The sequence below is a fragment of the Astyanax mexicanus genome, chromosome 3 (genome assembly GCF_023375975.1).
Source record: "Astyanax mexicanus isolate ESR-SI-001 chromosome 3, AstMex3_surface, whole genome shotgun sequence".
In the NCBI taxonomy this organism is placed as follows: Eukaryota; Metazoa; Chordata; class Actinopteri; order Characiformes; family Acestrorhamphidae; genus Astyanax; species Astyanax mexicanus.
The window spans coordinates 50,248,764-51,402,196 of record NC_064410.1 but is presented as its reverse complement, the minus strand read 5'-3'; the positions used below and the strand labels follow the sequence as shown (position 1 = coordinate 51,402,196).

The following is a 1,153,433-nucleotide window of genomic DNA, read 5'->3' as shown; positions in this document are numbered from 1 at the left end:
TGAAAAACAGGCACGTCAGAATTTGAAAATGAACGCATGTAAATGAATGGCGTCTTTCACATCCAGTCCGGCCAGGACCTTTACACGGACACGTGAATCCATCGTAGCACGCACTTCACGCCTGTACCTGCGTGCTCAAATTTCTGATAACTCCTAACTTTATTTAGGTTCAGATTAAAATTATAAACTAAACACATACTTTGCGCTGCACAGCGGGGTGGTGTTCTCGGAGATGGGAGAACAGGTTTGACGTATGTCCACCTTTAGCTGTGACTTTACGGCCACATTGATTACAAATCGGATAACCATCCTCGGGTGCGTTCGGTGGGTATCCGAAATAGTCCCACACTGCTGATTTTAGTTTAGCCTTTTTTTTAGGCGGACAGAGATTTGTTTAGTCTGATGCACTTTCTGCCGTTCTCACCGCTGTGTGCTTAGTAGCTGAAGCGGAGCAGAGTTGCGCAGGTGAGTTTCTCCGCTGGCTTGCGTTTTACCGGTAATAAGCAAACACACACGGTATGATAATCGTGCATTTTAATACCATGGTATACCGTGAAACCGGTTACCGCTGCAACCCTACAGGACACACACCTTTTTTAAAACGTGGCAACTACTTTTAGGCCAGGTTGGTTTGGATTGCTTTTCTTCCCCCCTAATAAATGGAATCATCATTTAAAAATAGATTTTTGTATTTACTCAGGTTATCTTTTCCTGATGTTGAAGTTTGTTTGATAAAATGAAAAATGTACGTATTGCAAAAAAGCAGAAACAAAATAAATATTTAAAGGTGGAAATACTTTTTCACAGCAGTTTAGTTTAAGTTAAAAAAAAAAAAATTCTTAGAAATAGAACTGGCATACATTTCCATGCATTAAAATATACATTAAAATTCAAATATTAAAGAGATTTAATATTTAGCAATATTATCACTAGGGGTGCAGGAAAAAATCGATTCGAGCTCGAATCGCGAATCTAACATTGAATGATTCCGAATCGATTCTCATTTTCAAAAAATCGTATAAATCTAATATTTTTTTGGGTGAAACTACTGCGCCATAGTAGGTGAGCTTCGTGGTACAGTTAAAGAGCTTCGCGGTAAAGTTAAAAAGCTCCGTGGTACAGTTTAAAAAGCGGCGCGGTACAGTTTAAAAAGCGGCGCGGTACAGTTTAAAAAGCGGCGCGGTACAGTTTAAAAAGCGGCGCGGTAAAGTTTAAAAAGCGGCGCGGTACAGTATAAAAAGCTCCTAAATTTACCTAATAAACCTAAGTTTATTGTTTTAAATAAACTTGTTTACATTATCCTTTCATCTTTTTATCTTCTCACATGATTTAAACAAAATTTATAGGCCATTTGATTTGAAAAATCGTTCCAGAATCGAAAATCGTTTTTGAATCGAATCGTGACCCCAAAAATCGGAATCGAATCGAATCGCCAGACACTGAGAGATTCGCACCCCTAATTATCACATTTGATAAAGATGTACCTTAAGACTACTCCTTTAGCTTTAATATTTACCACAACACCTCTTTCCAGTCCAAAATGTCCTCCTGAGTTTGCTTTGCTTGGTCTAAACTACAACATATTGTATTTCAGAAATGTCACTCTTTTTTTTAACTGTACTGACTGAAGAAAGACAGTGGATTGGGAAATAATAATAACAATAAAAAAAAATGTGGACCATTATCATGTAGACCTAAATTGTGAAAAGTTTTGCTGCTATATGCCTGAAGAAACTATGAAAGGAAGACTAGACCCTGTTTAACTTTTTGGATAATTAAATTATCACTGTCCTCAAGCTTGGAATTAGAAAAAAACATTTGCTTTCTATGAAGTGCATCAACAAGACTGCATGCCTTTAATATGACTTAATATCCCTTTTGGGATTTTAAATTAATTTCAGCTAAATTCTCCTTTAGGGGCTATGCTTTCTACAGTTTTGAGTCATTTGCGTCACCCTTTTGTGTCTATCCCTTTAGCCATCTATACATTTGTCTGTGTGTGCTGTCTAGAGGCTTTTCACAAATGACTAAATGAATATTTCCACATTATCTGTGCAACTTGCTTCCAGCCAACTGGAAGAGTCTACTTTATTTTTAATGTTCATTCCTCAAAGCATGTTGTGTGTTTATTAGGCCTAGTAGTGAAATATGTACATGACCTTTGCTTATATTTGGCATTCTGACAGTAAAATACATTAAATAATAAGGCAACTAAAAATGCATTTGAGGGAAATAATTGGGTTGTGGAATTGATTACAAATCATGTGCGATTGTCTGTTCTGATAATAAATTGTATATGTTAGCTGGTTTCGAAAATAACTCAGCTACAACCCTGCAAATATATATAAAATTAATATCCATAACTATAAGAATACATCTTCTGAGGCGAGGTAGAGAGGAATACTTAATTTTTTTTCTTAGATCTCGATAGACCCCAGAGGCATATACAGCACATTATTAATCATAGCCCCACTGAAATCAAAAGTGCTTTCTAGCTACATGTGCTGTAAATCAGGGGATATGCTCCTGCAAAATGCAAACCGCATAGTCAGCAACGTTAGCCAAGTCGCCCGAGGTTCTTTCAAGCGGCATCACTCAACAAGCCTGACTGCCTGTTAATGTCTTTTGCTGTCAGAGCACTAATGAACAAGTTAGAGAACAACAACGTTACATTTAGAGCGTCAGAGAACAAACCGGCTCATTACTGTTTTATAAGTGGGCGTGGCTTTGGGGAAAATCCTTTCCCATCTAGAAAAAATAGGACAAATATTTTGCACTTTTTCTAGTCTTAGATTTTACCCGCTAAATAAACCTCAGCCTGAAGCCTTTCTAGATGACCTCTTGACTGTGTTCTTGAACGTACTACAGCCTTTTATTCCCTGACTGCTCAATGTTTCCCCACTCTTCATGAAGTTCACTCATTGTGCTCAGATTTTCATTTGTGCCTCAGAAGCAATCAATTCTGTAGTAAATTGTCATTCCATCCAAGACAAGTCAGTGTATTCCTTCTCTTTTCTTTCAGAGCACACCACACCACTCTCCCATGACATCCTTTATTCAAAAGCGTGTCATCTCCCCTTGAAGCGCTGCCTCTGATGGGGTCTCTGCATTATTAAAAGCACAGCGATTTAAATATTTTGCCTTGAATCACATTAATGCTAAAGGAAAGGCTTCCCGTGCACAAAGGCCTAAACCCTTCACCACAAATTCATGGACGCAATCGTGCTGCACAGTAAAGGACATGGCCCAGGCTTTTTATAATACATGCTGGAGGGCAATAAACCCACTGTACATGTTTGATTAACTTTTTAAAATTGGCGTCATGGGACATCCATTTCACTCCCAACGCAGCGCCCATGAGAGCAGCGCAGTAATTACAATTTTATGCAGTAACATATGCAAATCACCCATTCTCGCTGTGATTTTTTTTTTTTTTTGAGGGGGTGGCCAATATGTGTTTGTTTTGCCTGTCCAAGTATTTGTTATATGTCATACAGGAAATGCACACAAAATAGATGCATTGAGACGTGCTAGATTGCTCTTTAAGGATTGTCACTTCAATTAGCAGAGCTTTAGCTTTACACCATGCTGTCCTCTGATGCTGTTGCAGCTTTTATGCTAACTTTGTCCTTCTCAGAGAAGGCAAATACAACTGCCTTTTCAATTATAGAGCACTCTTTCTGAACATAGTCCTTAGGGCCCACCAGATGGTCTACGTTTTTGTTCTAACCTGGCTCTGACTGTGCCTTGGTTGCAGTTAGTGTTAGCCTCATACTCATAGTCTGCCAGCTATTATCCACATCTTAGAAGCTACAGTCTGGCTGTACTTTATTATGGTCCCATTTCTGTACACTAGTATTTCTGTTAATCATTTTTCACTCAGTGTAAATCTAATTTCTCTGACCTTTTTAAAAGTCAGGCATTTTACTTTTCAGATATTTTACAGATATTTTGTCACACAAAGCACAAGCCAATGCTTGGTCTTTTTCTTGTCAGTAAAATGCCCCTTTCCTGTCAGAATTGGTGGTTCGTGGGCACATTGTGCAGTGAGACCAGATGAAACGAGACATGATGTTTGACATGCAAGACTAGGTTCAGGTGTGTTGGGAGCTGGCACACAGCAAAAATGTGAACCAAATGCTGGAATGTGGACAGAGTTTTGAGAGTCTGACTGCGAAAGTAAAGAAATACAGTTGGTGTCATTCCATGTAAATGAGAACTTTAGATTTAGCTTAATGTCTGTTAATTGCATGTAACCTTAAAACAACCCTACCAACCTAACTTTAAACCTAGGATTGCATTAGTGTTAAGATAATGATCATTATTAAGTTGCAGTTCTGTAGCAGTTCTGTATTTTTTATTTTTTTTTGTATTTGTTTGTTTCTTCTTGTTTACACTCCCTTCTTTTTTGGTTCCTTCATTCTCTTGTTTCCTATCCCTCCTATTTACGCTACTTGATGTCAGAAACCAGTTCACGTATTCTGAGAAAAAAAAAAGTTGTAATATTCCTCTGATGAAACAAAGAAGGTATTCATGTAACTGAGCTATTCTTTGCTCTATATAAAATAGGTAAATGATGAAACTGGGCTAATTTGCATTTTGGGGAAAGTGATAGTAGCATTACCATGGTCTGCTTGAGCTAATGTCTAGATAAATCGTCTTTGATGTTTAACAGCCTTTAGTAAGGCAGTCTAGACACTTGCATGTCCAAATTCTTCCTGAATGGTCTGAACAATAACAGCCTGGTTAACTTATTTTAAACGTTAAGTTTAGTAAGTTGTGCTGTGCTGCTTTTGTAAGATGTCACGTTTGAAAGGTCACTGCATTTTTCATATTCAGCTTCCATTCAGTGTAGTAATAAGGTAAGTCCATATTTAGATGTCAGTGGTGCTCAGCGTGCCCTGTGGAATTCACCTAACAGGACACACTTAATGAGAAGTACAGCGCTCTGGTTAGGTGTTTTAGGTCCTGCACATGTACATGAAGGTCCCTCAGGATGGACGTGTGTGTGTGTGTGTGTGTGTGTGTGTGTGTGTGTGTGTGTGTGTGTGTGTGTGTGTGTGTGTGTGAAGGAAAAAGTTTGAGTATGTGAGAGAGTACAGGAGTGGGAAAGCATGCAGATGACACTTAACATTTATGGCTCAGCTCAGAGAGCTTTACTGAAAGCCCCAGAATTAAATTGGTTCCTCCTTGATGTATACAACAGTTTGTGGATATGAGAAACAAGTATTTGCTGTCTGTTTGTGTATTAAGCTCTATGTAGCTGTGCAGATGCAAGCATAATGCTCAAAAAATAAGCAACATTTTTTAATGATGTTGTAGGTTTAAGTATCCTTAAAGTGGCAGTCTGTATAATTCAGTTTGTAAACTGAAAGCAGAAGCTGTTCTGAGGGGAGAAGGGACAAAATATTGTGTTTAATGGTACCTGTGTGCTGGAATGACCATCCCTGCTAAGTTTCATATATTCATTCTAAAAACAGTGGTGTCAGAGTTCTTCTGGTCACGTCATGCATCTTTACGTACTTATCCTACATGAGCCTCTAAAAAAGAATCCGGCTCAGTGTTACTGAATGCAAGCTGCTGGTGGAGAAATGGAGACTTTAGAAGGGGAAACTCGGACCTCAGTAGCTGATTTACCCATAGTACAACCAAAAAAGTGTCTGTGCTAAAACCAGGATTAATATCGGATTGGTGTTTGAACAGTGGCGAGAACTCTGTGACCTGAAATGGTTTAAAAGTGATGCTGAGTTTCATCTTGCTGGACAGGCAGGAACTATTTTAGTTATTTGGCTTTTACTACTAGCTAGCTTTTAAAACACTGTGGATTTTGTTGCCTGTAACATAGTGTAGCTGCATAAACTACGTTTATGTAATTGCTTACCAAATAATGCCTTCAAACGGCATTTCACCAAACTTAGTTTTCTAGCTAACTGTTTGTTCGATGTAATTGCTCTCTACACTGTGACAGTTTTCATCTAAAACGTACAAAATATGCTTTGCAACATAGAATACAATTTCACATTGTAATGCAGGTTAAAGTAAATAAATTGCAAACATGTTTAACCTAAACTAAAACTGAATTAAACATATTTTTAAACTAATATACAGTATTTTCACTGACAAAACTGACAACCGTATATAATAACTCTCTTATATCGTCTGAAGATATTTTCCTTAGCAGTTTCTGACTGAGTGCACTCTCTCTCTGACTGAACATAACCTGGAATCAGATTCATCCGCTCTGAAATGAGACCGCATCACACCTGCCCAGTTTAAAATTATTCTTTCTCACGCTTGATGCAATTACCCATTCTCACCAGAGAGGGCCCTACTTCCCCCCCAAATCCTAAAACTTACAAACAACAGCTTTACAGATTACAAAATAGATAGTTTGGTCGTTTTAAAACTTTACCCTTAATGGAGTGTCAGTTTCACTAGTAAATGACAATTAATATAAACAGGGTAATATAAAACAGCCGAATAACTCTTAGATAACACATGGTGAAACTTGGCTGGTTGCAGTTTCTTTTTTAGTTTTAGTTCTATCCTAGAAATAGATATGGTCAACAGTATTGTCGGTTTTAAGACCAATTTATGCTATTGAGTTAATGCTAGTATAGTAGCATGAAATAATGTTAGCATAAAATAGTATTCTTAATAACTTAAGGTCAATTGCAATTGCACCAAAGTGGTCCAGGATTTTTGCTCTAAAATAAGCTGTCCACTTCTACAAGGTCTACACTGCAGTGCGTCAATTTGTTGGGTCTTCTACATTTTAGATGCTTGTATGTGAGCAATTTGTAGCTGGGATTTTTCTACATATGCTTTCATAGGTTTTGCATGCTGCACTTATTTCTGTAATCAACCATTTTGATTAGGTAGACAAAACGCATTTCGTTATTGTTTGGGATTTCTTTTATCCTAAGGAAGCTTAACACTCCTAAACACTCTGAACAAGGTGGGGTCATGTAACTGCCACAGCATTCATGCTTTTTTATCTCCAAAAATTCACTGCATACATTCAAAAAGAAAACATTGATCACAATGATATTATCACAATGATAATTTTCAGTACATCAAATAGCACTAGTTCTGTTTATTCCAGGCAGATCTGAGTCATGTGCAGTGGTCATTTGGCTGGGCCAGAAGGTCTTGACCTTCATCTTTATAGATTGGGCCTCTGTTGCGTGATTAAAGACAGCAGCTATATTTGGTATGAGGCTGGGAATTGGAATCGTTTACCAAATAAAAGCTTGATAAAATGGTTCTGTCTATAGGATATGATTCCAGTCATTTAACACAAAGAGCTATCTGAAGCTTTAATTATGTGGACACAAAAGATGCACTGATCGTTTTTTTGTGACAACAGCTTGTTAAATTGCTTTCATTCTTAAAAACTGAAACACCTGCTGATTCCTCCAGTCAGACAGTAATCAAACCAAAAAATGTTTGGATTGAATTGGCTCATGGCTCAAATTATATAATAAATTAAAAATAAAGTAGCACTGTAGGTAGGTATGTCCTTGATCCGAAATTTAAAAGATGGGAATCTGGTGGAAAAGATTTTTTAAAATGTTACCGGTACATGCCCAACTGTAGTACCTATTGCTGTTATGTCTTTACTCTGGTCTTGAGCTAATCTGAAGGCCACATTTGGTTTGGAGGTCTGTAGTGATTGACTCAAAAATCTGTTGGCCCCTCTGTATCTGCTGACACTGCTCTGTCATTTTACGTGGCCTACCGCTTTGTGGCCCAGTTGCAGTCATTCCCAATCTCTTGCACTTTTTAATATTATTGACAGTTGACTGTGGAATATTTCACTACTGGACATGTGGCATCCTATTACTGTACCACGCTGAAGTTCACTGAGCTCCTGAGAGTGACCCATTTTTTTCACTTATGTTTGTAGTCTGCATGCCTAAATGCTTGATTTTATGAACTTGTGGCCATGGAAATGGAATGGAACACCTAAATTTATATATTTGAATGGGTGAGTGAATACTTTGCCAATGAACTGTATATTTTGTGGATATAATCTGTTGCTGGTAGATATGGTAGATGAAATAACATCTATGTTTAAAAATATGAATATTTTTAGAATATGAATTACTCTATTGACAGTTCTGCCAACAGTTCTGTTCATGTATATAATACATGAAGAGTTTACATTTGAACCTCTATTCTGTGAAAGTGAATAGCCTCAAACAAGTAAATACTGTTTTAAGAAACATAAAACATCATTCAGCTGTCATCATAAGCAATCAAACAAAAGTAATGTCTAACTTTAAGCTTACTATTAAACATATTTCACATATTTCTTGTGTTTAGAGTTCTTTAGGGTCCTACAAAATTATGCTCCACTGTCTGAGCCACTTAATTAAAACTGTGCATTTAGCATATTTACTTGTCTGTGTTCAAACATTTTGTGGGCTCACTTTCAATCTCTTTTTCTGCCTTTACTAGCTCTCTTTAGTCTCTCTCTCTTTCTTTCTCTCTCTCTTACACACACACACTGTTAATAGATGAATGGAGTGAAATGCTGCACCAAGCAGCTGTCATGAAACTTTGCCTCCTTTTTTTTACCAAAGGGAACAAGGGTTTTGCTATGGTCTGCTAGTCAGTTCATTACGTATAGGACAGAAATACAAGGATTCAATTAAAGTTGGCTGTCATTTGACCTGTAGTAGGTCTGTAAGGAGAAAAGGGAAGATGGAGCAACCAGTGTGACATTGTAGAAAAAGTCGTACATGTTTTACCCATGGAAGACATTGTTTGCCCAATACAGCCCTGACAAACTAACAGCTTTTATAAAGAGTTACATAAAAAGGTTTATTAAATGTCTTTTTTGAGTAATCTGTAGACTAAGACTAATGGCTTTACTCATTGTTTGTTTCTTTCTAATGGAAGATGTTTTCCAAACATTGAAGATCAAATGTTTGTGTTTAAATATTGATAATAGTTGACGTGTGTGTGTGTGTGTGTGTGTGTGTGTGTGTGTGTGTACTTTAATATATCAATGTTTTCATACACCCTCTACCCTCCAGTTGTTAAAAATTACATTGCTAACAAAACAAAACCCCCCAAATTAATCTTTAAGATGTTATAGAAGAACAAAGAAACATTAATGTTTTATATATGTTAATATAAACAGTTTTATTACAGATAATTTTGCGTCATTTCTGTTCATACACTTCAATGTAAAATTAAGTGATATGACTCGATAAATAACCTGTACATTAATTTATTATCAGAGTAATATTTTCCTGCTAGAGGGAGATTAATGAGGCAAGAAAGTGCCAAAAGTATGTTTTTTTTTTTTTGTGTAGAATGTACTTTCCTCTTCCAAAACCAAAGCCACCTTACGGCTGGCTCTATCTTTGCTCCTGGGAGAGGGCTTTTCCTTCTGATGCCCTTGTGATTTTCTTCTGTTATCTCTCTACCCAGGCAAGCTTGTGCCAAGTCTTTTTTCCCCTCACTATTTCTTGCTTTATTTATTCAGTGGGTGAATGGTTTGTCCTCTGATGTGGTGGCTGCATGCACAAGGGTGGGAGAGGCCACCGGGAGAAGGAAGAAAGCACTCTTTGTAAGCAGAGATCTGAGCTCCAAGCAGTAAGCCAAAGGTCCCCAACTCAAAAGGGCTATCTTAGTCTTAAGCCTGCCGTGGCTGTTAGGGAAGAGTGCTAGCTTGCTTCCAAATCTCTGGTTTAGTGTTATTGCTTTGCTTGCTTTAAGTTGATTAGGTGATAAGAAACTGAAGTTAGCCAGGGCTCTGCAGATTGAACGGGTGTGGGAGTCAGCCACAATAAATGTACTTATTTTACAATAATCCTTAAGATGAATTTAAGAAGATCAACTGAAATGATTAGTTTAGGGGGTGGTATGTGTTGATTTTTAGCCCTTTTTTTAAGATACCATTCAAGAATTTTACTGTCATTCGCATCACGTGTGGTACATGAGGTAGAACGAAATGTGCAGTTCCACTCGTCCGTTACTAAACATTGAAGTTTAAGAGGAGCTTTATGTAATGACTACGTAATAGTGGTGTAACGGTGCAGAAAATTCATGGTTTGGTTCACACCGCGGTATAAACCCTACGATTCAGTACGTTTCAATACTATAAAGAGGCTGTGCATTTTGTATATCCTCACCTTTATTAACTTTATAACAACAATGGAACTCCATTATAACCATGCTTTGTTTTACACTCATCTGTATGTTTACACTAGTTTACAGTTGGCTCCAAACTGAAAAAAACAATGTGCTTTGAAAATATATTAGTAATGGCTTGGGACCTGTCTGATTTCACATCTAGAGGCTTCTAAAAGCAGTGGGGATAGGTAGTTAGGTTGAAGTTACTTTTTTATTAACCGCCGAATATGTGTGAGTTAAGGCCAATTTATACATTTGCGGCGAACCTACGGCACGTAATCTACATCGAGGGTGCGCTACTTAGCAGAGCATGCTTATACTTCTGTGTGTGCATATCATGAGAGTTCAAAAAGAATACATGTATTGTTACACTCCTAGTAAATAATGATCTTCTGCAAGTTATAACTCAGTTTTATAGGTGAAGGAAAACTGAATTTGCAATTCTGTCTTTTTATGTATTTTTGATTGGACACATGCTTTACACACAACAATAGATGTTATTTTTTTTAATAATGGAATGAATTAAGTTAATGTGTCATTATAAAATGATTTTTTGGTGAATATATAAGTATGTTGTTACATTTGAATATTTTAGTGAAACTAAAGTAGGGTTTACTATGTTTACTACTGAACCCTAGTCATTACTCAAAACACTCAATTTAAAATGGCGATCATAGGACATAGAAAGTGATACTGGGTAATAGGGGTGTCACGATCTCGATATTTTATCGAAATCGAATCGAAATGAGGTCACGATCTCGAGTATCGAAGTCAAAAAGAGGATCGACGATCCCTCCCGCGCGCGCTACGCAAATAGCGCAGCGCGCTACGCAAATGGCGCGGCACCAACACAGCGCATCCTATTCATTTAAATAGAGATAGCCACTGCATGAGCGCAGTCGGCGGGAGTGTGATCACTGTTTTTATCTGTCCAACGGGGGAGGGGGGGCGGGGGTTGGGCGCGCAGGTTTTGTATCTGTATCTAACGGAGGGGTGGGTGCGCGCAGGTGAGAGCGTGTGAACTCGCTGAAATGCGTGTGTCAGTGTGACTTGAGAACACTGACTATAGATCACAGTGAGGTGGATTAAAAATCTTAAACTTATAATTGACTACACCTGTTGCTTTCCATTGAATTAAAAAAACATCTTTCTCTCAGATAAAGTAAACACAAGCGTGTTTCTGACTAAAATAAAAGCTTTTCAGGAGAGATATAAGTTATGTGTAAATATTTAGAAGACAATACCCACATCACTTATCTAACCAGCCTGTACTGATTTCTGCCCCCCAATAATGCTTTCAATAACCTCTTGTAACCCCTGGGAGCCAGGGGTTACACTCTAATAGCCTTTAATAGTCTTCAGTAGCCTTTAAAAGACTTACCTGGCGGCCGTGGTGTGTCCACTAAACTCCGTAGTTATAAACATCCTGAGGTTAGCAGCGCGCTAACTGACCTGTTTATAATGTAATCCGAGCAGTGCCTCCGTGTCGGCTGTTCTAACCTGCTGCTGTTAGCTGCTTGGGCTGAAAGATGAACTGTAGTGAGCTGTATTATCCGGTTTGTGGGGTTAAAACCTTTATTTGTTTACAGAAACAGTAAAAACGGACTGGCTGAGCTCTGTAGCCCGTGGCTGGGCTGTACTGAAGTAGTGACTGAGTGAAGAGAGCGGGGCTTGTGCTGCTGCAGCTCCGACTAGTGGTTGGATGAAGAACTGCAGCTTCATGTAATGAGCAGTTTCACCAGCCATCCACACACAGCTCTGATAAACTGCTTGTTTTAATAGTGCACACTGTTGCTACCAAAAAAAGTCACTAGATGGCATTACCATATATATCTTAATAAATAATAATAATAATATTTATAATATTTATAATAATAATAATAATAATAAATATATTATTTAAATTTTATGAGGCATAAAATAATAACAAGAAAAAAAAACAAGAAAATCGAGAATCGAATCGAATCGTGACCCTCAAATCGAAAATGAAATCGAATCGAGGATTTAGAGAATCGTGACACCCCTACTGGGTAAGTACGAAAACATCTGCTAGGTACAACATCTCCTCCACATTCCCACCATGTGGGTTGCAAATTAACACAACTTGCACTAAAGCATCAGAGGTTCAGAGGAAATTTGTGACTGAGAAAGTCTCCCACTTTCTTGTGTTTGAACACAGAGCTCTTTTCTCTCTCTCTGTCGGCTCCAGCACAGCAGAAAGTGATACCCTTGATCAGTTTCAGCAGAGCTATTCAGCTGGCCTTGTGAAACCCCCACTGTGCCACAGCAATAGCTCTTCTCCAAGCGCCATCCTCCAGAGCCCACAGTTGGCCAAGTCTCATGCCTCTGTAAATAAGTTGATAGGAGGGCCATAAAGTAAACAGCTGATTAATTAGATTAATTTATTATCTGGACTAATTTTTTTCAGACGCATTGAGCATGACCTCTAAGCGTCCAAATGTAAAATTGGTGGCGCATATAGTGTTGAAGTACTTGCTTCTTGGAATTGAGACCGTAAGTATTTAGTATGTGTTGTCTGTTTTGGTCACTACTAATTTTGAATAAAGAGTTTTCTTTGTACATGAAAATGTTTTTCTTGTATCCATCCATAAGGGAGACCTAAATACAGTTATTTAAGTTAAAATCAACATTATTAATCAATTTTTATTTTTTACAGAGAATGATGTAGGAATAACACTGGATGTCATTTTTAATTCTTAAGAACTATTTAGGAAAAGCTCTGTTTTTGTGTGATGGGAGTCACAGTGCCTCCATCATGTTAAACAGATGACAAACGCACTAGATGTACCAAGAATAAACCAGATTATTTCCATTAATAACTGTAAATTTAAATAACACCCAAAATCAACTCCAGACATTTTATGCCAATACTTTGTTTTGAAATAGTGGCCAATCAGCAATTATCCTGTTACTTATAACGACATACATGAATTATGTAATTGTCTTTATTTCTAAAGTCTCGTAATAAAAGATAATGAAGAATATTGTGTTTGTATAAAAACAAATCAGTATATACCTTGTTGTTGACATTTGCTGCATAGGAAATTTCAAGGGTCATTCAGTTTCTTGAATTATTCCTGTTCAGACTGCAGGGAAACAAATGATAGAGTGGGAATGACCAGAAAGCTTTTGATGAATGTCCCACATTTCGGTTAAATGACTGTAGTCAGGCACACATTAGACCGTAATGGCATTGGCATTAAATATTCATCAGCTTTCTGATTAATGCTCTTCCCCTCATCAAAATACCAATTCACATCCAAAGTGATGGAAAGATTATTTCCATTTTTTTGTCTCTATTGTCACTGCTTGTTATAAAAAAAGACTGTGAGAGTAGATTGTTGGGGTCAGCTCTGTGTCCAGTTTTTTTCATTGAAAGTATTGTCTTGTTGCAAGACCTAATATTGGTTGTTAGATGGATGGGATGTTTCTTTTCTGAAGTCATGCAGGCATTTAAAACAGGCATTTTAAAATCCTTTAACGTCCATGGAACTTGAAACATAAGTGCTGGTTATTAAGGAGAGTTATCTCCTTTGCTATTGTGTTGAATAAAATAATTTAGTTTTCCCAGCAGGTTTTTAAGAAGTGACGTTTGGCTCGTCTAAATTTAAAGCCCTAAATCCTTTCCACATTACTTGAGTTGCAACTACACATCATTTTGAGCACGATTCCCAGGACTGCTTTTTCAAGGCTTACAGGAATGGAAATAATCTTGGCTTTTTTCTTTTTCTTTCTTTCTTTCTTTTTTTATTTTTTTATTTTTTTTTTTAAAGTTTTTTAGTTGAGTGATTTAGTCACAGTGGTGCCATCAGTGCTCCCCTTAGGCCTCATCTCACTGCATCCAGTCGCATAAAATTTACAGCTTAGTTACAGCTCAGTTACAGCCTGGAACCGTTCTAGGTCTTTTTAAGTGTTACAGATTGTGAACTCAATATCATTTATTATAAAGGGTCTTTACAAATGGCTTTTCATAAATGCATAACATATCTAAATTCTCACCTGTTTTTGTTCAGTGTACGGCATCTAAAAAATAATGCTGTTAGTATATCTTATATTACTTTATCTATATATATTTTTTTGCTTTGCCCTCTGGTGCATGATGATGCATTAAAAAAAAAAAAAAAAAAAAAAAACGCTCATAAGAAAGGTCATCATATTTTGATAATGATAAACAAAAGTTAAACAACTAACTACGTTATTCATAGTTCATTTTTATAGTTTTATAGCATGTTCCTTTTATGTATATGAAGGGTTTTTTGTAATCTTTATCCTTGTTAAAGCACTTTTGTTTTAATCTGTTACATTTTTTTACAAAAGAAGGAGAAGCTCTGCCTCTATTGTAATTAAAAGTTATTTTATAATGGTAATGTGTATATAGGTTATGGATTTGTTTGACAGGGATGCTTTTATTTTAAAAGTGAGTAAATGTGAGCATTGATTGATTTATTTTTAACCATTTTTATTTGTAAAGTATTGTATAGTTTTTGTCAGAGGTGGTTTTATAGACTTAAATACAATTTTCAGACAGTAGTAGGTACAAATTTCCATTGCAGGTATTTGTGGTATTTATATCAAATCATATTTTATTGACAGAAATTAAGGAATATATTGCAATACAAATTTTGGCCATATCGTCCAGCACTACTATCTTCATTGCAGGCTAGAGTAAGTAAGTGATTCCTGATTCTTGATTTCACAACCAGTAGTTCAGCAATCAACTCTATCAGTTTCCTTTTGCTGCAAATACTTTGTTTGTGACGCTTATGTCTGTTATTGAATGTATATATGTCTGTGTGTGGGTGTGCATTTACACATTTGTATCAGCATTGCCTACACGTTACAGTAGCTATATGCATTCATTAAATTATATCCCAAATGCTCACTCCTCTTCAGAATACACAAAAAGGAATCTTGAAAACATTAACCAGGCACACCGTACCTCCAAAATAAAATTGCCCGACACCACTATTTGCATTTGGAATTCTGCTGAAAAATGGGAATGAGTCATATTTGTGTCAGGCTCTGGTGCAAGAATGTCACCCCTTTACTCTTGGTATAAGCACTGTGAGGCAGCAGCAAAAGAAATGAAAAGGTAGGCAGGCATATTTTAATCTTGATGGTCAGGGTCCGTGTCCGTGTTAAGATCCTTCTCGTTTTAGAAGAGATGATTGCCTCAATGAAAGATAAATCTGCTGCTATATGAAGTATTGCAGACTGTTCAGTTGGAAAGGGCTGGTGCTTGGGATAGTGAGACTAATTGGTTTGGAAGAAAAATCAGATAATTTTAATTTCCATAGTCAATGTTTGACCAAGGCCTTTGAAGTGGTATTGCTTCAAGGTCTTTAAGTCATCGGTGTAGATTTGGCGAGACAGAAGGAGAGAGATTATTTAGCGAGGCTGGAGATGCACTATTGCACAGGTTTATTAGTTAATTTCTGTTATTTGCCTCTGAAATCATAGACATCATTTCACACATTTTGTCCATGACTTGCAGCAGATCATTTCCAGTAAAAGAAATGACAATTCAGTTTTTCAGAGTGAATTACATTTTAATCACCTGGCTAAAAGTCACACATCTCTTGCAGCCCTGTGCTTTTTGAGTAACTCTGGAAAGGTCATAGAATGGGTGCTGAACAGATCATCCGCCAGTGCTTGTTAGAGGTTTAGTCTTAAACTGAAGACATGTGACTTGCACATAGCAGTTGTGGTTTAATTAACTGTTAAATTTTATTTTTATTTTTATTATGATTGTTGTCATAATACGACTGATCATCATCTACATCAGCTTGGCTGTCAGATTCCCTGTTCTTGCAAGCCAGTTATAACTGAGGACAAACTGACTACAAGTAGGATATTGCCACCATAATATGGACTGTACAAAGTAATTTTTTTATCTAAATAATTCTTCTGTCATGGATTGGAGATTTGTTTGTCTATTTTGGTGTTGTAATGATATATGCATCAATATGTAATGATATGGAGTTAATGGTTTGGTGCATGCTAGGGGTGGGAATCTTTTACTATCTCACGATTCGATTCGATTCCGATTTTGGGGGCCACGATTCGATTCAAAATCGATTTTTGATTCAAAACGATTTGAATTATACAAATTTCTGCTTCTGTCTTATGAATCTTATTGAAAAAAAGCCTCCATAATATACACTGGTCCTGGAGCAGGTAATGTGTTACAAAAACAATAAAATGTGCAGGAATGTGGGTCCTCAGTGACAGAGGAATCACTGGGATATCACAATGACGTTTGTCAATGAACAATAAATAAATAATAAATAACACTGCTTTATTACCAGGCTACTAGCGGTGGTGTGTAGGTGACGCTGCTGGGCTGATGTGATGATAGCAGTGGAGCGCTAAAGTTCAGGAGCAGCTGCTGATTAACTAGTTAATTTTAGGCCGTTGTATTTCTTCAGAAAGGGGGCAGGAGGTGGAGAAATTAATTCATATTGTCCATTACTTAATTCCTCTGTGATGGGGAGCTGAAATTAGCTCTGATTAGCTTATTTTATTTTTCTGTTCCGCCTTAAATGCTGCAGCCCGCTGCCACCTGTTGCATTATTTAAGGTGGAACTGGAAAGTTAGCTAGTTAGCTAGCTAACAGTTACTGAAACGAACTACTAGCGATCTTTTTTATGCTTGTTATGAAGCATTCTGCCATAAAACATTAAAACTACACGTTAATCTAAGGTAATATAGTGCTTGTTCTGCCATCTTACCGGTAATTCACCTACGCTCTGTGTGGGTCTGGAAGATCTCTGTTTGAACAAGCCCTATCCTTTACCCGCCTTAGGGGTGACGGTACGTTTACACACTACGGCGGCGCAGCCAATCGCTTTCTCCGCCTCCCACTTGCCGCTTTGGGCAGTGGGAGGCGGAGCGAAAAACGCTTCGGTAGGGGTAGGGCCAAGGGAAGAAATGGGATTGGACCTTAGAATCGATTTTGGGACATTTTAAATCGATTCTGAATCGTAGTAAATGAGAATCAAGATTCTTATGTGAATCGATTTTTTGGCACACCTCTAGTGCATGCATAGGTTCTAGTATTAGGGTAAAATACGGTACTTTCACATGTGCCACCTGGAAACTTTAAGGAAACAATCAGTGCTTGGTGAAAATTAACATTTAAAATAGCTACAGCAGTCCAGTTTTCAAACATTGCAGAGTGTTGTCTGCCCTGTCCACCCCTTCCCAGACACAAAGCTCATGAGAGTTGCCAGATTGACACGTGGTCAATCTGATCAGATCAGTGAATGCATATGTTTGCAATGTTTTTATTGTTTACATATTATAAACAAACTCATGAAGTTTTGCAAACTGGTGTGATCTTTACCTGGCAACCTATAAAAAATGGCACTGGAAATGCCACTCACACAGATTGCTGTGACGTACCACACAGTTTGAAGAAGGACACACTTGCTAAAGCTCTGCTCTAAAGTGCTGCCAGTGCTTTAGCTTAATATCCTAATCATGTGAGTTATGTGAATGGAAAAATTATTATCCATAATGGTCCTTTAAGTTGCTATCTGTTGGGTAAGCATGGTACTGTGTGTGTGTGTGTGTGTGTGTGTTATACAGTAGAACCACTTGACTTTCTTTAAAGCCACAACTATGATCGATTTACCTGCAGAATTTGTTCTTAGCTGTCAGACATTATTGAGCTAATCTACATAGAGGAATGGCAGTGCCTGTTGATGGCCCACAGGTCACGGGGAGAAAGGAGGCATCTAAAAAAATTAAAAGATGAGTTGAACCTGGTGTGTTTGAGCAGGGAAATCAATAAAATATTCAAGACACTGGTCCTCCAGGATCAGAACTGAAGAACCATTGAATATGGATTATCATGTTTAATTGGCTTTTGGAAAGAATTTGTGTAATTGTGTAGCCTAAACATTGTTAAAGTGTACCATCTACACTCCCATTGACAAATGGAGCATGTCAGTGATCATGAAGCTTTGCCTTAGGGGACAGCTCAGGAACTCCCTCACCTGTATAAGCTATGAAGTGTTATCCTGTGAGTGAGGCTCAACCCTGGCAAGTGCACTCATTGCAAGACAACATAAATAGCTAGAGTTTAAATAAGACTGATAGTGGGTGACAGATTCCATTTCACAAATTGTGCTGGCATTTAATATTCCTCGATCCACAGTGTCACAAAGTGATCAACAGTGTACCTGGACAAATACTAATTGTGCAGCAACAAATGAGCTACTTTCTTTGATTTTACATCTACAAGGTAAATCAAATCATCAAATCAAATTTATTTGTATAGCGCTTTTTACAACAGGTGTTGGCACAAAGCAGCTTTACAGAAACATGATTACAGGACAAAGAATCAGGCAAAACATTACACATAGAAAATACAGAATACAGAACCCCCAGTGAGCGCGGAGGCAAGGAAAAACTCCCTCAGAGCTGCAGGAGGAGGAAGAAACCTTGGGAGGACCAAGACTCACATTAAAGGGGGGACCATCCTACCACTGGTCAAACGGCTTTTAAATTAAAATTTTAAAAGTCTTTTATACATCCATATAGGTTTTATGTACTCAGGAGTGTAATAGCGCCACTAATGGCTTGGATGTAATCTGTAGTGGAGAGTAAGATGGTCGATGAGCAGCTGATCTGTGGTGGTGGTGGAGAAGAGCTGACTTCAGAAACTTCCATCAGTCTGGCCGGACAGGAGACGCGAGAGCCTGAGGGTCCAACATCGGTATCGGGTCAGACAGGTGGGCAGTCAGTAACTCGGAGGAAAGCAGAGAGATGGAATTAGTTTTGACTGGATTTATGCAAAACTGAGAATATTAAAACATTATCAGAGTGTGGCAAATGACTCCGGCAGAACTGAATAAAACAGCCTAACTAAAGGCAGAGAGCCAGAAGGTAACATAGACATGGAGGCACCCTGAAACACCAGCATCCACCCACTCCACCGTCCACAAACCTGAGTGACCGTGTGCAGTGGGAGAACAACAGCACCAGCATCTCAGTTTGCCACAATTTCCTCTGTCCATGAACCCCTGAATCTGCAGCCTTATCTAAAGGGAAAAACATTAATTACCAAAAGCTAAACTAAACAAGTAAGTTTTCAGTCTAGACTTAAAGATTGAGACTGTGTCTGAGTCCCGAACATATTCGGGGAGATTATTCCAGAGTTGAGGCGCTTTATAAGAGAAAGCTCTTCCTCCTGCAGAGCTCCTCTGAATTTTAGGCACTACTAATAAACCAGCACCCTGAGATCTGAGTAATCGCGGTGGTTCATAACAGGAGATGAGGTCTTGTAAATACTCAGGAGCGAGTCCGTGTAGGGCTTTATACGTTAACAGGAGAATTTTATAGTCTATGCGGAATTTGACTGGAAGCCAGTGCAGTGCTGATAGTACTGGACTAATATGGTCAAATTTTCTAGTTTTAGTAAGGACCCTGGCTGCAGCATTTTGAACTAGCTGAAGTTTATTTAAGTTACTGCCGGAACATCCAGACAGTAGCGCATTACAATAATCTAGCCTTGAGGTAATAAAGGCATGTACTAATTTTTCTGCGTCATGCAGTGATAGGGCATTTCTTAGCTTGGCAATATTACGGAGGTGTAGAAAAGCTGTTCTAGTAACATTAGATATGTGTTTATCGAATGCTAGATCTGAATCTATGATAACTCCAAGGTTTTTAGCTGCTGAACCCGGGGTGGCTGAGAAGTCAGCCAGATTTAGCATTAAGTCTGATAATTTATTTCTAGCAGCTTTGGGGCCTAATAGGATAACTTCTGTTTTATCACTATTTAATAGGAGGAAGTTGTGCGACATCCATGATTTTACATCTTCTACACAATCCTAGATTTTCTTTAATCTCACTCTGTCGTCAGGTTTGGCTGATATGAAGAGCTGCGTGTCATCCGCATAACAATGAAAATTCACATTGTGTTTTCTAATAACTTTGCCCAGTGGGAGCATATATAATGTAAATAATAACGGTCCTAATATAGAGCCTTGTGGAATTCCATATCTTACCTTGGTATAACTGGAAGACATATCATTTATCCTCACAAACTGATAGCGATCGGTTAAGTACGATTTAAACCATGCTAAGGCAGTTCCGTTTACACCGACCATGTTCTCTAGTCTTTCTAAAAGGATAGTATGATCTATTGTATCAAAGGCTGCGCTCAGATCGAGAAGTACGAGTAAGGAAACACAGCCTTGGTCGGCGGCTATAAGTAGATTGTTTGTTATTCTAACTAAAGCTGTCTCAGTGCTATGATAAGGCCTAAATCCAGATTGAAATTTTTCATAGATCTGGTTTCTTTGCAGGTAAGAGCAAAGTTGTTGGGCTACAGCTTTTTCTAAAATCTTAGAAATAAACGGTAAGTTTGAAATAGGTCTATAGTTAGACAGTACAGTAGGATCAAGGTTTGGTTTCTTGATCAGAGGTTTAATTACAGCTGTTTTAAAGGCTTTGGGTACATGGCCCAGGGCGAGCGATGAGTTTACTATCATTAACATAGGTTTAATTATATCTGGCAGTACCTGTTTTAATAATTTTGTGGGAACAGCATCAAGTGTGCAGGTTGTGCTGTTTGAAGAGGAGATAATTTTCTCTAGTTCTAGCTGTGGAAGTGGGTTAAAGACTTCCAACCTAACTTCAGTAACAGGGTTTTGTTCTAGATCAGCCAGACCAGATGACAGAGAGGATGTACTATTTATCTGTTTAATTTTATCCCGAATGTTTTCAATTTTACTATTGAAGAAGTCCATAAAATCGTTGCTGGTGTGAATGGCTGGAATCTGAGGTTCAGTACCTGCCTGGTTTTTAGTTAATTTGGAAATAACACTAAAGAGAACTCTAGGATTATTTTTATTTATCTCGATCTGTGAGGCCAGATATGCTGAGCGGGCTTTATTAAGTTTTTTTCTATATTTAACAAGACTGTCTTTCCACGCAGAGTGAAACACTTCCAGTTTAGTTGATCGATATTTACGCTCTAAATTTCGTACTAACTGCTAACTGCTTAGTACTAAAGCAGATAGATAGTAGTGTCAAATAGAGTGGAGGGCAGTGAGTAAAAACAATGACTATAAACTCCAGCAGCACTGCTGTCCAGTATCAGTGCAGTGCTGAGAATGACCCACCACCCAAATAATAACTGGTTTGTGGTGGCCATTGGAGAACAGGGTGAAAGGAAGATAATAAAGTATGCAGAGAAACAAACACTCCACATTCTGTAATTATACAACTTAAAGTGCTTCTAAATGTGGTCATTGGGGCTGATCAAATAGACATTCAAATTGACAAGTGCAGAAATAAGAGTTCATAGTTTTGGGACTTGGCTTTGTAGTTAGCCAATGAATAATCTTAATGTGCGTCAATACCTGTGCCATATTTTGGGGAAACACACCCTGTCTGCAAATGCATTGTGAAGATTAGCTGCTTGAAACTAAGTTATGTGTGCATATGTGCATGTATGTAAAGATGACAGAACCATTTCTCAGATTTTGTGTTTTTTTTTGAGGTCACATCATATATGTATGTAAGGCTTGATCTCCCCTCACAACCTGCATGCACTCACCACACCACCTGCTGGCTTTTCTATCAAAGCTTTGCTGCTTGATTGCCTCCGATTCGATTCTAGATTGCGTCAGTCAAAGAGCAGGGTTAGTGGACCAGTCCAGCCACTTCCTATATATGAGCGAGGATAAGGTTGGATTCTGGCAGTGATCTTTGTAACGTTCTGTTTTTACCTCTGCTGGAATAAATGGTGTAAGCTTTGCAGGACATGGTCCCTAAGTGTTTGATGGATAGATAGAAAACATATATCAACACCAAAGGAAATTGCTGAGGGAATAGCAACACATTTGCATGTATGTTAAGGGTGGAATCACTTTTTAAAAATAACTTTTATAATATTTTATATGCAGTCTTTTGGTAGAGCAAAAGCGAGTGCAAGATTTCATTCCCTGCTCATGTGAGCAAGCAACTTGTTTAGACACATTGATTTAAATGTTGGGGTTACTGAGGAAACCCAGTGTTGTGAGTTTAATGCCCACATCCTTTAATTTGTCACAGTTGGGCCTTTAAGCAAGGCACTACATCTTCAATGACCTGTAGCACCTTGGCTTTCTAAGATATGAAATACTAAATGTTAGGAAGGTTGTTTAGGAAATTGGTTGCTCAGTGGATAGAACACTGGTATTATTAACCACAGAGTTGTTGGTTTAATATCCAGATCTACTAAGCTGCTAAATCTGGCCCTGTAAGGAAAGCACTAAACCCTATCTGCACTGTTATATGTCTGACCCTGGCTTTCAAATCTAGGGCACATGAAACCCAACATATATATTAATTTGTTGTTTATTGTAACCTGAGTTATTGCTGACGTGGTTGTGGATTTTATACCCGGGTCCCCTAAGCTGTCACTGCTCACCCTCAGAACTAAACGCTATCTGTTCTATTCCACGACTGACTCCGTCTTTCAAATCTGTGACATCTAATACAATTGTTTGGGGATAAGTGGTGGCTCAGTATTTAGAGCACTATTATTATTGATCACAGGGTTGTGGGTTTGATAAGAAGGTGCACTACGCTGTTAATGTTGAGCCTGTGAGCAAGGCACTAAACTTGCTCTGCTCTGTAGTATGAATGACTGACTACTCTGGCTTTCTAAACTAAAATGTGTGAAAAACAAAATATTTTAGAGTAAGTTGGTGGTTAGAGCACTATTATTGATTGGCATTGAACCCATAATCTTGCAGTCATCAATGTCCACATATTTCTCATTCTGAAAGTTAGAAGCAGTTGGAATTACATGGTTATTAGAATTACATGGTTACAAGCACTGGGTAATTGATTATTAAGATTATAAGGTTGATGCCTTAGTTTGCCATAGCTGCCACTGTTGGATGCTATAGCAATCCCTAGTTTCTGTTTCAGAGGCAGCAGAACATGGCTGACACTGGGTTCAGTCCAGGGATGTGTGGATTTTTTTTTTTTGCACTTTACAGTTGTATATAACTCACCACAGATCAGATGTCCTTCGTTCAGTTTATGCTACCTGCCTCAGATTAGTCCACTTCCGATTACAAACCCTCCACTACTGATTACATTGGTACCATCTACATGACTTCAAACTAATGCAGATGAATCTTCACATATAAGATGTATGGACACAAATGCCCTCAAACTGCATAACTCTCACCTTTAACCATAGGGAGGTGTCATGCTTGCTGCAACAAAGCTAGCAGAATTAGCCTGAGTAAGCAAGAAGCTATTAAATTCATTTTATCAGCTTGCAGTCTGTTGCCTCTATGCCTGACTAGTAAAATTCCAAGCTCATTAGCCAGAGGAGTGTAACCATGTCTCTCTTAGTGAACAGACGGTCCCTTATAAATAGCAGGGTCTGTTTGAGTGCGAGAGTGGAACTGTCCTCGGCAGATTGTAAAAGTGGGGAAAATGCAAGCAGTTTGGTCCTGCTGGGAGAGGGTATGGTGCTGATAGAATGTGGGTTTTTGATAAGGAAACTTCTCATGCGAGTGGTGCGTCTGGCTGGGTAGATATATAGGGAACAGAAGGCCTTTACTCTGGGTTATTGAGCTGCACTATTAGCAGCTGGGCTGTGCTACAGCCAGATGAAGTTTGCCACACACATTCACAAGAGAGGCCGAAGATGCAGCATGCGATTGGCCGAGCAGATTTGGAATCCGTCCTCTTAGACTTTATCCTTACACTCTGTCCTTTCTTCAGTTATTGCATCTAAAATAGCAAAAAATGTGCAGATATGTTTTGTTATTAATTACTGACATTTTTGTTTAATTCAGTTCCAGAATCCATTATTAAATAAAATAAAGACATAAGGAGATGGATTATAACAGATATGAAAATACTCATAGTATTATTTAAACATATTTTTCTAGTTGTTTTAAAAGATCTGAAGCATTTTCTAACTTTTACTCCTAAACCACACATAAGTAACCCTTTTTAAAACAGGATGAGTGTTATGAGTGAACCTGTAAACAGCTTTAAGAAGTGGATGATTTAATGGTTCTGCACACTTCCAAGTCTTTAACAAAAATAATTAATGTAAGCAAAAGCAGTTATTCTATGGCGTTGTTTGTACAACCATTTGTACCACCTTTATTAAAAGTCAGCATATGCAAATGTAGTGTTAGGAGTGTTAGATGTGTAGCTTGGTAAATTCAAAGTGTCATTTTCCAATTTGATTGAAGTCACTTTTTTATATGAGCCTAGATTGGATGCATATCTGTGGATGGTCAGACAAGGTTTGATGCATCTTTTTGCCTGTACCTACGTTATATTGCCAAAAGTATTCCCTCACCTATCCAGATAATTGTACTCAGGTTCAGATCTCTTGGCCACAGGTGTATGAAACCCAGCATCTAGGCATACAGACTGCTTCTACAAACAGTAGTGAAAAAATGGTGAACTTTAGCATCAATAAGTCCAGTTGTGAAATTTCCTCACTACAAAATATTCCAGTCAACTCTAAGTGGTTTTACAACAAAGTAGAAGCAACTGGAAATGAAAGCAGCTCGCTCTGTTAATGTAAAATGGCAGACTGGGATCAGCAGATGTGCTTGAGGTTGCCAATTTCTGTGGAGTCAGTCACTACAGACCTGTTGTCATCATCATCCAGCACTAGTGTTGAGCTAAATTCTGTGTGCCTGCTAGAATCCAACTTCCCTTCATGTCTGTGTTAGGTTGTGCTGTAAATGTCATACATATATATATATATATATATATATATATATATATATATATATCATCGATAATATCTTAATTTCTGTGTTAACAATTCACAAGCTGACGTGATTGAGGATGCTCCTCAAACAACAATTAAAACGCCTTGATGCCTTCAGGTTGGACTGTACCTTTGTTGGAAAATACAGGGAAAAATACCAATGCTTAGAAAATGTTATTGAGCACTCCAAAATTTAATAACACAAACAATGTGTATCCAATTTAAACATCTGATTTTTGCAGGCTGGTTGTCGAAGGGAATGTGAGAAATTGGTGGGGTAATTACTTTGCTGTTCTGAAGATGTATTAGGGATTCTCCCCATTGCGGATTTGCAGGTGTGGTGCTTCTAAAACCTGGATTCATTTTGATAATTCTTCTGAGAGATAAGTGTGTCTGTGGAACATGATAAATGTGCACAGTAAGTTAATTTCTCAAATGCATAAGGAAGTGAACAAGCAAACACAAACAAGTGGCATCTGTTTACTACTGCTGTCTTAGTTTTCCAATTCAAACATGTGATGGATTGTGTTTCTGGTATTATACAAAACTGATGAAGTTAACAGTTGAAAGCCCAACTCTATAAAGAGCATGCTTAATGATAACACTACACATGAACTGGGTGGATTTCAGATATCATCTATCTGCCTGCCTATGACTCTTTGCAGACTTACTGGATTCAAAGTGAAAAAGTATCTGCCCTTGCTTTTTTTTTTAGTCATTCTGTTGTTGTTTTTTTCAGATCAACAAACACATCAATATCAAACACATAACCTAAGTAAATATAAAAAGCAGTTTTTAAATGATAATAGGGAAAAAATATCGAAACCAATATGGCCCTGTGTGAAAACATATTTGCACCCTAATCATTATAGCTTCGTAGTGGCACTCTTGTTGTGGAAGAAAAGTAGTATTGTGTCCCAAGACTTTGCCAAGTCTTGAAAGAACGCTGGACTGTTCTGTGCATATAAAGGTTGGAATTCTAGATAGATGCTGACAGTAATGATTATCATCACCCACTGCACTGTACACTGTGCATGGAAAAGCCTTCTATGACATGTTCCTGTACACATGCAACACCGTGGGTTGAGCAATGTTAAAGGCCTGTGCCACTTTAAAAAAAAGGAAATGTTCCATCTATCTCAAACTGCAATTCTTGTTGCTATACTGTGAGAAGACTCTTCAGTGTTCAGATTCACTCACAAGATATGACTTGGTATGTTGGTCTATATCAAAGTAACAAAACAACAGCATTTAGATAGCATAGTCTTTAAGGAGAAGTGTCCACTAACAATCAACAATAGAAACATTTGTCATAGCATCTAAAAGAAGATAAAACATGACAACTGAATAATACATAATGTGACGCTGACGTTTTGTCATCCTTGAATATGAACTCAGTGTTTTAAAAGAAATCGTCTTTGTCCATGGATAAAGATTTATGAACTCTCGTGCCCCTGGGAGAAATCTTTGGGGATGTCCATGATATCATGTGTTTCAATTTGGTGGATACTGAGCAAGATGGATGAGTTTGCAGTAATCATATTTAAACACACTGTCTCACATGACAGTGTGTAAAGTGACATTAAAGTGGAGGTAGATGTATTGCTAGAGCCAAGGGCATTCTGCAAGCCACTCTGAGCCGCAGAGTGAGCTGGACCTTATCGACTGTGGCCTGTCTGTACTCCCTGACCTGCCAGCAGATTACACCCACCCCCTGCCTGCAGAGATGAAGAAGGGGAGATGAACAGGGGGCTTTGTTTTATTGAGGACTCACTGTTATTGAGGCCTCGCTGTGTCTTGGTTTTTGTCCCGCTCTCCTGCTCTCTTTCTTACACTTTCACATATGAGTGGTTATTTGAACATTTTATGTCAGTAGAGACCTTGTGACTGTATTTTGAACATGACGAGTAGTAACTTAAATTGAATAACTTGAAATATACGTTAAGAATACGTTTTATGACTAATTTAAGCCAAAAGAATGTGTAATAACTGTCATGTAAAAATTATGTGTTTCCATTTTAATTATTTGGGCATTTTAACTAGGCAATTCCATTTAATGATTGCTTTCAGCTACTTTAAGTACTTTACAATTGTTCAGAATCTACAATTGACCACAGATGATGCAGCTGAGACAGTAAAGTCTCATTTGATTACAAAAACTCCTTCTGGCTAATTTTAGTAATAAATAAGAAAACACATGTGAGCACATCTGTAATAGCAGGAGTGTTGGAGCATGTTATTTTCTCTGCATTACATGCTGTTCTGCACATGTGGAGGAATTTGAGTCGATGACATTTTAGCTTCAAACACATTCAAATATATTTCAGCTGAAACAGTTGCCTGTGGATTGATTTGTTCACCTTATGATTTGTGTATATTGCTATAATCCCCGAGCTGTCTAGTAAAAAAGGCTTATATTAAAAAAGGTAGGATAGAACCAACCCACAAATAGAACCAGTATTCTATCCTGTTTGTCTGTTAGTGCTGGATGATATGGTCAACATTTATATCACAATGTAATTAATCATTTCTGGCGAAACGGGTTTCGATATTAATATGAACATTAGATTTGTGTTAAGTTATTTTAAGGGCACAGCACATTTACACTATTTAGTATATAGTATATGTTGTCTCAATGAAAATAAAGAAGTTAGAGAATCTGAAGAGAGATGGAGCCTTGCGCTGTACACACAGTTTTGTTTTGTGTTAAAAAAAAAAAAAATCCCCATGATCCCCCTCTGGTGGATTGCTAAAGTACAACTTTTAACCACACCTTATCTCATTTGAGTAAACCACACAGTAAGGAATTTTGACATAAAGTGACACATCTCAGTGCTTTTCAGTCCAATCAATATGTTTCATAGGAGATATTTAATTATATTTATGGGGGTGTGGCAATGAGGTGATTACCATATCCATATATAGGCAAATTAAATGTTTTTATTGACTTAATGACGCTGCAGTTGATTTAAGGCATCATTGTGTTGTAACCGAATAATATTTTCTTCTTTCTGATTTAAGTTTTGGTAGTCACTGTGCACTTTGTTTTTTTTTTACTAAGAAATATGGACAAGGTTTGCACATCGCCTCTGATCTCTAATGCATATGCTTTGCATCCGAACTTCCTCTAATGTGCAAGCACAAACTAGATGTCCTGAGGTGAACAGAATGTAAGCTATCATGATAGCTAAGAGAAGTCCATTGATTAGATAATATTTTTTAATTGTCAGACTGACGGTTTAACACTAACTGTATGACTGATTTATTATTGTTGTATTTTAGTGTATTAGTATTGTTGTCATGTAAACACAGAACATACAGTACATTTCCTTATAGGAAAATGTAAAATGAATCCACAAGTGAAATTGGAGCTAATGTTTGCAACTGTTTTACTTTGTGCTGTAGTCATTGACTTGCTTACAGAAAATCTTAATTTGTTAGCTGCGGCAAACAAAAAACATTCAGTTTCAATTCCATAATACTAATTCCTATTAAACTTATAGTTTAATAATTTGCTGTTGTTGTTTGTGTTTTTTACTATTCATCCTATAAACTGATATTTGCAATTTCCTAAATCAATGGTGAATTAATTGATGGTAAATTAGTTTTATTAAATATGTTTTAAAGAAATATATGACCACTAACAACATTTTCTTTAAGCACAAATAAGCATAGATGAATTCACTGATAATGAAAAAAAAAAACAACTGTTTTTGTGTGTGCTAGGGCAGTTAACAAAACATTTTTACTGTACTCCACTTGGGATTGTTTTTGTCTGTGCAAAAATGCCCTGATGCATGCCTGTCTAAATGAATACATTTCTCTTTGCTTGCTGTGATACCTGCATGTTAAACACTAACAAACACTATATAATGAGCATGCCATCACCACCATCAAAAAGACAATAGATCATGTCTTATCATTGTGATCAGTATGCAGGTTGTCTCCAATAATAGCATGTTGCCAGAGGAAACTAGTTACACATCATCAAAGAGGAGCGTGAGAGAGGAAAGAGACAAAAGGACAGGCAAACAAAGTTTTCGGAATATAAATGCGGCAGAATGCCAGGGGTTATTTACCCTATTTTCTATTCCAGTCAAATGATGTGTTCGATTCCAAGCGTGAGTGATTCTGTATGTTTTTGTGTTTTTGTTGATTTTAGATATCTGGAGACTGGGGATGCAGTCTTCCCTTATTAGACTTTTACCGGTTCACCTAAAGAAACCTAAGGTGGCAAAGATATAGGTTTCGTAAGGTTAGAACATATGTTAACAGCAATTATACTAACTACAGAAATGGATTCAATGATGGATATACAGTATTCAATGTATTCTCATTTAATGCTTTTCTTTCTTTTTTTATTTATTTATTTAATTTAATCTCTATATTCTACATTAATATTAAAGACATGAAAACAATTAAGGGACATATATGGAATTGTGTGTTAAACAAAGAAGCTAAACCCAACTGAGCTGGTGATTTTGAGATGAGCTGGAGCTTCACAGTGTAAAGGAAATGCAGCAATTATTGTTAAGCACCTCCAGGAATTTCTTCAAGACACTGAGAAAACTATTCAAGGTGACTCTCCCTCATAAAGCCACTGAGACAATAGAGTAGGGCTGAACGATTTTGGAAAATAATCTCATTGCAATTTTTTATCTATAAATTGCGATTGCCATTTAAAATGCGATTTTTTTTGTCTTCTCAAGTATTTTTCAACAACAGAAGCAATAAATCAATCTGTTTAATAATAAACAATGTCAGATTTATTTAAAGCACAGATAACAATAAAGCAAAAAAATCTATGCTTTTCCTTTTTACCATTTGTTTTTTTTATAGAAAAATAAATACATAAATAGCTTTTCCTTTTCACCATTTTTTTTTTAATTAGGAAAAACAATAGATTGTTAACTTACTTTAACTTACTGCTCTCCAGCTAGTAACATCATGAAAAATTAAAGTGCAAAAAACATAAAGAGAATCTGCTTTAACCAACTCGTTATTTTCTGTATTTAAAGATGCAGCACTGGTCGTTGGCATTTTAGCCTTGCAAATACCGCACGAGGTTTTGTGGTGTTTTTTTTAAATGCTGAAAAAGGTTTGTAGTGTTACCTCGCGTTGTAGCAACAGTAGCAAGGCACGTTTAGCACAGTACCTGACATTGAGCAGCATCTTCTTTTTTAAAGCCAAAGTAATTCTACACAACTGATGTGTTCTGTCGAGCCTGAAGCCATTGTGCAACAAGGGCGTTTTCACACCTGTAGTTTGTTTCTAATGAGTTCGTTTACTTGGAGCGTTTTCTCGCTCTGTTCGGTCTGGTTTCCCATAGGCATAAATGTAAACGCACCAAAATGCGCATCAATAAACCACGCGAGCAGCCTGTGTCCTCTGATTGGTCAGAGCTGTCTGACACGGGAGTACATTAAATATAAATATACGAAAAAAGTAAATACAGCGAGAAGATTTTGTGTTCCAGCGCAAATATCTGTGCTTTAACACTGAACGCTGAAACGCTGCACTTTCAAACACAGTGTTTCTGCGCGCAGCGCAGATTTATGCATAATAAACAGAGCAGTGAATGCAGCGCGTGCCTGGACACAGTGTTTGTTCACAGCTGTGGTAATTAGCGTTATCTGGCTAATATATTAGTTTAAACTATGCTTGCTTTATCAGCAGTTTAGCTCAAATAAATGGCTTATATTTAATAGGTGGATCCGATCAAGACCGGATCACGTTCTCACCACAAGCGAACCGTTCCAGAGTTCGTTTGGTACCTAGAGGAGGTGGTCTCGGTCCGGTTCTTTTGATCCGCACCCGAGTGCGATTACTGTTTTTACACCTGCTCAATCGAACCGCACTAAAGTTACAAACGGACCAGAGTTCGTTAACCGGACCAAATAGTGCTGGTGTGAAAACGCCCTAAAGTGCGCTGTGTTGACTTCACTTCTCCACCTCCCTGCCTTCTGCTCGGGTATGCTCCGCTCGTCCTCGGCTTGGCTCGCTCTCAAGTCACGTGACCAGTCAAATCGCAGCCAGTCCGGTTAGAGAATCGCGTTTTAAAATATCGCGAGATTATCGCAAATGCAATTAATCGTTCAGCCCTACAATAGAGTGTACAAATCTGTCCTGAAAGATAAATGTAGTACTACGAATCTAAAGTATAAAACATATACTGCTTGGTTTAACACAAAATAATTCCACATGTATCCCTGTATAGCTTTACTATTTTCAGTTAATTAAAGAAAGAGTACTGTGTATATACAAATAATTCCCTATGTAATCACTTACATATGTGTTTTATATGGTAGACCATGCATACACATATTTAATATTAGGTACATCTCACTTCTCTTCACCTTTCTGTCCAGACAATTGGTGTTATACTATTTTTTAAACCCTTTTAATGCCCTTGGCATCTTTTAGTTGTATCTATCTTTCAGATTATGCCTCTGAAAAATCACTGTTTGGAGGGCCATGTCACCCTATCCCTCTGTCCCAACAAGAAATGGGGCACTTGAATTGTGTGCATGTGCAAAACAAAGGGGTAGAGCTAAGTGGTTGGGGCAAGGGATGAAATAAGACTTGCCTAGATGCAGACAGTGTTCTTTCTTCTGTATCTAATTTGACTGTTTAGTGCTGCTGCTTTACTGAGAGGTTCACCACCCAAATAAGTGATCAGTGGTTCTGGTCCTGTGAGACATTGTCTTGAACATTAGTGGAGTGGGGTAATTTTAGTTTGCACATCATATACACATATTTATTTCCTTTTTGACCATGTGTTAATATACTACTCACATGAGAAGATCATAAGGCATGAGACCACACAGTGTTATATCCTATTTTCAAAGCATAGTTTGTTTGAGAATTGATTCTGTGTTATTGAGAATGCATCCCTGCTTGCAAATAATAGACAGTTATAGGGACCTCATTGTAGTATATTGCCAGAGCAGATGAGAAGCTCTTAAATCCATTATGTGTGGCCCACTTATTCCAGTGACAGACAAGGTCCTGTGAGTTTCCAGCTTAAATTAGGGTAACACTCTTGGGTTTCATAAAATCAATGACTGTCCTTTTTTTCTGATTGATGACCAACTCCCTTCTGAAATGTGGGAATGCTTCTGGTATGATTTCGTCTTAAATAAATCAATTTGCCCCCTTGGAGAGGTCTCTAAACAACTAAATGAGTTTTAATATCTTTATTAAAGCTATTTGTCATAGACCTTTTTAGCAATTAAATAAGATAAACAATTATCTTTTTGTGATGTTTGTGTCATTTTTCACAAAAGGCTGATGCAGAAATACAGGTTGTTTTCTCTGCTTGTCTTTTTTATTCTGAAATGTGACAGTGGGATTTAAAAACAAATACATTTATGCCAAATTTTGCACAAAAAAAAAACAAACAAACACACGGTTATGCCATTTTTAAAGGTGCCTTGGAATGTCAAACTGTTTTATCTTAGCTTAACACAGTTAAACAAACATAATGGCAACTTTGGGAGAAGAATATCATGTTGTTGACCGTGTATAGTGGCAAAACACCACACAGCTGCTGCAAGTTTTGGGAATATTGATTGCTCTATGAGCCAGGCCTTGTGAGCGCAGGGCAGGAGCTTTAACTTGGCACACAACAGAGTGAAATTTGGGGAAGCATATGGGGACAACTTTAGCTAACCAACATTTACTGTAGTTTTTTTTTTTTTTTCTGCTCAATTATAAACAAACAGGACAACCATGGCTGACTACTAAAATGTTAAACGCACATCAAAAATAAATTTTTGAAATGTATATAAAATTTGAGGCCAAAATAGGAAGGCATAGAAAGGCAAGTCAGAACTCCCTGTTTAAATGTCTGAACTACAAATGATACTACACAAGTTAGCAGCATTCCAGTTCAGCATTCTGACAATTGTACATAAACAATGTTTTTTTTATATATATATATATATAAATTATGAATATTACAAAAATTGAATGTACAGAAAATGTTACATTCAAAACTATTACAGAACAAAACTGTTAAGCATATGTTTTATATTAAAAGTGGTTTGTCAAAAATGTACCAACATTTGACAGCTGACGATTTATTATAGAGTATTTTGCACATCGAAACACCATGAAAACATGTCCACATATGGGAGTTTGACAGTATTGTGTGTACAACTGATTTAATGATACACACACACAAAGATGTATTAATAAGTTATACAATGACTTTTGCTACTGTTGTTTTGAGGTGAATCCTTCTTTGGTTCTGAACTCTTAGGTGGTGAGGCTTTCCTAATTTCTTAAGGAGGATTGGGAGTCACAGGGCATCTCATAATATGATATCACCAGATCTCTGTAACGAAACAGGGTAAATTACTCTTAAATAATCAAACACCAGGAATTATTTATGCATTGCTGTTAGATTCACAGAATTTGTCAACTAATATTGTACAACAGAAGTGCATAGCTTAGATTGCTTGTGTCTCTTGTGTGTCCATGACTGCCAATATGTGGCATTATTCCTGTTGTGAAATGCCTATAATTTGCCATAAATTAAGTTCTGCTGATGTCTGGGTAGAACACATCAACGGTATACATACACAGTGCAAAATAAGCTTAAAGAAAAAATTGCATTAATGCAAAAAAAAAAAAAAAAAAAAAAAACATACTTGACTGCCACCTATTGGTAACATATCACAAAAGAAAATGATACAGTATATTGCTTTATCAGTATTTTTGCTTAGCCCTATTCCTGAGTAGACAGTCTGACTTGTGGGGCATCCCAGTTAGATCTTGAAGTTCTGTCTCTTGAGATATATGTACACACTATGCCTTACACAGTATTTTGTCTGGTGTGCCCAAACATATGCTACTCTATATTTAACCACAATTTATACTGAGCTTAAACTGCTGTCCAACACATTTAACTCACTTCCTTTTAGAGTATCTTATTAGCATGTAAACCTGAACAATTTTGCACTGTTCTGTTTAATGGAGCTTTGAAAGCCTTAATCCTGTAATTGGTATCTTGTGTCCCCAGAGAAAGGGGTGCTTAAAATAATAGTGCAAAACAAAGTCATTTTTCTGTAACAGCTCCCCTTTGTAAAATTTCTCTCCCATTCAGTGATGCAGTGACTGTTTTAAATCTCTTTTAAAGACATGCTTGATAAGCACTGTATAAATAAACTTTTATTATTGTAGACTGTACCACTTGAATTGCATTATCTCTGAGGGCTAGGAGACTTTTATTAGTGGGAAAAAAATCAAGTGGTATGACTGAATGTTGCAATCTGTACTGCCAGTAAAGGAGAAAGTACTTTTAAAAGATGAGTTTCCACTTATTCAGTGCGCAAAGCAATTTCGCCCACTCCAGCGCCAGCTTAGACTCTGTCTCCTGCAATCAGTCTGAAACAGATGCCACCAGAGAAGCATTCTGAGCGGGCCCCTCCGCATCTCTCTCGCCCCAATCAAACCTTAAATGGTTGAGGCAGCCATATAGCTTCCCACCACCCCCACCCTTTATGTCTGCTTCTGAATAGGCACCCATTGCAGTCAGCCCATTTAGTGTTCACAACTGAGTGTTTTTTCTTCAGAGAGAGAGAGAGAAAGAGAGAGGCTGAGGGAGACGGAGAGAAGAAATCTCATCATGGAAATAAACGGGAACATTTGGTGAAATGTAATTACCAGATTAAAAGGAGGAGTATGCAAACTGTGAATACAGTGACATGAGAAGCAGGGGTGTAGTGGCTCTTTTGTGCTTGTGTTTCGCATGTTCTCTGAGCTGAGCACTAAAGTGTTTCCTCTTCTTAAAAAGAAGATCTTGGTAGATCATTTTGAGCAAGAAGCATTTTATTTCTGACAGCAGACATAAAAATGACACATTGGAGGCTTCCCGTATTACCGATTCTAATTGATCGGGCCATTAAATCTACAAATCACAGTGGGTGTTGTTGATGTGGTACTGTAAAATACACTGTGGAAGTGGGAGAACTGTCTGAGCTCTAGAAGTGGCCAATAGGAAATTATTTTCTCATCTGCCGTTATATTGTTCTTAAAAATGTGTTCTAGAATTAATTCAATTTAGTTATTTATACTTTAGTTTTATTACCCTAATAGAGGGTTGTACATTGCACTGTGAAACTCTGTTAGGCTGAATCTCCTGTGTAGTAAATGATAACTGTTCTACAGGCTAGGGTGTAACATCATAAAACTCACAATTTGATACTAAAAAGTACAAACAGTCCTAATTATTTGATATCTGCCACCTCTTAGACCTACATCAGTTAGTTTGACCTGCTAAAAGTGTGCACAAACTATAGCCCTGTTCAAACAGGATTTGTAATTAATGTAGTAATGCAGTTTTACTTGAGGGCATCTATGAACTTGACAGGTATGCACTGAATAACAAATCTCATGCTGCATGTTTAACATATGTAGACTGTAGATTATGCATACAATGGCTTCAAAATAAAACTAAATGCCTGCACACTTGAGAAAAAAAAATATGAACAACTTTCTTTCTACTATATGACAGAATCTACTGAGACAACATGCCCATGTATTCTTAGGGTTCTGTTTTGGCTAGACAGACTGACAGACATACTGATCAACAGTATATCCTTCCATTCCTATTTGCAGTGATGACCACTTTTTTTCTTCTCAACAGACCCTGAGCCATTAGTCTGTCCCTAATGTAAAGATTGGGGTCAAAGAAAGGGGCAAAGGTACTGCATCTAAACCAAAAAAATGCATATCGTTATGAGTTGAGGTGTACAGAAAACAAAAAGTGAAATTTATAACACAAAAACACTCAACCATTGCTTCCATTGAGCTTCCTAATTTTCTGCCTTGTTTCTTTTTAAACCACCCTCTTTTCCAAATCTCTGACAGCCCAGTCTGTGTGACTTTTAAGCTGTTTGAGTTTGAGCTGATTGGGGACTGAAGGTTTGCAGAGGAACAAGGAGTCAGCTGAATGCTTTCAGGCCAAACCTGTACAGTGTCCAAGTGATTTAGGATCTTCTGTCTGCTCTTTTAACAAGAGAGGGAGAGAGTAGGAGGCAGAGACTGACAGGAAGAGAAAGAAACTCAGTGAGAGACATGTTCATTCCTATCTAAATGTCTCTGTTCACTGTTTAATATAATTTATTTTATCATGATTTTTTTAAGTCCGTCCGTCTTAAAATTAAACAAGCTTGGGTTGAGCACTTTCTTTGGGTCTTGTTGAGTTGGGCCCAAGGAAATGGTCTGTTACGCAGTCCTACATCTTTTATGCTGTTTTATTTTATATAAACCTGTGGCTTGATGATCACAATATAGCAAAGTAACAATCACTGAGATTTGTAAAAAAGTTGCACAAGCTAGAATATTATCATGCAGCACTGGCCTGATGTAAAAAATTAAAAGCTCCACATCTCTGTACATGTTTCTAAGTACGCTGAGCTGTGGACATGACCACCAGGCTAGACAATCAAAACATTTCAGAGCAGAAATCAGGAAGTACAGGCTCCTTACATATGTACCACAATTGTGTATAAACAGGAGTTCCCCATTTACACTTGACCTGCAGTGCTGTATATAAGTTTTCTTAAATAAGAGTCCTATGCTTCTTACATGTTGCATTGCTCATTAAAATAATTTTGAACAGATTTTGTCATTCAAACTACTCAGAATTGTAGTGAAAAAAGAGGTCAGTTTTAACTCTCTTCTTAAAAAAAAGTGTTAAAATTGGGCTCAAATTCATAATGACACTAGTACATCAGACACTAGTACAGCGATTGTGAACCAGTTATTATCAAGATTAAAACCAAAAATCATTTTTACTGCTGGTTGTACAGCGAATGACATTGTTTGTGACAAACTTTGTCTCTATTTAACTCAATTTTATCTCAGAAACACATGGCCAAATGTAAAACCTGTTAACACCTGCTGTGTAGTTTATCTTTGGACAGCTGTACAAATGCATTCATGATGTATTAGTACCCTCTGATTGTGTTATCCAATTCAAATTTATTTAATTATAAATAATTGCTAAATTAGTCGACTAATCCAAAAAAAGTCTGTGTAAGATTATTAAAAAAATAATTAAATCTGTTGGATGAGCTCTAGGTACATCCTCCATCTCTTTTTGCTCTCACTGATGAGTAAAATCCAGTCTAAGACTTACTATTGTCTAGTCTCTTTCTCAATCAATTTTTTCTCTTTCTAAAAATATCTTAGATCCTAACCCTCTTGTTTTATTATAAGTTGAACACAGCACTGGAGTTGCAACAATCTGATCTTCTTTTGATAAGAGACCTAAGTAAAGTGAAGATGTAAATATTAAAAAAAAAAGTCTGGAATGTTAATGAAAAAACCCTTAGTGTTTTAAAGGTAAGACATTTAACACTATAAAACATTAAGCCTTGGACATTAGTCATTGCTGGTAGTCTTGAGGTAAAGAGAAATGTCTGCTCTAGGGTTTGTTTTATATCTTCGCCAATTTCCAAGTTTCTTCAGTTGACATTGTATCCTTCAGTTGACGTGTATCTGCATCAGCGCAGTGCTTTAAATCATGCCCACCTTTGCCACATAGTGCATCTTATGCGTAAGATCCTAAAATAGACTGCAATGTGGGCAGAAATGGAGGGCGGCTGTTAGCGAAGGAAAGAAAAGGCAAAGCAGGAAGTCAGGAGTAGTGAACGATGCCGGAGGTGCTGGTGGAGGATGCTAAGAAAAGAGGGCAAGTTGACCAAAGGGAGCAACATATTTTTAATTGGCAGAGCCGGTTTGTAAGATGCCTCGGAAGGAAGCTCCTTAAGGATGAGCTGCTATTCTGTGACACAGTGTGCAAGATGTTCAAAGTGTGAAGACAGCTGCTGAACAGTGCGAGTCAACACACTATACACAAGTTGTCAGATGAAGTGTGTTAAACATTAAAAAGTGGTATTAAAAGAACTATTGATTGGCATCTGCAGTTTTAGTTAATTAAAGATGCCACAGAATGAATATATTGAGTATTCTCAGGTGCTATTTTACACCCCCGTTTACAATCCTGTCACTAGTATACCCACAGCACAGGATAGCACTGTCTTACCAAACTTTTATTTACATTGACATTTTAAGAAGACATTTGTGTAATAATTTTCAGGTCTTACCAGTTAATATTATTGTGGTCTCGATGTCTAGTTGACACTGTGATTACCTAACTGAATAGATATGTAGTAGTATTTATGGGGATAGTTCTTTTGCTCTGGCCAGTACTTGGCTTGTTTAACCCAGACCACTGTGGCACCTGACTAGAGACCTATTGCGGCACTTGCTCCAGTCGGCTCTTCTCCAAGCTGTGATTCCCCAGTCGAAAGGCATTAGCTTTTAACCCTTCTAGCTTCACTTCTGTATCATCCCAAAGATGCCAAAGCATGGGGCCTCAAACAGTCATACAGTCTTGAGGTTTTGAATTCCTGATCTCTGATTTACTTATGTATATTTTGCTTTCAAACATGGGGACAGTGGTGTTTGAATGAACTAATGTCTCTTTTTTCCATTGTGCAAAATACAGCATTCTATTCTAGGGCACCCTTTTAATGTTTTAATGTTTTATTTGCTTTTATTTCACTGTTTGAAGTTTGTAGTTGTCATTTTTCTTAGGTAAATGTTTATTTTTCTTTTAGAACATTGTACTAAAAACAGGTCAAAATAGAGTTGAAATGTAATTCAGGAAGGCTCTTATTTGAAGCAATTTTCTACAAAGTTCTGTAAAACTTGTGACAGGTTTAAAGGTTAATAGTATTAAAAGCAAGTCTGGGACATATCCTTGAGATATTATGCATAGACTTTTATAAATATTTCAGCTACTGTATATTATCATAACCAAAGGGGCTTGTGTCCACTCGGTCCCTTCGCAGCCAAAGCACACTTCTTGAGCTATGAATCTCTGTCTTACAAAGCACTGATCGAATTTTCCACTGAGATTTAAGGAGCAGCACTGCCATTCTACCGTGCTTTTGCTGACCTCTTGACGGTTCTCATTCAGCTGCAGAAGTTGAGATTTTGACACAAGATCTGAATACACATGCTGAGGCATGATGGGATAGTATAATACTGCTTTGCAAAGCTAATTACGTCTGGGCCGTTTCAAGGCTGCAGGGAGCTCTGTGTGACTTCATGGCTTCTTTTGCTCTGTATATGCACATCACCATTTAGGATTATTCTGGTCTTTTCCTTATTGTAATATTTGGGGGCATATTGCGGTTGTTCACATCAGATCAGTAGGAAAGTCAGACAGGTATTTCAATGCTGCTGTGTTTTAACAATAAAATAATGCAAGTACATATATAGCTTTTAGCTGCCTTTGTTGTCTAGTGTAACTCACAAAGTCACTGTCCATATAGAAAATGTGCTTTTTATTTTTGAATAGGGTAGAACCTAGAACATAGCTCAGATACTGCCAAAATACAGTTGCCAAAATAAGTTATGCATGGTGTTGGATTCCTGGGCCATAATGTGTCTATGTACTGTCTGCTGCTGTTTTCTTGCATGACAGTGTGCAGTAGTGCAGGTAAGAGCTCTCTTTAAAAAAAACAAAACAAAACAAAAAAAACAAAACTGAGCCTTTTTTTTTCTAATTTACAATCTGTAAAGCTTGCTAGCTTTGTTACTTTTCATTTCAAATATTTCTTTGTGAAAGTGAAGCGTGCCCTTTAGTTTTAATCATTTTTTGTCCTGTTTTAGTAACTTTTGGATGCGTAATACTCAACATATACTGCATGTGACTGAATGTTAATGTTAAATAAATGTCAAACTTTAATAAGTGCAACATTAGGGCTGTAATCCAGTCTGCGTTTAAAAAAAAAAAAAATATATATATATATATATATAAAAACCTACAGGAAGTTTTTTCTACCATCATGCCAGTATAGGGAACAATCTGAATACTCATCTTTCACACATTCTGAGAGATAATGGGTCATGCCGAACATATTAGAAACTCTTGTTGCACTATTTCCATCCAGTTTGAAGGGGCTGGTCCATTTCTGGCCAGTGTCTGTTTTGAATCTGATGCTAGCAGCTCCATTAAGCCATCAGATGACCCAGCAAACTTTGGCCATGACGTCTAACGTAAACTACCAGTTATACCAAGTCTGCCTCTCCATCTCATCGGCTATAAACCCCACCAATTAACTTTTTTCTTCGTAGAGGTCTGTAAAAATGCCTGTCTCCTTTGGTTCTGTGGCAGTTAAAAGGCAGATTTATAGTACAACTGAGGTTTCAGAACATCCAGTAATTATAATTGGTTTGGTTGTTTATCAGACCTCAAATTCAATCAATTTTATACCCAGTTTCATAATTTTGTTATGGTGTCACAAAAACAGTGTGTAACAAATTATTGTTGTCAAATTGTCTTTGTGTTGCAATATGGACCCTGCTGCAGCTGCAGATGTTGCTAGTTATATCTTTGGCCTGCTTCACCAGACATCTATTTTTTATCGTTTGGCTGTAAGAGGCTCATCCTCAGGAGATCAGCAGGCCTGCACAATCTCGGAGCAGATCATGCTGTTTGAATGAGTCTCAATGGGAGCGATTCCAGACAGTACACTTGATCTGGAAGACAGAAGTCTCTTGGCCTGGTCTCAGGCATGTACTCGAGTGCTATTCTAGCTATGATAGCTGAGGTGATTATAACTGGATTTCAGTTTCAGTTGTTTTGGTCTTTAGAGGTAGGAAGGTCTTCAGAGGTTGGCAGGAGAAGGTACTTTAATATATCATCACTGTTGTTATAGACTCTTGAACACTGTGTGTCCCAATGCACATGGACACCAATTATAAAAATAAATGCATCATCTATCTCACCTTATCAGCATTGAGCTGTGGAGCAGGAATTTTGGGGTGAGTTGGAGATGAATTGGGGCATTAGGGTTAAGGTTGGGTCCTGATCTTCTATAACCCTGACCTCACTAATTCTCTTGTCACTTAATACAATCAAATCCTCAGGACAATACTCTTAAATCTAGTAAAATATTTTTATGGACAGAAGGGACAGTAACTCTTTTTTTTATTAGCCTTCATTACAAAAGAAACAAAATAAAACAATATAACATTTTTAATGTGCAGGATTTTTTCATAATTCAGAAAAAAAAATCTGCCAATAAGTTAATTTAATCACAATTGTAAAACATAAAAAAATGTGTGAACAAGCATTGTTGCGTGACCCTGATGAAATATATTACCACTTTTAGGAGACCTTTATTTCTTCAAACCAGTATTGCCTATAATGGCAAAATGTGCTGTCGTTATTTCTGGAGTGGAACATCAATTGTTGTTGTTGTTGTTTAAGTTAGCACTGATGCATAAAAAGCACAAAATGAACTCAGTGAGCTCAAGCTTTGTTGTCTTGTGTTCTCCCTGCAGGTTAACAGGTTTTCAAATCCCACCTCCAGTCACAAGCACAGGGTCAGTGTTCTCCCTTCGGCTCACCAGTGACTTTGCCGTGAGTGCCCATGGCTTCAAAATCTATTATGAAGGTAAGGAACCTCTAAATGATGTTCTTGGTCCACTGCTTTGCATTTTATTGACACCACCTAATAAAAGCAACAACATGCACATAAATTGGGAGCTGGGGCTACTTGGCAAGTCAAACGACAAATTGTGCACATCATAATCATCATTACTGGAGCTTGATGAAGAGCTGCTCTCTCACAAAAGACCTCATCAGCTCCCATCACAACTGATCAAATTACAGGCCTAGCCTGAAGCTAGAGTACTCCTGTCATCAAACAGATACCACATCCCCAGCCTGGAGAAAAAAAAAAAAGAAGAAAAAAAACTTCAGAGACAAATTTCATCTCATTATGTACATGTACTAGATGTGTATCTAAAATAATGGATTGCGGTTGCAGTGTACATTTAATGCTGCAAGTGTATATTTTTTTAAAGAGCTGCCATCTACAAAGACACCTATGTATAGTTTCTGAACATTTTCAGTCCATTATCATGAAAGGCATAAACAGCAGAACACATAGAAAGAAGTCCGAATGCTTGGTCTCATCATAGCTTTTTTTTAAACTATTTTCATGGCTTCTGAAGAGTTACGCCGCCTTTTGATTCTACTCAGAGTATTAAATTTCAACTGGTAGAACCTCACTAATCCTTCTTGGGTTCAGAAATCAAGATGGCTGCATCACACATCAACTGTAGTAAAGCAGTAGTATTATAAAGTTTATTAGTCCTTATATCTATGTGTGTCTAGTCTGTCCAGCTTTTATCTGTGGACTTGCTTTCATTGTGTTTAGAAGTGCAAAAGACCGTATTATGTTTTTTTCAACTGGTTTTATTTACAATGTTAACCTGGAACAATGCTAACAATGATGAACAATAAAGCTGCATCATAAAAATGGGCTTTTTCGGATTTGCCATCAAATAGCAATAAATGATTTGACAACAAATATTTGTGTGTTCAACTGGAACACAGTCAGCTCAGGTGAGATGACTTTCCCATTTCTGGCATCCGACATCATAGGTAAATGGGATTCCACTTTAATCTGAGGAAGGCACTTACATTTAAAGTTTTAGAAATTCTCTCTCTTTTTTGTCTTTTTAAAAAACAAACAACAAATCAATGTCTAACTGTAGACTAACTCTGCAGTTTTAATTGTGGTTGTGGCATTCTTCATATTGTTAAATAGTCGGGAGTGTCTGTAAAGCTTCCTTGTTTACTCTATTCCCTGTTGTCAGCCTGAAATGGCAGGTATCTTCAGTAGTTGCTGTTTTGTATCAGAAAACACCCTAAGCCTTGATACATTCACACTCGTCATTCAGCCCACGCAGTCGTGTTACCTGCCTGCCATTATTGTTAGACTTCTTAGCAGAACTTTTTTCTTCCCCAGCCACAACAGGCCTAACCTTATACTAGCATCCTGCTTGGGGAGCAGAGCACTAGGAAACAGTACAGGCTACACTACTGTAGTTTCTGCTAGGGTTAAGGTAGATGTGAAGAATAACAGAAATTCTCGGATCATCTGGTTCATCAGCATGACCTTCACCATCCATCACTATAATATATATGATTATGAGCTGGTCCCAGTCAATTTACAGCCAGAAGATTTGATAAGTGATATCTATATTTCTGTTGCCATGTTTGCTTTTACACATTTTAGAAATACAAAGTTTAAATTCATGTGTCATAAGTCCAAAACAATTGTTCATCACCGACAGTGTATGTACTGTTATACCTACCTGTAATACTTACTTTAATTTTCTGTCTGTAGTAATATTCTGTAGAGTTGACTGGCAACCGATATTTACGAAGGCATGTAATTCATCTGATGTTAAATTTCTACACCTGTAGAAAATGCTTTGGTACACCTAAAGAGGGTGAGGCTAGTCTCACAAGAAGGGGGGAAGTGACCATGGGGAGTAGCTCTAAAGGACTCTGTTGATACAGATGGTGCAGGTAATGGAGTTAGAGCTGGAAATTGAGTTTTATAACCTTGCAGTCATGACTCTAAATGCTTTCCCGTACTGATGTTATTGAGGTGGTACCACACAAAACCACATATGGTGTGACCATGTTTAATCACAACCAAAAGTACAGCAGCAACAATCAGAAAAATAAAGGAATTGGTTTTGAAGTGATTAAATATAAGCAGTTATTTTAGTTTTGATTAAATGCGGGTGATTCCAAAAAGCCCCATTATTGTTTGGTATCTGTGATTGGCGAACCGCCCCAAAACACTGATATATGCTTATCTCTACATAAAACTTTTTAAAAGGAAAGTTTGGCTCTGCAATAACAAACAGCACTGATATATGGGTATTCAGCGTTCTGTTCTCCTCCACTTTGTAGTGTTTAGCATCATTACGTTTTGCTTGTTGTTAGGGCATGGTATTTGTCTGTAAGATTGTTCTTTTTGGCAGAATTGTTACTAATGGCTCATTACTCTTGGGTGGTACAGAGTACATTATAGAAAAGTTAACTACAAAGACTATATACAAAGCCAATATTGCATTAGGAGTCATGCCTAAGGATTTAGGAATGGTGTGCTGTGTACGCCTAGACAGAGAATCATACACTTGCCATGAAGAACACAGTTGTTTCCCCACTATGTTTTATCAGTCATTTCTCATGGCACATACACATGCTGTTCAAAATACTATGGGGAAATAGGCACTTATATAGGTCCAGAGAGAACTCTGTACTGCAGCCTCCAGGTAGTTTTTGTGTAGGTTGTGACCCACAGAGAGGTTATCCTGGGGCAGTCAGGATATTTGAATGGTTGGTTTCCAAGAGAGTTATTTATCCTCAAGGAAACTAGTCTCTTCATCTAGAATCAGCATTTCTTTTCAAACCCCTGCTGCTGTAAATACATGCTACCTGCTGTCAAGCCATTGTTCTCATGGGGGCTAGCACAGGTGAAATATTGTGTAAAGAATGCACATGCTCAACAGGAAAGGCTACAGAAAAATCTGCATGCTCGGCATGTGTGATTAGTTACAGTGCTGGAGAAAGGCTGGAGCTCTTGCAGAGGGCCCTCTTAGGTGCTTGGGCAACGAGGCAGAAGAGTTTATAAGGAAGCGTTAAAATCGTCCCTGAACTTTTTATTAAAGATGTATACTGGCCTCATTCAAAATAGATACGTAAATGAAACTGAGAAAGAACAATTGCTCTTCCGCTCTACTGCTTGCTATAAATATCAGCTAAAATCACAAGCTTTGTCACAACACCGACTCATGTAACAGACTGAAAAAATCTCCTCAGCACTATGGCTGTATCATTAATAAAGCAGGTGAGTTGAGAGAAAGAAAGGCCCGAAGGGACTGTGGAGCCACAGGGGCGAGGGAGTCCAGCTGTGAGCAATAAGATTACATTCAACTAGTGCTGGGCGATATAACGATATCGATTTGTTTCGCGATAATTTTTCCCTCGATGACGATGATAAGCCTGTGCAATAGAATTCGATAAACATTCATTTCCATTTCCGTCTAAGTGGCGCGGCAAACAACGAAAACACAACGTGTAATCAATCCAGAAGACGCTGGAGCAAATTAATAAATAGTTAAGAAAATTGTAATAGTTATTCTCATGCATGCAACAAAAAACCCTAAAGAATAGTGGAGTATGACCCGACACACGCAAACAACCATAGTGTTTGTACTTTGGGAATAAACGGCCGCACTGTTCAGCACGTTTTAAATAAATTTTAAGTAAATTTTAAGCACTAAATGTAATTAATTCAATTTATATTAGGACCTCGGGGCAGGTGCTGCAAAAATGTGTATGTGGGGCGCGGATTAAAGGAAGAGGTTTTTTTGCGGAGCGGTAACAGGACAAAAACACCTTAAGAATGATGTCTAAATGACTTTCCTCTAATCTAATATAATTTAACATGGTTTAAGGATATAAAATAATTTCTAAACAAACGAACTTTTTAATATTGAGCTTATGGCCCAAGTGCAAAAACACAAAATCATTTATCATTTAGATTATCTGCCTGAACGCGAGCCCGAACCCGAGCTTGAACGCCAGCCTGACTCAGGCGCTGCATGAACTCGGGCCGGTCGAGAACACCGCTTTCCTCTCAGATTAGGCGGAAGAAAATGGTCTTTTTTTTAATGTAACAAATCACACTGTGATTTTTGTGATATTTCCCCAATTACAGCTCAGCTGCGCGTTTAAAGCTCAACGCATGAATTAATCGGTGCGCTGTGCGCCGCGCGTGCTCGCGGGGGATTTGACGCGTCTGTCAAGCAAGTTAATGGACCGTTTTGGGGTCAGAGATTAAGAAGTACAGCAGGTACATCTCAGATTTGTAGTTTAATGCTCTACTAAATTACTGGCTTTAAAACTGGCTCATGATATGGTCGGTTCTGGCTGGATTTTTTCCTGCCTACAGGCTGCATTTGACGGAAAGCAGCTCCTCAGTCAGACAACAGTGTCAGCATACAAATCGTGTGCGTTTCCTACAGGACAAACCATTTAAAAGTGCAGATAAACTCATTAAAAAATCACACAGTGTCTGTCTGGCTTAAAATACTTTTAATAAGGTACAGCTTTTAAATTAATAAATCAACATTCATTAAAAATCCGTGAGAAGTTCTGTATGCTAAATGACAAGCTAAGCTAATAAGCTAATAACATTTAATAATAACAGAAAAATAGATATGAATTTGGAAAATAACCAACTAAAGTGAGCTCAAAATACAATAATAAATATAATCTAACGAATTTCAAAATATAAATTAGAAATATTGAACTTCAATATTAAATTCAACTTCAACTACAAAAAACGCAAGGACCGATAGAACATAACGAACAGAAAAAAATAAATTTGAAATTGGAAAAAAAGTTCAAAATGCTAAAAGAAATAAAACCTAACGAATTTCAGAATATAAAATCTAAATATTGCACTGCAGCAGTACAAAAGCCTAAGTGCTTAAACAAACAAACCAAAAAACAGCCTATCACAAATCATTTTTTGAGCCCGACCCAGCTGAGGAAAAGGTGGGAAATCTTTTTTTTTCCGGCTGGGTCTTGGAAAACTTTGTGGTGAATTAAAGGGGCCGAGTTGCAATTTTTGTTTTACTTTAATCAGTTTTTAATCCGTCTTTTTAAAAACAAATATTCCAATATTGGCTGCCAATCAGTGCCCAATATTCTGAGCTCAAAAAACGCTATTCGGGCCAGCCCTACTAATCTAATATAATTTAACATGGTTTAAGAATATAAAATAATTTCTAAACAAACGAAATATTTAATATTGAGCTTATAGCCCAAGTTTTTTTTTCAGTCATGGAAAATTGGAAAAAATTGGAAAAAAGCCCGAGTTCATGCAGCGCCTGAGTCAGGCTGACGTTCAAGCTCGGGTTCTGGCTCGCGTTCATGATTAATTTGTTTTTTTTAAAAACTAATATTGGAATATTCGCTACCAATTACTGCCAAATATCCGGAGCTCAAAAAATGCTATTCGGGCCAGCCCTAATAATTATGGAGATACAGAAAAAAATATTGTGATAAAACTTCCATCACTCCCTTATTCTCTCACTAATAAAAACAAACCTTTAAGTGTGACACAAAGTGATTTGATTTATATCGTGATACATATCGATATCGACTGATATGGAAAACTATATCGTGATAAGATTTTTTCCCATATCGCCCAGCTCTACATTCAACCCCATAAGTCAGAGTGGGTGCTCGTAAAGACACAGCTGCTTGGCCTACCTCACCTGCTCCTATGAGGAGTCTGGGTTGTCTGACAATGTCCAACAATTCCAGACCCAAACTACTGGATGAGGCAGTAGATTCTGGATTAAATTATGAATGTGTGTTTGGAATGTGTGTTTACATTTATTTATCTTAAGCTTCCTTTGTGAAAATAGGCTGGATTTTAGAATTGATGCATTACATTGAGTTTTTTTAATATAAGATGCTATGCTCATGAACATTGTACCATTGTTGCTTGTAGGTAATTTAAACCAGACACAATATATATTGGATAAGGTACCAGTAACATTGATATTCTGTGATTCTCAATAACAATTACAATATCACTTATTAGCACTTATTTAAATACATTTTCCCCAGCAACAGAATTGGTATGGAGCCTTTGGATAATAAAGTAGTCTCTCTTTAAGTAATATAAATACATCAAAAGTAATCCAATGTGACAACTTCCTTGATTAAAGATGGTGCAGTCTTTTGAGAGCCGACCAAATTGTGACAAAAATAACTATTTGTGTTAAGAACATTTAAATTAGTAAAAAACATTTACGTTCAATTATTTAACCTTTAAAAGTTTATATGCATGTACGCAAACACATGCACACACACCTTTTTATTATAGTCTCTCAAGCTCTAGTTTTAGTCGATGGAGCAACATTTGAGCACCAGTAAACGCACTCCACCTGCACAGAAATAAGGTATCGGCTAAGTCATTCCAGTCAGTGTCTTATCGTTTTTATACCCTCTCAGTTTTGACTGCTTTTAAACATGCAATTTGGGTATGAAAGAGTTTTCTTGTATTATACTGTATATATCATATCAGTTTCCAAATATTCACTCATCTCAATCTTTCATGTGCTGTCGTGTTTGAGCACCCAATCAAATGCAAACCAGAAGTATGTTCTACTTGTTTTAAGCATTAGAGGTGTGCCAAAAAATCGATTCACATAAGAATCTTGATTCTCATTTACTACGATTCAGAATCGATTTAAAATGTCCCAAAATCGATTCTAAGGTCCAATCCCATTTCTTCCCTTGGCCCTACCCCTCACGGTAAGTTCACACTGCAGCGGCACGAAGCGTTTTTCGCTCCGCCTCCCACTGCCCAAAGCGACCGTGGCCGCTGCAGTTTGAACTTACCGTCAGACCCACACAGAGCGTAGGTGTATGAGAATCACCGGTAAGATGGCAGAACAAGCACTATATTACCTTAGATTAACGTGTAGTTTTAATGTTTTATGGCAGAATGCTTCATAACAAGCATAAAAAAGATCGCTAGTAGTTAGTTTCAGTTTCTGTTAGCTAGCTAACTAGCTAACTTTCCAGTTCCACCTTAAATAACGCTACAGGTGGCAGCGGGCTGCAGCATTTAAGGCGGAACGGAAAAATAACAATAAGCTAATCAGAGCTAATTTCAGCTCCCCATCACAGAGGAATTAAGGAATGGACAATATGAATTAATTTCTCCACCTCCTGCCCCCTTTCTGAAGAAATACAACGGCCTAAAATTAACTAGTTAATCAGCAGCTGCTCCTGAACTTTAGCGCTCCACTGCTATCATCACATCAGCCCAGCAGCGTCACCTACACACCACCGCTAGTAGCCTTATAATAAAGCAGTGTTATTTATTATTTATTTATTGTTCATTAACGTCATTGTGATATCCCAGTGATTCCTCTGTCACTGAAGACCCACATTCCTGCACATTTTATTGTTTTTGTAACACATTACCTTCTCCAGGACCAGTGTATATTTTGGAGGCTTTTTTTTCAATAAGTTTTCAATAAATTTTTATAAATCAAATCGTTTTGAATCAAAAATCGATTTTGAATCGAATCGTGGCCCCCAAAATCGGAATCGAATCGAATCGTGAGATAGTAAAAGATTCCCACCCCTATTAAGCATGAGGTGCTTGTTTAAAAAGACCTTGACTTCACATTATAAAATCAGATTAAGCTGGGCTGCATGTAAAACCGGAGTAGAGGGAGTAGTATTTATACAGCTTTTGTGAACATCTTGGTTTGGTTCTGTTTCTTAGGGTGACTTTTACTTTGTTCTTAAACTGGCTATTGTGTGAATATAAATGTAGTAAGGTATTGACTCACTGTTTGAAGCTCATGCTGTCAGAGGGCTCCACCACCGCTACGCGCACAAGCGAAGCACATCACCAACGCTCCAATATGCTCCAATAAAAGGGGGCTTTGTCTCCTTTGCTCTTGGCATTTAATTAACTTGCTGCTGCTTCCAAGCACGTTTGACTTAATCAGGAACATTCACTCTATTGCCAAAGCTTCCAGGAAGCCATCATCATGTGCCTCCAGACTGCATTTCCTCTTCATTTTGGCGGTGTCCTGTTTGCCTAAAATCCTTAATATCCTCACTAAAGACTATTAATATTATTATGCAAACGTCTTCCAAACACAATTAAGTTGAATTCATATCCAGATATTTTTCATTTTAAGCTCAGCTGGGAAAATTATTATTTACTTTTCACTCTGAATGGTTTAAGCAAACATTCTCATTTGGACTGGGGTCTGCGCTGGGAGTCCATTCTGAGTGACAGCTCACTGTCTTTCTTACTTTGCAGTAATTAACTCTGGACTAATGGGAAGATGTTTAATAACTCAAAATGTAACTCACCATCTGCAGCTGTTGCTATTTCAGGAATTGGTTATTTGATATGAAGGCTATATCTAACTGCACTGATGAAGACTGGCAGTTGACTGTGTGCTGGGTGTTTTTAATAGTGATGTAAGTGTCTGGGTTTGGTAAGGAGTTATTATTGTGAATTGTTTATGATGTGATTATTGATGAGCTTGTTTTTTTTTGCATCTATTGCATGTGTGAACTGTGAGAGGTAAATAAAGACATATCTAACAAAACACTACTTTCTCACCACCACCCAGATATTAGATGTAGTGCTTAGTTGTAGCTTGCATCTTTATCTCCTTCCCAGACAATACAATATGGATGAGTATTTTATGGTATATTTCTAAAATGAGACCACTCAGAATCTATTGTACAAAATGAAACCAAATGAACTAAAAACTTAAACAAGGACATTTTAATATTTTAAAAAATCAGACATAAATTAGTATATTGTAAAAGTATATTATAAAAACAAAGAATAAAAAAGATGTGTACTGTTTCCTACACATTTGAAAGACGCTGGGAAACTAGTGAAAACTGGTATAGGAAGAGTCAGGTATTGCTGACCCACATGTCTGTGCCTTTAGCTCAGCTGAGCATTGAACTAAGTCCCAGTTTCAGCAGTGAAGAGAAGAATTAGAGGTCTGACAGGTGAAGTGCAAGTACTGCTTGTCTGGGCTATATAGCACTGCTACTTGACAACAAAAAATAGAGGTGTCCTAAACGTTTTGACCAGTCCCTCCCAAAAAATAGAACTACCGGCATAAAAAAAAAAAAAAAAAAGAATCATGATCTTAATCTTGATTAATTACATAATTGCTGTTGATGTTTTTTAGTTCATTTATTTAAGAAAAGATGCATATTTACATGGAAATCATTTAAGTGGCTATTTTATACTTGTTTATTTTCTACGAAAAATGGTAAGTTTTGATACAGTTGTCTTTGAGTGCCCCCTCATTGTCAGCTAAACACAAGTTGATAAATATAGAACCAGCAAATTAAATTAAATAAGCATGTGGACTGAGTAGGTGAAGTATTTTTACATACGTTTAGACGCATTTGGCTCAGCTTATGCAGCGTTACACAGTTCTTACTGTATTTTCTGATATGTTTCAAATCATGTTACTCTCATACATAACATTTTTAATGTTTTATGGCCTACTTCTTTCAGGTCCTCTTTGCTGTGTAGTCACTATTAGAAATAATATAACTAAACTCTAAACAGAAATATTGTGCTATAACAAAATGCAAAATAAAAAAGTTGATTTAGTTACAGCAGTTTAATATTCAAGTTCAGTTCTAAAGACCTCTTAGATCAGCTTCCTCAGCCATTTAGGTCTAAGGTGTAGAGCAGACCCAAATGTGTCTCACAGAATTAATTAAACATGCACATGCTAATTGCTGCCGTTGAATGAAGATCGTTTGCCCTGAAGGGGCAAAATTAGATGCACAGTTCAATTGAAAATCTTTACTTGTCTGACTTTGCCAATTTGAAAAGCTGCACATCGCTGATTACTTGGCTGTTAGGAGAACCATTTGACCTCCAGCCTGAGGATGAGGAAAAAAAATGACATGTTGATTGGGTGAGCTATTTAATCAATCTTTTCAAAGAAAACAAGACTGTCACTTAAGTTACATGGTACAGATGTGATGGCATGATATTCATATATATATATATATATATATATATATATATATATATATATATATATATATATATATATATATATATATATATATATATATGTGTGTGTGTGTGTGTGTGTGTGTGTGTGTGAGTATATATATATATATATATATAATGTTACCTTATGATGCCAAATACTTAATTTATTGAGTTAAGTTATTATTTGATGTGTAAATTGTTAGTATTCAACTTTTTTTGGTGTGCTAAACCCAGCCTTAGCCTTCACTTTAATCTACACCTAAACCTTATTTTACCTCAACTCCTATCTGCAACTTTATCTACACCTAAATTTAACCTAGCTATAACGTACACTTTATTCTGCACTTAAATCTATCTTTAACCTACTCCTTAATTTACACCTAAACCTAATCGTAATCTACACCTTAATCTTCAGTCATTATTGTAAATCTTTTAAATCAGTCATTATTTTAGGGTGGCCAATCAAATGACTGAATTATAAATCATCAGAGGGTGCTGGTAAATTGTAACAGTTAAATAACCAGGTATATGGACACTTAAAAGGAAAAATAAGAAAAAGTGGAATGTGGGTGCATAAAAGGTCACAAATGACCTCAGTTATGCTGATAGAGGTCCCTAACCTCCTGCTTAATTGATGTACTATAATTATGCAAGGTAGCTAACCACTGCACCATATAACAGCAGTGCTAAACTTCACAGTCTGTGGTCTGGGAACTTTGTGCTGCATATTCTGTGCTTTATAAAAAAAAAGGTACCTGGCTCTTTTCCAGGCCATTAATCTAGCCCTCCTCATTAGCACATATTATACTTGTTGACCAGTTTGCTTCTACACCTTCACCCCAGACTGTATAGACCTCTTCTCTAGGGCTGATGGGTACAGTAGAACATCACTCTGCTCATCAGACTCTGTGTCCACCATCCTCCATCTGCTAGAAAGAGCAGTGCCAACACCTGAGAGCACACCTGCAGATAAAAGCAGCAGGGCCCATTCAAGATTAGAGCCAGTCCTCCAGGGCAGCGCTTCCCTGCAGTGCTCACATCCAGCACACTCAGCTCCCTTCTGCTGCGCTCTGCTCTTATCACTGCACCTGGTGGCAAGAGCTTGGGTCATCACATTATCAATGAACTAACTTTGATGAACACTAAAAGCAAAGTTTGGTAAATGCTAGTATGGACCACAGGGAAAAAAACTTTCCATTTATGTTAATTCATTTTGTGCCACGTTTTAGTCTCATAACCATTGGGTATGTGTATTAGCAAGAGACTGGTGATACAATGCACATCACCATACAGGGGTTATGAATCAGTATATGTTTACACATTCATAAACTCTATGCAACACAATATATTGCTCTATTTAGATACTTTTTTTAGCAGAACTGTTATAGTAAAAAAACAATTACAGCATCTGAAGAGAGAGAACACTGCTATATGGTGGTTGGGGGTTAATCACTGTCTGAAACCAAGTCTTTACTTAAAACATATTCATTAAAAATCAGTATGTTTTTTGAACATCTGTACATTATTGCAAAATGTAATATTGCAATACTATGACATATCAATATTTTTACATCCCTAGTAGCCATCTGATATCCATCTGTTATTTCTTTTGCAGTTGCCCTATGAATATTTGGACCAATATATTCCAAATAACTGCTCTTGCAGTCATTTTAGTTCATGACAGTCTTTATAATCCTTGTCTGATTTTGAAAAAAATTATAGTATTGCAGTATTTATTGTTGTATTGAACAATTCTAATTTTTGTTCCATTAGCATATGGTCCAACATGTAAACAAATCATGAGGAAACAAGAACAGTGTAAATTATTGTTGTATGTGGGTTAGTTTGCCTTTACAGTTTGCAGTTTTACATCCTTAAATGTGACTGCTGCTGCAGACTAAATTGTAGATTACAAGTTTATTTTTTTTAAATTGTAGCATTCTACCCCAGCATTCCACCCATCCCCATCCACCCAATCGAAGCTTCGGAAAACGATCAGCACGTAGATTGCAGCAGATTATTTTAGTCTGGCTGAGCCTCTTAATATCCATGCTTTGGTGTGGTCCCTACACGTGCAAACTGCTATTTTTCTTTTGTGTGGATTTGTGTGTGTAGGTCTCAATTCACTATTGCTGAAATACCAAAAAAATCAATTGTCAAAATAAGCAGTGTAAAATTTCCAATAAATGATTCAAGTTGTTAATAATAACGAGAAACAAATGAAAAAAATCCTCTGCCTAGAAATGTATTTCATTTAGAGCACACTACTGTTACCAAGCAACTGTTGACTACAGATACATCTGTCCAAAGCACATTGTTCCAGAAGTCATGGTGTTTGTCTAATGTTCTCTGAAAAAATTGACCTTGCTCTGATTTTTCTCTCCTTGCCCACTTCCCAGTAAAATTAAATGTGCCTGGTCTCTTTCTAATTGTAGGTGCTGTACTTTCACGTCAGTTGTAATAGGAGGAACTTGTAGGTTTCTTGAAGATGTTTTAGTATTGTTGGAGACTTCTTTATGCATTTTTTGTTTCCTCTTGAGCTGAACTTACTAGGACAGCCTGATCTGCCAATGTTTGCAGTTGTTTAAAATTGTATCCACTTGGGGTGTAACGGTATGTGTTTAGCTCTGACTGGACAGTACACCGCTGGCTGGAGCACACCAACGGAGAACGCACACAGAAATGCAGATGATTCACCATCGCTGAAAGAGACTGAAATCATGCCTGTCACTTTTCAGTGTGAACGCAGCGTCTGGGGCTCCTACCATCTCTCTCTCTCCCTCGCTCGCTCTCTCGCTCACTCACTTGCACCGTATCCCTCTCTGTCTTTCTTTCTTTCTTTCTTTCTTTCTTCTCTCTTTCTCTCTCTCTCTCTCTCTCTCTCTCTCTCTCTCTCTGTCTCTCTCTGTTCCAACAAGATCCAAAAGATAGAGCCTTTCATGATGACAGTAGGAGAGAACCCTGGTTTCAAGCATTTATTAATAAAAGAGCTTGAGCCCCGTTACAACATTCCATGAAGCTCTATTGTTATTATGAAGTTAATAAAGGTGATGCTATACAGAAGGCCCAGCCTCTTTATTTTTTCCACCAACCGTACCAAAAATGTACAGAACTGTAGGGTTTATACCGAGGTGTGAACCGAATCGTTACACCCCTATTATCCACTAATAAATTAATTGGCGAATAGTGGAATGGCTGATTTTCTTCTTATTCTTAGAGCTTTTTTTTTTTTATCTCTTTCCAGACTCATTTGCATCTGCAGCCTTCTTTCTGAAGGTGTCAGAGATCTTTTTGATATCATACAGTACAACAATCAAGATGAAACCAAACTGAACTCCACTAAAAAGCTTTATAACAAGGTTCTAAAACATCTGCATATGATGCCCTAACTATAATTGCATTTATATTTAAATATTTTATGAATTAAGACATTTCTTCCATGTTATGTGTTTATTTATGTTATCTCCATCCCTCAATACTGTTCAAATGAAGATCAAATGTCCATATTTTTAAATGTCATTGTCAATTACTTTCATTGACACTGTAACAGATCTAAGCAAAAATAGTAAATAAAAAAGGTTTTAAGGGTTTAAGAAAACCATAGGGTTCTTATGTCATCTGTAAATACACTTAGTGGCTCAAAGGAGCAACATTAAATGCTCAGTAATTTTAGTGATTAATACACAGTTCGTTTGCTGTTGGGCTGTCATAAACATGCATATAACATATGTTTTACAACAGCTTTATGTGTGGCTCCCACAACAAATTTTAGAAGCATAAACGTCTGTTAATAAAACCCAGTAAAGCTTTGGTTTATTATTCTGATCCATTTTTACTGTGCCCAGTGTGGATACGAACATGTGCCAACTACTCTGATGGAAGACTTTAATGAGTTAGGCTGCAAAGCCGGAGTCCCTAAATACACTGCATTTGATAGTCAGAAAGATGTGTTAATGTAGTGGGTTTGGGGATAATGACCTTGCGAGAAAACTCACCTGAGTGTGTTTTTTGTTCACAGAAACAATGCAAAAAATGAAGTGGGATTGCTGTCCCATCAATAACAGTCATGAAAACGTCAGTTTATGGAACTCATGCCTGCCAGGTTTTATGGCAGACTGTTTATTAACTCAATAGGCTGTATGACTTTGAGCAGCAGTGTTGGGATTAGCAGCCTGTTTTTTTCCCAGAACCACATAGTGAGCCTGGTGGGAAGTTGCAGTAGGGAATCGAAGTCATGTCCTTAAGTTTATCTGAGCGTATCTTATGCCATGAATGTGTTTGAACTCTGGGAACTCAACAGGCCCCCCCAAACATCCAAATCATCTCTGTTAAATCAAGATAACTCTATAGTCTTTGCTGTCTTGCTGATGTTTTATGACCTTAGTGAAACTCAACTACATATTCATTGACTCTTGTGGTACTTGCTTGGAAAACAGCCTTACCGGGGTCAAGGAGAGTTCTTTCTGATCACCAGTTTAACCCTGGGGAACAGGTATAACTCTTCTGAGCTGTAAAGATGTCAGTAACGTGGACTGAAATGAACCCTCTCTGTCCTGTTATTTACATGCCGCTAGGTCTAATTCAGAATTTCGACGTGCCTCAGTAGCTTTGTTATGGAAGCTATTTACCATAATGGCCTGATTGCCCAATCAAAATGGCAGTGTTAATGGTACTTTGCCAGTGTGCCACACATTATTACTTTAAGACATTAGTTAAAGTATGATGGCAGTGATTTGCTGTTAATAATTGAAGAATGTCTGCCCCATTTTATCTTTGATTGTCTGGGTGGCCGGGCTCAGTGAGATGGTTTGTTCAAGTTGATTTAGATGAACTTATGCTGTTCTAAATGTCTGGGTAGGCCTCATACAGAGGTGCTTCCTAGGTTGTTTGGTGTCACTATGAACTCTTTTAAGGCTTTTAGTGGTCCCATCTACGGTTTCATGATACAGTTGTTGAACACATGTCCCAGGCATTTGTATTAAAGTAATACACACAATATAAGTATGTTTACTTAAACGCAAATTGTTCAGTATTAGTCTGAGCTTGTTAATTCATGATTTATTTAAGGTAATAAGTATCGCAAATTGGTTAATTTAAAATTAAAACCAATCTTTTTCAGTGATATGGGTCTTTTAAAACATATGATACCGTCCATTTTTACCGCTCTATTTGAGAGGCATGGATGTGTGAACAGTTAGATTGCTCCACTGACTGCCACAAGCATTTTTTGTGACATTGCGCAGTGTTTTTTTGCAGTACAGCACATGTAATGACAACTTTTTTGACACGAAAGAGAGCAAAAGTGACAAAAGGCGAAAGAGTTTACTGTTCTGTGAAGAATGAGAGATATCTCTAATGATAAATATTTTGTCAGGCATAGTCATCATCACAAATTTGTATGGAAGACAGTAAAGGTGCACCACTTTCTTTAAACATTGTGAAATCCATATGTGTGAGGAATTTAATATACATTATATATACCTTTATTTGGTCTAGTTTCTAGTGAGTAGAACAACTCTAGTGGGAATACAAATCTAATATCCCTGGGGTTACTATGGTTGCCATGTTTTTGGTAAAGTCATCTAGAGTAGTTAACATTTTTAGCCTGAAAGTGGATAGCAACTATCTAACATCACATAAGATAAGATAATCCTTTATTAGTCCCACAGTAGGGAAATTTCAAGAGGGGAAATTATTTAGATAACGTCTGTCTAACATCGCACACCTTCACACACCTTCACAGCATGATTACACAGATCAGTTTACTCTGCTCATAAACACTGCACCTTTAAAATACCAATCCGTTAAAGTCAGATCACACCTGGCTCTTAAAGGGAATGGCAAGTGACACACTGCTTATTTCATGTTACGGCCAAAATGCACTCAGACTCAATTAAAAGAAATGATACATGCCTTTTGCGTGTTTTAAGCCATGCAAGGCAAACGTTTTCCATCATTATGATAGCAAAGACACACTGACGCTAACAGTTGACTGCTCACCAATAGATCGCTTAATAGAGCCCCTAAATAACGTCAGCTAATGATGGCTAATATACTGTCAGTTAACATCAACAGACATAAGAGAAGTTAACATTTAGCAAACATCAAATTAACATAATAAAATCAACATTAACTTTTGTCTTACATCAGCTAGAGTAGTAATATCTATTCAATAAGAGAGTAATTGACATCTGTCTAACACCAGCTAGAGTCCTAAACATCTATCTAATATCAACTAGGGTAGTTAACATCTAAGACAAAATTAGTTAAGATATATCTAAAAATAGAATAGTTAACATCTGTCTAACAACAGGTATAGTCCTAAACATCTATCTAATATAAATTAGGGTAGTTAACATTTAACATTTAAGTAGTTACCATCTAAATGTATTTTAAAAGATGAGGCTAGGTAACATCTAAACGTCATAAACTAGAATATTTAACACTGTCTGCAAAGAGAGTCTTAAAAATCTATCTAACACCATCTAGAGAAGTTATCTTGTAACTAACATCAGTTACAGCAGTTAGAGCCAAACTATCTCTGCCTTTTCAGCTGCATCTTTAACATTGCAGGTTGCTTGCATTAAGATATTTGTGTTTCGTAGTAAAGTTGAGTGCCCCTGTAAGTGCTGTAGATCGTGCAAGTCCCCTGATTTGGCTGAACAAAACTGTCTCTGTCCGTTGCAAAGTCTTTGCATGGTGACCAAGACACATTCATTTTTGCTTACAGTAAATCTATATTTAGACGTGTGTCTTGTTCTGTCTATCTGTGGGTGTGCGTGTGTGTGGTGTGTCTATTTCTGTCTCTGTGTAGCAGTTTGTTTAGTGCACGTGTTCAGCAGGACTGTGTGTGCTGCAGTTCAGGGTTTTGGTGTATTTACTGGTGCTCATGCTGAGGCGTGTGTTTACTATGCTGCTGGGTCCTGGCTGCTATTCCTGTGCTATTGACTTCAGCAGGGCTGTTTTCCATGCAGCATGCTAAAGTGCTATAGCAGACTGTGCCAAGCTACTGATGCATGCAGATGCAGGTCAGACAGGAATAATTAAACTGGAGTGACTGCCACGCAGAAAGCTTCTAGCCTAGCCTATCTTCAGCAAGGTGAGCGTGCAAACTGTCCTTGCTCTCCCCATCATTCTTACAGCCAGAAAATCTGCAGCGTTGCCAAAAGCCTGATGAATTCTTTTGAGATTCCTGTCCCTTGGTCCTGGTGCTCCAGCTGGGAATGATCTCCCTGTCCCAGCACTTTCCTCAGAAACTCCACCCCTCCTCAGCAGGCAGGAGCAGAGTGTGTGTTGACTTCAAGCTCTGAACATCTCCTACAATGCGATTGCAAAGGGCCAGGGATGAAGCGCTGTTTTGATTGATGGCCATGCTGTGGTAGTGACTTTGCGGGTGGTTGCATTCATAGCCTGGGTAATGAAGGGCTCAGTCTCTCCTTCTCTTTCTTTCTCTCTCTTTCTCTCTCTCTCTCTCTCTCTCTCTCTCTCTCTCTCTCTCTCTTTCTCTCTCTCTCTTTCTTTGTGTTTTCTTCTTCTTCTTCTTCATAATAGTTTCTTCTTTTTCTCTGTAATAATTTCCCTTACTCTAATATTTATTTGTTTTTGTTGTCCTTTCCTGGTCTTCCTCTTTCTTTATACCTTTATTTCTGTTTTGTCCTTCTTTCTTGGTCTTCCTTTCTTTCTCCCTTTATTTCATTTTTTTTCCTTTTCTTTTTCAGTTATTGTTTCATTTTTTGTTGTTTTTTTTACCCCACCTATTCCTCTTTATTTTTCTTTCTGTTGCTTTCTGTCCCTTTCGCTCTATTTCTTGTTTGCATTTTTATTCTCTCATAATTTTTTTCTCACAGTTTTTCTCTTTCTCTGTCCTCTCGCACTTTCCACCCTTCCATCATTTGCTCTTTGTAAAGGATATCACATGTTAATGGTTATAGGCTAAGTTCAGAGTTGCTCCAATAAATTCTGTTTAATTGCTGCACAGTCCTCGCGATACACACTCAATCACACACCCTTCCATATCTTCAGATTTAAACGTGTGCACACGTGCACCCAGACACTCCTGCCTCTGCAGGGTTATCAAAGCCTGGGCGCACTCATGGGACAGCTGATGCCCGTCTTCTGCAGTTCCGGATGACTGGCTGCCGACTGACGCTGCTTGCTCCCCCATCGCATTTAATATGCAGCTCCACCAATTCTTGGAGAGGCAGAGGAACTGGATCAAAGAAAGGCAGAACCGCAAATATTCATCTGTTCCTTCATATGTCCTCTGGCATGAAACTGCTTCTATGCCTTGCTGTCTGATAACAGGGAAGAAGACGGACATGATAATAATTATCATTCATACCATCAGTTGACATACATACATATATGAATACAAACAGCATTTTAATTCCTTAGAAATTATTTTAAATTTGCACAGTGTCTAAAGAGCTCATATTGTATAGCCTGGTGCAATATTACATAGTTCATTCTCATCAATTACAGCTGAATAAAATATTCTCTAATATCTGCACTGTGTAGGTCAGAACTGTCATTATAACTCGTTTATTTAAACCATATGTCTCAAATAATTACAATAACTAATAGGATTGCAAGTTTTCGTCGCAAATGAATAATATATTGATTCACAGAGGAAGTTCTTATTAGATTGCAATCAGCATACCCACAGACAGCTTCACACTACCTCAGAAACCTGTGAACCTATTTTCAATTAAACACTTTTATATAATTGTGAATCCATATTAATGTATCATGGAACCTGCAAGGTCTTTATTTAGAGTAAGCAAGATCAAAAGAACATCTGAACAAACATATAGCTCTATATATATATATATATATATATATATATATATATATTTTTTTTTTTTTTTTTAATTTTATATATCTTAAATGTATTTGTGTATATTGCAATTTTATGAGTATTAACTTCAGTATTGGGTATTATTTTAGTATTAGTTTATGTTTAATTTCTAAAGGCTGTTCTAATAAGGCTATGTAGTAAGAAAGGTCAGTGGAATGAGAAGTTGTAGTGTGATAACACATATTTTCTTTATTAATAATAATAATAATAATAATAATAATAATAATAATAATAACTGTATTACAGCTTTTATGCTAAGTGTTATTGATTCCTTTTTAGAAGTGAACATAACCATACCAGGTCTGAAAATAACCTCTGCTTCATACGTCACATTCCTGTAACCCTCTTAAACTGAACAGTCAGTGTGTACTCTTATTCATGACTATGCGGTAAATTTAAAAGCCAAAGTTATGATTCATTGTCTTCAAGTTACACCTCTAGCCTGGAACGCTCTGACATCATCCCACACTTCATAAACCTTTTTTATGACTGCACTGCCCTACCTCTGCTCCTTCATATATCTGCGTGCTTTATTGCATGAAAACTACATTATGCATGCAACGCAATGAGGGGACCAGCTGTAGTTGTGGTTCACAATGTCTCTAATGGAGATTTGGGCATCTCGAGGCTGGGACTACAGACACATAAAAATCTTAAAGGGTTGGTCCTATGTATTTTTTGTTTTATAAATCCACCCATTCTCAGTGTTATGTTGCAGATATTGTTCACACAATGTTGACAATAATCTTATTTAGGCTCCATCAAAGTGGTGTGTGAACTTCTCAACTCTAGGAGCCAGAGATCCCAAGTTTGTTTCTTTCTCCATGGCCTTATAGAGGGGATTGCTGTTCTTTACTTGTGTTCTAATGATAGTAAAGGCAGTGGGTAATAGCACTGCCTTTTCCTTGACAGACTAGGGTTTAATTTCCTGGCTGGGCAAAATGTATGTATTTATATATTAATAGAAGGTAAAACTTTTTTTGTTGTCGTTTATTATTAATTAAAAAAAAAAACCCTGAAAAGATCATCATTGTGATGTGTGGTCTTTATTTCAGGTAAGAAAATAAGTTTATGTAATTTATTTGATAGTTAAATTTGTATTTGCAACCAGATCTCACCAATTAATCATTTTAATAGCACTCAATACACATCCATGGCAATCGCAATACCTAGCAAATGCAGTGTTGTTCAAAAGTTTTAGGCACCTGTGGGAATTAAAGTAAAGAAAAAGCTTCTTTTCTGTGAAGTAAGTGTTTATTAGCTCAAAGCATAAACAACATTTTTACAAAAAGTAGTGCTTTTACAGCCCTGTTTTCCTCTATTCCCTGTATTTCTAGTTCTCATCCTATCATCACCTGGTTTGGTAAATTTGGTAAATCAGGTGAGCTGCTGATGGAACTGAACATATACACATGCTGGCTGAGGAACATCCAGGAGAAATCTGGAACTACAGTGTGTTCTTCAGCTTGGCTCACAGGACATAACATACTTAGTAAAAATGAGAATTCCTTTGTTATGTTTTACTGTATGTATCTTTATTTGCAACTGTTTAAATCATATTTGGTGCTTTTTTCAGGTAAAAACACTCATATTGCAGAGATGATTTAGTGTAATTTGCGTTGGTGCCTAAAAAATTGCACAGTACTGTATGTGCATGTTGTGATTACAATTACCAGTACAGCTTACAGTGTTCAAAATGCTCGTTTATAACTGATGCTGACAATCTATTTGTTTAATGCGAGAGGTTTTATTTAATTATTATTTTTAGCTTGAAAGTTATGGTAAATATAATGCTGCCTGTGTGAACTTATAGAGATGTTCACCACATTGGTAGTATCTACAAAGATAAAGCCCATTAACTTTTAACATTTATCACTGCCCTGAACTGCTGAAAAAAAAGAGACTCTCACTTCTGTGACTTATATTTGAGGATATAGACGTGATGTAATTGTTTTTGTTTTTTATGATGTTCATTAACCTTTTGATCTTTAAAATTTTCTTTGCGTTCTTTGAACAGGTTCATATGCAAAGTAATTCCATTTTTTGCTCGGTCTTTGTATTTTCTGTTCAAGAAGAGGCGCAGCCGGGCCTGGCTGTTAGTTTTTTTAACGGTATTGTACCATTTTTTTTAATGATAAAGTACTGTGTTTTTTTTTTTTTTTAGCATACTGTGCAACACTACATATTTTTTTATATTTTTACCTTTAAGTGTTTAGAGAGTGTTAAACTACGTAAGGCACACTTTCTCCTCCCCACTTTCTCCTCCCTGGCTCTTGTTAGCTGTGCCATTTTGCCTGTCCTTAGTTATGTGATAGATCACCAGCTTGAATGCCATTTCTAGACATAAAAGAGGATCCAGGGAGAGCAGGTACAAATGACATTGATGGGCTTACCAGGATGCTGATTCTGATTAAAGCAAATTGAGTTTTCCAAAAGGGGAGATCCACTGTCAATATAAGAAAGTGAGATGTTTTACAGCAGGGTCCAGCTGGCAATAAATAGACCTTGGATCCTTCTTGTGCAGCCTTTGTGGTTAATTTTTTTGGTTTCAAGCATGTTTAGTTTTCTTCTTTTTCATATATATCACACTGTAGGCTGCATGTTTACCGTATTAAACTTAACTTAGTTACCCCCAAATCACCTTGTGGCGAGACCTGCTGAATTAGTAGGAAAACATGGTGATACCCCTGTTCCTTACTCCTGTGTCACATAATGCTCCTTATAACCTTTTTCATTATAATCTATGAAAAAAGACCATTGACAGTGCGTCTTATAATCCGGTGCTCATTATAGTGCAAAAATATGGCATATTATAATAGTAATATACACAATATACAATACTGGCACTTAAAGTGGACATTAATAATTCTTGGGTAATCTTTGGAACTGGCTGTCTGTAAGCTCTGTGTTACTGAGTTTGTGTGCAATGCTCTAAAGCAGTAAGACCTGGTGCTGAGCTGCAACATCAGTTCTGGACTCCTTTATGGAGGGCCTGAGTGCTGTCTATAGTCCTGATTGCCTTTTTACACTTTAAGGGGTCTGTCCCCTGGTTGCAACAAACCAGTCTCAGTAATTTTCTCCTTGATGACACAGTATGATCTATTACTTACACTGATTAGGCCACTGAACTAAGGCTGCTGATTTTCTGTTGTTTGTGACCAAAGAGTGTAATTTGTCAACTCCTTGTAAAAGGATCCGGTAATCAAGTGCTGGCATGTTACATGGATGATCTCCTTAAATCAAAAATCATTGGGAAGTTTATTTATTTCTTTTGCTGCTTAACCTTTACTTTTATAAATATATGGTATTTTGTAGAGTTTAAAATAATGTAGTACTTGTCTCATCAGGTGCTTTATTTATTTGTATGTTTGTTTTAAATTTTAGGGTAGAGGTTCATGGGATTATTCGTTATGTGTTGTGTAAATGTCACATAACGTGGTCAGAATGTAAATAGATTGATAGGTCGATAGTTATCTCTAAATTTGTCTCTAAAAAGTGTCTCTAAATCAGAGAGTCTAATGTACTTAGCAGTTTCCTTTGGGATCAGTAGTGTACTTCTATGTAATTCCATTGTAGACTGTTCAAATATTTTAAAGTATAAGCAGAAAAAAAGATTATTATAAATGTATAAACTTGACTTAAAAATAGCTTAAAACATATTTTAATAAAATGTTTTACTCAGTGTGTCATCTTAATGGAGTTAGGGTTAAAGTTAGCAGGATTCAGCAGGTTTAGAGAAATGCACAATGGCATTTTAAATAGCATTTCTTTTACATGCACAGGAAGAGGCATGACAGAGTGGATTTGCATATTCCGTTCCACACAGCAATCGTATGTCCATCCTACTAACCGGAGATGCATTTGACTAACAAGTGTAAATGCCTGTGTTTAGAATCATATCTGAATATATTAATAAAAAAAACTGAGTTTTATGTGCCATTTTTTCTGCAGTCCATATAATTTATAAATAGTAACTAAACTGCAAACAACCTGTTTTCAGTGTGTTGCTTATGTAATGTCATAGTAACAGCAAGTACTTTTTTGAATAAGGGGCAATATAGGATGGTCAGATGAAATGTGTATTAGTGGTAAAGATGGAGGGACAAAATCATTCTTAATTGTAAGGGGTAAATTGAGTTATGGCTGTTTATGTCACGAAACAACTGTTATTTTAAACCATTGAAACCATAAAGTGCAGTATCCGTGTTTGACATTAATATTGCTATGATAATATTAATAAATTGGGCCACCACTATATTTGGTTATTTTGCGTAATGTAATATTTTATAATTCAATTTGCTGAAGATCGAGTGACGAGCACAAGCAGAAGAAGTCAGACAGCTGGAAAGAACGCTTGGACAGTGTAAAGCACTGAGGGTGCGCTCCACCACTGTTGTTTCTGACAGCTTTCCATCTCCTCTCAAAAGCAGAAGACTCATTAAAAATGACATCAGAATAAACAGCTCGCACCACTACCACTGGCTCCCCACTGCATGCCATACTCTCTGCCTGTGGAGATGCCTTCGTCTCGATCGCAAAATCCCCTTCACACTTCATTTTGCACCTCTGATGTGCCTTAATCCATACCATGCATTTATTTTGCTGTGAAAAATGTAATTCATGTCATCTTGTCTAAATCAGTTATTTTTAATTCTCACAGTGTAGCATGGCGAGGTTCACTTGAGGCTGAGGCTATGTTTGGGAAGCCTATTTTTTTGTGTTGTTTTTTTTTTTTACCAAGGGTGTCTGCAGCCCCTGAGAGCTAAATCGGAGCTGAACGTAACAAGCTCAGCAGTGGCTGACAGTAGCAGACAGGGTCACTGGATCTCAAGTGTGGGGACAGGGCTTGTCTCTCATTACCCCGGTAATTGCTTAGCAAAGAGAGACACATTTTATATCCTATATAGCTTCACCTCACAGGGCTGTGTAACTTTTACCCTCATACTTTTAGGTAACTAACCACATATTGAGCCAATTACCTTTGCAGGTATTTGCTTTGCTGTCTTTTTTATTTATTTATTAAAGCACCTTCACAACTAAACCATCTAAGGAGAGACTGAACCAAGAATCTGGTTCAGCAAAGGAATATGACTTGCTGGACAACAGAAATAAGTAAATCTAGTAAAAGCTGTTTTAGAAGATTTAGCTTGAATGTGAATAAACAATAGAGAAACTCCATTGACGTAAGAGAGTTTAGTAGTTGATTTATTGATCTGTTTTAGTTGTATACAACCCTTACTCCTCCTTCCTTCAGGTTTTATCTCAGACCTAATTCTAACGCTCTAACACTTGGGGTCAGTTCAGATGGGGGAGAGATTTGAAATTAATTATTTATTATGGATTAGGATGAGATTAACCGTTCCACTCAAAAATGTGAAAAGATTAGAAGTTTGTAGACTACCAATCTGTTACAAAACAAATATATTGTGTAAATTGTTAAATTAAGATAATTTATAACTGGTGGAGATAGCATCACTCTTTGTAACTGCCTAGCCCATGCCTCCCATTGGGCATGAAGTTGCAGAAAGTTCTAATTTATTGGCAATACTTTAATGCAGGAATTACACACACCACATACACACAAACTGATTAGCCTGTGGATATAATTCCCAGTGTGGACTAAAGGGAAGTAGTAAAACTGTTTTACAGAATGATGTTGATCCATTTAATATTTACAAACAAGAAATTATGAAGGTTAAATTAAGAGATGTTTACTCCTGTCCACACATGGCAATGGTTAATGCAGTACATAATTTGTTGAATGAGCATGCACTGTGTACATACACTGTAAGTGTGTGCTTGATAAATTGTGATTAATTTAGCTTGATCTGTCTTATAGAGAAACAATATATCATTATTACCATAAAAAGTTTTATTACTTTAGTGCCACATCCATTCGGCTGAAATTGTACTATTTTAACTTTTGCAAAAATATTAAACAGTGTTTGTTTTGTTGTTTGTATACCACTCTGTCCCGCCTCTGAAAACCACCGAAATCAGCAAATTATGATTAGGGATAAATTAGCTTAAATAATGTGGAATGCTGCTCCAGTGAGCAAACAAAGCTCTGGCATGAAGGTCTTGATTAAACACAATCTTAATACACATTTCAATTATTATTATTTTTTTAAAGGCACAGAAATTTTATGCATATGTATACAGGATAATTTCAGTTAGTCCAAGACATTTTCCTTCATTCAGGAATCAGGAAACAGTTTGCTGTTTCAGGCTCTGGATAATTAATTGCTGAGTTGCTTGAGTTGATTAATTATACCTACACAGAGCACAAAAATCCTCCAACAATTAGAGGAACGAGCTAAGGCATCCTCGCAAGGGCTTGATCAAAAAGGCAGGCCGGGTTCCCTTTTGATGAGAATCAAAGGAAGTGGCGCTGCAGTGGAGGTGGGCAGCCGATGGTGGGGCCCATTAGTGTGCAGTCTGTCGCTTTTAGTCCGGACCCGCCAGCACAGCCTATCCATACCAGATTAGGCCCGCGATCAATACACAATTGAGCTGCAGGCTGATCTTTAGGTTCCGCTGATGACATTAAAGCGGCGGGGTCAGAATTTCATCAGAGTTTATGAAAGCAGTTGCCGAACCCTATTGCTGCTGCTGGGGGGATGGGTGACGAGGGGAGAGAGAACATAATCATATTCTTTCTTTCCTCCTTTCTTTCATCTTTTGTTCAGGTTAATTTACAAAAGCAATCTTACCTTTGGTCCCTGTGATCTCACAAGGCGGATGATCAAAGTGTGTAAAGCTTTGGTTTTAGCTGTGATGCACAAGAGTAGACAAAGACGTGAGTGCGATATACTGATTTTTTTTTTTTTTTTGTACACAGTAATCCACAATAGTTGTGTCTGTCTGTGTAGGACAGTCGCAAAGACACACAAACTGTATGAAGCTGTCATTTCTGGTTTTATGCCTCTTTGGAGATGACCTTTGACATCTGCCAGTGTCCCTTGTTGTTTGCTATCAGTGAAACATTGATGTGAAGCAACAAAGTGCAGCAGAGGGACATTTGCTCTAAATTAGGTCATTTCAAGAGCCATTACAAACAAACCAAAGGTTGGCAGAGGATGATCAATTGTCAACCAGAGCACAGGAGCTTGAAGTGTGAATTGGCCTCTTTTTTCCAGGGCATTAGCTGTAGGTAGTAATATGAATCATCTTTTGGTTCTCATCTCCAAAATACCAATTTCTCTACACAGGCTGGAGTTGTTGTGTTTTTTCCTCACAGAAAGTGCCTCCTTCATTTTTTTTTCCTTTTCCAATTTTCCCGTTTGCAGTGTCATCTGTCTCAACAATAGAGTGTGACTGAAAGTGTGCCTGGAAAGCCTCTTTTTTACTCACATTCCTACTTCTTACTTTCCATTTTTTCCTCTGCCCATACCTGCCTGGCAAGGAGCTGTACTTGTAATTGCTTATCTAGAGACAAGGATAAGGGACAAAAAGTGCTACAAATCACCACAAGACAGGATCCAACTTCCACATCAAGCTGTTGGGTGTGGAGAGAGGAGAATCCGTGGCCAGTGGCATATAAAGAAAATCTCCCTTCCAGCAATGGAGCCATAATTTCAGTAATAAAAAGAGAATGGAAATGCATCCAGGACCAAACGGCTAGGCTGAGGCTGAGGCTAGCTCTGCTGCGTTCCCTCCTACTAATGGAAACAGCTATGTGGATCTCATTATTCTGAGGCTATTGTGCTGCCTTTGTCCTCTCCTTTCCACAACAGGAGCATAATTTGTGCACCGGAGAAGACTCCATGCGCTGCAATAACGACTCCTAGCTTTATTAAAACCGAATTTGGATGCTAATGTTTTGCGCAACAACAGGTTCTGGTATAATCACGAGGCCTGGCAAACCTGCCGGTCCCTCTCTGCTGTTCGCTGACCGTTCCATTGCTTCTGTCTCCTGGGGGACTAGCTGTTTGTTTTTCTCTCGCAGTGCCTGGGCTCGAGTTGAGTCCTCTTGGACAGTGTGGCAGAAAGAGCCAGGGGCACAACGCTAAGCTCTCTACTGAACTTCCATGTGCTGCCATGATGGGAAGAGACAGCTGTTCAAGAAAATGCCACCGCTGCTTTAGAGTGTGTGGGCGATTGCTTGAGAGGGCACTTGAGTAATTATTTAAAGAATTTTTAAGTAATTAAATTTAATTCTGTATTCTTAGGGTTACACAATATTAAAGGTGACTGTTTATTTTTTTTTTTCTTCTAGACAATTATGCGAGTTACTTTGTTCGGTTTTGTTTATTCACACAGTCTGAATTTCTGTGGAATAAACAGGTGAGGACAGTTGAAATATAACCTTGGTGACGCACACAAAATAATTAATCATTTCATTAGAAAACTTAATGTCAATTAAATTGTATCCGAATAATCACAACAATAGTCTGTGATTAACGGCAATTAATCACACTTATTCTTCTTAGGACACTTTTATAGTGTTTTATAAGTATTGTGAGAATTAGGTGAGTAGAATCATCCTGTAGCCTGCTCCTAACCCCAGCTAGCACTGCTGGAGCAGGTTTAGCATTACCCATTAACCGTGCTAGCTCTTTTTCTGTTCAGAGGTGTGTATATCGGAGTGTAGCCTGCTCCTAACCCCAGCTAGCACTGCTGGAGCAGGTTTAGCATTACCCATTAACCGTGCTAGCTCTTTTTCTGTTCAGAGGTGTGTATATCGGACTGTAGCCTGCTCCTAACCCCAGCTAGCACTGCTGGAGCAGGTTTAGCATTACCCATTAACCGTGCTAGCTCTTTTTCTGTTCAGAGGTGTGTATATCGGAGTGTAGCCTGCTCCTAACCCCAGCTAGCACTGCTGGAGCAGGTTTAGCATTACCCATTAACCGCGTTAGCTCTTTTTCTGTTCAGGGTTGAGTATATTGGACTGTAACCTGCGTGTTTACCGTATTAAAACAAGCCAAAGTGGGTTACTGGAATAAAGAATTCATGACATTGGATTAGGGCTGCACGATATCGGAAAAAATTGACATCGCATTGTTTTTTTTTTTTTTTGGTGATAATATCGCAATATTAAACAATGCAGGGCGTGATGTCACCTGCCTCGCCCCAACCCGCGCACTCTCACGACAGACCCGACCCGGCCCGAGCCCGTTCTGCTGCGCGTTGTCTCACAACAGACCCGACCCTGCCCCTGTTTTCAGGCTGTTTGAATGAGCACAAATCCCTTTTGCTTAATAAAGGTAAAAAGTATTTATTCAACATTAGTCCATCATATTGCAACAATCTTGTTTTCATTGTGAAACTCCTATTGTGGCAGTGCTGTGGCTCTTATATTAGGTGTCCATGCTTGTTATGAAACGGACAGATCTCCACTGCCCTGATCTGTTGGGATCAGGTTCCAGCTTAACAGACCAGCCGAGGTTACATGGAGGTTCACAAATTCAATCGATGGACTCCATATTAGCCAACACAGGGAATGGAACAGTGAGGGGAAAATGCCCTGTCACCAAAGAAGAGTCCTGGCAAGGTGCACCATATCGCAGCACATGTCGCAGGTAGACAGAGATGGATGGCTAGCCCAAACGGGGCCCAGCAGATAACAGAGAGTGTAGAGGAAAGCTCGAAAGAGTGCGAATGGGGATAATTTCACTGTTACCAGCCCATTTTCCATTTCAACCTCAATCTAACCTAAAGCTCTATATGAAGTGTGAGAGAGGGAAGAGTTCTTTAAAGTTTGTGTATTTTCATGTTAAAGGATACTTTAATTATCTTACTAAAATGTTTTTTTAGTCATAAGACACTTTTTTTTTCCTGATTGAAAAACAACTTAAAGCTGCATTATGCAAGAATTACTGGTAGGCTCTTGCAGTTGGGAAGTATTTGAAAGTTGGATGTAATTATGGAGAAAAACAAACTAGAAGACGTGACGTGAAAGGCTTTAACTGAGTAAACAAGAGGAACAGCAGTTCTAACCAAAAGCCAAAAGCATTCCATAAAGTGAGGTTACTAAAGCTCCAATTTTAAAAATTAGAATCCTATAAGTTGGCCAAACAGTTTAGTCCATGATCAGTGGGTTTTACTATTAAAATTTAGATGTAGTCGGGTCAAGTATCCATTAAATATTTAAAAAGGCCAGTCAGGTAATTGTGGATACAGAGATATCAAACAGAACAAACAAAACAATATATAGTGATTTATAAATTCTACTAACATGATTGGGGTACATTATTTCCAAATTACAAGGACTGGAGAAAAGTTTTTAATTAGACAATATTAACAATTATGACATTTGACTGACAATCATAAAGAATTACTTACATTAGGGATGGGCGATATGGAAAAAAAATCTTATCACAATATAGTTTTTCATATCAGTCGATATTGATATGCATCACAATATAAATCAAATCACTTTCTCTTACACCTAAAGGTTTCTTTTTACTCATAAGTAACATAATAAGGGAGTTATGTCCAAGCTCACTAGCGTGCTCAGCGTGCTGAGTATATTACAGTGTTCATTTTGACAGGTGATTTCAGATATTATTTGTTTTAGTCAAGTTTTAGTCGATGAAAATAAACATTTTAGTCTAGTTTTAATCTACTAAGTTTTGGTTATATGAAAAGAATGTATTACATATGTTTTACTGTTTTTCTGTTTTATATTTTTGTTGTTATTTTGAGATTATTTACTGCTAATGTTTGTTAAAATAATAGCCTTTATGTTATGTTGCATTTAAATGTTGCTACCATTTAAATATTTTAAAGCAAGTGACCTGTAATGGAGGTGGAACGAATAGGACAAAATGTCGAGTCTCTGAAATGATACACTTCTACTGCAGTACAGATTTATACTAACATTACTGGCTTTCAGTAGCCTAGACTTACATTACTTAACAAGTGTATTTAAGGCTCATCCAGTTCAGTAACAGCAATGTTTAGCTCCATTCAAATGCAGCTACACAGATTGTATAATCTTTTGTATTTAGTAAAATATCCAGCACAACAGACTCTATCTGTTAAAAACTAAAAACACAAAGTAATCACTGTATAAACAGAGACAAATGAGAATTCTGCCCTCAGGGTTTTCTAACAGAAACAGTGAGGGTTAGGAAAAAGACGGAAAGTGCTGCTTTTCTGTGTGTTTATATACTAACCCATCACTCGTGCTGAAGCTAACGTTAATTTACACGTAGAGTGGATTAACACGGCTAACTTGCATTACCCATTAGTTTAATAGAATGTAAAATGCAGTGAAGGCTGTATGAATTGTCTCTCGCGGCTCGAGAAAGAGGGTTGTTCGTGTCTATTATAACTGAAACACCTTAGCTAATGATGACAGATTGCACAGATCCCTTTTACATCTTAAACATCGCTAACTCTGAACCGGAGACGTATCAGAAAAGCTAACCTTACTAGCAGACTAGCTAACGGAGCAGCGTTACCTGCCTTCATAAATCTAATAATTAAAAAAGAAATCTCTAATTATCTTGGGGACGAGACGCATGCCACATATTTAGAGTTGAGTGTTCATGCTAGCGCAGCTGAACTTATCATATGAATGATGTTTATCCAGTAAGTGGGAGAGGGGCCGCTGTGTGGATTAGCTGAGTGAGGTTCAGAGTGAATGCTTGGATGAGCATGCAGTTCAGTGTGCTGCCTGATCGCGTGCTGCGCCTGTTCACAGCGCTACTTTAACGGGAAATAGAAAATGAAGTTTATCGAATCCTATCGCCCTGACCCATCATCATCATCATCATCATCATCGAGAAAAAATATATCGCGAAAAAATTGATATTGGTTTATCGCCCAGCACTAACTTACATTGAATCATATTACCCTGTTATAACTCTTGCATTAGCCTTGAAGAAAGACTTACTGGTGTAGTGTAGTTTGCTCGCCCAGTTAAGGAATCGAACGCCTGTCAGGGAGAGGGCAATGTTGTTAAATGGCATTTTTTAATTAAACACACACACACACACACACACACACATGTACACACACTCCCGTCTATTGTTCCACTGATATTATGGAGTCATTAGCAGAATGTGTAAAATATGCAGCAGGTGAATGTAATAAAAAGGGGGCATAAATGTGTAGAAACCAATTACATATTTCATTACACATTTTGTCAATCAGAAGAAAGGCTGGGGTAGAGGTTCATATTCCTGTAATGGACCTCTGACTCCTGCTGAAGGTAAAGTCAACTATGTGGCTATTCCTTTTTCCTTGTAAGGAACAGAAATGTGGGTTCTTCAGGACACGATAGACCATAGAACTATTCAGCACAAGGCGGGATTGGAGTGCTATTTCATAGGTGAAAGAACAGCGCTGGACCAGATCAGTTTACCCCCAAATGATATAATTACTACAAGCGTAATATAGTAACATGCACTATATTAGATATCTTGTGAGGTTTTTTATTCTAATGAATCTTGTTTTAATAGACCTATACCAATGTCCACCAGTCAAGTAAGTTATTAAGCCAAAATGTTATTTTAAAAACAGTACTTATTTTATGCATAAATAGTAAGTGACTTTGGGTGTAAAATGCTTAGATGTGAATATACAAGACTGTTTACCACTCTTTCGCAGATTCCAGTGTGAATACCTGAATAACAGGACACATTAAATAAGTATTATTTAGCTTTTATTAGTATACGCAACTAAACACATTTATATCCAATTTTTAAACAAGATCAGTTATAATTCACTCCAATGAAGTTCTCTTATGACAAACCTGTTAGTCCATGTTTGTGTGTAATGAGCAGGGGGTAATGTGCATTGGACACATGTGGCATGGGATGGTAATGTTATTATGGGAGTTTATATGAAAGAAACAGTGATTAAAAACTTGATTTTGATTTCATCATACGAAACACATGTTGTTTATGCTGTCAATTTTTAAACATGCTTTAAAACGGTTTAATTAGAAGAGAAAACTTGATTTTCAAGCCTGATTTATAAAGCTGAGCTGGAGGAAGTGCAGGTTGAATGCAGGGTCACTTGTGTTTCGTTGATCTCTACACTTACATTACATTGACATGTCATCTTGTGAATTCAGCATAACATTTTCAATTCTTTGCTGGACACAGTGGAGACCTGTCTGGGTTTTTGTTTCTGTGCCTTGCAGAAGGCTGTACACATCTAACAATATAGATGGAACGAAGGGTTTTGGATCCACAATAGATAGTTTTTGTAAATGAGATCAAGAAAATTTCACTTTTGGTTCCATAAAGAACTGAGTTTATAATACATATAAGTAAAAAAAAAATGTGATATCATCTCTACTCTATCATATCATATCATAATAGCTATGTACTTTTACGTCTTGAGGAAATCATCCTTACTTAAAAGAAAAAAAAAACAACTGAAGTTTTGATTGCACTGAAAATAATTGCTTCAGTGTAGTTGGATGAATAGTGTTATGTTTTGCATAAAAAATCTCTGTACTCTGTTGAATTGGGTTTTTTTAAGGTTCTGCCACTATTGATACATTTTGGAATGTATCACAGTAAAAAAAATTGTAAAAATATTGTGATGTATGTATTTTGTTAACACTCAGCCCTGTATGCAAGTGTGTAGGACTTTATAAAGATCCTTTATGTTAAGATACGTTTCTTTGGACATTTGTAAAGTTCTTCACACTCACACAGCTCTATTACAAAATATAGTGCCATATAAGAACCACTGTTATATTACATAATTATACTAGAGATGTGTGAGTGTAAAGAACCTTGAAATTGATAAATTGTGTTTCCTCAAGGAAAGGTTATTTTAGACTGTATAAGGTTCTTCATATATACACACACTTCTAATAAAGAAACCAACTACATTAATTCTATTAAAAAAAAACAACAACAACAACAACAACTTTAAAAGCCTAATTAATAAAATATTAATCAGATAATATAAGAAAAACCTTAAGATACATTAAGAGGATGTCATCAATAGATGCTTTATAAAGTTCATCACACAAAAATATTATTTTAAATATTTTTCTTTTATGGCATCAGTCAAAGAAAAGTATAGTTTTTTTTGTTATTTGAATAGTTCTGCTTGTAAAATAGATATGTGAGAACCTGTTAGTTGTTAATAGTTATTTTTTTTGTAGAAACCTTTTATTTAAAATGTAGATATTTTTCAGTTAAATGGTAAACGTTTCTGGCACTACATTACAGTATGTACAGTAAGTATAGTGAGGGAGGATTTGTCTACATTCATGGCACTGCCACAGATGACAAATCACACCATCCCCCATTGTCTACCTTGGGCTAGGCTTTCTGAGTGTATGTGTTCTCTTTAACAGTTTCTAGTATATACATAGTTAGAGAGTCTAAAAAATGTTTGTACATTTTCTGATGTCTGTCTTGGTCATTAGTCCATGGATTTCTTGCCATTTTTCAGCACCTACCACCCAGCTGTCAGTTTCAGCTGGAATTGTTCTTTGTAATCCTCCAGAGAGTATCTTGTGGTCTGTGTGTGGTTGTGTGTGTGCTTATTTTCGTGTTTTTTTTTTTTTTTTTCTCCATGATGCAACTTTACTATCTATGCTATATAGTATTCCTCAAAAATAAGAATAATGATGTACATTTATTGGTATGCACAGTACCGTCAAAAATTATCTTTGTAATCTGTGCCTAGAAGATCAGAATCAGCCATGCTACCCCTAGAACCCTTATGGTTAAGTCCTTGCCTAAGGGCCTAACAGATAGCTTAGTTGGCCTAGAAATAGAATCCACGACTGTGATAATAATTTAGTGCTCTATCCACGGAGTCCACTACCTTATGCTGTAAAACAACAAATAATTAATCACACATAATTAAAATCATAAGAAAATGATACTATTTTGAAATTATATTCATTGTCATTATCTGCTTACTTATGCTTTAAGCATAACATAACATTTCATAAGAAAAAAAAACAGTGAGCGTTTAAATCATTTTGATGTTTTGTCCACTGGTGGCTGTTTTTTTTTTGTAGGGCTACAGAGATCCTTCATGGAGACTCTCTTTAGGGGTATTGAGGGGGATTGTATTGGGCTAGTGAAGGGCATTAGCAAGCTTAAATGTTATCCCCTGTCATTCTGTTCTCACATTGTTGCAGTGTGGAGGTTTAAGAGCTTAGACGAAGGCCAAACTGTCCCTGGAGCAGTGTCACAGTAGCTTAATAGGGACACAGATCTGTAACAATCAAATGTATAATCAGTTAGAAGACTTATGCAAATTGGGATAACAAAAATGATTTTATTAAACCCGCATTTCACATTCATGTCAGCAATATTTGAGATATACTGAAATTCCAAAAGTTATGGGATAGCATTATCTAAATTGTTAATTTAGATAGTAGACTTACCTCAGGTGACAGCTTAGGAGTGCCCACACCTGTATAGCTTGTGTGAGGTGTTATCTTGTAAGTGAGGCTGAACAATGCTCACTGTGTTCATGGTGAAGCCACAATAATTTGCAGTTATAGCAAGGCCTGATTTAATTACTTCCCTCAATCTACAGTGTCTCGAGTCCTGGAATATTTCATAGAAGGCCTTACCACAACAATTGGCAGCACATTGGGTTGTGATTATTATGACCTGGATAGAATTGTCTTACAGACAAGGAAAAGGCATAAAGCTAATTCACATTTAGTCAAATCAGATATATCTGTATAATATTAGTTTCAAATTTTGAATTTATATTCTGAAATAAAGTAACATTTCAATGACATTCTAATTTTTTGAAATGCACTAGTATATAATGCTCTACTCCCAGTTGCTGTTATTTATTATTTTAGTGTGGTTAACAGGGGAATGCAGGAGTACTCTGGGTTTAATGGGTCTTCCTTTGAAGGTTTTACTGAGCATTTTTTTTACACTAAAACGAGTCAATTGTACTAACATCATGTTGTTATTATATCATTTGATCTGAAATCCATTGATATTTACTTAAATTAACACTTTTGAGCTTGCATAAACTCTGCCCTGATTTTGTTGGCCTTACCATTGGTATAGGATCCTTTTATATCATTGGCATTCCTGTCAGCCTCAATGATAAATGCGGGCTATTCCTCACAGCTCTAAATGGCAAAATTGACAGCCCTCATAGCTTTCAATGAGTGTTCTGCTGATATAGAATTATCACATTCATCCATTTTATTTAATCATATTGATGTGACTGTTTTTCATGTCCACTTCAGTGCTGACAATTTGGGTGTCTGTTCCTGAGAGCTTTTATCTAGGCTGTTCAGACTGTTGTTTGTGATCAAGATACATATGTAAGGATGTGGTGTGTCGTGCACCAAATTATTTGTATTATAGATGGTGTCCACCTTCTCTAGTGGACATATATTCTTAATATACTTTTTACCTCTAAAGGCCTTTTTATGCATTATTCCATAATAGCTATTTTTACTGCGTCAAGTTATTAATTCTGACAATTCACATTCAAGACAACCACATTAAATTTGAATGCTCATGTATGTATCATTTTAACACTATAAAATATTTAAAAAAAATTAAAAAGTGTTGTGGAGTAGAAAATACCACAAAGGGGACATATTATACCTTTTTTTAAACAAGTAAGAATAGGTCTATGGGCTATACAAAATTCATGATGTTCTTTGTACAAAATTGCCCTCACAAAGAGATCTCACCAGCTCTATTCTTACCAGTTTCAGTCCCTTTAAAAAACAGCCGTTTGTCACATGTGTGAAAATAAGCTGTTGGTGACCACGCCTTGTGTGACATTTCTTTGCTTGTAGCCATAGTGCTCAGCGTCTGCACAGTGCTCTTAAACCAGTAGACCGAAATTGCAAGTCTTTAACTCATCTTAAGGGTGGGTCTTTGGTGATAGTGAGGGGTGGTGCCAGGGTGGTTCTATGAGACCCAGACCCAAAAGAGTTAAGCTGCTATTCTTTTTCTCAGTGGTATAAAGAACCATTTTTGTCTGGTGTGTGAATGCAACGCGTTTCCTGGCAATTTAAAGTTCTGGGAATACCTCACTAGTAAGGTAGTTCAGTTAGCTTAATGGATCCTTTTTACCACACAAGATAATCAGGAGCATTAAATGAAGGAACTGAAGGGGCTGACTCTTGGCAAAAAAAGACAGTGGTTTTAGATGTGATGTTTTTAGACACAACATGGCTGGGGTGTAGAAAGGACTGTAGGTATCAGTGATGGCTGTTTATTTAAAGTGTGTGTGTACTGGAGTGAGCAAGAGAATGTGGGTTTTATTCAGTAAGAAATCTCTCTGACTGTTAATGAGTTTGGCTATGGCCTTGGTTCTTTCTTACAAGTTGGCAAATGGCTTTGAGTTGAGTTCCAGAAATGTGTTTTACACACTGTGATTCATTCTCATGGCTAACAATAACGCTTTCTGTATTACATTGCTTTTACAAATGTAAATTAAGGATCACACATGCCTGCATGTTCTGATGAAAAATATCTTTCTGGTCAGTTGCCAAGGTTTGCCTGGGAGTGTTTTCACACCTATAATTTATGAGATGAGGTTCAAATTTAGTTAAAAAAAATAGTTAAAAATTTTCCTTTTGGATTTGTTTTTTTACACAGGAAATAATCAGTGCACACCAAAATGTGTCACAAAAAATAAGTTAGAAAGTTCTCCTCTTTGCTTATTGGTCAAACATCAAATTTGTAAAGTACATTTTCTAATTGGGGCACTCCATATTTCATTTGGAACAGGACCAAAATTTCCTCCTCTCAAAGGTCTCACTGGTGGTTGTTTGGTCCACATCAGAATATGATTTCTGTATTCATACCTGCGTAAATTAATCACACAAGTGCTGAAAACGAACCAGAGTATGATCTGTTTGGTCTGGTCAAAACATACTCTCGTTTGTTTGTACGGTGGGTGCCGTTCATTTCAGCAGGTTTAAAAAAAAAATAGTCGCACTTGGATGCATACTAAAACAACCTGACTGAGACCCACAAGAGGAGGTGCTCTCAGTTCGGTTTCAAACAGTCTCCTGAGTCGTTCGTTTTTGGTGAGAACGTTATCTGGCCTCAGAACTGAACTTATATATCAATGAATAAATGTGGTTGCTGCTGCTGCTGCTGCTCCTTGCTAAGCTGTTTTCACCCTGAACACCGTATGTGCAGTGCTCGCTTCAGTAACTGTATTTACTGTGTGCACATCCCATTGAAAACACTGTGTTTAAAAGCGCAGCAACAAATTGTCTGCATTCAGTTTTAAAGCAGATATACGTGCTGGTCTGGAACATAGAACCTTCTTGCTGTATTTACTTTCTTGCTCCCTCAACAGACAGCTCTGACCAAATAGGGGGGATTGAGTGCTTGTGTGGTTTGTTGGGGTGCATTTAAGTGCGTTTAGATTTGTGCCTGTGTGAAAACAAACCAAACCGAGGGGGGAAATGCATAACATGTTTAATAGTAATCCTCTTGCAAAGAAAATGTAAAGAAATAGTTGATAGTGAGGTTGAATTTCATGTACAGTTTTCGTGGATGAGACTTTTAATTCAGACCTATAGTGTGCGTAGACTACATATTACAGTATTTTCACTTAGTAATAGAAAACTACAGTTTTTTAGTATCCTGTATATATTGCATTTCTTTTTGCATTTTTCTTCAGGCGTGTTGAGCTGCAAGGCTGCTATAAGGGTGCTATGTTTGAGAAAATGTCTCGATGGAAAAGATTTTCATAGCTAATGTTGCATAACTCATTGAAGAATACAATACCCACCCGAACCAGAATGAAGTGGATAAATATCTGAGAAAATGTAAGGGTTACACTAAATCATCTGCATTGTCTTTTATAATTATATAGATCACCTATGTTTGGCTAATAAATGGAGAATGTAGAGACAAGACAGTGGTTTTAATATTATGGCTGATCTGTGTTTACTATAAGTCTGGCATCTGTTCTGAACTTCTGCTTTAGCTGGGTGCAGTGGCAGTATTTCACTTACTCCTGTTACTGTTACTTGTTGGCTCTCCAGACATAAAGCCTTAATAAGCACTGTAGTTTATGACCCATAATCACCTACATAAAGCTCAAACTGGCCCTTTTGTAAGTATAGTCTACCTAAAATGTCGAAGTTAGACAGGACAAAGTGTTGTGCACTGAATCCATCACTGTATTGATGCTACACTGAAGGCTAGATAGCTGCTATTCAGTGCTTTGTTAAAGCACAATTGCTGAGAAAGGGTATTACCCGAATAGCTCTCTTACTTTGTCCTGCAGTTCTGCACCTGTTGCTGTAGAGTATGTCTTAATCTGTTTCTAAATGAATAGAACCAGATCTAATATTAGAAGTCAAAAGTCATCCTTCAGCAGATGTTTTTTTTTCTTATTGTACATGCAAATGTATAGCTGAGTAAACAAACATGCAAAGCAACATATAGTGTTAATAAGGAAGTTTTCAAAGGTCGATAACTGTAAATTAATACATATATAGTGTATGAATGTAACAACGGTAGGTTAAAAGTTTCCTTTTTTTAACATATTTGAGAAATGAAAAATATGAATGAATATGAATTTATCAGGTGTCTATAATTATTTGTGGTTAACTGTACTGCTGTTATTTAACATAAGATTTAACAACTTAATTGACGTGTACAAAAAAACAGCACATTACTATGGACACACTTCATATGGATCATCAGTAACATGATATTAACCTTTCATGTCACATCAACAGCCCGTATATATATATATAAAGTATGCTGTACTGTAATGTATTGTAATAAGAGGAAATACTCATGGACATCCTTGTTCGGCATAAATACTTAAAGGTCTCTAAAATATGGGAATATTATTCTGAATGTTGATTAGTTTCAGGGTGCAGTTCATTGCCCAGACAAAAGATTCATAATTCAAGCCACATTTCTCAATTCTAGTTTTGTGCTTAGATCCATGTGACTCAATGGATTGTATCATATGTGTCCGTACCTCTCTTTAATGTGAACATGCATGCGCTCTGAAATGGCCTGCCAGCACACATCCAAATCAATAATGTCACATAGACAATCCACTTGCATTAAGAACATCAAAATAAGGCTGAATCCCAGGTGGCTTCCATCTCTCTAGTACACAGTGTGAGACATGAAGCTGTGGCTTCTGCATCTAAATAGTGCTCTGAATGTCAAGCAGAGATCTGTGAAAATGGACCAAATCCCAAAAAAAAAAAAAAAAAAAAAAATCTTGGTTTCAGATTTCTTCTATACATTCCTAACCTGCGCCCCAGGGCATCATGTTCAATTCTATCTCAAACTCATCTGATTAAACACCATTAAACTTGTAGTTTAATATTTAGCTTTAGTGAGTAAATAAACATTACCTAGATGAGGAGCAATTTTTAGTCTTTAGTTGTAATGGACAGTTATCTTTAGAAAAGTTTTCAGTTTAGCATAGGGCGTAATTATTTTCTGTAACAAGGTTGATATTTATGCAACTTAATATTTTTGCAGCGTTTATTTACTGTACATTTCCATTGTTTCCACTTATTTCATGTCTGTTTTTACTTCTGTTTTATTACATGCAAAAAATGACTGTCATTTGGGATTTTGAATGGAACAAATAAATCTGTATGTTTTAGTAGATCATAAAAAGCTTGCGTATATTAAGGGCAGACACTTCAAGAATTCCTCATGCTCTGCATGTTTTAGTATATGTAAATGTGCGGTATATGTGGTACAGTTTTAAATATACTGAGTCTACACACAAGTACTGTGGAGTGTAAAATGTACATGCATAAGTGTTTTTTGTATTGTGTTCAAAATAATTTACTAAGTTTTAAGTTCAAGGCAGATTTGGGTTGATTTAGTTAGACTGTATTATATCGTTTGTTTATTGTTCAGTTTAAATGATGGTTTATATGTGTGACAAATATGGTTGTACACTGCTGCAAAGATACAAAATAAGAAAATTAATTAATACAGATTTAACTTTAACACACTAATATTTATTCTTTTTAAATTGAATATTATATTTGCCTGAATTCTGTTCAGGGCTTTACGCGATTTGTAAAAATATAATAATTGTACTATTACACGCACATCAGATATCCACGTATTTTTTCCTCTCTTCTCCAGAATTGCAGAGCAGTTCCTGTGGGAACCCAGGTGTCCCACCTAAGGGCATCCTGTATGGGACACGCTTTAATGTAGGGGACAAGATTCGCTACAGCTGTGTGACAGGCTACGTATTGGATGGCCATCCTCAGCTGACCTGTGTGACCAATGCAGGCAATGCAGCAGTATGGGACTTTCCTGTCCCCATCTGCAGAGGTAGGCACCAAGTCTGTTAGATCTTTGTGTCTGATGCATGATGGGATGTACACACTGCATTTGTCTGTGTGTGTGTGTGTCAGTGTGGGTGTGTGCAAGTGTAGTATAATGTCCTGACCAGTGGCTTACAGTGCCCTGTGGTTCCAGGCCTCTCTAGCATCATTAAAGATTTAAGTTTTCTTAGTGATGAATGGGATATTTGGAACAAAGATATTATATTAGTTTATTTTAAGGTTTTTCCCAAACCACAATATTTCTACTTGTTTACAAATCTAATTTGTGATATTAAGTCACATTTTAAGCTATAACATTAAAACCATGGACAGGTAAAGTAACAAACATTTAATTACCTTGTTATAATGGCACCCTGTTTATGGTTGGGTCTAGATATTAGGCAGCAAGTGAATAGTAAGTTCTTGAAAATCATGTGTTGAGACTGGGAAATGGGCAAGCATTAAATAAGAATGGAAGCCTCTATGGATAAAGCAGTGAAATGGCATACAACTAACATGATAGGAATGGTAAGACGACTGTGTCAGAACATCTCCAAAACATCAGACAGGCCTTATGGGTTGTTCCCAGATCAGTGCAACAGTGCTTATCTGACAAATATGATCCATGAATAAACAAACAGTGAACTAACAACAGTGTTTTGGTCACCCAAGGGTCACTGATGTGATCTATGGAGACCATAGCTCAAAATGTATAGGACTTAAAGAATTTGCTGGAAAGCATGTTGATGCCAGATACCACACAACACCTTTACAAATCTTGTGGAGTCAATGTGTTGCACATTTTGTCTATATCCTGCAGTTACTTTGAATGTTATGGATGATAGGTGTTAACATATATTGTACTGTGTACTACTGAGAATATCTAATATGGCATTCTGACATCTGTATAGAAAAACTAAAAAAAAAAAAAAAAAAAACTAAAATTTGGTTTGTTTTAATAAAATAGGGGGAAACAGCTGGCCGGTGGTTTTGATGGCATATATAAACAGTCTCATCTCCATATGCCTGAGGAAGTGACACTTACAGGGGCAATTATATTGATCAAACTTTACTGCACTGAAAACTTTACTGCACTGTGATGTGAGATGCATGCAAATTATCACATATGTTCAATTTTCACGGATGCTAAACCTGTTCCACTGGAGTTTAAAACTGCAGTTTGTGGAAGGATGTAGAATCCACTTGACATCTTGAAGAGCTTTGTAAATAGACAGTACTTACTGGAAATCCTTTTTGCTGTCTCATGCTTGAGTTTAAAAATTACAAACCTGGCCAGGAAATTGAAAATTTATAAGCTGGAATTTCAAGGGTCAGGCTAAATATGCTTGTGAATGAGCAAACAGTTGTTAAAACTTTAGAGCTTTTTTTATGCTAAACTTCAGTAGCATCTGTTAAAATAACTTTATTTTCCCTGGTTAAAATCAGCCTTGAGGGTTCTGATAATTGGACATTCTGTTTAAATGCCCATTATTGATAAGTGTCACTCAGCTGAACTCCCCCTATTACTAGCAATGCCTGAACACTAGGTGGGCACTGAGACTGGCACATGTCTCCTCCGATACATGTGAAGTCAGCCACTGCTTCGTTCCGAACTGCTGCTGATGCATTACTGAGTAGCCAGCATGCTCTGAGGAAAGTGCAGAAATTCGGCATAGATAAATTAGCTCACAGGCGCCTGTTCTGACCAACATCACCTTGGGAGTAAAGTGGGGAGAGAATGCCATCTACCCGCTCAGAGAGAGCAAGGCCAGGAATCAAACCAGTGATCTTTTGAGTAACGGCAATTGACATGTTTAACTATTTTAAATTTGATTAAGCTTACATATTCTGCTGTACATGTTGTATAGATTTTTGGATGCTACCAAAACGGCTCCGACCCATCAAGTAATGGGTTCCATTACATAGCACTATGTTAGCTCTTTTGTAGAATCTGAACAGACCGGTTGGTAAGCCCTCAGTAGGCTTTGGGTACCCCTGACCCTCTCACCAGTTTACCAGTCCTTACTTTTTGGTTTTGTCCTTCATTTTTGGTATTCTTTAAGCTTATTTTTGCTCTGTGTTATTTTGCATGCAGTACATATTTATCTCCACAAACGTTTGGACATACACTGTTAGATACTAAGCACTGCATAGTGGTAACACCCCACAAAACCTGTCCTTCTGGAAATGCTCTGACCCAGTCATCTAGCCATCACCATTGTGTAGCCACAATTTGACTAGTGTGGATGCATCATCCTCAAAGACAACTTTCTTCATTGGGATTAATGTTATGGCTGTGGGACTTAAATATCCTTTTTTTAACCATTATAATAATAGTCGCCTCTTTACGGATATTTTGGATATTACAAGCTGATTTGTGCAGATGAGTGCTCTGTCATGTGCAGTTTCTGGGAATGCTCACACATTTAAAGCTCCCTTCAGAGTGGAATTATGTATGCACAATTAAGCTTCATGAATTGATACACAAAGAATACTATTATTATAGTCAGCTCTTGTTCATACTGTCAGTCTAAGTCACTGATGCACATGAGAATAATAAGAATAATAAGAATAATGTGATCTTTTTTTACCTTCCACTTAAATTATTCAGAGGCCTCGTCAACCATGGCAGTAAGCCCTTGGATTCGTATGATGTTTGTGTGATGTCATGTATGATGTGTGTGCTTCCCTGCATGGGTTCTTTGATGTATGTGCCCAAATGTGTTAGTTGCCTGTGTTTAATCTCTTGGGTGTTTGCCTTTGTAGTGTGTGTGTGCGTGTGTGCACGCGAGCACATGTGTGTGTGTGCGCGTGTGTGCGCGTGTGTGCGCGTGTGCGTGTGTGTGCTTGTATAACATAAATCCAGGTGGGCTGAGTGAAATAATTTAGTAGAAAGCTTGCACCTTTGCATTTTTAAACACCAAAAGTAAGGCTGTGTCCCAATTTGTGTACTAATTTTATGAGTTGCAGACTATTTACTAATCTTAATAGTGAAGGTTTGGCAGGTTAATACACAACATTTTGATGCACTAACGCATTTTCAACCTCCATTGTCTCTGCCCTTCCATTGGTATCTGACCTTTTCTGTAATATTGAGACACGAGTGGTTTTCCCTATCAGTTTGGTGGGTAAACAACCCGGTAAAAGTGGTATACTAAGTATACCATTTATATCTATACTATATACTTAATACTAGTTAAGTATAATGCATACTAATTAGCTAGTTAGTAATTAGTATGCATTTTGGATGCACTCTATGTCTGAACATTTCCCAGGAATTATAACAGCTTTTTCACATTCTTATTTGCTGACCCCCTCCATTCTCTTATTCCCTCTTTTTGAAAATACACTAAATAGATGGAAATTAGTCCAGAAGCATTCATGCCCTGATTCTCTGCTGCACAACAAGCTTAAGATTCTGTACATGTCCTTGCTGTAAACATATCAAGATTTATTGTCCCATGTTCAGACCAATTATAATGTGCATTAGGCATGACCATCCTGAAATAAGCAGTCTGCTAGGCCCTTTTTCTTTTGTCTTAGCACTGTGTCTAATAGGGAGGCAGAAATGACAGCACCTGCATCATGTTCGTTTTGGTTGGGTGCAAATTACCAAGCCCACCGAGGTGGAATGGCAAATAGCCTAAAGTGCTAAAATGTGGAGCTTATTCCTAGCTCACAGTGTAGGCTGAATTAGAAACACTTTCATGGGCTAGTTTGTAGTTTGGACTGGAATTTTCTTCGGGGCAGACAGTGTTGGTCGCCAAACTTTTTACACAATTTCTTACAGAATGCTTTGTGCAAGAATAATGAAGCCAAGAGCATGCTTCCGCTGTTCTGGCATGCTTGTCATGTACCAAGGAAGAATAGGGGAAATAATGGTTAATTTCTTTGAGATATGTGTACAAAATACACTATTCATTTATAGTTAGTTCCTATTTCAGAGCTGTGAGACAAACTGAGAGTAGACTAGATAATCAGTTACAGTCTTATGCAAAAGTTTGGGAACCACTGTTCAAATTACACATTAGGGGTAAATGTTTATTTCATTTGTGTGTACTGAAACAACAAAAAAAGAGAGAACATTTAAATTTGACAATCCACAAGTAGGCCAGACAAAATTATTGCCTTTTTTTTTTTTTTTTTAATTGTAGGTAAATCAATTTGTTGTTTCAAGCATGTGCTCGTTTAAACTCACCTGTGGCAAGTAATAGGTGTTGGCAATATAAAATTCACACCTGGCACCAGATAAAAAGGAGGAATAATAATAATAATAATAATAATAAAGGGAAACTATTACCAGCAGGGCCCAAACCGCATAAGACTGTATGTATACAAATAGCCCTGTCTTACCAAGATGATTTCTTTTAAAGCAGCCCTCAACAATTGAGAGAAGAAAAAAAATAATTCATTACAGAAAAAAATACCATACAAAGCTTAAATTAAGGGACCTTTAAAAATGCAGCTTCCTCAAATGTCAATGTAACAGTCACACTCAGTAATATATGCACCTCTGTACTGGTGCTTGGTGATGTAAAAAGCACTCAGAAAATATTTGTTGTTCTCTGCTCCATTTTATTTCCTCCACTAATTGCGTAACAGATGCTTTCACTTTCTTGACTGTTAATCTGGATTTGTCTGCACTGCGCTACAGGCTCAGACGTGAACATTAGTTAGCTGAACAGCATTGTAAATCCTTTCCCACAGCTTTGTGGTTTAAGAAATTGGTACTCCATCATTTAGAATTTAGAACATATTTAATGGGCACTGTACAGCAGTACAACACAATTTTACCCATTCAACCCTGACACAGACTCACACTAGTAAATAGGGGCAGTCAGCACAATACCCTGATAGGTGGGCAGCCATCTTAAAGCTATTGTTCAGGGGTCTTCCCTGTGCCCGCACTACGTACTGACCCGGATCTTCAAACCCCAGCCTTCCACTCCCAAACAGGCTTTTCTAATCTTTAGGCCCTGGCAGCCCTACAGTAACTGTTAATGCAGGAGAAGAAATCATCATCCTCAAATATTCATCAAATATATCAAAATATTAAATATTTTTAGCACCTGAAGCAAAAAAGTGTATCTAGGTGTTCATGTGTAAATTTAGATTCCTCTTTTTCATGCTGGCTATTTGTTGATAGCTTTTTTTTTTTTTTTTGCAAAATGGCACAAGCTTTGCCAGGCTTTTGCCACCTTTAATCTTAAGACCATTGGATCATGCTGGCAGGCTAATAAATACACTCCCAAGTCATACTGCTTCATGCAAACAGAATCAGATTGTCCTCTAGGTTTTCACTGTATTTTGCTGCATTTTGTTTAGCCTTTACTGGCAGAGGCCCCTCAGCCCGGTGCATGATTCTCCTACCACCATGTTCTACAGTAAGGATAGCGTGTTTGTGGTGATGTGCAGTGTTTGGTGTCAGCCAGTTTGTGAAGATGGCCATATGTGCCATTCATTTCTGAATTGTTTTAACTCCTCCCCCCCCCAAAAAAAAAAAAAATCAGTGACTGTCATTTATACTCCTCAGTAATGTTTTTTTAGATTCGATAGTGTTTATTTGTATTCATGGTAAATATTTAGCTAGGAATACTTATTAACCAATGGCTGGAGCTGTTTACTTATGGATGTGCTTATCCATAAATTATTATATTTAAAATAGCAGTAATTGTATAGGAAGAATTCTAAATTATTACTATTATATATTTATATATCATAATCATCATGGAAACTTCATAAGAGTTGATCGTTGTTGGTTCATTGATAAGATTAATTTATTGTCTAATCCTGTAGGATGCATGTTTAGGATTTTCTGCACTCAAACTCGAGGCATATATATTATTAGGATTCCAAACTTAGAAAAGTGTCCAAATATTTAACAAGTTTTGAAAATTGCTCAATTGTGTATGCTCACTGCACTGTTGCCTGAGGCAGAGTTGGTCAGTCCATAGCGCCCAAGTATGAAATCGGCATGACAACGCTTCTGCACAGGTAGCTCGGTCAAGTCATCACATTCTGAAATGTCTATTGGATCTGGGTGACAACTCGTAGTCTTGGTATTATGAGGCATTACCATCAATACATGTCACAGACCCCAAGATGCACTCCACAGCAGCATTCTGTGCCTTTTTTATTGTGAAAGCAATCTCATACCTAAGTCTCGGGTGGTGTTTCACAGGCAAACTTGTTTTATATTGCTGTTTATTTTCAAGAAAAAAGCAAAGAAAGCCACCTTGTTCAATACTTACACAAAAAGACAACCACTGTTGCCTTTTATGGCCTCAAATATAGATATTTTGTCTCTGGATCTCTTCCAGGCATGCTTTCAGAATGTTTTATTAACATATTGAGCGCGCTACTCTAGTCCAATAAATTGTGGCTGCTAATAAATAAGGGGATGTGTTTGTGGATGTAGCCTGCGGTAGAGGTCAATGGTAACAGGCCAGTAAACTCAGAGAAGTAAACGTCATAGCAGGGGGTGCTGTGCTGTTAATCAGAAAACTGTAAAATGCCCCAATCTAGCTCCATGGGTAAGACCCTAATATTTGATCTTCTGTTTTTAGTAATATCTCTCTCTTAAATGATTATTACATGGTTGAGTGGGTGCTTGTCATTGACTGTCCTTACTGCCTTTGCTTGCTGTAGTCACACTTTGAGATAATGGGTGAACTTTAAAAATGTAAGTATACGGTCATGCACTGATCCAACATACTAATTCAGTACCCTTGCTGATGCTAACTGTGCAACTAAGCACACAGCTTCGTCCATTTATTGAGCTGGTGCACCAGCTTAGTTAGAGTGCACTTCAGATTGGTAAGTGCTTATTATTGATTAGTTTAATTAGACCATGAATTAGAGTGATAAAAACGTGACTATGATTTTTGTTCTTGATTGAGCATTTTTCTGGTTCCAAGTGTTTGACACAAAAATAATCAAAGCATTCTTAGCTTTGTAAGATTATAAATTATGTTTCAAAAGCTGATTAAGTTGCAAAACGAACTACTTTTTTTGCTTCCTCATACCACAGTCATCTGTAGCGCTATAGGAATCCCTCTGCTGGAGTGGTAGATACCCCTTTTTTTGTTGTAATATGTAAGCCACATGAAGGTTATTTTGGAAATTATTGCTTACATCACAGTTTGAAGTTTCTTCAGCAGATTATGAGATTAGCATGCAATGTGCAACCCACACTAAAAAGTTTTTTATTTTGTTATTTTATTTTTTTATAACAAATATACCACGCTAAGCAGCACTATATTGTTGTATGTATATATGTATGATTGTACACTTTACTACTGCAAAACATATATATATATATAAAACCTAATATATTCCTTGGTACCTTGAAACACAAGTATTGGATCAGTACTTAGTATCATTTAATAACCTGATTTCAGATATCAGATTCAGTATTCCAGAGAGAAAACTGCCATGGTGCATCCATAATCAATGTCTTAGGTTAAAGAAAAAATGTCTCATTCAGTTGAATGCAGTCTGAGATACAATAATTTTATTTCCTCATATGCAGATGTAATATAAGACACTAGTGCTGAGGTATGCAGTTCAGCCTTGGCTAATCTGAATCTAAATATCCTGACAAAGGTAACCAGACTCTGCATAATGCTGAGAGCTGCAGAAAAGAACTGTTGGAGCAAAAGAAAACACCTCTAGGTGTAATACATTAATATGTGTCAGTTAACCATCTGTAATAGTGAAATTAGTGGGCATAATGCAAACATGGACCCCCAGTTATGGCCACCTGTGTCCCTGCCCACCCTCTATCCACACTGTTGCATTTTCTGCTCAGGAATAAACCCAGCTCAGTACTGGCGTGCTCAGAATGCCTAAAATTATCCCCTTTTGTCAGATGGAATTCCTCAAGGCGTATTATGACACTGATAATTTGACACCAGAGCTATGAGCCTTAATGACAGGCTTTTGATGTGCTAGACTTTAATTTTGACAGGCTCTTAATATTAAAGAGGTTAGAAGGCTCACTGCAGAAATCATGTCTCTCCTTGCCGCTCCCTGTCTAGCTTTTAACAACCATGGGGACCACCTGCTTAAAGATGTAAATCCCCAACCAATCCCACACCACGCTGAGCAGTGCTGTAGTAATGGGATATGACATTCTCACCCTTCATACATGCAATCCTCCAGCTAGAGGCTGCGTATTTGGTGCACGTATTGTTTAAATGAAAGCCTTTGCTCTGCACAATTTACAGTCGTGAGTACCTCTCTCATGTTAGACTTGAATAATTGATTATTGACACAGTAAACGCTTTATAATGACCCAACATCAATGATTAAACGTCACTGCTCGCTCTCATGCCAGGGTATTAAGGTGTTTCCTTGCAAAGCTATGTCAAATGTAAATGTAAGGACCAGTGTGAGCTCTCTCTAAAGGAAAATGAGCAGTGGAGAAAATAATATTTAATTTTGGATCGAACTTCTTGTCAGTATCTGTGTTCTTGAACCCCATTTTCTTTTTGCCAATACTTTGTGAATTGTCTTAGGAGTTAACTTAGGGGTTAACAAGCTGCAGGGAGCATGAAATTACTATTCTGGCAAAAAAGAAATCATCTGGAATATGTAATATTTGCGTTAACAGCAGCTAAAATAGCTAACGTAGCTAACATCAGTTAGAGTAGGTAGTTTCTAGCTGGCATTACCAAATGTAGTTAACATCCTTATAGGTTTACATCTAGCTATGTTTTCTCTGCCTTCTCCATCCTGTCCCTTATATCACATCCTTAACATTGGGCTAATTTTGAGGGTATAAATAAGAAAAAAAAGATTTTTTTTTATCTTCCCATGAAGAAACACATCCTTAATTTAACAAATTCACTGTTTAAATACTGTTTTTTAGTTAACCAAGTACAATTGCACCAGCTTATATGCTCTGTAGTTTTTGGCATTATCCAAAAAGTAGTGGACAATATATGTCTTTTTAAAATTCATAGTGTATTTCTTGTCATAAACTTGTCAAACACTGCATATATAAACACCCATAAATACATCTAAATCATGGTTTTATGTCTATATTATTATCTTTGTCCATGATTTACTGCTTAGTCAGTGGATTCTATCTATAAAGTTCAAAGGGAGCAAAGTATGAGTTATGTATTTAAGTAGGGCAGACTTTTTATATTTTCATCATATCAGTAGTTAGTCAGGTTCGGCTTTAGGGGGTGAATGTTCTGCATCTCTTCACATAACATTGTGATTAACTCCAGTGATTTAGATTTAGTTGCTCTTTTATTACTACTATACAGTTTAAGCATAAAACACTGGGTTTTAACGGTATAACACCAACTGTCTCATAAACTTGTGCAGTCCTATCCTTAAGGAAATCACATCTGTTCTTTTATATGTTCTATGTTGTGTTCTGACCATGTCCTGCAGCCTTAGTTAAATGCTGAATGTGTGGTTTGCTTTGGGAGTGAAGTTGATGGTCTTTTATGCTATATTCCATTTATAGGCTTAACAAAATTCCAGCTACAATCACAGTCAGTGTCTCCACCAAGACATATTCAGAGCTGTTGCAAAGAAAACAGGAATGCAACCACAGAATAATTGAATTGACATGTCTCAGCATTTTTTAAGTTTCCAGGCATAGGCACCAGGGCCAGAGGGGAATACTCTCTTATAATATTCACAAACCAAGTGTCAGTCTTTTATAGATGTAGTTTGCTTACAAGAGCTTTCGCTCATTTTATCCTTGCTACAGTCCCTTCTTTAGGAAAGAGTTCTTTTTTTTTTTTAGCCAGAGTCCCAATGGTGGGTGCTAACAACCTAAAAAATTCTTAGCAGCTTCAGGAAAAAACTGCACAATTCAGTTAAACTAAGTGACTTAGGTGGCATAATTCTCAATGCTTTATGTGCACAAATTATTTAGTTGTATTGACCTGAGTTAATTTAAGTCAATGGATTGGTCTGGAAGTTGTCACCGCCATCATTTTACAATGTTTTAAATGTGATCAGCTTACATTTTCTTGGGCTAATGCTAATCTTAGCCTTAGTTTTGTTGAAAGAGCCACCTGGCAAACTTTTCAATCCAGAGACAAAACTCAATCACTATTGAATTGTGTATGAAGGAACTGGTGTTCTTTTCCCCCTCATATACTTACTCTTCAAGTATATGCTGTATTTCTATTGAAGTAGATTCCAGGTTCAACCCTCGGGGATAGTAAAACACTTATACTTATGGAAGAAGACAATGAGAAAATGCTTGTTTGAGGGCACTTCAGTCATGGATGACAGTCTTCAGAATTGAAACAACAACCTTCTGCTCCTAATCCTACAAACAACATATTGAGTTTTTTTAAGACTTTCACACAAAAGATATTGCTGGTTGTCCTAAAAACAAGTAATGGTTAATACACAAACCCATATTTTTGCTCCTATTGTTTAAAAACTAAGGAAGTTTAAATGTAAATATACATGTAACTTTTAATGTAACACATGTACCTTTAATAATGTGTAAATATGCTAGTACTCCTACCTACTACCTATTTTTTTTACCAACACCCTCATCAAAAAACCTTGTGCAGTAACCACTGAACCATTACTTCCTATATATTTATTATGTAATACTGTGTGTCCCATTAAGACCCTGTTTTTGAACCAAAACTGTTTTGTAATTAGACTTAGTTCACCTGTTTCTGTCTATACTTACATATAAAGGGATTGGACAATGAAACTGAAACACCTGGTTTTAGATCACAATAATTTATTGTCCCGGCGGACAGTTCTGGTGGAAACAGAAGAGTTGAGGTGCACATTGAATTCTGAAAAAAAGTTGCAAAAAAAGCAAGTTGTTTTTGTAGACTGTATTTGGTAACATAACTGAAGACAGTGCTGCTACTTGTATAGTAGCTGTAGAATAGATATTTTGTAGAACCTTAATGTTAGTCTTTGTGTAGGAATGATCACATCCGCTTCATTTACATAATGTAACATTTGTTTTTTTGCTGGTTGCAACTTACCAAATGTCACAGTGATGCTTAATTCTGTTCATCACATAAAACACTAAGAAACATGGAGGATAAGCACTGTTGACAGAATATAGCTTTCCGTCATTCCAGAGAACACAGTTCCATTCCCCCACAGCTTAATGCTGTTGATGTTGTAATCATGTAGCCCACACCTAGCATTAGGCATGGTGACAGTAGAAATGAATAACGTGTGTTGTGCTTTTTCCATCTTAGTAATAGTTAAATGCATCAGTTCATCTGTTTAAAAAAAAAATATTTATCATTATATGCATCTCATTTAACCAAAAAAAGTAAATATTTCTTTCCCTATCACGATACAGCATTTTCTGAATAACAAATTCTGTATCATATTTGTTTCACCAGGTTCTTGCCAATACATAGACACTGTAAGGAACCAGTGACATTGCTTTTAGAACATTACTGGGGATTAGAAGCACACCTGCTGTGAATGTTGCAGGAGTATAAAGTACTGTTTACCCACATCCCACTTTAGTCCAGGAGATTGAACCAGTATACAAGTCTGATCCCAAACCTTCTCTAAACTTAAGACTATAAGACTTTTGGGATAGTTATATCAATTGATAATGATTTGTTACATATAGATAATTTAGTCTAATTTATTACATGAACAGTGGAACACTTCCCTAGAAAGTAATGAAACCTTACTAAAAAGCATTGTAAATTAATATTTATTTTGAATTTATAAGATTATCTATTGCTAGGCTTAATCCCTGTTTTCCTTTTGGCCATGCAGTGTCTATGGCTGTCCAGAACAGAGGTGCTGAACATCAAGGCTGAGCTGTGAGCACCTTGGACAGTGCAGGAGTCCTAGGAAGTCAGGCAGACTGTGTTTAGTAAAGTATATGGAAAAAATACCATTATATCCCGCATCCCATTATTACTCGCCAGATTAACAGCTTTCCCTGGACTTTTCGAGACAGATGTGGCTCTTATACCGTGCTTTAAAGGCATAAATGTTAAACATGGGGGTGTTTTTTTCACCCTTTGCTCCTGGTTATTTTTAACACAGTGCTATAGACTGTATCTGGATATTGCAAGTACACATTTTTAAAAATAGTCCAAGTCAAACTCAGATGTCTCCCACAGCACAGTGTGTCCCTGTACCCCTGCCATCACTGCCTCTTTCAGTAACAGTTGCATGTTATGACAATCACAAGTTATATTTTTGTAATGCATCTGAAACTAGCTTCACCTTGAACCTCTTTTTTCAGACTTACTGATATGTTGGAGGAGTGAAAAAATGGAAAGGGACAGGATGTTTGTCAGGCCTTTAATGTTAGTTTTGGCATGCTGTCTCTGCTGTGTTTGGATTGAGCTAAAGTCAACCATGAATAATTCACTATCTATGTGAACCTGCTACCCTAAAAAAGAAAAAAGAAAAGGCCCCGGAAGCTTCCGTATTTGTCTCCTTTTTCAACAAGGCCTTAATGACAGCCAGACATTATATTTAGGCACGCTAATATTAGAAAGACTGACTGACCTACAGTTCTTTGATCACTCTGAAACAAATCCCTGCACTGTCTCTCCCAGCAGTTCTCTCAACACTCCTGTTGTGTTCCTCCCTCCCGGCTCCTCACTTGGGTGCTCTTAAGTGATGTCCTGTGCCAGTTTAGTTGCACAAGTTTGTGCTATCATTTACGCCAGTCTCTCAGACAGTCCCTCTGTGTGTCCTGCCAATTTATACTCAGCAGTTCAGGAGAGAGCTCTAGTGGTGTCTGTCTCCTTGCTGATATGATAGCTGTCTTATGGTTGGTTAATGATGATGGATGGATATGTAACTTAAATAATTCAGAAATTAAGATTCCTTGTGTTTCTGGTATTTAAGCAGTACTGTCATCCTTTGACACTATATATACTATATAGACTTTAAATAAAGAAGCTGAAAGGTACAGTGACTTCCCTTCAGTAACGGGAAGCTTTCTTCCCTCTAGTAACATCTAGTTTACTCCAAGCTTAAAATGAAAGCTAAATAACTTAATGCTTCCTCATTCTTTGACTGTTATGTCCATATTTCAATTAACTACTTAATGTGTGTGTATTTGCATTGGGAAATTTGATATTTTTAATATTTAAGAACAATATAGTTAAGGGTACAGGATACAGCATTTTTTTGGTTATTTCTTCATGTAGCTTCAATTAACCATGCAATAATAATGTTGTAAAAGGACAGTACATGAACACACACAGTGGTAAATTATTACAAATATGGCTGGTCACTATGACCAAAAATTTGTATCACAATATTTATTTATTTATTTTGGTGGGTTAACTGAATATCACAGTAATTTTGTTTAATAATTTATTTATTTAATCTGTAGAAATCTGCAGAAAACTACCCAGAGGATTTTTGAGAGTCTGTCTGCTAGGTACTGTTGCTTTGAATTTTGGCCGTTTTGTAATGCATCTATATGAAAATAGCTGGATTGTTTGTTTTTTTTTTTTTTTGAAAATTGATGTTACCCTATGTAAGACAAACATACTATAGGAGGATGATTGTTGGTATGCTCTATTTACCAGGAAGAAAAATACATATGGACAAGATTACAGCCATTAGAGGTTCTAAATGTCAGTTTCCTTTCATATTCAATTAATTTTCACCCAGCCTTGTGTGTACTTTGAATATTTTACAGTGTCTCTGCTAATATGGCAAGAACCATTCTTATGCCTATCATGAGAACTTTCTCTGAAAATACAGCCATAACTTTCACTTAAGTATATAATGTAATTACTTTGAACTTTGTTTCCTGGAAATACACTAAAAGGTCCTGGTCAATTTATCTTCAAAGTAATTATAAGTGAAACAATTATTAAAATGTGGGTGTATATTAATGACATTGTTCAGAAAAAAACTTCTGCCTCATTTTTTGGTTCAGTGCTTATGAAATAGTCAAAAGGACGGAGGTTTTCAACACACTGTTTTATCAGATATAATGAAGTGAATTATATAATTATATATTCTTTTTTTTCTCACTGCACTTCAGCATAATAAAAAAAATGACAGGTCAGAACCCTTCAAATTAGTTTGCATGTCAGGTTTTGTAAACAGTCTAATAACAGTATTATTGTCACAAATAATTTTAAACCCCAGACTCCTTTTTTGCAGCTGTGTAAAATTCAAAAGCTGTCCCATCTGTTCAGACTAGCTTCTTTCTGGCTCCTCTGCGCTCTCCTACACTCAGTGATAATTGGGGACAACAGTATTCTGACATTTTAATGCCCAACTTGTCTCGACTGACTACACCAAGAAATACTCACCTGTCAGAACTTCACCTGCTGACGTTTCACAGTGAGTAAAGCTGGATATTAAGCTCTCAAAAGGTCATTCATAAGTTTTATTGATGGATTTCCTCCTACGTACTCGTAGAATGTTAACAAATCGTGACAGAATTTCCAAAGTTTTGAAGGTCATCCACCATTGGCAGCTGTAGAGGAATGTCCCTGTAAATATTCATTGCGTGAGTGAGAGAGGATCAATAAGCCTCTAAGGACATTTTGCCCCTTAATTTTGACCAGCAAGCTATTTTAGCCAGTTTAGTTAAACTTTTTTTTAACTAGAGCTCAAATGCAGGCTTTTGCACAAAATGCAGCAGACCAGAACAGATTCCTTGTGAATGCAGCATCAAATATTAATATGATATTAAAGCCAGCATATAGTGTAGTATTAAAAATTAAGGCCTCATAACTACTTTTGAAGGTGCTGCGGGGTATGATTATTGTGCAGTATATTATTTTTTTTTGTATTTGCCTTGCAAGTGAATTCTTAAATAAAACATGTCTTATAAACAAAATGTTGGAGTGATTAGCTTGGTGCAGTGTGTCTCTATTATTAATGATAATGTGACTGCATCAGGCTAATGCGATATGATATGAACCAAAACCATAAAAGCTTTGTATAATTAATGAACTTCATTCTTGCTTGAGCTTATAAAGGATAAATAAATACGGTTTAACATTATTCATTCTGGGTAATAGAACTGTAAGCACTAACAACAGCTTACCATATTGAATATACCTAAAGGCAAATCTAGAAGCTACTTGTATAGGCTGTTTCATAACTTGATAAATTAAGCTTTCCACCGTAGTCATACCTGATCAAGAGAAGAAAACCAAAGAGAGTTCCACCAGCCGAACATCTCAATACCATTATGAGGTTCAAAGCATAAAGCAGAATTGCAGGCAACAAGTCGCATGGCAATAACAGCTAGCTCTCCACCCTGAGGGCCAGATAATATGCCTTGGCTAATCCTATCTGTTGAAAGAGGAGCATAACTACGGATATTTAATTGATTGGTAGGGTAAGAACCTGCTTGCTGTTTAACATGGATGAGACACAGCTCTATATGCTAAATAGGGATGCATATACACATACATATACACATACACTGTATATCCAAAACTCCTGGTGCAAACAAAGCAAAGAGTTAGTCTAGAGCCCTGCTCACCAAAGAATGCAATCGAATCCCTACAGCAATACTAACCAGCACAAAGTCATCAATCTGTTATATATAAAAAAACAAAAACAAACTAATAACTCAGCTTGAAAATACTGGTTTGCATTACCAGTTAGCTGTTAGCTATTGTGACATTGTAGCCAGCTTCAGGCCATATTATTAACAGAGTTTGTACAGTCATGAAAAACATGGAAAAGTCATTGAATTTGAAAATAGCAATTTCCAGGCCTGGATAAGTTTTGGAAAATTAAAAATACCCAAAAAGTTTTGGAAAAGTCATTGAAATGTGGTCTAAACATCTTTTTGTATCAGTTTATCGATGGAGAAAATTAAATACATCAGCTCAGAGTTAATTCAGTAATTTAACCCTACACAATTGAGCTCTCAGGATCTGACACACATTTTATTATTAAACATTGTATGTCATTGTATGTGGAAAAGTCATGAAAAGATCATGTAAATTTATTGGTTAAAATATGTATGAACCCTGTATTAAACTTATATACGAATAACTAAAAAGAACATCCACTTTTTTATCCTTTTTGGGCTTTACTGAGAAAACCTTTGATAAAAAATACAATTAAATATGTAAAATATATTGTGACCGAATTTTTGGCCATATCTTTCAGCTCTTACCTGTATTGAGATAGCCAAACTGCAGTAGTTGACCATCCAAGGGGCATGTGACTGCAATAGAGTGATAGTACAAAAGACATTGAGCCATAAAATGTTCAATTTAAAGCCCTTAAATTGAAGGCTTTCCTAGATATTAGAGAAAGTTACTTAAACAAAACCAGGACTTGATTTAAAAAACAAAACAATAAACAAGTAGGCGCCCCAATGTCTGACCTTATAATGTGTGTATTGACCTTTTCATTGTATATCAGACAGGTAAAAGAACTCACAGACCTTGGTTAGTCCTCATTTGCTTTAATGCTTTCTTTATAGATATCCATTCGTGTATCACAGATGATATGGGGTTATAGGGGATGTTAACAGAATATTAATATATTATAAATCTGAGCCGATCCTTGAGATATTGCGATAATCCCCTGCTGGAAGAAAAAAGTGCTTTTTTTTCTCCCTCCAAAGCCAGACTGATATGGAAAGAAAAATGTAATATCATTGACAGAGCTGTAGAGACAGAAAGACAGCACAATTTCAGCAAAGCGCGAAGCCCATTCTTCATGCACATGTTGTCATTTCCCTTTTGCTCCATTCTTTTGTTCCTCCTTTTTTTGAAACCCTGCTGTAAGCTGCTCTGAATGTGTGGGGGAAACACAATTATTCGAGATCTCTTCCATTGACTTTTTAGTATAATTTGGCTCAAGTCATCATGACTATAAAGACCTTGTCTTCAAGGGGGTGGAGAAGGATGATCCTTCCTTCATTATCTGTTCATCTCAGGCTCTGGATATTCACCACTCATACCTGATGAACACACTCAAAGACGTTACTGAGACAAAAGACATCAAAGGATCATTCAGTGTTCTCTGTTATTCACTGCTGGAGGAGAACTCTAACTTGCCTCTCTTTGTTGGAGGACTCGACATGCCAGCCATCTTTAAAAGCCCATATTCAATATTCATTTGTCTCATCGCTCTTAATTGTCATTTGTCATTCACTGAAAGCGCGTGTCCAGGAATCTAATGCATCAACCGTGCCAATTTAGTAGGCCATTTGTCTCTTTTATCCGTACGCCATTTATAGTGTGGAAATCAAGCCCTGCTCATGGCCCTATCAGTTCATTGTTCACATGGCGTCGAAGCCATATCTCCCTCTGCCATGAACTGATGACATTATATTCTCTGCATGCCGGTTATGCATAAGCAAAAAGGTTTAATAAACCCTTTGGCATTGGGCATGTTGAGTGCATTAGGTCAAGGAGAATTCAGTGTGAATCATATTAATGATCTGCACAGTGGATAATAATCTTTATGTTGGGCAATAAATCTGCTCCCGCTCTGCGTGAACGGACGTCAGAGCCGCAGATAATGAGCAATAATGAAATTTCAATGCGGTGTATTATTAGAATGAGGGCTTAAAAGATTTTAGATTAAATTTCCAGGAGTTGTTTCGTTGTTCACTTCAATAGTATTGATTGGAATCTTGCCCTGTTATAGAACATAACAAAATCAAGCTTCTCTGTGGATGTACACCGTTTAGCCAAAACGTTATCACCACCCCTTGTTTCTGCGTAATTTCGTCTTTGTTTGTTTAGCTCCACATATAAAATAGTTTATATAAATCTGTAATTATGGACTGTAGCTTTTCTGCTCCTTGCATTCTTTGTTAGCCTCCTTTCTACTTGGTGGTTAATGGCCAGCTGTGTGTTAGTACAACAAAAATGCTGTAAGGAAAACTGACTAATGTTAAGATTCTTTATCGATTTATAGATTCTTTACAATAACACATCTTGCTCACAAAATATTCTATTTGCCTGCTCTCATAAGCACAGGGCTCTCTCGTATAACTGCAAAAACGAAAAAAAAAAATAAATAAATAAACATTCACTGTCACCAGGTTAAAGAATGATGAGCGTATTCTCTAGGTTAGAGTAAACTAGAGTGCTTTAACTTGCAGTCTATAGTGCATTGTTCATCAAAGAATGCAAAATCTTTAATTTTTAGGGTGTCAGAACAGTCAGGAATGAATAATTGCATGCTCCTCCAGATCAAAAGCAGCACTGGCAGAATAAAACATATGCATGGCGTTCTGGTGAAAGCAAAACCCCTAATGAGTGCCTAATGGAAGTGAGATCTTTGTGAAACGATCGACCTGAAAGCTGGAGAGAACAATGGTTGATTTCTGGGTGGAATGCCAGTAGCCTCCACAGAATTGTTCTAATCCTGTTGCTCTTTGCGTCTAGTTGGAGTTGTTCGATCTCGCCTTTGATGATGGGCATGGTTACCCACGCTACTCTTGTGTTCACTGTAGTCACTTCAAGCCCATCAAGCACTTATACTCTTCAGATATTGACACTCTGATGTGGGAACTGTCTCTAGTGCCTAGGCCTCCCCAGCAAATTAATAGATTTCAGTTTTCGAGGGGGCTCATTTGGAGGTGAAACGAACAAATAAACCAACGTATGGAAGTTCAGATGGTAACCTACTTTTTTTTTTTTTTTTCAGGGTTTCCACTCCTATAGGTTGACACTAATTACAATACAGTCCATCAAAAGTTTTTACTCTGTTTGAGCACATATCACACAGCGGCCACGTCAGCTGAGGCAGGTATATGTTTGACAGAGCAGAGAGGTATGAATATGAAAAGGAAAGGAAGCAGAGAGAGGAAATGTAATGAAAGTGAGTGTCGGAAAGGCATGGTTTTTGTAGCCGAAACAGTGATTGGTCTGACGGCTGACAGGGGAAAAATGAATGCTGGTGCCCAAGCTGGGGCCCTGTGGTGTAAGGCACAAGTGGAATGGTATGAAGAAGAAAAAAAAATAAGCACAAACACCACAGCATGAGGTTTTTTTGAGCCACTCCCCTGCAGAGATTCTTAGAAGCACAGCCCACTCACTACACCACTTTCCTTAAATGCATGGCATGTAGATGCTGGAATTTGCCAATCCTATAAAACCTGCATCAAATCCTATTTTACAAAAGGGACATGTTTGTCTTGTGTGATTAGGCGTATTTGTTGATGTGCCTGTGCAAGCTAAAGAAACAGCAAATTGCAGAATTGTACATGGGGATATAGTAACGCTGGTGGGGGATTACGGTATTGTGGGCTTGGCTCATTGCTGAGGGTTGAATCAGTGCCACCTATTCCTCCCTTCATGAAAACCAGGCGCCGGTCTTCAGCGCAAAACATGTGTCTCTGTGGTTTCCTGGGCGACAGGGGGGGTCACATGCATCTCGCCAGCCTGTCAGCTGATAAGAGACAATGGGAGCTGGCCCGAAGGTGACAGGAGGCAGCAGCAGCTTGCCAACGGAACCTGTGGTGAAAGAACAGTTCTGCACGCTTGAGCTTCTTCTGCGGTTGGAGAAGGGAAGGCTACAGACTGTAGGATTCAGACAACTGGAGAGGATATCTTTGAGAACCACATTGCAGGAAGAAGACAAAAGGGTCTCGGCTGGATAGGAAGAGTGTGCAGCGTAGCATCAATGTGGTTAAGGTGATGTGGAATGTCAGGGACTGGCCAGGAAGGAAATAATGTTCAATGGCATTTAAAAAAACATGTTTATTGGGTTTAGCATGGATTTAAGGCTTGTGTTGTTATTTTGTGTCTCTTTGTGTCTAAGAGTGATAATGCTCCACCGTTTAAAAAAGGTACTGGTTTTTACTTCTTATTGTGGTCCTAAAACAAAATATCTAACAACCTCTTATAAAAATGTATAGGAGCAAACAGTGCTAATTAGCTTATACATAGAGCAATGTAAAGAGGTTTTAAGAGTTAGATGACCTAAACCCGAGCAACTTGATGCTAGGCTGAGTGCCAGAATGGTGATAAGAGCCATCCTCTTCTAAAAGGACCTTTGATGGGAAAGGCATTCATTAATGTAATGTGTGAAGGTGTTTTTGGGATGTAAAAGTCATATGACAAAGCACAAGAATTTGGTACATTTAGAGTATTTGTGCTGCATATGGTTGTGCTGCATATGGTTGTGCGTCATAGACATTAGGGTCATGAGAACTGCTGCTGCCTGCAGAGCTGGAAGAATGGAAACGTTTTAGAAGCTTTTGCACAGAGCAAAAGGGCAAAATAATAGGCCTTCCCTGGTTTCTAAAATCTACCAAAGAGAAGCACTAAAAGACTGAAAATTATTGACTCCAGTGAGATGTCTGTCATTTTAACTGCCTTACTCTTAGAAGCTATTTTTAATCTGACCTAAGCAAGGCACAGTGAGCAGATACAAAATAGGTGTTACTTACAATGACATATAGAAAATGTTACAATGTGCGATTTCTCCTTTTCATAACTGGCCTAGATCCTGAGAGCCTGCTGCACTGATTTACAATTAGAAACCCTTGTTTGAGCAGTTGGCAGTGTTTGACCTAAATGAACCCCAGCCTTTGACTTATAAAAGGAAACTAATTGGATGGGTACTTTAGCACAGCCTTCACATGTTACTGGACAGATATGACACCTATTCCCTATTTAACTATTACTATTCAACACTTTATAGTTTGAACTTCATAAAGCCGGTAGTGCAAAGAGCATGTGCTGCCATCTGTTAAGATTCGTACAGAGAAATCAAGAAAGTTTTAACCAACAGAAGACATGCCAAAGACCAACTCTATACATGTAGGCCTGTGTTTTCCAGATGTGGTCTTGAAATAGTCATCAAATTGTAATGATCTGACGGACTCAACTGGATATGTTGTTGTAAGGAACTTACTAAATAGAATTGGGCATAACAGTACTGTATGCTGTAAAAATATTGTTTGCTTTATATTAACACAAATAAGTTTATTTACAGTGTTTTCTAACTCAACCTTTTTAGTTCTTCACCAGTGATAATAAATACTGAGTGAGTTGAGTCTTGAAACCATTAGGCGATAAGCTGCTGAAATATTTTGTAAGATTTTGTTTGTGATCCTCCCTGTGTTCTGTCTTATCATGTGAGATAGTTACACCACTCTGGAGTTGTGAAGCCATGTACATATCTGCGTCAAAGAAAGAACAATAGTCTATATTCTTCTGCTCATCAAATATGAGGAGATTGTAGTTCAAATCCTCTCAGGGTTTAGAACTTCAGTGTGAAAAAAAACAGCAAACAAATTAAAGGAGAGGTACATAGATTAAGCATTCACAATTAAACACAAGGTTTAATATTTATTATGTTTTAAGGCTCATCTCAACATGTATTGTTGGCCAAACTGAGACATAGGAATAAAACATGGGAGAAGGAATAGAAATGAAAAATTCTCTGTAATCAGTTCTTGTGATTATTCATGTTGACCTTCTTGTAAATGTGATGTGAGATGACCTGTTTTTACATGGAAACACAGGAGAATTGTTAACAGTTAGTAGCAGGATTACTATGCTTATTCACATATATTACTATGCAAAAGATTTATGTATCTGAAATAAATGAGTCTGTGTTGCAGTGCAATAACCAGTTGTTTAAAGATAAATTAGCCAGTATACAATACAATGTGTGAATGTGTGTTAGCTCAACCATTTCCTGGAAGCCTTGTATTTCCTTTTACCATTCCGTTTCTGTAATCAGTCTATGCTTAAAGTAAATAAGGTGAGCTGCTGTTGGATGTGAACACATACACACCATGTCTGGTGTTAACAGAGAAGATCTGCAACCAAACCTGTGTTCTGTTAACTGTGTCCTTTTGTAGTAGACCCACTTTTTAAGTAGAACCATGTTAATAAGATTGATGTTTAAGTGTGAAAAAACGTTCTAAAGAAGGTCTAAAGACCTTTACTTTATGTGTAAAGGTTCTTTACTCACACATTATCTCTATTAAAAACATATCTGTTTGTGAAATTAAAATTGGTTCTTCTACAGCCTTGTTCAAATAACCCTTTGAAGAACCTTTATTTTTTAACTTTAAGCAACATTAGCATTACTAACAAGACATGTCATATCTACTACCTACTAAATTCATGATATAATTTTTTAATAGTTATACAGACATGTACATGTAAAACACACAAACTGCTATATGAACAGCTTTAAACAATGTAGAGTTTAGAGTATTATTCTCATTATTGCTGCTGTTGTATAAAATCTTCTGTTATTTTCTGTCATTGTCTGGCAAGCAAAATTTAAAGCAACCTTTGCACTAGGCAACACAGACATTCCCCTTCCCCTCACACATTTGGCTTCTTGTGGTGCTATTATGCTAATACTGCCATTACCTCCAATCCTGCTTTTCACATTCCCCTTTTGTTGTCTTTAATAAAATGAAAGTTATAAAAAATGGTGGAACTCACAATTATAGCTCCCGATTCCCTCAGGAGTGAAACAGCTATGCACAGTGTGTTGAGAATGCTTGATTACACCTCTGAAAGCACTAATTACCTGAGTGTCTGTCTGTGTTAGTCTGTGTATGTGGGAATGTGTGCTGGTAAACGTGTGTCTGCAGTGCTACAGTTCGGAGAGCTTTTCATGTTTTTTTTTTTTTTTTTTGTACCAAACGCATTTGGCTAAAAATGCAGAATAGGGTGCTACACATTACAAATCCTGTGATTTAAACCACTGCACATAGTCATGAGCTGCACGTTTTACAAATTAAAGTCCTGAAATTAGAACACACTCCTTCTGCTATTTGTTTGTGTGAAATGACACACATATTCACACACACACACTTCATCTGCAGCCTCTCTCCTTTACATATCAATATCATCAATCTAATGCATATTTAGACTGATGTGCAGGCTCAAATAAATATGGAGCCCTGATAAATCTAAAGTCTACATGTATTTTCTAAAGTTGCACTTCACCAAGGAAACAAGTCCCAGTGCAAACAAAAGAAATGAGATGGGGCTGGGTTAGAGATGGGGTAATTCCGAAAATCCAGTAACAAGCTTTACACTTTGTCAATACTTTCTCATCAAGGGCATTGAAATAATGGGATTAGTGGGCAGCAATAAAATATCAACAGCATGCATGCATAATTAGTGCTGATTCTCTCTTGCTGGAGTGGAGCAGGAGGCTGAAGGTGACTTTCTGGAGTGGCTGTAAGTTAGATTGGCATGCCATCCTTTTAGTGCAGATAACATAATTGTGGCTGTGTTTTGATCATGTGGTTCACTTTTAAAGACCCCCTCTATCTGCTGCTTGTCGTAAGCAGTGAAGTCCTGGATTCAAATAAACATCTTCCTAAACAGATGCTGAGAGTGTGCTTGATTTATATGCAAAGGTGTCTTTTATGTGTATTTAAAGGAGACTGGGTACTGTTTTACCTCACAGTATCCTGTGGATGTTCTAAATGAGCTTTGCCATTGTGCTGAAAAGGTGAGGTAATTTTGTCTGCCAGGCATTAAACCAACTTTATGTTGGTGCTTCATTAACTGCAGGAAGGAGAATGGCGCCTCGGTCATTCGTGCTCTGTGCTGGAGAGCTGCTGCTGTACTATGGAACTGGAGCTGCTCACCAGAAATGTTAAATCCTGCGAAACCTTAGTCGTATTAGTATAATTCTTGATATTTTAATCTACAACCTTAGTCTGCATTCTTCTTCTAGTTTTATTTCTGGTTCTGTATCTATCAGCTTGTCAACAACTGCATGTGCATATCTGTTCATGCCACATCTGCCTCAGCATTTAGTGCTTAAAGCAGCTGCATGCATTCATTTAAAGGGGTGAACACAAATAGTTGGACATGAAATGTATTACTGATAGCTTGGAACACACACTGTTGTGGTCATCACGCACATGAGGAAGCTGTCCAGTATGTCTGAAGTGGTCTACCAAAAGAGAGCCTCTGTGTGTGTTTGTGCATGACAGTTTGTACATTGTGATTTAGTGGGCTGAATAAGGGCCTGTGTCGTACACACAGTGCCATGCGTCCAGTCATCCATCACATGCCACACTAAGGAAGAAGAAAACTCATGTCTGACCCCATTTCTGTATTCCTTATTAGCCTGTGGGTCAGTGAAATGACCTTTGGGGCTGTCCACCCGTGACTACTGAGCTTCATCTGTCCTTTTAGCTGACAGCAGAATGGATTCCCACCTAGGACAGAGCATTATTAGGTCATTACTCATTTTATTACTGTCAATGTCTACAGCATTTTATTACCCTTAACATTAAATTGATACATTCATTGATTTGATTGATTTATTTGGTCATGTAGTTATGGTTTATCTGATACATATGTCACTAAGAATAGTTTCACATGCTATTAAGTGTTATATTTATCGACTTGTATTGGAAGAGAACAGGGGAAATGTTTTTAGGTTTAGACAAAGCCTTTTATTTAAAGCCTTTAGATCTACACCTGAAACAAACTAACCAGCCATATCATTAAACCACTGACAGGAAAAGTGAATAACATTGATTATCCTGTTACAGGGAAACATTTTTAGGGGTAGGATCAACATAATTGGGAGCCAGAGGTAACATGTAACAAAGTACAAATACATTGTTACCTTACTTAAGTAGGTATGATGTTTCAGATCTGGGGATCCAGTCCTAAAAGAGTTGGTCACAGACTTTACATGTGTCTGAGGAGGCATGCACTTGTCATCATACTCCTAGTATCATGAATATTAAAAAAAAATGATGAGTTTTGGTTGGAAAAAAAAGAAAGTTAAGCTGAAAATAAAATCGGGATTAAACAAAACAAAAAATGAGCAGAAGCAGGAAAAATGCTTTAAGAAAGCTGAATTATCTGACACATTTTGACATGGGTCAAATTGTGATGGTTAGACAACTGGGTCAGAAATTCTTCAGAATATCAGTCAGATCTGGGTTTGCAATGTTTGCAATGTTTAGTAAAAATGTGCACCATAGAAGGACAAGCAGCGTCTCAAGATGTGTTAGCGAGACCTATAACACACATGTCCCTTTTATATCTGGTTCTGAATCATCTCACAGTGCAGTCCATATTAGCTAATACAACAGAGCTCTCATACAGATGTTTGTACGGATGTACTTCACATAATAAAGCCCCTAATCTCATGCCAAAATGCCATATAATTTTATTGTCTGACCCTAGCAGCTCCACATCCTTTTAATGACCAGTCATTTGGATGTACTTCATTTTCAGACAAAGGCACTGAGCATTAGATAGGCTTTTGATGATGATGGAGCTTAATGTGTTTAGAGTGAGTTCTTTGAAGTCTGCTGTTCCTTCATTGTCATACAAATGAAAAGGAATAACAGCACCTCCTCTGGAGTATATATACAAAAAACAGACTTTCAGATGGGCGCTTTTTAGCAAAGATTAAATATCCTCATTTTTAATGTTGTCTCTTCTCCACGGTCCAGGAGACGCCTGTGAATTACGTTAATTACGTTAGTGTAGGATGGATCATGCTCCTGTCGGTCAGGGCTAAGCTTGTAATTAAGTGTGGTAATTAACAGCTGTTGTGGCGGGATCAGGATTTCCAGTGTTTTGGAGATTGATGAGGGGTTACAGCTTTGACAGACTTTTCTCTGCCGTCCGTTTATTCTAGGCGGTTTAAGAGAGCTGCAAGGGGTCTTGTTAAGTCCCTCTTAACCTGCTTTACCTCATCAAATAGCTGGCTCTGTTGATGCAGCTCAGGCCAAAACAAACCTGGTTCCATGCTTAGTACTCGCAGGTCGCAGTGATTAAGGGATATTAAGGGATGGATAACAGCAAGATGGCGAGGATGAGTTAGGATAGTCAGATGCAGAAGCAACACCCTCAGGCTGGCGGAGCTGTGCTTTAACAGCTGCCATCCCACAGAGGAGAAAGAGCAAAAGCACTCCCTGCAGTGGCTGCTTAACTCAGTTGCAGATCAAGTGCAGGGAGAAGATGGAAGTGAATTAGTAAGTGCCTGGAGAAAAGGAGACCCCTGCGGAGCTGCTTGATGCCTCTAGAGGAATGCAGGGAGCATAAAAACGAGCCCACATTTCCAAACCACCACACCCCCCCTTCAGCTTTTAAAGCAACCTGCCCAAGGTGCCAGAGGATTTGCTTTAATTGATTGCGTGATTACTCTTACACATGCGCTGCGCTGTTGATCAGCTTCAGGCACTTTTAGCACCTCCCTCTAAACGTGTCGTGTCATGCAAGTTGAAGTCCCGATGATGCTTTTGTGAAGCCCATTGATGCCTGCAGCTTTAAGCCTGCAGCAGCTCTGCTGAGCCAACTCATTTCTCCATTTAGGAATTATTCTGCCATGATGACTCAGCGATTTTACCCGATGCTGCTCAGCCAAAGCAGGTCTGCTGGAATGCAGCGTGCAATGCTAATTTAATTCCTCCCTAATAGATCCATAGTGGAACTTCATGTTTTGCAGTTTGCTTTCATACTACTTAATGTGTTTCTAAACACAGCCTAAATAATAAATAACTATGGCGTCACATCAGCATCAAAAGTCAAGGATGCGCAAAGATACCAGGTGACATTTTGCGTGTGTAAATTAACTTCTCATGAGCACAAATATGAAACTAGCAAGCAAAAAAAGGGAATTGTGTGTGCGCTGAAGAAAATGTTGCTTTCAAGCTGCATTTTTCTCCTCTCGGGTGCTTTATTCCCCCCTCGCGCTGTGTGAATTACCTGCAGCAGCAGTTTGTGCTCAACTAAGTGTTTTGCGCTCAAGTTTTGAAAGGGGTGGTTTTGAAAGTTGGGGAGCGGGGTCAGGGTCGCCTTCCTCAGCGAACACTATTGGCTGATATCTCCAGGGTTTGTGACGGACCGCCTAAAGGTCGGAAAAAGAAGGACAGCAGGAGAGTTAGCTAACTGACTATGCTAACATCCAAACAAGAAGTTAATTTACACATGCAAAAATTAAGTTAAAACACGCTGGTTATTTTTTTTCCCTGGTATTTTTGCGCCCCTGACTTGTACTTTTGCATCCTTGACTTTTGACATTGACGCCATAAATAACACTCAGTTTGTAGCCTTGTGGACTATGTTTTTCATAGGCAGAGCCTTTACACATGAATATAGCTGCTCCAAGAGAAACGAGATCATTTTAAGAGGCTTATCAGTAAATAGGGCATAGTAGAAGTAGAAAGTTTTATTGTGGTCTTCTAGGCAAGAATAGATCAGTAAATATGCACCAGGTTTTTGTTCCACTAAACAATGTAAATGTATTTTACCATATTTCTTTCATGCTTCTTTTCAATTCAGTCGTTGTTCTTAATATTGGATATTTCTCATGTTAGCAGTACCTTTATCAGTCACCAGGCTTGTGTGGTTTACTTCTCCCACAACGATTTATCATGACTGGCTATAAATTCCTGCTCTCTAATCAGTTTTGCATTATATAGAAATGGACTATTTAGTTTAACTAGCAGTAAAAAAATACTGAAAATTACAGAATTCTGTATTAAAGTTTTAAAAGCGTTTTAATGAATAATGATTTGTTGCTCAACAGCCTAAACTTGTTAAGGCAATATTATGTATCACATTTACATTTTAATTTTTTGCATCATGTAACTTTAGTGAAGTGGGCAGGACAGCTTTTTTAGGGACTGTGTTAAAGTGAGTATCCTGAATCATGTTTTTTTGTAAAATTACTCTCCTGCCTTAGTCCACCTGCATTATTTTACTTTAAGTGACAGTTCTGTATCCCAAAGCCTGTCTGGAAATGTGTGTTTTTGTTCTCACACAATGCAGCTGTGGAGAAGTAAAACTGTGTTCTCTAGAATGATTGTGCTTCATCCAGTACATTTGTGGGAGTTGTGGAAGAGGTGGGGTGGTCATTCAGGTCATCCAACATCCTGACATTTTTGTCACAGTCCTCACAGAAATGCTTTAAAATCTTGTATAAATCCTGGATAATCTAGACAACACCAGGAAAAACTCTTAATACTTTTGAATTTGGAAGAAACAGTAATTAACAGGTGTGACCATTTGTTGCTTAGTTATTTTCTTTTCTGTAATTTCCTGCTGCAGTTTTCAGCACACTGAAACTGTACAGATGACACAGAGAGCAAACAGTCCAGTGTGGGCCAGGAGGTCAGTGCAGCAGCAGTCTGTTTGTGTGCCTGTGGGTTCTGCTAATACGACTTCTTCCAGACTTTGTTTTGACATGGACCATTGCTGGCAGATCCCCCAAGCAGACCAGTGATGAATTGAACAGCTAGGGAGCAGATGATTTGGCCTAGGCTCTCAGGCCATGTTATATCACAGTGCTTGCTCCCATTGCTGAAGTGATCATGATGAGAAAGGACATACTATTTCACATAAACACACTCTGCATATGGCCTAACTTTTTAAACAGTATGTTAAAAGGTCTGTCTATATATTTTTTCTAAATGGTGACAACTTCACCTTCACAGCCCTCTATGCACATACTATTTATTTATGATTTCATCATCCAGTGATTTTCCACTCCAAGCTACAAAGGTACACATGCTGGAAAGAGATCTGAAAACTTGCAATGGGTTTATACCCATGGGGGACTCCAAAGCATGAAAATGTGTTTGTATGCTCACATTTGTCGAGCTTGTCAGAGCTGACATTTCAGAAAGCTCCTCGGAGGGAGTGTGGAGCTGCGGCGCTCTCTTTTCAGCGGACGCTGAAGCATTCTCCTGAGCGCCCACCTGAGACCAGGCCGCGCGCTAGCCCTCATCTCATTTCCCATCTCAAGGTCCGCATTATCTCTGAGCACACTGACTTTCTGTAGGTGTCGCTAGCACAGAATTTACAGATGCAGCGAGTTTTATTTATTTTATTCTCCAAAGAGCATGGTGACAAACGTGTCCACATTTGTGAAATAAAAAGGCTAACATAGTAGAAACGTCTACAGTAGAATCGAAGAAAGTAGTATTGTCAAGCTAATTGTTGGAATATAGTAAGTTTGGCGAACTTATGAATCCTTTAAGTTTGATGTAAAATGTTGGCTATTTGTGCCACTTAATTGTTTTTTTAGTAGTAGTCTATGTATAAAAATAATAATAAGGGATAACTCAGTATGTATTTGAGTTTAAAAAAAAACCCAGTTTAAAAGAAGCTTCCTGACTTCTTCCATTAGAGTAATAGTTACATGTGATTCAAGTGTGATGTATCATGGCATGCAAAATTGCAGTTTGTGAGTAAACTTCCCAACTTCCAGCTTTTGGCCTGATTTTGAGAGCTGCAAGTTATCCCTTTTTTAATATATAATCTTGCATACTTTTTTTCCGCATAATATTTTTCAGTACTTTGTCACGTTTATACATCATCTCCAGTTGTTTTTGTGCTGATTTTATACGTGTAGAACAGTAAACATGGCTGCTTTTTATCTATTATTTAAATCCATTTTGTAATGTAAATTCCCATTTTTTATGTAATGTCAGGCTAAATCTGGTACTTGGATCTATTTAGATTGTATTTATCCCTTTCAATTGAACTTTCAATTTGCAATATGTAAATTAAGCCTGTCTAAATAGCCCTTTGTCCATGACCTATTGTTTTTATGTTATGTGTTCGCCATGCGTATAATAAGTTTCATGAAACAAATCAAAGATATTGATTAAACCAAAACAGATTTATCAAATATGACATTATGTTCCCCCTATTCATGTATGGCTACACACCTTTGCTCTGTGAATAAATGTCAAATGACAAAAGTGTGAAATGTGGCCTTGATAATGTTTCCTGCTCACCAGTAGCATTCATTTTACATGCTAAGGTCATTTACGTGACATGCTGCAGGCACAGCTTGCTGTGCTGTTCGGCCACAGCAAATTATATGCCTGAAAAATAGTGGGGGCAGATGGAGATACAGTATCTCACAAAAGTGAGTACACCCCTCACATTTTTGTAATTATTATTATTATTATTATTATTATTATTATTATTATTATTATATCTTTTTATGAGACAACACTAAACAGTGTAAAGTTATAGTTATAGTGTTCATCTTGTAACCGTGTGAATGTGCTGTGCCCTCAAAATAACTTAACATAGCCATTAACTTCTAAACGGCTCACAACAACAAGTGAGCACACCCCTAAGTGAAAATGGGTAAATTGTGCTGAAAGTGTCAGTGCTTTGTGTAGCCACCATTATTTTCCAGCGCTGCCTTAATTTTCTGGAGCATGAAGTTTACTAGAGCTTCACCAATTGCCACTGTAATCCTCTTCTACTCCACCATTACATCACAGAGCTGGTGGATGTTGTCACCTTCTGTTTGAGGATGCCACACAGATGCTCAATAGAGATAAGGTCTAGAGAAATTATGGGCCAGTACAGCACCTTTACTTTTAGGTATGTTTGGGGTCATTGTTATGTTGGAATACTGCCCTGCAGCCCAGTATGCTTTAGTTTGTCACAGTACATGTTGACATTCATGGTTCTCTCTATAACCTGTAGCTGCCGACAGCCATACAGACCAAATTGATACATTGTGTTTTTTGTATGGTTAAAGCATTGAGATGCTGACCCCCTACCCCTTTAACCTCTGCAGCAATGCTGGCAGCACTTATGTGTATATTTTTAAAAGCCAACCTCTGCATACGACACCGAGCACATGCACACAACTTATTTGGTCGACCAATGACAAGGCCTATTCTAAGTAGAACATGTCCTGTTAAATGACTGTATGGTCTTGGCCGCCATTCTGCAGCAGCGTTTCAGGGTGTTGGCAATCTTCTTATAGCCTAGGCCATATTTATGTGGAGCAACAATTGTTTTTTTCTGATTCTTAGAGAGTTCTTTGCCATAAGGGTGAAATGTTGAACTTCCAGTGAGCAGTATAAGAGAGTGTGAAATATAACACCACACAGCAGCTTCCCATTTACGCACGTAAATATTTATAAAAATGTAAGGGTTGTACTCACTTTTGTGAAATACTGTATGCTAATAAGACATCTACATCACAATTGATTTCACCATATACATCCCACATATTTCTTAAAAAACATGATCCTGCCCTGCCAATTATTAGAAGCAGTTTTATTATTAAGAGTGTAGAGTAGTTTACCTCTTTCTATAGGGTTGGAAGGTAATTCCAACACTTTTTCCCCCTCAAGAGGTACTTTGTAAATGGCTAAGCTTACACGCTCTCTCAAAACCAACATTAATTTCCTTACTTGTGTACTTTTACATATATTTGTACATATTGTAATCATTTGACTATAGAACACATGGAGAGCACAGCATTTGAGATTGCAGCTACCACAGATCTAAGGCTTCTGCTAGCCAGTTGCAGAATGTTGTGTAGCTTTTCCCATCCCCATATGTTTTAATTATAAATCTTTTTAATTATTTAGCATCAAACACTTCCACGTTTTGAAACGATGTTAGTGTATCACAGCCTTAGCTGCCAAATAGTAGTGTAACTTTACTTTTACTGTTGTAACATTACACTGACTGGATAAACTAGATTTACAGTTGAAAAATCTCACTTGCTTCTGCTCCTTACTGATGTGCTGTAAACTCAATAATGGCAGTCTTAGACCTGCTTAGTCCAAAGTAGTAATCTGTCTCTAATTTCTAGTGCGCAAACAATAATTCTAATATGTCAAATTTAAGAAACACTTTACATCATTTCCCTCATGCTGAAGTCTTGTCTAGAGTCTTGTATCATTTATTCTCTGTTAGAAGGACTTTGCTCTAATGGGGACCTTTGTTGCAATTTCGGCTAATTATTTCCAAAACATTGAAGAAATAAAACAATCAAATAAAATACTTTTAGAACATTAGAGGATGGTTTGCCTCCTGGGGGATTAAGTGGGGAGTAAAGTGCACACCGCTGTCTCCTATCTGCCTGTTTTCTGTTGTCTCCCTGTTTGTCTCTGATTAGGACTAATTTAAAGCCTTAGCCGCTTCAATAACTCCTAATTGGGCCGAATGTCAACAATTTTGTGTTGAGGGCAGCATCTGTTCCAGTTTATTGGAATGGCAGCTGGAAAAAATCAGTTGTAATATTAATGTCAATACTGTGAGCACAATGGTAATGCAGAGCCAAGCATTCAGAGCATTTAGAGGCTGTTCCTGTGTCTCTATTTTGCAATTTTGCTTATTTGCAGATTGTTTAATACAAAACCTTTTTTGAATGAACATTCTTATGCATATGCACAATAGTGCACAAATGTGTGGGTATGTTTTGTCATACTGAGAAGTAACAAGCACTGCCACTGTAGTTAATATGGTACTCTGTCTTTCATATTGTAAAAGAAAAGAAAGTCATCACAGTGGCCTGCGCAAAGGTTTTTGCACTTTTAGAGCTTGAAAATGCTTTTTAAGTCTGTTGGTTTTCCACTTCTTTGCAGAAGACCTGAACTACTGAGAGGATCTTGCTATTTTTTTTTTTTTTTCGGATTAATTACTTAGGATGTGTTTATCTGAGCTAATTTTATCCAGAGCAACTTACAACAATACTGGTATTACAAAGGTTGCCTAATGTAGTTTTAGGTGTCTTTGCCAAGGACTCTTATTAATGTAGTGCAATCACCCCTGGGAATCAAACCCTAGTCTCCCACTTGATCTGGTAACTCACTGACAGGTAGAGGTATCATCTGTTGCCAAACAAGTTTACAACCTTGGATAACATTTTGATTAAATAGAGAAAAATTGAGACAAGGCCATTTTGAAACAAATATATAATGTTATAATCCATGTGATGGCACCCTTATCCTTGTACTTAGTTTTGCGTCAGTAACATTTTTAGATAACATTTAAATAAATTGAACAAAAATACAGGATAATCAAAGTACAATACAGTACAATATGTTTTGCCATAATAATTAAACATTAGGAATGATATAAGATGATACAGCATTCTCATGTATCACATTAGCTTTTTCATTAGACTTAACAGTATAGTGGTGCTTTTATGTTTTCTAAACATATTAATCCTTTTATATATATTATTTTATTGTCCCAGAAGACAGTTCTCTACCTGATTATCTAGAATGCTGCATATAACAAATAAGACCCTTTTACAGACCTTCAACAATTGGGATGTAAGATATTTACAGAAGTAAGTGGGTATATAGTGTAGAGCAGGGGTCACCAACGTGGTGCCCGCGGGCGCCAGGTCGCCCGAAAGGACCTCATGAGTCGCCCGCGGGCCTGTTCTAAAAATAGCTCATTATAGTGACACTTACCAGTGAGCTGCATAATTATTATTATTTTTTTTAAATCACACTTGCATTGGTGTAAATTGGAAAATTACAAAAAAAAAAAAAAAAAAAAAAAGTAAAAAAAATGTTCCTAATTTGATTAGTGATAGCCCGCGGTTACCGTGGGGACCAGCTAGCAGGCGCAGTAGGTGAGGAGGTGAGGAGATGTGAGGAGATGATTTGCATCTGACAACATGGCAGAAAAAAGAACGAAAACGTATTATTTTCACAATGAATGGGAGAAAGAGTTCTTTTTTACGACTGTAAAAGATTCCTGCGTGTGTCTCATTTGCGGGGCGACTGTGGCGACGGCAAAGCGGGACAACGTGGAGAGACATTTCAGGACGTGTCACACAAGCTACGATGCTAACTACCCACCGGGCAGCGCACTACGAGAGGAAAAGGCCCGCGAGTTAAAGGCAGCTTTGTGCAAACAACAGTCTTTTTTCACGAGACCGGTAAAAAACTCACAAAAAACAACCGAAGCCTCATTTAGAGCTACACATTTCTTGATCAAGAAAAAGAAGGCATTTTCAGACGGGGAGGTTTTCAAAGAAGCAATGATGATAATCGCAAACACCGTGCTTGAAGACAAGAAATATGGAATAGATGTAATCTCCACTCTCTCCGATGTCCAACTGGGGGCAACAACAATGGTTAGAAGAGTGTCAGCTCTGTCCGGGAACTTGGCCAATCAGCTGGACCGGGATCTGGCGAAGTGCAGGTGGTTTAGTATCCAGTGTGACGAGTCCGTGGACAGTAGCAGTACAGCGCAGCTAATGATCTTTATCCGGATGGTGTTTGATGATTTCTCCACAAAAGAAGAACTTCTGACACTACTACCCCTAAAGACAACTACGAGGGGAGTTGACATCTTTAACGCGGTGAAGGAGTTTTTTGCAGAGAAAAAGGTACCGCTGGAAAAGCTGGTATCAGTGACTACTGACGGGGCTCCTGCTATGACTGGCCGACATACAGGATTCATCGCTCACTGTAAAGGTGACCCAGAGTTCCCAAACTTTTTTGCATTACCACTGCATCATTCATCAGCAGGCGTTATGTGCAAAGGTGATCGGCTTTGAACATGTGATGACTCCCGTCGTGAAGATCATAAACAGCATCCGCTCCAGAGCTAAACAGCACAGAACATTCAAGGTGCTATTGGAGGAGCTGTCAGCTGAATATGGTGACCTGCTACTACACACAGAAATCCGATGGCTAAGCAGGGGACGAATTTTGCTTCGTTTTTTATCACTTTTGGGTGAAATCACAGAGTTCCTGCAATCCAAAGGAGAAGACACCTCTCTGCTGGAGGACACTGAGTGGACACTTGACCTTGCATTTTTGACGGACATTACTGGGAAACTGAACCGTTTGAACTGTGAGCTGCAAGGCAAAGGTAGGGCTGTTGCTGACATAAGTGTTTTAAATGCGTTTAAAGCTCAGCTGAACATTTTCTCTGTACATTTACAGAGAAAAAAGGTGCTGCACTTCCCCTCTGTGCAGATGGTGATGAAAGACAATGCTTCTGCTTCTGAGACTTTTGACAAAGTTGCAGAAAAGTACTCTCAAATCATAAACAGACTTGGGCAAGAGTTTGAGAACCGGTTTTGTGACCTTGAACAGCTTGAGCCATGTGTGTCATTCATTTCCAATCCTTTCAGGAACGTGGACACAACATGTATTGCTGAGCAACTAAGTGCAACTTTCAGCTTGGATGCTGGACAGGTGGAAATTGAAATTGTGACATTGCAAAATGACCTCCACCTCAAAGCCTATCAGGGTGCACCAAACTTTTGGTGCCTTGTTGACACAGAAAAGTACAGTGGTGTACGCATAGCAGCTATGAAGGTTGCCAGCCTGTTTGGTTCAACCTATCTTTGTGAATCAGCCTTTTCTGACATGAACTTCATCAAGAACAAACACAGAACACGCCTCACTGATGCACATCTGCAGGACTCACTCAGAGTTGCAGTGTCAAGTTACACCCTAGAATACAATACACTGGTGACCAGCATGCAATGCCAGGCTTCCCACTAACAGACAAACAAACAGATACCAGATGTTCTCATTCTCATTTTCATTTTCAATTATTGAAAAATCGTGACAAATGTGTTTGTTAAATGTGTTTGTACTATGGTAATTTTGTTTTAAAAATGCTGCAGATTTGGTGATAAATTCAGTAAAATCTGAAAGTTGATTTTTGTATGTTACACAATGGTTAATCTGTACAAACATGGTGCACCGTAGTTCATGATTTGTTAAAAATTGGTAATGGCTAGTGAAAATGTTGTAGAAGTGATCATTTGAAAATGTAAATACTTGCAGAGATTTATAGAAATAAAATTTTGCATATTGATATTTATCTGTTTCCTACCTTGTTAAATTATTGTTGTGAGAAACCATTGACATGATCAGTGTCTTCACATAGATGCATATAATTAATAATTAATAATAACATAATTAAATGTAATTAAAGGTAGCAAATTTGTGATTTCACAAGTGTGTATCAAACTGGTAGCCCTTCGCATTAATTGGTACCCAAGAAGTAGCTCTCAGTTAAAAAAAGGTTGGTGACCCATGGTGTACAGGTTAAGAAAATCCACTTTTCTTATTGTATTTTCATACTTATTATCCTATATATGAGTCTTCTATAGAGTGGAGTGTCCAGTTTATGCATATTTATCTTATTGTTTGTCCAAGATAAAGAGGGCCACCTCAAAAGCATGTCCTTCCCCGAGCAAGCAATGTAATATATATTGTGCTTATGTGACCCAATTCAGTGCCAGCTTCATGCACTTTCATGTCCATATAGATGACATACATACACACAATTTCTGCACCTGCCCGTACATACAAATGCATGCATTGAAGTGCACAGCATCCCCCAGTAAGGTTCTGTCCTTTCAATTGTTGAGCCCTTCAGTGAATGAAATAGAGCAAAAGCACTAGAGCTGCTCAGCACAGCTCAATCACCATATCCCACCCTCTTGGCTGTCACATCACACGGATTATACGGCATCTCCATCAGGCTTAGATTCCACCTCCACTGGCTGACAGCGAGATGCCCCCTGAGTACACAATATGTGGATAGACGTGCCACCCACTGCATGAAGGGAAAATAGGAAAATAAATAAATAAATAACTGCTGTCGGAGAGAATTGTCACTGAGATGAAAATAGTAATATTATGTTCAGAGCATGTGCACAAGCTCCTTTATCAGGGTGTCACTACTTAGGAGCTGTTCTGTTCAAACATTGCCTCCAAAATGGAGCCTTTAACCCTTGGGAGTCCAGGCGTGAATAAACTCATCCTGCACCATTTCAGTTTGGTTTAACGTCATGCAAGGTTTAAAGCATGTGGCTGTGTAACCGTGTACATGTAATTGAAATCATTTTTAAACATTACATGAAAAACAAGCACAATTTTTTTTAAGACTGGGACATAAAAACAAGATCTGTAAATGAATGTAATGTAGATTGGTAATGTAAGATATTGACACTTGTGTATACATCTTCAATGCTAGGCCTGTGTGTGTATTATTACGATTATACCACAGTTTCGTTAATGCCGTTTATTGTTATATTGTAAAACAAAGAAGACAGAAAATATGTTCTGTTAATCAGCATTACATGAAGTAAAATGGGTGAATGACAGCAAATCTTTAGTGTTAGGGTTTTTTTTTTTTGAAGTGATTACTTTAGATGAATATATTAAGGGCACTTATGTTAAATACAATTTATTTTGACACTCTTTCACTTAAAGAAACATTAGGTTAAGCTTGAAGGGCTTCAGTCCGAGTGCCATTTTTATGAAATGTTGGACTTTCTAGAATGTCACATTCAATTCAATTCAATTCAATTTTATTTATATAGCGCTTTTTACAACAAAGGTTGTCACAAAGCCGCTTTACAGGAAAAACAGAGATGCCAATTTTATGGTGACACAGTGGCAAGGAAAAACTCCCTTTAAGAGGAAGAAACCTTGGAAGGAACCAAGACTCAGTCCGAGGAACACATCCTACTCGGGTTGACCCGCTAAGTACAAACAAACAACAAACAACAAACAAATAACAGAACAAAACAGTACAGAGAATTAATGTGAACTATGGCTAATATAACAGGTACTAATTTATGAATATAAGAATGTGATGGGCACAAACTATAGAGCTATGGCTAATACAGAAACAGATACTGAGTGTGTTAATGGTAATCAGTGCAGGGTTGCAGAGCCGGAGAACAACACAGTGGGCAGTGGAGAGCCAGGCTGGGAACATCAGGAACAGGGCATCTCCATACATGTAAAAGAGATAGATAGAGAAAACAGAAAGGAAAGGAAGAGAAAAAAAAAAAATTGCAGGGTCAGAACTCGCTGTAGCGTAATATAGATGTTGTCTTTATTGTCACACATAATCCATGGCAATGCTATATGTGCAAATAATTCCCCAAATGTGATGGTCCTCTGGGGTCCTAAAGTTGGGAAAACAGAATGAAAAGAGGATAATATGTTATGCACAGAAACAGAATAACTACAATCTGTAATTATAACTACAAAGTACTACAATACTCTCAGTGGAGCTGAAAAGAAACATCAGGTGAATGAGCTCACATTACACAGTTCTTTACAACTTAAGGAGTGGTGTTGTAATAAAACTCATATCCCATACCTCTCTGCTACTGAGTAGTTGCTGTCTCTAATAATCCAGCTCAGCCATCTGTCTGGCGCTTGCACCGGCCATGGTTGAGCCGATGGACAGGTAGAGCAGCGGGCCCTTGGGCCACTTCAGCTCATTCTAAAGGGTATCCACTATTACATCCACGAGTGACAGATGTGTGACAGGCCCCCTCTCCCAAGCTTCTGCCTGTAGCAGCTCTATCAGCCCAGCATCTCAAACCAGCTCCACATGCCACATAATAGTCAATCTAAAAAACTGGACATTGTGGTGTAATAAGTTTAATTTTAGTCTTCATTTATTAGTATTAAGGCCATAAAATGTGTATCTCTGGAAAATATCTGTTAAACAAGACTGAGACTGACATGATTTTGTGTTACTGGTAAGTCAGCCATACATAAATCCCTGCCATACATAAATCAGTAAACACTAGTCTAGACGAACACTAGTTTTGTGAGTTTTACAGTTAGCAAACTTGACTAGACCCTTTCTTATTTATGCAGCTCATTGAAATGCACTTCATACCTAATCTGCGTTTAAACTATGGGATATTTAGTAAAGTACATACACATACCTGAAAATAGCAAGCGATGGAAAGGTAGTTATCTTACTATTACAGAAACAACAATGTTTAGCCAGCAAGCCACTTAAAGAAAAATCCACACTAGCCACTTATCTATCTAGTAACAGAGCTCATTCATAAAAAACGTAAAACTTTTGAGCTGATGGACACGGGCTGAGGGATCCTGAACTTTCAAGCATTGTTTTTCCTCTACAGACCTAAGAGCTAAGAGACCTTGTAATTTGCCTTGTAATGACCCATTTATTATATATTTATTATTTATTACAGTATGAAATTTACTGATCAACTGAAAAATGTTGCATACTGTGGCTTTAAGATTCTTGTGAAAGTCAAAGCATTTTCCATTTCAAGGGGCAACTTGTCAGTATTGCTTTTCTCCCATTGAAATGACTGGCTATGTTCCTGAACAGTGCTTCATTTTAGCACCAGAGATCTAAATTGGTACCATCCTTTATTCAAGACACAATACAGTACATATGCCTCTTACAATAACAATTATGGCTCGCATAATAGCACAAATTTTCCAACACATGGGTTTCATGAGCACAGTTGCAGAAATAACTGGCTGTTCGTTGTGCCCAGAAATAAGCAGGCACACACAGTGGAACTACAGATTTGACCCCAGATTTGTCATTCTTTAACTAAATCTAAGGTACATTTTACAGTGTGATCTGGGTGATTTGAGGTTATGCTGCCTTTGTGCTGCCACATTCTTAAAGAATGAAGGAATTGTGCCTTTTATTCCATCTCTGAATGTTTTTGTGCTATTATTCCTCTAAATGAAATGCATAGCTGCCTGCTTTCAGGCACTCTGCTCTTTGCTTGGGCCTGGTGGCAAAGGATGCATGGAAATGCGGAATTGATTTACAAATGACTGACACAAATGTTTCCCAGAGGGAATCTATCATAGTGCCACAGTCAGTGGCTCCACACCTTCAATACTAATGTCAAGGCTGAGCTACTTTACAATGTGCAGAAATCATTTGCAGGCGTTATGCTATTCATTACTAAAGAGCAGCAGCAGAGAGGCATTTCAGGTCATTTGCAAGGATTTGCATGTGTTCAGTGTTAAAATCTTTTTACAGTTTTTATATGACAGACCTAAAGGGTCAGTTTGATAAAAGATGGAAAATCAATTTCAATTGCTCAATCGTTGGCCATGGTTAATACAAACGTTTATAATGTCCTAAAGAAGAAAGTCTTCATCGGTGTGTTAAGTAACAGAAGTTGAACAGATAGAGCAAGAAAAACTATAGAAGTTGATGACAGAAACATTGAGTGCCATAAAGAAAGATCCTAAAACTGTTATTGACCTCAGCAAATAACCTCCAGAGGACAAGAGTGAAGGTATAACAATCTACTGTTCCCAGAAGACTTTATGAACAAAAGTACAGAAGCTACACAAAAAGCTGCTAATTAGCAAGAAGTATAGGAAAAGGCTGGAATTTGCTAAGAAGTATAGAGGCGAACTTCAGATTCTAATTCTGGGACAAAATTTTATGGATTGATGAGGACAAATTAACCTTTACCAATATGATGGAAAGGCTAAACTTTGGGGAAAGAATCATCTCAGATATACAAGCTCATCTGTGAAACATAGTAAAGGTCTTATCATGGCTTGGGTTTGCATGGCTTCTTCTAGGACGAGCTCATGAATGTTCTTTAATGATATTGTGCATGATGTCAGCGGTACAATGAACTACAGAAACATTATGTCTGTCAGTTTAAAGAAAGATGCAATCATGCAGAAAAATAATGTCCCAAAATACACTGTCAAAACTACAAAAGAGTTAATCAGAGGCAAGAAGTGGAAGATTTTCGACTGGCCTAGGCAATCTTCAAATTATAGAGCAAGCATCTTACCTAAACCCCTTTGACTGAGAAGAGTAACCCCCGAAAACACACACCAACTGAAGGAGGCTACAGTCTGGAAAAGCATCACAAAAGAAGAATTACAAGTGAGGGGTTGCAACTAAATTTTAAGTATTGTTCACTTTAATTTACTTAACTTTAAGTATCTTTTTGCTCACAAGAAAGAAATGGGTGGGTTCAGACAAAATGTGCTATCTTCTGAACTGTGTATCATATCCAGTTTAACAGGATAGTTTAACACTGGTAGTCAGATACTAAATGTGACTTGCGGATTTGGATGGCTGTGACATAAATGTGTTTTAGATAGTACCTGTGTTTTTTAGCTAAATTTCCATTCCTATTTACCAGATTTTGTTGCTGACAACTACAATTTTTTTATATTATGTATATAATTTTATATATTCTAAATTATTTTCTAATAACACATTCTCTATCTGTCACTCTGTGACCATCGGTGCCTCTCTCATTTTCGCTTTCATTGTCTTTATCCTTACTCACCATGACTCATAGTTTCAGGGGGTTTGGCACATGAAGAGAAAGGTGATGTCACTGCATGCTGAACAGAGCACTATGTAGGTTATGTACTATAAAATGAGAGAAGATGTAGATTTTAGAATTTCAAAAAAAAAGATGTCTTGATATTCGCCCAAATACACAGACACACACACACACACACACACATGCAATGTGGCTTTCTGGCTTTAAACTAGCAGTATTATGTTGTGCAGCATTGTACCCTATTTTTTGTTCTTTTCGATCATTAGTGTTCTCTCACTATAATACATATATGTAAATATATTATACAACTGCCAGGAATCTCCAAGATCTCAGTCAGCCTCAACTGCTGCCCTGATCTATTACATAGCCTAATGAAACTGTCCTCCCTGAGAGGAACCTCCCTGCAAGTTTAACTGTGACCCAAATCTAATACACCTCATTCAACAAGTCAGTGACTGGTGAGGACAACAATTAGTTGAATCAGCTGGAGTAGATCAGAGTTCGATCTAAAAGTCTGTGTGAAGACAGGTCTTCAGGCACAGTGTTAAAGATTACTGTCCTAATATAATAAATTCCACTAATCTTAGTTACCACATCCTTACAGCAGTTGTAGTTTTCCTTCCACGTTCAAGATGTCATCAGAATGTTTTGAACTTGTTTCAAAGTGGTCCAAACCAAAAAGCAGATGTGAAAGGTGACGTGTCCAGATCATCTGAACCATGCTTAGGTTTGTTTTCAGAAGGTTTGGATTTTATGACCAATTACAGGAAGTTGAGGCTGGCTATCCTCATCCAGTACACAGTAGAAGAAAAACAAAATGTTGCACCAAAAGGACACAACAAAGTACACTTTTAACTACTGTATCTACTGTAATGGTAGATTGACCCTTATTTATAAACACTCTGCTGTGTGACGTACATGCACTAGAATGGAGTCGAAAGTAGTCGAGAATTCAGTACAACACCTGAAAGGGCTGGCAAGTATTTACGACAGGATGTAGGATTTAAAGTCATTTAGTGTGGTCGGTAATCTGCAGTGAAACCAGAATTAAGTGGACCAAATGTGTACAGTGTTAACACATCCACCTTTTTTAAGTGTGAAGATACATCTAAATTACGTCTATTACAAAATATTTCAATGTAATTTGAAAAGTAATTAATGTACCTTAATTTCAGTATAGTTTAGACTTTCTGGCCAGTTAAGTTTAGTTAAGGTATTTGAAGAAGCAACGCTGACCTTTTTAATTCTACACGAATATCAGGTTGAAGAATCTTTGTGTAATTAAATGAATGCATGTATGTTTGTGTGTGAATGCCTGTGTGTGCATGGTAACCAGTCTGCTCACCAGTGTTAAGTGTGTGTACCTATCCTGTGTGTGCCACGTTGATACGGCTCTTACCTCAGACTTGTCAGTGTGTCTCTCTCTTTTAAATGTTTCATGTTTCTCTCTCTGTTGCCCGGAAATGAGCACTTGGTAGTATGTATGATCCCACGTAAAAGTGATTCTCCACAACAGAGCATCACTTTCTACACACATGTTTATATGTATGCACTGTATGTACATACACACAGCTTCACGCTGTGCCCACATGTACATATAGCTGGATGCTCGTTTTGTATAAATTATATGTATATAATTTATCATGTTTGCACAGACTAGTCCATGTGTCTTTATCTGTACACAACTCTAATGTATCCCAATTTCTTTCCCCAAAAACGAGTATATAAAAATGGATTCAATTTTAATCTGGTACTTTCTAAATGAATTGGAGAACGTTGAGCAGAATAGACAAGAGCAGAGCTCTGAGTCTGTTGGGAAATGCAGCTGGGACCTTGCAGAATTCACGAGAACCCTTATATTGATTCAGCCCATTTTAAATTATGATGAGATTGAGGCCCACCCAAAAAAAAAAATCCAATTGGATTATGGAAACATAAGAAATAGAGCAATCAGAATGTAGCTGAAAGGACAGCTACTTTAGACAGCAGTAGATGCTGGATTAATAAATGCAACAACGCTGTTATTTATTCCAGTAGTATTTGCAATTGACTATATAACAGCTAATAACAGGCTATAAGGAAATTTTGGGCTGGCAGATGACATAAAATCAGTTCTGATTGGCTTAATATTGCATAAATTTCTTTACCTTGCTCAAATCTGGCATACATATAAATACATATTAAGTGGCCTCGAAGGTTCAGCTGTCATTTTCTGCTGTATACTTTGTGTAGTCACCGAAGGCCGATTCCTAACAGAAGTCTTTTCGTGTTTGGTTGACAGCTGAGGACACATGTGGTGATACTCTGAGGGGTTCAAGTGGCATCATTTCGAGTCCCAATTTCCCGAGTGAATATTACAATAGTGCGGACTGTACGTGGACCATACTTGCTGATCCCGGAGACACCATCTCCATCATTTTTACAGACTTCCAGACGGAGGAAAAATACGACTACTTGGAAGTGGAGGGGTCTGAGCCGCCGACAATATGGTGAGTCACAGCGACCGTCCATCTTCTGTGTGTGTGTGTGTGTGTGTTTGTGTGTGTGTTTGTGTGTGTGTTTGTGTGTATGTGTGTGTGTTATGTGTATGTGTTAGTAGTATAGTCTTGCTTTCTCATGCTCACATGTTGTGGTGGTGTGTTGTTCAGCAGGCTTGGTGTTTAATGTGATGCACAGTACAGTTCTTTAGTCTGTTGTTAGAAGATAAACTGTTGGAAATAAACGGTCGCACTTTGCTGTTTGAGGCAGCTGTTTAGTCTGCAACAAAAGTCTAGAACCTTAATGTGTTTGTGTTTTTTATCTGTGTGTGTTTGTTTTTGTGTTTGTGTCTCTCTTTCTCTCTCTCTCTCTCTCTCTCTCTCTCTCTCTCTCTCTCTCTCTCTCTCTCTCTCTCTATATATATATATATATATATATATATATATTCTACATGTTGCTTAGATGTTCCTCACTGTGATGTTTTGAGCTGTGGATAATGGATGTAATCATTAGTTGAATTGGAAGCACCTAATATTTTCTAATGTCCTCATCATAGCAGTATTTCATCTTTGCTGCCTATCGATTGTGCTCAGATTAGTCTATTGATTCGCCCCCTCTATTCGTGTCCACCGATTTGCCTGCAACGATAGTTAAAGGGTGGATAATTACTGCATTAAAAAAGCTGAGACGTCTTGCTCTGGGTTTTATTCACATTTCTTTTCCACTTTTTTTTTGCATTTATTGTTAAAAAAAGGTGCTTGCAATAAATTCCATAGATTAACTTTGGTATACAAAATGACTTTAATATAGCAGCTTCATGTTCTAGCATATCAGCTAGGTCAGTGTTCTTCAATCCTGGTTCTTGTGTCCTGCTTCCCAGCACATTTGCAGGACTGCTTGCTTTAACGCACATTAAATCTGAAGTGTTGTTAACTTGCGGTTTACAAGGCTGAGGCTGGAAATTTTTCCTTTCCTGGGGTGGTCCTAATGAGTGCCAGTTCCATCATAAAGTTTTTGAAAGTCTTTGCAACATTTAAAGCACTTTAGGATACTTTTAAAGCTCTTGACTGAAGCTCTGAAAGGGCTTGATATTTAACCAATTAGTTGAATCTGTTGTGCTATTTTTTATTTTTATTTTTTTTTAAGTGTTTCTGAGTCAAAGGTTCTTTAGGCCTGCATGTTCTGTTTTGTTTTTTAATTGTCTATGGCATCGTTAAAAAAAACAACAAAAAAAACACTTGTTACACTTTTATTTTAAGGAGTTTGGTATAGAAAATCTATAGTGTAGTCCTGCAACATACATGCTGAAGAGCTGGCTGTTGCACAAAGTACCCTTCCTCGTCCTGCAAAGAGATTGGTTGCGTCCTGTATAGATATAGATTGAAGCCGTGCCACATTTTAATTACATTTCATATGGAAACTGGGGTTCTCAGATCAATGAACATTAGCAGGGCTGTGCATGAACCACATTATGCCTCCAAATGGATATGCAGCTGCGCACAAGCTTCCCCCTTGCATGCAAAATCCAGTTAAAAACCTTAAGAGCTGAAAATATTTGCTTGGTTTAAGAACGGTCTGCGGTGAAGTGGGTATTGGCTTCAGGTTTTCACCAGCGCTGTTTTAACACGTTGTTTTCACTGATTCATTCGCGATAATCTCAGGAAAGAAAGCAATGGGACGTCAAAGAGGATTTTTTAAATCGTCAGTGAGCTGATTTGAATATGCATGATATGTAAATGGGCAGCCAGTCCCTCTCCTTTGCTGATTGCTGCATAAACAAAGAACAGCGGACATCTGAGGCCGTTGCTGCACGCTTCACAAAAGGCTTTGAGTTCCGCCACCACAGTGTTTGTGTTGCTCATCCATCCGAGACTAGATCCACAGATGAACCTGTCTGACATCACTTAATCATCTGTATCATTAGTTTTGTCTTGTATTAATCTCTTCTGTGTATAATTAATTTGTACTGTAAAACCAGGCCTGTCTGACATTTCCGAGGACACTTGTACGACAAAAGCAAGATGTCTGCTTATTATACAGCAAGTCCAAACTAGTTCCTAATGTGGCTATGGCCTTAATGTGTTCTTGCTATAAACATTCTGTAAGATTTTAGGCTTTTTAAAAATTTGCATTCTAAAGTCTGTTTAAAACAAAAAATGTGTTTGTTTTTAACCTTGGCATGATTCTTTTTGGTAGGCGTGACTACAGTAATCACAATCACAATGCAGTCCTAAACAACTTCACTGAGAACCTTAAGAGTGGTCATGGTATAATTTCTAACAAATCCTGAAATGGTTTGTTTATTTGTGGTGAGAACAGGATCTAGATCTAGATCTGACTTAACTATCAGGTGTACTTCCAAATATTGAGACAATAATAATCTCTCTATGTTTTCCACTTTCTTTTCTTCTGTAAAAACTTAAATACTTACCTACCTACTAACCTACAGTTGTGTTTAAAATGATTAAACCCCAACTTTAGTTTTTATTTTTTTATTTTGTTCACAATCTGATCAAATAAGGTGTTGTATATTAGACAAACAACTTAAATTAAAACAGTTTTTTTTATATACCAACAAATCTCCTTTTTTGATATCGTCATTGACAAAATGATTCCCCTTTAAGATCACCACTCTCAGTAACAGAAGTTTCAGTCAGGTGTTTTCAGTCAGGCATTATGAGCACCAGTAGATATGAACAGAACCATAACGAGCAATAGTTAAGCAGAATTAAAAGGATGTAGATACTCATCTCTGTCTAGATGGTTAATAGTGTCTTTGCAGCATGGTGAAGTCCAGGAAATGGTCAAAGAGTATAGAGAGGAGGATTATTACTTTTTTTATAAGCAAGGATATGGATATAAAATAGCAAACACATTAAACATTTCAAGAGACACAATTAAACATATAATTTGCATGTTTAAAGCTTAAGACTAGGTGGAAATGCTACCTGGGCGTGGCAAAAAGAGGATGCTGTCGGCAACTGCTGTCCGGTACCTGGAATGAAAGGTTAAGAAAAATCCATTTTTGACAGCTGAGGAACTGCGACAGGACAGGGAGGTACTCAGGTTTCGGTCCAGACAGTAAGGCGCACACTGCGAGATGAAGTGTGCACCCCTCTCAGGTGCACCCCCCTGCTGACTCCAAATCATAAGAAGAGTTGACTCCAGTATGCCAAAAACCATGTGGACTATGTGGAAAACTGTTCTCTGGAGCAACAAGATGAAATTTGGAACTCTTTTGGCCTATGGCTCAGCAATATGTTTGGAGGAGGTTCAAGGAGGTTTGGACCTTCCAACAGGACAATGATTCCAATCATACATCCAATTCTTCCATAGCTTGGATGCAAAAGGAGGGCTGGAGGATTTTGGAGTGGCCATTGCAATCACCCGGCTTAAATCCCATAGAAAATCTCTGGTTGGACTTAAAGAAGACAGTTGCAACAGGCAAGCCCAAGAATGTCAAAGAAATTAAGGCCTTTCCCCGTGAGGAATATGCTAAGATATCTGTTGGTTGTGTCATGTTTCATGTCTGAAGGATGTTTTTACTGCCAAAAGGAGTTGTACTAAGTATAAATGTTGTATGTGTCTAAGTTAAACTTGTTAAAACACTTTACTGCAGTGGGGGTTGAATAATTTTGAACACAACTGTACTTGTTCATGAAATTACCTAACAACCAATCATGTGGTAGCAGTGCACTGCTTACAATCTGCAGATAATTCAGTTCAGCAGCTTCAGGTTTTCACATCAACGGTCATAGTAGGTTAAAGACATTGCATGATTTCACTGATGTTGAGCTGGTTGACAGAACGGTTTGATTATTTATAGAACTGCTGATTTTCAGAACAACACACATCTGTCTTTTGATATTCCTTAAACATGTGTAATAGACCAGTATAAAACAAACATGAACATCTTACTAAGCAGAGAGCAGCCAGACTGGTTGGAGATGGTGTCGTGCGTAAATTGACGACTCTTGGCCTCCCTTAAAGGGAAGCCTTGGGCTAGCTTAAAATAGACTCTTAAAAGGTTATCTAGTCATGCATCAATATAAAAGTTTAAGTTCAAAAGAAAGAAGATAAAAACAGACGAGTGCCTCGAGTCAAAGAAAGGAGAAGACGGAGTTCTTCGAAGTTCTAAGATGTTCTTTTATTGTCTTGACTGGTTGGAGATGGCAAAGAAGCTGCAGTGCAACCTTCTCTGATAGCCATAGCAAAAACCCCAGAACAGCATCTCAGAATACCAGATTACCCTTGAGGTGGATTGACTACAACAACACATCAGCTTTCACTTGTCAGCCAGGAACAGAAAACTGAGGCTGCAGTGGAAAAAAATGAACAGAAATATAGTCTGATCTGAGGCATGGATTTCTACAGAGGCACACAGATTGTAAAGTCTAAAGTTGGCTCCAACAGCATAAATCCATGGAGCCAACATGCCTTTAGTCAACACTCCAGACTGGGATAAGGTGGAGTAATGGTATGGGGAGTGTTCTTTGGCACACTAAAATGCCACAGACTGTTTGAGGATTGTTACTGATTTATTTTGATTTCTCTACGGGCAAAATTTAACCTTCTTATAGATTCTTCAAGCTTGGTGATGCATCTGTTTTAAAATAAAGGAAAACCATCTCTAACTTCTTCTCTCAGTATCTCTATCTCTCTTTCTCTGTCTCGCTCTCACTTTCTCTCTGTCTGTCTGTCCCTCCTCTGGACCTCTGCCATCACCAAGTGAATGGACCCAATTAGATTATCCAGGTAGCAGAGACGGAAGGAAGTTTTTGAAAAAAGATCAGCAGATATTCGAGTGCTCGTCTTCGCTGCACGGTGGAGCGGTTTAAAAAGCGAAGGGTCTGTTTTTCTTTGTGGCAGCCTTAATGCATTTTGATTGGTTGTGTTATTTACTGGAGTGGTTTTGTGCTTCAGGTATATTTCTCAGTCTTTCTTCCAAACCGGAATTCTATCTCATTAGTGCCTCTGCATGTGCGTGGGACGCCCCGTGAGCACCCTGCCGCTTTATAGAGGAGTGGGAGCACTCTGAGTTTGCAGCCATCTCAGAACCTGATTACAGGTGTGCTGGAAATGTGAAATAGTCCAGATTGTGCTTTAGTTGTCTCTTGGGGTCTTATTTTGCATCTGTTTGCATCATGTCATCAGTGGAAAGAAAAACAAGAAAAGTAATCACTAGGATGACAAGAAAATAATAGTGCCAGTAGCTTTCCGTTGAGATAATGTAGCACACTGCTGTTGTTCCAGGAGAAGGATACCCAGTGCCTGAATTTCATTCTTTATAGTTCGAGTGTTATTAAAATTCCAATATCTGTGCACCTCTCTGTATTTTGAGCCAAGCAAAGAATCACAATAGCTTGGCTAGGTCGTCCCAAGTTCATTCTTTTAATGCTAAATTATGCAGGTACTTATTATCTAATTTTGTGCTTCTATTAGATGCTAATTGTGCATTAATGCAGTTGTAAATAAGGCATGATTAGTGTGGCCTGATGTAATTGATATTTTAACACATGCAGTAGACGTACACACTTTTCTGCCAGTCATGGCATTTTCTAGACAGTAAGACTAAAATGTAAAAAAAGGTGTAAACCTATAATTTAGGTGAAGAAAAAAAGATTAATCATTAACAGGCATTTTATAAAATTAAACCAAATTATACCGCTGTTAGTTCTGACCCTGCAATGTGATTAGCTGAGAGGTGTTATATGAGTGCCATTATCAGCCGATAATGCATTGTAACTGAAGCTCTCTATGTATTACTCTGCCTCATACAGGTAACCTAGCAACGATGCAGTGCTTACAAGCCAAACAGCACAGCTACAAAAGGAGCAGCAATGGAACTATTTTAACTTGCGGTTTATACCAAAGAAATCGTATTTTCTTCTCCCCTTTAACTCAAAATCTTGGCACTCCTGTGCTGCAGTCGTGGGGACGAGGCCACAGGCCAATATAACACATTATACCGCAGTTAGTTTCGACCCTGCAATTTAATTGGCTGAGAAGTGTTTTATGAGTGACAATATTAGCTGATAATGCACTGTAACCGAAGCTCTCCATGTATTACTCAGCCACATACAGGTAACCTAGCAACGATGCAGCACTTACAAACCAAATGCGATATCATTTAACATCACTGTGAAGCGCTAGATCCTATAGCCACAGTACAGAAATGCCATGTCTCCAATAGGTCCCACAAATAAATAAGCCCAGCGTTTAAAAAATACACATTATTACACACATTATCAGCCACTAATATTAGGTTAAGAGCTGTTATTATTAAAATAATATCTTAAGTGTATATATTTTCCAGTTATTATAGGGTATTTTAAGCTGAAAGTAAAGTGGACTCTTGTAATTTCACAGGTCTTGCTGCTGGGGGGCACCGAAGTAAACAAAACTTTAATTCTTAAAAAAACAACATTTTCTTTCAGTTAAATAAGTGCTGGACTTTAATCTGCACAGATTTCTCTCTTAAAAAAACGTTGATTTGGGTGAGTAAAGCACTTCTCTTCATTTATAGATTTCCACAATTTTGACTGAAATGGCCGATCATACAGAGTTTACAGTGCAGCTAAAGCAGAGCAGCTATGGAACTATTTTAACTGGTGGAGTGTTTATAACCAACCAGATCATATTTTCTTGTCCTGTTTAACTTAAAATCTTTTAATAAACAGCAGTAATGGAACTGTGGTACAATCACAATACTACACTCGAGGTTCGTGCTATAACGTGTCATATTGGCACTGCTGTGCTGATCTTCGGCACTCAGCCAATATGACATGTTATAGCACTCCCTCTCGTGTATTGTTGCTTAATTATAATACTCCCACTGTTGCTTTTTTTAAATGTACCCCAATACAGGGCAGCAGTTATTATGTTAATCCTACATATGTAGGGATGGGGGAAAACATGTAAAACCATGTAGAAATATAATGAAAAAAGTGAAATAATGTAAAATTTCTTGTAAAAATAAGTGTTAGTTTTGGGTAGCACTGCCATCCATCTGCCTTTGCTGAACCTTAAATGCTCTGGAATAAACTTGAGAGAAGCTCAGAACAGATTTACTTTCTGCCTCACTCATCACCCTTGGTGTGGCACTGAGATCAGTGATGCTAAGCTTCTGCTGATGCCTCTAAGTGTGATGCCAGCCTCTTGTCCAGATCTGTCACCCAGCTCCTGAGAGGTTCCACGCTGCTAGCGAACAGCAAACTGAACAGCAGCAGCGTAGTGTGAGCGCTTCCCAATCCATCAGCCTGTCCGGCCTGTCAGAGCTTCAGAGAGGCCTCAGATCTGCCTCAGGTTCACCACAGCCCTACCGCTGCGCAAGGCAAATGTGATGCTCTTGTCGCAGCTGCTGTGAGAGTGGTCTTGACTGAAGATTCCTCAGCGTTTAATGCCTCAGCTGATCGCCATGAATAACACATAACAGTTCTATTCCATTTCCTTAAAGTTTTATTAGCACACTTAGCTAAAGCACACTGTCAAAACCAATGTGTTTCCATCATTTAAGACATTAAACTGGGGTTGATCAAAATACCAGTTTATAGAAGTAGATATTCAATGTACCATATTTTTCACACTATAAGGTGCACAAGATTATAAGGCGCACTATCAATAAACGTCGGTTTTCATACGAGGTGCAATGGATTATAAGGCACATTATTCAACACTAGTAAGGAACAGGGTTGTTGTCATGTTTTCTTGTAATTTAGCAGGTCTTGCTGCTGGGTGGTGGTGGGCAGTTAGGTTACCTAGGTTAAGTAAAGCTAATCTAAGTAAACAGAACTGTAATTCTTCATCACTTTTGTGATGAGCTCTGCATGTTAATCTTCACAGATTTCTCTCCACTTCTGTTTATTTACAGTAAGCTTAGATTCCCATACTTCAAAAACCCAGTGCTAGCCAGGGTTAGCAGCAGGCTACAGGCCAATAATACTAACCTCTGACTGGCGAATGAGATAGCAGTTAGCGGCTAATGCTGCTCCAGCAGTGCTAACCTGGGTTAGCTGCAGGATACACACCGATATTACTTACTTACCTCTGACCGGCAAAAGAGCTAGAGTTTAGCGACTAATACTGCTCCAGTCTCTGTGCTGGAGAACTAAACTGAAACTTCTGTATAACGCTGTACTTCAGTGGAGTGACTTTACTGCTCCTTACAGCCAGACTGGTAAAATTCATACATAAGGTGCACCAGATTATAAGATGCACTATTTTTGTGAAAATTAAAGGATTTTCGGTGTGCCTTACAGTGTGAAAAATAGAGTAGCCATCTAAAGAAGGGCCTTTAACACTGTTGAATTTTGCTTAGGTTCTGGATCTGTGTGATTTATTATGCTGTCCACTATGGGAGGTAATAGCTTCTATGATTTATTCTTAGTACACATTGGAATCTGCATCAAGCAATGCTAAAGGCACTCACAACTTTGAGCCATTTGTATGGCACTCGCTATTGGACCCAACTCAAACTTTGTTGATTTGTGTGGTCTTCGCATGATTATGCTGGCCAGTGTTTATGTACAAGTTCTAAAGTTATTTCCTGAGGTAACACTTTATGATCAGTTATGTTTCATAGTTACTGACCGCCAGGGCGGTGCTGAATGTATTCCCTGCCGTGCCCACGGAGAACCGAGAGTTGTATACCAACGAAGTCACTACACGTGACACAGCGTGTGACGCAAGCGGGGTATAAATGCCCCCTGGCACTCGCTGCTCCTCCTCTTTTTCTTCTCGCCCAGAACCGATTGAGTGCAGCTCGCTTCAGAGATCGGATTCCGACCTCTAGAGCTGTTTTTTCATCATCTTTTTCTTCTCCTTTTTTCTTCTCCTATTTGGATTACTCGTCGCCAGTACCCACACGAAGCTTGGGGATCCAAGCTTCGGGTTACTGTGCATTTCCCGTCGAAGCTCGAAACCAGTGAGGACTCCCACCGTAGTTCTAACCTAGCTTCAGTACTCGTCCGCTGCCTCAGTTTATCGTGCGCTCGGTACACCGAGTTCACTTTGACCGCAGCGAAGCGCTCGGCGCCGGGATTAGCCTCAGCTAACGCCCCCACGAGCGGCTATCTACACTGTGGTGTCTTCGCCGGAGCCGACACGGTGAGTACTCTCTCCTTAGCTCTACTAGCGTTACGCCTCGCGAGCTATCTGACCTAGCTAGCTAGTGCTCGGTACACCGAGTTCATTTAGCCGGCTACGAATCGCTCGACGCCGGGGTTAACCAGAGGCTAGCGGCCCCACGAGTAGCTATCAGCCGAGCGGCTGTCAGCACTGCTGTGCCTTTTCGCCGGAGCCTGACACGGTGAGTACTCTCAACCGTAGCTCTAACTAGCGCAAACTCCTCGTGAGCTATCTGCTTCAGCTAGCTGGTGCTCGGTACACCGAGTGACTTAGCGGGCAGCGAGGCGCTCGACGCCCGAAGCGAGCCAGCGGCCACCGCGAGCGGCTGTCAGACCCCCTCCCGGAGCCGCGGCCTACCTAGCGCTGCTATGCTAGCCTCGATTAGCTGCATGCACTGCCAGGCCGTCCTGGAGCCCGACGACGGACACCGACTGTGCCCGTCGTGCCTGGGCTTGGACCATCTGCGCGAAGCGCTCACAGACCCATGCATCGACTGCGCGATGATTCCCATGGCTATCCGCCACGAGCGGCTAGCGGGCCTGGAAGCACGAAGCGAGGCATCCCTCCCCGCGACAACGCCCAAGGCTCGGGGAAAACGGAGCGCGGATAGCTCGTTAGAGCCACCGCGAAAAAAGAAAGGCTATGGAGCTCTCTCTAACCGTGTGGACTCGGTTGTATCGGAGTTACACCAGCTAAAGAACCTGATCTTAGCTATGAACAGCCAGACACAGGACCGAGCAGGTGAGAGCCCCTCGGTCGAGTTTAAGGAGTCTGTTTCGCCAAGGCGGGAGGCTGAGTTTGACGTTCTCTCAACGGCTGCCTCCAACGCGAACTTTACACAAGGGTCGGCTCTCGAGCACGAGATGGGGTTCGGATCTTTTCCAACCGATAGCTCTCCTGCACCCCCACACTCCCTGTCTTCGGATGGAGCCAAGGGAAGTGAGGACACACACCCCGCAGCCTCTCGCAGGGCTTCAGTGGAAGAGACGCTTAAGTTAGCCTTAGCTAGGCTAGGCCTGGATACACCAGCAGCAGGGAGCGTACGCTCTAACGCGCTGTTTAAATGCCTGGAAGCGGGTGCTTTCGCGGTGCCGCCTTGTCAGGACTTCGTGTCTGAATTCTCGGCTGCTTTTCAGAGCGAAAAAGCAGGTCGGCCGACGGAGACGGCGCGCTTGCTAGCATCCATGGCCGGAGCGGCTGACTATGGACTGGCCTCCATGCCTGCGATCGACCCCTGTGTGGCTTCCACGGTGGTTTCGCCAGACGAAGCGCTACGGCCGGAACCTCGCTGCCCGAGCGCGGAGTGTAGGCGCACGGACGAGCTGGTTGTTAAAATGCACAACTCAGCGACGCGGATGGGGAGACTGCTGAATTCCCTCTGCATCCTGCTTATTGCGCTGCAGAATTCCCCCGCATCCACGGAGGACTCAAATAGCTCGGAGGAGCTTCTGAATCTAGCCCTCTTGACCGCGGGTTACATGACCCACGATACTGGTCGGCTCGTCGCTACGAGCCTGCATGCTCGGCGCCAGGTGTGGCTGGCCCAATCCTCTCTGCCCGAACCTTGCCGAGCTACGCTGCGGTCCGTGCCTCTCAAACCCGGGTCTCTCTTCGGACCAGCAGCCAAGGAAGCCCTGGAACGACGATCCTCCCTGACGGAGGCTCGAAAGCTGCATAATACCGGGCAGCCACAGAGTTTTCGTCGCCCACTACAGCGGACTCGAGGACACGATAGAGAGAGGCGCTTTGGAGCCGCAGCTCCGCCGCCGCGCCCCGCAGGCCCCACGGTCCCGCCGAGAGCGCCTAGGCGACCCCCCCACCCTTCCAAGCCGCGTGCAGCTGCCGCTGCTGACCGCCGCTGACATGCTACGGCCGGTGACGCTGTTGCTCTCACCATCACATTTGGCCTACTGGACAAAGATGATCTCAGACCCGTGGGCTCTGAGCACCATGACAGTGGGTTACAGACTGCAGTTTCGCCGCCGGCCACCAGTATGTTCTCGCCCTACGGTGACCAAAGTTCGGGATCCCGTTCGGGCTGCAAGTCTCTCCCAGGAGATAGGCTCCCTGCTGGCCAGAGGTGCCATAGAGTTAGTAGACCCTCAAGTTCACCCCGAGGGGTTCTACTCAATTTATTTTGTTGTTCCGAAGAAAGACGGCGGTTTGAGACCGATCTTAGATCTCCGTCGCCTGAACAAATTTTTGAAAGTTCTTCCGTTCCGGATGTTACACACCGCGGCTGTTCTCCACGCGGTTTCCGAGGCGGAGTGGTTCACCCTAGTGGATCTCAAAGACGCCTACTTTCACGTTCCAATCGTTCCAGAACACAGACGGTTTCTCAGGTTCGCCTTCCGAGACAGGGTATACCAGTTCAGAGTGCTACCGTTCGGCCTTTCACTGGCACCAAGGGTGTTCACGAGATGTATGCGGGCGGCCCTGTCCCCCCTTATGGCTCAGGGGCTGAAAATCTTGCCCTATCTAGACGACTGGCTGCTGTGTGCCCCCTCGGAGCAGAGAGCTCACACAGACACACTCAGATTACTGCAGCACACGCAAGCACTGGGGCTCGCGGTGAACTGGAACAAGAGTGTTTTAATTCCTGCTCAGTCCATAACCTTTTTAGGCATGGTCTTGGATTCACGTCGCATGTTGGCCACCCTGCCTTCAGCTCGCGCTGCGGCTATACTATCGGCCATTCACAGCCTCAGGTGGGGCGCCAAGGTGCAGTATGTGAGGCTTTTGCGACTACAAGGTCTTCTCACCGCCGCTGCGCAGGTGGTGGCACTGGGGAAGCTCCACATCCGACCATTTCAGATGTGGCTCATCAGTCTGAAACTGGATGCGGCACAGGCACACACGCGTTGGCATTACCAGCGAGTGCTTGGCTGCCCTCGATGTCTGGAACTCTGCACCCTTCCTGCTTTCCGGGGTAACGATGGGCCAGATTCCTTCTCGCAGAGAAGTGATCACTACAGACGCGTCAGCCACAGGCTGGGGGGCTGTCTGGAACCACAGCGCAGTGCAGGGTGTTTGGTCCATGCGGCAGGCGCGAGACCACATCAACATCCTGGAGTTACGTGCCATAGTGCTCGCCCTGAGACATTTTCTCCCGGTGCTCCGCGGCAGACATGTCTTGGTGAGATCGGACAATGTGTCAGCAGTCTATCATGTAAACCACTTCGGCGGAACACGGTCCCGCAGGCTATTAATGCTGGCACAAGAACTCTGGACGTGGGCTCACCCCAGAGTGTTATCTCTGAGAGCATCTCATGTGACAGGCGCCACCAATGTCACGGCGGATGCGCTATCTCGCCGTTCTCTTCACCCAGGACGATGGAAGCTACACCCGCGTGTGGTACAGCTGGTGTGGGAACGGTTCGGGGAGGCTCGAGTAGACCTCTTTGCCTCTCCAGACACGACACACTGCCCTCTCTGGTTTTCGGAGATGGCACTATACAGCCCATTGGGCCAGGATGCCCTGGCTCACAGCTGGCCGAGAACTCTGCTCTATGCCTTTCCCCCTTTGCCTCTGATTCCGGCTGTATTGGACAGAGTACGCCTGGAACAGCATCGGGTCCTCTTGGTGGCCCCGAAGTGGCCGTATCAAACATGGTTTCCAACGCTGCTGTCATTACTCCATGGGGTTCCATGGGAACTTCCGTGTCGAGCAGACCTGCTTTCACAGCTGAACGGACAGGTGTGGCACCCACGTCCGGAGCAACTCCGGCTATGGCTGTGGCCCTTAGGCCCACCAGCACATTAGACTCGTGCACGGCCCAGGTCAGACGCACGATCGATAATGCTAGAGCTCCTTCTACGCGGGCTCTATACGAGGGCAGGTGGAAGGCTTTTGAAGCTTGGTGTATTAACCAAGGTGTGGTACCACACCTCTGCACACTACAGACTGTCTTGTCCTTTCTCCAGACGCTACTGGAGGAAGGCAGGGCCGCTTCGACGCTCAGGGTATACGTGGCGGCCTTAGCCTGTCACGTGATGCCGGCGGACGGTACTTCCTTGGGCTCTCATAAGCTTGTGACTGCTTTTTTGAAGGGAGCTAGGAGACTGGCTCCCCCTCGTAAGCCGCGGTATCCCCCCTGGGATCTTCCGCTAGTCTTGAACGCTCTCTGCAAGGCTCCTTTTGAACCGCTAGAGCAGGCAGAGCTGAAATGGATCTCTCTAAAGGCTGCTTTCCTGTTGGCTGTTTGCACAGAAAAGCGGAGCTGTGAGCTGCATGCGCTGTCTATCAGCCCCCTGTGTTTACAGTGGGGCTTGGATGATTGCAGTGTGAAACTGAGGCCGAACGCTGCGTTTCTGCCTAAGGTGTTGAATCCTGCTTTTGTGAACCAAACCATTGATCTTCCAGCCTATGGGGACGATTCTGATACCAGGAGGCTAAAGTTATGCCCTGTAAGAGCTCTACGGGCATATGTTTCTGCTACGACGGCTGTTCGTCAAACGGAGCAGCTGTTTGTATGTTTTTCTGCTGCGAAGTTGGGGAAACCACTTTCGAAGCAACGGCTATCCCACTGGCTTGTGGAGGTTATTCAGGGGGCCTACAGGGCTGCAGATCGCCCTTTGCCTGCCCCGACTACAGGACATTCTGTCAGAGGCATCGCCACATCTTGGGCTGCGCTTCAAGGAGTGTCTCTACTAGAGATTTGTGCAGCGGCCACATGGTCGTCACCATGCACCTTCTCTCGTTACTACAGTGTGAACGTGGCAGCCGCCGAGGGCTTATCTACGGCGGTTCTGTCTGGAATCTCCTCGTGACATCGCTGGTATGCATCATCCACATTAAGCACCGCCCTGGCGGTCAGTAACTATGAAACATATCGCTAGTTACGTATGTAACTGTGGTTATGTGAATAGTGGATGACCGCCAGGGTTCTTGGTCACTCGGATTGCGAGAAGAACCAAGTTTTGAGGAGGAGCAGCGAGTGCCAGGGGGCATTTATACCCCGCTTGCGTCACACGCTGTGTCACGTGTAGTGACTTCGTTGGTATACAACTCTCGGTTCGCCGTGGGCACGGCAGGGAATACATTCAGCACCGCCCTGGCGGTCATCCACTATTCACATAACCACAGTTACATACGTAACTAGCGTTTATACTACTGCACATAACAGTTGGCACAATAGTCTAATTCACTCCCTGAATGTGAATACTAAAAATATAAAACTAACTCTACACTGAGTGAAGTAGACATTCTGATCTTATGGTGGACAGAACTTGCCACATTCAACCCATCGCAATCCAACTGATGGAATCCTGTCTAGCTTATTATGTGCATCAGACTCTCAAAGTATATGTGGGTGAAGTGTCTGCGTCTGACCTCAGCAGGCTAGTGTGCATCTTCCTGACAGTGACAGAAGAATCCTCATTATCTTATCTCACTGGTCTTACTGAGCATGATGTTTTTAGATCACTACTGTCCCTTCATCACTCACAGGAAATAGCTGTATGGGCCATTATGTTAGGGGTCAAGGCAAGCTGACCCTAATCATATATGACTAAAACTGCTTGTTAGTTTGAGTAATGTCACGGATGTCCCAGACTGATATTCGCTGACTCTGTCCACTGTCCTTGGCTCATTTACAATCTTTTCCTCAGTTTCAGCCTTTGCGCTTAAACAAACACATAAAAAGATTGTTTAGAAAAAACAGATTTTGTGTTATTGAATAAGGATATGGGAGAGTTATTTATACCATATTTAAGTCAGTACTTTTATGCATCTTTTGTGATGACATATGTGGACCTCATTGTTCCAAGGGCCTCATTTTGAGAAGCATGTCCCTAAAGAACTTTTCAGTAAATAATTCCATCAAGAGCCATAATTGTAAGTGATAGTGTTAATTTGTTATGTTTAGCCTGCTCAATTCTAAAGGATAAATAGATGTTGGTAAATTGTTGTGTAAAACATAGTATATACTATGACAGTCATTATATTTGGACATCAATGAATAATATGAAATATAAGGAAAATGTATGATATGGGCTCTTTAATTTTGTTCCTTATGACTACACATCCAAATAAAGATCCATTTAGGAACCTTTCCTTTTATGAGGGTATAAATGCATTAGTCAAATGCACTACTTAAAAAGCTCTTCTGTAATCAGCCAATTTATACCACTTGGTTGCAATTAAGATGTAAATATTGTATGAGTTGTCTTAAGCTTAAATAGATTTAAAATCAATGAAGAATAAACTTTTACATGAATCACTAGACAGAAACTGCTTCCAATGGGATTACTTCTACTAAAACACTATCACAGCCACACAGGTCCTTTATCGTTCTTTGAAAAGAGGAAGAATTTTGAGAAGTTTTCAGATGGAAACTAATTTCAGCATGCATCCTTTTTTTTGCTGTTTGGACCTCACTGCCAGCAAAAGATCCCTCCTGACCACCATGCTGTGATGGAAGTCAGAGGGGAGCATAATTAAGCGTGGCCTTTAAATCCCTTGAACATGTGAGGAAGGTTAGCATCTATCAAAGAAAAGCTCTCTCACCCTCAGCCCTCACTGAGTTGGGACTTGAAAGGCGGTCTTTAATTGTGAACTTTTATTTATCTTTCAACCAGTGTTTGGGTCATCCATGCTGGTAGCACAGGAGTCATTTAGTTTTCTTCCACATAGGAAGAAAAATACCCCTCAGTCCAGTATTTTAAGTTAACTTGCTAATTGTCTTGTAATGGATGTCAATCAATTTGAACTCTGATTATGAATTATGTAGGATTTATACAGTTGCCAACCCCCCTTTCAGGTTTCTATATAGATCTGACAACCTATGACCACATCTGTTTGTGTTGCCTCCATGTGTGTCTATGATCGCACATTGCTACAAACTATCAATGTGGGATTGTGTGTGGGCACACTAGGCTTGACGGACCATGGATTAACGGAATGTATGTATGTATGTATGTACGTTACAATGTCATGGCAAGCACTTAGTAATCCACTAGCAGTCTGATAGCAATTACCTGAAAGTGTGAATAGAAAAAGCTGCTCATCCATTTTCTCTCATTTAATCAAATTTTGATTATAAGTAAATATTTTAATTTAATATTACTATTAAGTATACTTTTTACAAGCTATGAATGAATTACACTAAGCTATTAATTATATTAGAAGTAATTGCGTTGCCTAATAGCCAAAAATAAATTACATGATAAAATATAAAAGTATAAATAAATAGCCAAAAATAAATTATATGATAAATTATATAAGTATTTATGATTGTGCTTAAAACTGTAATCTTGGTTCTTGAGATGTTCTCCAATATTTATCTTAAACACTTTACCCTTTCAGAGAAATAATGATTAAAAGAGGTTTCTAATAAAGCCCACAGCATTCGCCAGCCCTTCATCTAAAGCCACATAGTAGCTCAGTTAACTGCCTTTTCCTGGCTCAAAAACCATGGTTCATCACCAAGCATGGGGACCCCCAGCTCACTGCTGGAAATGAAATGTTGATTTAAGGTACTGGGGTAATTTAGAGTACAGTTTCCTCTTGGAGAGCCTCATAAATGTGCATGATAGGAAATTGGCTCAGGATGGTCCTTGTTTAATCCTCTTATTAGCCTCATATGAAGATGATAATTAGCATTTCAATCCATTATAAATATCCCATAAAAGAGCCCCTCTGATTGAAAAACAATGACAAGCTGCATAATTTGTGATTTTGGGTATTTCCTTTGCAGAGACTTAAACAACAAACGTGTGAAATAAATTGAACATCTACTTAGAGTAATGTTATGCATTCCACGTTCCAATCAATTTTGCTGGCACACTCCTCGACGTGCACTTCTGGGAAATCTACTGCCCCAGAATGGAAGCAGCATCCCGAGCAGGAAGTGCCTCCGCTGTGACCTTGGGCTGTATGCATCTGAGAGTTACTTTACACACACCCACACCCACACGCGGACACACACCCACACCCACGCGCGGACACACACCCACACAAATACACACAACTACACACACCCACACAACTACACACCCACACAAATACACACAACTACACACACCCACACAACTACACACCCACACAAATACACACACCTACACAAATACACACCCACACAAATACACACACCTACACAAATACACACACCCACACAAATACACACAACTACACACCCACACAAATACACACACCTACACAATTACACACACCCACACAACTACACACACCCACACAAATACACACACCCACACAAATACACACTCCCACACAACTACACACCCACACAAATACACACACCCACACAAATACACACTCCCACACAACTACACACCCACACAAATACACACAACTACACACCCACACAAATACACACACCTACACAATTACACACACCCACACAACTACACACACCCACACAAATACACACACCCACACAAATACACACTCCCACACAACTACACACCCACACAAATACACACACCCACACAAATACACACTCCCACACAACTACACACCCACACAAATACACACAACTACACACCCACACAAATACACGCACCCACACAACTACACACTCCCACACAACTACACACACCCACACAACTACACACACCCACACAATACACACACCCACACAATACACACACCCACACAAATACACACTCCCACACAACTACACACCCACACAAATACACACTCCCACACAACTACACACACCCACACAACTACACACAACTACACACCCACACAAATACACGCACCCACACAACTACACACACACCCACACAATACACACACCCACACAATACACACACACCCACACAAATACACACACCCACACAAATAAACACACCCACACAACTACACACTCCCACACAAATACACGCACCCACACAAATACACGCACCCACACAACTACACACACCCACATAAATACACACTCCCACACAAATACACACTCCCACACAAATACACACTCCCACACAAATACACGCACCCACACAAATACACACCCACACAACTACACACTCCCACACAAATACAAGCACCCACACAAATACACACTCCCACACAACTACACACACCCACACAAATACACACTCCCACACAAATACACACTCCCACACAAATACAAGCACCCACACAACTACACACTCCCACACAACTACACACTCCCACACAAATACACACTCCCACACAAATACACACACCCACACAACTACACACTCCCACACAACTACACACTCCCACACAAATACACACTCCCACACAAATACACACACCCACACAACTACACACACCCACACAAATACACACTCCCACACAAATACAAGCAACCACACAACTACACACTCCCACACAACTACACACTCCCACACAAATACACACACCCACACAACTACACACTCCCACACAACTACACACTCCCACACAAATACACACACCCACACAACTACACACTCCCACACAACTACACACACACACACAATACACACTCCCACACAAGTACACGCACCCACACAAGTACACGCACCCACACAACTACACACTCCCACACAACTACACACACACACACAAATACACACTCCCACACAAATACACACTCCCACACAACTACACACACCCACACAACTACACACACCCACACAAATACACACTCCCACACAAATACACACTCCCACACACATGCATGCAAGCACATACGCTAGTGCTTAAAAGTTTTTGAATTTTCTATATTTCTGCATGACCTAAAACATCAAGAGAACTCACTTAAGACAAAAATATTATACTTGGTCATTCAAAAAGGTTTTGTATAACCCCACTGTAATACAATGTAAATTAACTCATTAGAAACCTGTGAAGACATACTGTCTTGCTGGCCTTTTCATGACTCTTTCTTACCGCCACACATTTTAACACGTGAACACAGTTCAATAATGTGCACACCTTTGGGGGCGAAAAAAAAAACCTTGAGGTTAAAATCCATTACAGTTTGTCCTCACCTAAAGTGCTTTTGGTGTGCAGGATAGCGCAGAGTCCTCAAAGTTGTGACATTCTGTCGGCCAGGATGACCAGTGCAGGGCATTTATCTGCAGCTGTGCAGCCATCAGGCAGCTCCGAAGGCTGCCTGCCTAAAGTGGAGGTGGCAGGCGACCAGGGGCTGTCAGCGTTGCCAGAAGGGAGATAAGGAGCCTGGGGATGGCAAGGGCTGGCAGGAGCCACAGTCTTCAAAAGCACCGCTGTCCTTCAGGACATGGCCATGGAGGGATCCACGCCAAGCCCCCATCACCTTTTGGTTGCTGTAGTCAGGTGAAATCGTTCTAATTCGGCCATGATCCCACCCATTCTGTACTACAGCACCCCCCTGAGGGACTTTGTAGGTGTTATCTCTTTTACTTACAAATACAGGGTCCATTAATTGAATTTAGACTCAATGTAAGGAACTGACCAATTATAAAATTAAAATACAAGGTTTTTACGTGAAAGGATCAATAAATTAAAATAAGTAACTAAAATTATATTAAAAATGTGTAGCTGGTAGGTTTGCATTACACTTGTATACACAGTGTATACATCTTAAAGGGTTTGTTTTGTGCCGTATTCTGCAAATAATACTATAAGGCACACCCCTATACTCTGTCAGTGGTTTTACTCAGTGGTTTTCAATTAGTAAAACCAGAGACTGTAAAATAGATGGACGCCGTGTCGCCGTTCCCATTCATTCAGTGAAAATAAAGCCAAAATCTTCCGCAATGTTGGCAAACCTGAAACCCGAGTCTGCGCAGTAGAGACCAGAGGAGGTAAAAAGACTGTGGAGAGACTCATTTAAAAAAACCTGTCCCTGAGGGCTGCCTCCACAGAGCTCACACAGTCTGTGGTCCCAACCATACAGTCATTGGTCCCGTGATTGAAAGTTGTCTGTTTTGCCCTTGAAATCTGTAGGGATGGGTGGGGTTACACAGCTTTCTGCAACCGAACAGCAGGGGGTGCCCGACCTGTGGTGGCTTCACTTTTAAGAGACCATGCTCTGTCCAGCTATACACAGTCTATGAGTAAAACCACTGATATTAGAGGATAGGGTGTGACATATAGTATTGTTTGCAGTAACATCAATGTAAATTTTGAAACAAGAAAAAAGACCCATGTTCTGATAGTAGAGGTATTATTGTTTTGAAAACAGTATATTTTGTATTTGTTTTGCTGTTTACTGTGAAAAATTGGTACATTATTATTATTTTATACAAAATCTGAGTTTTGTATTTTTTTAGTTTTGTAACTGTTAAAAAATAGACAAGTTTACAGATGTTTTTGTTTATACTTTTTTTAGGTTTAAAACTATTATACTAAATAAAACTAACATTTATGTTATTGGCAGTAGTCGTTTTTGTAAATTAATAAAATATGTATTGGTGTTTTGTCATATTGCCAGAAGAACATATTTAGGGCCATATTGCCCACCCCTACTATAATAGTGAGTTCAACACTACTTTATTCCAAACAGATTAGTGATGTAAACCTGTATTTTAAACAATACAATACACACCTTGATACGACAGATTTAGTAAAGGGCACACATCTCACATTTTCCTTTATTTTCATTTTATTTGTGGTTATTACATTATGGTTTAATGTTTAATAAATAGTAATTTCATTTATACAAGGCTGCTTTTTAACGTCTTTACCTACAGAATCATATAAACATATAAATTACTCCACTTATGAGACAGATGGAAGATAACTGGTATTTATTCTGATTGGTTGTCCTTTGTCCTTTGTGTATCATTTAAATAGCACATGGAACCTACTGAGAACTAAATGGGTGGGGCTAAATGGCTCCATGCTTTATAGGAAGTGATATGTAAAAGAGATGATCATTTTTACTGATTTTAACTTTTTGACTGCATATTGTTTAAATTGTATGGTGAGTGGTTTAATAGAAATTCTTAATTTTGTATTAAGACAGTATTTATTATCACTTCCCCTGACAGACTGATATAGACTGATATTGGTAGTTTGGGGAGAGAAGGACATGTACTCTTTTTACATATTACATCAGGTTCATTTTCTTAAAGTAAAGTGTACAAATAAAAAGGTACATGTTTTCCATGATATGGGCTCTTTACAACAAGCATCAACTCAATATACACTATAATTCACTATTGATTCAGTATGTTTAGGTTCGCTTGTGGCATCTGTCTAAATATCCTTTTTTTTGGCACTTTCATTTTTAAGTGCGTAGGTTTATAAATTGTTTTGCAATAATATAACGTATCAGTTCATACCACATTCTTTATATTCCTACAGTATAAAGAAGTTCCTTTTCTCAGTTTTAGTTGGTATTGTTTATGCTCTTTTTCCTTGCAGGGTAACAGGGTATATTCAGGCCTAAAAGAAAAGCCTTAGGGTGGCCATTCTTATACTCTCATACCTGTGATGTGCAATCTGTGCTTCCTCTGCCAACTTGGAAAAATATCACAGAGCTCGGTTGGCTTGCAGAGGCGTATTGTTGTTCTAAAGTGTTGAAACAGTTTTACTCACATTAATTGCTAATTTTTATAAAGCTTGTTTTATTCTCGACACAGATATAAGAGTGGCCAGATTCACCCACGTCATAGTCATAGATTAGTTGCTGGAAATGTTAATGAATAAGGTCACAAGTGTCCAGTGCATTCTAGCTAAAATACTGTTTTGGGACTAAATCAATACAGTCTATTAATGTCATGCAAATCAGGATCTTTTTTTTTTTCATACTGTACATATTGTTAACATACATACTGTTTTATTTGCAAAAGAAACATCTTGACACTTAACTGCTGTCAAGTTAATTTAACACTCAACACTTGAACACTTGTGTGTGCTCCATAGATCAACATAAGTTAGCTAAGATATCAGTGTAGCCACATCTTTAAGAAATAGGGAAACAAACAAGGATCAGATGTGATGTTGACTTTGGTGAGATTGATGGATCTATTGATCTATACTGTACATACTATGATCTGTTTTACACAGTGAATAAAATGAATAATATGTAGAGTCTGATGTATTTGCAAATTTTAATCTTATTTTATATCTGTCTCTATTTAAAAAAAAAATCTTTAGTTTAACACAATTGATCTATCTTAAATTTTTAGCTAAACTTTAAGAGCAAGTGCATTTAATTAGATCTGAGACAGAACATAGCTCTCCGGGAGCAAGGTTAGATGGCTCTTCAGACATTCATTTCCTGCTGAATTCTCTCAGAGGCTTTCCTTATTTTCATGTTTAATTGAATGATGCAAAATTCTGCTATTTTAAGTCTAAGTGAGGTGTTGTAGATCCATCTTTCTGAAAGAGCCAAACTAGCCTACTGCTAGCACATTGTTTTCCTGTGTGTGCTGCACAGCCACGAGCAAATACCTCTACTGAAAGTCTAATATCACCGCGTTGGCTCCTTTCTCTGATTACTTCTGTGCCCACCAGCGGCAGACCGTGCCACCCAGCTGCTGAGCTGAGGCATGAATTTCATTTGTAGTTCTGTTAGAGCCAAAATGGCCACCAGGCACAACGGAAAGTCGGTAAGCTGAGACCCTCAAGCACAGCAGCAGTCAACAGATTCTGAGCCATAACAGCCTGCTTGGCTGAACATGCTTAGATATCTTGATATGGCGATTTTGCCTTTTGTTTACGACCAAAAAAAAATTTAATCTTTCTACAAATAATACCAAAAATGCCAAAAGTGTTTTTTGTTTTTTTACTTTGACTTTTATTTTATTGCAGAAAGTGACATTGCCAGAGGATGATTCATGATTATTTAATCTGATTTTATTTTAAGTTAAAGATACAATACATGTTAATCAACATCGTTATTTTATTATGAAAATGTACAAGATTTAGCCAAATGGCTAATTTTTATTTGAATTCCTTGGACATGTGGATGTTTTCTGAGTAGATCAGTCTTACAAAGCACATGGTTACAATAGGCAATTAAAATCAGTAATTGGACAATGTAACACCTAAAACACTTCATTGATTAGTATCCTCGGTATACTCATTTGGGTTTGAATTGTGCAATTTGATCATGTCTTTGTAGATAGGCAGTGCTCAGGGTGATGGACAGCAGGTCTGGGACTGTAGCGAGTGAGATGCAGATGATGCACAGTTTGCCTGCATTGTAATAGCTCTTGTTCTGACAGGTTTCATTTTGGCTGGGTTTCTGTGTCTGTAATAATGCCCAGTGTTTGGCTAACACCAGGCACCGTTTCTGTGTGTATGCTGATCTCCGTGGGAATGCTAAATGGAAATCTAATAGCACGTTCCTTTCCCCACAGCCTGCTGGAAACCCACTCACTTTCATTAGAGACAGGCAGGTTTTCCTATCATTCCTTTCGCTTCATAAGGCTTTGCTGACACATTTATGATAGTGTACTATGTGGCACTGTACGGTGCTTTCAAGTTCAAAGTGATGCCTTTGGTGATCTATGGAAATATCTAGTAAATATCTCCTTGTCATATTTTTTTTTATTGGAAATTCTCTGCTTTTATTTTATTCAGACACATTAACATATTGATTAGTACGAATTACACATTAATCCATGCTTCTGGTATCTATTTGTGTTATAATAATTCCTTCTCTGGCACAAGGTATGAAGGGATCAGAATGCAATACTGTGCTGTGTCGACAGTATGGACGAAAATAAAGGTAACTAGCTAGATAGATATTTAGCATGCTTGCTGGATTAGCGTCCGTGCTTGTATACTGGATAACAGACCATAATATATTACTTGCCCTCCTTCCTAGACTACTAGCGACCAGCTCAGGGCTCGGCTTACTGCCTCACACTGCCTGAACAATTCACTCACTCACAGAAGTATGTTAAATCAGTGATCTGAATCTTTTCCAGAAGATTCCGATCCTTTGAAAATTCCATGATCACCCTCCGATTTCTGATCACATGATCAGATCGGGGACATCCATAGTATAATGCCTTCTCTGGACAATAGAGACAGTTACTCCAACTCCAACAACAAACTGTTTAAATAGCCTTGTTTTCAGAAGAAACTAAAACAGATAGCAGTTTTAAATATGGGATGAAGTAATCAGGTGGTTTCTGTAAGTGCACACAATTACAGTTTGATCTGGTTCTGTGCAACACTAAGGTTTTAGAAAAAAAAAATCTGTTTATTTATTCTGCATTTTTTTGATTTTCCATGGGTACCTGTACTGCTTGTACATTGTACATACTGTATATTGCTGTACGTACTTTATATTCTGTGCAATAGCTAAAAGCACCGTTTGGTAATTTGGTTAAAAAGTAGTATTTACTGTCCTCAGTTATGGTAGTAACTGTATCTATGCCTACTGCCTCTGTGTTAAAATATTAAAGTAGCAGAAACATTATAAAAGCAAAAAATGACATGCACAAAGCCCCACACCATGCATCACTTAAGATGACATTCTGAAGCCCAGAACACAGACAAATAGGATAAACGAAACTTCTTTTGTCAGTTTCTACGCATTGTCATCTTTGGGACGAATGCCATTCTCAGTAGTCAGCGGCAGACAGCCAGGAGAGATGTCTGTGCTGTTAGACTGCAGGATGAGCGAAATGTTACAAATGAGCCAGCAATGCCATCAGAGCCGGGTCTCCTAAATCTGCGGCGCATTGAGGCGAGGTGAGCAACAAAGGGAAAACAGCTCCTGCTTATTTGCTGTACAAAAGGCCTCTCTCGGAATTAAGATATGTTTGGCAGCGCTCTATGGCTATCGATTGCTGAGGAAGGTTGTTGTCTCCTCGATCTCAATGTGAAACAGTGATTCAGAAAGCCGACAATGAGAGACAGGGGCTCTCAATCACACGCCTGCTGTCGCTGCCGAATGATCATTCACACTGCTCCACCTGGGGCCCTGCCATGAGCAAAGCATGCTTTAAACTAGAGCGATGATACAAAACATGCTCAAGTATCAGATCATCAGAGTTACTGGTCTTTGGCTGTGTTTGTATTGCAGGGGCAAAGGAGGTACAATCTGATTTATACTTAGGCCTGTCACTCCTAACAATTAACCTTGGAGCTCAAACAAATTAGTGTGATCTTGGAGACCTTATTTTAGTGTACTGTAATATCATTAAGTCTCCACTCTCTTAGCACAGTTTTAGCAAGCAGGAACAGGCTTAGTGAGGAGCAACCTGCAAGGAAAGCATCCTATCAGGGGCTTTTCTGCTGCAGACAACCAGTGGGAGAGTCATCTTTGGTTGCCCCAGGCTGCCACCATGTAATAGAAGGAAAAATCACCGTCATTAATTTGGAGTAATCAGTGCAGCAGACTTTTATCCCCTTGGAATGCAGAATTGTTTTGTTGGACAATTAACTTGTTTTACTGAAAGTGATATGACTGAAAAAATACTACATTTGACAAGTGTAAATATTGTGTATATCATTTCAATATAATAATAATTACTCTTTTTGGATTAGCTGTCAATTCTAAACCTGAAGTGGCAACAATCAATGTTATTTTACTTATTACAGGTCAGTTGCCATCAGCAAGATTTTGAAGCTGTTATTTTAAGGTAGAAATGCTATATGATGCCTGTATAAGGCTACAAGCATTTCTCTAATCTAAGGGTCTAAAGAAAAAAGCCACAAGAAACATTTCTCCTCATTTAATGAAACATGGCCGCTAGGTATGTAGCGTCAGCAAAGTTTCATGCTAGGTGAATTACCGTCATGGAATTGGCAGCTCTAGAATGAACACAAATATATGATCTTTACTAATCGGATCTGATCAAGTGTCATACGTGCTCTGAGATACATTTCCTATGTACGGCCATGTGAATATAATATACACAGTCAGGCTGTCAGGAGAGTTGCAAATATTAAACATATGAGTGATCCTAATGATACATGACTTAAGCAAAAGTTCATTAAGGAAAATCCTAAAGTGTAATTCATATGGAATTAAAATCTGCAATTCAGGACTGCGTTAGACTTTCACTTCACACAGAGACGATGTTGTTGAGCTTTAACAACATGAACGCTAGTCAGACAGTTTTACATTAACATGGGGTCCTGCAGTAATTTCCTCCTTCACAGATTCTCCTCTGTTATGTCATTTTCATCCAGATCGACCATGTCTGTGTCTCTGAGAAAATTCTGGGCCAAATTACCTGCTTCACCTTTTTTTTGTCATGGTGGTGGTCTGACCATTTGTTTGCTTTAACATCTCTGTTGGTTTGCATACAGATTTTGCCTTGTGTTGGACATGTTTGTTTTTGGCTGTATTTAATCCCTAAGCAGATGTATAGAAAATATTTAAATACAACCCCTGTCAGAAAAAGGGAGAGTATGGAAAATGTATTCTTACATATCTTGCATTTACTTTTAGCTTATTTTTTTTCAGACAGTATATATATATGCCCAAGATATTTCATATTTTGTCAAGTGAACTTAATGTTAAAGCAAATGACTTACAAGCTTTTAATATTGTCATTTATTGTCAACACCTTTTTTTACATTATCACATTCAGTTGCATTCAAAATTCTTATTTTAGTTCCAGACAAAGCAAAACTCCAACAAAAAATATCCTATTTGTTTTGTGATTCAGTAAGTTTTTGTTGCAAAAAGTGAAACTCTGAGATCAAAAACACTGCTGCGGCAAAAACATCTGTATGGTAAAACAGAGGTGTGTATCTGAATAAACAGTATGTAGTTTTTACACAGGACAAGGAAGAAAAAAAAACCTGGACAGAAATAAGAAAAAGCTATTTCAGGATCATGTAAAATATATAAGTTTCAAATATTACATGCTTTCGGTTTATTACGTGGTATTAAGGGAAACAGCAGTGTGTAATCAAGTAGCCACTCCCATCTCACTTACTGCACTTGTCTCCCACTGTTGTCATCCAAAAATAATGTGTACAGTTTTATTCTTAAACAATCTTCTAGTTTTGGGTTTGGGGTAAAGTCTGAGGTGTAAATTGTGTTGTCTTTAATCCTCCAGTTATGTTCATTTGTCAGGAACAGCCATGGTGTTTCTGTGACAATTTGACTTGGTGCATGTTTATTTATCTAAAAAAATCCTGAAAAGCAGTGTGAATATTCCATTACTAACTCCATTACTAATTATTCTATCAATATTTTAATACAATGGTGTTCCTTACCTCTAACAGGTAATGGTTTAATTAGGATAATTCACTCGTTTTTCATAAAAATAATGTGTGTGTATAAATATGTGTTCAAACTTTTTTACATTTTTTTTATTTAATTACTTTTCAAAAACCAACATATAAAACAGAATACTTTTACACAACAAAACATGACAGGAGGGTTAACTATATATTTCTCCTCAATCTGGGAATACCTTTCCATTGCTGGAAGAGCCAAACCGTTTTTAAATGTCAAAAAAAAAAAGCTTTCCTTAAAAGACCAACAAAACCTTTTTCTGTTTGTCCTCACATGAAGAGGAGAGCTTAGAGTAGAAATAGAGTGCACACCTATGTACCTCCAATCCTCCTGACCCTCCAGAGTGATAGGTCTGAATACTGTGATCAACAGAGTGTAGAAAATTGATCTGTTCCTACAAGTTCCTGTAAACCTGTTTACAATCCCCTCCGCACAGCACTCACCTTTACGCGGGAGCCTGTACAACAGCAACAACAACTGCTCTGCCCAGAGAATGGGAAAGTCCAAGTGATTAAACTTGTATGTGGTGTGATGGCGACAGGCTGATTCTGCACAGGATATTGGTTGATGGAAAAAAGAGGGGAGACGAGTAGCGAGTAGCCATGCAGAACAAGACTGCTGTAAAGCTAGCCAGCACTTTAGAGGGACACGGTGCCAGGTACAGTCATGCCCACTGCATGACTTCTCCACATGCTTAACACCCACTTGGGTGGTTGTCAAAACCCCCTGTGATTTTACTGGCTTTTTAAAATGTAATTAAATGGTAAGTGTGGGTTTACACACAATAGTGTATTAAGATTCCAGGCTATATTAGACTGAAAGAAGTGCTTTGTACATTAATGTGTTGTAGAGTTGCACGGTGTACCGAAGGTTCGATTCTTTTTCGATACTACGTCATCACAAACGATTCGGTTCTTTAGCGTTCGATGCTTTCAATACTGTATATAGCCCTGTCACTAGCTTCAAATGAGTCAAATTAGTAGGCGCGATTTGATTCAGTTCATAAGAAAACTGATTCACACCGCAGCAGTCGGTGTGGCAGGATTCAAACTTAGTGTTCTGAACAAATTAATCGATTCACGCACAAGCCAGCAGAGCAGCAGCGAGTGTAGAATGGCGACGGCTAAAATAACAGATGTCTCTCGTCCGCGACTTGTGGACAAAACGGGCGCGAGGAGTGAAGTGTGGGAAAATAGTCTGAGATGTAGGCATCTGTTTTTTATTTATATTTTTATTTTTAAATAAAATAACGAAAACTGAAAGTGAAACTAAACTACTTTATTTATTAGCGCTGTTTTCACTCCCGCAGTTGTACAGCGGGGGGTGTTGTGCCGATTCTGTCCGCGAAGCGGGAGTCGGATTCAGTAGCGGATTCGGCACAAGCGCGGCGGCACCTCGCGCTCCGCGGTGTTCGTTGTAAGCGCTCGCGCTAGCCGCAAAATACGACAGAAAACACTGAGGGAGCTGCAGAATTATGTGTGGGACTAGAATATGAGCACGAGGAGATAAAAGAGAACCTTTACCTGTGAGTAGCTCACATCAGAACACGCAAATCTCTCTCACTCTCTCTCTCGCTGTGTCTCTTTCTCTCTGTCTCTCTCTCTCTCTCTCTCGCACGTGAACGCCTCCGCGTTTGACCTGCAGCACTGTGTTTAGCTGTTCTTAAAAATCATTTTAATTAAATAATAGTTCTATGCTTCTATGTTACAGTGTTATTTAACATAATTCTGATCATATTTCGCTCATTCATTTAGCAGACAAGCACCCTGATCTCTACAAAGAGCTGTGAAGTCGACAGGTTAGTGGAGTTAGTCAAGATACACTCTGTCTGTAGCTTTACTAAGATTTACTAGCGACTGCTAGTAAATCACGTTAACACGGAGAGGAGTGTGCAGGAGTTTTGTTTTGGACCCGTGGTTTTCTCTATTTCTCCATTATCCCATTGGCTGTGAAACATGAACTCAAGATGTTCACGTTTTCGCGTTTCCATCGCAAATCTGTGGTCAGGCACGTAGCCTGCTTGATCGTTACACTGAAGATGGGCTTATTAAAAACGGTAAACGGTTGATTAATAAAACGGAGCAGTGAGTGTTAAAATGAACATAACATTGTAATGTTCTTCTGTCTCTTTATTTTCCTTATTCAGAACTTAACTTCTGCCCGCCCGTCAGGTTCACATAGTCAGGCTACCATTACCTCTGGTTTTAGTTTTAGTTTTTAGGAAGTGTTTAGATAATTATGTTATAGTTAAGGTTATAATAACGAAACTTGTTTTTTGTTCAAATGTTTCATTTTAGAATAAAAACGTTTGCACCGATTGTTCAGTTTTCAATCCAGTTCAGTCAAAAATAAACATTTTATGTTCAGATATTTTTATTGTTTTTTTACTTCCAAGTATCGTTTTGGTATCGAGAATCGTGATACTACAGTTGGTATCAGTATCGAAGTCAAAATTTTGGTATCGAGACAACCCTAATCTGTTGTTTTCAATAGAATCTCAGCATGTTATAAAACAATTTCTCTGGGTTTCTGTTTCCTGTTAGTAGGATCCACAGAAGCTTGATATATATGTTTTTTACGGTGTTTGTTGAAGACAACCATTCATTCTATGCCATCAAAATAATGTCATCGCTAAGTAGCACCAAATGTTTTGCACCTAATGGGCAGGTGTAAAGAGAGTGGGGTTAATCAGTTAGTCATATTTAATATTTTAGACTGAGTAGTCTGAGTAGTACACTAGTACATTGCTAAATGGGTTCAACAAATGCCCCATTTGCTATGAAACAAAATTTCATAGCAAAACTATTTAAAACACATTACTAAATTCCATTTAAATAAGCCAGTCATATTGTTTGATGATTATATTGTTATATTAATTGTGCAACACAAATGACAAACAATTCAGTGTTATTCAGAGAGTCAGAGGCAAGTAGGTAGAAGCATTGATTTTCATTTTCTTATGATAATCTTAACTTTTTGTGGGTTGTGTGGATGTACATACAGTGTGTAGTTCAATGACAAAACAAGATTTTCATAGCTCATTACCCTGTATTCATTTATTTGAGCGTGACATTCTGTGTGGAGGTGTGCGAAATGTGGTCAGTTGTGGCACAGAATGATTGCGCTCAGTACTTTTGCCAGGTAATTATAGTCTGGTTATAGTATTTTCTATTTTCTTTTTTGTTAAAGTACAATCTTAATTGCTTTTTTGCATTTTTTCTCTACGTCTGAAACTCATCAGCTAATTAATATAGCTCTGACCTTTCAGACCCTGTGTCAGAGGTGTTAAGGAATATTTTTAGGTGTGTTTTCTAACAGCATAAATAATGATCACAGTTCCTCCACAAAGCAATAGTCTAGCAATTAACACCAGACATTTGTTATTAAGCAGTCTAACAATCAAAAGTATTCCTTGGAGAGTGCAAAAGGACATTACACATACAGTTACAAACTTCTGTTTGGATGACACTGTTTGCGCTGCATTGCTGTAATACAATTTTCTACCAGGACTGATGTTTTTTTTTGTTTGTTTGGTTTTTTTTGTTTGTTTGTTTATTTGTTTTATTTTATTTTCTTCTCAGTAATTTTGCAAGCAAATAATACAAAAGTTATTTGCATTCCTAGACTTGAACAGCGTTTGCAAGCTGAAAATGCCCATATATAACAATAATTTTTACTTTTACTTCCAGTGTTTGTATTAGCAACATAGATATGTAATGCTTACTGCTATTATCTAATGTTAATGTATAATCATATTGAAATCATTTTGGTTTGAAAACATTGTGCCATGAAAGGCAACACATTGAGCATGACCACACTGCTGCATCAACATCACTGCGTTGTAAAGTAGGAAGCAGAGTTATATTAGTGTAGAGTAGTGGGACGTCTCATATGAGCACAGGCTAAGTGTAAAACAGAGAACTCTTAAAGTAAGTTAACTTCTGAACAACAGATTTTACTATTTATGTTTAATGTGTAACAGAATAAAAGAAAATAAAGACAATAAGTACAAGAGAAAGGACATCACCTAATTCAACCTCTTCATTACAAACGGTCAAATAAAAATCACTTCTAAAAACTACCGAAAAGATGGTGACAAAATTTGGCTGAGCCTATGGTAGAGCCAATCTGATCAGTGAGTTTGTGATTTCCACAAACTTTATGCTTATATTAATATAACATTTGCCTTAATATACAAATAATTTAATGACCTTACATAGACCTATGTGTTTACATTCGGCAAACAAACCTAAAAATGGTCAATCATATTTTAAAACAGGAATTATCCACTTTCTATACTGTTATACATTATGAATGGTATTAAAACACATTTACACAGTTACTGACATACCATCACATTAACCTGTAGCATAACCCGTGCTATTATTTGTCATACCTTCTAATGCAATGCAACTATGCCCTGTTGATCTAGATTCAAGCTTAGGAGGATATATGGCACTTTTATCTGATTGTCTGTTCCCAATTTATACATACATCCTATCTGGAGAATAGTTTGATATAAGCCTCCCTCGCTATGAATCAATTTGAGTTGCAGACACTTTTTCACAGAACAAAAAGACAAACTCTATATTTATGTCCATTATGAAGTGGATAAATATGATAACAGGCTTTTATGCATGTGTATAGAGCATGGTGGGGATGGAAATGTACCCCTCCTACATTGATTACAGGGATATAGCTCTCAGGAGAGACTTTAGCAGCACTCAACACTAAATCTCACCAATCACACTTTTCTTTATTCAAAACTGCACTGTTGAGCATGTTGTCCATCGACAGGACGATGCCGCAGCAGCCTGTTTATTTTTCACAGGGTTATAATAGTTCTGTCTTGCTACATAGCCTCAAAGTCCCGCTGGTTGAGAACCCTTTGGGAAATATGAGCGGGCTCAGCTTAGCTCACAGAGAGAAAGATCTGTGTAATCCATTGCATAATGTAACTCTGAGGGGGATTATCACTCTCTTATAATACAAGTGAATCGTGCCCGTGCTTAAGGCTGCATTTATTACCACATAGCACTGGTCACAGAGCAATGAATCGCTTTAAAGCTGGTCAGTGGATAGATGTACTTATTGTATTAATAATGTACATTGACTTATCAGTCAGATAATAAAGTCATTAATTTATTGACACAGAACTATTTATTCTGAAATCCCATTGCTGTAAAAAAAAAAGAATAAGAAAAAACTCTTTGCAATTTCTAGGATTTCTGCATTGGTAATTTATAGAATGCGATCTACTTACACAACTGTAGGCAGGCACCTAACTGGCATGTAACTAAACACAAATATTTCTACTGTTCATAGGCCTGTCATGTTAATAGTTATTGGCTTTTTACACATAATAAGTATGTTAGTGGCATAAAATAATTGAAATAAAATTTAAATGAAAACATTTATCACAATAAATCCTGGGACACTTTATAAACATTTTCAGTTATTTTGACAGGCCTAACTGTTCATGTTTTTTTGTGACCACAATGAGTAAACATTCACAGTGCAGGCTAGAAAGAGGAGGTGGTGGTGGCTGGAGATGATGGCTGGTCCTAGGTTCTTTGCCTATTACGTTCCAATTAGATGTTGCACAGTATTTTTGGAAAAATGGTTTTGTTCACATTAGATTAGTAATCAATCTTACCATACAAGTCCTTACAGCCCATTACCAGACACTTCCTAGTTACAAATACATCTTGTTTTCAATATACAGCTCTGAAAAAAAATAAGAGACAACTTAAAAATTATGAGTTTCTTTGATTTTACCAAATTGAAAACCTCTGGAATATAATCAAGAGAAAGATGGATGATCACAAGCCATCAAACCAAACTGAACTGCTTGATTTTCCCCCATAGTTTATAGAATAAAACATGAATGTTCATTTTATGCAAACATATACCTATGAATGTATTTTTTAACTAGGTAATGTCTGTTAATGGACTGTAAGGACACACATTATATGGCTTTTGGTTTTCCATTATGCAGGCCCTTTAAGATTCACTTCACACTGACATTCCATCCTACAGTGGCTGTGAGTATTTAGAAACTCATTTTAATAAAACCTGACTTTACTACATGCTGTAGCAGTAGTGAATTTTATCTACTCGTCTGGATTTTTATCAAAATTAATCCAATTCACCTTATTAAGAGTAAGCAGATTCAGGTAGTTGAACTTGATGAACAAATGTGTTCGGTGTGAGTTTGAAGGCACACTTAATCAGGAGATATAACAGGGCTGTGTGTGACATGGACTGACATTTGCAGGAGTCTATCACTCACTGTAAATACATGCTTTATTGAAATTGCTTCTGCGGGTGTTGGGCACAAAGCTGCAGGTGAAGTATGTGTCTGGGTAAAAGCATTGTGCGGTCATTAGCTGGTGCACAGGTCCATTTATTCAGCTGCGTGCCACTCTGCCGTCCTACCCATGACCCCCCTCCCCCCTTCAGCCCTTCTGATCCTCAAAATGGAGGTTCTGGGGCTGAGCCAAACCCAGCGCTCCTGTACAAATGATCTGGCCAGCAGGCTCAGTGTCTCCTCCTGCTGCTGCCTCTGACTCTTATGAGCTCTCCAGGCCTCAGCCAAGTGAATTGCAGCGAAAGGTGAAAACTGCATGAGCTGGATTTTTAATACTGTGGCAGGAGTTCTTATACACAATGTTATTCAGCATCATTCAACATTTAGGCAGATTATTTATCAGAAAGCTGATTATTATCACAATATTCATAATTCTATTCAATAAGGTCCCTAATTGTGGCTTACACTAAACAGGATATGGGAATTACATGGAAGTCTACTTTATTTGCCAATTCAAGGGTATTAATATTTTAATAATATTAAGAATTTGCTCTATTAACAATAACATACATTATATAGTATTTGATTATATTCTGAAATTAAACGAAATAAGAATATATCCTGCTTTTTTTTCGTAGCATAGTCAGAATGTTGCATGATCAACCCACCTCCTCTCACCTCCCCAACTTATCCCAGAAATATTGGATGGAGCACCATTATTCCAGAGAACACAGTTTTACTGCTCCACAGCTCAATGCTAGGGGACTTTATACCTTTGTTGTTTGTAACTGCCATTAGACTAACTACCAAAAACAGTTTTTGAAATGTTTGTACTTTTCCCTTTATGTGTGTAAAGGAAGTACTTATACAGCACTTTAAGATTACAAATACTGAAGGAAAATCTTCAAGTGTGTATTAAGGTTTTATCACCCAGTATACATTTCGCTAGTACACCTTTTTCTGTTCATCTTTTCCTTCTTTTTCATGTTTCTTGCTCTCTGTCCAACATGACCTGGCACATCAACAACAAAAAAAAACACTCCTTAGTGTTTGCGTCCCCCGTCGTGCTTAGCTGGATGAAATATGACTCCTAGAATGCAGCAGGGTGCAGAGGCCTTGACTCTATGGAGCAGAGAGCGAGGAGGCAAGATGGAAGGTGGGAGGGGAAGACGGAGGGAAGGGTGGAGGAGGGCTGCTCCACCACAGAAGGAGTGCCCGTGGAGAACACTGATTACTTACTTTCAAAACATCAGTTTGATGGAGAGACGCAAGCGCCTTCCCCAGCGGCCCCCCATCCGTCTGGGCCGCAGCCGCCCATGATTGATGAGGCGACCGCCGGTGAGAGAGAGCACCATACTGCAGGGCCTGCCTGCCTCTCTCTCTCTCCTTCTCTCTGCGTCTCGCCCTCCCCTTCCTCCTCCAAGCTTTCAGGTATACAGGAGGTTGATGAAGTTTCTGCCTCAGCGTCTGTGTGTGCGTTTGTGCGTGTGTGTGTGTCTGTGTGTGTCTCTGTGTGTGTCTGTGTGTGTTTGTCTGTGTGTGTTAGTGTCTGTGTGTGTGGTGGTGTGTGTGTGCTCCTTATACGTACATTCTGAGATGTGTGTATTTGCATCCTCACCTAAATACCTATGCATGTGTGCTCCACCTGTCTTAATTATAGGCCTAGCAATTAAGACAGATACTCTGATTAAGAAACAAGGTAAAGGCTGTCATTCGCTAATAATGAATCTCTCCTTATTTCACACAGAGCCACTGAAAGGTATTGATCCTGGGATGTGACTTGCATGACAAAAGCTTAAAAGCTCACTAAAGTCCATTAGAGCCACTGACGTCAGCCTTTTAGATTTTTTCCCTCACTCTGGAAGATCTCTCTCTTGTGCTTCTATTTATCTAAATTTCTTTTAGGTAGGTTGGTGTGTGGTAATTTGATTTTCTGCTAAATACAGTGCTGTGAAAAATTAGTTGCCATTTTACAGATTTATTTTGTTTTGGCCTTTTTGTCATATTTGACATTTTTCAGATTGTCAAACAAACTTTATTAGACAAAAATAGTTTTTAAATGGTGATTGCATTCATCAACTGTGATTAACTACATTTTTTGGAAGCTAAGTTCAGTTTCACTAGCCACAACCACGCCTGATTACTGCCAGACCTGATTACTGCCGACAGCCAATAAAACAGCCAAAAGGTCTCAAAAAGCAACACATTATGCACCGATCTGAAGAAATTCAAAAACAGATGAGAAAACAAATTAATTGATATCTCTCAGTCTGGATAAGGTTTTGGAATCCATTGAACCACAGTGAAAGCTAGAATTCACAAATTAAGTGGTTGAACCTTTCCAGGTATGACTTGCATTCCGAAACTAAACAATTCCAAAAGGAATGATATCCAGGATTATTCTATGGACTGATGAGACAAAAGTGGACATTTTTGGTGGTAACATGATGATCTGGGACTGCTTTGCTGCTATAGAACCTAGATAACTTGCTGTAATAGATGGAACCATGGATCTGAAGCACACCAGCAGGTCCAACTCTGAATGTCTTTAAAAGTGGAGTGGCCTATTCAAAGAATAATTGAGATGCTGTGGCATGAACTTAAACAGACTGTTTATGCTCAAAAACCCTCTAAAGTGGCTAAATTAAAACAATTCAGAAAAGTGGACCAAAATTATTTGACAGAAATGTGAAAGACTTATTTTTCCCTTAATAAATAAAATTATAATTTAAAAACAGCTTTTTATGTGTTTATATTTGTCTGATGTTAAAATGTGTTTGTTGATCTGAAAAATGTTAATATGAAAAGCAAAAACAATAGAAATTTAAGGAGCAAATACCTTTACACAGCAATGTATGTTGCTGTGGTTCGTCAAGTTTAGAACATTTGTGACACTCTCACTGACTAATGCCAGTGAACTAATTATCAAAGCAAACTTTACATTTAAAAATTATTGCTACATTTGTCAGTAACAATGATCACCCGGGTCATAAAATGTAGCAATATTGTGGCTGAATTGGCCATTCATCCCTTATACAAACTACTTGTGGTAAACTTCAAAGTCTATTGCTAACTGAATTAAAATGTTTTAAAATAGTTTAAAAAAATAGTTTTTACCTAAAATTTAGTCAACTGTTGGTGATGTCCTTCTCAGTTTAGACGTCTTACTTCTGAGGTAAATGGAATGCAGCATATGCACATACACTTCATGAATAATAAGTCTTAGCTGTGTAGATATTGAGCCCTATTCACTGTTCCCTACATTTAAATTTATGATTACTTAACCTTACAGAATGCTATTATAGATATCAAAATCTTACATGGTTCAGAACCATTTCAGACACATTATGGGTCTGAGTTCATTGCTGTGTGACAGTAGATTGCATAAACAATCTACAAACATAACAAACATGAACATTGGTCTTTTTAAAAGAAGCAGTATGTGAAACCAAACTACCTAATAGAATGTGGGTATTTTATATCCGATAGTGTACATTGTTTGTATTCTGTATATCATAGTGCATTGTGAGATTGTAAGCGTGCACAAAAAATTACGTTATGTTGTTGGGCACCACTACAACATGGTTAAACCGTAAAGTTGGGAGTTGGACAATGAAATTGAAACACCTGGTTTTAGACCACAATAACTTATTGTCCCGACGGACGGTTCTGGTGGAAACAGGAGAGTTGAGGTGCACATTGAATTCTGCCGTGATTTGAGCAGCCGTGGTTTTATGTTTTTTTGGATACAATCCGGGTTATCAACTGAACATCCCTTTCAGACAGCTTCCTCTTGCATCCACAGTTAATCCTGTTGAATGTGGTTGGTCTTCATCTTGGTGGTATGCTGACATTACCCTGGATACCGTGGCTCTTGATACATCACAAAGACTTGCTGTCTTGGTCACAGATGCGCCAGCAAGACGTGCACCAACAGTTTGTCCCCTTTGAACTCTGGTATGTCACACATAATGTTGTGTGAATTGCAATATTTTGAGCAAAACTGTGCTCTTACCCTGCTAATTGAACCTTTACACTCTGCTCTTAATTAATGGAGATTGGCCACCAGTGTGGTCCAATATAGCCATGAAACCTCCCACACTAAAATGACAGGTGTTTCAGTTTCATTGTCCAACCCCTGTATGTACAGAATAAAGCACAGCTTCAAATTAAAACATGAAGCAAAGTGCATTAGCATTTTGTTTGTTGTTGCTAGCTTATAACCACCACCCTGCCTCATTCAAACAGTATTGGATGGAGCACCATTACTCAACAGAACACAGATCCACTCAACAGTGGGGGACTTTATACCCCTCTGGCACTCACCCATAGGTTCATGTTTTCCCTTCTCCTGAGAGTCCTGTTTTGTTGACTTTACCTTATGCATACAGTTAATTCATTAGAAGGGATGTTCACAAATGTTATTTTTATGATATTGTTAGTATAGTATTTTATTGATGACAGTTAAACAGTTTTCTTTTTGTTTTGTTGTTCGGGTTTTTAATATGAATGAAATGGTGAATATCAATGTTTCTTGTGGTCCCAAGGTTTTACATTCTCAAAGTCCTTCCTTTCCAAGGTCAAATGTTCCCAGGGCCATATACATTCTGTCAGCACAGTGTTACAACCTATAATAGGCCATACTTTAATATGATACATTAATTAACTCTATGGGCCCCCAAGCTCATGGTAAGGGTCATGAGTTACCAAATGTCAAATGTAGGCCAAAGAACAGACCAATTTTCCAATAGAAATGCACTTACCTTTGTCAAGGCCTGCCTCAGTAACCTAATTAGCTACATATGTAAACATTGTAATGCAAAACATACACGTCAGAGCATAGCATGCATAAGTAATGGATTTGCTCCTGGTTTAAAGATCTAGAGTGTATTTCTTCTCCTGTCCATTGTTGCTAGGTGTGTATCTTTAAACTTGCTAACATGCTAGCAGAGTAAACGAGGAATGCATAGCACAGTTGAAACCTATCAAATTAAATAGGTAAAATGGTCATTAGACCTTTGGAACGTAGACAGTTGGTGCAACTTAGTGTTGTTTGTTAGCTCTGCTGCATTCTGGTACTCACGGTTTTGGGCTAAGTATTAAACTAAAAGGTTGCCTGGTTAGTGGGGTCTTTGCTAGTTTGAGCGAGCACACTTTAAAAAGCTCAATAGTTATTTTTGGGAGTTGAACAGGAAGCTGATGTGTTCTGTGACTGATCGGCCCTCAAGATTGGGCCCAGGCATACATTACTCTGACCTTGCACTAATAGGCTAGCAGTGTAAAGTCTAGGTAATGTTAAGTTTAGCTGATCCAGAACTTTTCGTTCACAGATACAGCTCCTCCAGGTAATGTTCAGAAAGGTTTTGATTTACCATGCATTTTTGAAAAGTATGTAAGAGTCCTTTGGCAAGACTATTTTGCTGTTGCTGAATTTGTGTGCATGTAAAACATGATTTATATTTATGTGGCTCTGGATGAGAGTGGCAGTGAAATGCCCAAAATTTAAATATAGATAAAGTGTGTGCTGTGTTCTACACTTACCTTTAGTTAATAAGAGGACCTCCAAGAGGTCTTCTACAAACCTTCTCGATCTAATACAATCATGAAGTGGCTCTTAAGATGCTGTTGGGGATTTTCCCAAGAGGCAGCTGGTACAAGTCAACCAGTGCATGTTAAAAATAGCATTAAAATGCAGGCTTGTTTTGAGGTAGCCACATCTACATGTCTTTAACGTGTCCTTGAGATAACAGCACTATCCCTGCAGGTGCTTCTTTTAGATTTCATGTGTAACTTTATTCAAGTGAACCTCAGGTCGAGTGAACTCAGTCTCTTCTTTCTCTTGGTTTCCTTAAGGCAGAGCGCTACGTTAAATATTAGGTCTATACAGATCATGGGTGACTTCATTGAAGACAAAGTGGTGACACTGCTGTTGTACAGCTCGTCGCTGTCTGTTCATTTTTAACTCTAGCTGTCACTATCAATTCACTGGCAGTTATCTCAGAGACCTTGAAGGCCTTTCACAATGCCAGAAGACAGGGAAATCATTGTAAATGCCAGGGTGAGTGTAGTCTCTCCCTGGCCCTCCCTTCCTTTGCTGTTTGTCTCTATCTGACTCCTCCCAGCCTTTTCTTATCTGTCCTTTTTCTTACTAATTCTTTATCTGGCTTATTCATTCTTTTTTTATCATTTAGATTCAACAGTTTCATATATTTATCCATCTCTCTCTTTTTGTCTTTCCTCCTAAGCCTCTCCTTCTCTTGTCAACATCCCCTTCCATGTTCCCTCTCCTCCATGTTACTCTTTATTCTGTACAAGTTTGCGTCATTTACATCTCAGCAAATGGCAGTGCGCTGTATCAGAAAGGCCATGCCAGCGGGTAGGGTGGGGCTGTGTAATCAGTTTCCTCCTCTTCCTTTCTCCCGGGAAGCTGCAGACTCTGCCTGACACCTCATAATCAGCACACCACTGGATCCTGATCAAATACAGTTAAAGCAGGAGGCAAGGGCTTTTATCTTACCTATTACAGCATCCAGGAACTGCCTGAGGGACAGTGGTCATCACGCTGAGATAAGAGAGAGAGCATCGCTTCAGACTCGTATCATTGTTACAGTGATAGTAGGCATGCATGCTCGCCCTGTGCTTTATGTGGAAGCTGACATGTAAGTCAGAGGCTATAGGCTGCTTTTAGTAGTTCTTTTAGATTGTGTCTAGCTGGAATTGTCAAAAAAATAAAGGTCCTTAATTGGCTTGTGTAAGCTGTGCTCACCCATGAACCCTTTCTCTGCAGTGCAGATATGTTAATGTTTACCTGCATCACAATGCACTATGCTGAGCACATTGTTCGTACCAATAGCATTTCTAAAACAGTGGCAAACTGCATGCTTCTAGGAATACAGTCAAATGTATTGTTGTATTGCAAGCTTAAACTATTGTGTTTTACTGGATATGTGCTAATGCATCTTGGTAAATTATGCATTCATTAAAACAACCATTTATTTATCAAAATCTCTATTCCATTAATCATAAAATAATTTGAGGAATTGTCACCCAGCACTGCTTTTTGTTTTTTGTGTATTGTGATCATTGATTACTTGGGAGTTGGAGGTGTTACATAGCACATTACACGGAAGTGACGCGTTGGATTTTGCTTGATTTACAAGGAAAAGTGGTCCATCTGTAATGATCTAAATGTATACTGTAACTGCTAATGAAATGTGCTCACCTTTATAGTTCATAGATTTATTGACCACAGTATGTAAATAACTATGACTTGCCAAGAGCTAATTGGCAAAATGTGTTGCAATTAAGAAGGTGTGGATTTTTACAGGTTCTTTGCCCATTAATTGAGGACATGGTTCTGGTTAGTGACAAATCTGTACTTTTCAAGAAAGTATGGCTAGTGTGACCCAAACATGTTAATGGTCCCACTGGTATAATAAGTAAATAAATAAACATTCTATTAATTATTTTTATGATATGTCCTACAATGTTTCTGAAAGAAAGGTTTTATGCACAGATAAAACAAAGGTGGAAAACCAAGCATGAATGCATAATTCCATATTGGGAGGAAAAGTTACATTACACAGAACAGCTAATGTGTGTTTTGGAATGGTCATGTCAGAAAACTTCATGGTGCATAATTCGTCTTCATACATCTGCAGGAAGTTGGTGGACGTGTCAAAGGAGGATCTACGCACTATTCCATTCTAGGGTTCACCAACATTTCCTAGCCTAAACTGACCCAACACGCTCAGGAAAAGACAATGAAACTGCCTGTGTGATATTACTTTAGTCACTGTATTCTATAATAATCAAGACATACATTTAAGTAATTTCAAACGGTTTACAAACAAATACATGCCCACACACACCAACCAGTGCACTCTGGAGTAGGCCTGGAAACTTTTGTTGCTTGTTTTGAACGGTTTAGAAGAATAACAGTGGGAATATGCTGGAGCTGGAGGTTCATACACACTCTACCAACCAATACCAACTCGTTTCATTAAAATGCACATTACAGATGGGGAAACACACACTTTCTGAATAAGCACTCTAGTACTGTACAAGCTATCACATCTGTACCAGCTGAGTCTGGACTCGTTTGCACTATAAGAACAGACATGATTTCAGTGGGACTTTCACACAGATGCCCATAAGCCAACAAGGCATGTCAGATCACAAAGTGTAAAACATGCCGTGTTTTATACGCTAGTCCCTGAGCTGTGTAGCATGGCAGGGTCTTGCAGGTTCATGCAAATTTTATATGATAAGTGCATGTTTCAGTAGCTCCAGCTGCAACAGTGTTTGGATGAGATTGCAGCAGTTATCCAAAATCTTGGCCCACCATCACAAATTGCCATCAGGACTCTGTGAACTGCTTTTTCTGCTAATTTAAGCAAAGATTGGAAGTTATTTAGGATATGTCATGAATAGCATGCTAGTTTCTGTAGTGAAATCCATAAACCCTTAGACTTGTAATAGGCTTGTAATAATTTGCTGCTGTGAGAATGGTAAAGGGCATGTGTTGTCTAATAGTTCTTTAAAATTAGCCACCTGCAGTCATTACCTGCATTAGTTGTTGAGGTTGTAAGTTATAGCAGACCAGTATTACACAAGTTCTCTATCGCCAATTTGCGGGTGACATTTTTTTATTAGCAAGAAAAAGGAGAGTTAATTGGTTTAATGTACAAAAAGTAGGTTATAGGTTAGATTAAAGCTCTATTTGTTCTTTTAAAAAATGATTACATTTTACGAAGTCAATGCTTTTGACAGTTCATAATATAAGACAATATAAGACCACTAAACCTTCCTTGCAATGATTTTACAACAGTCATGCTTTAAAAGAACACTGAACACAGGTCTTCACCTCTGTTAAATTTGATTATAGAAAACACATGTTGAACAAATTGTAATTAATGCTATTAAACAAAATTTACTTTTGTAGGTATGAGTATTCTCCCACAGCTCTTGGTGCTCTGAGGCAACTGGTCTTCCCTGGTTTCCCTGTTGCTAGCTACCATGGTTTCCTGTTGAAATTTTATTAGCCTGCACAGGATGGTCAAAAACCCTAAAAAGAAAAGCAAATCACAAATTTGACTGGACTTCTTGTCCCTGCTGTTCCCACACTGCCGTCATCCATTCTAGCAGTTGTGTGTGTGGCTACCACCGGTGTGATAACAGTAATGATATGGCCGGGTTCCAGCCTGCGAAGGCCATTAAAGAATGATTCATATGGCCATGTCCTTTTAATGACATCTCCCGTCAGACATCAATAAAAGCGGACGGTTGGAGTGGGGGGCCGAGGGGTGGAGCAAAAGCGAGGGAGGAGAGAGAGAGGAGCAGAAGAGGGAGCAGTGTGACCTGTGTCCTCCGTCACAGCTCTCCAACAAATCTCCTGCAAACGTGTCACTTAGTAGTAATGCGCAGGGTCATATTTTTTTATGATCCTCCAATCTCAAATTGACAGCCTTCGCTGTCAGCAATAATACCAGACAGGGCAGCATTTCCCCAAATGAAAACAGCATTATGGGCTAGTAGTAGACTTTGTGTCAGTGACTTAGCAGGGTGGAGCTTTGAGAGTTAGACAATAAGACCTGTGAGGGCATGTCATTATTTTGTTGTTTAGCATCCATATGAGCCAGGTCTCACATTTTACCATAGATTTACCATAGCTTACATTAGATTTTTAAACAATATTGTATGCTGCTCCAGCGTTGTCACAGAAACAGTACCACGACTGCACAGTTATTTTACTGGCAAATGTTCCTCCACACATAATGCTTGTATGTTGATTTGTGAGGACTGGCATTATAACAGGCTTTTAAATCATTCAACCAAATTCAATACACGATAAACAATGTAACAATATAACTTACAATGTAAAACAAGGTAAATAAAGCTTATAAATTATAATTTTATTTTTCGAGATAAAGATTTATTCTAAACCTATACCACCCACGGAAGGAAAATATACTTCTTAAATAAAGAATCAACCAGCTAACTATATTCACTTATAGATTGCATTAGTTTCACACCAAACCAAGACATAACTGCCAGAACTGTTGCATCTAAATATAATATAAATAAATCTACTTAACAAATAAACTTTATTCATTTAAGCCATGGCATTTGTCCAAAAATAGGGAAAACCTGAAACAGTAGGGAATCTTCACAAATGTGGCTTTTTAGACTGAACGCATGATTTTTAAGACTCACCTGAACTCTTAAAGAGTTATTTAGTAATTAAAGGATTCTATATAGTGTCATAACAACATGCAACAAAAGTCACCAGCTTTGGAATATGCTTTATTTACTACCTGTTAAAATAGCGACAAGGCCTTTTTTTTTTACTTACTGCAGAATAATCCACACAGTCTTGAACATGCAAGGCTTAAGCGTGCCCTTTTCAGCACTGGGGGATGAGCCACTGTAAGTGGTTTCAAAGAGCTATAGCATTAACACCAGTTTTTGCTGATTGGTTACGTGCTGTAACAAGCTTAAAGATTTCTCCTCTTTGTTTCCTGCAGGTTATCTGGAATGAATGTGCCATCTCCTATTGTCAGCAACAAGAACTGGCTGAGGCTACACTTTGTAACTGACAGCAACCATCGATACAGGGGCTTTAGCGCCCATTACCAAGGTAAGCTGCCATTTTAATCACTTCACATATCCCCATATGGGACTTCCAATAAACAAGACTCTTGAAACAATCCAATCAAATCACTGTAGCTAGATCTTTGGTGTTACAGGGACATGAGTCCAAGCAGTTAACTACTTCATTACACTCAATCTGTATTCCACAGATGTTTTCTAAATGTCTTTGTTGGTAGAAACTGTATTATTTTATTGTTATCATTTTTATGTTTTTATTTTGATTAATTTATTCAGTTGAATCAGTTAAATGTTGTTTCCTTTCTGTCAAATTTCTACTCAAAGCAGTAAGAGACAGATATTTCTGTTTTGCCATTTTTCATTTGGTTGCAGAGCTTCATTCTGCTAACTGCAAGTGTATCAGGCAGATATATTTTTTTCTTTAATCTATCTTTATTTATTTTAGTATTTTTTTTTTACTTTGCTGCAAATGCTTGCATGGATTTGTTTTTCCCTCTAGACTAACACACTGAACAGCAGACCTCTCTACACCTCTTTGGAAATAGCTGTCTCTTTTTATTCCTCCGTTCGTCCAAAAGCTGCTGTACATTTGTACTGTATTTGTTCAGTTGTAAAAGGTCATCCAATGCCATACTCTTCTCATGTGCCTTGCTGTGTGTTGTTTTTGTGACCAATGTCTGACACACATTTACCATAAACCCAGTTCCAGCGTTTGCCTATTGACCAAACTGTTAGTTTTAACTGACTGTACTGTATTTCGGGTGGAATATGAAAGTGTTTGCCAACCCTTACATACTAAAACTGCTCAACATAATAAAAGCAACAGTCACTAATTAGAATTGTAGCACTTTCTTGCAGGCAATAAATATTAAAAAGTCTACAGACTAGACAATTGGCATATACGCATGCACTTGGACAGTCTTTCTATTGCTAATGTACATCATTATTTAGAAGTTGCTTTGGATAAAAGTGTCCGCTAAAAGCAATGCAATGTAATGTAATGTAATTGATCTGGAAGGCATGGAGTTTGTGTAGTTCAAAATATGGGTATGACTTTAGGGAAGTTATTTGTAAACACTAACCTGATAGACAAAAAAACACTGTGTGAACTGCTGTACAACTAAATTAATCTTTGTATTCTGCCAATCTATCATCATACAGAACTGAGAAAGAATACACTGCACTGATTAGCCTATCTCCATCTTGGATTTTCATTCGGTTGTATGTCCATGGCTGTATCTGTCCTTGTTTCTACTGGTTGACAGGCCTTCATGGTCTGAATTTTTTTTATGCTCAGAGGCGCAGAGTTTTCCACGTGACAGCACATGAAAGCACAATACAACGTTAATGTATTGGAGGACTGCATTTTTAACCCTGTCACTAATGTGTAGGCAATTTTTTTTTCTACAAATGTTATACAAATGCAATGTAGGAGTGTCAGATTTTAACTGTGAAATATATATATTAATAATAATAATAATAATAATATTAAGCAGCCTTTCTTATAATGAAATGCCTTAGGAAATTCTTAGGAACATATTGGCAAAGAAGTCCTAGGTGTCTTTCTCTATTTTAATTTTTTCTCTATTGTTATCTAAATCAAAGACTTAAAAAGATCATACAGATGCAGACACACATTACTCTTTCACTTTCTGAATGATGCCCGTATATACAAGCAGGTGCCGTAAACACGTTCTAAACAAACGGAATGATGACCAAACATATGCTCAGTCATTCAATGAAGCCAGTCATTTGTGTACGATACAAATTGGCTCCAGAGAAAACCTGCTTTGTCTTCTGCTCCAAGTTCTTAGTAATGAACAGGAGCAGTGTGTTTTCTGACTGTGAAATAGCAGGTTTACACCATCTTGGGAGTGACAAGCAGTGGCGTTTTAAAAGTAGCAGCTGCACAGTGCCCCAGGACACCAACCCAGCAAAATCCAATTTAGCCTACTGATATGTCTGAAAGAGATGCCATCAAAAAAGAAGCATGTTCCATTTCGAATGGCGCCACTCTTATTGACATTAACCAGCTGTTGCTCCCCATTCAGAATGCCCATAGAAGGAAGCACTGGAAAATAAAGGCATTATTGGCAATGCTGTCTGGCCTCCGCTTTCCACAGATAGACGCACTCCACACCATCCTCTAAGATAAGAGTGGAGTTGCCTGATCTCAACTTAATCAGTTTTGACTCTAGTTTGACTCTGCCTTTGGACCCACACAAGTAAGCATTACAAAGACAGTTAAGTCCTGCCGACTGGTGGGTGATTTAGAACAGCTAAAATTCCTTAATGCATCAAACAGTATTGGGATGAGATAAGAAAACACTTTGACGACTGCATGAAAACTAGATTAGCAAGATCTTCACCATGAAATACTTGCTTAACAATGCTCAAGGTGGGAAATCCAGAACACCATGTCAACTTTCAATCAGTCTAAGAGAGCTGAACAGCTTTGTGAGAGTTGGTGTATCCATGCTCCACCTACTAATGTGTTCTTTCTAAGACAGAATTAGCTTTACAGAACATTGGGGAAAATCAGGAAATGTGAAGCATGGACTGACATGCCATATAAAAAGAGAAGCTCAAGAATGCTGCATACCGATTTGAAATGCATGTGTGAGATCCTGTATTGAATGTGAATGTAATTTCTTCTAGAGTCACATGTTCACACAGACAGTTCTAGCCAGACCTTCTGTCATGATTGTTGCTACTAACTGCACCATCCACTGTGGGGGTTAATGCCTTCTATGACCTCAGTCTCAGTAAACATATGAGACAGTGGATCAAGGAATTTGAATCTGAAAATAAAATGTTTCTATTCGTCTGGCACCCACTATCAGGTCATGCTTAAACTTTTGAAATTCACATCACGTTGCCATGAGCACACTGGCTTGTGTTCAACCTCACTAACTTAGACTTTCTCACACTTATAAAGGTGGAGGTGCCCCCAAGCCGTAAAGTAATTTATTTGTTTATAGCTATCCCATGACTTATGGCATGTCAGTGTATAGTGTACATATGTACACTCTTATTAATAAAGGTGTGCTGAATGGTTCTTTGAGGATTGCCATAGAAGAACTATTTTTTCTTTCATAAAGAATCGTGTTTATATTAGAGGCATGAGAGTGTAAAGATCTTTGTCCAGGTCTAAATAACCTTTACTTGAATAAAGGGCTTTTGACCAATTTTGACCTTTTGGGTTGTTCATGGTTTCTTCTATTGCCACTATATCACACCAAGAACCAATTAATGCACCTTCACTCTTTTAGAGTCTAAATAATATTGCACACATTACCAGGTGGAGCATGAGTAAGTCAGTGGTGAGGTAAAATCAGCGTTCTCTAGTTTTAGGTTTCTCAGCAGTCTCACAGTCAGTTTTCTAAAATGTAATGGCATAGCAAGCATTCTGCACAATTTCCTCTACTCTTCTGAGCAGGTCAGTTCGAAATAGAACCTCATCTTTTTAGAAACAGAAGGATTTTGCCACAGTGTTCTGTTCCCTGGAGTGCCTGCCATGGCTAATAAAGTCTTTCTTTGATGGTCACTCCTGCCACCAACTCATTAGACTCGAGGGAGAATGTAGAGGCATGTTCGTTCAGGATTCGCTATTGGCCTGGGGGAATAATTAATTTGGCTGGACTCCACTATGTCTCTGTCAGACATGATTCCACAAGCATTTGCTTAAACTATAATGCCATTAGTGCTAATGCGTGTGCTGCTGCAACTCGGATGCACAATTTATTACCCAACTTGCGGAGTCTGTGCTGCACTAGTTAGACAGACTAAAACTTCTGGATGTCAGATATTTGTGAGCGTATGCTGAAATGGGTTTGAGCTGTGTGCCGTTTTAGATTGGGGTAATAGTTGTGTAAACAAAGTCAGCACGGAGACCCAACTTGCTGACTTTGCTCCCCAAAGGAGAACAACATGCACCCTAACTATGCACAAATAGAGAATAGCACACCGCAGTACAATCACTCATACTGAGTTTTAAACTGGAGGGAGCATTTTAGGGATGATTTGGAGATCATGGAATAGACAAACTTCTGATATGACAATTCTAACCAGATGCCAGTAATGAGAATGAAGTCTAACACATTCTTTATAACGGGCCACAAAAGCAACCCTGTGTTAAAATCAGTAATTACATTTAAAACAGAACCAGTTTCAACCAGACCAAGAATACATTATTAGTTCTCATTTACATTGATTAATAATTGGAGTTTCATTAAGCATACAATGTTCTCCACCATACAGTTGCCACCCAGTTTTAAACCAGTTGACTGAATATGCTGCTTATCTTTTATCTTGAATTCCAGCCCTGCTCGCATTAAAATGGCAGCACAATTAATCACTGAGAAATGGCCTTTTGAGTATAAAAGTAATGAGAATGCATGCAAACAACGCACTTGTTCATTAGCTGTACATATTTAGAAACATATTTTTTTTAACCTAATTGCCACCATACTCTTCTTTCACACTTGGACAGGGTGAAAAACGGACAGGGATTTTTAAAATGCTTATTTTAAATATGAACGAGGGCAAATTTCTTCAGTGCAGGGTCAGAGAGACCACCCACCTACCACTGTTTTCATTCCCATGGCAACTGCAGTCAGTATTAGACGCCCCCTCACACAGTAAACAGTTCATATAAGGAAACACTGTTTATCATCATCTTTAATTCAGAACTTCAGTAAGTCTTCATCCCTTCCAGTATAGCACATAAACCTCCCCTGCGGTGAGATGGATCTGCATCCTTAATATCTCTCAATGTTGCCATTAGTTCCAGACTCCCACAGATGGTTTAAACTTAGGAGATTTATCCAAGTGTTCGTTCTGAACTGACTTTGCAGAAAGGAAATTCTTTGCTGCATGTAATGTTCTGGTGTAGCCTGAGAGCAGTAACATTCTCAAAGATTTATTGGACTTCCTCGATTCACCAAATCTTGTCAACATATTATTAAAAAGTTGTCAGATACCTGGACACATTTACATTTCAACATTAACTTGAAACCAAACGGGATTATTTTTACTTAGTTGTGTACTTGCTTATATAAAGCATAACTCGTGTTCTGTAGTCAATCTTGTCTAATGTAGTATAGCAGAAGGTGTGTTGACTGCAGACTAGCTTTAACCTCATATTTGCTTTAAAACCCATTTTTCATAATTTTTCAAATCCTAATAGATGCAGATACAGAGTACTGATACCAACTCTGACATAACCACTCTATAGCTGCCTATAAATCCTCATGTTAACATTTCATTTTTATAGGTCTTATTTTGGGTGAAGGCAGTGTTCTAAATCCCAAATTAAGTACAGTGGGGGAAATAAGTATTTGTCTGATACATTGCAGATTTTATTTTTATACATTGCAAAGTTTTGTCACCTAAAAAGTATGGAGGGTCTGTCATTTTTATCATAGGGAAAAAAATCTAGAGATGTATTTGATATAATGTAACAACGGAACTCAATATTTGGTACAGAAACCTTTGTTTGCAGTTACAGAGGCTAGATTATTCCTGTAGGTCTTGACCAAGTTTGCACACACTGCATCAGGGTACTTTGGCCCAGCACTCCGTACAGATCTTTCAGGTTTCAGGACTGTCCCTGAGCAACATTGATTTCAGCTTTCTCCAAAGATTTTCTGTTGGGTTCAAGTCTGAAGCCTTGCTAGGCCACTCCACGGAGCCACTCCTTAGTTGCACTGGCTGTGGGTTTCAGGTCATTGTCATGCTGGAAGACCCAGCCATGACTAATCTTCAGTGTTCGCACTGAGAAAAGTAATACAGTGCAGTCATCCTGTCACCTTTGCAAAGAAAGAACACAAAAGTATGATGTTTTCACCCCCATGCTTTACAGTTGGAACAGTGTTCTGTTGTACTTTTCCTTCTTCTTCTTGGTTAAACAAGTGGATCTGATACAAAAAAGTAAATAAATTTGTCTCATCTGACCACATGTCATTTTCCCATGAGCCTCATCCCATGTTCTGGCATGAGCCTGGGTACCTTTTGTGCTATGCAGGATTTCAATCCATTATAATCGGTGTCATCTTATTGATAATCTTTGAGAATGTGGACCCAGCTCTCTTCAGGTGATTGACCAGGTCTTCCTGTGTAGTTCTGGGCTGATTTCTGACCTTTCTCAGAATCATCCTTACCTCATGAGGAGAGACCTTGCATGGAGCCCCAGCCTGAGGACGATTAACAGTCATCTTGTGTTTCATTCATTTTCTAATAATTACACCAACAGTTTTTGCCTTCTTGCCCAGCTTCTTGCCTATTGTCCTGTAGCTCATTCCTGCCTTGTGCAGGTCTACAGTTTTCAAACAGGTACAATTATTACAAGTATACAGGACAGAATAAACAGGTCTGTAAGAGACAGAATGCTGGTTGGTAGTTAAGCAAAAACTTATTTTATGCATTAAAATACAAATTATTCATTTAAATAACATACTATGTAATCTGGATTGTTTTTAAGATTTTGCGTTTCACAGTTGAAGTGTTCCAACGATAAAAATCACAGACCTCGAAACGTATTTCCTCCACTGTATATAAGCACATTTTCTAGTTGAATAACTGCACATATGAAAAGTTGCACAGTTAAAAAAACAAAAGGTTCCACAATGCAGTAATGCATGTAAGTACTACATAATGTGCTATATAATGTTAAATAGCTTTACATTTCTAATGAACTTGGCTTGGATAGGGATATTCGTCATTTTCATTTTTTTTTTCTTCCACAAATGAATCGGTCGGAGTCAGAGTAAAAATGCTATATATTTCTCAGCAGATGCAAAAGTCATGGCCTGTGCTTATCATAGTCATCCAGTGTAGTGGTTCATCTAGAGGTTAAGGGCTACAGCACTGGCATATACTGATATCCTCATATTCCTGACTTAATGAAAGTGAGTGAAGGTTAAGTAAGTCTGCTGAAATATGATCGCCTCACTATTTCCTTCTTATAGCCCATAGGCCAGCACACGCACACTTGCCTCTGAACCAGAGAATTATATGACATGCAGCTCAGAGAACAATTACTGTAATTTATCCTTGACAAGATGGACATGGAATAGGATGCCGGGTGGTGCTGATGGGGAGATAAGAAGACAATACAAGAACTACTTCAAGATCATACTAAGGACTTGCAAATCTATCCATTTACAAACTATTGAAAAAATTACATAAGACTTGCTGACAAGGCTGAAAATATTACTAAATGTCATTTCAGGATTTTTTTACAATTGAATGATGTAAATGAAGATAAATATGTTGCAGAACATACACCTCAGATGCATCATGTTAAATCATATACAAGTAATAGTAATGTTGAAACCAAAAAAAAAAAAACAAGTTTGTAAAGTCCTATTAGGATAAGGATTAGTTTAATTTGGGGAGGGGGAGGTGGAGTAACATAATTTTACTACAGGACGTGTATAAAAAAGTTATGATCAATTTGCATGAAATTAGAAACCAAGGCATAAATGACTGAGGTGGGACTGGCTACTTGATTTTTGCACTTCCTACACCCTTACATTAATGATATAATTTTGATTTTATAATTAGAAGCTGCATAAACTTGTAGAACATATGTGGGCTAACAGCTACACTATACAATGGGGAGGACTTCTGTATGAATTCTAATCAATTCACACAGAACAAAAATCATAGTATGACCAAATGATCAAAATGAGAGTGGCTGCTTGATGTATGTAATGTAGTCAGCTACGGCAATTCTATAGGATGAAAAGAATGTAATTTTACCACAGGACTGATTCATTAAAGATACAAAATCTTGGTATAAATGACTGAGGTGGGAGTGGCTGCTCAATTTAAGAAAAGCCACTACTTCCTAAACCATAATCTACTTAGTAGTTAATTATGTGTGTTTATAAGTATGTTTCAGCTCTAGGCTAAACAATATACAGTGACTTTTAGCTTGTAAATTTCAGTGTTGTACAGGCTTGACTCTGTACTTGAGATAAAATATCACATGGGATTAGTACAATCTGTGTTTGTTTTTATGGCTCATTTTACGTTAGGTAAAGGTTACCCCAAAGTTAAATTAATCCTGTCTGAATAGGGCTTTATACAACCTTTGTTTTAAATGCATTCTTTGTGTATAAAATATTGGGCAAAATCTCAAAAAGACAGCAGTGTTGCCAGTGGTAAAGCAGCTCAGATATTGTCAGCATCATAATACACTAGAGAAAAAAAAAAACAAAGAAAATAAGAAAAAAGTGTCAATTACCATGTGGAAAAATATGCAAGGAGGCTTTGCTTCAATGCAAAAATCTGCTTATTACCAATCTCTGATTAACAGCATCAGATTGCACTGTTCATTACAGATCAATGCTGTATAAGTCTTGCAACATTACTTGGGAGTTCTTAATTTATAACATGCTTGTATGTCAAAAAATTGTATGCAATGCTTGGACACCAAAAAAATGTGTCACAAACAACTTTAGCTCAGCTCAACTCAAGCAGCATGTTTTTGTATATGACAGGCCAAAAAAGAGAACTGCACAAATCCAGATTCAGTAAGGCTACCCAAGGGACTTATTGGATTATTGCAGTACTTGACAAATTAAAGAACATTACTGTCATTGTTAATCTAATGTAGGGTGCGTGCATGCGTGCGTGTTTGGGGTGTGGCTGTTTCTGTGTTTATGTGGTACTGAGCCATAGTTCTGAGCAGAACTGCCCCACTGGAATGTGATAAACTGACATTTTTGATAGGTTCACCACATAGGCAATGTTCCACTACAGTTAAATCCTGTTGCACCTTAAAGTCTAAATATCTTAATAGAGAATTAATTAAGCTATATCGTTTTAAATAGTTTGCCTTAGGTGTGTAATCATCAAAATTAAAGTGCTTTTAAATGGACTCATTGACATAACGTTTAGCTTAGCCCAAATCATTTGGTTTCTCATTTGGTTTTATTTATTCCTGAAGATGAGCTGACCCAGAGGGTGTCAGACGGAACTTGTTGTAATGAAGTTAGGTTTCGCTATTAGGGTTTCTGCATTTAATCAAACAAACAAAGGAAACCTGGAAAATGAAACATTTAGAGAGAAACTCATTTTTAGACATTTGCACAAGTGTACTGTCTGCCTCCTTTACTGACAGTGTGCTGTAATGTAGGTCCCTGAACTGCCATCTGTTGTTTAAGCTGTAGTGCAATAGGACCAATATTGACATGAACATCAATATTCCACTTCTGTATTAAGTTCATTACACAAGTTGTAGTGACTTTTTAGTGGCTCCACCCATCTCAGGTTGGCCAGTACTGATATACAGACCACCACCCTGCATTTATTTCTTGATTCAAGGACTGGGTTTTCAAAAGCATTCCCAATCAGATTCTCCATATTCTGTCATAATGAAATCATTGATCTTGTCCTCTGTGTAGTATTTTGTCGCAGTCATGCATAAACCTTGTATCTCCATTTTTGACATGTGTGACATAATGTGCAAATATTATGGCCCATTAAAAATGATTTTAAATTATAAATATAAATGTATATAAATGTAAGGGTGGGCAAACATCCTGTTTCATTCATTTCCATCTTGTTCAAAAAGAAAGGGAAAAAACACAACACTTGGTTTAGTATAGAAAAAAAGTATATGAATGGATGTTGACACTGATTTTGTACCCTTGTGTGCCTCTGCGGTGCTCTCGCTACTTCTCTCTCTCTCTTTCTCTCTCTCTCTCACTAGACCACTGAATGCTCACACAAGGATGAAAATCCTTCACTCTTTTATCCTCTGCAGCCCTTCAGTTTAAGGGACCCACATTGAAGTTCATCATATGAAACACAGTATACACGTAGTATATGACTATATGCTTATAAATAACACACTTTAATGGACAGTTGAACTGTTATTTTGTATGCATATGTATTTGTTTCCATTTTTACAGACTGTATTCATTCAAATTATATTTTATATAATGTTTGAGGCAATAAGCTTGAATGTTTGTCCCTTTAACTCGAATGCACTGTCACATCACTCTGACTGCCACTTAAATTGGGTGTCATTCGCAGAAGAGTCTACATATAAAAACACAATGCCAAGGGGTCATTTTTATTTGCTTTGCACTCATTATTTTGTTTGTTTTCACAGCATCCGCAATGTTTAGTAGCGGATTTGATAAAAACACTTCATTTCCAAAGGGGAAAAGTGGCATTGACACAGAGAAAGCATTTCTACAAATGTAAATGTTTTCAGATAATCTGAGATTATTATTATTATTATTATTATTATTATTATTATTATGTTAGTCATACCCAACAGGACTTCTGTCTGACCTCTGAGATGATGGGTTTATCCATTGGCTTCAGAAGGCCTTGAAGTAAGTGTGTGTGTGTGTGTGTGTGACAGTCGGCCATTTTTATCAGTAGAACAACTTTGACAGATGACTCATGGCCCTAAATACTCTTTAGAGACCTTAGGCAATGTCTGATCCATATCAGATGATGTGGGCATACAATTTGAAACTCCCCATCAATTTCAAGGTTGACAAATGAACAGAAGTCCTGTCCTGCTGCTTCTTTATTAATCTTCTTCTCCCCCCCACCCTCAATCCCCCCCCCCCCCCCCCCCTTTCATTTTAGCCTGCTCTTTTTTCTGCACTTGCTTCGATTTCAGTTTGCAGAGCACACTGGGATTTTTTACTGCTGCTATGATTTTTGGTTTTCTTGATTTGGATATGATTTTTAATGATGCTCATAAGCTTGACGACAGTTTGTTTCCTTAATTCTGATCAATTTATTTGTGATCTCTTTCACCTGATTTCATGTTTTCTTTCTTTTCTTTTCCTTTCTTTTTTCCCCTTTAACTAGTGAAAAGGTCCGTAGATTTTAAATCTAGAGGAGTAAAATTATTTCCCGGCAAAGACAACAGCAACAAGTTTTCTATCTGTGAGTCTACCCTTTGTTACTCTTTTATGGTAAATCTGTGGTATGCTTTTTCTCTCGTTTTCTTTTTTTATCTTTTCTTTTCATTTCCGTGTTGTGTTGTTGGTGTGGTTCATGTTTTTACTTTTTATTCATTTCGTCATTGCTTTGTTTGGGCATCGTAACTTGCTGATGTTGCTTGCATGACCAGTCTCCCTTGCCATCTTCAAACCAGCAGCCTGTGTCAACATTAATAGTACAATACAGAAAGAGTTAGCCCTGTGCGGTCCTGAATCAGCGGGTCTTCCAATGAGCACCACTGTGAATGCTAGAAAGGCTAGCTTCTAACTTCTTTGCTGTTAACTATGCGTTAACCTACGCATGATGGCTGCCTCACATATCCTGCATCTGTTTGGTGCATCGGTTGTGCATGTCCTCAGTGCAGGTGCTCAGCAGCATCAAAAATGGCAGAAAGTTTAAAGAAGCCTGTGCGAACAAGTCTGCACTTCCACACATCTGTATGATTTGCCTTTGCTCCTGTGGAAAGTGTAAGTCTCTGGTGGAACCATCCAGTACCCTAACGTGTAGCACATATACAGATATGTAAACAATTATGTTCACAATGCAGTGGGAATACAGGGCCAAACAGCAAGTATATCACTAGTGTAAGACCTCTATAATAGGTAAATACTTTGTAAGCCATGTTCTGTCTGTACAGTGTCCTTTTGTGAAAATCACTGGCAATTACTTTAACTGCACATTTGGGTATGTCCTAGCTGGTTTTGTATTGTCTGTATTGTTAGTTCATAAAACTAATAACATGTATAAGATATTTTAAGATATTTTATATAATTAATTTTCAGCATTACAACGGTGCAACAGTTGCACTGAACCTGAATAATATCAAACCTGGAAATATTTTGTAAATGTTTTAAGAATTGGGTGCTCAATAAAAGTATTTTGAAAGAAAAAAAAAACAGCACCAGCTTTTTAACCCAACTTATGCTAATATTTAGCAGTAAATTAGGTTCTCTAGATATTCACAGCTTGATCAGTTGATCAGCATATAGGTTCTACAAAAATCTCTACAGACACAGTTGTGTTAAAAATAAAGGGGCTACAAATCTTTGTTTGAGCAGTGCAATAAGAAAAAATGTTTTTGTAAAGGAGCAAATTAACATTTACATTGACTTCTAAAATGTATTTACTTTTCAAAATGTATAGAACATCTTGTGCACAAAGTCATTGGGACACCTGCTAATTTTATGTTTCTTCCAAAATAAAACAAGTTCTGTTGTTTGAGTAACTATTTTTGCTTTACAGGAAAGGCTTTCTATAAGATTTTGATGATGGTGATGATAATATTCCCAGCTCAACCAGAAATGAACCTGAACACACCTCTTTTTAAGAATACCACACCCATCGGCTTATATAAACACAGTTGCGATTTGAACACAGCAGACAGACTGTTGGCAGGGTGTAAGCTAGCAATGAGCATCTTGACGAGCCTTGCACGAGCTGTAAGATTGGGCCCATAGAGTCTATTGCCCACAGGAATTAAGCCTTGTCGTAGTCTATATAACTGCCCCATAATTTATATTTCTTACAAAAATATCTGTTCTTCTACAGTTTTATTAATAAAACCTGTTGTATCACCTTAATTTTAAGAGAGAGGATCATATAGTGAAATGCATTCCATCCTCTATACTTTTATTTTCTTTGCCCTGTTAATAATAAAATAGCTAGTGTACAGGTTAGCAGCACCTGTAGGGACAGAGTAGGTCGCTAGACTTTTAATAGCAGTAGGTGTGAACAGTCACAGGAACTTTTTTAAAATTGTTCTGTATTAGAATGACCTTACAGTGAACCCTGCTTTAGCTGTGTCAAGTGGAGATAGCAAGGGCTGGCATCATATCCTCCTCTATTTTGTCCATAATGAATGAGTATCAATGATGCATTTGCTCTCGCAGAAGCATTTATGTTATTTTATTGTATGGCTGATGCATCACTGCACTCCAGATCCACTTACTTTTCTGAAACTTCAAACCATCCGAGAGCCTCAAAGGCACACTGTCTTTAGTCATGGATGAAGAGATGCCTTATTGTGCTTGATTAATGTAAAATTATGCAAGGAGCAAAAGTTAGCAGGGAACGTTTTAAAAATGTATTTATGTATTTATATTTCCTAGTTATCCAACAGGAGCTCTTTATGGCCCCAAATGCATTTGGGCTTTACTAAATTTGGCATTCGAAGCCGCTATCTCATTTAACTGCATGGAATTTCAGAGGAATGTATAAGTGTTAAATTTCCTGTTTCTTTTTATAAATAGGGAGGAAAAGTGTCTGTCAAATAAATATATTACCTGATAACATTTTATATCATACATAATAATTGACTCCTGTATAAATACATAATGGCTATTTAAAAATGTTTTATATCCACCATCTCGTAGCCGTCAATGAAAATGGGAAGACTCTGTGTGATTTGTTGTCTGCTGTGCTTGTTTTCTGTAAATGTTCTTTGTTATCTGTGACAGCAGTGTTTTATGTCGTCCCATTAAAAAAAGTCCTTAACTTCCCTGGACAATCGACACAGTTAATTACAGGTTCAACTCCAGCCTTATTTATTAAGCACTTTTTAACAGCGAATGTTGTTACTAATCCAGGTCTGGGCCTGGGGTGATCAACCCATAAAAGACCTTAGAGTGAGAGGATGAAACCTTGAGATGAACCAACAGTCAAGCGAGAAAGCCATCCTTCTCTGATTGAGATCAAATACCTAAATAAATAGCATTAAAACCATGATGTGATAGGTGACTAATAAAACATAAAACATACGCTAAAAAACAAAGAAAGTAACATAAGTAAGGATAATACTATAGTAATATAATCTAACCACTAAAAAACAGAGATTTTCAATGTTAATTTCATTGGAATCTAACCTAACTAGTAGTGATGTGCAATGTAGTTTAAATTGCTTTAGTAAGAGTCTATGCAGAGATCAGTCATATCAGTGAGATGAGTTTGGGGCTCAGCTGTAGGGTGAATAGCACTTTGCAGGCGACTCCATAGTGTGAGGGTCAGTCTGAAGGGCAGGCAGCAGCAGGGACACAACCAGTCAATGCTAATCTTAAATCAACACCACACCAGGCAGTTAAGCTCAGCAGAAACAGAAATATATATATATACGTATTGAGTTTGAGGTGACTGGTCTCACCTTATATGCAAGATATTTATGTTTTATTTTATCTCATATTTTGACAGCAGTCCATTTTAGGCTACCTAAAGAGAGGTCATATAGTAGCACATATATGAGGGTTTTCTGAATAATCAGTGCCCCTCCAGCCCAACATTAATAAACCTGAGTGAAGGACAGCACCAATGTATGCACATTTATGTAACAGTTAATTACCTAAAGCTTGACTAAATAAGTAGATTTTCAAGCTAAACATAAAAATGAAGACAGACTAAAAGTTCTAAACAATGACTAAAAAAAACTGTTCCAAAACTGGGGGAAAGAACTTTGTAAATGACTTTGTTCATCTTGTGGTACTTTTTATAATTATTGGTACTAAAAATAAATATCAGCACCTTGCAAAACCTTGTTCAGACTTGTTTTAGTATAATATTTTACTTAGTTGAAACTTCACTTATGCATCCTAATTGCATAAACAGCTGTAGTGCACTGTTTGTGTTTACTTCAGAAATTGCTTGGGCAGGTAGCTGTCCTCAGTGTCAATGTAAAAATGCAAAATGTGTTTTAGAAAACCACACATACTGTATGTCACTACTGTTAGGACTGTAAAGTGAAATGTCTTTGACCCTGTATAAATTGAGCATGGTTTAAGCAGGTATTTGCACAGTCCACTCTGTTCACTCTGGGGATAGCTGCATGCAACCATGTGTTTGTATCTTTGTTTGCTTGCTTGCTTGAGCACTGTTTGTATGGATTCACAACTGCCCCGTGTTTGCGTAGCTCTCTGCATGATGGGATGCTGAGTTGGCCAGGTTATGAGAGAGAGCATGGTGCACTAATGGAGAATGGGCCATAACGCTCTTCAGAAGTAATTCTTGTGATGTACAGTACATGTTTATTGACCATGTATTAGCAGACTGTGCGAGTTTAAGAATATAAGCACAGTGGTGGGAAGGGTTGTGTTAATTGCTAATTATAAAATGTGTTATTAAAGCTGAAAGTGAACTGCATCAATATGGCTGTCTTTAAAAGAAAAAGAGAAGAATTGCTATGCAGTGTTTTAAGTGTGTTTGTGTGTGAGTGTACATGTCTTTGTCTTTTCAAAAATGCCCTGGCTTTTTAGAGAAAACCTGTAGCAACTAGGTCTAACCTTACATATAAGGATTAACACTGTAGTTTTAACTGTAATGTGTTTATCTGTTTGAGGGCCAAATATTTCTTTCTTTTCCCCACCTGGCTAGAGAACATTTTGGAGGAGCCTGTCTTATGTAACGTTCAGACATTAAGTTTGGTTTGTTTCTGATTATTAAAGTGAGGAATCCCAAGAGCTCCCTGAGGCCTTCATAAAGGATGGTTATAAAAGAGCAGGCCACGTGATGCATAATGAGGTTTTAATATGAGTATTTGGTTGATCAGTTTTGCCATCCATGGACATTCCAACTTCTTCAGCAGTGGCTGCAGTTATGCTGCTAATGTTAGTGGCAGCTTTTGCAGAGGACTTTGCTTTCAGGCTATTTGATATAGTAGACTTTTAAGCTTTTAACTTTAGTTTCTGTTTTGAACTAGGTTTAATTTAGTTTCTACCTAAACCTACTGACTAGTGGTGCCCAAGCATGAAAAATGTATATAGATAAATTATACATATTTGAATCATTACACACATTTTTGTTACTTATCTACCTATTAACTTGGCTTTAAAAATAATTATCAGTGTATGTGTGTTTGTGTCCGTGCCAGTTGAGAATTTGAGAATTTGCTAAAACAACAAAGTCAATTGAGGTATATTTACAGTGTGCGAGTGTGTGTTAGTGTGCTAGAGCTGGCACTGGCTGTGAGACACTAGCAGACAGAGTGCTGTGACTAGCTGTTTGCAGGGCTCTGTAATCCTCTTGGGTTTCATACTCTGCTGGCCTTGGCTGTGTGGAAATATAAGGCAACTTTTTTAAACATAATAGGTCTGCAGGAGGAGAGGAAGAGCTAATGAAGTGTACCAAAACGACCCAAACATTCACACAGAGACATCTAGTCATTCTCAGTCTGAAGGATAGTGGAAAGCGGAACACAACGTTTCATCTTGGAGCCATTACAAGACAAAAGTGAAATAAACACCAAAAACAGACTTCTCTACACAGGTGGAGAGAGAAAATGAAGAAATGCCTTTTCTTTTTTTAGCTGCAGTCCAAAAGACCAGTTCAGTGTGATCGGATGTAGCCTGGAGATAACAGTAGTGTTTTCTTTTCTACAGTAAAGTCAGTTCCTGTCTGTCTAACCAATTTAGAGTTTCTTCACCCCAAGATCACAGCTATTTTCATTTTAACATTTTATTTCTGCGGTAAGGAGCGAAGTTGTCTTGACTGCAGTGTTCTGTTTAGGAAGATAAGAAAAGCAGTGGAAAGAACTGAGAAGTGTGAAAAGCCAAAGAAAGCAAAACACAACACGAAAATTCTCATGAGATGTAGAGTATGCTGTTCACCTCTTTAAATGTTCTTTACCTGGCACTCCATTACGTTCCATATGGCATAGTCCTGCTCTGCTGCAGGCTTAAGAGCACTTCTGAATCTGGAAAGCTTCTCTGGAGAGGGATGCATGAAAATATTCTCCTCTACTTCCGGTACTTTTATTTCTAAATCAGTTTTTCTAAGATTGTCCCTGTAGATTTCCTATGGCTGTAGAAGTGGACTCCCTCTGATTGGATTTCTGGCCGTATTTTTGGCATGGACAGCTGATAAGCCTGCTGTTAATGTGGCGTGGGACATAAAGTAAAATCACTTACTGCTGCTCCATCTTGGGCCTTGGGACATTTTTCTTCCAGAGGCTTAATTCATGATTATACATAGGCTCTAAATGGTGCCAAAGGGGACTTCACTGGCTTAAATAGAATACTTCAGCAGCTAGAGACTAATCCTATATGAGCAGTTTTTGGTTAAATGTTGGTGCTGTGTGTGAGTGCTATTAGCATTTACCTCACATCCTAGCTCCTTGACCCCCAAGACATGTTTTGGTGCTGAGTACCCTCTGTTTGCTTCATTGTGAGAGATATAGAACCATACATGAAAGTGCAAAAAGCATGTAGACTGATGTAGTGGAGCAGCATTATCATATTTTATGCATAAATTACAAAAAATACACAGTTCTTGTGAGCAGTGTTCTACCCGTTTCACCAGGGTTGCATTGTAAAAGAGGGTCACAGATGCTGTTCTCCTTATTAAAAGTCAGTGTAGCTATAAAACTATTCTGAAGCTGATTTTTTAAGGCGAAATGCTACACTCTCTCATCTCCTGAAATAAACATGCATGTTGCTATATTTAATTACCAATATGGACCTTTTAATGGTCTCTCTCTATTTTTCTCTCTCCTTATATCTCTCTGAAGCTAATTAAGAAAGTGTCCGGTTAAGCAGAAATTGTTTAATAGCTAGGACAGACAGGAAAGTATGTGCTTAATTTAATTTAAAATAATGGAAAAAAATATATATCAAAAATAATATTTACCAATCAACTTATTAGGAAGATCTGTATACCTGCTAGTTTATGCACTTATCTAATCAGCCATTCATATGACAACAGTGCAAGATATGAAATCCTGTTGATGCAGGCCGGTTTGAGCATTTTTAGTCTCACCAAATGTGGGCAGTTGAAGACTGAAAATCATACGGTATGTTCAAAATTGCATGCCAACTGCATAAATCTATGGACCCAACATTTTTGGGAATAACAGCCAGCCTGGTGAAGGTGATGTAATGCAAGCAATGATGGTTTAAAATTCACAGCCAATTTAAATATTGCTGCTGACTACATGCATCTCTTCTTGGTCACAGTTTACTCCTCTTCTAATAACAGTTAGAGCACAAAAATGCACAAAGCAAAATTCAGCTGAAACTTGCTTCATGAGCTAGACAATGAGTTCGGTGTTAGGGATATGGTTGTGTGGAATATTTGCATCATGAAATGCTGCAGAAAAATCTTCAGGAACTGTGTGACGCAGTCATGTCAACAAGGACCAAAATGTCAATGGATTTTTTTTTCAAAAGCTTGTGGAATCCTTGCCATGAAGAACTGAGGCTGTTTTGAGAGCAAATTGAGCCTCTAATCATTAATATAGTATTCCTAATGAATAGCTCAGTGAGAATAAATAACTTAAACGTTATATCAAGTAGCTCTCTATCAAGTTTGACCTTTGCCCATTAATCTCAGTGCACAGTAGACGTTGTTAGAATACTAACTAAAAACTGGAAACTGGAGTCAGATATAAAAGTCTGTGGTAGGGATGAGGTACTCGTTCAGCATTTTGATGTATACAGACCAGTTTCATAAAAGGCCGTTTTGGTCCAGAACTGCCATTATGTCAGTGACCACAATTTATCACAGAAATTTTATACTGCTTGGCGGTTGATACCTGGTCAGATAAGACAGTTGCTTGCTTCCTTTAAGGTACAGTGGAACTGTAATAATGTTATCATGAGCAAAGCTAGGAATGTATATCATATTTGTTTTTTAAATAGTTAAAGTGTTTTTATTATAACAGATGGTGATCTTGTCAGTGTGTTCAATTAATCAATTGCATGAAACTGAATCTGGCTCAGGAAGTCACGTACAGACATATGCGGAATCAATCCAGGCAGATAAGTGTGACTTTAGTGTTAACATGGTCACATAATTCCAAAACAAATATTAATAATAACTAATAATTAAAAACAAAATAATCAGTCCATACTATATTGATGCATGCTGCAATAAACTGGACATCATTTGTACTTTGTTAACTGTATTCATTGTACAGACAAAAATATTGCGGCACCCTTATTTGCATTCACCAACAAGAGGGCTAGTGGGGTCAGGATGATGGAAGATGACCAGCCCCACCTTATTCTTGACTCCTTAGAATATTACAACAATATCGGAAAAATACTGAGCTCTAAACACTGTTCCTATTGGCAGTGCTCCTCTTCAGGAACTAGATAAGTTGTGTGTGTGTGTTTGCACATCTGGGTCAACAATCAGGGTAACTTAAAGGAGCTAAATTTATTCATTTGAAGAGATATCCACAAATGCATAGTGGACATATTGTGTATAATATGCTAATACACAGTTTTATTAAGCAGTGGTTGCCAGTTGCCATTCATGTTGAATTGTTTGTTACAGATAATATTTCTGGGCAATGCACCAGCATTTATATGTTATTAAAATATGCATATAAAGTAGTGAAACATTTTTTTCCTGTTTTAGCCTCTGGTCATGCATATAAGATTATAAGATTGTCTTTTAAATTCCACTAACTGATAGTAAAAGTTTAAAAAAAGAGATTTTTGGGGGGTTTTCCTACTTACAAAACATATTTTCAAGAAAGAGTGTTTTGTGGGTAGTGTTGTAGTCTTGTAAACTAGTCTGACATCCAATTTCCCAGTAGGCCCTTTAGGCTACAGAATATCTAAGCTAAAAATAGGATGCATAATTTCTGAGACTGTGGATGCAATGAATCAAATTTAATTGTATTACTCTGCATTCTTCTTTTGCATTAACTTCACCAGCATATATAGTACACATGAACAAGCTTCAGTAAACAAACAGCTTGAGTGGGTAGTGACCAAGTCCCAAAAACAAAAAAACAAAAACAATACCAGTCTAAGGATTGACAAATATCATTTGTGATGCTGGTGAATGCCCACTGTGACCATTGGGTTTAAAACCAATAAAAAACAATTCACATCATATTGGCAGTTGAGGTTTGAAATCGAGTTATCTAAACATTTAAAGGCTGTGTGTGTGCTGAGGGAATGGGAGCAGCAAGGAGAAAAACAAGGTACAGTATAACGTCTGAATTCACTGTTGATACTGATAATGGAGTGTGATACAGTCGCTCACTGTACATATTTTCACTAAAAGAACTGTTATCAACCAAACACAAACCTGTTCAGGTTGGTCCAGAGGTTTGGGGTTGTGGGTTTGAAGATCTCACTTGCCAGAAATCACTTTTCACTCTCTCTGAGTAGTTTCGGTGGGTTCTCCAGATTCTTCATTCCCTCCAGAAGCACATACATGCCTTGTGTGAGTTAAAGGATGTGCCTGGAACCTTGCGGTGGACTGACACTCTGTCCAAAGAGTATTCCTGCATTCACTCAGTGGTTTCTTGTAGAATCCAGACCCACCACCACCCTCGGCTGGAAGATTGACATATGTTTAAGTGGAACTTGGGACATCAGCCATTAATGGTCCACTGCCAATGATCTGAATTTCCCATTAAAACATCAAATTATTATGAGAAGTCAGTACTTCTGGACTTTACCACCATTAAATCCTCTAAAGAGACTTCCAAAGAACAAAGCCTAAAGAACTACAAATACTACAGCTACCTTCTCTGGACTGTTCAAAAATAACATTATATCATAAAAATATTAAGTATCATTGTACAGCTGCAGAATGGCAGGGGTACTTTTCTTTCTTTTTGCATATAAGCAAAATGTATATTGTTGAGGCCATAATGTACACTCCCACTGCATTTTAAATTTCCATTTGAACTAAGACTAGAGGACCTCCTACTGACTGCCTGCGGCCCTTACCAGTCTTAGTATACAAAAGACGTATACAAAGCACCCATGTCTCAGACATATATTAGACTTTAAAAGGCAGAAAACAAACAATACAAAAACAGCAGTTGACTGTTGCTAAAGCATAATTCAGTCAAAAATATGCATCAAGTATGCGTCCAGTATCTCCTGTTTGTATATTGGATTTTCTTACATTTTGCAACCTTCCCATGAGGAAAATAGAGAAGCATCTAGCCATAAACTGTGCATGTTTTATGTATACAATACATTGGTAGAATGCATCTGATTTACACATTAAATTGATGTCATTTGGCTCGGCCCATCAATATCTCATATTTTTTTTTAAGCCATGTGACAAGACTGAAATTAATTCAACATTAAATGTACACAATATTTTTGTCTAATAAAGGTTTTATAATATTTTATGACTTAAAGTGACAATATGTAGCAAATCACCTGAAAATATCAGCTTTAGCTTTTCAAAAGTACCATTACTAATACTAGCAAGAAAGCCATCATTGACAGTACCACTCTGGGCTGGAATGCTGCCAACTCAGTGTAACATTGATGGAACAGCCTGAGATCTCACGTCAGAACTATATAACGCTGTGTAACCTGAGCCATATTTGTGTTAAATCCTGTAATATTGTTCTAGTGCACATGCTTCTTTTGGTTCAGATAATTGCTATCTACATGTGTACAGCTGTTTTTAAGGAAGGGCTAGTAACACAACTTGTGTTTACTGCAGTGTTGTACACTCCCAAACTCTAAGCGTAGCTTTGGAACAGGAAAATGCCTATTTCCTCACAATGTTGCTTTAAGCGAAGTTTTAAGCTGATTTATAACACAACTAACTATGTTCTGTTAGATGTCATCATATTTAGAACCTAGCAGACTTATCAGCATAGGCATGTTACACTATATGAGTGTAGTATTGGAAAACCTACTCTTTCATGGTTTCTTCTCAATAACTTAAGGGTAAAATTAAAGGTGTGTGAGGTCAGGATGTTGGTTGATCACCACCACACCCTTAACTACACTTAACTGTTTGTATGCATTTATTTACACATCTGTGTCAACAGTTACATGTTTGTCAGCAATTACAATCACAATCATGTTAATGTTTTAATATAGACTGATAGATATGAGTCAGTAAAACCTCATGAAGATTAAAATCTCATAGTATAGTGACCTTGCTTTCACTGTTTGAACTTTCTATGTAAGTGCAGATTGTCGAAAATGCAGATTGTCAGCTTTAATTCAAGGGTATTTACATGTATATAAAAGCTATTTATAGACTGTGCTGTATCATTGCACGCTTCATTAGATAGGTGATGGAAACGCTGAGGCTGGCTAGGCTGTGCTATGATTATTTTTGGAGTGTGCGGGTGTGTGTGTGTGTGTGTAGTAGCTCAGACTGCTCAAAAGCAGACTAAGCAAATCCTTTTAACTGTCATCTATACTTTGATGCACACCTTCAGAAGGGTGGCATGACATATTGTTTGAGGGTATGATGATGGCAGAGTGCAAGTGACACCAATCAGATTGACTTTACTCATTTATTATACTGTATTCAGGTGCTTGGGTAGAATTTCAGACATGGAGCAGTCGTTCTGTCTGCTAGCGTAAACACTGATGTTCTTACCCAGTGATTCATGGGTTTGTTTATCCTCTCTCTCACCCACTGCCCAGCAGGAACACTGATTCAGTTATGAGCACTTGTCAGCTACGGGACATTTCCTCAACACTAGAAAGGAACATAAGCGTCATCTTTGTGTGTCTGTATCGGCCACTGGGGGCCTGTTTAGCTATGTTAATAAAAGCTGGCATATACACTTCTGCTTCTTACTGCTTTATAGAAGCCTGTGTGTGTGAGCATGAGATGCACTAGATGACAAATAACCTAAATGTCAGAATATTTTTGTATACTCCTTCTAGTCAATGCATTTAGTTTCTTTAAGTTGCACCCATTGCTAACACACATGCAAATCACCATGTACAGTGTGTCTAGGTTGTTTTATCCAATAGAATAAGACTATAGAGCAGACACAACAAACATGATCTTATTGGCACAATACCTAATATCAGGCATGAACTGGATGAGTATAAATTCCCCAGCGTTGAGATGTGGAGCATTGTATTCTCTGGAATTCTGGTACTCTATCCAATGCTTACAGGAAGCCACATTCTAATAAAAAGCCTTCCCTGGACAATAGAGACTTTAACAAACTAACAAAAGGAGGATAAGCTATTTTTAGTACCCAAAGAATGAGCAGGCGTCCCAAACCGATTGAACCGAACCGTGCCTAGTTTGAGTACACCCTAATTTAGCTACTTACCCTTGTCAATTCCTGAATGTAGAAATTCATAAAAAAATGTTTAATTCCTTACTGGTGTACACCTATGTAAATAAATTAAATTAAATTAAATGTAGCTTCTCAATAATTAAAGTTTTGACTTAATAGTGGTAGTTAATGGTTAACCGACAACATTTCTAACAATAACAATCCAATTATGTATATATATTTTTTTATTTCATGCAACTGAGTTTATTGGGTTTTCAAATTTATGAGCTTGCTACATGTTGCTTAATGATCATAGTGTGTATCTCTGACACAATGTGAAATTAAGACATAAAAATGTTAACGTACTGTCTCTGTTCATAAAATAATCTGTAGAATATGTTAAAATATCCTACGTGTTGTCCTTAACTAAACAAATATCTGTTTTGAGAGAATGAGTTTTTTTTCTGCCCATCCTCAGTCAACTAAGCCCAGTATCATACCACTAGGTTTACTTTGCGAAGTGCAGAAATGCCCTGTTATCACTCAGTCTGCCCACACATGCTAAAAACTGTAATCTTGCATCTTCAAGTAAAAGCCTCTATTTTAAGCCTTTCAGCACTCCCACGCTAGGAGTGAAATTATTGAATTCTCCTACATATTCTTGCATAGATTCATGCATAGCTATAAACTATGGTCCAAGGACATGTGCTGTTATGCGCCTATATTATGAGATTGGATTGATGTATTGATGGATGGATGCCAGCAACCACCCAGTGCATTCAATAGAGAGTGCTATGCTTTTGTATGCATTTTGGTTTTAACCCACTTAAGTCATCTGCAATCCCCAGCCCTATTAAATCCTTTCCCATATTTCACAAGCAATTCCAGCAATCTGGCAGACAGGGGCTAAACACGGTTTCTCCAAGGCATTTAGAGTCGTCTGCTACTTCTACCAACCACAAAGCGCAACTGGGAATGCTGCCAGTGCCCCTGGACTTCAGACTGTGGACAGCAATTGGTACAGCTGGGTTTAAATCTGAGCAACTTTTACTTGATACCCAGAATTTTACCAGTATGCCACTAGAGAGTCTAATCTTGTCATGATGCATCTGTTTTTATGATTTGCACCTTTCTATTTTGAAATGATTAACATTCAACACATCCTATAGTTTTTAGACTTTCAACTCTACTTACTTTAATCATTCATACATTTTATTCACTGGGAGGGGAGGGCTTTATTTTCAGAAGATGACCATGGATGCTAATCACAGCCATGAATTCAAAAGGCCAAGAAAAAACTTTATATACATCTGTTGCAGTTTGCCACAGTGACATATGCATCAGATCCTGCAACAGATTGCTTGTTGGAGGGGGATGAGAGAGGTCAGTGTACAAGAAAAACCAAAGTCAACACATAGTCATAGATAGTTTCTGAATGATAACTCCAAGAAAGTAGACTTAAAATTGATTCATCAGTTAAGTGGAAGTGGAAGACCATTTGGCTACTATTAAGATTATGCATTAGATGAGTGTGTAATCCACCAGGCTGGGAACACCTTAGCTGTCAGGATTTCTGGCCATGACATTGCCAGAGCAAAAGAGGGTATAGTGATGGCCTTAATGCAGGTGAAAGTATAGCAAGCAGGTCAGACTGCAAAACAAGCCACCCTATTTAGACTGACCAATGGCTGTTGATTATCTGCTCACTAGATAATAAAATAGACCCCAGACCCAACATGCATAAACTTAACATTCCTAACATTAAGACCTGATAGCTACCCACTGTTCAGTGGACATCAGGTACATAACATTAAAATGTTGACCTTTTAGTAAACAAGGGACGTAACTGTTATGTCTTAGATAGACCCCCCCCTTGCTGTTGTGTGACCCGGTTTGCCATTTAAAAATTGCAGAGACTGCCAGCAGTTTTACACAGCAGGAATGAAGCAGCACCACAATGGAATTGTTCTGAGCCTGGCCTGTAGATCTAGAGTGGCTCCAACACGTTTTGGAGATGCTGGATTGAAGGTGTTTAGAGAAACTTCCACAGAAATTTCCAAAAATATTGAGGACTACCACTAATGTGCGAATGCCTGCATCAGCAACTATTGACAAGCTCTAACATCAGAAAAAGTTACATAGTGGAGTTAGCAGCCTACCAAGCCCAGTGTAGAAATGATGATATTTTACTTATTACACATCAGGGGAGCATCACAGTTATTTGAAATGATTTATTTTCATTTAATTTTTTTTTATTTTAGTGATAAATGGAAATGATTGGATTATCACTCCAAAACACACTGCAAAAAAATTACAAAAAGTATGATGATCTGGGACCCAACATGCCCAAGACAGGACTACTTTAGATTTCCATCAGTAGTGATACCAGCTCTGCCTACTAGATATTTTTTATTTCCAATCCAACAAGCTTCTCAAAATCTATTCTTTTAGAAGTGATAATTAACAACCTTGTTATTTAAAATTGGATCAATAGCCTATTTAAACAGTATGTTGTCTATCTCACTTTAATGTTTAATGTTTGTTTTTACTGTTTAATGGTTAATGACTGTGCTTTAGCTCTTGCATTTGCACTGTTTAATCTCTGTATCAGAATTAATTTCACTCTTTAATGTCTGCTGCTTGGTAGCGGAGACTTTATTATCCCTGTCTCTGGTAACCTATGTTCACCAATTACTTTAGGAAACTGTACTAACGCTACGTAGAGAGCCTTTTGATTTGTGACGTGATGTTTTATGATCATTAAAATAGAACTATACCATGGCTACAAAGAGGTGTACATTACCAGCAACAAAACCCAATTAGGCTATGTGACATTTAAGAGATGATTTGTTTTAACAGGTCCACAATGTGCCAACAATTTCCCACAGCATTACACCACCACCTGAATGAGAAAATGTACAGAATGAAGTGCATAATAAAGTACTCAGTTAGTAAAATTACACTAGAAGGTTGGAATTAACCATGTGTAGATCTAGAGCTGTAGTTTCCAGTATAATAATTTCTGCATATTGTCATTATCCTGTTTCAATGTGAACACTGAATTTTGTGCCATTTGGTTGGATGTGAGCCCATTAAATTAATGTACTATACACACTGCATTTGCCTTATTCCTACACTATAATTTTAGGCATTTGTGACTTGCATGTCATGAGCTCTTATATTTGAGTGGCAACAGAAACAGACTGCAGATGCAGAAGTCACATGTTCAGTCAAGGCCTTGGGTTATCTCTCCTGTGCATAAATGTCCCAGTGATAAACATCTGAGTGGCTGTCTGTCCAGTTATATTTAGCCTTTAAATAACATACATTGTATTATATGGACCTTTAAAAAGTATATCTACTTTTTTTATCGGCAAGTCTCTCAGCAAGTAAAAAAAACTCTAATTTCTATTTTACTTTTTTTAGAATGATGTGCAGGCAGGATATAAACGTATCTAGAGGCTTTATGGCTTTGTCTGTTGCCCCCCAGGACCAGTTGGAGCACCAGTGTTCGCATAGTTTCTGCCAACCTGTATGTATTCATCAGAAAAAAAAAATATATATATATAATTTAATGATTAATAGTGCCAGAGTTATGGACACAGTAGACCTGAATTTTCAAAATTGCTTAGTTAAAATTGGAAAGTTGTCAGAATGCTGTAATTTGTTGGTCATTTAAAATGCTGTCATTGGTTGGGCAAATTACTTGTTTTCACCAAACGCAACAAAAAGAATGTCTGTAAAAAGGTTTGCAGACAAAAACAGGTGTACATTCAGTCCACCTGAAAGTCCACTATTTATTGTTTCAAATCCACAATTAGAGAGCTATACCTGACAGTCGTGTACAGTGTACAGATATGATGGTTTCTATGGACAATAGGATCATAAGGTCTTCTTTATTCAAAAATATATTTCCGTATAGTATGGTTTATCTACACACTGTGCTGTCTTTCTTTTTTTTATATACCCTATTTAAAATTCTCTGGAGCAGTCAACTAAGCTTCAGTGCACAGCATTACTATAATTGCTGTGCAGCAGTGCAGAGCTTGATGCTTATGCTATAGATAAACCTGGACGTGTGTGTCTATAAGAGTGGATGATGAATTACAGCAGCATTATGTTTTACAGCATGAATTACAGCAGCATTTATTTTGCTCTTGAGCTCCCTCTACAGTTCGGGAGAGTTATTCACCATTAGACCACTGTCATGAATACAAATTGCGATTTAAGCTTAAGTAAAAGAAATGTTAACTAAAGGTTTTATCCAAATAAGACTGGTAATACAATGTTACACACTTCTGGCAAGAGATCTTGTGCAGCTCCATCAAAGTTACATTGTACAGTGGAAATGTTTTAGCCCAGAGTGGCAAGAAAGAGACCTCATTCTCCTTATTACAGTCAGTGAAGCAATAAGATAAAACTGTTATTTGTTGAGGAGTAATGTTGATTACTCCTTAAAGGTAGTTAAGATTAAAGGTAATATTTAAACTTTACAATTTAGTTAGTGAATACATTTAACAGATACAGTTCAGATTAATGTTATAGTAATGGTACATCTAATGATATCTAAATCGAATGATATTTTTTATATTAATGTAAAATAAATAAATCATGAAGCTTATTTTAAAGTGTCAGGGATTTCTTAAGTAGGTCTGAGAGAACGAGGGAGCCTGTTTGTCCAGTCTAGAATGTCCAGTAGCCAGGGGCAGCTTTAGTGTGTGCGTGTGTGTGTGCGTGTGTGTGTATGTAGGCTAATGGGCTGCATTTGGAGTGTGGTTCACTCAGTAAGAAAATAAGAAGTGACACGCCCCTCTCGAATTCAGATGGAAAGTGATCAAACTGAATCATCCTCATTCTGTCTGCATGGCTCGCACCTACCACGCTTTTAACTCCCTCTTTTTTCCTCATCCCTTCTTTTCTTGGTTTAGATCACACAATAATGTGCAGAGCGACGCTCCACTTTTTTTTCTTTCAGCTTAGTCAGGCTAGCTGTCTAATTTAACGCCAAGGCCAAGTAAAAAAAAAACAAACAAACACCCACTTTATACAGTATGTTCTTGCACTCTTATTAGAACTAGCTTAGTGGACTTCTTTTGACATTTGTTCATTGCAATGAGGACACAGACATTTTTTTATTATTTTTTAAATATTAAACATCATCATGTTTATTAATTTATTTATTATGAAAACTTTTTTTTGACTCCCTTGATGACATTTGTGGATAAATGTAGAATTCTTTATGCACCTTGTCCTCTGGATAAAACAGCCTGATATGACCATGTTGGCAGTTGCTTTACGTGTAAAATATTTTGCAAGTTTTGAACATCTGATTTCTCTCTTTCTGTTCTTAAATCTTTTTTAAGTCCCTTTAGAGGTCTTATCTGCATCTACAACCTCAAGACTCATATAGCCCTTTAGATCCGGTCATGGTGTTTCACCCGTGCCAACAATCAAGAGCAATCCAAATTAAGATCCAGTATACATGTATTCACTTCACATGTGACTAAGATCTTACAGAGATACAATCCAGATATTGACCTTGTATATTTGCACTCAGTAGTCAAATGTATCTCTAATAAGACAGTTTGAAATCTCATTGCTGATTGTGGAAATTTATCTTGGAGAGACAATTGTGTTGTTATAACATTTATAAGAATTTTGTCTCAGACCACCTCCTGAAGTTATTTAAACCATCAGATCTGTATCTGTTTAAGTGCGTTTTTGGTGTGTTTACACATTTAAGTGGGCTCCAGATATAATCCTGATACCCAAGACAGATGGAGTGACCAGGTGTAAACATGGTTTTAATGTTTAAAGTTTAAATTAAACAGGCTCCTCCAAAATCCTCTTCTTACTATGTTCTGATTATCTGCTGCTGATGTTTTGCACTTGATTCTAATGTTAGGTTATTTAAAAATTATTGAAAGATAATAAATATGAGAATGTTCTAACCTCCCCAAACAAAAATAGTATTTATATTCATTTCAAAGATATTTTTTTGTTTTTATTTCTATAGATTGATTACTTCCATCTCTCTATATTGCTCAAATAAAAATGAAGATTGTGATGGGGTGTACTTTTGTAACAGACAATGTAGTCAGAGACAGGCATTGTGCACTCGGTACTCAGGGTAGTGAAGTGCCTGTTTCGCCTTGCTATGGAGAGACCCCACGCTCTTTATCAACTAATTACATTTCTATCAGCAAACATCAGCATGGAATGAAGCCAAAACATGAAGCCAACATTTTCTGTGCCTTTGCATGCGTGTGTGTGTGTGTGTGTGTACTGTTCTGCTCTTCTCAGTGCAATTTAGCATTTAGCAATGTTTGCTGCTTTACCCTGTGTCGGCTCTTCAGCGAGGTTGGTGGCATGAAGCCATGTAGAGTGTCTGTGTGTGGGTGAGTGTGTATGTGATTGTGTATCTAATGCCATGCTTTGTTCTGACTTTGCAGTGAATGAGGGCGGAATTAAACAGGCCTCTAACTCCTGCCCGGACCCCGGGGTGCCGGAAAACGGCAAGCTCATCGGCAGCGACTTTAGGTAATCACCTATGGGTACCGTGTGTCCCTCTACTAGCCCCTGAGGAGCCCTGGGCACAAGCCAACCTTCACTGAGTCTGATCTACTGACCTCTGCACTCGTCTCTCTCTCTCACACACACACACACGCGCAGCCTGTGGTGTGCAATAGATGGACAAATAGCAGGGTGTTTGCCATGGAGCAGAGTCATTGACCACAGAAATGGAGCATTGATATTAAATGTCATATCATTCCTTTGACTGCTAAAGTCCAACTATTATGTATCGCTCTTACTCGTGTAGCTAATGTATAGCTGCTTGTATAGCTAATGTATAGCTGCTAAAGCTCTGCCCACAGAAGCATCATTCACATGTTGCACAATCTTTGCGATGCTTTGCAATGACAAATCAATTCCCATTCAAACTAATGAGAAACTGTAGTTCACAAGTTATGATGAGAGATTCTTTATAGATGACTAATTATACCTTAACAGACAGTATTATATCAAACAATCAGTGAAATAGTGAAGCATTGGATGCATTCAAATGAGTAAATACCTGAAGTGACAAACAGTAAACAGATGTGCTTTTAGATCTACATCTCTAAATAGAGTGTAGCCAAATATTATATACATTAATACATAAGTTATGGTATTGACAAACTGATACTGACCCTAACAGAAAATCCAAAAAAAGAGTCGATATGATAGTATGTAATATCTATTGAAAACTGGCAAACCTCATTAAGCATTTATTTAATGATATTAGCTTCAGCCTTACTTTAAGTTAAAGAGTGCTGTCAGCACCCTGTCTTACATGTTCAGTTACTTCTTAGGTTAATATCTACAGATAAGAAATTGGATACTCCAAATAAAGTAAAAAGTGTCTGAATGTCTAGCTAAGATAAACAAAAGACTGTAAATGATCTCCTTTTATTAACAATTTGTTTTTGATGGGCTACATTGCCATCATGCAGCTCTGTATTCAAACTGAACACTCCATATTATCTAGCAAATAAGATCTCCAACCTTAACTCATTACATTGAATGAGTGTTTAAAAAGGCACTTTGTAGAACATATGTCCAACTTCAATTGTTATGAAAGAAAGCATTTGTGGGCAAAGCACTCTGTGGCCTACTTGGCTCAGTTAAGTTGGTAGGAAGGGATTTTTTGAAAACATCGTTTAGCTCTCAAAGCATTTTCATGTTGTCTAAAGAAACATTGTTAAAGAGCCTGCATTTATGAGGTGAGAAAACTCAAACCCACAGCAGTGTTTTTTTTTTTTTTTTTTTTTTTTTAGTGGAAGCTGTGTTTAAAACAGTGCAGAAGACAGCTACAGGCTAAGCGTGACTGTTCTCTTTTACCATAATTTATTGAAAGCCATGACAGAAAGTGCCACCAATTTGATAATGTTGCCTCTCCAAGGACGAGCCCAGACCCACAGCTCTTTATTTGTCTCTGCAGCGGTTTGCTCAGCTGAGCGCTTCAGTTTGTTTACCCAGTTTCAGCCCACCGTCCTCCTCTACTCAGTCATGTCAAGCTAGCATGAAGTGCTGAGCGTTGAAGGGCACTGCCTGAACAGGGAGAAGCTGAAACTTTTGCGCTGCATTATGGATGCCGTGCCTTCAGACTGACACCTGTCATTAATATTGGTGGCACCTGATTACCTCAGAGCCCTGCGTCCAGCGCCATTGCCGAATATAAATCACCTTTTCCTCCGCCTCCTTCCGCTAAGAGCACTCATCCCAATGTCATGCTAATAATGCCGCGACAGGGAGGCTGACAACCTGCGTATGGAACTCCGTGCTGCAGCCAATTAAGCCCAGCTAATTCCAACTGTGACACTGATGTAATCGGTGTGAAGTATTTGTGTAAAGCCGCCACAGAATGGCAGACAGACAACCAGACACCGAAAAAGAGAGAGGAAAGAAAAGGGAGAAAGAGCGCTAGGAGCATTAATGCAAGGAAATGTGCCAGTTTTCACAATATCTCTCAACAGCTTGACTGAGCCTACCTCCAGTTGTTTTATTTACCGTTACTTGAAGCTTGCTGAATACACAAGTTGCTCTAATCCTTGCATAACAGCTTGGCTTTGGAACAGTTCCACAGTCTGCACAAAGAGAGCATAGATGGAATTTAAAGGAACCTTTCAGGGATACAAAGCATTCTTTACTAAAATGGTGGAAAATTTAGTTTACATATGCTTTTTTGTAACATAAGTATGACAAATGCAATGCATATGCAAACTTTCAAAACAAGGCTTTTTAATGAATGGAATTTTCTTGAATCACATTTTTATTATTTTTCTCGAATAGCTGTGTAATTATGATTTAACAATCCATTAGTTATGTAAATAATGCAGTCATTGGTTCAAAAGACACTACACAAAGTTATGTAATTAAACATGTGTCAGCTTAAGTACAATTGTATCTTAATAGATACAACTGCATTTTTTATGTTATTATATATGCGTGATTAAACATTGATCATCATTTTTACTACTGGTAGTATATAGCTTAGGTAGGAAAGTATTTGTATTCATTTTATTTTTGGCCAAATACTTACACAGACGCATTTTACAATCTGTAGCAAGAATCACAGCAGTTCTCATAAACATATCTACCCCTGTAGGAATAGGGAAATGTGCTGTTACAGCTAGTAAGATGCACTAAATATTAAATAAGAAAAAGAAGTTTATAAGAGTGAATACATCCGTTATGCAACGGTTGGTAATGTTACACTTTAAGACAATGATAGTTATTTGAGATTTGATGTGACACCCAAAACAAAGTTGGTTCTTGGTAATGTGATTCTGGCAGTTGTTATCCTCATTATGCAATAACTAATGGTCAGTGAACCAGTAGTATTGCTTCAAAATGAATTCATTGATATCTAAGATATCTATCTTTTTCTTATGAATTCTCAAGAAACACAATACATTACTTATCAGTTTTATATATTAGTTTAGAAGCATTTAAGTTCATTTAACACAAAAATATATAAAAGTAAATTTAATAGGATATGCATTATTTTATTTGTTAGAGCAGCTTTAACAGAGTTCTCATGATGGATGCAGAGCACATGCTTTTCTGTTAAATAGCATGTCTTTTCCTTTCACTGGCTTCTACAGGAGAACTTCAGAACACAGTTAAGTGGATGAAATGCCCAAAGTACACTTTTTCAAACAAAATCTAATTTAGTGTACTTTGATTTTTATTCCAGTCGAAGACACACAAGTTTGCCATAGTGTTTTTGTTGAGTGCTTTCAAATCATGAGGAGTGCTTGTAGTGGAGGAACATCCGCAGAGTGGTGCTGGCAGAGAGATGCGAGAAACTGTGTTTATCTTTCCTTGTATACTTTTCTTGTCTAGAGTAACATTTTATGGTTTGTACTTATGTTTGTCTGTTTATGTGCATATTATTGAATTTATTGTTTAATGTGTCTGGATCTTTTTGTGTTTGTGTGCGTCTGTGTTCTCTCTCCAGCATTGGCGCCACGGCTCAGTTCACCTGTGATGAAGACCATGTGCTCCAGGGCTCGAAAAGCATCACGTGTCAGAGAGTGGCTGAAGTGTTTGCTGCCTGGAGTGACCACAGACCTGTGTGCAGAGGTAAGCTTCATAGTGGTCTGCTGCCCTCTCAAATATCAACATTTAATTCACCAGTTACATAATACCTCATGTGGTCAAATGATTGATATATTAATAATCAAATGTCTCATTCTGTTAAGCTGTTAAATACTGTATTTTGGAAGCTAAAGTATGTTGCACTGACTTACGAGATATATATGTTTTGGGCCTCCTGCTTTGGATGTGTCACCTGTCACACTCATTACTAACCACTGCACCTACAGTGGTTGGCAGTACTTTCTGTGACTTATTCCTGGAACAACTTTAATTATTCTAGTGTCTAGATTGTATCCTGGTGGGTTTTTAGCTTGTCTCCAGTTAGTCAGGCTGAAATTTGTATGGTGTGTTAGATAGGATATGCACATTTGCTTGCTTGTTTTTTTTTTTTTTTTTTTCCCTTCCCCGGTTGTACTAGGAGGAATTTTTCGAAGACTGATGTTTTCACACTGTAATAATGAGGCCCAAATGTGTCTTAGAACACATTCAGAAGTGTGTTTGAGGGATCAGATTTGTATGTTTTAAATTAGTCTTTACTTTTTTTATGCAGCTAGGGCTTATCGAGATATAATCCTGATAGTCAAAATTGTATAAATAGGTTTTAGATGTGAGTTAAGGTCAACTCTGACATTAGTATAAAAAAGCAAAATTGACAAAAAATAACCCAAAACTATCAGGCAGATTTGGACAGGCTTAATAGAAGCTTAAAGTGCTCTCTTAAAAAATAAGGTCGGACTGACTGATCTTTCAGATCATACCAGGACATGCTTAATTATAACATTGCACATGGTCTGTCAACCCAGATTGTGGAGAGCAGATGATTGCCTCTACACACTGGTCTTTTTCCCTGTTAGAACAAGAGGGCCAATTTACATGCTTTGTTGTAATTTTAAGCCACTCTCTTTATTCAAGGGCAGTAATGAGATTTGTTTTTAGTTTTTTTTTTCTCACTGGCTGTAACAAATGCTACTGGTCAAAACAGATTTTAGGGCATCCCTTTTCAATCTAGGCCACCCATATAGATTTGCTTTTGGGAAATATTACTCTCTTTTCTATGCTCCGTTATTGCTCTAAGCTCTACTTTTAAGCTGTTTTGTCATGTATAGCTTACTGGAGCTAAGTGTGAAGGCTGGTTTTGTGAAACCAGTAGGGTATGATTTTAATAAATGCAAGCTAAGCAATAAAGACGACAAGAGATAGGCTAGTGGACAAAGCTTAATTTTTTATATTCTGAACTTTACTTATTTTGTTACTTTTGTGATTGTCAGGTTTTCCAGCTACAGTTATTCACCTCACTTCTGTAAAAACTAAGAAGGGCACCAATAGCCACTATGATCAAGCCTAAATGTCCAAAAGGGACCTTTTGACATCCAGCTTGTCAGAAAATGTTCCTCACAGAAGTCAATACAAAATGTCAAACTCAATTTGTACCAAAGACATTTAGTTCAGGTAGCAAAAATCTAAAGGTTTTTTGTCATATACTTTCCAGCTTGATGGTTTTACTTTGTGTAATAATGTCACTGATAACAAGATAGTTATCAGAATGACCTCATATAAGCTTAGGGCATGGGAAGTACTTGAAGTTTGAAGTACTATAAAACAGGTTAGTTGTAAAAGTCCAAAACTACCTTGGACCGGAGCAAAATTACACATCTGAAGGGGGAAAAACAAAAGCACAGTGTAAGAAAGCCAAACCCACATAAATGAGCAAGAACCACGCTAGGCTAAAAGCTAACACTAGTCTGCTGGCTACACTTTTTCTTATAGCTTACCATTTATTAAAATGTGGGAATAGTTTCAGTGCTAAAACGAGACATATTTTTAGCATTAAGGAAGCTGTTTAACTATATTCACTGTAAGTAGCATTCTATTATTGTCTATGTGTACAAACAGCGACACCTCTTTGTTTTAAAAGTGTATGGCAGTCATTTTTATGCTGTTTATCCAGGGTTTATTCAGTGCATTAACAAAACCTAAAAAGCTCTGTCAAAACTCAAGCCTTTACCTTTTAGCATAACAGCTTGTACAGTAGAATGTCCCTAGATGACAGCCCTCCAGTGGCCTCCAACACCATGTGCCACCTGGCTGTTTTATTAAGAAGTGCAGTGATTATTAGGTGAATTAAGCTGCAAATATGATAGCGCCCACTTTACCTCACGGTGCAGCACTGTGGCTACTGACCCGTAGTGTGGCCGTGTTCATGAATATGCATCTTTTTTTAGCCCTTTCTGTAGCTTTGTTTCACCTAGTAATATCTACACTGACACTTCTCATTAAGAATCATAACTTGCTTAATGCTTTATTATGAATCTAGATCAGTCATTGGAACAGGGGGTAATAAGTGAGCTTTAATTGATATTGTGTCAACAGAAAGAACATTAATTTACTCCAAAGACTTTGTTTCTTTCTCTCACAACAAGTGCATCAATCAGTATGGCAACATAAAATATTTCCCTTTTTTGAAGAAATACGGTTGCTATAGCAACAATAAAAAAATCTTGAGCCGAGACGTGTTTACTGTCAGTGACATCACCAATACTCTGAGCTAACCAGCGAGGGTCTTAAAGCGACAGAGTGTTGTGTACGTTGCACTGGAAGGGGCAAGCTAACACACATTACACTGCTGGCGTATTTCAGGCAGACACTTTAATTATGTGTAATTAGAGCTTGAAATGAAGTAGAGCAACACAGACAACTTCGAGGCATAATTATTGTCTTTGAGAAGCATGCTGGGAAATCACGAAGCTGTTCTTTTTTTCTTGTTCTTCTTCTGTTGGATTCTTTCCATCCTTATTACTGAAGTGTGCACTCATGGCTGTTTTAGTTTTTTTAGAAAAAGTCACCAAAGACACAATCCGTTCTTTCAGACGTAGAGTTTTGATTTTAGTGCAGTTTCTGCCTGACAAACATTTAATCATTATAGCAATGTTAAAACGAGCCCATGTATAGTGATTTAAACACATAATCAGTTGCAATTCTTTACCAAGGGAGTCTCATTTCTCTCCTGTGCTGGCCATATGTCTGTTTTTTTAGTAAAAAAGTGAGCTTGACTTTCTCTTTTTTCACATATCTCATCCTAACAAGACATGGGGAGAAAATGAAAGCAGTAAATCCAACCAATCCAATCAGAAGGGTACAGTGTTATGTTTACTGCTTTAAAGTGATTGTTTTTTTTTCTTCGAAGTATAGTAAAAGGGCAAATGCTATCCATGCATTTCATTTACCTGAAATAAGTCATTAATAAGAAACGAATACAGTGGTCAATGAGGGTAAATGTATTGTCTATGAAAAGGACTACATTTAACAAATCAGCTAAGAAAAATTCCAACTGATAACCATATTTTATTATCTTTGGTTTTGCATGGTTTAAACTGGTCTTTGATAGCAGATTAGTTGGAAAATGGCTATCAAGGTGCAAACTTGCCCTATGGTGATAAACTAGCTGTTTTTTTTTTTTTGTTTTTTTTTTTGTTTTGTTTTTTTTTTGTTATGGTCATGCTGGGCGTTTAAATTGGTCATGCCAATCCTGCTGGTCAACCAGTTTATTCATGCTGGTTATGTTCGTCGGCTATCTTGGTTTTGCCATTTTAGTCATGTTTATCAGCTTGTTAATGAGGTTTGTCTACCAGCATGGTCAACTTGACTTAAGTGACATAAATCACATTTGCTCAGTCATTGAAGAATGAAATCCAAAATGCTTTTCAGAAAACTGATGCTTGTCAAAAATCTAGCCTTAATTAATATGTATTCTGCAGACATTCTGGAGCCATAAAGAGGCAGTGACTTTCACAGACTCAATAAAAGCCAAACTATTTAGCACTCTGACACAGCACATCATCCAAAGTGAAAAACAAACAAAGATTAGACGATTAGTAAAATAAAATCTTTTCTAGCCAGTTTTGTTTGATGAAGCAGCAGATTTAGTTACTTAGTTGACTATTGACTATTAAATGTGAACAGCTTTGGTAGAGCAGTTTTGACAGCCCTTTATATAATATACCTGGCTGTATTCTTAAGTGGTGAGGCTCTAGGCAGAGTGGTGCTTTAATGGCCATTGAAAAAAAAAAGTTGCAGTCTTCATCCTAAACACTACTACCACACTAAAAAGCAAGTAAAAATAGTGGCAACACACATTTCATTATAAGTCGTTTTATCATAGTTCTTCACATTTTTCACATGATGTGATAACCCAATTGTCCATCTCTTAATTTAAAAAATATCCTTTAAAAAAAGCAGCTTTGGTGCTGTGTTCATTGAAACCAACGATTCCGGGTAGGCTCTGGAACCATTGAACCCTGACCAAGATGAAGCAGATAAGAATGTGGTTGGGTGGTATAAAATGCAGATTTAAAACTATACAGTCATCTAGCAAACAATTCTAACCTTATTTAACCAAGCAAAAAGGTACAAAAACACCCACTGTAGCCTATTGTAGTCCCACAGTTCTGCAGTATACAGTACTAGTCAAAATGTTGGACATACATCCTTATTAATATTTGTTCTTTATTTTTGCTATTCACTATGTTGTAGATTAATATTAAAGGCATTACATTGAAGAAACACATCTGCAGTTAGGTACTAGTCAAAAAAGTGGCCCTTACAAACACCTGACATGAATGAATTGGAGTGCAGAGTGAAGAGAAGACATTTAACAAGAGTTCAGCACCTCTAGGAACTCCTTAAAGAAAATTGGAGAACCATTCCAGATTCTACCTAGTCTAGTTCTATATTAATGTAGATGTTTGTATGCACTCCTGGTTTCATAACGAATCATGTGTGTTGTAGATGTTGATTGTATTCTACTCTAGAAATGTCATTAATTTAAAGGCTATTTAGACTTGTACATCGTTCTTTTACCCCAACTTAATGGTGGTTCATTATTTGAACTATTTGAGGCATCATTTTTAAGACTATGAACATTGATGACTCAACAGTGCTCAACAGCTAGAACGGCATGCCATTTCAGCTTACCTGAGCTGCACTGGGGGAGGTCTTTGGGGATACATTTAATTGGTGCAGAGGGTTTAGTCTGGTTTCAGACTGAACTTTATTAGCACTCTTTCATCTGTTCAAAGTTAGCCCAAAAGTTCTTGTTCTGGCTTCTTCTTGTATTTAAATGACTGCTGAGGACTAGCAACCTTTGAAGTCCCTGTGTCCACAAATGACTGATTTAGCTTTGCATCTAAGGCATTTAGACACGTCAGGCAACACAATGCCATATGGCCACATGGAGAGAAAAAAGACAAGCTAAGGCAGATGGTGCAAGCGTGCCAAATATTTTCTGGACTTTCTTCAATGCAGACTCCTGACAAATATGCTTGTTTTCACTCAGTATGTTTGAGGTAGGACTAATGTATATGGTGCAAGTTGGTTGCACAAGTTGTGTTTATGCATATGCTGAGGTCTCTTGGAAGTAGCAGAGATGCTGGTCAAATGTTTTCTCTGTTGGCATGATGAAGGAAGTGAGTAACATGACCAGCAACAGAGAGAAAACAAACCTCCGCTCAAGCGCACAAGCCTGTTTTTACTGGGCCCAGCTGGTTCAATTTCTTGGCCAATGAGAAAAGTGTAATATGTGGGAGGTAAGGATTGCTCAGAAAGGATGAAAGGGAAGATGGTAGCAAAGGCACAGTCGCAAGGCATTTGAAGACAAGTGGGGTGCTAATGAGTAGTTTTCTAAGCAATATCTTTCACATAACTCAAGATTCTGATGCTTGAAGCATTAATTTATTAGAATAGCGTTTGTTCTATATGTTGTTTGAAAGCGTTGGCACATCTGCAAGCAGTGTACAAGTGCAGTGTGTCTACAGATGACTCAATATTATGGTGGTGTTGTACGTGTGGGTTTTTGTGTGGGTATGCTCTGACTGATATTAGCCTCGTGACATTAAGGCCAGGGCAATGCCACGGAAAAGGGGTGAATCACTTTGTTCCTAGGTTAATGCCATCATTTATCATTTTGGGTGGTAAATGTTTTTTTGTTTGTTTGTTTGTTTGTTTTTTGCTTAATAAAGATGACTACTCTGCTTCCTCTACATTCCTAATTGTTATGCTTTCTGCTGACTTGGCTCATTTTCCCCATAGAGGTCAGTTTCAATGTCAGGAAGCATAAAATAGTGAATATTGGAGGGAAAAAAAACAATACAAGAAGCAGGACATTTTATCAAGCTGGATGGGCAATTATCTTGATGCCCAGAAGTAAATGCTTATCTGTTGGCCGAGATCCTGCTTGGAAAGTCCAGCAATAATTCTTGATTAAAAGGGACGATAGTGCAACAGCCCGGTCCAAAAGTTTGGGCTAATGTGATTTAAAAAAACAGATGGAGAACAGCCGAAAGAACAGGTCAAAAAAAGCAAAGCATGAGAAGAGGACATAGGCCGTCTGTATCCCTTTCAGTGAAACTTTAGCCTCCAACATTATCATATTCTTAATCTCAGCACAAGTCAGTGGCTATTGCCCTGTTCTTGCTGAGGCGAGGCTCTTGTTTCATGAAGGTGGGATAGGAAGTGACAGGACATTGTTGTGCGAGTAATCAATTGTTTGCTCACCCTCCTGTCCCTTAATTTTAGAGATAATTTCTCTCTGGCTGCTTAGCTATGGGCGAGATGTGCCCAGCCAAGGCCATTCATTTAGCAGGCCGTAATTGAGCTGTCAGGCCCGGCGCAAGCATGCGCAGATATACTGTATGTCACAGAGAATACAGAAGCAGCCTGCTGGAGCGCTTCCACAAACTCTTAAATCGCCAGCTCATCCATAAGTTCTTGATGCTGCTTTAACGTGATGGAAACACTGGCGACAGGGAGAACAAGAGGACGGTGCTTTTGAAGTGTTTATGGATCCTCTTGTGTCCACTTCTGTAGTGTTTCAGTCTATGTCACCTTAACTCAAGAGATTAGAATGGAATGGAAGACCAGAGGTACCAATTTGTACGGATTCTGGGATTCAGAATCTAAGGCCTTCCCTTCCCAAAGACTCTACAGTGTCTCTGAAAATGTGTTGAAATTTAAAGAGCAGAATAAAAGTAGAATATTTTTTTTCTTCTTCAAAAAAAAATCTTTCTTGTTATCTTGCATATCAGCACAGACATTCATGCAGTTGTGCAGGATCTACACATAAGCTTATAAGCATCAGTTATTCCACACGACAGGCCTTTATCTGCCCAATCAGTTTTTTGGCGCACCCTGTGGGCTGTCAGGAACAGCTGCCCTCTCCACTGGCAGTCCTTGTGCTCCTTGAACACGGCCACCGGCTGCGCAGGCTAATACAAAGGAACATCCCATTCTCTCAGTACCACTGCACACGCCAAAGCCTGGCCGGTCTCACTGTGCGTAAGCGAGCAGTGTGTATCAACGTGGGTCCAGGCCCCCCACCGCTGTCTCTTGTCATATGCACACACGGGAAGTTTCCGGCACTTTGTCTCAGCGGTCCCGTGACCTTTAGCTATGCACTAAATCACTGCCTTCATGTCACCCGCATGTCTGTTTGTTCCCGCGGCTACAGGCTGCACAAACTAATTAAGAAGATGCCACTTGAAATCATGCAGAAAATTGCCCAGATCTATATTTTCAGGACAGCCCAAGGGTATTCTGACTTAATCACAAATTTTAATTCACCCATTTATAAAGGACCATTTTTTTTTTCTTTTTGTATCTTGGAAAGCTATTGTGCACCCATTGTCATACTGAAACAATGTGTCGGGTGTATTCCAATAATAAGTTTCACTCCAACAGACAGATAAGTATTATTAATAATATGGTTAACTTGATACATTGGCATTCTGTAGACTTGGTGCCACAGTGTGGAACAATAAATGATACAGACACTTTTCCTGTACACTCCAGCTGTGCCATCCACTTACTTCTCCTCTTGTGGATTTCTTAGACAGTGTGTGTGATTTTTTGACCCTTTTGGCTCACAGTAAGCTTCAGTTCAAATGGCAGACTAGGAAAAGGGCTCGTCAGAGGATACCATCCTGATGCCTTGACAGGGAATGACTTTCAGAGCAGAAAGATCGCTTTTGGCTCTGAAGGGGCCCTCTGGTTCCCCCTGTACTTGCCTGAGATAATGAGTTATTTATTTTCAAAAGCAATCAAGATGTCAGGAGCCGATAGCAAAACCTGCTGCCATCGGAGATAATGCCTCCTTGTCTTTCATCAAATCCCTGTCACTTTGGCATCGGCAATGATAAATGTGCCAAAAATACAAAGGGCCGGATTTGGGGATGCAAAAGCCTGTTTCCTTCAGAGCATGCTAATTTTAAGTTATCACTGTCACTGGCTGTGGGAGAAAGAGACCGGAGCGTGTCTATTTAACAAATTATAACTGGCATTTCTCTATTAAGATGACGAATCATGCCCAAGTGTATTTGGCTAAGCCCCACTCTGAATTAACTCGTTCAGCTGCCATGGATCTAGTCGTCTGAATATTTGATTGGATTGTTAATCGGTGACAAATGAAGGCATTCATGGCCGACTGGTTAAGATTTGTAAAGTTATATTTTGATATTTACTCTGCCAAGCTTTAAAAGCAGTTAAATAAAACTAAGTGAAATATAACACACATGTACCAGAATCAGTAGCCAAGTAGCAGGAGCATAAAACCTTTCAGGGGCATTTGACCACATCTGTTGCCAATTAACTGTTACTGTTGATTAGATTTCCACCTTATAATCACATTTTGAGACTCCAAGCTGCTAATGCTTTTAACTTCTTATTCACTCTTTCTCCTGTCTGTTTATTTACAGTGAAAACCTGTGGCTCAAACCTGCAAGGTCCATCAGGAACGTTCACGTCGCCGAATTTTCCCATTCAATATGAGAGCAACTCCCAGTGTGTGTGGATCATTACAGCCAGCAACCCAAACAAGGTAAACACATGAAAAAAATAAAAACGTATGAATATATGCATGAGAGAGGTGAGACATTCTCCATCAGAGGAACATGAAATCGTCTGAAATGTGATGTTCTGCTACCTTTGGAAAGATTTGTGGTTTGCCATTATCTGCAAAACTTAATTTAATCCTTTCTTCTCTAAAATATGTACATTTTTATTGGATGTATTGTTTATGCAGTTTGGAAGAGCACTCACGTGGTGCCTTAGTAATTACTTGTGGTGACATGCAGGACTGATTCCATTAATCTAGGGCACAGCTCTCTTTGTTTAAGGATGCTGATCAATTTTAGGGCTTCTGCAGTTTATGAATTTGTTGACAGTCTTGATACTTTAAGCACATTGATTTTTTTATTTAGTTTTTAGTGCGTATTAAAAATGAGTTGACTAATTTAGAGGCTGCAACTAATGGTCATATATTGACTGAGGAGCATTTTAACTGATATTGACTAACATGCTAAATGGGACAGAAACTACAGGGTGGATAAAAATGTGCAGATTCTTTTTTTTTTTTCTTTCAAAAACATGGCAGCTTTCAAGATGGCAGCCATGTTCAGGACATAGAAGGATAGGGCCCTTCACCTATTGCTTGCTGGGAAATTCAGATATGTATTTTTTCTTGTTTATTTTCCTTTTCATTTTTGTAATAAAAGGGTTTCCTGTAACTTTTTTTTACTCCCCCTGTAGTATTGTGTACCAATACTGCCCTGAAGCACTGGATATGTGTTGCATGTGAATGTAACTACTGCTTATCTGTGGAGGTAATTAGTTACTTATCTGTTCACAAAAACTTTTGTGATGTGTTCCTGGTACTCACAAGACACACTGTGAATAAAGGAATTTTGAATGCCTGTACAACTTTGGAAATCTGCATTCCAAATCCAATAATTCAAGTCACTTTGCCATAAGCACACATACTAGTCTTAAACCTTACTCACAAGATAACACCTGTCAGCTTATATAATACAGTTGTTACTTATATGTAATGCTCCAAAAAACACATCAGATCCCAATGGGAAAAATGATGGGGGCATGGGAGGATTTGGGGGGGTGATTTAGTCAATGGTATCAAATTTGCCTTCATTCACCGCATACAACCAGGCGTTGTTGTGCACCAGGTGGAACCCAGGACCCACTGTATCAGCGTAGAGTCTGGCAATGAGTCCAGTGAGATTTAATCTCAATACCTTATAGCAATCAGAGTACCGTTGGGTAGCCTGTAGAGGTCTGTGTGTTCTTCCATGTAAGGCACATATTGATGTGCCATCTTACAGGTGTTGGACTACCTGTGCCACATCTGTAGGGTCCAGGTGTCGCACCATGGTATTAGTAGTGATGCTGACCCTAGCCAACAGCAAAATTAGTGAAAAAGCTGTCAGAAAAAGCAAGGAGCGACAAAATGTCATGGGCCTCCACCTATTAAACCATTCCTGTTTTGGAGGTTGACTCTTTGTTGCCCCTCTAATGCAAAGCAGCTGAAACTGATATATAACCCCACCTGCTACTTAGCTGAACTGATCAATATCCCAAATTGACTTGAGTTGATGCTAATCTCTGACTAACAAGTATTCCTGTATTTTTTTGAGCTGTATATGTCTATTTAAAACGTAACTGTAACATTCTATTAAAGGTAGGAATTCAAAGGATTTTCACTGCAGATTAATACAATTGACTGTAACATTATCATCATATTTGCCTTTTTCATTATTCTAGTTATGGTACGGTAAAATGATTCTCTTTACATGTGGTCAGAAATGTGGTCAGAGAACAAGATCAGCCAGTGCTGGAGTTAAGAGTGTGAAAAAGCAAGAGCAAGGTCAAAGGCACAACAGTGGCAGCTTAGACGACAAGCGTATTGAACTGACAACCCTGTGAGCAATAGCCAAGCACTCTAACCACTGAGCCACCATTACTGCTGCACTGAACCAATTGAGATCATCATAATAGCAAGGAGAATAAGCATAAGCTGACGTTCCTGCTGTGACGGTCTGTATTCTTCCCTAACATCGGATGTCTGTTCAAAGGTTTCAGCAGATGAGCTGAATAACGTGCTGATAGGATTTCACGGCTCATGCAAATGTCTCGTGGAATCCAGATTGCACTATGCTATATGTCTATGCCATGTCTAATTGTAGAAGCTTTGACAGACAATCATAACCTAGACAGACAGACAAATAGCTTTTACAACTAAATGTCATTATATTCAAGATACACAATAGCATTTTATAGGAAATAGAAGTTCTTGCTTAACACCTATTTACTAAATAAACTTCAGCTATACTAAACCATTATGCCACAATGAGGGCTGACTATTTGTAAGCAATTTAATAAAAAAAAAAATTAAGTTCTCTCTACATTTTTATTCACTTGAAATAATAACATATTAATTTGGAAAAAAGTGTGCCAGAAGATTCAACTAGTTCATTAAACCTGATGTAGGGTAACTAGAATTAATCAGCTCACACCACTAAAGATTATGTACTTGGTCAATGTATGCAGCAATACTCACATTAGTCATTAGACAGTTGAACAGAAAGCACAATTAATTATGGTTTATCAAGAACAGTGTAAAATATTCCAGTTCAATGTGTACGATTGCATCTTTTTTGTTAAAAAAAAAAAAAAAAAACTTATGGACCTATTCAGGATATTTTTGCATCCCATGTAAGTGTTGCAGTCTGTATGAATACCATGTCAGTATAACATATCAATTTCCTTTCTGCAGTTACCTTCCTATTTTAAGCATAATTAACTTGGTGTTATCACTAATACCCTCTTGTAGAAACATACTGCTCTTCAGATTTGATAGAGCGTTTTTTTTTTTTTTTTGTCACTGTTCCTGTTCTCAGAATGTCAATAGTAGGGCTGCACAATGTAACATATTACAATTTGAAACCATCCCAATATGTGCCTGTGTAGTACTGATATTGCAGTGGATTGCAATATGCAAATATTTCACTGACAAATCATTATTTACATGCTGTGAGCATCTTCAGCAATCTCAGATGTCCAACATATTTTTCTCGTAACGTTTGGGATCCATTTGACCCAAAATGAATGTAATTAATTTGAACAAATTAATACAAATGCACAGTAACACATACACTTTGTCTAATCCCTGTAGATATGTATTATCAATAAAACAGGACTAACACAGGAGCAAACAAATGTGAACCGCATTCACAGCAACGTTCCAAAATTTAGTAGAAGGACTTCCCTGAACAGTACAGACAAAACTCTTTTTAACACCCTTGATTTCAGAAAAAAACAATGAATTAGCAGATATCACAACACCTTTGTCCATATAATATATATATATCCTATTAAGCTACAGCAGTTAACAAGTTTAGTCATGCTAAAGCAGCTTTTTAGCCTTGACTGCCTTTTAATGAGGCACAAATATGACTGCCAATCTGAATGGAAACTTTTGAAACAACAAACACTCTGATTTATGAAAACGATTTCACAATTCACGACTTACATTCTATTATATTCTATTTAGCCTCCCCAGTCTTTTTATGTTGATACTATAACAGGTGTTTAAGCCCTGACTACTTTGTAAATTAAACACACTACAGCAAATCTTAACAGAGAATATTTAGTTATATAATTTTAAAAAACCTCTGTAACAAAAACAGCCTGATTAATTCTAACTGTGGGTGGGAGTTTTGAAATGTAAGGATATTGCACATTTAAGGCACATTTCAGTTCCTGTATATAAGAGTGTAATTTCAGTGTGATATTTTGTCCATACTGTGCAGCCCAAGCCATTAGTATTCAAGCTGTAGCACTCGCACCTCCTGCTCCAGGGTCAGCTGTGCTGGTGTTGCTGGAGCAGAGCGAGTGTGTGTGCACGCATGTATGTGTGTGTGTGTGTGTGTGTGTGTGTGTGTGTGTGTGTGAGCATCAGCTCCCCCTGACTGCCTTGCTACTCCTGGCCTTCTATTTGATGGCTCTCTGCCTCCTCCTCTGTCCTTTTCCACCTTTCTGTATGGCCTTGTGACCCCTCCCATCCCTCTTTTTCCTATCCCATTCCCAGTCCCCCTCAACTAAATACACTTTTATGAGGAGCAGTACTATGGGCTTTGTTAGTTACTGTGTGTGTATGGGTGGGCACTGTCTGTTTCATTGTGGATTTTATAGTCGCACTTGAGTTTAATTTGCGCGTTTGAATGCGTGTTCGCACCAAACCTGATTGTGAATTGTGTGTGTGTGTGAGAAGTAATATATCACATGTATAAACACGTGTGTGAGAAATAGCAGTGTCCTCTCTTAAACCTTGAATGTGACAAGGCACACAGAGTGAGCGAGAGAGTTGCTCCGTGTGCAGGACAGAGTGCGGTGGCATTCAGCAGGGGCTCATATTGATGAACAGGCGGCAGAGTGGCTCAGGACATGTGGATTGATGTCCCTCCTGCCTACATTCGTAATAACAGCTGCGACAGCACCGCAGCCGCCTCTGTCTCCCCGGCGCCGCGCCCCGTAATTGATTCGAGTTGATTTGAGTCTCTAACGTTGCAATTCATCTCCAAATAACTGACCTCCCATGTACAACAAACAAGATCCCCCAGCAAATCCACTCCGGTCAGCCTTACAGCCAAGGCCTTCGAGTTTGACTCTCGGAGAGACAAAAATGCTTGAGTGATACTCCTGGGTAATAAATCTACGAGAACAAACCATTTCACCTGCTTAGTAAGTGGCTTCCATTGACCTTCTCCGCACCTGTCTGCACCAAAGTCCATAAAGAAGTTTTATATCCAGTTGCGCGAGGCGCCTTCTGGAGGCCACATTACACTGAGTCAGATGTATGTTAAAAAAAGAAAATACACCCAGTTGAATTTCTCCCACACTCTACTTCTGCCCATTCACCCTTCAATTTCCCAAACTCCAATCAGGGCAAGAATCATTGCTTGAAGGTTGGAATTGGCAGTCACTTCTTCAAGACACAAATCAGCTTAATCTTCACAAGCCTATTATGACAAAGTCTATAAAGAAGTCTTATAATAGGTTAGAGGAGATGACTGGAATCCAAGTTACACTGAGTTAAACAGTATGCTGTTATATATATGAAAATGCCTGTATAGAATTCTCACATCCTCTGCTTCTGCAAATTCACCCGTTAATTTTCCAAACTTTAGCCAGGGTAAGGATAATCACCCCTACACTGAAATTAGAAATTGTTTCTTGATGACACAGCACACAAATCAACGCAGTTCAGAAGCCAGTTGTAAAATGTCTATAAAACTATTTCAAATGCAATAGCATATAATTTCTCCATCTAGAGCTACAAATATTAAACCAAATTTGGAACTGACAGACATATCTTCCCAACACATACTATCTAGCTAAGAAGCCTGCGATGAAGTACAAACAAACATTTAACATCCGGTTGTGTGAGACGCATTCTGAATCAATTTCTGAAGATGTCTGGTTAGATTCCTCACACCCCCTACTTTTGCCCATTCACCTTTCCATTCCCCAAACACCTGCCAGGATCATTGCTCCAAGGTTGGAATTGGCAGTAAATTCTTCATGGCGCAAAGCAGCTAAATGTTCTGAAGCCTGTTATAAAATTGTCTAGACACCTCGGCATCGTGTGATGGATGGAAGGTAGCATGAAAGCCTTGTGGGCCAAAGAGATGTTCTCCATGTCCTCCCACGGCCCACCTCCCCTCGCAGTACTTTGAAAGGTCTGGGACTGTGCCAGCTCAAGTAGAGAAACTTGTTTTTGTTTTTCAGCAGCCTTGTCTTTGGCACATTGTTTTCAATAAATCAGAGTGTTTGTAGGCGCCTCCCTTGAGAAGGTGACATTTTTGTTATAAAAAAATGCCTAAAACACTGAGACAGCCGGTACACCTGGCACATAATTGAGGGGCTGGTGGTACTGCTTGTATGAACTGTATGAAATGCTGATAATGAAACGGCACTTTGGGAATTCTGTTTTAGAGAAGCTGTTGGACCAGAAAAGCAATAGTCACACATTAAATTATCAATATAATTGTTCAGTGTAGTGTAACCTCAGCTTCTGAGTCATGTTGTGCTTTAATTCAAATTGATGAATTATTGCATGCTAGTTCAAGGCTCAATGCCAGGTTTAGAAATAATTGGCATCTCCTTCTGAACAGAAGCGATTGCCATTTGCCATAATGTATCTTTTGTGGATTGAATATGATTTTGTTGATACCAGCATTACTCCATTGCAGACACGGATCGTCATTGCAGCAATTGTATGATCTCTGACGGAAAAGGAGCACTTAAGGAGACCCGAAAGTGATTGCATTAAAATGGACCTTCTACAATGTTGCCAGATGTCTCTGCCCTCCTTCAAGTGAGGGATGGCTAATGGCTGCTTACAGCAGAGAACATTATTGCTTCATTTATTTTTGGCAGACACAATTTTAGTGCACCAATTTATTTATATTGCGCTCCCTGCTTTAACCTTGGTGAGAGAGAACTGGAGGGTGTCAAGGCCTAATTCAATTTGAAGACATTAGTACTTAACTCTTCTGCAGCCCTGATGGGGACTGAAGGGTCACTGGTTCAGACTGAAAGGGCTCTGATGTGTGATAGTGATTTCTCAGGCCAATCCAGGTGCCTGAGTAGTGTGTACATACAAATGTTATACAGAGTAAACCATACAGCAGTTGGGGTCTTTGTAAATCCTCGATATTGCTGGAACCTCAACAGTGTCATAAGCACAGTGGTAATTTATAGTTTAATTAGTCTTAGACTATAAACTTAAAGTACAGCATCTATGAGGGACTATTATAGAGGAACAGTGACACAGATGCTAAAGAAGCATGCATTACAAAGTAGTCTAGGGCTTGACTTTTGCTCCTGTTTCCTAAATGTCCTCAACCACTTGCCGGCACTTTTAACAACATTTCCGTCAGCATCCAGTGCAATTTTATACCTTCACATCTTTTTTTTTGTCCATACAAATGTTTTTGACCCCTTGCCCCTTTTTTAAATTGCTTTGCTTTGCCATGCTTACTCTGGCCCGTGTACAGTTTACCAGATCAATTTACATCTTTCTATCTTATAACTTTTGACATTTTAGAATATTTAAGTATGACTGGTAGTGATCACTGTCTGTCTGTCCATCCATGTTCATTTAACAAAATGTATTTCTCTGCTTGAGTGTGATATATTTTGCATGGAACATCAAAAAAGTTAATAATAATTGCCATTTGTTTACTTTCACCTGTATTTTTGATATCTAGTATTTGATCTCAAAAACTTGCATCTTGCAAAGCCTACAGCTTGTATTTTGCTCAGCTGTCTAGGATACTATAGCCTTGTGCTGCGCCTGTGCTCACAGCGATGGGGTCAGGCTGTATGTACTGGCTCATATTTATCAGAAGTTTGTAGTTGCTTTTACAGATGGGTCATTCTTCAAATAGGTCACTTTGCTTTGTGACAGTTGAATGATAAAGGAGCTGAGTTGCTTTACACATTCTGTGTGTTACAGCCCTCTGGACTCATATGTTTACTATATTTAGTGAAGGCCTATGTTCCACTGCCTGCTCCACTGATGCACTAAAAATATATGCTGGGGTCAGAGATAAATCTAAGATAAGATATTTAAATGTTATCATTATCCCTGAAGAAGACTGTAATCATTCATACAGGTCATTCTGTAACCCTGCTACATTAGACAGCTGCACTACATTAACAAGCAATCATAATATATGTAAAAAAAATGGTCAGTTGGCAAATGTGCCAACTATATCCAAACTGGAAATTATACAGAAGCAGGAGAAACCTTTAAATGGAAGTCTTTCTAAAGGGATTGTAGTCCTGGTCATTTTGATGCATTCATTAATCGTTGCACTGCATTTTCTATTCAAAGGGATTTACAGTGATATACTATGTGTAGATTTCTACATTTTATTTGTATATATTATTGCACTCTTTGTATTAAGTGAGATATTTTTATCCATAAGTGATGGTGTTATTTGTAATAAATATGTTGTAATTTACAGTTGTTTTTAACATTACTATCTCTCTATTTCTCTCTCTCCCTTTCTCTCTCTCTATTTGTCTTTTCACAATGTACAGAAGGACAGCCAGATCCTAATTATGTCAAAAAGTAAAAAACACATTTTTTTTGCATTACACTCTCAGCATAATGGTCGGTGATGTGTTACTAGGAAATATCCATTCACTAGAGAGCAACTATATTTTTCACATGACTCTAGTAGCAGGAAGCTCTCGGCAACTTGCAAAAATTGTCTCTAAGTGGCCTTTTACACGAGCGCACGCTTCCAGCAGGAAGATGTCCCTGAGCGTGCCTGTGTGAAAGGCCACATTGCTAACACAAGCGCTTTGGAAGCAGCAGAGGTGCACACACTGGGACCCAGCAGTAGGTCATGACCCACAGTTTTAAAACCGCTATTCTAGCCAGAAAATCAGTAACCTTATTCTGAAAGCAGGTTCCTTTCACTTTTTATTTATTTGTGAATAGTTGTTTTTATAATCTCATATTGTGTTTAAAATATATTTTTTTTGTGACAGAACTGTATATGTAAATGCCAGCTATGAAGCCTTTGCTTTATTGGGAGATTAGCTTTTAGAAAACAACTGCCCTTCACTACAGTGAGTTGAGTAATAATGGGCATCTCTAAAATAACAACTTTACAGAAGTAAGGAAAAACCAAGTAGTAATGTATGTGTAAATAGGAAGATTCATGCCAGTGTGCTGGATCTGTTTTCCTGGTGTATTTACCAGAACCAAAAAGCAGAATCCAGTAAAGAAAGGCCATGAGCAGAGCAATTAAATATTCCACTAAAAACTCAACACCCTGGCAAGTTTTAGAAAACCCCACCTTGTAGAGCATTTTTTTTAAAACCTCTGTTTTTCGTGACAGCATTTTTGTTTGTACACAAGAGAAAAATGCAGACAAAATATATGTATTTAAAGATATCTACATAAATAAAGACTGGGCCTAAATAGTGGTGGTGTTGAGAGTTATGAGAGTTTAATAACTGCAGGACTACAGCATTCCAGGACTTTAATAGAGGAGTCCTTTTGCAATGTATTGAAACAGGTGCTGTGTATCTGTGAGATGCATGAAAAAGTAAAGATTGTATAACTCAGTATATAAGGTACATACTGCATAATTATTAGGGCTGGCCCAATTAGCGTTTTTTGTCTTTGTTTTAAAGACAGATTAAAAACAAATTAAAGTACGAAAAAAAATGCAATTCGCGGACCCCTTAATCCACTGCAAAATTTTCCACGGACCCCCTGGGAAAAAAAAATCCCACCCTTTCCTCGGCCGGGTGGGCCTAAGGCTCAAGAAAATAGTCTGTGTTTTCATCCTGGGCTATAGGCTCAATATAAAATCCATGTTAGATTAGATTAGATTAGATTAGAGGACATTCATTCAGACATTATTCTTGTAGGCTAGGCTTTTTGTAACTGATTTAGACCCTACTGTTGCCATATTACCCCTTACATTTTAAAATATAAATCCGTTTCGAAGTGCCTGCAAGTTTTTAACTTGTATAACATTAATTGTAATATCAGACAGAAGCAGCTGCATCATGGCAGTGCATGGCAGACACTATTAAAGATAAGTTTGCTAGCAGGAAACTTTTTTTTTTTTTTTTTTTTTTTTTTTTTTTTTTTTTTTACACCATCAAGAAATATTACTTGCCACATTTAGATGGTTCCTCAAGCTTGATGTGCACCATGATATGCTAGTTGAATATCACATTTTTGGCACACTGCCTTTGTCTTGTCTACACTCAATTTGAAATGCTTTCAAACAGCTGAGCTTCTCTGAATTTTGCCTCTCTTTTACCTCCATTAACCTGAACAGAAGTGTGATGTTAGAGTGAGGTGGAGCTCCTGAATATCCGAATACCAAAAAAAGAAAACAAATACCTATTCGACAAGCGCATATGTGAATATTCAGGTCCAGCCCTATTAATTATATAAAAAAATAAAGTAAATCAAATAATTCCTTGTGACTTTTAAGAGCTCACTTGGCTTCAATTTACATTTGGGTTATATAAGTTACTGTAAATACAGCTTGTGAGTAGGCTGAGTTTTCCCTGAAGGCAGCAGATCTCTGCTCAAAAAGGAACATACTGAGTCATAGTTTTCCATATGCAGAAAATACAGTACTCTGTGAGAAAATAAACAGAGCCATTTCTGGTTCATTTAATATGAACACAGCATTGCTTTATCCTGCAAGCTTTTCAGAAGACCTAGAGCACCTAGATTTCCTTCAAGGTGACCATTTATTAGCCTAGTCTTGTTCTTCTCCTTCCTGCCAAGAAAGAGAAGAAAAGGGTAATGGCTGGTATAATCACCCGAAGCTTCCTTCGCTTGTGTGCTTTTAGGGGTTTGTAGGGGCTTTAACCCATGAAGTGCACACAGGTTTATCTCAAAGGGAATGCAGTGCTGTCACCTCATTGGTCTTGCTCATTGGAGACAGATGCTTAGAAGGAACATTACCCTCAAAGGAGCAGCTAAGGTCAGCTGTCTCTGTGATCCTTTAATGCGACCATTCAATTAGAGTGGACACCCCTCCCCCTATTAGGAATGCGTTATCCCAAAGAAGGATGGGACTCAGCTTGCACAGGTTAACATGAAAAAGCAGGTCCTCCATGAAAAAGAGCTTAGAGGTGTCCTCTTGACCTTGGATTATTAACCGGTGGAAAGTTTTGAGCATGAGATGTTGGACATAAGGGTGATAGCAATAGTAGCTCTAGCAGGTACAAGTTAAAATACATTACAAGTATAACTTTTAAAATTGATTTATTTACTCCATAAGCCTGTCTTCTGTCTTTGCTTACATAAAGGACACACTCCAGAATTTACCCTGGTCAAAAAAGGATATAAATAATCTAACTGACACTAGATCTGCTTCTAATTAAAGCATGAAGCTACAAAACACTTCAAGTCATTGCAATGTTATCACCCAGTAATTTTCTTTCATATTATAATGAGAATTTAAAAGCCTAGTAAAGTTTAATGGGGAATCTGCCATCTAACTTATTGTCTTCTTTACATAATTAACCCTGTGAAGACAGTGTTAGGTTTCATTAGTGTCTTAATGTGATTTTAAAGTGTTTTTTTTTTTTTTTTTTTTTTTAAACAGGATCAAACTTGCAAACTGCTCAAGTCATTTTGGAGCATTTATATTGGTCCAAAATGTTGGCAAAGTCTAATGGACAACAGCCAGATTCAAATTATTAAGTAAAGTTTGAATAAAAAACTTTTTTGCTTGGCTGAGACAATATTCTTTACAGGGAGAGTTGGCGACCAATAGAGGTACACAGAGGAAGAGTGGCTTCCTAAAGTGAAAAAAAAATGTACAGTATCAGTCAAATTCACTCACTGTTGGGTGATCTTTAGCTCTGTTTGCTGGAGACTCATAGAGTTTGATCCCTCAGTGAAGGGTGACATACCTGGAGTTCCTGGTTTCTGAGTGCACATGCTATGCAAACAGATGCGATTTATGTGTGCTGTGGCTGGATTTGGCCAATGCATAGGAATCTGTTCCACACAGACTGGTTAATCTTGCACTACACTGCCACCATGTCCCCAGTGCAGTCAAGGACCTGACCCTGGGTTCTTACAGCAACTTCGGGTTGATATTGGCATCGGCTGGAAAAAGAGATAGTAACAGGTCACATATCAGCCAAGTCAGCCAACCAGTGAAGAGTCTAGGGAAGCAGTTTGAATCATCTCTGCCATTCAGAAGTTCAACAAACAGTTGGAAAGTTGACTCAAATCAGGCATCCCAGGCAGATTCAAGGCTTGGATCTACCAGCACTCCACCATACTCTGTGTTCTGTGGCCTCTGCTGGTTTACCTAGAGAATTCCCTAGAGAAGAGAATCACCGGCTTTCTCAATAAATAGTTGGGCAGCCTCAGTAGTAATGCCCTATACAGGACCAGCAACATCTTACAACTCCCTTTTAGTGGTTTCACTGAATTTTTTCGCACAAGACTCCCGGGCCAGAAAGTGTCAGCAGCCAGAATTGAGGTGAGAACAGGGAGGAAGTGGAGAGTGTAAAGGAAAGAGTAGTGGAAGTGGCAAAGAAGTTGGTGCAGACGTTGGATAAGCTGGCTTTGACCTATTCTCAAAGACCCAATTGGGCAAGACCCAATGGAAGGAAAGAAATCATCTAATCCAGGAAGTGGTCCGAGCAGACGGGAAGCAAAAGCAGGTAAGGCAGTGGGGCTCAGGCAGCAAGAGGCATGGACAGAGTTTGAGAGGATTCTACAGCCTAAAGTCATCTGGACAAGCATCATGCATGAATGAGTCCAGTGTGTCTGTTTCCTTGTCCAGGCTGTATATGATGTCCTACCAAGCCCAACCAACCTTCACGTGTAGGGCAAGAGTGAGACACCAGATATGCAGCTATGCTCTGGAAGGGGATTCATACAAAACCTGCTGAGTAGCTATCCAAAGGCCCTTGCAGAAGGTCACTACCACTGGCATCATTACCAAGTGCTGAAGGCGGTGGCAGAAAGAATAGGCAATGCCATCATCTTTGTGAAACACCATCTTGCTTAAAAGACAAGACTTGCCTTTGTCAAAGCTGGAGAGGAACCCTGTTGACAGCATAAAACAAGGTCAGGTCTGCTCCAAACAGCCTGCAAACCGACCTGGGCAAGCAGCTGAAGTGTCCCCAGGATATTGCCATAACATTACTCTAGCCAGACATAATCATTATCTCTGAAGCAACAGAATGGATTATTGTGCCCAAACTCACAGTGCCCTAAGATGAGCAGATGCCAGAGGCAAATGGAAGGCTTACTATGAGCTAGAAGAAGTGAGTTATAGAGGTTTCGCTGGACGCTTACTCTGCAAAGTTCTCAACTAACTGGGCCTAAAATGAGTGAATGAGAAGAGGGCTGTCCAATCCGCATGTAAAGCCACAGGAAATGCCACAAGGTGGCTGTGGATAACGAGAACTGATCTATGAGCGGTTTCTGCTGGGATGCAATCTTTTGTCTGATTCAGCTGTGTCGCTGGGGCGAGGCTCTGATATTAAAAGACCCGAAACACCCAGCGACCCCAGGTTACATCAGGGATGATGTGTTCCAGTGCATCCAGAAGATGTGTCTTGCACATATAGCCTAGAATATAGCAGCCAGTTGACTGTAATATTATTAAGCATAGCATGATTCTGGCATATATTTGAATGCATGGCTTGAGAGTTTATACTGAATTAAACGTCAGCGCCATCTAACTGTACTTTACCACCATGTTTGATGTTGCATTCCACACCTAGTTGTAAACCTTGCCATGGTTCATTTTAAAGGCATTATTTAGTCTCTGTAAACATATGGACTGCTCATTGTCTCCAACTGTGTCACATGATTGACAGATGAAACCAGTGGGGGTCAAATGAATTCATTGCATCTAACAAAAATGCCTTAATGACTTCCTGGAGGGATGGAACAAAAGAAGCCACATACGTCTGCTTTGAAATGAAAACAGTAAATTGAATATGGAGTTTCAAAGTGTTTATATCCCCCTGGTGCAGCAGATTAAAATCATGTAAATATTTCTGTCATCCCTTCTATCAAAGACATATTTTAGTGCTTTAAACTCTGCGCTTCTAAATATGGAATAACAAGGGTGAATAAAGAGTCGTGTGTGTTTGATGTGAGTAACTTTGATTCAGTATACTTTTATGCATCTTTTGTTTATCCGAGCTGCTAAGTGGCTTCTGGTGTAAAAAAAAAAAAAAAAACAGTGTTGGGAATGAGCAGGGGGTACTGTCCACTTCGGATCACAGACTTTTCCTCATCAGTGTCAGTGGCGTTTGACAGGCTGCTGTGAGCAATAGCTGTTGAGCTGGAGGGAGGATGTGATAGTGTTAAGGCTGCTCTGCGGGTGGACAGCTGTTAAAACAGCCCTTTTTCACTAATGCAGAGTGTGTGGCACACAAAGCAAACGCATCATGGCAGAGCACTGATTGTCAGTATGTATTGTTTAGGTCCAAGGAGAAAAGTCCTATAGCATAAAGACATTTTGTATTTCCAAATGTTAATCTTAATGCAGAAGGGAAAAGCACTTTTAACTTTAATGTAGGTTAATGTAGCATGATTTTTTTTTCAGGCAATTTGGACCCATTCCCAAAAAGACCCCATAACACATGCATAAGCACTAGAACTGTACACAGAATTAATGAGCTGTGCCTGAAAATGTGCTTTAATCACTACAACATAGTACACTGTAGGTTTCTGACCTTTTGTAGGTGTGTCCAGAAACGTACTGCCAGTTTTGAAATTCACTGCACTATTTTGTGAACAAAAAATACACACATGGTATACCCCTAATCTTTCATGCTGTTTGGTTTGAAGATTCATGTGCAGTTTTTGTAGACTGCCGATGTTCAGAGCCATGTTTTTTTGTGTGATTTTTCAAATATTTAGCTTAATATTTATGCCTTGAAACACCTTAAGTGCATTCTTCATTTCCACCCATGTTGTGTTCCGGTCAGTATACAGTGCTTGCCCACATATCAGGCTTTAGATTTAACCAGTTCTCCTGCAGCAGTCCAGCTCTGAGCTGGAGTGTGATTGTAAATTCCAGCAGCTGAATGTGTGGCAGGTGGAGCAGTTGGCTGGGGGTGATCACGGATCCCATTTCTGTGAGCTTAATCTAAAGGAAATGAAAATATGGATAGCCCTGGGGGAGGCAGAAACCCTGCTTATGTGTTCCACCATTGAGAAGGCACTTGATCACATCCCCTTTCGTGTGTGTGTGTGTGTGTGAGAGCAAGGGGCTGCTGAGCTCCACATTTGATCATTTCACAGGAAGTAGGTTGGGCAGTGCGGCTTGGGTGTCTGCACTCTGTTTGAATTTGTTGAAAGTAAAAGCACAGGTTAAATTATTATTCAGAGGTGCCATGCCACCTGTACCCTCTATGACAAGTGCATGTTGGGCCCATTGAGTTTTTATGATCGTGAGATTTATTACCCGTGTGTGAACTGCCCTCTTCTTACTCATGAACAGACACAAAGGTCCATTTCTGGACACATCAGTTGGTTTTAAAAGTTGTTCTCTGCTGAGTTAATAATGCTATAGCCTGCCTAAATGGCCACCCCATGCTGTCTCGCTCCATCTCTCTGACTCAAACTCATTCTCCACACATGGGCATTTTTCATAGGCCTGGCTACTTTATTGAGAAGTCATAATTCTGCTTGGTTGGTCCATTGCTTTGCCATTCAATACTGTGCTCCACTGGCTTAATTACTGTCCACCATGCCATAACTTGGCTCCCAGGGCTAATCCTTATGACAGGAGCAGGCCAGCTTCTTCCTGGTTCACTTCACTGGATATTTGAGTCCTTGCAGTATGAAACTGTGTTGAAAATAGCTGTCCATATTAGCTAATCAGAAATCATGTTCTTTCATTTGGCAGTTAATGAAAACCTCCAGCTTGGGGGGACAGTGAAAAGTTCAAACCTGCCAATAGTTTAAGTTTAACATCTTAATTATTGCTTTTGCTCTTTGATTAAATCAATTAACAAAAATCTGTCTTTTATATAACTACTTTTCCATGACTCTGTTGATATCCATTGATTTTTAATGGCTATAACTAGATAGGCAGCAAATACTCTGTTCTTTGTTGCTCACCATATGGTTGAGTTCCCCATCAGAGACAAGCAGGGGAAGAGAGAAGGAAATGGAAGATGCCGGCGGTGTGCTGGGGGACAGTGCATGAGATAAATCGGAAAATGTCCTCACACAACCTCTAATTACAAAGAGAACTTTTCACTTTCCAGTGTTCTGAAGAGCTTGACTGGTGCAGCCCAAATTACAGTACAGTCATTTACTGATGTCTTTATAGACATAAGCAGTTGTACATGGAAAATACTAATGTGTGACTGTACTCTCAGGAGAGCACTGTTTAAATCTTGTATCGGTATGTCATTTGATAAATGTTGGCAATTATATTAGCTTACTGAACTGTTACTGAACAAGAATGTCCTTGAAATGAATGTAGACTCTTAACTATCTGGACTTATCAGGAGTCTTATACCAGTTCTAAGAAGAAAAAAAATAAAATACATTCACACACAAAAAGTAGTCTCCCGTGGCTTAATGTAGAAATATTGTTAATATAGAAAACGCAATACAGACTGTCTTTTTTTTAACATAGCATTTTTTAAAAATGCTAGAATTCTGTTTTAGCTTCGTTTGAGGTCATGTCACTGAGCAGTTTGCTTCGTTTGTATTCACAGGTGATTCAGATTAACTTTGAAGAGTTTGACCTGGAGCTGGGATATGACACTCTAACCATTGGAGATGGAGGAGAAGTGGGAGATCCCCGAACAATCCTGCAAGTGTGAGTACCTCAGTCCTGCCCTCTGTTAGGACGCTAGCATTATGTAGTGCATTATGAGCTTAGAGTTTATGAACTGTTCTCCTGCCCACTGCTTAGTTGGAAGCAAACAACCAGTTATGTTTTTAAGAAAGAAATTTTGCTAATTCAGACTCTGAAGAAATTTATTATATAGATTAGATAAAACATGGACTCTGTGTGGTCCACTTTAGGTTTATCAAGTGTATGTGGTCATGTAACTGTTCTGTGTTTATACAGGACTAGATCTGGCATATAACTTCTGTCTCTGTTCACTCAGCCTGACAGGTAGTTTTGTTCCTGACCTCATCGTCAGCATGACTCATCAGATGTGGCTCCACCTCCAGTCTGATGAAAGCGTGGGCTCCATAGGTTTCAAGATAAACTACAAAGGTAGGAGATGTGTGAAAAGTTATCCTGTATTAGTTCTTACAAGCTAGACTTCTGAGAGAATTTGCTCAGTCAGTGTTTTGAAGATCCACTTACTGTGACGGGAAGGGACCATTTATAACTGTAATCCATATAATTTAACATACATTGTCAATGTAATAATATAGGGTTGTTTAGTATAATGTAATACTATTAGGCTACTTCTCTCTGGTGCAATAATTGAAAATGTACAGATAAGTGATAATAAATGTAGGAAAGGACAGTAAAACACAGACATTTTTGACTTCTACATTGTACTACACTCTTCAAAAAGGAGTACTTCTCTACAACTGTCCAAAGATCTAAAATGACTTGACAACAATTTGTATGGTTGGAACACAGTTTCAATATCCAATATTGTTTGCGAAAATATCTTGAAGGAGAAAAAAAAAAAAAACCTTACCTGCAACTATATCCCAAATTGATTGACGTGCTACAGAATATCATCAGAAGCCATTCGAGTTTTGATCATGTGGATGAATTATGTTGAAATAGAACTAAAAAAACACACACATTGGCAACAGTGAAGAATAGGTTTTATCTGTAATTCATTTGCTAGTTTAGAACATGTCTTTAGCGTGAAACAAAGTAGAGATGATATTTATTGGACGTTAGATTAAAAGAAGGGTCTTCAGGCATGTTTGACCCCAAAATCATTGTTGGTATTTTCATAACGTGTATTGGAGTTGCCACCAGAAGCATTGGAAGTATTGCAGAAGTTGAGGTGGAAAATGGATTCCACAATATACCAAGAAATCCTGGATGTAAACATCAGTTCATCTTTAAATAGAATGAAGCTAAAAAGAGGATGGTCCTACAACAGGATAATAAACCTAATGTACCACAAAACCACTTTGAACTACATTTAAATATACAACGATTTAGGGTTTTTGAAGGTTCCTTAAAGTCCTCTTGCTGAAACATCATAGACACATATTTGGACGTGACTTAGGCTCTGCAGCAAGACAATCCAAGCATATCTCAGAACTGGATGTCTTCTGGAAAAAAGAGTACAAACTAATAAAAGCAATGTAAGAAGAAATGAAGAAAAAGTAATTCTGTACATGCATGTGCACATGCACTAACTGACTTTTCAGACTAAACAAGGTTAACGGAAGAATCATCTAAGTTGCAGTGGTGTTTATTTTAGATCTGCAGTGTTTTATCAGAACATAGGCTGGTGAGAAAGAATAACTTTTTATCCTTAGCTTTAAAGTCAAAGTGCTGTGAGTTTAGAAACAACTTCATGCTCGCAATAGCAAACAAGTAGAAAAAAAAATCTTAGCACCCAGAGACCTTGAGAGAGAGAGAGGGAATGACACAGTGAGAAAGAAATGAGAAAGTGTTGTTCAAACAATCAGCTTGGTGCACAGACCAGATGCAATCAAATGGTTCGGGAAAGAGAGTGATTTGTTCATCACACTTCTTCTGACTGCAGAAGTGAATGGAGGCAAATATTTCTGTATCCACCCACAGGTGAGCTCAATCACAACAGCAGAGGTCAACTATCTAGAAATTATATATATATATATATATATATATATATATATATATATATATATATATATATATATATGCAGAACATGCTGTATATTCATGCAACAGCTTTTGACAGATATCCAGCATTGAGAATAAAGCCCAGCCATTCACATTTCATACCATTGGTCTGGGTCAAAGCCGCGGCTGCAGGAAGCAGAATTCATTCATCGAACATGTGCTGCATACACTCCATGGAAGCAGGAGTCCCTACAAAACCCATATCTTTGATTATCTCTCCTGCCTCAAGGTTTAGTAATAAATTAACGTCAGTGTGATGAACAGTGTGCCATTCGGGGTAATGAGTGGAAGGAAGGGAGGGGGAGAGAGAGAGTGAGAGAGTCAAGAGAACACTATTGAGTACAACACCGGAAAATTACAACAATGCAACAGATTGCTTTATGAAATTCCAGAGAGAAGCTATTTGGGGGGAAAAAAAGTAATTTACAGTTTTTTGTATGCAGACATCTTATAATATTATAAGATGTAAACACACTGGCATTGAAATAATGCACGAATATTGCTTTTTATGATGCTCACTAAGATGCTTAAAGGAGTAACATGGAAAAAAAAATACATTTTTTGTGGTTCCAGATTTTATAGAATCTGTCTGATCAAAACCACAGTTATAAACTGTAATAAACACTAATAAATCATCAGTTACATCAGTCGGTTTGTGGCGTGTGCACAGAAAAGTCTTCTTCTGCATTACTCTACAGCCTCTCCTTGTGCAAAGTGCACAGAATAGCTGAACAAGGCACAATGACTCCATCTGCAGCAAGATGGTGATGTAGGTCTTTGAAGCTGATCTGTGGGTTGAGTATGACTGTTCTCACCATCCTTCTCCTCTGCTTATCTGAGATTTTTTTTGCCCTGCCTGGGTCTGAACTAGAACTGTGCCTGTTGTTTTCCATTTTTCTGACAGCTGAAATATCTGAACTTTTTGTGTCCTTCACCTAAACCATGATGTTGAACAGTCTTTGTGTTCAGGTCCTTTGAGAGTTGTGTTTTAAGGCTGCAATTTTGCCAGTACTCAGAGAGAATTCAAAGAGGAAAACAAACTTGCAATTGGTGTATTTAACCATTTCTTATAATTGCATTCACATGTGTATGTAGGACATAGGTCAGTGAGCTTACCAAACAAATTTTGGGTTCCAATAATTAGTGCTAGAGGTATTTAAATCAGTAAAACGACAAGGGTGCCTAAATGTATGCATCTACCTAATTTTGTTTAAATAATTATTGCACCCTTTTTGTACATCCTATTATCTGAACAACCTGTGATTTATAAAGGAAATTCATAAAAAAAGATCAGGGTTGCCCAAACTTTTTTATACCACTGTATTTAAGTTCAGGTACATTAGGGTTTCTCAGATATGTAACGTATATTTGGGAAGTACAGCAGATGCCTAGAATGGAGGATAGGCAACTGGTCTGAGACAGAGGACATCTGGGTCAGACTATCATCAGCTTCAAGCTGGACATGGGTCAGTCATTAATTTAGATAAGAGAAAATTGATTGATTTTGGATTGTAGAGAATATACAACATAAATGAAACAGCATACATAAAAGGACAGAGCCAGAAGGTAAAACTTAAAAGAAAATGCCATAAACATTGCACTTCTGCCCTAAAAACAATCCATTTGGCACCAGGCTAGAGGAATCGTCCCTTTCAACCCACCAGATGTTTGTTGTTAAAGTAGAGACGATAATACAGTGAGAGGCTGCAGTCACACAATTGGTTATACTTTTTTCTTTCTTTTTTAAACACTATTACATAGATCTCTGGAGAGTCTTGCTTTGCCTTTCATTTAAAAGTAACGAGAAGACTGAACTTTATGTTCCTTATTTAAAGGCAAACTCAGAATAGATATGGGAGTTTCCTCTGTAACTGTTGAGGAGATCAAGCCAAATTGGTTCTTATTAGCCATTGCTCACACAAATAGTAATACCCCTGTGACTCACAAGCTTATCCAAGCACGACATACTTTAAAATGTGTTCAGTCTTACACTTGCTCAAATACATACTCAGAGGACAGATGTACTCAGCTCTGTACACCATTTACACTTGAAAACAGGACATAGTCTGCATGTTCTGTACAGAAACGGAATAATGCACAGTTTATGCATCTTTATGCAAAATGCATTTCTCTCAATGGTATGTATGTATCTTACAGATGCTTACATAAATGGAAGTGCAATTTCTTGCAGATTCTGTTCAAATATTAATGTATATATAGCTACCAGCAGCCAGTTTTGTGTGGACTTTACTACTACAAAATGGCCAGACAGTGGCACAGTATTCAATGCTGAAAATGTGCAAAAAAATAACTTTTCATCACATTATTTTCTGGTTTATCCTGAGTTTGTAGAAAACATAGTGCAATCAGTAGGCAATCCTGTTCACAGTTAGTGTGATCAGAAACAGCATAGGAAAAAGGAAAAATCGTTTTAGATAAATTGAAACATGTAAACATTGCAATAGCTATCATATTTACAAAGTACTGTTGAAAAAACGTTTAGACACCCTGTACATTTAAAATTTAGCTGTCCATTAGAGTAGTACATGTTTATGTGCAATAAGTGGTTTTACATCCATCATTGTGTTCATTAAAATTTCTCCAGAACTTTCCTCCTGGTAGTCTAGTATTATTTATAGCAATAGTTATATCAAAACCTCTACCTCTCCCGCTTAGAGTGGTTTTCATAAGCTCAATTTTTAAGCCCCAGAAAATAGTTTTTCCTTGTTTCTTTCCTTTCTTTTCTTTTTTTTTTTTAATCAGTGTGTAGGTTTTGAGCAAAGCATCCATCAGGCTCTCATTTCCAATCCTGATGAGAGGTCAATTCTTAAATATTTAGAAGTGGCAAATCTTATTTAGGAATAAAGGCTTATTTAGGAAAGCAGACACAGTCATACATGGATTTTTTTTGTCTTATGCTTTTTACACTTCTATACATTTCGGGAATCCATATTATGAATATGAAGTCAGGTAGAGTTTTATATAAGTGTCCTGTTTGTCTGATCTGACCAATCTATCATCTGTCAAATACCCCCATTTTACACAATAGTGCAGATTTCTACGTTAGATAGCATGCTGACACATTTTATTTGATGCTATAAGTTGAAGGTCACTTTTCACATGATTATCAGCCTGAGCAGGACACAGTAAGCAGGGCTGTGTATGTGTACAGAAAACATTATATACACCACAGCATTACTTTCATTTGAAGAACTACTGAGATCTTGGTGAATGCACATATTGTGCAGTTTAGTAGCAAATAACATTGTGTAGAAATTGGACTTACTGACAGAATAACAACTTCAGAATCATGTTGATGCTCTACTGTGTACTAGGAAGAATGACATCTCTGTCATTGCCACTCCAGCACGGCATGCTTCCTTTGCACTATGTATCTCTGAAATGCAATTTTAAATAAATCATAAATGATAACACCAGACACAATAACAAGTCTTATTTCATAAATTATAAACACATTTAATGTTGTGCACTTTTAGTCTTTTACAAATGTTTACACATTTCCCTGTCCTGTGCACAAGCATGACTGGTCCATGTTTCTAAATGGCTAGAACAGTATTATGTGATTTCTATTTGCCATTTTCAGAGTTTGGGCACTGTAATAACACCTGACATCTTTCTAATGTGCAATAAGACCAGGGGACCAGGGCAAACTGCAAGGAAACACTTGCTAAATGTTACAAAAAAGCAATCATAAAACAGTACCTTTAAACGTGTTAATTTTTAAATGATTTTATGACTTACCATTAAGTAAAAACTTAATCATTCTTACCTATTATTTATTGATGAATAAATCCAAGGGAAGAATAACAAAATGCTAAGCCAGCAGTTTAAGTAGTAAAATATATTCATTAATGTAACTTTTTTTGTCTTTTTAATTAAAAAAGAAAATGCATCAGGGCTTCTTAGTTGGATTAATAAATGATTCTGTATTAATTAATTTGAAATACGGTTTGCCTCACTTGACATCAAAAACATTTCTCTGTTGTTGGTTATGCAGTATTTGCTTTTCATGATTCCATGGATATGATTTTACATTAGCCAGTGAATTGTGCCCATCACTTGCAGTGTATTAGTATTATTTATTGTTCCAGGTGAAATAGTCTTTGTGGTCTATTGGTCCTTATGTTTAGACCGTGGAGCAGCTTTATGGTCAGAATCAAGCAGTAATCTTTCTTAGACTGCTAAGAATAATGTTCTTCTCATGCCTAAAACTGTACAAACTCTGAGTAAGTATAAAAAAGCTTTAGGATGGAGCTGTTGGAATAATAATGTTTCTCTGCCTGGTGTGTCTTGCCCGTGTGTATTCCACTCCGATGGCTTTGTCTTTGAACAGCTCTTTGTTTTGTTTTTTGTTTTGTTTTTTTACAACTGGAGTGAGTTCAGAAATGCTGAATGGTTGGGCTGAATCTCAGATGGTAATTGAGTTTGGGATAACGAGGTCTTCCAAGAGACGCATGAAGACACAATTATTGAAGTGGGCCATTGTCCATGAGACCAGCCGAAGAGCTAGATGAATCACCTGTCTGTATTTTAAAGGGTGGTTTGAAATTAAAGCGTGTTTACTGACTTTTATATGAAGGGTGATTTAATGAGCACAGCTATAGCTTGGTTGGTTACAATTCATGGATGGTATTACACGTTAATTTGTGCAAGAAAAACAGTGCAGGTCCTGCAGTACAGACTTTGCAGGCTGTGCACCTTATGTGTTTATGTATTTGCACTTTGTGCACAACTGTACAGAAAGCAGTTGACCTGCTAGCACTGCTGCCTTGGTTAAGGCTAGTAAGGTCCTGAGGCACACAAGCACAGAATGCCCATCATGTTGAGCGGGTCACAGATTCCCAGCAGACACGCTGACCTTTCAGTTAAGCATAGCGTCGTCCGAGATTATTCAGATGCTGTGGTTTTCTGCAGGCAATTTGTTCTCTATTTTCCCACTGTTGTAAAGCACAAAGCAGTAAATATGGCCTAACCTTCCCCAGCCTTCCTTCCAGATTGAACCAGAGAGCGAGGCTTTGTGGCACTCATAAAGACTGTGTCATGCAGGAAATTAATGCCATACATCAAGCACTGGCCACAGACTTCCATTACACCTAAGAAAAACCACCCCCACCCCACCTCTCAATGAGCGCCAACATTAATTTGGCCTTAAATATAATTTACTGGAGTTATTCCTTCCCCCTCCTCCCCTCGTTTTATATGAGGATACATATGAGGAGCACGATGGGGTTCACCGTTCATCTCGAAACGGCTGCGCGAGGTGTCCAGTAAGATGTATTGCCCTCTTCTGTAGCCCGCTGCTCCTTGTAGGGCTCCATGTTGGGTGCTATCAAGGTGGGGTGAGTCGGGGTCAGGCTCGTGCTGGAGGGGTGTGATGTGTGTCTTGCCTGGTTTGCTTCTCATTGTGCTGCGACCATACTGGCTCTGCCTCATACTTTCTGTAGTCAGCCTTATCTAACTAGTGCAGCAACCGCAATTTGAGCCTTCTTTAATGCTTCAGCAGTCGAGGGAGAGCAGTGCTTGATATCTGTTGATTTAACCCTCGAAGTGTAACATTTACTTATCTATCTTAATGTGGACTATGGCAAAGTGTAAAATGTTTGTTACTATGGTAGAATTACCTACACAGCAGCAGTGATGTGCAAGCCAGTAATGACACTTTTTAGTTAGGAGTTATATAATTTAGTCTATGAGTAGTATCCCATGAATGTTCAGCTTTGAATGTGGTGCTGCAATCAGCTTTAATACTACAGGTTCATCAAATCTGTTCTCTGTTTTGTCTCCAAACCATGCAAAGATTTTCTTTTCCACCTTTATGCATTATGCAGCAATGTCGGAACATGCATTTATCCAGGGTGTACTTTATATTAGATTTTACTTCTGGGACTTATTTATAGGATCTGTTTTATAACAGTGCAATAATACAATCTGGGTTCATGCTGTAATAGATCTCAGTAGCTCATGTAATAACTCGAACCTTGAGTGTATTATTATAATTATGTTGCAGGACTGTCATTGCCGTTTATAATTAGATTTTAATTTAAAGAAGAAGGTAGAATAGTTTCATTCCCTCAGTCACTCTGATACTGCTAAAACTTCATCAGACTTCATCTTAGAGTCAAAATACTCAAGGAAGAGTTTGTAATTTTCCAGTCATCTAGCTTACAAGCAGGGCCAGATCATTAGTAAATATTACAGGATATATTAATTTCATTCCTCACACGCTTCTAAAGCTTTTCAAATATTAAGAATTTACTTTTAAATAAATCTGAAATTTGTTTTGTATCTATTTGCTCCGTATTCCAGTTATTCTTTCTATATTAAAATTTAGCATATTATGCTCCCCCTGATTGATTGAAGTCATTCTTAGTCTCAAACCACACAATGTATTGTACCTGCTTGCCACAGTATCCAATGGAATATACAGTATAGTACAAGCATCAATGTCAAACATTTGCTTTTATATTTATAACATTTGCCTTGTAAGCACTGAAGTCGTTGCTAGGTCATGTGGGCATGTGATGGCTTAATACTGAAAGACCATTTTGTAATGTTGGCACCCCTTGTGAGTCACATTGTGGAGTAAGAACTAAGTGTGGTAAAATATGGACTGTAGCCACTTGGACTGCAGGCCTCCTGTTGGAATGGAATTTAAATGGAAATCGGCAATGACTCGAAATGATTCATTGTGGAAATATAAATTATTTGGTAATTACTATGAATATGTAAAGAAGGTATTGTAGTTAGGAGATTGAGGAATGAAAGTAGAGGTCCTTAAAATTCAGGGGATTAAATCTACTTCAGCATTAACTGCATTCTATACCATGAATTATATAGGAGCAATGTCATTAATTTATTTTATTTTGTTTATGGCTGCTATATATGTAGCGTTCCTTCTGAATCAGTTTGCTTCACTGCATGGTTTATTAATTCCCCATAGAAATCGACAAAGAGAGCTGTGGGGACCCAGGCACGCCTCTCTACGGCATGAGAGAAGGAGATGGCTTCTCTAATGGTGATGTACTGCGCTTTGAGTGCCAGTTCGGCTTCGAGCTGATTGGAGAGAAGACTATATCCTGCCAGAACAACAACCAGTGGTCTGCCAATGTCCCAATCTGCATCTGTGAGTAAATGCTGTAGATAATATCCTGAGATGTATTACCACATTAGAATAAATGTTTGCTCTTATGTAAGACTACCATTGTTCAAGAACACCATACATTACATGAGTGCATTGATGCCTGTTTGAGGGCTTGTTTCTATGGAGTAAACTTTATATATATTTTTTATATATATTTTTATTTATATATAAACTTCTATTCTATTCTTTCTGTGTAAGAGAGAACCCTGATCAAAACTCTTTTCATTTGCTTGCACTTTGCTAGGTCTCCAAATGGAATACATAGCTCATAGGCTTATCTGCCACATGCTAAAAATGTATACTTATAATGACACCATCTGTATGTACATACTTTTCTTGGAGTTTATTTTGCTGCAAACTGCCGAGCCAAAAATCCTTCCATGTCTAATTGGAGTAGTGAGCAGTTCAGACCTATTTATAGCCTGTAGACCATCCACAGCATATGCAACATTAATATTTCAGATAGAGTGTGGGACCTAATTGCCTGCAGTTTATGAGCTTCTGCAAGTTCTGTTAAAGTAATGATTTTGGTATTTTCTAAACATCACTTTCTTGCTTGCTTTTCTTATCCACACTTTATTTTGATGATTTTATCTATGATGAAAAAGACTATGCAGCCACAAGGCTTTTATGGTGCACATATGTTTTATGTATCCTCTGTGTGTATGTAAGTTTGTAGACACCTGCATGTCCAATATTTGTGTACACTTGTGTGTATTCAACTGTATTAAGTTGAAGCTTTTACTTCAGTAACAGTTGTTCCTCTTCTGGTAAGCCGTTTGCACTAGATGTTATGTGAGGATCTGATTGCATTCACCCACAAGAGAATTACTAAGGTCATGTACCAATGTTGGATGATTAGTTCTGGATCACAAACACCACTCCAGTGCATCCCAGAGGAATTGGATGGAGCTCCATCACTCCAGAGAATGCAGCTCCACCGCCCTACAGTTCAGTGCTGTGGAGCTTTATACTGCCCCCCCTAGCCAGCACTTGGCACTGTACAAAGTAACCTTAGGCTAATGTGCAGCTGCCCCATATTGACCCATTCTATTGGTAGTGCATTTCTTTTTAGATTATACAAGCTGTATTTGAAGATGAATAGCTGTGTCAGCAATGGGTGCAATTTAAAATAGGTGATTTCACTTCTATGAATTCTTTAGATGAGGTAGTTATATGGATACTTTAGGGCATATAAAATGTACATCAGCAAAGCTCTAAAACGTCCTTCAGTAAAGATTCTAATGCTCTAAAGTAAAGCAAAAACATAATCATATCTTTGTTTACACCACTTGGAGACCTGCATCAAGATGTTACTAAAGATCCTTCTCAAGAAGAACTTTTACCAGAGTTTGACTGTTTTCTTCTGTTTTTTTTTTTTTTTCCTTTTCCTTTTCAGTTCCTTGTCTGTCAAACTTCACCGCACCTATGGGCACAGTCCTCTCTCCAGACTACCCAGAGGGCTATGGGAACAACCTCAACTGTGTGTGGCTGATTCTGTCAGAGCCTGGCAGCCGCATCCACCTGGCCTTCAATGACTTTGACTTGGAGGCTCCATATGACATCCTGACAGTGAAGGACGGAGAGCTGCTGGACTCAGCTGTGTTAGGTCGCTTCACTGGAACAGAAGTGCCATCTCACCTCACCAGCAACAGCAACATTCTCCGTCTAGAATTTCAAGCTGACCACTCCATGTCTGGCAGAGGCTTCAACATTACCTACAGCAGTACGTCTCTCTTTTATGGCTTCCTACACCTGTACATGTGGTTGTGACAAGCCATTTAGGTGCATGTGATGTTCTTCATTGTGTATTACCTCACAATTCAGAATACGAATCTCCAAGCAGTGATAAAAGGTAAAAAAATGTATATACCTAATATCTGTTGAAGTAACCATATAAAGAAGTTAAAATATTTTCTTACACTGCCAAAAAAAGTTTTAGTTCAGGCCAAAATGTAAAGTTTCTGCATTCTGCATAAATATGGAGCTGAGCCTTCAAAAATGCAGTAAATTAGCTGCAGTTTTTTCGTACATATTTAGTTAAGTCTTTGTCCACCATTTAACTAAACATTGTACGTATTATTAACTAATTGAGTAATGTTTATTAGGCTGATTCACTAATGTTTTTGAGGCTAAACAAAAAATGTATTGTTGACCAAACTGAAATGCAAAAAAAAAATGTGAGTTAGGAAGACCTTTTGACTAAAGGCAATTTAAGCAGTTACTTTATCGTTGCAGGTTGACTTAACTATAATTTTACCATGTATTAACAACAATATAGTGTCACTTATCATTTTCCAAGTCACATCAGTAGTGTTCTGAAACAGTTTTACTGGAGAAAAGGTCAAAAGAGGGTACCTGGCATTTCTTTTGCAGAGTCATGGAATGTAAAGTCATTGTTGATCATGTCCAGCATCCAAAGCATTTCAAAGCACTATTGAACAAGATTTTTCCCAGTACATGCTACTAAAAACTGTCAAATCTTACCGCTCTAGAGGACATCACCTTATCTCACATCCATTTGCGCAGAAAGCAAATGTTGCCCTCCTCCCCCTTCCTTTGGTCTTGGCTCCATGCATGCATGAATTTAATCTACACAGTGACTCCTTAATGCTCTTTCTTAAAGGAGACGTTAAATGTCACGGCGATCCATCAAAGCCTCCAAGAGAAGAAGGCTGTTCTTTTTTTTGCACTGAGCATATTAGGCTCCTCTCATTAGGAAGGACTGTAAGATCTGGCCTCTTCAATGGACTGACACGTTGCTCCGTGTTGTCTGTTGAGCTGTCAGGAATGTGATGGAGCACTGTTAAATCTGTATTCGTTTTGACAAACGTTGTGTCCTTCTTGCAGGCCTTTCCTGTCACAAGACATCCATCAGGCAGTCAGACAGGCTGTTTGAGTTCTCTGAGGGCAGCAGCCTTCCAAGCCATCTGCCTCAGGGTCCATTGTATGCTCCATAAAGTTCTGAAAAAAGTGAAACACAGCTAGGAGGTCAATAGCTCTAAGTAGATTAATAAACAGCACCCTTAGTGGGGAAAGTGTCTGGAATGTTAGAGGCTGCTAGAGTCTTGTTTCGGTATTTTGTGTTTCAAAGAGCTTTTTTTTCCAACTGGCACCATTTACAGAAGAACATTATGTGCATTTGATTATAGGTGAAATATGCTTTAGTGACAGTCTTCAAGAAGTGAGAGCATTGTAAATTGCCAGGATTGTAAATTGTAGACTTGCTTATGGTTTCGGCTGAACGTCTATTTCACAGTGTGTTTGAATAATACTCCGTAATGTAAGACCCACATTCACGCACACAATGGTAACATCATGTTGAGCACTTTGCTGAAGCCAAAGTGTTCCAATGCATGTAGTTTAGTACTTTAAACCTGACTTTAGACAGTACTTTTTAGTTCAAAGCCAGTTATTTGAGGAACTTTCTTGGTGCATTGGACCTTTTTACTGACTTACATATTTTTCTCATATGAAAATTGCCTTGGGATCTTATTCTCCCTTGCTGTTTTTTTTTCTTCCCTCCAAACAGCATTTGGCCATAACGAGTGCCCAGATCCTGGGATTCCTCTTAACGCCCGTCGATTTGGTGACAACTTCCAGCTGGGCAGCTCTATCTCGGTCATCTGTGAGGATGGCTTCATCAAGACCCAGGGAGCAGAGACTGTCACCTGTGAGCTAGACAATGGCAAGGTGATGTGGAGCGGTCCCATCCCAAAGTGTGAAGGTAATTACCCTGACTGCAGTTCGGAGAGGCGTGCAAATGGGAGGACAGTTACTGAGATATCACTCTGTATGTACCTATGCAGGAGATTTCAGCAGGTGTCAGCCACTGGGTGAGAACTCACTAGTAGCTTAGCATACAGACTAAAGTTTAGCAGACCAGCTATCTCTCTGCAAGCTTCCTGTCAGTCACTGGTTATGTGCTCAGTGTGGGCTTGATTATGTTGCAACACCTCTCATATGGTCAGGAGAGCAGAGAATGGCAGTATAAAAGGGGCTCACATCTGCTGCTCGACACTGACTGAGAGGCAGTTATTACATTGTAAAGGTGAGAATTGCTACAATAATGTTTCAGCACCACGGCTTCATTGTTTGATCTTTATTTATAGACAGTATGGCCACTGATCATACTCTAAGCGCTGTTTTAAGACCGCTAGGATAGATAAATGAGAGAACAGGGCTTTATAATAAAGAATGCAGTAGCAGTCACATAGGGAATAAATGACAGAATAACATGACCACCGTGTCCTCATATTGAACATGTTTATGATAATGAAGCTTTATTTAACAAAAATGTAATCTTTCAGGTTTGCTACAGGAAACCTGAACAACATTAATGTATGATAAGTATGGGCAGTATAATCTTCCCTATTGACTTTACGTGCCCCTGTTATAAATACAGTTATGAGATGCATATCATATCATTGGGGTTATGTAGAGGAAATCTAATCTGCAGTAGCTTTTATGATGTGCAGAGAATAAGTTCTTCCTAAAGCCCCCTTATGCCCCCATAATTAATACATTCATAGTAATATGGCTCTTTTTATTAAGGTAGTAATTAAGTTATGTAGATTAGATCAGATCATTTTTTTTTGCCTTCCACATTATTCCAAGCATAGATTCAAGCATTTCTTAATAAATTATACCTTCTGAATGTCTTTCCACAGCTCCTTGTGGTGGGCACTTCTCAGCTCCGAGTGGTATCATCCTGTCTCCTGGTTGGCCTGGATACTATAAAGACTCTCTCAGCTGTGAATGGGTCATAGAAGCAGAACCAGGGCGTTCTATCAAGATCAGCTTTGAGAAGTACACATTTTCTTTCACGTAAAATTGCATGCAGTACAAATCTCTAAACAGATTCTTATAGGCACTGTATTGGCAAACGTGTAATAGGTTGATTTACTAGTTCATTTAACATTTTTTTTTTAACTGTAAGGTATGAGTTCACATATTTTATGCTGTCAGATACAGCATAGATTTAGCACAGAATGCACGATTTCTATTGCATATTTAAGATAAATATATCATGCAACTGAATGAAAGTAAAATAATATTGAAAGAGATGACACAATCCTTATAATTGGGAATCCACAGTAGGGTCCATTCCCTTCACCCATATTCCATCTTTTCACAGGAATCATCAGTTGCGCACCTCCCTATGTCACTGTTTCACTGATTTAAGCTGTTTTCTTGTCGTCTCAGAAGTCTCAACCATGATTTCTTGCATTTCTCCCTAACCCACTCCCTTCCTAGCTCACTTTACCTACCTGACTTCATACCCATAGAGCCACACTGGCCTCCCTGGAGACAATGGCCATACCTAGCCCCACTGTCACAGGCATACATGATTCATGCACAGTGCCACGTAATTCCATATACATTTTACACACAGCTTCAACAATGCATTATCACCATATGTAAACACAGCCTTCATCTGCCACCGCACTACACCTGCACATTCAATCAATACTAACTTTGCCCACCCAACCTCAGCCCTTATATCCCCAAACACTGACTAAATCTTTAAGCCACTTCTGACAGTTCCTTCCTGGCTGCCCTCAGCACACAGCCTCTGAATCCAAATTCAAGCAGTGAAGAAGTGACAGGCTTCATTACAAATCCCTAGCACCTATTCCTACTGGTCTAAAATAGGCCTGACACCCACACCCTCTCACATCAGCCACCAGATCACCAGATCTGATGCATCCACATCAGCTGGCTCTATAAAATATACTTTTTGTTTACTCTCCAAGTATAACACTATAGGTTGGATTTCTCTACAGAGATTAAGCCTAGTTCTGGACTAAATGTGTGTTTTATTGGGAAATCTCCATTTGCAATGCTGTTTAGTCAAAGACTAGGCTTATTCCCTGTCTGGAAAATTGCTTCACAATCTAGCTTTACTTTAGCGACCACATATTACCTGCAGCTCAATACCTACATCTGCCAACAGCTGCTATAGATATTTTGGGCCGATATGCTAGGCAAGAATTAAATCCTGGATTATAAAGCATTTTGAATGGAGAGTTTCCAATATTGGCCATTACTATGTATAATGCCCGTCTGAGAATTTGGCTCTTTAGGTATATTCTGATAATTATTAGTTTATACTGGTTACACTGGTGCTAGCAATGAATCCCACTAGTGACGTTTCTCATTTGTTCCAGGCTTTCTTAAAATAATTAGTAGTTTCTCAACCACTACAAAGAAGAAAATATTGTTTATCCAGTAACAGATGTATGGGAGGTTTTCAAGCACTGGAATCTAAAGGTGTGTGGTGTGGGAAGAGTCTCTAAAAATAAATAATTTGATTTGGTTTGCCACTATTTTCATCTTAATTAATCTATTGACAAAATATTACATAAAGTAGCATGAAATAAAATGTTTACATATAAACTTGCAAAACTGTAGGTTTACATTACTTTAGAACTCTAGAGTGATAGTGAGCAGTGTAGTAGGGTGTTTCTCTCATTTCTCTCTTTCTCTGCACAAAGAAATGTGCTTAAAATGATGACAGAAATAAAATAAATGGTATACAGTTTAATTCTCATTAAGCTCAAAAATGAAAACATACACAGTGGCACAACGAATCTATGTAAAATCCCGTATTCTAGCATAAACAGTTCCTCTAAGCCACATTCAGATGGAATAAATTTTACATGGGGAGGTGGAGCAATGTAATTTTATTACAGGGCGTCTGTACAATTTATGACCAATTTGCACAGGATAAGAAATCTTGGCATAAATGACTGAGATGGGAGTGGCTACTTGATTTATGCACTGCTGTCAACTCCTAAACCATAACCACTTATAGTAATAGTAAAATTTTAGCAGCTACATATTCAACACACGTATGTAAGCTATAGGCTATGCTACACAATGATATGCCTAAAGCTGCCAGAAGCTATGAGTCTCTGAAGAGTTCTTTGGCTCTTCTTCTGCATTTGAATGTTTCACATTGTACATCTGAGGTTTTCCACAGATTTAATCAACCTGAGGTATCAGTGACTTCTTGAGCACCTCAGTCCTTAGGAACAAATTCTGAAAATTTCTTTTCCACATGTCATAATGGAGAATTTACATACATAATCGATTATTTTGACTAGTACTGACAGCCCAAGATTTGATTATATCTATTGGATGGCATATTAAATTATATAAGCACTGAAAAGCAAACAAATAATATGTGTAATATACAGTATATCAGAACTGCACTTTTACAATTATATTCGGTACACAGTTCACAAATAAGGTGAGTTTTCAACAGGGAAAGTTTGTGGAATTTAAACGTCCACACTGTTTATATTTCTGGCAGAACTGTCAGCTTTAAAGTTTTAAAGACAAGCCTGCACTATTTTAACCACACATATTTGCTTTTTACGGAAATACCTCTTGGACATGTAAGACCTGGTGAAGTTATAAAACATTTAGCAATATCCCTGTTTTAAGACCAATATTGCAGTAGTGAATACTGAACTATACATTGTGCAACCCTTGATTCTTGTTGTGCATATTTGTTGCTCAGGTTTCAGACGGAGTTGAACTGTGATTTCCTGGAAATCCACGATGGACCAAACCTTCTGTCTCCACTGATTGGATCATTTAACGGAACACAAGTGCCTCAGTTCCTGTTCAGCAGCAGTAATCACCTCTACATGCTCTTCACCACCGACAACAGCCGCTCCAACAGCGGCTTCAAGATCGTGTATGAGAGTAAGAGTGTCATTTTGTCGTAGTCTTGAAATGCAAATGTTCCTGGAAGGATGCCTCTTTGGTCTATTTTGTTGAGAGAAAAATATATTTTTACAGATTATCTGCAGATCTTTAAAAGTCCTAAAAAGACATTTGTTTATCTGAAAAATATTATTATTATTTATTTTTTTTTGCACGTGCAGAATTTTTTTTTTTTTTTTTGCACATTTTTTTTTTTTTTGCATTTTTCAGTTTCCATATTTGATGTGCAAGTTAGTTTACTGATTTAACAGCAGACTGAACTAAGCAAAATCAACTGTTTACAGTTCAGAAGGGTACTATGTTCAGGTACATTCACGACTTGCTTGTAGCTTATGACTTACTTAGGAGACAGTGCTGTAGACATGAATAACCCAAAAAATGCATTAAACCATATTTTTAGTGTATATAAAATCATAAAATGTACACTTGTTTGCAATATTGTTTTTTTAGAAGATACAGGAATTACAAGCTTACTGCTAAGTGTGTACCCTAATATTGGGGTGTTTTTTTGGGGTGTAACGTTTTTTTTATCTCGTCTCTGTAGAAGAACCACTTTGGGTGTTGGTTTCTGTCTTTCATGCAGCTCCTCTTGGCATGAAAATGATCTCTAAATCCTAATCCAAATGTGGAAACGTATGTCAAATCAGGAAAGCAGATTAGTTCTATATTTGAGAGTGCAGTGGAAGGGCACAAATCACCCTGCAGGGCTTTCAAACCTCCAAGGTAAACATGTGGTTATCGATGTGACTCAGTTTACTGCACCATGGCAACCACATCCCACAGATTCCAGGATGCTATCCTTATTTGCTTTCTTTTGTTTATTTGTTTGTTTGTTTTGTTTTATTTGTGTTTTTTTTATTATTAGTATTTCTGATCTTTTATTTTTAATCAAAAACATGTGGTTTAGGTTTTTTTATGTATGTTAAATTTATAAAAATGACATTATTACTTTCTTTTTGTGTTCATATTAATTGGATAGTCATTTAAAAAATATATGTATTACAATGTTTAACAGTCCAAAAATAATAAAAAAATAATGTATTTCTTCATATACATTATATTTAGCGTACATATTAAAATTAGTACCAAATGCAACTGTAAATTATTGTTGAAGTTAGTAGTCTCACCACAGTGAGATCCAAAGATCTGAAATGATTACATAAGATACCTTTAGAAAGAGGGTAATAGATGCAGATGAGCCTGGGAAGCAATTGAAAACAAAAAAAAAAAAAAACATTATTTTGAACAATTAGACATTTCATTGCCTGGTAAATAATTTACAAGTGAAACCACTGCCAACATGACCAGCTCTAGCTGCAGTTAAAGAGCAGACCACAATGTGTTTAAAAAGTCTCCAACACTCTGTCAGAGGAAGATCCATAAGAAAAAGACTAGTTTTCCCCCTCAGTCAACACCCAAAAAAAATACTGGCCCTAAACTCATATTTATAAAAATCTTCTCTTTATAAATAATGTGAGTATAGCTATGTGTGATTTCAGCTATCAGCCTCAGACATCCATGCGTTCATGGGTATGTTTTGGCATCATGCAGTCTGACAACTGACAGTTCTATGAATATTATATGAAGAAAGGATTGCGTGAGATGTGTCTTGGATTGGCATTGAATCTTGGATTGGGTGAGGAGTGCTGAGGTTGCTAAAGGAAACATGGCATTTTTGCTGGTTGAAATCATTGAAATAGGTCTCAAATCTCAATTCTTCATGAATAAAGAAAACTAATCTTGTGATGTTGTCCTGTTTTAGGTGTGACGGTGGATGCTTACTCCTGCCTGGATCCAGGAATTCCCGTCAATGGACTCCGCTATGGCCAGGACTTCTCCATCGGCTCCACTGTTTCTTTTGGCTGTGATTCAGGCTACCGGCTCAGTCATGAGGAGCCCCTGGTCTGTGAGAAGAATCACTGGTGGAGCCATCCTCTTCCCACATGCGATGGTAGGCAAACCTCATAAGAATTTAATTTTATTCATGTTATTTAGGACTTAATACAAATCTGATCAGCCAAAATATTTCAGGATGTGGTCTGAGCTACATTTGAGCATGTACGTATCTCTCCAAGACACATTCAACAAACAAAGCCCCTGCCAGTACATTTAAATTTCCCCGTGTAGTACAGCAAAGTCAATCAGTTCAGTTCTATTTAAGAACCTCCAGTGAACATGTGTTTGAAGTAGCTATTCACAAAGGAAAAAATTAAAACACTTATTTGGCAATACTTACAATAATGTATTATATGTATGTAATGTGTACTTGGAGCATATACTGTAAAAAAAAACTTAATAATAATAATAATAATTATTGGTATCGTTATTGGTAATTAAATGAATGGTTCTCAGCATCTAAGAAAGACGTGGATAAGATGGAACTGACACCAGATCTGTTTACTAGATGAAATGTTCTTCGCTCAGTGGTCATTTTCTCTGCCTGTTATAAGACATGGAAAACCTTATTTTTTTGCCAATTTTTAGATTAATCCACCATTTGAATCCTGTAGCTGTGCTATACACTTTGTATATCGGATTGTAATGAGATTTAGGGCCCTCTCTGTTGAGAATGGGTAATTTCACCAACATGCAGAAGAATCATTTTAAACTGGGTGTGATGTGGTCTCCTTTCAGAACGGATGAATCCGATTCCAGGTTTTGTCCAGTCAGAAATTTCACTTCAACCACACACTGGTGTGAGTCTCCATTGCTCCACCAGCCGCTCACGTTCAGTAAATTTGAGCTAGATCCTCTTTTAGAGACTGTACGTGTGACGTAAGTATGTGACGTGGCCAGAAGAACTCCCACGAAAAGCAACCCGACACCACAATTTTTAGAATGAGTATATGAGACTTAGCAGGGCTGGTCGTTCCAGCACACTGGTACAATTAAATATAATATTGTATCCCTTCTCCACTCAGAAATGCTTCTGCTTTCAGTTTAAAAACGAAATTATACGGACTGCCACTTTAACTTTGAATGAGTAGACAATGAATATTACAAATAATAAATTCCAACTTCCATTCAGAGTTCTTCTTATGTAATGTCACCTTGGCCAGTGATAATATGCTTTTGATAATAAGCTCTTATATAATGATGTCAATGTTTCAAATCACCATACTTCATATACATTCTGGGCCTACTTTAGGTACTACAAAAAAAAATGTATTCTGTGTAGCATAAACCAGGGTATCCTCACCCTGGAAGCTTCCCTGCTCATCTGTAATTTATTCTTCTAAGCATATTTAAAGAAGTGATATGTCTTTGAAGATGGTAGATTTCAGCCTATTTCTGGGTCATGAGCTAAAAAACTAGAGGAGAGAGGAATCGAGGAGACATCAATTTAAATTTTGAGATCTAGTCTTAAAAAAGGAGGTCCTACAAAGGGTACTTTGATTGATGCCATAAAAACATGTTTGAAAAAGAGTCTGAAGTTCTTTTTGAAAGACATGACCTTCCATAAAATGTAAAGGATGCTATACAAAAGCCATATTTGGTCGCTTAAAGAACCATGTTGGTAACAGAAATGTATGAGTGGGACTTGATAAAGAACCTGTACATTAATTAAAAATGTATTCACACCCACAGATCTCTGTTACAAACCGATACAAACAAACTGTTCTATAGAGAACCACACATGGTTCTTCTGTGGATCTAAGTTTAAAACTATTTTAGGGGTGCCTCAAACCTTTATTATCAAAAACGGTTCTTTTGTGCAATCACACAGAAAACCCTTTCTGACACCTTAATTTCTAAGAGAATATGACAAAAAGAAGACATTTCGTGTCTGATCAATTGAGGTCAGTGGCAGAGCAATTCTGGGAAAAGAGGTGGGCTGCAGCGAGGCTGCAGCGGTCTTGCACATATTGACACCTCCGCTAAATTGTGGCCTGATGAAATAGGTTACTGGTGTCAAAGCTTCTTAGGTCGCCTGTCCTTTTCCTTTCTGATTACGTTGACACGTTCCCTTTTTGGAGGAGACGAAGCTAAGACAATGGGAGGCCATTAGGCCATCACTGAAGACGATTCTGAAAGGCTATTTACCTTGATGGCTGCTGCAGCTGATAGGAGCTGATCTGCTCGCCAGATTAGTCATTCAGGAGCATTCTTTACCTGCACGTCCTCTATTGAGAAACTCTCACTGAGAATTTGTATGGGGAACCAATAAAAGAAAAGCTTATAGTGTAAACAGCAGTCAGTAAGATCCAACTTGACAGATTTGTAAGCAAAAAAAAAAAAAAAAAAATCTGTGATTCATAATTTTGTTTACAGATTTGTTTCCAGAATGTTAATCATGTTTTTTTTTTACTAATATATCAGATTTTTTCAATTTCCTTTTCATCATCTGTTAAACGAGGTTGACTCCTTCAGCTGACTGCCAAACTTGAGCATTACACATATCTGAGGGCAAAGTGTCATCTTGCATTTTAATGCTAAAAGCAAAACTCAAAGTTAGTGGGTGCTAGGCTAAAAGCTAATCAGGCTACAGTCCACCATAAAAGGTATGTTTTAGTCGGAGGCAAAAATAACTGTATTGTAAATAGGCTTGTAAAACTGACAGCAACACACAATTACTAATTATGAACAACTTTTTTATAGTAAACTGTACCATAAAGAATGTAGCGTTAAGACTCTTGCCCCTATGTAGTGCACCTCAAAAAGTTAGCAGAACACATGTTTAAAACCAAAGCAGTTTGAATGAATACATGATTAAATAGCACCCTTTTGTCATTGTCAAAATGGTCCAATAAGACTTAAGTCTTAAGTCCTTTTTCCTAACTGAAGTCCAAAGCAATGATTCTTTTAAGCACTGGTTTGAACTATTAATTGTTGCATAAGGTTTCACTATTAAATTTTCCCCTACCTGAATAATAATTTTTAATAAAATGTTATGAAATCCTTTAAAATAGTTGTACCATTTTGGGAGAACAGTATGTGTATTTTTTCTGATAAACATCTTTACCTTGAGTGCAGAAGCAATATGCAAAATGGTATAAAAGTAAAGTGAACAGATAAATGGAATTGAGGGCACACAGTAATACAAAATGTATCTAATGAAAGGCTGTGAAAGTCCTGTTGAAGGACACATGTAGCAGGTTAAAAGGAGTAAAGAGAAGGAAGAGGCAGATTTTAGAAGTCAGTTTAGAGAAGTTGCTGAAAGCTAAGGGACAATGCTCAAAAAATGCTTTATAAAACTCTGTACTTACAGCAAGTATTGTGTCATTAATAATTGATACACTGAAGTAGTGTCTAGGGCAGTTGAGTAGAAGTGTTTAGGAGACATTTAACTCCCTCCAGTGGAGTTAAGAGAATTATGATGTAACAGAGTCTTTGCGAAACTCAGTTCATCATTTATTTTCCTTGCATGTAATTCCATTATCCAAAGAGGATCATTTGTACGACAGGGCCATTAGTCCTTAAGTTTTCCTCTGTAATACACATTGTTGTGCAGCACTGTGTTCATGAGAATGAGAGTTGATGTTTGATTCTGTGTTTTATCTGACCTGCAGCTCTGTGTGGCGGTGATGTGCGAGGGCCCGGAGGCACTATTCTGTCCCCAGGTTACCCTGAAGTTTACCCCAGTTCACTTAACTGCACCTGGACGGTGGAGGTCAGCCATGGCAAAGGTAAGATTGCACATACCTCTATCATAACAGTTGATTAGGCTGATCTTGCATCCTCATTTTCCAGGAATGTCCTAATGTCGGGATCTAAAAAAAATGCATCCGGTAAATATTTAGAAATTGTGTGTAATGTTATGACCTTTAAACTGATTTCTCATTAGCTCATCAGTTTTATAGTCACCACATATTATGTCTTCAAATTTTATACAGCTTTAAACTTGTCTCTTTAAGCCATGCCTTCTAGTCACCATAGTCACACAGCAATTTGACACTCTGCTGACCAAAGAAATAGAGCAGGAAAGTGTTTAATAAGAGCAACACATGGTGACTGACCACAGATTAAAACAAACACAAATCAGTTCTGAATTAAGTATTCCAAATGTTCTTTAAGTCCTGTGACTGCAGATGAGGGACAAGATGATGACCAACACGAACTGTGCAGCAACAGATGAGCTCTACAGATTACATCTATAAGGTGGAGCAGCTAGGCAGGAGTATCAAATAGAGTGGAAAGTGAATGAACACAGTGTTAAAAAACTCCAGCAGCACTACTGTATCTGATTCACTCATACCAGCACAACATACACTAATAACACACCAATACCCTGTCAGTGTCTCTGCTGTGCTGAGAATGACCTGCAACCCAAATAATACCAGCTCTGTGGTGGTCCTGTGGGGCCCAGACCATTTAAGAACAGGGGAAAAGGAGGATAATAAAGTGTGCAGAGAAATAGAAGCACTACAGTATGTAGAATCCTACATACTCATTGGAGCTTAAAAATGGATAAACAATTGTGTAGTCATAATGTTTTGCTTGTTCTGTGTGTAGGCTGACTTTAATTACACCCCAAATATTACTTAAGCAATAATACATGAGAGGGAGTGCCTCATGCCTACAACCGCAGCACAGCAGTGCCAATATTACACATTAAAGCACAAACCTTGAGTGTATTATTGTAATTATACCACAGTTTCATTACCTCTGTTTATTAAAAGATTTAAAAGATTACAGAGGACAAGAAAAATTTGATCTGTTTGATTATAAAAACTCTGCGAGTTAAAATAGTTACATTGCTGCTCTGTTTGTAGCTGCGCTGTTTGGTTTATAAGAGCTGCATCAATGCTAGGTTACCTGTATGTGGCAGAGTAATACATGGAGATCTTCAGTTACAGTGCATTACCGGTTGATAATGGCACTCATAGAACGCCTCTCAGCCAATCACATTGCAGCGTCGGAACTAACTGTGGTATAATAATCAATAAATACACACACTGCAGTTCACAAGTTATACTAGTGGGGAGAAAAAAGGCCAGAATCTACTGTTGGTTCTGAGGAAAGTAGAGGTTAATTTGTTTATGTATTTATATTCATTTCGTAGCTGAACAGTTGTAGAAGTGTTTAACTCCCTTTAACTGACAAAAAACAGTACACACAGCTTGAGAGGGCTGCGTCAGTTGTGTTCCTTTGGACACTCAGCCATTGAGGTCTGTAGTATTACTAGCAAACGAACCCAAATAATTCCAAATAACCATTTAAATCTCCTGTATGTGAGTTAAGAACAGATATGTGTCAAACATTTTTGCTGCAAAACTATCCACTTTTTAACCTTAAGTAAAATGAAGCTTGCATGAATAAAAAATCACCAATGTGTAAACCTCACCCAGAAGAGTGCAGCTTGTCCTTCAGAGCATTCATTCCTTGCTGGAGGAGAAATGTCTCCATTTCTTTAACTCCATTATCTTCGGTTTTCCCATAAACACACATCACTGCAAGCACTTTTGACTTCAGAGTGAACTTAAAATCCAGTAATTTGCATAGCACTAAACCTTTTTACTCCTACATTAATCCCTACAATCACAAAGCTGCTAATGCACCCACGGACCCCGTACAAATGCAGTGTAGGGGGGAAAAAACATATAAGGCCCTTATAATACCTTTGCCATCCCAGATTACCTTTAACGTATTGGAAGGAGTGTTTGCCCTCCAGGTAGCTGAGATTAACTTATTGGAACAGGAGCGTAAACATTCTGTTTTGATTAATCTAATAGTGGGGACTACTACGTGGCTGAACTGGCAAATAAACAGAGTACGAGCTGCTGGAGTCTATCAAGTGCCCCTGCTAAAGACTTCCTGAGGATAAAGTGCGGTGAATGCAGATTTAGGCTGTGGTCCATGCCCTGCTGTATGAAATATCATTGCAGACGCTTTGAGTTCAGAATAATGAAAGTTTCTCTGAATTTTAATTTCCCTGGGCTGATAAAGCATTCAATACGGGAGATCATTATGTTTCGTGGAGGAATCGTGCAGAATTGAAATGCTGCTCCATCTGTCTCAGACTGTTATCAAAGAAGGGGGGAATTGTAGGGAATCCATGGGTCTCTTTGTAAGAGCTTCACCCTGAAACGTATTGATGTTTAGTTTTTTCTTTTTAGCCCTTATCGGCGTTAGTCATTTTCTGTGCTGTTTAATGCAATAAAATTGCTTTTTTTGCAGTTACATTCAGTTTTAACAAACTAAGAATCTAAACGTTTTAATTGTTTATTTATAATGTAACAAACATCCAGATTATGACAAAAATGTTAAAAGCAAAATTGTATTGAATAAAAGTTAAATAAATAAATAAAATAAATAAAAGAACTTAAATGCAAATGTGACACTAATTCAAAATTTTGTCGTTTTGATTAAATGTGTATTAATTTTCATGGTCTACCAGTCATATGTCATATATGTTTTCTAAGGATATTCTGATCTAGTTTTTTGTGGCACTTGATCTTATCTGAGAAACTAAGAAACTTGATGAGTCAATTGTTGTGTTCGTATAAATAGTTGTGTAATAGCTATGCTGCTAATTAATATTGAAATAATTTCGTTTTAGTAAGTAATTGGTATCATGTGCTGTTATGGACTGATGGTAGTGTTTTGGTAGCCAATCGCTGCTGAGTAAAATTACATAGCCAGCTCAAGATGGTTAAACAGGTTAATCAGCTTGGCTTTTGGCCAGCATATAGTGTATTTATGTTTGTGTTTGATGATTTAGCTGGTCTACATGCATGAGCTACTTGATCAAGCTATTTAACCAAGCTTGACAATTCTGGTCAAAATAGCAAAACCAAGCTGATTTACCAAGATCAAAATCAACTGTAGTGCATTATGCTGACAAAAGCTGGTTAACCCACTGGCTTACCAATATATGTTATGTATTCTTTAGAATGACCAGGTTTTCAACCACCTTGCCCATCAAAGGCTAGTTTAGACCCTCTAAATCCAGCTACCAGCAAAAGCTGGTCTTGAGCTGGATTCTTCAGAATGAACATGTTCTAGTGTGATTACTATTTTATAATTCCATCTGACTGACCTATCTAGCTATTTGACTGCAGTATGATAATTCCATGTGACATGAGTGTATGTTTTTCATTGACTACTGACTAACATAACTGTTTTATAGTGTGGAGAATGTGCTGTCTCTACAGCATGTGTATATTAGCCTACTCTCGTTTTTGACCATGCTCTTCAGTGCAGATAATAAAGCAGAATCCTCACTCCTGCAGACTGTAAATAATGTCTAAAGCAGAATTTCTCGACGAGAAATTGTGTCCCTGGTTGAGAAACACTGGTTTTGAGGATAACAGTGACTGCTTCTAGAACACAGTGGTTAAAAGAAGGTTTGAAACTGGACCAGGTTTAAAATAGCCCTTACACAATCCATGTCTTAACATCTCTACAAATAACTGCATACTTTTGTTATCACTGCTGGTATTTGTTTTCTTTATAGGGTTTTTGAGTGGTTTCAAATGTCTGTATTGGACTGAATCATTATTATAAGGAACTTTAATTAGATTGTTGTTTTGATTTTGCTCAATAGGTGTCCAGTTTACCTTTAACACTTTCCACCTTGAGGATCACCATGATTACCTGCTCATCACAGAGAACGGAAGCTTTGTCCAGCCTCTTGCCCGCCTCACAGGTGCTGAACTTCCATCACCCATCAACGCCGGCCTGTTTGGAAACTTCAAGGCCCAATTGCGCTTCATCTCCGATTTCTCCATCTCTTACGAGGGCTTCAACATTACATTTTCAGGTCAGCCTTGTGCAGATATGTCCTATAGACAGTGTGAATGTGGCTAGGTTGACTATTTAGCACTTTTTACACAACATTACTCTGTCCTTGTGGACTTGTAAAAGCTTTACGATGTTATTATTGGTTTGTTACTCTTAATATGCCCTTAGGCGCAGGTCGCTTCACTGGGGTTTATCATTCTAATTAATGAAGTGATCCTTCCATTAGCAGTCAAAGGTCATTTTTTAAAGTTTAACTGCAGAGCAATGTGAGCTAGTAGGGCATGTTCAAGGTGGCCTGCAGGTCTGCTGCGTTTATTCATGAACGACAATTTATGCATATATACTTTTAACTCTCCCTGCAGGTCACAAGAAACATTTTCATTTTGGTATTAGGGTGAAACCATCTAGATTTATGACAAAGCATATTACCAGTGGAGTACAAACTCTCTTTATAATATGAAATTTTGCATTTAGTGGCACCCAAAAGCTTTATTATTCTTTATTATCTTGATGTCAATGTTGTGCAGAGTACAACCTGGAACCATGTGATGAACCTGGAGTGCCACAGTTTGGGCGTCGCAATGGCTACAGTTTTGGCATTGGGGATAAACTCACATTCTCCTGCAACATGGGGTACCGTCTGGAGGGGGCACCGGAGATCATTTGCCTGGGAGGGGGCCGGCGCATGTGGAGCGCACCTCTGCCAAGGTGTGTGGGTACGTTGTCAGCTGCTTTCATTCATTTCAACTTTCTCTTTTTAGTAATTTCTATTTACCGCTCTGCTGTACTCCACATGGACGTAACATACATCAATTATTCAGTATGTCCCAGTTTATTTAACCTACCTTCAGTACCTAAAGTCAAAAGACCATTTTATCAGATACACATGTGATTGTAATCAACCATGATCTGAGCTCTATATTATCTCCTAACATGCACTTAGCAATCTTCTGTCATAGTTCGTAACCATTTTGCATCTTGCATTAATTGTGATGTCATTTTCTACTTTAGCTAATAAAACACTGTTAATTAACTATGCAATTAACATGAGAAAGCTGGATGTAAATGTAAAAAAAATCTCTATAAAACAAAACAGAAAACCACAAAAGCAAGCAGACACAGTGCAGTATATAAACAGCAGCATGAACTGTGCACATGCAAAACTCAATTGAAAAACACACAGCCTGACAACCTTTAGCAACAAAGAATTAAGGTTGTCATATTCCAAAAAATGTATTAGAATCTATTTAGCATATTTTGCTATCGGCTACAAGGATGCATTTTGTGCCTGATACACATTTTTTTCTACACCAATCAATATATGAGGTCTAAAGCCTAAATGCTTTAAATTAATAGAATCATTTATCCCACAAGATTCACGCTTCAAGTAAAGAGCAAGTTAACAGTGTCACTGCAATAAACACACAAACATTTTGACTGTAAACAATGAATTGAAAAAATGTAATATAAAAAAAACATTAATAACCAAAGAACAATGTCTTGTATTCAAGTTAAAAGGTCTGTTTCCTAATCAGTGTTTTAACACACTGATAGAGATTTTTGTGTTGATAATATCTGTGTTTGTCGTATTATTTTGAATTCTTCTGAGAAAACAAAATTACTTTTAAACATTATTTGCTGCAGCACCCAAGAATTGTCTACATACTACAGCTTTCTATCATGTTTGGTTCTATATAAATGTACAGGTTTTACAAACATAAAAAATGGTTCTTCCATGGCAATACATACAGAAGAAACTGTAGTGTCTGTAGCTGATATGCGAGCGTACCTGAACTCTTAATCCTTTGAACATTAATTTTAACATTGGTCTTTTAAGTGTAGGTATGACTGTAAGATCACATCCATCTGTTATAAGTGGATGCTGATTAGCAACAGTTATTACAGCAGGTAGGAGTTATTTGGTTTCCTCATGGTCATGTTGTGCAGAGTTTATCAAGGATCTTCATTGGCCCCATGGCAATGTGTGGGTTAATCCAATCTGACTGTGGCTGCCTCCCTGCTGGTGTGCTGGGAGGCTGGTTACAGGGGAATGACGGAATCCTATTACTGGTGGATGGTTGAGTCCTGCTGTCTCCCTGGATGCACTCCGTGTGGACATATGAAGCAGTTACATTCTCCTATAGACCATATTGCAGAGGCATGGCTGTAATCTAGCCTCCAGGCTAATTCCAATATCTTCATGGTCACCTTCAGATTTTGCACTTACTTGACACCTGCTGAGGACTAATGCAATGATTTCCAACTGGCAGTGTCCAGATGCAGTGTTTCAGTGTGGCTCGCAAGCCAGCATCAAGTGAAGGAGAGTGCAATTATGAAGCATCCATCAAACCCAGACAGCATCGCCTGAAACCGCATCTCCTGGAACTTATCCATGCATACCTGGAGACAGTGGCATAAACAAAGTGGCAATTACAATAATGGAGAACTTTCCCAGGTTTCCTAGGTTTCCCAGTTTTTTTTTTTTTTCATAGGAAGAGCATTCAACAGTCATTTTTCACATTAATTGAAAAAAAAATAGATTACGAACATTCATCATCACGGTTATTATTCTTGTGTTTTTGTTGTTTGTTTGTTTTGTCCTTCTGGTTTTAAGTATCTTTGCCCTTGCATACTCATGCAGTACTACAGCACTGCTAGACCTTTAGTCTCTTTAAGAGTTTAGAACTAACAGAGAGTTGGTGTGCGGTTTTGAAAAAAAAATTGTATGAGGCATCTGAGCCAGATTTGGATTAAATAGAGACATACCGTTTCAGGTTTATAAGGTTAGTAGATCAGTTTCCATGCATTTTAATTAATTAGTTTATTTAAATAAAATAATTTATTAAAATATATCATTCTATTGGTAGATGAAGTTAAGTATTAATTGTGTTACTCAACAAAGGAAAAACAGATGATAAATACAGTATATGTAGACAATTTATAAAAGATGAACAACCAACTGTGAATAAATAAAGAATAAAAACAATATACAATACAGTGTGTGCTTGGTAAACTAAACTTCCCAACTGCACAACACCATCATTTCAGAAAACACAACTCCCCTGTTCTGCAGCTCAATTTTGAGCGGTTTATTCCCCTCTAGCCCAAATCTAGCAGTAGGTTTATGTTTAGGTTTATGTTTATCTGCTACCTTTTCTGTTTTTATAATTTTCAAGATTAGTCAAGCTGTTTTTTTTGCAATTCTGTGTCAGCAATGGGTGCAACTTAAGAGTAGATGCATGCCTTTATATTTGTATGGCATTGCTGTTTTTCAAAATCCTAGTATCTTCAATATAGCAAGGAAAATAAAGCTTGGATAACATTTAATTAGCTCAAAATTGAAATTGAAATGGTGCCAACATAAAATATTTGTATAACAACCACATAATTAACAATATCAGATATATCAGAATATTTACACAGACTTCACTTTAATAAAGATGTCATATTAGTCAGTGTGTAAAGCACATTAGACCCCACAGTTGCCACTCGAGAAAGCCAACAAAGGGAGTCTTGAGAGACAGACAAATAGAGTGTATAAATCACAGTGACATGACAGTAACAGAGGCTTCAACTTTCCCTCACATCGATCACTAACAATCGATTTCCACATTCCAAACAAAAAAATAAATGTTGTGCACCCCCTCCTCTCCCCTATCACCACCCTTTTCTTTTTAAATGAGGACAAATAGGCTTTGTGGCTCAGACAGGAGGCCAGGAGTGAGTGCTGGCCAACATATAAGAAACAGATTCAACCCTCAATCCCAATTTCCTAACTCCTTCTGGCCTCAGCACTCACAAAACAAATTCAGAGTGTTATTGTGTGTCCAATTGCACCCGAAGTTAAGTCATAAGACTTTGAAAGTTCCTCCAGGATGAGTGTTTTAATAAAAATAATCACACAGGTCAGCTTTAGGGGATATACATCCAAAGCTGATGGTGAATCCTGGAAGAAAGAACCAATACTTTTCCTCCTTGCTAACTTTAATCTATTCCTCAAGATTAATCTCTGAGACAGTAAAGTGTGTTGCAGCCCCCAATCTATCTCTTATAGTGCCATTAATCAAAAGCAGGTGGCGTTTATGAGGACAGCCAAGCCCATTTGGTAGGCTGCAGTAAGAGCCACATTACTGATGCCATTCTGTGTTTTACACCTTTTAAGGGACGACCTGAAGCGATTTCTACTACACTTACTGATTACAAGTCTGGAAATAAATTAATCAGGTTATTGTGTTTCTTTTTTTTATTGTGTTTTACAGTAATTATTAACTGCACTGTTCCTTAATCATGTGATAGAGCGCCATCAGAGCCATATACAATGCCACTCAATACTGCGTATTGGCAGGTATGAATTTTGACACTAATTGAAAACGCACTTAAATAGAAGCTTCTAGATAGATGGTTTGTTTACTAGAGCAACATGGATTAGATTAAGGGTGCCATTTTACAGTGGCCGCTGTGCTGTAAGTAATGACATCGTGTTTAGTAGGTCCTCATCTAAGTGTGTCTTTTGTGTAGCATGATGCATCACCTTGCTCATCTGATGGCGCCCCAGGCAGAAGTCAGTGAAATAGAGCTGGGGCCAGCAAGCAAAACCATTACTGTGCTCACTATTTAGTCAGTGTTGCAGTGTACCATAGAAACATATATATAGAATTAAAGTTGCTCCTGTTCATAGGTGCAAAATCTAATGCTGTGTTGGCCTAACCATTAGTCCTTATACTTATTTCCAGTGATGCAAGTTTAGACTCCTATAGGTATAAATAGTGAGAGACCAAAATATTCAAAACTGAAGGTCAGATCACCAAAACATATTTTAAATCACTATTAAAATCTGATAAAAAAAAAAAAAAAACATTTTGAATATTTTATAGCATGTGGCTCAATAATGCACAGAAATTCATAATTTTTCAGCTTGGTCTTGCTATTGCTCTTGCACAGATCTTCACATCAAGCAGGGGTTACCATCGACCCTCTTCCTCTCTCAGGCTCTTCTTGTTGAAGGGCGGTATCCTTAAACAGTCGTTATGTTAACTTATATTATCAGGGCAACACATGGCATGTTTGTTACTTAAGTTGCAAAGTTACTCAAAAAGCAAACAAAGTAATTTGATCATTAGGTACCCTTAGTCAGGCAACCAGTTAGCCATATTCATTCAATAATATGTTTCAGCTGATTGAACACAGCCAGGCTCGAATGAAGCCAGTCCAGGTAATTGTAGAACTGTTAATTACAATTAGTTACTTAGTTAATTACAATTATTAACACAGTAAGCCATGACATATATATATATATATATATATATATATATATATATATATACATTCTAAACATATGGGATAGTATATATACAGTTCTAGGATTGCTCCATGTCTCCAGTAGAGTAGTGGAATTCATCAAGAACAGGGGTGTCTATTCTTATCCAAAAAGGGTCAGTGTGGCTGCAGGTCTTCACTCCAGCCAAGCAGAAGCACATCAGTTGTTTGAAGACTGACCAACTGATTAAACAGTGGAATCAGGTGTGCTGCTGGTTGAGAAATCTGCAGTTGATAAGATTGGACACCCCTGATCTAGGAAATAATCAAAGGGTTTTTTGGAAGTCTAAGGTCTCCAGATAATTGAAGTGCCTAGGTCATTTAGCCCTTTTCCGATAATGTTCTACAGACAGTTCAAAATATAACCTATAAGTCTAATAGGAAATTTCACAGTAGAAACACCATACTGACATTCATATATGGTGGTGTTGGTGGGATGATGTGGACATGATTCTTTTGCCATAGAATCATAACTTATTACAGAAGGAACCATGTATTTCTTATAGTTTCATGAGCTAAATCTAAACTGGTTTATAGTGCAAGTAAGTGATTAAAAAGGGAAAAGAGAGGCCACATCTAAATGGCTACAATAAATATTTTAGAATGACCCAGTCAATGCCTTACCTCAACAGAGATGCTGTGGTTGGTCACTTCATCTTTTTAATAGAGTTGTTCTGGCAAAAAAGCTTCGGAACCTACCAGTATATCTGAATTAAAGCATCTCTGCCAAGAAAAGTCTTGTCAGAGTCTTCCATTAACACATTGGGAACAATATGAAAAGCTGAAATCATAGGATATGATGGATGCTGTTATGCAAAAGGTTTTTCATTTCACTGGGATAGTTTTTACACAGGTGTTGCATGTTTGATAAGTTTAGACCTAAAAAGCATTGGCTGTAAGAAATAAATGTGTTATTAGAGTAAAAAATCTGGAATGGGGCAACATTTTTTTATAATATAAAATAACTGCCAAAATAAAATTCTAACAATCACTTCATAATTAGCAGATATAAAAGATATAAACAGATTAATATATATATATATATATATATATATATATATATATATATATATATATATATATATATATTCTTTCAAAGGAACCAGTTGTGTAAACAGCCCACTAATTGCATTCTTGTAGTCGCCACATATGCTAGAGCTTTTAGACAGTCAGTCACAGCTGTATGTAGACCATGAAAAATTAAAACTGTCCAGTATTAGACATCAGTCAACCTCCACCACAGTGTTCTCCAACCCTTTACCTGGTCAGGTCCCCTCCTGCAGGTTTTATGTCCAATCCAAATCAGGTTCTAATGTTGAGATTGAGGGCTGGAGCAGGACAGCTGATACTGATTTGCTATGAAAGCAAGCATATTCTTTTAATTAGATATCAAAACCATATGTACACCTACTAACTGCTCATTTTGCATTTCTTTTAAAATATTACTTTAAAGTGTTAACAAGAGTTTAATACCTTTTGTTTGGGTAATCTCTTCTTTCAGAAAAAGGCTTTCTTGTGAATTTTACAGCATTGTTGTTAGAATTTGATTGCATTCTGCAAAAGGGGAAAAATTAATGAGGTTCTTGACGATGTTGGATGATACCTTACTCCCCTCCCTAACTCCCTAACTTATCCCAAAAGTGATTATGGAGAACTATCATTCCAGAGAACACAGTTCTGTATGTTTGTTTTATCTTTTAGTCCTAATCTATTGACAGTATTTCTACTCTTTAGGGACAACAGAAGCTGTGTGTGTGCATTTGCACATCTTTGTAAGCCTAAGGTAACCTAAAGTAAATACATGCATTCATTAGAATGTGTTGTCCGCAAGCATTTGGGCATGTAGTGTATGTATGTGATTTCTTATTCTCTTAGCTTTTTTCTTTTAGCAACTCAGCATTTTGTTTAGGAGTCATTTACCATGAATCTGCTTCTTAGTGTATAAAATGTAAAGCATGTCAAATTGCAACAGATTTTTACATATTCATCAAATTTATAGACATAGCTTGGCAAATTGTGCCCAGATAGGATTTGTAACACAGCCCACAGTGTTTCATACTATGCAATGACACTGCCATATGATTCTGAAATAGTGTTATCAATTATTAATGTGAAACCATCAGTTGGGTTCTTTGCACTGCATAATAGTCAGAACGCTTAATTGCTGATGTAAAAACATTGGAAAATATTGCTGACCGTATTTCAAGCTTGCAAGTTTTGTCGCAGTCCCATTTTTCACCATATATTCCATTCTTATTCACTACATTAAAAAAGATCATTAGCATAGATATTAAATCTGTAGTCGGAGGCCAGTATGGACTGTAAGTTATAGAATTTGGGACATTTTTGCACATTTTTTTTTTTTTAATGATGACTAGTAGAGTGTCATTGCTGCAAATGCTACCGACAATGATTTAGTAGATGCAGATGATGAACTGGGCAAATGCTTCATAGCTGCAAAATGTGCGGTGTGAGTTTTCTACTCATAACTTTGTAATGTGTCCTTTTGCCTTTTATTCACATATACCAAACTTTGCAAATAACTTGTATTTTCTTGTGCTACAAATGTAGTTAATGAAATTTGAACTGATAGCTGGAACAGGAGATGAAAGATAATGTTGAACAAGCAAAGTAGGCAGAAGAATGAAATATAAGAGAGATTTAAAAGTATTGAGAAGTTTCAAGTGATTTGACTGCAGAACAGCAGGTAAAACTTTCAGAAGCTAAAGAAAAGAAAAGGCAGAAGAAGTAAAGCTCTCTCCTGCTTGGACAGAATGTAAATGATGAGGTGACTGGGCTGCTGATGGTAAGACAGCTGTAAAATGTTGACAAATGGCTGTTCAGTGAAAGCACTTTAAAAGAGGAAAAATCACCTTGATTCTACTTAGAGCAGATGTAACAGCGTGGTTGGGCTCTCCATACCTGACGTCCTTTTAATTTGTCACATGCTTTACTGATGCAGCGAACACTGACACTGTTTGTTGTCACAACTTTCACCCACAGACAAACAGTAATAGTGTTGTTTTCACTATATTGCCCATTTCTCATCCTATCTAGACTTTATTTATTGGAAAATATACAGCGTTAATCCATAAACAGTGATTATACTGGAGACGTGTGGCTGCAGTGGGGGATCCAGCTAAACTGCACAAGATGACTCACACAATAAATCTGCTTCCACTCGCTGTTTAAGATTTCAGACGCCACCAGTTTCTTTATTACTGTTATTATTATTATCGGTGGGCGGGAGTGTGTGCTTCTATAAAGGAAATAATAATGAACATAAAGCTACAATGATGAATACAATTGCTTACAGGACCAACAGAGTCAAATGAGGAGCGTAAAGGAAGTAGTAATGATGAAATGATATATTTTCTGCAGCCACAGTAAATTCTACAGGCCATAGACTAGTTAAAGAAACACAACAATAAGAAACGTACTGCAGAATCTGTGTGTGTAAATGTCTACTAAATAAATTGTGACAAATTAATGGGTGGTGGTGCAACAGATGAATGCAGTTTTCAGAAATATAAAATACAATATATTAACCAGTTATCCAACAAAACAAGATCTACCTACCTACCTATTCAGAAGTATTAATATAAAGCGCCACATAGACAGACCTAACTGCATAGGTAACTGAATACGTCAGCATTTTTTTTCCCCCACACTTCTAACACATAGGCTCCAGCTGGCTTATCAGTAGTCACACATATGGATGGCTATGGAAAACTCTAATAGGGCTACATGGTGATGTCACCAGAAACAGCCCAACTCTTGCAATTGTGTTGCAGAACATGTGCATTCCTTTCCATTTTCACAGACATTTTAAAGCTAACTCTGCCCAGAAGTATTTTCTGTGGTTGTCTGTTGTAGTGATTTTGTAGTATGAGAACTGTCGGCAGGAAAGGATACATTGGTTGCATCCTCAAAATTGCTCTGAACATAGGATGCATTTTTGGACTATATACAAAGAGTTCTCCACTTTGGAACAGTCTTCGAGAAAGCCTGAGCTTTGAGACAGAGCTTTTTTTATCCTATCTTATGTGCATGCTTTTGAACACTTTAAAGTTAGTTGTTGTGATTAGTTACACCGAGAGCATATTTAAATCCAATTTATGTCTCCTTCGCAGCTCCTTAATCAAGCATAGAAGCTTGAGCATACAAACGTAGAAGTATAAAAGGTTGTACAAATTGCAAACTGTTTTTGAGTGGAAAAGTAGATGTTTTTTTTTTCATGATTCATGAATTTCATGAATAAATCATTGCTGTGCATGCAGTTTTTGTTATGGGAAGAACATACATTTGCATTTCTTGACATGAAAAATGGAATTAGGTCAATATGAAGTATAAATGAATGTAAGCACATTTCATTACATAACTCACTATATAACAATATGTATATACATAATTACACTTAAATAGAATTGCAAAATTAATATTTTTTAATTGAATAGCTTAATTAGCTCCAAAAGATGTCAGTGCCACCATTAAAGACATGGACAGTTTAAGTTAATGTTTGTCTATAGACCACTTTTTATTAGTACATTGTGAAAATTCCAGGTTCTCTAAAGGGCTAATTTTTACCAATCTTAATCCGTCTTCTATTCATCTGTTCCTTTAACTCCTGTAATAATGTCTCCCAGTGACACTAGATCAAAATCTGTCAGACATAATACCCATCTTTAGATTATACGCCTGTGTGTTTACATAACAAAACTTATCATTTCTTTCTCATTTTTGTCCTCATTTCTCTCTAAAACTCTAAAGTACTTCTATTCTTGCTGTTGATTTGTGCTTGATGGGAATGATAGCATTTATGTACAAGGACATTTGGATCTCTTGGGCCCTAGTGTTTAAAAGAAAAAAAAGACAAATGAAAAACAGATATTTGACAGTTAGGGTTTGAGGAGTCCATCAATTACAAGCTAATAAAGAGACCTAGTTAAAATTATCTTAGAGCTGAAATAAAATATAAAACACTAATATTTTGGAAATGTTTTTAAAACTGTTTAGCTTTTTGGAGATTGTCTATTTTCATCGTCTGCTCATGTGATAGTTATACACAGTAAATGTCTTAACTTTTTCATGCTTCTATAAGCCACACAACATCATGCGATGCTTTCTTTCATGCAACACCCCGCCTTGCCCCTTACTCCAGCAAGATAAAGCCAGCACTGGTCTAATCAGTGTAATTGGGTTCCACTGCAGTAAGGATGAACTTTGGGCCTATCACGATTATAAAATATGTCAATATTGCTGCATTTAATATTCCATCAGCTGACAGCAGGTTTTTGAAGCGATGACTTTAGTGTGGTATCAGACTCCCCAGAGGGGTTAGAGTGGCAGAGGCCTGACTCGCACTGGCATTAAGCAGTTTGCTTTTAATTTCAGGGTAAAGGGATGGCAAAAGGATTTCCATTGATTAACATCGGGCAAAAATGTCTGCACAAGCTTAATCCTGCTTTAATGCTCAGTGAAGATCAACACGACAGGCTAGAGAAGAGAATCAAACAGTCACGGATGACAAGGAGGTGAGGGTTCAGCGAAGCTGTCAAATCAGGCTTGCCATACATGTTGCTTACATATATCCTGAGTAGGTCCTATCTACCATCTGTCAAAAAGAAACAGAGAGGCAGAGAAGGAGTGAGGGGTAAAATGCCTTGTTAGAGCTGGTGTAATGGTACAGCGCGTGAACAGGAAAAGAAAAGGTCTCTCACAATGGGGATCAGGGCTGAACGTCTGTCCGACAAGGCAGCCTATCCTACATCATGCTGTGATTCCTTACCAGCTTATTCTGAATATGTACAAATCTGAGGCCTTGCCTAGGTATCAGACCATGCATTACACCAGAGCTACGCATAGCAATGCAAAGCCAGAGTTATTGTTTTCATTTTGCAGTTCATTCAATTTACTTTACATAATTATTAGAGAAAACTGCTGTGGGCTGGCCTATATTAAGCCTGATCCACTACCAACACCCTTCTCCTTTTCTGCAGTGAGACATTCTAGATGCTTTGTAATTGGACCTTTTACACAACCTCCAGCAATGAGGAGGGGTTGAAAATGTATCCAAAATAAATCCTAAATGTCTGCAGTGTTGATCTGATGTACAGTGGATGTAGAAACACATAATAGCTTTTCAGTGTCTGTGTTTCAACTAGAGTTTCAATGTAAGTAAACGGGGTTCTTCTTGGAAAATAAATGATTGAAAGCTGTCCCGAGTCACATACAGTGTCTGTAGTTGCTGTTCCTTTTTTGAGTATTAGGAATAAAATGGATCCTCACTATTCTCTGTTATTAATACTACATATATTTAAGAAACATATGCTAATAGCCAAATTATTAGATATGTTAATTACAAACTAAATTTATTCATTTATCTGTTGCTTAATTTTTTCATTGTATGTAGTAATGAGTCTTACACATATATTATAACACTTCTAGAGAGATGATTTATAACACTCTTACATGTACCAAAAGGCTAGATGACCTAAAAGACTTGGTGTAAGAATATTTAATTAGACATTAATATTGATACTGCTAGAAAGATATGAAATAGGTCTGTGTGTGTGTGTGTATTTGGGTAGGCAAGTATGAATGTGTGTGTATGTGTGTGTGTGTGTGTGTGATTACCAAGTCCCTCTTTGCACCTGCTCCCCAACACATGGATGCACGTAATCACTCACACACAGGCAAACACACAAACACATCTTTTTCCGTGGTGCTGTGAGAACAGGCGTGATGTGTTTGGAATTTAAATCATGCTGTAGAATTCAGCTACCCTGATTATCTGTCTGGGTAATTTTAACTTTTGACCCAAAAGAACTGCATTGCAGATTCATCAGATGTTGTTCCCCTTCACTTTGGTTTCTGGTAGATCAGAAGGTCATATTCCATCATAAAGCAATTTCTTCAACGCTTCGCCTGTGTTACTGTTGCATTCCAAATTGATTTGTTTTTCCCCCAAACACTCCGTTTCAAATGGGCTTGTTTCACATGTTTACAAGAGCCCTAGTAAATTCAGTATTCTCTTGTTGAAATGGCCGGTCACAAAGAGCCTTTCCATCCGATTTTAGCAATGGCTTGAGGCATTATGCTAGTTTAGTGAAGAGCAGTCCTGGCACAAAGGCTATTTTGCCAAAAAAACAAGAGGAAATGTGAGTTCGGTAATCTTTATTTATCTTCAGCCCAGCTTTAACATCCTGCCCTGCCTGAAATAACTGTTTGACTGAGGACTGCAGTAAATTTATGTGGATGTTAAACATATTACATGCACACACTACCCATGTTAATACTGTTATCCCTTTTACAAGTACTATATGTATTAGTACTAAGTGTCTTGATTACCTCAAACAGATCCTCTTGTGCTGTTTCTAAAATCTAAAGGGTTTAAAGTTGGATGTCTGAACATCAGCAAAGTAGTTTAGAAGCTAAACTAATACAGGAGAACGCGGTTAACATAAAAATGGAGTCAGTAAGACTTGCGCCAATCTATCATATATGACACAGATGTGCTAAAATGTAATTATCAGTTCTGATTAGTGTCAGTTCTATATCTGGGGTCCAACAGCAATATGGCTCCGTTCAAAAGAGCAACTTTTATTTTTTAACTTTTATGCTCTTTAGCCTATACATATTACTTCAGTCGTATGAACTATTCAGACCAATGTATATATAGGTCACGTTCAAAATTAAAAAGTGTAAATAGCTTTTTGAGTTACTACTTTCTTGAAAAATCCAGCTTAAGACCAGCCTTTTCTGGTAGCCAGTCCCAGATTAAATAAAATGATATTTGGCTCAGTCGGAAGAGCCACATTTAGCATAAAGCACTGCTAGGCCTCTTCACTGTCTGTGTTTAAAACTAGTCTAAAAACTCAATTTTATTCCTTGGCTTTTCACCTAAAAGGAGCTGACTACCTTGGTCATGATGGTTATGCTATGCCGTTGTACAAGCTTAGTCATTCTGCTCAATAGCTAAACAGGTCACCAGGTTTAACCCGCTTGAAATGGCTAGGCTGGTTTTTTTTTCTGAAATAAAGAACCTGTACTTGTGATCCAGTACATTGTTATATAAGTACTTATAAGTGATGAGTTAGTGCCATTCACAAACTATTAAGCCACTTTAATAAACAATTAAATAATTAAACTATAGTTTTCATAATTCACTGTAGCATTACATTTTAGGACTGAAATCCACTTTTACTTCCATTAGTGACAGCCCCATCCATCTCCACATATGCGTGCTGCTCCTAAGTGAACTAGCTAGAGTGACTAGTGCCTCCCTTTGGCTCAGAGTTGGCATCCAAACCAATGGCGGAAGAAGAAGTATATAGAACATTTTGAAAAATTAAATTAAGGTCTTGCATCTTTTATGATAGTGACATGATGATGAATTGAGTAAACCATGCTTACAGTAAGTGATGAAGCTGATATTGGAATGTCTTCACTCTTCTGGTATTCCAGAGGCAGTTTGCTTGTAAATAAATGCGTGGTAGTGTGCAGTGTAGTCAGGTGCTTCAACGTCAGTGTATAAAGTATGATTCTGCTGCATGTATGCAGTAAATTATATTAAATGAGTGCAAGTGGCATTTTTATTATTTTTTTTTTTAACACTTCACAGAACTAAAACCAATACTAAAGAGAGAACATCAGTCCAGAACCATCAGTTCAGAATGTAAATCAGAATAGTCAGACAAAACCCTCGTCTGTCATTTCATTAACCCAATTTGATTGCATTTCTTAAAGGCCGGCGGAGCCATTTGTTTTATTCAAGCCGCAACACAGTGAAACACAGTGAAATGATAGCAATAACAGACTACAGATTACAGTACTGCCTTCAGGGCCAAGAAAATGGAAAATCAGAAATAACCATATTTAATATTGTTAACATCATGTTTCATTTTTCCCTCACCGTCGACTGTTGTTTACTTTGTTTACACATTCATCCACAGTGTATGTTAAAAAAAAGGAGAGAGAGAGTGAGAAAAGCCACCATTAGAGCAATGCTACATCTCACTGCAGCTTTCAGACAGACTGAACACATCTGCCAGAACCAGACACCACAATACAGACAGACAATGTGCGTTCACCTATAGCACTGTCTGATAGCAGCAGATGTTTTTTTCTGACTTTGCTTCCAAAAAAAAATCCTTTGCCAATTGAGGAGCATGCTGAGGCATTGATGAGGAGACGGGGAAAATCGCTTCAGTCAGCATATGGGACGCGTTCTTTGTTCCCAACAAATGACGTTCTAGAGCGAAGAAAAGTAAAGCTGTTTGTCCTTGGCCGGACCAATTCTTATCAGATCGGCCTTTCATGCCACCAAGTGACTGGATTAATGAAATCTGTTCTCCACATAAAAAGAGTAGCTCACTCCACAGAGCGCAAAGGAAAGCTTTCTAATATCTGTAGAGCTGGGACTGATTAATAACCCTCCATAAAATTATAGCTCACTTATGGTATCATAAAACCTTTACCTAGGATTAAAAGTCTGTAGCTGTTAATTGTCCGAAGCTGTTTCATATTTAATCCTATTTTGTATCAGCACTAGCCAGATATGCAAATCACCTAGCATAGAATTGAGTATGGACTGATTATTTATTGTATGTTGGGTCGTGCATTGTGCGGAAAGCACAATAATGCGAAATGTCATTTCATGCATTAATAAATACAAGGCATCCAAACCCTGAGCAGTTCAATAGTTCACAGTGGGGACCTTGCCAGGTCATTTATTCACAAACATTAGGCTGCAAACATGGCAGACACCAGAGATTAAAGCCCATAATGATGGCACCTTGGAGACTCATGGCAGAGGCAGACCTCATCTCTCTCCCTTTTTCTGGCTGAGGCAGGACTCTTTCTCGCCCAGTCTTTTCTGCCATGCTTGACGGATTCCTCTAATGGCTGAGAGGTTTGTGCAGGTATCACAGTCTCTCCAGCTCCCACCAGCTCACTGCTGGGCCACTCAGCCCTCCCAAGCTACACGCCCACTGCTCACTCACTCGTATCCAGTGTTCTTAAACAGACTATGTGGCCCCACTCATGCTCACTGTTACAGTGAAGAATGTAAATTGGGCTCTTAACCCTGTCTTACCTAACATATTGTATGTGTGGTACATTCAGAGACTTTGCTGAAGGCCTCTTTAACTCATTTTAATCTGCCTCCAGAGAAGTGTGAACACACACAGTCCTACACTGTCCATTGTAAAATCGATTAGCATGTGGATCAAGAACATTCTGGGTGTTGCTAAGCTCTATACCATTATTTAAAAGAAGCGTAAGGTCTGCCTTTATTGTTGGGTGCATTGAATGTTTTGTTCTGAATGTAGATCAGCACAGGCTTGATATTGATTTGTTTCATTGTAGGGGTACAATGCATGGCAACATTGATTAAAATTGTACTCTGCATAATTTGTATAATGGGTTGGTATAAGTGGTCTCCAGCCCTGGTCTTTTTAAACACAAAATAATGTCTGTAATTATGTGTTTGTGGTGCATACTGTGTCTGTCCTCAGCTGGGCTTTGGATTCCACTACTGCTACAGTTGATGGCAGGATGTCATTTCAAAAGGCATGCCCCTACTCCTGCCTAATATCACTTAAATTAATGCTGTTAAAATAATAATAAACAATACTGACAGCAGAAAGTTTAAAAGCAGTGGCCTCCACGTTAAACCTTTGTAAATAAATAATGTAAAGCTAAAAGAGCTGCTCTTGAACATCAAGTCTTTCTTGTTTGGGTGATTTAGAGGTTCTCCCTCGCAGCATGGAGATCTTTATCCATTAGTTTCATATTAGCATGATTAGATGCTTCCACAGATGGCTTGTGGAGTTTATGGTGCTACCTGCTATGCTGCTTATGCTCACAATCAGAGTTGCTCAGTCAGCACACACACATACACACACACACACACACACACAGCCAAATAATGTACAATGTAATATAAAAGCTTAATCTTAACATTGTTCTCTTACATGGAGAGCTCTCAGGCTTTTTTGCAGCAGGAGTTTCTTTCTACAAAATGCAAAATAAAATCCATGGACCCCCACAGATGTATTTTATAAACAGAATCTGTTTAAATATCAGATGTCTTATAATTGAAAATATGTGCAATTGACAGGATTGCAGGCTTGTCTTTAGTGACATGTGGCTTTTAGCTGTAATCACTGCCCTAAGCCGCTAACAGTATCCAGAGATCGAACAGTAACTTATTTTGTGTTTCTGCTATAATCAAGCTGCTCTGTAAGCAGATGTAGATTGAACATTATGGCCTTTTCTGCTAGATTACAGTTTGATCTAATGGCACTGTTTTACTAAAACCAGACTCAATGTAGTTCATATTGTACTGGAAATGTAGTTGAGCAGAAAAAAATGCAGACCAGTGTAGTTCCCCAGACCCCTTGTTTAGAGACATTTTACTACTCATAATGCACCATATGCATTAAGTAATCATGAAATTCATATGAAATTAGTAACTTTAATATAAAGTAATTACATGAATGTAACCAGAGTGGCTGTCTAAATTACATTGTAAATCACTGTAAATGGTCACATTTCATTGCCACACACACACACACACACAGAAAATCTCTTAAACGACTGCACTTTGTAAATTCTAGAGGTCAATGTTTGTGGGGATTAATTGTTAATAGCTTTATCTAAACCTAATTCATCTGTCTTGTTTATAATTAGTTCTCACTCCAAGACAGAGTAGCGGAAATACAAGGATTTAACACAACATTTGCAACAAGATAAATTTAATTGAAAAGAAATCTTAGACTTACAACTTAGACTCCAGTCTGAATGTATTCAGAGGTATTAATTAGAAAGGAGTTGTAGATTGTATTTCAGATTACTTGATATCAGACTTGCTACTGCGAAGTAATACATAAAACACACTAAATATTAGAAAATAGTTCTTACTTAATATAATATTTTGCATTCTTAATTTTATGTGGGAATTAGTTGACTTAATCCATATTTGATTAAAAACGAGTCATTAATCCAGAGGTGACAAACCTGACCTGGAAGAGTTCTTGTTTATTCAGTTTCTCAAACAGTGTATGATATGAGCTGGTGCTTAGCTAAAATGAAAACCTGAAGCCACACTGGCCCTTTGTGGATAATACTAGACACCCCTGCCTCAATCTCAGAGCATACAATTAGATCAGGAAACCTAGACTCCATCAACATGTGCTGACTAAATTTATTACTAAAATTGTAATATAATATATTCTCATAGATGTCACATTTTAACATGATTAAAAAAAATAAAGATTGGTACGCTATCTAATGGTGCATATTATCAGTAAAATAATGTATCAGTATTTCCTAACTGATTAAATTTATTATTATTGAATATTCATGGATTTTTAAAATGAGAAGAATGAGATTTAAATCTTAAGTTTAAAATGGAAACTGATATTAAAAATAGAGATGTATCTGTTTTGTGTGTTTATGTTAAAGATTTAATATCTATTTATAAGTGATTCCTGAGCAAAACTGTGTGCAGTCTGATGACTCTCTTCAAGCACTGGGTTGAGTTTGAGCTGCCTGTCAGATTAGATGTGAAAAGTCTAAGACTGGAGAGCATCAGGGGGTGTACCACTCTGGAAAAGAAAGAGGGACAGGCTGAGATTATTTCTGACGTGGCGTGCAGGGGGAGCAGCCATAAACCAAAGTGCTCGACTCCATTCCAGCCCCACTCCCCTGCCTATTCTCCAGATACCCACACATTTTAACCCCCCAACTGAGAAGGGAAGCAAACACACACTGTACAGCTTAGGCTTGTATCTCCTCTAGGGCTGTGACGATAATTTTATTACCGCAATACCGCGGTTATGGGACGTCACCGCGGTGATGAGCTCATTACCGTCATTACCGCATTTTTTTATGGCTGTCAAATCTGATTGACTGCGTTTTGAGCAGTAGTAAAATGCTCCATATAAGCACAACTGTGGTGAATTCAGTATTAATATGTCAAGTGTAAGTCCTACACTATAGGGCTGTGCAATATATCAAATATATTTTGATCGCGATAGATATTGGTGTCAAACGATCTCAAAATTCATAATATCGAATATAAAAATTTTGGTCATTTATCTGTGCTGCCGCTGCACTGGCGCGGCAGCGAATGGGTTAAGCAAAACGCGGTGCGTGGTACTCATTGAGGTCAGAACAGCTCTGGAGTCTCCTGCTCACTTCGTCTCCATTGAGGCTGCTGAAGAGAGTGAAGATTAGCAGCACTAATATTGGCTCGGAAATGGAAGCTACAGGGCAGGCTCAGTAAGTTGAGAAAAAAGGAAGAAAAAGACTCAGAACAGAAGAGAATCATCTGCAAGATTTGCCGGAAAGTGGTGTCTGCACCTCTCGCCAACACATCAAACTAATTCACCCACCTCAAGGTAAACCATAGAGCCATGTAAGGTGTTCCGTGGTCACATTTTGAGAAAGTAAAATATATTAATTCATTGTCTGGCTGCTGGCTGTTCTGCGTGAGCTCCGCGGAGAACGCGCGGCATTGCGCCTTAGTCTTGGTAAAAATAGTAAGGTTGGTTGAAGTGTAGTTCAAACAGCAAAGCAATGATATAAAACTATAACCACCATCTTTACTGAAATGTTGTTATCTGACCAAGTCTGAGGTAAAATGCGCTGCGCCTTGTCTCTTTCACAGCACGCGGAACTGAGTTCAGAACCGCTACAAATATAACCATATAAAACTCAGTTCAGATAAATAAACTTCAGATGAGTAAGGACACGTAAAGTGAAACAAAAATTGTCAAACATAAAGGACAGGTTTCTATTATTTTAAAATGGAACTAATGTCTTTTTTTTGGTCGGTTGTCTCTTGCGAGCCGATTTCTTAACGTCACGACATTTTAATCAACATATTATATGACGCGGGTCCCGTCAGGATATCTTGCGGCACAGACAGAACTGAATTGTTATTGGCGGGAACAGGAGTTTAATCAATCCAGAGGATGTGGGAGCACATAATAAATAGTTAAGAAAATTGTAATAATCACGCAGTGATTCTCATGCACGCAACAAAAAAACCCTAAGCACAAAAAAGGAGCGGAGAATGGACCGACACGCGCACACACACACCGATTTTTTTTTGTAATGTGGTAAGAAACGTGACCGCACTATTCAGTGCGGTTTTAATAAATATTTTTTTTTATTTTAAGCACTAAATGTAATTTATTAAATTTATTTAGGACCGCGGGGCAGGTGCGGCAAAACTGTGTATGTGGCGGGCTGATGCGGGATTAAAAGAAGGATTTTTTTTGCGGAACGGTAACGGGACAAAAAAGAAATGATGTCTGAATTAATTTCCTCCAATCGAATATAATTTAACAGGGTTTAAGAATATAAAATAATTTATAAACAAACGAAATATTTAATATTGAGCTAATAGCCCAAGTGCAAAAATACAAAATCTGTAATACTCTGCACTGCACAATTCAAACGAAATAGCCGTAACGCAGCTGCGCTCCTGCCCTGCGATGCAGCCGAAGCCTGGTGTGAGGCAGCAGAAATTCTGGGGTGAAAACTACATAACTACACAACATAAGGAGACATAATGCACTCCAAATATTCAGGAGGGAAGTGAAATAAATGATACTGTACAGATATAATCTGTATCTAGTAGATATTTAATGAGAAATAAGAAGAGTGTGAATAAAAAAAAAACAGACGCATATCACAGACTTCTTGAGCCTTGAGCCCGAACGGCCCGAGGAAAGGGGTGAGAAATATATTTTTTTCGGGGCCGGGGGTCAGTGGAACATTTTGCTGTGGATTAATTCGTCTTTTTTTTTTAAACGAATATTAGAATATTCGCTACCAATTACTGCCGAATATCCTGAGCTCAAAACCGCTATTCGGGCCAGCCCTAAAATAGATCTATGGATGGAGAAGGGGGAGGCGGACAAGCTCCTCCTTCAAAAAGTCTGCTCGGAAAAAGACAGGTTAGCTGTACAATGACGAATTATACAGGCAGCATATGTTCACTTGTTATGCTGTATTTATGGTTTATGTAGAGGTTGTATGTAGGCTGTATGGTTTGAAGAATAAAGATTTGTTACCAATAAATTTGTGGTGTTTTTTTTTTTTTTTTGGGGGGGGGGGTGTTTTGGGGTCTCGCGGTTAACCGCAATATCGCGCTGATGCGTTAGTTTTTTACCGCGGTTATAAAAAATCAATACCGCCCCAGCCCTAATCTCCTCTACACTTTATCTGGGGGATAGACTGAGTTATTCAAATTGCATTCAGCAGGCTGGTCGGAGCACCGAGTCCACAGGGTCGCGCGCAATGCTCTAAACAAGAGCTTCTTTTCTTTGCTGCCAAAATGAAAGTGAGCGGAAGGGCAGAGAGAGTGAAAGAGAGAGAGAGTGGAGCTCAGTTCAAATTCATATCATGTCTTAGGCCGGCTCTGGGAGGGGAGTGTGTATAGGTAATTTACTAAATGGAGGCAGTAACAGCAGTGATTTATTCAAAATATGACACTGGTAATATCGTCATAACATGGCACAGTGTAGAGGGAAACGGCGCAGGGGCATTAAATAAATCAGCCTGGCTGTGCCGCTTTATGTGCCTCCCCGCTCCCCTGCCACGATGCATGATGGGTATTAATACATCTGTTTTTACTGTCTGTTGTTCCATTAACTCTACCTTTGACTGTAATTGTTCACTGTCAGACCAGCATACTGCCGGATGATGCGGAATTTTGAATTCGAACGCCGGCACTTTGCTCAGCCGACACCGCTTTTCAGATTCACCATCGCTGCACATTTTGCCTTGTCGACATCAATCTGCCTGAAAGTGACAGACTCCCATAACAAGCTTTTGCTATCACCAAATGTCCATGTGGTGTACTTAGGAGCTTGCCCGTAGCTCTATAGGATGGAATGTGACGTATGTAATTGTAGCAATATAGAATATCTTGATATAATGATGGTAGCTGGCAGTTCGATTACTGCGATACTGCACCTCCCCCCCATGTTCTCCATGTTTTTATTCCTCATCTCTAGCTGAGTGTGGCTCATCTGTCTTTCACAATGAGGGGATACTGCTGTCACCAAATTATCCCATGAACTACGACAACAACCACGAGTGCATCTACAGCATCCAGGTGCAGGCTGGGAAAGGAATCAACATATCTGCTCGAACCTTCCATCTGGCCCAGGGGGATATCTTGAAGGTAATTTCATTTTCTTTGCACAGTTATTGGCCAGGAAAAGCGATTATATGAGGATTCTCTACAGTCATAGCATTAGCATACATAATGCGCCCGTGTTTGTGTTTGCGTTCCAAGAAATTTGCTTTACATTTTTATTGTCTGCTCCCCCGAAATTGGCATTGGATAGCTGAAACAACCTCGAGAGACACTTACATTTTAATCGCCTCTCATTGTATATCAGCACAGCAGCAGAGATGGTCAAAGTGAATTTCCCTGAATAAACCTGTTTGTTGTTGAATTGCAGGGCTTATGTAGCATGATCAAAGAAACCCACTCATTCATCGTTTGTTTTTCTGAGATGTGCTGCAGTTCTCTGGATTAAACCTATATTTGGACTTCACTTTATGATTAATGCTGATTCTCTCTGTCCACCGAAGCAGTGCATTACGTTTTCACAGGACCAAATCTATTCAGAGCAGATTCCATTCTGTTTTTCCTGATCCCCCTTTGTTGTCTCACTTTGCTTTTCCTCACTTTTTCAGTTATTTTTGTGCTGTGTTGTTCTTCACAGATCTATGATGGGAAAGACAACACTGCCCACGTACTGGGAGCCTTCACAGGTTCGGCCATGCTGGGCCTGACCCTCATCAGCACTTCCAACCATCTGTGGCTGGAGTTCTTCTCTGATGCTGAAGCTACGGGAGAGGGCTTCAAGCTGGTCTACTCCAGTAAGTCCTTTACCTAGTATTGCATCATACAGCACCCATCGTAAATTCAATCAGCTCCATCTATGTTTTTAAATAAGTAGAAGCGTTTATGCTTACTGATTAATTTGAACATTTGTAGGAATATTAATACTCCTTCACTACAGCATTAAAATAGCACAGCAAAGCACAGCATATATACACTGACATGCCAAAGGTCATTAAATTATTTGAAATAATCCTGAAGTATTAGGGCTTGGGAAAATCTGTCTTGTGAGTGAGGTTAAACAGATCTCAACAAGATTTTTAAGACCCAGTGTCAGACTGTTTAATGACATTCTATTAAAAGATTGATGTACCATGATGGTACATCATATGACATATTTAGCCTGACAATGGAGGAGGGGAAAACAGGGGGTATTTGTACAGGGAGAGTCATTTCAAAAGCTGTGTCAGTCGGAATGTCGAAATGTCATGTGATCTGGCATGTCCGGGAGGTTAGGCGCAGGTGCATATTGGAAAATGTAGTCTTTGGCATGTGAACTAGAGTCCGTGGCAGGCAGACAGACGACATCAGGACTGACTCGTCAGGACTGAAATCACTCAAACCATACCTCATCACCACTTTTTGTACAATGAGTCATATGCATAACATATGCATAAACATGATAACTATACAATTCCAGGTACTGGGATTACAACCGAAAAATTGAGATGAAATTCAATGGAAGAAAGTTGTTGTGTAAAGTGCTAATGAGACCAGACCTGGGAGGCAGTGGGAGCATGACACATAACATGAACATGCTGGAACAGGGTGTTAATTGGTGCAGGTTGTTTTCATGGTTCAGTGATCAAACCATGCCGTTGCTTCAGATATTGTAATTACTAGAATGCCTGTTCCCCACACATTGTCACATGTTTGTGTTGTTATATTTCAACATTTTAAACTCTTTAACTAAAAATACAGAACCAATACTGCTGTAACCATGTGAATTGGACATTTAATGAAACAGAATTCAGGCAGTGTGAATTGCATGCATATTTGCTTGTTCTTATAAAAATAAATGTCCAATTCCATAGGGTATACCACAGAGCAAGTTATAAAAGCTGCACTTATTTGCTCAGGTTAGCCAAACAGTTCTTTCCAGGCTCATTGTGTTCCGCTAACAAGATCCAGCTGAGATCAGCTCCCACTCACTCAAACCCGGCTTCAGGAGTCAAGGCCTATACTCCTGCATTAGATATTTTGGAAGCCCAGAAAGGTCGGGTGCATACACAGCATTAAATCTGCTATAAAATAACTAAACGATGACACCAATTATTATTTATATTAATCACATATCTTTCCTTTACTATATATTATATATATGCTTTTTAAAATATATCTGTGTCAATAAATTATAAGTATAAATGAAAATTAAAAAGAAGAACATTATAATTCATGGATAAATAAAGCAGTGTCGAGTATAAAGTTAAAAATAAAATGTAGTGTACTTATTTGATACAAAAATAAATATTCGTCTCACATGCTGAATGTGAAAATATTATAATAAGAAATGAGGTAATAAGAAAATTTAATTCTGCGCATAATAAAGTATGAGTCAGTGTCTCTTATAGCTGTACTGTAATTAAAACTTATCCCTCAGTGCTTCATTTACTGTAGTTCAGACTGTGTGAACTGCCAAATAAAAACATTACTGTTTACTTGAACTAGGCCAGAAAATGCACAGTGTGAGGGCCAGGAATTACACTTACGTTTTTCACAAGCAATAGTAACCAATATTTTAATGGTAAATAATTATTCAACAGTCCACAGACCTCTGATTCATTATTTAGGTATTTTCTGATCCATACATACATCTGATCTAATTTAGTTATTAATGCAAATAACTGTGCTTGTGCTGTCTGCAGCAGTATAGTGGACAGTGGACTATGGCTGGATATTGTTCACCTGAACCCCACCACATCATCGCCAGCCATCGTCCCCGAACGCAACACAAAAAAGGCCTCTCATATCTGCTGAGCATATATTTATTTGACTACTGTATACCTAAGATAATTATGGTGGGGAAACTGGGTGAGTTGATTCAAAATGTCAGAATAAAGGCGATTCCCTGGAGTCTCTTGAGTTGCCTTAATTAATTTGCTAGTGTATCTTGAATAAATGCCAACACATACAAACAGGTAATGTGAGGCACACAGGTTTCACAGAAAATAATGTCTTAAATATCCTTCTGTATCTCAAGCTGGGGAGGAAACGGGGCATACATTTGCAGTAGGAACAGCCCTGGCAGTATTAGTAACATTTTGACCCTTCTTTTTCGTGGACAGCATGCAATTCACACAAAGCCTCCACACAGGAAAGTTACAGAAAGCATGAGGGCACTTGAAACACATGAAGCATTAGCCAGCTCAGAGGGATTATGAATGAGTGGACTGGGAGAACAGGCTGCTCTCTTCACTGACCTTGCCTTCGTCCGCACAAAGGCAGTTGAGCAAGCATCCGGTCCGCGTTTGGCTGGGTTTAATACTATTGTGTCCACCGTGTGGGATTCGGCAGGGTTTTAGTTCCAGTGGGGGAGAAGGCATTAACCTGCTGGTGAGCTATCTCATTTAAAATCGACTAAATCCCTGTCTGTCTGCGATTCCATTCCACCTGCAGGATTAGCCATTTGAGTGCATAATAAAGGTCAGAGAAAGCTGCGAGAAGGTGAGGCCACCACCGCTCACCCAGAAGCTGTAATTTAGCCACCAAATGAGGACAAGGGGCTGAATGAAAATGGATTAAAATGGCTTCTTTTATGTTGTCGAGTCTTTTGTGCCACCTGGAAAAATGCCATGAGGCAGTGACCTGTAATCAACTCGTAATCAAGGCTAGGTGGCAGAAAGCAGTGGTTTAGACTTCTGTGAGAAGCAGAGGCTGTCATGGCTGGCCATACTCAACATGCAGCATAATAGCTATAGACTGGTGGTGGTGACTTTGAAGAGGTCTGCTCTTATGCGCAGTCATTTAAGTGATACCTGGCTGCTACATTGTTACATAATGCCTGTGTGTCACAGTGTGAGACTTTATTTTCCAAAAGAAGCCTCCAAAAGATGAGTAAATAAGAATCATTAGCGAGGAGTGATTGTTGGGATTTTTAAAAGTAAAACAAAACTGATTGTGCTGTGGCTGATTTTCCTGCCATTTGCACTGTGGTGCCACAGTGAGAGTACCAACAAGAGTAATGATTATTGAAGTTAATAGCAAGTGCTGCACAGCAAGTGGGCCTGCGCCGTTCTGGATGCAGTTCCATTAACCAAGCACTTAATCTTAATTGTTCTGCCTGCTTAGCAAGGGATTGTCCCTGCCTGCACAACACAGTGAGATTCTAACACAAACTCTCGCCCATAATGATCGCCCTAATGACTGACTTCAGCTGACGTCATACTACATGCTGACAAATTTTATTGGTCGCTGTGATACATGCCTAAATCTGAGGATAATAGTTCTGAACTCTTGTCTGGACAGGTCACCCATTAGTGTAATAGATTTTTTCCTAAATGCTGTATTTGGGTAGTATATTTTTCAGCAAATTTAATAGCAAATGCACTTATTTTTGAGCAGACTACACTACTGCAAATGTAAAGGCAGGTTAACTTAAATTAATAATGTGATGTTTTGGTGTTAACCCAACTTCCTACTAAGCCAAAAGTCCTTCTAAGTTATGTATCCAAATTTGCTCAACAATACATAAGAGTATAGGCCTTATATAAGACCTAGTATTGTGTAAACTCTCTGTATCACATGTTTTTGGGAGGTTTTTGAGAATAAAGCTCCTTGCTGGGATTTGATCTTGTGTTTTCACGTTTGAAGAACAGCAGGTGGACCTTTGTGCCATTCTAGGACTTCTTGCTTGGAAACAGAAATGTACATGGCTTCATGGCTTTGGAGTGGCACAACAGTCTAACTACCAGGAAGGAGGTGGTCAATCCCATCATCACCACAGCCATAAAGTGTTTAGCAAATATTAAATAATAACTCTAAATAATTTTAGAGTTTTAAAAGCAATAGATTTCCTCAAGATTCCTCAAGAAGTTAACTCTGTACTGTGTGCGTTTTCAAGCTCAAGGACCCTCAGACAGTCCAGATTTTTAGAGTTTCAACCCAGACTGCAATATATTGATGATGGTGTTTATGATGTTTATAAGTCTTCATATAGAGCTTAGAGAATTTATAATTGTGAGCTGTATAATCGTTCAGGGTTTAACTTTATAATTGTCTCTTCAGGTTTTGAGCTCTCTCACTGTGAGGATCCTGGTGTGCCCCAGTTTGGCTTCAAGGTGAATGACCAGGGACACTTCTCTGGCAGCACCATCACCTACAAGTGCAACCCCGGATACACCCTGCACGGCAGCAGTGTGCTCAAATGCATGACTGGAGAGAGGCGTGCCTGGGACAACCCTCTGCCATCCTGTATCGGTAAGCTCCAGCCACCAATTATGCAGGACGTATACTTGTGCTGTAAAGCACCAAAGCAACAGTATGCATGGGATGGTTTTTAGTTGTTGGCTTAAATAACAGTAGCTCCTACATATTAAAATGCTCAGGAATAGCCGCAAGGACAGAAGCACATTGACTTAATTAACTAAAGCATTTAATTAAACACAATAAAATGTATTTAAATGAAAATATAAAACAGCAGATTTTCTGAATATAACCTCAGGTGTTATTTTATTAAATTGATTTATTACTGTTAATGTTTTTGGACACTACTTGTAGTGAATGTATTCTGCTAATTTTAAGCTACACCCCATGCTGATGTACGGATGTGCAAATGGAAAATATGATAGTACTCTTTCAGACAGTAAAAAGTATGATTTACACACCTGTTTAATGTCAGGTGTGGGCTAGGTTTAAAGCCCCCAGGATTATCTTGTGGTGCAATGGAACTGTTCTCTGGAATGATGGAGCTTCATCCATAGATGATTTTGGAAGTTGGGGATGAAGTGGAGTGATGATCATCAAACATGCTGACTTCATGAAAGGTCTTGTTGCTGAATGCAGTCAAATCTACACAGCAACGCTCTAAAAGGGAAAAAAAACCTTAGATAGTCCAGAGACAGTTGCTCCAACAAAAACAGGAGAAAAACTGTATATACAGTATTGTGCAAAGTTTAGGCACCTGTAGGAATTTCAGTAAAAAAAAAAAAAAAAGCTTCTTATCTGGGCAGTAAGTGTTTATTAGCTCAGTAAAACTCCACCATTACAATACATACAAACATATTTACGATAAGCAGAGCTTTTACAGCCATGTTTTCCTTAAAACATATCCTAATCTCTCCTCATCTGAGGTTAATAGAGTTATTTCTAGTTAATCATATCAACACCTGATTTGGTAAATCAGGGGAGCTGCTGACGGAACTGAACATAATATACACATGCTGGCTGAGAGCATCCAGGAGAAATCTGGAACTACACTTTGTTCTTCATCTTGGCTCACAGGATATAACGTACTTAGTTGAACATGAGAATTCTTTGTTATGTTTTACTGTATGTATGTTTATTTGCATCTGTTCAAATGTGGTGCTTTTTCAGGTAAAAACACTCATATTGCTGAGATAAATTGATTAGTGTAATTTGCTTTGGTGTCTAAAACTTTTGCACAGTACTGTACATACACATATAGAAGCAGTTCTAAAACTCTTATACTCAATATTAGGCCTCAGACAGTCCATTGCCCTAGTTTCACCCACCAAGGTCCATTTTCAGGCCCACCTATTCATTGTAATTAACAACGCTGCAGTATTAGCCCAACAACAACCCTCAGCTCGACTCAGCCCTCTGGTATTCTACAAATGAAGCACCACACTGCAGCTCAAACAGCTTCTAATCCAAATAGTTTAATTCTGTATCATGTCCTTTTTATAGAACTTTATTTTAAATTCGCAGGGCTTTGCATTTCTTAGGTGAATATAAATGGACAGTGTTAGAGGAATTACCAATCGTGGTCCCACCCCAGGTTCAATACAGGGCTTCGTGTTAGACATTTCAAATTGTTAAGCACTGTCTGAATGCAGCGCTGGGGCTGAAATGGGGCCTCAAGTGAGCAGCGGAAGCGTTTCCTCACCGCACCAGGCACACAGGGGTTGAGACAGAGCAGCGTGCAGCTATTACTTCCTTCATTTTCCTGATTGATGGTAATTAGGAGGAATTGGCCTCGGAAGAGTCAGATATTGGTATGCCCACTGACCCACGATCAGATTTGCTCAGTGTTAGATTTGGTTTTAATGAGGAACGATTAGCCGCAAAGCTCTCGTCCGAATCCCTTCCCTAGGCCATTTTGTAGCTGTACCCGCGACAGCACACAGACTCTTCTGATTGGCCCACAATGTTCTAGTTAAAATGGGACAGAACCAGCGTAATGTTTGTTCCTACTTGTGTTAATGAAATACAGTGTTTCCGCCTCCAAATGCACGGTGCACTGGACCAACCTTGATGTTTCAGACTAATATCGTGAGAGATTTATCTAACAGCATTAAAAATAGATGCTTAATAATGTGGGGGGCTACTTTATTTCCTTAGACTTTGGAAAAATGCGGGTCATTTTGTGTGACCTTTTGCAAAGAGGTGGGGGGACTTATCATTCTCTCTCCACCTTTCTTTATTGCAGATAAAATATTTAATATTTTTTTTCCGTCCACATCCACTGGTGTGAGGTGTAGAAGAAAGAATGAGTATGTCTCTAAATCACACTTTTTCTATGAAGGAGTATGAAAGGAAAAAATGCACACTGGAACATTTTACAAATGGAGTGAAGTGGGTTAAGGAGGTAGATCACACTAGATCACCGGTCACACATCAGTCGGCATCTCCGCCCTAACACAGCTCATACTGTCATGCTGTGATAATTGAGTTGGGAAAACAAGGAATCTGAAACTGAAATCTCCATCAGCTCTCCAGCCCATTGCTGGGATTTTCAACGCCTCTGAGTGGCCAATCAGGGGTGATTGAGTGCTCGTGAACGCTCGCTGACGTGTGATTGAGCAGCTGCCGTGATGAGCGATGAGCACGACCGCGTGTTGGTTTAGAGGGAGGCTGCTCCAGCCCGGGTGTCTAAAAACCCACTCTAATGTTCAGATTAATCAAGTCGCGATCTGAACCCCGTTATTCAGGCTTCATTGAACTGTGCGTCCATTGTTTGTCATGTAGATGGCTTATGCAAATGAGGCTTATTGAAAGAAAATGCTGATGTGGGCTCCATTAACAAGCGACACCCACCTACTGAAAACTGTGCACTGAGTAAGAGAGAGAGAGAGAGAGAGAGAGGGAAGGAGTGGAATTAAAGGTGGTATGCAAGGAAAAGAAGCAACAGTAGAAGTTTCTTATTAAACCCGCTCCCAAAGTTTCAGCCGTAGAAGTGACATCTGTTTTAGATAACACACCTGTGTTGTTGTATGTATCCCCTTAAATTGTGAAATTATATTTCAGTTAAAAATCTTAAGACACTGACATGCCACATGTCCTGGGACAGGAAGTAGTATCATGTGCCATGGAAGCTATAGAAGGTTGTATTGGTCTGTAGGGTGTGCATGCAGGGCATCCTGCATTGTGAATGCGGATGTGATCTCTGTCAAAGTCCCTTGTCTCTTTACACAGACAAGGCATCTAGGCAGATGACACCAGTCATGATTATTACAACCCACACTGTGCTCACTCACACGATAACACCTCACCTATACAGGTGTGGGCATTACCAAACAATCACTATTAATCATGATCTTAGATATAGCTTAACAGTAATGCCAGGGTAAGGAAAGCTGCAGTGGCACCTCTGGATTCTATCCGGACGCAGCAGGATGGGCCTGCAGCTTGTTTGTGTGCTGATTGATGGTCGTGGTAAAAGCTAACCAGTTGCATGCTAAGGAAGTAAGGGAGATAAATAAAAAGAAAGAGGAGAAATATAGAGGGAGTGAGAGGGTGTAGATCTCTGGTGCTGACCAAAGTCTACACGTAGTCTCACGAGGCCGTATTGATTAAGGGGGATGATTCACGCTGCCTTGAATTCTGCTACTCCAATTGTGTTATTTGTTTTCCAGCCGCCCCTAATTATTTCAGAGGAGTTGAGCACAGCTTCAGGAGGCGTGATGTGTTTGCGTGAATGTGAGACTGATAAAAAACCCACACATCAGAGATGTTTGATCTCTTATCTCACTGTCTTTTATTTCCCTTCTGCTTTCTTCTTCTGAACCCCCCTTTGTCTTACTTTTTCTTTTTCTGTTCATCCTCTCATCGTCTGCCTGTCCTCTCTCTTCTCTCCAATCTTCTAGCTGAATGTGGGGGACGCTTTAAGGGAGAGTCATCCGGACGGATCCTGTCCCCTGGCTACCCATTCCCCTATGACAACAACCTGCGTTGCACTTGGGCTATCGAGGTGGACTCTGGCAACATTGTCAGGTGCTGATCAGCATTCCTCCACACATGTACAGACATGATCCACCACTCCACACCTTCTAAATCAATACTCCACCAACCCTAGCAGACCTCAAACCACACACATGGCCACGGTCTGAAACCAAAGCTCTTTAACTATTGATACGCCACTTACAGGCCAAAGATGAGCATCAATATCCCATCTGTATGGGGACAGTGAGGCATCAGGGGAGTTGATGTTGACCCTTACAAATCTCTGTTTTCCACTTGTGAGCCATCATTGATGCCTGACCAACCGAATCCATTATAAGGCAGAAAATGCCGCTCACAGATTCAATCGTTACAGCTGAGCCAGTCAAGCCAAAAGCGTCGCAACCTTGAAAGCGAGATAATTTGTCCTTCTCCGAACTCTCAGAGCACCGAAAGCCGAAATCAGATATTCATTCATTACTTTTTCATCTGCCCACTGATGTCTCATTCAGACCATTTTGTGGAATTATTATGAAGAGCTGCAGCGCCGGCAGCCAATGCAATAGTATCACGCAATTATTGCACCCCGGGGCTCAATGTTGGTGATAACATGAAATGAAGGTACTTCTGTCTGTTGTGTTTCAGCAACGAGTAGAATTCTGATCTTTGTGAGCACGATGGAGCTCTTAGGCTTTTTTTTTTTTTCATTAAGAGTTGAAACATACAATAAGGCAGAAAATAATTTGATGCTGTATAATACATCTGTTTTCTTTTAAATTGAACTATAGTGAGATCCACCAGCATTTCAAGTTACAATTTAAATGTACAAAACTATGCACTGAAAAATGGTGCATCGAATTTACATGGTTTACAGCAGCTTTATACTAGAACTGGTGTTTTTGCTCCTGGGATCCCTCAGTTGGGCAGTGTATTTTACTTTTTCTTTTTTTTTTTTTTTAAACCACTGCCAAAAATGCAAATTAACATACAAGCCCCCCTTAAAGGACAGCTACTTTTTAAACTTTTGCATTTTTGGACAAGATGAGAGATGTAGTACCATCTTATAAAGTGAAAGAAGCATTAGGATTTAGATGGTAGTTCTTTCCAAAGCTAGTAAACTAAGCAAGAGAAATTTGTGTTCCACGTTTAAATTATGAACTTTTTTATTTATTTATTTAGTTTTATTTTTATTATTATTATATTTTTTTTTTCTTTTTTTTTTCAGTTTATTTTCTTGATGTGTGTTTGAAAGTACAGAACACTAGTTTCTATACTAGTTCTATACTACACTAGTTTTTATACAGGTATATACAGGCTACGTTCACATTACCACACCTAATTAACTTTCTTTGTGGTTCTAGATCGAATACATATTCAACTGAAGAGAATGTGACATTAATGTAAATTATCGATCAGATTTCAGGCATCAGGACTTGTAATGTGACTGATGTAATTAAGCAGCAGAAAAATAATATTTATGTATGTGTGGTATGGATTGCACTTGCTTCATCACCATACTTCCCAACAGTTTACAGTTCCTGGCCTTCGACACTGAGGCGTCCCACGACATCCTGAAGGTGTGGGACGGTCCGCCTGAGAATGAGATGTCTCTGAGGGAGGTGAGCGGCTCTCTGCTGCCAGAGGGCATTCACAGCACCCTCAACCTGGTGACCATCCAGTTTGAGACTGACTTCTACATCAGCAAGTCTGGCTTCGCCATCGAGTTCTCCAGTGAGTCCCATCACTATAATAGCTCTCAGGTCTCACTTTTGACTGACAGGTTTAATAACAGCAGCCTTGGTTAGTGATTAATTACTCTGTATTATTGTAGCATTAACAGGCCTATCCCCTCAATCTGACAGGCCTGATTCCACTGTTTTCTCTTCCTAATTGACAGTTTTGGTTCCTGTGGTATCTTTGGCTTCGTTCTGACTGACGACTCATATTGCCCAATCCTAACAGAGTAAACCGGCTCTTGTTAATTGGCTGTGTTTGTGATTGGCAGGCTCTGTGGCCACTGCCTGCAGAGATCCAGGAGTGCCTATGAACGGCAGTCGCAATGGAGACGGGAGAGAGCCTGGTGACACTGTGACCTTTCAGTGTGACCCAGGATATGAGCTCCAGGGTGAGATGAAAATTACCTGTATTCAGGTGGAAAACCGCTACTACTGGCAACCCAGCCCACCCGTCTGCATAGGTGAGTGTTTGTTACACATAGTTAAAAGGTCATACATGGCTCTGTGATTTATATGAAACACCTTCAGTTGGGAAATAATTTATGTTAATAATTGTTATGTTAATAATGAATGTTGATTATGGTAAAATAGTGCTAGTTCTGGAAAATCTTTTTTTAAGTTACTTTTTTCCCTTGTAATTTAGCATGTTACTTCTGATTTGAAGTGGATACGCCAGATCCAGGTTTTGGACCATGGGCTCTAAGATTAGTACAGCGGAAACATGTTGTCAATAAACAACATTTACAAAGCTTTTTTATTATTATTTATTTTAATGAAGGAACATATCTACGTATCTCAATGTTTTTATTGGTTCTTCAGGCTTAGTATGCTTCGTCACACCAAGCGTTACTTAGCATGACTGTGAATACATACAGCTCGAAATTACATTTAGTTTCAAGTGTCTTCTCTGCATGGGTATCCTCCAGTCTGGTAATTTGCATTTTTGTCAAAAGATTCTCAAGTTGTGAAAGCCAAGAAGCACTTGAGGCAAAGAGTCATTCAGGCAACCGTCATCATCCTGACGATGAGAAAGTGCGCTGAAATTAATGAATATCAAATTACGAGATTTGGATTGCCTTCCTATTTTCAAAGATACTTCAGTAGCAAGCAGAAAAATGTAGAGGAGCCACGTTTTGCTGCTTCCTTTCATGTGCTCACAGCTAATTATCCTCTCTCTATATATGACTCTGACTCTCTCTCTCTCTTTCTCACCCATCACTTCTCCCCATTTCTCCATCCCCCCGCTCCCCAACCACCCCTTCTTGTGTCACACTCTTCAGTAGGGCTTGTGCAGGTTTGCTATTGCAGGAGAGATTTGATTCCACTGCTTTGCTCACTTCCACTTCACTTCTTCTGTGCTGAGGTCCTGGGGTGTGCAGCTGGTCTGGCTGTGTGTTTTAATGAGCGAGACCCTTCGTGTTACAGTTACGTGTGCCCATATGTTCCTGATATGAGTCCTCTGTGTTTTCACAGCTCCGTGTGGTGGGAATCTGACTGGCTCCTCTGGCTTTATCCTCTCACCCAACTATCCTCACCCGTACCCTCACAGCAAGGACTGTGATTGGCTCATATCTGTCAACTCTGACTACGTCCTTTCACTGGCATTCATTAGGTAAATACTCAGCATATTATTGGTGACATCTCTGTTAAAGAAAAATACAAATTCTTAACTTTAAAACGTGAAAAATACATTTATTAAGTATTAAATGTGTATATAAATTAACATGTATGTGACAAGAGGGGAGGGGGGGGTTCTCAGTGGGGAAAGATTTTGCTCTGCTTTAATTGGCTGGTTTATGGCACTGGCAAATACTATAGCCTGGTTTTAGAACTGTATCAAAAACACTGCAGTTACCAAGTTTTTGTGTCCAGTGTGATGTGATGTTAGCAAGATGAAGAGACTCACATTACCAAGGTGGGCTTTCTGGAGAAAAGCTGGTGTTTGTGTTTAGCTCTGGTTTGTTATAGCACAGGTAGCCTAAGGTGTTTTTTGAAGAAGAGGACAGTGGAGAGAAGATTTAAGCTTAGCATAGATCCCCAAGACAGATATATAACAAATTGGTGGTTTTGAAATTGATATTTTCCACATAGATACAGTTTGGCATTTTAGGCTCTTTTATGGAACCCCTGAAAGGACACAAGAAAGAATAAATAAAAATTGGGAAAAGAAATCAATAATGTTCTCAGGATAATTAATTATAAAACATTAAGTGGTTGCCAACATATAAGTAAGTAATTCAGTGACTCCCATACTCAAATCACTTCTTATCAGATTTCAGGTTTTTAATTTCTGAGAATCTTATATTATTGTTTTAGTTTAGTAAGCACTGGCATTAATTTGGCATTTTAATCTAAAGGACAAATCAACTTTAGTGTTCTTTAATATGGATAATTGGTCTAAACAGTGCTGCTGTGAGTGAAAAAACTTTTGATAAGAATGCTTTTTTGATTTGACATTTTTAAAATGTCATTTACCTTTCTGCAAACATAAGACGTCCTATTTAACAAGAGTTCATTTAGTAATTTTGTTGATAAAATGACAGAATGATGGGTTTGATATGAGGCAACCGTCTCCCGTTTCCCATCAGCCATAGATGTGTAGAGTAATTATGTAACAGCGCGGACTATCACTGTCTGAATTAAAATGCATTTCATGTCCGAGGCAGATAATGAGCCCAGCTGGAACTCTTTGCTCATTTTGCCGGTAATGAACTTTTTCCCTCCCTCTCTCAGCTTCACTTTAGGTTGTAGCTTAGTGTCACAGCGTTGAGTGATGTGACTAATTATTAAAAGAAGAAGAGTTGATATATGTGCTTCGCAGTCAAATAGTATTGCTAATTGTGTCCATTTATCATGTAGCCTCTGCATAGTGAGGCTCATAGCACTACAGGGCTTCTTTTTCAAGGCAGGGTTGATGTAAGGTTAGGATGCAGCCCTGTTGGATCCTGGGATGCGTGACAGATGTGCTAACCTCTGCTATGTTAATGCGAATAGCACAGCCAGTTCTTTAAAAAAACCTCCCCAGCCTGCATCAAAGAGAGTCAGGACTGCTGAGCTTCATTTAATAGTGCAGAAAACCTTTACAACTAGGAAAAGGTTCGAAAGTTTTCTTTCTTTATTTGTCCCTCTCTCTCTCTCCACTTTTTTGTGGTGATTAGATTAGTTTAATTTTAACACTGTGACAAAAACTGCTGTATTTTTGGATAGTGTTGTGGGTAACTTTTAGTCTTTCTTTGACTCACTTCTCTGGATTTGGCTTTCTCAAATCATGAAATAAACCAGTTATTTTTCTTCTGCTGTGTGATTTTGTCCATTTTGGCTTAGTGGATGTAGTTCATTTTGTTTCCAAGAGAGCCGACGTCATAGAGAAGAGATGATTAAAGGCTGACTGGTGTTAGCTTGTAGCTTAACATTTTGCTTTCTTCTCTTCTGGGGACAAAGGAAAAGCCGTGCTCACAGTGTAGTTACCCATATACCTAAGAGCTGAAAGTGATGTGCTTCTCTCCAGTATCAACAACACATGGTGCAGTGCTTTACTGCTTCACCAGATTTAACTAGGGCTTACTCTACTAGGCTGGGTCTCTGTATAATTGTGTGCATAAATATATAAAGTCCAAACTCTTAGGCAGATGTGAAGCAGTGGAACTGTGTTGCTAAACACCAGAATATCTTTGAAGCAATGTTCCAAAATTAAATAGAAAGCCTTTCATTGACAGTAGAGACAGTTACTCCAACAAAAGCAGGACAAACTCTTTTTAATACTCTTGATTTGGGAAGGAATATTGAAGGAGTATGTGTATAATATTTTCTAAAGGTACAATTTGCTCTTAGGCAGCAAAAATACTTTGTGGTTGAAGGGGTCCAGAAAAAAAAATTGGTGTTATGTACGACATGCCACAAAATGAACTAGTAAATGAGTCAAAATATTTTTTATAATTAACTGTCAAAATGTGAGAGTAGAAAGTTAGCTTGTGTTGGAATTGGCCTCTTTTACAGCTCAGTTTTGATTTTTCAGGATTTTTTATGAAGACGCAGCAGTGTTTGAGGTTTACAGTATGTCACTTCCATGTAATTAATTCTCATAATTAAACTATAACAAGATAAATAAAGTTCAAGACCTTTTGTTTGGTGTCTACAGTTTTCACTGTTAAATTTTGCAGAGGAGCACATTTTTAGGAGATTGGAATTTTTCTCTACATTAGCCTAGGATCTCTTTTCTAAAAGAACAAAGTTAAAGAAGCGAATACATCTACATTTGTTCTACAGTTGTGTTGTAAATTTGATTGAGGGAACAATTCCACATTCTCCTCTCTCTACTAATGTGCATTATTTAAAGCTAGTAATGAAAGTTATAAGTCAGCCACGAGTCATACGTTATAGCACACTACAGCTCAGTAGGTAGCATCATTGGCCAGGTTTCACATTAAATGTGAGCCACCCTTGTTCATATTATATTTTTTGCTCCTCTGGGAGTAAAAAAAAAATCATGTTGGAGTTCAGCCAGTAAGGCAGCGTTTCAAACAGGTTTCTAATGAATGGCTCTCAATCTGTTCCGTCTCAGGCTCTTTCATTACACAGTCCATTACTGACATCATTCTGCTTAAAAAAAGAAGAAGAAAGGAAAAAGACCAGGATACCAAGTGTGAACAAAACTACAATGAACAATACCAAATAAAAATGACCCCGAACATTATAACACCACACTGCTATCTCTCTGGCTTCTCTATTTAGCATTAGCTTGCACATTGTCTGTGCTAGCTCCCAATCCAATTACCACAAAGCTAATTGTTTGCTGATTGACAGCTCCAGAGGCTAGACAGTGTTGAGAAGAAAAAAAAAACTTTAAACACATCTGGTTATCAAAAATTAATTACATTTTTAATGTAGTGTAAAGAATTTTGCCCAAATTCCCATGTTTGGATTTCTATTATCTCCCAGTGAGCCCTGAGCGATAGATTCTAAGGCAGTGGAGTGTGTCGAGCACACTTAGCATTCTCTCACAGGCATAATGGGGAGAAAAGGAAAGCAAATCTGATGCACTCGCAATCCATCTCATGCAAATGACTCGGCTGATGGGGGAGACCTTACCGTCACACCTTATTGAAGATGAAAAGGTGCGAATGTTTATCTCTGTCTCGGAGACCCAGGAGCATGGCGAAGCTTTAGATAGTGCCTATTGTGATTGAGGGTTTTTTCTCCTCCTGTTTTATCTCTTTTTCTGTACCTCAGCAAAAATGTGTGGGAATTCACTGTTTACCACTCACTCTTGAGGTCCTGAGAAGGTAACGTACTGGGCTATATGATCTTAAAACAATAGCACCAGAAATTGTACGGTTTACCTCAAATATGATTCATGAATTGTTATATTAGAGAATCATATATACATTTTTGTTTGTTTGTTTGTTTGTTTTGTATATGGTGCTCGAGTTTGCTTGCGGTTTTAGCTCTGCTCCATCTTTCTCCATGTTGTGGTTTGAATGGCAAGGTGTCACATGCGTTAGAATTTTCTTATAGACCAAACATGAATGTGTACAGTGATAAAAGGGCATTTGTGGCTGTAAGATAAATCCTGATTGTATTGTTAGTGCGATAACATTGTGTACAAAAGTACACAGTCATATCAGAATATTGTGTTCACCCCTGGTATGGAACTAACTCCACGAGACATGATGATGTTTGCTGCATGTATGAATACAAGCACACCAGTCAGTTGTAGCAGAGTGAAAAATTAACCTTTTAATTTGACTGATGTCCAAAAGAGTGTGATAATAGTGTACCAAGTATCTTGTAAAAACACTAATTATGTGGGATGTTCTCACTGCCGTAGTGAGATGAGAATGGAACATCAAGTTCATCCCGTGGCCCAATGATGACAAATGGGATTGATGATTCTGATGAGTAGTTTAGATGAATCAATACTAGGAGTGTGTATTGAGTAGAATGTGGCAATATGATGCTTATCACAATGCAGGGAATACAATTCAATATATTGTGTTAAATTGTGATTCTGAATTTGTATGAAAGCACAGTCTCTTATTCATATAATGGGAGTGAAAGAAAAGCTCACTTTTTACTCAATTAGAACAGTGGTGTGTAACAACCACTTTCTATGAGGTGGTGTTTAAACTGAATACAAAATTAACCATCTGACACCCAAACATTATACTTCAAAACTATATATAACTAAAATCAATGTTGTTTTTAAAAATCGATACATTATTGCAAAAAGAATATTTTTAGATCAGGACCAGTTAACTTTTATAAAGGACACCTTCTGTTGTCAAATCTAGTCCATGCTACATAGTTATTCCCACTATTAGATTATATGACTTTGTATTAATACTTTTTATTTAATCCCTAGGTTTTGTCCCTAAGCACAGCGAGAAATAGGATGGATATACCAAATTGCAGTAATCACCAAAGTTAGCCCATCTATATCCTGTAAAATAGCGCAAAAAAAAAAAATTATTTCCTTGGATGACTTACAGATGTCTTTACTGTTCTTGCTCAGTCTATCTCTCAATACTCTGTACACCTGTTCTAAAAGGGCAGCTCAGGTCTCATGCGGTTTTCATGGGCTAGGGTACCTTACGCCATCCTTTGATCGCATCGAGTGGATATTGGAGACTGCTCTTTGATCTTCTCTCATCTCTTCTTTTAACCTCCCTCCAGTTTCAGCATCGAGCCCAACTACGACTTTCTCTACATCTACGATGGGCCGGACAGCAACAGCCCTCTGATCGGCAGCTTCCAGGACAGCAAACTTCCTGAGCGGATCGAGAGCAGCTCCAACACCATGCACCTGGCCTTCCGCAGCGATGGCTCTGTCAGCTATACCGGCTTTCACCTCGAGTACAAAGGTATGCCACTGAAAGGTGTCTGACACATACTCATACAAACGGCAGTTCCGTCACACAGATGAAAGGATCTCATTTGTCACATTACGGACAAGGTTAGATATATAGTGTCTGAAGCTAGATGTTTCATGTCTTTTTCTTTAGTAAGTGAATATGGTCCTGACTTTTTTAACCTAATATCTGTCCCCCACATCTGTAGCAGGTGATAAATTATCAAAAGCACACGTGTGTGTATGAATGTATGTATGTATGTCATACTGGTACAAAGATAACTTAGGTAAATACAAAAATAACATTTTACAAATATATTTTTTAATTAAAAGTGTGTGAAAGTGTTTGCCCAATAAACCTAATATCTTGGTTGTGCCACCATTGGCAGCAACAACTGCAATCAAGCTTTAACAATAGCTGGCAATAAGTCTCTCCATTTTTTTTTTTTTTTTTTGCTGCAGACTCCAAGTACTCCTGAGCTTAAGGTTACAAACAGATGGCCGGACATTCTCCTTCAGGAATGTCTGTTTAACAGCAGAATTCCTTGTTCCATCTATTACATCAAGTTGTCCAGGCCCTGAAACAGCAAAGTAGCTCCATGTTTTACATTCATGCAGACACTTTTTCACAATGGGCTAGATTGGTTTGGATATTTTTTTTATTTAAAAAATGTAATTTTATGTTTACTCAGGTTATATTTGTCTGAGACTAAAGGTTGTTTGATCATTTGAAAAATGCAAAAACAATAGAAATCTGTAAGGGGCAAATACTTTTTCACGCCTTATAAATATACACATGTATCCTCCGATATATGCAAAGTCTGCCACCACCTCTTTTTGAACTGTGGCCAGCGCCACTGTGCTCTCTAAGGGGACCCCCGGACCCCAGATCTGATGCGTCAGCCAACAGATGCCTGCGCTGGCTAGCATCACATCTACCCATACAAATAGAGCATGTCCAATTGTGGTCTCTCAGATCATAATGTCACTGTATTAGACTGCTCAGCCATATTACATTAATTTAGCAGGCTGTTTTTGTCTCTCTATAACAGAACAATCAGTCAAACACATATTAGCTGCACTGCATCAGACACCCCTGCAGCTGGAAATGTGCAATTCATTTGAAATCACCGCTGTATAAAAAAAAATGTATGCTTTGATATTACCCTTATACACATATACGCAAAATGCAGAACAAAGCATTAGGACGGAGGTCGTAAAGTGATATGATCTGGTAATAATCTGGTCACGCAGTTCTTTATGTCAAAGAAGACAGACAGTATTATGATCTTTTTTTTTTCTTTATAACTACTAGACGAGTACTAGACAAGTAAGAAATATTCAGTGACTGTAGTAGAGTTTTTTTGTTATCAGGAGTTTCACCCTAAATCTGTTCTCCCGTTCTCTTTTTCATGAAGCCAAGCTGAGGGAGTCGTGCTTTGACCCAGGCAATGTAATGAATGGCACACGTCTGGGCAGTGACTATAAGCTGGGCTCTACTGTGACTTTCTACTGTGAAGCCGGCTATGTGCTCCAGGGCTACTCTACCCTCACCTGCATCATGGGGGATGATGGCAGGCCTGGCTGGAACAGGGTTCTGCCTAGTTGTCAAGGTACATCCACATCAAATGAAGAATGTGAAGGCTGTAAAGAATACTCTGTTATTTATAATGTATTGCTACTTTAAAGGATAAGGTAAAAAAAAAATCAATGCAGAAAGATTTTATTCCAAGTAATTTTGAAGCTTGTCTTTGGTCCATTCATACACAAATTAAAGAACAAAAAAAGCTAAATTGTGTGTTTTTCTGTGGACAGCACCTTGCGGCAGCCGTTCCACAGGGTCAGAGGGAACCGTGCTGTCCCCAAACTTCCCTAGGAACTACACGGCAGGCCACAGCTGTGTGTACTCCATCTCTGTGCCCAGGGAATTCGGTAAGAGATTGGCTTTTTTATTTGAAATTTAAATTAAATTCCTTTGATCATTTGAAATAAAGCTTGCTCTCTAGCTCATGGATTTTTAAACACAGTTTGATATGGAGAGATCAAGTTGTCATTTAAAATGCAGCATTGTCTTGTCAGTTTCATGTTTGGCGTTGCTTCAGCAGTCAGAGTAAGTGCACCTCCGCAGCCTGTTTCATTCAACCATACAAAATCCTCTCTGTTCCTAGTAACCAGGGTAGAAATTCCTGTGTGGATTACACACCCTCTCTTTCTGCATTAATTTGGGCTCATGGATTTACCGTTTCGAAGAAAGGAGGGTGCTCAGCGGTAACTTAGCAACTAGCTGCCAATTTTCTGTCTTACACTTGAAAAGTTGAAAAGCGTGCTGGGTGCATGCTGGAGCTGAAGGCTTCTCTGCAGTATTAATATTTAATGGCTGAGAGCATAAACTGTGCTCAACATTCCAGTGACATTCCCTCTGGCCTACTAAAACTTTTACCCATCAGCATGCACGCTAGATTACAGCACTTCATAATTACTCTGGAAAATAATGGCAGTGGTGACACACCAGTGACCTGTGCTCATAAACACTCAGTCCCATTCTACTTACCTCGTCTGATTTACTGTTTGGAGTGCCACTTTTAAGTTTTCTCAAGAATAGTGATGCTTCTTTTATGACAAAAGTTATGGAAGGTCCTAATTTTTGTTCCCTTTATAATCATGATCTTATAAGTATCCCAAACACTAGCAGGGAGCAGAAATATCAGCAACAGATCACAAGGCGAGGAAGTTGGTCTCGGCAACCAAGTGGTGGAAAAGCAGTAAGGTGTCGGGCCAAATCTCAAAGCTGCCAGACCTTTATATTCAGACATGACCAGGACCAGTTATGATCAGTTACCTGGCTTCTCCTCCTTCAAGTCAGTGACATTTATGACAAATACGTAAGAGTAGGTAATTTAATCTTGGCCTAAACAAGTTTAGTAATCTTTTTTTTTTTCTGCCTTGAGCTTGTAATATGCTAGGCTAAGTTTAGCTCTAGCTAATTGGTATCTAAAATGTAAAAAAGCAATGTAAACCCATACATGCAAACTTATGCATCTGAGAAATTTTTTATTGTGTATTCTCCCTGTTTTACTACACTTGTTTTAAATTGTGATGTTTGTGGAGTCACGGTTTACCAAGCTTCCCTTTCATTTTCAGCATATTTTAGTGTGCACTGATTGGCATTCATCTATGTTTAAAAGTTTTCCATATCATAAATAGCCCTTTATATGCAGCAGGGAGGGGTATTTTGTAAATTTCAAACTCATTTTTGTGAGACAGTGAGTTGTAGAACAGTTTCTGATTGGTAGGTTATAAACTGGTGATAATGTGAAATGTTGTAGGTAAAATTGGCAGTGGGGAACCCAAAAGCGTGACAGCTAATTAATACTGTTAAAGTGTAATGGCACTATTATACCCATTACTTCCTTTAAAAATGAAAATATATGACTTCTATGTTAATCTATAACATATTTATTATTTGACAACAACTGTAATGGTAAGGAATGGTTGGTGAACAAACCAGTAGAAAGACTCTTCCAGGAGCTGTATAATTTACTTATATACATATTTGATTCAGTAATTGAAACAGCTTTGGTGGTGTAGAGAAAATATGAAAGAGGTTCAGTTTTGGTGTCTGTTTCTATACATGTAGTTTTGATACAATGCAGATGAAGTCCAAAATTCCCACTATGCAAGCCATAGGCAATATTGGCAAGAAATCAACTGGCTGAGGAAGAAGCCTTGAGATAAGCCATGGCTCTACATTGTACTGCATGTTCTACTGACCCAGTATCTTCGGCCTCTGTTCCTTGAAGTCAGTCCAAGTACTTCCAAACTGTCTATCAGTGTAGGATCACAGCCGCTGTAAAGAGTTTAGTACTCGCCTTGTGTCGTTATAAGAGTTGGACTGGGGGATTACTCCAAACATCTCTTCCCTGTGACCCACAACTGTCACTCAGCCCAGTATACAGTACTGTATGCCTAAGCTTCTGCACATCCTGCTGAAATGGAGCAGCTTTGTCCTCCAAAGCTCACACAAAGGCTGCTACTGTTCTTGGAAGTGTTTTACTCTTAAAGAATCTCAAGGAGCCCAAGCAAAAAACCTCCCTCAATGTCACTATCTGTTTTCATAAGCTGTTATGGGTATTTCCGATTCTCCTCTCAGGCATCGTTTACCACTGTGTGGGCCGCATGTGATGGCTCCCGGCGGGGTCCTTTCTGGCCATTGGCCTATTCACAGACTAATGCAGTGGGATGGAGGGCTCTAAACAAGACTGATGTCATTTGAAATGAAGACGTGATGAGAGCAAAGTGAAGGTGAAAAGCTGATGGCTTTGCGAAAGAAGAGTGTGAAGAATGAAAAATGCATTTGCTGCCTAGGGTGTCTTTACCTTACTAAATTCTGTTTATATAAGAGATAGTAAGCATGTGGATATGCCTTACTGACTGGACACTCAAAAATAAAGGTGCTATGAAAGGAGCTTTTAGTAGGACTTTACAACAAGGGCACCATTATTCCAATGTACACTATATGTCCAAATGTTTGTGGACAACCCTTTTATGATTGCATTTATCTTTAAGCAGCAGAGCAGTGGAACCTTGTTCTCTGGAATGATGATTCTCTATTCAGAATTTTGTACTTTAATTATTCGGTTAGTGGGAGAAGAGGAGTGGTGCTAATGCTAGTCACTAAATGCAATCAGACTTTCAGAGCAATGCTCCAACATCTAGTTAGAAAGTCTTCCCTGGACGGCATGGAAGTTACTCCGACCAAAGCAATACACACGCTATTCATTTTTCCCATATACTGTATAGCCTAAATTTGCACTACAATTCTTTCATATGTAGATGTATTCCATATGCAGCATAGCCTGAACTGTACAACTGGACACATGTATTGCAGTTGCAATTCCTTCTGACATGCCCATTGAGAAATCATAGCCCTTAGGTTGTGGGTGTTACATATGCGGAGGCTGTGTTTTAGTTTTGCGGGAGTCAGCACCCAAAGGCACTGGTGTGCACCAGGGTATTGTTTTGTAATACACTTGCTTCAAGGATTTTCTGATAGCTGTCAGGTTTAATGAGCTAGGATGACATTCTAGATCTCGCTTTTAGTCTTACTGAGGTATCTAGACCATGGCAAAGCTTGTTTTTTCCCATGGGAGCACCAGCAACATATCTGAACAAAAGATCAATAGGGACCGAAATAGAGTGAGGGAATGCACAGACTGTATGTGTTCTGGTTTCATGAAGGAGGGTTGGTGTGAAATTTACAGACAGTGAGCGAGATACGTTCCACTAATTTTATTGCATTCATTGGCTGCATTTTGTGCTTTTAACAGTGCTTGATCTTAAGGCACACAAGTAATAACCATGTGCAGATATTTTTCCCATTTTAAATCAATGGGAAACGTTTTTTTCCTTACTTTATCAGATGTTGCTGTTAGCTGTGATTGATGGTTTCAGGGCCTTTTTTATCTCTGTTTATTTCACTCAATACAAATGTATTGCTTCAATATAATGTGTTTAAGACATAAATGGAGAATGAAATTTCTAGAGTAGAGAGAGCTACAGTAGAAAGAGCTGGTCTAGATGCCTTTGTCACTAAGCCCCTGCATGGTGGACTCCTGCTGGGGGGAGCTGTGTATTATCATGCACCTGAAGTACTGTCAAACATCTAGGGCGAGTAAGGGAGCGATTAAAGGCTTAATGTGTCTTCTAGAACAAAGCCAGGCCTGAGCGCATATAACTGTGCGGAGATGAAAACCTTAGCTGCGTGTCAGAAAAGCTTTAGGTTGTCAGACATAAAGACCAGCACTGAAGCAGATCATCTTACCCAAACTATTTGAGTTTAGGACCTGCTCTGAAAATAGCTTTCTCACATTCTCTGGGGGTGGTCAGCAGAGCGTGGGTGGCTCTTCAGCTAAAAATACAAATTAGTTGAGGCACAAACTGGGCTAGGTGTTAGAATAGTGTATGTGATGTGGTTTGAATCTCAAGGGTTTGATTATCATTGTTCAGAAACAATGCAGTGTTTCATTAAATCTAAAATTGCACAATGATTCAGGATTGTTACTGTTTTACATAAAATACATTATCGCTTTTTTAATGCAGTTAAATGTGATTATTGTTGTGTGAATTGAGAACTCTGATACCATGAATTTGACTGTGGAAAAAATACTAGAATAAAGACAATAAAAAACATCAACATTTTAGGGATTTTTTTTTGTAACTCATGACAAGCATTGGTATGTTGAGTATTTGATGGATAATTGATTAAAGAACCAATCATTTGTAATATTTGTTAAATTAATTATTGTTCATCACATTCAGTGGTCATTATACCACACTTATCTTCAGCCTCATAATGTGATTGAAATATCAGAAATGCATATAAGGTTGAAAACAGCACTCTGACCAAATAATGTTAGGTGTAATTCCTTCTTGCCTGCATGTAACCCAGCAACACTTGACATCATTACATATAACAACAGAGTGTCCATTCAAAAATATAAAATATCAATTAATATCTACACAAGCTGCCGTTTTTGATGGAGCCCATTTCTGAAGGGTCACATTGCTTTGTACTTATGTTTCACCTGAAATTGTAAGACTTGTATCACCAATAGTAGCTTAGGACCAGTCTGGAAAAGGTTATAAAGCCATTTCTAAAGTTTTGGGACCACAGTGAGAGCCATTATCTACACTTGGCGAAAAAGTGGAACAGTGGTATACCTTCCCAGGCGTGTCCTATTACTTCTGGTGTAAAAGTAGCACCGCATTTTAGAACAATACCTTCAGTAAAATATGGTGGTGTTAGAGGCTGTTTTGTTACTTCAGTGCTGAGATAAATGGAATGGACCTACTTGGGTTCTGCAGCATGGCTAAAAAATCAAAAACAAAGTAAAGACTTTGGAGTGATCAAAGTCCTGAATCCAATTTAAAGGCTGTGGCATAACCAATCAAGTTTATGGATCATAATCATCTTAAAGTCTGAAAACAAAAATCTAAAATCGATACTGGCACTGCATTGCTGCAGTTATCTATAGGCATGCCAGTGCCAAATAGCACAACCTTGGCTGTATAGTTTAATTATGATCAACTTTAACATTTTCAGATCAATGCAGTTGAATTACCAGCTTCAGAGTGTTGCATCATTACACATTTTTTTTTACTCTCCTAGTGGAAAGCACACATTCCTGTAAAGTTATCATGCCTTGGTGGCCCAGTATTGATCCAGTGTTTGGACTTGAGTAGCTAACAATCCATACTCGAGATGCTGTGAGAGAAATCTCTAATTAAAAAAAAAAAACAAGCACGGTAGTCTTGTCAGAGTGGTGGGAGTTCCCTTAGAACCAAAATAACACCACTCACCAGCACTTTCACACACTTCTGTGGCTTCTGAGCAACTGTGTGGATCCAGATGTCTTTGCACATCTACAAATCACGACTCTCGCCACTGCAGGCATACACACGCTGCCCCCAAAACACGCTCACACATACACAGCAAGCTTACCCCCACGCCACTCACACTTTCATCAGCAGCGCACAGTACTACAGCTCTGCCGTTAAAAATGCAGCGTTCCACAGCCTTTTTTATGTTTCATTATTCTGTCAGAAAGAATGATAGCAGCAATATTTCAGACAATGACAGGTTTGGTCTGAGAGATGCATTATTCAGTACAGAGCGAACACCCCTCCCCCTTCTTTCCCCCCAGCCCATCATTCCATCTTCCTCCCTCCACCTCTCTGGTCCCAGAGACTCGACATGAACTCCATCCTCCGTCATGGCCGGTGGGGGAGCAGGTGTAATGATCTCTTGCTGTTAAATATTGCACGCTAGCACCAGCGACGTTCAGTTGCTAAATTACAGTTACAACAGCTTCTGGCCTTTTTCAGCTGGCTTGCTGCAGGCCTTACACATGCACTCAATGGGGCTCTAATTGAAGTTTGGAGGATTGTGCTGAATGTTGCCTTTGCAGTTTAAGACACTAAACAGTAGTGCAGCCAAACAGCATTACATGTTTCACTTGGTGAAACTAATGTGATGGCTTAAGGGCCTATGCATGAAAGTTTGAATTTACTGCATTATTTACAATGTTAAACTTGTCAGACTGTCAGTCGAGTTTAAGCTTACACTGTTCTTAAATATACATTCACAAGATATACTGTATGCTGACATGCCACATACTATTCCTGTCCCTGTCCGGTAGGTTCTTCTTTTGCAGTTCAAAGGACTGTTGGTTTGTAATGTATTGCATTATCAATCTGGAAGTAGCTGTTAGAAGATGAGTTATCCGTGGCCATACAGAAATGTACAGCAACAATACTAAAACAGGCTATAGTTTTTAGGCAATGACTGGTTAATGGCCCAAAATGCACCAAGAAAATATATCCCTCACACTATTACACCATTTTCACCAGTCTGGACTACTAAATAAAGTCAGGTTGGGTTCATTTTTTCAACCTGCTTTTCTACTGTGTGTCAGAAATCTGCATTCTTCATAACAGGCTACGTTTCTCCATCCTTTAACTATCCATCTCTGTTGAGCCTGTGCCCTCTGCAGCCTCAGTTTTATGTTCTTGGTTGAAAGAAGTGGAACCCGATTTGGTATTCTGCTGTTGTCTCTACTCAACATGAAGTTTGGATGTATTGTGTGTATTGGTTGTATCTTTCCTTCTAGTACTACTGTACTGTATCTGCTTGAACCAGTCTGATAATTCTTATTTTATAGTTTGCATTACGGTGTTTTTGTCCTCTAGAGCCTGTTTTGCGGAAAATTGCAGGAAATTAGCAGTTCTAGAAATACTTAAACCAGTCTGCCTGGAACCATCAGTCATGTCACTCAGAATCACTGAGATCACATTGTTTCCACATTTTGACATTGACGTGAACACTACATGAAGCCTGTGGCCTGTATCTACAAGGATTTATGGTTTTGCTGCTGCCACATGGCTGGCTGATTGGCTGATAATTGTATGAATGAAAACATGTACAGCCCTCTTAATGAATTGCTTTTTGAGTGTATATTCTCTCCTCTGTGCATTAGCATGAAGTTCTGCACATTCTGCTCTTCCATCACATCTCAAACTAGCTTTCTCAGCATTGTTAATGGATGCTTTTCATTTCTGACATTTTCCATCCAGGTACCCATTAGTCCCCCTACCCCTTTAAATGTCATTTAGCAGTGATTAATACACTGTGTAAAGTTTTTGCACCATCTATTTCTCAGTGTCTAGAAAAGAAAAAGAACTGCGTGTTTCAGCGAGCTTGTGCATTTGGAGTCAGTCAGTACAAATATGATACCCTTCCTTTATATATTAGCATAAGGCTTCCACACCCCTGCAAGCCTCCTGCAACTTCAGCTGTTCTGGTACCCTTCACAATCCTATTAATGTTTCCCAGGTATTTTTAGCTCACTTCATCACTCCCTCGTCATAGAGGTCTTGTGTCAATCATGAACTTCTGTGGACTTCAAACAGACTGAGTGTGCAGATTCATTGCACGCATACGTATTTCAGATATAAGCAGAAAGTACCGGCTGTGGTGAGAAGGGAAAGAAATAGCCTTTGCTTTGCCTGTTTTTTATCTCAACAGAAGGTCTTGCCTTTTCCATTTGTTGCCGTTGACCAAAATTCAGAAATCTTTTAGGCAGAGGAAGATTCAGTTCACTCTAGTTCTGTTCATAGACTTCATATGGACTATTGTCCTTGAGGATATGAATCAGCATTGGTAAGGCATGGAAACAGCAGTGAAGAACTGCTAATGAGCTCAATGTACTTAGACTGCTTTGCATTGCGTTTGTTAGAGAATAAGAAGAGGAGCTGGTGCTGGTCTTCTTCAAGTGGTGAATATATGCAGTGTCTTTGTGCTGAACATGAATACAAAGCAGCTGCTGTGTATGTAGTACTGTATACACAGTGTCAGCTCTAATTTGAAGCTATATTGGATGAGCCATCACACCATTTCTGGCTTCCATGTAATTGGACAAATCAATCTAATCTTAAATAAAATGCAATCACATGCAATCATTGAGTGCTTGAAGCCTGCAACATCTGAAGACCCTGAGTCTCTTTCATGGTGATGCCAGGGGCCAGCTATAAATTGAAGCCATTGTCAGCTTCTCCTTGTTTCAGGGGGGATTTTACTCTGTCTTCTGTCTTTTTGTGTGTAAGGTGTAAAATATGTCCTGTAGATTTCAATGTGTTAGTATAATTCAAGTGGATCAAGTAGTATATTTCATCTCATCCACCCTCCAGTTTAAATTTATTTAGTAGAAAATCAGCAATAGAATCTGCTGATGAATCTAAAAGTTTTAACTGTTTATCTTAATGGTTGTGCACATTACCAGTGAAGGCAAGTCAGACATATATACCCATGATACATGATTCTTGGGTCTACTTTGGATCATGAGCATTTACTTAGCTTAATCAAAGTATGTCCACAAATATTTATCACATTTTATTACGTCATAGTATATGACAGTGTATGACTTCAGTAGTTTTTCGTATGTAGCAATGATCTGGCTAAGGTGACTTTTATTATGAAGCCCAAAATGGCAGATTAGCCCTTTATTAGCTAAAATTTGATAACAGCTAGATGGCACTGTGCTGGTCAGATAAGTAGGTTGTGTATTTTGATGTGATATGTGGATTATGGCTATAGCTCGATTGAGTCCTTGGTTATTGACCTCCGAACACCAGAATATTTTTGATATCGGGATGGCTGATGTTACTGGTTTGATATGGTATCTGCTTTGATATGGAATCTCTCTATATCTATCTATCTTATTATTATTTATTTTGCTTTCTGTATAGGTCACCTAACACAGGTGTAAATACCCTTAAATTAATGGTGACATTAACCTCATAAAGCTGCACTTTAATCTCATTGATTTATCTCGAGTCCAGTTGCTGGAGCACAGAGCCCAAGCTACAAGAAATGATATAAGTGTCAAATTACAAACAGACCGCAGTGTAGTATACAAAGGGCAATGAAAAAGCTTTCTCTTTTTCTTACACACCAATCAAGCAGCATATGCTGTGTAATGGAAAAAAATCTAATTTTATTACTGTGCCATTTGGCAAGTGGAGTGGTTTATTTTAATCAACAGCACAGAGGAGGTTACACCTGCAACAGCTAAACTGAACAGAACCAACAATATTACACTTGTGTCACACCACACACTCACCGGTATTCACTTCAAAATGACTTCAGATGGTGTGTCTCAGCCCACAGTGTCTAACACAGACGGACTCTTACCCAACCCATTTATTTCAGATGCACACTTCACTTCAGCGACACTAATTAACAAACAAGAGGACTCTGCTGTGTCAGAGATTTAGGAGTGCAGGTTAAGCTCTGAGGGAAACCCATGTCCAGTGACATTCTGACACAGTTTCACAAGGTAACACCCATTTGGACACGGTAAATAAACATGAATCTAATTGGCCGTACACAATGATGAGGTCTGTCATAGTTGGTTTAGTGTTTACATCTCAAATTTAACTTTTCCAATAACTGCTGTCATGTTTTGCTGCAGGATTGTCATTGCTAAGAATTGAAACAAGAAATTCTTCCTTGCCAAACATAATCAGTAAAATACTAAAGATCTTACATCCAGAATTCTGCGCTAAAGAAGATACCACCCACCCAAAGAATTTCAATAGTACCTTCATAAAGGTTATACATTAGCACCTGGAGGGATTATATCAATATTAATCAGTTACAATCGCAAAGACGTCGACCAGTTCAAAATTTTGTAAGCCATTTGTAAACCCTTCATATTGTTTAAAGGAAAAAAATCTTCTTTTTCCATAAAACAATTATTTCAAGCAACATAAACAGATAATGGAACATATTGATGTTACAATATAAAAGGAACAGCTTTGAAATAATATGCTAAAAATATTTATAGCTGCTCTCTAAAACTAGGAAGTGGCAGATATGTCTTGAATATCAATTGGAAAATTCCAGATCTTTGGTGTATTCCAGCAGAAAGCTTCTTCACCTGTCTTCTTATATATTCTAAGAGGGGACTGCAGACAGACCTTCCCCTTCAGAGTTCAAAATCAGCCTGTGAATCTGAAGTGAATTTCTAACTGCAGTTCTTTATCTTACTGTGCCTCCCCACCACCTTCATGCCTGTGCTTTATAGCAAATAGAGGCCGACCCCTCTGACCCACTGTGTTCTGGTAGAGGTATCATCTACTGTATATGGTATTAGAAGCACTCAGCTCACCTATACGTTTGGGAAATCATATAGTCTGCCAGTCAGCCATTTGTAAGCAAGCCATTGTGTTGTGGTTGAATATACAGTGTGGACAGGCTGGTGGGACTGCTCTGTGTGTTTACAGGAGGCAAATTACTAATTAAACTGATGCGTCTCATCAACTCGTTCCAGCACTATGCCATTTATATTATTCCAATAATTGAGACAAAGATTGCATTATTAATATCATAAAATTTTAAATCATTTACTTTTGCCGAATTTCGTGGAGAAGTTTGCAAATTTGTGCAGCACTAATGCACAGTATGCAACACGCATTAAATACGTTTTTCTTTCTACAAAGATTATGACCTCAAACAAATGTGCATATTGTTAGTGCATACATATCCCGCATGTGCATGCATATGTTCACACACCCACACTCGATATAATCCATTTAAATGACCTAGAGGTAGCTGAGCCTCAAAGCGAGCACACTGGAGCTCTGTCCCTCAGGGACTGGCTATTGAAGTCCAGGCTGTGTTCCAGACCAGGCTTCCAAGCAGAGAAAGAGAGAGAGAGGTTAACAAAGGCTCAGGGGATAGACCCCAGCCACCTGGCCTGGAGTAGCAGAAGATGCCCTGGGGGTATGAGCTCAGCTCACTCTACAGCCCATGGTGAGATGGGTCATGCCAGTGGAACAAGCTTTGACTTGCATTCAATTGAACCATGAGTGCGAGAAGAAGAGAGAGAGAGAGAAAGAAAGAGAGAGTGGAGTACAGGCATGAGAGGTGCAACAACAAAAACACAAAAGGAATGTGAATCACAATCAAGAAATCATTGGCATCTTGCAGAGGTGATGTGTGCCAGAACTTCCCCTGAGGAACCTGTGTTTGCACACGTTTGGGCACACATGGTGTCGGTCCAATTGGTTGGTCCTGAACAATTAAAGCCAGTAACTGTGATCCAGACAGTAATCTCCTTGGAAACAGCACAGCTCTTCCAATACAGCCTCCGTTTAAGCCTGATATATCAGCAGAACCATCTTTTTTTCTTTTTTTTCTTTTTTCTTTTTTAATACATGTTTCTATAACCACCATACGAAATTATAAACCCATTTAGCACTTGTGGAAATTGCATGTTATCATTCAGTTGCACAATGTCAATATGTTACAGTTCAGTGGTTCCATTTACAATATGAAACAATAGTTAAAGATCTGCTCATTTCGACAGTCCATTGTTGCGTGGTGCAATATATAGAAATGCATTTAAAAAAGTATTATACCCGTAATAGTAGTCATTGAAAGTGTCAGGTCAGAAGCGAAAGTTTATGAGCCAGAAAAGCGCTGCAGAATGAGCCAAGCTGAGACAAAGATAAGAATAGCGTAAAAATATAATATAAGTTTGGGCTATTTCATTTATTTGGTAGGCAACCTTTGTTTAAGCCATTCAATTATTGACACATATATGCTTTTACATTTGAGGCCAAAATGTATTTTTACATTTCCTGCCAACCTACACTTTCATTTTGCACTAGTTCTTACACTGTGCCCTCAGTGAGCCTTGAAGAAATATTTCTGTATATTGTTACAGATGAATTTACATCTTCATAGCAGCATAAATGACTTCAAATGGACGTTCATACAGATTCAGTTTAAAATCAACTTAAAATTGTCCACCCTTAAACAATGAAGTAAGTGCTTAGTCATATTCTTAGTGTACACTGATCAGTTTAACACAAAACATAGATGGAGCACAAATCCACCAGTTACAGATTAGAGGTAGATGACGGACACGTGAATCCACCAGATAGATAAGGCGTATTGTTTTATGCCAAATTAATTCATGGATTTAAATGCCTACACATCGTTGCTGTCAGACAAAATACTTTTTTAATCCAAAATAGCAACTTGTCTGGAGCAGAAAATTCAATTTAAAATATTTTGGAGCTTTTTATAGATATAGTCGTTATTAAATGTGTAAGCAATATAAACAGCTGCACATTCAAATATTGAAAATCATCAAAAATCTCACAAATCACATGTTTATTCAGTTTTTCATCATGAAATTCTGACATGAAATATCTGACAGATTTATTATTTTTTTAAATTATCATTTTCACCTCAAATTTAATTTCATCCCAAATCGAATTGGTCATTGACCCCCTAAAATGATGGACCAAGTGCTTTTTTTGTTGCTCACCATTAAGAGAAATGGATTATTCTCAATGCCACCAGGATTACTCCTGTCTCATAGGCAAGACCATAAGAGCAATACCTAGTGTATTATATAGACTAGGAATAGATGGTACTGTATATATTAAAACTGTAAAAATGGTTTTCCCTTTAAAACCTCACTCTCCTGCCGCACTGTACCACTCCGATTAGGATATAAGACGGCTCACTTTGCTTTTTTCATATCAAGCCTGATGCTTTTTAAGGCCAGACAGGTCAAGTGACAAGTGTGGGGTAGCGGACTGATGCAGAAGAGCAGATACACACGTCTCCAGGCAAGAGGTAAGCAAATAAGGGACCTGTCCGCCTCCCGGCTGCACTTCGTCCCGGACCTGACTGAGTCGCTTATCAGAGCAGAATCTAATGACTTGCCAAACAGGACAGGTTATACCTGTGACCTTGGCACTCTTCAGTAAGCTGTGCTCAAAGCTCTGGGCCTGAGTTCCTTCAAGCCACAGATCAGCCAGCGAGTAATTTACCTTCTCCACCAAGCAGCACAGAACACAGGAGCAGGAGCCATGATAATGAACTCAGCTTCTACTACTAAACCTTCTGGCACATCTGTCAAAAGCCTTAGATATTAGTCTGACTCCTTTCCCTTGGTTGGTGACACCCCAGGACCAGTGTCTGCTGGTAGGTTATTAAATATCGCATCAGGTGCAGCCATTCGTTTGTACTGTTGCAATAAACTATATGTGCTGGAATTAATGCTTGGACTGTACATACACATATTTGGCAACCATTGGCCACAGCCTCTGTAGTTAACAAAAACACTATTTTTCATTATTAATTTAGTCACTTTAGTCATTTTTTAATTAATTATCAGCAACTTCTAATGCATAGTCACTTTGTTCTAAAATTTAAGAAATTTAGTAGAATTATAAAAAGTGTCATTGTGGGAGTAAACATTGCAGATCCTTGTAATATTTTACTGCAAACATGGGCTTATTCTCACAACTGTCTACAGATCTAAAAACAAAAGTCATCACTACCCACAACCAAGAGTTAAAAAGTCACGGTTTTAACCAGGTTCAATTTTAGGATTACTGAGTACTGATTGGCTGAGGCAGATATTGTGGTAGTTTCCCAAACAGGGATTAAGCCTAGTCTTGGTCTCCACAGGATTTTGAGTGGAGAAGTCTAGAGCTATCCTTAAACCCTGTCCAAGAAACCAACCCATTGTGTTTTAGTGTAAGAAAAACATTGTGGTAGTATTGTATATCTAGCTGAATATGTTTTAATGAGCTGTTTATCCTCTGCATACCTTGAGTACTCTTAAATAAAATTATTGGATCTAACTATTACATTATGTGAAGTTATTTAACTTTTTTTTCTTGAAAAATCATTTACAAAATTGGTTTAGCATTTTAAAGAACTTTTTAAAAGGTTAATTAGAGAATCAAACAAGGTTCTATGGCATCAATCCAAAAAAGATTTTAGCACATATTTTTCTAAGTGTACAGTGAACTATTCAATTAAAGTGTAACCAGTAACATACCCAAAGTATATTTCTATTTTTTCAGCTACCTGTGAAATAAAAGGCCTAAATGTGAGAAAGTTGTTAATGATCAATTTGGCTTTTCTCACATTTCTAGTGGTGAAACATTTGTGCAGATTAGTTTGTGTTTTCCTCCAACTGTAAAAGGGTGATCGCAGGAGTGATATCCAAGCGTCCTCTGCAGAATATGCCGGCAGCTCCAGCTATGAATTCACCCCTCTCTCCCCCTCGGCGAGTTACTCATTCATCTGACGGAATCAGTGTAGAGCAGAGGAAAGGTGTGCACCTTTTTTCCTGTTCCTTTCCTTTTCTTCCTTTTTGCTTTGCTGCTTTTAAACAGCAGGATGAAAATGGCTCTGCCGTCCAGCTTTGGTAAAACTCAGCCCAGGAGAGAGAGAGAGAGAGAGAGAGAGAGAGAGAGAGAGAGATTCAAGGACGGTGAGAGACAAGAAGACCTTTTTTTTTCTCTAGGAGTTCTTACTCATGAGAAAAAAGAGGAAGAAATGTGAATTAATCACAGGCCTCATTTCCATAGGAGCCAGTAAGCATCTGTCAGAATGTGTTAAGTGTAAGGGGTTGCATAGAAAAGGGCAATCTCGTGCAGCAGTGGGGGATTTGAGTCGTACTGGGGAGAGGAAGAGGAATGGCTGGAGCAAGGTGTTCGGCTCTGGGAAAGAGCAACCACATTTTGTGACCTACACTGCGTGCCAAAACGGGTGCAGGAAATGGGTTCTCGACATGCTAGTGGCAGAAATTTCTGACCAGCAGGCTAGCACAGCTGTGCTGCTTTTTGGCATGAGGGGGCATTTTGGCCCAATCATCAAGAAGCTGTGAGAATGGTGCACACATTGCAAGACCATATCTGAAAAAGATTTTTACGCTGGGCAAAATTGTAGATGTCAACTGTGGCATTTTTGAGCACCGTTTTATATATATATATATATATATATATATATATATATATTAAGCCTTACTTTGAACTGCTGTGTCAGTGTGAATTTTTTACTGTAAACACTTTGATGGCCAGATTTAATGTATGTGCTTGCAATATGGTCTAAGATGTTAAACTATAGGCTTAAGAACAAATGGTGTCAGGTGGTTGAGGTAAAAAAAATAAAATAAAATAAATAACAATAATAATGTTTTAGTTTAAAAGAATGATTTAAAAAATGCCTTTATTTCTTGAAAGCTATTTGTTTTGGACAAATATGAATGTTTTTTAGTTATTTTTAACTTAATTTTAGAAAAAGAATAGTATACAAAATCATAGGACTAAATGATGGTTAAGAAGTGACAGTTCAGGAAAACTGTAAAGGTCAAATGAGATGGCCTAAAGATTGGTTGTAACTTTTCCCCAAACTGCTGTTTAAAATATCAGTTAGGTTTAAGCCTGTTAGACTGTTAGATATGTTCAAAACAATGGTCTATGTGCAGTGGATCAGCTTCTCTTAGAGCATTCTTCCAGGAGGGTTTAAGATCAAGACAGGAATGTGTAGTGTGTGCAAGAGCTTAGGGCTATCTGTGCTTGAACTGGGAATCAATCCATTCTGACTGGTTCCCTGGATGGCGCAGATAAATGGCCTCTCCCTGTTGTCTGTAAATGGCCTTCGGATTCTGACAGCGAAACTTGGGTGCTCTCTCGCCAACGGCGACACCAACACCAGAGGCGTTCACATTAGAGCATGCTCTGTGCATTGCTCTGGGATCTCCTTTAGCCTCTAAACACGAAAAACAGGATCCCTAGTGACACCACAGCTTTGTCTCTATCTTGCTTTCATTGTTTGTGGGCAAAGATAAATGGTCCAACTTTTCGCAGCAGCTGTGCCGCTTGTCCACTAAACTTCATAAACAGCTTTAAAAAGCCATTGCCTCTTTATGCCCATTTCAGGGTGTCACAGTTAGTGTTCAAGACTATATCTAAAATCTGTGGAATTACACGTTCCACTGCTCTAAATTGACCCGTTTCTGACCTGCCTGTCATCAAGATTCAAGCTTGCTACTCATTTGCACAGGATCATTTCATTTTGCTTCTGAATTGGCTAGCGTCCCCCTAACATATGCCCAGCTTGTTAGGCGCATAAGTGGTTGAAACCTGAACAAGCACAATTGTTTTTTCTGACACAGAGTGCTGATTGTGTTGGCATTGCCAGAGCCTCGAAGGTGGCTAAATTCAAGGATAATGTGCTGAGAGCCTCAGCATCTCTCCTATTGTTCTTACCCAACACACGGGGGATGAACTCATTCTCTGCTAGTAGACTTGCCATAATGAGTTATGGTTCGTTTTCCAGCTGGCTCTACAGGAGAATAGAAGCACCATCAATAACAGGCTGGTTTGTACGTTCCCAGCTCCCAGCCAACAGAAGTTATCCAAGAGGACACTATGTGCACAGGCAGGGCACGTATCCCTGCTTTTATGACAGCATCCCTCAGCTTCTAACGTGAGTCCTTATGAGTCACACTTGGGCTGTTTTGAGTGTTTACACAGTGGAAGATGTTAAAGCTGTCGCAACATCTGTTCCATAAAGCTCAAAGTGACAGATTCTTGTATACTTTTTCTGGTGTTAATTATCTTACAGTTGTTAGTGATTAAGATGCAGTTAACTGTAAAGTGACTGCTGTACTGTAATTTTTTGATTGCTGGATCATATTGATGTTGTCTGTCAGTGAGGTTGAATTAGCGAGATGTGATGTACTCTGCGAGATGTGATGTCTTCGGTAGCCCAGCAAGAGTCAATAGGCAGTGCACGAGACCAGCAGATCTAATCAAGGCATTTTTTTGGCTCGCAGCCCAAACAAATTCATTTGCTCACAATTGGCTCGTTCCAGAATCTGATTACAAAAGCTGCATTCCTGCAGTAGCAATGAAGTAATCACATGGAGGCTGTGCTGTGCTAAGTAGGCCTACTTTAGCTTTCAGCCCCCTGCTGTGACATTAACATCTCGAACAAATTCTTTTATGCACTCCAGCAATGGCTTGATGCTAAACATGCACACTTGCCAAAAGATGAGTGTGTTTAATCTTGCGTGTGTGTGTGTGTGATTTTGTTAATGGCATTGTAAGAATATAATAGGCTCCTGAGAAACATTCCGAATGTGTAATCCTCATTTTTTTCCTCTGCTAGCACTCTAAATAATTCACTTTAATAACAGCAGTGACCAGTATGCATTTCCACCACTCTCGAGCTGTGATTCCTAGGCCTCTTTAATACAGCAGGACCAGATGGTTACTAAGTCCAGGCTGTACCATTCTGTGCTGGTGCAGACCCATTAGACTGGTTTCTTTTTCCATTTGCTGTGTTTCTAAATAAGGACCAGGAAGTGCACATCATCTCATAATAATTATTTGATAGTTTGTCTTTTTGATTTGATTAGTGTGTCCTCTGCAGACTATGATATTATCTGAGACTATAATCTGTATAAGAAGTGGTAAAAAAAAAAAGTCCAGAAATCTACCCTGTGATTTCCCTACAGCCCTTACTACAACTGCAACTGAACCAAACGAGTTGGCTGATGGAATCAATACAAGTGAATTTTCTTCTCGGAAGACAAAGTTCCGCTAAGTTTTGTCCTGACAGAACTTTAGCAGAGCTGAGCTCTGGGAGATGTAGGGCAGGAATGTTCTGTAGTGCTAATGACTAGGATGCTAATGATTTTCTCCAACTTGATGATGCGATCAAAGCAGTGGGCTGGAAATAAGACTGCAGCATGTGTGTACAGTAGCTCACCAGCCCAGCCCGCCAGCTCCCAGAGTCACCAACACACAAAAGAAAGAGCCATTTCACAGAGGTAGCCAATTAAATAGATTTAAATAAACATACAGCTTTATTACCTCTGGGAAGCCTCTCTGGGTTTAAATGAGCTGATCTAATTGAGAATAATGATGTGCTTGTGTAATGTTATTAGCACATTGTAAAACAATTGGGGTATGATCAGCGTAAAATAAAAGACGACCAGTTTAAGACAGAAGGCTCCGGGGAACATGTTTAGCACTCTTTGTGAGCTTTCCAGAAGACAGACATGCTAACAATAGCATGTAACTAGAAAATCATGTGGGCTGTATCATTTCTCTGTTTAGGCAGTGCTTTCTTTTTTAGCTCTGGCATTTTTGACAGAATTCCTAACTTTTCACTCTGGATTTTGCCATTTTTTTTGCAGTAACGACTCTTACACTTTTAGTGTAGGTCTGGATGTTCTGGCAGTATTGTCATTGGAACAATAATAATAGCCTTGAACAATGGTATTCTTGTTTTTGTGCCATCTGCACTCGAGAATTCACACATTTGCACAAATAATTAGTGCGGCAACTGGCGTAATTCCAGTAACACCTCCCTAATGATGACTGAGCTGTCACTGAAGAAAACGAAAAAGACTGCTGTACTGCACAAACCATGTATGCTACATAGATTAAATGGAAAATGTTGTAATTTTTAATTATCATTACTTGGCCAAGTACAGATTCAGTTAAACAAACTAATCACACACAATTCTGGAAGCAAACATCACACTGTCTGATTAAAAGCTGAGAATGTAAGAAGAATAAGATTGTACAGCAGGTTAATGATTCTTAATTCACATCAAACTCTACAATGTACTACCTCATGAGATGCAAGCTGAAGATTTTGCAATTGCCCTCACAGTCCCTGACCAAAGCAGTACTGAAAAACAGCATTTACTGTGTTCTGTTCTGTGTGTTCAGGGTGCCCAAACTGTAAAAGATAAAAATAAAAATGGAATATTGATTAGAACTTTTCAGTCAACCTTTTACATAGGTATGTACAGTAACAGACATGTTGACCATGGGTGTGAAAGATTCTTGTATGCCATGTATAAAAACCCCATTCCCTTTTCTTTTTGTTGTTAATGATCCATAATCCAATTACAGTGTGTTCTGAGAGGGTCTACTTTTGTGAAAATAATGTTTTTGAAACTAGACCCATGCAGTGTCATAAAGAGTTCTAAGTCAGCAAGTACAATGTGCCACTGTTGAAATAAGATGCTGGAGATGAAAATACAGTTTAGAGAGAAAATGAGACGGAAAAATGGCTGTTTTGTCATTGAAATTATGGGAAGGGGAGGAGCTATACTTCACACCGCATCCAGCCAGCACAGGCACTGCACCTGCATTGGCTTTACTGTTGAGAGACATTGTGCTGTCTGTGCTCATGTACAGTCATTGTAATCAAGCAGAGATTCAATTTAGACATCACATCACCTTTGACATGTTCCAACAATTTGTGGTATTCAACTGTTGCTGATGTGCCTGCATCATTTTTACATTTTTTAGTGGCTTTATTATTTCACTGTTACAAAGTAGTTTTCTAATTTCAGAGAAGTAAAGAAGTCTTAGAGCTACGCATTTATAGTGAGAGAGCTGACCTTGCTAATGGGAAAGCTCTGCCACTTTGAATGAATGGTGAAATACAGACTTTTAATGAGCATTTCTCATTTCAGAGATGTCTGACAATGTTGTGAGATGTGTCATTTGGAAAACTGAACATCTCCCAAGCCTACTCTGACACTGTGCTTCTCTCTCTCTCTCTCTCTCTCCCTCTCTCTCTTCCCTTCCCTTTTTAGTTCTTTTCGGCCAGTTTGTCCTGTTCCAGACGTCTCTCAATGATGTGGTTGACATTTACGACGGGCCTACACAGCAGTCCCCTCTGCTCTCCTCTCTCTCGGGCTCTCATTCAGGTAAAGCTCACTCACAGTGAGGGAGACTGGTGATTATGTCAGACATTTGATTGCACTTTCCATTTTGAAGACCTTTAATTCTGATGACACCTCGCTGGCTGAAATACAGTCATTGCTACTCAAAGTTTAAAAGGTTCTAAAGGTTTCAAAAGATCCCCAGTGACTGCTTTCAGAATCTATAAAGTTCCTGATATCAGCACATTGGCTCCAGCCACCCCATCATGGTGACTAACAGCGGGTGTAAGTGTCTGGCGGCCGCGGTGTGTGCCACAAGGAAAAAAATATGGCAGGGTGAGACTGAGAGGAAATGGCTTATTTTCTTCCTTCTTATCTTCTTCCAGTGGCTTTACAGATGAAAAGCAGTTAGTGCCATTGATTAAAGCGATAGAGCTTCGAGGGAGATCAATGAGACAGACACTACTTATCTAAGCCCTTTTATTCAGTGTAATATACTTTGCAAACACACAATTCCATGAGAAAAGAGAAGCCATGAAAAGGCGAAGAAGCAACTTAGTAAAAGTGATGATCAAATCTTGTGGCAGCAGGCTGCAATGCGCTTTGTGAGAACTGTTTCTGAGGATTATACTTCTGCATCCACATACATACACACTAACATTTCTGCAAAACAACATAATCAGTATCAAATTATCACCAGACCATCTATAGAACTGATTAGCCAATCCATTTTTTTATAATAACTACTATTAACCATTTCCCCCAGTGGTATTTGTTCTGGCTTATGTTTACTCAGTGTACTAACTATTTGTTTGTTTTTTTATGCAATGCAGAACTGCAGTCCTGTGCTACTTTTTTAAATTATAAGTAGTCATTTAGAACTCGTTGGATTCATTACACTGTGACATTGATTCATAGTCATATCATTTTGTTGTACTTGAATGTCAGTAAAGAATCTTAAAATGAGCCAGGGCACAATACAGTATGTTGTGTGCTTAGTGATAGCAAGATGCAAAAAATAAAGAATTCAAAGTGCTGGTGTTTCTGAGCTTGTTTGTTTTTCTTTCTCTTTTTCAGGGGAGTCATTGCCCTTGAGTACTGGAAACCAGATAACTATCAAGTTCACCACAGTTGGACCAGAAACTGCCAAAGGCTTTCACTTTGTATACCAAGGTCGGTTTAAACTTTCAAAACAAACAGCTTATTAGCATTTACATATGGCAGAGAACCAAGCACGTCTGGGTTTCCCCTTTTGACACCTAGAATCGCTGAAGAAGTCTGGAAGTAATTCAGTAGGGTAAAGAAACATCCAAGAATATTTTGTAAGAGTTCTCTTTGACCTCTGTTAAGCGCTTACCAGGGTCAGAAAACATTTTAGAAGTTGTTGTTTTTTTAAGTTTTGAAGATTAAACATTGCATTATTCAGCTGAAAATATGCTAGTTTTTTTTTAAGACAGACCTTTAATCAGACTGTTTTTTCGGCAGAAGCAGAGACTAAAATGTGCTTTGTGATTTAAAAAAGATTTTGTGTTCACACATCATTGGCATATAATTGCAGTTCACTACTTCCAGCAGTTTACTCTTACTAATGGAGGCTAGATTGCCAGTGAAACAAGGGGAGATTTAACTTGCATACTAATGACACTCTGAGGATTGAGATATAATCAGTTGGGGTGGTTGGTGTGGCGCAGTGGATAACACCACTGCCTGCCAGTGAGCTACCACATCATGTGGGAGACGGGGGTTCAATTCAGAATCTGGGTGATTGTACTGCTCTACACCAGTAAGAGTCCATAAGCAAGACTCCTAACACTACATTGGTCCACCTCTGTAATAGAAATAACATTGTCGCTCTGGATAAGAGCATCAGCTAAATGCAAAAATGTACATGTGTTACTAAATAGTTTTTCTTCAAGCCAACTGGGGCAGGGGTAATTCTGTGGTAATTAAGCCCACATTTATGGATAATTGATTTCAGGGTGTGGGTTTGATACCCAAAAGGCCCCTAATCCTGTGGCATGCCTGACTCTGTGCTCTGAACTCAGATTCCCAAGGTTGTATTTGCAAAAAAGAGCAATTTATTGGGCAGATGGGGCTCAGGATTAGAGTGCTGGGTGAATGATCACAAAGTTTTCAGTTCGAAACCCAGGATAAACTTTTTACTCTGCACTTTGACCTTAGCTTTCCATGCTGGGATATACACAAATATTTTCTAATAATACATAAATATAAAATAGATTAAACTAAGGAACATTAAATACATCACAACAGGTTAGTGAATCAGATTGAGGAAGAAAGCACCGAGGGTTTTACAGACATTTTACTCTTCTTATACATGGTCATTTAGGGCAGAGCACTGTCTGTTTTACATGTGAATGGTTCTAAATGTTAATGCCACTAAATTAAATCTGCATGCAGTAAATGTTGGACAAACAGAGTCTTGAGTAATTATGTTTAGAGGGCAAAGCTGGTGACCTAATGATTGCTGTGCACGTGTGTGTGCAGTGTTTTCTATGTTTACAATGAGTCATGTGTGAGTTTTAAAGATTACTTCTCTTGAGACGCATCGTTATTCAAGACAGCACAACTTTCCCAGAATCGTCTGATTCATGCCTCTGGAGTGTGCTGAGCCTTGAAGGCTTTGGAGGAAGGGTTTTTGTCAGCTCGCTGTTGATGATGCTTACCGGCTAAAAACCATTACTCAGCACTGTTGGGAGACGTGATGCTGCTCCGCTCAGCAAACGTTTCAAATCTGCTCCGAAGCCCCTACATGATCAAGCTTCTTATAATTCTACAAACTGTTCATATTTCCCCTCCTAAATCTCTTCAAAGAGCCACCCAAGACTCTCCGGCATCAAGACAGCATGTCCTGAAGCGCTGCAGACTTCCGAATGTGCTCCAATCTCCCCCACCCTTGTTTCTCTTCATCGGCCTACTGTGTTCTGGATAGCCTTTAAACATAGCTTTACAGTCACTTGTGACTCAAGGCTTTATGTCTCTATGGTCTGTTTTAGTTGCTAATCCACCCTTGGTTAATGACTGGTCAAACAGTCAGCATTCTTTTATGATGTTTGTAAAGATTTAGACTGAATTAGATGCTCTGCAGTGCAAGATCAATTTACAAGGATTCGGTGGCAGATTGCTAGGATGTTTGAAGCAGCTGGTAAAGGGAAACCTCTTTAGTTGGCCACTGCAGCTCTAGTGCAGAGCTGGTGGATGAGTCACAGCCTGACATTTTCTAAAAGGAGTTTAAAGCAATCTTCCACTTGCTATTTAAGGTTATTAAATGTTTTCACTTACAGTTAAAAATACAGTATTTTAGTGGAGCATCATTTGAAAGTATTTTTAACTTCTGCAAAAACACACATTCTAAAAAACAGATCTCGTCAAAATCAGCTTTGAGTTGTCTACCAGATTTACCTGTTCCACCTTGTGGAGCTTTCAGCTGCAGTCAAGGCTGTTCCCTCAGCAACTAGGAAATGATTTCAAGGCTTTCTTTCAACAAATGAGGAGGTGAAACGACCGCAGGCTGGTTTCATCTCCCTCTGGATCCTCTAGGCAACTCCTTATTAAACCTATAAACATAAACCACAGTCTATGGCTTGGAAAATAGTATCTGCTTATTTCTTCTATTGACGAGCAGATGAAACGAATCCTATTCAGACAGGCGACTCCAATTATGGCAGTTATACTTTACTTCTCTCTTAAAGAATTCACTTACAGTACATCTGTGTCCTGATCTTTGTTTACACCTGAAATGAGAAAATGAGGCTTTAGAAAGGCATTATGAGTGTTTATCTAGCCTGAGTTATTATCCTGCAACGAATGGTGTAAATAAGCTACATGGTACATTATAGAATTCTAGGTATTGGTTGAAGAATTTATTGAAAAATGTCTTTCCTGTTATTCTTTTAAACAGGTTTTAAAGGCAGTGAATAGCTCCTATTTATTAAGCCATTGATTGTTTAAAGTGATTCACTCTCAGCTATGTCATGATTGTACACAAGATGCTAGCCACAGAATCCTGAGATTAACAACATTTCACAACATTACATTATTGAAAGCTATTCTGTTTTGTTGGATTCTTCAAAATACAGACAACAAATGTGCCCTTTGTTTCTACGAATAAAAATGGTGTAACTTGTATATTTTTTATAGGTTTAATAACCCACAAACCTGGTGCATAAAAAAAGGATACAGGCATGAGGGGCAAGATCCTGCAGCAGAAGAATTTGTTAAGAAATATAAGCGGTCTTGGATAAAATAACTAAATAAATGTAGGAGAATAAGAATGTGTTTATAGCTGTTACTCCATGGTGATCCTAATTGGCTTAAAGTTTTTCTTCATGTGTGTCCGCTCACAGCTGTACCACGGACCAGCGCCACACAGTGCAGTTCTGTTCCTGAGCCCCGCTTCGGTAAGCGCATCGGCAATGACTTTGCCGTGGGTGCGGCTGTGATGTTCGAGTGCAACCCGGGCTACACGCTACACGGCTCTACTGCCATCCGCTGCGAGACCGTGCCTGACGCCCTTGCGCAGTGGAACGACACTCTTCCCACGTGCATTGGTGAGTCTTGTGCTGATCTCCTGGCACTTACAATCCAATATGGATGACTATAGCGTTCATTATATCCTAACGAAGAGAGAACGGCAGGTCTTAAAAGTGTTTTTTCAGCAGCTCTGGGCTGTCCGCGTCTGTCTCCGAGGTGAAGTGGGTTAATTAGGCGAGCTGCGTGAGTTAGCACACTGAAGCAGGCCGAGCTTTGAGCTGGGAGGAGGGTGTAGAACGGGGGTTGAACACTGCAGGCCCTTAATGCAAACAGGCAGGATGTTTCCCCTTGGCTGTGCACTCAGTCAGGTTTAAAGAGCGTGGCGTTGAAGGTGGGGTGGCTTGATGATTAGGCAAACTTAGACAAGGCACTGCTGCTTTTCTCTCCCTCTCTCTCTCTCTCTCTCTTTCTCTCTCTCTCTCTTTCTGTCTTCTTCTCACTTTCTCTCTCTCTCTCAGTTGCTCTGACTTGTTTCTAATCTACAAGTGAGCAGCAGCATGATAATGTCCTCATTGCCAGGTTTCATCTGTTAAGGGGGAGTCAGCATTTAGCTGTGGTGATCGATTTTCATCCGCTTAACGAGCCTATATCCTGCTTTTCCCTGCATTTTAAGGTCCATGCACAACACCACTGTGGTTTTATGTGATGTTATGTACCATCTATTTAATATGTGTATGACAAATCCCTTTTTGTCACTTTTTCTCTTATTGTTTCTGTACTCTTCTGTTTAGTTACTGTTTAACAGTGATATACAGCTCTGGAAAAAACAAAATTAAGAGACCACTTCAGTTTCTAAATCAATTTCTCTCATTTTTCTATTTATATGTATATGTTTGAGATATTTCTTCCCATTTCCAAATAAAAATATTGTTATTTAGAGCATTTATTTGCAGAAAATGAGAAATGGCTGAAATAACAAAAAAGATGCAGAGCTTTCAGACCTCAAATAATGCAAAGAAAACAAGTTTATGTTCGTGAAATTTTAAGAGTTCAGAAATTAATATTTGGTGAAAAAACCCTGGTTTTTAATGACGGTTTTCATGCATCTTGGCATATTCTCCTCTACCAGTCTTACACACTGCTTTTAGTAGTTTATGCCACTCTTGGTGCAAAAATTCAAGCAGTTCAGCTTGGTTTGATGGCTTGGGATCATCCATCTTCCTCTTGATTATATTCCAGAGGTTTCCAATTTGGCAAAATTTAAGAAGCTCAATTTTTAAGTGGTATCTCTTTTTTTTCCAGAGCTGTATGTTACATGATAAATCTCTTCACATAAAAGCCAAAGTATTCATGGGCTTTGAACTAGAGGTGTATATTGGCATGAAAGTCAAACCAAAGTTTGATTCCTGACTTGACAGATATATGAGAGAGAGATAGACATGGTGAGGATAGACGAGAGAGTGACAGGATGGAAGTGTGTGTGTGTGTGTGTGTGTGTGCGTGCGCGTGCGAGAGTGCGTGCGTGTGTGAGAGAGAGAGAGCTGATATTTTGACAGACTCCACAAGGCTCTGGTTGGGTAGAGGATCTCAACGCTGAACTTTGAAATTTGTCAACACCACCCTGCGCTCTCCCTAAATTACCCCAGTACTCCTGTACACTCATAATAAGTTAAGACCTAAGCTTGATTGCTGTAATTTATGCCCTGTGGTAAACAATAGTACATTTTGACCAGAGAACTGAGAAGCATTCTGAATGCTGAAATCCCACTGGATCCATACACTGACACTGAATGCAGAAACACTGTAGGCCTCAGTAGTCTATAGGCATATACAGTCTTAATGCATTCAAAGGGGCCTCAGCGAATGTCTGAAGTTCTGCAGTGTGAAATGTTATTAAGAAATGGCAGTTTAAGGAAAATGCGGAGGTTTAAATGAGAACTGGAAGAAAATAACGAGTGAACTGCTGTGTCTGCTGGTATGGCAAATCCAAATCTCTATATATCTGCCAAGAGTATGAGCTTGTTCACTATTCCACTGTTCAGCATTGTGAGTTGTGATTGTGAGTGTTGCTGCCAGTAGAATTGACAGTATTGCACAGGTGGAAAAAGGAATGCATTCCACAAAATACCAACAAATCTCAGATACAAATGTCAACTCATCTGTTAAACTGCTGAAAAAGTGACAGCTTGTACAGCTTAATAATGTACCCAAACATCTAAGGTCCACCACAGACTATCTGAACAGATAACTGAACCTTTTAGAATAGCCAACATAGTCCTGTGACCTAAATAATACAAAAAAATTGTAAATAGACCTTCAAAAAACTGTGCAACCCAGGAATATCTCAGAAGTAAAGCCCTTTGAAGACTCCCAGTGGAATTGGGTGGCGTTGTAAATCTGCAGCATTTTAGCCATGTCTCTTCTGTCTGCACAAGTGTATTTTTTCCAGTAAAGCATTTGCTGGCCTTGTTTTGTTTTACTTGCTTTCCTGATGTTTTCCAACTGAAAGGGCAGAAATATGAGAGACTTCGCTTGATTACCTGAGCACATGCTGCATCCTATATATCGCTGATAAAATATGAATGAGACTGAAATTGCTGCGAAGTGAATTTGGTTAATAATTTAAACTTCTGGCACAGATATATTGAGCCCTCCTCCACATCTTGTCTCCTCTTCCCACACCCCCCACTCCCGCTCTCTTCCTCGCTTGCTCGCTCACTCACTCAGACACCTATCAGTATGTTCCTACCTGCTCTTAACTGTTTAAACAAAGTGATTGACTTTGACCTCTAGATTATCCCCTTGTCCTTGACAGATAGCATCATACCCACGTCTGGGATAAAAAAAAAAGAAAGATTTGTCATGGCAGCTTTAGATAGTAGCCCTTGCTTTTGTTATTGACAGATCCTCTCTCCAGCTTCTGGAGGCTCACAAGACAATAGTTGGCAGGTCTTCAAAACACAGGCGGAAATTGCTTAACCAAGCTTTCTCTGCTAGTAAAAAGGTATATGTCACTCAGTCTCTGCTGTTTGTATTCTTTTTTGTAGTCCTTTAAATGTGCTGAAGGAAAAATCAGAGAGATGTAAATGTGAATAAAAAGATCAAGACAAACTGTTTAAACAGGATGTGTATGCTTCTATCAACAAAGGCTCTAAATGCTGTATTCTTTCATGTATTAAATATGTTAATGTCTGTTTTAGAAAGGAAGCGAGTAGAATTGCGCCAGACTAAAAGCAGTAGAAGGTTGTCTGAAGGCCAGAATTGTTGGTGTTGGGTCAAAAAAAAAATTCGTTATTTTACCAGGCTAATTTAATCAAATGAAGGCTTGCTTATCTTTCCTTGAGCACACATAGCCTGTTTACACCTGGTGTTATCCAGAGAGTATCTGGGTTAGCGCGGGACAATATATCATCAATATCGATATATTTGAAACCAGTTTATACAAGATTAAAAAATACTGTAATATTGTAGCTGCTGTGGCATAAGAAAAACTCAGCTCTCAGATGGTGTTATCACATGTTATGACACATTTATGTAGAAAACCATGAAACTCCATTGGGTTCACATACTTTTTCTTGCCACTGTATATAGTGCCCTTCTAATAAACAAAGACACTTTACAATCACTCTATGCAGCATCCAACCAACACACTGGCGAGAAGCATGTAAACTAAAAAGAAATTAACATCCAGAAAGTGAGAAACCAGTATCTAAAGCAGAAATAATTACATACATATTTCAGACACAGACACACATTTTGTTTACACTTGTTTTATAAGTGGTCAAGATCCGTCTTTGAGCACCTTGAATGTGGTTTGCATCATCCAATTAAATTGATGTTTTTCATGTTATATAGTGATATCTAAACATGATCCAATCAATAAAAACACATTAATGCAAGTTGTGAACAGAAATGCTGTACCCCTCTTAAACAGTCATCATGCAATAACTACTCACAGATCTGGCTGTTCTGAAGAGATTCTATAAAACACTATAGTGAAACAGAAGTATATGATATAGTCATAATCAGATTTTTCCAATATGCACATCATTGACTAATATGAGGTACTTTCTCATTCACTCTTATAAGGTTTATTCCAATTAGTCTTCAAAAATAGCATGTGTCTGGAAGGAGACTGCTGGAATCCAGGCCTGTGCTTGTGTGGTTTGTGTTCTGTCCTCATGCGGGATTAGTGCATGCTCTCACAGCGTCTCTTTGGGTTTGCCTTGGCAGTGCCTTGCGGTGGGGTTCTGACGGCACGCAAGGGGACCATCCTGTCCCCGGGTTACCCTGAACCTTATGACAACAATCTGAATTGTGTGTGGAAGGTCTCTGTGCCCGAGGGAGCTGGAATTCAAGTAAGTGCAGAAGCTTGTTTGAAGTCCCTCAGAGTAAATGTGTTGATATTAGGGGTATCAGCAGTGTAAAAAGTGAAAAATTGAATAAAGAGAATTTTAAATATCTGATTAATAATTCATGGCACAAATGTTTAATTAAAAAATGAAGGGAACCCATTTTTGCTCAATCTTTTCATTTGGTTTTATAATTTTGTTTGTTGAATTATGGAAAGGTAATGTGTCTTGTTTGTAATTCGCAAGGCCTCCTCTACGTTGTTTGATTAAGCACTAGTTAACTAGTCTGTCTGTTGCATTCACTGGTGTTTTTTCGACAGATCCAAGTTGTGAGTTTTGCCACTGAACACAATTGGGATTCTCTGGATTTCTATGACGGAGCTGACAACAATGCCCCCAGACTGGGCAGCTATTCAGGTGAGACAAGCTTCAGAGAAGAATCCAATTTGAAAGAGGTCAGATAAAGTATTGGTCAACTGTAGTCCTGCCATATTTGAATATCAGGAGGTTCCTGAGTGGCACAGCTGTTGTTGAACTTTCATAGTCATTAGGACACTGCAGGTACAAACACTGGTGATACCATGACCATCCATAGCTGGAAGTCCCAGAGAGGATGACTGATCATGCACACTCTGGGTGAGTAGAATGGGACTGCCTTTCGAGCCATCAAGCCATCACTCTGGACAGGTGTTTGTTAATTGAAATAAAAGATTTAATTGTTAATATTTGGAGCAGACAGGGCCAGCCTTGGAATATGAAGGTCATTAGGTTGATTTTTATTCCCTTTAACATAAGACCCAAATTGCTCCCCAGTCATAATGGTTCCCTTATCATAGATGTGTGTTTTCAGTGTCCTAATTAATATTTTAAGTGTGTGTGTGTGTGTGTGTGTGTGTTTGCTGATTGCCCTGGTTGGGTTAAATGAGAAGGTTGAATTCCATACTGGTTTTTAATCTTTTGTGTCTCCAGAATCTGAGATAACACCATCCTTCTTTCTTTCTTCTCATAAAATAATCCCACCAGACTTGATCTCTTTAATTGAGTCCCACCTTTTTTAGACTCTCAAGTTTTTTAAAGCCTGCTGAGGCCCATGAAGAAAGCACATCATGTTGTGTTTGGTTGGCTAATTAATTCCCCTGCCTGGTGGAGCAGCTATCGAGCAATAAGGCCAGTTTCTCCCCGAGTCTTTTGTTCACAAACAAAGCAGACACTGGGAACACATCGATGGCAGCAGCATGGCAGACTGTCAGTGGGTCTTGACCCGATCAATGGCCACCTGGGTACAGCAGAAGTGGGTACAGTGATTAGCTAGTCTGATCTGCAACTTATCTGGCTGATAGGGGCAGTGCTCGCCTCCATAGCCTTACCATTGTCTGGACAAGCTCTGGCCAATGATTCCCACTGGCTTAAGAGCGTGCAGGGTTAGAACATTGGGCAGTAATGGATAGGTGGACAGAGTGGAGGCAGTTCAGAACAGAGGGCGATCTCAGCAGATAAGTGTTTCAGTGGGAGGAAGTGGGTTGGCTACTGAGCGATGGACTTTTCCAGGAGAAGTGCTCACAGATGAACTAGCTCTTTTAAGATATATCACACTGGAGGCTCTACCTGGAGGGGAAACAGTTTTGTCCTTGAATGGATTTGTGTGACTCTGCAGTTCAAAAAAATGTTTTTTCAGATCGTAATGCTGTTGTAAAGTGCTTTTTAGATGGGATATTTTCTGGACAAATCCTGTGTTGTGGAAAAGAGAAATTAAAGTATATAAGTTGGTGTGTGAGCTTAACCATTTCCAAACCATATTAAATGCTAGATTCAGCATCAGACCTTTTTTTTTTTTTTAGGTTTGATAGCATTTCAAACCAATATTGCACAAAGTTTTTTTCCACTCCAGAAGAGCAAGCAATTCCAGGGTACTGTGCAAAAATGCACCATTTGTAACCGTATAGAAAAAAAAAATAAAAATCTTGTTTGTCCCAAACAGCTTCAGTATGTCTGTTCTAAAATGGTGGTGTTATTTTCTCACTATTCTAGGGACGACCATCCCTCAGCTGCTGAACAGCACATCCAACAACCTTTACCTGAACTTCGTTTCTGACATCAGTGTGTCAGCTGCAGGCTTCCATCTGGAGTATACAGGTACAAGCAGAGGGCAGCTTCATATCACTCACATCCCTCTGCTCATCTCATATTAAAGACCTAGACTGCAGAGGAGGCCAGAATGCAGGTTCAATGCATGTGACATGAGTATAAGCACTGAATTGTTAGTGTGAAGCAAATATATAAATATAGAATTATACTTCTTAACTATTCTAAGCACAGAGCTGCATCTTCCCCATGCCGTCACGCATCAGTGTGTAAGAGATCGACTGTCACGCCACTCACTTAATGGCAAAGCCCTGCTGCCCTGTTGCACTTCTTCATGCAAACATATTAATAGACATATTTACATTTTTCAGCACCCGAAAAAGTAATAAATAAACAAAAAAGCTTCACCCTTAGCTCTCTTTAGGTGATTGGACATGGCATGGTCATCTGTTCACACAGGGATTCCCATTACTAAAATATTTAAAGACATGCTTATCGCAAAATAACAAGTTGCCCTAGCCTGAATTTTGTAGCCTGTAATGAAATGCATTGAGGTAAGATGGCACGCGCCAAGTTTAATAATTTTTTCCCCAGATTTTGGCCAAATAATCTCTCTGGCTGCAGGTGCCGTGAAAGCTACACCTGCTCTACACTCAAACCTGCCAGACCTCCTCATTTGTATCTACAAAATAATTATCTGGAAAGAAGCACCTCAGTCCAATTTTGGATGCTTTGAAGGTTCCCCATATCCTCAAATGGACTGCAAACATATCTGAATAACAAATCAGTGCTAATTCTATATTTAGCAACCAGTGTGTTGTGGAGTGCAAAGGAGTTTTAGTTTATAGAGAAGCCCTATTGATATTGTAATTTAATACAAAGCAACCAAAAGCATGCCTATACAGTCACATCTTCTATATTGTACATATTTAATGTAACCGCACTGTAATGTTTCCACAGCAATTGGTCTTGATTCCTGTCCAGAGCCTCAAACTCCGACTTATGGAATTAAAGTGGGAGATCGTTACATGGTGGGGGATGTAGTTATGTTTCAGTGTGAACAAGGATATTCTTTACAGGTAAGTACATGTAAAGATAACATGTTTAGCCTGGATTTTTGTTGCGTTGTTAAGGGCAAAGTTGTTACAATTGAGTCTAACTCTAAATTTAATACTAAATTTAAGTAATTGACACCACTGATATAAATGTTTTTCATCTAATTTATAAATGTATAAATATTCAGTGTCATTTAAAATATATTATGCAACTAATTATAAGCAAGTGTAAAGGTTTTAGAATTAAAGTAATGTGCTCTAATCTTTTTGTGTTGGTTAAAACACTTGCAGCAGTGTTTTGGGAAGGTCATTAGAGTAGGCAAACTGCTGTAGATTAAAGCATGGATTGATTTTGCTGTAGATGATAGAAAACTCTTCATAAGTACAATAAAGCAGAGATTTCTCTTATTGTTTGTTCTTGTTTTGTGCAGGGAAATGCCCACATTACATGTATGCCGGGACCTGTGAGAAGATGGAATTACCCTGTACCACTCTGCCTAGGTATGGTTAATAAATGCATTATAATCACCATGGACCTGTAGCAAATTCTCAAAGTGGAACCATCATAATTCTTTAGTACTTCACTGGATGCCTGCATTGAGATGTAAAAAAGCAATAATGCTGCCTAAATTCAGGGCTCAGTTGGAAAGAAAATGTAGGGACACACTGGGACATATAATATTATAGGAAGTAGTACTGAGTAGCACACACCTAACATGTTTCTTGTAAATGAAAAAAGAGTCCTGTATAAAACTGGAGTCCTGTGTATAACTTTCTATTCTCATTTTCTATGGAGGGTTGTGGTGTTGAAAGGATTTGAACTTACATTTTCTTGTCACTATACAGGCAGGCAGTGAAACAGCTCTAGCATAGAGCAACAGTCAAACTGTCTGCTCATCAATGTGGAGAGATCATCAGTACAAATCACAGCAAAGGCTTTGTCCTTTAGTCCTACCAGTCTAAGGATATCAGCTCTTACTACATATTTGTGTCATTATATGTGCAAATCATTTAGCAATGTTTTTAAAGCTCAACTGAATATTTATTGTCTAAAACGAACAGAAAATGTGGATTGGAAAAAACTCAGAGTATACATAGCTGGGTTATACCTAAAAAAAAAACAGTGTAATAAGTTACTTTATAAATTTCACAGGTTAATCTGCCTTTAATTCTTTTACAGGGTAGGAAACTGATAATGTACGGATTTGTTTTTTTGGCAGTGATAGATTAGAGACTGTCACAAAATGCAGTTTCAGTGTAACCCTAGGTTAGATCTGCCTCAGCTATCCATTATTCCTTCAGCTTTTGCTTTTGCTTGAGTCTGACTCTAAAATGCAGAGTGTTTCCGAGTTTCTGAACAAGCCACCAAAGAGCATATTGATGGATGGTCTGCTGTTTATTCCTGGGGCCCTTTTAAAAGGGAGCTCCTGCTGAAAGCTTCATGTCTCTGAGATTTGCTTCATTTGTCTTTCTTAGGCCAACTGTTTGAGCCCCAGCCAAGCTGAAAATCCTGAAATGCCTGGCTCAATAATTAACCGCCCAGATGCTTACTCATATCTTTAATGAAAACACTCCCAGAACCCACTATATGACTTTTTTTAACAAATTTCAGAGTGCTTTCTGTTCAGCTAAGATAAGAGCCAGCCTGTCTCTGAGCTTGAGCGAATATGAATAAATGAAATGGTACAAAAAAAACCTAAAAGCATTTTTCTAAATGGCTGGCTAGGTTACGTGGAATGGGTTTCAGTGACACAAACGAGGTTAATGTTACACTCGGATACTGACAGTGAGCTTTATGTGATAGGTTATACTCTTCATCTTTTTTCATTGCAAGGGTGTGGAACAAAGTATAATTAAACACTGTTTTAGAACAATTTTTTATGGGAAATATTAAGAATGTACTTTAAAACTTTTTTTTTTTTAGAATTTCTGAAAAGTTTAGCTAAATCTGGAAAATACGAACATTTTGATAGATCCTGTTTTACTGAGAAATGAAGGGAGTCATTTGGTGTTGGTGGAAAATCCCATCTGGCACTAAAATTGTCCAAATGTAGGTTTCCAAATGGAAAATTTAAAAACTTACCAAAATGAGTTTAAAGTATAGAAATGATTAAGGAACTGCTCAAATTGTTTTGTGTGCTGAACAGATGGTATGGGCAAAAAAGCGATTTCTTTGGAGATAAGGGTAAACATTTATAGAGAGTGAACCGAGAATGGATAAATGATTAGCGACAGCTGCATCAGCTTGAAGGTGCCGGGGAGTTGGTAGAAATCATGGCTGAGTTACTCGCTGACTTGCCTGCTACGCCTGATAGGCTGGAATGTTAACATGTGAACCGTGTGGTAAACAAAAATAACGAGACTCAATGATATTCACTTTAATGGATTTGTTGAGTAAAGTGATGCCAGGGGGCTTCCCTGGTGGAAGGAGGCAGGATGTGGCAGTTTTCCTAAGTTTCCTGGTCCTTTTCCAGACTTCATGTTGTGGGTGCAGGTTTACAGCCCTAAACACAGGAAAACAACAAGGCTGTGTTTCACGTGTGTAGGTGTAGTTGAGTGTCCGAGTGCTTTGTGTGCTCTGATTTCACCCACACGGGACGCTAAATGGAGGTCCTTTTTCTGCCAGAGCTTTAGCTCTCAGGCTGCTGCTGCTGCAGCGTGAGCTTTCTGTGTGGATAGGAGGCTCTCCCCTTGAGAACACCTCTCTCTCTTTTCTGGACCCAGTGGATGCTTTTGAAAAGTTTGTCACTGATCAAGGGAGTCTTGTTTAGCGCCCCTGTTCCCCAGGTTCGAGTGTGATTGTGTTTTGTCCCTTGTTCTGTCCAATTCCCTCTTGTTTCTACTGCTTTTGAAGATGTGCTTTCATTACTGAGATGTGCGCTAACACCCTGTAACTCATCCTCTGCCACAGTTAGCCCTTTCACCTGGAACCTTTCGGCTCAGGTGAACCCTTTATTTTAGTAGGGATTTAATCATTCTTGAAACATTTCCCTGCTTTCCTATTGGGCAAATCTTTCTTTGTCACAAAGCAGACTATGCCATCAGTCTTTGGCTCTCCTGGAGGCTGAGTAAAATGCAGCAGCAAAAAGAAAAAGAAATTGTCATTCAGATCAGAATTCAGTCAAGTCCCTGCAAATGATTGTACTTTTTGTTCCTATTTAACACTCCTGCTGCAAGGTGATGCTGTTTCCATTGCTGGATTTGGCTCTCAGCTTTTTACCATTAGCATTTAGCGCTTAAGGTATAAGCAAGGTGCAAAGGAAAGGAGAGCTATGCTAATGTCACAACTGGAGCGAACTGATTTGTTACTTTGATAGATGAGCTGTGTTCTGTTTGTCGGAGGTCTGCCAGGTCTGTTTGAAGCGCTGTTTTCTAGTGCCCTGATTCAGAGGTTTGATTCTGGTGTTGTGTGAATCACTCTTAATTAGCTGTTAGCCTCACCATTGTGGACTATACAGTACATGACCTCAGAACCGAGTAAAGGCTGTATCTAACTTAATGAAAAGAGTTTCTAGCATTGATGTGCTGATTGATATCAGCAGGAGTTGCTTCACTCAGTTTTCTTGTATGATTCATGTTAGGGATAAAGCGCATAGCTAACCATTAAAAATAAAATGTTTGAACACATAAACAAGGAGAAAATACTCTTTTTGGTCATTTTCAGAGCACACACGTGTTAGCAGAATAGTATAGGCATTATTTTATGGTGCTGTGAAAAAGTATTTGCCCCCTTACAGGTTTCTTTGTTTTTTGTCATACTGACATTTTTTTTAGAATATTAAACAAATGTAAGTATATCAGCCAAAGATAACCTGGGTAAATAAAAAAAAAACAGAACAATTAATGATGACTTCATTTATCAGGTGAAAACAATAGTAAAGCAAACCTGGTTCTATGTTAAACAATAATTGCCCCCCATGAATTAACTGTTATTAACACATTTCTTTTGGAAAGAGTTCAATTTCAGCAGCCACAACCAGACCTGATTACTGCCAAAGCTGTAGAATTAAGAAATCACATAAATAGAACCTGTCTGACAACATGGAGCAGGTAAAATAGCTAAAAAATTAACCCAATATGCCCTGATCTGAAAAAAAATCAAGAACATGAGAAAACAATGTCATTGACATGTTACAAAGTCATTTCTAAAGCTTTGAAACTCCAGCAGACCAAAGTAAGAAATATTATTCACGAATGGATCACTAATGAGCTTTCCCAGCAGTGACCGGCCTACCAAAATTACTCCTAAAAGGGCATGGACTCTCTTGCGCTGTAGTGTGTTGGTGAGGCAGCATCAGCAAGAGGGACGCTGGACGACTGGAGAGGCTGGTGAGGAAAGCTGGTTCTGTGCTGGGATTAGAGCTGGAGTCCTTAACACCACTGGCAGAGAGGAGAGCCCTCAGCAAGCTGCTGAACATGGTGGGCAATGTTCACCACCCTCTGCACAGCACCATCACCAGGCAGAGAAGCTCATTCAGCGGCAGACTGCTGTCCCAGTCCTGCTCCACGGACAGACTCCGAAAGTCTTTTGTCCCTCAGGCCATACAGACTGTCATTTTGTACTTTATATTTTATTGTATTTGTATAAGTATTGTTTTATCTTATCCTTCCTTTGTAACTTTTGTGTACTGTGTGTACCCGCTGCTGGATGTCCAAAATTTCCCCTCAGGGATAAATAAGGTATCTAGTTAGCTAGCTAGCTATAGACAACTCATCCAGGAAGTCAAAAAAGAACCCAAAGCAACATCTAAGGAACACTGCTGACCAAAAAGAACATAATGGTCCATCTCAGATTTGCCAACAAACATCCTGATGATCCCCAGAACCAGGGAAAATATTCTATGGGCTGGCAGACTTTTTGGAAGGTGTGTCCCATTACATGTGGCATACGACTTAACATATTATTTCAGAAAAAGAACATCATACTGAATGTAAAACATGGTGGTGGTAGTGTGGTGGTCTGGTGCTGCTTCAGGGTCTGTTCAACTTGCTGTAATGGAACTGTTGGAACCGTTGATTCTGCTATTTACCAGAATGTCTTTGCATCAATTTGGGACTTAAAGCTCAAGCATACTTGGGTTCTTTAGCAGAACATGGATCTGAAGCACATCATCAGGTCCACCTCTGAATGGCTAAAGAAAAAAGCAAAATAAAGTGTGGCTGAATAAAAACAATTCTGCCAAGAAGAGTGGGCCAAAATTCCTTCATAGAGATGTAAAAGACTCATTGCCAGTTATCAGTAAAGCTTGGTTGCAGTTGTTGCTTCCAAGAGTGGCCCAACCAGTGTTGGGAGTAACGGCGTTAAAACTTACTAACGCCGTTACTTTTTTTCAGTAACGAGTAATCTAACTAATTACTCTGACTGTAAGTATAACACCGTTACCATTTCCGACACCCCGTTACTGCACTTTACTTTAGCCGCTCTATGAACTTTTTTTTTTTTTTTTTTTACTTCGCTTTGCCCTGGTTAACCCCTCCTCTTTCCTGGTGAAGTGAGGCACAATTGTGACGATTCTGGCCCTAATTAATTCAGTGATTGCCGTGGACAGCCCAAGTTCCGAATTAAGGATGTTAAGCTCTTTTTAGCTGCTCCGGTTTTTGTGGTGCTGCTGCTTTCTCTTTTAGAGCTTAGATTCTCTGCCCGAACCCGACATGACCCGAGGACCGACCCGAAATCGGGCTCCTATTTTTATTTTATATAAATCTCTGGTGTGATTATCACAATGTTGCGAAGTAACCAATTATTATTGTTCACTAAAGCGAACGAAATAGCGAAAACTGAAAGTGAAAAAACATTTGTGTTAACTGAATCTAATAAAAACGGTAATTAAAAGGAAAAAAACATAACTATCTCGAACTGTATTTTGTGTTTATAAAACTAACTAAAACGAACTGAAATTACTGATAGAATACCCTAATTTTCGTGTTTAATTTATTTATAAGCGCTGTTGTACGGCGGAGTTGTTCAGCGGGCGGTGTTGTGCCGAGCGCGCGGCACCTCGTGGTCCGTTAGTTCTTGTGTAAAGCGCTCGCACTAGCCGCAAAATACGACAGAAAACACTGAGAATGTATGGGATTACAATATGAGCGCGAGGCAGATGAAAGAGAAACAGGAGATACAGTGTGTGAGAACATTTACCTGTGAGTAGCTTATACCAGAAATCTCTCTCTCTCTCTTTCTCTCTCACGTTTATTAGATTGATCTCTCTGATGAGATGTGTAAATACTAATAAAAACTAGCAAGCCCACCCTAAAAACTTACTGAACAGAAAAAATAAAAACAAAATAAAATTAAACTATAATAAAAATGAATAATGTAATCACGTAGCTCTGGGCGCACGTGAACGCCTCCGCGTTTGACTTGCAGCACTGTGTGTAGCTGTTCTTAAAAATCATTTTAATTAAATAATAGTTCTATGCTTTTATGTTCCAGTGTTAATTAACATAATTCTGATTATATTTCGCTCATTCAATCAGCCCGAAAACAGCCAGTTTATGGGGTGGATCGGGTCGGGCTCATAATGACAGTTCATGGTTCGGGTTGAGTCGGGCTTGGGCAGAACGTGCGCGGGCTAGGGCTGGGTCGGGTCGGATTTTTTGGGCCCGATCTAAGCTCTATTCTCTTTTGGTGAAGCTGTTATATTAATACTATTTTAACGGTCATTAGATTGTTGTTTTTGTCTATTATTTTGTTTTGTTTATATATACATATTTTCTTTGAGTGTGGCTTGGTTTGTTTAATTTCATCCTCAGACGCATTTTTCCGTTTTTTCCGTTTTTTTCAGTATTACAAGTTTTAGTAATTTTCTTTGGTTGTGTGGAGAATTTCATTTTATTTTTTTGAAATTCGTTAGATTATATTTATGTCAACATTTTGGGTTTATTTTCGTTTGTTATTTTTCTACTAATAATAGTAAATGCATAATTGATTTTCTTTTTTTTTGACTGGCGAATAATAAAAAGTAACGTGATAGTTTTACTTTTACTGGTAACTAGTTACTTTTATAGTGGAGTAACTCAGTTATTTTTTTGGAGAAGTAACTAGTAACTATAACTATAACCAACACTGGGCCCAACCAAAATGCTTTTTCACATAGGGCCAGTTTTGTTTAAATATATTCCTTCTCTTAATAAATAAAACCATCATTTAAAACTGCTTTTATGTTTTTTCATGTTATCTTAGTCTGATAATAAAATGTTAGGTAATCTAAAAAAACGCACATATGGTAAAAAAGCAAAAACAAAATAAATCAGTAAATGGCAGAGACTTTTTCACAGCCCTGTATATAACTAAAATATGATACATCAGTGCTGTTGGTTAAATGTTCCTGTTTGTGCCATTTCAGCTCAGTGTGGTGGATCCATGACCGATGTGAGTGGAGTAATCCTGAGTCCTGGATATCCTGGCAACTACCCCAGTGGTCTCGACTGCACCTGGACTGTCACCTTGCCCATTGGCTTTGGTAGGTATATTTTTTTGTGGGGTTTTGTTTTGGAAATGTTGTTGAATGATTTATAATATACAAAGGAAAAAAATCATTTGTTGTTATAATTTGCATACCCATAAATACTAGCAGCATAGGTTTTAAAACATTAGAGCCCAGAGCCTCAGTTCTGAATATTGAAACAAAATCCAAAATAAAATCAGTTAGTTAAATGAGCAACTTGAGCATGTTATTTTTTCTTACTCTGGTAAAAAAAAGACTAATATTGACTAATAAATGACTAAATTGATTAATACATGACAACAAAAATGTAAGTTTAAAATCCCAATGTAATATAAATGACACAACAATTTCATAACTTCTTTTATTTTTTGTCTCTATAATTCAAGTCAGAACTAGTTCTGTTGAATGTAAAACATTTAATCAAAGCATTTGAGTTGTAAAAATGAAGCTGACCTGTAGAAGAAAAACACACCTATAAAAGGAGCTAGTTTTATCTCCAGCACTAAGATTACATGATCATACATTTACGCATTCCCCTGTGGTGAAGTCAGGATGTTCATTATATGGCACTTCTGGGTTAAAGTGAAGGACAAAGTGCTGTATTGAATTTCGGTGAAACATGTCACCATGGCCTCAATGCTATAGTGTTTGCTGGTAGCTGGTTTAAAATGGTGTAAGCTGACCTTTAATAGTCAGTGTGGTTAAAAAGCTGCCAGTGGAGCAAAACACGTGCGCTATACTGGTAACTCAGCTAGTTAACCAGCTCTTAATCAGCATGGTCCATTAAATTCAAGAAAAACACTTTATTTTTAATAGCAGGAGAAAAGAGGTTTATTTGACTGAATTATCGTGATCTTCAATTAGAAAATATTTAATTTGCATCTAAAATTGATGTAAAACTCATTGATTTTCATAGAATGTCAGAACTGCAAAAAGAGTTCATCACTCATCTTTAAATTGTATTCTCAGAGGTCAAAGCACATTTCACACCTTTATGGATCCAGTAGCATGCAAATGATTTTTGATTAAATGTTTTCAGAATGGCCTCTAATTATAGTAGATGTGCGGTTCTCATACGGTGAGCAATACGTAACTAATTCCACAGCAATTACTCTTGAATTTTAGCATCCAGCATGCACCAAAGTATTCATGTTAAAAAAGTCAATAAAGTTTTTCGTCTAAGAATAACCCTAGTTGTCCTATTTCTCAGTTTTCCTGTCTTCAAAAATAAACTAAATCCTCCTAAGTTCTCAATAATGTATCTGACAGAATGGCTACACTAATTTAGATAACTAATTTGGAGAACTGCAATGAGCTGAAAGGCATCTCAGAAGTCATATGTAATCCAACCTTGGGTTTCAAATTCTGTCAGCCAAGAACAGAAAGCTGAGGCCCTTACAAAAACTGGACAGTTGAGAATCATGTGTTTCCCTTCATGGCTGCAATTTGCCCATTTTAATTTGCCTTTTTCCTGCATGATGATGCAATGTGTCACAAGGCAGTGTTTACTTTAATAAGTATTTTCTGTTTACTTGATCAGGGATCCACCTGCAATTTCTGAACTTCTCCACCGAGGCCATTCATGACTACCTTGAGATCCGGAGTGGTCCAACAGACACCAGTACAGTGATTGATAGGTTCAGTGGGCCACAGGTGCCAGAGCTGCTGTTCAGCACCACTCACGAGACCAGCTTCTTCTTTCACAGCGACTACTCCCAGAACAAGCCTGGATTTCACATTACATACCAGGGTGAGGCTTTATTTATTCAGCTTGAAGCTATTCCAGTGGGTTGCTGGAAGGTTTTATGCATGTTTTAAGAAGGGAGGAAAAAATTACAATTTATATTTATTATTTTATATTATTTATTATACATATTTAATGTTGGTAATTATATAGAAGACACAGATTAAAAAATGTAACCTATGATCAGCGTGTATAGTAAGCAACATCTTTGGTAATAAGGCTGATCTTTTAAATTCATTCACTTTACACATTTGCTTCCTTAGCATTTCATTCAATTTTAATATCTTTCATCACTTGAATGTCATGTCTTGTTCATTTAAATGTTTAAAAGGTAAATGTTCACATCTTTAGGCTGAGCAGAAGTGACATTTAGTTAAAAAGTACACATAATGCTGAACATATTCGAGGAAATAGCAGGCTCTCTGTAGAGCACATCCCACATTCCTTCTTTAAAAGCCTCTAAACCACACTCCCATGTCTCACTGAGAGTAAAAGTCAGCTCAAACGCCTGCAATCACTGCTGGAGGTTTTATGTTACTAGCTTGTTTTTGTTGGGAGGGCATAAATCTTTGAACTCCGCAAGGACTTTCACTTAAACAGCAAGCTGTGGTGCTGTTTGTACTGTGAGATTTTTCTGATTCATTTGTTCTTGGCTTTTTGACCTATAAGTAACCAAATTATCTTCTCTTATTACTATTATATTTCTTTTTTTTTTTTTATGTATCCCCTTTTTTACTTCTCAATTTACAAGACCAATTACAAGACTCACTCATTAGGACTCCCCCTATCACTAGTAATACTCCAACACACCAGGAGGGTGAAGACTAGCACATGCCTCCTCTGACACATGTGAAGTCAGTCACCACCTCTTTTTGAGCATACGTGAGAAAGAAGACAATAGTGCAATAGTGATGGGGGGGGTGATTAAGATGGAATGACAGTACAAATATATAGTCTAATTTTTCCTGTTGTCCTCGAAAGGTTCTGTAACGTTCCAGAAAGCTTTTTTTATTTTTTTATTTGTTTCTTTTTTAAATGAATCAGGAGTGTTTAAATGCATTTTGAAATTATTAATTTTTTGATTGTTTTTTTTCTCTTGTGAAGAAATTCTCTTTCCTCTGTCATCAAGCCAAACCATTTTAGTGTTCCTCAGGCTATTTTGCACTTCAGCCAGCACTGTGTAGTGCTATGTGTGATTATGCCTCTGCTTGTTTTTTCCAAACCCAGCCTATCAGCTGCAAAGCTGCCCTGACCCTCGACCCTTCAGGAATGGCATTGTGATTGGCAGTGATTTCAGCGTTGGCATGACTGTGTCGTTTGAGTGCCTACCAGGCTACTCCCTGATCGGAGAGACCTCGCTCACGTGCCTGCATGGAACCAGCCGCAACTGGAACTTCCCTGTGCCGCGCTGCGAAGGTGACCATCTCACACCGCCCCGCCTTTACACACTGAGCATTCTGATTAAACGTCTGTAGACTACTTATTAATGCTGACTTCAGAAGATTCAGGGTCTGCTATAAAAGAGAACATTTTCCCATTCACTGCTTTGATAGGGTTTCAAAATTGAATGACCCTGGCTTTGCGTACTTGCTGTTTTTCATTTAAAACTGGTATAAAAATGTGCAGCTATTTATATTCCCTGGTTATGGAGCAGCAGACGATAAGCTGACATAAGAGATATGCCTGGGGCTTAGATTCTTATCCTTACCTCAGTTACCATCTCTTAATGCTAAATTATGGTGTGTGTCCTTTTGCTGAGAACAATTGCCCCCTGGTTTATGAGTCAACAGCAGTTTCCTCTGTCCTCAAAAGGCATGAATAAATTTTGTGCAAAAGTAGCAGAATGTTTAGTTTATATTGGGATTATATCTTGGGTTGTTAGTGACCCTGAATTTATATCAAACAAAAATGCATCTAATTCAGCTATTGTTTTATGGACAAAAAATAATGTTATAAAATATAGTAATACAACTTACATTGAGAGACCAACTACGGACTAGTATCATGTCCTCTGACCTTTGCCGTGTCACCATGGAAGCTAAAGGACACTGTAATGACCTGTTGGATTGGCACGTGGGGTCTCCTGCATTTAAGCAGTGTGGGGGATAATGCCTTCTACACTGTGGATTTAATGTTAAATTCCAGCGCTACTTAAAAAAGGAACATCCCATCCACCTGGCACCCACTATCAGACCTTACTCAAACTCACTCACAAAATAATACCTCATAACTTACACAGGTGTGGGCATTCCCAAGCACAGTCTGTGCACTCTGAACAAATGAGTTCCCTAAATGGACAGAAGTTACACACACAGTACTATATAATGTAGCCTGGTTCAAAAGTTCAAAACATATTTTATAGTTCTTTTTTTGTATAGATCCTTTTTATAAATGGTTCTATATAACACCAAAATGGGTTCCCCTATTGCCAAAGGAATGTCACTACAGAAGTACAACAAAATGTAGCTCCCACATCAAACCCATCTTTAGTAGTGAACACACATACACACAGTAGGGAGAGTTAGCACACACCTGGAGTGGTAGGCATCCACCTCAGCACCCAAGGAGTGCCCTTACTCAAGGACACACTTCAGCAATAAATGTTGCAGGAGGAGAAAGCACTGCTGTTTCCTTCACTGCCCCTTGTCGCTCCTTTCTTTCCTGCTGGTTAAGGGGAACGAACCAGTGACCTCCTGGTCCTAAACCTGCTTCCCTAGCTTTTAAAAGTTTAATTAACTTTTACCTGATCTAAAGGTTATTTGGCAAGTTTTTAAAGAGCCAAATTCTTCTGAAGCATTGCTCATAGACTTTGTGGATCTTCTACAGCACTGCTCAAGGAACCATATTTAGCACTATGGTATGGTAAAGAGTGTGTATTTTTGACTAAACTGTTTTTTCCTTGGCCATCAGTAAATCATTGTGACCGTTTGTGCCCCCTCTTAGCTCTGTGTGGAGGAAACATCACAGCGATGAACGGCACCATCTTTTCCCCTGGCCATCCGGCTGAGTATCCCAACTTCCAGGACTGTGTGTGGAGTGTGAGGGTTCCCCCTGGGAATGGCATCTACATCAACTTTACTGTCCTCAGCACTGAGCCCATCTATGACTATATCACTGTGTGGTAAGAGCTCATATGCATATCATAAATATGCAATTACATACTTATTAAGGAATCAATTAATATTCATCAGCCTGTGATCAATAGCGAGTGGTACTGTCAGAGCAGGTTTCTGTGCTAATAACACCAGAGAGAAGTAGGCCAGCTCTGCTGAGAGATTTGACTGATTACATGGCTAAAAGAGTTAATCGACTTCCAGCCTGGAGGAGGAGCAGGTCTCTGGTGACTGGCAGAACTTCCTAGAAAAGAGCAGACTCTGTAGAGCGCATCCAGCTTTGCTGCTCTAAAAGCCCCCAAGCTACTCTCCCACGGGTTTCAGGAAGGAAAATACATGTGTGAAAGCATTTCTACAATACTATGAGCCTGAGTGTTGGGGACTGTAGCATTCACCTTGCCTTGGTTATCATGAGGACACAGGTTTTAAATTGAGATCCATAGAGATATGTGCAAAAAAGCAGTGCGTTTTCAAATTTATCTGCTTTCTTGTATTATTGCAGTAATGTACCACTGCTGTTGTTGAAATCTGAAAATGCATAGAATTTGATTGTATTGCTGCAAAATATCTTTTTGGATAAATAGATACATTATACCTTATTTTTGTCACTATAAGGCGCATCATATTATAAGGTGCACTATCAATGAATGTCTATTTTCATACATAAGGCGCACTGGATTATAAGGTGCATTTTGAGAGACACTATAAGGAACTTCTAATTCAGCCGGTCTTGTCACTGGGTGGTGGTGGGGGGTAGCTATCTAAGTCAAGTAAAGCTAAGTAAACAAAACTGTAATAAAAATACTTTATTTTAAAATCAAACGAATGCTGGATGTAAATCTACACAGATTTATCTCCTTAAAACAGTTTATTTACAGTAAGCTTAAATTCCCACATTTCTCCAGCACTTAGGCCTAGCATTGGCATTAAAGGTTCCAGTAGGCTTAGCCGGGATTAGGATCAGGCTACAGTGCGGTAATACTCCCCTCTAAATGGAGAAGTAGCAAGCATGATTAGCGAGTAATGCTAATGCTACTCCAGCAGTGCTAGCTGGGGTTAGAAGCAGGCTACATGCCGATAATACTCCCCTCTGAACAGTGAAAGAGCTAGCGCGGTTAGCATGTAATACTAATTCTACTCCAGCGGAGTTAGCCGGGGTTAGGAGCAGGCTACAGGCCAGTAATACTCCCCTCTGAGCAGTGAAAGAGCTAGCACAGTTAGCGGGTAATGCTAATGCTACTCCAGCAGTGCTAGCTGGGGTTAGGAGCAGGCTACAGGCCGATAATACTCCCCTCTAAACAGTGAAAGAGCTAGCGCGGTTAGCAGGTAATGCTAATTCTACTCCAGCAGTACTACCCGCGGTTAGGAGCAGGCTACAGGGTGATAATACTCCCCTCTGAACAGTGAAAGAGCTAGCGCAGTTAGCAGGTAATGCTAATTCTACTCCAGCAATACTACCCAGGGTTAGGAGCAGGCTACAGGCCAATAATACTTCCCTCTGAACAGGGAAATAATGAGAAAAAACCTGACCATGTACGCTTTATAGTTTGTATTTGTCTGAACATATTCTCCATACAGGGGGTGCAGTGAATCGTGACATTTGTACTGTGATAATTTGGTACGCATACACAATATATGGTTACACCACTAATTAACATGAATACTCTTACACAAACAGTGAAAAATATATTAAAGTTAAGTTTAAGATCACATGTTACAGCTTTGCACAGTAGTGTGATGGAATTTATCCTCCACGTTTAATCAATCTGTGGCAGTGACGCACACAGTCACGCTCACACTAGTGAACTGGGACAGTGAGTACACGCACCTGGAAAGGTGAACGGCCACTTAAGTCCCTTGGGAGCAATTGTGGGTTAGATATGTTCACCTCAGCCGTGAATGTTGAGGAAGGAGAGAACAGTGATCCTTCATGGTCCAGGAGATCGAAGCAGTGACCTTCTGATCCAAGCCCACTTCTCTAACCTTTACGCTACAGTTACTCTACTCTTGAGTTGCGACTGGTTAGAAACAACCCAGCTGAAAAACCATGCTCCTTTCTTTCATTCTAAACCAGCAGAAACAGAACATTCATAACACACACACACACACACACAAAATATATAAAACATAAAAATAATCATAATGCATGCATATAAAACACTGTAGTTTCACCTTCCTGGAAAGAGTAATGAGGCCAAAATATTTTCTTCATGGCCGAAGTCAAATAAAAATCACTCTAGTAACCATGAGTTTGCTCAGATATATATTTTTCCTCAGTGAATAACCAAGATTTTATTTTACTTATCTGAGCTTTTTTTGATGTGGTTTATTGTGCTATCCACACTCGTTTATTGGGAAATGCAATGGGGCAGAGCTTTAGTTTGCTTTAAAAATAAAAAGCTGAAGCTTATAAAAGCGCTCATAAAAATGGTGTTAAAATTGTTGAAAGTGCCGGTATGAAGCTCCACTTTCCATTTTGTTTTGCATTAGAATGTGTGGAGGCTTTAATTAAACAAGTTTAAAAATCTTTGCATTCCCCATCTCATTTGCATTCCCTTCTCCTCTGAGCTTTGTCTCTCTCTCTCTTACCCTTTAGGAAGAAGCTTTGCCAATTAGGTGTGCTTCTGACTTATTACCATAGCTACCATTTTTGTCTCTTTATGGCAAAATAGCTCATTTGGTAAGCAGCTTTAGTCATGCAGATTTGTAGATAACACTAAGAGAAGAATGGCAGTAGAAAGCCAACAAACAGAAATGAACAATGATTATATAAAACAATGAAACGCTTAGAGAAAGCAGATCTAGTCAGTGCAGTTATCAGGCTTGTGTGAATGCTATTGTAATGTAAATCTCCTTTTGTGGAATGTAAGGGGATGTAACTTTTGTGCCAGTTAATTAATGCAAGCATTGTAAATCTATAGTTTAAACTACAGCAAGTGGAATAGTCTGTCACAGTAGTGTCTTCAGGTTTTACTCTCAGATACAGAGTCAACCAGTGGGCTGTTTTGTAGGGCCAATATTTTTGAGTAGAGCTATGTTAATGGAGACATTTTAAAAATGTAATTTTTTTTTTATTTATTTAAATCTGTTCAGACCAGCCTTTTCACTTTGTATCAGAACTAACCTCTGTCTATATTAATCTGTCTAAAATTGAGCTCACATGACCATTTACATATACTGGGTATGTGAAAGCACATTGTTCACTCTGTAGTCAGTTGTTAAGTTTCAGAAAATACTATGATCAAGGAACAGCAAGGTTTTTTTATTAAAATATCTTTAACAGCAGTGTACTATTAATGCCTGTGCTGTGCTCTTCCTATCCCAGTATTCAGTTATGGGAAAGCAACAGCTTTGGCATGCAGTCAGTGTAGATACAGTAGATAACCTACAGAAGTACCCTCTTTTAGGTTTATATTTATCACCATTCTTAAAGCTGCAAAATATGCCCTTTAACAACCAAATGAAACGTGCTCACTTTCAATAGTCTTACTTCCAAACTGAACCGTGAGGGATTTAAACAACTGCAATATGCTCTACATTCTTAAAAAGTGGCAAATTTGAGCTTGTCATTCACATTACCCACCAATTTTACTACAACATCCATTAAACAGTGCTTGTAATCATACAGTGCTGCACTTTTACACACTGTTTCTCTTTCTGTTAAAGTGGTCTGATTAGTTAGCGTGATTTGAGATACAACAGTATTCTTCACTGTCATTGTTTAATCGCATAATTTATAATATAAAACATAATAAAACTCTGGAGTATACCCGTCAACTCTCATGTATTTCATGGGATTTTCCCTTATTTTATCCTTCTATCCCACTCTGCCTCCATTTTCTCCAAATTTCCCCAAAATCTTCAGATCTTGTAGCTATTTGTAAGTATGACAACTGGACTTATTTGATGTATTTGGTTCATTGCCATCAATTAGACAGATGGCAGGTAGTGTTATGTATAATATTAACTGTAGGACTTGTTTTTTTGGGCAGTGGTGGCTCAGTGGTCAGAGCACCATGTTATTGATGACAGGATTGAAGATTTTTCTACTACTTAAAGCCCACAGGCACCACAGTAATAACCGCTCACTGCTCCAGGCACATGTTTTTACAATGTCACTGTGTATCACTGTGCATGTGCTCACTAGTGTGTATGCATATGTTTGCTTCAGGGACAGGTTAAAGGTGGAAGTCAAATTCCATCTGTGCTCAGCACATGTATTATCCATATTGTTGTCTTGTCTCATCCTGTCTTGTAACATCTAACAAAAAGTAATTCAAAAGATGTGAGGTTGATATACAGCTCATAACCCAGAGTTATTTTAATAAGCATAATTAAATAATTATACATTATTTTAGGCTACACTGTGTATAATCTTGTATACTCATGGATGGAGTATATGGACAGTAATGTGGAAGTGGGATGGCCTAGGACAGAGTGCTTAAAAATCCCTTATTAAAGTTCCTTATTTGAATATATCCTATGAATATATCCTTATTCATTACATTTTTGTAATGACATCCTTATTCATTACATTCATTACATTTTTTGACACCACATTGAGTGGTGTGGACAGCAGGCAAGAAATATAGCAAAAGGGATGCATTTCAAAATAAAACGTATTAATGTGTACAAAGCCTACTTGGATCCTGGTGCACTGATATTGCTGTTGTGTGGGATGTGTAACAATAACTGTAATTAATGTACATGGTGAACTCTCATACTGGAGGTCTCTTTTGTTTGAGAGTAATTCCAGAGGGTTCTTTTACTTATTAATGCTGTTTGCACGCTCTCCACTAGCAGCCTGCTTAAATAATGCATCTTCAGCTGGGCTGGAGTCTGCATTGTTGACCTTTTATTTATTTAAAGTCATCTCTCTGTCTCTGATTGTGTTTATGTAGTTCGTTTCAGCCTTGGAACACTTCTAACAGCTCAGAAAGCCAAGGGACACAGTGCGATATTCCCACACACCAGCACACACACACTTACAAACACACACACACACGTTCTTCGCCATTATTCTTCACTCCTCAGCTCTCTGTGTACCGCATCAGCTCCTCAGTGTGCTGCACCTACTGACCATCTCATGTGTTAAAGGTGACCTAGATGAGAGAATGTCTGCTAGCTCATTAGTCCAGTGAAACGGTACATGGACAAAACACAGCCTCCTCCATGCTCGAGGTTTTCTGCTGCGCTTGCTTAATATAGAGGCAGAGCAGACATGGGGTAGCTGACCTGAACCAGACCACCTCCAGCTTTGGGTCAGGTCAGGTCTAATGTGTACACTGTGCATCAGCTGGGTTCTGCTGTTCTGTCATGGTATAAAGCATTCCTCTCTGACCCCAGATTTTGTAATGATCTCTGGCATCTCACTTGAGATTTTGAACTGAAATTCTTTCTAAAGCAAACAGATGAGACTGTTCTCTTTCAGCTACACAAGGTTTCTAGCAGATGTGAGCAAATTACAAACAGACTTCACATAGCCGTACAAGCAAAAGCAACAGTTATTGTAGCTGGTTAAACCTGACAAATGTGCTCCGGATTAGATTAACACAAGTCTTAGTCCTCTTATATAAAAACTGATTAAGCAAGCTCACCTCGGTTGAGTGATTAAAGGTGATATCAGAGGCAGGATTTTAAGCATTTAAAAGTAAGCACAGTGTTACTCTCAGGCAAAACCTTTATCTAGTTTTGTCTACTGTGAACAAAACTATGCACACTCATACAGCATGCAGTGATTTTATATATATGACCATATACAGCTCTGAATTTTTGTTTCTGAATCTGATTTTGCTATTTATTGGTATATGTTTGAGTAAAATTAACATTGTTGTTTTATTCTATAAACTATGGACAGCATTTCTCCCAAATTGCAAATAAAAATATTGTCATTTAGAGCATTTATTTGCAGATAATGAGAAATTGCTGGAATAACAAAAAAGATGCAGAGCGTTCAGACCTCAAATAATGCAAAGAAAACAAGTTCATATTCATAAAGTTTTAAGAGTTCAGAAATCAATATAATAACCCTGTTTTTTACACACTGCTTTTGGAAAACTTCATGCTGCTCCGGGTGCAAAAGTTAAGCTTGGTTTGATGGCTTGTGATCATCCTCTTCCTTTTGATTTTCAATTTGGTAAAAATCAAAGAAACTCATCATTAAGTGGTCTCTTCTTTTTTTTCCAGAGCTGTATGCACATATATCTTAAGGGATTGGGCAATTATTTTAAAACAGACTTGTATAATTTTTACCATTGTTCACACTTTGACATAACTTTTATGTGGCAGTTGTTCTTTGTAAAGTTTTTTTTTCTGTACTTGTTTCACCGCTGAGTACATGTCATTGTTTATGTAATGGAACATGGTATCAAATATGCATGTATAGATATGCCAGTAGTTCTGTAGAGGAAAAGGCTTCAGTAGGCTTTGTGGATACATATTTCCTTATCTAGCATAAAACTTCCTGGCACATTTACATTGCATTGAACCATAAATCACATAAAACCTGTCAGAATGCAGTCAGTAATTAATCATTTACATCTATTCATTTTTTCATTAGAAAATGCCTATTATATTCAGAATTGCTTAGAACATGTACAAATAATGAAAGCTAAACTGATGTAGAATGTTTTGACCTGAAGGTCTAGAGACCAATCATGGCGTCAGTTTATATTTTCGTGCCATATATTTTATTCTTTTATTTTTTTAACCCCCTTTTGTTTGTGATTTGTGATAGGGATGGTCCCGACCAAAGCTCACCACAGATTGGTCAGTTCAGTGGGAACACAGCTCTGGAGTCAGTCTACAGCACATCCAATCAGATCCTCATCAAGTTCCACAGTGACTTCAGCGGCAGTGGGTTCTTCGTCCTGAGTTATCATGGTAAGTGCATCACAGTGGTCTATTAACAATTTATTTCCCCTAAAACCTTTGTTGACTATTTATTTCCCCAAAAAGCTTTGTAGCCCATTGATAATTTTAAATAATTAAATGGTAGCATGAGTTTTACATTTAACACTGTCTTTCTTTACTAGTTAAGAGGATTTTACTATTAATGTGTTTTAGGGAAATGCAGAACATAAAATACAAATAAAACATAGATATAAAAAATACAGTCTATTTGCATTTATTATAAACAAATTTTAAAATTACATAATTCAGCAATCAGGAGTGGTTTGTAGTTAAGTTAATTAGGTTTGCTATTATTTAACTTGGGTATCATTTAGGATAATTTTTGTTTTACATTGAGATTGATATCCAGCTACATATCTGGGCTATTGTATGTTATTTTCAATACTATACACCACACTTTTATTAATAAGTACTTGTTTGTGTCATCCACATGTGTACAAGCCACTCATACGTCCACTCACACTAACAGCAGCACTGGATATCAGGCTCAGGGTGCATCTACACTGATTATATTGACACAAACAGATCAGGCAGCTGAGCAAGCAGTAGGACTGATCTGCTTCTGCCTGTGTTTATGATTTGCGACATGCACCCGTATCGATCCTGAGCCTGTGGCAGCCGTCCGCCACAGCTAACAAGTCTGACACTCGGAGAGGGGAATTGGCTTAAGTGGCACTCTAGTCATTTAGGCACAACACCATACACTCAGGCCACGCTGAAGACACGTTTGCATTTTTTTTTCACACTGCCTGTCACTGCTGCTGATGTGAGTTAATGCCATTTCTTTCAGCATGTCTTTCAAAGTTCTCGACACTGTGTGGACATCATTGTTTTATTAGTGAAGTCATTGATTCTCTGGGAAAAGAAACCAAGTTGAAGACGGTTTGTGTGTGTGCGTGTGGGTGTGTGTATCAAAGAGTAGGCTGTTTCTTTGTAGAAGTTTGGCCAGGGAATTCCTATTTTTCCTGCTTTTATTTCCTTTAAATCAAAATAAATGGGATATCACAATAAAAAGACTTATTTTTGCATTAAAAGGCAACATATATTAGGATCAGTTATTAAAGTTGCAATGTTTATCAGCCATTTTGTATGTTGCCTAATCAGATTGAAGTAAAAGGAAGCTACAACCTCACAGTATATCAAACACTGGATACCTTCTGTACATTCCAAATGGGCTCAGAAGAGAATCTACCGAATATGATCAAAAGCTCCAAATGCACTTTTGAATGCGCTTCCACCCTTGTTGGATTTGTTTTAATCAGCCGAGCTCAAAGGACATTAGAGGAGTTCCTCCACATCCAAAACACAATCAACGCTCTTCTTTAAAAACTCAATTCCACAGCTTTACTCTTGGCGAGATTCAGCACAATTGAAAGAATAAGGAAGAAGATCTCATTTTCTTCTTGCTTTTCCTCCTGAGCTCCTGGTCTGTGATTAAAGAGGGAAATAAAGATGCTCTCGTCAAGACTAATGGGGGACTTCATTGCCATGGCTGTAGATCAGAAGCTCTGCCAGGGCAGCTTTTTCCTTGCACTTCCACATTCCTTCTTCGCTTCAGGGAATAGATACAGGCCTCATCATCAGCAGGCAGTTTGGGTGGAAGACTCACGCTAAGTGGGCCTCAATAGTTAATTAGCGTTGTTTCAGCCTGAGCGTCTGGAGCCTTGACTTGGCTCTCCATTAGGCAAGGCGAGACAAAAGCTGCCATTCTCCAGCTCCTCTCCATCGTCTGCTCACGTCCTCTACATCTCCAGTAAGCGCTGCTTGAGTCGGTGAGATCTCCATCTTAATCAGCCTGATGTTTCCACAATTATAGCTCTCTGCACAGAACCTCAAATCAGCTCGAGGTCCCACTCGCAGAGTCCATTAACACTGGAATAATTAATGCTCCAATTAAGTTGTGTGGCGCTTAGGGTAATTAACATAAACAGCCTCTGCAATCTATAGATAGTGTATGATGTAATAATTGCATCATACATTTACTTGCCCACACATCATTAAAGAGAAAATATTGTTGTGTTAACTCTGTGATTAAGCCATTATATGTTTGTATTTTGCGCATGTTTAACATTTCATGCTTTGGTTTTTTAAGCTATTGTTTGCTCTTAGTCCGTTTACTACTGGCTTTTCTCTGCAGCTCAGTTCTTGTGTACCGATTTTACCTTGCTTTCCTTGTTATTGTCAGTACTCGTTTCTTGTCTGTACATTTCTTTAAAACAAACAAACAAATTAGTACTTTTTTAAACCTTCGAAAGAGTCTTCACACTATTAAAAAATATTCTTTCATGACATTACTTAAATAACCATTTGTAGCAGCTTTGGTTTAGGCCCCATCTACAAATATCCCCCCCCCCCCCCCCCTCTGTTTTTAAATTATTTCCCTCCATTCAGAGATCTAAAATGCTTGTAATGCCTTCTGTCATAAAGAGACATAAACACAGCACAATAAAGGGTAATGAAATTATGGATTCTAAATCTAACAAGCATTATATTTGTTACAGAACAGGATTTACATCTATTCATACGTGGAAATATGAAGTCTGTTTTTCCTTGCATGTTTGCATAAGTCATAAAAATATGCTGTCTCTATATAAATAGTAAATAAGTATTGGAGATCCAGCCTGATGTGACATCAGCATTTCCACAAAGCTCATTTTCCCCTGTCTACACAACAACATTGAAAATAGTTTTCATAGAAATGTACCTTTTAAAGTGTTTTTGTTATGTGGATGGGAGGCTAAAGAACAGGCAGAAAATATCCAGCCAAAATACACACATACATGTGGACAAAGCCTAAGACCGTAACCTTATCTCCTTCCTAGTTATTTCCTGGCCTCATTAGTTTAGGCCTGTATATAGTCATGTTTGTCTATATATGTCAGTGTTTGCCATATATTTGACCATGTGTTTGAATTCCTATTTCTATGTTTTTCTAATTCACTGTTCCTCAATTTTCCCACATCTCCTGTTCTTGCTATTTTCTTAGTTTCTTGGTCTTGATCTTTTCTGCCTGGTTTCTATCTTAATGAATATGGATAAGCCTACACTGGTCATGTTTGACTGTACTGACTTCTGCTCTGGAAAATGTGTGAGAGAAGATGGAGTGTCCATTTACTGCATATACAGTCCATTGTTGAGCATATACAGTGTGATAATGCATAAAACTAGAACTATTAGAACTAGAACCCATTTAGAGTAGAAAAATGGATATAATGGATCTCAATCCTCACAACCTATCTGTGGTTTAGTGAACATACACACAATAACACACTAGTGAAATTGGGGTAAGAACACACACATGAAGTTGTGGGCAGCCACCACAGGGAACAGGTAGCAACGTGGAGTTAGTACATTGTGGGAGAAGTAGAAGTAGAAGCCCCCACTTCCTGCCAATCTAGAGAATTGAGCTTATGACCTTTCAGACCTTCTCTGACCTTTAGATCTTGATGGCATTTGGCTCACATTTTTATCCAAAATGACTTAGGTCACTGGCCCATTCTTCTGGCTAAAGAAGAACCATTTCTCGTTCCATAAAAAAAAAAAGAAAAAACGGAACTTTTATATATAAAAAGATCCGGCCTTCAAAGTGGTAAAGGACCTTTATATGAACATTGTTCACATACATCTCTTTTACAAAAAATATTTCTTTATGGAAACCAAAAATTGCTCAAAGACACTCATTTATGCTCAACATTAAAGACATAAATAGATACAGATAAAGCCTTCTGTTCCATGTTCAGAGTGCATTATTCTGTTTTTGTGCACAGTCCCTTAAAGATTTGCAGAAACCGATGGAATGAAGCAGCACAAATAGAAATCATGGAGGTCAATTGTGCAAGGAAAATGCAACATTTAAAAAAAAAAATAATACTCTCTCATCATTTTTGTAAGACATACAGTAGCTGCATTCCATCAATTTCTCAGTGGCAACATAATAGAAATCTTTTCAAAGTGAATGACTCTTTGTGTACAGCCTAGAATATTTTTTTTTACTTTCAGAAAAAAATTGAGGGCACAGCTAATGTATCCTTCCAGGCCCCTGGTTACTCAGAGTTTTTTTTCTGCACACGTTCAACACAAAGGGACACACAACAACAGATCTATGAAAATGGCAAAAAAAAGCATTCAGAACAGAAGTAAAGCAGAGGTAATGTTAATATCTTCTAATAGTTTCTCAAAAAAAAGAAGAGGCACAAGGCAAGAGGCAAGTTCCCTAACAAGTTTTGTGCCACAATAGGCGTTGCCTTTCTGGTGAAGTTGCCATGGCAGTCTCATTAGACTAATTCATTTATTTGATCAATAGGCTATTAAAAAAAGATTTGGACAGTCCTTCCGAGGACCTGATTACCTGATACCTTGGCTATAACCTCATATTTGGAGTGCAGGTCGTATGGTAGTGGTATGTGCTTGAGTTTTGCTGGAACCCCAGTCTGCTACAATATTGTTATTCACTATGCTAAACCGCGGCACTACACAACTGAAAAGCCAATCTTTAGAAACACTCAAGTGAACCAAACTTTCCTAAGTGGCAGTTCATATTCCTCAGTCATTGGGTAACTTTGCTAATAGATATGTTGGTGTGTGTTGATCTTTAGGAGATTTAAGCAGTAGATATGATGCGTGGAAAAAGCACAGCTAGCTGTCTCTGCTCTGCAGAGCTCTCTGATAGTTCTCCTTCCATGCATTGCGGTGTCACCGTATTTAATCACATCATTAGCTGCCTCTGCAGGTCCCCCTGTCATTAGCTCTGCCTCAGTGCCAGCTCAGCGTGGCCTCCACTTCACCTTGCACAACACCCTCATGCAAATGACTAGCTTAGGAAACAGCGGCGGCATGGGTGCAAGACGGTTACATTTCTACATGACTTTTTAGCTGCTCACTTTAACTCCTTCTGTTCCTCTGAGGGCATTTGTCTGACACTCAGGATAAATCAACAGTCATTTTAAGCTTTTGCAGATGGGGCTCTCATGCTGCATGCTGTGCACTGTGTCTCTGAAAAGCTTTATAATTCTTCATCATCACTCTTCTTCATCCACAGCTTACCAGTTGCGAGTGTGCCAGGCGCCGCCAGAAGTGGCCAATGCAGACGCCCTAATGGAGGATAATGAGTTTGAGATCGGTAGGATTGTTTCTCTTCTTTCATCTTACAGACAGCTCTGAAGAAAGCGCTCAGCACTATTCATGCAAACATACAGAATCAGAGAGGAGCCACACTGTCAGACACTCTGATTTAGCACACGATTCAAATGACAATGTTGACTTTTGAGCGGATGAACAAACCATAAATATAGGGTTCTGTGCCTCTCTGTCAATCAGTGCCCCATCAACTGACTGCTGTGTGTCAGCTCTACATACTGATTATAAGTTTGGACACAGTCTTACAGACATTTCAGTCTAATAGCCAATAGTGCGTGGGCTTGAATGCATGGCATGTGGATAGTGATGATTCGTATGTATGTAAGCACTGCTGAAAGCTGCTTCTTGCGGTGTCATTTTCATAATGTATTTCATGTTTTTCAAATGCCATCAAAACAAGTAGATTTCAGTGGCTATGAAGTGCTTCTTCAGACTTGTTAGAAACATGTCCCAGATGGCTCCTTGTGAAGCTGCTTGAGAGAATACACTGAAGAGTTTATAAACTCTTCTTCACCACAATTATTACTTTTGTTAAAATATGTAAAACTATCTTGATTTTTTTTTTTCCCAGAGTGGAGAGCAGAATAATCTGTTAATTGGGCTGTTAATCTTAAAATATAAACAACCTGAAAAAAGTATTGTTAATGGTTTCAAATTCTCTGGCCTCTGGTTTGATATTCCAGCAAGTATGTTCCTGTTAGAGACTAGTATAATACAGTATATGTCCAAATATTTGTATATTTGTAGCATTCAGCTACTTTAAATTGCACAAATTTCTGACATAAATACACATACACATAAGCATAGGCAAGTGGAGTAAAAAGTTCCCAATCATTGAGCTATGAGTTTTGGATTAGGTGGGGTGATAAACAGCCAATATTCTGTCCTCACTAAAACATCCAAATCCTCACAGCAATGCTTTAGAACCTAGTAGATAGCCCTCCTTTTAGAGGAAGTTACTCCAACAATAGAAAGATAAAGCCTTTTTAATAAAACCAAATGATCAGGTGTTGCAATGTGTTTGTACAAATAGAGTATGTTTGGGGTTATAGCACTATTTTAAAATGTTTTGAAGGGATTTGTCTTACAGTATTGTTTTAAGATCTTTTTAATGACAAGTGGGTTTTTTTTCTTTGCTTAATGGTTTAAAAAAAGCATTTGTTAAGTATTTGAAATTGTTGTATAATGTGTAAATAGTAGTTATGTGAAAAATGCTCAGAGACAGTGACCCTGTTATTTTGCCTCAGAATGAAACACGGTTTTCGTTACATGATGGCAGCTTTAAAAACTGTGCTGAGACTGGCTGTTCATGTTACCACAATGCTAGTCTAAATAGTTTTCTATTTTATGGCAGCTTTATGATTATGATTAGCAAAGCTGTATCAGACGGTATCCTTGATTTAAGTAATTTTGATTATTGTTCTCTCTTTTTCTCTTTTATTTTAACTATGAAGCAAGCATAAGTGAAACGAGTAAAAAAATAATAATAATAAGTTTAAGTAATTTGATGTATCAAATCTTTTACGTGGTAACAGTGTAGTGTGCTGCATTGCATAGAGCTCCTACTTTGTGTCCTCTGTTCTGTGTATGGAGCTATAGGCAGCTTATAGCATAGGAATATCCCCTCTCCAGTACTGGTGAAGTATCATGCCTGGCTGGTGATTGGTGGTGCAGAAAGTGGGCCATTACAGTAAGCGAGATGGATTCACCTTGCCCATTGTCCAGACACCAGCCTGACCATGTGCGCTCTTCCGCACTGTAACGCCCCCATACATCATCCCACTCACGCTCACCAGCTGCTGACATCTGATTATTTTTAGATGGGAAGGCATGGATGATGGAGACAATGAAGGAGATTCATGATCTTCGCTTTGAGATTTTTTTTTTATCGTGACGCCAGTGCGCAATAGAGCGGCGAGTAAGGAGTCACCGTGACCGACGCTGCTTTACAGCTCAATTATCAACTTTTCATCCCTAAATTAAAAAAAATATGTCACCTTTATATCAGTGGCATCTGTCTCTATCAGGACTGTGCAGGTTAGCTGTCGCTCTTAATTAAACAGTAGCTTAATCATTGCTTATTCTCTCTCTCCCGCCCTCTCTCTCTCTTTTACCCTCTCTCTCCCTCTCTTTTAGGTGATATTATCCGTTATCGCTGTCACCCCGGGTTCACTCTGGTGGGGAGCGAGATTCTAACTTGCAGGCTCGGCGAGAGGCTGCAGATGGATGGCCCCCCTCCATCATGCCAAGGTGAGCTGTTAAACAGCTAAACAGCTGAACACTGTTCATAGCATGAAGAAAACATTCATTTCACTCACTGTCCCTCTATAAAGTACAGCAAAAAAAATCATCTGGTGTAATTGGTCAGAATGTTGCATAGTATCGTATTGCAGATTACATATCTAAATACATATGTGGCAAATTCTCAGAACAGTTGTTATTTACTATTATAAAGATGTTCTAGATTCACAGATCTGAGTGAAAGTCAAGCACGATTAAAGGCAGCGTTCACATTGTTTATAGAGCAACTCTTCATGCTGAAAGCTGTCATGCTTTGTCATGTTTGCTCCGCTCAGTTTTGGAGGCGTTATGCGAGTTTAGTGGCTCAAACAGCTGCTGCCATTAATCTTTAATGACCCACTGTTTCCCCCACGAGGGAGCCCTCACTTCGTGAGAGTTTGTCCTCTGCTCAGATTCACGAGAATGCCTGTAAACGGTGAGCTCACTTGTTTAGTGCAATAATTTGTTTTGCCTATTAAAGCAGAATTTCAGAAGTAGGGTAAACTGACGTGATTTGTATCAGGAGTTTATAGCAGCAGGCAGATCTAAACAAGTGTAGAATGATGCTTTTTACGGCTTTAAATACTGCCACTGCCCACATACTTCTGTGCCTCCTTTACTTTGGTATGGATGTTTAAAAAGTTCAGAGTCAGAAAACACCAGAAATGGCAACAGCTGATGAGGCAAAGATAAAGACTTTTGTAACCAGCTGTACACAGAGTAAAAAATCCTCTATAGGTTTTTTTTTACATTTTGTCCACATAGCAGATCATGTTTTCGTGAATTATTGATTACACTGCCTCCATGATTGCTTAATTCCTTCCATATTTGTAAACTTTCAGAGACCATGCTCAAGTAAGGATGATAGGAATGCATGGTCTATGGTTAATACATAACTATGCATAAATGAGCCTCTAGGTGGCAACATTTTCTCTTCATAGAAATGTGAATCGCTTTCATAAAAAAATCGTCATGCAATTACAACATAGTGAGAACAATTTTCTATCTTCTACAAAAGAGATATTAGCTAATATACACTGATCAACCACAACATTAAAACCACTGACAGGTGAAGTGATAAGCCTTTGCTATCTCGTTACAATGGCAACTGTCAGGAGATGGAATCTAAATATTAGGCAGCAAATGAACAGTACGTTTTTGAACCCAAAATGTGATGATCAGCCTGTTCAAGCTGCTGGAGATGGCTGTTCTCATTACCTTAAATGACCCAAATCAGGGTATTTTACCTTAATGTGACATAGATCTGATTTTTTCCTGCGTGGTCCAAGATCAGACACGTATCTGATTAGTGGGCATTTATTAAGAATGTAATTGCTCATACTGGATTTAATGCATGTTTTTGCCCGAACATATACGCAATGGGTGGTGCTGGTGATGGTTTGTTTGCTCTGTCCTTTATTGAGATGCCAGTTAATTTCCATGCTCCAATGTCTTTGTAAATACTGGTGTAAAACTAATAAAATCTGAACCTCATAAACTGTTTCAGTGACAGATTTGTTCACATTATAGACAAATCCAGATTTGTAAATTTATGAAGTACCTTTCAATGGCAGCCTACACAATAGTAGGCACGGGGTTTAAATATTGTGGGTGATCAAAACAGGCAAGAGGCTCTATAGAGAGAACTTAATCCAAAAACTATAACAATTATCAGTAATAACATTTTTAAGAAGAGTAAGAGCTTTGTATTCATGAATGTTTCTCTTCTGTTGCTGCTGCAGTGCAATGTCCCGCTCATGATGTGCGCTTTGACTCAACGGGGGTGATCCTGAGCCCGGGATATCCAGACAGTTACCCTAACCTGCAGATGTGCTCATGGAGCATCAACGTGGAGAAGGGCTACAACATCACCCTGCACTTCGAGTTCTTTCAGACTGAAAAGGAATATGACATTTTGGAAGTCTTTGATGGTACGCTGTATTTCTTAAAAACTTCACACTTACAGTACCAGTCAAAATTTGCACACACCTTAAATTCAGTGTTTTTTCCTTATTTTTTCATTTTATGCATTGTAGATTAAATATTAGTCATGTAAAACACGAAGAAACACAAATGGAATTATTTAGTAAACAAAGCTGTTAAACAAACTAGAATATGTTTTATATTTTAGATTTGAGCCTCCGAAATGTTTCACTAAGTATTTTGGTTTGTTTAACACTTTTAAGTGATTCCTTATATGTTCCTTCATAGTCTAGATGACTTCAGTATTAATTTACAATGTAGGAAAAAATAAAATATTGAATGAAAATGTATGTCCAAACATTTGACTGGTACTGAAAATGAGATTAAAAGATGCATGCAGTACCAGTCAAAAGTTTAAGTACACCAGATAGTTTAATCTTAGGCTTTGGTTCCTGCAATTAGTTTCTGATAGTAAAGTGACTAGTGAATTAAAAGTTGTTTTCAAGCTGACAGAGCGAAGAGCTTCAAGAGCGAAGGCATCCCAGGAGGCTTCTCATGGAGCTCCTTCGGAGAATACCAAAAGTGTGCCAAGCTACATTAGGGCTCAAGGGGAATTTAAAATATGAGGCTGTTTTCGGTTGTTTATTACTTAATTTCACGGTTTTAGTGGATTCATTAATATTCTAAATGTGAAAAGAGTCAAAAACAATTATTGTCTAGATCTTGTATTAACAGGTATTTGCTGTATTTCATACATAATTATGTCATAACTGTTTGTAAAGCATGTCTTGCACTACAACCTAATCTCCTGAGACCCCTTCATTTGTTGTAAATTAGTTCTCACACCTGAAAATAATTCCAGTAAAGCAGGATGATTGTTGGCATGAGCTGACCTGCAATGTTTTTCTGTTGTATTCTGTAGGTAGTATTCTTACACGTTTTTTTTTTTTTTTTGATAGAAACGTTCTCAGACTTTAAAATTATTTCATATTTTTATTTATTATTTCAAGTCCAGTAGATGATCAGGTCATAAATAATGTTCAAAATATTGTGAAACTCTACCCTTTCGGCTGTTTTCTAGATTTATAGTGTGCCTGAACATCTCAGCATCTGTTGGACTGCAGAAGTGAAATGTTTTATACTCCACTGAAGCTCTATAAAAAAAAAACAGATAAAAAAGTAAAACTTTTGATAGTAATGCAGCAAGGCATATTTTTTGTGTCGGATGATGTCTTCTGGGGCATAGATCAGGTCTGTTTAGCCACAACCGGCCTTGTTATTAACAAGCAGTCTTTCTGTGAATTTTTAAACTTTAGCAAACAAAAGTGTACTCTAACAAAGAGTATTATTTTTATTATTTTATTTACTTGATCATCTGCAGTACACTTCCTCACTTCAACACTGTGACGTTCACTTTCTTCTACACTAATTCATCTTCCTTATTCTCTCTTTTTCCTTTCTGTCTTTCTCTGTGTGTCTCTCTCTTTTTCTCTCTGCAGGTCCAACAATCCACAGTCAAACACTGGCTACACTGAGCGGTGACCTCTCCACTCCTTTTAACATCACCACCACTGGCCACCAGCTTCTGCTGCGCTGGTCAGCTGATCACGGCACCAATAAGAAGGGGTTCCGCATCCGCTATGTCGGTGAGTATCAAAGTATGTATCCATTTAAATCACTTTTCAACTTGCATGTTCCTTTCCCTGCTCTTCTGTCAGAGCAAGCATGCGGATATGAGCATGGTGTGTAAGCTGTGTGTTTGAAGCAGGGTTGTCACAATGCCAAAATTTTGAGATACCAATACCAACAGAAGTTTCAAAACATTTGATATCTATTTATCTATTTGGATTTTCTTCAGTCTATTGTAAGTGATACAGCATTTAACTACAATATTCACATAAAGGCCAAATTCACTGACATGCAGAAAGTCAGCGGACAGAACCGAGTACCGTGTCCCACAACCTTTGTCGTCCTTTAGCCAATGGATGCACCACTGATCTACAGGTTATGCGTGTGGGGCCTGCTACTTTAAATGTGGATGTGATTTCTGCCACGATAGTCTTTACTATTCACTGCTCAGTCCACTATAGATGGTAATGCCTTCGATGACTGATTCCATGATACACATGTAACACTGTGATCCTAGAAATGTTAAACACCCACAAATCTTCGGACATGGAAAATCTACTCCTCTGACACCCACTATTAGCACTTTCCCAATCCTCTAGGTAACAATTTACCTACTGCTATGCCATGACTTTTGACATCTCATTGTACAGTTGGTGCTAGCTTATTAAATTATTGAAAAATTGAAAGTTGTTCACTAAACTACAGTACTTTGAAATTACGTATTTCAATTTTGCTACTTTGTGCAACTCTAGCTTGCTTTGTGTGTGTGTGTACGTGTGTGTAAATACAGGGGTTGGACAATGAAACTGAAACACCTGTCATTTTAGTGTGGGAGGATTCATGGCTAAATTGGAGCAGCCTGGTGGCCAATCTTCATTAATTGCACATTGCACCAGTAAGAGCAGAGTGTTCAATTCAAGGTTCAATTCAAGAGTTCAAAAGATAACAAATTGGAACGAGTGGTCCAGCGGTCTAAGGCTGCCAGCACTCAGAGAAAGCAAAATTGGCCCTGCTCCCTCCAGGTGGGTAGATAGTTCTTTGAGCTGATGTATCAGAATCGAGTCGCTGCGCTTTCCTCCAAGCACGCTGGCTGCTCGGCAGTACTGCATCAGCAGCAGCTCGAAAAGAAGCGGTGGCTGCTTCACATGTATCGGAGGAAGCATGTGTCAGTCTTCACTCTCCTGGTGTGTTGGGGCATCACTAGAGATAGGGGAAGTCCTAGTGAGTGGGTTGGGTAATTGGTTAAACAAATTGTTGGTGCTCGTCTTGCTGGCGCATCTATGATGTATCAAGAACCACGGTATCCAGGATAATGTCAGCATACCACCAAGAAGGACGAACCACATCCAACAGGATTAACTGTGGACGCAAGAGGAAGCTGTCTGAAAGGGATGTTCGGGTGCTAACCCGGATTGTATCCAAAAAACATAAAACCACGGCTGCCCAAATCACGACAGAATTCAGTCTGCACCTCAACTTTCTTTTTTTCACCAGAACTGTTCATCGGGACAATAAATTATTCTGGTCTAAAACCAGGTGTTTTAGTTTCATTGTCCAACCCCTGTATATGTGTGTGTACATATTTGTGTGTGTGTGTGTGTGTGTGTGTGTGTGTACTTGTACATATGTGTGTGTGTGTGTGTGTGTGTGTGTGTGAGTGTACTTGTACATATATATGTGTGTGTGTGTGTGTGTGAGAGAGTGTACTTGTACATATATATGTGTGTGTGTGTGTGTGTGTGTTTGTAAAGTACTTTATACAACGCTTGATTCTGAGGTTAAGACAGGCTTGGCTACTGGGTTGGGGTGTGTATGGGACACTACTGAGGTTTTCAAAGAGAGTTTGTCTTGCCTGCAGTAGTAACAGTGCTCTGTTACTTGGTCTCCAAATGTTGGATAAACACTCCAGCTCATTTCAAGGATTCAAAGAATGCAGTTTTGCTGCTCCATAGATATTGAAATAAGGGTGAATCTACAGTTACAGTAAAGCAGGAATCACCAGCGTAAGCAGTTGTGTCCATAGTGCTAGATGATGGTCATGGATGTGGAGGATAGACAGATTTCACTTCAACACTGGTTCTTTTTTCCTTCTATTGTCTTACTCTGTGGAAAACAAACAAACAAAAAAGAACCATTAAACCTCATCATTCAATGACAGGTACAGTACAAGGTGAATGTACTGTGTATATATAACTTCCTGTAACCAGGAAGTAAGTCTGAACCATCTAAAAAAGTGTTTATCACTGCAAATTAACCAAGCCATGCTTTAGTTATAAAAGGCAGAGACCACCTTTTTTGTTCAAAACAAATTTTGCTCTTTAGTTTTGGGTCGCATCACATTTCACACCTGCTTTTTTGGTTCAGACCTAACTGAAAAGTCTAAAGGTCCAGATGAAGCAATGTAGGTGTGTAACACACCTAGGCTCCTAAACAGCTGGTCCAGAGCATCCCACTGTATTGCTAGAATTGGGATCCCATACTGCCGTTAGTAGGGTGTTGAATAAGTATGAATGGATAAATACTTTTTGATAGATAACATAGATTTCACACTATAAACTGACATTGTAAAAAATGAACTTTCATTGCCCGGTTGCTACATGGTTGGTTAATTTTTTATGTGAACGACTCTGTGCCTTTTGTCATTTTTACCCAAGAGAGCAAGAGAAGTGCAGGCACTTAGCTTTAAAATGTCAGAGTGTGGTTCAGCTGTGGCCCTGGCAGTCCGGGCTCTATCCGCTCTATCCGCTGCACACACTCCAGGCAGGCATCATACTGACAGAGGGTGACGGGGGCATGGCCCATTGGCCCTGCACAACACTGTATTAATGTTACTACAGATGCCACTCAAGATGTCAGTCAAAGCCTAGGGACTAAAACACACACACTACTCTCCATACTCCCTCCACTCCATACTTCCTTTCCCTTGCCCTCTTATTCTCTCTTTTCTTTCTCTATCCCTGTGTGTGTGTCTGTGTCTGTGTGTGTCTGTGTGTGTCTGTGTGTGTCTGTGTGTGTGTGTGTGTGTGTGTGTGTGTGTGTGTGTGTGTGTGTGTGTCTGTGTGTGTGTGTGTGTGTGTGTGTTAGAACGAGAGAAACTGTTTGCCTGAGGTGAGTGTTCAATCATGTGCATGCATAAGTGAGTGAATAAGACAGTGTTGACTATCTGTATGTTTGTGTGGGCGAGGGAGTGAGAGGAATGAGAGTGGACGCGGGGGCTGGAGTAGTCTCTTCATCTAAGACATATGAGATGCCCCATGGTTCTGCTAAGAGAGGCTATTTTACATTGGTTAGCCATAACATAAAAACCTGTAAGAGGTGAGATGAATAGCAGGATTTAGTAAGGCTAATACACGTCTGTAGTTTTTTAGATTGTGTGAAAAATTTTTAAATAATGGTCCAATAGAAATTCTTAAATATTGGATTGATACTCCATTAAAGTGTCTAATAGTTGTTTCCAGTGGTGATATCTGTAACACCCAGCAAAAACTCACCTTATTCCTGTAAATCATGACCTGTCATATTGTGCTTTATGTTTCCAGACTCCTCACGACCTGCGCTACTAGGGTTTAACACAGAAACTGTATGATTTTCACATGAGCTGGACAGTTTAATGATGATCATAACTTATGAGTAGTTAAATCACCTGTAAAATCACTGGGGAGGAATATAATTCTCCAGACACACTGTAGTTGGACACACTGAGCTCACATAAGCCTGACGCTGGAATTGAGCCCCTGGCAGGTTGATTCCAAGTCTAAATCCAAAGTTTGAAAAGTTATATTTTTTCTCTTGCTGCAAATGAGAGTCAAACACTGTAAGAAATAAGAAATACCTTTTTCAACTTTCAAAGGATGAAGTGTTCCTGTGCCAGCAAATCCGCTGTGCTGTTTTTATTTATTTTTCTGCTGTAACCCAGTTAGATTTCTGAACATTTTCACAAAATGAAATAATAGAGGCTATTGTGGATATTATGGTCTATTTGGAGATTGAGCGTCTCACATAACATGAAGGGTGAAGGCAGGAGAAGGCATTAATTCTCCAGTAGAAAGAGTGTCTGGAGATTTGGGTTCAGATAATCATCTTAGATATTTAAGTATGCAGGAGAATTCTTTGAAGTGTTATGATACCTCTGCAACCCCCATCTCTCTCTAGCTCTCTCTCTCTCTCTCTCTCTCTCTCCCTCTCTCTCTCTCTCCTTGCTGTTCTCGCTGCACTTGTATAACTTTGGAGCAGTTTAGCCAGTTTGAACTTTTTTGCATGGATTTAATGTTTAGTTTTCCCTTATGGTGTAGTGAAGTCAGAGTGGCCCTTCTGAAACAAGTGCCTGATTTTGATCCAGATATCAAAAAGTTTTTGCCTAAACTCTGTTTCTGATGCCTTTAAGTATTTCAGAAGTTACAGTTCAGTCCTTTCACTGTAAACAATCTGTAGCTGAGTTATTGAAGTGGAAGATACAGAAAACATCTGTTACCCTCCCTCTGAAAACTTCAGCTTTCTGAAGGATCCAGACATACAGAAGAAAACCTTGAAATTATGTTTCCTGTATCTTTGAACATTTCAATAAGAATGTATTGTGTGTTCCTGTGGAGTTACTGTAAACAGTCTGTTATTGAAGTCGAAGATCCCGTAAACCTTTTGCAATTCCCAAATTCATAAAGACAACCTCCTGACCTTCAAACATATGTTTTCTGATGTCCTTGAGCACTTCAGTAAGAATTTACAGTGTATTGCTTCTATAGCAGAGGTACTGAAGTGAAAGATCCGGAATGACAAGTAAACACTGTGCTACTCCCAGCCCTCTGGAAACAAATGCATTACAGCAGCTTTCTATATGGTCCAGACATGCAAAAAAAAAAGGCCTGAAATTCATATACGTTTCAGACCAGGTTCTTTGATTTAGGCCAGTGCCAGGTGGCCAATCAGAATAGAAGTCATTTACATATTGAAGGCTTATAGCAGCTTGTTGAATTTTAAGAGAAACAGATGAAAAGGTTGAAATATAGTAATGTAAAAATGAATACAGAGTGTTTCTGCAACATAAACCCAGACAAATGTGAGAAATGGACTTCATATTCAGAAAAAAGTGGCATATAGCTAACTGCTTTCTTCTAGGACTGCTGTATCTGCACAGCGCAGTTCCAGTAGTAGTGCTAGCAGCCCAGCTCTAGCTGAGATTAAAGCTTCTCTTCCTGGGTGAACTTCAGTCCAGTTTGATTGTGTGATGACTTTGACTGGAGGGGGAACCGGGTAGCAGAGAGAGAGAGGGACTCATCCTACACCTCCTCCCTCTGACAAAAATAGTTCCCTCACCTATATTCTGCCTGAGATACGCTTCATGATCGATTAAGGCATAGGGAGCCGCGTCGGACCGAGCGCTACAGGCTCCGTCCCAACCCAGATCAAATGCAACGTGACGGCACATGCTAACTGTGCTGTTCAAGCACACTACCCTGTTGTCGATTGTTTTTGCGGATGATGGATGGCTCCCTCCCTCATTGTGATACAGACTCAAAAGCAAAAGATCTCTTTAACATGTTAATGCACAGTCTTGATTCAAAGGCCAAGCATCAATATTCATCCATCCCTCGGCTCTTTACACCAGCAAACATGTGATTATGCCAACTTTTGAAATCTGCAGAGTCCTCTGTTCTTGTTTAAACCTCCAGCTGGTGTGCGTGCTTTGTGTTAATTTGTGTGCGTGTGTGGGTATAAGTGTGTGTATGCGTGTGTGTGTGTGTGTGTGTGATTATATGCATTGCATGACTGCAACAGAGTTAACTCAAGTGCTTGATTTATTGCTTTATTCCCACAGATTATGGAGTGTGAATAATTTAGGATTGCATGTTATTTCTGTGGGATAATTAGGGATAAAGTAATTATATTTTAGAGCTTTTTATTGCTTTGTATTTTACAGAAGAATAGTCATTTCTACTCTTAGAACATAAAACTTAAAACAGTGGGGGTTTTTTTACGGATAAGTAAAACTACGCAACTGTAATGTAATGCTGTAATGCTCTAATTTAGGTGACACTGTTATGTGTTTGTGTGACTGAAGCACTGTCATCATGCCTTCAGCTATGATATGCCTGTCATACTGATGCTTTTGAGATGCCTTCATCAATCTTTACACTAAGAAAGCCATCCTATAATCAAAAAGATTCATACTTCCTTTAATATATTTTTGTGCTCTACAGCTATGGGACCATTTAGTTTACAACTTAGTGTTAAAAACACAAATTAATTCAGAAACTTCTTTATCATGTCAGCACTGGTAAAAATATTTGGTAGTGTCCAAGCCATGTTTAAATTATTGTCATAAAGCACATAGAATAAATTCTGAATAAAAATATGTAAAGCATTGTTCTGTAGCATGGTGAATGTTTTTTTTAATTGTCAAAGCTGGTCTTTGATGGTCAAGGTGGATGAAAAAATGTTCATCCACATAAAAACATATCTTATTCTGGTAAGCTGGCTGGCTTAACCAGCTTCTGATCATCATAGTGCATGTTGCATTTGCTTTTGGTAATGCTTGGTCTTGCTGGTCATGCAAGTCTACCAGTGTGTTCAAGCCTGGTCATACTGGTTGTTCAGTTTAACCAGCTTATATGAGCTGACATTGCTTAGCTGCTTAAAATCCCATTTATAGCACCTATTTTTAGAAATGTGCTTTTTTTCCACAGTTGCTAATAATCAAATATTTCAATCCAAAATCCATGAATTGGTGCATTTTCCCTCTCTTACTTTACTTTTACAAAAGTACACATTTAAAAATCGCTGTACTTTGATAAAAACCCACAGAGCAGTAGCTGCTTCCCAGTGAAGCAGCGGAGTGTCTGGAACAGAGCAGAAGGCATGCTGAGATGGCCCAGGGCAGAGATCTGGGTTGTAAGTGGTGATTAAGGAGCTGATGGGGTTGGTTTTCTGTCTGTCTGTGCGTCTGTCTGTGTGTGCAGCTCTGTACTGCAGTACTCCGGATTCACCCCTGCATGGTTCCATCAGTAGCCAGACAGGTGGTCACCTCAACAGCCTGGTACGCTGGGCCTGCGACCGCGGCTACCGCCTCATCGGCAAAAGCACAGCAGTCTGCAAGAAGACACCTTACGGCTACTACGACTGGGATGCACCTGTACCGGCTTGCCAAGGTAAGAGTTGTAGAGGCTTTTCTACATACCAACAAAGTGTAACATAGTGTAACAGCTTTAAAAACATTGTGATGCTCCAACGTCTTGTAATAAAGGGAATAGCATCTTTATTATTGCTAGACTGAGCTGGGCACAATGCTGACTACTATGTAATACTAGTAGAGCAATCAGGACAATGCGTGCAAAAACAACAATGTGCCTTGACGTTTAATATTACTCTACCACCACAGTATACATGATTCGTTCACTTACAGTGACAGCTCTGCATCTCTCAGCTTCTCCAGAAATGCATGTGTAACACGTGTCCTTCTTGAAGGGGAGGCTCAAAATGTTTCACTTTTTCCTTTTCCTTTTCCTTTTAATTCTCTTTTTTTAGGGGCAGGAAATGCCAGTTCTCACATAACGGTGCTTTGAGTGTTTTCTCCACTTGTTTTGCGAGAAATAATGAGAAATAATTAATATTAAATCATATACTTTTGTTATCACCGGAAAATAACTGCAACACGTTGGTTTAATGATGCTCATTGTAGCCAGCACTGTAGCTCCTAGTGCAGCATTACTTTTTAATGCTGTTCCACATAGATTTAAGGTTATACACTATAAAAAGTGCATACTTAAATGGTGTGTTATTTTTTTTTTTACATTTATCTTTTAAACGAGCTCCTGGAAAAAAAATTAAGTTGTTCCAGCGTAATCGTGCCTGAACTTTTAAAAAGCATCTTACACACACACACACACACACACACACACAAATCTGTGTATATATGCAGAGATGATGTGTTATAGCCAAAGCCCTAAATAGTGTCATGCTATGGTCTGTATGGGCTGTAATCTATAAAGCCAGTTCTGCGTGATAGGACTCGTTAATGGCACTACTTATTAATTCAGTGCCGACCCATACACAGCAATTCTGCAAGTTGCCTCTTTTTCAGAAGCTTAGTCCCCAGCCTCTCTAACAAGCTTTTACGGTCAGTGATAGAGATGCAGTAATTACTCATGCTTCTCCCTTCCTGATACTGCTTATTCATGATCTGTTTGATTTGTCACATTAATGACTAATCTGCAGAGTTCTTCTCTCCATCTGTGTCATTTATACTGCACCACCTATCCACTCTGATCCAGTGCTCTGAGCACGAAGAGACCAGTCTGAGTAAATAGTTTCTGAGCCAGTGCGCCTGTGGCCTCCTCCCTCCACACTAATGTGACAGCGCCGGCCCCTCCGAGGCTACAGGCTTATGCACCACTAACAGCCAGTGACACTTAAATAACTCTGTAAACTTTCAAAGTGTTGAAGGCACTTTGACTTTGCCCATTATCCTAAAACAAAGCAGAAAAAGGCATTGTCTCGCTTCTTTGTTGAATCATGTTCTTTTTTCTTATTCTTTCCTGGTGCTATAGTGAATGTTACTATATTTCTAGTAGCAGTGGAGATAACAGTGAGGGGCGGTTAATGCTTTAGAATGCTTTAAAACACTGCGTGTAGCTAAGTGCTTACGCTAATCACAAGTTCACACAGTTCTAAGAGCTGGATTCACTCTGTAAAATTAAACAGAATCACACGCTTTAAAAAAAAAGTTTAATTAAAAAAAAAAACGATTAAAAACCAGAGAAATACAGAAGTTAATTAATATATTTTCCAAAATAAATAGTAGTAACTTTTTTTTAATCAAACATTTTTGTAATTAAACTTTTTAATTAGAAAATTAAAAGGCTGGGTTAAATACATATTTGTCTTTGTCACACAAAACACTAATTTTTTTCACTTTTTTGCCCAAATTTAATGCAAATGAACTGACAAAAATGTTCCAAAATTCCCTAAAATAAATATTTTAATATTAAGACCCTTTGATTTTTTATTTTTTTTCCATTCCGTATAAAGGTGTTAACATGACTTGCTTCAAAATGGTAAAAAGCATGTGAGCCAATCAGGGTTATATTGCTGATGTCATTTGTGATTTTATGCCTCTGTTCATTTGCGTTTTTTTACTGTCAGACAAAAAAAACTTGTATAATATAGTAAAAAAATGTAAGAAAATGACAAGCAAACTTAAGAAATGAAAGTAACAAAGATTTCACATAAAAATATATACTTTTACAGTAAAAAATATGCCTGGTTAAGAAAATCTGCTAATGGAATGCTTTGTGAAGCTCATAGTTATAATATGAATTTAGAACACTTATTTGCAAAAAAAACTAAGCCTAATTAAACTGATTAATATGAATGTGCAGACATGCAGGCACATGGACTTAAGAATTTTCATGGGTAATTTTAAAATTTTAATCACAGTAAGAGAAATAATTGCTAAAACAAAACGTCCTCTTTATACTAAGGAATGTACATTTAATAAAATTAAATTATTAAGAATTAATAAGAAATTATTTATTTTTAATATAACTAATAACTGTTATTACACATGAATAAGACAACTAGCTATTGGTGATCTGTTAATTGTTATGCCTGCATTGCAGTAGTACAGCTTGTGTAATTACACCTGTATCAATTTTAGCTTTGAATTGCACAAGTATATTACACAAATTGCACAGGTGTCTCTCAACAGCTCTAATAGCCTATACACTCTTACTTGATTATAATGCATAATCAAGTAGGGGTAATTATTTAGATACATTTTATGGAGATATACTAATGTAATTGCATTGGCCAACATTGAATTTAATACCTATGTGTATGCTCAAGCTATACACCTGTAATCCATCTGTAACAGTACATTACTAGTAGTTATGGTTGTTTTACATGTACTTTTAATGTGTAACTACATGGTTATCGATAAAAAAATAGAAATTGGGAATTAGTTATTTTATGATTCAAACGCATTACATTTTTCTTCTGTAAATGGTGAATAACTGTAGAAATACATGACTTGTAAAAGACGGTAAAACTTTGACAGACAGTATATGTTTCACTGGCAGTTATATAACAGGAGAAGGGCAGCAAGCAAGATAAGAATTTCCATTTACCGGTAGGCTGGACAAGGCCATGACACTGGCACAGTGAAAGAAACCAATCGAAGCATGACTTTGGAACTTTTTTGTGAAGTCCTCTAAGACTTTTCAGGTCTCTTTTGTGTAGAATGTTTTAGTTGTTCTTTTACACATGATCCTGACCTTTTACAGTACGTCTGCTCACACTATAAAACGTATAAAGCATTATTAAAAGCAACTTAAAGCAAACGGAACACCAGTGAATTACTAGTTCCAACTGCTTTAATGTTGTGGAATTTTATGTCATATAAAAGTCAGTATAACTAAGTGTATGTTTGTAACTAAATATATAACCCCTGGCAGTCTCACTTTATTAGTCACAACAGCTTTGTGCTTACTATAAAAGCGAGGAATGCATTTATTCATTTTAAGTGAGACCTTGTAGATTTAAAGCCTATTTACCACCCTGTTTTTTAATACACTGATTATTTTTTTACAGAGAGCTTGCAGGAAAAACACTTAAGCTTTGTTTTATTGGCCGGTTTTCCTCACCAGCTCACAGAATCAGTGTATTCTATCATAGTTTTATCACTGCAACAAAAACACTTATTTCTGAGAAACAGAAGAGATTGTAACTGAAGAGACTGTTAGCTTCTAGACTAGTTCTCTCTCTTTCCTGGGTTTGGTTGGTTAAGTCTTTGCAGATAAAACAGATAAGCCAATACTTTCCTACTAATGTGTGTTTTGTTCAAGTTTGGTTCAGCTGAGGGAGTCCAGTTTGCTTTTTTCGGAGCAGATATAGAGAAAAGATGATAAACTCTAGCACTGTCAAGTGTTAGCTGTTAGCCTAGTGTGGTTCCCTGTTTGGCCTCAAGCATTCACTTGATTTTATACCTAGTTTTTTCATCCTTTCAGTGGACATGAGCACAGGAAAATCCCCTCATGAAGTCTAGTTCATGTTGTTAAGTTAGGAGGTCTGTAGTATTAATAACACCATGTTCTCCTGAAGGTGCCAAAACATTTTGTCATTTCACCAGATGTGACTAGGCTTTTACATATGAGATGGATGTATATAATTTGTGGGTGTGCATAACAGTTTGGGGTTTGGGAATTGCCCTGTTGTCCAGATCTGTTTTTGTTTTATTTTTAAATAAGGACACAACATTGTTTGAGGTTCACAATATGTCAGTTCCAGTAACAGTTGAGTAACTCCCATTATTAAACTGTTACTGTACAGTTATGTACAGTTACTTGCTCAATTACATTTGAAGACTATATTGAGACTGCAGACTGTACTCACAATATTAGCTTCTAACCAAATTTAAATCCTGATAAAATATCTGATCTGGTAATGCACAGAATTGTTTTACTTCAAATTCAATATTAGGAACAGTGAGCTTCATTTGTCAAGTATCTCAGTGTCTAAAAAGTTTAATAAATGTGGGCCAACGAAGGCAAGATTACAACATACTTTTGTGATGAGCTGCAATACCTACAGCTTCTAACAGTTAAAACCTTCTTCCTTCCCTCTACCTAGCCGTATCCTGTGGGGTGCCCAAGGCTCCGGTCAATGGTGGTGTGCTAGCAGTGGACTACTCGGTGGGAACACGTGTGACCTACTTCTGCAATGACGGCTACCGGCTGTCCTCCAAGGAGCTGACCAGCGCCGTGTGTCAGCCTGACGGCACCTGGAGCAACCACAACAAGATTCCCCGCTGCTCAGGTACTGGAAAGTTTCCTTGCACAAACACTCTGACCCAGGAGCCCATTTACTGCCCATTTAAAATATCCTGCCACACACAGTAGCCCCAGAACTAGAACTTTGCCTCTCGTTTATTTATGAGCATATTACGTTCTCAATGCCAAAGCGCTAAGTTATTACCCATTAAGGTTTGGGCACAAACGCCTTGGCCACATTACAAAGCGGTACAAAATGAGGTCACTGCTTTTTGAAGTGCAGGAAATGGCATTTGAATGTTTTATGGTTTAGAACTCAATTATGGATAGCAGCGGGGGCTGATTATATTGGCATGTTCAGTTCACTGCCAAGTGATGAACTATTTGTTCATGGCAGTCACTGACAAAAAAAATCCCTCGACATGAAGCGGTTTAGTACGGATTTGTATTGACTTTATTGTTGTTGACTCATTTTTTATTAAGAGGTAAAGGTTTTATTTATTCATTTAAGACATAATCCTTAATTATAGCTCTATGTGTTGGTACTGGCATTAGTAGAGTTAGAGTCTACTGTCTGCTCTACTTAAAGGCTGCACCTCATTTACCTCAATGCTCCTTTTATTCACTAGACATTTCTTACCTAATCTAAAATGAATAATTATTAAATTTTAACAAAACGTATAATTGTGTGTGTGTGTGTTTTCAGTCGTTGTATGTCCCAGCATTGGATCTTTTTCACTGGAGCATGGACGATGGCGAATTGTCAATGGTTCACATTACGAGTACAGGACTAAAATCATCTTTACCTGTGACCCTGGGTATTACCGTCTGGGCCCCGCCCACATCCAGTGCATGGCCAATGGGGCATGGAGCTGGAGGAACGAGAGACCCCACTGTCAAAGTAAGTAAGACACACTCACAACCCTGTACTATGCATAGTTTTTAGCATTTGTTTATACAGTATATCCAATTAAAACCTATTTTTATTTGTTTTGTCTTGATATTATAAGATTATCATGATGGTTTCTATTTGTAGGACTTAATAACTGTAATAACTGCCCACAGTCCTGCTTCTGAGCAGAGTCTGTACTTCATACATGTTCTCAGGATAGGCAGCAAGAACAGATCCTAAATCAGTGCGCTCTACAGTAAGAAATATGATGATTGCCTTATATAAGCAGGGACTGCACAGTTTTAATTTTAGCTTAACTGGCTAAAAAACAGCATCCTAACTAAACCAATGAAATGACAACTTTTATGTTGCCTTTTAACAAGATTCTTCACCGATAGACAATATAGATAATTTTAACATCTGACTATTTATTCACTTTTTTTCTTCTGAATCCTTCTCTTTCCTTCCCTTGTTAGTTATTTCCTGTGGGGAACTCCCCACCCCTGCCAGTGGGAAAAAGATTGGGACCCAGACTACTTTTGGGGCCACAGCCATCTTTACATGTGATATAGGCTACATGCTGGTGGGCTCCACAGTAAGGGAGTGCTTGTCGTCTGGCCTGTGGAGCGGAACAGAGACACGCTGCCTAGGTAGGCCAACTTTAGTCCACACTATTTTCTGTTGGAAAGCCAGTGCTGTTGGTGGGGAATCTGTTGCTGATACATTACTGGGAAATAGGGCTATGTGGTATTTGAAGCCAGTAATGTGGAAAACGTCTGCAGCACTTTTGTTTTTTTGAGTGGGGTGAATTCTATATGGAAGCAGCATGTTGAGCAGTTGAATTTTCAGAAATTTGCCACAGAAGTGTATTTGTGTACATTTATACCCAGTAATATTACAGGTTTTCAAGTGAGAACGTAATCTGTATTTTTATTTTTATATCATCAGTATCTATCAAATGGTTGGGGATGCATTGTTGCCTCCTAAAATATGCTAATATTGTTTGCTGTTGGCTGTCCCAACTGTTCTGGTAATTAAGAAAGAATATCTCTTAAGTTTTCTTAACATTAAGGCTTTGTTTTCTTTGGTAAAAGGAGCTCAAGGCCCAAGTCACAAAATTGTATTTTTTTTTTTTTTTTTTTTTTTTTTGCAATATACATTATTTTTCTTAACTTTTTTTTTGACAAAGCTAAGATACTAAGTTATATGCAACACATTGATGTGTTGATTTGTTTTTATACAGCAGAACTCACAACTGATCACAACTATTTTCTTATAGTAATAAATCCCTCGGAAATCATAAATAAAAAACATTGGTGAAGGTGAAAGAGTCTTTTTAAGTAGATTTTAAGAATATATTACTTGTTAGGAACAGTTGATTAAGCCCATTTTATAAAGCTGTGCATTTTATAAAGTGTCCTCAGACTTTTGAAGGACAGTGCGTAATGTTGAGTGAAGTTTTATTGGCTTTCAAACTCAGTGTCCCCTCAGTAATAATGATCTAATCTATTAAAAGGGTCAAAAAGCACTTGCTACTCTCACCTTAAAAGCTTCTTCTCTTTGACTGAAGCCACAAATAACTCTCTGGCTATTGGAAATACTGTGGGAGAAGGGTTCATCCAAGAAGCAAGACCTTTTCACCAGTAAACCATTACACCAGAAGCCCTATTTTTATCTAAGCATTTTCTAAAGGGTCAACTCCAGAGCACTGTTTCAGAGTGTGTGTATATTCTGTTTCTAACTGAGTGTGTAATCTCTCTAAATGTAGCTGATGATTAAATAAAACACCTCTCCACATCTCTGTAAAAGTAGTATTTAAAGTTAATATTGCAGTGGCGTCTCTTTAGATGTTCCTGTTTAATTTAACTGTGGCTCAGGCCTCTATCTTTAAATGGCTCTTTCCAACCATCTCTGTCTCTGTCTCTCCAGGGGGCCACTGCGGGCTGCCTGAGCAGATTGTGAACGGTCAGGTGATCGGGGAGAATTTTGGCTACAGGGACACGGTGGTATACCAGTGCGCCCCGGGCTTCCGCCTCATTGGCTCCTCCGTGCGCATCTGCCAGCAGGATCACAACTGGTCTGGACAGCTGCCCATCTGCGTCCGTGAGTCTGTGCTCATTTTGTCTCTCTCTCTATTTCATTTTGCACTGACGCTGTGGAGGAGTTGTGCTAGCTCTGGTGTGTTGGAGCAGTGTAAGTTTGGAACTGTAACTGCTGTAAGAGCCAATAGTAGGATCTTCCAAAAAAGACATCAAAGCTCTGAATATAAATGATTAGTGTGGGACAATTTACAGTTGAAATCATCCTGAAAAGGAGAACACCATTATCCGAGCCGGAGTCATCTTAGGGAATTTCAGTCGGGTGAGGTTAGCGTAAAGCACAGAGAGTTGTAGCTGTAGCTGTGCCGCACTTCATCAAAACTTTGTTGAGGGAGTTAAAGTTATTAAAGTGTTGTGTAACCAGTAGGATGCAGGCCCAGTCACATGTGTTTGTGTAAGCCATTGCCGCAGCTGCAGATGAAGAGCTGTCACTATGCTGCACTGGGCCTGAGCAGCAAATGCGCACAAAGAAGCCTGCGTCACGTCTCCGTGTCATCACAGACTGAGGTGAAGTGCTTTCTGCAGAGCGCTCTCCCACCTCTCAAAGGGCACCGCATTTGAAGAATCCACCAAGAAGTCTTCTCTGTCTCAAGGGGCCTTTTTAATTAACAATTCTTTGTCAGAAGCAGAGTGTCAAAATCGCTATCGCTTAGAATTTACCCCTGAAACTTTACCTTCTAAATCCTAAACATGAACTAGCCTGTGTGTTTATGAAATGGCAAGAAATGGCAAGATGTAAATCTATTCAGCCTGTGTATTTTCAAACCCAGTTCAAGAAGCAGCAGACATGATTGGTTAAATAAATAATATCTGTGTACCTTTGTTACAGTGCCATGAAAAGGTTCTGTTATATTTTTTTGCTTTTGCAACTTGTCACACTAAACAACAGTTTCGGATATTTTTGGAATTGTTAGATTGGGTAGAATTTGTGTTAGATTAAGCTAGATGTAACCTTGTCTTGTAAAAAGTGATAGCACCTGTCTCCTTCTGCTTCTTTAAATCTTGAATCAAGCATAGTTAGTTTTGTTCTCTGTTCTGTAACAAACAGGACAGAGTCCAATCTAGGGCCTTCACCTACCTCTGTTGAACTGTGGCAGAGATTTAGAAGCTAAACGTACCCACTCTGCAAAAACAGCTTTTAAACACAAATTAGTGCAGATGATGCAGCCACTGAGCCATTCCAGATGGGGTTTCACTTTTCAAACAGGAATAGGACAGATGGATCTCCAGTGCTAGCTAATACCAAGCAGATACGCCAGGTCTGCCTTTTCAGCCAGCTTTAACCTGCAGATGTTTCTGGGTTTAGCTCTGTTAACTTTTTGCCTGTTACGTTTGCATCATTTCTTTGGTCTTAACTATTTCTTTTAGCAAACCTTGCACAACAAGCAGTAATCATTATCACACGAGGTGAAAGAAAGAGAGAAGGAGAAAGAGAGAGAGAAAGACGGAGAGAGAGAGAGTATGAAAGAGTGGTAAAGAGGATGAGTTTTCAGCTATTTTAGCATGCAGTGATTTGGTTTGAAATTTTGGGCTATGGAAGGTGCTCAAATGAAGGGGAAATTGCCTTCGTGCAAAGAGAAACAAATTACATCTGTAATTATGCAAATGAACTGTGGTTGTTTATGAGAGCAGGAGAGAAGCGTGATGAGGAACAAAATGTGCTTGAGCCTCCAAGAAGAATCAGAAACCCCCTCTGATTGTGTCGAAGGAGGAAGAGAAGACTCCATTCTTATACAGCATGAGCCCCTCTTCAGCCATATGGACAAAATTAAGAGGCTTACTAATAACCGCTCTGTAATGATAAACATGTTTGGCTTTTATGAATAATACCTGGAATTACAAGATAGAAAAAGTGAGCGCAGCTCGGGTGACACTGTCCACAATAGTCACAACGATAACAAGGTCTTTGAAAATAAATCCATTTCTTTTGAAGCTAATGGAATGTATCTCGGATTAAAATTGGATGTACACGAGCATAAGGCTAATTAGACTGTCAAGCCAACCTCCACATCAAAATGACATCTTGCCTAAGGGCATGGCTCTGCAGCTAACCAGTAGTGTGTATGAAGGGCCCATTTACAGTGCACACACCTGCCAGCATCGTACAGTTAACCACCCATTCAGCTTCATTCAGCAGATGCCTGCAGTTCAGCACAAATAAAATGGTTGGGCCCATTGGCAAGAAAATAGAGGTTGTATATTAGACTGGATGAAAGCATATTTGCACATAAGCGTTTCATGTATATCCACTGTGTACATATTGTATTAGAGTCATTACGCTCAGCAAAAAGGGCTATATATTCACACTGCTTTTACTGTTACTAACAATGTATTGGTCTAGGTTGTAGGCTTTATATTAGATATTTATGCCGAATCACAAGACAATAGAATTCAATAGAATTGGAGATATTACACCATGCATTATATGTATTTTCTCATAAGAATACATGTACTACTGTTATTCGACTTAGAGCTTGTTTTTAGATAAATAGTTACTAAACTCCGAAAGTTCAAATTTCTTGTGGAGTAGTTCCTAGTATTTGTAATCCGCATACTAATATACGTGATTTCTTCAAGTATGACTATAGTAGATTGTGATCAAAAATACACAAACTGGCCATAACGTTGATAAAATATGACCAGTATCAAGTACTTCCAGCATTGTGTTTTTTTTCTTGAAGAAGTTTGGTTCACATCCTTACACGTAATTGGTTTCTAATTTTAACACACCATCACAAACTGCCTGTACCAATATAAATTACATATGGCACTGTAAATTAAGATAATCAATGTTTTTCACTTCAAATTTCAGTGGTATTAATGCAATAGCTGATTGTGTATAGTCTGCATGAAAGTTTATCAAAAATTATGATTTAAAGAACAGTTTGTTCAAAAATGGTAGTGTTAATAAAAAGGCATTAAAATAAGTAACCACAAGTTAATAATGCCAATTATTATATTTGCCACTATCGTTAATTTAATGTTAGCAGTTCAAACTCCAGACAAAGGATTCTGTACTGCTGTAACCATTTCTCAGTTTCTCACCAGTCTCTCTTTTTTTCTCTCGCTCCCCCCCCCTCTCTCTCACTCTCTCTCTCACTCTTTCTCTCTCACACACACCTGGGGTTTCATTGATTCTTAAGTCAGTCGATTTGCGATGGTCATAACAGGTTTTAACCATTTTCCTTCAGATTTGCTGGATTTAGAACCAATTTCCAAATTCAGATCGATTTCTTTTTACGCCCCATGTAATTATGAAATAATTATTCTCAGCCTTTGATAAAGTCTAAGAGTTTAAAATGCTTAAAGCTTAAGAAAGTCTGTGTTCGGGTTGCTATGTTAGTTAGGAGATGATTCTGTATTGCTGGTAAATACTTATATGTTAAAAGCAGTCACCCTCTTCTGCAGCCATCAGCTGTGGGCACCCTGGCAGCCCCATCTACGGACGCACCATAGGCAACGGCTTCAACCTGAACGACGTGGTGAGCTTCTCCTGCAACACGGGCTATGTGATGGAGGGCCCGGTGCGGGCCCAGTGCCAGACCAACCGCCAGTGGAGCCAGCCACCACCAACATGTAAAGGTGGGGAAAAAAGTTAAGTCTTCTATTCACACGGAGCTTTGGCTGATCCGCCGCCTGCCAAAAACCACTGCAGTGCACTCTGGGTAAGGAGAGGCAGCCGCTATTGCTGTGGCACCATGCCAATGGCTGCACTCTGTGGGGTGAAAAGGGGAGGGAGGGGGTGGATTGCCAATGCTGCATTACAGAGTTTGGTAAGATTGGTGTTATCTGACCTGGTGATGTGATGTTTATTAACTGAAACATGCTGGACGTTTTGCTAGAAGGGCATGTGCCATGGTGTTTGAATTTGCATGAGGGTGCACTAACAGTTGCATGGGTTTGAACTGATTCTCGGGCGAGAAGCACATGCCATAGTATGCTCAGAAGCTATGGGTCTGATGCTGGTCCCTGTATCAGATCAGTAACAATTAATGTTGTGACTTTGTTCTTTTAAGCCATACATCCAAAAATATGAGTATCCCAGGGGACTGTTTTAATCACCATAATGAAGCAGAGCAGTGTATATGATGTGATTAATAATGCTCTCAACTGTACAAGTGTTAATGATGGGAGATATGGCAAGGAGAGTTTTGTTTTGTCTTGTCTTGTCTTGGCTCAGTGCTTCTGCCAAATAACACATGCACCTCTTGCTCCATCTTTCCCACCTTCCCTGTTTCCCGCCCTTCTTCCCTGTGTTCAGTGGTCAATTGCTCTGATCCTGGGATCCCCGCCAACTCCATCAGGCAGAGTAAGATCGAGCACGGCAATTTCACCTTTGGCACAGTGGTCTTTTATGACTGTAATCCAGGATACTACCTGTTCGGCTCCCCCGTCCTCACCTGCCAGCCCACCGGCCAATGGGATAAGCCTCTGCCCGAATGCATCGGTAAGTCGCTGACGCGTGCGGCCCTTCCAGTCGAGCGGCCGAAACTTGGCAGCAGTGTTGCGCTGTTAATTAGCATCATTCCCATAATGGAGGCGGAAACAGTTGAGTGACCCTCTCCCGCTGCTTTAGATCAGTGCATTAATTGAGGGACAGGTGGAACACAGACTTTTTGCAGGCAGACTAATTAGCGATGCCAGCTTCATGGCTGATCCCTGTCTTATTGGGTGCACATCCTGTGAAACGCCAAAACATCCTCAGCTCTTCAGCTCAATGAGGTACTTTAGGCACCAGCTGCTTCAGCTCACGTTTTACCATGACAGGACCGTACTGCCTACTGGTGTGGTTCTTTCTCATTTCCTACAATCACAAAAATAAAGGTGCCTGAAATGTTTTAAATGAGCCATAGAAAAAAACACTAACTGAACGTTACGAAAAAGTTCTAGGAACAGTACAGAAATATTGAAATTGTGGTGATTCATTGCAAAAAAAAAAAAAACATTGTTTTTTATTTTATTGATAAAGTTTAAATGATTAACTTTTCTTACATTTAAATTGATGGGTCAAGCTTTTCTCATCTTCCTCTTGAAAAGGCCCATAAATTCCTAGTGGAATTCAGGTTTAAAGTGTATTATATTGGTCAAAAAAACATTTGGTAGTAGTTCTGGCACTATCAACAGGTGCTAAAAACTGTTGGAAAAGGAATTTGTCATCTCTATAAAGCTTCTCTGCAGATGGAAACATGAAGTGCTCTAAAATCTTCTTGTTGACTTTTGACTTTTGGGAAACCGAGACCAGCAGATGACACATGACTTCCCAAGCTATCGCAGACTGCAGAACATTCACACTTTATCTTTAGACACCTTAGATTATGTGCATCGCTTCTAGGTGAAATGCACAAGCTACTTTCTCTGAAAAGAGGACCTCAATAATCAAAGGGAGGTCACGTCATGATCGAATACTAATACAGGGCTTCAGATCTGTTGTTGCTGGCATTAGTATACCTGGTACGGCATGGGAACTCACTAATCCTAAACAAGATTGGCATCACCCTGTCTAAATATAGAGGTCTGTCTGTGTCACTCTAAATGCTGAACACACTGTGAACAAAGAGAGAAAGGAAAAAAAGAAAAAAATCCTTAATGGAGAAACAAGCATGATGCAATGTTGACAGACGTTGCTAAGTATTAAATTGGTATGTAAAGTTTTGTTTTTGCTTTTTCAGAACTATTGCCACAAGCGAGTTGAACTTTTTTCAGAGTTTTAATCGCATTATTGCCTAGCAAATTTTATAGGCAGTGCATTGGAGACGACACTGAAAGGCACTTCTGCAATCTGATGATGGCAGCACTCTCGGAGGAGACTATATTAGCACATCACTTATTGTGAAATCGACTAGGACTGAGCTGTAATTAAACTGAAAGACAAACTTAGTTTGAAATCCTATTGCACTGTAATTATACTCATTGGGTGATGACTGCTTGTGTGTGTGTGTGTGTGTGTGTGTGTGTGTGTGTTTGGCAGTGGTGGACTGCGGACATCCTGGATCTCCTCCCAATGGTGTTCTGAGTGGAGAGAAGTTCACCTTTGGCTCCACGGTGCGCTACTCTTGTACGGGTGGGCGGCAGCTCAAGGGCGAATCCTCTCGAACCTGCCAGCTCAACGGCCACTGGAGTGCACCAATGCCCTTCTGCTCAGGTACCCTGCACACGCACATGCGTACCTTACAGTCAGCCAGCAAAGCCTGCCGAGGTGCATACTTTAACAGCATGCTTTGTAAGAACATTCACCTTTGTAGTGCTCATTTACGGTATATGTACATTTACAGCATTTGACTGACTAAGAATCCCTGCCAGGGAATCAAAACCTAGTCTGTCCTGGAGAAAGCATTGTTTGTTACCCACTACACTATCCTGGTTACTTACGCTGTCTGACATTCTGTAGCCTCTGTGATTAGGGTTAGGGTTGGTCTTGTAGTACTAGTACTCACCATTGTAGTATTATGCCAATAGTGAACTCTTATTTACATGCACTTAGAAAGACTAAACTGCAGAAAATCATTTAAGCATTTAGGCCATTAGATAATGGCAAACATTAAAACAGGAACACTTGACACCTTGAGTTTCTGTTTTGCAACCAACCAATAATCTGACTGAAGATAAACTTTGCACCTACTTTCCCAACAAATGGACCTTTGTTTGTTGTTGTTTTTTTGTTGTTTACTCGTTTATAATAGTACACAATGCTGAGGAATACAATACAATGCTAAAATCCATTTCTTAATTGAATTTTCTTAATCCGATCTGAAAAATAGGAGTGTGCTGATAACTCCAATTATTATAAGATTATTGGGTGGCTGTAACTGCACTCACTAATTAGGCCTTTAGGAGATTAACTAAAGTTCTTTCTCTTCTCTTTAACCATCAGTTTAATTTGAAATGACAGTGATTTAATGTCTAATAGATTGGACTGATTTTACCAGAAATTACACTGTAGGCTGGGCTTTCTTTTTTTCACCAAAAAAAGTTTTTTGGTGAAAAATCTAGAACCCGAAGACCTTTCTTATCTAGTAAACAACCAACATAATTCAGAACTATCTGTATTTTTTGGATATCTGACTGCCAAATATCTGGGGCAGATATGTGTCAGGATTGTACTAGGTAACTATAAAACTTTTATAGTTCAAGATAACTATAAATGTCTGTAACAACCTTCAAAAAGAGGCATTGAATGTATTTTAGAGGCCAAAAATCTCCATGTTCTCATTTTACTAGGGACAGTCTTAGTTACATTTACAAAAATATGACTAAATCTAACAGTCATGGCTCAACAGTGCAGTGCTGAAACTATTCACTCCACTTATTCATTCACCACTTGGCAAAAGGGACAAATTCACATGGACATACGGAGCAATGAAGGAATATTCAACTATTTCTCTGCTTCTGGCCCTAATATTAGCCCAAAGACAGCTGCTAGCAACTTCATGGTGGCAGAGTGCATTGGGGCCTGTGTGTAGGCAGCAGTGAGCAGTCTGCGCAGCCCTGCGTGGGCACTCAGAGCCACGCTGCTTACTTAAAGCAGAACAAGCAGATACTATCACTTTGCCCCGCATAGTGCTGCATTCACACATGTGCTTCAATCCCTTCTGAACTAGGATGCATCGTTTGCCCATTCCTAATTCAGTAATCCGTATGCAAACAGCTTCATAGCCTGGCAACATGGATGGAAAGTGTTACAGGGTTGTATTTGATTAAAGAGGACTACGGCACCATGGGGAGAGAGTGGAGGCATTTGCAGCAGAAGCTTGTTTTATCTATTTCTCCTGTTAGAATGATGTGACTCTCTTGGCAATTAGGCTTGCATGCAAGTGCTCCACTGGGAGAGAGTGCAAGTGTTGGTTTGGTAGGGAATTGATCGGTGTGCTCTGGGTGCCATTTAATGTTTCCGGTCCTTTTTTTATTGAGATGACATGCCATCTGCTTTAGGCCAGATACTGAGAGCAGAGGGAATTCACACTCACAAAATATATAGACTTTGTAAGCAAGCCGAGCCCAGGTCAAACCACAGTAACTTTAAGCTCCCCGAAAGGACTAAAACATGAAAGGACGTCTCGTACCGATCACTCACCCGCTCCTTTCAGTGCCACCGCTCTCTTTTTCTGCAACAGAACGGCATGTACTTGCTCAGCAAAACCTGCGTACCACTTGCCATCCAGTTAGAAAGCTTCCAGCAGCAGCCGCAGTCGCTACCAGCCCAGCATAGACTCTTTATTTAAGCCTTCTTGCAGCTTCACACTCTGGCAGGTCAAAAACTTGGCACCAAATATACCTGAGATAAACATAGTGGAAACGGCCAGAGCTAATCTCATCGTTATTAGGATTCAAGGACCTCCCTTTCAGGGTTCATCCAGGTCCACACTCTTCCTGAGCTGGGTTTCGATACATTACATCACATTGTCCTTGAGACTTTTCAAAGGGGAATTAATTATGAATGCAGAGAGCATATTGCGGAAAAGAATACCTGAGCTGCTGGCATTTGGAATGCGCTCTGTAGAGGTGTAGTACACTGAGCTCCACAACATTTTCCTTAAGACCTTGATAATATGACGAAGCCAATGCCCTTTTAAAAATGTGTCACATTCTAGATCATCTTTCAAAAAGATGTATTTAACAGTGAAAAACTATTTAGTGATAGTACAGCAGGTAGTACATCATTAGAGGATTCACACATTTTTCTTGTTTCAGACTTCATTGAGCAAGTTATTAGGAAGGTCTCTACACCTACCCATTCATGCGACTGTCTAATCTGCCAAACATGTGGCAGCAGTACAATGCTTGTTTAACTGCTAGAAGTGGTGTTCACATGCTTTGAATTTACATTCATCGTATTTAGCAGATTCTCTTATCCTGAGTCACTTACAAAAGAGCTCAGTCATTCACTCAGAATATGCAAAGCTTGTGTTAATACAAGATACATTCAAGATACTTTTGAGCCTTCCAGATACTTTCCGTATTCTAATGCATATTAGTGCATTATTAAGCACTCATAAAGAGGTGGGTCTGACCCTAGCTTCTGAAAGTTAAATAAATAACTAAATAAAGATCACATTGATTATATATATATATATATATATATATATATATATATATATATATATATATATATATATATACAATTTACTCATCTTCTAATAGTCACTTTTAACCTCTAGAGAAAAGGTCCTAAAGCACCTGAAGTACATAAAGCATGATCATTCTGCTGCTGAAAATCTGTAGGAACCATGTAACACAATCATGTCAGCATGGACCAGAATTCTTAAGGAATCTTCCAATAATCTTCTATGATTTATATTTTAAAGCAGAAATTACACTGCCTGTTATTAGTAAAATGTTACTGTTAAAGTGCTTCGTGATTTTAAATACTTGACAAAATTGTCTGCAGTATAATGTCCTTATTCAAAAAATAAAAAATGTCTCCAAAAGTAAAATCGTAGTTTTATTGATTTGATTTAAGGTATTAAAGCTAAATACGCTATGATTTATTATGACTCTAATGTCCTAGTACTATTTTTGTTACAAGACTCTTGCTTATTCAGTTCAGTTAAAAAGACTCTCTAGGTATATCAATCCTTCGATATAATAATAGTAATTAGTCGGACACTGATGTTTATTAAAAATTATTATAAACACTGTAGACATAACATTCCTTTAGGAGACAAGTAACTATAACTTTTGTAAGTTTATGTTTAAAAAAAAAGTTATAAACACAGATTTATAAATGAGTTTTCCCACACTATACTGTATATATGTATTCCACGTATTCCATAATTTAGGTCAGCATAGACACTCTTAAATTTTATGCAGTTCCCTTATTGGTGAGCTAGCTTTATGCTTATGTCACGTTTTAATGCACACACACCCAAAAAGAAATGACAGATCCCGTATAATGTAGTGGAGTAAAAAGTACAATATTTGACTTTCACATGAAATGGAAATGGAAATACAGTATAGATTCACAAAACAACAAACAGTAGCACAGTAACAAATTAAATTTACATCAGTACTGTCCAACACTAATTTCACTTGGCGGTATATACTCCAATATGCTCTTGTGGTATGAGTCAAGAAGTAAAATAGACTTAAAGCACAGAAATGTTTGTACCATGTAAATCTTTTTATTCTCCATATCAATATTCAACACCGTGCTTTAGGCCTTATTCTTAGCTGTAAAGAGATGTAGTTTCTGCTCTTCCCCTTGTCTGGAGGCCCCATGCTTTGCAGATGCTGCATTCCTTTTGGCAACCTTGAATAAATGAGATTAGATCTCCACAACCTGCAGGTTCTAAGGCCCTTTTCCTTGCATTAAGCATGTCCCCAGGTTGCTGTGGAATAGCATATCTGACATACAGCTTCCCATTATTGCTTTAAGCTCGAAATACCCTTATGTAGTCCTGGGTAAAGCCATTCCTGGGTAATCCCTCGTGTAAAATGGTTACTCATGAAATGTCTACACTAATGGAAGGAAATGAGCACAATATTTAATATCTGGCTTCAGCAAAGAAAAAGTATTTTCACAGATAGAAGCTGTTAATCTGACATCCTTGGTTTGTACCTCAGGGACTGGGTTAAGTGTGCCTCAGGGAGACTGTGTGGATCTTCGAGCTCTGTAAAAGATCTTTTGTTTTGAACGGTAGATGCTAAAGGACGGTCGAGCTGGGTAAACTGTTTGGGGTAGGAGTGTTTTGTATCCTGCACTCGGCTCTGACCTATATTACACACCTTCCTTCCTCATCCCTATTCCCTCAACACCACAATGCTGTCTTCATTACAGCTCATTGTAATGTATAACACTGGTCTCTCTCTCTCTCTCTCTCACACACACACACACACAAACTCATAGGCACCTGATCACATGCTCTTAGATTAGACCTCCATTGAGTGTCTGTGACCCGTAAAGGGAAAATGCAGACACCGGCTCATTGCAGCCCCTGTGTACACACACTCCCAATTCTCCACTGGGCTTCTTGACCCAGAAATAGTTCAGGAAAGTGAGATAAAGAAGTGAAAGCAAAAAGGCAACTTTCCGACTCTCCCCCCCCCCGTTCTCCTTCATATCCTCATCCATATCCTCAGGTCCTTGGAGAGTTTTCTTGCTTTCTCACAGTGTTCATTGTGCCTGCAAGGCTTTGCGGTTTTCCTAGTGCTGAATAAGAGAAGGACAAGTTCCTGTTCTAATGTGCTGCAAGAAATTTTTCACACTGTACCAGTCAAAAGTTTGGAACCCTTTTCCACTCTCAGAACCATTTACTGGTAATGTTTAGGCTTTAAACAGTAATTTATAAGCATATATGCATGCAGTTTTGATAAGTCTGAAATCCCTGTAATTAGTATGTGAAATACCTGGCATGAAAGGCTGACAGATTTTGCTTTTCTGAATCTAATTTTGGATAATTTTACTTAATATGCTTCAGAATGGTCTTGAGAATACACTTACATGGGATTTGATCTCTAATCAAATTCAATTCTAAAACCATGGCTAATTCATTTTGTTTGTCATGTTTATTATTTATGAAAATATTTATAAAAATGTTGTTTTTAAGGTATTTATTTTATTTTATACCACGTTTGCAAGTGGTAACTGCAGTCTAATGCTTTCTATAACTATAATGCAAAAGGGCTTATATTCAGCCACATTGAAAGGCTTTTAAGCATGAACTGCTCTCTCAATGTTCTGCTACAGCAGCTTAATGGGGTGAATTCAGGACTAGATTATTTAAACCTTTATTTTGTTTCTTTTGAACCATTTAGCAGTGGACTTGCACTTGCAGATTGGTGATTGGTCATCCACTTGCAGGATTTATTGGTAGGGTACATAGGAGAGAGTGCGAAGTTGCTTCTGAGGCCAACAGAGCCACGCTAAATTATAGATACGCTGCTTTAAGATGAGTGAAATGCCGGTAATGTTCCGTTATCACTTGTGTTTTACTGCATGCAGGGATAAGTTTCAGCCTCAGTGAGGTGCACGGTGACCTAGCTGAGGACAGCACTAAGCCTCATGGGGATAGCTAATGCTGGACATGATTGCTTAGCAAACCAAGTTTTATCCTGTCTGTCAGTGACTCGATTTGCTAGAGTTTAACCCGTTCAGCCAGCCCCAACTAGCCCCAACTTCCACAGGCATTTTGGAGACTAACTGTTAGCGTAGCCACCCCAAGCTAACCGTCGTTACTTTTTAGCTAAAAGTGCTTTTAAATTGTTTTTTGTGTGAATTAATATTATGTTAAACAAATCCTACTAAAATATATACAGAATCCATAATTGTTAGATTTAAGATTGGTATATCTTAGTCTGGTGTGTATTAAATCCAAGCCAGTTCCATTCTATACTGTCTTAAAGGTGTTTGTTTTTCATTGTATTTTATCCAATGAAAGGGGACCATTATGCCATTAGCCCTTGTACTAATTGGAGGCACTGCAATTGTTCATTTAAAAGCTCAAAAATTTACATTTGTCTTCAATACTTGGTAAAATTACTGGACATATTACAAAGTGAGTTAAGAATTAAATTAAGTTAAAATGACATTAAGCTTTACATTAATATATTTATATTATATTTTGTACTGCATAATTAAGTCTTTGTTATATGTCAACTAGTTAAGCATTTTAAAACAATATATTAAAATACTTACACACACCAACATAATTAGGGTTGTGCTGACTAGCAGAAAAGGACAGGGACCTGGTTTGTGTTCACATATCTGTGTGTTTAGTATGTTGTGTGTGAAATATGAGGTCAGCCCGGTGCAGTAGCGTGTGATTACAGTTTCCCCTCTCATCCCACCTTAACGAGCAGAATCCATAATGAACGCTTGACCCTATGAGCCGCCCATTCTAATTGCCTACACAGTAAAAGTCCCTGCATTGAGACCCCATTCTCTCCATATTATGACTGGGCAGCTTCATTTGACCCCTCTCTGCTCTACCATAAAGCCATTTACACTCTGCTCCGGCTAGCCTCCATTCCAATTAGCAGCTCACAGGCCTAGCTATGAGTCAATGTGTGGCTGCAGTGTGTAGCTGGTGGGTGGATCATGTGCTCTCCCTACTCATACCTGAACTTCCTCTGGCCCAATTAAAGCAGCAACAGGTCTGAATGAGCACACTGGCTGTAGTTGCAGCAGCCCACAGCCAAAAGCCTCTCAGCAGAGTTTACTAACCAGCTCTGAGCCACACACAAATGTATCCTGCAAGCTGCACAAAATAGACCTATAGTTCAGGTCATAGAACTGTATTTTTCTGACATTATGGCTTACTTGGGTTAACTCCTGTGTCTTATTACTGGTAGGAATAGGGACATGAGGAGACCTAAGCAGTGGGTAAAAAACGGGCGAGATAATTAAGGAAAATAACTGATAAATATCTAAATGATGAATGAATTAAACTTCATTAATTTCTATTACAATTATAATGAGAATTCAAGGTAATAAATAGGACAAATAATTATTTAAAAATAGTTGATTAGTGTATTGCTAATAGTACAGGTGCTGGTCAACGAATTAGAATAATTTGAAATAGTGCAATCATGAAATTCTTTGAATGCATTTTTTGTGCAGAAAGCAAATCAGGTGTTCACCGCACCTGTCCTACTCGTTAGACTAATCACAGAACTCGTTACCTGGAAAAAAATTTGCTCAGCTGAGCTTTCCAAAAGGCCCATTTAGGCCATTTAACTGTGACACTGTTGTTTTATTGAATTAGAATAATGGAGAAACCGTTTCATTGAATTAGAATAAATGCTCGATTTTTTGTTTTCTGTGAAGAGTGTTCACTGTGCAGTATAAAGTCAGGGTTGAGTAGAATTTCTAAGTTGTAAAATCAATCATGGGTAAGCAGCGCGACCTCTCAACCGGAATAGTGGCTCAAATTCAAGCCCTTCGCCAACAAGGCTTGACCCAAACTAAAATTGCTGAGCAGCTCGGCATCAGCCAGTCTTCCGTCTGCAAAGCTCTCAAGAAAAACTGCAGCAAGCGCACCAACTGTTCCGGCGTCCGAAAAACTTCTGCTCTCGACAACAAGCAGCTGAGAAAGATCGCAGTCAGCAACCGGTTCAAGTCCACTTCCGAGCTCACCGACTTGTGGAACAAGCAGACCGGCGCTGACGTCTCCAGATCAACCACTTACCGTCGTCTGCGCGAACTCGGCTTCAAATCTCGCATTCCAGCAGTAAAACCGATGCTGAGTGGGCCAAAGAACACGGCGAGTGGACTGCTGAAGACTGACAGAAAGTGGTCTTCAGTGACGAATCACGCTTCTGCATCTCCTTCGGTCACCAAGGTCCTCGTGTCTGGCGTCGTGGTGGCGAAACCTACAACCACGAGTGCGTGAAAAGATCCGTCAAGTTTCCCCAGAGCGTTATGGTCTGGGGATGCATGTCCGCTCGAGGTGTAGGGAAACTCTGCTTCCTCAAGAAGACTGTCAATGCTGCCGTATATCAAGATGTTCTGGAAACGTTCCTGATTCCAACTGTTGAGGAACAGTTCGGCGAAGAAGACTTCATATTTCAACAGGATCTTGCACCGGCTCATGCGGCAAAGTCGACCAAAGATTGGTTCACTTAAAAACAGCTTGAAGTTTTGGCATGGCCGGCCAACTCGCCTGACCTCAATGTCATTGAAAACCTTTGGGCCATCGTCAAGCGGAAAATTCGCGACAGAAAGCCTACTACGCTGGACCAACTGAAGCAGAACATCGCCACTGCCTGGGAAGCTGTGAGTGCGGAAACTTGCGACAAGCTGGTCAAATCGATGCCGCGGAGACTTCAGGCAGTCATACAAGCCAAGGGGGCAGCCACAAAATACTGAGAAAGTGATGATTGTAATTATAATAAAAATCATTCTAATTCAATGAAACGGTTTCTCTATTATTCTAATTCAATAAAACAACAGTGTCACAGTTAAATGGCCTAAATGGGCCTTTTGGAAAGCTCAGCTGAGCAAATTTTTTTCCAGGTAACGAGTTCTGTGATTAGTCTAACGAGTAGGACAGGTGCGGTGAACACCTGATTTGCTTTCTGCACAAAAAATGCATTCAAAGAATTTCATGATTGCACTATTTCAAATTATTCTAATTCGTTGACCAGCACCTGTATTTTAATCTGCACTGTGTGCATTATGGTTAAATAGGTTCTCCATTATTACACTGAAATCCACCTCCACTCTTTTCTTTTAAATCATTTGAAAATGGCTACATTATTTGGTAAAAAAAAATCTTGTCCTGTTTAGTGTGTGATCTTTCTCTTTCATACTGATGAATTTTAGAGCATTATTTGTCCTGTTCGGCCCTTTTTGGTGGCTTACTTAAAGCAGCGCTATGCTAGAATGGTATTCTTTGCTCCTGGCCTTCCCTTACAGTTGTGGAGACTAACTAATTCACTTTTACTAATTAATAGACTTTTACTGGTGCAGTGCAGCTAACTAAGGATGTGGACAGAAGCACAATTGTGTCTTATATGATATGATATATGATAGTAGTGTTAATGCAGTTGCTGTGTGAGGTTATATAGATCTCTTTAGATTCTGTTCTTTTCATTAGTGCACCATCAACATGATTTTGAAGCAATGTTTTTAAAATGCTATATCATCTTTTTTATCGTATTTATTTGTTTATAATACATAAGGCAGTGCATAATAATGTTAAATAATTCCTTTGAACAGGAAGGTATATTGTCTGCATTGATGAATGAAATACCTATGCAGTAGATGTGGAAATAATGCAGTTTTTACACAGATATAACAATGCTTTAAATCATCTCTGAGTGTAGAAGAGGCTGCAGTGTTGCCTTTGATCAATAATCCATTTCAGGCTTAGACACAATTTTTTGTGTCTGTTTCTCGTTCTGTTCTCATGCTTCCACTCTGCCTAGCCTGTGCTGGAAGCAAACAGTGTTGACCAAATCACTAGAGGTGGAGGAACAGGTTGAATGAGTTTACACAGTTGATATTTGTGTATAATTAGAGGTGGATGATTCACACAGACTCATATTCAGGATTCCCATCCATTTGTCAGAGAAGTGTGATGAATGACTTTCTTTTACTGTATTGAGTTTTTTCCCAGACTGGATGATTTTGGTGACTGTACCTTGTCAGGGCTTTCACCTTGTAAGACGAGTGACACACACTCTTCTCTCATCTGCCTGGTCTCTGGGCTGCTGTTGCAGATGAGTACAACGGCACCTGTGGGACAGTTATCACTGAGCTCCACTCCCTCTGCCCTTCAGCAGCTATGCATAGTCAGCATCTCCTCTCTAGCCAAGCACACTATTGGGAGCTTACAAACCACTCATACTCACACACCCACGCAAGCAATTCATTTACATCACTTTCCTGACAAACAACGTTTGTCAATGTTCATTTGATTTTTATACTGTACTGTGGATTCATGGACATCATAACAAACGATTTACATTTATAAGTTTGTAGACACATTTAAGTAGCTTTGAACTCAAGGCTAGCTAAATGCAGCAGCCTCAGGTGACAGACCATATCTACTGCACCATTTAAGGTGGAATGAGCAGTTTGTGTTCCATTTGCTGCAGTAACAGCCTCTACTCTTTTGCAAAGATCATACAGTGGATTCGTCCAAGAGAGCATTTTGCTCATCAAATGTATCCCATAGGTATTGGCTAAAGCTCCAACATTCTAGAGATCAGCACTACTGCTTCCCAATCCTTTGCTTCAGCCCATACCCCTCTATCTACCAGATGGCATTGGGCATGTTTAATTTAGGCACCCTGTTTATTGCCAATGCTTTTTGAATAGATCAGCTGTGCATGTGCAGCTAAACTGCCTGTATGTCAGTAATGGATGCATTGTAGTGTAGCCGAATACCTCTGGATAATTTGGGACGTACGTGTAGTGTACTATATAGTTATGAATAAACAAAGTTTATAGTTAAAATGTCAGCAAATATAGATGTACTTAGTAAAATACTGCATGCATCCAAAATTCAAATAATCTGTAAATAAGTGAACTTGGGTTTGACTGACTCGTTGTATTTGCATAGCCTTTAGCCATGTCCTTCATCAGGACAGATGAGGTTTATTGCTGCGACTAGTTTGAAATATAAGTTTTATTACAGTAGGACCAAAGCAGTGGCTGCAGCCCCATCTAATCATACAGGAGCATTTTGGTTACACATGGGATGTCTGCACTAATGGAAGAGGAGATGAGCACTGTGTTTAATATCTAGCTGGTGATGAAGAAGCATTTTTACAGATGCGACAGCCGTTGATCCAATAACTGTGTCGTACACCACCAGGGAAACTCTGGAGTGCATCCCAGGGAAATTCTGCAGTCAGAACTCAAAGTTCATGTTTAATGATTTTGATATATCTTTCACACACTTATTATTCTTGAGTACTTTGATTCCTTAGTCTGGAATTAGAACTGTACAGTCAACCTTAGTTGACTTTTTTTAATCTACTTTTTGATGATTCTTTCTGCATTTAAAACCTAATATTTCCAGGTTAGTATTAACAGTGGACTTCAGATTTGCAGTATTGTATTAATAACATACACACACCAACCATGAACTTTTAGTGGCAATGATAGTCAAATGCATAGCTCACACACAGCTTGTCTAGTCCCTGTGAAGTAGAAGTATTCCCTATAGAACAGAGGATTCTGAGACCGATAAACCTAATAACAGGCCTGGGCTATAGGGGTAAAAAGCCACCAGCATTGAGCTGTGGAGCAGTGGAACTGTGTTCTCTAGAATGATAGAGCTCCACTCAATACTTTTGGGATGAGCTGGGGAAGAGATGGGGTAGTGATCTTCTCTGGAGAGTAAGTTAAACATTTTTTTTAATCCTGAATTTTGAAAGAAACTATGAATAAGCAGGTGTCCCTGTGTCCAGGTGTCTGCAACATGATGTTGATCCTTGTAGGAGTTTGGAAGTTAGCATAAAAAAGAATCAAATAAAATACCACTACTATCATTTTGTGTTCACATAAAACAATGAAATATTATCAAATTTTCTTCCTGTTTCTTTTCCTCAAAAATGACTTTAGGACTCTTTCTATTGTACACTGTCAGACAAATGGTACTTTTTAGGTGAAAATGTTCCCTCAGAATGTTCCCTCAGAATGTTCCCTCAAAGGTACACCATGGTACCTTTATACCTGTAGATATGCTACATTCAGGTTCCCTGGAGAAACCAAGTTATTTATCCTTTTTCATAACCTGCTCTTAAATGAAAACTATGAAAATATAAAATAAACAGATAGAGAATAGGGAGTCCAAGCAGCCTAAAAATATAAACAACTATAAAGTTAAACAGAACTGTTGTGTTCCCTGACTAAATGTGCTTAAGACATACCCTTGAGGGTTCCACTCCAGAGACAACACAGGGACAAGCAGGATACCATTCTTGTGATTGATTTTTTTTTTCTTCAGAGAGAGAAAAGAGGCTATTCAGATGCAGTTCAATCAAACATGATATTGAGGCTAATTTTGTCTCTTTTGTGATGATACTACACACTGACAGCGTATAGCATGCACATTGCAGTTCCATTCGCATCTGATCTTTAGAAATGAAAATGTCCACCATGATTTTGAATTATCTACCAGAACCAGAGGAAGAGCCAGACTCGTCTACTCATTTGCTAGGCTTAATGCCTTCTTACAGACCAAGCATCTTAGCCACTGTGCTTTATTGAGATTACACTGCAAGACCAGAAAAAAGCAGATTTTTGTGTCTGTGACTGAATCCCACATGTGTAAATACACCATCCTTAAGCTGAATGACTAAAAACTAATTAGATCGCATTGGCCATTTTTCACTAACATCAGACTTGCCACACAACACACATGATTAATAAAAGTATGATTATTGAGCTAATTACCTGACAGTTTACTACAACTCTGCTAAGTTACTCCATGTAGTTCAGTCTGTTTCACCAGGGCTGTCAATCACTATATTCTGCAATATAACCCCGCCTTCTTACGATATGGCAAAATAACTTTTGAATTATATTTGAGGGAGATACAGAATGTGCCAGAATTATTACAGGGAAAACAAACTATTAAAATATGGTTTAGAGGAGAAACATTAGATGATGATTGGCTTTTTAGTCATTAAAATATATTATTAGTAATTTATATTAAATCCTTTTTTTTATTATTATTTATTATTTTTCATGCAACGAGCAAGCCTTTGTTGGCATTCCTGGTATTCAGGATGTGTTGGATTTAAGACATATAATCTGACCTATCTTTATCTTTAAACATCTCACACACACACTTCCATACTTGCCCCTGCCCCCTTAAAGCCACCAGCACAGCTGAAAAAAGATGTAACATGTCATTTTAACACACACAGCTTTTCCACGCTACTATGAAGACATCGTGCCCTGGAGATACACTGCCCGACTCTAGGCCTATTCAGCTTTGAGAATTTCAGAGACTGATTCAGATAAAATAGCTACCAGCTACTTTGTGTGCCTTTAGTGGATCTTTGTCACAATGCACACAAAGACCCTATGTGTCAGACTGTGCCCTAAGAAAGGTCTAACTCTTCATCAGAGCATGCCTAGAAGAACATCTTCTACACTTGCAAAGTACGCCCTTGGAGGGAATCCATCTGCCTCACTTAGCTTCAACTTTACAGCTACACGCATGCTCATTGTCTGGCCTGGGGTATCGCTGGGCGGTGTGAAGGCCACATGTGTGCCATGTAGCTGTATATCATGTGATGAACTTGTCAGCTAGGTGTCAGCCATGGACAAAGACAAAGAAAATAACTAAGTATCCCTGTACAGGAGCTTGAGAAGCCAGCTTCCTGGCATATTAATAAGTCAGAAGAACAGCCTGTAGTCCTTTAATAACAAGCCTTTTAATCTGTCCCCAGGGCCTGCAGCTCCCAAGCCTGCATATATCCACTGCACTGAGTGCTCCACTCACTACTGCATTAGATCAAGGCAGGCGCTTTTCTCCATACCCTACTGTGTTCTTAAATAAATAATGACTTATTTATGGAAGTGGACAAGTCCCCTGACATGGGCGATTTTCTGATGTTTTTCTGATATGCGAAGGCGTTTAAATATCAAGGTTGGCCTGAAATACACAGTGTGTTTACCTGGGCACCACTGTTACTCTGTGCTGAGGTCCAGCAGTGTTTCCTTGCCCCCTCTGGAGCTAATGGCTGTATTATACCCCTGCCTTTCTTCCAGGCTTGTTCCCTGTGGGTCTGATAGCAGGTGATATGTTGCTTGTTTCATTTCATTCTTGCCTATTGGGCCCTGTCGTAAAAGTTCTGTGGCCATATAGCAATTCCTGGGCATTGTAGACTCCAACTGTAGCTTGATAGCTGAGGAGCGAGTGTGCTCAGTATGTGTGTGTGTGTCTGTGTGAATGAAAGATGATGATGGATGAAGCTCTAGCTTAGGTGAGGTGTAAAGATTCACAGCTTCAGATACATGGAAGGCCCCATAATCAATCAGCACTATCAGTTCCTGGGTGTGGAGATGCTTCAGCCAAATGGTGAATACAGAGAACAAGCTAACATGCCAAGTTTGAGTTGAAGAGGAGTAGATTTGAGTTGTACCAATCATGTCATCTAGTAAGTCAAGACTACTTTTCAAAGGGTATTTTCCAAAGCAGTAGCAATAACCTCTAATGCTAACCATCACACATACGCTGATAGACAGTAGTATTGGGAAACCTGTTTAGTTATTTTCCTAATATCAATATTTTGAAACATTGCTGTGAGGTTTTGATTGTATTTAGTGACTCATGTTATTGGAGTCAGGATGTTGAACATTCACCACCTTATCTCATTCTTATCTCATCTTCGTCTCGTCTAAAAAACACTGAATTCTACATCATTTTTCCAGAGAAGTCAGAAGCTGCTGCCTGGTATTATACCTGGTGCCAACAGGTTTATGTTTATCTGCTCCAGAGAGTCCTATTCTATCGGCAATACTGACAATACTTCTATACAGGGACTAAACAAGCGTGTTGCAACTGAAAGTAACTGATTTCATTCATTAGAAGGTGTGTTCACTAACATGGAGCATATGCAGTGTACTGTCATATTTGCAAATAGAAAATAATCAGTTATAATAAATGTTGTGCATGTCAGTGTTCATGAGTTCAACTTCAATGACAGGATAGCAAGGAGGAATCAACTGCCTCACAGATTAATCCAAAATAGAGTCTTTTGGTTTAGAAAAGTGTGGTGTTGTTTTTGTTTTTTTTGTAAAAAATCTGAAACTGGACTAAAACATTACCATAAGTGGGTCATGCAGCAAGACAACTACTACATACTACATACAGGACAAATACCATAAACACACAAATAAACGCACAAAGAAATCATAAAGCCCATTATACTTTTTCAGATTAATCATATATAGTAACTACATTTTTATCTTTGTTTCTCTTTTCTTGTCCTGTTGTTTCCATTGCCTGTTCTGCTTTGTTTCTCTTGCTCCAGCTATCTCCTATTGCCTCAATCTTTTTTTTCTCTTTCTCTCTTCCTCTCTTCTGTTGCGTACAAAGGAGATTCGTCCGGGACGTGTGGAGATCCAGGTGTGCCGTCTCACGGGAGCCGGGAGGAGAGTGATTTTCGGATCCGCAGTAAAGTGCACTTCACCTGCGCTACAGGCTACGTGCTCTTCGGCTCCTCTGAGAGAATGTGCTTTCCCAACGGCACCTGGTCTGGAACTCAGCCCTCCTGCAAACGTAAGCAAACCGCAGCCTGTGTGCATGACGTACCAGCTCCAAAGCAGCCTACTTCCCTCTGTCACTTCCAATCCCTCACTGCTTCTCTCCTACTCCCCCCTTTTGTTATACCCCCAAACTGATCTTAAGGGCTGAAACGTGAGAGTGTTCCTCCAATACATCTGGGGTTATTTTCGTCTCTTTGATCTAGCCTTCTAAGTGAAATTCAAAGGAAAGAGATTTAGTATTCTATTTAATCTCTGATTCAATTCAGCAAATTTTATTGTAGCTAATTCAGAGTGACACATGGACACACACATTCACTGCTGCAAACAGTGAGAATCTTGCATACTATACAGTATAAAATCAATCATTTTTTCTAGAAAATCTTTATTGGTTTTAATCATAGTGACTTAAAGAAATTAAATATAAAGATATTTCAGGAGCAATTGGCCCAATGTAAAGCCAGATTTGCCAGATTTGGCATTATGTCAGTAAGTAAAAAGTGGCATTTCTGTAAACAGCATGTTTCTGTAGTGTATAAACATGACACAGTTTGTTTTAATGTCTTGTTAATTTATTTTCTTAGATTATATGATATTAAACACTATAAAATTGTCGTTTTTTTACCAAACTAAAACATGGATCCAGAATGTCTCATTATTTAAACTTCTACTAAAAATAAAGTGATTTTCATGAGTATTATTAAGTAACACATCTTATTTAAACTGTATGGTTGTATTATTTATAAAAAAAAATTTAAAAAAAACATGAATATTGAATTCGTATCGTATCAGTCGAGTCCCTGTATTAAGATACTTATTAGCAAAATAACTGGATGGGGACATCTTTACTTTAATATAATTATTAAGCCACCCAAGTCCCACAAGTCATCTTTACATAAGAAAACATCTTTCATCCGTTAAATAGGTGATGGAAACTCGTTGTTAACACCTTATATATATGTTTTTGCCTTCTTTCCTCAAGAGTGAGCATTGTTCTTGTAGAAGCTGTCTCGTGAGGTCCTACACAATGTAACACCATACAACCCAATCCCGCTTACCAACAGCCTCTGTACACAGAAGCTCCAAAGAAAAGGATCTAGCAGGAGGAAGCAGGCCTCGTTGTGATAGAGAAACATAATGCGCTGTCTTGTTTTCTCGTCCCAAGACCCTAATAATGGTATTTTTCCCTGAGCATGGACCTCCCATTGAGCATAGACACAACAGGAGCCTGGCCATTGTGCTGTCATCATTTGCTGAGAGGCGGCGGTGGGATGCAGGATCAGGGCGTAATTGAGGGGGAAGGTGTTGCACTGCAAAGTGACACACTCTTGAGGGATTCACAATGGTCAGCGTGTCATCTGGAGACAAAGAGAGCGCTCAGGTTTGCTCGTGAGGAGAAAATGTGCACTGGTCCCAACTCTGTCTCTGTCATGACTCCAGGGTGACAGGCTGCCATCTAGATTGCCGGCTACATTCCACATCGTTCTTCCAAGCGAAAGCACAGTCTGCCTTGACACTTAAATAGGTACAGATTGTTAACCTCGCCAGCCCCAAGGGGAATGACATCTAAGCAGGATCAGATGGGTCTCCCTTGCTCTCTTTTTCTCTTTCGCTCGCTCTTTCCTATTCTCTCTCTGCTCTACTCTATTTAGTATAGTAAAAAAAAATGTGCACAAGGCATAGGCCTTTGGAATTCCCAGAATACCCAGTGTTATCATTAAAACCCTGTATGGTTTAATTAGGCTGTTAGGGCATGCACACGCTCAAAAAGGGGCCGTGGTACTGAAATCGAGCAAAGTTCCATGCTGCTGGATGGCTTGGGGCCTGAATACCATCATAAATCCCTGCAGAGCACAAACACACACCCACTCATGGGACCTAAATGATTGCTATTGCTTCCCATATTCTTGCTGGAACACATTTTCGCCCAGTAACATTACCATCATGACCTGCCTGCATATTTTGGTGTTCTAAAAACCTTCTGGGGTCTGATATTCCCCGTTGGCTTCATTCAATCTCAGTGGCCTATCTATTATACACTGTGTGTGAAAAGTTTTCTTGCCCTTTTAAGTTTTAAATTCAGTTCATTCAGTTCAAATAAATTCAGTTCATTCTTTGTCTCACACATACTCCACAACCACACAATAAAAAAACATGTTTTTGGAGTGTTTTGTACAGAAGGAAACATAAAATACCGGAATAATAGTGGTTTGTTCAAGCTCACCAAAATGTGTCACAATAAATCATGTGAGAATGCTCGCTCTGCTTTTTGGTCATACCTATTTGGGGTGGCAAAAAAAAAATAGAAACAAGGTCCTGTAGATCCATCAAAAATGTCCAAAAGCTCAAACCCCTCAGTCTTAAATTAAAGTAGTTGGAAAAAAGAAACAGGTCCATTGAGATAGGTCAGGCTGGATTGAAGCTATTCCTTACTAAAAGGCATGAGGCAATCCACTTAGAGTTTGTCAAACAGCACCTGAATGACTTTTAGACCATGAGAAGTAAAATATTTTGGTCCAATGAAACAAAGATGGAGCTATTTGGCTACAGTTCCCAACAGTTATATGTAGAGAAAACCAGGCACTGAGCATCACCTCATTAATATCATCCCTGCAGTCAAAGACGGTGGTGGCAGCATCATGCTGAGAGGATTTTTTTTCTGCAGCAGGGACTGGAAGACAAGTCCGAGTAGATGGGACAGAGGAGTACAGACAAATATAGAGGAATCCTGAGTGAAAGCATTTCCAAAATGCTCAGGATCTCAGAGTGGCTGAGCCAAATCACGGACCAGTACCCAACAGAAAGTTTTCAGAGAGATCAGAAAATACCTTTGCACTTATGTTCACCATGCAACCTGGTTGAGGTTTAATGTTTCTGCCAAGAGTAATGAGAGGAATTTTCAAAATAAATGTTAGCCAGGTTGGTAGGGTAATTCCCAGGAAGAATGTGAGACATTGCTGCCAAATATGCATCTATAAAAAATAACTCTTTGGCACAAGGGCATGAACAAGATGTTGTGTCTGTTGTAAAAAAAATATTATGCGGACCACTTTCTACAGGTAGGCTAACAGTTAATGGATCATTAGATCTTCAAAATGCTTCTGAGAATGCAGTTAACATGTGCTCTTTCTCAGAACTCTCTCTCAGAATCCTGTTCATAAAGTTGTCCCACTTAAACCCATCAGAGCTCCATCTAAACTCCCCTCGGCCCTAGGAACCTAAAACCTCACTCTGCTCAGGCTATGATGTCTTCTCACAGCTGTCCACCCTGTTCACCTCCAGTGACTCCTCTCTCTGAAGCCCCCAAAGAGGAGATAAGACTCAAATGACAAACCCCTTCTAACAGACTTCTAACAAGTTCTGAATTTTGTGAGGAGGAACATGTCTGAACCCTGATCTTCCCAAAATAAAATCCTATTAATATTATGTCTTTCTTTACAACAACGTTTTTTCAGACCACCATTACCCTGTCACTCAGTCCAAATCATTAGAATCTAAGGTGCAACAAACCAGCTGTAATTTATTTATTTTTATTATTATTGTCTACATTATCAATAACTGTGGTATGACAATCCCTTTGCCATGATTTGTGGCAATACTACTGAATTATGTCCACTGTGGCAAACAGTTACACAAATATATAAACAATTTTGGCCAGCAGTAGTCATACTATGCAAGTATCATTAATCTGTTTATATTTGGGTGGTTTATTTTCAGTTCTTTCTTTGTGCTTGTTATTAACAGCCGTGCAATGTGGTAACCCTGGGACCCCCAGCAATGGCCGAGTGTATCGGCTGGATGGCACCACCTTCTCCCACTCGGTCATCTACTCTTGTATGGAGGGCTACCTGCTGACAGGCTCTACCACACGACAATGCCAGGCTAATGGCACCTGGTCCGGCACAGCACCCAACTGCACCAGTAAGTGGCAAATTCACTCTAGATAATAATGTTTGTCTAATGATATTTTCTTTTTTTTTTTTTACTTTGCCTTTGATTTACCTAAGATATGAAGATTTATTATCTACTGATTAAGTGAAATGAATCTTCCTAACACCAAATGTGACAGATAAGCCTTTGGTGAACTATAAGAACAGAACTGCACTAAAACTTTTTGAAGTCACCTATCACACCTCGATTGATAGCTTAAAAAAAAAAGAGTCTGGATGCCTTTGAGGGTTCAGGACCTCGACTTCATGAAAATTAAATACGAGCCTCATCAAAGAAGTAATTGGAATTCCTTTGATATGAGAGAAGGAGTGAAGTGTCTCATTGATGTAGGCACAGGTCAGTGTGATAAAGCAGTAAGTTAGCTAAGGCTAAGACAGGTAAGTTGAGGTCTGGTGTGTGTTCGTTAAAAGGGGAAGAGAAGGAGGAGTGGGTCAGCTTCAGGTCCTCACTGTGACTCGCATAAAAGAATCAATCGCTCTTATCTCCCAGGGTACTGCTGAGGATTACCATACTCTCTCAAACGGCCTTATTTTGGTGTTAGAACCCACTTTTTTAAGACTGAGAGACAGGTTGATTTAGATCTGGGCCTCAAGCAGTTCAGTCCTGAGCTTTTAATGTTACTTTAAAGGACTATAAAGTTGACTTTTCCTTAAGACTGAGAGGAAATGTCAAGAGGGCTCTCCAGAAAATACTGCAATCTCCGATACAGATGAATTAGCAACTTGTTCCTGTGTGTTTTAACCAACTAAAGCTAAAACACAAATCTTATCACATATTCAGCAACAGTACTAGGTGTCTTGTTGATAAATGGGGATAATAATGAAAAACAGATAGAAAAGTAAAACAGTCCAGCCTTCACTCCATGTTTTAGTATAGAATGTTGTTCATCGCAATGCCAGAGACATCACTCTTGATTATGTCCCTAAACGCTGTGTAAGGTTAACGCTGAAGCACTGAAGCCTTAACCCTGTGTCTATAATAGTGATGGCACCCCAAAGCACTGCTGATCGATGTTGTTCTACACATGTTTACCCAGCAGGCCGTGATGCATGGCTTTGTCCGAGGGAGGAGTCACATTAGCATTTTGTGTTCGCAATTTCTCATGATCACACGACACGTTTACGGCCAAGGCCGCTGATGGATTTTACCCCATCATTTTACAGCGTGTTTTTCGCGAAAGACACAAAATGTATGGAAAATCGAGGGTGTAGAATAAGTAATGTCCCCCCATAAATCAATAGCGGATTTAAGATGTTGCACGGCGGAAATAATGAAATAAAGGCATTGATGGAATGAGGTTTTGTCAGCCACTGCAAAGTGCAAAACTGCAAATTCGTTTCCTTGACATTTCATCTGGAGTCTAGGCACTCTTTCTCCCATTCCTTCTTTCTTCCCACCCTCCCCCTGCTTACTTTCTCATTGGAGGAAACGGTAATTGTAAAAGATCTGCGGAATTGATTCTAAGTTACACTTCAGGGATACCTGTGAGAAAAGAGCGGTGCCTGCTCACTGCTATTGATTTCTGCACATAATACTAAGATCTATCATCTTGAATAAAAGAGTCAGGGGTCTCAGAGATATCTCTGTTGCAGCACAAATGGGTTGTTTAAGATGATTTGTGAATATGACTCCTCTAGCTTTGTTTCCATAGCTGGAGTCGCATCTCTCGTCTCATCGCTGCAAAAAATAAAAATTGCCATTCAATTGTATCATATTACATTTCAAGCCCTGTTTGAACAGAAACTGACCCTTATCTTCAGGTCTACAAAATTGCCTTGAGTTTTAGCTCAAAGACTTGAGGACAGGCTCACAAATCTACCTCCTTCAAGTGCCTTAAAATGAAAGCTATTATTGTTCTCTCTGTCGTTTACCCCACTGACCACATCTTTACTCCTGCAGTGATTAACTGCGGTGACCCTGGAGTGCCAGCCAATGGGGTGAGGTATGGCGAGGATTTCACCATTGTGCAGAACATCACTTTTGCCTGCCAGCCTGGATACACCATGGAAGCAGACAGCTTTCCCACCCTCACCTGCACTGGCAACGGCACCTGGAGTGCTCCAGTACCATTCTGCAAAGGTAACAGCGTACAGTTCTTGTACACAGTGAATTTACATATTTGTTAGAACCAGTCTAGAACACTTACAAACATTGACAACTGGAGGTTAAGACATTGATTATGCTACAGTTAAATCAGTAACTGCTGGCAATAAACCAACAAGCAATAGTTTTAAATGGATTGAACATTAGAGAATGTTGGAGAAGCACATTAGAAACCAGAGAGTCACTGGTTCAATCCCCAGCAACTGAGACCAACTGAGTTGGCTGCGCACCACCAGGGTGTATGGACTCACAACCCTGATTAGTAGTATTCAATATGTTAACCGAGGAGACTGAGATTCCCTTATACTTTTTACAAATTATGTTGCAGCAATAGAATTCATGTTTCAGACCTTTAGCCTGTACACATACAGTCATTTGAAATAATGAAGACAACCTGTAAAACATTTTTAGCATATTGACAGCTGATCTTCATTTTAACAAGAATAAGAGAATGAGGTAATATAACTAAACAAATAAAACTGTTTTCTTGTGAGAAAAGTTAGGAGATGCCCACATTTATTACTACCTCAGACTGAGGTTTTTTACTGAACGTGAGATGCCAAATGTGCTTAAAGCCGCAGCACCTGGAAAAATTATGAATTTTTTAAATTTTTTAAATATAACTCAACTTTTATAATTAATTTTATATAAAATAATGCACAGTTTGAAGATTTGACTTAAATACCGCCGTTAAAATGACCCTAGTGTGTCGGCACGGCGTTAAGAACCTATCTATCTATCTATCTATTATTACTACCTCAAATGTGTAACTTTAGAAGAGATTTAATACAATCTCAAAACAATTGTAAATCAGAATAAGAATAGTATGTTTAAAAATCTGGCTTCCCTAGCAATTTCAGCCCAAGAGCTTGTCGCAAGATGCAAACACAGGTTCTTCAAACATTCTGCTTTCAGGGGGTGTCCTAATATTTTTACACTGTGATCATAATAACATGTATACCTTCGTAAAAAACGTTCATCTCAACATTGGCTGCTAACCCACTTTTGCACGATTAAGTGGAGCACCACAGTTTCTTTGATGTTTGGAAGAGAAAATGAAGCTCCAGATTCCTGCATGTTGGCCTGTATTGCTGGCTCTGCACATCTGGGCACCACTGCCTGGAGCACTACCAGATGCTCCTCCTGGAGTCGGGCGTCCTGCTGTTAGCATCGTATCGGCAGGGCTGTGATGGATGTCGTGTTTGACTGTGCTGTTTAAGGAGGAAGCATTGCCATTAATCATGTTTATAGGCTGCAACAGCAAACGATAAAGGTGTGTTTTTTTCCGGAACATGATAACATGCTAACGTTTGGAAGCCTGTGACACGATAATGCCAAAATAGAACTAAAATATCAGGAATGTAGCCCCTTTCTTTCTCTCTCTCTCTCTCTCTCTCTCTCTCTCTCTCTTTCTCTCTTCTCTTTCGCTGATGATATTAATAACCCGGCCAGTCTTTTCAGTGCAGTCCTTTTCATTTTTGTTTTAATTAATGTTTTGCGACGGCCAAAAATGACTGGTGTCATTACGCCGTCAGGAGCCTTAATGGAATTGAACGTGTCCGTTGTCATTTGTGTGTGCTGCGGATGCGAAATTGTGAGTGCGGCTTTGGTCGTTGCTTTCTCTGTGCTCACAAAAGGGCCCGGCCTGGAATACCATTATGCTAAGCTTATTATGATAGACAGATGTCTCGTTTATTGTGGACGGCAGAGGGTGCCTTCCGCCTCTTAAAGATGGTGTGCGGACAAATCTGATGCTGCCCGAGCACCGTGCCCTCAGCCTGAACTGCTCTGAATTTCACACTCTCATGAATATGTATGTTAATCTATCAGGAATAGAGCTGACCTAAAATATGTAATGAAAAAAAGCATCCCATCTGCAAAACAGAAGTGCTGAAGCATGGGCGTGCGAGTGTCAGTGTTTGAGTGTGTTTTGTCTTTGTATCACTATGTAGATACAATACTATGTGCAAATGCTTATCTAACCTTATTCTAATGAATTTATTCAATTATGTTGAAACTATTGCCGACACAGATGTGCAAATACACACACTAGTCCCTAATAGAAGTAAACATCATAGAAGTAAACACCAGACTTGTGGCATTATGCCTCATGCCAGTACATAATTAAGAGACCACTTCAATTTCTGAATCAGTTTCTCTGATTTTGCTATTTATAGGTAAATGTTTGAGTAAAATGAACGTTGCTTTATTCTATAAACTATGGACAACATTTCTCCCAAATTCCAAATACAAACATTGTCATTTAGAGCATTTATTTGCAGAAAATGAGAAATGGCTGAAATAACTTCATGCCACTCCTGGTGTAAAAATTCAAGTGGTTCAGCTTGCTTTGATGGCTTGTGATCATCCATCTTCTATTCTAGATTCTAGATTATATTCCAGAGGTTTTCAATTTGGTACAATTAAAGAAACTCTTCATTTTAAGTGGTCCCTTTTTTCCAGAGCTGTATTTCTCTCATATTTCTAAAAAGCTCATTAGAAAGAAACACCCAAATATTGCAGAATATATCTAAAGCCAATCTAAAAAAAAACAATGACTTATTAAGCCATAAGCCCATCTGGAGCATCCAGTAATATAACACACAATTTCATCAGTTTAGCTCTTAATGCTAAACTTGCTGATAAACTTACTGCTAAATTGTTGCATATATACCCTTAACAATTAACTGCAGTTACACACCCAAACATTTCCCCACTATAGTAACCTATACTAACAGTATTACCTAGTTTTCCCTGTACTACCCTATAATATCCTATAATGTACTATACCACCGTATTCTCTATACTACTCTATCCCGTAATATCCTATACTCCCTTTATTAACCAATAATTTCCTACACACCCTATGATTCTGTATACTATCCTACACTATTTTAGACTCCCTATAATTCCCTATACCACCATATTAACCCAATACTACCTTATTCTTTTCTATACAACCCAAATACTCTCAAATATGACCTTGTATTCCCTATGATGCACTATTCTCCTTATGCTACCTCATATTGCCCTATGCTACCCTACACTCCCTATAATAACCTGTATTACCATATACTAAGCTATATTATGCTTCAGGTTTCTTTCTCTCCATAATTCCCTTCTTCTCTCTTGTTCTATCACTCCTTTCTTTGCCACTGTATCTGTATCTTTCGCTCTCTTTCTTACTGTCACTGCTTTTTTAATCTCTGTCTTCATGAGGAAAAAAGCTGCAGTTATGAAAACTACAGGCATTAAATATTCATTAACTCTGAAGCCCCAAACTGGTCCTGTCCCCGTGGATGTGCATCAGGCCGTGTCCAAAACCGACGCAGAATATTAGCACAGCATTCAAGGATTTATTACACATTTCTAGCCTTTATTATGCCAGTGAGGGTAGCGCAGCGTGATCAGTGGCTAATAAAGAAGCCCCGCTCAGCCAGACATATTTGTTCATTGTTTTTGGAGCCATAATTGGGATGGTGTCTCTCCCACATAGTGTCACTTTTCCAATTAACTCACTGTATAGGAGTCTAACTGTGGCACTGGCAGATCCTTCTGCAGGTTGTGTCCCAAATCCGTCACATAGACTTGAGCCTCACCTCCAGTCACTAGTCCCCTTAGCAGCCCTGCAACCTCGGGCCCCTGTAATAAGGGCTGATCCCACACAGGCTGCTCATTGTATCAGCAAATCCACCTCATCCGCTATTCTGTTTCTTCATGGTGCTAGCTTTGTCAGCCAGCCTGCCTCACTGTGGCACTGAGAGTGAATGAACAAGAAGTGTGTGTGTGTGTGTGTGTGTGTTTGGTGGGGGTGGCATCATGCCTACAGAGGGGACATGAGTCATCACAGGCTTCCACTCGAGCAAGGCTAGATATTCTCTCTCTCACACACACACTAACTAACAAAGCCATGCCTTTGACTCTCTCCTGCCTCCACACATTCTGTACAGTGTGTGTCGTGGTGTGAGTGTGTTTGTTTAGGAGGCATTAGGATGTGGTGCCTGGAAACTGATAACTATAGGAGACAGCTTAGTGCACAGCTCTGTGGAGGTATATAAAAACACCGCGCCTTAAACTCAGCACCAGCTACACGGTTTCATTGTGTTTTTCAGTGAAAATTACCGGCTGCTAATTCATGAATCTGTCGTCTCTATAGCATAACAACTGCACAGAAGTGCGTCACCTCCCATATACGTCCTAATGCAGAATCCAACTGCCTTCCATTGTTTGTCATTTCCTTTTAAAACTCTAAATACAAATGATTGTACTCCCTGCAGTTAAAGCTCAAGCACCAAAGCCTACTCATGTAGAGATTAGAAGTATTATTCAGCTTCATACAGTGCCGTTTATGCTTTACAGAGCACACATTTACAACCGTTCATTAGTTTGCATTGTTTGATATACACAATTGTCATCATATGGTGCCATATTTAAAGCTTTAGAAAACATTAAGAGATGTAAGGATTATATACTGTAGGGTTGTAAGAAAACACAAATGTATTTTTTTATGTATTTATTTCAAATTTTATCTTATTTTCCTCCCAATTTAAAAGGTCAGTTACCCAGCCCACTCATTATGACTTCTCTTTGAGCAATGCCCCAAACAAATCTGATATGCCATTTTTGCCATACTGTATTGAATCTTAAAAAAACAGTATTTTTTATTGCCCATTTACATTCAAAGTTTGCTAGCAGACAGTGGTTAATTTTGTGTTGTGTTTACCTTAACATCCTTAAAATCCTCCTGTATGGTGGTACTTATGTTGTACTGTGTATTAAGGTCTTGCTAATACACTCCAACCATTGTAAAAAAACATAAACAGTGCAAACTATGAAGGACAGTGCATGACAAGTGTATCACCTCTGCTGGCTGGTTGCAGTACGTTGTGTGGCTCTGTGGATCTCTATATGGTGAAATGACAAAACATGTTATGTAGTCATCATTTACACTGTAGTTTCAATTATTATCTATGTGTAACTACAACAGTTTGTGTAGCTACACTACCAATGTATCCAAAAATGAAAAAGCCTTGAGCTAATAAGGTCTCTCTGCTGTCTGTCTCTCTCTATAGCTGTGACGTGCACAGCCCCACCACCCATCTCCAACGGGCTGCTGGAGGGCAGTGACTTTGAGTGGGGCACGAGCGTGAGCTACAGCTGCTCCCCAGGTTACGAACTCTCCTTCCCTGCCATCCTCACCTGCGTGGGCAACGGTACCTGGAGCGGTGAGGTGCCCCAGTGCTTGCGTGAGTACAGATTTATACAGTAAATTAGAACAGTCTCTGAGTTATTGTACCAAATGTCTTATCCAGACTTTTCTGGTTCTACTTGCAGCGTAATTTTGTGTTACATATACTACATGAAAAAATAAGGACCAGTACTGAATACAGAAAAGTCCATTCATGGTTCAGCTCTTACAGAGAGGATCCCATTAAATTCTCCACATGTATTTACTTATAAATGTAAAAAAGGATTAGAAATGTTTTGTTGTATTTAAACCTCAGATATTAAGTTTTAACTGAGAAGACTCCAACAACCCTAAACTGGGTTTCCTCCATGCCCATTTAATCAAAGCTGTTTCACTTTCTTCTGATAGTAAATTCATGTACTGTAACATCACTTGTGGCAAGATCTTCCTGTAGGTCCCATTATGATATTTTATAATTGTTGGCGACTTCTTTAAGTATCTGTTCTTTTGATGAACTTACTAGAACAGCTGGTCTGGTTTCAAATTGATTTGAGGTTGTTTTAAATATCTTTCCAGACCCTTTACATGTACAACCTTCTTTCTGAAGGCCTCAGAGAGCTCACTGGATCTGATCATGGTGATCCACTCACATCAACAATTGAGAAAGCTGAGGTTTAAATATCAGCACCTTCCACATTCAAAGGACAATGTTCTAGACATTTAAGGCATTTAAATCCCATATTCAGCTGTTTCTATCGCTTTAAAACAATAGTGATTTGATTAATCAGAAAAACAGATTATATAATCTGTCGAATAATCGAACAATCATTAGTTGCAGCCCTAGTGCATATAAATATATGTAGCAGATTATGTGTGCAAGTGTAGAACCTATCTAGCTGGATTTGTGGATACATCATCTGGGCTAATTTAGCTCCAGCCTATCTTAAAGAAACTGAGCACAGTTTGTTCCTCTAATCGTAACTGCTGAGTGTTATGGCTGACCCCAGTGCCCGTCAACCCGAGTTGGGTCAGAAACCCCAAAAGCACAGTGCAACCAAACAGAGCCCTGCGTATCTAAAGGAGAGCACCCTCGCTGAGTGTGATGTGACTGCTGGTGTCATAAGATCTCAAGAGACCAGCTGCCACATGACTCGTATTAGTTCTGTTAGATGAGATGGCAGAGTGGGTTGACAGTGCAGGCAGAAGCCAGCTGTGAAAGGTTCTGAATGTCCCTGCGCCACTTTGGAGATGTTGACAAGTGTCGGCTAGAGAGCTGCACAAGAACGATGAGATTCTGCCCACTCCTCAAATGTCCTTGATATCTTTTATTGTTCCCATGGGACGACCCTAAAGTGTATCCACATTCATGTTCAGATTGCATTTTTAATATGTTCCTATAGTCACAGATTACTACAGGGTTTATCACTATCCCTAAGCATAAATGTCCAAAAGAGACAAGGATAAGACAAGGTTTGGGCACTGGTATGAAGGTCAGCTGGTATTAAGTTCATGCTAGCTGTAGCAGATGGTAAATAATAAATAACACAGTTCTGCTTACTCATACCAGTGACCACCGAGATCTTTGTTTTGAACTTGCTTTGAACTTTCTCTGAAACATTAGAAAGCACAGACAGATTTGAAGGGTCCCTTAAGAGTAGATTACACAAAGGTGTCAAACATTTCATTCCTTCCTACAGTTAGCAGAAAAACAGCAGGAGAAGGGTAATCAGCACACACAAATTAATGTCATCTTATCTTCCTCCCCCAACTCTCTGGACTGCCTATCTTCACACTGTCAAACAGAGCTGGGTGAGAGATGACAAATGAGCTGCAGTAATCGGGAGATGCACCAAGTTTTAGTTATAAAAAAATAACTTCATTGTTTTCTATTTTACAAATACCTTTATAATACTCTATAGTCATGGGAGAAAAACAAGTATTGTGTATACCGATGGATAAAATAGTCACCAACCAATGCCAGTCTTTACATTGTGAAATTAAGCAGGGCTAAAGATGATGTGGTGCATCTCATTCAAGTTTTAACAGCTGAAAATTGCTGCAAATGACACTTTGTTTAAAAAAAGAAATTGTTTAACTTGCCTATCTAGGTTGACGATAATTTCAGTTCAAAGTGCAGGAGTGTTTGATTCCATGCAGCAGTTTTTTACATTTCCATATTTCTGTAGTGACATTGTAATACAGCAGTTACTGTGGGGGATGATATCAGCCATATTTGTATTCGCATAAAATCAACTCGCAGCTAACGGCTTCAGTGGCCGACTGAAATACCTAATATTTCAATAACAAAAGTGTCCTTTTTTACCTTGTAGTTTTTTAGTTACATTCAATTCAAAGCGTTAAATAAAATAATTACAAGAAGCATACAAGAAATGCATCTCTAGAAACCATAAAGGTGCTTTTCTTCAGTGTTGCTGAAGTGTGCAGAAGCAGCAGCAGCTAGAAGATGGAAGAGCTCATGCTCCTGCAGGAATGAAAGTGTGCCCTGGACTTTGTAGTCTGCGTACTGGTTTTTCTCTGTCCCTCTCTTTCTTTTCCTCTCTTATTTTATATCTTGACAGTGCATCCATAATTCATCAAGAAGAGTCAAGTTTGTAGTGCAGGATCCTAGCGCAGGAGTCTGCCCGGCACATTCATTATGAATCAGCTCTGGCAGTGACGTCAGCTCCCACCCTTATTGATTTCCCCCTCCAGGGAAGCACTGCTTGCTGGACAGTGACAGGGTCACAGCTAATGCTCGCCTTGGGACCCCTCAGGCCTCCCATTCTCTCTTTCTCACACTCTCAGAAGCATGCTGTGGATTGGAATGAAAAACGCTTTGAATTATCTGTGAGATTTCAGATGATGGAAGCTTAAGAAAAGATGGGAATCATTTTCATTCAACAGGACATCAGGCAAGGTCGTGCTGAGGGCAAGGAAGTGACACAGTGCACTATAATGATAACCCTTTTTTCATTATTTCTGTCTTTTCACTTAGGAATGTTGATCACGTCGAGCTCTACTGCGGCCAAATCCTACAAATATTCATTATGGTTACCAACCAGCTGGCACTGATTTGGCTCTTGTTGTGTGTGCCTAAATGCTTTGGTGGAATTGTTTTTGTAGACCACTTTGTTTACTTTGACTTTGCCCTCTTTTAAACCCTCACAATGTTGCTCTCATAATTAAAACATTGGATCTATAAAATCTTTACTCGAGCTGTGAATGAAATGTGTGTAACTTTTGTAACTAATGTATATAATGCATAATAAGTGTGTTTTTATAGCAATTATAATTTATTTAATTTATAATTAATATATTTACATTTCCCATTACAGCAAAATTTTGTGGGGATCCAGGAGTGCCGGGCCATGGCTTCAGAGAAGGCCGCAGCTTTATCTACCAGTCTGAGGTGTCGTTCAGCTGCAGCCCCCCCTACATCCCAGTGGGCAGCGCTACACGCTTTTGCCAGGCTGACGGCACCTGGAGTGGTTTTCAGCCTCGCTGCATAGGTACGTCAAATTTCCCCCCCACCACCACCCTCAGACACGAGCACAATGTACTGTACTCCCCATTTATTACCAGTCAGTGCTCAGGAGTCTGCAAACTGTTCCGATGATAAACAGGCTTTGAGAATGATGGAAACCAGAGGGGGGGAAAGCGCTCCCACTTTTCTTGATAAGTGGGATCACGCTTGTTATACGGGCTCTGCTGAATTAGTTTAATCACATTCATTCTAAAGGACATCAAAGCTTTATCACTGTCAGCTGAAAAGTAATATGAGTCTTTCCACAATAAATGTGCTTTTGCAGGGCACCTGCATTCTTCACCATAAATACATAGTGCATTCTTCATAACCACACATTTTTCATGAGCAAATGATGTGGAATTGGATCAAATGGAGGTATTTTATGGCCTATAAGTCCAGAAAATATGAAAAATGTCAATATAAGAGAAAACCATAAAGAAGATGCTGCAGTAAGGCTTGATATATTTGTTTTAGTTTGATTTAAGTATGGCATCTTTGCCTCAAGGCTGGCAGCTAAAGATCTGTCAGATTGTTTTCCTTCAGAAACCTAACAGCTCTTTTAAACACAGAATGTGGGTCTCGTATCTGTGAGTCTCTAATGTACAAATACATTTTACTACATCTAAAAACATTCAGCGTGGACATTTCTGACAGAATGTATGCTTCTAATGATCTGTTTTATTTTAAGGAAATTGACAAATGTATGTAGTGTTTTTGAATAGGTCTGAGGAGCACATTATGACAGAGAAAAATAAGGCAGATAAGAATACTGCTGCTACTAATAAACAACACTGTGCCCTGTAATTAGTGTACTCAGGAGCACAACAACACAGCCCTCTGTGCTTCTACAGCGACATTCCACTAATAGGCTAAGCACACTCCACTGGCCCTTCCAAGCGGTCATTTTGTCACTGCTGCTCCAAAAGTAGGTTTAGAGGTAATAATGTCTACAGTAACTACAGCACACAAACTCAACTATTCAGCTCATGTAATTAATTACACAAAGTCTAAGAAGCAGCAAATATTTTAGCTATCATACAGATCATACAGCTGTCATATAGATAGACGTGAGATTTTATCAAATAAAAGTACCTCTTTGTACCAGAACATCACATGTAGCATACTGCCATACTGAGAAGTGTCGACCTCCCAAACCATAAGTGGCATACAGTGGTGGTCCTCTTTAAGTGATGAATAGGTGCTGAGCAGCTGAGAACTGTGCTGCAACAGATTTACAACTGGAATTTGAAACATGCTTTACAGTATAACAGAATTTAACCTTTGCCTTAAACCCACCCATGGCAATGAATACACAAACTCACACTAGTGAATTAGGGCTGTCGGCACACACCCAGGAATTGGTGTTTAGGTGATTTGCACAAGGATACCTGCTGTGAATGTTCAAGAGAGGAGAAAGTGCTCCCTCCTGACAGTTCAGGGGATTAAATGGAGAACCTTTTGGTTCAAAGCCTGCATCTATAACCAGCTGTGGCCTAAAGGTTACTGGGCTTGGGACTGAGAGGTCAGCATTCAAAGCCGAGGTGTCCTTGAACGAGGAACCTTACCTGCAATAGCTCCACAGATGCTGTAGATACATCTAGATGCATATCATAGATTTTTCTAATTATAGACTCAAATATAAAATGTTTGAGAATTTGAAAAGATGTCTATCACAAAATAGTTTATGCCAGCCACCCACCTGTAAGAAAACACTAATCACACACTCTAGGACTGTAGGGCAGTGATATGACCGTGTGTGTGTGTGTGCAGTACCAGTCAAAAGTTTTACACACCTTCAATCTCATTCAATGGGTTTCTTTATTAATCTATATTGTAGATTAATATTAAAGACATTAAAACAATTATGGGTACATTTGGAATACAATTATAAAGTAAACAAAAAAACCCAACTTAGATGATGATTTAGGATAAGCTGAAGGAAAAGCAGCAACTATTGTTCAACTAGTGTGCAGATCTGTCCTCAAAGCTAAATGTGGTACTTAAGAGGAATCTAAAGTATGAAACATATTTTGGTTTGTTTAACGCTTTTCTTTATGTTCCTGTATAGCTTTAATGTATTCAATAATAAATTACAGTGTATAAAAAAACATTACAAATTAAGAAAACACGTTGAATAAGGAGAGGTGTGTACACAGATCTTATATGTGTGTGTCATGGCTCCATGATATAGACTAAGTACATGCAGTTACACTGCTGCTTTCTGCAGTCACAGTGTAATTCATGACAAACACATCTGAGGAAGCAGATAAAGAAACGTCTGCTCAGTGTGACTAAAACGACTGTGCATTTATCAGACCATGTCTATACTTCTGATTCATCAGAACTTGCTGTTAACCAGCATGCTTGAGCACAACTGTTTATTTTAGTGTCTCCAATCACAGAGTATCCATATGGGTGTTGCAAATAAATAAAAAACAGCCTCTTTTAGCATTTAGCTCTGCATTGAGAATTGAGTTCTCATAGCAAATGAAAGTGGATGTTGCTTTTAAAGACTTTAAAGTTCAATTACCCTGCACTTGACTTGGTAAACAAAAGTAATTATTGGCATGTAAAGTCAGTTGCCTCTTTTCTGACATAATTTAGTGTCTTTTTTACTCAATGGAACAAATTGTTGCTATTAGTGTCTGCAATAATTTCTGCAAATAACTACTTATTGCTTTTTACTTAAAATCAGTAAGCTTATAAGAGGAGATAATAGGTGTGGTGGCCTTTTCCGAAACCTCTTAAGCAATTCATACCTCAGCCATTAGTATGTCGAGTTTCTTCCAAAATAGCACTTGTCAGTAACTCTGCAATTGAGCCTCATTATTTTGATCGCCTCTCACGGTCTCACTGAGTCGTGTTTTTCTTATTTATCGCAGAGTTTAAGAACAAGCACAACAGTGTTTAGCGACAGCAACCCCCGAAAAATCAATGCCCTCCTACTGCCTCAGCAGGCCCGGCCCACCACTGCCCCAAACTGCCTCCGTGCTTTATTGATAAAGTTATTGTGGAGAAGAACAAGGCCATTCGTTTTAGTGGCCTCCGAGGGAAGGAGCAGTTGGCAGGCGAGAGGATGCGAGCGCAGATATGAAATGTGGAGTCGTGGCTAGGGGAAGCTAAATTGCATCAGAGCTGAAGGAGTTGACAAACTCGGCCCACCGCAGCCAGCATTGCCGGCGTTTACGGTGCCACTGTCTGCTGGGCTTCGCCTAATGACACTGAAGCAGGCCTACAGACCCAAGCAGAACGAGACAGAGGCTTTTCAAATTAATTATTTAGCCATGCAAGACAAATCTTTTTCAGAAGTGAACATGGCTTATAATCGGAGCCAGGCTGCTCTGTTTAAAGGGAGACAGGGTTTTAAACTGGCAGAACAGAGACACTATCAGCTGTGGATTCATTAACACTAGGTTGAGATTTCTGGCTTAGACTAGACTAGACTTAAACAACATTCCTGTCAACATCTGTTTAATAGGCCCCAAAACAACCCTGTGGGACTTCACATTATATGCTATATCAAAAGGATATAATGAGACAATGAGGCGTATTATCAGTAGCTAATATGGCTAATTCTGTAACTAAGATTAAATTAAGGTTATGTGGTTACAGAGTGAGACATATTGAATATGCCTACAGTTTTTTTGGGATAAAATTCAAAATGTCATTAATTGCCTGTTAATAGTAAGTCCACAAATGTCTTTTTTGTTTAATTGATTGTTATTATATAATCAGTCACAAGCATTATTTTCTATACTTGTGTATTCATCTCACTGCTTTAATGAAATCCTCTTAAACACTGATTGCCTGCCCACTGCTCCAGACCCATGTGCTCACTGTATGGTCACTGGTGTGCATGTGTGTCGTCACTGTATGGACAGGTTAAAGGCGGAGGCCAAATTCCATCTTTATTTCCAGTACAAGTATAGTCACTGTGATTGGCTGTTTTTTCCATTAAATGTAGATGAGATTCTTGCCAGAGACTCTTGTGTGTTGATGCAAACTATTGTATCCAGACACTGCCAGTCATGATCAGTACAACCCACTATACTGCACACTGTTGGACACGTAGACACTGAGAGTTGAGGAATGTTAAATGTCCTCAAAACCTAGAAATAAAATATCCTATCAATCTGGCACCCACTGTATAACTCCCCTCACCTTGCCATGAGCATGCTGACCAATGTTGAACCCAAGCAGTTACATGAAGAAACACTTTATGGTCAGTTTACATGATGCTTTCCCATGACTTTTGGCAGGACAGTGTATACGTGTTGTGACTCCTCTGGCAGTGGATTGTTATGATAAAATATGCTTCCAGTCGATTTCCATTCCACCAGCAGAATGCCCATTAGGGGGCTTGTGTTGAGAGGCTTCAGCAGGGCTCCCATTTCCAAGTATTAGAAAAGAAATGATGCATGCAGCTCAGTTTGTATAGTAAATGTACACAATCATCCTTTCATGTGCCTTTAACTAAAGCAGTAGCATTCTATCAGTTGTAAACTGCTGCTGCTTTTACATAGTTCCAGGTTTTTTTGTTTTTTTTACATATTCATTTTTTTTAAATCACAGCAGCTTTGCGAGAAGCTTTTGTGCAAACTGCCTTTGAGCATCTGGCAGCATCTCAGCCAGCGTCTAACAGAAGCTTGTAATTCGACTCGTATTTCCTCACGTACGTGTAAAGGCTTAGTGCACTTTTATCAGCCCTATCCATTTCATGATGTGTAATTAACAAACGCTCTTCCTGTCCTCCTAAGAGCCTTAGTTATCTGATTACAGTTCCTGCTTATATTTCCCCAAAGAAGGCATTCTCTTGACATCAATAAGTGCATCGATAATTGTTTTTAATTGAGTAAGTAATTGAATAATTGGTCCAAGCTCTTTTGCAGCATTATTGAGGAGAGATGAATGGCCGGCAGGGGAGCTGGGCTGAGTTATATGAGCTGGATATTTGGTTAGGGCCTTCAAGCATTTTAGAACATTACAGTAATACATTCAGGTTCCACATTAAATGCTACAGTGTGGAACTCCATTGGTACTGTATTTCTTGGACTATAAGGCACACTTAAAAATCCTATAAATTTTCCAAAAATCGGCATTGCACCTTATAATCCAGTACGCCTTATGTATGAATTTTACCAGTCAGGTTGTAAGGAGCAGTAAAGCCCCTCAATAAAGATTCTCCAGTATCGAGACTGCAGTGCTAGCTCTTTCACCGCTCAGAGGTGAGTATATATCGGACTGTAGTCTGCATGTTAACTGTGTAAAACAATCGACGTGGGACGAACCGATAGCTGATAGCGCCATGGGTTACCAGAATACTCAGGGTTCCTCAGTGTAGCGCTGTCAGGTGGCTTTTACTAGCGTTAAGCACTGCTGCTAACTGCGCTAAAATACTTAAAATCTAAAGTTACTGTAAGTAAATGGAACCGTTTAACTCACTCAAATAAACAGTTATTTTTTGTGTAGATTAATATCCAGCGCTCATTTCACTTTGAAAGAAAATGTTTTTTTTTTTTTATTATTAATTACAGTTTTTGTTTAGGCACCCCCAGTGACGAGACCTGCTGAATTAGAAAAGAAACATGGCAACACCCTTGTTGTTTAGTATTATCACTTGAAAAATGCACCTTATAATCCTGTGCGCCGTATGTATGAAAATAGACCAGAAAATAGACGTTCATTGATAGTGCGCCTTATAGCCCAGAAAATATGGTAGATTGCCAGAGATGGCAAATTCAGGCCTATAAGGTCGTTTTTTTTTTTGGGGGGGGGGGGGGTTTGTAGTTTCTTGTTTGGGCCTGAATTTGCCACTATATAGATGACATATCACGCTTCTTCCACTTCACTGAAGAGGATCAGGCACAGCTTTAGTTTTTAATGTTAAAATAAAGCCAAACATAATCTGCACACTCTCTTTCACTCTCAGATACGCTCATGCAGAGCTACAGCACACCCCACTGGCCAGTCATACTATCAGCCACTGGACCAGCTAAAATAAAAATACTCATACTGTCTAATTTGCCCTTACAGATTATGAGTGCACTCCCTTTCAAGGAAATGGCTTTCTAGATAATACTAGAAAATAACATGAGAACTAGGTCCCACTGTCCTGTGCGAGGGTTTGAATGTTTGTGAGGTTTCAGGCCCGTGTGTGTGCTTCTGTGCACGTAGCACATTTAGTCTTTGCATCTTAACCAACCCTCTATCTAGCAAATGTGTGAACACTTACACACTCCCAGCCCCCTGCGCGTATGACAATACCTAACTGCATCTTCACAGGTGATGATTTAGTATAGGAAATGTTTTCGCTGGAGCGCAGCGAGCTAGACGCGGCAGCACCATTATATAAGGCTTTCCAGGCTGTCCTGCCGTTTGCACGGCTGCATTGAATCCTCGCTCTCTGCGTCAGCTCGCGGATGTGCTCCACATTCCAAATACCGAGCAGCACAGCTGGTTCCAAGCCCCCCCACAGCTGTAGCAACACTGCCCCCTGCTGGGTCTCCCCACATCGCCTATAAAAAGCAGAAAAAAATCACTGTTCCAACACTGCTGCAGCACTTACATAAACATCAGCTCCATAACCATCACAGCAACGCAGGTCCTAGCACACCTGTGCCTGAGAGAGAGAGAGAGAGAGAGAGAGAGAGAGAGAGAGAGAGAGAGAGAGAGAGAGTGTAAAAAAAGAGAGAGAGGGGCTGAATGTTTATGAGCAGTGCTCCACCCCTCGTTTTGCTACACAGTTTATGCTTGCTGTATTTTGGGATGAGGCAGAGGAAGTGCATGATGAGATCCTGATTGCTCTCCCTCTCACATTCTCCATGTTTCTCTGTCTTTTCTCTCTTTCTTACTGTTTTCTCCATCTCTGCCTTCTCTTTCTCCAATTTTATCTGTCAATGTCCTCTGTGTCTCTCTCTTTATGTGTTTTCTTTCTCTCTTGCATTCTCTTTTTCACTATGGCTTATCTCTCTTTCAAATTCTGTCTCACTCACTTCTCTTTCTTCTCACTCTCACATTTTCTTTTACTTTGTCATCTTTCTCTCATTCTGTTTCTCTTGTCTTCTGTCTCTATTACTTTCTTGCACTGTGCTCTCTGTCTTCTGCATTCTTTTAATTTTCTCTCTCATTTGTCCCTTTCTGTCTCGTTGTCATTCTTTCTACATTTCTTTCTCTTTCTTACACTACATCTCCCACATTATTGTTTGTTTCTCTTGCTTGTTCTCACTTTCTCTCTGTCCTTATCTTAATCTCTTTCATTACTTACTTCCCCTGTCCCTCTCTTTCTTTATAATGTTACACTATTAACTATTTATGTAACATTGGTAACTAGTAATGTTCTCTCACACATCTTTCTCTAGATTATTTACTCATCATTTTTCTCTCTCTCTCTCAAACTATCAATGGTAACACTTCATTACCTTTCTTACTTTCTCTACCACACTTCCTTCTCTTGCTTTCTCCCACTAACTGTAATTCTCTCACTCTTACTATCCCTTTTTCTTTATTACTATTATATTAATATAATATTAATATTAATCCTGTCTCTCTCTATATATCTTATGATCTGTCACTTTTGCTGTATTTCTCTCTCACTTATTCAATTTGTGTCTCTCTTCTTTCCAGAACCAACCCGTACCACCTGTGAGAATCCTGGAACACCACGTTACGGCTCTATGAACAGAACCTTTGGCTTCAAGGTAATGACAGTCGTTAAACACACACTCTCACATCAATACCAGCAGTGTTACAACTCCTACAGACGTCAAACACTCTTCATGCACTACTGGATCTGAATTAGTTCAGTATTGAATCTTTGGAAAAGATTTGATTGGATAACAGAAGTGGTAATAAGTAACTGGTTTGCAAGTTCAAGTCTTTCATCCACAGTTATAAAGTAAGCCTTAATCTGTGGAATAAAGTTAAATCAAAGGGGTGCATTTTTGAAACTATTAATCAAGCCACTTTGGATTTAAATTAACATCTGACATTTACATAGATTTGTCCATTTTAACTTATTACTTAATCTGAATCTGGTAGTTGTTTATTTCTTCTTTATTTTATAATGCATTAATGGAAGAATAAAAACACCACAAAATAACCTCTAATAATCTGTAATGTTGGCATTTTGTAGTTGAGGATTTTGATTATCAGCGACAATAGGAATTATGTTACAAATGTAGGAGAATGCAGCAATATAATTAGTGTAGTGTGGTGTGGTTGTCTCGCCAGGAAAGTGCTGTTGATAGCACTTACACTTTAGCAGCTACCTATTATATGATATACAACACTAATGCACCCTGGGATGTGAACCCAGGATCCCCCCCTTTTTTTTTTACAAGATGGGTGATATAATCAGCAAACCCATGACCACAATCCCATTATTTTTAATCTTATCTATTTTTTGTATAGACATCTATTTATTTTATAGACAAGTGTTAAGTTACTGTCCACAACTTCACAATCTAATGAGTCCTAAAACAGATAAAGCATCACCTTCTGAATTTTTATATGGGGCTTTAGAGTGACACTCTAACAGAATATATATTTAACTTTCTAGCTGTCCTGTGCTGGCCAGCAAACTAAACATGTAAAGCTTACATAGGATTTGACTGTGTGCCATTTCAGGCCTCTCCCTGGTAACATAATAGCTTACCTTACAGTACAGGAACAGAAGTTAGCCTATAGCAGTTTGAGTTTAAGTGACTTAGGTCGGCATCTTACCTGGAGTTACACTCAAATAAATACAAGGGGTTTTTAGTTTGAGCTCTAATGGGGTTTCTCTGCGAGTGGTCCGTTATGACCATGATTGTCACATTTATTTGCACTAATGATGAGGTTCATGGTCAACCTGCTGAAAGTCTGCAAGCAAAGAAAATAAATATGTACCCAAGTCTGGTCTGTTTCTGTTTGGAAGTCAAGTGAATATCCCACACTGCAAGCACAGCAGGATCAGCACACATGCAAGCCTTGTTTCATTTTGTGTCCCTAATGAGCACAAAAATGGAACTGTTACCAGACCTTGAGAAGTGTTTATGTTGGTTTATACTGATAAATGGGCCACTATGAGGTAAATTACCTTCGTTCATCACAGAAAGAAAAACAAATTTGCTTATGGGCTGCTCGGCTCCTAAAACAAACGCAACATAAGGCTAACAAATTAGAAACTTCAGTTTAAAAAGTTGGTTTAAGAAACGGTGTCAGAAAAAATTGCCACATGCTTTTCTGATCATCAGTTCAGGAATGTAGTTTTCCTGCTTTGGTCCTGGAGAACCCATTGCCTGCCCTGCACGCTGTACTGGTCTCCTGCTGTAGAACAACACCTTCAACTCAGGAAGGCCTTGCAAATTAGCTGCCAACTACCAGTAAAACCTCTTAAAGGCTGTCTGGGCTGGCTGGAAAGGGAAAACGGATGGCGGTCACCACAGCACTGAAGCGTTGCAGGAAATAAAAGCTCCTGTTCCAGTTCTCACTAGTGCAAATGAGCTCGATGAATATTTTTTGTTGAGGTAGTGGGATACAGACCTAAGTTCACAGAAGCAACATCAAACGGACAGATTATTTTAAAAGATGATGTATTCAGAAAGAAAAGGAGAGGGGATGGGGAGAGTGAGAGGCTGTGTGAGGATAAGCATTTTTTCCCAGAGATGCTCCAGCATTAAGAATTCAGACCCTTAATGTAAAGTGAGGGTCAAGTCATGGTGAGGCTTCAGAGAACAGAAATATCAGGCCTTCTTCCCTCATAAATCATTTGTCTGGAGCCTGTGAAGCCTTTTTGCTATCCCATGCTTAATGATATTGAAGCGGAGTGAAGGAGATATTGTATCCCTCAGATAAGCGGCGGTGTCTGTGGCTCGTCAGCCATGTTCATCTCCAGGAAGAATGTGTTAATCAATTAATGTGCCAGGACCATGTGTCACTCCATGACACGTTTTAATATTTCACTCACACCACTCTGTCAGTCTATTTAATGTCAGTGCTGAAGCACACGCTTCCATAAGTAGAACAGGAATAGCTGACCCCAGCAAATACAAAGCATGACGGGCTTTTTTTTTTAACGACCTCCATGATCATGACAAACGCAGGACATGTAGAGCTTTAATGCGGATTGAAAAAGCTGGAACCTCTTTCCATCACTTTCCTCCTGCAGTGGTATATATAGTCCTATATGCATTTCAATCAGCAGTATTGTGCAACAGTACTGAGTAATAAATAAGTATTATTGCTATTATTATAATAATGTTTACTATATGTTTTTACTATGTATTCATTTGGGAAAGTACGTACAACAAATCTGTACATACTAATTAGCCATCAGCAAGCTTCTTGTAGTTCTGTTTTAATTTTTGACTAATTTTCTTAACTGGATTGGTACAGAGCTCTGTTAAATATGTTGGTTTGCTGGCACAGATTCAACTTTTAGAAACAGTACACGTTTTTTAAGGCCTTCAATTGCACAATCACCACTGATGTGTCTGTGGCCATTGTCCTGTTGGAACACCTTGTTCATCCAAGCTTGAATAAACTAGCTGATGGTTTGAGGTGTAGCTGAAAGAGTTCTGATGTGTTATCTTGTGAGTGAAGATGAGCATTGTGGTAAGATGAGCATCCCAACAATGTTGGGAGTTGTAAAAAAGTGCTATATAAATAAATGTAATTAATTTTATTGGGAGTTTGAGCAAGGCCTAATAGTAAGTATCAGAGGGAGGGATTATAACAATTCTTGCTCCATAGGGACACAGTACTAGTTCCTGTTACATGGATTATGGCATGTCAGTTTTGCACTAATGCTGTACCAATTTTTTTACCCCATGAAAAGATCAGTTCACAGAAACCAGTGAAAGCCCAATATGGTCATGATATTTATGCCCATGCTGTAGACACTATACCAACTGTCTTACTTATGGTGGAAACATATATTTACCCTGCATTTAAACTCAATAGATATCAGATACTTTTTTAACCAAGAAGTTTGTTTATTTGTGTTGCATTCATGTTTGTTTGCTTTTAACAGATAGCTTAGGTTCTGAAGACATTTCCATAGCAATGTAGATGAACAGCATTTCACATGATATACATAGTATGGTAAAATTATAGAAAAACTAAATATACATTTTCTCCTTTTCTCCAAATAAAGACTTGAAGATTTGTATTGGGATTAAAGTAATGTATCTGTATATTCAATAAAATTAGCACTGTGCAGTCTGCATCCCTAAATCGTCCCCCAAGTCAATAAGTAATTTCAAATTGACTGGCCTGTGTGGTTTCTGACACTGTATATCATTGTAACATGATAGACAAAGGTATATGGCAGTAGTAGTAGCAGTCTTGCATACCTAAAACATTCTCCTGCTAGCAGAGTAGGTAATACTGGTGTTGTTTCTGATTCTGCAGGTTGGAAGCATGGTGGCCTTTCACTGCCAGCCAGGTCATCTGCTCCAGGGCTCCACCACTCGACTGTGCCAGGCTGATCTCACCTGGAGCGGAAGCCAGCCAGAATGCATCCGTAAGTGCCACACCAGTTTCGCAGGTGTCTAATAATTATGAAGATTGAAAAACTATTTATTTTGAAGAACACTGTTCCACTGAAGTGCCCCTCTAGACTACACAAAAAATGAGCAGCAAGGAAACATGGTGGTGTACGAATGTACGCTACTGTTTCTTCAGCAGTAGGGTTCTACATAAGTGACACAAATAAAGCACCTTAAAGAGGCGCTTGGTTGCTAAAAAGCCAGAAGCCTCGTTATTTTTTGCGTATATATACAGGTGCTGGTCAACGAATTAGAATAATTTGAAATAGTGCGATCATGAAATTCTTTGAATGCATTTTTTGTGCAGAAAGCAAATCAGGTGTTCACCGCACCTGTCCTACTCGTTAGACTAATCACAGAACTCGTTACCTGGAAAAAAATTTGCTCAGCTGAGCTTTCCAAAAGGCCCATTTAGGCCATTTAACTGTGACACTGTTGTTTTATTGAATTAGAATAATGGAGAAACCGTTTCATTGAATTAGAATAAATGCTCGAATTTTTGTTTTCTGTGAAGAGTGTTCACTGTGCAGTATAAAGTCAGGGTTGAGTAGAATTTCTAAGTTGTAAAATAAATCATGGGTAAGCAGCGCGACCTCTCAACCGGAATAGTGGCTCAAATTCAAGCCCTTCGCCAACAAGGCTTGACCCAAACTAAAATTGCTGAGCAGCTCGGCATCAGCCAGTCTTCCGTCTGCAAAGCTCTCAAGAAAAACTGCAGCAAGCGCACCAACTGTTCCGGCGTCCGAAAAACTTCTGCTCTCGACAACAAGCAGCTGAGAAAGATCGCAGTCAGCAACCGGTTCAAGTCCACTTCCGAGCTCACCGACTTGTGGAACAAGCAGACCGGCGCTGACGTCTCCAGATCAACCACTTACCGTCGTCTGCGCGAACTCGGCTTCAAATCTCGCGTTCCAGCAGTAAAACCGATGCTGAACAAGAAACAAATGGAGAAACGGCTGAAGTGGGCCAAAGAACACGGCGAGTGGACTGCTGAAGACTGGCAGAAAGTGGTCTTCAGTGACGAATCACGCTTCTGCATCTCCTTCGGTGACCAAGGTCCTCATGTCTGGCGTCGTGGTGGCGAAACCTACAACCACGAGTGTGTGAAAAGATCCGTCAAGTTTCCCCAGAGCGTTATGGTCTGGGGATGCATGTCCGCTCGAGGTGTAGGGAAACTCTGCTTCCTCAAGAAGACTGTCAATGCTGCCGTATATCAAGATGTTCTGGAAACGTTCCTGATTCCGACTGTTGAGGAACAGTTCGGCGAAGAAGACTTCATATTTCAACAGGATCTTGCACCGGCTCATGCGGCAAAGTCGAACAGCTTGAAGTTTTGGCATGGCCGGCCAACTCGCCTGACCTCAATGTCATTGAAAACCTTTGGGCCATCGTCAAGCGGAAAATTCGCGACAGAAAGCCTACTACGCTGGACCAACTGAAGCAGAACATCGCCACTGCCTGGGAAGCTGTGAGTGCGGAAACTTGCGACAAGCTGGTCAAATCGATGCCGCGGAGACTTCAGGCAGTCATACAAGCCAAGGGGGCAGCCACAAAATACTGAGAAAGTGATGATTGTAATTATAATAAAAATTATTCTAATTCAATGAAACGGTTTCTCCATTATTCTAATTCAATAAAACAACAGTGTCACAGTTAAATGGCCTAAATGGGCCTTTTGGAAAGCTCAGCTGAGCAATTTTTTTTCCAGGTAACGAGTTCTGTGATTAGTCTAACGAGTAGGACAGGTGCGGTGAACACCTGATTTGCTTTCTGCACAAAAAATGCATTCAAAGAATTTCATGATTGCACTATTTCAAATTATTCTAATTCGTTGACCAGCACCTGTATATATGTGTATTCAGAGGCGCTAAGAGATTGATTTGTATTATTGGAATATTGAGAGGTGGATAATTTTCTGTTTTTTCTTCACAGTGGGTGCCTGTGTTGATTCTCAATTACATAAGAAATCTGCCCTTTAAATCTAGGCTTTCAGAGTAATCTAGTTCTCACTTTGTACTTAAAATTGGGTTCAAATGTGCCTAAGGCTTATGATGGGGTGCCATGAAATTGGACCAGAAGTAAACTTCATTTGCATGACACACTTTCTGCAGTGTGTAAAGTTGGTTAAGGCTGTGCACTTTTTACAGTAATGGTTGCGGAGATGGGTTATGGTGTTTTAAACATTTGCTGATTTTAAGGGGCCTATATGTGCCCTTGATTAAGAAAGAAAGACTGTTTTCCTATACCTACAAGAGAATGTGAGAGAGGCCAGACGATTTGGGGAGGTGGTCAAATGGTGGCGTATAGCTGGGCGGTGCCATGGTTTGAAGCCCTCGTTCAGAGCATGTCTGCCTATCAGTGCAAGCTCCAAAATCAACGGCATTAAAACAGCTTGGAGAGACTGGGCTGGCACGAGGAAACAGCTGCCTCCCAATTTCACAAGACAGATTGCCATTCAGCCCAAGCATTTCAAAAGCTAATTACATTTTGCTTCATATGTCATCACCCCAGTGTACTGTCATTGTTTTGCAAAATTAGGAGATTGAGCAATGGGATAGCTATAGGGAGAAACAGAGTTTGCAGCATTTTAATTGTATAGCTGTGATTAAATGCTCTTTTGTATATTTATGCATAATCATGCCATTCTTTGTCTTTCGGAATAATCACAATTATTTCGGTAATTACATCCTCTAATGTTGTTTACACAGTACACTTGGCTACTTACGAAGCCAGTACTAGCTCTAAATCACCCCCCACCCCACTCAACAGTACTGGAAGACAGTCCGGTGGGCCGAGTAAGAACTGGTATATCCAAAATATTTTGTTTATGTAGCATGTTTTACCTAAAGTCTTCATATTTTTGGCTGCCACTGCTGGAACCCTGAGCAAACTCCCACCACATTTATGACTAAGGTTGAGCACAACACCAAACTGGGCACCGAGATGGCTTCTCACCATTCCAGGTGTGTGTTGCTGCAGTCCTATGTACTAGTATGGGTTACCTGTTGATATTGAAATTGTTATACTGTTGTGCAGTGGTTCTAAAGTGTCTTTTTAAAACACGTAATATAACAGAATAGTGTAATAATTAAGAGTCAAATACCCAGCAACTGAAACTTGTAATATGTGCGGTAATGAGACTATACATTATGGAGTATGGAGCATTTTGCTCAAGAAGTTTTCCTTAATCGTAAAAAGGATTCCGCACCACTTGTATACTCATCAGTAAGAGTTGAATCAAAGTGTTAGATGAAAGAGTGAGTCCCGACCGCTGAGCCAAAGCACAATCTGGGCTACTTTTGATCAAAGTGGAGTAGCACTGGAGCTCCTAGAATGAGTGAGTGAGCATTGGCTGGTGCTTGATCTGCCGCTCCAGTGACAGGTAAAGGTGCTCCTCCTCAATGCAGCCCTGCCAGGACGCATCAACGTCTGCCATGATCCGAGCCCTCTCAACCAGCTTCTGGGGCCATGGTGATGGGTGATGTGGGCTATGGAGAGGAGGAGAGAGATAGAGGAAGGGGAGATGACTGGCTCTAGGTGGATGGGCAGCGGGCTGTGTTGTCTAAAGTGTTCAAACTTCATTTGGACTGCTTTTCTTTTAGAGCACTGAGAAAAAAAATGGGTTTGTGCAAATGGTATTTATTGAAAGCAGTGAAACTCGGGTAGGAAATGTGTAAGGGACTGTTGCTGTTTTCCCAGCACACTTTGTCTCCCAAGCCCAGGTAGAGGATCTGGTGGGTTTTGGCACTAAGCATGACCAAGAATTGCCTGTGTTATCAAAAAAGGGGAATATAAATGAAATGAAATGCAAAACATTCAAATACAAACTGCTGTTTTAGGGCATTTTTGTATAGGTTCATGTGTTTGTTTCATGGTTAAGAACAGCACCAACTTAATGTGCAGAAATCCAGACTAGTTCTAATTTGTCAAATGACTAATATCATTAACACAACTGTATACAGTCATTCATGTGTTTCCTGTCACTTAATTTTACTTCTGGTTTTTGTTGTTCAATGGGTGATTATGTTCTGCTTGACAGACTGAAAAGTGGTCCTTTGGTCCAGATTTTGATCTGAGGTGTCTTTTACACATCATTTGTTTTAGACCAAACAAAGGTTGGTGTGAAAGTATAACCACTACAATACACTTAGGGTCCTAAGAACCATTTTTTTATAATGACAGATCCAAAATGACCCTGTACTTTTACTAATAAATAAGAGCGGTTTGATTTGATACAATTAAACTTTTGTCACTAAACAATCAAATTATGTTGTCTGAATTTAAGGTGCCCATCCAAATCAGCACTCCTGTTGCTAATGCAACTGTCAAAACAACAAAACAAAAACAAACCTGTGTGAAGTGCAATACAATGACTCAGCAGCCAGGAAATGTGTCAGAACCATCAAAGTGCTGGATTATGTTTGTAGTGCTCTATCTTGCCATCAAATGCTCATTGTTGTGACAGGCAACCAATGCTATTGGTAGCTTAATAAAGTTGTCTTTCTTCATGTTTTTCTTTCTACTTGCAGCCCATAACTGTAAACAGCCAGAGAGCCCTCCTCATGTGGATGTCATTGGAATGGACCTACCTGGTTATGGCTACACACTCATCTACACCTGCCAGACAGGATTCTTTTTGTCTGGAGGTTCAGAGCATCGAGTGTGCCGGTCTGATGGAACATGGACAGGGAAGATGCCTGTGTGTAGAGGTACATCAAAACTCATACTTACACTTAAATGTTTCAAACATTATCAGGCTGTTATAGAGTTCAACATCATGTTCACTTCTCACTAAATGCAATGGTAATAGAAACACTTGTTGTTTTGTGTTTTGGAGCAGAAAAAGACTTTAATGGTAAAATGTGGAGAATAATCAAGTCATCAAATCAAAGATAAACTGCAGTACCACAGCTAAGTTCAGTTTAGTTTCACCCACCCTACTTTTTCATTCTGGTATTCAGGGTTATCCAACAACAGGTTTATTTCAGTCAGTAAAAACCTGCAGCACTAAAAAAATATTTTCATGAAAAAAGATACTCAGACATGTGAAGGCTTTATTTGAGGTCTGATGCACAAAGCATCTGAGCAAACTAAGCTTTTGATTGAATGCTAAAGAGGTGGTGGTACCTTACTTGTTTGCCTTACTAATAGGCAGGGAACTGTACCACCTCCTGGCGTAATATGGTGCTCTTATACAAGTGTATATAGGTTACACACTAGAAGAGGTTTCTGACTTATATATTCAGTGAAATGCAAGGAGTTCAGCAGAGGCCTTTTCTTTGCTGTATGCAAACTGAAAATCATTATTATTGTGCTACTCATTTACGCTACTTCTATTATTTACATGCAATTACAATACTAAATTAATTATAGTTGTGTTGTTTGTAACAGATAGCATTTACATTTAAATTGCATTCTGTATAAAGAGGTTCCAGTCTATGCTTTCAATTATATTCATTTGTTTGAGTGTCAGGACATAGCAAAATTGTAAAAATGGATTTTCTTTCCACAAAACACTATCTGCATAACAATCATCTTTAAAATGCATGCATTATACAAGGCTGTAAAAAGGTGACACTGTCACTGCTTATAAAAAAAAATCTGTATTCAACATTTAAACCATCACTGGCATTCATTTTGGTAAGAAGGGGGGAGGGGGGGGGGGGGTGTTTTTCTGACCAAACATATTATTCACCTTTTTGGTGCAAGCACCTTCACCTGAGCTTCTGCCTTATTTATTTTTTATTTACAAGCACAAAAGTCAAGTGCATACAATTTTTTTAAGAACTCCTTTGTGAATATTTAATGAGCTCAGAAGGAGAAATAATTAGACTACACTTCCATTAAGATTTTGTTATTGTCAGCTGGACGCTATTTGACCACCATGTTAAAGCATGTAAGCAGCAGAATTAAGTTGCAAGTAATTTAGAAAGTTCTTGTTATTAGTATATAAGTATTACAGCTTCAACAGCCTTGTAATTCAGTGGATCTGGTAATGTACAGAAGTAAAATAATATACACAGAACAAAATGTATAGGCACAGAATGTGACCCTTTTTTAAAAAAAAAAAAAAAAAAAAAGCATCCATTTTTGCCACAAATATGGGCATAATAAGATGGTACTGACTACAAACTGATGACGAAAACTCTGTATCTCATACAGTTAATGAATTCCGCCCACATGCACTGGTTGTTAGTACACTTGTGTACATGTGGTATGTGGCTCTTTCCGATGTGGATATCATATGCAGCACGCAGTGATTTCCTTCCCCCTCCAGCTCCCATGGCTGCCATGGTGCCTGGCCCGTGCTGCTGTCTGGGTGCACAGCTGCACTCAGGCTTCCTCATAATTACCACACACAAACAGATGTGAAAGGCAGCAAGAAGAAAAATCAGTTTGCAGCGTGCCGCCCTGTGCTGCACTAGGTCCATTCCCCCCCTAGTCCCCTTGTTTTCCCCCATGCCGCTGTCCCGAACCAGAGGAGGCCTTTTCTCGCTGTTTGTTGTACCGCTTGATGCACTGGCAGTGTCATCCTCCCTGCCGTCTGCAGTCCTTTGATAAATTTTCATTTTGAAAGAGAGAGAGATGCGGCTGCTTCGAGATGCTACCTTGTGCATGGCAATCAGCGTGGGATTCTAGGAGCGCTGCCAGTACTATCTGCCTATCTGCTTTTTGATATGAAAACATGAAAAATGAACACTGTACTAATACATTTATTTATTTACATTCTAGCCGGCTCCAAGCTGTCAGAGAAGCCCATTAAGCCAGTCCCAGGGACACCAAGTCCCAAGCTAAATGGTAAGTACATAATGACAAAGGGAGATAATAATGGAAGACCTTTTCGTGCACTATTGCATTTCAAAGACGAGTGGGCCCTCTCCGAGCGAATAGTACAGTAACGTCTCGCCGGAGCAGCATTTTGGCCGTCCAGCGCAACAGCAGCTCGGGCGATCGGTGCCCTTGATGTATTCTGGACAGAGACCTCTCGAGGAAGCGGCAGCTAATAAGTAGGAGAGTTGTTCCAGTCAGTTTGACAGTAAAGTGCCACGGCAGTCGGGCCACTCACAGACTCTTCTGAAGCTGGGAGATAAGTCTCCTAACATATTGCTTGACCTTCACGAGACACAGCACACATCTAACATTTATGTGCGCTGAAGGGCAGCCCTGGAAAAAAAGGAGCATGCCAAACACAATTGACAAAGTTTTGGTGTGTTTGATGCAGCTAGTTGTAAGTGCTCCACTGAGATAAGCCCTTTTTGTACTGTTCAAATCATCAGAGTTGATATAATGTCAGGTCCTCTCTCTCTGTCTTTATGAGGACAATTAATTGGAAAAAGGAAGATTTATTATTAGTCACACTATTTGTGACCTGGTTTGTGCATATTATCGTTACTCATTAGGGGTGAGGTTTTAAACTGTAAATCAAGCAAAGCCGGTTTGAATGGGAAAGTTACTGTAAAATGCCAATGCAAGCACCAACATTTTTGTAATAAATGAGGTTGATGAAGTATGGAACAATTGTTTACATTTTAAGACCTATCCGTTACTTCCCTGTCTATGCACTATATATTTACTTCCCTGTCTATGCACTATATATTTACTTCCCTGTCTATGCACTATATATTTAAAAACACTAAGGTGCAAAAACAGTCAATGTTTATCATGCTTGTTGTATTTACACAGATCGTCCTAGTCAGCAAACAGCAGTTTGGCTCCTTCAGTTCACATTGAGGTTTTTATAGACTGGAGCCAGTCAGAATAGAAGCAGTCTTAAAGACAAACATTTTATAAAATAAAAAAATATTTGAACAATTGTGTTTTGTACACAAATGCACCACAGCACTAAAAAAAGTCAACTTTAGGATTAAAATTTAACAATACTTAGATACTTAGTTCTATTAAATCTAGCAAATGCATGTCTATCTGTAGTATCAATTATGCTGTTTACAGAAATACTGTGTTCTTGTTTTATAGAGCTATAATACAATGTTTTGAAAAAGCAATTTTTTGTAAAAGCTAAATAAATAACTTCTTTTTCTCTTAGTCCCAGATGATGTATTTGCTCCAAATTACATCTGGAAGGGCGCCTATAACTACAAAGAAAGAAAGCAACCAATGACTCTGAGTATCACAAGCTTTAATACAACCACGGGTAGAGTTAACGTCACGTTAACCAGTAGCAACATGGAGCTGCTGCTTTCAGGTTGGTCTACCTGGTGTAGATGATGTACAGTTTGAATGATTTTTAAACATCAAAGGAAAAAACACAAGCGGTTCTAGAATAGGGGTGTGACATATCATATTGTATGCAATAATATTGCCAACATTTTTTTATATTGTGAATTATATTATACCCTTAAATATCAGCCACCCCTAATTATCACATGAGGGGGGTACTTTTTTGCTTTTTTAAAGAAAAGGGATGCTCTCATTATGTACTAGAGACAGTATCATTTATTTTACTTCAATCCTGCACATATGGAGGGCATTATTAGTATCGTGACATTCTGGATTATTTACTGCTGTTACAATCCAATGAAAATTTTAGTATTTTTTAATATCAGTTAGGGATGTGCCCTATCATATTGTATTCAATAATATAATTTAATTGAAAACAATTTTTTAGTAGTGTATTCTTGAAATATTTTTTATTCAATGTTTTGTCATATCACCAAGAGTATTGTTATTGTAAAAATACCATGAAATATTATATTATTTTAGGGCCATACTGAGCCCACCCCTATTCTAGAACACTTATAATTGTAGCAGAATCATTTACATTAAGAGTACTGTATTAAACATGGCAGATTATAATATTAAACTGAAATATTGTGTTTAATGTAAAGAATCCAATTAGGCTGTGTGGATCAGTTTGCAGGGTGTGCATGCTTTCCCCTTAATGATCCTTTTTAAATCCTTCAGTACAAAAGTTAAACCTATTTCTCTGCTGGGCTCTAATAAAATATTAACGCTATTTGATAGAATTTTGACACATTCTCATTGTTTAGCTTAATCTGCTTCACCGGCCTTGATCACTTCCATCTCTGAGGCGGTCTTTACATAGCAGACACTGACAAGCTTTCCATTCCTTAATTAATCACGGCCATTTCAATCAGACTTGGAACTGACCAGCCATTAGCCGTAATTGATTTGAAAAGTGGCTGATGCACCATTCGCACATCTGAGAAACGTACCTGCCTGCTGAACGTTATAATTGAAATGCAGTCACAGGGCTAAGGCGATACTGAATTGAAGAGAGTAGCATTAACTGGTTGTGCTTTAGGGAAGCAATGGAATGCAATAGATTTTATTATTGTGTTCAGTGTGGGAAATATTATTAACCTGGCACATGAGTCAGTTTCAAAATGACCTTTTTAATTAGAGTGGGTGGGTAACAGAAGTATATTACCTGCTGCTGTGTTTCACTGATGGAGTTGAGATGGCTGACTGTGCTCTGCTCATCATCACAGGCGTCTACAAGAGCCAGGAAGCGAGGTTGTTGCTGCTCATGTATGATGTGAAAGCATCCTCTGCCACCACTCTAAGCAAGATGAAGGAGGAACAGTGGTCACTGGATGGTTTTGTAAGAACACTGTGCTGATAAACAAATACACTAAATGTTACATGTATTTAACAGTATACTGCCAACAAAGTTGCTTGAATGTGAAATCTACTGTACTCTTAAAAATAAAGACACTATAAAAGGCTTTTATCTAGGGAATCTACACAAAGCTCTAAAGCTATGAACCCCTGAATCTGCAAGCGTTGTATAAAAAAAAAATAATGATTACCAAAACTCAACTAAGCAAGTACATTTGCAAACCAGACTGAACAATTGATACCTTAACCTTGGTTAGGGTTATGTGATGGGTTATATGCTGTATGTATTGTTGTGAAATCCCCATTGGTATTCAGGCAGTAGAATGTGTTTATATTGGTTATATGTTCAAAATATATAACTATTATAATATATATATAATATATATAACCCCCCCCCCAATCCTCTTTCAGGTGTCAGCAGAACCTGATGGTGCCACATACGTCTTTCAAGGCTTTATACAGGGTAAAGACTATGGCCAGTTTGGCCTACAAAGGCTGGGTAAAGTATCTCCTTTTCATACTTTGTCGTCATTATTAAAATTCCATAATCTTTAATATCTGTGACTTAAAGACTATGTGCCATGATGTTGGTATCCACTATTGTAAACTTTTAGCCATCAGTTTTAGCAATAAAATGTTTTTATTTTGTTCCTTTGGAGTAAGAAGCTCTAAACTAGCTATTTAAATGTAATTGGTAGATTATCAAAATGTTTCTTTTTTTTTTTTTTTTTTACATTTAATGTGACTTTAGAACATGCTTTTATTGCGCATTTTAACCATAATATTTACATAAATTACTCCATATTGTAAGCTTAATAAATGTAATGGTTTCACAAACATTAGAATACATATTAAGACATGCATAATCATTCTGTGACACTTGCTCTGAATATGTTTTCCTCCAAAGAGGAACAAGGCAAGGATGTTGTCTCTTCCCACTGCTTTTTGATTTGGTAAAAATAAACTACATCAATTTGGGAAATTATCTGGCTATACACTAAATTTGGGGAAAAGTAAACTTTATCCAGTTAATATTGCCGCTCAGAAACAAAATCATAGTGAAAGTTAAAATATGTCTGTATGGCTTTAAGGCCTTTTTGCAGCTAAGGGAGCCAACACTCAACTCAACTAAACACCATGAAGTTCCATGATAATTAGGTCAAAGCACTAGAGAACCCAGAAGGTTTTTTCTCCTCCTGAAGAGTTGCTGTTTTAGAGAGGAGGGTTTTGCTTGCAACATCAGCACAACATTGCATTACTCCCTTCCCAGCTTAAAGTTTAATTTGATCTTCTACTGTGGTAGGATAACCACAAAAGTGTTTCTAACATTTTCATTTACTTTTATCTCTCACAGGTTTGAACATGTCAGAAAGTAATAACTCTTCAAATCCACCACATGGTACAAACAGTAGCTCTGTGGCCATAGCAATCCTTGTGCCTTTTTTCGCCCTGATTTTTGCAGGCTTTGGCTTTTACCTCTACAAACAGCGGTAAGTGTACAAGTCAATTTGTTGCAGCACACACCTACTTCAAAAGAATCAAGGGCTTGAGACTTTCATAATTCCAAATCCACACAATTGTTACTTTTGACACCATAACAGGATGAAATACACAGAATATGATATTTTGGATTTACTTTATGATCACTAATGTGTAAAGTAGTCTCATAATGAATAAAGGATGTTTATATTTGAGCCCAAGTAATCAGAAAATCACATCAGACCTCCATTAGTGTTATGCAAAAACCAAAAACGTTTTAGGCATGACAAATGAGGCATTTTTACATGTGTATAAACGATGTATGAACAAACAGAAATGCTCCAAAATTACCTGGAATAAAATAAACTCATTCTCACATTATCTACTAAAATGCGTTCAGAGACGAGTGCTGCTCTGGATGTTGGACCCTCCCCAACTAATTCCAAAGAACAGTTCCACAGCTCAATTCTCTAACCAACTAGGCATAAGGTATTGTGTCAATAGAGTCATGTTACTCTGCTGCAGTGAGCCCTATTCTATTGCCAATGTGCGTTTGCACGTGTCAGCAACAATTTTTGCAAATTGCATACATTAAAGGGGTGCTTAGGCATACTGTGTACCAGTCTACACTGACCACAAAAACATAACACTGAGACACAATTATTAATATGTCATATTAATATGCTTGTACTGCCTTTAAAAACTGGTCTATATATTCAGTTTGTCTATGTATTGACTTCAGGCACTAGAGAAAAAAAAACAGGTGGAAAATAAAATGAGTAAGAGGAAAATGGAAGATTTTGATTGTTATTGTTGTGGTTAATAGACTGAAGAAAAAGCTAAAATGCTTAGTCATTATTAAAGTGGTGTTTAGTTTATCATGCTAGTTTACTGTGATAGAGTATTGCAGTATTTTAGCTCTCTAATACAGTTAAGTGTTCTTTAGAGCTGGTCTCTAATGCTCCTGTGTCCATGCTTTGTCTTGTTTCTAAAGGACTACACCTAAAACCCAGTACACAGGCTGCTCAGTCCACGAAAACAACAACGGACAGGCAGCCTTTGAGAACCCAATGTACAACACCAATGCAAAGTCAGTTGAGGGCAAAGCCGTCCGATTCGACCCCAACTTGAACACAGTCTGCACAATGGTATAATGAAGATTGCTGGACGCAGGAAAAAAGTTGGGTTTTTTTCCCTGTTTTCATGATTTCAGTTTTTTTTATAGGAGGAAAAAACGAGTGGATATAAAGGCATCTGAGGCAGGGATGGATTTCTCTCAGACTGTTAGAGAACATCCAACAGATACACTGTCACCCTTCCTCTGATATTTAAAGCACACTCTTCAGGAACCATGATTTGACCATGTGCGTCTACAGAGGACATGGATTACAACAATTTTTTGGGAGTCTGCCTCTAAAAAACCCAAATCTTGGATCTTCACAGTGGATCAGTGTGGAGAGTCCTTCTGCTATTCTATTTGCACTCTGTGAGTGCTTCTTCACGCTCAACTGGGTCTTTTTTTTAAGGAAAAGGGATCTGTAAATCTAACTGCATATATACGAGGAGCATTCACCAACTATATTTTTGTGCTATGTACCACATGGGAGAAGTCACAGGGAGAGAGCATCAGAAGATTCTATCGAGAGTTTATAAAGAAAATTATACAAAAAAGTGTGCTGTTCATAATGACAAAAACAATATGTTGGTTCTTTATTTGGTGATAAATTGTTTTGTTTTTCAGCTGTTTGATGGCCATGCCCCTTAGCCTTTAGTTCTCAGTGTGTACAGTTATATGTTTGTTTGGACAATGAGGCAATGTGTGTGTGTGTGTTTGTGTGTGTGTGTGACTTGTTCCAGAGCAAATGAAAAACCAAGTGTGTCAAAAGCTGGCATTTAACAATTCGCGTGTGTGAGAGAGGAGTGTCGACGTGTCTTACCTCCTTCTGTTTTTATTTATTTATTTTTGTTTGTTACTGCTGTCATTGTTTGGTATGTATTTATGTGTTGTTACAAGACACAATGACCTCTGGGACAAATGTCAGCATTTTGGACCTGAAGTCTGCAGATGAGACAAGATGTGAAGCTCTTGACAGTTTCTGTCGAGTTATGCTTTCAGTGGGGAAAGTGTTGTGGTCGATCACTTTTCAGCTAAATATATATAGCATTTTGAACAATTTGATAAGATAATTTGGTAATTTTTATCATGTGTCATTCATATTAATATGTTTATTACTGTAATTATGAAATTTGTATAAAAGAAAATGCACTTGGCATTTGTACCATAGATTTTTATACAAACTCAAGACTACATCAACATTGAACATGCATGTTTGTTAAGTATGTATTGTGGCAACAATGTGATCATATATATCTAGTACATATGGGCCATGGAGCACTGTTCCGATTCAGTCTGACATTGACAAGCTGCTGAATGCTCTATGAAGGGCAAATATATATGGGATTTTGGCCTTAGCTAACGGTCCAGTCGGTCGAGTCCAATTTGATTGCAGTTAGTCAATGCTGTTAAGTTCATACACAAATCAGTGTCATCAGATAATCACAAGGAAACAGCAGCAACTTTTATTCATTGCTCACAATCACGTCAAATTATTGTTTAGCAATGTCGTTCCACCTATATTTGGTCTTGTACAGAGAGAACTGCACTGGAGCCAAATTTGTTCTTTATCCCAGTGCTCTAGCTTTCTAATCCTTTCTTGACCGTCACTTTGGGCAGGGTCAGACTACCTCAGTTCCGTGCTTCCAGGCCCTCAAGCTGTGAGATTCATTCCAGTGCCTTCTAATGTACTGTACCTCTCATCACATTTTCCCTAACCAACAGGCCATACTAGTGAACCTAAACGAGTTCAGTGTTGCACACAGGTGAGCTGTTCACTGTGGGCAGGACAGAAAGCTGCAGACTTCAGGGAGCCTTTTCTGACATCACTGTCCAAGAGCTCACCCCAAATCGAACAAAGTGGTGTTTGATTTCTGCATTCATTATCAATTCGTTTTAGTCAGTTTTTTTTTCGCTCAGCATCAGCCACAGGAATTCTGCAGCATTGCACTTCATATAAAACTGTACAGTTACTGGAGTTACTTGCCATCATAGGTTGCCAAACTGGTGTTTTTCTTTTAAACATGGCTGTTTTTTTACACAGTGCCTACCAAAAAAAAAAACACGACCCAGGTCTGCTGCTTCTCTCCTGCTTCTTATTGTTCTTCTCTCGTCTTTGTTCTGTCAGTCCGTTTTTCTCCACATTAACTTAATCTGTGGGTCGGACATCGGTCATCGAAACGCCACAGTCCCCAACCCTCACCTAACCCAAACGATCCTTGCCTCCCCTATTGCTCAAGAGGTCCTACCCCTTCCCTGTCAGTCTGAGCTGATCGGCCACCTATTGTTTCCTCTTACTGACTGCAATAAAAGAAGACACCCATACAAACAAGGAACAGACTCTTTCCAATCAAGCAGATGAATATTTGCAGTACAGCTGGGTACTCCTCCTATGTTAATGCATTCAAAAATAGATATAAAAAAGAGGAAAAACTAAAAAAAAAAGTTTTTTGTAAAGAAATATATTTTTATGGCAGAAATTATTTGTAAAATGTATGAATCTATTATGTAAATTTTCAATGCAATGTAAGATTAAAAAAGGCTAATTCCTTTTGTAATGTGTTCTCCTTCTCCTCTTTAAAAGTTGCAGTGTGTGGTGATGTGTTTGCTTTTGCTTTCTTTAATTTCTTTTTTTTTTTTTTTTTTTTTTTACATCAGAAATTTAGGGACACCAAGCCTATGAATGGGACAATTAGGAGATGCAAGGGAACAATGTGTTTGGGGAAGAGATATAGGGTAGGGCTGGGTGATATGGTAAAATATTGTAACAATTATTTAAAGCCATTTTTACAACACAACATCTATTATAGTTTGACATGCAGTCAAAAACCGTTAGTAGCAGCAGATTCTTTATTATTAATAAGCTGCACTTTATCCAATTACACAGGACTAATCAAACACTTTGTATTGAAATGAGCACTGACGAAATCCAAGATATGCTTAGAGAAACAATTTATTTATTTCATATTGTGATTAATGATGTCACATTGCCCAGCCCTAGCCTAGAGTGTACTTGGACATTAAGCGCACAGCAAGTGCACATTCAGGGTTTTATTTGAAGCCAACACCATTTTCTGGCACTACAGATCTACTGTTTTTGTCCCCACAATCTCACTCCGATTAACTACTGCTGCTACACAAAATTTTGACATTTCAGTCCATCCTGCCCACAATCCCACATACTTCTAAAAATGGCTAGTGTATTAAAATATAGAATCTATTTATGTTGGCTTAGCTGCAGGCAGCATAGAACATATTAAAGCAAAATAAATAGCCTCTATAAACCTAAAACAATAAAAAAAAGTCAACTGACCATACACATCACTGACTCCTCCATTTCTGTAGCACAAATAACACAATGTGTTCATGTGATTGACTTTTGTAATTAATTAATTGTAATTTTTTTTTTTTTTTTTTTTTTTTTACTAGTTATTTAACTCTTTTCCATGTATCCATGGTAGTTACTGCATGACTATCGTTTTGTGTAGGATGTTTGTTATTTCGAGGAGTTAACAAAGCTCTACATGCATATGCTGTGCGAGTCCCACAATCACCAGATTGGTTAACTGCCTGATCCAACACAACACTGAAATTAAATCTTAAACTGCACAATATTGTGAAGAGACCCGCAAGTCCCACGAAAATGCAGACCTCTACCAGGCACCTAAGCTACCAAACTGCCCTCCAACTCCAGTTTCCGCTACAATTTTTTTATCCATTCACCACTGCACCTTCATTCAGTACAACTGCCACTAATGTAACATCATTGGACAGATCAATGCAGTAAGAGGAGTACACTAAATTCCATTTGTTGCGTCAGATTACAGACACCTGCACTGGCTAGAATGCCCTAAAGAGGGGTGACCAATTTGGGCATCTTAAGGCTTAGTGTAATTTAGGCAAAAAGTTTACAAGGTGACATATTTTCCGTGGTACTATTTGGTCTGTTGAAGCTGCGGACATTTTAAATAAAGTTCAATAACTTCTGGAAAACAATCACAGCTTTCGCTACAGCAACATGATTATGAACAGATTCTAGAATAAGGGGGAAGAACTGTACTGCTGCTGACCTTTACGATAAGGCCATGCAAAATTGCATGCCTCCATTTTACTGACCAGTCAGTGACTAGAAACTGTGTATATGTTGATTTTACTCAAATTTCAAAGTGTCATCTAAAATAGTCATCCAGAGCATTCATTTGCCAAAAAATTTTAAATGATCAAAATGACGAACAAAATGCAGTGCTTTCACACCTTAAATAATGCAAAGAAAACAAGGCCATAATCATTTAGAAACAATACTAATGTTTTCACTCAGGAAGAGTTCAGAATTCAATATTTCGTGGAATAACCCTGATTTTTAATCACAGTTTTTATGCGTTTTTGCATGGTCTCCACTAGACTTTTATGCTGTTTTTGGATAACTTTATGCCACACCTGGTGCAAAAATTCAAGCAGTTCAGCGTGGTTTGATGGCCTGTGTTCATCCATCTTTCTTTTGATTATATTTCAGAGGTTTTCAGTGGGGTTCAATGCTGGCAAGAACCAATTTGGTGCAAGTTTCTTTTTAAGTTTGTGTGCAAGTCCTTAGTTACCAGTAGTCAGTTTTTAATCATCCTTTTACTAAACCTGGTTGCACCACAAATCAATGACATGTCAAGTAGTAACAACTAACTCAAGCGAAAGTATTGATTATCACTTTTACATGACGAAATCAACATGCCAATCAACATGTTGCCATGGAAATTAGGTTGTCAACCAGCAAATTTATTTTTATTATATACGAGAAAAATGTTTTAGTAATAAATAATATAGTAATATTTGGAGTAAACACGAGGTAACCGCATGACTTCCATCCACATGGTTGGGCACATGCTTGTTAACGCACATGTGGAAAGCTGTGCACCTCGGTCTAGCACAGTTTTGTGCAGATATTTTCAGTTACAGCTGAATTCATGCTTTGAATCCTGAAAAAAATGTCTTATTTACCTCTTAAAAAGCCATTTAAACGCCTGATTAAAGGACCGATTACTACTGTTTCGCTGTTTTCCTCGGGTTTGTGGTGGTGACTTCATGGGCCCTGCATTATTTAATATCGCGATATAGTAAAAAAAAAATAACATTTGCAATGCTACTTTTTCCAATATCATGCAGCCTTATTATATAGCATAATATGGGTTAGATATATTATTAGTGTTATCACCCTGCTCAGAAGGTCCAAACAAGCCATGAACTTTTGCTTGTTTGGTTTAGCTACAGCTTGCACCTACTCATGGGTAGGTAAATACTTAGTAACCGCTAGCTCTTACGCTTATACTAGTTAGTGTGGTGCAACCCGTTTTGATTTAGTAATGCGTAAATCTGAATTTACCAAATATTTACATTACAACTATCCTATGTTTAAACATGGGCGCAACTGCTGCAACCGGCCACAGGTCTGGAGAATGGGCTTGCCATAACAGGGTCCTGATCTGGTGGCTGTTCATCCACTCATTGATTAACCTAGCTGTGTGGAATGAAGCATTGTCCTGCTGGAAAAATTACATTCATCATAGTTGGGGAACATTGCCAGAGCAGAAGAAAGCAGGGTTTCCTCCAGGATAATCTTGTATGTGGCTTGATCAATGGCCAATTCCAGCCTTGCTGAAGCATCCCCAGATCAGTGATCCTCCAAAGAGTTTTACACTGGGTGTAAGACACTGTGGCTTGTATGCCACCAGGTCTCAAACCAGGTGCTGGGCAAATCTTAAAATTGGACTTATCAGAGATGATCTTATTCCAGTTCTCTACAGTCCAATCCTTATAGGCTTTTGGAAACTCTTTGTTGCTTCTCATTGAAAAGGGGCCTTTTTTTCTAACTTTACATGACTTGAACCCTGCCTCTAGAAGCCTGTTTTGAACTGATCTTTCCGTGCACTTCACCCCAGTTCCCATTTGCTTTTTTTGTAGGTAATTTGATGTCATCCTGCAGTGGCTGACTGACATTAGAATAAGATAACAGAAAGTTCATAAGGTCACCAAAAGCAGTGTGAAAGACTGGTGGAGAGCATGCCAACACACATAAAATAAGTAAATAAAAAAAAAAGGTTACTCTACCAAATATTAATTTCTAACTTTTAAAACAAGTATTGTTGTTTCTAAATGAATATGAACTTGTTTTTTCTTTGAATTCTTTGTTTTCAATATTTTGAACATTTCTCATTTTCTGCAAAAATAAAATTAAATATTTTTATATGGAATTCGGGAGAAATTATGTCAATAGTTTATCGAATAAGACAACAATGTTAATTTTATGCAAACATATACTTATAAATAATAAAATCAGAGAAACTGATCATTTTAAAGTGGTCTGAATATAGAAATACTCCAGCTTGTCAGTTTGCTTGCTGGTCACAATACAAAAGGGGCTCGTTCAGCTATTTAGCGGTTCTCTGCTGAGCCCACCCTCATGAGCTCCCTGTAAACGTCGCAGTACACAAAACATATCAAATGACAGTTTTACGGTTCAGTGTCAGAATGGGCCTGCTTCTCAGGGTGTGCGCAGATCTCGGAATGCAGCGCAGTGATTGACATCTCCTGTCACAGACTGAGATGCGGCTATACCAGAGAGGAAAAGATCCAGGAATCCTTGCTGGGTGGGTTTCTCATTTCCCTTTGACTCAGCCTTAATTACGCTGGCAGTGCCGGGAGCAATAAATTGTATCACTGGCTCCACCTGTGACGGATTAGACTGATTCATCAGTCATGTGAGTGTTTTTGCTGAGCTCATAAATGACCAAATGGAAGAGAGTGGTGTATCCACTCTCATCCCAACACATAATACACATGGACAGGAGATCAAACCAAGATTTTGAGGGAGGGAGCCAAGGAAAATGCTTCTTGAACCGTAGTTGGGCTAAAAGTTTCTTGAGAATATACAGTTTAAACACGTTTGCTTATATTAATCATGGACACTGACTATGTTGGGAGGTTTTTCTGGTGTAGACTGATATACACCTTTAACGAGAGAATTAAAAATATGTAGTACACCAAAAAAAGTGTGCCAAAAAATTGTCTACATTTCTGGTGCTTAATCGTGGTTTCTGGGAAATGTTGGATTTAGCTTGTGTTAGTAAATAAACGGGGAAATAGGGCTGTGCAATACATATTGTCTATGATAATATCTTAATTGCTGTGTTTGAAATGCAAGAGCTGACATTGACACTGTGTGATCGGTCAGTCGGCCTGCCTCCCTTAAAGAAACTTCCCTTATTGCTTCTATTGCTTAATATATTTAGTATGCAATTGTCTACAAAGACTTTTTTGAATAATGAAAATATTATTATTGTCAAATTTACAGACATAATCAAGATACTGATTTTGGTAAATATCACACACCCCTACAGGGAAACAGAACTCATGAGGTCTGTGTCCAGACATAAATAATTCGTAAAGCGGACAAGGGCTTAAATGATTAGTTGACATAATCGACAAATGTCACTTATAAAAATGTTTGGTCGACTAACCATTCATTCGTAACTGCACCGCACTACACAAAGTGCTGCTTGACAAAAACACAATGGGGGAGGTAAAGGCCGCTCACTTACTCAGTTCACACTAATAATTTTAAGCTATTAAGCCCAAGTTGTTGTTATTATATATTTAAGTTTCATCAATCATTTTTTTTTATTTGCTATGGGAGCTTACATTATGTTAAGACAGAGACTGGAGTGACCTTCACAGGTGTGCAGACTTGTGTAGGTGAGGTAAAACGTGCATTGGAACAACAAAAGCTGTGCTCACAGGAGTCAGTAACTGAGGGGGTGGCAGAAATAGTCATTGACTGTTCGAAAAAATAATTGTTAGACTTGTCCAAAAATAATTATTTGCAGCCAAGCCAAGCATGAGAAAAAAACTCAAAGAATTAAACTAGGTCTAAACTTCACGCGGTCTTCTTCTGTTTCCTGCAGTCCAATCACAGAGAGGGAAAAATTAATTATGCAGTAACCATGCAGATTTTGTTTACAGTGGTGGTGTAATTGTAACATGCAAAAATAATCTTGTTAGCTCACTCACTTACAGAGTATTTCTATGTGCATCTGTTAAACCTTACAAATAGCCTACCAGGTGGTACTTGTGCATACTATAAAGTTTAATCCCACTGGCTGCACTGATCCAAAGCATTTGGTCAACATGTAAATAACTAAAGTTTTTTTAACCAAATATTAGGCCGGTTGTATGTATATTTTTTAAACCACTGTACATAGTTTAACTTCTTATATTAATAACTGTATATCATTCTGCAGGAAAAAAAAGAATCAAAAAATGAACAGAAAGTCGAATATTGCCAACATTCATGTTTATGATAAGTGTTCAACCACAACGCTAAGCATGAATATTAATTTTAAATAACTTAAGTTTTCTCTAAAAAAAAAAAAGACATGAATTCAGGCCACAGTTGGAAGTGTTTTACCAAAAACGTTGCCCATAACCGATATATTTTTTTTTACTACTTCTCCTTGGCTAAGTATATTTTTGATCTGCAAACTTGGTAAAGTCAGTTGCTAAGTGGAAAACTGTAAAACTGAAAACTGTATTGAAACGTGATCGTTTTCAGCTCTCAGCAAAATGTGGAAACAAACAATCAGAGAAATATTGATGATGAGAATTCCATTTCGAAAGACAATTAAAAAGAAGGCTGGCAGAATACAGAATGCTGAAACCCCTCACCATCTGAGGGAGAGATAAAGGGGAAAGGATGAAACAAGCTTGAGAATAGAAGGCAGTGAATCATTGGGCTCTGCACTGCAACTTAATTCAGAGAAATGCCCGTTTTTTAAATCTTGCCAACCCTCTGCTAATGAACACTACGTAAGTTTCTTTGAAAGTGTGGAAGAAGCTAGTTGGCAAACTGCATAGAGTTTCTTTTGAAATAAACAGTGAACTGTACTTGTTCAACCCAAGTCATGCTTTTCTCCCTGTGATTAACCTAATTTAAGCGTGAAATTCTGACACCTCAGAGGTTCTACTGCATAGAAGGCAAACCTATAGGATTGCAAGCTGTACAGCTTCCATTTCTATGTTCCAGTGGACATGAAGACTAAGAAGCAGAACTTCTTGTCTGTCCTTTGATCTCTTCACCAACATATTTCATTTCTACCCACAGCTCAGAGCACATGAGAAGGGCCTGCCGATTTCTTTCCGTTTCTCCATCCTTAAACGCCAACTCCAAGATCAAGGACTCTGCTAATCGCTCTGTTTTGCCAATGAGGACCTGCAGACTATGCGGCAGCTCTTTGTAGTGCAGCATGAAGACCAGCTTAAGAACTGGGAGGAAAGTAGAAAGCTGCAAAAACAGCAGCAGGAGAAGAACAGGAAGAGGTGTAGTTTCACTCTGAACACACTCTGGTGTTTGAAAGTGCTTGATAATGTGCTCTTCTTCTAAATAAACCAGCTGTTGGGGAAATCATACCACAGTTTCCAGTATTGCTAGAGGACACTTAAACTTATGTTCACAATACACTCAATACACGTCTAAACATGTGGTCTGAACACAAATTAAAAATAAAGATACCAGAATAATATTGCAAAATTCCACAGAATTACTGCTTTTGACTACCTTTAACTGGCATTTTCAAACCTACCGCTAGTGTAAATGAGCTAAATTGATCCTATGCCAATTTAAGGGATTTTTACATTACATGACATTCATATATACAAAGCTTCATACAATAATTACTGGCTTGAATAACAAAAAATGTGCCAAAATAGGATTCTTTGCATGATAACACAGAAAACAACACCTAGTTTCTTAACTAGAGATGGGACCGATACGATACAGTATCGGTATCGGGCCGATATTGACGTAATTTGACAAATCGGATATCGGGTGACTACAGCCGATCCATGTACCAATCAATATTCCAGTCCACAGCTTGAGCTGGACAATAAACCCGCCGTAACGTTAACACGAAACGCATCAATGATTCGGATTCCAGTTTAACAGTTTACCCTGAACTCCCAGCAGCTTCAGTCTGCGGCTGACTGAGTAACTTTAGCTGTTTATCTACAAACTAAATAAATTATCTGGAGAGTTTTAACTTTGGAAACGCTGTACAGCAGAACGGTACACATAAAGTCAGCGTCCGAGAGGTAAACAGATTAACACCAGCAGTCTGTTAGCCTAGCCTAGCATTGAACTGACAGCAGCTGCATTCTGGTGTTGTAAAGCTATTAACTACAGACTGAAGTGAACTATACTCATAATCCACATATCCTATAAAACCACAGCATCTACAAACACTAACCAGCACAAACATACCTATCTGTTATTAAAAAACAGTCATTAATTTAGTTCGGAAATACAGTTAGCATCGCCAATTAGCCGTTAGCCATCTCTATTAAGATCTGCAGTCTGTCAGCCTAGCTAGCAAATGCATTCCGGCATTGTGAATGTAATAAATAATTTAACTAAATCTCAAGTGAACTACAGCCATAATCCACATCTAATATCAAACCACAGGTCCTACCAACCCTAACCAGCACTAAGAAATCAATCAGTTATTAAAAAACAGTGATTAATTCAGCTCGGAAATAGAGTTAGCATCGCCGGTTAGCAGTTAGCTATTGCAGCTAATCCTCTATGACACCTGTCAAAATAAATGTCTCCTGCGCAACCGTTGCAAAAAATGCCCTGAATTTAATATTTAAAGTTTTTAATATTGAACTTTCTTATATATTTAATAAAAATTAAAACATTTAATTTGAAAGGAAACTGTTGAGTATCTGCATATAAAATGTGTCAAATAAATGACTTTTGAATGCATTCACATTAATTGCACTTGTGTATACTCTTCAAAGGGCTGTATGGTCTGTTTCAGCCTCATTATATAACCTTTATCATAGTACTATTAATAAACAAAGTATTTGTATCAGCAATTTTATATCAGTTTTATATCGGTATCGGATCGGAGCAGAAAAAAAGTGTATCGTCCCATCACTATTCTTAACAAAATATTTCAGTAGATAGCTTTTAGTAAACCACGTTTGTTGGGGGTATAACAGTAAAGAGGTCACTGTATGGTGGGAAGGAGGAGTTGACACTGTTCAGTATTTACCGTACATTCAAGAGTGCACCAGCCCCACAGAATCTTTAAGCTGTTGGATATGTAAGGCATTATGGGAACTGAGGCTACACTCGTTTTTGCTCTCTTTAATAATTACAGTGCCTTGCAAAAGTATTCACCCCCTTGGATTATTTCCCTATTTTACTACATTACAACCTGTATGTATTTTTTTTATCTGAATTGAATGTGATGCATCTGCACAAAATAGTCTATGTTTTAGAAGTGAAATGAGAAAAAATATATATGTATATAAAGAAAATATGAAAATAAAAAACTGAAAATTGGCATGTGCATATGTACTCACCCCCTTTGTTATGAAGCCCCTAAAAAGTTCTGGTGCAACCAATTACCTTCAGAAGTCACATGCTTAGTGAAATGAAGGCCACCTGTGTGCAATCTAAGTGTCACATGATCTGTCAGTATATACACACCATTTCTGAAAGGCCCCAGAGGCTGCAATACCATTAAGCTAACCAAACAACACCATGAAGACCAAGGAGCTCTCCAAGCAAGTCAGGGATAAAGTTGTAGAGAAGTATAAGTCAGGGTTGGGTTATAAAAAAATATCCAAATCTCTGATGATCCCCCGGAGCACCATCAAATCCATCATCATCAAATGGAAAGAACATGGTACCACAACAAACCTGCCAAGAGAGGGCCGCCCACCAAAACTCTCAGCCCGGTCAAGGAGGGCATTAATCAGAGAGGCAGCACAGAGACCAAAGGTAACCCTGAAGGAGCTGCAGAGTTCCCAAGCAGAGACTGGAGTATCTGTTCATATGACCACAATAAGCCGTACACTCCAGTTGGGCTTTATGGAAGAGTGGCCAGAAAAAAACCTTTACTTACAGGCAAAAATAGGAAGGCTCGTTTCGAGTTTGCAAAAAGGCATGTGGGAGACTCCCAAACTGTATGGAGGAAGGTACTGTGGTCAGATGAGACCAAAATTGAACGTTTTGGCCACCAAGGAAAACGCTATCTCTGGCGCAAACCCAACACATCTCATCACCCCAAGAACACCATCCCCACAGTGAAACATGGTGGTGGAAGCATCATGCTGTGGGGATGTTTTTCAGCAGCAGGCACTGGAAACTGGGATATTCTTGAGCAAAACCTGTTTACGTCTGTCAGTGATTTGAGACTAGGGCGGAGATTTACCTTCCAACAGGACAATGACTCAAAGCATACTGCTAAAGCAACACTTGAGTGGTTCAAGAGGAAACGTGTAAACATATTGGAATGGCCTAGTCAAAGAGGAATGGGCAAAAATTCCAGTGGCAAGATGTGGCAAGCTCATAGAGACTTATCCAAAGCGACTTGCAGCTGTAATTGCTGCAAAAGGTGGCTCTACAAATTACTGACTTACGGGGGTGAATAGTTATGCACACTGATGTTTTCAGTTATTTTGTCCTATTTGTTGTTTGCTTCACAATAAAAAAAAATTTTAAATGTTGAAAGTTGTATGCATGGTCTGTAAATTAAATGATTCAGACCCACAAATATTCCATTTGAATTCCAGGTTGTGAGGTAACAACATGTGAAAAATGTAAAGGGGGGTGAATACTTTCGCAAGGCACTGTAACTCTGACATGAGGGTTGGGAGGGGGGGGGGTGTGGGTTGGGTGTGGATACAATACATTGTATCGAACTGAGGAGGTACTTACCTCCAAGGATCTTCTTCAGTCAAGTCCTACACCTTCTACTGGTTTCTCAGATGTTTTGGGCAACAGAAGACAGTAGGTACAACTGTGCTTTTGGGCGACAATGATCCTAAAACGAAAAAAATAAAAAAGCATGTAGTCATATGCACTTTCTCACAATTACTCTTCTGAACTAATAAAAGTTTTAAAAATATTAATATTTTTTCAAAAGGCTCATTCCTTTGTTTACCTCAAAATTAGGAAGGAAGACATAAGGACATAAAGAACTATTAATTAAACAAAATAAATTAAGTTGACTGATGATTCACAAACACAGGATAAACCAGCTTATGATCTATAACAATTTTTAAAAAAGGTTTAAGAGAGTTACTTTTATCATGGGAATACATTACAATTTCAAACTACAGGTCCACCTGCTGAAAAATTTTAAGTAGAAACTAGCAAAAATGCTGCTCAACAGAGATAGCAGTATACCAGGAAAATAAAAATAACACACACTACACACATGAAACAGAAAATCCAAGTTATTAGGTTGTGCTGTATTTTGTTTTTTGGTGGACAGAGATTTGCACAAGCTTGGAAACCCCTGGTTTAAACCATAGGCATTGGTCTAACTACTGGTTTATTCAAGTATATAGAAATAGTGACAATGAGCCTATTAAATATCAGGATTCATTTTTTTTGTACCTAGGTAAAAAATCCAGTATAGAACAAAATGATATGAGGGTGACAATAAAATAATCTACCATTTGTTATGAGTTATTAGGTTAAATTTTTCAGAGAAACTTACAGCCCTGTATAAGACAATCTAAATAAAAATGACGTAGTCTAAATCATCATACAGTTAGGGAAGTGGGATGTTAGGATGGGATTTTAGCTTGTGATGTTAATCAAATTCATTGATTAATTAAATTCAATTAAATTTTAATTTCAAAATAGAAAACATTTTTTAGTTAATTAAATTAAATTAATATAATTAAAATTGTAATTAGTGTAAAAGTGTAATCAGGTCATATATTTGAAAAATATTTAATAAGACAGGTATGTAAGATAAGACAAGGTAAGATAACAGGAAAGATGTATGTAAGGCTGAAGTGGGCTTCTTACTATGCTATTTAAAAAAATGTTTTTTTTTTATTAAATGTAAATCAATAGCTTGCTAATCATGTTATATTGTGCTTTGTTTATAAATAAAAAAAATAAGTTGTGTTAAGAACTAAAAATCTAAATCGTAATGGAGAATTGCTCATATATTTGATAAATATCAAGGCACATCATATCCTTACAAAAATGTGTCAAAATGACTAAACTATTGCTAGAAAAAGTGAATTTTACTTTTAGATTGAATTCAGTCTTTGACTCTTAGACCATAGACTGTAAGGTAGGGCTAAGCAATATATATATATATATATATATATATATATATATATATATATATATATATATATATATATATATATATACATATATATATATATATATATATATATATATATATATATATATATATATATATATATATATATATTATATATATATACATATATATATATATATATATATATACACATAAATAAAAGTGTCTCTCAATAGTTCTCAAATATATTAGCTAGTGATTCTCAACTACTATTTAGATTTTAGTTTTTACAACAACTTCAGTTTTGTTTTACTTATAAACAAAAATCACAATTTAACATGATGTGCAAGTTACTGTTTAATTTACATTTGATTAAAAAATTGATTTATTATTATTATTTTTTTAATGAGCTAGATAGTTAGGTTATCCAACTTCAGCTAGCTAAAAGCATTGCTAAACTACATTAACTATCTTACCCATAGACTGTATATAAAGATGGACGCCGTGTCGCCGTTCCCATTCATTCAATGAAAATGAAGCCAAAATCTTCCGCCATTTTGGCGATTCAGAGACCAGAGTCTGCACAGTAGAGACCAGAGGAGGGAGAAAGGCTGTGGAGAGACTGCCTACTCATTTAAATAACCCCGCCCCTGAGGGCTGCCTCGCGGTCACAGACTGCAGAGCGGGGCGGAGAGGAGCTGACGGTCTGTTATTGGTCCCGCCCATAAGCAGCCCTTTTACCATAACCACACCTTTTTTGAATAGGGCCGAATAAAGTTTTAAAAACCGAATTCTGTGGGGATATAAAAATTTGACAATATAAGCAGAGGTTACACTAGCTGTTACATTTAAATAATGGAGGTAAAACGTGATTGAAAGTTGTCTGTTTTGCCATTGAAACCTATGGGAATGGGTGGAGTTACACAGCTTTCTGCAGCCGAACAGCAGGGGGCGCCCGACCTGTGGTGGCTTTACTTTTAAGAGACGATGCTCTGTCCAGCTATTTACAGTCTATGATCTTACCCATAACTTCCAACTCTGTGCTGTAGTTAACAGGACTAGTTAGCTAAGCCAGCTAATTAGCCTCTACCTAGCTAGGTTACCGTTAAGAGGTGAGCTGGCTAGCTAACAAGTTTGCTAACATCAGCTAACTGTTAAGTTACCTAGCTTAGCTAACTAGCTACCTAAGTAAGTAAGCTAATGCTGCTACCGAAAGGGGCGTCTTACCGAAAAACTGCAGATAACTTGTCTCCGCGGGTCTGTTAAAACTGTTTACCGCTGAATAAGACACTGTTTTACCGCAGGAATGTCAATTTAAGCACTAAAAGTGATTAAAAAGTGGAACTGTGTATAAAACAGACGATGACTGAGGAGAGACACTGCTTTGGGTTCACAGTATCAGACCGTCTCTTAATCAACCCGCCCACAAAGAAACTAGGTGTTTTTTAAAACTAAAATCCAGATTTTACAGCCTTTAAACTGAACAGTTCTTGCCCACGAACAGTCTGTGCTGTTTAAACCTGCTCCACCAGTCCTGTTTCAGCCTGTAAAATTTGGAATTATTTTTAATTCTGAAAAAAAGATATTCAACCATTCAATTAAAAAAATTAAATTATTTTTTTCTTCAGAAAACGGGGTTAATGTATTACCTACACGTATAGGAAAAAAAACACTTGTAAAATATTTTGCAACCTAAATATTTATTTTTAGAGGGGCTTTAAAAATATAATTGCTTTTAAAAACGAGATACGCTTTTATTTTAATACTGTTCAGCCCTACCTTACAGTCTATTGTCTAAAACTCAAAATTAAATTAGTTAAATGTATCAAATTTCTGCTTAAAGCTTACAGATTATTTATTCCTTACAATGTGTAAAAATGACCAAATTATTGATATCTAGCTAACTAGGTAACTAGGCTATACACCAAGTAACATCAGCTAGCTAAAAGCACTGCTAACCTTAACTACAGTAACTAACCATCTTATCCATAGCTTTCAACTCTGTGACCTGTAGTTAACATTTAAAAACACCTTCGCTGGATAGACAATTTTCAATAATTACAGCATAATGGTCATATTATCTTACATAATGTGAAGCATTTTAACACTCCGCCTGAATGACTGTTAGCTGTAAAGCGTTTCAGTGCCATTTTGACTAGTTAGCTAAGCTAGATAATTAGCTGCTACATAGCTAGGTTACCGTTATTAGGTGAGCTGGCTAGCTAACAAGTCTGCTAACATCAGTTAACTGTTACCTAGCTTAGCTACCTAACTGAGTAAGCTAATGCTGCTACCGAAAGGGGCGTCTTACCGAAAAACTGCAGATAACTCGTCTCCGCGGGTCTGTTAAAACCGTTTACCGCTGAATAAGACACTGTTTTACCGCAGTAATGTCAATTTAACCACTGTGTATAAAACTGCTTTGGGTTCACAGTATCAGACCGTCTCTCAATCAACCCGCCCACAGCTGGCAATCACCTCACCGCCCCGCCCCTCCAAACATCTCCACAAAACTCCTATAAACACCCCTCCAAACATCTCCTCAACTCCTCAACTCAAAATAACTCCTAAAACAGCACAAACACCATAAAATATTATCCAATACAGTTTCTGCCTGAGATTAAATACACAAATCCTTATACTCACGCAGAATACAAACTAGAGGTTTTCATAAAGTATTATTACTAAACATCCTTCAAAGTTTTATTGGAAAATGCTTAAAAATATTGAAATGGTTGAACAGTTTTGCCCACCAACACTCTTAAAACCTGGTCCACCAGTCCTCTTTCAGCCTGTAAAATTTGGAATTCATATTTAATTCTGAAAAAAAAATATTCCACCATACATATAAAAAATACAATTATTTATTTTACTGCACAAATTGCAGTTCATGTATTACCTACACTAAACATGAAAATATGAATATTCATAGGGTAACTATTTTCCCTTTAAGAAAACATCACTTGCAAGGTATTTTGCAACCAAAATATTTAAAGATAAAACAGAGAAAGCTTTAAGATTGTATCATGGTTACCTATACTGACTGTGTAGACTGACAGATAATCTGCACAAAATATTTAATTAACTTTTTTTCTAATTTTTACTTTCCAAGCACACCCCCCAAAAAAAATTTTTTTTAGAATGAAGTAAATGGGTTTTAAACATATATTTGTTGCTTGACCTTTGTTGGAAACTAAAAACACAGGTTTATATACATTCTCTCATTATTATACCACATAATAACAACTATTAAATTATTATATAATGCAGTATTTTATATTTGTTCTAAAAAACACCATTAGAAATTTAAATAAACAGTACGTTATTACAATTTACACATCAGTCCAGAGGCATGCAAATCAGAAAAAAAACACTGGAAAAACACTTAAATTGACAAGTGGTTTCATGTGCTTTAATAAAAAATTGTTTTCATGTTAATAAATAGTTAAAACCCTGGAACAAAATTTAACTCTCTATATACACACTTATGCTCAGAACCTAAATAATAATATTCTCGATATTAGGAAACTGTAACTCTACTTCATCCTGATACATGCAGATAACATCTGATTGATACTATGAACATACCAATAATTGAATTTAAGTACTTTAAGTTAACAGAGTTGCAGTTTTGAGAAAACACTTATATATTTTTAGAATGTTCTACAAAAAGTTGTTTAACTAATGTTCTGAAGGGTGAGATTACAGGGTACTTAGTGTTAGAAATGTTTTGGCGGGAAACCCACCCACCCTTCATCTTCACCAAAGGGGGCCACATGCAACAATATCTAAGCATAAAATTGAACTTTGCAGGACAGTTTAAAAACTATATAAGCAATAAATAAAATCTATTAATTTGTTGTCACAAAAGAATCTGCAAGTATGGACCAAAAAAGTAACATTTTTACAAATCAAATAGACTTTCCTCTTTTTTGGCAATGGGTGATGTGACGGTGTGTAGTAGTGTGAGGAATGAGCAGTGCTGGTGTATGCACAAAAACAAATTAGCACAGCTGTAGTCTGTTTAATTCAATATTGATATCAATTTGGTCAGATGTTTTAATAAAATGAGGAATTTATATAAGCAATAAGAAATACATAATCAATTAAGAAAAAGAGACAACATTTCTGACTTCGAAATTAAGGCTATGAGTAGACTGTGAGCGCCAAAATTAAAATGTAAGAAGTTGATTCACTTTGAAATACTTGAGTATCTTTCAAATCTTCTCAAATCTACCGGCTCCTTAAAGAGGATAAGAGTGATTGCCAAAAAGTGATGCATCCTCCTCCATTTGTTCTCTAACCAGGAGAAACGACTCTTGTTTCCTCATATTCGGTATCCCGCGTGAGAGCCGTACCCACACGCCTCCGACAGATTCCATACTGCTGCCTTCATTTCCCACTCACTGCAAATACAGATTGCAAGTACACCCATGGCTACACAGAAGAGCGGGTGCAGATGTCTCCAGCATGTTCCCTACCCTTGACTGAGCCTGCCTGCACCAGAGAGCTGATGAGTTCCCCGCTGCAGCCTGCTAGAGCAGCTCGAGTGAACTTCATCCATGACAATGAGATGTGAAGGAAGACACACCTGTAAGAGGCAAAAAGCCATTTCAGCATTGATGGGGGAGGCAGCACACAAAGGCAGGGGGGCTGATCTTAAAGGCAGCGTGGCAGCAAGCACAGAACAGACGACCTGATAGAGAAGAAAGAAGGAAAAGAGGGATGGAGAGACATGGAGAGAGGGAAGTTTCCCCTTTCCCTTGTCGCTCAAGGTCACTTTTCTTTCCGCCTGCTGGAGAGAAAGTGTCTCCTGCCTTGAGATTTGATGGATGTCTCATTCTGGGACGACATTGTGAGCGCCATATGAGAATGAATGCGCGCCAAAAGCTTTCCGCGGTAAAGCTCACGAGAGAGTTATGATCATTTCCAATTAAAAGTAAGCAGTTCAGTTGTCAGGGAGGGGTAATGGAAATTCATATGCTCCAACTCCAAATCCCCTCACACAAAAGGCAATGTGGTCAAAATGGCTGTTCCCATTCATTACTCAAACCAGCCATGATTTATGCAAAACACTTGAGCGGGAGGTGCCCACGTAGTTAGGAGCAAAAGGACAGCGTAAGGGCAGCGCACATGGCTCCTATAGATGAGCAGGGTGGGATGACAGGGATGCGTGTCAGAGCCATTTTGCATATATCATGCATGCTAACCTCCAGAGCTGTGAGACCACAGATGCAACCACGTTTTATTCAAAATTAGCACATTTTATTACACAATGTCTCTTCCAGTATATGACTTTACACAATAAATTTGCGAGAGTTAAATCAACACTTTTATTCTAAAATTTCTACACTGCATTCATTTAACCATTTAAACAGTTTAAAAGGTGTTGATTGAACACTGGTCTCTACTGTATAGGGATGACTGAAGGTGAATGACAGGGGAATGAAAATCTGTTCTCCTAATGTTATTTTGTGATAAACTGCACCTGTGTAAGTGGATCAGACTGTCTAATTAACATCTGCTTTCTCAACTGGTGTTTTTTTCCTTCGACAGACAAAACAAGTATAATTGTGCTTTTCTATTCTACAGTTTTAAAGAAAAACTTAAAAGTACCAAACAATTTATTCAGTATTTTAAAGCTGTGTTTATACCTATAGCCCATATCCTATAGCAAAAAAAAAAATAGAGATTGTTACATTTTATGACAGAATATGACAGAAACTTTGACACAGGGTGTGTGCATCATAAATAAATTGCATCCAGCTTTATAAAGTGGGATTACACTAGAGGCCTGGATTATTAAAGCAGCAGTCCTTAAAGAGTTTATCTTTTAAAGTGAAATCATATTTCTGAGTGGAGAGGCACCAAAATATTCTAATAAATGACATCAATGTGTTTTTGCGAACATCCCTGCAACACCAAATATAGAAGTTCTAAAACAGAGTGATCTGGTGGGGTTTTCTTTGACTTTTTTGGGCCACAACAGCTTTTGCTGGTTACCTAATCAACTGTGGTGTTGCTAATGGTGCTAGTACAAGAGCTACTGTGGACATGGAGATATCAGAACTGCAAACTCAGTCTTCGTATGCTAATTCATGCCATGTCAAACCATAGAAACAGTACTGCAACACCTGCAAAATGCCTATTACACCACCATCTTGAGACATCACATCATGTGGTTTAATTTGTACTGTGTTCATACTTCAAATGAACTGCAACATGTTTAATTTAGAAATTAACCAAACCAACCTGTTCGGGCGGTCCCTCAGGCACTCACACCTAGGGGGCTAGCATGGCAAGTTCCCCTACCAGGCGGCTGTGGAAGATGGGAAAAAAGCAGAGTTCCTGGAAGAAACCCCACAGGGACACAGGTAGTACACAACAAACTCCTCACAGAGTCCAGAGCGAGGACTGAACCCACATCTCCAGGCCTCTGAAGCGGTTTAGCTACACACACTTCTTGCTGCATCCTCACTCTTCACCCAGCACATTACTTTACTTACATACTGTCACATTGTGTTTTTCCTTCACCTGTACACTGTGTTACTGTGATGTGGCAATAAAACAATCTGATTTGATTTACGTTGTCAAAACTAGAGTTGTATTGTATTGGTAAGAACCTGGTGATATTATACATATCGCAATAAAGGGGTTATTATTCCCTATATTATGTTATATTGCAATACTGTACGCTAGAGTATATATGGAATTTATAACATCATATCAATCATGTCACACTACAAAAAAATCACCATATACATGAAATCACCTTTTTTTTCAATCAATAAGATATGGACTGATCTGTTTCTTAGAGATCAGCCAATATCGATCTCTAATTGTCTTTTAGTACTAAACTAAACTAATTCTAAATATTTTTTTGTACAGAAATAAAAAAAAATAATTCCTCAGTGGCATTTGCAGACTATAAAGCCTAGTTAAATGGTTCTATTTGTGTGACCAACAGGTTACTGAGAAGGACAGTCCTACAGAGGACGTATCCTGCCTCAACTGCAACCAAGACTTTTGAACGCAGCTTCTGTGCACATGGAGCGGATTTGAACACTGGCTTCAAGGGGTTGTGCAGCATTGAGTTTGGCCTGCAGCACTGCACTGCAGGATGCTGTGTGCTACAGTGCTGCTGCATCCTACAAAATAAGGATAATATGTTCATATCACCAGCTCTTAGGATCAATTAAATTATCAACAAATTGGCCAATCTGTGCTTCTATATCTACCATTAACTGTTCAAGACCAAGTTCTAGAATTTGCCCATTGTTCATCAGTTTTTCTTACATGTTTATATGGACCTAAATGGGTGTTAACATATTCAGTCTAAACTGATATTTGAATGTATTTAAGAGGACTTGGATGGTAAAAGCAAAGAATGTTCAAACATCTAATACTGAACTTTTAAGGTGTTGAAATATCTCCATGCATATTTTTGCAGGAACATCGAACGCTTGTCTCCTGAAAAGAACAGAAGCTGCAATAAAGAGTGGGCTTTTTCCTGTCGCTAGGAAATAAATAACATTAATTATAGTCTCTGATTACAGTAGCGTGGGTTTGTCTGAAAATTAATTTTCACTGAATTTGTATTTGTTCTAGCACACCTTCATCTTTATGTAAGGTCTGTCACATACACCCAGTGTGCTACTCATGAACTGCTTTCTGGTTTAGCACTGGCCAGATGGCCAATATGTGTGGCTAGTTACTCACCACACTGCTTTCAGCACTCTATTAGTTTCCGTAAAGCAAAAGAAAAGAAATAAGAACATCTCACTGCCTGCTGTTGTCTGGAAATTGCTTCAGATATAGGAAAAAAGAATACAATTAAAATGGTCTGGAATATTTATAGTGAAATACACTATGTGGACAAAAGTATCCAGGCGTCAGCTCATTTACTGTTTCTTTTTAAATCAAGGCTATTAAAAGAGAGTTTATTCTTAGAGTGCTTTTTTTAGAGTTACTGTCTCTACTCTCCAAGCAAATGCTTTCTACTAAATTTTGCTGAATGATTTGATTGCATTCAGTAGCAAGAGCTTTATTGAGCACAGTATGTTCTTGAAAGCTCACTACCTTACCTTATCCCCAACTCTCCGAGCATTGGATGAAGCACCATCATTCCAGAGAACACATCTTCACAGCTTTTCACAGAGCTGGGGTTTATATCTCTATATCCCATATCATGCATTAGGCACAGTGCCAATATGCCATGTTTTTCTGCTTCAGAGGGTCCTACTCTATTGGCAGTACTTCTATTCTATGAGGACTAGACCAGCTGTGCGTGTGTGTGCATGTGTCCATCTGTGCACTATAGTGTCAGCAATGGGTGCATCTATCACTAGCTGAGTGCCTTCATTAGACGGTGTGTCCACAAACATGTGGACCTACAGTATAGTGTACGTACATAGTGTACAGACTCCATTACTTTATGGATAAAAGTTATTTGAAGGAGCCACACCCACACAACAACGATCTGCTCTTTTGTGGTAATGTTTTTATGATGAAAGGCCTGGTCAAGTACAATAAAAATCAAAGTAAATATATATATTGTTTAACAACCACTAATACACATTTCATATTCAGACAATTTCTTTTCCAAAGACTAGCCTCACTAACATGGCTCATTCTGCTTCTAACTGGCCATGCAGCAGATGATATGGCCACTAAGGAGAGGGAGGACTGGGATTTTCTGGATGGAGGCAGGATGGCATCTGGTGGCCACTGTAGGAATGCCATGGCTCAAAATGATGCCTCAGCATTATCCAGGATTTCATCATCTGTATTACTCTGTGCCAAATAATCTAAAACCTCTATTGAATGACTTCATTCCACTGCTTTCAATTACCAAGTATCTCCCAGATATCTGGTAAGTGTTACTCTAAAAAATAAATCAAACCAGATTTTTGTTTATTTCACAGTCTCCTCACTCAGCACTTCAGATAACTCAACTCATTTTAGTAGGATGTGTCATCATAATACATGACTGAGGGAGAGTGTCTCGGAATTCAGTCCTAAATCACTGTAAATAAGAGTATGTCAGCCATTCTCAGACTGTGATGGTACCACAGAATACATTTATTTAGTATTTCAGGTTGTTGTTTATATTTTAAAAAAATTGGTGTCGTGAAACATGCTCAAATGCAATTTTCCAAACCTATTTACATGTGTTTTTTTATGGCGAGCTTGTGAGTAAAGCTGCATTTGAGTGCTCATTAGTAGTTCATATAAGCATGGAGATCCGTAGGTCCCCCCAGAACAAGACAGCGAGTGGTCTTCAAACACTGTGAAATATTAAAATAAAAGAATTAAGATTAATCAGCTAAGCACTGGAGTGGAGTTACATATGAATATGATTCAGAAGAAGCATCCACACACTCAAATCACACTTAGATATTTGGGTAACACTTTACAATAAACAGTACAGTACTTACGACAGCAATAAACATTATTAAATAATCTTTGACACTAGTTAAGACATTGATTAACTGCTTAGGAATGTTGTAAACAATAATGAATTGATCCATATGTGTAAAAAACATTGAGTGTGTGGATGCTTCTTCTTAATTTCACCTTTGGTTTTTTGGCTCAAGCACCTCTATTGAGTATTGTTATCAGATTGGATGTGTTCTTTTTAGATAAGTTTGTTTGTTGAGTTTCATTAAGGCAAAAGTTCGTGGTACATTAAATCTTGCTAACTCGTGTATTATGTAGAATTCCAAGTTTCCCAGCTGTAAATACCACTTAATTGGATGAGGGAGTGCAATTTACAAGTGTCCGACAGCACTTGAATGCAATATAATTTGATGAGTTCTGATCTAATTGGCTGGTTTACATCACCTCAGGGGCTCAAACAGAAGCCACATAGTATAGCATAGCATTGTTTTTACCACTTATTTAGTCTTTATGTAGAAATTACTTTTATTTATTTATTATTTTTATTATTATTTTTTCTTTGTATTGTGAAACACATAGGACAAAATAACAGAAAACTTCGATGTGCATAACTATTAACCCCTACCACCACTATGTTTCGCTGTGGGGATGGTGTTCTTGGGGTGATAAGATGTGCTGGGTTTGGGTTTTTTCCTTGGTGGCTGAAAAGTGAAATTTTAGTCTCATCTCACCAAAACACTTTTTTGAGTCAGAATTAAACACAATACACCTCAAAATGTAATCAAGGCACAGCTGTGTGAACTCATTTCATTACTTTCATACTTTCACTCTGCCACATTTTCTGCACATCAGGGATTAAAAGCACTGAGCATTACATTTTGAGAAGGCATTTATGTTTGAAGTACCTTATGGTGAAAAGCAATACAGCTGTGCTTTGATTACTTTGTGATGTCTATTGTATTCAATTCTTATAAATTTAGCATTTGGTTTTAAAAATGCAAATTCTTGTGCATTGTTTTTTTTTTTCTTTAAAGAGATCAAATAGAGAGGAACCAATGTAATAGTGGTTTTGCATTCCAGTTTGACAAATATCCTGCATGATATTGTGGAAATTGAACAGAAGAAATCAATCTTGTGGATTGCATTTTACATTTTTTTCTAATATCTCCTGACCCTGTCTATTTAAACATGATTAATTTAATCAATATTTTAGCCAGTTGCACAATAACTAATGCATTAAATTCACACAGATTAAAATGCAACTATGTTACTGTGACAGGTGTACAGTTAATTATCAACACTATAAGACACATCCCTGACACAGCTGAGCAATTCCTTATTACTGCAAGTATATGCATGGAATGTGTAAATAATTATTAACTATGTAGATAACTGAATATTTGTTTTTAATATAAAAAAATGCTGTTGTTATCATTTTATTATACTTTTCCATTATTTACATCAAGTAAAATACTGCCAAAATCTCTGAGATGTGATAATCTAAGTTTATGATATGTTAATTGTTCTAATCTATTACATTAAATCAATAATAATAATAATAATTATTATAATAAAATAATAATAATAATAATAATAATAATAATAATGTTTTTTCCAATGACTATATTACGCACAGCATTGGAGCAGTACAGCAGAAGCCTCATGAGTGCAGCTGAAATTTAAATTAGTTAAAAGTGTTTAGTGACGGCAAGCCAAACTGCAATTTACCCTGTGGGCCAAGAGGCATAAAATGAACAGAAATCTATGGGTAATAACCTGTTAGTGTCTAAACACCCAATATGATGGTACTTGGAGTTTAAAACTCACATTACTGTCAAAGTGAATAGATGTGTGCCAGACCAATGGAGAAGTGTTCACAGGCCAAGTCTGGCCTAGGGCCCATCATTTGGGCTGCCTGAAGTCAGTGCCTTAATAGGAGAGAACCATTTGCACATGAAACCAATATCCCAAGAACTGATTCCTGCTTTAAGTAGGCCATATTTATTATATTAATTCGTAAGGCCTAAATCAAGCAACAAACTACTCAACACAGATCTAAAAAGCAAATATAAAACAGAATGTATATAAGTGTAAATGCATTTTTCTGGTTATTATGACGAAAGTGTGATTGTGCTGTGTGTAAGGGTGTAAATGCTGCAGTAGAGTGTGCACTGACACAATCTGTTCCATTACTGTTTTACTACAGACAAAGGCTTTGTAAATTGAACATTTTTAAAATCAATTTCCAAAGCTCAGTTTATTTCCATTGCTACTTACCAGATTAAGCTGTTAATCAACTAATTGTTTGTTACACCCCTCCCTTAAAGCAATATGTATAATCAGGTTTTTGTACAATATACTTTTACAATATACATGTTTACAATACTAATATTTTTTTTCCTGAGTTTTTAGTTTATTTGTTTTCCTTAAAGGCCCTGGCAGTTTACTGCAACATTTTGCACACTGGATTTTGTAAAAGTTCTGGTTATAGACTGGCAGAGGTGTTGGTTATCTATACTTTCCTGGAGTAATTATGTTTCAGCTGACTTTTTACTTCTACTTCTTACATTTTCACCCAAGTATCTGTACTTTCTACTCCTTATGCCTTAATAAGTTGTGACGACTTAATTGTCTCATTTCTGTGCCTTAATAAGTCGTGGCCACGCACTATTTTTTTTTTAAACATGATGTCACCTTAGTGGCTCCTAGGGATTATATTCCCACGCCCTAATAAGTCATGGCCATGCATTAGGATCTCGTTTCCACGCCTTAATAAGTTGTGGTCACACATTATTTTTTTTAACGATGTCACCTTAGTGGCTCCTAGGGATCTCTTTCCCACACATTAATAAATCCTGGCCATGCATTGGGATGTGATTTCCACACTTTCATAAGTTGTGCTCACACATTTTTTTTTTGTACATGATGTCACCTTAGGGGCTCCGTAGAGATTTCGTTCCCACGCCTTAATAAGTTGTGGCCACCCATTTTTTTTTTAACATGATGTCACCTTAGGGGCTTGATAGGGATCTCATTCCCATGCCTTAATAAGTCATGGATACGCCTTAGGATCTCATTTCCATGCCTTAATATATCGTGGCCATGCCTTAGAACCTCACTCTTTTTTCATTATATTCATTACATTTTTTAAAATGATGTCACCTAAGTCGTGGCCACACATTAGGATCTCATTCAAGTTGTGGCCACGCATTATTTTTTTTTAACATGATGTCACCTTAGGGGCTCCTAGGGATCTCGTTCCCATGCCTTAATAAGTCCTGGCTATGCATTAGGATCTCGTTTCCACGTCTTAATAAGTTGTGGTCACACATTATTTTTTTTTAACGATGTCACTTTAGTGGCTCATAGGGATCTCTTTCCCACACATTAATAAATCCTGGCCATGCATTAGGATGTAATTTCCACACTTTAATAAGTTGTGGTCACACTTTTTTTTTTTTTTAACACGATGTCACCTTAGGGGCTCTGTAGAGATTTCGTTCCCACGCCTTAATAAGTTGTGGCCACCAATAATTTTTTTTTAACATGATGTCACCTTAGGGGCTCGTAAGGGATCTCATTCCCATGCCTTAATAAGTCATGGATACGCCTTAGGATCTCATTTCCTTGCCTTAATATATCGTGGCCACGCCTTAGAACCTCATTATTTTTTCATTATATTCATTAAATTTTTTAACATGATGTCACCTGAGGGGATCTGTAGGCATCTTGTTCCCATGCCTTAAGTCGTGGCCACACAGTAGGATCTCTTTCTCGCGCCGTAATACCTTGTGGCCACGTATCAGGATCTCATTAAAGTTGTGGCCACGCATAATTTTTTTTAACATGAGGTTACCTTAGGGGCTCCTAGGGATCTCGTTCCCATGCCTTAATAAGTTGTGTCTACACATTAGGATCTCGTTTCCACGGCTTAATAAATTTTGGCCACGCATTTCTTTTTTTTCTTTTTTTACATGATGTCACATTAGAGGCTCCATAAAATACTAATATTGTGAACAATAACCTAAATCTATCATTAATTCGATAACACAGTAAAAATGGTCAGTGGTCTGTGATGTATTTGTTTTAGATTGTGGTATGTAAGTGCGTAAGAAATAGTGATCAGTAGTTACAGGTGTATAAATGATGTAGTTAGCTGCAGTCTGCCCCCTGAGTTTCAGCCTGTCTGTCTGTAAACGAGCTGCCCGTTTAAACGGAGCTCCGAGCGGGGGGGACACACGGAGACACGGCGCCATTTTGTTTGGTTGTAGCTCCCCGGACTGTGCTGTAGGAGGAGGCGGAGGAGGAGGAGGAGGGCTGGAGAAGGATATATCACTGCGTGCGGCGGCAAAATAAGGAACGCTACGATAGGAGCGTGTTGTGTAAGTAGCGTTAAGTAAAAACAGAGCGGTTAATGCAGCGGGTTAGCGGTGTAGAGTTAGCCTCAGTCCCGCAGGCTGTGTGTGTGTGCTCTGCTGTTAAAGCTAGTTACTGATGGTGACGGTTAGTCAGCTCGCCAGGCTGATCAGCGCAGACTGCACAGCTAACCTAGCGCTGCCAGAGGTCTGCAGTATCAATATTTATATTGTAAAATAATATTCAAACACTAAACTACTGCAGCGAGGGGGTGGTGGAGATTTTGTAGCTGATAAATTAACGGTATCTTACGTTATAATAAACTAATGTAAGCCGTGCGCCGTTTTAAACCACCGCTATATGGTGTTATTACTCAGTATTAACTATTACGGTAAGTTAACTAGATGCATATATCCATGCTAGGTTAGCTAAATTAATTATTATATAACCAAACAGCAGCCTTTATTAAACATGTACATAATACAGATATTGTATTAATTAGCTTATAATACTGTGCCTGCTCTGGTCAGTCAGTAAGTCTCCCAGGCCTGAACGTTGCTGTGCTTGACAGGCCGTCAGTCACTCCCACTCCCACTCCAGCACATAAACACACACACACACACACATACAGAATTCATTCTGAAGCAAAGAAGCTGGACACTGACATGGCCTTAAGCTGTGCTGTCAGGCACTTTAGCTTGTTATTTAAACTAGTAACTACAGTGTTATCTAAGCAGTTTTGGAGGAGCAGTGGTGATGTATGGGTTTAGGGGCGTGGCAGAAGGGAGAGCTGATTGGGCTGAGCTGGCCATCTGTCTCTGAAATCATACAGAGAGATGGCACTGATTGGCTACCACCTAGCGAAACTCACTTGTTATTTGCATAAAGTAAAAAATATCTCATCTTTTTGCTGCTCACTTCGCCCCGTTTACGCCGCTGCCACCACTCTCCATAGAAAACAGTGTGAGGCATCATGCATCGCAATGCTGCAGTGTGAATATACTATGAGCCTTTGATAGCGGGCAAATACCACTGGCTGCAGAAACACAAGTCCAGTGGGTGGGGCTGGATCTGATCCAACTCCCAAGTCCAGTGGAGATGGATCAGATCCAGTCCCACCCCCTGGACTTGTTCATCTGTAGTGATGACCACTTCCATAGTGGTGATACGCAGATGGTTAGACGTCATCAAGGGGAGGTATTATTGATTGACTAATTTGCATATTGTAAGTATCCACAGGCCAAAGTACACATAAACATCATCCTCACTAATAGCACAGTTGAACCTGTGAGGGCGCTGCAGAAGCAGAAATAACCGTAATAAAGGTGTTTTTAAAGGGTTGGAAAGGTTTATACAGATTTTAAGCAGGACTGATTTCACATTTCAGCTTTTAATTAAAAAAGGTTTCTTTAACAAGTCATCATTCAGTGCCAAAAGATTTAGTATGCTACAATAAAGAAGCCATGTATAGTTATATCTTTAATACTGAATAATAAAAATCAACTTACATCAGTGGATTTAAAAGTTGTACAGCCAGTGTCAGCCAATTGCAATTGCATAGCCAGCGTCGCTTGGTCCTCTTCCAGCATGAAATAAATATGTCAGGAAATATCAGTTTAAAATATTGGTTAATTGTTTCCAATGATTCTAAAAAACAATTATCAGCCGATACCAAAATAATTCCAATATCATTGTGAACTCGTATTTATTTTTTTGCGACATTTGCGGAATTACTTATTAGTAGTTACACATTTGTAAATTGTAAATTGACCCATAAAAACAAAAAAAATAGCTGCTTCTGTAGCAGACATGTATATGAACACAATTTATGCTTGATTGCTGATCATACTACAAGTATACACTGTTATTGAAACATTCATTAATGGAAAGTACATATATCATCAGAACCTTGTTTTATCTGGGAAGATTTTAACTTTGCTCAGAGTAGGTTCAGTACTTACTAACACAAATACTGCTTTCTGTTTATCTCGGTTAAGCTCTGCACTGCACTTTGGGCCTGAAATCTAATATTTAATATCCATTTTTAAATTACAGGTTGGTCGTCCCCCACCACCTCACTTGTGAGAAGGTGCTGGGACGATGTTCTACGCCCACTTTGTGCTGAGCAAACGTGGGCCGCTGGCCAAAATCTGGCTGGCGGCCCACTGGGATAAGAAGCTGACCAAGGCACATGTGTTTGAGTGCAACCTGGAGAGCAGTGTGGAAAGCATCATCTCCCCGAAGGTGAGGTTGAGCAGTTGTTAAAATTGTTAAAAAGGGGGCATCTGCATATGTTATATATGATTAATAATGGTAATAATATTGAATTTTTTTTATGTAGGTGAAAATGGCTCTCCGTACATCTGGTCACTTACTACTAGGTGTTGTCCGGATTTACCACAGAAAAGCCAAGTACCTGCTTGCTGACTGCAATGAGGCCTTCATTAAGATCAAAATGGCCTTTCGTCCAGGTATGGATTATTATTATTATTAACGATAGCATCGTTTAGGTATAAAAGAAAGATTGTAATATTAAAAAAAGTTATCAATAAAAAAGTGATAGCAAATAATAACTTATGTATAAAAATAATATAAAATATATATAAAGAATAAAAAGAAAGAGATACACCAGATTAACAGACGTTGAGATAATATGCCAAATAGTCTCCATTTGGAATAGGTGTGGTTGATCTGCCTGAGGAGAACCGAGAAGCTGCCTACAATGCCATCACCTTACCCGAGGAGTTTCATGACTTTGACCAGCCTCTTCCTGACCTAGAGTAAGTGCTTTTTCTTGCCTCCAGCAACATCAGGGCTGTAACTGTTCCCAGATACATAATCCTGCCATGTCTTAGTTTTATTGATTTTCCATTGTGGATTCAAATTAATCTGATGGAGACAGCCTCCCATTTAACCCTTAATTTGTCTGTGCTGGGTGTTACAGTGATATTGACGTTGCTCAGCAGTTCTGCCTGAATCAGTCTCGTGTGGAGGAAATCACCATGCGAGAGGAAGTGGGCAACTTGAATTTGCTGCAAGAAAATGATTTTGGTAAGGTGCTTTTTTATTTTTTACTAAATAAAAGTAAAGGAATACAGAACACTTTAGTAGTCGCCATGTGCCATAGACAATGTCTTAAGTCTAATCTCCAAAGAGCTTTAATGTTGGTCTGTCACAATAATTACATTAAATACGATATATAGACATGACATAAATTTTGCTCAACTTTGCTCAACAGGTTCTGTTGTGTTTATTAAAAACCCATTCACAATAAAGGTAATAAGCCGGTATGGTAACTCTGTTTAAAAACAATGGTTTTATTTTTTTATAGGTTTTATTAATTTATGATATGTAAATATTTTTAATTCCAGTGTCTTAATATTTTAAACACATTTACTGTTTTTAAAAGGCTGTGGTTGCATTATTACACTGTTTTATAATATTTTATAATTAATGGGAAACATGAAAAAAAAATATATATATATATATATATATATTTTTTTTTTTTTTTACCTCTAACTTCTATTACTTTTGTATTTCACTATTGTAAGTCGCTTTGGACAAAAGCGTCTGCCAAATGTAATGTTATGTCATGTAATGTAAAAATGACATTGTCTATCACAATTATATCTCAATTATGACAGACCTATTTTAAAGTTTTTTTCCCTGCAGCAGTAAAAAAGCTTTCTGTGAAAATTGCCACAAACGACTTTTAAAACAAGCATGTTCTAATTGCAGATCTTATTGCTGCAAAATAGTAAGCAATAATTTCTGTAAAACCGCAATTTCTGTTCTGCAGCGGATTTTGGAATGGATGATCGAGAGATGATGCGAGAGGAGAGCGCGTTTGAGGTGGACATTATCCACGGAGCTTCTGCTTCTAACCTGCTGCTTGAGCCCGAGTCAAGCAGTGGACAGATAACTGATAAATCCAACCACCTTGAGTACGACCAGTACAAAGATGATTTTGGAGACAACCCTATGGAGAGCACCGAGGGTGGCATGCTGGGTAAGTGGGTCATATGAGCAATATTATTACATGTGGATTAACTAGCCTAAGGAAAGAATCCTATTGAATGTTTCTTTCTGGCACAGTGGACAAGCTTCTCAGTAATGAAGATGGAGGTGGCATTTTTGACGATCCTCCTGCCATTGCGGAGAGTGTCATGATGCCGCAGGATCATGGTGGGGATGACGATGACGATTTTGACAACCTGTCCCGTAAGAGATCTAAAATATTTCCTCTGTTTGATTGTAGTTTATGTGTCAAACTACAAGAGTTTCGAATAAAGAAATTAATAGATATGTTTCGTGTACAGCGGCAGGAGGTCCAGACAGTCCAGACTCTGGTCCAGTGGAGCAGCTTCCCACAATGACTGACCAGACTGAGCAGACAACACTGGTGCACAACGAAGAGGAGGCTTTCGCCCTGGAGCCAATTGACATCACAGGTCAGTTTGTGAGAACCTTAGTGTCTTAGAGAACTTTGGCCCATAAACTCTAATTCAGATTTTCACATTGCTTCAAAGTTTTCTTAATGATAGCTCAGTTTTTCAAAGATTTAAAAAACTGAACATTGTTCTCAACTTTTCCCCTTCACGTTGTATTTCAGTGAAGGAAACCAAAGCTAAGAGGAAGAGGAAGCTAATTGTGGACAGCGTGAAGGAGCTGGACAGCAAGACAATCCGGGCTCAGCTGAGTGATTACTCAGATATTGTCACCACTCTGGATCTGGCACCTCCTACTAAGAAGCTGATGATGTGGAAGGAGACAGGAGGAGTGGAGAAGCTCTTCTCTCTGCCTGCTCAACCTCTCTGGAACAGCAGGCTGCTTAAGGTTAGCAGAATTCTGGAGTTATAACTATATGAGGACTAACAGACTCGCATAAGATTAGCATAATATAACTGACAAAGAGTTCCCCAACCCCCCACCCAAACAGGATTTTTCATAGGCCTTTTAAAAAAAGTTTGCCCTTAATTGAATTGTATGATGCATTCAGCAGTAGTCTATCTACTGTTATTTTATCCTTTTAATGGATTTTAGCTTAGATTTATGTAATGTTCCAGATTGTAATTTGTAATTCAGTAATTTACAAGTGGGTGCAGCAGGCCAAGTCAGATGCCATCAAATGTAAAGCACAAAAACCAAGTCTTCTCTGCCTTTCTGCTGTAGATGTTCACAAGGTGCCTGACCCCGCTCGTGCCAGAAGAGCTGAGGAAGAGGAGGAAGGGTGGTGAGGCAGACAGTCTGGATGAGTTCCTCAAAGACCTGGAGAACCCTGAGGTACCCAGAGAGGAGACCTTAACACAGCAGAGGGACATTATTGGTAAGACACCTGTAGGCTTTTCTCTGTGTAATTGCTAACGCTCTTGTCACTTAATGCAAACAAATCCTCACAGCAATGCTTGAGAATCTAGCTTAAAATCTTACTTGGTCAGTAGAGGCAGTAGAAACAGAATAAACTTTTTAATAACCCTGATTTTTCTGAGTTTAAAAAGGCATGTGTACGGAGGCAGAAGAGTAGTATTACAGGATTTTACGCAAATATGATTCCTGTAACACAAAGTCACACAGTTCTCGCAAACATTTTAGCTGCTTTACCAACATTACATAGTTACGGTATTGTTGAAATGATAGTTCATTGTGTTGTTAAACTTTAAGTAACAAGGCTTCACAATGCTGCTTTAATCACTGGATTTAGCTTACATGCAGAGCTGCACAATCTAGCTATGAAGATAACAGGACTCTTGTATGCAACAAACCACCAACATTCTATAATTCATTCACCAGATTTCTGTATCAAGTATGTCTTTTTATGCATTAAGTGTACTTCAAGCAAAAGCTTTCTGTTTGTATATTTATGTTTGTGCCTGTCTCGATGTAATTTCAGATCAGACCATCTTGGAGGAGCCTAGTGTGTTGCAGGCCTCTGCCATGGAGGGCAGTCGTACCACCTTGGATGAATCGGTCATGCCTCCCCCCTCTGGCCCCCGGGGCCAGAAGCTCAAAGCCCAGGACGCAGAGCCTGCCTTACCTGTAAGTTTTTCTTCTGCATTTTATATACATTCCCTAATGTTTTCATCCATATGTGATTTTGAGCTCTTTAAGCTTTTTTTTCCCTGGTACTGCATTTTGAGTCTGTATGAGATTATGGAATGTGTAGAATTTTGCACTGCATTAGGCCTATTTTGGTATTAAAAAATTTAACATGTTTTATAGTATTAGCACCACTTAGTGAGATGACATGATCATATAAGTCTTTATAACATTGTATTTACATTGTGTGGACTAAGATATTTTCAGAAATCTGCGGAAGATACATTTGCATGAGACCTTAATCTTCATTAATATCGGTCTGAAAATGGCATCATAAATTCCCAGGCCTTTCAAATTAATGGATTCCATATTTTGGTCAGCTTTACTGTCTTTCAGACTCAGCAATTCATGATGTTCGATTTCTAAAAGTGAAGGTTTTACATGATTTTAAACCTGCTTTAGGGATGCTTTCCTGTAGATGCAGTTAGATTGGGCAGAGATGAAACATTTAATTTATTGTTGTGTTTCTGTATGTGTTTGTTTTGTGCAGATGCTGGAGGATGACCGCTCCTCTATTGTTTCCACACGGATCAATGTGCAGCCAGTGGAGCTCCCTCCAGAAGAGCCTACTAACATCGCCCAGCTTATTCCAGAGCTGGACCTCCTTGGAGAGAAGAGCAAGGAGAAGAAGGATGATGATGATGATGAAGAGGTGATGATTGTCTGAACATTTGATTTCATTTAAAACCTTTGTTATGCATTTTCGTAACTCTATGTAGGTGTGCTTTGTCCAGTTTTGTCATGTTGTAGGAGGAATTGCTTGTATTGCTGATAAGGCTAAAAGTTAGTGCTTTTGTATCTTGCAGGAGGAGGAGGGCCAGGGTGGCGATCAGGACCAAGAGGAGAGGAGATGGAATAAAAGGACCCAGCAAATGCTACATGGCCTGCAGGTATGGCAAGAATTTGTCTTATTCATTAGATCCAAATTACTTAAAGAAAAGACAACCACATGGACTATTGAGGCCTCAAATCACTAATGCAGAGAATACACACTTATACCAATTATTATTAAAATATACATTTTTGATAATATCTTGCCGCATACAGACATAGGCAGAGCAGCCAATCTGGAGCTTTTCTTCTTTCATCATTAATGCAATATAGGTTTTCACTAAGACACATCACATACACCCCTAATTCACCATTTCCTTTTACCTAATAGAGAAAAAAATCCTCCTTTTATCATCAGTTAATAGTTGGATTTAAGGTGTAAAAGAACTGATTTTCCACCACTTGGGGGTGCACAAGGCATATATTTTTTATTAATCAGCATAGAAACATTTTTGTTGGGCAGATCTCTCATTTAATTATTATGTGTGTAAAGTAGAAAAATATTAAGAGTTCACTCTCGCTTAAAATAATCAGAAATATCTCTAATAACTATTAATGTGGCCTGAACCTGGGCCACATCTTTCACATCCAATTCCTAGTTGCTCTCATACTATTTGGAATATTAGCCAAGAAGTTTTCAATTTTTAATTCTTTGATTTACATCTGATGAAAGAGAATACACACACACATAAATAAAACCACATCTGGCCCATTTCTAGGTCATCAATGCTAGACTAAAATTTCTATCACGGGCCTCTCAGAACTTTTAATGAATGAGTTCCGAAACAAGTCAAAATTAAATTTCCCATCTGATTGAGTTCAATCCCCACTAATTTGTCTCAAAAGGACACCTCTTCAGTTCTGGTTTTAATTGCTTTAATTTTCACTCGAAATTAAACTGTGTTTAAATGCACAAATGTGTGTACATTCCATTTATGTGCTTCCTCTCTCCTCATACTCGCTGTGTACAGAGGGTGATTGCCAAGACTGGAGCAGAATCAATCAGCCTGCTAGAACTTTGCAAGAATAACAACAAGAAGCAGGCAGCAGCCAAGTTCTACAGCTTCCTTGTGCTGAAGAAGCAGCAGGCAGTGGAACTTACCCAGGCCGAGCCCTACAGTGACATCATTGCCACTCCTGGTCCCAGATTTCACATTATATAGACTACCACTCCATACAGTCAAGTGACTTTACACTGGCAGGTTTATTATTTTACTGTTTTTGTTTGTATATGATGTTACATTTATGTCATTGTGTATTTTTATTGCAACCTACATGTGCTGTCTTGTCTCTCAAGTAGAATAAGATTCTTATGTTGGGACAGGATTTGGAGCTCTTATTTTATATAGAATCGTGTTGCAGTCATGTTGCATTTACTATGAACACTACAGAGCAACAGTAGGTTTGTAGCTTTGAGCACTATTTAAAAATTGATTTCAGATAGGTTTCATGTTGGTTCCGTTATGATTAAGACTTTATTAATGGTCATTTGTTTGTCCAACATTTCTTATTTACATTTGTGACTGGACAAGGTCCACTCATTGTGCATGCTCCAAGTAGAATATGTTGGCTGACTTAAAATAGGTTTGCTTGCATTTTCAATAGACTGATGGTTCTCCTCTGCATAAGCTAAGTATCAAAAGAAGTGCTCCGAAATATCACAATAATGTTTGAGGTACCAAAAGGACAAAAGTTCTGTCAGGAAAAACAAGTGTAAAAAGGTAAGCTGGGATGGATGGCTTTGTGTTGAAGGCTATCCAAGTCTTTTAAGAATTGAGTACGGTTGTGTTACAAAGTTTACATGGAAATGGTTGTTGCCCCAAAGCTCTTAGAGCATGAATGTTATGAACATGCACCCAAGGGCAGCTTTGAGTTTGTCATCCTGACAAAACTGAAATGAGACTGATTGTTATTTACTGTGATAAGCATTAGATAAAATGCTATATTGATATTGTGCCATTTGTTTAAAATGTTTTTTTCTTTATCTGTTCTGTAAGCACTCTGAAAAAATACGTATGTGTTTTTTGTCTTCAGTTGCTGTTATCTATGAAAAGCTCAAATCTTTTTAAAATGTTGTTACAGAAATTATGACTATTTGTTTTTATATTCTACTTTATGTGACATGTTATCATGTCCCGTTACAGTTCATACTTGCCTTGTAAGCTTCTATTCTGTTTGTTTTTATGAAAACTGTTGAAAATACTAAGTATTACATCACTTTTTGTTATTGTATGCTTGTAGCCTTGAACTGATACATGTGTTATCTAATTTTTGTAATAAAATGTTGAAAAATGTTAAAATCAGTGATGTTTTCATTGTGTGAGCAGGATGGTTTTCTTTGTTTACAAATAAGCAAATAATAATAATATTATGATTAATTAAGTGTAGAACCCTGTTGTTTTTTTTACATATACAATCACCATTTGTGTTGGACTGTCAGGTGTGAGCATTATTAATTTAATGATTATAGTTCAGTGGACAAAGTATCACGTTTGAATATTTAAAAAAATAATTTTAGTCTGTAGATGTATCAGAAGTATCAACTCAAAAAATAAAGCGGTCTTCTGCCAGGAAGCAGGCTAGACAGTGTCTATGTATATGTCTATTAATGATCATTCATATTAATATTATGTTAGGTTTTACTAGTGTTGAAAAAAAATACTACTGTTAATACAAATTTACATTTATTTATTTAAAAATACCACATTATAAATCAAGAATTTGACTACAAAAAACAGACCATGAGACACAAAACTACATCATGCCTACCAGAGGCATGGTATTTGTTTAGCATGTAATCACAAAACAAACAAAAACAACTCTAGCACCTGAAATTAGAGCAAGCAATAAATAAACAAACAAAAAATAAAAAAACAGTTTTTTTAAAATATTTATATCCCTTCACTACAAAAGAACCAAAAAACGTGTTTTTGAAACAAATCCATGACCATTCATCTCTTAAGAAACTGCCTCCCAAAACATTTCCAGATTAATCTCTCCTCCAAAACCCTCTGGAGGCTCTTGAATGTCACTTGCTGAAAAACAATATTAAACGTCAATGACAAGAGTAGCATTATAAAAGCTTACCAAAAATTACTGCTGTTTCAATACATGAAAATAAATTACCTGGCAAGTGAAAAACACACTTTTTAATGCAAGTCCATAGTCACTATTGGAGAACTGTCACCACAGATAACATATGAACACCTGTATTCATTATATATACACACACTTTATATATAATGAGTAAATATTTGGGCAATTTAATGTGTGTATATATATACACACAAACACATACATACACACACAAGCATGGATGGATATGAGCGTTAGGAAAGTAATCATAGCTTACCTTCAATGTTGTACCAGTTGGTGAATATTTTGGCCTTCTTTGCAATCAGTATAAGATCATGTTGACAGTGTTTCATTAGGAAAAATGGCTTTTGGATAGTGCTTCTCTGGTGATGGAACACAGGTCTTCTGGAAGGACAGGATGTATTTTTTTGTTCTGGAGAATATACATAACCATATTTTCTAGTCCTTCACCTTTTGGTGGATTTGGTGGACATTGGTCACTGGAGTAGCACTGTTTCTTACACCAGTCACTGGAGGAACACCAACTCTCACACTGGTCACTGGAGGACTGCCAATTCTCACACCCATCACTGGAAGAGCACTAACTACTGCAGTGGTCACTGATGGAGCAGTAAAACTGGCACTGGTCGCTGGTGGTTCTGTTGCTAAAACATGAAGCTGTCTTGCTTTGCAAACGAGTAAATGATTTTCAAAGTCATTTCTACGTAGTACTGTAGTTGGACAGTAAAGGCAGTGATAATGAAGTGATGGTCTGCAGTCCAAACTACATCTGTGAATGGTGAACACTAGAACACACAAAAAATACAAAATGTATAAAATGTACATCTGTACAAACCACTGTATGTATTTAAAAAACACACTTTGAAAATGCACCTACCTTCATGGAGAACTGCCTTCTTAAAATGATTTTTTATGTGTGCATTTAATTTGTACAGTCTGGTGGGCTTAAATGAGGTAGCTGAACAAAAAGGGCAGTGGTAACTGCTGCAACAGTTGGAGCACTTAATCAAAGGTGGCAGTGCCTGTCCTTTCTGTATCGTTATATGGCTCTAAAAAAAGATAACAGAAAAAAAAAACAGATTAACATTACTGTACCCTAAATAAATCATATTATACAAAAAAATCTATATATTGTAAATGTCAAACATTATTTACTTTTTTGGTCACTGGGTAATGCATGTTTTTAAACTTCAGTAAAGTTGCTTTGTGACAACACTGTTGTAAAAAGCACTATATATTAAAATCTATATGGAGTCTGGAGTGTAACCGGTCATTTTTATGTTGAAGGAGTAGCCAATCATAAAATATATATTTCATGAAACTAACTTTACACACTGCACATGATCTGTATTGCATAGCATGATGGTAAAAAAAAACAAGGAAAAAGTGTAACTGCTATCAATGTCAGAGAACATTACCTGGAGAAGGGTTCTTAAAGTTCTGCATACAGGTAAATCAAGAGGAATGTGCTCATTGGAGTTGTGTAGTTTGTCTTTCCATTCTTGATGCGTAGCAACATCTTCATATAAAAATACACACACACATTACATATAATAAGTTAATACTTCAGCAATACAGTGACAAATACATACAAGTAATCATAGCTTACCTTCAATAATGTCCCTGTTGGTGAGTATTTTGGCATTTGTTGTGATCAGTATAGGATCAATAAGGGAGGCATCACTGCATCTCTGAGACAGTGTTTCATCAGGACAAAGGGCTTTTGGAAAGTGTTTCTCTGGTGATGGAACACATAGGCCTTCTGGCAGGACAGGAGGTATTTTTTTGTTCTGGAGAATATGCGTAACCATATTTTCTTGTCCTTCACCTTCTGCTGGATAGATAGAATTGTCATCCTTCATGTCCCAATTATCTGTGCTTTCTTTACACTGCTCCTCATCCGTGTCCAAGTCAAGCACTTTCTCAGTACTACAGACTTCCCGGAATAACTCACGGCGGGTCTGGAACAAGTGCCATTTTGCAACATACTTATGTATACAAGAACTTCTCCTCTTTGAGCATGGGCAGTGCCAGGTGTTGAACTTCGAATTATAGACAACCATGACACGTCCCAAACTGTTGTAAGATGATAAAGTAGGTTCATAAACAGAAACGCATTTTTTGCTCTCCGGGAGGAAAATGTTGGTGTGGACAGATAATGGAACCTTGTTGGTGTTGGCAAGGAGCTGTTGAGTAAGGCAAATCTTCTTCTTTTCTTCACCAAACCATTTTGCTCTAACCATCTCTGTTAATACATCTTCTTCCAGGGACACTGCTGTTGCAGAGGAAGTACAATAACTGACTGACTTGATGTGTCTGCAAAGGTGAGAGGTAAAGCCACTCCTCTGAGCACGTTCCATTTTAACCTGGCATTTACTGGACTCACATAACACACTATGGTCTTCTCCAAATGTTTTGCACTGTACATGAAGTGGTTCACTGTGGCCTTTAAATGTTTTCAAGACTGCAAAAATGCCATTTGTCTTATCAATGCACTGGCTGGTTAGATGAGTTCTTGCATTAATGTCCTTTGTTTGCGCTGTGTGTTTGCGCTCAATGTGTTTCTTCAGGTTGCATTTGTTCATTAGCTTATTACAAAGAGGGCATTTCCGTCTAATCACTGCTCGCACACGAACCCTACCTGTGTAAACAGTGGTGGGTTCCTGTGTTTTCAAGACTGATGGCATGGTGGATGTTGGGACGGACAGAGTGGAAGCACCAGATCCTGAACTGGATGCTAAAAGAGAACTGACTGAAGGAACACCTTCTATCACACTGGTCACTGGAGATGCATAGAGACTCACATTGGTTACTGGAGGAGGAGCACTGTCTGTCACACCTGCCACTGGAGAAACGCCAACTCTCACATTGGTCATTGGATGAGCATTGTCTCTCACACCTGTCACTGGAGGAACACCAATTCTCACACTGGTCACCGGAGGACTGCCAATCACTGGAAGAGCACTGACTACTGCAGTGGTCACTGATGAAGCAGTAAAACTGGCACTGGTGGCTGGTGGTTCTGTTGCGAAAACATGAAGCTGTCTTGCTTTGCAAACGAGTAAATGATTTTCAAAGTCATTTCTACGTAGTACAGTAGTTGGGCAGTAAAGGCAGTGATAATGAAGTGATGGTCTGCAGTCCAAACTACATCTGTGAATGGTGAACCCTAGAACACATAAAATAAAAAAAAAACATATAAAATGTATATCTCTACAAACCACTGTATGTATTAAAAGAAACACTTTGAAAATGCACCTACCTTCATGGAGAATGGCCCTCCTAAAATGATTTTTTATGTGTGCATTTAACTTGTCCAGTCTGGTAGGCTTAAATGAGCCAGCCGAACAAAAAGGGCAGTGGTAACTGCTGCAACAGTTTGAACACTGAACCAAAGGTGGCAGTGACTGTCCTTTCTGTATCGTTATATGGCTCTAAAAAAGATAAGAAACAAAACATATACAGATTACCATTACTGTACCCCAAATAAGTCATATTATAAAAACAAAAATTATATATTTTAAATGTCATAATCATTATTTATACCTATAAAGAAGGCAGGCAGCCTACGGACTTCTGAAATGTAAGGATTAAAAAGAGGCTTGGGCCAGGCTAATTCCAGGTATACACTAGGGAAGCATGGTTTGACAGGGTGGCACAACTCGACAGAACACAGTCAAAGCAGGTGCTCGGACTTTATGGCTTCGACATGGTGACATTTTGTCTTTTGAGTTTTAGAGCTGAAAAATTGACTGTGGGGGAAGGCAGGAAGGTGTTCTCTGTTGCAGTGTTGTTAGCCAATCAGAGATGATATGTTTGCATGTATAAATATTCATGAGCAAGAACCAAATCCTCTTTCTTTAGAGACCACTAATTTAGTGAAATGAAGCAGGGCTATACAAAAGTTTTTTTCACAAAAAACAGCTCACATGGAATTCATTAATACTAGAGACCACACCTAGACACTTTTAAATAAATGAAAAAATGATGGACTGTGACCTTTAAAACCATGACAAGAATGTTAAACAGAACTTTTAAAAATGCTCCAATAAAGCTGAATTTAACCTGTGTTTAAAAAAACGCTTAACAATTACTACACATAGCTAAATAACGTCAAAATAACATTCAAATTTGAAGTAACAAAAAAAATATATAAATAAAATAAAAAAAAAATTCACTGTGTACTCCACCTTTTTGTCCAATTCCGCCGTGTTTACAGCCTCTACTTCCGTCCTGGAACTGCTGGCCTGGAGCTGCGGTGATGTATGGCGGTGCGGTGCTGCAAGTGGAAGAAATGTTTTAAGTTTTAAGCCAGTGTACAGCCAGTGTACAGCAGTGTACAGCAGGTCATTTTTAAGCATAAGGTACCCAAGTCATTACACTGTGTCATCTGGTCCTGCATAGATTTTTCCTTGCCTGTTTTTGTGTACTCATGATCAAGTAGGGTGCGGTCTTCCCACTGTGTGTGAACAGAGTGGCACTGTAAGGCAGATGTACACCGAATGCTTGCAACTCCCGAGGGATTTGTGTCAGAGGGTTTCTGGGGGAAGGCCACACAGTCTGATAAAACAGTTACATACAATAAATACAGGCAGAAAAATTATACAATTATATCTAAATAGCAACAGGAGAATTGAGATATCACTACTTACATCCCTGTTAACAAATACAACATGGTCAGCTCAAGCTGGTTAAGATAGTCAATCTGGTCAACAAGGTATTTTGACCTGCATAAGGTATGTTTTAATTTCAGTTAGCTGATCAACAAGCATTAAACAACCATTATGACCAAGCTTAACCAGGTAGGTGAGACATACATACAGGTCTAGAAAAAAAAAAAGAGACCACTTCAGTTTCTGAATCAGTTTCTCTGATTTTGCTATTTATAGGTATATTAACATTGTTGTTTTATTCTATAAACTACAGACAACATTTCTCCCAAATTCCAAATTAAAATATTTTTATTTAGAGCATTTATTTGCAGAAAAGCATAAATTGTTAAAAGAACAAAAAAGATGCAGAGCTTTTAGACCTCAAATAATGCATAGAAAACAAGTTCAGATTCATAAAGTTTTAAGAGCTCAGAATTCAATGTTTTGTGGCATAACCAGGTTTTTAATCACAGTTATCATGCATCTTGGCATGTTCTCCTCCACCAGTCTTACACACTGCTTTTGGATAACTGTAATCCACTCCTGGTGCAAAAATTAAAGCAGTTCAGCTTGGTTGGATAGCTTTTGATCATCTATCTTCCTCTTAATTATATTCCAGAGGTTTTCAATTTGGTAAAATCAAAGAAACTCGTCATTTTTCAAGAGGTCTCTTTTTTTCTTTACAGAGCTGTATATTTTGGGATATTTTAAGTTTCTGAAGGGCGGGTTTTAGTCTAACTTTGGTCTGGCTTTTTTGTTGAACCTGGCAACCCTGAATTTCACAGACACAAGCTGGTAAAAGGCTGGTTAATGTGCTGCAAGACAGTGTTGAAAAAACACAGAAAGAGAGTTAGTAAGGGTTCAGCAAAAGATAAAGAGTTAATCACACTCACGAGGTTCACCGTCTGCATCTTTATTGAGGTTGTTGGTTGGAGGACGTGCCGTTTGGCTCACCAGAACTAGCTTTCGACTTTTCTTTTGGGGTGGTCTATCGTAACCCAAACACAGCTCCGGATCAGGATGCAGCTCTGTAGGCTTTTCTTCAACAAAGTGAAACGAGCAAACGTATATCTTCTTTGGAGGATATTTCAGTTTTAAAGCTGAAAGCCACGCTAGATCCCTTCACTTCTCCTTTGGTATAGAATGTAAAGCAAAAGAAGCCGGACACGAACAGTGTTTGCGAAGCTTCTGGTGCTTAAAACATGTACTCTCCAACAACAACTTCAATTTTTTCGAGGTTGTTGTGGCACCCGGCAACGGCACACGTCGGGCCTGAGCTCATATTCAAAGTAAAATCCGTATCAAATCCGGGTTTATTCCTGCCACTGGCAATGTTTTGGTCAACAGTTCTGAAATGCTAGAGCGAGCGGAACCAAATAAACGGTAAACGGAAATAGTGTGGCGTCATGGCAACCCCTATAGACAGACGCCGCATAGCCTGCCTCCTGGTGTGTCAGCGTGGCCGCCATATTGGAGGAGTCAATCATGCACCCTTAGTGCGTTTATTTGAGGAAGGTGTTTAATACACTTATAATAATCACATCTTTACCTAGTTTTACTGATTTCTACATGGTTTGGTTTGTTACACACAGCCTAGATGTAGTAATGATACAGGACGCTGTCACACATTACAAATATGTGCTTTCATGCTAAAATACTTTGTATTATGTCCTTTAACAAGGACAGACATATGGTATGGCAAATTAAATGACAACGTGTATAACTGAATTCATTTTATATTTAAATGTACATATATATATATATATATATATATATATATATATATATATATATATATATATATATATATATATATATATATATATATATACATAACGTATTACTCTTATCATGTACATATTGCCATCCTGGATGTAAATTTAACATCCATTTAATGTTTATATTTAATCAGTTTGTTATTTCTTGCTTTATTTCTACTTTATTTCTATATTTTCTACTTTTATCTTTAGGCGGCATACTTGGCGAGGAGCAAAGAAAGAATTTCATTGTACGAGGAAACTTGTTTTTTTACTGTGCACATGTGATAATAAACTCATTGAATCTTAAATTAAACACCATCATCAGTACTGATAAATGCACTGGGGAAAATGGATGACTCCTCCAATATGGCGACCACACTGACACGCCAGGTCCAATGGACGGCTTCAGTCGGCGCCAGTCCTAAAGGAGGCGCTGTGCTCTACTATATTGTAACACTGGAGGAGGAGAGTAAACACAGGATAAGCATGGCGCTCAGGAGCTGTGGAGCAGAGGGAGCTGGAGTTTTACTATTAGTGCTGTGAATGACCGGGTAGATTAAGTGAACCAGAAAGCTCTGATTAACTGAAAAAAACTGTTTATCTGTGTGTGTGCTTATCAAACTGAGTTACATGATCCGTCTTTAATTTATGTTATACTGAAGTGTGGCCCTGATACAGCCATCCCAGCTAACCTATCTATCTAACTAGCTACCTAACCAGGGTCATCACAGTCCACCTGTACCTGGTGAATAATGTATGTTTGCCGGCGATGTGTTTGTGTGCTGCGCTCACCAGCGCTGCTGTGGGGGAAAGCTCAGCCCTCTGTCACTCCTGGACTTGCTGGAAGAGCTGCTGGAGCTCCTGACCTCTACTTTATGTCCACAACATCATACAGCCACAGTTCAGCATCTCCAGCCCATCAGATCTTCTGTCAGAGCTTCAGAGAGTGGTGGACGTCCTGTGGTGTTCGCTTCTTCAGTGAGCAGCAGCCTGTCTCTCAGACAGGAACCAGGTCCCTTCCTCAGACAAGTGAGGGAAACATTACAGCAGCAGCAGAGGAACTTGACAGGCACCTAGAAGCCAGTGGAGGAGCAGTGTCTGTTCCTGTGGGTCAGAGAATAATCGGTATGTAGATTGCGAAGTTATCTCACCATAGTCACTGTAATATATGCATTCTTCACATTGGACAGTTTTGCCACCATTAACCTACGGTCAACATATTGAATTTATAGACATTTTCTCTCTACACAATATGTATTATTATTAATATTATTATTATTATTATTGTTTTTTTCCTAATTTTAATCCCATTTTGTCCCAATTACCCAACTCATTAGGACTCCCCCTATTACTAGTGATGCCCCAACACCAATAGGGTGGAGACTAGCCCATGCCTCCTCTGATACATGTGAAGTCAGACTCTGCCTCTTTTTCGAACTGCTGCTGATACAGCATTGCCAAGCAGCATCACAGCACGTTCGGAGAAAAGCGCAGTGACTCAGTTCTGATACATCAGCTCACAGACGCCTTATGTTGAGCGACATCACCCTTTGAAGTGATGTTGGGAAAGAGCGCCATCTACCAACCCAGAGAGAGCAAAGCCAATTGGGCGCTCTCAGGACTCCGGCAGCAGATGGCAAGCTACATAAACGGGATTTGAACCAGCAATCTCCCAATCATAGCTGAGCCCGCTGGGCCAGTCGGAGCCCAATATACACAATATCATACATATCAATCAAAATGCATTAGTAGCAGCAAATTCCTAAAATCTGCTTTTTAGATACTATCCCATACTTAAGGTACAGTATTGTGAAAAATTCATTATATAGTATAGTAATAACAATTATTAGACATGATGGCATGCTCTGTAATGAAATATGCAGTTACTGTTCTTTAAGCGCTGATGGTGCCTGATCAACATGCTGAAAAAAGGATATTGGGTATCATATAACAAAATCTATGAGGATATAATAAAAAGAATTGTTAAACTGCCCCAACATTTACTAATATTAGTTTTTTTTTCTTTTTAAATTCTATGGATTGACTTGGAATAAAGTATTATAACATTGACTCCCATTAAAAATCTTCTACTGTAAAGTTACAGAGTCTCTGTACATTTGTTGTTATGTTTATACCACTACTTGTGAGATGTAAACCACTGTCGCTTGCTGTCATATTTTACAACCTTGTCTGTGACATAGATTTGGATGCACTGCCATATCAATCTCCATTTGAGGAGATCAGTGAGGAAGATGCCATTCAGATCATTGTACCTCCTAACCTGCCCCCTGCCTCATTCACGCTAAGAGATTATGTGGACAAATCAGAAACTTTAAGGAATCTGGTTCAACTTGGTGAGTCTTTTTTTGATGTTTATGTTTTTTTTATTGTCATCATTTGCTCCATGTGTAACCACGATAAACTCTTTATAGGTGTCGACCTGTCAAAACTAGAGGAGCGGCGTAATGTGGGCTCCATGCTTGTGAGACTGGACTTCCAGGCAGATGTAGCACCAAGACTCTTTTTCCTAAAAGACTTGGGTGTTGAAGACTCACATCTTGGCCCTTTGTTTACTAAAAACCCCTTTATTCTCACAGAGAGCCTGGAAAATATGCAGGCCAGGTGAGTGGAGGAGAGTTTTTTTCCATTACCAAACATACTATGAAATACATTTGTTTCTCCAGTGGCATTATATAAAGTTTGTTGTCTGTTGTACAGGTTTTTTGTTGAAGCTTTGTGCATTGGTCATATCTTAAACTGCTGTGAAGTCATGAAGTCCAGAAATAATATGATATGTCCGTGACTTTAATTCTTACATTAAAGGGTTTCCTATCTGAAGTCAAAGAAGTTCAGTTCAGAGTCAGTTGCAGCCATGGTGATCAAAGCTCCGTATCTGCTCAACTTCAGTGTTAAGAGGTTGGACAACCGTCTGGCTTTTTTCCAGGAGCGTATAGGACTTAGTGCTCACAAGGTATGGATAAATCACATGGGTGGGGAATTGCTTGAGTATTATTATTTGATTATAACTTTATATTGAATTGAATATTTGAATTTTCTTTTGTCTTTTAAAACATAAAGAGCTCATTATCTGTGTTTGTAAATACTTCATGTCCTTTCAGACACGAGATGTTGTAACTCGACTTCCTAGATTACTGTGTGGCAGTTTGGAGCCAATTAAGGAAAACTTAAAGGTAAGGTACAATTATTTATAATAATTATAAGCTAATTTTGTAAGTAGTGTTGTAGTCAGGACAGCTAGAGCCAGAGTCCACATTAAGACCAAGAATATTTTTCTTTGTAATTAAATAAAAAGAACAAAATGGTACATTCATTACGATTCATATACAATTTAGGGTGGTGTGTGCGTGCGTGCGCACTAAGGTGTGTTTTTTTTTTGTTTTTTTGTTTGTTTTTAAGAAAATACAACATTAACTTTGCCTTTGTAACCCAGGTGTTTGAACTAGAGTTTGGCTTTCGGATGACGGAAATCCAACACATCGTCACAAGGGTCCCAAAAGTCCTGACAGCTAGTAAGAAGAAACTGACGCACGTGTTTGACTTCATCCATAATACTATGGGTGTGCCTCATTCCCTTATTGTCAAATTTCCCCAGGTATGTTAAACTTATTCTCCATCAACCTTACCCCCATCACAATTAGTTTATTTAAAACAATGTGGAGATTTGCAGCATTAACACAATTAATTACATGTCTGAAGAAAAGGACATGCTACTTTCTTTTAGAGATTTTTCTGGCAAGTTTATTTTAATCTCCTTGTAGGTAGGAGAATATAGCACTATGAGATGAGTGTATAAATGTGTAGTTTGGTGACTAATGCATCCATCATTTGTTGTAAATTGAGGCAGTGTTGGTTTCATTACTTTCATTACATTGTCTTTCCTCAGGTCCTCAATTCAAACTGTCTTCGTATGAAAGAGCGGCACTTGTTCCTCGAGTTCTTAGGACGGGCTCATTATGATCCAGCTCATCCCAACTACATCTCACTGGAGCGACTGGTGACTGTACCTGATGATATCTTCTGCACTGAAGTGGCATTAGCTTCTTTTGAGGATTTTGAACGATTTCAGAAAACGTTATAGCTAATAATAAAAGTGGCACATTTCTGGAGGATCAGTAGTTTCTCTGACAAAGTGTAAAATACTATCATGTTCTGTTAGTTTTTCATTCGAAAAACAAAGTGTTTGAAGTGTATTTGTAGAAAACGGAAGTGTTGTAATAAACTGACCAAATGAAATCGGAATCTTGCTGTTCATTGTTTTATCTGATCTCCTCTGGAAAGTGCAGCAGTTCAGATAAATAAATTAAAAAGTGAAAATGGCTTTTTATTTAGACCTATTGGAGAGAGATGTCTGTGCTGCTGAGTGTACCTTGCCTATGATCACTGTGAACCTGAGCAGGGCTTAGCAGTTGAGGAGAAAAAGAAGAAGAAGATGATGATGATCAAATGTATACTTGATCAAAAAATATAAATAATATAAATATAAAGCTGATTGAAAATTGATTGAAAATATTTGTATAATGAAGATTTTTTTTTTTTCATTAGAAGATTGTGTACAAAAACCCATGCTTGTATTGGTACTCGATTCAGTATTGACCTCAGGTCAGATGGTCACAAAAATATTTAGTCCAGGACTTGTACAGCCCCAGATGTTTTTCAAAAATGTACTAATGCATAAAAGCCCCTAAGGTTTATTATATGTACTATATACGGAGCTCCTAAGGTGACATGTTTAAAAAAAAAATTGTGTCCACAACTTAATATGGTGTGAAAAGAGATCCTAATGCATGGAAAGGGGATGAGATGGTTAAGGTGTGTGAATGACAAAATTAAGTTGTGGCCATGACTCACTAAGGTGTGGAAATGAGATAAATAAGTTGAAGCCTGAGAATAAAAAGCTTGCTTTTCTGTATATTAATGTAAATGAAGAACACAGAATATTACATCAAAGCTCCAATTCAAGGATAATCTTTAGTAAGAAATTATGGTGATATTTTGGGGTCTATTGCAGTGAGACATGGCATAATCGTAGGTAAAAACACTTAATTTTCATACTATAAGTTGACGGCCTCAGACACAGATATGTTAAACACAGTATACACAGTATACAGACCCATTTACCTTCCTTCCCAGTTGCTCACAACCGATGAAAGCTACTCGCTTTGTTAGCTGTGAAACAAAAGGGTTTTCTGTCCATGCTTAATAGCTACAATTTAATAACTAATTAAAGGATCTCCTTCCCATGCCTTACTTATTTTATTACCACGCGTTAGTATCTCGTTTTCACGCCTTAATTATCTCATTCCCATGCCTTAGGATCTTATTCCCACGCCTTATTAAATCGTGGCCACACATACAACTCTGGAAAAAAATAAGAGACCATTTAAAAATTATGGGTTTCTTTGATTTTACCTAATTGAAAACCTCTGGAATATAATCAAGGGGAAGATGGATGATCACAAGCCATCAAACCAAGCTGAACTGTTTACATTTTTGCACCATAAAGTTATCCAAAGCAGTATGTAAGACGGTGGAGGAGAACATGCCAAGATGCATGAAAACTCTGATTAAAAACCAGGGTAATTCCACCAATTATTAATTTCTGAACTCTATAATATGAATTATAAAACTTTATAAAATTAACTTGTTTCTGTTGTATTTATATTTAAATTTTATATTAAAAGGAATATAAAATAAAACAGATGCTCGGTGTTCATATATATATATATATATATATATATATATATATATATATATATATATATATATATAAATATATATATTTTTTTTTTTTTTTTTTTTTTTTTTTTAATACAGTTTTAAAGGCACGTAGTTATATTTAAAGGTATAATGGGTTAAACTGTTAGGTTTAGTTTGTGTTTGATGTTTCAGATATCAAAGGGTTAAAGACAGTGACCCTGGACTGTCTCTGCGATTGGCTGCTGGCGGAGCGTCACAGGCGGAGCGTCACAGTTCCCACAGTCCTCCACTGCGCTCTCTGACATCGAACATGGCGTCCAAGGCACCAGGTAATAATTGTGTTATTTCTGGGTGATTTGGTTAAGCGGCGGTGGGAGCGGGTTTTAGCGGGATGAGCTGAGGACAGAGGCCAGGTCTGATTACCTGGAGAGCGGCCTGAGTCCGCGGGGCTTCCCGCTCTGTCCTCTGAGTCCGGAGCTCCGTGTCCTCTACAGTCTGTCCCCCAGAGCACACAGCACAGCGCCGCTCTCTGATCTACACTATAAACTCTACAGTCACTGTACTGATCTCTTCACAGCACTCTTTAATTCAATATACACCTACGAAACTAACTGATTACACATTAAGATTATGTTTTTTCCCTTGTGTCTTTGGTTAGATATGGTTAATATTGAGTGTCTAGTCTGTTTGCTTTTTTTTATAATCAAATCTTATCTTATTCATATTAAACTGGCATTATATTTCTTTGTGAATGTTTATTCCGTACTATTGTTAATAACAAGTAAGTGCCTGATGTCTCAGACATGCTGGTCAGTATATCTATCTTGTTGAAGGTTACTGTTAGCCTAGCTCAAAGGATCACCAAAAATCTAATTTAGACAAATTTCCCATTTACGTTAAGTGAATTTAGTCTGTACCACATCCCCATAGGGCTGGGCGATGTTTAAAAAAAAAAATATATATATATATATATATATATATATATATATATATATATATATATGTATAATAATCTCTGTATTCTTCATATAAATTCATCACGATTTTTAGTTCTTACATAACAAATTCAGTTCTGAATTTTATTTTAATATACAGCACTATTTAAAGTTATGTGCAAGGTATTGTTTCTTAAGCTATTGTTTTTTTAACAAATAGTCAGAAGACCCCTTCAGACGTAACATAACTCAGTTTCTATATTTTAAAATGTACAATCTCCATTATCCCATCTTGAAAATTGCATCAAAACAATTCAATTAATCAAATTATTTTTGATAAAGCGTCCAGTCCTACACCACCACATACAAACTGACACGTTACACATTTCAGGCTGTTTTTTTTTTTTTTTTTAACCACTAATGTATCTGTATTTTACAGATATACTAGCTAATATTGAGGATGTGGTCTGTTTTTTTATCATCAATTCTCTTGATCAAATTTAGTTACACCTTTTTTAGTATTTTATTTTTGTTATTTAGCCTATTTGGTGTGTTTAGGCCACCTATTACAAACAAATGACGACTAATCTATGAAAAACAAGTGTTTTTTTTTCTTTCATCTTTTAGTTTTAGGTATGTTCTTTTTTTTTAACTAAGGATTCATTGTGTATTTCTACCATCATGTATTTACAGGCTAAATTTAAGTGTAATTGACACACAAAATTAACTAAATCAACAAATGACCTGCATTAGCATATTTACAGTACATTTTGCTAGCTGCATTAGAAATTAAAATATAAAAAATGTTATTTAGTTGTTTGAACTGGCCTTTTAATGTATATATTTATGAAGCCGTGTACAACATAAATCTGATAAATAGATCCATCAAAAGTAGATGCAAATTTATTTATTTTTTTGCAAATTTGTTAATTAATTACTCATGGATTATCATGCCATAGTATGTTGGTAATGTTCGTACCATAGAATTTTCATTCGTGGCATTTGAGCAGGCTGCATTTTAATCATCATGTTCCACAAGTTGGAGAATGTAGCATCAGAGACTCCTACTGGTATATGTACACGACTGGCCAGGGAATGAGCTCTAATCTGCTACAGGAAAGGCAGTATTGTTACCCATTATGCTACACCAAATAAAAAAATGATACAATATCATACAAACACAGCTTTAGTGCACCTAGCTGCAAACACAGTTCAGTGAACCAAATCAAAATAATAATAAATTGTTAATAAAATTCCCAATCACATTTTGGTGCTGTTCCAATCTCTGTTCTAGATCTGTGCTTTGTATAATATTTTTTATTGTTACTGTTGAAGATAAAATGAGTGATGAGGTTCATTATGTTCATCCAGAGACATTTCAGTTTGTGTCAATTTGATGATTTTGACACCTTAATTTCTATTTGTAACAGAATTTTGCTTTGTTTTCCCAACAGTTGCTAGCGGCAGGCTTTTGCTGGGCTTCAGGAAGTGGTACTACAATGCCTGCGGGTTCAACAAGCTTGGTCAGTAAAATTTAGTTATACTTAAGTGTTGACTTTTATGACTGCTCTTCAAAGTCACAGTATGGATAAACCATGCATTTCATTTTTGTAACTTTCAGGTCTGATGCATGACGACACAATCTATGAGAACGGCGATGTGAAAGAGGCTATCCGCCGCCTTCCAGAGCCAGTCTACAACGACCGCATTTTCCGTATTAAGAGGGCCCTTGACCTCACTATGAAGCAACAGATTCTTCCTAAGACCCAGTGGACAAAATATGAGGAGGTATAGTGTATGCACTGCACAGGAACAGGAGTTTAAGAGGGCAGGAACATTTTTTTAACCTTCCACAACATCTACTTATCGTCTGCTGTTAACAGGCTTTGAAAGAGGCCCAATGACTATGACATGCTTTTGTTGATTTGCTGTTTCCACTAGGGGGAAATGCATCCAAGCATTTAAATCCATGTGTTTTAATCCAGTTCTTTATTGAGTTGGACTCTTAACGTCCTAAACATTTGAGGTGTGTAGGGATAAAAATCTGCACCCACAATGACCCTTGGACCAGTGGATGAGATTTGACACCCTGGCATTATTGTATTGGCGCATGCACAATTAGACAAAGAAGAAGAAGTCAAGAATTAAGTCAGAATTAAAACGTGCCCAGAAATTGTATTTATGATCTGAGAAATATAATACCAGGCTATAATTTTTCACATAAAAATGTCACAATATCTTACAATATCACAGTAATTTCCAGAAATCAGCGGATGGATAGACAAATTTATTAATTTTGTTATTATTTATTTCAACTACAAATCCTTTTCTCTTAAACCAAGACTAATTATATTCTTTATGCAATAAAACTTGCAGCCAGACAGGGTTGTAATGGAATTGGCAGCATCCATATTACAATACACTAGAAAATCAATACAATAATTAATTTAAAAATCACATGTGATTAAATTTATCTCAATTACAGTAAATGTTATTCCCTGTTCAAGCCCAAAAGTAAGTTGTTGATCATCCAAAGCAGTGTTTTTAACACAGAGCTACTAAACTAATATTATAATGCTGAGCAGACTGATGAGTATTTGAATGTTACCAATATCCAACATTCCAACTGTGAAGTGTAGGTAGCTATTCAATCTTTTATTTGTGACTACTGTGTTACTTTACTTACACATAGCAGAAAATAGTAAGGGTAATTTTTTATGGCTCCTTCAAGTGTTCATGCTAAGTCACCTTTGTTTTTTATAAAATACCATTTGCTTTGCTGGTGTAAATAAATATTCTGTTAATATCCACTCCTTCTCCCAAAGACAATATTTTTTAAAGACAAAGATAAATTACTTGTTTTAACACCAGACAGGCTTCAGGAGGTGTTTACAACTTAAACGTATTATAGAAAGGACTCTGTGATAATCAAAACTGATATATACTCTCTGTATGTCTGTGTATCCTGTAGGATGTGCGTTATCTTGAACCCTACTTGAAAGAAGTTGTCAGTGAAAGACAAGAAAAGGAAGAGTGGCAGAAGAAGTAGAATGCAGAGGAAGAGGTGAAATCCTGCTCTTTGCTGTGGTGTTCGCTGTCTTGTATTTAAGATGATGTTTATCAGTTTGTGAAGTTCCTGTACCTATTAAAATTCCTTTCTGGCATTTTTTGATTGCATGTGTGTTTTTTCAGTTTTCAGCAAATATGGGTTTTATTGAAAGTAAATGGAAAAGTGATTTGTATCAGACTTTTATTTTTTGTTTAAAGAACAGAGTAATGTAGTTCCTACAAAGAACATATTTTGTACAAACCTTGGTTGCCCTCATTAAATCAATCTGTGCTATCATACAAAACATTAATTCTAGACTTTGTCTTTCATGCAGTCAAATCCAACTACTAAATTTAACCATTAGTGTTTCTCACTGGAACTTCTTAGACAGCCATGCTTATTTGTACTTTTCATCTCCACTGAGTATATAGGAGAAATGTTATAGTTCTGTAATGACAGACACTAGTACTTCTATTTCTGTTTTTCTCTGTTTAAACACTTCATTGTCATTGCTGGGTTGTGAATAGCCCATCAGTTGAGCAACAGATTCAGAGTTTCTGTCTCTGATTTTACTTCTACAACGGGAAGCAGCTATAAGAAGGAGTGTCTAAGTGAGACAGTTAGAGGACACCGTGTTTAAAAACTCCAGCAGCACTGCTGAGTACTGCTAAGAATGAACCCCCCCCCCCAAACTAATAGCTGCTGTGTGGTGGTCTATTCTGTGAGGTCCTGATTATTGAAGAACGGAAAGGAGGTGGAAAGGAGGATAATAAAATATGCAGAGAAACAGGTTCAGGACTATAGTCAGTAATTATAGAATTAAAAATTGTCCTATATGCTCAGTGGAGCTGAATAATGCATACTGGGTGTAGAAACAAGGATCACAATGTTATGCTTGACTGGATATGTACATATATACATCAATTTCTTTTCCTGTTACGTTGTACTGGAAATCCATTTTTTTTCAAGTGACACAATTACATTTATGATATAGCTTAAGTAATTTAAATCTAGTTATATATTGCACAGTTTAGACGTTTAACAGCAGCTTTTTCTTTCACAATTCACTGACGCATTCATATTATACAGCGTGTCATGCAAAATCACAAATTCTGATGTTCTGCAACACAAACAGCCTTACAAATTTGCAGTATACATATACTAAAACACAATACTATTTATTGTTCTTTATTTATGATAGACTAAAGCATTTGCATAATATCCAATAACAAAACTCCATCAGTGCTTCATGCTTTGCTCTCTCCGCTCATTGACGTTAGTCACAGTGCTTATGAAGTTCCCTATAACATTATTAAATGAGTGCACGATGGAGCATCCCAGCTCGTTGCTTGTCTCATGGATGTCGGGATCGTAGGCACCGAACAGTGGTGTGCATACCTCTACATGTCCTTTCCCAGCACTCTCCAGAATGCCTTTCAGTTCCGCTCTGGCCTGGAGGAACTTCTCCTGATCATAACTCAGAAGCACAGAATCATCCAGAGGGTAGGTCACATCTTCAGAGTAGCAGTCTCGAGGAACTGGCAGTTCGATATACCTAATAACAACAGATACATAACGGTATGTCTAATGTTTAAACTGTGCGAAATAAAGAGATGAATTAAACAACATAGCAATCTGTGCATGGAAACTTTATTACTGCTGTAATGAGTAACAATATGGATTATTTGAATTTGGCATATTTGAATTTCTGATATATTTAAATAGGAAATATTAAGTTAATTAATATAAAAAACTGTCAATTTTGTATTTTAATACATGATAAATATATCTGGCAGTGGATAAATACAAATATCTATTTGTTCATACTAACAAAATAAATAAATAAAAGAAAAATGTCCTTAAAATTATGTAAAATGTTAAGCTTATTTATTAAACTGTACCGAATTAAATATTTGTTCAATGTAAAGGGACTAACTTTGGATTTAAATAACATAAATAGCTGTGTATCCAATATATTAAAACAGACTTTTCAATCTCAAATATTTAGATTTTTTTATATATTGAAAACAACAGACATACAGCTAAAGTATATAACAATATGTAGTATATAGACAGTATATAGAGAAAATAATTTTCCTAAACTTTTGTTAACCTCATTTATTAAACATGTCACATTTTGAATTTTTGTTAGAACAAATAAAAAATAAAAAAAATATATATACTAAAAAACTTGCATGAGGTCATGAATAGAGAAGATTCTACTGATTCTACAGGCTATAATAAAAGGTTTTTGTCACAATTGACACTATTGACTATTAATGACCAGATAATAAAAAAAAATTACCTTAACCCTTGTGTGGTGTTCGGGTCTGTGGGACCCGTTTTCATTTTGATACTAAAAATTTTTTTTTTCTAACTCAAACTCATTGGAATTGGCTCATTTTTTGTGAAAAACATATATCAAAACACATTTTCGATAAACACACACTGTACACCCCCCCCCCCAATAAACATTGCTTCATTTGTAAATTTGAAACTAAACAAATTTTCTACTCATATCTTGAGTTAAATTCATTTTCTTTTACATTTTATTAAAAAACTAATAAAAAAAGAGTATCACTTTTTAAAAGAAATGTAACATAAGAAAGGTAAAGGGCAAATATTAACCATGTAAGGTGTTTATATTGCTTGCAATTTAGGTGAAGCGAGCATGTGTAAAGCATTTTAATGTAAAATTGCTTGATTTTGCTGAATTAAATACAAGTAACAAAGTAAACGAGTAACAAAAATATGAACACCACACAAGGGTTAACATTGTGTGTGTTTAGAATTCATGCTATTATGTAACCAAAGACCAAAGTAAAGCCAAGCATGATCAACAACTTAACCAACAAAGCTTGATTCTTCTTCCTAGGGCCTATGAGAAAATGTGAATTGTCAGGTAAAAGTGGATAATGACAGTTTTTGGTACTTACACCCATAAAAACACTTTATGTAAATTTGAAGGAGGGTGAAATGTAGATGATGGTCTCTGCCAGAACAGACATTTGTGGGTATTTTTACATATTAGAATCTTTTACCTGAGAGCTGGGTAGTTTTGAGCCAGCATGTTGAAGAGCTGGCGCAGGGCTCCAGTGCTCAGTGGGTTCCCCAGGATCTTGAGTTCCTGCAGGCCGTGGCAGGGTGTGAGGGACTGGGTGAGGAGATCCAAGCTCTCGTCCTCTAGGCCACATTCCTCCAGATTGAGACTGGTGAGTGTGGCTGAGCAGCGGTGCAGCAGTTTACGGAAGGTGTTGGGGAAGAGGTCAGCCACCACATGTCCACTCAGGTCCAGCCTTACTAAGAACTCACTGTGCAGACTGTTGGCCAGGTAGGCCATGTCCACTGTGCTGAGGCTGCAGTTACCCAGTTCTAGACACTGCAGTGGGGTACTGAGAGGACTGAGTGACATAGAGAGAAACAGTAATGCTGTAGTATATTGTAAACAGAGTTATATAACACAATAATACATAATTGATTCTACAAAACTGGCAGTTATTCCTGGTGAAAATCCAGCTTAAGGCCAGCTTTTGATGATAGTTGGTTTCGGGTGGTCTTAGCTGGTCTTTGAGTTAAAGTGGTTGAAAGACTTGTAATCCAGCTGGTAAACCATTACTTGTATGCTTCTCAGTTGCATGCTGCATTTGAATTTCACAGTTGGTTTATAGCGTCGCTGTCCAATGAAAAACATGTATCTCTTTTTTTGTCGATTTTTAGTTTACTACATAATATGAATACAAATTTAATGATGAATGGACCAATAGTAATTACATGAAAAAAACTCCTTTACTTTGACCTCCTTTGAAAGTTAAGAAAATTGTATCTTTCCCCTGTTAAGTTGCTGTTTTGGAGATATGTGTTTTTTATTGGACAGTGACGACAGGTAGTTGGACATAGTTTGGTCATGCATTATGATCAGCCATAGATCAACTTTGTCATATTGGTCTAGACTGTCTGGTGTAGACTGGTCAGGTGGATCATGTTTGTAGACCAAATAAACCATCATCAGAGAGAATAAGCTTTAGCACAATCTTTGCTAAAGCGTTTTATTACTAAACATTATTTAATAAACAATACAGATCTATTTTATACAGTGCAGATGGTTTAGGCACATTTTTACACAGTTTTAACATTTATTCCTGTTTTTTGCTTGCCCAAACACAGTATCACAACAGAGAGTAAATATTAGAGAAGCATAAATACATAAATACATTTTGTAAGAAAGTAGCTGATATCTTTTGAGCTAGTCTGAGGAACAGTGTGTGAATTTGTTCAATTCCATGACCAGCTTATTGGTTATAACATAATTAACCACTGATCTACCAAACTAACTAAAAAACTATGAATAATATTAGACTTGAGCAGAGCTCAGAAAAGGTTGCATGAACCTAGTGATGCAAGATCACTATTTTTATTATAATGTTATTCACATTTTTTTCAATACTTAATACTTTAATACTAGTAATTAATAAATACTTACCCATTTGCGATCCTTTAATAATAAGGTTTAAACATTACTGAATGTTTATTAATTATATTTTTTAACACACTCAGCATTGTTGTGGTTGTTATTTTATGAGGCAGCTGATCAGCTGTCTGAGCACAGACTTTGCCTGGCTGCCAGGGGCATGGTGTGGCCTATTTGTTGCTATGGCATGGAGCAACTGTCTGCATTCTATCAGTCAGGCAAAACAAACACACTGCAGGCCTGAGCCACTTAAACAATCAAGGAGACAAGGACAGTCTATAGATGAATGGATTTCTGCTTTAAAGGGTGTGATAAGACACCTCTAAACTTATAAAATACAAAATTTAGTATCATATTATTTGATTTATTCATTTATTTAGCAAATTTCAGTCTTTATTGAACAAAAACATTCTAATAAATATTACAGGAACACATTGGTTATATGTAAGATAATTAAGCTTAGTCCTTTCTTTTAGAGTGGATGCTTTTGAGGTTTCTACCTGTAAACAGGAGTTTTAACTTGCTAAAATTCATTAGCACTTGATCAGATATTTACAGAGAGAGCATTCCTGCTGAAGGTTGTGGCTGAGGTGAAAAGTCTTTGCAGTGCCAATAAGAGGGGTCATTTAGAGACATGCATGAGCCCTGTCCCAAAAGGCCCGCTCACATTCCTGCAGTTCACTATGTGTATGCACACAAGGACAATGGAGCTGTAGGGTGAAGGGAAGAGATTAAATTATAAGTACCACACTGATCCAGAATCTTACTGAAAATTCCTTGAGATACAGAAGAGGGGACAGGTTTATTTACAGCTCCATTATTTCCTGGTAAACATGGTGGAGGTAGATATTCAGAGTATTCTTTCTGTGGAAATACATTGGTTTTCAGTGATAAGACTCAAGATATATTGATGAATAATATATATTGGGTGCAAAACATCATGAGCCTGCTCAGCATAAATAAACTATATTGCCAAAAGTATTTGCTCGCCCATCCGAATCATTGAACTCAGGTTCCCATCACTTCCATGGAGACTGCTTATGCTACATTAATAAAATAATTGGTCACTCAGTGAACTCCAGCGTGGACCCATGATATGATACCACCTGTGCAACAAGTATAGTTGTGAAATTTCCTCATTATTTAAAACTCCACAGATACTCCTCAGTGATATTATAAGATATTATAACAGTGGAGGCGACTGGGAACTACAGCAACTCACTCTGTCAATGTAAAGTTACAGAACGGGGTCAACGGATGCTGAGGAGCATGGTGCGTAGAGGGGGTCAACTTTCTGCTGAGTCAATCACTACAGACCTCTGCAAGCCTTCAGATTAGCTCAAAAACAGTAGAGCCTAGAGAGCTTCATGAGTTTTCATGGTTGAGCAGCTCCATCCAAACCTTGTACCAAATGGCACCCAAGGTATCTTTAAAAAACATGCCACAAGCATTTTTGCTAGCATACTGCAGCAAAGAGATATGTTAAATCAATAAACAACCATCTCACATCTGAATATCCAGCACCATTGTAACATTTGGACCCTATTGCATTATTTGTACAAGGGCTGTGCTTTGCATTACCAAGTGTAAAAGATAGCCTATGTCTTATGGTATCTTTTGGGAATGGGCTATAGTTCTCAGAACTGGGCTAAAGAATGTTCAGATGATCTCGCCTATGATGACTGATGCTGTCCAATGCTCTCCTGAGTCCTCAGAGTCATAGACAGCCATGTTTTAAAGGCCAGCTTTAGAATAATTTATAGTTTTGATTTAAAAGTAATGAAGTAGATGTTTTAGTTTAAGTGTTATTTGTGTTACAGTATAAATCTTATTAAAAGCATGTGTTAATGAATGTTATGTTATATTATGGTCTGTTCTTCTTGTGGCTTAATCTTGTATTCGTGGTGAAATTTCACCTTTTTTCTTTTGAATACAGTGCCTGTTTTTGGCTTAGGAGTATAATCACGTCCCATACATATATATTTAGAACAGTGTTTTTACATCTTTATTAATCTTTAGCTTGCTTATGCACAAGGCTGAACATAATTATTCACATTAAAGGAAGATACCTGTGAATTTCCACCATGCGCTTGCACCGTTCAAAATATTGCACCTAGTCATTGACTATTTTGAGTATACAAAAAAGTCATGGTATAGCAGTGTTTAAATTAATAATGAAGTGTTACCTCAAGTGCTGATTTTGGAAAGCCCAGACCTGTATGTTATAAGGAAGGTCAGTATGCTCATGCTCATGCTTGAATTCCTTGAGTTTTTTTTTATCCTTTGTTTTTTTATTTATTTTTCGATCCACAGTGTCACATAATTAATGGAAATATATGTTAGAAGGCATTACCGCCCATAGTGAGCAGTGCAATGGGTAAGGATTGTGACCGGTAGCATCTATCTAGAATTGCCTATGACATATGACAAGAAATCTCATCCATGTTTAAATATGCACATAAAGCAGTCCATGTTTAAGTTGAAAGTCATAAACAGGCATTAATGAACACCTCACCTCAGCAGCTTACGCAGATGTCCCGTGAGTGTGGAGAAGCCCAGGCAGAGCTCCCTCAGCTCTGTAATCTTGCTCATCAGCTCTCCCAGCACTCCCAGCAGGCCCTCATCATCTGGGCCCAGTCTACGAACATTCATCGCCTGCGCCGGAAGAGTGAGTGAGCGCAGCTGAGGAAACTGCAGCTGCGAGAACATCACCTCCAGATGTGGAGCCTCCAGGCGTACGTTGTGCACTACCTCCAGCTTCATCAGGCCCTTGGGCTCAGCCAGCCTCAGCAGGTAGAAGAGGTTCTTGAGGACCAGGGAGTCCATGCGCAAACCCACACAGCGCATCTTGAGTGGACAGTGCCTTAGCAGCAGCAAGGCCTGAGCCACCACTTCATAGTTCCTTGCTGTGACAAAAGCATCGATTCTGACGTCCACCTCCAACTCAAAGGCAGATGGAGCGGACTGTCCAGCCTGCATGGCCACCAGGATCTCGTAGCACATACGGGTGAGCAGGTCAGTGCGGCCCCAGCGCCCCAGCGTGCGTCCGCAGGGGCAGGCCTGGTGCTCAATGTCCTGCAGGCCTGTCAAGTCCACCACACGCAGGACCTTGGCATATGTTTTCGCCTCATGGAGGATGTAGTCCTTCAGACCGGTCAGCACAGCTGTGAGGCAGAGCCTGCAGGTGCAGGAGGTCAGGTCAGCCAGGCAGTCTGGTGTTCGGCCCAGCAATCTGCGCAGATTGAGCTCCGTAAGAGGCCACGACTCAACCAGGTCATGGAGCACCTCAGATGCCTCCTGCAGGTAGCTGGCTTTAAACAGGATTGGGAACAGGTTGTAGGACAGATAGTTGAGGTTCTTACCAGCACTCGGGCCACTTCGAACAAAGCCCTCAGCCGCCAAGAACTTCAAGCTCTTCATGCTTCTCTTCAGAAACTCCTGAGCTCTACCTGAGTTCTTCTGAATGTTGTCAACCCTTTGGCAAGGTTATTGAAAGTTGTTTTTTCACCTTTCGTCGTGCCGGCATGTGTATGAGCATGGGATGTGGGGATTTGTGTACTGGAGTGTGAGAGTGAGGAGGTGGTTGTTGAGGGGGTTATTTATAGAAGCAGCTGTCTCATGGCCTCAGGCAGGACCTGGCTCGTAGGCAGAAGTTCTATTTGAGACATTTGGCCTGCAGTTAACTTTCAGACAGAAAGATAATTAACAATCTATCAACGCTATCATCTGTACCCATACAAAAGGATTAGCTATTTTGTTTTTTAATCCATTTTTGAGACTTTATTTCATGGACATGACTTTCATTGACTTTGTGTACTTTATGCATACAGTATAAATGCAACACTTTGGAGTGTACAAATACACTGGCCTGGCAAAATTCCTGGGAGAGCATGTAAAATCTCAGGGGATGACCTGGGAACACCCTCACTTGTGTAAGGTTTGAGGTACTATCCTGTGAGTGAAGTTAAACATCAGCCAGTGTTATTAGTCTTAGCTATTCAGTCTTTTTAACCAAAGTTAGTTTTCTCTAACAAAACATCAAAAGTTTCACTGCTTACTCACACCTGCAGAGCTCAGACCATACACCACACACTGCGTCAACTCTGTCTGCATGGCACCAATGTAGAAGGATGCCTCTCCTGACAAGAATCTAGCCTGACCTAACACTCTCATTCAGCCAATCAGACATTTATGAAGACTTTAATTAGATAGTTTAGGTAAAGACATTTCATTTTGGAGCTACATTTTGCAGAACAGTTGAGTCAGGAGGCGCCCAAAAGGAAGAGAAGAAAGCCACTCCTAAAGCTGAAGAACAAGAAAGCTTGCAAACATTTGCTGAGCTTTTGCCAGAACCATGTCCTGCGTTATAATAAGAAATCAAGAAATCCTAAAACAAAAATTGGTGTCCAGCATGTGAGGCAGCACCCTGGTGAGGAGTACCAAGATAATTTGCTCATGTCTACTGTCAAGCATGGTGGTGGTAGAATGATGGTCTGGGGCTGTATGAGTGCAGCCAGCACTGGGGGAGCTGAATTCTAAAATGAACTGTGATATTGAGGAGCACAACATTATCCCTCCCTTTGGAAACTGGACTGCATGGCTTTTTTCCAACATGATAAAGACCTCAAACACATCTTCAAGCTGAGGACTGCTTTGCTGAAGAAGGTCTCTAGACCTAAACCCAGCTAAGCTTCTCTGAGCTCATCCATCAGTTATGGAGGGTCATGGAGCAGTGGAAGAGGATTCCAGTGGCAACCGGTGAAGCTCTAGTGAACTCCATGCCCAAAAGAGTTAAGGGCACCCTTTTCACTTAGGGGTTTATTCACTCCATGAAGAGAGTCACATGACTATTGCACTCTGTTTTATTGTGTTGTATTTTTATCATATGATTTTATGTATTTCTTTTATTTAATTTGTCCCTGTGTAATTACATTTGTGACAACTGTAAGGTTTATTGTAAAACAAGTAATTTATATACACATAACACAAACCAGTCACTGTTATAAATAATGTGATATACTCCTTTTAATGCACAAGTGCATTTTTAACATACATGAGACATAATATATATTGTATAAAATGAGTGGTTATTTGTATAGAAATCCTGAGGAAAACATGATCAGTCTGTAGGGCATCGTTGACTTAAACGTCAGTGGTATCATACTGAATAGTTTTCATGGTCATCAATCCTCCTGAAGATCTACCTTCCTGCAACTTTCACCTCCTAACCTAGCCTGCCCTAACCCTCTCATTCAATTAGGCACTTATAAAGACATTGATTAGCTGGATTACGCAGAGACATTTTTATTTTGAAGCTGAATTCTGCAGAAGAGTAGATCTCCAAGAGTAGGAATGGTGACCAATGATATAAAACCTCACATTCTCTATATTACATTTTGGACAACTCAATTTACAATCACATGGGGGCACTATATCTCCTTTTTAAGGGATTTGTCAGCATCTATTGATTATCTGAACACAGAGAAGAAAGTAAAATAGAGTTGTTTTCTGTTAGCACCAATGGTTGCATAGATTAAGAAAGTTCACAAACTTTATCATTCCTTCACATGGGGAGAATACTGTCTTTTGTCTGTTTTTCTAGGAGAGGCTGATCTTGTGAGGCGTTTTGTAGAAAGTGTCTCAAATGTCTGTGCAGATCAGCCCTTAAAAATGCTCCTATTTTCATATTTCTCTTTCTAGAAGAGAATGCAGTCAGGAGGAGTAGTAGTGGTGGTGGTGATGATGGTGGTGGTGTTCATGGAGGTGGTGGTGCTCGTGCCTCTGAGCTACAGGCACAAACCCTGCAGGAGAAGCTCCTGTTCCAGGCTGCAAGTCCCAGTCCGGGTTGGGGTGGGCTATAGATGGTGACAGAGCTTCTCTTGGCCTGGAACGGGCTCGCTTACTGTGGCTGTACTGGTGCTGAGGCGGAGGCTGCTGCTGCTGGGGCTGAGGGGGGCTGCACCAGCTGACGGGATGATGCCCATGGAGCCTGCTTGGTTTGCCAGTGCCTCCACTTGCCCCCATGGACTTACTGCGGCTCCGCAGGGACTTGAGACAGGAGATTCCACGACCGCTGGACTTCCCTGGGCTGCTGATGTCGGGTTGTGGACGCCGATGGTAAGTAGAACGAGCCACATGGGTCAGGCCATCCTGATTCTGCTCCTCCGCTGGAGACTGAACAGTGTTATCTGAAATCAGATAGAGATGGATGGAGATGAATGGAAGAGTCAGGCGGCTCCCAAAAATGCTACTCCATATTTTCTTTCTTTCTTTCTTAGTTACAGTAGTTTCAATACATGCACAAAACTTAATTTCCGAACTAAATTAAAAGTTTTAAATTATTTTCCACCCTTGCCTAATCCTTAATAATAAAATCATTTTAGTTTTAAATCTCATTAAAAAGCATTTTGGGCTGAAACATTTCTTATACATTAAGTGTGAATAAGTGAGGCTAAACTGATTTGCGGTGAATATACAGCTCTGGAAAAAAATGAGAGACCACTTAAAAATGATGAGTTTCTTTGATTTTCTAATTTGAAAACTTGGAACATAATCAAGAGGAAGATGGAGGATCACAAGCCATCAAACCAAGCTGATTCTTTAAACCAGGAGTGACATAAAGTTATCCAAAAGCAGTGTGCAAGACTGGTGGAGGAGAACATGCCAAAAAACAGGGTAAATCCACCAAATATTGATTTCTGAGCTCTTAAAACTTGAATATGATTATGAATATGAACATTATTTGAGGTCTGAAAGCTCTGCATCTTTGTCTTATTTCAACCATTTCTCATTTTCTGCAAATAAATGCTCTAAATTAAGGTATTTTTATTTAAAATTTGGAAGTGTTTAACTAAACCTAATATTAACGTTAATTAAATTAAATAATTAAAAAATTATTTGTTTTTCAGAGTTTGGTCTGTATATAACAAACACCATTGTAAATGTCTGTTCCTGCTCAACCTGCCATAGGTTAGATGATGCTGTAAAGAATTCTGGTACCTGCTTCAAATCTGGACGTGTAGTTTTCAATCCCAGCCAGGTCTAAATAGTGGTTTCTGCGCTCAGTGTTCTCATCCACAGGGTAAAGCTTCTTCTCTGAACTGACCGCAGGATCTGGACTCTGTATCCTATCAGATGTTAAAAAAATATAAAGACTATTTATCATTTATACACTAATGTACTTTGTTACCATTCACATACTAAATGAATGGATCATTTCTAACAGATTTAACAGATTTTAAGAACTGAACAATTTAAGACCACACTCATGCAGATCATGTTTTTGAGATGTACTGACCTGATGTGTGAGGGATGGGTCTCCTCCAGCTGCTCCCGCTTGTTCAGAGAAAGCCCAACATCTCGATCTGAAAGGGGTTTAAAGGTTGGCCAGGTCACTGATTTATATTTATGTATTTTATTTATTCAGTACTTTTTAGAAACAGAAGAATTTAGCAGACTAAGAAAAACAAAGCAATTTTTTATTCACAAAAGTAATCCAGTGCTACAGTGTAGTAAAAATTATTAAAACATATTTTGGTGATATTAATTAAAAAAAAAAAAAAAAAAATATATATATATATATATATATATATATATATATATATATATATATATATATATATATATATATATATATATACAATTTAAGTGTTTTCCAGCATTCTAAATGAGGAAATTCACTACGTAAAGCATTTGATTAAATCATGGGATAACCATAATAATCATTATATTTCAAACAGGAAGATCACAAAGTTGCTGTCTTTTACTGAATAACAACACTATATTTTATATAAGTAATAATCAATCCTTGAGATTACGTTTAACCTCCACACTAGATTTTATGGAAGTATGGAAGATCATTGACAGAGATGAGATTAAGATGGATTTACAGCCACCCCACAGCAATACAATGGAGTTTACCCTCTGCATTAGACTCGCACTAGTGACTAGTGACAGCAAGTACACACACCCAGTGCCGTCTGCATCCACCACAGCACCCAATTAGAGGTTAAGCACCTCAGACGTGAATATTGAGGGTGGTGTCTGTTCATTCTCTGCCTGTAGAGGGGAATGAACCAGTAATCCCAGACCCACTTTTCTAACACTACAGCTACAGTTTTAGGCAAATAGTTTAGTACACATCACAAAATTATACTTGGAATACATCTAACTTAAATATTAAAAAATGCATTTAAAATTACAGAGCATTCCACAACAATGTGTAAATTAATGGAGTATCACGCAGTTTTAAAAGGGAAAAATCTGTCTAAAAAATAAATAAAATAGGCTTTTTAAAGCATTGTAAATGTGTTATCAAAAGTCAAAAAGTTTAGATCTGTAGTAATTAAATCCTGATTTTCCCTCCAGCAGTTTGTATTGGTTGTATTGGTAAAATAGGCTTTTTAAAGCATTGTAAATGTGTTATCAAAAGTCAAAAAGTTTAGATCTGTAGTAATTAAATCCTGATTTTCCCTCCAGCAGTTTGTATTGGTAATTTTTCATAGTTTACACATTGTATTCAACAAATTGTTTTTTTTTGTGCTACATATATTCTTGTATTATTTGTGCTACACATATTGTTGTATTGATATTTGTGCTATACAAATTGTTGTATTGTTATTTGTGTTACACAAACTGTTGTATTGTTATTTTTTGTCACATTTTAATTTGATTTTGTATGTTTAAATCTCACAGCTATTTTCACATGTTTTCCACTTCATGGAACTGACATTTCTCAATTCTATTCACTTTTAGATACCGGCTTCATTTTCCACTACCACTTCCCACCAATCACCACTTCCTGCTACTGTAGGTTTTTTTTTTTTTTTTACAAATGGCTAATTTATACTGGATATCTGCACTGGGATGTGTAGAGTGATGATTCTCTCTGGCTAGTCAGAGCTCTGCAAGGTATACATGTCATGTGTTAATCCCTGCTCTGCTCACTTGGAACCACAAGGAACAGCTAATAAACAAGTACCCATTCCCAAGTACCAGGTACCAAACTTGTTTATTGAAAAAGCCAAGCAGTCGTTTAGAATATAGTTGAGTCATTTTGGTAACATGTCATGGAAAAGCTTCTTTAGACACAGTGAAAGAGACACTAGGAGTGACACTAAGAAACACTAAGGCTCACCTTTTCTGCTGCCACTAGATGAAGGTGTGACTGTCAGTTTGACCCGCAGTGTTTTGCTGTTGCTCAATGCAGACTGTTTGACTGAAGCCTCCACCACCTCATAGATGGTATGCATCAGACTGGACATATCCTGTGTCAAAAACACACACAGATACATAGAGAGTAAAACAATGATCATCTTTTTTGGAGCAATTTGGAATTTATTCAGACAGCCTGTTGTTAAATCTTTTACCTCCTTGGTCACTCTGCCGCTGTTGTCGAAGTCGTATAATGTAAAAACCCACTCTTGGCGATTTTCCTCTGTCGCAGGCATGTTGCATTCCAGCTCCTGTTACCAACAAAACAAAACAGTTAAGATTTTTTACTCTGGTTATAAGTGACTGCTTATTCCAAAAGTTTATTATTCAGCTCTTAATCCTTAAGCAAATATGTAATGGTTTAGCATGTATTGTTGAGTCCCTCAGGGTCCAGGGTTCTATTAAGGGGCCTCCAAAACTGATGCTAATTTTGTGGCACTGGGAGAAACTGCTCCATGGTGCCCCTTCACTGAAAAGCATTGCCACAGTGCCCTCTAGTGTAGCAAACAAGAGTCAAAGTGCTGTATTGGCTGCCCTTCTTGTGAAAAAAAAGTGACCCACTAGGGTGCACTCTATTGTACCAACCATACTAGAGAGTGTTTCAAAGTGAGCCCTTCTACTAGAGAAAAAAGGGCTGCAGTGCTGTATAGGGTTCTCCTACAGGTGAGAGAACATAATGAAGTGCTCAGTTAGGTGCTTATCTAAAGGAAAAGTAACACCAGTGTATTTAATGAGATTCAGTGCTGTAAAGGTTTCTTATATGATTGAGTGAACATCTTCAGATGGAATCCCATTTGGTTAACACTCTATGGCATGATGTTTCCCTCAGGCAACAAACTACATGTTTGGATTTTACACCTATCCATACAATACCTTAATACCCTAAAAATGCCTCTTTCCTATACAAAAAGACATACAACTAAGTTATAAAGAAAAATATACACATGTGGTAGAATAGATAAAGAAACACATTGTGTTGTTTATGTTTGGTATATTAGCAGGGACTTCCAAGTTACAAAATATGTGTGAAATATTTTTACACTTAAAAATTATGAGTTTCTTATTTTTTTTACCAAATTGAAAACCTCTGGAATATAATCAAGAGGAAGATGGATGAATTTGAATGGATTTTTGCACCAGGAGTGGCATAAAGTTATCCAAAAGCAGTGTGTAATACTGGTGGAGTAGAACATGCCAAGCTGCATGACAACTGTGAAACCAGGGTTATTCCACCAAATATTGATTTCTGAACTCCTAAAACTTTATAAATATGAACTTGTTTTCTTTGCATTGTTTGAGGTCTAAAAGCTCTGCATCGTTTTTATTTTATTTTTTTCATCCATTTCTCATTTTCTGCAAATAAAGACTCTAAATGACAATATTTTTATTTGGAATTCAGGAGAAATGTTGTCTGTAGTTTATAGAATAAAACTACAATGTTCATTTTACTCAAACATATCCCTATAAATAGCAAAAAAAACTGATTCAGAAACTGAAGTAGTATCTTATTTTTTTTCCAGAGCTGTATATTTTATGCCATGAAGGGGTTAAGAGAGTGTAGTGCTCTACAAGTGTCATCCCATATGTATTTGATTATAAAAGGCAGAGTACTTTTTTGTTAACAGTAACAATGTTTAACTGTAAAACCATTTCCATTATTACTTTTTTTTTTAAATCTATTCCATCCCCCCTTGTTTGTAGTTGTAAATACTGAGGTTAGCCTAATAATGTAATCAACCTTAGGAACACTATTTCATCATATGTTGGGCCTCATATATTTTTGCATGCTGATGGGGTCAGTTTTGTGTAGTAGGTGTCATTCAAACAGCCCAAATCTGCCACTGATTTTGACAATATTGTAGCTATTAAAGTAAACTCTGGGCTCAAATGCAGAGCCTAATGGGTTAATTCGGCAGAAAGCAGCACAGAAACTGCAAGATACTTCTAGCTTACATTTTTTTTTGCAGTCCTCCGGTGGGCATCTCCGCTCTCTGATGTGAGTTTGTGACTTTGGTGTTCAGCTGGTCTCTCTGGTGGCAGGATTACTGCAAGGCAAAGATGTGCATGTGTATTAAAACCCCCAGAAGCTCACAACCCAGATTCCCCAACCCTTGAAACAGGAAAGATCCTCTGCCGAAGCTCCTCAGGGCCTCTGTACTTCTCAGCTTACCCTCCAGAGGGCAGTCAGGGTCCAGGAATTTCTCATCCTTTAACTCAGCACCACACACATTCTGGAGTAGGGAAAGATTACAGAAGAGAGGAGGGGAGAGGGAGAGAAGGGGGGAGAGAGATGAGTACAGCTTTAAAGCTTTGACATATCCAGAGAAAACAACTGTCTTGGCGCAGTCAGTCTGTCTGGCAGACGTGTGTGGATGAGAGTTTAGCAGTCCCGGCTGCACATCTGCGCAGCCATAGTGTGTCAGTGTATAGGTCATAGACTTCCAGCTCCAGCCAACACTTTCAAGTGCGCTCCAACTTCATGTCTACTCCAAAAGAAGCTGTGCAAACCAGAATTGTGTCTGAAATGCAGATTTTCAGTGCACACATCCAACAGAAAATATACATACCAACATTTCCACACAGTCTTCTCACACACAGCATCTTGTCTGATTTAAAATGATCAAACAAGACCAGAACACAATGGTATAAAACTAAGTGTGTGCCAAGCTTTGTTTGGATAAAAGCCTGCAGCATTCTGTCTCTCTTAGCTTACAATCAGCCCCTAATGTATCTGCCACAAAGAAGGGGGGGAGTTTACTTCATTCTTTGCACTCCTGTGGTCTCCAGCACAATTGTTTCCAGACGTTTTGCACTGTTGATTTTAGTGGGAGGAAGTGGAGCGGCCTACAGTGCAAAACAGCTCGCCATCTTTGCTAATCTCTGTCATAATTCGCTCCATGTGCCGTTAACCAGCGCAGAAGGCCATTCAAATTCCCTTCGGTCATCTTGGGGCTGAAAGAAGACCCTTAAAGCAAGAGTTACGCAACGCCCAGTGTGTGGTCTAGGTACGTCTGACAGCATCTGACCAGTCCATTCATGAACAGGTCATCAACAAGGGCTGCATCAAGTGTTACTGGGCTGGCTGATTCGTTTAAAGGTGCGTAGCCTAATAAAAGGCTCGAAAGCAGTCATGACAAACTCCATAAGCAGCGTTTAGAGAAGACGTATCGGGTTCTGTCTGCTTCCTGACAGAACTGGAAATTCCTACACCAGGGTTGCTCAAAGGGTGGTATGTGTACCACTAGGGAGGAGCGGGTGGGACATAAAACTTTATCCAGTGTTTGGAAATTGTCCTGTAGCCATTTCTTCACACACTCGCTCGGATTTATTAATGATTGTTCCTTTAATTATTTCTGAGGTTTATGTAGTTCAAAGCAATCAGTGCATGTACCAGCACATTTTAATATTAGAGATTTCCTTTGATAAGCAGTAAAACTGAACCAGTGTGTAGTATTATTCAAATTCCCTTAAAACAATTCAGTGCAGTTTTACAATGATCTGTTCCATCTGTCTGGAAAAATAAGGCCTTGCATGCTGCTCTCCAGGTTTGATTAGAATGATTATCTCAGAAACAGCACCTCCTGTTGGCTGCTGATATACATCGATCAGACACAACATTATAAACACCTGCCTAATTCTAAGTGGACCAAAAGAGCTTTGACTCGTCAAGGCATGAACCCCATAAACAAGACATATTCTTTGATAACTGACACAAATATACTGTAAAGTTGTGAGGTGGGACCTTCATGCATTATATCAAAGAGCCCTTGGTGCCCATTACCCTGTTGCCAGTTCACTGGTTGTTCTTCCTTGGGGAACTTTTGGCAGGTACTCAACACTGCCAAAAACATATCACAAAAGCTGTTGATGTTGTGGAGATGTTCTTACCCAGTCATCTAGCCATCACAATTTGACCAATGTTGAAGTCTCTTACACTTGCTTATTGCTTTTTCTGCTTTTAACAACTGACTGTTGTGGTGCCCAATATGTCCACCCTTGCCTGGGTGCCACTGGAATGACTTAGTCAATTTAAATTTATTTACTTCACCTGTCTAAAACTTTTAGTTGAATAATAAACAATACAGACATACTAAATCCTGAACGTTTCACTGATATTGTACTTCAAAAAAAAAAAGAAAATAGTGTTAAGCATCTCATCATTGTATTCATCACTGCATTTTGAATGCATCATGCATCCTACATAAGTGGCACAGTAATTATGTTTTTTTTCTTTCTGGAGAACACCTTGAGGTGTGGACTGTATTTTCTTGCTATTTAGTTAAACATAATAGCCAGATAACTTTGATACTGGTGACAAGCTCAGCACTTGGCCAGCATAAATTATGTTTTTCTTTTGGTTTGGTAATTTACAGTAGCTGGTCTACCAGCGCAGTCAACCTAATCAAGAGTGTCGACCATTATTATCAAGCTGGTCGACCATAATATCTAAGCTTATAAGACCAGAAAGACCAAACCGCAAAACCTGCAAACATACTCTGTGCTGGTCACAATTGAACTAGTCAATCATGTTTTTGATATCATGTTTTAACCATCTTTACCACTGATTACCAGCTTAGACCATCTGAAGCCATATACCAGCAAATTATCTTGCCTTGAGCTGGATCTTTTTTATTAGAACTGTGTGATATGGTAAGAGTTACAGCAGTGCTGTATTAACTCTTTAATTAGCCTGACCTGATCAACAAATTAAAAGCTAGATTTAGGTATTGTTTTGTTTGGCCTACAGTGGTAATAAGATGTAGGCCCAACATAGGAAAACCATCTAAGTTCCACAAGTGAATCTCAGTCTTCTGACTGCCAGTGGGCGTACCAGCCATATGCCAACTACGGCTGGAAGTAAAAGCACCCCTACCCCAAAATAAACTACATTTCAGAACTAAAGTGCATACACATCTTACAAAGTGAAAGTACTGGTATTTCCAGATGCTCTTTAAGAGGATAGCAAGAGCAGAACTCCCACAGAGGGAGAATATGAAGTAAACACAGCACCAGTCCTGCCAGTCTTTACATCACCCTGCACCATAAAACCGCACTCATTAAGACACATACAGCACAGTAAATCCTAACACCCACAGCGCTCTCATTTAAGCCCAAACCTGCATGGCATATGTTCCACACAACTGCACTAGAAGTAACTTCTCCTAAAAAGGCCAAATACCATCTACCTATGAGAACATCTGTCAGACATCTGATCTGCATCAACGTTGCCTTCGCTTTAAATCATACGACACCAAACAAACAGGCAGAGGCCTCTCTCTGGTTCTCGCCTGCTGAGGCAGGTTATAGAAAGGCAGGAGGGCATGTGTTCATAACACATATCCGTTCATGTATTTTTCTCCTTTAGAGTCTCAGGTTTACACACTAAACCCACATAACCCTGCTAAATTTATTTTACTTGCCATGTCCAGAAAAGAAAGAATGCTGCTGTGGATATAATTAATACAAACCCAAATCAGAAGTTGGCACTGTGTGGATAATGCAAAGGAACACGATGCATCTTACATTTAAAACAGATCATTTGTGCATTTTTCTGTTAATATACTGTACATCCACCTTCAGGCCTGTCACATCGACTGCTCTATGGCATCTAGGATGGACCATCACATAGTGAAAACGTGTATTGTGGTCAGACAAATCAGTATTCCAGATCTTTTTTGGAAGAAATGGACACTATGTGCTGCAGACAAAGGATGAAAAGGACCATCCAGACTGTTTTCAGCAACACATCCCAAAAGTTAGGATGTGTCATGGGGGTGTCAGCGCACTTCTGAAATTGAGATCTAACAGCAACAGCAACAGCAACATATTCTGCCTTTAAGACAACATCATTTTCATGGACATCCTTGCACTTTCAAAACGACAATACAAAAAAACACAGACTGCACACGTTACAAAGGCATAGCAGTAGATTAAGAGACTACTGGCACTGGACTGGCCTGAAAAAACAATAAATGTAGATGACAATAACTATCACGTACTGTCGCAAGCCTTAAAACTATTTGGAGGAAAAATTAAACAAAATAACAAAGAATTGATTTGAAAAGGAATGGCAATATTACAACTTTTTTTTTTTTATGTGTCGCACGCCTGAAATGCAAGTATGTATATATATATTAACAAATAAACAGAAGTTAAAGAGACATAAAGGTAGGGTAGGGTATTTTTTTTCACCAATACACATAAAAATGAATAAGAAAGTAAAATAATAATCGCAGCATCAGTTTGATGAGCATCTGAAGGCTGACAGAGTGCAGGAGAACAAAGTGGTAGAGCAGATGAGTGTGATGAGTGACTGGTCTTTCTGCCAGTGATTTCTCCCATCATCACAGCCAAGCCTCTGCCACGCTCTGCCTGCTCCAGGGCCTTTCATGTGGGCTCGTGTTACCAGTGCGAGGGGGGGCCTTTTCCTGCCCTTAGCCGGGTGTCGCGGGGTAGGCTGCCCCCCACCCAGCCCTGCTTCCCCTCCACCACCCACCCACAATGCTTTCTGAACACACTCACAGTCCTGGGAACAGTGGCCTGCTTTGTTCCTCCTAACTTCCTGTCACCAGACACCTGGACCGGAGCCTTATTACATGAGAAGAGAGAAGATGAAGAGGAAAAAAAGACCCGCCATGTCATTGCATCATCACAGACCCGGGCAGGTTGGCAGGTTAGGGTACGGTCAGGACCCGGCTGCTGCTGCAGTTGCACTTACGCTGAGATTGCAATCGACTGATTTTTATCTTTTATGCTCTTACGCACTAAACCTCCACAAACTCAACCTCGCGCCACTCACCATGTTCAGGCAAGCAGCAGAGATAAACACAAACCGCCTTAAGGTCCACAATATTAATCCTTCTCCCTTATTCCCTCAGCCAAAAATCATTTAATCAGAACGACACGATTAGATGGCATCCAAATGCAAACAACATTTAAGTGACTCTCAAGCATTCAAGACTCTTTATAGTTCAGCGCATATTAAGCATAAGCATGCCGTTGTGTTTTATGCCAGCATTCTCCCAGTCTGTCAAAGCAAACAGGTTTGCTGCTGAATGGAGTCTTTGTTATTGCAGTTTAGTGAGTGTCGGCACTTCAGTATGAGTCAGATTACTTTATAGAAGTGTTGATGGGTGGCTTCAGAGCACTGCAGGCCTGTTGAAAATATGGACTTTGACACTAATCTTTTATCTTTGATCTGTGGTTGTATTAAGTTTTTCCATAAACCAATAAATCTCAACTTTTCTTTTTTTAATTCCACCAAGAAACAGCCTCAACACATTCCATAACATTCTCCACAGACTGTTTATCTGGTAAAACATCTACAGCTGGTGGTGAACACCTTTTTTTAATATATATATATATATATTGGTTAAGTTTTTAAGTTTTTTTTAAGAGCTCACTGGCCACACACTGTTCTGTGGAATGGTAATAGCAGGACTTCAGTGAAAGGGGTGTGCAATATGGTAAAATATCATAATATTAGAAGACACTTTCACAATATACAATGATTTATTGCAATGGTGGCAAATTCTGCAATACTGTCACATACTTAGCACTTTATACACTGAATGTACTGCAGCAGGTGAAGAAAAATAACAGAATAAATGTCCTTTGTAAGAGTGGAATTTCATTATTATGCTTACAGTATATATTAGTATATATTATGATATATACTATACAGAACACTATACTACCTTAAAATGGCAACATCTTGAGGCAATCTTGTTTCTCAAAAAAAAAATTCTGGGACAATATATTGTTTAAAAAAAATAGTTATCATGCTTTCTACTCAGAAGATTATATTATAATAAATATAGATATATTTATACTAAAAATATAAAATATTGCCACAAGCCCATGCTTAATCAGTAATAATATATTCAATACACAAGCAACTGCACCAAATTCTTAACACATTCCACTGGTGTTGTCTATACTGGCATCTGACATTAGGAATCAATCCTTTTGGGTCTACTGGGTCTACCCCTGTGACTTTACGGTGAGCATGTGCTCCACTCAGCAGCGGCACTTCAAGCCTGTTGCTTATTTTTAAAGCGTTTGAGTAAACATGCTACGGTCACCTCCAGGCTCTCTCACAAGCAGACAGAGTCATGGATGAGTGACCACGGCACACGCTCCCCTCCCCCCGTGGCCTTTGAAGTGAGTCTGGGAGCGGAAAAAGGGTGAAAGAGGGGATTCTTCCAGCCTCTCCAAGCAAACACTGGGCGCTTTGAGCCCGGTGGCCTGGCCCTTTTAAGTGTCCCAGGCTTTATGATCCCAAGCTGCAGGATGCTGACACAAAAGGGCAGTGTTATAATTAGAGCCAGATCTCACACCAACCATCCCTGCTCATCCCATCCCCAGAAGACACGAAGATCACCAGACTACCATATCTGAGAATATATATACACTGTATGCAGAGAAAATAAGGGGGAAGAAATGAGAAATTTGAAGGTTTGGGTCATTCGTGCCAGAGTCTCAGCCGTCACTTTGCTGAAAGCAATAATATGTGATTTGAAAATCACTGTAATAAACTCAGTTCTGAGCCTTAATTTAATGTGACAATGTGAATTGACTCTGTAGTAAGAAGGCTTTGAGAATAAAATACTAAAAAAATAAATAAATAGTGGAAAAACTTCAGAGGCTGGTCAGAGGTCACGTATTGCTCTGTTGGAATGCTGGAGAGCTGTCTTAAAGTCTTACTATTGTAGTTGTTTAAAGGCTTATGAATTTGATGTGCTAAAATTAGCCTGTGTGTTGTTTGCTTTGACTAGGCTTTTAATGGACTAAATTCAAGCAATTTAAGTTCAACTCTATACACATATTATCTTAGAGGGTTTAAAAGATCACCTTAAAGAACTACAATTGTGTTTTTTTAAGAAATTCAGTATTACAAATAAGAAAAAGTAAAGTGATACCCCATGTTAAAATAACATAATGTAACATATCTGCCTGAAAATAACATGCTTTAGAATCATACCAAAGCTCCACTGACTGGTATAATGAGAATGGTGTCTTTGTCATTGCTGATCTGTCAGTACCAGAATGCTGCTATTGCACTATGTAACATTTCTATAACTTGAATGTTATTTAACCTCTTGTATCACATTCATACATGGTATTAAAATTCAATACCTATCTGATAGGAGGCAAATGCGGATAAGAATTTATTCAACTTCTGCTTTAGTCCAAATTGTTGTTAAATGAGGAGAAAGGAAAAACGGCGAAAGCAGTGAGTGAGGTTTTCAATGCCTGGATACCAAGGTAACAGACATAATACATATTTGGGGTGAGGTGTCCATTCAAATTAAATTACTTAATCATACTATCAGGGGGGAGCCCACAAACAAGAAAGACATATTCTAGCACAATGCTGCTTTAAGTGTAATGTAATGGAGTGCAATGGAAAACAGGCAAACTATTAAATGCCATATTTAGGCTCATATTGTACTTTGTACACAAAAACAATGCACAGTGCACTCAATGCCTGGCTTCTCAGATTGTCCTCTCTCTATATATATAATCTATATAATCTAATACAGGTATTGCAATGCAATGCTAAGTAGCATACTGCACTGTAAAATGGCGCTTCAAAACTTTCTAGGAAAACTGTTTAACTGGTGTAGTATCAGTATCTGTCCATTATGTGAAAGTTCTATAGATTAAAAACTTTTCTGAGCTGTTATTTTTAGAGTTTAGTAGTCAGACACAGTTCTGAGCTGCTCTACTCCTTTTCCCTGGTTCATGGAGGCCGACCAGATCAAAATGTCTGAACCGACACTGGATGAGATGAGCTGTGGAAATGAGGAATCCTAACTAACCCCAGGTCTCTCATCCCATCTCCCCCAGTTTACCCATCTCCATTTCCAAAGCAGTCTCCCACAACCCCTTGGTCATGCCACTCCTCCCACTAACTACACCTCCTTCTTCCTCTCCCAACCACTTCCCCCCATTTTCCCAGGACAGCCCCTCTCTGTTTTCAAAACCAGTACCAGATGTGCGGTGGGGCTGCGCTCAAAGACCCTGCTCTTCTGGCTGCCAGCCATATGCATTTCACATTGTGATGAAGGTTCCAGGCTCTTTTGAGAGAGAAAGAGAGAAAGGGAGAGAGAGAGAGAGAGAGAGAGAGAGCCTTTACCAAATACCATTAAAAAGCTTAGCTGGTCTGCATATGGTTAAGACCTGAGCGTAATGAATTTAGGCTGGGAAGCTGAAACTGCGCTGAAAAGTATCTGATTCATTAGTGGAAATGTTCTAAGCTTTACACAGCATTCCTGCTCTAAAGAGCTGCAGTTAAAGTGGAATAAAAAGAGAACGCTTTCATAAAAGGCTTGTAGATGTATGATGTCTTCTTGCATTTAAGGAAATGACCCGCAAGCTTGATCTGAATACAGATGTTGCAAGACCACCCAGTCACCAGACGTGGGCAACAATTGGTGGCATGAAATGTTAAGTGAACTGTTTGTAATTTACTGAGTATTTAAAAATTACAAACTTTTTTTTTTCTAGAACACTTGCTTGAAGAAAGAAAGATACTGACACTATCATGCAAAAAGCATATTTTTATTTTTTTTTAAATAAAAGGTAAATTACAACTGAGGGTACTTAAAATCTAAGCCTTTTTGTAGCATTTTTATGTGTGCACTCTTCATGAAATCTTGATACAGCCTAAAGAACAAGACACATTATGCTAAAAAGTGAATGTTATGTAGGTGGTAATATTTGCACTCATTACTATATAGGTCAAACCCTACTGCTGAGGTTTATGATTTCAATGTGGATTAGTGGTTCACCAAAACCAAAGCCCACAGTCTAATGAGCTACGATTCCTTTGCTGAAAAATGCTGGATGTACCAAATGCTTACCAAGTACCTAACTAAGCTGCTTTTTATGGGGTAAAATCTTTAAAAATGACTTTTTATTCACATAAAAAACTAAAATGTGCTATTTAAATAATGTGCTTAAAATAAAACAACTTGCAACAGTAAAGAACATAACTGACAATGGGTTTAGGCAGCTAAAAGAGGACCAAAATATATAAATAGAAAACTGAGTTCAACCACTGAAACCACAGCCTTTGAGAATAATCCCAAGTGAGTGGCCTTGAGGTGTTACACGCCACCCTGAAAGGTGAGAGATTCTGTCATCTTTTAACAGGATACTGAACGTTCAGTGATAAGGGTGGTAAACACAGATGCAAAAAAAAATTGTCTGGTTTCTACTTTGGACCTTGCTGTAGACGTATCACATTCCCACACAAGTAAACATCCAGTCAGTCAGTGGAGGAGAGCAGAAGAGCAGTAGGCACTGTGATTTACTAGATATATAGAGTTTACTTGAGTTACAGATTGCAGGTTATATCTTATATATGAGGAGTACTGGAAATACTGGAACCATTAAAACCTGGAGGTTCTCTCAGAACAATGAACATTTGATTCCAATTTAGGCTTATAAGCTATATATCTTCTCTGTGACTTTTTAAATGCACTGCATAGACTGCAATTTGCAAAAGTATACCTTTTTGTGTGTATCTGTGAGTCTGGGAAATGTATGTGCATATGCATGTAAGGGAGTGTGTGTGTGTGTGTGCATGTGTGTGTACAAGTACTACTTAGCACAAATTGTACCATAGTTAAAAATGTTGGGAGAGGTTGCTATAAACACTAAACTACAGGGTTTGCCCCTACACTAAACATAAGAACAGTCATGAAGTGACTAAATTAAAAAATGTTGCTAAATAAAAAAATATATATAATTTCATTAACATAGAGCAGAAAAACAGGCATTGGGTAAGGTTTAAAAAAAAAAAAAAAGAGTTTTGGCATTAATGTTATATTAATGTTCAGTTTGTCAGACACGTGTGTGTGTGTGTGTGTGTGTGTGTATAAATGGGTTATGATACTCTTTAGCACAAATTGCGCCATAGGATAAAAACACTGGGAGAGGTTGCTATAAACATTAAAATACAGGCTGTACCCAAACACTGAACACCAGAGCAGTCCTGCAGTAATTTAATATGGAAAATATTTTGGCATTATTGATGTTCATAATCTGTCAGGAGAAAGTGTGTGTGTGTAAAATACTGCAGTTTGGCATTGGTAATGTTCAGTCTGTAAGAGATGTAGCACAAATTGTACAAGCCCAAATCCTAAGTATGTGCTGTAATGTAAGGCAATGATTTAATACTAAAACATATTTCAAATTAATAATTAATGTCTTTATTATTCAGTACAGCAACATAATGCAGAAAACTAGACAGCACGTTTTGGCAGTATTGTATTTAATCTGTCAGAAAGAAGTTTGTGTGTGTGTGGGGGGTATAAAACATAAACTGTACTATCACAAATCCTAAGCACTCGATGCTGTGTATAAATGTCATATGTGAATATGTATTTTTTCTAATAAAGTAAAATATGCATTGTCCAATATATAATACAGAAAACTAGTCAACAGGTAGAGTAAATAGTGAATCTGGTAGTGGGACAGTCCCTACCTGCTTGTCTCTGGCGGTGTCTGACTCCCTGTGGAAGGTAAGAGGGCTTGTTGCAAAGGTGCCACCTTAATAAAACAGAAATAATCACATTAGAACCGAGATTTACCAACACAAACTCAGAAACTCGGTCAGTGAAGCTGTCTGTGATTCAGCGATACTCACCCTCTGGACTCTCTCTTCGTTTACACGCTAAAAACAAGTGTAAAAGGGTCAGTGTGAGAAAAGCGAGTATATAAGTATATCCTTACATTAATGATTACTAAACTGAGTTCTGCTCTGAGGGGATTATTATCCACACAGCTGTAGAAAAAAAAACAAATACCATGTTTACCATGTCTCGACTGTAAAGTTCCCATGCTGCCTGTGTTCTGAAATTCCAATTATCCCGCTTTAATTATCCTCTTATGGAAAACTAAGAGCTCCTTTTTGCCTTGATTGGCAGAGAGAGGCTGAACAGGCCATATTCCCGGTGCGTGTATCCATAGGGTCAGTTAAACTGCAGTCTGGGTGAAGTTTGGAGGAATCCTCTGTGGGAATGTCTGGATTCGCTTTATCTTTGAGGAAGAAACGCGAGTCGAGTCTCCGAGTGCGCTTCACTTTTCCCCGCCTGTTTTCCGACATGCCCCGCCCCCTGCACCAGGATTGACTGACTAGTAGTTCGTTTTAAATTCTTATTTTATTTCTAATAAAGATGAAACAAGAAAAACACAAATATAGCAGAAAACCACAAAAGGACAAGGCAGGAACAGTCAAATAATAAAAAAGTTCAAATGAGATCTAAGAACTAAAAATAAACTTTACAGAAAAAAAGCCAGAGGAAACTTAATAGCAATATTGAAAATATATTTTCCTAATTACTTTTCTCTCAACAAAGATTAAAGCAATAACAATAATAGGCAATGCCTAATAATTAGAAAACAAGCAGTCAGACACAAATAAACAAACAAACAAAACACACAAGAAGACACAACAGGGAAAAATAATAAAAAAATACTTTAAATAAAAAACGTAGTAGTAAAGTGAGATAAAATAACAATTTTAAAATATTATTTTTTTCCAATCTTCACAACATATTAAAAGATAAAAAATTAAAAGTATATTTTATATAAAAAAAATTGTAATGTTTTAAAATTGATAAAGAAATCAATTGATCGAAGAGTGTGAATGATATGACTTTTAATGGGGATGTCTTTACCATTTTTCCACTAAAATTAATAAAAGGTATAGACACAATCCTGACACAATTTGGGATGGTAAAATTTAGCTGCTAGCCAATCACAGCACAGGCAGGCGACAATCAGACCAGTGCTGGTGCTGAGGGCGGGGTTTAGCGGAATACGGGTGGTTAAACGCGCTCGGAGCTCTGCCCCTCCCACCAGAGAAACAGAAACACGTTAGAGCTCATTAGAGCGTCTCCCCAGGCAGCTTCAGCAACATTAACTAATAGATAAATAATCCAATCTAATAATAATAATTAATGATAACAGTGTTAGTGATGATGCTTTTTCTTATGGTGTTTGAGAAACTGAAACAGATCTGATAATTAACACATAAAAGCCAAACCTGCATGGAAAAGAAACGTTAAGTGATTAAGATCTAACTAAAATAAACCTGCACTACTGGATTTGCCCATGTCTGTTTACACTTACCAGGGCATTTCCCCCTGTTACACTTAGAACTAGTTAGAACATGATTAAACAACATGCTTAAAAAAGACTAAACAGAAAGGGATGACTGGTAAAAAAAATAATGGAAATGTTTTTTATGGTGTTAAAACAAAGCACGGTTCTTTTTGGGGAGAAAGGGGTATTTCCTTGTACAGGCATGCGGCAACCCAAAACCCTTACCCCTTTAACATATTTAGAAATCTTTGATCTTCACTTGAACAGTACAGTATTGAGAGATGGAGGTTATGTAAGTAAACTCATAACACCAAGAAAATTACATTACAATTAAATTGATTTTACAGGTATGTAAAAAAACAAACATTTTTTAGTTTTAGGAGTCTAAGAAAATATTTTAAATAAATACTGACTAAATATCATTAAAAAAAGAACCATTTAATCACTCAAATGTTTTTATTATTTATCATGGTTCTATACAGCATTTAGTAAATAACCCATGTTTGAACAGAGTACTGTAAAAAATATATATATTAAAAAGCCTGGTTAGCTTAAAATTCCTAAAGCTGTAAAGCAACGAGTTCAGCAACGTAAAGTGAGGCAGCTCTCTTCCCAGTTTGTTTTTCATAGTTCACAGCTGCTTCAGAACTCAGCTGGAGATCAGTGTTGAACTCTGTTGAACCCTGTCGTTAGGTTGGGTTGACTCAGAAAGCTATGAAGTTCAGAGGCTCTGGAAAATAAACTGCGTGAGGAACCTGAATATGGATACCTTTAAGAAACAAACAAGAAAAGAGCTCTACTAAGAAACAAATAAACTTGGTGATGTACAAAAACAGACAACACAACTGACAAGAAAACTTAATACAATATCTTGTCACTAACTGAGGAAAAACACTTTGTTTAATTAATTTTGAGTCCTTAAGACATTTAAGGGGGGGGGGGGGGGGTGATGGATGTAAATACTGTGTATTCTTACAGGAACAAATAAACTTGAACCTACAGGCACCTAGTGCCAAGTGTGGGCTAAAGGGGTATAATAAGCCCCCCCCTCTTATCTTAAGCTGTGGAGCATGAATGATTGTGCTCCAGGAAGTACTTTTGGGGGGGGATTGAGGATGAGGTGGGGCAGTGATCATCAAACTTTCTGACCTCACCAATGCTCTTGTGCATAAATGCAATCAAATTTTTACAGTACATAAAGTTACAGGTGTCCCAATACTTTTTTTCCACAAAAATGATAACCTTACTATTAACAGATCATTCACTGATCTCAGACACATTATATTTTATTCATATTTTTTATTATTTTTGTTAACAAACATATGTCCATTACAATATTTACAAATTATTGTTTTCATCAAGATAGTCTGCACAGAGATACTGTTCCAACTGTTTAATACTTCAATTAAGTATCAAGTCTTCTGTCCCCAGAGACAACAGGGTTCCACTCTCTACTGTCATTTTACAGTACCAAGCAACTGGACATCTGCTTTGTTGTATAGCAGAGTAGAGTTGTTAGCATTCGTTTCTGGCAGTGGTGTGGAAATTCACACTCAATTCACGATGATCGTAAAAATGTCCATCATTTTGCCTGGTTGCGAATCGTTGATTAATCTTTTCTTCTATTCCGTATTTGAATATTGGTCTCAGGTTACAAGGCTGAACAAAACAGTTAACTGCAGCTAACTGTTTCCTTGACTGTAACAGCAGGTGTAGGTCCAATATGGGTCCATATGTAGCCTTTCTCTGGGCGAATGGGTATTGTTGGAAAAGGACAACTCCTTGACTTAAAGTATTCTGATGGAGCATGGCAGACAAATTCAAGATACTCCATTTTCCTTGGTAAGTCCTCTTCTGGACCTGAGAAGGTAAATACTTGCTTAGTCATGTTTAAAATGCTACAAAAAGAATCAATTGCTAAAATGAGAATACAACATTAACTTACCAACAATGTAAGAGCCTGGATCAAACTGATCTCTTGGACTAGACTGAGTGGGGATTAGCCAGGTTAGTGCGGCACTCTTTTCACAGTACTGGTCCTGAACAAACCCACGAATCTGTGCAAAATACGGTTTACCGTCCTCTTCATCTGTTACCTTTATTACATCTCCTATTTGATAATAAACACCCTGGAGAAAAGGGAAGAAAGTGAATTGGGGAAAAACTGTCGCTTCTGAAATTCCATTTAAAAGTCGATTAGAAAGTCAAACCTTGTAGAAGATTGACTCTGACGTAATAATTGTGGATACAGACTCTGGAGCTTTGATAGGCTGAGGGAGGGAAAAAAAATATATTACTCACTCTGCTTTACTTAAGCATAATATATGAAGTTCATGGATAGAACTTACATTCTTTAGTTTAAAAATGTGCCGCCTTCCTTTTCCCTTAGTTGAGACTTTCTTCTCAGATGCAGGTGCCTTGTACTTAGTACTTCTCAGTCGTGCTGATCTTCTGTGGATCTCTTGCTTAGACTAGAAGGAAACAGAATCAACATGTTAGTGCTGTTATAAAGTACAAATTCTCTGATTATATGCATTTGAGATGTTCAGAAAGTGATTTAAATGTTATTTACCTATAAATGTAATTCTGTACTATTTTTTCACACATTACTCGGGTAAATCTTTTGAAAAAACATCGACTGAGCAAATGGAGAAGTTTAAATGGTTGATACACAGAGGGGAGTATCCACATAAAAATGTTGATGCACAAAATTACATTCCACTATACAATTTTTTTACTTTTAATTGTTTGTGTGCAGTTTGAAACTCTTATATTTAAACTGAATAAAACATATGTTTTGCTGCAGTACAAATTCTTAAAACGTATTTTTAAAAATATTACATATTTATAATATTTTGTCATATTGTCTCAAAAATACAGTGAAATATTGTGATATTATTTTGGGGGCCATAACAATATACTAGTGCATCTCAAAAAAAAAGCATTTTAAGCATTTGTTTCTTTTATTGTTGATGATTATGGCTTACGTGAAAGTCTTGCTTGATTGTAGAAACTTTACACTAGACCTCAAGCAGCTTGGACTGTATCTCTCCACTCTTCCTCCAGACTCTGGTCCCTTAATTTCTAAATTAAATGCAAAATTTACTGCTGATCAATGATGGTTTGGAGAGCCGTGTCATCTGCTGGAGTTGGTGCACTGTTCGTCCACTGGTGTTATATCCAGTCCAAAGTCAGTGCAGTGTTTTCACAGAAAATCTTACAGCACTTCATGCTTCCCTCTGGTGACAACTTTTATGGAGAGGCGGTTTTCATTTTTCAGCAGGACTTGGCACACTGCCAAGTCTTATATAATATTATACATAAAGAGACACTGATTTTTGAGTTTTCACTGGTTGTAAGCCATAAACATCAACAATGAAATAAATAACTGCTTAAAGTAGAACACTGTGTGAGTAATACATCTATATAACATAAGTTTTTAACTGAATTACTAAAGTAAAGTAACTTTTAAATGATATTCTTACTATTTTGAATCGAATGATTTACATGCATTTGCAAGAGCCAATTGACAGTGTAGATTTTTGGAACAAGTAACTTACGCTTATTGGCTCAGGCTGCTTTTAGAAGCACTTTAGAAATCTGTAGCCATTTGCGAGAAATACTGCTGCTAGCTAACCTAGGTTAGAAACATAGAAATCAATAAAAACAGAAGTGTAATGAAACCTGTTTTCCTCCGCCATTATTCTGCTGAGTGGTGGAAGAGACGGAGAGCCCGGGTCCTCCAGCAACACTGCTTTTAGAAGTGCAGTTATTACACAGGATTTCTCCCTGGTTTCCTTTTTTCCACATAGAAGAGGAGTTGGTTTTGCAGACCGCGCAGCTCGGCTTCACTCCCAGCGGCATCTTCCCTCTGTACCCGCCTAGCTAACGTTAACCTACTGCTCTCAGGTCTCACCGCCGCACAGTACGTATTAAAGATAGATATAGCTAGTTAACGCTAGCTGTTTGCTCCTCAGCGCAATTAAACGCTGCTAAATAATACACAAAACACTCCCAGTCTGTAGACTTTATTCCTAAATTAATAGAAAATGTCTAAACCCTGCAAATAATAATTTTAGTAACAATGAACTGCAACAACAAACCCTGTCCTCCATTATCTACAGAATAAAAGCCCCCCTTGTCCTCAAACTGAGCTACCTCTTCCGGCCGAGTTCAACGGCGTCTTCAAAATAAAAGCCCCTTTACTAACTCAATGCAGACCTGGGCATTAGATTATCTGCCCCTTTGCGTTTCTATTTTTTAAAGAATTTATTTAGAAAAAAAAAGTTTAGATTTTTTTTACAATTACAAAAAACACAACAACATTACCTACAAAATATTATAACAGTAACAATTTTACATTTTTAAAATTCACAAAGTCCAATCTTTTGGCTTTGTTTTTTTGTCCTAAGTCCCTCTTCTCTTCCGTTCTCTCATACTTTGATTAAAAACAATATTACTTGATTCAAAAGTTTGATCTATTGTCATTCTAGTCTGTTCTAGTTTTCCATAACTGATATTTTTCTATACATATGATTAACCAAAATTATTTTTTCTTCTTGTTTTCAACAATCCGTATATCCAGCCCTTTACAAATCCACCTCAGAAACTGAACGGAAAATATAGCAAGAATATTTTGAATTTATTGTTGTTCTTTTACTAAAACACTTTTAGTGTTTCACTTTCATAATTAAATAATTATATAATATACTTTTTTTTACTATGCCTTTACATTTTTATCGCCTAAGTGTAAGATCTTATTAGTAATGTGTTATGAAAACCATATAATTACTGGATTTTTAAAAAGAGATAAAATGAACATTGAGCAAAATAGAGATCAATCAGTAGGCCCAGCCCTACAAAATAGTCCCTTGGTTACAAAAGTGGCCCCTTGGTTAAATTAATTGCCCACCCCTAGTCTATTGTAACAAAAAGTAAACACAATTTAAAATTCCTGTCGGTGTCATAGTGGTAAATATGCAAAATCCAGGCTAACCATCATTAGCTTAAAGGGAAACTAAACCCCCTGATTTTTGCTGACTCCACCCTCCGCTCAAATTTAAAAAAGGCTAAAACATGGGAATGACAGTTTGGGAGGGGCACTGGGTGATGTATGGGTTTTAGGGGTGGGGCAAGAAGAGAGAGCTGATTGGGCTGAGCAGTGTGCTTCTGATAGTGGTGAGACCCAGATGGTTGAATGTCAGCAGGGGGGGGCGGTATTTTTGATTGCGTACCAAAGTACACGTACACATCATCCTCGTACATATCAACTCCCGAGCTTTCAGTCATCTAATAAATGCAAACTTTAAAAAAATTTAAGCACTTTTCCCTATCCTGTTAAAGTGTTTCAAGCCATCACCAAGCCTTAAGTCAATAATTGTGCAATCAAAGCACTAGTGCCAAGTTTTGAAACACTATTTGATTCATTTTTATTATTTTCTATTAATAAAGGTTGATATGCTAGAAAACTGAAGGTCAGGTCAAGTTAATAGGTAAATTGTAATTAAATAGTGATGCTTGTGGTTTATAGGCCCACACTGAACCTGAGATTAGCCTTATGGTATCTTACTTCTCAACACCCATGGTTTTATACCTAAAAGAGACTTTTAAATGGTGAAGTGAGCACCACACCACATCAGGAAAAGTTTGCTTCCTGTCTTCCAAACAAACATTTTGTTTTTACTTTGAAAAAATTGTACTTTGTAGTTAATAATGTCCATGTGGTGGTCTGTTCAGAACAATCAAATCACATGGACTACTTCCATGTACAGGAACAGCTTGAATGAGGTCTGAATCATGAAAATGAAGGAAAACACTCATAACTCTTCCAGGCAAAATGTCTGTAATCTATTACAATTAATTCAACCCAGGGCACTGAAATTAATCACAGTAAAACACAACGTAATTTTTAAATGACAATTTAGTCAGACACACATTGCAACTCTGGTTTTCAATCCTCTCACTCCCCATTTCAGAGTATACATTCCAACTAACACAGGACTCAATCCAGTGTAAAAGAAATCTAAGCAATGATTTAACACATGGTTGGCCCATGGAAATACAAAATGTTCCCGCAAAATGCTTTGATTGTAAAAGTGAGTAACAAAAAATGCAGTCTCTTTTAATCACTTTTTTCATTAAGTGAATGAAATCTTCACTATAAGAGGTTAACTTAAATGTGGCAACACACAGACAATATAGGGGAAGGGCATAAAAGGCACACTGAATGATAGAACTGAATGAGCGTGTTTAGAGGAAAAGCAAACTTCAGTCTCCAAATCCCTACACCCAACCTTTCTTCTTGAGCTTTAGTGACCCCTGGTGACACGATTGGAAAAGGCTCCAGCTGTGCACCAGATATTACAGACTTTCTAGAATAATCCAATGCTTAATAATGTCAAGCAGTCAACCATTTCAACCAGGGGATGATGAGTTTGGGTATATACCCAGCTCATAGCAAAAGTAGGCACAATGTCATCACCGGGATGCCCTGAAGCACTGGTCAAGAAGTGGCTTCAAGTCATTTGAAGCAAACCTGTCTCTTTTAACAAAGTGCAACAGGTTTGTGTGCAAGTGCATGAAGCAAGCAAGCGAGACTGATGGTGGGGTCATGGGTCAGCCTGTGGACTGAGATCACTGCAGTACTTGATAAAGCAAACTGCATTTTTTAATTTTTAAAACTTCTTTTTAAATCTTTCAGTGTGCATTAGCACATTTTTCTCTTTTTGAAAAAGAAATAAATAAAAGAGTAGTATAACTCACTTTCTATTCACACAGGTAAATGGGTTTGTTTTTGTAACCTCATCTTTGTGGTTCCTCTACAGGTTAAACAAGAACCCAGAAAGAACCACATTTTTCATCATACGATTTAGAGCTTCTTAGCACTCTCCTTTTCACACACAAATATCATATTTCTGTTACACTATAAATCCACATGTTTGTGGACACCCCTTTTACTGAATGCATTTAGCTACTAGCTGACACAGATGTACAACTGCACACACACAGCTTGTCTAGTCCTCAATAGTAAAGTATTGCCAATAGGACCAATGAACATGAACCTACTGGCACTATGCCTAATTCCAGATGTGCCTGAAATAATCATACTCCATCCAATACTTTTGGAATAAGTTGTGGATAATGCAGAAAGCAATCAAATCCTCACAGCAATCTACAAACTCTAGTAGAAAGCAGGGTATATTATTTTCATTTACCCATGATTTCATAAGAAACAAAGGTGTCCCAAAACATTTGTACATATAGTGTATACACTTCTTTTTCCCCTGTGGTAGGGGTGGCAAACTAATGTCATGTCCAACGTGAACTCGGAATGATTTTAATCGAAACCTGACACTGCATTTTTTTCGTACTTTTTTTTTCCGTTTAGTACTGATGGTTATACGTGATTATTAATTATTATAGAGCATTAGGTCATTTTGTGAAATAGTGGCTGACTGACAAAATCAGCTCTACTTGCTGCCTCTTTTAGAGCTTTAGTATTATAACAGGTCCCAATAAAGCAGTTCATGAACAGTGATCAAACCCTGCAGGTCCAACAGTGCTCTAACTGTGCTAGCTAACATTTCTGAAGAACATCAGGTCCTATCTTAGTGAAGTGTCAGTAAAATTGAGATTCTGGTTGGTTTTGCTGTGAACTTGCTCTGTCCCTGTTTATGTCTATAGATCAGTGTCAATGTGTGATTTATGAAGACTGTTTTTAGCTGATCTAATGAATTACAATGAGATAATGTGATTTAATTTTTTTTCAGTATTGTTCCGGTTTAGAACTGTGTGCTGTATGTTTGCCACCCCTAGTTTAAAGGAATACTCCAGTGTTTTCAATCACCATCACATAATCACTTGTAGTGTATGGCCAATGACCATTAACTATGGACATATTAACCTATGGCTATAGGGAGCCCTCCTGTCAGTTTTTAGCTAACAGTTGAATCCAGTAAAGTGCAGCTGCTGAAAGAAATAGTAAAATATATTAATAATTGTGATCTGAAACAGCGTAAAATACATAAGTCACAGTTTAGTTTGAATTACTCACCCTTTTCACTTATTGTCCAAATACCAAAAGTGCAATATTCAGCTGAATATTGTTGACAAATATTTTTGGTTGCCAAATATTCTGTGCATCTTTAGAAGATACTGAACCTAATGTTATTCCTACTATTTGCATGTATTTTGAGGGGTTTTGGTGTAAACGGTACTTCAGAAGAGTAGAATGCATGGCAATGTCTGCAATTTATACATGATTTTAAACAAATTTCTGTGCAGCTGCAATCCAAGAAGTTGTAGTAGAAATTCTGAATATGGATCTCGATCAACAAGTATGTACATAAAAAATATGGGGTTTCTGTATCGGCCCACAAATCTCTCATCGATGCAATGCTAAAAATTGTTGTAAAACTCTGGAGTATTCCTTTCTCATTCATTCAGTCAATTAATTAACCATTCTTACTGACATGTTCTTAATCCACACTGCATTAACACTTAATTTTCTTAAATTCCTTAATCTGTCACAATTATTCCTATGGATAGTGTTTGGCCACAGCAAAAGCACTCAGACTGAAGAGTTGCATGATCCTCCTTCCTCAGACCAGGTGCTCTTGTTCCTCCCATTCTGATAAGAGCTCAGTAGGCTCTGAATGGGGGTCACAGTCGCTCTCGTGAGGAGCAGTGCTACCAAGGTCCACAGTGTAGTGCACCTCTTCCAAGTCTGCTTCTGTTTTGGGCAGGTCTGAACCCTCCACACACTCCAGCTCCAGAAGGCTCGGCCTCTCCAGCACTTCATTATCTTTAATTAGACAGTGGAGATTCTGCTCAGGCTTTTCTACTTCGCTGTCCCCCTCCTGTGGCTGGGGGTGGAGTTTCAGTGTGTCGTCAGAAGGAGGCGCATCTGAGCTAGCGTCCGCAGTGGCTGAAGGGATCAGTGCAATGTTCTGGGGGTTCATATCATGGAACCAGGCCATGATGTTGCCAAGTAGGTTTGTATTGGCAGAGGGGTCCAAGCCTGGGTCATCTGTGTAGGAGTGCATGTTAGCCGGCGTGTATTGGCTGGTGATGTTGCCCAGCCTCATGAGGCTGTCCCCCAGCTCTAACAGCTCAGAGCTGCTGAGTGAGGCACGGGGAAGCTCCACAGTGTGAGGGACAGGCTCTAGTCTGGAAGGCAGAGAGGAGCCAATGGCCCCCAATGAAGCCTCGTTGCTGAGCATGTCCTGAGGCTCCGAGTCCAAGGCCAGCCCGGACTCCTGCAGGGACAGCTGGATAGCCAGCAGGATGTTTGGGTCGTCTTCATCCAGTGATCCAAGAGCCTGGAGCAAAAGAGAACTTTCCATTATAAGCACTGTATTGTTTGTGGGAACATGCTAATGTACACAGAAAGCTCTAGTGTAATTGTGAAGTTGTGTAAATTAATAATGTTTGAATAAAGTTACATCTTTCTACAGTTCTCATTTTGACATTCTAATATTCTAATACTTGGTCTTAAATTGTGTACTAAACACTTATATAAAAAGGTACATTATATATACGCATCCTAATAGTGTAGGTTTGGCCAGATGACTAACATGAAGTAAAGAAGCATTGCTCCTCAAAGATATGTCACTCCAAGTTCTCCTGCTGCTGCAGTTTAATCATTATCCAACATTTTTCTAATATTGATCCAGACATAAGCAGCTTCTCTCTTTGCATTGCATTGTTAGACAACAGTGTCCACTGTGACCACACTCAAATACCTACCAAAAAAACATTTCTACTGTATGGCTAGCACTGATGCTGCAAGATTTGACAGAGCTGACACTCAAAACTTGCACTAGAGTGCTTTTCAAAACACAAACCTGAGTGGTATCGCACACACTGTTTAGCTAACTTCAGTTTGTAAATGAGATTCAAGAGCACGCCATCAAAAAAGCAGAAGCTAAACTTACAGTGGAGACACCATATCTCCTTGAGCCACTTCCTTCTTGAGAATCTGTGAACAGAACACACCCATTTAACTCATATTTCCATCTTTTATTATTATTTTACACAGATATATAATAAAATGCATAAACACGTATTTTAAAATTCATTTGTAAAATGCAATAAATAGAGATAAAACATTTCTTGCAAAGAAAAAGATAGGACACCCCCACATTAATTTCTTCTTAAGAAGCCTAAATCAAGGGCTCCACACCTAAAGTTTTTTTTTGCAGCAAGGGATTCTTCTTAGCACACAATCCATTAAAAAAAACTTGCGCAACCTGCTTCTTATTACTGTTCACATATGTCCAGATTTTTAACCTTATTAAAAAGACAAAGGTTTTAATGAGGTGTCCTAACATTTTTCCACAAGACTGTATCTTGGAACTAAATAAAAAGGTATTTAAATTGAGAGAAAGGTACCTAAATTGCCACCATTAGGGTCATTGGGTTCAGGGGTGTTGCTGCGAAGACTGTGTAAGCTGAGTAGATCCCCTCTCCTCCGCTGCCTGTGACGCCGTCTGTACTGGAACTCTGAGTACTCCTGTAGCCAGAACGCACACACACACAGACGAAGAGATCATCTGAATCTAATTATTACTGGTTTGTAAAGACAATTTATAGTGTATAAAGAGGCTGAAGGATGTGATTAAATTCATTTTAATAAAACAAAAATCTTAAAGAGTACAGAACACAGGTGTCTTCTACATTAATGAATGGGTAAAAAGAATAGAAATGTACAAAGTATGTCCAAATGTTTGTGGACACCACTTCTAGTGAATGCCTTAAGCTACTGCACCCATTGCTGACGAAGATGTGCAAATGCCTGAAGAGTTCAGGCATGGGCTAGAGAGGTATATTAGAGACAGCATTAGACAATTGGGCTTTTAGGATGAGCTGAGGAGCTGGGAATAAGGTGGAGTGGTGATCATCCAACATCCACTAATGCTCATGTCACAAAATTCATTCAAATATTCACAGCAGGTCTTGCAGAAAGCCTTATCTTGACAGTACAGACAGTTACTTCAACAAAATCAGGCTACATTTTTAAATAACTGTGATTTCGAATGAACAATTAATAAATAGATGTACTTTTGTCCAAATATATGTGTTTAAGTAATACACAGGACAATAAAAAGGGGTTTAGCTATAGCATAACGTGCTGACAGACTACAGACAAACAAATGGAAAGACATAATGGAAATTAGCCAATGGAATTTCACAGGGCTAGAGGGAGTGCACTTAGACCACACTGTCTGACAGGTTTAGGTAATGCTGAAGGCACGCTAAAGCAGACCGGCCACATATAGAAAGCAGGCAAGAGTGCAGGTTAATAATGATCTCATCAATTCCAAATAGCTAGGCCACAGCACAGAGCAGACTGCAACTGGATATAATAAGATAAGGCAGAAAAGGAATTTAGCGAGGGTAAACTGACACCAGGAATTAATTATAGGAGGGTTTACATCCAAACTCCTAACATCGAATTTCTCCATCCAGACGTAGACCTTATAAAACAGACTATTAAACATTGATGGAGAAATGCTGGTAATGTGGTAATGATATTAAAATGGATGAATATAAAACAATGTTTGTTTTTTCCCTCCAGAGGGAAGACAGTGATTTCTGTGGTACCTGCTGCTGGTCTCCTGTACTGTCAAAGTTCTCACTGTGTTCCCTCCCTCCCAGTATTGGGTGATCCCTCAGCATCTTTAGACACAGAATGAGACACAGTGACCTACTGATGCTAGCAGCAGCACCAAGCACCTCACACGAAAGACATGCAGCTGGAACCAGAACTCAAGCTGTTTGCATCCTAGTTAGCTTAGTGTTAGGTGAGCGACAGCAGTTAAACAGCAGAAATGAACACAGAGACAGGAGCAGTTCTCGCACCTCAGGAGAGGTGAATCCCAGATACTCCCAATCCCACGTCCCACCAGCAAAGCTGAAAAACAAAAAAGGGTGAAAATATTTAGACAGATAAAAGTTGTATCGTACATTAGTGAAAATACAATATATTAATAAAAACAAACAGGCCATGCAAAAACATTTGGCCACCTTTTGTGTGGATTTTTCTTTAAAACAATTCTAGGCAAGACTTGGTGCCTGAGGCCTCATGTTTGACATTCAAAAAGTCTGAAGAACCATCAACTGTTATATTGATACTCATTACTAATACAAACAAAGCAGTACCACTAAAAACCTGAAAATAAAAGCTAAAGTTACTGTTTGATTTTTTTTTTTTGCTGATCAAAAAAACTGAGATCTGATCTGAACCAAGAGTTCTGTGTCTGTTACACCACTAATCAGTACATTAAAAATCTTACTCTTAAAAATAAAGATTGTACCCATTGTTCTTTGGCCACAGGGGAGTCACATGAGGTCATATAAAAATGTGCCTTATTCACAAACCTTCTTAAAAAATCTACTTAAAACTTCAAAAAGATTCTGACACTCACCACTGTTTTTTTTTTACTCTCAGCAACTCAGAAATATATAGTCAGTGGTTGGGCAATAGTGTGTTTGAATGTGTAGACATAGGCTGTTTGATGCATGAGAAGGCTCATTCTGGCATTCTAGACTCACTCCCCTTCAAGCTCACAACATGGGACATTTTAAGATTTTACCTTGACTCTACTGTTTAAACATCAGATCTGATGTTTAAACAGTAGAGTCAAGGTAAAATCTTAAAATGTCCCATGTTGTGAGCTTGAAGGGGAGTGAGTCTAGAATGCCAGAATGAGCCTTCTGGAGGTATTGTGGGCCTAATTAATCATTGCGTAGTAGATGTTTAGGTGTATTTGTGATAGGAGGGTTGGGTATTTCATGTTCATGGATCATCAACTCCACAGTAACTTAGCTGTTAGGTGTGGAAGGTTACTAGTGTTGTTTAGGAAACAGTGAGTAAGTGGGAGAGTAGAGTACAGTGGAGGGGCCCTATGTGTAACCCCAGATGTTAGGTGCAAGACGTATCATTTTCCTGCATTATGTTACTTTTTGATGATATTTGTTCAGTTTATAAGAACAAATGATGTAGAGTTTTTGTGTGCACTTTTCTCAAGAACAAAATTCTCAAGACTTTGTGCCTGGAGCTCCATGTTTTTAATGTATGACATGTAGGAGTCTTACATTTGTAAGGCCTGAAGAACCATCTTATGATATAAAGACTCTTTACTAATGTAAATACTCTTGATACTCCCACATCTATATTATAAACATGGAGTCTAATTTACCAAATAATTTTATAAGAATTGTCTGTAAGGAACCTAAAGTGATTCCTCTGTAGCATGCCTCAAAAAAACATTCTAAAAACAATAAAATTACATATATTACCATTTAATTACTCCAGCTCTTAAGAGAAGTAAATAAAGTGCAGTGGTTAATGCAGTACGCACCTTCGGCGTGGGGCCTCAGGGGAGTCATTGGGGGCTACCCCTCGTGCCACAGAGGCCAGGAACTCTCGTCTCTTCTGCTGGATGAGGCATGCAGCACTGATGATCTTATGGCGAGGGGTACGGAGGTAAGGCCTGTTTACCTTCTGGGCAAGGTCCTCGGTCACCATCTCTAGGTCAGTCTGACAGCATAGAGAGCATGAGATTGAGTACAGAGAGATCTGAAACACACACTGCAAAATAAAAAAGCCCTACAAGTGTTTTTGGGGCCAATATCGATCACCCACCGTCTTTCAGTATGATTGGCTGTTTGCCTATAGTGATGGAGGGTGGGGCTTAATGTCACATTAATCTTTCAAGGCAATCTTGGTAATGCACCATCGCACAAGGCTTTTAAAGTTGCATGTGCTGTCTTCCAAAAATAAATGTATTGCACTCTTTGTAATGTCCACATTTAAAACTGAATTCCCATGTAGAATTGCACTGTTTAGTTCAGATTGTCATTATTGGTGTTTTTTAGTTCTGCTGTGTTCTGATACTCACTGTACTGGGCTGAGTGGTCAACTCGTACACATACAGATATTTGAATTTGGGTAAGATATGTCCCTGCAAATTATTTGCACACAGGTTTTAACACTGAATTTAACTGGGTTCTGCAGCTTTCAATAGTGTATGTTAACATCTAACAGTTGTAAGAGGAACTGCAGCTTCGTGTTGCCAACTTACAAAAAATGGATTGAATTATCGGCTAAATTATTGGCCGGTCACATATCTAAGCAATAGCTAATCAATCCATTCTAATTTCTAACTTAAGCATAACAATAAGAGTAAAAAAAAAAAAAAAAAACGACAAATAAAGAATAAAGAAAGAAAACTGGCCAGGCCATGGTTAAATCACTACCTGCATAAGTTCAAATATTTCTTTCTTTGTGCTTTTGGGTTCCAAAAAGAAACCATAGGGATAAGAGCACTTAAGGATGCGTCGGGTCTTGAGAAGTTCTTGAACTCCGTCTTCAATGAACATGGTGTCAGGTGGAGTGCCCTCTCCTGGAGAGTGAAAAAACAAAAACACTGTACCTTACACAACAAAAAAAAACATATCTGATTAGGAGTGGATGAGAAGGCTTTTGAGGGAACCACAGTGCAGAGTTTGACCCTTGAAATCTGATTGCTACTCACGGCCGATGAAGGCTTTACTCAACTGCTCCATCTTCTCTTTGGCCGTTTTCAGGAGGCGCTGTTCCAGCTGGAGTGAAGATATTAAAGAGCTTTTAAATACAGTATCATCAGTGCTTACCAACTAAACAGCAGCACAACCAATTTAACCCAGGCTGAAGTGCTCACCTGGTAACTGTGTTCATGGTTCTTGTATCGAGTGTAGTAGTGCATGAAGCGGTCGAGTTCCTGAAAGCTCTTATGCTTTTTCTCTGCCTGTGAAAAGACATGCAATTAGGAATAATACTGGTAACCTTTGGAAAAATTTGAGCTGTTTATCTTTTTAGTCTGAAAATGGTGTGAACATGCAAAGAAACATTTCAAAGAAACACATTTATATGTAACACAGTGCTTATTTTAGACACATTTGTAAGCTTAGTACAGCTGAATCATAAAAGCCTGATTTTCATTATGATTTTCATTATGTATTTCCAGGAAGAGAACAAAATGCTCCTAAGCAGAATGAAAAATACTGCAGCGCAGTGTGTGTGTGTGTGTGTGTGTAAGAGAGAGAAAAAGAGTATACAACCTCCACAGTCATCTCCTTCGACTGCTCCTCCACCTGCTGAATGACCTCGTAGCGAGTGCAGCGGTAGTAGCCACCAGTGGAGGAACTGTGCTTCTTCCATTCCTCCAGGCAGATCCAGCAGAAATCATACTTACACTGGAGAGAGAAAAATCCTTTATAAACTTTCACGTATGCATCGAATTGACCTTTTTAAACTTCGGGTTGTCTTACTTCCTAAAGTAATAAAAAAAAAAAGCAGAAATAAATTAAACATGTACATAGAGGGGCTCCGAGTGGTCCAGTGGGCTAAGCACTGCCACTATGATCAGGAGATCGCTGGTTCAAATCCTGCTTGCCATCGACTAGCACAATTGCACAATTGGCCTTGCTCTCTCTGGGTGAGTAGATGGCGCTCTCTCTCCCCACTGCACTCGATCAGCACAAAGCGTCTGTGAGCTGATGTATCGGAGTCGCTGCGCTTTCCTCCGAGCACGCTGTAATCAGCAGCAGTACAAAAAGAGGTGGTGGCTGACTTCACATGTATTAGAGGAGGTATGTGCTAGTCTTCACCCTTCTGGTGTTGAGTCATCACTAGTGATAGGGGGAGTCCTAATGAGTGGGTTGGGTAATAGGTCATGTACATTTGGGAGAAAATGTATATAAATTGTTTCAAGGAATATTCATTAAAAGTTGCAAAATTCAAATGTGGGCCAAAATGATTGACCCCTTTTTTGTATTTATTCACCCACTTTCCTTGATTATAATTAATAGATCCAATTGTGATCTTGCAGACTTGATCTCTTTATTATTTAATCCCTCTACACCCAATCCTGCTTATCAGGCAATTATTAACCATGTTTGAGCAAGAAAGGATTTGTGCAGGCTTTTATTTTATCAAGTACCTCTAGAAAGAATGTGAACCCTTTACAATCTTTAATATTTATGCATGAATTTTATCTGAAATGTGGCCAATCTTAATGTAAGTGCCTAAATTAGATAAAGAGAACAAAATTGAAGAAACAACACAAAAACACTTTCCTGAGAAACTATGAAAAAAGCTTCTGACGTTCTCAAGGATCGCCTTTGAATTAGGCATCCCAACAGAAATGTTGTGAATGACCTAAAAATAGCAGTTGAAGCAGCAGTTGCCAAAATTCCTCCAGCTCACAGCAGGATTAATCAGCAGTTACTGGAAACCTCTGGCGTCCTCCTTTCTATCCTGCCATGCATACTTTTCTTATTCAGGTGGACTCAGACTGCACTGACTTTACTTAGAGCAGGAAATGCCTGTATGCTTTTAGATGTTACCCTTTTGTTCCTTGTGACTTCCTGCAATAGTATTCATCATATCCTTGGAATGAATTTGTTAGATGACCACTTCTTGAAACGGAAGCTGTGGTACTGAATTTCCCTCGTTTGTATACCTGATGCCTCGCAGTGGATTTGTGGAGGCCAAACTCAGAAATGTATTTGGATTAATGTATGGCATACCTCCATAAACCTGTGTGGTAAAGGATAGACTATATATATCCCCATTCACACTGAATAGATTTTACTTTTGGAGATGGGGTAATGGATTTGTTACCAGTTTTTTTTTTGTTTTTTTGTGATATATATTTTTTTGTGATTTAGTATCGTCTGAATGCACATTGTGAGTTATATTTACAGGCTGTGAGCTTAGTAAATATTTCAGCCCTCGGTAACAGTAAATTTCACCATCATGGGCCATTTAAATCTGTGACAAACGTCAGTCAAATCCAGAAGACTATCTAATTTAAACTGGACTCATAGACACTCCCTTTCTGGCAGCTTTAGGTAGATTAACTGGATAACATAACCTATATACAGTACCGGTCAAAGGTTTAGACACACCTTTTCATTCAATTTATTTATTTATTTATGTATGTTCTACATTGTATATTAATATTACAGACATAAAAACAACTAAGGGACATATATGGAATCCCCTGACTGAAACCCAACTGAGATGATGATTTGAGGTAATTTGAGATGAGCTGAAGCTTCACAGCGTGAAGGAAAAGCAGCAACTATTGTTCAGCCCCTCCAGGAACTACTTCAAGATACATAGAAAACTCTCCCTCATGAAGCCACTGAGATTAAAATACCAAGAGTGCGCAGATATGTTTTCAAAGATAAATGTGGCTACTTAATAAAAGTATATAAATTATAAAACATATTCTGGTTTGATGAACACAGGTATTGTATATATAGGTTTCACTACAAAAATATATTTAAACCTTATAATGTGTTATGATATTTCATTATATCTAGCGGGTAATAAGACTTTATTTCGCAAACAAGTCGATTACCCACCCCTTATTGTGTGCATTTTACAGGTCTCATGTAGTAAAACTACTAAAAATCTAAGTTTATGCTGCTGACACATGGAACATACCACTCAACTTGTACCTGATAGTCTGGACTTAATGACCAAATTTGGATAATTGCATAATCAATAAACAAATGTAAAAATGTGTGCTTTTGCATCAATTTAATAGTTGAGTTTAGCAATTTAACTACATAGATGTTCTGATTAAATACACTGTGTTTATACCATATTAATTCATACTACAGCCTAAATAAAAATTACTGTTTAGATATGAAAACTCATGTTTGCAGGATGTCATTATTTTAAAAAATCTAATAAAATGGTTTTATGATAAGAAACTAGGAAGTAAAGAGTAAATATCATCAACAAAATCAGTCTTTGAGAGCTAAGCAATATCTAATGTATTTATCTATTAAATGTGATACAAATCAGAGCCTGATTCCCCAAATCCGATTACAACACATTTAAAATAACAAAATCCCTGATCAGAAACAGTATCTGCCATGTTCTGGTTCTTGATCCTTTACAAACACTCCAACTGTCCTTCATTCACAGCACAAAAGCAGCAGCATAATCTTTCAAAGGATCTAATCAATGCTCTTCAGTCCAAAATGTCCTCTCGTTTCTAAGCAACAAAAGCAGTTGCTTCTCCGCAGGTAATGCGAGGTTAAGGGCTCTGCTACGTCCAGCGAGGCTGTAGTGCTCTTCATACAGAGAAGAGCTGCTTTTCACACTCATACCGTTTAGGGCACAGCCCTTAGCCTGACATGCTAGGTCTCAGACCATGGTGACTGAATGATATCTATTAAGATTAAAAGAAGAAACACTTGCATATTTCTTCAATAATTATTTCATCAAGAATTATTTCAGAATCAAGCCAGGGGGTCTGCCGCTCTCTTACTAAGGAACCCTGATTGCAATAAATTAGGCCAAATGTCTTTCAAGGATCCACACAGAGAACAAGTATGAGAAGAATTACAATATTCAAATTCAGAACCAGCCGTAAAGGCCTTTTCAAATGCCTTAACATCAATATCAACCTCTTTATAGCTTCAGTTTCAACACACAGCCCTCACTATTCTTGGATATTAATACATATCCTCAGCCCAACATGCATTTAGATTTCATTTTGCCAGTATTTGCCATCTTCTTTCCCATCAGCGTGAGGGTTCTGTGAATAGCTCACCCCTCCCCCGTCTCGCCGCCTGTCACTCAAAGTCCGAGTTAAGCCTTCATTAGGGAAATAACAGTGAGGCTGGGGCCTATACATAAGCTTTTATTCAGACACCTGCCTCTGACGTCAAAACAGCTCCTTAGCATCGCGCATGCTGGGTACATTATGGATGAGCGGCTGCCCAGCTAATTCATGCAGACGAACATAAAATGTCAGTTCTTCGTTTTTTTTTTGGGCATAACAACACAAGTAAACGGTCAGTAATTATTGACAAACACTAGCATTCAAGAGTTCAATAATGTTATTATATTTAGTGCTGTGCAGCATTTCTAAAGTACCCAATAAAATTGTTTAAAACTATAAAACTATCTGTTTCTTTGTATACTTTACAATCCTCCTTTTACCCTGTTCTTCAATGGTCAGGACCCCACAGTGCAGCTATCATTTGAGTTGTGAGTCATTCTCAGCACTGCAATAATACTAACATGGTGGTGGATTTGTCCAATTAAAACATAAGTGATTACTGGAAACCACAGTTTAAAACACAAAAACAATGTAATGTATTTATTTTTATGTTAATGTTCTTCCAAAAAAGGGACATTTAATACTAAAATATGTTTCTAGACTATATACTAAGTTAACAGTCAGGCTTCTACTGGTATGTCATTCAATTTGACAATTTTTGCAACAATCTATAGAAAATATTGACTGTCTGTGCTTAATTAAACATTTTATCCTGATGAAGGCACAGACAGTTTTTACCCTTGTCCTGAAAGCAGACTCCATGCAAATGCCACATCTACAATCAGTTATTCTAGTTGATTACTTGAGACTAAAATACTGATAAATACTGCTTAACATTGCTGTGATTCCTTGGGGGTTTCATTTTAAAACACAGTGACCAGCTTACAGAAATTGTGGCGGTGCCTATTAAACTGATTCCTTGAACTAGTAACCACCCCCTCCTATACCAGTTGCAGAGTAGGAGAGACCATACCTTTTCAAAAGTGATGTCATTTTTTTTTTTTTAAAAACAAGTATAAGACAAGCTCTTCAGTGGCTGAATTTGAGTTTAAAAGACATACATATATAAATCTGAATGGCAACAGTGAAGATCTACCTGTTGAATATAACTGACCTTGGCACATTGCATGTGATTGCAGCCTTCATTTTTCTGAATAGGCGACTTGCAGTTGGCACATGGTTTGGAGTTAGTGAGTAACCACAGGCAGTTGGCAGCATCTTCATAAGCTTCACTGACACCAGCCACTGCCCAAGAAAGTATAAAAAGGAAGATAAGATACACTTAAATTATGTCTACAGATTATGCAGATGTACACTATAAATACAAACGTGCAGACTAACTGTATTTCGGAAAATAAGTACTGAAATTTTCTTACGCTCTTCTGGCTTCATCTCAGAGACTTTCTGCAGCCACATTTTCCATGTCTGGCAATCACATGGTTCGTGGGCCTCACCGAGACACTCCCTGACAAGAAAGACAGAGGAAAGGAGACAGTATATTAACCAAATTTGCATCTTGAGAAAAAGCTAATTGAAAGATACATCAAGGCTTCAGGTAACATTCCATTTTTTTAAATGTTCAGTTTCATTGTTGATTTTACATTTAAAAAGAACAAATAGACATGCAGCTAAAAGAGTATCTGAGACACACACCAGCAGAAGAGGTGGCCTTTTCCACAATCCACAGCAGGAGCAGAGAGGAGGGGGAAGCCGAGGGGGTCTGTGGCAGCAGTGCCGGGTCTGGAAAGCCGAACTGCTCTCTCGCACCGCGCTACAGGACACCAGCGGATAGCTGGGTTGTTATCCACAAAAGCCTGAAAATGCGAAGAAGCAGCCACTATTAAAAAATATGGTCATTCCATACTTTTCAACTAAACAAGTGGAACATATGGTGAAAGGAACAAAATGCACAAAATAAGACTATCCAGTTTTCGCAGAAAGACATCTGTAAATAAAAATATGTCTATATATATGTTTATATATATCTATATTATATGTTTAAACATAGTAGTAGGTGCAGTTCTTTGTTATGTTAAAAGAGAAGGTCATTTTAAATTGTACCTTAATGTCAAACTGCAGGTAGCGTTTATCCATCTCTCTGGAAACCACACTCTCTATGACCTCAACTGGAACCAGCTGGAAGCAATCATAGGCTGGACAAAAGATATTATGCGCTTCTCCCTCCTGGATTTTCACGTTCAAGAACCTAAAACAAATCAAAAAGCTTTAAATTAGTCACTGAAATGATAATACATAAAGTATCCTGGTTCATTGCAAAACCATGTGTCTTGACAAATAGGAAGTGATCTTCTTTGACTTAGACCTCACTTACACCTGGTCACTACTTTTGACTAATATCACTACACATCTCTAGTTAGTCAGACAAAAATTTGATTGCTGTGTAGGAAGGAATATGCAAATACTTATATATCGGATGTACTTTTTTTTGGAAAAAAAGGTATAAAAAAGGTTTATCCAGCTGTTGTTGGAGTAACTGTCACTGCTGTCTCCACAAGGAAGGATTTCGAAAGTTGCTGGGAATTTGATTGCATTCAGTACCATGTGCATGAGTCCCCAGCTCATTCCAAAATACTTGTTGAAGCACCATCAGAGGATACAGCTGCACTGCTCCACAGCTCAATGTCCGCAGGGCATTAGGCATGGAAGTGTTGGTACTGACCAAACAATGAGGATACAAGTGAAATGATTGAATTTGAATTAATTTTCTGTAGCAGGTAACTGGGCTCACTCATGATCTTCTGCATTGTACTGTGCTGTGATGGTTCAGGCATCTGATAAATGTGCCCCCTGGTTGCCTCTCACTGGAATTGTATCAGGCATGACTAACTAGGAAGAGACCCAGGATAAGGTATTAATTATATCTCCCGGCTGGCCTAGCAGTGCTTGGGGATCCTCCTGAATTAGCAGTTAGAATTTGCTGGGGACAGAGATTCATGGGTTTCTGTGATCACAATAATGTCACAGCAAACCTGATTTGAAGTGGATTATAAATGGATGATAATGATGCTTTTTTTTTCGTTCCATGCAACTCACCCTTCCCAGCACGATCTACAAAACTCGTGCCCACATGGCATGTCCACAGGCTCCTCAAACACGGAAATAGCACACATGCATATTTCACACTGGAAGGAGAAAAAAAAAGAAATAGTTTATCTCACACAAACACACATTTTTTTACTGGACAATTCTTGTGTATTTGTGTAGAAAGAACACTTGTGGGAGCAATCTAGCCAACAAGCAATTATGGTTAAATGCAGATGTTAATTATCCTTCTGCCTGACAGAAAGTCACTCACCAGGGCAAGTCCCTCATCTGCAGGGGACAGGCTTATCTCATCGGGGGAAGTGAGGGTGGAGCGGGTGGTACGGGGCGTCCTAGGAGAGGGCAGGGTGTCCCAGGCATTGTAACCACTAGGTGGAGGGGTGGGCATCTGCACACCAGAGCGCTGACAACAGTTCTCCGCATTAGACATCCAGGCTTCCAGAAGCTTCTCTCTATCCCAGTCTGGCCCAAGAGAAGTGGGATAAACAAGGGATAAACAAGATAAGTGTCTGTTCCCTTCCACCCTTAAAATTCCACAAAAACACTGCTTAAAAGGGTAGTTTGCCAATATATGATATGGTTTGTTGTTTACTTTACTTATGTGAATTTTGCTTAATTAGTTTAGAATAGGATATGCTAGGTTAACATTGCTTACAAATAATGGTTGGTTTCAAGTCTTCTAAAGAACATGTTTTAGAACAAAGTACTAATAATTTATAGCTTACATAAACAACAAGAAAATTCTCCACATACATAATGTGTCCAAGTATTTGTGAACACCCCTTCTAATGAATATATTCAGCCATTTTATTTGGCACTCATTGCTTTCACAGATATGCAAATGCACAAACACACAGCTGTTATGAACAAAAAATGTACACATCAGATTTGTCAGTTCTTGAATGATTTGACTACATGACGTATAACTAATACGTCATGTAAATTTGATTTTCACTCACAAAAGATTTAAAATGGAACAAAATATGAGTACCATGAAAAGCAGCACACCATTAAATTATTACAGTGTATATTTCTGTATTACTGTTTATATTCACTGTCTGAAAATGTGATATTTATCAAGTTTACTGAAATGCTTTCCTGGTATCATTACAACTTTTCTGGGACATGCTTATTATTTTGCAAGCTTAAAACAAACTCACTGTAATTTATTCCCAACATTCCTTTAGCTTTGTGATTGATATATAGTATATCTACAACTAAAAATGGAATCATGAACTTTTGGCCCTGGATAGTGAGCAGGGTTACTCAAGTGCATGGAATGGAAACTCACGCCAGGCCAAAAATCTTGCAGCTCTACATGTAAATAAATGTGAATATTTTTTATAACAACAGTAGGGTTGAAGGTTTGTTAAGTTTGTGTAAGGAAAGTCTGACATCACATATTGATCTTTTACAGTGAATTCAAGTGAAGAATATCCCCTTAGCTTTTAGTTATTTACTCATAACACCTTTTAGATTTTCTGATGTGACCTAATCATAGCCTGGACACAAATTCAACTGAAGAACTATGAAAAGTTTGCTGTCGGTAAGCCAAAGACCATCTTCCTTTTTCCAGTTTGAATAGTTCTTGGAGGAGGAGTGGGGTAAAACCTAAAAATCCAGGTGTGCTCACTCTGGCTTCCCATAATCTTCCAAATGTGCTACCAAAATGCTTCTACCAAGTACTGACGGTAGGGGATTTATAATTAAAATAAGATCTATTAAGTTTACAAAACAAAACCCAGTCTGTAGTTGTATTTTGTTGCTTGTGGCCTAGCACTACAGTGGGTTTCCCAGAAACACAGGAACACAATATGACACATCTAAATTTATGTGTTTGCCTGTCTAGAAATATACACACATGAATTATAAAAGTGGACTGTATATAAATCCGTTCCCCTTCAAGAAACAACCTTTGAACTTTTTGTGTTGGGAAACAGCCAGTGGCATCCCATAAAGAGCAAGAGCCATACCATGAGCTCGTAGGAGAGCCTCAGCTGTGAAAAGAGGAGCCTGCAGCATGTCGGCTGTCTCCACTATCAGCATGTCTTTCAGCCGCCGTAGGTCCTGAAGCTTTAGTCCCTCATATGGCTAGAGAGAGAGGGAAAGAGAGAGGGAGAGAGAGAGAAGGAGGAGAGAGTGAGAGTAAGAGAGAGAGAGGGGAAAGAGTGAGAGTAAGAGTGGGAGGGAGAGAGGCAGAGAGAGAGGCAGAGAGAGAGGCAGAGAGAGAGAGAGAGCGAGCAGAAACACAATTTAAAGTTATTTGGTGTTAAATAAAGAAAACAGTTTACGTTATGTCTCAAACATTAAACAATGCTATCGACTGTCTCCAGCTGCCACTACAAATGAAAGTATGGCTGTTTCTAATCTTCCTTTAATGTGACAAAACCTTTCCACTGGCACAACATCAGGGCACAGGAAATTAACCTGTGTGCACTTTCTTTGAGGAAGTGATATTGGCAGGTCACAGCTCCATGCCAAGGGTAATAAAAGTCTAACACACTCTCTCTCACAAACACATACACAAACACACACACACACGCTAAATGTTTGTCTCTGTTTGTCATGCTTCCTAGTTCTGCCAAGATATTTGAAATGCCACCGCTCTGTAATAAACAAAGCTGAGGCATTTCTGTGACTGTAAATCTGCCTAAAACAACCATTGTTCCATTTTTACTAAAATTTCACTTATCCCGCCAGTGCTGCTAGACCAATATAAGAGAGGACTCATGATAATTGTAAATGTGGAAAAAACAGTGCACCTCTTTGCGGTCCAGGGCTGCATACTCTGCTTCTATCTCCTGAGCCCCTGGGTCCTGGGAGAAGACCATCTGAGACTCCAGACTGAGGGCCAGCTCCTTATGATGCTGTTTCTCTGCACAGTCACAAGGAGTCTGATGCTCCTCATTCTCCACAAACAGGTCCGCCGCACTCTTCACCAACAGCTGAGCAACACAGGGATGATGGCCTATTAATGGTCGCTTAAAGATTCAAATGGTAATAAAACTAGGGCTTCTGCTTTATAAAGTAAACAAGCATTTGCATTTTAATATTTCTAATTTTGTTTTATATTATTTTATATTTTAAATCTTTACCTAAGCCTACAATACTCTTGCTAGTAGGGAAACATTTTGTAAAAAAAAATAAGTACATGAAAAGGGATGCTATGGTATTAAAAAACTGATTTAGTGCATTTTCACAGTACATGTGTTTGCAGTGTGCAGGGTCACTTAAAGCATGAGCCAAAGTACGTCCACTTTGGCTGCATGCTGCTGCCTGATGATAGATAATAAAAAAAGAAAATCTAATTTGTCTGCAATTATTAGATACGTCCAAGTATAACAAATGCTGACAGTAAGGGTGATCGGATAAAAAGCAGGCCCTGATTTTCTGCAGATTTATTGAATTAACACCAGTGTGAATGACAGAGAGAAACTTTGCCGGAATTGTGTCCCAAACCACGACCTATGCATCCCATTGGAGTTCTGCCATTTTGTAATCATGTCCAAAAATGTAGGACAAGGTTTTTAATTTTCAGGGCAAGAATCTCACCATGTACTTTAATGAATAGTGCACAGACAATGTATAGAATGGGGCATGGAATGACCATAATTGATTGCATTGTTTGATGTGAAGATTGGGATGCAGCCCACCCCACCCAACAGACTGCAACTCTTAGCACTTAGAACCTTAATTACAGATCTGCTGCTCATTATACTGTACATTGATCATTATTGTCTACGCAAGTCATCTTTCAGTTATTCTGCTACTTGGAAAGTTGTCACAATGGTTCATCATGACAAATATTCTCTAATATCTTATCTCTAATTAAAAAAAAACATCACAGCAATAAAGTCATTAATGTAACAATGTGTCTCAAATAGTCCAATTCTGATCCCTCTAATAGATTTCTTTATAGTGTCTTGGATTTTTGCATGCAGGGGATAATTAATAGGGCACAGTTTTGTACACAGCTTACTCTATTATTTCAAATAATGTTAATTAATTTGTGTTTAAAGTGAAACTCAGTCCTCTAGCTGACAAAAGAGATCAGAGCTTAAAACAACATGCAATATGAAACACTACACTTAGCTCACTGTTGTTGATTAGGCCACCTCTGTAAGGCCCCAGCATTGTGAAAAACAGCGCTTTTAGCGGATGCTCCCAAGATACTTTGAGCTTGTTAATGGTGTACAAAATGAGTTTTCTTTGCATGGGCAACACTATGTCCCAATTGCTAGCATTGTAAGCTTGTTGGGAGCATCAGCAAAAAGCATTGTATTTTCGGAATGCTTTGGGTGGAAGGAGGTGGCTACTGGACAAAAGTTCATATTCATTAACATGTTTCATCATACCCCACTTCCAATTAACACCGGATTTCCCCTTTAACTGGTTGCTGTTCCCCCCACTGTACTGAAGTTGTACTAAACTATAAGGTCCAAGCCATGGTGTATACAGAATTGTTTTTTTTTATGAAAATACTATATGAGCCTAAGGCTACAGCACTCCACATGCTGACAGCTCTCTCTGTACCTCAACGCAGCTCTTCATGCCGGCTGCAGCCGCGTAGTGCAGGCAGGTGGTCCTCTTGTTGTCAGTGGCGTTGACATCAGCACGCTCGTACTCGCCCTGGTCAAGCTTGGCCCCCGTCCACCTGAGAATCATCTGGAGGCACTCAGCACGGCGCAGCTCGTCCAGCTGCGGGCAGCTGAGGCGCGGCTGCAGAGCACCTTCACTCAGCAGGATGAACGGCCCCATGCACAGCATGTGCAGAGAGGTCTCGTTGTGCACATTGCGCTTGTTGGGGTTGCCATCCTTGCAAAACAGGAAGGACCTAAAAGATAGATAAGAGAATATTAACATACTTCAAAAGCCCTGAAATTGTGATTTAACAGCTGCAGACTACAGATTCGGTTTAGAGGGGAATTTTTATGCTTTCTGAGACATCTGTTTCATATTAATGTGTCTGTAAATGTAAGGCACAAGCATTTCCTAGAAAGTGGATGGTTGGGGTGGGATATAATAATAATAATAATAATAATAACAACAACAACATGATGCAAGTTACTAGTGCAACACCACCACATATAATCAATACTGTGAATAACACTGTTGAATATGCAGATATTGATGTAAAACATGAAATAAAGATTCTAAATTAATTGAATTTACAAATTATTCCTCAAAACAAGAAGTAGTTTAGTGTTTGTGTTCATTGTGTTCAAATTCTACCTCACTCTGCCTCCAGCTTTTTTATGTCACGTGAGCACAGTCTGCAGCATTCCCAGCTGCATATGCACACAGGTAATGCAGTTTCCTGAATATACCAATCGGGTTTACTGTTATTCATGATGTTACTGCACTTCTTTCTGTACTGGTGTTTATCATGATAAACAATAAAAATATGATTTACCTTACAGCCCTAACTAATAACACTATTATTTTATTCATCTTTACTTTTCATGTAAGAAGGTGGCCTGAGTAGAAAGGTAGCAATGCTCAAACGACTCGCCCTCACAGGAAATGCAGGAAGCATCGTAGTTATTTTGAAAGACAGAGGCCAAAGCCCCACAGCTCAATATTTCATTATGTGGGAGAGTGCATTAGGAAGACATCATAACCACATTAACAGAGAGAACAGCATGACACTGCTCTGCCTAGCTGGAAGCACTCACTTCTTCATTGCCAAAAAAGATAGCAGGAGATAATAGGCCAGGCGGATATCATTTTCAGGTAAATCAACTTTGGGAGCCACAGTGTGATTGATAACAGACTCAGATTGCACTCCTGATAGGACTTGGGTTCATTTACACTCTTTTCAGAGTCAGGAGTGAAGGCAGCGCTCGGTGGACGACTAGGCCTCTCTGTAGAAGTGACTCAGCGCTTTGAGTCTTTGTTCCGAGAAGTCAGGGTGTAGAGCTGGCACGGGAACTTTATTAGTTAATGTAACTCCAAACAACAGAGTTAATTCTCTGTATGCTCTGCACAGTCTGAGCTATGTCGTAAACACCCTCCCCTTTCAATAAAGGGCTGCACGGATGTTAAGAAGAACAGATAAATATAATGACGTACAAAACCATCACACACATTCTGTTCAAAAGCATACAATGGCCTATTGATGCCAGATGAACAACAGAACAAGGTATTACAGTAATCACATTCACTATGTATATCCACTACCAATACTGAATATTTTTACCCACATATCAGCTGATGCTGACGCCAATGCAGAGGACTATAAACATGGAACTACGTCTACATTAATGATCATTTGAGATACATTCATTTCTGTAGGGTTACAAATGTTTGTGCATTTCTGAAGTTTTGTAAGCACTTTAAAGTTACTAGTTTTAGAGCATCACGTGTGTACCGGAAATATATGTCACAGAAGGCATTACCAACCACAGTGGACAGTGCAGCAGACAGTAATGATCATGACCACCAGTGCCTGGTTAGAACTGTTCGTGGCAATAGTCTCAATGCAGGAGGCCCTACAGACAAATGCTAAATGAAAAATAAAATTAAAAACACTTTCTGTAAAATATTTTTTTTTTCGAAAGCAATACAAATATTTTAAAAAGCTACACCCCAATGTATAAAGATCACTGAACTAAAAAGAACAATGCTTCAGTCTGAATTCATCCCTGTACAAATATGCAGTTCTGAACACAAAAGCCACACGTGAAGGGGAGGAGCCTCTATATCCGCTCGTGGTCATCTAAATCCTCCTGGCCTCTTTAAGCACCCAAGTCACTCAGTAGGAACAGGGAAAGAGGAGGAACAATGAGTCATAAGTAGCCAGCTGTCTTGGCGGGTAATTACCATACCAGCTATTTTCTCAGAGGGGGAGTGGGGGGGGTGGGGGGGGGGTGGCGGTGCAACCAGCTATTGAACATCTTCTGCACTGAACTGCCTGTGGCCTGCATGTGCAGTGCCTCGACTGCAAACACAATGTAAAACAATGGTGCATTCTGCAGCTATACGCTGCTAAGCATGACAGCTTTCTGCATGGTTTACCTCACCATACACAGTAGCTGCGGACTATGCCTACTGGGGGACAGCTCATACACTCCACACTAATTCTGTCTGTGGATCTTCTTCTCTGTGCTGTTGTGTGGCACAAAATATACAGGTTTTGAGGCAGTTAGGTGCATTAGGTTTTCATTTGCTGGGGGTCAATATTACATAATACAAAATAATACAAGCATCGTAAGACCCTACAGTGGATAGTGACGACAGCTGAGAAGATCATCAGAGTCTTTCTCCCCTCCATCACAGAGATCTACACCACACGCTGCATCCGAAAAACCACCAGCATCGTGGACGACCCCCCCACCTATTCCTCTCGCGGACTCTTCGCTCTGATTCCGTTGGGCAGGAGATACCGGAGCACCCGACCCTCCAATACCAAACTCTGCAACAGCTTCTTCCACCAGGCAGTCAGACTCCTCAACCCACAGAACAAAACCCTTCACATACACACAAAGACTTAACTGAACCCACCTATCACTCTACGCACACACAAAGCACACAGAGACTGAAATATCTCTATCCCTTATTAGCAATATTTGCTGCTTCATTCTTTAATTTTATTATTATTTTTTTATTGTAGTGTTACAGTTCTATGTTTTCTATGTTTGTTTATTGTGTTGTTGTTCTATGTTGTACCATGGTTCCGGAAGAATGCAATTTCTTTAGACTGGGTACCTGTACTCAGATCTAATGACAATAAAAGCCTCTTGACTTGACAACTTGGAAACAATGTAAAAAAACAACCACTAGATTCACAACAGGTGAAAAAGTGGAAAACAGCGAATTGTATTTTATATTTTGTTTAATAAAAATACTTTTTTTTTTTTTTTTTATACTATCAAAAGTGATCAAATGTCAAAATGCTCCACTGCTCTGGGGAAAGTCACTCTGCTTAGTAAAATAACTGTTCCAGAAAAATGATTCAGCTGTGTTCCAGCTCTGGCTCTTACCTGATAAGCCGGCTCATGGCATGGCGTGAGGCATAGTGCAGTGGCGTGTTGTGCTGGTACGGCTCCCCATAAGAAGCGTTGGGGTCCAAGGCCTCCTTAAACTGCGGATTGTTCTCGTAAAGGTGCCAGGCCAGCACCTCATCCCCGCTGATCAGCGCCTTGCGGAACTTGGTGGCTGTGTTCCCCATGACCAGGCCGGTATGGGGCGCCACAGAGCGGCCAGCGCCCGCACTCGCCCCTCTGCAGTCGGCGTAGGAGCACTCAGGTCACATACTACGTTCTGTGAAATCAGAGTTGAGAAAAAGGTCACAACCTATTGCAGCATGTTAATCATCGTCTATTGGTAAAACCTGTATCATAAAAGTCTGTTCATTACAGTACACAACACATTTTAAACTACATCACCAGGAAAATGAAAGCTAAAGCATTTGCTTACTAGCTTAGATGTCATTGAAAATAACCTTCAGCAATGATCTGCCGATCTGTTGTATGCAAAAACAATTATTTTGTCCGTTATTTTAACCGGTTTGGCTAAGCTATGGGTGCTGTAGGCCAGTAATCCTTTATGTATTTACAACGGCAGTTTGTAACTTGAAGCAACTTAATGCTTTGGAAACCTGCTTTACAGCTCTTTCAGGCTGATTATGTTACAAGTAGCCAGTGAAAGCCACTGTGCTTCTATTCTTTTGGGTTTTTTCACTAACTGCATAGAAAAACGGCCAGTTCCACATTTTCAAATCTGCAGTTCTAACTAGAGACGGCAAATGTCAGCACAGTATCTGAACTGGTATCTGAAAAAAAATATTAATCCAAACTGATCCTATAAAAAATCTAGCCCACAAAAATGCACACACTCTACTTGTGAGGGATTGTATTGTTAGCTGTGTCTTTCATCCTGTAGGGTAGAATTTCTCTTAGGGAAATTGATATAATTAAGACACCCCAGATTTAAATAAGACACTTAAAGGCTCCATGATATTTAAAAAATTTGATATTGCAATATGTTTTCTGCAACATGTATTGTAATATTTACACCAGATTTATGAATTTCACAAGTAGTCAGTGATCATTTCATGATATCAAGAATGCACTCTGGGTATCCAATACTGGAGTAATTTAAAGGATACGGGACGAGTATACTCTGCCTTTGTTAGATATATCATATAAACAGTGAACAGAAACTGTTTCTTTTGTACTAACAAGTTTTAGCATGACATATATGATACGTGACACTTAACAGGACACTTAATGTCCTGCAGTGTGACTATTGTACATGTGTGATTTCCCTACTGCATGATAAGAAGTAGAGTAGTAGTAGAGAACACCACCATCGTTACTTTGGCAGACTAGGATTAAATTAGTATGACGAAAATTGAAAATCAAAGGAAATCTGCAAGGAGCAAATACTTTTTCACATCATGATACACACACACACAGATACACAGACACACAGACAGACACACACACAGACAGACACACACAGACAGACACACACAGACAGACACACACACAGACAGACACACACACAGACAGACACACACACAGACAGACACACACACAGACAGACACACACACAGACAGACACACACACACAGACACACACAGACAGACACACACAGACAGACACACACAGACAGACACACACTTTAATGTAATGATGTAGTACTGGTATCTGCACAGGAAAGAAAATGAGGTATCATGCCATCTCTAATTATTTTTAAGTATTTCCAGCTAGGGCTTAACTCATTTCTCATCAAGGCAGTCTAAACAGTCTCTGATCCACCGGTAAAAGTCTGAACCTGACCTTTCCTTCCTTCATTCATTCAAGAGATGAGATTCCAGGGATTTTCCTGGAATCTTTCTTCTCTAGAGCTGCCAGTACAAAATAATTTATGAAATCCCAGACTCTCTTTTATAACACAACCACTACAGCTAAGTGCATAAAGTCTGGTTGATATGGGAAAATATTTTTGTCCTGCAGAAGCCATTTTCTGCTCTAATAAATCTCCTTAAAAGGGCCGTGGGAGACAGAGTGAGCGGCGGCAGCAGCAGCAGGTGCAGCGTCAGGGCCGCGGCGGCGGCGTGGGGGCCAGCTACACCCTCTGGGTTGATTTTTGGGTCATTGTGTCTGCCATGCTTGTGCCCTCTCACACAGTCATTTTTCATATCACAAACTATGTTAGAAAACGAGGTTGGCCTGCTGTAAATATCTAGCTTATCTAAACAGAAATGTAAAACGCCACGTTTCAGGTGGGTGAGTTCACATCAATCTACAAACTGTTCTTTTCCACAGCCTTTACTCATACCATGTCATTACAGCTAAATAAATAATTATCCCACACGTCCAAGCCACTCATTTTACAGTTTATACAAGCCTACAAGCACTGTCTGTTTATTTTAATAGATTTACCTGATATGACCCAGCGGCTGTAGGCTGCTTCCTGGCATTACATTCAGCAGTAATAAGCTTTCACAACATTCACTAAATACACTGGCAGATAATCAACAACCAAACAGCTACTATAACAGCACAGCCCACACACTCATCATAGACAAGAAGCAATAAAAAAAAAGAACAAAAGAAGAAACAAACAAAAAAATTTTAATGTAGGGCTGTCTATTGGCTAGAACTGATCCAAAATATAAAAGAAATCTGTGTGGTCAGTATTCTGTATAAAACTTCCATATTTTTTTACATTGCAATTATAGGGTGCCCAATACAAATAAGTGGCACACAAAGAAGACAAATATTTGATATTGGGATATAAAGAGAGCTTCGCCATTTATAGGGCAGCAAACATAAAAAAAAATCTTATTAAAACATACTAAAGCAACAACCATTCACCTTTGCCCTCACAGAATAAAATAAATGAGTTTTTATTAGTTAAAATGATAAATTAAGTCTAGTAATCTGTCCAGTAATTTTACATTAACATACCCATTTCTTAAACAACCGTCTACTGCTACCAATATGATTTCGGGATCATTGTGCATCCTTAATACTCTGCCCTGCCTGCAAAACTAATAGAACACACCCCTCATTTCAATCTTAAACAAATCAGAACCAGAATAGACAATAGCTGTTTGTATCTAGTCTGCCAGCTGTTTAAACCCACAAATTATTTATGTCAGTTTAACCTACATGTGTAATAACTGTAGAAACTCCCCAAGTTATCAGATTTACAAACACATACCCTAGTCTTTTACCAACTGTCTTCCATGGAAAGCCATTTGGTCTAAAATCATACCAGCAATACCAACCCAACTAAACTCACTTATTAGCAAATCTCTCTTTAGATATCAGCTATAGAATAATAAGTAATAAAAGTAACAATATATTCTATCTAGATCTATAAAGCAATTTTGACTAGAAATATTGATGAAATTACATATCCCTAATGTAATTCTGACTATAGTCATATGTTTCCATTGATTTACATAGAAATTCACATATTCTTTTCTATAATCATTTATTTTATCATTTTACTTGTGGATATCTAAAATTATATTATGGCGATTTAAAAATAAACACATCCAGCAGTCAAAATAAAATGAGGAATTCCTTAAAATAACATGTGTACTAGTGAAAATTATTTATATGTGGGACCTTGACTTTTTACTAGTCAGAATTACAGTGTAGCTGGATATCTAGAATGACTTTTTTTACTATTAAGTAAATGCGGATATCTGTAAATGAAGGTGACATATTTATGGGTAAGAGAAAGTAAAATTCCATGTAAATCAGTATAACCATAGCTATTATACACAATAATATCACCAACATTTTTGAATATCATAAACAATATTATATCCTGAAATATCAACCATAACACACACACCTAATTATCACAACAGGGACCTAATTTTTTTTTTTAGCTAAAGATAAATTCACACTTCTCATTTCCTGTTATATATCTACTACAGACAGATTATCTTTGTCCAGTATAATTTAGTTTAATCCTAGATATATGGAGATACTTGAAGGGCATTATAAGTATCATGTCATTCTGAATCATTACATTTTTATTTTGTTGCAGTTGTGTATTCTTGAAATATTTTTTATAATTCAGTGTTTTGTCATATCGGCAAGAGTATTGTTATTGTGAAAATTCCATGAAATATTGTAATGTTATTTTAGGGCCATATCGCCCACCCCTAATTATAACTGTTATAACTACAGTAATTTACTTACAGTTTTGGTGATTAGACTAACTTGATAGGATAGAAATCAGAGCTGACACTTAACTAGTATGTGTAGTTAGCTAACTAACTGCATTACAGAGCCAATTTATTTCAGTGTAATTCATATTTCTCATGTAAACATGAGTAATGACTTGTGTCTGTTGTCATTTTAGGCTAAAAAAGCTGGTCAGTCTTCTTTGTTTCTTGGTAAAATAAAGATTTAACGTTGCTCAACTCATCATATATAAATACAGACCACTTCAGTTTCTGAATCAGTTTCTCTGATTTTGCTATTTATGGGTATATGTTTAAGTAAAATGAACATTGTTGTTTTTTCTATAAATGGACATGGACAACATTTCTCCCAAATTCCAAATAAAAATGTCATTTAGAGCATTTTTTTGCAGTAAATGAGAAATGGCCGAAAAAAAACAGAGCTTTCAGACCTCAAATAATGCAAAGAAAGTTTAAGAGTTCAGAAATCAATATTTGGTGGAATAATCCTGGTTTTGTTCACAGTTTTCATGCATCGTGGCATGTTCTCCTCCACCAGTCTTACACACTGCTCCTTCAAGCAGATCATTTTAAGTGGTCTCTTTTTTTTTTTTCCCCAGAGTTATATATGAATAACTGAGGAGACTGGGAGGGAGATGCCCCTGTTGTTAGATCGGTAAAGGTTAACGTTGGCTTTACATAAAATTAAATCAGTAATATCGATGTTAACTAGCTAACCATAGCTAATTGATGTTAAACCTCTTAGCTAGATAGGTAACTAAGCTGTGTTAGCTAGTTTATCTGCAGCAGAGCTCTCTCTCTTACAAACAGCAACTTACCTGCTGCTTAACCCGTTATTTATTTACATCAGAAACTCTATCACCACCCAACCGAGCAGAATAATTTAGCTAGAATTAGCTAACCTAACTAGCTAAGCTCAATCTCAATTCTCTATTTAAAAAAATGACATTTAGTACAATAATATCCTATTCCAATACGCAGAAACCACATACTATTAACATTAGCTAGCAAGCTACCTCAAAACCATAAAAGCCCATAGTCTTCTGGTGTCTCCAGGCTAAGCTAAGCTAGCTGTATTGTAGCTAAACAGTCAGGAAAACACCACACATAACATACAGCAGCCGGTAGGCTAGCTAAACTAAGCTAGCTTAGCTAACGTAGCCACATACATAACATACCTCATCCTCATTGATTTGGCTGGACAGCGAGTAGAGAGCTCTTCGCTGGTTAAAGTAGAAAATAAAGGGCTTAATTAAAACATCCAACCTGTTAACACGCTATACCGCCATCGTTATTTCTCTACGAGCCAAATGCTAGAGATGCTTCTGAGACAGCAGGCATGCTAGCTGGGTTAGCTAAGTGTGTTGTATGCTGAGTGTTCCACTACGCTGTGGTAAGGTAGGTAGGTGGGTGAGAGAGAGAAAGAGAGAGGGAGAAAGAGAGAGAGAGTGTGTGTGGCTTTGCTCTTCTTTCTTTTGCTTCTTCTTTAGCGTTTCAGGGAAATTAAACTACAAAAAGTTTAACACTGCCGCCTCCTGACTGGATTGCTCTACTAAACTATCCAAGCAAAATGTTCCCTCCAACAAAACTAAATTTTTATGACACATTTTAATTTTAGTGCGTTCATCAAGTTGAGCACATATAACAGTGCATATTTTATAAACCTTATGAATTAAAATATAAAATTCTGCTTTACACCAATAATAACAGTAATAGTAATTACTATTTCACCAAATAATCAGTAATTTTATTTATCACTGATTTATCCATCGTTAAGGTTATGCTTAGGAATTACAGTTTAGGGTTGGAGTAGGGTTTTGGTAGGGGTATGTTTAGGTTTGGGTAGGTGACAGTCACTGGTGATAGGTGATAATCACATGACTGACCTATTGTATAATACACTGCCTGGTAACAAAAAAAATGATGCTGCAATTGGTCAGGTCTAGGTTCAGCAACAGTATGTGCTCAAAAAATAAGGTCAGGGCTACCTGAATACACTAAATATAGACCAGGTTATTCCATCAATGGATTTTTTTTCTTTCCTAATGACACGGGCATATTTTAAGATAACAATGTCAGGATTCACCGGGCTAAAATTGTGAAAGAGTGGTTCAGGGAGCATGAGAACATCATTTCCACACATGGATTGTTCACCACAGAGTCCAGACCTTAACTTCATTGTGAATGTTTGGGATGTGCTGGAGAAGGCTTTGCGCAGCGGTCAGACTCTACAATCATCAATACAAGATCTTGGTGAAAAATGAATGCAACACTGAAATAAATTTTGTGACACTGCAGAAGCTTATTAAAACAATGCATGCTGCAATCAAAGCAAAAGGCAGTTCAAGTGTTTAAGAGTTTTACAATTTTTTGTTGGCAACTTTTTTTAGATAGACATTTGCTTCTGCCAGAAACCTGTAAAGAACTATTTTATGTGGTAGTGTTATAATATTTTATAATTTTCCTTAAATGAAATACAAGCAGGAAGTTTGAACTATTATATTAGAACTAAAACTCGCAATCAACAACCTCTCATGTATTTGAAGATTATAGAGATTTTTTTACCCTTGCCCTAATTCCAACTAAAAGAGAATAATTGTCTTATTATGCTATTATATCAATATATCAGAGGCATTACACAAAAATATTATTTATCACAATTATTAAAAGTTGTAGGACAGTATGTAAGAGTTAAAGGTAGTTATCTCTAAAATTATGCAACTATGAATATTAGTACATTGCTCCATTCACTGTTCTATACTAGCAGTAAAATGTGAGTTTTACCAAAATTGTACAATTCACAGTATCAGTTTAACACTTAAAACAGTGATAATTTTAGAGTGCAGTGTGAGGGTTGTATTAATGCATAAATATTAATACACAAGTAATACTTAACAAATACTTATACTTTCACAAATATATATGAAACAATACAAAAGTAAAAGTTTTGTTTACTTACATTTATTTTTAGGCATTTTAGGCTGTAGTGAGAAAGCCGTTTGACCAAAGAGTAATGGAGAGAGGGCGTGGTTTAAAAAACACTTACTGAGAGGAATGTAGAAGTAAATAATAACGTAAAATTATTTTTTAAAATCCCAGTCAAAAATGATTTTGGAACCGAAAAGAAGGCTATCCCCTGTCTTCCATAAAATAGCCACTAGAGGACACTGCAGGAACACGTGAACTTATAGTGGTTGTTTTTCAGTCGACTGATGGGGTATAAATTAGTAACAGAATGTAAAACGTTCAGGGCCCATGCAGTGCTTATATCCTCTCTAATGGCAAACCAGAGCAAACCATCATCTTTGTCTAAACAAACAATAATTAGATTGAATTAATGCTGCTTGACTCAGGCTACAGTGTACCACTTGCCAGAACAATGTTAAAAAATAAAATGGTGTACCTCATTGCAGTAAAAAGTAAAAAGTGAACAAAAACACTGCAAGACTCTTGTATTGCTGCGATTTGCATTATTTATTCCACATATACTTTAGGTGTCTTGGGAAAAATCTTGAAGAACTAACTGTCCCTCAGCACACTCAATCAAATAAACAGACATATATGACAGAACACAATCATTTTTTTAAAGAACACAAATGATAAAACAGCAACCAATGACAAAATACAACTCAAGAGGACACACTTGGTAAAGTTCACTGTTACACCCAGAGTTTTAACCAGTTTCTGTTCGGCAACCACAGCCCAGCATACCCCAAATTCACACAACATTCAGGCCTTGAGACATGTTACACACATGCCTGCAACTAACCAATTAAATTAACTAATATAGATTAATTTAAAAAAAAGAGAAGAAAGAAAGGTGCGGGGGGAGATATGCCAGCACATTAGCTGCTGTAGCCAAGGAGACAAAACTTTGGGAGAAAGGCCATACAATAAAGTAATACTGAGAAAACGCAGTGAGAAGCATCTTTAAGGAAAGTGAGAAGAAATAACATTCATGACTTCGCAAACAACAATCTGTTTAGAATTTAATGTTTCGTTTAAACCATTTAAAATGACCAAAGCAACTCCGAACAAGTTTGTAAACCAAGTCCTTACTTTCCCAATTAATATAGTTAGTCATGGATTTTGCTAGTTTCATTTATTTAAAGTGTTCTTTATTTGTTTTTAGTTTTAGAGGCGCAAACACATACAGTAGGTGTTGCATTAGCAATGCTACTTAACCCCATAAACCTGACCTTTCACCTTTTAAAACCTGCAGTAAGGAGATATTAATGCAAATAGAAAACAAATTAAAATGAAAGACACCCTAAAGCCCTCACAAAAAAACAAACAACCTTTAAAGCCACAAGTGGAGATTTCTGGTAGAACAAATGCTGGACTAATGCTGCCATTCTACAGCTTCTACAGAGCTGATACCTGAACCCATTAATCACCAGCCTGGAAGAACCACATACAGAAATTCTGAATGATTTGTTTTTGCTACAGAAATCTCTGACTGTGGCTTTAATGCATTAATTTCATTGGTGGTGGAGTGTAAGTGAATGTAGTGTCTGCATGTGAGAGATTTACTGAGACACAGGGTTCTGAAGTGATGCCGTCTGGAGTGATGCACACTGATTTCTTTTAATATTAAAAACTGTAATATTTAAAAAATTCAAAAGTCAGCATTATTAAGATTTTCATAAACATATACTTATAAGTTATAAAATGGTTTAATATTATTTTTATGCTATACACTACTGCATCTGTAAACCAACTTAAGTAATTAGCTCAAGCTCATAGTAAATACATGGCACAACTGTAAGCAATCTTTCTACCCAAATGAGTTTCCTTGAGTATACAATATTAAAATACAAGTACTAGTTTTGAAGAAAAAAGCATGGTGAAAGAACAATTAACATGGTTTATTCAATTGATTTATTTCAGAGGTTTTTTGCCTTTATTTCATTTGTATCTAGTCCAAAATATTTCAGCATAAGCAGGAGCACCCGTGAGAGGCCTGGAGGCAGCATGGTGCTCCCCCTCCTCTTTTCCCTGCAACCATGGACTGTGAGAGCAGCAGCATGCAGAGCAGTATTGCATGAGTCACTCCAGACGGCACCAGTTACAGGCTCTGATGGACCTTCAGCACCGCAGGCCTGTCAGAGCTGTGCTCTTCAGCAGCCTGGGTGCAGCAGGCAGTGCTGGGAAGTTCAAGCGGTGTTCTTACGGGCAGCATAGCAGAGTGATGCCCGCACCGCTTCTCACACAGAGAAGAGTAGAAAGTAAGAGTAAAAGAAAGCAAGAAAGAGAGCAAGAGAGAGAGAGCCTTAAAAAGGTGCAGAGAAATGCTTTAAGATTCCAACGTTAATGGGAATGTATAGTGAAAAATCAGTGATTCTCCCAAATGTTGTTGGGTTAAACTGGGTGCATATTGAGCGTATGCTTGTGTACACTGAACACTGTAAAATGCACAATGACACAGAACCTCAAATGACTGTCCATGATCTGTGTATGAAGGTACAAAGGCATGAGACACCAATGTACGAACGCGTCGTGTCTTCACAGTATGTACAGACGGATGCTCATGCCTCTGTGTTTGTTTGTGTGTGTGTGTGTGTGTGGTAGGGGATGCTCATGGCTGTTTCCTGTGGGAGAATGGCGGGTCAGAGGTGAGAGGTCGGTGTCTAAGGGTCACAGTGAGGTCAGATTCGGGGCAACTGCTTCTCAATGAAGTCCTTCACAGCAGACATCTCCTGCAGGGGCAGTATAAATGTCAACTCAATGTCAACAGAAGCAGACATACAGTATATTAAACAGTACAATTAATCCCAAACTCAGACTACACAACATTTTTGACCCTCTCGTGGTTCACTAAATCAGATTAAGCAGTTATCTTCGTTTTGTGTCGTTCTCGGGGGACTGGCGACCCCGTTAGTCACCGACCAATCATCATCCGCGTCCTCGTGTGAGTTTATAGGTCATCGCAGGGGGAGAAGCAAAGAGGGAAAAGCCATTCCTGGGTGACCAAAATGTACATTACTTGTTTTTTGTACTCCAGAGAGAACTTAAGGTATGGTAAAGATGTAGCTACTTAGGTTTCAGTGCCTGTAAAGAGAATATTTAATGGATGAAGTAGATTATTAGATGATTTTTAGATTATTCTTCTGTTTCTCTGGTCCAGCGAATTGCAGAAGCACTGTGCCGCTTTCTTTTTCCATGTTTACATCTGTGCGCCACAGAAAGCTCTGTCTTCATATTGGTCAGAGTCAGGGAGCACGTCGCGGAGCATGTCAAACTAGGCGATAAAATACAAAAAAATCTAACATGTTAGTCTTTCTGTCAGACCATCCGACGGCAAAGCTCGCGTCAAATTACTGCTCTTTGACTGTGTCACACTACATGGACCTTTGTTGCTCGCGACACTGAAATTCGGATCCGACGCACACAGTTTGTCGGCGCCTACAAAATCGGGTCAAAATTGGGGTAAAATCATGTAGTCTTATCCGGGCATAAGCACATACAATTTTTCTGTACTGGATCATTTCACTGTATTATGGCTATAATTTTAACAATTTATATATACTCAAATACAATTAAAACTTGATTAATTTACTTCATGATTGAAACCTAAATGTGATGCAAGCAGTTTAAATTTAAATACCTTACTCCCTTATAACTAAAATGTAAATACTTTATGACTGAAATTTTAGCACATTATTATGAGTAGAATTTAAATACTTTACCCCATTATGATTGAATACACCAATATTATTTACTTTATTATGCCTAGAAAGCAAAACATGAAGTGCACTTGCTGTGTACTATCCAAAAACCACCAAGAACTTATGACAAGTTCTTTACAGTGAAAGATTTGTGGACAATGTGCACACAACTCACCTGGGGGCAGGAGCTGTGCATGAGGCCTGGGTAGGTGCGGAAGGTGATTTTCTGTGGGTTCACTATGGTCTTAAGCTTCTCAGCTGTCATGGCCCCAAACTGCACTGGAATCATGGGATCCATTTCTCCGTGACACTGAAGAATGGGTATATCCTTGTTCGCGCTGCCACTTGCTGCCTAGTGGAGCAGCAAAGCATAAGCTCATACACATGATGTGTCACATGGGCTATATTATAAGCGAATATGAAGGCTGTACATTAGATTTTCTCTCCATGACCAAGCTGGTTAAATATTTTAGGATCACTGTTTAGATCTTTAAAAACAGATCACACACTGAACAGACAGTAAACATGGTTTTGGCTGCCTGACGAAACACAGGCATTAGGCAGCTGACTGCAAAGCCTAGATCAGGTTTGTTATTGCTGACCGTTTGTTTTTAATCTGATCAGATTCATGTCTCAGAAGATTAAAAGACACACACGTGCGCACACACCTGTGGGAAGGTCTTGTGAAGCGGTAACCAACAGCTTAAAGCAACCACACCCGCTAGCTGCTGCTGACTGGTAAGAGCAGTGTAGAGGGATAGCGCTCCACCCTGAAGAGCAGACACAAACAATTAGTTATATAACCAATGATATCTAACATTAGCAAAGATATACAAATAACTCAGAATATAATCACTTTTTTAATAACATCAAAGCTTAGACAATGATGACTACCACCCAGGGGTGGGCATTATGGTAAAAATAATATATCAAAAAAAGTGAAACAATATTTTGACACACAGACCACATGCACTCTTCTTAATTAGTACAATGGTTTTATTTAAAATGTGCTCCACTTCATCCAATTAATTATCCAATTGTAATTAAATATCCAATTGATCAGTATTACTGATGAAATCCAAGATAACAAAAGAACACTGTGTGTCACAATAACGGATCCCTTATAATATAATAAAATTTTGTAATTTGCCCAGAGCCACCATGTACATTTTCATCTTCCAAATTCTCACGGTATAAAAGTACTGAAAAGTCGGGCTGCACAATCCATCATTTCAGCATCAATATCACAATGTGTGCATGTGCAATAATCTTATCGAAGGATGTGCAATGTCAAGTTATATCATACACCTCATCCTACAACATATTTGCTGTTTGATACAAAAGAAAAAATTCATACTGTTCTCAATTTTCATATCAGAACAGAGGCAGATTATATCTGCCCAATATCATTTATTTTACTCCAGGGTAATCCTGGGTACAGGAAGTGCATTATTAATTTCATGATGCTTGATCATTGAATTCAACAGAAACAGTACCAAACAAAAGTTTGGACACACCTCATTTAAAGTGTTTCCTTTTTATTATGTTTTACATTGTACATTTAATACTAAAGATATTAAAGATATACAGGATTCTTTAGATTCTTCTAAGTAGCACTTTTATCTTTGAGAACAGATCTGCACACTCTTGGTATTTTAATCTCACTGTCTTCATGAGGGAGAGTCGCCTGGAATAGTTCTCATGTGTCTTGAAGATGTTCCAGGAGGTGCTGAACAACAGTTGCTGCTTTTCCTTCACACTGAGCTCCAGCTCATCCCAAATCAACCATCTCAGTTGGGTTTAGGTTAGGGGATTGTGAGGACAAATCTTTTGTTGTTTATTAAGTAATTCCATATGTGCCTATTTTTTCTGTCTTTAATATTAATCTTCAATATTAAAAATAAATTGCACTGTAAGAAGGTGTGTTCAAACTTCTGACTGGTACTGTATACATAGCGCTAAAAACAAAACATTGCATTGTCACTTCCCCCCCAATATCTTGCAGCACTACTGAAAAGTACAGTATCTTACCTGAGAGAACCCGCCCAGAAGGACACGATTAGGAGGGATCCCATTTTTTGTCTCATGGTCAATGAGGGCCTTGACTGTAGAAGAAGCAAAAAGTGAGTAATTTAACAGAATACAGACCAAATATCAGTATGCATAAAGCTGTATTAAAATAACTATGTGGATAAACACAAGACATTATAAATCAAAAGACCAGCATTATTTAAAGATAACAATTATTTTTTTTCAATTTGTTTCAACCTTCTCCTGCTCTAATTTAGACCCCTTACACAAAATTTCGCTTTTGCTTACTGTTCTCTGCTGCTCTCTTAATTCCAGCCTCATCCTCAGGAGATTCTGGGCTGAGGCCCATCAGATCAAACCTTAAAAAAAACAGCAACTTTTACTTCTCACAAATCAATATATATGATGAAATACCTTTTCATTAACCTATTAATTTTGTAAATCTTATTCAGAAGGTCTTACCACGAGGGCATGGTCATCTTCATATTAAGTGTTACAGGGATTCTAGGTCTGCAGGCATAAGCAAATGAATTACATAAATTACTTAATGAATTAATCAACCAAACCAACCAAGTTATTAATGTAATTATCAATTCAGATACTTACGCATTTGGGCAGATGTACTTAACGTATGGCAGCCTAATAGATGTCATGGTATCTGCCCAGCCATGTCTGAACAAAGAAGCAACACAAAGTATTAGAGAAACTGGAAACATCCAGACAATCAAATTTTAAATGGAAATTCAATTTACAAGGTACAGCCTAATGTAAAAACCTGTTTTAACTACTTTACGACTAAACTCGCCTTGAATTACTCTCAGTAGCATTTTACTGTTCCTATATAGAGCAAAAAAATTACTAGATAGCAATACATAAAAAAAGGCTTAAATAATTGTGCACATTTTTGATATTTCACTATATATTATTAACTGTTACTGACTGGCAGGTTAATTTTTACTTTAATTTGTAGTTGTGTATGTATTCTTGGCAGTTGTTATGTGGCTTTAATGTTGCTTATATAAACCTTTGAATTGTGTTGTATCGACTAAACTTAAGAAATATACTGCAATATAAATGTTGGCCATCCAGCCCTACTCCTTAACAATAATTGTACTTACCCCGAGTCACCCAGACCATGGAGAAAGATGACCTGTAAAAGACCAACAAAAGATAAAAAACCTGTGAAATCTCCACGTTATATAAGTGGGTGCTTTCTTGTCAGTTTGCCTTGTCTCAAGCATTATAATACATCTACATGCTGAATAGAAGATTATGGAAAACTGTGCTGAATAGAAAACAACAGTTCTGTACTGCAATTACAGACACAGAAACAAACATATATTTAACTAAAGTACTTTTTTCTGTGATTTGCCCATACAGTGGGTGAAAAAATACAATGGAAACAATGGATAAAGGCTGACAAAATATTCTCCACCAATTTAACCAGTCATATCAAACGGTCATTTAACCATAGCATCACATGGTACTGTGCGTGTGCTTTCTTTCAGTCTCTCACCGCAGCGGTCTCTTTCTCCGTCCCAGATACCGTCACGGCCTCGGCGAGCAGCGGCGCAGACATGTTGTTGCCACACATACAATGTAAGGGGGTGCTTTAAACAGGAAAAAGAAGGGTCACAATGCAGTCTACACAATCATGTACAGCAGCAAGCTTGAACTATGTATGACCTGCAATTCCATGCATTTCTGCTATTAATTAACTATGTCTACTCATTACTAGAGCTTGCTAAAGAACTGATGCCACCATAACTTTTTATGGTAGCCCAGTAGTAAGCACATCTAGACATAAGTAAAGGCCAAAGAGAAAATGGTTAATGTGTAAACTGCAAAGGTGACCAATGAGAATTGTGTCCCACTATTAAATCTAGGTCTTTACAGGATTGAAACAGTTAATATGTAGACTGCTATGACTTTAAGCCATTTACGCCAGCACAGCTTACCTATTAATCTAATGACACACTGTCAGTCATCGGGAACTGAAAGCTAATGTGGTTTCCGTGATGAAATGTGTGTGTTAGCTAAGCAATTGCAGAAGCAAATACATTCCCAGTTTAAATTGCAAGTGTTTTAATGGCTTAAATGGGAAGCATGCGTGTTAAATCTTCCTTAATTCAAGGCCTTAAAGCCTTTCCTGCAACAGATGAATGAAGAATGGCGGACACCAAAACTTCAATGGCTTTTAGATAGCAACACAAACATGTCTGTGTGCGGCTTCAGCGTTATCACGAGTTTTCACTTGACTTCCATTACAGTCTACAGGACACAGGTATGCCAAGCCTTTTTAGCTTAAAATGAAACAGGCAACACAAATCTTACCTTAGATTTTACTTTTTTTTTTTAATTAAACTTTTATATAATATATATTTTTTTATTACATTTTAACTATTAAATACTTTGTCTACAGATATCTTATAAATACTTTTGTCTACAGGCAGAAACTCTTATTCCAGATATCTACAATGTAATTCTAACTAGTAAAAAATGTATTGTTTACAATCATCCTAATAACTCAAACTGCAGATACATAAAACTAGTTCAACTTACATTGGAGATATCGCAACTATTACGGATAATACAGACCTCGACTTTTTACTAAGAAGAATCACAGTGTTTGGTGCTAATTTTTATTTACAAGAAGGTAGTTACAGATACTTATAGATATTTGTAACAGTAGTTATTAAATACTAAAAATATAAATGTACATTACAGAGAGTTAAAATCCATGTAGCTCAATAGATTACAAATAACGTGACATTAAATATATGTGTTCCTGTGAATTTGACTAATCAGAATGGCTTTATCGATCTATAGGCATGATATTATTGATAGTAAAAACAAAGTTATAAAGTGTAAACTGCTTGCCACTACAAAATTCATTCGTCTAATCATTAATCTCTAACAGTACTGCACTACACAAAGTGCTGAGGATAGAAAGGCAATGATGGGTAAGGTGGGCAATGGGCTCACTCATACATTTTACACTGAACTTGGTTTGTGTCTCCAAAAGTGCCTTAACACAACAGATTACTTTTTACTCACTAAATATAAGTACTTTTCACGTTTAAATAACATATGGATATTTAGATTCCTTTTAAATCCCATGTTTGGTTGTTTATTTTGTTTTAGAGGACAACGTTTGGGAGAAATAACCGTTCACTGTTCGACAAGATAATTAAGATTAGTTCATAACCAAAATAATCATTAGTTGCAGATTATAAAAACAACAGGCGACACCACAATACGCCGGTGGGCCGTCGTGTAAATGAAAGGATCCGCGGCTCTGATCTAAACACCTGCCCGCCCCACAGACAGAGCCAATCACACAGGGTTTAATTTAACGTCAATGAGGTAGTAAGTTCACTAGTTCAGAGCAAAAAAGAGAAAGAAAAACAGGACAAAAAACACCCCCACAAGCTAATGGCTGATTCTGCCCGCAGCAGAACAATTCACAGAACAGCCTGTTTCCCTTACAGCCAGTCGGTGTAGCTGAGCTAAGCGTACAGAGCATGCGCACCAGCTACAGAGCTAGCTTAGCTAACCAAGCTAGCAGCTAACTACATTAGTTTACAACGCATTAAGCTACTTCTGTTCCTCACCGGAGCTTCACAGGAGAATCGGCGGATCTCTGTTTCGTGGGCTTGAAGCTTACTCTTCATTTAGCGTCTGGGTTAGCTAATATTCACACTGAGAGGTGACTAGAGGGGGCGGACATGGCACAACAATAGTGGGGGAGGGAGGGAGCAGAGCAGCTTAGCTCAGTTTAGCCGGCTAGTGGAATTCAGGATGATAAATAAGCAAGCCCGGGGGATTGTTTCAGCTTTTGAATGCGCCTGTTTATCCCCGCAAACAGCGTGCCTAATCCCGCCCTGCATATCCCCACATTGAGAGCCGCTGCTCTCCTGTACTGAGCTTTAGTGCTGGGTATTGTCTGGCTAAACCCCGCTCCCCTCTCTTGCTGTAGCTCTACCTCCGCTGCTGCATTAGCCACCTAACCTTACCCAGCTCCCTCACACCCTCAGCCCGGGCCCTGTGCTGTCACCCCCCACACAACAAGTGCCTCCTTATTCAAAACTCGGCTCTACACAGGCCAGCAGCTCCTGTTTCTCAACAATAAAAGGGAGAAAAAAAACGATAAAACAGGCCCGCCGCTACAGATTCATACACTCACCGCTCGCTCTCGCAGGTCACAACGGAACTTCCGCTGCTTTCTGCCGGAGAGGGGCGGGTAGTGGGCGGCGTGACGCCATCGCCAGCCCACCCTCTCCAACAACTCTAATGATTTCTACTAAAGTACTAAAATACTGTATATGTGTCTACTGGAGTATTGTTTTTCCTTCACTCCTGAACATAAGCACTAAAATGCCCTATCTGTATTAATTGCAGCATTGTTTTCACTTTACTACTGTATTTCAGTGCTAAAATGCTGTATATGTTACTGTACTTAAGCACTAAAATGATGTATCTGTACTCCACTGGAATATTATTTTTACTTCACTACTGTACTAAGTACGAAAATGCTGTATCTGTACTCTACTGGAGTATTATTTTTTCTTCACTACTTTACATAAGTAATAAAATCCTGTATGTGTGTACTCTACTGGAGTAATATTTTACTTTACTACTGTACATATGTACTAAAATGCTGTATCTGTATCTACTGGAGTATTATTTTTACTTCACTACTGTACATAAATACTAAAATGCTGTATCTGTACTCTACTGGAGTATTGTTTATAAAGCCCTTCCTTTCTGTATTTATGTTGCAACAGTTAAGCCAATAATAAAAGAAGAGCAGTGGGCAGCCAGCAGTTTGGCACCAGTGGAACAATGAGGGTTAAATGCCGTGCTCATGCGCCCAACATTGGCTGCCTGCTGAACATGGGTACTGAACCCACAACCCTCTAAAACACCAGTGTATTCTGTTTATGGAATTGTAATAATTCTACCACTGAGCTGTACTGCTTTTATTAAAAAAAATATATCACCCACTCCTATAAATATCGTAAAGCATTTAAACAAATCTGTTACAACTGATCCTGACTTTCTACGATTGTGAACCCCCTAATGTTAATGATAATAATTAATTCTTAAATTCTTATGGCTAAATTCAATATAATGTAGCAAAAGAAGAATATATCATAAAATAATCTTTGAATGGTTAATAACCTAATAAGTTTTATATAAAAAATAAGTATTAAATAAAACTATGTTTTCCATAATCAAAGATACTGGTTCGGCTTTACATTTATATTAAAAATAAGTTTAAGAAAATGTATTTAACGTTGAACATTTATTTGCACACAAAAAGTAAAACAAACCAACATTTCCCTTGGAACATGTCTACATAAACAGACCTCAGTTCCCAAAACACATTCATTTCAATCTAACGGCACAGTCTTGCATCTTGGGTCATGATATAAATTGTGTTTGTGGGGTGATCGTTTTCACTTTATGATCTGCTGGATTTGCTGCTGCCTCGTAGTTACAGATGGTCACCTCGTGTCTGTGAGCCTGTGAGGGTAAAAAGAGTCAGACAAATGAAAATTAACAAATGAAAAATTAGACAATTTTAGGAGAAGTTAGAAAACAGGCAAAAGGTAGTAAAAAATGTATATTAAACATCACAAGGCTGAAGTTAATCTATTTTATTAAAAAAATAATAACTTGTCTGTATGTCTAATTGTCTGTATTCCATTTCCCATAATGCCAACTCCTTGTGAAGATGTCCCTCGTGAAATTATGAACTAGATACAAACCTCTCTGAATTTAGGCTAAACACAGTTACGCCAATAATAAAAGAAGATGAACAGCACAGATACAACAAATCATTGATTGCTTGACTGAAATATACAACATGCTCCTGTCCATACCTCAGTGTACTCTCCCCGTAGTCCAATGTAGTAAACACGAGTGGAATCTGCTCCAAAGTTTCGAGAAATGTGAATGGACAAGTGATTTACGTTGGAAAAGCGGGCAATCCTGTCAAATAAATAAATAGATAAATAAAATATACATTTTGACAAAAGGGTAAACACTAAAACATATAAAAAAATTATATTATAACAAATAATATAGTGTTAAAATATACTCATGCTTATATTTATGTTTGAAAATCAAATGACAGGTGTTGAAGGTTGGACTGATATTTTAATTTGAGATTTGAGGGTACTTTTCCATTACATTAAGAGCAAAACATTTGGCCAAAGTCTGCACCATAATATCTGAGCATTTTACAATGTACTTTTTATATTGTTTAGGTTCATTACAATTTCTATGTTTTGTGTTGTTAATGTTTCAGCACCAGCTGTAAATACATTTGTAAACCATTGAATGTCAACCTACAATTCCCCATATCAGTCCTGCCCTAATATTATGTACACAACAATGTTCAGATTCAGAACACTTACTTAGTTGGATACTCAAGTTCTGCTAGTGGATCCCTGTTGAGGCGAAATGCCTGCTCAGGCTCTCTGCTTGTGTCATCAAATGACATCTGCGGTATGTTCTTGTATCTGTGCAGTGAAAGAGATCTGAGAAAGCGCACTAATGCTGGCAATAATTATGCTATCTTTACATATCATACCATTTATACAAACACTTATCACAATCATTTCACTATTTAAAAACATGGTTCTTGTGACAGACCTTTTACATACACTAGGCAGGTAGGACTTTTAATGAAAATAATGCTTACAGCCTCATTTCTGCTGGATGGGACTCATCATCCTCCCCGGAAATAATAATCCCTTTTAGCTTCACATTTCCGGTAAACCTGCCAGATCAACAAAGATAAAAAAGCATGAAGAATAGAATAAAAGCAGACGAACATGGTCAGGTCCACGTGTGGTAGACATGACCCACAAGATTGCAGCACATATGTGATAGAAAATGATGACAGTCTTACGGGATATTGAACAAAAGCTCCTCGTCAGCGTCACTCTCCACAAACTGAAAAAAAAAAAACAACAATAACAAGCAGTCAATTAATCTCATTCCATACACAGAGTACACTCTTTACATTTAGAAGTTACACATCTGCTTATAATTCACTACCAATATATACTGCATCAGAAAATATATGCCAGAGATATGATTTTTGAACACACCTCTGATATTTCAATATACATCATTAACACCATCTGTCATGGGCAGCTCTGCTGCATCCAAGTTAGTACCCAGATAACATATCCACATGGGGACTGTGTGAGTAGCCCAACTTGCAACCAGAAAGCTTTGTCTATGTGTGATTTTGTATCTCATAATTCTGACTTACCATCTTTTAAATATTACTTAGCATCTCATAATTGACGTACAATCTTATAATTATGACTTAGCATTTTATAATGATTACTTAACATCTCCTAATTATGACTTGCAATCTCATAATTATGACTTAGCATCTTCTGTCACTTAACAGCTCATAATTGTGACTTGTAATCTAGTTATTTTCTTATGTATCTCATAATTAGACCTGACTTACTATCTCATAATTATTATTTACCATCTCACTATGTTGACTTAGTATCTCACAATTATTGCTTAACGTCTAATAATTATGACTTACCATCTCATAATTATTACCTACCATCTCATAATTAATACTTAGTATCTAATAATTATTACTTAGCATCTCATAATGACTTAGCATCTGATAATTATGACTTACCATCTCATTATGTTGTCTTAGTATTTCAATTATGACTTGCCAGTTCATTATGTCGTCTTCGTATCTCGTATGACTTACTATCTTATTATTTTGACTTAGTATCTCAATTATCATCTAACATCTCATAATTATGATTTACCATCTCTCAAACATTACTTAGCATCTTATAGTTATGACTTAGCATCTCATAATTATAACTTGTGGATGACCTGCGCTTACATAGGATCTGGATTTGCCACCACTGCAAAAGTATCCACTTCAGCTGCAATAACTGCAGCTCATACAGCTGGAACACAATCCTGCGGTGGATTTTTACTGTCTGGATTTACTGCCATTACATTAGTACCTTCTCCCGGTCTGCGCGCTGATCCCAGGGCTTGAACACCAGTTTCCCGTCTCCGTCTCGGCTCTCGTTCAGGCACTGCAGCTTCCCTATATCGATGCGTCTGTACAGCCCGTACTCCAGGCCTCGTTCTGCGGGCTCATGCTCGTGTTCACAGCAGCCGCCGCCGTGCCCGTGTCCGCCGCCGTGCCCGTGCCCAGACATAGCACGTGCCTCACTGTCTCACGAGACAGCTCCCAGAAACCCCACACACTCAGTTACTAATACAACTAATATAGCTAACTAATACACCCGGCTACTTCCCTTCACCACAAACTACAACATACACAGAGCATAACGCAGAAATCACACTGTACGTACAAACCCAAAATAATAGGAAACGCAGCCCTGATTGGACCAAAGCAAAACCAGCAGGACCAATAGAAAGTAGTGTTTGTCGTCCCTTACTTTATACGCAATGTTAACTTCCACTCTGGGAGCGTCCCAAACTAGTCTAGCGCACTTTATGTGTCAACACACAGCAACGGCCGATGCACCCTAATAGTGCGGATTAGTTTACAGTACTGAGATATTCGGGACAGACAGGACTTTATCAGGAGATCTGGAGAAATAGCGCCACCTGGCGGGTTTAACAGGCCAACAGCACGTGGCTGCTGTTATGTGACATATGACAAACATGGGCAGCCTTTGATACAAGTGACCTAAATTACTTAGGTTATTATTATCTTTACATTAAATCTGAAATATAAAAAAGGTGTAACTGTTACATGAAAAAATGCTTTTTAATTTATTTTGAATTTCAGATAATTGTGTAAAACAAAATGATAAAATAATTAATAATTTGTAAATTTAATCTATTTCCTCTATCTAAGCCTTAATAAGTTTCCAATTTGTTTAAATAAGTGTAGAAGAGCTGACATTGGAATTTGAAATCAAACATTTTAGGCTAAAATCCAAATAGGTAAAACAAACAAACAAACAAAAAACACCAGCCGAAATGCATTTGAATTTTAATACAAATGATGTACTTTTGAATTGCACAATATTATCATTAAAAAAAACTAAAAAAATTAGGTTTATATGAAAAAATATTTTTGAATTATTTTAAATTTCAGATTAATATGGAGTGAAATAAAAAGAGAAAATAATTAATAATAAATAATTTGTAAATGTAATCTATTTCATCAATCTAAGCCTTAATAAGTTTCCGATAAATTAAAACTGAATTAGTACTAGTAACCGTACAAAAGCCAACATTGGAATTTGAAATCAATCAACAATACCTCAAGGCTTTGCCATATTCATTCATAATACAATTTTATGCGCAAATACATTTGATTAGAGTCACAGAGGGACTAAAACCAATCCAGTGTACCACACACCTATTAAATTCCAATTAATAATCAACAAATAATTTAGTGTAGCTAATTTACCTACAGCACATAGAACTCCTTACATACAAAAAACCTGACTGAGAATCAAACCAACAACTTCTTCACATAAATCCATAAAGCTAATTCACATTAAACTAGACATACACTTAAAAAACCTAACTCGCACAAGTCATATTAACTTGCAATGTGTATTTAAGGTTAGAAAAGTATGTCTGGGACCAGAACATTACTGGTTCAAGCTCCTGGACTTGCAGGAGTGCTGAAGTGGCTTCACACCATCCGGATCACGAGAATGTGTGCACTGCCATATATGGGCTTATATAAAAGCTATATAAAACAGCACCAAAGTTTGATGTATAGTTGTCCATCTTCTTTTCTGCTTCTTCCTGATCAGGGTGATAGTGGGACCAGAATTTACTTGGAATCATGGGATTCAAGGCAGGCATACGCCCTAGATAGGGTGCTTGTGTGACACGTTATACTCTTACAGCAAATGTAGACACAAACAACAAACAAAATGAGGGCAAATGCTGAGTTTATTAAAAATGTACATATAACATTTATTAAAATCTATTAAAATTACTGTTTTGATCCTGTTTCATTCAGGGCCAAGTTAAGGAAACCATGTCCATGGCCTGAAAATAAATACAGTCAAGCGGGAAAGTAGGGTCCAGATCATTCACTGATTCCTCCCCTCCCTCTCCTCTCATGGGTGATTTCATCATTCACTGCCATTCATATTAGCATACGCACATCCATGACTGAATTAAATAAAGCTGAGAAACAACATATCTTCATAACCTCACTACTATGGGGAATTTAATCTTATGAAGAGCAAAGTTTCTGAATTCTTTGCTTGCAACGGCAATTAAATATGTATATGGCTAAACTGCCACTAAAATTCACTGTCCCTTCGTAGTGTAATGATCCACTGTACAGATTGTGATTGTGTCGAAAGTGTGACAAATACCTACATGCCATAACACTGCTTGCTTGTGTGTAATTTTTTCCCCTTCTTCCAGTGATCAGAAATGAATACAACTAAAAGCATAAAACCATAAGAGGAGAGGAGGCTTTACATTAAAATGAGATTTGACTTTACACTCTCACACTCCACATTTTCTCCCAGAACAGAAATCCAGTCATTCTTCTGTTTTTACCGTCGAGAGAATCTGTTCTTAAATGCTTTGATAGTTTTAGCCATCATAGGGGCAATTTCTGAAGGAAGAAAAAAAGATAAAGTCAGAAAAAGCATTCACATATGACTAGAAGCTCATCATTACTAGTTTTTTAATGAAATGCAATCATTCTATACTCACTTTTGACCTGTGGTTTGTCTCTGGCACTAGGGCCAGCACTGCTGCTAGGAGCAGAAGAACGAGAGGACTCAGGAGGACTGCTAAAGGAAGACTGACCACCTTCACTTGACTGATTGTGGGAACTGTAGGACATTGGAGGTCTGATTCTGAAAAAGAAATAATAAATAATAAAAAATATGACGAAATGCTTAGTCAGATTCAATTTATTCAGCACATGTCCAAGTCCATGACCCAAATATCGGTTATTACATTAGCAAATATACAACTTGTTTGACATTAATTGAAGCGTGACCAACTGAATGTTATCACAAAGCACAAATTACGATACATACACGGTATTAGTAAACACCTCTTGATCATTGAATTCAGGTGTTTCAATCAGTCCCATTGCTACAGATGTATAAAAACCAACCATCTATACTTTTAGTCTTTCTTTACAAACATTCCTGAAACAATGGGTGGATGTAAAGAGCTTACTGAACTCCAGTGTTTAACAGTTATAGGATGGCACCACTGTAACAAGTCAAGTTGTGAATATTTGAATGATAAGGAGCATGGTCCATAAAAACATTTCCAATGCTCTGCTAACTTAAAAACTGCAAAATTTCACACCTGCTGTCATAGCACCAAACATAGACCAACCCTATGTGAATGCCTATGGATTTAGAATATGATTTGTCTGTTGAGTACTTTTTTCCATATTGTGTATGCAAAGTCAACTCGAGTTGTTAGAATATTGACTTACTTCACTGGAGTTGGAGCTGCAGCAGAAACACTGGCACTGGTAGAGCCACTTTTAGTGCCAAACTTCTCCTGCCGCCTCCGGACATCACGAGGGGGCTTTGCAACCGAATTTACATATGCCATCTTTACCTGTCGACCTGTCAGGGAATAACAAAAGCAAAGCATTTTAATTTATACCCAGTTACTAGATTGATACTTAAAACTCCTAATTTAATTTGGAATTAAAGAAATGTTCTGAAACTTGTTCTGACTGCTAAACCCACAGAATAAAGGAGTCTGCATGAAGCTTCCCCATACTCTTCCGCAAAAATCCTACAGTAAGGAAGTGTAAATACCTTTGGGTTTGTTGGCATGAGCAGAGCTGATGTTTTGAGTGAGCATACGCAGACGCTCCTCCCGTTCATCATGCAGGCGCAAATACAGCTCTCGCCAAGATTCATACTCCTGAGGAGATTCCCGCTTAAAGTCCCGCTGGCAGTGCTTCATCCACAGATCATCTGTTTCTTCCATGAAATACTTGAGAGAGAGAGAGAGAGGGAGAGAACAAAGCATATTTAAATTAACATTCTCTACAACCATCCATTGCATACACTGTATATACATTTTCAATTCATGAGAGTGTGTGCATTCATGTTCATACCCGATTAACCTGCTCAATACGGTAAAGCTGTTCTGGAGTACATCTCTCCAAAACGGGCTCCAAAATCTCAAAAGGCACACCTCCAACTTCATCAATTGCTAAGGAGGAAAATATCACATTAGTACAGAACACTGCATTCAAGATACCACCATAAATTAGCCATGGATTACAAAAGGTTATACATCTGCATTATTCAGCACACAACTCACAGTCAATATTGTTCTGCAAGACTCTAATGCACTGTTCATACAGTGTCATCATCTTGGGCAGGTATGAAGTCTTCGAGCCAGAGTAAACCACCATTTTAGAGTTGAAACGCCGTCCTGTAAATCCAGCATCCTCTTCCTCACATGATACGGGGACTAATGAAAACAAAAAAGGAAAATGTGTTCAAGTAAAGGCAACAAAAAAAAAGTAAAGGTTTTCTTTAACTATTATTTTTCCTTTTTTTTTTTTTTTACTTAAAAAAAAAGTTCAACCTTTACGTCTCTGTGGGGACAGCGGGGTGACATCTATCGAGGGTAGTGGTCTGTAGTTGGGTTGAATAGCTGGCAAAGAGATGTCGGGGAGAGTGGGCATCACATCAACTACCTAAAGAATCAAGACAGAAAAGATAAGTGTTAAATATATAATACGTGAAAATCATTCTGTATTTAATTTTAAAACATTTAAAACATGAGAGATTTAATTCTGTTTGTAAGAAATTAGGACATGCCCATACTTAAAAATTAAAAATGCCTAAAATTAGAAACAAAAGTAGAGCATCAGCTGCAGAGGATTGAGAACATTGTTAGTTGATTTTGGAGGTGGCTGTCTTATTTCTTATATCTCATTAATCTCATTTGCTCCTAATTGTTAAATTGAGTGCATCACAATGACCAGATGCAAATATTTGAGGCCTTGAGACCAAGTCTGGGATAGTATTAAACAATTTCAGAACAATTAGAAATTAGCAGTTCCACTCTCTTTTATTTATAATAAAACAGTTCACTGCAAGAGCAAATCACAAGATATGCATCGCCAGCAACCCCGAAATGTTATAACGGAAACTACAAATAGCTCATACCATTAAAAATTATATTAAAATACATGCACAAGATTTTCATTTCAAGCTGCCATTACATATATCAGGGCAAGGGTCAAGTTTGACCAATGACATCTAGACAAAGACTAGGATGTTTGCAACAATGTACTTTGGACTGATTATTCTGGAGTCTTGCCCTGATAAGACATTATCAGTTTGTTTTGTTTAGTTACAATTTATTGACAAAGTTTGGGGACCCCTGCTTAATTACTGTTTCATTTGAAATCAGGGGTATTAAAACTGTTTATCCTGCTTCCCAGAATAACTGCCTGTGCTGCCCAGTGAAAGCTTTCTACTAGATCTTGGAACATTTATCACCACTCCTTCTTTCTCTGGAACTTTGCAGTTCATCCTAAATGTAACGTACTGCACTGACTACCATCATTCCAGAAAACACAGTTCCACTGCTACACAGCTCAATGCTGGGAGATTTATATCCCTTTAACACACCTGGCATTAAGAATGTTGGCAAAAGGTTCATGGGAACCCTATTTAATTGACAATACTCTCTATCTCTACAACCTGGGTTTGAACACTTGCACATCTACTTAAAATAGCTGAACACATTCAATAAAAGGGGTGGCTAAAACATATATATAGTATATATTGCCTGCATTTTCTAATATTGTTAAATTGAAGATCAGATCAAGTTCACATTCTAACATGTCTAAAAAGAGAATGAACATTCTCTATGCTCAACCGGCGACTTATAAGATTGTAACATTAGCTGCACTAACACCGACTGGTGGAAATAGCCTCACCTTTCTGCGTTTCTCTGGCACTGTATATGAGGACACTGACGGAACAGCTGGCTCAGGCCGTTTGCTGCGAGTTCCATTGGATTTGCTGGACTTGGACACTGAAGGGACAGGGATGACAGGTGGAGGTGGTCGAGAAGGTTTCTTCTTCTTTTTAATAGGGGAAGGTTCGTCATAGGTAAGAAATGATTCAAAAGACATAGTGGGAGCCTCGAAAGGTTCGTCCTCTTCATCCTGCAAAGGCTCTGGTTTCTCCTTTCTTTCCCTAGGCTTCCCTGGAAACACACACAAGACCTTTAACAGTCAAGATCTTAGTCCAAAACACCTAGGGCCTCATGTATTAAAGGTGCATGCGCACAAAAACATTACTCAAACTTCTTCTTTTTATGACGCCTTGCCATGTGTGCACACAAAGAACATCTCACAACTTGGGCATTCCCAAGACATCCCCTCGAGGTAAGACTTGATCAATATACATAAGTGTATATTGCTGCTAATAAGCCTTCTCTAATGTCATAAGCTATAAAAGGGATAAAATAAATATACAACATACACAGGGAGCAAGAACCAAAGATATTATTTGTTCTATACTTTGTTTTTTATACTTTGTCAAATGTCATGATGAATAGACCAGCAAAAATACTATAAAATTACTATAACCTTTCGACATTTATTTTGACTGAAATTCAATAAACAACACTTTACACTAAACGAAACATTTAAATACTTTTGCAATTTAATATTTGGGCAAGAACATAATCGTCAGATTTAAACAATAGACAACAATAAAACCATTAATAACAAGCACTCACCATCACTGACTCCTTTCTTTTCTCGTTTACTTTCATGTGGGCCGGAGTGGCGACTGTGTTTAGATGATGTGTGTGTAGAGCCACCTTTTAGCTCTCTCTCATCACTACGTATTCGTGACTTGCTGGTACTGCTTGAAGTCTGTGCAGACTGCTTGTGTCTCTCCTGTTCCCTGGAGGTGTGAGAGCTGTGTTCTCTTGTGGACTCCTTATGCAGCTTGCTGTGTTTGATTTCTTTCCGGGGAGGACTAGGCGGCGGTTCCTCTACTGGGCTCTCATACTCTTCTGACTCATATTCGTGTGCCCTGCTGTCCTGGGGGCTGTAGTGCTGTGGAGGGGATTCATGGTAGGATTGCTGATATTCTTCTTCTTCCTCCTCCTCCTCCTCCACCTCCACCTCTTCCTCCTCCTGTTCCTCTACAGGTGGCGGCTCCTCTGGTGAAGGTTCCCTGGCGTGTCTGTACCCTCTGTTATCGTCTGTCCGTGAGTGAGAACGGCCCTCCCTTGGGTTACTGGGTCTGGTGGTACCAAATGGTAACACAAACAGTGGTGCCTTTAAGCCAGTAGAAGACTTACTGCTTGAGAGATACAGCGATACAGAGATCTCCTGCACTACAGCACAAAGAACACTAGCTAAGGTTGCCGAGTATGTCTGTATCCCCTGTTTGTGGGAGCTAAAGAGGACGTCAACTTTTATAGAATGCAATTTTATAATAAGATTAAATTAGGATCAGTAGTACTTCTTTTCATGTATGTGAACAAGCCCCACTCTAGCACCTTGCCTATAGCCATTTACTTTACATATGCTGCAACCTTCTCATAGAGTATAAGTGTCAACATTAGTGTTTATATTTACACTAACCCCCCATTACAGTTGGAATTTGCACTCACCTATCACCAGACTGGGGAACCAGCTTCTTCCACTTGGCCACAAGGTTCTTTGCTGCCTCCCCTGCAATATTATGTTTGCGCAGAGAATTTACAGTCTTCCCAATACCGGTTTCCTGTAAGAGCAGAAAAAGAATACTAGTTAGTCATTAGTTTTATACTTTTTAAAATCAAACATTACAAGAAGCATCCAGGTTTTTCACAACAGCATTGGCATTGATTCAGTATTACTGTAATTATAGCTACTATTTAGCATATCAATAATTATATAAGTAGACATGTGTATGTGTATATATATATATATATATATATATATATATATATATATATATATATATATATATATATATATATATATATATATATATATATATATAAATTTGGAGTTCTGTAAAGCTGCTTTGTGAGATCACTTTGTGAGAACACTATTTAAATAAATGTGATTTTAGCTGAAATACATTTTAAACATGTCTTCTTGTAAATCAGCTCATAATACCTATATTGTATTTAAAGTCAAGAAAAGGATCTCATACCACAAGGATGTCCACGGTCATGGGCAGCTCCCCCAACCTCTTGAGTGTCTTCAGAAGCTGAACAGGAATGACAATTCAATTTGAGCAAAACTAGGCAAATACATTCTAGAAAAGTTGTCTTTTCCTGCTAAAAATAACAGTCTAGCTCTAGACTATGATGTGGTATAATAGGGACTACAAGCATGATCGACTTGACCAAGCTAGAACACCAGTATGCCGAGCATGACCAGTGTTACCAAGCTTATTCACTTGCATAACCAATATATGACCAGATTTTTCTACCAGTTAGACCAAAACCAGTTACAAGTTAAATGTAGTCTTGAGAAGTGACTGTATAGAAATGGAGAATGTAGATAAATAAATGGCAGTGTTTTAAGGTGCTGGCAATGAAATACCACATTAATAAAACAAAAGCAGAGGAAACTATGACTGAATCTGACAAAAGTGTTGTGGCCTTTAAAGGCCAGGACATACAGATTAGTTAGCAAGCTTTATCTATGGGATAGCTAGTTTCATGTACTTAGACCAACATGATATCTAACAGTTTTAAAATGGGTCAAATTTAAGATTTAGCTAAGGGAGAGATAGTTTCATTTATCTAGACAAACATGATGGTAATTTACTGAGTTCAAAAACAGTTTTAGAGTAGGGTAAATTCTGATAAAGGATTACCTTCCAACTATATCTAGGGAATAGCTAAGTTATTTTCATGTACCCAGACAAACATATCTATCCACTGAGCTTCTAAAACAGTTTTAAAATTGGTCAAATTCTTGTAAAGGATAATATTTTAGCTTTAGCTAAGGGACAGAGTTTTATGTACCTTGACAAACATCATAGTTATTTACTGAGCTTCTAAAACAGTTGCGGGATAGGGTAAATTTAGCTAAAGTGAAGCTAATTTCTTGTACTTAAACATGATTTCTAATCACTGAGCTTCTAAAGAGAGTTTTAGAAATGGGTAAATTATGGTTAAGGTTTATCTTTTAGCTTCGGCTAAGGAATAGCTAGTTTCAATACTTAGACAAACATGATATATATCCACTGAGCTTCAAAAACAGAATTTTAAATTGGTGCAAATCTGGTAACGTTAAAGGTTTATCTAGAGCTGTACAGTGTGATTTAGGTACCCTAACTAATTTGTAGCAGCTGTAAGTCAGCTTGTTAGCCAACTAGTTAAATAGCTAAGTCGCAAAAAATAATCAGGCTACAGGAGGCCACGACTGTCTTTAGCTAAGGTAAGCTAGCTAACCTAGCTTAACTAGCTAACGTTACAGCCTAACACATATACACACACTCACACACAGAGACACTCAGGCAGGGCCTGTTACAAACAGCTCAGGCCATTAGCTAAATGCACCTGTCACTTGTCACAATGCCTGCTTTCCATTTACCGAGTTTAAATCGCACGGATTAATGGTGATATAACTGTAAAATAACTCTGGACTGATCCAGACTCTTGCAGATAAAACACTGCTCTCGGTTTCGGGCTATAATCGTCGCGTAGGCACTTTCTGCTCCTGAGTCGCAGATTGATCCTCCACACCGCTTAAACCCGTTAAACCCCCATCCCGCAGCTCCCCGCCGCTCTTCGCAGCGCCAGGCCCCGCTTTACCCTCTTCACCCGCCAAGTCCTACCTTCCGAGGCTCCTGGCTCTCTGAGAGCCTTGACTGCAACTTCTCCACCGCCTCCAGCAGCTCCTCCGCCATGTTTCCCAGCTGCTACATACTGCCCGGAAGCCGCTCCGCTTCAGCGCTGCTGAGGACGGTCCGTTCACATGGAGATTCCGGAAGAGCGTCACCGCGCAGCCCCAGAGTAAACACAGGCCCAGCTGATGATGCAGGGTCTGGTTGGTCACTTTATGAAATAATATTGTCTAAGAAAGATGCAATACTTGTATGCAATAATGGAAGAATTTCAGAACCCCTTAGCATTTTTTAAATTATTTTTTACATTTTGTTTTTGTTAATATCCTTTGTTATGTCTTATTATGAAAGAATATTATTGTTACATACTGTAGAGGTGTGTTGTATAATTATTCAATGATTGTTGTTGTGAGAACTCAATAAAAATAAAACAATTATGGAATAGCAGAGCCATCCCATTGGGTAGGAAGTCAATATTAAGAACATATTGGTATGAAAAAGGTATTATTTTTGTAAAGGATATTTTAGATTGTAATGGAGATATTTTTGTTTAAATTTTTATTCTTTGCTAAAAAAATATGATCTTATCTCGTGTGCAAGGCGATTTCTTTCGAGCACTGATTCAGTTAATCAAACATGTCATTGTATATTCATAGGTGACTGTTTCGACTCCCACATTTAAGTGTAAAAATAAGATTACCACTGATGGTTTGAGACAAAATATTTACTATGAATATAACTGAGATTCTTTCAAGAATCTAATACAAATTATCAAAATATGATGACTTCTACTCATTCCAGATTTGTCAAATGGCCCATATCTCCTAAAGTGAGAAAGACTCATTATTAAATAAATAAATAATATTCACCCCGTAGACCTGTTTCTAAAAAGAAGATTTCAATTGATGTTGATTTATGTTCCTTTTCTAAGTCAGAAAATGAATCTCTGAAGCATTTGTTTTTTATGTCAATATTCACAATATTTGTATGTAATGTATGGACGGCCATTAGAAACTGGATTAATATCAAACTTAACATTATTTCTTTAGATTACTTAAGTTCAGCTTTCTCTGATGCAATAAATATAGTTATACCTTCAGCAAAATACCACATTCACTGCAGTAAGTGAAAGGGTAATAAGCCCTAACTTGTATGGTTAAATGTAAACTCTGGGAAACAATTGCCTTAGAAAATCTAAATATTACAAGTGAAAGTGTTTTTAAACAGATCATGGCTGAACTTTTAATAACAATTATCAGCATAAAGGAGACAAATTGACCTTTATATTGTTTGTTAGTAATAATGTTGTAACGTTTATAGTGTTTATTTCTTTGGGTATTGTATTGAAATGTACATTTTAATGTAAAATTCTTCTTGAAAGAATCAATAAGTATAAATAAACCAAAGATCACACACTTTAATATTTCACTCAACCACCTTTAGCTTTGATTGCACCACAAACCCAGCATTGGCCTTTTTAGTAAAATGTAAAATGTAAAAGTAAAATTTAACCAACTTACTGTTGTTTAGTACATACTGATTAAACCTGTCTTTGGGAGCCACTTCAGTGACCGGGAAGCAATTTGGAGGTTAGGTTCCTTAACTTAAGAAGATCCAACCATTTTGTTTTAGGGGATCAATCCATCAATATTCCAGCTCCAAGATGGCTTTCCTAACCATTAAGCCATAAATGCTCCAAATTACACCACCATTACTTCACATTACAGTTGAGACAAACGCTGAGACCAAACTTTATCCCTACCCCACAATCAGTATTATGCTTTGTTGGTGGTCCTCAGATATCTTCAGAGAGTGTATTGTGTCACCCAACATGGAGAGAACATTTTGTCTAAAAGGGTCATCTGGCTGGCAGAAACACTGACATTCATGTAATGTTGTTTTATACCACGAACAGCCATAACATTAAAACTTACAGCTGAACTCTTAAAAATAAAGTTGCTACAAATTTAAGTGATGCTAAAGAAGAACTGCTTTATGTTCTAAAAGATTGTGAGTGTATGGAACATTTGAACTGGGAAAGAAGCTTTAATTCACCTACTTTGATTAATTAATTATTCTTGTTTAATCAACTGGTCAGCCTTTAAACTGCTTGACTGGGACTAAAAACTGCCGTCACAGCAACCTTTTGGATATAAAACACTTATATACGGGTATATGGGGTATTTGGAGTTGGTATGGGGACACAGCCATAGTGTTTACTACTAAGCTTTACTTTGTTATTTAAAAGGATAATTGTCTTTGTAGAGTAAAAATTGAACAAGGAAAACATATTAATTCCTTTCATAGCCATTTTTTAAATGTACCATGGTTGGTCGATTATCTGTACAAAGTTACCAAATTACAGAAAAATAAAGTATCATTACATTTTGTGAAAACATCTTTAAATGTTACAATGGTATACTTTTTCTCTGTCACCCACCTCAGCTATGGGTCGGCCTATTATAATAGGACAGGAAATCTCTCAAATTCACTGTTTACTGCAGCAATTAATTATATTTCACAAGATATTGGAAAACATTTTAAGTTGTTTTCCTAATACTGACTGTTGATGAAGTTGTGCTTTAATATTTCATGCTGCACAATTAGTTTACACCAACAGCTGCATAATTAACAGCTAGTGTTCAACTATAGACACAAGGACAAATAATCACAGCTGTGAGTGCACTCAGCATCCTGTAAGGGCTCTCATAGTCAGTCTCTAGTAAAAATACATGAGCGCAGCATGTTGGCATGCCTGTAAAATGGTATTGCCCACCCCTTTTCCATATCAGGTTTAGGGCAGGGGTGCAGGCTGGATATGGACTGTGTTTGCCGGGGAGGGGTGGCTGGCTGTATAAGGAGATGGAGGTTCAGGTGGGGCCGAGGCCTTTGTGGGGGTAAGGTTACAGGACTTCGGCTGGACCGTGCCTGCTTCAAACTCTGAATCCGACAGTGCTCTGACAGACAGACAGAGGACAGAAGGGTAGAGTAACACGGAAGAGGAAGGAAACAGAATGGGATTTGTTAAGAAGTGAAAGAAACTTAAAGAAGAGAACAAAGGAGAATAGAGTGTTAAAGAAAGAAGGAAAATAAGGTAAAGCCCACTTCTGCTTAATTTATGCATGTTTGTTTGTCTTCACAAAATATTGCAAATATTAATAGTAAATAAGGAAATCAGTCTGGTTTGAGAGCAGGGATAGAATGTATCATTCTCATGTAGACAATTTAGAATAGGACAATTTAGGAAATGATGCATACAAATGTGACTAAACAAGTAAATACCATAAGCATTATAAATGTGCTTATCAGGTACTGTCACATATTATATTGTATAGGGATTGTCTTGACCACAGTAGCTGCATATTTTGTGCAGAATAAGACTTTGGACCAGCATGCCTTATCATATAAACATACTAATGCATTAATCTGTATCAGAATCACCTCCAATAAGGTTGGCTAAATTTAAACGCATATGACGTGGAACGAAAACACTGACTGACATGTAAAGAGAAGCTTGTCCCACCCCCCAGCTCCAGAACTCCAGCATGTTTCTCAGTTGCTATAAATACCAGGCAGACATAGCTACAGGAATGCTTTGGCTGAGGCAGGTGGGCCGCACGCACACAGACACCCACCACGTGCCCAGCTTTAGCATCAACCACTGACAAACATGACAGCTGCTAAAGTCACTGAACCTGCCTTTAAACCATTTTTTATCTCGCCTGGCCCTCACACTCCTTATCACTTCTGTTTCCACAGTCAATTTTCACCTCATGCCTCCCTGTCATACCAGTCAAGCTTTGCTAGGATCCCACACACCCCTTACTTATATGTCCTACGGGTAGTGAAACCACTAGCACACCGGGCAAGGACCCAAACCTGTCACCTTTTACGAGCCCTATTCCCCGTCTAGATTTTCTTTAAACAAGTTGAGCTCAGCCTTCATTAAACCAGTTCAGCCTCCAGGCTTCTGTGTTTACCACTCATCACATTCCTGCAGTTCTTTTCATGTTTGTACTAGCAAATAAAATCTTTCCTCATGAGACAATTACAGTAAGTACTATGTGATACTGTATGTTGTGAGAATCATTCTTTGAAGTATAAACTGTAAAATGCTTACAATTTCTTGTTTTCCATGCATCTTTCACTCCACCTACATAGTTCAGAGCAGTGTATGGTTGCCTTTTAATAATTATTAACCTAGCAAATGTATAATACTACAATAATATTATAATATGGGTTTATAATGCATTATCATATGTTATTTATTATATATTTAATATATAAAGAGAACAAAACCACTTCATCTACAAAATAGTAACTTATATAAAAATAATTCTTATAGTTATTCAGAATGATATACACTATATTGACAAAAGTATTGGGACACCTGCTCATTTATAGTTTCTTTTTAAATATGGGGTATTAAAAAAGAAAATTTTCCCATTTGTTGGAGCAACTGTCTCTATTGTCCAGGTATGGCTTTCTACTAGGTTTTGCAACATTGCTGTAGGGGTTTAATTGTATTCAGTAACATGAGCATTAGTAAGGTCAGGATGTTGGGTGATCACCACACCACCTCATCCCCAACTACACTACACATCTCAAAATCACTGGATGAGTTCCATCATTCCAAAGAACATAGTTTCACTGCTCCACGACTCAGTGCTAGGGGGCTTTATACCACTCCATGTGTGGTATTTTTAGGCATGTTGCCAGTAAGTTTCTGTTTCTCTATTCAAGAGAATCCAATTCTATTGGCAGTACATATCTACAATGACTAAATAAACTTAAATGCAGAATGTATGTAGATGTATGCAAATTGACTGTTCGTGTTTTGTTATAAGCTGAATAGGTAGATCTAGGCCTATTAAAATGTGTATTTTTTGTGATTATTTTATAGGCCTACATTCACCTTCTTAAATTGGGACTTTTTTATATTACAACATTATATATATATTCATTATATAAACATTCACAGTGAGGGGGGGCAAAGTATGTGAACCTTTGGATTTAATAACTAGTTGACCCTCCTTTGGCAGCAAAAACCTCAACCAAACGTTTCCTGTAGTTGCAGATCAGACCTGCACAACAGTCAGGAGTAATTTTGCATCATTCCTCTTCACAAAACTGTTTCAGTTGAGCAATATTCTTGGGATATCTGTTGTGAATCGCTCTTTTAAGGGCATGCAACAACATCTCAATTGCCATTCGGTTGTTGATTTACCTCTATGTTTTAGGTCGTTGTCCTGTTGTATCATCCATCCTCTGTTGAGCTTCAGTTGGTGGACAGATGGTCTTAGGTTTTCCTGCAAAATGTATTAGTAAACTTGGGAATTAATTTTTTCGTCCAGGCCCTGAGGCAGCAAAGCAGCCCCAAACCTTGATCCAAACACACTCTCGTGTTTTAAAACTTGTAACAATGGAAACAAGGTTTACACACTTATCAGTTACATACCACTCTAATTCAATGTTTTATGATCTGGGCCCCTTCAGGTAACATAGTAGTCAAAGAGCATCTGGATTTTGACAAAATGCAGTGTTTTTTAGTGCATGGGGATGTGTGTATGTGTACACACATAGGTCTAATATATATAAATAAAATGCTTAAAGTAAAATACTGACTGAAAAAATATACTGCACACATTCTTGCTATGTAAACTAAACTGTACAAACCATCCTGCACTTTAACATCACTCACAAAACAAATATATCATGCTGGTTTGGTCACCCTTATATATATCCTCCCAGCTGTGCTATTTAGGGGGCAGTGAATAACTGAGCCAGGACAAAAGTCTGGCAAATCTTTACCTCAGTGACACCAGTCTCTCTCTTTAAAAACACATCCTAGAGGAGGCATCTAATCTGCTTTAATACTATATATAAAGTCACACTGTAAAATGTTCTAAGATGTTTAACTGAGAATGTGTTAATTGTTAAAGAATTAAACCATGTGCTGCATTCATTTAAATCTTATGAACTGTGTTTACATAGTATACTCTACCATCTTCAGACAAACACAATATTTGCACAATGTTTGTGCACACATGACCATGAGTGTTTAATGCAGTGGTATTATTAGGTAGCTCAAATTACATCTTGTACATCTGCATTCAGACTCATAAGTTCTAATGAGGTCATGCACTGATGTTTAACTGTAATTACAAAAGGTACTGGATGGAATTCCATCATTCCAGTTCCACTGCTCCACAGAGCAATGCTGAGGGGCTTTATACGCCCACTTTGTACATCTATACACCAAGAGAATCCTATTCTATTACAGTTTATACCACTCCAGCAGACCTATGTCATTAGGCATGGTCCCCTTATATCAAGGATGTCAAAACTTATTAACAAAAGGTCTTGATTTTAGCCTAAAAGGAGAACATGTAATCAGTTGTTTGAAGACTCACTAGTTTAAACAAGAAACAAGATGAATCAGGTGTGTTGCAGTTCCACATCTGGCTTTTATAGATAAGTGTCGAAAAAAAACCTCAAGGACCTTTATTTAATTTAGACTTAACAGATTCACATCAATATTGGCATATCCAAAAGTTTTTTTTCCACAATGCATCACAATGCATACCAACTGCCTATATTTGCACTATTTTCATAGTTTTTACAGTGTCAGATTCTTATGTCAAACGTATCACCTAAAAACACACCCTCCTTCTGACAATTAATGTGGACCTTGTTAACGAATCCAACCAGAGTATCCATGACAACAGAACAAAATTATATCTGTATTTGTTGCGACAGATGGGTTTCCACAACAACAGGAGCCTGTGTGCACCTGAACGCTAATGTAGTGATAAAGCTTTGGTAAAGGAAGAAGATGTGAAGAAGAGGGGGATTCACATGGGAGCATGGTGGGGGCAGATGGCAGAGGGAGGGTAATTTAAGCAGTGCAATGCTCTCCTGTGGCTGGAGAATATTTTTAGATGGTGACTTGATTGCACCTGTGTCTCATGCTCTAAGTGCAAGTCTCTGTGTGTCTGTGTGTGAGAGGCTAGGTATACACAAGCATTGTTTTGATCTGTGAAAAAGTGGGAAACACAGTAAATTACAAGATTACACAGTTAAACTGCACACAGAGCCATTACTAGAGACATATGAATAGAAGGGGAGTCTATGAGTAAAGAATAAAAAGGTCCACAATTTAAATGGAAATATGATCATAAATGTTTTGGAAACATTGTACCATAGTAGCAAGTTTGCATTTAGTAAAGATATTATATGAATTACCCAATATCCATTAACTTTACCACAGATCAGAAAAAGGTACAAGATAGTCCTAAATCTGCCACTCCAATATGAAGAATAATGAAGTTGCTTTCCTGTTAAATAACCTAAATGATTTTAGGCAATGTAACACTTAGCAGCAGAAAAATAATATTTATAAAATGCATTAAACATTTTACATGCTTTTGGGGGGCTTACCCTTTCAAAGTGTGCTGTATGCTGTTGGTGTATATTATTGACTATTCTAGAACAGTATAGAAGTAAACACACTCTCAGTGCCCTACATCAGGGGTTGGCAGCGGAGGTCGGAGTCACAGTTATCTTATTTCCCTGCTAAAAGAGGCCCACAATTCACATGAGTTGAATCAGCTGAACAAGAAATTTACCAAACAGTGCAGAAATCCAGCCCTCCAGGACCAGAACATATGTTCTCGGAAACACAGAATAAGAATAATTTAATAAAAATGCGTTGCCTTAATATATTTAAATTTATAAACTCAAAGGTTGGGGATCATACATGTTTATTTTCAGTGCACTGTAGCATGTGCTTTTGGTTGCAGGTGAAGTTTTAAGTCTATTGTTCATACCATGCTTTTGCTGACTGTCAGCACACATTACACTGCAGCACACATTACCCTGTGTAGTATACATAATATACACTTTATATTTAGCACTGTTAACAACCCTAGCACAAGCACCTAGCCTCCTCTCGCTTCCATGGTTTTGGTTTCCTCATGCAGTGATTTTTACTTCTCTGTCAGATATGTTGTGAGCTTTAGTCTGAGTTATTCATGGTAAAGAGCAGATGGCTGGGGATAAAATGTTGCATATATTCCTGCTGGCATCCCCAGCTTCAGCTTCTTCACTTACTTTGAGTTCAAGTTACCCTTTCACAGACGCAAAGTCTGGTTCGGTTACCCCTTTTAATGTCCTAATCATGTCTTTTTCATTTTGTAGTGGGAGGGCTATAATCAAAACAATTTTGACTAACTTTGAATATGTACACCTCTACCAAATATTTGAAATGGCACTTTGCGGTAAAAATATGACATTATTCAGTCTTTCAACGCCTCTGAAACTATAATATGCTAAAAGTGCTTACCTTTTAGTTACCCTATTGCTGACTTACTTAATATAATTTAAATGAAAGATGTTTTATTAAAGGCCACACTGACCTTTCATTTTTTGCCGGTACAATCAGGTGGAGAACAATCAAGCAAAAAATTATATACAGCTGTTAAACAGTCACAATCACTGTAACATTGCCATTGTTTTGTATCTTTTCAGGTGCTGTGCTGATACTGACCACCCACTGACCACCTATCAGTTCTTCCCTCTACAAAAGCTCAGTAATTTGCCAACGTGTCTGTCTGTCTCTTCAGTCTGTCAGTCAGTCAGTACTCAATCTAGTAAGCAAGTAAATAACAGGAAGTTAATCTGGAAGGAAACACAAGATCTGATAAAATCTGATATCTGCAGGCCTGACAGAGCATCAGTCTGCCTTTTTACTGAATATCAGCCTGTGATTTAGGGATCACTGTTACAAGAAATTCATACAGATAACCACTTCCAAGCTTCCAAGCTTCCAAGCTTCATTATGGCTCCCAAGAAGAAATCTCCTCGCCCTAAGAAGGCAACTCCAGAGCCAGTGCAGGTGAACAATGAGGTGGTGGTGCCTGAGCCAGGAGTTAAGAAACTAGAATTACCTCTAAATGTTGAACAAATGAATCGTCTCAATGGGATTCCTCTGCCACCCCCGGTGATCCGACCCGGAGAGAGGGGCTTCGGGCTGGGGGGTGAGATGACTCGGCCCCTGCACGGATCGGCTCTTCTGGAGGAGCTGAGCCGCATGAGGCAGGAGCGATTTCTTACAGACCTGGAGCTCGCCTGCAAGACCAAGGCCTTTGACGTCCACAAGCTGGTCATGTCATCTGTCAGCCAGTACCTGAGAGAAGTCCTGGCCAAGGATCCGGGCCTCAAGCGCCTTGAGCTGCCTACACTGTCACCCCTAGGTAAACAGCAATATAAGTGCAATCTTACGTTGTGTTTGAAAAATTCTGCATTTATTTATTAGTTTTTTTTTCTCACTTTTTTATTAGTTTCATAAAAAGACAAGTTTTCAGTGTACTGCTTTAGAGCTTGGTATTAATATGCTTATTGACTAAAAAAATAATGGGTAGTGTACATGTTGGTGAGAGATCGATGACTGCTAGACATGCCTCTATGACCAATCAAGCATTTATGGTTCCAGTTTTGACAACCTAAGGCTTAGTCACTACAGTATAATAAGATTTAGTTTTATGAGATTCTTTTTAATTTAACGCATCCTCTGTGTTGTTTTAATTTGCACATGGAACATTTCTTATGATCGAATCCCACAAGCGTGTTTTCATTAAGTCTATGAAACATCATGGCTACATCTGTCTGGTTCCACCTCAGTGAAGTCGTCACCGTCATTTCCACATATCATATCCTAATTCCTTCTTTTTTTAACCTTCAGGTCTTGCCAATGTGATCACCTTTGCCTATCTGGGCCGTGTGCACATGTCCCTGTACACTATTGGCTGTACGGTTTCTGCAGCCAGCACCCTGCAGATCCCTCACCTCCTGCAGATGTGCATGGACTTCCTGATGGCGGAACTGAACGTGCACACCTGCGTGTACGTGTGGAACATCGGCACAGCCTTTGGTCTGGACCCGGTGCGGGATGCTGCCCGCCGCTTTGTGCTGGAGAACTTCTCCCAGTTCTCAGAAACACCTCAGTTCACTCAGCTCACACTGGAGCAGATCATTGCCTTCCTGCAGGATGACAACCTTATGCTCTCCTCTGAGGTCACCACTTTCCAGGTCAGACATCCTGTTCTCTCTGCAGTCTATTAAATATATTAATTTTTTTTTCAAGTGCAAAATGTGTTAAAAAAATTATAGAATTATATTCAATATGGGGATTAGTTTCTTATTTGTTAGTGAAAAAATGTGACTTAAAAAAAAAAACATTGGGCAAAAACCAATAGGCTTTGAATATGTCGAAAAGGAAAACATTCTAGATTGATAATAGACCCTTTAAATCATAATAAATATCTAGAATACCCCATTTATCAAAGTGATAACCTTAGACTGTCTTAATTTCTAATATTACTCATTAAAGTATATAATTTACCATTTCATAACTTTGTAATAAATGTAATTAAATTGTTGTTCTCCATACATATGGATATCGTGGTTGCAGTGAGAAGTAGTAGTTAGTTTGAGCACTGGGTTATTGATCACATGGATGTAGGTTCAATACCCAGGTCCACATAGGTGCCAATGTTGGGCTCTTAAACAAAGCCCTTAACCCTCTAACTGGTAATATAGCATGACCCACAATCTTTTATGCTGTACAATGTAAAGAGTAAAAAATCATTGTACTGTACAGAAAAAATACACTTAATATAACTAAAATAACAAAACAAATCCCCCAATTTGAACAGTAGAGTGTACAGTATGAGACACTAGCAGAGAAGGAAAGGGAAATATAAGAAGAGACCAAGAGAGTGGGGGGGTTTACAGACCTTGAGGGAACCCTATTTCTGTTTATGACCCATAAGCAAAATATATCAGGGTGAATATAAATACTTAAACACTGTATATAGAAATAGAACAGGTGCAGCATGAGAGAGAGGGAGTGAGAGTATGGAATGGAATGTACAGAAGACACTATATATAAAATCCTCTAAGGCAAGTCTATGTTTACCCTTTTTCTTGGGATCCAGGTGGCCATGAAGTGGCTGGACTTTGACCCAAACAGAGCGGCTCACGCTTCTGAGCTGCTGTCCCATGTGCGCTTTGAGACCATTCCAGCCAGTGAGCTGGTCAGTGAGATCCAGCCTGCTGCTCGCATGATGCTGGACCCTCAATGTCACCGTCTACTGGTGGATGCCATGAACTATCATTTGCTGCCATACCAACAGAACACTCTGCAGTCCCGCCGCACCAAGGTCCGAGGCAGCCAGACCACCCTGCTAACCATTGGGGGGCGCCCCTCCCTGACTGAGCGTGCGCTGAGCAGAGAGGTAAATCTCAGATAACTAATACAAATTTAATGTTACTAATAGCGTAACGTAACAGAAGTCATGAAACAAAACATCATGCAAACATCATGACCATATCTGTGGACTGCTCCTAACAGCGTTTATTATGACCCTGTCTGCAGGTGCTGTGGAGAGATCCTCGTGAGGGAGCTGCCACATGGCGCCATCTTTCCCAGCTTCCTGCCAAGAGTTTCAACCAGTGTGTTGCTGTAATGGATGGATTTCTATATGTTGCAGGAGGAGAAGATCAAAATGACGCCAGAAACCAGGCCAAACATGCTGTCAGCACCCTCTGCAGGTAAACGTGCATTGCCAAGGAGAGTACAATAGTCATCTGAACAAATCAACCAGTTAAAAAAAAGAACATGAGCACTTATGCATTTATAATTATTTCTTAAATCTCCATCAGCAGCCAGAGTCTGAGAAAGAACAATTACCCTGGCTCTCTATGGGTGGGTAAATGGCACTCTCTCTTCACAGCACAGTGATGTTGGTCAGGCATCTGTTGGCTGATGTATCGGAGCTGGGTTGTTTTGTTTTGTTTTGTTGTCGAGTTCACTGGCTATCCTGTAATTCTGTAATTCAGCATCAGCAGCAGTTTAAAATAAGACTGTGTTGGAGGAGAAATGTGTTAGCCTTCACTCTCTTTTTGTGTTGGGATATTACTCGTGTAATGAGTGAGTTGGGTGATTGGCAGTTCCAAATTGGGTAAAAAATGGGATAAAATCAATATAAGTCACATGTAAAACACCTGTTTTAGAAAAACTTACAGTTGTCTTGTGGTTGAGGTCAGTGTGTACACCGCAATGCGATGTCAGTGATCATAGTCACAGTGTCACGAGTAGTACAGTGGTCAACCACAAGTACTTAATTATAGTAAATGACTGGATAGAATAGTCTACACAAGAGTCTACACAAGTCAGTGCAGTTTTCTTTAGCTTCCATGGGACTTTCATGGGACCCTCACCTGGGCTTGCTGCTAATTCGACCCTAGAGGACTGGCAACATGAGGCATGGTCAAATTGGTCATTATGATTCTGAATAAATTGTTTTGGGCTGATGGTAGGGTCTGTATTTGGAATATGTAGTAGATGACATTTGACATTTCAATGTAATCCATTAATAATGGAATATTACATCCATGAAAGATATATACTTCTAGCAGTATCATTGCTTATATAAATCCAATAACACAATTGTACATTAAAACAAAATAAATGAATTAATATCTCCCAATTGAATTATGAGGAAATTAAAAATTCTTAATTTTCCCTTTAAACATCTTTGTATCATCATGTGGTTTATTAGTTAGTAACTACATATAATATCTAAGTTCTTGTACCCATAAGAGTATATAAGAGTTACCTGTGATTTTCACATATCCCATCACTGTGCACCACCCTGCAGATATGACCCCCGCTTCAACACCTGGCTGCACCTGTGCAGCATGCGCCAGCGCCGCACTCACTTCAGCCTGGTGGCTACTGGAGGTCGCCTGCTTGCCATCGGCGGCCGTAACACTGATGGGCTGTTGGCCACCATTGAGAGCTACCTTCCATCAACCAACAGCTGGCAGCTCCGAGCCCCAATGGAGATGCCACGCTGCTGTCATGCCAGTGCTGTGCTGCCTTCTGGAGACGTCCTGGTGACCGGTGGCTACATCAACTGCGCCTACTCCCGCTCTGTGGCCCGCTACAGCCTGGAGAGCGACAGCTGGAGTGAGCAGGCACAGCTGGAGATGCCCCGTGGCTGGCACTGCTCAGCCACTCTAGGTGGTAAAGTGTACGTAGTGGGCGGCAGCCAGCTGGGCCCAGCTGGAGAGCGTGTAGATGTGCTAACCACTGAGGTGTTCTGCCCTGAGAGTGGTCAGTGGAGCAGGGCTGCCTCCCTGCCCCTGGGAGTAAGCACTGCCGGCCTGTCCCCGCTGGGCAACCACCTGTACCTCCTGGGAGGCTGGAATGAAGCTCAAAAGCGCTACAAGTCAGCAGTCCAGCGCTACGACCCGGGCACTGACACCTGGGCCTTAGCTGAAGACCTGCCTGAGCCCACAGTGGGCGTATCCTGTTGTGCCCTGGCTCTGCCCCCACGCCACGCCACACGCAGACACCGCAACACCCCCAGCCATGAGGAGCAAAGCAGCATTACTGCATGATGGAGGAAGGAAGGAATAGAGGAGAGAAGAGAATGAGGAAGATTTTGATTAGTAGATGAAAAGAAGATGAGAGAGCAATAGATAGACGTAGACGGAGAGGACACTACTAGTCAGATGAGAAGGTTAACACAGAAAGAGAAGTAGAGGGTGGGACAGAACAGGTATCAGCTCCTTTGCTAGGACATAAAACATCTTTATCTGCATCCTTATGCATCAAGGTATTAAGGGAGTTCAGTGTTACAGGGCCCATTTATTAACAATGTGAAAAATGCCAGGGATGCACGCGCTGTGCCCGTGCTGTGCGTGCTTTCAGGTGAATGTATGGGAGGTGAAGAGGTGTGTGTGTGTGTGCATGAGCGAGCGAGAGCCAGCATGCCTGTGCCTAGGTGCTTGTGTGTCTATGTGTGTTTGAATGCCTGTTAGAATGAATGAGTTTTAGAAATTGAGCCATGCAGTTCTTTGCAAAATATCACCTTGGAAATCGCGCATACATAAATAAAGGGTAATGTAATATGATAATAGGTAATACACGTTATATTTATTACACTACATTATATAATATATATACATATTTATTGAGTGCAATGTATTTATCAAGGGATATTTAACAAAGTAGTTTAGCTCAACATCTCAAAACAAGATAAAATAAATAATACCAAACTCAGAGGTTTATATAAAACTACAACACCAATGGCATGATATTTAGAGTTGGCTGTCACCTAACAGAGTCACCTAACACCTTTGAAATCACCACTTAGCAGCGATATCTCGGTGTAATAATGAGGGTAAGTCATAGAGGGTGAGGTTCTGTTTTAAAATTGTGGCCAACTGATAGAGACCCTTATTCACCATCTAACCCAACATCAAGAGGATGAACAATAAAAAAGCACACAAATATATAAACATATAACACCCTTCATAACCAGAACCTATATCCATGTGGTGGTGGGTTACCCTCTGCCAACTTCATGCCTTTGCTCAAGTGAAACCAATTTCCATGCAAAAATATTCCTAAGAGAGCTAGTGAACATCCTAGAGATATAGTAAGCTGTTCCAGACAGAGAGTGAAATCTGAAATGTAAAACACTGTAAATGTTGACACTAAAAAGATGAAAATTGGCTGATGAAGATGGTTTTTTTCAAATGTGATATTCCCTATGTAAAGTAAATAAATGGTCACCAGCTGAGAATAAGATACAGTGAATGTTATAGGAGTTACGAGTTGAATGGCGAGAGATATGTAGGTGTAACAAAAGGAAGATGATGCAAAGAACATCTGGTCTCTAGGATTTCACTGAATAAAGCCAAACTGATCAATATATTGTGTCATTTTGTCTTTACACACATTACACATTGTTTTTTCACCCATTTCTTAACCAAATAAGCTTAACCAAAAAAACCCACCGCCTACTCAAAGACTTGGCACATCTTTGCAATGCTCTAAACACTATGAGGGTAAAGACTGGTTTATTCCACCTTCGATACACATAAAGTCAGTCATGAATCTTTTTCAACTGCTGCCCAGTGGTGGACTAAGGTTGCTTGGAGGGCTGGGATGAAAAAATAAAAACTTTTAATTTAATTTACTTTGTCTTGTAACTTTCAAATTTGGTTTATAACATTGTGCCATTGGGCACCTATTGGAAACCACATTGCGTTTAATCCACCGGTGGGGCACTTCTCCATTGGAATAACAAATAACTGGGCATTTCATTAATTTTTTTCACCTGTAGGAGAACCCTTAATAGCACCGTGTCTGATTTTCTCTACTGGATAGGACACCGTTTGGGGCACCCATAAATGTGCACTCACTGAGATGCATAATTAGTATTTCTGGATCTAGAGGGTATATCATCATAGTTTATTGCAAAAAGTGGCACCCTAGCAGGCACTCAGTCACCCATAAGAAGGGCAGGCTTTAGGGCCATCTGTCTCTTTTTGACACTTTAACAGTGCCAACCATGGAGGCACAAGGGGAGGTGCTTGCTACTGACACATTCTTATATTAATAGCGATCAATAACATTCTTCTAGTGAATGACACAGAAGCTTGTGTGGTTTTCACTAGGCTACAACAAGGTTGGGATTAAAGCTGCCTCCTGCATACCCATAACAAAGGTTCACAATATTACATTTCAATATTTCACCGACATGACAAAAGTCAGAAGACAGCAGCAGATAAATTGATCGTGGCGTGTTATTTCAGGGGATACCTTGGCAACACCCACAACTGTGTAAGTTGTGAGGTGATACCTTGTGAGTAAGCCCTGATAGTTGGTATCAGATGAAAGGTACAGTTATGCAGGAATTTAGCATTTCTCGATCCAGTGTCACATGCACCAGCAGAATACAGCTCTGGGAAAAATTCCTTCAGTCTCTGAATCAGTTTCTCTCATTTTGCTATTTATAGGTATATGTTTGAGTAAAATGAACATTGTTGTTTTATTCTATAAACCACTGACATTTTTTCCAAATTACAAATAAAAATATTGTCAGTTAGAGCATTTATTTGCCAAAAAAAAAAAAAAAAGATGCAGAGCTTTCAGACCTCAAATAATGCAAAGAAAACACGTTCATATACATAAAGTTTTAAGAGTTCAGAAATCAATATTTGGTGAAATAACCTTGGTTTTAATCACAGTTTTTATGCATCTTGGCATGTTCCCCTCCACCAGTCTTACACACTGCTCGTCAAATAGATTTGAACTCTGGCTCTTTTACCTTGTAAACACATTAACTGATACAATGCCAATGTATGTATTAAATCTAATAACCCGACAGATTATTTAAAACTAAAGGTTAAGTAATGGGGGTTTAACACCAGGACAGCTCAAAATTTCCTAGCAGCAGCGTACTGGGTACTGTTTCTTCAGAGACTGATAAATTGGTGCTATACAGAGTTAGTGTCTGTCATTGCGGTAAATTGTGTTTTGTTAATAAATATTGGAGAGTAAAAGAAGTTTTAATAGAGAAGAGTGCAGTTACTCACTTTGTTCAGTATATTTTTAAATAAGTCTGTCTTTCTACGACATATAATGGGGTCTGACATCTGGTCATAACACCAGCAGCCAATGCTGGCTTAGTACTGGTAAGAGGGGCCTTGCAGAACGCTACAATCATTGCTTGAATAATCTATAAATTACAAAATTGTGTTAATATATAATAAATATATAAAGGATGGCAAAGTATTGTATGGAACACAAAATGTATAACAATGCAAATCCTGTAGCATATACGTTGTGAACAGTTGCCAGATTAGTACCTTCTCTTTGGTGTCCAGACAGTAACCGATAATTATGCTGAGGACAACTTTAAGACCAGATAACCAATCCCAAAACCAGAGCAGCAGTTACACCAAACAACCTTCACAATTGTGTTGACTTCGTCTTCTGCATTAATAGCCAAGATATATATATATATATATATATATATATATATATATATGAATATATAAATATATAAATCTCATGTTCTGTTGACTTTTCTCTAAAACCATATGATGAGTAAACTAAACGTATACTTATTTTGCAAATTAAAAAATAGAAAATATTTCCTTTAAGCAAATTACTCTACTGGACCTGTAGGAAACAGCATTGTGCTTTATTCAGTCAGAAACCCAATCAAAAGCTATGACTGACGTTCAACAAATGTTTTGTATGGAATTTGGTAAGCTTGAGAACAGGATCAGTCATAAGAGCAATTCTGCTGTAATGGATTGAGATCAACAGGCCTTTTGGGCATCAAAATCAAAAGTCAACTGCAGATTCACTTTTAGAGTGAAATTAAAAGGGATTAACTCCCTGCTTTTAACCACATTTCCATCAAATTGACATCTATTTAACAAAAAAGACAAGAGGAGACAAAATGGGCTTTTCGTTTTTATTGTTTGTTAAACAAAATCAAAAAGGTGGTCCTCTACTTTCCAGGAAGGATGATGCCATCATACTAAAGAGACAAAATCAGAACAAGAAAAATATTAGCTAAATTATCACAGAAGCACACAAGCTCTTCACCGTAGGAGAATACCAGTTCAATACCATTATGAGCGATTTAACTAAATTGTACAACAATGCCAAAAACATACCTTCTGTTGGAACCAGCGCATGGCCTCCTCCTTGCGGATGCGGTGCTTGAAGCCAATGCGGCCCCTCTTTCTTTTCTTGTCAGCAATGCTGAATCCAGGTCTGCCAAGAACCTGCAATCAAAGTACCAATCAAAACAGGTTATAAGAGTTATAGAGGAAGCTGCAAATTACATAACTCTTAGAGCAGCAAAAGAGTTACTTAATTTAAAATTTTATTTAAATTTAAGACCATTCTCTGTAAAATTATAGACCAAACCTCAAATCACAAACATTCTAATGATCCCAGGAATTCAAACTTTTTTTTACTGACTCAGTCATAGAAAAATTAAATTAATTAAACATTAAAAGAATAATAAAAAAAAAAAAGTTATATTCAACCAAATTAATTTTACCAACACCACTAGTATGTCTACATATGTCAGAGTTCTTCCTTTTTATTTTGAGCCTGCTGAGTTTTTTTGTGGTGAGCTGGTGTTTCTCTGACTTGGCATGACTAGCAACTTTACACCCAAGATCCCTAACTGACGGATCTTCAGGGAATGATTCTTGCAGTTTGCGGTGAGCTTCTGATCAATTACTGGAGACCACTTGCAAACACCTGCAAAAATCAAGCCAAGTTCCATTGAAAACAGTTTCTCCATGCTTCCACTACAAGTTGCAGAATTAACTGCAGTGGCGTTCCACTGAAGACAAAGGCAGCAAAATCCATTCTTATTTGGCAGGTAATGAGCAAACAGGGTCACTTCCTGTCTGCAGCCATCATGAGATTTGTAGTTTAATCATGTACCCACACCAGTAACTCCCATCAACAAAATGTAAGATTTGAGATCTGTCTGTTTAAGTCAAATTTAGGAAGTTGAATATTTCGATTTTTTTAACATTAAGACTATTAAGATTAACCCTGTCCTGGCTAAACAAATCCCATCCAATTAAAGCAGAACCTGAATTTAAATTACAATTTAATACAAAAAGTACACAACACTCACCACGTAGAAGTCCAAGCCATAGATGCCAATGCTGGGGTCGTACTTGATGCCCAGATCGATGTGCTCCTGGATCCCAAAGCCGAAGTTTCCACTGTCGGAGAAGTTGTTCTTCCTCAGCTCATACTCACGCACCTGAACCCAGAACAGAGTTAATGAGTACAGAGTAAGACATAAGGTAGAGCACAGTAACCTGTCCTTTTAGTCAGCTGCATTCAGAATAAGCAGTCACACAAAGTTCCCATTTGTGACCTTGCACTTTCACAATTTAAATCTGGCTGTTTGTCAAAATGTGAACTGATCAAAAAAAGTGTGGCAAAACAATGAGCAAAAACTAAGTGAGATTCCATTTGGAGGGGCATTGTTCTAAATGTTAAAATCATGCAAAATTGACCTCAGATAAAGTTTAGATAAAGTATAAAATCAAACCTACAGGGTACAAACTCGAGATAAAAAGCAATACATCTAATAAGACTGCAAAACACCATTTACCAGCCTATCATTTTACATCATGACTATTTGAGACTACCAGAAAGTAAAATGCAAAAAGCTACACATAGAAAAAAGGGAAAATAGTCTGTCAGCTGAAGCACTGACAGAGCTAACAAAAAAAATCCGTAAACTGCCAGCAAACTACTGTAACTTGCTTTGACACACAAACACCTAACGTTGCATTAAGACTAAGGCTAAGTTACAATGGCAGAAATCTGTTTATGATACACAGATAAAGTTCACCAGTAGTGCCAGATTCTAAGAAACTGTTAAATACTATTACATACTTAGCACAGTAATCTTTATCCAGAATGGACTGCATTTCACCTATTACAAAAGGACTAATTATTTCAAGTGTGCTTTATGTACAGACAATACCCATGTCAAATGTATCTTTGTACGACAACAGTGCCGTAACACAATAAAATTATAATGCCCGAGCAGATTGGTGAATAGGTGCTTTTATGGTGTGAAACGAGTAAAGATATTAGCATTAAGTGAGAACCTAAAACAAGCATCCTCACCTTCAAGCCCTTCTCCAGGATCTCCTCAGCCTTGGCACCACGAACAGTGCAATGGACTGCAATTTTTTCATTTCTACGAATGCCAAAGGATCGAACAGTGTAGCGGGCTGAAACGAAACAAAACAAAAAAAAAACATGCAAATTACTTCAAATATTTCATACATTATTCCAACGTAGGTTTGAAAATACATCCAGTCGAGTCAACGTGGTTATAAAGTGGACAGTCCTACCTTTGGAGAAGACAGGAGTCTGGCCTGTCAGCTGTTCCAGCACCTTGGCGGCACGGGTCAGCCTGTCACCACTTTCACCTACACAGATATTCAGGCAGAGTTTGCGGATGCGCAACTCCCTCATGGGGTTCTCCTTCTTCTCTCCCTGGTCCTGTTAAGAGAGAAATAACAGTTAAAGAAAAATTACACTCAACAAAAATAATGTTAGTCCCTTAATGTAAGGATGACAATATCGGACAGTTGCTCTAAGGCTAATCAAAGATGATATTCTACATATTCGTTTTTAAACATCCCAAAACCAAAAAAACAGAACTGGAACCAGGGGTCGCTAAATACACTTTATGCTACACGCCAACAAATACTACAGTCAAGTGAAATCTACTTGTACAGTACTCTTTACAGCAATATAACTATACACAGACTAGGGCTATACATTCCATGTAATCCCAAGTGAGCAGCCAAACAGCTTAAAAGAATATTTAAGCCTCTTTTGTATTTTAATTGCAACGTCTAAACATTGACAATAGTAAGATATTCTCTGCTTTTTAAAAGTGTGGAACTGCACATTATATTAACTAGGTATGCACCAATGTGTAAAAACTGGGCCAATGTATAATATTACCTGTGAATTGTTTTTATTTTAAGATGCCATTTTTAAGAACTGGCCAGAGACTAAAGATTAAATCAGCCCCTAGGAATAACTCTGGCTTTAGGAACACTGTCTCTGGACATAAAAAAAACTAATTAAATGAAATTACATATCTTACAGTGCCAATAAACACATTTATCATTTTCAGAGAGACTAGACACTAAGGTAAACATGGGAAACAAGGGAAACATTTCACTACTAATCTATTAATAAATGTTTTAATGACATCTTAACACAACACATGCCTATTGTTATCTGCAGGGGTGAAATGAAGTGATCTATGACCAGCAGTAGTAATAGTAAGTAAAACACTGAATCAGTTTTCCCATAAATCTAATATGGGTATTAGTTAGCTACTCCCTAAAAAAGCCAAAAGTATTAACATTAGCCATCACAGAAGTGTATTAAACTAATTTTGCATGAAGCTTGAGACCAAGACTACTATTTTAACTACAGCCAACACACTAACTACAGACAAACTTCAGTTTCTAGACACTATTTTGAGACACTGAGACACATACAATCAGAATTAACTCATTTAAATCACTAGAACACATACGCTTCTCTATAGTGAACATGCCTGGGCATATCCTCCATTTCCACCAGACCTTCAGCTACTGTTCCAAACCAACAATACAGACTAAAAACTGAATAATTCACACTCAAACTGCAACTCCGACCCCTGGATTAGCTAAAACAGTGTTTAAACAGCCTCCGTCTGCGGTTACAGACTTACACTTGCTGCTCTGATAACTGACACACTGTCTCACACACACACAGCCACACAGAGCTAAACCCGACTCTGCTTCTCTACTCAATCAAACTCATTTAAAACCCTCCACATCACAAATACGGACATATCCATAACCCCCAGACTATAGGCAATCGAACAAGCCCCGAATCTGCCCGTAATTATTCGGGAAAACAGCGATGATTTCAGATTTCTCTCTCACACACTGTTCATACTGTTTCGTCGGCACTCACCGCCATGTTTGATCACTAGAAGAGGACGATCCGCTTCCGGCGCAAATCTTTTATACTGCAGTGTCTCCCCCAGAAAGAGCCGTGGAGCAGCACCAGCCCTCAGCGGACCGTTCCTGGGCCTTTTCGAGGAGCAAACACACGTAGTGAGCCTAAATTATTAATATAAAAAATTATATTTAGAGACATTAATAGATACACTACCAGTCAAAAGTGTGAACACACCTTCTTATTAAGAGTTGTTATTTATTTAATGTTTTTTATTATGTTTTTACGCTGTAGATTAAATACTTAAAACAATGAAAGGAACAAATACAGCACCAGTCTCATTCAAGTTTTTCCTTTTTATTTTTTTCATTTGCTTTCTATCAGTGGTGTACAGTGAGGCCCTTTTAATCCTTTAGAGAAGGGGTGACAATAAGTGCATGTAAATCATTACATAATATTTAATCGGGAAATATATATTATAAATATATTATAGTATTTATAGTTATTGTAAGTGGAAACATTTATTTTATAAATTAACTAAAAAAAACCAGCTACTAATTCAAAGCATTAGTCTGTGTTTTTCAGTTGCTACAGGACTCTTATCTGACTGACAGTGGTCCTCCCTCTTGTGTCTGAGTGCCCCTTCTACAGAAGAAGTGCCCCTTCTATCAGTAGAACTCCTTCTACTGATATTTTGAAGGATGTAGTAATGAGACTATAAGCAAAGTCGAAGGACCTGAGAAGGGGTGTTCTGAGAAGGGGTACCCACTATATTAACTGCACGCAACTGCTTTCTATATTATGTTAAATATATAAAAACTATGAATGAACACATGCAGTGCCAGTCTCATTCAATGATTTTCTGACTCTTGCTGACTCCACTCTCAGCTCAAACTGGAAAAAGGCTAGAAAATAGGAGGGGTAGTTTGGAAGGGGCACTGGGTGATGTATGGGTTTAAAGGTGGGGCAGGATGGAGAGCTTATTGGCTTAGCTGTGCCTCTGATAGTGGTGAGACCCACATGGTTGGACGTCACAGGGGATTACCACAATAAAAGTGTTTTTTTTTTTTACGATTATGAAATGTTTATAAAAACTTTAGGCAGGACTAGTATGTTTCATTACTTCAAAGGAATACATTTCAGCTATTAATGCAAAAATATGTTTTTTTGTAAAAAAAAAAAAAAAAAAAAAAGCCCACCTTCGGTCACCCCCAGCGTTTTTAAATACGATGTTGTTAGCTAATGCACCCAACAGACTTACAATGCTAGTAATGCATTGTCCATGCAAATAAATAACTATTTTTACACCAACAAGCACAAAGTAGCTCCACCATTGGCCGATTTCTTGTTGTATTGGCATAAACCAGCCAATAAAAGCAGGGCTCCTCCTTTTGCCTTAAATAATAAAGTTGTAAAAGGTTGTAAAACCACATTTAGCATTAAACTTAATCCCATAATTCTGGTTAATTAGAACAGTTTAGCCTATTTCGTGTTAAATGACAGGACACTAATAGTTTTATTGTCTTTCAAATATTTAAAGAAGCTCTTCGCCAAAAAGTGTTCAGTGTCAAACATTAGAGCAATTTGACCTACTGTTTACATCAAGGAACAAATTTACATACTCAATAAATGCATGCTTTGGAATATTTAACTAGTTTGCTGATCGCTCCACCTGACAGTTAAGGGGATATTTACAGTGTGGCTAAAACTAAAACTTAAACAGACATAAATGTACATTATTGACAACGGGAGCTTGTAAAATTCTTTTCATCCTTAAGTCCAACTGTTCATCTAAAGGTGTCCAATGGTATCTGGCACCAATACCAATATTAGCTAAAGATCCTTCAAGTCCTGTAAGTTGTGAGGTGGGGCCACCATGAGCATCATTGAGGTACCCATGACCCTGTCACTAGTTCACAGACCACAGTTGTCCTTTCATGGAGAACTTTTCTTACTGCTGGATACCAGGAGCACCCCACAACACCTGTCTGATGTTTTAAGGAACCATTAGAATTGGACATTGTCGGTGTGTCTCTGATTTGTACTTTGAACACTTTACCTTTAATAATTGACTGTTCATTATAGTTACCTCTATAAATAAACATGACCAATCTTATTTACATCACCTGTCAGTAGTGGTAATGTTGTGGCCAATCAGTGTATGTGTCAATGTGCTTTTCAGTATACTTCATGAGATATATTTTAGTTTGCTTTTTATTTAGAAAAGAAAAGACATTTTAAACACATCAGGAAGTAATATTGTTCATAAATCTACAACAAATTAAACACCAGTTAAAATAACATAAAAAATAACTATTCACACAGAGAATCAGCATATTTTACAGACATATTTTACATTCATATTTTTACATAAAGTGCACATCCTACAGCCATAAATAGCATAATGCAAGCAACAGTCACATAAGTGAAGGTGAAAGAGCTGTGCTGAGAGGTCACAGTGTCGTTTTTGGGGGTAACAGTGTTGGGTTCTTCAGGGACCTCCTGGGGCTGTGCTGGAGGGGCAGGATTATAGCCAATGGCTGGAGGCCTTCGTACCTGCAGAAGAGGAAAACCTTCCTCCCTTTGTTCCTTAAGAGCGCTGGTCAAAACCATGAGGGAGCGCTTGGGAAAGACGGATGGAGAGAATAGGTTGTAGTTACGAACGAAAAAGTGAGGAAGTAATGCCTTGTTTGCAGAATTCTCAAAGTCGCACAACAGTCTCATGAAGCAGTGAGACAGCTGCCCTGGAGTCCACAGCGAGTCTTCACACCTCACAGAGAGATTGTGGAAGAAGGCAGTTTTCCCATGATAGGAGCAAAGATGTTCGAGTTTGTATCTTTCCTTCAGGCCCTCAAACAGGCACTTGAGGAGCCGCAAGCACTCTTTTCTACAAGAATACAGAATAATGGCAATCAGGGGTGCATCAACATGGGCAATAGGTTAGCAATATCAATAAGACAGTTATCTATATAAGCACAAGCATTGTCAAAGAAAAATAAGTGCATCCAGAAGAGCATGTTGGATTGCATTGTTATTGGGTAGGAAATTGTAATAAACTGAAATTTGAAGGATATGGTCACATTTTGCAATGTGGCTGGCAAATGCATAGTTTCTGCATCTTACAGGCAAGCTCTTAACATGGCAGCAGTATGTGGACAAGCATTGTCCAGTTAAACTAGTGCACTGGAGTGTGTAATCAGAAAGGTAAGGCAGTTGGTTACACAACCTCATTAATGTAATCCTGGGCCGTCAAATTGCCCACTCCATACATCAGAAAATCTCTACATGACATTCTGGCATGACTACCCACTAAGTTTCTTCCCTGTCGGATAATTCCTTCTTATATGATAAGTGTATATTTCCAATATTTGACCAAAATAATGTTACAGTTTTCCCATCCATCACTGAATAATACAAAAAGTTACAGTTTCCCCATTTACCACAAAATAATATCCATTAATTATTACATATATTATTATTGACGATGAGTCAGGTTGATCAACCTGTTCTTACCGGCAGCATCTAATTTCATTCCTCTCACAGCATGTCCTCCGGTTGCCATGAAACCTGAGCATTTCTTTTTCAATATGAGAGAAAGATATTCTCCAGCTCTCTGTGAAGAAAATCACACAGACATTTATAACTGTAGTGAGGCTAGTGAACTTAGTATTTGTGATTTTAAAACAAACCTATGCCTACCTTTTTCAACGTCACTGAGGTTGCGCTGTTTTGGTCTCTTTGGGACAAAATAAACAGGCTGAGCAACAAATTTGCGGCGAGTGTTCTTTCCAAGCCATTTATCCACATCTGGTCCAGCTCGTGCAGCCTCTGGCCAACCTTGTGGCACCTCTAGAGCAGGAACGATATCTACAGACATTATTTCTGTTCCATCGTCCTCATTCACTAACCCCAATGTTACAGCTGGTGAATTTATCTGCCTCCTGTGCACCACCCAGCGACCTTCACCAGCAGGCACTGAAAAACAGGCATACAGAGTTTTATGAGGAATCCAATTTAGACCTGTGGCATTCCTTAAATTCACTGTAAAAACTTTGAATTAAGAAAATAACAGTTAGTGACCTAAATTAATGTAGCTCTAGACCAGCTTTTGCTGGAAGCTGGTTTTGATTGGTTTAAGCTGTTATTTGACTCAAAGCAAAAACATTTAATTTGCTGGAGAATGCAGCTGGTTAACCAGCTCTTGGCACCAAGACCATCATAAGCAGAAGATCCTGTCAGTTGTGAGGTGGGGCCACCATGAGCTTCAGTGAGGTACCCATGACCCATACCAGGCCAACAACAACTGCCTGATGTTTTGAGGATAGTCTGACCCAGTCACCAACCATTACCATTAGACACCTGTCAGTGTGTCTCAGATTTCTACTTTTAACACTTCAAGAACCGATTGTTCCCTTGCTGCCCTATGCTGGTATTGGCAGCTGGTTAACCAGCTTTTGACCAGCATAGCATTTTGCTTTATAGAATTGTTGGTCTGTTAGCATGACCAACTTGACTGCCATTTGTATTTGTTGTAAATGTGAGTGTGTTAAGTGTATTTGAGTTCAATCGCATTTGTATAAGAAAATGTAGTTTATGTAAGAAAATGTAGTATGTAGTTTAACATTTAAGCAAACCTTGATAGGATTTGATGAATCTTTGGACCAGATTGTGCATCTCCTTCATTATTTTGGAGGATGAGATGGTACGCTCATCTTCTAGAAGAAAATGGCGTATCTCGCTTCGTGCAGGGCGTTGGAGGGAAACTGTGTAGAAGGCTCCGTTGTATTTCTCCAGTGCCTTCCATGTAAGACGTGAGCTGGTTTGAAGCTTCAGCATGATGTCAAACTCATTGGGTTTAATGATCTGTTAAAAAACACATCTGCTATGAAAAAGACATTTCCAGTTTGACTTTGTGGCCTACTCCTTTACCTCACTCTTTAATTAATGCCGTATATGTAAAGCCATAGTCAAACTAGCATCCCAGTATAGTAACAGCACAAAACCCTTTAAACATGGAATGGACAAAATTACTGGCACTCTGAAATAAATTTATGCTAAGACATTAATTATTATTAATCCTCTCACTAAAAATTATTCAGTACCATAAAACAGACTACACTGTTGAGGTTTTTTATTTCCTGAAGGTGATTCTTCATACAATATTTAAACCCTGTCATGCTCACGGAATATGTTCACGTTCACCCCTGCTCTTAACACTTCTGTGGCTCTCTGAGCACTTCAGCACTTCATGCTGCTGCTGTAGTTGTTTACCTTTACTAATTCAAAATAGCTGCCTGTAGTGATGGGGCTGACGTCTCTAAAGAAAGGCTGCTCTTGGTTGTCCTTCAAAAACTTCAGTAAGTCAGTTTTCAGTTTGTTGACCAGCCTCGCAGCCTGCTGCTTATCAACCTGCCGCAGGCGTAGGTCTCTGCCCCGCTGCCTGATCAACCGGTCAAGCTCAGGAGTGATGGAAGGAATGTCCAAGGCCATCTCTTCTGCTTCAGGTTAAGATAAAAAAGAGAAGAAAGAGTTAAACTAGTGAAACTAGTGTCACTCGTCAACATTTCTGTGAAAGTGAAACTAAACCAAAGCCATTGTCTTTAGATTTCTGTCTTCACAATCGTATCTGTTCTAACAACACATGTAGACCTGTTGTGTGTAGACATCCCACCCTGCAAAAACAAATTTTAGGGAAGTATTACCAAGCCATACTAACAGGTTCACAGGGAGTTTGGCCTTTTTTTACTCTAAACGCATCAGAAAGAAACATGTATAGTTCTGAACATTTTACCACAGAATGTACTGAATTGACAAATTTAGCTTACAGTAACAAACAACATGGCACAGACTACAAAATGACATCACAACTTCAGTTGTCTAAAGAGCAGCACAGCTAGCAGGTAGTAAATACAAGATTAGCTACTGCAGTAAAGAATTACACTTGTAAATTTATCTCAATATGCCTTACAGTCATTTACCCACTGTGGGTAATACAGGGAGGGGTAGTGCTTTTATGTTCCCTGTGTTTGCTCTCTCTGCCCTCAAGCAAATAAACAAAACTGAAATTATTCCACAGAAATAGATGATGAACATATATCCTGCTTAGTGAACTCATTTATTGGTCTAGTGAACACAAAAACAAACCAAACAGGATTTAAAGCCCACCCCCGAAGAGCACTGACTGTTCTTAGCACAAGGAGAGAACAATCAGGATGTTTTCTGTGTCACAATCTTGCTCAGTCTTGTCTGTTGCTCTCGCTTGAAGTGTGTGATCAAGCCACATATTTAAATTTCTGATTTCCAGGATATAATATATGATTTGCGGGCATCAGGGAGCCACTATCAATATGTGTGACAATCACAGAACTTTCAAGTCCTTTCATAATAAAATCTTTACCCAATGTAAAGCCCAGATAAAAAAGGGATCCCTTATGGTTTTGAAAACAGGATATTTCACTAGCAGGTGTGCCCAGCTTTGCCATTTTGTAGTGGTCTGAATTTGCTGAATTTTCAAGTGTACTGTAACAATCTCAAAGTGCACCATAATAATTAGCGAACAAATGATGGAAATGCAATACCCATAATCCATAATGTGGTGTTTAGTTTGATAATTCACATGTAGCTTCGGTTCAGGTTTCTTTTGCAATGCAATTTGATCCAGCGTATGAGCAATCACAGCGATGAGCTCACACACAACACACAACAACATGGCTGAAATTGTTTACTATGAATTCTGTTCTCTATAATAGTGCTTCATATAGTGATCCGCTTGTAGGGTATAATGAATAGGGCACAGTATGAACACAGCATATGTGTGTCTATGTGAGCATATGAATATAAAGCAGAGCTCAATAGGAAAGTTTCCTTTGTGGGCTGCTGTTTAATTAAACATTAGTTCCTTGAATGTGCAAACAATATATGAACAATAACATCTCTGAATTACCCCTCACTTAGAAATTCAATATTACTTTTACAGACATAAAGCAAAAGCCGATGTACTAAAACAATGTAAAATAATTAAAACTTAAAAATAATTTAAACCTCCCCTGAATTAATCTGGCCATAAACACAGATGACAAAACATAAAGATCTGAGTCCACCATCTGCTTACCTTTGCACACTTGCTGTTTCCTCAAAGGTGAAGGTAGACAGGTTCTTGTCAGTGTTGTTTGGATGTGCCGGTGGATCTTGGGCTTTACAGCTGTCAGCTTTTAATGCCGTCACAGGTACGTTTCTTTTCCTCTTAAAGTACCAGTTGAAGCTAGAGGTAACCGAACAAAGATTCAGAACATATACTACATAAAATCAAACCATTAGTTTTCTGCATCAAAATAATACTAACCATGCAGGTCAACAGTCTCGCTCTTTCTGCTTTCTTTTCTTCCCCAGTTCTGTAATGTGAACACAGACTTTGTGTCTCACGCTTAAGAAGGTCCCACCCTGCTATTAAAAGGCTGCACACTTTCGATACATAGAAAATGAAACTCCTCAGAAAGGAATACCGGAAAAGCAGAATTCCTCATGGATCATGTTAATGCTGAGTGCCACAATTGTGTAATCCCTGTAGATCCCCTTCTGCTTTGTGTTAAATGCCTCTTATGAAAACTAATTGTAATGCTTGGGGCGTTTTTTTTTTTTTTTTACTGTAGAACAGACACACCAAATACTCACGCTCTAACCTGTAAATTTTCACATTGCAGATTTACAGTGGCTTTCTCCATTCTGAATTAGCTTTAGAGTTCAATGAAGTTAGAAGCAATACCATTAGAATCCTTAGTGCAGATGGGCCTTCAACAACCAGGCCTCTGAAATCTTAGCCAGACTTACTTACTTACCTACTTACTCTGATTCACAATTCAACTCATACTTTACCAACTGCCCCTGCAGGCACACACGTAACAGTATATTTAGTTATCTTGATGTAATTGTTTTGATATCTGACGTCATGACCAACATTCAACCTGAAATTGACCTTTATTGACGTTGGTGGCTAGCTGGGGCAGCAAGATACTTTAACTTTATGACTTTTAATGAAAGGAGAATGGGTTATAAACATTAAACAATATGAGGGATTAAAATTATTCTATTCAAGTAACATACCGAAAAATGCAATACATCCAGATGTATATTACACAATGCTACTCAAAAATAAGGGACATAATATAATGACTTTATGACATTATGACAGCAATGCTGTGTCATCTGATCCACTCGTGACAGCACAGCACCCACACTACCACACCACCATCATGCCAGTGTTACTACAGCACTTAGAATGAAACACCACCACCCAAATAATAACTACTCTGTGGTGGTCCTGAAGAACAGGGTGAAATGAGGAGAATAAAATCTAAGAAACAAAAGGACTACAGTGTGTAATTATAGAGCACTACAAACTGCTCCTATAAACTCAGTGGAGCTGAAAAAGGACATAATAGCTGTAGAAACGAGGTGGTGGACATAATGTTATTCTACATCATTTTCCACTGCAGCCCACACAAGTTTACAACCCAACCTTATTTTTTAAATTGGAAACCTTTAATAATTGCCAACAATATGCTGTCATCCAAAGAAAACCTGTGTTACAGGATCTCTTAATCTTTGATTCTTGCCGCAGGTATAAATCATGTTCATTAATTATGATGTTCCAGAAGTTCCAGGAATACTTTTTTCCAGGAACTTAGCATCAAGACAGGACAGGACAAGACAACCATATACATCGTTTTTGTGGTAAACACAGATGGAATTTGGCCTCTACCTACAGCATTCGGAGAGAAGGAAGGGTTGAGGGCTTTGCTCAAGGGCCCAACACTGGTGGCCCACCAAACCCTGATATTGAACCCCACTGCAACAACAACTATAGGGACAAAAGGGACACCAGCTCTTTCATTGTTTCCTTTAAATCAAGGGCATAAAAAGAGTCAATCCTGCTTTTGTTGGAGTACCTGCTATTGTCCAGGCTAGCCTTTTACTAGATTCTTAGAGCATTGTGTGAGAATTTAATTGCATTTAGTGACACGCATTCGTAAGGTCAGGATGTTGGGTGATCACCAAAACCTATACAGGTGTGGGTGTTCTCAAGTCATTCTCCTAGGTGACACTTTATGATCAGATTACACAGTGCTATTCCCTGACATTTGTAGATTTGTTTTGAAATATAGATTTTATTCAAATAAACCTGATTGAGCCTGTGGCCTGTGAGCTATATATGATATATAAAAATGTTTTTTTCCACTCCAGGCCACAAAAATTTCCAACCCAAACTTAATTATGATTGGAAACTTGGGCAGGTGCCAGTGATATGTTGGCCTAATGAGAAACAGGTGTTACCAGATTTTTTGTGCAACATGTTTAGTGGCATATGAGGTGAGGTATTATTTCAAGGATCAGAACTCACATAATGATACACTATATGGACAAAAGTATTGGGACACCAATGGCATTTGAAAAAAAAGAGTGTATCCTGCTTTTGTTGAAGTAGCTGATCAGAGAAAGTTTTTTATTACATTTAAAACATTGCTGTGAGGATTCAACAACAAATATATTAGAATGTTGATCCATCATCCTAACTCATCCATTACACCCTATTTAAAATAAAATAAAATAAAATAATTCCATAGAACACATTTAGATCCACAGCGCAATTTGGGGGGCTCTATATCCCTCTAGCGCACATCTGGCATTAGGCATGCTGCCAAATGGTTCATCTTTATTTGCTCCAGGTAGTCCTATTATATTGGCTACTTTTAAGTACTAGACTAAGCTGTGTGTACATTTGCATATCTGTTTCAGCAATGAGTGCAACTTAAAGTAGCTAAATGCATATATTAGGTTGTGTGACCTCAGAAATTTGATCATATACAGTGCAAGTCATGCTCAGAAGTCCAGCAAAGTAACCTTATCAATTATATAAGAAAAGAATCAGAGCTAATGTCATTTTTAAAGCAACATAGATCACGTGATACTGCAGCTCGCAAATCTGAACAAAGTCCACAGTGATCTGGAACTGGGATGAACTGTGAGGAATTTGAAAGGATCTTGCAGTGACTGTGAGTTGGAAGTTTCTGGGAAATCATGTGTGATTAGGCAACATTGGAATTAGTGAGTTAATGAAAAAACGTAGAGTACCAGTCAAAAGTTTAGACACACCTTTACTAATTCAGTATGATTTATTTCTTTTCATGATTTTTTACAGGATAAATTTAATACTGAAGACTTTTAAGCTATAAATGTGGCAAACAAAAAATGGGTTAAACATACCAGAATATGTTTTATACATTTGCTTCTTCCAAGTAGCACATTTATCTTTGAGGACAGATCTGCACACTCCCTTATATTTTAATCTCAGCGTCTTCGTGAGGGAGAGTCACCTAGAATAGTTTTCTAAGCATCTTGAAGACGTTCCTGGAGGTGCTAAAGAATAGTTGCTGCTTTTCCTTCATGCTGTGAAGCTCCAACTTATCCCAAATCCCTTCAAATCACCTTATCAGTTGTTTAGTATGGGGGATTGAGGAGGCCAAACACTTGTACTATTAACTACTTAATTCCATATCTGTCCCTTAATTGATTTCATGCCTTTAATGTTCATTTACAATGTAGAAATTAAATTAAATAAATAAATAAAGCATTCAATGAGAAGGTGTGTCCAAACTTTTGACTGATACTGTACATAAACCATTTTTATTTCTTTATTTATTTCATTGATTTTTAATGTTTTTTTTTACTGTGTTTATGTATTTATTTTTGTTATTTACTGTTTTATTGGTTTCAAAGTAATTGCAATGTACAGGTAAATAGCATATTAATAAATCCCAACCAACAAACAAAAACATTTGTTGGTAGTAATATTTATATTAACATAATTTAAATTAACTGTATTTGTTTTTTAGGCTTATATTACTTCATTCATGAAGGCACTTTAAATAAAATGGCCCAAATAGTAAAGAAACTGAAAACTGGTTGATGTGTTTTGTAAGTATTGCAGAATTTGATTAATGCTGGTGTGATTACTGATATTTTCTTATATTAACTGGAAATTGGATACTTTGAGACACCCATGAGTTCTCAGGACAGGTTGTTCTCCCCTGTTAAGACACACCTTTGGTTTCATGTTTCCCTGTTGTTTGTTTTATTCTGTATATTTGGAAATGTGCCATCAGTGATATAATCGTTTAAGAAGTGGTGGAAAAAAGAGAATTTTTTGGGCTGGAGTTCAGGCAGCTTCTGAATTAAAAGAGAGTCATATTCTATTGGCAATACTTCTACTACAGGGACTAGGCAAGCTGAGTTTCAGCAATGATTGGATTTTTTAGATAGCTGAATGCATTTTTTAGAAAGGGTGTCCACAAACATTTGGACATGTAGTGTATGTTGACTTTTAACACACATTCAGGAAGCTCTTTCACTTTCAGATATCATAATTATAGGGATTCAGAGCTTTCATTTTCAATTTTAGTGAAAACGAAATAAATATTTTACAAAGGCTTCCTTTATTTCTTAGGTAATGATTGTCAGAAGTTGTAAAATTACACATAAAAGAAACTACAACAGATTTATGTTATATACTTTATCTGCACCTACAATTGCAGCTAATAATAAACAGTAATGTGGCTTTAATATTACTGAGTGTATCAAATTCAAAGTAAAAAAACATATTTTAAAATCTAATGTTTAACTGTGTTTCTTTCCAAAATTTTCCAGGCATGTATTTGCAGATGCAGTGAAACAAACACAATATTCATACACAGAAAGACTAACAGCACTCGTTTGTAATTCATGATATCTTTTTATTTTTTGTCCTAATTGTCTCCTAAGGTGCTTAGAAAAAGGTGATTCCCTCCTTTCCTGCGGAAGCTTTTGCGATGGGTTTTTATCAGCATTAGCCAGTCCTTAAGAAGTGAGTTCAGGCTCTGAGACATTGCAGAATATGAAGTGGTGAGCACGCCTTGTTGGGTGCCCGTGGGGAGGGTTCATTTGCTTTTGGCGGCCTTCTGAGCAGACTTGGTCACTTTGCCAGTGGTGGCGGCTTTCTTGTCAACAGCCTTGATGACACCGACAGCAACAGTCTGTCTCATGTCACGTACGGCAAAACGGCCTGAAACAAAGTGGCGAAATTAGTTACACCCTTATAATGCAGTTATTAATATTTATGCTTAGTTTAATAACAAAGTTACAAGTATGAATACGTAGATTACTGTTAGAAAAAGCAATAAAATGAAAGTTACATGTTTATGAGAGTTAGGAACTGAAGTAAGATCCTGCATAGGAGTTATTAGGACTTTTCTTATAGGGACTATCAATAAAACTATTAGGTATTAGCAATGTTCTATACATTACAGCTTTAGGTTGGACCAATTTACTTACCAAGAGGTGGGTACTGTGAGAAGCTCTCCACACACATGGGCTTGCCAGGGATCATGGTGATGATGGCAGCATCTCCAGACTTGAGGTTCTTGGGGTTGTCCTCAAGCTTCTTGCCAGAACGACGGTCGATCTTCTCCTTGAGCTCGGCGAACTTGCAGGCAATGTGAGCAGTGTGGCAATCCAGCACTGGAGCATAGCCCTGAGAGATCTGACCAGGGTGGTTCAGGATGATGACCTGGAGAAAACAAAGGAAAACAACATTTATATTTAACACTTCTTTTTTAAACCAACAACTTTTGATTTGTTCACACCTGTCATATCTTACCTGAGCTGTAAAGTTGCCAGCCTCCATGGGTGGGTCGTTCTTGCTGTCTCCAGCCACGTTACCACGACGGATTTCCTTTACTGACACGTTCTTCACGTTAAAGCCAACGTTGTCACCAGGCAAAGCCTCAGCAAGAGACTCGTGGTGCATCTCCACAGACTTGACCTCAGTGGTCACAGCGACGGGGGCGAAGGTGACAACCATGCCAGGCTTGAGGACACCAGTCTCCACACGGCCCACCGGTACAGTTCCAATACCTAAGAGACATACAGGAAAATTCGTTATTGACCATTTTTCATTGCTAATTAATCCATCAGTATATACGTTCAACTAGAGCAATACATGGCTAGCTAAAAGAAAGAACAATTGACCTCCAATCTTGTAGACATCCTGCAGGGGCAGACGAAGGGGCTTGTCGGTGGGACGGGTGGGGGGCAGGATGGAGTCGAGGGCTTCCAGAAGAGTGGTACCACTGCTACCACCCTCTTTGCGCTCAATCTTCCATCCCTTGAACCAACCCATCTACAAAGTGCAGAGTATATTCTCATTTTTTTGCATAAACAATGACAGCATTCATAATTTAGCATATATTTCATAACATTCTTGGATTTTTCAGCCAATTTAGCCCATTCACCCATTCACTAGGACCCCCCTATCACTTGCCATGCTCCCAACACTCTAATACATGTGAAGTCAGTCGCTGCCTCTTTTTGAACTGCCACCAGTGCAGTAACACTAGGCAGACAATGTGCCCAAATGAAAGCACTGGATCCCCAGCTCTGTTATATCAGCCAGTAAATGTCTGCACTGGCCATCATCACAATGGGATGATGATGAGGGGAGAGGGCGCTATCTACCCACCCAGAGAGAACATTGGCTTAGGGAGATGGTGTCATACTGAGCACATATTTCTTAATATTTTTTAAACATAAGGTCAATATGTACCTTTTCCTGAAATGTCTGTTTAAAGATTGAGTCTCTGAGAGTGATAAATCCAGATGTTCACTGATTTAGATATAACGCATTCAATTGCTAGGGCCCTATAAATCACTTTAGTGCAATTTAAAGTGTACAAAAAGACATATTTTTTACTGAATGATTTATGGTAGCTACTGTAATCTCTGAATATTAGTAATAGAGCCTCACGTTTGAGCTGGGCTCCAGCATGTTGTCTCCGTGCCAGCCAGAAATTGGGACGAAAGCAACGGTGGCAGGGTTGTAGCCAATCTTCTTGATGTAAGCGCTGACTTCTTTGGTGATTTCCTCAAAACGCTTCTGGCTGTATGGGGGCTCGGTGGAATCCATCTTGTTGACTCCAACGATAAGCTGCTTCACTCCCAGGGTGAAAGCCAGGAGGGCGTGTTCACGGGTCTGTCCATTCTTGGAGATACCAGCCTCAAACTCACCAACACCAGCAGCAACAATCAGCACAGCACAGTCAGCCTTTTTGGAAAGAAATAAAATACAAGCAGTAAATATAATGCATCAAAAACCTACAGAGACACTCAAAACATGTCTTCAAAGGAGGTCTTAGCAGTGTTTCCTAGTGTTTCTCCTGGAAGCCCACTGCTTTGCACAGTTCACTGTTTTCGCTAATGTAACACACACATGAGGCAAAAAAAAAGTTTAATAGAAAATACTTACATACACAGTCAATATAGGTGTGGTAAAATAAGGAAAGCTCTAAGATGTGCAAAACACATGGCTTTTAGGAACAAGGTTGGGAAATGTATTTTTAATTTAATAAATGTAATATTCATTGTAACAAATCTGAGGAACATTGTTACACAATAGTAAAAATATTGGTTAAATAAAGACAAAAACTTCAGAATGTGTTGATTTTTTTTGTTAATTAAGTGTCTTTTTTTCCTCCAGTCTTAAGACTAGGCCTAATCTCTGTCCAGGAAACTGATCCTAAATGTCCAAGTTTAAGCAAGTTAGAATTGTATGGGAAAATTCCCATACAACTGATCCAAAAATAGTTTTAATTAGTGTGAAATTAACTGTAGGAGAAGCTAAAAAAGTTACTGACCTGTGAAGTACCAGTGATCATGTTCTTGATGAAGTCTCTGTGTCCAGGGGCATCAATGATGGTGATGTAGTACTTGCTGGTCTCGAATTTCCACAGAGAAATGTCGATGGTGATACCACGCTCACGCTCGGCCTTCAGTTTGTCCAGAACCCAGGCATACTTGAAGGAGCCTTTGCCCATCTGGTGCACAGAAATATGTTAGCAATTATTATTCACAGCAGTATATCTGATAAATGACAAGCTGCAAGTTCATCATAAGAAGATTTGGTACCACTTTAAAGTAAGACTACCTTTATAAAGGGTTTATAAATGGATTACAATTAGTTTATTAATGGTTACTACTTAGGTTGTAAATGCCATAAAGTCATTAATAATCAGTTATAACACATACATATAAAGAGCAACAATAAAGATGGCTTTGGGTTCACTATTAGGCAAACAACAGGTCATTGTTGCCCTTTCTACGTATGTGTTATAACTGATTATTAATGATTTTTAAGGCATTTACAACCTAATTAGTAATCATTGTTAAACTAATTCTAAACCATTTATAAACCCTTTATAAAGGTAGTTATTTTAAAGTGGTACCAAAGATGTTATATGCTTAAAACATTTAGGCATACATAAATATTTTTCCTTTTTTAATTCTGTAGAAAACAGTTTAATACCAGCACTTACAACCTATAATTTGTGTGCCCAGAATATTTGAGCAGTTCCACTGATTTATTGTTGATTTTTTGAGAGCAAGTTTTTGTTGACCAACAATCAACTATACATAAAAATACAGTTTATAGTAAAGATGTCAAATGTTAGTTCAAATAATGGTTTATTCTACAATGCCACGGAGGCTTAGCTAAGCTTGTTAGCTTTGAATAATAGTGATGAAAGGTGGTAGAAAGGTGGATTTTATTGTTATAGTCTACCTTTATTGTTATAATCTATCTTTATCTATGTATCTATCTCTATTGTTCTATGTTTCTCTATATATATATATCTATGTAACTAACTATATATATGATTTTCTATATATTTTTCTCTGTTTATCTATGTATCTAGTGAAGAGTAACTGTTTATTACACTTTGGGTGTATTGACAAATATCTTTCAGTTATGATTACTCATCTTAGTATCTATAATTACATAATCATTGTGTGAAACCTTGTATTTTATATGCATTAACCAATACTCACCTTACATTTGATCATTTTTACTCACAGTGTATTTTACACGCATTTATATAGAAGATTAACCAATAATCACAATATATTCTTTACATATATAGTAAAACAATGTTTGATCAGGCATGTGACTAACACAGACTTTATTCTGACAAATTAACCCACACGATACTTAAGGCGTTTACTAACACATAGGGTCTATTGTATGGCGGTCTAACCAAGCGCCACTAACACATTAACATATAACATATGAGATCTATTGTGAGACTTGTGTAGCTCATGCTTGAAGCATTTCGTTTACTGCAGGACCATCAATCATCAGCTGGTGCGCTCTGGATGAACAAAGTTGATACAAAGGAGGCTTCGGGACGAACAGTGCGGCCTTTCTCTCTGTGCGTGCAAAGTCCTTCACCTACCAAAGCGGGAGGACGCGCGCACATAGGGAGGGCGGCACTGTCTAATTACTGGAACAATATCACACTGTCTGACTGGACCCAGTCAATTCTTAAAACAATAACACACTGTCCGGCTGGATACAGTCAAGGCCAAACACTAGTGGTCCGGTCAGACCTGTGAAACTTGAGCACTAACACGTGAAAATATGCATACTAACATGAGATGATTTTAGCAACGCCTCATCAGCAGGTTTCACGTCATTTGGGGTATAAACATGGAGTCAGATCAGAGGGGGGTCAGAACTTATACTGGGACGGCTGTTAGACGGTCTTTCATGTGTGGGTTCTCCTGAATATTCAGTACTTTGTAATAAATACTTGGTTTGCTTTCAACTTCACTCCACCTGTCTGCGACTCTCTATCAAACGAACACGTAGGGGAGTTGTACCCCGTATGAGGGGTGGGTGTGGACCCATCTTTCATTTTCTTTTCTACAACACTAGCTATCTCTATTTTTAATTTATTTTTCTCTATATATGTATATATCTATCTCTATGATTTTCTATATATCCTACTCTGTCTCTATGTATGTATCGATCAGTCTCCATTTTGTAATTTAATTTACTTCATAAATGTATCTTTGTATCTATCTCTGATTTTCTACATATCCTTCTTAGTTTTTCTATCTGTCTCTTTTTTTTATCTATTTTTCTCTTTATGTGTCTTTGCATCTATGTCTATCTGTTTATCTATGTATATATCTCTTTTTTTAATCTATTTTTCTTTATATATGTACCTTTTATTTATCTATTTGTTTTTCTATATATACTTTTCTGTGTATCTATGTAACTATCTATATTTTACCTATATATGTATCTTTGTATCTGTGAAATCTATTTTTCTCTATATATGTATCTGTGTATCTATCTATATATCCTTTCCTGTTCATCTATGTATCTGTCTCTATTTTTATCTATTACCACTGTATATGTATCTATGTATCAATCCATCTATATTTGTTCTCTATATATGTATCTTTATATCCTTCTCTGTTTATATATGGTTTTGTTTTTCTGTGTATTTATATCCATGTTTTTATGTTTATTTCTCTAAGTATCTATCTATATCTGTTTCTCCATCCATCGACCATCCTGCAGTACACAGAATTGACCGGCAGGTGTCGCCAGAACTTCAGTATTAGGTCATAGGCGGCGCTGAAGTGTCGCGCCCCTAAAGCAGCCGGATCGGCGGCAGCGGCGTGCCTTTCCCCCCGCACTCACAGTTTATTAATAGCAGCGCGGGGAGTGAGTGTGGCTGAGCCGTCATACCTCAGCTGCCTCCTTCTCGAACTTCTCAATGGTTCTCTTGTCGATGCCTCCGCACTTGTAGATCAGATGGCCGGTGGTGGTGGACTTGCCGGAGTCGACATGGCCGATAACCACGATGTTGATGTGGGTTTTTTCCTTTCCCATTCTGGAGGCGATTTACTGCAGGGAGACACGGGCATTGTTGGAAATGACGCGTTTCAGAGTCAGCAGAGATGACGCTCGAATATCTGCCGTCAGAACCGGCTCTCTGTATGTTAGATACAGTGAGTAATCAGCCCCAGAAAGTTGTTTAAACTGAAAGTGTGTGCCATGAGTCAGACTGCTCCCCCCTCCCTCACAGCAATGTTCACTCACTCCACAGCCTCCATGTTAGTGAAGAGCCGCGCGCACACCGGCCATGTTGTTTCAGCTCAATCAGTAACTTTCTGCTTAGTTAATCACATTTTTTCAGGGAGAAAAGAACTAGAGAACTAAACTGAACCAAGAGAACCAAAAAAAAAAAAAAAAAAAAAAGTAAATTAAAGCAACTAAAATCTTTATGTATATATATATATATAAAAAAAAACAGACAATAAAATGGGAAATTTATATAAATTCCACATTTGACCTAAACCTTAATTTACACAAGGTGTTCAATCAAAACATAGTGCTTTTGTCAATCTTATGTAACTCCAGTCCACCAACTACACCCAGAATCATGAATAAATAACTGAACCAAATCAAATGAACAGGAGTTCTTTAAAATATGACATTGCCTCTACTCCATAATCACTTGAAGCCTTATTTGAGAACATTTCCAGCAAGATTATTCATTTCAGGCCCTCAACTCATCCAAACTTACCAAAGATCAGCAAGGACAGCTCAGACCCCCCAACGTTGCCAGAGAAAAAGGAACGACTTACACCAGCCATAGATATTTATACCAACCCTGCTCAAAAGGAGGGGGTGAGACAGCCCAGGCACTAACACGGATACCCTGAAAAGTGGGCATCATTGGTGGGCACTTGCTGCATTAGGCATAGCGATTGGATGGCCGTAGCAGTCACACACCCACACCAAGAGCATGGACATGCGCTTCCCAACAGCTGCATGAAGAGTATCACATCCAGTTGGCCATTCTGAACAGTTGTTTCCCCCTCTACCCCCAAATCCCACCTTACTACACAGACACAGGACAAGATATGCAATTTTTTAATACATTTATTAGTTTTCTCGGCAGCTTCCATCCAATTTTATCTGTGGCAACAGGTGCAGTTCTAAAGCAACCATTCAACTCAAATTAACAACTGAAAAGAGGCACTCGATAATGAAGCCACACAGTTATCCATAATGGATTCCTTTCCTGCGAAAATTTTTCCGATGAGTTTTAATCAGCATTAGCCAGTCCTTGAGTAGAGTGCCCAGGTTTAGAAAGATTCCAGAAGGCAGGGCAGAACACCCCACGACCTTTGGAACAGCTGGAATGAGGAGAATTCACTTGGTCTTGGCAGCCTTCTGTGCAGACTTGGTGACCTTGCCGGCACCAGCAGCCTTCTTCTCGACGCTCTTGATGACACCAACAGCAACGGTCTGCCTCATGTCACGCACAGCAAAACGACCTGAAGAAAGCAGGGACCAGAGATTAGACATTAGCCATGACCAACCACATTTATCAAAGATGAAGCCTACAAAAAGATAGGCAAAGGAAGTTAGTAAGCAAGCAAGGGAAGATACTTACCAAGAGGGGGGTAGGTAGAGAAGCTCTCCACACACATGGGCTTGCCAGGGATCATTTCAACGATGGCAGCATCTCCAGACTTGAGGTTCTTGGGGTTGTCCTCAAGCTTCTTGCCAGAACGACGGTCGATCTTCTCCTTGAGCTCGGCGAACTTGCAGGCAATGTGAGCAGTGTGGCAATCCAGCACTGGAGCATAGCCCTGAGAGATCTGGCCAGGGTGGTTCAGGATGATGACCTGGAATAAAGAGGAAGAAACATTACAAGCTGCACAAGCCTGATAACCTAATGATTGTAGGATCTCTCTCACTAGCTGTACTCAGATCAGTAAAAGCTATCGACAAGGCACAAGACAAGAAACCAACCTGAGCGTTGAAGCTGCCAGCCTCCATGGGTGGGTCGTTCTTGCTGTCTCCAGCCACGTTACCACGACGGATGTCCTTCACAGACACGTTCTTCACGTTGAAACCAACGTTGTCACCAGGTGTAGCCTCAGGGAGAGACTCGTGGTGCATCTCCACAGACTTGACCTCAGTGGTCACATTGACGGGGGCAAAAGTCACAACCATGCCAGGCTTGAGGACACCAGTCTCCACACGGCCCACGGGTACAGTTCCAATACCTAAAAAAGATCAAATGTAAGTTAAGTGGATCCCCACGTGAACAGAAGTGACCGATGTTCATGTTTACAGATTATCGATGTTTTAAATGGCACAAACCTCCAATTTTGTAGACGTCCTGCAGGGGCAGACGGAGGGGCTTGTCTGTGGGGCGGGAGGGGGGCAGGATGGCATCCAGGGCTTCCAGAAGAGTAGTACCGCTAGCATTACCCTCCTTACGCTCAATTTTCCATCCCTTGAACCAACCCATCTAGAATTGGAAAGAAACACATTAGCCAAAGTCAGATACATAAACCGATGAAGGGCAAGGCTGAAAGTTAGACAGGTTAGACATTTAACTTACATTTGAGCTGGGCTCCAGCATGTTGTCTCCGTGCCAGCCAGAAATTGGGACAAAAGCAACGGTGGCAGGGTTGTAGCCAATCTTCTTGATGTAAGCGCTGACTTCCTTGGTGATTTCCTCAAAACGAGCCTGGCTGTATGGGGGCTCGGTGGAATCCATCTTGTTGACTCCAACGATAAGCTGCTTCACTCCCAGGGTGAAAGCCAGGAGGGCGTGTTCACGGGTCTGTCCGTTCTTGGAGATACCAGCCTCAAACTCACCAACACCACCAGCAACAATCAGCACAGCACAGTCAGCCTGTAAAGAGCAAAGCAAGGTTATTTAGAATACTGTAGTTAATCAGAACAAAATCTTACTGAGATTGAAAGCCATCCTTACCTGTGAGGTACCAGTGATCATGTTCTTGATGAAGTCTCTGTGTCCAGGGGCATCAATGATGGTGATGTAGTACTTGCTGGTCTCGAATTTCCAGAGGGCAATGTCGATGGTGATACCACGCTCACGCTCGGCCTTCAGTTTGTCCAGAACCCAGGCGTACTTGAAGGAGCCTTTGCCCATCTGGAATGAAAGAAAGGGGCAACATTAGTTTAAGCTGCTACATGTAAGAGGTTCAGGACTTGGTGTGAATTATTTTGATAGGAAGCTTTACACAAAGAGTGTTGCTAAAAAATGGGATTGATTGAGCTAGAGCTACACTAAAATCCAAATCCAATTCATATACATCTACAAATTTTAGTCCTCTATTAAAAAAAAAAAAAAAAACCAACCATTTCTACAATCAAATTAGTTTAACATTAAGCTATTTAAAGTTGTTGATTACATAGTCAGGACTGGTTATTGCATTGTTCGAGCTCTAGATAAGGCACAATATAACCAATTAAAATAATGATGCTATTCAATTAATTGAATTCAAAACTAATCCCATTTGCATGTATAAAAGTCAATTAAGCAAAGTCAAGATCAAATAGAAACAAAAATGTCAGCTGAAGATTTAAATATCCAACAAAAAGTTTTGATTTTTAATTCATGTATAAGGTAAATGCTTTTACTAGGGAGTAAATACTGGGAATTTTTAGCATTCAATTTGTGTCTGCCTTCATAAAAGGTACTGCTAGGATGGCCATGCATGTGCTTCCACAGCTCCTTGATAAAATATAAAACAAAATGAGGGGAAAAAAACGACTTGTATGAATAATCCTCTCAATGTAGAAAAAAATAAATCTTAATTTAACCAAGCAAAGCCTTTTCCTTCGTTTATTCATTGATAAACTGCTTGGTTAAGACTGGAGGTGGTGGGTGAATGGGAGCCATTAGTCAGACAGACTGCAGAGTCATCGAGTCTGCGCAGGCCACGCCCCGTTCCCACACCCAGCCGGCTCACCACCGCTAACGCGTGCTTCAGCCGCCATCTTGGCTCAAATTAGTCACTGTTAACTCGTTGATTTAGGAGAAAATTCAGGCAGAAAAGTGTCAGAAAAGCACTCACCTCGGCGGCTTCCTTCTCGAACTTCTCGATGGTTCTCTTGTCGATTCCTCCGCATTTGTAGATCAGATGGCCGGTGGTGGTGGACTTGCCGGAGTCGACGTGGCCGATAACCACGATGTTAATGTGGGTCTTTTCCTTTCCCATGATTGCTTAAGTTTCTGTACAAAAGCAGAAATATAACGTGAATAAAGCTTAAATACCCTCTATTGGAGCTCATATGGGTTTATATTGTGTAGAAAAGGGCATCCAACTTATTAAAACCCAGTTTAGTTAGGTTAGATCTAGGTACGCTAGCTAAGCTAACCTAGCTTAGCTAAGCTACCGGCGGGGCCTAGAAGAGCGCAGGCCGGCCTGGAGCCCAGGAGCGACACGTGTTTTAGGGCCACGTCGGATTAAGTTACAGCAAAATGCCAAATGTGTGTGATGTGTATCCATCGCAAACTCAAACATCTGCTCTGTGTAAAGAGATATGGAGCAGTTGTTGGGAGCCTGAGCTCTATATAAAAAAAAGCTTTAAAAGAAAAAGAAAGGCCATGAGATAGCTAGCTGACTGTCTGAGAACGCCTTTGTTCTTTTCCCGGTTCTCCATCCCTTGTTCAATAATACATAATATTTTTTTCGTTTCTTTAAAAAGGCAAAAAAAAAAAAAAACTAAAAACATTACACCAATAAAAAAAAAAAAAAAACTAAAGCATCTATTTAATAAGTAGGCTAATACAATAAAACCACAATAAGGAACACAGCCACACAACTACATAATTAAAAACGTATTTTAAAGTCATGTGGATAAAAAAATAACTCACATAAAATACACAAGGTCCATGAACTATCCAAAAGCCATTAAAATAAACAAAACAGGCACAAAAAATAAAATAAAACTAAAAACACTAGAAGCAAGGCCACTCACCAGTGTTCAGCGATTACTCCGCAGCAGCTGCTCCCCTTTGCCAGGTAACAGAAAGAGGAAGAAAAATGCCTCGCTTGCAGTTTATATACGGAGAGGGAGGCGACCAGGCCGGCCTTCATCCCCCCGCTTCCTCTCCCCCTCCCTCTTCCCCTCACCAGCCGCAAATCACCATCAATTCACAGCAAAATCCCCGCCTCGTCACCCCCTACGTCACGACTCTGTTTCCCGGCCCGGCTGAATGAACTTCAGGCTGAACTGGGTAAAGAAAGAATTGCTGTGTTTAGTTAAAGCATCCCTCAGCATCACCGCATCTCCAGCAACATTAATCCACTCTATTTTTATCTCCACTCTCAGGACCCCTTCCAACTTATTCAGCTGCTGTAACATCATACACAACTCTACCAGTTTTATCTGCTATCCTAATTAAACTGATCTAATGCTTATCTGAATTATCTCCAGTAGCATAAAAAAACATTACGTTTATTGTTAAAATTATATAAACTAGATAATTTAGTGTGATATGTTATTAACTTTAACCAGGGCTCTGCTTACAGACTTTTTCTAGCTCCAGATGAAGCAACATTAATCAACTCTGTTTTTCTCTAATATAAAAAAAAAATCAGCTTTAGTTCATGTAATGTCATATGATAAACACCTATTTTACATAAATTAATTATAAACCCATTTAGTTTATGGTAAAATTGTATCAACATCTTTTGTCAACTTTAGTTAACACTATAGTCCTCATTTCAGATGAAGCAACATTTCGCTACTCGATTTCATCTCTTATTATAATTAAGCTGCTCTAGTTTATTGTTCAAATTATATAAACTACTTTAGCATGTTATGTTATTAAACTTTAATTAGGACTGTGCTCCCAGACTTGTTCTAGCTCCTCATGAAGCAATCGACTCTATTTTCTCTATTATTAAAATAAACATGCTCTTAGTTTATGTTATGTAATATGATATACACATATTTTACATAAAGTAATTATACACGTATTTAGATTATGGTAAAATTTTATCAACATCTGTTATCAACTTTAGTCAGAACTATAGTCCTCAATTCAGGAGCATTTAAGCAGCATTTTACTACACTATTTTACCTATTATCATAAGTAAACTGCTCTAGTTTTGTCTGCTATCATAATTATCTAAAGCAATATCAAATTTCTTAATGTATGTTTAAAATTATATGCTTAACTTCTTTAGTTTGATCGGTTATCAATATTAGCAATAATAAACTATTTAGCTTTTGTTAAAATTATCTAAACATATTTTAGCTTTATTTTAAAGCAATATTAATCTATTTTAGTGTTATCTGTTATCAACTTTACAGAGGACTGTAGTCCTGTAACAAACATTCACAAACTACTATACTTTTAACTGTTATTAAAATTAAATGAAACAATAGTAAATGTATTTAGTTTTACCTACTTGATTAAAATAAACAATAGATTAATTAAATTTGATTTGTTAACAACATCAAACTACCATTGTTTTATGTTTAAAAAAATCTTCTGGCTAATTCTAAAGCAGTATTAAACTATTATAGTCATATCTGTTATTAATTTTAGTCAGAACTCTAGTCCCAGAACCTCTTCTAGATTAATCTGAAACAACAATAAACTACACTAGATCTGTAATTAATATAAAACTTCTTTAATGTATGTTATAAACTTTAGCATCTTCCAGAGCAATATTTAACTTCTATAATTTTAAATGTATTCAGGTCTGTAGTCCTGGAACTTGTCTAGCTTCATCTGAAGCAAATACTAAATATTTTATAAAGTTATCAACTTTAAACTACTATAATTCTATCTGTTTTTTAATATAAACTACTCTACCCAGATATTTCTTCATATTTATTAGCAGCAGTAATTAAGGGTATAACTGTGAACTGACTGAAAACTGCCACAGCATACAAATCCAAGATAATATTCTTAATATAGAAGAAATAACATGTAATTTGAGGCAGAAATGTGTTAAGCAAAAGAGTTCACCAATCCAAATAATGCTTTGAGATTACGTTGTAACTGAGTTGACACCAATGTCACTAATTACATTACAACTCCTTTCTTTTATTTAATTTTTGCGTGAATGTAAACTCCAATTTAATCATTTAAAAACACATTTAAGCTTCATCTAAAAAACATTAAACTACTCTAGTTTTCTCTGTTATTAACTTTAATCAGGACTGTAGACCTCAACCTAAATATTATTTTTTAAATTAAAATAAAAACACATATTCATACACTTTATGTTCATGCTACACTATTAAGTAGTGTTGACTATTTTAAGTTTATCATGACAAACAAAAACAGTGTACAAGTTATAGTTTCCTTGATTGTTGTTTGATACTTAAGCAATTTAAAGCGAATAACATGAACAAAGTGTTATTAAATTCTTACAGAAACTGTGCTTAAAACATTTCTTTAATTGGCCTGTAAAGCACCACCAAACCAGTTTGGAAGATGGCATTAAGAACAAAGAGGGACACTTATTCAGAGTCTTTGTGTTGAAACTGCTTGCAGACAGTTTGACTCTCACACTTTGTATTTAAAAAGATAAATTTACATTATAACACCCAGCTGATAGCAGGTGATGCAACACCATTGTCTCCTGTAGATCTCCACCCAGTGGCTCCTGTATTCACATTCAGATGTAATCTGCAGACAGGGCGTTGGGGGCAGGTTCAACTCAACCAGGCAACTTAATTTAATCAGTGCTTACAGTGTGTATTTGTGATGCATTCAAAAACCCACATTTTGTATTTGTTGTAGTTGGTTAAAACTTTATTAGTAATCCCAGGCTGGGTCTAAACCCTAGAGAACTCCATCACTGTTATAGGGGCCTATTTCAAGCAGCTGGTGTCCCTCTGAGCCTCTTCCCGACTCACTTTTCTGCTCCCAAGTCAGGTAACAAATGCTTGGCCAGCACCTGCTACTTTCAGTCAAGCGCTGTAGCATGAGGCGCCACACACACATATAAACATGTATACACACACTGTAGGCCCAGGCATTCACACAATGCACAGTGAAAGCAGTACGCATTCCTTCATGGGCAAAAATGTTACAAAGGATACTCCTAAAAATATATAATTCTAATTTATTTTAAATTAAAATATATTTATATATAAACATTTTCACATGAGTGTCAGCTTTACAGAGATCCATGGTCTAAGCCTCTTTTTGAATATAAGCAAATATAAGTATACAGTTAATATATACAGGGTTTATAGAGTTTTAACCAATAAATGTCTTTGGAGTTTCCATGACACTTCCATGGCAAACTGTCATGACCATACGATTTTATTGATTATAGTAGGCCTAAAATTAAAAAACACACAATCTTCAATTATAAAATGTGTGTCAGATCCTGAGAGCTCCATTGTGAAGGGCTAAATTACTGAACTAACTCTGAGCTGAGATTTTTGTTAGCTTAAAAAAGCTTTTCTCCATCAATAAATGGAAACACAAAGGTTTGTAGAGCAAATTTCCACGACTTTCCGGGTATAATTAATAAATAACTTTATTTTTCAACAAAGATACACATAAGTTAGTTTTTTTCTGGTATTGTCTGTGGAATCTAGCCTTCTAAACATATACTTATACATATACATACATACACATTTGAAGGTTTATTGAGCTTGTTGCAAAACAGGTATGGACAAGATCCTGACAGATTTAAGTTAAGAGCTGAAACATGAAACATAAACATAAAAATCTGCTAAATGACAATTTGCTTTAAATGTACACAGTTGTGACTGAGATTGAGTTTTATCTTAGTAAGTCTTAGGCTACCGCCTGTAATGAAGCAGGAAAAGATTCAGTTGAGATGGGAAATTAAGTGACGTACTGCCAATAATGTAGCCAGGGAGGGACCCATCACACAACCCGTAGAACCAGATCTGTTAATATTGTGTACTTAGTCATCAAGTAGGCTTATACACAAAGTGCAGTACACACCAAGCATAAATATGTATATACTGTACCAGTCAAAATTGTGGACACACCTTCGTTTTTTCACTTCTCAATCTAATGTATTTTCTATATTGTAAAATAATAATAAAGAAACAGATACAACTAGGAACACACTTGGAATTATGTAGTAAATAAAAAAAGTGTTTGGCCTCCATAATCCTCTGACCTAATCCCTTAAACTAAGATGGTGATTTGGGATGAGCTGGAGCTTCACAGCGTAAAGGAAAAGCAGCAACTATTGTTCAGCACCTCCAGGAACTCCTTCAAGACGCTGAGAAAACTATTCCAGGTGACTCTACCTCATGAAGACGTGTGCAGATCTGTCCTCAAAGATAAATGTGCTATTTAGAAGAATCTAAAGTATAAAACATTCTGGTTTGTTAAGCACTCTTTATTTTTATTTTATGTGTTCCTGTTTAGATTTATTATCTACAGTTTTTACAAATTTACAAATGTAAAATGTAAAAAATGTAAAGATGTACAAAGTAAAAAAAATCATTAAAAAAACACATTGAATGAGAAGAGGTTTGTCCAAATAATTTGACTGGTAATGTATATATATAAAAAACACCACATTATACCATTAAAGGTATAATCTTCCTCAAAGATAAACTAACTCATTTTAGGAAAAGTGTGAGGGAGAAAGAGTGAGAGAGTGTGTGTGTGTGTGAGAGAGAGAGAGAGAGAGAGAGAGAGAGAGAGAGAGAGAGAGGCAAGGCAGTAACACCAACACAAAACAAAACATGGGACTTTGTGGTTGTGTGTGTTTCCAGGAGCAGCAAACCATATAATCTCATATTGTCACTGTCTGACAAAATCCTAGTATTTCCAACCCAGCAACTTTACAGGAGAAGGAAAACCATGTCTTGCATTTAATGAAAGCTAGAGTAAAAAATATGTAATTTCAAGTAATTTGAAACATTTCTATGGGCAATTCATCCTATAATTGTCCTAAAAATGTAAATAACAACTTCAGATATAGCTTCAGATTCACATTATGTCAAAAACAGTTCAAAAGTTCAAAAATTAAGATAAATTAAGTTTTTGCAGGGCACAACAATATACTTTATAATCCTGTTAGTGGCCGAGATGTAAACCACGTTTTTTATAAGGATTTTATTTAAAATAGAGACTCTTATCAGCTCAGATTTCTTTACACTTGTGCTGATTGGAACCTGGGGTCCTGGGGTCTATAATGCATCTGTATTATATCTGTTTAATTTAGGAAACCCGTCACTGAACCTTTACGTCCCTTCTGAATTTGTATACAATACTGTGCTGAAGGTTTAGTTCCCTGTGAAAATTAATCAGCAGTAGGGCAGTAAGGGGCTATTGACAAACTTAAAAACAATATTAGAATAAATACAAATAACAATACTATAAAAACTACTGACTTTACATCACTGTTTTCCTAAAACAGCTTAAAAGCTCTCCTCATGAGCACTTAATATTATTTATAATTATTATCCAAAATCTGGTTTGGTAAATCAGTGCTTAATGTTTTAATATGGTTGTAATGTTGCGGATCAAACTGACCAGTTTCAAAGTTAAAAATACAGGAAACAATCTTGATATATTTGTGTCATATAGAATAATAAACAGGAGTTGAACATAGCATAGCTAAAACATAGCTGAATGTATTTTGCTTTCTTCTTCTTTTTTTTGAAAAAGTGACATCAAAATGAAATCATAATTGCTTACTTTTGCTTCTGCTAAACATTGATTCATATTAAGTAAAGTAAAGATATTTTCCATGGAAATAAATATTTTAATTTGAATAATTATGGATAAACATGCACCAGGTCAATTTGACTGGGTACCTTATTGCTGTTCCTTAAAGTTAAGGAGGAGTTGAATTTAACAGAAGGATTAAACTCTTTGGAATAACCAGCTGTTCCTGTTTTTTTTTTTGCTTAGTAGCATACTTTCTAAATAATTTAACCAGTGTGCTGCTGTGTATGTAGTTATGAATGAATAGTCCTTAGGGTGAAATAAAAGACATTGAGAATAAAAGGTTAATATGTTCAATTAAGTGAGCTGGCGTTGGACTAGAACACATCCACGTGCTGGCCGGGGGCACCCAGGAGAAATCTGAAACCAAGCTTTGTTCTTCAAGCTGTTTGAGAAGATTTTTAACTAGGCTGCGTTCTTCTAAATGGAACATTCTTGTTACTTTTTTACTTATTTATCTTAATGCATGTTTTAATGTGAATCTTATTACTGGGATAAATGTTAAAGTAAAAGTATTGTTTTAAAGTTTTAAAACCCTGTAAAAAATACTGTATCTATATGTTGATAAAGCAGTGGTAAAGTTTCCTAATTATAACTTAATATTCGTATCTATTCTTGTTTTACAACATTCTTCAAGTTGCTCTGTGATATAAAGAGATAAAAATACACTTTAGGCTAAAACTTTATTGTGAAAGTATCCTAAAGAATTCTAATCTAATGTATCAAGTAGTGCATCTGTACAGTAACTGTTTTTGGTATTACTTTTCTAAGAATGAGCTATTAGAAGCTTTTTTTAAATACTTTTTACAGTATATCTGGTACTAACACTACTATTGTGGACAACTTTGATTTAGTCTCTCTGCCACATTTCACATGTTTAATTATGTAGAACTCATTAATATTTATACAATTCTTCTTTAAATCGAATCCATTTAACATGAATTAAGTCCATAATCCTAAATAATAGCAGTTCTGCTTCAGCAGTGACCACATAAACAGTTTTGCAGTGTTTACTTCAGTACTTTACATAACTAAGCCCAGGTTTTAGTTGGGTGTGATGTTTGGTTAGCAGCAGTAATCTAATCTATATGTTAATGAAGTCCAGGGGTCACCCTGATTCACTGATACACACTGTAACAGAGATGAATTTCAGGTGGAATATTTCTCTTTATATCTCGATCTTCTGTAAATGATTAGCGCAGGGTATTGCACTGGTGGCACGTAATATGTAGGGCAGTGAGTCAGGATAAGAAGAGAGTGAAAAGAGCAGCCAGTCATATGGTAGACACTGATAAGAATTCTTTCATAGCAGTGGAAGGCCTGAGCTAGCTCATGCTCCTCCTGCGTTCTCTGCACTGAGATGGCAGAGATGACAGAGGGATGACCGTTTATCTGTACCTCTATTTCTCTCATTCTTTCAAAGAGTGCTGACAGAGAGCTTGACTTGTTTTTTTTTATATAGAGAGAGCTTTTATTTTATAAATCAGATCACAGAGTTGCAGATGTTTGCCAGGTTCATTCACATTTACATGTTCATGCTCACACATTACTCTGTATGCCCCACCTTCCCACTGTTGCTGGAAGACGTCAAAAGCTCATATGTATGTAACCTTTGTCCCCTATTAGCTTGTTTTATCCACACACAAAAAAACAAGCCCTTCAAACTAGTCTTTTACAGGCCTCACAGCCTGAGCAGTGCCACATCTTTAGCATTTACTGCTGGCTAACAAAAGTTTTCACAGCATTTTCTCTCTATTCATTCTGTCCGAGTACATTAGGTTTTGAATACAGATATTCAGCAGGGCTGGGGGAGGTGCCAAGGCACTGGATGCATGCTCAGGGCTGGCAGGGTTTCAATGTTGAGTCATGCAGCTGGAGAGGAAGGCCTCAGTCCTTGCTTTTCCTCCAGGTCTCATGTAACAGGCAGACATGTTAAACAAGTGAGGTTTTTTACATTCAGAGCACATTTTCATACATATTATTTGAATCAGTTATCTCATCTACTCATTAGTCTGTGACAGAAAGGAACATGGAATATCCTGATCCTGATCCCAGTGTCTCTTTAAATTCATTTAGAATTTTATTTTTGTTAAAAAAAAGCAAAAAAAAAAAGCAAATAGCATAAAATACAGTGCAGGTAGAAGCAGAAAAAAACATGATATAGACTTATATAAAGCCTCTACCTTAATACAATTAAGAATTCTCAATATTATAACAAACATAATTTAACAAAATAATCATCAAATTTCAAAATAACAATATCACACAAAAACAAAAAAAAAAACAGTGAATGTGTATATAAACAAGAAAAACTGTTACAGCACATTTATCAAACAATTCTTTAGACATCATTCATAATGTTTTATAGATATTTTTTTTATCTATCCATTTGTTGTCTCCTTATTGTGCCAATAGATTTATAGATATGTTTCTACTGACCCAGTCTGTTTGCTCTCTCCAACTTAAATGTTCATCAATGATTCACAAATACTTTAAATTTGACACTTGATCACCACTGACTTAATTGTAATTTTTGATGTAGAGACTACTTTTACCTCTAAAAATAATAGAAAAAATAACTTTGAAAAAAAAAGAATCTTTGAAAAATGTGTAGTTTCAGTATGTTATGTGTGCTATTACCAGCAATTTGATGGAAACAAATATTTTATATTTCAGATGGTCCCCGACTGCTAAGCCAATATCGATAAAAAATAAAATACAATTCCAAAGTATTGCGCAATCTAACAGATGAACTCACAACACCCCCCCCCCCCCCCCCAACACTTTGAAACCAAGCTTTTACATTTGCTAATTAAACCACAAAGCCAATCACAGAGGTGTGATGTTTGAGGGCAGTGACACTCAGCTGCATGTGTGAGCTCCCCATGAATCTGTCTGAGAACCTGAGAATGCAAATAGGTCCTATTCATGTGGAAAAGGGGCTCTTTTCCATTTGTTTCACAGCTGTTGAAAGGAAAGGCAGAAGAGTCGTAGATTCTCACCCCCAACATCAAATTTAAATTTCAACACCAACAAAATCAGCCTTTATGGATCTAACCAGGCTTTTTCCAAGACCACTGTTCTATTTTTATTAATACATTAACTAATAAATAAATTACAACATAAAAATACAATGAAAAAAATATATATCTGTTGCTGTCAATTAAAAAAAAATAGCATCTCCAATTTTCCCAGTTTTCACTTCATTTATCTGTATATTTAATTTTTTACTTTTGGAAGGACCAGTAAAAATGCTCCAAAATTACTTCAAAAGTTAAAAAGCTTTTCCCTTAATAGTTGTTATTTTTGGAGATACGTTTTTGTTTTATACAGTGTTTTGGAGTTTTTTGTATATATAATTTATGTAAAACATTACAGTATATTACAGTAATATTATTAACCGTAATACTATAAGTATTGCTTAATGGGTGGGCGTCTAATATTGTGGACCCTCCCTGAAAAAATGCAGTTTAATAAAAACATTAACATCGAAGGACACAACAGTTTTGTGAGCTAATTTTACCTAATTTGGGTAAGGCCACATTTCAGAAGCCTGAAAATTTCTTTTTAAGTCAGAGGAATTCAGAGGAATTGACTGTAATTGTTTGTAGTTTATCAAACCAGAGCTTTTACTAATCTTACTATAAAAAAGTGTGATATGAGTGTTTTGGACCAAATTGTTTATTTGTATTAGCTGGCAGAAGACAATAGCACAACTCTCAGTCATATTACATAAAAGGGCTTCAAAGGTTTTTTGAAACCAATTATTTTTGGCACAAATTAATATAAATTATATAAATGAATGGATGTATTGGCCTAATTAAAAACGATTACATTGTAGAAATATTATTATTATTTATTTTTTGCATTTAATACAAAAAATGCACAAACAAATTAATTAGATCCACTTAACAACAAAGAACAGTTTATATTCTACTAAATTTTACAGAAATAATATTGTTTTTGTTTGATTAGCACGAAATATCCAAACTAAGAACTAAATTGTTTAAATACCCAGTTTCACCCAAAGCGAACAAAAGTCACTAGAAAATAAAGGATAATATCTACTCTTCCAGTGATTTTATAAAACTAAAATTTGTCTTTGAAATGAATTAATGTATTTTTGTGTGATGTTTTGAAAACCGTTTGTGGATTGGTTAAACAACAAAACCAGGGAATTTACTACTATAGATTACAATAATATCGTCTTTGGTGTAATATTAGTGGATCCAAAGGTGGACCTTTTAAATTTGTCGAAATTATATGGAAAACATGCTACAATAATGAATGTCAGCTGTATATTAAGTCCTTAAAATGGTTGAAATCTAAAATATCTTAATAAATTACTAGAAAATTACCCCACTAATAAAGTGATCTTTTTGTCAGTTTGTTATTGTCTGTGTGTTTTCTGTAATTCTTTTATAAATCAGCTATGATTTATTCTGTTAAATTAATTTAATGTTTTTAGCTTAATTGTGTGTCTCATAACTTAACAATGCCGTACAGTTTTGTACATTCGAAGTTTCCTAATAATTACAATAAAAAAAAAAATAATAATAATATCCCAGTGTAAAACACGTGCTTCTCCTGCTTAATTCACATCCGGGTCACCCATAGCCCGGCGTGATGGTGTGACGTCACTCGGGGGTTTGCGTGGCTCAATTGGGCCGGTATTTATAATATTTTATGTTATTTGTTATTAATAAAGCTGAAGTTAACGTTACCCCAATAAGAGATGTGTTGTGTTGTGTTATGGAACTCGCCGTAAACAGCCGCCGCGTTCAAGGGCTAACGTTACTCTACAGCAGGCATGTCAAACTCAGTTTGGCTCTGGGGCCGGATCCAGACTTTCTGTTCTCAGGTGGGCCGGATCAGTAAAAGAATGTCAACTCCAAATATTTAGCTTTGTTTTTCAGTACTATGCTTTATTATTCAGCCTACATTTTTAGCCTACCCTACATATTATAATCATGGATGAAAAGGGATCTTTTCTAAGCACAACACATTTATTCATAAAACAATGGAAAAAAATGATTTTCATGTTTGGCGGTGAATGTGTTAACAACTGGTTTATTTTAACAGTTGAGTGAATGCAGTTTTACACCTGAACCAACTCACCACATCAACAAACTCAAGTGGGAGCTATGAAAAAAATATTTTCACCTTAATTGTCATACTGCTTTGAAATAAATAATAAAAAACAAAAAACGAAATAAAAGTTATAGCAGTGCATGGGCAATAAGATTAGACTACATCAGATCAAACTACTAGGCTGGGCCTACTGAAGCTGAGAACATACTGCACAATATTAACTGTCTTTAATATGAAACCAGATGAATCTTATTTTTAATGATCTGTATTCATGAGTGCAAACAAATTTCGTGTCATCACACTTTTTCTCTCTCTCTCTCTCTCTCTCTCTCTCTCTCTCTCTCTCTCTCACTGCATTCCTGCAGTCTACTTGCTGCTGTGGTGAAGCAAGATTGCCGTGTCTGTGCTGCATGCGGGACATTTACTGCCCTCTAGCGACCGGAGAGAGCATTTAATTTGTATTCATTTAAAAAAAATCACAACTTTTGATAGAAATGAGCTAGAAACTCGCTTCTTTTTTTGACATACTCAGAAATTTATGCCGGGCTGGATTAAATCATCCAACGGGCCTGGTCCGGCCCGCGGGCCGTATGTTTGACATGCCTGCTCTACAGGCTCTGATTATAACGGCTCTGTGATCTGACCTCTGTTTAATACCTGCGCGCCCCCTGCCGGCCACTGCCTACAGCCGCTCTGTGATTATCAGATTGTTATATCATATTATGTGTTTGTTATGTTATTATCATATTGTTGTGCTTATGTTGTTTCCCTGAACAGTAAAGAAATGAACCTTATTTTTGTGTTTGCATTTCATCTATTATAATTAAAATAGTAACAATAACAACAATCATAATACAATTAAAAATATAAATATTTTTAAGGGGTGCACAAAGAATTTGAAAATATATCTGCCATTTTTTTTAAAGAATCAACACCAATATTTCTAACTGATACTTGTTAAACTATACTAGTGCATCTCAAAAAATGTTGAATATTATTAAAGTTACTTTATTGCAGTAACTCATATATTATAAAGATATATTACACAGAGTGTTCTATTTTAAGAATGTATTTATTTTATTGTTTGTTGCTGATTATAGCCTACAGCCATTGAAAACCCAAAAAGCAGTGTCTCGGAAAATTAGAATATTAAGTAAGACCAACTGTTACTTTTGGTAGCTAGAGCAGTGTGCCAGCATGTCAAGCGCTGTAAGACTTTTCAGGAAAACACTGCACAGACTTTTTTATTTGCTTCATGGGTATTTAATATAAGTTTAGCTAACTTCTCTTTAAAGTCCTAGTAAGGCGTGTTTGTAAATATACACTATCCTGTCCTGTCCTACAGCTGAAGTGTTTCTACATCTTAACATCCTCAGTGCTTGTTATAATTCATTGACAATCTCAGTACCCACAGACATTCAAATACGCTAAACTACATTTTGTTTATCTAAGATAAAGTTTAGTCAATGCATTTAAACAGAAGAAGTGGTTAAACTTAAACAATCCAAGCTTTGCCAAAGCTGTTGTAACCATTAGCCATTCTTAAATAACCCATGTCCTCAAGCCAATCCACCAGAATTACTATATTCAACTAAAACTTTAATAGTGGGGGAGTGGGGGTTCTCCTGTGTGATGCAAAAAGGACACAAATATATAATGTTGTTTTTTTATAATGATTTTTTTTTATTATTAAAGAGCATATTTACAAATTAAAGTGCAACACCAATATATATATGAAACATAACAACCAGTTAAGGTAGCATTAACTGTGGAATGCTGTTCTATTCTATATCTAGATTACAGTCCCTTTGTTGGGGTGTCCATCTTTAGGGCATTAATCCCTGAACTTCCTGTTAAGTTTAAACAGTAGTTGGTTTTCAAAGTCAGTAGAGTTCATCCTTGCTCGCTTTGCAGTAGCCAGCACCCCAGTACAGTTAAAAAGACGCTCACAGGCGGCTGAGGCGGGCAGGCCAACGTTGAGTTTAAGAGAAAGTTTTCTGATGTATGGAAATGCACGCAGCAGATCTATCTTGTTTGAGGAACAGGCAAGGTACCCATCCAGCTCCACTGCACCTTGAGACCTTCTTGAATTCATAGAGGAAAAGAAATCATCTTCATCTGATGAATGTTGTCTGACCTGCTCCACCCCAGTTTCTGCCATCTGGTCAAGGTGTTGTCTCACATAGGCCAGACCTGTTGAGTTACAAACACACAATGCATTGTGAACATTTCTGACAATTAGGCTTTAATTAAGCTTTGATTAACCTGGCGACGACAGTTTATCATAATGGTAAAACTACAATAAACACTTGATAAACAATTCTGCACTTATGAAAATTAATTTGGAAGCATTTGGGGCAGACTTGGGATTATTAATTAAGAAAGAAGTAAATTAAATAACAGTAGAAAATATTAAATTGACAAATGGAGCCAAAAAACGTTGCCAAAAAGTAACAAACTGGACCCTCTCATAATAAATCTAATCTTTTATAATTTAAGATGATCCATGACTTCTCTGATCCAAAGACTGTAAGTTGGTGGATTTGCATTTTATCATTTAAAGGGAATTAATCTTCTACACCAAACAATACTGTGAATGGTGATGGCTCTACCATTTTCCCAGAGACCTTTGAGAAAGACCACGTCCAGAGTATATACAAAAGGGAAGCAGGTGCTAACTCACATCTGTCACATGTAGGTTCTAAATCCGCATTGACATTTGAAAGTCTAACTTTGGACCAATGTAAACGATGTACAAGCTTAAACTAAATAACAGCATGTTTCGCACATATGGAAGATGAAAAAATTCTTTGTTTCACCCAGATCAGTTTCCCATTTTTTAATGTCTAATGAGGTAGAGTCAGTGTTTATAATTAATAACTAATTACAGTATAAATAATGAGTTATACCTGCATCTACGATGTCAGCCCTCTCAGTCCAGGTGGTCTTAAACTTTGGCAAAAGAATTGATGCAGCAATCAACTCAGGGTCTTCCATCATCCTACCAAAGCGCTTTTGGATTCCTTCCTGAATGGCTCTGATGAGTGGCAGACACATCTTGGAGGATGTCTCCAGTCTGCTAAGTTTTGTTTGTAGTTGGAAGATCACTGGCAGGAGCCACCCCATGTGTGTGTTGGTCTCAGACTGAAGGATATTTAAAACCTTCACCACAGGCTTCATCACAGTGCAGAACTCGGTAAGGAAAGCAATTTCAGCTGTTTTCAGCCTGTGTGACATAAAGCAAATGTGCACAACTTTTAACAACTGTTTAGCAGGAATAGGTGTTGATTATGTAACCAAGTATGTGGTATATATATTTCGACAATTGTATGGAACTATGTATTACAAAGAGACAACAGTATCATAAGGCACTTGTGTTCTTTAAATTTAACTCATAATAAGAATTTAAACTCACATTTTCACTTCTGATTTTTCACAAATATTTCTGATAGCATCCTCCCCCTTCTCTTGTATGATCAATACGAGTCTCTCCACAGCCATGTATATCGAGTTCCACTGTGTTGGATTTGGCCGGATGACTTGGAGTTTGCCTTTATGTTCCACAGTTTCTGCTGCCACACAGGACCGACCTGACTTATTCCAGATTGTTTGGCATTTCCCAAAGGCTGCTCGTGATAGCCGCTTGTATGTGTCATTCTTCTCTTCTGCCATGGTGGCATCGGTTGTGGCAACTAAGGTTAACAAGTGGCATGCACACCTTTGATATGGGGGAAGCTGGTACTCAAGATCGCTATCTTGTTCCAGGATGCTGAATGTGTCCTGGTAATCAGCTTTGGGATCATCAAAAGTGTCTTGGTCTGAGTCTGACTCCGCTTCTTCAAGCTGGCTTTGCTCCCCAGGTGAACGGAGTGGTTTAATGAAGTTTGAGCCGCTGTCTGTTGTGATTCTTACCACTTTCTCCCTTATTCCATATTGACAATAAATGTCATCAAGGGCCCCTGCTAACCCATCAAGTGTGTGGGACCCTTTCAGCCTCTTGAAAGCAAGTGCAGCTGATTTCCTCCTCAAGGTATCTTCATCTATCCAATGAGCTGTGACCATTACGTAACTTTGCTGTTGTGCTGTCCAACAATCCGTAGTGGTGGCAACATAGCTGACTTTACTAAGGTGTGACAATAAAGTGTGCTTCATTTGAGTGGCAGCTCCTTCTATTCTGCCCTGGAGATTGAAACTGGACATGACCTTGCATTGAGGATTCAGTGTCAGTAAAAGTTCTTTAAAAGAAGGTTGTTCAACCACAGAAAATGGATGAAGACCCTCACAAATGAAGTTAACTATTAGCTTGTTAACTTTTGCCTGTGGCACACGTCTGTTTGCACCCACTATCATGACTTCACTCATTTTTGGTTGCTTGCATGGGATTCCTGGTGGATTCATGTTTCGCTTCCGTGATGCCACATAGTCACTTAAGTCCTTTAGCCTTGATGGATGTTTCCTCTATGAACAAAATCATGTATGTCTGTGTTATTATCTTAATATATTTTCATGATACACAGTTTTTTGTATCTTTTCCAAGCACATGATTGATATCATCAAGAACATTTATAGTTAATCACAAAGAATAAATAAATTAAATGAATTAACCAGTGCAAAATAGTTGCACTCTGTCTTCTACTTCAACTCAAAATTCAAAAGTGACAGTACTAAACATCCTGACAGCATTACAAGACATTGTGTGAATGTGTGTTTGTTAATTTACAGAACATAGGAGTGCTGGAGATAAAACTAGCTCCTTTTAACTAACAAAAGCCCATACCCTTTTCTGAATATTGATGCCAATTTTAAAATTGAATCAGAAAAAAATCAGTGAGCAGTTTATTTGTGTTTGATTCTTATTTTGAGCATTTGAGTTTAAATAATAAGTTAAAATCATGATGAAACAAATGACAACTATTTCCTAACTAGTATTCACATTTTGTTCTCAAAATCAAGCCAGAACAATTTATGTGGGACGTAAAAAACATTTATCAAATCACTAATACACACTTTTAAACTGAACTAGTTCTATCCCCAGCACTGACCCAGCACACCTACATTTTGAACACAGATTGGCACACTGTCCTTTGATGCTCTAAGGATGCTCAGTATGTCACTTAGAGGCTTAATGAAAAGCAAACATGGTGACACACCCTTACAGCACCTTACAGAGACATGTATTAAACATTCTGAGAGCATCATCACATGACAATATGAGCATCTGTGTTTATTCATCTGACCTTATTTACAGAATGCAGGAGTGCTGGGTTAGTATTCGAGCTAAAATTGGCTCCTTTAAGAAGTGTATTTTTTTTTTTGTTTCTACAGGTCTCCTCTAAACATTAACAATTTAAACCCTTAAATTAATGGCTTACATTCCATTTAACTAGTTCTAAAATGATTTCTAGAACTAAATGGTAATAACAGTTAGGAAATTGTTGCAGTGTCATTTGTGATACATTAGTGAACTGCTCATTAAATTTATAGCTATATGATTCAGTGAGATTGAAATTGGTATTGATATTGAGAAATGGATCTGGGCTCTTATGATGGGTTATGATGAGTTAAAGTGAAGGACAGGGTGCTGCAAGAAAATGTACACATCTTTTAAAGGGCATGTGACACATAGTTATGCCATTGTGGGCTCTCTTTTGGGTTAAAAAGAGAAAAACACTGATTTATTCACCAGTGTTTTTAATCAACATTTATTTAACCTACCTCCACATGTTTGCGCAGATTTGATGCGGAGTTTTTATAGGCTGACAGCTCGGTCTCTATGGGTAAACACAGCTTACATTGCATAATGAAGCTGTTACCATTCCTGTGCTTGAAGCCGAAGTAGTCTACTAAATAAGGAAAGGGGTTCTCATCTTCTTCTTCCTCCAGCTGCACCTCGTTTCTGACGAGCTGAACCTCGTTTCTGACGAGCTCTACCTCATTAGCTACCAGCTCTACCTCGTCCGCCGCCAGTTCAACTTCAATTTCATTTCCTCCGAGTTCAACTTCATGTCCAGTGAGCTCCACTTCAGCGGAGATGGTGAGGGACTCGCTCTCGGCCGAGGTATACAGCCTGTGCTCCGACCGGTCCGACTCCATTAGCGCCCCAATTCCGAGATAATCACTGATACCAGCCTGGTGATATCGTGTAATATAGATTACAGTGTCTAATATAAACTCACTTATACTAAATACACTGAAATACCCGCTCTGCAGAGCCTCGGTCTGTTTTTACTGCGCCTGCAACGGACACTATTATCCCACAATGCAGCGCCAAGCGGAAAAGGAAAAGCTGCTCACGTCTAGAAAACAAAAATAAACCCAAAATAAGAGTAGCTACTTTTATTTAAGACAACTGACCATAGATACAGCCACGTCAAAATTATGTGATAATTTTATAGAATAAAATTAATAATAAATAAATAAATAAAAGGAGCAAGGAAATACATTACCAATAAATTAGTTTAAAAAAGTGCATCTATCCATTGTTTGTACATTATCATTCATAATTAATAATAATTAGTCAATTTACATTTATGAACACAAAATTAATTAACCAAGACAATAATCAAATACTAAATGATATATTATTGTCTTGATTTAAACTTCACACTAGACCTCAAGCAGCCATTAAAGTAAAGTAAAACAGTAACCCACTCTAGTAAATCTGCCTTGCCTAACTTTTCAATAACAAAATTTGTGTTCGTTGCAATGACAATTTCGCTATTATGATTTTCATATGGATTAATTATATATGCACAGTTTCATTTTAATTGTATCTAATAATTAGGCAAAAGGACAATACTTTTTAAATAAGCAATGGTTTAGAGACAACAGTTTTTTCTTTAGTTTTCTAACCTAAAGCATGAAAATCTCGTTTTATGCTAAGATTTACATAGAGCTTGCACATGCCCAAACCTCTCAAATTCACAGGTTCCTTTGCAAGTAAAACAGGTTGGCTTAAAAAATGTTTCCAGGCGTTGTAGAAAGGAGGCAGGAAAACGCTATAAGTACAACAAACATTGTACAAATGCTTATGCAAAGTTGAAATATACTAAATAATGTAAAATTCACTTTCTGTTGGTTTAGGAACTGTTGTGTTTTTAAAACTATGAATAGAATCTCAATAAACAAAACAACATCACAGTCAGGCAAGGTATGTACAAGTTTTTTTATATGCAAATATGGCACACATATTTATAATTGCATGTTAATCTTCACATTCAAAAAACATTAAAATTCATGAACTGATATGCAAATTATGTCAATTAACACTACTTGATAAACAACATTTATGACATTTTAATATGTAAATAAGAATAATCAACACATTTATACAATATGTTTGACTTAAATGAACAATAATCATGTATTCAAAAATATTTTTCATTAAATGCCATGAGAAATATTGGCATTTATTGGCTACATTGCATTATTTAGTTTTTGGTCTGAGCAATAGCAACATCCACACAAATGAATGTACCCTAAATATTTATTTTTATTTACCCAGTAAAAGTAAGTGCAAAAAACTATTTATATTGCCTCATTCTGTCATATTTTATGACGAAATGCACATACGGTGTTGGCCCTAGGGAGTGACAAGGCATGGATTGGTGGTAACATGCTAGTGGTTTGATCTGGAATGTAAGCTAAAGGTAGCAGTGTTTTCAGTTCAGCTGGAGAGTTGGGAGTGTGCATCTGGAAAAGAACTGTTGTTGCAGTGTCTGTTCTCTGTTGGCTCAGCCTGGTGATAGCATGATTCACTGGGTCAGCTTCCTCAACTTCACCAATGATCTTTTAATGCTTCATTCTGAAGGATGTCTAACTGTAGCCAGTCTTCGAAGCAGGGCAGGATTACTCAATGATGCTCCTATCCTATGTTCTTTACATAATTGCTCTAGGATCAATATTATTTGCTAACTTCCATAAGACTCCAAAACGTGGACCAGCATCTTTACAGATGTTGGGTAAATGACTTGTCTACTGGAATTTTTACTCAATGTATAGTCCAACTGTTCACTGTAATAAATTTCCCAACTCCTTCCTAGACAGAATCCTTTTTAACCGTAGTAAAAGCATCACACCCAGCAACATAAAAGCAGTATATAATGGTGTGTATAACAAAGCATTTTGCCTCCACCAGCTCTAAATAGACAACTGGAACAAAGGCCCACATAGCATCCTGAGTACCTTCAGCTCGCCAGCTGAACACTTCTGAATAGAGCTCATCGTCACATGTCTAGCTCTCTCTGTCTGCCTCTCTCTCATCTTCGCTTACTGCCCAGTTCTGGAGCTTTCCGCTGCCAAACACTGTGAAGATGATGGCTCCGACGACACTCACCCCAGCTGACACATAAAAGACATTACTCCACCCCGTCAAAGAGTGCTGTTGTGAAAAAAACATAACGTTTTTTTTTATATACAGTCAAAATGTTGTGTTTATTGGCTATGTCATAGCAATGACCCATAATTACCATAATAACTTCTCAGATCAGCTCTTAACAGTTCATGTAATAATATTCAGTGTTAATATTTCTGTCTCTATTCATTAATTTTATTAATTAATTTAGTACCAAAAAAGATTATATGGCTGCTTACGTCTTTAGCAAGTTGACCCACAACAATTGGGGCAAGAACTCCTGGGATGGTCCCAAAAGTGTTAGTGATCCCAAGCAGCACTCCCGCATATCTGAGTACATTAAGGAAGGGAAAAGAACAAAAGAAGAAAAAAAAGAGTGAAGTCAGATTAATTATTTTTTGTACAGATCCTCTGTAGGGTTGGTGATCATATTTATTTCACCGATTTAAAGCAGCATGAGAAATGAGAATTGGTATTTTTTGCTTCTGCTGAAATCTATTTTTCTCACCACTGTCAAAAGTAACCACACTTTGAGCTCCACCTCATGGACAGCTATAGACATGTATTTGTTGGTATATTGAGAGATAAAGTCACAAGCAAGTGAAAGGATCATGTAAACTGAGGTGGTAGAGCAATATTACAGGATTTTTTCACATATTATACTCAAGTTACATAACATCACTTAGTTTTCACTAGAGGTCTTGTGCAGTTCCACCACATTTACGCCCGGGAGTGGCTGTGATAGTCAGCAAACCATCAAAATTATTCTAAATCTGTAATTATAATGTCAAAATTATATACAACATTGCTTTAATCTAAAGGCTATAATAATAAAGGAATACTTCTTGAAATTTCACGTACAATATTTGTCAGGATCAAATAAAGTTTTGATTTTATTAAAGACTTTTAGTCTTTTTGACTAGGCCTGTCACAATAGTCATATTATTGATTTATTTTACAATATATGTAGGAAATATAATAGTTTAGGCTGACCTCAGTATTGCCCATTGTGGCATACTTTTTGAGAAGAGCCCATTAGTGTAAATGACTCTGTATGTCGACTTTGTTTATTGTAGATATAAAGCTTTCATTGCTCTTATTATTATATCATCATTATATCAGTTGAATAAAATGGCTCCAATAATGACAATAACTAATATATTGCAATTATTTCTGGGACAGTATATATCACCCATAAAATTTGACTTAGTGAAATAGTGACAGGCATGCTTTGGACAATCGATGCTTGTCAAAATAGATCTGCCCAACCCTAATGGCAACTAGAGAAAAGGTTAAAAAAGACATAGAAAAGAGAGTAATTCAACTGCAGTGATCGTACCGAGGAGCAATATCAATCTGATTCATGTAAACTCCAGCAGAACTGGCACCTCCAATAGTAGAAGACAAAGTGAGAAATGTTACAGCCAGGCCACCACTGCAGCCTGAGAATGCCACGGCTACCAAAAACCCCGCCGGTACCACCATTCCTACAGACACACAGACAGCCACAGGTTTACTAAACATTCAGATTCAAAACATATCAATCTCATGAGGAACTGACCTGATGCCAGTCTGGAGGGATCACTGACCTACAACAGTGAAGATTTTACGAATTGCTGTTACGCCCATTAACTCCCTCTCCAGCAGGTTGTCTGCAATCACACCTGACAACACTGAGAACAACCAGCCCCCCAGGTAAGGCAGCGCTGACAGGAAGGAGTTCTAGGAATTACAGACAGTGAGGAAAAAAAAAGAGATTACAATCATTCATACTATTGATACTGTTTCATTATTTCTGTTTTTGGGGGATTTTTTTGTGTTTATCTGAACAATTTTCCAACTGAATTAATATAAAAGTTGTGTACAGTCATCATTTATGAAATTCTGACCAGTTTTAATGTCACTGATGTCAATTATTCTACCCATCCTTTTTATTATTATTATACTATAGTTTTACATAATATTTAATGCTTTTTTGTTCATACTGTAACAAAAATATGATTAACTGCCACAGACACCAAAACAATCTTACCTGCCGTAGGTCAAAGTGCAGCACCGTGTCCATGTAGGTAGGTAGTGAGGTAAGCAGAGTGTAGTAAGACCAGTTAGAACACATCTGAGTGATGATGATGGCCCAGAGAGGGACTGAGAGCAGCATGGGCAGCAGTGGCACCGACCAACCATGAGAACCCCCCTGGAAACAAGTGAAAACACAGTTAATCACAGCAAACAGTACCTGAAGACACCATTCAAAAGATGATAATAATGTTGACTGTTAAAGTATGATTACAATTACAACCTTGTTGTATTGTTATATTGTTATTTGATGTTTCATCAGATATTTAGAGGGAGTAATTTTAAAACTTGCATAGTGCACTTAATAAGGAGTAGTGTGCAATTTGGGATTAAACCCCTGTGGTTTGGGATTTATTTGTTTGTGGCTTTGCCTCTGTTTGGACTGAAATATTTTATCCAGACACATGAGAACAGAGCCTTTGCAACTGAGGAGTCTGAACATGCTTTCCTGGCCAAAAACAGACTTTACTGATTGTTACTTTACTACAAGTATTCATGTATGTTCATGTATACCTCTGAACCTATAGTGTTGACTATGTACTCTTTTTCTTGGTCACTTATTCTTGGATGTTTGCGTGGGTCATCTGAAACCAGGATGAACCACAGTATAGCCCAAAGGCATCCTGCACCCCCTGGTGGTAAAACATGACACAAAAAAGGTTATATAGTTAAGTTAGAGCAAAACTTGCAAATGTACATAGTTAAATAAAAACAAAATAAACAATATATATTTATATTTCAATGTATATTTATTTACCACACCAGTAGAAAACTGCAGGCCAGCCCAGGCTGTGACAGATGAAGCCAGTGAGAGGAAAAGAAACGAAGGCACCAAAGTTACCACCAGCTCCTGAGAGACTCATCAGACGAGCTCTTTCCAGTGGTGGGGCCCAGCAAGCCCACATGGCCATCATGGCAGGGTATGTCACACCCTAAATAGACACAGTCATACAGACAGACAGTAAGACTCAGCTCTCATATTTCATATATTATATCAAACTGAAAATAAGAATGAGCTCTACCAGAGAAGAAGTAATTCTAAAATCATTTGTATTTCATAGGTTTTCACCTCCCCAAATCCCTCCAAGGCCCGGAGAGCAAACAGCCATCTGGCCCCGAGCTCTGCTGCCAGCGGGGTAAGCAGGGTGAGGATGGCCGTGCACAGAACACCCCCTCCCAGAAAAATTCTCCCTCCAAAGTGTCCAGACAGGTAGCCCCCAGGAATCTGAGTGAAAAGGTAACCAAAGAAGAACGCTCCAAGCAGCATTCCCTGCATCTGAGAGTCCCAATTGTATCGTGGCACCTGCATTTAGACAGTAAATAGAAGGTGGAACATTTTAAAACATGGAACTATCTTGGGCTCTTAAACTTTTTACCATGTGAACTTTTTACAGTTTTTTATGCATTCTATGAATTCATATTTCAAAAATTACATTATGCAGAAGTTTGTTCAATTCTGGATAACGTGACTTTTTTCTAGATAAAAAACGTTTGTATATAATTGTACACAAGCATCCAAGTAAACATTTTCTATAATTAAAAATGTCCATGTGTGCTGTGAGAGAGAGAGAGAGAGAGAGTAGCTCTTACTCCATCTAGCTGATCCGGACTTTGGCTGCTGCTGTTCAGGGCACCAGGGCACTCATGGGTTTCACTGCCATTTAAACTCGGCTGGGAATTAGTTCCATTGACCATGGCCACCATGGCCACACTGAGATTGACCCGGAGACCATACACCACAGCAAAGCCGAAGAACATCATTATGGCCAGATTGCATCGTGCAGAGCAGCATTTAGGAGGCACTGTTACACATACAACTTCACCATCACACTCACAAAGTGCAGTAAGCTGATATGCTAATGTACACCAGTGATTCTCAATCCTGGTCCTGGAGCCATACTGATCTGAACATTTTTGTAATTTCCCTGTTATATTAGTCCTGTTAATTCAGGTGTTTTGAGGCCAGGACCAGGTTTAAAAAACAAGTTTAAACAATGGCTTAAACTGTGATATTTACTGCATTCAATACTGATTCAGAACAGTGTAAATGTAATCACTATTTAAAGCCCTCAAACATATTTCCTGAACACTTTTGTCCAATCAGCTCTTTCTGTAGACAGAAGACAAAACATTTCTGGCCCTTACTAGAGAGTCTTCCAAAATCAGATTAATGTATTTAGATCTTTTACAAAATAAGACTTTAATTGTGGGCTTATAAATATTGCAAAAACCCGATTTAATGCAATTCACAAAATAACTAATCTTATTGTTTTTAATCTGCTTTCCTAACCTCAAAGGCAAATTACCAAGCTGTTACCTCACAATAGACAGACACATGATATTAGCAGGTGTAATAAGCATAATTCAAATGGCTCTGCACAAATATAATAACAGAGTTTTAAATGTAGTTCAGTATTTGTCTATATCGTAAAATTCGCAAATTCTTGCCTGGAAAACTGACCCAATGTGCCCAAATATGACACTCTATAAGCTGCAATCATTGCTGACACATATGTGCAAATGCACACACAGTCTATCTAGTTTCTGTAGAGAAGTATTGACAACAGAATAGGACTCTCTGGAGCAGATAAACATGAACCTGTACCTGACACTGTACCTGATAAAGCCCCCAGCATTAGACTGTGGAGAGGAACTGTGTTCTCTGGAATGATGGAGCTGGGGTTCAGGTGGGGTGGTGATCATCCAACATTCTGACCTCACTAAAGTACTTGTCACTGATTGCAAATCCTTAAAGCAATGCTCCAAAAGGCTGTAGTAGACTGACTGTTTAAGCCTTCTATTGATAGTAGTTCCTAATGGACAGCTACTCCAACAAAAGCAGAAAAAAAACCCTTTTTAAACTCTTGATTTCTGAAGAAAAAATAATGTCTTAATATTTTCAACCATTTAGTGTAATTTTAAACAGATGCTTTTGTATATTTGTGTTTGGGGCCTTCAGAAAGGGAAGTGGGAAAGTGGCCAAAACCGATACCAGTTTACAAATTAATTTAAAATTAGTCACTGCATTGTAAGAAGAACCTTATCAAGATGACATTTAGAGAACAATATATTAACTCAAGTACATTATTATGTTTTTGAAAAAACTGACCTAGTGAAATTAAAGGAAGGTTGTTTTGGAAAATGTAATACTAATTACATCTACACAGCAATGAATTTCTGCACTGTTATAAAATAACTTTGTTGAGATTACATTTACACTACAATGTAATAACAAATAATTATTAAAACTGCTCACAGTTATTAGAACTCCTTACACACACTGTCCTCCCAAAAAACAATATTAGGTGATATTTATGTGACCAACTATTTACATACATCAAAAATAACCTATATTTACAGTATATTGTTTTGCATGTTTCATTGTGATTTCCTAATTCAAGATTATACATTCAGTGCTGTCTCATTTAAATATGGTCAGGTGAGTTAAATGACTACAATCATTGTTTATAAAAACTTACCCGAGAGCTCCTCTGCTTCTTTCTGCAGAAGTGGGGAGTTCTCCTCACTGTTCTCGTCCTCCACAGCAGAGTTAATGGAGCAGCCATATTTCAGGGCCATGGCAGACAGTCAAGCACAAGAACTTAGGTGGGCTCATCACCTAACCATCCTGTTCACAAAGCCTGTATCAAACAACTTACAAACAAGAGCAAATCAGACAGCTTAGAAAAAAACATTGTAAAACTGAGATACCATTCCTATATTCACAAAAACAGGAAAAATCCATACTTCACTTACTCAAACCATGCTGCTTCAATACTGCCGTCCCTTCAGGCTTACTTACTGTAACAGAAGATCTCCAGGCTGAGGTGGTGTCTAGTGGTCATCCAAACACTCTTCTGAGCCCTTTCCACCGGTTTCTCTGTAAATCAAACATCGTCACACTTCCTCTTGTGTATGGGGAAGGAGAACTTGTGGTCAGAACTTATGACATAAGTAATCCAAAACTAATCCCTGCAGGGGTCCGTTTCACACCTACCGACACACTGCCAAACGTTTATACAGCAGTGAAATTTGTAATGATTGCCCAGCTATTTTGGTTCTGCTTTACAAGGTTCAGAGACAATAACTAGGAATCATATGACTCTATAGGAAAGCAGATCTATGCATTTTTGTTGACTCATGTGTCACATGTGTTAAGTGTATGATAAGGGGCACAACATCTTTACAAACAGCTGAAAGAAACACTATAAACAATACATATTCCAAGAAACAATATAATCAATGCAAGTTCGCATGAGGAGAAAACAACCTGTTCCACTTGAGCTGGGCAAACTGGTCAAACTGGTTAAAAACCTTAGCTTTAAAACAGCAAAGGGTATGTTATTATTTGTATGATGGCTTAACTGGGCAATCAGCATGACTAATTTAATAAGAGAAGTAGGACAAAAAACGATAAATCAGTGTGACCAAGCTAATCAACCAGCATTACCATCATTACCACACTTTATAGAAGGCAGTGGTGGCTCAGTGGTTAGAGTGCCTTGTCATTGTGGGTTCAAGACCCAGGTCTACCAAGCTACCTTCTTAGATCCAGGGGTGCTGTAACATGACTGACTCCGGCTCTCTGAGCTGGGATATGTGAAAACCTGGTGGGCCAGTGGTACCGTGGATAAGATGTCCAGCCATTAGGACTGCAACTATTAGTCAACATAATCCACAATGTTGATTATAAGAATATAATGATCCAAATTCAGTATCGACTAACTGTTAATTTGTGACGACAATGCCTAACACAAAGTTCTGAAGACAGAACACAATAGGGAATTTCACCAAAAGTGACCAAACATAACAGATTGTGATAACAGAAGCGATAGTGATAGTGAACAGGAGCCGAAACCATAGGAAACAGAGATGGAGGGCATGGCAGAAATAATCGTTGACTGATCGTCTAATCTGAAAAATAATCGCCAAAATAGTCGACTTAAAAAAATATTAATTAGTTGTAGCCCAACTGACTATTGATCAAAAGTTTCTAGGTTTGACCTTGATTGGCTCGGCTTCCTAGGTGGTGGTGTTTACTATAGTGTGTACAGTCCCAGTCAATGTTTTTTGTTTATTTTTTTTCTACATTATAAATGAATACTGAAGTCATCCAGGGTATGAAGGAGCACAAAATGAATTATGTAGTAACCTAAACAAAACAAAAAATACTCTGTGAAGCATTTAGGTGCTCTTATCCGGGGTGCTGTTAACTTGCGGTTTCTGAGGCTGGTAACTCTGATGAATTTATCCTGTGTAACAGAGGTTACTCTTGCTCTTCCTTTTCAGGGGCATTTTTTCCCTTTACTTATTTTAGTTCTTCTTGCCATAAAATACGTAACACTACTCAAATAGGGCTATTCACTGTATACCAACTCTACATTTTCAATGGACAGACCAGCTAGTCCATCAAATCCTTATGCTCGTCAATATCTACATGGTTAGCCAGCTTATACAGCTGGTTACTAGACGTATGGACATATAAACATCTTGACCATTAAAAAAGTAACTTGTAACATAAAAAAACAGTAACATTAACAAAGTAACCAGATACCAGCAAAGGATGGGGTGTCTTAAACTTGATTATGTAGCAAACAACTGGTAAGACTGACACTCACTGAGTGTCTAAACTACATTCTGTATTATATTAGTGTAATACATCTGTTATTTCACTTAATACATTTCTTATTTCACTCACGGGAAGCACCCTAAGTTACGTCTTTTTACTGGAGTCAGCACATTTTAAACAAGGAAACAAAGTATCTCACAAATAAATGGAACTTATGTGCTTTAATCATATATTTTGGTTCACAAAAGTGAAGAGTTTATATGGTAACATATAAAAACAAGACGTCTACATAATTTACCAAACCTGTCATTAGAGTCAACATCATGTATCATCTTTCTTACCCAGAATTGAAGACGAGGCTGAAGTTGGTTTGATGAAATAGTGAAATGCTCTAGCTCTAGTCGGAAGCAGCTGGTGAGGTATTCATCTTGTCCTCATTAAAACTGCCCAAACATTTATCTAAATAACTAAAATCATATTTTAAACGTTACACAGAGAGTCTGTACAGGATGCCTGTGCTGTAATGTTGTTGATGGATCAGAGGTAAGCGCTCAAACACTGACTGAAAACAGTCCACGGTTCACAGTGACTGAACTGCTGGAGCCGGTGCTGCCCAAAATCGCTGATTTACAAACACTCAACACTGAGTAACCTTGCATGTTTATAACTTGTAGATCATAGGATTTTGAAACTCGAATGCGTAACATGAACGCAGCCACAGCGTCCTACTCTTGTTTATTCAAATAACTTGGGTCATGTGACGTTCAGCGCTGATCTGTACTTCATACGGATAGTCTTATAGTATTGTTGGTAAGCTCGTTTAAGGAACACGTATGGCTTATTATGGATGTTTTTTTACAGGAACTCTTCCTAGAGATAGGAGAATACCCACTTCAGAATATGATTCGCGTTTGTTCGACACTTAAGGGTAAAAATCAGTGTTTGATTATTTTTATACTGTAAAATGTATTTATTTTCTCAACAGAAAAGGATGTTAACTATTTTAGCACCACAGGCATACATTTTTATAAGCTTTAAACTCCAGTTATAAGCATTTATACAGAGTCTATGTAAGGTTTGTGTTAGATTCTAATGCATTTTTAAATATATTCTATATAATGTGTACAGTGATATGTGTATATTTGTTTATATTATTGTATTTTTGTTTATATTATTGCATTTTTTTAATAAGTGAGATATTTCATCTATTATAGTTGACATATATATATATATATATATATATATATATATATATATATATATATATATATATATATACGTATATATATATATATATACGTATATATATATATACGTATATATATATATATATATATATATATATATATATATATATATATATACGTATATATATATATATATATATATACGTATATATATATATATATATATATATATATATACGTATATATATATATATATATATATATATATATATATATATATATATATATATATATATATATATATATGGTACCACAGACTAAAGATAGCTAATTGTGCTGTGCCTGTTCATCTATCCATCCATCCATCCATCCATCCATCCATCTGTCCATCTCTCTAGATATATGTCTGTTATGTCTGTCTGGCTGTATGTCCAGCATCAGCTTACCTCCCAGACAGCTTACTGTTGTCTAAAAATAGTTTGTTACAGACAAATAAAAAACACACAGGTCGTTTTTTTCCTTATTTAGAAAACGACGTTATATATACTTCCCAAAACAATATCTTGGAAAAGTAGTTTCCAAGTGTAATTTGTGTTTTATCCCCTAGTCATTGAGGACTCCCTCGCGGGCTCCCTAACCTAGCGGTTATCAGTGATTTTATGCTATAAACGGGTGGGGGATAAGGAGTGGACAGCCTCGCTATAAACCAGCTTTGGTTTCACTCCGTATTTGTTTCGGTTCTATCATGTGACCCGTGGTACCAGAAGCGCCTTAATACAGTAAGTAGCAGCTTGCTGATGTTTTATATGTATTTTAGAGTTTTTGAGTGTATTATAGTGTTTTTAGGCTAATCACGTGTCTAAGACATAATTCATCAGTGAAGAGAGTTAGCTAGTTTATTATACAGGCTAAGGAAGCACTTTATCAGGCTGTAGAGGCTGTTTAAGTTGATCAGTTAACAGATTTGGGGATTTGTACAGCAACAGTTCGCGTCACAAGCAGTTCTGTTTACTGATTTGTCGTTGGTTCATTTTCCCAGTGTCTGTTTTATTCCCTCTGTGCTCAGTTCTGCTTATTCCCTGAGCCACAGGGCGCTTTCTCTCACCGCTTCCTTATAAATAATCACATGATGTCTCTCTTGTCTTCCTGTTGTCTGTAATATTAACTCTGCTGTGTTGGATCTGCAGCAGCAGCTGGACTGAACATGGACCCACGCCTGTTCATTGGAGTTGGTGCATTCCTCCTGATCTGCGGATCAGCTCGAGGGTCCAACGATACCACCCCCCTGGTCATCTGGCATGGGATGGGTATGATGACGCATATATATTTATTAAGCTGTAAATCAGGGTTTGATGAATGTGTGTAATTTATAATAATAAAAAGAAATGCTTATTAAATGTAGAACTATATATTTGAATATGTGTAATTATAATAAGAAGAATAAGGTGTCATCATGTAAAAAAACAATATATTATGGTAATACAATTATGGCAACACAATAATTCATTCCAAGATGAAAATAAAAAGAAACCAGTTCACTCTACATTTTCTTACAAAAGATTATCCCTGGATTAGAGCTTTAATGTAATGTTCAGGAATACTATAACATTAATTAATAATATTTAAGGTTAATATGATTTTAGCTATGAAGAGAGTATTTGTTAAGCTTAGAAAAAAACAATCTCCATTAGAACTTACTTGCTAATACCTGTGATACCAAGCTTCCCAATCAGCTTCAAAATATTCAGCTCCTAATATGAACAAGTGATTTTAAAAGAAAGTAATGTGTCTGTAATTTGAAATATTACCCTTCCACTGTACTCTGATAGGATGCACCTAGATGATGATGGTTTTTACTAAGAGAAAGTATAAAGAAAATAGATACTGCATATATTTACTTTTTTATTATGTGTCTGCTTGAATAGGGGACAACTGCTGCAACCCTCTGAGCATGGGTGCAATCAAGAAAATGGTGGAAGAGGAAGTGCCTGGTATATATGTGTTATCTCTTATGATCGGCAAGACTGTTGTTCAGGTATTCCAGTCAGATGTCTTAAAATCTTCTGTATATATCTTTCACTTAAAAATTAACTGGCGCACTATTATACTGAACTGACTGTTTATTAATCTGTGTTTTAGGATACTGAAAGTGGGTTCTTCAAGGATGTTAATGAGCAAGTGTCCTTTGTATGTGAGAAACTAGCCCAGGACCCCAAGCTGAAAGCGGGTTACAATGCAATGGGCTTCTCTCAGGGGGCACAGTTTCTGTAAGTACTGATATTCTGTATTTCTTTTTTTTTTTTTTATCTACAAAGGCCTGATATGGCTGCAATGTTTCATTTCAAGTGAAGAGCAACAGGGTAAATTGTGCTCCTGCTTTGTTTTAATAAAAACCTGCAACCAAATCAGGCTTTTGTGGATAAGAGTGGACACCCCTGCCCTGGAGTACTAAATTAAAGTCATCAGGTTGGAGCAAAATTAAAAAACTAACCCAGTCTGCAATTTTATTCCTCTAATCAGACGTGCTGTGGCTCAGAGATGTCCAAATCCTCCAATGAAGACTCTGATCTCAGTTGGTGGACAACATCAAGGTATTTACACAGCTTTTTAACTTAGGATTCAAACTGTTGTTCAGAATTTCTGCATGATTCAAACTCATGTTTCAAATAAAGATTTGTGTACATTATATATATATATATATATATATATATATATATATATATATATATATATATATATATATATAGTATATTTTGCCATTAAACTAATGTTCATATACACTGTTAAAAGCATAAGCTCCTTGAGAAACGTTTTCCTTTTTCAAACTGTTTAGAAACATGTTTACGGATGTTTAAGGTGCTTCAAGAACATATTCTTCTTAAAACCTTTTCTCAAATGTTCCTCAAAACACCTTAATTGGCCCCCCTCCACTAATGAAAGAACCCCTAAAAGTTAAAACAAAAACCGTTTTTTCTATCTCTGTCATTCTAAACAAAGTACTAAAACCTTCACTAAAAACACATTTAATTGTTTTAGATTGGGTTTTCCAGGCACTCACACATTAATTTGTACTATTAGAATATAGCCAAATATAGCCACTGCTAAATACTTTAGCACAGTGTTTTATATATATGTTATTGAAACATGGGTGGAGGCATATAATATATTTAATCATTTTATATTTCATCACTTAATGTCTCTTCTGTCTTAATGTCTTTTATATTTTAAATTATATTACAGTATGACGACCAGGCTGGGCCTAATGCCAACAGAATTATTGTTGTAGTCACATTCTGTGTATGTTTCTTATGTCGTTCTGCTGTCATTCCTCTGCAGGAGTGTATGGTCTGCCTCGCTGCCCCGGGGAGAGCTCTCATATTTGTGACTGGATCCGGAAGAAGCTCAATTCTGGAGCTTACACAGACGCCATCCAAAAACAGTGAGATTGTGTTTTTTGTTTTTTAAATGGTGACGCTTTCAGAAACAGAATGGGACCAATTTCTGATCTCAGGGTTTTTTATTTTGTGCATTTTGAGTAGTTAACACTGAATGTTTTTGCTGTAGTTTGGTGCAGGCGCAGTACTGGCACGATCCTCTCAATGATGACCTGTACAAACAGCACAGCCTCTTCCTGGCTGATATAAACCAGGAGCGGGTGAGGCTTTTATTTATGTGAAAAGTTTTATTTAGACTTTGTGTCATATTTTTATTTAAGGTGGGGTAAAATTAGGGTTGCCACCCATCCCGTAATATACATAATCCTCTATTTTTGGACAATAAAATGTTGTGTATTGAACATTTATGAAAATACAAAACAAAATATGTTTTGTTCTCAAATGTCCAATACACATGTCTGTCACACATACATCAACAGTAAATCCAACAATAATCATAAAAAAATTACTTAAATATGATTTTCTATCTGGTTGTGCTATTGCCAGAAGATGTCCGTGCATGGGCGTGGCTTATTTTAGTATACTATTGTAGTTTCATTGATTGTTTAGGATGATGAGTTTTTAAAGTCGAATGAATAGTAATTTATTTAATATACAGTTTTATTATCCAATATAAATATATGGCCATTTAAAGAACAAATTATACTAACTGATTAGTTAGTTAATCAATAAATAAATAAATACGTTAAAAGAAAAACTTATGAACATTTTTTCTGAGTTTTCTGTGAATTTTGTGTCAAAATTTGTATATTTCTATATAAACCTATAAAACATGTCTATATAAATATGTAAAAAAATACAATTTATTATATATGTTATCAAACATAATTACATATTTATATTTTGACTCAACAGGAGTCTTAATTTCATTTCTGCATGGTGGCAACCCTGGGCAAAATATAATAGATCTATATAATTTTAAACAATGTTTTTTCATTTTTTTCTAGTTCCTATAACAACAACAACTACTTATTGTGACAGAAATTGGACAGATATTTCTCAAGATACATTTTACCATAATTGTAATGTGTCCTGAATACTGGGTTGACCCCATGATGCATTAAATACAGCACATTTAATACAACACCATTTTTGAGCATAATAAGACCTAGCCTGTCACAACAAATAAGGATAATTATAACTTAATGTCATAATTGTGATATCCAGAGTTAGCAAAGGAAGAGGTCCATAACATCCATATTTGTTAGTAATGTTATAAATAATAAGTTTCATTTTGTAGACTTAATCAACATACTTATAAAACATATGCTGTAGGTGTCGTAAATAAAAAGTGTACATTTTTACAATAATTTCTAAAAACCTTAATATACAAAATTAAACATCAAATTCTTTGCCCACAATGTAGGACATCAGATATTTCAATATCAATTAAGTGTTTTAATACATTGATATTAATACACTGACTAGTAATATTTAACCTGTGCTAATTTGTAAAGGTGGTGAATCAGACGTACAAGAAGAACCTCATGTTGCTGGAGAAGTTTGTGATGGTTAAGTTCCTGCAGGACAGTGTAGTGGACCCTGTGGATTCAGAGGTTACTCATTCTCCTCTCCTAATCTGTTCATTAAAGCATTTTTACCAGTTCTAAAGAACTTTACTAATAAAATCATCTGTTCTGTGTTCTCAGTGGTTTGGGTTCTTCGTGACTGGTCAGGCTGAGAAGACGGAAACTTTACAGGAAAGCGCTCTGTATAAAGAGGTGAGAATGAGCTGCTCATTTCATGCTGCTCATCTGTGATGATGTCATCTCATTCCTCTAAACATACAGGTTATACAACAGCAAATGCAAATGCACACCCACAACTTGTCTAGTCCCTGTAGAGGAGTAATGCCAATAGAATATAACTTTCTGTAGCAGATGAATATGCAATTAAGATGATTAATACTAATACTTTTGAATAGGATACATTTGGGAGTTTAGGATTGAGGTGATCATCCTACATCCTGACTCAAATCCTTAAACAATGCTTTAGTAAATCAAATCACATTTAGGCTTAATTTTAAGCCTTTTATGAGCAGTAGAGAAAGTTACTCCAATTAAAGCATCATTATTTTTTTTACTTTTTTGAATAAATGTATGAGCAGATGTCACAATACTTTTGTCCAAATAGTATTTCGCCATGATTACAAAGGTTCAGATTAGTGCAAGAGCACAATAATGTGCTTCTCTCTTTAAAAGCAGAGGCCTGAGAGCTTCTATTGCACTTATTTTGCTTCGGTCTGTAAAACTGAAGCCTATAAATCAGCAGGGTGTCGTGTTGTTTTGCAGGATCGACTGGGATTGGCTGAAATGGATAAAGCGGGGAAGCTGGTGTTTCTTGCTACTGATGGAGATCATTTACAGTTCTCTCGCGAGTGGTTCAATGCCAAACTACTTCCCTACATACGCTAAAGCCGCAGCAGGAATGAACAATAGCCATATGAAGCTACACTGTACTGTTTCACACTTCTTACTTATGTTTCTGTCTCTAATGACATTTTACAGATTGATTACAAGCCAGTTCTCTTTCGTTTTATTGCACTGAACTAGTTTTTGTTTTATTAAACTGGATTTAATGGAACTGAATTTCTAATATATCTGATCACTTACTATTGTATAATTTTTTAATCTCATGAATAAATTGTAACATTTAGAAACCTGATTAAGTGTCTGCCTTTTTACATATGTGCTTGGATTTGTGGGTTGGGGGAACGTGTAGCACCAGAAAGCTAAAAAAAATGCTTGATTTATTTTGAAAAGACTGTTTCACTCCTTTTAAGCAGTTTAGTGAGTCATCTGGAATTTTAAAACCAAAACATACTTGTACCTTGAGCTTAAAACTGAATCAAAATGTAGACTAAACACACATTTGTGAACAACATTCTTCAAGAGAAGTTATTTAAATGGTCTCAAATATTTTTATCCAGAAATTGTAGTTCACGTTCTTTTATTTTAAGTTCATTCTAGGTTAGTAAGACCAACATTTAGCATGTTACAATACTGCATTTAGGGTTTCATTTGTTTAATAATAAAAAAAAACACACCCAATGACCTAAAACATGTATTATTTTAGTGTTGCACCATACTTTACCCTGTATTCTTTATTATATTACAGAAACCAGCATACTTGTTATCTGCACTGCACGGTTGTTAAACAGGTTGGGTGCAGTTCACAGAAACAGGTCTTTCAAGACAATTTTCATTTAAAGCTGTTCTTACTTTCTTGTAGCCAATAGCCTTTTAACCCTATCTTCCACCACATCTGTTTCTCATTAAATATATAGAAAAGATTCGCAGGTATTTTTTTGCAAATCCCAATACAATACATACTTTAATTTTTCAGCAGCTCCTTGTCTCTCCCTGCAGTCAGTGAGAAGAATTTACACTTTGACACACTTTACGCTAGCTTAGTGAAAGAAGCATGTGGACTGAGGCTAAAAATAATATTACAGGCATTTACACAAATATGATTTGGTTTATGCAGCATTAAACAGTTCTTGAACAAGTTTTTCTGCCCTTTTTATTAAGTTAACATAATGCAGTTTTGGTGTTGTTAAGCCGCAGTAGCAATGGCAGCAGTGCTTTTCTCCCCATAACAGGTTAATAAAGCATCAGCAGATTTTAATCTAAAACACTTAGATTTAGTTTTTTTTTTATACATAATCCCTATAAAACTGTTATTTTCAGAAAAGTCAGGGTTTTGTCTCTTGTGAATCTTTACGATTTGGACAGACATGTAAATTAAGCTCAAAGGCAGTTGACAAACTAAGTTTAGAGGAGTGATACATAAAGCTAACCCCACCTAATTTTAGGTACCCTAAAATTTCTTGTTGGATTAAAGGAAAACAATGAGAATGTGTCTTTTAATCAGTTTTAGCATAAAATAATGGTATCTAACTAACTCATGGATATCTCTGTTAGTCTGTGTTTTCAAAGAAATAATTTAGAATTCATTGGCTTGAGGATGAGAACCAAACTCTCTACAAAAAGAGTTTTATTACTAACGTATGTTGCTAGCAATCATGTAAATTAAACATTACAAAACATAAAATGAAAATTATTTGTAACAACTAATAAAAAAACATTACTGCGTAGTAAAACATTATGACTAAATTCTTACACCAAAAAAAGTAAAGACACACAGAAGTGACATTAAATTTACCACTTTAATGATATCTTCCTCCAGTATTAATGAGCAGAATTTTCATTCTTTGCCAAATAAGAAAGAAAAAAACGAAAAGACAAATGATAAAAAAAAAAAAGAAATTCCACATGGCCTGAGTGCTATGAGAGGAAAAGGCTTTAAATAGTCAAATGATGAACAGGTAAAATCCTGTGGTGAGGGTTTTTACAAATCTAGGTGGCAAACAAAAACCATTGTCTACAGGGTCTATACAGATTTGTAAGCTGACCGTAGCAGGAGATAACTCTGCAGCTATCACAGGAAGCAGCTCACCCCTGCTACAACAAAATGATCAGATGCATTTACAGTAATCCTTTAACCGTATCAATGTTTAAATATCCAGTTTTGTTCTTTTTTGGAAATAAAATAAATTGAAAGGACATTTTTGAATAAACATCCAATTTTTAAATGGTACCTTTTATTTTATATTACACATTATGGCCTTTAACATTACAGTGCTGTAGGGAATGTGCTGTGTGCTGTGGAATATAATGCTAAATGGAAAGGAATGAGATTTGTTCATACTGCCACAATCATTACTACTATTTTTACTTCAGTGTTATGATAGAAAAGACAGTGGTCCTGCACATAATTTGTCTTTTTCTAAATCAGTCATCTAATGGTGGTGATGACACAGATCGTTATAATTATATCTCCAGAAAGTCATCGTCAATGTCTAAAGTGGTAGCATCATAGTTGTCTGAAAGGAAGGGGGTGTACATGTGTGCTTCAGGACTGAATTGCATATATAAGAACAAAAACGCACAAGGACTCAAACACCCAACCCCACCCCAACATATCTGCCCCCTGACCACAGAAAGCAAATGAGAAACACATCCATTCACACGACTGAGAAATTAAGACAGTACTAAGGAGTGTCAAACAAATCATTGCATCATTTTGGCTGTTCACATTTATTTTTTCCCCAGTTTGGGTGGAATGCTTAAAAAATAAAAGTAGCAAAACAAGTTGATTGTTGGCAATTAGTTTGGAAGTGCTATCTAATGATATCAAATGGAATGAAGAGTCGATCTCTGCCCCTGGCTGAGGGACTGTGCCAAATTAAGCAAGCAGTCATCTTGTTGGCTGAAGGAAGGTACAGCCGCAGCTGTGATTGGCCGACAGGAAGTGTGGACATGGTTGGCATTTCAGTCTCACTTATGATTGGCTGGTTGGTTGGTTGGTCAGTCAGTCAGGTGGCATTGGTTAAGGGGGCGGTCTTACAAACAAGGTGGATCCTCTATCCTGCAATCTCAGTTGCTGTGGTGACCAGCTTACTGCCATCCCATACAGTTTTGAATTGTTCAGGGACTGGGATCTCAGTCTGGAAGATAATAAAACACAAAAAGAGGAGGTTTATAAGATAAAAGCATCACACAGTTGCTTGTTCCTCTCTCTATTTTTTTTATTATTCTTTTTTAAACAGTTCTAAACATCACTTACATAATCTCCATCTTTGCCAGGCACCAGCACGTTCATCTCTGAGCTCTTAGCGCTGACGATCTCACAAGATAGAGAGTCCTTACTCAGGTACACGTGGCAGCCATCAGTCTTATTGATTGAGATGGTCGGTACCTTGCCCATAACCTGCATGCATAAACAAAAAAAACATTTAGAGATTCATTTTTTAGAGAATTCTTTTAAACAAGTGACAAATTCAGAAAGTAACTGTTTATGGTTAAATAAACAATTCTATGAATAAATAAGTATTTTAATTAAGAGATCTGTGTGGAGATAAGAATAATAAAAAAAAAAAGTTTCCAGGTTTCTCAGGCCAGCCATAGTAAAGGCGCTCTGTGTGTTATAAAGAGGGCGGGATGAAAAACAGATGGGTGTTAAGAGAAGCGGAAAAAGTAAGTGGTGGAGGCCACTCCACTTTTCCAATAATTAACACATGGCATTGGCAACATGCCAGAATCTGTTGTTAAAGTCTTAGAAGGTAAACAGAGAAGAAAAGTAAAGTGCTCAGCAAGAGATGAGCAATATGACAATATTTTGATTATTGACTTTTTTTTTTGGCATATTGTAAATATAGTCCATACCTAAAGAACACAGAATAAATATAAATAAATAAATAAATAAATAATTGTTTTTTCTATGCTTTTTAATTTAACTGAATGATTTAATTTATATTTTAAATTATGAAATTCTATTATTTATTTCATAGCCAATATATGGCACAACTAGTTTATTGACTTGTTGTGAATATTGTGTATTCTGAAGGTCTTAATCCTGTGATAGTTTGGAATGCCATTTTCACCCAACACCTAGTGCACTATTATATACATGGGTAACACACCCATCCTAAAGAAATCGGACATCGATCTTGTTTTGATAGGATCTGTACATTTTCAAATTGTAAAGCATATGTTGTTTTCTTATTAAGCCAAATTATGGAATCAATGGTTATATTGTCAGAAAAAAAAAACACACACCTGGACTTTAACATCCTTGCAGTTGATCACCTCAATGATCCCCACAACGTCATCAAACACAAGGCCCATTTTCTTGCAGTTATCTGCAGACGCAGTGACAAGTAAAAAACAAACAAGTCAAACAAATGTGCTTTTTTTTTTTACACTGCATGCATTTAAATCAACTATTTTCATGTACAGCATGAACAACATTCATGTGACGTAGGAGGGGAGTTCATAAGTATTATACCTATAGTGATGGAGTTGATTTTTCCCTTTACTTGCAGAGTGCTGTTGTTGCACTTGAAGGCATAAACAACCTGTTTGAGCTCTGTGTCGCTGATCACAAGTCCCTGAGCTCCCTCCTGGTTTTCCTGTCGATTAAAAAAAGGGGAAAGCTAGGAAATCAGAGCAGAGCGACAAACAGTAGGAAAATACAAACAACTAAGCATGAGTAAAGTGTAAAAGAGAGGTGATTTGACAAAATGGCTTTTGTACTAACCACTTTCCATTTTTTGCCATCCAGCTCCAGCACTGGGGGCAGCTTACGGGCAGGGGCGGTAGTCGCAGTTGGCCGGGGAGCGGTGAATGGTTTGGGGCCTGTGTGCACAGGACCTGCCTGAGACCTCAAATTCGGATTCTTGTGAGTCTTCTGGTCATCAGACACATGCTTCAGCCCTTAATGTTTGTGTGAAAGGAAAGGACAGGGTTATATAATGACATGTAGACAAAAGATGCTGACAGCCGAATATCACTGCAATGCCACTACAGTAAAACATAAAATATTACAAATGGCATAAAACAAGATAAAATACACATAAAAAAGTAATAATAATTATAATAACATGTAGGTAAATAAGAATGACCAGCATTATGTACACTAAATTAACATTTTACAGAAAAGATGAAGTATTTTTAATTATTTCAGTTTTTTATTGCAATGAAGTTTTTGTAGTACTTTTTACCCTCAACTTAGACTGAAATTTATTGAAAAACAGTGAACCTATACTGCATTTCTAAATTAAGAGTGGTTACGTTTCAACAAATAAGCATGTTTAACAACTGCACATTTGAACAAAACAAAAACATAAACCAATATAAAAAAGAGGTTATACTCATTATTGCTAATCATTTTTTAAAGCTTACAAACACTGAATCTTAAACAGTTAAACATAAATCTTAAACATAAAATAAGTGTTAAAAAGTGAGTTTAACCCGAGAATGAATTACATTAGTGTAAGAAAAAAAAAGTTGTTAAAAAAAAAGTATCCTCTTTTGTTGGCCACAGATGTGCAAACACAGGAACCTTTTCCTATCTCACAGAATCTGCAGGTTAATGACATTATCTTGAGGTAAAATAAGACTGGGATGATTCATCAACATAATCAACGTCATCGATTACAAAAGTCCAAATTGGCAAATTGTGTATAGCCAGTGAAACCTACCATATTAGGTAAAGGACTGAACCTCTGACAGAACAGAGGTAACCTTTTAACACTGATTGATGTACATTTGTTGCAGAATAATGCCTTGTCATGCATACTATAATTATGGTTAATTGGTTAATTCTTTTATTTGAGCACGCACAGACATTTAAGAATAAGGATAATATAGTAATTAAGTTAACTGACGATTAAAATAATAATCATTAGATTAAGCTGTTCACATTTAAATATTACAAGTCCTACATTAAATGTCTAAATTTAGTTTGCGCTTCTTTTTCGCAAATTGGTATGACAGTAATTACCAAATGAATACCACATGAATCTTATGATTAGAACTTAGTGACAGCACAGTCAAACACTTAAACTCTATAAATCATTGTTTTCTATTTATTTCACATTGAAATAAAAAAAAAACTGCAGCTACAAATTAATCATGTTTATCACCAACACTGCTGTGAAAAAAAATACCTTTAGTAATGTCGGATCCCTTATTAAGGGAGGCAAAGAGAGCATTGCGGTTGGTTGATGCTGTATCTCCTCCGCCTGCAGACAGGTTCAGATCCATGGGTGGAGGTGGGGGACCAGGGGGAGGGGGAGGAGGAGCTCCACCGCTGGGGGCACTGGGAGCTCCTGAGGCTGAGGCAACAGGACCCTGCAATGCACATAAAATTACACACACAGGGCTATTTAAATCTATCAACAGGGGCAATAGAAGGAAGGCTAAAAAAATCTAAATATCATCACAACTCTTGACTTACAGTCTTGTTCCACACCAGTCCAGTGGTGTGATGCTGCTTGATGTAGGTCTGCAGTTCAGTCCAAATGGACAGATAGGCCTTCACCCAGTCCACGTGTGTTTTGTCCCTGCAGAACAATGTACAAAGAACAAGTTATAAAAAGGCAATAAACAAACAAAAAAAAACTAAAAGGAAATGGGGATTTTTTTTTCGAACATATAGATAGAAGACATTTAAACTTACTTTTCTTTGTAATCCTTAAGCACACGATTTGTGTAGAACATGGCAGCGTCCTGCATCTCCTTGACATAAGGACCTGGTTTAGGGGACTAACAAAGAAGACAGGAAACCTTTTTATTTTAATTAAGACTCCACCATTGCTTTTATAACACATTTACATTTAATTCTGCACTCAAACACACATTTCTGACTCAAAGACATTAATTAATAAATAATTTTAAGAAGGAATCAAATCACTGCGTCATGAATGTTATACAGCTAATTAAATTCCAGTTTCAAAGGCTGTCAAGCTGAAACACTGGCCCATTGTTTTAAAACCAGAAGGAACACAAATGTCAAAGCACACTGTCTCACTGTATGAGAAATTCCCAGAATAAATGAATAGTCTGTTTCAATCAGCTACAATCTGGGTTAAATAAATGACAACCCATAGACACAGACCCACACACACACACACAGACAGGAGACACACTATGTTAACAGTGCCAAGCATGGAGCACTTACCATGGCAACCCAGCCTAGGGCAGGCACACTCTCGCTGACGGCTGAGAGGTGGTTGAAATGCGGAGATGAGCGATTCTGCTCCCGGAACGACTGCACCTGCTGGATCACTTTAGACACCGGAGCCAGCAGGGATGTCAGGGTAGCCTAAAGAAATAATAGAACAAAATATATAGAAATTGTAAGAGATGGACTGTTGCAAACCACTGCTTTCACACAAATACTTAAATTTCCATCAGGTTTTTACTGATTTGCATAATATTAATCTGGCAGCTGTTTTTTAGGTACTGTCAAAAAATCCTCATGAATGGACCAAAAGAAACATTTTAAAAAATGACACGGAGTAGAATATATTTACATTGATGTTTTAAAAGTTAATAAACTTGTTGCTTCTGTGGTAAGCAAATAAGCTACAAAGTTGTATTTATTATTTTATGGTGTAAAATTGCTGTTTTAGTTATGTTTTGTCCAACACTGAAAATGTTTCTTCTTTATGATCAGAATTTGAAAAAAATCTACTTAGAAGGTCTACTGCAGAGGAGATTTCATTAAATTACATATCACCAAATACCTAAAAATATCACCTTACCTTTTTAGTTAATATAATTATTACTGTGACCTTTTCCTTTATATGAATGTAATGCTTACTATCATTTTAAACTTATCCGTTTCAATCCTAAGGGCTTCTACCTAGACACTTTACATATTCTTAGGCACTACTTAGTAATTTAATTACGGAATACATTGCAGCAATTACATAATAAAACGGCTCAGTTAGTCAAGAAGTCTAAACTGTTGAAACAGGTCATTCAACCAAACAACAGCAAGTAGCAACCAGTAGTATAAATCACTGGTTTCCAGACAGGGATGCATCGTATTTGTGGACTTCTGAACCCTAATTGCCTAGTATGCACAGAGGAACATCAAAATAAAGCAGGACCAAGGCCTGCACTTCATCAACCATAACTTACATCAGAGGGCTTCTGGGAGCAGGAAGCAGTCACCAGAAGCTGCCGCTGACAGGTAAAGCCTTGCTTCATCATCTCAGCCTGTAAAAAAATTAATAAATAAGTAAATTAAATAATAAGTAACTGTTGTATTCAAACTAATGGCCAAATATGCACAGACATTGTGAAGAATTTCTCTCTAAGCATAATGACACATACATGCTTCTGGGCATCTCCACCTATCTTCTGACTCAGACCGATGTATTCAGCCACAGGTCCAGAGATTAGGGCATCAAAGGCCTCGACGTATGCAGACACAGCTGCAATGTGAGAGCAGAAGGTTACCAAATGTGAGGTTATTAAACCCACTATCTAAAAACAGCCTTGGTTTGTCAGCAAAGTGGCCTATGTACTCCAACAACAATAAACTGCTTTAAATTTATTTAGTGATAAGGAATGAGACCAAGTATGGGTTTCTAGTACCTCCAGTGCCAGCAGCAGAGCCGCCTGCACCTCCACTGCCAGATACGGCCTCCAGACGGCCCACAGCCACCTCCAACCGCTGCACCAGACTTGCCAGCTCTGCCATACCTGCACCACAGAGACAAACACAGAACATGTTAAATGGGTTAAAAAAATGACTTTACCATCTTCTCTGTTAAAATAGTCAAGTTCTATATATGAATTTAGACCACATCTATCAAGTATGGTCCTACTGATGATTAAGAATAATTTATTATTTAGTCCTAGGTGATCAAGGAATGCAACCATTGGCATAATTTAACATATAATTTGCAAAAAAAATATATAAATTTCACACTGTTGATTAGATTTGATGATATTTCACCGTGCAACTAAAAAAGGAATATCTTATCTTACATAATGCACTCAAAAAGAGCACAATGTTTACACAATACATGTCATGGTTAAAATATCTCAGTTTTTTTAACTGCATTTTAAACCTATAGAAATCTGTACCTTCATTACAACCATCATCACATATCATCAGATAAATGTGTAAAAAAAATCATATCAGTGTTTCTCTACGTTAATCAATTTTATTAACTTTAATTAATTAAAGTTAGTGTAAATTTCCATTTTTTATACCACAAATAAGTTTTATTTATAGGCATCAGTACATAAATAAGAACAAAGTCCACAATATCATTCTACCTAGTAAACCAGCAGCAATGCAGACTACAATGCACAGTCAAGACTCCAGCAATTGCAAGACTGTATGTGTTGTAACTTGCCTCTTGAAAACATAAGCAAACTTGCTTGCAAAGAAAGCACTTCAAATATGCCTCAGAGTCACAAAACAGCCTATTACATACGAGGCAAATTCTGAGTCTGTTTCATTTGCACATTAGACACTAAAAGTGGCTTTTCCGGACTAATTGTGTAAGGAGCTTTTAAGTAGCAACACCTTTATTTCCCCAAGGCCCTTCCTTCCCCATGTACACACAGCCTACAGACTGAGATTATGTAACAGTAACCTGATCCACCAATCCCAGCAGCTGACTCATAACCTCCACCTGAATGACTCTCCATAGAAAAACACAGGTAACCAACTGCACCACTGAATCACCTGCTTCTAATTAGAACTCCTCCTATTCCACATCGGAAACCCATCCTCAATCAAACTAATGCAACTGTCAGCAGAGATTATATTAACCTGTACCATTCCACTAAAGATCTGACAGCTTAAACAGCAGCAGGCCAGTGCAGGTAGACACCAAATATCTGGCTGTCAGAAGGTTAGCTCATTGCTGGTGCTGAGTGTCCACCCACACCAACCCCTGCAGTGTTTTTGTCTTGATGACTACACAGAAAAAGCTAGAAATCAATAACGCTACATTATAAGACAGTCAATTAGACAACAGTGTTCTTTATATTACATTCTGCGGGCCTTTACTTTACCAGTGGAAAACAGAGCAAACAAGCATGCGTATTCAAATAAGACCATGCAAATAGGATTCACTTTTCACTACAAGAGCAGGAACAGCCTTGGGTGGCATTACTGAAAACGATCTAATAATGCTCCTGTAGCTATTTTCCGTTTTTGTACCATAATCTAGAATAAAGACAACATTCACATGCTAGAACTCCATGTGCAAGCTGAATTTCTCCAAGAAAATATTGCAAAAAATATAAATAACAATTACTGATTGAGGTGGTAAATCCAAAACTTGATAACTTCACAAAAAGCTTTGTCAAATGTACTGGTTAGGTTACTTTGGCAGGGGCGGAAAATATGCTACTACTTTTGCTCAACTCCATTTCAATTAGAGTAGGACTGGCCAATTATTAATCAAAACAGATATTCAGAACATCTAATTAATGTAATTTTGTCAGCATAGTTTATATACTGTTGATTCTTTCTCCACTGTGTTCACACAACATAGAATTGCCTCATACATACTAACGCATGTGTGGTCATGTGACCCCACCCCATCCAGTCTGTGACATGGAAGCAACTTGGTGAATTGCAGAACTTCAATTGAGCAACATAAGCAGCTTGTACCAAAAAAAAAATACTTTGTCTGTCAATTATTAAATAATTGTTTTTTTATTCATCATCATATGTCAGAAATATCTTTAATTAATCAGGACACTGATTAATGATGCATTTAATCACTACATGTGAACACATTTGCAATACTAATATTGTACTCTACAATTTAATTAAAATTAATTTAAAATTAAATAAAAAATAAACACTAAGGAATACATTAAAGTATGCTGCACAGTACAATGTAATATAAGCCATTTATCTATATCATATAAATGCATACACAGAAGAATAGGCAGAACACACACATTCCTTTAACCTCATATCTGAATATGTATGTGCAATTAAATGTATAGCTGCAGTTTCCTACAGACTCAATTAAGTTATACATTATAAATGTATAAATGTGTATATATGCATGCATAAAAACAGAAAGGTCTTGATGCTTTTCTAGGAAATTTTCCGCAAATAATCTTTTATATTTTTGTACATCCCTTTCCTAGACTCAAATGTATGAGTCATGCCAACACTTAAGAGTTGCTCACTGTTAATAAATCAGCAGTTACAGTCCTACATCTGGAGAAATTATGTGTGCCTCAGGTCTCAGTTTATAGTGACAGTATTTGATACACATGCACATGAGACACACAAGCAGGGTTTCTGAGAGCTCATCCATGACCAGCCTCAGGGTAAAACAAATCTGTATCAGATGCATGAAGGGTGAAGGCGCAGTCTACTGCGTTTTGATCAAAAACAGGTCATATCTGCTTCAGCACTGGGAGAACTAGGCCAGATCTCACCCTCCCTTTCTCTATATATCTTTTGGCACAAGCTGGATGAGCAGAGCAACATTCTGGGAAGATCTCTAAAGAAAGATGCTTCAAACCTGTTTTTCCCTGATAATAGGATTTAAAGTCGCAGACGCAACACAAAGACTGAAGAAGGTAGCTACCTTTACATCTGAGAATGTTGTACTGACACAATCACTAATAGGGCTGCACGATTTATCATCATCATCATCATCATAATGTGGGCATGTGTAATAGTCAAACTGTCAAATGTGCAAAATCATATACAGCAGATTTAATTAAATGTTTTTTTTGTTTTGCTAAAACATCAAGCACAAGAAGGCCAGCCCCTTCACTAGCTTTTGACCAGCATATGGTATTTTTTATGAATGGTCAGCTGGAAATTTTAGTAGGGACATATTGTACAAAAAAAACTACTGCATTGCAATGTCAGTTTTTCTTCCATTAATGTGAATCACTACATAAATAATTGCAAAAAATATATATATATTAGTTAATTTTAGACACAATAATACCACTAATATAGTGAATGCATAACAATGAAATTCCAACTGTTTTAAAATGCAGTTTAATTATTAAACTGCATTTTAATAATTAAAACCTTTAATTATTAAGGATATCATTGGGATTGTAAACAAATAAATCATACATATAATAAAACTTGTTACTGTTTTTAAACAAGACATATTGACTAATTTTTCACCTAGTAATCACAATAGGCAATAAAACTGAGCTCAGCATAAACACTGAGGTCATGTTCATATATATTAAACAATAAATCGATAATGTAATTATGGTGACAGACCAATTTAGATAAAAATTATATAAATAAAACCTAACACAAAGAAATCTGTGCACAAATGAACCGCAGCGGCGGAGTGAACAGGGAGTCGGTTCCCTGTGACTCGGCCCCTCCTGTCCTGTCTGCAGGCACAACACCCAACTTCCAGCCCGTCAAATTACCGGCTCGCTGCTCCCATTTCTGACTGTTTACTGAAGCACGGAGGAGCCCCGGTGCCTGTCTAATCCCTGCACCTGCCCTGCAAACCTACCGAGAGCTATAAACCCAATAAAGCAGCGTAAAGTAGCGGCCCTTCACACTGAGGCCAACCGCCTTTCCTTTTCCTGTCAACCGACCGGAGCCGCCGCGCCGCCGCACCGACACACCGAGTCCACCCGATCCCCAGCTACCGCGACTCCGGTTCATCCCCCCGGAGAGAAAAATCACGATTTAAAGCGTAGAGCCTGCATTTCTTACCTTCTTTCTGCGGCAAACCGTAATTCTGTCCGACAGCAGCTTTTCTACAGTGGGTGTGTTTATGGTGCCTCGGTTCCGTGTCTGTAGTCTTCCTGTATCTGTGACCGCTTCCGCCCTGTCTCTGCTCAGCGCTCCACTTCCTTATAAGGGCAGAGAGAGAGAGAGAGAGAGAGAGAGAGAGAGAGAGAGAGAGAGAAATAATATGAGAGACAGACAGAGAATGTGTGTGAAAGAGAGAGTATGATACAGACATAGAACGTGTGTGAGAGAGAGAATATAAGAGAAAGACAGAGAATGTGTGTGTGTGTGTGAGAAAGAGAGAATATGAGAGACAGACAATGTGTGTGTGTGAGAGAAAGAGAGAGAGAGAGAGAGAGAGAGAGTATGAGAGACAGAGAATGTGTGTGTGTGAGAGAGTGAGAATATGTGTGAGAGAATATGAGAGACAGACTAAATATGTGTGAGAAAGAGAGAATATAAGACAGAGGGAATGTGTATAAGAAAGAATATAAAAGAGAATATAAGAAAGAGAAAGAAGATGACAGACAGATAGATTATGTGTGATTGTGTGATATTTAATAATAATATATTACATTTTTGTGCCTTATTTCAAATAAATAATTGTATTAGTATTTGGTCATAAAACTTTTCTTTTAACGAGGATTAATTCAATGAGTTTTTTTTTTATTTGCATTTCTTTTTAAAATAAGTTTATTTTGGAATCACTGTTTAAAAGCACATTTAGAGCTTTAAATTTAAATCTGTCTCTCACATTATTTTAAATTCTGTATATGAGTACTGTTAGCTATACATACATATTATACATACATATTATATATTGTCTGTTCATTACTTATTCATACTTTTACAGTAAACTAGGTTATTCCATACTACAGCTTACTATGTCAACCCCCTAATATGTAGATATGTAATAGACTGCATGTTAGGACTTGCTTCTCACTCTGCTTGTAGGCTGTAGTTCCCCACTGAATTGCAGGGATTGCAGAAGTTTCCATTCAGCAGGGGCAACACAAACACACTGTGCTTAAAATGTTACAGACTCTATTTAGTGGACAAGAAGAAATTAGAGTGAGAGAGTGGGACCAGTTGCCCATCGCTGATCTAACAGATAAAGCAAATGTGGAATTCATATCATATAATATAGAAGTGTTATGTTTATCATGAAAAATATCACTAGAATGCAATCTTGTTAGAAGATCATTGTCACCCAAATATGCAGCTGTACCTGCTGTCTTCTGCGGCCCAAAACATCTTGTGAGGCCATCTGAGAAACTAGTAGAAAAGTGCAGAAATTGGGTAAAACGATTTGGAGGTAAGTAGTTTTTCACTTGTATAAAATTTATGGTTTCCACACACCAAATCCCACATTATTCTGGTCCAATCACCCATAGTTTCAAGAATTGAGGCCACAGTATTGCTAAACTTGATTGCTCAATCAAGTAAAAACTAGCTTCAATTCCCATTATGCCCTAAAAATCTAACAATCTTGAACTTACTGTTTTCCCTTTAATAACATGTTAATATACCATGTTTTGCATATATATATATACGTATATATATATGTATATATATATATATATATATATATACATATATATATACGTATATATATATATATATATATATATATATACGTATATATATATATATATATATATATATATATATATACGTATATATATATATATATATATATACGTATATATATATATATACATACGTATATATATATACGTATGTATATATATATATAACTTCTTGTGCCGCTGGTTAACAAACAAGTTTATTTAAGCATCAGCTATGCAACGATAACTTAGATTGCTACTAGTTTTGTAGTTGATTTTTTAAATAGATGAGTAAATGTTAACCATTAAATGTAGAAAAATACGTAGTTGTAGTGTCAGCTTACAGGGAGGTCGTGACCATGTTACGATATTTATCATGTTACCAGTACACTGGGCTTGAGTGAGAGGATAGCGGAATGTGTTTACTTATAAAAGACTTAAAATATATCCTTACAGACCCAGCATAAATAAATATGGACTTTTTTTGTCCACTGGATAAATGGTTTGCTTAGAGAATGGTGAAATTTTACCAGCCACTCAATATTTTTGGCTGGTGAGAGCTGCATACAGTATCAGCCACTTGTATAATTTCCCGCTAGTAGCAAATGATGGTAATTTTGTGTCCAGCAGATGATGCCTACTATAGTTGTGACTGGATGATTTGTTGTCATTGCACGACTAATAAATGTTATCAATATTTTCCTGTTACTCTGAGTTAGTCTATATATGCAGAAATAAAAGATTGGATCGATTAGCTATTAGCGATATCATCCAGACCTAATTATTATAATTAACAGCCCAATTTATTTTCTATGTTGTTTATAAAACAGTAAATGTATTGAATTTCTTAGCGACCTGAGACTAGACAAACATCTCTGGTCGTTATTTACAAGGTAGGTGTGTCTAATAATACAGGCAGCTATTAGGTAGGTGTTTTAATACACTGGCCATATACTCAGTTGGTGTTTCAAATAAAATGTCAATCTACAACATGGATGTTTCTAATAATGTATTTGGAAAGCAGATTCATTGGGACAAAATAACAGAACATAAACAGATTTAAAGTTTCTTGATCTTCATTTTAAGATAATCCAGTTGTTTCTGATTGAGTCACATAACACAGGGAATCCTTCACTTAAAAACATTGAAAATAAAATGAGGAACTTCTCATATTTTTTTTCTCTCTGTTTAGAGGAGGGTTTACATTTCCCTTTCATGCATTTGTGAGGAAGGCATTCATATTAAATGTTCTTGGATTAAAAAACAAACAAACAACAAAAAAAAAAAAAACAGGGCTCAGCGCTCTTCCTACAACACCCCAATGTGCGCACATTCAATTCCAGTAGTCTTCCTGTATTATATGCCCATTCATCACTAATAAGAGGAACAATGGAAAAAGAGTGTCTATCAAACACATTATCACAAAAGCCTTTATCAAAGGCATTCTTCAACTGACTAATGAGCATCAGCATTTATATCAACCAGTGAGAGTGGACAACTATCATGAGTAACACAAAGTGCAAGAGAATCAAGTGTCCAGCTAAAGTTAAATTTAAAATCAGACAGGACATAAAGTGGTCATCAAGGTTCAAGCAGTCCGTGTCTTGAGGTGCGTGCCAAGCTCAGCTTTATATTTTCTGTTGCGTCTACTCTTCAGGAGCTTTGCTGGGGCCAAAGAGAGGTGAGGTCCAGTGTTACGTCCATTCAGTCTTTTCCAGTGTGAGACAAGCCATCGAAGAACACCAATATCCCTTCAACTCATATCCTTCAACTGCTCCTCCGAACCTTCACAAACAAAGCCAAGCACTTGCACACTTCACTGTTGTTTGCTGGTGATTTGAGTAGCAAATAAGTTGACAACCATAGGTCTGATACACGCACATTGCCAAAAAGGCCATACAGACACACTCACAAACACACACCCTGATAAAACATGCATTATTCTCAATAAAATAAATCTAGCACAGCTCAGTCATACATGCAGTCATACCACTTGGCGGAGGAGATGGGTGCAGCGCTGAGTACACTACAGTACTGCAACGCTGCACTATTGCCACTATTAAGTGTAAGAAAGCTGTTTACTTTGGAGGTGTTCAAGGCAGTGATTAGAAGGGACAGATCACCAGTTTATAAAAAACAAGGTAATGGGTCATGGGTAATGTGACTGGCTCACCTGTCCTCTAGTTTGTGACATGTCATTAGGTGGGTCATCTCTCCTAGAGAGGCAGCTTACTTGGTTATGCTCAAGTTGACGTGGGTAAAAGCAGCCAATCCCCAAATTCACATCTTTCATGACTCCTTCATTATATCTAATACATTCTTAATGACTCTGGGGACACATGGCTTTTTGTAACTCTTTTTTTCGAACAGGAAAGAAACAGCAGCATAGTTACTGCATTAAACTAGTCTCTGGCTCAGGTTGGGCTGAGATTCAGTGTGAGCTGGCAACGGGAGAACACAGCCTTCAGTCATAAAAAACAATCTCCCCATAAACACAACTCAAAGTCTCCTAAGTGACATGCCAGCGTGAGGGAGTGAGAGGTCCATGTAAAATACTTTGAAGTGGTTGGTCCATGTCGCTATAGCAGCTCCTGCACCTCTCTCGTTTTTTTGGCTTTGTGTGGCCCCTGGCCATTACGCAGGGACCCATTTTGAGGTTTCAGGAGGTGGCCCCGCTCTCTGTCAGTCCAGGGGACACCTGCCTGGCCATCGTCACTGTCCAGGTCTGAGTCTGAGTGCATGAGAGCAGAGGAAGTGGGAGCAGGGCCTGGCTTCAATCGGCCTAAAAAAAAGACAGACAAAAAGGGAGTGACTATTTCACCTGGGTACATGTAGCATTTACATCACAGGGAAGCTAATTTTATCCCTTTATTAAAATTTTTGAAGTGCGGTATAACTGAATGACTGAGAGCATTTTATTTGCTGGTAAAATATATTCAGAAGGATTTTATAGTACCTGCTCTAGGTGGGTGCAATTCCATGATATCCTGGTCGTCTCCGTCAAGCATTTTATAACGACTTTTACGTCTGACTTTTCCTTTGCGTCTGCAAAACATGCGCACACAGACAATTACTCATTTACTCATAAATTAATATGAATGCAGATGACTTCTGACACAATAAAACAATACATAATGTATCCATTGTTTAATGCTCCTTCTATGTATAAACATAAGGAATGACATGTGGATGTTTTATCACCTGAGAGCAGAATATTCTCCATGAACATTGTATTTATCTCAATCAACATAAATGTAATCAATATTTAGAAATGTCAAATCTAAAAAGAAAAACAAATGACTTTCAGTCTAAACTTAGCAGTCTCTATTCTGTGTGACCCAAACAGTGTGCGCACACAACAAAAAATTAACATTCTGCTGAACGTACTAATACATGCAGCAGAAAATATTTTATATTTCACAAATAATACAAAAATGTCTTTTCTATTATTTTAACAATTGGGTTGAATTGATCCGCACCATAACACAAAGCAGTGGATAAATTATGCATCAAAGCTGTCAAAATGTTTTTAAAGATGTCTAATGTGCCATAAACCAGCCAATAAAAGAAGAGACAGCATTTTTTTACTGTGAAAGGAAAACCAGCACATTGCATTCTGAGGCAAAATAATTTTGCAAATATAGGCTTTTAACATATTGTCTGAGCAATTATTGACCAAACAACTATTTATGCATTTAGAATACTCAATACATGCGTTCTTTGACACTTTTAATGTCGTACCTTTACACCAACGCTTTTTATCGTTGTCTATAGAGACATTCTGCACATTGGATTTTGTAATTAAATGGTAAACCCAAAGGAATTTCTTGTACAGCGTGTCTTGTACTTTTTATGCCAACTAGTAATGATTTTACACTAATAATTTGGTATGGCTGGATATTCATGGAAATAATATTGTACATTTCTCCTTTAAGATCATCAAAATGGTTATATAGTTCTTTACCTGTTACAACAGCAGACCATCCCCCAGATCACAGCTGCTATTGCTACCACTATCATGAAGGATGCTATTGTCACGTATAAAACACTCCATTCTGGAAAAACAGACATTTAAAAACAAACATTTAATAAAAAAAAAAAGTACAGTGCATAAAATGTTTGTAAGCAACTCTGATGCCATTACTTCATGCACTACTGATGGCATCCTCTTATCGCAAGTTAATAATTTCTCACCACAGTTGCTCTCTGCATCCTGCAGCTGTGTTCGTATGAAGTTCTCCATCCAGAACGGGTGACACACACAGCGACGGGTAAAAGAGTCACACTCTCCATGGCCAGAGCAGTTTAGCTGGCAGACTGCAGACACAGCACAGTCATCATAAAGCTTGAACAGGGGCAGATATAATGCCTCAGCACATAATTAATGTAGCGTGTAAGCGGGTATCAGTACTCACTGACTGTGTCCACCCGCTGGGCTTTGAAGATGAAGAACTCATTTTTCGACTTGTGCAGTTTATTTCGCAGGCTAGTGGCAACACCGTGACCAGAGAGAGGCGGCCTTCCGGGTCCTCCAGACACCAGAAATACTAAACGAGTGCTGAGGAAGACACACACAGACACAACTGTGATGTAGTCGAGCAGTTCAGGGATTTTTTTAAACAGAGGTGAAAATGCACATGGATGGCATTTTAATGAAGAATTATAAATTTCCCAAAAGAATGTGGCTGTGTTTTTAAGAACTGACTTAACTGTTAATTTACAGATGATTTTAAGGTTTAAGGTAAAATAAAAAACAATGTGGGCTACACAATCTTATTTATTTATTCTCATTATTTCACAAATCCATATAGCAGCCTAACAGTGTGTGCCAGTAATTAAATTAGGCTGCAGTTGTGTGGCAGTAGATAATGAATAATATTTAGTGTCACTTTTGTCAGATTTTAAATGCTTTCTGACTTTCATAATGACTGCATGATGTGCTGGTATTTCTGACTGGAACTCAAGCACAGTGTTTTTTATGATTGCTTGATAAATATATAATACCATAAACAATTAGATAAATATTCATTTTGAACTGCCAAATTTGATTTGACTGACCTAGTAATTTTCCAATTTTCTGACAACTATACCACTTCTAAAAAGTGTTCCAAAATAGAAAAATTACTTTTTCTATGTATGTGCACAACTGAACAAGTAAACTCCTAAAGTGTGCACCTTAGTATAACTAAATAAATAATTAACTAAATAACTGAACATAATTAAATATGACTAAATATCTCTGTACACTTTTGGACAGTGTATTTCTAAATTAAACTGGTGAGTTATACAAGTCTGACACCACAAGGCTATTTTAGGCATCTGCGTAAAACTTGGGCAAACATAGGCTTTCATAATTAGTGAAGGTGGAGTTACAAATTTAACAGAACTGTGTAACTAGTGTAATCACTTGAGGCTGCACAAGCCCGGTTTGGAACAGCAAACTTGTAATGTATCAGTAGATCACATCTAAAGCTGTATGCATAATCAATAACAGAAAAGGGCAAGAGTAAGAGTCGAACATCCTGGTCTGACATATCATGGTGATCGTATGATAATGACAATAAGGCTAAACCAGGTGGATCAGGTGGAATGAGGTGAGCTTCTGCTTGAAGCAGACACACTGGCTCTTTGTGGATAAGACTGATGAGTCCTATCACATGATGACATTCAGGTCATGCTGTGGCTGTACTGACCTGTGCTCGTTAAATGCGCCGATTTCCCGCACAATGATGTCACTGTCCAGTACCCCCAGCAGGACGCCAACCTGTCTGAGCAGCATGTCCCGTTGCCTGTGGGACACCTGAGACACAGTCACCTCCAGGACCAGCTCCACCAGGTCCCGCTCCCATATATCTGCCAGCAGTCAGAGAAAGCATGACTTGAACAACTTTCTTTTTTTTAATGTGATTTAAAACTAATACTTTATAAGCACTCAAAACGAGAGTGGTGTCGAGATTAGGTTACATAGAAAAGGCAGACCAAACAAAACACTAACCCGGGCGGACCTCTACAGTGCCTGTGTCTGCGTGGCTCTGGCCCTTGCTGTCGGTCACAGTAAGAGTGAAGGTGTACTTCCCCTCCACCAAGTTGCCGAGGAAGAGCACTGCCTGGTGGTCAGAGTTATTCAGGACATCCTGCCAAATATAAATCATTTAAGACATTCATTTAGAATAACATCCTTATTAGAATTTTTACATATCCATTTCTAAAACACATAGTGGATTGAAAAATCATATCATTTTGGAATACGAAGAATATTGGAAGCAAAGAAAAACTATAGTCAATCACCCATTTTGGGATTAACTGTACACTGAAGCTATAAAGAAAATGGAGTTCATAAACTGTAGAAGTTTTCACTTTATCAATTAGCACCGTGAAAACTCTGTAAAGATCAAATTCACAAATTGGCCTCAAACTAAAGAATTGTTATGAATCTTGAGACACTGCAGAACTGAATTTTCAGTTCAGGTTTGGATTTATTTATTGCATAGAAGCAAAAAAAATAAAATAAATAAACATAAAAAAAAAAGGCTACAAAAATGTGTACAAATATTTGTAGATTTAAAAACATATAGAATTATTCATGTCACAATAGTTATATTATCGTATACTTTAAAAATGTTTAAAATACTAATTGTGATAGCATCCATTGTGTTTATTTGTATGTTCAACATGTACAACAGTGGTCAGTATTTTAGCCAGTCATGCAATTTTGACCGACACTTGGATTGTAGTAGGTGAAGAAAAAAGTACATATGTAAGTATGATTATTTACAAATTTTGTTGTCTTTAAAATTGTATAATTGCTTTGCAATTCTGTTACCATATCAGTGGCACTTAAATGATCTTAAAATGACAATAATTATTAATAATATATAAATAATAATTATTGTGACAGGCCTATAGATAATTTACTTGCACTTTAAATACCTTACTTCTTAATTTATTTATGGTTCACTACAGCTGTGAGGTTAATGTAGCCAATAATCATTTAGCATTTAGCATGTCAACTGTGCATGCTGACAAGGTCGAATAGACTTGACTTTGTAGTTTGGGGCACTGAATGCAATCTGTAAAAAAATCAAAAATAACAAAATTGCAAAAATTTAATCATGTCAGTGTAGAATAGAACTGTCTGTAGTAGATAAACATTAACCTACTTGGCAGGTGTGGACTAGAGGGGTATAAAGCCCCTCTGCACTGAGCTGTAGCGCAGTGTAACTGTGCTTTCTGAAATAAAGATGCTCCATCTAATACTTGCATAAATAAGTCTCCCATTAGTTTTTTCCATATAATGTATATCATTAGTGATGCAGTGTACACTGTTGTTTTAAAGGCAGTCTTCACAATCACACAGATCACACTTATCCACACAAAACGTGATACAGAAAGGCATCTTACATTATTAAAAGCTCAAAATGTACCAGTATGTAATTTTCTACTCACTAATATCAATATCTTAAAACACAAAGTTTTACTTAAAAACAGTGATGTCTAAGGCTGTACTGATCTGTAGACCTCATCATGTTACTAAGGAAATCAGACTTGATTAAAAGAACGTTTGAATAACATTAACAGTGCCATCTAGTGGCTATAAAAGAGAATAGCCTATATATAAAATAACAGTCACAAAATAATAGCTCTAATATTTTAAGAATTTTAAGATTTATTTATTTTGTTTAACAATATTGCCCAGCCCTAGGCTGGAGAAATAATCCTTGACATGCTGTTCTGCTTACCCCAGCTGCTGGGCTACTTCCATCCCGAGTCCAGACATAACTGATGCTTCCCTTATCATCAGACGAACGGGATCCATCCAGGACTGCTGTGCGAACAGGTAACGTGATTGAGGGGCTGGACTGCACTCTGGCTACAGGTGGCTGGTCAACCTCTGATGTTAAAAGAAGGTAAAAGTGTTTAATATAGTGGATTACCTGGTCACACAGACTGATATTTCATTTGTGAATTAAAAAAGGAGGAGTCAGCTGTATCGAAGAGGGACAGTGACACAGCAGCAGATGGAAAGAGGGCTAAAATCTTTCCTTTACATACCCTCACGAGCAGTCACAGTGACCGTGTCAGAACTATGCAGGTTCCTCTCATCAGTCACCGTCAGCATGAATATATAAGTCCCATCCTGAAGCCCCGTCACTGTGGCCACAGCACTGTCTGCATTCTCAATCTTCACACCCTCTGGGCCCCTGTGTCAGTAAAAGATTTTTATTCAAACATTAAACATTAATATCCATATAGATTTGCTATTATACTAATGTGCCTTGCTGTATTGTCTGTCCAGGATTGTTTGCTCTGTGTGTACTAACCTACACTGCATTGTGCTATTGTATGGGTACTGCATTCATAAAAACACATTTTGCCTTGACAAAGTTGAATTATGAGAGCTCGAGCATATGCAACTGACCGTAAAGTGTAAACCTCAAAAGTAAAAGTAAAAAATATTGTCTCTTTGCTCAAAAGCAAAACAAACATAAGTTATAAGTTAAATTGAGCTGTGAAAAAGACTCATTTCAAAATTCCAAAGTCTTGGCTAATCGTATTTATGCTTCCCAAAATTAACATTAGGCCCTGTCCAAAAGAACAAGCCTTTCAATGGTAAAAGTAATGGCTACTCCAGGAGAATGAAGAAGAAAGACTCAAAAGGCTAAGAGCTGATGCTAGGCCCACTACAGCAAGCACCACTGTGGTTTTCTGACCTACAGATGTATCTGTGATACCAAAAAAGGCAAAAGGCTACAGCTAGACCTCTGTGGTTATTCAGCATGCAGAAGCTTCTGAAGAGGCATTAAAGGATAATGGCTAATGCTAGGCTGACTGAAAAAGCACTGCCGCATCAATATGGTAAGCAGAAGCCTCTGGAGTAACGGAAAAGGCTACAAGCAAAGCCAGAAGACCAGCTTAATCTCTTCAGCTAGCTTACTATACACTGCACCAACTGGACACTGTGAGGACCCTGATTACAGCAACACGATGCTATAATAAAGCTATGCTGGAATAATAGCAAAATACATGTTTATTTGTATTTATACTTGCAACAGTTCTAAGACAGGCCAGGCTATGCAATGCAGCTATTACTCATCTTGGTGACACAAAAATCAGCCATAAAATCAGAGATTCCAATTTTTTTCCACAAGCCCGTAATAAAAGGGAAAATTTATTCAGAGGTAAATTAACATTTTTTTGCCCAAACTAATCTGTTACTGTTCATACATCAATGAAATGCTTACATTACTTAAATAATAAATAATACAAATATAGTGTTTAATAGAAAAAAGGATTGTGTATGCTACATACTTGGTCTGTTCCCAGTGGTAGGTGGCTATTTTCTGATCATCAGTGCTCTTGCTGCCATCAAGGGTGGTGTGATCCACTGGAAGCGTCAGCTCCTTGTCTGGTCCAGCATCTGCTACAGGGGGCTTGTTATTCTCTAAGGAGACATTCCACATGGCAGGAGATTAGACAGGAACACAGAAGCACCCTGGGTTTTTGCTTTTTTTGGTAGTGCATGGCATGCTGGGAAATGCTCACCTGGTTGCACAATTACAGTGACCTGAGCTGTGTCTTGCTGTCCAGAGGAATCTGTAACTGTGAGTTGGAAGGTGTAGTCCCCCTCCTGCATAGCAGACAGCTGAAGAGTGGGGGTCCGGACTCCCTGAAAGGTAGATATATTTCCAGTGTAATGATATATCTGGATGTGGCTTCCTTATAAGCCTTCTGTTAAAGTAGCAGAATATTCATACTCAATCTGGCCTGTTCTTGGTTTTCATTACTTTTTATTTATTTAAAACATAATTTTTGGGTTGAATAGTTGAGTGGCTTAATTGATAGTATTATATTTAAAGGTCACATCTTACAGAACACATGAGTAAATTATAGACAGTATTGTTTTGTACTAATAATATTTACCTGCATCTCCACCACCTTGCCCTTGCTCTCTGGGCTGAGTGACCATTCATAAGCCAGAGGTTCATGGTCGTCTGTGCTCTGGTTGCCATAAAGAGTAACAGAGTTGCGTGGCAGTGTGATGACCTGATTTGCTCCAGCGTTGGCTACAGGTCTGTAATCCATAGCCTTGTTGACCGACAGCATGGCCTGGGTTGAGCTCTGAGCCCCATCAGAGTCTGTCACTGTGAGGCTACAGTCACACAAGAGTATAAAACAGTCAACTATGGGGAATTAAATCTGGACAAATACTAAATAGTGCTAGATTTTATAAAACAAAAAGAAAGAATTCTTTTAGAGCAAAAGTCTGCTCTGTGCTCCTTTCTTACCTAAAGGTGTAGTTGCCTGGAACAAGACTGGTAAGGGTGAGAACTGCTGTATCTGCTGAGACCTTTTCCTCCCTAAGAGGGCCTTTCACCTCTTCCCAGTGCCACGCCACTATCTTATCATCATCAGTGCTCTCTGAAAGACACAAGCCAGAACATTAGAAGAATTAGTATTTCATGCACTATTATTAAAAAAGTTTTTTTTTGCTATGAAGAAAGCAAAACCACAGTTTATCAAACAAAACATGTTTTAACTAGGGTTGCGGTATAATATATTCATGGTATAATAACAATCTCAGAAAATATCACAGTATACTGGTATTTCCGTTACTCTAAACCATTAAAAGAGTAATAGCAATAAACAGCACTCAATGGATTCTGTGGGATTATAACTGAGATTTAATTTCTGGAGAAAAGTGGATTCTAGCTGTGCAAAAGTGAGATTCTCTGTTCATTTGTCTTTATTTACCAATACCGATAATAAGGAAAAGTTTTTAGCATGATAACGTTCCATTTTCATAACATGTTACAACAATGTATTTGACTATATGTTAGAAAAGTCTTATTTTACATTTAGAGGGTGATAGACATTTTTTCAGCTATTGTTTTGTTTGATGAATTGAGTTCATTCAAACTAAAGGGCAAGCCTCAAAGCTCTCTAAGGCAGGCATCTGATATAGTGTGGAAGTAGTCTAAATATAGGTGTGAATTATTATATCTACTCATCACAAAGTGTAATCCTCTCTTATATTAAAGCTATCAAGTTGTGTGTTATTGAAAAGTGAAAGAGAAGCCAATATTACAGCATGTATCTGTTGTCAGAAAGTGGACAGGGCTGTTTACTTTGGGACTACTTCCTTATATAGCTAATTTATGCAGCAAGTCACGGGAAAATTATTCTTTTCACTCTGCAAATTAAACTGTAAGACTTTTTCTCCAACAGCCTACGCATCCAGCCTTATCCTTCAACCAAAGACAATGAACAGTTACACTACTCGACTAATGCAATACCAACAACATTGACACTGCTACAAGAAGAGAGAATGCTTTACTGATCTGATAATGGAATTGGAAAATGTGCCACAGTTCAAATGCTTTATTTATCATATCAGAGACACAAAGTCAAAGCAAACATAAGAATATGTGCAAACAGGTTTCAAAGGGGAATTTCTCTGCATTTTAAGCCTTGCTGCTTCACTGGGCAAACTAAAAAAATGTAAACTCTTAGTTGAAACTTTATAGCTTTTTCTTTCTCTGGGGCTATACCATTTCAGGTGTGTTTATGTTGCAGTTAACTGCCAGAATTTTTTCTGGCAATCTGATCAAAAGAGTATGGAGAAGTATGTGCAGTGGGACTCAGCAGTTAGAACAGACTTTATCCTGACGTAAAATGTTTGTCATATGCCGTCATGACCAATATTTAACCTGAAATTAATATCAATTGACATTGGTGGCCAGCTGGGAATGAACAGTTTGCAGTATTTGTCTACACTTTTTTGTTCTTAGCTTGTCTGCATTAATTTTTTCCAGGCTAAGAAGTAGTTTGGTGGGTGACTTACTGTGAATCTCTACCTCGCTCTGCCTCCAGCTCTTTATATCACAATATAAATAAAAAAACATTTATCATACAACCCAAACCTAAACTGTACTAAAGAGCTGCTTCAGGTAGGCACAGATCCCTTTACATTCAATATTTCATACTTATACTTAATCGCTTTAAGTCATATTACTTCCTGCAAGGAAAATATGGTCTGCAAAAAAAAATCCTAAACAAAAACAACGATGATTTAACAGCTAATACTTACGGCTGCCATCAATCACAGTGGAGCTTATTGGCAAGGATATCTCCTGGGATTTTGGTGATACCACAGCAACAGGTGGCTTATTCACTCTTGGTTCTGAAAAGAAGTGTGTGGAAAAAAGGTCAATAAATTTAGCCCTAAGAGAAACTAATCTTGGCATTAGGACAAACACACAATATGCAAATTTTTAAAAGTGTGAGTAGGCCAAAACCTAAATATGTGTTTACCCAGGCTTAATGCTACATAACAAGGTAACATAAATAAAAAAAACAGGTCACACCTGCCAGTCAAAAAAGAGCCAAATCCAGTCACCTGGTTTCACTGTAACGTTGACAAAGCCTTCTCCATGAGCACCATCACCATCCACTATCACCTCAAACTCGTACAGCCCCACAGTCAGCTGAGCAAGAGAGGATTGAAAATAAAAATCAATGCTTTGAAATCTTTGTACCAAAGCACACAGGTGAATCAAGCAGGAATAAAATGTAAACCTTGCTTAGTTTGAGTGTTTTGCTATGTTTCCCTTCCATTTCTCCACTGTAGTCTTTGGGGTGGGTCTTCAAACTCCAGTCAAAGACATAGGCAGTACCTAAAGGCAGAAATGAATGAAAATCAGCCATTACTTATCTTTCCACTAAGAAACAGTAGAGCCATTTTAGAAAGAGGAAAGATTTAGAAAATTAAAGAAAATAAAATCAATTAACAGACACTACCTAAAGGTGGTGCTGGCACAACAAAAGCATTCAGCTCCACCTCATTGCGTGGAAGAGTGACCTCCACATTCTCACCGGCGGATACAATGAGCTCCTTTACTGTTGTGGAAACAAACAGGTTTAACAAGGTTTAATTGAAGTGTTGGCATAGCATCATGTTAATGTAATGATTTAAACAGAACTGAGAATACTGTTAACACCAGCCAGAAGTAAAATAGAATATATAGCAGAATATACAGTAGAATATAATAGTATTATAAAATAGAAAAATGAATAAAAACAAAATTGTAATGTGTGCGAGCACATGTCCAAATATTTGTGGACACCCCTTCTTCTGAATGGATTCAGCTTCTCACATCTTGCTGAAAAATATGTGCAAATGCACACACAAAGCTTGTCTACTCCCTGCAGAAAAATTACTGCCAATAGAATAGGGCCTTCTGGGGCACATGAACATGAATTGATGGGCACCATGCCTAATGCCAGGTGTGAGTTAGAGGGGGTATAATACTGGTTACTGGTAACAGTGGAACTATGTTCTCAATACTGCTGGGACAGTAACACTGGACAGTATAGAGAGTTACTCCAACAAAAGCAAGATAAACTGATTTTAATACCCTTGATTTTAGAAGACAAATACATGACCATGTGTCCTAATAGCTTATGAATGCGTAGGCCTGTCACAGTAAATATACAGACATGACCGTAAATATATACAATACTCCTTATTGTTATTTACATCTCACTTACGGCTAATATTATAGTTACTTTAAACATTAGGTTCTAGATTCTATTTTAATTTAAAGGTCTGTGTAATAAATACAATTTCAAAAAGGCCATACATTTCATTTTGTTGTGTTCTTTTAAATTTTTAATCGAAGTTAATGTAAAGAGTTTATTTCAGGTCATTTTAAAGTTTTCCTGTTGGTCCATTTATTAATAAATTTTGGCACATTGTAAGGGACAGTTTACTTGTTTTTCATTGGACAGCGACAATATACAATATATAATTCTACCATATAAATCACACCATACTATAGTAAGACAAGATTTATAGGGCACTGCCCAGTGGTTACAGTACACTGCAACAATCTGTTATTGCACAGCAATGAGCTCACACACAAACTAGGTGTTGGAAACGGTTTGCTACCCTGTCAAATTTAGTAACTTAATACAATGTTCTATACAGGCATCTGGATTATTGCAGGTAAGGAATTGTGTACAAGACAAAGCTTCAGTGATACAGCTTCAGAGCTGTGTTTCCTACCAGCCGGGGTTGCTGGGGTGGAAGTATAAGACTGAGGTGTGACGGTTGGTGACTCAGCAGTGCTGTTGGAAGCTGAATGATCCACAGTGTCCTCTGGAGATGTGGAATTCTGTGAAGAAGCTGATGGGACTGCCTCCTCTCTGCTGCCATTGGTGGGCTCATTGAGTGTTTTATTAGCTGTCACGGGAAGGGCCAACCCAGTCACAGCTGTTGCTGGAGATGTCTGATTGAAGGATTGTCCTGAATTCATGTCCTGCTGTAAAGATAAGCATGATTACCTCATGAAGCTGATGTGTCTGACTGTAAGTTTAACCCCTGAGACTGCAGCAATTTTATTTATTAATTTCTTTTATAACAATTAGCTTAAATTATATATATATAATATATATATAATATATATATAATATATATATATATATATATATATATATATATGTCTAAATATATGTCTAAATATATGTCTAAATATATGTCTAAATATATGTCTATATATATATATATATATATATATATATATATATATATATATATATATATATATATATATATATATATATATATATATATATATATATATACATCCATTTAATACAAACTAGTGAACACAATACAGCATTTAAATTAGTCCTCAAATATTTTACATACATATACAATGACATGCCAAATGTCATGGGACAATGGTTTATATTGTTTCCAATGTCTTTTGTTATGTCCCATGAAAGCTAAAATATGCAGTACTGACCTGTGGGATGTGTGTGAATGTGGGGCCTCCTGGATGTGTGAATATGAATGTGAATTCTGTCAGAGTCAGAGTCTGATAATGTGCACAATTCTATACAGATCCCATGACCTTTGGCATGTCAGTACACATTTCATAAAAAAAAAAAAAAAAAAAGAAATAAGAAAGAGAACATCACATACTTCAGTGCTGGGTTTGAGCTCTGCAATCAGCGCCTGTCGAGGGTTCCTCGACTTCTGAGGTGTGTTCTTGCTGAGCAGCTGCAGAAGGCCCAGAGACTGGACGTGAGGCTGAGGCAGTGAGGAGATGGAGCAGCCGCTGGGCAGGGAGCATCTCAGCAACACGCAGTATCCCCCCAGGCTCCACACTGCACTGCAGGAGGGCTCCAGGCAGCACGACTCCCAGCAATTCGCTCCACCACGGTCCACAGCCAGCGGCCGCCAGCCCAGACCAATTACACCACCACAGGAGATCCCCAACACTCCACCAGACACCCTGCACAGGCTGGCCCCCACCCCTGAAAAGGACACATACAAATAAATAAAAACTGATGAATAGAGTTGTAACGTTCCAGAAAGTAATTTTAATATAGTAGCACAATTATGTTAGACTGTTTATCATTTCATAATGTCTTCTTGTTCCCAAAATATTCAAAATAATGTTTAAAAAACTTTTGCTATTTATTAAGGTTTTAAGGAATGGTGCCAGCATTGGGTGCAACTGAAAATAGCTGAATCACTCATCTGAAGTGATGTCCACAATATATGGACATACAGTGAATTAGTATAGTTTAATAATTATTGCATAATAATTATAAATTATCAATTGTTTATATAAATACAAGATACTATAAAAATATATATTTATTTTAACCAATCTTAAACAATTTATTTCACCAATCTTGTGCACAAATGTTTCAAGGGGTCTGCTTACAAAAAAAAAATAAAGTCAAACTACAAGTTACATAACAAGTTGTTATGCAAGAACTTTTTTTTTCAATTGCGCAGCACTAGGTTTCATATATATATGGAGGAAAACACAAGAAAACAAATTTTGATTTATGTAGTAAAAAGTTTTAAACAAACCAGAATGTGTCTTATATTACAACATACATTTTTAAAAACATGGCATCAATGACTAAACTCGTCAAAATGCACAACATCTTGAATATGCTGTAATAAATTATTAATGTATAACAGAAATATACATATCCGATGAAATAATAATTCATAAAAATTATATACTAAAGGGTACTTTTTCTTCTTGTAATTCAACATTTTTAAGTGCTTTGCAAGGATCTTGTAAATTTATTCCCAGTTTAAAAAGGAAATGAAATGAAACCAGAGAGGAGAAAGTAAGAGAGAGCTGGTAACATGGTAACATCCTGAATGCCATAGGATTTTAACTGTGGTGCAAAATTACTAACACAACTGGTTTAGACCTGCTGGACAAGAAACAGGTGAATAATGAAAAAAGCTGGAGCTGAATAAACAGATTTAACACGCACACGCATGCCCGCACACACTTGTATATTTGCAAAAACTTGGTAAAACAATACATATGATGATACAGAGCTTACAAATGAATATATTGTGATATAGTAAGAAAGGCAATATACTGCGATTGTTTTATTTACTTTTTGTTTTTTAAACTGTCACAGTATAAGAAAATTTAGGCATCATAACAGTGGGATCTAACAGATAACAGAGTAAAACACTGTTATTTAATGGGCTGAGTTTAAACATAACACTAATTGAACCACTGTCTCATACCAGCAGTGCAAAATATCACTATGTAGTATTGTATTTTTTACACCCCTAACACACACACAGTCTTCAAAGCTGAAAGGCAGGAGGGGAAATGAGAATTTCCTTTTCTAACTTGATATGCATTCTCCTCCTCTCCTTTTATCACTCTGACCATGCAGCAGACTCTGAGCCTGCAGTTCCTCCTTCCCTAAAGACAGGATGTGACGGTCCAGTAAGCAGTCAGCCTCCATTCCTTCAGAAACACACTGCTCGTCACACAATCTCCATAGCTGCAGGAGCTGAAAGGCAGCATATTATAGGCTGTTGGTAAAAGCCCTGCTGCAGAGACGCTGTTGGCAGCAGCAGGCCCTGAGGATTTCATTTGGAGAGCAGACACACTGCAAGTCTGTTCTGCAATTCCCCCTCTGTGTGAAAGCTCCTCTCTCACGCACAAGGCAGCTATTGTCCCTCCCACATTGTCCTCTTCAACCCGGGTACCATCAGTCACCCTAACTGTACCAACCATTCATACACACACATTACAGCTAAAAAATCATACACTCAGACACGAATCACAACAAATACAGCTCACACAGCAAATATTTCACATCCTGTTATTATTAATGAAGCTGCACGGCATTAACATGGCCTGAAAGAGTGGCTTTAATCTATAGGAAGGCTGGGCTGTGTGACAGAGCAGACCAGTCAGTCAGCTTTAAAAAGATCAGACATGTGAATTAGGGCTGCATGATGCTGATTAACACCCCACAAAGGCATGATGGCTGCCTTTTAGCTGAGTAAAACCAGCTTGTGTGTGAATCTAGCTTACCAGCAGGAGGGCAGAGGCAGAACAAACAGCCCAGGGACAGGAGGAGGAGCTGATGAAGTCTAGTCCGGTGTGGTAAACTGCAACTGTGGACACTTTTTATTGCATAGGGCATCTTCCCACTAGGAGCACTAGTCTAGACATAGGAGAAAGTTGATTTGTAAAAAATACAGCATGTATCAGAAACAACCAATATATAATCAAAGTTAGGTCATGTTTTATTTATTTAGTATACTTAAATTTCTGAAAGTCAAAATGTTCTTACTTAAAACATAACAGCATTTCAAATGGGTATAATGACACTAGTATGGTATTGTACTCCAATTATATTAGTGACATTAGTGAGAAAATGGTCTTAAAATGACAATGACATTGTTTATTGCAATTATTTCTAGGACAATATAAGCAAGGTAAGCAATCTAGGCTTTTTGACAATATATGGAAATAACTGCAGTAATAAACACTATTGTAATTTTAACACTGATTTAATTATATAATAATATTATAATATATAATAATAAAAGTATAAATATAAAATTTAAAGCACAATTAAATTTAAATTATTAAGAATATTTATTCACTGTAATTGGAATGAAAGACATTTATATTTCCTTACAAATTCAACTTAGTGAGGAAGATAGCCCGTTATTGTAAATGAATTAATAAGTAAGCACAACTGACAATTACTAAAGGTCATCTACATACACTGTCAGTTTTTAACTGATATACAAACAAATATGAAAAACATATTGGTAATTATTCAGTATTTATTTCTCTTTTCAACAAAGTAGGTAAACAGTCATCTGGGTTCTGTGATTGTCTATCAATATCATGTAACTAAGTGCTGTATAAATATATAATTGTGTGTCAGTTGAGGGCTGAGTAGGGGTGTGTCATTCATATCGTATTGTACACAATAATATCATCAGCATTTCTTAATGTCATTACTGCAAAATACCCTGAAATATCATGACATAATTTTAGGGCCATTATTTTTTTGCTATTTGTAACAAAAGGAAAATTCACACTGTTCTCATTTTCCATTAAATATCTGATTGAGACAGATTATATCTGTGCAGTATCTGTCCATTTATTTCACTTTAACCATGGATATATGGAGCACATTATTTGTGTTATGACATGTTGGATCATTGACTTATGGTACAATCTGGTGAAAATCTAAATTAGGGGTGTGCCATATCATATTATATACAATAATATAGGCAAGATTGTATTTTGTGTTAATTATTATTAGAAAAACAGCCAATAACAAAACCTGCTTTACATTTTTTTCAGATAAAAAGCACATATAATTTATATATTACATATAAATTTAGTGTGTTATTTAAAAACCCTTGCATTCACAAACTGAAAAGTGGTAAAAGTTAGCACAGCATCATTATAAGTGAATATGTAACTGTTTAAGTATAAGAAATAAGACAATTCTTAAATTATAATATGTTTCTTTTTAGCCTCATTAGCTTTTGCAGTTCCAGCAAACCTTATAAAAATTATTTTTCAATGAACATTATAAACTATTGCAACAAGAAAGCTTTGTTTAACTGTTAACTGTCTGAACATACCTTTCTCCAAGCAGCGTGTGCAGGCTGAAGAGACAGCAGGAGGAGAATGGAGAAAGATGTTAGGAGAGAGGGACATCAGCAGCTGGTGAGAACACAGCAGCATTGCACTGCTAGACTGATTACAGAGATATCTGTTGGAAAAAGAACAAAAAAACATGAGAAAAAAACAGATAATGATCTCAAAGGATGCCATCTGTGAGATAATTCAGCAAACTACATTCAGGCAGCAGCTCTTCTGCAACTGCGAGAAACCGTGAGAGCTTGGGTGTGGACAAACATAAACAGATGGTTTGTTTAGTGTGTTCAGTTATTTAAATTACAACCAAGTAAAGCTTGTTTAGCTAACATACCCAGAGGCAATACTGGAGATTAAGGTTATGTTCACTTTAAAATGTTCTACCCTTCCCTTAAAAGTCCTCTTTCAATGTCTCACTGTTAAAAACAAATAATTTTAAAAGGTTAAAGTACCATCCGAAAAAAATCAACTAGTGGAAATTTAATTTCCTGAAATAAATATGAAAACTGGCCCATAGCAACTGCAAGAAGAGCTGAGATAAAAGACAACAAAACAATGAAAAATAACAGAACATCTGCTCAAAAGCTGCTGCTGGTTCATCTGAAAACACTAATTTAGATCATGCTGCAGATCTTAGATGTAACATCAGATTTTTATTTAGAAACCAGAGAACTGACTCATTAAATTGATTCCAAATTTGAGTTTAACAACAGAATATGCAAAACAAAACTGATGTTCTTTTATCAAAACTCATGTGAATTAAACTAATAAAACACAGGATTTAATGTAATCTAATGTATTATTTTATGCAGTACTATACAGAACTCCTAGTTCTATACTAAATGATACAAATACTTTTTATCTGCATATATAAGATTATGAGGCACAAATATTAATGGACAGTTTTCAATGTAACAGTTTTATGAGATTAACTAAAAAATGTTTGCTATGTTTTTGCTCATAAATGTACAGGCAATTGCAAATGTTTATACTGCAAGGCCTGTTACCAAAATTGGAGATAAGGTGCAGAAAGCTGATTCTGTTATCTGCTGTGATGATGCAGATGATAGGCAGTCCTTCACTGCTGCTGAAGATGCATTAGAACACGTCAGCTTTTTTGTGCATAAATGTGTCCCTCTGAAGGTAGATTAAGTAATCAGGTCACAATGTGTCTTTAGGACACACTGGACTCTTTTACCACCTGTTATAAACACTGTCTACTACAATCATATCATTCAAGATGGATATTAATGTAAGGTATAAAGAGAGCTTCTATAATTGTACATTTAGAGCTCTACAGCAAAATTAAACATGTCTCTTGTGTATATGTTTAGCTGGACCTTTTATGCTCAGGCTATGCAAAAGCAGACAAAATTCGAATTCTGTATTAATGGAGGTCTGCAGTTTGAGGGTCCTCACGAAAAAAGACTGTTTGTAAATACTGTACAAAGGTCTAGATCTGTAATGGATGTTGTTATAAAAACAGAAAATGGAAATCCAGAAGGTCTCTGAGGACTGATTTGAAAGCCACGGCTCTAGAGTACTATTTCCAAACACTGGCCCTGAAGTACAGTTTCATATTTCCCCTGCTTCCAAAACACCTGTTCAATCTAATCATCACATTAATGATAGTTGTAAACTGTCTGTACTAGAGCAGAGAGAATTCTATTAGGATGGGATTAGTTTCTCAGGGTGTCCTGGGGTAATTTTCTCTATTATAGGGGGTCCTCTATGATTTTATTCCTGTTTGGAACGACCATGTACGTGTTTTCTCAGAGAAAATTACAGTTTCATCACCTCTCGTTTTAATAAAATAGCTATTTAACCACTGGCACGCACCATTATTACACTTTGGGCGCACTTTTCCCCGGAGATACATGTCAACGCAACAGCGAGTGGAAACGGAGGAGCTACTGAACGCAATGTCTTGTAACCGAAAAAGCAAAAAAAAAAAAAAATCACTGGTCCTCCTGTTTTTAAATTTTGGTTGCAAAAGTTTTATCAGTGAGTAGAAGTGTGAAATATTTTTCACAGACGTACCCCTGAGAAACTAATCCCGTCTGGATTGGGCTTAAAGATACTTCAAAGTCTAATACTAATTACTATTATTACTACTACTACTAGTAGTACTACTACTAGTTTTTTTAAACCTGGGGTGCCAAAGTTAAGAACACCCAAATATCCAAGATAAATAATCAGAACTGGACTTTTTTGGAAATGGTTTTCATGAAGACTATTATTCCACAATGCAATGTAACAAAAGGGAAAGGAAGAGCAGTTCACATCTGCAACACTGCTGGAAAATTATGCAAATGCAGAAGCCACAATGACTGGAGAACTTGAAGAGATATCTGGGCACTATAATGCCTCATCACTTCCTGTCAGTACAAAACTGGGGTGAGTTTCTCAAAAAGCTTCTTAGCACAAAGAAGATTCTTAGATGGTTGAGTGAACATCACACTGAGCACTCTCTCTCTCTCTCTGCATGCTAAGTTCTTAATTCTATGATGTATTTGGGATACTGGGCCCGGATTAGTACATTTTTGTGTACTAACCTGCCAAACCACACTATTAAGATTAGAATTTCGCTTGCAGTATTGTTGTGTGGTACACAAATTAGATGCAGAACACAAATAACTCCATGACCAGTGCTGGGAACCTGTTTTGTAGAACAGTGTTTTTTATCATCCTGGCCTACACTGTTTCAACTATTACCTTCAAAACATCTGATCCAGAGCATTAGCTAGTTATTAAGGAGTCCATTTGCTAGATTCAGATGAGTTGGCATCCAGTGAAATACCTCCAGACAATATTCCTGAAGACCGATCAGACCCAGATATACAGATATCATTTAAGAAAACCTGTAAGAGGTGTGTTAAAAGTGATTTTCTCAGCAAAACTGAAACTGAAAACATAAACTATATTTATCAAGAAACAAGATTACCTGCATGACATTCCTATCTTGTGCTTAACAGCAACAGGGAAGAACATAAGCTGATCACAAGCTTTAAGCAGCTTGCGTTAAATTTAAGTTTATGATCAGATAAATATTCAATATAATTATTTAGTATGTGGAGAAATCAGAGTTTAAGTTAATTTTTAATGAGTTTAAGCAGTCCTTTCTATAATGAGTGTTTCTCAACCCTGGCCCTGAAGGCCCACTACCCTGACTGTTTTTGTAATTTTCCTGCTACAATTAAGTAGGGGTGGGACAAAATATTGACACTGTTATATATTGTATCATTTTTGTTTGTGATACGCTATTGATACATGGTGTCAGATATTGTTATTTTTATTGAATAAAATAAAGGGGTAAAATAGAGGTGCTCTAAACTCCTTAAGACTCAGCCCTAATTTAACTTACTAAAGTTAATGCTTCATTACTCCATGTGGTGGCAATAGTCAAATAAATAGGCTACATCTGAGGTAAAAAATATTGGTTGTCAAATACATAATAAATACATTACTGGTATTTGCTTATTTAAGTATCGTAGAGTCTTGCGATATATCGGGTATTGCAGAATCCCACTCTACCATTGAGTTCAAGCGTGTGTGCTTATAATCATTGCCAGATGATTTTAATCCCGAATCATGCTGCTTGCCATCAGCAGCCAGATTCTGAGAGAGGATAATTGGCCATGCTTTCTCTGTGTGGGTAGATGGGGTTCCCGAAGCATTAGCTACTGAATGTATCAGAGCTGAGTTGCTGCGCTTTCCTCCAAACTGAGTAGTATTGGCTACTTAGTGATGCAGCGGCAATTCAAAAAGAGGTGGTGGATAGTTTCACATGTATCGGAGGAGGCATGTGTAAGTCTTCACTCTCATAGTGTGGTCGTTCTTTTTTTTCTTTTTTTTTCAGCCGTGGGTGAAAATTTAAGGGTTGCGAGTGCGTATTCTTGGGCTACTTTAAAAAATACTGCTGCAAAAAAGAAAAAAAAAGTGGGTGTTGCCTTGGATGTCAAAATGGCGGGCAACAAGTCAACAACAAAATCAGTCTTCCTTGGAATAATAAGAAGAATAATTATAACAATAAGAACCAGGAGAACATATTGACATAAGGGAGGACAGCGTGAAAGCCGGGGATAAAGAGAGAGCAGGAGAGAAAAAGAAAGAGAAAGAGAAAAAGGAAGAAATCACAATGTAACCAGAAATCACAAGGAGATAAAAATTATGTTGCTAATTATGTTACTATTATTAAGTGAATTTGACTGGGATATAAAACTGTTATAAAATAACTAATAAAACACGAATGTTACAATATTATTAAGGACTTTAAGATAAACAGCAATACTGATAATAAATGTATTTAACCCTTATAAACAAAATACTAAGTCCTACACTCTTAGTTGTTTTGCCATTTGCTTCAAATGTTTGATAGACATACTATATATTCTGGGTTAGTTTAAGCTTCTGAATAGTGGGTTTTAGATTGATTTTGGGCTGGATATTTTTGTGGGACCTGGCAAACCTGGTTGGGCCATTTCTAGGGATAGGGGGAGCCCTAATGAGTGGTTTACGTTATTTGCCTTATAAAAAATGTGGAGAAATGGGACAAATAATAAATTAATTATAATTATATAATGTGCAGGACTGTGGGCCTCCAAGACTAGGATTGAGAAACACTCATTTGGGCCACAAGGCTGAGCAGAAAGAGAGAAAACAGTACCAGAAGCAGCAGGGTAAATTCCATTCTGGAGGAATAACACTGGGTGGTTCACCCAAAGCTTACTGTTCCCAGATCAGATTCATGCTGTGTTTAGGATGTCTATGATCACAAAAAACAGGTCCTAGATGGGTGGATGAGCATTCCTTGTCATGGGGTGGCTTATGAACACAGATCACGGACTGATCCGGGTTCATCCGGGTTGGCAGCTTCAGTAAGCATCCAGCTAAAACACAAAACACACACACACACACACACAAACACACTTCCTCTTCCTCTCTGCTGACTGCAGTGGACTGACTGTCTGACAGGTCAGCTGTGAAAACACGGTATCCTCGGTTGTAAAGATGACTACATGAGAAAATATATATATACACATAAGCACTATGAAGCAGCGCCACATCTTAGTATACGTACTGTAGGACAGGTTGATCTAAATAACGTTTACTCGAGATAAATCTGAAAGAACGCCTCCTGTAACCTGTAGTTAGGATGTCTCTCTGCGGCTTTGGGAGCTTGCTGAACACACCAGGTCCCAGCTTTAGCTGTGGCTGAGTATTAGTGAATTATTTTGTCCCTGGTGTCTCCTGTAGTAATCCGCAGGCTGTACCCGGGCCACCTCAGCCTGCTAACAGCTGTTTACTGTAGAACGCAGTGAAACATCGTACTGAACAGGTGAACCCGCACCGATAACCCCAAACCCAGCCAGGATAACTAACCTACACAAACTACAGGCAGTAAAACACCGACACCCACCTCCTCACAGTCGCCCAGGGTACCGAGCACAGCGCAGCACCATGTCCGTATCAGCCGGGCTCGCTCTGTGTGCGCGCTGCTGCTGCTGGATAATATTGAGGTCAGGCTTTACTCCCTCTCTGTCACATACACACACACACACACTCATACACACACGACCTGCACCTTCACACGGAAACACACAGCCGCGAGCGCCACTTCCTCCACAGCATGCCCATCTCCCGGTGTTCTGCCGAGATTTGATACCTTGTCAAATCGTGGTACTATAGTTTATATTTATAGGAAATAAAATACCTAAATCAAACAGTATATAACTAGGATTTTCGTTTAATTTATATAAATATTTAATTTTCTATGAATATTAGGAAATTATAAAAAATAATCACAAAAACAAGTGAATCCAAATAAATTAAATATACATTAATATATTGTTTATATTACTAAACGAATAAGTATAGAACAATGTAAAAAAGAACATTTTTTAGAATTTTTTAGCGGTTTACGTCATGGTAAAGAGAATAAATAGAAATAAATAGAAAATATATACTTTTTTTACATTATTAGCAGTAGTGTAAATTGAAATCGCCATTACAGTTGTTTAGTACCAAAACTAATAAACTCTTAAAATAAAATGCAATTCAATAAAAGGACATTAATGTTTTTAATTTTACATTAATTAAAATTGTGGTGCAGCGCATGCGCAGATCCACCAAGTAGCACATATTCGATGGGTGGCACAACTCGACGGAACATCCGGTCTGGCTATCTATTCCAGCCAGTTTAGCAAATTACACACCAGTCAGTGTAATTGTGGAGTTGTGGTAAAATTTACCATTACCACAATTCCCTTCTGAGCCAAAACAAACCTGCCAATATATTAATTATTAATTAATAAATATTCAGTAGGGGCAGTTTGAAGGCGATACCCCTAATAAAAATGGCGGATTTGGTCAACATCCCACTGTTCAGTATTAATTATTAATTGCGGTTTTATAAATTAAACTATTAGACATGTTATCAAAATCATGACTTAAACTATTTAATAACCGAGCCGGACTTTAAAATGAATTTGTTAATTTAATATTTTAACACATTAACTAAAGCCGACCATTGGCTAAAACAGTCCAAGGACGTTTTAACGGGTTGTGGTGCCCCCTGCTGACTTACTAGTAAAACAGGCGTCCCAGTGTGATTACAGTGTGTGCTTCATTTATTAAACTGGTACTTGCCTTTTCTGGTGTTTCTTGTGTCTCTGCCTTAAATATAGGGCTGGGCAAATTTGTAAAAAAAAAATATATATATAATAATAATAATCTTGATATTCTTCAAATATATAACTCTCAATTTTGATTCTTTGATTCTGATAATTCTTACATAACATCCTATTTTGTTTTTTATTTGTGAACAAACAGTAGCATTAAATTATGTTTTTATACATAAATAGCCCCCTTCAGCCTTACCTGCAGCTTTTATGTTAAACATAGTGCAAACATAACCTCCAGGAAAACTGTGATATTAAAATAAAATATGAAATATGAAAATGTGTCTACAAGAAAGCAATAACTTATCAAATGCCTTTTCCAACCATTAATGGTGTGAAACTATTCTGTGATATTGTCTGGAAATGCATTTTTTCCTGTTATTCTTTAATTTTTAATTGTTTTAATTGTTCATTTTCTGCAACAAATCTGCTAGAAGCACATTATATCAGCCCAGTATTTTTATTTTATTTATTTTTCTTTAATATTGGGTACCCAAATCATTATTAATATAATGACAAATTGGATCAACTGACTTGTAGTAAAGGCCTTTTTTAAATATAACAATATACATCAAATAAATAAAAACATTGTGCAGCCAAAGTATGTACATTTATGCTACATCTAGTTGTGAGTTTAAACAGCCTTGCATTGTGGCAAATAGCTCTTAATAAAATAGCTCATAATCATCAGAGTTGCATGTATTTAAGCTGACTCTACTTTCCTACTATTGACACATCTTATGCCAGTCTGGAGTGCATGCCTAATGTGTAGGAAATGTATTAGAATTATTATTAAAATGAAAAAAAAAAAACATATTTAAAACAGTAAATAATAGAAATTATGCATATTGTGCACAGTTATTTATTTATATTTATGTACTGTACTAAGCCAATGCTGAGACTAGAAGTGTCCCAGTGTTTATACTATTAATATGGTAAATAACCAATTTCCTAAAATTCAAACTAAGATATAAATAATCACAATACACAATAATAAATACCCTAGATATTTGGTTTATTCATTTTTTATTTCCAGTTGCTGCATATTTATCATTACCACACAGTTTAAGCTCTGATCAGCAGGGGGAGTTACAGTACTTAACCCTCAACCCACCTCTGTAAGGAGAGCCACTGGCACATGAACTTGCTGAAAGTATCAGCTAAGTTATCCGCCTATAAAAGGGCTGGCTTTATATGTTAATGAGAATGTTGTTTTTTTAGTCTTAGCTGCTTCCATACTATGGCCTATGCTGTTTTTTTGAAGGAGACATGAAATAGTAGGCCTACATAGGCCTACATCCCTCCATTCTCCAGATTGCCCTTGTTTTGACACAGCTTTGATGAATAGGGGGCATTGTCTTGATTTCACTGGACTCAATTGGTTTCGCATTGCACCAAATTACAAGTTTAAGTGTTCCCTTGATTGGTCAGGGATTCAACAGGGACACAATCACTCTGTTATTTTCATGTTTGCCTCTATTCATGACAATAACATTTTATTTTACATTAATATTGCAACATCTAGACTGGTATAAGAGTATAAGTGTATCTGTAATGTGTGAAAATAAAATGTTTACTGATATCTGAAAATGTATGAACAATTCAGTCATTGTGAGTCCTTCACACAAAGCTGATTAGACGTGTTTTTACACTATAAATTATATGTGGCCTTATGTGTGGCTGATCTCCTCAGAAGTGATCACATTTTCAATATCCATTGGACCCCCTTTACATCAGACTACACCAGGTGTAAACAGGGTCTTGGAAATGAACAAAAAACCTGTAATTTTACAATTTTTAAAAATTGTGTAAATAACATTTTTTAAAAATAAAAAAAGAAAAAGAAGAAACATCTAATCAAATCTAATTGAATATAGCTGCTCTATATTAAAATGTAAATGTTTACAGAATTTATTTAGTAAATAAACTAATAAAATAATTACTAAAACAGCTCTATGTACTCTATGAAACCATTTTTTTACCTTTTCAACCACATTCACCATTTGTGTTGAACAAATTTACATAACCCAATGCCTTAATCACTGAGCCACCACTGCCTTACTGTGTTAGGAACTTTAGGGAAAGGCTTAGCATGAGCCTATAAAACACACAGGTTGCAGTATTGCATGTGAAATGGTCCACAGCAACCTAAAATCAGTTCTTATTACATTATCTTCCAGTAAACTGTGGAAAATGTCTCATCGTTTTATTGCAGATTGGGACTGGAAGGCCGCTTGTTTAATCCCCTGAACCAGAAGGAAAAGAAAAGTGGGAGGAGTAAAGGAACAGAGATATTTCCTGCATCAGCATTCAAGGGTGAGGCGCCCTTGAGCAAAGTACCTAACCCTCAACTGCTCCCCAGGCACTGAGGTGACTGCCCACTGCTCTGGGGGTGTGTTCAGACTACCATATTCAATAATGTGTGTCCGTCACAGATAGATCACAGGTGAAGGCTGATTTGTGGTATACTGCTATATATTTATACCCCTCTTTGCAGCCATGGCTGCAGTGCTGCATGGTTAAGTTAATTATTCTTTCAAGATAATTATATTTTCAAATAGCAATAGTAATTTTGTATTAAATATTAAACTAAATTAAATTATTTATGTAGATATTTTCATAAAATATCAAGTTATGTAAACCAATAACCCCATGTCCAACCTGTCAACTTGGAATAACCTCCCCTTTAATAAAGTAAGCTTTGACATGAGTGTCATCACAACCTTCACTGCTGTTTTCTTTTTCGAGGACTGAAGACACATTCTGCATGTTTAGCAATAAATAATATTAAATTCATTAAATATTTATCATATTGTCTACATAGTTAGCTGATGTAAAGCTTAAGATGTCCACATGTCATGGTAAAATATCAAGGTAATTAAAAAGAATTATAAAAACTAAAATATATCTTTGAAATAGAACATTATCACTATGAACAATTTAACATGTTTTCAACTCTAAACCAACTACACATTCGCTAAAACTGTCCAAACTGTCATGCTGTTTGCCATCCCAGGGTGGAAAAATTCATGTATTAGAAAATATAAAGTGATAAAGCTGGAAAATATGATGTGTGTAGTCTAAATTTTTATTAATATAAAAATAGCCAAAAGAACTAAAAAGCATGTTTTCAGGGCCAAAAGGCACAGTATTTTAATAATGACTCAGCTGTTAAGTGTTTCTCATATTCTCATACAACAGTCTCTCACTTTTCAGCTCCTTGTAGTAAACACCTCAGGAACTGCTGTGGCCAGAAGGACTGGCACTACCTGTTAATCAGTGATGAGCTGGTCTCAATAATAAGACACTACGAGGCCTACTGTTATCTTTCTGGGAGCTGCAGCACAGGCCACCTGCTGTTATGGGTGTTACTGTGTGCTTAGATTAGCAGACAAGAGGAAAAAGTGAATGAGGGCATGCCCTTTAACAGGGCAGGGCACAGCACCCACAGTAAGACTAAGCTGAGCAACAGGAACAGTGGAATACAACAGCACAAACAAGCAGGTTTAACTGGTTAGATACCCTGACTTAGGGTAATAACACTCATGGCCTCCTGGGCTTACATCACAGCCAGACTGACAGAAAGTGATGAAGTGATATAACAGTGAATTCAGATGGGCCAGATTCCTGGACAGATTAAAGCTTCTCTACGATTTTGCTGCAGTAAAAACTGCAATTTCACTTTCTGTTTCATCTTTACAGGATTACTGGTGTGCACTGTGTATTTCTCACAATCATATAAATTATAATGACGGCTTGTGATTGATGCTATCATAGAAAGTGCTGAGCTGAATATAATGTTTGTTTTTGGTCTTATGGTGATTTAAAGGGCATCAAAGATGCATCTGCATCATAACCACTGACCTTTAACAAAGCATGCAGTCATGTGAGTAGTAATTACCCCTAATAAACAGACTCAGGTTACACACCTGAAGCGCAGGAAAGTTCTGGTCTGACTTGTATAGAGAGGAACAACTTCCAGCTATGATGACAATCCTCCTGAGAGTGACTGCAGTTCAGAATTAGCTTTTGTCTGCAAGTCTGAAGTAGTGTCGTTAAAGAATGCAATTGTCTATATAGTACATGGACAAAGCAGCACCTAGACCAGGCTGTCTGTGTGTGTCAGCAATAGGAGCAACTTAAAATATCTAAATACACTTATTAAAACATGTTTCTACTAACATTATGACATACAGTGTTTGGAATTTTTATTTTACAGTGACAGTCCTGTTCTGAGGACCTCTCTGGTGAGAATTTATAATTGCATTGAGCGTATGGAAAAGTACTTAAAACATGCATGGTCTCCTTTCAGAGTGGAAAAATCTGGTAATTGCAGCTTTTTTTTGTTTAAATTTGTGTAAATAAGCCGAAAAATACTTTTTGCTAGTTTGATATCTTCATGTTCACAGTAGCTCTTGTGTCAGTGCCATTTGCAGCACTGTGGTTGTTCAGATAACCAGGAATATTTGTCACGGCTGATCCCAGAATGATATTCTTGTCAAGGTGCTTCAAAAGGTTATTTGGACAATGCCCTAGAAGAACCACTTCTGGTTTCCTAAATACCCTTGTTTAAAAATCCCTATTGAACAAAATGCGGCACTTGTACTGCATTACTCAAACAACCTTTAAAAACAAACAACCTTTAACAACCTTTAAAAACTTTAAATTCACCTTTATTTTTTAAAGTAGGTCAGAGCATGAATCACTGAAAGGCGTGAATGTGATTTGCCACCAGATAAAGGCTATAGGACATGTTTAGCAGTTTGTTTTCTCACAGTATCTTATCCACATTTTAGGTTGGATGTGTTGATTTCAGGTTTGTCAGCAGAAAATAGAACTATCCCAAAATAAAATCTACTAATGAGGTTGAGCATCAGAGCAGTAACACATAATTTCATTTACTGTAAGTTCAGGGTATCATAAATATGTGTACTGTTACCCTAGTAGCTTCGTAAAAAGGTATTTTTAGTCAAGGTATTCTGGTGTGTTCCGGTTCTGGAGATAAAATGATCATGAAAGCATGCCACCTTTCAGGTTCTGAAAGGAACAGAAACTTCACTTCATATTACCGCTGACTTCATTAGCAGAGCGATGGACAAAATAAACAACAACAACAACAACTTACAATAAAACTTGTACCAAGTACTAGTATATTGTATCTAGTAAATATATATTAGAGCTGCACCATATTGACAGTCTTTTTTTTTTTTTTTTTTTTTTACATTTCTGCAAAATTAAATTGTTAACATGTAATGGAATTAAGACTAAGATTCTGTTTTAGAGACTAGAATGGTTTACAGCGGTGGTAATAGGTGTCAATTGCCCAAATTAAGACTTCTAGAGGCAAGTTTCAGGACTGCCGTAAGTTGTTTGGGTGAATAAAGGTGAATCATTCAACCTCAAGATCACTATACCAAACAAGCACTATAGTAGTAGTAATTCATGCTCTTAGGATGTTGTGCTCCTAGAACGACCTCAGTATTCTTTAAACCTCAAACCATCAGCTAGATACGACTGTGTGTTACAAAAAGAAAATGATCCAAAACACAAATTTAAAGGTGGTATAATGTGGAATAATGGACAAAGCAGGGCAACTAGCCAGGATTGGCCCTCCTAATATCCTAAACCATATCAACCAAACTTATTTTCACTCTGCACTCCAGTTCTGCCTAAATGAGTGGTCAAATATTCCACTAGAATTCTGACAGAAGCATCTGATTAAGATTTAACTTGCTTGTAAAGGAACAAAAACAAATATTAGATGTGATGTATGAATATTCTGACTTTATTTTAATTAACTGTGTTAATTTAATAATCCCCATCCCTAAATAATCTATCACTAGTGTACCCTAGTTATTAAGTGGTTCTACTTCAAAATAAAATTATTTTGATTTATTTTTATTTAAGGGACAGAATTATGCAGAATTATGCAAGAATTACTCAATAATAATCTCAGTATTATCTATTATGTTTTTGGTTGTTTAAAAACAGCTTTATTGTGCTTTAAAAAGGGGGGTAACTGCATTATTATGCTATTATTATCATTATATCAGTGGTTTAAAATGGTCTTAAAATTGTCAATAATATAGTTTATCACACTTTCTTCTGGGAAAACATATTTTCCAAACAAAAATAATTATTGTTCCAGGCTTAGCAGAACTATTGTAAATAAGAAAACAAAAATAATAAACAATACACAGTAGGATTTACCTTCACATAGATTAATTCTGACTGTAGAAATGCAAATTCTAACCTGAAAAATCACAAAGCAGAGGCTCTTGAAAGGAACAACTCAGCAAGTCTGAGTGTCCATCTAAGAGAAAACGGCCGGTTGGCCACTTGATACACAGGTGTAATATTACAGCAGGAAGAGGAGTGTGGGTGGGACCACTGGAGACTGTGACAAAGGCAGAGAGAGCACCCTTTATACCCAACTCAGAGTTCAACCTTTACAGAGGTAATTCAGTTCTTCAGCCAAAGACAGCCAGTCTAACGGCTGGCTTTGCACCACAATATCACTTATTAAGGCCATTAAGCCACTGTGATTGGTGTTACACTGCATGGCATACAGTTTCTGACTGACTAATCACAAACACACCACACTAAAGGCATTAACACATGTTTCCTGCACAACAGGTCTTTACATAAAGGCCTGCTTTACTGCAGGAATAAATAACATCCTCTTCCTTTCAGTCATACTCCCGCACACATCCCCCACATTAACTCACACTGTACGTTTTTTTCCAGGCTGCATTTTCCTGCATGTTCCTGACATCAAGTCTAGACCAATGTTCTCCGGTCAGTAAGAATCACAAGTATGTGAAGCAGAACATTTACATGTATGTGTGAGTGTGTGTTTTGTGAGTGTGCAGGTACACCAACAATTCTTGAACGCATGGATATACATATATATAGTGTGTTCACTTCAGTATAATGAGTTTGTGGCATGGTAATAGGAGAATGCATGTGTGTACTTAGCATTTAAGGTGTCACCTTGTGTACACAGGAAAAAGTTTGTGTGTGTGTGTGTGTGTCTGAGTGGAGAATGAGTGAGTGTTGGGTGTGGTGAACAGTGGTGACTCCTTCAGTCGTACTTGAACATTCCTTCAAAAGCCGCACCCATCCTCACCCCCTCCCATACCTGAGATCTTGTTTGGCCAAACACATACACATGGGCACACACACACACACACACACACACACACACACACACACACACACTTTACTGTTCCTATATATGAAATAAAGTGAATAAATGAATATGTCAAAGTTGACTAAAAGGACTAAAGGACTAAAAGCTGGCATCTAAATTCAACATTTCACACACACTGACATCTGCATGTCATTCAAATATGCAAAAGATATGTTATAAACATGAATGGCTCTACAGTAATAAGGTGTACATTATCAGGAAACTGAGTCTGTGTGTGTGAAGAGAAACAATCTATGGAAATATGCAGAGTGTATGGTCTAATGACTTAGACTACAGGGTGTGTCCAAATGGCCGGTCTTACTCCACCCATGTAGTAAAGTATGACATTTCCATGAGGGATACCTGCATGTTTTATCTGATTGGTACATTAGCATGCTCGTAGGGAGGGGTGAGAGAGAGAGACAGAGAGAGATAGAGACTTCTATTCAGTTTAATGTAAAGGATCCCAATAATAAAATAAAATTGTCTGTAAACTTTATATCCATACATTTTAAAGATACTTCAGTGTTTTTTAAGGGATAATACAGAAGGAGCATGTTTATAATAAATATGTGTCAAGTGAAGTTTCTTTTGACCTTTGACTAATATTAACTTTACTATAAACTTGATATTAATCAAAGGGGTTCTTGTATAACATTGCTCAGCGAACCACCTGAAGCATTTTTATTGTTGTGAAGCTTTTTTTTAGACCTACAAGTTCTTGACATTCCCACATCTCTATAACTAACATGGTTCTATAAGAAACCAAAGGTGGTTCTTTTAGGTCATGGTTCAAAAAAGCCTTTGTGAAGAACCTTTACAAGAAGTGAAAGTTCTTCCCTGTTACATGTCTCTACAACAACCATAGTTGTTTGTGAAACCAAAAGTGTTTTCTCTGGGGCAATGTTCAAAAAAACATTTGAAGATTTTTGTAAAGAGCCTTTACATCAAATATGGCTTCTTTACACTCAGAGATCTGTGCTCAAAGAACTATGTGTGAGGAACCTTTACAACAAGTGAAGCTCTTTTGTACCTTTTAATGTGTTCTTACGTTCACTCTTCTGTATTGCAGACATGGCTAGTCAGATAACCAAAAGTGGTTCTTCAAGAATTTAAAACATGTTTGATTAGGGTAATTTTAGAATATCCAATTTATCTCCATGTTTTTTGGACAGTGGGAGGAAACTAGTGTCCCCGGAGGAAACCAATGCAGACAAAGGGAAGGGATTTGAACCCAAGACCTCAGTGCTGGAAGGAGAAAGTGGAGTAAGGGTTAATGAAACTAAAAGCAGGTCTTCTGTGATACTCCTCAAAGAACCATTTGAAACACCTTTGCTTCCATTTGAAGAACTTTTACATCAATTTCATGCTTCTTTAAAACAAACATGCCTCTTTAGTAGAGCCCAAAGTCATTCGAATAACATTTGGAGCACTTCTGTGTTTCAGAAAAAGTGTAATAATGTGAGTATGAATGTATCATAGGTTCAGATAAACAAATAAAGCAAGACCTCGTGTATATGGTGAAAGGTACTGTAGTCACAAGCTTGAATGGTTGAGTACTGCTCTCATCAACAGCAGGAGTATATTTTTCAGTGGTGAGCCAACACTGTCAGGGTCATGCCTTTGTGTTTGTCCACCAACTGTCTTTCCAGCATCCTGCCACAGACACACACACACAGACACACACAAAGGAAGCCCTGTAGCAGGGCAACCTGGGATATGGAGTACTCTGCTGAGCTACACCAGCAGCCTGAGCTGGGGAGATGAGAGAGAGAGGAGGAAAATCCTGAAGTGAGCCCAGTGGAAAAAATTAACAGCTACTTTTTCCAGCTCTTGTGGTTTTTGGGCTTCTCGGCTTCTGCTCTGGCTTTTGGCTCAGAGCTGTATTAGTCCTGACGGTTGAGCGGCGCTGTGAAGGTTTACTCTGAGGGAAAGTTGGGAGGAGTTACAGAAATTCAAAGACGGGAAGAGCTGCTCCTCTCGCACTGAGCTCTGGGTGTGTGTTATCTTTACAGGGCATAAACGGACGGGCGAGCTTCGACCGAGCTCGAACAGGTTTAGCGTGGCTGGTTCTCGCCTTGGAGCTGAAATAGTGCAGCAGGGCGGGTCTCTCTCCCAGCAGCAGGAATGTAACACGGCGAGGACACGACCGGCGGAGCGGGGAAAGGAGCCTGTCTGAGGGCTGGAAAAAGTTGCTCAAGCGCCTGTTTCCAACACTGGAAGGTAAGAGAAGATCATGAAAGGACCTGAACCATTCACACACACGCAAATTTGAGTTTTTCATCTGGAAACTGAGGCGAACAAACGGTTGACATTGCAGTCTTTACGTCTTTCAGTAATGTGAACACGATTTAGGCCACTGAACACTGAGGCTAAATCATTTATCACACAGCCAGTCTAGAGAGAATACATTCATTTAGAGGCAACTAGAGCTAGAAAAAGGTAAAGCTGATCAACCAGCCCTGAAAAAAAAACTTTCAGGGCGTGTTTTTTTCTGATTAGCTAAAGGTAGGGTTCATCATTTGTTTGACTAAGGACAATCAGATCACATAACCTGCATTATAAAGGTGTGTAACGTTTGTAAAGCAGATACTAACCATCATAAAATTACATCTATCGCATTGTAGTGTTTCTAAGGCATGTCATGATATGTAGATTATAAACTATATGAAAAAAAGGTTTATAATGTCATTTTAATATATTATACATAATGCAATTGCACAATTTAAAAGGTTTATTTATTTATTTTTTTTCAAAATGTACTTATTATTTCTTAAAACTATTAAGACATTTAAATTCCGGCATGAAACATTTATAAATATACCATAGACTTTTCATTCTTAGCATTGACTGATTGTACTATTTTGCATTATCATTATAATTGTCTTGCAATAAACAATGTTATTTTAATTTTCAGGTAATTTTATGACAATTTGTTTAAAATGAAAATGAACAAAATCTAACTAGTTTTGAAAATATCGGCTCATTCCACAATGGGCAATCTTAAAGTCAGCAAAAATGATTGAGGCCATATTTATTGTATTATAAATCGATACATAATGAACGTGTCTGGTGTAGTGTTTTTAAAGCTTTAGTTCAGGTTTCAGAAAAGTGTTTAAATATACTAATCCAATTGACATATATACTATAATGTAATGTAATACAATATTCAGGCAGTTACTCTGACATGAATTAAGCCTAGTCTTGGACTACACAGTCTATGAGAAGGTTTAATCCATGTCCAGGAAACTAACCCTATAATGTGCTTTTAAGTTCTGTAAATGCAGAACTCTTGAAATCTTATCTGTTGGGACTTTGCCTGTTTAGTCCTACAAAGTCTGTCTGACTGTCCTTTAATGCATTACATAAGTAACAGCAGACATTAGATTAGCAATCCTCAGTGTCTGAATGAAGACATGGGGTTAAGGTTTAAATAAAGAATCACACCACACACCACATGTGGAATGTTTTGTTTTAATATCCCCATCAGACCTCTCTCAGTATTTGCCTACTGCTGAGACTGCAGTCCTAAATATGTAATGACCGACATAGTATGATTTATTAACATTGTTGGTTGTGTATTAAAACAAACACTGCAAACTCTTAAAACATGTATTTGCGTTTTATATGATGCAAAGGCCTTAAACTCTGCAAAGACAAAATAAATCCAGGGCAAAGTTAATAGAGGCATAGATCAGGGAGTGAGTTTAGAAATAAGTTCTGGCCTGGCTTAGATTAGACAAAGCAGTTATTAAATGTTGCTATATAAAAAGCTGTCATGTCTGGAATCGTAGGTAAATGAGATTAGACTGCTCAGGTGCTTTCTCTTCATTAAATTAATTTTTTTTTTTAAAGAACAAAATATAAAAGTTAAATATGCAGGGAACTGCAATAAAATGCCAATGAATTGTAGTACCCAGTGTAGCAATGAAGCAAGCTGTGGGGGTTTTGGGGGAATGGGGTAATTGTTCTTGGATGGAGTCATAGCAAGGAATAAATACATCACACCTACTTGGGTTGCACTGGTATAAGCTTTATTTTTTACGGCAAGATAACCATTTCAAAATATATTGTGAAATGACATTAAGGTGACATTATGGTATGTCAAAATTATTATTATATTATTATTTACTGATCACTGTTATTTATCAAACTTGATTAAGCAATTAAAACAGTGAGATTTAAGAGACAGAGTACAACAATGCTACTAAATGGTCAGGGTTAAATCACAACAAAAAATAAACCACAGCAATCTTTACATGTAAACTATTAATTAAAAATAGATACTGTGTTTTTGTTGATTGATACAGTATTGCAAAACATAACATGGTTTTACTTAAGTACCATCACTAACGATATATCACCATACCCTAATACCTACAGCCAGTTACAAAAAAATTCATCTTAAATTTGTCTGGTAGGATGGACTCTAAAACTACAACAAATTATTTCAATCTTAAGGTAATGAAAGGCCTCTGTTGCACATAATGCAAGGCATATGATCTCTAGTGCTGATTGTTCCAGCAGTGTCATATACAGTAAACCAAACCCAAAACTAAACATGCTGTTTATAGTACCGGTGTTAATTTACACCCTGTCAGAATTAATTTTGTTATTATACTTTCAGTATAATCCAAAATAAAGTTACAATTCTCATACTAGGCATATTTTAGTGATTTATCAGCCCAGTACCAGCATTTCCAAGCGTCTGTGCTCTGGTACATTAGCTAATCTCCACTACAATCTTAAAGACAAAGCGTCTCCTTAGATAAAACCTATTACTCCAATAAAAGTAATCTTATTATGTAATTAAATGTTAGCTTTTGTAGACTCCTAATGTAACATATAAAGAGTCAGCAGTCTTTAAAAGACAGAGTGTTTTTGTAGTCATTTGAAAGGAACAGAGTCAAAAACAGACTTTGGCATTTGCCAAATAAGGAAAATCTGTACCAGGAAAGAGGAACAGTGCATTACAGCTGTCAGTGATCCACACTGAGATCAAAACAATGTTACAACGACTGTGACTTAACGATAAGAACCCTCCAGTACTGTTTTTAGATGCTTTTAGGGTTAGTGACCTTTGCTTTGTTGTAAAAGTGTCAATCAATGAAATTAATTTAAGGTTACATCTTCTTGTACAGTGGAGATCATTCTATGTAGAATAAGCTTCTAGAATTTGTAAACGTGTGCGTATAAAAAAAATAAAATAATGATAGTTGAGAAAGAGCTGAGAAACATATTCCTGAATTCCAGACTGAAGCAAGTTGTGTATATTGAGTGTATGTTTATGTACAGATAATTTATGACTGGATGCTGTATGATTACTTATGGATAGTAGCTTAGACAAACCTTTGACGCAGCGTTTCCCAATACCCAGCGCTGTAAAGCATAAAGCCAGGCGGACACTGTGCGATTTTAGCCCGATTTTAAGCCCGATCTGGTCGGATGCGACTGAATTTCATGATCGGGCCGAATTTTAGCTTGATCGTGCGTCGTTTGTCGTGCAGTGTGAGAGGGGAAGCGATGTCCGATTAATTGCCCATAGGAGCTGCGAATGAGCAGTCGGACGCGACCAGGGATTTCTGACATGCCAGAAATTTTGGTCGCTTGTCTCACAGTGTGAGCTGTTTTGCGGGCCGATTTCTTAACGTCACGACCTGTTTTCCCAAAAATCTGCACAGTAACTATAAATAATTATTAGTCATATTTATTTCTGTCAGTTATAAGGATTTATATTTATGTTCGGTACACAGACTTATAGCTTAATATAGCAGACACAGGTATTCTGCTGTTTAAGAATTTCAACAGATGCTTATTCTCAGTCAATAGCTGGAGTTTTTGAAAAGAAAAATTAAAAGAGAAAATATCTTTGACAAACATAAATTTATTTTATTTCACTTTGCTATTATATCTGAAAAATAAAGCACATTGTCAGCCTCTGGTGCTGCCCGTCAATTATATAAAACTTAAAACATGTACAGAAATATAAAGCTATATTTTATAATTCGTTTCTTTTCGCCAGGGCAAATTTATTAAAATTATAAATATGTTAATTTATTAATTAAAATCTCGTCCAGTGCTCCAGAATATTAGCCACGCAAAGCCAGCTTAGCGCAGCGCGTGGCATTGCGCGCGGCATTGCCCGCATAATAACCTCTGTCTTCTAAAATAAACGTTTTAATAAATAAGGTCGGAGAAGTGTAGTAAAACGAATTTTTAATGAGTTTATATTTTATATTTTTTATTTACTCATTTAAATTATTTTTCTTCTTTTATTAATCAAATCATTAAGATATATTTTTTTCCCTTTTATGTCAATTTTTATGATCTTTTTTTAAGGTCCTATTTTTCCTTTTTTACGTATATATTTTATTCGTCTATAATAAATGTCAGTTTTTATTCCTATTTTTTATATATATTATTAATCCCTTTTAAACTGTTAATGCTCAGCGGCACTGTAAATGAGGGTCCCTATCCAGTGTGAATAACCGATTGCTTGTTTAATATTCAGTGTTGCAAAACCAGTTTTTACATAAACAATAAACAGAATAAAAAATAAAATTATTTTATTTTATTTAAGCTGCTGGTGTTTCTTTCGCAGCCTGACGCGCAGTCATTTTTCTATGCGCTCTCCTTCTGTAAAACGGACAACCCGTAGAGTCCACGTCGCCTCAGCCACCTGCGAGTCCATGTACGTCTCTTCCGTGGACTTTCAGTGCACAACAGGGCACAAATAAGCAAAGCTAAGCGCTTTCTTTTGCAAGGCGTTGTGTTGAAGCGAGAGTTTGTACGCAAAGAAAGCTCCGCCTACGGGCTGCGTTTAGACGTGCAGTGTAAGCTCCCCCGTCGCAGCAGGTCAGTCGGACCGTACAGTGTGTGCAGACGAATCGCAGGCGTTGTTCATACACGACAAACGATTCAAACGTGCTGTTTGAGCTCTCCAGAACGCATCCGATTAAAAAAATCGCACAGTGTCCGCCTGGCTTAATGCAACATGTCATGTCTTGAAAATGAGTAAGGTGGAAATAAATCTTAAATATTTCTGTGAAATCAGTCATAGCTGCTAAGACTTGTGGTTGATAATAAAATTCAGCAATGGGGTTAATTTGGGGTTATATTTTAAAACATGTTGTACATTTTATTAACAAAAGTAAAATGTTTTGTCACATTAGTGATTTAGCAGCTGACAGTAAAAGTTATATCAGATCTGAAATTAATTTTTACCAGGATGCATGAAAGGTGCTTTTTTTTTTTACTGAATATATGATTTCCAAGCAGAGAAAACAAGTATTGCTCTAAATCTAGCCAGATGAGATTACTCCAGCAGTCTGGGGAAGGCGATTTCCTTGATCTAGATAAAACATATCTTGGAAAACAAGCAAAACCAAATAAATCAATAAGTACTGAATAAGAACAGAAAGCAATCAAAGCATTGCGCGTTGGCACCTTTCAAGACTGGTGTTTACATGTTCAGTGTCTTTAAATAATATAAAAAAGCCCATAATGGTGATTTTCATAGGAGAAAACAAAACTGTTCCTAGTACTGAATGGTAAAACAGCTACAGGGTGGAAAAAATGATTGAGAACTTACGAATGGACAAAAATAGAGATGCATATTTTTTATGGGACATATTTACATATTTATAAAGCTTTCTGAGAAACACCAAAAAGTCAATGGTAAAAGTGTATGTAAAGACTAATTCAGCTGCTTAGTAATGCATTAGTGTCAACAGTCACTGTTCCTTAGCATACCTAACGAACTTGCATTGTTGAAACTCCTGAAAGAATTAATGCCTCATGCCCAGGCGTGTGTCTGCATGCTGGGAGAGTCTACATCATTTTACACTGACTATTGAGATTTTCAGCCACTAGGTTCAGACATATTTTAACTGCTGGTGAAATACATATACATTTACAATGGATAAAGATAAATAAGAACCTTAATCAACTTAACAATAAAAGTGACATTACTATTTTTATGTTCATATAAATGTAAGTTTCCACATAAACAGGCAGGAGAAAACGTAGAAACCGATGTGGTTTTAATGATTCTTGAAATACCACTGTGGTATGGATGCAAATGTGACACAGACAAAACATCCCTGATCCTGTAGAACCTGCTACTGGTGTAAGCATCAACACTCTTTGTTGTCTCAATTAAAGGTGCATTCTGTCTTTAGCATTGCTAAGAAGAGTATTTGCTGTGAATTCTGCTGCATTTAAAATATAGCATAGAGCTTATGATTCAGCTTCACTTCCTTCTAATTTCCCAATTCTTTGTTCTTTCATGACTCTCCTCTTACCCACAGTGAGTCACACTAAACCCCGAAACCATGTTTCCATGGTGATATTCACAGTACAAACACATGCAAACACTGGGCTTCATATAACATATTGCAGTGTTGACCTTGTTAAGGGTTCATCAACTGGCACATGGCACAGGCAATGTTTACGTTGGACCAGAAGTTTCGCCTTAAGTTAGCTTCCAGTAAATCAAAACGTGCATAATTGTAAAATAGGTAGGTAAGGCAGATTGGGTATAAATAGTAACAATTTTATCACGTCACTTGAATCTGATGCTGCAGAGTAATAAACATTTAATAGATAATAATAGCAGGGCAACAAGAGGAAAAGAGCAACTAGCAAAGGCGACCATGTTGTATCATACAAGCATATAGTTGAAAACCACTTGAATTACAGAAGAGCATATTTTAAATATAAACTTAAGACATGTTTGAAAGCCTATATAAGTATTTGTATGTATGTATTTGTATTATTTTTTCTTGTTTTGTTGTAATGTTAATAAGCTATAGACACTGGCCGTAAGTTAGTAACAACATGCCCAGGGACTACAGATAAAAAAAATGCTGATTGGCTAACCCTGCCACAGTTACAATGATGTGAAACCGAAATGTCTAAAAAACAAATAACTAAATGAATTAGTGTATGTCATCTTGTATGAATAAAGTATTATTGTTCTCTTCAGATTGTGCTCCCTGAACCATCATGGCCCACCGTTCCCAGTGTTCTTCAGTGGGAGACAACCCTCTGGATCCTAATTATTTGCCACCACATTACAAGGAGGACTACAGGCTGGCTATAGATGCTCTGGTGGAGAGTGACCTTGACGGATACTATAACTTCCTGCAAAGTTCTAATGGGGTTGACTTCTTATCGCGACCAGAGATTGAGCACATTAAAAATACAGTGCAGTTGCCACAGAGTGTTGCGTCTGTACCAGAGCTGCCTTACCATGAAGCAGACCAGGAAGGATCATCAGATACATACTGGCCACTGCACTCTGACTTAGATGCACCAGGTTTGGATCTAGGTTGGCCAGTGCAGCAACACAGTTTTGTAGGGCCTACTGAGGTTACAACTTTGGTAAACCCCTCAGACCCTGAAATGCCCAGCATTAAGGAGCAGGCCCGACGGCTCATAAAAAACGCCCAGCAGGTTGGTGCTTTTGAAGACAATTTTAGTTTTTAAAAATGTTTAAAAAATGTTTATTTTATCTATTTATTCATTTGGAGATACAAGGTTTTGTTGACATTGTTATTACCTATGTCCCACAGGTCATTGCAGTGGTAATGGATATGTTTACAGATGTTGATATATTTTCTGATCTGCTTGATGCTGCTGCACGCCATGTGCCTGTTTACATTCTGCTGGATGAACAAAATGCCCATTACTTTACTGCCATGGTGACCAGCTGCAAAGTAAACCTGGATATGGTTCATGTAAGACTTGTCTTTAAGTAATATAAAAAAATACAGAAACGCTGAAATATATTCCATGGATTATCAGGACTGTACACTTACACAAACTCTTAAATGTGTTACAGATGATGCGGGTGAGGACAGTGGCTGGCATAACATATTTCTGTCGCACAGGGAAGTCATTTAAAGGGCAGGTGATGGACCGTTTTCTTTTAGCTGACTGCAGAGCAGTGCTCAGTGGGAACTACAGGTGAGGTTATCCTAAACAACTTACCATACTCTAAAAAGTAAAATAACTGTCACTGTTCTAATTTCTGAAATTTCTTTATTCAGTTTCATGTGGTCTTTTGAGAAGATACACCGCTGCATAGCCCATCTGTTTCTTGGAGAACTTGTGGCCACTTTTGATGAAGAATTTCGTATTCTCTATGCTCAGTCACAGCCCCTTGTTCTTGAAAATGCATTAGTGCCTATGCAAAGTGACAACACCAGTAGTTATTTAAGCAATCAGTTTGGGTTAAAAAGAACTCAATCACTGAGAAATCCTCGAGGATATCTTCGCAGTGCTGAGCTCTCAGCGTATTCATTTGGAGATCGCACTGACAGTGCACTGCCCTTCAGAAGGGATGATCCATTCCGCCACACTATTGAACCTGGAGGTGGTGCTCTGCAGGTCAGCAAATATGCCTCACAACAGTTCAGAATGCAACAATCTTTCTTAGAGCAGGGTCGATCAATGTTTGCTTCACGGCAACTAGAAATGAATGCCTATAAAAGGCACAGCTATGCTGAAGGCACCCGTGAGAGCTACTCCTCTTCTCGACAGTACATGAAACAGCGGGTCATGAACAACTTGGAGGAGTCGGAGGCACACTTCCAGCGAGAGCAACATTTCTACCAGAATGAGGGCACAGGTTTGGAAACCAGGCATGGGCGGTATGACTCACTCCGGAGCCATGGCCTTCATCAAATTGATATGTACCCTGACCCTATGTATCCCCCTGAACTTGAAGCACCAGGAGGCCAAAATGTGTTATCCTCTGAAGATCTTCAACATGATCCAGGAAACAAGCATCATCAAGCTGTGGCTCATTATGGACAACCCGGCCAAAAAAGGCCCACTTTAGGCCAATCATATGCCTGTCAGAGCTCACCTACTCAACTGCATCCTCCAGACCATAAACAGATGGTCTCTTCTGCAGAACAGGGAAGACAGACCCAAGACCCTGATATAAAGCAAGGATTACGGAGCTGGAGAATCAATTCTTACCTTAGTGCTTATGAAGATGCAGGGGAAGAGGGATTACCACAACCTATGGGAACTGATGCTTTTGAGGAGCCACAACAGCAGTCAGAAGGCAGAACTATCCAGTACCTCCCAGATGCACCAGGTCATCGCTTCAACACACAAGAAACTACTAGTAAACCTAAACGTGATTACTTGCCCCGCTTTGGTAAACCTATTTTGCCAGACAGGGACAAAGAAAAAGATTTCAATATAGAGTTGGGTTATTCAGGAACTGATTATCAAATTAAACCAGCTATTTCAGCTACATCACTGAGCTCAACAGGAACAGAAAATGAAAAGGAGACAGATACAAGGGAGCCAAGAGAGATCAGTATCACCAAGCATGAATCGTTCCGAAGCCGTATCAACCCCATGCTACAAAGAAGCTCACGTTTACGTTCCTCCCTCATCTTCAGTTCCTCTAAGCTAGAACAACACAGCTCCACTTTAAATAAGCCTGAGGGAAAGCTACAAGAGGAAGAGGAGTCCAACACAATCAAAACGTCTTCCATTGTAGCAGAGATTTTAGAAAAGAGAAGGTCACTTTCTAGGGAGCCTTTTGATTGGAATAAGCATAAAAAGACAGACCAAAAAGATAGTACAGCCTTGGTGCCTGGAGCGGTGGCATCTAAATCAGATGATCAGCCTGCCAAAGAGACCAAAGACAATACTACCAAAGACGTTAAGGTGGAACCGAAAGTGCCTGTGTTTAAGGACCAAGACAATACATTGCAAACAGAGCATTCCATGACAAAAGTGACTACTGCCTCCATGAATGATCCAGCTAGCAGACTTCAGTACTTCAAAGAACTTTCTACAAAGAGAAAGGACCAAACAATTGGATCAGAGTCTATCCTTAAAAGTAAAGAACCAGCACCAAAAAAGTCAGACCTATCTGATACTCCTCCAAGTGCAGCAGCCACAGTTCCAACTGTTTCTATAACCCATACTGAAGCCACCTCAACATCAGTCAGGCAAACAGATCCTACTGCTAAGCCCCCAGTCACAGCAAAACCTAAACCCCCTGAGGTCAGTGTAGATAAAAAGAGGGATAGCTTAGTGTTCAGTGAGTCTACAGAATCAGCAAAAAAAGATGCATCCAAGGAACCCAAGTCACTGAAGCCATTTCCTTCACCTAAGTTCTTTAAGAAAGATACACTAAAACCCTTCAAAAGTGTTAACCCACGTCGTACCTCTTGTGGTGACGACATTCTCACAGATGCAACAGATGCGGAAAAGAGTGAACTTAAGAAGTCTCGGAGCCTCAGTTCATCAGGCATGTCACGTACAGAATCCAAGGAAACTCTTGGTATAAATCGACATGGCTCTAACACATCCCTCAACCTTGCTGGTTCAGATGGCAAAGATACTAAACCTCTTGATTTCCTCAAGAAGCAAACACAAAGGCTAAAGGGATTCCTTGGGCCCAAAGGAGAAAAAAAGAATGCAGGAGTGTCAAGTACTGCAGAGGACAAGCAAATGAAAACTGTTACAGAGGTGGTGGAAGAACTTTCTCCCAAAGAGAAAGGAACAAGGCCTGAACTGATGTCAACATCAGCTGAAAATTCCAAATCTACAAGTAAACCCAACCAATCTCGATATCAGTCCTCGACCTCTACTGTGCTGTTTAGTAGCAACCTCAGGGATGACACCAAAGTAATCCTTGAGCAAATCTCTGCAAACAGTCAAAAGAACCGACAGGACCTGTCCAAGCAGGTTGAAGAGGCTGAAAGCAGTGAAGGGGGTCATGTATCAAACCTCGAACACGACTCCTCAATGAAGTACCAGAGCCGGAACCGGTTCGGTCGAACTCCAGTCAACCCACAGGAGCGAGACAGCCTGCTGAAAAGAATAGAGAGTATGCGCAAGGAGAAGAAGGTCTACAGTCGATTTGAGGTACTGTTTCGAAGTCGAGAAGAATGCTGCTGGAACCAGAGTAGTGAGGGTAGTTTAGGAAAGATAAAACAAAAGCACATCCTCCCTAGGACAAGGAAATAAGATGTCTGTAGGATTAGTTTCATAATGTAATTCCAATTTGAAAAATGTAGCAATTATTTAAAGAAGTTGGGTGTTTGGCTGAATTTCTGTTTTTATTTATTTAGAATATGTTTTTTGTACATTTGTTTATAGGATTAGTTTTATAATGTAAATTCAATTTGAATAATGTAGCAATTGTGTAGAAAAGAAATAGGTGTTTGGGTGAAAGTTTATGTTTTTGTTGCTGTTTTTATTTATTTAGAGATTCAATTATTTAGACTTTTTAAAAAACATACATTTAATTGCAAGATGACATCTAAGCAGTTATTTCAATCAGTTAGCTATTTGCTAAATAGATTTATGTAGTAAAAATAGCTATATTATTAAATATATTCAATTTTACTTTAAAAGGTTGCCAGCATGCTTTAAAATCTCACTCACTCTTTATGGGAGCAGGCTTGTTGGTTGATGAGATCATGTTCCACTCATGTGTCTGTCCTTCTACCTCTCAACAGATGGGGAATAACCTTGGATAACAAAACATGGCGGAAGGGTGTACAGTCTGCGAAATGATCAGAGACCTTACAAACAGTGCCTCACAAAAGTGCCAGTCACTGATGTGAAAAAGACAAAAAAAAAATCATAAACAGACCTTGGAAACTGCACAACCTCAAATATGAGGAGTCTCACTGAAGCGGGAGAAATATTCCTCAGAGTGTGCCAATCTGAGCCCAGAGTCAACAAACTCTGCCCTTATAAGGCATAACCACAAGCTGCCTTATAATAGAAATCAAACTGTATCCCTGCTGGATAGACCAACACACAACATGCCAAACAAGTGTTTGCATTTTGAGAGGCATCTCTCAGCTCTTTCTTACTGGTTTCTTTCAGATGTTCCTTTTTAACTAGTATGTGAATGTTTAAGAGCTCAGTGTTTGTAAGTCGTCAATATTGCACAATTCTCAAGTGTGGTAAAGTGAACCAACATGCCCAGACAGAAGTAAAAAAACTGAAAATTATACACTTCCAAGACACGTCACATTGGAACCACACCTGTGGTTTAGCTGTGCCAATGGAATACGGACATCAGGGTTGGTTAGAGCAAAACCTTAGTTTAAGTGAAACAAAACCAACATTAGAATGTAGATTTAGATGGTATGAGAGAGGTAGAACAGACTGGGTGCGAGTGGAATTTTTTAAGACACTGTGACACAATGAGGAACAGGAAAATGTGCAGGACAAAGCATGTTGTTTTGAGGTTTGTTTTTTAACTAGAAAGGTTGCTATTAAGATTGAAATTAAACATTTTATTTAATTAAGCTAAGTATAGTACAGCTAATCCTCTTCTAGTGGGAAGCAATGTCCTACCATAACATCAACAAACAATTAAGAAACAAGAGGATATTTATAGCTAGCACTTTCACAACCAACATTGCCCATTACAAGTACTTGGACAGGAAAGTCAAAATTGTTATTTTTTCAATATTAACATGCGCCATGAATGGTGTAGGAAAAAAAGTAATATATAAAAAAAAAAAGAGTGAAAATTTAAATCTTTAATTTTGGCACACTTGTTTTTAGTATATGCATTTATTATTCATATTTGTAGCACTTTTTTGACTTTACTGTCCTTATGTAGGACATACTTATGCAAAATCCATGCATGTATGACTTGAAGTTGACATTTCAGAGTTAACCATGTCATTACAAAGAGATAGTTTTGAATAGATGGTTGGTACATACTCTCAGGACCAGGCTTAGGCTCTACTTTTTCAGTGCAAAGTTGTAATTATGGTACCAGACAGACTGGTATTACTAAAGACCAAAGAACTCCCAGAGCATCAAACGAGGTGCATGCTGTAATATACTAGATGTTTGATACAGAAGTATGATCAAATTTTATTGCTGATAATGTTGATTACTGACATAACAGAACTTTGTCATCTTTTTGAATTTTTGAGAAATTCAGTCAAACTTTTAGTAAATTTTGTATTATATTAACAAATAAAAACAATTCTGAGTAGTTGGCCTTGTTCTTTTTACTTCTGATTTACTTGTGATCAACTGCAATTAATGATAATAACATTAACAATACTGTTACTCTTACAGTAAAAATAAGGTTAAAACAAAGCAAATCCATGGCTGAACAGAGAACACCAACAATTTTTAATGTAATATTACAAATACCTCATTGAGAATGTACAGAAGTCTTTTTGTGAGGATGAATGCCTGGTGTGACTTTAAACTCTCTTAACTATGCAGGATCTTTGTAAATAATTCATCATGCATCCGTTTCACAGAATCTGTGGCCTGTGCTTTATTCAGCTGCTCCTGCAGGTGTGCTACCTGCTCCAACATCTGCTGCTCTATACCAAAACACACACACTCTTATTTGCATGACCTATAAACTTAAATGTGAAGGCATTTTTTAAACAGTTTTACCAGTTTACATAAATTGACCTACCAGCTTTCAACAACTGCTGTGTAGCATATTCAGCAGATTGTATCTCAGTAGGAAGTCTCTCTGGAGTCTGTGAAATACAAAATAATACAGATTGGAAGAATAGATATCGGTGCATGTATAGTGTATATTACATCTAGTGCAAAGAAATTCAGAGGTATATATTAGGGTTTAAAGTCCCTTGTTTCTTGCGCAACTTACAAATACAGTGTATAGGTTCTTGTGCTGTCCCATTAGTTGCTGCAGGTGATTCTCAAACTTCATCCTAAAATTGAGTATTAAATATGCTCAGTGACATACAACTATTGCCCAACATGTCTATGCAACAGTACAGGGGCATGTAGGGCCCTCTTTATTAAATGTGGAAGCTGATTATTTGTTTACACAGACTATTCTAGTAAGACAACGCCATTTGCTATCATAACCACTGCACTGTCCACTGTGGGTGCTAATGCCTTCTGTGATCTATTCTTGATACAGACTCAAAACTGTTAAATGACCATAGAGCTTCAGAAGTGGAATGTTCCATCCATCTGGCACCCACAGTTGGATTTATGTCCCCTCACTATGAGCATGAGCTGACCAGTGTTTAACATCATATACAGGATGCAAAAAAATATAGTGTTATTAAAAATATAGTGTTATTCCTGTACCAGGAAAATAATTTCTATTTTTAAAGCTATGCAGAACTGCGTAATAGAAGAATACCGAATTTTCCTGTGTCTCAGCTTGGTTTCCTGGATCTGACAGCCGTACTGCCCTGCAAGCTCCTCTTTTTGTTGCTTCAGTTCAAACTGCCTGAATGGACAAAATTCAAACATGAGGAACAAAACAGCAGGCATTGCGCGTGGCCTTTAATAACAGTTGTTAGAAATAAATATAGATGTCTTAAATTATGCTTGTTCCAGAGTAGGTGTTGAGTCATAAGACAGAAATTCACGCACAGCAGGTACAGTGACCTACGTCACATACATCAAAAAGAAAAAGATTGTTGGCATAACTAGTTGTTGCATATTGTGAGGGTCATGGTTTACAACAGAAACCTTAACTCATTTAAGATCGTCAAGAAATCTTACATTTGTGTGGGGTAATTAGCATTTCATAATTGGGGTCAGTCAATCTCCATCCTATTATTCTCTAAGTTATTGTTCCTGTGCTTTCCTGTTTCTATTACTTCTGTGTCAATTTTGGAAGCTGTGTTTGAACAAAATCATTTAACAGCTATGTTAGGAAGCTAAGAAGGCCACGTCCTATCAATAGGATACAAAATTTAATCCCTTTGGTCCCAATTGTGGGCATCTGTTAGGTCACACACAAAACTGGGCTCTCTTCCAAGTGTGTCCAGCTGCCTATGATGTTGTGTAAGTGGTGGAGGGGCTTGAAGTCAGTCAGAATGATGACACTCTATTATTACTGAACTTGTGAAGTATTGTCTTCTTTTATTAGCCCTGACTGATTATCAGTCATTCTTGCATACTTTTTATTTGAATACATTTTATATGTTAACCACTAGTAATGTGGTGGCTGGTTATGCATATATCTTGCAAAAGAAAAAGAAAAAAAGAAATACATGGACAAGGACAATGAAATAATGTTTAAACATGGAATTGGTAAACTGTGGTAAATGTAACATTTCTTTTCTATAGCAGCGCACAATACTTTTCTGTAAATACATTTTGAATGTAAATCTTAAAAAAATGGGTCTGGGGTATCTGTGAAGACAGATTTTTATCAGACTTTTTCTAGCCAAGGTTAGCTCTCAATAAATGACACATTAAAATTGACAATATACTTTTTAAAATTAAAGAACATGCCTCAGCTTCACATTTCATGGAAACACCTCAAACTTGGTAGTATCATGTGAAGCCATTAAAATGTTTACAGTAAAGGTATACAGTATCATCAAACCTCTAAATCAGACACAGGAACTCACTATTGAGCTTCTCATAACCAAAAATGTAACAAAGTCAGGTGTTCTAAGCAACCCTACAGCATAAATAAACACAATGCGTTTAGCTAAATTGAAAAAATGTGTATGGTATGTATAATGTACTTTATGACCACCATTGCTTACCTTTGTGACTCTTGTTCAAGGTCTTCACATTTTAGCTGCAGAGATCTGCATGTCTCTAATATCATATGAAAAAGAAAAAACATGCATATAAAAGTTAACATTTCATGCTAATGTGAAGATGTTTACTGTTTATAGAATCATATGGAATAAGATCTGTTCCAAATGTTCATATGTACCATTTTTTTCATTCAACATTTCCTGAAGCTTTAAGACCTCAATGCTTACTGTGAAAACAGAAAATAGTATATAAACTGTTGAAACTTTTAAACCAAATATACACACGGATGATACACTGCATAGCTCACAAACACATTTTTCACCAATAATGTATGTGAGTTTAGTGTCAGTATACATAATATACTTACATGCATCTTCTTCATCATGCAAAGTATTTTTAAGGGAATAGGCCTCCTTTACATCCTCTTCAAGATCTAGTTTGGCTACCAGTGAAATAATATATGCAAAAAAGATCAGAAAATAAATCTGCAATGTCACAAATAAAGCAAAGCAAAATTTTGCCTTATTAAAGCTGGGAAATTACGTCATCTTTATGGTTTGCATAATAGAGAGAGAATAAAAATTAGCCTGTTAGCATGTTGACCTTGTTGTAGCTTTTTAAGTTTCTTCAGCAACTCCTCTATTTTTGGTTCATTGTCACTGACTGCAACAAAAAACAGGTTACAAAGAGGACTGCATTTGTCTACTTAATGTAAGTTACAGTAACTGCTTAACAAGTACAATAGATGTCATATATAAAGTCAAAAACTGAACAATAACAAAAAAAAAAAAAAACATTCTAAATCGGAATAAAGATATATAGCATATATTGGGGAATGTTATAATAGTACAGCCCGAATAGAAATTAAGTAAATTATACAATTATGACTTACAAGGGAACTGTGGTAATTTAAGGACATCCTCAATATTGAAGGACGACTCTGAGAACAGGCAAACCAGTTAGACCACAATGAAAAGACAAATTAGATAATGAATAAAGTCAGGTATGCCACTTCACATAACTGCAGAACCAACTCCATCCCTGTTCTAAAACACAATTACATAACTCGCACTTGGCACTTACAACAAACAATAATGCTTTCTGTTACTGATCATTAATCATGCACCATCTTGACTGTCCAATTTTCTTTTACTACTGGACATGATGATTTATTTCCTGTTTATTTTACGTTTTAAATTAAAATAAGTAGCTACAGTGACTAAAATCTCAAATTATACAGTAGCTCTAGTAGGTGCGACCGTACAGACTTTTTTTAAAACACCAACAACCTAAATTTGTGACTAGTTACCAACTAAGCTATTTAGCCAACCACACATTAGGAGCATTATTAGGAAATCTAAATATAATTCTGTCCCTTTTCATCTTATATGTTTTATAATATTGTCCTGAGCTGTGCTCACCATAATAGCTAAAGTTATAAAGACACATCCCCTAATAATTTACCTAACCTTAGCTAACTGGCTATACTGGTTAGCTTAGTTAGCTAGCCACCCTGGTTAACTAGCTAGCTAAGTTAGTTAACTAAATAGATAAATAACTGTGTAAGTTAACGCTAACAGCCCCTGCAAGTACCCTCAATTAATGTTTGCCTACACCTACCCAGTTTTATAGTCATCTTTGTTGTGTATCTATATACAACTGAATAATTGGGGTATAAGTGAAGTTCTGTTTGGGTAAAGCTAACTGGCTAATTAACTAGCTAATTCGTTTGGGAATGAACCCGGATGTGCGGTAACGGTCAACACTGCTCACGCAATGCAGTCTTTTTTAAATGAGGGCGAGCAGACCCGAGACTTTCTCTATTTCCTGGATAAGTTATTTTTATTTTGGGGTGAAAATGCGTTATTTTCTGGGATTTTTTAATTTAAATAAAACGACTGTGGTTATGTATAATTTTCGCAGTCGCCACACATTTCATATACAGGAGTTTTACAGGTTTAAACTAGGTAAGTCCCGCCTTCTCGCCCCCACGATTGGTCTATGTACCTGCAGCTTTAGGCAACTATTGGTCAAACCACCACAGCCGATTAACTGCAGACCAGAGCCGTAGAGGGAGAAGATTATATCTATAATATTATATCTATATAAATATCTCTCTCTATGGCTCTGCTGCAGACTTGGGCCCAATCACATTTCTCTTTTGTACCCTTACATCTTGTTTTGAGTGTAACCCTTCTATTTGCGCCTGAAACAGATACAGCTCTGGAAAAAAAATTGAAGAGACTGCTTTAGTTTCTGAATCAGTTTCTCAGATTTTGCTATTTATAGTATATGTTTATGAAAATTAACATTGTTGTTTTATTCTATAAACTTCAGACAACATTTCTCCCATATTACAAATAAAAATATTGTCATTTAGAGCATTTATTTGCAGAAAATGAGAAATGGCTGAAATAACAAAAAAGATGCAGAGCGTTCAGACCGCAAATTATGTAAAACATTTATAAAGTATTCATAAAGTATTCATAAAGTTTTAAGATAACAGAAATCAATATTTGGTGCAATAAACCAGGATTTTAATCATAGTTTTTATGCATCTTGGCATGTTCTCCTCCACCAGTCTTACACACTGCTTTTGGTTAACTTTATGCCACTCCTGGTGCAAAAAAAATCAAGCAGTTCAGCTTGGTTTGATGGCACGTGATCATCCATCTTTCTCTTCATAATATTCCAGAGGTTTTCAATGTGGTAAAATGACAATGAGATTTAACAATGAGAGTTAAGTTGTAGTCAGAGAATAATAAAGCTTGCTTTTTCTGTATATTAATGCAAAATTAAAGTTAAAACTACACTTAAAGTTAAACTATGGTAATATTGCGGTCATTGTAATTTTTAACAAGGAAAATACTATAAGGTGTGGGTATCTTTGGTTGCTTGTGACGCTATCTTGACAGTTTTTCTCATAGCCCTCTGTTTTAAGTGTGTCGCTGAAAAATCTCAGTTTGAAGGGTCATGTAGCCCTAACACTCCCTACTCTGACACCCTACCCCTAGTAGTTTCAGTTCAGTGTTCAATCACTGCCACACTGATTAATGTATATTGAATGTGCAAATTCTAGTGAAATTGTATAGCAACTGACTATTTTATTTGTGTTGTTTTATTGTTTAGTGTATTTTATATTGCATATTATATTAAACATTGATAAACATCTGTAAAAGGTGGTAAAAGTAAAATTATACAGTACATATAAAGACAAAAAAACATAGTGTAAGCAAAGAAACATATAAAAACATTAACAGGTTAAATATAATAAAATAATTCATCAAAAAGCAAGAACATTAAACACACTATTTAAAAGAAATAAAAGTAAGCATAGCAAAGAGACTAAACATGTTTTAACCTGAGCTGAAAGTCGGATCAAATTAAATTAAGCAAGGATTTAAAAGTTCTTAGAGTCAGGGCTCTTTATCTGCTGTCTGTTAACTCCATTTAACTGCATCATAGTTACAGCTAAATGTATAGCTACATTTCTCCATGTTTAGATTTCACCTTTGTAGAATTTACCTTTTTTATATAAATTAATATTCATTAATATAGTCACATTGTTTGAAAAGAATGTTTATCTCTGTCTTATCCTCAAAAATAAATAAATAAATATATAAATCAAAGACCTACAGCTTGGACTTACTTCATCCCAACCATGGTAAATACCTGTGTACTCATTGTCTTCTTTTTTAAAGCCCAAATGATCACACTAGTTTATAGAGTGCTGATGGATGAAAAAGCTACATTAGACTTATTATATCTGGGGAAACTGCTCAGTCAATATTCTCACAAGGGTGGGTCGTGGGCTAGGTGGGTTGGTTTTAGGTGGGCATGATCTCTAAATGGGTTTGTACATGTGTTGTTACTGGGAACCAAATGGGCCCCATTATTACAGTGTTTAACCTCTCCTGGGCCCTTTAGTGACACTGATAAGGCCCATCACTGATATCCATGTATAGGACCAATCTGAAAACAATACAGGCACCACATTGGAATGCTATCTGGGTGTCCTCTGCAGCACCAGGGGAGAAGAGTAAACCCTCTGGCATTTGCAGATTCTTTATTGAGCCGTAAAGCGCCATTGCCCTGAGGCTTGTTCTCAGTATAAACTTCTCCCGGGTTTACATTGCAGGGCTGTGTAACGCTCTCTGTTTATGGTGTTGGTTTCAGTTAAAGCCCACTGCCCTTTTACACCACACCAGCAATGCAAGAAAATCCTTCCTCAGGTAAAAGGTGGACACAAAAAGCTTTACCTTATCCAGTAAACATACAGGTATTTTAAGGTCTTCTAGCTCCACCCACTGGAGAAAACTTAGTACAAAACACATGGAAAAAGTGTATCTCTACACAGTATCTGCCAGATCAGTTAAGAAAAGAGAAAAGACTGACTTGTATGGCTATTAAAAGCAGCTTTTATTTCAGAGAATAGTTTGGGGATGAGTAAGTAGGCTAAAAGGGCCACAAGACCACTCCAGGGAATTCTGTAGAGCTTCCAGCCAGTGTTAAGAACAAGAACACCATCTAGTGTTCAAATGTAAGAATAAACACTATAGAGAAGAGCCTGCTGCTGTCAAAATCATAGAGATTACACTGAGGGTCCAAAGTCTAAGGAGGCCCCTCATATTTTGATATTATTTATATTGTATAATCAAATTAATTTAATTTACATTACAATAAAATGTGTACAATGATCAGTCACAATTTAAAATCCAAGGATGAATTAAAGTATTTTAATTTAAAGTAATTCAAAATGAAACATGAACTTGAAAGAATATTTCCCTCATTGCTTTGAGACTAAACAAAGACATCAAATTAATTTCACATTTGGGTGAGCACGGTGCCATGAGGAACTGCAAGCCTGTTATAAAAAGCCAGTACCAGGTACAGACAGTCTGTGCAAGGCAGAATTTGATGTCTTTAAAAAATAGCAAGGATGGTTTGTATATAATGGTGGGAATATTTTATTAAATGGTGGCAATAACTGTGGTCAGGTCAAATCAAAAAAAGGAGAGGTGATGACCTCACTCGTATTTTAAATAGTAAAAAAAGTAAAAAAGCAGGATAAACTATTTTAATATCCTTGGAAGAAACAATGAATGAGGATCCTTTCCTAAGCATATGCATTCCATACTGTTACTGTTACTGCTTACTTTACAGTGACCCACAAGAAATACACCACAGTAGCCCCAGGAATTTTTAAGTAGTATATTTTGTTAGGTATTCCTTATATAATTACTTCCAAATTATCACTGTTACATAAAAAGCCTTTTTTTCTTTCTTTTTTTCCATAATTTGAATCTAGCTGTTGCTTTTTAGACTGTATTTAATGAGCGAGAATAAAATATTTTTACATGCATTGATAATTATGACATCTAGGTGTTGTACTTCACTTTCGAAACAAACAAGTTTTTTTGCATTTGAAAAATACATTGCATTCTGTATTACATAACCAAAAGTTATGTTCTTTCATTCTCTGGCTGAAATTGTGAGCCAGGTCAAACAGTTAATCAGAATGTGTGTGTATTTCACACTTACATGTGGTACCTGGTCCAGGTAGAGTCCTGTGTATCCACTTATACACAATAGTGTACACTAGCATTGTGCTATTCACAGCATAATTTGTGTACTATTTAGTTAATCTATGTTATTCACTGTATAATAAATAATAGTGTGTGTATGAGCAAGAATTAGTAACTGTAGAAGTAGAACTGAGATCAGTAAAAAAAAACAGCGATTAATAAATCAAGGTCAGATAGAAAAGCAATGTTTGTGCTACAATAGAAAAAAAAATTGTCAATACAAGGACAGTTTTTCTTCCCTGCTGATAGATAAGAGTGGTCATGTGTTTTGAATAGCAGGAGGAACATATAGGAGTTGGGGGATTAACAAGAAATAATTATATATATATATATATATATATATAGCTCTGGAAAAAATAAGAGACCACTTAAAAGCCATCACAAGCCATCAATCCAAGCAAAATGCGTTAATTTTTTTGCACCAGGAGCAAAGGCATAAAGTTATCCAAAATCAGTGTGTACGACTGGTGGAGGACAACATGCCAAGATGCATGAAAACTGTGATTAAAAACCAGGGTTATTTCACCAAATATTGATTTCTGAACTCTTAAAACTTTTCTTTGCATTATTTGAGGTCTGAATGCTCTGCATCTTTTTTGTTATTTCAGCCATTTCTCATTTTTGGCAAAAAAAAAATGCTCTAAATGATAAAATGGAATTGGAATTGGAATGGGAAAAATGTACATTTTGAACATACCTATAAATAGCTCATATAAATGGTCTCTATTTTTTTTCCAGAGCTGTATATAGTTGCTTTTGAGAACAACCTCAACTGCAATAGTCTTTCTGCCATTATGTTATTTATTAAAAGTTAATTTCAAACAACCTGCTGCTAATGGATACTGTACACCATGGGTTTCTAACCCTGCTCCTGGAGAGCTAATGTCTAACACACTCCATTCAACTGATTCATCATAAGCCAGTGCTTAAATGGATCATGTGGAATAATAAAAAAAAAAATTAATGTTTTTTTTTTTTACTTGACCTCTCAGTGATATTCATGTTATTAAACTCTGATAATCCCTGTCAACTTGCCATGAGCATGCTGGTCAATGTTCATCATTAATAGATGATGTCATAAGATAACATTATCCCACTACTTGGCATGTCAGTGTATGTATCTCAATTATATATTTATTTGATAATGCTCTAGTTCTGCATATTTTAATCTTAACAATAAATGTTTCAATCAGCAACTTCATACATAATGCAAAACAAAACATAAATGGTTTTATATAAACTAAATGTTTATTAAAGGCACAATTGTCTTTGTTACACTGCTTTCTGCTTGATTAAATCAGATTTACAAATACTAAATCAGACAGTGTATGCTGGTAGTTGGTACTAGTAATATGGTCAAGCAAATGAGTTGTGCTTACATACAATCACAGAGCTGTACCTGGAACTGGAACTTTCTGATTATAAATCTTCACAGGAAAAAAACCAATACTATTTCACAATAATGTTTAACAAGTTTAATAAAATGAGAAAAGAGGATTCTGACATCACAAGGGAGCAGAAACATATAGTGATTAACAGATTCATCATTATCTTCAGCTGAGTGTTTGTATAATGCATGTGATTCAGAGTGCGTAGCTTATAGCCACTCATTCATCACCTGTTGCACTCAACATAATTAATGTAAGGCTTATTCTGTTTAATTAGGGCTGTGTCTGAAACACAAGAAATGTTGCCATGAGGCTTTGCTGCCCACTGCCCACTCTGCCTCACTCAGTAGGCAGTGTGGTGATTAAGGTTTAAGGTCTAATCATGATGTAGACAAGGTGTTGACCATAGAGGTGGGTTGTCGTTAACTATTAGCAATTTCACTTAACTAAAATAAGGCTAGATTACTAAACATCAATTTAGATATGTTTAGGTGCCTTTTTTGCTGCAGAATACTGACTGAATAGGCAGCATTTCTTACCCTTCAAACACAGCCTAGTTTTACAATAAAGTTTACAATAAAGCAACACACCAATCAGCCATAACCTTAGCACCACTCAAATGAAGTGAAAAACACTGATTACCTTTATCTACAATTGCATCTGTCAAGGTATGGGATATATTTACGGCACACACATCTGTTATCTGAGGAACCGGCACTAGGTTGTAGCACTACCCAGTAATGCTACACTAGAGACCGTCCCAAAAGAGGCAGTGGATTGCTTTACATGTACTGGAAGAGGCATGTGCTAGCTTTCACACTCCTTATGTTCAGAGCAATGCTAGTTATGGGGTACTTGGCCTTTCAAATTTGAGAGAAAAACAATTTTCATCATTTGTTGCAATATATCGTCCAAATACCCATTTAAGGTCCTACTTAATATTATGCAGGTGGTGACAATGTTTGGCTGGTCAGTGTTTCACATACAATTTCCCCAACACAATGCAACAATCTGCATGCTGATATCCCATTTATCGTATATCTAACAAATATCAAATACAGATTGCCTTTGTGTGCATAGATTAGACTCACATGGGTCTACTTATATCTGTATCTAGGTACAGCTAATCACAGAGAATACACAATTTAGAAGATTACTGTTTAATAGTTAAGGGGGTATTAGTTTGCAGTTTTTAAGGAAGTCCCAAGATTATTCAAAACAGACTTCAGTGATACTGATTTGAATAACTAATTAAATTTGACCTCTCCAGCCTTCATTCACATTCTGGGGTAATAAGGGCCATAAGCCCCAACCTCTGCAGGGTAGGTATGCATGGGGAAATGAACCATCTCACCAGTCCTTTCTCCAAGCATCTGATGAGGGACTTGATTGGCATACATTGCTTGTGTCCTTTCTGACTGAACAAACATGGGATCATCCCTGTGCCAGTTACTGGCATATGATGGTATGAACGGCCCTCTTTCCATCGGCCAGTTACACGCATTGTCTTGGTATGGTTGTGGTTGTCTCTCTCTGACCCAGTCACTGACACTGTGTGTTGCTGGACATCCATCAGAAGTGGTAGGCCATGCAGCGTCTTTCACAAACGTATTATTGTACACAGGTCCAAAATAAGTCTCAGGCCCTGGATGGTTGTTCATATTTCCTGAAACAAATGGTTCTGTGTACTGTACCGGCTGCAGAAACTGACTCTGGTTCATATATCTGTATGAGTGTGAACCCATTTCTGCCACGGTCAGCGTTTGTGGGTCTGGTTGTTCTGGATAAGGGTGTTTATTGTTGGATGATTCGGTGTTGGAAAATGTTTCAAGGTTCTGTTCTGTGTTTTCGTATTCTTCAGGGAGTATGTGGTTTTCTGAGGTCATGTACTCCGCCACAGAATCTGAAACATTCTCAAGATACACATCCTCAAGGTCCTGATGTTCAATTTCAGGAGCCACTGTTGTTGCAGTTATGAGGGACGTTCTGTCCACCACAACAGGTCCTTCCTTCAGCGACAAGCTTACCTTAAACACTGGATTCATATGCCCAACATTCTTACGTCTAGCTTTGTTCTTCTTTGATTTATGCTGATGGACAAGAAGCTTTCTGCTGGGCTCATGCACAGGTCCATCGCCACCGTGGGTTAGGGAGATTTGTGCAGACCCATCTGGCAGTTTTTTTGTGGTACTGTGACCTTTAGAGATTAGAACATGAGAAAGTTAGTGACAGAAAGACAGATGTGTGTCAATCGTTTGTTTATCGCAACTTTAGTTTCAGTACCTGATGGACTTTCCATTAAAGTACCCTGCCTGTTCACCTTAGTAGACCCACAATTTAACATCTTCATACCTGGGGAGGAGAAGAAAGGTGAAAAATATAAAGTGCATATATATATATATTCTAGGTTACTGTCTTCAATGAAATAAAAGTCCTAATAAATGTAAGTAACACTGCATTGCTTTTATTTGCTTTTTTCTGCTTTGTTAATTGAGTAATTGGTCTGTTCAACAGATAGAGAGAGAGGCTTAATTTGAACAGAGACCAATTGACTATGGAAAACTCATAAAAACAAGACAAATAATAGGGATGCACCAAACTGAAGGTTTTTGACCAAAACATTTAGCTGAAGGCTGAATATCGAACACCAAGCATTTTTGGCTTTTTGTGCATTTTTTGGGGCTTTTTGGCATTTTAGATTTGAAAACTAAATGTTTTGTAGAAAATTATTTACTGAATATTTAACATTTTAATCCCAGCACAGAAAAACTATTAAGAAGAATGACCCATCAGATTGTGAAGAAGTAGTAAACTGAGTAAAATGATACTAAAAGTGATAAATGATGCTGACTGATTTATTTAATTTAATTTATGCAGACAGAGCATAACAAATTACTTGAAACAAAACAAATTCTTAAAAAAAGTGAAAAGCTTTTCTCTTATTCAGAAGAATATTGAAATTTTTTTTATCAGAGGAAAACAAACACATAAAAGAATCAGTGGCATATGCATCAGCAGTGAGGCTCAGAGGAAAGCAGGAAACAAAGAAAAACAAATATCCGACACAGAAATAAGAAATAAATCTTGTTTAAAAATAACTCGGGATGGGGCAGAACTGCTGAACAGTTTAATTCCAGAAAGCTTCTTTTTATCTGCACCTCTGAAATAAGTGACATATTCTGATAGACTCCAAACTCCAAAGATCTGCTGTACTTACACCAGTGGTAATCTCTCTCCAGTACCTCACTAAAGAGACACGCTGACAACCTCGTCACCTAAGAAACAGCATGTCAGTTAGGATGTTTATTTGAAGTGTGTCAATATCGCCATCACTGAATAACTGACATTTTGGCCAGAAGCACTGTCTTCCACTAATGCCGTTTTCACAGTGTTATAATAACATTACTTTATTTTCTTAACAGCTATCAAGATGAAATAGTAATCTGGTACCTTCATTTGTCCTCTGCCTCCATATTTCTCCAGCTGGATGGCAATAATCTGTAGGCTTTGTTCTCCAGTAATACCCACCAAGAGGGGGGCATGGTAAACTTTCTGCAGACATAAACAACCTCCTTGCCATTCCTCACATAAAAGGATCTGGTTTATGCTTTCTACTGTGATTCCTCACTGAGAAGGGAACATTACAACAATACTCACAATGTAGTTAAAATAGTGCTGAGGGTTGATCAGGTGCTGGATGATGTCACTACTTAAGACCTTCAGAGAACATGGCTGGCACAGGTAACAACAGGGGGGTGGATCTCCATCTACACTTTGGCACTTGATGACGGTCTGTAGACCTGACAAACCAACAACACAAGCATAAACTTATTCAGGTTGGCATTTAGACACATATGTTACTTCTGTACATGAATGCAACAAAGAAAACGGCTGGTTATGTGATTTACCGCACATAATCAACAACAGTGATAATTTATAAATCATAATTATTGATTGACTATTATTGATGTGAGATGTTTTCACCCACACCAGCATAGATGCATATGCATACATTCACTCCAAATGATAAGCACTATACACGTAAATGGCCAACAGCCATGGATCGGGCAAAAGGTTGGCTATGGATGAACACTATGAGGTGGTGGAGGTTTAAAATGGCAAAATGCGGGTGTGGACAATGCACCCATATCTTAGATTGAGATAAAGGATGACCATGTTCACCTATGCGCTAATATGTTACTATCTTAGGGGTTTTATAATACTTTATATAAACTGTTTTAACATTGACATTGTTATGCAGACTACTATTACACTTACACTGATAGGAGCACTGATGTTTTTCTTTCACATGAGTTGATGCAACTGTTTTAATTAAAACACTGAAAATTATTGCTAAACGACTGTTCTGGGAACAGCGCCAGCTTTTATCTAAGTAAGGGGGGCTGCACCTTGCAGGAGCAGCCTGGCCAGCTGCTCCTTTGGCTGTACAGCCCAAGTTGTTAGATTTTAAGAGACGTTTTTTCCCTTCATCCTGGTGAGGGTCAGCCGTGAGGAACTGCAGTCCTGCTCAGCATTTTGCTGATTTTTACTGATGGCGGTCACTTTTATGGGGTCATAAATAACTTTTTTGAACAAGTTTTGAACATAAAAAAGACATGCAATATGAATTGGTTATGATAAAGTACTATTCAGTGCATGGTAGGCATGCCTACACAGGTCACTGGGTGTTTTCTAGGGCACCATGCCCAGCTGTCCTCATTTATCTTTAGAAGAGAATACTCCCAGTGTATTCCTCCTACTATTGCATCTGTGCACCAGAGAGGACAAGATTATGATAGCATAGATACCATGGTACGGGGACGCATGGGGAGAAAGGTTTCTCAAGGTTTCTCAGAGATTAATGAGGCCAACTGGGCATGATGCCCCAGAACGGCTGGTAGTTACATAAAAAAGCCATATACACTGGATGTGTGAAAGATTACATAAGAAAATTCTTGAAAATTCATTAGCTGGTCATCAGCTGTAATTATTTCATCTTTTCCTATTTGTTTTATTTTGCATGCAAGTCTATTAAGTTTAAACGTTAGTTAAAAAGGTCAGTTTAACGCTTTACATACTAAAAAAAATTCTCAGGTTTGAATTGGGCTCAGACAGAATGTGCAGAGTTTCATGTAGGGGAAGGGCCTGATCTAAGCTCTATTTTACATTGTTCTTTGTCACAGTTATACAAACAATGTTAATATTGCTTAATTGCTAATATTAACATATATAAAAAAGTTAATACTAAAAGAACATTTGTTTAGAAACTTACCAATCAGAGGCTGTGTCCCAGTGTAACTTTCTGGAGACTCATCAGAAAAGTTTGGTGGCTGGACATCCCATGTTTGTGAGTGATCCTGGGCTTGTTCACACTCACTTGACATTATTGGGTATTCAGGGCCAGTGCTCTCAAACCTGAAATAAGTGTCTTCAGGTGAGAAAGACCTCACTGGTTGCTCTTCCTCCTGCTCAGCTATAAAATATACAAAAAGCTGTCAGATAGACATATCTGTCAGAGATTTGTATAAAGCAATATATTTATACGAATTACATTACACAATTACCACCATTGCTACTGGTCAGCACCCAGTCTGAGTTGCTGAATGCTTTAGTAATGCTGGGATCATCTTCATGTTGGTACTGATCTGTTTCTGTTACTCCTTGAGATCGTATCAGCTTCAAAATATTATTCACCTCCTGACTAATCTCCTCAGAGCTGATGTTTTCTTGGTTTGTTTGCTGGGTAATGGTCACGGTTAGAGAACTGTTCTGACACTGGGCTACACGCTTGCGTTTGGCAGTTTGAACTGTGTTAGACATATGTGATTCAGTTTCACTACATGCATCAATGTCTCTGCTCTCATCTATTACTTCATCTTTATGCATGACATCACTGAGCTCTGGAGAACTGCTAGGGCTCCCTATTTGAAGTGTCGCTTCTGAGCTGAATGCTTTGGTTGGGTTCGGAGTTCTGGTGGGAGCTGGGTATTCAGACGGATCTGGGTGGAAGATCTGGGATGGTGGCGGACTTCTAGACTGGATTATGCTTCTTTCAGGACTGGACCATTCTGCAGCTGAACTTGGTGCACTGTAATTATCATCTTTAATGCAGAAACATAAAAAACATTTAATCACATTACATTCCCATGGATTTTCAGTAGAGTTTAATAGTTTTAAATTCCAATTACAGGACTCTCCCATCAGACAACACTACAACAGAAAGTCAGCAACCCTGGAACCCAATCATATTAACGTTAATCACATTAATATCAATGATTGTATATAAACTTGGACAATGTGGTTCCATTATCTGCTGTTCTATATAAATTAAGCTACAACTATCCACACTGTTAAATGTCAAATTTGAAACCAGAGTCTGGGCAGTAGAGACAGCAGGTGGAGCTAGACTTGCCTACTTATTTGGTAGACCCTTCTTACAGACCAAGGGCCCAATCATACACCCTTCCAAAGGCACGTTGTTATGCTCTTTGCTATCTTTCACCCAGTCAACAGTCTATTTTCACGCCTATAAATCGCTAAAATAGGGAGCCAAGTGTCACAAACTGCCTTCATTGTGTTTACAGCACAGGCTAAAGAGAAACAGAAGCAGGGCAGAATGTTTACTGGAATTTGCCTAGTGAGAGTCATGTTTCACATAAAAATATACATATACAGTACCTGCTTAACTCTGTCTGCCATCGAAAAAAAAAAATCACGCCACGGTAACAAATAAAAGTATCAAAGGAAAAATACTATTTAGATATTTATATCCGTCCAGATCAAAAATTAAACGTGGTGAGTGTGTTTGTTGAGTAAAACACTACCTAGTCCAGCATCTCAAACTTGACTAACATTAGCCTCCTGGCTAACAAATGATTAAATCACATTGGCCATTTAACACGAACATCAAGCTCACAAAATAAAACTGCCAAGAACTTTGTACAGATCAACAACACAACACAATAAGATCAATAACAGAATGATTCACTAGCTAGTTGCCCGACAGCTTGACAACAAATCAGATATCTGAGAGTCTGTTTTAGCCCATAATTACTTTATTCCTAACAGTAACCCAGCCTTCTTAATATCGCAGAACTTTTATTAACTGATTTCTGGGAGGATAATAAAAATGTGAGAATATAAGCAAAGTTATAATCAGACACTGAAGGCCTGTGGTGGCTTTAGGTTACTTTAAAGGGAAGTTGTGTATGTGTGCTTATATACCAGGGGTCACCAACCTTTTTGAACCTGAGAGCTACTTCTTGGGTACCAATTAATGCGAAGGGCTACCAGTTTGATACACACTCATGAAATTACAACTTTTCTCAATTTACCTTTAATTATATGTTGTTATTAATAATTAATGACATTCATCTATGTGAAGACACAGATATCAATATGCAACACTATTTTTTATAAATCTCTGCAATTGTTTACATTTTATATTATATTATATTTTAATATAATATTACATATTATATTACATTATATTGTATAATAATATATAAACTATAGGCTATCTCTAAGCTAATATTAATCTAATATAATCTAAAATTACATCAATGCAACTGTGATTAAAAAAAAAAAAGAATAGCAACAAAAATGCTATTTTTAGACCAGGTCTGCGGGCTACTCATAAGGTCCTTGCGGGCTACCTGGTGCCCGCGGGCACCATGTTGGTGACCCCTGTTATATACAGTAACTAATTAATATAATATACATTTTTAGATAGTGGAGATGCTCCAGCCAGTAGTACACTACACAAATGAAATTACTTCTTATGTAGTATGGTAATTGCTTACTTTTTCTGACTTTGTTGTAAACAGTTGATTGGAATTTATTGTTGAGTGCTTGTTTCTTTATCTCTTTTACCTGAGCAAGAACTGAGAAGGACAACAAAAGGAAAGCAAAGAAGAAACAGGATGTAAGACAGGATGAGATGGGCTAGGAAACACACAAAAGAAAACAAAGTGCACCTTTGAAATCTAAACAGTCATTTATCTAAAATACTTTTAGTTTTAACCCTAGACATAAAACTGAACACCAGAGAGCTAAAGGAAGAACAGGCAAAACCAGACCATCCGGAACAGGCTGTGATATCAGCTCCATGTAAAGGTCTTCATCCAGTTTCAGCACCTTAAAAGAGAAAATACAAAAACAGATCAGCCTTAATGCATCCCATGCTAAAAAAAGTTTCAAATACAAATGTATAAGTTACCTGTACATTTCCTGGTCCCTCCTTCTTTTCTACATATTTTGCCAACTCCATCAGGTGCCAGGCCAGAGATGTCAGATCTGCCTCAGCCCTCAAACCACAAACATGATGCAATCTCTGTTGTACAGAAATTAAACAGAAGAGGTTATTTTAGTTTTTTACTAATTTTTATAATTTATGTTAAACATAATGCATGAAAACTGCAGATATACGTCGTTAGTAAAAACATCGTTGTTTTTTTATGTGAGAATAATAAGGTCCATTTCCCTGTGCCAGGTTATTTTCAGATTCAATCTTTTTTTTGCATGCAAGATTTGGTTCCTGTTTCTAAAGAAGATGCATCATGAAAAGATTAGGGCAGAGAGATTTAACCTTAAGTCAAAGCATTAGATCATCCTACCTTTTTTGTCACATACTACTTGCATAAGCAGATTAGGGCAGATGATAACACCGTGTTTGGATGATTCTGGACTGTTCTCCCACAACTTCTAAAGTGTATTTAATGTGTAAGAGACGCAGGTCAGGAAGCCCTCTCATTTTTCTCTTTCTCCTTTTTGTATTTTTGTTTTGCTATGTTTATTAGCCTCATATCTGATCTTAGACAGCAAGAGTTCAAAGGTAAACCTCAATGGTAAACCTCTAAAATGACATCTTTAAATAGCTAATTTACTAGAATTAATGTATAAATTAACAGGGTGAAAGATAGAGATTGCTGTTAGTAAAAGTGTTTTTTCTTAATGTACTGTTGAATACTGAAAGAAAGTACCAGCTTTCTGATGTTGTGCCTGTAATCATATTTTCTAGCATAAATTTGGTTTGATTTCATTTTTCTCCTATTTTGATGTTGATTGGCACTGAAAAGGGCTAAATTACTGTTGTAAATGTTTTGGTTTTAGGTCTGTTATCTGTCTTGGTGGCAAATGAAACAGCAGGTAGTCACCCGTTTTATCTTTATGACGCTCTTATCCTGTTTGGGTCTTTTCTCTTCTGTGTTTTACGACAGTCTGTGTTTTACGACAGTCCTGTGTGTTTACAGTCCTGTGAATTCCAATTCTGTCCAAAAAAAACCTAGGGGCATATTTAAATGCATGCTGTATCAGAAGGAAACTAAACTGTACCGATTTCAAATCCTGCCTTGTTTGCCAAAAGATGAAAATACAATATTACTAATGGCTACATAAAAAACACAAAATGTGTCTTATATTATTTTTAAGAACAAATTTTGGCTCTCTGAAGAAAAAAAAAGTGTGAAGAGTTACATTTTTTATTGAACTTAACTGGTGCAATTAAACTTAAGTTTAATTGAAACTGTTCTTTTATCTTTTCCTAAGGTTTTTCTGTGACCCCCCTGCCCCAAACCGCTTAATGATATCCTCATATCTGGTTTTAGACTTAAAGAGGTCAGAATGTTAATGTCTTAAACAGTAAGTTTTAATAGTTACTACAATGAATGTATACATGAACAAGATTACAATGAAAGATTGCTGTTAAAGTACGTTTTTTATAAGAGACAGGACAAATTTTTTTTTTACATCAGGTAAAAACAAATATACCTACCAAACAACTAATAAACCTGAGTTTATAATAAACTAATGCGTCTCCCCGAAACTGAGAGACCATTTGACTTCTTTAGCATATAGAAAGGAGCCTAACAGCTCTCACTCTGGGACCAGAAGACTTAATCAACTTCAGGAGGGACAGAAAGAGAGAACTGGTGTGAACATGAAAGTGACAGAACTCAATTTCCATTCAGCCATCACAGAATGGTGATATGTTTATATTGACCTCACTAACGCTGCTTAAACACAAAAGAAAGAATGATCACATCATTCACAAGAGGAGCTTATGTGGGAGACGGTATGTCCCAATGTACAGCGAGCATTTTAAAACATTTGATTCTAGCTCTTCAACTGAGTAAACAGCCAAAGACCGACAACAAAGAGCATTTGACAACTGACACTGTAATATTATTTTCTGTGATGTATATTATGACATTAAAAGTATGCAAATTACAAGTAAGCAGATAATATGGAAAAAGACATTGCTGCGTTCAACTGGCAATAGAAACAGGAAAATACTATTACACTTGAATTTTGCAATAGAATAGCCAATGAAATCAGTGAAGAGCTATTTACAAAAGAGAAACTTGGAGGTTTTAGACAGTATACAAGTTGTAAGATTATTGATCTGTTGTTTGAATTTTATGAGTATCTGGCGTGATACGTCATAAAGAAGAAAAGAGATCCAGTCCAAAAATTTTAGTTTCGACAGATTTATTCAAAGAATCTTCTGAGCAAAACGTTTCGGGTACATTAAAAATTGAGTAAAAGATCATTTAAAAATGAATTTGAATAAAAAGGTAAAAATAAGAGAAAAACCCCAAAGCTGTAAAAGTTGGGACTTTCAGAGTTCTCGGCTGTGTGAACAGGACCCATGTCTGTCTCTAAAGTGCCCAGCGGAAAAGGAGCTTCCCCCCGCCCAACTCTCCCCTTCTGACCATTTTCCAGCTCATTTTATACAGGAACTCGCCTGTCTTTGGCCCAATTGTGTGTGAGGAAGGCCACCCCCCCCACCCCCCCCTTCTTGATGTCTGAGCAAGCACTTCTTAATCATTTACGTCAGCCGAGAATCCTGTCAGCCTAACCTTATCTGACATAGTTAACCATTCTATAGATTACATGTACAGAAAACTCATGATTTTGCAGAAAATCACAGTATGTCTGTCACACCTGTGGAAAAACACACTATCTTGCAAGAGAACCGGCTTTGTGCTTTAAACCCAAGGACACGATTAACGTATATCATAGGTTACAAAATGAATCATCATGAATCATGCTAAATGCTTGAATAACATACTGATTAGGTTAAATGCTGATTTAATAACACAGAGATTAACTCTTTAATCAATGAACATAATAAGGCAAAACTCCTCCATATTCTTACAAGTTTTCTAGTTTACAAGAGGCGACGTACACCACAACCATTTACTTTTTAAAAGGTTAATTTAAAAGTTTTATATATATTGTTATTTAGTGATTTGGTGTAATTTTGTAGACCACTGTGGGGGAAAATCAACATTTACTTCATGTATTCATAATCAATTACACTGATTATTCCTGTTAATCATTCAATCAGTATTATTACTCCCTGTAACAGAGTTACACTATATTCTTGTATTTTATCATTGAGTGTTATGTGAACTTATATTCTCATTGAGTGTTATGTGAACTTATATTCTCTGCTCCTGTGATAAGGCTATTCATTCAGACTTAAGGGCAAAGAAAAGAAAACCGAGGTCTGCCTGGAGACAAGCTGGTCATAGCAAATGGAGTTTTCTGATTTATGAATTATTCTTGACTTTTGCTCTCCTAAAAAAGCTTATCATCTTTTATACGTGCGGTTTCTGTTCCTCTTTTCAAGAGAACAAGACATCCAGTTTGTTCAACATCCTTCCTCCTCTGTGTCCCAATCTTTTATTCCATGTATGGTAGTGACTGGCTCCAAAACAAGTCACGGGGAGATTACCTCATGCATGCACGGTGACATGTATAAAAACGCCCGGCCGAGACAGATTGGGGGGCTCCGATTTTTCTGACTACTTCATCTTTATTGCCTGCTTGCTGTTTTTTTTCTTTTGCAACTTTAAAATAAAGAACTTCTCTTTTTGGCATCTCTGGGTCTTTGACTGTCATTTGTCGATTTCCACGACACCACTCAATGTCTTGTTTTGAGATATATTTACAGATCTCCTTCTTAGTGTACAGAACTGACAAACATTCAAACAGTGTGATAATTGACTACTGCATATGTGCACATTATGATGACAATGCTGAATTTATATATTGTGCAGCTCTAAGTGGCTTTATATGGAGTTCAGCTGTTTCATTCTCTTTTAAAAATGACTTACAATATAGTTGTATCTGTGAAGGCTGCCCATGATGTGAGTTTTGATGTCCGTCTTGTTGATTTTGAGAACGCAGCCGTCACAGATGTACACTGGAGGTTTAGTGTCTGTGTACAACTCGATAACACAATCAAGCCCTGAAACAAATACAAATTACAAACCAAGTTAAAGTCAACTTATCAATAATGCTAACATCATAAAATACAGCTATTAATTTTTTTTACTAATTCTACCTATTATAGGCTGTGCTCTCTTTGGGTTGCACAAGTACGACCGCATGGAGTTTAAGAGGTGACTCTGGCCTCCTGAAATCACACAGACAACCAACGACACACAGATACAGATAAAATCCAAGACACATTTATTAAAAGATTAGAATAAATTTATAGACCAAGACCAGAATTGATTTAGTGTGTGTGTTTTAGAGAGAGCTGGAGAAACAGATCACCTGTTGTGTCAGATTCCATGGTTTACTCGGGAAAACTGAAAGGAAAAGAAAGACATTAATAATCAGTAACAGAAGGGGTTCTTTTTAAATAATGGTAATGATAATACTGGACTTGGACAATGATTCAGTGCCATATTGTTGGAAGTGAGAAGAGATAGCAGAATTAAATGAAATTAGAATTGGACTGATGTTCATCAGAGAATATGAAAAGTGTTTAATGTGATCTTGAGGAGTGTAGCCCATGCTGGGCTGCTTTTCACAGGTCAGCAGGCTTCCTGAACCCATAAGACAATATTTTACAGGTAAGAATGATGCAATGTGGGATAACCCAAGTTCTTGGTTTTAAAGCCATAGATTAAATGTGGATGTTAAGAGATAAGGCAGAATATAATATGTAAAAACTGCTTTTAAGCATGATTTTGGATTAAGTAGACAGACAGCCTGGGTTCTGCTCTAATGTTTCAGGTGAATGCCTTAAGCTTCAATGAACGAAATCTGCTTTTCTCTTAATTGAAGCCAGTGTTTCATTTTATTAGATATTGTAGTAATTATATGTGTTCTTCTGTTAAGACCTGAAACAGTTAGTACCAAAAACATCCTGTATATTGAAGTTGCCCAATAGTCACATCAACATTTCATGTAATCAACAACCAAATGTTAATTCAAATTACAATTATGATATAATAGACTTTTCAATATTTATTATCAGTTTCACATTACTGTTTTTAATAATGGTCTCAGGCTTAAGATATGCTGATTTAGAACTGCATGTTGGAGAATTTATTTGTGCAAATATGTTCTTGATTAAAAGCTTGGTTTTATTTTTTTCATTCATAGTTAAAACATAGGGTTTGGTCCATTTTTTATTAAAATCTCAGTTTTGGTCCAATCTCCTTTTGTGGTCCTTTTTGTAGATGCAGCCACATCATAATGCACAGATCTGATTGGTTGAGTATGGCCTTGTGTACTATTTATAATACATGTGAGTTTCCGAAGGTCTGTGAAAGTCAATGACTTTACTGTAAAGGCTAGAAAAGTTACGCCAGTTAACAGAATCACTGTGTTAAATTAAAATGCTCATATAGTTCAGATACAGGTCCAGGTTCAGATAGGACAGTGTCCGGATCTGGACCCAGGCTGCTTTCCAATCATTAATAACCTCTATTCTATAGGCATTAAAGGTAAAGTCAGTTTAAGCTTTCCTTATTTAGTGTTTACACTGATGTCTCTAGTGGGTTTTAAGAGCTATGAGGCCTCAGGGTCACCCTGTATTTTGAAACACTTAGCCAAAACAGTACAGATATGATTTAAGTACTGGTATAATCTACAGGTCACCACACAGGAATGTGGTGCAATAATAATTCACCCTCAGACTGCACAGACGCTCCACTGCCTTGAAACATTCAACCACAACTTATGTTATAGCACCAAAATGTGATTCTACAGACTACAGGCAATTAAACACAGTCATAAATGTGTAACACTCACACAATGCAAAGACAAAGACATGATGTTATGTCAGCACTGTGTAGGTTTTCATTCCTCAAATCAAAACAGTATCCTTGATGTAAAATCAGGAGGTCATTAGGCTAATATAAACTGTCTGTGACATTAGCCAAAGCATGCTGAGGTATGCCACAATGTCACTACCTGCTGGAAAATTCAGTTAAAACCAGTTCCAGCGGGAAGGTGTTTGAAAAGCTGGTCATCAAGGACAAAAACACACCCTACACTTATTAACCAGCTATTGATCAGTAAGGTGTATGTTTACCTTGATTTTGGTCATGCTAGTTTAGTTGGACCATAAGCTTGGTCTTAATAGTCCTTCTGTTCAACCACCTTGGACATGCTGATCAACTGGCTTGGTCTTGCTGGTTGACCAGCGTGTTTTTTCTGGTTATGCTGGTAAAGCAGCTTGGTCTTGCTGGTCATTCTGGTAAAGAATATACTGGTGAATATTTAAGCTGGTTTAGTATCTTGAGCTGCAATGTCATGTAGATGTATAAAATAAGTCTTTGCTGATACTGTTCTTTTGTATACAAGAAAATTTATTACAGAAAAGAATAATTAGTACAAAAAACAGCATCATAACAAGCACCCAGGTTTGCTTGTGAAAGAGCGTTGTCGCTGATCTCTGACTTGAATTCCCAAAGTCTCACCTTATATGCTCAAAACATCTCACATCTGGAAACACTTAACATGAGCTCTTATGGCACACATACATAGAATATACACAGATCAGACCAGTCTGCCTCCATGCATGTGAGGGCGAAGACATAGAGGAAAGGTTAAGAATGAGAAAAACAGAAGTTACACACACATCAGCTGAAACTGCAGTGTCCTCCATACCTTCTAGCATATAATTGAAAACAGATGTGTTTAAGTTAAGGCCCACTGCAGATACACCATCTGTACCCTGTGGTCCAGAGGCCATTCTGTGTGGAATATATATATATACACATGATAATGGTAAATAGCCCTGCTTACAAATGTGTATGCTCAAATATACATCACTGGTCAACTAACATAACCAGCCTGAGCAGCTTGAGCTGACCATGCTTGCACTACTTCCTGGCAGGAAGCTCTGCTCAGTTTAGCTGACAGGATACAGACGGGCTTCTTGTTCTGGTTCTATTCTGCTTAACACTGTGTGCTTAATAAGACTAGTGTGTGTAAAATAGGCTATACTCCTATAATGCTATTTCTATTATATATATATAAAAAAGCTAAAGCTATGCTGAAGCAACATGCAACAACATACAATGAATCAATCAAGACAATGAGTTTGTCACCACACTAGGTAAATCAACGTAAAATGTCCAGGTAAAATAATAACTAGATAGCTTAAATCTAATTCAGTGTTAACATTTATCGGGGGCCTGTCACAATAATTAAACTTTCGACTTATTGTAAAATAAATGAATATGGCCTTAATAATAACTGATAATTGTGATATCATCTATTGTGTTTATTTCTATGTTTGTTCACATATATAACAGAAAACAGTGTTTAAGCTAGTCATGCAATGACCTATGTTTCATGTAGCTGCAGTACACGAAGAAAAAGTATATATTGGCCAATCTATAATTAATAAAATTGTTCTCGTCTTTAAATGGATATAATTGGTTTGCTATACAATTATATTAACATTATGTCTGTGGCACTTAATGATCTCAAAATGCCAATGAAATCATTTATCGCAATTATTTCTGGGATAGTAAAATTCTTATTGTGACAGGTGTGGATGCTATCTCGAGTTCTGAAAAATACAAAGTCACACTTCCTAAATTTCCTTAAGTTTAAATATCATTGAGACAGGGTGTTGGCTACATTTAATTGGTGATCAACATTCATTGGTTACAGATTCTCATTCTTACATGTACAGGAAAAGAGTTTTCCTCAGTTAACAAAAAAAAATTGGATTACAAATTCTCATTATGGAAGTAGTGAGAATATAAAATGTCCATTAGGAGACCGTTACCCTATAATAATAGGTTACCCAAAGTTAGTTAGTTAGTTAGATATTTAGTTGGACAGATAGATATTTAGACAGACAGACAGACAGTGGGAAATTCTGGGAAACTTTGGAAATACACTCTAATACTTGGTTAATGAGGAATTCCTTGTTCTTACAGAGATCTTATCACACAGAAACCAGCTCTCTGGGTCTAGAGTAATGAATCAGAAAGCTTAATCAAATAGCCAGAGAATGGGAACCAAAGGGTACACTGATATAACAGAACAGCCATTATGTAGACAGTGCACATCTCATCAAATTAAGAGTTTTTTTTTATGGGTACATCTGGATCTTACACATCCGCTCACTCCTTATATCACTTCAGCCACGACACAGGCCTCTCAGGGACTATTTAAGGCTGGATTTGTAAACAGAAAACTGGGCGTAAAACATGATTTTTTATTTTTTCTCAGTGTTTTTATAGTAAAGAACACATATTTTATTTTTTTCAGTTTCTGTCCCTCACAATCTGAAATTTTGTTATAAGATGCACAATTGATAACTCCTGAAAATTAAAATTAAAGATTATTTTGAGATAGTAAGTCATTATTTTAAGATAGTAAGGCATCATCTTGAGATTCATCAAATAATTATTTGAGACCCTATTTTATTATTTTCAGACCCTATCTCATTATTTTGAGATACTACCTCATTATCTTGAGATAGTAGGTCATTATTTTGAGGTAGTAAGGCATCATCTTGGGCTAGTAAGTAATCATCTTGAGATAGTAGGTCATTATTTTAAGATCTCATTATTATTAGATACTCTTATTACTTTGAGATACTATCTCATTATCTTGAGAAAGTAAGTCATTACTTTGAAATACTAAGACATTATTTTGAGATACAATCTCATTATCTTTTATTATTTTTAAAGGAAACACACTTGCTAACTCAAAAATAATGACTTACTATCTTAAGACAATGAGATTTTTTTTCAGTGAATGGGCTTCCATAGAAATACAGAAAATAAAATAAAAATGGAAAATTTTAAAATGATTTTTTTTATTTCAATTTTAGCCTTAAACGTTGAGAAAATTTTAATTAATAGCCTGACAGCCTGTTTCAGTGAATCATTTTATACATAAAACAACAGGTTACAATCCTGATCAGCATAACAAAACAGCAGCCTTCAGAAATGAATAGTTAAATGAACCATTGAGTGTTAAATTCCCCATATGTTTCTGAGTGTAAACGCGAGAATTAATATTTAAATCTGACCCTACATCAGTGCTTTATGTTGGGTTCTTAAACTTCTAAAACCGAAAGTTTCACATTCTGCAGTAAACAAGCTGGCTACTGAACTGAAACCGAAAACAAACAGGAGAAACTGGAGGAATTAATAAGAATAAAGTAAATTTGGGGTGGGAAGACACGAAAAACACTGTAAAAGCTGAGATATGTTAATTAGTTAGTTAAACTGTCTGTAGTTACTACATACTACAAGGCTGGTGTTCTGTCGAGTTGTGCTACGCATCGATTTGTGCTACTTAGCGGCTCTGCGCATGCGCACACTTATCTTTGCTGTTTACGTGTTTTTTTCTAAAGGTAGGTAACCCAGGTCCAATAAGCCAAAACCCTGGTGATGGATTTTTTTCTTCCTGGTCCTGGGTAACCCACCTCTGTTTTTTTCCTTATAATTTAGCATAATACAATCTGGACTCACAATCATTGTTTGCTTGAGTGTTACAACCGTGTAAAAAAGTGATAAAAATATAACTACAAAACAATATCTAAATTAAATGTTTTTTAATCACCTATATTGCCTTAATTTTATCCTGACACAGATATTCAGGCTATTCAAATTTGATCATACAGACACTTCTACTGCATGCAGCATGTTCTAATAATTTAGATTGTTGAAGTTAAACAAACACTAGGGTAGCACAGTTTGACAGGGTAGCACAATTTGACAGAACACCCCGGCAGGACTCACGTGTAACTTAGTTGCAGTAGTTTAGTTTAGTTTGGTCTGGCTGATCCGTTTGTCTGTCTAAAGCGCCCAAACTTCTCTAATCTGGGTAGTTTTGCACAATGAAACCGATCTACACAAGTTAATCTAATAACTGAAACCCAGCAGACTCTGATTTACCTGATTTCCACTCGTTTCTGAAAGTTAATCCAGTGTATCTGTAGCTCCAGCCTCTGAAACTGAGAGGATCCTCGTGCAGTGCGGAGCTCAGAAATGCTCAGAGTTCAGATTAAAACCGGAGGAGGGGGTTTGGTTTCATGGTTGCCATTCCTGATAGTAGAAACTACGAAATTTTAGTCTAAATAACCTTTTTATCTTTTTGAGCCTCATGCTGATTTGGTTAAATATTAAAATGCTGTGCTGTAAAATATTTAACGTTAAAACTTGTTGTTGTTGACAATTTAACAAACAGTGCTGTGAAAACGAGATCCTAATGTGTTGAAAAGAGACAATTAAGGTACATAAGGTAGGGATAATTAAGAACAAGATAATTAAAGCGTGACCACAGTATATTAAGGCGTGGGCACAAGATAATTGAGTCGTAGCCAGAGAATGATTAAGCAATATTACACGAGAGGGAGTGCTAATACTTCACAATGTAGCACAAACCTCGTGTTTTATTGCGATTATACCACAGTTCCATTTTCGCTGTTTATTTCTGATGCAGTCATATTGTGCACAATCCCTGAGAACTGCTTGTTTTGTTAGCTTTGAAACCTTTGAGGACCTTGTGGGCAACAAGCACAGTCACCTTAGGAAATCTATAAATTTCAGACTAATATAACCTGAGTACATATAAAAAGCAGTTTTTAAATTATAATTTCATTTAATAAGGGGAAAAAAACTGGCCCTGTGTTAACCAGCAGCAATAACTGCAAATCAAGTGCTGGAAATGAGTCTTTTACATCTCTGTGGAGGAACTTTTATTTGAAAAACGGTTTAATTCAGGCACACTGGAGGGTTAATCTTTCTGTTTAAAGTCATGCTACAGCCATTAGACTTTAAATTGACCACCAAATGTTGTTTGAACCGAGATGGACCTGCTGGTGTGATTCAGATCATTGTCCTTCTGCAGAACCCAAGTATGGTTAAGCTTAATGCCACATACTAATATATTTTCCTTCAGGTAAGGAGCAGAATTCATGGTTCCATCAATTACAGTAAACTGTCCAGGTCCAAACACAGCAAAAGCAGCCACAAACCATCACACAACCACCATGTTTGACATGAACACTGACACTGACCACATGCAGCAATCAAGATTGTGAACTGAACAGTACTGAGAGTAAAGAGTCTTTTTGAATCACCATTTTACCATGATATAATGTGAGAACAGTGTCATTAAACTGTTAATGTTCTTCCCAGTTGATCTCAATGTTTTATTTGCCCATTTCTTAAAGGGAAAGAGATTAGTGTTGTTTTTCCTGTAATTACTCTTTATTTACAGGGACCATTGTCCAGTTTATCAGACATGTTCTGGGATATGAATAATGCATCCAGTTGACAATAGTTTAGAATGTCCAGGATTTCCTATTCATTTAAAACTATATTTCTGTCCTAAAATGAATCAAAGTTGTCAAGTTTTGCATAAGTTATTGTACTGAATAATTAAAAGATAGCCAGGTTATGCAATTTGTGTCAGCAGACAAAAAGGGAAGTCAAAATTACCATCCCACATCCTGTCCCCTCTCACGTTCTGCTGACAGACACAGAACACTGAAGTGTTCTTCAATCCTGGTCCTGGAACCACACATTTAGCACAATTAAGAGGACTGCCTGCGGATACTGTACTTTATATTCGAGAAAATGTATTACAGAGAAGATTTAATTATTACAGAGAAAACATCAAACAAACAACTTGGTTTGCTTCAGAGTCAAAAAGTTAGCCAGTCTTATCCCGTGCTATCTGACCTGCAGAAACAACAGCCTACATGTTCTACCCCACATCTGGACCATATTACCATGAGATCATCGCTAAATTAGAAAAAAAGAAAAACAAACATATCCAGTCTTTACATGTACAAAGCTCCCTCCCTCTACTTACTCTGCACATGTGGTGTATTAAAATGGTAAAACACTGTATTCCATATGAAAATCTATAAGGAGTCTGTCTGTACAAGAAGAATACTGGGTCATTCGGTTTGTTGGAGTACTGGGTTTGCCTGGAGTGAGGGTCCTGGGGTAAATGTTGGAATGTGGGCCAAGGGCCAAAAAACACCCCTCATCTGTTTGTACTTTAAACTTCTGGACTTATGCCTGGAACATATACAGTGAGTCCAAGAAGTATTTGATCCCTTGCTGATTTTCTTTGTTTGCCCACTAATAAAGACACTATCCTTCTGCACTTTTAATGGTAGATATATTCTAACATGGAGAGACAGAATATCAAGACAAAAATCCAGAATATAATTTTAAAGAATATATTTTAATTAATTTGTATTTCAATGAGGAAAATAAGTATTTGATCCCTCTTGCCAAACACACTCAATACTTAGTGGCAAAGCCTTTGTTTGCAAGCACAGCGGTGAGACGTTTGTTGTAGTTAACCACAAGTTTAGCACACACACCAGGGGGAATTTTGGCCCACTCTTCTTTGCAGATCCTCTCTAAATCATGAAGGTTGGTGGGCTGTCGCTTGGCAACTCTGACCTTCAGCTCCCTCCATAGATTTTCGATCGGATTGAGGTCTGGCGACTGGCTGGGCCACTCCATGACCTTAATGTGATTTTTCTTGAGCCAATCCTTTGTTGCCTTTGCTGTATGTTTAGGGTCGTTATCATGTTGGAAGACCCAACCACGGCCCATTTTCAGATCCCTGGCAGAGGGGAGGAGGTTGTCCCTCAGGATTGTGTGGTACATGGCTCCATCCATCTTCCCAGTGATGCGGTGAAGTAGCCCTGTACCCTTGGCAGAGAAACACCCCCAAAACATTATGCTTCCACCTCCATGCTTGACGGTGGGCACAGTGTTCTTGGGGTCATAGGCAGCATTTTTCTTCCTCCACACATGGCGGGTGGAGTTGAGGCCAAAAAGTTCAATTTTGGTCTCGTCTGACCACAAAACCTTCTCCCAATAACTTGGTTCATCTTTCAAATGATCATTGGCATACTTGAGGCGCGCCTCCACATGTGCTCTCTTCAGCAGGGGTACCTTTCGGGCACTGCAGGATGTGAATCCATTGTTGCGCAAAGTGTTGCCAATTGTTTCCTTGCAAACTGTGGTCCCAGCTGCCTTCAGGTCATTTGCTAACTCCTGCCGAGTGGTTGCAGGACGATTTCTGACCGTTCTCAGCATCATTGCCACCCCACGAGGCGAAATCTTCTTTGGAGCACCGGGCCGAGGTCTGTTGATTGTCATGTTATACTCTTTAAACTTTCTGATAATTGCACCAATAGTTGTTACTTTCACATCCAACACCTTACTAATCTTTTTGTAGCCCATTCCAGCTTTGTGAAGGTCAACAATTCTGACTCTGAGGTCCTGTGACAGCTCTTTGGTTTTACCCATGTTGGAGACTTGAAATCTGTGTGATCTGTCTGATTCTGTGGACAGGTGTTTTTCACACAAGTGATTAGTGAGAACAGGTGGCTTCAGGTCAGGTAACAAGTTGATTGGGAGTGTCTAACTGGTCTGTAAAAGCCAGAACTGCTAATGAATACTAAGGGATCAAATACTTATTTCACTCCATGAAATACAAATCAATTAATATATATTCCTTAGATTTATTTTCTGGATTTTCTTTTTAATATTCTGTCTCTCCATGTAAGAATACATCTACCATTAAAAGTATAGAATGATCATGTCTTTATTAGTGGGCCAACGAAGAAAATCAGCAAGGGATCAAATACTTCTTGGACTCACTGTATGTCCTTTTATGGTAAAGAGATATGTGATATGCCTTGGTCTAATGTATAAAACTCTGGTAGCACAAAGAAAGAGGGAGAGAGATTTTTGGACACCTCGGATCGGGAACTTTTTCTCTCTCCACTGTAACTTCTGGAAAACCTGTTATAATAAAACCTAACCTGATTGATGAAAATAGAAGACAGTGTGTTAAGTCTCATTTCTTCAAGAATCATCCTTCAAGAGAAGACACCACACACATGTGCATGTGTGAACAAAGGAAAACAGCATGTTCAGCAAAAACCTCCCCATCTGAATGAAGAGGAAAGTAACATTTGTTCAAATAAACTGTGACACTAACATTCAACATTCAAGCCAGGGATCAATTAATGATCAATGAGAAATGGCAAGTTATAGGACACATTAATACATTCTTTGTCTGTGTTTATTGTATAAAGTTAGATGTAAAAAATAGACAGGCATTCTAGGATTATAAGTGTTTATTTAGAAAAATATATCTGTAAAAAAATAGTTGAAATCACAAAAATTAACCAAAACAAAAACATTAAACACAACAAATCCCTTCTCAAACTTTAAACATTAACAGTGTTGGTAAAACAAGTTAAAATAAATTGTAACAAAACATAGGCTGTCTGGGTCATATCTAATAGTAAAATATGCAAAATACAAGGATGCATTTACCAGAATTTACAACATATTTTTAACTTATTTACATGTAAGAAATTGCAACCGTGGGAAATTAAACAGAGCTACATGTTTTAGAACAGACAATGGTGCAAAGTTTGCGTTCTTCATTCTTGAAAAATATAAGGACAGAAAAAATACACTTAATTCACAATGATTTTAGCAACACACACAGCTGCTTAAAAACACATAAAAGGCAACAATATATACTTTATATATTTATACTATATTTCAGAATACTGCTAAGAGGCTTTGATTGCATTCAGCAAGGATTAGTGAGGTCACTACACCTCATCTCTAACTCCCCAAATCATTCCAAAAGTATTAGAGATGGAGCTCCATCATTTTAGAGAACACAATTCCACTGCTCCACAGCTCAGCGCTAAAGAGCTGTAAATCCCAGAAATTAGAAATTGTTGCTAATACGTTTATCTGCTCCAGAGAGTCTTATTTTTTTTAGATAGCTGTCTCCACAGAGATTAAACATGCTATGTGTGTGCATTTATACACCTATGTCAACAAAAAGTAAAATGTAAAGTTGCTGAATGCATTCATTTGTCCACAAACATTTGAACATTTATTATTTTAATTACTTAAGGCCACCTAGTTCTTTGGCACATGTCCATAGGCTGAATCAGCTGAGGTGGCACTTCCAGTGAATGTGGTTGCCTGGCTTGGTTGTAGAGCTTGATTGTAAGCGTAGAAAGAACATAAAGCTGCGTATGCGTCTGGAGACTGGTAGGATTGAACGGGCTGGTATACTTGCTGAAACGGATGAACTTGTTGGGATGTGTAAGCAGAATTGTCATTGGGCACATGATATCCAAGAGTGGGAGAATGACTTGGGGCAGCAGCTCCAGCATTCATAGCAGTTCCATTTGCAGCTAGAGTGTAATCATGTGCTGTAGTACCAGTGCTTTGTGTAGCATAAGCAGGTTGCGTATACCCTAAATACTGATAAGGCACAGCATATCCAGGTAACACTGGACTGGTGGTTGGAATAGTTTCGGCACAACCTGAAGTCATAGAAAAATACGAATTAGCATTTTGTGCTAAAATGGTGTATGACATGATGCTGTTGCTATCTGCACAGGCGTAGGCTGAGTTGACTGATCCATCAGCTCTTATTGTCTGGTCAGGCCCAACAGTGGAAGCAGCCACTTGGTTGGTATCAACTGAATTAGTGCTGAACTGTCGATTTTCATAATTCCAGGCATTTTCACTTGACCTAAATATCACTGAGGGTGTCTCATGCAGTCGAGCAATTTCCTGCCCCTGTGCCTGCAAGGCTGGAGCACTAACAGCACTATTGTAAGGGTAGAGGTGTGAGACAGTTTGGTTCAAAGGTTGCTTTGAAGGGACCCTCTCAGTAGGGCTACAGGGGTCTGTATCTCTCAGGGTGTTTGGTAGCAATGTTTGTGTTCCCTCTAAAAGAGCTGTGGCCGTGTTTTGTAGATGAGTAAAATCAGCCAAGCGCTCATCCAAGGATCTTCTCTTAATTGGGGGTTCTGAAGGAACAGGGCTGCTCAGCACTGAGGTAGCCTGTTCCACAGGAGTGGGTGGGTAATCAGTGAAAATTCTTTTTTTCTTTGATAATGAAGAAACAGCCTTGGTTTCCGAACGATGTTGTTTTGAACGTGTCTGGGAGTCGTTTGATACTGATTGCTCAGGTTTTGGTGCAGCACTACGATGAGCTTTCTGAGTTTTGGTTGAACTTTCGAGCTTAGTTTTATCCAGTGATTTGGTCTGTTCCACTGATTTCTTGGAGGGCATGTTTGAGATGGTTGGCTTTTGGGTGGGACACGAATGCGGTTTGTCATTGTGTCTCGTGGCACTAGCTGCAGAACTGGAGCAAGAAGCATGTTTCTTCACAATTTCATGAACACGGCTTGGGCTCTGCTTAGTTTTGTCATGGACTTGAGGTAATGACTTTGGGAAAACAGTGATGGTGCTTTTTTGGGCTCTGATCTTGGCATTTTGGGGGCTGGGAGAACTGGGCATTTGGTTGTCACGCGTCTGGAGTTTGATCTGTTTGGCCACAGCATGTGGTTTATGAGAGGAATCTTCAACAATCCTGCGCTTAGAAACACCTCTTGAAGTCTGTGCAGCTGTAACAAATGGTAGAATAGAAAGAAATGGTAAATCGTTTTCTCAAGGACACCAAGAAAAACATTGGGGTGGATTTTTAGCTCTCTCATAACTTACTCTTCCCAAGTGAATTATCAAGCGGGGGTATATGTTGGGGTTTCACTTCTGTTTCTATGTCCTCCTGTTTCACCAAAACTAGTAAAAGAAAAAAATGTTGATCATGTGCTGGCCAATTTTCAGTTAATCCAAATTCAATGGTAATTTGTACAAAATATAAACACATTTTAATTGCAGTAGCTATTATGAAACATTGCTTTTTTTAGATTCTGCTACATTCCGACTCATCATGGAGTCTGGCAGGACAATGTAAATAAACTCTGAAGCATTTTTTATGTCCTGTGTGTTAAAAATGTTGACTAAGTATCTTACAATGCCATGGAGAAATTTTAAACAGAGAAAGCATTTGGTGTCCCGTGTTGGAGAAAAACTAGTATCATGTTACACTCTAGATATAAATGCATATGTGATTGAACTTTTGCTCTGCTGAAGTAAGGATGACTGACCTAACCAAACACATAAGGGAAGTAAAAAAAAAACCCTGACTATGTAGGAGTGAAATGTAGCTATTGAGACATGGTAATCAGTAGATTCATGCTTACACTGCAACTAATCAAAAGAAAAGATTATTGTTCATGAGTCGGGAGTGAGGGCAATAAGGCCATGAACTGAAAGAACTTCTCCTTTTTGTGTCTGTAACTTCTCCATTTTGATGTATACAAACTGTTGAAATCTTTGTGTAAGGAGAGCAATTATCGAGTTGATTGCTCTCTGCATGCATGTGTACGCAGTAAACGGCGAGCTAATCTGATTCCTGCAACAGTTAGTTAATGCTGCTACAGTGTGTAAGAAAGTAATCACTTCTCAGTTGTATATTATCCTAATAATTCATACTAATGTATTTTTTTCCCTCGGTTTCTTTTTATGCATTATTCAATCCCCTGTATAAAAATTCCATGCAGTACAACACTATAAATCAATTAAATTTACAACAACTTCAAATCATAATATTTCAATGTCTTTATACAAACATATAAATCTTGTTTTTGTATCTGTCGATGTACTGACCTGGTTGTTTCCTGGGAGAGATACAAGTTTGGAGAGCACAAAGATTCTGTGCTTTCCTAATCTTCTGTAGCTGTGTGAGAGCTAAGAGAAGACCGTGAAGATGGACATACATTTAAAATCATAAAACATTCAGGAGATTATTGGTACAAGCTGATTTACAATTGATATTAATACAATTACCTTTATCGAATGACAAATCTTTAATTTCTTTTAGGTCAGCACACTGTAGTTCCATCTCCTGCAACAGATAAACAATCAAGATATTTTCAGTGACACCACTATTGGGATGAACAGTTTGCATTGAAATCATCAGGGGGAAGCCTTAAAACAAAATTTCAACAGCAGCATGTCTTGATAGCCCCCTGTCTGAAGAAAGGGAAAGGTGTATAAAAAAAAATAATAAAAATGACCTGATTCCCAGAGTGCCAGTCTAACTTACCTTGACTCCTAATGTACCATTACTTACAGAGGCAGGCAGGATAAGGCTAGATATTTCTAGTCTTTGAAATCACTTTGTAATCTTTTCCAGCTTTAGGTAAATCAACAATTTTGTCTTACATATGCGTATCCTTCTTGTGCAGAGCAAACTCAACCGACGAACTTCTTTTCTTAACAAGACTCATTAACTTTTACTATTTCCTCTAGCTATATAATTTTTTTTATGGTTAGACATGAATGACCAATATTGTTTTTGCACTAATATTTTTGGCACATGATAATGATAATTATGATCAGATCACATGTCTGACAAATTTATACAAAAAAACATTAAGTTCCAAAAGGTTCACATACATATTTCTTGTCACGTTACGTGGTCTACTCCTTACGAGTATTTAGAAGCATGTGTTCCAATCTAATGTTGTGTCTAATACGACATAAATGGGCGGCTTTAGGCTTCACCTCTTCTTTTGTTATGGAACCCCCTCGGTTTGGTTCTAATTGTATCCAATTAGATGTGGGAGACCGGTCAACTGACATGATCTCATACCTTATCTGGACTTTAGTATGCATTTCTAACTGGGCAACTGGGCACCTCCTTTTTTTCTCTAACGAAATGTTGGCTAGCATACTCTGGAGATGTGTCAGCTTCCAACAAGCGGCACCTGTGGACAGGATGCCTCCTTTATCTTTTAACGCATGTTGGCCCGGTCCCATGGGGCCCAAACTGCCAAATAGTTATTTAATGAGACTACATCTGCCCTTAGCCTACACATCCTTAACTCCAGAGCTCTCTCACACACACATACACAAGTAAGCCCATACTGAGAGGTTAGACAAAGGGCAGCGTAGCTCAGTGCTTATACTGTTTTAATCTCACATAGGATAGAAATGCAATGTAAATGCCTAAAAAGTTATTTATTTACTTCCCACACTAATATGAGACGTATTTAGTTTACCTGTAGTTGACCTGGTTCATCCTCGTAAGTCTTCTCCACTTGGTGAGCAAGTCGCATAAGCATCACCGATCGAGTTCTGGTATCACATTCAGGCCAGTCCTCAAAAAAAAAGGGGTATCTTTGCCTCTGAGAACATAGCAAAAACAAACAGTAAAATAAATTGATTAAACCACTGATTTTACCCCATTAATAAAGAGGTCAATAGTTAAACGGGTTTACAGACCAAAACAAAAAATATGCATGCACAATAGGGGTTCTGAGAACTAACGCATTAGACCAGGTTAAAAGATTTTGGTTAAACAGATTTGGATGAACAACAGCCTCGGCCGTAGATAGTCATAAGATGAGACAGCTATTCCAGCAAATACAGGCTTTTCTGCTGCCTATGCACAGAGATGATTCCAGCCATAAAACTTTGTGCTCCTTTAAGGTTGCAACAAACTCTCCGTTACTGGATCTTTCAGCTTTAATGCAGTCTCGCAGTTAGATTAGAATCACTTCTGTTGTATACATTATTAATAAAAATGTCAAATTATATATTTGATTAATGAAAACTAACATTTCAGGATTCTGTCAACTACACAAACTCATTCAATAGCAATAACACTACCCTTCAAAAAGTTTGGGACAAAGACACAAATTTCTTTATATGCCCCTGTGTTTCACAGTATAAAAATCCAAAATATGCTAATATAAAACAAAAAAATAAAAATGTAAATATTATTGTAATGCAAAATCAGTACAAAAACCTCAGAACTACAATATACAGCTCTGGAAAAGGTTTTTATTTAAAGACCACTTTAGTTTCTGAATTAGTTTCACTGATTTTGCTATTTATAGGTATATGTTTGAATAAAATTAATATTGTTGTTTTATTCTAGAAACTACAGACAACATTTCTCCCAAATTCCAAATAAAAATATTGTAATTTAGAGCATTTATTTGCAGAAAATGAAATGGCTGAAATAACAAAAAGATGCAGAGCTTCAGACCTTAAATAATGTTCATATTCATAAAGATTTAAAAGTTCAGAAATAAATATTTGGTGAAATAACCCTGGTTTTGGATAACTTTATGCCAGTTCTGGTTCAAAACAATCAAGCAGTGCAGCTTGGTTTGATGGCTTGTGATAATTCATTTTCCTCTTGATTATATTCAATTTGGTAAAATCAAAGAAAAACATAATTCAAGTGGTCTGTATACGCAGTACTGCAAAATGATTGTGTGGCTCTTTGTTTAAAAAAACAAACAACAAAAAAAAAGCCTGTGTAACTTTTCTACTTTTAGTGAATCATTTTGTATTACAAAATCATTATATTATTAAAATAATGCAATTGTGATATTAATAAAATCATATATTCCTAAAAGAAGTAGATTTAAGATTATTGTACAAAAATACTGGTGGCTCTGCTCTCTATATTTTTGACCCTGTTAAGCTGCTATATTTCCATTTGTGTTATCTGAGGAATGCTCTGTGGTGTATTTTTGGGTGAACAGTCAAGGACGTTTGAATGGGAGTTGTACATGCTGCAGCTGCAGGCAGAAAACAGCAACACAATTCTCCTTCATATTCTTCAATTCTGCTGCTTCTCTTAGAACAGAGGTTTTAATAATTATGACTGGGACCTATTTCCTCTTTGGCTGGGAAAAAAGAAGTAATTAACGCAGTATCTGAATATTTGTTTTATAGACCCACCAGGTAACTTTCTCTGTGGCCAGGCTTCATTAGGTGGTTAATGATGAGGTCCCGGTTGAGTTTGCTGGAACAGGCTATGCACAGGAACAGTGAAGACTGATCATCACTTCGGCATTCAATTATTGAGCTCAGACCTTTGGTATGAACAAAAACACACAGAAGCAGATACATATATGTCAGAGAAACAAAGTGGAAAATATTTGTTATTTATATACAGGGGGTGAAAACACACTGATACTGACCAACCACAGCATCTGCCACACTTTTGCTGTCTCTTTTGCTGTTTAGACTACTGATGAGGTCAGGCTTGTGCTTGAACAAATTTCCTGTATGAATAACAAAACCATGTTTATATATTGATATAGATTATGTTAAAATCCTATATAATGACATTTTAACGATTCTGTAAAACTCTCACCCGTAACTTCTGTAGAAGCTGGAGCATCCAAACTTGGAGAGGTGTTAACCCTAGGGCAGCATTTCTCCTGAAAATCTAAGAAAAACAGACAGTAGCATTTTAAGACATCCTTTCAAGATGAGATAACTTTTTCAGTTTGTTTTTACAGATAAGTTATCAAAAGCACAGAAATGCAAAAACAGATTCTCACCATTGTCATTGTTTGGTTTCTCCTGTTTAATTCTTATGGTGCAGGGGAGGGAGTTTGTAGTTTTTTGTTGCAAGCCCAAGTTGGTTGACACTAGAGTTAATGATGCAATTGATTTTGTACAGGAAAAAAAAAAAGATGTATTACTGAAACAAAATTGTCATAACACACACACACAAAGATCTTAAGTACAATAGGTGTAAATGTTGTGTCAAATACATGCATTCAGATACTGAAAGTAGATTAAATTGCAGACACAAAAGCATAAATGCTCACAAAGTTTGTCTAGTCCCTGTAGAGAAAAAAATACCAGTATTGCCAATAACATAGGATTCTCTGCAGTAGATAAACATCAAGCCTTGGCCTCCAAGCCTAATGGCAAGCATGGCCAAAAGGGGTATATAAAGGAGTATAAAGTGGTTTAGATTTATTTGGGGAGCTGGGAATGAGGTGAGGTGGTGGTTGTTCAACATCCTGAACTCAATAATGCTCCTGACCCCACTTAAATGCAATCAAATCTTAGTAGCAATGCTCCAATATTAAATAAAAGCTTTCCAATGGACAGCTGAGACAGTTACTCCAACAAAATCAGAATAGAAGTTACTTACATGCATCAGGTGTTTCTGGTGTGGTATCAGTGTTGTTGCCTGAATCCTTGGGAGACTCTGCTGTTAGACCAGTTTTAAACTGATGCTGGATCAGCTGTGCCGGGGCCTCAGCCTGAGCCTCAGTCTTTGAGTTCATGCAGGTTTTCTCTGGGCTTTGACTAAGCTGTGACTGATTACAGGTGAGACTACTGATTTCAGTGCTTCTGTCAGGGTTGTCCTTAGCTCCATCAAAAGCTGGAGAATAGTTATTAATCAGATTAGTTCTAGATAACACTTCCATCATAACACAGTACACTAACTCAAGTCATCCAGTCTTACCACTATCTGGTACTGGGCTGGTGGGAAGCCCATGTTTTGCCTGGCTTGGATTCAGATCACAGCTGACAGGAGACTGATGTCTTGGTGTCTCTCTATCAGTATCTACACTGACTTGTAGTAAATGTGCTGAAGAAATTTCTGTTGAACAATAAAAGAATGAAATATCACCGTGGTTACACTAGTTGATTAAGAAAGATTATGATTCCATGTATATTTAAAAAAAAATCATGCTTAGGCAATAAAACTACCTCTCTGATTCTGGCGTTCGAAGTGTAAAGGCAGGGAATTTTGGCTCTGGTCTGGTCCATACATGTTCAGTAGCATTTCAAATGCTAAAACAGACACAAATACATACAGCCTTTTGATGTTCTCTTCATTGATCCCATAATAACAATTTTTATATGTCCCCCTTGTGCTACAACAACAGATCTGGGCATTTGAGTCAACCTGCAACTTCTGGCACCAATATATTAGCAGCAGATTGTTTTATTGCTGTTAGTTGTGAAATGGGGTCTTACAACTAACAGGAATTGCAACACTGGGCCTTATGTGTCAATGGTTTAACGGTTGGGCTTTCTTGGAGCACTTTTGGCAGTTACCACAAGAATACAGGATTTATTTAAATACCAGTAAACTCAGGAAGCATTCTTCTCTCTACCAATGACATATTCCCCATAACACTGCAAAACAAGCCCACATAGTTATCTATCTACCCTTATGCCTGACAGTTTGAGAGGTGCTGAAATACTGTAATGTTTTTTCTACTGAAATCTCTTTAACTCAAGATACAACTTTGGCCGCAATAAGTGATCAGTCCAAGGACTTTCAAAAAGCATAAAGTTTTTAATATGTTTCTTTTTGTTTTTTTTGTAATGATAGTGTTACCAAGGTCATATTTATAGAAGTGTCTCTGCTAAGTGAACTGCTACTAGATTGCAAAATCTTTTCAAAAATGGTTTAATTGGCCTTTCTAGCAATGCTACATCCAAGGATAGACCTTAAATTTGACCTTCACTGTTCCTAAACTATTTATTTTTTGATTAGGCTACACAACAAACAAAATGAAACTAAACAAGCCCTAACAAGCTATTTAAAGTGTGAAACTAAAATAAAATCTGTCAGAGTGGTTAAGTTCCATGGGTTGCCCAAACATTTGCATGACACTTCAGATGCACTCACCACTGAAGAAATCTGCAGACTGCATCCTCTCATACTGCTTTTGATCCAGCTTGATGACCTGTGCACAAAAACAGTGCCTTAAACTTTGTCTTGAGCAATTAAAGAATGATAGCTTCATTAGGAAATGTTTTCAAGCAAATAAATCAGCCAGTCGTAAATTAGCATGGATCCTCTGCACCTGCCTGCCTTTGTTGGTGCTTTTATGTGTTCAGTAAAAAATAATAGTGAAAGCTATTGATCACACACACCCGTAAACACACACGGGCAAACGCACAAACACACACATATACATATATATACACATATATATATATACACTGCTCAAAAAAATAAAGGGAACACTCAAATAACACATCCTAGATCTGAATGAATGAAATATTCTCATTGAATACTTTGTACAAAGTTGAATGTGCTGACAACAAAATCACACAAAAATCATCAATGGAAATCAAATTTATTAACCAATGGAGGCCTGGATTTGGAGCCACACACAAAATTAAAGTGAAAAAACACACTACAGGCTGATCCAACTTTAATGTAATGTCCTTAAAACAAGTCAAAATGAGGCTCAGTATTGTGTGTGGCCTCCACGTGCCTGTATGACCTCCCTACAACGCCTGGGCATGCTCCTGATGAGGTGGCGGATGGTCTCCTGAGGGATCTCCTCCCAGACCTGGACTAAAGCATCCGCCAACTCCTGGACAGTCTGTGGTGCAACGTGACGTTGGTGGATGGAGTGAGACACGATGTCCCAGATGTGCTCAATCGGATTCAGGTCTGGGGAACGGGCGGGCCAGTCCATAGCTTCAATGCCTTCATCTTGCAGGAACTGCTGACACACTCCAGCCACATGAGGTCTAGCATTGTCCTGCATTAGGAGGAACCCAGGGCCAACCGCACCAGCATATGGTCTCACAAGGGGTCTGAGGATCTCATCTCGGTACCTAATGGCAGTCAGGCTACCTCTGGTGAGCACATGGAGGGCTGTGCGGCCCTCCAAAGAAATGCCACCCCACACCATTACTGACCCACTGCCAAACCGGTCATGCTGAAGGATGTTGCAGGCAGCAGACCGCTCTCCACGGCGTCTCCAGACTCTGTCACGTCTGTCATGTGCTCAGTGTGAACCTGCTTTCATCTGTGAAGAGCACAAGGCGCCAGTGGCGAATTTGCCAATCCTGGTGTTCTCTGGCAAATGCCAAGCGTCCTGCACGGTGTTGGGCTGTGAGCACAACCCCCATCTGTGGACGTCGGGCCCTCATACCATCCTCATGGAGTCGGTTTCTAACCGTTTGTGCAGACACATGCACATTTGTGGCCTGCTGGAGGTCATTTTGCAGGGCTCTGGCAGTGCTCCTCCTGTTCCGTCTTGCACAAAGGCGGAGGTAGCGGTCCTGCTGCTGGGTTGTTGCCCTCCTACGGCCTCCTCCACGTCTCCTGGTGTACTGGCCTGTCCCCTGGTAGCGCCTCCAGCCTCTGGACACTACGCTGACAGACACAGCAAACCTTCTTGCCACAGCTCGCATTGATGTGCCATCCTGGATGAGCTGCACTACCTGAGCCACTTGTGTGGGTTGTAGAGTCCGTCTCATGCTACCACGAGTGTGAAAGCACCACCAACATTCAAAACTGACCAAAACATCAGCCAGACAGCATAGGTTCTGAGAAGTGGTCTGTGGTCCCCACCTGCAGAACCACTCCTTTATTGAGTGTGTCTTGCTGTCTATTCCATTTGCACAACAGCAGGTGAAATTGATTGTCAATCAGTGTTGCTTCCTAAGTGGACAGTTGAATTTCACAGAAGTTTGATTTACTTGGAGTTATATTGTGTTATTTGAGTGTTCCCTTTATTTTTTGAGCAGTGTATATATACATACATACATACATACATATACATACATATACATATATATACATATATATACATATATATATATGTATATGTATGTATATGTATGTATGTATGTATGTATGTATATATACACTGCTCAAAAAAAGAAAGGGAAAATAAAGGGAACACTTTATATAACACTTATATATATTATATATATATTTATATATTATATATATATTTATATAACACTTATATATATATATATATATATATATATATATATATATATATATATATATATATATATCACACACACACACACACACATATATATATATATATATATACACATATACACACACACACATACATATATATATATATATATATGTATATATATGTGTGTGTGTATGTATATATGTGTGTATATATACCTTGTTCACTTACCTTGGCATCTGAGTTCTGTTCCCTCAATGCAATCCTTCCAGCCAAGTCCCGAATAGCCAGCGTGTGATAATGGGCCTGCCACTCCTGAAATTCCTCAGGATACTGAACCCTCTGAAAGTAGACATGTCAAGTGGCATATGTAAACTTAAAGATGTTCAGTTGTGTTTTAATTACTATGTGCTCAAACAGCCTCAAACTTACAATGGAAAAATGCCAGTGTGGTTCACTAGTCATGTGGCTACAAAAGTCCTCTCTCCTGATCTTTTTAGCACAGTTCAGGCACAGGAAAAAGGTTGGTCGAGACATTGTTCGACACTCCACTATGTGACCTAGACCTGCAAACACAAGTACATGTATCTAGAAAAAATTCTTCATGACATGAAAAAAACCTTTAGAACTTCATGTGCACATACCTATAATTGGCTCTGTACCCAGAAGGTTTCGCAAACTGAGAAACGCATAGGCATGGCTTTGTCCCATCACTGTCAGGGGCAAAAAGGGGAAAAAAATGTTATTTGTAGAGGAAACCTGTACTGGGCTGTTTTTAATAACACTCAAAAGTTCTGATAAATAGAACAGTACCACTGAGTCCTAACATTACATGTTTTGGTAAGTTCCCAAAAGTACAGCACTGAAGATGGAATAGGACGGCACAAACCTGTGGGGAAGTTTAGAAAACTGTACGTGCGTGTTGATCTGCTCTCCTCGTTATAGATGGACTGGGTAATCACTGCATATTTCAACACACAGACATTAACAATACATTACAATCTGCAACACATACTGAATCATTTACAGCAGTTGTTTTGAATGTTGTTCTTGTACAGACACTTTGTGAAAAGACTTGATCTAAATGTTAGTTTCCTTGCTCACAACACTGATGCAATTCTAAACCAATAACAAACGTTTAAGTGGGTGCTCAAAAAAATGTTTTCTTTACTTCTGCAAAAACACCATTTATGAACATGGCTACAAATTCTAAAGATGCATTACTTGGAGTTTTTCCATACATATGCCTATAATTCAGAAAGAGATCGATATAGGTCGATTTCAGCACTTTATTATATATTACACCTTATGACTTCATTAGTATGGGTAATTCAACTAATATTCTAAGCAAGAGAGGGGATTCATTGCTCCAAGTCTTGTCTACATTTAAGGAACCTCAGTTAAGCAATTACTATATTTAGTAAGCTGATAAAAAGAGAACACTATGTATTCCAAATGGTTTCATTAATCAAGGACACTGACTAGTCAATAGCACCATCTGTCAAATGTGACAGACGCATATAAATGTAATTATTGCAGCACTACAAATCTTTTTGGCAGACCATTTTCATAAACAAATTTAACACACTGTGGCTTTTTCATGCTTCAGTGAATGAACAGAAAAAGGCACAGAAATAAACAGACTGATAAGACTTGTGGTTTGTCCGCACCTTTTGACTCTACATTGGAAGGTTGTGGTCTTGGCCTTATCTCACGAGACAAACCAGCATCTACAAGAACAGCAACAACGATTTAACAGATACAGTAGCATGCAAACATTAAGATAAAACAAACTTTCCTTTCAACAACCTTTCTGCAACATCCTAAATGATAACTTATCTTCCCTCTGCTCACAGGATGTACTTCTCTGTACCTAGGTCTGTCACAATAATTTTTTTTTGTGGATGATTTTTCATCCCAAATAAATATTGCGATAAACGATAGTCATTTTAAAATCATTTAAATTCCAATGACAAAATGATAATAAAACATAACAAAGCAATTATACTTTTTCAAATACAACAGCATTTTAAATAATCATAGTTTGAAAAATATATATTTTTTCTTCACCTACTGCAGTCCACATTGTTTGTGTGGAATCATATAGCATGACTGGCTAAAATACTGTTCACTGTTATATATGTGGACAGCATTCAAATGAACACAATAAACAATATTACAATGATCAAATATTATTGAGGTCATGTCTATTTTTTGTACGACAAGCCGATAATGTAATTATTGTGACAGGCCTATCTGTACCAGGTTATTTCTGACTTATTTTATTCCCGGTGTTTCAAATCCTGTTTTTAAGGGTAAGTCCTTCATGGTCTAAAGGGGGATTGGAAACTCCCATTACTTTTAAATTAGCAGCATTAAATCACCTCATGAGCAAATAAAGAAAGAAAGGAAGGATTACGTCATGGATAGATTTTTACATTGTTACTTCTGTAATAAAATACCAGCATCCTGAGTCTGGTCAATTTTGTTGTTTCTCACAACATAACTTATTTAGGCAATTGCTTGATTAAAATAATTCCTAGAAAAGGCTCATCATGTCTCAATAATCAGCAGTTTGTGCTCACCCAATCAGATTAACTAAAATGATATGGGCTGGACAATAATTTAATATCCATATTTATTGACACTATGCACATATAATATCTAAACAGTACAGACACATTCACCTCTTTAAAATATTTACAACACGACAGTATTAGGCAGAGCAGCTGCATGCCAATTTTCTGACTTCAGTAACTAAGGACTTGAGTCAATTGTAACCGTAAACCACACATCATCTCAAAGACAAATCCTACCTAATCTTGGACAACAGTTACCATGGCCAGGTAATTGTTCTTATAACAAGATGTATGATAAAAAAAAACACCCAGTACAACAAAGTACAAATAAAAATGTAAAAAGTACAAAAAAAGTCTGTAAATTCTGTTAACATTTTCATCTTATTTTTATGCATTTAAGCAGGATATAGGTTTTTTCTCTTTCAAATATTTTGTATTTTTCGGCCAATAAATGTACCTCAAACTATAAAAAACTGTCACAGGAGTAGTTACATCATTTACAGGTCACTGTCAACAGACGAGCACAAAAGGGCAGAACACTACAGGCTTCCGTAGCCTTGCAACGTCAGTGAGAGATGACATACCCAACAGGTGGTGTTTTTTTCCAATTCTTTAAATTCTGGCCAGTGACATTTTAACTAGGGGTGACCAACTTTTTGCATGCCACTGCACTTTACTGGTGAGATTACAGTCTGTTGGACATTTTTCCACAATGAATTTTCATTAGTGGTGGAAAAATATAAGAAAGTATGTATTTCTCTGCCAGTGTCTTGGGTCTGAAAGATAATTTTAAACAATATGAGTAAAATTTGAGAAAGACTAAGGCTGAAAGTTTACAAGATAAAATAAAACTAAAACCTACCATCTGTGTGATCTTCACCCCCTGTGAGATGACTGTTGAAGGGCTGGGGCAGAGTCATGGACTTAGAAGAATTGTCAGATGGAGTGGGAGAAGAAGGAGAATACAGAGGAGCAACATATGGCGAGGGCTGACTGCTAGCAGAGGAAGCGTGACTAGAGACATGTTCATTCAGAGTTGGAGGAGAGACCGGCTCATATACAGGTGCAGGGGAGAGGGGCCTGTTTACAGGTGCAGGGGAGATGGGTTCATATAAGTCTGAAGCTAAAGACAGACACTGCGAGGTTGTTCCTATTTGAGAATCAGGGGATAGGTCAGGGACAGGAAGTGACTGATGAACAGAAGAAAAGGGGAGGGGAGGCAGGTCAGGGACAAAAGGTGGGAGAGTGGGCAAAGGGATAGAAGTTGCTGTAATGCTCTCTGTGACTGATGTTTTTAAAGAATGTGTAGTGCAAATTTCAGCTGAAGTATGGATGTCTGTGGAAGATGGATCACAAGATATATCTTCATGCTTATCAAATGTATGAACATTTGATATAGTGAGTAGGGAGGAGACCGGAACAGAGGAAACAGAACAGGAATGGCTTCCACTCAGAGTACTGGATGATTCATCTAAAGAAAACAAAGGGCAAAGGATATTATAGTTGGCTCATTTAACGGAAAATATTAAATCATTAAACAATGAAGTTCACATCATCTAGATGCAGGAAAACCTCACCTGTTATCGCGGACATCTCAGGTACAGGGGTTTGCTCTTGCTGCACAGAGTTGTTCGCTGCAGCAGAACAGAGCGTAGGATCCTCAACATTATTACTGGTTTCTGTAAAAATAAAAGAGAAAAGGAGAAAAATTTATAGAATGTATTGAGTCTTGTAATGTTAATGTGGCTTCAGTGACCCACTTTTGGGTTAGGCTACAAAGAATATATTTCAAATCAAAAGGAGTCCCTCTCGAAGCCAAAACCTTAAGATGTTAACCAGGTGTACAGCTGCAACACTTAATCATGAACCTGGAGTTCAGTAATACTTAAAGTAATGAAGGCAGCCTGAAGGAGGAAAGGATCATTTGCTTTAATAGTTACCCTCTGATTCAGTGTTACAGCTGGGCTCGGGAGGGGCAAGGCTAGCTCTCAGGTCCGGCTGAGTCTGTTTAGTCTGCTGCAGTTTCAGCTGAGACAGGGCTGACAAAAATAAAATAAAATAGAATAATAAATACATCAAATACAAAACATAGTGTGGTGTATTAAAATGGTAAAACACTGTATTCCATATGAAAATCTATAAGGAGTCTGTCTGTACAAGAAGAATACTGGGTCATTCGGTTTGTTGGAGTACTGGGTTTGCCTGGAGTGAGGGTCCTGGGGTAAATGTTGGAATGTGGGCCAAGGGCCAAAAAACACCCCTCATCTGTTTAAACTTTAAACTTCTGGACTTATGCCTGGAACATATATGTCCTTTTACGGTAAAGAGATATGTGATATGCCTTGGTCTAATGTATAAAACCCTGGTAGCACAAAGAAAGAGGGAGAGAGATTTTTGGACACCTCGGATCGGGAACTTTTTCTCTCTCCACTGTAACTTCTGGAAAACCTGTTATAATAAAACCTAACCTGATTGATAAAAATAGAAGACAGTGTGTTAAGTCTCATTTCTTCAAGAATCATCCTTCAAGAGAAGACACCACAATAGCAACACAGTTCACCAAAGACATAGAATGTTTTGTATGTATAGTGTGTTCATCAGTTGGTGTTTAGTCAAGAAGTTACAACAATGTATCTCGTTACCGCTTCTTGTAACAAAGACCGACCATTTTTAATCAGGTTCGGAGATGTGTTCCTTTTTTCTTTACACTAGCTTAACTAAATAACACACATTGTAGAGCATACCTTCACTGACCGGTGCGATCCTTAAAGCTGTGAAGACTTCAGCAGGGACATGTAGTTTCTGGTATACATGGAAAAATAAAACGTTATTTTTTTTTTCTTATATAAAATAAGAAAATAAATAAATAAATAAATAAATATATATAAGACATGGTCATAAGTATTCAGACCCTTTGCTCATGATTGAGTAGAAGCACCATTTTGAACTAGTACAGCCATAAGTCTTCTTGGGAATGATGCAACAAGTTTTTCATTTGGGGACCCATACTTCCTTGCAGATCCTCACCAATTCTGTCAGGTTGGATGGTGAACGTTGGTGGACAGCTATTTTCAGGTCTCTCCAGAGATGCTCAACTGGGTTTAGGTCAGGGCTCTGGCTGGGCCAATCAAGAACAGTCACAGTTGTTCCGAAACCACTTTGTTATTTTATCTGTGTGCTTAGAGTCATTGTCTTGTTGGAGGGTGAATCTTCAGCCCAGTCTGAGGTTTTCTTTCAGGATATCTCTGTACTTGGCCACATACATTTTTCCTTCAATTGCAACCAGTTGTTCTCTCCCTACAGCTGAAGATGCCACCAAAGCATGATGCTGCCTACACCATGTTTCATTGTTGGGGTTGTATTGGGCAGGTGAGGAGCAGTGCCTGGTTTTCCCCACACATACAGCTTAGAATTAACACCAAAAAGTTCAATCTTCGTCTCATCACACCAGAAAATCTTTTTCTATAGTCTGGGAGTCTTTCATGTGGGCTTTCATATGTCTTGCACTCAGGTGAGGATTCTGTCAGGACAGTTGGGCAGTTCCTTCGACCTTATGATTCCCATTTCCTCTGACATGCTCTGTGAGCTGTAAGGTTTTATATAGACAGGTGTGTGCCTTTCCTAATCAAGTTTAATAAATTTAATTCAACAAAGCTGAACTCCAGTAAAGGAGCAGAACCATCTCCAGGAGGATCAGATGAAAAGGACAGCATGCGAGTTAAATATGAGTGTCACAGCAAAGGGTCTGAATACTTATGACCATGTGATAGTTCAGTTTTTCTTTTTAAATAAATTCGCCAAAATCTCTAAATTTTATTTCATTTTCTCTGTCAAGATTGGGTGCTTAGTGTACATTAATGAGAAAACAGAGGGAAAAATGTAAAGGGGTCGGAGTTTTTTCCATACCCACTGTAATTACTTATTTGTAGTGCTTGTACTGCTCAGTAACTCATGGACACTTATGTTTAGAGAGAATTTATGTTCCCTGACCAGAGCCTTGTAGCAGCCAAGATCCTAATAAACCAGTTCACTGAAAAACTTCCAACAGTTTGAGTTAAATTACCTTCATCCCAATCCCTGTGCTTTTCTCCACTGCTGCTAAGTGCACAGCAATCTCATTCAGCTTCTTCTCCAGGACTGCATCATTTGCAGTCCAACCTGGATATTTATGTTGCTGTAAGACAGGTGACATATCGCTTTCCCCGTTTAGTCACCAAAGATCATTGGAATACACAGTGAGAAATTACTATTATGTAGAAAAATACGATGCTGAAAAAGGTCATGACCTACCACATAGGCTTTTCTGTGGGCCACACTAGACATGTGGTCTACAGAGCACCTGACAGAGCACAGTTCACAGAAGAACAGCTTCTTTTTTTCATGTGAAACACATGTAATAAAATTTAATCCTGCAAAATAAATTTACATCATTAAGTTTTCACTTCTTAATAAAATCCTTCTAAAGTGATATATATATATATGTCAAAATGAATAATGATGTCAATAACATAAACACTGTTGTCCACAATCAGGTGGTACTGACCAATTAAATAAGTGCGCTTTTTCTTTATCATCTTTTTTGCATTTTTTGTTTGTGTTGTAGATTTTTGTCTCTGCTGGTTCTGGTCCTGCTGCGGTGGTTCTGTACACACTAATTGAATAGAAGCATTAATTATTGGCATATCTACACTATAACATGATGGTCAACAACTTAGTTATCATAAGAATTAATCATTTAACAAAATTATATTTCGTCATCTCTCTGCATCTCACCTGTTTCACTACTGCTCTGAGAAGGTTCTGGTTCCTCTGCTTTGGTCAAATTCTCAGCACCTTAAACATACATCAATACAAACACAAATCTTAAGCCAAAAAAGTAACACTCAACTAATAAACTGTTAAGTAGTTTGAGCTATGATTGTTTAGCCTGCTGGAGCACTCTGAGCCCCCTGGTCCTGAAGTTAGCTACCATTCTCAATTTGTCTGTCTTATCCCATATTTGCAAAGTTGAGAGTAACCATTTTGAGCTCTTTTTAATGACCTCTTTTGGGGTGGTCAAGGTAAATTCCTGTGTCTGTAATGGTTAACTCTCTGTATCTCACCTGTGTCTCTACTGGTCTGCAAAGGTTCTGGTTCCTGTGCCGTGGCTGAATCAGCAACTAAAACAAACAATACTTAAGGTAAACAAAAAAGATATCATTTCATATGGAATTGTTTGGTCTGTCCTGTTCAGAGCCTTAAATATTCTCAATGAATCATAAACTGCAAGAGGGAATCCAAAACCTGTCAAACAGTCCAAAGACTACTTTGCCTGATTAATTTATGTCACAACAAACCCCTACTTTGGTCTAGTGAGTCTTTTGAATAAATTTTTTTTCTAGTTCTTTGTGAAATACTATAGTCTCTCTATACTATAGTTGTAAATGCATGGTGCATATGAAACTGTTTCTCAGTCTGCCTTGTCTGCAGTAGATAGTAAAAGAAAATGCTCAGATACATGATGTGAAAGATGTAAAATCTCCATGTCAACCCGTGAGTTCATGGCCTCGCCCACCTCGGCTCTGGACCGCCGACAGGCGGAGCTTACAGCTCTTGTTTACAGAGCTAGTTAGCGTTGGCTATCTTGTGTAAGTAATTATAGGTTTAAATCAGATCTCTGGATGATTCCACGTTTTACTGTGTATTTATGCATGTGTATGTATGTACATATAAATATTAAATTAATTAATTTCTACACTTAATATGCCATACCATATGTCTGTCTTTGTAAAAGAGCATAATATACAAATATCTCCTATTAATGCTAAAATACTTTAATGTGTGACAGCATCCTGAATCATTACTACATCTCTGCTGTTTGTAACAATGTGAAAATCGGATAAAAATTAGTAGAGTTGTAATAAACATCTTTCTCAGTGTAAATGAATGCACTGGGGGCACATGGTTGCCTCCTCCAATATGGCGACCACGCTGAAATACCAGCTCAAACAGACGGCGTCAGTCAATGCTGGCACAGATTGGGTAGGTAATGCCAAGGTGTACTTCCGCCCACACTGTCGCAAACAGTTTGTACACAGTGTTGTCACAAGTAAGGATTTTAATTCTAAATTGACAGTGTAAAATGCACAGTTTATATATCAACTGCTCAAGGACAAAGACAATTACTAATAATTATGAATTAATAATTATTATTAATTATAAATTATTTTCTGGTTGATGTTTGTATTTTGTTTGTAATTTATCTCCCACTCTATCTAGATTACAGAAAGATAAACTAATAAAATGTGAAGTAGATTAGACTTGGTATATGTAAAAATAAATAAATAAAAACACCACAGGCTTATACATTTTAACAGATTATTTTCCAATTATAATTAGTTTAAAACACCTATCAGTCTATCTAGAATTCAGAAAACGGAAGTTAAGCTTGATGAGTGATCTCACAGCGCCGAAAACTGTTGACAGCCGTGGCTGCCCGATCTGTGCCCCCTGCTCATTTTGCAGTGCGCATGTGCGGCACAAATCGGGTAGTGACAAATGCGGTGTCTATGTATATGGGGCCTCACAGCTTGCTTTCAGGGGGGAGGTCATGGGAAGTCATGAGACACAGGAAATAAGCCACCTTCCAGCTGTGCATCCATCATATATCATTCAGACATGGTACAGCTTAAAACAGTTGGTTCAGGGTGCAAATCATGGGGGGTATTGGGGGGTCAGCCAGGTTGTAGGTACTATTTTTGGCGCTTTTAAAGTGGAACAGAACATTCGGATGGCAATCCACGTTCTGTTTTATATGGACCGTTCGTGATTTCTGCTCACCCTAAGCAGAAATGTATAAAACTCTTAAAACAATTTATTATCTACTACAGTCTAAAAAGGGAACTGTGATTTAACATAGATAATATTTGTTTTAATGCAGGTAAACTGCTAAGGTGGAATGGAAATGTGTTTTAAGGCGGAAGGGAAATGGGAACAAGAAACTAAAAGCTTCATACGCTGCAGTAAATACACCTAGTGAGGAATTAATGTTAGACTATTGGTGAGGCTTCATAAACCAACAGAATATAGATAATTATTCTATGTGTATGCAACAGATGGAATGAGACCTTTAAAAAGTAAAGAGAAGGAATAATAAAGGTGTAAGCCTGACTATCCCTCCCCCCTGATGCTGCTCGTTTCCCTCTAGTTATGCCTTTGTTTGCCCATATTTGCAGAGTTGAGCTTAACCGTTCGGAGTTATTTCCTTTACTCCATTGGGGTAGAATCAGTTCTTTGCTGTTAAAAACACTAAAATTTCCATCTGTTCCTGTGGGCATTATATAAACAGATTATTAATATATATCACATTATACATTACTATTACATTACTAATACACAAAAAAACGTAAAAAAAATAGTTTTCTATTTGTTCTTACTTGTTGCAGTCTGCTCCTTCTGTTTAGGAGAGTCCTTCTCCACAACCTCAAGAACATTTCACAAAACATTTTCTTAACAATATGACAATATCTTTTTATAGATTATAAAAATGAAGCTTTTTAAAGCTCATTACAGTTACAATAGCAATAAAAACCTTGAAGTGTCCCCAGCCTTCGAGATCCTGCACAATTTGTGCTTTTTCCTTGAGCTCTGAGATTTTAGAGGTCAAGCTGACTTGGTCTGTCCACTTTTCCACTAGATGTGGGTGTTTATCTTTCTGTTGAAAAAAAAAACAAAAAACAAATGGCATATAATATTAGACAAAAACAGCACGACTGGGTTTGCTTAAAGCATGATCATACAAAAAGTAGGAATAAGACTGAACGCTCCCTCTACAAGATAATATGAGAAGCCCAAAGACATTTTTGTGAAACTGAGCTCAGGGTTATAATGAGCACAGGGGCACTATGAGCAAAATATAACAATATGGTGAAAGAGTATACTGGCTTACCATGTAGTTGAAGCGGTGGCGTGGGCCTATCAAATGGCCTACATAACTCCTGGTGGACAGCATTGAATTACAGCATGAGCACAGGAAAGAGTTCTGACCAGAGAAACTGCGGAACTCTGTTACCATATTTAAGCCTGGATAGAGAAAAGACAATGATTTACTCAAAAAAAAAAAAAAAAAAAAGGGAAAAAATAGATAATTTCACACAAGGACTGGGCCAATGTGTCACGGTTGTTAGCACACCCCTTGAACAATAATACACTGCCTGGCCAAAAAAAAAAAAAAAAAAAAGTGACCGCCTAGGTTTAACTAAGCTCAGGTCTAGGTTCAGCAACAGTATGTGCTAAAAGAATGAGGTCAGCTGACTACATGAATATACTAATATAGACCAGGTTATACCATCAATAGATTTTTTTTCTTCCCTGATGTCACCCTGATGGTATATTCCAAGATGACAATGTCAGGATTCATGGGGCTGGAATTGTGAAAGAGTGATTCAGGGAGCATGTGATCATTTTCACACATGGATTGTTCACCACAGAATCCAGATCTTAACCTCATTGAGAATCTTTGGGATGTGAGGAGAAGACTTTGTGCAGCGGTCAGACTCTACTATCATCAATGCTGCAAGATCTTGGTGAAAAAAATAATGACATTGCAGAAGCTTATTGAATCAATGCCACAGTGAACGTGTGCTGCAATCAAAGCTAAAGGCGGTCCAACAAAATATTGGAGTGTGTGACCTTTTTTTTTGTGGCGATTTTTTTTTTTTACCAGGCAGTGTATCTAACAAAATTTATTCACCAATTGTGACAATACATGGGTCTCTCAACATCACTGGACAGACATTTGAGATCACTTTTCTTTTTCCAATTGCTTTAGAACTCCTACGCTTGAAAGGTGCATTCTCCCAACTGCTGTATTCAGAACTCTCTAGCGTGATCAATAGTGCAAGGGGTCACTACTTGAATCTGTATGGCAGGTTTTGTCATTTGAAGAATCCTTTGTTGCAGTCTACCACCAACTGTTCCTTCCATCTACATCCAGGGAGGTTAGCTACACCTTAAATATTCCTGTATCTGCAGGATGACCAACACAAACTGTGCAGTAACAGTTGAGCTTCTGTCTTTGACTTCACATCTAAAAGGTGGAGCAGCTACAGTGGTATGAAAAAGTTTGGGCACCCTTATAATGTTCATGCTTTTCTTTTATAAATCATTGGTTGTTCAGATCAGTAGATTTAGAGTTTTAATTCAATACATCATATAGCAGACCAACACAGTGATATTTGAAAAGTGAAAGAGTTTGTAGTTCTTCCAGTGTCTGGTAAAAAAAACAAAGCGCTCGGAGAAACCCATTCACAGCCCAAAGAAGGCACGTTCAGGCCAATTGGGTATTGGTTGAAATTGCCCTCCAATTGTGTTTGTATGTCTGTGTCTGTCTGCCCTGTGATGGATTGGCGGTCTGTCCAGGGTGTATACTGCCTTCCGCACGATGCTGGATAGACTGTTCTCAGCATCCTTCGCCTCTGCTTAGCTGAGATTTTTCATGGCCTCCCACTACAATTACTTTGTTCTCAGGTCATCTGAGAGTTGTTCTGGGGCTCTAATGTTGCCACAGAAAATGCAAAGAGAAGAAAAACTTGCAATTGGCCACCCTAACCCTTTCTCATAATTGGATTTCCCTGTGTATAAAAGGTCAAGGGTCAGTGAGCTTACCAAAAAAATTGTTTTTCAATAATTAGCGCTAAAGGTATTCAAATTAAAAAACAACAAGGGTGTCCAAATTTATGTACCAGTCTAATTTTATTTAAAGAAACATTGCAAACTGTAAATCCTATAAACTTCCCTTTCACATCAGTGTGTTCATCTGCTGTATGATATATTTAACTGAAATTGCTGATTCAAAACAACCAATGATTTATAAAGGAAAATCATGAAAATGATCAGGGGTGCCCAAACTTACACTGTAACACTGTAGGTAGGAGTGTATAATAGAGTGGAGTGAGTGGATTCACAGCAGCTCTACTGAGTCTGATCTACTCATACAAGAACAAATAACACTAACAGCCCATCCCCACCATGTCAGAATGAAAACGAGAATGAGCAGCGTTGAGAATATCCAGCCATCTAATACTTTCTCTGAAGGGTCTTAACCATTGAAGAAAATGGTAAAAGGACTATATTAAAATATACAGCACATGCACAGCTAAGCATTTCCTCTTTCCAAATTGTTGAAGGTGGAATATGCATATGCAGCTACACTAGTGTTTATTTCATGATAAGGTTTTTCAAATATGGTGTTGGCCTTTTGTTGTCCTTCCCAGGACATGCCTGTACGAAAGAGAGGGGCCTCTCGTTTCCACATGTTTTTTTAGGAATGAGATCAGGTAAATTCTTCCAGCTTCAGTAAAAAAAAAAAAAAAAAAAAACATTAGCTATATAGGTGGGAGTTTGTAAACTAAGAAACGGAGGATGGAAAATCAAACTGGTGGTAATCTCTCTGCAGGCATCCTGGGTTCTTCATCATCAATGTTCTTACCAATGACACTACAAATATATACATTTTAATTCATGCATATTATATGATTAACATTGATGTCTCTCTTAAAACGATATTTTATTCTCAAGGGATCTCTTGATTAAATAATATTTTTAAGAAGTACTAACCGATTACAGGCTCTGTTCTGGCAGGACTTGTGAGGTAAGACCATAAATGAGGTGAACTCCGAACAGGATCATCAGAGTCTAGAACAAAAATTAACATAATTATGAATAAACAGGTTTTTTTGATTGTATAAAAATTATGAAAACTTTTTTTTTGTACACACCGTGTTTAATTATTGTGTCAGATTTGGAGTCCTCCTTTACCACTGTTTCTCTGAGTGGATCACAAGGTTTATCATTCTCTGTTGCTCTCATGGTGTTTTTGATTGCTGGAAACGACACACAACATGCAGCAATTAGTCATGCACTTCTGTAGACGAACTGATACAGAAATGTTTCCCATAATTACTGAAATATATGCACTTTTATTTTGTCATTTAATGTTTAATAGTTTCAAAGTAATTGCAATTTATAGGATAACTGCAATTTATAGAAGATTAACCAATCTCAACAAACAATTAAAAATATTTACTGGTAGCACACCAAATAGAATTAACACCAGTGTTATAAGCACTAAAAGATTATATGAAATTAATAGAGCATTCAATACAGAGGTAAAATAAATGTTACATAGCTACAAGTTAAATCAGATTTAAATATTTTACTGCCTTGTAGCCTCTCGTCACATTTGGAGCCAACAGATGAGAAAGCTGCCATTGTGTTTTGGTCACTGATGTCTGACGTCATTTCCTGCAGAAGGTCCCTCAGTTTTGTCAATGCTTGACATACCACAAATCACAGAAAAAAGAAATGTTATATGCACATTGCCCAGTATTATTCAATCAAAGTTCTCAAAAAAAAATGCAACTGTTCTGCTCACCAGTTATAATGGGAGCATATAAGATCTGATTGTAATCTTCAGCGTTCAACTCTAATATCTAAGAGGAAAGGAAAAGCATTAATAAGGGAAAAAGTTACAAAAATATTGTATGCAACCATGCAAAATCTTTAAATTGTAAATAATCAAATTAGGAGCAAGTTTAATTTGCATATATTAGGTTCAATGGTTTATATTTATTTAAAAATCATTAAAGTTATTAAAATGAATTAGAAATAGAAAGTATTTCAAGTATACAACCTAAAAACATGATTGTCTACTTTTAAGGTTATGTCAAAGAATGAAACTCTTATTCACTGAAAGACGGCATATAAGTCAGACTTTCAAGTTTTTGCTTGAAATGTCAGACCGTTAATAAGCTGGCAGAGGAGCTGAAGAACAGCAAAAAAAGGAAGCAATGTAAAAAAACAAAAACACCTGTGCTTCTCCATATCCATCTCTCTTCTCCAACATAACGGCACTGAATTTCAACCATTTTGTCTTCAACTTTTTTTTGGCCAGCAGAGGAGTGTATTTTATAGAACTCTAAAGAGAACACAAAGATAAAACCAACACGAGTGTAAACAGCAATCTGTATTGAGGTTAGTTATAAAACTTGGATTAATACTGTTGGCAGGGTGTCTATATTTACCAGATACATTTTTTGATGTTCACGATTGGTCAGGTGTTCAATTATGGAGTCCTCTTTAACTCTCTCTGTGCATGAAATACACAGGTAATATGGTGGCTTCCCATCAGTGTGACACTCAACAACAGAACTCAAACCTAAAATGCACACAAAAAAAACAAAAACAAACAAACAATGGTTTAAAAAAAAAAGTCAAGCAAAAAGCATCACTGTTTACTGAAAGTTTACTGGAATTACAATTAAAAGCCTAATCACAAGGTCACATCGTTAGGAATGTAGTGTTGCACACAGGCTGCAATAATTAAGGCTGAAGATTAAATAAAATAAAATAGTCCAAAATAAAGAAAATCCAAATCCAATTTATTGTTCTTAGTATACAAGTATAAAAAATCAAGCTGGTCTGAGGGTTTTTTTAATAAGATACTCTCAATAGCAAATTGGCAACAATGGCTAACTGGCAATGTTAATGGTAATGTTGTGTCTTCTTGTCTCTTGTGACTCCTCTTTGGGTGTTCTTGGAAGGCTGTTGTTTCTTGAAATAAAACTCAGTGCACACTGCCCTCTTAACTGGAATGTTAATGTGTGGGAGAGAGCGTGTCAATTCTCGGTGTCCCAGGTTTTCTCTCTCTCTCCCAGTCTTGTGGTCTAAACCGTTTAAATAGTCCCTCACAGTCACTCCTATAGCTCTCATACCTAAAGAATTCCAACCACCCTATTTACAGCTTTACCATATATGTAAATATGACCTTTTGAGAAGCGGCATGTTGTTTACCTGAAACCACATGTGACATGCCAATCATGTATAGAAATGGACTTCTCAGAAATAGTTTAGCTGGACACATGAACTTATCTGGGCTAAAGGCCTCACAAACAAGAAGTGACAAACATCCATAGTACAGAATACACCTCAGTAATTCAGAGCTAAATTATTAATTTTTTCAATAACAGATGGATGGGACTGTGCTGGTTAGAGTGAGTAGGTTCTGTTGTTTAATATGATATGTGGAATATGGTTATCGTTTACTCGAGTCCCTAGTTATTACATTCACACCCCTCCGGATGCAATTGTCGGCCCAATGCTAGCTAGGTTACAGACTGCTGGTGTCAAGGGAGACGGCTAATAGTTAACTGGTATCATTTTTTTTATAATGTATAATGCTTCTCATTTAACATCCTTTTTGAGCTCATCTGCTCACACAACATTAATGTTGTGAAAAAGGCCTTTTGCTGCTTACTGTAGCTACCCAGGCTTACTTTGTAACCTACTTTGTTGGTCAACCTCTTCTGAAGGTAATAATGGTCCTGAATTTCACTTTTATACACATTCTTATGCTGTTTGTAAAAATTGAGATTTATTAACTAATGTTTCCCTCAGAAAAGTTCTTTGCTTGAGCAATGCACTTCTACAAATGTGTCGTGATCAGACATCAACATGGTATATAAACTAAAGACAGTCTGAGACACTTGGTATGGGTGAAGGAAAGTCTGGCTACACCTCTGATCCCTACAGCGCAGACTCTAGTTAACTTTGACGACACAACTTTCTTAATTTCTACAAAACAGAGGGGAATAAAACCACAGCCTGCATGCTATATGCATTGCTTTTGTGCATACAAATAATCCATTTTACTAGACATGACCATCTTATGGCATTATATAGGCTGTGCACGTCTAAGCCATTTTTTAAGGCTAGTGATATACTTGCATTTTTATAGACAGCTGGCTACTCTGCAAACGTAACTTCACAAACTGACCTGTTGAGTTTGCTGAGGTCAGGGTTAGGGTTAGGGTTAGGTTAGGGTTAGGGTTAGGGCAAGGTTTTGCCAACTGTCTTTTTTGAGCATATTCATTAATGTGCAGCAAGTACTTAATTACCCCTATCTGTATGGGTTACACACCAGCAGACGGGTAAATAGCTGGGTGCAAGCACTGTCCCAACAGTTTTGTGTGTTACACACGCTAGCACACTGTAGCTTTATTTTCTGAAGCTGTACACAACCAATGCACCAAACGAGTTTCTTAATGCATTGCCAGCTACAGGCTGCCAGAATGCATTTGGGGGTTAGGGGCCTTGGCTAAAAGTTACTGTAGCTGTGAAAAACTCTTATCAAACTTTTATCAAACAATCGTACCAAGACTGTAGCACTAGCCCTTCAAACCTAAACATTGGTTATCTTAACACAAAATTTCTAAATTCAATAGCAGTTATAGTGACTGAAATCATTACTGATCAGAAATTCAATGTTCTGTGCCTGACAGAAACCTGAATTAGGCCAAATAAATATTTTACATTAAATTAAGCCACCCCTACAGGCTAGAATTATATTACACAATCCGAGAATGTGATACCTTAGTTTGCAATCAGAGACACTGTGATAATTTTACTTCTTTTGTGCTCCTTTACACCAATATAATAGTAACAAAAAAAAGAATGCATTTTCTTTAATTAATATCTACAGACCACCAACGCCCTATATCAAATTTTCTAAATAATTTAGTGATTATGTTGCAGATTTAGCAGTATGTAGGGATTAAATTATTATAGTAGGAGACTTCAACATTCATTTTGAAAAATGGGATGATTCATAAAAAAAGACATTTCACATCAATTTTAGACTGCTTATTACTGTAATCATACTCTGGATTTAGTTTTGACCCTGGGTGTTAGCATAGATAACCTTAATTTCAGATCACTACCTTATTTAATTTAAGTAACATCTTAATACACACAAACAAACTCATAATACACACAAACATCCCCCAGCTACTCTATCAAATGTTCAATAAATGCCCTTTACAGTCCACCAATTTACAGATAAAAATCAACTACAAAATGTACTCTCCTGTAGGCCCATTAGAATTAGACAAACGAACCGAATGTTTATAAAATGCCTTTCGCTCCACCTTAGATGGTGTAGCACCCCTTAAAACAGAGAGACATAAAACAGAGACAGAAAAAGCTGGAAGTGTTTCACTCTGCGTTTAAAGACAGTCTTTTTGAATATAGAAAATAACTTAATAAAGCCCACTCAGGGTATCTGGCCTCACAAATCGAGACTGATAAAAATAATCCTAGAGCTCTCTTTAGTGTTATTTCAAAACTGACTAAAAACCAGGCAGGTACTGAACCTTAGAAACCACTGTTAATGATAACTCATTGCTCACCCTGGGGCATGTACCTAAAGCCTTTAAAACAGCAGTAATTAAACTTTTGATCAAGAAACCAAATCTTGATCTTGGTGTACTGTCTAACTATGGACCTATTTCAAACCTTATATTTAATTCTAAGATTTTATAAAAAGTTGTGGCCCAACAACTTTGCTCTTAACTGCGAAGAAACCAGATCTACTTCTCAATCTAAGTGCAGCTTTTGATACAACATATACTTTTCTTTTAGTAAGATTAGAGAACATGGTCAGTATAACTGGAACTGCCTTACTGTTTTTATTTACATTATATAAGCTCCCACTGGGCAAAGTCATAAGAAAACATGATTTTAATTTTCATCGTTATGCAGATGACCCACAGCTCTTCATATCAGTCAAAACAGATGATAGAGTGAGAATAAAGAAAATCGAGGGATGGGTAAAAGATATAAAATGTTGCACAACTTTCACCTATTAAATAGTTTTCGAATTTCTCATATTAGACCCCAAAGCTGCTAGAAATAAATCAGACTTAACGTTAAATTTGGCGGACTACCCAGTCTCACCTGGTTCAGCAGCTAAAAATCTTGCAGTCATCATAGATTCAGATTTAGCATTCGATAAACACATATCTAATGTTACTAGAACAGCTTTGCTAGACCTCTGTAATATTGGCAGGCTAAGAAATGCCTCATTCCTGCATGACAGAGAAAGGTTTGTACATGCCATCATTAGGTCAAAGCTAGATTATTGTAATGCACTACTGTGGGGATGTTTCTGCAGTAACTTAAATAAACATCAGCTAGTTCAAAATGCAATAGCCAGGGTCCTTACTAAAACTTGAAAATTTGACCATATTAGTCCAGTTCTATCAGCATTGCACTGGCTTTCAGTCAAATTCCACATAGACCATCATCTCCTATTATGAACCACCATGATAACATGGAACACAAGGTATTGGTTTCTTAGTAGCTCCCAGAATTCAGAGGAGCTCTGCAGGAGGAAGAGCTTTCTCTTATAAAGCTCCCAAACTCTGAAATAATCTCCCTGAATATGTTCGGCACTCAATCTTTAAGTCTAGACTAAAAACTTACTCTAGTTTAGTTTTAGGTAATTAATGTTTTTTCCTTTAGATAAGGCTGCAGATCCAGGGGTTCATGGACATAGGGGATTGTGGTAAACTGAGATGCTGGTGTTGTTCTCCCACTGCACACGGTCACTCAGGTTTGTGGTAGGTGGAGTCGAAGGATGTCGGCGTTTCAGGGAGCCTCCGTGTCTGTTACCTTCTGGCTCTTTGCCTTTAGTTAGGCGGTTTTATTCAGATCTGCCGGAGTCATTAGCCACACTCTGATAATGTTATATTCTCTGTTTTATGCCAAGCTCAGACTACACCACATTTTTGTCCCTCACAATGTTCACTATGTCAGATTCAGCAGTTATCTTCAGTTTGCGTCGTTCTCGGGGGACTGGCAACACTACACATTAGTCACTGACCAATCTTCATATGCGTCCTCGCGTGAGTTCGTAGGTCATCGCGGGGGAGAAGAACAGAATCTGACAATCATGGCTACAGAAGCCCTTTGTGTGAGGGTAGTGCTTTTGTGCTGAAGAAACTTAAAAAAAAAAAAAAAAAAAAAGGGGTAAAAGCGACTTTGGGCTCATTTTTTGGGTGACCCAAATGGACATTACATGTTTTTTGTACTCCAGAGGGAACTTAAGGTAAGGTAAAGATGTAGGTACTTAGGTTTCAGTGCCAGCGCTCTGTCTTCCTATTGGTCAGGGAGCAGGTCGCGGAGCAGCATGTCAAACTAAGCGATAAAATACAAAAAATTCTAACATGCTAGTCTTTCTGTCAGACGCTCCGACGCCGTCGCTCACGTCAAATTACTGCTCTTTGACTGTGTCACACTACACGGACCTTTGTCACTCGCGACACTGAAATTCGGATCCGACGCACGCAATGTGTCGGCGCCGAGAAAATCGGGTCAAAATCGGGCTAAAATCTTGTAGTTTGATCCGGGCATTACATAAAGAACACAGAAAGGCAGAGGGATGGAATTTGTTTTGTCTGGATTTATCTCTTTTACATGTATCGAGATGCCCTTTTCCTGATGTTGCCCCGTCTCTGATGTTGCCCCGTCTGGCTCTCCACTGCCCGCTGTGTCATAAACTAGTACCTGTTACATTAGCTATAGCTCCAAATTATCTCTCTGTACTGTTGTTTTGTTCTGTTGTACTGTACTGTTTGTTTCTATTAAGCAGGTCGACCCGAGGGGGATTTCTCTGACTGAGGTTTCGTCCTCTTAATGTAAGGGAGTTTTTTCTTGCCACCGTGTCACAACAATAATTGGCATCTCTGTGGTGCTGCTCATAAGAGGCGTGGACCTGTTTTTTTCTTTGTAAAGCTGCTTTGTGACAACTTTTGTTGTAAAAAGCGCTATATAAATAAAATTTAATTGGAATTGAAGACAGAAACACTGTTCCAACCATCACTTCCTGCACGTCCAGAGAGTTAAAGTGATGATCTTCCAGTCCCAACTCACTTCTCAAACCTTCAGGCCACAACTACTTAATGCTTTTAAACTGTCACACAAACTCAGGAACACCAAAGAACATCAAATTAGCTACTAAGCTATTAAAAGGCTTTAAACCTATTTGAGACTGTGGTCACAGACTTTACAAACCCATGTACCTAAATCTATGTAGACCACCATAAAGAAGATAAAAGTGCAGGGGTGAGCTCAACTGCCAAGCAACTTGTAGGCCAAGAAAGACCTCCACTGCTGATGGCAGAAGAATCCTCACTACTCCTTAATTATCTACTGAGCAAATCAGAAACAGCCTTTAGAAGGCAGGTGTTTGTCAAGAGACTACTAGCCATAGAAAAACTAAATGCAGATAACAGAAGCACCTAAAAAGGACCTTAACTGATCTTGCAGACAGATGAGACCAATATCCTTGTATCAAAGGCTATGTTCCCACAGCAGGTAGAAGTGACATCAGATTTTCTGACTAAATTGGAGGTTTATTTTAGATTGTTCATACAAGCTTTTTAAAAATAAACAAATTTACTACGCGACTGAAAGATTTGTGCTTTGTAAGTGATGCAAACTACACATTTGTGTTAATGACATAAATGTTTCAAGCTAGATTTGAGCCATATTTACCTGCAGTGTGAATGTAGCTAAAATGGAGGACAAAAAAAGTGCCTTTTCTGTATTGATGCTGTCCCTCCCATAATTTTGGTGGACAATTTTAGTTCTCCTTCTTTTAATTATTTATTGCAACCCAGTCACTTAATTTAAATCCAAATAAGCATGCAGTCAATCTGCAAAAAACTTAAGGGGAAAAAAAACGTAAAATAAGCAAGCGATAAAGATGGCTGCATTAGAGGTTTAGCAAAGGATCACTACAGGAGATACTCAGCACCTACTGATGTCTGCAAGTTGCAAGCCTCATGTTCACAGCATGCAAGAGATATGAAACAAATTATCTTAAAAAAAAAAATAATAATAATAAAAAAAATACTTCAAAAAGCATCTTTAAAAAGTACCACTCTTTAAGCTCTAAACTCTCTATGATGCAAGGGCCTCTGGAAACAGGAAGGAAGCAAACCTTGCATGCAATTAGACCAGAGAATAATTTGGTACAAGAACATACACATTATTTTAAAGTCAATAGAAGTCTTTCAACAAAATGCAACCATCAATGGCCAGCATCCCCACTGATCTGTTGGCAGGTAAATATTACACTGGTTTTGGTCTTTATTAGTAACACAATACTGTAAGATGGTTATCCTGCATTCAGATTCCTTTTTCCTATACTCCATATGCCCTGTTCTACTCGCTCGATTTACAATAATAATCCATATATACTCTTATTTGTCTTATGGTTATTAATCTTGATTTTAGTGGTAAAAGCAGCCTAGAAGCTTTCAGAGAATAGATCATACTGGAAGGAACACACTGTACTGTCCTGCATGATATAAATCATTTCCGTTAATAGTACACTCTGATCTTACTGTAAGCTTTAGCCTTGATATTAATGAGCAAATGATCACCACCTTTTCTCTACATCAGTTAGACTTTCACACCTTTGCTGAAGAAGCGAGAGAGGGGACTTTAAATAAAAAGCTAGATTTCAGCAAGGTGCGGTGCGCTGCTCTCGCGCTGGATCGGTCCGACAGCAACATCTATCAGTTAGGAAATCAGTGAACACAGCGGAGACGTGTTAGCTTGCAAACGTATGTGGGGCTAATAGTATTAACAGCTTTAGAGAAGGTTTAGAGTTGTTTAGTCTGGATGGACATTGTTTTAAAGGCGCATTCCACGGCTCTGGTGTGGGAGCATTTTTGGCTTTAAGCCAAATTAGTGAGTAGAACAATCAACGAGAATGAGCTGGTATGTTTACTTTGTTTCAAAACAGTGGCAACAAAATAGAAAGATCCCATTTTAAAGCACAACCATCCAGCCTAATTTTCCAAGCTGAATATTGAATATAAACATTGTTAACGCAGAGAGATCCTGCCTCAAGCCCCACACGGTAACCATGTTGTTCCTTGCTCAGAATTTGTCTGACAGTTACATTAAAAAATACATTTATAGCAAGAGCACTGGCCTGTTGGCAAAGCTAGACAGCCAGTCATCTACCTTTTCACGGCCGCATACTTTCAACTACGTGACACTAGTAACCTCCTCCACCTTACAGCTAAGTTTCTGTCCGTTTACGATCCGATCAGCAACATTTGACACAGACAACAACTAAACGTCCCTTTTCAAAATGTACTATTCTCCTACCAATGCTTAAGCTTTTGACAGGAGTCATCAGGTTGGCACCTCCCTTCGTCAGTGTTTTGGTGAATTAGGCTCACAACACCTCCAGAAGGTTCAGCAGTTAATTCTGGTTCACTAGGCTTACCACATAGGGCATGACAAGATTTTATCCACACATACAATTATCCCCAACATTACACGTAAACAGCCTACGTTTCGTGCCCTTCTCCAAACAACCTCATTCCTTTTAATCCACAACCAATGACTAGATCTTTTCAGCTACTTTAGAGCGTTCACTCATGACTGCACACAGCACCTGACCTCTGAACCCGAAATCCACAAACACAGATGTGGTGCAAAACCACCAACACCCATCGCTACTCATTTTACATAAGGCTGCCACCCATGTGCTTACCTCAGCCAACAAATATGAATCTCTCAAACCTTTCCTTTCATCAGCTCCATCGATCTTATCCTTAAATGGCACAGTTATCTTTATAAAATAAACCATTCATTTAAAGTCATATATTTTAACTACTCTGCTCTCAGAATACAACAATGCAATGCGTAACATTTCTTGCCCACAGCTGCCAAAAACTCAAAAACCTTCACCTACCCACTACCCAGGGCTCAAGGTCTTGCAGTGTTTCATGATCATCATGAACAGCTCCTAGCAAAAAACTTGATATGCATCCAATGCCCACAAATCTCACCAGGTGATTTTCCTCTTTTCTACATCCTGCCATCGCATCCACAACCCATTTCTCTTGTAAAGCTGCAGTTGCATCCTGTACCTCCTCTTCCTGTTTTCAAAAATGCCTTCCATGAATCACCAGACTCTAGTCCTGCCCTCCCATTTTTGCACTTTTCTCACGTTTCTGTGCTACAACTCCCTCTTCACAGCTTGCGCTGCCTCCTCGGGTTTACACTTCCTTGCCTTGGTCACTGGCCCTGGTGCTTTTTACAGCCCATCTCAGGCAATGTAGGACCCATCATCAACTCCATCAATGGCCTCTGCATTTCCTTCCACAACTCGCCCTCTCCTCCCCTAGAGCTCATGGGAGGGCTGAACAGTGTGCCTAGTCTCCGCTTAAATACGTGCAAATAAACAACAGCAATAATAAGGTAATCAAAGGTTATCAACGTCATGTTTATGCATCGCACACAAGTCGATAACGTGATTATCAGGCCAGGACTATCCATGTACTTGCGTAGTTGAACGGCAGCGCTGTGAACGTAACTGTTCACATTCTTGCCTATGGGCTACACGTTACCGGAGACGTCCTCTAAAGGTTAGCTTAGGTGCCTGATGACTCCTGGCCAAAAACACCCCATCGTCTACACTCAGTTTCTCTCGGATTTGTTTTCATTTCAATGTACACATTCCATGTGACTTTTAAAACAATGTTGCTTTCTTGTCAGCCGTTCTAATAAGCATATTTGTTGCTGTGGACACATCACACAGCTGCTCCTCAAAACTTTCCCTCAGTTTGATGCTGCTGAGTGATGCACTGCACCTTGCGTACACATCACGCTAATTTATGAGTAACTTGCACAACCAAAGCTCCTGTCGTTTACCGCTGTCTCTTTGCTGTGAAGATGCTTGAAGACGAGGAAGACGACAGCGCAGACATTGCCTTAAGTGTAATACAATTATTTATTACAAAGACTAAGACAATATCTTCAAGGCTTCCTAGGCCAGCCTTGGAGAGAGATGTTTCCCAATCTGATTGTCCCTCCTCTCTCTCCCAGTTTCGTGGTCTAAACAGTTTATATAGCTTTCCACAGTCACTCCTATAGCTCTCATAACAAAACCACCCTATGTTCCAACCACCCCAGGTATAGCTTCACCATATATGGAGACATGACCTTTTTAAGAAGTGGCATTGACCCCTCATGTGACATTCCAATCACATATAAACATGGACTTCTCAGAATAGTTCACCTGGACACATGAACCCATCTAGGCTAAAGGTCATTGTTCTTCACAAACAAGGGACAGACATCCATAGTACAAAATACACCTCAAAAGAAAATACATATGCCGAAAATATAAGTCACTCCAAACAAACACAGACAACACAAGACAGCCAATCATGCACACAAATGCGAAGGTAACAGCAAGTATATCTCTACCCTTAATCTTGGTTTAGTAACTACAACATGTTTGTCAAGTGTGAACTCAAAAACAAGTGCGAAAAAAAAAAACATTTCTCTTGACCAAAAAAACAAAAAACACATCACAACACAACACAACACAACACAACACAACACACTTAATTGTTTAAGAACTTAATTGTGGCCAAAAGTATGTGGACACTTGAACATCACATTGTTAGAAAAATGTATTTAGTGTCATAGTATATAATACTCAAGAATGGAATATGCATAACCCTAAATTTAGTTCAACTCAGCACGCATGTCTGGAAAGGATTGCTTAACACACATTAACTGAACAGCTAATTCTATAACAGTAATCAATTAATAGGGCGCTGTCCACCATTTACTGCTAGAACTGCCTCTATTTTGTAAACTCTTTCCACTAGATAAGCGTTTCCCAACCCCTCCTGCAATCACAGTACTGGTAACATTAGTGATGTTGAACACTCCATTCAGCAATGGCCTGGAATGCAGTCTGTTCAAGATCATTGAAAATCCAGCAAATAATTTTTGCATACCGTCCATAGTCAAAGCAATGGAAAAAGCCCTTTCTAGAGGTGAATTCACTGCAGTATCATTGGGTACTGTAGAATGTTTGTAAGAAGTTAATCATTTAAATAATTGTAATACTGTCTTTACAGGTTTGCAATGGAGATGCTCTGCTTGTTGATTTTTATTTAGACTTACTGGACCAATCGGTTAACATAAAGGGGGTTGTAACACCTCTGGCAGGATGTTGATAGTTTAAAGGTCAAGGGGTTAAACTGCTTTAGGGTCTGTTCCATTATGAGCGGACCATCTGTTTTATACATCCTGTAACTAATCTGTGAAAAGACCATTGGTTTTGATAATCTCTAATCTCTGCATGTCTGTAAAAGCTGGTGTTAGATATCTTTAGATGGGAGGCCAACATCAGGGTCCAGGCCATAGGAAATAACTAAATAAAGCTGTGTCTTTCTGCACTGAAGCTCTTCATTCTTCATCTTCATCTTCACATTACTGCTGGTAGTGTCACACAAGGTCTTTAAATGTTGGGTCGCTAAAAACAGTCACTTTCCACAACACTTTGGCATGATGGTTCACAGTTCAGTAATAGTTCTATTCAACAGTACTGTAGCATTAAGCTTTTCCCATCACTGGAACAAAGGGACCAGCCCAAAATCAGTTGTGAAGTGCACAGGAGTTTGAGACGACAATGGGCATTTAGGCAAACAGTGAACCACAAAACATTTCTGTTTTCTTCAGAGTGCAACAGCATTTCACCTAAACCAATGCCTGGCAATTTTACACAAGCCAACATTCCTCTGGCTGGTGCTTTCAGAAGGTGATTTGGAACTTGGTTGAGATTTCACTGGTTTGTTTATTAACTGCTATTGCTCCTATACATGTTACTGTACTGGACACCTTTTGTAGGGTAGAATTGTGACAGAATGGTGGCATAACAGAAAAACTAAATGGAAAAGGTATCAATATACCTTTGGCCACAGGGTTTAACATAACAGTTTTAGCGCTTTTTCACCAAAAGAACTCTGGTTCTTGAACCAGTTCCATTCTGGCTTATATAAACCGTGGTGCTTTTTGGCGAACCAGCCTGCTTTTCCACCAGTTTTAGTGGTACCGTCACATCACATGCCTTTAACAGGGGGCGTTGCACTGCAGCAGTGGACATGTTTCACACTGTAGAACCTAGTATTCTTCGGTTCCCGCTGGAAAATAAAGTCCGGATCCGGAACCTACTTTTGTTGGTGGAAACAGAGCGAACGGTTTAAAAATAGGTTTGTAAATCAGAATGGTGGCAGTTTCACTTCGGTGGAAAAGCGCTATTTATGTTTTTTTTTTTCTGGACAGAGGACAGAAGAACCAATAACAATTCAGAGTCTGATACCACTGGTGACATTACTAAACAAACACAAACAAACAAAAACAAACAAACAAAGGAAATCAGCTTGGGTTTAGCTTTAAGCAACGGAACCTCTTTTCACTGCAATTTTTCTGAAGGACGTGTTTCCTGGCTGAAGGCGGTGCTTCCCCAAATGATGCTTTTCTCAGCTGTCCACTGGGCTTCTTTGAGGAGTGAATCTGCAGGCTACAGTTGCTTTTAGTCTGGTAACTGCTAACTTCTCCAGCTTCACCTACTTTTTGATGCAGATACTGGCACAGGCAAAGTCTGGTGCTAATGCACATTCTGGAGAAAGACAATCCTAAAAATGTCTGTCTGCAATCTTAACAACTGTCCAATAATTTCCCACAGATCCAAAATTGGACTGCGGTAAGTGCAGAGGCCATATTTTATAACATTAACCCATTGTGAGCACTCATTGTTTGCATAGTATCCAACAATTTTGGCAAATATTTAAAAGCGTAAATTCAGCTGTAACTGCTAATATCTGCACATAACTGTGCTGGAATGAGATGCACAGCTTTCAACATGTGCATTTACAAGCACGTGCCCAGCCATGTGAATGAAGGCCATGCGGTTATCTTGTGTTTACTCCAGCCCCCCTTCCCTCATGCTTCTCACGCAGACAGCAGTATCCGTCACTTACACGGACACTACGCTGTGTAGCTACTTCTTGTGTCAATAATAAATCATTGCAACATGACGAGTTTCATTTCAATGCCTTAAGTGACCTTGCACGTCCTGCACTGTGACTATTGCTATTGAGTATGCTTAAATGATGTATTGTGCAGCCTTAACACAAACCACTCCAGATTTTACTGTCCTTAAAAAAACAATAACTCTACACACTACAATTAATGTGAACATGTCCAAATTGTGCTGTGTGTTGTCATCTTAGGTGTTTGGGGTTGTTAGTGTTGGAAAACGGCCATGTGTCCCAGTTTCCAAAGGGAGGGGACCATGCTCTGCTTTAGAATGTCACAGTCCACGTTGGAATGGAATTCTCCCCCCAGTGTCGGCAGCCCACCTGTAGCTAGACAATGACGCTGCCGCCACCACCACCTCCAAGCTTGACTGTAGGCAAGGGACAGTCATCTTGGTACTCCTCCCAAGGATGCAGCCACACATGCTGGACACAATCAGAGCCAAAACGCTTTGGACCACAGGACACTGTTCCAGTGATCAAAGATCTTTAACTGCTTGTCTTTAGCATTAGTTTCAGAAGAGGCTTTTGGAGTGATGGCAATGCAGACAGGTGATGCAGTGTGCAGAGAAAGGTCTTTGCACTGTAAACTAACTCCCACAATGGACAACACCACAACTGGGCATAATTTGGACAGGTTGACTAAGGTGTACTCACTTGTGTTGGCAGCTACTTATTTCACTCTTTTCCACATCTCTGTAGATTAGTGCCTGTGTTTTTGCATCTCCCTGAACCTTTCTTCTCTATTCTCACTCTGGGTAGCAGTAGATACACTGTCAACAGCCACTTTAACCACAAGTACTAACATAATTTATTATTCGGATGTCTCTTAAATACAAATGCAGACAATTCACACAATTCTATTTGCCACAGGTAGGCTTTGAAATGTACAATTGGCTCATGAACTACACCCATTGTGAGGCACTGATTATGTTACTTTAATCAGCTTTTTCCTTATCAATCAGCAGTAGATGAATTCATCTCAGACAACTAAATCAAGCACACTTTTCTAATCTCTTACTTCCAGACCGAAGCTACAAACATTAGCATTTCTACCTTAAAATAACTTCAAATTCCTTTTGATGCTCCAGTTCTAAGGAAAACATCATCTTCATTTTTGTAATTTCTGGCCAAATGCTACTACTAGACAGTGTGACTTTAATTTTCCAGCATTTCACAGGTCTTGAGCATAGTTCTTCTTTCTCCACAGTAATGTCAGTACAATCCTGTATGATAACTCTTACACATGCTTTAGAAATGCATGCAGTTGCATAGACAGAATGCATAGACGGGACGGGCCAGCTGATCATTTCCATTAAACACCCATTATTCATGCACAATTCTGTAACTAATATTAGGCAACGAGTCTCTCATAGACAGTATTGGTCTCTCGTATGATACTATTAACAGAGCAGTAGAAGTAAAGTTGTCTGCAGTCATTCATCTCCTAACTCAATTTGCTTAATGTTTGTTAGTAGAAAAAGATTCAGAAAATGTTGTAAGACAAAATCCTTTAGGTATACTTACCTATTACTGGTTCTCTTACTGTGGTCTGTAGGTAGTTCCACAGAACATTGCTAGAAGCTGGACTCTGAGGTACTGTGATGAACAAGAAAAAATGGGGATGTGGAGCCCATTGAGAGTGACAATGTGGATAAGTGCATAAAGAAGCAGATTTACAAAAGTGCACAGAAGATTCTTGTGCAGCAAATTTCCATAAACCATGAGTGCAACTACCCCAGCATTATTAGGCAAATTTTATATCCATAAATACATGCTTACCAACTTGTGCCTTGTTCTTCGAGCAAGTGGAAGACTGTGTTTGTTTTTGCAATGTTTCCTCAGGTTCCCTAGAATTTTGTGCCAGTGGGCTCTGCGGTTGAGAAAGGCTCACATTTTGAGTTTGAAGAGGCTTTGACATTGAGCAGAACTCTTTGGCCTCTACTGGGTTGTGGTAAGGAGGCATTGCTGGGCTGACTGGTTCGGTGTTCATTTCCAGCAAGCCAGACTGCTGGGTGTTCAATGACACTACAGGAAGTTGTGAGGATGTTGACACAACCAAAGGTTCTGCACGCTGAATGTTTGTTGAGGCTGAACCGCATGTGGTTTTCAGAGGCTCAATGTTTTCTGATATTAAGCCAGGAGCTTTTGTACCAGTTATGGGTGTGAAAGTTTGTGAGCATGAGGCTTCAGTGTTGATCTGCCTCATGTTTAGTGACGTAGGGCTGCTTTCTTGAGCGACACACTTCAAAGAATTGTTTTGGCAAGGTTTCTTCAAACTGGACACTGTAATTTAAAAGTGAAATACGTTACATTATATTTCAAACACACACAGACAATTCAAGCATTAAAGACATCAATCATGCACGCATATGAAAATAAGAATGTACAAAAAAATTCTCACCCAGCCTGGACCCTGGAACTATGGAGAGCTTCAGTTCTTTCAGGCCCTTCTTCTTAACCACCAACTGCAAAGCATGCAGAGCTGCAAGCATCCAAAATCAGAATTTAATTGAATTGCATGTTTGTGTAGTATTTTGCCTCGTCTTCATCTCCTTTCTTTGAGGCCCTAATCTATGAAAAGTTTAACCAGTACACACATTTTACAAATGCACAAATTTTATGATTGCATAATTAGTAGTGGAGGTTATATTTCTTCATTTTATACAAGAATCACGTTAAAAAGCCCTTAATTAATTTTGTTTGTTTCTACAGTCATTTCGTCCCATCAACGTCTTTGGAGAGCCAATCTTGAACATAATGGTGAACATAACAATTTAGAAAATCAAGCTCTGTAAGGTCTGGACATTAGGTTAACACTTGTAAAAAGGATTTATAGAACCTACTCACCAGCCTTAAATGTGTCGCGCTCATTCAATGTTCCAAAATCCAAGTCCACTTCCTTTAGACAGAGGAGAGATTTACATCTATTACCTACATATATTTTTTGTTCTATTTTCAGAAAAAGTAAAGGAAGAATTAAGAATGAAAAAAGATCATACAAACTAGTGCACTGTATAGTAATAGTACTTTTTTTACTATTGAAACAGCATCTGTTGCTAAGTTCTAATACTGTGGGGCCCTAATTAAGATATTAGGGATCAATATATGTTATACTGCTCATATATTAGTACATTTGGCCATATATGAACGAGTTCATTGAGTTCTGTTAAAACTCTGTCTGCTCTTCCTCAGTAAGGCCCAGTCTGTACCAGGCACAGCTGTGAACTGAGGGGGAGGCAGTTGTGATATATGATAATGACTGGCCATAGTTGGAAAGTACCCAGAAAAGCTCTTCATAAGGGCCGAGAACGGCTGTCCAGATTCATTAGTCATACCAGATGTCTCAACAGGCCCAAAGTTAGTCTTCTCCCACGGGAAAGCTGGGCAGGTAAAGGTCAGGGTTTTTAAAAAAACTATACCATATTGATTTGTCCACGATTAACTCCAAAAATGGGAACATGGCATGATGCCAAGAGATGGGGCCGGAAGAATCGGAAACTTTTGTAGTGATGCATGACTAGATAAGTTTTAGAGCTCATTTTAGCTAGCCCAGGCTTCCCTTTCTGGGAGGCCTAGAAGAGTCGTGAAATAACCGCGACAATACACAGCAAAAAAAAAAAAAAAAAAAAAAAAAAAAAAACAGGCAAGAAAATCAAGAGGAGAGCAGATTGGAGATGTCACTGTCCAACATACGTTTCAAAAATGTTGTGCAAAAAGATTTAAGCGATAAAAGATCAGCAGTCTTACTTTGAAAACAAAATGTATTAAATCATTTGAAGTTAGACTGCTGAACGATTGTCAGCCTTACTCAGCACCAGGTGTTAAATCAAAACCAAAAGGTCATACTCCTTTAGGACCTGTGTCAGGGAACTGGACAAGATTTGAAAATATCATCTTCTGTTTCTGATAAACCCACCATTATTCTGTGTTATTTGGGTAACTGATTTCTGTAATCTCTGTATTTAAGTCTTTGTTCTGTTGGCAGTATTGAGATGTGTGGCGCTGCCTCTCTAATTGGGAGTTTAGCCGGGGGTGGGTCCCTAGTCAGGGCCAGTCGGACAGAGCACTCGGGTGCACTCTGCATTCTAGCTATTGGCAGTTGGTCTGAGATTTGTCTAATTAGTTATGAAGCTCTTAGACCTCTTTTTCCTCAACAACTAAGGACACACGGAAATATGCAACTGTTTTTTAACCTCTTAACACGCCCTGGCTGTGTTTATGAATAGTTATGAACAATTATAGGCTCAATATAGACACCCAATATACCATTTTAAAGCTTAGAATCTCTGCTTTTCAGTTATCCAGCCTATTTAGCAGTATCTCCTTTCAGAAAATAAACATTTATGGCGAAATATGCCTAGTTTCATAAAGATGTGATTCATATCTTTCATATTTGTGTTTATCGTACGTCCATATCTGATCGGATACTCCGTTTTACTGTAGGATGTACGGTTCCTGAATTAGAGCTGAAAGAGCACATTGGAGCGCGTGTTTACAGTTCAAACCTGCTCGGGTTTTGTCCTGGGGTTACCTCAGGACACACCACACACCCCCCCCAACCCCCACCAGCGCATCCACCTCGATCCCTCCTTTAAAACGAGTCCAAACTTAAGAGAATCCATCAATCCAGTCTCCTGTAATCCCCCTTTATATACAACCAGAGCTTGACATCATTTCAGGCAGAAAGAAATTTAACTCCTTATTAAAAGCGTTTTATTCGACGCTCCGCCGAGTGTCCGGTGTCAGATTACTCAGCAGACTCTACTGGACCTGACGGTATGCAAATGAGGTATGTCAGCCAATCAGGTGTCGAATTCAGCCAGCTGAAGGGGGGGGTGGAGGCTGCTTGGCGACAGATAATCTCTCTCAGAGACTTCCCACTCTGCTGAAAGCGCTCTGTTAAAGAGACACTGCGGTTTTCTGTTTGTATAGGAGTAGACCATTCAAAAACAGCCTTATTAATGCAAAATGAGTTATTAAAGTGGTAGTTTTTATTTGGAGAAAGAAAATACCATTACTGCTTCAGATCACAATAAAATCTAACCAGTAAGAGGCAGCAGTTTATAATTTTATATGATGATTGTAAACACATTATAGCAAAATGTAGAGCTACCAAAACCCTTGTTCCATATAAATAGTTAATTTTATATGTCTGCAAATAAAAAAAAAATAGAAAATCTGAAAAGCGCCTTAAAATTGTCCTGGTATTTACCATATTTTGGCCATTATATGTTCAATTGAATAATTAAAGTGTCTTAAATGAATTGTGTAAAGGCTTCTAAGTAACATTAATTCATACAATTGACTCTGAATTATTTAATATTGGAGTGATAAGCCTTCAAATGTGAGTATGTAATTTCAGGCGGAAATTGGTCAAAATAGGCTTGGAGCTTAAGAGGTTAAACAGCAGATGATATGACCAGACAGGTGTGGGCCTTTATATAGCTACACAAATTCTTGTAAGAGCAGCATTGCTCTGAACCAGGGCCTGCGCTTGTTCTTTCTCTGAACACTTGTTGCTGTATGTGTGTGTGTAAGAAGGTGCTGGGCCTGAGAAGAGTGATGTAAGGACAGGTGCAGACATAATTAGCTAGAAGGTGATGGTTTATACAGATGGCAGTAGGCAAACTTACACTAACAGTAAAGAAAGCACCAAACTCTCTACGATACATCAGGGGGAGCTGCAACTTTCCCAAGTAACCGAGCCAAAAGCTTGTTAGAGACTGCTGTTATCTTATAGGAGGATTCGCCTGTTGCACAGTTGTGTGATAAAAAGGTCAACGGACCTGGATGCTTTCCTGGGTCAAAAAAAAAGAAAAGATTATATAACAAAAAAAATGTGGAGCTTGACGCCCCACCTATATGCAATCCCACCGAGAATGTCCGACCCATTTTTACCTGTATAAAAGTTGTGACTTTTGTCTTTGTTTCTCAGAATACTTTTGGTTCCTGACCCATCTTGTGAGATTGAAACTACGAAATAAACCTGTCTTCTCCTTTCTTTAAACAGATTGATTTTCGTCTGTCTTATTTTCTGCTTTACTTTATACAGTTGCATGCTTAGTAAACTTAGACTTATTAGGTCAGCGATAGCGAGGTTTCCTCTCCATATCTGTCGTATTTGGCACAACACATTGCTCTTTAGAAATACAATTTCAAGATGGAAGATTGAAGTTGCATCAAAAAGAAGTATACAACACTTTGGTGCTGTGAGCAGAATCAGAAGTATACCAAACCTTGATAAATATGAGCCAATGAATGCATTATTATTATGCAGTGAAGACAATTTATTTTATCTGCAGGATTACTACAACAACATATCTGGATATATACCTGCATAGACGCTCCAGCACTCACTGCCTCTGCCTGCCGGGCTAGATCTACAATCAGCGACATATCCTGATCATCCTTGCGCAGGGAACCAGGGTGGGCAACATTCTGTGAAACATCACAACAAGCCAGTTTAGAATTTCACATTAGGAAAGTCTTAATTTGAATTCTGAATGTTTGTTACAATACTTACGAGGTAGGCAACTATATGAGAGTAGCTCAACATGTGGTTAATGACAAGCATTTCAGAAAGTTTCCTTTCACACAGCAAACAAAGGTAACCATATTTTGGAACAGGCTGTGTTGTACTGTACTTCACCAGGCACTGCAGACCTGGTTTAAGGTGGGGGGGGGGGGGAGATATTGCAACATTAATTTATATATAAACAACTGAACATTAAGCACCATCAGCATAATTGCACATAGTTTTAAATTAATATAAGAACGTTTCTTAATTCTTTACAATAACTAGATACAGTTTAATACATTGCCAACAATGGGACGAACGGACGGACACACACACGGTATGTTTTGTGTTTTTAAAAAGACTCCAGTACCCGCTCACATGTTGTCACCTGAATGTGTGTATGTGCTTTGCTGAGTGCTGAGGTCTTACGCCTGTGTGCTCATTTTAGCTGCCCTTTTTCGGACATATATAGCATAGGGTCCCGTGTGTGCGTGTGTGTGTGTTGAGAGCTTCTGACAATACGGCTATGTGTCTTACATTAGATTTTCTATCTCTTTTATTCAAAATACTTTCCACAAATGTGTGAAGTTTGCAAGATACAAACTCACAAACCCTACATATTTAAAAAAGTATGATCATGCCAACATTTGTGCTGAAGAACTAGGGTTATAATGCGACAAAGTTTCCGATATCACAATGTGCCCTGCACCTGTACTCACCCACTAGCGGAGATTTCCTGTCGGGACTTTTGACATATGACTGTAGAGTCACGCGCTTCTGAACTGTAAAAGAACAGGAGAATAAAAAAAATATATTGTGTTTTGTGGATTTTATATTCTATGTTAGATGTTATGCTACATGCTATTTCCCATCTTACTTTGTTTATATAACAAGTTAAATCACATTCATTCCGAGTCATTAGCTAAAATATTGAATGAATCATATTTTTTCTGCTTTACAGGCTAAATATTCAATCCTGCTCTAAAGGCCACACTGACGTCAAAATGGTCAGCCAGAGTTGCTTTCACAAACCAACTGAAACCAGTTCCTCTTCAGCTTTTAAAAAGCAGAAGTTCGCTCCTTCAGACGATGTTATCGCTGGATACCAGAAGAGACCCAGCTCAACGAGATAAAGACAATGCAAAATGCCGACTCTATGTAACATGTTCTGGAAGCACAAACACATTAGGATGCAGAATTTGCACCACATATAAAACAGGGGTCAGAATTTCACTGGGGTATGCTGATCGCTCTCGGAGAGTAAATTCTCCTGGCGCTTGTCAATAAACTTGAGTGTTTGAACCTCACTTTTGATCTCGAGTCTTCATTCTTCGCCATAAAACAAACATGCAGGACTGAGGTGTGGTAAAGAGTTCCAGTCCAACAGTATATGACCATAACAATAGTCGAACAGTGAAAATATTATCAGCTTAACACATCAACCTATCTACAGAAACTGCGACCGAAGCCGGTCCTGAAATGCAGAGGAGATTGAATTATACTCTGTGAAGGCAACATAAATGCTTAGCTTAGCATTTTTAATAAAATGTCTAATTATGTTCAGTTATGCACTCAATACTTGGTCGGGAATCCTTTTGCAGAAATGACTGCTTCAATGCGGCGTGGCATGGAGGCAATCAGCCTGTGGCACTGCTGAAGTGTTATGGAGGCCCAGGATGCTTCGATAGTGGCCTTAAGCTTATCCAGAGTGTTGGGTCCTGCGTCTCTCAACTTTCTATTTACAATATCCCACAGATTCTCTATGGGGTTCAGGTCAGGAGAGTTGGCAGGCCAATTGAGCACAGTAATACCATGGTCAGTAAACCATTTACCACTGGTTTTGGCACTGTGAGCAGGTGCCAGGTCGTGCTGAAAAATGAAATCTTCATCTCCATAAAGCTTTTCAGCAGACGGAAGCATGAAGTGCTCCAAAATCTCCTGATAGCTATCTGCATTGACCCTGCCCTTAATAAAACCCAGTGGACCAACACCAGCAGCTGACATGGCACCCAGACCATCCCTGACTGTGGGTACTTGACACTGGACTTCAGGCATTTTGGTATTTCCTTCTCCCCAGTCTTCCTCCAGACTCTGGCACCTTGATTTCTGAATGACATGCAAAAATTGAGCAACAGTCCAGTGCTGCTTCTCTGTAGCCCAGGTCAGGCGCTTCTGCTGCTGTTTCTGGTTTAAAAGTGGCTTGACCTGGGGAATGCGGCACCTGTAGCCCATTTCCTGCACATGCCTGTGCACCGTGGCTCTGGATGTTTCTACTCCAGACTCAGTACACTGCTTCCGCAGGTCCCCCAAGGTCTGGAATCGGCCCTTCTCCACAATCTTCTTCAGGGTCCGGTCACCTCTTCTCGTTGTGCAGCGTTTTCTGCCATACTTTTTCCTTCCCACAGACTTCCCACTGAGGTGCCTTGATACAGCACTCTGGGAACAGCCTATTCGTTCAGAAATTTCTTTGTGTCTTACCCTCTTGCTTGAGGGTCAATGATGGCCTTCTGGACAGCAGTCAGGTCGGCAGTCTTACCCATGTTTGCGGTTTTGAGTAATGAACCAGGCTGGGAGTTTTTAAAAGCCTCAGGAATCTTTTGCAGGTGTTATGAGTTAATTCGTTGATTCAGATGATTAGGTTCATAGCTCATTTAGAGAACCTTTTCATGATATGGTATTTTTGTGAGATAGGAATTTTGGGTTTTCATGAGCTGTATGCCAAATTCATCAGTATTAAATAATAAAATACCTGAAATATTTTAGTTGGTGTGCAATGAATCTAAAATATATGAAAGTAATTTTTATCATTTCATTATGCAAAAGAATGAACTGTCACAATATGCTAATTTTTTGAGAAGGACCTGTATAACCCAGTTTTCTCTGCCTGCGATCAGTTCTAAGCTCTCTTTTGCGCTTAATAAAATGTTAGTCAAAGGCTCCAACTTATATATTTGATGGATAGATTTTTACCACGACAACTACGTGATGTGATCTACTACTGCATTTTTAAAGTGATGAGGGGTGCCAAAAAAAAAAAAGAAAAAAAAAGGAGGATGTATTTTAACTCAAAACAGGAATACAAACCTCCAGCACATTTGCTCATCTCTGAATACTGCTCCTCAATTGTTGCCATGACTAGTGAGAATAAGGGAAGGAAAAACAAATTCATTACATACAACAAATATTTTATAATTTTGTCCAACAGAAATATCTACTAGTAATGATTCTTCTCCCCTTTTGTAAAATTATCAATACATATACAAGACCTTTGTTGCAAACAGAATTTATTAGCCTTACTTCTCTCATAAGACAAGTTCTTGAATATCCTGCACAGATGATTTGGAACCTCACACACCTGAAAAAGAGAAATCAATGTAAGTGTTTAATTATGTGTGCAAACAGCATTACCATTTCCCTTAGAAACTTTTACCTGCAGTATGGGCTTTCCTTGCTTCAGTTCTTCTTCTTGAGCAAGCTCTGTGATCTGGTTCAAATTTTGAGAACCAAGGAACACTAGATCCGGTTTTGAGTGTGCCTAGTAAATTTATTCAGAATACATATTCAAATATATTAAACACATGCATTTACTACACTACAAGCAAATAAAAACAAAAATAAAGTTGCTTACAAAAACATTGAAATAGTGTTGCATGGAGGTGAGATGAGAGGAAGCAGATGTTGAGATGTTGATCTCACACGCATGGCACAGATAGATTTCTGTGCTTGAGTACTGACTCCTGTCCACAAGTACTGTGAAAAGTTGCAGACCTGAAATCACAAAAAAAACATTAGAGTCAATGTGAGAAAACAATTAGAAAAAGAAAAGCTAACGTTGGAGGATTTTAACATTAACATTTTAGGAATTCAGGACTTTCATAATACTACATAGTACATAGTACTTCTCACCAATCAATGGGGGCGATGACAAATTCTTCCTGTGGCGAGACCATAGGTACTGATACAATTTGATCTCAGTGACAAATCCTAGTCAACAAAACAGAAAGATGATGGCTAGAGGGAGATTGTGAAGACAGTGAACAGGTGCATGTGAATGCACAAGTGTGCAAAAGACCAGTGACAATCTGTACAGGTGTAAAATGTAGATTTATTAATACTCCTACAATCCTATATACTCTCATACTTCTGCCCATGTGTTAATACTTTTAAGGTGGTTTCTTCAACACTGGAAATTGATTTCAAACTAATTCTGAGCCTGATCTTTTCTTTCTCTGTTACATGCAAGCAACAAATGGAACCCAAATAGTGAGCAATCAGAGCAATTTGTACCAATCAAATATGTCGTTTTAATCATTAAAAGAATGTTGACTAAAAGTAAACAGTTAAATTAATTGCGATACTAATTTGAAGCCAATGATGGTTTAGTGGGCAGAACACTGAACCACATTCACCACAGGATCATTCATGAAGAGTCAGCACTGTCTCAGGTGTTTATTATTTTAAAAGTCTTGATAATATTATTAATAATAAAAGGCTTGTGGGGTCTATATCAGGGTTTTGCCAAGTGAGCAAAGCCTTAACCCTCATTATCTAATAGGCACCACATTACTGGCTGCCAACTGCTCTGGGCTTGTGTGCTCAATAAATCATGTGTGTTTTCACTGAATGCAGAGAGTAAAAGCATTATTGTGCAGTTTTTTGCAAAGGTTTTTTTTTTTCATGTTACTAAAGGAAATACGTACCACTATACTGGGCTGTAGAAAAATAAAGAAACAATCAGTTAGTAAATAATGATGAATAACGACAAATACAAAATTAAACAAACAAAAAAATACTAATTATTTAAGAGTAAATGTGGTATGTGCCGTGCCTGTTAGTTCTAAGTTTAAAAGAGACAAGAATCAAACTTTTTAAAGAAAGGAGAAGACAGGTTCATTTAGCAGAAAGTTTAGATCTTACAAAGTTTGTTCAGGTCCCCAAAGTCTTATGATTTAGCAGAACAAACTCACAAGGTTTTATACAGTTAAAAAAAGGGTTGAACAAAGCTAGAAGGGCTGGAACACAGGTGGTGCTTTAAAATCCACCTTTTCTTTCATTATATAGCTCCTTCGATTTGTATTTATTGTATCCAATGAGATCAAGTTACAAGCCTTGAGTTACTTCAGGAGACAGGTCAACCTGACCAGACCTCCCTAGCTTATCCATACATTTTTTCACAATCAAGTTGAATCAAAATATTAACAATATTATTTATTATTATTATTATTATTATTTATAATAATAATAATAATAATAATAATAATAATAATAATAATAATAATAATAATAAATCCATCCTGGAAACACATTGCATATAATATATTACATGGATGACATTTCTCTTCACATTTAAATATTTAAAAAATTACCTGGTTCAAACAGCTCAGCGAGTTTCTGCAATTTTTCAAATAAAACAAAACAGCATTGGTTGTCTGTGTGAAGGCAAAGTAGTTATTTATGTGTGTGAAATTCACATCTGCATACAACCACAGCTATGTACAGATTAGATTTATTTACTACACATTTATTGAATAAACTACTCTAAGAGTACATTTAGTGTCTTACTAAAACCAACCTGTTTGTGTTGACTTTCATTAATATGTCTTTCGTAATCAGATATTAAGGAGAATTTCTGGTTACATTCCTGCAAAAAGAAAGAAAAAAAAAATCTAATTATACAAAGCAAGCATTTAATCATATCAAGCAGCAGAGGCACTAAGCCTCCACTCCTCAGTGTGATGGTTTCATTTTACTGAATGTACTGGAACTGTCAGTTTCATTTTCGCTGAAATGTACATAAGCCCTGTGTGTGACTCACAGGAAGCAGCTAAGCTCATAATGCCTTGCAGTGAAGAACTATGCTTGAACACAAAGCTCTGTTAAAAGAAGTGTTCAAAAACAATTCTATTTTAACCCTTGCATTATTTTACAGTCTTCCACCTACCACACACAGAATAAGTGGACACGAGCTTCCAGTCTGAGCAGGTGAGCCTACAGAGTTTAAGAAGGGATAAAAAAAAGAAACACAACAAAAGGTTAAAACACTTACAGTACCCCATAAAACACTACCATTCGTATGTTAATGTATCCATAACACTTTCTCAGCACTCATTTCCTCACTTAGTACGATTTATCTGACCCTCTCTCCCACTTGGACATCCTGATTAGGCTTAAGTCAACTTTCAGAACTAGCAGCACAACTGTGGTATTGGTGTTGTGTTTTATTTGTATGTGCTCAAGTAGAAGATTTCAATGAGTAGCTTGTGTATCAACTTAAATAACTAGAATCTCACCCCAGAATCATATTTGAGGGGCAAAAAATAAAAATAAAATAATAAAAATGATAATTTCAGAAGTCAAATGAGATGTAAAGCGTGAGAGGCTTACAGATTTGTGTTCCAGGTACAACACTTGCTTGGAACTCTTTTTGATTCTTTTCTCGTCTCAGCTGTTGCAACTTGTTCAGAGCTACAATAACACAGAGTACAGGGTCAAATAATTTAAACAAGAGACAGTTTTATGAATACGTAAAAGAACACAAAGCTGATAATGGCAATGTCCACACATCCTCATACAAAACACAACAAATGACAACTAAGCCCTCTTATGTTGATATGTTTAGTATCAGGTGTTCTGGCTCTATACTGTCTGTGCATGTCTGCATAGCCAGGCCTTAAACATTCTATGATCTTCCAGTGTTAGACTATGTGTAGTAGTATTAATTCATGTTATGGTTTTTAGGCCATTTATCCAACAGTGTATATTCAAATGTCCTACTAACAGTTACTTTCCATCGTTATCTGCCTCTTAGAGTTTCTAAATAACAAAAGACATAAAATATTGATTTAAGGAAGGTGGTCTCACCATTCGCATAGCTGGAGGAGTCCACCTCTTTAAAGGCCGAAAGATCCAGACGCACACTCTGATAAAAAAAAAGCCAAGAGAAACCTGTTTGGTAACAAATCTGTTGCCACATTTAACCCTGTAAGTGCTTTTAATAAAGAGACCCCCTAAAGAGCCAAATATGAATTTAACAATGTCATGGTACAGACGTACATTAGAATATACATTCAAATGTCTAGCATTTAGATATTTCTCAAAGTTTGAAGTAAATCAGCAAGAGAAGAATACCACCTCTACTATTCCAGGAGGGTGATGTTTCTGTGCTTGATTGGCAAAGTAAAGGATCTTCTGGTTGAAACTGAAAGAGTAGTTAGTATAACTACTCTTAGGGCATTGCAGTGTTGCTGGGTGAGCAGCTTCCTAAAATATGGGCAAAAAAAAAAGACACGGTCAGTGCAGTCTAAACTGGGTACAGGTAAATGGTAAGAACCAATTTGTATCTCTTGATAAACTCTTAATCAGTGTTAATTTTGTTGATGAAAAAAAGCTTTGTTGACAAAAACTGACTTCGAAAACTTTAAGACAAAACAACTAAATAAAAACAGCATTAAAAAAATAAAAACGAGATGAATTTAATGACATTTTTGTCATCGAATAAAAAGACGAATCTGTGTGGCAGGGACGACATCCAATCAGAACTGATTTAGTTTTGTGAAAGGTAGGGACCAGTTAGGAAGAGATCCAAATCACTACTACTTTAGCAAAGGTATAATTTAACCATTCAAATGTTTTATAACCTGATTTCTAGAACAAAATTTTAAATGTAAAATATTTATAGTCACATACCTACAATAATAACATAAATTAAAATCATATATAAGTATAAATATATTTCACATTCAAACTAACAATATTACAGACTAAATGCTATTTTCGTCACAAGACTATGACTAAAACTTAATTAAAATTTGTCGTCAAAATGAACACTGCTCCTAACAGACTAGGCTCTACTTCTTAACTATTCATCCTAGAATTGTGTTATGCACTCAAACACTCACCATGTACCAATAAATATGATCAAAGCTGATGCAATGAGAGATGCAGTCGATGGCTGATACTTTCTGCCTGCACAGTGTACAGAGATACCCACAATGCCACTCACTGTCCGGACAAGAGAACTCAAGAAGGAAGTTCAGGCCTGGGGGAGGGAAACAAAAACAAATCATTAGCCAGTCCTCAGCCAATGCACATTGTTAGTTCAAATGCCCACTGTAGGCCTATGCATGGTAACTTAACCAACTGTGATCTAGATTAAAACACACCAAGATCAGATTGTAGCCCAATTGGAGCACATTTTGCACATTATGTTTAAGGAAAAGCCTCATGTTGAGATATTAAATGCTTTAACTACTTCCTCTGCAGTTTGGTTGTACATTCCAAAGAACATACTGCTGTGGTGTCTTCTCTTGAAGGATGATTCTTGAAGAAATGAGACTTAACACACTGTCTTCTATTTTTATCAATCAGGTTAGGTTTTATTATAACAGGTTTTCCAGAAGTTACAGTGGAGAGAGAAAAAGTTCCCGATCTGAGGTGTCCAAAAATCTCTCTCTCTCTTTCGTGCTACCAGAGTTTTATACATTAGACCAAGGCATATCACATATCTCTTTACCATAAAAGGACATATGTTCCAGGCATAAGTCCAGAAGTTTAAAGTACAAACAGATGAGGGGTGTTTTTTGGCCCTTGGCCCACATTCCAACATCTACCCCAGGACCCTCACTCCAGGCAAACCCAGTACTCCAACAAACCGAATGACCCAGTATTCTTCTTGTACAGACAGACCTTATAGATTTTCATATGGAATACAGTGTTTTACCATTTTAATACACCACACTGCCTTTATAGTAAGAGTTAGAGTTAAGTAGTGTGTGTGGAGAGAGGTTGAGTCTGGCCAACTTCATGTCCCCACACTCTTACAAAATAAGCAGCAAAATAGATAAATACATGTAGCATCCTGCAATGTGAATATTGTGCAAGTGAACACCAAAATCAGACATGGTGCAGCCCTATTTACTACTAAAAATGTGTCCTGAATAATAGTACATTTACTTTATGTAATTGTTGAGCTGCACTGGTTCAAAATGTGGATACAGCATGAAAGTAATTGTATGCAATTGTGTCCACAAAATCCACTTAAACATGGAATCAGGGCAAATAAAGGTGTAGGCAAGGTTTAGCAATCAAAAGTCCCCCATCCACACCCTAGCAAAAGTAACCAACTACTACAGTCAGTCATTTTAGAGACAAGCTCATCAGAAAATCATCCAAATTTATTAGATTAAAAGAAAAATATTTAAATGCATCTCACCAAGTAAAGGGTTAGTTCTGGCAGGGTCAGTGATGTAGGCCTGAATTGTTTTCCTCTGAGGTCGGTTAGCTGCATAGTACAGAAAAACAAAACTAACAGAAATATAATAAACATCCACAGGCAGGCACCGAACTCAAAGTTGACGAAAATAAAAGCTCTTACCTCGGACAAGTTCTATCACTTTCTTCGTTTTGGAGAACATGTTCATGACTACAGAAAAATGGAACAAAAGTTTGTTCAGTGTGCTTTTTTGGCCTCGTGAAATAAAACCAACAACGAGAAAGCTTCATATTACCTTGATGATAGGCCATTTCTTTGCCTGTCTCCAGCATCACCTTAGGCAGCTCTAAAACCTATAAACACACAACATTCTCAAACACAGATAAATTGGTAAAACCTTCCATATCTATACAGTTTGAGGTTGTTTTTACCCTTAGGGTACCAGCACCGTTGGTGAGGTGTTCTTTCTTAGCACTGCATTGCAGATAAGAAAAAGAATTCGTGAACCAGGCAAACCGCAGCAACTCCGGATTCCTGTGCGCCTAAACCACAGACAAAAAGAACAAACTATCATATAGGTGACATGAGCACAATACTCATTTTGATGGACTTTATTAATTTTTCAATTATATTATTTTATTTAATTTTGAAATCATAAAAATATAAATTGGAATTCTATAGACATGAGGTAATTTCAAGTACTATTTGTTGCAGGCCCTATACCTCAAAAATACTATATTACTATTAATAACATTTACCAAGAATAAAAACAGTTGCTTCAATTAAGGGAAATGCTGGTACAATTTTGAGTATTAAGACACAGTACAGTAAGCACAACAGAGCACGAGGTCTGCTATTTTGGCTGCCCTGAACCCTACAGAGCTTAAACACGTATATCACCTGTTATCCATACAGTCATAGATGTCAATTATAAAACATGAGAAATTTAAAACCCAACACTGACAGGAGGCTCCACTCAAAACATCTGGGTAGGGCCCAAGAAACTGAAAACGGGTCCAACTTTTTTAATTAGCTGGTTTAGAAATATTTTATTAATTATGAATGGTTTGGAAATAAATCATGGTAACATTGCATGTAAAAGAAGGAGGGGCAGTGGAATTTACCCCTCTATGTAGAGCTCAGCTGGGAAAAACACTGGAACATAGCTGTGTATGAGATCAATAAAGAAATCTACTCCTCCTCTTTAGAAGGTCTTTTGGATTAGTTTGATTTATTTTTTTGTTTGACAGTTTATTTTTACCCTGTATTAAGTTTGTTGATGCTGGAGCAATGGTTAACCCTATAATGACAGTCACTTATATCTCCACAAACATACAAGTAAGTAAATAAATAAATAAATACCTACCAAGTACTTGTAGTAATGATCAACAGAACACAGATGTTTTAAAACATCATGATTTTTCAAGCTTTCCTCGCAAACATGGCACAGGTAAAAGGCGCCAACCCTCTCTGGAGTAATACACAATGTGACCATGTCCAAACCTATTCAAACATTTCTTAGTTAATTAACTTTGTGAGTGTCAAAAATTCTTTTTAAAAAGCTCCACATATGCACACACTCACCAATGACTGGGTCTCCTGAAAGAGCGCTTCTCACGTAGTCCAGAACACCAAAGATGGGGAAAAAAACTGAAGGAGAAATTAAGTGACAACAGCACATAATCAGACAACAGCAAGAGTGCTAATGTATGTGGAAAATAAACATGTGGACTTAAGTCTGGAACATTGGTCTGTCGAAAGCATTGAGTCCATAGGAGAACTCTTAGCCTTGACAAGTTAACATGAACTGACGTCAGACACACACAGACACACACACACAAGAATTAATTCCTACCTTGTCCTTTATACAATGCTGTAACAGAACACCAAAGAAATTAGAACACGTTGCCATGAAATTTCCTGCCATTTTCCCTTTAAACCAACTGTTTTACACATTATACATCATTATCTGCTATTTTTGTACCTGAAGGCAGTCAGTTTCACCTTTACGTGAAAGCTGTTGATGGGATAGACCAAGGCCCAAGGGAGCACACAAGTCACTGTTTGACACATTATCTACAAACATTTCTACCAGAGTATAAAATCACTGATGTTCCCATTCTCTGTTCAAATCAAGAATAAAAAGCTTATATCCAAACCCTAGATTTTAAGCCAACACATCTGTTGTCACCCAGCTCTTCATGTATTATACTGTACTCATTTGAGAGTCTTTTCTTGAATTAATTAATTAATTTAAACAGAAACGGTGGGAAGGATTGAAACATACCTGTCTGAAAAAGTCTTGACACTTCCTGCGGGCCAAATGAACACATACGTCAACACTGAGTGAGTTTGCATTATTTTGGGTATTTTTCACTAATAATATAAATTATAATTATATTATTTTCTTTTTTTTAGCAGTTCAGCAGCTAAGGTGATAACTGTTGGGCAAACTATAGCTGCATTTTCTGTTATCTGGTGTAATTTAAATAACTCTGAGCGTTGCACCCATTTTGATGAATCCATGTGTCTTTTTAAATCAATAACTCTTGCACAATCACAAAATATTTTATGAGTACTGAAATACCTGTTTATGACCGTAATTCCGGATATGTGCTTTAAAGAGCTTGATTGTGTCATATTGTGCATTACAATTCTGTAAAGGACAGACATGTTAACAACACGAACAAGACAACACATCATCTGCATTTTTACAAGAAATAGGCACCAAATACCAAATCTAAGGAAGTTTACTAAGAATTCTTCCTCTTGTTAGAACTTACCTGGCAGCACATCAACTTGACATGTTTCATTTTGGTTTTGGCACCCATATGGACCTTTCGAGACATTTCCAGCTTGCTCATCTAGTGTACTTTTACTTTAAATTACAGCATCTGTGTTCACAAATGGAGGGAAAGAAAAACAATACAATGTGCAATTTATATATTTATATATATATTAAAAAATCCATTTAGTTACTTTGGTGCCAAACGTAATGCAACCAAAATGTTTAACATTTCCAAGACTCCCAAAAATTCTCTCCACTGACAAAGTGGAGAGAATTTTTGGGAGTCTTGGAAATGTTTTCGGGTAAAATCGAGATGAGCCTTAAAATATTTATTTTGTTCAGCAGTGTTTTTTGTCTTGGCACTTTGCCATGCTGGCCATTTTTGCCCAGTGTCTTTTTTATGGTGGAATTATGAACACCGCTGTTCATAACTGAGAAAAGTGAGGCCTAAAGTTTGGATGTTGTTGTGGGGTCTTTGTGGGCAAAACACTTTCATACAGGGTCATGTAGGTTTGTTTTTTTCTTCCTTAATAAGGCAAAGCAAGGCTAGGCAAGTTTATTTATATAGCACCTTTCATACACAACGGTCATTCAAAGTGCTTTACAAGTTAGAAAATACAAAAGAGATGGCAAATAAACATGTAAAAGAATAATAGTACAAATGAAAATAAAAACTAAAATAAGAATAAAGCATAAATGATTTAAGCAAGATTATAACAAATAAGTAAAATTAAAAACATGTAAAAGAACAATGAATTGGGAAAAAAAGAGCATTGTAGTAGCTAAAAGCTCCCTCTCCATGTTTAGTTTTTACATTTGGCAGCAATAACTGACCAGTTCCTGATGATCTGAGAGTTCTACTCTGCTAATACTGCTGGAGCACATCAAATAAATACGCTGGTAGCTGTGGTAAGATAACCCATAGTCACGCATGATTTCACCCAGAGGAATCATAATAAAAAGATTTTAATAAAAACTACATTTTGTGCATGGCTCCACCCATAGAAAAACTGTCAACAACATCTACCCCTAATTTTATAGGACAGTGATGTACTTTGTGACATTTTATTAAAAAAAACATTGAAATATTAGAAGGGACAGTGCAGTAACCAAAACAACGGTTCATGAAACACCATGCCATAGAGGGTTAAAATGAGGTGAACATAAAGGCTCATGCCTTCAGAACATTAAGGGGAGGGAGTGTATGATATAAAGCATAAAAATTAAACTAAAGCACTAAAATACTATCTTTTATATTTTTTTCTGTAATTTTCAGGTAAATAAACTAGAATAATTGGTCTAGTGTTGTAAAAAAGATACAGATAAAAGTATTTACAGCACCTGTTACTGACAGATGTTCATTACAGGGACCTTTTAAGTATATGCCAATTATTTGTTAATTTGCTCCTCAGGAAAAATTGAGGATTAATATGATTAAATGTGATTAATATTGATCAATTAATCACAAGGCATGTAATTAATAGGATTATTTTTACCAGCCTAACAAGGAAAACAGTGGAAAAAAAGGGGAGAGGGATAGTCAGGCTTAGCTTCTCTCTGGTCTGGTGATTCTTTTAAAGCTGTCCCGTAAAATATGGAATCGTCACTTATTTGGCAATTAAATGTTGCGTCCCGTATTGAATCAATGTGGTATCCGATTTGTCAACACTGACCCAAACGTGAGTCACAGTTCCTCACACCCCAAGCAATCATCTCCTCATTTAACGTTACATACATACAGTGTGGAAAATAATGTCATCAATGCATGGGGCATAGCTTATTTTACTAGACTATTGTGGTTTAATGAATTGTTGTCAAAGTTGAATTAGTCAACTACTATATTTGACTTAAAAATAAATAATACTCGATTAACATAAAATAAATGTAATTATATGTTAAGAGAAAACGTTTATACATAGCATTACGTATAAATACCTTTGTGGAGCTTTCTGCAAATTTTGTGTTAAAATGTTAAATACTTTTTTTAGGAATACAGTGTTAGGTTATTATTATGATTATTATTATTATTAATAAAGCAAATATGTTTACAAGTGTTTTTTTTCTATTTTGTCCTCTTTAGGTAAAAGTGTCCCCATAGTTAAAGGAGTGTCCCTATTGTTATGCACTTAAAATGTTAACTACATTAAGTTCTCTATTTGTTTTGGTTGTTATATTTTAAAAGTTAATTAATTGTTGCACACTAAACAAACAGATTTTATGTAAGACTGAATTACCTGCACTTGGTCAGTGAATGTTTTCATTGGGGAAAAAGGCAAGTTTTAAGTATTAGACTAATTGCTTTCCTAACTATCCCTTTATTAAAAACAGCTGCAAAAAACCCTCCTGCCACACAGGAGTCGAAACGAGGTGGGCGTTTTCATTTCAGAAAGGTGGCAACCCCTTTCAGGGCTAACTATCTAAGTTAACTAACTTAGTTAGTTTACTACAAGTTTATTTAACTAGATTTTTAGCTAACTATCTAGCTAATAGCTAGCCTAGCTTAGCGGGCTAGTCAATTTAAATATAAATGACCGTTAGTTAATAACGTTAAATAAGGTTAACTGCAGCACATACCCAGCTACTGAACCGTCTCGTCGTCCAAAGCCATTAGTCACCACTGAGAAGAAAAGTTAATTACGCCGCTTAAATAGCTATATAAACACTGACACTCAACCCGAATAAACTCTTAGTAAACTCCATGGACTGTACTCACGCTGAGCTAAGCTCACGCTGAGAGACGCAGCCCCTTTGTTCAGGCCGCCGCTTTTAAAGGAAGGGCAGGTCACGTGATTGATGGGCACGGCAGCACGCAGCCGCAAACTTTACCCTAAACTTTCTACTTTGTGTTCAACCAGACTTCCTGACCAGGATACTTATCTACTCTCTTTTTGTGGTCTCTCTCTCTCTCTCTCTCTCTCTCTCTCTCTCTCTCTCTCTCTCTCTCTCTCTCTCACACACACACATACACACACAGCTCTGCTCTCCTCGTTCTGTTATATGGTGTTTTTGGCAGAAGTAACAAAGTACAAATGCTTTGTAACCTTACTTATGCAAACCATACACTAGACAACTTCTGAAAAGTCACAGGCTAAGATTTTGCAAAGACTGGGGATCACTATTTGCAAGACGGCAACTAGATCATTTCTTAGATAATTAAGTTTACATACAGTACATATTACATATTAAGTTACAAGTTATGTGTAAATCAATACAGTGATTTATCAGAGACTCACAACTTTTGTCCCCATCAACAGTTTATTTTTCTGCCATTCTTCATATTAAAAAAAAAATACATACTGTGTTCAGCTCTGCCTATAAGCTTCTATTTCCCTTTTTTTGCTAATAAATATGACCTAAAACATAATCAGATTTTCCTAAAACAGATGTACTAAAAGTAGATAAGGAAAGAGTAAAAAGATATAAAACATTATACTTGGTCATTTATTTATTGAGGAAAATAAGCAAGGGAAAAAAGTGTTCAAGTGTTTTCAGTCAATAGGATGACAGTCAGGTGTGAGTGGGCAGAGTCTGTTTTAGTTAAAGATAGGGGATTTATCAAATTCTGCTCCTCACAACACGTTTGTGGAAGTGTATCATGGCACAAACAAAGGAGATTCCTGGGGCCCGAAAAAGACAGAAAAATAGTTGTTAATGCCCATCAGATTAGAAAGGTCACAAAACCATCCCTAAAAATCTTGGACTCCTCAAATTCAGAGTCAGACAGATTAAGTACTGGTATATAATACTGGTATATTTGTATTTTTTCAAGTGTTTTTTCTCCTGGGTGGTCTCCCATGTGTCATACCGTTCTTATGGCCCGTTAATTGTTTCCATATTTGTGACTTATAGACTATCTATATACATGTGAGCTTACCACCCTGAAAGGGAGAGAGGTAGGGACACAGGGCAGGCCTGGTCAACCATGTGAAGACTGAACAACAATGGTGTGCATGGCCAGGTTGTGCATTGATGGAGCCATCAATTCTAAATTATCTCAAAGAATTCTAAAGGAAAATGTCAGGACATCTTTCCATAAACTGAGTTTCTGGGTCATGCAGCAAGACAATGACCCTAAGCACTTAAGTTGTTCTACCAAAGAATGGTTAAGGAAAAATAAAGTTAATGTTTGGAATAGCCAGGTCAAAGTCCTGACCTTAATCCAATCAAAATGTTGTGGAATGGACTGTGCATGTTTGGAAACAGTGTGAAGTGTAAGAGATCTAGAGAATCATGTTTATTGTTTCCAACTGTGGGATGCATAAAATATATAAATGGTCTTTAACTCTACAACAGGTGAAAGGGAAATCAGAAAACTCTCTCTCCAAAGCAAGCTCTAATACCTTCAGGAGTTTCCACCGTGTGAGCTAGCCAACATCTTGTTAGCAAGAAGGATTGTACCTGTCCTCCCATGAGAAATGTATAGATAACGGTTAGAGTGACCGGTCTGGAATGGAATCTGACCTTATTTGGAAACAATTAAATACAAAAAACGAAGGAAAAAAGCCCCACCAGCCCATTTATGGTTGCCCAACTCTTGTGTAACTCTTCGTGTTTAAAATTTTGTGTTGTTGTCTCTGTGAATCAGAAGACTTTGGAAAATTAACCAACTTTGTAAGAATGAAACTATCTGCTAAGTAAACCTGTCTTCTCCTTTCTTTTAGAACTTTGATTCTCATCTATCTTTTAATTCTTAGTATACTTTGTTAATTGCATGCTCAGTGAACTTAATAGAAATTCCTTTTTGGGAAGCCACCACCTATGTCACACTAGACACGACATCACCCTGGGACTAACACCCTGTTTAAGAAAGTTACAAACTTCACAGTTTTGCTGAATGTTCAGCAATTAATAATATTAATTTCACTGAATATTTTCCATATTGTCTCAAGGTAATTAAAATTATTTTAGAAAACCTAAATATATGTATTGTGTCAATGTTTTCATTAAATACCAGTTTTCAATAAAAATCACAGAAAGGGTGCATGCATGACAGGAAAAAGTAAGAATATAAAATAATTAACCTGGGAACATGACTTCAAATCAAAAGAATTACAAATCTTTTAATTTATTTTTTAAAAGCTATGAGAATTTAAATTCACCTACGCCTAAGAAGACTTTTTCTGCCTCTTTTTGCATTTAAGTGGTATTTTGTTTCCTATAAAACAAAATAGGTGTTGTCTATGTTGTCAGTAGACAGAAAGGTGTATTAAGCACTCCAGGTCTGAGCTCTGGAGCAGTAGAGCTATTTTCTGTGGAATGAGTTGAGAAGTTGGGGATGGGTTGGGCTGGTGATTATCCAGCATTCTGACCTCACTAATGCTCTTGTTACTGAATATTGATTTTTGGATTTTGGAAGAAATAATAAGTAAGCAGATGCTTTAATATTTTTGTTAACGCAGTGTTGTTTAATTGATTTGTACTGTTGTGTTACCCTCTACTGGTCCAATGTTGCAATTACACTCTTACAGAACTTGCGTTCATAACCACATCACTTTATTGCTTGGTAAAGAATAAGGAAAACATAATACCTATTCAGGGTATCAATAAATAACATACAAAATAAATATAAAGACACATAGACAATCTATGATATTGCACTCTCAAAATCTGAAAACCATAAACTACGGTGACAATATAACATACTTGCATGGACCAACACACACAAATCACAATTAGACTAAAATGTATCAGGATTTTTGTGTATTTCCTATTCAAATCAACAAATCACACTGAAAATCATTAATTAACAGTAAAGCAGACATCATGCAGCACCAAAATATATGACTCAGACACAAGATTTGTCAAAACAACACATATGCAAACATTATTTAAAAAACATTAAGCCAACCAAAGAACACCACATCTTAAATTCACTAAATTATTCAATTTCATTATTTTCGCTATTTCCGTCTTCTGCAATAGTTCTTCCTTTTTTTCTCAGGTTTATCTTCTCACTGGGGTTGATCACTAGATAAAAACAAAATAATTTTCTTATTAGAAAGCATGAAGTTGTTATTATATTTGGTTAAATAAAAAACTGTGGATACAGACTTAAATCAGGAAGACTGAGGGCTGGAAGGCTAGAACAGCGGCTGCTCTGTAATCTAAACATATAACTCTGTAACTTTAGCCCCCTTCTGATAGTTTATGATAATTTCTTTGAGCCAGATGACAATCCTTTATAAGCTTAATTACATACTACACTATATCATATTTTCCTGATGAGAAAAAAAACCTGAAACGTTTTACAGTTATAAGTCTGAACCTTAAGTGACCCATTTGCCAGTCCAAATATGGGCTTTGTTTTTTCCTACTTGCTTTTTGCTGCTTCTGACATTTTTCTGTATACATTGATGAATGATGCCTGTAAACAATGAGTGAAAGCTTTTTCTTCTTGATGTGACCAATGGAATATACAGTCCCATCCAAAAGTATTGGAATAGTGAGGCCAATCTTTTTATTTCTGCTGTAGACTAAAAACATTTGGGTTTGACATTAAAAGATAAATATTGAATTTGAGACAAAATGTCAACATTAAAGCTTTAATTCCCAGGTATTTATATTTGGATCTGATACACAGTTCAGAAGATAACACTTTTGTTTCAACCGCCAATTTTCAGTCTACAGCAAAAAGAAGGGATTGACCTCACTGTTCTAATGCTTTTGGAGGGGACTGTAACTAACACCATCTTGTGATGCTATACAACCCTGTGTTTTGTGAGCACTTTTGAGTTATTTAAGTTCAGAAGCCTAAGATTCAACAGACTAGGCTTTGCTTTTCCAGTATTTAATTGTCCAGTGTTGGTGAGCCTAAAGCAGCCTCAGTTTGCTGTTTTGGAACTGGATGTGGTCTTCTATTGTTGGAGCATATTCACCTGAAGGTTGGGGGTGTATATTCTGATCCTATTTTGTGCTCATCACAATTATACAGGTTTGTTATCTGAGTAACTGTATCCCCCTTTCATCAACCAGTTTAAAGTAAATCCAAACATTAGCTTTTATAGTGTTACATTAATGTTCATTGCATATCAGAACACAAAACTTCCAAAACACAAAAGCTGATGCAAATGCTGATGTGAAAATGATAAAAGATGCTTACATGGTCTCATAGGTGCTGTCCTTGGGCTTGAGGAAGCGCATGGCAAAAAAGGCCCCTGCTTGCAACACCAACACCAGTATGATGCCACCAATGAAACTGGACAGGTCAAAAGAAGCCTGTGAAAACTGTGGCACTGAGCCAGAAGAGGAGTCATCTAAGAGAGAGAGAGAGAAAGAGAGAAATAAATAAATATTTTAGTTAAGACCATACAATATTCATAAGGGTGGTCAGAGTTGGGAGGGCTTCTTTAAAAATGTATTCTGTTACAAACCACTGATTACCTGTTCAAAAATGTATCAAATGTATTGAAGGATTACTATATTAGAATAATTCAATGTATTTATTTTCTATTTAATGTAAAAATAATGTAAAAAGTTTAATAAGTATATTTTATTTCAACAAATACCATCATGAATTCCATGTTTCTAAACTGGTTTATGGTGAGCTGACTCTGGTCTGGCTTGCTGATGTACGCTGTATTTTTTAGCAAGGCAGTGCAAAAGACTTCTGTTTTATTCAGAATATATAACATATAATTATATAACACTTAATGGAGTATTTTATTTTCTCAACAGGAACTTATAATATTTAGCATACAATTTATTGTGATTTTTAGACTACTATTAACACTAAAATATTACACAGAAATACACCTGCACACTAGATTAGTTAAAAAGAGAAAAAAAGAGATTTAGACCGCACCTGGTCTAGCAGTCCACTATTCACACATGGTCCTAGCTCATCTACATGGATTAATTTCCTTGTACTTCTTGTACTTGTACTAAATGTGATTAAAGGCAATTTTTAATTTGTTTCTTGAATTTGAATGGGGTCTTTCTAAGCTGATTTTACTGCTAAAAAGAGTAGTGATCGTTTTAGTCTGTAATTTAACCCAGCTAATAGTCCCTGTTTTAAATGTACCTGTAATCTGATTTTTGCTGTAGTTATTATAGAATAATAATAGAATAATATAGATTATAACAGATTACTGTTATTTTGTATTTTTATGGGTAATTTTTTTTACAATGATTATGTAATCCATTACTAACCAACCCTGTAGGTGACAGAGCCGTCCTCAGCAAATGTTATTGCTTGACAAAAAGGCCTGATTTTTGACTAAGTGTGAGGTGTATTAGTTTTGCACCTCATATTTACATAATAGTAAATATAAAGGATATATTAAAGGTTATTGTATAGGTGAATGTTAAAGGAAGCTGAAAGTAGGTGAAAAATGCTCACCTGGACCAATGTCATCAGGACCCCCAATAACTGCTCAAATACACATAAACAAACACACAAACATACACATACACAAAGTTGAATGTTAAAGGAACAATATGTATAAATGACAGCAAGCATGTAAAATGGCTATTTTCAAATATCAAAACACTACACTGGGAAGGGTTTTTCGCGTCACCCACTTATCCAGACATAAGCCTCACATGGGTTACCAGATTGAGGACAGGAGTCTTAATGAACGAGTGCAAGACAAGAACTTTCCAAGAACCATTGCAATGGCAACAATAAGCCAATAAATACCCTGTAAGATCAGTGAATATATACTTTCGCAATGTTTTTGTCATTTGCATGTTATAAACTAGCTCATATGGATTTTATAACTTACAGGTGTTAGCTAGTGTGGGGCTTATTTATTAGCCTATAGATATACAAATGTATGTTATTATTACTCTGAAACAGGGTCTGCGCTTGACCTTTGAGTGAACTCCTGCTGCTGTATGTATGTGTGTGAGAAGGTTTTGGGCCCTAGAGGAGTGACGAAAGGGCAGATGCAGAATTATTTGGCAACAAAGATGATAGTGTGGACATACACTAACGGTAGAGAAACCACCTAACTCCCTACGATCTTTAGGGAGAACTGACAACTTTCTGAAGTGAGCGAGCCAACAGCTTGTTAGCAGAGCGGAACAGGCAAGTCTCCCATAAGATGAGACAAGATATGAGCAAAAACAGGTCAACTCTTTAATCTGATTGATTGGAAAATGATTATGTCCAAAAATGGAAAAGATTATGTATCAAAAAAGAGGTGGAGCTTGACGCCCCACATGTATGCCAGCCCACCGAGAGTGTCCAACCCATTTTTACCAGTATAAAAAGTTGTTTTTTTGTCACTATATTTCAGAGGACTTCTGTTTTTTAATTCAACCTGTAAGATTTAAACTACCCCCTAAATAAACCTGTCTTCTCTTTTCTTTAAACAGTTTAATTCTCGTCTGTCTTTTATGTTCTGCTTTTACTTTGACAATTGTATGCTTAGTGAACTTAGACAACTTCAGTAAGCTGTTGCGAGCGCCAGTTTCCCTTCTGGGAAACCACCTATCCGTGTTGTACTAGGTACGACACTATCTTGATGCACCACTGACTGCGTTAACCAATGCTCAGTCCATTATCCCAAAAATAACTCCAAAAATTGAAGATAGATGCTACTTAGAAATGATAACATATTTCTGAGTTAATTTCGGGTAGTAGCTTATTGTTTTTTCTTGTTGCTTAGCTAAGTTCAGAAGAAAACCAGCTAGCTTGGCATCTGTCTTGTAAATCTCAGTCCTTCTGGGCTTTAAGCAATCTTCATGTATCAAACACATTGTCAGTATAGCATTTGAATTTTACTCTAGTGATGGAGGTTTTTAGGAGGTTGCCAGGGGTTGGGTAACATATAATGCTATTTCTAATGCAGTTTCTGTTCCAGTTCGCTTGCTTGCTTCCATGGCAAAAATTGCTGAAGCATGCTGCATGTTTGGCTGCTATTGTGTTATATACCTGCCAACCTGGGGTGTGGAAATAAATAGGATTGGGAAATGGGAAGTAGGTGGTATCAGAGGCTTATGTTGCCTCCAAGTCCACCTTGGAAGCTTGTATTTATAAATTAGCAGTTTGTAAATAAAGCATTATTTCTGTTAATGTGGTTTGTGTTGCAGACAAAAAAAGATTTATTTTTCGTTTACACCTGTTTTGTTGTTGCCAGCAGAGCTCAAGTGCAATGCAAACTCCAAACAAAACATAAAGATATCTCAGAGTTTCCCACTGTTAAATATGAGTTTGTGGTGGTATTGATGACTCATTTTGTGAATATGACATTAGATTACATGATTGAAGGTGGCATAATGTACAGATGGACAGATTTCTGGTACATAACAAACAATTTAAAGAAGAACATTCTAGCAGAAGACCTGCTGTCAAGAGATGTCGATGCCTAATCTTAACATGTTTGTTTAATAACTGCTCAGACATCCTGATCAGTTTATGACCTAGCACCCAAATTATAATACATATTGGTCCTTTATTGGTAATATATTTGAGATTTGAAAAATATCTACCAAAACAAAAACTTTAGAATCAAATTTGTGTAATAAATAAAATTAATACATAAATGAGCATATAAATAGACATTAAATAAATATTCTTTAACTTGCTACACTTAAGAACAGTTGTGGATTATTTTCCACTCCGGGATGTGTGTATATGTGTGTGTGAAAGGTGTGTATCTGTTGTACTGACCTGGGCAGGAGCTGGTGTCATTGTACACTGCACAGTCTCCAGAATCGCCTGTGCTAGAGATGCAGCGTGTGTTATTGTCTGAGGGAGAGAAGACAGGAGATTTAGGAACAACTGCAGAAACAGAAATTTCAGCTTCAGCAGCAGATCACTCCCGAGTCTGTGTCTCAGAGCCCAGAGTGAGAAGTGCACAGAGTGAGGAGTGCACAGAGTGAGGAGTGCACAGAGTGAGGAGTACACAGAGTGAGAAGTGCACAGAGTGAGGAGTGCACAGAGTGAAGAGTACAGAGAGTGAGGAGTACACAGAGTGAGGAGTGCACAGAGTGAGGAGTGCACAGAGTGAGGAGTGCACAGAGTGAAGAGTACAGAGAGTGAGGAGTACACAGAGTGAGGAGTGCACAGAGTGAGGAGTACACAGAGTGAGAAGTGCACAGAGTGAGGAGTGCACAAAGTGAGGAGTACACAGAGTGAGGAGTGCACAGAGTGAGGAGTACACAGAGTGAGAAGTACACAGAGTGAGGAGTGCACAAAGTGAGGAGTACAGAGAGTGAGGAGTACACAGAGTGAGAAGTACACAGAGTGAGGAGTACAGAGAGTGAGGAGTACACAGAGTGAGGAGTGCACAGAGTGAGGAGTACACAGAGTGATTTTATCACTTTTACAGGCAGAAGAAGAGGAATAGCTACAGTCTGAATGCTACCTGTAAGATCAAGGGCAGGAAAATATATACCCCTCTCTCTTTTTCTTTCATTCTCTCCTTTCTTTCTCTCTCTCTCTCTCTCTCTCTCTCTCTCTCTCTCTCTCACACACACACACACACTACATTTTCCTCTGGGTAGATAATAGCACTGAATTATTCACTGAGGACGATGTCTATGTGTGAAGGCTGCTGTGCCTCTGTGTGCCTCTGTGTGCATGTGTGTGTGTGTGTTTTAATTATTCACAGTGCTGTTCCTGAGAGCGCTCTACAGGAGTGGAATCACATGTCACTCTGAGCCTGTGAGACTGAGTGTGTGTGGAACAGAGAGAGACAGTTGACAAAAATATATATATTAAAAAAAACATTTTTATTGCTGTATTTGTGTGTATCACTCAGTGTATGTATGTGTGTGTGTTTGTATGTGTGTGTTTTCTCACCATTGTCACAGCTTCTCCAGATACAGCCTGTCAGGTTGAGGGTGGGGTCTCCAGTGGTGCAGCGATCACATGAAGTGATCTGAGAACAGTCTCCACTGGCTGAATAATCTATAAATCAAACACACAAGCCAATAGCTGATCAGACTAATCCAGACCAGCAGCTGATCCTCCTCAAACAGCACTCCTGCTATGATGTCATACACTGTGTGTAAACATTCCTCAGGTTTTTAAATGCTGTCCATGAAATATTGCAATAAAGTAAAGGCTGTAACTTAGTTTATGATTTAGGTTAAGCTTAAGATACTTAAATGAAATGTAACATTTTAAATAGTTGTTATTGAGTTATTGAGTTTTTTTTTCCAATTAATTCAAAATTGCAGTTTAAATGCTGTGTTGTCACGCATTTCTGACTTTTAGTTATTATTAAAACGTTGCTACATTAAAAGCCTGGTTGAGTATGTTTTAGCCTAGCTGTATAAATTCGATTTTTTTTATTATATTAGTATTTATTTTATTAGTAGACTGGGATCAAGTCTAGTTGTGGACTATAGTTTTATTATGATGGAGTAAAACAAAAAAAGAATAAGTTTGTTATTTTAAAGGCCTTCAGTGAAAACCTTGATTTACAATTCTGTGTTGTCCAGTACTAGGCTGAATTCTTCTTCATGGCAAAAGTACTTTGTCCTTAATGTATAAAGTTCCAATTTTTTGTTTCTCATGACACCTGCAGTATATTGTTAAACAGATATAAAGAATAATTCTGGTCCAGTGATCTCTTTTTCAGGTGCTTTTTTTGGTGCTCTCATATTAAAACCTTTTGTCATATTTAAATTTTAATGATATTTGAGTCAGGCAGACCAATAGCAATGCTTCAAGTTATTTTAACCTTAACCTACATAAAAGTTAAGAAGGTAATTTGCTTCTCCTGTAAAGCTGCCATTTTGCTGACATAAGTGGATATTTATTGTCTCCAAAACTGCAGCATTACACGAGAAAGAAATAAAACTCCTGTTAAACTCTTTTTTATAAGATTTTATTAAATAATTTTGCTATAGTCATTTATTGCATAGCTTTTAAGTGTCTATCCATTTGTTATATGGCCCAGAATATTGATTCTTTCTGAAGGCTTATTTTGGGGCCTGTATTTTTGCTTTCTGTGAAAATCTCTATTTAAAATATAGTGTTTTTGTTATTATTATTTATTTACTAGGTATATTTTATTTATCATTTGTATGTGTTAATTGTCTTTAAGTGACTTTTTGGGATAACTAAAGTTATATAATATCTTATATTAATACATGTTTAGAAAATGGGGTCTTCACATTTTCCTGCTTTTGTCTGCTTTCCTGCAGTTTGTTACCATTTAGGAAATTAAAGTTTCTTTTCACAACACCAAAGATTAAATGTTGTACAGGAATAGAAGAGTGTTTTACAGCTGAGTAATCTGATAGGGAATAGATACTGACACAGGACTAAGGGAAAAGTGATAGAGGAGGGAGTTTAATAGTTAAAGCTGAAGGTTCAGAATTTATTAGATAGTACTGTATGTTAAAAGTAATACATTGTCTACTTTAAAACGTTTCTGCAAAGGTTCTTCAGACTTTATAGAACCTTAACAACTCAAAAAACAATTGAATGTTAAACTAGATCCTTGCCTGGTTGAAGGGTTTGTAAAATACAAGGAAGATCTATAATAGATTATAGTCAATTCTTCACAGCAAAGAGTTAAAGAGTCAATAAACTTTATAATTAGTTAATATGTAAAATCCTTTTTGCTAAGAGTGAATGAAACCTGAACACACAGAAGTTTAAATGTTTTAATGACTCTTACCTGCAGTTTGTGAGATGATGGTCATCAGCTGCATTAGCAGCACAGAACAGCACAGAAGCCCTGCTACACACCTCATCCTGGTACCTGCACTGCCTACACACTCTCTGTGTGGATGTTCTCGAAGTTTAGATGAGCACACAGACGTTTACACAAGTCAATTAAAACCTGATGACTAACCTGAGGACTGTGAAGCACGTCAATCTATTAAAAGCACAAAAACCGACTTTTAAAAGTAACTAACTAAAGAAACTAGACACAAACTCAGATGCCATATGTGCATGCTGAGACACAAGCAGTCTGACACACACACACACACACCTAACTAAAACTACAGCATCATCATAGCTGCGTCCTTCAGGAAAGAGCAGGTCTAGTGAGTTGTGATGCAGAGACAAGTGTGTGCAATGAGTGGCTATGTGTGTGTGTGTGTGTGTGTGTGTGTGTGTGTCTTGACATCATGCATTGTGAATCAGAGAGTCTGGAAGGTAACACGAGACAGGTTACTTGGCAACTGGACAGCCGGTCTCCCTGTCTCAAACTCTAAAGAACAATGTCTGGTCATTATCACATTCACAGAAACGCTAATGAAGACCCCCCCCACCACCACCACACACACCCACACATACACACTAACTGAGCACTTCATTAATGCACCTCCTCGTTTTCACGCTCATTGTTCGTCTGCTAAACTACAGGACCACTTTGTAGTTTGCACTGAAGAGAACAGCTTGTATCCGGGAAGTGGGTGATTCTCAGCACTGCTGTGATGATAGTGTCATAGTGTACACAGTGCCCACAAAAACTTTTACACTTTCAACGCTTTTATTAATGGAATTATGGTCAAATATATATATATTTTTTCTTTTTTGTGATCAGGTTTTTATTTTTATTTATTTTTTTCTCAATTATTTAAACAATTGCCAAAACATAACACTACAAAGCAGCGAGGTCAGAAAGAACAGACACTAAAAAAGAGAACCCTCCCTATTCCTCTCACTCCCACACGTCCACCTTTCCCCTTTTTTTTCCTGCACATACAGCCCAAACCCACATATACACCCAAAAACATAAGTCATACACCTTTAAATAAATACATACATACATACACATAACATGGATTTAATAAATACATAGTTTAATATGCCTCACATGGGTTCCAATCTGTCTCATATATCCCAACAAATTTGCTTCCAAGTCTCAAAAGTAGATGATTTGGCCTATGGATTCTAGCTGTGGACAATTCTAACATTGCTAAACAAATTAGCTGTGATAGCCAATATCAGATATTAAGATTATGTGGAAAGGGCCACCTCTGAGGAATAATCTTATTTTGCTCAAATTAGACCAGCAAGCCATACCATTCTGTGTTTATCTGTTATATTTAAATCAGATACATTAATTACCAATAATAATGCTGGATCTATAGGATTTTCCCATGCTATCACACCATTTCACTTTGGTAAGGATTTTAATGTACATTATTGTAAAAAAAATTATTGTCATGAATCCATTTCCATTTCCATTTCCAAGCGGTAAATTATTTTTTAGAAGCACTGTACATGGTATATGCATTTACATTGACATCAACTGTGCCAAGGGTTAGCTGTAGGACCCATGCTGATTAGAATTTTTGAGATTATTTTACCCACTTTTAAGTCTGCTGTAGATTCGGCTTTTGCCCTGATCTGTCCATGTTGGCAGTTGCTTCACTTAAAATTGTAAATTATTTTACAGTAGAATTTAAATTGTCACAGCAGTGCTTTAAAACCTTGTAAAAAGCCCTCCCTAGACAGTAGAGACTGTTACTCCAACAAAAGCAGCCTTTTTTATAATCCTTATTTTTAACAAAAAACAATGAACGATGTGTTCTAATACGTTTTCATATCTCTCTCTCTCTGTCTGTCTCTCATGTGTCTCATGGCACTGCAGAGATTTGAAAGTGCATAAGCAATTCTGTGTAGAATGTGTGTGTGTGTGTGTGTGTGTGTGTATACTGGAGAATGTCTGGTATAGTTACATAACTCACACTCTCCAGTCCTTCACAGCTCTGCAGTCTCATGCTCTGTCCTCACTCCTCTGTTGGTATTCTGCTCAAAGCCCCCTCATTGAGTCCACGCCTCTCACTCTCAGAGCAGCTGTCAGTATTAAGCACAGATTAATCACAGCTCTGTACAATAATGAGCACTCTTCCATAACTCCTATCAGCATTGCAAACTAAACTGGAGCAGGATTTCTAGGTTGTGTGTGTGTGTGTGTATGTGTGTGTGTGCACGTGTGTGGGAGGGTGAGAAAAAGGGATGGTGGTGCAAACTGGCAGAAACTCATTGAAATGCACTGTGGTGGGTGACTGTGGAAAAGCCCACTCCCACTCCTTACCGTCAATACCTCATCCTCCTACTATCCCATCAACAGTGCATAAGTCCTGTCTGTCTGTCTGACTGTCTGTCTGTTTATCTCTCCCACTCTCCATCTCTCTTATTAGATTCAAGATTCACCGCAGACGTACTGGCATGACTGACAATATTTCCAAAGCATTACAATAACAACAACAAATACAATAAAATAAAGGCAACAGTAAAAAAAAACAAGAAGAAGTAAATTATAACAATTAAAATATCTGTATCTCTTTTTCTTCCTGTTTCTTTTCTGCTGTTTTGTTATAATTCTTTCTCTCTCATTTTCTCTCTTTTCTGTCTTTCTGTCAGCCCCTATCTGTTTTTGTGTGTGTCTCTCTCTCTGCCTTTCAGACTTTGTTTCAGAGTTTGTTTTATGATTAAATAAAAGCAACAATAATTTAATTTTCACTACAATTTCTACAATCTCTACATTTTTATTTTCTCTGTCCCTCACGCTCTCGTTTTTTTGTCTCTGACTTTCTGTCTGCCTGTCTCTCTCTCTCCCTTTGTCTTCTCTGTGCTTTCTGTCTGTTTCTCTCACTTTCTGTTTCTTTTTGTCATTTTCCTCTCTCCGTCTCTCTCTCACTATCTTTGTTTGCCATTTTCTATTTCATTCTCTCTTTTCTCTCTTCCTGGCTGCCCTCCTTCTCTCTTTCTCACTTTATTTCTATCTGTCTTTCTATCAGTCTATTTCTCTTTCTGTCTGCTATTCTTGTTCTCTCTTTTTTGTCAGTTTCTCCCTCACTTTCTGTCTCTTTATTTTTATGTATCTTTCTTTTTTTTTTTTGCTCACTCTTTCTGTCTGTTTGCCTCTCTGTACCTCTTTCAGTTTTTTCTTCTCTTTCTCCAAAATGATCAGTTTCTCTTGCTTTGACTCTCTTTCTTTCTTCCTTTCTGATTCTTTTTCTCTTTTTTTCAAACAGTCATATTCTGGTTATGTATGTCATTTTCTTTCCCTGCCTCTTTCTCTATATCTCTCTCTTTCAGACATTCTGTCAGTCTATCTCACTCCTTTTTCAATGTCTCATAACACACATAACCCCCACCCACTCACCACAGATCGCAACAATGCACCAAGCAGTATGAACAGTGTGCTCATCCTTCGGTGTTGGACGGTAAAGGCAGCCGGGTGAGCAGACAGCGCATGCGCTGTTCATATTAGGTAACTGGGAGAAATTCCGCAGTCCCCTCACACGCACACACACGCCTACACACACACACACACACATATATACTCTCCTAAACACAAACCCAGACACACAGACGCACGCTCTCCTAAACACACACACTTTCCCTGCTGCCATGGAAATGGCAGAGCAGTGCACATGACTTTCTCTCACAGTGAATCACATCAAAATTAACACACACACGCACGCACGCACGCACACGCATGCACACACACACACACACACACATGTCTATGCAGCAGCAGGGATTAAACACAGTTGGTTTATGCTATAATATTTATATTAAATGTGATGTAAGATGCATTATTGCTCAGTTATGATCATTTAAAGCATGTATATTAAACACTGTGAGCTGCAGCTGTTCTGCAGGGTGTTTTAATGTTTTGGAAACACTATGCACTGTTCTTTTGTGTCTAGCTGCAGCAGGAAAGCACCGGAAGTGTATGCCCTTATACAACTTAAAGCCCCCTCTCCCCTCCTCTTCTCTCCTCTCCTCGCCCACTAGTAGTATTGAGATGCGCAGGCACGCGCTCCCCGCGCGCCGCCCCCGCGCTATCTCCGCCGGCCCGAGCGAGAATCCCCTTCATCTGCCAGGAAATTATGTCACTCCGCTCGTTTTCCCATCAGCATCTGACACCGCTGGTTTAATGGCGGGGAGGCGCGCGCCCGCTCCTGCGCGTGCACGGCGATCCCCGGGCCTGGTGATAAAGTCGTGAGATGCACCAGGGCCTCTAAAAGACGAGCGAAGGTGAACACACAGCTCAGCCACGCAGGCAGGACTGACGTCACAGCCATCAGCTCTACTCCCATTACCAAGGAGATTCAGCACCACGGACAGCGGTGACTCACCCGGACCGACACACAGATACCCAGACATACAGACAGCAATCAGTCATTCTGGGACACTGGGCCATATGGGTCAGAGTGGGGAACAGTGTGTCACAGTGTCATTATATATACTGTCATATTACACTGTGAAAAAGAACACTGTCACATTACACTGTCACACACTGTCATATAACCCTATACCACAGTGTGTTACACTGTAGAACACTCTAAAACACTGTCATATAGCCCTGTACCACAGAACAATGAGGTATTTTGTAGTATAGAGAGTGGAACCGTACTGTCATATAACCCTGTAATATAAAACAGTGTACTACACTGTCATATAACCCTGTTATAAGGAACACTGGAACACGATTTTACACTGTACAATAGAACACTGTAATATACTGTCATATGATAAATTTCTTATAGAGCAGTGGCTGTGACCCAAATGGATCCCTACCCCCTAGGAGTTTCGTGTTATATATGGAAACATTCTCTAATTCAGTAGGTGGTCGAGCTAGATATACAATTTAATTCAGACCCTTTTTCATTAACATGCATCAGTACAAGTCACATAAACAAATGTGAGCGGCTGAACTGTGCGTAAACGCCTGTACACACATTAACGGAAAAGCAATTCACTTTTCATGGGGTATTTTATCTATGTTGCTTGGCAACACATGCCTATCATTATCAACCTCAAGGAAAATATCAGAAATTCAGCATCAGGTGGCTTTTAATTATCACTACTTATACCAGCAACTGTCATCACCTCTACTTCATTCCACTGTCTGTTGCTTGGAAACAAGAGTCTCGCAATGCATTTTGGCCCAAATTCACATTCATGTAGTAAACTAGAAAGTTTCCTATAAATCCCAGGAAGGGCTACAGGCACTGATGATTGATGATGAGGGTGTATGACTACCAGTGAAACTACTGGTGTTTACTGAAGATATAATTGATAATATGATTTTGAAGTGTGTAGAGCTAGATCTTCTCAAAATCAATCAAACGCTTGACAGTTGACAACACAAGACAACCATATTTACCCTACTTGTGTTGGACACAGAAGAGTTCAACAACAGTATTTGTTTTGTAGACCAGGATAACCCAGTTCTCTAACCACTAGCCACCACTGCCCAGCAATGGCGCTTCACTGTTCAGCCCAAGACACACGGCCCAATCTCTTGCCCACACCCCTTTGTTTTGCGTGTTCACTCCTAGGGGTAGGATGTCTGTTAGGCTGAAAGGGTAGGAAGTGTTAGGGCTACATGGCCCTACAAACAGGGATGTTTCATAGGCATATTCCAGTCAGAGGGCTTTGAGAAGGCACTGTGAAGATAGCGGGACAAATGACCAAAGAAACGACTGGTTTCTTCATAACAAGCATAAAAAAATGCTATGTTTGTCTCAGTTGCTATCAAGCTAACTTACCCATTCCACTTTCAGTGGTGCAACAAATGGCAGAGGCTGTAGCATTTAAGGTGGAACAGAAAAATTAAAAAAGCTAGTTTCAGCTCTTTATCACAGAGGAATTGAGAGATGGACAATAATAATTAATTGCTGCACCACCTGTACCCTTTTTGAAGACATACGATGCTTTAAGGATAAGTAGTTACCAAATGCTAGGTTGCTAAACCTTAGCGCTTCACTGCTATCTATATATCTGTATAGGGTGCTTAAAAGTTTGTCTCAGTTCTTATGTGGAGGATTTCATCCCTTGCCCTTATAGCTCTCTTAAAAGAAGGGGTAGGGGTACAAAAGAGAAATGAGATTGGACCTTGGTCTTCCTTTCCTGCGGTGGTCTTGATGAGAGCCAGTTCAAACATAATGTTCCACGCAAAAACAAACAGAAGGGTTACAAAAAGAAATGGGATTTGGCCCATGACGGAAAGACCCACAAACTATCAGCAATAATGATGAACGCCTTTTTAAAACATGTTAAGAGTGAAATTTAGCATTTGGCAATGACTAAAGACCGTTATTTAACTGCGAAGAATTTTCATCCAGGGATTCAAAAATATCTTGTCCACTTTTGCATGTGTGAAAATGAGGGACTGTGTGAATGCTGTCATCTCTGAACTGTGTGATTGACATTTCAAACCCACAGGTTTGGTATACAGAGGGAAAATAAGAATGACGAACAGTGCACTGTGTGTCACTGTCCATATACGTATGGACCTGACTGTGCACACGAGCGCGCACGAGTGATAATTCTGGTGATAATCATCATCATGGTGTTAATGAAGTCCTCTCCTCGCCCATGCTCTTCCACAGCCCACAGCCCTGCAATAAATCACAGTAAACCCCGAGCAGACAGCAGGCAGTGTCGTTCCCGTAGTTCCCCGCGCTCGTGCGTGTGTGTTCGTATGTGTGCGCGCGCGCCCGTTCTCTCCCCGCTCCCCTCGTCTCTGTCCGTCGCAGTGGGCGGGGTGAAACATTGCGGCATTTTATGAATGAAATTACGCCAGTGGGCTCCGTCTCGCCGGGCTCTCTGATTGGCTGCGCGAGGGGGGAATCGACCCCCTGCGTCGTAGCTGACGTCAGAAGGGACTCACTGAAGGAGGAGAGCGCGGAGGATCAGACTGTCACACAGAAGAGCGCGCGCAAGAAGAACCGATCAGACCGAGGACTTTGCACTAGAGAACTTCTGGAGATTCCACTGAGGAGATACGGGCTTTTGCACCTAAGCGCGCTGATCAGTCTTCCCTCCCCCGTGATTTACCTGGAGCTCCGGTTTCAGCTCTCCCCGCGCGCCACGGTACCTGGATGCTTGTCTGCTGAGCATCATCAGTAAGTCTTTGTTTTTGTATTTTTTCTCCGCGCGCGTTTCTGAGCACGACTGTCTGGTTAGGGTCTGTAATTGGGGTATATGGTCTGTGTGGATGCTCCCTAAATCAACTCCTGGTCTATAGTGGCATCATCTTCTCTATCGTCACTATCAGCATCAATGTCATCAGTAATCCCAGCACGCGCGCCTTCGTCGTCTGAGCTCGTGCGTCGCTGCAGAGTGAGAGTTACTCACCCAGCTAGATCTCAGTCAGCAATAGAGGAGTTCCGTTTGGTTGGATGTGAATGATGAAGATAATGAAGATAATCTGTACGATTTGGTGTAAATAAACGATGGTGTAAATACTTGTTCCATGCATTTCTACACACTTAGAAGAAAATGGTTCTACTGAAAGGGTACCTTCACTTGTACATTGGTTGTATAATAGACTCTTGTTTGGTGTGATAAAGAACCATCTGTAAGAGGTTTTCCACAGTGGCAAAGAACCAAGCAGATGAAGAAGCATTTAATATTTCAAATGGTTCCTCAAATCATCATTATTCTATACAGAACCGTTGCCTTTACTATGCAATTTGTTTCAGTCCTAATAATAGTGATCTGAGAAATATTTTTTGCCATTTCCAACCAGGCCAAGAACCATTTTAAACCAAGTGGTTGATTGAACTGTCAAGTTACATATGGAGTCATTGCCTTTACTAAGGAACTCTGGAAGAACTTGTTTAAGGTGTACTATAGGGTTTTTGGACTATAATAATATTGGTCATCTTTTGAGGAACAATCTTCCAGAACTTTTCTCTCAAGAAAAAGATCTATCCAAGCAAAGTCTTCTAACTAACAAACTATTCAAATGGTTCCATCAATTTTTTGTGTATAGCATTCAGGTCACTTATGGTTCAGGGTTTGACTTTGTCTACAAAAACTGTTACTCATGGGTTGCAGATGGATCTGACTTATTAAAACCCCCACCCTTTCTTTTTCTGTCTACAGCGATGGCCCTTAACGACTCAGAAGTGGGCTTAGAAGTGGTCCTGGAGATCGACCCACTCCTGCAGATCTCCCCGGCCCAAATCACACCCAACCCACTAGCTGAAGCAGTGATGACCCCTTGGGATGTGGCCCTGTGTGTGTCAGGTGTCCTTATTTGCTGCGAGAATGCAATCGTTGTGGTGACCATCTTCTCTTCATCGTCTCTGCGGGCGCCCATGTTCCTGCTGATTGGGAGCCTGGCTTGGGCGGACTTCCTGGCTGGAGTGGGGCTGCTGTTGCACTTCCTGTCCCGATGGTGCTTGCCTTCGGAGGTGCTGGAGCTGGGCAGTATGGGACTTTTAGTCAGTGCACTCAGTGCATCTGTTTTCTCCTTGCTGGGCATCACCCTGGACCGATTTCTTTCTCTCCATAGAGCACTGACCTATGGTTCTCGCCGCACACACACACATACCCGCTGTGCCCTGGCTGTGGGCTGGGCGCTGGCAGGTCTGCAGGGGGCTCTACCTGCCTTAGGATGGAACTGCCTGGACGATGGAGAATCTTGCAGCGTTGTTCGGCCACTGACCCGCGTGCACTTGGCCACCCTTTGTGGTGGCTTCCTCCTGGCCCTGGCCCTCATGCTGCAGCTCAACGCCTGGATCTGCCAGGTGGTCCTCCGCCACTCACACCAGATCGCCCTCCAGAGGCACACTTTGCCCTCTGCACGGACACATGCCCGTCGCCGGGTACACACCCTTGCCTTCATCCTGGCCACCTTCGCCAGCTGTTGGGTGCCCTTCGCCCTTTACGGCCTTCTCGGTGACGGATCTTCGCCAGCCCTCTACACGTACGCCACACTGGTGCCGGTCACCGGCAACTCTCTGCTCAACCCTCTGATCTACGCCTACAGGAACACACACATTCAGAGGGTGCTGAGGCAAGCCTGCTGCTGCTGCCTGCCAAACACCTCCCACAAGAACACACACACACCCAGCGATGTCTAACATCCGACGAACCTCACATTCCCTTTGAAGAGCACATAAGAAAATATGCCATAATGTGCCAAGATGGATCACTCTTTAACTCCATTACTAATTAACTCATTAGTCCATTAACTCACACACGCTCACACACTTATACAGGCCTACATACACACTTCCTCGTCAACAATACTTCACTGTGCCAATACTATATAGCCAAGATCTCTGCCTAGCTCGTGATAAATGAGTCACGTGTTACGTGTGTGTAATGTACGACTCACAGTCACTCTCAGAAATGTTTATAATGTGTACTGTTTCAGGTTCCTCTTCTGATCTGATGGTCTGTTTCTATGATAAAAAAACAATCTGTGTAATCATCCTCACTTGTCTTTAACTACCCAGAACAAAAAAATTATTAACTGACCTCTACTATGCCACTGCAGTAGCGTTTCCATCCAAACATTAAATGAAGATTGAAACAGTTTCCTTAACTGTATAGTGTTGCTTTAATTGTCTTCAATTTGTGCCTGATACTTAAAAAAAACTCTGACATTCAGAGATTATTGATGGAATTAAACATGAAAAAAAAAAAACATTTGCACTTTACAACAATGACTTGACTTTTCATACAAGTTTTGTTTGAATGCTATTATTGCCAATTGTGTAGCCCTATTTATTTATTTATTATTTATTTATATTTATTATTATTGTGGACTGAATTACTTGCCATTTGGTACTTGGTACTATGACTACTGCAAAATGATGGATGTGTTTTTTATACTTCATAAATGTCCTGTTTGCACATTTGAGAAATGAATGGTGCACCAAACATTTTCATGTCTGCGTGAATGTGTTCTTTTTAAACCAAATTGTTTTAAAATGACCTCTGTTGTCTTGTTTATTACAAGGAATAAACAATGATGTTTTGTAAAATGATGGTTTTTGATTGGTCTTTTTTATGAGTGTGCATTCAAAGAGGTAAAGAAATTCTGCCTGCAAAAGCACACTTGTCACATTCAGTTAATCCAGCATGAAGCCACACTGCTGACAAATCAAAGCTAGTATTACATAAATCCACTGCATCCCTGGAAGAGAATCACGCCTCCTGCCTGTATGCTGCCGATTCACTGAGCCAATTCAAGAGGCATTTCTGAGGGCGGAACACAGACTGAGCTCTGCATGAGAATAGTGGAAGGTTCTATTGATGATATTTGTTACGGCAGATTTAGATACATTTGTGTGGCTTAAGACAGTAACACTGGTAAACTGTTATGTAACTGCAAATACAGCCAAATACAAATACACTGCATATACACAAAATCAGGGGTATTAAAAAGAGTGTGTCCTGCTTTTGTTGGAGTAACACCCTCTGTACTGTACACAGGAGGATTCTTTTAGATTCTGAAGCTTTGCTGTAAGGATTTGGTTGCATTTAGCAACAATAGTGTTAGTGAGGTCAGAATGTTAGATGGTCACCACCCTACCTCATCCCCAACTCATCTTAACCATCTAACATCCTCAACAAGGATAAATACAATAGAATATCTTTACTAAATATGATTGGTGTTTTTATTTATTCATTTACACCTTATTTACATACACCTCATAATTTCATAGAACACAGTTCCACTGCCCCACAGCTCTGTACTGGGGGGCTTTATACTCCAACCCACACCTGACAATAGCTATTGTGCAAAAATAAATGACACATTAAATAAATAAATAAATAAATAGTAAAAATATAATTAATGTAATTGTTAAAAGTTGCACTGGTGTTTAATAAGAAGAGGCCAAGTGACCCCTTGGTTACTCATTTATCAGGCCATTCAAGTTGTGTAGATGTTAATGAGAAGCAATGCCGAGGTTGTGAGTTTGAGCTTCACCTGGAGCAGAGTTTTAGGGACAGCTGTGACCTAGGAGTTCGACAAGTATGAATGTAAATATGAAGATCGTCGGTTGAGTCCCCTGAACAGACAGGAAAACTGTGCTTTTTCTCCCCTTTATAAGTATGTTTAAAGTGCCCATCAATGTGGTTTCTTGCCACTGACCAGTTAAATGTGGATGCTGAAATTCACTATTCACTGTGTGTATTTGTGTGTTCACTGCACGGTTGGGAGTAAAAATGTGCAGTATAGGAGCCCAAACACATGTTTAGAATGACTACTTTAATGAGGCCAGAGTGACTCCTGGTTACTCATTAATCAGAAAAGTAGTAATGCTTTGTTATGAAGCTCAATCGGTTAGAGTGCAGTGCTCATGAAACAGTACACTGCAGAGCAATGCTGAGGTTGTGAGTTTGAGCCTCACCTTGGGCAGAGTTTTAGGGGCACCTGTAATTTGAAAGTTAGAGAAGCTTTCTTGTGAATAGAAAGGTTGTTGGTTCAATTCCCTATACAGACAGAAGGCAAAGATTGATAGAATAGAGAAACTGTGCCTTATCTCCCCTTTATAAGTATGTTTAAGGTGCCCATCAATTTTGGCCTCAGTTTGGTTCCCTGCCACTGACCAGTTAAATATGGATGCTAAAATTCACTCTTCACTGTGTGTATGTGTGTGTTTACTGTACGGATGGGGTAAAAATGTGCAGTGTGTTCAGGTAAATGTATTTCTGAAATGGCACAATCAATTGTTTCAAAGCTCCAGTGGTGCAATCGGTTAGCGCGCTGTACTTATATGACAGTGCACTGCAGAGCAATGCCGAGGTTGTGAGTTCAAGCCTCACCTGGAGCAGAGTTTTAGGCTCAACTGTAACCTGAAAATTACAGAAGTATTCATGTGAATAGGAGGATTGTTGGTTCAATCCCCTCAACAGACAGGAAGCAGAAAATAGAGAAACCGTCCTTTCACTCCCCTTTATAAGCATGTTTAAGGTGCCCATCAATTTGGCTGTGTTCCCTGCCACTGACCAGACCAATGTGGATGCTGAAATTCACCGTTCACTGTGTGTATTAATGTGTTTCCTGCACGCATGGGGCTAAAAATGTGCAGTGTAGGAGCCCGAAACACTTGTTTAGCCCAAACAAATGTTTAGAATGACTACATTAATGAGGCCAGAGTGACTCCTGGTTACTCATTTATCAGGAAATTGTGTATTTTGCTGGAGTGCAAGAGAAGCTCCAGTGGCGCAGTTAGTTAGAGCACGGTACTTATAAGACAATACACTGCAGAGCAATGCTGAGGTTGTGAGTTCGAGCCGTACCTGGAGCAGAGTTTTAGGCGCTAGTATAACCTGAAAATTACTGAAGTATTCGTTTGAAGAGTAGGATTGTTGGTTCAATACCCTGACCAGGCAGGAAGCAGAGATTGGTAGAATAATGAACCTGTCCTTTCTCTCCCCTTTATAAGTATTTTTAAGGTGCCCATCAGTTTGGCCTCAGTTTGGTTCCCTGCCACTGACCAGTTAAATATGGATGCTAAAATTCACTGTTCACTGTGTGTATGTGTGTGTTTACTGTACGGATGGGGTAAAAATGTGCAGTGTGTTCATATAAATGTATTTCTGAAATGGTACAGTTGATTGTTTCAAAGCTCCAGTGGCGCAATCGGTTAGCGCGCGGTACTTATATGACAGTGCACTGCAGAGCAATGCCGAGGTTGTGAGTTCGAGCCTCACCTGGAGCAGAGTTTTGGGGTTAGCTGTGACATGTAAAGTTAGAGGTGTGTTCATGTAAATGTATTTCTGAAATGGTACAAGTGTTTGTTCAAGCTCCAGTGGTGCAATTGGTTAGCGCCTGGTAATTATAAGACAATACACAGCAGAGCAACGCTAAAGTTGTGAGTTCAAGCCTCACCTGGTGCTAAGTTTTAGGAGCAGCTGTGACCTAAACGTTAGAAAAGCATTCTTGCAAATAGGAAGGTTGTTGGTTCTGTATTTCATACCCCTCTAAACCATGCCTGGAAATCGGTATTGTGCAAAAAGTCAAATAAATAAATGAATACACACTTGTAATTATGGATTGTACTAATGTTTAATAAGATGAGGCCTCTATGACCCCGGTTACTCATTTATCAGACTTTTCACTTTCTGAAATTGCATGTACTTTCCAAGAAGCTCCAGTGGCGAAATCGGTTAGCGCACGATACTTATAAGACAGTATACTGCAGAGCAATGATGAGGTTGTGAGTTCAAGCCTCACCTGGAGCAGAGTTTTAGGCTCAACTGTAACCTGAAAATTACAGAAGTATTCATGTGTATAGGAGGATTGTTGGTTCAATCCCCTCAACAGACAGGAAGCAGAAAATAGAGAAACCGTCCTTTCACTCCCCTTTATAAGCATGTTTAAGGTGCCCATCAGTTTGGCTGTGTTCCCTGCAACTGACCAGACCAATGTGGATGCTGAAATCCACTGTTCACTGTGTGTATTAGTGTGTTTCCTGCACGCATGGGGCTAAAAATGTGCAGTGTAGGAGCCCAAAACACTTGTTTAGAATGACTACATTAAGAAGGCCAGAATGACTCCTGTTCACTCATTAATTAAATTTCTGAAATTGCTTGGTAAGAAGCTTCAGTGGCACAATTGGTTTACATGCTGTACTTATATGACAGGGCAATGCTGAGGTTGTGAGTTTGAGCCTCACTTGGAGCAGAGTTTTAGGGGCACCTGTAACTTAAAAGTTACAGAAGCTTTCTTGTGAATAGAAAGGTTGTTGGTTCAATTCCCTGAACAGACAGAAGGCTGAGATTGATAGAATAGAGAAACTGTGCCTTATCTTCCCTTTATAAGTATGTTTAAGGTGCCCATCAATTTGGCCTCAGTTTGGTTCCTGCCACTGACCAGTTAAATATGGATGCTAAAATTCACTGTTCACTGTGTGTATTTGTGTGTTTGCGGCACGGTTGGGAGTAAAAATGTGCAGTGTAGGAGCCCAAACACATGTTTGGAATGACTACATTAATGAGGCCAGTGACTCCTGGTTACTAATTTATCAGGAAATTGGGTATTTTGCTGGTTGGCAAGTGAAGCTCCAGTGGCGCAATCGGTTAGCGCGCGGTACTTATAAGACAGTACACTGCAGGGCAATGCCGAGGTTGTGAGTTCGAGCCTCACCTGGAGCAGAGTTTTAGCTGCAAGTATAACCTGAAAATTACTGAAGTATTAATTTGAAGAGTGGGATTGTTGGTTCAATCCCCTGACCAGGCAGGAAGCAGAGATTGGTAGAATAATGAACCTGTGCTTTCTCTCCCCTTTATAAGTCTGTTTAAGGTGTTTATTAATTTGGCTGTGCTCCCTGCCAGTTAAATGTGGATGCTGAAATCCACTGTTCACTGTGTATGTTTATATGTTCACTGCACGCATATGGCTACAAATGTGTAGTGTGGAAAAGTTGGTGTGAAGCTCCAGTGGTGCAATTGGTTAGCGTGCGGTACTTATAAGACAGTACGCTGTTGAGCAAAGCCGAGGTTGTGAGTTTGAGGCTCACCTGCAGCAGTGTTTTAGGAGCAGCTGTGACCTGAAAGTTAGAGAAGTATTCTTGTGACAGGAAGCAAAGATAGGTAAAATAGAGAAGCTGTACTTTCTCTTCTTTTAATAAATATGTTTAAGGTGCCCATCAATTTGGCCTCGATTTGGTTCACTGCCAGTGACCAACTCACTGTGTGTATTTTGTATGTGTACTGTACCCATGTGGCTAAAATGTGCAGTGTAAAAGCCCATGTGGATACTACAATGACTTGTTTGGTTCCCTGCCACTGACCAGTTAAATGTGGATGCTAAAATTTACTCTTCTGGTGTAGGTTTTGCTTGTGTTTATTAGGAAGAAGTTTGAGTGACCCTTGATTAACAATTTATTAGGACATTCAGGGTGAGCATGTGTTGCTGTGATGCTCCAGTGGCGCAATCGGTTAGTGCGCGGTACTTATAAGACAGTTCACTGCAGAGCAATGCCGAGGAAGATGTTAAAAGGCCTGAAAGAGCGTTCTTGGTAAAAGGGTTTATGAGGTCTTCTGGATTGATAAGCATGTTTAAGGTTGCCACTGTGACAGTGTTACCTGCTACTACTGACCAAATAAATGTAGATGCTGAAATTCTCTGATCTGTGCACCCAGCACAAAAATAGTAAACGTGATTGTCTTATTGCCCAACTGTCTTCATCAGTGTGTACCAGGATTATATCATGGAAAGCAATAACACCCTCAGTGGACAGCGGATCGTGAAAGGTGATATCTGACTCTTATTGTCTGTTTGAACAGCTGAGGGACTCTCTCACATCCACATTTAACGCAGGAGGTATTGGAGGTGTTTTTATAGCTTTCATTGGGAGTGGCAAAAGTCACTCCACATATTATGACATTTTAACAATTATGTTTAAAAAAAGGTATAGCACTGTAAAAGACATGTTTGTGTTTGACTGCAGTTGTTAATGACAAGGGTGGCACAACCAGTTAAAGGAGAACTCCGGTGTAAAATAGACTTGTGGTGTAGTAAAACATGATGATCTACCTTCGATGAAAAGCACACCTCCATTCTTCCAGAGTTCCGAGATCCAAAAATTTTAACAGTATGTCTAAACCCCCTTTAGACTGGGTGACACGGGGCATAACTTAAATTTTCCACCGATATCCAGACTCCAAGTAGCTCCTCACCTCCTCGCTAGAATATGGAGAGCCCTGAGATATATATATGTGTGTGTTATTAGTGCCTCGTTTTAAATTTCAGGGCTTTCTGGATTCTAGCAAGGAGGCATGCAACTACTTTGAACCTGAATAGCAATTTATAGGGGCAAATTATGCCCAGTGTCACCCAGTCTGAAGGGTTTCTAACAAACTTTTAATTTCTGGATCTCGGAACACTGTGGGAGAAGGGAGGTGTGCTATTCATCAAAGGGATGTACTTTTTATCATGTTTTACTACAACAAAAGTCCATTTTACACCAGAGTTCTCCTTCAATCTCATGGAACTCTCACTCTCAGGGTGTTACAGTAGAAAGTAGCTGTACGATTGTACAGAAAGTTGCTAAATTTGACACTCGTCACTTTTTGTTTTGGTACAAATAACTTTTTAATAGGGGAAAATCACGAAATTAGCAACACTAGGTGTAACCGTTGTTGGGTGGAGGGGGTTGTAATGTTACATATACAATGTTACAGTGTTACATATAACTCTTCACAACACTGTTCATTCTGAACAGAACCAAGAAGTTGGAATGATGCTTGTTTAAGCAATTTAAAGAACATTTTACACTTGGATATCCTAAAAGATGTGCATCATTACTACATATCAATTAGTACATACAGATGCAAGTCATTTACACAGACTTCATTCCCATCATTTTTATCATTTTTATTTCATTAAACCAGTGATAGAAAATGTTTACAATAATTAAACAAATGTACCAAATACAAAAATTACTTTTCTGATTTCAAAATCTTGCATAATTCTCAGTAAAGCTTTGGCTTTAAATGAGTAGGCACTTATAACAAAAAAATAAAGCAGGCACTTTGGAATACAGGATAAGGACAGAAGAGAAAAAAACAGGACAGGGAAAACCACCACACGGAATGCCGTAATGCCCCAAGTGGCACCGAGGTCAGAGAACAGATACGCTGCACCCACAGACGGAAACCAGTTACCAAGGAAACAAGCCATGAACACACAAAAGGCACTGTGGGTTTAAAGATACTGCTTTCAATGTTCACTCAGGGAATGAGTGCTCTATATATGGGCCAACACCAGGGGAAAACTGCAGCCCTTCAGAGCAACAAACACAATAACCAAGTGTTTAGTATTAACATTACTGACTCATAAATGTGCCTGCCATTTACTTGGCTTTGTTTTTTTTTTATATAAAAAGTTTTAGGTGATTAATACCAAGCTTTTGGAGATACGATACTGCAATGACACAAGGACAGACATAGACACACACCTTCTCGTACTCTTGATAACTGCACTACAGAGGGACAGGCGCTCTGTAACAGGAGCAGGCCAATCATCTAAATAATTCACTTGGAGACAGAATAAACCATGACACACACACACACACACACACATACACACACAAAGTTGGCCTCATTAAAAGGGAAACAGGTAATCTGATAAGTGGAAGGTCTAATAGGAATGATCTTTTTCATGATGTTTTACGTAGACCTAGTCAGACCACTCCTCATCATCAAACTCTGAAGAGTCGTCCTCCGAGTCACTACACTCCACTGCAATACGGCGGGACAAGATAGCAGCCACATCATTGCCCACGACCTCTCTCTTCTCCTGTTCTCTCTGCTCCTCCACTTTACGCAGGTTAAATCCTGAACACAGACAGACAGAAACATGAGCTTTCAGCAACTTCTGAAGACTTTTAATTCAATTGTGATTTATGTCAACAACTAAAACATAGTCAAACTACTGTAATTATGGAGGCCAATGCTCAGCCCATTTCTGTATTAAAACACCTAAAACACCTGTCCCATGCTGCTATACACTTAGTGCCAAATTCCTACAATGAAGAAAAAAAAACTTACGATGTCGATATTAATGTGTACTGAGGAATAAAACTGTAAATCATGTGGGTGAAACTGGGCCTACCTTGGCGAATAGCTGCCAGGAGATCACTGCGGCCGTCACCCTCAGGGGCAGACTGGGCCTTGGGGGCAGAGGCAGCAGGGGCCCCACCTGAGGAAGGAGGAGGTGCTGGAGCAGCAGGGGTAAAGCTTGGTGGAGGAGGGCCTGGAGGAGGAGGGGGAGGGGGTGGTGGTGGGGGTCCACCCCCTGCAGGGGGAGGTGGTGGAGCTGGAATATTGGCAGCCATAGGTGGAGGAGGAGGGATAGAGGGAGAACCAGCTGAAAATGGAGGAGGAGAGGGGGGAGAATCAAACCCTGATGGGGGTGGGGGTGGGATACCTATCCCTACAGGTGGGGGAGGAGGTGGGGCCACAGGGGGGGCCACTGAAGGGCGACCGGGAGGAGAGGACGCCATAACTGGGGGAGCTGGTGGAGGATGAGTAGGGCTCAATAAGCTACTTCGCTTCTGGGGAGAGGTTCCAGGTGCTCCCTCATTATACCTGCAAAAGAACAGACATTAGTTACAGTACAACAGCATCTGTAAAGACTGACAGAGCAAAGCCATGAACACACTCACGTCATATCAGGAGGTGGAGGAGGTAGGAAACCGTCATCATCCGACATTGGAGGTGGCAGAGGGGAGCCAGGATCATAACTGTAGGAAGACGTGCTTTGGTCTAGCTGTCCCTCAGAATCCATCATACCCATGTCATCACCTGAGCCAATGCTGCCATTGTGCACATCCATAGGAAGACTAAAAGAGAAGGGAAAGGGATTATATAGCAAAGAAAAATTAGATTAACTCAGATGATGTGACAAGGACTGTGTTTGCAGATGAATTGTGTCTGAAGCCAATTCAAACTGCAGAAAATCACTGAGGCCCCTTAGATTGAAGGATGCAGGCAAGGTTGGCAAACCTTTACTATGAATTGGTCTTAATAACTTTGTTAATCTCAATTATTTCTGGGACTACCCATCATGCAAAAAAAAATTATTGTGACAGGTTATTCTTGGTACATCTTTACTATGGCGGCTCTACTGACAAACTGCATCCCTTGCATCAAAAATCTGTTTGCACTCTGCTATAATTGACTGGTGTACTTACTACTTTATACATGCAGCAAAATGTGTCATGTCACGAGTCAAGTTCCCTTCAACCCAGGGGTGATCATAATATCATGATATGACTGTAAATAACTTTCACTTACCCTCCATCATTTTTAGGTACAACAAATTCTTCGCCCATCTTACGCCGCTCCCACTCCTCTTTGCGGGTTTTGATCTTCCGAGGGTTCAAATTGCTCCGGTTCGGGTTTTCTCTCTTCTCCTTCTACTCACAGAAATGCACAGAATTTAGAAAAAGACATGGACACTACAACTCTATTCATGAGGACCAAGACATGCATGCTCTTGCTCTTACCCTGTGCTTCCGTTTCTCCTTCATGATGTCTTTGGTGTCCTGAATCATCTGCTCTTTCCACAGGTCAAAGAAATAAGATGGATCAGTGTAGAATTTAAGAGCCTCTTTACCATCATCCCTGGGAGAAACACATACAAGCTACATTAGACAAACAACTCACACGTCCACCCAGAGAACAAGATTTATGTTTCTGAGAGGCTCCGATATAAAAAAGGTCTTTATTGATTACTACATTGATCATATAAATTCATGTCTCACGCCAGGCAACAATGTTCTTTTAAGTGAGTAAATATATAACGCACCATAAGATAAAATCTAAAATATATAAGACACCATAAGAGATGCTGCATAATGTAATGAAACACACTGATGTGCATTAACCGTAATCTGACTGATTCTCATACAAATCCTCATACACAGCAGATGGACTAAAACAGTAATGCTGAAACAATGTCATTACTGCACACAAAGATCATAAAATGTAAATGTGATCCAAGTCAAGATTTAAGATCAATAAATATCTACCTTTAAGGGACAACTGAAGGACTAACAACATTTTCTGCAGAACCTCCCATCTTTGCGGTTTCTTTAACCAAACACTGCCCCCTTATGTTTAAAATAATAAATGTCCCCAAACAGTTCAGTGTGCCTTGTCTGTCCAGATTGTGACACTTTGAATGCTTCTACAGAGTGATGATATACCTGTAAACACTAAGAATGCTGAGTGGAGGAGGCTCGTTGCAGGTCAAGTAGGTATCCTGTACTGGCTGGGGCAGAGAAGGTCGGCTGAAAAGCTGCTGATCCTGGGTCAGATTAGAGCGGAAAGCTTTCCGAGTGGTGATGGCTTGCAGAGAAACTATGCAAGGAAACAATGCATGTGAGTGGAAATGTGAAACTGAAACAAAAATAGTCTAACACAGTTGTGCTAAAACAAAAACTATAATAAAGCTGAATAACATATTTCCCAAATTCTCAGCTGTGTAAAGTTAGAAATAACCAACAGTTATCTGGTTTGGCTGCTGTAAAAGCTTTTACACAGAATTTTTTATTTGGTTAGTGATTCATGTATTTGATGTAACCTATAATTACCCAGATATCCCGCTGAATATAAAGTATCCAAGTATCAAATTGCTTCTCAAACAGGTTTATTTTACACAGAAACAAAGTCAACATATATAAAAAGAACTTAAAGTGTTATTCGTCCTTGCTGTGTGAATCGCAACAGATATCTGAGCTTTTAAAACATTCAGACTGTTCCTAACAGACATAGAAGCTGGTTTTGTTATTGTTTATACTCTTATTGAACTAGGATGTTTATTGAATACCACCCATCATGTAACACAGAAAGTTCTGGTTAAGATGGTTCCCCTTTTCCAGTTGTAAAAACAGGTTTGGAATTATGCAGTTGTTAAGTCAGCAGAGCACTGCTCACTTATATACACTATGCTACACACGACTGCTTTTTAACTGATCTTCCATTTTGTTCCTAAATGCTTAGACTTTTCAGTAATTCCACTCACAGCTGACGGTGCAGTATCTAAGAGGAAATAAAATGTCACTAGCTGGTTCCACAATGGAATTTAGTAGGCTCTTTAAAACCTTTCTTTTTACTATTGTTTGAAAAGGCAGACTGCATTAATAAAACACCTGACTGAACTCATTGACCAGAAGGTATGTCCCAATGCTTATGTCCATTTAAGTTATATATCATATATAATATTTACAGAATAATTCTAGTACATAGCTCATCAATCTAAACCACACAGGCCTGGGAATAGTTTGATTTAATTCAGATCAAGCAGAGTAGATGCAGACCTGATTCTATTTGTTTAACCAGTCAGTCTCAATCTTTAAATGTGATCTCCTTGTGTTGTTTTTACCTTCTTCCTCTTTAGGGTCTAGCTGTGTGACTTTGACCTGCAGTTTGTCCACCCGCTCGCCAAGCGTGTTCACTCTTTCTGCAAACAAGCTGGCCTGGACAAACAACTCGCCAAACACATCCTCTGCAAATTTGCCTTGGATAGAACACACAACAACACAGATACATTAAGATATGCAGAGTCAGCCACAAACAGTCAATCTGAAATTCGAACAGGAGTTGCAGGGGGAGCCACTCACTTAGGGAGCCAAGTTGCCGGATGATGTTGGCAAGTGTGAAGTTGGTTACACACTCCAGCTCACTTTTCACAGCGGCGGGCAGAGTCTGGCGGCACAGGTGCCGTGGCTCGATGTTCCGCATCACCAAAGGCATGATGACAATTTAGTCTCTCTCCTCCCTGGAGAACAGAAGAGAGTAAATCAGACAGACCACAGGCTTCACACCCTCATTTCTGGTAATTCTTTATGGATGCATGCTTCATGGTCCTCATGCTCGCTTGTTTTTCCATGCACACATCCACATGCACCTTTTCCCAATGCAAGAGGAAACACATAGCCAAAACTGCTGGAGCTTAAAGCAGAACCAAAACTGCTACATGCCTTCCTTTTTAGGTTCTATTTTTTATTTAAACAACTAAACAGTCTAGAATTGCCTGTCCGTTTCATGTTGTTGTTAGTCTAGGCCCACAAATAGATACATCTCTTATTGTAATTGCATTCACACTCTATCAGTGTAAAAAGGCATTTCCTTCTGGGTTTATGTAAGCTATAAAAAGCAATAAATTTCCCTATGTATTGTAGAAAGTTTACCTTTTCTACCGATGATTAACAGAACAGCAACACATCCAGAATGAATATTTAAAGAAATAATTTAATGTATTTTCTTGCCACTGTCATTTAACTATGACATTCATTCATATTGAATATATATATATTATAATATATATGAATATATAAATTTCTAATCTGCATAGAAAGGATAAAAGCATTATGTTTTTAAACTCCAACTGACACTGCACCTACTGAAAAATCCTGCTGACAGTTCATTAGTGTTCAGACATACTCAACACGGTCCAGATTCAGATATACTATATATACTAGAAATACTATGGTAAATAGAAATGTTTAGGGTTACTCTGTACACTGTCTCATTGTTGGACATACATACAAGCACATAAAGAAGGAAGGTCAGGGAGACTCTCTTGTCAGGACAGCATTATTTAACACTAAAATGTAATAAAACTATGAATAGAATACTAGAAAAAAATAGAAACAAGCCTTTAAAGTAGTATAATTAACATAAAAAAGTGTGATATGACTGATAAATATATCTATAAATGTAACAGCATATTTTCAGACAGTGGCACTTGATTAGTACCTTTTCACAAGCACATGTTTTCCTGTACAGTTTAGACCCAACTCTAAACAAACACACAATGCTTTAATCCCCAAATGTTGCAAAATCAGGTGGTGACTAAATTCCACTGTGTTGTGAAAAAAACAAACAAACAAAAAAACAATTCAAGCTAAAGCTATTGCCCATTGTGCTGGTGCTCAAATCAAGCCAAATTAAATTAGTCTTTCATGGTACAACTAATAGTAATCAGTAACTCTGATAATCATATTTAAAAAAAAATAAAGGACCAGCTAAGAGAGATTACAAAATATGTTGTGAGCTTGCTCACAGGTGTGTATAGGCGTGTTCACTACACTAATGGTATTAAGGTAAAGGCCACATTCCATCTGTGCCTCAAGCACAAGTATGGTAAATATGGTTATCTTATATTGTCTTGTTATCATATAGATACATACAGAAATATGATGTTTTTTTAGTTTTAATGTGTAGTCTAATATATACTGTTAAAAGAAAAAAATGGTACTGTTGGGTGTAAAGCATGAAGTGCAGCAATACAGATGTGTATGTGCAGACCAATGTTGTGCAATAGGTAAAGGAAAAGTGAGTAAAATTATGGTAATGTGCATTTTAAACCAGAATGTCTATGCTGTAAATGATCCCCAACACAACAGATAGCACATTTACTCACTAAATAATAGTCCACATTTAAACCTCTTCTGGTAATTTAAAAGGCATATAAACCCTACGTTTAGATGTTTTTCATTTTAAAGCAATGGAAGTCACGACTGAAATAAATGTTGACTGATCCAAAAAACAATCATCAGATTAGTCGACTAACAAAATAATCATTAGTTGCAGCTGTAATCAAAATGTCAAAACATCTTAAAAGTTTGAGGTTTTACGTTAGTGACTAGTGCCATTCACATATTTTTCATCTTTCATAAAATACACTTTTTATTTTATTAAATATAACATTTAAGCACCATAACTGTCAGCTGATATGGGTAACTATCAGAGGAACATAGACACAGCTGCATGCCATCAAGTCCTCTGACCTTCCTCTTTTAGAGGAAGTTTACAGAACTCTACACGAACACACACCCAGATGTAATTAAAAAAAACTAATAAAACAAACGATCAAATCTTTAGGGAGGTAGCTACAAACAACCCAAATAGCAGGCCTAGGCATTACAGTAGCTAGTGGCTAGTTAACCTAGGTAGCTAATCCATACTGAGATTTACTGCATATTTACAGCAGACTTTAGAAGACCTGGAACTAGCTTACAGCTAACTGGAAGTACTAGCAAGCTAGATGAAGGTAACGTTAACTAAACGTCCAACAGAAGTTTCATTTATTAAGTGACAGCAGAAGTCAGATATAAAACAACGCTAAATGTAGTTACCTAACTCACTAGTTGACTACAGACGTACAGTATCAAAAACGTATCGAAAGGATTAAATAATGGCTAACGCTAATAATAAACCAGAAAACTTAGCCACAGTATGGAGGTAACTTACAGTCAAGTCTTCAGCGAAATCAGACTCGTTTTGAAAGAGTTTAGACAGATAATAAAGAGATAAAGGTCTGTTTTAAGCACTTTAAAGCATTCTGTAAAATATTAGACGTCAAACTATTAGACAGGGCAAACTTCTCAACTTTCTGAGAGCAAAACTCCCAGGGCGGCCCACCCTGAGCTCCACAGCAGGAAGTAAGCAGTTAGCAGCTAGCCAGATCTTTGGTTAGCTAGGTTAGCTTAGCCGCCTAAACAGCCCAAAATACAGCATAAACTCGCTATTTTTCTGAATTAAACCCTGAAAATACTTCCTGAACTCTCTTACCCGAGGGTGAAAGATACAGCTCCTCTCTGCTGAAGTCGAACAACCACTTTAATTCGCTAACTACCTCAACATTACTGAAACTCGCAGCTCAACTCTCTCTAACCGAGAAAAATGTCCGCATCTGCCGTCACCAGAGCAATCGGGCGCTGACTTCAGAGGCTCGGATTTACTAACTTTTCATTGGACGGCTTAAGTAGCTCCTCACACGCAATTGGTTGATTCAGCTGTCAGTCTTGTACAGAAGGGGTGTGGCTGTGGTCGTGGCTGTGAGCAGAGCAGCGCTCCACCCGTTTGGGCTGAAAACATCTGTTCCCGGCGGAGTAGCGCGGCCTGGGCATTCCTGACCCGCGGGCCTGCTCCAACACATCCGAAATATGGAGAGATGCTCGCTTTAAGCTCCACAAATCTCTGCTTAAAGGTGTAGGCACGAGAAACAGGACAGCACCCTGTTGTAGGGCTGGGCGATACTGTAAAAAATAAAAATAATCTCGATATTCTTTAATTATATATATGATTGATTTTCCATTGCTATTAAGATTTTTAATTCTTACATAACAAATTTAGCATGTTAAATTTGTAAACAGACATCATTATTTAAAGTGATGCGCAAGTTATTGAATACTGTATATGTGTAAAAAATGCTGAAGATGTTTTATCACTCTGTGGTGAAAAGCAGGCTCTGCACTGGGTGTGGAGCTGGACTCTCTTAAAGGTTTCAGAGAGGAGGATGCTGGGAAAAATACTCAGTATTTTGGACAATTCCTCCCACTCCAATTCACCCCCTCTTACAGTTTTTCTCCATTGGTTTGGCTCATTTATTGAAACTGAGATGACATTTACAAAATAATATGGACAAATCCCCAAACTAACTTGCGGTTCCTCACAACAGAATGGCATTTCTCATTGCTTTCATCACATTTCAAATGCTTTGTACATGTCTCAAGCACTTAGTACATCTTTGCAAATGGTTATGTACAAGTAGCCTACACTTAACACAATCATCCTACATTTAGCACATTTTCCAAAAGAATGCATCTTGTTGGTCTATCCCAATTGGTTGGTTCTCAGTGTTATGGTTGTTCTCTCCAAAACATGTCAGCACAATTTCATCGTATAAGTCATCATCTGCAGAATAGTCTGCTCAATTCTCAAAATGAGTTAAGAAATTGTAATTCAATACAGAACACATATTTTGGAACATTTCATAAATTCATGATAATCAGGTGATTAGGTAACAGGTGAAAGCAGGTTTTGATGAGTGTCCCACATTACAGGTGACCAATCCATCAGTTTGTTACCTGACAGGTTGTCTATGATTTTGAATGCTGGAGAAAATTTCGTCAGTGCAAGGTCCGGGCCATTTTTAACTATATCCTGTATAATTGTGTGTACATTCCTGTCTCTTTGTCGCACTCAGCGTGTCTTTAGTTTCCGTCCGTTCTCGTTTTTCAGCCAGTTCTCCGGCTCCTGATCTCTTTATATAGAAGTTTTTCCCGGCCGCGTCCCAATTCACTGGCCAGGGCAGCAGTCTACACAGATCTGATTGGCAGAGGAGAGAGAGCATTTGGTGATTTTACACCAAACGAGTGGTCTGTGAGTTTACTGCGCCGCAGAGCAAAGACAAAAAAAGTTCCACCACTCTCAGAATAAAGATATTTCTGTGTAGTGTATCGGTTTGGGTCCGCATTGAATAACGTCTGGGTCCGGACCCGGACAGCGGGCCGCCTATTAGAGACCTCTAGTGTAGAGGATGGCTCAGGCATTTACCACGCTTCTTCCCACAGTGCATTGCTAAAGAACACATCAAATGCGATGTTAATGAAAATTTATGGCCAAACAGACTGCAGCGGATGGATGGCCAGGAAGATGAGGAGGGTGACCAGGAGAGAGAGGGGAGTGACACAGAATAGTCAGAATGTTACTGTAGTGCATTTGTGATGCTTGACTGTTTTCTTTTACATACTGTGTTTTGTTTTGTTTTTTTCAGGTTTTTGTATTTTGTATACATAGTATATTTGATACATTTTCCTTTGTATTTTTTTTCTACCTACAGTAATGTGTAAAGATGTACTTGTAAATAAAAATAGTTACACTTTCCTCAGCAGATTGAGTGCAGTGTGTGTGGTGTGAAAATTGTATTCCTTTAGCTAAACCTCTGCTGTAAAGACAAAACAGCTAAGCATTTTGACTTGCAGTACTTACACAATGCCAAAGGGACAATGCATTTTGGGGGCACTGATGATTTGTGTGAGAAAGGAAATTAGTTTTGACACGTGGGTAAACTGTTTTTGGAGTGATATGGGCATGTGATGAGGATCCATGTAGTTGTGCTTTACCGTACAGTTTATTTTGACAGGAGGACGAAATGAATGAAAATGTGCCAAAGCAATTGAGAAGGATCTATGCCATTTTTATGGTACTGACTATTTACATGGGAGAAAGACTTCATTTTGAAGCAAGAACGAACATTTTGGGAGACATATGACATTTTGCTGGTTATCTGAAGTGTTGTGAAGAACTGTAAGTCTGTTTGGCCAATTTACCTTATAGTTATAGGAATGTCATCTCAGTTTCAAGAAATGAGCCAAACCAATTGAGAAAAACTGTAATGCCACAGTGAGAACATATCAAACAACCAAGAGTATGTGCAACATCACTCCTATAGAACAGATACATAAATCATGGACTAGTTCAGAAGACTGATCAGAAGGTGTTATTATTTATGTATTAAGTATTTTTTTACTCTTGGCAGAAGCAACTTGTCTATCTACTGAGTTTCCCTCTGGTACCTTCTATGTGTAAAGATGTACATTTTGAAAATGGCATTAACATTTGATGAATCAACTGAATTTGATTAAACTCCCAGTCCTACCCTGACCTCCATATATAACATATATAAAGAGTACCAATGTAGAACAGAATAATAGTCAGAGACATAAACCAGTACATAAATTTAACACTATTTAATAAATATTTTTCTTAATGAACTCAGCAAAAATTATATTGGAAAAAATAGATAAGATATATGTGAATTGAGATATATATTCTTATTACATTTCTTAAAATAAGCAATTGCATAATCTCAAAACGGGTTAATTAGGACTTAAATCAATCAAAAATCGCTTATTTTGCGACCTAAATTTGGACACAATAACCAGCATAACTTGCCTGGTCACTTTTTGTGCTCATGTTGAGTTTTATATTATGAGTTTTATTTTATAAGTTACAAAATCATAAGTAAAACGTATTAAGATCTTTATTACTGAAATAAGCAAAATTATCTTACACTTACAATGCTTAATAAAACAAAAAAAATAAGATTTATTGCCTTGAAATTAGATATTTTCACTTGCTAAGATTCATTTTTTTTGCAGTGAAACAATCAGCTCTATGAGTTTAATGAAGCGTTTCCTCAATTCTTCAACCCATTCTCTTAATTTAATAAATCATATTATAAAACAAGTTCACATGGAGAGGCTTCAGTTTAACTGAGCAAACAATCTATTGCTTTTTAAATTGCTAACAATTTATTATTGCTTACTAATTGAGCAGGTAAGTGCCTGACAAAAAATGTTGAAATCACACAGTTGCTGATTGGCTATGCTTGGCTTTTTCCATCAAGCTTAATTGAGGAGAAGCTGACGGAAGCTGGCAGATAGTATGTACCAGATGGATTCAGACATGTTACTTCTCTAGTGATCCTCGGTAAATGTAGCACACCAGTAATCACACATAGAAATACAGCTTTGTATCTGGCTGTAAGTGATCCAGTGAAGAATGTAAAGTATGTGAAATGTTTGAAGTGGTTATCAGATTTAGCATAACTACTGCATATCCTGCAGCTTGTTTATAGAAAGAACTATTACTTCCAGTTATCTATGAAGAGGGCTAGGGGTGGGGGGTAACTCTGTAACAATAACACTGATAAGGTATGTGTGTTTTTTTTTCTTTTTCTGATATTTTTATCTGCCATAAGCCTGTCCAGTGCCATTCATCCACAATAAGTATGTGAAGAACCCAATGTAAATCTGATGGCACGTGGTACACAGCAAAACAGCTACAGCAACATTATATCTACAGAAATGTGGGCTGCTAACTCAGAAAGCACTGAGAGAAAGCAAGGCCTTTGGAGTTCATAAACAAAACAGCTGCAGCTTCAAACTTAGCCACTAGATGGCAGCGAACACCACACTCAGAAGACAAACAAAAGAAAGTGTCACTGTATTAATAATACCTAATAATGACAAATCATAATAACAAACTCGGTCCTTTTCTAACAGAGAAAAACATATTTTACACAGTTAAAATAAAAGAACTTGAATTTATTGTTCCTTAAGCCCTAACACACACAGTATCTGCCTGTTCAGTTTACTGTTAGCTGCACCCATTCATAATACATGTTACAATCAGGAGTGGTTCAGCCTGAATAGCTTTCTGAATGAGGTTAGTACAGAGCAGCCAATCACAACAGAGACAATTTACTTACAGCACTTACAGGCCAAGTGACACATTTTTTGTCTCTAATTTAACAAAAGAGCAAAAAGAAGCACAGCTTCAAAAATAATAAAACATAAAACACAATATTTATTAATATTGTTTTTTGGACATCACCTTGAAAAACACCTTTAAACAATTATTTATAACAGTTAAAGGCTGTTCTGTTCTTGTTGTAGAAAATGTTACACTCTCTTTTGCAGAAGACCTGTAGATCTGTCTGTCCACAATGTTTTTACTATATAATTAAATCAAAGCATTTCATAATATTGGCACAATATTACACGTTATAGCACGCACCTCAAGTGTATTATAGTGATTATACCACAGTTCCATTATTGCTGTTTATTCAAAGATTTGAGGTAAAGAGGACAAGAAAATATGATCTGTTTGGTTATAAACACTTTGTGAGTTAAAATAGTTCCATTGCTGCTCTGTTTGTAGCTGAGCTGTTTGGCTTGTAAGCGCTGCATCGTTGCTGGGTTACCTGTATGTGGCAGAGTAATACATTGAGAGCTTCGTTTACAGTGCATTACCTGCTGTTATTGGCACTCATAGAATGCCTCTCAACCAATCACATTGCAGGGTTGGAATTAACTGTGGAATTATTTTAACTGTAGCATTTTTTATAAATAATGGTGGCTGGACAACTTGCAGTGAGATTTGAGGTATTGTAAAATACATATTTTTTTCTTAGCTTCACTACGTTTGTATTTAGGATTCGCTGGTATTTTGTGTAATTCATTCTTTTTTTTAATCACGCAATTTTGACACTTGCAGCAATACAACTTCAGTTTATGATACAATGCAACCACCCCCATGCTTTACAGTTGGCATGACATTCTTTTCATTAAATGTGTTTTTTTTCTTTTCTCATTTCTGCTTTGTTTAGATTTCATTAGTCATCATCCATAACTTGCCGCATACTTTCAAACCTTCAAATTGAGAGTAAGCTTTAATTTGATTCAGCTGACAGTTTCTAATTACAAGTAGTGACATGACTCAGGCCTAAATCGCTAATCAAGATCTGAGACCTTGTCAAAAAAAAACCTGAGCTTTAGAAAATTTTAAGGTGTCTGAACATTAACATGATTTTTTATGTTAGAAATGTTAGAAAAGGCAGAGTTGCTTTGCACTGTATTTAATGATTTTGCTATTAAATGATTAGCTACAGAGGCTGTGTTTAATACTTCTTAATAAAAAACATCATTATTTGATTTCCAAAGATTTCCAAACAATTGCATAACACTGCACATTATTCGTAAAGGCATGTTAAAAAGCCTGGTTAATTCTAAAGGTATAAACATAGGCATTTGGTACATAAAAACACACAAATGTCAGAATAGAAAAAAATCAATTGGAAGAAAAATATAGGATATGACTTCTTCCACAAATAATAGTCTTCAGTAACAGCACAGAAGAGGATGCACGTATAAATCAGACCTTAAATATATACTTTATTCTGTTTGTATGTATCCATTTACTCTGCAGACTCTCTAAAGCTTTGTCCAGTTTATGGGGAGTGTTGATATACCACTACCTTCAGGGCTCCATTTTTAAAGTTCAAATTTCAAACCTTACTAAAGTCTGAGCTACAGATGTCCACAGACCTGTTCTGAACCCCTCCTGTATTGTCTGGGCTGTGAGTTTCAGGTTGTGTGAGAAGATGAACTTTCACCCCAATCTGAGCTCCTAAACTCTTAACTCTCACCATAAAGCTGTCTTCAGGATTTCTCTGTAATTTGATCTGTTCATCTTTCCTTCAGTTCTCACACCTCTCAGCCCCTGCTGCTGAAAACAAGACATGTAGATGCTCCCGCCACTGTCCTTCACTTCAAGAATGGAATATGGACACTTGTTAATTAATGTCATGCCGGAAGTCATAGGACAGCAGTACGTAAATTGGTTATAAGTTGTGAACTCATAGAAAACATCCACACCTGTATCAGTTGTGATATGTTATCTTGTGAACTGCCAATGTGCTCATAGCAAGGCCATGTGGATTATTGGAGTTTGTGCAACGTCATAGAGGATGAATGATGAATGGAGTATTTAATTTGTGAAATAGTGCAGATATTTAACATTTCTCAATTAAGAGTGTCATTTGTGTACCAGGAATACATCATAGAAGGCATTACCATGCACTGAAGACTGAAGTGCAGTAGTAGTAATTATTTCAATTATTCATTCAAATGCAGGAGGCCAACACTCATTGCAGGTCAGTGCAGCATCCTTTAGCTTCAACTGCATGTGGCAAAAGTCATGGGATACATAACTAATTGGCACATCAGTGTAATTTTGGTCCTCTATGGTCCTCTTTCTACCGGCATGGTGCCGGTGCTGGTGCCAGGTTCCCGAACGGTTCTTTGCGTTTTCACCGCAAAATCACAGGTTCTGGGCCAGAAAAGCCAGTTCCGATCTGGCCCCACAATCTTGCTGGTCTGGAAACAGTGAACCTGTGACGCGAGCGGCCAAAGGGTGGGGTGTTGAAGCATCTCCGGGGCAAAGTTGTTTACAAACTTCACCTCCATTCACAGCTAAATTAGCAGAAGCAGCTAAATGAATAAAAACAGGAATCAACAGTGGTCCACAGAGGATAGCAGCACAAGTTTCAAAAGGAACTCTGGTTTTTTTACCAATTACTATAGGTACATCATTATTGTAAGTCATCATCTGCCAAATGTAATGTAATGCAAAGTGTATTTAAGGAAAAGTAGCAAATGCTATAATGCTATACTATAAACCATGAATAAATTATGTCAAAAGCAACCTGTAGAGAAGTAAAAAAATTAGGTTAAAGGTTTATAAACACATTTCACTGCATTACACAAAAGCTGTATACAAGCACAGAATTTCAGATCAGGACATTTGTGTCAGAGTTAAACCAATGCAACTATCTTGAACTGTAGAAGGGGTAGCAGCTCCAAAAACAGTGGTATTGATTATAAAGATAACGATAATAAAACCTAAGAAAATACATAGTGTATTTCATTGCACATCACATAAATTAAGTTGTAGATGCATATCAAGTATGATTAGTGAAAATAGGATGAACCTAAACTCAAATTTAAATGTCATAAAAATGATCACTTGCCCAAATGTGATATTACAGTTAAAAAAATAATGTTCAAACCTTTATAGAATGTGAATATAAAAAACACTTTAGAAATGATTGTACCACAACCGAATAAGGAAATAAAGTGCATTTTATTACTGAATGCACTGTTAATCTCCAGCAGTCACCATAAAATCTTTTGGTCTTTGAATACATTCAATTTTGTCTTCATATTATCCACACAGAAAGTCTTACAGCATACCTTCATTTAACACATGTCTAATAAGACCATCATTCCTCTGGTGCAGAAATGATCAAGACATCATAGCTCCCATAGTTCCAATAAGCAATCAGAGGTTTTACAGTTTATAAGCACAGGTTAGAGGTGCTCTCTGGTCCTGACCCAGCTGAGTGTGTATGAGCTGTGTGTGCCGGGAAGTTCATGTCTCAGTACTGTATGTCCTGGTCCGTAAGTCGAGTGAGCGAGGTGGAGTCCTGAGTTGTGGAGAGCCTTCAGTATGCTGTACCAGAACCGGACTACTTCCACTTCAGTGCCACCAACTTCAAACCCCGCCCACTGGAGGTGAACTGTCAGGATGAGCTGATTGATCTTTCCGAGAGTTCCATCCTGAACCCAACTCTCCAACACACGCCACTCTGCACTCTCAAGATCCGCTCGCACAACATCCACCTGTACACACACACACAAATAAAAATATTTATTAAATATACAATGTATGTGTAATAAACACACAATGTAATATACTCACGATGTACGTGTAATAAACACACAATGCATGTGTAATAAACACAGTGTGCAAGGCTGTTTTAGTTTAATGAAGGAGTGGGCGGTTACAAGCCAAGGTGAGCGTGGCCATGAATCTTAATTTACTGGTTGAGGTCAGTCCGAGGGCTTTTCCTGATTCACCTTTTTTTCTAATGCATGGGGGTTGGGGGTGGTTGAAGAACAGTTTCACATGCAGAATGCATATATAACTCAGAGTGACCTACTGTATTTCAAAAACAAGTACTAAATGGTTTCTAGTGAAAAGAAACCTTTAAATACAAAGTGTAAAAAACATAGTCATGTGAATTTCCCTCTAGGATTAATAAAATAATCTATTTATTAGTGATCTATCTGTTAGAAGGGCTTTCCACATACATCTGGGCATTGTTTTAAAACTATAATATTCTCAAGTCATAACAAACAGTGTTAAGATTCTCTCAGCATTCCCTCAACAACATGTGCTGTTACAGATTAAAGAAATTGTAGCTGAATTGCTTTTTGCATTTTAGCTTTCACCTCGTCACCTTTAAACCTGAACTAGCCTTCTGTCTTTTAACACTTTTGACATTTCCTTTATTATTATCTCCATGTTTTCCCTTGCATTATTTTATAATATAGCGTAATATTACGTGTGTTGATATACAAATGGGAAAAATCAATAAAAAGCTTTTAACCCTGTTTTATATTTTCGAAGTATTAACACGTTCTTTATAGCTTAATTAGTGCAATGAACATGTAATAAAAAAAACATTAAAAAGTAAATTAACTGATTATAATAGATTGAATTGCTGAATATATAGTCAACATAACACTTCTTGAAAGCAAAATAAGTGTAACTATAATCAATACACACACCGACTATATAAGAGAAATAAGATGTGCATACAAGACAAATAAAAGGACAGAAGAGAGAGATTGAGAGAGAATGTGAAATGAGGCATTTCTCCACTGTGGAACCCCCATGTTCCCCACGGAGCCAGCAGAGTCTCTATCTAATGATCAAAGATTAACAACAACATACACACACTCCCTGCGGACATCACATCTCTATACCAGTCACCAGACACTGTTGCCATGGTAGCCTCCATGGTGATAAAGCATCAGACAGGGCATTGTGAGCTGCTCACAGAATCAGAATGAGGAGAGACAGACGTGTGTCAGTACCGTTCTGTGGCCCAGGGAGGCCATGATGTCCGCCAGCCTGCGAGGCACAGTACCCAGAACCCCCCTGTGAGGACGAGCGTGGGGGCGTCTCCAGTCCAGCCAGGCTTGATGGTGCTGAATGGATCCTAATCCAGACCCACCACTGTGCCTGAGCCTTCTGCTGGGGTCAAAACGATGCACCTCAAACCCCAGGCTCAGCGTGGAGTCCAGAAACACTGCATCCTTTCCATCCAGACTGCAGAGAGATGGAGAGAGAGAAAGAACACAGTGCCAATTAGTATAATTTAAAAACAACAGTTTTATTTTATTTATTTAGTTTATTTAATTACTCAAAGATTTTATTCCAGTGCCAATGTGTGAATACCCTTAATAATTAAAATGTTCGATGCATTTAAAATAGTAAAGGCATTATTATGATATGATTTCGTCATTATATCCATGGCATAAAACGGCAATAAAATGCCAAAAAAAAAAAAAAAAAAGTTTAACGCAATTATTTCTGGGTCAGTATATCGTCCAGGAAAACAGTCCTTGTGATGGGCCTAGTTAACAGTGTTTTTTTTCACTCTATGAACTGAACCATAGCTGGCAGTTCTACCCAAATGAATCAGACTGTACTAGAAGTTGCTCTGTACTCTTTAATTCAGTGAATGATGGAAAAGAGATTCTGAAATGTAAAAGATTCATTTTAAAACTCTAGAAGCATTATGTGAGAATTGTCTGTTGTCTACAGCTACATTCAGGATGTGAAAGTCATAATTTTCACATGCATTTTACAGGCTGAGAGACACAGAACCAGTATCTGAAATGATAGAAGCACAGGACCTGATGCAGTAGAGTGATACTGATATGGCTTAGTGTTACACAGATTTATGCACTTTTCATAAACATGATCCGCCTACCTCATCTATGTTACAAATGCTTTATCAGGCCTCATTTAAGATATGTGACTTCTCCTCCACGCTTACGATGTGAGCAGGGTCAAACAGTTCATTAGTTTGTACGCCCTACTCTGAACGGACTATTAATGTATTTAAGCTAAGCTGATAACGCCACAGCAAGCCCTGATTTATAGCCTTGACGTGTTACTTTCCCATACATATTCACAGTGTTAGGTGCAGAGAGAGGTAAATGACAAATATGTGTTTCTGATACTGACAATTTCACAAAAAAAAAAATGGGATTTTTCCTTTTTTTCATCCCTCTATCACTTCTATCCTTGGCAGAGAGTGTTTATTGTTTCACATGTTGCCTTTTAAAGATCAGTTTATCTTCTACCCACTTAACTCTTCACAGTAACAGAAATTATATATATCTTCGAATACCTTACTAAAGCCGCAGAGATCCAGTGCACTGGTTTAGTTGCTTGGTGACAGTGATGTGATTGCATTTAATTCTGTTAGTACAACAAACAGGATACATAATTGCTGGATAGATAATGTCAAAACATCACATTAAACAGTACAGCAGAATTAATGAGGTCAGATAAGAAGAACAAATAAAACATTTCTTGCAACTCCTCAATGGACAATCTGACCATTAGGAAAAAGATGAAAGAAGGGAAAGAAATTGATGTCATTATATGAAGTTTCCTGGAGCTCATGTATGTAGAAACTTGAAATGAAATGAATTAACCTTGTGATCAGGATGTTCAGAAGTAGCATCCACACATATCCAGACTGTAGACCAATTAATTTCCTTATCAGTATATATTAAACGTCTCTATCCTAGGTCTGAGTCAGACACACAATCAAACAGTCAGACGTAATGCATGCTTTCCTTTGAAAGAAATTCACTGATTTTACAGATTACACAAGGTTTTATATGTTTATTGAAATAATATTTCTATATATAACCAGAATTGAATATATATTTTACTTTAAATTACAATTTTGACAAATTGTTTCTGTTCAATTTCTTTACAGATCAATGTCCTTGTGTTTATTTGTTTACATGGATGATGTTTTGTCAGGGTACATTGTTACTTCATTTATAAGAATGTCACGATTTCTAGCAACCTGCCTCTGTTGCTTCTGTCATGTGATTGACTCCAGCCAATCAGAGACAGTTCCCACACTGCAGTCACATGGTTCCCTGCACCTGTTTGTTATTAGCCTGTCTGTATAAATACGTTAGTTTGTCATGTTCTTTGCAAAGTATTGCCAATCTACCTTTCTTGTGTACTGAGCTTTATTTCTGTTTAGTCTGCCTGTTACTGATCTCTGCCCAGTTATTAAATTTCTGTTTAGTCTTTTGCCCTTTTATTTTTGTTGCCTGGTTCTGACTGCTCTTTCAGTTTTTGACTCTGGCTCGATTTATAGTTCATGATTCAGCTTTACCCTTTTCTGTTGTGGTTTACTTGTAATGTTAGCATTATTAAACAATTTACCCATTTATCTGCGTGCCTAAATGTGCCTAATTAATTCATTAGTACTTCACTGAGCCTTATTCTTTGAGTATATTAAAGTCAGTACTTTTATTGGTATAAATTAAGATTTTTTTTACTTTATACTTCACATGGCATTAGATTTTGTCAAGCTGTTACAGGTACTCAAAATGAGGTTCTAATGCTGCATAAGAAAAAAGCAGAATCAGTTTTATGAACCACACAATGTAACCAGTGTTTTAAAGGGAACTTTATTAAAACCTATTTACTATGGAAAATCCAATTTAAATAAAAACTAAAATGGCAAAACAAAAGGCAAAATATTTCTTGAAAGTTTTTTTAATTAAATAAATAAATAAATATATATTAGTATAAATTATATATATATATATATATATATATATATATATATATATATATATATATATATATATATATATATATATATATATTAGTAAATTTAATACTTTTTAAATTCTAGTAAAATTGCTTGCAGAAGCTGTAAAAATAATGTCAGTTTGTCAGCTTAAAAAAGTACTTCATGCGGTAATGTGGTTTTATTATTTACTACTTATTTACTTAACCCCTTGTCCACTGCAACTTTTATTACACTCTAAGGATTACTGGTCAGTAAACACAGGCAAAGCAGTCCAAACTGGCTGAGCTGTTCTTTAGTCATACTGTTGGAGAATGACAAAATGCCACAAACCGCTGGTGTTTCCACAGAGTTTAATACTCACAGAAAGAATGAATTGATGAGTTAATTGAACAAAAGCAACATTTTTTTATCAGATGAATAAAAACAATTTTACACCAGCTTTTGTTTTTAGCTTTCTTGTGCAGGAAAGGCCTATTCTCATTCTTCTGTGGGAATGTAAATAGTTCGGTCCTTCCCCTCGGCTTCACAAATAAACACTCCCCCAGTAAACACCCGGTCCTCTCTCACACAAAACACATTAACCCTACAAAATAACTATGGAGCTCTACTGTCAGTGAACATTATCTTTCAACAGCATTCCTCTTAAAGTGTGATTGAAATGTCAGTTATAAATACCTGTTATGCTGTAAATACAGTATCTCACTTGTGAAAGAAACAGAATTAAAAATGTGATATTTGCATCATGAAAGACTGAACTGTGTTCTGGAAAAATCTGACTGATTTAAAAGTTTTCTATCTGAAAACTGTAGTTAGTTAAATCTGATTATCATGGAGTGCTATTACTTTATTCACACCAGGCATCTAAACAATTAAAATTCATTTTGATCATGTACATTAAATTGTGTTTCTTTGCTTTTGAATACCCATTTGATTCCCAGTCAAAACTGAACAGTCTTTAGAAATTAATATCTATGGGTGTAAAAATATGCTTAAATACAATATAATAAATAAATATTATATCATTAGTATATTCAGGCTTGTGATCATGTATCAGATCATGTATCAGGTCATGTTATTCTCACATGTATTTGTGTTCAGCAGGTTTCTTCTTCTGCAGTTTTTAGATATTAACACAGATTCAAGATTCTGGATTATTAGAGAATCCTTAGCAACCAATTAGCAACCAATGAGTAATCTTATAAAATTCACCACTGTCTGTAAGTGGGAACCACTTAAACTGTACCATTTATCATTTTTCATTTCTGTTCTTTACCATGTTTATTATTTTTGGTCAAATAAATGTTATTGATAATATATAAATCCACTCTTTTTTCTCTAAAACAAGTTATATGAGCATAAATCATTGAGGCCTACAGGTCATAAATAGCAAACAGAAGGTCAAAACTTTGATTTGATTAAAGATCTATCACAACACTATATGTAAATACATGTAATATTATTTATTATGTTTACTTTATAATTCTTTTTTTTACCAATAATAGAAAACTAGAAGAATGAGTCATTCAGCATTTCTTTAGTCTATCACTTGAGTAATAATAAGTTGAAGAAACCTGGATGAAGAAAGTTTGTAAACACTGTGGTAAGATAAAGTGCAGTCTATAAAGAACGGACAGTGACAGTGTGCTGTTTATGCTGTGAATTGAACCACAGTAAACTTTCGTATTGACAAGTATAAAGTTACAGTTAAAGTACAGACTGTCAGCTTGTCCAGGCAGAGCTGAACTGTGTGAGGATTACAACCCATTTTATTCACAGTTCTCTTATTTCAGAGCATTATAAATAATTGGACGATTGCATTGTCAGTTGTTTATTTCCTAACTGTGTGTCCCAGCATCGTTAGTTCATACACAAGACAGTTACCAAAACACTTACACTAGATTCGAGATGTGCCGTTTGTATCTGGAGTTTCTGCTGATGTGTATAAAGCGTGATGACCCAAAAAAAAGCCAGTGCTAATAAGGCAGACTATTATGAGGCTGAAAATCAGTGTAAGCGAAATCCAGGCCGATGCAGTAGATGTGTCATGATACACAGGTTATATTGTTATATTCTTAAGAACGCAATGGTAAGCAGACCACAGAAGTCCATAGTGTTGGTTAAAAGAACATAAACTTTTAATCTGGCTACACAAAGAAATCACACTGACAGAATATTTCCCTTAATAATGTGTTCATTAAAAACATTTTTGTATTTAACACACAAGCAAAAACATCAAGCTAAGAACTGTATTCATGAGGTTATGCTCTAAATTACAATATACAGCTCTGGAAAAGCTAAGAGACTCATTCAGTTTCTAAATCAGTTTCTCTGATTTTGGTATTTATAGGTTTATGTTTGAGTAAAATGAACATTGTTGTTTTATTCTATAAACTACAGACAACATTTCTCCCAAATTCCAAATAAAAATATTGTCATTTAGAGTCTTTATTTGCAGAAAATGAGATTGACTGAAATAAAAAAACAGGATGCAGAGCTTTTAGACCTCAAATAATGCAAAGAAAACAAGCTAATATTCATAAAGCTTTAGGAGTTCACAAATCAATATTTGGTGGAATAAATCTGTTTTTTAATCAAAGTTTAATGCATCTTGGCATGTTTTCCTCCACCAGTCTTACACGCCTGGTGCAAAAATCAAGCAGTTCAGTTTGGTTTGATGGCTTGTGATCACTCATCTTCCTCTTGATTATATTACAGAGGTCTTCAATTTTGTAAAATCAAAGAAACTCATCATTTTAAAGTGGTCTCTTTTTTTCTATTTTTTTTTTCAGAGCTGTATGTCCAAATATTTGTGTACACCCCTTTTATTTAATGCATTCAGCTACGGCACTTTAAGTTGCAACTATTGCTGACATGGATGTGCAAATGCACACGCACAGCTTAAGATCTGTGGAGCAGATCAACATAAACATATGAACTTATTGGCATTGTACCTAATGCCGGACATGGGTTAGAGGGATATTATATCCCCAGTATTGAGCTGTGGAAAAGTAAAACTGTGTTCTCTGGAATGACAGAGCTCCATTCAGTACTTATGGGATATGTTAGGAAGATTAAATCCACATAGTAATGCTCCAACAGTTAGCAGAAATACTGTAACTCCCTGGACAGTAGTGATAGTTACTAAAACAAAAGCAGGAAAACCCTTTTTATGACCCTTAATTTTAAAAGAAACAATGAATGAGCAGGCGTCCCAATAATTTCGTCCATATTTTATATTTGTAAAAAAATGTTTTACTGTTTTATAAAAAAAGTACAGTAAGTGTTTACCTGAAGGAGTAAGCCACACAAGGATTGCCACTGGTCCAGTAGTCCATGCACAGAGTGTCAGAACTTTCCAGTGCAGACTGAGGCCCAACTGAACCGAGCCACCTGGAACAATTCACCTAAAGAAACAAAGAGTAAGGATGAGTCTTTGTGTATGTATGCATAGATGTGTGTGTGTGTGTGAGAGACAGAGAATGTGCTGGTATGTTTGAAGGAGTGGATACCTCTGGTGTAGTGATGAACTGAGTGAGACGCTGCACTTCAGTGCTGAAGGAGGGCTGTTCTGATGCCCACGGCTGAAGCACAACCTCTCTATCAGTGACCTGCAGAAACACATACACTAGAGTTATAACACTGCAGTCATATTGCTATTATATGATTGGTGTAACATTTTGCACAATAATAAAATGCTTTCTATCTATATGAACACACTCATCAACATTAATCTGGAACATCTGGACTATTAAGGAATTAATATTGTGATGATAATTCAAAAATGGTTAACAGCTAATTCACATGCTGTACCACATTTATATCCAATGTATCAAATGCAAAAAGAACTCAATGTTTCGTACATTTACTTTGACATTTATTTCACTGCAGATTAATTAATCACACATCCATCCCTGCATTTTAGGCCTGAAACAAACTCCAAAAAAAGTTAAAAGTCTAGGTCTTTAGCAAAGCAAATGTGAGCAAATCAGTCAAAGTATGTTTTGTGGTCAGGCAAATCTGTATTTCAGATCTTTTTTTGGAAGATATGGGCACAGTCCTGACCTGTCCATAACAGAGAATTTGTGGAGGATTTGGAAATTAAAAATGTAAATGTGTGTGCAGAAAAACTGGATAAATAACATCTGAAACATTTCATTGCTTAAAATCAATCAATCAATCAAAATGATTAAAATAAAAAAAATGATTTCACCAAATTGAAACCCTGTGGAATAGAATCAAGAGGAAGATGGATGATCACAAGCCATCAAGCTGAACTGCTTGAATGTTTTAACAAAGAGTGGATTACAGTTATCCAAAAGCAGTGTGTAAGACTGGTGGAGGAGAACATGCCAAGACGCATGAAACCTGTGATTAAAAACCAGGGTTATTCCACCAAATATTCATTTCTAAACTCTTAAAACTTTATGAATCTGAACTTGTTTTCTTTGCATTATTTGAGATCTGAAAGCTCTGCATCTTTTTTGTTATTTTAGCCATTTTTCATTTTCTGCAAATAAATGCTCTAAATGACAATATTTGTATTTGGAAATTGGAAGAAATGTTCATTTTACTCAAACATATACTTATAAATAGCAAACTTAGAGAAACTGATTCAGGAACGGAAGTGGTCTCCTAATTTGTTCCAGAGCTGTATGTTTGTACTGTCTGAAATTAAATGAATATAAGAAGCACTGCATTTTCCAGAACTTTTTTCTGATTTGAGGTTGTAGGACCAAACCAACTTATAACTTATAACTAGATGTGTGTCTCTCTCGCACTCACTCTTACGCTCTCACCTCTCATGCTCTCTCATACTGTGTGTGTGTGTGTGTGTGTGTGTGTGTGAAATGCCTCTGGCAGGATAAGGCTTAGTTGCAGCATGTTTTTGGGTCAGAGAATGTGCTCTTTGTGTTGTCCAAGCCTGAGAACTTGATACGGTCTGATAGAAAAGTGTATTTTAAGAAAAAAGCGGAACAATGAACAGATCTTTAAGCCAAAACACACAAACGTCCAATGTAATGCAGTAACCATGGTAACACAATGGAGGAAAATGTGAGTCATAGACACAGGGACAGAGAGAGAGAGAGAGAGAGAGAGAGAGAGAGAGAATCATTACCCTTTCACACATTTAATATAAAGGGATTCCCCTCCCCTGTAATTTGCAGATTTTACTAATATGTTTACTTTTGCTTATCAACTTTTGTCCTGTACTTTCTGGTCACCCCACTGATAGCAGAGAGCACTGAACAAACGTATATATTTTTAGGTTCCATTACATTTTTAATGTTGATGATGGAAAAAACAGCCTTTAAACAGCCTTTGCCAATCTTAATACTTCCCAATGCTTAATACTAACATTTTCTGATACTGTGTATAGGAGCCTCAACCATTCAAAGCCTTTACATCAATGTTGAGTTTATTTAAAGGTTTTGAATGGCTGAGGTTTTTTTTACACTCACAATGCTTTTAGGTGAAAAGTGCTCCAAACAAACAATAAAAATTATTATTTTTAATAATATTATTATTTAATTGTCCCTTTCTATACTGCTATAACACAGTACATTGGTAAACATATACTTTATAGGAACATTCAAAGCTTATGCAATTAATTAAGGTGCTTTCAATATTTGCAACTTAAACCTTCTTTGAAGGTTTCCACAAATAATAGGTTCCTATTTCAAGAAATGTATACTTTTAAAAGTGTACATGTAGGCCTGTCACAATAATAACATTATCGACTTATCGTACAATAAATGGACTTGACTTCAATAATGTTTGATATCGTGATATCGTCTATTGTGTTTATTTATATGTTTATATATATACATATATAACTCTGAAGAGTATTTTAGCCAGCAATACCAGACCAATGCTTCAATAACTGAGACTCCATACATGAAGTGTGGCCTACAGTAGGTGAAGAAATTTCCCAAACTATGAATATTAAAATCTAGTTTTCTGTAAAAGTGTATAAATTTTTTTATTATTATGATATTCTATTATCATTACATCAGTGAAATTTAAGGGTCTTAAAATTACAATAATATTGATTATAGCAATAATTTCTGGGAAAATATATCGCCCACAAAAAGATCCTGACAGGCCTATGTACATGCTATGAGAATAGAATACAAAAAAGGTATACATTATTTAATATAAGTAAATTCTAATACAATAAATACATATTTACAGGGTTGGTTTTCCGGACAGGGACTTGCTTGTCTAAACCAAGTCCTAGACTTTTTTTTCTTTTAAAGGAGATTTCAATACAAGATGCTGTAAAGTCAAAGCCAATGTTTAATCCTTTGGAAACTGTCCCATAAAACTACAACCTTAAATCAACATTGATTCAACATACTTTGCTATCTGGGTCAGTATGAATCAGCTCGCTGCTCTTAGTAAAATGTTATACTAAGTCTAACTAACTTTAAACACTCTGGTCTCTAGTTTGAGCTACACATGGTTAATAATTTGTTCTAAGCGCAGTTCCACAGTGCTGCTGCTGCTGCTGCTGGCTGTAGTTACCTGCTGTGGGTTCAGCTCAGTCTCCTCTTCGTCAGCTGCCAGTCCTGCAGACTCGTCCTCCGGCAGGTTCTCCAGACCCCTCAGCACCGCCGCGGCTGACCGCACAGACTCGCCGGGGCGCACGGCCCCCTGTATGGTAATGACGGTGAAGACGGGCTGCTCTGCGGGTCCGGGGGAACTACGAAGCACCGCCAGACTGACCATGAGCTGCAGGAGCAGCAGCAGCGACAGAGCGAACACGAACACCCGGGGGACAAGGCCCCTCAGCCCGCCGCTCCTGCAGGTCGCCATGCCTTCCCTCTGCATCCCTCCTCATAGCTCCAGGGCTCTGCTGAGAAAGCAGCCGGCTCAGCTGGACCCTTCACTAGAGCTAGCCCAGCGGCATTATGTGCATTCTTCAGCGACCCCCTCTTTATACACACTAACACACACAAAGGGGTGTGTGCAGGCATCCAGAGACAGGGGGGGTCACACACAGTGCCACCAGTGGTATCCAAAAACTATACATAATAAAAGAAAAATACTTTATACAGCTAGAAAGTAGTTTATGTTATATCATTAAAACAAAACAGTAAGTTATACATTCTGATTTAGCTATTTATGGGTACATGTTTGAGTAAAATGAACATTGTTGTTTTATTCTATAAACTACAGACAACATTTCTCCCAAATCCCAAATAAAAATAGAGCATTTAGAGCATTTATTTGCAGAAAATGTGAAATGGCTGAAATAAAAAAAAAAAGATGCAGAGCTTTCAGACCTCAAATAATGCAAGTTCATAATTATAAAGTTTTAAGAGTTCAGAAATCTCGGTGTATTAAAATTTGGTGGATTAACCCTGGTTTATCAATCACGGTTTTCATGCATCTTGGCATTTTCTTCTCCACAAGTCTTACACACTGCTTTTGGATAAATCCTCTTCATTATATTCAAGAGGTTTTCAATTTGGTAATTTAAAGAAACTCATCATTTTAAGTAGTCCCCTATTTTTTCCAGAGCTGTATATAATATACCAAATATGAACAAAAGTAAATTAAGGCTATTAGAGATTAGAGTTAATCCTGCTTTTGTTTGAGTAACTGTCTCTACTGTCCAGGGAAGCTTTGAAGCACCAATCTAGAGTATAAGTCAAATGTTTAGACACACTTTGTTATTCAATGCATTTCTTTATGTAATTTATTCTCTTCATTGTATATTAATATTAAAGACATCAAAATATTTAAGGGGCAGATATGGAATTTCATATTAAACAAAAAGTGTTTGATCCCTAAAATCTCTTGACCTAAACCGAACAGAAATGAGGGTGATTTGAGATGAGCTGGAGCTTCACAGCGTAAAGGAAAAGGAGTAAGCTATTGTTCAGGAACTCCTTCCATATGCTGTCAAAACTATTCCAGGTGATCTACCTAATAAAGACACTTAGAGAATACCAAGCGTGTGCAAATTGGTCATCAAAGCTAAATGTGGTACACATTCTGGTTTGTTTAACACTTTTTATGTATTAAAGAATGTGTAACTGTATAGCTAAAATGTCTTTAATATTACATTTACAATATAGAAAATCATAAAAAGAAAGGTAACACATTAAATGAGAAGAAGAGGTGCATCCAAACTTTTGACTGGTACTGTAATTCACAACTTCTTATTGGATGGAGCACCTTTATTCTAGAGAACACAGTTTTACTGATCCACCTCTAAACATGTTGGGCTATGTAGCTCTCAATGTCACTTGGCTTTCCTTTTTCAATTCCTATCTTACATATATTCGTTTTTTACTATTATACCATATATATTTTTAGAGAATGCATATTATACAGTCCCATTGTTTTATATCATAAGCTGTATAAATTGCATATGACATTCTGATTTAACTGGATTTGAGTCTTTGCTATTCATTTATATGTATTATATCGTATTAGTATTAGGTAGTGCACACTTTTAAACTCTGAAAACACTGATATCTGTATTAATCCTCATGCGAACTCGATAAATGAACAGAAGCAAGCCAAACAGTTCCAGACTTCACACTCAGGGTGATAAATAAATGAACTGGGTGCTGTGAATATGAATCGACTGAACTTTCTGACTGCACTTCAAACACAATGGGACGCAGTGCAGATTCTGCGCGTGCGCAGTGCGCCAACGCACAGGCTTTACGTCAGCCTGTCTCTAATGTATCCTAAAGATTAGCAGCTCTGGGGGTCTGAGCAGGTCTGAGTCAGGTGGGCTGTTGGAGAGTGTGAGTGAGTGAGTAAGCATATGTGTGTGTGTGTGTGTGTGGAAGCGTGTGAGTAAGCAAGTGTGTGTGTGTGTGTGTATGTGTGTGTGTGGCCGCGCCACATTAAACCGTAATCTACTGCATTAACACTCCACGTCCACAGAGGCTGAGCGCGCGGCTCATCAGCCCCCCCTGCGCCCCGCCCCGGCCCGCCTCGCCCCGCCCTCTCCCTTCACTGCTCCTTCGCCCTCGCGCGTGTCCTCATCTGAACCGGCGCGCGGATCTGAATGTCTGACGCCACAAAGCCTCGCGCTGTTCCAAATGCCTGCGCGAGCGCCGCTGCACGGCTGGAATACCAACGAGGCGCTGAAATCCATCAGTGCAAAACACTCCACTGCAAGAACATCGACCGCTCTGAACATCCCTCTCAACACACACACTGTGTCCAAATGTTTGTGGCTACTTTATATTGCACCCGTTGCTGATACAAATGTGCAAATACACACACACACACACACACAGCTTAACACTCTAGTCTCTGTAGAGTAGAAGTATTGCCAATAAAACAGAACTGTCTGGAACAGATAAAATTTAACCAACTATCTCCAGGTTTGGGATAGGGTGGTATAAAGCCCGCGGCATTAAGCTGTGAAGCATTGCAACTGTGTTTGTTCTCTGTAATGGTGTTGCTAGTAGAGACAAAAGAAAAATGTCTATAGCTCATGAATGCTAATAATACGCATTTATGGACTCAGATAATGAATGATAAGTGGTAAAATCAAAGTGCACCATAAAAAAGTATGTGCTAATTTTATTTTAAAATGTAGGGCATAATTTTTGTAACCTTAGTTTTAAGTATAACCCACAAAGCCTTTTTTTTACTACATAATATAACCTGGTATTCCATAATAATAATGTTGCAAAAATGTTGCACTATATTTTTATTATTGTAGTTTTTTTTCTTTTACCAAAAATCGTAAACTTACATACGATTAATTTTCACTACATGCCTTTACTTTGCTAGAAATATATATTTCTCCAGTAAGTAAAATTAAGGTGTTTCTATTGTAAGGTGAATAAGAGTACCTAGGGTCTTCACTTTGACCTTTTTTACGTGTTGACATAATGTAAATCTGGCAGTTGTTATTAACATTGTGTCAACATTTAAATCATTTTGTAGATACAAGGTTTTGTCTTACAGCGATGACGTGTATTTACTTACTTGTTTCCTCACTGAGGCGATGAGGGGGTCAGAGAAACGTCTTCAAACTGGGCCAGCCATGAACTAGACATCCAGCAATTTTGGTTCATTATCTATTAGAGTGAAGGCACATGGCGCCACTCACTGGTTGTTATAAACTCAACTGATTGTTATAAACCCTGCTCAAATCTTTTTTTTTCTTGAAGGCTCAAAGCCCAATGGTTGTGATGTGCTGAAAGCTAAAGTCCAAAACAATACACAAAATACCAATTAACCACTCACGACCATGCTGCTTGCTGATGTTCCACGTTGGTTGAAATTAAAAGGAGAAAATAGTTCTATCAAGTGGCTGAAAAGACGTTTATATCAGGGCTTGCAGATATAAAAAATAAGGGAATGCATCATGCCTTTTGTTTACAATAACACTAACATTCTTGTACTATTTGTAATACTATTTATATTGTATATTTTAAGCGCAATTTATACACAAAATATTTACTAAATTACTACCACCCCACACATAATTGAGTGTCTTTGCCTCCTGATTCATATTTAATTTAAATTGTACATTAAATTATTAGACATAGAAATTTGTATTGGTTTTTACTATATTAGCAGTTATACAATCAGAATATCCATTTCCAGTTGATTATATTTTTTTCAGTGATTTAATATATATTTTATCTTTGTCCCAGGTTGGAATCTTTTTTGCAGTGTGGAATCAAAATGGAGTTAAGACAAAATGTTAAAGGTTTAATTTTTTTTTAACAAGCTAAGAAATAGTGTTAACTAATGAGTGAAATCTTTCCATGCCTAAACGTACCTGCAGTTCTACAACAGGAATTAAAAATGTATTGATATCTTTCATTTTTAACCAAAACGTGACTACAATATTCCTAAATTAAGATTTAAACTTATTTCATTAGGACTGTACCTGGATGTTTTTGTTGTGATCTTCAACCATTGTTGCATTGCTGCTGTTAATAACTATAATAATAATAATAATAATAATAATAATAATAATAATAATAATAATAATAATAATAATAATAATAATAATAATAATAATAATATTTGACCAAAAATATTTTACCTCAGAGAACATGTTCACCTTACAAACAACAAGCCAATTAAAGCAGCCTTTATTGAACCATAATGGTACTTTACTTGATTTCACTCAACTCCTACTTTTGCTTAATAATTAGACAATTTTGATATCTGGTACCTGAAACCAGGGACTTTTTAGCACCTCATTGTTGTTTCAATGAATCCAAGTGGGAACCAAAACGTCCAGACATCTAGCACAAAATCCTTTTTGGATTGGTGGCCAATGAAAGAATCCAGCAAACACTTTTACATCATCAGATACATTTAAGGAGGGACCTGTAGCAGTGAAAAATGAAGCAGGTACCAGACACCAAAAAGTGAGTAAAAAAAGGGAGTTAGGTACAGTTGAGTAGTGTAGGTACCATGCAGCAGAAAAGCAGCATAAGAAACCATTTCAAATGTGTTTAAAATTAAAATGTTTGTTATCATGACTTATGCAGTTGTCCTATACTCTCTCATTCCCCTATTAGTTGCCTTTTGTTTACCTGCAGTATTTTCATCCCTATCATCCCACAAAGCGGAGGCCGGACAGAGTTAAGCAATGATAAGAACAGAATGTGTATTTAAATATTCACCTTAGATACAGTATATGGAACAGACAGATACAGTATTTCATCACAAAAAATCACTGTACGACACAGCGGACCACAAGAAATAGGAACAGTGGAGAGAGAGAGAAAAAAAGAAGGAGGAAAAGGAGGATGAGTAGGGAGGTGCATTGTCCACACCCTGAGTTCCAGACCTCTGTGCACAGACTGGCCAGAGGGCTGGCCTCTCAGCACCGTTGCCAGAGCAGCATCTTTGGGGTCAGTGCATGAGTGTTTGTCCTTTCTGACATGAAATGATAAAAACACACAGAGACAAGAACCGGGTAGGGTGTGACCATGCTGTAGGCCGAGCACAAGAGCAAGAGAAGAGAGCATTCAATCCAGACAGACCCCCACAGGACCAGACCAGGGCCTTGATTAAAAATACTGCAGTGACTATTTGCACAGGACCAAGCTGAACCATTTGAAGCCACTTAAAAAAACTGACATCACCTCTTAAATGTCCTAACAGAGATTCTGAGAACATTCAAAGCATGATTTTTCTGCAATGGGTTTGTACAACTTTCAGTAAACGTTTGCCCCTCTGATGTTGGGTCTGTTGGTGTGACTTTATGTACAGATGCTGGTATCTTGGAGCAGATAGCACATAAGGTAAGATATAGGGTAAAGTCTGTTTAGGTAGCAGGGTTAGTATTAAATAACCCTAAAAAAGGTGATTGATTTTTTGGGGGAAGTATGTATTAATCTCTTCAGTCGAATGGTAGGAGATGATGTGAAGACTAGAAGAAACAGGTAGACACAGAAAGAGAATCAGAGAAGAAGGAAAAACAAGAGAAAAAGAGAGAGAGATCAGTGTGTAGTCCAAAATCCTTTTTTTTTCGTGGTCTCTCACATCAGTTTGACAGACAGTTGCAGGCATGTCTGAGTTTTAGCTTTAATGAGTCATACTTGCATTCGAAGGATTCCTGCATTTCTGCAGGTTAGTTCTTCTATCAGATAGAAGCAGTGTGCATGTCCATCCTTAAAAAAAACTCCACCCAAGTTTCACAACAGGCCTTGTGCGTGAGAGAGTGTCTATATGTGCGTAAATGTGCGTTTCAGATGTCTGTGTTTGATAGTCTTCTTGTGTTTGTGTTTGTGTGTGTGTGTGTATGTGTGTGTAAACAAGTCAAATATGTGGGTGTAGAGCATGCATGTGTGCATGTGTGTGTCTGTGTGTGCATGTGATGTGAATTTGGATCTTGATTGTCACTGCTGGAGAAGTCAGCTTTTAGTCCACACTTCCAAATCTCTTCTGTCTTACTTAGTAAGTGTCTTCTGTGGAGCCTCATTTATAAAATATTAAAAATATGAAAAGGGTGTAGTCCAAATCATCTGAAAAGAAAAAGAAACAATAAAATATTTTTAGTAAATAATTTTACTATCATAGTTATCAGGATAAGCAAAGCCTTTTGCAAACAATGTAAAACAGCAACAATCAATAGTAATTTTTGTTTCTCACCTTTGTTGATTACTGCAACAATTCTAACTACAGGCTGGTGACAGTAAAGCCTTCATCGCTGGGCTGGTCCAGTAGCTGGCAGAGAACCCCACTTTGGGCACTTTGGGACACATAACGTTGCCGAAGGGGTGCATAGCTGTCCATATTACCATGATAACCCAGCTCCTCATGCTGAGGAGAAGAGTCCAGTGCCCCACTGGCACACGATGAGGACATTGCAGGGCCTCTGTTTACAGGTTGGGGATAAGGAGACTGGGATGGCACCCTTATTCCAGGTCCCATTAGTGATGTGTCCCGTTTGTGGGAGGGCAGAGCGACGGCAGTGGATCGCTGCTCCTCATAGCTGTGGGGGCTGTTAGTAACACTCCCACTCTGTCCATACCAGCAAGGGGAGCCACTGTAACTCGGGGAATCATACTGTGGAAACTGGTCCTTTGTAGATACCCGGTGTGGACTCATTGCAGATCCACACTGTGGTAGGAGGCGAGGGCTTGGGGATAGTGTAGGACTGAATGTCCTGGCAGCATGTCCATATGACTGCGATTGAGGGCCTGTCTTAGGGTACTGTTTTATGACATCTGGTTGGGTTGACAGATTCGGGGAAAGAGAGGCAGAATCTGTGGGGTAAATCTGGGCAAATCTTTCTTCAGAAGAGGGAGTTGAGGTGTGAGCAGAGTAGGGGGAGGGATATTCACAGGGCTCTGGGGCATGACTAAGAGGTGATAGGCTACTGCTGTCTCCACTGTAATAATCTATAGTCTCTTGGTATAGTGACCCTGCTGAAGTCATCTGCCCTGCTGTGGCTGTGGACGTAGGTTTTTGAGGTTTGGCTTTGGCTGGTACAGATCTCTCTCTTTGGCAGGGAGAGAATCCTCCCCTGCCCCTGCTCCCCCTGGGTTGTCGGCCTGCCGAAGCACTGCGCTTTGGTCCAGCTCCCTGCATAGAAGGACTTGCAGGTGATCCTGGAGGCATAGAGCATGACTCCCTCTCATTCTGTTGTTCTGATCTCTTTCTGCGACCACGGCCTGATTTAGTCCCACCTTGAAACAAAACGTTCTGACTCCAGTTGTATGAAGGGCCCGCAGAATTTTCATTCCAATCTAGCATTAGCTTTTCTAAGCTTGATAGGCTAGACTGCCCTTCAGGCACTGGAATATCCCTAGGGCAATACTGCCCCCCCATGCTACCCAGCCCTGTGTGTGAGGAGTCCGAGGAGGACTCAGAGAGTGTGTCAGGGCAGGGACGCTGCTTTGCTTTCTGAGGTGTGTAATTTGATATGTCCAGGATGTCTTTGGACTCTGTCCCGCCAACTCCATACTCAGAATATCCATGGAACTGATGAGAACCAAATCCATCTCCACCCCAAACTGGTCCCCCTTGCCTATAGCCCCACTGTGCAGAGGACTGGTATTGTCTACAACTTTCAGGAGGGGATGAGGATGAGGAGAAGGGGCTTGTCTTTGATATTGACATATAACTTCCACTTGGTGATGCTGGACCAGCAGATTCACTCTGCTGCATTGAAGGATGAGCAGGCCCAGGATATCCACTATAGTGACGCTTGGCAGAAGTCTGATAATTTGCAAAACTTAACTGCCGTTGAGTGGAAGAAACAGGGGGTGCTTTAGTGCCATACATAAAGCTGCAGTCACTTGACCTGTGCTGTTGCTGAGGCACAGAGCAGATGCCTGACCCTTGTGAGACATTTCCACTATAATTGGAAGGATATTGGGAAAAACTACTAGAAGATGGATGGGGAGAACTAGGGGACCGTGAAAGTGAGAGAGCGGGAGATTTTGGGAAGGAAGGGGTGGGAGATGTTTGTGAAACACTGTAAGAAAATGGGGGCCTAGTTGCAGAGTTGCTTGGAATTGGGGGTGAAGACAGTGCTGCCCCCTCTCCAGCACAGGCAGCTCCTTTGGGACTTCTCTTAGGGAACGCAGGGGACCATCGCTGAACCGCACCTGGACTGCTGCCATCATATCCTGGAGTAAGTTTACGAGAGTCTTGCCGACCTGTAGGGCTTGACATGGAGATGTCCAGCAAGTCTGAGGAGTCATCTGAATCAAGTAGGGAGCGAAAGTATCCTGCAAACATTCCCTCTTCTCCACTGCCAGCTCCTCTCATGGCTGGACTGTGGTACACTCCCCCCTTACCAGTCTCAGAAGATGAAAAGTTCCCACGGGGAGAGCAAGAGCCGTGGTAACTACCTGCTCTTTCAGGGGTATCTGGATCACCTTTCTCCCCCCACCCATTATTTCCATTTTGCCAGTCTTGATCCTGCAAACCCTGACTGCCTTTTAATGTACCATTCTTTCGTGAACGACGTTTTCTGACCTTTTCCCCAGCCACAGGAGAACCTTGCTCAGTCATAGCTGCCCTACTAGTTCCAGCACCAGCCCCTTTCCCTCTTTTTCGTGGAGTTCCTGGTTCTGACTGTGGTACTTTCCGCTTCTTGCCAATTGTCTCAAAGAAGTCACTGAACGACCTCTTAAAAGCCTCAGAGCACCCAGCTGCACCACCTCCTCTCCCTCCCATACAACCTGCTCTGCCCCCTCGTCTACGGAAACCTGTGAGACGGTGCAGCAGAGTGGACAGGTTTGGGTTCTCTGGAGATGTGTGAAAGGTCTCAGGCTCAGTTGGAGTCCAGCAGCGTGGTGGCGAACAGCGACCAGTGCTGAGAGGTTGTCTGTTAAGAAAAGCCAGTTTAGAGAGAACGTCTGCATACTCTGCTTTAACATCGTTGGTGTCATTAACATATGAGGGCAGTGGGGATGGCAGCTTTACTCGCCTTCGCCGACGTGGTTTCTTGGGCTCAGCAGCATTTGCTGCCCCAGCTCTAGTTTCACGCATGTCAGGCTGTCCTGGTAAAGCCTGTTTAGGGGGGCGTCCTCTACGGCGTTTGAGGATGACGGGTAACTCTCCTGGAGGAAACATGACCATTACACTCTTCCCATTGTTTTTCATGCGGAGGAGAGCAGTGGGTTCCCTTGGAGGGGGGGCAATGGTCTCACTGCTAGGTACCTTTTCTGGAACTTCTCCAGTAACAGCAGAGCTCTCTGTACGTGTCGGTACTACCCCAAGGTCTAAAGAAGAGATCTTGTAGCTTTTCTGACGACGACTGAGATGCACAGGAATTCTAGCAATTTTCACCACTATCTTTCTCACACCTAAAAAAGGACCTCGTCGTTTACCTCTTGTTGAGTGGTGAGTCACAGTGCTGCTTTCGTTTCCAAATGGCATACTAACACTATGATTGGGCACCATTCTGGCTACTGGTTTGGTTGATGCTGGTAGAGCCTCCACAGTTGAAGCAACTGCAGGAACTTTGGGAGGATGTGATTCCTTTCTAATTTCATCTCCTCTATAGATGTTCACAGCTTCCTCCTCCTCTTTTTGTTCCTCTTCCCTTTTCACTATGCTATCTTCTGTGGCTCTACGCAAGCGTGACGACTTGCGAAGGTGACACGGGAAACGGGGCCGACCAGAACTTCTCAGAGTATATTTTCTCTCAGCCTCTATGGGGGCACTGACTAGATTGTGGCTTGTGCTGGAACTGTGGCATATGTCAGGGTTTGGTAAGTGGCCCACCTGTGGTTTACAGGTGGTGGTGGTAGCTGTTTGTTCTGACTCTACCTTGCATGTAGAAGCAGGGTTATGTTGAAGGGCGGAATAATTTTGTGAGGGCTGGCTGGTTTGCAAAGGATAGTTTGAACGGGCAGTCTTAGATGTTATAGACAGGTCCTCTGGAATAAGAGATGTGTCATGCTCCATAACTGAAGAGCTGGAATGACTGTCTAGCTCTGTATGTGAGAGCTTGTGCATTAGTATCTCTGTGTCTGTCTGAATGCATGTGTGAGACGGTAAATGTGTGTTTGACTGTTCCATTTGAGTGTTTTTTTCGAGTGACTGTGTTTGCTGGTGTGTGTGCATCTGCGGATGTGTGTGCTGCTGAATGTGCACTTGTTCATGTGTGTGCATTTGTTCCGCATGGTCCATTTGTCTGCGTCTCCTTGCTCGCCGCTGAAACTGCTCATCATGGTTTCGCAGGCCATTAGCCAGTGAAGGAGGTGAGTAAAATCCATAGTGTAGTGAACTGCCTGGGCCAGAGCCAGTGGGCCCTGCTGACGTGACTCCAGGCCCTACATCTCCCATCCAGGAGCCTTCAGCCTCACGGCAGTCCTCCTCAGCCAGAGCTTCACAGGCATAACGCACACCTCCAGAGCGCAGACGTCCTGACAGTCGGCTCATTACCTCCGAAACTCACAGTCTATACTAGTGTATGTATGTAATGTCGTCCAGTCTGAGTGCCCTAGGGCTATTGTCCCTTAGGCAGCAAATATCTGACAGCTTATGCTATTGTACTGTGGAGATGCTGATCCAGCCCAATCACACAATCCTTGCTGGGTCAGTGTGAGTGCAGGGCCTCCAGTGATCAGGAGCTTTAGGTGTGAAGTCACAGGAAAGCACCAGGCGATGTTTTTCTGTGGGGTACAGCAGAAAAGAATACAAATGTGTAGTTAATACTTTAAATACTGATAAAAAAACTAAATGTTAGCAGTTTTAGCAATATGCTAACATTAGCTGAAGCCATGTTTTGTGTTATCCCTGTGGGCAAAAAGGACAATTGTTACCATGGTGATACAGTTAGAGAACAGCTGTAACCATGGCAATAGAAGATGAGTGGAAAGGTAACCATGGTTACATAGTTTTCCTATTCAGTGCAAGAGAAAACAGCATTTACCATAGAAATATAGTTCTCTCACAGAAGCAGGCTATATATAATACAACATATATTTTAAAGGTATAGATGCCTATGAATGCAGTTTCCACTCCTGCACACAGCTGGTTTTAGATGGGTTAAGCCGGTCTTTGATGGTGAAAGTGGTTAAAAAGCTGGTCATGCAGGACATAAAACACCTTATACTGGGAGGCTAGCTGGTTACCTGCTCTTGACAAGCCTAGTGTATGTTGCATTTGACTTTGATCATGCCATGCTTTGGCCATACAGATGCTAGCTTGGTCAGGTTGAGCATGCTCAAACTGCTCCAGTAAGACACAACCATTATAAAGAGGAAAAAAATATGAGTGTTTTTACCTGAAAAAAGCACCACATATGATTTAAACAGATGATTAATTATCAGCAGAAAAGCAAAAACAACACAATCTTTACCATGTAGGCTGAACTTACTGGCCACCTCTCTTCTGATCACAGTACTGCATACAATTTAATAGCATGTGTTAATTGCAGTTATACTTATTAAAGCAGCTTATGAGAGAAATATAAGAATGCAATTTCTATTAGAGGTGGAGGTGAAGACCTTTTTACATGCACGCGTACACATACACATGCACAAAAATTTCAGGACACCTGCACATTTCATTGTTTCTTTTCCAGATTTTGGCGCATTGTTGAGGTTTTATTTGCATTAATCAATGGGAACATAAATGAGGTCAAGCTGTCGGAAGATCATCACCTGAACTCATCCTCAACACCCTAACTCTGCTTTTATAGAAAACACAGTTCCACAGCCAGTCTTCCTAACAATGCAGAGGAAAGTTAAAAACGAAGGTGAAAGCAGCAGGGGGCAGCAGAGGGATAAGAGCACCGGTCTAAAGAGGACCAGAGCGTTCCTCCACAGAGAGAACACTGCATGGAAATGAGAGCTTGTACGGATGGAGGGAAAGGTCCAAAGAGTGAGCAGGCCTTGGCATGCTTTCTCCATCCCAACAAAGCAGTGACAGACAGGGGAGAATGAACACATATCCACCGCAAACACGCACAAACGTCTGAGCCACTTCTTACAGAAATATTACACAGCTAATCACAAACAGATATCTAGAGTTGTGAAGTCCATACCCTGGACTCTCTCAAACCCTCCCTCTCCCTCGCTTTCTTTCTTTTTCACACACACACACGCAAATGCCCTTGTACACACACATTTCCATCCATCACTGATGCTTTCCCACATGGTTCTCATTACTAACTGGCGAGGAGAGGGGAGGCAAAGAAAGAGAGAGAGAGAGCAGTAAGGGAGGGGAGCAGAAACATGTGCTGTGGTGCTCTGGGCCATACAAACCCTACCATCACTTCATGCTTAAAGATGCACTAACAGGCAGACAAACAGACAGACAGGCAAACTGTATGCGAGAACAAACCTAGGTGTCTACAAACAAAGAAACACACACACAGTTTACTTGATGGTTGGTGAAACAGGAATCAATATTAGAATTATCTTCCAAAGAACAGAACCTAATGGTCAAAAAGTGAAATAGTGGATGAGAATGGGCTTATTCTGACTCTTTGGATGATCCTCTGAAGCAATGCCATACAATAAACATTTTCGTTTGGCCAAAAAAATCAATGACTAAAAGTTTAACAAAAAAAAAAATGTTTTTTTTTATTCTGCATTTGATTTATTTTGTCTTAGCAAACCTTTCTGCCACCTTTCAATTTCTTGTTTGATTTGCTATTTCACCAACAGATTTCACTTTATGACTCTACACAAGACAGTTACTTCCTTACTAATGCTGTTACTCTTTATACAAGGAGTTCCCCATGGCTCAGTCCTAGGCCCTTTTCTGATAGTTGTTTAGATGCTAATCTTTGGTCAGATAATTTACAGACATGGTCTTAAATACTATGGTTAGGCCAATGTTGTTTTAAGATTTTCAGATTAGTTACGCAATTCTGATTAGTTACATCATTCAACACTTTGGCATACAAGCTTTGCAACTCTTTACCGCAAATGCCTCCTTTGCCTTGTTTTTTTTCTAAAAAGTAAGCTTGGCTTGGGTATTAGAAAGTGGCTATACACTTGACCTGTCAAAAACCATGGGACAGAAACTAGTACCATGTCCTGGTAGTAGAACATTGGAAGGATCTAGGAATGTTAAATGTCCACACAACTTCAGAAATAGAAGAGATGAGTATGCTGGCCTGAGATAACCTCACTTAAACAGATGTAGTCATTGTTAATTTGTACCCTGAGGTAATATCTTGTTCATGAATTTATTGATTTACATACTGTTGTCCCATGACTACTGCTGTTATAATCCTCCATCTTTACTTTACTGTAGATGTCCTCAATGAAACTGCGAAACTGCTTTTTCTCAGTGGATTGTGTCAAAGAACCTGCAGTTCTTAGATTTGCTGCATATATCAATAGTCCTCTCTCGCCCACTTTCTGTCTCTCTCTCTCTCTCGCGCTTCCTCTTGTGTTTTCTCTCTCTCTCTCTCTTTAATTAATACCATTCATTAATTAAGCATCAGTCTAACTGAAGACAGGAACGAGAACAACTGCAGATCACCACTTTAATTACAGTCACACGCATGCCTCATACACACACATACACACATATACACACTATACACACATCCCCTCCCTTCACCACAGCCCTTGAGACAGAGAGAGCGTGAGAGAGTGAGAGAGAGAGAAAGAGAGAGAGAGAGAGTTGGTGTGTCTGAAGCTTCTCCTCCTCTTTTCTCTCTGTTTTGGCAGCACTGCATATTTGCCTGCCAGTGTACGCTAGTGAGCTGGATTAAGTCAAAGACAAAGTGTGTGTCTTTGTATGTGTGTGATAGACTGGAGGAGTTTGTGGTGGTCTTCTGCTTCCAACTCAATGAATCGTTTTATACGCTCCCCCGCTGCGTCCACCCCCCTGTCCAGTTTAAGGAGCTTTTCATTTTTAGGTCTGCACTTGATTCTGCACTACTACACTTTTCTTCTCTTCTCCCCTCTTCCTTTTTTTCTTCCCCTTTTTCCTCTCTTCTATCCTCCACTCTCCTCCCTTTTGTTCTCCCCCCACACTCTCCTCCTCCTCTCCTCTCTCTCCTCTCTCATCCTCGCCTCCTCTCTCCTCGTCTTGTCTCCTCTCCTCTTCGCCAATCCTTTTAACTGCTGCAATGCTCCCCCGGGGTTCAAAACAGCTGCTGACTGTGGGCCAATCACAGCGTTTCACAGTGACTGTCTGTCCAATAAAAGACACAGCTCACAGCCTCTCAGTAAACCAACTGCCCGTGGACAAAGCTGTCCTCTGCAGCCACCAAATAAAACAGAATAACAAAGGTCAATGATGGGTTGATCGGACAATCAGGTTGAATCAGTTTCTACTCCTTCCAAATTCCACTGTTGTGAATATACAGACTGACTTTGAAATATCAATAGAAAGTGTGGAAAAAAACATACTGTATGTGTTCAAATGTTTGTAGACACCACTTCAGATCAGATTCAGCTACTTTAAGATGCACCCATTGATGACGCAGGTGTGTTAATGCACACATACAGCTTGTTATTATGTCCCTGTAGAGAAATACTGCCTATAGCATAGGACCCTCTCAAGCAGATAAACATGAATGTATTGACACCCTGATTAATGTGGGTTAAAGCGGCATAAAGCCCCCCGGTATTGCGCTGTGGAGAGGTGGATCTGTTTTCTCTGGAATTATGGTGCTCAATCCAATCCTGACCCCACTAATGCTCTTGACAAAGAAGGCAATCAAATCCTTACAGAAATACATCAAAATCTATTAGAGATAAAGCCTTCGCTGGGCAGTAGAGACAGTTGCAGGATAAAAAGCTTATTAAACTTTTCAATGCTCTTTATTTCGTTAGAATAATAAGCAGGTGTCCCAATACTTTTGTCCGCATAGTGTATTTACACGCTTCAGGTATAAGTTCCTACAGGTTACAGTTTCAACCCAAGTTTCATGTATCTGATCTAGCTAATCAAGGGCTTCTGAAGATAGTCATTATCCGGATCGGGGGCGGTGGATAAAGGCTGGCACCAAAGCCTGCAGGAGCACAGTTAATGACCACTGACCTACAGTGCTCAATTAAAGAAAACACCTACTGTCTGCACCCAAGTTATCACTACAGTGCACTGTGCTGAAATGTGTACATCATTTGCACAAGCTATACCTGTCATATCATACTCATCACCATTTTGCCTAGTGCCAAAGCATCTTCTGTGTTTTGAGAAGGAATGGCAACATTACAAAGTGGTAATTTTTTTACAGTCCCAACTCTATTTGGTGTGTGTTACAGGCCTAAAATGCAGGAATTGGTATATATTAACAAATACATTTTAAATAAAACAACAAATAAAACAAGTTGAGTTCATTCTGTCTGCAATGAAGTAAAAGTCAAGGTAAATGTAAGAAACACTGTGTTTAATTATTGCAATTTTCATACTGTCTCAACCCTTTCTGATATGGTGGTTGAAAATCAATTTTTTAAAGGTTATATAAAGAAACAGCTAAAACGAGTTTGTCATTAAACTCGAGAGTCTCAAGACAAGCAGGCAGTTAACCAGTTGTTTTTTGTATACCCTTAAAATAAAGTTAAATCAAATTGAGTGCAATTGTGTGTGCATATGTGCATGTGCAAGTGTGTGTACTTTATCTGAGTATGAAGAACCTTTAAAATGTCTAAAGTACTGTCAAAAGAACCATATACTATAGTTAAGAGTATAGTAAAATGTCTGAGCAATATAGCAGCAAACTGTTCCAACTACCTGCTTATCAACTGAAAGGATGTACTGCATTTAAACCCCATTATTGACTAATTGCTTTGATGACAGCATATTAACCTATTGGCACCATGCCTAATAAAATTTGTGGGCTAGAGGGGTAAAAAAATATAGTACTAAGCAGTGGTCTTCTTTGGAATGGTGGAGCTCCGTACAGCACTTTTGGGGATGTTGGAGATAGTTATCCCTTTTTTTTTACTAAATCATGACTTAACTAAAAAATGCTCTTTGTACTGAAACATTGATATAAACAGTTAATGAGCAGGTATCCTTTGTCCATATAGTGTATATTAAATTACTTGTTATTTTTATTTGTTATGATAGAAAGTTATGTTGTGTCTTTTATGTATCACAGAATTATTGATCTCTTATTAGTTTAATTAAGAAATTCCTCTGGTTGACAAGTCCATTCATACCTGAGCACACACACACACACACAGGCGATCATGAGGTGATCATCCACTTCATGAAGTGGGGAGGGCCGAGGTGAATGTGAGTGTGTGAGTACTATGAAATTGTTAATAGAAGAATTGTTCTAATGTTTAGTAACACACACACACACACACACACACACACACACACATGGAAATGCATGCCCACATACAAACACATGAAAACACTTTGTCTGCCCTCTGTCTCTCTCTCTGTCTCTCTCTCTGGGTCTGAGACTCAGAGCGTGTGTGAGTGTGTATATGTGCATGTGTGTGTGTGTGTGTGTGTGTGTGTGTGTGTGTGTGTGTGTACTTACACAAGCGTATGTGCTGGTGTTTGTGTGTGTTTACACAAGTGTGAGGGAGCTTGGGTCTTTGTGTGTTTATGTGTGTGTGTGCATGTGTGTGCGCCCGCATGTGTGTGTGTGTGTTTACACAAGTGCGTGTATTTCAGTGGGTGTGTTAGGGAAAAGCACTCACTCAGTTCAAATGAGAGTGCAGTTGTTGCTAAGATACAGGCAGCAGCCCTGACAGTGTGTGAGGGCGAGTGATGGGGTGGGGGGGGGTGTGGGGTGTTCAAGAGAGAGAGAAAGAGAGACAGAGTGAGAGAGAGAGAGAGAGAGAGAGAGAGAGAAAGTGAGTGCGAGGTGAGGGGGAGGGGGTAGATAAGGCGGGGTGAGAGAGAGGGAGAGAGTGGCTACAGTGATGCAGAATGGGAAGAGAGAGAGAGAGGTGATGGAGAGAGAGAGAGAGTTGGGGGAGGAAAGAGAAAGAGAGGGAGAGAAAAAGAGAGAGAGAGGTAGAAGTGGGTCATAGGGTCCACAGAGACATTCAGTGACACTCTGCAGAAACACAGCTGTCATCATGCACACACACACACACACACACACACACACGGATACACTTTGTCTGCCCTGTGTCTCCTCTCCAGTTTTCTCTTCTTCCACTCAGCATTCCCCCATCGTTCTCCAGCGTTCCACTTCTCTATTCCCCACCTCTCTCTCTCTCTCTCTCTATCGCTCTGTCTCACACGCCCCCCACTCTTATTCTATCTTCCCTCCACTCTACATGGCCCCCACTCCCCTTTCTCTCTCTCTCCAACTCTCTTTCTGTCACTCTCTCTCTCTTTCTCTCACTCTCCAACTCTTCTCCTCTACCTCCAACTCTCTCAGTCTCTCCCTCTCTCGTCCCCAGCTGCAGGAAATTCCAAATAATCTTCATCATCAGAGTCTGTCTTCAAGACCGGCTCCTGCCAAGACACGCGCGCACACACACACACACACACACACACACTGGCGCTCAGACACACACATCCGTCTTTACCTCCCATACCCTCTCTCTGCCTGTCACGTTCTGTTCTCCCTCCTTTCTTACATCTCTCCTTCTCTCCCTCTCTCTCTCTCCATCTCTCTCTCACACACACACACACACACACAAATGCTCGTTCTCTCCTCATGGCAATGTTATTTCTGCGAGAGTGTACATGCAGCAGTTATTTTAAGACTTGCAGAGACCCTCCAACCCCTCCACATCCCAGACCAACCACCCACCCCCCCACACACACCCCACACTCAAACCCCCGCATGGGTCATGTGACTACATCACCAGCTGGGAAAAACATCCAACAGCAGTACGAGAGAGAGAGAGAGAGAGACAAGAGGGAGAGAGAGAGAGAGAAAGAGAGAGCACTTGCTTTATCTCTCTCACTGCACCTCCCTGTCACTCCCTCCTCTAACCCAACCTCCACTCATCCTAGGTTCCTCCCTTTTTCTCTGCTCTCCATCCTCCCCAGTCCAAGCTCTCCTCCCTCGCCTCTTCTAAACACCTCATCACCTCTCACTACACTTCACCTCCAGCTGTTCTGAGACTTCAAACTTTTACTTTCTAACTAACCGCCCGTTCTTCAGCATTCTGCCATGTAGCATTCAGCCTATATACCAGAACATGAAGAACTGCACCACTGTGAATAAACTGTGATTGAACAAGAACATTCTACAACACAACAAAGAAAATAATGTACAACATTGTAGAACACAGTAAATAAAAAAAAATGCTGAATAGAGTGAATGAGGAAGAATATGTCTATAACAGTCAAGAAGTCAAGAACATTGTAAATGATGGAGAACAGTGTCTGTAAGGGACACAGAAGAGAACAATTTAAAGCAGTGTAAATGAGTGAGAACCGTCTAGAACTCTAAATAATGGGGATCAATGAGGAAGAACAGTGTGGATCTACATCAAAGGGAAGAAGAGTCAGGAACAGTGTAAACGAGACACAGTGAGTCAGTGTTGGAGAGGAACAGCGTAAATGTGGGAGAACAGTGCAAACGGTCTAGAATGGTGTAAATCAGTAAAACAGTATATACAACAGTCTAGAACAGTGTAAACAATGGAGAACAGTGTAGAAGAAGAGTGTGAATGATGTTGAATAGTTAGAAATGCATAAATGAAGGAGAGAACAGTCTAGACCAATGGGAAGGATGGTGTGGATGAGAGTCAATGGGGCAGAAAAATCTGAAACTGTGTAAATGACGGAGAACAGTCTAGAGCAGCATAAATATGAGAGAACAGTGTGGACCTCAGTCAACAAGGAGAACAATCTAACATGTAAATGAGGGAGAGTGTAGAGTGTGGAACAGAATCAATGTAAAAAAGTCTGTATCCATGTAAAAGAAAACAGTGTGGATCCAAGTCAACAAGGCAGAACAGTGTACTCACACAGAACAGAGTAAAACAGTGTAGAAGAGGAAGAACAGTGTGGATCAGTTTCAGTGGGGAAAACAGTTTAGATATGGGATGTCAAACCTGTCCACATTGAGCTGGTTTGGCTGAAAAGTTTCATTCTAGCCAAGCAGAAGCATATGTGTCATCAAGTGTTTAAAGACTGACTGCGTGATTAAACAGGTGGAATCAGGTTTGCTGCTGGTTGTTTAGAATAAAAACCTGCAGCCACTCGAGCACAGTGTAGACAGGTTTGACACCCTTGGTTTAGACCAAAAGAAAATGTAGAAAAGTAACATGTAAAAGAGCCAATAAGGGAAAACAGTCTAGAACAGTGTAAGTGTGGGAAAACTTTCCCAGAGCCATCAAAAACTGTATGAAACTGTGTAAATGAGAAATAACAGTGTGGATTAAAGTCTTTGGTTAGAAGTCTAGAACAGTGTAAATGTAGGACAACAGTCTAGAACAGTGCCAATCGGGGAGAAAAGTCTAGAGCAGAGTTCCCCTAGTCATCACAGACGGCTTTTCAATCAATGGTTTGGATTTGTCTAGGTGTTTTGATGCGTGTGCTCCAGGCTTTAGAAATAAGACCCAGACCATCTTTCCATATATCACTTACTAATTCATTTCATAACAGTTACTGATTAATTCAGGCTAGACACTGAATAATTCATAGTATTTAGTGAATAAATCATTTTAGTTACTACAAAATTCACAGAGGATCCAAGTAAACGTATCTTACGAATAATTCACTGTAGATTATTCATAGTAGTTTTGATATAATTAATAGTACCTTTCACTCGTAAAATTCAGTGAGAAGTCTTAAGCAGAGTGAATAAAGAACATTGTGGAACAGAGCTGATGAGGAGAACTGTTACACCCTAGCCTTTGTCTGTCTTCTGTTTTCTCCCTCGTTTGGTCCCTAGTGCTCCTCCCCTCTGTTTTCCTGTCATGTGTTCACAGCCACGTGTTTCTGTTGTGTATCTGTCACCGTCTTAGCCCTGCCCTAACCATCAGTGTTCTCACCTGTGTCTTATCTGTAGCCCTGCCCCATCATCAGCCCTGCCCAGGTGTTCCTCCTGTATATAAGCCCCTCTGTTTGTAACATATGTTACGATGGGGTGTGAAGGAGGAGGAGGACGTAAGTGCAAAGATAACACTTTATTAAATAAACAAAACAAACACAGAAAAGAAAACGGAATACATAAACTAAGGCTAAGACTAAGGTAACGACTGGGATATAAACACAAGGCTAGGCTACTAAGGCTAAACACTACAAACAGGATACACGGCAAGATATACAGACTAGAAAACACAAAAGACTCGACACAGCACGTACAAACAGAGGGGCTTATATACAGGAGGAACACCTGGGCAGGGCTGATGATGGGGCAGGGCTACAGATAAGACACAGGTGAGAACACTGATGGTTAGGGCAGGGCTAAGACGGTGACAGATACACAACAGAAACACGTGGCTGTGAACACATGACAGGAAAACAGAGGGGAGGAGCACTAGGGACCAAACGAGGGAGAAAACAGAAGACAGACAAAGGCTAGGGTGTAACAAGAACAGTCTAGAAAAGTGAGAAAAAGAAAATACAGTGTGGGAAGAGAACAGTCTGGAACAGTTTCAGTATAGAACTTTAACAAATGTCAGTGTGGCAGTCAGTATTCAGTAGTAAGCAGTGAATATTTTTATGTTATCTTCACTTATTTTTAAACAATTCATATAAACTATGTCATTATGTCATTTTGTATATATTAAACAAGTGATTGTCATCTCTGGATAATTTCCTGTACTTATTAGACAGTTTTTGTCATAGTGGACAGTGCATATTTTGTAGCAGCATTCAATAAATATTCACAGTGGTGTACAGTTATTACAATCTGAATATTTACATTGGTTACTACAGAATTCATAGCACACAATGAATAAAGAATTTTAATTTCTGAACAATTCATGGAAGTTAAAAAAAGTTAACTACTTAATAACCAAAACATAATTACAAATATTTAATTTATATAATTTAATATAAACAGCTATTAGATAAATTACTGTTTGTCTTGCTTTTTAAGAAAAAGCTAACACTTAACATTTTTAACATCCAAGCTGTCTGTAATTTGATTGTGTGACAAAAACGGTTGCACATGAAACGTTCTGCTATTTTTGTCTGAATACTTTCGGTTGCACGATATTAGTGCATCCCTACATAGTATCTACTAAGTTAATAAGCATAGTAGATAATGAATAATCCAATGTGATTTTAAATGATTCCTTACTACAGCAGATAACTCATAATAGTTATTTAATCATTCATAGCAGTTTGTGTAAAGTAAGGCTTTATTTAAACAGTAAAAGGCCTGTAGCTACAGGGTTAATGCTGTCTATACCTGACTTTAGGTCTGGTTCTAAGCTTCCTGCTGGCTCTCTCCTCACACTGACACACACACACACTCACACACACACACACACACACACTCACACACACTCACACACACACACACACACACACACACACACACACACACACACACACACACACACACACACACAAGCACACACACACAGGCACACACACACTGACACACACACTGGAACACAACCACACTGACACACACCCTGACACACACAGGCACACAGACACACACACTGACACACACACACACAACTGCACACACACAAGAGCTGAAATACACTGGCACAGTGTGAAGAACACACCCACACACACACACACACACTGACACGCACGCACACATATTGAGTGAGACCTTGAGGCCAGTGTTTTGGAGTGGGGCCTCTCCACTGCGGCCCTGACTTCCTGACACCAGTACCGCACACACACCCCCCCACCCCGACCCGCACACCCCCCACCCCAACCCAGAGCACCCCTGTTCCACTGTTGCCGTGGGAGACGCTGCTGCAGAGCTCGTTGCCAAGGAGAAGGGCTGCTGGCTGCCTGTTTAAACAACAATGGCCGCCTTGTGCACATTCCAGCTACAGAGCGCAAAACCACTCACACACACGCCAGCGCACACACACACACACACACACACACAAACATATGGATGGACACACACTCGCACGACTGTGAGCCATCTCACTCAGTCGCTGTCACACTCACTGTGTGTGTGTGGGGGGGTGAGTTCTTGAAAAAAGGGAAAAACTCTGCATCTGCTTTCCTGTGCTTATTATCTCTCTCCCTCAATCACTCACTCTCTCACTTTCTTTCTCACTCTCTCAGTCTCTCCTTCTCTCTCTCTCTGACTCACTCAATTTTTCTCACTGACTCTCTCACTCACTTGATCTTACTCAATCTCTCTCTCATTCACTCACTCTCTCACTTTCTCTCTCACTCCCTCAGTCTCTCTTTCTCTCTCAGTCACTCTCTCATTTTCTCTCACTCCCTCAGTCTCTCCTTCTTTCTCATTCACTCACTCTTTCAGTCACTCTCTTTCACTCTCACTTACTTTCTTTCTCATTCCCTCAGTCTCACCTACTCTCTCACTCACTCTCTCACTTTCTTTCTCACTCCCTCAGTCTCTCCTACTCTCTCTCTCACTCTCTCACTTTCTTTCTCACTCCCTCAGTCTCTCCTACTCTCTCTCACTCTCTCACTTTCTTTTTCACTCCTTCAGTTTCTCCTTCTCTCTCACTCGCTCTCTCATTCACTTACTCTCTCGCTTTCTTTCTTACTCCCCCAGTCTCTTCTTCACTCTCTCACTAACTCTCTCTCTCCCTCACTCCCTCACTATCACACTATCCCTTACTCTTGCACACTCTCTCTTTCTCTCCCTCACTCTTATTTACTCTCTCTTTCTCTCTCTCACTCTCTCTTTTACTCTGTTGCTTTTTCTCTCACTCACTCTCTCTCTCTCTCTCTCTCTCTCTCACTCTCTCTGCTTCCTCAGCCTGAATCTCAGGACAGGAGTTTGTAGCGCACTCATCCATCTTTCTGCTGCACACTCTTCTATCATCACGACCAGACACTTCCACTGTCTCTCGCACTCCTCTTCTCTCTCTCTCTCTCTCTCTTGTTCTCTCTCCCCTCTGTAGTTCTCTCTCTTTCTGACTCTCTCTCTCTCTCTCTCTCTTTCTGTGTCTTATCTCCCTCACCACCCCTCCCCTTTTGCCCACTATCTCCTTCTGCAATGTCTCTCTCTCTCCTTCCCTCTCATAGATGCACACAGACAAATACACACACACACACACACACACACACACACTTTCTAACTCTCTCTCTCTCTGCCCAGAGTAAGCTCTCTCTCCTTGTCTCTCTCTCTCTCTCCATTTCTGGCAAAGGAAGTGTGTGTTCCCCAGGGGGAGCTGGGCTCATTAACTTCCAGCAGACAGAGAGAGCGCACGGACGAGAGAGACAGAGAGGGAGAGAGAAAGAGAGGGAGAGAGAGAAAGAGACCAAAGGAGAAAAAGAGAGAGAGCGAGCGAGAGAGAGAGAGAGAGAGATAAGGAACTGGGAGAAGGTAGGGGGAGGGTGAGAGTCTACAAGAGAGACTAAAGGTGGGGTAAAGACAGGAGATGGAGAGAGAGTGAGTGAGAGGAAAAGGGGGAGTGAGATGGATGGACAGAGACAAAAACAAAAGCAAGAAAAAGAGGCACAGACTGAGAAAACAGCGAAATTCTGATTATCATCCTTGACCACTCACTCACTGCTGTCACTCAAATGATAATCACAAACACACAAACATACACACGTAAACACACACACAAACCCAGTACAGTTACAATGAAAGAAGTGTAGCACTGAATTGACTTGACTGATGTAGGCAGGAGTACTGAGACATCTGCTCAATCAGTGTTTCTTAAAGAGTTTATCCGGTTTTTGCTGGAGTAACTGTCTCTATTGTCTATGGTAGGTTTTCCACTATATTGTGAAGCATTGCTGTGAGGATTTGTTTGTATTTAGGAACAAGAGCATTAGTGAGGTCAGCATGTTGGATAATCACCACACCACCTCTACCCAACTCAGCTCGTCCCAGAAGTACTGGATGGAGCTCCATCATTTCAGAGAACACAGCTCCACTGCTACACAGCACAGTACCCAGGAGCTTTATATCTCTCTTGTAATCCACCACCGACATTGGGCATGATGCCAAAGGTTTATGTTTATCTGCTCCAGAGAGTCGTATTCTATTAGCAACACTCCAACACGACTTAACAGGCTATGTGTTCTTTTGCAAATTAATTTTGTGTGCAACTTAGAGAAGTTGAATGCTAAATGAACATCAAGAATTTAAAAATGTGCTGATCAAGTGTGTTTTGAGTTTGTTTGCTATTGGCATTAACTGCTCTAATATAAATATATAATTGCTGTCAAGAGAAATCCTTGTATTTCTCAGAAATATTTTATCTGCAGGCGAGAAGATGTATAAATGTATAAAGCTCAGTAATGAATCTGTAAATACCTAGTTACAATGGGTGACATGCCTCAGGCATGATTAGGTAATCAAGCTCTGAGATCTTCTCAAGGACAAAAAGTTAGCACCTCTGTTGTTGTCCAAAATTATGCAAGGTCACCTTAATGATTTTTATTTTTAATAACAGTAACTGTGCAATTAACATTTGAATAACATTAAAAATATATATAAATATTATATGTTATGTTATATTAGCTACAGAGGCAGTGTTAACTGCTCCACAATTATTTGTCCAGGAGTACCCAAACTTTTGCACAACACTGTAAATACTTGTTCTCCAGTATCTGATTCTGATTGAACAGGCTGTTGTACACAGTAGGGTTAGAATCAACTGATAATCTATGAGTAATACATTAAAACATGAAGTTGCATTACACTTAAAATTACATGTTTATCAGCAGATGAATATATGTAATTAACCACTTATAAAACGTTTACTTATGTAATTGTAATTATGCATTTAGACATTCTGTTATGGTGCAGGTCAAACTAATCCATTTTTAAGTTTAAACATAAACAAAAAAATAATAATATGGAGTATAAAAGTTTATGGAACATGACGGCTACAAATGAACAGGTAAGCACACAGAACACAGGGGTGGAGACACAGGATGCACACAGGGCACGTGCAGAAGGTAAATAATCACAGCGACAGACCAGAGACATGCAAAAACAGGACGAGAGCATGACACTTAAAAAAATCTGATTACATATTTACTGTATATAAATTGAGCTAAAGATTGGAGATATCAAGATCTACTTTTATAGATTGTTAATGCTGGTTAATCATTGAACAGTTTGACCTAGGAACACTACTGCTGTTCCTTACAGTTCAACATAACAGGAGGGTTGGATTACAGGAATTAAGATCAATCCTGCACTATACATCATTTTAAATTGTAAGTTTCTGTTGGTAACATAAATAAAGTTTGCAATATGGCTTAACCTTGTGTGGGAAGCCAGCCATAAGAGGTTAATTATATTGATTTCATTACACTGAGAGATTAAAATGAATAATTTGAGTTGGATCAGTTGTGTCGTTTTAAATAAATCATGTTTTATGTAATTCCAAATGTTCAGGGACCTGGAGCATTCAGCTACTTTAAGTTACACCCACTGCTGACAAAGATATGCAAATGCACACGTGCACACAAACAGCTTGTCTTGTCCCTTGCCAATAGAATAGGAATCCCTGGAGTAAAAAACATGAATCTATTGGCACCATGCCTAATGCCACACATGAGATAGAGGAGTATTCTTACAACCAGCATTAAAACCTGTAGAGCTGTGGAACAGTTGAACAGTGTTCTCTGGAATGATGATGGACTTTTGAGTCTGGGAGTTGGAGATGTGGTGGGGTGGTGATCACTCAACATCCTGACCTCATTAATTGTTATAATAAATAGTCAAAATTCAAAATGTACTAGAAAATCTTTCCTGGACAGTAGAGATATCTACTCCAACAAAAGCAGGATACACTCTTTTCAATACCCTTAATTTTATAAGTAACTATAAAAAAGCAGGTGCCCCAATACTTTTGTCAATAATATTACTTAATATTAAAATATTAAGTAATATTGCCTTACTTAATATTAAAATATTAAGTAAGGCAAGTAATAACAAAAGGATTTGGTTATTAGTGCACCTGGACTGATCACAACCACTCCAGTCCACAGAATCAGTCTAGCTACTGACCGTTAAGTCACTGGCTACATACAGACCACCAGCACCACCACCATCAATTTAATTTAGCAGAGCATAACAGGGTTGAACATGGTGAAAACCACATTTATAAATCCTTTATAACTCATTAATAACAAATGAGTGACACTCAAACCTTGTCCACCAACTGCAAAACATATGTGACCAACTGTGACCAATAAATAATCCATCATTTCTATTATGCGCATGAAACAATCGCTATGTATACAAACAGCAGTGTATGATGAAATTTTTATGAGTGTGATGATTCATGCAGTACTGAACCCCCTGATGTATGTTCATGAGACAACAAGCAGAAACGCTCGTCCAGGAGCTCTTCTAGAGTCTGGGCCTGCTTAAACTATAACTGTCTGAGTCTGGTAATGTTTCAGCTCTGAGTAAATGTGACTTAATGGACGAGCAGAGAGGATGAGCAGCACAGACAAGAGAAAACAGCCTTAGCTTTGAAACCCTTAACCAAGCACTGAACTCATTCAATCCACTCACCTGCTCACCCATTAGATCACATGTAAGCAGTGTCCTTCTACTGGAGATATCCGTCTCATCTAAAAGCTTCTTTCTTTCAGGTTATCATATATTTTTGCTCTCTCCTCCTGCCTGCTCCCTTTTTCTGTTCACATCCTTTCCTCTTCTTTCATCTTCTCTATCTCCTATCCTTTCCTCTCCTCTTTTCTATGTCCTGTTAAAGCCCCTACCTTCCACTTTGTCAATATTTCTCCTCTCTACACCTCTCTGCTCTTCACTTTCTTCTTCTTGCCTCCTCTCTGCTCCTATCTCCTTGTCTCCTCTGCTTCCTCTTTCCATCTCTTCCTGTTTCCTATATACTCAACTCCATCACCTTTTCTCCCTATTTCCTTTTATCTCATTCCATTCCTATTTTCCTGTCCTTTCCTCTCCTCTTTTTCTTTCACTCATCTCTTTTTTCTGTCTCTTGTCCTTCCTCTCGTTTTCTTTCCTTCATCTTCTTTCCTCCATCTAGTCTTCTCTTAACTTTCCTTTTCTTTTTATCTCATCCTCTAACCTGCTCTCCTCACCTATCCTTTCATCTATCTTTTCATGTGCTCCTCTATCCTCTTCTCTACTTTCTCCTTTCTCGTACTCTCTCGTTTCCTCTCACCTTCTCACCTCTCCTCTCCTCTCCTCTCCTCTCTTCCTTGCACCTCTTATCTCTTCTTTTCTTTTCACTTCACCTCCCCACTCATGCTTTGTTGTTCTCCTGTACATGTAAATTTCTTGCAGAAACATCGCAGCTGATGAAGAATGCTTAATTTTTATTTGTTATTTTATTTCTTTAAAAGGTTCTTAAGTCTTCTCTTTTTACAATTAGTGGTGGGCAGCCACCTCAGCACCTGGTGGAGCAGGTAAATGCCTGGATTAACGGCACCTGTTTAAATGACTTTACATTTTTTCGGAACAATTCTGCATTCCCTTAACATTAACAAAACATGACAAAAATAATACACTAAACTTTTAAAGTTTTATTCCATAATTGCTGTTTCAATTCTGTGATTTTTATTTTGTATTTATGGGCCCATACTTCAGTTTCTCATTTCCAGCTGGTACAATATACTGTACACAATAATTGCATAGCAATTATTTAATCATTTACAGTAGTTACTTAATAATAGGCCTTTAAAAATCTGATAAGTGCACAATGGGGTTTAAAACAATTAGGACTGGAATCCATGACTGAGGTGACCTTGAGGAAAGCATGTAACCCTCAATTGCTGCCTGGATGCTCAGGTGGCTGCCCACTGCTCTATTCACTAGTGTGTGTCTATGTGTATGTGTGTGTGTGTTTGTGTGTGTCTATGTTTGTATGTGTTTGTGTTCACTGTCACGGCTGAGTTAAATATGGAGGATGGATTCTATTGTACGGCTGCACAGTGGCTGCACAGTAAAGATGTTGTATGCTTTAAATATTTCCAAATGTTTGTGAACACCCTTTCTTATGAATGCATTTGGCTAAATTGCACCCATTACTGACACCTTGATTAAACCCTGAAGGGTAGTAATGCCAAAAGAACAGGATTTTTTTGGCTTAGATAAAGTCAACCTGCTGGCACCATACTCAATTCCAGGTGTGGGGAATGAGGGGTATAAAGCCCCTAGAACTGTGCTCTATGGAATGAAGGTACTCCACACTTCAATACTTTGGGGATGAGTTAAGTAAGGGATTTGAGTTGGGATGATATGGGGTGGTACTCTTAAAATATCCTGACCTCAGTCATTAAATGTTATTAAGTTGAAATTAAGCACAATCAAATCCAATGTTACAAAATCTAGTAGATGTCTAGCATTCCCTTGATGATAAAGATTTAAAGTTACTTCAAAAAGCAGGATATGCTCTATTTAAGTGGGAATAAACAGTACTATTGTCCATATAGTGTAAGTAATAATATAATAATTTATTCAGGTCTGCTGTATTCTATTTTTTCTTGTTTGTTTGATGCTAATACAAATCCACAAGGCAGTCAATAAACATGTGAATGAGTCAAAAACATCTGAATGAATAAAGGAGTGAATGAGTGAATGAATAAATAATAAATGACTGAATGAGTCAGAAAGAATGAATCACCCTGACAGTACGATATAATTCTAATAGCACATTTTAAAACGAATAAAGGTAGATAGACTGATAGTATGTTTGAGCGGTTGTGGGTTTTGCTGAGGAGAGTGAGGAAGATGTGTGTGAGGAAGTGTGTGTGTGTGTGTGTGTGTGTGTGTGGGAGGGGGAGGAGGATGTGTGGGCTGAAGGCTAGGTTTCGTCTAATTCAGAGCACAGAGCTAATATTTGAAAATGAAGCACACAGGTATCTACGCAGACTGCTTAGCGTGCCATGCGCTGACATATTTCATTACATCCGGAGGGGGGAGTATATTTCTCACAGAATACACACACACACACACACACACAAACACACACACACACACTTCCCACTCAAAATGTGTGCTAACATATGCACCATAACAAAAAAAACTTACCTTTCTCTAGATTCTCTCAACTATTTCTCACAAACTGCACACGTTTCCATGGCAATCTGGAGCCTGCCAGTTTGTTACCTGAGAGAAAGAAAGAAAGAGCAAGAGAGAAAGGAAGGCAGAGAGAGACAGAGAGTGTGAGAGAAAGGAAGGCAGAGAGAGAGAGAGAGGGAGACTAAGCAAAGTCAAGGCTGATATCAGCAGCACAAAAACCTACAGTACAATGCTGCACTTCTATATATGAGATCTGCTCTTCAGTCTCTATGCTGTGCATTATACAGCACTCTATGTGCAAGTGGCACATGTGCTGCTTACAGAAAAAAATAGAAATCCACCAAAAATATATAATATATATATTCGATATATGTATCGATTTTCAAAAACACATTTATAATTACTAAGTTCCATGTAATGACTGGTCGCAGACAAAGGTTCCTTCTGTATAGACATTAAACCATGACCACTACATAGTTAGATCTATATGTTAGGATCGCATAAAAAGTCAACTTTTCTTTTATTCAGATTTTATAAATATGATAGGGATGTTTATACTACGATGGTTTGATTTAACAAACAATTTGATAAAAAATAGCAATATATTTCTTTGCTTACAGTACCGTACACATATTTATTACACACTTGTATCGCATTTGTAATATTCAAGCAGACATACCAACAAAACACAATACACTTACCACTGCGCTATTCTAATTGTAAGTTAGGTACCACTTTAAAATAAGACTACCTTTATAAAGGGTTTATAAATGGTTTACAATTAGTTTATTAATGGTTACTAATTAGGTTGTAAATGCCTTAAAAATATTTAATAATCAGTTATAACACATACGTCGAAAGGGCAACAATATAGATGGCTGTGAGTTCACTATTTGGCAAACAACAGGTCATTGTTGCCCTTTCTACGTATGTGTTATAACTGATTATTAATGATTTTTAAGGCATTTACAACCTAATTAGTAACCATTATTAAACTAATTGTAAACCTTGTATAAACCCTTTATAAAGGTAGTCTTATTATAAAGTGGTACCATAAGTTAATTTCAGCAGTGCTAATCTAGTCACAGATTTATTCATAAATTGACCTCAGTAGTGCTATTTATAATGCTAATCATAAATTTACTTATGGACATCTGGACATTATATATATATATATATATATATATATATATATATATATATATATATATATATATATATATATATATATTAAATATTTTTCACAATATTAAAAGATGAAGGAAATGTGACTAAACATAATTTATTTGAATAAAGTTAAATTATTACAAATGCAGTTTTCTTGCTAGGACAAATTAGGGAATCCCCACATTTATTACTACATAAAATGTCTAAATTAGGATCAGGTGCAGCCCATCAGCTGCAGATGATGATTAGAAAGGATTTTGGAGGAGCCTGGTTGAGTGCCAATTGCATAAAATTTACCAATACTAACTATTTTTAATATGAAGTATGTATTGCAGATCAAATTTGAGTATACCCAAATATCCAAGACACTTGATTTTTGTTGTTGTTATGATGGCTACAATATCTCACAATGCAACACAAAACAAGCTGTGATGTATGTTGGATATCACAGCTTCATCACTTCCTGTTAGTATGAAGTGGGTTAGTATGTTAATACTTTGTGTACTGTCCTGCCAAACATGTACTATTAAACTATTAAAATTAGTACATAGTATATAATTCTGTACCTCACACACTAATACTAATACTATAAGACTACAGAATTAACATTATTCCACATTAATGCAGTAAACTGTCATTTACTAAGAGGAAGTGATTAATCACTGCTTTGCTAACATAAATATAAAAAATAATATAAAACAATTAAACGGAAATCTGCAACATAATAGTCAACCAGTTTGTGATTAAAATGTGTTCAAAATAGGTGTCAAACTCTCACGATCAACCCTCACTGATAATCTGTGAAACAAAAAGTGATTCACTTCACTACCTTCATTCACATATATTTGTTATTTTCAATTTATGTATTATTTATTTTTGAAAATAATTAATAATAAGAACCAAATCTAAATCAATTTAATCCCCCAATGCATCCCTTTTTCCGGTTTAGAATATTTGTATAGTAGTGCTTTTAATCTACTAATGCTCCAATAAGAACAGCATACAGTATATGTCCAAATGTTTGTGGACACCACTTCTAATAAATGCATATAGTTACTTTACATAGTATGTTTACACAGCATGTCTAGTCCCTGTAGAGAGATACAGTCAATAGCATAGAACTTTCTACAGGAGATAAACTCGAGCCATTTGGCAACAAACCTAATTCCAGGCATGAACTTAAGGGCTATAAAGCAACCCAGCATTAATCTGTGGAGCAGTGAGTCTGTGTTTTCTGGAATGATGGTGCTCCATCCAATGCTTTTAAGATGAGTTGTGGAGTTGGGGATAAGATCTGCAGCTCTTTTTGCTGAATGCAATCAAATCAAAACTCTTCTTAAAACCCTTGATGTCAGACGGAACCATCAGTGAGCAGGTGCCCAAATACTTTTGTCCATATAGTTTAAGTAGCATAATGTATGAATGTATGAGGTGTAATCTGTTGTGGTTGTAATGAGTGTATGCATTCCTGTTTCTCTGGATTCCAACTACAACATTCTCTTTTTCATTCTCTCTATTCATCTATTTGACTCTCTCTCTTTCTCTCTCTCTCTCTCTCTCTCTTTAATAATTGATTTGGTTCAGTCTCTCGTTAGAGTCGGCTCGTTAGTGAAAGACACCAAAAGCGGTCAGGTATACAGAAGAATCACACACACACACACACAAACACACACACACACACACACTTACCCTCCACACTCCCCCCCCTTTCTCGAATGCAGGCTCTGTGTGTCCTCCAAACACAAACATGCACACACACACACACACACACACACACACCAATGTAGATTAAGTCAGCTTTGCTGCATGCCCCCAGTCCCTCTACTCCCCCAACACACTGTCTCTCTCTCTCTGTCTTACTTTCTCTGTCTCTCTCTCTCTCTCTGGCACAAACACACACATTTGCCCTCCCAAAGCCAGAGCCAGGGTCAAAGGTGCAAGCCTCTACTAAAACCAGTTACAGCCAGTCAGAGACACAAGAAAGAGAGAGAGAGAGAGAGAGAGAGGGAGGTTGAAGCGATGGAGAGAAAAAAAACAGATTGAGAAACTGAGAGAGAGAGAGTAAACATGCAAAGTGTGGAGAAAAAGAAGAGAGAACACAGATACTGATAAACAGAAAGAGAGAAGGAATGAAAAATATAAAAGGAGAAAGAGCCAGGAAGACAGAGACAAAGCGAGAGATAGACAGATTAAGATGTAAATTAAGAGGCTGAGGGACAGAGAGATGTTGAGAGAGAGAGAGAGAGAGAGACCTGTGAAGCCAAGAGGGAGAGAGAGCAAGAGAAGAAGGGAGAAATACAGAGAGAGACAGAGAGGGGGTAGATAGAGAGGCAGAAAGAGAGATGCAGAGGTAAGAAAAACAATAATGAGATAAACGGAGAAACAGACAAAGACTGAGAGAGTAAAAGGCAAAAAGTGGTAGAAAAAATTATAAGAGAAAAAGAAATTTAGAGAGAAAGAGAAAAGTCGAGTGAAAGAGAAAAGCCAAAAGATACAGACAAAGAGAAAGAGGCAGAGAAAAGTTGAAGAGAGAAATAGAGAGAAAGAAAAGGAAGAGAGAGACATACAAATAGAGAAAGAGAGATACAGAGAGAGGCAGAGGTGGTTTAGACAGAAAGACAACAAAAGTGAAATACAAAAAGAGAGAAGCAGCAGCGAGAGGCAGAGAATCACACAGAATATACTCAGTTTTATGTTTGTGTGCTGTGGTAACATAGTTATTAAAACAGTCATGCCAATATAGCCAACTTGAATTGAACTGACAGAGACAAAGAAGATAGACATGTGGACAGGGGAAGAGAGGGAGAAAAGAGACAGAGAGAGAAACAAAAAATGCAGAGAGAGAGAGAGGGCTAAGACAGATTAGGACAGGGCCACAGAGTGGTAGAGAAAAAAGAAGAAAGACATGTGGATTAAAAAAGAAAGAAGATGAAAGAGGTAAAAAAAAAGAGAATGAGAAAGAGAAAGAGACATGGTCAAAAAAGAAAGGCATGCAGAGCAAGGTAGAGAAGAGAGAGAGAGAGAAAGATGCTGAGGGTCACTGAGTGAGATGCAGAGACAGACAGAGAGAGAGAAAGAGAGCGCAGGCATAGAGTGTAGTCGTGAGTAATTGTGGGTGATGTGTGCAGGTAGAGACACTGTGTAGTGGTGGTGTTGTGCAGTATCAGGCTGGAGTTGAATGGCTGTGCTGTGATTTGGGGGAGCTGTGCTGTGAGGGGTGTTGTGTGGCTAAATTACTGTGCTGTCCTGTGGTGGTGCTATGATGTGCTGTAACAGGTTGGGGGGAATGGCTATGTTGTGGTGTAGGAGTGTGCTCTGTTACTGGGGCACTGTGCTGTGCTGTATTAGGCTGGGGGTATATGGCCATGCTGTGGGGGTGCTGTGATAAGCTGTATTGTGCTGTGGGGGTGATGTGCAGTGCTGTGCTGTGGGGACATTGTGCTGTGCTGTGCTGTGAGGGAGTTTTGCTGTATTAGACTGGGGCTGAATGGCTTTGCTGTAGGTGTTGTGCAGTGCTGTGCTGTGAGGGAGTTTTGCTGTATTAGACTGGGGCTGAATGGCTGTGCTGTGTGGGTGTTGTGCAGTGCTGTGCTCAGAGGGTGTTGTGCTGTATTAGACTGGGGCTGAATGCCTGTCCTGGGGGGTGTTGTGCAGTGCTGTGGGGGTGTTGTGTTGTATTATACTGGGGCTGAATGCCTGTGCTGTGGGGGTGTTGTGCAGTGCTGTGCTGTGGGGGTGTTGTGCTGTATTAGACTGAGGCTGAATGCCTGTGCTGGGGGGTGTTTTACAGTGCTGTGCTGTGTGGGTGATGTGCTGTATGGACTGGGGCTGAATGGCTGTGCTGTGGGGGGTGTTGTGCAGTGCTGTGCGGTAAGGGTGTTGTGCTGTATTAGACTGTGGCCGAATGCCTGTGCTGTGGGGGTGTTGTACAGTGCTGTGCTGTGGGGGTGTTGTGCTGTAATAAACTGGGACTAAATGGCTGTGCTGTGGGGGTGTTCTGCAGTGCTGTGTTGGGGGGGGGGGGGGTGTTGTGCTGTATTATACTGGCCTGAATGCCTGTGCTGTGGGGTGTTGTGCAGTGCTGTGCTGTGGGGGAGTTGTGCTGTAATAGACTGGGGCTGAATGGCTGTGCTGTGGGGGTGTTGTATTGTATCAGGCTGAGACTGAATGGTGCTACACCTCGCTGTCATTAGAGCTGTGTCCAAGGTCAGTGTCAGGGAATGCTGCCTTTCTCTCCTCTCTGCCAATCACAGTCTCCAGCTGTAGTGGCCTGCCAAGCTTCTTCTAATAAAGGTCGCCATGGAGACCGGAGCTGCCTGACGGACACGAGCGAAAGCGCGAGCGCGCGCCACCATCAACTTGATGTAATGCACACAATACAATCCCACTTAGACACAGCGCGAGCGCGCGCACTGGCAGAGCCCCACTCAGTCACTCAGCGTCTGCAATTACCTGAGACCTGAGCTGCTTGAGAAGGCACAAAACAAACGTACATTATATAAAGAGAAAAGTATTGGGACACTTTTTTTAAGAAACCAAGGTTTTTATATAACTATATATATAGATATATATATAATAGCATGTTTGCATGTCCAAGAGAGATCTCTACTATATTTTTGTAAACATTGCTGTGAGGTTATGACTACCCCACTTTACAAAAGTATAAGGATTAAGCATCATAATTCCACAGAATACAGTTCCACTACTCCACAGTGCTGTGGGGCTTTATACCCCTCTATATATCGTACCTGGTATTAGACATGCTGCCAAAAATGTATGTTTATGTGCTTCAGATAGTGCTTCCAATTCCCTACAGGGATTACACAAGTTGTGCGAGTGCTTTTGCACATCAGTGTCAGCAATGGTTGCACCTTAAAGGATAGCTTAACCCGACTGCATTCATCGGAACGAGTGTCTGTCTCCCAAGAAAAGAGACAAAACATGCAGAAAAACATGAAATCTCACATCTCAATGATTGCTTAAACCTTAAACCTGTTGGCTATATAAAAAACAATGACATAATAATTTGTTGATAATTACAGACAGCACGTGACAAGACGAATAGATATGACTGCACTAATAATCATAGATGCACTACAATATAGACTATTTGTCTTATATAGTCGACTGTCTTCTTTAATGGTCTGCAGCACTTAAGCATGCACCATGTGCGCCAGCAGGCAGGGGGAACAGAACGGGCGCGTGCGCGCTTCTTTTTGACGCTCGTGCCGTGTGCCGCGCGTTCATAAACGCGCCTGTCAAAACACTAAACAAGCTGCTCCCACTGCAAAGAGGCAGCCATGCCCTGATCCCTGCGCGCGGTGGCCAATCACAACCAGGGAATATGGCAAGCCAAATGGGTCAGAATTCGCCTGGGTCTGACGGCGCTTAAAGCGTGCGAAATACTTAAAAAACGCCGTCCAAAACGCCGTGCAGGGCTTACTTTTACGCCTTGGAACAAACGCGAGGCGCCGCCAGGCGTTTAAGAGCGTGTGGCGGCGCCAGGCGCTTACATAACGCCACCACGCGTTTTCATAACGCCTCCAGGCGTTCCATATGCAAAAACGGACAGAATATACATATCCCCTCCTTCTCCAAGCAGTTCAGCCCTCTGACTCTGTCAGGGAACTATATCTCCTGTTAAAATAAAAGCCCCCAAGTGCTTCAAATGTCTGCTGTGTTATTAGATGTGCTAGATTCATGTATTTCTGGCTAAACTGGGCTTTGCAAAATGTAGTCCCTGATTAAAACATAACAAAATGTAATCAAATGTACTTATTTTTTATCAACTCTTTCATTGCTGGCCTATTTAGTAATCATGTTTAATTTGTCTGATGCCGCAAGACCTGAGCCAGCCAACACACACACACACACACACTCTCTCTCGAAGGCATTGGGGATTTTAATAAAACGCGCAATACAGAGACCACCACAGCATACAGAATGAATGCATAAATGGAGAAATTAGGAAATCAACCGGACACACAAAATCCAGCAACACATTTAGCAGATCTGTGTAGAGATTCTATACGTTTTAGGGTCACTCTTAAAAAAAAAACTGTTCACTATGAGATCGTAATATTCCGAATCATTCAGTATTCAAGGTATTCCTTAATTAAATTGTTTTTGATCATGGTACATCCTTATATTATTTTTTGCTTTCTTACTTTTTAAATAAAAGCCCTTTTTGTATCGCTGCCGCTCAAACGGGCAGCGTGGGTCTAAAATGAGCCACATTCATTTTCTATGCTACTTCAAGTATGGCTGTGTGGTTCTATGATATATTTTAGCAACGCATTAATTCCGTCGTTCAGAATTTAATTGACGAATTTATGAATGAGTGTTTCTTTTGCACAAATCTTAATTTTCATTCTCCTTACACAGGTTTACACACACGGGTCAGACACAACGCACATGAATTTACCATTTCACAGCTCAGCACAGCTCCCTCAGTACTGTTTTACGATAACATCACCTTAGAAAATATTTGATGCCACTAGTGAAAGATAACTGTATATAATATTTGATTAGGATTAGGTTACCATTAGAGTGAGAATATTACCTGTCAGAAAGTTACAAGTACGTATTATTAGATGTTGACATATTCTATTTTAGTTAGCTTAATATACTGTAGTACTTTGTAGGCCATTTAGCTACAGGGTGTGTTTATAATAATGTTCTTGGTGACAGTAACTGAAATATTTTATTAATTTAAAGAATAAACATTTTTAATAAAATAAATAGTACAGTCTAATATAGGATAATGGTAATAATAATAATAATAATAATAATAATAATAATAATAATAATAATAATAATAATAATAATATTGACATTATTTTGACATATTCTATTTTAGTTAGCATTCTGAATATTTTGTAGATTTTTTTAAAACTGCACACACACACACACTTTTATTATTACTATTATTATTATTAATATAATTTGATATTATTATTATTATTATTATTATTATTATTATTATTATTATTATTATTATTATTATTATTATTATTATATTGATATAATTATTATTATATTGAATTAATAAATTATTTAAACAAGCCCGGAGTGGCTAATCGGGAGGATTCCCGATGGGCCGGGGCGAGTTTGGGCCGGTTGGACGGAAAAAAATTATTTACCCTCACTTCTCTAATCTTATTCTTGCATTCATTGCCATTCAACTACGTATGCACTCTCTATTCGTCTGACAACACAGCCCCTACGTCGGGTTTAACCATCTGAGGGAATTCTCCTCTCCCAAATGTTTGAGTTGGTTGCGTCCACCAGTGGTCTTTTCTGAAGCGATCAAATTAAATGCAGCAACAGAATAGCACAAAGCGTCAGACGACTGTGATGGAGGGTAAAAAGAGGCCAGGTGGAGCCGAAAAGGCCAGATTAAAAAAAGAAAGAAGATGGAAGAAGAAGCAGCCAAATGTGCAAAATTAACAAACTTGTTTTCCAGAAGACAGACTTCAGCTGCAGCCGGTAAACAGAGATATGGAAATAATCTTGAATCGTCAGCTATTGGGCAACGTTTGCAATGTCGATTTAGCGTAGTTTATTTTGTAGAGCCCAATACACATCATTAACCTCTTAACACGCCCTGGCCCGCCGACGGGCCAGAAATATGTCATAGTTAATATCTTTTTGTGTTTATGAATAATTATTTTTTTAATTTTAAAGCCTAGAATCTCTGCTTTTCAGTATCTAGCCTATTTAGCTGTATGTCCTTTCAGGAAATAAACATTTAGGGCGAAATATGCCTTGTTTATTAGAATTAAGATTTTGAATCTGGTAAAGCTTTATATTCTGTCTTTAAGCTACTGCTTTGAGGATTCACTATTTCATTTTGATCTTTTAGAATTCGTTAGATTATATTTCTTTTAGCATTTTGAGCTTAGTTTAGTTGGTTATTTTCCTATTTTACATCTATTTTTCTGTTTTTATTAAATGTTGTTATTAGCTTATTAGCTTCTAGCTTGTTAGCATACAGAACGTTTCCCTGGTCTTTTAAATGAATATTTATTTATTAATTATAATATAATATAAGCTGTATCTAATTTTAAGCCAGACAGACACTGTGTGATTTTTTTAATCAGGTGCTGAGATCTCATTCGCATGTTTGAATGGTTTGTCCTGTACGAAAACGCACCTGATATATGCTGACACTGTAGTCTGACTGGCAGACTGAGAGACTGAATGTCATGCAGCCCCAAAGCAATAGAATTAGCGCCAGATCCCCGCGAGCCGCGCACATATTAATCCACCTGCAGAGCTTCAAACGCGCAGATGAGCGCATCACTTTCCTCAGCTGGTCGGGCTCCAGGAAATAGTCTGTGATGTCATCTGTTTTTTAATACTATTTTAATTTTATATAAAGCTATTGCATGATAATCACCATATAGCTAAGTAACCAAGTCTTATTGTTAACGAAACTTCTCATTAACTGAAACGAATAAAAACGGTGATTAAAAGAAAAAAAACTAAAACGAACTGAAATTACAGATTAAATACCCTCAGTTTCGTGTTTGTTAATTTATTTATAATTGATTTATATAAATGTGGTATATCATGATATATATCGTTATTGTGATATATATATATATATATATATATATATATATATATATATATATATATATATATATATATATATATATATATATATATATATATAATATTTTCCCATATCGCCCAGCACTACTTTTAAGTCAAATTAATTACCTTTTAAAACTTTATTTGATTTAAATTGGAATTAAACGTGTTTAGGTGAAGGGTGTTCTGTTAACTTACCAACATATACTTGTACTTATATGTAATAAAAAGGCATTGTAAGATCTAGCTGCTGTTTTATTTATTCAAATTCCTGCTCCATGGAAAAAATGGGCTGGATTTGGGCACGAAACTCCCGGGCTGAAAAAAGGGCCCACTCCGGCCCTGAATTAAATGTTTTACCGTTTTTTTTTTTTGCGTAACCACCGCGGTAAATAAAGTGCGGGAAAAATTTAGTTTGCGCACTTAAACAAAGCGAAAATATTCTACTCTGCACGCATTATAAATATGTTTTGCATTTTTATTTAGGATTCAGGAAAAATATGATCGCTGTAGGACGCCTGCTCGTAAAAATGGGCACAATTGCTAAAGCGTGTTATTAATTATTATTATTATTATTATTATTATTATTATTATTATTACTACTACTATTATTTACAAAATCCAAAAGATTTACAGATGTTTTGTTTGAATGTTCTACATAAAACGTTTATTATTGTTATTATTATTATTATTATTATCATTATCCTATATTAGACTGTACTATTTATTTTATTAAAAATGTTTATTCTTTAAATTAATAAAATATTTCAGTTACTGTCACCAAGAACATTATTATAAACACACCCTGTAGCTAAATGGCCTAACAAAGTACTACAGTATATTAAGCTAACTAAAATAGAATATGTCAACATCTAATAATAAGTACTTGTAACTTTCTGACAGGTAATATTCTCACTCTAATGGTAACCTAATCCTAATCAAATATTATATACAGTTATCTTTCACTAGTGGCATCAAATATTTTCTAAGGTGATGTTATCGTAAAACAGTACTGAGGGAGCTGTGCTGAGCTGTGAAATGGTAAATTCATGTGCGTTGTGTCTGACCCGTGTGTGTAAACCTGTGTAAGGAGAATGAAAATGAAGATTTGTGCAAAAGAAACACTCATTCATAAATTCGTCAATTAAATTCTGAACGACGGAATTAATGCGTTGCTAAAATATATCATAGAACCACACAGCCATACTTGAAGTAGCATAGAAAATGAATGTGGCTCATTTTAGACCCACGCTGCCCGTTTGAGCGGCAGCGATACAAAAAGGGCTTTTATTTAAAAAGTAAGAAAGCAAAAAAGAATATAAGGATGTACCATGATCAAAAACAATTTAATTAAGGAATACCTTGAATACTGAATGATTCGGAATATTACGATCTCATAGTGAACAGTTTTTATTTTTTTAAGAGTGACCCTAAAACGTATAGAATCTCTACACAGATCTGCTAAATGTGTTGCTGGATTTTGTGTGTCCGGTTCCTAATTTCTCCATTTATGCATTCATTCTGTATGCTGTGGTGGTCTCTGTATTGCGCGTTTTATTAAAATCCCCAATGCCTTCGAGAGAGAGTGTGTGTGTGTGTGTGTGTGTGTGTTTGCTGGCTCAGGTCTTGCGGCATCAGACAAATTAAACATGATTACTAAATAGGCCAGCAATGAAAGAGTTGATAAAAAATAAGTACATTTGATTACATTTTGTTATGTTTTAATCAGGGACTACATTTTGCAAAGCCCAGTTTAGCCAGAAATACATGAATCTAGCTCATCTAATAACACAGCAGACATTTGAAGCACTTGGGGGCTTTTATTTTAACAGGAGATATAGTTCCCTGACAGAGTCAGAGGGCTGAACTGCTTGGAGAAGGAGGGGATATGTATATTCTGTCCGTTTTTGCATATGGAACGCCTGGAGGCGTTATGAAAACGCGTGGTGGCGTTATGTAAGCGCCTGGCGCCGCCACACGCTCTTAAACGCCTGGCGGCGCCTCGCGTTTGTTCCAAGGCGTAAAAGTAAGCCCTGCACGGCGTTTTGGACGGCGTTTTTTAAGTATTACGCACGCTTTAAGCGCCGTCAGACCCAGGCGAATTCTGACCCATTTGGCTTGCCATAAGGGAACGAGGCAGTCCCTAACTTTAATGGGCAAGTGTTGATGCACTGCATAGCGGGGGTGGGGGGTGGGGGGCAGTGAGTGAGGGAAGGAGGGAGGGAGGGAGGGAGGGAGGGAGGGGGCGTAATTAGCCAGACTAATCAAGAGAGGAGTCATAGGCGGGTTTAAGCCCAGAAGGGAGCACGAACGAGAGGCTACTATAGCATCGATATGTAATCAGAACGGAAAACAGCTGCTTATATAGTCATCCTGCTGTCATCAACATCATCATATATCAGCAGCTAATGTACACACTGGCAGAAGGAGGTACTGTACAGGTACTTTTCATTCACCAAAGTACAAAGAGTGCAAATCTACCATCAAAGGTACACCATGATCCTTCAGGTCCAACTGTGTCCCTTAAGCGGTGAAAAAAGTAGGGGAGAACAGCTGCAAATGAATATAGTACAAATGTGTCCCTTACTAAAGACATACCTCTGAGAATACAACCCAGTGACATACATATATATATATATATATATATATATATATATATATATATATATATATATATAATTAGTTTGTTTATATAAACATAAATACATTTTATCTTTACAATCCAACACAACAAATGAGGTGAGGTGATGCTCATCTGATTCAGGTCTTGGTATCAATCTGACTAATGGTGGCTGTCATTGTATGTACGAATATAAAATTACTTTGTATCTTAACTAAAGATACTGTAGACATACCTCTAAGGGTACCATTCAGGTGACAGCTTTGCATATACAATATATAAATATTGTACTTTAATACAATATGAAAAATACAACATGTTTTTTAAGTTTAAATAAAACAAATTACAGCTAGATAGGGTGCTGATCTTATATATACACAATATAGGCATTGGCATCAAGCTGACTAAGGGTGGCTGAAATATTAAGAAAATAGAAATTTACTACGTACCTTAACTGGGACCCCAATGACAAGAGGGGTACCACCCCATTGACAGTTTTGTCTAATTTCTTTCTGAGTGTATACCCTATAGCCTATTTACCAGCAGTGACTAATCACCTCTCAGTATCAGCTGTGGACCCCTGTATTACTCCTATGGGGGTCCAAACTCCACCACAGTGCCCTCAGTGTCTGCAAACAGTTATTTCTACGAGAGAAGAAAGCGTAAAGAAGTGGCAGCCTAATAACGCTGACGCGCACACCCTGCTGAACGTGAGCATGTCCCATCGCGTGCTCTCTTAGCGCGGTTTGTGGTAAACCCATCATCAGCACTACGTTAGTTACACATACACTGAGCAACATGCACGGGTGTTGCATGTGTGTGTGAATGATGAGGAGAAGCAGTGCCGTGCGAGTGCGTGTGTGCGTGCATGGGCATGTGTGTGTGTGACCTATAGTCAAAGCCAGCTGTATGAATGGCATAACTAAGGTTAACATTGCCTTCAACAGAAAACACAAAACAAACCCTCGTGAGATGCGGCGCGCCTCTGATATGCAAATCTCCAGCCTCGTGCAGCCACTCGCTCGCTCACTCAGTCAGTCAGTCAGTCGGCCAGCCAGACGACGAAGGAGCCGCCGCCACCACCACCGCGCGCTCACCGGGAGGCGCCGCGCTCGCGCTCACGCTGCAGCAGCGTTGGGCGCGAGCTCCTCACGCGCGCATCAGCAGCGCTGTCGCCGTCGCCGCTGCTCAATGGTCAATGCTGCTGCTGATGTTGCCTCCTCAGCTGGACTGGCTCGTGGAACCGTGCCCCGGTCTAGGAGCGCAGGGGCTCGCGAGCAGAGCGCACTCCACAGCCCGGTCCGGCGCGCGCATGCTGGTCCGGTGCTGCTGCTGACTGGAGACGCCGAAGCGAGCAGCTGTGTGAGAGCATCTGGTTAAGAAATATAAAACAAATTTAATTTAATAAAAAAAACTCGAGAAATTATCTAAAAAAACGACAACACAAAAATAAAAAAATCCCCTAAGATCTAGGAAAAAAATAAAATAATTGGAATTGTAAAAAGTGAGTGTTGCCGGTTTCACGCAGAGGCGCCTCGGGGACGGAGACAGAGAGCGCGCACGAGAGTGAGAGAAAGATAGATCAGTGAGCGCGTTTCTGCGCCGTTTCTCCCCTCACTGCAAAAAGCCACTCCGAGCTGTGTAGAAAACGCGGACTGTAGACGCAAAGGAGCTACCCGGTCTTCCGTAGAGGCTTGGATCTGCTGGAGGATTCTGGGTAATGTAGTTCTCTTTGACTCTGGTCGTGCGTCTGACTTACGCAACTGTGAATGCGTTTTTAGCTCTTTGTGAAGACTCAGGGTGACGGGAAACAAGAAAAAATTTCATTATCAGCAGAGAAATGTTACAATTAAGCTTTCTTTCGTAAGAGTCTAATCTGACAACTTTGGGTAGCGGGGATTTGCCTAGATAGATAATCATTGTAGCAGCCCACAGAGACTGGAAAAAAACATATTGTTGAGTGTGAGTCTGTGTGTGCACCCAGAATGTTAACTAGCAAACTAATGTGTGTTTAAGAAAGGGATTTTATCTGTCTAGGGTTAGTTAGTTAAATCTGAGTAGCTAAATACAGTGTAATACAGCGGTAAAGCATTATACAGTACAATCAGGCACAAACAGTAATATTTCCTAATGAAAAATATTAGAAACAGCCTCAGCAGTTTTCAGCGCAGTGCTGCATAGCACTGCCCGCGTGAATTAAATATTGCAATCCAGAAACAAGCAGTGCAGACCCCTGCTGTCAGCCTGATACAGGAATATGAGGCACACACAGTACGCCCGGTTCTCACAGCTGAACTGGCTGTACCTTTACGCAAAACCAGATGATTAAACGCCGTATTCAGAAAAAAATGGACACAGAGCCCCAGCACCTCAGCACTGACTCTACTGCCATCGTGTGGAGCGTTTGTGGTTAAACAAGCAAAAATCTCTCCGGATAATCAGGAATGGTTACAAATCTGTGCACCACTTTGTTACAACCAACTCACTCTGCCTCTTTCTATAATTTTTCCCTACAAATAAAACATTAAATTATTGTTGCAATAAAACATTAAAGACCGATTCTGACATGCTGTTCTTACACAGCATTTGTTTTTTGTGACTCATGATTAGGAAAATGCCCACACATGCACCATTATTTAGCTTTGTGTGTTTTTACATTTCTTTCTATATATGTTTAAAATTTGGCTGTATATGTTGACAGATCAAAAATCATGGCATAGCAGTACATTTTTGATTAAGTGTTACCTCAGGGGATGGCTTGGGAATGCCCCCACCTGCATAAGTTGCAAGGCATCATCTTGTGAAGGAGGTTAACCACTGAGCAGCATGCACATCATGGCAAGGTAACGTGTATTATTTGAATGTAAGTGTGGCCTGATAGTGGGTGCACTTGGATGGTACGTTCCATTTCTGAATTATGTAGGCTTTTTACAGTGCCATAAAAGGCATTACCGCCCACAGGGGACAGCTCAGAAGGTGATAATGGTTGTGACTGGTTGAGTCTGGAGAGCGTAGTCCATCAAACAAACAAGAAGAGATCACAAACCTACTTAATTTACAAGACCCAACTCGCAAATATACTGCAGGTCAGTGAAGCATTCTTTAGCTTCTATGTGACATGGCAAAAGTTTTTCTTTATTGTAATAGATGTTTCTCCCACATGACTTTTGACATGGCAGTGTGCAGTAGTATTCAAACATCTGAATGCAAAAAAATCTGTTACTGTAAGTAGTTAAGTAAGTACAAGCCTGGCCTGCAAAAGGCATTATATTAAAAAGATATTTTAAAACTATAACCATGGTCTTCTTTTTATAGTCTAGTTTTTTGAAGTTTGTAATGTTGTAATGTACCTAAGAATTTGAAATCTGGAAGACCAAGAAAACCTTCAGAGAGACCTGCTCATGTATCAAGTAACCTGCACAAATATGACCTTTATTAAAGATTCCTCAGAAGAAAACCTCCCCCTGCAATCTCACCACAACATTCAGTGTATCCAAACCAACATGATGAATTGTGAAACATGTTCTGTGGACAGCTAAAATGGTTTGTTTGTAACATTTCAGCAAAAGAGAAAAGAATGCATTCAAAGTAAATAACATCTGCAAATTCTGGAAGCAAACATTAGACCATCTGCAAAAAGCTGAGGATGAAGTATAACAATCATAAAGCAACTTTGTAACCCACAATTAACTACCTTAGGATGTGCAAGATGAAGGTGTTACAATGTCTCATGCACCAACTTGACAAACACATCATTGACAATCTGTAAAAAAAAGTCCTTAAAAGAGAAGAGCAGCAGGGCAGTTCAAATTCTTACAGAACTAGAAACATTTTGCTAGGAAGTACAGGTGAAGGAATAGAAAGACTTTTTGCTGACTAAAAAGTCCTTTTACATATAAGTAAGGGTCATATTTAACTGCATGTCTTCATTGTAAATCAGGTCATTTGTCCACTGGGGAGCCTGCATTTTTGCATACCACTGTATATTATGGAATGTAACGTTACAGTCAAATTCAACCTGAAAACTGCAGCCCAAGTGGGTTGCAGGGGTGCTGCTAGAGGACCATTACCCAAGATTTAAGTGTTTTAAAAAAACGTTTAAATTGTACATGTAATTAAACATTTTGACAATTATGTTGCAGATTTTCTTAGTTTTTGCACATCTTTCCCAATGGTGTCAAAAATCCAGAGGGCACCATAATTAAACACTGGTCATTACTAGGTGGTAGTGGTGTGTGTGGGTGGGTGTGTTTGTGTGTATTGGAGACAATTGACACATGAGACATGGCATGTAGAGCAGGTTGTTGTAATGGAAAGCATACAAAGACACAACATACTCAAATAATCAGTGTAAAATGGAAGGCTGTGGTCACTGACGATAAAGGAAGGCACTAGTTTAATAGGCACTCATTAAATTAGAAAAAGAAAAAAAAATTATATAGATGTAAAATGAAAAATACAGTGTAAAAAAGGTTGATAGATAATAATTCCCATCTCAGGCAGATGTTAAACCTGATTTTGATGAATCGCTAAACTTTAACGACCTGCTGTAGCAGATTCATCTTTCAAGGCACAAAGTTCCATCATTGTACAGCAGTACTGGTTCAGGGTCATCCCGACTGTTAAAGTCATACAGATTCTGATAAAAAGGTTACAGTAAGCAATACAAAGGCAATGGCAAAATTAACACAGTACACAGGAAATGAATACAAAGGAATGTGCTCACAGTGGATGGATAGGTTATTCAGACTGATCTGGCAGAAGTTTTGTAGACATAAAGAATGTCTATGTGTGCACATAGTCACATACAAAGTCCTGTGTGAATTCTTTTAGTAATTTCATGTCTTTACCATTTCAATACAACACTGTGTGTGCAGTGTCGCTATACACAGTTTCCTCAGCATTACAGTGTATTACCATCAATGTAAGAAAAGCTACAATTTAAACTTCATATAAAAACAAAATGAATACTTTAAGGCAAACAGCTCCTGCACGTCGTAAAAAGTGACTTCCATGTGAGGCACGCCTTTAAAGTGATGATTATATGTTGCACATCATCTCATACATTCATTTGGAGACTTTCACATTGATATCTCTTATAAAACCTGTTTAATGCACATGACGAGCAACTGAATCATTTTACAGGTGCGCTTTAATCACAGGTCCTCCCCCGGCTGGTACTGCGGCTCTGTGGCAGTGAAGTAATCCTCCAGAAAGCCCTGCAGGTACTCAAAGGTGTGTCTCTCATCTGCATCTTTTCGCCAGCACTGCAGCATCAGCTCATGCAGGGAGGCTGGAGAGCCTTGTGGACAGGGCATACGATAGCCACGCTCCACCTGCTCCAGCACCTCCCTGTTATTCATCCCTACAAAGATACACACAAACCAGGTCACAAGTCCATCAGTTCAAAACTGTTAAAAGCCTTAGGATTTTTTTAAAGCTTAGGTAAGTTCTGTGTGCACCATTCATTTTTATCGTGTTATAGTTGACCTTGAGTGTTCTACAGTATTTTCTTGACATAGTTTGGCACTTGGACATGACAAACCATGAACCTTAAACTCTGGCAAAGAGATGGAGCTGGAATTAAAAGCCAATTTAAAAAAGCCAAAAACTGTTATGTAACTTAAACCCAACCCTAACCTGAAAGCCCTGAAAGCCCTATTGCAAGAAAGAGAAGTGCTGCAGAAAGTAGAGTCAAGTGATGCCGTAGCCTGGTTGTAAGGGGTCCATACATGAGCACACATAAATCACAGAATAAAAAAAATCTTAATAAGAAAATGATTTAACCGTCAATATTAACACGTCATTCAAAAGTTTTAAATGTTGTTTTCCATTGATTTTTTTATTAATTGCCTAGCCCCACTATCTAGTATTTACAGTGTTTTTATTAGTGTTGACTAATTCAACCAATTCAGCCAGCCAATTTGTTTCACAATCCCTCTGTAAAAGGAAATTCAGTGGACTAATTCTGAACCAAAAAAGCAAAGTGGTGAATAAGCTTTTTAAATAATCTTATCATTTTTTGCCCCAAACAAAGTCACATGCTTGCAATTTATATGTCTAAAACTTAACATACTCAATAAATGCATCCTGTGGCATCTTTAATTACATTTTGTTTCAATGTATTTTGAGATAAATAAGCATTAAATACACATCTCATTCACACTTCTTGAAGTTTTATCTGCAGTTGCTCCCAACTTTGCTTCCCAGCTCTAACAGCTCATTATCAGCTTTTAACAGCCTTCATTAGCAGATGTGTTCTCTATTTTCTCTTTAGGCTCTGAACCCAGAGTGTCAGTTCCTGTGTGAATCAGTTTCTGTACAGCAACATCTAAAACACTTAAAAGTAGAAGCTCCAGGTAGAAGCATTTTGCCTTGAGTTCGTTTTTTTTTAGATGATCATGTAAAATCCCTTTCAATTATGCTCCAAATGATGTATCTAAGCTATTATTTTATTATTTTAGAATATATATAGAAAGTTTTATTTGCAGTTGCTGTTATAAACCTCAACCAGACAACCAGAGGCAAAAACACATAGCAGCATGACTATTTTACACATACATACACCCACACAGTGAATATACCTGGGTAAGGCACTCGGCCTTTTGTGATGAGTTCAGTCAACAGGATGCCAAATGACCAAACATCTGATTTGATGGTAAATTTTCCGTAGAGTGCTGCCTCTGGAGCAGTCCACTTTATAGGAAACTTTGCCCCTGTAATACATCAACACGCAGGGTTATTTAACTACTACTGAGTAAAAACTGACAAAACAAAAAATAAATAAGCAAAAATACATAATAATAACAGAAGCATAAAGGATGTCGAGCTCATTTGTATTATAAAATGAGGAGGGTGGAATCTGAGTGGAACAGAATTGAGGAAAAAACAAGAGAAAGAAAACAATGCAGTGAAAACAGTACAGCGCTGGGTGGAGTCAGTAATGACCTTGTCTGGCGGTGTATTCATTGTCCTCAATGAGTCTGGCAAGTCCAAAGTCAGCAATCTTACAGACTAAGTTATCTCCGACCAGGATGTTGGCTGCTCTCAAGTCTCTGTGGATGTAGTTCATCCGCTCAATATATGCCATGCCAGCTGCAATCTGTTGGAAAGACAGTACTCAAGGACTACAATCATAATTATTTCAAAATAAATAGTAGTAATGCAAATTCTTTATATTACACTAATTCTGTAGATGAAAGATTAGATAGCACTTTCTGGCAGTGTTTGAGCTTAAGGGTATCTTTGGTCTCTAGCCGGTTCACACTAGCTAAAAATATGGACAAAAGTATTGGGACCTGCTCTTTCATTGTTTCTTCTAAAATGAATTGTATTAAAATAGTTTATCCTGCCTTCATGGAGAAACTGTCGCAGCTGTCCAAAAAAGGTTTCTAGATTTTGAGATATTGCTGTGAGGATTGGATTGCATTCAGAGAAAAGAGAATTAGTGAGGTCTGAATGCCGCAGGATCACCACCACACCTCATCCCCAATTACACAACTCATTCTAAAAGTACTGGACGGAACACCATCATTCTATTACACATGATGCCTGTAGGTTTACGTTTTTCTGCTTCAGAGAGTCTAATTCTATTGGCATAACCATAATTCTATGGTACTTCTACACATATACATATCCAGGATCATTATTTTTACACTTATTTATTGTTATTGTTACAGGTGTAGAATGAATGATGTAATCAGTTTAACCTGTGCAGCCATGTCCACAAGCTGAGGAAGCTTCAGACTTCTACCTTCTCCATCTTTGAGGAAATCCAACAAGCTTCCTGAAGCACAAATAAAAAATGTGATCAGATACTGCTGTTGTGCAAATTATAACTTTTTTTTGTATCCCAATGTCTCCCCAATTAACACAGCCAATTACCCAACCCACACATTAGGACTCCCCCTATACCCAGTAATGCCCCTACACAAGGAGGGTGAAGACTAGCACATGCCTCCTCATGTGAAGTCAGCCACCGCCTCTTTTTAAACTGCTGCTGATGCAGCATTGCTGGGTAGCATCACAGCACACTCGGAGGAAAGCGCAGCAACTAGGTTCAGATACCTCAGCTCACAGATGCCTTGTGCTGAGCGACATCACTCTTTAAAAAAAGATGTGGGGAAAGAGCGCCATCTACCCACCCAGAGAGAACAAGGCAATTGTGCTCTTTCAGGGCTCTGGTAGCTGATGGAAAGCTACATGAACAGGACTTGAACCGGTGATCTCCTGATCATAGTGGCAGCGCCTTAGTCCGCTGGACCACTCAGAGTCCTGCAAATCATAGCTTTAAAGTGTGTGTAAGTATGTGTGTGTGTGTGTGTGTTTACCTTGACTCATGAACTCTGTAATGATGTAAATGGGTTCCTCTGACACCACAGCGTAAAGCTGTACAAGCTTATCATGACGGAGTCTCTTCATAATCTGGGCCTCGTCCAGGAAGGCCTCTGGGGACATCGTGCCAGGCTTCAAGGTCTTCACTGCTACTTTAGTGGTTCCATTCCACATTCCTACTCACACACACACAACCGTGATGATACAGTCTGACACAGACAGGCCCATGTTAGCGAGTACTTGCACTGATGGTAAAGAGCAAGTCCAGTTTTTCTTAAAAAAAGTTTTTAAAAGACACATTTCACAGTGTTTCAATTGACTTTTTCTGTTACTTCACATAGACTTCTAATGGACATGAAATAAGAAAGTAAAAATGCTTTAAGAAACTTAATTTACCAATGCAGTAAAATATGTACTTACAATATTTACATTATAGGCTTTATAGACAGGGGTTAAATCTAAATATTTTCACCTGCATGTTTTGTGAGGTAATGTATGTTTTGGACATTTTGTATTTATTTGCTGTTTTACTTTTGTAAATTTGTAATTTTGTAATTATTACTTATTTATTAATATATTTTCAATATACTATATACTATAAATGATATTATATGGACAAAGGTATTGGTCACATCCTTATTCACTATCTCTTCTGAAATCAGTCTCCTGGGAATGTCTTATCATTAAACATTCTTTGTACAAGATTACTTATGGTTCTCTTCCCTGGTAGAAGCCTATGTGAGGATTTCAGTCTGTATCTTACAAGTGTGTACTGTATTTTGAAAAAAGAAACACTGTGAAACTGTTCAGTGTTTTTTTAACAAAAAGTTTGTATATTTGCTTTAAAAATAATGAACAGGTTATATGAAGAAGAGGATGGTTAGAGGGACAGTCAGTATAAAGGACAGAGCATGGTTAGTATGAGGGAAAGAGAATATGCGATAGCAGTATCAAAAGCGCTGAAACATAAAGATGCTACGACCAAATACAGAATTCTGAAAATAGCTGCGGTTCTTTTTATCAAGATCTTTCATAGGGTTGTTTATATTTCTACTGTTTTTACTGTAATTTCCATTTCTCTTTATGTTGGGTTTTTTGTGTTATTTTAAATTAGGTACGTGTTACTTGATCTTATTTTACAGCACTGCGGTCGGCATTCGTTGTCTTTTACATGTGCTATAGAAATAAAGTAATAATAATTATTATAATAATATATACCAATATTTATCAGTAGATTTATTACAATCTGTGAATATATTACTGATAAGACAGTAATAATTTAGAATGTGGTACTGATAGAATGTAAAAAACAAATCCTTAGACAACAGTCACAAAAATATATATTTTACAAATAAAAAAAAATACATTTTCAAATTTCGAAAGTATACAAAAAATTTAAATAATTTTATACAACATTGGCTAGTGCGAGAGGTCGTTCTTAAATTAAATATAAAATTAAACTCTAACATATAAATATGTATTTAAATCACAATGTAAAAAAATTGTTGCGAAAAAATATATAATTGGTTCCTATGATAGAATGCATAACAGGAGCTAACAAAACCTTGTAGGTACCGTGATATTTTTCCACTTGTCCACTGATTAATAGAATAATAGAAATGCTCCCACAATACTTGGGATCAAATATTTTGCTTTAAATTAATTATTTTTTTTAAAACAGTGCTAACATATAGAAATAGAATATTATTGCATTACATTGGTGGCATGTTAAACCCCAGCTTTTCTATGCTATTTTATATTTTCCAACATTCATACCTTAGTGTTTCATTTCTGTCACAGTGGGAAGCTGTGTAGAAAAAGAATGTTGATAACTTTCCCACATTTAAAGCACAAAATTCATCTTCCATTGCAACATCCATCATTATCTAATCTGTGCTCAAGATAGTGAGAAAAATATAAAAAAGCCATATAAGCAAAATGAGGCCGAACAGGCGGCTCAGACTGAGCCTCCTCCACACAAAGGACACAGCACTGACGGCAGCGTGGACATACACCGGCTCCAGACACCGAGGCTAGTGGGTAACTGTGGATAACCAGCTCACCCATATAGACGTCCCCAAAGCAACCCTGACCCAACTTCCTCTTGAGCTGCAGTGTGTCCCGCGAGATCTCCCAGGCGTCCCGTCCCAAACCCAGCGTCTGGGGTGTGGAATTGGGACACGCCTTGGTTAAGAAGTAACATAAACCATCGTGAGTACCTAAGGGATGTAGTAAGAGAGATGGAGAGAAAGAGGGAGGGAGGGAGGGAGGAAGGGAGGAGGATGGAGATGGAAGAAGAATGAATTGAAGTGGCATGCACTAATACAGGCACTGGAGATAGAGAACAGCAGCTGCACAGCCTTATACTGATCCTCCAAACCCTGAGTGTGAGACTCCAGTCCTGCTGGCCAGAGCGCTGCAGAGTTTAGGATGAGTTCTGCCTCATTAAACACACTTCATCTAATTGTGGGTTGAATTCACAGGCTTAGAAAAGGAGGAATGCGGATTTTTGCAGAACTTTGGCCTGCCAGGAAACAGCTAAACTGAAATCATTGTCTATGCTCTAAAAAGCATAGACACTGCACCACTTTTGGACCCCTAAAGAACTGTTCTAATGAGCAGATATAATTTAGTATGGATTATTTGGTATCACTTTTTTATTTGAAGGGAACCTACATAGGGGCTTTATAACACATTCATAAGCATTAAATGTATTTTTAAAGTAATACTTAAAAAACATTTCTGAAAAGCTGATACAGAACTCACAACATGAAATAAGACATTTTATTATATTGATATAAAATAATAAGTAGTAAATATATTTAAACTTCATAGATAATATATGCAATGTATTCTGCTTAATGAAGATATTATGAATGGGAAATGTGTTATCACTTCAGTTTAAGGGATTTGAAATCCTTCATAGAACAGATATGTGTTATTTATTATTAGGCTTTTGTCTTATAAACTTCACATCGTATGGAAATAATGATTTATAACAGCATTATACATTACATTCCATCTAATTCATTCAAAAAGCTGAAAAAGTCTGCTGACTAAAACCAAGATTTAACAGATTAGGATTAGAAGAGGATATAAATTAAAAAAGCCAAAATTCATGTTATATTGATACATCATCAAAGGTGCTGTATTTTGCAAAATGTCCAATGATGTGTTTGCATAAATATTCAACTACTGCTTTATAAATAAATTATTCTATGCTTATAAAGCCCTAATGTAGTCAACCTTTAAATAAAGTGTTCCAGATTATTTCTAAATTGTTTTCAGAACCTCTAATGGAACAGTTCTACATGAATTAAGGTCTGATTAAGTTTGGATGCTAAAGCTGTGTGCACTGCGGTTCTCCTCCTCATCGTGCCAGACTGCAGTGTGGCTCCTACCCATCCACACTTCACCAAACTGCCCGTTGCCCAGTTTCTTAATGAGCTGCAGTGACTCCCTCGGAATCTCCCAAACATCCTTAGTCTTCACCGATAGGTCAGCTAACTTAGGCATACCCCGCCTACAGCTACCAATCAAACGACAGCATAGCCCTGCTGCACGATCTGAGTCAGAGAAACAACAGGAAGAAACAGAGGGAGACAGGGGAGGACAAAAGCTCACACATACACATAGACACACACACACACACACAGAATGGGGAGCAGAGCAACACACAAACAGAGAAGAATACAAGATTGAAGCATGTTACAATCTGCAGACTGCTTCTGAAATCAGCAGGCTGCTTCTGTAACACAGTTACAAAAAAGCAAATGCACACTTACACACACACACAGGTTCACACAAACACCAATAAAGACATGCTGTGTGTGTACTCTCAGCAGGGGGCGATAGAGCTTTGCTGCAACTGTGGCTTCACACTTGTGTCGAAATGGCCGCCTCACACTGTCACAAGGGTGTGGGTGGTGTGAATGTCTGTGTGCGCTTGTATGTGCCTGAATACGCCGAGGTATGACGGTAAACACTTGGCAAAAATGAACAGCAGTCAGACTACAGCAGTCAGACTACACATGGCACAGAGAAATCACATTCAGACACAAACATGGACAAGAACACAGAGATTCCATAAAGCAGTGGAAATTAACTTTGCTCTTACATAAATGAGGAAGGAAAGAAGAAGATTGACAAAAGGCTAAACTTAACTGAACTAAAAAACTCGGAGTCATCACTGTTAACAAAAGGTACTTTAGGTCAGAACGCCATTTAAAATCACCTTAAATTTCTTCTTCTGCTCTAAAACCGTATGGCTTATTATCCAAAAACTACCTTACTCACTAACAACTATTAAACTACTAGACTAGATAAACTGTAAGTCTGGATATGTAAGACTGACGTAAAAAGTCATGAGATAAAGGGATGAACTGTAAATTGATCATAATTTGTTATCTCAGAGGATGGCTTGGGAACACCCACACCTGTATAAGTTGTGAGGTGTAATCTTGTAAGTGAGGTTGAACACTTCATCCACCTGTGTCCTCGATCCACAGTGTCACATGTGTACTCAGAATATGAGCCCTATTTTAGCAATCTATAGTGCACCAGTCAATTAAACCAGTGTGTCAGTCAGTGTGTCACTTGTTATTTCTTTTAAGAGGCAGGGGAGCTCTGACTTTGGCGCTTTCGTATCTTAACAGCACAGTGCTCTGTGCGTCTCAGCAGAGGTTCATGCTGTGACGGTACACTACCGTTCAAAAGTTTGGGGTCACTCAAACAATTTTGTGTTTTCCATGAAAAGTCACACTTATTCACCACCATACGTTGTGAAATGAATAGAAAATAAAGTCAAGACATTGACAAGGTTAGAAATAATGATTTGTATTTGAAATAACATTGTTTTTACATCAAACTTTGCTTTCATCGAAGAATCCTCCATTTGCAGCAATTACAGCATTGCACACCTTTGGCATTCTAGCTGTTAATTTTTTGAGGTAAGCTAATTGGAAATTGCACCCCACGCTTCTAGAAGCAGCTCCCACAAGTTGGATTGGTTGGATGGGCACTTCTGGCGTACCATACGGTCAAGCTGCTCCCACAACAGCTCAATGGGGTTCAGATCTGGTGACTGCGCTGGCCACTCCATTACCAATAGAATACCAGCTGCCTGCTTGTGCTGTAAATAGTTCTTGCACAATTTGGAGGTGTGTTTAGGGTCATTGTCCTGTTGTAGGACGAAATTGGCTCTGATCAGGCGCTGTCCACTGGGTATGGCATGGCGTTGCAAAATGGAGTGATAGCCTTCCTTATTCAGAATCCCTTTTACCCTGTACAAATCTCCCACCTTACCAGCACCAAAGCAACCCCAGACCATCACATTACCTCCACCATGCTTAACAGATGGCGTCAGGCATTCTTCCAGCATCTTTTCATTTTTTCTTTGTCTCACAAACGTTCTTCTTTGTGATCCAAACACCTCAAACTTGGATTCATCCGTCCACAACACTTTTTTCCAGTCTTCCTCTGTCCAATGTCTGTGTTCTTTTGCCCATCTTAATCTTTTTCTTTTATTAGCCAGTCTCAGATATAGCTTTTTCTTTGCCACTCTGCCCTGAAGCCCAAAATCCTGCAGCCGCCTCTTCACTGTAGATGTTGACACTGGTGTTTTGCGGGTACTATTTAATGAAGATGCCAGTTGGGGACCTGTGAGGCGTCTGTTTCTGAAACTAGAGACTCTAATGTACTTATCTTCTTGCTTAGTTGTGCAACGCGGCCTCCCACTTCTTTTTCTACTCTGGTTAGAGCCTGTTTGTGCTGTCCTCTGAAGGGAGTAGTACACACCGTTGTAGGAAATCTTCAATTTATTAGCAATTTCTCGCATGGAATAGCCTTCATTTCTAAGAACAAGAATAGACTGTCGAGTTTCAGATGAAAGTTCTCTTTTTCTGGCCAGTTTGAGCGTTTAATTGACCCCACAAATGTGATGCTCCAGAAACTCAATCTGCTCAAAGGAAGGTCAGTTTTGTAGCTTCTGTAATGAGCTAGACTGTTTTCAGGTGTGTGAACATGATGGCACAAGGGTTTTCTAATCATCAATTAGCCTTCTGAGCCAATGAGCAAACACATTGTACCATTAGAACACTGGAGTGATAGTTGCTGGAAATAGGCCTCTATACACCTATGTAGATATTGCACCAAAACCAGACATTTGCAGCTAGAATAGTCATTTACCACATTAGCAATGTACAGAGTGTATTTGTTTAAAGTTAGGACTAGTTTAAAGTTATCTTCATTGAAAAGTACAGTGCTTTCCTTCAAAAATAAGGACGTTTCAATGTGACCCCAAACGTTTGAACGGTAGTGTATACCAGAAGCTCATTTAATGGAACAGCAATGTTATTTAATTTTTTATTCTGGGCGTGGCGCACCTATAGGAATGGACGACTGACTGTTGTCTATAAGTGCCCATAAGTGTAGATTTATTACTAAACTCCATCACTATTTTGACGGTGCAGGCACAAGGCACAAAAATAGTCTGTTGAAAGGGTGTAAGGTAGCAAAGAGCATCGCAACACGGCTTGCGGAGGGTGTAGGATTGAGCCTTATGTCATATAAGGCATTACCACCCATAGTGGACAGTGCAGTGTGTGGTAATGCTTGTGAATGGCTTCTGACTAAAACAGTCCACGTGAACATGCGACTCATTCATATTTAATGCAGGAGGCCCCACACACATACCCTGCAGGTCAGTGCAGAGTTCTTTAGCTGTCATGTGACATGACAAATGTAACATGGCAAAACACTAGATCCTGTCTCATAACTTTAAGACTTTAAGATCTGCTTCCTTAAATAAAGTTAAGCTTTGTGTGATTCTAAATGTCTGTAGTATTTATATTATGTTTAATTAATTAATCATCGATAAGTGCAGTTAGATTGTATAGTGTAGTTTAGTTTTATTGCAAGTAGTCCTCTGACAGACCTTTAACCTCCTTAACAAACACAGGACCTAACATTTACTACACACTTCTACACTCTAAGAATAAGTCAGCTTGTTTGCATGCATGTAGTAAAAGAACAGTAAGACTAATGGTATATTATAGCTAGGATTTAAAGGGATTAAAGGCTTACTGAATTATTTTGCATTAGTCATAAAATAATAAGCTTGATTTTAGACTGAATGTTCATTATTTTGGGAGCTTGGATAATTCTCTCAGCATATTGTGGATGTCAGCTTAAACCTTGTATCTCTAAAGCTACTGTTTCAGAGATATTAGTTTTTTTGCGTGACACAGATGATAAGATTATGATACTAGAGGAGAAGGTATAAACTTTCAGCACTCTGGCTTAAGTTTAGGTGACTTTTGCTTTAAGAAGGAATCTCCTTCATAACTGGAGCTAGGCCTAGGACCTAGAACTGAGCTAAAGGAAGGAGACAGGGTGGTGGTGAGGTGTGGAAACTTCATCATGGGACATGGAAGGGTTGGATGGAAATGTATAAACTGAGAGGGGGAAGGGTTTCAGGCACATTTTTCTTTCCAAACATGCAATATAATTTTAGTGCCATGTAAAATAAGCATTTGTACCTTACTTGGTTTAGAGTTTAAGTAAGGTGATTAAGTTTTAGATGAAGAAATCAGGAATGAACATCTCATCCTGGATCATTTTTTACAGTGGAAAACAAGGGTTAAACAATCCACAACAAGATAAATAATATTAAACATTGATGCATGTTTAGGTATGAGTGAGTGAGTAAGATGTGTTGTCTGACCTGAGTAATGCACCACAAGCTGCTGAACAGTTTCAAACTGACTCCGCGTGGTGATGTAATATCCACCGTTATCAAGCTTCCTGATCTTATAGTGCTTGACATGATCGCCCTTTGCATCATCCCAGTCTCTGATGGATAGAGAGTATGCCCCTGGGGGAGAAGGTCCAAAAGAGAGGGAAAGAAAACAGCAGGGAGGAAGAGATGGTGTGAAGATATGGTTTAATAATAGTTATCAGTTTGGCAGGAACTTTGACAGAGTGAAGCAAATGATGGAAGAGAGAGTATTGCTTTACCTTTAGTCGTCTCACTCTCTCTTATTAAGAACGTCCCTCTGGGGTTATTCTGGCCCAGGAGCTGCCTCTCTGCATCTTTACGACCCATCTTACCAAAATACCACCTGCAAAAAAAACATCAACACAACTGAGCACCTGCTGAATAACACTGGCATGCAAAAAACTTGTATTTCCAAAATAATAACTCTGCAAAAGAAACAATGAATAATCTTTCAAAAGAAGTCAATCTAACAAGATTGAAATTTGGAGCAAAACACACTGGGTGTTCAAATGTTTGTGGACAATTTTAAAGAAAAAAGTACTCAGCTACTTTAAACTGCACCTATAGCTGACAAATACATGCAAATGTTCACACACATATCTTGTCTTATCCCTATAGAGAAGTACTACCAATAGAATAGGACTCATTAAATTAGATAAACTGTTTACAAACTTGAACAAAAGCAGCAGGATTCTTTTCAAGATTCAAAGAGTTTATTGTCATGTGCACAGTAAGAAACAAGTTTCCTCGTACAATGAAATTCTTTCTGTGCTCCTCGCCAAGTATCCAGCATAAAGATAAAAGTAGAAAACATACAATAAAGAAACAAATAAACTAACTTTTTTGTTTGTCTTTCATATACTAGGAGTGCACGGCATTTGTGTACTGCTAAGAGAGCGTAAAAAATCCAAAAAAGAAGAAAAAACGGCAAACTAAAGCAGAGCAAGCACACACGTCCCACCCTGGCGGGCGCCATGATCCTTATTATTATGCTTAATTTCAGAAATACACTAAATGAGCAGGTGTCCCAATACTTTTGTATATATATATATATATAGTGTATGTAAATAGAATTTAACAAAGTCTAGTAAAATACAGGTCAGTAATTGACAGTATGATGATAATTTGTCACCATTGTGATAAATGACATAATTATGTGCTTTTCTAAGAGGATCCTCAGAAATTCTGAAGGCTGAATGCGTTATAAACGATCAGGAGTGAAGGGGGGAAACACTGTACACACTGAAGTACCTTTTTTAAAGATGTGGTTTTTGCACACCTCGGTTTTTATGTATCCTGCATGGATATGTTATGTGCCAAACACCCCAGGGCACACCACATTTAAAAAAAAAAAGGTAGTGAAGTATCAACTCAAACACATGATGAGTGTTTTGGACAGCGGTAATAGAGAAAGGATAGATGCCTGCAGTCCATTGTGGACTGAAATCATTCTGATGAAGAAAAACAGCTTTTTTTGCATTTGCAGTGAGAAGCAAGTTTGCTCATTAACAGTAGCAGCACTTTCTTTCTGAGCTGCAGATGGAAGCGAGCTCACCAGCTCACTGACAGCTATGATGCTGCTGTTGCTTAGCAACAGGGAGATGCCCAGACAGAGGCAGTGTTCAAAACATGCTGTGAGCCTCACAGTCCTCTGCCTCCTCTGCCAAACGCAGTGTGATCCCGCAGTCAGACAGACTGCAGACTGCTCAGAAACAGTTAAAACATGTAGAACTGCAGTATCTACCTGTTAATGAGCAGCTTGGATGTTCAATAACTGCATAAGTTGTATAACAACCAATAAATTATTACATGTTTAGTGACTGCTTATATTGCATATTAAAAATAACTTGTTTAGTAAGTGCATTATTTGCATATTAACAAGTAGTTTATTACATGTTTTGTAATTGCATGAAGTACATTAGTTACTGCATTACATTAGTTACTACTTAATTATCAAATTGCTTATTAAATGTTTAATAACTGCAAAATCTGCATGTTATATTAATAAAAAGCTTTCTGGATTTTCACTAACTGCTTAAATTGTCTAACAACCAGTATCTTATGACATGTTTAATAACTGCATTATTATGATTTATTATTAATACATAGTTTATTACGTGTGTAGTAACGACACAGCTTGCAAATTAACAAATAGCTTATCACATGTTTTATACATACACAATTTACATATTAAAAAGTATCTTAGTATATAATTATTTACTGCTTTATATTAGAATTGCATGTTAAAAGTTGGCTTAGTAAATGTATAATAACTGCACAAACGGCATAATATTAAGCAACAAATGTGACTGTATGAATTGCACATTAGTAGGCAGCTAATTAAACTATTAATAACTGCCTATTAAGCATGTTGGGTAGCTCTCATTGGATGTTTAGTAAATGTATGATTTGCATACAAAAAGCAGCTCATTGGATGTTTAATAGCTGCTTTAATCACATACTAACAATTAGTATATTATACTTTTTAATGCTGCATAACTTATGCATGTGGAACTTGGTATGTGTGTGTGTGTGTGTGTGTGTGTGTGTGTGTGTGTGTGTGTGTGTGTATGCGTCCATGCGTGAGTGTGCGTGAGACTCACTCCTCAGCCTGTATGGAATCCACAGGAGCCACATAGTTACTGGGAATGTACCCAGACTTCCCTGTGTCCAGAGAGCGAGCCTCCCACCAGTCTCCCTCGCTGTGAAAACAGAAGAGCAGGTATCAGTTCTCCACACTGCAGCAGTGTAATCTAGCTAAGCTGTAGGTTGTGTTCATTTAGCTGCACTTCCTTTACCCTGTCTGACGTGTGGAATTAATAGGTGTGTGCAGTTAACTCACGTGTTGTTGATAATGTGGAATTTCTCTCCCTTCTGAAAGGTCAGATCATCTTCTGTTCGGGCATCATAATCATACAGTGCTATAAACAGTGTTACACCTCCTCCTGTAACACATACATACAGAGATAGATTAGATTAGCTGCAGCAGCAGAATGTGATTAGTCTGCATTTTTACACTTCCTGCTGTACCAGAGTGCCCAGTGTCCCAGAGATGATCTGGTCTGCAGAGTTTATTTCTTTAAAAATGTAAGTTCTTTAAATTTGCGAACAAATTCAGGCCTGCTATGCTTTTAAAACCATTTTTTATCTTATTTAATTTTCTCATTTCTTTGTTCACTCTCTTTGTGAAACACTCTGTACACCTGCTTTTAAAGGAGCTATATGGAAAAATATACATGATTACATACACTTATTAGCCAGGTAATGTAAGTAATACTGATATCTTGTTACAGTGGCACCTGCCAAGGGGGTGGTATATTTATATTAGGCAGTAATTGAAGATTATTTTTAAGGTTATGTGTTGGAAGCAGGGAAAATGGGCATGTGTAAATATCTGAGCTACTGAAGGACAACTGGTGAACCAGTGACAGAGACCTGGGATCCTAAAGCTCACTTTTGTGATGCACAGAGGATCCATTCTTACAAGTTACAGGACTGAAAGGAACCTCTGCCTCAACGAATCACATTATTAGGCAGGTGGTTTTCCTGGTAAGACTGACCAATAGGGGTGTAAAGGTAAATGTATTCTTTGCAAACCGTAACTTTACAGGGGTCATGGTTTGGTTTGCGTAAACACACGCAGAATACATGCAGCTACAGCCTATAGGAGGCTCTCGCCCTCTCTCTCTCTCTTTCTCGCGCCCTCTCTCTCTCTCTCTATGTTTAGAAAAAAAATATTTGTAGTTTAATCAGTTACTTAAAATGTAATGCTGTTGTTTTTGTTCTTAATAAAGCAGCACAATCAGGCTCATTGGTTGTTTTTTCCAACAAGATCCAAAAGATGGATGCTCTCATGATGACAGTAGGAGAGAACCCTGGTTTCAAGCATTTAATAAAAGTGCTTGAGCCCCGTTACAACATTCCATCCCAACAAACAAAACATGATTATAATGAAGTTCCATTGCTATTATGAAGTTAATAAAGGTAAGGCTATACAGAAGGCCCAGCCTCTTTATTTTTTCCACCAACCTTACCGAAAATGTACTGAAAACATACCGAACCGTGGGGTTCACACTGAGGTGTGAATTTTCCCTACTGACCAATGTTCCATTTGTAGAATCTTACGCAAGGCCCTAATTGTGTTAGTTTTAACTGTGTGGGAACTAAACTCTTCAGCTCAGAAGTTCTCCATGTCTGATTGTGGTCAGATATGTGATCTAACGCCATATAACACACATATACACACACACACAAACCTGTGATGGCTGTAGAGCGTGGCTGACTGACGTTGGAGGGGAAGCTGGATGAAGAAAATGCCCCTGGGCCAGTGTTGGGGAAGTCATTGTAATTAGGAATAAGCCCCGCCCCCGAGTTGGGGACTGGGTCTGGGATGTAACGGTTGTCCACCTGAACTCGGTCCTCTGCTCCACAAGAGTTAGCGATTGACACTGCAGAGGGTTTGGAGGTCTTCCTCAGCTTACAGCAAGCACAGCCCATAATAATGCCGGTCTCAGAGGGCACAGCTCATCACCCTGCAAACAGAGCTTCAGTAAAAACAGGGAGGGGAAGTTAGTGAGAAATGAACATGAGCGCAATGCAGATTACACAGATTACAGCCCTGGAAGTTTCAGCAACACAGTTCGGTTATGTGGACTTTCCCATCGATGGTGTTAATGATGTTGCAAAACATGAATTAGCAAAGTGGCCTCAACATCGTGCATTTAAAACAGCAGCAGAGTCTGAACTGAAACTCCGGAAAAAGCTAATTACACAGTGCTGATTGTGACTGTGATGTTCCTATATTACAAAAGCGTCTGGGAGTGGCTTTATCCTTTATCATTTATTCATCATAAAGATCAGAGTAAACCATACAATAACAGACAATAATTTTTGATTTGATTTATGTGCAACACCTATAAGTATAATTGTTAGAAGAGTGTAGTACAATGGTTCTCAAGCTGTGGTACATGTACCAATATTAATATGCAATGCATGCCAAAGTGGTACACCAGATGAGCTCTTTTTTGCTGCCTGATTTGTAATGCCTGATCACTTAAATATGAATGTAAATATGAATGTATAAAAATATATGTCAGCCATAAACATGCTTAACCCTTTAAACCCTGTATGTACACACACCAGTTATTTTCTCTCAAAACAACAGTACTATAATTATATAACAACAGTTTCATAGGCCCTACAACAGAACCCTGTGGAACAATATGCTAAGACTGATAAAACAGTGGCGCAGCAAAATAAATCATCTTAAAGTTCCAAGACTAAAAAAAAACTTGAAACTCAACCACTGATGTTACAGATTCACACTATTCTAAAATGGTTTTCTCATTCATAATAATCCTAGTTCCAGGACACACTCATAACCTGACACAGCCAAGCACAGCAAACAAGAATATTCACAGCTTTATGATGTTCAGAAAAAGAACTGAACAACCACATGACCTAGTGTGAATACAGAGAGAGAACATTCTAGAAAGGAGAGGCCTTTTAACACATGGTGCACAAGTGGTGCACTTTGGCCTATAAACATTCTCCCTAATTCAGTTCCTCCCCTTTTTACTGCTGTAAAAACTGTGTTCAATGGTATGCTTTGGGTTTTGTTGTGTTTGTTGGTGTTTGTTGGTATGTTTTGATGTTCGCTGGTGTGTGTTGGTGTTTGTTGGGTTTTGTAGATGTTTCTAAGTGTGTGTGCATTGGTGTTTGGTGAGCTTTGCTGCTGTCTGTTGGGTTTTGTAGGTGTTTCAAGGTGTGTGTGCGCTGAGGTTTGTTGGTGTCTTTTGGTGTTTGTTGGGTTTTGTAGGTGTTTCAAGGTGTGTGTGCGCTGGGGTTTGTTGGTGTCTGTCGGTGTTTGTTGGGTTTTGTAGGTGTTTCAAGGTGTGTGTGTGCTGAGGTTTGTTGGTGTCTTTTGGTGTTTGTTGGGTTTTGTAGGTGTTTCAAGGTGTGTGTGCGCTGGGGTTTGTTGGTGTCTGTCGGTGTTTGTTGGGTTTTGTAGGTGTTTCAAGGTGTGTGTGCGCTGGGGTTTGTTGGTGTGATGGTGTTTACTGATGTGTGTTGGTGTACAGTGGTATGCAGCAGGATTTGTCGGTGCTTATTGGAGGGTGTTGATGTTTATTAGTGTCTGCTGATGTTGGCTGCAGTGTGTTAGTGTTTGTTAGTGCTTTTTGTGTGCTTGTTTTTGCAGATTTTTGCTGGTGCTTTATTGGTATGCTGGTGTATTAGGGTGTGTGTTGGCATGGCGTTTGATTATGTTTTGATTATGTATTGTTTTTTGTTGGTGTATTTTGGTCTTTGTTGGTGATCACTGGTATCTGTTGAGTTTTGTAGATGTTTGCTGGAGTGCATTGATGTTTACTGGTTAGTGTGTGTTGGTATGCGTCAATTTTGTTTGCGTCTCTTGAGATTTATTTTTGTTGGGTTTTTCTTTTGTGTGTTTCTTTTTGGTGTTTGTTGATATTTATTGGTGTGTTGGTGTTTGCTGGTGCTTGTTGGTGCTTTTGTTGGATCTGTGTAACTTCAGGTATCAAGATTTTTGTCATCATTAATGATTACACTGAAATATATAAAGAGTTTCTTACCAAACACTCAGATCATCTGTCCATCCACACCATCTCCCTAACAAAAGAGACACAAAGAGAGCGAGAGAGAGAGAGAGAGAGAGAGAGAGAGAGAGAGAGAGAAAGTGAAAGATATGTATGAAGTTAGTGACTTTACACTTCATGCTTTTGTGGCTTCCTCTTTTGCTCCCCCTCAGAGAAAAGGGAAGTTCTTTCTGTCTAGCATGACATTCCCCTTTAGCATGTACGCAGCTCTAAAGCTCAGTTCAGCCTCTCTATCAGACTGACCATCAGTGGAGCAGCAGGATGTCAGTGCTGCCCGTGTTTCCTGTCCGACCTTCTAAAACCTCCCCCATTTCCTGCAGAGAGAGGACACAGTTCAGCTGCAAACAGCCCACACCTCTCATACTGTACTATACACACACACAAACACACACCTAAACACACAAACACACACACACACACCACTATACAAACCAGAGCATGGACATTTTAGGCACAGGCAAGAAATGACAGAGAAGTAGCTGCTTCTTGTGTTTAAATATATTTCAGCTCAGAACGCGATGCACCATCACCACGCTGTCTGACCACAGAGTGTGAGAAACGTCTGAACAGCCTCTGAGATGTGAGACACTTACATCAGAACACACCTAACCTAGTTCTTACAGCTGTACGGTTTAAATTGATTTAACATTATCAATATAATAAGTAAACTATAATAAAGAACATTAAATATTATTACAAAAACTACAAGACAGCAGCAAGGCTTTAAGACTGCTAGGCATATAACTAAACGTGCCAGTCCTGAAAATATGCTTCATATTCAACATAAACTATGAAAGTTTAGGGACACCATCTACTCTATTCTATCTTTCAAAACCAGTGAGATGAAAAAGAACGCTGTCTTGCTTTTGTGTGATAAACTGTCTCTACTATCCAGAGTAGGCTTTATACTACATTTTGGAACATTTCTGTGATGATCTGATTGACTGCCTATGAAATATTGTAATTGCATCTGAATAATTATGTAGATCTTATATTTTAAAAATAAACACAATTTCATAGCAAAACATTAAATTAATTAAGCAAAATGTTCTAAATGCTGAATCATACAATCAACACAATCATACATTTCTCTTAATATTCTATTAATTCAATAATTTTCTTTTTTTTCCCCTTTAATCTGCGATTTTATTTTGATCCTTTGGTATTTCTAGAGCTGTGTGCAGAGACTGCGCTCTAAAGGGCAAGTAAACCACACAGTTTAACTGAAAGGTCAGCAATACAGCATAAAAGGGATGGTGACCTACCTAAATGTGATAAGAGTATAAATATACTGCTACTTCTGATTAACACATTTGTAACAAAAGTTTTCATACTGCATATTTAACATATCCTGTTAAAAACAGAGTAGCAATGTTACATTTAAAAGCCCAAGTTTAAATTAATGGTCAAACATGTTGCAAAAACATTAATAATCTGTCAAAATGATAGTATTTGCTTTCTCTACATGTAGGTTCTCTGTACATTTATACAATTTCACTTTTTAACTATAATTTACAAAAAGATGGATATTAAAGTTTGTAAAAAAAAAAAATCAGCATAACCAAACTAATTCTGTGTAAATTTACAGAATTTGTTGCTAATTTTCATTTATTTATGTTGTTTTGTAAATTGTCATCTAAAAGCTGTTAAAAACAGAACATTAGTGTATTACAATTATAAAGAGTGTTATAAACAGTTTATTAATTGCTTCATAAATGATATAGCTTACAAAGTAGTGCATTCATTTTTTATTAGGTTATTATTAATGCTAACTGATGGAAAAGACAATGTACGATGAGAAAGATCTGAGTTCTGACAGTATAAATTAATGTGGAATTACTACTTGTCAAATGACAGGCCGCTGCTGTCCTTTCTATTTATGTGTTGTAACTGCTTTTTAATGGTTAGTTATGGTAAAGTCTTTACAACCTAATTGATAACCATTAATAAACTCCTTTATAACATATTTATAAACCCTTTATAAAGGAGTCTTATTTTAAAATGGAGCTGGAAATTCTGTAAAATTGAATGTCAGAAAGTGTAACTGTAATAGCAGAGAAGTTTCTGAGAAAAACCTGCTCAATGATACAATCAAAAATTAAGTTCCTGTGCAACCAGTAACACTTGAATCTTGTGTGATGTCAAAATATGATAAACAAAACACCAGTAAAAGTTTTAATTTTTAAAAACGGGTTCTAATATAATTTAATAAAAATCTCATAAATCTAAAAAACGAATAAATTTAACAATACAACAAAAAATGCATTTGTAGTGTAACTAATTTCTTTAACTGGTTTGCTGAGGTGGAGGATGAACTGAAAACAGAAACAGCTGTTGTTAATTTTACATTCTTTCTAAAGTTACGGAACGAACATAAAGAAGAGGAACCTACAGATGTTGACAATAGAAACTGTTGTCAGAAAGAAGCTTATTGAACAATAAATACCTACAGAACCTGCCTGCTCACAAAGAGAGCAGCCTCTCCTGTGGTGTCATAATATGAATTCAGAGGCACTTTCTGAGGCTTATTTCTGGGTTTTCACATACATTACATGTTGGTCTACTACTAAAGAGTTAGTAATTATTACTGCTGGGCCTATATACTAAACGTACTAGGTGATGTGTGTGAAGCTATTTCCGCTTGTCTTCACAGCAGCTGGCCTTTCGTGGGTCTCTGGGAGGAAGTCACAGTTGATGGCAGACCACAAATAACTACAGTATGATACCAGCTTTATGATCAAATTAATAAAGCATTGAGATCATGTTTGCTGTGAGCACTGTCACTGACGTGTAGACCTCAGACAGTGTAAACCAGTGGCCTATGACTAAAGCCAACAAAGAAAAAGGGCTTTAACATATGAACGTGAATATACATCGATTAAGCATAATATTATGACCACCTACTTGTTTTTAAACTTACTGTGCAATTTATCAGCTCCACTGATCATATACAAGCACAGATCTATCTATTAATATATTATCTATTATTATTATCTTATTATTATCTATATTATTATTATAATCTATATTATATTATTATTTCTTTTACCTTGTGGTTTAATGGTCCAGACCCCACAGGACTAACACAGAGCAGCTATTATTGTTCGAGTAGTGGATTATTCTCAGCATTGCAGAGACACTGGCATGGTGCGGGTGTGTTAGTAAGTGCTGTGTATATTTATACAAAAATGAAGAGACCTCTTCAGTTTCTGAATCAGTTTCTTTGATTTTATATTTCTTTATGATTGTTATGTTTATGTTTGAGTAAAATGAACATTGTTGTTGTATTGTATAAACTACAAACAACATTTTTCCCAAATTTCAAATAAAATTATTGTCAATTTGTCATTTACAGCATTTATGTGCAGAAAATGAGAAATGCTGAAATAACAATAATATTCGAATAATGCAAAGAAAACAAGTTCATATTCATAAAGTTTTCAGTCGAGTTCAGAAATCAATATTTGGTGGAATAACCCTGGTTTTTAATCATAGTTTTCATGCATTTTGGCATGTTCTCCTCCACCAGTCTTTCACACTTTCACACTCCTGATGCAAAAATTCAAATAGTTCAGCTTGGTTTGATGGCTGTGATCATCCATCTTCCTCTTGATTACATTCCAAAGTTTTTTAACTTGGTAAAATCAAAGAAGCTTATCATTTTTAAGTGGTAATTTTTATTCAAAGCTGTACTTTTCCTATATGAAGAGTGTTGAATTCAAGCAAAAAAGGCAGGCAAAAAGAAAAAAAATTGCAAACTAAAATAAGTATATTTAATTATAAATATTAAAGATTTAATTAATATAAATATATCAGTTTCAGATATTTAGTTAAAAAATAATCTACTAACCCTTTATTTAGTACAATATAATATGGCATATCCTAGCAATGAGATTAGACAGTGTACTGTGCATTTTAGTTTTATAATATATGGCAAAAATGAATATGTATGTTTGAAACAGGAATAAAGGCCAAGCGTATAACTACATTCCCACAAAGCAGGCGACAGGTTGCTTACATCATACCAAATTTACTTTTGGGTGTGTCTGAGGTTCAGCCTCTGATACGAAAATGTAATGGCCAAAACAAATCTAAAATAAATGTAACTAACACTATGAATTATGTATTTAACAGTTTATTAAACATTCAGCATCTAATTGCTTTACTTTTCTTGAAATTGTCCTTGATGTATCCAAGGGAAAAGACCTCAATATTGCACATTATTAATGTGAACGAGTTCTTTATTTGTAAGTACTTTTATTCTATTAATTGTTTTAAATACATTTAGGATATTTTAATGTCTGAATTGTCTTAAGAATAGCTGTTATTATTGTACTATATTATATTTATATTTAATGGCATTAAATGGTTGTAAAATAACAATAATACAATTTATCTCAATTATGAATGGGACAATTTACTGTTCAAACAAGCATAGCTACATACACAGGACTATTAAGTAAACCGTTTTTAAGTTTTTTTCCCACTGATTCACAAACTTCCCTGGGCTCTTAATGAGTAAACAGCACCATTCTCAAGCTGTCTACAACAGCCCCATTCACAGCGGCAGTTGAAGAGCCTGTTCCTTTAAATGATAATGACCAACTTCATGCTAACCCCCCCCCCCCCTTTTCTAAAAATCACCATGTGATAAACAAGAATACTCACCATACTTTCAGAACGGGAACCAAAAAGCACTGTGAACACACATCTATTCTCTCACTGGCCGTGAAAGCTGAGTCAATTGAGGCTTATGCTAAATTAAGGATGCAGAATTTAGTTCCTAAAAATCAGCAGAGCAAAATTAAAACCTGTATACACACCCAAACCTCTAGAGTATCTGTTTTATTAGCACTTTTTTTTAAGTGTTCATAAATCAGCCACACCATTAGCACCACAGATATGTGCAATGAAAGAATAACATCTTCATCTACAGTGACACCTGATAAGGGGTGGATATAGCAAACAGGCTCGCAGTGAACATTCAGATGAAGGTGACGTGTTAAAAGCAGGCTTTGAACCTAATAAAGACCAAATTGTATGAATGGGTCAGAGCATCTCAACATTGGGCTGACAGTGGGTCGGCAATTAAGTTTGGCTGCGGGCCAGATATTTTTCCAGCCATTACGTGGTGGGCTACAAAAAAAATGGGATGAAGTGCTACAGACTAGTAGCTCTCCAGCCCAGAGGGTTGTTGAACCCAATTGCAGAACAGTTTATCTCAAAGCAGGTAAGGAAAAAAGGAAAAAAGAAATAAATAAACACACTGCTCTTCACGCAGGAACAAACTTGTGTCGTCAGGGTCCCGGTCCAATACAAGGCTGGAAAAAAAATGCCCTTATAAGGAGATAGGGCGCCCCAAAACGGGCAGAAACTAAAGTCACGCCGAGCACAACAGAGAGACAGGGAAGAAATGTAAACAAAAAGCTCGCCAGAGAACCATTTAAAATATATATTTTTTTCATTATCAATCATTATATTTCAAACAACCTCACGGGCCAGATGTTTCATGCTTATGGACCACATCTGGCCGGCGGGCTGCCTCTTACCGACCCCTGCTGTGGGTGTTCCCAGTAATAGTGGGTAGTACCTAGAAAAGTGGCCCAAAAAAAGGACAATGAATGAACCAATTTAAGAGTCACAGGCATCTAAGGGTCATTGATGTGATCCATGTAGATCCCATCTCACAAATTGAAGATCTGAAGGATCTGCTGCTAATATTGGACTTGGTGCCAAGTACCACATGATGACTTCAGAGGTCTTGTAGCATCCATGCAATGACTGGTCAGATTGGTCAGTTGTGGCAAACCAAAAGGGGGTCACTCAATCTTAGGCTGGTGGTATTAATATTATGGCCAAAAGCATGTTGACAATAGACTGTGATCTTTGTGTCCTCCACACCATTAGCTAAAAAGACCTGCAGAACCAGCTGGTTTCTTCGGTAAACTTTGGTTAGCACAGATTAGCACACAGGTTATTGCAAACTCTAGCGGAGATGTTGCCATCAAAAATAAACCCTATCCTCTCTGCTCTTCTGCGTTATGAGGCTGTGGGACAGTGATGAGATTTGTGCTGGTGAGGAACTAGTGAACAAAAATGATGCACTATTTTTGTTGAGGTATTTTAAAGCTGTGGTTGGAGATTCTCAGATAAAAAGTGCTATAATTCTTATGTATCTATCTAAAAAATATCTAAATGGGGAACAAAACTGAAGGAGGTTTAAATACAGCAAAGCAGTTACTGACACGCATGTGCACTTCTAGAAAATGCCTGGCTGAAGCCAGGAGCATGTCCACAGTTTGGGATTATTGCACACTTAAGCGAGCAGTAGCGAAAATGCATGTAACACCAGTATTTCAAGAGGAGGAACGATCAGAAGAAACTGCAACACAAGCATTTAGAGAAAAACCAAAAACACAGCAACTTCATCCAGGCTAAGGTGGGACCGCAGCTGTCTTCAGAACGTGAATTCACAGACAGACAAATGTAAAATTAAAAGCAAAAACAGATAAACTGGCTGAATTTGTTGTGCTGGCTGACCAGGCCTTATCGATACTCAGGTTTTTGCTCACTACTTGAACATTTAGAACCAAGTTACAACTGGCCTACTCATTGCTAACTCACACAGATGGCTGCCCCACTGTTTACTGCTGCTGGCAACAATACGGGTGAATCAGGGGGGCTTCTCCAGAAAACACTCGCTGTTCAAGAGCCTCTAACCCAAGAGTTTAGTGTCTCGTCTGCCGACGTGACTCTCACTGTTACAGTTTTTAAACACATTCTCCATAAAGAAAGAAATTAGCATAGTTACTCAGTGACAACTCTCCTGTATCTGTATGTTCTGTAGTCATTGGCTATTTTTGCTCAGATTGTATAACCTATATATAATCTTATGATTAATAAGTTAGCCTAAACTGGCTCAGCTCTTTCTCCCCATCTTACACACACTTTCTTTTTATTTATAAACTGATATGTTTATAAATGTTCAAATTTGCAGTTTCATAACCAGTGAATGCTTTTCTTTCAAGCCTATTTAAGCTTATTTGGGACAGAGAATATTCCCTTTTTATAAATATAACCTATAAAACAGGCAGCTAATAGGCAGTTAAATTAGAGTAAGTATAAGTATCGGTACTTTGTATCGACAGATACTTGAAAATCTGGTCTCAGAAGGGAAAAATGGCATCTGTGCATCCATAGTTTACATCCATGTCTCACAAAAACCTAACAGAGTGTGGGTTGAGAGGCACACAAGGTCCCCAAATGTATGAGTACAAGTACTAAAAAAATAAATAAATAAATAAATAAATAAATAAAAAAAGTAAAATAACACATGGCTGCTTGGATTGAGCACTCCAAGCTTACTGTTCATAAACAGATCCCGAACAATGAGGAAACTGCAATGCAAGACTCTTTGGCATATTTGGGGAAATGGGGAAACCACATATCAGCCAAAGACCAGAGGAAGAGTGTAGAAGGGAGGAAGTGGTCAAGGAAGAAGAAAAGGAAGATGACTAAGACAATGGTCGCATCTCAAACTGCATACTACTAAACATACACGCAACATGTACATACTAAAGTGTACACTACAACAGTGCAGCAATTTAAGACCCACCTCCTGAGATACATACACCAGTCCTTAAACATGCCCTGTTTTATTAATGGCAAAATAACAAAAAGAGCCTGGGATAAAGGTTACAACTAAATCTGAGCTCAACTCAGGACAGACAGCATGAAACTAATCAGGAGAGGAAAACAGGTGACTCATGCCACTGTATTTCTGTATGTTTCTGCATTGATGCAGATAAGAATGAAAAACTATTAAAATATGCCATAAAATATTGCAGCTGTCCAAAACCTTTCACTATTTTTTGTTTCTCACATTTTTTTTAAATAAAATGTGTGTGATTTTTGTGATGAATGGACCCATAGTCAATTATGCTCACTCAAAGTCACAAAGGTCTTTTCCTGCAGAGTTGGCATTTTGTGGACACAACGTTTTTGCATAACAGTACAACATTTGTTTTTTACAGAATTGAAAATCGGCTGGTGGCAGATGGTGGCAGACCGATGTTTCCACAAGATCAGAAGAATGTGCCAACTGTGGAGATTGTTTTACCAAGGATGGCATTACAATATCATGTAGAAAAATGCCTTAATATTTGTATTAGACTGCAGAGTTTAATTAAAAATGAAAGCTTTATGAATGTAAACAATGTATATGTTGGATGTAGTGATTTATATATGTATTACAAAAATAAGTTTATTCAACTGTTTTTGCACATTTTTAACACAATTCCTATTTATTGCTGTAATACTTACAACCTAAACAGATCACACTAATGTACAGGAATACAATACTGAAAAGTCATAAACAGCAAACAGTACAACCTTTTCAGGTGGGAAAAGGATTCCAGTGATTGAGATTTTAGTGATTGAGGGACGGAGTGGGGAGTCATTTTTGATGAGATAATTTTTTTCTGTTACCATAAATGTACAATATGTACCTGAGCATATCATGTATATAATCAGTGTTTAAGAACACTGACCAACTACAGATTTCATTACAGAGAGCACAATCAGTCCTGATTAATTGGATGGAATGCACACATTTAGAACTAAATAATTGTAGCAAATGTGAAAGATCACTTGGATAGTTTTATAGTTTTTAGGGACCTGTTGTTACTGATGCATTTTAACTATGATTATGTGTAATACAATAATCAAAGTATTGTGCAAATGCCTTTAAATTATATTTTACTATTCTAACCTGTACCTGTAACCATGTTTTTCTTTCCAGAGAGACATCTTCACCAATATTGTAGAAGATCTGTGTAATTTCCATTTTAAATGCTGTTTGTGTTGGTGAGTTGGTGACATTCACATAAATTCCTCCTAAAATTAAAGTCAAAATTAATTGTCATTCAGACTTAAGAGTATTTGTACTACTGATTATCTTTTTTTTCTCACACATAAACACATTTACACACACTCGCACAGAGCAACAAACTTCACAGTCACACCCTTTCCCCTGCAAACTTCAGTAGATAAGAGGCCTCCCTTGTGGAACAGGGACAGACACACACACACACACATATTCACATGCACGTAGCTGTGCAGTGTATGAGCCATTATGAGAATAGATGTTTACATCTAACTCTACATTCTTGCATTTTTGGCACAATGATTTGTCTTTTCAGCGTCCAGCATCCTTACAACACTCCTCACTGGCTTGCTATGCTTTTCCTCTTGTTCCCTTCCTGTCAGTGAAAACCGGACATGCATGCACACAAACACTGCAGCAACACCAGGCTGCGGGAACAGTGTCCAACACATCATTCCAAACTCAATTCTTACTGAAATAAACACAACTAAACCTTAAAACTTGATTTTACCTGCTTCTCTACACTCTCTCATCTCTCATCTCTTTATCTGCTTCTTTTTCTCACACTTTTCCTGCCCACTCCGGACCCCTCGCCTCTCCCCCTCCATTCTCTCTCTCTCACCCTTTGGGACAGGAAGTTCCCTCCTCCTAACAGGAAGTCTTGTGTGAGTGGAGCTGGAATGATAGGATGCTGGGAAGTGAGCAGTCATTCTGCAATGCTGGCACATAAACACACACACGCACACACGTGCACGCGCACACTGCAGCTGCACAGTTTATTGTGTATTAATCGGCATTGAAATTCTGCTCAGCAAAGACTAAAAGATGCACAATGAAGTTTTATATATATATATATATATATATATATATATAGTTATTGCCTAGATATTTCCAACAATTATTTGCTAATGTATTTACTGTATATCAGACAAGAACAAAGCATCGCTCTCTTCACTACTTCAACGGGCCACCACTCTACTTTAAAATCCATTGATTTAAGCTCATTGTTATTTCTTTTTATTAGTTTCAAAATATATATATTTTTTAATTTAGCCTGTTAACCAGTTAGTTAAATAAATGTAAAAACAAAAAAATGTGAAAACATATTTCTGAGAAGACGCCTTTTTATTTTATTATTTGCATAGAGGAAAAAGCTAAAACACAAGATACAAAACTGTAAAATTTGTTTCTAAATTTAAACTGGGGTGTGTAGTCTCTCTGTAATTTATAAATGTTGCTGATAATGTGTAATATTGGATATCTGCATCGGTCTAAAATTCTCACATCATTGCATCCCTAATAAAAAAAGTTTAGGGCTGCAACTAATGATTTGCAAATGGTTTAGGTTGATTAATCAACCATTATTTTTCGATTAGTCAAATAGTCACTGATAATTTTTTTATCTTGCCCTCTTTCTCTACTTCCTGTCAGCGAAGCTCCTGTTTTAATGCATGATTTAGCACACCCTGACAGCTTAACTCTTAATGATTTGATAGTATGATGTACCTATATTTCCAAAAAATGGCCAAGTGCTTATAAGGGACAGTCATATTTTTAGGAGATAGAACCTAAGTTGATCATTGTTGGGGATTTCATCAGCAAGGTTTAGAAGATGTTCAATCTGTTTTTCAGGTGCAGTGGTGGCGATAACTGCATTAGCATTTTTGGCTCCTTTAAAATAAGGTTCCTTTATAAAGGGTTTAAAAATAGTATATGAATGAGCTTATTAATTGTTATTAATTAGGTCAGAAATATTTTAAAAAACATAAATAAACAGCTAAAACACATAACTAGAAAGGACAATAGTGGTCTGTCATTTGCCAAATAGAAATTCTACATTCATTTATACAGTCAGACCTCAGATCTTTCTGGATGCTTATCTTACTTTTTCTTTTCCATCAGTCATCATTAACATATTTGTTAATAATTTTATTTCTTTAACCCCAGATTAATTATTTAGCCAGTAATCATTTTGTGCTGTATACTAACATACTAAATGGCTAAACTGATTTTTATATTATTTTATTAGATATGTTAATGCTGACTGTTGTAATGACCTGACAGTCTGACAGTAACTGCTTACTAGTGGTTTGTAAAGTATTAACAACCTAATAAACAATCATTAATAAACACTTTTCTAAACTATATATAAACCTTTGTTAAGGAGTCTTAAAGTGGTACCTGAAAAAAAAGTGAATATGCTAATTAAATACTCTTATGCATGGCTTAGTAATTTCTATTCAGATTTTACTATATCTTCCAATTAATCAAGAATAATTATGTACTTTGCAATGAAATCTACAATTTGTTCAGAGTTCTGTAAGCACTGATCATATCCTCGAAAATGTTTTAACAAGTATATCATTGCTGTCACCATTTGTACCTTATACTGTACCAAAATGTGTTGATGAATGGACCAAACAACATTCCCCAACAAGTCTTTTACGCTGACTTTCCTGTGAAATTTAAAAAGGTTTAGTTGCTGTCGTAACATAGAGATTGGACAGTGACGATTTTGTCCATAAAATGGGAAAATTTATCACAATACAATTAAAATATCGACTACTTCTAATAATGACCACTAATAGACCCTTCAACACTCTTGTTGACAAATGTTTCAAATCAGTGTTGTAGATTATGCCAACTAATCGCTGCAGTCATTCAAACGTAATCTGCATTTCTACAAATTCTGATGCTAACTTCTGCTTCCCTTCTCGCCATGAAGTCCAACCTTACACTGTTTAATTGGAAGCCATCCCACCTTCCAATGGCCTCATAGTGGCCCAGTAACTTTATCCTGTTCCTCAAAGCTGTAAATATCCTCTAGACAGATTCTCAAAAAGACTATCTGTACATATTCACAAGCTACAGTGTCCTCGCACAGCTCAACACTTCCCTTTCCTCACACATATGAAAAGAGCTGTTCAAAACTCAAAACTATACTGGTACTATATTCCAAAAGTAACCATGTTAAAAAAGAGCTGATCCTGCTATTGTTGGATTAACTGTCTCTACTGTCCAGAGAAGCTTTCTACTAGATTTGGAGGAAGATATTGAATGATCACCACCTCATCCTTTTCTGCCTCTCCTAATTACCCCACAATTAATCTTCAAATATTGTGCAACTTAGTTGACGTAGGTGAATGTATTTGTTAGAAGGTGTATCCTACAAAAAGAGAAATATATAATTTAAATGGGATACGATATGGCAGGTCTTAGGTTTCAATAGAATTCATTTTTTACAATTAAAAACAAAAAGTCATTTTAGAATATTTCTATTAGTTCATTATTCACTAACTTTTCACACAATATAAACAACGTCTGTGAGTAAAAGTTTCTAAACAGCAAAAATGGAGAAACAAAGTTTTTAATTTCATTTTGTTAAAGTGGGAAACAGATATGTGCTGAGTTTAGTGCTTACAGTCACAACTCAAAATAAATATATGTTAAACATTACTGTCAAACAACTCTTTACATTATTCACAGGTCTCTGGTTTTGGTGTGTGTGTGTGTGTGTGTGTGTTTGTGTGTAAGTCAGTAGAAGCATTGTTTCACTGAGAGCATCGCATAAACAGAAGAGAGCCGAACAGATACGAAACCAGAACAACTTCATTTAGCACTGTTCAGAAAGAGAAGCACAGACACATACACACACACACACACACACACCAGAAAAGTGAGAAAGAGAGAGAGAGCAAGTGAGAAAGAGAGAAAGGGCAAGAAAGAGACTGGAGGGACACTTTTCAGTTACTGTAGGTCCGAAAGCAAAAAAAAGTAGTTCTGGCCAAATAAAATTGGGTCTGGATCAACTGAACCATGGCTTGGATCAGTTCAGCTGCAGATGAAAGCACGTTTTTGGATGTCTTAAATGTTCGCATTAACTGCATATTATCATTAACCTTTAAACAACAGAAGAAGAAAAAGAAGCAGTGATGTACCAAAACAAGGCTCAACAGATTAACCTGGTGATTCTTGTATTTATAAACAGGAAATAAATGAATCTGAGAGAATCTGTTACCCTCATTTTGCTGTGTGACCTGCATACATATGAAGGAAGTCAAATTCTATCAGGAACGCAGAATTCTACACAACACCTGGAGAAACTTGTTTGCCAAATTGATAACAAAACAGTCAGTTAAAATATAGGGGGCCACTTAATTAATATGAATATTAATATTTTGGAATTAGAATATGAACATGTTTAAATAATCTAAATCAATAATAAAAACATAAAAATAATAATTACAATGTTTTAAACAAATCATCACATTGGCTCACTTATGTTAATGAACATTTTCAAGGTTATTTCAATATATTGTACGATAAATCAATAATCTAATTATTGTTACAGGCCTACTGCGCATAGTACTGAAGTGTAAAACTAAATCTAACCACATGAAATGTCGGCAATCTAACAAAATCATGAACCTTTTTTTGGACTTTTAGGTGTGAAAACACCCTGAAACTGAATGGAAGGGCGAGTCGGAGCTAAAAAAGTAGTAGAAGAAAGAGAAAGAGGGAGACTGAAAGCCACACACATCAAACAAAAACACCATATCAAATTTATCATCTTACAAATTCACCACAAAACCGACATAAAACCATCCAGCTCACAAATGATCCTCCCCTACACACACGGATACTTTAAAACAGCCACCTACACAGTTATAGTGCACAAACTCAATAGGGACTCATTTCACCACAAGACCCCTCATCATTACAACAGGGTCTGAATCCTGAATCCACAGCCCTGAATTCTGCTCTTTATTCTACACCAGATTAAAAGAGAGAGAGAAGGAAAAAGACAGACAACATGAGATTCAGAGCAACCAAGAGAGGGAAAAGAAGCAAGACAGACACCTAGACAGTAAGAGAGCCAGAGAACGAGAAAGAGCTAGAAAGTGAGAAAGAAAGTAAGAGACTGTGTTGGCCTGTCACGATAGCAATATTTCGGAGACTATATATCATTGTAAAAATCATTTAAAAAAAAACGATATTATTGTCATTTTAAGACAATTTAAATGCCACTGATATAAAACAATTATATTCAGAATAGAATAACATAACAAAGCAATAGTACCCTTTTAAAAACACATTTTAATGAATCATAGTTTGGGAAATATGTAGCTATTTTTTCTTCATCCTATTGCAATCTGTCCACACTAATGTGTGTATGGAGTCACAGTTTTTGAGGCATAACTGGCTAAAATAATGTTTACAGTTATAGTATATGTGAAAAAACATACAAAAACACAATAGACGATATCATGATTATTAAATATTATTGAGGGCATGTATATTTATTGTACAATAAGTCAATGATGTAATTACAAAGACTGGCCTAAGACTGTGTGAAAGAGAAATCTAGAGAGAGAGAATGAAAGATAAAGACTAAGAGAGACAGAATAAGATCCAAAGAAAGTGAGACAGACATAAAACAAGATAGAGACTCTATAGCTGTGTCCCAAATCCTTGTCTACAGCTGAGGTGGACTGCATTTCTCAGTCGCTATACCATATACGACTGTTCCAAAATCCTTCACATACAGCCGTACATAAATACATTTGGCATTCAGAGCGATTTAGAGGACACAGCTGATGTAGCTCTCCATTACCCACAATTCTCTGTGCACAAACAACAGATTCACGTATATTAAGAGCAAATGGCAGAAAACTGACTCTGTAGCAGACTTTGTCTTAAACTGTTATATGTGTAACTAATAGGCTAACAAGAACACGTTTTAATAGGACAGCCTACTGAGCACTCATCCTACATCAACTGCAGCCTAGACTAGGCATGTCACGATAATTATATTTTCGTCTTATCATACAATACGTGGACGTATATTGTGTTTGTTTATTTATTTGTTCATATATATAAATAACAGTATTTTATTCAGTCATGCAATACAAGATCAATGTTTCAATAGCTGTGACTCCCCCATACACACAGTGTGGACAGCAGCAGGTAAAGAAAAAAGTATATATTTCCCAAACAATGACTAACTACAATTGTGTTGTCTTAAAAAGGTATGAATGATTTGTTATGCTTTTTTATATTATCATTATGTCAGTGCAATTTAATGGTCTTAAAATGACAATAATATTTTTATCACAATCATTTATATGCCGATATTTTGTCCACAAAAAAGAAAATTCTGTGACAGGCATAGCCTAGACTTTGGAACTTAGTTAGAGAGTGCAAGACAGCTAGAGAGAGAGACAGACAGTGAGAGAGTATGAGATAAAGAAATAGAGAGAGAGAGAAAAAGGGAGTGAGAGAAAAGAAAAAGAGAGAGGATTTAAACAGCTGATCCCACATCACGAAACACTTACAAAATTATTACTTAAAAATTATTAATTAGAAAAAACTAGTGATTATTCTGGGAGAGGGGCAAACTGTTCCCTTCACTACACAGTAATATCCTTTTTAAATCTAGCAGATTCCTATTGTTATCTTTATTCACTACTGAGACTTTGAGTGGTCCAGCAGACAAAGGTGATGCCACTATGATTCGAGTATCACCAAGTCAAATACTGGATCATGATATCACCAGCAGCCTAAAAAAGTCTAAAAGAGCCCAACAGGCCATCCTCTCTCTGGGTGGGCAGATATCACTTCCAGTGTAATGTCTTTCAGCACAGGCGTTTGTTAGCTGATGTATCAGGGCCGAGGTGCTGCTCTTTCCCAGTGATGCTGCACCAGCAGCAGTTTGGAAAAGAGGCGGTGACATCACATGTGTCACAGAAGGCATGTGACAGTCCTCAGCCACAATTTTGGGAGCATTGCAAATGATAAGGTGAGTCCTAAAAAGCGGGTGGGGCAAAATTAAAAATACATTATAATTGTTCTCATTTTTGTGGTTTATTTTATTGTAAATTGTTTTTATTACTGTTCTGATGCGTTGGCAATATTGTTGTTATATTTTTATAGATTTAGAGTCATGACAATAAAGCTACTTTGTATTTTAATCATAAAAGAAACAGAGTGAGAGAGAGACAGAGAGAGTGAGAGATATAGACAGTGAGAAAGTGAGAAAGAATGAGATTCAGAGAAATAAAGCAAAAAAGAGAGAACAAGAAAGAGAGAATGAGACAAAAAGTGTATGAGAGCTAATAAGAGCTAGAATTAGAAATATGAAGACCAATAGACAGAGAGAGAGAGAAAAACAAAGAAACTGAATGAGATCTACAGAAAGTGTGAGAAAGCGACATTAAGGGTAAGAGAGCTAAAAAGAGAGATACAGAAAGAGAGAGAGAGGGTAAAATAGTGTGTGCTTTATGCTTAAATTGTTTATTTTTTTAAACTGTTCTTTTTTCAGACTATAAACTCAAGTTTGGATGTGCAAATGTAGCTATGTACTATTTCTCATGCAGTAAAACACCCTGAATTTAACTGAATAGAACTGAATCTAGATGGAGAGAGACGAAAAGTGAGTGAGACAGTGGGACACAGGGTGAGACAGTGTGAGAGTGACAACAGCGAGAGTGAGAGAGACCGAATGTGAATGAGTGGTAGAGATAGAAAGATAAGACAGCAAGAGAGATTGCTAGTGTAGAACAAATAAAAAGTGTGTGAACAAATGAGTGAGAAAGCTAGAAAGTTACACAGACAGTAAGACAGAGAGATAGCGAGAGTAAGAGAGAGAGAGGGAGAGCGAGAGAACAATGGAAAAGTCTGTCTTAGGAATAGGAAGTCAGGTGTCACAAACACAGCCACTTCCTTTTTCCACATGATGTCAGTTTCCTCCAGGGAGAGATTTCACATTTTACAGAACCAGATTTCATTAACAGACCTGCATTCACAAAAAGAAAATAGTGTAAACAGTTCTCATTTTATTATTAAATCAACAGGTCAGATCTACTCATTCTCTTACTATCAGCAGGACAACACGGCTAAACTATTTCACATAAGCTTCACATGCTAACGTAGCTCACACTCTGGGGGTCCTGGTGCAGCCTGGCGGGACAGTGATTCAGGCTGACCCATAAAAAGCTGAGCTGAACCTAACAAGAAAAATTATTTTATTTCTTTTTAATTCATCAGATTTACCCCAAAAGTGTCCCCAAAGTTTTGCCAACTTGTTTAAAACTATTTAAACGAACTCAGTCACAATCGGGCACAGCCAGGTTCACACAGATTCTGCTCTGTTGGTCAACAAGGAACCACTGCAGCCACATTGAGACCATTTGCCAGTAACAGGGAATAGACACAGGGCCGCGCCCACTTCCTCCCACAGCGCCATGGGGGCTTTAGGCAGGAAGTGACCTCGTAAAGAACAGGAAGTGATGAACCTCGCAGCCTAATCTGGTCCCAGTGACATTCCATTCTGTTTTGCTCTGAAGGGTGTCAACTTTCTCCACAAAAGTTCATGATCCTAATGCTGGACTAAAACTAGCTACGCAAAAGCTTGGTTAAGGGTCCAGTCTGTGTTTACAGAACAGCGAAGGTCAATTCCTCACAGTTACATTGGCCTATGTGTCCAAATAATTGTGGACATTCATGCTAATATATGCATTAATTTGGATTCGTTTAGTTGCACCCATTAAAACAACCGTTGATAATGTGAAAATACAAACACAGCTTGTCTAGTCCCTGTATAGAGGTACTGCTAAAACCCTACTGGTACCATGTCTAATGCCAGGCTTAACTAGACGGTATAAAGCCCCCAGCATTCAGTTGTGGAGCAGAGCGCCCTGGAATGATGGAGCTCTATTCAATATTATGAGATGAGTTGGAGAGTTGGAGATATGGAGATATGCTGCTGAATGCAACCAAATCTTGGCAGCAATGCTCCAAAATCTACCATGGACAGTAGAAACAGTTACTCCAGCAAAAGCAAGATAATCTTCTTTTAATACAATTGATTTCAGGAGAAACAACTAATCAGCAGGTTTCCCAGTACTTTCGTCCATATAGTGTAAATCAGTTTTAAAGACTGTTTCTGTTTGAATTACATAAACACATAAAATACGAAATATGTCTCTGACAAGAAAGGTAACCCTGTAATACAAGCTATATTGTTAATTTGATATGTCATTAATTAAAAGGCATAATGAGGGAAAGGCAGTAAGATATGTGTAAAAAACATTAACTAAAAAAATTAAATATTTTTGACAGTACACTGTTTTAAATAATTATTTGAGTCATGCCATCAAAGTAACAGCACCCTTTCTCTATTACAAACATGGTTTATGAATTATGTAATATTGCATCAGTCCCCCATGTGCCACAAAAACAGCTCTGACTTATCGAGGCTTGGACTCTATACGAACTCTGAAGGTATCCTTTGGAATCTAGCACCAAAATGTAAGCAGCTGACCATTTAAGTCCATTTATGGACTCCATGAGTATCAGTGAGCCTTGGGCACCCATGATTCCACTGCCGGTTTACAGATTGTCCTTCCTTAGAGCACTCTAGCAGGTAATAATTACTTCTGATACTACACAGGACCTATGAAGAAGCCTTTCTGACCATTTGGCTTCTCATCAGATAGACAATGATTAAAGTAAACGTTATTTACTTTATCACCCATGATGTTAAGGCTAATCGGCGTACAGTTTAAGGGTGCTGTGTGGATACTGTAAGTACTTCTAATAATTTATACCATTTCAGCCACCAGTACTCAGCCTGATACCAATACCTGTATCAGAGGTGCAACACTTATTTTGGAATGTTTAAAGTTTGGGATTATGTAAGTGCACTGTAACCACATACGATTGTTGTGATTAATAGAGTTTATTCTGCTGTTGTTGAGTATCTCTCATCTGTCTCTACTGTACAGGCAAGTTTTACTACTAGATTTTGGAGTGAATATTTGATTTGCATTCCCAAGAGATGGACCATCATCATTCCATAAAACACAGTTCCACTGCTTCACAGCTTTTATTTATGCTAATAGGTACATGTTTATCTCTTCCAAAGAGTCCTCTGATATTGACAATACTTCCCAACAGGGCTTGGACAAGCTATGTGTGTATTTGCATGCTTACCCTTTGTCAGCAATGGGTGCAACATAAAGTATCTGAATGCATTCACACACATTGGGACATGTACTGTCTATGTATGTGTAAATGTTCGAGTTTGTAATTAAAGGGGTTTTATGTATGTGTCCATGTTGTTTTATTTTACATTCTAGTTCTACTGTATCAATAGGCTGGATGATGTGAATATTTGGTTGCTAAATGTACTATTTAAAAAAAAAAGAAAATTGATAAATACGGATCTAGAAACTAGTGTTACAGTTAAAGGGTTAAGCGGAAAGGTGAGGGTTGAGAGCAACAGGAAAGCAGTCCAGGAACTGAACTGGGAGAACAAAATGAACCCAACCCCAGGATTCACTACTTTTCTTGTTAATACACTTTTAATGTAGCATTAAAAAACTCAAAAAATACTCAGGGTCAGTTACCAAGAAAGTGATTCATTTTGAACTTGGACACCATATCATTTATTTAATCATCATTATTTGATTTTACATCGAAAGAAAACACCTAGGCCTAATTGATGTCCACCAGTCCCACTTCTGGCGCTTTTTTAACGCATTTCACTGCTAGTTGTACCATGTATGACTATATACTCAACAAATAAACTTTAAAACAACACATTAGCCAACAAATTAACTGTAAATTAGAAAACTTACCTATAGTCCACTCATATTTCCTCCTCAGTGTACAGCGTATGTCAGCTCTGCACTAAGTGCTAAAAAGTAGTTCGGCCATTTCTAACAAGATCAGACCCAGCAGATATCATGATAAGTGTGCATAATGCCACCAGAAAACCACCAGACTCAGGCATCAGAAACAGAAACACTTCTTGTCAGGGGTCACCACACCATCAGCCCACACACAGGCTTCAAAAGTCCCTCTCACACACATACACACACCCACACACACGCACGCACACACACACAGCCTGGCAGACATTCCACAGACTACAGCTAAAGCTTGTTCCAGACAATGCATCAGTAGCTTAACTAACTGAAAATGCAGCAAACTGTCTTTTTAACTAGGGGTTACAAAGTATTACAGTGAAGTATTACACAGTAAACACTGTATATGCCAAGGGGTCAGACAGATCATCACAAACCACACAGTCCACCAACACACTGCTTCAGTTTAAGTATTAAGTGGAACTGAAAAAAATGTGGGCAATTGTAAGCAATCACAATCTATCACCTTGCTCAAGGATGAGGGGGTGTGTTTAGGGGGGCAACCGCCCCCTCCAGTACCCTCATGGTTAAAAAAAACATGCTTGAGTTTATGTAGTAAGTGGAAGTGATGAAATGTAAGCAATTTTGGAAGCAAATTAACTTCTCTACTAATTATTAATTGACACTATTTCAAACATCATTATAATATTTAACTAATGTCTCAATTCATTATTATTTACAACATTCTTTAAAAAAATGTGTTTAATAATATCTTAACTAGTGTTAAATTTAGTTAATTAGCTGAGACATTACTTAACCATTCAACAATATTTACTAGTTATATATATATATATTTATTACTGTCGTGAGTACTGTTATTTGTGACCCTTATTGTAAAATGTTTTGCAATTGTTATCAATTTATGCCATCACAATATATCACCTTGCTCACTAGCGAATATAAGGAAGGGGTAAGTGAATGGGGGCAACAACCGCCCCCGTCAATGCCCTCATAGTTTAAAAAGCATCACTTAAGTGCCCTCTAGAGCAGCACAAAAGAGACAAAGTGCTCTACTGGCTGCCCTTATTGTGGGAAAAAACTGATAGTGTGCCTTCAAGATCAAGAAATTCTGATAATGTGTTTTAATGAGTGCACATCTACTGGTGAATCATTTTGTCCGCACCTGCTATATTGAATTGTAATCGTAAACACAATTTTCCGTGATAATTTGTTTCTTTAGCATCAAAAATATATAAAAACACCCAGAGCACTAACTCATTACGTCATTAACTACATAGTCCAGCAAGATACTGCTTGAGTTGAAGTAATGAGTGAAAATGAGAGCATTAAAGTGATTTAAGCAATTTAGGCCCTAATTAAGCAAATAATCACAATATAATCATTCGTTGCTTACTAGTGGACTTAAGGAAGGTTTGGGGACACGGGGGCAAACACTTTCAGATGCCCCCATGTTTGAAAAAGAATCATCAGCATCACTCAAGTTCCCTCTAGAGTGACACAAAAGAGACAAAGTGCTCTTCTTTCGGGGAAAAAGATTTATGTCTTACCAAACAGTTCAAGTGTAAGATTATTTTGCTTATTTTAGGAATAACAATCTTAAAATCTTTAAAAAAAAGCATAAATGTCACCAGTCAAGTTATTCAGATTATTGTGTTCAAATCTTAGCCTCACTCATTTTGAAACTTTATAAGCGATTGCGTATTCTAAGAAATCTTACTAGGAGAAATGTGCTTAATCTATGTGTTTGCTTAATATAAGCATATACGTCTCAGTGTATTAAATATTAAACATTTTGTCTGTAATTGGATTTTTAGCAGTGTAGAGTGCCTGCTCAAAAAATCGAAAATATTAAATAATGTTAATAGAGTGTTTTAATAAGTGCACATCTACATGTAAAGTAATACTCTATATATATTTTTTTTCAGCCATGCACTTCCAGCAGCCTGTGTACAGAGCCACTGGGCCACTAGCTGCTCACAATATCACAATATATTGCTGTATATTGTATCGTAAACCCAGGAAACACTGGGTTGCTTTTCTCACTAGCTGCTTTGTTGGTGTAGCATCAAAAACATCTTACTTTTCTTTCCAGGTTCTTTCTAGTTAACTATAATACAGCTCTTTTTAACCCACAGAAGCAGCAGCTCAGCACAGTTTTACAGCTTCAGACTTTATCTTGCTCTAAAATCAGACTTACAGCTCAACAGGGAAGTTACACGACAAAAACAACCCAATAACCAACAACCAACTCAACACACACAGTAAAACACACACACACACACACACACACACACACACACACACACACACACTGCTACTGTCCCGGTGTACTGAGGGCAGCAGGCTGGGACCCCAGCTGCACCTCTCCCAGTCAGGACAGGGGGCTTCCCGAGCCCGGGGTCCCACAGTGACGTTACCGCGCCGCTTCTCACCCACCTGAGAGAATCCTCGTGTCGCAGGGCTGGATGATGGAGCGCGTGGCTGTCTATGTGTCTGCGTATCTCTGTGTCGCTCGTCCGCGCGCAGAGCAGGTAAACGCAGATGTGTCCGCGGATGCGCTCGCGCCCTGTCCGGAAGGGTTGAATTGTGCGCGCGCTCGAACGAACTTGTCCAGCGCGTGCGAGGGCGGACTCTGCTTTCCTCATCGCGCGCACACTGCACCAGCTACCCCCCCCCCCCCCCCTCTCCCCATCACTGCCCTCCCTTCCCGGGACACACAGACAGAAGTGTGCAAAACAAAGAGTGTGCAATAAGTGAGCTTTTCTATGCAATTAAAAATAGTTATAATTCACATTTAATAAATAGCCAACAGACACATGAGGGAATTTCAGTTTCTTTAAGAAAAATTAAAGAATGAAACACTCGTTTAACACAGATTCACCAAAAAAAGCCTTTAAAAATTAGGTTAATATGTGTAACATAAAAGTTATACAATTAATTTATTAAATTAGAAATATATATTTTATGAATAGAAAATTAATATGAATGAGCAGGTGATCAGATACGGCGTTTCACGTCCATTGTCGCCATCCTGTGGCCACATGCCGCAACTGCGACACCCACACAATTTTATACAGACCCCAGAACTGGGGACCTTTCTCAGTAGGCATTCTTATGTGTGTGAGTATTTGTAATGCATATATAAGAATACAGATATATATTATACTAGTCAAACGTTTGGACACACCTTCTCATTTAATATTTTTCTTTATTTCCTTATTTAATTTATTTTCTACATTGTAGATTAATATTAAAGAAACTTCCAAAAAACTATTCCATAACTCTCCCTCATGAAGACACTGAGATTAAAATACCAAGAGTGTGCAGATCTGTCCTCAAAGATAAATGTGCTGCTTAGAAGAATCTAAAGTATAAAACATAGTCTGGTTTGCTTAACCATTTGTTCATGAGTCTCTATAGTTTTGATGTCTTCAATATTAAATTTACAATGTAGGAAAAAAAAAAGAACAAAGAAACTCTAGAAAAAAGGTGCAACCCGAACTTTTGACTGGAATAGAATATAGAATATATAACAATTTGCATCCGCAAGCTGTTGCCGGATGTTATTTTAGAAGCCAAATTTAACTAAATGCATGTTAATCTAATAACAGCAGAAAAACAGATCTGTCAGTAATCCAATGCACTTGGGTAATCTGATAATGGGAAAACTCATTCTAACAAAATCAAATACCTAACCAAAACCTAACCAAAGTTTTGAAAAGCTGAAGTTTTTGTGAGATATTAACATTACTGACCTCCACTGCACACATTTAAAATTGCAGGCTATACCACATCCAGAAACATTAGTCAGATACACTTCAACCCACATATCTATAGTCTCATCTCATCAGGTACTCACAATGATGATAAATACATTATCCCTATTGTCATATAGATCAAAAAGTCACACATTGTAAAAAATATATTTTATTTGACATAAAAATACATTTAAGACATCCCACCATGAACACAAACAAAATGTGTCCCCCCAAAAAGCAAGTACCAAAAGCCTGTTGTTACTCAATCCAGTCCTTGGGGACGCCAACATGGCCCACACTTAGACAGGATGGATGCCTGTATGGACATCCTAACTGGAAACAGGAAAGTTGTGGCCACAGGTTACATGTTCACTCCACATATTCATACCCACCAGGGTCAGAGAGGTTCAGGACCAGTACACCACAGATTGCCTAGATGGGTTGTTTTAAGGCCGTTATCCTGCCACCTAATCTCAATCCCTGACTCAGTCACACAGTCATACACTGTTTTTCCACAGCCTTCTATTCCTTTTCCTTAAAGTAAAAGTCACAAGACTTCCAGCTCTTCAGAGTTGGTTGAGTTGCTTTGCCACTAATCTGATATGTATTAGATTTGTGTCACTTTTACCTGCTGTGTGACTCTTCACTTGATTTATAGATGTATTATTTATAATGAATTTATTAATTATCATGAAATCATTATTATTATCATTAAAAATCACTGGATTCACACAACAGATCTGGCAACATTGAGAAAATGGGTAAAGAAGCTTCATTCAGCTATAAAGAAGCAGCCCAAGCAATACACAACACAAAGCACCTGCTACAGGTGTGCTGAAAGCTGGGACAGAGCAAAAATATGGATGAACCTGCTAAGCCCCGAGGACTGGATCAGCAACCATTGCCATAAGAGTCAGAGGCAGCATGGGGGCAGTGTGCTGAGGGCCTCTCAGCCATACAATCATCAGTTCACACAGTCAGTGCAAAGAATACTGCACAAAAGAAGGAACACATTCACAGTATGATAAGCAAAAGGTCACTGGGAGAAGATCAGAAGATTTCCCACACAAAAAAATCAGCACTGCTTTTCATTTTCAGCTGTGACCAAGTAGCAGCGCAAAAACACCACACTGAAGAACAAATTGAAGAAACTATAAAGTTCACAAGCTTAATTGTAGGTGAATATGTGCAAATGCCAGACTGAACAGGAGTTTGTAGCGTTTTTTTTCATCACTCTAATGCTAACAAGGAGTGTGTTTTATGTTTTATGAAAGGAGTGTTAGTGTGTGTGTGTGTGTGTGTGTATAAAGGGACTGGGAATTGTAGTAGTGTCTATAATATATATTTTTTTGTACATCACCCAGCATGTTATTGCTCAAAGGACTAGTTCTGTGCTTGTGCATTTAAGGGTCAGTTTGTCAGACAGTGATTAAGCCTAATCTTGGACTACACAGCATTTTGACATTTTGACTGTTTTGAAAAGGCAAATATAGGCTATGACTAGGCTTCATCGCTGTCGGGGAAATTGACCCTAAGACTTTAAGGGTGTGTATGTGTGTATGGTTGTGTTAGGTCATGTAGCGGGTGATGGCTCGGAGTGCATAAAGCAAAGCTGCCTGCAGCCTCGCCTCCATTAGCAGCAGGTTCACATGGACCTATAAAGAGAAACAGACCATCTGACTCTTAACACAGCGAACCATGCCAACACAGCACCGCATTTAGCAACCTTTTAAGTCCAGTAAATAAGCCTCACTTTTTGATTTTTTTCTTTTCATTTCTGTTCAACTGTGATGAATAGATTCTGCATTTGGATTAATAGCTGAATCATGAACATAGCGTTCTATAGCATCTACATAGTATTTTCACACCATCTAAATGCTCAAACTAGAGCTAGCTCTACTGTTATTCTAAAATATTAAGATTGTTGAGAATCAGCAGGCTAAAATGTGCAAGCAAGATCAGATCAGGAATTCTGTTATTTTTCATTAATATTATGCATTTTTTGTATTTTTAATACAATGGTGGCACTTCAGAACTTCTCATACTTGATGCTTCATTTCCACCATAAGAAGATGCTGTAGTTTCATTCTAATGCCTGTAGCTTCTCCACAATTTAAGTTGGAATGGAAAATTCCAGTTAAAAGCAGACAAATACAAAGCCTACTTCAGTCTTATATGCTGTATACTTTGAAAAGACAAATAAGCAGAAAGTATTGATGAATTAGCTTAATTGAAAAATAGCAGAAATTAAGGCTGTCTAATATTAAATATCAATAATTTAGCTTGAAATGGAGCCTCAGTACTATTCAACTGAATTCAATACTGTAGTAGAACGGTTCAGAACATAAAAACTCTCAATGATTAATGGACTGGCAGAGATATGTCTTGGAAGTTCTAATATTTGATGTGGCATTACATTTTGTACACCCACATTTAATGGTTTAGAGAATACCAACAGTAATTATACTTTAAAAAAGACTAGAAGTAAATAATACCCTCCCCATTACACACCTTTTCTGAATGGAGGAACTGTCTCCAGAACGAGGAGTACATTCTGAGCGTGGTCTTCTCGGGGTGACAGGCAGCAGTCTTTACAAAAACCTTCAGACTACGCTCCAGCAACTGGTTGACCTCACCATAGTCATAGTCATCATGCCTACACATACATGCAAAGACACATAAATACAAATGGGTCATACTGATGTTTTCATTCCAGTAATTACACAACCCTTTCGTGTGAGTGAACCCTTCTGTTGACCAGATGTGCTCTGAAATAAGAGACTGGAAATATAGAGCAGGTGCTGGAAATTAAAGCAAACAATATTTAGTACAGAACATAACTAAAAGCAGGAAGACGTTACTTTCAGGTTCCATAATGAAACATTTTTTTCTGCATTTAAGTAGAATTTTAGACACAATATTATTTCAATTAGGTAAAAAAAATTACATAAATGTATGTGTGTCTGATTTAATGATGGCATTAAATAATGTCAGCCTAGTATTTATCACTACTCAATATTAGAGAAATGTTATTGATTTATTTGACCTTTTTTCTTAAAAATAACTCAGAAACTAAAATGGAAAACTGTTTGTTTTTAAAAAACAATATCATGAAAATTAAACAAAATGTGATTTTAACATAATAAATTGATTAAACACATTTAAAGCAATTAACATTTTTATATAATTTTGCTCTTGTTTTAAACACAGCAATATTTACTACAAATGTACTTGAATATACTTGGTAACATTGATGTCTAACCTGATGCCATAGATGCAGTGTATGTAGTTCCAGAGTGCTTTGCGGAGAGTGGAGGTGTCCACGTGTGTGTGCATGGCCATGGTGTGATATGTCAGAGCACACACCACCTGGAACTTCTCATCCAGTAACTGAGCCATCTCCCCGTACAGCCTGTTCATCAGAGAGAAACCATGGTCTTCCCACGAGTAGTCCTGCACACAAATATACATAACATATACACACATATTACTGCAAGATCTGAGACAGGACATTTCACAGATATACAGTACCACTTATGTAATTTAGCTGATACAGGCAGATATGGAGGTGCCACATATTTATCAGTATCAGAAAAGTCCCAAACATTAAACTCCAGGATTTATTGATATGTTTTATACTGAAAATGTCAGATTAGTCTGTTGTGAGGGTAAACCTTCCAATACAGGCTGAGCTGGTGAATCTGTACAAAAACATTAATAGTTTTAAAAAACATTTAATGCATAGAATTCTGAGAAGTCTTTAGAGCAATAATATTTATATTTATATTATTTAAGAATACGTGAGTTTTTGCATTTTCTTTGAGTTTGGTAGTTGACATCTATGAACAATTATATTAACCTCTTAAGCTATGCAGAACCATTCAAATAAATGCTCTAAATGCTCTATATTTTTTATTTGTAATTAAGGAGAAATGTTGTCCGTAGTTTATAGAATAAATGTAAATTTTACTCAAACAAAATCAGAGAAACTAATTCAGAAAAAAAAGTGGTCACTTAATGTTTTCCAAAGCTGTATATATATTAGTGTGTTTGTGTGTGTATGGGTCAGTCAGGTGTGTATGCTGCACCTGAGCTCTCATGGTTGGTGGGGATTGCTCTCCTCTTGGACTGAAGTCCTGGTAAATGAAATCTGGATCTTGAACAAACCGTGAAATAGAATCAGGAAGGGCGGCTCGTACCACTGTGAGGGAGAGGTAGGTAAAGTTAGTGTACATGATGTGTGTAAAAGTGTACGAGTTTTTGTGTATAGCAGTGCACAAGCAAGCTATTAAAAGTATGCACCTTCTGCTGGTTCCAGTATACTCTCTGTTCTTTCTCTCTCAAAACGAGTAACCATCTCCTCTGGAGTAAACTCTTCCTCTTGCTGCTGAACCAGCATCATCTTCTCCATCAACAGCTGCACTTCATTGACAGCCTCAGTCCACTGTGGGACAGACACACTCACATAAGTAACCCATTTACAGCAGGTCAACTCAGGTTATCAGTCTGGTTATTTCGGTACATAATGACACATAAATATATATCTTATCTTTAAACGTCAGCTGAATACTCAGTTCTTTCGTCAGTAGTGATATCTATTATCTATTTCCACATGTTCTTGCACAGTGTCTATGTTCAGAATTGTGAATCACTAGCAGTAGGGCTGACGTGAGTCACTTCTCGTAGCATCAGAGCTCAAAGTATCTAGAATCCGGTGTCTATCTATAATACCTTTAGTCACACTGTATAAGAGCATCTACTAAACACCATAAATGTAGAGGTCCCAATGACACATGACTAAGTATTGGCATAGCTACTCATTCATGGTTTCTTCTGAAATCAAGGGTATTAAAGAGCTGTGTCTCATGCTTTTTTGGAGTAAATATCTCTGTCCAGAGAGGGTTTAAGACTAGACTTTGGTCTATATGCTGTGAGGATTTGATTGCATTCAATGACGGAGTTCTTGCTGAAGTCAGCATGATGAAAGAACACCACTCCACCTCATCCTAAAAGTATTGAATAGAGCACCACTTACTTTACAATCTTCAATATACAGAAGGAATTATTAATACACATGTTCAATGTTTCTTGAGATTTTATGTAAAAATGACTTCATTTCTAAATATTGCAATATACACCTCTGTAAAAAAAAAAAGGGACCACTTCAGTTTCTCAGATTTTGCTATTTATAGGTAAATGTTTGAGTAAAATGAACATTGTTGTTTTATTCTATAAACTATGGACAATATTTCTCCCAAATTCCACATGAAAATAGTCATTTAGAGTATTTATTTGCAGAGTTTCAGACCACAAATAATACAAAAAATAAAACAGAAAGTTCATATTCATAAAGTTTTAAGAGTTCAGAAATCAATATTTGGTGGAATATCTGATTTTTAATCACAGTTTTCATGCATCTTGGCATTGGCAGGTCTCCTCCACCAGTCTTACACACTGCTTTTAGATAACTTTATGCCACTCCTGGTGCAAAAATTAAAGCAGTTCAGTTTGATTTGATGGCTTGTGTTTATTCATTCATTATCAATTTAGTAAAATCAAAGAAACTTATCAAGTGGTCTCTTATTTTTTCCAGAGTTCTATATCATAAAAGAAATAACTTGAAACAGCATTCATTAGAACAGGTGACCAAAAACATAGCTTTCTAAAACCAATACAGTTGATTAACACCTTCAGATTTCTACACTATTCAACATTTCTATACTGTTTTATACTGTTTATATACAGTAACACTACATCTACTGTACCTCCTGTCGATTTGGGTCCTCTCGCTGAGGGGGAGGCGGCTGAGCGAGGCGTTCTGCAGGAGAAGCTGAAGGGGGGTGCTGCTTGGCTGTGCTGTCGGGCTCTGGGTGAATGCCACAGCCCCAGATAAAGGATGCTAAGGAGTGAGCATGGCTCATGAGAACCACAGCTTGAATCAGTTCAGCTAATGACCAGCGAGGATCAGCACCTGGACACACTAACTCCTGTGTACAAAAGACCAAACATGGAAAATATAGTTTAGTTAAAGATCACATTTTCTCCAGTTGCTGTCAAGATCATAAATAGTTTGAATGTATCATAAATATATCATGCACTTAATATGACTGTAATTTCTGCCAGTCACTTGTGTGTATGTTCACACAGGTAATTCTGGCCAGATGCTGGCAGTCACGATTATTACAACCCACTGTGCTGTCCACTGTGGCTGGAGATTCTTTCTATATTGGGGTAAATGATAGCGCAACTTGGATGTTAGAATGGAATATCCCATACACCTGTCACCAGATGGTTTTGCTAGAAATCAACAAGCTTCTGGCAGAATTCTGGTTAGATGTTTATACACTCTTCTGGGCAGAAGGTCATTCCAAAAGCTTAATGTTCGCCTGTTTAATCCATTTTACAAACATCTGTGAAGTGTATTTGGGGTCAAAGTCCTGTTGCAACACCCAAGAATCAAGTGTTTTGCTGATAGCCTGAAGTAATGCTTACAAACAGGGGTGTGCCATATTGTATCGTTCACAACATCGTCATAGTTCTTCAAATGATAAAAAAAAAATCCATATTGTGATCATTTAAAATTTTACTTTTTTTTTCTTCATTACATTTTTTGTTACATTATTATTTTATACAGAATGATAATCTTGGTCAGTTAAAGTTGTTTACAAAATAGAAAAAAATGTTTATAGATGTTTTTTATTCTACTAGAGGTACAAAACTGTTTGTTTAGCTTTAAAAGTATGTTCTTGAATTTTTTAAGAACTTTTCTTATCCTGCTCCAAAAAAGAGGACAGTTTCCACAATGAGTGTATGTAAACTTCTAACCACAACTGTAAATTAGAAAGCCTTTTCTGTATGCTAATTAGGCTACATTCAGAAAACACATTACCTGGATGTGTTCCTGGGTGATAAGCCATGGTCTGTGAGCTAGCAGTTTGTTGAGAGTCTGCAGACGCTGGATTTTTGGAGGAGCACAGTGAAGACCTCTGAGCCAGGACTCATCACCGCCGGCCAACTGAAACGCAGAGCTGTGCAGCTTCACCAGGTATGAACACTGATGACGTGCAGACGCCTGCGTAGACACACAGAGTGCAACATCACTATCCTGCAGAAACTCTCACACTCACAGATATGCAATCAGTCTGGAGAACATCAAGCGTGGCATCTTCTCTCACCATGATGATAATGTAGTGTCTCCATGGCAGCGGTAAGGGGCCATCTGGCTGCAGCAAGGCATTCTGGGTACGCAAGAAACAGCCCAAGTAGGCAGGATGCAGTCCCATAATTGTGGCAATGTGATCAGCATGACTGACCGACAACAGGGTGTCTGTCATCACCTCTTGCCTCGCTCCCTCATCCAAAATCTGACCAAGGAACAAAACAACACTGATGTAAAAATATGAGAAAAATGTAAAAACTACAACTAATACTACTGGCACAATTATACTGCTCACAAACTGAACAGAACCAACTGTTGCACAAAAACCTTCCAAAATATCAACTTTACAGGAGAAGAAAGAAACATTCCTAACTTTCGCTGGAATTTAATGTATAATTTAAAGGCATTTTGAAGCATTTCTATTCAGGACTGTCATTGAATTTTAGAGATGATACACACCACTTGAGCTGGAATGAAGGCACTAGGCCCCGAGGGCAAAGGCTGAGGGACCTCAACAGCACTCTCCTCCTGAGAGAAAGAGAGAGGATTATAGAGATAATAATTTTTTATGCATTTTTAAACTAGCATACAGCTTTCTGTAGTAAACTGGTAAGAGTTATGCAATATGACAATATTGTATTGTATTGTCATAAATGTTATCATAATACATTGTATAGTTTTATATAATTTATATCATTTTATGTCAACTGTGTAGTAGATATCGAAAACTGACTAGGCCTGTCATGATAACTATTCTTGCTATATTTTTGCTATGTTTTTCTTGTTTAATTTGATGGAATAGGACAAATCTTGAGTACAAAAAGGCCTATCACCATAATGACAGATCATTCCAAAAATTATTGTGATTAATTATATGATTGTCAATTTCAGACCATTTACATAATGATATGACATAATGATAATAGAACAGCATAACAAAGCATTCACACCTTTGTACTTAATCATTGTTTGTGAAATATATACTATTTCTTCAATTACTGCAGTCAACACTGTGTGTATGGAGTCATGGGTATTAAAGCATTGGTCTGGTATTGCACGACTGGCTAAAATACAGTTCACTGATATATATGTAAACAAACATACCATATAAACACAACGTTTTTGAGGTCATGTTTATTAATTGTATGATAAGTTGATAATGTAAATATTGTGACAGTACAGCCTGAGTGCAAACTACTGTAGGTTAGCTACTAAATATGGAAGAGTATGTGAATACCTAGCTTAGCTAACTCCACTCCTGCATTTAGTGACTAAAATTTAGTCTGTCAAAAATTGCATTGTAAAACAAAAAAAAAAGAAGAAGTATAAATATAGTGATATAACCCAACAGTTTTCTCATATCATCCAGCCTTAAATTTTAGCTTATGTATATATTTTAAGTGCTTTTATACATAAACCGCTGCCTAAGGAAATCTAGCAGGATCATGAAGGAGCCCTCCCACCCAAACCACTGCGGAGAAACCGTTGCGGAGTGGAAGGATGCTCAGAAGCTTGAGGACCAGAACCAGCTGGTTCCGAGACAGCTTCTTCCCCTGGGCGACCATGCTAAGGAACAGCCAGTAGAACAGTAGTGTTCTGCCCAACCCACCCCGCTGCAATCTGTACAAACTTTTGCACCCTGCACTTCTCTTCACACTGTACCCACCGGCCTGTCCCATATTTATCCTACACACAGCATTCTGCTCCCTGTACTTCCCACACAACTCAATCTGCACTTTTCTGAACTATTACTCATAGTTACTCTGTTATCTATTGGACTATCTCTGCACTTTTGCACACATACTCTAGATATCTAACGTTATATTTAACGTGTATCTGTGGAATACCACTTGTCTATAAGGCTATAATGTAAGTTACTGTGTGTATTGTGTATACTGCAAAGTGAACTGTATATTTCTATTTTATTTTATTATTCTACTCTGTTGCAAATATAGTTATCCACATAGTGGGAACCTGTACTAAAGTTGTTCACTCACATATACACCCGTACTCTGTGACGTGACAAAAAAGAAATCAATCAAACATTCAGTCAGTAAAGTTTAAGTGTGTACAGCAGGACTTGGCCCTTTAACTAATCCGTTTCTGTTATGCAGTAAACATTTCTCTGTACAGTAACTCTACAGTAAACTGACTGACAGTAGTGTGGATTACAGACACTGACATTATTTACAGTAATAACAGCTCGACCTGCAGTCTCTCAGCTCCAGCTAACGTTACAGAAACCTCCCCCTTTAAACGCCGGTGAAACACTAAACCCGGACTAAACCGGGGATCAGGGCTCCACTAACACACTCACCTTCATCAGACAGTGAGAGCGGGGCTGCGGGGCGGCGCTGTAGGGGATAGGAGTTCTGGTTCTGGTCGGCGCTGAGATCCAGTCTGAACTCGGCTCGGCTCCGCTGCCGGACTGTCGCTGCAGAAACAGGAAGTGCGCTCCGGGTGGGCGGGGCTCCCTGATTCCACAGCGGCGGCTGTTGCATCACTTCAGGCTGCAGCGTGACGCAACCGCCCAGCAACCGATACCCACCACTGCTGCGGGCGCGTCTCAACCCGACACAAGCTGACTTGATGACTTGCTGCCTACACTTGCTATCTACCCTAGAAAGCAGCGTAGTGGTGAAGGTCTTTGTATGCTGTATCTGAAGCATGAAGGAACGAAACTCCCTGACAATCCCTGAGTTATCAAGGTACGAGGAGCTCACTGCTAGTTACGATCATTTAGAGGTGTTGTTATTAGGCTATTAGCTTTTATTATTATTTCAACCCGGTTGAATTAGGTAGTATTAGTAACTAGTATGCAATTGAGACACTACATTTTTGTATCTATTTACAATCTAGAAAGAAGTTAACTGCACTTCATTGTCTTGTTCTTGTACTAATGATAACACCCATATGAAGAAAACATTTATGATAATATTTAATGCATTTCTAAAAAAATGTACTTGTATGAAAAAAATATGAAAATGAATTAATGTGGTGCCTTTGTTTGAAATAAAAAGAAATACAAGCCCATCTATTTCTTGTCCATGTGGGCAATCATGTAGAATCTTTGGCTAGATGGCAGCATTATTTCTAAATTTCAGAAAACTCAATTTGAAAAATAGCTGAAGAACACTGCCTTTTACAACAGCCCAACGAGCCAAAACACTGTCACAAAACCTCTATAAATTACTTTAGGAAAAGCAAGCTGAAGCTTTAGGAATGGCCCTCACAGTCCTTTGAGATAAACACCACTGACAACCTGTGGATAGACCTTAAACATGCTGTGCAGCAAGACAGACCTAAAAGACCCTGTTTACACTTAGTCACATGACTAGTATCTGGATTGTATCCTGATAGGGTTTTAGCCACAAGCATATTTGCAAGTTTCGATATCTGCATCAATAAATGCAGCCTTAGGATGATGTATACAACATGCATTATAAATGATAATAATCTAAGCATTTTCAGCATTTCTTCTTGTATTTTGGTGAAGTTTGCAGTTTATTATTATAGAGGTTGTATTTGGCAGCCTGGCTCAGGCCTAAAATGAGGAACTGCCAGCAATTCTACAGACCCACTGTCTAGTGTCTAGTGTACAAGTCCCCACTTGTACTTTAATTAATTCAACCCCCATCCTGTTTTGTAAAACACACACACACTGGCATACTGTGAGCCCCATTTTACCCTCTTTACCTGGGGATCCTAATCATGCGGTTTGCTTTAAGGTGTGTGCAATAACTGGTGATTCCACATCTCTCTACAAAAGTCCAATAGTCCTTTTATTTATTATAGTTTAATATTTTTACAACACATTAGCATTTGTATGATGTAAATGAAGTTAAGATTGGAAATTCTGTGCAATGTAGTATACTGAGGAAATCTATTGAAGTCAGTGTAACTTATTCTCTGACTTATCACAAGATAAACACAGCAGTGTGTAGTAAAATACTTAAAACACACAAAGAAAGAAAATTACAGACACAAGGCAGATATTTATTGAAGTGGAACAAGCTGATTGGTCTTTAAATGCTTGTTTAGTGTTGTGTGTGTGTGTGTGTGTGTGTGTGTTTGTCAGTGTGTGTGTGTGTTTAATTACTGAGATTGTTTTTCCCGGAGTATTTTATTTCAGAAAATAAACCAGTACTCACACTTGTATTTCCAGTCCAGTTTTATATTAAATAACATTATATATATACCTCATATAAAATAAACAATACTTTTTCGTTTGGGCTCAAGATAAAGTGAAAGACGTTTAGAGACAGAGAACATATTTAACATAATATTCTCTTACATAATGGTTCCTGCAGGCGTAAGAATAGTTCTCAGCTTTATTTTAATGCACAGCGGTTATTTCTGGAAAGACTGTTGGATGTGAACAAGCATCTTCCCTTTCACACAACTGTACCATTAGAACCAGGTCTATCAGGACCATCACGATGATCAGTGCTTCATCCTCATCAAATTTTGTGATGAAAGCAAAAAGGTAGAGGAGAAGAGAGGAGGAACATGAGCACAGGGGTAGAGGTCACAGGAGGTGACTCAGCGGTATTTTACAAAAGGTGTGAGGGGTGGTGAGAAATGGCGAAGCTCTCTCAGACAATCTTGTTCTCCAGAGCAGCGATCCTCTTTGTTACTCCATCCAGTAAAACACATGTTAAGGAAACACTGTAAAACACTTATTTTCATTACAGGTACTGTCAAGTAATGGCATCTATTATGTTTTGAGGAAAACCATGACATATATTTACAGGGTCACTGTGGGCAGACTGGATTTTGTGCATAGCAATGTTTATAAATGTGTAAAGGGGCATTTTAAAACGTAATGCAGGTGTGAGCTGCATTATGAGCATTGCTGCAAGCCACATTGTCTTGTACCATCAAATTTTACAGTCAGCTGTCATGGTGCCATGATTGGAATGATTGCTCTAATGAATGTTTTCACTTCCAAAAAACATAAGAACCCACATTGCATTTGTACAGCAGGATCATGCTTCTGCATATTGTCCTCGCATTTAATATGTTTTTGGCCTTCAAAACAGATATTACTAATATTATTTGTATGTTAGACAGTACAATGCACAAAAATATTTACTGCTAGGATAGAAATAACATGGGCATAAGGAGCTTATATAATACAAATTAATATATTTTATAATTTGTATATGATAAGAGTCCTGGAATTGAACTGCTGCCTGTTTTTCATGTCTAATATCTGACATAGAGTTCCAAATCTAAGACTTCCAGAAGGTCTGATGTCTTTTCTCACAAAATTGGCGCCATTCACAAAGACAATGGGCATAGGGCAATTTTCTGTTTCATTTAAGAATTTAACCCTTTTGCTTAAATACACATAAACTGAGAATATTGCAGAACTAACTAAGAAATTGCAGTTTCCCTATAAATCATTAGGCCTCATCTGAGGGTCTAGGTCTAGAATGACCTAAGGGTGCATATTTATATCTACTGCATTGGATGCTTTCTTTACACCAGGCATTCTCAGCTTAGCAATTGAATGTACAGTTTGGTGATTTACCTTGCTCAAAAACACATACACACCAGGTAGTTGCAGAAGACTTTGAGCAATGAAACCACTAAACTGTGGTGTACTATAATGATTTAGACACATTCACACATACTTACCCTCTTGATACCTAAAATCATACAGTGCATGCATGTGGGAAAAGGATATATTTCTTTGTTAATGCTTGTAGTGCCTCCTCCACTTTCTTCTGGAACTTGGTAATTGAATCACATTCACAGGGGTCCTCCACTGCAAGCACAGGAACAGTAAGAGCAGTGAGTGTATGTCTAGTATTTCAGAGACACATGTTTAAAATAATTGTTTTTTTATTTTATTATAGAGTTAGGTGTTAAACCTGGACAAGTGTTGATTTGCAGCTTCTTGGCGATTTGGTTCATGGTTTTGAAGTCAGCAGTGTAGAAGTAATGGTCTCCAATAGGTTCAGAGGCGATCTCTTTCAGTTCATCCTCGACAGCGTTTCCCACTCCCACAGCATACATGTTAAAGCCTGAAATACAACCCATAACATGTAAGCAGCACTCTCTCATAGCACGTGTGTTCTAAGCTAATCTAATAATCAAAGCCTTTTACCGTTCTCCTTGGCTTTTCTTGCTGCATCTCCAATGTAGTCCTGAGATCTGCCGTCTGTGAAGACGATGCCCACCTTGGCCACTCCCGGCCTGGCACCCTGACCGGGTGTGAAGCTGTTGTCCAGCAGGAAGCGGAGAGCCTGGCCAGTCATGGTCCCGCGCTCCATGTAGGCCATCTTCTTCACTGCGTCTTTCACGTCCTTCTTGCTGTTATGGCGCCCAAGAGGAAACTCCTGCTTCACAGAGCTGGAGTACTGCACCAGGCCCACGTGTGTTCCCCTGTCTGACACATCCAGCTTGTCTACGATCTGGTTAATAAACTTCTTCACCAGCTCAAAGTTCTCTGGCCTCACACTCTTTGACCCATCAATCAGGAAGACCACGTCTGTGGCAGTATCACTGCAGGCTGGGACAAGGAGAGGAGCAAGAAGTTACAGTTATGTCTCAATCATGTCTCAATTGAAAATCTGAATAATGTAATATGTGTATTATATAAAGATGGATCTACATAATTTTATTTTGAATAGTAACATACACTTTATGGACAGTAAATTATTGGGAAACCCTAAAAATCAAGGGTATTGAAAATAGTTTAAACTGCTTTTGATGGAGTAACTGTACAGAGACCAGAGCATTTCAATAGGGATTTGATTGCATTCAATGACAAGAGCATTAGTGAACACCTCATTTTTAACTTCTAATGCCAACTGGACAGAATTGGACGGAATTTGAATGGAGTACCATCATTCCAGTGAGGCAAGTTTAAGTTTAAGACTAACTAAAATACAGTCAGAGAACTGCTATTGTAGATGAATGTGATTTTGGGCCATTTTCCACTCTATAACATATGCCCAAATCAGTTAATACACCAGTTTTCCCAAAGGGATTAGGACATCCCTTTAGTCTTCTAGTCTATGCATTGTAGGCAGAAGTTCTGGGATGCTTGCACATTTATATTTATTTCCCAGGGAATGCATTACACTAGATTATGGAGCATTGCTGTGAAGATTTGATTGCAATCAGCTACAAGAGAGATGTTGTAAGTTCAAGACGTTGGATGACCACCATCCAATCTCATCCTAAATGTATTGGATGGAACACCATCATTCATATACATATCATAAACTCAATTTAGGGGGCTTTATACTAATCTAGCCCCTGTCTGGTCTTAGGTATGGTACCAATAGGTCCAGAGAGTCCTATTTTATTGGCAGTACTCTTGTGTGAGTGTAAAATGTTGGCATGTGGATGAAAACACTCAAAAGTACACTTAATGAAATATATATTACAGACTTACAGACATTTACCCAGCACACATATATACTCACCACTGCAGGTACGACCATCTGCCTTGAGTGTGTGGCCCTCCCTGCAGGCACACTTGAACGATCCAGGCACGCTGATGCAAATTTGCTCACAGTCGTGATCACCTGTCGCGCACAGGTCGGACACTGTGCCGCCGCGGGTGTCACGCACACACACACACAGAGTGGTAGGTGAGAAGGGTGAGTTAGAAGGGAGAGAATAAGACTATGTGAGAGGAGAACTGGAAAAGTGAAGAACTGGAGGAGTAAAAATGAGTAAAAACACTGACATGCCAAGAGTCAATGGATAGTATGTTATTTGTTACCTCAGGGGATGGCTTAGGAACACCCACAACTGTATACATTGTGAGGTATTATCTTGTAAGTAAGTTTAACACTAGCCAGTGTGTTCTTGAGTAAGGTGTGATATGAGTAAGGCTTAATAGTAAGTGCCAAATGGATGGGATGTAACATTTCTGAAATTGTCTGGATATTTAACATTCCTCGATACAGTGTACCAGAAATACATCATAGAAGGCATTACCACCTACAGTGAACAGCGCAGTGGGTGAAAATGATTGTGACCAGCGACATCTGGCTAGAGTAGTCTGTGCAAGCATATGAGTGACTCAAAAATCAGATCCACATTGTGTTATTTAGCTTCCATGAGACATGACAAGTCTCAAGGCACAGTACTAGCTTTCATGGAGCATGGAAAATGATATTAGTTCCTGTCCCATGATTTTTGGCATATCAGTGTATGTGAGTCACATTTTAATGATTTGCTGGGCTCTCACTGCTCATAACGACAGCAAATCTTTAAAGCAGACTGAAACACATCAGAAATCAGGCACTTGACTGCTTGGCGAATGACTTTCGTAGGGTTGTAATGTGGTTTCAGGTGCCTGTTGCTCTGATGCAAGTTTACTACAGCACTGGTTCTCAACTTTCCCTCAGGTTTCTGTTCCGTGATCTGCTTTTTAGTTCAAAAACCTTGTAACTCTATGATTTGTAAGCTTTTTAGACCATTTAAAAAAACTAATTTATGTGTGAGACCTTATGGTGAACAAATGTACTCATAAGAGTTCTGATGAATTTCCGCTTAACTTCTAGTTGCTTCTGATTAATACTATTTTGGATGCTGAGAACCACTGCCCAACACTGTCTACATTCACATCACTGACCACAACATGCTTCATTTCCCCTTTCAGCAGAGGCACAATGCTGCCTTCTGGAGACAAGACAGAAAAGAGCACTAAAAGACTGCATGCCTTCTGATGACTCTCTCTCTCTCTCTCTCTTTATGCTACACATTTACTTTTGACCCTGCTGATGAAGACAGATGATGGTGGGAATCCTTCCTGAGGTGTCTGGTCTTCTATATTTCCTTCTATAATCTCCCTTGTTCTCCCTCTTCTACTTACCACAGAAGGCCTCCTGGAACTTCTTGGTGAGCTTCTCGATGAGGCTGTAGCTCTCCACGTAGTCTGTGTGCTCCTCCAGGGGGTCACTGGCCAACTGCTTCAGTGTGTTCATGTCCACTCGGCCCACGCCAATGGCAAATATCTCAATGCCTGCCTCTCGGGCTTTTGCTGCAATGTCACGCACATTGTCCTGTGGTCTTCCGTCAGTCACAATGATGGCGACCTGAGATAAGAGTCAAGAAGTACTGTTTGAAGCCTATTCATGTATCAGCAAATAGAGGGAGAAACAATAAGCCTTATTCAACGTTAAATATGGATATGGATGTGTGATGGTGATTGTGATATTGATGAAAGTTGTGATATGCACTTAATAAAAAAGACGTAAGGCGCAGCATTGTAAACAGCTGTAAATAGCTTAAATATTGTGTTTCTTATTAAGTTTCTTCATCATCATGTTCATATGGCAGTTCTAAGAGTTTACTAGATCTATTGGCTACTATTCATCCACAGTTTCTAGAATTTCTAGAACAGAACTGCTCCCTTAATTCCACACGTCCACAAGCTTTTAAATATGGTTTACTATTACAGACACTAAGCATTAATGAGCCTTTACAGATTCAGCTAGAATGTAGCAGTACACAGAGGAAACTGTGGTTGCAATGCAGGTGTTCTGCTGGTTGTTTAGAAAGAAAACCTGCAGTCACACAGGCTTTTGCAGATAAAACTGGGCATGCCTGCTGTGAACAGTTCCATGCATTTGAATGTAAGAAGCACTGTTCACATAATATGCAAAGCCTATAGCAAGTATCTTAACCACAATGATTTCGTTTTGTTATTTCATGCAGAAATAAGAAGATATATGTGATGGACACCACATAAGAGATTATCTTATCTAGTGCAGTTCCTTTCTTATCCTCTAGATGGTATCTCTGACCTTGCTGATATCTGGGGATTTGCGTGCCCCCTCTGCCTCGCTGAAGGCCACATTCATGGAAAACTGAATAGCCAGGCCAGTCATGGTCCCGGAGGAGAGCGGCTCAATCTTGGACACGGCCTTGATCAGGCCAGCCTTTGTCTTGTGGGACTTCAGGGACACCTCATTCTTCACCCGGCTGGCGTAGTTCACCACACCCACACGTGTAGCGTCGGGCCCCACATCCAGACCCTCGATGACCTTATTGAGGAAGACTTTGACCTGCTCAAACTCAGAGGGCCTCACACTCCGAGAGCTGTCGATGATGAACACCAGGTCGGTGGGCTTGGTGTTGCACAGTCCTGCAGCTACAGAGAACAAGGGGAAAGAGAGTCAGGAGAGATGAAAAGGAACAAGCATAGCCCTGGAAAATGCATAGTTTACACCAAGTTACTATTTTAATTAAATGCTTTTTTCATTTTTACTCTTAATAAAAGAAGATGTGCTATTGAACGACTTTTTGGCTGGTTTTTAAACGGTTCTTTGAGAAATGCCATGGAAGAACCAATTTTGCATCTATAAAGAAACATCCTAGTCAGTCTACATTCTTATGTGGGACTCACATTCTTATGTGTGAAATTGATTAGGTGGGTTCCAGCTGGTTTCTACATGTGTTTTGAGTTCTCAAACGGACCCCATCTTTTAACCCCTCCTGTTCCCTTCGTTGACCCTGATGGAGCCAATACTGACTTCCATATATGAGAACATCATGAAACCTGTGAACAAAAGTTTCTGCTTCACAGTTGGGCTACTTATACATGCCCCACATGGGCATTTTATCTGGGGTGTTTGTAATATCAGCTGTTTTTTGCTTTTTCATCAGTCAATTTTGGTATTTTTAGTACCTGCTCATTGTGGTTCCAATAAAACCTAATAGGGACTAAAGCATGATGCATAAACCTCTCAGAAAGAATCATCACTATGTGTGTTACTGTATCATCATTCTAAAAAATATAAAATATAGCAATGCTGTTTTGTGATGTTAACAACTACATTTTGAGGAGGAACTATGGTTATGAAAAATTAACTATGTACCAGCTATCAAAAAGTGAGTAGAGTCAAGTACAGTTAAGTAGTGTAGGTGCCATGTAATGGAAATGTGCAATTAGAGATATCACTTGATATGAAGCTTCCTTATCAATCTAAATGTTCTTCTCTAGAACCCTAAGAGTGTATGAAAAGGAGGGATTATGGTGTGGATGAAAAGCTGTATAGTAGTGTTATCTATGAACACCATTAAATCAGGTTAAATGCTGGTATTTAGTCATAAAATATCAGTTTTTACAGCTAAAACTGAAGTTGGATGTATTGTTGAGATGTGTTTAAACGTTTAAAAAAGTTTTAAAATGTTTTAAATGTACATTTTAAATGTGTCAATGTATATATACTTATGTATACAGTTTTATTGTTTTATGTTTAAAAGTAGCATAGCATGGTATTTTAATCAAAAAGTAAAGACATAACTTATGGTCTCTGATCATGACACTGCAAAATAACCATATATCTTGGTTTGGTTTTGTAAGAGAATGTTCCCTTTTCTTTGCTATGGTTTTACTCAACCCAGTGGCCGGCAGACTCTCTGAATCAAACAGGCTATAGTTCTACATTACATCCCACAGCATATATATTCCAGCACCAGACACCCCAGAGACACTAACTTACAAGTAGTTTTTGTCTAAAGTGATGTATGAAGCTGATTAAGGAAAATAAAGATCAGAGTACAGTAAAGAGTATCAGTGTAATTCACTGCGGGAGTTCCTTGTCAGTTCTGACTGTTGGTTTATTCACTCTAGACAGTTTGGACTAGCTGTGTGAGTTCAGAGAGCGAGGCTGATGCTGGAGCTGTGTGTGTATGTGTGTGTGTGTGTGTGGTGGGGGGGTCTATAGAGTCAGCAGGCAGCTCAATGAACGTACAGTGCTGGCACGGTACATAATAACTCCCATTGATTATACATCCAGGCACACGCACGTATACACACACACACACACATAAAATCACAGTAAAGGACTTCTTTGTACACAACTGTAGCAATACTGGGAACACGTTTCCATAAGTTATTTTTCATTTTGTAATTTTTTTTATGTAATCATTATATCATTAAGGTCACACAAACATTTTCATTAATTTATTAATTAATAAAAACTTAATAGGAGTTTTAATAGGAGTTTTAAAAGAAGGCACTCTACACAGATTTTATATCATGAAGCATTTGTATTTGTCTTAAATGTAACAAAAAACTTCTAAAATAGTTAATTGTCAGCTGCATAATTTTGACTCACTCCTTAAAATGTTTAAAAAACAATAAACATCAAGTAACATAATACAGAAATATGATCATTTATGTTTGATCTCTATTTCTGTCCATCTGTTTATCTACAAACCCATATGTCTATTTATCTATGTACATAACCATTTGTTTATATGTATATGGCTATCTGCCCATCTATTTATTAGGTGTATGTGTCTGTCTATATCAGCCTGCCTGTCTATCTTTCTATATATCCATCCATCCATCCATCCATCCATCCATCCATCCATCCATTCATTTCTGTCCATCTTTTTATCTACATAACCATCTATCTATATGTATATGGCTATCTATCTCTCTGTCTATTGTATGTGTGTGTCTGCTTGTCCATCTGTCTATCCAGCCACCATTTGACTATCTACCTGTTTAGTAATAAATCTATCTGTCTTTCTCACTCTCAATCTATCAATCCTTGTGTTGTTATTATAGTTACAGTGTTAAATATTCCTGCAGGTAAAATGAAGATCTATCTATTTCTGTCCATTTATTTATTTAAAAACCTATATGTCTAGTATATGTATCTATGTACATAACCCTTTGTCTATATGTAAATGGCTATCTGCTCATCTATTTATCCATTTATCTCTTCATCTATTAAATATGTGTATGTATAAGTCTGTCTTTATTGTTACAGTGTTAAATATTCCACAGGTAAAATGAAGATGCGATGAGAGTAAGCAATTAGAAACACTGGGACAGGGTGAGAAAAACGCACAAGAAAGTTACATTTATAAATCTATCACCACATTCCAGCATCTGTGCAGAAAAACCAAGGTCCTGCTGCACACCAGCTTCTGATCACCCATTCAGTGTTAGCCTACAAATAGTAACTAGGTCCTGATGATGATTCCACCTGAGAGCTGAATTAAAGTCTAATCAGTCTAAAGCTGCAGATTAATCCACTGATGGATCTGATTAGAGATGTGATTGCTTTTCTCACCCATAGCAGCAGCATGTCTGAAGTCCACAGTGGCTTGAGCTCCCAGGATGCAGAGCAGCATCACAAACCCCAGCAGCGCCATCCTGAATGCAGCGGGACTCCTAACGACAGGCTCGGCTACCAGACACAGACTGATTCACACACTGAGAGGGACCCTCAGGTTATCAATACACTGTCTCTCTCTCTCACACACACACACTCACTCACTCACAGATATACACATACACACCCTGTAGGTTTTTGAGACGTCCCCCTTGGACCTGTCGCCATAAGGTGTGTGTATGCAGGGAGGAGGGGGAAATACCTTCTCCAAAAAAAATTTGGATAGAAGTTTGGATAGGAAAGACAAACACACCTTGATCTGGGCAGTGTGTGTATGTTTGAGTGTGTGTTGGTGTATGTATGTGTGCATATACAGTGGACCAGGTCGGTTTGGGGCCTGGGGAGGGGCCACAGAGTTAGGGTCGGCCTCAAATAAACATTCAGATGAATCTGTCTTTTCTAGCCAGTTTTCCTCTCAAATTAATCTCACACACACGCGGGAATTTATGCACAGGAAGTGTGCGGGAAGCATGAGTGCCATACTAACACAGCTAGTCCTGTTCCAGTTTGTAAGTGCACCCTGCATGCTCCACATCATGCCTTCTGCTGCCTTACGCAAGTGTATGTATGTATGTATGTGTGTGCATGCGCACTTGCACATCAGCACACATAAGTCTGGACAACTTCTAGGAAAGTGTGCCGATCTCGTTAAGGATTCACTATGCACGTGTGTGTGTGTGTGTGTGTGTGTGTGTGTGTGTGTGTGTGTGTGTGTGATAGTACAGCCTGTACTTGATGTATATGATCAGTATAGACAGGTGAATGTGTGTGTGTTTGTAGTGGCTCAATGGTTTCTTTTAGAACTTCCTGCTGCTGATACACAGTTAGTCTGTGTGCATTCAGTCAGTCAGTCCACACTCAAACTGAACACCTAATAGACCTGTATAGGCCAACAGTCAAAAATACACACACACTATTGCTATTTTAAATGTGGTCACCTTCCTATAGCTCCACTCCACCTGTCAAACCTGCAGCTCCAAGTCTTTTCTACACAGCTCAAACTGAGACTTGGTCCAGTATTAAGCTGATGCAACAAGGTGTTCTCACATGCGTCACCTATCACACAAACTGTTGACTCTCAGAAACATGTCAGATAAGGCAGTTGTGCATTTGATTCAGTCAGACCTCTTCCTGTACCAGAGCTCCTCAGTTTTCTACAGTTTTCAAGTGTCTTTTGATTATTAGATATGAAATTGTTCCATCCACACGCTGTAATTTCTCTAAAGGGGAGATTATCGTCATCGCCATGTGCGCATGCACGATATGGTGATGTCACTGGTCCTGCATTGTTAAATATCGCAATATATTTCAAACAATGTGATGTCAAATATTTCAAATATTGTGCAGCCCTACTACATATATGTTTTATATCCACCAATTTGGTACAATTATAGAACCAATAGTGTAGATTTATGTTATTTTCTTAACCAATTCAAACTTTCCTACAAGAATAAAAGGTGAAAATGATTTCACAATGGGCAGCTCTTCCACACACCAGCTGGGAGAATGCACACGAACCCATTTCTCTACCTTGCTCTCCAGTACTGAGTGTCCATGGAGGGGTGTTTGAACCAACCATCTTTTGTTAAAAAAATAGACACAGCTCTATTAGCCAAATAGCTTTGCATTAAACCATTTACCCAAATGTTTTGGACTCTGACATAATATATTATACAAATATAATATATTAAAATAAGATATTACATAATAAGTATATTCTGGGTTGTGATCATATATCAGATGGACATACCCTTACAAACACCCTTACAAAAAATGGAGACACCAGAGCAACTGCTTAGCAACCACAAAACAAGAAACCACCACCGCCTCGAAGTTGAAACAAATCATACATACGTCATCCTTCAGAAAATGTAATTTTCAAGTTTTTATTCTAGTTCTTTAATATGTCATTTGGGATATACATCCTTTCTTTAGTAATAATATAGTAAGAGTTGATATTTTCTGCCACTACAAAAAAGGTGAAAAATAAATATTCTTGATAAACTGTGACACTTATTCTGTGATAAACAGCACAATATGTTAATTTCAGTAACACAACAATAGTCCATAAAAAAAACTACATTCAGGTTAAAACAGCACATTTACTTGTGAGGCCCAGCCATACATGTCCAAGTGCTCATGTTTTTCTATCTTCGTATTATTGCTGAATGCATGTTATTCCGTACGGCTAAATACACACCCACACACCCAAAATCTATGGCCACAGGAACACAACTATTTGAGGGAGTATTCGGTCAGGTTCTACCCGTACAAATAAATACACACACACACAAAACTGAAGCACAACATTTTTCACACGTTTATTTTTGTGTTGCCAACAGGCGCAAAACAAACACCCTAAAAATGTCTGGAGAAACAACTAAAGCTGAAGAATTTCCCGGAGCTTCTCTGTTTGAGTATGGAAATGTGTTTGCTTATTTACTGCATAACTCACACTTTCACATTTTCAAAGCCTAATCTCTGTCCCCCTCCGTCTAACCATCAAAAAAAGAAAATAGCGGAAAATACTTGAAGCAGCTGGACAAAATACTGAAAAAATCACATATGTCTGATGTGTAGCATCACGACAGCTCAGTTATACATTCATCCTGTGATGTTTTAAAGCTTGCAGGAATAATAGCTGCTCTATACTCCATATAAGTAGCTCTGGAGTAGCTTTACTTGATATACTTATACTTATTAATCTGTTCATCTTGTATTTTAGTAGCTGATTGAAATATTTTTCTTAGGTAAACTGAATATGTAAGAATAGTATATGCATAATATACTGTACCTATATGACTTTGGCTGTGTACAGATGTGTGTGTATATATGTATGGAAGTACAATAAGTAAATTTATGTAGTTGTACTAGTAACTAAATGAGCTTAAATATTAATTGGAGCTGCCAGTGTGTGCGGAAAGTGCAAGAGAAGAGTGGGTGCCTTTTCCTTTCGTGCTTTAAGGCTCCTGATAGGCCGGGGGCAGGGCATCATCTTTCATCTTCAGAGCCTCGTCATAGGAGGGCAGCTTAACCTGTTAATATACATACATTAGTTTTATATACATAAATAAATTAATAATAATTAATTTATTATGTTTGTTCTCTGTTAGTATGTGCCATGGGTACACCACAGTCAGCAATGCTTAGCTCTTGCAGCATTAAAGAGGAAGTGTGAGTGTTGAAGCAGAACTCAGATGCAGAAGTCAACTGACTGACTGAGAAGTAAATCTATTTGTACATCTGCTTGTACATCGTTTCTTCTATAATCAAAAGTAATAAAAATAGTTTATCCAGGTTTTGTTGCAGTAACTGTCTCTACTGCCAGGGAAGACTTTATACTAGATTTTGGGGCATTGCTGTGATTGCTGTGCATAAGTAGTGTACATTAGGTCAGGATGCTGGATGGTCACCACCCCACCTCGTCTGCAAATACACAGCTCATCCCAGAAGTACTGGATGGAGCACAATTATTCCAAAGAACACAGTTCCACTGTTCCCTAGGCCAATGCCTGGTCCTATTCTATTGCTAATTCCTCTCCTCAGGGACTAGATAAGTTAAGTTTGTTCATTTGCACATCTGTGTCATTAAAGGGTTCAGTAGAAAATGTCTACACAATTTTTTTTTTTAAATAATGTACAATGAAATCTTTACATTGACGTCTATTAAAAGACTTCAAATTTAAACTTATTTTCTTTGCATTATTTGAGGTCTGAAAGCTCTGCATCTTTTTTTGTTATTCCAGCCATTTTTCCTTTTTTGCAAATAAATGCTCTAAATGACAGTATTTTTATTTGGAATTTGAGAGAAATGTTGTCCATAGTTTTGTAGAATAAAACAACAATATTCATTTTACTCAAACATATACCTATAAAGAATGAAATCAGAGAAATTGATTCAGAAACTGAAATCGTTTTTATATATTTTTTTTCCAGAGATGTGTATAAATACTTTATATAAATATATATATAAATATATTTTCATAGAAATAGCCACTCACCGTCACAGTGTTTTTGGCCGCGGGACGCGGTGGCCAGTTGTCCCTCAGATCATAAAAAGAGCGCATTGACACCTGCATCATGTACACCTACACATCACACAGAAACACACTAATCAACACATGTACACACCAAGCAGTATACACACATCAATGGATATGCACAGACACACAAAGCCTCTAAAGAAGGCAGCAGGCAATTTCTCTTTCATCTGTATTAATGTTCCTCTTTACTGATGCATATATAGTCTTACAAATGAAGGGCCTTTAACAGGTTCTTTGAGTGAGGCTACAGAACTTTCGGTTCCCTAAATGTTCAGTTCTTTAGCAAATTAAAGGTTCCTCACACTCACACTTAAAATAAAAAGGTTCTGCTACAGCATCCCTCAAAGAACCCTTTGAAGCATCTTTATTTTTTAAGAGTGTAGTCCAGACAGAGCATTCTTTCTGTATAACTTTATGTTTCCTCCACTCCCCTCTCTCTTACATTCCTCTTCTGTTTTCACACTGCTAAAAAGACCCCGACACCCGCTAACAGGTGAGACCAAGCGAGAGAGACTCTTCCTGCCCATTTTCGGTAAGTATCACAGCTGCAGAGAATGTTTTTAGAGTGTGTACAGAGGTCTGTAGCAGGAATGAAAGGACAACTCTGGGGAATGTGGTATTATTCATGGTAAACCATCCTGATTATAGATATATAACCATGCACTGCAGGGAAACATATACACACACACATAGGCTACATACACACATATAGACATCAAACCTTCAGCAGTATGTACATCACAAACAGAACTCCAAATATCATGGTGACTTGGCTTAACTCCTCCCCTTCCAGCTTGACCCCTCCTTTAAAATTTGACTGCAGACACAAGCAGAGACACAGTTAGGTTTATATGTACACTATACATACCAATGCGTCCAGATATTCCTTATAATTAGCGAGTTCAGCTACTTTACAGTGCACCCATAACTGAGACAGGCATTACAGGCATTTAGCTGCACATGCACAGCTTGTTAAATTAATACAAAAGCATTGCTAATACAACGGGATGTTCTAGAGCAGCCAAATATGAGTCTAAAGCCACAAAAGCTCAATACCATCCAGTAAAGTGAGCGGTATGTATCAGGACTGGGCTGTAGAGCAATGAAACTGACTGCTTAAGTGGAATTTTTCATTTATTACTAATTATGCATTATCAGCACCTGACCTCTTTAATGCTCTCATGTTAAAATGCTATCAAACCCTCACAGAAATGTTCCAAAATCTAATTTAACACCTTCGCAGCTGTTACTGCAGCAGGGGAAACACTTTATATCATTATCCTTGATTTCAAAAGCAACTGCTATAAAGGAGTAGGTGTCTACAAACCTTTTGATGTATAAAGTATTTGGACAGCTATTTTTTTTCCTAAAATGTATAAAATTGAAGCACTCATGATGTGCTTGAGTTACAGATGTTCAGCTTTATGCCCTTTACTATACGGGGATTTATGCCTGGCATAATGCATGGTGCCAATAGGTTCATTTTTACCCTCTTCTATTGACAAAAAGATAGTAATAAAGATAATAATATTCACCAATTGTATTGGACACAAATAGAATTTGGTCTCCATCTTTAAATCATCTATGCAGTGAACACACACATTAACACAATCTGCTATAATAACACATATGCTTAAGGTGGTTGGCAGCTATTGCTGAGGGACCCAGAGAGCAGTGAGGATTAGGGTCCTTGCTTAAGGGTCCAACAGTGACAGCTTGTTAAACGCGGAAATCAAACCCACATCCCCGTCATCAATATCCCTGTGATGGTGCTCAACAAGCTGTGTGTGTGAATTTGTACATCTGTATCAGCAATGGGTGAACTCAAAGCAGCAAAATGCATTCACTAGAAGGGATGTCCACAAACATTTGGACATGTAGTGTTTAATAATGTGTGTGAGTGAGTGTTTCTCACAGCCAGTCGCAGGGCGGATCTGTAGGTGGGGGTCCCAGGCAGACCCCATGGAGCAGCGAACAGCGACAACAGACTCAGAGCCACGTCCACAAACATGAACAGCATAAATGGCATAACACACAACGCCCCCTGCGGAAAACACACAAATATCTCAGAACCTCTTCTCTTACACACACACAAAGACACACGCTCACTGGCTTATTTAAAATGGCCTTTTTTATTATACTGTTCATGCACAGCCCTAAGGGTCTTCAGTGTAGTAGAGCTGATGTCTCTATGTGAGAGTGTGTGTGTGAGTATGTGTGTGTGTGGTTTGGAAAGACTGCTAGGATTCCGTGTCGCACCAGCATTCATAAATATTGAAACAAGAGCTCTTTCTGGAGACTCTGAATTCTGGGTAAATATTGGTGTCGGCCACTGAGCCCAAACTCATCAGAATGTTTCTGAACACATTCTCAAATAAACTCACAGCTTACAGAGGCACCCCTGACCAACATACCCATTACTGTGAATAGCTAAACCCTTATCTAAACAGATTAACATTGCTTTAATATTTTCAGCTAAATTACTGTATTATTTCTATTTTCATTTTAGAATGCCGGGAAAAGAAATGGGCACAAGGCAAAAGTTTGGATACCCTGCATGGTCAGTATTTAGAAACATCCCTTTGGGCAGAAATCACAGGATGCAAACACGTTTTGTACTCAGTTTAGAGTTTTTTTTAATTCTTATTTTGAACCCTTTTTCTTTACGAAAGGCATATATCTACAGATTTTTACTAAGGGACTGTGGACACAGGGACTGTGAGAGTAATGATGATATGGTACGCTTCATTGGTATGCCCCCACCCACTCTTTCTTAAAAAGGCTTGTTTTGTTCTTTACTACAAAAGGCTGCTCTGCTCTTTTTAGTTTTCAATGATGTTTAGGTTGGTGGATAATAGGGCCATGGTAAAACTTCAGTTTCTACCTCCTGAGGTAGTTAATTATAGATTATGAGTGTGTTTAGGATCATTAATCATTACACGGCTGTAGAAGCTCATCTTCTTTTCATTTTCTTCAGCTTTTTTACAGATGGTCTGTTGTTTGCTTCCAAAATCTGCTAGACGTCTATTCTTCCCTTTTCTAGTGAAACTGCAGCATCGGTCACTGGCCGCGTCCCAATTCAATAGCTGCAGCAGCGGGACCCTGACAACACGGGTTCGTTCGTGTGTTTATTTATTATATTTTTTTACTTACCACGTCTGCACAGATCTGATTGGCAGAGGAGAGCGTTTGGTGATCTTACACCACACGTAATTGGTCTGTGAGTTTATTGCGCAGCAAAGTGCATATACAGTTAAATAAAGTTGAAATCGGTTTGGGTCCGCATTGGACAATGTTTGGGTCCGGACCCGGACCGCGGTCTGCCTATTAGTGACCTCTGGTCTATGGCATACTTCAGCTTTTAGAGTGCCCAAGGTGCTTGCTGAATGTTGGAAAATAATATGAGAAGTCAAAATTGAGTAGTCCATAGATTTTAGTCTAAACTTTAAAATTTGCATCTTTTGTTCCTAACTGTGACTAAACAAGCTATAATCTTAAGAGGCTACTTTAGGTGTAAGACCTTGGTAAATGTTGCTAAAAGCTAAAATCTCTTCAGGTGCCCAAATTCTTGCAAGTTTTTCTTTCTTTTTTTTTACTTTTTTTACTTTTTCATTAGTGTTGACTGTGGCTGCCTAAACTTTTATATGCCACTGTATCAACTCAGAGACTGGTGTTTTATTTTAAGTATTAATCACAAAAATCAAACAAAGACACAGACTACTTTGTTTTACTAAACATTGTTGAAAACATTACACACACACACACACACAAACACACAAATTACCTTACGGTGAGCTATCATTACCAGCACACTGGAGAAGGACATCAAAACCAACACCATGAAGTTGGTGCCAATATCAACTATAGAGAAATAAATAACAAAAGGTTAATGCTTAATGAGCCAACAGTGTAACATATACATACTTTATTATATCTTAAATTATATTTATTCAAATGTTCATCTGAAATAATCTGCTCATTAACCCAAAACAATAGGTTATGGTTTTACACAGTACAGACAAAACGATTGGGACACTTTATTTTTGTTTCTTCTGACATAATGTAGTAGAAAGTAGAGTAATAAGAGTAATTTCTATTTTCTACCACATACTAAAACATTTCAGTGAGGGTTTAATTTAATTCAGTGACAAAAAACATTGTAAGTCACAATCATTACCACCCACTGTGCTGTCCACTGTGGGTGGTAATGTATTTTATTCACACAGGAAGTGGCGGTTTTACAAAGGCTTCAGGAAGGTTAGCCTGTAACCAGGGGCGTAGCAGCAAATTCTGGGCCCTGTACACCCTCTATGTTAATGGGCCCCTATCCATGCCAGTAAACAAAGGAAAGTGAGCGAAAAAAAAATCAGGATTTTCATGGGCCCCTCTCCCTACTAGGGCCCTGGGTAGTCAGGTCCACTTTTCCCCCCACTACCACGCCCATGCCTGTAACATTACAGAAATACTTTTCCAGGAACGTTCTAAAAAAATGTGTGAAATAATATTGGTTTACATCACAATATTATTAGAACTTTTCTCACATAACATTCCTATCTAGACGTTCAGAAAACGAGGTTAATAAGCCCCCAATCCAACTTTGAGTAATTATGTTGCCTTGCAATAAACACACTGGCCAGTGTCCAGCCTCACTTACAAGACAACACCTCACAACTTAGACAGATGTGGATGTTCCCAATCAGGTAAGCATCATTTTCTGCAGTGAGTTGAATCCATTCAAACCCTGTGCCCTGTGTTTTTTACAAGCCCAAAGCAGCTAAACTTTGAGATAATAATGCAGGAAAGTTTTATTCTGATTCTGAGATGAAGGTCATGTTAGTCAGCAGTAGAACAGTGCTCCACCACGCCAGAGATGTTAATCTTCCTACAGGTCTTTTGCAGTTAAACTGGGGTTTTTATTTGTCTTATTGTCCAGCACTCCTACATGCACTTGAAGGAGCATGTCTTATTTCTGTGTTTGAAACCATAGTGAATTAAAGCTAATTAAGCTAATATGGATTTAAAGTTAAAATATGCTCACAGAAAGCAAGGAAAAGTAATTATTAATTATTCCTTGTGAAAAGGAAGTGTACTTGGGAGTATTAAAAGTATTTTCAAAATAGGTAAAAAAAAATACCTAAAGTGAATTTTCAATCTAATTACTTTGTGTACTTTATATGTATGCACATAAAATTTACTATTTTTGAGCAATGCTTTAAATTATAGGTTGTAGAAAGAAAATATATATAGTGTCATTAAATACTGCTTAAAGGTCACTTTAGTGTATTTTTTCCAATTCATAAGTCCAAAATAGTACATTTAGTATGCAAGTACAAATTTAAATTTGAAAAAGAATGTACTTTTTCATGTTAAGTATACTTTTAAAAAATATATTTAATACACTTTTCTTTTACAAGGGGTGTGTGATGATGTAGGCTGTTATAATGTAACACTCACAGGCGCGATAGCCACTGGTGAGCTTCATGTCGGTGTAGGAGATGGTGATTGGGTCAGTATTCCAGATTGCTCCAATAGCCAGATCCACGGCCACCAGCAGATTATAAACCTAGGCAAGCAGGCATGCAACACACACACACGCACACACACACACACACACACACACACTCAGTGAAGAAATTCATAAGAGTAAAGGTCTGTGTGTGTGTCTACGAGTGTGTGTATTCTGGCAGCAGGTGTGTTTTGATTCCTCTCTTAAAGCCAATACCAACAGAACCAGTTACACAAGAACAGCGATTCATTCAGAAAAGCCTGTAAAAGTGTAAATTACATAACTCGCAAGCACACACACTCACACACACACTCAGAGCACCCTCCCTAGGGTAGTTTTTCTGAAGGTATTTTAAGTGATATTGAGTTTCCTGTGAAGCTGTTGACCCAGACATGTTCAGGTGTAGGACAGCGGCGTTCTCTTCATCTACCAGCACACTGTGAATTCTCAGCTTTGGCTAAGAACCCTGCTGTGTAATCTACTGAATGACTGAGTTCAGAACTCAAACTGATTCAGATTATACAGAAAACACCCAGCATTCACAGGTACACAGGTAACTGCACCACATACACTGATCTGAACACAACATCAAAAACACTGATGTGAAAGTGTAACATTATCTGGTTATAATAATATTCTAGTAAGAATAACATTATTTGGTTATGATGGTATCTACATATTAGGCAGCAAGTGAACAGTCAGTTCTAAAAGCTGATGCGTTTGACGCAGGAAAAATGGGCAAGCAAAAAAATCTGAAAGGCCAAATTGTAAATTCTAGATGACCTGATCAGAACATCTCCAAAACATCAGGAAGGTGTTATGGTTTGTTTCTGATATACAGTGGTTTTAACCTACCAACAATAGTAAGAGTAAGGATTATTGGTAAAATAGTCTCAAGATAATGGGCTCCCACAGATCACTATTGTTCTTGGATGGAAAAAATACTTAAAATTAACTTTGTCTTTTGAAATCCAGGTGGATGCCTTAGGTGGTTTTAATGTTATGGCTGATTGTTATATGCAAATAGACAAAAGTATTGGGACGCTTCCTTTTTTTTCATTGTTTCATCTAAAATCAAGAACATTGAAGATTTATCCTGTTTTTGTTGGAGTAACTATACACAAAACGTAGTATCTCTACTGGATTTTGGACCATTGCTATGACGATTTGATTGCATTCAGGACTCTGAATAATTAAATAATGACTTTATCTTCAACTCCAACAACTCATCCCACAAGAGTATTGGAGCACTTAATTATTTAATGCTCTACACATCAATACTAGGGTTTTTTATACCCCTTTAGCCTGGCATTAGGAAAGATCCCAATAGATTCCTGTTTCATTATTTTGCCATTCTTTTTGAACTGAAATAAAGAAAAACCTTTCTCTAATAAATATGTATTTGTCTAATAATGAATAAATTAATTACAACATTTTAATATATATACACTATATATACACTGTGTGTTTGTAAACTCAAAACTCCTTATTACCCTAAAAAACAAATCAAGAAAAGTACCTTAAACTTGTTTTGCACCATAATCAGTTACATATCTTCCATGTGGTTTGCAACAGCTACACAGTAAAGGTTCTTATCAGATATAAGACAAAATGGTTGCAATATTTAATATCTCAAAAAAAATCCACTGGTTCTTGAAACCCCACAAATGCGTATGTCTTGACTGACATTTCTGTTCTGGAGAATAACAAAAATAGAGAGAGAAATTCTCTAAATTAATTCATGTACAAGTGATTGTCTCTCACTCTAAACTGCTCTTCACTCAACAGTTCTCAACCACACCCACATTATATGTCCAAATGTTTTTGGACATCACTTCTAATGAATGCATTCAGCTACTTCACTACATTCCACCCATTTGTATACCTGACACAGGTGTGCAAAGGCAAATACGCAGCTTGTCTAGTCTCTGTAGAGAATAACTGCCAAAAAAAAGAATGTGACCATTTGTAGAAGATGATCCTGGACAACTGGCACCATGCGTAATACCAGGCATGGAATAGAAAGGTGTAAACCCACTATTGTCCACTGTTATCTGGAATGATAAAGCTCTATCCAGTATTTTGGGGCAAGCTGAGTTCCACACCCTGACCTCACAAATGCTTTTGTCCCTGAATGCAATCTAGCTGAAAGTATCTGTGGACAGAGCAGGCAGTAGATTTACTCCAACAAAAGCAAATATATATATATACAGTGAGTCCAAGAAGTATTTGATCCCTTGCTGATTTTCTTCGTTGGCCCACTAATAAAGACATGATCATTCTATACTTTTAATGGTAGATGTATTCTTACATGGAGAGACAGAATATTAAAAAGAAAATCCAGAAAATAAATCTAAGGAATATATATTAATTGATTTGTATTTCATGGAGTGAAATAAGTATTTGATCCCTTAGTATTCATTAGCAGTTCTGGCTTTTACAGACCAGTTAGACACTCCCAATCAACTTGTTACCTGACCTGAAGCCACCTGTTCTCACTAATCACTTGTGTGAAAAACAGAATCAGACAGATCACACAGATTTCAAGTCTCCAACATGGGTAAAACCAAAGAGCTGTCACAGGACCTCAGAGTCAGAATTGTTGACCTTCACAAAGCTGGAATGGGCTACAAAAAGATTAGTAAGGTGTTGGATGTGAAAGTAACAACTATTGGTGCAATTATCAGAAAGTTTAAAGAGTATAACATGACAATCAACAGACCTCGGCCCGGTGCTCCAAAGAAGATTTCGCCTCGTGGGGTGGCAATGATGCTGAGAACGGTCAGAAATCGTCCTGCAACCACTCGGCAGGAGTTAGCAAATGACCTGAAGGCAGCTGGGACCACAGTTTGCAAGGAAACAATTGGCAACACTTTGCGCAACAATGGATTCACATCCTGCAGTGCCCGAAAGGTACCCCTGCTGAAGAGAGCACATGTGGAGGCGCGCCTCAAGTATGCCAATGATCATTTGAAAGATGAACCAAGTTATTGGGAGAAGGTTTTGTGGTCAGACGAGACCAAAATTGAACTTTTTGGCCTCAACTCCACCCGCCATGTGTGGAGGAAGAAAAATGCTGCCTATGACCCCAAGAACACTGTGCCCACCGTCAAGCATGGAGGTGGAAGCATAATGTTTTGGGGGTGTTTCTCTGCCAAGGGTACAGGGCTACTTCACCGCATCACTGGGAAGATGGATGGAGCCATGTAGATTTTTGTCTTGATATTCTGTCTCTCCATGTTAGAATATATCTACCATTAAAAGTGCAGAAGGATAGTGTCTTTATTAGTGGGCAAACAAAGAAAATCAGCAAGGGATCAAATACTTCTTGGACTCACTGTATATATATTTTTACGCTTGGATTTTTAATAAACAATTTATATGCAGCTGTCCCAACACTTTTGTCCATATAATGTGTATACTCATCAGTCAGTCAGGTCAGTGGTCAAACTGACTTCTGCATAACTTTTTTTCAGTTGAATCTAACAGCCTTAACACCTCAACCTCAGAGTTTCCTGTTTAATGCTGTTGCACTAACTGATTGTGATACAGCTGTGGTACTAAAAGTGCACAAATACCGGAAGAGCCCACAGCTTCCTGTTTAGTGAAGAGCAGAAAGCTACACATTCTTATAAATATTATATTAAGTATAATTATGTATTTAATTGTTTAATCAATTGTCACATACAGCTAGAGGCCTATACACAATTTATATACTTACATTTGTTTAAAAAAATACTCAATAATCTTTACCACCTTTATGAATGCGTGTGTGTATATGTGTGTGTGTGTGTTGTGCATAATGTCAAATATTACCAGGTAGAAGATGGCAGATGCCCGCGTGGCCGTGTGGACGTGGCAGCAGAGCGACTGAGTTCCAGCCATTTCTTTGTCTTCTCTTCGCTGGATGCAAACTGCGTCTGAAAAGCACCAACTCAGATACACAGCCTTACAAACCACACTGACACTTCCTGATGCTGAACACACATGCGTGCGCAGAGTGATCAGATAATCAGACAGTTCACACATGTGCATGCACTGTGCTTCCTAGGCCCAATTTTGAGTGTTAACAGATCACAGACTGTTTTACAATGTGACACACACAGATATTGTATTTCCATACAGTGTATTTGTATTTATTTATGTATTCCATGCTGTAGTGCTTTTAGTTTTATGTTTTTTCTTTTTGTTAATACACTTGTCTGCTACATGAACTCGTGGAGCAGATAAGCCTAAAGATGAATCTATTGGCACCTCCCCAATGCCAGTACACCATCTTTTATCTCTGGAGAAGTGGAACTAACTGTGTTCCTTGGAATGATGGTGCTCCATCCAATACTTTGGGATGTGTTTGGGAGTTGGGGATGAGTTGGGCTTGTGATCATTTAACATCTTTTCCCCCATCAATACTATTGTTGCTGAAAGCAATCAAAAACTCAATCTAGTATATAGCAGATAGTCTTTCTGGACAGTAGAGACAGTTACTCAAACAAAAGCATGAGCCATGGAAATTGAGCAATTTGTAATCAGCAGTTTAAACAATAGTACATATCTCCAAGTTACTGGGAGATGCATCAACTATGCCAAGGTCTGGAACAAGACCCAAACTGTAACCTTCAACTAAAAAAAACAGGTTTCAATGGTCAGGAACAACTAAAAAAACACCTGCGATGAACTGGAAGCTGCTGGAACATCAGTGTTGCTTTCCAGTGAGTTTAAAATTACCATGAACTGGACAGCTGCTGTTCAAAAAAGAAGCTCCTGCTTCAGGTTATTACATTTCAGATTTGTTTAGGAACACTATTAAGTTAATACATTTATTTAAAAAGAAATAGACTAATATATTAATATACATTGGGCCCTGCATGTAATATATTAAATATGCAGATTTTAAATTGTTGGAATAACTGTCTTCTATTCAGAGAAAACTTTTCACTAGATTTCAGAGCCATGCTTTGAGCAGGAGCAATAGAAAGTTGTGGACACTGAAATATCAACACCCCACATCATTCCTAACTTCATTGGATATAATACAACTATTTTACAGAACACAGTTTTACTGCTCTACAGCTCAATATTCCATCTAGTCCACACCTACATTTACATTTACATTTATGGTATTTAGCAGACGCCCTTATCCAGAGCGACTTACAACAGTGCTTCAAAGTTACTTAAGATATCCAAAGCTAGTTTGTAGACTAGGATCAAGAGATACATAGAGCTTAGTCATGTTAAGAACCCTAGGAACCTTTTTTTTTTTTTTTTTTTTTTTAATTAGTTTAGGAACTCTAGCGTTAGGAACCTAGCGTTAGGTGTGGTGCCAACAGATTCATGTATCTCTGCTTTGGTGTTTAAATATTCTATTGGAAACACCCCTACGGGTAATTAACCATATAATATGTGCTAATTTACACATCAGTCAGTAATAGCAAATTAAAGTAGCTAAATGCATTTATTAGAAGGGGTGTTCACAAACATTTGGGCATGTAATGCATGTTGCAGTCTTTTCTGTCCAAGAAAAAGAACTGAATGTTTCTGTTGAGTGTATATAGGCTTTCAACCACATCTGTGTGTGTGTGTGTGTGTGTGTGTTACCTTCAGTTATCTGAAGAAGGAGAAGATTTACATAATTAAACGATATGTGAGATTCGCTCATAAATATAAAAAAAAACTATATGAGAGGAATTTAACAAATGAAACTGGTTCAGTAAAGAATGCTCTGTTTTTCAATGATTGGAAAAAACAGCCTGATGAAATAGAGCCCTCTGGTGGCAAGATGCCTTTTAAGGAACTTTTAAGGAGCATTTCAAATAACGACTAAATGAATATACACTGTATGCTCAAGTGTTTGTGGACACCCCTTCTAATGAATGCATTTAGCAACATCCAATATGTTTGGGATGAGTTAGAGATGTGTAATGAAGTGTGCTGGTGACAATCGAACACTCTGACCTCTCTTATGTAGAAAGTCTTTCCTGGCGAGTAGAGACAGTTACTCTAACAAAAACAGGGTAAACATTTTTTAATATGTTAAATTTTGAAATAAACAATTAATGAGCAGTTGTGCCAATAGGCTTTTCACTGCAGTGTATAAGAAAAGAACACCAATAAGCTAGTATCAAAATTTAACTGAGTTAGCAGCATTTTCACTCTCAAATTTAGAAGAAGAGTTTGCACCCTGTGTATGATTTTTGCACCGACCAGAGTGTGCAGATGCTTCTTCTACGCTTTGTCCATTTAGTGTATAAAAATGGATAGAGTTGGATGGAGGGTTTTACACTGTCAGCAGTTGGTAGCTACCAGCACATAACACACAGGCAGAGATCAAAGGGCATTTATTAAAGCCTGCAGTCAACAATGAAAAAAGCCAAAGTAGCACAGAAACACACAAAAAATACACACACAGACTGCAGACTCGAGAGCTTCACTCTTCATGCTGATGGCCCTGAAACACACAACAGGAAGTTAGCAGACACGTATTTATCTTACACCATCCCACACAACCACAGTTTTATTTCTCAATAAAGATGACCACACACACGCAGAAAAAGACTGATTGGTATTTTTAAACTGAAGCAGTAAGAACTTTGTATACAAATAGAAAACCTCCCATGAAACAGCAGTTATTACTCAAATTGTATTAACTTCCAAATGAAAAATTACCTTTATACATTTTAGTCAATAGCCCTCTTTTAAAAGGAAAATAGCCTTCCTAGTCCTGTCCCTGCGTGCACAAACACACGCACACAAACGCACACAAACAGCGTTTTCAAACGTAAAAATCTAAAACAAATTTCGTGTTTTTGTTACACTGTATACATTTGTTCCAGTTAGATTTGGTTTCACACAGTTTAGTAAGCTCAAAAATGTTGAGTGTTCTGTCATGATCAACTATATGGGCTATACTACTAGACAATGGTGGTGTTTTGCCAAATTCTGCCTTCTTGGCAGAATCTGACCGTAACAGATTCCCCTCATATTCCTTATACTTGTTTATAAGTAATGGTTAATCTACAGTTATAGTAGATACAGGAATCACCACTGTAATCTGTTGCCTCATACAGCTGTTTGAGGGCTGTGCATGTGAACATGTCTCCAGTTTCTTCTTTCATTGTTTAATAGGTGATGATAGTTTACCCTAATGTCCAGTAATTTATTTGAAAAGTCTTAATCATCCAAAAAAAAGTTTTCACACTGCAAACAAAACAAATCATGGTTCAGTTAATCCAGACCAAGAACACCTTTTACAGTCGAACCAGCTTTGGTTTGTTGCACCTTTCACAACTGTTGTCTGGTTTAGACTAAATTGAAAATTCCTAAAGTAAATACTAAACAGGATAAGTGTGAAAGAGCTAGAGCCCTAGAGCTGTGGTACCTTTTCAGGTTAGAAGTGAATGGGTGAGAAATCACAGTGGAACACGGGCTCAGCCTCGCTGACTCTGGTCGTCTGGCTCGGTCCTGCTTCTTCTAGCTCTATCTTGACACTTGGCATGAGGGGGTCTGGGGCAGCAAGTTTGGACAGGCTGGGGCACGATGCTCTCTGGGGGGTTATGTAACGTTGGGGTGGGAGCAGTGTAGGATAGTGGCTTTCACAGCTCTGGGAGGTGAACTGGGGCCTCAGGACTGCATGAGGGATATGGGCCGAATGACCATACACCTCACTGGTCCATGGGTAGGCCTGCAATGCTATTCTCACACACAAACACACAAAATACATACACAATTATTTGTATATTTGAACTTTTGATGAAACTGAAATATTTAATAGCGGAATTTATTTGTATTAATGCTTTTTGTGTTTTGAACTTGTGAGGCAGTTCAATGTGCTGCTGAGAAACCACAAATGTTAGCCAGAGGCAAAATATCTGGTAGACATATTCATGCATCTAAAACATTTCTGGATAAAATTTTTGTTTTGTGTTGTTTAGTTTATAAAATTTTATTTTGTATTAGTGCTTTTCAAACCTCAACCTTGTGCCCCTCTGCCATGCACTTTTATGAGTATCCCTTGTTTTCTGCTTACCCCTGCTATGCTTAACAGGGTTTAATTTACTGATTAGATGGGATGTCCAGGGCCAAGAAACACAGCCAATTCTGAATATAAAACTAATTAATAACCAACAATGATTCCAAACTACTGTACATAACACCAACATTGTATACAATTTGTCAGTGTTTTATATATATTTTACCAGATAACATAAGAGGTCTTACTCTGTACTCCAGGCTGCAGTAGAATCTGGTTGCCGTTTTGGCACTGTAGGTAGGTGTGGCCCCCGTTAGTGCAGGCCAGCAGGCCGCTCGTGGTCCCCGGGTTCAGGGGCAGGCAGGATGAAGTGGTCCCCTCAGTGGGGTTGGGGGTGAGGTAAGGAGAGGGAGTGAGGTAAGACAGTCGAGAGTACTGTGGTAGCAGTGTGCTGGGCTGCTGTGAGATTATATTATTACTCTGCTGTGCCAGAAAAGTGTTGTGTTGCTGGGCAAATAAGGTGGCAGGCTGTTGGGGGTACGTGCTGATCTGATATGGCTGAGCGCTGTTCCCAGGACCAGACGTCAAAGACTCAAGTTTAGCTGAAGAGCCCAAACCACTGTAGTCAAACCTGCAACACAGCAGAGAGATAGAGAAGTAGCATTTAGAGGAAATAACTGCAACACTTCACAGAAATGACTCTTATGAAATCAGCTCATGCTTCAGCCTCAGACTTATCACAGCTTATCTAAAATCTGATTGCACTTCCACTTAACTCAAAAAATATGGAATATAGTAGCTAAATGCATTCCTTAGAAGGGGTTTTAACAAACAAGTTGCAAATGCACACATACAGCACACATACAAGTCCCTGTAAAGAAGTACTGATAATTGGCTAATGACAGGTGTGGCCTGCAGAAGTATTGATTATGAAACTGAGCAGTGGAAAAGCAGATCTATGTTCTCTGGAATTATAGAGTTCTTCATCCAATAATATTTGGATGAGTTGCTGAGTTGGAGTGAACATTAGCCAAGTTCCTGATCCTCTTTTGATTGTCACTGAATGCAATCAAATTCTAACAGCAATGCACCAAAATCTTGTAGAAAGGCTTCTAACAATTACTTAAACAAAAGCAGAATTTCAGTTCAACACTAAAAACTAGTGTCAATGAGATATTCCACTACTTCTGTCTGTATAGAATATATAGTTTTTCTATTTAATAACAGTATAAAGAGAAATATGGCAATTTGGTGCAATACATGTGTTATTTCATATTTAAATATCTTTGGGAACACTATGTTGAATAAAGTATACTATAATTATGTATAACTATGTATAGTATTCAGAGGAAATGTGAAATTTTATTAGATCTTAATTTCTCAGATACAGGGTATTCTACATAAAAAATTATCATGATTTCAGCAGATTAAAAAAAAAAAACTCAACTGAAATGTCCCATCCACCTCGCATCCACCATCAGGCATTGCTTGATCTTAGATAAGTCACAGCAACTTTCCATGAGCACAGTGGCCAGTGTTTAAAACAAACTCATATACAAGATAGAACCTCACAACTGATACAGATGTGAGCCTTCCTAAGCGATCACATGAAGTAGCGCTATATGACCTATTTACATACTGCTATCCCATGACTTTTGCCATATCAGTGTAGAAATATCTTATTAAATTATTCCAATCTTTCAAACTGTATCTGAGCAATACAAACTTCACTGCTGTAATTATTACTGCACATGAATAATAAAGCCTACAAACCAACAAAAGAGCTGTAGCACCCACTAGTGGTGCATGAGGTCAGTAAATGCTTCTGCTGCTGTTGCTGATGCTGCTGCTGCTGCTGCTGGTACCTACCCAGTGTCTGTGTGTAGACTGAGAGGCTGAGGCTCACTGTGCTCTGGTGTGTCCAGCAGTACAGATAGGGTGTGAGTTGGGGGGTTATATGCAGCAAAGAAGGGGAGAGAAGCACGTCGGAGAGGAGGGGGGCTCTGCATGATGGGGAGCTTGTAGTCTAATGAGCTTCCCTGAGAGACACAGACATTGCCTGCATCCACACAGCCTGAATCTTAACACAGAAACAAACATATAAATATACAAATATACACAAATAAATGTAATGCAGTTGATGAGAGGTGAGTGAGAGCTGCTTAACTGACCTGGTGGACTTGTGCAGCTGTTAAGAAGAGCACTGTAAGAAGGAAGTGTGCTTGTAGTTTGTGAAGGTACAGGTGCAATCGTTGGAGCTGTGAAAACAGGAGGTCTACACACATACACACAAGAAAGTGTTCATACATACACCCAATATAAATTTGCAAGATCACCAATTATTTATGCAGTTTCACTGTTCACTGCTTTCCACAGCACATGCATGTCAGGGTTTGTGTGTTTTACTCTAATCCTTCAGTTTTTTAGATTCATATGTTATAGTCTTTTATATTTTTCTGTATTTTTTGTATGCATAGATTGTGTACATTTTCTGTATATTTTCTGATTTCTGACTTCTGTTCTGTCCTCTGCTTCTATAAAATTGTAAATTTCCCAGATGTGGGATTAATTATGGATTATCGTATCATATAAAATCTTATCATAACCATCACTGTTTTATATGAGTGACCTGTTGGCTGGTGCAGGCGGCCGAGTCGGAGCAGGAACTGGAGCTCGGTTCACCGGAGGCTTCCTTACTGTAGTCTTAGAACTTTTGCGCCACTTAGCTCGACGATTCTGAAACCATACCTGTGAAAGTAGGCACTGTCCTGATAAGTTTTTCAATATTTAATATGGAGTTTGCTTTAGAATAAGAATGAATAGGCCTAGAAATTATTCCAGAAACTTACCTTGATCCTCTGGGGTGTAACACCAACTGATACTGCTATCTCTTTCTGCTTTTCTGCATCTGGGTAATGATCATCCTGAAACACCCTCTCCAACTCATCCAGCTGATCTACACACAAATACGCACACAAACACACACAGTCCATATTATGTGGAAGTGGAAGTTACATGGAGTCACATGTTTACCTCCAAACACAGGGCATTTATTCATCTATAATCTTTTTCTAATTTTACCCCATTTCCTACCCAATTGCTTACCCTTAGCTGCAATGACCCAAACACTAGAAAGTTAAAAACTACCAAGTTTCTTCTTCACTACATGTGAATCCAGCCAATAACACCTTTTTGAACTGCAGAGCATCACCAATAGGAGTAATGTAGAAAAAAAGGAGCATAATTCAAGAACTGTCCATTTGTTAATCTATTGGTGAGTATACCAAAATGCTAAAAGTAATGGGACAGTAGTTTGTAAACTCAGTATGAAGTTGTTTATTACAATCAATTAATAAAAAAATAATAATAAATTATTCCCTTTTCCCAAAAAAACCCCACTCACCTGTACTGTAGGAGGTGCGTGTTTTCTTCTTGGGTGCAGGGTGCAGTATGGAGGTGTTGGTGATGTAAGATAAAGGCTGTGAGATGGCATCTGGGCGGACCGTTGCCAGTGGCAGTACTGGTGTAGGCCTGCTGGTGAAGCGCGTGTAGCGGCGTGTGGTGTACACCTGCCTCAGTGTTACCTCCAGCTGCCCTGGAGGAGCAATGTGTGCTTTGGGCTCCCCATATGGTTGGCTCCCCAGACACTGGCCTTCTGGTCCAGGCATTTGGGCTGGCGCTTGGGTCTGAACCATTGGCTGGGTTTGAAAGGGCAGGAGGTGGGGATTGGATGGTGCTACAGTGAGAGGCAGAGGGTCGTTTGAGGGAGGTGGGGACAGTGAGGGGATGTCAGGGAGAGTTAGGGACTTGGAGGGACATAACATAAGCTCCTCGCTCACAGACCTCTCCACAGACTCCTCACACACCATCACCAGGTTCACAGGACAGCCAGAGTCCAGCTGCATTGTGCTCTTCTCAGTCAGGGTCGGGCTTAAGTTGCTCCCTTTTCCAATATTATTTGGGCTTTCTTTTGATTTATTATCATCTTCATCTGTCTCCACATTCTCACCCTCTCCATGCTTAAGGTCATCATCAGTTTGATTTTCTTCTATTATTTCTTCATTTTCTTTTTTATAATAATTTTCTTCTGCTTTTTCTTTACCTATAATTCCACCTCTTTCAGTCCAGTCACCTTCATTCTGCTCTCCTTTCAGATCCACTTCAACTCTTTCACTGACTCTGGGCCCCAGATAAGGCCTCTCGCTTTCCTCCTCACATAAAGGACATGGACCTTCTGTAAAGAAGTGAAAGGAGTCATTGCTAAGCTACATTGTTCACACAATCCATACTTAAATTCTACTTAAAGAAATCCATATAAAAGTTGCAAAACAGTCTACTGCAGCAGGCCTTTTCAACTCACAATGACACAAGATATGCAAGCCGTTCCCCAGATTTTACTAGTAAAAATAAAAACTTTTAATATTAAAAATGTAAGTAAAACCCCTTGTTCAGATAACAGCAACATTTAATTCTAACTAGCACAAATATTCATTCAATATGTAATATATAATATGACTGATATCTAAAACTAGAATTGCTGCAGAACTAGATAATCTGGTAAAATGCCAAAATAGGTCAAAATTTCCTTAGACATGTCATCCTGGCAATATGTCTAGTTAAAGTGGATTCATAAATCTGAATCTTATAAATGTTATATTATTACTAGTAAACTTTCACAGTTTAGTTTTAAGGATTTAATTATACTAGTATAATAGTAAAACATTAAGGTTTGAATCATAACACAGAATGTACTTCTTTGCATTTGTCAAAATATAATATAAAATGCCATATAAAATATGGCAATTTCCTGAAGTTCATTTTAAAATCAATAGTTTCCTGAATTAAATGATTACGTGTAGTAGAAAGCAGACAGGCATATGCGTCCAGTATGAGTCTTCTTCTCAAGCCCTCAAAACTTTCAGAATTAAAATAACTTTTTTACTCAGAATAAAGGGTTTTGCGTCATCTACACTTGTAGTTTCAATAGGGGCCAAGGCTGTAAAGGTATTGCACCCCTCTGAACTCAATTACTAAACAAATGCTGATACATATTACGTACTAAAACAGTCTAAAATTCACACCGAAATCCAAAGCCACTTTTTAAAAATATAATTAACATGTTTGTTTTTTTTTACTTTGGGCCCACTACTGAAATTATAACCCTTAAGATATTTGTATTTTTATATCTAAATGTAAGCAAATAATGTTTTACACACATTTTATAAGTTTTAATCTTTAGGGTGTGAGTGTCAGTACCTCCCACCTACCCCAAATAAAAACGCCACAAGCCCCAGAGACAGCTAACTAGATGTTTCTCCCTTTATCCTCAGTAATTCCCCCTAATTAAACTGTGTAATTTGAGGTAAATATCAGGTAATTGAGGTTAATTTACGCACCGTAATCATTAGTGAACGGCGAGTCCTCAGCCATGGTGTCTCTCTGACTCTATAACTCTAACTACCTCAATTACCTCACAGCTAAAAGCGCGAGCTCACGACCCGCTGCAGCTCAATCAGATGATTGGTCATCATAACCGGCTGGGAGCAACCAGAGAGTCACGTGACCAGGGCACGACCTGCACGGGGTTACCGGCGTGTTGATCACGGAGCGGTTCGTGCTTCTGTTGGGCTGGAGCTGAGTGAGTACAGGTGTGTCATTTTCACTCAACTTCACCTGCAGTGCAGAATAGCCAGCAAAATCCCCAAACCGTGTGGAACCAAGTAAAAAGCTTTCATGTTTGATAGGGAACATTACTAGCATAATTGTAAGCATACCTGTAACTGTAATAAAAATATAAAAACAAGTAAATCTGCTAATGTCAAAATATAATGAATAAAATCATAAAATTGTCTCTTTCCTGAACTTCATTTTAAAATCAACATTTTCCTGAATACAAATCAAACAGTTCATGTCCTACAAATCTTTAGTTTCGTTATGTGTGTCTATAGACTATAGACTGTAGTCTATAGTTTTTACGTCTGTTTTAAAACATTGTCTGTTTAATTTGGGTTAATTCCTGTTACTGGTCTGGAATTATTAAGGGGAGTAGAAAGTGCACAGGCAGCTTCTCCATGTGTCCTGTTGGAGATTTCAAAGCCCTCAATTTTTTTAAAATGTAAACAAATTATTTTACTGTAGAGAAAAGGGTTTTTATAACCTATATATGTAGCCCATATACAGGACAAGGCATGTTAAAGGGTTAATGTAGATATCCAGAGTAAAATATCACTACAGTACAAGTATATTTTTACAGCCACAAATTGTAGAGCATCTCTAACTTTATGGACTTAATGGAATTCCATTTTGCTGAATAAATGCTTAAATAAACCTCAAACTCAATTATAACACTAAACAACTATGCAATATTTATAGCCTATAGACTTTATTAATAAGAAGTAAACATTGTATGATTGTAAAAATGTCCTCACTTACCAATTGGGGATGAGTACAGGTCAAGACAAGTTGTGAGGTTTTATCTTGTGTTTTGAGATTTTATTTTATGAGTGAAGTTATATACAGGCCAGCATATTCATGGCAAGGTGTTGTGCATTATTGAACTTAAGACGAGGTCTGATAGTGGGTGCCAAATAAATAGGGCTTTTAATTTCTGAAGTTGTTTGGGCATTTAACATTCCTCGATCCAGTGTTACATGTGTACCAGGCATACGCCATAGGCATAGAAGTTTGAAAAGGTCTTAGAAGTAAGTTTTCACAATGACTTCTTTATTAATCTAATTTCTTTTTATATATGGCACACCCACTCATCACCTAAACAAACATACTGGGAACGTGGCAAATAGACCTACTCAAAAATTCATTTCTGCTCAGTGTTTGATGTAACAAACACGATCACACTGCTGACTGCTGAAATGAATTCTGAGAGCTGCATAATTAAGTAGATGTTGCTGTAGGCCTTACACTGTATGGTACGCCTCGCTTTCAAAAATCATGGACTACTGTGTGCATTCAGCGATTCCACAGGGAGATCCTTAGGAAAGATTTTTGCTCTTACTATAAACACACCACACACTATCCATTTTAGGTAACAATAAATGGAGCGCAGATATTTAAATCTAAATGAAGTGAGTGTATATTTATGGCCTACTGAACACATTTTAGCATTTCAGCATGACTCCACCGCAGAGAGAAGAAGCGAGATACACACATACCCAATAAGGTCTTTTATTTAGAACAGAGTGGCATATTAGTGACAGAACTTCGCCTCCTTATACACAAACCAACCAATGAGAAAAAAGAGAAAACAAATCAGCTCTTAAAAAATGGGCATGTATAAAACACAATGGTCAGTCATCACATCAAGACCATGCTGGTCTGTGATTGGCACAGACACAGGAAGGCCCACCTCTTTATTTGGCCATGGGTAGAAAGAGTGACAGGTCAAAGGTAGTTGAGTAGAAAAAACAGCAATTGAACAAAATCCACTGAGACAAATCTATCCACTTTAACACACAGTGACCGCCGGACATTCCCAAGTGAACAGACAGGTGTGTTGGAGATAGTGTGGTTGTGTAGTTGTGTTGGTAACAGGTGTATGTGGGTCAGGCAGGTGGAGTACTGTTTTTATTTATTTGTGTAGGTGATATTCCATGGAAATTCCAAGCGTCACTCTTAATGAGAATCGCTAACTCCCAGACATTTTAAAATAGAGATGTATCCTTACAAATCCAGGAACAATCATAATACCTTGAAACCTGAAGACAACAGTCAAACTGTAGGCATGAGTGAGTGATTCTATGATCTGCTGTAGGAATTGTATTGATTGTAATGAAGGTACTACCGGTTATCACTGACGGTAATGTTAATGTATTGAATCTCCGGCGTATGATATGGTTGGTCAGTCTGGTCATAAGGAATTATCCAAAGGCCCCAGTTATAAGGTGCATATTGTGACCAGTCTTGTTTTCGAAGAGATATGTAGGGTAATGTGGATGTTTTACAGTAACAATTACGAATGTACACTCTTGAAAAAGAAGGAGCTACAAAGGGTTCTTTGACCAATGACATAGAAGAACCATTTTTATACCATAAAGCCCCTTGTCTTAGAATAGTTTGTATTAGAAGAACCTTTAAACTGATAAAACGATTCTTGCATACATCTCAAAACCACTAAAGGTTCTTCACACACTACCTTAGATCTATCAAAATTGTTTCTTCTATGGTAGAGGTCTTCAAATTTGGACTTTGAATTCAGTTTCCTTTCCTGAATTTTGTGATCCTTGGTAAGTGTGACTCTGCGTGGCAAATTAATGATTGTGTTTACATACATGCCATAATCCAATTTTTTCAGAACATACAATACATTTTGAGTAAATAGATAATAGAAAAAATCAATAAATCATATTTTTGCATATCCTGCTCTGCAGATTTCATGACTAATTGTATTACCAGAAAAGTGCAAAATCCAATAAAAATCCATTACTTACATCTGATGTTCCCTAAATTTCCAGTGATTATAAAATCCATGACTGGATTCAAAGTCCAGATTTGATGATCTGCCACTGATGAATTAATGACATGGCATTGCCTAAAGAACCCTTTCAGGTGTAGCACCTTTCTGTTTAAGAGTATAGGGGAAGGTGTACTAGGCATCGTCTCATGAAGTGAGAAGATAGCGCAGTAGGTCTAAACATTTAAGCTAAAGGTTAATCAGAGACACAGGAGTTATTTATAACAGGCAGCCTCGCTACCCGGCTAACTGGAGAAATCCTGCTCCATGGAATAGCTCACTCATCATGGAAGAAACACTGGAGAAGGAACAAAAAAACCTTCCGCTAGATACATTCTAGCCAGCGCATGGGTACACACATGCACACACACACACAGGCATGACATGATCATACAGGTTCGGGTAGAATATTCAAGCTACAGGCGCAGTTGCACTGGTCTGATATTACAATCTTTGATAGTTTGATAGTACATACAGCCTATGACCTCATTGGAAGGTTTCCCCCACATCCTTTAAACATGGCCTCTGATGTGGGACCTGCACACCTTCTGTATTGATGGAGCTTTCAAGTATTGCAGCTCTTTGATATGAGGGGGGAAACGAACAGGCTGTACTAAGAAACTAGGGCTACATTTACAAAACAGGTTAAAGTTGCTAAAACCATCATTTCTTTTATCATTTGCATTCTCTCTATGGCAGTGTGAAAAGCACAAACACACTTAATCTGATGTTTTCAGTTCTAATTTGGGCCACTTAGGCTATGTTCAGACTGTAGACAAATTTGCAGGATTGTTCTTCAAATCAGATCTGTTAAGATGACTGTCCACACTGTTATTTGCCAGTGATCAGATTGGATTTAATCAGATTTGATGCTGTTAATGCTGTTCACCAAGGCTGATGTTTGTTGCATTATGAATAATGGAGTGTGAGCTGGCAGAGCATCCAGGCACATCACATTTCAAACCACATCCAAGTATTGTTTAAATTTGATTTGCAAATTCTTCAGACTATCAAAAATCAATCTGGACACAATATAGATTAAAAAATAGGGGTTGGGCTGGCAGTGAACATGGAGCCTTTTGTGTGGTACTGAAATCTAATATATATCCAATACACAGCAATGCTGCTTAGTCTGAACAGCCAGATTTCATGTGACTTTTATGTCAGTCTGACTTGACATCCATCATATTGCCACTGAGTAGAAGTGAGCTACATAACATATTGCCTTTTCTATTTTGCGCATGTGCATTAGTGCATTAGCTTTAGGAACAAGAACTTATCAGATGAATTTTAGATAAAGGTATATATGTAAAAAGGGTAAAGAGAACAGCCTAAAAAAATCAGATTTTGGCTACTTTAACCTACTGTGTAAACATAGCCTAAGAAATGTGGTTCAATTTTCAGTCTGTTAGTATTAAATCCCCTCAACTCCTCCAATCATAGTGATATGTTTTAAGTGCATGACTTTACCAGTGGTCTGCTACAGCAGGCAGTGAGGGACATACTGTACAGCGCTCTCTAATGCTTGTGCTGAGGCTAAGTGGCCCGCAGACCTATCCCTGACCCACTGTGCACAAAAGGATATGTGACTATACGGTATTATTGGTAACGCCAATCTTCAATCTCCTTCTACAGCATATTTCTTTTTTTTTTTTTAATAAGGTTACAAAAGGCCAGGCAGTGGCATCGCACCTCATCTGCATGAGAGCACGTGATATACATTCTCCCTCGCCAGCACTGGAGGGCGACAGCGTGATATGAGTGTGTTGATGTTAAATAGCTGTATTATTGCTACATCATGCACTGATACCTAACTCTAACTGTGCAGCCGTTTAGTTTCAGTGACCTCGACGAACAGCACTTTGAACACAATTAGACAACGTAACCAAAAGCAGCTATAGAAACACTTCCGTCCCTCCCTGGAGTCCCAAAATCAATTCTGTTAAAAAAACGCCTAACGCAGGGTGTATCCCAGTGTATGACACAATATTCCATGTGAAGCATGAGTCAATTCCTTCGACTTTAAGGGCATTTTTTACACCTAGATTTATTAGACTGGATCAATCAAATTTGGTTTGTTTTCACCCTTTATACAATTCATTTGGGCAGGTGTGAACACAGTAGTCACACTCCACTGAACCGAGACCCCTAAGAGAAGGTGGTCTGGGCCTGCTCCCAAGCAAAATCTGGAATGGTTCATTTGTGGATGAGATTGTGATCTGACCTCAATTCAAACATCAGATGTACTAAACAGTGTGTTGCAGGCGTAGTTTATCATGGTATGTTGCCAGATAATTACTACAGCTTTGAACAAGTGCCATCTCTGCTGTTGCTTTGTGCACGTTAAACTGCACAGAAATGTGCACCAATCCAGAACACAGGACCTTCTTCCCAAATTTACTTTCTTAACGTTATTAAGTCTAATCAATAAGCAGAGAGGAAAGTCTGTGTGTTTGGTTTTAATGAATTTTGGTACATATGTAGCTTTCCCTCTGTGAAAACAAACCAAACCAAATGAAGGTGAAACAGCTCTAATTATTAAAACTGGAAAGCTCAGTGAGCTTGGAGGAGAGAAGACTGACAAATCTGAAAAACACTCCAAGTTAAGAAACTCATTAACTGATTTGGACCAAAGCAAACCAACTGTAGATGTAAAAAACACCCCTAGTCTGAAATCAAACCTGAATCCTTGAGCCCTTAATTCCTACCCACAAAAGTTCCCGCCCCACCCTGACCTGTTCCCATTCCTCTTAAACTCTCTCCAAATTCAGCCTATACAGCATAGTATGTGTGAATGTGGTTTGTGTGAGAGTGTCAAAACACAGTCAGTGAGACAGTCTTGTGAGCTTGTGCTTTGTTTCTTTTCTTTTTCAATTTTTTTTTACACAAAGGCCGGAAAGCTGATCGACGATCAATAAAAAATACTGAAATCGTGTGAAATCTAATGGGAAGTCTCTTTTTCTCTTTTATGCTAAAGCGATGTGAAAGAAGAAAGTTCACTCAAACTTTTCAAAGAAAATAAAAAGTTCTTTAGACTCCTGTTGCCTTTTTGATATTTTTAAATTGATGAGTATAGTGTGTGTGAGTGTTTGTATGCGTGTATTTGTGTGAAAAGATGTTCATTAAGTAAAAGACATAATTAAAAGCATGATAAAATCGAAAATAAAAAAGGAGTTGATATTTACACCAATAAAACTTTTACTGCACAGCTAAATAGATAATATCCTTCACTACTAATAATATTATCATCTTTTACCTTCCATTCAGAGCTGCTGATATATTATTGATTATTATTACTATTGATAACTAATTGTCTTTGTACAGAACAGAGGAGGGGCTAGTCCTCTGACTCTTTTGCATGCACTTCCTCACAGCAAATGTTTCCTCCATGTTTATTATATGTGCTGTGTTAATCGTAAAATCGTACGCTTTATTACTGTAGTTCTATGGTTTCCTTTAGGCTCTCTGCTCCAAACAAATAGTACCACGGTCATCGAGGCCGGCCTTGCTGACATGCACTCTCGCCAGCAGAGGGAGTCAGACTGCGTGTGCATGTGTATATGTGTGTGTGCGTGTTTGTGCATGCATGTGTGTGTATATGTGTGTATAAGAGGCTGTGTGCGGTTGGGCTAAGGTCACAGATGGCAGCACCGTGAGGGCACACAGCCTCTTACAGAGAACATGCACACACACACACAGACACGCACACACATACACATACGCACGCCGCACGGTCTCTGCTCAAGCTCAGCTTCTAGCACCAGGGAAATGGAAGGCACCACACAATGGTAGTAGACCTTTGACCTTTGTGACAGAAGTGCGATCTGTTTGGAGTAGTGTGGTCTCGGCATTCCTCCTCCACCCCTCTACCTTTTTTTTTCTTTGCTTGCTCCCTCCCTATTGGCCCTCTTTGTCCCTCCATGACCCTCTCTGCTTCTTTCTTTTCCCTCCTCGCTCCCTCTCTCTTGTTCGCTCTCTTCTTGACTCCTGTGTTCGGCTGGAGAGGAATATTGTGCAGTTGAAGAGCATGTGTGTCTTTACAAAAAAGGTTTCATATCATCATTTTATAGAACAACAATCCTAAACATATCAATAGATTAAAAAAGTTTTTTTTTTTCCTTTTCTTCATATGTGTGGATTCCCTGCCCCTCCCCGAGCCCATTCCATCAAATTCTGTCTGTCCACAGCCACGTCCTTTTTTTTAATCTTTTTTTGTTTTGTTTTTTCCATTCAAAAGAAAGTCCCAAGTCAGTAGAGTGAGAGGCACTCTCATGGAGAAAAGATGGGAGTCGGGAGAGGAAGAGAGCGAGATGAGGTGAGGGAAGGAAGGAGGGCGAGAAGAAGATAAGAAGAGGCTAGAAGGAAAATGGAGGGATGCAAAAAAGGAGAAAGTGTAGGGTTTCTTTAGGCGTAGAATTCCTCCTGCTTGTCTGGTTTCTGGTAGGTGACTGTGGCTTGTTTGGGCTCATCCAGTGTGTAGCTGCCCTCATCCTTCTTCTTCATCCGGTAAACAAGTAGCATGACCAGGAATGCAGCGAAGAGTGCGCCGACCACACCTCCAACAATCACCGCTAGACAGATAGACAGACAGACAGACAGACAGGGAGAGGGGATATGTGTTATAAGAGCACAGCTCAGAGGGGAGAGTAGAGTAGCTTAACTCACTGTCCATTCCACTAAACATATATGAGCTATATGGTTCAGTAATTACTGACTGTAGTCCCTTTCCTTTTCTGTATACTTTATTATTCTTCTTTCACCCTGTTCTTCAATGGTCAGAACCCCAGAGGACCACCAGAGTGTATATAAAGTATTATTTGAGTGGAGGGTCACTCTGCACAGCAGGAACTGCACTGACATGATGGGAGTTTGTAGTGTGTCGTGCTGGTATTGTGCTGGAGTGAATCACACAGCAGTGCTGCTGGAGTTTTTAAACACTGTGTTCACTCACTTTATCCACTCTATTACACACTTCTACCTATAGCTGCTCTACCTTGTAGATGTAAAGTTAGAGACAGAAGCTCTAAATCTGTTGCTGCATGGTTTGTGTTGGTCATAATTTATTTTTTTATTAGTGTTCACAGGATACTGCCCATAGGATGCTGTTAGCTGGATATTTCTAGTTGGTGGTTTATTCTCAGTCCAGCAGTGACACTGAGGTGTTTAAAAACTCCAGCAGCACTGCTGTATCTGATCCACTCAAACCAGAACAACACACACTAAGACACCACCACTATGTCACCATGTCACAGCAGTGCTGAGAATAATGAACCACCACCCAAATAATAGCTGCTCTGTGGTGGTCCTGTAGGTTCCTGATTATTGAAGAACAGAGTGAAAAGAGTACAATACAGTACAATAGAGTATAATTGACAATTGGTGTTGAAGCAAGGAGCTGGTTTTAATTAAGTGTCCAATTGGTATACATTTATAGCATTTAGTAGATGCTCTTAAAATGCTTTGCCATTCACTTCACTTGAAATATCCTTAGCTAGATATAAAAAGCTAGAATCCTAAAGAAGCTTAGATACTTCCGAATATGAAATCAATACTGAAACCTAGAAATAAAGAATGCATAATTCCCAACAGCCACATATACACACTAATAATCAGGAAATGATATGAGTGCAATCACAAGCCTTTACATAAGTGCAAGATCAGTGCTGATTTAAGTGCTCCACGCTCAAGTGAGCGTACTGCTAATGATGGCACAAGAATAGCTGAAAGCAGCCTAGCAAAACCCACACGAGTAGGAGTAGAAAATGCCAGGTCAACAAACTCAAGTACTCAAGTTCCCTAAAGACCTGCAGTGAAATTCTGTAGTACATCCAAATCCAGCACCAATCAGCATAAGAAATGAGGTGTGTTAAGAGCTATTTTACTCCTTTTTGAATCCTTTTGTTCTAAAATTAAATATACTACAAAGCCAGAAGTTTGAGCATCAGAATAAAACGAAACCCAATTACTAAATAGGAGCTAAATCTGCTTAAGCAGAACCGAATACACAAAGTTATAGGTGCCCTAGAATGGGAACATGAATAATGACAGTTTAGTAAATAGAAATGACATACTGTTGAACCTCAAGCAGAGTTACTTTTGAATAAAGACACTGACTCACATTATAACTCAGAATATGAAAGAAACACTGAACATATAGAAGGGAAAAGAGAGAATGGCTGATTTGAGCCTAAGAGCTAAAGGTAGCTGCATTAGAACAGTTTGTAACGCTTGGCTCAAAAATGCACAAAAACATGATTTTTCGCCTGCACACATCTTCACATCGAGGGGGGAATCTCTTTTTGTTGAAGGGCACTTCATCCATAAAGAGCCGCCATGATTAGCATTATTAGCATCCCATTCATATAGTGGTCAGTGGCCTTTTTTCTCAATAACTAGCTCACTGGAATGGCTGATCAGAGGCTAAAAGCTAGCACTAGGTGGTCCAGAGAAGGGAGAATGTCTGACTGGAGGATAAAAGCTAACATAGCAAGTACTGGTTATCTTTGCAACAGGGTCATGACACTGTGCAAGCTGGAGTGGCTGAAAATATAACCAAAGAAAACAAAAGAACACAAAATGAGCAGCAACACTATCCAGTAAGACTTGGGGCCAAGTGACAGGGTTGTAAATAGGCTTCTTAAATTGCATCAGAGCAGTTTTTATCATTACACATCAAATATAAACTTCAAATATTCAGTAAATGCATTCTTAGACACAGTGTAAAAGTATTATCATATCAAATTACTCAAGTACATATGCATTAAAAATTTAGTTTTACACATGTAACTAATTACTATTCACATTTTCACAGGCTACAGCCATTCTGCACACGTTATGTAACTCACTCTATTTCTTTCTCTCTTTCGCTATAAATATATGTACATATTTTGCTGTTGAGTAGTTTCCCTGATTATCAGAATCAATGCATGCTAAAATTAGATGAAAACTCTGTAATTCTACAAAACATAAAGAGGAATTAGAGAAAGAAATAGATGTACAAACACAATTTCACACATCCACTAAAAAAGCAGACAGGAGAAGCCTAAGGGTTCGAGCTGTACTCTATACATAGCTTTTCAGCAGTAAATCTAGCTGGGGGGCTTTTTGGATGGAGCGCAAATTACTCATTAAGACCACGCTACCCTAAAGCTCAGCTTTACCTATCACCAGGAAGTCTGCAAATACAAAGGCAAACAGTCCCCCAATCAGAATAGCTGAGGAGAGAAAGACAATGTGTCAGAGTGAGAGAGAGGAAATGATGAAGGGAGAAAAAGAGGACACAGGGCTGCACAGAGGGATTAAAACAGATCCAGTAGAGGCACCTCCTGACTATCAGGTTCATAGGGCCAGAATTAATTACAAAAGATTCAGCTTTTAGAGTGAAATCTCAACAGCAGCTGAATAACGTGAATAAACAGGATGAGTACATCAGCATACATCATTCAGCATCACAAATCTAATCAACTGAATCAGAGCATTTGATTCATTTACCCTCAACAGTCTGGATGATTCTGCATCAGAAACTGCTAATCAGTGATATTCAGTGAGAATCTGATATACACCAGGTATGACAGTATTAATAGGTATGATAATGAGGCAGCACTGAGACATGCATGTGGGAATGATGACTGTTTTTCTGATCCCACCGAAACTGTGAACCCCACAGGTTTCAATATTTTAGAATAGATTTGTGAATGAAATTATATAAATATCACAAAGCTAATTCACAACTGACTCCACTGTGATCTCTGATAAAGCCTTGAACTAGAAACTGTGATCCAGACGCTGCACAGACCAAGACAAACAGTTTCAAACAAAGACCCAGAAACAGAAAATAACAAAGACGGTCGAGTGGGGACAGGAAACAACATGCCCAATATTAGCACCATATTTAAACAATAATATAAACTATATGGACAAAAAAAGAGTTTATTCTTTTTTTTTTGGAGTAACTGTGTCTGCTGTCCAGAGAAGGCTTTATACTAGATTTTGAAGCAATGCTACAGAGGATTTGTCTGCAATTTGTCATTGAAGAGTATTAATAAGGTCAAAATGTTGTATGATCATCCTCGTCCCCAACTCATCCCAACAGTACTGTATGGATCAACCATCCTTCCAGAGATCACAGTCCCTCCACTGCTCCACAGCTCAATTCTGTGTGGTTTTATACCCCTCTAGTTCACCAGTAGCTTAGAGTAGCTGAATGCATGCCTGCATTAATTATAAGGGATGATATGTGGACATATAGTGTAGGTAAGAATCAGTGTTTTTGAGAAGTTACTTTACAGTTTAAATTTGAGGATAATTTTTCTCACCTATTAAAACTTCCTTCCTCTCCAGGATGTTTTTCTGAGGAAGCTGAGCAGCCGAACTTCCAGTGTCTACTGTGTTGCCGGTCAAATCAGGCTCCGCCCCATTATCAGTCACACCTTTGCCTCCTCCAACATCATTGCCTAGCCGACCTTCATCCTCTCGGTTCTCTGAATCCCCACTGGGACCCGCCCCGGCCACTTCATTATTAACTGTTGCCTCTGGAGATCTCACCTGAAGGAAACAGAGATAAATCAATGGTGCTACAATCTGGATTTTTCTTTTTACTAAATGTATTGCATTTTCCATTTTGGCATTGAATATTACAAAAAACTATACATACAAACAGTTGTTCTTTCCAGCTATCTGAGTAAATGTTGTTGGTTTGGTATTAACATTCATAGTATTTTAGAATTTCAACTTTTTCTTTTCTTTTACAGCAAAAGTATTTTGTAGTAATTTTTACACTGACATGCCAAAAATCATGGGATAGCAGTATGTAAATTGATCATGATCAATTGTTACCTTTGTTACTTTAGTTGTGAGGTGTTATCTTGTGAGCGATGTTGTGCTTGTGGTAAGGCAATGAAAAGTATCAGAGGCCTGACAGTGGATATCAGATGGATGGGACATTCTATTTTCGAGATTGTGCAGGTATTGAACATTCCACAGCTCAATCCACAGTATGGTGTGTATCAGTAATTATTGTGACCGGCAAAATTTGGCTAGAATTGTGACTGACAGAATTTACATCCACATTCAATGCAGATGCAGAGATTCTACATGCCTATTCTGCAGCAGGTCAGCATTCTTCAGCTTCTGTAGGACATGAGACCTGCTACTAGTTCCTGTCCTATTAGCTTTTGCATGTCATTGTTTTTATTCAATCATTTTATTTATTAAAAAATATATATTTCTTTTTTATACAGAACAGCAGATTAATACTGTTTTGTCTATTGGATAGATGACGTGCTCCTGACTGTGATGATGAAAAATTGAAAGTAATGTGGGCCGAGTACATAACCTTGCAGAACACCACATGAAACAAACTCCATCCTCTGGTGTTGGTGAGTTACCTGTACAGTAGGGGTGAGTGCTGGACGTGCGCTGCTTTCAGTGGGCACTGCCTGGCTGGGTGTGGCTTGTGGTTTGCGTGGCCGCAGAGGGGCGGTGCTGGGCGTGGTTGGACTCGTGGTTGGCTCAGCTGTAGTGGAGACAGCAGTGCTGGGAAGAACCTCAGTGGTGGTGATGTCATCCTCGTCGCTGAATGGGTCGAATGGTGGGGTCGGTTCTGTGGAGATGAACAGATCCTCTTCTTCTTCTTCTTCTTCTGTGGTGGTGAGGTCCTCTGCTTCGGCCACGGTTACAGGAGGGCCTGTGATCAGCACTGGAACAGTAGGGTACCTGGGCTCTATGGTAGTCCTTGCCCTAGCTCTCTCTCTTTCCCTCTCACGCTCTCTTTCTCGCTCTCTCTCTCTTTCTCTCTCCCTCTCTCTTTCCCGCTCTCTTTCTCTCTCCCTCTCGCGCTCTCTTTCTCTCTCCCTCTCTCTTTCCCGCTCTCGCTCTCTTTCTCTCTCCCTCTCTCGTTCTTTCTCTCTTTCCCTCTCTCGCTCTTTCTCTCTTTCAATCTCTCGCATTCTCTCTCTTTCCTTCTCTCGTTCTCGCTCTTCTTCTCTTTCCCGCTCCCTCTCTATTTCCCGTGCTCTCTCCATTTCCTCCTGCTCTCGTTTTCTCTCCAGCTCCATCTCCAGTTCCCTGTCCTTCTCGCTTTCTCTCTCCCACTCCACGCCGCTCTCGCGCTCCGTTTCTGGTGGAGGGGTGCTGCTGGGTTCTGGGGCCGGTGGGGCAGACGGTGCTTGTCCGGTGGCCTGTGTTGTTGAAAGTGGTGGGGGCTGTTCTGTGGTAAAGGACACGCCCACTTTAGTAGGACCTGCTTCTGTTTCTGGGACTGGATTCAGAGAGACAGACAGAAAGAGAGACAGAAATAGATCAATATTCTCAGCACTTTAATGTGTGATATGATATCTTGGTCAGTTTGACTGTAAGACTGCAGTAATGATACCATAACGGACTGCCAAGGAACTGAACGAGAACTATTATAGGGATCAGAATATGGGAATATGGGTGTTTTCAGACACGTCATTATGTGTGTGAGCTCGCTGCTGTACAACATGGGTGTTCCACATTAAATAGTCTACATAAGTTGTACACTATATATTGCAATGCATTGTTCCATTGCACAAACATTTCGACACCACTACAAGTTTTCAGACACCACTACAACTATAGTACACTATTTTGGGGCAGAAAGTGCACTGTATAGTAGGGCTGCATGATATTGGCATATATATATATATATATATATATATATATATATATATATATATATATATATATATATATATACACACACACAATATTTTGTTATCCTACAATAAATATGCAATATTGAAAATATTTTTCACAAGATTTCTCCACTGGTGATAAAGTCAATGATTTTAGATGTCATAATATAAATAATGCACTTCATATATCAAAGATATGAGTAATAAATATAATCTGCTTCTGATAGATTTGTCAAGAAAAATTATGCTAAATTTCATTCTGTATCAAGAAAATGCGAGAAAGTTGCGAGAAATCTGCAAGATATGTATAGTTTAATTTTCCTTACATGACCTCGCCAGAGCCTATAAAATCGGTTTTAAATTTTGCCAAATCCATTTAGGATTTTTTATTCTGTTCTACATTTTGCGATTCTGTTTGTGTTCTTGCCATTTCAAATATTATAGGGCCCTACATTGCCTGTCCTGCAATTTGACTATCGCACCTATACAATACACTGTGCATCTCTAACAACATTTTTTGCTGTCCAGGCTATCAATAATCAATCTAAATGTGGTAAAAATCAGATTCAGTCTGGAAGTAAAAATACAGCTAAAAGTGACTAGAAATAAAGTGACTCAAATCTGACTTGAAATGATCGGATTTGGCATGCACACACAGCCCTGAGGATACCAGATCCAGAGTGACACATTCAGGGCAAAAAAACCCAGATTTAAATAACTATCCTGGTAAAGTAAATGTAGTCTAAATTCTTATTAAATGTCTCATTACATCATTTCTTTAATTCATTTTAAAATGTCTAGTTGTGGACATATAGCTAGTTGTAAAGATATAGCACTGAGTACTAGGTAAAGTTAACCCTTTACTTAACGTCAGACTCTTAGTGTCGCAATGCGAGCATTCCCACGGCCGATAGAAATGTTATCAATGCCACTGAGCGGTGGCTGCCCGCTGTGACGCCACTCTCCCCACGGCTAAGTGGCTCTCCATAACCATAAAATGTTATAAAATATCATAAAGCGGTGTGAACAGCGCCCGCTTTCACCAGTGTTCTGTTGAGTTGTGCTACCTTGTCAAACCGTGCTCCCCAAGTGTATATTTAAGGTCTCTATAAAAAGCAGAATCAACCTGGAGATCAGATTAAAACCTATAGTTACTGTACTATAGTTACTGATCGACTCATTTTTCTGAGTATTTTCTTTTACTAGCTACTGCAGACAATGGAGGCTGAAGAACGTTTTAAATGCAGCATGCATATATACCTCAGAGAGACCTATAGTATTTCACAAACAACAAGAAAAGGTGGATTCTAGCAGAAGGAGACCTTTAGTATACAGCGCCATGAAAAGGCAAAGACGACTTAAGTGCTCAGTCTGGTTTTTAAGATCTAAGATGAATGGCCACGGTCTTGTCTAGTTCTCAGTGTTACTCTGACACAGTCTCGTCTTGGTCTTGAGATAAAAGGGACAGATAACACATGAGAGCCAGAAGTAGCTCCGCACCACGTGTAGTATAGTGCACCGCTGTGTTAATCAGTGTGGCTGGTCGCACTACTACAGCGGCATCCATCTATTAATTTCTGTGTCACTCACATCTACAGGCGTGTAGAGAATAAACTCCCGCAGTGTTTCAATCTTCCACGAGCAACTGGTGGGAAAATAAAACGCAGAGCTTCTACACTTCACTGCTGTGCTGTGTGAATGGTTCAGTGACGGAGAAGCACAGACATAAAATCTGACCAACATTAAGAAACACTATACTAAGAGTATGAAAAAAAAAGAGTTTGTCCTGCTTTTGTTGGAGTAACTGTCTCTACTTTCCACTGAAGATATTCTAGCTGATTAAATTGAGTGAAAAGGGCATTTGTGAGAACATGGTGTTGGATTATCACCTCGTCACCTCAAACCCAAATCTCCAACTAATGCAAAACACTGGATGGAGCGCCATCACTCCAGGGAACACAGTTCCACTGCTCCACAGCTCAATCACGGGTAGATTTATACCCCTCTTGACCACACATGGCATTAGGCATGATGCCAATAGGTTCTGGTTAAAGACTGTCAAAGATAAAGAACAATAATAAGGTAACTAATTGATCCACAGTGTGATCTGTACTGGGAATATGTCATAGAAGGCATTACCACCCACAGAGGACAATACAGTGGGTGGTAATGATTGTGACCAGTGACAACTGGCTAGAATTGTCCATGCGACTAGACAAATGACCAACAGATGACCATCACATCTACATTCAATGCAGGAAGCCCCACACACATTTCCCGCAGGTCAGCATAGCATTCCTAATCATCCTTAGGACATGGCAAAAGTCATGGGACACAATGCCAGTCCTATGCCTGCTGACATCTGGCATATAGTTTTAAATTAAAGCTGTCGTGCACAAATGTCACGCAAAATGGCAGCCTTACAGAAGGAGAAAATGAAATTGAAAATCTTCATTTCAAGTCAATTCAGAGCATTTCTATTGGTCAGGTTTTGACGCAATATAAAAAAGGACATCTGCCAGATTTACATTATGGCAAAAAGTAAAAAAAAAAAAAAAAAAAAAATGGACATCCAATGTTTTAGTCTGACAGTAATGATATGCAAGCAACTGCACTGCATTAAAAAAACAAATGGCACACATACACACACACACACTAAGAGAAAGAGAGATAGAGAGAGAGAGAGAGAGAAAGAAAAGAGAGAGTAAAAGCTGTCAACGCCCAGATTTCAACTGATTAAGTGATCTTATTTACAATAATCTCATTACCGTCTGCAAATCAGGTGATCACACACACTAACACACTCAAAAAGCAGCGTTCTTTACTTAACAGAACAGAGGAGAGATCTGTGACCGATGATTCAGGACATTTTACTGAATGTTGGGGTAACAGTACGGGGGCTGGTATCCTGATAAGAACTTGTGGAAAGTGTGTATTTGTGTGTGTGTGTGTGTGTATGTATGCGCATGTGTGTGTGGGGGAGAGCTAGAGAGGGAGAGACGAAAAGGTGTTGAGAAAATCATACCAGCTGGCGTGGGGATTGGAAGTCTGTGCAGGACTTTTAAATAACGCAGCTGCCACCCCAACAAGCAATTCACACTCATCCAGATTTGCTGTCACATTGTTGCAAAGTCTGTCTCTCTCTCTTTCGGTCTCTCTCTCTCTCTCTCTCTCTCTCTCTTTGGTCTCTCTTACTGTCACACAGGTACAGACACACGCATGCTCTACCTACTGCTCTCCTTATCAGGATGTGTGTTTGTGTAAAGTAATAACAGTTGTGTGTGTATACACAGCTCAATAATCTTGTAGCGAGTCTCATATCTGACTTACATCAGCATCGACTCAAAACTCTGTCCAAAACCATCAACCTGAACTCAAGCTTAACCTCAGTTACAGGAAAGAAAATGAGAAAGAAATGGGATTTTCCCCAATTTACTAATTTCCAGTTCCCATTAGCAAAGACCCCCACCCCTCCCTCCCCCACGATCACTCAATGCGACCAGTGCTGGAGTCACATGAATCCAGACAAACAAACCATCAGTGAACTAGTGCTAATACAATCACAGTACATCACTGTACAGCTAAATGATTTGATTAACACTGTAATTAATAGAGTGTTTTCATAATAATAAAATATTAGTATCTGTTCTCTTTACCATTAAATCATCAATAATCTACCAATAAACAGAGATAATGAAATCACAATAATATACTCAAGGTTCCTGCTATAACTTAGCCTATTTTCTCAACCTACTGATGGCTTCCTTCACTTTTATCACACCTGGACCACAAACTGAGAGTTCCTATGAATGACTACTAAATGCAAATTCAGCCCTAGGAAACATTACCAGAACAGGTAATGCTAATCCTTAATTTGTCAAGAAATACCAACAAAAACAGGCAACAGCTAGACAGTAAATTGTTCTCTGTGCAGTTACTTTTGAGAGTGTAAAATGAAGAAAGAAAACACTGTAATTCCTAAACAGTAAAAGTTACATAATTTAAGGTTTTTAAACTCTAAATAAAAAACACTGGATTACTATAAAACCAAGTTTATAATTGCCAATTGATTGACAAAAGTTAGTGTCCTCAGAAATCCACCATATAGACAACAGTATTGGGACTGCAGCTTAATCACCGTTTCCTTCAAATTCCAGTGTATTAAAGAGTTTGTCCTGCGTTTTGTTGAAGTAACTGCCTATACTGTCCTGTAAAGGTTGTCTATTAGATTTTGGAACATTGCTGTGATGATCACCACACCACTCTCCAACTCATCCTAAAAGTACTGTATGGAGCAGCATCATTTCACTGCTCCACAGCTTAAATCTGAGGTACAGATTTATATTTATACCCCTCTAGTTTACTCCTGGCATTAGATATGGTGACAGTAGTAGGTTCATGTTTATCTGCTCCATTCGATTGGCAGTACATATCTAGTTGTGTGTAGGCATTGTGTCCATAATATACTGTATATAAAATCCATTTTATATCCCCTTAATCATGACTTGCTCCCGTAAGTTCTGACATGATTTCATGATTTAGTGTGCATATACACACACAAACACACACTTACTGCCTGATCCTGAACCAGAGTAAAAGTCCTCATCATCATACAGTTCATCTCCAGAGCTCTCCTGGTCCACTGGCCGTGATGATCTGTGCTGTGCCTGAAACAGAGAGAGAACAAAAGAGTGCACTGCTATTAACCCTTTGAACCTATAGGCATACATTTTTTCAATATATATATATATATTTTTTTTCCAATTTTCTCCCCAATTTACACAGCCAATTACCCAACCCACTAGTGATAGGGAGAGTGATTGACTCTCACCATCACTAGTGATGCCCCAACTCCAGGAGGGTGAAGACTAGCAGATGCCTCCTCCGATACATGTAAAGTCAACCTCTTTTTATACTGCTGCTGATGCAGCATTGCTGAGTAGCAGAACAGAATGCTCGGAGTAAAGCGCAGCGACTCGGTTATGATACATCATCTCACAGATGCATTGTGCTGATCGACATCACCCTTTGATGTGTGCTCCGGTAGCATGGAAAGCTACATCAACAGGATTTGAACCGGCGGTCTCCTGATCATAGTGGCAGCACATAGCTCGCTGAACCTCTCGGAGCCTAGATGCATACTTTTGTGGTACAATTTATTCATTACTATTTATTTAAAATGTCCTACTCTAATTATTCTGTAAATTCAATGAAACTCCTCCTGGATGAGCACAGCCTAGGAGCTCTAGGAGGCACCAAAAGCTGCTTACTTTATGGTTTGATTTTTGTTGTTTAATTGTTATTTATAAAAATGTTCTGAGCGAACACAGGCCTAATTTATGACTAAGGTTAAATCATGCGCTGTTTTGAGTGTGTGTGTAAGAGAGGGAGGATGTGTGAACAGAAGGGTCTGGCGTGGGGAGCCATTTTACAGGGAGGCCCGTTGCTAGGGGCAACCCTTGCCTTTAACCCAGTTTCCCTCTTAAAGAGGTTTCCAAATCCAGCCAGAGAAAACCTTCTCACACACCTCATGTGTCAGCTCTCTTTCAAAGAGTCTCAAACAGAAGAGCGAGGGATTACCCTCCCCTAACTTCCATTAACCCAAACCCAACAGCGTCTGCCTTCCTTACCATCAATATAGCCTGACTCCTAACCTGCAGTGTGTGTGGAGATGCTTATGTAAAACATGGGACAAAAAGTAGATTTTTTTTTGTAACAATGCTTCTTGGCAATAAATGCCATATCATTGGAAAGCATGTTAATTCTCCTTTTAAATTGAGCCACATGGGTAAGAAACATGCATTTGTGGGTTGAGCAGCAGAGCTGACTGAGTATATGTGGGTTGTGCCTATGAAATAACTGCCAAATCTTCTTTGCCAATGCCAAACAGCTGAAAAATATCTACCAAACACAAATTTGCTTACTTTTTGTGCTATGTTTATTTATATATGAACTTATGCATTCCAAAAATATCTTATCTATTTGCATCACAATCAGTATATCATCACTGTAAACATCAACTTTACAGGAGAAGGAAAAAAACGTCTACTTTCAAGATATTACAATCCAATCTAGAGATTTGGGAATGGGGCTAATTTAGGCATATTTTAATGGATCATGCATTATCTACTGTAATACTAATCTAATTTTCAATCTTTGTTTTAACCACAGAGTTCAGTGCACCATCCCACGTCTTCAAGGTGTAGTTACAAGGAAATTACAGCCCAGCCAGCAGCACTAAGGAGAGTTCTTAAAAGGTAAATATAGAGTTTTGTTTAGAGTCTGCAGTGTGGAACTGTTTTACAACCAATCATTAAAGCATAACATCATATCTGATACTATCACAGAATCTCTCTGTTTTACTGGCAGGAGAACCACATGCTTTTTTTGTTTTTAAACCAGAAGTGAACAGAACGTTTAGAACTGAGTTGAGCCTAATGCTAATGCCAACACACATACACTGTAGAAACTCATTATCATCATTCATCCACTATAAAAGATTAATTTCACATCCATATTTTACAAACAACAGATATCTCTCCAACACAGAGTCTGTATATCATCACATACACACACACAAAGCTTTGCAAAGGTCGCAGTGTTTTAAAGTAACTGAATGGTCTGTCAGGCTGGATTATAAGATATTAAACACAATATAAAACAATACTTTAAAAACGTCACTACAAAATTAAATGAAGTCAGTACAGAATGTCAGTCAAGTCAGTATAGAATGTCTTATTATTACAAATGTTCCGAAAATATGAAAAAAGGGGATTAAGGCTAGTCTTGAATGAAGGTTTTCCATTAAAAGTCTATGACTAGGCTTAATCTTTCTCCAGAGAACCAACCCAACATGATTTTACTTTAGTATCAATTAGCAGCACATTATATCATATAACTGTTTGGTTGTATTATATCAGATCCGCATGTGCTTATACTCAGAAAAGTAATCTGAGTATAAGTAATCCATATAAAAATATTCCAATTACTTATTTATATTTCCAAGTGCTTTATCTATCCATCTATCATTACATTCTGTAATGTATAGAAAAATTATAGACTAACATTATATCAAAAACAAAAACAGCAGAAACTAAGATACACTTTAACAGTCTTTGTTGTGTATTCCACAAAGATCCAAGTCAGGAACACGCCCCGCTGTGTTGCCATCCCCAAAAAAGCTGAAGTTGCGTAAGAGCTCAGCTCTGGTCCAGCAGCAGGTCTTTGGCTGTCCCCTTTCACATCGTGCCCCCCCTCGTCTCGGCCCTTCTTCCTTTAGAATTCCCTCTTTTTCACTCCTCTTTTCCTCCCTCATTCTTTATCTGCGCTCTCCTTCCCTTCCCCCACATTTGATTTGATTGGCTGGCCAGTGTCCCAACAACACCCCAACATCATTACCAACACTGCGGCTCCCTCCCTTCCACACACACATACAACCCCCCCAAATTAAACAAGACCCAGCACCCCCAAAAACATGCCGCCACACTGACGTTTCAAGCCCATCTGTTGCTTACTCTCACACACACTCAGCACGAGACAAAAAGAGAGGTCATCACATCAGCTGTCAAAACCGCACAGACGATACGCTGCTGGTCTGCTCTGAAGGTGTCGCGGGGCGGGGCTGAAAATTCAGCCAAGACAAAGCACACAATGCACTTTGTTTAGATAGCTCTTCACCACTCAGCACTGCTCAAACACACACTGCATCTGTACCACACTACACACACTCACACACACTACCATACACTGACTTCTCAGCAAATGGCAATTAAAAAAAACATGGGCTGCATCCTTTTGAGCTATACAAACTAATACTACAAGCTTATATTATACGCCAATTACAATAGTGCAGTTTAGTAGGCAAGTTAGTACGTAAATATTAACATCTGTTTTTTACTAACAAATATGATGTACAATAATGCTGTTAAAAGTCGACGTGAAATACAATAAAGATCCTAAATTTCAACACTTGGCTTGGCTGCACTTATTTTCACTACATTCTACTTCACTTTGTCTCATTCTACTTGATTCTACCTCACTTTACTTCACTCTACCTCACTCCACTTGATTCTACCTTACTCTACTTTGCCCTATCTCACTCTACTTCGCTCTGCCTCACTCTACTTTCCTCTACCTTACTCTACCTCCCTCTACCTCTACCTCACTAGACTTCATTCTACCTCACTCTACTTCGCTCTAAATCACTTTACTTTCCTCTTCCTTACTCTACCTCTACCTCACTCCACTTCATTCTACCTCACTCTACTTCGCTCTAAATCACTTTACTTTCCTCTACCTTACTCTACCTCTACCTCACTCCACTTCATTCTACCTCACTCTACTTCGCTCTAAATCACTTTACTTTCCTCTACCTTACTCTACCTCTACTTCATTCCACTTCATTCTACCTCACTCTACTTTCCTCTACCTTACTCTACCTCCCTCCACCTCTACCTCACTCCACTTCATTTTACCTCACTCTACTTTGCTCTCTCACTCTACTTTGCTCTCTCACTCTACTTACCTCTACCTCACTCTACTTACCTCTACCTCACTCTACTTACCTCTACCTCTACCACGCTCCACTTGATTCTGCCTCACTCTACTTCCCTTTTCCTCACTCCACTTGATTCTATCTCACTCTACTTCCCTCTACCTCTACCACACTCCACTTGATTCTACCTTACTCTACTTCCCTCTACCACACTCCACTTGATTCTACCTTACTCTACTTTCCTCTACCTCACTCCACTTGATTCTATCTCACTCTACTTTCCTCTACCTCACTCCACTTGATTCTATCTCACTCTACTTTCCTCTACCTCACTCCACTTGATTCTACCTCACTCTATGTCCCTCTACCACACTCTACCTTATCTACTTCACTCTCTCACTCTACTTTGCTCTACTTCACTCTACTTCCCTCTACCTCTACCTCACTCTACTTCCCTCTACCTCACTCTACTTTCCTCTACCTCACTCTACTTCGCTCTCTCAATCTACCAGATTCTACCTAACTTTACTTTTCTCTCAATCTATTTTGCTCTATCTCACTCTACTTCCCTCTACCCTACTCTACTTCCCTCTAGCTCACTTTACGTCGCTTTATCTCAATCTATTTTGCTTTCTCACTCTACTTCCCTCTACCTCTACCTCACTCTATTTCATTCTACCTCACTCGACTTTGCTCTGCCTCACTTTACTTTGATCTACCTCACTCTACTTCACTCTACCTCTACCTCACTCGGCTTCACTATATCTCATTCTACCTATACCTCACTAGCTCTTTTGTTTGTGTTTATCATAAAAAACTCATACAGTAATAACAATAAAAAATAAAATATCTTACAGCCCTATTCTCCATTCACCATTACATGACATAATTTAGTTTTATTTCAGACATGAGCAGCTCCTTTTGTTTTGAATTGCACTGTGGAATAATAGTGTCTGTTATAACTAAACTTATTTGACTTATTAAACTAAAAATATTTGAGTATGCTCAACTTTTGACACTTTTATCTATACTACATTCTCCAAAAATAGTTAGCAGTGGCAATTAGTACGCAACTGGGACACATCATTTGGCAGTCGTCTTCTGAAATTACTTTCACTTAGAACAATACACAATTTATTGTTATTGCTGTCCTGAGAAAACTTTTAAAAAACAGAAACTCAGGGACTTCCAGGAGACCATTAGACATTTTTAAAACTTAAAAAATAGCTTCCGTATAGTGATGATACAACCTTTTAAATGTTGCACCCACTGCTGACTCAATGCTGACACAATCTAGTGCTGCGGAGCTTGTTAAATTCCTGTAAAGAAATAATGCCAATAGAAAAGGACTTTTTGGAGCAAATACCTATTGGCACTAGGCCTAATATCTGGGATAGGTATAAAGTCCCCCGGCATTACAGTGTGGAGCAGTGCTGGTGCTCTGTGCAGTATTTAGAGACAGTTTGGGAGTTTTGGATTAGGTGAGGTTGTAATCATCCAGTTTTCTGACCTCACTAATGTTCCTGGCACTGAAAACACTCAATGCTGGTGGGCATGGTGCCAGTAGGTTTATGTTCATCTGCTCCAGAAGGTTCTACTCTATTGACGGTTTGTCTCTACAGGGACTTGAAAAGCTGTGTGTACATGTACAGCAATGGGTGCAATTTCAGCAATGGGTTCAACTTAACAGTCCACAGACAGTTGGACATACAGTGTACACTAAAGTGTGTTTTATTCCTATCCAATAAAGTTTCCATTTAGGTTATATGAGGCTGCACTATTGGCAGGAATGTTCAGAGGGTTGTAGCTCAGTGTGTAGACCAGTGGGTGTGTGTGTGTGTGTTGTGTGCATCCTGTGTGTGTGTCTGTATCCTTGCGTATCCTCCTCTATAATGACAGGGTTTGGTTGTGGTGTAATTTGGGATAACACGTGATTAAGGGGTAGATATGGCCCTGACTGCGGGGGTGAGTTCACTCGTGGACAGAGTATGTGTGCATGTGTATGTACTGTATGTGTGCACGTGTGTGTGTGTGTGTGTGAGAGAGAGAGAGAGAGAGAGAGAGAGAGAGAGAGAGACGGCGATAAAGAGAATACACCCTGCCTGGCAGATGGAAATGAGCTGTTTGGGTAAGTCTGGCTCAGTGATATGATGATGAGATAATGATGGTGATTAGTGTGCAGTGTGTCTGTTAAACACACTAATACAGTAAACAATATAATACAGCATAAACCACAGCCCTACACACAAATAACCTCAAATAACCTCATTTCCTTCTTCCCCTCCTTCACTCCTCTATCCTATTATTCCCCTTTGACCTCCTTTTATCCCTATCCAAAGATGTTTTACCTTTAAACTTATTTTACATTGTACTTGACTATTGTAAGTCGCTTTGGACAAAAGCGTCTGCCAAATGTAATGTAATGTAATGTAATGTAAATACATATATCTATGTATATATATTTCTCTCTTTCACTCTCTCGCTCTCTTCCCTCTATATGCTATGATGAATTGGTTAGATGGGCTTGTGTTTTACACTGGCAGCTGGCCAACAGCCCGACCAGAAGAACAGCTGTGAAAGAGAGAGAGAGAGAGAGAGAGAGAGAGAGAGAGAGAGGGAGAGAGAGAATGAAAGTGCGGAATAAGCGAGAAGAATAAGGATAAGAATGAAATGAAAAGATAGTAGAGTGGATGTACAGAGAGAAAAGGAGACAGAGAGTAAGAGTCGTAGAGAGAGAAGGAGAGGAAGGAGACTGGACTGAATATAAAGAAACAGAAATAGAGAGAGAAGAAGAAGAAGAATGTGAAGATGTATAGAGAAATGTATAAATAAGAGAAGGAATGGGAGAGGAGATCAAGGGAGGATTGATGAAAGAGATAACCAGAGAGAGAACAAGATTGATGGAGATAAAGTGAGGAATAAGTGAGAAGAATTAGAGAATGAGATAAAAAGATAGATGTGGAAAGGGGAAAAGAGACAGAATAAGAATGGTAGAGAGTAAGTAGAAGAAAGGAAGAGAGGAATGAGACAGGAAGATGGAGGAAGAATTGGATTTAAAGGGACAGAGAAAGAGAAAGAGAGAGAAGAATGTAAAGATGGGGAATTGTAGAAATAAAAGAAGGAATAGGAGATGTGGATGGAGGGAGGATTGACGAAAGAGATAAATAGAAGGAGATGAATGAAAAGGGGAGATGGAGTAGGGAATGAAGAGGAATGAGAGCGTGTGATATAGAGATAGAGAGATAGAGCAAGTAACAGATGGAGAGAGAGAGAAACAGAGAGATGTGGAAGGTAGAGAAAGAAAGAAGAAGAAGTCGGGGAGCTGGCAGGAGGCAGAGATCAGTAATGTTTAGTGAGGGTCAGAGGTAAGTTGGTCACTAGCCCAGGTAAAGACCTTATTACCAGGTCATATACGCACAACCTACATACATACAAACACACACACACAGACACACACCCCAACCTCCTATCCTGTGCACACACACACACTTCATGATTCATTATGCACGGTCCACTGAAACCTTACACAACCTTTTTTTACTTTACGCACCACCTTATGTCATAGTTTGTAGTAAAGTGTATCTGTATCAGTGTTTGTGTGTGTGTGTCTGTGTGTGTGTGCACTCGCATTTGTCTATGTGAGTTTGTGTAGAGTGGACAGCTGTTGCCATGGACAATCCTTAATCCCACCAGCAAGCGATCCCCTAATCCCACGGGATAAGAAGTATGTCAGATGCACATATGGGAAGATACACACTGCGTCTACATGAGAGTTCCTTTATTACGTACACTTACAGAGCTTTCGTAACAATGGCCTAAACCCCCCTCTTATAATCAAACTGCCCCTATGACCCCTGCTGTTAGCTCTACTGTTAAATCTCCTTTTAACCCTATCCCGCAGGCACCGGACACACGTATTTGACACCACAAAGATGCTAGATGCTAATGCTGGACTGGTGCTGTATTCTACACACACATACCTATAAAAAACAGTATAGCAGTATGTGCACTGGTCATGAAGTTATGATTCAGGTGACAGCTTGGGAACACCTACACCTGTATAAATTGTGAGGTGTTATCCTGTGAATGAAACTGGAACACTGGCCAGTAGTGTTGTAGTACTGAAAACGAGCTGTCTCTATCTCGTCTCAGACTCAACCTTGTTTGGAATGGTCTTGTCTCTGTCTCGGGGTGAGGTGGACTCGGAGACAGTGGATGAGACTGGTCGAGTCCGAATCTTCTGTCTGATAATTTTTTTCTGTCTTTTTTCTATCATTACTAAACATAAACAATTTATTCAAACAGACCAAATCAGTTCTTTCTCTGTGTGTTTAAAATCTACACACAGATTGGTTAGCAGTGAAAAAACAAGCTACTCCCACTTTTATTCAGTATCCGATTAAGGAACACTTTTTATTTTGAATAGAAGGTAAATGTGCTCATTTTCACCGGCTCACTGGAGTTATAGTCTTTGTTTATGTAAATCATTGTGACCTCAGGGACCATGATTAATTTTTCCCCGACACAAAGAGAAGTGCAAACTGGCTAACCGTGGCAACAAGCTAAATAAAATACTAATGTTATTGGAAAGAGAACTAAAGTTAGCATCGAGCTAGCTAACCTTAGCGATGAGCTAGCTAAAATACTAATGTTACCTGTGATAGTATTAAAGCTAGTAATGAGCTAGCTAACCTTAGTAATGAGCTAAATTACACACAAATGTTACCAGGAAGTAGACTGAAGCTAGCAAAGAGCTAGCTAACCTTAGCAACAAGCTAAATTACACACTGATGTTACTGGAAATTGAATTGAAGCTAGCAAAGAGCTAGAGAGCTAGCCATCCTTATAGACGAGCTAGCTAACCTTAGCGACAATCTAAATTATAAACTAATGTTACCAGAAAGAGAACTTAAGCTGATGAGCTAGCTAACCTTAGTGACAAGCAGCTAAAATACTAATGCTACCAGGGAAAGAGCTACCATTAGTGACGAGCTAGCTAACCTTAGGGACAAGCAAACTGGAGCATAATCTGCCCAGAGTCCTATTCTATTGGCAGTAGTGTATCAATAGCAGCTGACATCACTTTTCAAGATCAAAAGTGATGCTGGCATTAAACATTGTTCTAACATTGAATTTTGGTCAATAAACATCACACACAGCTGCTCACCCGCATCTCTAAGAATTTATATCTGGCTAAATGTAGGTTGTGATCTCAAAAACACATTGCTGACTCAATATATTCATACTAATCTAAAAAAGGTTAAAATAAATGAAAGTGTTCCTCATGGCACTGACACTCATTTTATTCAGTTCCAGTTCAGTGCACTGGTTTCAATAGGAAAGGCTCTGCAAGTTTGTTGCTAAACTGTTGCTATGAAACCCTTTTTTAAGGTGAATTATTGTGGTAATGATCCCTCAATCTCTCTCTGCCACATAAACAAACACACACACACACACACACACACACACACATAAACACACACACACACACACAGCCCTGTGCTTATAGGACCCTCTGTGAGCACTGCGTGGGACAGCCCTGCACCCACAGGCTGAGAGAGGGGTCAAGGCTAGTTAAGCTTAGCTGTTCCTTCATATAAGAAGGGACCTGTGTGTGTGAGTGTGTGTAAGTGTGTGTGTGAGTATGAGTGTGTGTGTATGTGTGTGTTTTATACAGGGGATTTTGGTTTCGGTCTGCTTTTATTGAGGTTATACAACCAATAAGCAATAAGTGTGCAATATAAGAAGTATGTGTGTTTGTGTGTGTGTGTGTGTGTGTGTGTAATATGCATGCTTCAATGCTCTCTTTCTTTCAGGCAGCTGGGTAGGGGTTTCCTGTGGATCATAACTTCTCTCGTGTTCCTAAGAAACTTTCCAAAGGGGCTAAAAAATGCAGCCAGGGGCTCGGGAATGGTCAGCTTTGTGTGTGTTGTGTGTGTGTGTGTGTGTGTGTGTGTGTGTGTGTGTGTGTGTGTGTATGCGTGTGGCCTATCTTTGTGCTTGAGAACAACCCTCCCCCTTTCCCATAAGCCCCTGCTGTTCAATGTGTGAATCTGTATGAGTAAGTGAGACAGAGAGTAAAAAAAGGAGCTGTGAGGAGAGAAGAGAGAGAAAAAGAGAAGAACCAGAGAGATATGGAGCAAGAGAGAGAGAGAGAGAGAGAGAGAGAGTGATAAAGATGGAGAAAAAAGAGAGAGAACAAGAGCAGAAAAAAAAGAAAAAAAAACGAGAAAGAGATGAGAAGAGAACCCAGCAAACAGAGAACATTGTTATTACAATATTTCTTAAATAACATTCTCAGCTAGAGAAATATTTACATCATGAAAATGTTTAAAATAACATTCCCAAAACTAAAAATTAAAACATTGACAAGTGACAACTACATTAATAGAACAATAAATAAATATGTTCTAAGAACATCCATACTTAACTTTAATAGATTGAACAGTAATTTTTTTTAATTGTTAGTTGGGAAGAGAGAGAGAGAAAGAAAGAGATGACCAAGAGAGATATTGAGTGAAAGAGATGAGGAGAAAGATGAAGAGAAATAGAGACAGAAGACAGAAAGGGGAAGAGAGGGAAGACATAGAGAACGAGATAAATAAAAAAGATAAAAGAGAGATATTGAAAGATAAGAGATATAAGGAGAGAGAAAGAGAGTGACATAAAGAGAAAGAGAATAAAAGAGAAAGGAAGAAAAAGATAGATTATGGAAGGAAGAGAAAATAGGAACAGATGAATTCTCCACTCATGTATTTGGGGAGGTAATGTTAATTTTGCAGAAAGCGGGTGTGAGATGAGAGCAGGCTGAATGGGACGGCTCTGAGGAGATCTCTGCAGTAGAGCTACTGAAATGTACTTTCAGAAGAGTAATTACGCTGAAGTTTAAACACTGTCCACAGGGACTTCAGCACGGCTAATTCAGTATACTGGAGTGAGAGCTGATCAGAAGCTGAAACCCACAGGAGGAACGCAATTTCTGAGCTTTTTCTTAACTTAAGAGCGCTCCATTAGCATGAGCTTTCCCACTAACTGAATGGTTGTTAGGCTGGAACTTTGGATGCCTTGAGATTAAGGCTCAAAATCTTATTCACTAGGGCACAGTGTGGCCGCAGGGTTTCATTCCAATCAAGCAGAAGCTCACCTGACTCTGCTTGTTTAATTAGAAGGTCTCGGTCTTTCAACACTTAATTAAGTTGTAGAGTTAGTTATATAAGATGTGCTTTTTTGGTTGGCACTTTGAGGATAAGGCTACGTCCAACAATATCTAGATATTTTTAAAATGAAAGATTTCTCTCCTTCCATGTTTAAAATGTTTCTGTCCAAAAAGAGACAAAACCTTTATGGAGTGATGGTACCTCATGAAGAGAAACATCCACACATCAAAAAGAAGAAAGAAAGCACAGTGATTTAAGTAGTGTACTATGCACGTTACTAAATTATGGATTTTATATTCAAATAGAGCACTTTATATTTAGAACTGAACAGCATTTACATTTCCTTATATGTTGAAATCTATAATCTAGTGCTATCTGTATGTATATGTTGTTTAAGGTTCAGCCAAAAACAAGCAGGTCTTTTGCCATCTGAAAAAGAGGTTACAAAAATCTCTGTCATTTACAGTAACGAAAATGGTGTTTTTCATGTGGACAGGAGGCCAAATCTTAAGTTATTAAAAAGATCTGGATATGGATGAACAGAGTAAACAGATGCTAGTCATTTAAAATGTTTATTTTGTGAAATGTATAGTAAACTACATATCATGCTAATGTGTAATTGGAGATTAAACCTTCTTTTTCTTTTTATATCTGGGTATATGTGGACACAGATTAAAGAGAAGACTTGATATCCTTAATTGGAGGACAGGAAGAGAAGTGTTGAGATATTGGCAAGCTGAAATGGCAGTGGTCAGAATTTCAGGCTGTAGGCGAGCGATTCCTTACATAAAGAGCAACATCTGTACTGAACATAAAAAAGGTCTATCCATGTTATAAAAAGCAGATTTTACAGAATATTTAATGTTTTTACACAATCAATACCTGTTTGAAGGACTTCCTTAAAGATAAAAGATTTTGGACTGGTATTTATCATGAGATTGGTGAATGTCTGGGCACAGTGTTTGTTGGTTTGTAAAATCTAAATGGAAGTGGTGGCACTGAGCACGTATTAACGGTGCCTGTGGGGCTAAATATGGCGTTTGCCAACTGGGAGGCCAATGCTGAGTTGCGTCATTGTCGTGCAGGGTGTGTGGAGTGTGCACGGCTGATGTTTTAATGCCTAGAGTCCTTACGGAACTGATGACACTTTCATAGGCTCAAGAGAAATGCAGCAGATCTAAGTACTGTATTAATGCAGGCTCACAGGTTTCCGATTCTTTCGTTTAAACCCCTCTGAAGAGAAAAGAGATTAAGATCAGAATTAAATTCTTGGAGACTTGGAGAAAAATGATTAAAGCATGTCTCATCTGAGATGTAAAACAGAGGAATATTAGAAATGATTAGATCTTAGATTTCCCTTTGTAATTAGAATTTAGCCAAGACTGAAGTGAGTTGAGCCAGAGACTCACACCATCTGTGACAGACTGGCCACCTAAAGCTGTTTAAGCTGGTTCACCAGATTAGCACTTGACCAGCATAGGGTATGTTTTTGTTTGAGTTAAACAGGTTAATACTATAACAAAGCTTGACCATGCTAGGTAACCAGCATCACCCAGGTGGCCAACCAGCAAGCGTGATTACGCTGGTCAAAAAACATTACAAGCAAGACCAAGTTGGTTAAACCACATGAATATCATGACCATAATAAAATGCAAGCTAATAATCAAATGCAACCTAACTCATTTTGCTCAGGAGCTGCTTAACCAGCAAATTACCAGCACATAAAATGTTTTCCAAACTTGATCACACTGATCAACCATCATGACCAGAAGGACCAGCATTACCAAGCTGTTTAACCAACATGACCAAGCATAGCATGATCAAAATCAAATACAACATACAATGTGCTGTACAAAAGCTATTCATCCAGCTAATTAACCAGCATGAAATTTCCAGTTTTTGAACCACCCTTACCATCAAAGATCAGCTCAGACCATAAGAAACCAGCTACCAACAGAAGCTGGTTTTAAAATAGATTTTTCAGCTGTGTATTTTGTACATAATGAGTGAAATAGGCTTATTGTCAAGTTTCAGAAACATGAGAAATTTTCTGAAGTGTAACTCTTAAAAAGTAACAATTTTAAACAGGACTGAACTGTATTGAACTGTATTGAGAAGTAAGATTAACCAAGATTAAGGGTCATTATTTAGTAATTACAGCTCTGGAAGAAAATATGTCTGGCACCATTAGCAGTTCTGTGGTGTTTATGTGATTTAAACTGCCATTATATTTCTATTTGGTAACATTATCTACCCTGCTAATGACTGCAGCTGTCTGCCATTATTTCTACCATGTTAAATGCTATCTAGGCTAATGCTGCTGCTAGCCTAGCTTATGTTACTGTTGTTTGGACTGATGTTCTCAGGTTGGCCTTTGAGAAGGTCACACAAATGGAATCTGAACCCTTTCCCACACATACATATGCTACATTTACTAGCATGCAGGACACGCAAGCTCTCAGACAAACTCCCGCTAAGCTGCCTTCCCATGACCCGACATGACACTGAAGCCCAGTCCTCTTGGCCACAGGACAGAAGCTGCGCTACACACACTGTCTTCGCCTGTATGTATCTGTGTGTGTGTGTGTGTGTGTATGTGCTCATAAGTTGCATTTCTAGTGAGATTGTCCCCACAACACACTGACTGTTAAATAAACGGTTCCCATTTCTAAGCAATTGCAAAATTAGAGGCTGTCAGAGCACCTCCAGCAGCCTGTTCTTTAGCTGCTGTCTTGCTATTGTTATTGTGTGTTATGGCTAATGGTAAACTCCTTTATCTATTCTTATCCCTATGTGCTGCTACACTGACTAAAGCTGCACAATATATTGCTTCTAAATTATTACCTTATTTTGCAAAACTGATATTGGCAAAGGGTGCAATATGCAAATGACTTCCCAAACCAATTAGAACATTTTTGTCTTGTTTTTTTCCCTGTGAGAATCTTTAGAGAGTCTTTAGCAGTCATTCCCCAACACCAGGTTCACAAAACATCATTTTAGCCCTGATTAGGCATTTTGTGTGTATGATATATTGTCCTAGAAATTACTGCAATAATACTTATTTTTGTCATTTTATGCTAATGATATAATAATTTAATAGCAAAGTAATACAAATGCATAGTTTTTAAGACTAATTAACTTTTTCTAAAGAATATTCAAACAATCAAATTAAAATATCACATTTTAAAATATTTGAATAGTAATTTTATTAAATAAAACTCAACTGCTGTTCTTAAGCAAAAAAAATCCATGTTAATTTGCTTTTCTTGCTAAGAAAAACATAATGGTTGATATCAAGGTCAACAAACATTTCTGCGAACAGTTCCATATATTGTACAATAGGTTGATAATGTATTTATTGTGACATGCAGCCCTATTTCTTATATAAATAAAATCAAATGGATTTAATAGTGATTTAAATCCAATTTGACATACAGATTTATTCACGTTAATGGACTCTGCTTAATAAGTGAAATTATAATGTTGTATCCATTTATTGTACAATGACAATGTAATAATGTAATTTTCGTGACAAACCTAGCCCTGATTTTTAAAACCCTGACTGTTTTTAGAGCTTGCCATTAATATTTACTCAAAGTTCCTATTATAAGACATATACAGTATATTTATGTGTGTTATCAGTTTAGTAGTTAGATTGTGCTTCTCTATAATTGTGACTAAGATAACTTTAAGGCCACATGTTATTAGTAATTAATGTCCATAAAATTAAAATAATTTTCCTTGTGCCTGATTGATAATTTGTGCACATTTGGTTTGTTACAGTTTTAAAATTCTAGTATCACAATGATTTGTTATAAAAAAGCAACATGACATAATAAAAACACTCATTACCAACAATACACCAAGGTCTGGTTTCCTGCAGAGTAATTTGACCTAGTCTTGGGCTTCAGTGTCAATTGTCACACTTAAGGGGAAATTGGTTTAGTCAAGGCTTAGCTTTAATCTGGGTCTGGGGGGCTGCCACAGGATGACGTGCAACATTTCAGAGCTTAAACAACAGGTCTGTTTTTATTTTCTATTTTTATTCATATAAAATTCTCTTCTGGTGTATTTAAATAAAGAGCAGACAGTACTAAAAGTATCAGAAGCCAGACTGCAGTACAGAGAAATGATTTTGCAGCTCTAGTGTGTTTTGTGCAGACGTGATTCCTAACTGACCCTATCATCATGTGTGGCACTCAATTTAGGAGGCAAACACTCATCAGTAGGCAGAAGAAATGTCATCCCAGACCAATTCTGCTGTCGTGGAGTCATGTGATACCGCGTGAGTGAGTGTAATGAAAGTCACATTTGTTCCTAAATGAGTCTCATATGAGCAGAAATCAGCTCTACAGCTAGAGCTGTGTTGTGTTTGAAGTTCTGAACAGAACAAAATTCAGTAGGACAGTGTCCCATCTGTTTTTTAACATTCTTCTTTTGCTTCTTCTTAATGTGTGTGTGTGTGTGTGTGTGTAATCCATGGCCTAGGTTACGTTGAGCGTTCTGCTCAGTCCAAAATCCTTGCTCAGCTACTCTAAGCTCTTTAGTAACTGTGTTTAAACATCTCTCTCTCTCTCTCTCTCTCTCTCTCTCTCTCTCTCTCTCTCTTTGCCACTTTGCCCCACCTACAGCAGGTGATTCTGTTTTAATCTTTCATCCCCACACTTCTGGATTAGTCACAGAGCAATCTCCATTACCGGTAGAGCTGGGAGGATGCATATGTGTGTGTGTGTGTGTGTGGGTATGTATGTGTGTGTATGTGTGTCTCGGTTTTCACAGATCGATCAATATCACTTTCCATACACGATACGTTAAGTGAGCGCATTCACATTTAGCAGCAGCAGCAGCAGACGAGAGAAAGAAAGACTGACAGAGATTGATTACCATTGTGTTTCTTTCCTTCCTTCTTCGACGTCTCCTCTGTCTTTCATGTTTACCCATACACTCCACACACACTCCACACACACTTACACACACACACACACACAAGCATGTGTAACACTGTGTTCAAGTTTATAACTGCTGGATAGGCACAAACTCGCCATCATGCACTACTGTCATGCAGTCATCTATACCGCCATCTTGAATCATTCATCATTTCTGCTGAGATTTCTTTACAGACTCCGCCCGGCGCACAAGCAGGTGTATTATCTGACACGTCGAGGCAGAATTACACTATAATGGTCTGTAAAAGCTAGACTAGTTTTACCAAGGGAGGCGAACTTACTCCAGTATGATTCTGCAATGCCTGTAGCTTTAACACGTCTGACAGCAATTATACAGAGTGAATGGCCTTCTGTGTCTCACTGAACCCAGAGCTCTCTCAGTAACAGTCAACCTATTGAACAGACATCGCATTACTGTACTAACAGCACCTTAAGACACCGCCTCTCCTGCTGTTATTAAGTGTTTCAAATGTTGCACAAGGCTGACATGAGGTCTGTCTCAATAATTACATTATCAAATTATCAGACAACAAGACAGAATTATGATGCTGACCTCAATATTGTTCATTATGTTTTTTCTACGAAAAGCCCATTAAAATGAATGAGCTGATATTTACGAGTGACTTTAAACACATTTTCCATAAAATTCTACAATTTCCACACTGTGTTACATTGATCAGAGCCAATGCTTTCCATGAAAAATGGAAAAAGGTTTGAGTTACTGCTTCATTACTCCAAGTGGTGGCGCTGATCAAATGAATAGGGTAAACCCGTGGTGAAGAATATCAGTAGTCAAATTCTGTGAAACTGACACCAATAAGTTCATAATTTCTTGTATTTGCTTATTTAATAGTATCCTCTTCAGTAACACAGATGCTGTGAAGTATTGTAGAGTACTGTTTTGTGATATATTGAGTATCACAAAATCACTGTATCCTGAGAATATTGTTTTGTGAGATGCCCTGTGATTTTCACCGCTAATAATCAGTGGAATAAAAAGGTGTACATCAGCAGGGTGAGGGAGCGCACAGGCAAAATCACACCTGAGCCCTCACATCATGAACATCACCTCTTCCAGACCAGCACAACACGACATACTAACAGCTTCTTCCCCTTTCTTTAAACAACATTTAACATAAACTTACCTCAATAATTTGAGGTATGTGAATATGTGAATATTTTAAAATAATATTCACATGTGTACAGTTCTGATTTTTATTTTATTTTATTACATTTATCTCTTAGCTTCTCTTGCTCTTCAGTGCTTTTTATTCATTTAGTAATTTAAACTATATTTGTATTCTATTTATTGTTTATTGTACCTTCTTTCATATTGTAATGTTTGTCAATAGTCTGTGCAACTATTAAATATCATACATGTGTTGCTCTCACCAAGCCAAATTCCTTGTATGTGTAACATTCTTGGCAAAATAAAGTGATTCTGATTAAAATGAGAACAATATAGTTTATTATAAATATTTCTGGAACAATTTATCATCCAAACAAAAATAATGATTGTGACACTAAATTATTTGTGGTAGGGATGAACAATAATATATGAATCATTTTGATATTAGCATTTAATTGCTTTAGCAGTTGCTGACGGACTGGTGATATTTCATGCTAATCTCCAATGCTTACATCATCCCACAATTCCCATAACAGTGTGCCGCTCATTTTTAGTTATCTGGTGAAATGACAGGTACTTTATCCAGTACAAATAGACTTGTCACATCCCTTATATATTACACTACACAGCCTTCTCTGATAAAAACAATCCATCCCTATTTATCTTCTCTCTGTTTCCCTGTGATTAGGCGTCCGTAAAACTGAAGGACAGCACGTCACCGCCAGACTGGGATAATGGAAAATGGGCGGCTACATTAACCAGGTCCTTGTGTCTGTGAATGGTGAGCTCGTTAGGCTAAAAGCTAATCATCGCTAACTGGCTTTATCAGCTCTTCAGCTAGATGACCACACAATAGGCAGGACAGGACATCAGCTTTATTCGACTCAGTAAGTCTCATAGTTACAAAAAAAAATCATAACTAGTGCGGGGACATAATGTAATATAAAAAAATATTCCATGTTTCTCAATATTCAAATACATTTTCACACAATATGTGTTATCACAAATTCACAAAAAGACAAAATGCATTAGTAGCAGCAGATTCATTAAAAGCTAATTAAATACGACAGTTAAACAGAACTAATTATACTTTCTGTAATCGAATGGTCTGTGTATTTTTAAGCCCTGATTTTTCAACAAAATATATTCAGAGACGTGTATCATTTGTAACAAAAACAAATATATCACAATAAAATAAAAAGCAAAGCTATGCCTTTTGCCTTTGCAATGCTGTGCTATACAGCTTTTGTGTGAGCCATCAAAGTGGTGTAAACCAGCCTCCAATCTCCAATCTCCCCCAATTATTCACAGGGAAGAGCAGCAGATTCTTTAAGATACAAAATGACAGGGTCATAAACGAATGTGGAAAACTGCATTTTTAATTCCAGTTAAAGTCAAATAGACTGTATGGACAAAACATTGGGGCACTTACTCTTTCACTGATCTTTCTGAGACGTTATTTTAGATTTTAGGTTAAATTATGCTTCTATGTCAAATGCTATAATGCATGCTGTGCTGCAAGTACTGAGTAGGTATCATGTAGCCGAATACATTACACTGTACCCAAAACTGTAGGATGACGTACTCCTCCCTAGAAATGGAACTACACCACAACATCTGTCATTGGACCTGTCACTCGGTAGCATCGTATTTCTGCCTTTGCATTATTCTAAAACTCAGAGATGTCTCCTCCAGCATCTCCTTTCCTTTTTAGAAGTTCATCATATACACTGCTCAAAAAAATAAAGGGAACACTCAAATAACACAATATAACTCCAAGTAAATCAAACTTCTGTGAAATTAAACTGTCCACTTAGGAAGCAACACTGATTGACAATCAATTTCACCTGCTGTTGTGCAAATGGAATAGACAACAGGTGGAAATTATTGGCAATTAGCAAGACACACTCAATAAAGGAGTGGTTCTGCAGGTGGGGACCACAGACCACTTCTCAGAACCTATGCTGTCTGGCTGATGTTTTGGTCAGTTTTGAATGTTGGTGGTTCTTTCACACTCGTGGTAGCATGAGACGGACTCTACAACCCACACAAGTGGCTCAGGTAGTGCAGCTCATCCAGGATGGCACATCAATGCGAGCTGTGGCAAGAAGGTTTGCTGTGTCTGTCAGCGTAGTGTCCAGAGGCTGGAGGCGCTACCAGGGGACAGGCCAGTACACCAGGAGACGTGGAGGAGGCCGTAGGAGGGCAACAACCCAGCAGCAGGACCGCTACCTCCACCTTTGTGCAAGAAGGAACAGGAGGAGCACTGCCAGAGCCCTGCAAAATGACCTCCAGCAGGCCACAAATGTGCATGTGTCTGCACAAACGGTTAGAAACCGACTCCATGAGGATGGTATGAGGGCCCGACGTCCACAGATGGGGGTTGTGCTCACAGCCCAACACCGTGCAGGACGCTTGGCATTTGCCAGAGAACACCAGGATTGGCAAATTCGCCACTGGCGCCTTGTGCTCTTCACAGATGAAAGCAGGTTCACACTGAGCACATGACAGACGTGACAGAGTCTGGAGACGCCGTGGAGAGCGGTCTGCTGCCTGCAACATCCTTCAGCATGACCGGTTTGGCAGTGGGTCAGTAATGGTGTGGGGTGGCATTTCTTTGGAGGGCCGCACAGCCCTCCATGTGCTCACCAGAGGTAGCCTGACTGCCATTAGGTACCGAGATGAGATCCTCAGACCCCTTGTGAGACCATATGCTGGTGCGGTTGGCCCTGGGTTCCTCCTAATGCAGGACAATGCTAGACCTCATGTGGCTGGAGTGTGTCAGCAGTTCCTGCAAGATGAAGGCATTGAAGCTATGGACTGGCCCGCCCATTCCCCAGACCTGAATCCGATTGAGCACATCTGGGACATCATGTCTCGCTCCATCCACCAACGTCACGTTGCACCACAGACTGTCCAGGAGTTGGCGGATGCTTTAGTCCAGGTCTGGGAGGAGATCCCTCAGGAGACCATCCGCCACCTCATCAGGAGCATGCCCAGGCGTTGTAGGGAGGTCATACAGGCACGTGGAGGCCACACACAATACTGAGCCTCATTTTGACTTGTTTTAAGGACATTACATTAAAGTTGGATCAGCCTGTAGTGTGTTTTTTCACTTTAATTTTGTGTGTGGCTCCAAATCCAGGCCTCCATTGGTTAATAAATTTGATTTCCATTGATGATTTTTGTGTGATTTTGTTGTCAGCACATTCAACTTTGTACAGAACAAAGTATTCAATGAGAATATTTCATTCATTCAGATCTAGGATGTGTTATTTGAGTGTTCCCTTTATTTTTTTGAGCAGTGTATTATGTGTTATTTTGGTAAAAGTAACAGTTAAATATCTATTAACTCAGACTCAGACTTAACTGCATTTAACAACCAGAGAGTTAGTAAAGGCACCAACCCGCCTTATCTCCCCAACTCATCCCAGAAGTACTGCACTGAGCCCCATCATTCCAAAGAGTCCCCCGCTCCACAGCTCAATGCGCAGCACACCTGACATTAGGCATGATGCCAATAGGATCCAATGCCAATGTCTGTCTGCTGCAGAGAGTCCTGTTCTAACAGCAACACTCATTTACGTCTTCACATTATATTGTTTCCGCATTGTCATCGCAATGTATTAATATGCATACAAACGCAGGGAGTGCAATATCATGTGCAATGGTAAATAATTTAAAACATCATACTTTAAGTTTTCCTGATTGACACAAATGGATATATATATATATTTAAAAAAACAAAACGGTTCTCATCTGCCATGATATTAAATTTTCGGTGGTGAATAAAAAAAGATAAATATTTTTTTTGTTTTTCAGCCCAAAGATTTTATTTTGGTGCATTCCTACCCAATATAATTTACTTTAATCATGCATGTTAATATTTTAACATTTTGGATGACTTTTTGGTAAAACAAATGGTGAAAATTCTTTTATTTTTAATATTGCAATACACATATATACTGAAACACCTGTCATTTTAGTGTGGGAGGTTTCATGGATAAATTGGAGCAGCCCGGTGGCCAGTCTTCATTAATTGCACATTGCACCAGTAAGAGCAGAGTGTGAAGGTTCAATAAGCAGAGTAAGAGCACAGTTCTGCTCAAAATTTTGCAATGCACACATCATTATGTGCGACATACCAGAGTTCAAAAGAGGACAAATTGTTGGTGCACGCCTTGCTGACGCATCTGTCACCAAGACAGCAAGTCTTTATGATGTATCAAGAGCCACGGTATCCAGGGCAATGTCAGCATACCACCAAGAAGGACGAACCACATCCAATGGGATTAACTGTGGATGCAAGAGGAAGCTGTCTGAAAGGGATGTTCGGGTGTTAACACGGATTGTATCCAAAAAACATAAAACCACGGCTGCCCAAATCATGGCAGAATTCAATGTGCACCTCAACTCTCCTGTTTCCACCAGAACTGTCCGTCGGGACAATAAATTATTGTGGTCTAAAACCAGGTGTTTCAGTTTCATTTGTCCAACCCCTGTATATATCGTAAAAAGAAAACGCATTGCAATATCAGTGATATAATCAGTGTCCAATATCGTGCAGCTTGAAACTAAAGCAGGTAAGCTGTGTGTGCATTTGCACATCTGCGTCAAAAAGATGCAAAAAAAAAAGAGACGCAACTTAAATTAGCTGGATGGAATCATTAGAAGTATGGGTGTCCACATACATTTGAACATACAGTATAGGACATATATCTTCTATTTAGATGTTAAATAACTATTTAAATATTCAATAAATGCATTCTATTGCTCCTCAGTACTGGAATTCTCCGTCATGTCTGAGCCGCTCTGGGGCTATGGGCTGTAGCACTAGGCGTCTAGGATCTGATTCCTGAGTGACAGCTAGAGCTCTTGTTCCATTACTGTAACGTCTTTTCAAGTCCCATCACTGATTACACCCGAGGCTCCCTGACAAAGCCTTGTGATATGGCAGAAGATAATCGACGGATCTTCAGCCCAGCGGGAGATTTTAACATCCTCCAAGTGTCTTTCACCCCCTCACACCACTGCGGACGCGCGAAAGCGTTCAGCATCTCATCACAATTATGAAAGCTTGACTGAAGAAGGACAGACAGGGTCGGAGAGGGGAAGAAAAAGAAAAGAAAGGCGCACAGGCAACCCCCAGTCATGCCTAGCAAATTAGATTCAGCCAGGACTCTGTGCAGCGCAGAAATCCATTTTATTGTTAATCATTTTCAGCTTTCAAAAGCAGAGTTTATCTCAGCTCTGTAATGGCTATCGCACAGATCGATGAACAGTTCCTGGAGTAATGCCTTCAGCTGCCAAATCAGAGCTGTCCCTCACCGGAGACTATGGACCACAGACTCCACTGTCAGTGAGATCCCGATACACGGAGGATTATGAAGTTGATGAACAGTTAATCTTTCAGAATTCGAAGTGTATCTGTGTACGCCGACTCTCTCCGTCTCACAATTAGGACCCACTCTTGGCAGAGCTGTACACTTGACAGAAGCACATCTGCTCATTCATATTCCATTTCCCACGACTGTGTGAGCACAGCGTCTGCCTTCTCTTGGACAACATTAGGACATCTTTGTCTTTGCTTATTGTGTAAACATCAATTTGATTTACCTGTACCTAATGCTCCTGCCAAAATGATGTCATATATAACACATTTCACAGCATTACGGTAAAGGCTCCTTCGTATAAATCAAGACATTTCAGAACGCGGCCTCCGTTACGTGCCACGGAAATCCCTCAACTCCAGAGGAGCATTTGGTTCTCTTCGAGCAGAAAACAGCCAAAAGCCACAGCAGTGATAATTATGTCATTTCATTTTTTACTCCCAAGCATTCAGATAACCTACATCTGTTATTCAACCAAGTGTGCAGTGATGCTCTCCAGGGCATGCTTTAACTCCTCTTCTCCTCCTCCATTTGTATAAATATGATCTGCTCTGAATAAATCCGTCCAAAGTCATAACGAGAGCCTGGCATCAATGCGGCAAATGAGCAATCTACCAAATTTTACTGAACAGCAGAAAGAGATAATGAATTATGGGAGCACTCGGGCAAACCATCGAGCTCACAGCTGAGCTTCGCTGATATTAATAGTGTCCAGAAAGGCTGCGCTGGGAATAAGGTTCATTTAGGAATAAAGAGGGATTCATTATGAGAATATTAATCAAAACTACGCACTGTAGACAACATGGATGCCATGATTCCATTTTCTTCTGTCCTACAGAAATGAAGCCCAAATTGTTAAAGTTGCCATGTTGCACAGTGTAAAGCAGAGGTGAAGCCTGACTTACAGTACCTAATTATTTAGTAGACCTTACATACATCTTTCCCTAGATCATGTGTGCCTCAGACCTCCTTTGTGACCAGCTTACATTGCAGAAGAAAAATGGATTTTCCACTGGATACCCAGCCTGTCCAGTAAGCATGTTTCTAAAGTCAAAGTGCAAATATTAACTCATCTAGCTTGCTCTAGATTGTATCCAAATAGACTTTTGATAGTCCGGACACCCAAACCACATTTGAAGGTGGTTTGAAGTGTTATTTCGATCAGATTTGTACAAGTGTCTCAGTCTAAAAGAGCTGGGAAAATGGGATGTTTGTCACTGAAACCTACAGGAATGGGCCGAGCTACATATTCTACTGCAGCAGGGGCACTGGACATATGGTGGCTTTATTTTTGAGAAACATTTAAAAAAAACATCCAAAAGTGACTTTCTGTAGTCACTGGGCGCAACAACTCAATAAGCCTTAAAAACATCTAGATCAGGGGTGTTTAAACTTTTTTTTGTTGGGGCCCAGAAGGAGAAATATATTTGAAGTCACAGGCCAAAGACTCTCATGATGTCTCTTAATATTAAACTCCTTAATTACGGCAACTTTTAGACTCATTTGCCCTTTTTCTGCGAAACAACTGAACACTCTCGCCCCTTTTAGACTCTTTGGCCCGTTTTTCTGCACTAGAAATGTGCACTCTCTCCGCTTTTAGACTCTTTGGCCCGTTTTTGCACTAGAAATGCGCACTCTCTCCACTTTTGCACTCTTTGGCCCGTTTTTTGCGCTAGAAATGCGCACTCTCTCCGCTATTAGACTCTTTGGCCCGTTTTTTTGCACTAGAAATGCGCACTCACCGCTTTTAAACTCTTTGGCCCGTTTTTCTGCGCTAGAATTGTGCACTCTCTCCGCTTTTAGACTCTTTGGCCCGTTTTTTGCACTAGAAATACGCACTCTCTCCGCTTTTAGACTCTTTGGCCCGTTTTTTGCACTAGAAATGCGCACTCTCTCCGCTTTTAGACTCTTTGGCCCGTTTTTTGTGCTAGAAATGCGCACTTTCTCCGCTTTTAGACTCTTTGGCCCGTTTTTTTGCGCTAGAAATACGCACTCTCTCCGCTTTTAGACTCTTTGGCCCGTTTTTCTGCATTAAAAATGCGCACTCTCTTCGCTTTTAGACTCTGGCCCGTTTTTTGCACTAGAAATGCGCACTCTCTCCGCTTTTAGACTCTTTGGCCCATTTTTTGTGCTAGAAATGCGCACTTTCTCCGCTTTTAGACTCTTTGGCCCGTTTTTCTGCACTAGAAATGTGCACTCTCTCCGCTTTTAGACTCTTTGGCCCGTATTTTGCACTAGAAATGCGCACTTTCTCCGCTTTTAGACTCTTTGGCCCGTTTTTGCACTAGAAATGCGCACTCTCTCCGCTATTAGACTCTTTGGCCCGTTTTTATGCACTAGAAATGCGCACTCACTGCTTTTAACCTCTTTGGACCGTTTTTCTGCGCTAGAAATGCGCACTCTCTCCGCTTTTAGACTCTTTGGCCCGTTTTTCTGCGCTAGAATTGTGCACTCTCTCCGCTTTTAGACTCTTTGGCCCGTTTTTTTGCAGTGGAAATGCACACTTTCTCCGCTTTTAGACTCTTTGGCCCATTTTTTGCACTAGAAATACGCACTCTCTCTGCTTTTAGACTCTTTGGCCCGTTTTTTTGCACTAGAAATACGCACTCTCTCCGCTTTTAGACTCTTTGGCCCGTTTTTTGTGCTAGAAATGCGCACTTTCTCCGCTTTTAGACTCTTTGGCCCGTTTTTTTTGCGCTAGAAATGCGCACTCTCTCCGCTTTTAGACTCTTTGGCCCGTTTTTCTGCATTAAAAATGCGCACTCTCTTCGCTTTTAGACTCTTTGGCCCGTTTCTGACAACTAGCGTTCAAACTTTGAATCTCACATTATAAAAACCTGCTTAACAGCGGGACAACTTTCATTCTATTTCTAAAATACCTCACGGGCCACTTCAAAAAAGGACCGTAGGGGGCCATAGTTTGGACACCCCTGATCTAGATAAACAGATAAAACTATATATTGGTCACCCCTCTCTTAACAGTTAGGCAGTATTCAAGACCATGGCTGTCTTCATACTATGTTTGTTCTACAGGAATCAAAACTACAGTGCAAAAACATGACAACGTGTCTCGTGGAAACGATAAATGGGCATCGTAGAGGATATGAATGATTATTATTATCATTATTCCTAAAGCAGCTGCATTGTGTGAACAGCAAAGATGGTCATGTCATGTGTCACATCTTAAACTATAATTGGGACAAATCATATTTAAACCACAATATCCTTTGTCGCCTTTGCCCAGAAGTAAAAAAGAAATCAAGGTTTAAAAAATAGTTTATTCTGCTTTTGTTGGAGTAACTGTCTCTATTGTCAAGAGGAGGATTTCTACTAGATTTTTACTAGAAAAGTATTGGATGGATCCCATCATTCCTAAGAACACAGTTCCACTGCTCCCCAGCTCAATGCCACCCCTCTAATCCACCCCTGGCATAAGGCACACTGCCACTAGGTCCACATATATTTAGGTCCACAGCAAAGCTTCTCTAAACAGACTAGACATGATGATGTGATTGTGTGCATGTGCACATCTCTGTCAGCAATGGGTGCAACTAATATTAGCTGAGTATTACATTCATTAGAAGGGGTATCCTATCCACAAACATTTGAACAGTGTACTTATAATAAACAGTAATAGTGCAAAAAAAATAAATAAACTGTTTCAAATTTGTCAGAAACGCTGTTTGTTCTAATATTACAATATTATTTGAGAATATGACACATTTGTCACAGCAATGGAAGCCCTGATATCTGCTATTTGTCACTTCTAAACTGAGTGTATTGTCAGATCCAGCTCCTGTGAAGTACGAAGTGTGAAGAGAAGCTTCAAGTGTGGAAAACCCATTTCACATTTGTCACAGAAGGCAACAGTTGTTGTAGTGTGAAGAGAGCTGCGATGGGGCTTTTTTAAGTCTATATATCTCTCAGCAGTGCTTTTATTGCCACCATTCCCACCAACACCCATTAAGAACTTCTCCAGCTAACCCATTTTAAAGCTAAATCTGCCAGTTCTGACATAGAGCTTAGAGTGGTACTGAATGCAGGTATCAACCCTTTTTGTTCTCGTCCCATCTCCTGTTCTCTCCTGTCTCTTTTTATCCTGTGGAAAATGCAGAACGGTTCCAGCATTCATCGCATTCCAGCCAGGACAACCAAACCAGCTATTTCAGGTCAGCTTTGTTTTGGAAGATACACGTTTTATGGGCGTAAACCACTCCTGTCTTCTGTCTCTTTCTTCTGCAGTTCCAACAACATTTCTGTTTAAAATAGGAAAGGGGATTTCATGAGGCAGCTTCTTTCTAAAGATGAATACTTCAGTACGTTCAGCAAACATGTACTGTTTATTCAACACACATTTGTGCTCAATACAATACTGAACAAAGCAACACACATCTTATCAAAGGAGGAAGCCTGTTACACATTGTTCAGTGTTCAAAGACCGGAAGTGGCTTAAAGATCTTCCCAGATCTCTCATTCTTTATGCTGGGATTCACAAGTGTTGTTTCACAGGAAGAGATCTATCAGGAAAGAGCTTTAATTGATATTGATATATAGAAGTCTTGTTGTTCCTCTCCAAAGCCCTAAAATACAGAAAAGTCTCCACTGTTCAGCCTGTCCAAATGAACACCAGTGCCAGTAATAAAATAGAATGAGTCATACAATTTCATCACAGTTTCTTTATTTAGCGTATATCATTATTATACTTGGTTTTAGCTCACTTTAAAAAGGTCAAGTACTCTTAGGCATGTAATGATGATTATGTTGTTGATTCATCATTCAACATATGGACAAAATTAAGAGACCTCTTAATTTTTGAGTAAAATGAACATTGTTGATTTATTCCATAAACTACGGACAACATTTCTCCCAAATTCCAATTTACAATACTGTAATTTAGAGCACTTATTTGTAGAAATGAGAAATGGCTGAAATAACAAAAAAGATGCAAAGCTTTCAGGCCTCAAATAGTGCAAAGAACACTAGTTCATATTCATAAAGTTTTAGGAGTTCAAAACAATATTAGGTGGAATAACCCTGTTTTTTAATCACAGTTTTCATGCATCTTGGCATGTTCTCCTCCATCAGTCTTTTGGAAAACTTTATGCCACTCCTGGAGCAAGAATACAAGCAGTTCAGCTTGGTTTGATGGTTTGTGATCATCCATCTTCCTCTTGATTATATTCCAGAGGTTTGAATTTGGTAAAATCAAAGAAACTCATCATTTTAAAGTGGTCTCTAATTTTTTTCCAGAGCTGTATATGGACTTAATCATTTTAACTGACTCCAATAGTGTCCTCCTGGCAAAAAGAATCCCATTAACATGAATGAACCAATGTGCTGATTCCAAAGCCTGGATATTCTTAATTATTAAAAGTTTATTTCAAATGGTGACTTTGGATTATTATGCTATTATATTATTCATATATCCGTACCATAAGAGCTGCATTATAGCAATTATTTCTGGGACAATATAGGAGGTCAGGTGATAAAGTCATTTAAACCACCTCCAGCGGTTACGACTGCATAGTGTGAACAATAATAAAAGCACAACATCTCTGACAGCAACACAGAACCACCCTATTACCTGTGTCATCATCAAAGCAAACATTAAAGCAGCTGCTCTCCACAGCTTCTTCTTTGTATCCTGTCTTGTTTGTTTACAGTGGTGGTGGGAGGTGAGCAGACACTCATCATGGACATTAATATCATGGCAATATTGGGCTTTTAAAGAGTTCTGTGAACTTTTTTTTTTCTCTGAGGTAGAATAAGATGCAGAATGTATCTTTAATAGATCAAATCAGCAGTTTGATGGAACAGCCTTTCAAGTTCTGACCTCAACCATTTTGAAAATATGCGGACATACACTCTATGGACAAACTGTACATAAATTCTACAAATTCAGCAAAGAAAAGTGGTTAAATATTTAGTCAGAAATTTTCCAGAAGCTTGTTGTTGGTCAAGGGGCAGCTGGCAGATTTATGTTTTTGGAGGGGGTTATCTAATTCCAAAACAGGTCTACATCTGTTTAAGGTTTTTCTATTTTAGTTAGCTACTTTATATTTGGCACATTTCTGCATTTTCTGGTATTCTTATTTATCTATTTTGCTTTGCTGCTAAAAGGGAAAGGGAAAAAGGCAATCTTATCTTACATACAGCATCAAAGCATGCATACATACATACATACATTATTAATTCAGAAGTTATAAAAGTTCCATAATGTCTTTTAACTTGTCAAGGCCAAAACTTCCCGTTAGTGATCATGATGACTACAGCTGGTAGAAGCTTCTCTGTGCCCACATTAATAAGATTTGTTTGACAGCACTTACCGGATTGACCAACACACATTATAACAGGAAGCACAAGGAACAAGGCAGGTGCATACGCCAGGAATGACTCTTGGAGAAATTCCAATAATACAATACTATAAGTTATTGGGATGTGTAGCCACTCTGCCATGGTCTGGAAAAAGACCAATATTTCAACCCAGCTGAGAGGAAATGTGTTTGGATGGTCAGGAATTGGTCTGTGACAATAATTAAGTCAGTGGAATAAAATATCACTTATCACAATTATTTAAAGAACAATATATCCGCAAAATGGGCACTGTGACCGGCCTATTTAGCAGCAACCAAGAATAATCGTGGCACAGACCTGCCTTCTGAAACACCAGCTCTACTGTCGACAGTCTAGCTAGTTGTACATTGCCACGGACAGGAGATCTGTCATCCAAGACAGAAACCCCTGCTCTAAACCTGACACTTCACTTTACGCCCGACTAAAGTTTAAGGTCCAACACCTGGACCAAGAAACCAAGAGACCTTCTGGAGAAAAGTTTTATGGTCAGACTGGACAAAGACTGTTTGTAGGAATAAAGGTGTGGAACACTCTCCATAAAGTGGATGGAATAATGATAAAGAAGGACAACCTCAGGATTCTTCAGCATAACCTCAAACCATCAGCTAGACGTCTGAAACATAATTGGGTGTTCCAACAGGATAATCACTCCAAACACACATCAAAGGTGGTTGTGGGATGGATAAGGCAGGCTAACATTAGGCTTTTGGAATGGCCTTCAAGTCCTGACCTCAACCATATTGAAAATATGTGGACTGTGCTTAAAAGAATATCAACAATTAAACATGAAATCTGCAAATTCAGCAAAACAAGTGGTAAATATTCAATTAAAAATTTACAAGAAGCTTGTTGTTGGTCAGGGTGCAACTTGCTAAGATAAATTTAACAAAATACACTAGAACTAGTATCATGTCCCATTTATTCTGCCATGCCCTTTTAAAGCTAAGTTTACTGAGCTGTGTGTAGTTGCTTTCCTTTTTTCAGCGATTATTCTACACATGCCCTGCTTGTCACAATCATTACCACCCACTGAGCTGTCCACTGTGAGTGGTAATGCCTTCGGTATTATATTCCAAATACACACATAATACTGTGGATTGAGAACAATTAAACGTGCACAAAATGGGCAAGTGTCTGTCCCCAGACACAAGATAACACCTCACCACATATACAAGTTTGAGTTGTCTTAAACATCCCTGAGATTTCATGATCACTTCATTTATCAATGTACATACTGCTATTTCACGACTTTTGGCATGTCAGTGTACAGTATTAGCTGTGCTGTTTGCATGTTTCCGATCCAGTATGTATACATTGTGACGTTGTGTTGCTTTTAGAAAAAACGAAAAAATATTTTTCTAATAATTATCTATGTCCCACTTGTTCTGCCTCAGATGAAGAACAGTTTAAACAAATAAATCAAAAAAGAACAAAATGGTCTCAATGTTCATATTATATATATTTACAGTCTCTAAAAACCAACAAACAGTATTATACTAGCTGCAAGCTGCTTGAGTTTAAATTACAGATGGCAGAAGTCTAAGTAGTTCTCCCACAACTGGTTCTTATATAAGTGACGTAAACTGTGATGTAAACTGTAGTAAATTACACATTATGTGAGCATGTAGGGCTTTTCCAATGTAGGTGTTGTGCATAATTCAGCTAAAGAGCCTGTGTTGTGTATATTTTTATATTTAATAGGTTTACACATAGAAACCACTGATTGAGCTTATCTAGCATTGTGGCAGGGTGTTTTGGGCAGGGCTTCCACTGAGTTGTAAAGATGCCATATCAATTTGCACTTCAATGTGCACAAAGCTCTCACATCTCTCACCCTCACAGGAATTTGAGCTTTGAATAATTACAAAAAAAAACAGAACCCCTCAGAGATCCCATGGGGCGATAAAGTTGCAACTGAGATTATACTGAAGGTTTAGACCTTGTGTTTATGTATGAGAGAGAGAGAGAGAGGCGACAGAGAAAAGTGCGGACGTGGATGTTCTGGTGAGAAATCCAGCAGTCTGACGAGGCAGACAGCCGCTCATTGAAAAAACAATCCACGGTGTTTTGGGGCGTGTGTGGTTGGCGTGTGTGCATTTGCATTTTGAGAGTAAAGCACATTTTGTTTCATCTCTTGTTTGTGGGTCCCTTGACCGAGTATTCATAAACCCTCAAAACAAGCTGTGGATCGGCGTTCAATCCCAACGAGCGGAAAATGCGGGCTCCTTACATAAGAGAGCAGCCGAGCAGACAAGAACAAGTGTTTTCTCCTCCTTAAAGGAGCTCTAGCGTGTCATACTGTATTTATCTTGGATTAGCTGAATAATAAGATTTTGGTACATAGAAGTGACAAACTGTGAACCTCAAACACTGCTGTCTCTTCACTGAAAAGCAAAACCTGCGTAAGAGCTGTGAAATGGAGCTGCAAAATGGGCCAATTCCAAAAACCCAGAACTGTTACATAACAGTCTTCACCCATTTCATTTATGCCACCAAAACTTACACAAAACCAGTCGAGTTGCTGTCTAGAGGCCAAACACATCGGTTACTCTACTAGAATATGGAAGTAAAACCAAAAAAGTGAGTCATAAATTGCAGGTTAGGGTCACCAATGAAACGCATAAGATAGGTTGCTGTGTTTGACAGGGAGAGCGAGCCAGACAGCCTTGATGTTGTAGAGGTACTGCGATCGATGGCAGAAGGCCAAAGGAGTGTTGACAGTCTAGGGAGCAGCTAAAATCTAATGCTAGACCAATCAGAGAAGAGATAAGAGCCTAGCAGGTACAATCTCTCTTTAGCCAGCAAGCTACACATTGTACTAAAAGGGACCCAGAGAGAACAGTAACACTATACACTAAGGCTAGTTAAAACATGTTTGTAGTTGTTCCAGTCCTAAAAGATGTGCTAAGCTAGGCTAGCCTAGACTAAGCTATGCTAAGTGGCTGTGGGCCATCATGGTGACCTAAACCACAAAGGGAAGTGCACAAAAGGCTAATATAAGGCATAGCTTATCATATTTTATCTCAAAACCTCTATGTATAAAGAAAATCAGCATGTTTATGTATAATAATTTAATCCTAAGACAAAATAACAAGCTGAATAGGCTATTAAAGCCTTATCTAAGCATTTATACCCTAACAAATGTAGCATAACATAACATATACGTGGGTTACGCATCAAAGAACATCTTGAAATACTCAACAAATGCATTCTATGGCACCTTTAATTCTACATGATGTTGACCTAATGGAGTGACAGAATGGATTTTGAATGGATACACCGCTACAATACCAACAGAAAATAATGTGCATGGTCAACCGCGTTGCCATTTAGAGGAATAATATTGATGTAATACATCGACCAGCCGCTTCATTAAAACAAGCTCTTAGTTTCTACACTCACTGTCCATTTAATAAGCTCCACTGATTACAAAAGGACAGTGAGTGTAGAAGCACAGAGGTTTTGATAGTTTTAATAAAGTGTCTGGACTCTGTATGTCATTTCAGTTCCTGGCCCATATTCGCAATGCACCATAGGCCCTGGCAGCCCTGGCCTGTTCAAATAGGCCTCTGCTAATTTGAATAAATGCATTTCCTAGCAACTCTCTTAATCCCACTCACTACTGATATATACTGAGTGGAATTACTGTGTGTTTAAGTCTGTGTGTGTGTGTGTGTGAGTGTGTGTGCCTGTGTCTAAGTGTGTCTGTGTGTTCTACAGTATGGTCTCCATTTTGTTCTTGCCTCCATGGGGATTGAGCGTTAAATAATTCACAATTCTCTCCCCAGGACGTCTTCTCAGACCTTCAGAAAGAGAGAGCACACACACTTTGCGATTCATACACACACTCTCACACTCACACATGCGCGCTCAGAAACTTCGATCAGTCTCTTTTTTCCTCTCTTACACTCTTTCACATGCATATAGCCCTGCAGGTTTGGAAGAAATGAGTTGTGAATACTAAGACACCAGCGTTATGAGGTCTATCTGTCACAATGAAACTTCTGCCTAAGCTTAGCCTAATAAGACGGTGGTGTGATGACTTGGGCGAGATGATGCGTGGGCATTGGTTATTTTCTACGCCATCAGCACTGCAGCTTCCGAAACGGACACGTGGACCATCTGCAACATTCCGCCGGAATTACTCTCCTGTTTGTCCAGAATTATTACGGCTCTTCCTCTGGGGCTGTTCCTGTTGTTGTCTTAAGTGTTTCCCAAATGGTCCCTCTGCCCCACCCTGCTACCGATACTTTAACGACATTCCACATCCCCCCGCGGTCCACGGCCACGCCCCTAACCTCTCGTTAACCCAATTATCCGAGTGGGTCCTCTATCTGTAAGGAAAAGCGTCACTTGCCCCACCCACTCTCAGCCAGAGGCCCTGAGAATATCCGCAGAACAAACAAACAGAGAGGGAGGCGAGAGAGAGAGAGAGAGAACGAGAGAGAGAGAGCACAGAGAAGAGACTACACACACACACACACACACACAAACACACACACAGACACAGCACAGCCTCCCCCCACCTCTCTCTCCCTGTCCTACTGGCTACAGTAGCTGTATTCATATTTATAGAGCAGCTGTATGGAACATTTTACATTCATTGTGGTTCTGCAGCCCGTCCCACCAACGCTCTTTAATTTAGAGGCTTATTATAGTCCAGCACAGACACAAACGCGCTGAAATGTGGGGCACACAGTTTGTGACCATCGTTTTAGGAAAGAAAAACTAAACAAAACGAAAATTCAACCCCGTCACACTGCAGTTCTTTTTTTCTTTTTTCTTTTTTACAAAAACCTGAGGCAGTGTCATGAAGTACCATCTGCAGAACTGTCCACACACCGGAAACACAGCTGAGGGTTATCTGTGCAGCCTTACGGATCTAGACACACACACACACACGCAGCAGGGACACAAACTATCATTTACATCACCCTCTCCTCCACCTCTCCTCTCCTCCCTCCCATAGTCTGTCTCTCAGGTACAGGTTTTCCCCTCCCCCACCAGACTGGAGGAGCAGCATCTTAATTAGCAAGCGAGAAAGAGAGAGAGAAAGAGAGAGAGAGAGAGAGAGAGAGAAAAGGGGGAGATGGGAAAGAGGGATTTATGAAATGAGAGGGAAAGAGAGAGAATGAGATAGAGCGAGAGAGGGATTTTTTGAATGATAGAGAGTGATTGAGACAGAGAAGGGAAAAGGGGTTTATAGAAAGAGAGAGAGAGAATGAGAATGGAATAGAGAGAGAGAAGGGAACAGAGGCTGGTTGAAAGAAAGGAGAGAAATAGAGAGGGGAAAAGAGGGATTTATAGAATGAGAGAGAGAAAAAGCGAGCGAGAGGGGCTGCGATAAAGCTGTGACTGTACTTTGCTCTGTGGTTGTCATGGCGACTCTGTGGAGCAGGTATAAGGCAGGCGGTCTCCTGGGAAAGAGCATGCGGCCCTGCACTCCTCCATCCAATCCCATCCCTCGCTCCCGCTCTCCCCTTATCTTGCTGCCTCCCTGCATCCCTCTCCCCCATCTCCCTTCTGCCTTCTTTTCATTTTGTATGTAAATACAGCTGCTGGTGTGTTGGACACGGTGTATTTACTGCGCCCCAGTAAACAAGCAGATCTCCTCACAGCTACACACATTTACATTCACGCTCAATCACAATTAGCCACTCGATCGACACGCGTGTGCGCCGCCGCCGCAGACACTAAATCAAACCTTTCATTTGCGTAGAGGTAAGGAAGAAGTGGGGAGATAAACGGTTATCCATATTGGTGCCGTGACCCAGATTTCACCCGCCGGCATCCATCACCTGTGGTGCTGTCTCTGGGGAGGGGCGTGGTGGATAGGTGGAGGTCAGGGGGAGGTGAGGGTGAGGCAGCTCAGTTAGATTACTCAGACAACCTGGCTGTGGAGACACTTAACCGACCCTGACACTTAACTGAACCAGTTAACCTTCCAAACAGGCAGCTTTTTAATTTAAAGAGTTGTTAGTAAGTGGTAAATACATGGGTTAAAATAGTTCAGCTACAATACAGCTATAGAAAAAAATAAGAGAGAAAGAAACTTAAAAAATGATGAGTTTCTTTGATTTTATCAAATTGAAAACCTCAAACCAAGCTGAACTGTTTGAATTTTCACACCAGAAATGGCATAAGGTTATCCAAAAGAAGGTGTAAAACTAGCGGAGGTGAACATACCAAGATGCAAAAAACTGTGATTAAAACCAGGGTTATTCCACCAAATATTGATTTCTGAACTCTATGAATATGAACTTGTTCTCTTTGCATTATTTGATGTCTGAAAGCTCTTTATCTTTTTTGTTATTTCAGCCATTTCTCATTTTCTGCAAATAAATGCTCTGAATGACAATATTTCTTTTTGGAATTTGGGAGAAATGTTGTCCGTAGTTTATAGAATAAAACCCCAATGTTCGTTTTACTCAAACATATACTTATAAATACCAAAATCAGAGAAACTGCTTCAGAAACTGAAGTGGTCTCTCAATTTTTTCCAGAGCTTTAGGTTACACCCATTGCTGACACAGACGTGCAAATGCACAGATAAACACAGCTGCTCTAGTCCTTGTAGAAGAGAGGTATTGCCAATAGAACGGGATTCAGGAGCGTATGAACATGAACCTATTGGCAGCATGCCTAATGCCATGCAAGGAACTGTGGAGCAGTGGAACTGTGTTCTCTGGTGCTTCACCCAATGCTTTCAGAATGAGTTGGGGATAAAGTGGGGTGGCGAGCATCCAACATACTATCTTGCTAATGCTTTTGCTGCTGAATGCAATCAAATTCTGACAGCAATGCTTCAAAATAGTTGGTGTGGTGCAGTGGATAACACCACCCCCTGCCAGTGAGTTATCATGTGGAAGATTGCGGTTCAATTTCAGGTCTGGGTAACTAAGCTTTGCTACACCAATAAGAGTCCTTGAGCAAGACTCCTAACACTACATTGGCCAAACTCTGTAATAGGAATAACCTCGTAAGTCACTCTGGATAAGAGTGTCAGTTAAATGCTGTAAATGTAAACGTAAAATCTAAGTAAAAAGCTAGAAATCTAGTAGATAGTTACTTCAACTGAAGAATATGACCATGATTTAAAATTCTACAGCAGCCATGGAGCAGATATAGCCATGCAAATGGCTCAACAGTGGAGTACACAGGTATTGAACCCACAACCCTGTGATCAGCAGCCCACTGCCCTAACCACCCTAACCATGCTCTTACATTTCTTAGCAAAGTAAAATGCTAGTAGACGAACCCTGGAACACAGCCTTTTTTATGCCTTTAACACCATAGATATTAATACAGCAAAGTGTCCTGACACCTTTGATATCATATGTTGGGTAGAACGTTTTGGCTTAGTGCAGTCAGTAGAGCCTTTGCATGCTAGACTAATTAACTAATTTACATATAAGTAACACAAGAAAAGTGTAAACTGCTCTCGAGAAGAGAATCTGCAAGTAACCAGTTGTATAAAAATATAAGAAGAACTGGCTTATAATTCTACTATGCTGTACATATTATTATTCACAGGTAATTGCTTGATTAATTTATTGTGCTCTACCACAACTATGCAAAATGTTTACATAATCCTGTTGGTGGCATTTTATAAAATTTTTGTGCTCTGACACATTTGCATGTATGATTACTTACATGAAAAACATAATTAAACTATTGGCATCAGTCTACAATTTTAAAATATCTATGTGTGTATCCTACAATCAGATAATAAAGAAGAAATTAGAATTATCAAGTGACACTGGACAATACAAAGTATTCAGTATATTGAATGTACATTATTAATTAATATATAACACTTAATAAAATGCTATGCAAAGTAGCAATATATTAAAAAGACCTATACACTTATTCATTCATTATACTCTCTAATCAGCCAATCACATGGCAGCAGTGCAATGCATGAATTATGAATTTTATGACCACATTTTAGTGAACAACGTAAATGTTCTTCCCAGTTACCATAGATCTGCAGGGATTGTGTGATGCAATCAGGCCAAGACTGAGCAGAATCTCAAAAGAATAGTTCAAACATAATGTGAATCCATGCCATAAAGATTTGATGCTGTTTTCAGAGTACAAGGAGGATTCAGGCAGTATTTGCTACTTCAGCACATGCCATCAGTGATATGATGATTCAAGAGAAGACTAAAGAGAAGGAAGAGAACTTAGAGAACTTGAGGTCTCGTGTTTGTGCAGTCTCTTTCTTTGGTAAAAGGAGCTTGTAAGGAGAGACATAACAGAGCTAAAAGAAGGGAGATGAGTGGTGGAGGTGAGTAAAGACTTGTCATGAACACGTGAGCAAGGTAGCGACTGTATGTATAAGATTAGATTCAGAAGAGTAGCTTTAGGTTCCTTCACATAAAATATAAATAGTCATTTTAATAAAACCACTTAGTATACAGTAGGGCCAAATTAATTGCTCGGGAAAAGAGCATATGTATACACTTTAAGTATTTATGTATGTTCAAATCACCATATAATTTTGATTCAGTGCAGCTCATCTTTTGATGTACTGGAGTTGTTCTGTGTGTGTGTGTGTGTGTGTGTGTGTGTGTACAAAGTGAGAAAGCCAAAGGGAGAAATTTCCTGCGCCCAACTGTTTCACACATTCCTCTCTCTCTCTCATTTTCTCTTTCTTCTCCTCCTCCTCTCTCTGTGTGGTTATCTTTGTCGTCTGCAGCACAAAACACTGCTTCAGTACTGACCAACATGATCCTTAGCACACACACACATCAGAGAGGAAGTTGGACCCTGTTTTGTTCTAGATCTTTATTAAACTTCATTTTTGGCAAAGAAATACAGATAGGATGTGACATCACAGAACAACTTCACATCTGACTTCTCTCTCTAAAATCACTCTGTGCACTCTGGACAGCGTAAAATGCAACAGCGGCCTTTTAAGTTTCCTGAAATGGCAAAAGTGGGTGTAAATGAATATGTGTGGAGAGAGAGAGAGAGAGAGAGAGAGAGAGAGAGAGAGAGAGAGAGAGAGAGATGTATACCTGTGTGTATAAGTTCACAGACCTGGAGAAACAAGACTTATGAGCTTTGATTCAAAAGGTTTATTAAAAAGAATAATTCAACATATTTCACCTTGACTTTTATCTGACCTATCTGTAGCATAAGATTAATGAGTGGTGGGACGGTGGGGCAAAAACATGAAAGTCACGGTATAACAGTATGAAAATTAATCATGAAGTCTTACCTCAGGTATCCTGAGGTGTTATCTTGTGAGTGAGGCTGAACTGAGTGATCAGAGTGCACATGGCAAGACAGTGTAAATTATCAGAGTCTGAGTAAGGCCTTGTAGTGGGTGGCAGACCAGTGAGGGTATTTAACATTCCTTAATTCACATGTGTACCATTAATACACCACAGAAGGCATTACCACCCAAAGTGGACAGCAGAGTAGTTGGTAATGATTGTGACTGGTGAATTCTGGCTAGAATTATCTATGTGAACTCAAATATCAAAAATCACATCTGCTTTCAATGAAGGAGACCCTACATGCATATTCTGCTGGTCAGTGCTGCATTATGTAACTTTAAGGGACATGGCCAAAGTCATGGAACATGGATTCTAGTTTTGGCATGTCAGTGCATCTAATGCACAGTGAGAGCTAACCAGGATAACACACAGTCTCCAATTGGCCAATTGTTGGGGTCAGTTAAAATGCAGTATTATAACTACCCTCCTCCCAAAAAAATATTGCAGGCTAATTTGAGTTACTCCCATTTCTGACACAGATGTTCGAATGCACACACAGACGGTTAGTCTTTAAATAGACATGCTGCCAATAGAATAGGACTCTCCAAAGCAGATAAATACTGGCAACCTGTCTAATGCCAGGCATAAGACAGAGGTGTATGAAATCCCCCAGCATTAAACGGTAGAGACGTGCAAATGTGTTCTGTGGAATGATGATGTTATAATGCATGAATTTATTTTGGGATGAACTGAGGCGTTGTGGAGGAATTGGGGATGTGATATGATGGTGATCATCCAACACCCTGATCTCTCTAATGCTCTTTTCACTGAATGCAAGCAAATCTTCACAACAATTTTCCAAATATCTAGCAGAAATTCCTCCATGTACAGTAGAGACTGTTACTAACAAAAGGTGGAGGATAAATAAAAGAGATTTTTATTACTCTTCAAAAATGAGCTGATGCCCCAATACTATGTCCATGTATTGTATTAATTCAACACTGTTCCTTATATAATTGTGATCAAGATAAATGTGTCACATGCTCATGTTCACAGTCGGAGTCACACATTCAGCTGCAGTCACACACAGCACACAAACCCCACAGATTAGAGATCTTCTGCACACGTCACAGAACCATCTGTAGATATCCCGTTAACCTCAATGAATACATTCATAACCAGGAATAACTCCAGCCATTCAGAACTGAATTCGGTTTAAATTTTCACGTGGTATTTATTACGTCCACGAATGGCTCAGTAAACCTATAATCAGCCACTGAAGCCATTTCTTAACATGTCTTATTAGCTTATCTAATATTCTGTCCCAGATTTTCCATACACAATTCTGAACTACACACTATATATACACACTAAACTACACTAATAAGTGTCCTTCTAATGAGGGTGTAAATAAAAAAACAAAACTTCAAAATACATGAGGTCTGGTTTCTTATCATTTGTTTTGAACAGTCGTATAAGTTACAGTCTGTTCCACCTAGTGTTAAACAGTCCCGCAGGATAGTCGGTACAACGTGTAATGTAATAAGCAGTAAAATGTACACAGTGAACACACAACACTATTCACTAAGTCATATTATTATGTAGGGCTCGCAAAAACAAAAAGCTGTTATGTCTTAAATTTTCCTAATGTATCCTACATTTAAATAATTTAAATGTTTTAAAACACCCTTGCTGATCTTCTAAAAGCAGGCAGATCTTTCAGCTCCTGTGAGACATTTGCACTCCCCATAGTCACACGCCAATCACCTTGAGGTAAACTTTAAATGAAATGTTGGCACTAGACAACAGAAATCTAGCAGAAGTTAACCTCAGACTTCACTATTAACGTTTATTTTGAAATGGAATAAAAGAAAAACAAAACAGAGCACAAAAAAGGCAATTTCTCCAAACAACTGACACATTACAAATGGACCTTTTAAAGACAGAACTCACTTATACAAACAAACTGACTGTATCAATATACAAGTCATTACCAGCAAACAGACAAAAGACCATGGCAAATACAAATAAACAAACACCGTGTCAGAATAAAAGTCATAAATATGAACAAAAAAATACAGGAGGACACAAACAGCACAAACAACAGCTCTCGGTTTGAGCTGAAGAACCTACTAATCTTTGATTCCAGCTGGAAACAAACTTCTCAGGTTCCAGAACCTATTTTTGTTGGTGAAAATACTCACAAAAGTTTCACAATTAGGTGTGTGAACCGGAAACAGAGCCTGTTCCATGTTGGTGGAAAAGGGCTAACACACCATGTTAAAACATGGGAAACTGATTAAGGGTTGCTAAATATTATTGCTGCAACTTTTCTTTTTCCACTTTTATCCCCATTGTCGAGATTTGACTGACAAATTATAGAGTTCTGTTATATTAGAAGTAAGGTTCATTAAAACAGTGCTTTTTTGTCTTGACTGTTAGATAGCAAACACATTAACCAACTGAAAGCCAAAATTAAAAATCTGCTAACCTAAAAGACTGGCTACTTCAATTCAACTATCAAAATAGTCATCTGTTGCAACCCTATATGGGACGGAGCATCAGTCACACGGCTGTGAAATTTAACTTAATAAAATACAGTATATTAAATATTTACTATGGTTTAAATGAAAGTAATCTGAAAAGCTTGCTGATAGATGCGAGACCTGCCCTCAATGTTTGTGAGAGAGAGAGAGAGAGAGAGAGAGAGAGAGAGAGAGAGAGAGAGAGAGAGAGAGAGAGAGAGAGAGAGAGAGAGAGTGAGAGAAAGGCGGGGGACGGAATCCCTTGCCTGGGAGACAGTGAGGGTCAGGCCCCCTGTGGCTGGTAGGCAGCTGCACACTGCTGTTATAATAATCACTCCTATGACAGAACCGAATGGACTGCGAGTTACAGATGCAGCAGATCGAGTCTGGATTAGAAAACTCTGGGGTATTCCTTTAAGATTTAACCAATCAGCACTGGCTCTTCATTAATGCATCACAAATGGGTTTACTCTTATCCCTGCAGCATGCATCTCCTCACCTCTCATAAACAGCTGTGAGATCAATAATATGCTGCTCTGCTCCTACTGTCTCATCTCTAATCATATCTCCTCTCTCTCATCCCTCTCTCTCTCTCTCAAGGCCTGATGAGACTCCAAAATGACGTCACCGCTGTGGCGCTCCCCTGCAGGCGCTTCTATCCACCCCTAACACCAGCCAGTCTCTACATACAGCCCGAGCTGCCCCAACCCCACCCCAGTCTGCCCCCTACTCCACCCACCCACCCTCATCTGCCCTTATAGCCCCCCCTGTGCTCTCGTTACCGCACCCCTCATGTCCAAATTCTATCAAAAAGCGTAATCAGGGGGGATGCGTTAATTATAGCCTCTCTGAACACACAAACATGCACACTCACACACACACACAGCGAGGGGCTACTACGCATCAACACAGACACACAGGACCCCCTGAGAGGGGGGCATAGGCCGAGTGTGTGTCCCTGACCTACAATGCCCACGCACACACCCACCCACCCACTCATCCATCGATACACACACACACACACATCCATCCATGCACACACACCGATTAATAAAACGTTAACGGGAACAGCCCCCCACCACTCCAAACGCTCGTGCACAGATATACGGGGGTCTCGATCTCACGAGAGCTGCCTGCGACACGCAGCCTCCTCGCACGCGCCGTCTGCGGCCCGCAGACAAATGTGGGTCGCCCCGAGATTTACCGCCGCGCGCACCGTGAGCATCAGCCATGCACGTATACATACACACCTAATGAACAATGCCCTTATACACATACACATATATACACATAAGATATAGACGCGCACAGGCGCGCGCACCCCTTTCCAAATGCCCGTGCCTTCACATTCACACATACACACACGCATGCAGACACGCACACGCACCCACGAGGTCCCCCATCACACTAACAATAGAGCGTGCGAGCGAGCGTGTGCTCCGCTTACCGCCACGGTGTGCGCGAGCAGCAGCAGCGCGAGAGCCGTCCAGCACGGGAGCTTCATGGCGCTCCGGACGCCTGCAGCAGACACGCGCCCCCGCGTCTCCTTCCTTCCCCCGCGAGCGGAACACAGAGCAGGACGGAGAAGACCTCCCGAGACCCTCTGCTCCTCCTCAGTGGTCGGGATCCGGGCTGAGCGCGAGCGACCGCCGGTACATCCGTCTGTCCCCCGAGCGCGCGGAGGAGCTTAATCCCGCGGAACACGGAGCGGAGAGACACACGGAGCAGCGCGAGCGGCCTCTCTCTCTCTGCCTCTCCTCTTCACACACTTTTCCTCAGCTCGGGTCCCTCTCACGCTCACAATTAGCGAGTCTCTCTCTCTCTCTCTCTCTCTCTCTCTCTCTCTCTCTCTCTCTCTCTCTCTCTCTCTGGGCTTTGGGCGGATTTTCCTCCTGTGTAAGAGCGCGCCCCCTGCTGCAGACTCATCACCATCAGCATCTAACATTCAGTTGCTTCTGTTTAGATTAGTGGTGTTCAAAAAATTACACAGTAAAAAACAAAAAACAAAAAGAGAACCCATTGTGTCCCTAAAATCTATGTAAAGTTCTTTATCCTGGCCTTCACTTTAACTTTGAAGTTCCTAAGAAAAATATACTTAACATCCTGGCAGCATCACAGGACAGTGTGTGAATGTGTGCTCATTCGTCTGACCTTATTCACATAATGTAGTAGTGCTGAGTTAGTGCTGCTGATAAAACTAGCTTCATTTATAAGAGTATTATTTGCTTCTACAGCTTAATTACAACCATTTCAATATATATATATATATTTTTTTTGGGGGGGGGGGGGTATTTATCTTTATCTATTTTGTATATTATATTTTTATTGTATTCTTTTATTTTATCTTATTTTATCTATATATCTATTTTAATAACAGCTATTGGGTGTGAACTGGATTGTGAGATCACAATTTCGTTCCACCTCATGTACCACATGTGATGCTAATGACAATAAAATCTCCTTGAATCCTTAAAACAATTTAATTTTGTTTTTTGATCCATATAACTAGTTCTGACCTGATTTCTAGTTCAAAAGAACCCATGATGACATACAACTCTGGAGAAAAAGAGACCACTTCAGTTTCTGAATCAGTTTCTCTTATTTTGCTATTTATAGGTATATGTTTGAGTAAAATAATCATTGTTGTTTTATTTTATAAACTACAGACAACATTTCTCTCAAATTCCAAATTAAAATATTGTAATTTAGAGCATTTATTTGCAGGTAATGAGAAATGGCTGAAATAACAAAAAAGACACAGAGCTTTTAGACCTCAAATAATGCAAAGAAAACAAGTTCAGATTTATGAAGTTTTAAGAATACATAAACTTAAACATAAAATTTGGTAAAATAACCGTGGTTTTTAATTACAATTTTCATGCATCTTGGCATGTTCTCCTCCACCAGTCTTACACACTGCTTTTGGATATCTTTATGTCACTCCTGGTGCAAACATTCAAGCAGTTCAGCTTGGTTTGTTGGCTTGTGATCATCCATCTTCCTCTTGATTATATTCCAGAGGTTTTCAATTTGGTAAAATCAAAGAAACTCGTAATTTTTAAGTGGTCTCTTAATTTTTTCCACAGCTGTATATATGTCCCAGACCATTCAAAATCTACTCTAAAGTTCATTACAGCACTCTATCATTTTAACTAATGAAGTCCCTAAGTAACAGCATTTCAACAGACCTGATGTCTAGAAAGTTAAGAAAAGTGTAATTTGCATTACATCAGTATTTTAACCTATCACACTTGTCCTTCTTTTGATTTAAGCTTTTAATAGTTTATTTACTATTTAAATGTAAATAAATTAATAATGCTAGTCTGAGAAAGTGTAATTATGTTTATAGTTTAAGTAAATTACGTTTATTGTAAAATAAAACTTAAAACACATCACCAGGTATAGATTACAGGAAGAAATTGGAGCCAAATGTGCTAAAGGTAACATGATTTATTTGCTTTAAAAAAAACATAATGCATTGAAGTTTCCAGGTTAATTGCATGCGTTTCTGCACACTAGTCAGATATGTTATATGGAAGGTATCAAACTTACAATCTTGTTGTCGATGGCCTGGTACTCTAACTGATGAACAACTTCTGCCCCACATCCTACTTCTGACAATGACTCGGGGTGGCTTAGTGGTTAGAGCACTGGGTCATCAACAAGGTTGTGGCTGTGGTGTTGAGTCTTTGATCAAGGCCCTTGAGCTCATTGCTCCCTGGGCACTGAAGCAATGTCTAAAATAAATGTAAGTTTAAAAATGGGAATGGGTTTTCTAAAACTTACAATTTACTTTGCACTGTACCATTAAATACAGTTTATTCCAGTTTGAGGACGGCGAAAGGGCACCGCATTACATTTAATCTTGTGGTTGGGCACTTAAGCACTTAACCGGGCACTTCTTATCAGCACCCTTTACCGGAAGACATTGTCAGTCATTGTCTAGAGGACATATCATCATAATTTTTGCGAGACATGGCACTGTGGACTACCATATCACAATTTAGTTTTTTCAAAAGAAGTCTTATCTCACTCATCACTTTAGTGACATATTTTCAAAAATGGGGTACTGGGGGCAGACCATGAATAAACCTTTTTATTTTATGTAAATATGATTGTGATTTTTACGTGATTTTTTTGGTAGGTACTTTAAAGGGCTCTTATATTTCAGCAGGTAGTGATAGTTGTGGCTCAGTCCTACAGGGTTGTATTTGGCTCAGTGGTCAGAGTGCTGGGTGTTTGCTCTCAGGGTTGTGGGTTTGAGGGCTTTAAAGCAAGACCCCTGAACCTCTCAGTACCAGGCAGCCCCCCCCCAGCATGGATGACCCTATGTTCTATGGTGGAATATGTGAAGACAACAACAGTAAATCAGTATCAGTAAAATGAGTTCACTTCTGTATTTGACTTTACATATTGCTTGTGTGTTATTATGCATTACACTGAGCTGTAATACACTCCATACGATCCATAATGATGTATTGGTTGATCAGATTGTCTCTTTGAATAAAAATAGAATGTGTGGTTTAAATGTATTTAGTGGTATTTGAGTAAAAACAGCTATTTTCCCTCACAAATAAAATAGTGAGTGATGACTTTAATAATTAATTATTAAAAGAAAATGTGATGTCAGAATTAGAATAATTCCCCAGTTTCGTTGACAGTACCCTGGAAAGTGTGTGATGTAACTGTCTGTATTCACTGTACTGTTGAATGATTTACGAGCTTATTTCACTCCAGCATGTTGTGTGTCTGCTTCTCTCACATCATAACATGATTTAGTCACAGAGAAGTACAGCAATGTTTTCCCTCTTTTTTTATACAGTTCATCAGATTCTATTTACATAATCAGGTTCATGGGGAAATGTATACATTTGTTAGGTTTAATTACAATCTAAAAAAAATAAAGCAATTCATTTAAATGAAAAGACAATATGCAAAAAATCATACAACAACAAATAATGCAGTTAATAAAAATGATCAATTACATTAAAGTCAACAAATACCTAAATAAATAAAGTAATAAACACATTTTTTCATTATTGTTTTTGGTGTATTCACATTTGATTGGTCTATTCCCTGCAAAGAGCCTGTGAGTCAGCCAATCAGTTTTAAGTGTGGGCGGGCAGTGTTTTTTTCCCTTTCCTGGACGGTAAGCGTTCAGTTCATTTCACCTCTGACTACTCTAAAGTATATCCATGTCTGGTAAAAGTAAAAAACAATGAAAGTCCTGCCCGCTGTACAAGTCCGCTTCGTAATAGTGATTTTAGCATTGCCCACACGGGACTAAATGATTGCAAAAGACATGTTGGGGTGAGTTAATGTGACTATATATACAGTATATAAAGTCCAATATACAGTATATAGGTCCAAGTCCAGGTCTGGGGGTACCTCCCTGAACTTGTTCGGATGTCTGAGTAAAGCACACTGAAGGTGGGCAGATACTTTTTGCTAATATAGTGTATGTTTTCCCCTCCTCACTACTATTCTTACTAGTGTTCGTACTAAGAATTCTATTGCTTTCGATTTAAAAGTAAAACCTCTTAAGGAAATCTGCTTTAAGCTCAGTTTTTGACTGATTGTAGACACAGCAGCATTTTATACTATGCTACACACCCACTAAAACCTAATGTGTGTGTGTGTGAGTTTATCCCGTCTGTGATGATGACCGAGACACAGACAAGGTTTTCAGACATGCTGGAGTGTGTGTGTGTGTGTGTGTGACTGACAGGATTGTGATTTGATCCATCACGGAGTGCTGAGCTAATCCAGACACTATAGGAGGATGGAGGATAGAGCTGAGCTGAGAGGAATTTATAACAGAAGTGGAGGGAGTGGGGGGAGGGGGCTGAACCTGAACCCACAGTAAACCCTTCAGTAAAGGTATTGTTACTGCTGTGAAATAGAAAAGTCAGCAGCTCAAAAACCTGTGAACCTTTTGAACATCCAGCACACATCAGTATAATGTGTATTAGAGCTGGACTCCCAGGGGCACTGAGTGGTCAGGAGATCACCGGTTTGAATCCTATACATGTAGCTTGCCATCAGTTACCGGAGCCCTGAGAGAGCACAATTGGCCTTGCTCTCTCTGTGTGGGAAGATGGTGCTCTTTCCCCTCATCACTCCAAAGGGTGATGTTATTTAGCATGAGGCACCTGTGAGCTGATGTATCAGAACCGAGTTGCTGTGCCTTCCTCCGAGCGCACTTTGATGCTACTCGGTAATTCTGCATTAACAGCAGTTCGAAAAGAGGCGGTGGCTGACTTTCCATGTATCAGGGAGACATGTGCTAATCTTCACCCTCCTGGTGTTGGGGCATCACTAGTGATGGGGGGGGACTCCTAATGAGTGGGTTGGGTAATTGGGCATGTAAATTGGGAGGAAATGGGATAAAAAAATAAATAAATAAAATTATTTTTAAAAAGAGCAGGACTCCCAGGATAACAAAAGGACGTTGAATCAGTTGTATGGATTATGGATATGTATGGATTATTTTAAACTTTACATTAAATATGTATATCCTGTTTGTATTCTATTACAGCTTATAGTGCTGTGGTCTTGCAGTGTAGAAAGGGACATTAAATAATAAGGATTCGTTTTATTGATATTATATGTGTAAAACTCATTTCACCTAAAAGCATTTTAAGTGCAGATTCAGAGTCTCAACCATTTAAAACCTTTAAATAAGGTTGAATCAGTCAGAATTTGTCCAACATTAACCAAAGCCCTTAAGCAATGTTAAATAAAGGTTGTTGTAAGGTAGTTTTTTCACCATCAACTTTAAAAAGATGTAATGCATCTGCTTTTACTCCTCAGTATAAGAGGAGTGTGTGTTTAGACTCACAGTTACTAACCAAACACTAGTATATTAAGGGCAACAGCAGGATGAGGAATTAAATATTAATGACTGGTAACTGAGCAAATGTTTAACAGAAATTACAATTTTGTCCATATTTGTGCAAAAATATTTCACTCGATATAAATATTCCCCAAATCTACCCACTGTAGCCTGAAAAGTGTATTTGTAACTAATCATTAACTTTATAGTTTACTGACTTCCATCACCTCAGCACTTGGGTGTATGTGGCTTTCAGAATATGACTGACTTGACTGTAGTGATGGTGCAATCCCATTCTTTATAAATACATGAATAATACATTAAGTGCACATGATTGTTTGGGTTTGGTTTTAGTATCTTGTTACAGGTTACTTTTAAGATTTAATAAACTGCAAAAAATATTTTATCCTGTTTTTGTTTAGAGTAGCCATCTACTGTTCTGTTAGACAGTATAATTAAATTAGAATGTTAGATTTTAGAGCATCGATATGTAGATCTGATCACACTCAAAGACTAGAACATTTGTGATGTCAGGGTGTTTGATCATTACCACCACACCCCTCCACAGATCAAAACATGGGGGCACTGTACCCACCTAGCTTTCACCTGGCATTAGCCATGGAGCAAATAGGTTAATTTTTAAGGTACTATTCTATTGGCGATACCTCTCTACAGAGACTAGGATAAGCTGTGTGGGCATTTGGTGAGGTATGCATTGCAACTGCCCAGCTCCCTCACCCTTCTCAAACTTCAACAATGCTTAAGCATCATTACATGTTAATGTTTTGGCCTAATCTTTATTCAGTAAACCTGGCCAAAGTCCAGAAAACAATGCCATTAAAGTAGCTGTGAATGTAACCACAAGAACCATGTAGACACTTTGTAGACAATATGTTTGCAGTGCTGGTGAGGTTTGATTGTAACGTATTCTAGTAAAATCATTATACATGCTGTGATCTACTGATGCATGAAGACAATTTAAAATGGTTACATTGGTTTGTTTGCAGCTGTTTACAAGATGTTGACAGTAGGAATGGGAGGAAAAATTTTAAAGTCCCACACTGTTTTTTAACAAGCTTAATGAAACGCATGTGATCACAATCCTCAAATAAATAGATAAATACTAGATAATCACACAATGAAGTTCCCTTCTACACAATAAAAGGTGCACATTAGAACTTCAGTTATTTAAATTCCACATTCTGATAAATTATGATTCTACCTGTATTAAATCAATCATCTTGAGCATAAATGAAGTGAGGGGAAAAAATTTGAGTCAGGAAGCTTTTTTTAAATTTTGAGCTTTTTATCCATGTTTTGTTTCAAAATAAAGATCACACATCGTTTAGAGACAATCTACAACTGGAGTTACAAAAAATAGTTGCCCAGGCAGAAAGCACACACAGCATCTGTTAACTATACACATTATGGTTACAAGTGTGCTCGCATAAAGAGATCATAGGAAATATACACAAGGCTGTTTAAATATACACCGCAGAGTGTTCCAAATCAAATGTTACAATCACTTACAAGTAGACAAAAGAATGGCAAATCTGTACACACCTCGCAAACCAGGGCAGTCTACGCATCACGCACATACACACACGCTTGCTGCTATCTGCCCTGGAGCAAGGGAGGGACTATAAAAGATCTTTAAAAAAAAAAAGAAAAAGAAAAAAAGAAAAAATTAAGGGATGAGCAGATGTGGGGAAAAATGGCTGGTGAATGGCTAAAAGCAGAGTGCCCATATTTGTGGTCTTTGTACATCTATGCCATTTTAATCCAAAGGGCTTCAAAACCAACAAAAAATTTCGATATTACAATTTACAATATACAACAACTCATAACTCAAACAACAACCAAAGAGGTGAGAATTTACACTGAAATGCACAAGATTCTTTTTTTTCCCCCCGGTTTTTTTTTTTTTTTTCCTTCTCATACCAAAAAGGGCTGTAGAAGCGAGTCCACATTTACATTAGCGAAGGTTTACAAATGTACAATTATACAATCAGAAGTATGTATTCACTACTGGGTAGATTATAGGTACAGATTGAACATCAAAAACCAGAAAAAACTACAAAGTTTTATATATATATTTATATATATATGCAAAGTTCTACACCAAGTATGCACTAAATATTTATAGAAGCAAGACCAAAAACGTCTCCCATGCTAAATGTCTGCGTCATGTTAGCAATAGAGTGTGTTAGCGTGTAATGTGTAGGTGTTTATGAAAGTGTGTTAGAAACGTGTATTAGCAATAAAGTGTTTATATGCGGAAGCCTCCATGATTCAAACTGGCATCAAATCAAATATCCTTTCATCTCATACGTACATAAACAGAAGAGTAAGAGGAGGAGGATCAAAGGTTTAAGTAGTAGTGGGGTATATATAAAGGGGACTAGGTGTAAAGATGCTAAAAAGAGAAAACAAGTACAAGCTCACAAAGACCTGGAGAGAAAGGGGGTCGGGGGAGGGGACGACTCAGCGATACTAGGAAAGGGTTTTACAGTGATCTCAGACCGACATCTCCAATCTCCACACACATACACGCGCTCGCTCGGGCGCACGCACGCCTGCCTGCACGCCTCCGGGGGTGAATGGGGAATTTACATGATGCCGTTGGGGGGAGCGCAGAGTGGGCCCAAGTCGACGCCGTTCTTCATGTAGTACTTCTCCAGCTTGGCCAGGATGTGCTTCCCATATGTGTACTTCCTCAGGGTTGCAATGTGAGGCCGTATCTAAGCACAAAAGAAGCACAGATCAAACGTCCGCACCACAATGGAGCGCAGGGCGCTGTAGGAAAACATCTTGCATCTGCAAACTAGCTTCAAAGACATGGCGAGAGAAACACAGAAAACAAAGACAAAAGAAATGCACACAAGAAAAGGAAAGCATAGAAAGAGAAAAAGAAGAAAAGGAGGAAGGCGGTTTATGTAGGTTAAAATATGCACCTTGTGCATTACGATCTTGCGCTGAGTTGGCTCGGCGACATCGATCATTTTCTGCACAACGTAGTTGGCGTACTGGTCCTTCATCATGGTGTATAAGGCACTGTGGGGCCCGTCCGCCATACTGCACACTTCATCAATCAGCATGGCCCTCTCGGCGCGCAGGGAGTGCGTCACACACTTCTCCACCACATTACTGCGGACAGGAAAGCGTACATCGTTTAATACTTTGCTCCTAATGATGTGCTGCCTTTCTGCACAACTTTGTATCTGTATCTGTGTTCTAGTGGGGCAGTTCTAATCCTCGGTCATGGAGAACCAGCTTTCCTGCACTTTTTAGTGGTTTCTCCTGTTCTAAAGCCCTATAATACATCTGGACATTTTTATCTGCATTTTGTCCCTCCATCCACACAAAAACGCTCTATCTGGTCAATAAAAGCTGAACTGTTCAAAAATGCAAAAGATGGAGATTTGTTAACTGTTGTTAAGCGTTCTTGTGTAGACAGGGAAAATAGCATATTATGACCACGATTTCAACAAAAGAAAGGAATGTTTCTGCCTGAATCATAAATACCTACATCATACAGTAAACATCTACAAGCAATAATCTTTAAATTTCAACATGTAAACAAGTGTAAATACTCTTCAAGTATTATTCGCTGATTACCAAATCAAATAAGATGTGAAGAAAGCAGAGTAAAAACTAAAATAAGCAGGACTGAAAATCAGTGTTATTTGTAATGCCATTCTTGGAAATAACAGTGATGTTTACCTGGCAAACTTGTGCTGGCTGAGCCCCAAAACATTTCCTCTGATCTCTGAGACAATCTTGCTCTTGTCCTCTGCACGGCCATGCTCCAGCACATGCTGAATTACATAGTTTCCATATTGATCCTACACAAACAAACAAGAGACAAGAATTACATTTAAGAGAAACGCAGGAAACCATATTTAAACAGCTGATAACACAGCGTGTTCACATATACGTCAGTTTACTGCAAATCTTTGGAGTTTGTCAGTCATCTGATTAAAGTTTCACATGAATTTGGGTAATCAGATATTGGGGAAAACTACACATTTACCTGAGTAAGACAAAAAAAAAAAAAATCTAATTTTTGCTTTGCAACCAGTCAATAAACTCAACATAAGACATGATGTAACCATCACAGAAACCCAAATTTCATGTTGCCGTTTTTTTTTCCTTTAAACACATCCGAGACCTATATGAACATGCATCAGATAGAAGATGCTTATTTATATCCATCAGTTTCTGTAATGTTCTGATGGTGTTTTGTCGCCACCTCACAGGTGCTGTGATAATTGCTGTTTGTTTATTTCGAGTACCATGGTCTGTTTTCACACAAGCACAGACTGATAGATCACAGAATACTCTGGTTAAGAGTCTAGACGGACTGAGTAATACAATTAGACCTAAAATCCAGTTCTGATTTCTTAATCTGATATTTGAAGCCCCCGTACATAGTAAAGTGTGTACATAGATATTGCGAAATATCTATGTACACACTTTACTGATGACACAAGAGTGTTCTGTACCTGGACCAGTTGCTCAGTGTGTTGGTGTAACTCTTCCAGTATTGGCAGGGTCTGCTCTGGAAGACAGTGTTCCAAAATACGCTGGATCACCCGGCAGCCGTAGGGGTGTGTGGACAAAGCAAACACCTGTAAAACACACGAACAGTAAATACACAAAAGAATGCCCCCACAGGCAGGCAGGCAGGCAGACGCAAACACATACACACAAGCGGGCACACACACCTAGTCTTTCATCTACAAGGGCTACTTCAATCACTGCAGAAACACATCAAAGGAAACCCCCTTCACTCACTAACACACACATTCTGCAGGGCTTATGTAAAAGCTGACATTTAATCCTAGGCTGAGGCCAGTTGCTATGGTGACCCACCTGTCCTTTGAAGGCATCGATGATGAACTGGAGAGCATGAGGCTGCACACACTCGATGCACTTCTGCACAACGTGGTTACCATTCTGATCCTTCACACACTTCAGCACGTGGCCGTCCAGCTCCCGCACCATCTCGCTCTGCAGCGCACACATACAAGATGATCAGCCCAAGTGTTAATCAAAACATATTCGCCCCTTTAAAAGATACATGTTAGATGAAAACATTCCTTCATTTCCATAGACGTACGCAGGAGCAGTGATGGTGATGCAGAGTACTCACAATGACTTGCTGGTCAGAAGGGATGAACTCCAGCGCTTTCTGGATCACTCTGCAGCCATACATCTGCAGAGCCAGAGAGAGCACATGCCCACGGATGCGCTCTGCAAGTGCCAACTTCTGATCCAGGCTGCCGAACTACACACACACACAAACACAGCCCATTAGCTCATCATGTCACAAAGAAAGAAAAATCTGCTCTCTAAAATTAGCACCATCCAGACTCCACATCATTAATATTTAATGACAAAGATAGTTTCTCCCTGCCCCCCTTCAACCCTCACAGTTGGGTATATTAATATTACTGGTAAAGACTTGAAAACAGACCTAAGGCTGAGCATTAATACACAAATAAGTATTATTACTAACGAATACATTAATTTACATTGTAATTTAGAATTATTACACATGCACAAATACAGGGAGGAAAACATCTCACTTTGATTGCATATCGAGATCGATTTTGAACATGTAATGTTTGTGTAATCAACATTCAAAGGATTATAAAAAAAAAGTTATTTAACTGGTAATTACAATTACAGTAATTAAGAAAAATAATTTAAAAAGGGAATATTGAGATATTCATATAAGAACTAAATGTACATCTAACATTGTATTAACAGAATAATGAATTAAAGACATTGCAGGTGTGTAAAAATTGTGTATCACCTCAAAGAACTTCTGGATGACGTAATTTCCAAACACGTCGACCATGAGCTGGTAGGCAGCCTGCAGAATTTCACTGAAGACCAGCTGGCGCTCTGCAGAGCTCGCTCTCTCCAACTTCAGCTGGATGAACCTAAACACAGACGCAAAATGTATAACCAAAAATTTTAGACGGGTGCAGAAAGCCATTTTTAATACTTCGACTGCAGCTACACTGTAAAATGTTCAAATTACAACCGACAGCAATTCTTACAAGAACAAAGTTTTAAATTATGTTTCAAATTATGAAGGTTATTACAATTAATGAGAATTAATGAGAATGTATTCCAATATGTTGTGCACTCCTACTTTGGTAATTATAGTTTATTACTACTTTTTTCCTGACATTCAGCCAAGCTTTAAGTGGGTTTATGACTCAAAACTGACATAATTCATTGTTTTCATGATCCTTTCCCAACCTCTTTTGGTCCAGTAAAATTAAACAGGCAGTTTTGGTTACTGTGCCTTTAATAGTGATTATGTAAATGAGTGGTTGCCTTGTACTGCACCTCATTCAATAAGCGGCCCCTCAATACAACTACACACATAAAGCTCAAATATTAAGGCGTACAATAGATGGATGGGTCAAATTAAACTACTACAAATTTACTACAAAGAGCACTTCCTTTCACCCCTCAGTGTGCTTCATCTAAGCTGCAGATTCTGATATAAAAAAATTTAAGTGTCAGTTAAAACCATTTTCACAGCATATGGACAGACAGGTAAATTGCTACACACCTGGAGCCATGCTGGTCCTGAGAGAACTCCATGACATGGCCTGCGATCTCACGTAGCTGAAGGTTGGGATAGCGGTTGTTCCGGAAATCCTCAAGCAGACGGCTGCGGCCAGACGGCATCACATCGGACATGCCGTAGCGTAGTCGTGATGATGGGAAGAGCTGGCTGCTGGGACTGAAGAGGGAGGAGCCGGTAGTTGCACTGCGGTATTTGGCCTCAGCTCCAGGGGCAGCGGAGATAAAGCGGCCACTGCCATTAGTCAGACCACCTATAAAGAACAGAAGAGAACAAAATATTGGAAGCTATTTTTATCTACATACAAGATTTTGCAAATTCCATTTGCTAACAAGGTGGATCTAGATGATGGCAACCAGACACACTTACCAAGGTTGAGACTGCTGGAGGATCCATGGGTTGAAAGAGACGGTGGAGGAGTCAGAGAGTGGGAGGGCCCTTGGTTAGGAAGTGGCATGCCAACCGGGCCAGGGGAGGAGCTGAATCCAAGGCCGTTGTAGAAGCCTCCATGGCCAATAGGAGTGAGGCTGCTGGGTGTGCGCTTGTATAAATCAGAACTGCCCGTCAAAGAATCACGGCGAGATCCACTGGAGCTGGAATTGGGCACTGCAGAAAGAGATAGACAGACAGGATCATCTCAGTGTTGCAAAATGCACACAATCTAAGCAAAACATATTTACAGTAATTTGTTTATTAATTATAATAGTGATTTAACTTGACTTCACTCACACACACCTGCTGTTCCAAAACCTCCAAGCGTCGCTCCGAGTGTTGCACCAAGGGACGAAGATGGGTTAGCATTGAATCCAAGAGAGGAGCTTCCGGGTTGGCCAGAACCTTGAGAGAACAGAGAGGAGCTCTGCGAGGAGGAGCTTGGAGAACCACTCCCATAAAAGGAGCTTCCTCCTAGAGCCCCACCACCCTGCTGACCTGGAGCTTGCTGGGAATTCAATGCACGAAATGCTCCACTTGCTCCGCCCCCAAGGCCTGCATTAGCCCCACTGGCTGAGGCAGCTGCAGCTGCAACTGTATGAAAAAGGGATTAAGAGATTTTTTTTATTGATTATCTCCTCTAGTTTGTGGTAATCATAGTGTATATTTCAAATGACATTATATTGAACAATAAATGCAAAAGAACAGACAGGTGAGGGAGCTAACAAATTAAACACGTACCGGCTGCAGTTGGGCTGATGATGACAGAGGCAGGAGCCATAAGTCGGACAGGGCCGCTGCGAGCTCCTGTGTTCACCACTAGAGCTCCAGTCTGGTCATAGTATGCAGCTGGAGCAAGCACAGGGTACCCTGAGAGAAAGAGAGATATTCACAAACATATTATTAAGCTTTGAAGCTCACAGATTATAGGGGAGCAGTCACACTGCCAAACAGCCTTAATCAAACCTAAACTTAATTAGCCCCTTTAATAAACATGAAAACAAAAATACATTTAGGTCTATAACTTGCTGCACACAGTGTGCAAGACATAACAGCTAAAAAAGAATGAATTGGTACATTTTAGGGATGTCCCGATCACAGTGTTTTTGCCCCCGAGAAAGACAAAGTTGGCCCTCAAGGTTTATAAAATACATAAAATACTTTACATATTACATACGGCATCAAAATGTACCATTTATATCACAAAAAAACAATAAAAACTGTTTAAACTAAGTTCAAACAATGTCTCAAACTATGTATTAGTTTAAACTGTGAGATGATGCACATTACTTGTGAACAACTGATGAATTAATTGTGACAGACCCCACACACACACACACACACACAGAAATACACACACACACACACAGAAATACACACACACACACACACACAGAAATACACACACACACACACACACAGAAATACACACACACACACACACACAGAAATACACACACACACACAGAAATACACACACACACACACACACACACACACACACACACACAGAAATACACACACACACACACACACACACAGAAATACACACACACACACACACACACACACACACACACACACACACACACACACACACACACACACACACACACACACACACACACACACACACACACACACACACACACACACACACACACACACACACACACACACACACACACACACACACACACACACACACACACACACGTTAGGAGTACTGTGGCTAATTATACTGTACAGAGCCATTCAGTGGGAGATAAAGACAAGTCAAGTTACATCTTAATCCATTTTTCCACCACTCTTGGACTGCCTGAACGAAACTCAAACGAGGAGCTTTTATAGCACGTGTGGCAACAATTTTTATTTATAGGCACCCGCTCTTCACAAATGTAGTGTTTACCGCACGGACATATGGAGAACATAACATTAAGTTTTTAGTGATTTGGATCTTTTCCACCCGATTCAGACCTTTTGAAAAATACGTGATCTGATCAGGGACATCCCTTTCTGGTTCTATTAGAATTAACACTGAAAATACACTACTTCTTCAAAAGTGTTTGGACACCATTCTTATTGAGTGCAATAAGCTACTTGAAGTATGCAACAGTTAAAAGTTATTCCAACAAAATTCTGATATATTTTTTTTATATACATGAGTTCAGAAGAAACAAATGAGCAGAAGCAAGTGTCCAATTACTTGAATACAAAGTGCACACATCACAGAAGTCAGACACATAAAACTCTAACCACAAGGAGGTACACTACAGGTAGTCAAGATCATGTCAGAAGCATGTTTCAAACAGAAGTTTCACTTCTCCAGAACTCCTACAGTTTTATGATTCATTCAGTGAATTTAACTGACTCAAATCTGCAGATAGGCATAACATAAATCCTCCCCATTCTTTTAACTTTTTCAACCAGGAATACTGAAATAAATACCTGCTGTGTTTATTTCAGGTGTTTAATTCAGTATTTCTGGTTGGAAAACAGTATTTCTGTTCAAAGACAGGGTATATATATTTAGTTGTGCCCATTTGTAGATTCACGGAATGAGTCATAATACTGTAGGAATTCTGGGGAAGTGAAACCTGTTAGAAACGTGCCTCTGAAATGGACTTGACTGGAAAGAAAGTTTTCATTTCTGACATGACTCTGACATGACCTTTTAAAACTGTTCAATGCTCTCTCTCTCTTAAATCTATGAAATATATGTACAAATGTTACAGGAAGTCTCACCAGGAACACCAGCAGCTAGTCCTTGCCCAAAAGCCAAGGCCGAGTTCACAGCTGCAGCTGCTACCAGCTGGTCAGTCTGCTGCCCCTGTTGACCCTGGCTGGGGGTCAGGGGTCGTTGGTTACCTCCAGCTCGCATCACCTGAAGGACAGATGCAGGTTAAAGTTTATATATATGTAAAAAATGCATAACAAGCAAAAAACAAAATCATATGGCAATCAGAAAACAGCACAGACCAATTACAAATGATTTAAACAGAAAATTAAAAACAATGAAGACTAAGATACATAGAAGAGCTACTTTAGTGTTTCTGTCACACCACCACGTCTCACCTGCTGTTGGTTCTGCTGAGTCTGTGCTGTTTGCTGCTGATTGGCTGAGTTGGAGGGGGCAGGTGCCTGCTGCTGGAACAGGTTGGCAGGATAGACGCCCCAGGGAGTCACCCCATAATATTGAGGGGGCATCACTGCTGGTCCTGAAACACACATTTAGATATTTAAAAACACCTGCAGTCTGTTCACTACCACTACTAACGAGACTTTATACATACTGTACTACTAATATTAGAATCACTGACATAATGAATACACATTACAAGTTATATTAATACTGAGTTTTTAATACAGTGGATATGATTACAGTTGCAGTCAAAACACAAGACAATCTGAACCACTGTCAGATTGTCAGACACCAAACTTTGCATGTAAACTGTTAACCAATTCTGCCCTTCTGAAAACTGTACACAGTACTACAAAATTTAACACAGCAACTGATACACTGATATGTTTTACAACCCAAACAATACTACAGTAGGTTAACTTTAAAATATGACACCCCTATAATCTACCAAGGGGTCTACTATGAATGCCTCCTTTGTCACAACATACCAAGAGTGGCAGCTGCAGCAAGACCAGCAGCGTAGGGGTCTGTGCCAGGTGGGGCTGCACTGATAATGTAAGGGTTCGGCATGAAAGCAGCAGGAGCCAATCCTGAAACAAACAGATAACCGTATGATTAAGACATCCTGAACACTACAAACACTGTGCGCATCCACGTTATGAGAAATGTTAATTAATGCTCTTGACCTACAGACGCACACATCCACTCACCAATGTGTGGCTGCTGGGCTGCAGCGAGGGCGTACTGCTGCTGCTGCGCAGCTGTCAACTGCTGCATGGCCAGAGCACTGGGCCTCTGGAACAGCTGAAATTTAAAAGGGGAAATATTATTTAACAATATAAAAAGCCCATTAGGCACTGTCTGAAAAGAGATACATTGCACATATGCATGCATTAATTTACAAATATTTCATGGTGTTAAATTGAGCCTTTTCAGTCAATGTAACAGTATAAAACACATTAACTGTGTAACCCACATAATGATGCAAAAGTAAATAAATCTGAGATTTAAAAGGTACACAGAGATTACAAACTGTACCAGAAAAGGAAACAGAACAAAATTTTCAAAATGTAGAAACATGGTCTCAATTTAATTCACAGTGTACAGTCTTACACTGTCTGGTCAAAAAAGTCAGTATGTGGATTTAAGTAAGCAAATAGTTATCCCATTGGATAATTACTGCATGCTTGATTATGTTTCTGCTGGCAACAAGATTTTTATAAATCCTAACTGATGCAGTGAGTAGCATCTCATTTATTAAACAACCATGTAGACAGACTCATCCTTTGGTGAAAAAGATGTTCATTCGTTTTAAAAGGATCACATAATTGGCATGCATCAAGCAGAGAAAACATTTAAGGAGATTGCAAAAGTACAAGGAGAGTGAGGAAAGATCTTCCAGGAAGGAATGTGGTCAGAAAAGTTTTTTTTTTTTAATGACCGTGATAGAAGATCACTTCAACGTTTGGTGTAATCAAAGCTCAGAAAAACACTAGAACTCTGGGATATGAGGAAACTGAAGCTGTGTAGCCTCAGAAAACAACAGGCTAACAGGCAAAGATGTTTCAATTTGCTAGAAAGCATAAAGATTGTACTCTGGAGCAATGGAAAGAAAAGATTTACCCTGTTCCAGAGTGATTAAGCATTAGGGTAAGAAAAGAGGCAGCTAAAGTGATGCACCAATCATGTATAATGCCTACCTGGTTGTTAGCCTGTCGGGTTGTTATTTTAACAGTACACATTTTAAAATAAACATTTTTTAGACTCTGCAAAATGTGTTGCCATTCATATGGATACTATTTAAATATTTACTGTATTTTTCACACTGCAAGGAGAACTTAAATTCCTTTAATTTTCCCCAAAATTGTAGGTACGCCTTTTAATCTGGTGTGCCTCATGTATGAATTTTACCAGTCAAGTTGTGATGAGCAGTAAAACCACCCCGCTGAAGTAAAGCATTATACAGGTGTTTCCGTGTAGTTCTCCAAAACAGAGGCTGCATCAGCATTAGAAATAGCAGCTAACTGCCATTTCCCCAATCAGAGGTGAGTATTATTGGCCTGCAGCCTGCTGCTAAGCCTGCTGGAGCAGCATTAGCCGCTAATTGCTCTAGCTCTTCTCTCATTCAGGAGGTGAGTATATCGGACTGTGGCCTGCATGTCTACTGTGTTAAAAGAAGCTATGTAGGACGAACCACTAGCTAATATCACTCTGGCCTACCGAAGCACTCAGAGAGAAATTCGGGAATTGAAGCTTACTGTAAATAAACTTGAGGGCGTTTTTTTTACCCACCTAAACAGATAGTTTTCAGGAGAGAAATGTGTAGATTCACATCCAGCACTCGTTTGACTATTTTAATTACTTAGTTTAGAGTTACTTAACTTAGTTAGCTACCCCACCACCACTACCCTGTAGCAAGACCTGCTGAATTAGACGTTCCTTATGCTGTCTCTAAAAAAAATGCCTTTTAATGTGAAAAATATGGTAAGCGCCAATCTTGAAATGTTTCATAGATTATGCTAATGAATTTCTAGAGCGATCGTGTTTTTTCCATAAGCAAGCCGACTGCCTCGTGTTATGAACTTAAAGTACAGTACTTCCTCATACTGATGCACATGTTTAACAAATCTACTACAGACTTCCATAAACATACTGAAGTAACAAATCACATGTAGAAGAAAACTGGTAAATATTGACATTTTGCACTCCACAGCAGAAATATTGTGTTTGATGATAAACTAAAATAGAGATGTTTTTTAAATAGTGCTGCAGACATTTACCTGCTGAGGAGAGTTGTAGTCAAACAGGCCAACAGTGGCAGCTGTGGAGTCAAGGGGCAGCTGGCTGCCAGCATAATCGAACTGCAGAGTCTCCATGGAAACAGATTCCATGGGGTCAAGGGTCACGTTCTGGGGCTCAACATTTGGGAATTCCTCCGCTGGTTTTGGTCCTGCCACTCCAGCCATCTCAGGTCCACCCAGCTCCACTTCAGGACCAGCAGGAGGGCAATTACCAGGAGTACGGCTGCAACACAGACAACATTAAATAGGGTGATGTTACTGCAGAACTCTTAGAAATGCATAGAGCATGAGCACACATTTATATGGACTTAATAATCTGATCACGGCATAACGTCAAAGTCTGTCAGAAATCTGAACATCATGTTTACATGAACTTGAATAATCAGACAATGGGACAACTAAGATAACTAAACTTTTTGTTTTTGCTTTGTGACCAGTACAACAAACTAGCAAAATGACAATGTAAAACAAACCCCATACTGCAGCTTTTTTAACATATACTAAAACATATAAATGTGCTAAGAAATACTGAGAAATACCATTAATGAGCTACAATTCAGCCTTTTCTCTCTTAGATATCCTAATCTGATTTTAGTTTAGTCTAAGAAATGAAGGGTTTTCTGGTTACATTACTACTTAAACAACCAGATAACTGCAGAAATCAGTTTAGAATTGTATTATGAAGAACACACAATTATGCAAACACATTTTTACAACACTACAGGATGTATACCTGAAGTCTTTAACATCCACGTCCAGCCCATTCTGACTGGGCAGTCCGTTGGGGTTGTCCATGGGATCAGGCTCAGATTCCTTCAGCTCTTTCCTTTCAGGATCAAATGTAGTCTTGGGTTTTGGTTCTGCTCTTTTTTCAGAGTCATCAGCCTCAGCATCCCGTGGACCCTAAAACATAAGCATACAAAGAAAAAGGACCACAATGAAACAAAAATGTTCTGAAGAGCATTAAAAAAAAAGTTATAAACTAAAGCTTTAAAAGTGGCAATGACGACGAAGACTTACAAATGCTCCTTTACGTAGACAGGAGTCGAGCTTCTCTCCTGGGGAGGAGCTCAGGACATATTCCACCATGGAGACTCCCAATCCACCGCTCTCAGAACGAGGAGAAAGCACTGACCCTGCCTCTCCAACGCCATGGAACCCTTGGCCTGGTCGACGCTGGACCATGATTGGCTGGGAAACTGAATGATCTAATGATGTTAGCCAGAATCAAACAGTGAGCAGCAAATACATAAAAGATAAAAGTTTAGAAAATGCTCCTCTTAAATACACAGACATGTCAAATGTCATGGGATAGCCTCAGGGGATAGATTGGAAATGCACACATCTGTGTAAGTTGTGAGGTATTATCTTGTAAGTGAAGGTGAAGATTAGTCTGTATGCTCATGGCAAAGTAATATAAAATATTTGAATTCAAATGACAATTGATTTGTGGGTGCCAGAAGGAAAGGACATTTCACTTTTTAAGCTGAGTGGGTATTCTGCATTCCTCAAATCCACACAGTCACATTCACTGGAATTCCAGCATAGAACACATTATCAAATTCAGTGAACTGCACAGCTGCTGGAAATGATCATGACCAGCAGCATCTGGCTTAAATAGTCCATACAAACAGGTGACTTTGGATAGAAATATATAAAAACCAATCAATCAATCAATGCATGAGGTCAAACATACATATCCCACAAGGTAATTACAGCATTCTTTACCTTCCATGGGACATGGCAAAAGTCAAGGGACCTATTTGGCATGTCAGTGCATTAACATATATAAATCTCACTACAGAACCACTAATTATATCATGCACACAAATTACCAGAAGCTCCCCAGGCACTGTCTCTCCACTGGTCCAGAAAGATCCCTTTTGGTCCATCCTTCCCTGAATCATCAGATTCCCAGAACTTCTTTCCTGTGAGGAGCTGCTGTATGGGGTAACAGAGTAAAATAAATAAATAAACAAACAAACAAATGACCCTTTAATAAGTGGAAGGAAGAACATTGTGTAATGAGATGAAATTATTGTGTGCACTCTAACCTCTCCCATGGCTCTCCCTTCCAGAGCCAGAGCCTGAAAGTCATGGTTGAGCTCATCCATCGACCGCACCTGAGGAGCCAATTTCATACACCATTACAGGCAAGAAAGCAGCACAACATATTCAATTTTTGTGACGTTCTGGAGTCATCTGTACTGAATTATTCAGAAACCAAAGCTAACTACATTTCTTAAAAGTGTCTAGACACTGCAGAGGCTCTAACCTGGTTGTCACCATGGATATTATCACCGGTAGGCCAGCGGTGTTTGCCATTATTGTATCCAGGCTGCTCGCCATGTTGCCGCTGGAAGAAGTAATCCACCATTGCATCATCTTGAGAACGCCCCGCCCCCTGTGCAGGGGGAGGGGCCTGTGGAGCAGGGCCAGGTTGGGGGGCGTGGCCCGCGGCACTCAGGACCACAGGCATGCTGGGTAATGGCCTGTCAGGGGGAGGCAGTCTGAGGTGGGGGCTGAACGAATCCTGCCAGAGCACAGCTTTCCTCTTCAACACGCACGCTACGCTCATTCCACCAGAGCCTGCAGGGCAAAAACACAAATACACGACGTTACTGCTTTGTTCCAGCAATGACATTAACAACAAATTGATGAACTGCCAGTAAGCAATTGCTGCTGACCATGTGTCACCCCTCATGAGCACAATTTACACACCTAACATCATCTACTTACACCACATCACACAGTAAAAGCCTCAAAGGGATTTTATGAACATGAGTGCTGACCCAGTCCCTGTCAACACATTTGAATCCAATAAAACACCTTGGGATTTGCTAGAACACTAAATAAGCAAGAAATTGTGTGATGCAAAAAGGGGTGTACTAAAAATAAAATAAAAATTCATTTAAAAAAGCAATATTGAAATATTGCACAATATTGAAAATATTTTACATTGCAAATGTAACGATATATAAATCGCAATATTAATCAAAACAGGACCCATGACATCACCAGCACCGCCCCCGCGCTGTCTATTGTTCGGACCAATAAAGAGCTGAGTCAGCGCCGAGCACTCAAACCCCGAGGAAAACAGCAAAATAACAGTAATAATCAGGCATTTTTTCATTTAAACGTTTTTTTAAAAGGGTAAATAAGAGCGATAAGAGCGTTTTTCTGGAAATAAAAGCGTGAATTCGGCTGTTACTAGAAATATATGGACACAACTGCTAGACAGGTGCACAGCTTTCGACACATGAATTTACATGCTCATTCCCAATCATGTGGAGGAAGGCCATGCGGTTACCTCATTACTCCTGCCCCAATCCCCCAATTAAATGATGTATCGTGCAGCCCTAATTCCATATTGTATCATGGCAGAGAGGAACTCTGTTTTTCTAGTAACTTTTTTTATTCAGAGTTTATTAAAAATAATTGTTTTCTTTTACTATAAAAGTTTTCCTAAAATTGTATTAACCAATTCATTTAAAATTTGCCTTACATGGCATTGCATGTTCACAAAGTGCACCTTTACAATGGTTGCTTATACTGTGCTGCCTTTGAATGTTTCCAATATCTTATGTAATCCATGCCATGGAGAAGTGAAGCTATACTGACCGCAACAGGAGGCCCCAGCCCGTGCTGTTACAGCCTTTGTAATAGGGTGTAATGGAACATAAATTCAACCTGAGTGCCACAATACAGGGTTACGAGCCAGTGCCCACTACTATAGTATATGTATATATAAAATATACTAAACTATACATGGTAATTTTACAACCTGAAAACCTTAAGCTGCTACATGGTATTATTGAAAATGTAGTGGTTTAGGAGCATTGCTATGGTAACTAATTTTGCCCAACCCCCCACCCCATATCCTTCTCCTCCCCCTCTTTTCCCCTCCATCTCTCTTCCTCTAATATTTTAAATGATAAATTTATAAAAGGAGGTATCAATGAACTTAACTGAAGTAATATCCTACCAGAATACAAATGGTAGTTTAGGTATAAAGTGCTTTTGTTGAGCTCATGTAAGCTAAAGGAAAAAAAGGAAGGAAAAAAAATGCAGGGGTGTTGGGGGTTGGGGAGAACACATACACACAACCACCCCTCACACACACAATAGCTGTGCTCCAAAGCTTAGGTTGCAGCTGAGTTGGGCTGTATTTCTCAGCACTCACAAAAGCTGATCAAAAGTGAAGGACCATTCATATACAGCCAAGAAATGCAAGTAAAGCAGAACTTGACAAGCAATTCTGGAAAATCAAGCAACCTGAGCAGAGTTTGTTTTAAAACATTTGCTTATATTATTATAAATGTACCTCAGCGCAATGTTGCAGCACAAAACATGTTTTTGTCCAATGTTAACAAATCCTCAAAAGAGGCTGTTCTATGTGTGACACCAATAGAAGTTTCATAGGACAGTCCTAGTGAGGACTTATCCTATCCTGTCCTATCCTGACTGCAGCCTAGACTTTGGAACGCAGCTGTGTTCCCTAAACCTTTACAAAAAAAATCCATTTAAACATTGTTTTGTTTATTAAATGAGAATTTGGTAAATTAAGCACACATTAGCATTCTGGTTTAAGGCAACAACTGAACTTGTGGAAGTGTCAAAGCAAAGTGCACATGTGCAAAGAGCACTAGCACACAAAAAGCTGCATTTTATTTACCACAGAAAACACACCAAGATGAAGCCTGTGCTGATTATAAAAGCAGTATCAATTCTTTAGATTTCAATTAACTGAGGGTTTGGTTTAAGTGAACTCTGCTTTTATCACAAAACCGTCAACTGTTTTATATCATATCCCTAAAGGCAAGATTAGCCAGCTGGAAACAAACTGAAAAATCCCGTAACTTCTACTTGCAATAAATCAACGAGTGATCTGGAATTTCTCTAATACATTCTGTTGCTTTTTATACCACGTTAACAAATTGCAAAATCACTCAGCAAGTACATAAAGATGTGAGCAACAAGTAAGACAACTCTCCAGACTTCTAATACCAAACAGGCAGCTTAAATTTAGAACTCAAGTCATCATTTCAGAGGTGGAGATTACTGTCTGAGACATAATTGCACCCATAAATGAAGATAATTACAGTATGTACTGACAGGAATCACAGGAAACGTCCATGAAGTTTATACATAATATAGGATTCTATTTTTACACAGCTAGAGACTAAAACCTAAAACCTTCTATGACTAAAAACATAGAAAAGAGGTAAAAGAAGCTCTATCTGTCAGGATTAAGATCATCAGTATAGCTACAATCATCCAATACTATAGTGTGTGCATACTTTAGGGCATGGTCAAGAGCAAAGTCAGCAAAAACTACAACGTAAACTTTCCACAAGCACAACACATCTAGGTATTACATTTATAAAAAGGCAAATTTAAGCTTCAATGTCAAAAATACACCATGGCCTTTGCACACTCTAGAATTGTAACTATGTTGGGGCAAACTACTGTTTTGGCAGTAGAATAAAACGGCTTATGTGGAGTCAATGCACCACATTGACTCCACAAATACAATTTAGCTGTTAAGGGCTCCTTTACACCTTCTTTACCTGCTAGAATTAACAATGTCTGTTCCATACCCATTAACGGTCACTGTCCACATACTTCTATTCATCCATTACGTTGGACTGTTGGACGTTAAGCAATGGAAACACTAGAGGGCAGTTTGCAGCCAGAACTTTGACAACAAAAAGGGTTTGAGGAAGGAGGTGGTAAAAACATTGATCATTTACTACAAAAAAGGTTTTTGTTGCTTCTTTGTTGCGTCCATATGGAAGAGGTTGTGTTTAGCTTGACCAACTAGCTACACTGTCCCCACAACTTCCAGTGGAACTGCACTGTTCCATCCATTTCAGCAGGGCCTCTTTTACCATAATTTAATAAAGAAGAAATTTTATCACACTGTAGGCAACTAAATTACTTATGGACAGTATTATTATATTAACAACCTGAAAAGGTTTGACAATTTTGAAGATTTTCTAAATGTTACTATTTTTCAAGAACATAACTACAGAAAACAGCATATCTAAAACTGTCCTATTGTTCTAAAAATCCAATACTAAACACTGACAACTCCCCAAAAAGCATAAAGCATAGATGTATTTTTTTTCGCTGCCTGATTGTTAAAATTAATAGAGTGAAAAGGCAGATTAATTTATACCGGACAGTAGGGCAGCACAACATTAGAAAAACACTTACATAAAAAATTCTGTTGTTCTACAATTATATATAGAGATATTAAAAAAGCAGCCATTTTTTAAAACCAGATTCTACAGAAGTGAATGATCCAAAATAATAGAAATGCAAATTAAACAAGAATAGGCATCGATAATCTGCTTCTGGTACATGTAATGTCCACACATTGTCTATTAGACTATGCTAAAAATGATAAATCGCGCCGCTTCACCGGACAATATTTTTGATGACAATCAAATAGCAACCAGCTATACTAGTAATGAGGCCCTCTGTGTAAATGCACCCAACATCTGCAAAGAGTTACAGCAGAATTTAAATTTATCACATTAAATCATAATCAACCCCCCACCCCCAACAGTATGCCAAGAAAAGCAAGCCAAAAATAAATGCAGACTACTAATGAATGCAATTGTAATGAAATCCACGTATCCTATAAATTTCCTAAATCAGTGCCCTCCCCCCATTCTATTTTGATGCCAAATGTTTAACTAGTTACAACAGCAGCAAACTTAATAAAAAGTAATAATAATTGTGGTGACAAGTCATGATTTGCATGATTGCAATACTAAACAGGTTTTTACAGGTTACAAACCTATGCACTAAATGGGCAAATAATCATTAATTTGAGAAAACTGTCTTTTATAAATAAGGGTGACCGACAAAAAAAAGGGTAACAAAACAAGCTTTCCCCACATCAATTTTTGGAAAACGAGCATAAAGCAATTCAGAAACTCTAGGGTGTAATTCTCATAAGCCAGAAGCTACGAGTAAACACCCAATTGCAGGTAATAAAGTGTTTAACATGGCCTTGGGCTAACCAGTTTTAATGTGTGTAGATAGTTATTTATGACCCACAAAGAGTGAGTTTTAACTATTTCTGTATACACCCTCCAGGCTTACATGCCAGACAATACAAAATATGGATACAGTTTTTGAGGTGAATTTGACTGAAAAACGTTTGCATCAAGCACCCCAGATATGAAACTGTACTAGGATGGAAACACTGCAACAAGTCAGATAGTGAAATTTCTTGCCTTCTAGGCATTCCTCTCTCAGCTGTGAGTGATTATTGAAAAGGGGAAGTGTTTAGAGAACTCTGCTACAAAGTAAAGAGCATAGTGCAGAAAAAGAGTTGTCAGAGCTGCAACGGGGGACCAACTCCACATTAATGCCTTTAAAATGGCATGGGCTTAAAAAAAGCTCCTGGAGGCGTCCTAATATTTGTCAATATATATGGGCAATAAATGAAACTGAAGTTTTGTAAAATCAGCAGCTGATTTCTTTCAAAGAACCTAAAAAGCATAGAAAAGGCAGTAGTTTACCTTGTCCAGTATAAAGGGTACAAGTGTAGAAGATACAAAACCCTTTTTCTCTGCAGTAAAAACTTATTTACATTCTGAAAACTTTGCGGGCTTTGAAGACTTGCAGGTTTGAAAATTATTATATTAAACTTTGATTGTTATTCATTATATAAGTTGCATTCATTATATAAGTTGCAGATTTACTTACTTAAAAAAAATAAAATAATTTCTATCACAATTAGAACTCTGCCCTAGAAGCAAAAGTGTAAGAACACAGCCCTTGATCTCTATTCTAAAATAATGATTCCATTTTTATTAATGGTTTAATTTAAAATTGCATTTAGTCTTTTCCTCATCCTCCATCCTTCACTCTCCATAAATATTTAAATACAGTAGGTGCTTTTGCTTTGTTCTGCTGTTTACAGTCACGCTGCTTGCCAATTTGAGAGACAGATTAAAGGTTAAGCAGAACTCTCTGTTGTCAGTCAATGGAAGCCACAAGGATACAAGAGATATATTCATTCAATATATCTACTACACATATTCCATAGTACAGTTTTTCAATAATGTATGCAATTAACTGTCTGGAACCAGGGTTGTCTGAGGGCTGGGAAATTTTTGACCCTAAAAATATGAATTTATACCAAAAAATTGAGGCCTGAAAAGAAGCATTTAAGGGGAAACTATTCCAACCAACATTCATTCTCAAATGGGCCCTGAGCGTTCAGGGAACCAAAAAGTAGTCAAATCTGATTTACTCTAGGACTCCTTGATTAGACCCTTCCATCCAAAGAAATGGGCAGTTAGTAGGCAGCAGACTAATAAGATGCAGTGGCTGACTAGTCCCTCCCCGAACCCTCAGCATTTAATGGCTATTGTGAGACAGGAGAAGGTTAGATAGCAAATAGGATTCAGTCAGTAAGTAGTTACAATGGAGGAAAAACCCAAAGTGAATGTGGATTTAAACTGTGAATAAACACAAACATAAAAAAATAACAAGGTTAATCCCAAAAGTGAGATTCAGTCCAAAAAGATACAGATCAACAGAGTAAACTGCCAATCTTACAAAAATAGGATCTTTTTTTTTTATATTATTTTACATTTTTAAGCAGATGCATCAGATCAGGGAATTCCACTTCAACAAATCTGAATTGCTAATCATTTCAATTATCAGGGGATTTTTTTCTCAGATTTCAGCTCTACCTTTGTTCCAACCACTTATATGGAACAAAGAAAGCAAGACACAGATTAATTAACATGAGCTTTTATAGTTGATTTCCTACACAGGGATTAAGTGTTGTCCTGGACAGATTTTGAATGCACATTTCCCACTGAAAGAAAAAGCTAGGCCAGGACCAGGCTTGATCCCTGTTTGGGAAAATTAACCCATCTGATTTCTTCAGTAGAGGAAACGTTTAAGCACATCACTTTCTAATAACTCACTTCTTACACTTCTTCCTATATTTGACTGGCCTACGTGTCTAAAGAGTATCCAATGCTACAAGTAGGTCATGTTTATCGTTAAAAGCTAAATACTGACTATAAATGTGCAAATGGTCTAGGTAAACATAAGGGGTTCTACTTATGTTGGTGCGAGTTACCCTGCGATTACACAGCCAAAACTGTTATTGGCGACTGTTATTCTATTCCACTTTCTTGGCATGCTTTAAACAATAGCGGCATAAACTGAGCAGATTATATTGGAGATGAGCCAATGGCTTGTGTTCAATAACTACTTTTAATAAAATATAATTTCAATGTCTTGCACTTCTCATATTTTGTTCCAACTTGGATGGGCAATAAATTAAACTGAAGTTTTGTGAATTTTTATTGTCCTTTAACACTTCTAGTGTAAGGAATTCAATATTAGTATTAAAACACACTGAGGAGGGGAACAACGAGCCATATTGAAAACTAGAATATTTACACTCTCCTGGTGATAGTGGAGTGGACATATCACGTTAACATAATCAAATCTATGTTTTCTGATATTTTGACTTACAGGGGGAAAAAAAAAGACACTACAGAAGTGGCAAGTTGCTCATCTAAGTTCATACTGTTTTCACCTTAAATGCTTCACAAGAGACCTGGAAAAGCTTCTGATCTTAGAATTGTTAAATCACTTCTAATACAACAGTCATAACATTACAAACTTCGAGATACAAAGCGATGTAACGTTTTATTCAGGGAAAAGCAATAGTCATTGCTATTTGCTTATTATTTTCAAAATCATAGCATTTGTAAAATGGAAGGATCTTAAAAAAGACCCAGGTCTGCTATTTTGTATCATGTAAACACTCTTTTTAACTGTCCATAAGATGGGGGTTGGTGTTTTGACCACTGAATGGACACCAGATGTCACTGTGGTGTGGTAATTTTATCAATTCACACAATTAAATATTTTCCCGAATTATTATTTTAGTTTGCTTTTAGAAAGTTTACATGGGCATTGCTTATTAGCTCAGTTACAAGACCATGCTACTTTATAAACATCTGCTTCAAGTAAATCTGCTTTAACATTGCCAAACTGATCTCAGTAGCTATGTACAATAATGCTGTTACCACATTAAAAATGATTTTTGCTTCTGATCCCTTTTTTACTTTTACTTTGACAATGTGAATCTGGTGGTATATCTTTACATTGTCTCAATAATTAATGTTTAAATGTTAAGAAACGCTCCAAAAAGACAGAACAGAATTTTTACACTTAGGAACAATTTTTTCCTCTTTTTTCAATTTTGTAAATACATGGTTTCTGCATAACTACCATTTTCATATCAAAAATGAAACAGAAGGATTCTGACCTCAACATACATGACAAATCTGAAAAGGTTACAACCTTATTGCAACTCTATGTCTACTCTACATCACTTTCAAGAACCTAGTCTCAGTCATTAAGCAGAGGTGGGAGATGAGAGTGCGTTGGAGGGGGAAATCACAGGCATGCAACAGTTGTGTCAGCTTCACTACAGTTCAGCAAGTGAGCTTACTCCACTTTTTCCCTGTTTGTTGTGAAGCTAAACATATTTCATGCCCTCATAAGGCCACACAGAGGGGTAAAGGAGAAGAGGAGTTCGAGTCAAAAAAAAACAGCACAACTGAATGCATTTATGCTGGAAAATATTGTGTTTTAGCATTACCACCACAATATAGGCATGCACTATTTTCACATTACAGAAAATTACCATCAACATTGGTATAGAGATGGTATGTTTTTTTTTTATTTATTCAAACAATATTTAAAATTCCCAGCTTAAATGCTGAGACTGGTATCAGACAGCAGTTTTAGTGCTGTGATACTGTTGAACTCTGTCAATAGATCCTAACTCTTATGACTGAATAAAAAGTAAACAGCTCTTTTTGCCCCCCAAAATTGTATTTAAACCATTGTTTTTTTTATTGTCTTGCTTAGAGTATTGTATCAATATTGTGACGGGATGGATTATTTACTTCTATTCGACCAGTCAGAATAATTACATTATTAACTAATTGTACAATTACTAGTCATTACCTCAATCAATTTTTATAATCATGATATTGTATATTGTGTTTATTTGTATGTTTGTTTCCATATATTTCAGTGAATATTATTATTTTAGCCAGTTACGCAATACAAGACCAATACTTCAATAACTGCAACTTCATTTACACAGTGTGCACTGCAGTAGATGGAAGAAATATTACATTTCCAAAACTATGATTATTTACAAATATGTTGTGGATAAAGGCTATGAGTGCTTTGTTATGCTATTCCATCATTATGGCAGTGGCATTTGATGGGCAATAATATTGTTTATTGCAGTAATTTCTAGGATATGTCATCCACAAAAAAAGTTATTGTGACTGGTCCAACTTCTAGTATTTTTTCCTTTTACTTCCAAATTCTGAAATAAGCTTTGCCCCAAAATCGTGCAGCCATAAATGGTATTTTGGGTTAGGCAATACTTAAAACGCTGCTGGCAGTGTGGGATGATGTGTTGGGTAACGTCGAAAAAACACACACACAACCGAGCAACTCAAGTTATTGAAGCTTGTGAAACGCATGGCCTACAACTGCCCCCAACACCTCATGTCTGTCTGCACTTGTGGAGCGCACAGCAGCAGCAGCAGGCCTGAGGAGAAACAGGCTTAAATAATGAAGCCGAGCCGAGGCGCGCACACACCCTGAAACCGTGGAGAACATACAAGGGGGTTTACAGCTCGACCCCAGCGTCCATATCATTATTAATATACGATTTTAAAATGGTAACAACCGGGAAAACAGTAGCAACTAACTGCACACACGCCTCCCGGAAGTGGATATCGAAACCATAGCGGGGCGAATTGTCTTTGCACGCGCTGAAACTTCCTGAAATGAGTTAACTTATGTTAGCTAGCTACTGCTTTATCCTCTGTTTAATTAGCTAAGTAAGCAACATTTTTGTGTGCTTGTTGACAGTCCATCCAACCAATCTGTCTAGCTTGCAATGTTAGCTAACGTTAGCTGGCTAAGATTTAGCTGAAGCAGCACACAGCATGCTAGTAGCTAGGTTAGCTGGCTAAGTAGCTAGTCTGCTAAACACGAGCAATGAAACAAGGGAAACCTCGCTGTTGTTACCTATAACATAGCGTTAACTAAGTTAGCCAACCTAGCTTATTGTGACGTTTCTGCCTCGAGTGCCGATAACATTAGCTAGTAAACTATCGCGAATATTCGAGTTTTTTAAAGGTGTGAACGTTCAAAATATTCGAACCGTCTCGACAAAAGACTCGGAGCGTCGCTGCTGTTGCTGCACTGTGCGCCCGTCTGTCTCGAAGTGTATTTAGCTAAGCTAGCGTTACCAACACTTATCCCCGGCCCTCTCGAATAGGCGAACACATAGCGCTTCCAAACAAACCCGAATCAACGGGGAAAAAAACATTACACCGAATAGTTAGGCTAGCTAAGCTAGATAGTCGCTTTTATAAGGTGTGGACGTTCGAATAATTCGAGCTGTCTCGACAAAAGACTCGGAATAGGTCTCACTGAACCATCCCGTAGTCTGAAGCTAGCAATTTAGTTAGCCATGTAGCTAATGTGATGTTAACCCAACGTTAACAACACAGCTACAGACATATCCCCGGCCCTGGCCCTTTAGCTAGCTTGCTAGCTAAACAAAAACGAGTCAAAGAAAAAAAACAAAACCGCAGTTTTGGCGATTAGTCGTTTAAAAAGGTGTGAACGTTCGAATATTCGAGTTGTCCCGACACAACCACTCGAACACAGCGCTGCAACTCGATTGTGCACTGAACCCGTCCGCCTCACAGTGTAGCTGTAGCTATAGGTTGTAGCCCTAACAACACAGCTCCGGCCCTCTCGCGCGAGCACTCGGCGCCTCCAAACAAACTAGATCCGCGTAAAACCCGACAGCGCGCGACTAAAAATCGACTGGAACGGTACCTGTGCGACCCCGGGCCGGCTGAGCGCTCTCCTACGGGTCCTCCTCCTCCCGCTAACAAAAGGCCCGAGCCTGTCTGGACAGGAAGAGCAGCAGCAGCACAACACAGTAGGAAGAGCCGAAGGGAGGAGGATGAGAAGAAGAAGGAGGGGGGAGGAGGGGAGAGCGGCGCTACCACAAAACACTGCCCTCAAAATCTCCCCGGTAACGGCTCCGCTCGCGCCAATACACGCGCGGCCGGGCAGCTCGGATCTCGTGGAGTGTCGCGGGCGGCGAGAAACGGGCTACTCACAGGTGGAGGATGCGGATGGTGACGGATTTCAGCCCCGATTTTGCTGCGGCTCCCTGGCTTTCACACCGACAACATGGCGGCTCGGTCCAAGCAGGCGCTCGCGGGGCATCATGGGAAGAATGAAGAGCGAGCGAGTGAACGTGCGGCGGAGAGAAGGGGGGCTGGGGTGGTGCGCGTGCGTGTGTGCGCGCGCCTGCTTGCCTCCCTGCCTGCCTGCCTGCCTGCCTTTGTTGTGTGCAGTAGTTAGCCGGCTATGGTAGCACACACATAGACACACACTTGGTATATGTATATGTGTGTGTGTGTGTATGTGTATGTGTTGGGTTGTGGTGGTGGTGGTGGTGGGGGTGGTGTAGCTAAAGAAGAGAGAGACAGACAGACAGAGAAAGAGAGAGAAAGAAAATGGTGAGAATCTCCAGGCTAGACCAGACACACAGCCCAACCCAGCACTGCACTGTATTTCACATGTACCTATGCCCCCACTGTCTGTCACACAATATAACCAGTAGAAAACAATGTCTAGGAACATTTTCCCTGCCAGTAAACAGTGAAGACCCCCACCCACCTACACTGCAGCCCCCCTGTCCCTTCCACACTATTTACCGTCCTTTGTTATGACGGCTCCTTCATAGCCCCTTGTCTTACCAGATAAACATGCTTAAACCATAATCCCCAAAGAGGCAATTAGTCTACCAGCCTATACTACTTACTATACACTGTCTGGACAATGGCACATAAATATAAGCTAAACATAAACCCACAGCAGGAGTTCACCTGGAGCAGCAGCAGCAGCGGTGTGTTATTAAAAAGCCTGTGATTTCTACCCCGCTCCATTCTACACCACTATAACACATACAGCTCCATTATTCAGAAACACGAGCCCCATTAATGCAAACACATTCACAAAGATGGATTCAGAGAATTTACGTCCATTTTACGACAACACTGCTGGATTCATAAAGACGTAAACTCCCGACCTAAGCACACTATCTACACGCCTTTTAAACAAAGCACATGTCCATTGTTGTTTTTGTTGTCATTAAACTAGAAGTTCTTGAGCATTTTCTTTTGAATTAAAAGCAGAAGTATTCATGAGTGGAGAGGAAAACATTGAAATTAATAACAACATTATGCTTCTACAACCATTCCTGCAAAGCCAAATACATTTATTATGAAAAAAAGGTCTTGTAGGTTGGGCTTAGAGATTTGCCCATGTCTTTTTAACAGCTTTTGCTGGATTCCTGAGCAAACGAGTTGCTGATAATAGTGCTGATACAAAAGATACTGCAAACATGGAGCTATCACAATGAAAAAAAAACCCATTTAGAAACAAAAAGCGCTAGAAAGAGACCTTTCTAAAAAATCACAAAGATCATACTTCAGAAAACAGACCACACCACAATGCACGTTGCAAAATTAATTTCCGCATGCACAGTGCAACGACACATTCCCTGCAAAACCCTACATGGTTTTGCATGGTAAATGTGCAATACAAGAACAAATCTGGCATAAAGTGCAGACGTCCAGTGTTCTGTAATAAGCAGAAGAACAGTAAGAAGCAAATGATAAATTGTTATAATTAGTGTATAATAATTGTAATATAAATATGCCTGTGAAAGAGGAGGTCTTGTGCTGTGTATGTTTGTGTAGATTGTGGTTGTAGCTTGTGCCCTGGTTGAAGGCCTTGGTAGCCTGAGGAAGAAGCTCCTCCTCGTTTCTTTGTGTTGACCACAGCAGAGCGAGGAGTCCATTGTTGGGAGGGCTGGGGTTCTCACTGTTTTCCTGGTCTTGGTGCAGCAGTGTTTTGGACTGCAGGTCAGGGGACTCGGTCCAGGTGATGCACACAACTGATCACATCAAATCCTGTCTGTCCTGCCTGGTGCTGTTCATAAAGCCAATCCAGGCGGAAGACATACTGTAGTTCTTATTGATTTAATTATTTGAATCTAATTAGTATTGGCAGATAATTAGTATTTAGATTTTAGATATGACATAGATTTGAGATACGCTTTAATGGAATATTTATGCAGCTTGCCACAGCAGACTGGAAACATGCATAAACAGGACATAAAAATAATAAACTGAAAACATATGATTTCTGTGTACTCTAAAGTCTTGTAAATATGATAAACAAGCAAACGAATGAAAAATATTAAATGAATTAAAAAATAAATTAAGGGGCCAAAAGGAGCACAGCATTTTTATAAGGACTCATTTGAAATTCTCCTCAAATTTCGAGTTAATTCAAAGGATATTGACATTTTCTATGGGGTTATATTAATGCAACAGCAAAAGTATAATAAATAAACATACAAAACTACATTACACTACATTACATTTTAGAACACACCCAATGTTCCCATTGTTTTAACCTTAAACGGTACAAAGATAAGCAGTAGTAGATAAGCAACTGACAGGGCTTGTAAGAGGAAAAGAAAACTTAAAACTGAAAGTAAATGAAGCACTGAAAACTGATGCAAACCCTTTGGTAATCTGTATAAAAACAGTGCAGTAACAGAGTGTGTTGCTAAACTCTGCTACTGCAGACCTATTTAGACTCTTAAGACAGTAGTTTCAAAGAGTATACAGCTTGTGTGAGAGGCGGCTCACATGACAACACCTTGTAACATCAGCTTAACACTGGACCAGGCCTGAGTTTCAGCTGACTTTGAGCTGCAGGTTGGACAGGTGGGGTGACAGTGAGAAAGTCATTGTTAGGATGGCAAAACGAGAAAAACAAGCTTGTCTGTACTATAAAACACTGTGAATGGACCTGTGGATAAAACATACAATTGGGTGTTCTAAAACTTTTGACCCCAAGCTCCTAACTATCTTAAGCCAAATGATAAATATGTTAAATTAGTTAAAGAATATTATAGCAGTTTAGCATAAACAAGCTGTGAAATAGACATAAATAAATTAAATGATTCTCAGTAACTTTAGTGCAGGTGGGTCTAGTCCCAGTTTAAATGTCTTACAAACAGGTAGTATCAGTAGCATCAGCAATGGTGTTAACATATTTTACTACTGCACACCACTGCTGGAGGCTTTACATCCCTTTAGCGCATGTCTGACACATTTTAACTAAATACAGTATATCACCATAAGCCTAGGCCTGCATGTTTAAGTTTTTACAGTGACTGGTGTGTTTGTGTGGATATTGAGTAAAAGTTATTTAACATTTCAGAACTTACTTGTTTGACAAGTTTGGCAACATATCAACATCGTAACTAAACATGATCTCAACAATATTTAATAATCTTGATCTTGTCTACTGTGTTTATCTGTATGTTTGTTCACATGTATAACAGTAAACAGTATTTTAGTCAGTCATGCAAAACCAGACCAATGGTTCAATAACTGCGATTTAATGTGGACTGCAGGAGGTAAAGGAATTGTGTATACAGCTCTGGAAAAAAATTAAGAGCACAACCATAGGATCAATAACCCTGCACTCAGTGGCACTGAGCCACCAATGCCCCAAATCCAGATTGCAGCTTTGGCCTGGGTCTCCAGCATGACAGGATCTTCTCATCTGTTTCTTTCTGGTCAGGGCCAACCTGGAAACACTGGAGATAAAGCAGGAATACCACCTGGACAGGATACTGGTCCATCACAGAGTACCACATGAACCTGGAGGGGCATTTTAGCATGGTCAACATACACTGACATGCCAAAAGTCATAGCAGATAGCAGCAGGCAACTGTATCAATACGTGTCACTTCAGGGGACAGCTTGAGAATGCCCAAACCTGCAAAAGTTATAAGGTGTTATCTTGTGAATGAGGCTCTGGCCAGTGAGCTCATGGCAAGGACACATGAATTATAGCTAGAACCGTCTGTGCCAACAGATAGATAGGCAACTGTTAGAAGTCCCATCAACATTCAATGTAGTAGACCAACCTGTAGATCCCAGTGCAGAGATTCTTAGCTTCTATAAGACATGGCAAAAGTCATGGCACACAACAATAGTTCCTTTCCCATGACATGTGGTATGTCAGTGTAATCACAGTGTTATAACTGTGTTTTTGAAAAATGGGAGAAAACCAAACACATTGTAGGGTTTTTGAGAATGAACGGCCTTTTTAAGGTCATGCCACAGCATCTCAATCGGATTCAGGTCAGGACTTTGACTAGGCCACTCCAAAGTCTTCATTTTGTTTTTCTTCAGCCATTCAGAGATGGACTTGCTGCTGCAGAACCCAAGTTCGTTTCAGCTTGAGGTCACGAACAGATGGCCGGGATCTTCAGGATCTTTTGGTAGACAGCAGAATTCATAGTTCCATTTATCACAGGAAGTCTTCCAGGCCTCGACGCAGCAAAACCTCACCCAGACCATCACCCTACCACCACCATGTTTTACTGTACTGGGACACACACTTTCCAAAGAGTTCCACTTTTGTCTCATCGGTCCACAGAGTGTTTTCCCAAAAGTCTTGGGGATCATCAGGATGTGTTCTGGAAAAAATGAGACAAGCTTTAATGTTCATTTTGCTCAGCAGTGGTGTTTGTCTAGGAACTCTGCCATGTAGGCCATTTTTGCCCAGTCTCTTTCTGATGGTGGAGGCATGAACACTGACCTTAACTGAGGCAAGTGAGGCCTGCAGTTATTTGGATGTTGTTGTGGGGTCTTTTGATGTTGTGGGCTCTTGCGGTAATTTTGGTTGGCCAGCCACTTCTAGGAAGGTTCACCACTGTTTCATGTCTTCACCATTTGTGGACTATGGCTCTCACTGTGATTCGCTAGATTCCTAAAGCTTTGGAAATGGCTTTATAACCCTTTCCAGATTGATAGATCTCAATTATCATCTTTCTCAATTGTTCCTGAATTTCTTTGGATCTCGGCATGATGAGTAGCTTTTCAGGATCTTTTGGTGGACTTCACTGTACATAGACATGAGAACAGCAAAAACTTAAGAGACCATAGACCAGATAGAGATCATAGTCAGAATTAAACCCACAGCTCAGGCCCCTGCAGCTGTGCAGTACACTCAGTACTTGTAACACAACCACTAGAACAAATAACCATTTTCTTTTTAAACAATGCTTTACACCCCAGGCCGTTACTTTGTAAAACAAGGCATGTTGTCCTTTAATGAAACACATACACAGATAAAATAATCTAGAAAGAGTTTATTAGTTCCAACAACCAACACACCACGCAGACATGCCCCTCACACACACACACACACACACACACACTAGCCATATACATTAACATACATTCTTCATATGGATGTTTACTAATAAACATTTATGGCTACTCACATTCATTATGTGCACAAGCACATACTTTTAGTCCACTCCCCCCACACACACACTCCCACAAGTGAGGGCCACCCTGATGTGCATCCACTCTACAATCAGTCTGATATTTACATGCAGAAAATCCTACTTTTCCCTGACTAAACAACTAGCCCACCTAAAACATTCATCTAACACATTACACTGTATTGGCTTAAGTCAGAGTACAAAGAAAAAAACAGCCTTCTCCCTCACACACACACACACGCACACACTCTTACTGCAGAGCTGAAATGATGAACAGCTCAGACTAGAGTTCAAAGGTTACCTGGGTCAAAGGCTATCCTCCTCGTGAATACACTAGAAATACACACATGTATACACACAGACGCACACATGGCAATAGAATCTGTTGTGGTCCTCAAATCTTCCCCCAAATGCCTAGAAAAGTAGGCAACACGACGAGGACTGTTGTGGCGTTGTCTGTTACTGTTCTGCTTAAGTTCTTCCCCTCTCTCACAGGCCATGGGCAAAAGCACATACTGTCCACCCACTGAGGACACACACCGGTGTGTGTCAGTGAGCGTCTATTAAAAACTGTGCAACACACAAAAAAACATCAGCATATCCGGACTTATCGTTACACATTATTGTGGAAGCACACCAGAGTCAGAGTGATCAGCTGCTGCAATGCACTATGGCTTTAAAACGTAACATTACTTTCCAAAAAGTAACAAAGCAACTGGACTGGTACTCTGTGGTAGAGATCCCGGCTCGGTAGTAAGTGGTCTAATCTGGGTAAAACTTTGTGCACTTTTACTTCCTGTGTATATGGAAACATGCACTAAACAGTGTGGCAGTACAAGCTTTAGCCCACAGCCCCTCTCCTTCAGAGTCATTCACTGAACACACAGTGTCTGTGCTCGCAATTCATGTTTTCTGCCAGCAGAGGGAGACAGTTTCAGAAACACAGAGACTGAATTTTGGAGCACTAAATATCCCACAATGCACAGAACGGCCTTTCTCAGGAGCTCATCTGCTGCTGTTCCACTCCAGCGCAGTTGGGAGCGGATGGGTCCTCTTACCCAGCCCTAAACACACACACACAAAAAAAAACAGTAAAACACAAAGTGAGACAAAGCACAAAAAGGTTGTTACAGTAGTCAGTTTTAATTTGTGAGGAACCCTTTCTGAGCCTTGTTCTACAGGGCCATTACTGATAAAAGCATTTGAACGTTGGACATTAAAATGTTATGTGATCATAAATATACACAATAGTTCTCGAAAACTTCTGACCATTTTTTCTACTATTCTTTTGTCTGTTGTGATATTTGGTGTGAGCCAGAGAAGTCTGGCTTCCACTACAGGTTTCTGAGCAGCGACCTGCAAAAGAGGCTCAGATCAGGATATTTGATCTGGATGTCTGCTTTATAAGAACGTTAATTGTGACAAGTGCCATTTATGTTTTATCCCATTTTCTCCCCAATTAACAAGGCTAATTACCCAACCCACTCAATAGGACTGCCCCTATCACTAGTGATGCTCCAATGCTAATGCAGTATTGCAGAGTAGTCAGCGTTCTCGGAGGAAAAGCGCAGCGACTCGGGTCTGATACATCAGCTCACAGACACCTGTGCTGATCCACAGAGAGCCCCATCTACCACCCAGAGAAAGCAAGGCCAACTGTGCTCTCTCAGAGCTTCGGCAGCTGATGGCAAGCTACATGAACAGGATTCAAACTGGCGTTCTACTGCTCATAGTGGCAGCCCCCCATGGTTTTTACATGTCAGCTATATCTGTTTATTTATTATTTTGACCTGATGTTTTCTGTTAATCATTGATATAAGAAAGCAAACTGCAGTATTCAAATTCTTGTGACCTCCCCTTTTCCAGTTTACCTTTCAAAATGAATGACAAAATATCCTTTCTTTTGTAGAGACAATTTGCCAGAGAACCTGTATTGTTCCTTTTATCATTAAATTTTAACAAAATGTAAAGAACTGCTAAATTTAATGTATTTAAAAAAGTGAAAAATCATGACTGTAAACCAGCTATACTTAAACAAAAGCATACAATACGCTGGTCAAGATTTCAGCTGGTTAACAAGCTTAAGCTGGGTATGCTGATAAATAAAGAAATATACATATATTTGTATTTGATTAGGTGAAATAAGAGTTTGACGGCAAAGTTTGGCTCAGCACTTGGCGGAGAAACCTGTGTGTAAGCCTTCTTGAGCAGAGGGACTTAGCAGGCAGGCTGATTCTGTCTCTGTTTTATATACATCTTGAGATGAGATTAAAAGTAATTTTTTTCAAAGCTACATTTATATATAGATTTATAACTTTAATTTAACATTTTGTTCTTTTTTTGTACTGTTTTTTTCTCTTTAAAATAAACCATTAAATTACCATAAAATTAAACTGTGCATGTATTGGAATAGGGTTGAACTTACAAAATCAACAGGAGATCAAATAATAAATTTCCTCACTGTAAATAGGCAGTAACTAATTATTTGCGCAGTAAATCTCTACAATTGGAATAAAAACATAAAAACATTTTACAGTACTGTGTTTAATAAGACATCCTCAAATCTCACCTCGTGGGAGTCTTATGGGAGCAGTAGTATTTGTGTTATCATCATATCAACACCTGGTTTGGTAAACCAATGCTTAAACTGAACACATCTATCTGCTGATTTGGAGCATCCGAGCCATTAGTTCTTCAGACCTGCTCAGATGATCTAAAGTACTTATTTTTTACTGTATTTATCTTCACCTGCATCTGCTCTAATGTGACTTCTAATTACAATCATAATGAACATTATGAAGAGGCACTTACGTGTAGAGAGGCTGCAGCTGTAGGTGGGAACTCTTTTGTGGAGGCTGGTAACCATATGAGTCAAATCCACCGATAAAATCAACTGTGACACAGACAGGAGAGGTCAGGACTGAAGGGTTTTAAATGCTTTAGTTTAGATGTTGAAAGAGCTAATAACAGCTCTAATACATGACTGGAAATGCTGTAATAAACAGTATATACTAGAAATCAGTGTAGCCACAGTGTTAAATATGATACTTACAGCTGTCCTCATCATCCAGGAAGACTTTGCTAACATAGCAGGCATATACAAAGCCAAAAAGCTGCAGAGAGAAAGATAATTGTTTTAAAATACCAGTAGACATTTTTGGATACTGCATGAAGCAGTAGGTATAAGAAACACAGCCTTAAAAACAATTTTCCAATAAACTGAATTTTACATGAAATTCTAAATGATAGAAATGTAGATATTGGATCACTATCTTTAAAATAACAGTGTAGAATTCACAATTGTCATTGTGTTAACTACAGGGTTCATACATGTTTTAACCAATACATTTCCATTATTTTTCCATTGATGCTTTAAGGCAAATTTTCATGATCATACGATTTTTAAAACATCAGTGCAAACATGGACAATAAAACCAAAAATAAACTAAAACTATAATTAAATTGATTATAGTCGGTCTAAAATGAATCAAATAAAATGTTGTCACACAATCTTCAGCAAAAAAATGTGTGTCAAATCCTGAGAGCTCCATTGTGTAGAGCTAAATTACTGAATTAAATCTGAGCTGACGTATTTGTTAACTTAAAATAGAAAAAAACTGAAACACAAAGATTTGTAGACCAAATTTCCATGACTCTTCCAAAACTTTCTGGGTATTTTTATTTTTTATAAACGAATCCAGGCCTGGAAATTCCTATTTTTAAATTCCATGACTTTTCAGTTTTTTCATGACTGTACGAACCCAGCAACTAGCAAAGAGACTTCATTTAACCACAATTAGCCAAAATATCTTATGTTTAAAAAAAAAAAAGTTTTCTATTTATTTAGGATATTTAAAAATTTTCATATTCTAATTCCTGTGTTTGAATATTTTCTTCTTAACTAAGTTCATTGCTCTTACAAATAATCTGTATTAATGCATTATATCATCATTATATTAGTGTCATGAAATGTCCTTAAATTCTGGCCTTAATTTTTATGACATAATATCGTTCAAACAATGTGATTATCGTGACAGACCTAATCATGTCTGGATCAGAGTTAAGTAATCTAGCCTTCTGTTTTAATAAAAGAAAATGCTAAAAGCTACTGATAACACAGCTAAACGCACATATCTACCAGTAAGCTGCCAATGCCTTGTCAAGATCAAGACACATTCTCATTTTGATTCGGGTACAGAGACCTTTATCACTACACTGCCTTTTAGGTGAGACAGAGTGGGCAGCAAGGCATCAAGTCAGCATTTTTTGCATTTCACACACAGCCTCTATCTGCCTCTGATAGATTTGTCATGGAAAATGAGAACAGGGCTGATTTTGCATCAGCTGCAAAAAATGACAAGCGACATGTTGGATTTACTTTGCCTTAAGCTGGGCTTGCACTACACGACTCTAGCCCAAAATCTGCTACTTGGCTCGAGGCTATACATTTTTTGTTGGTGAAAGTAGATAGGTAGACAAATAGTGTGTAAGGGGATCCTTGATCATGTTGCTGGCCAGCAGGAGCATTTCAAATATGTCTGATTCCTTCGACTTGACTCCGAGCATAAGATAGCACTGACTCAATCTGAACGAGTCTGTTAAAAAGCCAAAGAAAACCGAGTACAAAATCTAATCATGAGAAGTAGTTTTTCTTGCTATGTTTATTTTTTTTCATGCTCAAATATGTTCAAACGTGGAATACCACTGCACAGAGCTAAAATGTACTTCTTGCTAGGCAGATTACAATTTTATTTCTACATTCCACCTTAAAAACGTGCAGCGCCACATTCTGGCTATAGTACCTGTCCTGTACTGCTGCACTATTTAAGGTAAATTGAAAAAATAAGAAGCTAACATCTGACTGATATGTAATGTAGCCTCCACAGCCTGCTGTGCTCCCCTGTTTTTTTATAGGTTCTGCATGTCTTGAGTGGCCTGAGGGGCATGATTTGGGGTGATTACATTTTTAAAAAAAGTCCTGTAGTGTAACCAAGGTTTTATGTGACATTACACATCCTGCAATGTGTCTATTGTGCATACCCACATTGCAGTGGCGATGCTGAAACACTTGATGACATTGGGCATCAATAAATTAGACCATATTAAACTGCACTGACCCAGCTTACAGAAATCTTAATAACAATAATAAGCTAATAAGCTAATGGAATTATAATGCAATTAAGTTAGCATTAAGTTGTGCAGTAACGCTTCAGAGAAAGGCAAAACACTCACTGCGAGGAACACTTGCAGAGCAGAGCTGACCACCTCTATGTACTGGTAGTCCAGTAGGCAGCCACTGACTGTGATCACATGGTGGTCTTGTGGAGCCAAAGGCGAGTCAGGCACTGTTGTAACTAAGCAGCCGGGCCCGTTCTCCATCCACCAGGAGCGATGTAATGAGGTGTTGAATGTCATCAGGAAATCTCTGTTCTACATATGAAAAAACATGACAGAGAAATACTCAAGTTCAAACAGTCCACAATATAAAAAACAAATGTTCAATTATACCACAGTTATTTCCGATCCTGGCTGAGAGGTGTTCTGTGAGTGCCATTATCAGCCGGTAATGCACTGGAACCGAAGCTCTCCATGTATTACTCCGCCACATACAGGTAAGCTAGCAATGATACAGGCCAAACAGCGCAGCTACAAACAGAGCAGCAATGGAACTATTTTAACACGTGGAGTGTTTTTAACCAAACAGATCATTTTTTCTTGTCCTCTTTAACTCAAAATCTTTCAATAAACAGTGATAATGGAACTGTGGTATAATCGCAATAATACACTCGAATAATAGCACTCCCTCTCGTGTATTATTATCCCTTCTAATAAATGCATTCAAGCTACTTAACATGGCACACATTTATGACAGATGTGAACAGTTTACCTCACTGATGCCTGATGAACATAAACCTAATGGCACCATGCCTAATACCAGGCACCCCTCCCAACATTGGCAACACTGAGCTGTGGAGCAGTGAAACTGTGTTCTCTGGAATGATAATTGTTTTGGGATGAAGTAAGTAGTTTAATTCTCTTCATTTTGGAAGTAACACTAAATGAGCAGATGACCTAATACGTTTTTACTTATTATAGTGTATTTACTGCAGTATTTTAAGCTGTGCTTTAAATTCTACACAGAGAATATGGGAGTTTTGGTGCCCAACTGCTGTTTTACAGTTTACAACCTGTTATTTGGCCTCAGAATGAAACCATGATTTTCCTTTAATGGTGGGTTTGTGATTCATTTGATGACCTTGTCTCTGATTGGACTGTTTTTCCACATCTGCTCTAAAGGGTCCTGAGGAGGTTGTTGTGTTTTACTTTCTGTGTCACAGCATATGTAAGGGTGTAAATATTACATGGCTATAAAGACTACTATATAAAATCTCTGAATCTGGCTTGTTTTACAGCTGTTTTAGTTATTTCATAATTCAACTACAGTTGTGGTCAAAAGTTTACATACACTTGTAAAAAAACATAATGTTATGGCTGTCTTGAGTTTTCAATAAGTTCTACAACTCTTATTTTTCTGTGATAGAGTGATCGGAACACATACATGTTTGTCACAAAAAACAGTCATAAAATTTGGTTCTTTCATAAATTTATTATGGGTCTGCTGAAAATGTCACCAAATCTGCTGGGTCAAAAATATACATACAGCAACAAAATTTGTCAATTTTGGTGATGTAGCGAGTTGTGTCAATCAAATTAGCTTCATGTCATGGCCTCTTCACTTCTTGTAAGTGATTCTGATTGACTACAGCTGTTGACTTCTCATGAGCCCATTTAAATAGGGCTCATTTGACCCAGTGATTAGACTCAGCTACAAAAGCTACAATGGGAAAGTCAAAGGAACTCAGTGTGGATCTGAAAAAGCGAATTATTGACTTGAACAAGTCAGGGAAGTCACTTGGAGCCATTTCAAAGCAGCTACAGGTCCCAAGAGCAACTGTGCAGACAATTATACGCAAGTATAAAGTGCATGGAACAGTTGTGTCACTGCCACGATCAGGAAGAAAACGCAAGCTATCACATGCTGCCGAGAGGAGATTGGTCAGGATGGTCAAGAGTCAACCAAGAATCACCAAGAAGCAGGTCTGAAAGGATTTGGAAGCTGATGGAACACAGGTGTCAGTCTCCACAGTCAAGCGTGTTTTACATCGCCATGGACTGAGAGGCTGCCGTGCAAGAAAGAAGCCCTTGCTCCAGAAAAGGCACCTTAAGACTCGGCTGAAGTTTGCTGCTGATCACATGGACAAAGATAAAACCTTCTGGAGGAAAGTTCTCTGGTCAGATGAAACAAAAATTGAGCTGTTTGGCCACAACACCCAGCAATATGTTTGGAGGAGAAAAGGTGAGGCCTTTAATCCCAGGAACACCATGCCTACTGTCAAGCATGGTGGTGGTAGTATTATGCTCTGGGGATGTTTTGCTGCCAGTGGAACTGGTTCTTTGCAGAAAGTAAATGGGATAATGAAGAAGGAGGATTACCTCCAAATTCTGCAGGAAAACTTAAAACCATCAGCCAGAAGGTTGGGTCTTGGGCGCAGTTGGGTGTTCCAACAAGACAATGACCCAAAACACACATCAAAAGTGGTAAAGGAATGGCTAAACCAGGCTAGAATTAAGGTTTTAGAATGGCCTTCCCAAAGTCCTGACTTAAACCCCATTGAGAACATGTGGACAGTGCTAAAGAAACGGGTTCATGCAAGAAAACCATCACATTTAGCTGAACTGCACCAATTCTGTCAAGAAGAGTGGTCAAACATTCGACCTGCAGCTTGCCAGGAGCTTGTGGATGGCTACCAAAAGCGCCTAGTTGCCGTGAAAATGGCCAAGGGACATGTAACCAAATACTAATGTTGCTGTATGTATATTTTTGACCCAGCAGATTTGGTGACATTTTCAGCAGACCCATAATAAATTTATGAAAGAACCAAATTTTATGACTGTTTTTTGTGACAAACATGTATGTGTTCCGATCACTCTATCACAGAAAAATAAGAGTTGTAGAACTTATTGAAAACTCAAGACAGCCATAACATTATGTTTTTTTACAAGTGTATGTAAACTTTTGACCACAACTGTATATTAAGGTAAATGTAGTTTTCTATTCTAGGGCAAACATTGAGTGGAATGTTTGAAATATTAAGGCACTCTTCTCAGTGTGTGAAGACTATATTACACTATCATTGATAAAAAAGCATATTATTAGTATATATAATGCCTTAGCGTCATAAAGTATTCACTCTCAGAGTCTAGCTAAGTGAATTCTGTTATGTTTGAATTTGGGTAAAAATACACTGTCAAAGTTTAGCAGTCTATTTTTGTGAATCGTGTCTGGTTATTTTTTCACTGTAGGAAATGATGCCTGAAGTTTTCCTCCTTTCTAATAAGTCAAAAGGTGCCACCTGAAAATACAGCATTTCAAAATATGTGAAGGCAGGTCTCATAAGGAGCAGGATGGGCATTAATGAGACCACTGCAAGACATCCAAACCTTATGATACAATACACATCATTCACCTACACTTTTGGAGTGGAACTAAGAAGTTAAATTGTGGCAATATAGTTTATAGTCTATAGTTCTTCTTATACTATCATCTGTATTTTAAAGTGTGTTGTCTCTTATTCCAGTCATGTTGTAAACATAAACACACACACACATTCTGGTGTTGCTCAAAATCTGGTATTAACACATACTGAGCAAAACCTTGCGCTTTCACTTACTTGAGACAGGTGGCCCACCTCCAGGTAGAAACAGATGATGAAAGAGTTCCAGCCAACCCAGACCACCAGCCATACGGCATACTGAGAAAACATGCATACAAAATTGATTTATTAATTTTGAACATTATCATTAATATGTATGTTTTAAATACAATCCATCCATGACGGAAGCAAATCTATACACTATACACATTTTAGGTGAAGTTTGTGTTACAATAAGTCATACACAATGTGTTAGTCCTGGTGTAGATACTTCTTATTGTATATTTTGATCTCTTACATTTTTGTTATGTAGGATATACTGTTTTTACCCAGACACCGACAAGGTGAAGAATTATAAGAAAAACTTTGCCATGTTCATTTTGTTTAAATTTGAGCTGCTTTTCAGTGTAACAAAAACACTTCTGTTTCAACAAAAAATACATTTTAATGACTTATGATTCATTTAGCTATTATTGGCTATATGAATCATCTAAAAAATAGAAAGAAAATGTGGATTTTTTATTTTATTTATGTGTAATACTTGATGACTAAACCCATTACAAATATATCCAAAGGCTTAACAGTGCTCTTTGAATGTCCAGGTCTGCTGTGTGCGTGAACACAGGTGGGAGAACTGTAAACTCACCAAGATAAGATATCGAGAGCGGACCTGCACCGTCCCGAACACTCCCAAAATAACAGCCATGATGTGGAGGAAGTTGGCTAAGATAGGAGCCCACTGATAGCCCAGAAAATCAAACACCTGCCTCTGCAGCGCAGCCAGCTACAAAACAACACACACAAACACACACACACACACACACACACACACACACACACACACACACACCAATTAAATTCAAGTCAACTCTGTCATTATACTGATACAGGTTGTACAGTACAACAAATTACTGTCAGGCTACATATATGATGCAGTTATACACAGAGGACATGGACATTGGTGCAAAGACAATAAACAAAATATAATATTATAAGTACAACAGACAACAAACAGTACATGCAATAAACACCAGTATGTACATGTGTGAATAGGGTTTAGCTTTTTACTATACTTGCAATAAACTGTAGTTAATATGCACTTCATATTATAATATAATTGGTGATTTTGTGATGTTGTATAGTGAGATATAGAGGTAAGTTTGGTGCTTGTAACCAGCAAACACAAAAGATGTACATCGATTACTGTGAATTACAATCCACCACACTGAATATGTACACATTGCACTGTGTTAAATAAGTTGTAACTACAGTTTTATTCTACATTTTTAAATTGCTGACATAATGTGAATCTTGCAGATGTTCTCAGTTAGAAATTCATGATGAATGGACCAATAAAAATGCTCCTAAAGGCTTAAAAAATAAAATTATATTTTTATATTGATAGTTAACAATGTTTTTTCCCATTTTCTCGATAGAAGGTATGAGTTTTAGTTGAGTTATAGTGACAATATATCAGCATTTTTTTAATGATTTACTCACACCTTTAAATACACTTGTTCTAAATGTGAATATCCATCAACACAAAGGTTTTAAACAGTGCTGTTCAAAAGCTGCTCGTTCAAATCTGTCAGTGAGTAATTAAACAGGTTGCTATTCTAGCTGCCTGCTTGTAAATGCTCAGGATTGTTAAAATAAGCACGCTATGATGTAGCCCAGTTTTTGTTTGTCTCACAGATGCCCAAACAGTATGTTTTCCAGGCTTCCCAGTGAACTGGGTCCTGGCTCATTTTTTAAGGCAGCCTTTATGACATACTGTTGCAATGCTGGCCTGGCCTACATAGCAGAGCAGGCTCCACGTTCCGTTGGCAGCTTTACCCCGGCACAGGACGTCTGCTCTCGCTGGCTTCCATTAACTGCTGATGCTCAAACAAGCCACAAGCATCCAAGAAGCGGTCAGGAAGCCTGGCACAGGCACTGTGGGCCGCCAGGGTAAAATAAAAACAAGTATTGGAGCAGAGCTACAGTGGAAAGTGTGAGCTGCTGTACCATGTAACCATCCTGACAGCTGAGAGTGCATTCCCTGCTTAATCAACACAACGCTGAGTGGCATCGGACGCTGCTCATGTGTCAACCTGTCTGCGGCCGCCAGGCTCAAATTGACCATTAAGCTTCTAAATGGCTGACACATGATAGTAAAAAAGAAGGAATAAGATTACAGTTCAGCTCGAGGAGTGAAACTGGGTGTCTGTCAGAGCCATCCAGTAATTCTCACCGTGACCAATCAAGTATCTGCGGATCGTCCGGCCTCAATGACCCGTAAAGGGGCCCAATAAAATGCATTACTCTGTTTAGGCCGCGAGCAAATAAATGCAAACAGCCCATCTCGTCCCATCTGTGTGTCTCGCTCACACACACACATACACACACACACATATACACACACACACACACAATTACACACACAAGCAATCCCATAGCCCTCCGCTGCAGCTGTTTCCATGGAAACTGCCTGGAGCCCCAGCCCACAGCCCTATGAGAAAAGAGCCCCTACCTCAGGAGATCCCTTATGCAGGCACACACACACAAATCACAACAATTCCAATACACACTGCAGACGGAAACATTAACTAGGGCAGACTAAGGTCCACAATAAGATTTACAACAAGGCCTCACTCCCACCACTTTTAATATACTTATCTCTGAATGTAGACCCCCACAGTCACCCACCCACATGTACATAGAACAAACACACACACACACATACACAAACACACAAACATGTTAAGACCCATAAATATTCACTCATTCACTTATGTCTCCTATGTGTGCTAATATACTAACACACACACACACACACCTACACTGAGAGTTGAGACTACCCCTGCCACACATTCTTATTGTAGAGTGTTTACTATCGTAAACACATACACACACACATATATTGAAGACTATATTTTTACTATGACCTATACACATCACACAATCACACATGCCACACACACACACAGCCATCCAGGTCTACAGTGTGTAAGTTGAGACCACCCCCCCACACACACAACACATACTCATTGTAGCCTCTGGTAAACACACAATAACACTCATATATACATTCATTAAGAACGTCTTTACTACAATCACATGTGTACAAACACTGAGCTCAACTACCATCACACACACACACACGCAGCCAGTATAGCTTTTGAGATTTGAGACCACCCCCACACACTGTACTCACTGTAGTGTGACTCACACACATACATTCACTATGACCTCTCCTATTTGTTACCTATGATCTCTATTAATTGCGATCACACGTGACCATACACTACCATCATACACACACACACACACACACACACACACAGAGGCCTATATTGTGGGTGTTGAGACCACCCCACTTAACAGACACTGTATTCACTGTAGCCTCATTCACGCACATGTACATTCACTATGACCTCCCATAATCACAACCGCACCTTCCATACATATACTAGGCACAGTAACTATTGGACACATACACACACAGAGCAACTTTAGCCTTTTGTAAATACATACTCATACTTATAAGTGCCCATACATTTAATATTATCTCCCCTATTCACAATCACACGTGGCCATCACGTGACCATCACCACAACCACACACACACACACACACACACACACAGGGTACTCACTGTAGCCTCATTCACACACATATACATTCACTATGACCTCTCCTAATCACAACCACACTTGCTACACATATGTACACTGGGCATGGCAACCATTACACAAAGTTCCATACTGTGGGAGTTGAGACCACCCCCAACACACAAACACACACACACACACACTCTGTAGCCTCACTTAAACACATGTACAATCACTGTGACCTAATCACAACCACACAAGATATACATAGCTAAGCAGGGCATGGCAACCATTACACACACACACACACACTGAACAAACGCATGCTCATAAGTGCCTATATACTATGTACTATAACCTCTACTAATAACAATCACACACAGTCAGTCTTATACAGTTAAGACAACCCCCCTCAACACACTCACACACTGTACTGTACACAACTGTAGCCTCACTCACACACATATACACACACACATGTACAGTCACTATGATCACACACACACAGAGGCACTGTAGCCTTTGAGAAACATATTGAAACTATATGTTTACTCTTATCTGTCCTAATCACAATCACACACATGGCCATACACTACCACACATGCACACTGTACTCATTTACACAAATATACATTCACTATGACCTCACATAATCACAACCACACGTGCCATACATTCACTGGGCACAGTAACCACTGCACACACACACAGGCACTGTAGCCTTTGGGAATCACACTGAAACTCATGGGTGTCTATAGGTTTACTATAATCTCTCCTAATTACAATCACACATGGCCATACACTACCATCACCCCCCCCCCCCCCCCCACACACACACACTCTGTACTTACTGTAGCCTCACTCAAACACATTTACATTCACCATGACCTCTCCAAATCACAACCACACGTGCCATACACTGAACACAGCCACCATTACGCACACAGATACTTACCAGCTGCAGAGAGCAGATGACCACCAGCGTGCACCTCCCGTCGCACCGGCCCATGCTCTCGCGCTTGAGGCACGGTTTGGGCCCCGCGAGGCGTCGCGGAAACGCGGGATCTCCCGTGAGCTCCAGCGTGGAGGGTGGGTGAGCGCGCGCGCGCAGGAGAGAGAGAGCGGTCGGTCAGCACGTCAGGGAGCGCGGGCCGGGCGGGCCGCACCCACGCGTTCCGTGCGCTGGCGTCTCTCCGCAGAGCCGCTGACCATAATACCGCCCGAGCCGAACCGAACCGCAGCGCCGCCCGCCTGTGCCACGCCTTCATTCCGCACGAGAGAGGAGAGAGCACAAAGGAGAGAGAGAGAGAGAGAGAGCTGACACATTTAACTCAGAAATCAGCATCATATGATATGCATCACACGGAGCGCGAGGAGGAGGAGGGGGAGAAATGGCGCGAGGGGCAGAAAATAGACGCAAATGCAATCCGCGCGCGGGACACAAAGCGCCTTTGTGACTCACCGAGTCCGCCGCGCGTGCTGTCTGTCCGGTGTCGCTCTCCTCCGGCGATCTGAGAGGCCGATTCCTGTGCAGCTGGAGCCTCGCGCGCCCCCCACTCCTCCTCCTCTTTCTCCAACTCCCCCTCCAAGGCCCCCCCACTCCTCCTCCTCCTCCTCCTCCTCCTCCTCAGTCCCGCTCCGGCTCTTTGTCAACACTCGACAGGAGAGCGCGAGAAATGGATTGTGGGTGGAAACCGGCCCCCGGCTCCAGCCCACCCGCCTCCTTCCCACCGCCACACAAAGGAGGGCGAGACGCGCACGAGGCGCAGCGGAGAGACCCGAGCAGGAGACCTGAGCAGGAGAAGGGAGGACGGTAGGCGGCTGGGTTATCCACTGATGGGACGCTGAGACTCATAGCTTATGTAAAGTTTCAGTAAAATGAGCTGCTGTTACAGCCTGGCCACAGTCCCACACTCAGTATCAGTATCGCGATATTTTAAACCCCTGAACTCCTAGCCTCTAACCATCTTCAGACTATGTTTGTGATGACCCTTCATGTGACCACAATTTATAGAGATTTATAATAAATTTAATTATAATTTTAGGTAAAATTAATATACCCATAAATATACATTAATGATCATAAATCCATATCCCTTTTCTTTTTTATGTTTTTTTTTTAGATTTTAGATTTTTTTTGTGTTTTGGTATGTTTGTAAAGATGGTTGTTTAAACTTTGTTTGTTACATAATTTTGTGTTTTCTTCTGTGTTTTGGATTGTATGTTGTGCAAAAAAAGCACAGCCTGCCACCGTTATAGTTCATTTTAGTTTTTGAGTGTTTTTTCTCGTATACATTTTTTTTGTTAACGCTTTTTTAAATTTTGGTTTGTTTTAGCTGTCTTTTTTTACCTTTCTTTTATAGTTTCTTTTATTTATTTATTCTTTATTATTTTATTTCAGTCCCATTTGATTTTATCCCAAGTTACACAACCAATTACCCAACCCACTCGTTAGGACTCCCTCTATCCCCAGTAATGCCTTAACACCAGGAGGGTGAAGACTAGCACATGCCTCCTTCAATACATATGAAGTCAGCCACCGCCTCTTTTCCAACTGCTGCTGATGCAGTATTGCAGAGTAGCATCACATTGAGCTCGGAGGAAAGCGTAGCGACTCAGTTCTGATACATCAGCTCACAGGCGCCTTATGCTGATCGACATCACCCTTTGGAGTGATGAGGAGAGAGAGCGCCATCTACCTACCCAGAGAGAGCGAAGCCAATTGTGCTCTCTAAGGGCTCCGGTAGACGATGACAAGCTACTTGAACAGGTCTTTTATTTATTTATTTATTTACATTAGAGATTTACATTTAAGACAATAACAATTAATAAACAATAAACAGTTAAGGGACACATATGGAATTTGTCCTCCAAAATCCCCTGACCTAAACCTTAAAACTAAGATGGTGATTTGGGACGAGCTGGAGCTTCACAGCATGAAGGAAAACCAGTAACTATTGTTCAGCACCTCCAGAACCTCCTTTAAGACACTGAAAAAACTATTTCAGGTGACTCTACCTAATGACGACACTGAGATTAAAATACCAAGAGTGTGCAGATCTGTCCTCAAAGATAATTGTGCTACTTAGAAGAATCTAAAATATAAAACATATTCTGGATTGTTTAACACTTTGTTTGTACAAAATAATTTCACGCGTTCCTGTATAGCTTCAATGTCTTCAATATTAAATTTGGACCTGTTAAATACATACATGCTTCTCTACATTAATCTCAATAATCAAATCAAATCAAATTTATTTGTATAGCGCTTTTTACAACAGGTGTTGGCACAAAGCAGCTTTACAGAAACATGATCACAGGACAAAGAATCAGGCAAAACATTAAACATAGAAAATACAGAATACAGAACCCCCAGTGAGCGCGGAGGCAAGGAAAAACTCCCTCAGAGCTGCAGGAGGAGGAAGAAACCTTGGGAGGACCAAGACTCACATTTGAGGGGGGACCATCCTACCACTGGTCAAACGGCTTTTAAATTAAAATTTAAAAAGTCTTTTATACATCCATATAGGTTTTATGTATTCAGGAGTGTAATAGCGCCACTAATGGCTTGGATGTAATCAGTAGTGGAGAATAAGATGGATGATGAGCAGCTGACCTGTGGTCGGTGATGGATGGAGAAGAGCTGACTTCAGAAACTTCCATCAGTCTGGCCGGACAGGAGACGCGAGAGCCTGAGGGTCCAACATCGGTATCGGGTCAGACAGGTGGGCAGTCAGTAACTCGGAGGAAAGCAGAGAGATGGAATTAGTTTTGACTGGATTTATGCAAAACTGAGAATATTAAAACATTATCAGAGTGTGGCAAATGACTCCGGCAGAACTGAATAAAACAGCCTAACTAAAGGCAGAGAGCCAGAAGGTAACATAGACATGGAGGCTCCCTGAAACACTGGCATCCACCCACTCCACCGTCCACAAACCTGAGTGACCGTGTGCAGTGGGAGAACAACAGCACCAGCATCTCAGTTTACCACAATTCCCTCTGTCCATGAACCCCTGAATCTGCAGCCTTATCTAAAGGAAAAAACATTAATTACCAAAAGCTAAACTAAACAAGTAAGTTTTCAGTCTAGACTTAAAGATTGAGACTGTGTCTGAGTCCCGAACATATTCGGGGAGATTATTCCAGAGTTGAGGCGCTTTATAAGAGAAAGCTCTACCTCCTGCAGAGCTCCTCTGAATTTTAATAATATGAGGTCAGAAACAATGATGCAAGAGCAGCGGCAACTAAGACATCACCTCCTGTAGTACAAAACAGGTTAGTACATTAATATTTTCTGTACTAACCTGTTTTTTAGTAACAGGAGGAGATGTCGCAGTTGCTGCTGCTCTTGCATCATTGCCTCCTGAAATTGTTCCAGATGTGAGAATCTCTTTCCTCTCAGATTTGCACTGCAGTGTGGGATAATAGTGTCCATTGTAACCACACTGAATAACACACTGAAAAACTGAACCATTCTGAATATGTGTAGTGGATATTTGACTATACTCAACTTTGACAATTTCTATATATACTGCATACTATACTACTTAGTCATAAACCTGTTAGTATTAGAGAATAGTATGCGGTTGGGAAGCAGCCTTTGTTTTTTCAAGCATGAACTACTCGTTGAGTGCCCTGCTGCAGAATCTACAGAACTTTACGACAGATAAAATACTCTTCTGCTTGTCTGTCCAAAGAATGTTGTCCAAAATTTTTAAGTCAAATTAAGAACCGTAAATGTGCTTTTTTGTCAAGCATCTCATGTTTTGTTTGATAAGAATTATTTTCTGCTCTCCTATTCCCAGTTCTTTTCTGTCTGGGGTCAAGAATAAGGCCATTTATGGCTGCCAATTTACAAATGTCTTATCTAGGGTTATCAGTTTGCATAAAGTGCATCTTACAGTAATTTGTCTCTAGGATCTTAAACATTTCAACCCGTCTGCGTTCATATTTTCTTTTTTTCTTGGGTTTATTTGTTATGTTTTAGTTAGTTTTATCATTCAGCATGGCAGCATGTATTTTAGCCTGGCTGTAGTCAACAGGCCTAATTCATTGTTGGTTTAACTCAAACAGAAAATTACAGTACTACTACATTAAAATACTAAATAAAAATAAATGTACATGGAATAAATAATGCATGCTGTCTTTCATATGTTTTATTATTTTACAAAAAACTGACAAAAGCATTATTATTACTAAATAATCTGAAGCACCCTGCAAAAGACATACAGTTGAGGACGATATTATTAGCCCCCTTACAAAATAGTCCTTGTTTTCTAAGGATTTTCCAAGTGATATTAACCAGAGCAAAATAAACTAAACACAGCTTTTTTAGACATCGTAGTTTTATTTTGGATGCTTACACTATATTATATTCCACTCAGAAATGAAGATATTACACAAAACACAAAAACTATCAGGGTCAAAATTATTAGCCCCCCACATCCTAATAGTTAATTGTGTATCCTTTTTGCTGGATTACTGCCTGTAGACGTTTGTTGTAGTTTACAACAAGTCTCTCACACTTCATTTGAGGAATCCTGGCCCATTGTTCTTTAGCAAATCTCTCAAGTTCCTCTAGATTCGATGGTTGTCTTGCATGAACATTTTTCTTTAGGTCACCCCACAGATTTTCTATTGGATTTAAGTCAGGGCTTTGTGCAGGCCATTCAATGACATTCACTTTGGTCATCTGGAGATAGTTCTTCACCAGGAGGGATGTGTGTTTAGGATCATTGTCATGTTGGAAAATGAAGTGACGTCTCAGATCCAGTTTCACAGCTGACTGCTTAAGGTTCTCTTTCAAAATAGTCACATATTTTTCTTTATTCATGATTCCATCCACCTTGACAAGATTTCCAGTTCCAGATGCACTGAAGCATCCCCATAGCATAATACTCCCACCACCATGCTTCACTGTGGGGATGGTGTTCTTTGGGTTGAATGCCTGTCCTTTTTTTCTCCAAACATAAGCAGTGTCCCTGTGGCCAAAGAGCTCTAGTTTAGTCTCATCAGACCATAAGACACACTTCCAGTATGAATAATTTTTCTCCAGGTTATCCCGAGCATACTTAAGTCTTGCTTGAAGGTGCCTCTTCCTCAAAAGTGGAGTTTTTCTTGGTCTGCACGCTCGCAGGTCATTCCTGTGCAGAGCTCTAGTGATGGTCTTCTTAGAGACTATGATTCCTGATGTGGCCAAGTCATTTGCCAGTGCCTTGGAAGTTAATCTGGGGTCTCTAGACACATTTCTCACTAGTATTCTTTCCAGTCTCTCTGAAATCTTTCTCTTTCTACCTCTGCCAGGCTTGTTCTGCACTGTGTTGCTGTCTTTGAATCTCTGAATGATGCCTCTCACTCCAGTTCTTGACACTTGGAAAGCTTGGATATCTTTGTATATCCCTCTCCTGCTTTGTGTGCATCAATAATTATTTTTCTCAGGTCCAAACTGATTTCCTTTGTTTTTGGCATGTTGCTTCCTCAACTGCCAGCTCCATAATGAGGCTTTTATACCACGTTTTAACTTAAATGAGTTAATTAACTTAACTTAATTGAGTGCAATCATCTGTTTCACCTGATCACCTTTATGCACTTCACCTGAGAAGGTAAAGCACATCACTGCACAAAAGTGGCTTGTGTGATGACTTAATAAATGTTAATTTCTTAAAGGGGGCTAATAATAATGTCCCTGGTCATTTTAGCTTATTCTTACATAATAATATTTTGGTGCACAAATATAAATATTTTGGTCCTTCTAATGAAAAATTGTATGTTCAGAAATGCTCTGTTAGAACTGCCTTGCTCTGCTAAAAAGGATCTTGCCAGAATCTTGAGGAGACTTAACATTTCATAGGGGGGCTAATAATATCGTCCTCAACTGTACATTACAGTAAACTGTCTAAATACCCTATTTAAAACCAGTAAGTGTCTTAATAACAAAGTATGCTGCCATAGACAATACAGACAATTCAGTGTATTACCAGCAGCTTTGCAATCAGTGGTAAAATACTACAGATCAATATAGTAAACCTAACTAATGTTCACATATATTATTTTATATAGTATTCCTCACAGTGTGGATTTGATGGGGGATATTAAACATAGATTCAGCTGATCCATAACAAACCTGATCAGATTAACTGCATAATCTGGTCTTCAACCAACCAAAACGGGCACATGTCACCCCGCTGCTCATTGAGCTCCACTGGCTACCAGTTGATGCTCGCATCAAATTCAAAACTCTTACAATCGCCTACAAGGTGATGTCAGAACAGGCTCCTTCCTACCTGCACTGATCACTCCTGAAGGCTTACGCTACCTCCCGGCCACTGTGCTCCTCCAATGAATGTCGCCTCGCTTTGCCAAACACTCACACAAAGCAATCCAGACGGTTCTCATACAGAGTTCCCCAATGGTGGAACAAACTACCTTCCACTACCAGATCAGGAGAATCTCTCGCTATCTTTAAGAGACTCCTGAAGACAGAGCTCTTCAAAGAGCACTTGCTCTCCTAACACCTCTAACACACTAACTACTTCTAACCCCATTTCCTTCTTCCCCTCCTTCACTCCTCTATCCCATTATTTCCCTTCGACCTCCTTTAAGCCCTATCTAAAAATGGGTTATCTAAATTCCTATTACTTTGTACTTCATTATTGTAAGTCGCTTTTGACAAAAGCGTCTGCCAAATGAAATGAAATGTAATGTAATGTAATGTAATGTAAAGTAAGAGCCCTGATTAGTGCTGCTCCTTCTGCCATCTAGTGGCTGTTCAATCTCTCTGCACTACACTGTAAATGTGTTCACTGAAAGAAAACAAGCTTCTCTACCTAATTTTTAAAAGTTAAAATATGTGGGCTATTTTAAAACTAAGGATACACCAAAAGCAAAAAAAATTAAACATCATTACAACATTTACAAATGTGCCTCAATCCATTCTGGTTGTGTTTTAAACACTGCATCAGAAACACCACTGTTCACTATGAACTATTCCCTCTTTTAAACTTATTTGGCAAAACACTAAAGGTGCTTTCATTTTGGTTGCCAAATATGTGGTGCATCCCTATTTAATAACATTTTATGGCACTGATACAGTATAATGACAATATTATTGTATAATAACGCATGTACACCCTCTAAAGAACAATAGATGCTTTTTAATCATTAAGAATTTTCAATCTGAAGAATTATGTAAATGGGAAGCATAAAGGTCTCATTAAATTACTGTTATGTATTTACTGTGTTATTTACTGAATGAGAAGTTGATAGTCATTATTGTGACAGGCCTAATCCGGGCTACTACTTAAAAACACATTTAAAAAAAAATTAGTAAACGTTGATGCATTTGTACTTTTGGAATCTTTTCACATACTTTTATGAAAAGCATCATGCTTTTCAGTTTTACACCGTTTTACAACATTTTTTACAACATTTTGTTACTAAATCATTACATTCCTGCTGAAATAAAGTTGGTCATCCGGTATGGTCAAGCTTGGTCAAGCTGGCTTTATTTTTAACAGAGATGAACTGGCAAGCATTTATATTTGCAATGTTTGATGCAATGCATCAACTGAAAAGAGAAAATAAAAAAGAGAAAATACCCTTTCCTAAGTAGTAGCATCCCATTTTTTATTTAATCTACTTATATAATGTAAATACTGACTAACATGACTTTTGCATTAGCAATAAAATATGCATATGCTACATTTATCAAATCTGATCTCTTATCTTCAGGACTGGATGGGTTTGTCTCTGTTTATGTAAGTTTATGATTTCTGAACTTTAATAACTTTTGTATGTGTTTGTCCCTCAGTTTGACATCAGAACAACAAAGCAATATTATTTGAGATCTTTTTAGCAATAAGGGACAAAAAATACATTGTTTTGTTGTTGCTTTTAAAGTGGCTACGTTAAACTGGGCCAGTAAACAGGATCAAACCACTTATTCACACAAAGTACAAAGGGAAACTGTTTTATTCATATTTTCTCACTATTACCGCAAGGAAAATTATATTTCAAATAGATTGGCATGTGTGCTATGCCAGGAAGCTGACCCCTTTAACTATTGCCATTTCCCCTGCCACTTATTACTCCACCACATATAATTGTGAATATAAAATCCTATGAAATCAAAAAGATATTAATTTCATATCAGATTTGTTATTTTGCAGAATGAGTCTACACATTCCATAACAGTATATAGGTGACAGCATCTGTACTGCTTTCTGTAAGGTTTTAGACTTTTCCCACACAGAAATCTGATAAGAGAAAAAACACTTTACAGTGTGACATTTCTCCAAAAATGAGTTTATTAAAAGCATAAAAAACAGGCCCACATTTTATCCATTGTTACACACATGGTTTCAGAACAACAGGTCTCTAAATCACTAGCTCACTCACTCATTTACTCATTCACTCACTCAGACACAAACACAGGCATTACTGGATCTCCCCCATATACAGCCGCTTGTCACTGGATCCAGACAGAACTGTGAAGGAAAAAAAATAAAGAATAAAATACTTAACATAACACACTGAATATATATAGAATAGAAGTGCATAAAAAGAGGCCAAATAATTACCAATCGGTTCTTCTGGATGGAAGGCCACTTCATTAACTGATCCCGCGTGACCAGGGAGCTTATAGAGAATTCTACGAGAGGTTGTGTCCCACACATAAACAAACCTAAAAACAGGACAACCACAATTATACAGAGTCACTAAACCGACTATAAAAACACATCCACAAGCTTTATATTCTGCTTACCTGTCAGCAGAGCCCGCCGCTATCTTACTCCCATCTGATGACCACGAGCACCGCAGAAGATTCTTGGGACAAAAGTACAAAAATCATTTTTACTTAAATGTTCTACAAATTAAGATGCTTGTGATTAGACATATATAACAAGAAACACAAAAAATTATTATATAACATGAGTATGTAATAAACACATTATAAATCAGTGCAAGAGTCTGGACACTAAATAACCCATTAGCCTAATAATAGCTGCACTGTGATGATCCTGTGGGATCCTGACCATTGAAGAACACGGTGAAAGGAGGATAATAATAAAGTAAGCAAAGAAACGGACTACAGTCTGCAATTATACACCTACAAAATGCTTTGATAAGATCAGTGGAGCTGAAGAAAAAAAAACGGATCAGCATACAAACAAATGGTGTTTTTATCTTATTTTCTTTTTTCTTTTATTGTTTTCCCATTTTCTCCCAAATTTACACGGCCAACTATCCAACTCACTCATTAGAACACCCCTAATCACTAGTGATGCCCCAAAACCAGGAGGGTAAAGACTAGCACATGCCTCCTCTGATACATGTGAAGTCAGCCACCACCTCTTTTTAAACTGCTGCTGATGCAGCATTGCTGAGTAGCATCACAGCACGCTCGGAGGAAAGCGCAGCGACTCGGTTCCGATACATCAGCACACAGACGCCTTGTGCTATGGACATCACCCTTTGGAGTGATGTGGGGAGAGAGAGCGCCATCTACCCACCCACAGAGAGCAAGGCCTGTTGTGCTCTCTCAGGGCTCCGGTAGCCGATGGCAAGCTACATAAACAGGATTCACACTGGCGATCTCCCGGCGATCATAGTGGCAGCGCTTAGACTGCTGGACCAATCAGAGCCCCACAAAAGGTGGTTTGAATGAAGTGGACAGATGGCGTATTAATATTTATATGTAAAATAAATAAATCCTATTTGCCTAATGCTTGTATACTAAGTGGGTTAAGTAAAGGAAAGCAAGTACCAGTATGATTACATAAGTCTAGTGCATAATATTAACATTTAGCCTTACACTGCCAGTGCTCAACTAAAGAAGCAAAAACTGGGCACCAACCATGTCTTGGCTATTAGTCTGAATACGTGGAACATCTACAATTATCAGTCCCTATTTACTACAGTTCATCAATCATTTAACAACAGATGATTCTATTATACTCTTAATTTAAGCAAAGTGCCCTTGCTCATGATAAGCAAAGTAAATAGAACCTGCCCTAAAAAAGGTCAAAACTTTAATGGCATCCACTATCTTATCAATACCAATCAGAAATAGTTTTATTGAAAGATTAGAGGTTAATAGCCTTGGAATTAACATTCATCCGCAAAACAAAAGGTCAGAGTGCAAGCGCAGTAGTGAGACCATTCCACAATGTGATCTTATCAGCTCTTTCTAAATGGAGTAGAAGAGTAGGCTTTACCTTCTCAAAGTTGTGGACATTGCCCTGGAAGATCTTCACACATCTCTCCTTCGGGGCGAATGGACGGATATCCCATACACGCACTGCATCACACAGATCATATCACAGAATCAATATAATGAACACACACACACACACACACTCACACACTCACACACTCACACACTCACACACTCACACACTCACACACTCACACACTCACACACTCACACACTCACACACTCACACACTCACACACACACACACACACACACACACACACACACACACACACACACACACACACACACACACACACACACACACACACTCACACACACTCACACACACACACACACACACACACACACACACACACACACACACACACACACACACACACACACACACACACACACTCACACACACACACACACACACACACTCACACACTCACACACTCACACACTCACACACTCACACACTCACACACACACACACACACACACACACACACACACACACACACACACACACACACACACACACACACACACACACTGCTTACAGCCCGCTATATCTAATGTTCTCTCTATCAGACACTCACCACTGTTGTCCATGGAGTTGGACAGTAGGTAGGATCCCTCTGAACTGAGACTGAGTCCTGTTACAGAGTCTCCATGTCCCTGCATGCTGTAAATCAGCTTATTCTGCCTCAAATCCCACACCTGTGCACACAAGAAAAGAAAATCCAAATTCAGCATTCTGCACAAACCAACACTAAAGATTTTACCCCATTTTCCAGCCATTTTGGAAGGCAAATTACTCAATTCCCATTTATCATTTGCAGTTCCTCCAACCCTAGGAGGGTGAAGACTTAACCTCTTTGGCACCTGATCCCAGCAATGGCTGCAACGATTAGTTGATCTAATCGTAAATTTGTAACAGTACCGCATTACACAAAGTGCTGGGGACAGAAGTGCAGTGGGAGATGGCTCACTTACACAGTAAATACTCAACTAAATAGCAGTACTTTCCACATTTAAATAATAGCCAGACATTTAAATACCTTTTAAATCACATGTTCAGCTGTTTCTTTTGCTTTTAGAGATGGAGGACATGACAGAAATAATCGCTGACTAATTGACTAACCAGAAAAAAAAAAAAAATCATCAGATTATTCCACTAACACAATAATCATTAGTTGCAGCCCTAATCCCAGCCACCACCTGTTTTCCAAATCTCTCAGAGGAAACCACAGCTCCTCAGCTTTAATACATCAGCTAACAGATTCCTGTGCTGAGCATCACACGAAAAGCAGTGAGGAGAGAGAGCAGCATCAACCCTCCGCAGACAGAACAAGGCCAAGTGTGCTCCCTCTGAGCTCCACAGCATGATCTGAGAATTGAACCAGTGATTCTCAGGTTATAGTAACAAGCATCTTAGTCTGTTACTGTTAGTCTGTGAAAAGTAAGTAGTACCTTAATGTCATTGTCGATGCCTCCAGAAATGATCTGATCACTGGTGTCATTGAAGGTCACACTCAGAACCTGGTAGGTGTTCTGGAAGGTATGAACAGACGCCTTCTTTCTGATGTCCCACAGCTGGAAAAAAACAGATAAATAAAGTACAAAAAATGCATATTTGATTCATTAGTGTTTATTTTGTGAATGCCTGTATTAAAGACCACCAACCTATATCCCCCCCTCAATATTTCTAACATCACATTTCCTACTACTAGTTCAGAAGTGGGTCACACTCACATAAGCATGTTTATCTAAAGGCGTACATTCCAGATTAATCCTGATATATTGTTAAAAATGGCACCATGGAAAACGTTTGAGAAACTGAAAAGACTCAATTGTATTAAATCTGAGGTGCCAACGTCACTGACAACACTCTTTGATGAAGGATTACACTGAAAGCATTGATAGAGATTTTCAATTTCTGGAACAGTGCCATAGAAATTCATTAGATTCCCCGAGATGTTTTGCTCCCTTTTTAGCCGACATGGATAAGCAACAAGCCTACTTAATCTAAATTTCACCTAATCAGATTAAAACAGATTTGCCATTGATAGATCTTTTTTATTTAGAATATCATACCCCATATCTCACAATAAAACCATGTACAAACAGCCATTTTAAACAAGAATCTTTTAATGAAACTCAGCAGAAAAAAAAACAATTTATTCCAGGTTATTTTAAAGCATTAAAGCAAGATATCCAACAATATTGTATGTGCACTATATTCTAATGAATGCATTTAAGTTGCACCCATTACTAACACAGATGTGCAAATGCATGCACACAGTTTGTCTAGTCCCTGTAGAGCAGACATTTCATCAATAGAACTTGATACTGTGGAGAAAGTAATTTCAGGATGAGGTGGGGAGGTAATCATCCAACATCCTGACCTGATTAATGCTGTTGTTACTTAATCAAAACTTCACAGCAATGCTCCAAAACATAGTAGTATTTTTTCCCCTATACATTAGGATATAATTGATATACTTGATTTACAGATCATTTTAATACAGTTACAGTACATATGTTTAATTTAAGATAAATATGGAATAGGGTTATCTATAGGTTGTTATTTAATGACTGTATTAGTTAACACCTTGTTTATTTAAAACATCTTTGGAGGACACTGATTTAAAGCCAGTTTTTTTTATTGTGACTTTTTTCTCTATGGTAACCATGTGTGCAGAAAAGTCCCTGCACATTCACACAAATAACTTAACCTAAATTAATATACTGGCTCAAAATACACAGTTACAGAAAATGTACTAATGTTTTTGAACATAGCAGGATCAGGAGCTTATAGCAGGATGCTCTACATGTCTTATCTTTTTAATCCAGCCCATGGGGAAGTAGTTAAAATGCATAAATAATTAAAATCTGGTGTCCTTAATGAGGAAGAACACAAAAATGTGCACAGTGCAGATCCCTCAGGGCTACATTTTTTAAATATTGATTAAAGGCTATGTGGGCCTACTGGGGGTTTCCCCTGTCTTTAAATGGCACTGGCATGGTGCACATTTTCTACAATATTCCTCTATATTTGTCTCAAGTGTCACATGATACTGAGATATGTTACGGTCGTTACCTTCACAGTTCCGTCGTCACTGCCAGTGCAGGCTAGCTGTGGACCGCGGCGTGCAGGAAAGCAAGAGTTAACAAAGGATGTGTGGCCTTTTAGACGCTTTACACGCTCACCAGTCTCACTGTCCCACACACACACAGTCTTATCCGTACTGGCTGAGTAGAGCAAGCTGAAAAAAGAGAGAGAAAGAAGTATGACTTAAGAAGTTACCTTTAAAAAGGATCACCATGAAAAAAAAGGATGAATCTCAGGTTATCGGCATGCAAGACAAAATTTTTTAAACATGCTTAGAGAAAAAATTAAGGCAAAAAACAAACCAAAAAGAATAAACGCTTGTGATTTCTAAACAAATATATAAATAAAAAACAGAAATTAACAGTTTTACACAAACGGAAATAAAACCGTCCACTAAAAAACAAGGTCCAGTAAAAAATTGGGGAAATCTAATAGCAAGTAATTAACATACCTGTAAGTAGCACAACTCAGAACCTTAAATTACGCCACTTTGCTCGGTCTGCAGTTAAATCAGTAAGCTACCCTGCATTCCAAATTTAAAAACTGTAAAATGCAATGCTTGAAAATAAAAACAAACCTGTAGTTTTAAGACCTATGGGAGATGGGTTTAAAATGCTTTAAATCTAATCAAAGTCTTTTCTTTAATAAATGAATGCAAGACATCTACAGATACCCTGATCTATGCTATAACTTATTTACACTTTAAAACACACCTTCCATCTGTATTGTAGTGAAGCTCCATCACAGCTCCACTGTGGCCTTTCAATGTGGCAAAGTTCTCACAGTCTCCGTACACACTCCATAACACTGCAAAACACACAAACATCATTTCAGACAGAATACCCAGCTTATTACAAGAAAATGTAATTAGCTAAACTATTAAACTTATGCAGAGGGGGTCAAACAGATATACACATTATGTTACAGTAATTGGGTCTTTTTGACTGAGACTAGCCCATAGCAGAATAAAACCAAAACTGACCATCTACAGTTGTTGTTTTTTTTTTTAAGAATTTTGACTATATTTAATTCTGAGGCTCTGACCCCATGAAATTAGCAAATTATAAGCACCATCATGTGGTTCTTTTACCATTATGGCTCACAGAAAGAAAGACAACACAATAATAAATTAACGCTCAGTGCATTTTCACAAACGTGCTCAGAGTATAGTCTTACAGATGAGGCGGTCATATCCTGCAGAAGCTAGCATGGCTCCATTGGGATGAAACTTGCAGCAGTAGACTTCTCCTTCATGTCCAGACAGCAACATTATAGGAGCCTGTAAACTGGAGCTGCGAGGAGGACCCTGACAAAATAATGCTTTGGTTAATATAAGGAAACAATTTTCAAACTGAGGCAAAGAATTGTTATAACAACTATTAACAAATTATTAACTAAAATAACACCAGTTATACAGATACTAACTTAGTTCCGAGTTTTACATACCAATAACAGTATTTAAGCTATTGTATTAAAGCTATTTAACACTGCACATATGTTGAATGCATTTTTACTGGCTATTAGAACTAAATTAGAGATATGTTTGAATAAACATATAATAAACGCTCTTTTTTATTGCAGTACATCATTTCAGGTTAATGATTGTTTTTCTATCTTAATTTTACAATCCTTCACTGGCATCGTTGAAATTCTGACATTGATTCAATGTTTATTTAGACTACCAGATACTGAAAGCAGAGGCTCATATACTTTTGCCACTCACAAATACAGCTCTGGAAAAAATTAAGAGAACACTTTAAAATAATCTGTTTCTCTGATTTAACTATTTATAGGTATATGTAGTTTCTATAAACTACGGACAACATTCTTCAAAATTCCAATTAAAAATATTGTAATTTAGTGCATTTATTTGCAGAAAATAAGAAATGGTCAAATTAACGATAAAGATGCCATGCTTTCAAACCTCAAATAATGCAAAGCTAAACAAGTTCGCCTTTATTTAGAAACAACAACAATACTAAAGTTTAATCTAAAGAAGAGTTCAGAACGAAGCAAGTTTTCTTCCAGGGTAACCTTGTATACGGCTTGAATCATGTGTCATTCACAAAAACCAAACTGCTCAATTCCATCCTTGCTGAAGCATCCCCAGATCATTAATGATTTTCTACCAAATGTCACAGTGGGTGCAAGCTGTGTCTTTTACATCTTTGCAGGTCTCCATCTAAACATTTGATGGCCATGTGTTGAGCAAATCTGAAAATTAGACTCATTAGAGAAGATGACCTTACTCCAGTCCTCTATAGACAAATTTGGAAACTTTAGCCTGGTTCTTTTTTTGCTTCTCATTGGAGAATGTACTTTTTCTAGCCCGCCTCTGAGAGATTGTTTTGAACTGTTCTTTCCATGCACTTCAACCCAGCTGCCATTTGCCATTCTTTTTATAGGTCACTTAATGTTATTCTGCGGTTGCTGACAGACATTCAAATAAGTTGACGGTCAATCTTCAGACCTGAAGTGGTCTCCTTTTTTCCCAGAGCTGTGTGTAATATTGGATAATTTTCCTAAATAAATAAATGGCAATGTATAATATGTTTAATATCTTTACCTACTTTAAGACTTGTTTGAAAATCTGATGATGTTTTAGGTCATATTTATGAATAAATACAGAACATTCGAAAGGGTTGTGCTCCAGGTGATAGGAATGGCTTTATTAGATTGATCTGTAGAGCTGATATTATTCCTAAACCAGTACATCATACCACATCTGAAACAAAAGTTTCTACTACAGAAATCTGGTGTGGTTACTCCAGACATACCACACTGTAGTGTACCTCATAATTGTACAGTGTTTTACAGTAATATCTCCCTGTCTGTGTTTTTTACCAGATTATCAGACTGTTAGTTACCATGGTGGCGATCTGCTGGTTCTGCGCTGCGGCCACCAGCTCGCTCCTCGGTCTCTTCACGGCGGCGGGAACCAGCGCCATGTCCGCGCCGCGCTTTTTCGGCTCGATCATGGTGTTTAGCGGCGGGGTCTCTCGGGGTGAGGCGGGGGTATGAGCTGGAGCCGGGGGTCGGGGTTCTCTGTATGAGTTTAAATTCAGCTGAACGGATCTCCTCACCGTCCACCATTAACACCACGCCGGGGTGAAATACAAACACTTCCGGTGATATCGGGGCGTTTGATTGGTCCGTTCATGTTTGCCGGCTCCTGATTGGCTGTTGGCCGTGCGGAGGCCCATTTGAACAGGAAGTTGTAAGCGGAGCAGAACAACAACACGAGCCCTGCACGAGTTTATTCAGTGTGTGTTACTGAAAGTATAGGCTGATTATTTGCTGACCTATTGGTTTATTTAAGTATTTTAACTGCATGAAATGCTTAATTTATCCTAAACTAAGATCTACCGACTTCATAAAAGCTCCTCCAGCCTTATTCTTCATCCACAAACCGGTTCCGTTCTCTCCCATCTGACCTGGATTCACCTGAAGAAAGCAGTAAGTTCAGCAACGTTTCCTTCTATTATTGGTTTATATATAATAGATGTTTATAATGGACAGTTCTTAAATTAAAATGTAATCTAAAATGTAGCATGCTTTTTTAAATGAAGAGCAGATAATTCAGTTCATAGTGACATAAGCTATGGAATTTTATTCTCTCTTATTTATAACTACATTTTAACTAGTAGAAATTGCAATACCAGATATCCACAGCAATTTATAGTAGTGAAAACTGTATAACCGTGTTATTGCTAGTTAAAACTCGAATAAATAATATCTAAAACTTTAACACTGCATACACAGGTCCTTCTCAAAAAATTAGCATATTGTGATAAAGTTCATTATTTTCTGTAATGTATATATTTTAGATTCATTACACACAACTGAAGTAGTTCAAGCCTTTTATTGTTTTAATATTGATGATTTTGGCAAAAAAGTAAAAAAAAAAAAAAAAAATCTCAAAGAATTAGCATATTTCATCCAACCAATAAAAGAAGTGTTTTTAATACAAAAAAGTCAACCTTCAAATAATTTTGTTCAGTTATGCACTCAATTCTTGGTCGGGAATCCTTTTGCAGAAATGACTGCTTGAATGCGGCGTGGCATGAAAGCAATCAGCCTGTGGCACTGCTGAAGTGTTATGGAGGCCCAGGATGCTTCGATAGCGGCCTTAAGCTCATCCAAAATGTTGGGTCTTGCGTCTCTCAACTTTCTCTTCACTATATCCCACAGATTCTCTATGGGGTTCAGGTCAGGAGAGTTGGCAGGCCAATTGAGCACAGTAATACCATGGTCAGTAAACCATTTACCAGTGGTTTTGGCACTGTGTGCAGGTGCAAGGTCATGCTGAAAAATGAAATCTTCATCTCCATAAAGCTTTTCAGCAGACGGAAGCATGAAGTGCTCCAAAATCTCCTAATAGCTGGCTGCATTGACCCTGCCCTTCATAAAACACAGTGGACCAACACCAGCAGCTGACATGGCACCCCAGACCAACACTGACTGTAGGTACTTGACACTGGACTTCAGGCATTTTGGTATTTCCTTCTCCCCAGTCTTCCTCCAGACTCTGGCACCTTGATTTCTGAATGACATGCAAAAATTGAGCAACAGTCCAGTGCTGCTTCTCTGTAGCCCAGGTCAGGCGCTTCTGCCGCTGTTTCTGGTTCAAAAGTGGCTTGACCTGGGGAATGCGGCACCTGTAGCCCATTTCCTGCCCACGCCTGTGCACCGTGGCTCTGGATGTTTCTACTCCAGACTCAGTCCACTGCTTCCACAGGTCCCCCAAGGTCTGGAATCGGCCCTTCTCCACAATCTTCCTCAGGGTCCGGTCACCTCTTCTCGCTGTGCAGCGTTTTCTTCCACACTTTTTCCTTCCCACAGACTTCCTTGATACAGCACTCTGGGAACAGCCTATTCATTCAGAAATTTCTTTCTGTGTCTTACCCTCTTGCTTGAGGGTCAATGATGGCCTTCTGGACAGCAGTCAGGTCCGCAGTCTTACTCATGATTGGGGTTTTGAGTAATGAACCAGGCTGGGAGTTTTTAAAAGCCTCAGGAATCTTTTGCAGGTGTTATGAGTTAATTCGTTGATTCAGATGATTAGGTTCATAGCTCGTTTAGAGAACCTTTTCATGATATGCTAATTTTGTGAGATATGAATTTTGGGTTTTCATGAGCTGTATGCCAAAATCATCAGTATTAAATAATAAAAGACCTGAAATATTTTAGTTGGTGTGCAATGAATCTAAAATATATGAAAGTTTAATTTTTATCATTTTATTATGGAAAAGAATGAACTTTTTCACAATATGCTATTTTTTTAGAAGGACCTGTACAGCTCTGGGTTAAAAGACAACTTGATTTAACCAAAGTGAAAACCTCTGGAACATCATAAAGAGGAAGATGGATGATCACAAGCCATCAAACCAAGCTGAACTGCTTGAATTTTGCACCAGGAGTATCCAAAAGCAGTGTGTAAGACTGGTGGAGGAGCACATGCCAAGATGCATAAAAAGCTGTGATTAAAACCAGGGTTATTGCAGCAAATATTGATTTCTGAACTCTTAAAACTTCATTTATTTGAGGTCTGAAAGCTCTGCATCTTTTTTGTTATTTCAGCCATTTCTCATTTTCTGCAAATAAATGCTCTAAATGACAATATTTTTAGCAAAGCTGATTCAGAAAATTCAGTTAAATGATTGTGATTGGTGATTACTTATACATTGGGGGGAATCAAATGGTAACACAAATAACACTAGGGGATATGTTAAATATTACCAGTGCTTACAGACCATTGATCATATGTATGTCTTTGTATTTCTATGAGAGCATATTTTGATACCAAATTTGTACGTTGCCACTAACTGTGCTTTTTGTAATGCCTTCTATGTGTTTTTCTGTTTCAACCTAGAGCATCGATGGCTGGTGAGCATAGAGAGCCAGCTGGGCTGGATGGACTGCCAGAGCTGTACAGTATCCTGCGAGGAGAGGTGAGACCTGGTAACAGCTGAGCAGAGAGAGAGATTGTAAACTCCTCAAGGGTTTTTTCTTATTAATTGGTAACGCCTCCTATTTTTCTTTCTGTTTCTCTTTTACCTTTGTAGGTGGCTTCTGTAACAGATTATGGAGCTTTTGTAAAGATTCCAGGATACAGGAAGCAAGGTGACTTTTCATTGTCTTATTCAATTGTGGATGGTGAATGACACCACTCACATACACTTTAACCCTTGCAATCTTTTAGGTGAGCAGCCAATGAGCCTGAATTCACCATGACTAACGCTTAATGTCGGTATAAGGGTAAAGGGCGGTATAAAGCCTGAACATTGGGCTCTGGAGCTGCATGCTTAAACCCATCATCTAACATCAGGCCTAAAAAGCTAAATGCCAAGTTCTTGGAATAAGCAGTCTTGGTGCAAGAAATGTAGAGTGTGTTTCTGCAGCAAAAAGCAAAGAAAAAATGTAAAGCTGGTTTGAAAAGTATATCAAATAACCAAAATATGACAACATATGAGTAATTTCCTCTCTACAAAGCATTTACGCAAGAGGCTGTCACTTTCTTCTATAACTAACTGCTTCACATCTTCCACCTGCACACTTATTAAGAGGTGCTCAGACTACCCTAGCCACACTAGCTACTGTATTCCATGACTGCCTGTTCACATTTAGCACTATGAGTGTGTCCCGGTTGCAAACAAATTAGTAATACCTAGTTTTTGGTTGTGTAGTCTGAATAAAAATCTCAAAATACTCAAATATCCATATTTTGTACTGAGAATTAGTCAGTTGTTGGTTGTGGTTACAAAGGACAATGTAATGTGTAATGTCTGAAAAAAAATAAAAACAAAATAATGGTGGACAAAGATGCCAGGGCAGCGACCATTGTTGGAAAAGTAATACTTTAGCACTTCATATGCATACACTTCATGTATTAATATTTTGTTCCAAACCCACACTAAGATTAGATTTCCATTTCCATGAATTATCTACCAGTTGTACATTATATATTCCCAATACCACTTATTTGATTACATTTTTATTAATATTTCAGGTATAAGGTGGTGAAAATCTTGTACTATAAAATATATTTTTTCCCCAATATTATGCAGCTCAAGTGTGTAGAAAGCAATCGGCACACAGCCTGTGTATTGTGCTACAACTCTTTGATTGTTATGCTGATATTTATGTTGGTCATACTTGTTGTAGTTTAATTCATTCATATAATTTAGCGTTTATTTTAGTCCCAATTCTGTTGTGTGGTCTTGTCTGGATACAGCTTCTCTCCTGTATGTGGCTCTGAGATATGTCTGTAATTAATAATATCAATCAATAAATCAACCTTTATTTTCACTCAGGATAAACATAAAAATATGGAATTAGTCACACTTGTCTCTTAACAGGTTTGGTTCATAAGAGTGAGATGTCTGCAACTCGAATAGAGAATCCTTCTGAAATCGTGGACGTTGGTGAGCAAGTTTGGATTAAAGTCATTGGCAAAGAGGTACACAACTGAGAGCAGACACTCAATAATATGGCACTCATAATTGATAACTAAACACAATTGATTAAAACTGGGAATGGCAATATACATGCTTTTTAGCAATTATTTTATAGTAATCTAAAATACTGCACACTTCAGTTATTTATGTGTCTTTTTAAACCAGATTAATGATGAAAAGGTCAAACTCTCCTTCTCCATGAAAGCTGTCAATCAAGGCTCAGGGCGAGACTTAGACCCCAACAATGTGATGGCTGAGTAAGTAAACCCATTTACACATTTATACAGTGCCAGTACAAAATGTACCAAAATACAAAAATGTTAACCCTATATATACGTGGGGGGAAAAGATTCTTATCAATCGTGAACATTAAAATTGGGAAAATACCTGATTTAAATAAGTGTTAATGCATCTTTTCAGGTAAAGTCATTCTTTTTAGACCACACACTAAGCTGATTTCTCCCACCTAATACTGAAAAAAACGTAAGAATAACTACTAGTAGTTTATGGTGCCACAATGACTCCAGTATAAAGTTGTAGAAATGTAACTTTAAGAGACTTTAATTTTTCTGAGCAGAGATTTTTCTATAGAGAGAACTGTATCACCTCCACCTTTCTTTACATAAAGCTGACCACTGCCCTCTTTCCACAAAAAAAGGCAAGTTGTAAAGTTGTACTGTGTGGCTTAAGGTTTTATGGCCTAACACAGCCCAGCACCTAAAATACACTGTACCTACTGTGAAACATGGGGGCGGTAGTTATTTTTTCAGGTTTACTAAGAAAATATACTATTTCAAACAACAAAATAAACACAATTATTGAGGAACATATGCAGTCCTCTGCTAAGTATCATGTGTGGATGCACTTGAACAGAACATCCCATCTGACCATACCTTAAAATTTGACTAAACTCAAACAATTCTGCAAGGAGGTAATAAGCAAATTATCTACAGTGTAGATGTGCAAATCTGGTAAAGGCATATCAACATAGACAGGCAGCTGCAAGTAAAGCAGGGCTGGCTCTATAAAGTAGTAAATCAGGAGAGCTGTCGCTTCTTTACTGATTAAACTACTAGTAGTGTATGACTAAGGGAACAGAAGCTTTTGATTTAAATTTTCCAAAGCTTTTATTCTCATTCTCGATTTTTAATTACTTGTTATAAGTGCTGGGAGATTAAACAAATTAATTTGATTATTTAAATTATTGTTTTAATGTTTTCGCAGTAGGATAATTGAGAGCGATCTGAGTAGATAAACCTGTAAATAACTTTTATGTGGCAGTAATATTGGTATTTTGCATTTTTTAAATTGAAATATAAGAAGTTTATTTTAACACCTTAATATTCAATATAAAAGCTGAAGGAAGCTGCTTGCTATTCTATGATAAATAGCTAAATTAAACTTTTGTTTTTATTTGGGATTTATTCATGCTAAGTTTTATTATGGTTGCACAATTTTGACTTCCTTAAAAATAAATGTAAAAGAAGAAATAGTTGCACATGTGATGGCTCCAAATGTATTTTATCTACAAATAAAAATAAATAAAACTGTCTTTTTCAGTTATATAAGAATATAATATTTATATAATTATAATTATTTATAGAAAATTATTTGTAGAAAAAGTACATTTAAGAGGTTGTGGGAATTTTCTTTAGGCATCAAATGTGTATATTTTGCTTATTGGCAATTGTGTGTACTACTGTGCTCATGTACACACACAGAACTAAGCTAAGTTTGTGTCTGAATATGTTCATACAGACAGGATGCGCGCAGGAGAAAGCGATTTCTGGATAATACAAGCCAGAGAATAACACTGGAAGCTGTGCTGAACACCACCTGTAAGAAATGTGGCTGCACAGGTAAGAATAACCTAGAACATTTTATTACAAAAACATCACAACCTTTATATAACCACATTATGACAGCTGGAGATGAAAACAATTACTTACTGAAGATAAAATCTTTACTGTTGTTACTTTCATCAAAGACAAGCCACAGCCCTTGCAGCAGAGCTTCTTAGACTTTCTCAGTTTATATCTGTACACTGATATCAGGAAACCACACAACCCCTCAAACTGTCATCAGTATAGTAGCACTATTAGTCTGTAGTCTATTGATACTAAGCCTTCATAAAATAACGGAAATAAATACCTATGTACAACATAGTTTTAATTACATAATTATAATTATTTGGTTGCATTGACAGAAGGACAGGATGTTAGCCAAAGTTCATAACAAAATATTGGCTGGAGCAGGACTAGAGCATCTAGAGCAATTACATCTAAATGTAATTGGTAAAGGATGTATAAATTGGTCTTTATTAATCCCAAACCATAACATTTTAAAATGTACTGAAGGCTTAATGTAGCGTAGCTGAGTGAATTCATAAAAAGGGGTGTCCACAAACAGTAGGACATGTAAGGTCATTTTCCCAGCCAATGATTAAGCCTAGTTTTGCACTATTGGCATTTTCAGGAGAATTTTTTTCCATTAAAAGGAACTAATAGTGTACAGCCGAACTTTCTCTTTTTGGAAGTTTAGTGTATTAATCTGAACATGGTAGTTTTTTTTTTATCTCTAGTTCATCCTGAGGCTCAACAATTGTCACGACAGCTGTGTGGGACTGTCTAAGTAAGTCAAAGGTCCATGTGTGTGTGTGTGTTTGCTTTTAGGTCACTTTGCAAAGGACTGCTTCTCCCAGGCTGGGCTACAGTACAGTTTGGTTCCAGAAGAGGAGGAGGAACCCGCCAGCCAGAGCGTCCAATCGGCACCTCAGAAACGAAAGAAGGTTGTAACACACCCCTCAGGCACACCCTTTTGGCAACTGTTAGATTTATAGCATCAGAAGAAACCCAGCAGGCGACCAGTTACATAACCACATGCTCACGTTTATCAAGCCCTTTCCTCCTCCATCCTCTGTTCTTTATATCTCCCTTAATCCTTGGCAGCTATATTATCAGTGCTCAACCTGTTCTGTACTTTCCAGTTCTTTGCATTGCTGTTCCAGGTTTTTTACCTTTCCTTGCATTTTTATTCATAGGAAAAGAAAGCAAAGAAAGAGAAAAAGAAGAAAGAAAGAAAACGACACAGTTCTTCATCTTCTGACAGCAGTGATGACACCAAGAGAGCAAAACACTCCCATAAGCACTCAGAGAAGAAGAAAAAGCACAAGAAGCATAAACATAAGTCTCACTAATGAATTTATATAAGTAAGTAAAGTTAGTAAAATTAATGTATGCATGATAGGCTAATTTTGTATGTATTTTGTCCTTAATGCAAATGTATTAAACCTAAACCTAAAAAAACCCCAATCATTTCAAAAAGTTTTTCTCCTTCCAATAGTTAAGATTAGGGGTTAAGAGGTGAAGGGTCAGGTAGTTCATCCTTCATGACCTCCCTTCACCCAGTTACACGGCCACAAGGCACTCGTCACCTTAAATTAGAACACAGGTCATAGGGATACAGGAACATGCTTAAATTAGATGTGCAGAACAGAGTTCCAAATAAATATGCAGCAACATAGCTTCCCAATGCACTTCCCTCACTTTGGAGCCTGTGATGGAAATATTGACTGATATAAATAGGCCGTGTGATGGACTTGTGATGTCTCTGGCACTGTACTGCGGGCAGCAGCTCTTGAACACCAGCTTAAGGTGAGGAATCTCAGACTGGACCCCCATTAATGTCATATGGGCACAACATCAACACACTGGAATTGGGTGTAAAGGTAGTTTTATTTCCATTTGAGTGTATGGTACAAAGAAAAGGAACAAGGACTATTGACAACTGTTGGAAATGTACTTGACCAAAGAGAAGGCATCCACAGGACCAAGGACAGGGTTGTGTGGTTCACTTTACTCTCCTTTTGTGTAGTGCCGTGTGCAGACGACATCGCCGAGAGTTAGTGTCTGTCAAAGAAGTGAAAGTAACATGAATCAGCAGGAAAATTGTGCCAACGTACACCATTATCCCCCCAGAATCAGCAACTTATACTGAGTGAGGTTTATCACGTGCTGACACAAAGTCAGCACTTCAGTCAGGCGCACTCTCGCACACATTCAGTATATTGGCATGCAGGTAATACTAACCAGTGTAAGACTGTTGCCGTCGACTTCTCTGACCAGTGTTGTCTCTTTGCCATCCCATTTCTGAACATGAACCATCTTGCCTCCATCAACGGTCACCAAAGACTAAAAGAAAGAAGAAAACAATAAAGACACTGGAAAAAAAAGTCAAACTACAAATTAATTCAGATATTTAATCATAGTGCAGTGTAAAATACATAATTTTAGTACACACAATACATGGAAAAAACCATTGTCTACTGTGAGCTTTGCCTACCTCACCTAGTCTCAGCTACAAAACACTGGATGGAGCACAATTATTCCAAAACGCTCGATGCTGAAGGGTTTAAATACCACTCTAGACCAAGTCTGGCAACAGGTTCATGTTAATCTGCTATTTTATTGACAGTACTTCATTACAGGGACTAGTAAAAGTAGCTGAATTCATTTTCATTATATAAAATCTTCCTGTAAACAAGCACTCTTCAAGTAGGGCATGTTTATATAAAGCAAACATTTTAAAATTAGGCAATGATAATGACCTACATCCATCTCGCATTTTAGACAACACCCATATCTACAGAACTCTTTCACTAAAAGCATGCTGGAACATGGACTTGGCATTTTCTCAAGAACGCATGCCTGTACCTTGACTTTACGATCATCTGCTGTGGTCTCGTCGAACTCTTCTCCCAGTTTGAAGTTGATTTCTGTGTTCTTGAAGGTACTGACTGTCTTTAACGTGATGACATCACCTTCCAGGGAAATTATGGTGGTGGGTTTGGTCATGCTGCCAACCTGACGTGTTGCAAAGCCCACACCTGGAATACAGAATACAAAAAAAATCTATTAACTCATGCATATATATGATACATATGGTCAACTTTGAAAACTTAATGTTCTAATGTTTTGGCTGTGTGTTTTTTTTTTTGTACAAACCTGAGCACACATGAATGTTTAGCTAATAACACTATTTCCACATTAGGGGACAACAAAAACACCATGACTGAAAGGACCCAGAATCACATGTTCCTGTTCTTGCAGGAAATGGTTCTCTCAACTGAGCTTAATATATTCACACAGACAGAGCCCAAGGCATGACTGGAAAGTACATATAAATTAAACATATTTCCTCTGTCCCTCTCTCACTGGCTCACAACCACCCCCCACTAACATTCATTGGGTTACTCATGGGTGAACATGTCCCAGCAGATGACCAAACTCTGGAACGGTCATAAGGGTCAAGGTAACACTCACAGACATGCACACACAGACAGAGCAAGCTGTTCATATTGATCTGATTGATTTGTTCTGTAAATACAGTGGGTCAGTGTGGGCAGGGGTGACTCTGACCTTCTGATAGAGACAGATGTTTAAAAGCAAAGAAGCTAAACTAGCTAGTTCTTGCCCCACCCAACTCCCCACCACACCATCAGTCACACAGTAATTCCCACCATTCACTTAAGGATCCTCCCTAAAGCCCACCACAACCCACCCCCCCGCTTCTCTTCTCTCTAGGCCTCATCCACACACACACACACACACACACACACACTTTATGGACTGAACAAACGTCTATTGTGTGCATTGTGTGAAGCTTGTGAGTGATCAGTTAAGGCAGAGCACTTGCTGTTGCTGCAAGGCGTGGACATGTCAGGCCTAATGTCCCTCTCCTTTACACTTAACTTATAACTGCAGTCAAGCCGAAGTCAAGTCGATACAAGCCAACCTGAAACACTGGTCTAACAAATATAATCATAATCAATCATACTTCCCATTTCAGAAACATGAAGATTATGATGGAACCAATGGGAATAGGTTACAAATCATTGCACATGGTGTATAATATTACATTACTTAAAAGCATCCAGGCACTTTGGAAACTCCCTTTTTTTGCATGCACTCAAAAGCATGACTCACTTTTAACACACTCATATTCCAGAGATTATCATCTAGAGTCATTATTGTCAGACTCATAACTGAAAAATACAAAATGAGATCAAGGTACTATCTTGTTATTTTAACACTAATTTATTAGTCTGAGCTACTATTCATTCGTTTTTGACATTAAATATTTAATTTGAGATCTCATTTCAAGACACTAAGTCATTATTTGGAGATACTATCTTGATATTTTAAGACACTAATAGATTAGCCTGAGATACTAATTCATTAGGTTTGAACAATTCTCATTAGCGTAAGACGCTACATCTTTAGTTTACAATACATCTTTGGTAAATGAAATTTACACTAATTTATTAGTATGAGATACTAATTCATTATTTTAAAGACACTAAAACATTGAGATACTTCTTGTAAGATACGTAGCAAATCATTGTTTAAGTGAGTCTCACTATAGTAAGATACTGATTCTTTAGAAATGCTAAAAATACTATATAAAAGATCCTCACTTTATTGTGTATTATATATAGCAGGTTGTTATGCTGAGGAAGTAATTATTTTGAGATTTGTATTCAGGCATGGGCGTGTTGGGCCTAACCTCCCTCTGCTTTACTCTTTAACCTACATCTGCAGTCAGGCTGGAGTCAAGTCGATACAGGCCAAGCTGACACACTGGATTTAACACACCATAACCGAGCTCTCGAGCTCTAACGAGAAACGCGCAATCACTGCTGCTGCATGCATACAGCATGCACGTGGTGGGCACTGCTAGTGCGTGGGTGCCAGTCAGTGCATTACGATACATTTATCTGCGCATGCAGCTCAGATGTAGCTGGCAGAACCAGACAGGGGGATCCTCCCTCCTTCATTCATTCATCTTTTCATTCATTTATTTAACGTTATCTTTTCTCTCCATCTGTCCGTGCATCCACCACACACCTGCACATGCTCACGCGCTGCCTGTGGACAATTCTGCATTAGAGATAACCCGTGCAAACACACAGAAACACGGCCTTTTTGTTTCTCGTTCATGCACATCGCCACGCGATCACGATCACGAACAAGCACCTGCTCGCGCCCCTGTGTAAACATACTCACCCAGGGCTTTCATGTAGTCGTCGAAGTTCTTGCTCTCCTTCAGGTTCCACGTGCCGACGAAAGCCTCAGCCATGTTTTCGGTTTCAGAGCAAAGCAAAGGAGCGCAAGATGAGCAGACGGACGGAGCGAGTGGGAGAATGAGCGCGTGAGTGATGGAGGGGGCAGAATAAACGAGGCACGGAGAACAGCTACTCTAATCTTACTGGCTGATTTATACCGGCTGTTCCTAACGTCACCAGCCTGAGAAGGGGCGGGGTGGAGGAGGAGGAGAAGATAGCGGGAGGAGGGGGGGAGAGGGAGGAGGACAAAGAGAGAAAGAGAGGGAGACGAGGAGAAAAGAGAGAAAGAGAAGAGGTTATGGAGGGAGGGGAATGTTGGGTGGGATTGTGGGGGATGGTGGATGGGAGCTGTATTGAGAAACTGTGTAAGAATTAAGTAAAAGAGCAAGAGAAGAAGCTTGTGTTACTGAATGCAATCAAGTGCTCACAGCAATGAGTGAGCAAACCTAGTCCAGGACTAAATCTGCATTCAGAATACTGTATAAATACTCGTCTAAGACTGGGCTTAATCCCTATTTGGGAAGTTGCCCCAAGTGTCTCAAAACAATAAATTAATATCTCAAACTAACGAGTATCCCAATGTAATGGCTTAGTATATCAGAACAATGATATAGTATCTCAGAATAATGATGTAGAATCTAAAACTAATCAATTACTTAGTCTTAGTACCACAGCATGACTGTGTCCGTAATAAACCCTAAAACTTTATGGGTCGCTCCTATAAGACTATAGTCCTAAAGGACAAATGGAGGAATGTTGAGTGGGATTGTGGGAGATGGTGGATGGGAGCTGTCTTTAGAAACTGTGTTAGAAATAAGTAAAAGAACAAGAGAAAAATCTTGTGTAGCTGAATGCAATCAAATCCTCACAGCAATCCACATTCAGAATGCTGTATCATGCAAGACTGCGTTCGATCCCTATTAGGGAAACTGTCCCAAGTTTATCAAAACAAAAAATGAATATCCCAATGCAATGAATAATGTCTTATATTAATGAGATAGTATGTCAGAATCAGATTTAGAATCTAAAACTAATCAATTACCTAGTCTTAGTACCACAGCATGACTGTGTTCGTAATAAACCCTAAAACTATATGGGTTGGTCCTAGAAGCCTATAGTCCTAGATTATATTTTCTTTAAAACGTAAGAGAGTATTTTAAAATAATGATTTGGTGGCAGTTTTCTGGACTGGAATTAAGCCTCCTGGACTATATAGGATTTTGAATGGAGCTTTTCCATTAAAAGCCATTAGTTCAGGACTTAACCTTGTCCTGGATACTGTCCCTTAGTGTATCAAAACAATAAATTAATATCTCTGCATCATGATTTTGTATCTATAACTTATGTTTTAGTATCTTAGAATAATGAGAGAATATATAAAAAATAATCATTCAGTTTCTCAGAATAATTAATTAGTATCTACAACCCATGTCCACAGCATGACTATGATCATGAAAAGCTATATTGGTTATTTTCAGGACAGGGGTTGTGTTCTGTTCATGTCAGTGAGTAAAAATCCAAGTGTAGAAGCAACAAAACCATTTAAATCTGGGAGTGGAGAGAAAAAAAACACATATAGTAAGCAGAAGGTGATAGAACAGACAGACAGACAGATATCTTATATAAATAGCTTAATCCCTATCTGGAAAACTGCTCCTATCAAATTTTAAATTTTAAGTTGATAAATCTAAGTAATAACTCAAAAAATATATACAAAAGTCTATACAAACAGACAGAGGGAGGGGGGGGGAGGAATGGTGGTTGGTGGGGTGGTGGGATGTTGGATGGGAGCTGAACGGAAGAATTAAGTAAGGGAGGAAGGGAAGGAGGGACAACAACAGCTGTATTAACAGTCGCTGTGCTTAATAGTGTGTGTGTGTGAGAGAGAGAGAGAGAGAGAGAGAGAGAGAGAGAGAGAGAGAGAGAGAGATTGTTCAAGGCCTGTACAGCAACATGCCCAGGCTCTTATAGAAAGATAGGAAGAAAGAAAGACAGAAAGAGAGAATGTGGAGAAGGAGGAGAAGAGTGTGTGATTTAGGGGTCAAGGTCAAACGGTCAAACAGAGTCATGCAAAAATCACTTTCCCATCAGCCCTTTACACAACATGGTCTGTTAACCTCATCTCTGTCTCTCTCTCTCTCTCTCTCTCTCTCTCTCTCTCTCTCTCTGTGCTCAGGCCTCTTTCCCACCCTCAGCTCAGTATTTTGGGAGAGCCTGTGCTCTGTTTATCTCAGTCAGTGAAAATCCAAGTGTAGAAGCAACACAACCTTCTAAGACTGGGAGCGGATAGACAGACAAAAAGACATATAATATAGCAGGAGGAAGGTAATTTTTCTTAAAACACTTTCTCATTATTTTAATAATATTATAATATATAATATTATATATTATTATAATATTATAATATTTATAACTTAATAAATAAAATAAGTATTGGCAGATATGAGCTCCCATAAATAACACAATAACCACAACACACAATTGTGGTTCATGTTACCATGCAGAAAAACGTATGTTCTCATTGGCTGAGGAGGTGGAGTTTATATCATTTTTTGCAGGCCAAAGATCCTCATGGGACAGCTATCACCTGCAAAGAGAGATAGTAGATGTAGTTGTTCTAATTGTGGTTGGTGTTACTTACTCCAAATGCTCCACAGGTAATACTACACCTCATTACAGAGTCAGCTCCTCCTCCACAGCACAATGATGAATGTACACAGCAGGCAGCTGACCCGGCTCTGACGAGAGCAATTGTCCTTTGATTCTATCTCTCTCTTTCTATCTCTCTCTGTCTCTCTCGCTTTCTTTCTTTCTTTCTCTCGCTCCTTCTCTGTTGGGTGTCCTTTGTGAAATAGTGTGTATGTTTAGGCCATGTTGTTATCATAACAGGGTCTTAGATCTCATTATAAGCTTCTGAATTATTTATAGTGTCTGACATTCTGTAAGAAAGCAGATGTTGTGTCGTTTGCAGCTATTAGCAATCATCTGTTCCTGTTTGTTTCTCTGAGTGAACGGCTTCCTGCTGTGGTCAGCTTGGGCCGGACCGCGGGGACTGACAGTTTCCTGTAAAATCTGTAAAAAGTGATTTTATCAAGAAAGATCAATACAGAACATATTCTGTATGAGTGATTTCAGCAGAAGATGAAGTCCAATAAGTCATACACATCTACAACATCACTCTCTATTTCAGTCCACCTCAGACCAGTGCGCTGTATTAACGCAGAGGTGTCACCTATTAAAGAGATGTGACTGTGACTAAGACTGTGACTGTGGTGTTAAAATGAATTCCAGGAAGAGCACAGCTATTTAGTGTTTAATGTTTTCCTCCTCTAACACACTTTATTCAGCTCATAAACGACTTGGAGTTGAGCTGATTAACTGCTGTAGTGTGTTTATTAGAAGCCCTTTTTTAATTTCTTGAAAAAATGTTTACACTGACATACCAAAAGACAGCAGAATGTAAACTGATCATGAAGTGTTAACTGAGGGGACCATTTGGGAATGCCCACACCTATAAGTTGTGAGGTATTAACTTGTGAGTAAGGCTTTGTAGTGGGTGCCAGATGGATGAATCTAATAAATATCTAATAAATCTAATAGACACCCGTCCCTGGACAGTAGAGACAGTTATTCCAATAACAGCAGGATAAACTCCTTTTAATACCCTTAATTTCAGTGAAACAATGCATGAGAATATGTCCCAGTACATTTGTAAACTCTCAATTTCTGAAGAAAAATAAAATAAATATTGGGAATTTAGAGCATAAACCAACATGCAAAAAAAAAATTAAACCAGTGGTATTTTAATTAAGTATGTATCTGTTTTTCAGCCCAAAAAACATAATCATTTAAAGATCCATAGGCAAGTCATCAACAGTATGCCGTGCAGATTGATTTAGGGCGTGCTAGTGAGTCTTTGCTATCATAACGACAGGAAAAGTACGCCTTGTGCGACTCAAAATATGCAAAAAGCATGTACTAATTCTCTTAATTAATCAGGAGTGTGTTTTGGGCATAACATGCAATATTATGCTTTAAGAGTCAGGTGCGCTCTGACTGGCGGATTGCTATTTCAGTGGTGCAGCTACCTGGATGTGTTCAGCGCATCTTAGCAAAGGACAGTGACCTGCTCATTCATGCTGTAAGGTACATGGAACAGCAGAAATCCAACAAAGATCCTTGAAGTTGTATTTTGTAAAGCAATTGTATTTTGTTTATTATTGATGGAAAAGTGGAAAGGTCTGGCTGTTGACATCTGTGTAGGTTGTTTCCAATCAGTGGAGCACCTGTGTTTTCTGTTGCCAAGATCACTAAATTAGATCACTTGTCTTTCATCATCTATATTTTTTTAGGAGTGGGAGGAGGTAGATGAAAGACTTCTTACTTCTTAGGAAATTGTCTCTCTCTCTCTCTCTCTCTCTCTCTCTCTCTCTCTCACACACAAACACACACACACACACACACACACACACACACACAGATGTACTTTATATCTTTCACCTGCATTTCCTGTCTTAGCCAATCTGTTATTTAGCATGCTGCCACATACATTTTGATGGTCTTCTTAGGAAACTGTGTGAAGTGTACACACACACAGTGGGTACATTTCCCCTGTATTTCCTGTCCTTTTTATTATTTAAGTTTATAGACTGGTATTCGTGTACACATCGTCTATTAAAAGCAGTTAGACACTTTTGTGTCTACCGATTGCTGATACAGATTAACAATTGCGCAAATACACACACACACAACTTGTCTATTTCATATTCAGATATTCTGCAGGGTACAAGTATATATGATGTGTCAACACGTGTAATAAGCCGACTATTTCCCCTGGTGGCTCATTCATAGGCCTCCACGTGGCTTCTCTAGTTTCGTCAACTTACTGCTGCCAAATCCCCATAGAACACACAAACACACTTTCACATAAATTACAAAAACTGCACAACACTGATGTAGAAACTGCTTACTGTACATGTTACAAAATACACAAGAATGTATCTCCACATTCTCTTCAACACAGCGATGAACTCTGTTTATAACTCTTTTAAACACCCTGTTTCCATTAAATCTCACACACACGGGTTACAGGGTTTTCTGGCCTAGATTGCCAGTGTATCTAATCTAACACAAATGTGTGTGAGTGAATACTGAGGCCATGTGTTTGACATTTGACACAGACAGGTGCTGAAGTGATTTTATGTGTGTGTGTGAGGGAATGTGACCTCAAGGAAAAGAGGTGAGAGGTGACACTCATTTTGGATGGTAAGAGACTGCCTCTGTGTGGAGTTTGCACATTCTCCCTGTGTCTGCGTGGGTTTCCTCCGGGTTCAGTCCAAAGACGGCATGTTCAGGCTAATTGGAACTTGATTGAAATTGCCCCTTAGGTGTGAGTGTGTGAGTGAATGTGTCTGTTTGTCTGTCTGTGTCCGTCTGCCCTGCGATGGATTGGCGGCCTGTCCAGGGTGTATCCTGAACACACCCCCCCCCCCCCCCGGGGCCCTTCACGGATTAAGCGGTTGACAATGAGATGAGATGAGATGAGAGACTGCCTGTCGAGTCCAGCACCTCCTTTTGTATTACAGCAGTACTGGAGGTGGCAGGGGTGCGTAAATTAGGACAAATTATTACTGTATAAATAGTCACACAACTATGACAATAACCAGCTGTCAGCAGTAGCCACGCCCCTCATCACTCACAGCCTTTTCTCAAGGTCTTAAGTGTGTATACATTCCCTGTGTCTGAAGCGTGAGAAATGCTGACTTGATGTTGTGCTGCTTATACTATCTCACTTAGAAGGCAGTGTAATTGTGAAGGTTTCTGTATGCAATGGGGAAAAATTCATTCTAATATTGCCAAGGAGTTAACAGTACACTGCTAGATATGATCATTTAACTGTGCTGTCCACTCCTGCCTGAGTAGGCAGCATTTCTCACATTTCAGATACATCCATTATCTGTACTCTGGGCTCACAGTATAGTCTAAGTTTTGCTTGGTCAATATCAATATTATGTGCCTATCGTGTCTGCAAAAAATATATATTTTTTACACATATAGAGGAATGTTAGCTCGCTCTTTAAATCGCTTTTTGGACATTTCATACAAGAACCAAATATTTCTGAAAATCATGAGTGTTCATGATTAAAGATGCCTGTATTCCATTCCGTGTGTGTATCTGTTTATCTGTGTCAGCAACAGGTGCCATACTTCCTAGACGATGATAATAACTGTTTTATAGCCATTGTTATTGTTAGGTGTGTTCCTGGCACAAGTTACTTTCAGAACAGTTAATCCTGAGAACAGGACACTGAGTGTGGCTCTGAGGTTTTAATATTAATGCTAAACTGATGATTGAAGAACCACAAATCTCTTTAATCTCTTCATATTGAACAATAACATAGATCTCAATCTTCATGTCATGACTAAACAGACTGGTTTGCCTTTACTGCAGCCACTACTGGTATTCTTTCAGGTACTGCCAGAGTTGCATAGCAATGCATAAACAATTATACCATGTGACACCACTACTGACTGTCAGATTAGCACTTATATTCAACAAACATTAAGATATGCTAGAGGGAACTGTCTTCTAAATTAACGGTTTATTTGATGTGTGTGTGTTGCAGGGGTGACGCTGTGTCTACAGTACTGCCTGGTTCTTTTATTAGGTTACATAACAGTTTAAAATGTGTGTTAAATGTGTGTTTTTATTTTTTTTTTAGAATATATTGTCTAGAATTAAAATGATAAATTTCGATTATTAATTTGCTATTTAATAAAATAGCAAGCTGATAAAATGTGTCTGAGAATTAGCTGCACTTTAGTTAACAATAACATGTTCAGCTATTAACAACATTAATTTTACTTAATACTTCCCATATTGTCTTCATACTTACTTGAGGTAAAGCTTAAGCTGTCCATCCTGATGTGGGAAAATATTACAGTAATTAAAATATTAAAAAAAAATCAAAATGTATCTTTGAAACAGAGCAAGGTCACTATAAACAATTCAACATGTCTACAACTGTAAGTCAACCACATTTCCATCAAATGCCAATTTTGCTAAAATTGTCCACCCAGTCATTATCATGCATTATTATTATTATTATTATTATTATTATTATTATTATTATTAGGGTTCAAGCACCGAAGGTGCGTAGAACCCTATTGTTTTTGCTAAGATTTTTCTTATTATTATTATTATTCTTTTTCTCCTGTAAAAACAGTTGTGCAGCATAAACCGTAAGTCATAGAGAAATGAAACTTGGTAGGTAGATGTAGGATCAGTGCATCTCGGTGGACAACAAAAATGGCACCGATTGGTCAAGTGGTGGCGCTATAAACAAGGAAATTCATTTTTCACAATTTTCTCAATAACTCAAAAACCATAAGACCTACATTCAAAATTCTTTGTTTGATGGATTCCTTGGGTCAATACCTACAACTTTCCAATTTGGACCATGCACTTCCGTCTATATAGATTTTTTGCTAATTTGCATAATATGCAAAACATACTTTTGCGAACTAGTCCTAGGAATTTTGATCAATCCTGGCATGTTTGGTATCAAAACACTCGTGAGAGCATGGCCTTCAATATTCATTAAGAAAAAGTTGAAATTTGTAAACAATATGGCCACCATATGCAAATTAGTCCTTCCGGATATATGCCCCATTCACTTCAATTGTTAAATTTGGAACACTGTTTCTCAGCAACCGTGCAACCTAGCAAGCTGAAACTTTGCATGCAGAATCTGTCATACAGCCTCTAAAGGATGTTCAAAGGGCAACTTAATCAATCAACATGGCTGAACACCATCAGCCAATCAGCATTCAGCAGACATTTTGGCAGGCTGAATGTTGCCCAATCTGGATGACACTTGGCAGTTATGTTCAGGTGGAGACGCTGTAGTGACCTGCAAATTGCTGAAACAATCCGACCACTGGGGGGCGCTGTTCCAACAAATCGAATACATGTCAATCATACTATACTATTTTGACATCTAAATGTTTGTGCCATATTTAGTACAGTGGCTCTGACAAATTTGTCAATACAACTATGTTTAAAAAGTGCTTTGTTTATTCAGAACTGCTAATTGTTTGAAAATAGCAATATTGATACTAGTCTCTGGATATTTGGCCTATCACCGCCATTTCAGACTTGTTGCACACTGTAGAGTCTCTAGGTTAAGATTCAATAAAAACATTTGTGAAAATTTCACATACAATAGTGTCCAGGCATCAAGCAGTCTGAGCGTCCTTGAAATTTTCAACCTAAATTGCTGTAACTCTGCAGTATTTGCTGTAATCTCACAATGTCAAAGACCTCTGTACAATATCACTCTGATGAAGCGCCATTTAATACAGAACTAGATTTAGAATATATTTGTAATTACATGTCATATCAGAACATGCACTCCTTTGTGCCTCTTCTCAACATTAATAACAGGTGAAAGACTTTTGATAATTTCTCAATGTGACAGAGTGTCTCCAATTGTGTTACACCTTCTTACACATCACCATCCTATGCTCTAGTAGGCACCATTGTGCCAGTTGCTGTTTGATGAAGCGCCATTTAATTCAGAACTAGATTTAGAATAACTTTGTAATTACATGTCATGTCAGACAATGAACTCATTTGTGTTAATGTAAACTTGTTTGGTAAAACATTTCAGCTTGTTTTGCAAAGGTCAAAAGGTCAATCTGAACACCACTTTGTAAACATTCTGGTTGAAACCACCTGATCAATACCAATAACATGTAGACACATTTTGACTAGATCTAACTCACTTGATGAATATCCTACAAACTTCACTAGATTGACATTACAATTACAATTTACAATTTAAGCACTGATCACGTTGAAAGGCTTCTGCTCAACATCAATAACAGGTGAAAAATTTTTAATAATCTCTAAATGTGACAGGGCATCTCCAATCATATTAGCCCTTTTTACACATCACCATTCAGTTCTCTAGTATGCACCATTGTGCCAGTTGGTGCTTGAACCCGATGATTGCCGCTTGCGGCTATATTTATTATTATTATTATTATTATGTGTTTAAAACTTTTGTGGGCCAAAAGGCACAGTGTTCTGAATATGACCTGTACAGTATGTGCACTGGCCTTACAGGACAGTCTGGGCTGTGCTGGATCTGGCACATGTGGCATGCAGCGCCCTCTTGAGGTCTCACCAGATACGAATACTGTTCACAAATGGAAATAAATGCACCCCCCCTCCCTTCACACACTTGCTCACACACTCTCTCACACACATGCACACACACACTCACACTATTAAGGGTGGGTGAGATAATGCCCAGCTCACAGCAGAATAAAGAGAAACACAATGGGGCAGGCCTTTGTTAGCTGTGTCCATGGAAATGTACCCATGCAGAGAGAGAGAGAGAGAGACTGAAACAGACAGATTGAAAAGTGTTGAGGTTTTTTGCTTAAAGCGTAGCTAAAACCAAAAAGACAGAGCTGAAGAGAACACAAAAGTGGAAAAGCAGATGGAAGCATTTCTGGTCTAAATTGCCCTCATTTACAACAGCTGTGGCTGTGTTCCCTGGTCCTAAAATGCACACACACACAAAAAAACAATACACCCTAATATATCTGGATCATTGATGAGTGTTAATGATTAAAGATGCCTGTATTCCATGTGGAAAATCACCTGGGATTAGATGCAGAGTTTGTCTCTGTCTTGTTGTGTCTCTAAATTTATTTGATTTGTGACAAAATTACTGGCCTGTAATTCAAACATTCTCCAGAATTCCTCCAGTGCTGGAGGCGCCCAACATCACACAGTTCAGTCTCTGCATTTCACTCTATTTTCTGGATACAAGGCATCACAAGCATTCCTGTAACCCTGTGGTTAAACTATATAGCCATAAAGCCCAAATATTTGTGAGACAAGAAATCTACTTTTAACCAAGTTTACCCATATAAATCTTACATTGTATTTTTTTTGACAAACACTCTCAACAAGAGTAAAACAACACCTTAGACCCTTGATTGATAAATTTTGGCTGTATAAGGGATTTTCACCATAGTGATATATAGGTTATATAGGTCTTTTACTGGAGGTTTTACTTGAACTTTTTTTGCAATTTTTGCTGATTTCCATTGCTTTTTTTGTGACACAGTATTGAAAAATATTGCATTTATCACTCATATTGCATTCCATTTCACTGTACACTGCATCTACTTGTGTTTCTGTGAATTGAATTCAGAATAGACCTCTGAAATAGATGATATAATAAGTCATAACTATATGACTTATTATATAAGTGATATGCTGAGTAAAGATGGTTAAGAACGAACCTTTAGAAATTACTGAAATAAATTCTGCGAACTGTGTAAAATGTGATTTTATGTGCTAAACATGACCATAACTCATAATTACACATCTATGCATATTCATTTTTCAATCTTTGTTTCAATATTTTTGTTACTGTGCCTTTAAGACTGATTGTAAAGGAGCTCTGTCCTGATTGGCCACTCTGTACTATGCCTCATTCAAAAAAGCAGTGCACACTGGAACAGGCCTGTCTAACACATCTTGCTTTGTACTGTGGCTTATTTAAACAGTCTGGGGCATTTACACTACTTACACAAGCTGTGTGGCAATACTTCTCAAGAAGGGCACAGAAAATAATATATTTGTTCAAATAAACCCATGTGGCATTTAAAAACAATGACATTTTCATTTAAACAATTTCCGTTTTATAATTGCAGACAACAATTTTCACTTTTTTCAAAAGTGTGACAGTTCTGCATGTAATGCATTAATTATGCCAGGGTCACATGAGTTTTGTAGTAATCATTCCAGGTTCTCAATTATTAAGTTCTACTATAGTAAAAGGTTGGTAAATATGTTCCAGTCAGTCTGTATGGGTGTGTGTACTGTCACTGAATTTTTTGTTCTAAGCTAACTAAAGATATTTACATCAGATTGGAAGAGCAGAATCATTATATGACATTATGAGAATCAGGACAGTGAACCACTTGCACACTATATCATATTTTTATCAGCATTTTTAAACTAAAACATTTATAAAAATAAGATACTCTTATAGTGTAGTATAATAATGTGACACATGCTCTCTAATAGTTTCTTCTGAAATCAAGAGTATTAAACATTAAGCATTAAACTTTCATGCTTTTTGTGTAACTTGCATTGACCAGAGCATTAGTAAGAAAATCTAGAGAACACAGTTCCACAGACATTCACTGTGTTTCAATCAAAGGTGTACAGTATATTTTTGCTCAAGAGAAAGCTGAAAACAGAAATTTCATAAAGTTAAAATCCATGGGAATATTGTGAAAGCTTCCAGGCATGAGAAAATCCTTTCACAATCACTGTACAAAAGCCCAGCTTCTGGAATGATATCCCTTTAACCCCAGCTAAATTATTATATACAAAGTAGAGCTGCAAAATATTGCAAAAACTTTTGCAGTATTAGTTTTGTGCAGTGTATTGTGATATTTTAACTATTAACTATTTTCTAACTGTTAACGTTTTTCACCAGATTTAACCAGAATTTATTGGTGAACATTGGGATGATAATGCTGAAATGGTATATCATTCAGCCCAAATGTGAATTCATGAATTAAGTCTCCAGTATATTCGTAGGTAACATGAGTAATGTGTGATTTTTAGATAAAATCGCCAGAATAGATTTAAAAAGTAACTGCAGTTATTTTAGACAGCGGCTGACAAAAAACAGTACCAAAATAAATCAAAGCAATTAATAGAGACATAATTCATATTATAAATAACAATTAAATAAATAAAAGTATAAAAAATCCCCCACTCCCCAAAAAATAGGGATCAGTATCAAAAACACAAAATACTAAACACAAAAGTTTAGTAAAGTAAATAAATGTGGGATTCATATTTATTACTATTTTTTAGATTCATAAATAAATATGATTAAGCAGAGATACTGAAATAAATGGAAGTGTATTTATTTCAGATTCAACACACTTCTCTTTTTTTAGCTCTATATTTCCTTTTTAAGTATATAAATGAATTAATTAATAAATGTGCCCTGGAGGTTATTTTGTAATGGATGGCGATCGGAATCTAAAATACACTTGAAAAAAATGAATAAATAAATACAAATGTGATTAAATATATTCACGTGAAACACTAAGGTAACAAACTGTACAGTTTATTATTTGTTCTAAATATTTATTTTATTTGCTTAGTTCTGTATATCTTCCTTATTATCTTATTACATGGAAAAATCATTCTCTTTAAGAAATATGGGGCTCAGGGGCAAATGGTCTAAACTAAAGTAAACTAAAGTAAACTAAAGTAAACTAAACTAAACTAAACTAAACTAAACTAAACTAAAGGATGTGCAGGCGTGCTATATGTGGTCATGCGCTCTCGTGGGCCTGAGTCCGTTACTATACACTACTACAGCGCGCGCGCTCCTGTGTGTGCGTGTGTGCGCGTGCGGAGGGAGGGGGGGGGGTCTTTTGCATTCTGCATTTAAAGAGGTGGACGGTTACCGTGGAGACGCTCGTGCAGCAGGATGTGCGGTATCCGGTTGCGCGAGCTGGTCCCGTCGTCCAAAAGATGCGCGCTCCCGATGTTCCCGTATTACCTGCAGTGTTGGACCGGACCGTCCCGACCGCGCGCTGCGGACAGTAGTCCTGAGCACCGGTACTGAGCTGCACAGCCTCTACAGACCCGCGAGACTGGAGTTCTGCTCTGGATCAGAGCTCTGCCTGAGGGCCCTGAGGGTCCGACCTGCACGAGCTCACCATGACCCCCCTATGGAAGCAGCGCCTGGAGCCCCAGCCCGCAGCAAACCCCTGGAGAGCAGCAGGTAGACTCCAACAGCTTTACTCCAACAGCTGGACCAGCAGAGAGGGATCCAGCACCACATCATATCATAATAAGATTAATATCATAATAACCATAAGTTACAATCTGTGTGCACCTGGCTCATTTTATTGCATCATAGCTTTCCAGTGAAAAACATCCTCAAAACAGCAACTTTACAGCAGATATATAATTTTATATTGGTCCATTCATCTATAATTTCGACACACTGTAAGGAACAGTTTGAGTGTTCAAATTATGTAGTAAGCTAAAACTGGACAAAAAAGGAGATACATTTTCTTTGGACAGCAATGATATGATAATAATAATAATAATAATAATAATAATAATAATAATAATAATAATAATAATAATAATAATAATAATAATAATAAGAAGAAGAAGAAGAAGAATAAGAAGAAGAATACGAATAAGAAGAAGATTTTTTCTTGTTTTTATATTAACAGTTTTTCTTAGGGTTTCTTAAATTTTACTCCATAATTATTAATTAAATATTCTAAATGTAAATTTGTCTTGCTTTTGAAAGAAAATGTCAATTATCCTTGTTACTAATTTGGAATTTTAGCTTGCAATTTTTTCTATTGTTCACCACCCTATATATTACATATGTATTTATTTTTACCTAATACACATAAGATGTAAAGTTGCCAAGCTGTTCCTTTAATTGTGATGTTTCTGCAGAAGTATATATTTAGATACACAGTAAACAATTATGTTGCTGTTAAGTTGATGTTCATCAAATTGTATCATATTATATTATAATTTCTCTTAGGCATATAGGATAAACCTAAGATAAGCCTAGCTGTAGACTATAATTTCCTTTCAGAATGCTGAGTAGTCTTAAGACTAGGCTAAATCCATGTCTATGAAACTGCCCAACTGAGATATGAGTTTCTAGTCATATTGCCCAGCATTTTATAAGATGATGTTCAGTCTGTGTGATGAAGCTAGTGTCAGTGGAGTCACTGGAGTGGGAGCTTAGCATCCCATTCTGTTCTTCATCTTGTCTAACAAGAGCAGAAATATAATATAAAGGCAGCAGTTAATGTACGGATCAGAAGTGAAATGAAGTTGCGGACGTGTCTAAATGGCTGAGATGTTTTGTCCTGAGTGACAGCCCTCGTTAAAAGCACACAATGTAGGGCACCCTGTCTGTGTCTGAATGCTGTGGAGCTCAGGTACCGAGACATGGTGACCCTAGCCTTTAGTCCAGTTCCCTCTTCTTTCCTCTCTTTAGTTTTCAGTGTTGAATCAAAAGTAAATGTACTGCATGTATCTGACACACTGAAGTAGTGATGAGGATTATCACATGCCTGTACATACACAGGACAAACACACACACACACACACACACACACACACACACACACACACACACACACACACACACACACACACACACACACACACACACACACACACACCAAGAAGCAGTGTTACTCTTCTGTGTCTTGTGTAAGCAGATCCGACAAGATCAGATTTGATCCTTTCCGTTCCCCTGGAGTGTGAGGTGCTATCTGAGAGTGCACAGGCCTCAGAGAAGCTTCTGGCCACGCACCTGCACTGAATTATTAACACTCTGCATTTCCTCCTTCAGTCCCCAGGGAGCTTTTTTTCCTTTAGTGCAACACTGACACAAAACTTTTTTTGTTTAGATTAGTAAGCTCAAAAACATTTTCTTTTTCTTTCGGATAAGAGTCATACACAGGTGAGCACAACATGAGTACACAAGTGTATATGTACAGTATGCATATTTATATTCATTGGTCATCTCCACCAAGACAAAAGCAAAATGGCAGCAGATCATCTTCAGCGGCTGTTTAAGTCCTGCTTTTGTCTTGGTAAAGATGACCTGCGACAATGATCAAAAACAACAGTTTGGTCTTCATTGTAGGCATTTTGACAGTCCAATATTACGTCAATAGGTCCTGCATAGTCCTGGTGCACTATTTCAACAGGACAATGCTCATCCATATACTGCTGCTGTCTCAGGGCTTTGCCATGTAGAGACACAGATGCTACCAGAAAATCTGCAGGGCTATTCAAGCTGCATAGGATGGAGGATCACAGGACACCACTAGAAACCTTTAAAGTGTTTATTTTCAGAAGGTTTTGTTTGTCTGTTGAGCCATTGACTATTATATAGAGACATTGTGACACCTGCTTATTTCTTGTTTCTTCCCAAATGAAGGGTATTAAAAAAAGAGTTTATCATGCTTTTGTTGCTCTGTCTCTAAGAAAATGCAGCGCTGGAGAGCTGTATGTGTTTGGTGCTAATAGGTTCATGTTTGTCTGCTCTAGAGATGGGAGTAAGTGTATATATTACCCTCATCTAAACACAACCTGAATGGAAACCAAAACATGAAACTGATGGGGGAATGTGTTCTTCCGGACAGCAGAGTCTACACCACAAAATCCTCAACCTCAAATTCACTCTTACTGTGTTTGTTTGTGTTCAGCTGGACTAAATAATTAAGTACTGCAGGTGTTAAAGAGCAGTGTCAAATTTGCACAGTTTTCCATATAATCAGCTGGGTTACTGCTTTAGGTTAGCTTTGGTACGTTTGTCAATATAGCTATATATTATAATATAATGACACTTAGCAATATGCGTTTTTAGACTCTTGATCCAAACCCTCTTAAGTTTTCAATAAAGTTATGAGGTAACTAAAGTTTGGAAGAAGGACCACACTTTTTAAAACCATGTCTTACCTTTTTTTCTCACTTTTTTTCTGTTAAAAAATGCAACAATTTGCAAAACATCTTTTAAATACACTTGCTCATATGATATGACATAGGGCATTATCACACCTGAAAGTATGGACCAGAGGCTGGATTTGTATACTGTATATTTGGTCCGTAATGTTGTCCATGTGCATTGCGCAGCAGAATGATCTTATCAGATTACCCTCAAATTAATTTTGTTGTTGTTCTGTTCATAAATAAGGGTTATTCTACAGTTACAGTAGATAAAATAATTACCAGCTTAGGCCCATTATGCCCACACTGTTGCCTGACAGGTGTGCAAGTGAAGGGGAGTCCGATTTTGGCATCACACCAGTTCATTTTCTTCTTCTATTGTTTAATAGTTGATGAAAGCCTGCCACAACTTGCTGTAATTCATATAAAAGTCTGAACCATCTTTAAAAGTGTTTTCTCACAGCAAACAAAACAAACCATGATTGAACCTCTTTTGATTAGATCTTTGGTTTACAGCACATTTGACTAAGGCTGTTTTCACTCTGACCAAACTTAAAGGTCTGATAGCCCGGACAAAACAAGGTGGATGTGAAAGCACCAATAAGCTACTTCTATTACTTTATAACATAGTGTAACCCCTATCCCCAGTTAAATTAAAGAAATAAGGGCCTGAGTTCTTTCTATTCTTTCCGTCTCTATTTTGGTAAAATTAAATAAAGTATATAAATGTAAATTAAATAAAATAATTAAAAGTATAATACACAACAAAAGGGACTGTCACACAGATGTATACAAAATAGCCAGTACTTTACTGAGTGTATAAAATTAGAGGAGGAATAGTCTAAGAATTGAGTGTCCTTTTCTGTGCTTTAAACCAAAAACAAATAAATAGCAGGCTTTAACTGACAATAGTTATATCCTTTTTAAACAGAGCTAGATAGTACCTTTCTTCACAAACAATAGTACAAATATGCAGTGTAAAAATACCCAAGTGTAACTTTTAAACCACCAATTATAAAGTCAGATTTTATACAGTACCCAAATTATTTAATTACTATTAATTATTTCAATAACCAAATATTACCAATTATTTGATGATTATTGTAGCTCAGAATTATATTTTAGGATTAATTTTAGGAACAGGATTTTAGATTTTAGTTTAGAATTAGTTAATTTACCCCTTATTCTCTCTTTTAGAAATACACTGAGTGATATATTTACACCCTTAAACAGAAATTAACCTTAGTATCCCTAATAGTTTGCTTATAAAATAAATTACCACCTTACATTAAATATGTGGGCCCACTTATAAATAATACACTCAAATTCACGGAATAAAGAAACAAAACAAAATGGTGCAGGCCTGGTTCGATGCTGGCGTGCGTTGTGGCCTAAAAACTTAATGGCCGCTTCACTCTAACGAGCCAAAACAAAGGGTTTCAGAGTACCTCAGAGTCCGTGAATCGGAACGGGAGCAAAGCACGTGTTCCGGCCGCATGGAGCGTTTTCCCTCGGAGCCAGAGGAACTTTGAGCCGCGCGGGGACTCAAAGCGCTATCTGGTGGTGGGATTATTGGTCCTGGTGTCCAGCGAAGTCGGGAGAGAGTCCAGAGCCAGTCCAGAGAACAGTCTTTAGGAGCTAGCGCAGAGCAGGCTAATACACGAGGCTACCTAGATACTTAACCGAGCTGGCTAAGCTAACCGGGCCAGAAGAACTTGCTTAAAGAGATTTTCCCAGCTTTATCTACTAGAACCCGCTCAGTATGGACGTCTTTGTCCTTAAAATTACCGAGTGAGCAATTAATACTGATTAATTCACCCAGTGAGGAACTTTTTCCTCCTCGCCTGCTACTCCTGCCTCGCTGCCGTTCTCTCCCTCTCTCTCTCTCTCTGTCTCTCTCTGTCTGGCCCGTGGGCGGGCTCCTCCCAATCCAGTACTCCACCCCTCACCTGTACACTTCTCCCTGAGTAGCTCCCTTAACCACTTTTAAGTGACCTTAGTGCAAAAACACAGAAAATAAATAAAATATCTACTCTGTACTGCTTTTGTATGCTTTTTAAACTATTTACACCAACATAATGACTATTTTTAAAAATTAAATTTATATGGCTTTATTTATTACTGTATTTATTAGTATCTCTATTTTAGAACTAGAGAGTTTAATTTTTAGCCAGGGCTACAATAGTAAAGTAAGTCATATTCCATACTTTTGCCTATTGCTTTTGGGAAAGACCTTTCACTGATGAAGTATAAACTTCCATTTGAAATTTAAAGGCAAATCTTTGACACTAAACACTTGTTGGACCTTCAGCCAACATTTAGATTGAAGAGAATTGTATTATTAAAACTTAGCTTTTTTGTCAAGTTTTCCACAATTTGAACACTGAGACTTTCCTTTGTTTAAGACTGTGTTTGTCTGTATGTTTCAGATCAGAGAACCAGATTTCCTAAGTGCCCGAATGCTGCTCCTCGCCATGTCCTCCCTTCATACACCTATGGTTCCAAGAACCTGAGGCCTCCTGCTGCCTACAGACCCTTGGAAAATGCTGTAATTGGATCATATGGGTGGGAGGAGCCTGTGGTGTCCAGGGTAAACGGCTACCATGGACGGCATGCGGAGGCGAGTCCGGTGCGGCCACGCATAGTAACGGTTGTACGGCCGTGTGGAGAGCACAACCTGCGGAAGATCTCTCTGCTGTTGAACCGGCGGGCAGTCCAGACTTTCGAACTGCTCATAGCTGATGTCTCGGAGGCGCTTGGCTTTCCTAGTTGGAGCAATGGCCGCGTTCGCCGCCTCTTCAGCCAAACTGGCCGAGAGATCCGCAGCCTCTCAGACTTCTTTCACTTTGACCAGGCCTTCCTGGCCTTCGGGAGCTCTCGCCCATTGCTTGGTGAAGTGCAGGCTGCTCTAGAGGAGCTTTACCCTGACAGTCCAGGTTACTGTGGACACTTGCTAAGGTTGTGGGAGCGCATCCTGAGGCATAAAGCAGCCAAAGCTGATAGTGGTTTTCATGATGATGACCCGCAGGTCGAGGCCTCTCAAAATATAACTGTTGAGCCTACAGTCAATCAGCCAGTCGCCAACAATTTGCAGCCAACCAGAGCACATGCTAGGCAGAAGGACAGGGGTAGGAGAGAAAGGCAAAGAGGAGAGTGGGAGCACTGGAGGGTACCCCTCAAAGCTCTAATGAAAGAGGAGAAGGGGAGAGGAAGAGAAGAAGAGCGGAAGAAAGAGTCCGTATACTGTCGGAGCTGCAGGGGGGCTGGACCACCTATCCCACCAATCAGACAGGGAAACAGACAGTGTGCTAAATGGGAGAGCCCTAATAATCAGAGCAAAGCTCCTCCATCTCAGAATGATGAGATGGAAAGCCAATCACAACAACAACAACAAAAGACATGTGAAGTAGAACCCAATACTCTAAATCCAATCAATAACTCAAATTTGCCACAAAACCACCAAAACATTCCAATTCCAGAGACCCAAACAGAAAAATCACCTGCTGATCAGGACAGGCCTAAAGCAAAACTGGTCAAGCAGACAGACTGGCAGCAGCAGCTTCCGCCCGATGGTGTCGAGGTTTCACACGAGGAAATCGAGCGCTGCTACGAGATCGGCTCAGTGGTGGGTGATGGGAACTTTGCGGTGGTACGAGAGTGTCGTGTCCGGGGCAGCACCCAAACCTTCGCCATGAAGATGGTGGACAAGGCCAAGCTGCAAGGCCGCGGTCACATGATCCAGAATGAGATTGCCCTGCTGCGGAGCCTGGCTCATCCACGCCTGGTACAGCTGCTGCGCTCACACCACACAGACACATACGTTTACCTGCTGATGGAGCTGGTCACCGGCGGAGATCTGTTCGATGCCATTGCCCGCAGTGGGAGATTCAGTGAGCCGTGTGCAGCCCGAATGATCCGAGACATCAGCCAGGCCCTGGAGTACATCCATAACAAGAGCATCGCACACAGAGACATCAAACCGGAAAACCTGCTGGTGAGATACAGACTGATAATTACACAGACTATTGACAAACATTACACTACGAAAGAAGGTACAATAAACAATAAATAGAATGAGAATATAGTTAAAAGTACTGAAGAAATAAAGAGAAGCTAAGAGATAAATTAAATGAAATAAAATAAAATAAAAATTGGAACTGTACACATATGAATATTATTGTATCCAAAAATTATTGAGGTAGGTTTATGTTAAATATTGTTTAAAGGAAGTTGCAGATGATGTTTACATTACAAAAGAACATCTGTAAGTGCAAGTGAGCAAATTGTGAATCCAGTCAGATTGTGAGACTCAGAGGTGTCCACTGTGGTTAATACACAAATGGCAGTATTAGTATTGCAACATGTTGCATCTTTAAATTCAGGAGAAATCTGGTGAAATGTCTTGAATATTTTAATATAGCGATGTGAATCATAGAACAGCAGAATATTGGTCAGTATTTTCAATACAATGCAGCACTAGTTTGAAGATTCAAAGTTCTGTGTTTAGAGTGTTTCTCAACCTCATTTAAAGGTCCAGCACGACGGGAATGGCAGTGTGAATCTGAAGCTGGCTGATTTTGGATTGGCCATGGTGGTGACAGAGCCGGTGTACACAGTATGTGGAACACCAACTTACGTTGCTCCTGAGATACTTGCTGAGACAGGTGAGGAGTCATTGAGCACAGCAAAAAAGTTGATTAGACTTGAGTAATGGACACAAAAGACATTACTGCCATTATCTATATCACATCAACACAACTGCTGTAAGTTCCATTCTGTTGGCAAGAACTGGGCTGATGTAAGATATATAATTTATGTGCAAGCACTTGAGATATTTTAATCATGCAAATTCAAACCACATTTCTTGTCAGTGCACATTTCAGCATTTCAGCCCTTACAGAAAAAAACAGTTACCCTGTTCTGTCTGTGTGAGAACACACACACACACACATGCCAAAACACATGGGAAATTGTGTTGTGTCCCATGCACTGACCTATGAGATCTGCGTGTGAGGGCTCCTGCACTGAATGTGACACACGTTCATTAATGCACACTGTGCTCTCCACTGTGGGTGGTATTGCTGTCTGCTACATATTCCTGATACACACAACATGTGCAACAACTAATGTTAAATTCACCTAAACCTAAATGTGCCATCCATTTGGCACCAACTATCATGCCTTGGTCTAACTCAACATTAATTCACGTTGCCTCACGTTCATGAGCACACTGGCCAATGTTAAACCTCACTCACAAGATAACATCTCACAACATTCCCAAGCATTCCCCAGCTGTTCTCTGAGGTAACTATTCATCATCCAATTACATACTGCTCTCCCATGACTTTTGACATGTCGAGCAAAAAAAATGCAATTTTGATATAATGAATATAATAGATTCTGCTGCGATGGATTGGCGGCCTGTCCAGGGTGTATCCTGCCTTCCGCCCGATGCCGGCTGGGATAGGCTCCAGCACCCCCCCGCGATGGATGGAGCGGTTGATAATGACTTGACTTGACTTGACTTGATAATAGATTCTGTATAATTGAGTCTTTATTGTTTTGTTATTATTAAATCAAAATGCTCCAAAATGACTTATTTACAGTTTAAATTTTGTAAGGTGCCTGCAATATATGATGCACATACACACTATAACCTTACCAGCATGTTACTATTGAGGACATAGCCTGTCATGCTTTTTTGGACCCTTAAAGTGGGAACCATTGATTCCCAACAATAGAGCTACACTAAGCAGTTGAACAAACACTCACTTAGCCTGCAGTCTTGTTTGAAGTTAGAAGGCTGTTATTCAAACTTGAATTTTACATGCAATTTCAATAAATATCTGGGTTAAAGCAATAGCGATGTTTCTATAAAACATTTGAGTTGTTTTAACTTATCTGTGTTTATTGATAATGCACTTATAATATTTTAAGAGTGTGTGTGTGTGTGTGTGCGCGCAGGTTATGGTGTAGCAGTGGATGTCTGGGCGATGGGGGTTATACTGTTTGTACTGCTCAGTGGGTTCCCACCATTCCGCAGTGCAGAACGCAATCAGGAGGAGCTGTTTGGTCTCATTCAGAAGGGAGAGGTTCACTTCATATCACCTTACTGGGACCATGTGTCTGAAGGTACAACCTTGAACTGACAATGAACTGTTTTTCTGAAACTGCTTAGATACAGTGCATAGATAGACTGACTGTAGAAAAGTACATATAGTAGAAGAAGCCATATATAAGTGTAACAATAGAAATGCACTATATGAACCAAAGTAATGGGACATGTGCTTATTTATAATTTCTTCTGAAATCATGGGTCTTTAAAAGAGCTTATCCTGCATTTTTTTGAGTAACTGTCGAAAAAAAGGCTTTCTGATTTTGGAGCATTACTGTGAGGATTTTATTGTTTGATTGTAAATATCTGTGTCACGCCTGGCCCTGTTTCCTGTCTGTCCTCGTGCCTGTGTTGTCCCACGTGACCCGTGCCCCTGTGTTCTGCCTGTGATTTTCCATTACCTCATGTCTCATTTGTAGCTCCACCCCTTCCCCAGGTGTTTCCACTCCCAGTGTGTTTCCTGTTATGTTAAAAAGACTTCCTCTGTTACTTGTCCTCTGTCGGTCTTTGCACTGTCCCCCGTTGTCTGTCTCTCTGCGTTTCTCTGTCTCTGTGTTTCTTAGCCTCTCAGTGTTTCTTTAGTCATTGCCCTAGGTCCTTGTTTAGTGTTTATCTCTGTTTGTTTCTAGTTCCCTATATTTATACATCTCTGCCTTGTTTAGTTTTGTAATTATTCAGTTCCTAGTTTATTTCTTTGTTTATCTACTCCTGCTTTGTTTGTTAGTTATTATCTATCTAGTTTAGTTCCTTATTGTTTTCCTCGTTTGTTTTTGTCAGCCTCCCTATTTGTTTGTAGTATATATTTATCTTCCTGTTTATTTTGTTATTTTCTAGTTCCCTGTGTTTTCCCTAGTTTATTCCCTTGCCCTGTTTTAGTTTATCCTGCCTAGTTTTATAGTCTCCCCGTTTGTTTATCTTTAGTATCTCTTGTTTGTTTGTTAGTTTTAGCTCGCCTCTGTTTCTTGTTTTCCTTTGTTTCTTGTTTACTTGTTTATTTGTTTATTTATCATTAGTCTCTCTCTCTTGTTTATTCCTAGTTTATTTTTCCAGCGTTTGTTTAGTTTTATGTTCTCTAGCCTCCCTCGTTTGTTTAGTTATTTTGTTGTTACGTGTTTACTTCTCTCTTTGTTTAATAAACTCACCTTACCTGCACATACGTCCGCCTCCACGTCTCTCTGCCTGGGTCAACCCTGACAATCTGACTATGTAGCACATTGTATTGGATGTATTAGGCAGAGCACCATCTTTCCAGAGAACACAATTCTACAGTTTAATAGATCAATGCTGAGAGGATTCCAATATACCCTCTAGCCTATGCCTGATGCCAAAAGGTTCAAGTTTATCTGCTTCAGAGAGTCCTTTTCTATTGGCAGTAATTCTCCACAGGAATTACACAAGCGCTGTGTGGTCAAGTGCACATCTGTGCTAGCAATCTATAACTAGCACACACACAAATAAACATACAGCTCTGATAAATAATTAAGAGACCACTTCTGATTTTGCTATTTATAGGTATATGTTTGACTAAAATTTACATTGTTGTTTTATTCTATAAACTACGGACAACATTTCTTCCAGGTTCCAAATAAAAATATTGTCATTTAGAGCATTTATTTGCAGAAAATTAGAAATGGCTGAAATAACAAAAAAGATGCAGAGCTTCAAAACTTCAAATAATGCAAAGAAAACAAGTTCATATTCATAAAGTTTTAAGAGTTCAGAAATTAATATTTGGTGGAATACCCTTGTCATGTTCTCCTCCACCAGTCTTACACACTGCTTTTGGATAATTAATGCCATTCCTGGTGCAAAAATTCAAGCAGTTCAGCTTGGTTTGATGGCTTTTGATTATCCATCTTCCAGAGGTTTTCAATTTGGTAAAATCAAAGAAACTTTTTTCCAGAGCTGTATCTTGTGCCTAACCTATGCATGCCACTGTATTTACTCTAGCATGTCAAAAGATAAACATAGTGCAGATTACGGTTATTTAAAAAGGTGTGTGTGTGTGTCTGTGTGTGTTTGTGTTTGTCCATTTCAGGAGCTAAAGCTCTGATCAGGGCTCTGCTGGAAGTGAACCCGGCTGTGAGGCTGACAGCCAGTCAGACTCTGCAGAACAGCTGGCTCCTGCATGCTGCATCACAGAGCGGCCACACGGGGGAGACGACCAACAACCAACCCAAACCAGCCAGCAGAAAAGATGCTGTCAATCATCATAAACAGGACATATCAGCAGAGACGGGTCAATCAGCTCAGAATAAAGACAATAAACACACACCTCAACAGAACACAGAAATCAACACAGAACAGACAGATCCCCAGACTCCTGACAGAACCTTACCAGCAAGAGAGACCAGCAAAAACAGTCACATACAGGAGATACCAGCACAACCAGCAGATCCACAGCAGAACAGTGCAACTCCTACAGACCTTCACCATCAAGAGGAACAATCACACAATACAGAGATCAGAACCAACAGCAACCACCAGATATCAGACGTTCCCATAATCAGCAGGAACAGCGACACGGACCAAAACCTTCAGGACAAACCAGAAGAATCATCTGACATCAAAAATATGCAGGATGTTCAGTGAGGCAAGTGGAACTCAACACTAGCACAGAAAATACTTCAACATAAAGACGCCTGAATGTAACGAAGCATTGACTGCTACAAAGGGTTCTTAGTACCACTTTCTTTATGTGTTATAACTGATTATTAATGGTATTTTTAAGTATTTACAAGCTAATGAATAACATTTAAACAATTTTCCCCCCATTTTCTCAGCAATTTACACATCCAATTACCCAACCCACTCATTAGGACTCACCCTATCACTAGTGATGCCCCAACACACCAGGAGGGTGAAGACTAGCACATGCCTCCTCTGATACATGTGAAATCACACTCTGC

The 1,153,433-nt window shown here is 38.3% G+C and overlaps 43 protein-coding genes, 1 long non-coding RNA gene and 3 other non-coding genes across 78 annotated transcripts in view; 13 read left to right on the top strand and 34 right to left on the bottom strand.

The window, feature by feature from the left end:
- csmd3b (CUB and Sushi multiple domains 3b) overlaps positions 1-434,128 on the top strand; it is a 524,461-nt gene extending 90,333 nt beyond the window's left edge. The window contains exons 3-70 of one of the 5 annotated variants that reach the window (XM_022683312.2): positions 41,300-41,412; positions 81,307-81,501; positions 124,672-124,735; positions 168,809-168,921; positions 179,739-179,816; positions 198,270-198,357; positions 201,821-201,945; positions 210,705-210,826; positions 227,074-227,177; positions 227,473-227,585; positions 236,140-236,322; positions 237,740-238,066; positions 239,873-240,067; positions 241,011-241,149; positions 243,869-244,056; positions 245,840-246,028; positions 249,588-249,704; positions 253,565-253,780; positions 254,289-254,477; positions 275,112-275,281; positions 275,832-275,988; positions 280,235-280,426; positions 284,275-284,401; positions 285,876-286,078; positions 286,353-286,544; positions 287,557-287,695; positions 292,756-292,943; positions 294,349-294,543; positions 294,746-294,862; positions 314,431-314,544; positions 315,577-315,672; positions 318,864-319,067; positions 323,224-323,348; positions 323,663-323,759; positions 325,371-325,475; positions 326,385-326,503; positions 326,911-326,980; positions 333,826-333,942; positions 335,468-335,677; positions 336,899-337,087; positions 338,615-338,792; positions 345,521-345,666; positions 350,735-350,815; positions 352,969-353,082; positions 354,855-355,043; positions 356,535-356,693; positions 363,618-363,806; positions 368,284-368,469; positions 369,130-369,324; positions 369,792-369,965; positions 371,245-371,418; positions 374,823-374,996; positions 375,676-375,861; positions 377,383-377,556; positions 392,915-393,097; positions 396,826-397,002; positions 398,932-399,111; positions 404,208-404,381; positions 407,659-407,832; positions 415,473-415,546; positions 419,241-419,352; positions 423,907-424,086; positions 426,110-426,175; positions 427,422-427,580; positions 428,848-428,960; positions 429,389-429,476; positions 430,332-430,467; positions 431,451-434,128. In XM_022683312.2, the coding sequence (XP_022539033.2) occupies positions 41,300-41,412; positions 81,307-81,501; positions 124,672-124,735; positions 168,809-168,921; positions 179,739-179,816; positions 198,270-198,357; positions 201,821-201,945; positions 210,705-210,826; positions 227,074-227,177; positions 227,473-227,585; positions 236,140-236,322; positions 237,740-238,066; positions 239,873-240,067; positions 241,011-241,149; positions 243,869-244,056; positions 245,840-246,028; positions 249,588-249,704; positions 253,565-253,780; positions 254,289-254,477; positions 275,112-275,281; positions 275,832-275,988; positions 280,235-280,426; positions 284,275-284,401; positions 285,876-286,078; positions 286,353-286,544; positions 287,557-287,695; positions 292,756-292,943; positions 294,349-294,543; positions 294,746-294,862; positions 314,431-314,544; positions 315,577-315,672; positions 318,864-319,067; positions 323,224-323,348; positions 323,663-323,759; positions 325,371-325,475; positions 326,385-326,503; positions 326,911-326,980; positions 333,826-333,942; positions 335,468-335,677; positions 336,899-337,087; positions 338,615-338,792; positions 345,521-345,666; positions 350,735-350,815; positions 352,969-353,082; positions 354,855-355,043; positions 356,535-356,693; positions 363,618-363,806; positions 368,284-368,469; positions 369,130-369,324; positions 369,792-369,965; positions 371,245-371,418; positions 374,823-374,996; positions 375,676-375,861; positions 377,383-377,556; positions 392,915-393,097; positions 396,826-397,002; positions 398,932-399,111; positions 404,208-404,381; positions 407,659-407,832; positions 415,473-415,546; positions 419,241-419,352; positions 423,907-424,086; positions 426,110-426,175; positions 427,422-427,580; positions 428,848-428,960; positions 429,389-429,476; positions 430,332-430,467; positions 431,451-431,610 (10,279 nt within the window). In that variant the 3' untranslated portion in view covers positions 431,611-434,128. Of the gene's footprint in view, positions 1-41,299; positions 41,413-81,306; positions 81,502-124,527; positions 124,736-168,808; positions 168,922-179,738; positions 179,817-198,269; positions 198,358-201,820; positions 201,946-210,704; positions 210,827-227,073; positions 227,178-227,472; positions 227,586-236,139; positions 236,323-237,739; positions 238,067-239,872; positions 240,068-241,010; positions 241,150-243,868; positions 244,057-245,839; positions 246,029-249,587; positions 249,705-253,564; positions 253,781-254,288; positions 254,478-275,111; positions 275,282-275,831; positions 275,989-280,234; positions 280,427-284,274; positions 284,402-285,875; positions 286,079-286,352; positions 286,545-287,556; positions 287,696-292,755; positions 292,944-294,348; positions 294,544-294,745; positions 294,863-314,430; positions 314,545-315,576; positions 315,673-318,863; positions 319,068-323,223; positions 323,349-323,662; positions 323,760-325,370; positions 325,476-326,384; positions 326,504-326,910; positions 326,981-333,825; positions 333,943-335,467; positions 335,678-336,898; positions 337,088-338,614; positions 338,793-345,520; positions 345,667-350,734; positions 350,816-352,968; positions 353,083-354,854; positions 355,044-356,534; positions 356,694-363,617; positions 363,807-368,283; positions 368,470-369,129; positions 369,325-369,791; positions 369,966-371,244; positions 371,419-374,822; positions 374,997-375,675; positions 375,862-377,382; positions 377,557-392,914; positions 393,098-396,825; positions 397,003-398,931; positions 399,112-404,207; positions 404,382-407,658; positions 407,833-415,472; positions 415,547-419,240; positions 419,353-423,906; positions 424,087-426,109; positions 426,176-427,421; positions 427,581-428,847; positions 428,961-429,388; positions 429,477-430,331; positions 430,468-431,450 lie in introns of all 5 variants that reach the window. The other 4 variants (XM_022683310.2, XM_022683309.2, XM_049475470.1 and 1 more) reach the window with 4 other exon arrangements.
- Positions 421,222-448,143, bottom strand: LOC111195537 (uncharacterized). The gene is made up of 4 exons (XR_007438083.1): positions 448,005-448,143; positions 444,340-444,445; positions 428,787-428,918; positions 421,222-422,865 (listed from the first exon to the last, which is right to left on the bottom strand). It is a non-coding gene; the product is annotated as an uncharacterized LOC111195537 (long non-coding RNA).
- Positions 448,144-459,336: 11,193 nt separating this feature from the next.
- Positions 459,337-1,094,157, top strand: rad21b (RAD21 cohesin complex component b). 2 transcript variants are annotated; one of them, XR_007438283.1, is made up of 15 exons: positions 459,337-459,474; positions 461,504-461,692; positions 461,790-461,919; positions 462,129-462,228; positions 462,393-462,499; positions 463,248-463,457; positions 463,544-463,669; positions 463,768-463,899; positions 464,061-464,284; positions 464,621-464,774; positions 465,339-465,484; positions 466,035-466,196; positions 466,351-466,434; positions 467,347-467,652; positions 1,094,087-1,094,157. XR_007438283.1 is itself a non-coding variant. In XM_022683301.2 (14 exons), the coding sequence occupies exons 2-14, from the start codon at positions 461,549-461,551 to the stop codon at positions 467,536-467,538; spliced, it is 1,911 nt and encodes a 636-aa protein (XP_022539022.1). In that variant the 5' UTR covers positions 459,337-459,474; positions 461,504-461,548; the 3' UTR covers positions 467,539-468,675. The 2 variants fall into 2 exon arrangements, 1 of the variants encoding a protein (XP_022539022.1); XM_022683301.2 differs by lacking the exon at positions 1,094,087-1,094,157 and having other exon boundaries at positions 467,347-468,675.
- LOC103022546 (uncharacterized) lies at positions 469,043-475,405 on the bottom strand. Its single transcript, XM_049475928.1, has 10 exons — positions 475,332-475,405; positions 475,017-475,243; positions 473,888-474,031; positions 473,662-473,750; positions 472,734-472,905; positions 471,081-472,640; positions 470,890-470,990; positions 470,349-470,520; positions 469,728-470,256; positions 469,043-469,555 (listed from the first exon to the last, which is right to left on the bottom strand). Exons 1-9 carry the CDS (start codon positions 475,403-475,405, stop codon positions 469,910-469,912), a joined length of 2,886 nt encoding a protein of 961 aa, XP_049331885.1. The 3' UTR covers positions 469,043-469,555; positions 469,728-469,909.
- mterf3 (mitochondrial transcription termination factor 3) lies at positions 476,323-480,143 on the top strand. The gene is made up of 7 exons (XM_007245727.4): positions 476,323-477,008; positions 478,085-478,237; positions 478,316-478,505; positions 478,707-478,854; positions 479,003-479,074; positions 479,335-479,496; positions 479,788-480,143. The coding sequence occupies exons 1-7, from the start codon at positions 476,636-476,638 to the stop codon at positions 479,980-479,982; spliced, it is 1,293 nt and encodes a 430-aa protein (XP_007245789.3). The 5' UTR covers positions 476,323-476,635; the 3' UTR covers positions 479,983-480,143.
- On the top strand, positions 481,824-485,700 carry LOC103047682 (cytochrome b-c1 complex subunit 7). The gene is made up of 4 exons (XM_007245724.4): positions 481,824-481,930; positions 483,991-484,059; positions 484,158-484,324; positions 485,508-485,700. The coding sequence occupies exons 1-4, from the start codon at positions 481,912-481,914 to the stop codon at positions 485,583-485,585; spliced, it is 333 nt and encodes a 110-aa protein (XP_007245786.2). The 5' UTR covers positions 481,824-481,911; the 3' UTR covers positions 485,586-485,700.
- Positions 485,773-494,974, bottom strand: lrrc14b (leucine rich repeat containing 14B). Its single transcript, XM_007245725.4, has 3 exons — positions 492,569-494,974; positions 488,627-488,986; positions 485,773-487,140 (listed from the first exon to the last, which is right to left on the bottom strand). Exons 1-3 carry the CDS (start codon positions 493,471-493,473, stop codon positions 486,825-486,827), a joined length of 1,581 nt encoding a protein of 526 aa, XP_007245787.1. The 5' UTR covers positions 493,474-494,974; the 3' UTR covers positions 485,773-486,824.
- On the bottom strand, positions 495,054-512,338 carry LOC103021940 (protein naked cuticle homolog 2). The gene is made up of 10 exons (XM_007245726.4): positions 512,094-512,338; positions 511,925-511,951; positions 511,763-511,827; positions 501,437-501,497; positions 501,220-501,311; positions 499,422-499,517; positions 499,190-499,319; positions 497,351-497,417; positions 497,053-497,180; positions 495,054-496,241 (listed from the first exon to the last, which is right to left on the bottom strand). Exons 1-10 carry the CDS (start codon positions 512,116-512,118, stop codon positions 495,766-495,768), a joined length of 1,167 nt encoding a protein of 388 aa, XP_007245788.3. The 5' UTR covers positions 512,119-512,338; the 3' UTR covers positions 495,054-495,765.
- gatad1 (GATA zinc finger domain containing 1) lies at positions 512,420-517,526 on the bottom strand. Its single transcript, XM_007245723.4, has 5 exons — positions 517,069-517,526; positions 515,733-515,855; positions 515,595-515,654; positions 515,330-515,513; positions 512,420-515,244 (listed from the first exon to the last, which is right to left on the bottom strand). The coding sequence occupies exons 1-5, from the start codon at positions 517,246-517,248 to the stop codon at positions 515,057-515,059; spliced, it is 735 nt and encodes a 244-aa protein (XP_007245785.3). The 5' UTR covers positions 517,249-517,526; the 3' UTR covers positions 512,420-515,056.
- Positions 519,287-548,715, bottom strand: ankib1a (ankyrin repeat and IBR domain containing 1a). Of its 2 annotated transcripts, XM_007245721.4 has the most exons (21): positions 548,437-548,714; positions 543,062-543,341; positions 539,613-539,913; positions 537,842-538,024; positions 537,053-537,170; positions 535,333-535,541; positions 535,071-535,159; positions 534,078-534,222; positions 533,670-533,830; positions 533,393-533,481; positions 533,131-533,261; positions 528,490-528,624; positions 528,090-528,176; positions 527,925-527,991; positions 527,647-527,792; positions 526,749-526,927; positions 525,247-525,298; positions 524,989-525,063; positions 523,777-523,897; positions 523,320-523,363; positions 519,287-522,704 (listed from the first exon to the last, which is right to left on the bottom strand). In XM_007245721.4, exons 2-21 carry the CDS (start codon positions 543,247-543,249, stop codon positions 521,985-521,987), a joined length of 3,240 nt encoding a protein of 1,079 aa, XP_007245783.2. In that variant the 5' UTR covers positions 543,250-543,341; positions 548,437-548,714; the 3' UTR covers positions 519,287-521,984. The 2 variants fall into 2 exon arrangements, with proteins under 2 accessions (XP_007245783.2, XP_007245784.2); XM_007245722.4 differs by lacking the exon at positions 524,989-525,063 and having other exon boundaries at positions 548,437-548,715.
- On the bottom strand, positions 552,106-560,250 carry lypla2 (lysophospholipase 2). Of its 2 annotated transcripts, none has more exons than XM_015604908.3 (10): positions 560,144-560,250; positions 557,474-557,567; positions 557,076-557,107; positions 556,564-556,629; positions 556,420-556,467; positions 556,246-556,316; positions 555,958-556,031; positions 554,595-554,696; positions 554,102-554,278; positions 552,106-552,957 (listed from the first exon to the last, which is right to left on the bottom strand). In XM_015604908.3, exons 2-10 carry the CDS (start codon positions 557,549-557,551, stop codon positions 552,907-552,909), a joined length of 699 nt encoding a protein of 232 aa, XP_015460394.3. In that variant the 5' UTR covers positions 557,552-557,567; positions 560,144-560,250; the 3' UTR covers positions 552,106-552,906. The 2 variants fall into 2 exon arrangements, with proteins under 2 accessions (XP_015460394.3, XP_007245780.3); XM_007245718.4 differs by lacking the exon at positions 560,144-560,250 and adding an exon at positions 559,572-560,081.
- On the bottom strand, positions 561,247-564,544 carry pithd1 (PITH (C-terminal proteasome-interacting domain of thioredoxin-like) domain containing 1). Its single transcript, XM_007245719.4, has 6 exons — positions 563,988-564,544; positions 562,880-562,923; positions 562,670-562,747; positions 562,383-562,487; positions 561,846-561,954; positions 561,247-561,486 (listed from the first exon to the last, which is right to left on the bottom strand). Exons 1-6 carry the CDS (start codon positions 564,186-564,188, stop codon positions 561,385-561,387), a joined length of 639 nt encoding a protein of 212 aa, XP_007245781.2. The 5' UTR covers positions 564,189-564,544; the 3' UTR covers positions 561,247-561,384.
- On the bottom strand, positions 565,897-573,949 carry eloa (elongin A). Its single transcript, XM_049475936.1, has 12 exons — positions 573,792-573,949; positions 572,154-572,210; positions 571,624-571,736; positions 570,736-571,250; positions 569,927-570,198; positions 568,561-568,672; positions 568,291-568,443; positions 568,082-568,179; positions 567,777-567,957; positions 567,443-567,578; positions 566,698-566,843; positions 565,897-566,596 (listed from the first exon to the last, which is right to left on the bottom strand). Exons 1-12 carry the CDS (start codon positions 573,861-573,863, stop codon positions 566,535-566,537), a joined length of 1,917 nt encoding a protein of 638 aa, XP_049331893.1. The 5' UTR covers positions 573,864-573,949; the 3' UTR covers positions 565,897-566,534.
- Positions 576,664-588,586, top strand: klhl43 (kelch-like family member 43). Its single transcript, XM_007245716.4, has 6 exons — positions 576,664-576,894; positions 582,330-583,054; positions 583,543-583,889; positions 584,798-585,097; positions 585,238-585,413; positions 586,523-588,586. The coding sequence occupies exons 2-6, from the start codon at positions 582,640-582,642 to the stop codon at positions 587,265-587,267; spliced, it is 1,983 nt and encodes a 660-aa protein (XP_007245778.2). The 5' UTR covers positions 576,664-576,894; positions 582,330-582,639; the 3' UTR covers positions 587,268-588,586.
- Positions 591,132-595,311, bottom strand: rpl11 (ribosomal protein L11). Its single transcript, XM_007245713.4, has 6 exons — positions 595,213-595,311; positions 593,580-593,730; positions 593,350-593,456; positions 592,337-592,468; positions 591,351-591,461; positions 591,132-591,211 (listed from the first exon to the last, which is right to left on the bottom strand). Exons 1-6 carry the CDS (start codon positions 595,216-595,218, stop codon positions 591,182-591,184), a joined length of 537 nt encoding a protein of 178 aa, XP_007245775.1. The 5' UTR covers positions 595,219-595,311; the 3' UTR covers positions 591,132-591,181.
- LOC103045125 (cyclic GMP-AMP synthase) lies at positions 597,410-603,034 on the bottom strand. 2 transcript variants are annotated; one of them, XM_022683300.2, is made up of 7 exons: positions 602,540-603,034; positions 602,309-602,458; positions 600,469-600,692; positions 599,832-600,060; positions 598,897-599,172; positions 598,711-598,810; positions 597,410-598,084 (listed from the first exon to the last, which is right to left on the bottom strand). In XM_022683300.2, the coding sequence occupies exons 3-7, from the start codon at positions 600,685-600,687 to the stop codon at positions 597,556-597,558; spliced, it is 1,353 nt and encodes a 450-aa protein (XP_022539021.1). In that variant the 5' UTR covers positions 600,688-600,692; positions 602,309-602,458; positions 602,540-603,034; the 3' UTR covers positions 597,410-597,555. The 2 variants fall into 2 exon arrangements, with proteins under 2 accessions (XP_022539021.1, XP_022539020.1); XM_022683299.2 differs by having other exon boundaries at positions 600,469-600,695; positions 602,540-603,030.
- On the bottom strand, positions 606,963-613,767 carry LOC103044302 (elongation factor 1-alpha). The gene is made up of 8 exons (XM_015604893.3): positions 613,659-613,767; positions 612,818-612,976; positions 609,918-610,097; positions 609,032-609,328; positions 608,257-608,407; positions 607,886-608,142; positions 607,561-607,795; positions 606,963-607,291 (listed from the first exon to the last, which is right to left on the bottom strand). The coding sequence occupies exons 2-8, from the start codon at positions 612,959-612,961 to the stop codon at positions 607,167-607,169; spliced, it is 1,389 nt and encodes a 462-aa protein (XP_015460379.1). The 5' UTR covers positions 612,962-612,976; positions 613,659-613,767; the 3' UTR covers positions 606,963-607,166.
- Positions 614,000-618,024, bottom strand: LOC103044018 (elongation factor 1-alpha). Its single transcript, XM_007245711.4, has 8 exons — positions 617,888-618,024; positions 616,981-617,138; positions 615,873-616,052; positions 615,495-615,791; positions 615,251-615,401; positions 614,897-615,153; positions 614,535-614,769; positions 614,000-614,415 (listed from the first exon to the last, which is right to left on the bottom strand). The coding sequence occupies exons 2-8, from the start codon at positions 617,122-617,124 to the stop codon at positions 614,291-614,293; spliced, it is 1,389 nt and encodes a 462-aa protein (XP_007245773.1). The 5' UTR covers positions 617,125-617,138; positions 617,888-618,024; the 3' UTR covers positions 614,000-614,290.
- Positions 630,354-634,976, bottom strand: LOC103043706 (uncharacterized). Its single transcript, XM_007245710.4, has 4 exons — positions 634,410-634,976; positions 632,110-633,152; positions 631,604-631,920; positions 630,354-630,887 (listed from the first exon to the last, which is right to left on the bottom strand). Exons 1-4 carry the CDS (start codon positions 634,785-634,787, stop codon positions 630,529-630,531), a joined length of 2,097 nt encoding a protein of 698 aa, XP_007245772.3. The 5' UTR covers positions 634,788-634,976; the 3' UTR covers positions 630,354-630,528.
- Positions 635,880-645,345, bottom strand: si:ch1073-513e17.1 (sialin). 6 transcript variants are annotated; one of them, XM_007245705.4, is made up of 12 exons: positions 645,034-645,339; positions 642,926-643,003; positions 642,603-642,751; positions 640,714-640,925; positions 640,193-640,426; positions 639,881-640,055; positions 639,637-639,755; positions 639,080-639,241; positions 638,637-638,769; positions 638,387-638,534; positions 637,287-637,377; positions 635,881-637,074 (listed from the first exon to the last, which is right to left on the bottom strand). In XM_007245705.4, the coding sequence occupies exons 3-12, from the start codon at positions 642,700-642,702 to the stop codon at positions 636,928-636,930; spliced, it is 1,521 nt and encodes a 506-aa protein (XP_007245767.2). In that variant the 5' UTR covers positions 642,703-642,751; positions 642,926-643,003; positions 645,034-645,339; the 3' UTR covers positions 635,881-636,927. The 6 variants fall into 6 exon arrangements, with proteins under 6 accessions (XP_022539019.1, XP_007245767.2, XP_049331898.1 ...); XM_007245703.4 differs by having other exon boundaries at positions 635,882-637,074; positions 642,603-642,777; positions 642,880-643,003; XM_007245704.4 differs by having other exon boundaries at positions 635,882-637,074; positions 642,603-642,777; positions 645,034-645,338.
- ppt1 (palmitoyl-protein thioesterase 1 (ceroid-lipofuscinosis, neuronal 1, infantile)) lies at positions 645,521-651,998 on the top strand. 2 transcript variants are annotated; one of them, XM_022683296.2, is made up of 10 exons: positions 645,521-645,620; positions 647,067-647,186; positions 647,805-647,914; positions 648,019-648,146; positions 648,400-648,470; positions 649,216-649,318; positions 649,444-649,534; positions 650,792-650,890; positions 650,984-651,055; positions 651,626-651,998. In XM_022683296.2, exons 1-10 carry the CDS (start codon positions 645,536-645,538, stop codon positions 651,746-651,748), a joined length of 1,002 nt encoding a protein of 333 aa, XP_022539017.2. In that variant the 5' UTR covers positions 645,521-645,535; the 3' UTR covers positions 651,749-651,998. The 2 variants fall into 2 exon arrangements, with proteins under 2 accessions (XP_022539017.2, XP_007245764.2); XM_007245702.4 differs by lacking the exon at positions 645,521-645,620 and adding an exon at positions 646,530-646,658.
- cap1 (CAP, adenylate cyclase-associated protein 1 (yeast)) lies at positions 653,484-664,509 on the bottom strand. The gene is made up of 13 exons (XM_007245698.4): positions 664,383-664,509; positions 660,287-660,394; positions 660,023-660,123; positions 659,828-659,905; positions 658,860-659,003; positions 658,359-658,444; positions 658,137-658,242; positions 657,847-658,030; positions 656,436-656,611; positions 656,184-656,307; positions 655,955-656,037; positions 654,963-655,106; positions 653,484-654,843 (listed from the first exon to the last, which is right to left on the bottom strand). The coding sequence occupies exons 2-13, from the start codon at positions 660,390-660,392 to the stop codon at positions 654,760-654,762; spliced, it is 1,416 nt and encodes a 471-aa protein (XP_007245760.2). The 5' UTR covers positions 660,393-660,394; positions 664,383-664,509; the 3' UTR covers positions 653,484-654,759.
- kiaa0319l (KIAA0319-like ortholog) lies at positions 666,963-690,557 on the bottom strand. Of its 2 annotated transcripts, none has more exons than XM_007245699.4 (22): positions 690,365-690,557; positions 684,930-685,060; positions 683,350-683,482; positions 680,955-681,289; positions 680,034-680,289; positions 678,767-678,865; positions 678,545-678,642; positions 678,366-678,453; positions 678,057-678,149; positions 676,255-676,387; positions 675,890-676,118; positions 675,512-675,635; positions 675,278-675,410; positions 674,021-674,169; positions 673,708-673,859; positions 671,964-672,102; positions 671,662-671,821; positions 670,384-670,526; positions 670,163-670,285; positions 669,933-670,023; positions 668,925-669,013; positions 666,963-668,750 (listed from the first exon to the last, which is right to left on the bottom strand). In XM_007245699.4, the coding sequence occupies exons 3-22, from the start codon at positions 683,459-683,461 to the stop codon at positions 668,548-668,550; spliced, it is 2,949 nt and encodes a 982-aa protein (XP_007245761.3). In that variant the 5' UTR covers positions 683,462-683,482; positions 684,930-685,060; positions 690,365-690,557; the 3' UTR covers positions 666,963-668,547. The 2 variants fall into 2 exon arrangements, with proteins under 2 accessions (XP_007245761.3, XP_049331891.1); XM_049475934.1 differs by lacking the exon at positions 690,365-690,557 and adding an exon at positions 689,675-690,026.
- On the top strand, positions 700,513-713,824 carry fam83hb (family with sequence similarity 83 member Hb). The gene is made up of 6 exons (XM_007245694.4): positions 700,513-701,040; positions 707,804-708,273; positions 708,393-708,557; positions 708,662-708,786; positions 708,870-711,720; positions 712,317-713,824. The coding sequence occupies exons 2-6, from the start codon at positions 707,824-707,826 to the stop codon at positions 712,335-712,337; spliced, it is 3,612 nt and encodes a 1,203-aa protein (XP_007245756.3). The 5' UTR covers positions 700,513-701,040; positions 707,804-707,823; the 3' UTR covers positions 712,338-713,824.
- Positions 713,329-718,167, bottom strand: si:ch211-199g17.9 (SYCE1 domain-containing protein). Of its 2 annotated transcripts, XM_007245695.4 has the most exons (10): positions 717,955-718,165; positions 717,227-717,274; positions 716,938-716,997; positions 716,702-716,776; positions 716,513-716,560; positions 716,337-716,391; positions 714,971-715,060; positions 714,464-714,527; positions 714,266-714,332; positions 713,329-714,167 (listed from the first exon to the last, which is right to left on the bottom strand). In XM_007245695.4, the coding sequence occupies exons 1-10, from the start codon at positions 717,968-717,970 to the stop codon at positions 714,052-714,054; spliced, it is 639 nt and encodes a 212-aa protein (XP_007245757.3). In that variant the 5' UTR covers positions 717,971-718,165; the 3' UTR covers positions 713,329-714,051. The 2 variants fall into 2 exon arrangements, with proteins under 2 accessions (XP_007245757.3, XP_022539015.2); XM_022683294.2 differs by lacking the exon at positions 717,227-717,274 and having other exon boundaries at positions 717,955-718,167.
- si:ch211-199g17.2 (uncharacterized) lies at positions 723,146-741,652 on the bottom strand. 2 transcript variants are annotated; one of them, XM_049475935.1, is made up of 15 exons: positions 741,484-741,652; positions 737,646-737,807; positions 735,875-735,909; positions 735,660-735,731; positions 735,430-735,563; positions 731,526-731,639; positions 731,386-731,443; positions 731,110-731,190; positions 728,872-729,408; positions 728,580-728,780; positions 726,965-727,107; positions 726,758-726,859; positions 726,525-726,582; positions 725,591-725,659; positions 723,146-725,504 (listed from the first exon to the last, which is right to left on the bottom strand). In XM_049475935.1, the coding sequence occupies exons 3-15, from the start codon at positions 735,891-735,893 to the stop codon at positions 724,585-724,587; spliced, it is 2,508 nt and encodes an 835-aa protein (XP_049331892.1). In that variant the 5' UTR covers positions 735,894-735,909; positions 737,646-737,807; positions 741,484-741,652; the 3' UTR covers positions 723,146-724,584. The 2 variants fall into 2 exon arrangements, with proteins under 2 accessions (XP_049331892.1, XP_007245755.3); XM_007245693.4 differs by lacking the exon at positions 737,646-737,807 and having other exon boundaries at positions 741,484-741,651.
- On the bottom strand, positions 745,689-805,569 carry LOC103038962 (uncharacterized). Of its 2 annotated transcripts, none has more exons than XM_022683292.2 (67): positions 805,390-805,569; positions 802,811-802,921; positions 802,615-802,683; positions 802,315-802,339; positions 801,883-801,900; positions 801,612-801,677; positions 801,394-801,530; positions 800,459-800,569; positions 800,323-800,380; positions 800,190-800,237; positions 800,028-800,096; positions 798,715-798,854; positions 797,948-798,076; positions 797,678-797,735; positions 797,201-797,281; positions 796,758-796,804; positions 796,389-796,457; positions 796,183-796,207; positions 795,517-795,528; positions 794,723-794,800; positions 794,445-794,584; positions 794,247-794,351; positions 794,114-794,171; positions 793,901-793,951; positions 791,536-791,598; positions 790,823-790,962; positions 790,633-790,737; positions 787,147-787,198; positions 786,701-786,781; positions 786,079-786,582; positions 785,824-785,895; positions 771,619-771,752; positions 771,405-771,512; positions 770,970-771,027; positions 770,755-770,868; positions 770,314-770,418; positions 770,153-770,230; positions 767,484-767,617; positions 767,127-767,249; positions 766,972-767,017; positions 764,659-764,715; positions 764,330-764,389; positions 764,100-764,207; positions 763,847-763,965; positions 763,620-763,730; positions 762,301-762,358; positions 761,497-761,595; positions 761,134-761,235; positions 760,419-761,027; positions 758,648-758,707; positions 757,867-757,938; positions 757,622-757,690; positions 757,410-757,543; positions 757,209-757,319; positions 754,928-754,985; positions 753,997-754,080; positions 753,749-753,886; positions 753,431-753,664; positions 752,826-752,915; positions 752,636-752,710; positions 752,460-752,543; positions 752,218-752,351; positions 750,522-750,647; positions 749,305-749,362; positions 749,125-749,205; positions 748,117-748,194; positions 745,689-748,019 (listed from the first exon to the last, which is right to left on the bottom strand). In XM_022683292.2, exons 2-67 carry the CDS (start codon positions 802,889-802,891, stop codon positions 746,515-746,517), a joined length of 8,106 nt encoding a protein of 2,701 aa, XP_022539013.2. In that variant the 5' UTR covers positions 802,892-802,921; positions 805,390-805,569; the 3' UTR covers positions 745,689-746,514. The 2 variants fall into 2 exon arrangements, with proteins under 2 accessions (XP_022539013.2, XP_007245754.3); XM_007245692.4 differs by having other exon boundaries at positions 770,758-770,868.
- cd164l2 (CD164 sialomucin-like 2) lies at positions 808,281-816,948 on the bottom strand. Its single transcript, XM_007245686.4, has 6 exons — positions 816,396-816,948; positions 814,565-814,672; positions 813,431-813,508; positions 811,154-811,183; positions 809,915-810,068; positions 808,281-808,782 (listed from the first exon to the last, which is right to left on the bottom strand). The coding sequence occupies exons 1-6, from the start codon at positions 816,469-816,471 to the stop codon at positions 808,767-808,769; spliced, it is 462 nt and encodes a 153-aa protein (XP_007245748.1). The 5' UTR covers positions 816,472-816,948; the 3' UTR covers positions 808,281-808,766.
- Positions 823,162-826,431, top strand: gpr3 (G protein-coupled receptor 3). The gene is made up of 2 exons (XM_007245687.4): positions 823,162-823,602; positions 824,588-826,431. The coding sequence occupies exon 2, from the start codon at positions 824,590-824,592 to the stop codon at positions 825,568-825,570; it is 981 nt and encodes a 326-aa protein (XP_007245749.1). The 5' UTR covers positions 823,162-823,602; positions 824,588-824,589; the 3' UTR covers positions 825,571-826,431.
- On the top strand, positions 828,183-828,276 carry trnai-uau (transfer RNA isoleucine (anticodon UAU)). The gene is made up of 2 exons: positions 828,183-828,220; positions 828,241-828,276. It is a non-coding gene; the product is annotated as a tRNA-Ile (tRNA).
- Positions 829,074-829,167, top strand: trnai-uau (transfer RNA isoleucine (anticodon UAU)). The gene is made up of 2 exons: positions 829,074-829,111; positions 829,132-829,167. It is a non-coding gene; the product is annotated as a tRNA-Ile (tRNA).
- Positions 830,509-830,602, top strand: trnai-uau (transfer RNA isoleucine (anticodon UAU)). The gene is made up of 2 exons: positions 830,509-830,546; positions 830,567-830,602. It is a non-coding gene; the product is annotated as a tRNA-Ile (tRNA).
- On the bottom strand, positions 832,812-840,681 carry wasf2 (WASP family member 2). Its single transcript, XM_007245689.4, has 9 exons — positions 840,536-840,681; positions 837,580-837,737; positions 837,342-837,476; positions 836,164-836,317; positions 835,462-835,579; positions 835,250-835,371; positions 834,619-834,795; positions 834,066-834,541; positions 832,812-833,788 (listed from the first exon to the last, which is right to left on the bottom strand). The coding sequence occupies exons 2-9, from the start codon at positions 837,710-837,712 to the stop codon at positions 833,631-833,633; spliced, it is 1,473 nt and encodes a 490-aa protein (XP_007245751.2). The 5' UTR covers positions 837,713-837,737; positions 840,536-840,681; the 3' UTR covers positions 832,812-833,630.
- Positions 847,803-859,738, bottom strand: LOC103037052 (probable methyltransferase-like protein 24). Its single transcript, XM_007245771.4, has 5 exons — positions 859,326-859,738; positions 856,310-856,408; positions 856,089-856,204; positions 850,036-850,270; positions 847,803-848,775 (listed from the first exon to the last, which is right to left on the bottom strand). Exons 1-5 carry the CDS (start codon positions 859,629-859,631, stop codon positions 848,464-848,466), a joined length of 1,068 nt encoding a protein of 355 aa, XP_007245833.4. The 5' UTR covers positions 859,632-859,738; the 3' UTR covers positions 847,803-848,463.
- Positions 864,387-902,921, bottom strand: ahdc1 (AT hook, DNA binding motif, containing 1). Its single transcript, XM_007245690.4, has 4 exons — positions 902,066-902,921; positions 888,727-888,804; positions 865,902-870,385; positions 864,387-865,774 (listed from the first exon to the last, which is right to left on the bottom strand). The coding sequence occupies exon 3, from the start codon at positions 870,150-870,152 to the stop codon at positions 865,929-865,931; it is 4,224 nt and encodes a 1,407-aa protein (XP_007245752.3). The 5' UTR covers positions 870,153-870,385; positions 888,727-888,804; positions 902,066-902,921; the 3' UTR covers positions 864,387-865,774; positions 865,902-865,928.
- On the bottom strand, positions 904,531-946,022 carry yrk (Yes-related kinase). 6 transcript variants are annotated; one of them, XM_049475940.1, is made up of 14 exons: positions 945,821-946,022; positions 923,807-923,843; positions 921,470-921,757; positions 920,056-920,158; positions 919,817-919,915; positions 917,453-917,556; positions 917,160-917,309; positions 912,838-913,002; positions 911,500-911,655; positions 909,433-909,612; positions 908,812-908,888; positions 908,051-908,204; positions 907,687-907,818; positions 904,531-906,467 (listed from the first exon to the last, which is right to left on the bottom strand). In XM_049475940.1, the coding sequence occupies exons 3-14, from the start codon at positions 921,708-921,710 to the stop codon at positions 906,259-906,261; spliced, it is 1,770 nt and encodes a 589-aa protein (XP_049331897.1). In that variant the 5' UTR covers positions 921,711-921,757; positions 923,807-923,843; positions 945,821-946,022; the 3' UTR covers positions 904,531-906,258. The 6 variants fall into 6 exon arrangements, with proteins under 6 accessions (XP_049331897.1, XP_022539012.1, XP_007245746.2 ...); XM_022683291.2 differs by lacking the exon at positions 912,838-913,002; XM_007245684.4 differs by lacking the exon at positions 911,500-911,655 and having other exon boundaries at positions 945,821-946,021.
- On the bottom strand, positions 947,296-956,787 carry sesn2 (sestrin 2). The gene is made up of 10 exons (XM_007245682.4): positions 956,619-956,787; positions 954,761-954,829; positions 954,318-954,506; positions 954,032-954,214; positions 952,908-953,129; positions 951,445-951,586; positions 951,231-951,343; positions 950,405-950,595; positions 949,654-949,798; positions 947,296-948,797 (listed from the first exon to the last, which is right to left on the bottom strand). Exons 1-10 carry the CDS (start codon positions 956,622-956,624, stop codon positions 948,711-948,713), a joined length of 1,347 nt encoding a protein of 448 aa, XP_007245744.3. The 5' UTR covers positions 956,625-956,787; the 3' UTR covers positions 947,296-948,710.
- On the bottom strand, positions 958,277-967,602 carry matn1 (matrilin 1). Of its 2 annotated transcripts, XM_022683288.2 has the most exons (8): positions 967,366-967,598; positions 964,078-964,424; positions 963,144-963,366; positions 961,744-961,866; positions 960,417-960,821; positions 960,181-960,333; positions 959,994-960,074; positions 958,455-958,946 (listed from the first exon to the last, which is right to left on the bottom strand). In XM_022683288.2, exons 1-8 carry the CDS (start codon positions 967,445-967,447, stop codon positions 958,897-958,899), a joined length of 1,464 nt encoding a protein of 487 aa, XP_022539009.1. In that variant the 5' UTR covers positions 967,448-967,598; the 3' UTR covers positions 958,455-958,896. The 2 variants fall into 2 exon arrangements, with proteins under 2 accessions (XP_022539010.1, XP_022539009.1); XM_022683289.2 differs by lacking the exon at positions 961,744-961,866 and having other exon boundaries at positions 958,277-958,946; positions 967,366-967,602.
- Positions 969,765-981,028, bottom strand: LOC103035215 (lysosomal-associated transmembrane protein 4A). The gene is made up of 7 exons (XM_007245678.4): positions 980,833-981,028; positions 976,965-977,073; positions 975,295-975,371; positions 973,426-973,554; positions 972,232-972,327; positions 971,469-971,555; positions 969,765-970,502 (listed from the first exon to the last, which is right to left on the bottom strand). The coding sequence occupies exons 1-7, from the start codon at positions 980,899-980,901 to the stop codon at positions 970,428-970,430; spliced, it is 642 nt and encodes a 213-aa protein (XP_007245740.3). The 5' UTR covers positions 980,902-981,028; the 3' UTR covers positions 969,765-970,427.
- Positions 983,335-990,527, bottom strand: LOC103034894 (uncharacterized). Its single transcript, XM_007245677.4, has 9 exons — positions 990,379-990,527; positions 988,386-989,216; positions 987,832-987,938; positions 987,612-987,730; positions 987,154-987,257; positions 986,852-987,062; positions 985,231-985,613; positions 984,392-984,702; positions 983,335-983,461 (listed from the first exon to the last, which is right to left on the bottom strand). Exons 1-8 carry the CDS (start codon positions 990,410-990,412, stop codon positions 984,401-984,403), a joined length of 2,091 nt encoding a protein of 696 aa, XP_007245739.2. The 5' UTR covers positions 990,413-990,527; the 3' UTR covers positions 983,335-983,461; positions 984,392-984,400.
- On the bottom strand, positions 992,151-1,051,139 carry sdc3 (syndecan 3). Of its 2 annotated transcripts, XM_049475942.1 has the most exons (6): positions 1,050,774-1,051,139; positions 1,008,678-1,008,771; positions 1,002,836-1,003,707; positions 1,001,765-1,001,993; positions 1,000,610-1,000,663; positions 992,151-998,020 (listed from the first exon to the last, which is right to left on the bottom strand). In XM_049475942.1, the coding sequence occupies exons 1-6, from the start codon at positions 1,050,828-1,050,830 to the stop codon at positions 997,854-997,856; spliced, it is 1,473 nt and encodes a 490-aa protein (XP_049331899.1). In that variant the 5' UTR covers positions 1,050,831-1,051,139; the 3' UTR covers positions 992,151-997,853. The 2 variants fall into 2 exon arrangements, with proteins under 2 accessions (XP_049331899.1, XP_049331900.1); XM_049475943.1 differs by lacking the exon at positions 1,000,610-1,000,663 and having other exon boundaries at positions 1,050,774-1,051,136.
- Positions 1,058,138-1,082,487, bottom strand: pum1 (pumilio RNA-binding family member 1). 6 transcript variants are annotated; one of them, XM_007245671.4, is made up of 22 exons: positions 1,082,373-1,082,487; positions 1,071,422-1,071,735; positions 1,071,201-1,071,269; positions 1,070,982-1,071,087; positions 1,070,167-1,070,354; positions 1,069,880-1,070,049; positions 1,069,126-1,069,369; positions 1,067,056-1,067,149; positions 1,066,834-1,066,935; positions 1,066,279-1,066,421; positions 1,065,949-1,066,087; positions 1,063,945-1,064,073; positions 1,063,501-1,063,797; positions 1,063,141-1,063,377; positions 1,062,757-1,063,024; positions 1,061,983-1,062,112; positions 1,061,317-1,061,451; positions 1,061,037-1,061,174; positions 1,060,667-1,060,792; positions 1,059,885-1,060,006; positions 1,059,116-1,059,308; positions 1,058,138-1,058,902 (listed from the first exon to the last, which is right to left on the bottom strand). In XM_007245671.4, exons 2-22 carry the CDS (start codon positions 1,071,722-1,071,724, stop codon positions 1,058,771-1,058,773), a joined length of 3,465 nt encoding a protein of 1,154 aa, XP_007245733.2. In that variant the 5' UTR covers positions 1,071,725-1,071,735; positions 1,082,373-1,082,487; the 3' UTR covers positions 1,058,138-1,058,770. The 6 variants fall into 6 exon arrangements, with proteins under 6 accessions (XP_007245733.2, XP_007245735.2, XP_007245736.2 ...); XM_007245673.4 differs by having other exon boundaries at positions 1,063,507-1,063,797; XM_007245674.4 differs by having other exon boundaries at positions 1,070,167-1,070,345.
- nkain1 (sodium/potassium transporting ATPase interacting 1) lies at positions 1,087,490-1,101,533 on the bottom strand. The gene is made up of 8 exons (XM_007245670.4): positions 1,101,412-1,101,533; positions 1,100,905-1,101,211; positions 1,097,003-1,097,140; positions 1,096,375-1,096,455; positions 1,092,875-1,093,072; positions 1,090,695-1,090,755; positions 1,090,454-1,090,535; positions 1,087,490-1,088,706 (listed from the first exon to the last, which is right to left on the bottom strand). Exons 2-8 carry the CDS (start codon positions 1,100,956-1,100,958, stop codon positions 1,088,697-1,088,699), a joined length of 624 nt encoding a protein of 207 aa, XP_007245732.2. The 5' UTR covers positions 1,100,959-1,101,211; positions 1,101,412-1,101,533; the 3' UTR covers positions 1,087,490-1,088,696.
- A 7,701-nt stretch (positions 1,101,534-1,109,234) lies between these two features.
- Positions 1,109,235-1,117,382, bottom strand: snrnp40 (small nuclear ribonucleoprotein 40 (U5)). Its single transcript, XM_007245669.3, has 10 exons — positions 1,117,138-1,117,382; positions 1,115,447-1,115,576; positions 1,114,984-1,115,077; positions 1,114,259-1,114,424; positions 1,112,629-1,112,751; positions 1,111,755-1,111,875; positions 1,111,169-1,111,251; positions 1,109,716-1,109,777; positions 1,109,531-1,109,634; positions 1,109,235-1,109,437 (listed from the first exon to the last, which is right to left on the bottom strand). The coding sequence occupies exons 1-10, from the start codon at positions 1,117,246-1,117,248 to the stop codon at positions 1,109,388-1,109,390; spliced, it is 1,044 nt and encodes a 347-aa protein (XP_007245731.1). The 5' UTR covers positions 1,117,249-1,117,382; the 3' UTR covers positions 1,109,235-1,109,387.
- Positions 1,117,383-1,117,475: 93 nt separating this feature from the next.
- Positions 1,117,476-1,125,034, top strand: zcchc17 (zinc finger, CCHC domain containing 17). 2 transcript variants are annotated; one of them, XM_049475933.1, is made up of 9 exons: positions 1,117,476-1,117,726; positions 1,119,556-1,119,706; positions 1,120,143-1,120,221; positions 1,120,336-1,120,393; positions 1,121,629-1,121,729; positions 1,121,893-1,121,984; positions 1,123,486-1,123,586; positions 1,124,400-1,124,515; positions 1,124,768-1,125,034. In XM_049475933.1, exons 2-9 carry the CDS (start codon positions 1,119,639-1,119,641, stop codon positions 1,124,921-1,124,923), a joined length of 771 nt encoding a protein of 256 aa, XP_049331890.1. In that variant the 5' UTR covers positions 1,117,476-1,117,726; positions 1,119,556-1,119,638; the 3' UTR covers positions 1,124,924-1,125,034. The 2 variants fall into 2 exon arrangements, with proteins under 2 accessions (XP_049331890.1, XP_007245730.3); XM_007245668.4 differs by lacking the exon at positions 1,119,556-1,119,706.
- Positions 1,125,035-1,125,442: 408 nt separating this feature from the next.
- On the bottom strand, positions 1,125,443-1,128,993 carry fabp3 (fatty acid binding protein 3, muscle and heart). Its single transcript, XM_007245666.4, has 4 exons — positions 1,128,792-1,128,993; positions 1,126,440-1,126,612; positions 1,125,816-1,125,917; positions 1,125,443-1,125,635 (listed from the first exon to the last, which is right to left on the bottom strand). The coding sequence occupies exons 1-4, from the start codon at positions 1,128,862-1,128,864 to the stop codon at positions 1,125,582-1,125,584; spliced, it is 402 nt and encodes a 133-aa protein (XP_007245728.2). The 5' UTR covers positions 1,128,865-1,128,993; the 3' UTR covers positions 1,125,443-1,125,581.
- Positions 1,128,994-1,141,386: 12,393 nt separating this feature from the next.
- dclk3 (doublecortin-like kinase 3) overlaps positions 1,141,387-1,153,433 on the top strand; it is a 13,633-nt gene continuing 1,586 nt past the window's right edge. Inside the window, exons 1-5 of the mRNA XM_015604894.3 lie at positions 1,141,387-1,141,692; positions 1,146,839-1,148,403; positions 1,148,941-1,149,073; positions 1,150,374-1,150,541; positions 1,152,563-1,153,433. The exon at positions 1,152,563-1,153,433 is cut by the window's right edge and continues 1,586 nt beyond it. Coding sequence (XP_015460380.3) covers positions 1,141,629-1,141,692; positions 1,146,839-1,148,403; positions 1,148,941-1,149,073; positions 1,150,374-1,150,541; positions 1,152,563-1,153,116 — 2,484 coding nt within the window. The 5' untranslated portion in view covers positions 1,141,387-1,141,628 and the 3' untranslated portion in view covers positions 1,153,117-1,153,433. The remainder of the gene's footprint in view (positions 1,141,693-1,146,838; positions 1,148,404-1,148,940; positions 1,149,074-1,150,373; positions 1,150,542-1,152,562) is intronic.

Bases quoted from the DNA above. Each gene is read 5' to 3' on its own strand.
- rad21b (XM_022683301.2), top strand. From the start codon at position 461,549: ATGTTCTACGCCCACTTTGTGCTGAGCAAACGTGGGCCGCTGGCCAAA. The intron at 463,670-463,767 runs GTAAGAGATCTA...TTTCGTGTACAG, and splicing joins CGATTTTGACAACCTGTCCC to CGGCAGGAGGTCCAGACAGT. The intron at 464,285-464,620 runs GTTAGCAGAATT...TTTCTGCTGTAG, and splicing joins GGAACAGCAGGCTGCTTAAG to ATGTTCACAAGGTGCCTGAC.
- LOC103022546 (XM_049475928.1), bottom strand. From the start codon at position 475,405: ATGAGCTCAGGCCCGACGTGTGCCGTTGCCGGGTGCCACAACAACCTC. The intron at 472,906-473,661 runs GTGGAGTACACA...TATCTTTTTTAG, and splicing joins CGGCGGAATTGGACAAAAAG to AGCCATATAACGATACAGAA. The intron at 472,641-472,733 runs GTAGGTGCATTT...TATGTGTTCTAG, and splicing joins GAGGGCCATTCTCCATGAAG to GGTTCACCATTCACAGATGT.
- mterf3 (XM_007245727.4), top strand. From the start codon at position 476,636: ATGTATGTTTGCCGGCGATGTGTTTGTGTGCTGCGCTCACCAGCGCTG. The intron at 477,009-478,084 runs GTATGTAGATTG...TCTGTGACATAG, and splicing joins TGTGGGTCAGAGAATAATCG to ATTTGGATGCACTGCCATAT. The intron at 478,238-478,315 runs GTGAGTCTTTTT...AACTCTTTATAG, and splicing joins AAGGAATCTGGTTCAACTTG to GTGTCGACCTGTCAAAACTA.
- LOC103047682 (XM_007245724.4), top strand. The intron at 484,060-484,157 runs GTCAGTAAAATT...TGTAACTTTCAG, and splicing joins CTGCGGGTTCAACAAGCTTG to GTCTGATGCATGACGACACA. The intron at 484,325-485,507 runs GTATAGTGTATG...TGTATCCTGTAG, and splicing joins AGTGGACAAAATATGAGGAG to GATGTGCGTTATCTTGAACC.
- lrrc14b (XM_007245725.4), bottom strand. From the start codon at position 493,473: ATGAAGAGCTTGAAGTTCTTGGCGGCTGAGGGCTTTGTTCGAAGTGGC. The intron at 488,987-492,568 runs GTGAGGTGTTCA...TATGTCACTCAG, and splicing joins CATCTGCGTAAGCTGCTGAG to TCCTCTCAGTACCCCACTGC. The intron at 487,141-488,626 runs GTAAAAGATTCT...TGTTGTTATTAG, and splicing joins CAAAACTACCCAGCTCTCAG to GTATATCGAACTGCCAGTTC.
- LOC103021940 (XM_007245726.4), bottom strand. From the start codon at position 512,118: ATGGGAACTTTACAGTCGAGACATG. The intron at 499,320-499,421 runs GTAAAAGATTTA...TTTTTGACACAG, and splicing joins GCGGCAGAGTGACCAAGGAG to GATATGTCCAGTCTGATGCA. The intron at 496,242-497,052 runs GTACCAGAATTC...ATCTGATTTCAG, and splicing joins CACGTCCAGATTTGAAGCAG to ATAACACTGTTCAGTCTCCA.
- gatad1 (XM_007245723.4), bottom strand. From the start codon at position 517,248: ATGCCGCTGGGAGTGAAGCCGAGCTGCGCGGTCTGCAAAACCAACTCC. The intron at 515,655-515,732 runs GTAAGTTCTATC...TCCCTCCCTCAG, and splicing joins ACATTTTTAAACTAAAGAAT to CCTATCAAAGCTCCAGAGTC. The intron at 515,245-515,329 runs GTAAGTTAATGT...TTACCTTCTCAG, and splicing joins TCCAGGCTCTTACATTGTTG to GTCCAGAAGAGGACTTACCA.
- ankib1a (XM_007245721.4), bottom strand. From the start codon at position 543,249: ATGGGGAACACAGCCACCAAGTTCCGCAAGGCGCTGATCAGCGGGGAT. The intron at 526,928-527,646 runs GTAGTGATTTAA...CTATGCTGTCAG, and splicing joins AAATATTTGAACTTATGCAG to ACTGACCTAGAGATGGTGAC. The intron at 525,064-525,246 runs GTGCGAGAACTG...CTGTGTCTAAAG, and splicing joins TGGGATTCACCTCTCCTGAG to ATGCTGAGGGATCACCCAAT.
- lypla2 (XM_015604908.3), bottom strand. From the start codon at position 557,551: ATGTGTGGCAACAACATGTCTGCGCCGCTGCTCGCCGAGGCCGTGACG. The intron at 557,108-557,473 runs GTGAGAGACTGA...GGTCTTTTACAG, and splicing joins CGGAGAAAGAGACCGCTGCG to GTCATCTTTCTCCATGGTCT. The intron at 554,697-555,957 runs GTAAGATACTGT...TCTGCTCTTCAG, and splicing joins TTCTGGGCGGGTTCTCTCAG to GGTGGAGCGCTATCCCTCTA.
- pithd1 (XM_007245719.4), bottom strand. From the start codon at position 564,188: ATGTCTGGGCACGGGCACGGCGGCGGACACGGGCACGGCGGCGGCTGC. The intron at 562,924-563,987 runs GTACTAATGTAA...TTTTTTTTTCAG, and splicing joins AGCGCGCAGACCGGGAGAAG to TTTGTGGAGAGTGACGCTGA. The intron at 561,955-562,382 runs GTAAGTGTTCTG...TTTATTTGACAG, and splicing joins GAACTTGAGTATCCAACTAA to GATTGCCCGCTTTTCCAACG.
- eloa (XM_049475936.1), bottom strand. From the start codon at position 573,863: ATGGCGGAGGAGCTGCTGGAGGCGGTGGAGAAGTTGCAGTCAAGGCTC. The intron at 567,958-568,081 runs GTATGAACATGA...CTCTCTCTCAAG, and splicing joins GTATTGAGCAGGTTAATCGG to TATTTCATGGAAGAAACAGA. The intron at 567,579-567,776 runs GTATTTACACTT...ATTCCCTGACAG, and splicing joins TCATGCCAACAAACCCAAAG to GTCGACAGGTAAAGATGGCA.
- klhl43 (XM_007245716.4), top strand. From the start codon at position 582,640: ATGGCTCCCAAGAAGAAATCTCCTCGCCCTAAGAAGGCAACTCCAGAG. The intron at 583,055-583,542 runs GTAAACAGCAAT...TTTAACCTTCAG, and splicing joins GCCTACACTGTCACCCCTAG to GTCTTGCCAATGTGATCACC. The intron at 585,098-585,237 runs GTAAATCTCAGA...CCCTGTCTGCAG, and splicing joins AGCGTGCGCTGAGCAGAGAG to GTGCTGTGGAGAGATCCTCG.
- rpl11 (XM_007245713.4), bottom strand. The intron at 593,457-593,579 runs GTAGGACTGTCC...GTTTCGTTTCAG, and splicing joins GACTCCTGTCTTCTCCAAAG to CCCGCTACACTGTTCGATCC. The intron at 591,462-592,336 runs GTGAGTGTTGTG...CTTTGATTGCAG, and splicing joins ATGGCTTGGACTTCTACGTG to GTTCTTGGCAGACCTGGATT.
- LOC103045125 (XM_022683300.2), bottom strand. From the start codon at position 600,687: ATGGCCTTGGACATTCCTTCCATCACTCCTGAGCTTGACCGGTTGATC. The intron at 599,173-599,831 runs GTTTGCTTAAAT...CCTGTTTTTCAG, and splicing joins ATTCATCAAATCCTATCAAG to TGCCTGCTGGTGAAGGTCGC. The intron at 598,811-598,896 runs GTAGGCATAGGT...TTTTCTTCACAG, and splicing joins CCTCAGTGACGTTGAAAAAG to AGAGCTGGAGAATATCTTTC.
- LOC103044302 (XM_015604893.3), bottom strand. From the start codon at position 612,961: ATGGGAAAGGAAAAAACCCACATCAACATCGTGGTTATCGGCCATGTC. The intron at 608,143-608,256 runs GTCAATTGTTCT...TATGTCTCTTAG, and splicing joins GGATGTCTACAAGATTGGAG to GTATTGGAACTGTACCGGTG. The intron at 607,796-607,885 runs GTAAGATATGAC...TGTTTTCTCCAG, and splicing joins CTGGCAACTTTACAGCTCAG to GTCATCATCCTGAACCACCC.
- LOC103044018 (XM_007245711.4), bottom strand. From the start codon at position 617,124: ATGGGAAAGGAAAAGACCCACATTAACATCGTGGTTATCGGCCACGTC. The intron at 615,154-615,250 runs GTTTGTGCCATT...GATCTTTTTTAG, and splicing joins GGACGTCTACAAAATTGGAG to GTATTGGAACTGTACCCGTG. The intron at 614,770-614,896 runs GTTGGTTTCTTG...TCTTTATTCCAG, and splicing joins CTGGCAGCTTCAACGCTCAG to GTCATCATCCTGAACCACCC.
- LOC103043706 (XM_007245710.4), bottom strand. From the start codon at position 634,787: ATGGAGTCGGACCGGTCGGAGCACAGGCTGTATACCTCGGCCGAGAGC. The intron at 633,153-634,409 runs GTAGGTTAAATA...TTTTGTTCATAG, and splicing joins ATCTGCGCAAACATGTGGAG to AGGAAACATCCATCAAGGCT. The intron at 631,921-632,109 runs GTGAGTTTAAAT...TATGTCACACAG, and splicing joins GAAAAATCAGAAGTGAAAAT to GCTGAAAACAGCTGAAATTG.
- si:ch1073-513e17.1 (XM_007245705.4), bottom strand. From the start codon at position 642,702: ATGGCCCTGAAATATGGCTGCTCCATTAACTCTGCTGTGGAGGACGAG. The intron at 640,427-640,713 runs GTAAGAGCTACT...GTCTAAATGCAG, and splicing joins GTCCGGATCAGCTAGATGGA to GTGCCACGATACAATTGGGA. The intron at 637,378-638,386 runs GTACGATCACTG...TAATGTACTCAG, and splicing joins CAGATTGATATTGCTCCTCG to ATATGCGGGAGTGCTGCTTG.
- ppt1 (XM_022683296.2), top strand. From the start codon at position 645,536: ATGGATGTTTTTTTACAGGAACTCTTCCTAGAGATAGGAGAATACCCA. The intron at 645,621-647,066 runs GTAAAAATCAGT...TTGGATCTGCAG, and splicing joins CGTTTGTTCGACACTTAAGG to CAGCAGCTGGACTGAACATG. The intron at 649,319-649,443 runs GTGAGATTGTGT...TTTTTGCTGTAG, and splicing joins ACAGACGCCATCCAAAAACA to TTTGGTGCAGGCGCAGTACT.
- cap1 (XM_007245698.4), bottom strand. From the start codon at position 660,392: ATGGCAGAGCTGGCAAGTCTGGTGCAGCGGTTGGAGGTGGCTGTGGGC. The intron at 658,445-658,859 runs GTAAGTGCTCCA...CTTCTTTGTTAG, and splicing joins CCCTAGGCTGGGTTGCCATG to TCCCCTAAACCAGGTCCTTA. The intron at 654,844-654,962 runs GTAAGTGATGTT...ATTATCTTCCAG, and splicing joins CTGGCAAAGATGGAGATTAT to ACTGAGATCCCAGTCCCTGA.
- kiaa0319l (XM_007245699.4), bottom strand. From the start codon at position 683,461: ATGCCCTATGCAATAAAAAGTGTCCACAGTTGCAGTTTACCACACCGG. The intron at 670,527-671,661 runs GTCAGTACAGCC...TGTCTTCCTCAG, and splicing joins GGCGCATTTAACGAGCACAG to CACTCGTTTAGTATTTCTGG. The intron at 670,286-670,383 runs GTGAGTACTGAT...CTGTGTCTGCAG, and splicing joins CCAGCGGGTGGACACAGTCA to TCTGCCAGCTAAACTGCTCT.
- fam83hb (XM_007245694.4), top strand. From the start codon at position 707,824: ATGGCCCACCGTTCCCAGTGTTCTTCAGTGGGAGACAACCCTCTGGAT. The intron at 708,274-708,392 runs GTTGGTGCTTTT...TATGTCCCACAG, and splicing joins TCATAAAAAACGCCCAGCAG to GTCATTGCAGTGGTAATGGA. The intron at 708,787-708,869 runs GTGAGGTTATCC...TTCTTTATTCAG, and splicing joins GTGCTCAGTGGGAACTACAG to TTTCATGTGGTCTTTTGAGA.
- si:ch211-199g17.9 (XM_007245695.4), bottom strand. The intron at 714,528-714,970 runs GTATTCTTCTAT...ACTCAATTTTAG, and splicing joins CTGAGACACAGGAAAATTCG to GATGAAGTTTGAGAATCACC. The intron at 714,333-714,463 runs GTAAGTTGCGCA...TGTATTTCACAG, and splicing joins AGAACCTATACACTGTATTT to ACTCCAGAGAGACTTCCTAC.
- si:ch211-199g17.2 (XM_049475935.1), bottom strand. The intron at 727,108-728,579 runs GTAAGTTTCTAA...TTGGTTTGTCAG, and splicing joins TGGGACACAGCCTCTGATTG to GTCTACAGACCGTCATCAAG. The intron at 725,505-725,590 runs GTACTGAAACTA...TAATCTCTAAAG, and splicing joins TTTAATGGAAAGTCCATCAG to GTCACAGTACCACAAAAAAA.
- LOC103038962 (XM_022683292.2), bottom strand. From the start codon at position 802,891: ATGAGCAAGCTGGAAATGTCTCGAAAGGTCCATATGGGTGCCAAAACC. The intron at 770,231-770,313 runs GTGTGTACAAAA...TTTTTGTTCTAG, and splicing joins TGACACAATAATTAAACACG to ACTCTGATGATCCTGTTCGG. The intron at 749,363-750,521 runs GTAAACTAAATA...TATCTGTTGCAG, and splicing joins ATGAACCAGGTCAACTACAG to GAGATGGAACTACAGTGTGC.
- cd164l2 (XM_007245686.4), bottom strand. From the start codon at position 816,471: ATGAGGTGTGTAGCAGGGCTTCTGTGCTGTTCTGTGCTGCTAATGCAG. The intron at 813,509-814,564 runs GTGAGAAAACAC...TCTCTCCCTCAG, and splicing joins CTGGAGAAGCTGTGACAATG to ACAATAACACACGCTGCATC. The intron at 811,184-813,430 runs GTCAGTACAACA...GTATTTGAGCAG, and splicing joins TGACACCAGCTCCTGCCCAG to TTATTGGGGGTCCTGATGAC.
- gpr3 (XM_007245687.4), top strand. From the start codon at position 824,590: ATGGCCCTTAACGACTCAGAAGTGGGCTTAGAAGTGGTCCTGGAGATC.
- wasf2 (XM_007245689.4), bottom strand. From the start codon at position 837,712: ATGCCTTTGGTGATGCGGAACATCGAGCCACGGCACCTGTGCCGCCAG. The intron at 834,796-835,249 runs GTAAGTGAAAGT...CTTCTCTTTTAG, and splicing joins GTACCTAAAAATGATGGAGG to TCTTCCTATGGATGTGCACA. The intron at 833,789-834,065 runs GTAGGCCCAGTT...GTCTGTGTTCAG, and splicing joins CCTGGCAGCTATTCGCCAAG to GATTTAACCTGCGTAAAGTG.
- LOC103037052 (XM_007245771.4), bottom strand. From the start codon at position 859,631: ATGCAGAGGGAAGGCATGGCGACCTGCAGGAGCGGCGGGCTGAGGGGC. The intron at 856,205-856,309 runs GTATCCACTCCT...TTGTTTCTTTAG, and splicing joins AGTTCATCACTACACCAGAG to GTGAATTGTTCCAGGTGGCT. The intron at 850,271-856,088 runs GTAAACACTTAC...ATCTCTCTGCAG, and splicing joins TGTGTGGCTTACTCCTTCAG to TCTGGATGGAAAGGATGCAG.
- ahdc1 (XM_007245690.4), bottom strand. From the start codon at position 870,152: ATGAGCCGACTGTCAGGACGTCTGCGCTCTGGAGGTGTGCGTTATGCC.
- yrk (XM_049475940.1), bottom strand. From the start codon at position 921,710: ATGGGCTGTGCTTGCTGTAAGCTGAGGAAGACCTCCAAACCCTCTGCA. The intron at 908,889-909,432 runs GTAAACACACAC...TTTGTGCTTCAG, and splicing joins TACAGAGTTCATGAGTCAAG to GAAGCTTGTTGGATTTCCTC. The intron at 908,205-908,811 runs GTTAAACTGATT...TCTTTCCAACAG, and splicing joins TTGTGGACATGGCTGCACAG to ATTGCAGCTGGCATGGCATA.
- sesn2 (XM_007245682.4), bottom strand. The intron at 950,596-951,230 runs GTGCAGCATACA...ATTTGTGTGCAG, and splicing joins CACCAACCATGAGAGCTCAG to GACTACTCGTGGGAAGACCA. The intron at 949,799-950,404 runs GTTAGACATCAA...ATGTATGTGTAG, and splicing joins CACTGCATCTATGGCATCAG to GCATGATGACTATGACTATG.
- matn1 (XM_022683288.2), bottom strand. From the start codon at position 967,447: ATGGCGCTGCTGGGGTTTGTGATGCTGCTCTGCATCCTGGGAGCTCAA. The intron at 964,425-967,365 runs GTGAGAAAAGCA...TGTTCTCTGTAG, and splicing joins CAGACATGCTGCTGCTATGG to CTGCAGGACTGTGCAACACC. The intron at 960,075-960,180 runs GTTTAACACCTA...CTGTGCTTGCAG, and splicing joins GCAAATCAACACTTGTCCAG to TGGAGGACCCCTGTGAATGT.
- LOC103035215 (XM_007245678.4), bottom strand. From the start codon at position 980,901: ATGGCTGGAACTCAGTCGCTCTGCTGCCACGTCCACACGGCCACGCGG. The intron at 972,328-973,425 runs GTGAGAAACACT...TTGTGTCTGCAG, and splicing joins GATCCGCCCTGCGACTGGCT to TCAAATTTTAAAGGAGGGGT. The intron at 970,503-971,468 runs GTGAGTGGCTAT...GTATATTAACAG, and splicing joins CGGCCAAAAACACTGTGACG to GTTAAGCTGCCCTCCTATGA.
- LOC103034894 (XM_007245677.4), bottom strand. From the start codon at position 990,412: ATGGCTGAGGACTCGCCGTTCACTAATGATTACG. The intron at 987,731-987,831 runs GTAAGTTTCTGG...CTACTTTCACAG, and splicing joins TTACACCCCAGAGGATCAAG to GTATGGTTTCAGAATCGTCG. The intron at 987,063-987,153 runs GTCAGTTAAGCA...TTCTGTGTTAAG, and splicing joins CAGCTGCACAAGTCCACCAG to ATTCAGGCTGTGTGGATGCA.
- sdc3 (XM_049475942.1), bottom strand. From the start codon at position 1,050,830: ATGAAGCTCCCGTGCTGGACGGCTCTCGCGCTGCTGCTGCTCGCGCAC. The intron at 1,008,772-1,050,773 runs GTAAGCGGAGCA...TCTCTGTTTCAG, and splicing joins TGCTCGCGCACACCGTGGCG to GCACAGCACAGATCATCACG. The intron at 998,021-1,000,609 runs GTAAAGCTGAGC...CTATCTGTCTAG, and splicing joins TGCAGACTTCCTGGTGATAG to CGGTGATTGTTGGAGGTGTG.
- pum1 (XM_007245671.4), bottom strand. From the start codon at position 1,071,724: ATGAGCGTAGCGTGCGTGTTGAAGAGGAAAGCTGTGCTCTGGCAGGAT. The intron at 1,060,793-1,061,036 runs GTGGGTCACCAT...TGTGTTTTACAG, and splicing joins TCGATGCCTTCAAAGGACAG to GTGTTTGCTTTGTCCACACA. The intron at 1,059,309-1,059,884 runs GTAAACATCACT...TCCTGTCCGCAG, and splicing joins AGCCAGCACAAGTTTGCCAG to TAATGTGGTGGAGAAGTGTG.
- nkain1 (XM_007245670.4), bottom strand. From the start codon at position 1,100,958: ATGGGCCGGTGCGACGGGAGGTGCACGCTGGTGGTCATCTGCTCTCTG. The intron at 1,096,456-1,097,002 runs GTGAGTTTACAG...ATGTTTTCTCAG, and splicing joins GCTCTCGATATCTTATCTTG to TATGCCGTATGGCTGGTGGT. The intron at 1,090,756-1,092,874 runs GTGAGTGTTTTG...TTCTCTCTGCAG, and splicing joins CTCTGCAAGTGTTCCTCGCA to CTTTTTGGCTTTGTATATGC.
- snrnp40 (XM_007245669.3), bottom strand. From the start codon at position 1,117,248: ATGATCGAGCCGAAAAAGCGCGGCGCGGACATGGCGCTGGTTCCCGCC. The intron at 1,115,078-1,115,446 runs GTAAGACTATAC...TGTGTTTTGCAG, and splicing joins AGGATATGACCGCCTCATCT to TGTTATGGAGTGTGTACGGA. The intron at 1,109,438-1,109,530 runs GTAATTATTTGG...TTTCCTTCACAG, and splicing joins CCATCCAGAAGAACCGATTG to TTCTGTCTGGATCCAGTGAC.
- zcchc17 (XM_049475933.1), top strand. From the start codon at position 1,119,639: ATGATCACAAGCCATCAAACCAAGCTGAACTGCTTGAATTTTGCACCA. The intron at 1,120,394-1,121,628 runs GTGACTTTTCAT...GTCTCTTAACAG, and splicing joins TCCAGGATACAGGAAGCAAG to GTTTGGTTCATAAGAGTGAG. The intron at 1,121,985-1,123,485 runs GTAAGTAAACCC...ATGTTCATACAG, and splicing joins CCCAACAATGTGATGGCTGA to ACAGGATGCGCGCAGGAGAA.
- fabp3 (XM_007245666.4), bottom strand. From the start codon at position 1,128,864: ATGGCTGAGGCTTTCGTCGGCACGTGGAACCTGAAGGAGAGCAAGAAC. The intron at 1,126,613-1,128,791 runs GTGAGTATGTTT...TCTGTATTCCAG, and splicing joins CGACTACATGAAAGCCCTGG to GTGTGGGCTTTGCAACACGT. The intron at 1,125,636-1,125,815 runs GTTAGTATTACC...CTTCTTTGACAG, and splicing joins ACGGCAACAGTCTTACACTG to ACACTAACTCTCGGCGATGT.